The sequence below is a fragment of the Falco rusticolus genome, chromosome 11 (assembly GCF_015220075.1).
Source record: "Falco rusticolus isolate bFalRus1 chromosome 11, bFalRus1.pri, whole genome shotgun sequence".
In the NCBI taxonomy this organism is placed as follows: domain Eukaryota; kingdom Metazoa; phylum Chordata; class Aves; order Falconiformes; family Falconidae; genus Falco; species Falco rusticolus.
The window spans coordinates 13,145,784-14,253,176 of record NC_051197.1 but is presented as its reverse complement, the minus strand read 5'-3'; the positions used below and the strand labels follow the sequence as shown (position 1 = coordinate 14,253,176).

At 38.6% G+C, this 1,107,393-nt stretch overlaps 13 protein-coding genes and 4 long non-coding RNA genes across 61 annotated transcripts; 7 read left to right on the top strand and 10 right to left on the bottom strand.

Moving 5' to 3' along the window:
• The first annotated feature begins 33,691 nt into the window (after nucleotides 1–33,691).
• LOC119155777 (vitellogenin-1-like) lies at nucleotides 33,692–77,026 on the top strand. The gene is made up of 36 exons (XM_037404796.1): nucleotides 33,692–33,731; nucleotides 34,052–34,072; nucleotides 34,298–34,449; nucleotides 36,920–37,171; nucleotides 39,324–39,485; nucleotides 40,174–40,325; nucleotides 43,081–43,231; nucleotides 43,327–43,484; nucleotides 43,598–43,763; nucleotides 44,840–44,962; nucleotides 46,534–46,752; nucleotides 48,835–49,052; nucleotides 49,130–49,227; nucleotides 53,363–53,487; nucleotides 53,574–53,675; nucleotides 53,762–53,881; nucleotides 54,140–54,329; nucleotides 54,432–54,525; nucleotides 54,636–54,821; nucleotides 59,843–59,987; nucleotides 61,580–61,799; nucleotides 62,683–62,852; nucleotides 63,479–63,878; nucleotides 64,110–64,411; nucleotides 64,495–64,551; nucleotides 65,407–65,625; nucleotides 66,679–66,885; nucleotides 67,929–68,071; nucleotides 68,578–68,716; nucleotides 69,920–70,055; nucleotides 70,749–70,935; nucleotides 71,369–71,466; nucleotides 72,051–72,145; nucleotides 72,251–72,410; nucleotides 73,606–73,767; nucleotides 76,708–77,026. Exons 1-36 carry the CDS (start codon nucleotides 33,692–33,694, stop codon nucleotides 76,824–76,826), a joined length of 5,688 nt encoding a protein of 1,895 aa, XP_037260693.1. The 3' UTR covers nucleotides 76,827–77,026.
• Nucleotides 77,027–152,121: 75,095 nt separating this feature from the next.
• On the bottom strand, nucleotides 152,122–174,076 carry PTGFR (prostaglandin F receptor). 3 transcript variants are annotated; one of them, XM_037404712.1, is made up of 3 exons: nucleotides 173,981–174,076; nucleotides 172,051–172,898; nucleotides 152,122–154,346 (listed from the first exon to the last, which is right to left on the bottom strand). In XM_037404712.1, the coding sequence occupies exons 2-3, from the start codon at nucleotides 172,837–172,839 to the stop codon at nucleotides 154,041–154,043; spliced, it is 1,095 nt and encodes a 364-aa protein (XP_037260609.1). In that variant the 5' UTR covers nucleotides 172,840–172,898; nucleotides 173,981–174,076; the 3' UTR covers nucleotides 152,122–154,040. The 3 variants fall into 3 exon arrangements, with proteins under 3 accessions (XP_037260609.1, XP_037260608.1, XP_037260610.1); XM_037404711.1 differs by lacking the exon at nucleotides 173,981–174,076 and adding an exon at nucleotides 173,544–173,689; XM_037404713.1 differs by lacking the exon at nucleotides 173,981–174,076 and adding an exon at nucleotides 173,544–173,689 and having other exon boundaries at nucleotides 172,372–172,898.
• An 8,029-nt stretch (nucleotides 174,077–182,105) lies between these two features.
• Nucleotides 182,106–190,710, bottom strand: LOC119155831. Its single transcript, XR_005106860.1, has 3 exons — nucleotides 190,612–190,710; nucleotides 188,414–188,587; nucleotides 182,106–182,270 (listed from the first exon to the last, which is right to left on the bottom strand). It is a non-coding gene; the product is annotated as an uncharacterized LOC119155831 (long non-coding RNA).
• Nucleotides 190,711–277,972: 87,262 nt separating this feature from the next.
• GIPC2 (GIPC PDZ domain containing family member 2) lies at nucleotides 277,973–305,554 on the bottom strand. The gene is made up of 6 exons (XM_037404912.1): nucleotides 305,242–305,554; nucleotides 297,261–297,446; nucleotides 293,431–293,611; nucleotides 288,644–288,753; nucleotides 287,829–287,910; nucleotides 277,973–279,463 (listed from the first exon to the last, which is right to left on the bottom strand). Exons 1-6 carry the CDS (start codon nucleotides 305,476–305,478, stop codon nucleotides 279,309–279,311), a joined length of 951 nt encoding a protein of 316 aa, XP_037260809.1. The 5' UTR covers nucleotides 305,479–305,554; the 3' UTR covers nucleotides 277,973–279,308.
• A 2,301-nt stretch (nucleotides 305,555–307,855) lies between these two features.
• Nucleotides 307,856–339,985, bottom strand: DNAJB4 (DnaJ heat shock protein family (Hsp40) member B4). Of its 3 annotated transcripts, none has more exons than XM_037404909.1 (4): nucleotides 339,819–339,985; nucleotides 321,500–321,787; nucleotides 318,056–318,630; nucleotides 307,856–316,463 (listed from the first exon to the last, which is right to left on the bottom strand). In XM_037404909.1, exons 2-4 carry the CDS (start codon nucleotides 321,708–321,710, stop codon nucleotides 316,230–316,232), a joined length of 1,020 nt encoding a protein of 339 aa, XP_037260806.1. In that variant the 5' UTR covers nucleotides 321,711–321,787; nucleotides 339,819–339,985; the 3' UTR covers nucleotides 307,856–316,229. The 3 variants fall into 3 exon arrangements, with proteins under 3 accessions (XP_037260806.1, XP_037260808.1, XP_037260807.1); XM_037404911.1 differs by lacking the exon at nucleotides 339,819–339,985 and adding an exon at nucleotides 321,865–322,081; XM_037404910.1 differs by lacking the exon at nucleotides 339,819–339,985 and having other exon boundaries at nucleotides 321,500–321,858.
• A 221-nt stretch (nucleotides 339,986–340,206) lies between these two features.
• Nucleotides 340,207–376,814, top strand: FUBP1 (far upstream element binding protein 1). Of its 14 annotated transcripts, none has more exons than XR_005106867.1 (23): nucleotides 340,211–340,428; nucleotides 341,601–341,691; nucleotides 342,642–342,704; nucleotides 343,544–343,582; nucleotides 343,925–343,964; nucleotides 344,786–344,835; nucleotides 344,928–344,999; nucleotides 345,282–345,339; nucleotides 347,024–347,186; nucleotides 347,266–347,364; nucleotides 347,447–347,548; nucleotides 348,188–348,290; nucleotides 348,375–348,475; nucleotides 349,069–349,210; nucleotides 350,365–350,525; nucleotides 351,339–351,493; nucleotides 351,581–351,660; nucleotides 354,572–354,700; nucleotides 355,382–355,456; nucleotides 360,743–360,888; nucleotides 362,439–362,536; nucleotides 363,398–363,445; nucleotides 375,912–376,814. XR_005106867.1 is itself a non-coding variant. In XM_037404903.1 (21 exons), the coding sequence occupies exons 1-21, from the start codon at nucleotides 340,315–340,317 to the stop codon at nucleotides 362,475–362,477; spliced, it is 1,974 nt and encodes a 657-aa protein (XP_037260800.1). In that variant the 5' UTR covers nucleotides 340,210–340,314; the 3' UTR covers nucleotides 362,478–365,980. The 14 variants fall into 14 exon arrangements, 8 of the variants coding, with proteins under 8 accessions (XP_037260803.1, XP_037260801.1, XP_037260802.1 ...); XR_005106866.1 differs by lacking the exon at nucleotides 375,912–376,814 and adding an exon at nucleotides 364,351–365,980; XR_005106865.1 differs by having other exon boundaries at nucleotides 362,439–363,445.
• NEXN (nexilin F-actin binding protein) lies at nucleotides 363,639–390,561 on the bottom strand. Of its 16 annotated transcripts, none has more exons than XM_037404890.1 (14): nucleotides 390,207–390,561; nucleotides 382,303–382,384; nucleotides 381,073–381,264; nucleotides 380,851–380,932; nucleotides 380,616–380,764; nucleotides 379,198–379,239; nucleotides 377,889–378,083; nucleotides 377,634–377,807; nucleotides 375,207–375,392; nucleotides 370,944–371,144; nucleotides 369,493–369,714; nucleotides 368,209–368,394; nucleotides 367,403–367,763; nucleotides 363,639–367,297 (listed from the first exon to the last, which is right to left on the bottom strand). In XM_037404890.1, exons 2-14 carry the CDS (start codon nucleotides 382,327–382,329, stop codon nucleotides 367,284–367,286), a joined length of 2,031 nt encoding a protein of 676 aa, XP_037260787.1. In that variant the 5' UTR covers nucleotides 382,330–382,384; nucleotides 390,207–390,561; the 3' UTR covers nucleotides 363,639–367,283. The 16 variants fall into 16 exon arrangements, with proteins under 16 accessions (XP_037260787.1, XP_037260785.1, XP_037260786.1 ...); XM_037404888.1 differs by lacking the exon at nucleotides 390,207–390,561 and adding an exon at nucleotides 389,365–389,542; XM_037404889.1 differs by lacking the exon at nucleotides 390,207–390,561 and adding an exon at nucleotides 388,728–388,807.
• Nucleotides 390,562–391,184: 623 nt separating this feature from the next.
• On the bottom strand, nucleotides 391,185–431,948 carry MIGA1 (mitoguardin 1). Its single transcript, XM_037403785.1, has 16 exons — nucleotides 431,694–431,948; nucleotides 430,651–430,821; nucleotides 427,719–427,896; nucleotides 427,060–427,196; nucleotides 426,671–426,797; nucleotides 426,039–426,175; nucleotides 425,149–425,272; nucleotides 407,351–407,451; nucleotides 398,431–398,549; nucleotides 398,178–398,250; nucleotides 397,761–397,847; nucleotides 397,539–397,637; nucleotides 397,085–397,219; nucleotides 395,583–395,636; nucleotides 394,819–394,935; nucleotides 391,185–394,488 (listed from the first exon to the last, which is right to left on the bottom strand). Exons 2-16 carry the CDS (start codon nucleotides 430,747–430,749, stop codon nucleotides 394,270–394,272), a joined length of 1,806 nt encoding a protein of 601 aa, XP_037259682.1. The 5' UTR covers nucleotides 430,750–430,821; nucleotides 431,694–431,948; the 3' UTR covers nucleotides 391,185–394,269.
• A 207-nt stretch (nucleotides 431,949–432,155) lies between these two features.
• On the top strand, nucleotides 432,156–474,502 carry USP33 (ubiquitin specific peptidase 33). Of its 7 annotated transcripts, none has more exons than XM_037403779.1 (25): nucleotides 432,156–432,307; nucleotides 437,328–437,387; nucleotides 437,920–438,057; nucleotides 439,112–439,165; nucleotides 441,205–441,267; nucleotides 443,784–443,936; nucleotides 446,164–446,263; nucleotides 448,768–448,837; nucleotides 450,150–450,263; nucleotides 450,963–451,041; nucleotides 453,207–453,627; nucleotides 454,053–454,193; nucleotides 457,022–457,134; nucleotides 458,237–458,409; nucleotides 458,512–458,615; nucleotides 459,200–459,233; nucleotides 460,057–460,102; nucleotides 460,840–461,020; nucleotides 462,287–462,413; nucleotides 464,396–464,565; nucleotides 465,998–466,079; nucleotides 468,467–468,575; nucleotides 470,367–470,469; nucleotides 471,235–471,303; nucleotides 473,287–474,502. In XM_037403779.1, the coding sequence occupies exons 3-25, from the start codon at nucleotides 437,977–437,979 to the stop codon at nucleotides 473,442–473,444; spliced, it is 2,745 nt and encodes a 914-aa protein (XP_037259676.1). In that variant the 5' UTR covers nucleotides 432,156–432,307; nucleotides 437,328–437,387; nucleotides 437,920–437,976; the 3' UTR covers nucleotides 473,445–474,502. The 7 variants fall into 7 exon arrangements, 4 of the variants coding, with proteins under 4 accessions (XP_037259676.1, XP_037259677.1, XP_037259675.1 ...); XM_037403780.1 differs by having other exon boundaries at nucleotides 437,310–437,387; XM_037403778.1 differs by lacking the exons at nucleotides 432,156–432,307; nucleotides 437,328–437,387 and having other exon boundaries at nucleotides 437,962–438,057; nucleotides 458,545–458,615.
• Nucleotides 474,503–476,630: 2,128 nt separating this feature from the next.
• LOC119155310 lies at nucleotides 476,631–486,533 on the bottom strand. Its single transcript, XR_005106684.1, has 2 exons — nucleotides 480,525–486,533; nucleotides 476,631–480,291 (listed from the first exon to the last, which is right to left on the bottom strand). It is a non-coding gene; the product is annotated as an uncharacterized LOC119155310 (long non-coding RNA).
• A 78-nt stretch (nucleotides 486,534–486,611) lies between these two features.
• On the top strand, nucleotides 486,612–550,696 carry ZZZ3 (zinc finger ZZ-type containing 3). 3 transcript variants are annotated; one of them, XM_037403784.1, is made up of 13 exons: nucleotides 486,612–486,763; nucleotides 514,801–514,957; nucleotides 517,347–518,908; nucleotides 534,202–534,340; nucleotides 535,774–535,921; nucleotides 536,007–536,122; nucleotides 536,434–536,505; nucleotides 536,692–536,793; nucleotides 538,127–538,222; nucleotides 542,552–542,704; nucleotides 546,163–546,297; nucleotides 548,890–548,990; nucleotides 549,361–550,696. In XM_037403784.1, the coding sequence occupies exons 3-13, from the start codon at nucleotides 517,398–517,400 to the stop codon at nucleotides 549,503–549,505; spliced, it is 2,718 nt and encodes a 905-aa protein (XP_037259681.1). In that variant the 5' UTR covers nucleotides 486,612–486,763; nucleotides 514,801–514,957; nucleotides 517,347–517,397; the 3' UTR covers nucleotides 549,506–550,696. The 3 variants fall into 3 exon arrangements, with proteins under 3 accessions (XP_037259681.1, XP_037259678.1, XP_037259680.1); XM_037403781.1 differs by having other exon boundaries at nucleotides 486,614–486,763; nucleotides 536,004–536,122; XM_037403783.1 differs by lacking the exon at nucleotides 486,612–486,763 and adding an exon at nucleotides 487,179–487,274 and having other exon boundaries at nucleotides 536,004–536,122.
• AK5 (adenylate kinase 5) lies at nucleotides 550,100–651,623 on the bottom strand. 2 transcript variants are annotated; one of them, XM_037403787.1, is made up of 14 exons: nucleotides 651,087–651,623; nucleotides 649,105–649,317; nucleotides 647,958–648,125; nucleotides 641,399–641,568; nucleotides 641,168–641,281; nucleotides 626,678–626,869; nucleotides 599,766–599,856; nucleotides 593,170–593,246; nucleotides 579,136–579,178; nucleotides 578,001–578,045; nucleotides 568,541–568,704; nucleotides 567,383–567,499; nucleotides 563,232–563,420; nucleotides 550,100–553,987 (listed from the first exon to the last, which is right to left on the bottom strand). In XM_037403787.1, the coding sequence occupies exons 2-14, from the start codon at nucleotides 649,271–649,273 to the stop codon at nucleotides 553,877–553,879; spliced, it is 1,650 nt and encodes a 549-aa protein (XP_037259684.1). In that variant the 5' UTR covers nucleotides 649,274–649,317; nucleotides 651,087–651,623; the 3' UTR covers nucleotides 550,100–553,876. The 2 variants fall into 2 exon arrangements, with proteins under 2 accessions (XP_037259684.1, XP_037259683.1); XM_037403786.1 differs by having other exon boundaries at nucleotides 649,105–649,291; nucleotides 651,087–651,621.
• Nucleotides 651,624–667,906: 16,283 nt separating this feature from the next.
• Nucleotides 667,907–736,795, top strand: PIGK (phosphatidylinositol glycan anchor biosynthesis class K). Its single transcript, XM_037404427.1, has 11 exons — nucleotides 667,907–668,039; nucleotides 669,689–669,742; nucleotides 671,979–672,070; nucleotides 674,798–674,933; nucleotides 676,197–676,308; nucleotides 676,666–676,762; nucleotides 677,104–677,221; nucleotides 677,999–678,109; nucleotides 682,858–683,030; nucleotides 713,205–713,280; nucleotides 735,589–736,795. Exons 1-11 carry the CDS (start codon nucleotides 667,950–667,952, stop codon nucleotides 735,703–735,705), a joined length of 1,176 nt encoding a protein of 391 aa, XP_037260324.1. The 5' UTR covers nucleotides 667,907–667,949; the 3' UTR covers nucleotides 735,706–736,795.
• A 5,295-nt stretch (nucleotides 736,796–742,090) lies between these two features.
• On the bottom strand, nucleotides 742,091–816,144 carry ST6GALNAC5 (ST6 N-acetylgalactosaminide alpha-2,6-sialyltransferase 5). 3 transcript variants are annotated; one of them, XM_037404460.1, is made up of 5 exons: nucleotides 815,844–816,144; nucleotides 814,981–815,202; nucleotides 757,365–757,774; nucleotides 751,845–751,952; nucleotides 742,096–744,461 (listed from the first exon to the last, which is right to left on the bottom strand). In XM_037404460.1, exons 1-5 carry the CDS (start codon nucleotides 815,907–815,909, stop codon nucleotides 744,230–744,232), a joined length of 1,038 nt encoding a protein of 345 aa, XP_037260357.1. In that variant the 5' UTR covers nucleotides 815,910–816,144; the 3' UTR covers nucleotides 742,096–744,229. The 3 variants fall into 3 exon arrangements, with proteins under 3 accessions (XP_037260358.1, XP_037260359.1, XP_037260357.1); XM_037404461.1 differs by lacking the exon at nucleotides 751,845–751,952 and having other exon boundaries at nucleotides 742,091–744,461; XM_037404462.1 differs by lacking the exon at nucleotides 814,981–815,202 and having other exon boundaries at nucleotides 742,095–744,461.
• On the top strand, nucleotides 751,949–756,982 carry LOC119155617. Its single transcript, XR_005106771.1, has 2 exons — nucleotides 751,949–756,245; nucleotides 756,457–756,982. It is a non-coding gene; the product is annotated as an uncharacterized LOC119155617 (long non-coding RNA).
• On the top strand, nucleotides 765,992–774,420 carry LOC119155616. 2 transcript variants are annotated; one of them, XR_005106769.1, is made up of 4 exons: nucleotides 765,992–766,216; nucleotides 767,674–767,784; nucleotides 772,641–772,973; nucleotides 773,144–774,420. It is a non-coding gene; the product is annotated as an uncharacterized LOC119155616 (long non-coding RNA). The 2 variants fall into 2 exon arrangements; XR_005106770.1 differs by lacking the exon at nucleotides 767,674–767,784.
• A 61,612-nt stretch (nucleotides 816,145–877,756) lies between the features above and the next one.
• On the bottom strand, nucleotides 877,757–1,106,172 carry ST6GALNAC3 (ST6 N-acetylgalactosaminide alpha-2,6-sialyltransferase 3). The gene is made up of 5 exons (XM_037404629.1): nucleotides 1,105,940–1,106,172; nucleotides 1,001,636–1,001,830; nucleotides 956,780–957,189; nucleotides 887,024–887,131; nucleotides 877,757–885,394 (listed from the first exon to the last, which is right to left on the bottom strand). The coding sequence occupies exons 1-5, from the start codon at nucleotides 1,105,955–1,105,957 to the stop codon at nucleotides 885,208–885,210; spliced, it is 918 nt and encodes a 305-aa protein (XP_037260526.1). The 5' UTR covers nucleotides 1,105,958–1,106,172; the 3' UTR covers nucleotides 877,757–885,207.
• Nucleotides 1,106,173–1,107,393: the final 1,221 nt, after the last annotated feature.

The following is a 1,107,393-nucleotide window of genomic DNA, read 5'->3' as shown; positions in this document are numbered from 1 at the left end:
TCATACATGACTCTGCTTTGAGTAGGAAGGTAGATGAGATGACCCTCTGAGGTCCCTTCCAGCCTGAATTGTTCTATAAGTCTATGAAATAAAATATCAAATCAGAAATATAACAGTTGGCCATTAGTTATGATTTTGTTAAGCAAACTTGCACTCAAGTGCCGTGCATCAGCTGAACAAACTGTTCCTCCAAAAATAAATTTGTGTGACATATTTGTCAGATCAACTGGTAACTACTTGACTGGTTTGAAAACTAAAAACTTTGTTTGGCGTCTTTTCAGATTACATGCTTTTGAGAGGTATATGACATCTCCAGGTGGGGCCAAGAGGAAAAAAAATAATAAAGCAATGATTGACAAGACAGATAAAAAGTAGAATGTTAAGGTTTCGCTCTGAAAGCAAGTGCTTGCTGAAGAGAGAAATTGTTTCCATTAAACCAATCAAAGAGAAATTTGTGTTCAGTGTTGCATTTCAAGGTGTGCTTCAGAATATAATAAACAAGGTCTGGATTAAGAAAGACTGGTTTATTCTGAAATAATTATTTCCTCAAAGAATTGGAAGTGTATTTCAAAGAAACCACAACATTTAGGAGTTAATTATCATTACAGCCTTTGGGAGGCTCAGTCTGACAGAGCTGGGCTGATGAACAGATCGTTTGTGCTCTTCACCTACTGGAATGAAACAGGTAGGCATTGAATACTGTTCAAACCTATTTCAGACTTTCCTCCACTCTCCAGTTGTCACAGTCCTTCAACTCAGAACATGGTGGTACCCCAAAGGTAGGAATTTGCAAACTTGTGCATCTTATTGATCAGCTGTATAAAGTAATGTCACACATGGTGAGGTTAGGCAGAATAAACAGATATTTGCAGGGCTGATTCCTCCAGCTTTTTACACCTCCAGCATCACTTTTCTCACAATTAATACCACTTTTGTATATCTTTGTCATGATAATCTCTTAAAGCCCCGTTCAGAATCACACTCTTGCCAGGTGCCAGTTAGTCACAGAAGTCCTACCTCCTTTTCTGAAACCTGCACAGATGAGATAAAAGAGCCAAAACTTTACCCCTGAAGAAAGTTAACGCTTCCTTTCCTTTGGGAAAAGAGCTAGTGGGAGGAGTCCTCCCGGCAAACAACCTGCTCCAGCCTCTGTTACTCTTTTCACTTTGTTCACATACATTCAGGACACGCAGCATTACTGTGCTGTGAGATTACAGAATTGAAGATGCTACCTCACCAAAGTCATCCCCTATAGCTATTTTTAAAGAAAATTAAGCCTTTAAGATGAATGCAGACTTGAAAACAGCCGGTCATCAATGCACCGATACTCCATTTAAACACAACCAAAATGTCAAGTGCAAATGTGCTAAAGCATTTTCACAAGTTGCCTGGCTCCCTGCCAGCCCAGCTTTCATGGCCATTGCTGTGGGCAGCCTGTCCATATAGACTGCAGCCACGTGAAAGACTGTACTGCCTTTTTCAGACTCTCTATCTCCATGACAACCCTTCCCAACAAGCCCTACGGAGAACCAAGAGAGGTGCAATATCCAGACTTTGCCAGGAGTCAGATACATGGCCACACGCGGGACCTGGAGATCCTGAAACTGCTGCTTCAAAACAAGCCACAAAGATGTGACTAACAGAAAGTACCGTAATTCCGTCAACTTTACTGTTACACAGCACAATTGACAGCAGCAATCCTGCTGGGTGAAAAGAACAGCAAGTGTGAAAAAAAACCCCACATGACAAAAAGTAGCAATAAAACTGACTGCTGAGAAGGTACTATTTTGTTTCAAACTGGAACAAAACAACAACAAAAAAAACCCTAAAAAGCATACAGAAATGATCATGAAAGAGAAATATGACTTTTGCCTGATTCTATTTAGGATAACAAGACTTTTTATTTATTTTTATTTAGTTATTTATTTATTTATTTATTTTTAGAGGCCTTATTTTTACATCTTCCCAATGCAGGGTTGCACTTTTCCCAGAATTCTTTTCCTGGAGCTATCCCTTTAAATTTGGCAGAAGCTTTACTTCTACAGGCATTGTTTTACAGCTGTTTTTTCTTCTCTTGCTGGTAAGTACTCAAATTTTATTGTATTTACTCTTTTGAATTCCCAAGGAACTAGCATATTTTCATCAGGTTTCATAACATACGAGAGCTATTCTCTTTTCTGAAGCATTGCTGAATATTCTAATTAAAAGTAGCTGTAAGACTAGCCATCGGTCCTCACTGCAGAGCAATAGGCACCTCCCTCCAATGTAAGCCTTTGTATTTATTGCAGCTATTTATATAAATGCTGCAGTCAGCTCTGAATCTACGTAAACCTAACACCATTTAAATTAATTTTGTAAGACTTTTTGAGATACTGCTGAATAATTTAGTCAAGCCCAAGCTGATTATAAACTAAGTTTGAAATCTGTATTTCTAAGAGGCAATCCAGTTTATCTTGCAAAATATGATGGGAAATACTATGTCTCCACTACCCATAATCAGTTATATTCTAAGCTGGGCAGTGTTGTTTTCCATCTGCGTTTGGCCCACTGTTATCGGGCCTAATGGACTGACTTAAAGGCAGCAATCTGCAAAATGCCACTCCTCTCTCTCTTTGAATGTGTCTGCACTAAACAGACTTCTGGCACCACCTTGGCTTCTGATGGGTTTCAGAAATAATTGTTGATGATACAGTAAATTTGTTTTCTAACCCTTGTGTTTAAATCCCAGTCTTACAAAAATTCATGCATTTGTTCAGTTTTACGCACGACTAAGTCTTTGGCGTTAATGAGACTGCTCATGTGCACAAAGTTAAGCATATGTGCAAGTGTTGTATGATCAAGGTCTTAGGATGCCAATTTGCAGTAATAACAGATTTACATAAACTCATGATCCCAAGCACTGGGTTCCCTGCTCATTATCAATAGTGAAACTCATTTAGCTGGTTTTCGTTTAGTGACCTTATGAGCCTTTTCCTTTTGTTAAGGTGCTGTTAAAGTTGCTTTCTTGCCACCCCTGAGCCATTGTTAATTTAATTTCTGTCTTCCTTAACATACATGGGATTTTTCCCTCCTGTTGACACACTTATAAATGCCCACCTTAACCATGTTAGTATCAGCTCATTTTGTTAGCAATGAAAGTTCAGGTCACACTCCTTGAGCTGAAAATATTTTCCTTGCTGTGTAGGAGAGCTGCAGAAATACCATGTGCAAATACCCAGCTAGGACTCATCAAACTCCTGTGCACAAGTCATGGCTTCTGTCATCATGGGGTTAGGCCCTAAATTAGTAGCAGCTGTAACCCATTTAGCGAAGACGCCAGCTAAGGGAGAGACAGCTTATACACCTCTTCAGCAGGTGGGTCACATGAAAGCAAAGCAAAGCACGTCCTCACTGAAATTACAGTGCACGTCATAGTGAAGGATAATCTTCCTTCTTATGCTGAGCTCTGGTTTGTCTTTGTTACGATCGGCACTTAATCCCTATAACATAACTCCTAAAGACTGGGGTTTGGCTTCTTGTTCTCAGAAGTAGTGTTCCATACGGTCCCTCTCTAAGTGGATGGGCCAAGGCCATGTATCCACCCTCCTCTGGCAGGTACTAACGCAGGTGTACCCATTCAAAGACCCTCCCCTCTGCAGCATACCCAGTACCCGCAGCCCACCTGCAGTTGCTTTCCAGCCCCCAGTCTCACTGCATGACTGAGGAGGCTGGAGTGCAACATTTGGCTTTGCAGTAAGGGATCTACAGGTGCAGCAACAGGAGGCAGAAAGAGAGAGAACTGAGATGCAAAGGTCAAAGCAGTGATACTTGGTGAGTAACAAACAAAGGCATGAGTGTGTGCTAACCCAAGTATGTAAAGTTTTCAAAGGGGGTGGGGAGAATAAATGCTAGGATGAAATGGATGGTTGAGAGCTATTGTCTAGAGCATCACAAGCTTCCCTGTCTGAATAACTGTACTTGACAAAAGAAAAGGGTAATAGCAATGGGGAAGAGGATGAGTAGCATTTAAAGGAGAGGCGGAGGGGGGGACGGGGACACGGGCACAACCAGATTTATGGATTATTGGGAAAATGAGAGATGTATCAAATGGTAACAGTTTGCAAGGATGTCTCCTCTGAAGCTAAATGAAAGTGGAAAAAAAACCAACTGAATCTTAAAGCAACTCCCAATGATATCCTATATGCTACCTTTTTAATGAATGATTTGTATGCAACATTTCTAGGCTAAAAATATTACAGGCTAGTGAATCAGACAGCATAATCCTGCAGAAACAGTAGAAAAAGTTTACAGTAAGAGAAGGAAAAGGGAAAGATCCTGTGGTTCTGATCAGCTTCCATGAAACCATGGAAGCCTATGAGATCTGCTTACACTTGGCTGGAAGTCTTGCTTGTTTGGCTTTTATCATTTAAAACTATTGCTTTCTTCAGAAAGATATTGTGTGCATGGAATACAGATGCTGTAAGCTGCAATTAAGTTGAGGTCCTTCTGGATCTGACAGCCTTAGGGTGCATCCATCTCGGAGATGCTCTGCACATGTTGCATGTCTATGCTGAGAAGGATGAACAGAAATATACTCTGTACTTATACATAGTGTACAACTGTTACATAAAACCATTTTTTGAAGTAAGCTGTCCTTCCAAGTGGTCAATGTTATCTTAACTACCTGTATGACCAAAAAGTTAGACTCTCTTTACTAGGTACCATTGACTTGGAGCCCATTCAGAAATGATCACGTGTTGCACGGCTGTTTTAGGCCTCCTCCCCCAGATCAAAATTCAAGCAACTCTAATGGAGGATGTTACAAGTGACAGTTACACCGTGTGTCTTCTGCATACAAGAGCTGCTGTGAAGGGCTGTATGTAATGACAATGAAGCAACAGTATCTCCTCCGGGCCTTGTACAGTGCCAATGCAAGCTGACCTTGGAGGCTTTACCTGTCAGGTTCTGCAGATGAGTGTTATGGGCTGGTTGCCAAAGCAAACATCCTCTCCGGGAGTGCAGCCACATTTCGGATCTCCCCTTTCTATAGCAGAAAGAAAGGAAGGGAATTTGTAATGAAAGCATGTGGTTCTCCAGCACGCTGCATGGAGGTAATGAAAAAATCTGTCTGCTTTCGTGACAAAAGCAGTAGTTGAGATGGGTTCTGGTTCAGGTTACTTTAGGTGCTGGTTGAAATAAATGTACAGAAATACAGGCTGATACAGTACGGAACTAGTGCGTGGCTCTGGCTGTATAAGGAAGCGAGCACCGGAGGCAGGAGGCTAATGCTCTGCCCTTGGGGATGGTGGCAGGCGTGCAAGACTCAGCGCAGGAGAAAGCGCTGCCAGGCCCCTTACTGGTGTGGTGTGCCCACTGTGGCGAGCCCCCGAGCTGTGAGACTCTGGGGGCTGCCCTTTAAGCGAGCAGCAAAAAGCCAAGCAGGAGGCTCCCAGGGAAGGCTGCACTGGAAGTGTGAGATAAAGTGGAAGGAGGAAAAGGAAAGTGATGTTGTTGGTAATAAAGTCTCTTGTTCAGCCTTACGTGAGAGCACGTCTTCTGTGATCTGTACCACTGGCGCATTTTAAGAGTTTCTGTGGGTTCCTGGGATTTCACAATGCTTTACTTTAGTGAACCTAAATTTCAAATTATAACTCCCACATCTGTCACTAATGAGGGCAGCAAAACTTTAGTTTTCTGAAAGCCATCTGGAGCCACAGAGAGCAAAATCTCTGGAGGGTAGTCCAGGAGGAAGGTATTAACCCTCTCGGTGCTGATGGAAAAGCAGGAAAGCCAGTTAATATTACTAAATAAATGAGCCTGTATTTCAAAGCCTTACTGCAATTATTTTCAGCACAGCACGCTTTCTTTGCCAGCCCAGGGTCCTTGAAAGCATAATCATAAGAGGAGCGCACAAAGAGGCTTCATTGCCTCTTTGCACGTGTTGCGGACTGGAGCCACCTGAGGGTATCAAGTACAGGTCTGCAAGGGGTGGGGATGGCAGCAGGGAGCATCCCACTGTGTCCCGCCTTTTGAAAGGCAGGAGCTCCCTATTCTTAAACAGCTCTGTTCCCCTACCAGGGGCTGCTCTTGAAAGCTGCATCCGCTTATAACTTCCAAGCTCTGGCTCGGTTCTTGTGGACGATATTCCTGTGACAGACAAGCTGCTCCTCTGCCACTTATTTGTTTAAATGGGTTCAAAAGTTCTCGGCTTCCTGACAACTTTTTTCCCCCTTTTGTTTTATACCAATCGGTTAATTTGCTAACATCACTTTCCCTATCTTCTGATCTTAGGCAAGCTGGCTGGGTTTACTGGTGCCTTTATCACCACATTACAGCCAGCAGTGAGGAATGCAGGTCAGAAGGGAAATAAGGAGGGACGGCTCTTTTGAAATGGGGAGGAACAAGGTCAGGGCCATGGGGCAGACAGGAGAGGGTAGAAGTGCAGAAAAGGGATGTACTTTAAAAACAAACTCATGCTGCACTAATCCAACTGCTATTCAGCTTTATCCCGCTTTACTTATACATTGCTAGAAATCTCTCTTTATCTTCCTTTGTTGCTTTTTCTCTTTCTTATTCTGCCTGTTATAAAGTCTTCAGGACACAACCCTGGTTTTCTTACATGTTTTATGAAGTGCTCTGTGTATTTCATATGATATGTTTCTATTAACTTCTGATCAAGGAATCAGTTTCAAATGGAAACATTAGAACTGATCAGAAATGGGAACATTTTTCACAAAAGGTGATGGCTGTTGCTTTACTTTTTAGTCAGAATTCCTGTCCTAACCAACAACAGAGCTTTTTTAGCTCTCTTCCAGTTACTCCAGATTTATGGGAGTGTGAGTGAAAACAGACTGTAACTTTTGTCTTCATTACAAAAGGGACAGAGATTTAGAAGCAAAAGATTTACTGAGCAGTTTTATTAGAATAAAATGATGCTGTTTGGCTTTGGTAGCTTTGTGCTTGTTTAAATCAATAGAATGATCAGAGATGCTCATATTTATTTTTTCCACTGGTCTGCATGTCCTAGGTGAACAGGGTAGTCCTGCTTTATCTCTCACAATGTTCTTCCAGATCATGGTTGAGTACAGAGGCATGACCATGGGAAACTTGCCTTTACTTCTGCCAGCTGTATACCAGTCGATAAAGAGAAATACATTTTCTTTCTACCTAGCACTAGAGTGGAAGAAGAAAGGGTGTCTCTACTTTTTTTTGTGTGTATGTGTGTGCACACAGCAAAGCAAACAAAAGTTTAAAGTAAACTTTTTCAAATAACTCTTTTTCCTGGCAGAACTTTCTCTGCCTTCTGCTGGCTGAAGGGCATTGTAATTCATGCAATAAAAAGGGAGAAGATCTGCTGGTAGAGACTGTTTACTTTAAACTTTGTTTGTTTTGCCTCCACTCTAGGAAAGAACGCAATATTTCTGTGAAGCTTCCTTAATTTATTATTTTTTTCTCTCTTTGACTGACTTGAGCACTGGTGAAGGCACCCAATCAACAAGCAGCAAACCAAAGTCGTTTCAGTCCCTGTAGGACAGAGATAGCATGAACTGTTGCACTGCAGGCTTCTTTTAACTGATCCTTTTTGTGAGTGAATAGCTGTTACCTGGTAATAACCCATGTACTTGGGCCAAAATTTTCAAACCAGTCTCCTAAGCTCAAACACTGGCACTGAAATCAATGCTGCAGTTACCAAACCACTTCAGATTAATTTTAAAATAGAATAAGGTCTACAAGTGCCAAACTATGGGTTTAATCAGTTGGTTAACTGTATGTGGAAATACTGCCACTTTGAAGAACTGTATTACAGATCCAGTTTCCAGACCGACAGACCAGACATGCTGATCTGGGAGGTGGTCTCTGCAGGGGGATTCAGGTCCCTGGGAGGTGAAAGCCCTGCAGCTGTTGCAAGCCAGTAGCATCTGTTTGTGGTGCCTCATCACTTTATGGGCAGAAGTTCATGAATTTTCCACCCTAAAGTGGCTGGAAACTGAGTTTCCAATACGGTTTTCCTTGTCACCTGCTCTGGGTCATGTGTATGGCTGAGTGTGTGTGTGTGCGCGCTTTTCTCCTTACTGAAAGAGGCTGAAGACGAGAACATACAAAGGGTCATATGGATAAAATGCTCAGTCCAGAGTGCTGTCTTTCAGGGTGGTGTGGGTTCTGACATCTGGTACTATTTTCTCATATAGAAGAACAAGGTTGACAAAGGAGGAGCATGGGGATATTCTGTCCTCTCAGTGCAGAGATGATTGCTAGGAAGGCAACTGCTGTCATACGTGCTGGTTCCGGCGTTTCTGGGAGATGTTGCCTAACAACAGAGCAAGGGTTGTTTTTTCCCCTCTTAATTCATAGCCAACAGCAATGCTGACACTGATCCACTTACACCTAAGTGCCTAGTAGCTGGGAACAGTGGATCTGGGTAGGGTATGCTCCAGCTCCTCTGCATCTCTTACTTGTTGGGAGCATCTGCCAGACACCCACCCAGGAGCTGGGTTTTGGCAGACTAGAAGCACGTTTTCCTGACAGATCTTGTTTAGTGAAAGCAAAAAATCCTGGGGCCAAGAGAGACCTGAATGTCTCTCTCCCTGTGGAAGTGCACTGAGCCAGGAGGTGGAAGCCTGTGCTCTGAAAGCCCCTTCCAAGACTTCCCTCCACACCCCACACACACACCCTTTACATTGTCCAGCTGCCAGGTATGAACAGGAAAAGAGCAGGAAGAGCAAGAGAACAGAAATAGCCCTGAGACTAGAGACCAGAAATCAGGACTCCTCCCTGCCACTGTCTCAGCTGTGTGGCTTTACTGCCAGAGTCAAGTGCTCCAGATTTCTTATCCGCAAAGATGTGTCAGGAAAGGGAGAAGCAACTGTTCTCTTTCCCTCTCTCATTATGTCAGGAGAGCAAAGTTGACACTATGGTGGTTTTGAGGCACTCTGCCTTGATGGTCATAGGTATTCACTGGCCTCCCACACACAGAGCTGGCTTGGGTGCCCCTCAGGCACTATATCACCACAAATCCCCATGTACTTGCTACACGCTGCAAAAGCACGGGCAGAGCTGGAGGTGCCTGCACAGCTTGGAGTCAGGCAGGGAGATATGGGGGTTGCAGGAGAGATGCTGAGAGCAGATGTGGGGGTCCTGATTTTGGCAGCTGGCCTTTAAAAAGCTTCTTGATGTTCCTTGAGCTTCTATAAGATCTGACCCTAAATATTGATCTAGAAAGTGTTAAGATTTATTTTGGCAATATGAGCTCTGTTCCCAGGATGTTCAGGAACATAGATCTTCAGAGCCAGAAGGGATTAAAAACTTCACCTCCTGTGTAACAAAAAACTAAGAACCTTATCCGAAAATGTCTGCCTCGAGCTCATAGCTTGTGATGAGATATTGCAAGACTTAAAATTCCAGGATCTCAAGAATTCTTGCCCATTCAGCCCCTTTTCCTTTCTTGAGTCTGCCGCAGTTCTTGAATAAAAAGCTCCTGAAAATATGTATGTAAATGCACAGCATTTTACAACATGCTTGCAAGGCAGGCAAATGGGTTAGGCCTTTGAGGAAGTATGAATAGGTTAGGATTATAATTCATTGTAATGTCATGGCAGGCTGCAATTTCAAAGGCATAAGTCCTCCATTTTGTAGCAAATAAAAAATTTAAAGGGACAAAAACCCGATTTGCTTTATAATTGATAAAATGTACAATTTCTTTATCTTATTAGAAGAGGCTGTCGGTTGCAGTCAACCATTGTCAACAGGCCATTTGATCTATCAGTGAAACAAATCATTACAAGGAACACAGTGCTGCTGCTGTGGCTTTTGCGGTGTTTTTAATGAGGGCTGGCAATACTTCTATTCCATTACAAGATTCGAAAGTGAATTTGTTGGAATCACACCCAGGCTTCAAGTAGGAGACTGGGGTTTAAAAATAATTAACTGCACTATTCCAAATAACTCAATAGATTTAAGGAATCATTCAGAATAAAGGAACTCCCCTCTCTCTCTGAATGGTATTTAAATCTAGGGTCGCCTTATGTGCTGGTCTGCTTCAGCCTAACCTCGGGACTGCACAGGATTAAAGGGTACACATGGCTGCTCTCAAGCAGGCTAATCAAGGGGAACGAAGAGTCTGGGCACTGGTATGGGAAGAGTCAGGAAGGAGGAGAAAATACAACCGAGTGGGAGTAAGTGAGGGGCTGTTTGGCAGGTGTTCCCCACCACGCTTGTGGCAGTCCGTGTACACCGTGGCCCTAAAGTTCATGCTGGCACCCAGCACCATTGCACCCCTGCAGTGGGTTAAGTTGGACACCTCTGGAAAGGGGACCCCTCTGTGCCATGCACATACTGCTGCCTTAGGCCCTACACACCGGCCATCTAATCTTTCATGTCCCCTTAGGCGCTGGGCCACATAATAAGGTGATGAAGGTGGCACAGGGCAGGCTGAAGCCATGGTCATGGCTTCTCCAGACCTGTTTCCCCATTAGGAAACCCCAACCCCACAGCTTCCCCCTGCAGCACCGTGGCTATTCACTCAATGCAGCTGCTGCCACAAGCGGATCAAGACAGGGTTTCATTCTGCCAGTCTTGAGGGAAAATGTGCAGCCTTGAGAGGCGGGATACCCTGGGATTAAGTCTGATCTGAGGCTGAGATTATAAATGTGGGACAAAAGCTCCCCTGAAAGGCACCTTCCTAATTCAAAGGTGATGCTAATAGAAGACGTGTTCTTAGGTCACATAATTCCTGAAATAAACTACAGAGTAGGCCAGTAAGTCTGAGCGAGCTGATTTGCAGCTCCTCCTCCACCTCAGCCTGTGTCTTAGGCACTTAGCTCATATGAAAAAATCTCATCCACCTGGCAAAATACAGGGGGCTGGGAACAGCAGCACCTCTGCTGAGTCTCGCCCGTCACTTTTGCTTTAGGGTGAGGGTGTGCTGGGCAGAACAGGTAACTGCCCCTGGGACAGTGTGGCCCTGGGAAGTGGCCGGGGACAGTCAGCCTTGCCCTGGCCACATCTCCCTGAAAAGCTGGGCTTGCTGTCCCCTCTGTGGCCTTTGGGGCCGCGTCAGAAGCTGCTTGAAGCTGGATAGGACCCAGAATTGTCAACAAGCTGAGTAGCCTCTCGCAGTCCTGCTGCGAACTGATTATCACATCTAACAAAATAATTTGCTGGAACAAGTAACACTTCAGGCTCTGTTGTTTCAGGTGAAACTTGGTCCTAGTAAGTATAAATTTACAGTAACAGCCACAGCATTATGAGTTTCCCAACAGTCGGGCTTAATTCAAACGCGGATTTCATACTGTTATAGGGACATGCTCATCTTTGTATGCTGGAATTTGGGGATTGACACACATAACTCCCATTAATGCTAACAAGAGTTACAGTATGCACATATATTCCCCTCCTGACGCAGAGATTTCCCCCTGAGGATAACAGCTACGTTTTGAATTCCCCTTCTGAGACGTCTGCTGTGATATATGCTCAGCCGGCCCCTCAGGTGCACACCCGCCTCAGGCCGGCCCTGGCAGCAGCTTCCCCTCACGACACGAACGCCGCCCAGCCCCCCCTGCGCGGGAAGCGCCGCCGGCCGCCGCCCCAGCGACGGAGCAGGCGCCCACAGAGCCGCGGGGCACCCGCCCCTCTCGGCTCGCTGCTGCCTGCAGGCCCGGCCGGGATGGCGGCGCTGGCGGCGGAGCCCGAGTGCCACCTGCCGGGGGCCGCCCGGGCCCGCCGCCGCGGCTGGGAACGGCGGGGTGCAGCGCTCCCGGCGGAACGGCCCCGCCCGCGGTGAAGGGGCGGTGGGAAAAGCTGAGCCAGCGCATGGCGGGACGTGTCGCTTGGCGGGAAAGGGAAATACTTTCCTCTAAGTGCACACAGGATTCATGTCTGAAGAAAAAGAGGGAGGGTTCATAGGGTGGTCTGCTGAAAAAGAAAGAAAATGAGAACTGACTTCTTTCTGTTTCCTGTCATATTTATTTTTTTTATTATATTTTTTTTTTTTTTAGCCATTAAGAGCACTGCTGAAAAACTTCTGTAAGGCACTTCACTTAAACAGGGTTTGACCTGATGTTTAAATGAGCTGCCCAGTCAAGGTCTGGAGGGTGCTAGAATATCCTCTCTGGAAGTGCACTCATTAGACTTCGTTGCATTTGTAATGTTTTGCAAATGCCTGCTTGCCTAACGAGGTCTACTTACATAAAATGCATTTGCAGCATAACTGTAGTGGGGGGAAAAAAGCTAATAAATATTGTATCGTGCCTGACCAAAACCTACTCGTTGTGTCCCGTTCCCTTTTTAGTGAGTCTGAAGTTGACCCTGTTGAAATTAATGGGCTGATGCTTTTACAAGGCTTGTGTGACAGGTAGATCCGATTATATAGAGGTTGACAGGGCGGTCACTTTTGAGAGAGATTTTTGGGTTTGGAATTTTGATGCCGATACTCAATGCACTCAATACTTGCAGTGATATTGAGTGATATTCAAATTGAGTGATACTCAATGCACTGGCAGCTGCGGTGCTGCCCTGACAGACTCGCTATGTCGTTAGAATCGGAGTAGGCTGTACTCAGCTTGCACAGCACAGCAGAGCTGAAGGCTGAGTGTCACTGGTCCAGACAGCCCCACATTGCACTGGAGCTGAGATATACCTCCCATATTCCTCTGATTGCTGAACTAGTCCTAGCCATAATTCTTCCACAAACTCAGAACTAAATCTGTTTTATTCATTTCATAAGAATTTATTCCTTTGTTTATTTAATAAGAATTTGCTGTCATGCTGTATGTAGAAGGCAGGACCCAAATTTATCTAGCAAACGAATGTGGAATGCCCAAATCGCCTTTTTTTAACAGCTGTGTTTCAGCCTAAACTGGAATGTAAAGCCACAACCATTTTGTCAGGTTTTTCCAGTTCATTCACTGATCTGTCCTCTTAAAACTACCAAGAAGTGCATGGAAACAGTGTGTTCCCGTGCGCATGCACACACGAGAGTCCATCCCTTCTTCATACATTAACTTCACTGCCTCATGGAAGCTAAGAATTTGGCCTTCTGCATATTTCTGTATCTGCAAACAGAAAATCTTTGTTAATAAATCTCTTCTATGTGCTGTGAAATGCTGGAGGATCTCCCAGCTCTTTGCAATTATGTGTATTTTAGATCAGAGAGGTGATGGCTTATACTTGGAGGCTCTGCAGAGAGTGTTGCATGTTATGCTAGCGACACAGCTTTGGCTGCAGGCCCTGATCCAAAGCCAGTTGCAATCAAATAGTCATAGGTCATGTCTACACAGCATAAAGAAATTGTAATTGTAGCTTGTCCTAGAATTACCCTTGGTAGTTTAAGCCAGCTTGCATGAGAAATAATAATACAAGCAAATGTATAGTTGAGAGCTACCAGAGTACAGAGGTCTCTAATATTGGTTGGTGGGGCCTCCTGGAACCCATACACATGCAGAAACAGACCAAGTCTGTGTCACGTTTGTGGCCAGCACTGGGCCATCAGCGTGCCCTGACACCTCCATTGCCCATGTGGCAGCCCTGGTCAGAGGGGCCACAGGCCCTCCAGCCACCACCCTGATGCTGGGATGCTGTGACCAGCTCTGATGTTGGGACACTGTGGCCAGGACCTGCCTCCTCCCTGCCCCAGCTCCTGCTGCAATCCCCTGTGAATCACACGAGGCCACGAGTGCCAGAACAGGTTCCCAACTGCCCCTTGTCCCCTGATCAGGATAAGGCAGTCCACATACCAGCTAAAAAAGGCCAGCTGCTGGAAAGCAATGATTGCAGCATGGCGCCAGCTGCCATTAGAGGGGAGAAAAGTCTAATCTTCATAGGCTGGGGGAGGGCAAAAGCTTGAGTACATGAATGAATTTTCAGGAAGAGACAGGAGGTACTTAAAAAGAATAAAAGGAATGTATTATTAATTTAAAGAGATATATGTCATAAATTTAGATGTCTCTATAAGTATTTTGCAGTGTTTGCATGATTTTTTTTAAGCTACACTCCATATTTTACTGCTCTGGGGTATGTCTTCAAAGCGTGTACCTTGTTTTAGCAGCATGGGATCTCTTCATGCAATAGTGAGAAGCAGAAAGTTGGTGAACTGGACTCCTCCCATTCCAGTGTCCAACCTTTTTGTCTTAGTGGAAAGTTACTCATTGCCACATCTCTAAGAAGTTGCCGTTCAGTGTGTATTTTATTGTAATTTTCAATACAGTGGCTATGGCTTTTTATATCATTATGCAAAAGCAAGGGGATCTCATACTACTACATAAAAAGATACAGAAAGGATCATATATTTCTGCAACACCTGCCTTAAAGATGAAGGGGTTTGCCATGAACAAAGTCATTGGTTATTTTATCTCAATATCTGTGAATGCTGTTGGGTCACCCTGAGATTTAGGCGGGTAGAAGAAAAGAAAGGAGAAAGAAGCTTTACGTTGCTGACCTTTCTTGAAGGCAGACTTTCAGCAGATCACTTTGACCTGTCTCCTGTCTACCTCTCAAAACGATTATTTGTTCTTTCACAGTGCCTAGATCAATTGCAGAGTAAGGGTTTGTTTACCCCTTTACATCATATTGAAATAATTTACTTTTATAATTGTGAACAGCTGGAAAAGAAGTTAGGGAATAAGATAGGAGCAAAAATTAAGAGAACTGGAGAGAAGGTGAAGGATTTTAAGACAGGGCACCAACCGGTTTTAATGCTTGAGATCACATAACAGTCTCTTATTGAACACCAAAGGCTACCATATAACTTCTGTAGCTGAAAAGTAAATCCCTGTTTTAATCAAATGCCATTCTCTCACTAAAACAGTAATAAACATGAACAGATATGTTTATCTTTTTCCACACTTCTATCAGAATCAAAAACTTGGAGGAGGGAAGGAGTTACTATCATCTGTCCCTGATGTAAGACACGTATCTATTTAGTAAACATCTGAATAGCTCTATCAAAATGCCCTGGTCTCTGCTGTTAGCTATTTTGTGTGTTCAGTCCCATGTAAACTTGCAAAGCAAAACATAATACCCTGCCAGATTTTCAAAATGAACAAGAGCTCTTTTGCAAAATGTCCTCTCCATTTCCCAGAGCTGTTTTTTTTAAAGCCAGTTTTTTACCTCTGTGTATACTACCATTGTTTTTATCTTGTTGCATTGTTTTTTAGCAGAAGAATATTTTAAGAACAATAACATAACATTTAGGAATAATGACCCTACTGCTTTCATGTTGGCACCGCTACTCTTACTCACAAAGCTACACGTCCTGTCTGTGAGAATAGCTTAAAGACAATACCTACAAATGAGCTTCAGAAAATAACAAATAATAGGATATGTTCTCAGTGTTGCCACGGGGCACTGGGTCTTTTTTGGTCCAAGCGTGATAGCTCTGTATTTGTTTCAGAAGATTTTCAATTAGTCATGTAAATTTTTCAATAGCCAGGGCACTTTGTGCTTAATGATACATTCAGTAAAGAAGAATCTCCTTTTATTTTCAGACTGCTGCTTGCACTTTTGTTTGATTTGCCCCAGTTTTCTTATTAGAATACAAAGTGAGAAATTGTTTCCACTTGCTACCTAATCTTTTCATAATTAAAAAGTAATCAGACCAGTTTATGGGTTTACTTTTTATAGGAAAACCAAAATCGCCCCATAATATACTTACGAATATTTTACCCAGAGAACTTTTTCACAAATTCCTTTGCAAATATAGGTATAGCTGGGATATATACTTATATTTGAACACCTGTCTATAATGCCTCTTTAATTTAATCAGAATTACATCCTCACTAAGGTCCAGCACCAGAGAGTGCAACACTAACATGTGCCAAATTAATCTGTCGAGATTTTTTTCTAAGTGTTCATTCCTATTTGAGTTGATTTTCCTTTTCCTCCACCCAGAGGAGAGGACATTGCAGTTTTTCTGCATGCAGTGCTGCTTGTCAGTAGTCCCTTCCTTCTAGCTCCCGACACGTTCCAATTTCTGGTCAGGCCCTTCAAAACATATCATAAAAGTCTCTGCAAAAATTTCATTTTATTCACAGAGCAGGTGTATGAGAACACTAAAGCTATGTGCCCTTATTGATTGGGTTTTAGTGAAATCAGAGTAGAAATTCATGTACCAGATGATTTTCAGACAGCCACTACCACAGAACATTTCACTGATGGATGTCACCAAACAGGAGGTCACACCACAGCATATGCACTCAATTGTGCTGTGGAGTGACTTCATTTGTATGCAGCAAGGACGGTGGAGCGTGGGGCTGCCTCTGGAGGGAACAGCCAACCCCGCAAACATTTATGACACTGCAAACTGATCTGGGGAAGCTTACCTTGCCCTTGTCCGTGTGAAATGTTTTGTCAATCAAGGTTATCTGGTCAGAGCTTTCCTGGAATCTCAGCACTACTAGTTCATGGAGCAAAGGGGTAGAAGGACATGACTGTTTATAGCGTGTCTTGTGGAATATTTTTAAGAAAAGACACTGGAGCAGGGATTGGGATTTCTGACCTCAGTTTCCAGGGGTTTAAACATGAAACCTTTAGCCTTTCTGTGTAATGCCACAGCTTAAGAACAAGATGCAGATCTTCTCTCTCCATTATGAAGTAAGGTCATCTCTTTAACGCTGTTTGGTGTACACGGCACCCCGATTTCACCTCGCCTCTATAGGCATTATTTTGTAACATGTTGGATACTGAACATCTAATCAAAATCTTACTGAATTTGTTTTGTCTGAATAAATTACATGAGGATAGGAAAGGAGAGCTAGATTAATGTCTGTACTGCGGCTTTGGTAGAGATGAAATCTGAGCCAGGTTTTCCACATCCCAGACCTTGTTCCTGTTCCATTTTGTGAAAGGCACCATCACTACTTGTTCTCTTTCTTCAATTTTAGCAGTGTTGCTTGTCTCTTTGTTTCAAGTTATTCTTATTTTATTCTTTTGCAGTCTCAGAAAAGACCTCAAATCAAAGTTGAAAAACAATTCAGATGAAATTAAACATTTTTCTTTAGCCCCAAGCAATTTTTATTTCAATTGTGGATAATTGGGGGGTGGGGGTAGGGGGGATATAAGATCAGGTGGGCATCAAATTACTTGGGGATTTTTAAGAAATGTCAGTGGTGAATCAGAAAATCAATTGTTTCCACAGGTCTTTTCTTAGCTCTTTATTCATACAACCTGCATGCCTGTCATTCCCTTCTTTGCCTCTCTTTTTTTTTTTTTTTTTCTTTTTTTGTGCCTGTTCCTCTTCTCCCAAGATCATTTGTAAGAAAAGTCATCTCAGGTTTGTATTTTCAGATGTACTGTTTGTTATCTTACAATCTGCAAACAAATAAAAATCTTTTGTATTTCCTGTATCCCAAGGAGGTCAAAACTGAAGCCACAGCTCCTTCTCTTAAATATACTTTCAGTGTCAAGGGTGGACTACTTATTTGTGTCTTCATTTGTTGTTTTTCTGAGGAAACAAAGTAAAAGTTAATTAAGTTTTATTGGGTTTTGGTCACAAAAAAAGTGTTTTTTCTAATGAAAGATATTCAGATATTTATCTTTATCTTTTTGTAACCCAGCAGTATATTTTTTTGCTGTACAGACATAACGAGCCATACCAAGTACCATGGTGAAACTGAGCTAGAAGTAAGTCTCTGATGAGAAGAGTTAACAGCATGTATAGGGAAATACAGAAAAACAGTGAAAATTATTATGAAAAATTATAAATAGGTTGTGTGTGTGTATATATGTGTGTCCCTTTTTAAAGACACACACTAATTCAGAGTCTACTACAAACCTCGTAGAAATGAGCTGAAAATCAGCCCCACGTTTTAGAAGCAACCTCTAGCGATGTTTTGCCTAGTATGTAGATGTGCTTAGGTGTCCATAAAGTCGAAGGGGTTACTGCTGGGTGAAGCCTGCTTTAGCACGACCTGGGGTGTGCAGACCAGCAATGTCCCAGTGCAGGAGCTGTAGGTGGGTCTGTGGGGGTGAGTCGCAGCATGCAGAGACAACAGATTTGGCTGGAGAGGAGCCACAACAGAAAAAACATACAACATGCACATGCTTATGTGGAGACTGAGCCAAAAAAAAAACTGGTAAAGGAGAAAAATGTGCTTAAGGACAGATGGCTTTCAAGAGAGGAGTCAGCAGCAACAAGGAGAGGGACATGCCAGAGCTAAATTTTACCACAGTGACTCAAAGCTGGCCATTACACCACACTTTGATTAGTTTACCTCCACAACAGCTCTGTCTTCACAAGTTAGGCTGAGGTCCACATTCACAGCTTCCATTTTCTACATAGGAGTTTTGTAGGCACATGGTTGCACTAAGTCTGGGCATTTGGATGTCTGCCTGCCCAACATCATGTGTTTATTTCTCTTTTGGGAATAGAAGCACTGGGTTTGCTCATGGAAAGAAGTGAATGAACTCATTTGCAGGTGCAGTCTTAATGTATTCTTAAACTGCTGGCCTCTTTGCCTTTTGCAATCCAGTTTTATAGTGCCATTTTGAAGCTAGGTTTTTTGTGTTTGGTTGTTGGGTTTTTTTTAAATTAGTCCAAAATGTCTCTTAACTGCAATCTCTTTAATCTCCCAGAATCCTCTTAACTGGGCTTGCCCAACACTTACCAATGGCAGGGAGAGGGAGAGAGCAGTGAAGAAACATGCACAAGGATTATTTGACCATCGCATTTGCTTCCGAGCCTCAGAGTAAATGCCTGTATTCTTTGTTCTTTCTAGTAATGTAACTTTCCAATCATGTAAAGTACAGCATGCCAGGAAATTTTGTAACAGTTAATTCATTTTTGTGCAGTTCCCAACTGCCAGAAGTCAAGGGAGCAAACGAGAACACAGTGTAAGCCACAGTTCACATGGCTATGCTACAGACCACGAAGACCGTTGATTGATGCAGTGTGAGTTTACCCTCCAGGATACAGCTGAGGTTATTGGTGGGACAAGGAACTGAAGATTGTGTTGCAGCTATTGGCTTCATTCATGAATTGTTAATGCAGAAGAATAAAAGAATTCACTCAAGGCAATCAATTTCCCTTTAAAAATACAACAATTCACCCCAAAAGAGTGAAAGAAGGCTTAAGTGATAAATTGCAGGAATATTGCTTTCACATTTGGCACCCATTAGCCCTGTTTTATATTGGGAAAATAGTATCATTAAGCAAAGTAGACGGTGCTTTACAAGTATTAGCTTATGAAAAGATTCAGCTACTACATAAAGATAACTTATTAAATAGGAACATTTTGCAAAGCCTTTAAAGGATAAGAAGCAAAAAAAAGTTGTCTTTGCTAGTGTAGGTCTTTTTCAACATGCTTTCACAAAAAAAGCACGTCTCTCATCTTTAAGACAGAACAATCGGAGCTATTTGAGTTGAGAGGCACTTAATGGGAAGCTAGATTCCCTTAGCAGTAAATGCGTATGCCTGTATAAACAGAAGGAAGTTGCTGTCCTCCTCCGAAAGCACAAGTGAAGTGATTACTGTGTACTGAATTCCCACGGTGAAATGGTAGCAACTATTGATCTGTCCCAGGAGAAGCCGTGGAACAGATGTAGGGTGGTCAGTGTCCAGTTCTCCAGGGTTAACGGCCAGGCTAGATAGTGCCTTCTTCATCCTTGCCAGCCTTTTCAGACATAAACTGAAATCACTTTCACCAGCAACTTTCATCCCACAGTCCTTTCCCAATACAGGCCATAAACACTCACTTAATCTTATAATACACTATCTTGTAAGCTGTTGAACAAAAAATATGTGGCTGAGTTTCAAAACTCCTGCCAAACAAACCTTCCTCCTAATCTCCAGAAACTGCTGTCTTTTCTATCTCCATGTCTTATTTGAGGCAGATAAAACCAACTTCTCACCATGCTTTACCCATCTGTAACGTGTCTTCCCACCACATTATACCCAAAATGTCCCTTAGAAAAGGAAGGGTATAAGGCTGATAGAAAGGGGGCAGTTCATGTTCTAACCTATGCCCTCTGCGCTCTGAGCAAAAAGCATATGTGCCTATTGAAACCATTAGCCCTCATCCCATGTGCCAGGGCATGTCCTAAAGCAAGGCGCAGCAGTATGGCAGATGCAGGGATTTGTGAAAGGGAAGGATGAGAGAAGTAGGATGGTGAGGACTGCATGAAGCATCAAACACAGGAGCAAAGGGAAGAGAATTCAGATCAAGGGTTAGTTTTTACACTGAGCACTGGCTAGAAAAAAAAATTATATCCTTGCTGCTTCTTATACTTTGTACATGCTTTCTGAACTGTGAATACGTGACTGTATAATCAGGTTTTTTTCCTTTTAATCATTATGCCTATGTTTGGTTTATTTTGGAGGTGAAAACAACATTTTCTAACTTGCTGAGAACTTTCTGTTCTAGCTAGTGCCAGACTATGTAGTGGAAATCACTTGGGATAAGCTCTGTTCCTTACTGACACAAAGCAAAAAAGACCTGGAAAGCCCTTGTTACTAGCTTGTAAATGTGTCGACAAGGAAATGCCTTTTATACAACATATGTGATTCACATGAGCCTTTGTTTCTGTTTTGCCTGCACCCTGTCTTCTGTTTCAACAGCATTAGTTCAACCATCACTTGCCCAAAGATCTTCCCTGGTCTCAACAGTGGTCTTCAGGAGCAACTGCTTTTCACCAACTGCCAACAAGAATATCTTCTTCAGTTCATTTTCTTACATCAGTTCCTCCTTTTTCCTGTTTTCCCTCACGTCTCTGGTCCGTTTTCTTCTTTGCCAGCCTTCCTGATCATCAGCAAAGGCCGCCTGCCTACAGCATCACAACAAAGCTAAGTGCAAAAGAAAATCTGTGTACCCAATCTCACATCTGAGATAAACTCCAGCAACCAGGAGAGGCTGGGAAAAGACAGCAATATTTGTTTTTGTTATTGATCAGTATTTCTAATACAGGAATACTTCAGCCTCTTAGTCAAGATAGATATTTCTATGCCGAGTCTTCACCTAGTGAGAGATTCTCCCTGCCTTAAAACTTTTATAGTCCAATAGGCATGACATACTGCCCACATTTTGTATTAAACATGATTTGCTCCAAGAGCAACATGGAACCATAAATTGAAAACAGTTCTTCTCAGGCTGTATCCACTGCCTCAACCACAAAACCAAGTTTTCTGATTCCTGCAGGCTATAGCAATTGGAACTCAGAAATATTTCAGAGTCTCTTTTTCTTAGTACCTGTAAATTGGGTCTTACTGAAGCCAAAAGGGTTGTTTCGTTCTAGTGATGTCTGTAACTTTGCTGTGTTTTGTCATGTTTGAATTCAAGCTTATATACTGCCACAGCTTTCCTGTGCTAGATAAGAATGCCCTTTTTCCTCAATGCTAAACTGTTAAAAATGTTTTAAAGATCGGGTCCAGAAGTAAGTGTGCTCTTCCTTAAAGTGTACTGCACCAATTAACTCAAACATACTTTGCTTGCCTCCTCTTCTTCATACCTGCATCAGAAAAGTTAGTGCATCGTACATTATGATTGCTGACAGGTATTCTCAAGCATATCATTGTTTTGTACGAAGCTTTGTACTAGAGCTTCCTGGTAATCAGGAAAGGTGCTACCGGGACTTTCAGATACCTGCTATATGCATATCTAAGTGACCCAAATCCTATCTCTGTATATTACAGTTATGCTCAATGTCATTATTCTACTCCACATATTTCACTCTGGCTACTTATCAAGTGAATGAACAGCATGTTTTCTCCAGCCAGGCATTCATACAGTTGTGCTCTAAATTCAGACTCATGTCATTTCCTCCTACATCTCACCCAAGTTTCATTCAAGTTATCTACAGATCATTCTATTCTTTCCAGATCAAGAGCATATATTGTATTTGCAGTTGCAATTTGATTGGCAGCAAGGTTACTATTAGGTGTTAAACAATCTGAAAAAGTAGGTTACATAAATTTGTAAAGTGTAGTTTGCTGAATACCTGTGGAGATCTACATGTAGCAGATTGTATGGATTTCTTCTGAGCATCTTTTGCCCATGTTGTGCTTTAGAATGATGTGGTGGATGGGAATGTTCTTCTAGAAAAGCATTCTCCACACTTTTTATAGGACTATCCTGATGCTGGAGCTACTGCTTCTTGAAATTTGAGCATGAGCTGAGAACTGAGGGTAAATGGAAGGAAGTGACCTGAGGGCCAAGAATATCATAAAAATTGTGGAAACAGATACAGAAAAAGAAATTATTTCAGACATAATTTATGCAGCTTTTTGTCAAATATAGTTAAGTGGAAGCCAGGAGAAATGCTTTCATCTCATCCTCTAAATTCTTCCATAGTCCTCACAGTGCATTGATGTGAGCAGAGGGCCAAACTAAGCCCCAGCCCAACACCACTGATGTAACTCCAAATTACCAGGTTAGATAGAGGCCACATTGTGGAAAAAATCTATAGCCTGGTTTACTGAAGCCCCTAGTTTAGGTAACATAATGCTCTCTTTTGGCCTGTGAACCTTTGAAATGATCATTATCCTTTTTAAATAAGACTCTTAAGCATCTTGAGGTATTGCATTGGATTACAATTGCAGCTATAAAAATGACCAGTAACAAACCAAATACATTTCTCTTTTCTGAAGCATGCTTCTTATGTTGCAGACACTGCTTCTCTCACTCATTATAGTGAGATCCCTTATTGCCCAGTATTGTACTAACTCTGTCTGGTCTATTGTATTGTGGTAACACTCCTTTGCCCATTGTATCAGGTTAGCACCTCCTTGGCTATAATAAGTATGAAAAAAATTCAAGGTTTAACTTGTCAAATGGAACTTTTCAGTGACTTATTAAAAGAACCCCTGCGGTATTACAAAATGCAGGTTTTCTGTCATCTAACTAAAAGATCCCTTTAGAAACCTTCATTTTTTATGTGTATAAAGACAATTTCTTCTAGTGAAACTGTTTGATTCTTGCCTGAATGAAATCAAGTGTTTTAAAACTTTTTGAGGTGCCCCAAAGGCTCACTTCTATACTATGGAACGTGAAAGACTATGAACCTCTCACATAGTCGTCACATAGACTTTGCAGTGTGCTCCTGGTAGCGATCGTTCATTCCATACTACAGGCTTTCATAAAAAAAAAACCCAAAAAACAAAACAACTCCAAAACAAAACCCAAACCTGTATAAAATCGGGGAAAAGAAAACTGAACTGTGCCTTTCTTGATCGTGAAGGCTGGAGAGAAAGTTGTTGTCAGAGATGGTTAATGAGGTTAAGATAAACTGTCGCTGGAGAGGTCTTATCTAATGAAATAGAGTAAGAAACAGAAATTAGAGATGGAATTCTTGTTAACCTCCTTCAAGCAGATATACCTTAAGTGTTGTTGTCTCCTGTACTTCACAAGCAAACAGTAACATACATTTGCATGAGTGGAGCTCGTAAGTCAGCATTCTCTTCTCTCGCCTTACATCCCTGCTTGGAGCACCTTTTTCCCACCACAGCACATGAACTAATGTCAACAAAGTAATTTTCTGCAAGTGAATCAGGTCCTTAGACTGACTTCTTACATATTTTCTGTTTCTCCCTTTCTCTTTATTCCTTGTACTGAGATGCTGAGGTGAAGCTGGGCTTTTTTCCCTTTTAGCATCCCTATGGCAGCCATTAACAGACATGGTAATCAGCGTAGCATACACACAAGGAAGGCAGAGAACATTTTGCACAAATAACTCTGTTTTGATCTTTTTAGGTTGCGTGGCTGGGGTTTGGGGGGAGAGGGGGATGTTGTGTGTTATTTGTTTATTATCAGTGCCTGTGGTAAACACAAGACCAGTTTTGTGAGTTCTTTGGGAAGACAGTGCCTCCCACATCTTTGTGTGGGTGCACAAAGGAGGGATGGGAGGGGGCAAGGTCAGTGTCTAACTTGCTGTCCCTACGGTGGCATAGTCAGGGCACCACAGGAGGAGGCAGCAGCACCTAAGGGATGGTTTAAGTGGAGCTCCCCTTCCATTCTCTGGACAGTTAAGAGAAGTACTCATATCTCCCCAGTTTTATTCAGTCTTCTTTGTAGTTAGTACAATTTAAGTCCCTGTGAAGCAATGTAAATTGGTGAGAGGTTTAGAGAACTGCAGCATGGGCTGTTTAAGAGATCAAGGACCCATCTGAGGGGTATTGTTGCACTGTGCTTCTCATTCAGCTTTGAGTTTGGGACAGTCACTGTGTCTGTAGCGCCGCGAAGCAAGAGACAGGCTGAAAATGGGGCGAGATGTTAGAGTAACTTTTCTAGAGAAGAAAGAAAAGCCAGCTGGGGAAAACAGAATATATGAAATTCGGGGGTCTTCCAGAAGTGCATGACTAAGAAAAAGAAACTACCTGAAGCTCTCACATTGTTCTGAAGGATCCAGGGAGGGATCAAAGAGAAAAAAAAAAAATCCAACTTACTTTTTGGTACTTTTTTCTGCATTGTACATTTGCTCCTGGCTTCAGATAAGAGACTGAAGTAGACACCTTTTTCCAGCCTTCTCATCTGAAGAATTTTAAATGGGCTTCAAAATAGAAAAGTAGAATTTTGTATTTTATATATATATATTTTTTTTTTTTTATTGTGTAACTTCAAATTATTTTCATTTGTTTCCAGAGTAGTTTCTAATGTGTATTTATTTAAACTCTTTAAAACCTCTCTGTCTTCTTTTGTTTACAAGGGCAAACCAAATCTTTTTTCCCCAAGACAGAGAGCTACTTATTGGTGAGGTAATAAAATGGACAAAATGCCACCTGTGTTTTTCAGTTTAAATCCCTTTTTCCCTCATGTTATTTCAATCTGCCTATTGAGGAGACCTAAGAGTTTCTCTGTAAAAACAATAGGTTTCCAATTATGTATCATTAGTGGTACAAAACCACATGTTTTGGGTCAAAGATCTTACAAGGCTCCACAGCAAAATGAGTGACAGTGAGGGCAAAGTGCTATGATGAGAAATTGAACGGCTCCCTCCCTGGATGTCCAGCATCTCTTCCCACTCTCCAGATCAATCTGAAGCTGTTGTCGGCTTCTTGCATGCCTCATGCTCTTTAACAAAATACACTCTCCTTATCTCTCAGCAGCGGGGAATACCCTCATGAAAAACCTGGCTGGTTCCCTGAACCTGCCCTTTCATGCAGTTGCTAGAAGTCTTCTCCTCACCCTTTGTAGCATCTTTCATTACAGGCAGCTCAAGCCCATTCAGTGATGATTCCTCCCACTGTTTCTGAAGAAGCACACTGCCTCATTTGTTTTTGGCTGTGCTCCTTGGCATCTTATTCTCACAGCCGGAGGTCCACGGGCTCAGTCCAGGACCATTTTGAACATCTTTCCACAGGTCTCACTCTTCCCATGAGGAAGAGGCAGTTTACTCGTTAAATGGCAACAATCTCCTGTTTGCTGTAGCTTTAGGATGAAAAGGCAGACTGTTTCAAGCTCATCACTAAACTGCACCATGGAGTCAGAGGAATGTCTCTAGACATACCTTTAATGGTCTTCATTTCAACATACTTTGAACCTGCTGCTTCAGTAATTACCTTCTTCAGTGCCAAGGTTGGCTCACATTCCTGTGGTTCCGTGTGTAGTGTAGCAGTTAGATAATTCTAGAGCCTATTAACCACTAACTTACAAGGCTATGGTAGTTTTACTGAATGTTTTGTGAGGCTTGAGCTGATAGCCTATTTGCTTGGTTTTCTTTTCCTGTTTTCCAGGTGACTGGCCTGGCTTTTCAAAGTGTACTGTGAGATTGGTTTCTTCTCCATGCTTCATTAAGACAGAGCATTTGTTACCCTCTCCTCAGACATTGCCTAAGTCTTGGTACATGCACTGCTGTCATTCCCTTTTATCTTTTTCTATACATTTCCCAACATGTTGGGTGAGTAGAAATTTACAGATGGAGCTGCTGATGTGCTTTCATGTAGAGCATATTTTCTTTTACAGCTGTATGTCTCATATTTTAATTTCCCTTTGTTGTTACCAGCAGTTACTTTTATGCCTGGAAGATGAGCTGTTCCCACACTCCTCCATAGCTTCTCCTAGCAACATTTCTTTGTAGATTGGTTGGTGAGGAGAACTGAAAGGTTATAGGGCTGCTACCTTCCAGAAAGGCACTGAATTATTTAGTATCAACACTTCTATCAAAAATGATAGCGTCTTTTCACTCCCAAGTTCAACAATGGCACTGCCATCATCTATTAGAACAATGACTAGAGCACGCTGCTGCTACAGAAAGCTCAGGAGGTGTCTGAAGAGCCTAAACATGGACACATTTCAAAAAATCTTTAATTCTTACGAGTAATAATTACACTGAGAAAGATTTGAGCTTTATGAACACAAAAATCTTTTGTTAAAGAGTCTTGGCTGTGTTAATAGGCAATTCTACTGTAACTCTGCATGAGACGGCAGCCACAGGAACCTGCTCTGAGAAGTAGATGCCTGTGGTGGCTAGACCAAGAGTGCAAGTGGTAGAGAATGTTTGTATAACTAGTTTGGAGGTAAAATAAATATATATGTGTTTAAATATATTTATTGTAGCTTATAGGGTTATATGCTGCATGTGTTTGTAAGTGCAAAGTACAGAAATGGAGCGGCAAAGATGACATTCACCTCGGAAAACTCATAGAGGTATGAATCCTAATAGTTTTATTGGCTGTGGGAAAGGTCTTAAATTAATCTTTAAATGAAGAGGATGCCAAATTTCCATTAACTTTTACTTCTTCCACTCTTCATTTTAAGTGTCATAGTGGCCAGAAATTCTGGAAAATTCATAAGAATGTTTGAATTGTGTGCTAGATAATACTTACGTTTTCTTGGCGTTCTGCAGCGTAAGTACACAGTTGTGCTGTTCATGCACTAATAAGTAGTTCAAAGGAATTTAGTTGTTGTTAGAAAGCCTCTAGAAAAATTAAGAAGGTAGCATCAGCTAACAGGTTCCTATGTTCAAAATTTTAAAATACTGGGTTTCATACCCAGCTGGGGTAAACTGACCCAATTCCATGTAATTTGACCGAGCTATGTAAGTTTACCCCAGAAGAAATTTAGCTTGTGAATGTATCACAACTAAATTGTTAGAGGAGAAAGAAAAGCCAACAAGACACAACTGTAGAAAATGTCCATGGAATCTCTCTGGCTTCAATCCATTGCCTTCCCTGAAGAGTTAAAGAAATGGATAATTATGCCCAATTTCAGTTTTGAGACCTACATTATTCGTTGATCACTGCAGGAATTCCTTGAAAATTAAATTCAGAAGTTGTTTTCCCAGTCATTTGCCTTTGAACACCAAGAAAATAACAATCTTCCTAGTGTTTTCTCCAGAGATAAGCAAAATGAAATGAATTTAGATATTACTATAAAAAAAAAAGAAATAAAGAAATTGTTAAGAAACTGGATTGTTTCTGAAATAAAGTCTTAAAGAACTTCTTAAAATGTTCTGAGAGGTACTCATGATAGAGCAGATTTTCAAGCCCTATTCATATTGAGAACTGTTTTATTCCTTGAGTGCACTGAAGTTACAGTGATTACTCAAAGAGCAAATTAGTGTCAGTATAGGCTAGATACAGCTCCAGTTAAACACCATGAACAGATACCAGTAACTTCAGTACAGGGTAGACAGTGCAGTGAGCCAGTCTGCCTTTAACTTTTGCCTGTATTTATACTAAAAAGCCTTGAAAGTAATATTGGACCATTTAAACATTAAGGCTGCATGTGCCATGCTGTTGAGTGGGATTTGTAGTGTTCTGGCCATGTTAAAGTCTTCCTGCAGCAACAGACTTTATCATAAGACTGCTAGAATTTTCCCCAGTCAAATGGTAGGAAATTTTCTGCAAGGTGAGAAAAAATGCAATTGTGTAAGACATCAGTCAGCTGAAAATTGCAGGCCTGGATCTGCATCCAGGTCTTACATCTGCTGGATATAAGAATTTGTTCAGCCTTCATTCTTTATATTAGGGCGAAGAAATTAATTTTTCATAGTCTCAGCCAAAGGTGTGTTCAAGAGGTTGTTGTCTGATGTTTATGGGCAATTTGGAATCATAGCATTATAGTCGTTGATAAGCAGAAGCAGATATGAACATCAGTGCTCCATTTAATATTTTAAACTGTAATTGTCTTATATAGAAAATGGGATTATGATTAATACATGCTGTAGTGGGAATAATCATGTAGCAACTTTCTTTCAAAGTAATGAAACATATGGTGCTCAATTTGTTACTATTTGAACTAACTTTCACAGTAACTTAACAAAATTGTGTTCTTCTTTTTATATGATTAGACCTTTTAATCTTTGGAAGTCATTGTCATTGGGTAAATACTGGTAGTGATTTTGATTTTGCTTTGTGGGTTTTTTGTTGGGTTTTTTTTTTTTGGAGGATAAAGTCAATGCCTGTTGTTTGAACTGGCAGAGTATTATCTGCTTCTGCCTTGGGAATAATACACTGCTTATCTTATCTGACCCATGACCTAATGTCACAGTGACCCAGGGCTGTGAAGCTAAGGTATCACATACCTCATATATTCTGTACCAAGAGTAAGTTCATACTGAGCTTCCTCCTGATACCATAAACTTATTTGATACTCTGCCACTAGAAAGTGAGGATCCAGATCCATCATGTTCTTGCAGTGGTTCTGTGATAGAAGCAAATAAATCAGTAAGGTGAAGGTCTATGAAACAGAAGAATAATCATCAATATACCTGAGAATATTAGCTTCTAGGGAAAAAAGTCAGTGCTTTCCCTTTCATAAAGAATCTTACACATTCTGGGCATAACCACAAAATAAGTAGCAATTTTAAGAATTCATTATATATTTGTACAAATCCACACTTTAAAAAAGAAAAATAATAAGCCAAATTTCTTTCTTAGTAGGGACTGAAGTTTTGCAGCCCTAATACACTCAGCCTGGTATAAAGAAAAAGATAGACCTGAGAATATTATTCTTTCTAAGATTCTCCCACCAATGGCTCAGGTCTTGTTCCTCCAAGAACAGAAAAGTATCCTCATGCAGGACTGCAGAGGATCGTAGGTCTTTTTCTAAAGTGGAAACTTTTTTATGTGCTCACGGAGCCTCCTGCAAAAGAGTTGTTGAAGCAGACTGCTAAACTGGGTATGCTGCCTCTTCCTGCTGTCCATCCTAAGGCACATGGGATAGTCCTCACCTCCCTGCGGCAGTGCCCACATTTATACAGTCCGAATACATCAGAATAAACATTACACGGGTATTTTTCCCTCTGGAGAAGTTACTAGCCATAGCTCTAACCAAGCGTGCAATTACAAGCAGTACGTCAGCCCACAGAACAGCGTTCAATGCAGTGCACAGAGCTCTCCGATGTTCTATATTTTTGCAGTCACCAATTCATCCCCAAACTGACTGAGGTCGAGACATGACAAGGCTAAATTTCAGGGCTACCTGAATTCCCATCTGCACCAAAGCCACAGCAGTTAATCACACTGTGACCATGAAGTCTAAGTTAGGGTTAAGATAAACTTGGAGAAGTTATCTTTTGGTGCAATAGAATTACATAGCAAACACCAGTCCTCAAATATGACATGACTTCAAATCTCAGATGGCAAGTTGTCTAACATTTAACCCTACTGAATGACTTAGGAAATAGCATATACTGGAAGGTGGGGGGGGTGGGGGATGGGGGGTGTGTTGGGGGTGGATCCTCAAGCCACTTAATCAGTATGCTAGGTGCTGAGCCAGTGATGATAGGGACGACAGTGAACTGTTAGGCTTCAGAATGTGTTTTCTGTATTTTGTGAAAACAAACCCCTTTGAGCATCTCAGTAAAGCTAAGTTGTATCAAAACAATCTGTTTTCAGATTGAGAATGTCAAAGTTTGATTACACACTCTTCTTTTTCTTACCTTCATTCCTTTTCCTGCAAATTATAGGCAAATCCATGCTAAGCATCAGGAACAGTCCCACGGACGACTTCACTGAAGTACACAAAGACGTGGCTTTGGTTTAAGAGCATATGTTAATGAAAAACAAATCTATCAAAACAAAATTCTGTGACTATACTGTAAATCTAGACCAGCAGCATCTTGCAAACCATGCACACACCAAAAGCATGACAAAATATAAATGGGATTTCTACCTCTTTCATTTTACAAACCTTGCATCCAGTCCTCATAGTTATCACTCCATTGGTCGTGTGCCAGCATCAAACTGGGGAACAGCAGGGAATTGGGCCTGTTGGTTTCTTTATAGTAAAAGGAATGGAAGTAAAAAAAACCAAAAAAACACCAAGTTAATGTAACAAAATACCTTTGTGCATGTACTAGAACCAGCATATGGTAATGTAGCCCAACCCAGAACACGTTCTTACTCATTAGACATTGACCAGAGTCTCTGGAGAAAATACCAAACATTATCTTGGAGGCTATGTTACAACAGCAAATGCTGAATATTTTGACAAAAAAAAATCAAGCAGTCAATGTTAAATATGAAACAATTGTGGGGTTTTTTTTAATATTTTTTTAAGTAAGTTTTCTTCATCTTTAGAAACGAGGAAAACTGAAGGCTAAAAATCACTTCGCTTAGCCAACTGATTATATCTATTTTAACCTGCTAAGGTTGCTTGGGAGTTGTTTTGCTAATCCCTGCTATGTTGTTAGGCTATATATTAGCAGGATGGAAATGGCATCACTGCACCGTAATTCAGCAATGTGAATACAGAACAAGGAGAGTGCAGAGCTATCGGCAGCAGTACAACAGCAGATAATAAGACTCTGTTACTCAGGCAGAATGTGTTATGTAAAGACAATTGCAGTGTAGAAGCAATAGCTCTAATCAGGTTAATTAGGCTGTATTCATGTTTCATTTATGGTGCAAGTGCCCTGTAAATTCAAAGCAGTCTACCTCATCTTACTGCACTCCTTATACAGCCATCATGCTCTCTGTAACACTCAACACCATATATTTTCTTCCTTAAAAAAAAAAAAATAATAATAATCCCAAGATATTTCCCATTGCTTTCCAATAATTCCTTTTCTTCATTGCATATGGCTAAAAAAAAATGAAAAAAGGAAAAGATCCAAGCTGTATATAAGGCCCATGCCCATATTAAAGTTCCTTCCTCCACAACCACATTAAGCACTTGGAAGTTGTTTGTGGGCACCTGTTTAATTGCATTTTATTTATTTTTCATGTATTTTCTTTTTCATTAACATGGCATGTTGAATGTTCAAGAAATATCATATTGGCTTGAAAAAGTGTGGCTCTCACCTTTCCTCCTTTTATCCATTTCCTTAAAGTGATAGATTGCCTGTTTATTCCCTCAGAGCTAGCTGGAAGGATGTGTCTGCTTTGCAGAAAGGATTATAGCCCAGTGCTGTGACCCTCAAACCCTAGCCATGTCTCCTCTCCACTTACCAAATTTATTAGGTTGTCCCTTTAAAGTAACAATGGGTACAACAATTCTGAGATCACTTTCTCCTCACCCCTAAGACAACAAGCCTGGGTAGAGAGGAGCTATTAAAAAGAGAAGGTATGCTGCAGATGAAGAGAACATGGCAGCCTGCACAATCTTAATTATTTTAGCTAACTGTCTAGCAGTCAGGTGTCTACATGCTGATTGTAAGTTTAGACTCAGTGTTCCCCATTAAAAAAAAACAAAACACACATGCAGTAATGTCACTCTCCAGTTAGAACAAATCTATTCATGTTACAACTTAATTATAAAGCCTTTTATTAAACTTGAAAAATGTTATTGCTCCATTTTGATACGTACATGTATCTTAGACATCATTTCAATATGCTGTTAATAACAATGTTGAAATTAATAGTCTCGCTTATATAGTTCTGTATATAATATGTATATTGTCTTACCTTTTCTGCCCTGTGGAAATGTGGCTAGTTGAGCACAATAACCCAACATCACTGCAGAGGTCAGGCTGTGGCACTGATGAGCAGGGTGACCGAAGCAGGAGAGTGTTGCATGTTCCCACTTAGAGTATTACACTGCTGCTGTGCATTTACTTCCATTCTGGCTGCAAAAAGTGTGACTATTTGTAAGGCATTTCTAACTACATTTGACAGTGCATATGTGCCAGGCAAGGTATGCCACTGAATTTCACAGGGCCCACTAATGTGGTGCATCTTGTCATATCTCACAAGTTAGCACCCTGGAAGAAGACATCAGGGAAAATCCGTGCGCACTTAACTTTTCACCAGCTGAACCCACACCGAGCAAACAGCCCAGTTACTCGTGTTCTGTAACAGTTCATATGTGCATCCTATATTTGAAAATACTTTACTAGACACATTTCATTTTGAGGAAGGTCTGACCACTCATCCAATTCCATATCTTTCCCTTTGTGAAAGAAAGCTGCGATTTTAAAATCTCCAGCATTTCTGGAGGTATCAGTAGCGAAGGTCTCCTAACGTGACAGCTCTCGTTGGATTTCTGGCTCTCCCTGGAGTGGGGGCAGCACCGTGGGGCTGCACAGCTACAGCCCCCACTGCAGCTCAGGTGCACTAGCACCACTATAATGAACTTCATTATTTCTCAGGCAGGTGGCATCACTCCAAGTAAATGAAGTAATCGTGTAAAGGGACTGTTTGATGGGGCCTGCAGTAAATATATTCTCAGGCCCGGTGGTAGAGACCTCAGGACCTGTGCTCAGGTTTCACCTTTTTCCTCCCTAATGGATAGCAACGGCCGAGAAAACCTTGTTCTCTTCCTGGAGGACAGAGTTTTGCTGCCTGTTTGCATTACTTGCAAGTACGTTGTACCTTTCACAGCCTCAAAGAAACAGCAGATAGACATTCCTGAGCTCTCCTTCCTTCCCCCCTCAGCAACTCTTGTACCCAGGTGGGGTTTTTTACATGATCTTTAATTTACCATTTGGCCAAAAGACAAGATTAAATTCAAAGTAAATGTTAAATGCTTGCAGAAAACTTATGCAATTGATGTTAGGGAGCAAGCTCCCTCCTGACTTAGTTTTGCTAGGGATTGGTCTTAATATTATTACTACAAGTGGAAAATTCTGGATTAATTTTCCCAAGAGTGGCAGCAGTCAAAGCCCCATGAGAACCCACTGAGAAGGACCTGATGCTCCCAAGTCACTGCGGTCTTTCTGGAAATTTAACTCTGTTTTATAAACAAAGAAATTAATTTCCCTCCTGTGTTCACAGTATAAACTTTGACCATTAACCATAAGATAATGTGAAGGTCATGCTGACAAGATTTGCCTTCACAGGTAACAAGATAGGCTTGCAAAGACAGCCATGGTAGATGGCCACATGGAAAGACAGTTTCTCATTGCATGTCTATGAGCTCTAAAGTATCTCAATCCTAGATCTATGAAATCAATCACCAGTTCTTCTCTAAAAGTGGAGTTGCAGAGAGACAGAGCAAGGTATGTCTCCAAAGCTGTGGCCCTCAGCAAGAGCAAATTATCAGGAGATTGAAGACATGATTGTAGAAAAGCTAAATTATTTAAAATATGATTGAGGAACTATTTATATTTAAGTTTAAATTTAAGTTTAAATTATTGTTTTACTATATAACTACTATATGGAGAAATGGGGAAAATTAGCAAGGTATATATTTTGAAAGTCAAATCTCTGTCACATAAAAAGCAAGGTAATTGAAATCAGTTGATTTGAAGTTGTCAGCATTCATGACTGCAGAAATGTTTATTTTTTGATTGATCAATACGTATTCTAAAATACACTTATTTGTCAAACTAACATGCCAAAAGAAACATGTGATATCACATGCCTTTATAAAAGAGAACCCAGCATGTTCACCTTTACTTCATCCCCATCATGAAGGGCTTGATATTAGCCCTGGTTTTAACCCTGGTGGGTAAGTAAGTAACCTATCTGCTTTGATGAATTTAAAATAATAGCTTCAGGTAAAGGTTTCAGAATCTAAATATATATCACTTACAAACATGAACTTTAACATTTTATAGAAAAAAATATTTTATGACAATTTGCTTGTTGTTTAGGGAAAAAAGCTTTTTGGCTATGTGCTGAACTAGAAGTTAATTAGAAAGAGTTATGCCATACGTGCAAGATGAGTTATAGCCTTTCATACTAAAGTCCATTAACATTTGGGGGGGGGGGGGTGGTGTTTTTGCTTTGTCATTTCATTTTTATTAATTTTTTTTCCTTCTTTTTCAGGGAGCCAGCATCTTAATTACCGTAAGTAATTTTCCTATCAGCTAATATAATTATAATGAGTGAAATTCAAAATAGAATCTGAAAAGTATATCAATGTTTAATATAATTTTACAACAGCTAATTTTGTTCAAGTGCAATACAAAAATAAACAAATTCATCTTTTTTTCTTCCATGCATTCTAATACAAGTACTTGAAAATGTTCTGTACAGTCTCTATGATGTTTTATGGGAACCATTTCTTTGCAGAACCCGATTTCAGTGAAAACAAGGTTTATACATTTAATTATGAAAGCATGCTTCTCAGTGGACTTCCGGAGAAAGGACTTGCAAGAGCTGGAATAAGAATAAAAAGTAAAGTGGAAGTTAGTGGTATTGGGCCAAAACTTTGCCTTATTAGGGTAAGAAAATGTATTCAATTTGAAAGGTAAAATTCTCTTCATACTTTACTTCTTTTTTAAGCTTTTTGGAAGTAATTAAGTTTCATCATGTGTTATGCTTACTCAGGGAGAATGTAACTAACACTATTATTTTTTATGCAGTGCCCTAAATTCTATTTGCACTTTGCCAGGTAATTCTCAGCTCAAGCCAACCTTGGGCTTGAAGGATTTCTTCTGCTTTCTGGTCAGGGAGACAATGGAATATAATTTGAAATGCACAACAATTTATTACTGGATCAATCCAATTGTTCCAAACTGTATAACCTAGGATTATTTAATCAACTGATTTTGTAACCAGCAAACGAAGGGCAATAAAACATGCAACATTAGCTGGATGTGATTCAATATTTAGCATAATTAATGTCATCTGGTAGCTTCTTTTTCTGCAGGGTCCCAAATGACATTCTTTGTCATCCTCAACTGTATATTTTTACTGCATGCTGAGTAATTACTGAGAGTTTTGATTACGTGGAAAACACTTCTGTCTTTAACAGAAGCCTATACATGCTTCTAATGAGTATTAAAATGCACCCCTCAATTGCTTTACACAAGCTCCACTTAGTCTTCTGTATACGTGGAAGAAAAATGATCTTTTTAAAAGCTTTTATTTGGCAAATTGAAAGCTGCAGATTAAAAACACTGGTGACTGTCTGATAAATGCTTACAAATGCTGTAGCCTTCCAGCCTGAATTAGCCTTTTCTTACTAGGTATCTTGGTAAGTTCACGTTTTAATAGATCTAGATGGGAAATATTGCTTTTCCATGACCCTTTGCAAATGGCTGGATTTTTTGGAAAAAAAAAAAAACAAAACATAAGGAAATAAGAGCCACACATCTGCACAGGCGAGTAGAAGGCTTCCCTGGCAGAGGGGAGGCAGAAGCAGTCTTGTTCTTACCCCATGTCCTTTCCCATTCCTGCTGAAACAGCCCTTGGTGTGTCACGGTGAGTCTTCACCAAGAATTGACTCCTGTTCCTTAAAACCTTCCAAAACCATTTCACCTGCCTTAGTGCATTTGGCAGAAAGTTTCCATTTCAAAAATAAATACAGAAATAATTTCAGGCAAGGAAAAAAAAAAAAGGAGAAAAGAAAAAATATCACAAGATTCTGGGGCAAGTTTTAAGTTAAAGGTAACAACACATTTATTCCCTTCTGCTCTGGGAAAGTTTATTTTGCTGCTGTTATATTTAAATTAGTTTGGAGGGATGGTTCAGGGAATTGATCTTTCATCTGTAGCCTACTAGTTCACATTCAGCCCAAGCAAAAAGCTGTGTTCCCTGGGCAGTTTCCAGCTGACAATTTTTTCATCGCAAACCCACAAGTAAGAATTGCCAGCTGTGTTCAAAACCTAGCAGACAGCGCAAGTCCTGAGTGGGCCCCGAGGGCTGGGGAAAAGTACCTCACCCTGACCCTGCAGAGCAGTCCCCAGCCTGCCCATGTGCAATGTGCCAGAAGCATGTCCAAGAGGCAGCATGAGGGATTTGCTCCGTAAGAGCCTCCTCTGTAAGCTTCACTTACTGAGGTTGGCAGTGATCTCCACCAACAATAACAAAAATAAATATGAAAGCGCGGTCTCCAGTGATTTGCTGTATGAGCATTTAGTCTGTGTGGCTTTTTGAGAAATTAATCCGCATCGTGCATCACATTGCCAGCCTGAGGTGTCAGAGAAAAGTCTCTTTAAATTGTCAGACTATACAGAAGGGAAGGGTTCTTTGAGAAACTAAGCTAAACATGTCCCATTCCCATGGGGGCAGGAATCATCCCAGTTTTTTGTACTTTAGCACAACTTTCTACTTGCTCGGCTGTGCCCCAGGTTGAGACAGGAGTGCAGAGTAGAAAGGGGGGCTGGGGCCATGCCTGAGCTGTCTCTTCTGCAGCAAAACGTGTAGGGAAGGACAATTTTTGTAATCTGCTCTCCACTGCTCCAACTAATTATGACTATCTGGCTGGCCCAGCAGCCATGTTGTTATTAGTTTCTGACGGCTGCCTGTGCTCTGTGACCCCAGCAAGGGAGACGGCAGAGTTCACGGTGGGAGTTAATGATGCTTTATGCAACATTAACTTTCTCCTGCAAATTCCAGCAGATCTGCCATGCTACTTCTGGGTAGCAACCCGCTTCATGCGGCTCCTCTCTGGCTCATTTCTTCATACCAGTCAACCTTCGGCAATATGGATTATCTATGACACAGAACAGAGTGCAATGACTGTGGAAATATCGCAGTCATTTGCATCCCTCTCTTTCCTTTTACATATGGAAATATGTATATGGATACTAGCCATGTTAAATGACAGCTTTTACGTTTTTCCTTTGAAGAGGCTTCGTGTAACTTAAAAGTGTATTTTTGATGCAAGTAAAGCTCTAGATGCTTATGTGCATTGCAATAAGTTAACTGAAAAAATTAAAGAGGAATTATATTCCCCCTTTGTTCTAGGTTCACTCAATCGAAGCAGCGGAGTACAATGGTGTCTGGCCCACAAGCTCGTTCTCGCGATCGCTCAAACTGACCCAGGTACTAACTGGGCAACTTAGTAATCCCATCAAGTTTGAGTATAGCAATGGCCATGTTGGAAACCTTATGGCTCCTGATTCTGTCTCGGATGATGGTCTGAACATCTACAGAGGGATTCTGAATGTGCTGGAGCTAAATATAAAGAAGATGCAGCATTCATACAGCTTACAAGAGGTGAGCTTTTTGTTTTGGCTGTTGTGGTCACTTTGTAAATACATAAGCTTTCTCTTCAGATTCTTCTACTGCATTTTCTACATTCCCTCTTGACATAAACTTCACTAACCAGAAACACCTAAGATTGGGAAATCACGATTAAGTTTTTCTTATGGGACAACATTTGATGGAGCTGTAGCTCAACAGGACAACAGAATAGCAGATTTTTAATGGGGCTGATCAAGATATTTCAGAAGATGCATTTGCAGCATTAGACCCTTAGAAAATCTGGCTTGTGGCTTTAGAGAAAGTAAACTGTGAAAGCTGAAGCCTACATAAAATTTGAATAGTGTATTAGAGCAAACTTACACAGCACAAGATTAAAGCTAAAATAACAGTAATTTGACTTTTTTACCAATCATATATACTTTAATCTTTTCTAGCTCCTTTTTTAGGAAGAAAATAGTATATATGCCATGACATTACTGTAATAGCTTTGACAGTTGCAGTTGATGCTCTGTTGGAATTTCCACTGTTTTTCAGATTTTAATATCTCAGTCAACATAAATCATCTGATATTACTATTCACCACAGAAATTGCAATGTTTAGGTTTTGTGAAACCATATTTACATTGATTAGACTACATTCAATTCAGAGATCAGCAAAAACCTTGAAATTATTATACTTTCATGTTACTCTTATTGAAAATGCAGACCAGAGTAACTTTAATTTTTTTAAAATTTATTTTTATGTAAGTAGAGTTGTTTCTGGAAAGGAACTACTTGATTTAATACTTTCACGCTGTTTGTTGCACATAAAAATCCGGGTAGTAGTGTCGCATATTCTGCAGCCCTGTTTTCTCATATCTAGTTTTACATCATCATTCTTTCTAATTCAGTTAGCAATATGTCCTACCCTCGCTGCTGAGCAATATATGTGACTTCACCTCCTAGAATTGTTTCCAAGTTTTCTCTGCTTTTCTCAGACAACAACTGATTAATGAGCATTGGCACCCTTGCTTGAGAATCCCAAGTCACTCTGTAAAGGAAGATAAACGTTACTAGTTGCAAAATCTGAGCTGCAGAGAGGTTTAAAGGACTAACCTGGGAAAGTCTATATCACGTGTTGCAGGGTGTAGGGTAAGGGAATCTGAGCTAGCTGTGAACTGCACACAGCTAGAAAGTCCAGCTAGGCAGAAGGCTGTTTCACCCCACGGAGCCCAGTGGGCTGGACATTCCCATTTAAAGTCTAGATGTTTGCAGAGGAGACCCACGCCTGTATTCGCAGAGTACAGGTCTTTCAGAAAGCTTAGGCAATTCTTATTTCTAGTCCTTACCGAAGCAGCAGTGTCTTCAGGAATACCATTAAGCTAAAGATGAAGTGGGTACGTCTTGCTCCTAATCACCACATGACCATTTTGCTGTTCTGACATAGCCCAGAGCTGCTCTCTGGAGTGGCTATGCTATCAATAACAATAAAAAATCATGGAAATATCCCTTCCTTCTAAAATGCAATCAAATATTTTCCTCTCCAAAAATGTCCTTACTGACTGAGGAGATTTAAGAGCTCTTATAAATATATATGCTTGAAATATTATTGAAGATCTGAGCTAAAACTGCAAACTTGAGAAAACCCACAATCAAAACTCTGCTATCCTGAAATTCTTTTTAATTATTGCTGTTCGTATTGTGACAGATCATCTGATATTGCAAGGTCTGTTCCATGGACATTTATAAGCTGTCTATAAAAGCAAATTTTAAGGGCAGAATGTCATCTCCAAGCTTAAAATACTTTTCTGTTGAGATTTTATTCTGACTGATCAAGGGGTTTTTGCACTTTTTATTAATATTCCTCAAATCATATTTCATAATAAACAGCTCCAACTTTAAATTGTTACTTACCTTTTCTGAGGCTCCAAATCTTTTCTCAGTGAAATGAGATTTTTTTTCTCTCAGTGAAACTCTGATTTGGCTTACTGGAAACGTGTACACGTGAAAAAGCGATGAAAGTAGCGGTCATCCTGAATTTGCTTCTGGAGAGTAGCATGATTTAAAAAGCATCCATTTCTATCAAGAATTTTCAAAATACAGAATTAAACAGGAACACCCATGTGGAGAATTAATGAAGCTTGCATAAGAGTGAATTTCTCTTGACCATTTCTCATTTTTCCAGGCTGGGATTGGAGGTATTTGTAACACAACATATGCAATTCAGGAAAACAAGAGAGCAAGCCTACTCTATGTGACCAAATCTAAGGACCTGAACAGCTGTGAAGAGAAAGTTCAGATGGTCACAGGTTCGGCATACACCTATCCTTGCCAGACCTGCCAGCAGGTAAATTTGAGTGCTATTATGTATGCATACTTTATATTCTTATACAGAGAACCATTTGGCAACCATGCCATCTCTTGCATTGTAGCGCTTAAAATGATACGGCAGATCCAACTCTTCTCTCTAGTTATCCACATTTTCTTTCTGTATGAAAATTAGACCCACAGAGCAGCAGTGGTCTGTGCTGCCGACTGTTAGGTACTGTAGGTGCACTTCAACTAGCTCAAACTAGCTGGCTTGGAAACTGTTAATTATCAGCATGAGTTAATTCACCTACTCTGTTGAGTAAAAAAGATAGTTACAGTGTCCAGTTTCTGCTATTCTGGATAGGTACTGCTGCATCTTATTATAATGCTGTCTTTGAAATCAGAAATCATGTGGCTTATACTGCTGGTCTCCTCAGAATATGTGTCTCCTTCCCAAGGAAGTAACCAATTAGTTCTACTTGGGAAAGGGAAAAACCAGCTAATACTTCTTAACAGTAAAAGTGACAGAACCAGGCAGCGTGCCTGACCTCTCCCATGGAAGTGTGTGCTCAGAATTCACACAGACCGCCCCTATGGCCAGTGAACAGGACAGCCCTGGAAAATAAGTGGGTTGAAGTGGGTGATGCAATAGCTTCTAGCTGCAGAATTTAGAAATTCAGTGACTTTCTATTTTCTTTGTTTCTTTGCTTTTTTGTATTGTAAAGAGAAACAAGAATTCCCAGGCAACTGCTACTTACAATTACAAAATTAAATATACACGTAATGAAGCTGTAATTACACAAGCTGATGTTGAGGAAGTCCACCAGTTTGCACCCTTCAACGAGATAACAGGAGGAAATGCTATAGTAGAAGCAAGGTACTGTACATACACCTTTAATTCAGCAACTAACTCAGCATCTCTGTAATCTGGTCAGACTCCATAACTTGAAATAAACCCTTTACTTCCACAGCTTATTGTTTGCCAGTCTTTAATTACATAAAATCCCAAACAGTTCATAAAAACAATCTTCGCTGTTAGTTGTAAATCTGAAACGTGCACATCGCTATCCAAATTCTGTTAGCTAAACTTGGCAGGTTTTGACTATTTTATTTCTCAGGGATATTTGATTTATGTCATAAAAGCCAAAACAAATGTAATTCCACCTGAAAAATCGTGAACTAATATATTTGCAGTAAAATACTTTGAAAGACAGTTACTCACTGAAAGAGAGTTCCCTAGAAAATAATAATAGAGTAAGAGACCCTGGAGACTAGTTCATAAGAAACATAGATAGGACTTAGGATTCCAATGTGCTTCCTAAGTAGAGTGGGCTGCTTGCAAATCTCCCATCAAAACTGTTTCTTGATAGGAAATCGGGGTTTATTGCAAAAAGATTGAGCACATGGCATGTAAAATATATTTGCTTCTCCACAGCAAATTTTGCATATTTCTTAAATAAATTTGAGCAAAATAAAAATATGTTTGTCTGAGAAATTATACCCCTGCTCATTTTTAGCTCAAGCCCTCAAACTTTTAGTGTTCAAAATCTTTTTCATCTGCATCAAAATCATGTATTGAAGACATTTTTAATTACCTGCCTTAGTGATGGACTCTGCAGACAGGAGTGCCCTACTGAAGAGGGAGGTTTTTTGCAGAAAGGTCCCTGTACAGAATATATAACTCAGTCCCACTCTTCAGCTGCTGTAATTTTGTATTGCTCCATCAGCTTCTTCAGGAATCTATTGGTATAATATACAGTTGTGGAAACTGCAACATCTGAAAGTTCATGTCAATAAATCACTGATCAACTTCACTAACATGATGAACACGTTCAGTTTGGTTAATCAAAAAAAAAAAACGCCCAAAGTAAAGTTGAAAGTAGCTTCATGCAATCATGGTGAAGATAGATACAACTGTAGTGCTTTTAGCAAATTATAGGTTGTTGTGAGTATTAGTCTGGAGCCAATGGACTTTTGCTGATTTAAACTGTCCTTCTGCAAACCTGCATAGACTGCCTTCCTTACCGTTCTTCCTCAGGTATTGAGCCCCCAAAAAACTTTTCCTGTTGTCTCTGGATCTTTTGCATTGCCCAGCAGAAGGGGCCAAATACAAGGGAGCTGGGAAGATGTGGGTATGTCACCCAAGTGTTCAGAAGTTATATCTACAATGCATTTTCTGTGTTAAAAAAAAAAAAAAAAAAAAAAAAAAAAAAAGAAAAAGGTAATCTCATAACAAGGACTTAAAACATTTGAAGCTGTGTTTTCAGACCTGTTCAGCATAAGCCTCTTGTAGCACCTTTCAAAACCAAAAGAGGTTTTACTATTGTTTCACCATTTTAATCCTGTCTTTAGTATTCATTTGCTCTTCTCCTCAGAGTATAACATTTTTCCATCTATTCTAGGCAGATACATCTCTTCACAAAATGATGAAGATGAAGACATAATAGGTTCATCATGTTCTGGAAGGGGGAGTTAAATCTGTCCAAGTGTACCTGATGTTATACTTTCTGACCCAAATGCCCTTTCAATAATATTGTCTAAAATTTCAAGAGAGAAAAAATCTCTGCTGATTCTGTAGCGATTTCTATTCAAATTCCAGTGGCTTGTCTGTAAAGCAGTTATATGCTATTTTCTGCAGCAGTTCTCTGCAATCCATATGGAAGGAGTGGATAGAAATGATACAGAAGATCATCGTAGAGATTCCAAAATAAACACGCCAATTTTCTACAGAGATTTTGAGATACTGTGTAGTACAGCAATATTGCTTTTGGAATGTTTTCAGTTGTTCAATACAAATGCCTAACTTTATTATAGAGTCCTAAATGACCTATTTCAAACATAATTGGTGAGATAGGATGCATCCCTTTAGCTGAAAATGTAGCAAAGATAGCAAATATTTACAAAGACAGTCTCTCATTGGTATTATTCTTAATAACAAAGGCTGAAGGTTTGGTGCTCCTTGAAAAGTTTCCAAAAACTTGAGTACTTTTCCAAAGACTAATCCTGAATTTATATGTTTCCCTTTTTGTTTGGGAAACCCAATTTGAAACTTTGTGAGAACCTTTTATCTTCTGCAGTCCCCAAGACATTCAGCTTGTCAGGCAAAATGGGGAGGGAATTATAACAGTGTAAGTAACAAGACTGTTGCATTTCTTATTGTATCTAACAATTTTCAACTCCTTTCAAAGCTTCCAGGAGGCACAGATACTTAAGAGCTTTTATGAACTTCTTAAAAGGTTTAAATTAAGTGATAATTTCTGTAAAAGTTCCCCACCAGTTATTTTTTTATAATCCTTAATTTACTCCTTAAGGCACAACACACAGTTCCTGTGATCTCCTTCAGGCCATAGCTTCTCACCTCCCTCCTCTTCCTTAAATTCTCAAGCCAGGTTATTCCCAAAGGAAGGCAAAGGCTGACTGATCTAAGCCCTGCTGTGTAAGTGCATACCAGAGTATGGTTCTGAGCATCATGTCCAAATGTATCTGTTCAAAATATCATTGCCCCTCAATAACAAAAACCTTTTGAAACAACTGTAGTTGCATTGCAATGCAGGAGGCAGAATTATTGTTTTCTTTTCCATTTGTACCCTGCATCCTATGATGTTCTCTCTGCCTGGGTTTCTCCATTCCAGGCAGAAACTTACTTTGACTGATGTGCAGAAGGACATGGCAGAAGTCCCACCGAAAGAATTCCAGAATCGTGGGTCACTTCAGTACCAGTTTGGCAGTGAATTGCTTCAGCTTCCTGTCCACTTATTCAGAATAAAAAATGTGGAGAGCCAGGTAAAGCTTAGCCACCGGGCAGAGTCTGTTGGAGGTTGGAATCTGTGCATGTGGGAAACTGCGTGTGAGCTTCCTGCATTTTAACCTTCCTGCAGATCGAGGAAAGCCTGCAAGACCTAGTAGAGACCACGTCTGAACAGCTTCCCAGCGATGCACCAGCAAAAGCCCTCAAGCTTATGCACCTCTTCCGTGCAGCGAGTGAGGAGAATTATGAGTCGGTGTGGAAGCAGTTCTCCAGTCGGCCAGCATACAGGTAAAATCAATACAAGTGGTGATGCTTCTGCTGATAAACTCTGTTGGAGACCAGCTGGAATGACTATGTTCAAATGTGGATCTGGAAAATGGTCCTTGCTTTTCCTATTACAGGCGCTATATTTTGGATATAATTCCTGCAGTCGCCAGTCACCATGCACTCAGATTCTTGAGGTATAAGATGGAAAGGCAAGAACTCACCAACTGGGAAGCAGCTCAGACAGTGCTCGTGGCTCTGCACTCAAGCACGCCAACTCAGGATGTGATGGAAGAAGCAACGGTAGGATTCTCTAAACACTCTCAAATTGCTCTTTACTGATTTTAGCATCTGTTGTATTTATTCCTTTGATAGGATGGCAAATGCTTTGAAAATACAAAGGTTTTACATCCTCTAGTGAGGTTGAAAGGAGTTTGTTTCCTGACTGTCTTAAGGGGAGGAGAATGCAAATCAAAAGGGCAAAAATGAATCCAGAGTGAAACAGAAAATAAAGAGTAAAATACCCCTCAGAGACAGAGGTTATTGCTGAAAACAGTGGTTTCTAGTCTCCCTTTGTCCACATGTACTTTATAGTTACATCAGATTAGATCTCTGAGTGTCTACAAAGACTAGGGAGGAAGAAATATATATTTGTTATATCCATGTTTTCATCTTGATTGACCTAGCAGGATGGGTATAAATCAGAGCAGATCTATCAAAATCAAGAGAATTGTGCCAACATGGAGCCCATGTAGGAGAAAGCCTAATGGTTTTTACAATTTTTTCCCCTTCTGCAGGTTAGTTCTAGCCTCAGATGCAGGAACTTATCTCTGCCTACCCTAGGCAGAGACCACAAATCTCAGGCTAAAGTTTTGCCCTCCGTAAAACCCGTGACAGCCTGGCTGTTACTGTGCAGTAATGCTCTGCTTCCCACTCAAGGAAACAGTGGGCTGGTGCCTCCTGTCAGCTCCTGTGTTTATACGAAATATTCCTGTCTGCCCAAAGTACTGAGGTCCATTCACAATGTATCTGCAGTTATTTTGTACCTATGGCTAAAGCAATTATTGAACAATGATGAATGTTTCTTGAATAATGCGTGGGTTTCCATTCCATAAGTGGGTGATTTCCTCCATGCGGATTGTAGCCTATACCAAATTTAAATCTGAACCACTATAAAAGCAACAGATCTGCCTTCCAGATGTTGCCTGGAATTAGTTTATGCCTGCACTGTCCAATACAGTAATATCCACTGATTAACTATAAAACCATCAATACAAAAATATCAAAAGCCTGGTTTTGCCTTGCATTTGGCAGAAACATATTCTTTAATATTGTTGCTCTTCATTAGTGGTGGTAACGACCAACTGCTTTCTCCCCAGCTCATTGTGAAAAAACATTGCCCACGCTCAAGTACTGTGCTCGGAAAGGTTTGCCATCTCAGCTACGCGTCACTGTGCCACAAACAGTGCTCTTCATCAGACTCCTGTTCTGAATGTCTCCAGGTAATCACATTGTTATTTATCGTTTAAAAGAAAAATTAATCCTTGAGTTCTTTCTTCATTATTCAGAAACCTGTATTTCACTTCCCTACAGTGTTTCCTTTGGGACAAGGAACCCCAGTTGGTTAAATACAGCATTTTTATCTTTAGATTAACACACGAAAGAGAGTGAGAGGAAGAAGCATATAATTCATAGCACTTTCTATCTGAGTATCTCTGAGTGCTTTATTGCCAATTATTAATGAAGTCCCATGGCACTGCTCTGGAATACTTTAAATATAGGTACTTATATATACTTATAAATAAACTAAGTGACACAAAAGCCCAGGTTTTTTGCCCAAAGTCATGTAGCCCATCCATTTGTCAGCCAGAAGCAGAGCCCAGTCCTCTACATAGACTATAAGCTTTTGATAATAGTAATGCCCTCCCTGTTCTGCACCGCTTTTAATCAGTGGGCCTGCAAGCAATTTAAATAGGCAGTAGATAGCATTTCCTAGCTCTAGAGATGCATGTCATGTTTTACAGGGATCAGCCACTCAGCCAGTAATAGAGAGAGAAAAAGAAATAGGTGTTTGCAGTCTTCAACACTGGTCAGTCTGCCACCTCCAGTAAGAGCAGGATGTTCCCAATACATTGTGTGCCTGGCATGATTTTTTTTCATGTGGTATACAGGCATGGCCAATATTCCTTCATGCATCTCTTGTTACGATTGCCACCAATGCTCTTGAGCTAATTAAATCGGAGAAGCCCAGTGCCAGGGAATGGAAATTCTTTCCCAAAGCAAATGATTGTATAGGCTTATTCAATGCATTTCAAATGTCCATTCACTTAATTAGTAATAGCAAATGGAATGTTTCTGTACCATCAATGTATCTCAAATATAATATTTTAAAGCATGTGAACTGTATTGAAATTATTCTATAACATCTCAGTTTCTTTTTTAGAGGCTTTTGTTAGCACTAAAACCAGTTATCTGCTAGGATTTAGTTCTTTTCTCATATTCAGCCTTCAGACAACTACTTCTAATCTTGCCATGTGAATGTACTGTGATCCAGTTGCTTACAATAAGGGCTGTAAAATGACCTGATGATCTCATTGTCCGTTATTAATCTGCACTAAAATGTGGCTGTCATCACTGAAGTTAAGGGCACCACCACTAGCCATACCTTCAGGAATCTGATTTAAGGGTCTCAAGAATTTAACTGTATCTGCATTTTTGCACCTGTCTTCAACCACGAGAAAGAGATAGTCAACCAGCATTGTTACAGGGTTTCCAACTCACCCTGAAAAGCAGTGGGAACTAGCTCTTAGCCACTATTTTTTTCCTTTAAAAATTTTACTTGATAGCTTTAAGGCATAGTGATGAAGAAGCTGTTCATTGCAGCTTTCTTGGCTATGCTTGTCCTATGAATAAAATGTCGTATTCATGAGGACAAAAAGAATTTGAAAATATTTAAAATAAGTGAATTGAACAAACTGAAATTATCAAAGTCAAACCTCAGAATATGCTGGAGGATGGGATATAGATAAGACCTGGAATTGAACTCAACGGAAGATTTATTTTCTTTTTTCAGTTGCTGCATGGCTTTGCAGGAGAGGCATTGAGCGAGTCTAACACTGAAGAAATTTCGCTGGCTTTGAAAGCCCTTGGGAATGTAGGACATCCAGCCAGCATCAAGCACATCAAGAAATTTTTGCCAGGCTATGCAGCTAGCGCCTCAGATTTGCCACTCAAGGTACACGCGACTGCTGTGATGGCCCTGAAAAACATAGGCATGAAAGATCCAAAAATGGTAAGGAAACAAAGCTGCCTCCTTTGCACTTACCATAACCCAGCACAAGGCTGCTAATCGATGATGGGTGATGAGGGGAAAGCAGACCTTTTTTTTCAAACATAACTGTAAGATCTTTTTTTTTCTTTTTAGATACTTAACCATTCCTCACTTGGCATGTCTTATTCGTTTTGACATTAACCTCTTGTAACTGCAACAAAAATCCCATTAAAAGCATACATACATTACCCTGTTGTTGAAGACAAATCAGTATTTCCATTGCAAACGTTTATTTTCCAAGGACATGAGACAGAAAGCTAAATTATTGACCAAAATATGTTTAGTGCTACTTCAACTTTGGTATGTGAGAGAACCACAAAACAAGGTTTTCAGAGAATTGACATTTAATACTGAGTGTCACATCTAATCGTAATTCAAGACCAGATCTTATTGTAAATAGATACTAGAGGTTTGCATCCTAATTACAAATTTACAGACATTGTGTGGGTTTGTCATAAGCAGAACATTTACTAAATGTGACTTTTGTCCCTGAACAAGATAATGATTATATATCACATACAATGGTTACACAGGCATACTCTCATCCGCCACAGACATCACTTTACAATCATTTTCACCTTAAAGCAACCTGCTTCTAAAAGAAAACCTTGTATTTTCAAGATTTTTTTTTCTGATATTGAGGTTTTTTGTTTTATATGTCTATTCTTAATATAAAAAGTAAAAAGCTTTCATTAACTATTCTCCTACTAATCTGTATCAGTTTTTCCATTATACTCATTTTTTTGCATATGACTCCCAGTTTGAGTGCACATATTGATCCACAGACAATAGTGTGCCAGGGTACGCTTTTAAGCAAAAGAATAAAGAAACAATTTACTAGAGTGCAGGAGCTAGATGGGGAAAAGCAGGGGGGGGAGGAAAGAATAGCAAGGGTAGGAGTTAGAGTATTTGCTGGGGAAGAAAAAAAGTCAATTTGCTGTTTGAAAACAGTGCTGTGTCTCTGATTGCCCTTTGGTCTGGCTTCGCACATGTGACCCAGACCAGTGTTTAGTTATATTTTCTATGCATTTTCTTTGGAGAAAATTGATCTGGAGCAAGTTAATGACTGTGACCGGATTTTTCATTATTCAAAAACCAGTTTAATGCCTGGTTTGCAGCTAGCTACCCACCCATATTTACATTAAACAGACTTAATATATGGTCTGTCATTTTTATTGCTTAATTTGAAAAGCTAGTTACATTTAAAAAGAGCCCACTTCATCCTTGTCACCATTTTTACCTTGGTATTTGATAATCAACATATTCAAATAAAACCAATTATGGTGTTTCCAAAGCTTGTTGAAGTTTTCTGAATCAGACTTTTCATTAGAGAGCATGGATGTGTGCTGTCCCAGGCAGGACAGGACTGTGCAGGGGGATGCTGTTACACCATCCACATCCAAGTTGAAGTTGGGGCCAAAAGCTTCAGTGCAGGTCATGGAAACTGCAAAGATCCCAATACAAAATTAGGTTTTGATACTGAATATTGCTGAGGTCAAACACATTAGTCAGAAGTAGTACTGTGGAAATTACATTTGTTGCATAAACTTTCAGTTTTAAGCTGCCTGTATAGCATAGAGATTTCTGGTAGTAAATTGGGTTTTATTAATTTCATATTTAATCTATTATTTAGCAGAAAGGGACCCAGGAGATAAAATTATTAGAAATAAGGCATACCTTTATGGGCAGGGATAAGTGATCACTGAAACCACTTCTCAGGTATGTAATGGATCCATGAAATCTCTTTTACCTGGAGTGGTTATGCTATAGATATATTTTGCTATAGCTCAAAAAGGGATAAAGACTTGATGTAAAAGTTATCCAGCAAAGTTCCTTGGCTGTGATTGTGTAGGAAGTCAGGCTACATTACCATAATTCCTCTTCCAGCCCTCAGACTATGAAACCAGGTACACTGTTGTCATAATAATTAAATAATACAAATATTTACTGTACTAGTGATGAAGAGATTATACACCAGTGATGACTGATTATTTGCAGAATGTTCAAACATACTGTAAATTTGAATGTATCTATTATTTTCAGGTCCAGGCTATTACCCTTGAGATTTTCTTGAATTACAAAATTCATCCTCGGGTCCGAATGTTAGCTGCAGTGGTTTTACTTGAAACGAAGCCAGGTCTTCCAATATTGATGACAATAGCCAATGCTGTGCTGAAGGAACCTAGCATGCAAGTGGCAAGTTTCATCTATTCTTACCTGAGGGCCCTGGGCAGAAGCACAGCTCCAGATCTTCAAGTGATGTAAGGAAAATCTGGATCCCTTCCCTAGATGAAATAAAACAAACTGAGGTGTTAATGTGCTCACCGAATTTTTTCAGGGCTTCTGCCTGCAGAATGGCTATCAGAGTATTAAGTCCCAAATTCGACAGATCTGGCTATCAGTTCAGCAAGGTTTTCCGCTTCAGTATGTTTAAAGGTAAGGTTCAGAAGGTTTTGTAAAGAAATATATACATGTTAATGTGTGAAAAAAATTATGGAGTATGAGAACTCAATTCTCCTAGCCAGCTGGTTAGCTGCATGTTGTTCCTCCATATTCTCCTATGTTCAGTGGAAAAAAAGTATTAAAATCTCAGGCTCTCCATTTGGAGAGTGTTTAGGTCCCTGTGTGTTTTGCATTCTACACTGCCAGCATGAAATTACCAGAGGGCTTGTGGGGCTCTAACCCTCCATTTTCATTAGCCAGTGAAGCACATGCTCCTGTATCAAATGCCATAGTCTCAGTGGTGCTTAACAATTTCATACCATTGTTCAGCACCAAACAAACAGAAGGGACCTAAATTACTGCTGAAGTGGATTAATTTCTACCAGTGCTGAACACCTACAACTCTTGCTGAATTCAAATGTGATGCTAAATACTCCTCACCCCAACAGTAGTGCCCAGTGAAACAGCAAACTGAAAACATTCAGGTGTGGCAGTTCATTGCACCCATGAACAACTAAGGCTTAGTGCCTAAAGATTTTTCTTGCACCTTCCTACCAGGATTCTTCACCGGAATGAGACATCCACATCTGGGATCTAGAGGCTAACCAGTTACATCACTGGGAGTTGCACATAAAAATCTAGTCAAAGCAGGGAGGACCAGATTAGAAGACAGGTCTTGCTGACCAAGTTATATCTACTTCTATTTTCCATGTATGTTATTTTTCTCAGCAGAGATTTTTTAAGCAACTCCTCTATGTAAATGACCGTGACAGCCTCAGTGATTTGGCATATGTAGCTGGCAGACTGGGGAGATTATATCTACAAACACAGTCTCCTTACACATGCTGTTTATCTAGGAGGACTTGGATGTTTTTAGCATTTTTGTTATTCACTGGTACATGTAAAGATTCTTTTCAAAGTAATCAACAGAAAAAGAGACTCTGAAACATATGAAAACCACAGTGCTAAGTGTACAAGTACTTTTGCCGCCTTCTTGGGGGCTGGGGGAGTGGTTTGAAAGACTTTTGTTGCCCTGACCCTGTTTTTTGGTTTTTACATGACCATTTAATCTGCTCTATCATAAAAATATATATAATGCGTATCACAACAACCACAGTAATATACGATACACATGCTTGCTGCCTCAGAGATGGAGACAGAGATTGCCCAAAGAAATACAGTCACTAATATGCACTGTGTGAACTTTTGTACCATTTAAAATGCATTTAGGGAGAGAGACATTTTCCAGAAAGAGGCAGATACCGGTTTCTAGTTTTAGGTATTCATTTCCTCCTCTTATTTTTGCTTTTAAAAGGAAGCTATCTGAATTTTTGTACAGTGAGAAAGAAGGGTGCAGTATGCATGAGGGTAGCTGGCAGAGGACTATGTCAAATGGATTACTGTGTTCTGGCTGTCGCCTGGAAATGCAGTGCATCAGTGAATTGCTGTTACTTCTTGGTGAAGACCAGTGTCAGAAATTTGGTTACCATGCATATGTGATATTTAAACCTCTCATCCTGAAGAATAAGGATCAAAATCCTTTTCTCACACATGCTAATCTTAGTCTTGGATAACTCAGTTTGCTAAATGAAGTCAGTCCTCTATTACAGTGGTGTGGGAGGAGGATCCATCCTCCAGCTTTCTGATTTGATTTGTCACTACTAGCCACAGGTGAAATGTGTTTCACTGAGTCCATTCTGGAAGAGTTACCATAGTGACGGCTGTAATGCAGTACCTATTTCCTCGCTAAAAACAAAAATCTGCCCTCAGCATCACAGATCTTTGTGGTGCTAGATGCTGAATTTTTAATGACAGGCAATAATGCCAGCTGAATCTGTCTCTAATCTGGAATCTGTCACACATGGCCACCACAAATAGCGCTTCATGCTCTACACACTGCCAGTGAAATCAAAGGGATGACCCAGGTTCTGCTCAGTGTTAGGACTGACAGAATCTGACTCTCAGTATGCACAGATTTATATAATTACATCTGTACTAATGTTTATAGGTATGAAAGACTGCTTTCTTTGATCACCAGTTTTTCTTTCCCTCTTCCCTGGGGCAAGGCATTTAGTCAGATATATGCAGGTGCCATCGTACCCTCATAGTGAAGTGGCTACAGTGCATCATCTGACTGTGTCAGTAGGATTTTCCATTGGTAAATATTTTCTTAGAACATTAGTGCTATGCAGTGCCTGAGGTATGGAAAATATCCCTGTGCTTTTCAAGTCAATGAATTCTGTATAATCACTTAATCATTTATGAGCAACACTTATTATCAAGTATCAGTAAGTACCGTGGGGTTTTTTAACTGTTTTAGTGGGTTAAGATACAAAAAAAGAGCTTTATCAAATTTACTAAAAGTACCATGCCTCATTCTAGTGTCCAGTCTACATAATACCTAGGTCTGCTCTGGCTAAGCTCATCCCGAGAAAAACTAGTCTTCACGTTTCCAAGTCTCAAGTCATCTTATTAGTAGTGTCCCGGTGTGGCATCACATTGCTTTTTGTTTTCTATAGGATGAGCATTGAAATTTGAGCTTTTGTCATGTCTCCTTGCTATCTGCTAAAGGTTCTCCACTGATTCCTCTGCCATCAACAGGGTGACATAAATACCTGTATTTTGACTGTAGGAGCTGTTCTTGAACCACACGTATGTTGTAGGTAGGCAGTGTCTAGCACTTTGGGTAGCACAGGAGCTTCATACAGCAGAACAGTGGAGGTAATGAAGTGAAATAATGGTTCATGCATATTTAGTAGACTAAGTGGATTGCTTTTCCAACAAACTGTTTCTCAAATATATTAAAAGTTGAAATCTGTCCTGAGAAATTAGGAATCAAAATTAGTCCAAGCAATCTGATACAAAACAACTTAGCGTGAGGAGTAAACGAGGGTAAAGGACCATCCAGATCCCTGTCTGCATACACAGATTTAGAAGAGCATGGAAAATGTTGATTTACAAGTGACATGTTGGTTGAAACACAGAGAGTGGCACTAAAGTAATATGGGCATGAGTATTCATAACACCCCACATTTCTGAACCAAGCAATATTTTCCTTAACTGTAGGCTAAATAATTTTTGAGAATTTAGGCACTCCTGTTCTGGAAAGAGGTCAAAGACTCACTCCCTCTCATAATGTTTGAAAATATATTTCCTACAATTCATCAATAGTTTCTGTACAGGGACTGAAATTATTGCTCTGGGTCTTCCAGGGCGTTACAATTATCCTGGCTGTACTGGATTTTCAAAGCTGATTTCTGGTGGTGCTGGGATGCAATCAATGTATAATGCCATTGTCTAACATAAGGATAGCAGAAATTTAACACAGGGGCTCCTAAAATACTTCCCTGTCCTCCAGCTAGTGTGGGAAGAGAAGACAGATGAGGACTGGAGGAAAGGAAACATGTCAGCCTTGTTCTTTTTGAAACATAAGGAAACTTAGAAAAACCTTGGGATAACTTTAACTTAGGTAAGGGGACCGTGCCAAGAGTGGGAAGAATACATGACTCTGCTCTGCAGTGATTATCTGTATCTAAGAACATTATGGATGATAAAACAGAAGTAGAGACAATGAATAGACACAAATTATGTTCACTCAATAGTTAACAATTACTTATCAATTAATGCATTTCGTGTAAGGAGTTAGAGCATTTGGAAGTAGATGTATTAAAATGCCTCTGAGTCATTTGAGAGACAAATCTAAACCTCACCATCTGTCCTGATAGGACGTATATATCACTTTCCCTAAACTATTAGTAAAGGATGGCAAATCTGTTTTCATTTCTGATCCCCTTTGTCAAGTTGCCCTAAATGACGTCTCGTAAAAGCATTTCATAAGCTGACGTTACAGAATCCAACCGGATGTAAATGATATAGCAGAAGCAATTGGAAAAATAACATAACCACCATGCAATGAGCAGGAGGCTTGTAATTTTGCCCATTAATAGTTTAAAAATGCAGAATATTCTGTTTATGACTGTTTTATAACACCAGTTTTATAGCTTGGTTTTCTGGCCTTTCTCATATCATGCTTTATCAGTTGAACTACGCAATTAGTAAATTGATACGATCTGCACGCTGTGGCTTTAAAAACTAACTGTGCTGTGTTTTACTGCCCACTTCTGTTCAGAGGTCCTTATGAGTGGACTTGCAGCTAAATATTTGGTATTGAATAATGCGGGGAGCTTAATTCCAATGATGGCGATGTCCCAGCTACGGACGCATTTCCTTGGAAGAGTGGCTGATCCTTTGGAGGTAATTGGGTCTACCCACAGTTTGCCCTCACATCCCTTCTTATGACCATCATCCAATTGGTATTTACACCTTACTTCTTTCCACAGGTGGGAATAATGGTGGAAGGGCTGCAGGAGATGTTTGCTAAAGGTTACTCTCCTGATGGGGAATGGGAGACTGACTATAACTTCAAGGATATCCTGAAAATGGTAAATTCTCGATGAAAAGAAAATCTCTAAGGTATTGCTTCCCCAAATGTTATGCAGAATCAGACTTTCTTCCTCTTCTCACACAGCTGTCTGACTGGAAGGCATTCTCCAGTGACAAACCTTTTGCATCAGGCTACTTGAAATTGTTTGGCCAAGAGCTGTTCTTTGGTGGACTTGATAAAGACGCCATCCAAAATGCACTGCAGGTATCATTTCGAAAACACCACCACCTAAGCATCAAAAGCTTTAAAATACTGTTTCTTTCAGACATTGTCTCCCTTTTTTTAACTTTTAATTCAAAAGGGGGTTTTGTCTTTAGTATTAATCAAGGCAAATAAGGTCAAACTTTGATCAGGATTAGCTATAATAGTTTCTGGCAGAGTTTCCCCTGAGGCATAGTTAATGACATGGATCATGATATTAAAGTTCTGCTTATTTAGACAAGTTGAACTCTATAATTGCAGGCATGGTATGGACCTGATGAAAAAAACCCTTCGATAAGAAGAATAATCAGTAGCCTTCAAAGTGGGGTGGGGAGGCAGTGGACCAAGGCTTTACTGTCTTCCGAGATCCGTCGTATCGTGCCCACCTGCACTGGGTTCCCGACAGAGACCAGCTTCTATTACTCTTCTGTTACAAAAGTGGCAGGAAATGGTAATGTATTTCAATACCTAAGCGATATAAGCATGCTTGTTAGAATTGGAGGGGATTTAAAACGCTTTTTTTTTTTTTTTTTTTTTGCTTTCTTTGTAATAGTTCAAGCACAGGTTACACCTTCTCCAAAGTCTGATTTCAGATTGACTGAGTTACTAAATGCCAACATCAAGCTGCGATCCAAAATGAGTCTAAGGTAAATATTTACTATAAAATAAAAGAATAATATTTCCAAGTGACAGACCATAAAAATTTAACAGCTGTTTGCTTTCTGAAAATAATTTTATCCTCATTCTACCTTTTCAGCATGGCTAAGGAGATGACCTTTGTAATGGGGATCAACACACGCACTATCCAGGCAGGGCTGGAAGCACACACTAAAATGAATGCTCATGTACCTGTGAATGTTGTTGCTACTGTCTATATGAAGGACAAAAACATCAAAATTGAAATACCACCATGTAAAGATGAGACTAACATAATTACTGTAAGGTAAGACAAAGCACTTATTATCTTTCCATGTAGCAATGCAGTCTTTCCAGATGAAACTGAGCATTTGCTTAGAGATCTTGTCTTTGACTGTCAGCTTGGGTAACTGCCAACAATTGGTGTAGTTTATTTATTTTAATTGAAGTGACATAAATCAAAGTTTTGCTTGAAAACACGCATTGCTTCCTGTGATCTTCACCTGAAAATCCTCTTTAGGACCATTTCTCAGCTGTTGAGACCCATAAGCTATATGAATCACAAATGGCATAAAATTTCTATCTAATAACTATAATCGGACTGGAGATACTAGGTAAAATGTAAGCCAGCTGAATCTTATCTGTTATAACAGATAATCCATCTATATTTTGCATGTGATGCCTTGAAGCATAGAGGATTTGGGGTTTCTTGTGTTTTTACCTTGTTTCCTTGTGGTTGCCGTTTGGTTTTCTTACCTGTTAGGTCTACTTGATTTATTATCAGTGCATGCAATTACAATGCACTCTGGAAAACTGTTGTAGCCAGATGCCAAACAAATGAAAACAGATGGAAATACAAGCACAAAGAGAGGGAGGAAACAGAAAGAGTATGTCCAAGGAATCAAAGCAGTAGACCAAAGCCTAGAAAACCTTCACACACACACACACATGAAAAAACACTGAGAAAGACAAGCCAAAAATTCATCACAAAGGAAAAAGCATCACTGACAACAGAAACCAGCTATTATACAATCCGCAGAAATGTTAACAAGTTTCTGCTCTAGGAATACAGCCGCAACAAAAGAGCTCAGTTACTTGATCCAGCTGCAATTAGCATTCATGGCTGCTGGCCCAGAGAAGCTCTGCAGGTCTCCTCCATTTAGGGCAATCATTATTCTCCCTTGTCCTTCAATGGTCACAGACCATCCTAGTAGGCATTTGACATCATGTCCTACTCCCTGTGATGATTCCTCCATTCCATCAAATGTGATCCTAATCAGGTTCTCCATGCAGAGGAGGGAGGGTTTCAGCAGTTCACAGAGCAAAAGTTAGCTGCATGTTTTGTTTTGTTCAGTTTCTTGTGGAGACCAGGACACTCTGCTCCCAAGGTCACCAAGGACAGCAGGCACCTGCTCTCACTAGCTGTCACTGTTGGAGAGGCTGAGGATATTAATGAACTCAATAAGGATGCTGAACTGAAATGAGGATATTGGACACTGATACAGAGTTTAGAGCCTTAAGCAGAGCTGCAAATGTTAGCAGAAGGATCCTCCCTGCAAAGTAATTTTCCTCCTTTGACCTAAGGGGAAATCAAATCAGACACCGAAAGGGTTAAATGCATTGCCAGAAAGCATAAAGCAAGCCAGTATCAGACACGAGGGATTACAGCGGAGTCCATGAGTTCCAGCCCAAGCTCTGCTCTAGACCCTGCAGCATTATCATTTATACAGTGCAGTAGTCTCTCAGAAATAGCTCTATAATGCCAAGTATATGAGAAAGCTAGTACTCACTAGCTAACTTTTAGCACCATCAATTTTTCTCCAAAAAGCATTCCTGTTCACTGTTACAAAACAAATGGTCAGTGGAAACCACACAGAGAAATGAAGCGGCAATGAGTACAAGTGAAGGCAAAGCAATAACTAGAGAATGTAGCATTGAACAACGTCACTGAGGTCGAAAATCAAGCAAAGTAAAATCTTAAAGGTATGAAGAGAAACAAGCAGGATGATAGAAAGAGAAAGGATACATATCTATTCTATATAGAATAAGTCAAAAATTTTAGTTTAACATAGACTTTCTCTTCCTTTTGCACAGATCCACCAAAGAATATAGAACCTATTGAATTCAATATTTTAGAGATATTCTGACACCTTCCCTTGTTAGTTTAAAATCCCCCATTTAAAGAAATGGTTCTGGAAAGCTATTGCGCTTTTATTTGTTTGTGAGCTCGGTTCAAAATATCTTAGTATTGGGCACTTTGTCTTGATGGTCAGTAGATTACCTTTTATAGTACCATGTCATTAAAGCTAGTCGGGATGTGATATTATTTTCCCCTTCATCTTTCACATTCAGACACAGGAACCAAACAGTCTTCAGTAGCATTAAGTTCAGTTATATCCTGCACACCATATAGGTTATAACCTGTCACAGCTGTGGGATTCATATAAATTTTCAGGAGGTGTAGAGAAACTCAGGTGAACAATCACAGACTCTAAAGAAAAAAAAAATAATGAAAACTTTGGTGATGGAGAGATTGCATTCCCAAGACAAATCAGTGCATTACAGACTCAACTTTCTTTATAGCAAAAATCAGAGCAAAATAATTAATCACACCACGGAGAGAATATGTAGCATGTGTTTCAATTCAATCCTATCAAAGTTAAATTTAATTAAAAATAATAGTTATTTTTAAGGCTCTTTTAACATAATTATTTAGTATACTACAGATGGCTACTTAAACATACTTTCAAATGAAATTTACAGGAAGAAGTAAAAATCAAATAAATTTCAGGGAAAATTAGAGCCCTGTGATTAAAGTATATGGAGAACTGCCAGAGAATGCACTTTGCAAATATATCACATATTCATAATGACAGGCTACTGAAGTATATACATAATCTTGAATAGAGCTTGTATCATAGGGCTTTTTTGCTTCTTTTAACTGTAGGTTAAGCAGAAATGCTTCACATAGGCATCTTATTTATAAGATTAATTACGAAATTACAGCACTGTGTACAATATGTACACAGCGTGTGTAGCAGCAAATGCAGAAGCAGCAGCGTACGCTGCAAGCTCGCAAGGCAGCGCAGTGTGCTTGGGGGCAGAGAAGGGAAATAAGTGACTGATGCCCTGAGTCCCCATTTTTCTAACACCTTTGCACCAAGGTCAGAAGGTTGATGTGTAGGAAAGGCAGAAATTTTCATTTCACCATAGCAGAAAGACAGCTAAAATCTGGTTGGAGGATTGTCTCTTGCTTCTCATTTCTTTAGATACGATGTCATGCTGTGTTATAAAACCTGGGAAAATATTTTTTGTTGATTTTGTTGTTGTTGTTTTAAACAGATGTTGAGCTCTTCTGTCCCCGTGTTAGGACTGTATGTAAGGGCACACTCACTGAAACATCAGTGGACCCAACAGAGCTGAATTGCTTGTCCCTTACCCCTGCAGTGAATTTGGCTTATACTATAGCACAGCTTCTTGTCTCATCCAAAAAATACACTAATACATATTGGAAAATCTCCTTTTTAGGTTTTTTTTTTTTCTGTTGTGTGGGATCAGAGAGAACAGATTCTTTCATACCATAGCTTTAGGCCTTCTTTGTGACTGTTTTTCTTGTTAAAGCACCAGAGCTGACTCTTGTAGCCTATTTTTACTGTGCCGTGTGATTCTGCAGACATTGACATGTGTCACCTGTGATGCAGCTACATTTGTCGGCTCTCTGTGCTCAACAGGGAGGAATCGATCCTCTACTTTCATTAGGTGGCAGGAGTAGACTATTGGCATAAAAAAATGCTAAAAAAAATTGGAAAGAAACCCCAGGGCTTTCTGCTTGGAGACCCAGCCTGCAGTTCAGTGGTCATTTGAATTATTGAATGGGATTAAAATAAAAACCATTTCCCTTTTTGTCTCTTTACTCAGATGAGCCATCTGAAATGCAAGTTGATTTCTATTTTCTTTTATCCCCTCAGCTTGTTAGGGAGAATATTTTATTTCAGATTCCATTCTTCAAGGTTCTCCTATCACCCAGCGTGGAGCGTTGCTGTCATGTCCTTATCTAAAAAAAGAGAGAAATGGGAAAGAAAACAAAGCCCACAGGTGACACACGTTTTATTGAGGTGTTCCACATGAAGAGCAATTGTGTGCTTTACAGTGCACACAGCATGGTAGGAGCATTCAAGAGGAAGACAGGGCTATCAAATGAATATAAATTCATCTTTCAGATAGGTGAGATTGGAATTTCTCAGGCTAGTACAGTGTGGGCCATACTAAAATAGAGACCATTTTGCAGACCACCTTTCCATTCAGCATCACAAAGGCTACCACAAAAGCCCCAGGACTAGTAGATCAACTTCATACCTGAGAAACAGCACATGGGGAATTTTAAGCTGAGTGTTAGCATGAATAAACGGCTAATAAGGTAGAGTTAGCATAATGCTAATAGCTGAGGGAAATAGGTTTTCATCTCTCAAAAGTGTTCAGCATTCAAGATATTTCTCTGACCCAAAATGAAACTCATAGTTGCCACAGTACTGTAACAGCTTCCATGAAAACGTGGGGTATGGAGCCAGAGGGTCAGGATATTTAGCCATGAGAGTCTCAGTCTCATGCTGCACTTGATATCAGTCATTCTGGATCCTTACGAGTACTCTTAGAGTCCACAACACTGGAAATAATGTACTAAAGACATTTACTTGAACAGGCTCTTAACCTTCCTACACATCTCTCTGTGATGTCTGGCCGAGCCATAAGTACCAGTGAAAGTAGATCAAACTAGAAACACTTACTTTGATGATTCCAGGGTCCTTTAATTCTGCTCTAACAAAAGTTGCACGGGATATAGCATTCAGTAGCCACCAGTGCCCAGGTTGTTTTTTGAAGTTATGCCAGTATTTCCCCAAATACGATGTCAAAGGAAATGAGAACTAAGTTTGGCAGTGAGCACAGAGAAGATGAGTTGAAAACTTTAAAAGTCCAGAAAATCAAAATAGGAGACTCAAAAATTTAATAGTGTAATACGCAGCCAGGCTTCTAAGTAAGTTGGCTGTTCTTCAAGGTATTAGGCATACGGAGAGCCCATCAACTGCAATGCTTTTAACCTGTACACATGATTCTAAAAGACTAACTGAGCTATCTGCCCTGAGATTGGTCCGTGCTTGTATTCACTCTTAGCAGTCCTTGAAAATACAACAGAAAAGATGCTGTAAATATCTGCTAAGCAATTTGCAGGGTACGGTACTTGTTGCAGCATACCTGCTAGAAGGCATTATTCAGGGCTTTTCCTCAGCAGTCCTTCATCGATACTGGTTTCCTCTAATGTTTATTCTGCAGGTCTAAGACATTTGCTGTAACACGGAATATTGGGGATTTGGCTGCTAGTAAGATGACTCCAGTTCTTCTAGCTGAAGCAGTGCCTGATATAATGAAGATGTCCTTCGATTCAGATTCTACATCAGGCGAGACTGATAACATCAGGGTAAGCAATGTAGTGTCTGACTACTCTTTTTTAGGCTTTTAATCAGTGGGAGACCATTTCTTTTTTCCATAGGAAAATGTACAATTCATCTCCGACCAATGCTATTTCACTCAAATCAAGTCAGGTTCAACCTAGTAACATGAATGGAACTACAGTAACATTATTTTAAAATCTGGAGTGTAATACATCAGACTTGAACACTTTTTCAAAAGCAAAAGCATTTTCTTTGGTAATTAATTTTACACTGCCATCTACAGGACAGCCCACAATCTTTAAAATACTTTGCAACCATTGTGCAAGCATCACATTCCTGGGGCAGCCACAAATGTTCCATAAGTTGCTCCATTGCTCAACTTGTAGAGCCAAATGTAATACTTATAAGCATCTTGATTCAAGGATGGATGGCCATTTGTGTGTCAAGTCAAATGACTTCCCAAGCTCCAGTTTTCCATAAAAATCAGTACAGGCTTTCTATGATGGGCAGCATTGTGAAGGCATCACTGTGCAATTTGTTCAGTGAAAGACTGACAGAGGTGAGGAATACACTGTCCTGTTTTGGTTTCATTGTTGTCCTGCAACTCTGAAGGGTTTTCAGATAATATAAAAGATGAACAGAGGATGAGTACAGCACTTTCCTGTGGAGAAGTCAATAGGCAAACATACCATCAGTGAGAGCAGTTTCCAATGTCCTGGAACAAGCAAAGTTGTTCTGCTTTGTGCCTCTGTGCTGCCCTTCCTGAAAATTCAGTATTCTGCAGTTATTCTTAAATGAACAGCAACTGAAAAGTGGCAGTAACTGGAGCATTTCCCAGTTTCATTAGAGTTTCCTTTGGAAAGAAAATATTACTATTAAAATTCCAGTTTTTCAGTGGGGTTCACACAAGTTTGGAATCTTGTGAAACATGATAAACTGAGTAAAAAATTAATTGCAGACCTGTATTACATGTGAAATGAAAGCTTATGATTACGTGTCTTTAGCTATTTGCTTCGTTGCTCTGGGAAATCGTACTTTTCATTTCATGGATTTGATTCCAATTTTAATTAATTTTAATTTGTTCTTCTGCAAGCGTTGCTTAGCACATGTAAATTACATAGTTTTGAGTGGAAATTTCTAACATCTGATATGCTTTGACCATCTAGTCTATATAGTCTCACATTCATGTCAGACCTCAACAGAGACAGAATTTTCATGGACATAGACGAAGGGGCTGTTGTTCGACCCAATGAAAAATCAAAGGAAAGAACTCTAGCCAGTCTAGAGCACATTCAGATTTATCAAGAACATGTTAACACTGTTTAATACTCCAAGAAAACAAAGTTAATTATTCAGAATTAATTTGTGATATAATTTTCCATTCTTATAGCCTGAAGCTCTTTTTACCCTGGATAGTCTAATCAAGCCATTTAGCTGATAATTTTGTCCAATTGAAAACTAAGTTGTCCTATGTCATGCCCTTGTCTTGCTATTTCAAATAAACTGTTTGATTTTTTCCTGCAGAATACATATAACTGTTGCCAAAACAGGACTCATAACATGCAAGTATTCCTCTTACTGTTGGCCATTTTAACTTGACATGTGTATTATCTAATAGGGCAGACAGGCTGCAGATGACGTTTCATCAGGAAATGCCTTTTCCTTTGGACAGTCTTCTTCCCAAAAAGAGCCATTTGTTCAGTCCATGTGCTCCAATGCAAGTACATTCGGGGTTCAAGTGTGCGTTGAGAGGAAAAGCATACATGCAGCATTTATCAAAAATGTGCCTCTTTATTACCTAGTTGGAGAGCACACCCTAAGAGTGAGCTTCAAGCCAGGTAAATACAACTGTGCACAAAAAAGAAAGTAATTGGCGGGTGGGTAGGGGCGTGTGTATATACATGTATATATTTGTATATGTTCATATATATCTTTTGTATCTTAAGTACCACTAAAACTACCATTAGACCTACCAGCCCTGCCAGTACCAGCAACAGACTATGCTTGTAGCAGGAATCCTTTTCTCCCACACTCATCCGAGCAGCGATTTCCCAGCTCTCCCAGCAATGCCACTCGGCATGGTCAGCGTCACGCGGAGCTGATCTGTGCCGGCAGAGCATGTCTGATGCATCCTGAATCATTGGATTTGGGATGCAAGCACAGAGCAATTGGACATGGGCAACAGATCTGATGCAGTGTCCTGTAGCTACACTCTAAAAACCCAGACTCTTAAAGGGAATTATGGATTAACCCTGCTAGGATCTAGTCCTTAATGTCTTAATCCATGATCATAGGAAGTAAAAGCACAGCAGGCCACCGAGTCTAGGTCTCCTAAGTGTCAGACTAATGGCCTAACCATCGGGCCATTCTTTACAATTCAGGAGTTGAGCCTCAGTTCACTCTCTGATGCCTAATTCACTATCCCACAGTGTTATCTAGTTAAGCAATCCAATTCATGTGACTTAAATCTGCTGATCATTCTGTTTATTGACTTGAAAAGAATCTAGTATCATGCTAATATTTTAGAATTTGGTTATTGCCAGTATGTGCTTTAGCTGTTACAGAATTTTTTTTAGCGCAGTTGCTCAATACCAAAATAATCAATAAGCATTTTTATTTTCATTTGGGGAGGAATGGCTAAATAAATCACAGGAAAAATTGGCTTATTCTGTCATTCAGTTGCTAATAATAACAGTAATACTAATTTTCATGCAATTTCAGTTTACACAGAGGCACCTATTGAAAAAATACAAGTCACAATTCAAGCAGGAGACCAAGCTCCTACGAAAGTGGTACGTTTAGTAACATTTGAAGATCCAGAGGCACAAGTGTCTTCCAACAAAGGAGTAGTTAAAAGAGTGAAGAAAATCCTTGATGATACTGATGGCCAGGTACTGCTGCAAAAATCCATTTCTCAATTTGTGGGAGACGTTGCACAAAGCTTAATTATTTATATTTCTCTTACTAAGTACCTTCCTTTGTTTAGATAGTATATAAAATAGGATGATAAAGACAGGCTTTTGGGTACACAAGTCTTTCTGTGTGTCTTTGGTTTGCATTCATCTCTTCTCCAGCTCAAGGACATGAGAAAGAGCAGATTTTGCAGGTTTTTCTGAAAATGTCTCGTAAGACACAAAATAGCTGTTGTGTGCCCAAAAGATAGTCTGTTCTTTCTGGCTATTACAACTGTAGCAAAAAAGTATGACACCTACCTACACAACTTGCCCTGAGATAGCCACAGCACTATTACCAACATTACATTTAATTGTATGATCAACAATTTCTACACATGTTCAATATCACAAAAGTGTTCGGGGTATTGTTCTACATATGTGTGGGTTTAATACATTTTTATTAATTTGCCTTATTGTGATGTATTGCAAGAATGCTATCAGGCCTGCAGCTTGTCTTCTAAGGCAGCACAGAGATTCATAGCTCTCTGTATCTGATTTTACTTACAGCCTTCTGCAGGAACACAGAAAAATAATTTTGTTTTTCCAATGGTACCATTGACTAGGGGACGAGAAAATCCAGAAGTTCATCCTCCAGTGCCAGCAGCACCAGTGGAACTTCCGAAAGTACAACGAGCAGCACCTCCAGCAGCGACTCTGACAACAGAGCATCAGAGGGAGGCACCAAGATAAATCTGAAAGCAAGACTGACCAAAGCCAAAGGAAAGAAATTCTACCCCTTTAGGGACAGCAGTGGTAGCAGCAGCAGTGGTAGCAGCAAAAGCAGCAGTGGTAGCAGCAGCAGTGGTAGCAGCAAAAGCAGCAGTAGTAGCAGCAAAAGCAGCAGTAGTAGCAGCAAAAGCAGCAGTAGCAGCGGTAGTAGCAGCAAAAGCAGCAGTAGTAGCAGCAAAAGCAGCAAAAGCAGCAGTAGTAGCAGCAAAAGCAGCAGTAGCAGCGGTAGTAGCAGCAAAAGCAGCAGTAGCAGCGGTAGTAGCAGCAAAAGCAGCGGTAGTAGCAGCAAAAGCAGCGGTAGTAGCAGCAAAAGCAGCGGTAGTAGCAGCAAAAGCAGCAGTAGTAGCAGCAAAAGCAGCAGTAGCAGCGGTAGTAGCAGCAAAAGCAGCAGTAGCAGCAAAAGCAGCAGTAGCAGCGGTAGTAGTAGTGGTAGTAGTAGTCCTAAGAGCAGCAGTGGCAGCACAGGGAACAGCAACAGCAGCAGCAGCAACAGCAGTAGCAAAGCATCTGGTATAAAGCATAAGGCTAAGAAGCAGTCCAAGACCACACAATTTCCACATGCCAGTGCTGCTGAAGGAAAGACAAGTGGCCGTGAGCAGAAGCCTAAAACACAGAGTAGCAGCAGAAGTACCAGCAGTGGCACCAGCAGCAGCAGTGAAAGCACTGGTGCTTCCCATCGCCACAGCAAATATGACAAACAAGCTGAGACAAAACACGTTAAGTCCCAGTTTAACAGTCATGGTAGTTACGACGTTTCTACAAAATGGGTAAAATTTTCTAATGCTTTGACTTCTGCTAGGATGTGATCCTTACTGAGCTGTAGGTAACAACTTATTTTGGAATTTTGCAGGAATATCACCTTCCAAAAGTATATCGGCTCCGCTTCAGGTCTGCTCGCATCCGTTGGGTAGGTCCCTAATTCAAGTGCACATTCCCATGGTGGCTACAGTTGATATGATCAGGCATGTTACTGAAGGGCTCACTTTGGTTCCTTTCACTTGAGCATTCCATACTGTCTGCTGTCAACACTGACGATGGCCAAAATAACCAGATTTTTTATGAAGATACTGACTGTTACACTACATCCTTCTGTTGTTGCAGCACTTGGAATCCTCAGATTTGGGTCAGAACTCCTTTGGGCTAGGTGCTGTACAATGCAGCTAAAGCTAAGTTAACAAAGACCGTGGGGGAATTACAAAACAGCAGGATCTTCCAATGGGAATAGCTGTGTCCACATTTTTTAGGCAATCATGGCAAAATCATCAGGTATGTAGATTGTATCAGAAACCAGGTTCAGCATGCATTATGGCACAGTGGTGTTTTAAGTAGCTATCAGAAGGATGATAATATAGTGGCTTTTGTAGGTGCTACTTGTAAAGTTATTATGCATCCTGCTGTAAAAGAGGAAGATGATATACAGGGGTTTTAATTACATTGCAATCTCTTTTTTTTTTTATTTTCCCCTAAAAAAATGGACATGTTTGACCACTTCTTAAGTGTCATTTTCCCTAACATTAGAGCTGGACAATGTGATGTTGCCATTTGCAATCACTGTCTACACAAGCCTTCCTATCAGCAGAGAGGTCCAGGTGGATCCGAGGCACGTTCCTACCCAACATGTTTCATGTCTGCACATGATAACTAAAATAACGGTAGATATGTCTAAGTCTGTGCATTCCCTATAGAGGGAGGCAGACAGCTCTACGCTGTAAAACTAGAGGTCACTTCTTGGCTAGCTTTTTAACTTATTTTTGTTTCATAGCATCCAGATCGGGAGATATCAAGCACCTCATCGTCATCTTCCTCTGAACTGGGAAGCAGCCACAGCAACAGCAGCAGCAGTGGCAGCAGGAGCAGTCGCCCGAGTGGCAGCAGCAGCAGCCACCGCCATGGAGAAGATGCTGGCCGCAGCTCAAGGAGAAGCCACACGAGCGGAGAGGTCAGCGTCCACCACAGCCATGGTTCCAGCCTCACGCGTGAGGTACGACTGCGTGGCACGAAGGAGCAGCCGGGCTTTGCGTGCCGCTGGGCAGGAGCTGTAGAGGCGCTGGCGCTCGGACCAGCTGAGGGGCCGGGCTCAGTGAGCACGCTGCCAGTCACGTCTGTACATTGAAAGTCAAAGTCTGTTGAGACATTTTCCCCCCGTGAAAACATTTTTTCCAAACTCCCTTGGTTTTGAGGTTTTTGTTTGCAGGTTTCTTGGGTTATATTTTCCTTCATTTCCAAAGGTGTTTGCAATAAGTGAAAGCCTGGATTTGGAAATTATAAAAATGGAAGGGAATGGAGTTGTAAGTTAAAGGGGAAAGAATTTTCTTTTTCCTATGAAAGCCCAAAATGCAAAATAAATTGCATTAAGATAAAAATGGGGAGGAAACAAGTAAGTTTTATTTAAAGATTTTTTTTAACTTAAGTCTGATTATTTTTAGATGTAGACCTGAGGTTATGACTGCATGCAGCGTCTAACTAAAATCAGAGTCTGCATGGTCATAACTGATTGCTAAATGTAAAGTCCCATTAAGCACATATCATCTTTATCTTTATTACACACTTAGCATTCTATAATTGTACTAAGTACAATTCTATAAAATAGAATAAATAGCTCTGCAAATGTAGGTAATGTCTATGGGAACTCTGCCACTAAGAAGGATTTGAAAATAATCAATTGGTTTGAAGGAGCTGTAGCATAGTAAAATATGTTGTGAAGGAAGCTATCTAGTGTATATTGTAGGCAGCTATTTAAAAGATTTTAAAAATGAACAAAATCTTACTACTTCCATAAAGATAGTTTGGAAGAGTCTTGGAATCCCTCCTGTCAAAACAATCGTGTCTTTGAAAATTCCTGGTGGTAATGAAATAATCAAGATTCCAGCCAGATTTATCATTAAATATTGGGGATATAGAAATACGATCTGCAAACTAAACTGATGAAGGACGAGGGCTGCTTCCTACTATCAGTGCACATACACCGGACTGTAGGCTCTCCAGTGAACACACAGAAGTACTTAAGCACAGATGGTTGGGGGTTGTTTTTCAGCGCAACTTCCTGGGAGATGTAATTCCACCTGGCGTTACGATTGTGGCACAGGCAGTAAGGAGTGACAACAGAAATCAAGGTTATCAAGCTACAGCATATGTTCGTTCTGATGCTGCCAAAGTTGATGTGCAACTAGTTGTGGTTCAGCTGGCTGAAACCAATTGGAAAGCGTGTGCTGATGCTGTAGTACTGCCTCTGAAAGCACAGGTAAGCTTCGCCCCCAGAGACATCTAAAAAGCCCGGAGTTTTTTGAATAAGCACAGAGCACCTGCTGACTGGGAGAACTAAACAGGAAAACATACATATTTTGAAATGTTTCATGAAGTTTGTGAAATTTCAGAAAATGTTCCTATCTTTCAGTATTCTTCTGAATGAAACAAATAAAAATAAAAATCAGCCACTTCAAAATCTGGCAAAAAAAGATATTGACTTTCAAGATACATCAAAATATGACCAGCAGAAGTATAACAAATGTTTGAAAAATTGACTTCTTCATTACTACCTATTTATAATTTGCTGTACTGTCAGTTTGCTTGTCTGGTAATCTGGCTGTTTTTCTCTATATAATTCTTTTCAGAAGACTCGTAACCCAAATGCATTTGAAATGTTTTATTTCTTAGGAATTATATGAAAAGAAAAGGTGGGTAATGGGTTGATGCCTGAGAGAGCATCGTAAATGACAGAACAGGTCTTGTCTTTTTTTTTTTCACATCTCCCTGTGCTGCACTTTTAATGCAAGATATCTTTGCGTAACAATTTAGAAACCTCTGCTTTTCAGAGCTGCAATTAACAAAATCAGCATGATATTTCAGTATTGGAAGGGGGAGGGGGTGTTCAAGCCAAGAGGTATTGGTGAAGGCTAAAAACAATTATTGTGCAGTCATCTTCTAGGAAAAAAATACATATTGATTATGAAGTTACCGAGTCTAACGAAATCTCAGGAAATTATGACAAACCTGATGTTTCAGGGGCTGCTTTGAGACAGGAACATGTACCAGTAGTTCTGTACAGCCTAGCAGCCTAGCAAGCTTTTTTTCTATTATGCCTCAGATTTTTCCGGATGTAGTCAAAATTTCTCTGTGAGCATTATTGATAGAAAAAAAAAAAAAAAAAAGAAAGAAAAAGACTAGGAAACATTAAAAATCAATGTGAAGTTTCAGGAAAGAAGAAAAACTTGCATTTTTAAATGGTCAAGTGTGTTTCTATGATTCTTTCCTGAAATTTGGGTGACTGTTTCCCTGTTTGTAAAGGCCAGGCTAAGGTGGGGCAAGGAGTGCCGGGACTACAGGATAGCAGCTGTGGCTACCACAGGCCAACTGGCAAGGAAGCCGGCCGTGCAGCTGAAGGTGCAATGGGGAAGTCTTCCATCCTGGATAAAAAAGACAAGCACAGCGTATGTTATTTGTTCTTTCCAAAGTTGTTCTTTTGCCTTTCTTATAGAATCACTGAAAGGAATGGATGAGATTTTTCAATCCAAATATGTTTGTGGGTTTTTTGGATGCAAAATACAAGTTCAGTGGCGTGAAAGTATTTTGTAAATGTGTTCTACTTTCTCCACATATTTCATAATAAAAGATATCCCCCAAATACTTAAAAAACTTTACATGTTTCATTTCACTTTCCATATTAAATGATTTGGTATTTCAGTTCAAAATACCTTTTCGTTTTGAAATATTCTTCTATTCGGTCCCAAAAAATATCCAGTTCAAATGAGAAAAATAAAGCAAATGTGTTTCCTCTGGGTAAAATCAACCCTTTAATTTGACCCAAAGTATTATTTCTTTGACTTTTCAGTTCTTCCATTGTTTCCCTGATTTTTTCAGTACTGCCAGTAGTCCTCATCCTCCCATGTCTGCTTTTGCTCATGTACCCGATTTTGTCACATCTTGTTATCTCTAGACTCATGCAATACGTTCCTGGTGCAGCACTCGTATTGGGCTTCTCAGAAGCACATCAGAGAAATCCATCTCATGAATTTATAGTAAGGGCAGCTGCAACATCTCCACGAACAATTGATACAGTAATTAAAGCTCCTGGGGTATGTGTCAATTTTTATTTTCTTTTTCCTTACCTTGAATGGAATTTCAACTAATAACATTTTGATACTTAATGTAAAAAAAAAAAAAAAAAAAAAAAAAGCAAAACATTATTCCCTTTTAGAGAAGCTGCTTTATTCCTGACTGTATTATATGGATCTTGAAATAAATACAGGAGTACTTTTGATTTTGTGCTGCTTTGGTGCAATGCAGCAGTAAGTTGAAAATCAGACTCGGTAGTCAAATGCTGCCTTTCCACACTGAGAACAGCAGTTAGGCCCAAATTGTCTGAAGTATGACTGCTCCTCACTCACAACTTTGTTCATTTTTCCCAGCGTGACTAGTTCTGTGGGACGTATACGGGTCTCAGAGCAGGTAATGGAGGCCTTGAGACCACCTTGCACTCTATTGCAACCACGTACAGCATCTATCTGCCCTGGCGCATGGGTGTCACATCTGCAGTAACTGTGCTTGATGAGATAGGTGCGAGCAAGTTAGGACAGCCACAAATACAACGCTGCTTTAACCAAACTGGAGCGGTTAGTTACACTCTCAGAGCAGTCTGCACAGGCTGGATCTGCAGAATCCCACTGATTAATTGGTCCTTGTCCAACAAATCCCTATGCACCGCTTTGAAAAATTTCCCCTATGGATCTCTGGCAAATTAATAACAGCTAGCTTTTCATACACAGAGAAATTAGTGTGTCTTTAACCTTCTGTGGTGTTTCAGCATTGCAGGATCTTTAATATATGATAATGAAGAAGTAGGCACACTAGGCATTAATTTGATTCTCTTGGTAAATGTAATTTGTAGCTACAGTGAGGGATCCTACCCCAATGCTCATCATGCCAGTTTTCAGCCTGTAATGGATGCTGTTCAATTTTCCAAACGCATCCATCAACTTAGTTACTTGCTACTTTATTTTTTAAGAAGTCACTTAATTATCACTTCATATATGTCATTTACTTTCCAATGTCCTTAATTTCTCAAAAAGTCAGTAAGTATGACTAGAAGAGAAGACAATGATTCCTCAAAAAAGCTTAAGGTTTTGGTGCATCCTGGAGAGACAAATACAACTGCAATTGTATAAATGCATCTTCAAGGTATTATTTTTTTTAAGATAAGAGTCTTTTTTTGTTTGCAGTCACATATTGAGCAATATAGTTCAATTTATCATAATGTATTTTCATTTCTGCTTTTTCAGGTAACACTTTACTATCAGGCACTCCGAATGCCATTCACTCTGCCCTTAGGCCCATCTCCACCTTACGAGACTCGAGATATCACTGCCTGGAACTTATTTCCTGAAATAGCTTCACAAATAGCACAAGAAGATCAATGTAAATATTACTTATATGCTTTTCTCATGAATAAGCAATGTTTGTAGATCCGTTCTCTGCCATGACTGGGACTTGCCTTTCCTTGTAGTGGTCTTACAGGGAGGCATAGCGTCTCTAACCCTGCTTTCTCAACAGCTTGTTCCTTCACTTAGAAGCATATTTGTTGGCAGGTGAATGAAGAGACTTCAAACTGATGTAAATATTCAGAGTTCAGGAATTGCTCCTGTCTGCAGGGACTAGAGGTTGTCTTTTGACCCCCACATAAAGATGCCATCTCTGCATTGAGAGGCATCAGAGAATGGGTACAAGACAGATCATGTATTTTCTGGCCAGTTAATTTTCTTCAAAAAGGATTCATGCGAGTCTTAGATGGTTGGTGTCTAGCATTTCTGTGGGAAATGTGAACTACTTCTTATCATGGTCAGTTACTGGTTTTAGTTTCTCAAGAATATGGTACATTTTAGTTCCTGTTTGCTCGACCGTGTAAGCAAAACCAATACAAGTATGGTCTATATCTGGTAGTTACTCTGTAGTGCTATCCTGTCCTTACAGACTCTGGCAGCATTGAAAGCTTCTGCCAAGGAGATGATAAGTTTCTTTCCTGTTTGTGGGGTAGTTCAATCTTTCAAAACTTTGCAGGAACAGGTATGCCATTGTCACATCTACCATTTCTTTTCTGGTTTTGTTTTGCAGCCACATGTGAAGTCAGAGAGGGAGATTTCAAAACATTTGATCGTGTGAGCCATACATATTCTTTCAATAAAAGCTGCAACCTGATAGTGGTCCAGGACTGTACTGAACACCCAAAATTCATCATTACTACCAGAAAGGTTGATTCTCAGTCTTTCTCAAGAGAGGTTCACATAAATACCACTTCAGCGTAAGTGTGGTTCATCCTGAGGGCTCAGGAATTATGTATAAAGTTTCAGGGAGTTAGTCTGGGGATGGGAGATGTCTAACTCCTAGGTGAAAGTGGTTTTCAATTGGATATTTGAGGCAAAACAGGGTTTCCAGAAGGAATCTTCATCTGAGACTCTTTGGTTTAGTTACTCATGTCTTCAGTTTCACAGCCAGTATTTTCTGATAAGATGCTCATTAAGTCCCCACACTGTCTTTTCTTTAAAGGTTGGCTCTCAAAATTCAAAGTTCCAATTAATTTTGCACTTCAGAAAGAAAACAGCTCATTCATTCATTCAAAAATCAGATATTCAGATTGGTTCTCTGTTAGATTTAGTCACAAATATCTTTACTTTTCACACTTTAAATTAACCACTAGTTTCTTCCTTTTTTTTTTTTTTTTTTTTTTTCTGAAGGAACATTGCAATCTCTCCTGCCAGAAATTCATCTCCCCTTGTGACGTGCAATGAAGAACCAGTTCTATCACAAAGTGGAGTTTCTAAGTATGAGAAAGGTAAGCTGAGATACCCACTTTTCAAGGGCTAACGTGGAAACTAAATATCTTTAAGATTTTTCTATAAATTCCACAGAAAAATCTCAATGTAAAGAAACCACGAGTGGGATTAATGCAAAGAAAAAAACAGAGACTTTACTTTCTTCAGATTTGTATTGACTTAACTCCTGTTTTTGTACAGTATATGTATATACCCTTATTTCCTCCAGTATAACTGACAGGTTATATATATATATATATATATATACACAGAATGTCGAGGTTGGTGATTGTTTAGAAAAAAAAGTTCTTGTAGTCACAGTTAGATGCTTTGGTTCAGATACTTAGCTGGAGCCCCACCAACGTCATAATATTTTCAAGATTTAGCAGACTGGATACAAAATTCAGTTTCAACTATAGGGAACAGAAATAGAATATTTTCACAAATAAAGAGATAATTTCTTCTATTTTTGCTTTCTCTCTCCACAAAAAAAAAAAAATAATCAACTGTAGCAGCAAAATTACTGTGAAGGAAAATTTGTTACGGTTGCATTATGGTGTATTTTGTGCTACTCATCACCTTACAATTCATCATCTTTTTACAGACAATGTTAAAATTTCCAAAAGTGGAACAACAGTTGTTGTGGAAGTTCCAACACACGGACTGAAGAATGTGACCTTTGATGGTGTGGTCCTTAAGGTATTGGGCTGGCTTTCAAGGTTACTGCTTTCTTTCTGTTTAGTACCTTGGCAATGTAACAGACCAACACTTCAGTATTCACCACAAATACGTGCTATTTTACAGGTTACTGTTGCTTCATGGATGAGAGGAAAGACCTGTGGAGTTTGTGGAAATAATGACAGAGAAAAGCACAATGAACTCCTAATGCCAAATCATAAGCTGGCACAGAGCTGTTCTGCTTTTGTTCATTCATGGGTACTGCTAGAAGAAACCTGCTCTGGTGGTGAGTAGATCTGAAAACACTTTATGCTGGGGGAAAATACAATTTCACTTTTCCTCTGCCAATAGCTAGAAAACATTTTTATTTTTTTTAAATCAGCCAATATCTTTTATTTAGAAAAGACAATAACAATATATACCCATTTTAACTTCATTAACCACTGGCTGTTTAAAACACTGCCTGCGAAAATAGAGAGTACATGCTACGGCAAAAGTCTTTGCCTTATGTGTAGTTCAATGTTAAATAATTGATTCTACTATAATTTGTTACACTGTGTAGCTTGTTAGGCAAAATCAGGCCTAATCTTGCTCCTGCTGAAAGAAGTGTGATTTTCACCACTGAATCAAAGAAGTTTCAGCTGTTGTCTGCAGACTCGATTGATTAAAATAAGTTGCAGACTATGAATGCAGTGTCAGGTCTTAAGTTTATGTAAGTTTTCAGAGTACACAAAATTTTGGTTTTGTTCTGTGCAATCTAAGGGTGCAATCTCAAGGAAATATTTAGAAATCCTGCTACAGTAAAAGAGCTTCCTCTCACACAGAGCTGGAAAAATAATGATGGTCTCCCATAATATCAATACAGTTTTGTTCTGTAGGTCTCCATTTACCTTGGACCTGAGATAACTTTTCTGAAGTTAATGGTTCTTTTCTCCTTGACTTCAGTGGTAGCAGAATTGTACTTATCTGTGTGTCAGGAAACGGAGTCATAGCTGGGATCCTGTTAAGTTTCATTATACCTTTCTAGTGAGATAATTGCAGCATTATAAAAATCATCCAATACAAAAATTATCCTTGATGTTATTATATAAATGCTGCCTTTTTTTTTTATCCATTCACTACAGTTGACATTTTTCCTAATGCAATGAAGTAGCCATTGTGCTTGCCATATCTATTCTTAATAGCTTTCAGACATGAGAGGTTATTTTCTGTGTATTATGTAGTTCTAAAAAACTGGGTATACATTATTCCATTTGGGTTATATTGTGCAATTAGATTTTAAAAACAGCTCCCCTTTCAGACTCTTTCCTCTATCCCCCAACTTATTATCATCCTATCTCGATAACCTTGCTACTGCGAAAATGGTTTGTCAGGCAACTCTGTTTTAATAAAAGCTGAAGAGAAAATATAGACCTTTATTATTGCAAGGATCGATTGGGATTTATTTCTACAATTTTAACTACCTTTCCTTTTCCTCTTAGGGTGCAAACTGCAGCGCAGTTACGTGAAGCTGAATCGAAATCCTACTGTTGATGGAGAGGAATCTACGTGCTACTCTGTTGACCCAGTACTGAAATGTATGAAAGAGTGTACTCCAATCGAAAAAACTTCGGTTAAGGTTGGCTTCCACTGTTTCCCAAAAGGTACGATATTTTTCTCTCTCTGTGTCACGTACTGTAGGAGTTCTGTCAGAGCACTTGAAAGAACAAAACACAGCACAGCCACGCGCAGACCTGTATTCCTCTGGCTCCTCTCTGAGCTGCTGTTTTTAATCCCCTTAGTATTTGCTCTAACCACTGACAGTACTGGCCAGCTAAAAGCTAGTTTAGACGATGGCAGGTAGCATCATCTGAGGAAAAAATTTGAGGTGGTAAAAGGGGCAGCAGTGATCAATAAATTTTTTTTCACATTTTCAGGATCTTCATAAATTTGAGATAAGCAACACTGAGTCCTTTTATGCTCATTACAGCCTGCAATTTTGTGTGGACCAGGGCAAGCAAGGCAATTGAAAGTCAGTCAAGTAGTGTGACATGACTGCTGTGATTAGGCTGCCACACTATGCCACTGTGCAATACATCAGCAAAAAACACACTGCTGAAATGTTCTCTAGATTATTCCAAACATGGTTTTGTTTTGAAGGTACTTTTACACACACACACTCATGCCCCAGATGCCAGGCCTTCTTCTCCTTTCCCTTACACTAATTTGTCATGGATGCGATGCGTTGTCTAACACAGGTCCAGGCTGAAGTTGTATAAGCAAGGGAGTATAATCCAGCGTGGAACCTACAGATATTTCTGGTGCATTCCTTCCTAAATCTTTTAATGAATTACACAGTACATATACACCTTAGAGGGAAACCTACCATTAGGGAGTATCTACTGAAGTGGTCTCTTCTCAGTGTTAACCATTGTTGGCCAAATGCATTGTTAGCTGGGATAATCCAGAGTAGTTTCACTGAAGACAACGGACCCCTGTGTTGAGTAATACTGGAGAGGAACAGAGTCTTTTATGTCCAATTTTGAACAACATCTGTGTAGAACTTTGCACTTTGCTCATGTTATTAATATCTGCAATGTGCTGAATCAGCCCATAAAAGCAATGAGTATCTCTGTAATAGTCAACTATCTACAATAGCCTATTCAACAAGTAGCACAAAGAGAGTGCTAATAGTTTTCTGACAGCTCCCTGAGATGTGAATAGATGCATCCTTTTATGAAAAGAAAAACCCACCCTCAACAAAAAAAAACTTCCCAAATCTTGTCATATCCATGTTTCACAGATTTCTTTTGTGTGTCCAAGTCTCTGTCTCTGAAATGTCATCACCCCAGGCCACTCACTGCCTCAGAATATTAAGCTATAATAAAGCTGTCTCATTCTCTCACAAAAATGTGTGAGAAAAGAGGAAAATCATAAAAAAAGATATGTTAGTTGTCGCAGCTAGTGCTGCTTTTACAGCAACTGCAGGCTTCTCTGGTTCATTTACTGAACCAGAGACTGAGAAGTCTGCTAGCAGCACTCCTAATCAAGGACTTTTTTTTATTTCTTTATCCTGAGGAGGAGGAGGAAGGAAAAGGTTGCCACGTGTGGTTTTTTAGCAAGACAATTGCTTTTCCTCAGGCTAAGGATCAATAGAAATATAAGGCCAGCCTTTAAAAACTATTCTTTTTCTTTCTTTGTTCGATAACTTGGAGAAGCAATAGAAACAAAATCCTCATCTTTCTCAGGCTGAGAACCTGTATTTGCATATACCAGACAAAGACCTTTTCTCCCCTCTTTGTATGAGAGCTCAGACCTGATAGCCTGCTGTTTCAAAAGAGAGGGACCCCATCCCTGTCACCAATGTAGCAAGGATAAAATGAAGTACAAGGAAGCAGAATTTCCCCTGTTGTCCTCAAATCAGTGAGACTGTAGTCTTAGGAACTTGACTAAGGCAGACATCACTCCAAGTTTAAGTCCACATATTGGTTTACATTTCAAACACGCCACAAGCCCTGACCACCGGGATCGCAGTTACTCAGCGACAACCCAGTTTGCCTAAGGAACTACCACCTACATGTGATCAGGCCCACAGTGTGTCCGAGGGTAAAGAGACATAACAAAAATTAATGTATTTCAAAAACAGACCTCAAACATTTTATAACATTTCTCATTTTGCAGTCTGAAAATACATATTTTTTAAAAGCATCTCCAGCATCTTTCTGGGAAATATTTATTAACCAGTTTATTATGCAAAACATGTGCTTCAGGTTGGACAGTAATATAGCCAAGGAGAGTGTTAGCATTTCAGGAGATAAGTGACTGATACAACCTGAACCCACACAGCAGTCTCCAGCTTTCCCTGTGATGAGAGATGGCAGGTTATAAATGTATTGTCCAACTCGGGGATAAAACAAATGGAGGTAAAATTATGAAAGCTTTACCCATTCTCATTATACAAACTTAATCTAAACGGATATCCTAATATTCTTGCAGATGCAATAATAAACCTCCAACTAGCTAAGAATATTTATTGGGAAGATGAATATCATTATTCCGTTTAGATTATTTCAGCATTAAGGGATATGGCTTATTCAAGCTGCTGTTGATAAAGCAGTGTGGTAAGGTTAATAGTGCAACTGACAATGCTCTGCCAGATTTCACAATATATGGGAAACTTTAATTAGAAGTTTATGAACCTCTGAAAATTCTCCAAAGGGCTTATCCTTCTGAATGAACTTCGGCAAATAGTCAGCTGAAATACGCAGTGATATAGAGCGCTAACATAAAAAGAGATTGCCGATGTGTATTGGTACGTGGTGGTCTTACACTGGTGGTGGCTACCTCCAGCACTTTTACAACCTCCTGCCTGTTGTCTTTGTGCTTCATGAAATGTTACTCATTTTGGTTTTAGGGAAGTATTATAGTAATTATACCATGGATGAAAATCCTGCTCCAAGTCAGTGAGTCAGTTAGATGTCAGTTGTGGGGGCAGGATTTCATTCTTTACTTGATGAGGGAGTTGGCAGCCATCAAAACAGTATTTCCTTGAAATGTGTTAATTTGCTTGATGCTAGTTAACAATGGCTTCACTCTTCTGACAGATACTGCTGCAAGCCTGCTGGAATGGCAGAGGAGCAGGGATAAGAGATCTGCATCTGAGGATGTTGTGGAGTCTGTGGATGCTGACATTGATTGTACCTGCACTGGTGACTGTAGTTAAGCTAAATGCTTTAGTGTTGTGCTATAGACATACTATACAAATAATTGAATAGCTGGACAGATAAGAAGGGAACATAATAGCTGTAGCAAAATATTAAGAAAGGTGCTTGAAGAAAATAAGCCTACTGCATTGCATCCAAAGTCAAATGCGTTATGTACAGTCTGCACTGCTTAATAAATATGTTGTGCATTAAATAAGTATTCATGTGCTCTCTCTCTTTATTTTTCCCAATCAACAAAACAGTCAGACCAACTGTAATATTATCCAGATATGCTGCTTCCTTTTATCTGAAATATAATTACAACAGTCCTCTCTTAAAATTATGTTCACTAGGTGATGAAAGGAAAACATGATTACGGCTACTGCTAACATTCCATTGTGCAAAGAAGTTCATATTTAGCATACTAAAGAAACAGTAAACATTTGTTTTCTTTCATGTTTTCTGGTAAAGAGCAAAGTCTGTTCTTGGAACCATTCTGCAAAAAAATACATTTTACTCCCAGCAAGACCATTAGCCTTAGTACATTCTACAAAAGAATGAATTGGACTGCTAGACTCCCACTGTAGCTTTCCAGAGAGCTATAGTGTGTGACACAGTCCCCATTTTCATTTGAATTTCAATGGATCTGCTGTTGCATCATAAACTAAAAGTATGAATAGGAACTTTCTCTTTTTGGTTTACCATCTCCTATTGTGTATCTATGAAAATGACGGCTTCAAAAACTTCAGGGAACAGTAATACATCAGGTAGCATTCCAAATACTCCAAAAAAAGTAATATAGAAAAACATTTAAGATCCAATGTAAGCATTGGGAAGCTAAAATACAGCACAAGCAGGACAGTTAGACTGTGTTTAACCAGCGGAGTGTCAGTCAGCTGGCTTTCACTAGGCCTATGCAGAAAGGCAATTCCCTCCTACCCCAGGGGGGACCAGGGATAGGTGACACCTTCAAACTCAGAGCAACAACACAGTATCTCTTCACCTTGTGCACAAATCAGCCAGGCAGTGAGCCACGATATATTTTCCATAACAAGCAATAGCAGCCAGCATGCCCTTCCAGGAGAAGCCTTAGCATGGACAAGGTGCTGTCAGGAAACTGTCATTAAAGAAAATACTTTTCTTTCTAACTAAAAACTGAGCTATCAGAAAGACAATTGAAGACTAAATAGCTGAACAATTACAATTACAGAACAGCATTTCTCAGTGCTCTTCCTTCAAGAGCAGACACGAATAATGTATAGTACTCCTCTCGCTCTCTCAAGCTGCAGCTTGCCACCTTGAACTTGAAATTAGAAAAGACCCAGCTTTTCTCAGTGTACTGCACTTCCTTACTTCATTACTTCCAGAAGAAGGTAAGCCATTATGAGTTTGCTCACACCAGGGCTCGGTAGACTGAGCCCTGCTACCTGCCTCTCTCCTGAAGATAACCTACAGACGGAAAAAGGGAGGTACCTGCCTCTTTCCCTTCCCCCAGCCTTAATTTAGTCTGTAACACTGTGTTTGAGAACCTTCATGTGTACTGGGTGTATATACAGATAGCCAGCACTTTATTCAACAGCTTTTCTTTACGCAAGTACGTTCAAACTAAGACCAGTAACATGAGTTCTCGCACTGTTTCTATTTGTAATAAAGCAGTCACAAATCCCCTCTACAAATGCCGTGTTTTGCTAACTCATGAGAAGTGCTACACTGCAAAAAGAGTAACCCCAAACAAGAGGGGAAATGAAGAATACTGCATCCGCTTTCCTTAAAAAGCACACTAATATTACACCTGGAGAGCCCTTTTCTTCCTGCTATTGTTTTCACTGTGGCTTATGGGAGGTTTGCCATTGACTTTTGTAGGATCAGACTGTCATCTTTAATCCAACACCTTTCCTTTTTAATCCACTTGTTTACAAAAGAGAAACTTTTGACAGTCAACCACTTCAGATAAGACAAGGGTAGTGAAGAGGTGTAGTGAGAGAAGAAAAATGAGCTTTCATGCTCAACTACTATAGCAGGAATTCAGTAACAGCAAAAAGCCATTAGTAAGAGAAGTAATTCTGCTCGCAGTAAAACACAGTCATCTACACGGAAGCATGACACTAATTAACAATGATCAAGCTGGGATGTACAGTACCAAAAAATACAAGCAGCTCATAAAGGCAAACGCCTTCTCCCAGAAACAATTTACAGACTGTTAAAGTCATTGGAAAAAAACTGGAAGGCAAAGACTGATCAGCAATCCTATATTAGTTTATCCTACAATGATGATACGTAATAATACACACTGTACGGTGGTAAAAAGTAATAAGCATGCCAGGCCAGGCCTGTCCCTGCTAAAGCCCAGCTTTGGATCCTGCACCAGCATCTCTGGCTCCCCAGTTAAAGGGAGCCCCAGAACAGAACGTCTCTTTCTGCTAAACTGTTGTGGCTGGGAAAAAGTATCCTGCCAGTCCTGAAATCACACGTGTGCCTTTCCGCTAGCAAAAGCTCCTCTGTTGGCACTTTCCACTGGTTGTGGCGGTCATGGGCAATAACGCTCCCAACAGCAAGATGCTGCGTGTAACGGCTTGAGCCCAAAAGTCCTAAAGAGCCTCCTAGCTCATGCACTGTTCCGGACACAAGGAAAGAAAGGTGGAAATGCCCCACAACATCAGACAGCGGCCAAGGAATCCACTTACCATTCCTCTACCACTGCCGCAGCCTGGGCTGGGGCGCAGGCACGGGCAGCGGGGAAGGCAGGCGCCAGCAAAACCCAGGGATGCTCCTTTCACTGGTCTGTGGAGGGCACGGGTGAGGCACAGTGCTTATTGTTTCCATTTCAAAGGGGCAGCTTTCATTCCTGTCCAGTCCCTGTTTGTCAGTGCCCTCTTGCTGAGACAGCTGAATGCCTTCGACTGACTGAAAGACTCCACTGATGTTGCAGCTCTAAAATCCAAATATAATGAAAGTTAGTAAAGCCTGGGGCTGGCAGTGGGCACAGCAAAGCGAAAGACATAGAACCAGCTCATTTTGCCAAAAGAATTAAAAGCATTAGCAGTACAAGTGTGAAAAAGCCCTTCTGGAGTTTCTAATGCACCACACAGACATTTCCAACCCATCTGGGAGGATATCTGCAGTCCAGATTTAAACTTCATTTGGAAATCACGCCTGTCCTACCTTACAAAGCAAAGCGAAGTTATATCACCTACCAAGTATTAAAATGCATACTTCGCAGTCTGAGCTTTTATGCACTCTACTTTTCATTCCTAGTGCTTCTCAATGATATGAATTAATGAACTCTGGACTCTACAGTAGTAATCAAGGAATATGACCTTGCAATTACAGTACTCCAGTATTGTTTAAAACAATGCACCAGAAAAAAAGACGCAGGCCTAAGTATCGAGTCCTAATCCTGTCTTTGCACTTCTGTAATGCAGTTTTGCACGAGGCCAGGGATTTCTGTGCCTCATTTTCTGCATCTGAAGGATATGACTACTTGCCTACTTGATGGAGTCAGAAATGCTTATGAATTTATAGTCCCGTATGTCTTTTGCAAGTTCTTCAGTGATTCTAGAGATGAAAAGTAAATTTTTCCACTAGATCGCCTAACCACATGAGTATATTTTATTGTTAAGGAAGTTGAAGGTTTTCATTTTCAGATTCATCCAACTGTAAAATAACTATACATTTGGAAAAAATCAAAACAAGGTACTTAATTTGTTCCCGGCCAGCTTTGGTTAAACCCTAGCGGATTATTCGTAAAAGCCTAGAACTGGATCCTGCTATTACAGTGAGATAGGCAAAAGGCTGTTGGAGCCACAGTCTTTTGTATCCTAGACAAAGACAACAAACCTCTTGTCCATCAGACCTGGCTCTTTTGATTCGCTAATTTTAAATGACACAGTGACTCTCGGGAAAGCATGGTCATTCTGCTCCAGAGAAAGGAGCTGCAGCATGATAGGAAAGGACAAAACTGTTAATATCAGATCCCTCCTGGAAATGAAATGCCTGCTCCACAGCATGAGCATTAAAAAAAGTAACGTGTGCAATTCTAACCCCACTGAAGTCAATGGTTAAACTCAACAGAGCTAGGCTTTTACTCAGCATGTTTGAATGAGTTATTAAACAAACTTTAGTAGTCCCTAAAAATAAATGTACTGTGTGGATCTAAGTGCAGCTGATGAATACGAAACCTCAGGAATCTAGCAAATACAGTAGTTAAGGCTAAAACCAGAGACAGCACAGAAGGTTGCAGGGAAGTAGCTATTAGTGGCCATCTGAGCTTTATGTAGAATCTCAAGGTCTCTCGTGCCATCTACTGGCTTTTTTGTTTACTAACAATGGTCTAAATCTTTTTCCACCAGATTTATTTAAAGGTCTGATACATTCCAGGCAGTTTTATATAAATTCCAATCAAAGTTTGGTGTGGGGGTTTTTTTCCCTCTAACCTCCACACTGATTACTATTGTGGGGTTTTTTTTTCCTGTAAGTACATTACAATTCCGTACCTTTCTGAACACCATTTCACATTGTCTCTGGAGGAAAAAGACATTGCCTAAGACATTCTCATTTCTGTTATTGCTGGATAGGCAGTAATTACATTGCAAGCGGGGCTGGGAGAACAGTTTACTAAGAAACTCCAAAGCTGTTCAAAAATAGCACTTAAGGTTCTTCCTCTATCAGTGTGAGAAGGTTGTTATTTTGGTACCTGAAAATGCTTTAATGTGCTAAAAAAAATAAAAGATGGTTTTCCCTCTTTTTCCCCGTGCAGCTCACTTAGCTGTAATTCACAGTGAACACTTATATGTCCTAATATTGTTAAATTCACTATCAATCAGATGGGGTTTGGGAAGCAGGAATTATCTCTAGATAGTTCTGATCACAGCCCTTCCCTTCATTATGTGTAGCCTGTTCCTGATGTCCCAGTTTCCCTTCCCTATTTACCTGCGTCCACTGACATGTTCAGCTTCGCTCTGCAAAACCAAGGTGGCACCTCAGCGTGCCCTGGCCCCGCTCCTGGGGAGCAGGCAGCCCCGCCGCTGTGCACCCTGCCCCTCCAGAAACTATTCAGGCACAGTCAAAATTCACATTGTAGCCCACGTTAAAACATCAGCCTGCCGAAGCTTTTGGAGCTTTACAAACTTGCTCTCTCTCTCCTCTCTGTGCTTTCCTTCTCCAGTATCTTTCACTCACCTATGACTGCAAACAGGCTAAGGGCCAGAGACCTGTGTGACACAGCAGGTGGTGTAAAGCTGGGTTGCTGATGTTAGGCAAGGTTGTCCCAGAAGGAGTTTGAACATCCAAGACCTCCACGGATTATTCTGGACTACTCCAATTGCCATCTGCAGAATAGAGGCAAAGTTAAATCAAAACCTTTACAGCAGCAGCAAAGTGGGCTTCATCAGGTTGTGCATACATTTAGTCCAAGTAAACCTGGGTCCTGATATTGGGTAGCCACATTCTCCACCATCTTTGATGCATTTTGCCTCTAGGTAAATTGTGAGTGCGTTGGAGACAAATACCAACTTGGAGACTTGCACCATCAAACCGCAAGTCCTGCATGAAGTCTGCAAGGGTCACTATAACAAATATAGTCCTAAACTAAGGTGCTGAAATAACAGTCCTCAGGCTTTTGCCACATCTTTGGTTTGTCTCACTGGGAAAATGGATCACAGCCCCTTTTGGTTCTGAAGCTTCAGGGCACTTTCATGACTCTTAAAACCTTCTCAGTAATGAAATTAATTTCAAAATACTGTAAGTGGCGACAAACACATGAAATGTTGGGACTAGCTCCCCTCGAACCTATCTCCATTATTTTTTTACACTGTTTCCTCCATGTATCATCTTAACCTTCACAAAGAGAAGTAACACAGCATTCTTTATAGACATTACGTGAAACAATATTTAATTGTCTTGTTTAATAGTGGTCATAGCTGCCTCTCATGCAGTCGAGAATTTACTCTATCTAGAGCTGCTTTGATGCTTTGTTTCCTTGCCAGCTGATAAAGAGATAATTATAGCAAAAGAAAGAGAGCCAAGAATTTGGGCCGAATAAGCTAATATGATAGAATTCTACTTATATGGAATCCTGCTTATGTGGTCAAAACAGAACTATTAATATTCAAGAGCTGTTCGCGACCGTGAGACTCGGGGCACGATACACAGATTAGATTCACTATGGGCATAAGAGACTGACACAGGCTCAGGCTGGGGCTAGAACTGGCAGACAGATCTGTGTCTCACTGTGACCCTAACCTGCCTACATTACTTCAGGCTCAGCGCAGATACCTTGGGATCTCCGCGTGGTGTTTCACCTCTGTGAAATGTGGCTATACCACTTCCACTTGGTGCTAACTTGGACATCTCTGCACCGTGAGCCAGTGTCCCCATTGCCTCGGATATTACAAGACCTGACTTTCACGTGTCTGAAACCAGAGCACAATCTTCTCGCCAGAGCAATGTACTAAATTCCGTACAAAGGAGAGTTAAGCACTTTAAGGTGGGATCTGAGGTATCTTCCCCCTCCGGCCTGACAGCTACCTAGACTACTCCCCAGGAAATGCTGAGGTGGTTATACGCACCCCATTTCCCAGGGCCCTGAGCTCCCTGGGAACAGTTTTCCATACGTGAAATCATCTTCTAGGTTCTGGCAGCTACGTTGCCCCTTCTGAAACACAGCTGGCAGGTGGTGGGGAGGGGAAGAAGACTTACATCTCCAGTGGCTGTCCAACGCATTAAGTCACTGCATGAAAATAGTTGGAAACCGCAGTTCTATCACCGAATGAGCATAATCACAGATACCATGCTGTTGTGGGGCTTACTGATAGAGATAAAGGGGTGTAGAGGGAAGAAGACCTTGTGTGAGGCTTTTCACGCCCTACGTGTGAGAAGGGGCTGCGTCTCATGGGTTTCCCAGCACTTCTGAGCAAAGGCTGTTCTTTAGAGTGCTGGAGAGCTGCACAGATTGTGAAAATTAGGCATCAATAGACTTTGTTATTTGAGGGTATAAGAGGGAGTATTAAGGATTTCAGTCCTGTATATAAGCACCTACATCGTATCTAAGTCTTTTACTTTTCTCCGTGAAGCTGGGCATCAGTCTCTACCATGCTGCAGCTTCACATTGGAAAATCCTGATGCGACCAAGCTGAAATGCTCCAGAGGAACTAATTGGTGACCTTGCCTGACAGACCAAAATAAATCTGGCAGGCAGGTTGCCCGCTTTGCCAAGTCCTCAGATCCCCAGCTGCAGCCGTGCGGATTACACAGCTTCCTGGGCTGGGTAAGGTTGCCAGCTCCAAGTTCAGCAACCAGCCAGCTCCCCCACGCTGCCTCCTGCCTTCGGCTTGGCTCTGCAGGCTCCCAAGCTTGCCCAGGGCCAGCTGGTTAGCACCAGGCAGACAGGGAACCTGGCACTCTCCCCACCTTTTGGCCAGCTGGTGGATCAACAAAATGGATTGCTCCACTCATGAGAAATGCTGGGATGCCGACGCCTGCCTCCTGCGCAGAGCGAGACGCGATGTGACAGCCTGGCACTCCCCGGCCTCGCAGCTTCGTCCCGCAGCGCTCTGCCTCCCCTCCTCGCCCATGCAGGGGGCAGAGGAGCTTTTCGGGTATGGTGTGATGAGGTTATTTCATTTACATTTCTGAAAGGTTCTGAAGCCAAAACACTAATTTTTTTGTACATTGTTCAGCAGCCCAAAGCACTAATTTTTTGTTCAGCATCCCATTCCAGCTTTCTCTTGATGGGTAGTCCCAGGTCAGCTGAATTAAAGGTCAAAATTTAGGTTACTGGCACAGGCAAAGCTTGTGCTTTGTGTGCTGCTCAGTCTTACCAAACCTGCAGCTTTACAAAAGCACCTACAGGGAGAACCCTGAACTGGCCAAGGCAGAGGCATAGCCCAGAATATAGTATTGATTTATATGATGTCAATATAAATATAAGTGTAATTAAGAAGGATTTCTTATTTCTTTCAAAGCTTCTAACACTAATTCTAAGGCTAAATCCTTTATGGTACAAACATTTGAATTGTCACCTTCACTCACTTGCTGCACGTTTTCAAGATGGCACTGAAGAGCAGTTAGTTGTAATAAGTTTTTGCTCCTCTTGAACTCCTGCCTTATCACTAGCATCCTTTTGGACAACAGTCCTTCCTTAAATGTCTCTGATCACCATTTATGTATGTAACCGGTTTGTTTTGAGATTAGGTGATGAGGACTGTATGCCTGAACTGCCTTATATATAGCAGCAATATGAATATTTTCTGTAATAGTGTCCACCACTGTTCCAGACATCAAGTCCCCTTCGAACTGCAGCTCCATACGAAGCATGAGACGAGCATTACACTGCCACAGCAGCTTACATTTGCATAATCTCTGATAACCTCTGTGCTGTAGACAATGCGAGATTTTCACTACTGCTAGCTGTAGATATACTTGCTTACCCAAGCTGCCCAAAACTCATCTTTTAGCTCAAGAAGTCCTCCATCCACTAAGGCTCTCATTACACTTCTACTGTTCTACAAGCACTTCATCCTAAGGCAATCAAGATGGTAAAAAATAGTACTTTTTAAAAAACCAATGGCCTTGAGTGAGGGGGTGTTTGGAATACAGATGAAGGGGGATCACCCAGGGTCGGCCCCTCAGGAAGACACCTGATAATTTGCACATTACATAATCCTTGAATTTTAATAATTTCCTCAATAGTTGCACTAACAGCACTGAAACCTTTGAACCTCACCATTTTCCTCCACATCAACACGCAATCTACAGGGGAAAAAAAAAAGTTTCTTCTGCTGCAAAAATTTTGGTCAATCTTTATAAACACTGTATGAGAAATAAAATATGTGGCATAGTCTGCCATACTATTTCAATGCCTCAAGTCTGAAACCTGCAATAATTTTTCTGAATGACAGGCGGAGAGGTTGCTTACTTGGTTATCACACAGCAATTTCACAGCTACTGGGTTTCATTACCCCCTTCCCTCCCCAAAAGATTTCCTTTTTATGAAAAGACCTTTCCTACTTTAGGTTGTTCTCTTTGCCCGAATTCTTCATTATGCTGTTCGTAGGGCTTATTTTTCCCTTGTTAGGCAGAAAACAGAGTCATAATGAAAGCGCTACATAATCAAGTGTGCCTCAACAAGCTGAACAGATTCCTGCAGCAAAGCCCCAGGAAACCTCGCTGCAGCCCCCCTCTGCTCCTACCAGCTGCTGCTGCCCTGATCTTCTAGATAAGAGACTTTGTGATCCCTGCTATGGCCTTGCCTTTGAGGGAACGGAGCAGCAGGAAAGCAGGCTTACTCACACTTCACTCTACCTCTAGGTGAGAAGAAGCCTCCTCTGAACCGATACATGCTCACATCAGAAGCCGATAAATAGGCCCAAACAGTAAATCAAACAACAGAGTTAAATAAGATCCATTAGCCGTGTTCCCTGCAGCGCGCCCTTCTTCTCTGGCTCCCAGGGGTCCATCGTTTGCAAACTCGCTGCCACTAGCGAGCAAACATGGCCAAGCCATTTAACAAAAGAAATCTCTACATTGATATGCAATCGTTTTTAATTATGGCTTCCTGTGTGAGAAGGAGCCTATTCTATATCTAACTGTACTGTCAGGAAAGATGCAGTAGTATCTTTTAACAGCCACACGAATATCAGCCACACTAAAAGTGTTCACAGTTGCAGCTGTGAGAAACCACATTGCCACTTCATTACATGTGTCCCTAAATACTTTATAAATATGCAAGTCAAACACTCTTCTCAAATATTCGGGTAGAAATCTGGTATACACCGATATGATTCAAACAAGTGCAAGTGAAAAACAAACTAGATACTTTCACCCTGTGGAAAAGAATTATTTTGAAAAATGTATTCACAGTCATCAGTCGAAAGGTTTACCAGAAAACCATTGAGATCCCACTCTGGGAATCTCCTATTAAAGGAGGCGGCGATACAATGAAACATCCAGACTAACTCCCTCTACAAGGCACTTGCCTGGCTTTCATCTCATTCTGAATGAGCACGTTGGCAGTTCAAGTCTCATTCAATAGCTCTTTATAATGGCTTCAGGTCTGTTTCTGGAGTTAGTCGTTATCACATAATATGGGCATTTAGCTGTTCAGCAGTAGGGTACAGAAGGTAGTTTCTAGTGTAACAAAGTGAAATGAAGAAAGTAAAGAACACACACAATGCATAAGGAATAACTCAAGATGCAATTTAAACTATGAGGAGGAATTTATTTTTTTTTTTTTTTTTTTTATAATTCCTTGAAACCTTTGTGGAGGTGATTTCCCTACTGGAAAGAAATGATAGGCTTGGAAAGATCCTGCAGTCATACAAGCCTGCGGAATTGGTATCAAAGCTCAGAAGCTGATGAGAGTCTGTTCTCCCCTTAATGTAAGCATAGTGATATTTTTCTTCAAAGGGAGGTCCAGCTTCATAACTGCAATGAGATACAATTCCACTGATGTCTCTGGAGTTGCATCTGCCTCTGGTAGCAGTAAGTGTGACAACCCCCAGCATCAGGATTTTCTAAAGATTAGCCCAGCAAGCACATAAAATATCAAAAGCTACAGGAAATTTTCAGCATTTTCCTTCAGCTCCTCAGAAGGGAAGTTGTCAAAGTAGCTGTCTGCTAAACATATCATCTGCCTTACTATAGAAAGAAGGATGTCAACACTGCATGTCAAATCCAACCCTGAGATATATTTTTTAACGGGCAGGATCTGACTTAGACAGATCCCAAATCTCTCTGCAATTACCTGCATCTGTAGGAAAGGCACAAAAGGATTTATCTTAAAGAGCTCTCAAACTATTTTCCAGTCTTGCTTTTTGTGACAGAAGCAAAGTAAAAATCTTAGGAAAATATTTTCAAAGGTATTGTTTGAGGAGATTGTATGTTTTAGTTGCTCCCAAGCCTTCACACCAGCAATAGTGGCACCCAGGTGGCCAGTGACAGTTTGCTCTCAGTCACCACCTCTCCTGGGGCTCTGGTGACCCTTCCATTAACTCCAGCCCTCTGTCAGCACCCAGACACCATGATACATGATGGCTTCCAGGGAAGAGCCTCCTCAGAACTGGGCTGGTGCCACCAGAACTATTCATCTACTACTACAGCCTCTTACCTTCAGAAAAAGTGTTTGGAATGATGCAACGTCAATTGCGATGACTATCTATCTGAAAACCTTTCCTAAGCCAATGACCCTTCAACCACAGGAAGGAAGAGCACAGAAACACAAGCATATTAAGAGAAAGATAGACATTTACAAGATTTTTCAGCTTGACCAGTATAATGCATCGAGTATTCTGGCAGTCCCCTGACACGGCCATCAGGGGACATGCCATGGCTGTGGGAACTGACACCGCTTCCTGAAGGCAGTGCTCACACGGGCACAAGAGGCAAATTAATTCATTCCTGACAACACGGACTATCACCTTTTCCCTGCTAGTCTTTCTTCCCACTCAAAGCATATTTCAAACACAGGCAGCAATGTGACCTACAGCCCAAACTCTGCTACAAAATCTCTAGCTTCCAGCAGCACTTCCCACAGGTGAAGGGAAGTCACGTCAGCCAGTTGTGAGAGTCACCACTGGTTTCCCAGGTTTGTTTTTCACATCCCACTGCAGATGGTCACTTCAGAGCTGTATCCAACTATTATAACTAACTACTTACACTGTATTAGCCCAAGAACAAGTCTACAGATGCAAATTAGTAATGATGACACTTCAGAATCATGACATCTGATCCTTCGCATCCTTTTGTGTGTGTGTGTGTCATTTTTGTACCTACACAAGGTATGTACAGCACCCTAATGTGTCTTTTCACAAAAAAAATCATGAACGTTCACAGAGTGGGGGAAAAAAAAGAAGCAAGTCTTTATGGTTAAAGGAATTTTTTTTGCCTTTGTAACTAACCTTTGTTCTCTAGAGCCTCAACATTAAGCATACAAAAATGTGCTTCGGTGGGCCAGGGAAGTAAATCTCTGGACAGGTTTTGCAAGTGCCCCTACGGATTCATTCCTAAGCAGAGCACTGAGGAGCTGTTCATCATTAAGCCAGCAGTGTGCAAGTATTAAGGAATGAGACAGCACATCAGCTGCCTAGCCAGCACACCTCAGTTCCTTCCTTTCTCCTTCTTCCCCTATCTAGACATGTGAATACAAAACGAAAGAAAATAAACGTGAGTGCTGTAGAAGGTGATTGTCTGAAACTGTCTGAACAAGTTTTTCTCCCTTCTAGGGGAACTCTCAGCTGGGTGGGTAAACTCCTGCCATTCTGGATTGGGCTGGATGCAGCAAGTCATCCACGTTTCCTAAGTTTCTGGTATCTTTCTCTGTTACCATCAGCCAATTTATTCTTTAAAGGATGTGTATAATTACAGCATGTCTTAAATTTTTAGAATGGGAAAAAAGACTCTGAAGTGTAACATGAAATACGTTTTCAGAGTGTGGTGGTCCCTAAGTATGGCAGACAAAAATATGGCAGAAATGGAGCACCACTGCCTTCCGCTTCTCAGCTGATGTGCCTGCATGCCTGGCCTGAGCACCTTCCTCAAAAGAAGGAAGCGTTTTCTTCGTTCTAGAGGAAAGGATGTTCCAGTGCCAGACAAATGGGCAACCCTCTAGGAACTGCTCCCCAAGCAGCCTTTCTGCAATTGCTTCTGGTTGAAGACAGCAGAAGAATTCAGTTTTTCACAAAGGCATTAGGTAGAAAAGCTTTAATTATTAAAAGAGTGTGAATTAAGCAGATACTGTGCTGCACCTACAGTGCCTTGGTGAGAAGGCGCTCTGTAAACAGAATTATTATTTCATCAACGCAGTAGACTCCTCACTTAATGGCTCACTAACTGGGCCAGAGATGAGATTCAATGTGAAGAAATCAATGACTCAAAGCAAGAGATTCAGCAAATATGAAACACCTAGCGCTTAGCTCTTAGGATTGCATATTGTCTCCTGTGGAAGTGACTCGTATCATGCAGGGAGAAAATAACACTCCTGCTGCTGCGTCCAACTGTATCCGTAGGAGATAAGACTGAACTGGTGCTTGCTAACACTAGACTCCCATACTTTAGGGGTTTTTTTATTTGCTTTTTGGCGTTCTCCTTCTGTGCTATAGCTGCTAAATAAATAAGCATTGCTACTTCATATTTCCAAAATGGTCTTAGTGCCCTTTTTTTTTTCTTTTGTAATTCATTATATCAAAGCCAGTATTTCTCAGTAGTGATAGCCTTATTTTGGTGTCCACTAGATGCATACATCAATCAGGATGACTCTGCTCTACCACAGAGCAAAAGCACCAAAGGGCATCCTGCAAAATTAAATGGTGAGAATAATAAAGTCCTTCACAATTCCTCTCTGTTCTAACCATTGCAACAACTCGAGAGAGCAGAGAAGATATTTTCAACGTGTGGCTATAGGTGCATGACTCTTCTTCAGACAGCTGGCTAGAGGGTAAATGGCAAGAGCAATAAGTATCTATCTTTCCTCCCCGGGAGTGAGCATGATTCATGGATGAAGAATACTTTATTTTCCTACTCACCAGCATACTGAGGCTTTACTGTGAAATTACTTCTTAAGTTTTCCCCTTCTCTTCAGTGCTAATTTAGAGATAGAAAACTCACCGAGCTGGCTCACTTTTCACTGAAGTGATTTCAGCTTCTCTTCCAGATTCTCATGGAAAATCTCAGCTTTACATTCATCAGCTCCTAATGCAAAACAGCAGATCTGACTCTGCAGCGAAAGGTTCCTGATGTAGTCGGGAGTATCTGCACAAAGCAGGAGAGGCAAGATAAATTGCAGAGGAAATCCTTCATTAATAGTGCCAAAGGACTGTACAAAACCTAACTAACTCTCTGAAAGAAGGAAGGATTAATATCCCATTTTACAGGGAGGAAAGTGAGATAACAGAGCAAACACCCAGGAAAATTAACAGCCAGCATCACTGTGGCTTCAGTTCCACATCCATTCCCATGGGTGGAGAGCCAAATTTGGGCAGAATCTCTTCCATCAGTGTGGTAGTTCATTAATTTGCTGCTATAGAAGGAAGAGCCCAGCAAAATTTCTCTCAAGCGATTTCCTTCAAAACATCCTGTTGCTTCTTATTTGGATTTTTTTTTCCTATCAACATGCATCTTTACCAAATCAGACAGTTTACAGTCAACGTGATGGAAAACAATTATAAATTACACAGAACTGTGTTGAAACCAGACTTCCGCTTTTCATGCATTTTTGAAGATCATCTGTCTTTCTGACACACCTTTCTGGCTGCTTTTCGTCAGGGGGAATAATACAGCACAGAAATACACTGCTGAAAAATGGCAGCTTCCAATGCCTTCCCCCAAAAAAGCAATAACCTCTTTCTACATGTAATTGCACTAAATTCACCAAAAGCACATAATGGACAGGAATACAAAATGAATCACAGCATTTCTATATGAAACAGCTGTTCCATGAACTGGCCGTGATGATTTTTGACTATATGACTGCATTTGTAGTTTGGAAACAATTAGTCAGAAGCAATTATTTATCTTGAGTTGTCACACTTGTTTTATCAGCTCTTTAGGGGGTTCTCGTGTAATCACAGAACTTGCAGAGCTGAAAAAGCAGGATTTTCCTGCTCCAGTTGGACCAAGAAATAAAATGCAAATCAATGACAGTGTGTTTAAATAAAATTTGTACGATCCAATTTCATCCATCATTTTCTTCCTTTCCTTGTTAAGACAAAAATATTACATGCTCTCAAAGACTCAGGAGACCTCAAAATGTATTTAGTAGTCACACCAGTATACTGGAATCGGGAGAATGCAAATAAATCCCATCCTTCATTGCCTCATACTTTCCACTCCTCTAATTTGCAGTGGTAAATTTGAAATCTGAATAGTCTCATTTTTCAGAAAGCACTGAGCACTCCCCAGTGCCTTTCGGAGCCGCTGGGACACGCAGCTGTGACATTCAACACCTATGCAAATCTGGGCCGAGTTATCTGCAGTGAGACAACTAACGCAGCTACGAGAAAGAGTTGCTTGGCTATCTCACAAGGGAACAAAATCTCTGTAGTGAGCTGCCGGCTGTGTTAGAGGTAACTCTACAACATTACAGTAATGTAAGCAGCCTTAGTAATAGGCTAAAAGTCATTAGGAGGTTGGTTTTCAGAGCATATCAGGAGACGATATATGGCACTGTCATGCATTCAGGAAATCATGTTCAGGTTTTATAAACCACAAATGCAAATAAGGCCTGGCAAGCTTTATACTGTGAGCACATAAATAGATTTAGCATATGTAAGCCATTGTGTAGCTCAACCAGAGAGCTGATACTGTCCAGGAAAAGGTATGCCAGCGTAGTAAGAAGTTTCTGCGTAGCATGAGGTAAACACTACCCAGAACAGACATGTCAAGCTTTCTAATTCCACATTTCTGAAACAAGAACCAAGACACAAACGTCTCACCTATGCTGTTGACATTAGACATCGTTTCCCAGGACATGCTGAGCAGTCAGCCAAGTGCAGCACAGCCGCACTAAAAACTTGCTTTTGCTTGTTGTTAGGTTATCTGGCTGCTCAGGTACGGGCCACAGCCCCCAGACAGTGACTCTGAGCACTCCGCTTGCAAGCAATAAGCATCGCTTGTGGGGAAACTGGTAAGGTTCAAACGTTAACTGCTCCATTATGTATGAAACGGCTATTTCCTAGCCAGTTCTTTTTTAAATTAACGTCTTTATTTCGCCTACAAACTTTTCCTCCTTGTCTCTCAGAAGCAGCGTTTGAACACTCCAGCGGACTGGGGATCTGCGTGGATCCCTGGGTCCTGCGCACTGCCAGGCTCTTGCCCTGCGCCAGCACCGCTCGGCTGGCACTGCGCTCCTGCTTCCCCAGCACAAACCCTTTCACAGCAGAGGGGCGCTGGGCCCGGCTGCGATAGGTGCACAGGACAGGCACAGAGCTGAAACGCGCCTCATCCGGAATGCCGAACACGAACGCTCTGCCTCACAGCTCTGGGGGTAATGAAAACTGAAGACACAAAGGGATTTTGCACTAGATTTCTGAAAAATCCAAGCTGAGCTGACAATCTAAGCACTTCTCTGTCAACAAAGGCTGCTTGGGATTTACAAACTAGCTGTCCCTCCTGAAGAGTCTGATTTATTTGGTAGGCTTTGAACAATCTTAATGCATGCCAAGTTTTTATTCACAGCCATGGCATTTTGCATAATGCCCAAGTAGAGTATTTGCTTAGGAAGTGGTAGACCTGGATTCCAGGCTTTTCCCTGCTGAGGAGGGCTGAAAGTACAGCTTCCACCTCCTGTGGGAAAACACAGGAGGGACTGGCCAGGCAGAGCCTACAAAGCAGCACAAACCCGGAGCCGAGTGGAAGAGACCTGGGACCCAGTTTCTGCTCCCTGGGATGTTCAAACATCTAACATTAGATGGCATCTGGGTGAAAAAACAAATACAAGCCAGAAATAATCAAGGACATAGAGACCGGGACCAAGAATACATCATTCTTGGCCAAGCTCCATGATCACTACGTTAGCTAACGATGCCAGTTCTCTTGGCAGGCTTTATCTGCAGCGTGCTGATGCAGCTATATTATTTCAGTTCTGCAGCAGCCTGAATGCCACAAGGTGTCTGTCTCTGTAGTGCCCCTCCATGGCACAGTGCAGACATAATTTCTGCTCTGTTATTGGAGCAGTTTGGTACAAACTACCTTGCCGTTCCCTGGGGCAGAGAGAAGCTGTGTGTAGTAGTCAGTATCATTAATGTAACTACTACTGCTTCACTGTTATCATGCATTTCTAAATTGTGGCTGTACATATCCTTGGTATCCATGGTACCACCTGCACCTGGAGCAGAAGTCTTTCCCATTTAATTTAAAAGATGTTCCATGATTACAGCAGTCATCCATTTAATTGGGCCATCGCTCCCCTGTTTCAAGTAAGATTTAGTTAGGTTGCAGAAAAAGAAAAGCAAAATCAAGAATCCCACACCCAGGGATGAATACCATAAAGGATTTTAGAATAAATATCCTTGAGGATTTTAGAGTTAAGATGACTTGAAAAGGAGTAGTAAGATGTTCTAATTCATCTGCCCTTGTCTTTATTAACACGGCTCACCCTCCCACAACAGGGATGGGATTTGCTGGACAGCTGCATTTCCAGGTCAGCACCCTAAGATGAAGGAGCGTTCACAAAGCCTTCTGCCTGCAGCCCGGAGTGAAGTGCCTGTTGGATGGAAAGGGCCTTTCCCCCGGCCTGCTGAAATGGCCCCAAGCATAGCAGCTTTCCTGGATCCCACCCTTTAGCCCTATTGATCCTACGGGGTATGAGGGCACCCAAAAGTTAGTCCTTGACTCCAAGCATAAAATGTACTGTACCTCCTTAGATAATCAGCCCTCAGTTTCACTCTGTGCAATTTCCTATCTAACTGAAGCAGTTTGGGCCTAGGTGCATTCAAACCTGCAAGGCATTCAGATTTCATAGGGATGGAGAAAAACCTGAGATTAAAGAATCAAAGACAACTAGATGACCTCCTAGGAGAACATGAGTCTACTTTAGCTAGTTCTCAAGATGAGCCACTTGCTCAACAATAGTCATGGGTAGTTGTTGCAAGGGTTAACTCCCATGTAATTTGTCTCAGTAGAAATGTCAGACATTTGCAAATAACCAGGAGATATAGTAGTGCAATATTAGAAGTAGGTCACCACAGTTTCCACAATAAACACATCTTTTTTTGACATTAACCTGCCTTTTGTCTCACAGTCCACAGAAGTTAGATCATTTCCAAGTAAGTCTGCCACACTGAATGTGCAGTTTTTAAAACTTGATGTCATGGCTGTGCTATTATTGTGCAGCATGCGTTGCTTGCACAGCAAGATTAGAGATCCATTTCCAAAATTAGGGTCAAATTTATAAACCCACACACAGTGCATTGTCTCTTATTGTAATGGGATTTTTTTTTCTTCATACTCTTTCCTGTTTAATGCAAAGTGAAATTCCATTTCATCTTTAGTAAACCTTTCAGCTGAAATATAATTTTGACTGATAAAACCTCCATAAACACAATCACTTTTATTATTTATGATTGCAACAGTCAGACCTTGATAATAACACTTGGCACTGGCAGCAATGTAACCATGGACACTGCTTTTCTAAAGAAGAGATAAAAAATTATATCCCAGTAATTTGGAGACACTTTTTTTCTCTTGAAAGGGAAAATGAAAAAAAATATATATTTACAGATATATTCCGTTGTCAGATGCCATGTTTATTAGCAGTAACATTAATATTGTTATAAATTTAACTGTGGTGCTTGGAAACACCAGCCTGAGGTCAGAGAGCTGCCTGAACAGAAATGATGGTCCTCTGCCATCGAGGCTCAGAGTCAGAAGAAACAAGACAAGCAAAAGTAGAAGAAAATGCCTTTTACCTTCATTTTTCAGATAAAGAAAAATAAGCATAAGAAGATAAATTTTTAACTAGTATAAATCAGTACAGATTCATGGACTTTGCCATCCTTGGAGTGACTGTTTTTCTGTATCTATTCAGCATAGTAAAGGCCATCAAAAAGCATTGGACTAGGCACTCCCATGCAAGCAAAACTCTATCCACACCCCCACCAATCTTTTGCATTGCTTATAAATTTTTTATAAATATATTTTGGATATCAGTTTCTATAAACACCGATCATAAGGCAGACCATTTTTCTGACATTTTTATTGTCTACAAAAACCTCTCGAGCTCTCAAATTCCAGCAAATTGCATCACTGCAAAGAGCACATCCATTTTATCTATGCATTTTCCTAGCCAACGTCACTTCTCCTCTTTTTGTATAGGTGTCATAAACTGGTATTTGGATTGACCCAACTCAAACCAGCTGTTGGTTTTCTTGTTTGAATTATTTTTCTCTCACACCCTGCTTGGGCCCTTTGGCTTTCTCCACACTGACAGCTTTGCCAGACTAAATCTTTGCTGTTCAGCCAGATGCGAAAACAGCCTGCCAACAAGGTCGGTGCCCTTTTTTGGTTAGGTATGCTGAGCCCAGGCTGCGGCATCCTGGGTGGTGTCAGACCGTTTTCACATTTCCTACTCTGTGTTACCAAAAGGTGGCTTTGAATCATTAGGTCGCCTACCCGTAAATAAGCCAAAATTTTGATAATGACGATAAAAAAATAAATCTGCATGTGGCACGATGTGTATATTTTGCCTCAAGTATGTACAACATTATCTCCTCTCATTCCCAGATAATTTAGAAGAACGCTAGATTTCCTGGGTAACCTGAATCCAGGCAGATTCAAAATGGTACAAGAGATATAAAAAGCAATAAATCTGTAGATCACCATAGCCCGTGGAGCGTTCCCTAACGCTTGTTTTGTAACTACTTCTGTTGCAGCGGCGAGCGAGTGTCTGCACTTTCAACAAAGTCTGAATTATCATCTCTGCTGTCAAGGGGATGTTTTAATTTCTTGCATTATAGTCACTTGGAAGTTCATCACCTAGCCTGCAGATGGAGAGAGAGGGCTTTGGTTAACTCGCTCACTGGCATTCCCCACATACATACATGCCTGAACTTTATCTGAAACTCAGCACTGCAGCTCTCACAGATAAAGCAGGACGGGACTAGCAGTGTGGCATACACATAACTGAACCAGTATTTCCAAAGGGGTATTCTCGTTTCAGCCCTACAGTTGTAACTTGGGAATATAGAATTGATTTTCTCAAATTATTCTTGCTAGAAGAGCGTGAGACCAGGAACTTCTTACCTGATGAGAACTGAGTGTTGATGCCATTGAATGAAGGAATTTGGAAAAGGAAGTTATTTTCTTTTGGTTAGTGACTGATAGCACCCCAATGTTTTTACAGCACTGAAAGCCTGCTCACTATCTCTGACACTTTTGTCATTTCTAAGGCCTTAGTCAGGTGGCCAAGACATGCATGTTAAAAAAAGAACTTAATTTTACTTTCAATTTTCTGATCACTTATAATGTTGAACATAAATATTGATCCAACAAAGCTATCATCAGAAGAAAGGAAAGAGGTTTTTTACACACAATTAGAAAGGATTTATACACTAGGCCTTCAAATGATTTTTTTCCAAAGAATTAAGTGATAAAATGCGTATCTGTATATAGGAAGAGGGATAACGAGCTTTAAGTATCGGTTTATTACTCTTACTTCAAAAGTGCTTTTATAGAGAATGATTATTCTGTAAGAAAGAGAAACAAGTGAACTCAATGCATTGACAGAATAATGTAAGAGGTAAGTAGCATGCCCTGGCTTGTTGAAGTTTTCTTCATGTTACGCTCGGAGAAAAAAAATTGGAAAGCACTGCTCTGAACTGAAGACATTGGCTCCACTGACGTTCTCCTACTGGTAGCAGAAATTCATCCTGCAAATACCAACGAGTGCATCTTTACCCGGCCCCAGTCCTGTTACCACCCAACACCCCTCAGTGCCTTTGGCACGACACTGAATTGCTCAATTAGGGATGTATTCAAAGTCTCATTGCCTTAGCTTTAATTTGAGTAACTTCCTAAGCAATTTTATAGCATTTTTTCCACCTTGCTGAGATTTTAACGAAAGAAACGAACATATTCCTATCTTAGGGATGCTTTGACACAACGACCAGACCACCATCACTGGTGCAGTCCTGCCCTGCGCTTGACAAGCGACACCCACAAGTTCTTCGGGACATGGCACACTATTTAAAATGAGGGGATTATAAACTTTTCCTTCAAAAAACAAGGAAATCATTTTCGAAGTTCTTTAGGCATGTTTGCTATTCCGTCCTTGTCACTAAACCGATACATACAAACGTTTAGTTATATTACTGTGGAAGACCAACTGATCAACAAAACCAAAAAACACTAGGAAAAAAAATTATGAGAAACTATTCTTTTGTTTTCTGTAAACAGCTGCTGTGCAGAATAAGTAGCTTTCTGTGTACTTATGCATTTGGTAGCACTGCTACAATCCTATAGAAAGAGAAGTATTTTGAATTAAGAAGGCGGCAGTAACTGCTCAGAATGAAAAACATCAGGCTTATCACAGATGCTGTAAATACCTTCTACAAACATGATTTCATAAATACAATACTATTCAATGATAAACCTCACTGTGTGTTTCTTGATAATGTTCCTTTTAAGGGGTATTTCTTTGGAAAATTATGTTTTTTCATGCAATATTTGCATCTGATGCAATGATGCAATACATCATACAATATTTTTCCACTCTGAGTAAACTGGGGTCATTATGTCCCTTCTTAAAACTATCACTGGAGAAAGGATGGGATTTCAATAAGACTGTAGCTGATCAGAGAGTGGGTTGTAGAAAAACCCTCTGTGAGACAACTGAAAGGGTCTAGCAGTAATGTTAAGGATCCAGTCACAAGTTCTATGCATATATGTACACATTAAAACATAGAAGTAGGTTTTGAACCAACAGAAGTCAAGGGTTCAGAGCCCATTGTTGTGTATTTTTAACAGCATTTAACCAGTATGAAATTTAAACCCAACCTTTTCCACATCTATATGGTATCTATATAGACATGGCTCACCCTTTCAGTTTTTAGGGACATGAGATTTGCTGAGACTCACTTGGTTTTCCTCTTACATACACCTTACAGTTCCTATTTCATTTAGCATATCCTCTTCAGAAAGAGTTATATGAAGTTTCTCTGGACACCACTTGCTTTATTCCATCTCTGTGTCAAAAAACATGTACACCTCTAAGGATGCTTCCTTCCCCATCTGGGCTGCATCTCTGGACTGTGAGGCAATCAGGGTTTTATATTTTTGTCACGGGGTAGTTTTCCCCCTGCAGGGGCTTACATTTCCTTAAACCCCAAATCTACAGCATTATAGCATTTACCTATACCTTTGAAAGAGCAGGAGTGAGTTTGGGAGTGCTGGGGTCTAGTATGGACTTCCCTATGGTCTGTAACTTTTGTTTCAACAGGGAAATAAAAATGCCAGCAGCTTGAAGGGGCAGAGAACAGCAGAATGAATAACGGATTCCCAAAACGAGATGGCTTTCACTGTTAGCAGTTGCAAAGAAAGAACACCTGGTTCAGCAGTTTGGTAGCTGGGTGATACATACTGGTTTACATACAGCCCAATCCGGATGGGTAACATGATAAATGTTATAGAGGGCAACATCTTATTTCAGTAGCTCAGACCTGTAAGAATGTACCTTCACAGTATATGCAGGCTTCACAAACATAACAGCGTGACTGAATGTTTGTACCGATTCTTTTACTGGCACAGTGCTATTGTGTACCTTGGGTTCTTTAAATAGATATTAGTATTATTTGTCCAGTCATTTCATAATAAACCATGTGCCATAGCAAATCTTCTCAGGTTGTGTAAGAAAACATTAAATTACATCACCAAGCATACCTGGTACTAAGAAACGTCTGGTTTCTTCTTAGCAATATAATTAAATATATACAGAATGCAGGTATTTCCTTTACACGTTAATTAACACCTCACTTACAAATATGTAACTATATGAGCATAGGTAGCACAGTACTAACACTTCCAAAGTCAAGAGGCCCTCAGGAGGATGGAGAGAGAAGCCCCATCCATTCAGACTGCATCTCTCCCACCAAAGGGGACAGACAGTATCTGGATAACAACAGATCAGCAAATGGGCAAATTAAACACTGATGTGACATTCAAACTGCTCACAGTTCTTGATGTTTTGCTGCAGTTGTGGGCTCACCAACAAATACATCCTTGTCCTTGTCCTCTGCTAGTGCTTTGTTCCCATAAAACAACTCTTGTTGCAACAGGGCTCAGGGATCAGAGATCACAATCTTTTGTCTTCCCAAACTAACATTCAAGGCAGTGAAAAAAAAAACCAAAAAAAAAAACCAACACACCCAAAATCCCACTTTATGCCAATGCAGTCTGTGGAATTCAATGCCACAGGACATCAACAAACCGAAATACTGCATATAGGCCCACTGCTTACAGTGTGCAAGCAAAAGCTAATTAGAATTTGTGCCTCACAATGTAAAACCTCAGGGATGAGAAAATGAGCTTTCTTTGTTTTCTGTAGTGTGGTGATAAGTGCAGTGCTTGGCACAAGAAAGCTGCTTACCCCGAAGTGCACTGCAGCAGTCACCTTCCAAAGATGTTACCAGGTCAGTGGTTTGAATAGGCACAGTAGCTCCTGCTTCTGTGCTCTACCAGCTCTCCAAAACCAGACACATTAGTGATATAAATTTTAAGTTACAAATACTCGTTCCTAAAAATTTGCTTTAGTTTCCACTATGTTCCATTCAAGTATTTTACATTAAGGATTGTACTGCACGTCGCTAATTTTTATATTTTTTTTTCTTTTTTGGAGTATGTCTTTTACCCAAAATACATGAAAGAAACATTGCCATTAATAGATTGTGAACCACTAATGCACTTAATTTAAGCAGCAGCAAAAAATAGAATCAATTCTTTTTAAAGCTACACTGATGCACTCGTATGTACTACTAGAAAGAATAACATTGCTTCCTGCATCTTTTAACAAAATGACTTAGAACTTCACTTTTCTAATTCTTACTAATTTAAAGGGGGGGGGGGAACCCTAGCAGATTCAAAATGCTGAAAATTATGCTTTACAATATTTTCATTGTCTTCAAGGCACTACAATTCTAGTTTAGGTAATGTTATTCTCCTAAACTTTAGGTTGTGCTAATTTTTTCTCTCTCCACTTCCGTATTATTTCCCCAGGTACAGATCATGCATCTCCCCCTTCTTTTGCTTCTACTTCAAGTCTGATTTTTCCTAGGGACAGCTTTGTTCAGCAGCAAGCAGGTAATCATTTTAGCTTCTTTATTCCCCTTACCCCCCATTCTCAGTTATATTCTGTATTTTGTGGATATAAAGGATGCACCTAGGGTGAGTTGAGATGCTATTCGTAAGATCTCTCTGCCCACCCCCACCCCAATAGCAATAATCAGAGACAAGGTGTCCTTGTGCTTTCCTTGCTACCGGAACATTCAGGATTGACAACTCTATACCAGGTTGCTCAGTTAATCATACATGTTCTGGTGAAAATTATTACCTTTATTACAAAGCTGTGTATAGATAGAACTAAATGCTCATCTTTGCAATAAAGAATGTGCTCTTCTGTAAAATAATTACTCCATTATCAGGTGTGCTTTAAGTATTGTGAAGTTGCTAGTAATTTTTCCTGTTCTGTGAGGATTATAAAAAAGAACTTGAATTTCCACAGTACAGGATTTAAGACTATCAATTATTTCCTTCATGGGTCCCTCCCTTTCCAAAAGAAAACAATCTCCTCTGAAGAAGGTGTCATTCTTATGACAACAGAAAGAGTGCAATATCACACATTCAGTGAGAACATTAGACCTGATTCAAAGTCCAAAAATTCGAAGTACATGGAAAATATCCTATTAACATCAGCAAGCTGTTCATCAGCTCACTGAACAAAGGTCCTGCCGATAGCCATCAGGCCCTCGAAAGTTTTGACATCCTGGTTCTAGTTACATCAGCTCCCAGAGTAAGATTTATACAGCTTTTCTGCTTGTCATTACTCCTTAGTATGTTCAAGCCCTCCTTCCTTGCTTCAGAAGCATGTTTTATATAGCTTAACTCTTAGATATTCACTTCAGCTCATTAAAATGACAAGCATTATAGGGACCACGCCAGCAACAATAACCAAACGAAATCACATCCCCTTTAAGACACATAGATTTTTGAAACCTGAGAGTTTCCCCCGTGCCTTGCGATCCATGCGAGACTGAAACTTGAAAGAAACGGCTGTTGTGTAATTATCATTTTCTGCAAAAGACAACCACTAAAATAACTTACAGCTCTGATTCTTAGATGTAGCTGAACTCATTCATGCTTTCAGAAACATCAGGAAGTTTTTTGAGTTGATAAATACTCTCGAGAACCAATGGGCTAAACAAGGCTTCCCTGCCAGGTGTCCTCTTTTATAAAATAAAGCATCACAGGAGCATGTCAGAAAGAAACAAAATTAAGACACTTACAAGCACCAGGTGTAGTCAGAAGAGAAATAAATACCCCAGCACAAGAACACAAAACAGGAAATCCAGCCAGGAAAATGACACCTATGTAACAGGCCTTGCAAGCACAGCAGATAAAGAAAATGAGATATATAGGTTGTCAAGGAAGGTGCCTTACATCCAATCCCCCTCAATCCAACCCAACTACTTCATTTTATTATTTTTTTTTGCATTCAGAATCATCGTTGTAGAGGTTTTTGCTTTAGAAAAGGAAGCTAAATGGAAATCAGAGCTGAACACAGAACTGCACTAGAAAACATCCCAGTCCGAGTATTGAATATTTATCCCCCAGAGGGGAAAAAAGGCCTTAATCAAGACTAGTCCCAAACCCACAAACTTTCAATCCTCTCTGCTCAAAGGCAGCAAAGAGCAATAGCTCAGCCTGTGTGAACCAAAGCTGAAATACTTTCTCTGCCTGTGTCCAAAAAGAAGAATCATGGTGAGAGATAACCCAGCATTTTCACTAGGGACTGATTTTTGTTTTACTAGATCTGTAAGCAACGCTTCCCTCCGCAACCCTCACACCTGCGGCAGCACTACAGAAACACAATCAGAGTGAGGATCCAGTGGGTAGTGTCAGGTGAGCCCAGGAAAGCCATTTCCTTGCCCAAGCAGCAACAGCTGCAGCATCCTTCCCCGAATCCCTACTCCCCAAACAGGCCTGCTGCCCTCGCCAGTGCAATGGGTTAGCCCGTGCCATCACGGTGAGACCACTCCCAGCTTTTGTGTTCCCTGGTATTGCACAGAGGGGCAATGTAATATGTTGGCATGACATTGCAGTCAGCAGGAAACAACCCCATGACGTGGCGCAAGGGGTCTTTCCGGACGCGTTGGCTATAGCATTTTCTGGATAGTCACCGTTAGTTGAAGGACACACAGATACGTTGATCCCAGATGAATGCATTCTGCTCCTCCAGCTCATTAATGCTAATCTCTTCTACAATAAATAAGCTCAGTAGCTGGTCTTCACTGGCCTCTCCTGGATGATTTATGTCATCAGCTTGCAGTAAGTCATGCTGAAGTTTCCCTGCCCTAGATTCACTCCAACATTGTGACTAGTTTGGTGACTTCTTTCCAGTCTTTCAAATCCATTATTCAGCAAGCCAGTGCTGATGATGCACTTTCAGCCAGGTTGGTTTTATCTTTCATTTTATTAAATGCAAATTGGATTTGAAAATGAAGGTGGACACTGCTGTAATCATACCGGCAGGTAACAGTGTTATTCAGCTGTCAACAGAATTCAGCCTAAATAGATCACGGCACAAGAAAGAAATCGTATCAATGACTTTGTTTTGCTTGTATTTAAATATTACATCAAACCTACACTGTCACAGGGGACAAAAAGTGAGCACAAGTTGCAAACATAGCATTCTTATTGTACATCCTTTCTCTTTTCCCTTTCTCTTGCTCCTTAGTAAGTCCAATGGGAGTTCTTACAGCTCAAAATTGCCAAAAAAGGTAGCAGGATGATAATAAACCAGATAGCACCAGTGCCACAGGGTCTCACTTTATATTACTGGTTTAGATAAACTAATTAATTAAAATGTTAAGGGCATGCTTTACACATGAATACCTTTTAGTTCCAGAGTGCTAAAAGTAAATTAATAGAAAACACTAGATACAGATAAATACCATTGACAATTACTTGCTGGTTTGTTTGTTACCAGTAATAAACATCATGATGGTCTCCTTTCATCAAACTATTAGTAATTAGTCAATTGTATTAACCATTTCTGAACTATATGTGATTATGTCCTTATGTAAAATATGAGCCAGCAGCAGTGCAGTCAAAAATACCAATGAGTATTAACCAGATTTTAACAATTACTTTGATGAGGCCCTGTTCATGAAAAGGACAGTGCTAATTTTTCCTATTTTTGCTAACATTTTAATACTAAGGAACATGTCAGTGCTTAGTGTTCTTTATTTTTAATATGAAAATATGCCAAGGTTTTCATTAGAGTGTGTAGTAGAGAAATGTTTGTATTTTTTTGCAAAGGGGCAATTACTCCCTGCAAGGAGGAAGGCAATGCAGCTACTATCCCTCCAAAGAGCAGACTAAACTCCCTGAGACATCTCGCCACAGGAAACAGCATTTAGCAAGTCACAAATGCAAAAAAACCTTGTTTTTTCTTTAAGTGGTGACATTTTATTAACAAGTGCTAATGCCGTAAGAAGATGGGTGGGTTAAACATCTGGCCTGAGGTCTGCCAAGATGCATCCAACTCTGGCTACAGCATCAGAATCATTCCTGACATGTCTTATTTATTCTGTTCTTCTGTGCAAGCACCAAAGTCTGCTGTCAGGTGTCTAATTGTCTCATCTCGATTACAGCAAGCAGCTTTCTCAGCCCCTAAAGAGCTATAATTTTGTGCACTCGCCACTTACTACAAATGCTGTCAGAAATGGAAATAAACAAGTGTGAGAAATACTTAAATCCTGCCACCCTTCCAGCAAAAGGAAAAAGCAGAAGGGAGTAGCTAGTCCTGTTGGTGCAGTCAGAAAAGGGGGCTCGGCCTCTTGCCTTGCCTCTCTCCTAGCCCAAACAGAAAACTCAGCAGCACAGCCCATGGACAGCAGGGTCCCTCCACACCCAAAGGGTTTCAGGGGTGGCTGCTGCCCTAAGCCAGGCCACTGATTTCTCCATTCCTCTGCACAGGTTCCCTGAGAAAACTGAAATCAGGTTTCTTCCGTGTGCCCGAGAGAAGTCCAACTAGATAGACAAAAGTCAAAGTCAGCATGAACCCAAGTCCTGCAAACAGACATGGGACACAAGTATCTCTACCCCTCCAAAAGCTGCAGAAGGATGTCAAAACGCCCCTTCAGGTTCTCACACACACCTATACTGACAGTCCCAAGCAAGTTTGGACCCAGGTGTTTTGCAGTTCAAGGATCTTTATTGTTTCAGGTGGAAAGCAAAGAATTGATAGCACTTTGCATATATGCATACATATATATATGTGTGTGCTTTCATTTGAAAAGGTTTATTAGAAGCAATTCTAATCTTATTTTCTTAAGGGTTTATTTTATTTTTATTTCTTACTGGACCATTTAAGAACATAAGAAAGTGTGCTGTGTACACTAATTATATATGTGTATCTGGTGTGCTTTCTGCCAGACCGTGTTCCATCTCTAACGGAGCGCCTCTGTGTTCCAGTGTCGCAGCAAAACTCACCGATATCTCTATTAAGGATTCTAATACTTGTATAGTCTGACAGATGGGGGTAAGAACATTTTTTTAAAATACAGATTCTTAAATATGCTTCAATGCCACAACTCACTCAGCTCACAATCCCTTTACTGTGTTAGGGATTCCTTTGTGCATAGGCATACTTCAGTGTTGGGGACCGACCTGTGGAGGAATACCTACCTTCCCAACTGACGCACAGCAGCAGATGGAGAGCTCTGCTGTGATTTAAACCATGAGCCTTCAGCAGAGGGCACTGTGAAAGCACCATATGCCACAGCCCTGCACAGAAAGAGCTGGAAAGAAGTTACATCACCCCCCCAGGGGGACACGTGTGCGTCTTTTCCTGATGCATCTCTCATTTCCCTTCCTGGAAAGGTGGCAGCGGTTCGCTGTCTGAGCAGGTATCCAGGAGGCAGGCTGCTCTATCACACCATGCTCCTAACAACAAGGCCAACTGAGTGTTTACTGAATAGCTGCTGGCACTCAGAAGGGTGAGGGAAACCTCTCATGGGCTGCTTCATGGCTGGTGTAGGCAGCCCATCTCTCCAGACCCTGCAGCTGGTAGCAGTGCTGAGAAGGTGGACGGAGAGCTGTAAAGCGTAAGTCTGGGAATCAGTACACACACACCAGTGTATATGCCTGGTCCATAAAGTCTGCTCGCGACTTTGCTGGCTTAACTTCAAAAGGTCCCTGGGAGAGACAATGTCATTAAAATATGTGTTTTATAATCAGTCATTTTCATTTGGAAGCTGAAGGCAACTCACCCCGGCTCTACTTTTATATGCTGCACTATCAGATATACCCAAACACCCTACAATGAGCCTAAGCCTGCAGAGCTGAGATAGTGAATATTTACAGCAGTGCTCAGCAGCCTGCATCTCTGAATCTATCAACAGCTCCTTGCAGGAGGGATCAACCCTGTCTTTCTCCATCTGCACAAGTACTTTATAGAATAATTTTAGAAAGCAAATGAACCATTGCAGAGCCATTAAAAGAATTAAATAATCCATAAGTAGCAGTAAAATGGCACAATAAGGAACACTTAATGATATTAGAAAAGTCAGTTGTGTGTGGACAAAGGCTGGTTGACAAATGAGAACAGTATTTGTTCACTGTGACTGATCTACAGCAGACCTACAGCCAACAGTGCCAGATGGTAGGGCTGCTTTTTTGTAAACACACCTCTTCTAGAACCAAAAAACCCAGTTAATCGACCATGGATCATGGTCCTATAAACTAAGCAAAGCTGTGCCTGCCCAACACTGTTGGCTGATGGTTCCCATTAGGGAAGCAGTAAAGAAAAGTTCCTTGTTCTTCGGGAGGCATCTGGGTTCGTTGGAAAGCACACACACACACAAAAAAAAAAAAAAAAAGGGAAATAGAGTAATTCTGGCTGTGGGTCAGATGATACAGAAGAATATTGTATTCAACTTCCCATGTCTGTGACGGAGACTATATTTGATTTGAATGGGCAGGCTTCACTTTTAAGTCAGTATTTTTAGTCTTTCACCCAGAACACAGAGGTATGGAGCTAAAGAGCTGTGCAGCTGAGAACCTATCTCACAGATAGTGGTTTCGTTGGATGATAACCGTGGAAAGGATGTTGATTCTTGGTTTGAACTGTTACTTGGCAATAGCTAATAGTTTTCTTAACTCTGTTGGTATTTAATCCATGGATTTCAAAGAGCTTTTCTGCCATATAGAGATTTTGAAAGAAATTTCCAAAGCAAATAGGCACAAAATATTAATTAGGGGAAAACTCTGACTCTGGTTATTAGTCTGCAACAGCCTTCCCAACTCGTGGAGCACATTGTTTTACTCACTGGTGCAGCATCACAGCTAACCCTGGTGTCAGCCACATGAGGATTAATAACCCGCAGCAGAGCAGGTCTATTCTGTACAACAGGTCAAAATCAATTTCTAATTTTGACATGCTGGATGGAAGGAATGCCATCCAGAGGGACTTTGACAGGCCTGAGAGGTAGACTCATGCGAACCTCATGAAGTTCAACAAGGCCAAACGCACAAATGCAGGGTGGGCAGAGAATGGATTGAGACCAGCCCTGAGAAGGACTTGGAGGTGTTGGTGGATGAGAAGCTCAACATGACCCAGCAATGTGTTCTTGCAGCCCAGAAAATCAACTGTATCCTGGGCTGCATCAAAAGAAGTGTGGCCAGCAGGCTGAAGGAAGCGATTCTCCCCCTCTACTCCATTCTTGTGGGACTCCACCTGGAGTACTGCATCCAGCTCTGGAGCCCCCAGCATAAGGACGTGGACCTGTTGGAGCAAGTCCAGAGGAGGCCCATGAAGATGGTGGGCTGGAGCACCTCTCCTATGAAAACAGGCTGAGAGAGTTGAGATTGCTCAGCCTGGAGAAGAGAAGGCTCCAGGAGACCTTATAGTGTCCTTCCAGTACCTAAAGGGGCCTACAGGAAAGCTAGAGAAGGACTTTTTACAAGGGCATGTAGTGATAGGATAAGGGGGAATGGCTTTAAATTGAAAGAGGGTAGATTAGATATATGGAAGAAATTCTATACTGTGAGGGCAGTGAGACCCTGGCACAGGTTTCCCGGAGAAGCTGTGACTGCCCCATCCCTGGCAGTGCTCAAGGCCAGGCTGGATGGGGCTTGGAGCAGCCTGGTCTAGTGGAAGGTGTCCCTGCCCATGGCAGGGGGCTTGGACCTACATGATCTTTAAGGTTCCTTTCAACCCAAACTATATTATGATTATAAGAATTACAGTCTAGCTGACAGGATCTTCAGGTATAGAATAAATTTCCGGGGATATTTTCTTTTCCTATGCCGACAGAGAATAAACTTTCTCTGACCACAAGATGGCCCTCATAGTATATTGTCTGGCTATGGTATACATATATATATCCTTGCCTTGTTTATGACACACAGCTTGTAATATAATGCCTTCAGTTTTCTTTACATATATATATACAAAGTCTATTTCTCCTCTGTTACTCTTTGTTAGCGGAAGACAAAGCAAAAATCCTGAATCTGTCAGATTAATTCACAGGTTCTCGGGGAGTCATGTTGCCTCAGGCTGAGTTTGTGGCTTTGTTGTCCTGGGGCACAGGACCTTGCACACTGGCCCCAGCATCTCCACAAGCACCCATTGTAGCTGCCCATTACAGCCTCTGCACAACCACAGATCCCGCAGTACAAACTGCACACCTATGGCCACTGTGAAAGAGTCGGCTGTGTGTATCTGCAGAAAGGTCTTTTCCCCATCACAAGGACTGGCTGCCACCAGGTCAGATGTTGGGCAAGCAGAGCTCCTCCTTGCTCTCCCATCAGGATGTTTTGCATCTCCTGCTTGTCATTGTTTTCTCAAGGATTCTTGGTATTGCTCCTGCAGGCGTATTCAACCTGGCGTTGTTTCATTTCCTGTGTTTTCCCCCCCAGTAGCCTTATGATCATGCACAGTGACATCAAGCAAGAAAACTAAATTGTTTCTTTCAGTCTCTGGCTTATGCTGGAGCCTTTAGCTGCAGTGACAGGGCTCAGTGTCTCATTTTTAAGGCTCATGCCAGTCTAGAATTGGGGAATGTCATGAAAGCACTTCCTAAAAGTTTAGCTCAAGATGATTCAAAGCAGACCAAGGAATTAAAGACCTATATAGTATTCTGCCTAGAAATCTAGTTTCCTGCCTGAACGTCTTCACAATTTTAAAATGGAAGGGCTACAGCAAGGAGTGCCAGCAGGAGGAAGGACAACCCTGTCTCAGCCAAAATAATGAAAACTTGGGATCATTTCATGACAATGTGATGCTGGTTGTAAAACGTGGGGCTATGCCAGAACAGCACAGGGTACCAATCACACTCCAAATGTGTCTCTGGAATAAAAGAACAGCAATAATTTATGCTCAAAATATTAGCCAGGTATGCCTGTTTCCTGTGGACTTCCAATGCTCCAAAATGGTGACAATGAGTACAAATTAAAATAAAAAATAATAGTAAAAAAATCACAAATTTCAGTGGAGAATGTTTTGTAGTTTCTAATTCCACACTGTGAGGGCAAACTTTAGGACTTCTCTGTTTCCCATGGCAAGAAAAGAAGCTGAAGGCCTTTCCATCCTTTCTAGATGTGTAGGGCTTAATAGGGGAAATGAATGTGAGCACTGATGGTTTGGAGACACCAAACTTGCCAGCTTCACCCTTTCCAACTTCAGTCTGTCACATCTAATCTGTGCTTGCAAGCTGAAAAGAAGATCATTCAGCCAGCAATGCTAACCTTAAGCAATATATTTATTCACAACCTCTGTGTAGCTGGTTACTGATCATATATTATTCAGTACAAAGAAAAGCTTATACGAGGTATTAGAAAAGGCCCAATAACAAGGCAGTTCTTGAAAGGATGAATGATGCACCCTTGAACAGTTCCAGAAAACTTAGAGAAAGCATTGAACACACACTGAAACAATTATTTCTTGATTATCACCCCAACACATTATTTGAATACAAAAGGAAAGCACTGTATTCTGTTAAAGAGCAATAAATCTTGGATCTGTAAAACCAGAAATAATTCTTTGTAGATAGATAACCTGCCAAAACCAGTTAATAGCACAGTTATCATTTAATGCAATCAGTGTGTTTTATATCCCCTTTAAACTGCTGAAGATGTTGACTAATGCTTTAATGCAAATTAAGAGTTCCCCATAAGGAATGAAATCCAATTCTCTCCTTCCCTAAGAAAAAAAAAAAAGATATTATTTGTACAGCTTTGAGGAACAAACCCATGATATTTTCATGGCTTATCATTTCCTAAATTTCTGACCTATAGAAGAGTTTGGGATATGAAAAGAAACACAAGAATTAAACAATGGCCATATATCAGACCAAAGTGAGTTTAGCACTGTATTATCCCTTGATTTAGTCACTATGCAGCAAAGGCTAGCAAGAAGAGAGGGCATCCTCTCCTGCAGTTCTCTCCCACCATTATTATGGCTGCTACTGGACCTATGGAACTCTGCCAGTACTGAATTCAAAACCAAAGGCTGCGCATTTCTATTAGCATAATTAACTAACACACACACACCAGTAGTAGGCTTCCACAGCCCTAAGCAGAGGATGGCCATTGACTTATAAAGTGCAAAATCCCCTAGGAAATCTAGATCTAAAAGAAATTTCCCTGGATTTCTTGACAAATAGGAAATGAATCTTGGGTTTTCTCATTCATTTTCATTTAATAAAAAAGTTCTTGAAGCTCTTGCACGGATTTTTAAGTCACAATGAACCAAGCTGTGTGAGTATTTGAGCAAACTCAAATGCAGCACCTTCACACACTTACAGGCAGTAACCTGGCTTCACGTCTGTTTGACCTTTTAGGTCTGTCTGAATGCAAACCACAGAGAGGGCAAAATTCAGAACAAAACAAAGAAAATCAGCAAATCCCTACAGAAGCTGTGCTTCACTGGTTCATTCCAGTGTCAGCAAGATATTTCTGGTTCTAGACCTGAACTGGGCTTATTCACTATTGCAAAGACAATTTATCGATTACACTCTCTCACTGCCCCCTGTGCAGTGGATACACTCGACCCCTTAGCCAAACTAGCGACAGTTGGGTACAGGCTCCAAAGGAGGTGAAGGCCTGAGCCGCAGCTGGGCCAAGAACTCCTTTAGGAAACCCACAAAGGAGCAGAGTGACACAGCGAGCACTGATGCGTGCGAGCTTGGAACACCCATCACGCGACCAACACATGAATAGTGGGTGGCTTTTCCAAGACTCATTTATCCAGGAAGAAAGTTGTGGGTACAAGGAGTCTCATGCGTACCTTTCCCATTGTATGCCATTTGACCACAAGCCAAACCCTTTATCCCATAAATACGACAGCCTGAGCGAGCCTTCTCCGAGCTCTCCCTGCGAGGCAGCATGGCTGCACGGCGGTGACCTCCCCTTGAGCCGGGATGCCTCTCACGGCTGCTCCTTGAGCAGAGAAAGGCCTTCTGCTAACGACAGATCTTTGGATGAGCCTGCTTTGAGTTCTCCGTAAGTTGCAGCTGGACTGTTCACCAGGTGACTCTCCCCTTGGGCAGGGACACCTCTCAAGGTTTTAGATTCCTTATCTGAGACTAAGGGGTCCTTCCTTACCAAGGGTGGAGAGACCCCTTACAACAAATCCTTGGAAAGTGTCTGATAGCACGCTAAATCAATACTAATGAAATCCATGTAACTAATTCCATTAGATATAAACCACTTCCAAGTCTGAGACTAAGACTGGACTTAACCACAGCCAGGTTCCATAAGTAGTTTAGAAGGCAAGTGGATCCACTCTGAACCTCCTGACTCAATTGGAGGGTCCTTCTTTACCCTTTGTATTTCTTCCATTAGACATAAAGCATTGCCCAGCTCTGTGACTAAGACTGGACCTAGATGCATCTAAGCTCCATGAGCAGTCTAGAAAGCAAGGGGGTCCACTCTGAACCTCATGACTTAACGGGACGGGCTTCCTTACCCTTTTGTGTCTCCAGTCTCTGTGTAAATCATTCTGGCTCGATTCTAACTCAATTTACCTTTCTATGTTTCTTCTACGTAGAAAGTAAGAGAGTAAACATTGCTGTTGAACTTTGTTAAGTTGTGCTTTTACACCACCATATTAAAACCACTTTTGCTAATACTTTTGACAGTGATTATTTAGGTGATCTAAATCTCTCATTTGCAACAAATTGGCATAGTTGGCAGGACCCTAAATCAGGATACGTGATATCGCACACACATTCTGTTCTTCCTCTCTAAATAATTTTTTTCTTTTAAATTGGCTCCCTACTTACCCTTCCTTCATCCTCTTGAGGGGGAATCCCCTTGAATGAAGTTTGCTTTACTGTGAAGTTCTATGGGCTTTATGTATTTGCAGTTGTGGATATATAAAACAATATTTTTAGCATTGCTGTCTATATGATTTCTCTAAAACTAACTGTTAAGCAAACTCTTTGGTGTTAGACTTCATGTAAGCTTGAAAACAGGTATCACAGAGGAAAAAGCTTTAGGTGTGAACCACAAGAAAAGCCCTCGCACAGTAACATATCAAAGGCTATGAAGCAGCTGGGCAGATGTGCCCTTACTGCTTCTGGCAACCCAAGTGGGGTAGGAGGAGAAAGGAGGAAAAGGGTGTCCAGCAGCTTTAAGGAGCATATTATTTTTTTCTTTCTCCTGGGAGAAATGAATACTTAGAAGTTTTTCCAAGGAACCATCCATCATGCTGCAAAATTTGGTTGAAAGATCTTTTGTGAAAGAAAAAAAAAAAAAAACAACAAACCAAAACAAAAAAACTCAAACTACTTTTATCAGATTGTTTATCTTCTGCCCAGAATGGGACCAAAGAAATAAGACTGAAAAGCATGAGACTGTTAGTGGGAAGAGATTTCCACTCTTCAAACCATTGATACACTAGATGCAGAAATCAGGATTGTTGGGGTTTTTTTATTTTGATGTCCATTAAGCAACATTGCAGTCTCCATAATGCAAAAGAGGAGCCTGGGTGTCACTGAAAAAAACTTGTTGACTGAAAAAAACTGCTCTTATGCACAGTAAGTCCCTGTGAAATACATCCAGACCAATTTATGTCACTGGGCTGCCTCTGCTGCTTGGCTGCAGAGGCAGGTGTGTTAAAGATAGAACTTTGGCTTTATCTGCTCTTCATTATTTCCCAGCCATCTGCTAAGAGGCAAAATAAATGGGCTCAGTTTCTGCATGCAGAATCAAGCAGTAAAGGTGGGAAAATAATTTTATAGAAAATAATTTTATAGAAAAGTACTTAACTAAAATTAATATGAGTGTGTCTGACTGTCTCTGGGAATCACAGTGCCCAAACCGGACAATAAACCAAAGGAGGCCAAGGACAAGTGTAACATTGAGGGAAAATAGAAACTGGTGCCACATAATTTTTACCTGGCTTTAGAAAGAAAAGATGCAATTAAATCACTTCAGACTTTTTTGAGACTGATATCCATAAAGGTACCAGTTACAGGAAATAAACACCTGTACTTTAAAATGCATTATTTTTTCTTTAAAATGCATTATTTTTTCTGTAAAAGAAAAAGATACTTTCAAACTTCAGTTTAACACAAGGTAAGATTCGGTTTTCAATGGCAAAGTAGGATGATCTGAAAGAACAACTTGTTTAGGGAACCTATTACATTATTTCCAACCTGTTTAAGATGTGAGTTTCAGACATAAAATAAATTTACTTCCCAGGAACTTTGATTTTTTAAAAATAAAATCCCAGAAATCTTTAGGACAGCCTGTGCCATTGCTAACAGCTTTCAGTACCCCAGCTCCCACAGCTTTCTTCTGCTGTTGAAATCAGACCATGAGTTATTCAAGATGTTTGCTTTGCACTGGCAGCCAGACCTAACATTTCCTTTAAGCTACTGAAGCTAAAACCTTTTCATGATGACTTGAATGATACAAGACAGTGTATCATATTGCACAAATCAATATTTTGAAGATTTTTTTCTCTTAATGCTGATGGTTTTATCACAGGTCTTCTACTGAGAAGAATATATACCAACACAGCATCTCTCTATACCAACAGAGAATCACAGCACAGCACAAGGCAGAAGCAGAGAGGAAGGAGCTGGAGAATGTCCCGAATGTACATCCTGCCCCAGAGTACAGGTCAACAGGGAGAAACAAGAGTATAGCAGAATACCCTTTCATCCTTGATTAACGTTAAATGAAAACATTTTTTGATCCATTATTCATAATACACTATCTCTCCTTACACTTACGATAATACAAGTTGAGAGTAATGCCACGAAAATTAATAAAAGTACACAAAAACTAGCATAAGTTGGTGAAAATCAGAATGAAAACTAAATTGGCTGAATCTTCAGTGAAGTTGAGCCCATCTGAATATTATGACATCAATTACTATTGTCTTGTTCTGCTGTAATTATTTTATTTTCCTGAGAAAAATATCACAGCTTTTCATAAACACTGGAATGTGTTGAAATTATAGTCTGCCTTTTAAGAATCCACATCTTCACAATTTTACTCATCCAACTGGCCAGTTTGAAACAATACTTCTTTGTGAACGTCTTTAAGCTATTCAGGGTATTCTCCTTGAAATGTATTTGCACTGTTGTTACCATATTCACTTCTTTTGGGAAATGCTATATATATATATACACTCACATGCATGTGTATATATATTTATACACACATCCCCATACTCTGGCTTTGTACCATGGTCCTTTGTGGCTTGTGTCCATGGAAATGAACAGTTGCATTTTTTTCTGCAACACCCATCACAGAAGTCCTTCTTGATGCTGTGAACAAGTAAACAGCACCAGCTCTCAGCTACTCTGCCCTGGCACGTGGCACAGGTGTGGGAAGGCAGCTGACAGTAGCAGCTACACAATTTATACTCTCCCTGTACACGGGCCATAAAAGCCTCCTTAAAACCTGTACCACAAGCAAGCAAAGCTTAGGCACTGCTGGTGTTCTTTAGGCTCAGGTCTGAGGGTTTCAAACAAAACTGGGGACAAATTTTGTTGTTTGTTGGAACAGTTTGATCCACTAAGCCCCAGAAAGGTGGTGCTCAGGGAAAGGCAGGAGGAAACATGCCATGGTAGGAAGGTACAGGTCTAGAGCACATAGAGCATCCTCCTGCAGAAATGTCCTTCTCACCCAGAGGAAATGTCCTCTTGAGACCAGCCACCCCTCAGAGCTGCCAGTCACGAGCCCTCGACTATCGCATATTAACAATGATAGTGCAAAAAAGCCTGCACCAAGCATGAGCTTAGGTCAAAATTTAAAATTTGGAGATATATGCATTTCTCCATTAAAAATACCCTCTTTTTCAATATTCCGTCAGTGCATATACTTATCCGTTATTTCCCTAATCTGTGCCTTAAAAACACAGCCATACAGCTTCTCTGTAGCCCTAACACCATTTTCCATTTCACTGAGCATCAGCTTTTTGCTGCGCTGGTGAATCTATCATTCTGCAGTGCTATCAGAGATGCTGCCTGGTGACAGACCAGTTTTGTTCCTGCTTTGATGCTACCAGGCCATCAGAGCAGATCACACACTTTCCTGGGAGCATAACTTCACCTGCTGACCACATATAATTGGTAATGAAATAGAAGAACATGATTCAACTTCCAGGGCCAAAAATGAACTCGCTGGGCTGTCAGTTATAGGAAAAAAAACCCACAGAATTTTCATTGATATACTGAAGATGTTTATCCTTAGTTCCTGGCACATAATTTGAATAGACATCTGAAACACATTTGAGATTGAAAACAGTCTTTAATGTAGATCAAATATGGGAGACAGGGAACCCTCCGGCTTCAATATTTCAAAGATATCCCTCCTAAAATGCAATACATGTCCCTGCTGTCTTTCCAGACAGGGTTCTTACACTAACCTATTTAGCCTCTCCCCTCAGACAGTGATTAGATAAAAGGCATCATTTTTTTTGTGAATGTTTGATTTCAACAAACTTTTCGGGCAATCTCCTTTGCCAAGCACTTCAGGAAAGGTGAGAGTAAAACCCTGTAGAGCTCAAAGTCCAAGGACTCACAGCAGGTCTTCCCAGGGCATGCTAAGCATTTCTTCCTTGCGGTTGAGGGAATCAAAGAAAATCCCTGCACATCACCATGCAGTTTTGATTGTTAGTATTGAGAAGTGAGAATATGAACCAGACCAGTTTCAACAGTGGAGAAAACATGCCAAAAGTGGGCTCAGGATGACTTCTTGGGTAGTCTGAATTAGTGGGGCTAAAAGAGTAAGACTGTGGCCACGATGCTTGAAACTCATTTCTAGTGTTACATCTGTTTAATGTGTGAGGTCCCTGAGACCTATCTATATAAAAGGCCGCTATCTGCTCATCTTCGAAGACTGAAGGCAAAGATTAACTGACAGGAATCAGGGAAAAGATTAAGGGAAAAATTATTCCCCTTGCCAAACACAAGGTTCAATTTCAAATTGCTTTTTACACTGTACAATAAATTCATAGTCAGGAAGACTGAAAGACATTGAACTTGAACAAGACATCAGAGTCACAGCATACTAAAAATAATAATAAAAAAAATAAAAAGGGTATAACATTATTAATTGTGTTAGGAACGTTTAGTGGAAACCCCAGTGTTGCCATGTTTTATTTTGCTGGTTCCAATATTCATAGTACAACGTACAGCACCTCCCTGTATTTTTACACTTACATCATATTTTTAGAAAGTAAGCTTCTCACTGGAGAAATATGACTTAATTACACCAGAAAACAAAAAGGATTTTGAAGATCCAATAGCATGAACCATGCAGCTGCTATTTCCAGTTCTGACTTCCTTACAGTTAGAGACCAGAATTTTGAAGAGAAATGTTTTGGGGTCAATATTTGGAGAAGCACATACCTCTACTCCTGGCTCACTTTTCAAGTATATCCTGTACCATTCCTCACAGCTAAACAGCTGCCTAAGAAGAATCAACATTACATCTGTTTAAGCACTGCCTGCAAAAACATATACTTTCCAGATAACTTATGGAACAAAGAATTTCAGAACAAGTTCTCAAAGTCTCTTCTCTAACTGTCAATTCCATAGATTTCTTCCTGAACTTTCCAAACTACCTAATAGCAAATCTTTTTATAAATGATAGTCTAACTAGGCTGCAGCCTTGTACCCAGTTCCTCCTCACCTCCTCAAGGATTTGTGGATTTTCTAGTGACAGAAAACAGACATCTTCAGAACAGCAGCAGAGTTTTTAGGGCATTTCCCTACAGGGACCGCACAGGAACTTTGAACAAGAGACTCATTCTATTGTCTATTACCTCAAACAAGAGGCAACTGTACAGACCTATTTAAACAGAGAGACCTTAAGCCTTTAAACTGAACTGTGTGACCTACACATTTACCCAGAGCAGTGCTGGATACCAGAGCAATCGAGTTTGCATTTTGCTTCCAGTGCCAACGTTGCTTTTACCACCTGGCACTGAAACTGCCTAAAGAGGCAGCAACCTGTTCCGCAGAGGCTATCCGTTTTCTGGACACATGGGCAATTCAGCAGTTTAATTTAAAGCATAAAATCTCAGGGCTTAAAATGGAACTGCGTCTAATTTGGTTTTAGTTTTATTCCCCTTTTGAATTATTTCTATGCAGAACAGTAATTTGAAATTTTGATGAAACCATTTGCTTTTGCCCTAAGCCCTCACAGAAGCTATCTTTTGGAAGAGTACTCAAGCGGAGCAGCAATTCCACACTTGCATAGGGTGTTTTAGGCATTACTTTTCCTTTGTGTACTGACCAGTGAGCGTTACAATGCCAGTCCCAGCAAGCTGGTTTTCCTCTTTACCTTCATTTTCCTAGTTCTACTTTTTTTGTGATGTTCCCTGATATCGACCAATGTGTTGCCCACCACATGCACAGGGAAATCATCCCTCTTCCCTGCTCAGCCTACATTTTAGTACTATATTAAATTCTATTAGTTTCTCTCTCAGAGATAATACAAAGAGCCCATTCACCCTTTCTCCTTAAGGTGCAGAGAGGAACTGCTTCATGAGAACATCTCAGCCCCAAACATTTTGAAGATGACAGGGGAGTTTATGGTTTCTTTTTTCTTATTTAAACATTTTAAGAAGGGCCATAGGTTACATTGGCATTAAGGTCTCTTTGGAAACACTCTGGTTCTTACAGGAAGCACAATGGCTCCCATGACTTAATCCTGCCTCAAAAACTATCTAGTAAATGATCACAGAATACCTGAATAGCTTTTCAGTGATCAAACTGAGTCTCTTACCAGACAGGGCCTAACTTATGCAGCTTTCTTTTGTGTGTGAAAAATCCTATTTTTCTTTGTTCATTTAACAGTAAAAGTCACCAGTCCCAGCTTGTTGCCGAGGCTGTTATTACATGCTTTAGATTTAGAGCAGTGCTTTTAATACTGAAAAACTGACCTACCTCAAAAAGCTTTCCCATTTTCCTAAGAAGGGCCAAAGAAATTGTGTGGGGGGCGGGGGGGCGGAGGGAAGAGAAGAGAAGAGAAAACAACTACAGCTGGCCAGTGACAAGCATATAATTCACTGTGGATTTAAGGTATTGATATTTTGATGTCAAACCCCTTTTCATAAGAGAAATTCCTTATAAAGCAGATTTATATAATCCACGTGGTAATTTGTCCACATAGAGTGAAAGAGATCCACATTTAAGAGCCTACCCTGCTCTTTAGGACTGGAATCTCATTCCTGCATAAATTACATAGCTGTCCCCTTAGAGGGACTTTGGCATCTCTCTCTGCTCTCTAAAAATTATGGACTATCCCCATCAAGCCTTTCCATGGAACATATTTTCATCTATTTATGTGTGTACACATAAAATCAGGCTATATAAGTACAACAACATTCCAAATAACAGAAACTTAATTAAAAGGAGGAGGGGGCAAAGAGTAGAGGCAGGTTACTTGGCTTGCTGAATACTTCTAATTGAAAATTTGGCAAAAACAAGAACAAAAAAAAAGCACATTTCCAGATGAATCCGCTCTTCCTAAATCTTGTTTGGGAGTGAGCCAGCCAGAAAGAGAAATTAGGAAAGCAATATGACTACACATTTCCCACAATACAGGTCACAATAAAATCGAATGAGCTTCCTGATATTAGATGCTCATTCCCATTCGTCACTGCACTCTGATGATATAAAGCCCTCCCAGGAGGAAAAATGTGGAGAAAGACTGTTTCCACAGAACCCTGCCCACTGTTAAAAAGATATGAGAAAATAAAATTGATTTGGTTTACCTTTGAAACTCACATCTTTTTTTCCTCAGATATATCATATGAGTTTGAAAGAATAGAGATATCACAATATATATTTTATTTTTTTAAATTAAATTCTGTGTCTGAAGTTGTTCTGTCATCTTTTCCTTTATAGCAACATAGAAGCGCTGTATCAACATTTCCAAGGTGTAATCATTTACCCTAATTCTTCTATAAGAGGTATATAATCATAGCTTAGTTTTGCATTAATACAAATCTACAGTAACTTAACAAAAATAGACATATTTAATCCAAATACACTATACGTGACTTCCATATACACTAGTACTCATATAGTTAAAATGTGTGTTAAAGCAATTTTAGATGTGTAAATTTAATCAGCAGAAATAATCTCTGAATAGACCATTCAGCTGTGTTAGACTTTTTTTTTTTTTCAGGACGTAAAATAACTGCACTGAAATCTGTACAGACATGTGCACAACTAGTATACATTATAAAACAAAACATCCCAGTGGGTTTTACTTTTAAATTATTCTATGCCAGTGTCCTACTATTCCATCCATTTAACCTTATTTATGAGGTTAATTTCTGACTGTGAAAAAGGCAGACATATTAGGATGCTCTCCAACAAATCAAAGTTATAACAAGATCCCACTGAAACTGAAGTCACCAAAGTTCAAACATAAAATAGAATGCACAGTTGTATTGAGAAGTACTTAAAACTGAATTCTCACAATAATCTGGTATCAGTGGACGACACAGCAGCAACACTGGTGAACTCTTAGTGATGAACTGATTCAATACTGATTGTTCCTTTACAGGAAAACATCCCTCATTTGAGCCCTGAGCAACACTTTGTCATGCCTTTCAAGGTTGCACAGCTATGAAAATCCGGCTCTTTTCTGAGGGCTGTCCCAAGCCAAAGGTTTATTACATAAATCTCAGTTCTAGGGACCATCTGAAAGTTGGGCCTAATGTATTTTAGCTTAAACACTTTCATGCTTAAGTCCTGCATCACAGAAATCAAGCAGCTTTTTACCAGTGGTGTTAAAATTTCCATCCTTAAGGATAATCAGAATTTGACTGTGCAAAGCTCTGAGCAACCTGATCTGAAGTTAGAGCTACTTAGACTGGTGGTTTGTATCAAATGACCTCCTGAGGTCTCTTCCCACCTGAATTATTCTGTGATTCTCTAGGAAAAAAATCAGTAGGTAAAATGAAAAACTGCAGAAGCAGAACATGAGAGGTTTTTCACAGTGACTACAACAGAATTGTTCCCTAATAACGCTAGAAACAAGATTTTGAAGCGGTGACAGAAATAACAGCTGAAAAATATTTTGTTGAAGAGTTACTCAAGAGTTACTTAAAATAGTCAAGCGAGCCCTTCAACACACATGATAGCACAGTGTTTATGTACATCAATGCTCCACCTTCCCCAGCATTTTAAAACAGCTGTTTGAACATTCTGCTTTTTCCTTTTCCACAGATAAGGGGGAAAGGATTGCTTAGAAGTTAACCCACTCAGATAATCTTTTTGGGGTTTTTTTTTGTTTGGGGTTTTTTTTTTTTGCTTTAATCAAACAGCAAAACATTTGAAGGGTACATCACAAATACTTTGAACTCAGGTAGAGTTGAAAGCACCAGGAGACACTAAGTACATCTCATGCTTAGCTGAGCACTAGGATGTGCGCAACAATTTAAGAGCTGAACTGAAAATTCAGAGTTTACCAGGGTATGGTAAGGAAAGTACAAGGAAACTTCTGGTTTAAGTATGTCAGACTCAGCACTTCCACTGACAAGTACAACAAACAGCAATACCATAAAACACACTTCCACACAGAGCAGCACCTGCAAGCCTCAAAACAGAAAACATTAAAATGTTTACCTGCATGGCATATTAAGCTCTAAAGCACATAGTTAAGGATAATTTTACCTGTCAGTATAAGAGCAATATATTTTCAGGATCTGCCAGTGAGAATTTTTACTTATGGGGGGAAAAAGAAAAAAACTCTGTTGAAGACTTAGGTGTGAACCGAAAGAAAACAGCTAGCAGTAATTGGGAAATTAAATTGCATTGTAGAAGTTCTGATTACAGAGACAGGCTGAAAATTGTATGCTTTCTACAGAAATCCAGCTCTTCTGGAACAAAAAAGCTGAACTGAGAATGTAAGATGAAAGGGATAAGAACTTCCTTTTCACCTTTCATTTTTGGCAAGCTACTTTTGCTCTTTTGTGTCAGAGTAGTTTCCTGGCTCATTAGAAGATTTAAACTGGTTGATTTTTTTCATGCTCCATTCTGTGCCACGGAGATTTTGTGTTCAGACGTTATCGTGATGCAGAATCCAATTGGCAAGGGAAGCAAGGGCTAAAACACTTGAGATGTATGAAAGTTGGATTGACCCTTCAAAAGTTTTTTTCGTTGGCAGCTATATGCACCATTTACTGAACTGTGGGAGTTTACTGTTGATTTACTGGTGGGAAATGTTTTCAAACTTTTGATCCCTAGTGAGGCTAAGGGCAGCAGATCACTTTGCTTCTATAGTACAGTGCAAGGGAAGACGACTTTGTGGTGAAAAAAGGTGAAAAGCTGGAAATAGTACTGCAGCAACTGTCTGAACTATCTTCTCTACCATCTATCTGACTTGTACCTGGGAAACCACTAGGGCTGGACCAGCAAAGAGAATATTGCAAACATCTCTCAAAAGCAAGTCCACTAAACACAGCTCTTTTACCTCTCTATTAGTTTGCCCAAACAAGAGCTTTCTTTTTCTGTTTTCTGAGAAAGAAGCCTTTCCCAAGGCATGTCAGTTTATCTAGAGTCGCAGCTCCCAATATATTTGGGCTAACATCCCTTTACCACCACTCCTCCTTGCAAATGCTGCCAGCTCAGGAACAGTATGAGGGAATGGGATTATGAACAGGACTCACACCACTTGCAAGACCAAATCTTGCCATCTGTTAGATGTGCACCACCAATGTTTAAGAAGGAGGAAAAAAAAGAATACATTGATTTTAAGAACATGCATTGAAGGACAGGCCAAAGAAAAAGCCCAACTTGTTTTAGATGTAAACTACTGTCACTAAAAAAAAAAAAAATCAATAAATATAGATGTTTCTTCACCTCTTTGCATTGGTTTTCTGTACTGTACTACATTTCTGAAGTACCAGCCTGAGCCTAAGACCAGTCACAGAAATCAGTTAGACTGACACTTCTGGGTAAAAAAATAAACCATTGCATAAGGAACTAGGAAGTTGAAAAAATTTAACAGATGTATCCACTTGAAATGTTCTTTGAGATAAATTACTACTCTGGAAATATCCCTTCTTAAAAGTGTGGTTCCAAAGTAGTAAAATCAAATAACACTAGTCATAAAAAAAAAAAAAAGAAAACCACACAAAACAAAAACCAAAAATAACCACCAAACAAAAAATATTAAAATCAGTTATACAGCAATAAGGATTCATAGTAACACTATTATTGCAATCAAAGAAAGCAGGTGGTTAATGGGTTCAGTAACTGGAGCATCCTGTGGTTTGGAAATGCTCACAGACACGTTTAGAAGCTGATCACACAGTGCTGCCAAAGCAAAGTCCGCTGCCAAAGCAGCACCTTGCTCTCTCAGGCTCCAGAAACCCCCCAGCAAACACCTGAGCAGCACAACCAGAAACAGTAAAAGTCTCGGCTATACTCAAATTTAAGTAGACGCAGCCACAGGCAAAAGGGAGATAGAGCAATGCCATGACTTTGACTTTTGGTTACAGTGACAATCTTAACCAGAATGGAAAATGAAACACACAGAAACAAGGACAAGATCTATGCCTTGGATATTCCCCACGAAGCAGAATGGAGTCTCGCAGCAGATCCTTACTGACTTGTGTGAGGGGGCTGGGTGCTCCCCACTCATGCAGCCCCCCCGCACACACCTCTGACTTCAGAGTCAGCCAAACAAACCCCTCTCTCCCTTCACTCCCAGCCACCTTATTAGCTGAAATTCCTGATCTAGAATTGCCCTTGGATGGCAGATTGTAGCCCAGAGCTCAGATACATTCTCTGCTTGCTTGCTTGGAGGGAGGAACAGTAACATCTCAAGTCACACCACCTATTTGCCCAGTGAATACGAAGTCCTTACACCTGCTCAAATATAACAAGTTACAGTCATCCTTTAGGACTTTGACATGACTTTAGAGCCTTTCAGAATGAAAAAAAAACCCTAATACAGAAGAAAACCCAAAGGGCCTTCCTTTGACAAAAATAAAAACATCACTATGAAATTAAACAATCAACTGATACTACCATGCCACTACTTTTAATCATGTACTTCAAGCAGGTTTCTAAAAATATTTTCAGGTTAAAAGGGAATTCCCTACCCAAGTAACAAAAAACACTGCACTGGCTTATGAGTTCACTAAACATTCAGATATTAGAAAGCAGAAAAATGACATATTCCATTTCCAAAGATCAAGCCTAGCAGCAATATCACCTGAAAGAGAGCATGCCCCCACAGCAAATACAAATCAAACATGTTCCACCAAGATCTTCAGGCCAGAGTTCATGGCAATACGTTTGTTTACTCTTAGACCCTTATACCTTTTGCCACGTCTTACTATCAGCTCCTGAACACAACATAGGAACTACACCACCCCCCTGGTTCCTTTGCAGGAAGTATCCCAAACCCTTCCACACTATAACAAGCAATCCAAATACCACACTGGTTATTTTTTCCACCTTACCTCTAAAGGATTTTACAAAAACAGAGAGATGGAATCTGTAGGCACCATCTTTGGCCTTACCTACAGCTGAATCTGTATGTACAGGTTGATACTCCTTGGGAAATACACAGACTCAGCTCTCTGAAAAATATCATGTTAGCCACTGGGGCCAGTTACTGAACAGAGGATGTAAATAAATCACCAAGAAAGCAGGACAGAAGTGATCTGTGCCTGTCCATACTATGTGACTCATAAATGAGGTTATTTTAACAGCTTTTCCTTAAAAATTGTGCATGCATTCAAACATATTTATAAACAACACATTCCCAAATTTATAAAATAAACATCACATATCTTGTTTAAATTAAGCAGTCAGAACAGAACAATGCAAATCCTTTATAATCATGTTTTTTTCAGATTAACAGTCACAGTAGAACAGGGGAGAGCTCACCATGCCCTGTTTCCACAATGGCTCAAGCTGACTTCAGAAGAACTGAGAGCCCTTACAATACACAGCCTATCCTCCAAGGAAGTTTTCTGCTTCAGATCCTGTGTAGACCATTACCCCAATGTAGAGGAATGAGGGCAGTGGGTTGATTAGCATTGATAACATGCAGCTGTGGCCTTGCTAGGAAGGCAGTGGGTTGATTGACATGGATGATGTGCAGCTGTAGCTCATTCCAATAAGTAGTTAAATAGCACTGAGGAGTATGGGGGAGGTGGTTGGGTAGAGTAGTCTGGTCTGACCTCTGGAGGAAAAAGAAACAGCACTGACAGTGGAATCTGACCAATAGTAAAGCCTTGTTGCAGCATGGTAGCTTGTTTGTGCTGCAACACCCCAGCTACCACCATAGCTGAAGGTTTAAAGGTCTCCTCTGCACCTGTGTGGAAATCCTACCATGTTCCTTGCTTAGTGTGGCATGCAAGTATGTCATAGCATGTATAGTTGGGTAAAAGAAAAAACAAACTTTTTAAAAGACATCTTTGCAGAAATTAAAGTTAAGATTTCTTTATTGCATTTTGATAAGCTGCATTTGTAGTGTATTTAAGAAAGGATAAGGAAAACACAAATTATCAGATTTACTGTGAGAGGTTTGATAGATGATTTAATAGCTGATGAAGATGTTAGAGTTGTGGGGATTATTAGTTTTCTTTGGATTCCTTCAAGATTTTCCTAAGGCTCTGCACAGGTGCCCAGAAACCATTCCTGCTCCATCTTCTTATGCAAACGACAGCACAGCAGAGAACTGGGGAACATTCTGTAGTCCTCCTTCCTGAGGATGCACATGAAACAAGACAGCTTTCCTGTTCAAAATCTGTGTCTCAGTTTTCAGAATTAAAGACATCTGGGTTTCCTATGTCAACTCATGACATTTTGAAACTATTCTGAAATAAATGAAAGATCATTTTTCCACAGGTGAATATTCTGAACAAAGCTATAGAGTAATTTTACAGCAATTGGAAAAAAACCCCAACATTATTGATCTTAAAAAAAGAATTCAAAAGGGAATTTTTTATGAATTCAAAATGTTTTTCAGCAGCGATACATGACATTAGTTTCAGTAACCTTTCCAGAAAAGGTCAGGCATCTCAGCGTAATTGGGCTATTTCTGCCCAGAGAACAGGACTGGGCCTCAGCAGAACCATGTCCTATTGCACATTTACTGTTACTGACCTTCAGCACATCAGTCTCTCTCTGTGGACCAGGGATGGCTTGCAAAGGGCTTTGTGATATGCAGGTGAAAAGCACTTTATGAACTCTTAGTGTAATCCTTACTAATTAATGACAGAATAATTGGTTTGATCTTATTGCTTGTTAGGTTTTGATGTGTTAAATTGGTTTATTCTAATAGCTTTATTGAATAGACCACTTCCATGAGATGAATTTCCAGGCAATGATTAATACAAAAAAGTGTTTTCTTACAACCATTTAAAGCATGTAAAGGCTATATAACACAGGCTTCACGAGTATAGTCTGAAGTTCCAGAAAGCCTAAATTAATCTGCATCTAGTTAGCTCTTTCAGAGACCAGATGTGTGAACCTCGTTATCTCAATTCATTGACAGAGGTGTCTCCAGCCATAACAAAAGCTATCTTCCATTTCTTGAGCAAGTAATAAAGCAGCGAATTCAGTAAATGAGCCTAGTTTCTTTACCATGAGTTCTTTGAATCCTGCTTGAAACTCTGTTGTAAAACTTTCCTCTTGTATAACTGATCTTAAACAAATGTTACGCAAAGATGTAGGAATTTGCTTCCCAACTTGTAACAGAAAAAAAAAAACGTGTCAGCTACAGAAACTGTTATTTTACTAATAAATTAATAGCTTTTTTCAAAATTATTTAAAAATAATTATTTTTTGTCCTGCTCTGATCCTGAGGAACAGAATATAAACAGCGAAAAATGATATATCCTCCAGGTGAATCCCCTTTCTGAAATGATTCACTATTCACTGTTTTTAAAGGGGCATCAGATATGACTCAAGGTGTTAAGATATACTCTTTGTCAGAGACTTTAAGGAACAAGAGATACAATCTAATTTCTATTCAGCTTGAGATTATGCAGACAGATTTGTGTATGAGAAATAGGCTGCTCCTTTGGTCCTAAGTAAGCAAATGATGGTACAGTAGACAGGGCTGAGAAGAGTAATTTTTCAATTCCAAACGAATGCTGTTCTTCCTTCGAACGATTGTGCTTTGTCCGTCTCCCCGCATCAGTCAGCACACAGTCAGTGTCGAAGCCAAAGCACCAGAGCTCCCTCAATCCTTGCCCTCCCACCACAGCCCTGGCACGACTTTCTTCGCTTCCCTATAGTCCTTCCCCAGCCTCAGCTCATAACGGGTAAGGACAGAATTAGCTGTCACGGTGAAAGCACATGGTTATATTTATACTGGATCCTTTGATGCCCTCTGATTCTCAGCAATACATACGTTTCTCTCTCATATTCTACTCTATTTTTCATTACTACAACAGTTAGACACCAGAATCTCATAGATTTTTTTTTTTTGTGTTTGCTCCTTACTTGCCTTACTAGCAGTTCAAGTAGACTGGTGTCAGTTCTGGAAGATTTCTCCAAACAATTTTTTTTTTGCCTGTGTAATCCTGAATGTCTTCCAATTCCTTTTAATTCATAGGAAAGAGAAAAGATCACTCCATGTTCTTGGAGACATTTTGAAGCAACTTTCATTCATTTTAGAAGTTATCTACCATAACATATTGAATCACTGCCAGGCCAGAGCATCAAAATCAGAGATTAAAAACCAAAATTACTCATGCTTTTTCCTCATAATTCGAAGGAAGCATTTATATTGCCCCATATTATCTATTACAGCATTGCCATAAACACTGTTAGAAGTAACAAACACACCAGTAACTAGTTAATTATAGTAAATGTATTATTAATTATAAGACATAATGCATAGGAATTATGCCCAAATAGCATGAAGAAATGAAAGCCATATACCACTAAAGAAAAAAGCAACTTGTTGTGAACACTAAGACCCAGAGTGTGTACTAAGACCCAGGGAAACACGTGAACCTGGATCAAAGCAGAGCGAGAGCGAGAACCAACCATCAATCTCCCTCCTTTATACTGAGGAAGAGTATCTGACTAGTGAGTGCACATATTAAACGTAAATATGTGGTATCAAACTGTTGAAAGCCCACTCTGTCTTCTGTATTTATGTAATATGGATATTATTTTTTCTTACTCCTGCTCTGATCCTGAGAAAGAGAATATACAAAGTGAAAAATTAAACATGTATATATAAAAAAGAGTTATACCATCTTTTTCCTCCTTCTGTGGCTGTCCTTTGGTCCTGAAGCACAATACCTTCATACCTTTTACTATAACACCTAAGAAGGGGAAATGAAGATGAAGCAGGGAAGAGGTGAGAGAGAGACTTGAAGAGGAGAAAATTAAACAAAGAGAAGAAAAATAATTTGTCTTGATGTGTTTGTCAGTGCACTTTCATTCTGGTCCCTAGCATGAGACAGTTGCTAGCTGTGGAGAGAAGAGAGAGGCTAGTGTGTTCACAGCTGATTGGCATAAGGATTAGCTAGGTTTAGTTTACAAAGAGGATCAAATATGCTTACTGAACCAGCCACAACAAACGTGAAATTTGCTATTGAAAAAAGTCACATAGTGGAACTACTGGCATAGAGAAGCTCTCAAGAGAGATCTATGAAACTACTTGCACAAAATACAAATCCTATCACCACAACAAAGCAAGAAAAGGGCAATTGTTCCAAACACCTGCATTCTGCTCATCAGTTCTCTGATCGCTCACTTGTGATTCAATTTTGTTAGAAACCTGATGAGCTCCATGACAGCCATTCATTAAGCAGTAAAACCTCCACACCCACATGTGTTAAGGTGTTATATTCATGCATTAGAAAGCATATGGCATAAATTTGTAATTTGAGTTTCATGCCTTTGCTATTGCTATTAGAGGCCACCTTACGCCTCTAACCTCAAAAGAAGAAGTAAATACAGACTCAGTAATTTCCTGTTGGGCTTGCCTTGTTATGGTTTTACTAATTTATTTTGCCAAGTAAACACTTTCACAGACGTGTCTAATGACCTCCTCTATTTTCATCATACGCCTTTTCCCAACAGCAGATTACTTGTGCTGAGGATGGCTTGCTTGAGGTGAACGTCTGTTCCTTTTTGCATGGAGCACTCACAAATGTTGAGGTTATAAATTTCTGTCTAAAAGGTCAAGTTTTCTCCCTGTCAACCCATGTCACCCTATCTCCTCTGCACATTAAACAAAACCAAAATCACAAGCAGAAAACAAAACAGAAGACCAAAGCAGCAGAATATCAAGACAGCAATGATAAAGGGCCATCATTCACAGAGCAGCAGAAGTTCAATGAAGTGAAAGTGAATTTGTAAGCTCATTTCTTAGATGGGACAGCTATTTGGAATCAGGGACAGGACTAAACTCCACCTTCTGTCCCTGCTAGACCACTAGGCAAATGGATCTCACTACATCATGACCTGAACAAACATGGCAAAACAGCATTACCTATTTTCTTACAGTTTAAACTGCTTATTTATTCTTAAAAATAAAGGACAGCTTGTGATCCATCTGATCAAGTTGCCATACACTATGAATTGGTTATCAGAGATTGCAACTAGAATGCAGTATTTTATTTAATTCTTCTACATAAAGCTTCTGAAAGAAGGGAAAATGAGAGCTAGCTTTACCTCCAGAATGACCATTATCATTTATTTAGATAAATATTGGCAAATTAATATAATCAAATGACTATGTCTGCATCAGGCACCATTCAATAGATTTGAGAATGGCATGTGCATCTTCCAAAAGGGGTGAGCCAGATGTTCAGCTTCTCTGTTCATAGAACTTACTAAATAAAGATTGATAAGAGAAAATGGCATGAGGCAGCTGGGACCAGTTATGAAGATGACAGTTGCTCAAGTGATACAGGAACTTAAAGAAGTTGAAGCAACCTCCATCAGACCTGTGTGAAACAATGGGAAAACATATCGCAGTAGGCAAAAGCAAGCTGAGACTTTTCTTTAAAAAAGTCCCAGCAGCATTCATGTACCAGTAAATCTGGGGACAGCAAAATCAGAGATTGTACCAGCAAGCAATGGGAGTGAGCAAGAAGGAAGACAAGTACAAGGGAGTTTTATTTCTGGATATTTCTAGTTCTGGAACAGTTTTCACTAGGCATTGGTCTAGTTAGACAAGTAACTACAGTACTGTATACTGACATATGACATCTACTCAAAATTACAAGAGAATTTTGGACAAAGTACGGAAAGGAAGTAGAGTTTGTAAATATTTAAAAAGGAAAGGCTTAGTCTTCTGGAGCTGAGCTCTTTCATATTGTATTACAGTTTGTGTCTACAATAGCACATTCAAAAGGACTAGAAAACTTCAAGATTACTTGTTGGCAAGCAAAAGTTAGTCAAGTTTGAAGGCTGAGTGGTATCCTGACACCAAGAACAAGAAAAAATTCATAATAATGTGGGAGATAAAGGCAGAAATGTGAACTTCAATCTTCAAGACTTTAAAACAGAAGTGTAACATGTCACTAAAAAAATTCCTATATTTGGGGAAAGATGGAAAAACTTCAAAGGATTCTAGTGCCTTGCAAGAATTTGGGAATATCAACAGAGTTTTCACAGCATAAACAGAGAGGATAACGAAGAGTAACAGCACCTCCAAGGAATTTTTTAAAGAACTGGTGAATAATATTACAGCAGAAGATAAATGGACTACATCTGAAAGGCATACATTCTTGGCTTCACATTAAGTGAACTCAAATGCCCAAGCCAAAGGAATATTACAGTGCTAAAAAGTTTCCTTATCATGGCTGACCTTTGCACATCTCTATCACCTCTGGTTATCTGGAATTCATAATATTGTTCCTGCACAATAAATATAAACAATTAAGTTGTCCACCAATACATTCTAGCAGATGTTTATTTAAATCACTTTACAGCCTCAGTTAAAAACAGATTCAAACCTGGAAGACGCTACAACAAAGTACTTGCCAGATCTGGTAGCACACCATCATTTAACAGGATGAATTTAAGCAGTTTTCAGCAAAGTATGATCTGAGACACATTACTCCGGTCCTCTGACTGAATTAGTTGAACTGTCTTTATCAACCTGCTAAAGCACACAGCTTTACAAACTGCAAAAGCTACAAAGCTTTGTCCTAAAGCAAACAGTGTCATTGGCTAAAGTCTTATTTAACTACAAACTTAAACCAGGAATGTACTGTTTGAGAAGTCTAGTCACATTACGGAGAAAATGCAAATACAGAGGAAAAGGAATGCACAAATAAAATCCAAATGATGGAAGTCTGCACTTTAAGCTAATAATACTGTATTGGATCTACAATAGCAAACACTTTCAAATGCAGACAGTAGCATAAGGTCCAGATAGACACAAGAAGCTCAAAATTAGTTTTATACCCAGAACTGAGAAGGAGGAAGGAATTGTTACTGATTTGGAGGTGGTGATCTCGAATGAGAACACACAGCACACTTAAACAACTGAGCAGGAAAACTAGTGTATTTATCTTCTTCTGACAGCTCTGAGGCTGTTTTAGGGACATCACAGTTCCTCCCACAAGACAAGGCATCATAGACCGTAACAGTACATTAGCTGGTAATCTAGGTAATGGAGTGGTTATAGAAATTCAGAATTGTGCCTTTAACTCTTGCTAGCATCATGCATACCTAGAAAACAAAAGAGGTGAAGAAACCCCTCCTTGAAAGAACTGCTGGTGGGGAGCTGTGGGGCTGGCTATGGTGGGAGAACGTGCATGCTAGCAAAGCACTAAAACACTGTGTAAGCGCATACTGTTTCTGAGTTACTACTGAACACCATCCATCAGTATAACTCATTAGAAAAGTGGAAAATAAACAAGATTTTTAAAACATTTACTTCTATGAATAATTTTTACTCATAACATATGTAAGGAAAATAAATAACACTTCAAAAAGAAACAGAAGCCCCTGAAAATATCCCTTCGAATGCCATAGAGCTTCTTTAAATTACAAATACTTTAGAAGGGTAGAAGTACACTCAGGTGTTCCAAGTGAGGCATTTTGTCAAATGTTTCATATTCTTCAAACTAGAAAATGTGATGCCTTTGCTTGTGGTAAACTATTGGCTTTACAAACATATATTGCATGTCTCACCTACTTATGGACCTCGTTATCCCTAAAAGAGGAAAAAGTATTGAAAGTCAGTAACACTACATGGTCTTCCTTAACTCCTAATGCCAATAGGCAGAAATATCAGACCCCACAGCACATGAATTATACAGGAATCCATGGAAATCATAATTCTATGCTTTGTTTCATGTATACTTTTCATTCTGGTTCTTCATTGTTCTTAAGTAATAAAGCTACTATATGTGAAACTTGATCATGAGAAGGTATTTGGGTTAAGGTAGAAATTATTTTTAATCACAGAATCACAGTTTTTATTGTCTCTTCTTTGCTAGTAAAAAATTCAAACTTATTCTCTCTCTTCTCCTTTCTTACAATCTTATGTTAAAAACCCACAATAAAACTGTTTCTTTTCATAACATCAACAATTAAAGTTGCTCATTTACAGATATATAATAAGATACAAAATTAAAAGCTATTTGTACAGCATACAGACAGATCAATGTAATGGACCACATTGGCCCAATATTTTCTAATACACCTAACATTATATTCCTTGACTTTTAAACTCACATTTAAAAATTAAAACTACCTAGTCTGTGAACAAAATCAAGCAGTTATTTCCCAGATGGTAAAACTTCCATGTGGTGTTGCATGTGCAATTATTAGGGTATAATATATACCCGAGAACACTTCAAAGAGGAACCTTTTATACTTTATTTCACAAAATATTATAGAGATTACACTGAAATTCAGCTGCAGAGTATTTCCAAATGCCTAACTTTTGCACCAACACACCTGTACTTCACATACCACAGAGAACATCCACATTCAAGAAATCAGAGAGAGAAAGAGAGAAACAAGAAAAGGCATGTGACATTTGCCAATCAGATTTGCTCAGTAATATTTGCGACTGGAATAACCCTCTAAAATGTCAAATTTGAAGAGATACACATTCAGCAAAGTTTTAGGTATTACACCCTACTCTTTTTGGTATTTGTCAGGAACATTGTTATACAGATATTATACAAAGGCTACATTGTGTTGGATACATAGTTTCCAGACTACACAAAAATGGGAAAATAAAACTAGGTCAAAGCAATTTCCCATCGGATTTTCCCAATCTCTTTCAAAAGGGAAGTATTTCCTTATAGCTGCCGTGGCACAACTCTGTTCACATCTTATGTCAAGTTTCCAAACCTCACTTCATTTGATTTGTTGACACAATGTCCAGTAAAATATTCTGGATCATTAGCCAGGCCTAAATATTATTTTCTTTTTTGTTTTACATAAACATGTAGCGGGTTGGGGTTTTTTAATACAGAACTTTTCAGTCATCCTACAAATGATATGATGTGCTTAAGGAACACTTGAGGATAATTTAGTGAAGGGGGATTTTCCTATTTTACACAATAAAACCGTGGATCAGATGGAAAGTATGACCAACAGCTTGTTTTATTGTTTTGCTCTAGACCCTTTCAGGATTTTGGAAAAAGAAGATGATTTTCTCTTTTTAGCTATCTGAAACAGAGAGCACATCCCCATCTGTTCCAGGCATCACCCAGGCAGGCTGCGGCTGCTCCTCTCCACATCAGGAATTTTACCACTGAAGCAAAACAAACAAGATGGCCCCGCAAGACCGGCAATTTGTGATTCCATCTTTCTTCATGGGTAACAGCTTTCCACCCCCTCTCTACAGTTACCCACTGGGCTCTGGCTTCATAAGCCCTTGTGTCTTCCTTGCACAGAGCTGGGCTCTAAGCACCCTGTCATAATCTCAAAATCTAACAGATGTAGTGGTAGTTTGTACTCACTCCATCTGTTCAGCTATTAACTTCTTCCTGCCGGGACTGTAAATACAGATGGGAAAGTATATTACACTTAATTGTTTTGGGTTTTGAATGGGTTTTTTTCAGCCATACAATCTCCTGGAAGCTGAAATACAAAACAACAAAAAAACTCCAAAAGACAAAACCCCAAAGCAAACAGATAGCAAAATTATTGCCGTCTAGGTCAAATAAATCTAAGGAGATAATGCACTTATGATAGTCTTGTGATGTAGAATTTCAAAGGGAAAATACTGGAAACCATTAGTGGATGAAAGCTATAACAAATGTGTAGTAAGTAAAATAGATCAACCAAAAGATGTCATCTGCCATAAACATATGCACCAAGTAGTTTTTTTCTGTGCTTCTTCATGTCTTTAGACAAAATCCTTTAGATTTCATAAACAAAGTTCTGACATCGATGAAAGAAAAGTAATTATTACTATGACAAGTCCATTACTAAGACAGCTCAGTTAATGTCTAGCTCATAGGAATTCCACCCCCACTTTCTCACTCAGCCAGAAATTTAAAATGTGTTAATAAATCTGACTGAACCCCTTAAATAACTGATCGAGTCTTATAATTATAGAAGCTCTAATAACAGCACTACTGAAAATTATTACTACTTCTATACCCTTACAAGCATAAACCAATTTCAGTCACAGCATGAAGTACGTTTCAGGAATGTACTTTGTAATACATTTGTCAGTGTAACACTAAAGACTTGTGCAGCTCATCATATAAGCAAAAGCGTCTGAAGCAAAGGGTCCTGTCTGGTGACCTTGGTTATACACCAAGCCCCAAAAGCCCCAGGTACCTGCTGAGCAAAAGAAGAGCAGCAGCTTGGATTTAAAGCTCTTCTCCACAGAGTAAATTGTGTGGGAGTAGGGATCAGTTTACTGGAGCAGGACAGAAACGAAACCCAGCACACAGGCTCTCTGCAGAGTACTTGCATAATTTTGAGAAGCATTTTACTCTGCCCTGTGGGCAGACTGAATATTGGCCTGTGTAGCATCAATACAGCCCATGAATTTAATGATGCAGGCAGGAAATAGAGTGGTATTTGCCAATAGTTTTATACACCTCTGCTTTCTGTTGCTAAGCTGGGTGCAATCCTGGCCAAGAATTGCATCTGTCTGTTCTCGGAAATTGTCATATTTGTCCTTACAGAAGGGCAAAGACTTTCAGGAGTCCCTTTGAACGACTACATAGAGATCCAGAAATGGATTTCTGTCATACAAATACAATGTCACAATCCTCAAAACCCCTTCACAAGCATCTTATTACTCCAAGGACACCCACAAGCATCTCAGCTTTGGAAGAAAGATCTCTTTGGCCTGCAGCTGGTGAATAAAGCTGATCAAGTTTCAAAGCCCAGGCATTTTGCTACTCATGTCCCTCTCTGATCCCCTATGCAGTTTTACAGTATGCTTAATACAGAGGGACAGGATCAAACACCATGTGGGTATCAGTGGCTGTTTCAACTTTCTTGATACAACTCGAAGGAAAAGCTTCTTCTTCGCTTAGCCCATATTCCATTATACAATCACCTCCATAGTGCAGCCGTCACCTAAGGTGGGGGAAACCCATCTTCATTCCCTTCTCTGCCTGAGCAGACCCAAGTACGTTTCCTGGTGATATGGATTCTCCTCAGGAAGGTGGAGGCATTAAGTTGGGAGCCTTTCAATCAAAGCACTTGAGGACAAGCTTTGACCTTGGCAGGTGAACTCCCTTCAAGGTCCTTCGGGATCCCTCAGCAGAGAGCTGGACACACCAGTGCCCTGCTAGTTGGTCCTAAAGTTCTCAAAACTTTAATGGCAAACCAATGCCATCTGATTAGAGGAAGCTACAAATTTATCAAATTAAAAAATATTGATTCAGAAAGAAAAAGAAAAAATAATAATTTTAATAAAATCTTTTTCAGGAAAAAAGAATGATTGTGAAATGATGATCCCTCCTGTCAGAAAATAGGCAACACATATTAAAACACAGCTCCAAGGGCAAGTTATTTATATACAGAATTACCTGTAAAAGAACAATAATCTGAAGGACTTACACAGTTACACACAATGATTCAAAACTAATCAAAATTCCTATAAGACAAAGGCTTGGTGTTAGCTGCAGCATTTTAAGGTTGTTTGGTAGGGGGTTTTTTCTGATAGTAAACAGCAAAATGGAAGACAAACAACATCCTTTAGAAATAACAATAACAAAATTAATAAAGATCAGATTGAAGAAAAGAATAAACATATTATCATGTTTTCGTGTTTTAAAACTGACAGACCACTATAATGCCTTGCAACGTGATGGGTAATGATTTTAATGTGGTAGTAAGAAATGTAAAGCATCACATTTTCCCATGTGGTTTCCTAATTTTAGCTGAGTAGTATGATGATCAATATTGCACACAGTTAAATGATGAATTAGGTGAATTAAAATCAGTGCAGAGTTAAAGCAATCTTCCAAGATGAACTTACAACATCAGTAATAAAAGTATTTCAGATGAGCATAATAATATGTCAAGCTAAAATCATGAAAATAATGATCCTTTTTACAGAGGATAGAAATTCATTGTTCTTCTACAATAAGAGTACCAGTGTGACTTTTATATTGAATAGTTGTACTTTATTTACACAGATTATTTTCACACAATTAACTACTGCACAAAGAATTTCTTCCTTCTCTTGATATACAAGCCATTTAAATAATTATAAAGGGAAGTAGAAGGCTTGGAGCTTTCTTCAGTTCTTATAAATTAAAACCTTTATGCTGTGCTATACATACGTATGCACATCTGTTTATGTACAGCCACACTCCCAGCAGAAAAATAACATTTAAATAATTCGACTACTTCAATATTGCAGTTATGTTTTCACATTGCGTATTCATTATTATTTGGTACATGATCCCAAGCAACCATCTATTTCTGTGACAAAAATATGGACATCCACAAATAGTTAAACAGATAGAACTAGCTTATTGCTAGCAGTTGCAAGACTAGCAGTACCTTTTGTGAAAGCAGATAACGTTATGAGTTTCTTTTTAGTTTGAAACAATGTTGTTGTTTCTAAAATTGAAGATTTCTATATATTCTTAGATTTTTATATATATAATCTGGCTAAACAAGTTCAGTAAAAGTAGAAAATGGAGGAATCAGGAAATCTGCGTTATTTTTTAAAAGCTGATAAATCTTTCCTCTCCAACAAAAAATGTTAGAAGTTTTATGAGGTTTTCTTAGCCTTTTGTGCTCAAAAGTAAGTCTTATTTCCAAAAAAACAAATTTTATTTTTGTCTTAATTTTTTTTTTTCCCCTAAAAGTTAGAAACCAGTTTAACCCTTCATCATAACTGCTCCAGTAGAACAACTCCGTGATGGAGGTTCTCCTGTTAGCTGCTATCATTCTTCAGTGTTGTAAGAAAAGGTATTTTTCCACCACAGTCAGGAAGTTCAGGCTTCCAGCAAGCAGCACTCCAAGGACCAGGATCTGGATGCAGCTCTTTAACCTCTGCTCCACACCACCTCATTCCCACATGACACCTTCATGCTTTCTCCCACAACCTGTCCATTTCACAGGACCTTCATATACCGTTCCCTTCTTCAAAGATACAAATGTGTTGCAATTCCAGAGAAATTCAGAATGGATACAGCCCAAAGAAAGACTATCTACTTTCTGGCTGGTAGAACACCTTCTCAATTTATTTCTGATGGGGTTTTATACTAATCAAGGTTCTTATAAAGCAAGATTCTCTATCACATATACAACTAATAAAAATTTCCATTAAAGTTATGAAGGTTTCAAAGTACTCAGAAGTTAGAAAATGCCTAAATTAGCGTTCACTTTGCAGCCAGAGTTTACACTGCACTTACATATGCACCACAAAACAATCCTTTCCCACCGGCTGTGAGCCAAATAACATATCATTCCCCAGAACCATATCCACAGATAGCTGAACTGCTTGAATTGTTCCCAAAAAGACTCCCTTCAGGAAGACATCCAACATGACTTTTCCAAGCAAAAGGTTAATGTTTCAAACTTCAGCAAAAGCAACCAGTGTTCTCATGCAGTCTCACAGATGGTCCCATAGACAAGGCTGCTACTTCTTTGCAAACATGTATATAGACAACAAACATCCTTCTTGAGAATTCAGGGATACAGAATTCATCAGAAGAGAAAAGGGTCCAGCTGTTGCCCAACTCACCCATCCTCTCCTGCCATACAAGCAGGAAAGGGATTATGAACATTACACTTGGACCGCAAAGTTATTTCAGGAATGAGATCACATTGCATGAACCTGATCCATGCAGCTGCTCATGACACCACTTTGAATGACTGTTACCCTACCTGCCCATTCGGAGATCTGACTCAGACACTACGAATGCCCATTCAGTTGTGCCAACCTGTCCTGCTGTGTCCTGTTTCCCACCTGATCTCAGAACAGAATGCATGTATCTGCACAGCAAGCCTGGCTGCCACTATTTTATAACCTGTATTTCTGCTTGCTCTTTCCTTCCAGGTCGAGCATTCAACATTTTACTACTTTTCATATTTATAGCAAACTAATAACCAAAGACAGGCAGGTTTCTTCAGCCATTTAATCTAGGAACATGACCTAAATTCCTGCCCCACGTAACACAGCCTAACAAGAGGTCTATATTAGATTACATGAAAAGGACTTGCAAGCAAATCTTATCTCTCTTGCAATTATTAAATATACTACTAAGTAATATGATTGTGTATCATTTGTATGACATGACTTTGATGTGTGATTACATATAACTCCAGCTTTTTAATTCCACTAGAATATAGAACCAAATTGGCCAATTTCACTGTATACTTCTTTCTTTCATGTTCATTTGAACCATGTGCATTTATTATGAGCCAATTTCCTGAATGAATGCAAGGCCATCTCTTGGATTCCATTACAACATGCGTGCCTGCTTTGCAAAGCTTCACACTGTACTGACACTGTTTCTGATATTCCTGCAACATTATTGGAATTTAGATAAGGTATCACTCCACTGCACACTAAAACATGAAGTGTTTGCATATCCTTAATTTTTTTGGGGTGGTTTTCTTTTTCTATTAGATGCTTTCTATTTCCATCACTGTGAGAACAGAACCAAATCCAAGACTGAAATCTTTCTGCAGATTTAATCACACTTCCCTTGTTTTGACTGCAATTTAAAAGCATATTAATACCTATCTACATACCTATCTTTATTGTACCAGCTCAAATTAAGTGATTTCTTGCCTTCAACAAATTATTTCAAAGCAGATAAAAAAAGTGTAAGTCAATGCTTTAGAAAGCACAGCTGTGGCTGATGTGTATGTACACTGCTGGCAAGTCAGACAGCATTTTGCTAATGACATCCAGATAAGGGATTCTCTTTTAGCACCGTATAGTTTTCACTATTTGGACTCTGAACTTTTACAGACTGCTGTTACACAAACTGGGCTCTCCCTCCCAAGAAACCACAGCTTAAGGAATGGAGATACAGGTCTAAAATATATTCAACAGTTTTACCTTCAAGGCACAAACGTTACTCTACTCCCCATGCGTGCTTGCTGTGTAGCACACAATTGCCACAGCTTGTGACAGTAAGGAGACGGCTAGCTTACTTTGATGGAAATTGGATGTCAAAAGAGTTATCTCACCTTTGGAGCCTTAAAAATACAGTCCTCCATTCTCTGAGGGCTTTCGCATTTCAGCTATAAAAGCTCATTGGGCTTTTTGTGACTGAGTTTGAATCATATGTAAAAAATGAAAAACACGTGAGCCTCTTTGTCTATTTTTACTGCTGTACCATTAAACATCTGTAGATTGTCCTAAGTGGGTTTACTGATATATGATTGAAACCTTATCTTCTCACCAAGAATCATGACATTAAGCTGAGATGATCATCATTAAAAATTATCTCCATGGCTTCAGTGCCCAAATATATTCCTGAGCATTCAAGAGAATCAAAAATCCTGTTCCTTTGCACAATTAAAAAAAAAAAAAAAAAGGGGAAGAAAAAAAAAGGGGGGGAAGGGGGGAGTGGAAAAAAACAAAACCATGGTAGCAACACAAGGGACAGTACTTGAATTTCCATACCAAATAAGTGGAAAAATAAAATAAACTTTCTTCCAGCCATCTTCGACTCCTGAATTGTAATGGGAATTCGGACTTCACATAAATCTTTATCACATCTTTCAGGTTATTTCAAGAAACTTTTTTCTATATAATTCTATATAAAATATAATACAAGTAAATGAGAACTAGGTGTTAGTAAAATGAAATCATTCAAAGGAATTCTCACTAGTACCTAGTGTCTTCTGAACTCTGTCTCATTCTACTTCTACTGAGAATCCCATAAGGAAAAAATGTGGGTAGTTAGGGAACATCCTGCACTTGGCATTTTACCCTGAGAGCTACACTGCTGCAATGAACAAGTTCTATAACCACTAAAACCAGTAATAAATAGAAGGTTTTCAGCTTCCAGTGAACACAGACACTTATGTACTACTCAATTGCGACTGATTAATTTATGCTCATTACTAATATTTCAAAAATAACCAAAGTTTGGTTTTCAATAAAAACGTTAACTTTCATTATATTTCAAATTCTGTTAGGCTGCCCAAAAAAATCCTCGTTCTGCCTTGATTTTTCTAACCAGTCTGCAATCCCAGCTTTTCCATTCTGCTTAGAGTGCCATGAAACTTTTAACTGGAATAATTAAAGTCCGTTATGTTTATCACACAAAGAGTTTTGAATAAATTGGAAAGATATGCAGTCTGGAGAAATGGAGCTGGCTGGAAGCTTTGCATGTTGGCATAACAACATCTAGTTTTGACACTAGAGAAGGCATCTGTGTTTCTCTGTTGTGTGAAAGATAATACAGCCTTCTGATGGGCTAATTTATAGCCTTGGGATATTTTTAAAGAACCAAGTAGCTATTTTTATGTTTTGTCGTGTCTCAAGAAGACATTTGTCAGGTTAGCCCTTTAATGCATCAGGAATTTTGTTTACATATTAATAAGTTTAGAGTAACTGCAAAGATTTTGATAAACATTTGTCAAGTGTCTGTGGCTATAGGGAATTTTAAAATATAAACATTACATAAATATAAATAAATTAAGTTTTATCCAGTCAGACAAACTGGGCAGAGTCAAACAAAAAGGGCAGAGCTTCAAACTGCAAATGTACAATTTAATGGCACACAAAGGAAAAACCAGAAAAGCATGGAGCCTGTGCACTGTGGCAACATTTTTTCCTGAAACCCCCTTATCATTTCAGTACAGTTTGTTAAAAGGAGGCATATTGCCTCACGTATGTTGCCTCACACACAGTTATTAGCTGACAGTGAACAAGTTTTGCACAAAATAATATACCTGGAGGGGTAGGGGGGAATTTACTTGTTCATCTTCCATAGCTGGAATAGATTCCCAACTAGCAAAAATGAGGGTCTCTTGGGCAAGAAGAATTAACCTGAACACTCCTTTCCTCTTTATGGTAGAATTTGAACATACTGTTTTCAGCATAAAAGGCATTACTGAGTGCCATTGTTTTAATCCTACTCACACATCTATTTTTATCTTAGGTGGGCTGTGTGTTTGTGGACTGTCACGTTTACTTGAGGCATTAGGGTAGGACTAGAGGACACACTGCACTCATGAAAAACTGCAACATGAATCACCACTGCTTAGTAGCCGTGGAATCATCCACCGCAGCTCACAGTACGTATAACTCATCTCCAAATCAGAACAAGCCACTCTAAACTGGCAGAAGAGTTTATGGCCATTTGAAAAGACATTGGAGAACCAAAATCTAGAGAGTGACCACTATAATTTCTTATTTTCTTTGCAAGCAGTACAAAACATTTGTTAATACTGGAGGGTGTGTGTGTGGGTGTGGGTGTGGGTGTGGGTGTGTGTGCGAGAACTGGCAAGCACAGTGCATAAAAGTCATTAAATCAGCACAGTTCTAGGTTCCCCTCATGTTCTTGCTGTTGTTCCTTGCAGAGAAAGATGGTAAGACGCAGCAAAGCTGGTTGATTCCCTTGGCCAAGCAGACCCTCCTAGTGAGACGATGGGCACTGCAGACATTGTTCATGTCCCCCCAGCACAGTCAATTCTGTTCAGCACGTGCCCTCCAATCAGAAATTTTCTCAAAAAGGTGACAGTTACACCACCTGTCCTTATACTTGATTTGCACAGCAGACAGGCTGAGAGGATGGCGACTGTGGATCTGCAGTATGAAGAGCACAGTGTATTGCACTATACTTAGTCCTCTGCCACATTTACTGATAGGACTTCTCACTTTGTTTATTCTGTTGGAACTCAATATTTTTGCATCACTTCTTATTCTGAAAGATATTGTACATTGATTTTGCTGATAACTACTTATGAACAAAACAGTGGAGGAGATGAGCATTTTGCAGTCCTGAAGATAAGCAGCAGAGATGGACAGCTGAGGGAAAGAACTATGATATAAAAGCATACCAGAATTGTAACAGTGTAAGATCTCATTACATCTACCATGAATCCCCACCAACAACATAGAAAATACAAAGCAATTAGAAAGGGGAAGAAAAAGGCAGAAAAACTAGAGGAAAAAATGAAAAATAAACATTACAAGAGAGTTTGGCAATAAGAATGCTGATTAAAGTGCCGGGGTACCTTACCCTCTCTCAATTGGTTTGTTTTCCTAAGTTTTTTCTGTAGTAGGCTAGGACTACACGTTAGGTTGTTTTTCCATGTGTGTAAAAATAATTCATTCAGTCTCAATGTGGACACTGTTTAAATTTAATAAATCTGAATCTGAAGGGCCACTGTTACTATATTGGGATTTATAGAACCCAGACCTGGGGTCTTCTCAGCAGAGTCCCACTTTCACACCAAATGAAATGAAAAAGTTTCTCCCATATTCATAGCAGAACATAACAACAGAAATACCAGCAAAATAAATCACCTAGCCCTGCTTTCGTCTTCCAATTCACAAAAGTAGCAATACTGCTTGCCACAGAAAATGCTAACATCCCTTGAACTTCTTTGGACTTCTTACTCCTCTGTCCTCACCTCCTTCTGAGACTGCTACACACTAGGTGCACCCCTTGACACAGAATCACTGACAACATTGCAAGTTGATTTTATTAAGTCAGCCAGGGCAGGAAACTCAAGTGTCTCAAGCAAACAAGGAATCCCTGTTCTGTTCCTGAGCGCTGTACCCGCCTTCCACACAGGCTTGTTCGAGAGATTTCCTTGCTCTGACTACACATCGTCAGTAAGGCCTGAGGTAAGTGGGAAAATTTATAATTAGTTATTGCTTAGGTGACCTCAATCTCCTTGAGGAATAAAGGTCCCAGGAACAGTGCCTTATTAGAGCTGCCCTCTGGGTAGCATGTTCTCACAGAACTGTATTTCAGGTGAAATGTTTTAATACTAAAAATATAATCTACTGAGGGATTGATTATTTTTTTTTTTACCTTTTACACAATGAAAAGAATCCATATTCATTTCACCATCCCAACTTCAGATCAACCTTTCTTGTACTGGCCAGAATAGAAATAACAGATTTCATCTACCCCAGAGATTCCCAGTGGATTTGCTGGTTCTGGAGGCTTGCAGGGCTTTCGGCCACTCCACCCAGCCTCCTTGGGGACGCCTGCACGTCACAAGCAGCTGGGCTCAGCAATGTCCCCACCGCCCCAGGGCTTCCACGGGTCAGCTGCTGCCACTGCTGAAGCATCACCTCCAAACCACAGAAGCGTCACCCAGAAGAACACGGGGTGTGTTGACAAGTGGGATTTATCCGGGGTCTTTCTGGAGCATCCTGCAGCATAAAACAGATGGGGAAACATTGCGGCATTGTCTTGTCTCCTGGCAAGAGCACGATTGCGAGTGACTCCTCTGGCTGGAATTCCACTGGCATGTGTATGACACTATCATTTAACCCACTTCATACACTTTTCCTTGTCTCCAGCCAAGTTTATTCTTTGTTTGGAGATATGGATTAAGATATGGAGATATGGACTAAGCTTACCCATTCAGGTCATGGCACTGGTCTCTGTCAAAAGCTATTTTGAAATCCAAGGCTACATCTGTAACTTCTCCCATCTGTTCTTTGCATAATTTCTCTGAAAATAAGTATACCAGACAACATCTCACTTGAGATTTTTACCTTTTATGAAGTTATATTGGCTTGGTTTTGTCATCCAGGATTTTTCCAGATGTTCTGTGATCTCACTTATAATTAACATATCCAGCACACTAGCACTGAGACCAGACTCACACACGTACTTACAATAGTCTAACATCATTCTTGAATTAATTTTATTTACATCTCCCAAGCTTTTTCGATGGAAGAAAATAAAAAATACATGCAAGTAACAACTCTGAATATCATCAGCAATTCCTCATAATCTATTTTGTATTACTGCTTTATTATATTTCAGTGCTGAACATTCACACTGCAAAATGATTGTAATTCTGTATTTCTATGGAAAACATGCGGTGCACAGATGCATACACCCTGGCCCCTGTTATTCACTTCACAGCTCTGAAATTAAAGTGGCATTTCAAATTTTCTTAGCTGAGAAAGCAAAATGAATGAAGCAAAATGTGGCAGCATGTATGACCATACAACACTAATTACTACACTGCAAGGAGCCACCAGCACTCACATATAACCTTAACAAGGCTTTGACTCAGAATGGGGTTTTTTGATGTTTTTGTTTGGGTTTTTTTAGCACATTACCACCCTAAACTCTATCCACTTTCATGAACTGCTGACATTTTAGTGCAAGCAGGACTACACACAGCACAAACCACTGACCAAAGATGAACGTATAGTTTATTGACGTAGTAGGTGATATTCCATTTTTGGGATATCAGTATTGCAATAATTCATTTGAGCCTTTTTTTTCCCCCTTTATCGAAATATCATATTTTTAAATTAGTTACAGTGAGTTGGATAATTATTAATAAAGAAGAGGTACGCAAGTTGGAAGAATCATCCCGGCTCTATTACAGCAAAAAGCATAGTTTCTGATTGATGACCTGAAGTGCTTTAAAAAGGAAAGTAACTTTTTCTATATGAATGATGCTAACTTTCACTTGGCAATTGCTTTTCCTTTGTTTGAAAACAGAAATATTTGAAATAGTTTGCAAAAGTTTAGAGGAGAAACCTGGTTCTATATGCATTTGCAAATCATCCAGTGCATTCCTTGCACATCACTGAGAGCATATAAACTATTTCTTAGGCAATAAACTATTTCCTAAGAAGACACTCAAGTGAGCAGAAATATACCATGGTGAAATGTGAACAGTTATTTGGGAGTGAAATGAAGCAGTGAGTTATATTTCGTGGGATTAACTCGTGTCAAGTTGTGAGTTATTTGGTAGAAGGAAGTAATTTAAAAATATATCAGTATTCCTTCAAGTACTGAATTATTTACTCTAGCTCTGTCAAATCTTCTAGAACTGAAAACTGTTCCATCAAAGGCAATGTGTCTGCCAGTGAATTCAAGAGGAACAGGCTTGCAGCAAGCATACCAAATAAAATGCAATATTAAACACTGCAAATACTTTAAAAATCATTTTACTGGTTCTGTCATACTGAACCAACAAAACACCACAGCAACAATTATAGTCTCCCACTAAAGTGGATTAACGATTTCTTGGGAGAGGAGATTACTGAAAAGATAAGTACAATGACTGACATTTCTGTATAAAAATGTATACATTTCCCAAGAATCCTTGCCATTTGTGCAACACGAGCCCTTGCATGACGGTTACATAAAAGCAGGAGGCGGAAGATCACTGAAGTGGTAAGTTGTCATTTATATCATCAGATTGAGGCACCTTAGACTTCTTAACTAAAGTGGCAGAGGAATTTTTTTGTGGTTATTTTCTAAAGCTCTCAGTAAGAAGAAAATGTGGAGGTTTTTATTCCAGCATTTTCCCCCAAAAAAATTTTTACTGTTGCCCTTCCCTGCACTATTAGTCTGTGAGTTTCTGATTCTATGGACTGTAGCACAGCAGTAAAAATTATCTCCTGGTTAAATGTATTCACAGAGAATTATATAACAAGTTAGTACATTTGGAAGAGAAAAATCTGAATGAGATATTTTATTTTATGTGACATAAAATTTTATACTACCATCACATTCCCTTAAAAATCATCACTTTCTCTTCTAGAAAATGATGTAAAACCATAAAGGAGCAATTTTAATGTCCTCTGTTAAATTTTAAGAGCCAGGATGTGCCATCAAAGAGAGTATCTGTTTTGTATTGCTTAAAGCTGAAATTAAAGAGTATCACTGCTGCTCTCCCACAGTATCGGGCAACATGAGCTGGAAGAGGGGTAATTACAAGAACTTCAGATATCAGTAGCGTTCACCAAAGATTTTGTCAGAAGGCACAAGTCTGTTGACAGAGTAAGCCCAGAGATACTGTTTCATCAGCCACAAATACTGATACACAAAGATGAGAGAATCAATTGCACTGATGATAAGCCTGACTTGGGACACATGGCTGAGAAATTGTGCAAGAAACATGAAATAATTGAGGTTGGAAGTGATCCTGGAGGTCATGTCCAACGACCTGTTCAGAACTAGACAAGATTTGAAGGTGGGTATCACCTTAGGCTTTTGGAACTTGATGGTACAGCTTCCTGGAGTCTGTCACCATGGAGATCATAGAATCATTTAAGTTGGAAAACATATCGTCAAGTCCAACCATTAATCCAGGACTGCCAAGTGCCATCACTAAACTATGTCCTTAAGCACCATGTATACATGTTTTTAAAATACCTCCAGGAATGGTGATTCCACCACCTCCCTGGACAGCCTGTTCCAATGCTTCACCATCTTCCCAGTGGAAAACATTTTCCTAGTATCCAATCTAAACCTCTCCTGGCATAACTTGAGCCCATTTCCTCTTATACTGTGGCTAGTTATCTGGTAGAAGAGACCTACCCCCACCTGCCTACAGCTTCCTTTCAGGGAGCTGTAAAGAGCGATAAGATTCCCCCTGAGCCTCCTCCACTTGAGACTAAACAACCCCAGTTCCATCAGTTGCTCCTCACAAGACTTGTGCTTTAGATCCTTCACCAGCTTCATTGCCCTTCTCTGGACACACTCCAGCACCTCAGTGTCCCTCTTACAGTGAGGGGCCCAAAACTGAAAACAGGATTCAAAGTGCAGCCTCACCAGTGCCAAGTACAAGGGGACAATCACTGCCCTTGTCCTGCTGGTCACGCTGTTTCAGATACAAGCCAGGATGCTGTTGGCTGCCTTGGCCACCTGGGCACACTGCTGGCTCATGTTCAGTCAGCTGTCAACCAACACTCCCATTACATCTTTTTCCACCCACTCTTCACCAGGCCTGTAGCGTTGCAAAATAGGGTTGCTGTGACCCAAGTGCAGGACTCAGCACTTCTCCTCGAACCTCATACAGTTGGCCTTGGCCCATCAGTCCAGTCTGCCCAGATCCCCCTGCAGAACCTTTCTGCCCTTAAGTGGATAAACATACCTGCCCAACTTGGTGTCATCTGCAAACTTACTGAGGGTGCACTCAATCCCCTCGCCCAGACCATCAGTAAAGACATTAAACTGGACTGGCCCCAACACTGGGCCCTGGGGAACACCACTTGTGACCAGTCACCAGCTGGATGTAACTCCACTCACCACCACTCTTTGGGCTCAGCCACCCAGCCAGATTTTTACCCAGTATAGAGTACACCCATCCAAGCCATGAGCAGCCAGTTTCCTCACAAGAATGCTGTGGGGGAAGATGTTAAAGGCTTTACTAAGGTCCAGGTAGACAACATCTGGTTGTATACCACCACCCCGCCGCCTGGACTGTGGAGACTTCATTCTGCTCCTCCTTATCCCTGTCTCCCAGCTCAGGGGGCTGAGTACCCTGAGGGTAACTGGCCTTGCTATTAGACTGAGGCAAAGAAAGTATTAAGTACCTCGGCCTTTTCCTCAGCCTTTGTGGCAATGTTCCCTGTTGCATCCAATAAAGGATGAAGATTATCCTTGGTACACCTTTTGTTTCTAATGTATTTGAAAAAACATTTTTTTTTATCTTTTACAGTAGTGGCCAGCCTGAGTTCTAGCTGGGCTTTCACCTCTCTGATCTTCGCCCTACATAACCTTGTGACATCTTTATAGTCCTCCAGAGCTGCCTGCTCCTTCTTCCAAAGGTGGTAAACTCCTTTTTGCCACGTTCCAGCCAAAGCTCTCTGTTTGGCCAGGCTGGTCTTCTCCCCCACCAGCTCATCTTTTGGCGCATGGTGACAGCCTCCCCCTGCACCTTTCAGACTTCCTTTCTGAAGAAATGTCCCGCCTTCCTGGACCCTTGGCCCTTCAGAACTGCCTCCCAAGGGACTCTGTCAACCAGGTGCTTCAACAGGTCAAAGGCTGCCCTCCAGAAGTCCAAGGCAGCTGTTCTGCTGACCCCCTCTTCTTCTCTGAGAATCAAAAACTCTAACATCTCATGATCACTCTGCCTAAGACATCCTCCGGCCACCACATCACCCACCAGTCCTTCCCTGTTTGTAAACAGCAAAACCAGAAATCTTGCCCACCACAAAGGGGCTGATAACAGCCAAGGGCTTTAGATATTGTCACCACTGCACTGGAAAAGTACCAGAGAAAGGAAAGGGAAAACAACGGAGAGGGTCACATCACCCACATACCAGACGAATGCATCAAATTCAAAGCCTCATGCTCACAAAGGGACTTGGTTGTCATGAGTTAAGCAATAATTGGTCCTCAGGGCTCAGCAGTTTTCTGTTGAGGGGTGAACACTCCAAACACATGTTGCAGAGTCATGGTCCTTCCCTGCTGGGGGGTCAGTCACGCTGGTTTTTGCAAACCAGAATATCTTCAACATAGTCAATGGATGTCAAATTACTGTTTTAGGAAGCAGGGGGTTAATTGCTTCAAGCTATCATGGATTAAAATTCTATCTCCTTCATCTCCTTCTTCATAACTGTGTTATGTAGACCAGAAGGAGCTGCAGATAGCATGATAGTGTTTTAGGCATCTGGAGAGTTTAATGGATGAAGATTAAGGCACCTTAGAAATTACCAGAAGTCACTGCTCGTGAGGGATTATAAAAAAAAAATAATCTGAATCCTGAAATGTAATTTAGACTTTATCACTTGTCCAAGTGGCATTGCAAAAGTTTCACTCTAGGCTACCAGGCTGCTTTGGCATGGACTGTTTTAAGTTTTCCTGCTACAGCCCTCACTTCCACACAGCTCTGCCTCCAGTGTGTCTGAAGCAAAAATAGGGCTGAAACATGCAATCCAATGAAGAAATTGCTTCAGACTACAAATATCTAAATTTATAACTGATAAGTGCTATGTAAAGTATTTTTCTTCAGCTGGCTTCAGATGAAAGCAAATACACATACACAAACTTTTGCTGGGAATGGTAGCTACTTGGTAGCAATGTTTTACTGAGAACAATTTTTTTCCTCAAGTATTCTAACTTGTCAACCTCCTCCTGGCAGTAGATTTAAAAAAAAAAAAAATTACATGGATTTATCTTTGCAAACTCCTGTAGAAGTATTTATTTTGCAACCATGGTGCTGAAATTAAACAGATAGATAGATAGATGTTTATATTCCTGCAGCCACAGGACTATTTTTTAAAGACTCCATGAATATGTTGCTAAGAAACGAAGTCTTTAGTATATCTATGTCACTCTTTAACTTATACTAATTATAAACAATTTTTTTAAATTGCATCTGAAATTATATTTTTAATATTTAGTCATTTTCCAATCACTATAGATGTCATCTTCTTTACAGGAGGCAGTAGAAAAAAAAGGAAAAGTGAGATAAATAGGTTTGTTCTTAAAGTATCATTTGGAGGTGCTGAAATGTTCACAGGAAGCTTTTTTCCCCACAAAAGGAGAGCCAGATGTATTACAGCAAACAGTTGTCATTGACTAGCTGTCTGGTATTTTTGTGTTATTAATTCCTCCTGTAACTTGCAAATTTTCAGGATCTCTGAACAAATCTCTAGGTTTCCACCAATAGATATATTCCTCAACTGCACTGCCTCCTCCTTCTAAATATGTCACCTCTGAAAAGTAATCAGACTACTACGTTTCTCATTTCTCTAGAGCTGGGTGGGACTTTTTCCTATGGTATTTCTCTAAAAAGAAGTCGACAGTTAGATGGAAAAAGGAAGACCTTTCTTTTGGTACTGGCAGGAGCATGGAGAACAGTCAGAAATCCTCATAGACGCCTGTGTTCTGCTGTGCTGCTAGGGCTGGATGCTTTCTGCACACTGCCTCGCTCAGATCTCGGAAGGGGAAGCCTGCTCATCAGAACTTGTACTCAGCCGTAGCATTTCAGGTCACTTGAGCCAGAAACTGTGGGTCACAGATGTATCTATCTGCATAACAGCAGAGCATGAGCTACATGTGTCAGACTGCAAATCTGTTTTGATTTGTCAGACACTATTGAAGTGAAAACAAGAAAAAGTATGGATTACTACTTACCAGAGAAGAACAGATGACAGAGAAAAACCTGCAACAGCCACTGCCTTTTTCAGCCTTCACCAAAAAAGCCTGTGACCTAATAAATTTAAATAACTGGGAAAGCTTGGAAAATCCTGAAAAAAGTATGAGTTAATGAATTTGTGAGGTACACTTCAGAATCCTGTAACAAGAAGCAAGTCTAGGTCCTGCTCACGAGCCTGATCTCCTCCCGCCAAGGGCATGGGTTCAAAAAACAGCTGAATAAAATTAATAGTTCCTGTGTGAGGGAGGTCTCATTGCCCTTCCCTCTGCTGATGCACTTCCCCTGATGCTCCCTTTGCTTCATCCTTGCAAAATTTCTGGCACTGCAACATAATTTGTTGCATTATGCCTGTAAACAGCCACTCCCTTTTTCACTGCAATTTTTTTTTTTTTTTGCAAGTTCAGTCAACTCACAATGCATTCAAATGCCAAAACCAGTGCAAAGGAAGCAGGAAGACCACATGGACAAACACGTCATCCTCCCAGCTGTGGTTCAGCGAGCTTGCTTCAAAAGCACCCCAGCAGCCGATGTAACAGCAGCTGGCAAACACTTTGGTACAGAGGGGATCATTTGCTTGACAGTCTGAATTGTATTTACAACAGAAAAAGGTCTCCTTCCAAAGCATTCAACAGGATGTACTAATGGTCACAAGAAAGTGAGCTGTGATAGTGGTTGTTCCATGTAAAGAATCAAATACGGTATTTTTCCCCTTCTTTGCCCAGCTCCAGCGTCTGAGACAAGCAGCTGCGAGACACACAATACCTGTCACCACCGCTTCCCACATTGCTGCATCCACTGGTAAGGAGCAACCTACCTTTCAGAAGTCATTTATATGAGAATAAAAAGCATGTTTTTACTGAACCAATCAACACAGCACTAAATATTTTCTATCTGAGAAACACACCTGATACTATCTGATGGCCAATACATACTGGAACTCATAACTTTTTCTTTTCCTTGGTGCTATTCCTCATCACAAAGTAGTAAACCCAGGGATATCTCAAGAAAGCAAAACACAGCTACTTATATTAACTAGCCCCTCTTTTATCTGACCTTTGAAACAGCATTACACTCTTAGTACTTAAGATTTCCCAGTAAGTATTAAAATTAACTCACATTCAACAGAAAAACCTTGGCTGTTCAAGGTGTAAATACCTTTCTCAATATAATGCAGTAAGACTGAATTGAAAGTCATTGACCATTGTTTGGTTACTGAAATCAAAGACCAGTTTTGCCATTTTTAATGGTGGCAGAAGTTTAAATTGAAAAGCATCTGGGGTTTTTTTTAGGAAGCAAAAAGCATCACAATAGGTGATGTAAATTCCCTTAGGATTTGAGTGCTTTTCCCAGGACCCAAGTGTTGAGAATTAAATCTCATGTCAATCTATGCAATTAATCAGCAGTGTGTTGTGTTACCAGTTAAATCCTGGAGGAATGTATCAGCAAGCAAGGCACATCTGAAAGGTCTCAACATCTTGTCCTAAAGGATCACCATGGCTACAGAACTGGTACATACTGTTGCTCCTGAAATTGTTCCTAAACATCAGACCAATAAAAACACTTATGTACAAATATCAGAAATAAACACAGAAGGTGGACACTTTGCCTCAAGATTTAAATCAAAAGACCTTGAACCTTGCTCTCCATCTTTGTATCTAGGTAAGAAACCACAAATATTTTCCTAATCCCCATGATGAATGGCTTGCTAGGGAGGCTTTCCTTGCTTCAGGAGGTTGATTCAGGCTGGGCTAGAACCTTGGTTTAAGATAATGTGCTTCCTTACATAGCCTGCCACTGTTTAAGATCCCAATTAGATTAAATATTCTCCCATCCTGAGGATTCCTTGGTTATTAGTCAGAAATGAGATTCACTTTCTTCCCACCAGAACACTTACTGCCCCTGCCTGCTCTGGAGACACTAATTACTGCCTAGTAGTAAATAGGCAGCTCATGACTGCTCACATCATTAGCCAACCTCTAAAAAGATCATCAGCCCATTGCTAAGCAGACTGCCCTTTTTTCCTTGCCTGGGCAATACTCAGATCCTAGTGTGAAGCTGTCCCATTTTTTTTTTTTATTATTATTATTATTATTATCTCATATTCCATAAAACCTATCATTCGCTAATCATACAACACAGCCTGTTGCTGGCTCTCCTGTGAGATGAAACACAGTGATAATCGAGTCACTTTCAGCGGTAACAGATCCTTGGGTGACTATCCTGAGCTGCCTCTGCAGGCTACCACATCCCTAGACAAACCAAAACATTAACAGCAAAACTCGCATTTTTTCCAGGATTCATAGTGTAGGTGAGACTAATCAGAGTCTGTGTAACATGTTGGCAGATATTTGGATAAAAACACTTTGATCCCAAACACCATCCTCCCCCAGTTCCACTTTTATTTACATTTTCTAAGCATGGATCATCAGGACTTGACCTTGTCTGCATTAGACCTCCGGCTGTACTGGACTGCTCATGTGACAATGAAGTGCACGAACACTGGCACCTCCTATCTGAATTCTCCCTGTCCTGCTCTCTGCCTTCACAACTGATAACACACGTGTGAATGGCAGTGGCTGGCTTGAGTCCAGCATGAGGTTTTTTGTCATAAGGGTTATTTTTAACAACTTCAAGTAGCTTTTGTTACACAGAAATATCATAGCACTCAAGATACAGTTTGATAACTTTAATAAGGCTTTGCAATTTACAGTCAATATGTATTAGTACACAAAATATAAGAAATCACATATACATATAAACTTCTGTTTGTTTGTTTTACAAGTCAACCAGTACGAACTACACAAGCTACATTTATTCACATAACAAAATAGAACATTGATGAGCTTCACTCACGATCAAATTTCTCAACAATTTACAGACAAATATTTTTGCAGCTGCAGAAACAACAATCTTCCATAAAGAACGAATAATTTATGTCAACAGATACACTGGCATTGTATTCCATGAAATGAAAGACCCAAACTGAGCACTGACTGAAAGCTTCCAGATTTCAGCAGAACCCACCTGAAGCAACAGTGCGGAGCTTATACCAGCCTCAACTCTGTCCACGGTTTATCAGCTTTCTGACTGAGAAAATAAATCACACACAGAAATTCTTTAGGGTAAATGAAGCCATTTCATTTCATTACAGGGTTATTTAACCCATTTATTTTTCAACCTTTTTAAAACAAAAAGGAAATAGCTTTTAAAACAATAAAACCAAAGATTTAAACCTTTGGGGGTTTTATTTTCTGACTTAAACTATTCTCACATACAACGTGAACTTGCAGCTTGTGAATAGTTTTGGTCCCTCAGACTATCTTCTTGGTGAATCAGTTTTTAACTACTTTGACCAAATATACCAACAATTCACTAATGTAGTTATTTGAAGTAGGTAAAAATAACATAGACATTTCTATCTTACAACGATCCCTCTGCTACAAAGTCTGTGATACCCTCCTTCTTGCTTCTGAACAGTATACAGTCACAAAAAACAAAGTTTCTTTTAGCAGCATTAAAGGGGCTCTGTAGAGTCCTGGAAAATTTCTGATACCATCAAATATACTGAATGTCCTCAGCTTTTCAGACATGGACCCTGCAAAAACCAAGGGGCAGTTTGCTTTCAGAAATAAAACCACACTGCCAGTGCAGCTCCCTGCAGAGATGCTCAGTTGGTCACACACATTTTTCATGAGACATGTATGACCTTTAACAAATGAAGCAGATGTACCCCATGAGCATTTCAGTATATGCATCAGTGGAATGATTCAGATTTCCTTCGATCTAGGGGCAAAAAAAACCCCAAACTATTCCTCTTAGAGACTCACCACAGATTTATGCCTGTTAGCTGCAACAAAATTTGTTGAAAGGACTAGAAACTCACCAATAGATCTGAAAATGTAACCGAAAGCAAGCTGAACTGATCTGCTTCTGTGTTTTTACAGGAAACCTCATGTTTTGTCAGTGATTTGAAAGGAACGCTTACACTGATGAAGTTTCAGCTCTCCCAAAAATTCATGGAACAGTAAATGATTAAGAGGTCAAGTCAATGAACCAAGCAAACTGGATCACTTCATAAGCTGGGCACAAGCAAAATGTCTTTTATATACCCAACTGGAAAAATCAGTGCCTAGAAGCAAGGAATACCCTTATGGAAAGGATGGTGGACCTTATTCTAGGAAGCAGTGACTCTGCAAAGGATCTGGGGTTATCACTAGTACAGAAAATCTACCCCTTTTAAAAATCACCTTGGAGATCACTTTTGCACTTGTACGTGTTCTTAAGAAGCCTGCTAAGGTAAAGGATTTGGTGGGGACTATTACAAAGAACCCTGTTCACTTTATTACCTGGAAGGGAGAAATACAGGATGATTTGTCATCATACTACCAGTTTTGGAGGGGATGTATTCCAAAGGGAATTAAAACATTCAAGTGCATCTTTTGGAGTAGCAATATCAAACTGGTAGGCAATAAGAACAAACCACTCACAATTTAAAACAAATGCCAAACCACTGAGCCTTGGAATTAATTTCAAGGTACTGCCCGTGTATGAGCGTTGCCTCCATCATCTCTTCATACACTGTGTTTAACTTTATTGCCCTGTAGAGCTGAGCGGCTGTAGGTTTATTTGTTTGGAACTTACTGGTGACTCAGATATTGCTGCAACCTTCAAAGAATTCTTGATGGAGCTGAGTTCCCACATGTGTAAGTTTACGATGTGCATGCCACAACATCCCCTTGTGATCTTGTACAGGTTTTTAAGTACAGCTTTCCGGAGAAGGATGTACACCCAGGGATCTAAAATCTGATTCCATGTTGCCATTCGGAGAGCAAAAAGTATTGTTTCACAGGTCTCCTTTGAACGACTCTCATTTATCCCAATTCTGGCCATTGTCAACTGAAAATGGAAGATTTTAAAATTATACATTGAAAAAATACACCAAGAGAGCATGTAAATGAGTGAAATCATTTCAACATTATCTCTAATCTCTATACCTTCACAGCATCAATGTATCCTAATTGAAAAGTAAATAATTTCAGGCATATAACATTTATAATCCTAGGAATCCTCTAAAGTGTTACATAGGACATACATGTGTCTCTGCTGAATTACGGAACAAGCAGAGGATGGCAACCAGGCAGAGAATACCCTCTGAAACCAGGGACTGATTTGAGCAAGGAATAAAAACTTACACAGAATTTGAGCTAATAAAACATGCCAAGACTGTTCCAGGGATGGATTCTTTCAAGGATAGAGGCCAGAACACTTTTATAAAAGGTATTTATTTTTTCACGTTTTCCAAATTAAAGTCTGTATAACAAATACAGCACCTTGATTTCATCAAGAAGCTTCACATGTTTTAAGCTGCAACAGAACACAATTTATTGACACTAGAAGTTTAGAAGTTTCTAGGAAAATTTAAGCCATGATGACATAGGACACAGATACCCTTCTTCTTGCCAGTGGAGACACAGAGAGTTTCATTCACCTGTGGAGGTGCTACACATGGAGAGAACTCCACCAGCAACAACACTGCCAGAGCTATGGTTTCACATGGGTGGAGGCATTAGTCTTCCAGTCTAGCTCAGAGCAGGACTGCTTCTGGCAGAGGATACCCAAGAGCTACACAGCCCAGAAAGTTGTGGCAGCCCCCTGCCAGCTTTGCAGAGCTCCAACCTAGGCTCAGAAACACCAGCCCTAGTGAAACACACTGCTGGGGCTCCTGCCCTGCAGAGAGCTCCTTTACAGGCTTTCTGCCACTGATGTTTTGTAACCTGCGTTCCTGTGTGAAGAAAGCCTGACTTGGCAAAGCCAGGAATCTGCCAGAGGACAGTAAATTCTCTCTCTCTATTATTAATGTTACAAGTACATGAAGACTTTTTTGGTAGAAAGATGAAACACTGTAAGGCTTTCATTTCCAAAGCCTTTGAAGCAATACAGTTATTTAACTAGAAAACGGGATATTTTACAACTGATGCTATGAGCACACTGATTTATTGGGCAATGACCCTACCTCTCATTGCCCAATAAATCAGTGTGCTCATAGTACCAGTTTGTCTGAGTGCAGAGGGTTGTATTTTCACAAAGATGCAGTGTAAAAAAATCATTATTTAGTTTAGGTAAAAACCTAAACTAAATAATAATAATGAATGAAGAGCGAAAACTACCACTCAAGATTCCAGAAAACCTATTTTACTCCTTTTAAAATGCTTCTCTGTATTCATAGGCCCTATCTATAGTTTGCAGGTCACCACATCTGAGTATAAAATTGAGTGGAACAGAGTGAATGCATAAAAGGAGACTCTACTGGCTTGATCAAGCATTTGATCACTTGATATGGGAGCAGCGAAGAGAGCCCCTAGGAACATTCCTAAGGATGCTGGTAAGACTGGCAGAAGCACAGCTGGGAACCGGTGCAAGGAGGAGGAATGTCTGAGCATGGAGCCAACACAAACACTTATAAGTCAGTTCCCTGAATCTGCTTTTCACCCTATAACCACTGGGCACATTCCTCTTCGACATCAGCAGCCCACCCAAACTTGGACAATTCCTTTGGGTCCTGCACGGGATGTTTTCTCAGGACAGTCTTATATTTCATTTATTAGAGGTCCAATACCACAAGCCAAATTCTGACCGATTAATCCTTACTCATGCAAGTAGGACCGAGCAGTAAATGACAGCACAACAGAGCTCACAGAGCAATGTCCTTTTCCAATATACTGTATGCTTGACCTAATACAGATATATAGCTTCCCAATCTGCTTCTTAATGTACTTCAAAATACTGTTCATTGTTCTTCTCTCCCACTCTGCAAAGTTAATAAATGCCAAATCCAATGCAACTTCGTGCCCAGAAGAGGAAGCAGTAGATGTCTTCTAGGAAAAGTAGCTCCATCCAGATTTGTAAAACTATTATTTTCTCACGTTACCTAGCAAACTTGTGCAAGTCCCTTCCATTTAGTAGTAATCACCTCTAAGTGAATCCATTTGTTTGCTGTTCAACTTGCTGGCTCAACATAAAGTACCTCTGATTTGATTATGGATTTACATAAAGTAAATCAGGACAACAAAGAAATTTGATGCATAATTTTATGGATTCTGATACTTGGAGAAGCTGCAACTGGAACACTTAAGTTACCTCTTCTGAATACTAGATGCATAAAAAATAATATATCTGAACTCACAAGTAGCAAGTAGAGCTTATGTACATAGCTAAATGCTTAAGCAACTCAGCTGTGAATCCCTGTATTGGAAATAATGAAGATAAAATCTACATTATCTACAAATTTTGTTTCATAAAATGAGAATCTTCTAGACATATGACATATTACTTGGGAGTGTTATGCATAAATTAAAAAATGTTTCCTCTCTTGTGTCCCTAAAACCAACATAAAATGATATCTCAACTTTCTGAAGTTCTGAGTGGCTGAGATTTCTGAAGCTCAGTCCAACTCCAAGCACGAGCATTTTTATGCTAAAACGCCTGTGGCAGAGCATTGGGAGTGACAGACATGTTACCTACCATTGCATTGCCTCTCAGTATGAAGTGAGAGAGCTTCTCACTCCTCTAAAGAGCCTGCACTGTACTGGGAGCTCTTCCACGTCTGAGAAAACACGTAAGAAAACTGCACGTAACTGAAGCCAACTGCATACAAAGACAGGACAAAAAGTAGGCCATATCCTGGCTACTGGAGCCTTTCCAAAGTCATTTGATGATTTCTAGAACAAGACCCTAAATCCCAGCTGAAGAGGGGTAGAATGGAGCGAGACCAATATAAATTATTATTTCTATCACACGTTCATGGTCATTTTTTTTTATTTAATTAAATTCTTAAAATACTAATCAAAAGTCAGGTTGAAATCGTATATGACAAAGAGGCCTAATATGCTACCAGCTGTTTAATAAAGGATTCTATTGAAGCAAAACATGCAGCTAGTCTGTATTTTCTGCCTAGGTGTGAGAAAGTCTTATCACTGAACTGGCACCAGCTCAGAAACTCCAGCCAGAGCTTACTGCAGCACTAAGCTGATTTCTGAGAGCAGGACCTCCTCTGCAGATGCAGAAAGGACACTTCTTTTCCTCTTATTTGACTAATACTGTTCAATAATTAGTTCAAAGTCAAGAAACTAATTCAAAGACTGACTTTTCCTTCCTTGTAGGTCTATCAGATTAGTATGACGAAGGAATTCTGTCCTCTGTAGCCAGCAGTACATGGGGAAGCAGGAAGAGGCAATAACATTGCCTCACTATCTAGTTGCTTTTGATCCCCACAACTGAATGTAATATTTGTGCAGATTCAGCAATATGACTCAAAAAATTAACCCCCAGCTGGTAAATAAACATAACTCATGACTAACATATTTAGAAGTGTAAAAATTAGGTAGCATTTTGCTGAGTTATACAATGTTTATGTGGACACAGTTGTACGTCTCCCTGGTTTGTAAAAAAATGGAAGTATCACATTATGTAACCAATACAATTCAAACTTTCTTTAGGAAAGTAATTAAAAAAACATAACTAAGTTACTTTTTTAAACCAAGGCTTCCTTCTTCTGAGATAAAAAGTTATTCTGACTCATATTAGCCTTTGATAGTTTAAGGAAAGACCTGAGAATTCCCTGTCCCTAAGAATAAATACAGAGGAAACAAATCTGTGTCACATAAGGACTTGACCCAATACGTAAAACTTCTCCATCCTTTTTATTCCATCAATTTTAGGCTTCCCTAAAACCAAAGCTCACTTCGCAACATCCAGAAAGTCTGACAGAAAAGTTTTAAAATAATTTTGAAATCGTCGACTTTACAATTCTGCATCTAGCTGATAGCTTCAGAGAATTGCCATTTCCCTTAGGGACAAAGCTCAGTGCAACGAACTGAAAAAAATTGCTCCAAAGCTTCACACCACTCTCCAAATATAAACAGCATGACTGTAATTTCCATTCCAATTGGATCTCAATTATATGAGAACAATTAATAAGCTAAATGGCAGTGCTGCTTGGTCACATTCCTGTTAGTACTCAAGGACAGCCAGTCAAAACAAGCAGCAGGCTTTACAGCTAGTTAGGAAATAAGACAAACTGTAATGCTACTTTGATGCATTTCAGCACACAGGCTTTAAATCTGGGTTCTATCCTTGACTTCAGGAAACTGGATAAAAACTAGTCACCAAGAGACTGATATGGAAAGCAGAGCAGACAAATATCAGAAATTCTCTTCCTCTGTAGCTCAGCCTTCAGGCTACACTTCGCTGTGGGAACCTTGCAGACCCTCCCAAACCTCATCCTCTTCCTTTTGATTTCATTACAAGCAGTTCCGAGAACCTCCATTAATGGAAGAAAGTCCATGATTGCTTCGGTATTTGCAGAGTACTTCTATTCTGCCACTGATGCTTATGTCAAGTCCAGAGGTGCATATCCCCTTCTCCTAAACCACACAGGACTCAAGGTCGTATTCTACTGATTATGTCCCACTCCATGGAAATAAAAAATACATAATTATTTTGAATCTCCAGAAGGTTTTGGAACTTCCATTATACATCCTACAAAGAAGCTGCAGTCTGTTGTAGGCAAGAGCTGATAGAAGATGATACTTTGTAGTGCTCTATAAACAAAACTTTAAGAAAAAAGTCAACAAAAGAGAGGGAGAGAGAAATCAAAATACATCTTCAAATTTTATGTACCATTTTATATCTCCTAAGAACACATTAGAAAAGAAACACTGACAGCAAATAGCCTGTATCATTGCTATATAGATACTGCGGTATATAAACCAAGCATTCATTGCAACAAAGCTGAGCATGCTTCATTTAATTTTTTTATGTGGTTCTATATAAGTCAATTTAAAAGCAAGGGCTTCCAAGAAAAATGTGCAGTGCACAGTGCACCACTTCTGCCATTAAAATGTTAGTACACACACTGTACTACTTATGCCACATAACGCTTTTTATGTTATAGATCTGCAACGTGTTTTTCCCCCCTGTTTTCCTTTCCCTTTTTAAAAGAAAAACATGAACCATACCTTCAACTTTTACACACCAGATGATCATTTGGCCTAGCAAGTAAATTTTAACTGAGCATAGGGTTTTATAAAAAATGTGTATTTAAAAAGGAATTGGAGGAGACAAAATGCATTTCCTCCACATTACAGTCCACAGAGTATTTCTAAGGGGATGCATAATACTTCCACGTGTGAAGTTTTGCAGATCAGCTAGACAAGTAGCAGCAAAATAAGGGAATCCTCTTTTCTCTCATGTATAATTCTGTGAAAAAAAATAATAATGCCACTAAAAAGTAACAATGGATCCACTGGCTCACTATTCAGTTAGGGGGAAATCTGTGTCTACCTCCCAAAATCAAGTTCTAGTCCAAAAAAGGTATCAAAGGGTGGTAACTACTGCCTGCCATGATATGCATCCTTAAACATGCAAGTTTACTTACTACCCTGTTGAAAGCAGCTACTCTGAGAAAGACCTTTCCACTATCAGAGTTGCAGTCTCTCTTAGGAAACATAGAACCCAAATGAGAAACAGCTCCTTAAAATGAAACTGTATAAACCTTTCAGAGGTATTGTAAAGCTAAAGGCACTCAGAGCTCAGAGGCGTTCCCAAAGCACTACTGCTGTGATAATAGTCAAAAAGGTACAGACAAAACAGGAAAACACAACATTTTCCACAAAGCAAAGCAGAACAGTTTCCAGTATTCCTTTCTCAGACATAGCTGATTTTGTGACCAGGCAATTTCTTGCCAGCTGATGATGCTGTTTCATGAACATGGTACCATTCAGGACACCCGCCTTTCCTCAGGCTGGCAAGATCAAAGCTGTGAAACAGTATGTCCCAGTACCCTTCCGAACTGGTAGGGCAGATGTCACACCAACTGAATGCCAAAGAAAGGAGTGCAGCGTAGCAGCAAATATACGTCACTGCAGTCATGACATCAAATTAAGGCTCTGTGGGTTTTTGGCACTCACAGCTCAGCTCTGTCTGACCTCACCACGTGATCCCTCCTCGCTGGGGCTGTTCAGTTCTTCTGAGCTTTCCTCACTCCTCGTGCAGGCTCAGGTCTGCAGAGGACTCAGTCTATTGCACTCCATTACCGTGCCATCAGAGTCAACTGTGACGTTTTCACCATCTGTGTTTTTACAGCTTTATGCAAAATATTTACGGATGGCAACACACTTTCTAAACAAACATTTGGAAATGTCATTTGAAATGAGGCTTTAATGTATGCAAGAATTTGTCAAAATTACTGAAAAAAAATGTAAAGTGCCACAACATTATGCTATTTATATTTTATTAACTGCCTTTGGCATTATCATGCTTTATATAAGGCAGCAAAGCAATTATGAAGCAAGCCTCATAAACAGAAGGATTTTTTTGTGCACATAAACTCACAAATATTGACTGAAAGTGAAGTTTTATTTTCCGTGAGCTTTCCCCTTAGACACTACCTATTTGCATCTCCTTTGCAGTAACATAAATTCAGGTTGGGCTTGAATGAAGCATTCCAGGTCACCTCTGTTTCACTGACTGAATCCTGGTATTTCTATCTTGGATTGACAAGTCTTTTTTTGCTCTCTCCTTTCCTCCCCCTCAAAATTAGAAATAATTTGTTTCAACTAGCTGGCAATGTAATTACTCTCACAGGTTAATTAACTCATTTGAAAGGAAAGCAGAACGGATATGGACAGAGAAGATTTTAGCATTGAAAACAGTAGATGAATCGCTTCATAATGAAAAGACATAGTGTCCATACCAAAGTCAAATAAACAACCTGTTTCCTGAGCTACGTGTTTTAAAGTTACAAGAAAGCCTGCTTCCATGGAGCGAGGAATGTATTGCTACCTAACAACAAAGCCTGTAAAAAAAATCTCTTGCACAAAAAAAAATAATTTTACAGATAGAATTAAATTATTATTTACTCAGCAAATGCTGAGATAAACTTTACAGGACAACTGCTAGACTTCTTCGGACCAGAAAACCATAGAGGATTTCTAATAGTGCATAACAAGGACCATCCTGAGAAACACAAACACATCAAGTAAGTATTTAGAAATGTAAGTACTATATGTATGCAGGATCCATTTAATCTCTTCCATTAGGGTCAGTTGGGTAAAGCTTCAAAACCTGGAAATGGCCTATTTACTTCTCTTATTGCTTTGCTTTTTCAGGTTTTCACCCTCATCTGGAAAACAATTACATTTTTATTGGTTAAATAAATGTTCTCATTGATTTAGGAGCAACAGAACTTCTCTCACTAACACCCTACAAATACCAAAGAAAGAATCACAAACACATAATATCGGGGAAGAAGAGAAATGTCTGAATATGGGGGAGGGGGGGGGGGGGATGCCGGAAAGAAAGAAACAATATACAGACCATCTGGAGGAAAATGGAGCTGCAAAGGTCCATAATTACAGAATGAATTCAGCATTTACTGTTATGCACAGGATCAAATCAAAAGCTTAGATGTGAACTGTCTTTCCAAACATCACCACGTTCATGCTGCTTCATTACTAAAGTCATCCTCCACTGTATTTACATGTCCGAGGAGAGATAGAATATAGATTCAGCAACCAGAGGCAAATCTTCCACTTAATCTTTGACAGCAAGAAAACGCTCTTCTACAGGGCATGCAGGATCTGTCAGTTCTTACCTGGTCATTTTTTTAATTCTCAGATTTTTCACTTCTGTCTAAGAATCCAAGAATTAGGCTGAATTCTCTAATGGTTCCTTGGACAGGTCACTCCCTGATTTCAGAGGAATGGCACATACATGCAGGGTTTCAGGGCAAATACCACCAAATCCAGAGATATCCATACAAGATATCATAACAAGCATTAAAAGAAGGGAGGAAAATTTCACAGAGAGTCAGTCATGATATACAGTTGCCTTTTCACCTCTTCTAGAGTTCAGGAAAGCAGATGGCTTTGATGTGTGACCAAGTCTGCAAGACCTCAGCTAACAACAGGCCTAAAAAAAGTAAGGAGCCTACTCTACTGTCTATCAATGGAGTCAGACCTTCAGTTTAATTATCTGAGAAATCATTGTGTTTATTACTTGGGTGTAGGGGAAAATAAGGAGGGGGGGGAAAATATATATATTCATTTGTAGTTATATTTTACATATGTTTACTATGTACAGAACACAGACACTAGAGGGAAATACATCTTTTCAAAGATAGATTGGAGTCACAGTCACCTAATGACTTGGTGCTATCTGATTTGCAGTATTTATAATCTGGCTGAGGCAAAGAAAGATGTGATGTGTTCCTTTACAAAAAAAACAAGACACCTTTATTTTATATATCGTTCTGAAGAAATACCAAGGCTAATGAGTTAGCAATGTATTTACCAAGTTGGAATATATAATTTGCAATTACTTTTTTCTTTAATGTTGGCAAATGAATTAAAATGGATGGCTGTGCACCTGGATCACTTTTTAGGTCGAGGAGGGAAGAGAAAAATAAAACTCCCTTTAAGAGTGATGTATTTCTCAACTTCTGCAAATGCAGGGTCCTGGTAAAAAGTGTATTCAGTTTTATTTCCAACTCACTAATGAACTGTAATTCCTAAACCAAATTGCTACCACTTACATGGATCATCTTCTTCCTGCATCACCTTGTTTTAACACCTTTCCATGCAGTGAGGCTGACGGGAACACAGCTGGCCAGATCCTCCAGCCAGCACAAGTCTTCCTCCCCCATGTCCTGATGTTGGCCATAACATGGGTGACAAGGTTGCTCATGAGCAGACTCACTACATCCTTTACATCCTCCCTCGCTCCTATAACTTCGGGGTGGCTGTGCAGCCCATGCCCAGCTTACGCTGGGTTCAAGCCACCTGAGGCAGCTGGCAGCACACAGGTCCAGGACAGCAAGTAGGGGACCAGCCGGAGATCAGTCGTTAACTTCTGCTTCTCCAATGACAAAGTAATCTTTGGTTTCTGTGAGTTTAGTATTGAGGTTTAGTTGCCTTTAAAATGTCAGTTCATGACATCCCTTACACAAAGACTCATTTTCAGCCTTCTTTGGGAAATCATGCAGAAATACAACTCCAAAGCCATTCAAACCCTCCCTTTCACACATGTCCTCAAATGTCTTCACACAACTTATTAAAAAGAGGACCTTAGAGCAAGCTTACGAGCTCCTCTCCACTCCCTTCTCTCTCTGGAATAGGTAAGAGCAATCCTTCATCAAGAGACAGTATATTCCTATAACGCGGCTCTGGTTCATTCAGCTACTCAGCTATTTCATCTCATCCAACACGAGAATGGATCCGAGGAATGAGTGGCAGTTACTAAAACTTTACTGTAACTCCTGGTGTAAAACCTTTCTATTTCTAAAAGCACATTCTCAGAACCCACAACGGGCTCATACTCCTGTTCTGCTGGGCACTGCACATGCACACAGCAAACAGGCACCTTTCTTCCTCAGGGAGCTTGTAACCCGAATTGCAATTGAGCAATTTCTGAACACTTTAATCTAACATTTAAAATGTAAAATTTAAGCCTTAAAAGCACATGAAATAAGAATTATTGCTCTGTTTTAAATCTAAACAGCATTTTTCCCCAGAAGAGGAACCCAATATTGCACTCTTTCAGACATGAACTGATCCTACACTACTTACTGAGACACGTAACTTCTACTAGAAAGCATTTACAATCACCATGCAAAACTTAAGATTGTAAATCAACACCATAATAAATATCTCACAGGACATATGAATGTATATCACACCCTGATGTCTGTCATGTTAAACCTGGTGAGGATGAAGAACTTCTTAAGAGCTATTCCAAGTGAAACTTTGTTTTCAGCAACAAGTTTACTATTTAAAGTCTTTAGATAGTCAGGAAAGAGAGCTTTCCTAAAATAACCATCCAAAAATGGCTATGCCATGTATGACACTTTCCAGAAATGGTTATGCAGTGTACGATATTTTCAAGCAAGAAAGGCCTGAATAAGGGTAATATCTAAGAAACTGGAAAAATTCTCTTCTATCAAACAAAACTGGAATACATGTCAAATTGAATTACTTTTTAATATCAGGCACAAAATCCAAAAACTTTATCAATTAAATAAATAAGGGGAGGTTATGAATGGCAAATTTACTAGGCTGAAGTTTTCCGAACTTGATTTTTTGAGATAGCAACTTCAAAATTGAAATCAAAATTTTCTGTGAAAGTCACTGACATCTATTTGGAACAAAATATTGTGTTTCAATTTATAGATATTTATGGTAATGTACATTTTTAAAATATATTAATAGTTATTAAGAATAATTATTATATTAATATATTATCAGTTTTGTGTGGTATCTATCATTAATGTATTGATATTATAAATATTAGCATATTAATATATACTAATTATTATAGTTAATTATAATAAGCAGTAAGCAGTTCTAAAAGAAAAACAGGATGACATTGTTTTGAAAATTTCCTCACGTGACTGGAAACCTGCCTTCCCTACTTTTACTCTCCAAAACAAACCAATCTCATTGCATTCTGATGGCACTGCATTTTCAGAAAAAGGCTTTACGTAAGTTTTTCCAAACAGTACAAGTAAATATAGAGAACAAAAACTATAATTATGCTTCCCCAAAAGCCTCCAGTAAAGGACAATCTGTCAATCTCAGCTCTTCTTCCTTCCCTGGTTCACATTGTTACTGCAGGGAAATATGCTGACCACTGTTCATTTCTTCTCCAGAACTTCTTTCTTGCTGAGGGACTACCTCAGCTGCTCAGCTCCCTGACTTCTGTGAGAGGGTGGTAAACACTTAAATTACAAATACAGCCACAATCAACAGTGTTTCTAAGCACTCTATGATAAACTACACCCTGGCCAACACTTAAAAACATTTTTTTAAAATGATTCATATTTCTCAGAAAGGCTAAGGCCTGTAAGATCTCCACAAACTGTAAAAGATGAAAATAGGAACAGACCAATTCTGAACATTGAAACAGTACCTTTGAAATTCAGTATCATTTTAGGTGGGTATACTCTACAGTGAAGCTCATTCCATCTCCCATCTAACCCAGCAGAAATTTGCCACCTGTGCCTCTTAAGAATCCAAAAGAAAAGAAAGATGTCTACAGCCAATACTAAAAAAAAAAAAAAAAAAAAGGCATGAACATCTTACCCTTATTCCACAGGAAACTAGGCTAAAAAGACACTGCTGTCTTGAGACTAACAAAAACTTCAGACAAAATGAGTGTTCTCTTTCCTCTTAATCCCTAAAATCAGCTGTTGATTCCAAAATATCTTTTGGGCCATAATATTAGGAACAACACTAACGCTTCAGCAATTTAACCTTGAAGATCAGAAGCTCATTCAGAGGAACCCAAGCAACAACAGTAATTGCATTTGCACAGTGCTAACAGATATATTGAGGAACTCGGCACACAACTAAAAGGCCATGATACAACGGAAAGGGAGAGCCCTCTTTGTAGTGTAGCTTTAAAGACAAGCCAACCCATAGGAGGTGGGTTTTTTCTCTTTCCAGAGGAACTCAGGGAGCATTTTATTCTGTCAAACAACCACTCCTGATCTGACCCCTGCCAGGCCTCGCTGTGTCAGAAGAGAAATAACCACCCGCAGTCAACAACAACTGTTACAGCACTGACGCCTCAGACTAGAGATAGAGATATCTATGTGGCAGGCTTTCCACTAGCAAAAAGCTTTTTCCTTTCCCTGTAAAACTGGTTCCTTTATTAACACGTGGCAGAAGTGGGCTCCTGAGAGGGGTTTGCATCCACCTGGCCCGAGAGGCAGTGGCAGCATGCCGTGGGTGCTGCCGGGGGCCCTGCAGCAGACTGCCTCCCCCAGGCCCCACCACCCAGGCCCAGCTCAAACTTGTCTTTACGTGTCAACAGACAACCCTTCTAGCAAAACAAGGCAGGAATCCAATGACCAAAGCCAGCAGAAGCATAGTGATTATCCTTGATTATCTTTAAAATCTGCATCTTGAAAGACAGTGTGTTTTTCCCTTGTGCAAGTAACTTTTCCAACAGCACTGAAAGCTGCAAGGTTAGCTAAACGTGTTTATAAGAGTATCTCTTTCAGGCTTTGGAAACAGATGACTGAAAATTGAAAGCCTGCTTTATACTTTTTCAAAAGGAAAGATCACTCTCGCTGTTGACAGTGCCTACGCAGGCACAACACGCTGCGGAGCTCACGGAGGCCACAGCTGTGGCCAGCACTGTAGTTTGCGGGTGTGAGAGAACAGGCTCTGCCCGGCAGCCACCCCTGACAGACACGGCCACCACGGCCTCACCGGGAAAGCGTGGACCTGCGTCTCAGGATGTCTGGTGCCTGTTTCTTCTCAGCTGTGTTTTCTGGTTATGAAATCACCAGTCACGAGAGCACAAGAGAAGGGACAAATCTGTAAGTAGCTATTGAGTTGCAGGGACAATACAGCCAGTAGTATTTGAAGGCATACAAACAGCACTAATAAAGCAACAAGCTCATATACATGATTCTCGTTGCACATATAAGATAGTATAACAGAAATTTAAGCTGCCAGCTAATTAAAGAATACAGACAACAGGAACGGAGGGAGATGCTTCAAGGGTAACATGAGTATGAACACCTGGCAAGGTGTCACTGCGCATGTATGTACATAACTACATATACAAAACTACTAAAATGAGATGCATAGAGGATTGCCTTGCACAGCAAAATACCTTATGTTGTATGCGACTACATGGCCTAGAATTTCGTTTAGTGTAAAACCCACAACCCACTGACCTCGTTCAGCATAGCCTTTGGAAACAGATGACTGAAAATTGAATTGTGAGCCTGTCTCAGCACCTGCATACCTGGTGGAGCAACCAGGGCGGGCTGGGCTAAGGCTATTCCACCGAGAGCCTCCCTGATAGTGCACTGCTGCTCCCCTCACCTCCTCCGGCAGCATATTCACTGAAAGGACCACTCAGACCAGCTCCAGCAGCTTCTAGGTTGCATTGATTCAGCAAACAGTAAGCTAAATGCTGCCCTGGGTGCACGAAAACCAACCATCAAGCCTCGCTGCATGAGATAATCTGAGGACAAGAACAAGTCAGAGCGAGTTCAGAGAGACACAATTAGCATAACAAATTGGAACAGGAAGAAGTGACATGAGAAGAGACTGCTAGAAATTAATCTAGCCAGTAAAAAGGCAACTGAATAAGAGCTGATTTAATGACATGAAATAAACAGCTGAGATCTTTCAGGAGTGGCTATTTTCTGCAGTAGAGGGGAGGTAAAACTGGAAGGAAAGTAATCAGATAACTGCATGGAAAAAGATCTTAACAAGAATAATTTGAATGTAAAAATATTTTTCTCAGGCTAAGACTGTATTCCACAAATGAAAAAGATTAGATGTTTCTTCATATCATAATTTGTTCCCATAGATAAATTCACTCTGAAATAAACCCCTCCTGTCCATAACTACCAGCAGTTCACTTTGCTACTCCAAAACAAACTAAAATATGTTTATCGCTTGAGCCCTGCAGAATTTGACATACTGAAGTCAGAACCCACTCATACGAACAAAGTTCCAAAACCATGCCATTTCATGACAGGCCAGATGCCAAGTCACAGCCAAAAACCAGCTTTATATAACAATCTTATTTCTTCAGACATGCTTGTCACAAAATGCTCCAGCCCAATTATTTGCTTTGGGAATTCAACCCCTAGGGACCAAATTTATCCAACAAAACTTGCATATCCCTAGCAAAGAGCTAAGTCTCCAGCAAGGATGAAAAAAGATGACTTGATGTTACTATCTTCAGAACGTATTTTCCTGGAATTACCCATCACAAAGCAAAATTATTTGGACTGCCAGAACAAATGTGCCCCTGCAAATCATTGACTACACAGATTACCAGAAAACCCATTAATTTCACTTGTTGCTTTTTTTGCAGATTCCCTCCTCTCAGCTCCTCAAAAGGAGATAAATGTTCCCCCATAAGGGAAGATGCAGGGATCACCCCTCATTCTGGTAATTTATTAAGGAAAGATACTCACACAATGTCAGAAAATTTGAAAAAGCTGTTCATTTCTGACAAAGAGATGAAATGGAGTTTCAGGAAAGAAATCAGAAGGAAGCAAAGAAAATCAGAAGGAAGCAAAGAAAATCAGAAGGAAGCAAAGAAAATCAGAAGGAAGCAAAGAAAATCAGAAGGAAGCAAAGAAAATCAGAAGGAAGCAAAGAAAATCAGAAGGAAGTTCCTGTCCAACAGCTCCAGGCAGAGCTCCACATGAGCCAGGCATGGGCTCTGCTTCTGAAAAAAATCGAGGAGTCTTAAAATAGAGGTGGTGATGGATTATAATATTATATATTATTATATGTAATATTAAATGTTAGAGATATATATACATTTACACACATATATAAAGGCACCAAAACAAGTTCACTACCACTGAGCAGGTGCAGAAGTCAAGTTCAGTTCCACACTAGACACCATAAAGGACGACCCAGGGTCTTGTGCCTCTAATGTCATCTAAAGGGGATTTTGCACAGGACAGTGACTGAATATAACTCCACTTGGAAAAAAACCCAGAAATAAGTAAAACTTAATAGTGAAATAAATCTGCTGTTGGATTACAGTATTGGGTAGACTTGATTTTGGTAGCCATGTATATATGACAACTGAGGTAACACAAGACTAGATTAAAAAACAGAAGAAAAATAAAGAAAGTAATCCCCCCATCAGATGGAGAAACACAGCAAATAAATCCAAATTCTTGTATCTGCAAACCACACGTGGCATAAATGGCATCGCTTTCCTCTGCTTTCTTTTGCAAAGGTTTGTTTGGTTTCTAATTAGTTTGGTTTATATCAAGGCAATTCCCTCTTGCACAACATTTTGGTTTGTGTACTCTTTGGGACAGAGAACATGGGTGAAACTCACAATTCAAAGACAGACACTGACTACTAGTTTTAGCTTTGCGACAAAATTAAACAAGCACATGATTGCAAAACCACCACGTATTTAGCTACTTTGCCAAATAATTTCACCTATGAACATCTGCTCGCGTATTTCAGGAAATACTTGGTGTTTTGGTGTATGCTGATATGTTATAGAATGTAAACGATTCGTTCCACAAATTAAAAGCCCTGAGCTTTCAGCTAAATTGGACAAGTAGATTTGGATTGGCACTTCATTATAAATCATACACCTTGATAAACTCTGGATGTCTTTACTGTAACAGTCTAGCAGTACGCTCCTCACAAAGCTTTATTCCACTGCATCTGCATGCTTCACGGCAGTCCAACAAAGCTTGCTAAATTAACACTGCACTCATAATTCTGTTTGTATTCAGTGAACAGATGTGATCAAAACAAAGATTGGGTAACTCAGAGAATTAACTTTGATGTAAACTCTATTATCCTAATAGCTAAGAAAGGTAATACTAATATCTACCAAGGACCCCATCCTATTGCATTTCCCAGACTATCAAACTCTCTGGCTAAAGGACTAATTGTTCACTTCCTTGAAACAATGTTTCAAGAACTAAATCCTACCTTACACTAAACTTTTTTTTTTTTTAACTTCTTGTTTATAATATAAATTTATCCATATTGCAGAACTATTTTCCATACTGCCAGGCTAATTTTGGTGATAGCTTGGCTCATGTAATTTCAAAAGAGATCCATAAGTTAAGTGTCCTAAGCCCAGAACACACAGAGAGCACAGGCAGATTTGCCACCCAATGAATCGGAATTGTTTGTGTATCACCTTCCTCTGCAACACAGTCCCAAAAACTGTCAAATACAAAATTAAGCAAGAATTCACTGGTTTGTATCACCAGCTGATGGAGATGCCAAACTCTGAAAAGGCTCTGAAAAAAAAAAAAATTGCTGCTGGAATAATAATTTATCATCAATTACAACTTAGATGAAGTTAAATACAAAAGTAGCACTCTGGTTTCATTAAAGATTGTCAATTTTTAAGATTATGTTCTCATAATTAATGAAAATTGAAAGGCACAACAAAACTACCAACACTGAAAACAGTTGCAATTTTGTGTTCCTTTGTATGTTGAATATATGAAGTGTCTTTCAAATTAAAAAAGTCTATAGCTATTTTTAACACTTAAAGGCTTTTTAAAAATCAGATTAATTCCAACCTTTAAGGACAGTTGTTTTATCTGAAAATAAATGTCACCATAGGACAACATACTGTTTTTCATTAAAAGCAAAACCATCATTTGGGTGGCTTTTCTTGAAAACCATTCCGTGGCTTGCCCCAGACAACTTTCAGGAGGTGTCTGAAAGCAACTGGAAGTTGACTACGGAAGCTTGCTATATTGTTCTGATGACTTTGTTTATGCTCTGTGCACTACAGCCGTGACACTTGACAAAAGCCAACATGAATTTATGCTATGCTGCAGAGCAAGCCTAGAAAAATTCTCTGCGTGTTGAACAAAAGTGCAAGATGTTTTGTGCATTTCAGTGATGCAGAGATTTATATCCAGACTCTCTCCTTGAAGTCTGCGATACTAGATTAATTACATGCTACCTGCCAGATACATCCAACGCTGCAGCTAGGCGAATATTAGTATCTAATGTAGAACTACTTCAGGTAACTCCATAGTATACCATAGGCAGTGAGTTGATGAGCTATAGCTGGATTTGAATCAGATCTCAGAATTAAACTTCTATATTTGCAAGCCTAAACCAAAATTGCTTCTCATTCACATCAGCGAAAAACTACAGGACCTTGTTTCTAGGAAGCAAATTAAGATTTCATATTACTTGTGACTTAAGCTCTCTCACCCTAGTAAAAAAATAAATTCTCTTCAGTAAGGTTTATTACAGTAAAGAGTCACAGCATCCGCTTTATAATGCCATCATACAACAGGAGCCATCAAATTCTTTTCCATATCACAATCCCGCTTCCTTTGACGCTGCCCACTGCCAGAGCACACACCAACATGAGCTACACTTACCGCTTTGGAAGTCACAGCGGTTTCCAGCAGGCAGTCCTAAGTTAGAGCTGGCACAGCTGAGAAAGGGAGCTGATTGCACAGGGCAGCTTTGCTAGTCATCTGTCCAGATTACAAACCGAGCTTGTCTAGGTCTAAACCAAATTTTTATTTTAATCCACTGCCGACCACTGTTTTTTAACACAAGGATTTTTATGTTCCTAACTGTCACCTTAAGTAACACAGTTCACAAGCAGCAGTAAACTGTAATAAATAACAAGAAACAAACTACCATAAATGAAAAATTGTATGAACCACAGTACAGACTAAACAGACTTGCCCCTCCGAGATTTCACTGAATTTTTGGACAAGCTCAATATTTGCTCTGATTCATTCTAGCCACCATTCTGCTACCAGTGTCTGCTTCACATCATGGGAAATACAGTCCTCACAGTCCCTATATCTTTAGCTTACTCAATGTATTTTGCTTAGGCTCAGAAATAGAGAATAATTACCATTTTTGTTACAGATGCATAGGTACATACATTATGGGCTTTATGCTGTGAAATTAGTACACTGAAGAGTGGATACAGCTGTTATAATAACTAAAGCACCTTAAAACCTGGAGATAAAAAAGTATAACTTTTATACAGTGATGTGCATTAAAAATTGGCAAACACATTAGGCTCTTACCAGGAATGGACTCCAGCAAATGCAAGAAACACACATTATAGCCAAGAGCTGAATGATCATTTCAAAATGATGAGATCTGCCTTGTCTTTGTTGACTTTTAAATTTGACTCTTAAGAGCGTAATTCCTGTGACAGCATTGCACAAGAATGAAATAGCAAGGGCCAGTAACCCAAGGCAAGAAAAAAGTAAGAGATAAAATCTGTCTTCCCAGTCCTCAACATGTTCTGTTTTATAGAAGCACCAGGTCCTTGATGCTTGAATTTGATAGGCTCTAAACCTAAGAACAGGCAGCAAAGCTATAAGAACAGCAAACAGACATACCATAGTCAACATCATTTTCACATGTTTAGAAGTCATTTTTGTAGAGTGAAATATTGGCTTAGTGACTCCAATGCAGCGTTCAACAGCCATCACGCTGCCCAGGAAGAGTGGGCACAAACCAAAGAAAACCATGCAGATGCCAAAAACACTGCAAAGAATGTTGGACTGGTTAAATCGAATCCAGTCTTTGTCCGATGCATACACAAACACTGCAATGGCTCCATTGATGAGGTGGCCGAAGAGATCTGTGACAACCAAACCACTAGCAAGAAGCAAAAAGGAGGCTTTTGATTTCTGCCTAAATCTCTGATACGCCTTCAGGAGAATCACTATTGCAAGACTGTTGGACAAAATTCCCACTGTCATGAAGATTATTGAAAAGAAAACCGAAATCTTCTTCTCCGTGTGGCAGGTAGTGTTTTTCAAGATTTCAAATCCAGCCAGCCCCGGTGATTTTGAACTGTTCATGGTTAGGAAAGGAGAGGCAGCCCTCAAAACATTTCAGCAGTCTTGCAATCAAAAGGCATCTGCAGTATTAAAAACACACATACACACACTGTAAAAGGCATACAACTGTTCAAATGGCATTTGAAGCAGAAATTCCATAATATTAGTCTGTGGCACAAATCTAATTTTCCGGTTTTCTGAGTGATACGATATGGCATCATATTTTAAGTGCATCAGTCACAGGATAAAACAATTATCCGCATGCATTATACAGTGCAAATATAGCATACAGCATCTTTATAATCTCTGCACACGTAAGATATACGAAATAACGCATAAAATATATAACGCTCACATACATACCATCAGAGAAACCATACAAAACACTCCAATGGTTAAACTATGTATGTAATCAAATGTTTTTGCAACATGCTCCTAGAATGAAAGTATTTATCAGCCCAGCCACAGGCAAAAGTCAAATACTCAAGCTGGAATATTTTGAGAGGATAATTACACTCTACCTCCCCTCCCACTGTTAAGCGTTATTTTCAAAACAATGTCCTAACATCTTCCAAGTAATTCTCCTCTCACAACTCAATGTTTTAAAGCTTTAACCTAACCAGCACTGAAGCCTCCAGCTCCCCAGCTCCCTCACTGAAGCACAAACTCGTATTCAGACACTCCCTTGCCCCGAAGCCCACCCCGCCAGCGGCTCCACGCGTTACCCCCGACTCTGCTCCCGGGACATTCCTGCCGGCAAAACTTCGCGAGCAGCGAAAGGCGCCGGCGGCCGCGGCGCACGCTACACCGCGGCGCTCCGGTCCTTGCGTTACTGAGCCAGAGCCGAAACCGGGCACGCCGGGGCCAGGGCTCTCCCCGCCGCTCAGGACCGCTAACCGGGAGCGCACTGCCGCCCGACGGCGTCCCCGCTCCGGGACCGGGCCAGCGCGCCCGCACGTGGGCAGCGCCCCGCAGCCCCCGGTGCCGCCGGCAGCGCCCTTATGTGCGCGTGGTGCCGCCGCCGGGGGCGGGGCGAGCCCGCCGCGCCGGGCACAAGTGCCACCCGCCGCCGGTAGCGGCCCCGGCCCGCCCGGCGTCCCTGTGCCGTCGCGCCCCGCAGCGCTCCCGCCGCCCGGCCCCGCCGTCGCGCCCCGCTCCTTACCGGCCTGGGTGCCGGCCGCCGCCGCCCACCTCCGCCTCGCTCCGCGGCGCCGGGATGAGGCGCGGCGGCGCAGCGCGGTGCCCCGCCGCCCGCCACCGCCGCCCGCCCAGAGCCGCCCGCCTCCTGACCGCCCTCCGCCTTCCCGACCGCCCTCCCTCGCCGACCGCCACCCCCGGCCCGGGCCCGGCCACCCCGCGGCCCCGTCTGCCCGGGAGCGCCGCGCCGTGCCGTGCCGTCGCGGCGCGGGGGTGGCTGCTGACCCCCGGCGGGGGACGGGGCGGGTGCGCCCGGCCTGCGGTACCTGCGCCCCCAGCGCCCCCAGCCCCAGAGCCCCTTCGCCCGGCCCTTCTGGAGGGGGCTGCGGGCAGCCCCGGGGGTGCCCCCGAGCTCGGGCCGCCCCCGCCGCAGGAGCTCGTCCCTCGCACACCGGCGTGGAGCCTCCTGCCGTGCCGTGCCGGGGCGCCAGGCTGCCGTGTCACTTCACAGCCCCAGGCGACAGCGGCACCCCAGCCAGGCAGGGTGAGCTCACGCCCACGGTGCTGCAGCCACAGCAGCAGCAAGTCACAGGGCAACCAAGAGCCCACACCTGTCCTCAGGTGCAGGCAACCAAGAGCCCCTTCCCCTCTGCCCAGCCACCCTCTCCACCAGCAGCGGGGAGCTCGGGGGGAGGCAGCCCCCAAAAACACTGCCATGGGGCACACACCCCATGCGCCTACCAGACCGTGCCGAGGTGACTGTGCTCCTTGAACCATTTCTCCATGGGAGCAATATAACGAGAACTCGGCCTGACGAGGAGTTAATGATACTACACTTAAGAGTGGGGATCCAAAGGTTCTTCATCTCCTATCCCGTGCTCAGGCTGCTACAACTTGAAGCTACAGATAACTTTTAAGTTCTCTCATCCATCACTGTCCAGGACTACCAAGCAGGCCTGAATGGGAATTTTTGTTAAATACTCTTACTACAGAAATAAGCCAAAATATAAAATCAAACTGTAAAATATCACAGGATCTGTCATGGGCAAGGACAGTGGAGAACTTGTATTTGTTCCCACTGACACGCAGCCTTGAGCTGTACTACTTCTAGCTCTCCAAGGTAGTTACTTAGAAACTAAAATCCTCAAACTTGTTACAGTTTTTGCTTGCCTTAGTATCTTGTATACTGTGGATACAATTTGCCCCTCCCTAATCCATCACTGAGGTAATACAGGCCGGCTAAATCCATTCTTTCAAAGAGTAGCTCAAGTCACACACGTAAACAGCTAAAAGCACTGTGCAATGTCCTTCTTCCTCAAAAAGCTTGTTCAATTTTGGCATCTTATCATATGAGCAGAAATGGTCAATTTGGTCTGATTGAGACCTATAAATTCCCAGAAATCCTTTTTTTAAGACAACAATAAAATACAAAAGCATCTCAAAATACATTATTGCCAATTAAAGTTCAGAAGGAAAGAGTTTATGTTTCCCTGCCCAGAAATAAATTGAGATCTCAAACTACAAAGAGCTTGCACCGTTTTGTCCTTTCCTAGCCAGATTTCTTCACCCATGCCTTCTGAAATGGGGGCCAATTCTGTTTGAAAAGAAGCAATGGCATTGGTACTTCAAGACTGCAGTGTGGGAGGTTGAAGCTAACACACCATTATCAGGTAGATCGAGCCAAAGAGAAGAACAGAAAAATCCCAAGACAGATGTTTATGTGTGCTTGTAAAAATGTGGTTAGAGTAAGGAAGGAAAACACAGGCTCATAGAGTGCCTCCTGGGAAAAGCAGTGGTCTGCCAAAAGGACGGAGAGTGACGTTGCAATTGCTACAGAGATGGGGAAAGGAGAGGAAGGAATAGTGTTAGGAAAGCAAATATATAAATTTGCATCTCTCTTTTCAGACAACAGGTATAGAAGAGTGCTCCTGTAGGTGTACAGCTTGAATAGCACAAATTTAGCAAAACAGCAGGCACGTTAAGAGTCGACATTAGCAGGACAGATATGTCTGCAGCTCAGCCCTGTACACATTTGTGTGCTCCTGATACAAGAATAACTGAGGAATAGGGTGATTTTGTGGGGTTATGGCTAAGTAGGATGGTGACTTCAGAAGGTGTTGGAGGAGTGAAAACTGGCAGTGACACCAGCAGCACTGTTTTTCATACTGGGGAGTATGAAAAAGCCACTGCTTTTGCATATGTAAAAATATGTTTAAAAAGTATGAAAGCCACAGCAGGGAGCCATCTCTTCACAGGTCATACACCTGAGCCGGAGCTGTAGGAAGGGAGAGGAAGGACTAATGTCATCTTCATCAGGGCAGTGGCTTTTCCTCTCATCAATGGTTTGCCAATCAACAATATGGAGCTGGGCTTGATGGAGTCCCTTATATGACGGAAAACAAAAGCTGTAGGTGCAGGAGTCACATGGGAGTGTTTCTTAGAGGCTCTGTTGCTCTGGCAGTTCAAAGGCTGCAAAGGACTGAAGAACTGAAGTAGTGCCATTGGCTTGGCTCACTGACCAGCATTTCTAAACGTGTTTTGGAGCCTGTGTGTGTTGTGAAACCCTGGACTCCTGGATACTCCGAGAATCATGAAGATAAATACTCTTTTGGCCTCAGGTTTCAACCTCAATGACGGAATTGGCATTCCCCACTCATGTTCAATGGGTTTAAATTCAGAAGCACTGGTACAATACATATGCAGATAAAAAGACAGTCTCCACTTCCATGTGATATAATTTCAATCCACCCATTGATTACCAAACTCCAAACAGTGGGAGGAAAATGTAAAAAAACCTCTGCTGGATGGGGAAGCATGTTGCTGGTTGGCAAATGAAGTGTACAGTAACCAAATCCTCAAAGCCTCCTGCGACAAATCCACAAGCAAACTCAAGTGTTGCACTGATTTTTCACTAAAGACCAACTCCAGACAACCTTTCTGTAAATAAATAGGTAGGCATTTCAGTAGCAGCATCAAAGGTGGTAGAATGCAAATGAAAACAGTATCTCTTCCTCTTTTGTCATCTTTTCTTAAATTACTTGTGCAGCCTTCAGTGACAGTTCCTATATATTTTTGTTCCTTTTTTCACAATTCTTGCTGTGAAACATTGGGAAACTTTTTTTCTTTGTAAGTGACAACAGTAAATGTCATCTTTCCAGCTAATCACATGTAGTGAAATATCAATGATATAAAAGTCTTTATATTTAGAAGACGAAAGTAGTAAATCAAAATAACTATAGGTGGAAATGGATAAAACAGGATCAGATTTGGGGCACCTCAGTAAAATAAAACTGTCAGTGAAAATCCTTCTGTTAAATGCCACGTTGTGTGGCCCGTAATCATTTGAGACAAAAAAGGCTTCTAAGGTCACAAGACATTGACAGTGAGCCCTACAGCACCCGTTTTCATGAAAGGTTAGAGTTACTGTCTTTCATTTCTTTGAAATTAGTAGTCCTTCAGGACCTCCTCCTCTGGAATTAGTGTTATCTCTGCCACCCCCAAGAAGCAACTTCTATCAAAGATCCAACTACACAAGATGAATGAGCTGTTCAATTGAAAAAGCAGATGAACAGGTTAAGGTAAGAAAGGAGATTTAGAGCAGAAGGGCAAAATTGTACTTATATCAGGCAATATTGTACTTTTTTTTATGCATACATACTACTCTAAATATTATATGGCTGAGGAAAAAAAATGAAATGAAGGCAAGTGATGAGTTTCAAGAGGCCAGTAAACAATACTGACAGGTGAGTTGAGCAGAGACGTGCTCTGTTCTGAAGCTAATGATAGGTAGACAGCAGAAACATGGAGATGAAAAACTGCGGTCTTGGAAGTGAGTCACCCCCTAAGAACACCAGCATTACTAATTCTTCATGTATTTTTAGTGGCATTATACAGTATTCTCATTATTAGGAAAATGAGGAATAATTTACATGTCTGTTTGGAGGTTGTTCACCTGGTTTTACAGCAGGTTTTCAAAGAGATGGTGATTTTAAGTCACATATAAGTGAAGGACAATTCTCAATATCATTTCATGAAACACTTAAGACTGACCAGGCAGATTTTACTTTATAAGTTAATTATACCTCATGTCTGGAACATAGAGGCGGAAAATGAGGTCAGTAATATGGAAGGTGATTATATACACAGTAAAATGGTAGTAAGTGCTCAATAAAGGATACCACCAATTCTTAAGTGTTTGAAGGCTCATATAAATTTAACAAATAAAGTTTTCTTAAAAGCATTATGTGACTGTTGTGTCCCCTTTCAGAATCAGGTATAGTTTCTGATTTAGCCAAGTCTTGGATTCATAGTGTTAAGATACAGCTGTAAATTCCTACCCTAGCTAAAAACCAGATGTTTTATAAGAATACATGCGCTATCATATTGGTGTGCAGTTAGATAACGTAGGTACCTGAAGGTTTGCTTGATTCTTGAGGCAAGTGGATAAAATACATAATTCCAGTATCCTGGCATATTCAAAACACTCATTTTAAAATACGTTGAAACACTTGTCCAAGTAAAAAAAGTATGGTTCAGCAGAATGTGCTGAACAGCTCATCCATGGCTTTGTCATTCAGAGAAGTGCCACTCTGACCTTCATGCCTCACCATAATAAAGCAGTCACAAATTCTGGCGTACACACTGCCTCAGCTGGGACACTGGCCAATGCAGTGAAAGGAGGAAATTCCTAGGTAGTTAAATATAAATAACTGCTGTTTTGTAACAATCCCCACATCAGCTCAGGAGGTTAAAAACATCAAGATGCCAGTAGGCATTCACTATCAAAGTGCAATAAAACCAAGAAAGGTCATAAGAAATCATAACAACAAACACGCATCCTTCTGCTGGGATTTCCACTGGGATGGCTAAAAAGGGACCGTTTGCTCTGTGGGTAATGGGGGTTTATTTCCTAAGCATCTCTGTCAGCAAGAAAGTTCGATTCTGTGTTTCTTGATAGTGAGACATGCCTCCTGGCAGATGAGGTAAGAGTTGCTGTAGACAGAACAAAGGTGAAATATTTAGTTTCCCTGGTGAAGCTGAGGCGGGGGTGGGCAGGGGGATTGACACCTGGAGGTTTGCTATAATTTGTGACATTCATATTTGCATTGCAGTTCTTTTCACTAGAAAGAGCAAAGACAGATTTTCTGTTTTAATGTAGGTCTTGATCCTGTCACAAGAAGAGTCCAAGAGGAGGGCCACAAAGGTGCTCAGAGGGCTGAAGCACCTCTCTTATGAAAACAGGCTGAGAGAGTTGGGGTTGTTCAGCCTGGAGAAGAGAAGGCTCCAGGGAGACGTTATAGCGACCTTCCAGTACCTGACAGGGACTTATACAAAAGCTGGAGAAGGACTTTTTACAAGGGCATGTAATGATAGGACAAGGGGGGATGGCTTTAAACTGCAAGAGGGTAGGTTTAGATTAGGTATAGGGAAGAAACTCTTTCCTGTGAGGGCAGTGAGACCCTGGCACAGGTTGCCCAGAGCAGCTGTGACTGCCCCATCCCTGGCAGTGTTCAAGGCCAGGCTGGATGGGGCTTGGAGAAACCTGGTCTAGTGGAAGGTGTCCCTGCCCATGGCAGGAGGCTTGGACCTACATGATCTTTAAGGTTCCTTTCAACCCAACCTTTTTATGATTCCAAGTCCATTCAGGGGCATTCCTTTAGCCAAGGAATCTGGTCATCAAATGGCTGATGGGCCTACTGGTACCAAATAAATAGATTGTTTCTGAGATGCCAGCAGACCTGCAAAGCAGTTCCTTGATAAGCAGGCCAAGAACATAAGCTAAACTTCTGAAACAGCTGAATTTGACCTAGTCACCAAACCATGTTAGCAGAGAAAGAGAGAGCTCAAGCATCCATCATCCATCTATCAAACACACAGACAGAACTTGAAGCAGAAAAAATGACTAAACAAAGAAGTTTCCAGTCTAAGTCAGAATATCTGCAGTACACCAGGATATGCAATACAACACACACACAAAATTATTTTTTACTGTCTTACTCACATTTTTTCTTAGCCGTGTTTTCATAAACATAAAAATGAAGATGCTGCTTATTGGTCAAAAGACTCACTAACAGATCACGCCAATCAATGCTAAATATTAGAAGTGGCTACTGAAACCTTTCATTACATCAGTTTATTGATTTGCATTTGTCTCTACTTAGAGATACTCTTTCATCTTAATCACATACTGTCACTCTAAAATTATTTGATTACTACAAACAGTGCCTAACTTGATTATAACAGAAAGAACTAGAGGCAGTAATTTCCCTTCTTTTTTCTTCATTTGCAAACTTTGTGTATCTGGTACTTTCTTTATACCTTTTTTTTTCTGTTATGTCACTACAAAGCATACATGGAAGATGGTTAGAATCCTTCTGTGTGTAATTTGATTCTTATATACAGTTTTATGCAGTACTTTATACAAGTATGCCCCTTAGAAAGGAGGAAAGAGGAACAATATAATAGCAAGGTGATTATATAGCAGGTGTGTCACTGAAACATCTTTTAACTACTTTTTAAATCTTGACTATGAAATAATCGGAGGATGTTCTTCCTATAAACCCACAAATTTGCAAGTATTCCCTTCAAGAATTTCTAGGAATCTTCATGTAGAAATTCTGTACCCATTTGACTGGCTGTAATGGATGGTAGATTTAACAGTCAGAAATACATTTTTTGTAGTTCAGTGTGAGGTTTCAGAATCAAGGGTTGTCTCCTTTACAATTACATAAAGTATACATTTTTTGTGCTACCATAGACCCAAATCTTTAAATGGCCAGTAGAGACATGTATTGCCACTACTGACATGATTCTTGCCTGTTCAGGCTGGGGTAATTTGTACTGAGTGGGCTTAATCAAGACTCGAAGTCCTGTTCTACCCATAACAATAACAGTATAATTTTCTTTTGTTCATTTTAAATATGTGGGACAAAATGTTCTCTCTTATGACTCACCTCTTCAATATTCTGAAACATAAGAACAAACAATCTACAAAGTGATACTAAACACTGAGCTGTATTAACTCCTTTTCTCTTCTTCCCTTCTCTAGAATGGAGACACTGCAAAGCCAAGTCAAAAGAAATCTTTCATCAGGTATTCTTTTCAATCATTCTGCTCAGGTCAAATGAAATAAAGAAATCATATCCTTCAAACTCTCCTAACCTATTATATTATGCCATGTGACATAATGGCCAAAATAAGTCCATTACATGAATAAATTTCATTAAGAGTATGCCTGCTGTATGCCTTCAAGTTACATGGTATTATTCATTTGGTTTATTTGCCTGTACATGTTTAAGGATTTAATATATGAAGGTTTGATAGATTAAACACTGCTAAAGTATATTTTTAAACTAAAGGGTCATATTGTTCTATTGGTTGTGAACAGAAATTCCACAGTGACTTCAAACAAATAAATTACTCAAAATCAAGTTCACTGCATTCGTTAGAAGTTCTAGTAATTACCTCATGACTTAGTTTCTGGTCTAGATGACAGGGAGAGAACTACCTCTTCGGACTTTATCAGTTTCACAAACAATAAAAAAACCACATTCTCTCAATACTTCAATAAATAGTTAAAGAATTAAACCCCCAAACAATAAATGCAGTAGTTATGATCAGCAGTTTTAGAGAGACATTCTTCATTTCTCTTTTTATGGAAGGTATGGTTTATGTATTGCTTTGAATTGTGGCTCAAGAAGTGTGAAATGCTGTTGAATGTAACAACTTCATTTAATGAATATGGTAAAGGGTGATGATATTGATAAAAGTAACTTATCAAATTAGTGACTAATCCAGGAGACTTATAATTTAAAAGTTCATTAAGAAGAGAGGCAAATCAAATTTGAAGTACTACTTTATGATTTTATGTATTTTTCTTTAAAAGGGGGAATTCTAAACCATTTTTGTGCTGATCAACTTTGGCAGAAGAGTGGAAGGAAAACCTATTTATTGCTAGGCAGGTTCTGTGGCCTGTAGCACTTTCAACAGAGGTTTTAGCAGCCTCAGCCCTACAGAAGGCACAGCTGAAGGTCATGAAAGGACTGTATGACTCCTCAAGAGCTATGATCATGCCCCACACCTACTTGCATGTGAAGTAGTCTGCATATTAGAACCTATGTAATGCTCCATCTGAAGTTCATTACTCACCGCTACCGCAGAGAGGCTGAAGGATATGGGGGAGGAGGCAGAGGATGGATGCAGGTAACAGGAGGAAGCTCCACAGCATTGCCATGAACCTATTTCACAGCCAGGGCATAGTCAGGATGGTATGGACAGCCACAGGATTGACTTTGCTCCCTTGAAGGGTTTGTAATCTACATAAATAAACAGAAACATAAAAGCTACCCTTGTCAAGTGTCATCTTCCAGTATGCTGTGCTGGGCCCTGACGAGCATTTCTTTCAGGCAATTAAGATGAAAGATGATGCTTTCAGTTTCAGATGCATCTATTCCAATTCATGCAAGAATAAAAGTATATTTGAAACCGATAACAGTGAAGAAAAGAAAAATGTGATCTGTTGTTTCCTATGAGCAGATAGATACTGATAGGATAATCAAAGCTGTGGCCAAGTGAAATTCTTTCTTTCTGTTTAATAACCTGTAATTAATGCTGCTGTTTGCAAAACATACGTGCTTTTCCAGACTCCAGTTCTCTTTCAAAATCACAATCAGATTAATATTTGTTTCTCCTGATTATCAAAAGTATCGGGAAACAGAACACAGCTGCATTTAAGGACAAAACCAAAAGTATCTTTAATGTAGAACCCTTTTGCATTTGCAGATGTGAAGGGGAACAAACTAATGGAGCTCTGTGGGTTAATAATTTCATCACTTATCCTATGAGCTTTTTAATCATGCATTTTGTAGTCTATGAAGATTTTCCAACTTTTCCACCTGCTATCTGCGATCCTGAAATCCTGTATCCTCTATTCAAAGGCTTTGCCTTTGAATTTATGCTCTAGAAATATGTTACCATTTCTTCCACATCAAAGAAGGCAAACATTCCATTTAATACATCAAATGTGGAAGAGAATTAAAGGATACTTGTAATTGTGAATCCATGAATTAATAAGTTTTCATTTCTGAGACATAATTGAAAGCTGACAGTTGCAAATGTAACATTGCCAATTAAATATGCTTTTCTTTTATAATTGTTTGGGGAGTAATATAATGGGTTAAAATAAAGTAGTGTGAAACAAGCATGTCTGAAAAAGGTCATCCCATTGTAAAGTCATTTTCCAGATAGAGAAAATAAAATTGTGGTCATAACTGGAAAATTCCTATAAAAGCCTGCAAAAATGATGGAATTAATCAGCATTATAATCTTTACATTTTTATACCATTATCTAAACTATTTTATCCTCTTACTTCCAAAATTCAAATTTAACAAATATTTGGAATGGTGAAAGAATTATTTACATTTTAATAATGGGAAAAAAAGGGTTCTATCAAAGTAAGTATTACTCATCTGTTTTATAGTGCACAACACTGAGCTTCCTGGCAGCAGGTAATTGGCAACATCTGCAGCTTCTGCAAACCTTAGTGAAAGAGACTTCAACAACTTTACTTTCCTTAAGAAAATGGGAAGGTGGTAACAACCCAAAAATATGACTTCTTAACCGATGTAAGTTCTCACCAAGACAATTTTCATTGAACTACAAAGCAGTACTTTTATATTATTATTTTTATAAAAGATATTAACATAATCCCTTCAATTTTAAAATAAACTCAGTAAAGTCAGGATGCTGTTATTTAACATTATCCATGTAGTGGCATATTCAGAACCCTTTTTCTCTGTTGTAACAGTGAAGAATGAATTTCACTATAAATGACAAAATCTTTCAAAAGAGCTTCTAATTATCAATGAAAATGTCCCAAATAAGAATAGGAAGCATTTCTTTACCATGAGGGTGGTCAAACACTGGGACAGGCTTCCTGGAGAGGTGGTCGATGCCCCAAGCCTGTCAGTGTTTAAGAGGTATTTGGACAGTGCCAGTAATAACGTGCTTTGACTCGGTCAGCCCTGAAGTGGTCCAGCAGTTGGATTAGGTGATCATCGTAGGTCCCTTCCAACTGAAATTATCTACTCTGTTCTATTGTATTCTACTCTAATATATACTAGCAAGTAGGCAAGTACATTTTGATTTTCTGGGGGTTTTTCCTCTGATTCTCCTCCTACCATTTTTCATATTTTGAGGTAAAAATACTTCAGTGTTATTTTTAAGTATATCATATTTACAAATCCAAAGTCCATTGAAAAGCAATAGGAAGACTTCAGTTAACATCAGAGGGCTTTGGGTTACAAACAACATAAATGCCAGCTGATTAGCAGAAAAAGGAACCCTAGAATATTACATTCCAGAAACACAGTTCCCTCCCTGAGCCATCCCACCATAGCTAGAGATCAACAGAGACACAGGAATACAGGACTGATGCAGATAAAAAGTTATGTCTATATCTTATGTAAAAGTAAGTAGAAATATATTCTTTTTTACTATACACCAAAGTAAACTAAATGAAATTAGAATAAGGCAACAGCTTAGGCAAGCAAATCTCATTTTAGAAAAAGCTTCATGTTTTCACAACTTTCTTTTTCTAGAATCACTAGTATGTTAAAGCAAAGTGTGGTCTTTAGACTTTAGACTCAACAGCAAACCACAACCAGAAGTGGGAACTCTGCCTCGAGGCTTCTGACTAAATGAAAGTGTTTGGGTTTCCTGGCAGAAGATGATTTTTGATGAAGAAATAAATTCATGTTAATGAAAAAAAAAAAAGAAAAAGCATTTATGATGTGGAGAGGTCTCTCTGTGGAGCTATTTAATTAAGAATGATCTAATTGTTTTTGTGAGTAATTCTCACAGTATTGGCTTACCTCAGGTAATATCTCTGGTAAAAAAAGGTAGTAAACAAGTTTATATCCTTAATTTGAACAAATTTCATTTTCAGTGTGATAGGCAGCCAGGTAACCATTCGGCTCTTACTAGATCAATACAATCTGTATAGATACAGCCTTAAACCAAATAGACAATACATCTCTGAAATCTCAATAAACCAGTTGCTCCTGATAAACAGTACGATATGATAAACAGTGGGTCAATGAAATATAATAATTTCAGTAACAGCATTAGTGGAGTTTCACTGGAGAGAAGAGAAAAGAACAAGAAGGTGTTTGGAGAGGAACTAGGCCATCAAAGCCTGACAGCATATTATAAAGGAAGAGAGCAAGAGAAATTCACATCTAATACATGTCAACACACTGGTTTTCTTTGGCTTTGTTTTCTGAAGTGTAGAGGATTGGATTTCTAGGACAAAGGAAGTATTCAAGTTTGGTAACAGACCTCTGCATGACCAGATTGACCAAGCAAATCTCAGATGCAAGGATTTAGTAACCAGATGGGGCCCTGTGCATCTAAAGACACAGCAGCAGAGGCAAAGCATCTGTGAATTGCAGTTTTACAACCACACTGCCCAGGTACTGGTGCTTGATCAGAAAGTCTAGCTTTACATAATCTAAACAGAACCATGTCCAGAAGCGTCATAAAGGTTCTTAGAGGCCAGCCACACGCATTAACATAAATATATTAGATCACCTATGTGAGTGCAAGCACAGAAATAGTGAGTCTGACTTCTGATGTTTAAAGGACTAAAAACTCCGGACTTTCTTCAGCAGCTTGTGAGTCCATTCATAATGCTACAGGTTGTAAAAAACATAAGGATATTTTTTTTAAATCTTTAATTAGTAACAAAGCAATTAGTAGCATTTTAAGATTCTGATTATCTGAGGTCAAAGCTAGTTAATATTAACTCCAGAAATTGTGTATCAGACATCTACTTTCCAGCGTGGGAAACTGGAGTAGGCACAGAGCTGTTTATTTAGTAGAAGCAAAACAGATGAAAAATAAGGAAAAATTAAGGAAACAGAAAAAAAAGGCACAAAACTAATCCATAATACTAGCACTATGTAGCACTGCAGTGAAAACAAGACAGCCTTTGGGTAGCCCAATTTAGGTTAGGAAAGTGCTAAACAGGGATGAGTCTGTAAGGCTGCTGGAGAAGGACCATTTCTGTTGAAACTTGACTAACTAATCAAATATCAGGACATTTATAAGAGGATATTTATAAGAGGACATTTAATCTCATCCTGAGTAACAGCTTTGACTCTTCTACTTTCACTTTTAACATTAAGTAATTGGTCAGTATGAGGTCGGATTTATTTCCTTCTGAGAATTACTTAGTCTTTAGGATGAAGCACAAATAGGTTCTTATCTCTTCAGGTCCTAGTGTACTTGAGCTGTACTAAGGAGTAAAAAATGCCAGTGAATTTCCATGTTTCCATTCTGGATGGCTTCTAGCCCTTTGATTTATTTTTCAAGAGGATCAGTCTTTCCTACTATTTTTTCTTAGATTTCATAGCTAATTATCCACTCTCTTCTGAGGTCCTCAAGATCTTCCATGATGTCTGATAAAAGCTGACTGGCAGAAGAACTAACTAGGAAAGTATGTTAATGTTTCCTCATAGTTAGAAAACATTTAGATTGCTCTATTCTGCTACCATAGATGACCAAGAGTTTGGAATTAATTAAATAAGTGGAAGGATTAAAGGGTTGGAATGACAAATGTAAGCTTTGCGGAAATACTGTAAATAAATCACAGGCTGGCTAAACAGAAATTAAGTGGAAAAAGTGATTATGTTCTACATAAGCATAAATACCAAAGACAAAAAAGAGGAAAAGGAACTGTTTAGGGCAAAGCCCAAGGAGACAAAATTAGTACTAACCAGGCTAGATTGGGCAATGGAAAATATCAGGAGAATGTACTAAAGGTGAGAGGTGGGTGTTTGTGAAGTGTTCAGGTAAGGGCACAGGTGCAACCCTGAACAGGATAGCCAAACCTGACAGCCTGGTTCAACCACATAATTTTATTCATTGGGATTTAAACTTATTTATTTATAAAATTTTTACATTTTAAGAGGGTTTGGGGTTTTTTTCATTTTTCTTTGTTTTGCCTTTATATGATTATTTTTATCTTAAAGGACAGAAAAGACGCAAATTATTGCAGGCAAGATTAGCATGAGTAGATTTTTTTCATACGAGAACAGAAAGCTAATATTCATAGAAAGACAGCGTGGTTCATGGTGATAACACAGGCCACTGGGTCTTTTGGAAAGATACTAACAAGCTATGAAAGGCAAGAGAATAAATTCCAATGTGTGAAAAAAGAAAAGATTTTTACTTAATGTTTCCCATTTTCTAATAGTAAACACTATCAGTTTTTTAAAGATTTATATTCTAAATAGTAATAGCTACATCCTAAGTGTGAAATACAGTGTGCAGAAACATAGACCTCAATTAGGAATATAGAAATCACCGATATTTATACTACATTTTTAGACTGATTACAGAACTTGTATTTTTCTCTAGGAGTATCAATGTAAGATTGGCTATTTATGGCTTATTAAGTGTCCTATGGGTAATATTTTTCCTTTGCAGCTGTACTTTTCAGATGTATTGATTGATCAGCATGAATGAAATTATGGTTTTTTATTTTTACCGCACTATTAAGTTCTGACTTAATCAGGGACTGTACATCCCATGATAACATCATACTTCATACAGATAAATGTTCAATAATTACTTTTGAAAATTCCATACCTGAATGAAAAAAAAAAAAATTTGGAACTTGTGGCTGCATGGAATTGCTGCCTTTTCCACGACACCTTCAGAGTTAGAAGGCCAGAAAAAGTAACTGTTTTAAAACCTCAAGTTTCCATGTTTCACTTTAAAAATATTTTTCTTCATAATTAGAATGTGGAAACAGCATATTCCAGCTACCCCAGTAACCTCAGTAAATGCCACAGGCAGAGGAGCACGTATCACAGGCAATATATGGTATTAAAAAACAATAGGTCAAAGTGACTCAAAGGTTTGTAAGAGTACAGAGCACAGCATCCTCTCTTTGCCAGAATCTACTCTTTGACAAAATTCAGTGTGATCGGATATTTTTCATAAGCTGTGAACAGCAAGTAACATTTAATGTTTTGCTTAAGTTGTCTGTCCTCACATTTGCTGAGGTACATTGACAACTGGAGATAAATTGCTGATGCCCTAATTAGCTATGTAGCGATTAGCTATGTTCAGAGTTACCTGTGGATGGAAGGATGGAATGCATCAATATCCATGAGTTTTTAATATCTCTGTATTATGTATGTTATCTTTCTGGGGAATATATAAACTTTAGATGAATACAAAAAGAGAAAAGTGTTTCTAAATGACCCAACATTAAAAGAAAAAAAAAGAAAAAAAAAAAAAAAGCCTAAAACCCCCCTAAAACAACAACAAAAAACCTAATAGTACCAGGTTATGGGACAATCTTCTTTTTACAAATTCAGATAGAAAAAAGTTAAAGTTAAGAAAGAACTAATGACCCAAAACATAGTTGTCATGCTATTGCTTCCTCACCTTGAGCAAACAGCAAAGTCTGCACTTCCTATCAGCAGTGCCTACTGAGGTCTTTGGAGGTCCAAGCAGTGACAAGCTCCTTTTGTGCATGGCACAACCCTCTTGTTTACAAACTGTCACACTGTCATGCTGCTGACTCAGGTTTTCAGGTTAAGCACAGCAGTTTTAAACATGCTAATAGGGAAAAATAGGAGAAATATTAAAAATGTTAAAAATCTGTTAAAGAATTGTTTTCCTTAGAATTAGTGGCTTTCTGATTCAAAAGGAAAATTAGTTACAGCTTGGAACATGGAATATAACCACACATGGTCCCATTACAGACCCCTGAGGAACCACATGCTCTTATGATGTACCTAAAGGGAATCTCCAAGGAAGCTGGAGAGGGACTTTTTACAAGGGCATGTAGTGATAGGATAAGGGGGAATGGTTTTAAATTGAAAGAGGGCAGATTTAGATTAGATATATGGGGAGAAATTCTTTCCTGTGAGGGTGGTGAGGCACTGGAACAGGTTGCCCATCAAACCAGGGCTTCCCCATCCCTGGCAGTGCTCAAGGCCAGGCTGGATGGGGCTTGGAGCAACCTGGTCTGGTCGAAGGTGTCCCTGCCCAGGGCAAGGGGGGGTTTGAACTACATGATCTTTAAGGTTCCTTCCAACCCAAACCATTCTTTGATTCTGTGATCTAGAATGGCTAGTTGAATCAGGGAAATTAAACCATTGCTTTAAAATAATAAAAAATTGATTGCCCTTCCAAATCTAAAAATGTTCTTCTTTTTAATGAAACCTATATAGTTTTTTTGGATGATCAGAGAAATGGTACAGTTTAAGAGCTACTGTAGCCTTTTTTAGAATTCTGCTATTAACTTTCCTGTCTCCCTAAGTGGTAACCTAATTCTGCTAAGAGTTGATGTTTATCTTCTGTAAAATTATTTCTGATCAGGAAAAGTTCTTTAAAAAAAATGGGAGACGATAACGAAATATTTAACAACAGCCTCAGTGGAGCCTCTGTTCCCATGAAGGTTCTTTAAAGTCCAAAAGAATACACAACTACTGAGACATCACCTTCAAACTGCCTGTCCTATGGTGCAGATTCCTTGTGACTTTCTTTGGCAATCATTTCTAGATTCCTGATGTGTTAACATAGGTCTTCCAGGAGGACATAATCCAAAATGACTACTCACTGTCTACCTGAAACCTGTGCACCAGGAGATTTTGAAAGATTAGCCATGAGCTCAGCCTATCTTATATTATACCTCAGCAGAATGCCCATTTCTCCATCAGCATCACAGGACCAAGGAAAAGACACAAAATCTCCAAACCAGTCTTACCAGAAAAATTGAAAGAAAGCTCATTTTCAAAAGTGGTCAAGTAAAACAAAAACCTTATTTTCATTATAATTTATAGCAATAAAGCAGTGAAATAATTTAAACACTTCTACTATTTTACGGTCCCCATTCTAGAGAGCTCAATCATATCTATTTATCAAAACAGCTTTCAATATGTGCCCACATTCCCTCTATTCCTAATTCTGAGAAGTCAAATTGCAATACATTGTATGGGAACCCACTGAGCTAAAGAGCACATGGGGTGGGATAAAGATACTTTGCTACCCAAGAAAAATTGTAGTTTTCCAATTCCAGCCCAAACTGTTTGCAGCCAGCGTTGCTTTACAGGTTTTCCTGCCATGCAGCAGGACTCTTGTATGAGCTGAGGTTTCCTGTCACAACTGAAAACAGATTACGCATTACAACGTCAGCATCTTGGTTGATAATTAATCTTTGCAATGAGCATCGGTTTTGCCTGTATCAGCAAATTAGAGAAAGATCTGATGTAAGAAAAGGATGGAGACTGGACTTAGTTTTGGGTTGGCTGGGTTTTTTTCCACTGACAAAGGCACACTATTTTCACCCAGACATTAGAATTATCACCTTTAAACACAGCAGAAGACTCATCTTGACAGATGCAGCAACACTGTAAATTGAGACATTTATTGGGAAGATTTATATAAAACAAGATGATGGATAAAATTGAGAAATAATGTTCAGGTATTGGAGCCTATTTTAGTCTTGGAGATGGATGATACATGTCCAGAATTATTATTCTTTGTTGAAGGGCTGAGAGAGAGAGAAATTGTGCAAGTACCAAAGCTGTAGATAAGGAAACAGGGAAAACAGCCGACCCAGAATAATCACTGCTTACCTGCCAGAAGACAAAACAGTACATTCCTTGGCCCAATACATCATGCTGCCTTCCCCAGGATTTGTAGCAAAAGCTTTAGGATACTGTTCTCCTGTGATATGTTCTGTTGAAATAAATAAATAAATAAAATTATATGGGGCCAAAAGCCTGGCAAAGAAAAAAAATTTGCCCAACAAAACAGAAGAGGCTGTTAAGAGTAAGTGGATACACTAATAGGATAGGAGGGAAGTGTGTGGTATTTAATTGAAGAGTAACAGACCATACAGAAATATTTTGGTGAGAGGAATGTGAGGGCAGTAACTAAACAGCACACCCAATACAGCATATGTTGTGGGGGGAAAAGTTAAAGAAAGCAGATTTCTTCTTCAGGAAATGCAGGTATCAGCCCATGGTGCTGCAAAACAAAATGGATTAGAAACAACTGGGCTAATGAGGAGAAGACAAGACAATCTACACATATTTTTATGCTAATAACTTTATATGAGTTACTGAGCAACGGGAAGCAAACAAAAATCTTCAGGTAAACTCTAAAAAACAGTATGCCTACAGAGCAGCTGGGAATCCAGCTACAGTCTGGTTAGCACAGGCACCAGCGGGCCAACATTAGTGTGGTCCTGGCTTTGCCAGGGGGAGCACAGGAAAGCAGACTGTTGTGGGGGCCTTACTACAGAGCTGTTTGCTCATTCCCCCTCCCCACCCCCAGCAGGATGGGGACTAGAATCAAAGCAAAAAAGGTAAAGCTCAAAGGTTGAGATAAGAACAATTTAATAATTGAAATAAAATCTAATAATAATAATAATGAAGAAGAGAGAAGGAGAGAGGAATAAAAGCCAAATGGAAGGGAAATACAAATCAAGTGATGCACAAATCAACTGCTCACCATCTGCTGACTGATGCCCAGCCAGTCCCCGAGCAGGGATCAGCTGGCCCTGGCCAACTCCCCCTGGTTTATATACTCAGCATGATGCTCTGTGGTATGGAATGTCCCTCTGGCTGGTTTGGGTCAGCTGTTCCGACTATGTCCCCTCCCAATTTCTTGTGCCCCTCCAGGCTTCTCACTGGCAGGGCCTGAGAAACTGAAAAGTCCTTGACTTAGTATAAACATTACCCAGCAACAAGTAAAAACATCAGTGTGTTATCAACATTACTCTCACACCAAATCCAAAACACAGCACTGCACCAGCTACTACGAAGAAAATTATCTCTATCCCAGCTAAAACCAGGACAACTGCTCAAGCTCTCTAGCCCTAAAGATGCTTACAGGCATCATATCTCCCCTTCCTAATATAGACTTATGGCAAGTTCCAGCATTGGGTAGAAAGGAATGTGTGCATGAGTAGAATAAGTTTTATATCTGTAATTTCCTGATAGACATTAAACAAGCATTTAATGTTCTTCTGGGAAGCAAGAGAAATTCATACATTTATTTTATAAAAGACACATGTTTTCATGACAATAAGATAGCAGAAAAGGCCATGGTGAAGTACTTTCACCCATTTCTCTATACCTGGATTTTGGCTGCTGAATATTAGTCCTAAATAATACAAAAAAGTTGAACAAGAAAACCTGTAAAATGTTTAAATGAAGAGTATTACCTTCCATTGTTGCCAAGTTATGAACAAATCCTGCGTTTGGCCACATGTATGTGACTACCATTGACATCCACAAGACACATTCCCCTGTCTCGTCACATCAGCCGATCTGACTGTATTACCAGTGGCACCAGCTTTGCAAACACATTTAGCCAAATCCTTAGGCTTTAGCTGTGGTCACTGGGAGCTTTCTGACAGTCATCTGAGGCACAGGCTGAGAGTCAAATTTCCTGGAAGTCAAAGACAGAACCCAGATCGATTCCAGCAGGGCCAGGACTGCACTAAGCCAAGCTCAGTCAAAGAAATGAATGGCTGTTCACTCACAGTCGGAATACAGACTAGACTGTCTGTCTGTCATTAGAGCAAGAGCCATGGAAGGAATAATACGGTCAATATGCAGACCTAAATCTAGTGCAGCTAGAAAAACCTTCATTAAAAAATGAGGAAAAACCCCAAAATATTTTGAAAGGTATGATAACTGGAGTATATAAGTACCTAAGAAAAAAAGAAGACAGAAGTGCAGTTACCATACCAAAACCATAATGTGACTTAGGTCCAGCAACAATAATAGACACACAAACACAGAGCTGTTTGTCCTGGAGCTGAGATGCAGAATGCACTGTCTCCCCAAAAACGAAGAGCATCACTACAATGTATTCAAGGTGTTAAGCGATACTTATAATCTAGTAAGGATCCATAGTGCTCAGCCAAAACAGTTTTGTTTCCTTTGTTTCTCAAGCACAGTTATTTTCCATTGATGACTTAAGCATCCTTTGTGGAGGATAGCTGCTAAGCGACAGATGGCTCTTGCAACAGTACGATCTCCATAAGTTTAAGAGCATTGCACAAAAGGGTTTTTTTTCTTTTTCCTTTTTCTTTTTTTATTTCTTCTATTTTTTTTAAGAAAGAACTGGAAAATTAGTCAATTTTTTAACACTGGCAGATTGTTTTCCTTTATGTAAACAGCCTCAGGGGATTTGTTGAGACAGAGCAGTCAAACAGGCAGATTTTATTTCATAATAAATAAGCTTTAAAATTATTCTGGCATATTCAATCACACAAACAAGTTTTCCCAACTCAGAAAAACTTCTCAGAGTTTTTTCAGTTCTTTTTCATTACATCAGCAAATAACCTTGCTTTTCTCCTCAGATAACTCTTACTTGGGTTTTTTTCCCTGAATCTTGCAACCTCGTTTTCATTTACATCACCAGCCAATCCTATCATTAGGATTTAGAGATTTACTAAACATTTCATGGTAATCTTGATAATGTATTTGTGATGTATTGAATCCAATCCTAATAAAGGTTTGTTTTAGAGAAATGTAAACAAGAGGGACTCGTTCTCATCTAACGCAATTTGGCAGCAGAAACTCCCGTAAGGAGGAAATGAGCTGTCCCATGGTTAGCGTACTGGTCTGGAACTCAGAAATTCCTGGTTTAGTTCCCTGTTCTGCCATAGACTTCCTGGATGGCCTTAAATAAATCTCTCTCTGCCTCTGATCCCCATGTGTAAAATGAAATACCTGTTTCCTGGTTAACAGACGAAGGAAAATGAAACACAGCTGAGAAGAGCTCAATGCCTGTCAGCTGAGTTGAGCCACTCTTACTCAGATTGTGGATTTGCTGTTGCTGCTACCTTAGTTCTATCTGCAGTTTTCTTGTATGAACAGACCTTTAACCGTTCAACAAATGCCTTTTCTGTCCTTTTTTCACCCCAGTGTTCTTTTCCTGTCTTTCCTCTATTCTCTGTACATCCTTGATTGCCTTGTCCCTGCCTGTTGCATGTGTCTTCTTTCACCCTTGAAGCAGCCCCCATTATTGACACCTGTTTTCAGGTACAAACACAGGTAATCTTATAGTCTAATACAGGCAAAAGATTCCTCTTCATAAGCTTCTGGGAACTATAACATGTATAAAATAAAATTAAACTCTTTAAACCCTCATAAATTCTACCTAACCTAATGCACTTTTCATCCTGGATGCTAGAACTGGGCTGTTCTTTCAGAGGCAGCCCCAGACAGAGTACTTAGAAATCTGCAGCTGATAATGTGCCATGATTAAATGTAAACTACAGAACTTTTGCGCTTTAGAGTGATGTTTTTCAAACACCATTAATCATATGTGTTCTACTAATAAATATAGGACATTCTGTAACATAAAAAGAAATCATATAAAATGTCAACACTGAGAAAAAATGGAAGAAATATCTGGGCTAATTAGCACTTTCAAAAGTATTCTTTGAAAGAAATCAAAGGAGCTTTGATAGTTCAAACTACTGAAAACCAGACTGTTGATTTAAACAAAAAATAATAATATGTACCATTATAACCAGATGTAAAGCTGTTCTTTATAAACCTGGCTACTTTCATTCTGAGATTACTAGGGAAATAAACCACAGATTCTCCAATACCTATTTTGTAACAAACAAACGGAAATCTAGACTCAGGAGACAGGTATTTTGTTCTAATCTAGACTTTGATCCATGTCCACGTATAACTAGGTTTTGGGGTGTTTTTTACACTCCTAATCCCAGCTTCAAAGTCACTGTGTCTGCTAGATCTGTTAGCCAAGTATGTACCAAAGATCGTACGTATAGTTACTGCCAATGGAGTTCAGAATTATAGTGGAAAGTGACAACTCAGACCAATGGTTAAAATTTCTAACAATCCTACTGTACTACGTTAATATATTCCAATTTTTTATCTCATCATTTAGACTTATATATATAACATCATTTTTACAATATATTCTTGATGAGAAAAATCCATCTTTTTTCTTTTTTTAAGTGAAAGCTTAAAGATAATACTTGCCAGAGTTTCAACAGTTACATTTAGAAGTGTGAATATAAAGAAACATAGCTTACCAAGAGTCTGTTACAATCTTACTGTTCTTATTTGCCTGCATTGTAAGGGCACATTAAGTTTTCATGTTGCATTTTCCATAAGACTTACATATGTAATAATTCTGTATGTCCATTTTGAAGTCATAGTCGTACTAATCTATTGGACATCATCACCCACCTTTTTTTGATAAATGTGGTTCAGCACGGAGTGTCATCCAGAAAACTTCCAAGGACCCTATATCAAGTCTTCATTGAATCAGTATGAAAAAGAACAACTTCAGCTGCCTTATCTGGAGTGATTAAACACACAAAAAAAGTCTCTGATCATTCCCTGTGCAAAAAGACATCAATTCTATTCTTAATCTCTCAATTTCCTGACCAAAATCCCACTGTGCATATTTTGCATAGCTCACTATAGTAGGCAGGAAGCTTATATTTGGATCCACACTATTCTTCTCAAAGCAACACTTATCATTAGTTTCTATTTTAGCATAGGAATAAAAGTTTGCTTCAGGAGGCAAAGTTTTTAAAGGAAACTATCCACAGTCAATTAAAACTATTAGACAATTATTTATATTGCTTGCCCTTTAAGATATTACCTGGTTTAGACAGGTTGGAAATTGGAAATTGGATTAATTATGAAGCTAGAAATTTATTCTGTTTTCTGTTCTATGCACTAAGATTAAAATCCTCTCACAAGATGGAAAAGTTTTGACAGAATAGTCAAATTATTGTCTTGACTTTTTGTGAAGAAGAATATTGAAACTTAAAGAAAAGATACTGCAAGTATACTGAAAAATAAAATCCCATATATTTATTCCCAGTACATCATGCTTGGCCTCTTAATCATGACTTCACTGTTGTTTAACAGTGAAAATAGGAAATAAAGCAGAAACTGACAGACATCGTTGAGTTACAGTAGCATGACTGTAGGGGAAAAAAAATTGCAAACTAATCATGTAATTTACTTTGAGGGTAGACAGTTTGGGAATTAGGACTGGGTAAATCATAACCAAGTAAAAGGTGAGGAGCTGCCCCACTGCCCTGCTAGTGTATTCTAATTCTGATCTGATCAGCTGCAGAGATGGGAGCTCAGTCCCATCCTTGCTATCTTTTGTAAAAATAACAGTAAAGGTGTTAGTTACAATACTAGTGAAGATTATTGGCTGTTGAAAACCACAATAATCAAATGGAGGCCAGTATGTTACATTCATATCCCAACTGTTGTTGGCTTTACCATTATAAAATCAAACGAAGTATTGCCAGGAGGGGGAAAACTTCACAACTTCACAAATAACTGATTCAACTTTTTCCCAACAATTTCTTTTTTTTTAGTTCTCTTTACATAGTGATTTCTCATCTACTAAGCACTAGAGAAATTAATCTATATAGTACATATAGAAAGAGTTATGTGACATTTGGTGAGCTAGCCTTTCTTTTTTTTTCTTTTCTTTTTTAATAAAACTGTTTTCAGAGGAGAGTCTAACAGAAAAACTTTGAGAAAAATCATCAAATCAAGCTCTTAAGACAACTTTTTCTCTGTAATAAATAGCTTACAGTATAAATCTTCAGTGGGGATTAATCTGCAGGCAGTTTCAGAGAAGAAAAAGAAGTTGCAGCTTCCTCTCCCCATGTCTTCAAGTATCACTGTTGCAGCATCAATTTGTATCAAAAGTATGGGAATGGGAAGGCGGATGGAAGCGGATAATGTGTCAGGACCTCATATCTTTGAGACTAAGAAATATCTACAAAGTTGGAATTAAGGCTGCGAAACCGAACTTTGCAAAAGTTTCAGCTCTGTACCCAGAGAGCAAACCCATCAGGGACAGCCAGCGCAGAGCGATGGGACACAGCCCCGCACTCAGAGCAAATGTTGGCCTCTAGCAGTACCTTCAAGCATTTCACTATGGTCATCAAATCAGCACCACAAAGACCCACTTGTTAGAGAAATTTCATTTCTCTACAGTATAAGATTCTCTTAGCTGACTAATTTCGCCCTTTTTTTTTTTTTTTATGAAAGGTTTCCCAGAAAACGTGGCTACTGACTCACTCACTGTTTTCCACAGCCATTGTGTATCAGGTTTTGGTTTCTTTCAATTACATTCCAAGCCCTCCTTGCTGTTTAGAAAACCTGAATGTGATCTGACACTCTGGACTTGGAGGCGGACATAAGTGGGTCTGATGGGAAGCCTATATTATATCTTGCAGTGCTTAAAAAGTGGAATTCAGACTCAGATTTTTCAGTCTGTCCTTTTCAAAGATATGCAGCATCCAGTTATGACTTTTGGCTGCAATTCCTGTATACTAAAAAAAAAAAAGTAAAAATCTATAAAGATAGTAATATACAATATTGATCATCCATCAAAAATGAGCCCTGGACTGACCCTAATGACATATCTAGCCTACCCAAAACATCACCTTATAACTTTACTTCACATTCTTTAGCACATTATTCTTCATATGAGCTAGTCTTGGCAGGTATGTTCCTACTAACCCGAACTGAATTTACTGGGTAACCACTTACACATTGTTCCTGTGACTACCATGCGAAATAACAGTATTTGTATGCATTTATTTCAGTTGCCAACATATCAAGTGATACCTTGAGATAGTGGAGGGCTTGAAAAGGAGGAGAAAGAAGAGAGGATGAATGCATCCGTAACCAGCACCTAAGCAAGCTATTTCCATCTCTCCAATGCCACAGCAGATAAAGCAAATTGCAGTTATTTAATTTGTGCTTGGACAAAGCAGAATGGATATTTTTTTTAATTTCTGTTTTCCAGATGGGAATCACCCACTTCAGAAGTAAATGCACCATAAAGGGCAGAAGAAACCGCAGCCTCTGCTTGGCTCCACAGGAGAGGCGACATGGGTTTTCCATCACGCGTCTGACTCCTTTCTGCAACAAGATACAGCCAAAGCTCTCATTCATCTCCCTAAATCATGTTTGTGTTGGATAGTTTCTAACAGTGTTATATCCATTCCTGTTCTCTACTACATTATTGTAGGACAAGCATGAAAAATTATTTGTGTCTTTCATCCTGTCTCCTTCTCTACATTATGTTTTACCTTCACTAGAGGTGTACCTGATCTGGAAATCCCAGTTGAAGACACAGAAGCTCACACTGGCTGGAAGTTGTAACTGATGCCAACTAAAAAATATGAAGCTCTGGTCCAAAAAACTGCTGCCTCTCAACAAGTTTAAAATGTGTCACAATGTTCTTATCTAAACTTGCTGCTCATAGTATTTAATGACAAACGAACACTATCCTGAACCAGAATGTGTGCATCACCTAAAACCAGACTAGGTTTGATATCCAGAACTGGCCTTCCAGCTTTAATTCTGCCCTCAATCACAGGAAACCCTCAGTCCCAAGTAGTGTCAACTTTTAAGAGACTCTGATATGAATTCAGGTTGAACACAAATGTATTAGAAAGGAAGAAATACATATAACCCAGCAAAATACCTTTTCTATCTCGGTTGCTTCTCTGAGCTTGTTTAAATTTTGATCCATAGCATCACATTTCACACTGATTTTCAGATTCAAACAAAGGTCTAATCCTCCCAAGTTCCTCTGAAGCTGATGTTAGAACAGAAACCATGTAAATAATTGAATTTTTTTGGTTCAGTAGCCAGCAGGGAAAAAAAAAAGTTAGCAGTTATTGTTTTGGATTCATCCCAAACTGAAATGTTTCCACATACTCAGCCAATTAAGACAGATCATTTGAGATTAAACAAAACATTTCATTCAAGCAGAAACAAATCAGACACACTTAACAATGCCAGCAAGCCAGAGTCAGAAAGAAACCAAGACAAAAACCCAAAAGCACTTGGTGCCCCCGACCCTGTGTACTAGAGGTGTTGATGCTGTTGCTCTTGGTTCACGGATGCCACACCGTCCTGAATTCGGCTTAGCAGCCAGCTGGGGCTGAACCGCGGCACACGCAGGCGGTCCCCACACCACACCGCTCCTGTGCCAGACCTGGTACTGAGGGAGCTGGGCTGGCTTTTGTGGGACAGCCGGCTGTGCCCCCTGGACCCTTCTTTAGGAGAAGAAAGGAACCAGCTGTGGCCAGCACTGCTTGCCTGGATCAGTGACAAGTGACATGTTCGGCCGCAGGGAACTGCTGTCAGCTCCTGCCTGTGAACTTCTTTCAGAATTTCCTCTCCTTGGCTTCTGAGTTACAGCATTTTGCTCCTTCATTATGTGAAACAAGGAACACAGCTCACAATGAAACTTTTCACCTTCTCCTTTTGGAAAATCATCCAAAATATGAGTGACTTGAGCATTAATACTGCCCTGCTCACTCCAAGAAGAAATGGCACTGTAGGTCTTCATCCCACAGGTAAGAGCAAAGTGGACCAGGACATCATAAGACCAAATCCTGTTCCGCAGACTTTGGTCTTACAAATGTCATCCAAATCTCTTCATTAATCAAATTCAGATATCATACATATTTTTGGAATATTACAATAGTTTCCTGTAACATATTTTTCTTCATCTCATATTGTCTCAAATTAGTACATTTTGAGAAGCAAAATGTTCACCAAAAAAACAGTGTTAGTTGAAGCGATTTCTAAAAAAATCACATCTGCTCCTAATTCTGACGGGGTTTAATGTAAACTAGTGTGATAGTCCAGGTTTTGTCAAATGTTTTCAGAAGATATTTAGATTTCTAAATAAATTCATGGGTTTGGGGTTTTTTGGAAAAAAAAAAATTGAATGATTGTGTTGAAACACCTCCTGAAAAAATAGAGTAAAAAAATCTTTAAGCTGAAGTATGAGACTGACCCTTTTCCTATACAACTTTTTCTTTGAGAAGAAAAGCCTTTAATCTTAGCATATAAATTCATGACCACAAAGACAAAAAGTAAATGCAGTCAGTAAGACTGGTAATGGAATCACCAGCCACACGAAGTATACATAAAAAAAGAAAAAGGTTAGTACGCTGCATTTTCAATATAATAAAAGACACCATTTCTTATTGGTCACTCGTTTTAGAAGTACTGCTGATGGCCAAGCTTTGTCAAGCTGTTGAATTTAATGAACACACGGGAAATTGCAAGTTCACTTAACGCAAACTCACCACAAATATAAAAATTTTGTTTATTTAACAAAGAGCTTGAGGAGTTCATGTGCCTTGCCTGGAGTCACGCTGAATGCTCCTTTCTGAAACTACTTCAACTCATGTCAAACTCTCCTGGCTTGTAAATTTGGCTTGACACCGACTGCACTGCACTGATGGAGAGGATGACTGTGGGGCTGCAGGGCTGCGACTGAACCAAGGTACTCCTTCACATCCACAGGCAGCAGCTGCCTGAAAAATAACAGCAGTGAGATGAAGGAAAGAACTAGAATTTCTGCAGGAGGTTAAACCTTCTTTAGCTGGTACAAAGAGTAAATTCATTTTCCCCTTTCTGAAATAAAAGTCAGTAGAGACTCAAAGTCCTATAATTAGAAATATTTAATGTCAGGGTAAGGTAAAAGGCACAAAAAAAGGTGACAGCTGTAAAAAAAGCAGGCAAACTTTCCATGGTGTTTCACTTACTGGAGCCTTTATGGCCCTTTTCTCCTGTAGCTTTTCTCTTAAAACCTTATGTAGGAAAAAGCCAGTCCTACCCACCCTGCTTCCTTTGCATAAACTGCTTCTGTTCTGAAGCCAAAAGTATACAAATTGCACATTGCGCTTGTTTATTTACTCCCCATGTCTATCTTCAGCCTGGAAGCTTGAGCTACCAAAAATAAACACCAAGTCAGAGGAAAATACAAGTGGGATTTTCATTATTTAAAATAAATGAATAAATGGTCCTTGATCAGGACAGCCTTCACCTACCCAAAGTGTTTCTGCAGTGTGTACCACACGGGTTGAATATCAGGCCTCAGACCTGCTGAAATAGATTAAAAACATTAACAAGGTGATAATGCCACTTCACAGCTGTGAAGATCAGTTACCAGGATCCTGTTCCTAATTCATATTCACCTTGCAAAGCAGTAGCCTTACCCAGTTACAGCAGCAAGTGAATGCACACTGGAGCACTGCAAGCTTTTGGTTTTGCTTTGCACATAATGGAAATGTTGCTTAAGAGTTGTTGAGCAATCTCCTGTAAGGAAGTCTGTGATTATGAGAAACCTGTTCCTAAGGGATTTTCTATGTTTTGGAAGATGTTATGTGCGTTGATTTGTGAGGTGTTTGAACTTGAAAATGCTTGGGGGTGGGGGTAAAGGCTTTTTTTGATTGAGCGCTTGGTTATTTTCGGTTTGTTGTTTGGGAATTTTTCTGTACTATAAGCCAGATAAACAGTTATTTCTCTACATTTTTCTTATCCCCAAAGAGAGTTAGCTTCTGCTTTGTTATTGCCTCCTTGATTGCACTGATAATCCAAAACCCAGCATAAGGTGCATTTTTGTACATTGCACAATTGCAGGCACTTTTGGGATGCCACCAGACTGCAGCTGATTCAGAAACAGACGAAGTCACCAGAAACCTGTTCCCTGACCTCACAGGGCTTTGGGAAGGCCTGTGAAGATCATTTCACTAATATAGTGGTTTCCCTTGTGAACATCACCAGGAAAGTTGAAGATATTAAGATCACACTACTAGAGATAATGACAACTTCACTGTTAAAGGATAAGGAAACATGTCTCAGATGTGTTTGGTCCCCTCTTCAGTTCCTCACGTTCTGGGAAGCTAATTCTCTTTATTGAGGGTTGATTGGGTCTTTTTGTCACTATAGGGTGAAGTCCCATCTGGGAGTTGTCCAGCATTAAAGTGTTTAAAACAACACACTCCTACTTGGTCTCCAAGTGCCTCCTCGCAGTGTGTTTTATCCTCTGCTGGCTGCACCCTAGAGACAGGGTCCAATTAATAGCAATTCAATAAACATAAGATTGCAGTTATGTTTACACAAAAACTGCAAGGCGTTTTTTGTCTTTCAAATGGTTTTAATTACTTCCTTTCCAATAGAAAATAGCATCCATACCATTCTTCCTTTGCAATAGCACAGCAGAGCCCATGAAACGGTAAATAAACTCAGTCTCTTGTCTACTTGGTAGAAAAAAATATTGGACTGCCACCTTCCAGTTACACTCTATAATAATTGGCATCAATTAGAGGTTGTTTTCCAAACTAAACACAGGAATAAAGTATTCTCAAGATGTTTATGAGTCTGTTGTAATAAAGGTAATTTTCTAGATAAATACAAATCCAGGAACATTTTCTCTGTAGTACCTAAACTTTCAGAAGCAACTTCAGTGTATTTGTGCAAGGATCTACAGGATGGTCTGCTAGAGGCAACAGAATTTCAGGACGCTAGTAGAGTAGATTTTGGATTTTTAGTTTAATTACAGATACATAACTAGATAATTTTGATCCTTCTCTTTGCATTTCATTCTTTGTTTTGCGACACTATTTTATATTTCACCACTTCCATGAATACATAACTGTATTTTGTGAAGTCTTTACCAATCTGTCCTTAAGATGTGTGGGACTTAATATGGCCCCTTATGGATCTGAATTATCAGAAGCCTTGCATGCTCACTTCTCTGATCTATCCAAGTTAAATGGCAGCACGTGGGCAGAGTTAGAGACTATAGGGAGAGTAAGCACATGCACCCCATTGGTTTTGCCTTTACATTAGCTGATGAGCAATGACTAAAACTGCAAGCTTTTATCACTAGTGCAGCTTTCTTCAACTGTAAATACATCCACAGCTGTTTCATTTAGGAGACCAGAACACAACTGATGCAAGGAATACAGTTTACAAATAATTTAGCAGCTGAATGAGTATAGCTCACAAATTATCATGCCAGCTGGAGTGTTTCAGAAAGTGTTCAGGAAGATGTACACAAAACTACTTCTCTTGATTTCAGTGAGAAATCAGGATGAGAGCCCCCTAATTCTTGGCAGCCCTTTGAGAAACAGCAGAAGAGATAAAAAAAAAAAAGACATTACTGCAAAAAGTTGTGGTTTCTTGAGATTCTGTGATAATTCCTCTAGTCCACACTATCTGCAGCTGGAATTTCACAATGTAGGGATAGAACATATCTTTTCATGCTCAAGGTGCACAATATTTTCCACATAGCCTTTAGCAATATATAGCCCACCATGCACCCAGCAGATAGCTCTGATTCACCTAGAAAGATATGTGTATGTGGTACGTAGTATATCCCAGTTAGCTAGCTAAGATGGTCTTGACTCCAGTTAAACGTAGGCACACATTTACACGTGATACATCTTTTGCACGCAAAATCAGCAGGAGGACAAGTAAGTTAACACCATTCAATGCATAAAACCATTTATAACATTATGGGGCAGTTCAAAAGAACTGATCAATGCCAAAAGCATTTCAAATCTACTTTTTTAGTGTGCCTGGAATATGATGCAATTAGTTTTATTACTGTTATTAAATATAGATGTTAAGTTAGTGCCCAAAGTACTAATCTAATCAGTAGTGGAGATGCTTGGGTTTGGTAGTGCATAAACACAGGTTACCTCTATCCTGGCAGGCTTACAGTCCATTTGATCAGGACATTATTATTTCATTCATGAAGCTATAAAATGCGATGTATTAACCAAACCCTTATATCACTGATGGGGAACCTGTGGCACACAGGTCAGAAATTACAAACAGTGCTACAGTCAATGGTATGCAAGCACAAAAGAAATGGCCATTCAAAAAATGTTGAATAACTTCTGGACACCAAAAGGAACAAAGGTAAAGAGGGTGACCTAGACTAGGGTAAAAGGCAGGGGAATGTTTTGCATGGACATAAAAAGTCTTCTCCATCAGCGACTAATTCTCTTCCATCTATCTGGAAGCTTTCCCAAAACTGACATTTAATTTCAAGGCTCAGAAAATGTGTTCCTTTTTAGGCAATTACTTTCCCTAGTAATAAATTTAGTAGTAATAAAGTTAAATACAGCAAAAGATCTTTAAATATGCCAAAAAGTAGGAAGCAGGCTTTCATATATGGTTCTAGATACAAAGCACTGCATGGAGGCACAGAACTCACTCAAAGATAGGTGTTGCACAGAAAATGTCAGCATGTCTTTTGGAAAACATAAATTGAAAATATTTGCAATATATATTATGTTATATATAATATGTTAGTTGTACTTATTCCAGTGTATATAAACTCAGATATTTAAAATAGATACGCTACCTGGCCTATTTGGTGGCTGCACCGAGCACACACGCAACATGCCTCAGTCGGACCAAGGTGGTGCTGGTGACACACAAACAGGAGCGAACGCCAGACCCAGATGTCCCGGCTCAGTGGTGACACCAGCTGATAGAAAATAATGTCTTTACCCTTATGAACTGGGCAAAATACGTTGTATAATGATCAAGGACATGAAATAAAGACATTTGCAGTGGAGTTTTCAGTGTCGCTTCTCAGGATATAACTGTGCTTTATATAGTTGAAAATAGTTCTACCAGGGAAAGAACAGAAGTCTAGTATAGCAGCTTGTGACTCTACAAAGGAATGAACAGTTTGCGCTCGCTGTCAGGCTGTGGTGTGTTGTTACAGCACACCACACACGCAGAGCTGAAAGCAGGTTCGCTGGTAAATTCAAACTTAAAAGAAAGACGAGCTGAGTTTCCCTTAACAGGGAATGAAAGTTATAACGATGATTTTCCTCTTTTATTTCAAGGTCCTGGGAGAGACTTCTATGAATTTTCATAGAAAACAGAAGAGGCCTTCAAAGCATTATTTAATTTAAATTATCCTCATTTATATTATAAAATATAGCATTATAAATAGCCAGCCAGCATTGCAGAGATTTCATTTGCTTTAATGTGAGTGTGTATGAATTTACCAGATTGTACTGCGTGTTCCCTCATAGTGCACACCCGCAAGCCTCACGATGGCCACAGCCGATGCAATGGACTGTGCCTTCAGCATGGAAATGAGCTTGATGTATGATGAATACTAGAAATTGGACAGTTTGTAATACAATTTACACTACTTCAGACTGTTCAAGTATTGCCTATGACATCTCCATAGGTCTATAATTGGTCACTGAACTGACAAAACAAAATGGTTCTGTGGCACATCTCCAAACACAGCAGGCTTAACCCTTTATTACTGCTGAGGAAAAGCCACCCCGGTGCACAGCTGCAGGAAATGCTGGACAGAGCTTAGGATAAAATGGGGAAAACAAACGAGCTGTTTGCAGGTCTCAAATCTTTAATGTGGTCTACAGCCTGATTTGGAGTAGGGGGCACATTCCTCTCCTCTGCCTTACCCACAGATCCCAGCCCGAGATGAGGAGATAGATGGTTTAGGGCAAATTACTTTTGTTATTATTGTGTTAACTACCTGTTACCCCAGCTGAGAGGACCTGCCAACTTTCCAGACCTTAGTGGTACAAAAGGATTGGCTGGGGCTCCCAAGCACACATCAGGAATTCATAAAACAAACAAAAGCAAAGGAAAACATACAAATAGACAGCATTATCCTTCTCAGTATCTCCTATATTCATACCAGCTTGACCAAAAATGGAGATCTAGACATACATGCACTGCTGCAAATAGTGATTTTTGGTGTACTACTAACCCACGGTTTTCCTGCCAGTGACTGATCTAGTATAATCTGCTTGGCTTAGCTGACACATAAGCACTAGTTCAGCTCCTTCCCCGCCTCACTTTCCTCCCTCTACATCTAGACTTCACAGAAGCCCTTGAGGATTTTGGCTCATTTCCCTACATTTATAACAGAGCAAATAGAAACGGGCACCAGTTACATGTATTTCAAATGAGAAATTCTCTTGCAAAGGGCATTTGAACCTGTAAAGTCTGAGTTCCTGGTAGAAACTCTCTTCTCAAATAAAGGAAGTTCAAAGTAAGAGCAAGGCTTGCCTCTTTGTAGGCTGGGATATTGGAGGTGGTTTCTTTCAGTTTTACTCTTTTGCACTGACCTGAAACAAGTAAGAAGCAGCTTCAGAATCTAACCCAGCCTGCAGCAGTGTACAGCCGCAGAGCATAACTGCTCCTGTTGGTTGGTGGCCAAGAATACAAATGAAAATGGGAATTACTCCACCTATGTCCCTCAGAGTACTTAGGCTTTGTGGAAACCTTTCCTGTATGAGATGCCTTTTTCTGTTTTACTGAGAGTAACGACGTGCATCAGCAAAGTGATTTGTGTCATGCTATGAAATCATAGCAATATACAATGGTGTAGGAACAAAAAACTGTCTAGGAACAAAACCCTAGAGCTTCAGAGCTCTTTCTGACCACAAGTGAAAACCTACATCTTTTACTGGCGACAGCAGTGTTGTGCACCTGTACCTACAGAAATGTGTAACAAACGACCGTCAAACTTGACTGACATTGAAGCAAACACCTCCAAATATAGGGGGTGGGAGGGAAGAGAGGGCAGGAAAAATCAAAACATCTTTAACTGTTGAAAGTACCGAAAAAAATGCAGTTCTACATCCTCCTGAAATATATATCTCAGTTAACAGAAAAAAAGACAGGGAACGGAACTTAGGAGGACCACAAGCAGTTGCCTAGACCTTCACCCTGTGCACCAGCTCCATGGTGACTTTTAGTGGTGTGTCTCATCTAGCAACATTTTCTAGCACATCCTGGAAGAGACAGCTACTTCCTAAAGATATCCCAGTGATACCCTAATCAGTTCTGAGCTTGCTAATTCTAAGATATTTTTGACTGAATTATTGAGCTATAAAAAGTAGAAATGCAGCCATGAGCTGAATTATACCTACCTCCACCAGGCAATTCACTTTTTTTCAATCTTCTATCTTATAAAAGGTGAGGGCTTGCCAAGCTCTGGAAACCAGTTATGTCAGAAAAAATAGGAATGAAACCCCAAGAGTGCTAGTGAGCACAGCATGCAGCCCTTTCACAGAGCCAGGGTTGTTTCTTGTACAACCTGAGTGAATGACAGGGAGGTTTAACATAATCCTGTAATATACTGACAAATTCAAAATATCACAGAGAATGCCACTGTATCTAAAGGATGTCATTAATATGGCACTACAAGAGTAAAAGAAAAGAAAGAAATGAAGAAATAAAACTGCAAAGCAAAACCCAAAGGCATATGGAAGAAAATTACTGTCAGAGGATGAAGCATTCTTATTAGTAGATCATGTTCATTTCCACTTGCTTCTCAGCGAAGCAAAATCTCCTGTGCTCTTTTCCAGCAGCGTCTCCAGAACAGCAGTGCATTTGCCAGAGCCAGGCTCCTTGGAGCTGTTCAATGTTTTGGGTGGGAACAGAACGCAACAGAAGGCAAAGGTGGGGATCACGGGAGATGACCAAGCACCCTGCACCACGGCAGATGAAGACCTCTGAGCAACCCCAGGCTAAGCTTTCAGGTAACTCAGACCAAAGGCTGCAGCAGCCTCTGGAGCAGAATACAGGCAGTCAGAAACACCATGATTTTATTGTTGTAGTAAAGAATTATCCCACGTCTTCCAAAAGCATATTTGGGGCTACTGCTCCCTCGTACGAACTCTCTCTCAGCACTGTGTAACAGACCTTCACTGGTAATGCACCAAGAAAGGAAACTGCTCCAAAGACAGAACGTTGCCCAACAACACTCCACTTATGTGGTACCGATAAGATGCCAATGACGTATTATTGAGTATTGTGTTTGGATAGTAAATCGGCCAGACTCAGCTAAAATAACACAGCTTGTTTTACTAAGTCTTTATGTAAATAAAACTATTGTACTATTCCTATTCTATACTTAGTGCTTCTCCCTATGGGCCAGATTCTGCCTCTCCTCTAGTCAGTAGAAACCAATTTCATACATTTTTCATTAGTTTCACAATGTACATTTCACAACATACAATAGTCACAAATTTGACCTTTCCCCAGCCAATTTCTGCAAAAGTTCTCTCATTCTTTGTGAGATAGAATCATTTCTTCATCACTTTCCCTGAAGGCAGAATAAAAAAGACACAGATCATATGTCATTTACTTCTGGATATACAAAATGTTTCCCCAACTTCTAAATGCAATGCCATGGAACATCAAGGATCCAGAACGACTAGCAATGCTGTTGTGGTCTATCAAAGTGCAAATTAGAGCCCGAAGTCAGTGTATAGATACATAACATACCAACCTACTTTGTAACTAAACAATAAACACCAATGGAAAACAAAATCCAAATAAATTTAGGAAGTCACTCACTGGGAGCTATTACCAAGCCAATAAGGTTCTCATACATTCCCAAAAAAATAAACAGGCATGTACTAATCATTTTCTCCAAATCTTGACTGAAAAATTAGCATAGCTGGCTTTTTGGAGGGGCTGCCTTTATTTACACAGGTCAATAGTTTGGATCAGCACAGAACATATCTTTTGACCAGGAGACTTGCCTGTGCAGACGTCAGTACCCACAGCCAGTTAAGAAAGCATGCATTATCTTTGCAGAACTATGAAAGTATTCAAGGAACACAGTGTAAAGAAATCTTAACATCAACTAACTGCAACACCGTAACTCAAATCACATAGTCTGCACACCCCATAACTGTAAGGATTTTGCAAGTACAAATATTTTAAAAATATGGGTTGAAGAGACATAGGAGAAATAAATAGACATTGGAGAAACTGTTTGCATTTGTCTTGCAGCATACGGAGCGTTACTGAACATGTACCTACCTAGTGACTTTGATAACTTTTCATTTGTGTACACCGTTGTGGCAATAGACAGTTGGTTTCTCACTGTGTGGGCACTGCTTTCCAAAGTGAAAGTTTCCTTTAAAGTGTCTGATGATGGAAATGCAGGAGATTGATCACAAAACATACAGCAAAATCCATCAGCATAGGCATAAACTCGAAACTGTGAACCAAGTGACCACTAGGAAGTGAGTGGGACTTGGCAAGAGTGATATTTACAGCTGTGATGTCAAATTAGACCTCAGGCAGACTCTGCTTCATATCAAGAATCATTTGTCCCAATTTTCCACTGACAAAATTTGGAACATAAGAATCGCATTAGGCTCACAGTCTACTTGTAAATCTCATGATATATGAAAAATTGAAACAATCATATTTAGTCAAAATACTTGCCATTTGAGAGGTATATTAGAGTGTCTCTAATACACCCTTGGAGGTACTCTTCAAACAGAAACATGGCTATACATCCTGCATAAATATTGTTAGTGAACAGTAGTGGAATCGCCCCCAAAACAGTCAATACACAAAGCTAGTCAGACATTGGAGAGGTGTGCAGAAAAGGAAGAGATGAAGAAAACAAATGCCCGTATGCTTTAAAATACCCATTTCCAGATCATCGTGCATCAGTTCAGATTGACCATTACTAGATGAAATGTTACTTTAATGCCTATTCCTTTAATGTCTCTGCCTCAAACACTTCCCCCTTTCCCGACCACCAAGTCTCCAGTTAGTTCACTTTCAAACTCCTCCATATAATCACTTTTCAATTCATTTTCCATATCATTATTTTTTACTTCTATTCACCAGCCTTTGATTTCTTTTTTCCATGCTCCTCTTGTATTTTGTCTTGCATTACAAAAAATTACAGTATGCCACTTGTAAGACAGTAAACACATCATTCAAATGCAACTTGGAATAAACAATTTTCAGCATGTTTTAGAATTAACCTTTTAGAAAAACAAACTTCCCTGAGAATGCTTTGCATTATGAGACAGATCTTTAGGTCCCAGGCAAAGACCTTAAATGTGTGACTCTCTTCAAGTCAAATTTATATCAAGCTAGGATCTTGCATTATACTCAGGTGCACTTTGCTACAGCTTTTGTATATACAGCAATACTGACAGAGAAAGCATAATGATTCTCCATTTCACTCATGCTATGACAGGTAAAGAGACTGTCTTCTGTAGAGCTGCTCGCAGTCCTAGAGCAATTACAGCAGTTCAAAATGAGCAATAATTGATGTATTTTAAACTGTTCTTAGTGCCATTTGGCACTTAAGAATGATTTCCAGGTCATCTCAGGGATTTCAGATAGACCCATTTAATTCTGGGTTGCTGCTAGAGATTTCAGTGTATCCCATACTCAGATGTAGTATTTCTAGCAAAGATGATGAAACATTCCATTTTAAAATATGATATTTCTGCATTTTGGATATTACTTGGTAATCTGAACCACATTAAAGCAGAATATATGTTTTATAGAGAATTGACATGCTTGTCTCAAGAAGTGTAAATACTCATACATCTTTTGAAGTCTTTCAATGGACAATGAAGAGAATGGTTGTTCCAAACTTCAGAATGAAAAATGAGAAAAAATGATAAAACAAAGTAACAGAAAGGTCAAATTTAAATGTATCTAAAGAGAAGTCAAAAGAAACCTTTAACAGCCATTTATGGCTACTGGATGTAAGTGATTAAAATGGCAAAGCACAGGATACATTGGTAGATGCTAGGGAATAATTTCTCCCTGTAAATACTCACTCACCGCTACGCAACTGGAATTACACTTGTTTCCTGACACAGCATCCTGAGTAGATACAGCAAATAGCTTCTATCTGAAGTTTAATCAAAACTGTGCTACATATTACAGAGGCTTAAGCATCTGGAAATATCTGCTGTCTCCTGTATGCTGTATCAACAGTCTTATTCCAGAAGCCTACAGAGCACTGGATAAGTCAACTGAGAGTGGAGTCAACATTTGCTGCAGGCAGCTACAGCATGGACCTCAGTGGGCACCACATCTACTACATTGCTCAGAAACCTGGTGGCCAAGACTTTCTGGAGGTGGAAACAGGGGTGAAGAAATAATGTTTGTAGCTTCAACTGGTAAACACTGAGACCACCTGTGAAGGATCTTGTGAAGAGACATTGGCTGATGGTAGTGAAAGGGTTGAACTGGAAGGCAGTAAAATAGCACAGGGCACTACTGTATTGCCCAACTTCCAGACAGTTTTACTAAGCTTCTGCAGTGATTAGAAACTCATATTGTAGACCTAGGCAAAGAATTCCATTAGTGTTTGGAAAGGATATCTGTCCTTTAAATATGTTTTCATTTTGTTTGACAAATGTAATCCTCCTGCGCTGTTTTGTTGTAATGCACAAATGAAACTGGTGAAGCAGAAGGAGGATCTTTTCATTAGGAAACATGGAAAAAATTTCACTTGGGGAAAAAAAAAAAAAAAGTCATTCAGACAGCATAGTGAACAGAGTGGCTGTGTGGTACTTAGTTGCTAGCTGGGGTTAAACCACGACAAATCAAGAAACAGAAAAGGTTAAATGGTGTTAAAACCAAGCAGGAAAATTCAGCATCTCTACCTTTAGGATGTGTATTAAATATATAGATATTCAAATACATTTTTAATGGATTATAATAATTGTATATGGGGACATTTATTGAAATTTTTTTAGAGTAGAAGCATTTGTAAACAAAATTCCAGACTCAGCAAAAAATCCATCTGGATCCCATGCTCCGCAAAGCTGGAGCTAGATGTTCATGGTTGTGTAGGTTTGCACAGAACAGAAGACACTGCCAGACAGCAGTTATATTCCTCAATTGACCTTCTCAAATTAGACATTTGCTTTTAATCACAACTGTCAAGCTGTAATAAAAGGAGAAAAATAAGACCTTTTAAACAATACAGTGCAGCCATGTAAAAATTTTTTTTTACTTACAGAGCCTTGCCCTCAAATCCTCCCAGGTAAGGAAAAGGAACTAGGACATCTGGAGTTTCTAGGCGTCTCTCAGAATAACCAGTTGTGCAATTTTTCTGCCATGCAAGTAATTTTTTTATTTGTGCCTCTGTTCCCCAAGCTGTAACATCCTCCCATAACATTTGTAACAGATCCGATGGGTTTCATTAGCTTTGTGTTCCTGTGTGCTGAAAAGTTTAGAGAGTTGGATTTGAACAATGGAGAAAAGGCACAAGAGCAACAAGTTCTATCCATACCCAGCAAGAGCAGGATGCAGCAGTAAATGGAGCGCTTTCATGGCCATGAAGAAGTACAGACCAATTAAAAGGAAACTATAACTTTAAACTGAGCTATGCTTTTTCTTTGCACATCTCTTGCGATGAAAACAAGTGTAGCTTGGGACCTTGCCATTCTGTCACCCTCTAAGAAGAAAGAAAACAAAGCACAAAATTATGTAAAGGTAATTCAAATATCAGGTGCAGAACTGAGAAAAAGCATAGTGAGATTTCTTCAGAAAGACACTTGTAGCAGAGGAGAAGCCAGACTGCAGTCCATTTGCTTTGCCTTGTGCTGCTCACTTTCGTGGCTTATAATGGTAGAAGAATTCATTCCACCAGGTACACATCCTAGTACATGCAACTTCTCACAATATCCTCACTGCAGCCACCTGAGGAATAAATAACAACTTACTTGAACATGGAACAATTGTAAATTAACATATAGTAGCCAAGCACGGCAGTAACACACTAATAACTCTCTGTTTCCTTGTCCCAGTTACTGAATTCCTGAGGGCAAGCGAAATAGCTTACAGCTGATGGAGGTCTGAAAGCTGTATGTGAATCATTCCCTGTCTCTTGAGCATCCTGAGTCATCTTCATTGTGAACAAAACAATGTTATTTATTTATTGGCCATCACTGTAGCGTCTGGGTGCCATGCAGAGTTTAAAATCAATATGCTGGCAGGCAGAGCAGTACAGCACAGGCTCTAGACTATGTCAGATGGTTGTTAGATGTCATTGTTGTTAGCACCAGCTTTTTTTGCTTTGCTTTGTCTTTTTCTTCTGCTGCTGTCGCTCTGGCAGTGGCAGTAAGTTGCTGAATTTGTCCTTCCTTTCCCATTGTCTGAGATTCTGGACGAACACAGCGACTATGCAGAGCTGAGAGCTCAGCCTTGCAGATAAGCAGAAAGCAAGAGCTGTGGAAAATGGTATGGGATATGTTGGTAACATAGCTTCAAATGGTCATATTATTTGCTACCATTTTTATATCATCAAAGCCAGTTTCTAGTTTCTTTTGTTTCTAGGTGTATCATTCATATGTATTTTAATGAGAACTGAGTTTTCAGGCAGTGATTTCCAATGCATTTACCTTTCACCAGATAATCCTGTTATGCACTTAGTCTTTCACATGATTATGTGAGTAGTTAAGAGAGCTGCTTCTTCTCTAAACAAATCCTTCTGCATTTCCTTTGGCAATGCTTCTCTCCTACGTAAACAAAGAAAACCACGCAAAGAACATTTTACTTACTAAAAAAATGCAACACACCATACTAAGAATGGATTTCAGGGCATTTGCCCAGTTTGACATCTTATTAAGTTTTGTTTGTTGGATGTAAGCTTTGCAACCTTCAGATTTCAAGTCAGTTAAGATATATTCTTCAAGGTAGAGATGTCTTTAAAAAACCGTGCTAAGTATCTGCAAAAAACAAAACAGGCAGCAAAGAACAATAGGAATCATAGAATCATTTAAGTTGGAAAAGACCTTTAGGATCATTGAGTCCAACTGTTAACCTAGCACTGCCAAGTCCGCCACTAAACCATGTCCCTGAGCACCACATCTACGCATTGTTTAAATGCCTCCAGGCGTGGTGACTCAACCACTTCCCTCAGCAGCCAGGACCCTGTTCCAATGCTTGATAAACCTTTTGGTGATTTTTTTTTTTTTTACTAATATCCAATCTAAACCTCCCATGGCATAACTTGTGGACATTTCCTCTATCCTATTGCTTGTTATTGGGGAGAAGAGACAGACCCCCACATGACTACAACCTCCTTTCAGGTAGTTGCAGAGAGCAATAAGGTCTCCCCTCAGCCTCCTCTTCCCCAGGCTTAACAACCCCAGCTCCCTCAACTGCTCCTCACAAGACCTGTGCTCCAGACCCTTCACCAGTTTCGTTGCCCTTCTCTGGACACGCTCCAGTGTCCCTCTTGCAGTAAGGGGCCCAAAACCGAACACAGTATTTGAGGTACAGCCTCACCAGTGCCCAGTGCAGGGGGACAATCACTGCCCTGGTCCTAATGGCCACACTGTTTCAGATACAAGCCAGGATGCTGCTGGCCTTCTCGGCCACCTGGGCACACTGCTGGTTCATGTTTAGCCGGCTGCTGACCACCACCTCCAGGTCCTTTCCCACCGGGCAGTTTCCAGCTGCTCTTCCCCAGGCCTGTAGCGCTGGTGGGGCTGGTGTGACCCCAGTGCAGGACCCGGCACTTCTCCTTGTGCAACCTCATACAGTTGGCCTCGGCCCATCAGTCCGGCCTGTCCAGATCCCTCTGCAGAGCCTTCCTACCCTGCAGCAGATCAACATTCCCACTCAACTTGTGTCATCTGCAAACTTACTGAGGGTGCACTCAATCCCCTCATGCAGATGGTAACCTGTACAGCATTTCGAATAGTTCTAGCAAGTCTGAAAAGTAATAATCTCACCAACTTTCAGTAGCTCACATACTTGGTGTGTCTGAATTTTTAAGTGCTCTACATGAATATTTATTACTTGTTTCTAGAACTGCTCAGTCCTGCTGAGTTCAATGGAAGCCCAGAAGAATTACATTCAGATATGTCAACACATATCCCAGTTATTCAAACATATACACATTAAAAATCCCAGTACACTCCAGACCAGAGGATATTCAAAAAATTTGGATGTAAAGTCATCGAGTCCTCAGAAGAGACACTGACAACCCACAAATATGAGACCATTGGAAATGCTGTATGTGCAAGTAACGATGCCCCACATAGAAGATGCAAGAAATCTTACTGACTATTCTCTGTGATTTTGAAGCCTGGAAATCAAACAACTATTTAAAACTGTTGAGCAAAACCAAAATTTCAACAACAAAAGAAAGAATCCTGTGAGATTCACAACAGGAATTTTTTGCATTTTTTTTCTTTTAATTTTCTTTTCTCCTTACTTCCTTGCTTTAAACAGCATGGCCCCCATTCTCATACGATTTATTACAAAAAATTAAGAGCCAAAAGGTTATTCTGGTTATCTTGGTTAAGAGATTTGAAAGGGCACCCAGAAAAATCACAGCTGGAGGAGCCCTGAAATTCCTGTGGAGAAATGGCAGCAATTTGGAAAGGGACTACATTGGCAGATAGCTCCATTAAATTTCAGATTTCTGTTCCCCCATGAACACATCATTGTTTAATCTCTCCCACAGAGGGGAGTACAGGGCCCTAGTTGTAGGATTTGTTTTAACAATGGCTTCTGTCTGCATTTCATTATGTTGGCACACAAAATACACTATCACCTGAAGAAAACTGTCACCATATCTGTTGGTCCTAAAAGCAATGTAGGAATAACCAGTTGGAAATTAGTTTTTTGTAACAAGCTATTAGGCAAGGACATGAGAAATAGAGATTTCTCAAGAGTACTGTTACATTATACAGTTTCTTCCATCCTTTCATCAATGTGTCTCACACGAAGGTAAAACAATACATGCAGAGTACATCAAATGCGTATAATTTCAGAAGAGCCTTCCGACTTGCAGCCAGCCGTTTCACACAGTGAGTTCTCACTTATTGTCAGGCACCAAAGCAAGGGATACCACTGTGACCCTAATGCCAGATGAGTAATGTCAGCAAGAAAAACATTGTCAGTATGTTAAAAAATTAAGTCATTCAAACTTCCATCAAGGGACATGGAGAGAGTGGAACTCTCTGATCTCTGTACTTAACATACAACCATTCCATGTTCCCTCGCTCCAAAGGTTGCCTAAGGAACTGAGGGCACTGGACGAGTTAGAAAGCACGGTAACATAATATGTAAGTAAAGAAAGAATAAGCTACATTTTCCTTAATGATTCCACCAACCCTGTCGGCATTCCCTTTCTACACACAGCACAGTGTTGTTCCTTTGCACATCTCCATCCACCAACTCCTTCCCTCCTATCCAGGTGCTTGCAGCTTGGACCAACAGCGACCAACACAGTTCAAGGGCTTCTTTGCAGCTGGGATCCAGTTCACAAGGGGCTGTATGGATCAGTGCTACCACATCATCCAGTTTCAAAGTTCATTAAGGAGCTGTGCAGACACAAAATCTCTAGAATATCCTCATTTGTGCTGCTCTCTCATCCATTATCTCTCAGGCTGGAGTGGGTCTAAACCACTCCTCCCCCAGTCCAAAACAAAAACAAAACCAAAGGAATCGAACATGCTTAGGGCCCTTCTGCAGAATCTGACCATTTCAAAAAGACCACTTCATCACTTCCTTCAGCCTCTGTAGTGCTCCAAGGGAACACTATCCTCGAAATCCGAGTCCATTAGATGCTCCCACCAGAGGACTGTGCCTAGGCACGTGCAGCTCACCATGGCTGTGCCGGGCTGTCAGCCGTTCATGCTGGTAACCCACACAACACAGGTTTCAGGTCAGTCCTTGAAATCTACCATGAAGATGGGATCCAAAAAGAGCCAGCCACCTTTGGCCAACTTCAGCTTCTCACATGTGGTGGGTGGATTAACAGAGACAGAGAAAAACCTCAGAATGAACACCTAACATCTGAGCAGCAGTAAGAAATTACTGCCTGGAAGATCTCTCATCCAGACCTCTCTCTGCAAGGGCTGCTCTCTGTGCCCCTGCAAAGTCAACCATCACCCACAACTCAAGCCAGAAGCGAGAATTTACACAGCCAATTTCTTTGCAGCCTTTCAGCTATGAATCAATGCCCCTAACTCAGACATATGCCCAATATATGCCTGACGCTTTGGACCAAACAACAACTGGCCGGGAAGATTTCTGACCACAATTCATGGTCCCACTTCACAATTCAATTTAAAGGCAAACTTGCAATGGAAGTTGAACCTGTAGCTATGCTTTGTACTTTTCAGTAGGAGGAAGACTGAATTCCCTCCCATTCAAGTCACTAGCAAAATTCAGAAGAAATCTGACAAATTATTATGTTATTTGCTGGAGTGTCATTTTTCTTCTCTTAATATACCTTGAATTTTTTCTTGACTATTTGTACATCATATTTTGAGTATAAAAACATTACAGTGCACAGAATTAAAAAAAAAAAATCATAGGTACCACAATTTAAATATAACCATTAAGTCACTATAGTTTCAGAGCTATATCACATTCTATTATATATACAGTAGCAGATAAAACTTGAACCCCGTGATTCTGTGTAGTCATCAGCCACCTAAAAAAAATAGTAGGTGGCTCAAACCAATAATTCAAAATTTGTTTTCCATCAGGTTCAGGTTTCCATCAGGTTTCATAAGGAAACGTCTATTAGGTTTCACTATTAGGGACATCACAAAGTAAATTTTATTCTTGCTGAGGAAAGAACTTCCTGCACATGTTAAAATATGCCAGACCTCTAGTAACTCACATATCCTGTTCCTGCAGTTTGGGGAAATTTTTTCTTGCTGTCATTTAGGAATGTATTTTCTTTCAATTGTTTAATTATATCCAGAGTAACCACATTTTAGCAATTTTAATTCCCTGGTTCCTGGAGTAGTTTCTTATAGGGCATACCAAAGGAGAGGAAAATATTAAAATTTTTAAAAACACAAAACGCACCATTACCTGATGGAAGTTAATGCATAGAAAAGGGAAATAATTGCTGCTGTGTGTGCATATAAGTTAACTCAACCAAAGACACAGACAGGGAAGTTAATGAGACATTATTAAAAAGGGTAAATGGTCCTTGAGAGCTTAAAAATAGTTGGCTGCTCTTGCTGAGCTGAAGTGAATCTTCAACTGAAGCTTTATTGAGCAGTTTCTCAGTGAAATTTTTCCAATGGCCAGCTAGAGAAGGTACAGCTTTTATGCTGATTTCTGAAGATAAACCAATGATTGTCCAGAATAGTAATTTTCCAATCATGTGAAACATGCTAAAGTATCCCTAGAAGATACAAAGATGCAAAACAATTGTATTATTTCACAGAACAATATTTTAAAGTTTTCAGTTTCATTTTCATCTATTTTTATGTGGTAATAAATTCTATTCCTCTTAACTAACAAAAACAAATCTAGAATTTCCATTTCAGAAATGTTAAAAAGGTGGCAAGCAGCTACATTTCAAACTGTGAGTGACACAGGATTTTTAATTGCATGTAAATAAATGCAAAAATACCTCATTATCTGCACTTCTGAATAAAGTGCGCAGTTTCAGGGGTTACATATGTGTGGTAACCACAACAGAAATGATCAAAGAGCTTAAGAGCTCTAGGGTAGGGTGCTCAATTACTCACCGAGTAAGTGTGATGTAAATTGGGCTGTGTGAGCCAAATGTACCAAGAGCTTGGCTCAGAGCACATCTCCTGTTCAGGCACTGTTTGTATGGAAACAGAATTAGTTTGTTATACCATTCATCTTCTAAACATTGTGTGACTGTTCCAGTTATGACCTCTTCACTCAGTGTTCTCTCATCTGTTGTGCTCTTGTTCTTTATTACCAAGTCCTGAGCACTCTATTTCACCTGTCAACACCAAGTATTATTTGTGTTATGCAAACCATAAAGGCAGGTTCAGTCCTTTCTGCATTCACTGTCTGTATTCACCTCATGATCTATGGATCTACTCAGAAGTAAATTACTATTGAATAGGTTAGTGGTTTGTGCTATAGCTCCAACGTTATCTTTCAGGGTATCTGGATGGATATGTCGGTATGTAATTTGCAAACATATATTATGATAAATTATATAAGATAAACACTTTTTTTAAAAAAAAAGGAATTTAAAGGAAGGTTATTCAAATTAAAAGAAAGTATATAAACAGGCTATTTATATTTTAGCCACTAATGGACAAATAAAAAAATTTAAGCATATGGTGCTAGAAATGTTTTATACATAGAATTTCAGTATTTTCTGTAAAATGTCATGTTATTATAGGATGTCACTTCAAGTCCCTTAGAAAGTTTAAATCTTTTTCTAAAAAATAAAAATCAAAATTATTGTTATTTCCTTTGCTTTCATATGAAGAAAACAAAGTCTGACATAGTAACACATTAAAAACTTGATGGAAGACTTAGTAATGTGAAAGAAAGCATGCTCAGGAGTCTGTAATTCTTCTTTATCTTTAATACTATAGATATGAAGGCACCAAATCACTTAAAACAAAACCTCAGCAAACAAAATAGAGTAGTAGGTATAGAAAAAAAGTAATTCAAGGTCACATTTCCACTTGATTTATTCAGACCATCTTTAAAGTCACTTGACTTTCAGTTAATGAGAGTAGGCAGGGTACGCTTACTTGATCGCACAGTAGCTAAGTAGATTAGCATTAGCAGTATTTGATTGTGAAATCAAGTCATGAAATAGCATTTGGCCTTGTTATGTGTTCTTAAAGAAGAACAGTGGATAAACAGGTAGTTTAGCAACAATGCAAATGCTGCCAGACAGAACCCAGACAAAAATTTCCATAGTTCATCATCAGCCATTATAATACAAGGACTGTGCTATCAGGGAAGAGTAGCTAGTAATGACAACAAACAGTAAGTAAAAGTATATATTCCTACACAAAACTGTTCTGCAGCATCTGTTTAGACATCTGCAAATAAAAGTCAAAAAGTCATGAATAGTTGCTGCAAGGATATTTATCAAGTTTGCCTGGAGCTGGTGCCTCAGTAGTTGAGGTGGCAAAGGCAACCAAGAAAGCAATGAAAAAGGCAATGCATGCATTTAGAAAGTGTATTAAAATTAAAATGATTAATTAAAAACCTGAGGCTTCTCTATACATTTCCCAATTCAGTCAGAATTTATAATAAAGGGCCATCTTCTGTATTACTATCTCCTGGTAGTTAAAGGTTGCAAATAACACTGATACTGTTGTCCATCCTCTGCTTCATTTTTCATTATTATTTCAGTTTGAATACACAAGTTATTACCATATGCAGTAATACTAAAAAGATGCCTCTAAACTGTAAGGTAAGTTTCCCTTTAATAGAAAAATTCCACCTTCAACTCTAGCAAACCACACGATAAAGGCAGCTGCCCTGCAGCACCCTCTCCAGCCAGTTAGCACATCTTGCTCTTACTCATGCTTGCTGGTAATTGATTAAGCTTTTTTATCTGATGCAAAGACTGCTCCAGCACTCGGCAGGCATTCCTGCAAACCCGCTTCTGTTATAGGAAAGGGAGCAAGCCTTGCTTTTTGTGCTGATCTTCTACCACTCCAGGCTGCTCTAAGATCAGTGTGCACAGCTCTCCCACTGGTGACTCCCACGTGCTGCTACACAGCACCCCCAAGCCCTTCCTCAGGGCTGGTTCCCCAAATTCTGGCACTACCTTGGTGCAGGCGAGTACAGCAAACCAGTGCTGAATGCTGCAGTGGCCAGAGAATTAGACACAGTCAAGCTGAATACACCTGCAAAGACAGCTGCATGCAGAAAAGAATAAATCTACAGCTGAGGATCCAGATGAGGACCTGTACCAACTATGACCCAGCTCCCAGTACGATTAGGACCAGTATGGTATAGCTGATAGGATGCCTACAGAACCTATGAGGATTTCTCCCTCACGAGTACCAACCCACAGCCAAACATTTGAATATGGACAAACTTCAGAAAGGAATTAAATCCAGAGACTATGAAGGATGAACAATTACAGATTTGTTGGCTATTCGCAGTATTCTGCATCCAGGAATTCTCTGCAGGAATAGATAATTTAAAACAGTGTTTTCATGAGTAACACTGAACACAAGGAAAGCAAAACAAAACCACAAGATGGATAGAAATCCTTTGCTAGCTTAAAATTGTACGTGTCCCTGACTGATTGGTTAAAGCTTCTTATTCTTAGCTTCTGGTGTCTTTTCAAATGACAACACATCAGTCTTTTTGTGTTATAAGCAGGGCTGTCAGCAGGAGAAGCCAACCTCAGATTCATTCTTACAATCAGTTTTGGACAGAGTACATTTCTGTAGCATGTTCTAACAGCATTGAGTAAAGCTGGGTAAATGCCAAGATGCTTGCTAATGAAAATTAATTTCATACTGTATTCTGTACTCATAGCATCATTTCACTTAGGGAAAATATTTTCAATGAAGATACCAACTTCTACAGAGTCTTTTTGAACATAATTTCAGCAACTGCATTTCAGTGGTCTGTTGTAGGCTTTTTTCTTTCTTAACTTGAGGAGGTATGATCTCTCCTAGCTTACAGTGCTCGACTATGGACCTGCCATGTTTCTCCAAGTGCTCAGACCACTTTTTCCAGAAAGACATACCTTCAACCCAAGTGGGCTAAGCAAATCTTGGACATAAATTTCTTCACTTGCACCAACTCATGCAGCACCCACTCTTAATCATGCCAGAGGAGGAAAGCAGTGCAAATGCAGAGAGCTGAGCAGCTTAGCTGGGGCTGCATCAAACCAATAGAGAATCAGCCCAGTGAAGAAGCTAAAGGTGGGCTTGTACTTTATTTCCAATCCAACGAGGGTGGTATGAGAGATAACTGCTCCAGCTGCCTGTTGGAGCAGTGGGTTCTGCAGTGGGGGAGAAGCTTGCCTCCAGGTCCTCCACGATTAGTGTCAAGCAGAATCAGTAGTGGTAACAGTTACCTTGTCGTGTTTGCTTTAATAAGATAAGACAACAATTACATCACCAGCTCAACTAGCAGAGTTGAATCAAGAATGAAGAGCTAGGGGCCAGCGAGTTCTTTCATTGACACAGCTGGATCAAGAAAAGAAGATTGTCTTATGCAGGTGTAGAGATGCCTTTGATGCCTTCAGCGTTGCTTCTTTTGTGTTAGACGGATCATAAATCTCATTTAAACTTAACAACTTTACCACTATTCAAACTGAAGTCTGAAATCCACTGTCTGAAAGCAAGTAGTAGGTTGCAGATGTATCACAAGGCAAACTAGGATTCAGCAAGTAGATGAGGCTCTGTCAGCCCTGGAAACTACCTTTGTTCTACCTGTGACAAACATGCAATTAGTGAATTAGCAATGGACAACTCAACCCTATATAAATGTATGTATAATATATGTAATCTATTACAGATATTTATGTGTGTGCAGTTATTATTTTGATAACACTTTATCATCAAGATCCTTTTTAAAAACGCCTTCTTGGCCAGCTTTCAAATACTGTTGTATGGTAAATAATTCATCATTTCTTATCAACCATATTAATTTTAATTTATTTTTATAAATAGCTCTCTAATATATTACTAACCTACTACTTAGCTACTAATAAAGGAACACTGTGTTCTATAGCTCTGCCCCACAGAGTAAAATGAAATTTAAATAACGCAAAAAATAGTTGAAAATAGTGAATCTGAGCCAAGAAAAGTATTGCTGCTATGGAGACAAATAGAGACTTATCATTTTGTTTTTTAAAATCCTTTTTCTCAAAATACATTGGAAAAAGGAATATGCTAAACTAATGTAGAATTCACAGTGAGAGACCAAATGAAAGAAGTAATTCTTTCTATTCTCAGAAGGGACAGCGTATGAGACAAAACCAGATACAGAAAGACATTTAGGTGGGACTTACAGCAGGAGAATTGATATGCATTTAAAATGAAGTTTCGGGGGTGGACTTTATTTTCAGAAGGAGGAAGAATAATTCATCTTCTCATTTATTCTTTGCTAAGAATTAGGGTAATCAGAGTAATAATTACACATTTTTAGTAGAAGCAAAGAATAGGTATTGTGTGCAAAAGGGACAGCGTCCTGGAGACTTTTGTACCATGAGTGACAGCATTAAAAAAAAACCAACTGCATAAGCCTGTGGTTGCAAAGTAAACTTCCAAAATGCAAATAATAACGTGGACTTGAAACAATGATTCAGGACCAGTTCCTCATAGCAGTGTCCACAGAGAAATTGTTTCTTTCTTTACTGAGTAAAACATACACAAAAGGAGAGGAACAACCCCTTTGTGTTGGTCTGTCCTGCCTGCTGTGATTAGAATCCCACAATGGTGTCAAGAGCAAACAGAGCTCAGTTTATTTAGAACAGGAAAGTACAGTTTGTTTTATTATTTCAAAGTTGGTCCATGGTCAGAGCAGTAGAAAATTGCGGTGTCCCTACCTGTCATGTTTATAGTGAGACTAGGACTAGGGATCAGGTGGTTCTTGGCCTTATACTTCAGGTCACAAAAGCATAACCCTTTGAATTCAGTTGGTGACCTGGTACCTTTTATCATGGCAAGTGAGTGCCTGTCTTTGCTTGAAACTTTAAACAATTAAAGTAGTTTTAAGCATATTTCAAAATGGCACATACAAGATGGAATGCTACAATGATTATGGAAAAAAGCCACTGACTGGATTTTCAACCACACATATAGCAAAAATTGGCATCACAGAATCGTTCCAAAATATTAGCATAAAACCCACACAGCAATGAATACAATTCAAGCCATGTGAAATCACAGGAGTAAACCACAAGAGATCATACACCATATAAAAAATTTCAAAGCATTCTATTGGCTTCATCACTACTCAGGAAAACATCGCTGACTTTCTTAGAATTGCTTAATCTGTCACATCCCTGAAGATGTAGCCACTGACATCAACATGTGCCAGCAATTCTTAGACAATATAAGCTCTCCAAGTGTATTGAATCCATAACCTCAGTACTGACAAGTGGCAGCACATGGGTAACCACCTCTCTGCTCGTACTTTGTAAGCCATGCTAATTAGATGAAACTACTTTGTGTACACAAAGCCTATTTACCTCACAGCATTGTTTTACTGGGTAGACTCAGACTGATTATCCGTGGTCACACTGCCTGAAACAGTCACACCACTGGCCACTCCTTCCTTATTGCCTGTAACAGATCCCAGATATACTCCTGGTATTATTAACATTGTCCCTACTAACAGCAACAAGGAGGACAGGGTTTGCAGGATGAGCAAGGACAGTGGAAAATGACCAAGCTGTTTGCTATTGTATCTCAACAAGGATTTGTTGGCTCTGTTCGCATTGTAAAAAAAGAGAATTGCCTGATCCACACATGAGATGTCACTATTTTGTTTTATGCACAAGCTGCGGATGCCAGCGAATCAAAGAGGTTTGCAGACCCCAACCAGAACCACCATCTGATCAGAGCAGTTCAGTCCTTCTGGACAACTTCACAATGCTTGGCACCAAGACAACAAAAGTTAAAGATTTTACATGCCACATTTTGGTCACATTAACAAGTCTTTAAAGTGACAGATTCAGCTTTACCTGCAAATGACAGTCTGGAAATGGAACAGGTGTAGTTTTACCACTTTATAATGTGTCTGGGAGAAGGATGATAACAGAGACATTTGCACTGCACAGATGCCACCTCCTGTAACAGAAGGACAATGATGGGATGGTAATCACTAGGCTAATACGGGTTCCATGAAGTCCATTAACAGATAACAGCTACCAGTGCAGGCACCTTTAGGAGGCACTGCACTGGTTTCTGGAAGAGCTACGTATAAACTGTGGGGTGAATTCAACTGTCCTCAGAGTAATATGAAATTCCATACGCATCAGTTTTCCAGCAATATCATTCAGTATTTCTTATTCTTTTCTCACCTTTGTAGGTGATTATTTTGAAGTCTGGACACTTTGCCTGTCTAGGTACAAATCAGATTACATCTCACTTCCACATTAAGTTCCCATCCCCTACCCAAAGGAAATAATAATTTGTAATTTGACAACACAAATATTTAAAACTCTTAGAGAAACATCTGTCTTTGATGCCTGAAAATTCATGTCATAGAACAGCACCCACCTTTTCTGGACAAAGACAAGGTGGTTGTCTGAAAAGAAATCCTGCAAACATGACACTTAGAAAATACAAAATAATAATTTGTAATTTGACAACACAAATATTTAAAACTCTTAGAGAAACATCTGTCTTTGATGCCTGAAAATTCATGTCATAGAACAGCACCCACCTTTTCTGGACAAAGACAAGGTGGCTGTCTGAAAAGAAATCCTGCAAACATGACACTTAGAAAATACAAAATAATATTAACTTCTGCAGCTGCTGGATCAATGAGTTGCAGAAAAATAATGCTTGCTTAAGGTCATAAACTTCAGCATGATCCCAGCAATCACCCCGGGAGGCACTATGACTCAGAGATGCTCCTATGACTCAAATCACCTCCTTGGCTTCCTTTTGCTCAGGCATATGGTCATTTACTTTTAGCCCATCACCATCATCCTGCATTTTCTTAGGTCTTTGGTCAGTGAATTGAAAGACAGGGGTCATCTCAGCTCACATCCTTGAAAGACAGCGGTGTTCTTTAGCACATACATCATCACCTTATTAAAGATTTAATACCATAAATACTAAGTCTTATCAAGGGCCTGCTGAATTTTATAGGACTGTAGCTATTGGCCTATCTGGATCTTAGGTGCAACTCCAGGGTCTGTGCAGCTCCCCAATACAATAACTCAGTACTACATGTGGGAGAATATAAAGTCAATGCAATTATTGTAAGGTCCAGAAATCAATGAGTAAGTCTTTCCAGGAGGGAACAACGCTATGAGAGCTGTTCCACAAGCCAGAGTGTGATAGGATCTGTAAGGCTGATAGCGGTTAAACACACTAAAAGCATCACTTGCTCATTGAAATAAGCATCTGTGACTGGGAATGCTCACAGCAAATAGAAAAACCATGCAGCCTTTCACAGACACTTTTCAGAGCAGATGAAAAATTATGGAGTCCATACTCTATCTACTTCTACTCTTACACAGCAGTATCCTACATGTCTGGGAAAATCCACAACTACTATAGCAACAGAGACATATCTTGTGATTCTTGCTATCCTCAGATTTTCTTTCTCTTGCCTCTGACAAAAGGCTTTTTTTCACCAATGTGAATAATGACTTAAATTGGCCAGTCAGCTGACTTGCCACTATTCAAACTTCTTTCCTTATGCCAGTGAGTGAAAACTGGTGTTGTTCCTTTTCAGAGATTCACACAACTTTTCTGCTTCCCGGTGTAAGTTAGGCAGTACAAATTCAAGTTTCAGCAGTGCAACTTTCAATACAGTCAGAGATTTGAAATGGCAAGATAAGGACACCACATCAAACTGTAACTAACTACACAGCCTCAGTGAGCCGTACACAGTTTAGATCTATTACACAGCAAACCCTAAGCAATTAAAAACTAGGTCCAGATTAATTTCCCTATTTTGTAAGCCTAGAAGTTCTTTTCAACAATTGTGATCTGACTCTGGAAATCATTTCAAAAAGCCCACCTTCTTGTTTCCTTAAACACACTTTGACACAGTTCATTCTAATGGCATTCTCATGGCATATTAGACATTCAAACCAGCATTACAGTCTCCAACCGAAATCTCTGCATTCCAAACGGATTAAACTACATGGCACTACATGTAACTACTAAAGTTACAGAGTCTTTGTAATGAAATTATATTGAATAATTCTACTGTTTGTCAGTTATCAGCATTTCTTATAATGTCTGTTGTTTGTGCCTTCTGAAACTCCCTCAGTGCAGAGCACATCCTGTAGCCAGGCTTCTCCACCTGAAATTCCAATTAGGAAAAATAAAGTAAAATTTAAAAAGAGTTTACAGATCTGGATTCTGACAGACTGAGGACAGAATCTGTAGGGACTCTATAGGAGTTTTTCAACCAGCTCCTTGCTGCCTCAGACCAGGGAAGCTCCGAATCCCCATTTCCTCTTGCCAGTGGATCACTCCTGCCGTTACTTCGACGAACATATCCTGCACGGCTATCGGAAATACCGCGTGCCAGGTTTCCTAAGGAATTCCTGAAGCCGCATTTCTTCCTCAGTCCCTCCCTTTTCTTCACATAGCAAGGGAAGTGCTTAGCCTCTTTGGGGTTATGATTCGTATTTAAATTATCGCATATTGCGATAACTTTTTTTTTCCTTGAAGCCATAATCAAAATATACCTCATTACTGGCTGTCCTGGTTTCAGCTGGGATAATTTTCTTCCTGGTGGCTAGTGCGGGGCTGTGTTTGGATTTGGAGTGGGAACAGTGTGGTTGGGGACTTCTTGGTTTCTCAGGCCTTGCCGGTGGGAGGGCTGGATGGGCACAGGAGACTGGGAGGGGACACAGCTGGGACAGCTGACCTGAACTAGCCAAAGGGGTATTCCATACCACGGGATGGCATGCTCGGTATATAAACTGGGGGGAGGGGGGCTGTGGCCTGGGCTGTTGATCATTGCTCTGGGACCTGGGCATCGATCAGCAGGTGGTGAACGGTTGTATCAGTGCATCACTAGTTTTCTTTTCTCCCTTCCCTTTGGATTTCATTCCTCTCCTTCTTCCCTTTCATTATAACTGTTATTGGCTTTTTGGTTTTATTTCAATTATTAAATTGTTTTTATCTCAACCCTCAGGTTTTACATTCTTTTCTGGAATTCCCTGGCTGAGAGGGGTTGAGCGAGCGGCTGCATGGCATGTCATTACCAGCTAGGGTTAAACCATGATGCTAGTCTACAACATTCCCCACAAAAGCTGTGCGGTCTCTTGTGGTCTCTCTCAACTTCCTACTACTTCATTTTGCCATCAGGTTCATTAACGATTCAACAATGATTTCTGTGGCACACCTTGAATTGCATCCTCTCCCCTCTTCTTCAAAATGTCTCATGCTATGCAAATTTTAGAGACTGTACATTTCCCCCTCCTTGAACAGCTGTGATGCCTTGGACAATGGAAAAAATCCTTTATGGAAGATTTGTCACCACCTGTATTTCATAGCTTGATCTTCTGTTTCTGCTCTTCTTTTTTTCCCATCAATTCCTCTTTCTGTATATCTTTCTTATTACAGACCCCTTTGATTTGAGATCTTGGCAAATCACTCACACTCCAAGCTGGTATCTCCTCCTCCCACCTCCTGGCCTGCCACCACCCCAGCTCTGCACTAACAGTAACAGGAGCATGAAACAACTAGGTAACATACTAATGTTAAGAATATAATGAAAAGCTATGAAGAAGTTTCAGTTGGCTTCCTTCCCAGTTTTTAACAGCAAATCAGTACATTTTAGTTATGAAAATAATATATTGCCTGTTCTTAAGAGAGAGAAGTGCTTAGCTAAAATAAAACCATAGCCACAAGGATATTAACACAACCATTTGACCATGCACAACACATTTGTTATTCACAAAATTGTCATGCCGTGAAGAAATGCAGTGGATGAAAAATAGATGAAATTCTAATATCTTCTGTATGGTAACACAGGTAACTAAGAATTATTTGATCATTATGTAAAATGAAAGCATGATATACTACACACCTTTATTTTTCTTTCTAAAGATTATTATTTTTTCTGTGAACTGTTGAAAACTGACTTAGGCTAGAAAATGAAGACCAGCATCATATTAAGATGAAAGCGTAGAGCCTTCTTAGCTGTACTAATACTTATCACGTTAACAACAGTGCTTTGAAATTTCAATTTTGGCAGAGGTCTCCGACTACTTTGATACCAATAAATAAAAGAGGCCAGAGATGAGAACTGAGCCCCTACCCACAATCACTCGCACTATTGAATTCCTAGTATGCCCCCAACAGAGTTTTGATCTTCACAGATTAGCAACTTCCTAGACAGTACAAGAGTGCAAGACCAGCCAAAGCCCGTGTCAGGGTCCACTTCCAGTTTCTGCATCCCAGGTGGATGCTGCCACCCTGTTCTGAGATGGAAGTCAAATTAAACGCGACGTGATCTGTGCCGTGCCAGCGGGTCTCAAAGAATGGTTGAATTTTCCCTCTTAGAAAGAGAGTTTGCTGTGTTAGGTAAGATACATGCACAGACCAAGAGATCACTAGGAGAGCTGACAACTTAAATGCAGAAACCTCAGAATTAATTAGAAAGAAGTATAAACTGCCTGATTTCTGGCCCAGTGTTTTAATGGTGGAACAATCATCTTTGATTTGTCTCATGCTTTCCATTGCTTGCAACTCTGTCAATGTACCAGATTTTCCAATTTCTGTGTTTGACTTGGGCTTTTATATTTTTTATGTATATCTACACGCCTATACACACACAAACGCATATATTTCCTTTCTATGTAATATATTTGTGGTTGATCCTACCAATCACAAATCAAAAACACAATCCATGAAATCAAGGTTATCACAAAACACCACTGAAATAAATAGAGGTACAATACCTAGAACTAAGTCACATACTTGGTGTGAAGTAGACTCAGCTGCAAGGGTTTTATTTTGTTTTCTGTGCTACTGAAATACAAAATACAGCACTGGAAAAAATTTCATCTCATTTGGTTGTAGCTGTCATTAACACATTATTTAACACCTTTCAATGTTAATGAGGACATCTTAGGTAAAAAAGACAGGGAATACATAATCAGAAGGCACAACAGCTCCCCTCATAAGAGATAAGCTGTAATTAAAGACTGGTTTATATTAAATTAAACTAAATTTAAAAAGCCATATTCCATTGCCAAGACTTTGATATACAAAGGATGGCTCTGAATTTGCAATCAGCCATTAGCTTGCCTATCTGCACAAGGAAAAACTTCCACATTGAGACCTATTTGATTTATTTTTGTAGGAAATTATTAAAACATGAATTTCATTGTTTTTTAATCCACTCTAGGATATACCATTCTTTAGGTATGGCCCAGTTACTACCATGTGAGGTGGGCCTCACAGCATTTCTTTGTATGCAATTTTTTTAGGGTCGCCAACCATATATCATAGAATTATTCCAACATGTGGTATTATTGTGGAAATTTTGCTAGGAAAAATAACTATGATAGGACTGCCTTCCTCTATAGCAGCAGAGGGAAATATATTTAGCAGAAGCTATGACTTTCAAATAGAAATGCATAGCAATGGCCATTTAACAATGTTAATTACTAATTATTTAGCAACACAGAACTATCAAACTGAATATATAAATTTAAATTATACTAATATAGAATTATCAATGTTTGAAATTTAGCAAAATTTAAAAAAATGAAGTTATGAAAATGACTGATTTGTGGTTCACTGGCTAAAGCAAAGAGAAAAAAGCTATTTTTCAGAATCAGTCTGACGAGAAAAACATTTTTTTGAGGTTAATCAAATTTAATTCTGTTCAAATTCTTTCTTTTTCTTGTGTTTAAGCCACTATTAAGCTTTGCAATTTTTCAAATAGTATGCCGTTTCAAAACTATTAAATACAGAAACATTTTGACACATCTTAGCTAGGGTTTCTTCCCACACATACTCTGAAGAAAACTATTCATAACATTCAACCTCAAACCGTAAATAACTGTATCTTAGAAAACCATGACAATTCAAAGAATTTAGGAAACTCCTTATAGGGCTGAAAAGTTAAATGATGACATGGGTTTATTAACAGTGAAGAGTTTCAGAGAGAAACTTCTAAATTGAAGGAAGTAAAGAAATTTTGAGGAGCACTGACCTTTGCCCATGTCTCCCACTACCAGGTTGTACCTTAACCACTAATCTATATCTATGCTTCTTTGCTACATTAATATTTATACACACATATTTTTTGTTCCCCCCAAAAAGCAGCTCACCTTTGTAGAAAAACTAACTTTCTTACAACCTTTTCCTGGGAAGCTGTTGGTTCAGTTCCCTTCAGTCAAGAGAAAGAACTAAATCTATCACTTTTTTTTTTTTTTTTATTAGCTGTTTGGCACTGTACTAAAGTACATTTTCAGTATCAGCAGCAGCCGGATGCACTATAAATACTCAGAAGAAGCAAGTCAGTCATTCAAATAGCACTTGCACACTGTTTTTAAGTAGCTGGCATTACAGTACAGCACTTTGTTGCAATCCTGCACAATCTTATCATGCAGGATATTTTCAAAGACTGTTAGTAAGAAAGCCTCAGAAATTATGCTACTTTTCATCAGTTGACAACTTCACCTACATAGCTAGTTTATCTTGCATGGTGTAATAATAAGTCTTAAATTTTCAGAAACAGGTTAAAGTGAAATATCAGACTGTATATGGAATATCAACAGAATATATTTATTATCACAGACTGGAAGTCTAGACAGCAGTAAAGATAGATTGAAATAGTACCTCTCAAAGAATAAAAATAGCAGTGTGCTCATAAAACCTATGCAAGCAAGGAACAAGAGTCTCTGAGTTACAAAAGGTAGCAACCCATGAATTTCACAGGAACTGCAAAAAAGAACAAGATTCAAACCACTATAATCACTAAAATTAACAAGATAAAGAATTGCAACTGTAGTCTCTTCTCAAGGAAAATTGCCACTTAAATCAGTGGAAACTTTCTCTAGGGAAAAACTTCAAGTACTGGAACAAATTGAGTACATATTTTTGAAAAGCTCATTGAGAAAGCAAGAAGAAATTATTTGGTATTTTCAAGGTACCAACAGAATTGTTTTGAACGCTTCAAATTACTTTTTTTTTCTCTCTCCTCTTTGCAGAGTTTGCATAAGTACTTAGCAAAATGAAGGCCATAATGACTAATTAAGCGAAGATGGAAGAATAAAAACAGGCTGCAAAAACCTTCTATTTTAAAATAAGGACTCATCCCTGAATTCAACTGTTGTTAAGGTAAAGTGAGGGCATTCCCCTGAAGCTTTAAAATAAATTTGGCCCTGAAGAAGAGTTGTGAAAGTAAATTGAGTATTTCTGCGGAATCCAGGCTGCTGGAGCAGGAGCGCAGGAACAGTGGGCGGCCAGTACTGGGACGCTTCTCCAGCTCTATGCCCGTCAGCCCCACGGCTCAGTAACCTCAGCTAACCCATCTCGTCGTTACTAGGTGGAGGCAAGGCAAAGGTTTCCGTCTGTTTTGAGGAAAGTGGCTGTTTACCAAATGTGCCAGAAGCAGGGAACTAAAGGCAGTTACATAGTCATCCCTGCTGGAAGCCGCTGCCCCAGCTACGCCTGCAGCAGGAGATCCTGTCTCGCCCCCAGAGTCGCCAGCTGCACCTCTTTCAGTCTCCAAGCTGGAAATTTCAAGCGTTTAAGCTGCACAAGCTATAAAAAGCAAAACATTTGCCATACATGGCTAAAGGAGCCTACAGAAAGGGGCACTCTCCTCACTCCTTTTATTTTCTTGATTCACAGGAACTCCAGTGATGACCGTTACTTGGATTTTGTTTGAAAGAGTAGTTACTCACGGTGCTCTTTATCCACTCACTCCAACAACAGTCGTGGTAGAATTCCCACTTTAACACAGACAAACAATTGCCCTGCATATTGAGTCTATTTTTCCTTTATGGTTTGGCCTTCAAGACTGCAAAAGGACAGGCCAGCACAATAAAAATTGTTAATAATTTTGTTCCAAATTCCTATTCTTGACACAAAGCAACAAAATGAAATCTAGATGCCTGGCATTAATTTTCTGTTGAATACCCAGGAAACCTAACAAAGAAAAACGTAATTCTCTGATATCTTACTGACCTCTCCATGTGTCTTCACCAAGACTGAACCATTGCCACAAACCCAGGTAAATCCAAAGCTAAATAACTGCAACCAATAATAAATTCAAGCACTGAAAGTGGACCATTCCCTCTCAATTCAACACATTTAGATATGAAAATAGGAGATTTATGTTCACGTGTATGTTACAGAAAAGCAAAAGAGAAAATCTTGCAGGAGCAAAACAAATTGATGAGGATATGAAATGCAGAGAATCCACCTCTAACTTGCTGGTAATCATAGCCTAACCACAAAATAAGCTCCAACTTTTATTTTACACATGGCACAATTTTCTTGTGTAACTAACCTCTGTAAGGCATCCTAAAGAGATAAATAAGGCACATCAGTACTTTAGTAAGGTACATGAAGTGAAAGCATCAAGAACAGCCACTGCTAAAGAGAATAAAAAGATTACAAAGTCATCCTTAAGTCTTTGAGACATACCTTGAATGAAATGTCCCATGTGCAGCACTTGACTCATGGGATGTCAGTGTGATGAAACCATGATTTTTTATCTGCTTCAGTAAGTTATTTTTTTAATTGAAGTCTTTCCTATTTTTCTATTAAAATCCCCATGGAAACAAGAACTGTAAGTGTTTACAAAGTTGCTTATCTTCAAGCTATTAAAATCAGTTCCTTATATGCCCAAGGTTAAACATATACAAACATGTACAAAATATTTGCAGGATTAGGGATTTATAGAATCACTGCACAGCTTTAAAGATTGTTTTAGCACTTAGAGAAAAATTAACTTAACAACAAGGTGAAAAGGAATATTCGAGATAAGGGCTTGCTTTTTTCAAATAAGAGATGATAATTCCCACTATAATTTTATGAGACAATGATCTGATTTTTGCGAGCATGGCTTGACATTCTAAATCTGTATCATAAAGTCTCACTGCTACAGCTGAGAATTTGCTTTCACTTTTGTTCCATTCCCATGTTTTTTTTAAAGAGAAAAGATTCTTACTTTACCAAAATGGCTACAATATAAACCCAAAAATGTTTAGCTACTAGACCATTACCAGCAAGTAATTTTTTATCTTTTAATTTTTCCATGGAGCTGCAGTTTGATGGATGCAGATTTTTTCTCCTGGGACATTTCAGAAGTATCAGTGGAAAGAATTACTGAATTCTTCAAGAACTTAATAAATACTTTGTGAATTCCGTTTTTAAATAGTGACCTATCCAGACCATCTGCTCCAGCTGAGACAAATAACATCTTCTCGGGTCTAGTTATGAACATTCAAAATTACATTTTAACTACATTATAATCACCCAGTATTTGAGCTGTAAAATTCATATTCTTATTCTCATTACTTACCATGAACAAATATTTCATCAGTCCATTACAATAAATGGATATAGTTCACACGTGGAGACATTTTAATCACAAAGTTATGAAACAATATAAACAGTACATAAGTCCATAAATGAAAAAAGGTATTTGTACCAATTTTAAAAATAGATATCCGATACATACATTACACAAGTATAGCTATAATTAAAACATACTTCCATAGTCAATACTAAAAAAAAACCCCAACCCCCACAAACAACAAACCACAAAACAAAACCCAGAAGTCAAGTATCTGTCTATGAAGCTAATTAAAGCAATTGAGGATATTGCCCCAAGCTAGACTCCCACCTAGCACCTCCCGAGCTACAATAGCAGACTGGGTGAGCACTTTTTATCTGCTTCCCTGCAAAGACACCAGAGCTTAAACAACTACCAGCTGAACTCTAAAGGCTGATGAAGAGAAATTTAAGCAAATCCAACTAAATTTCCACAGTAACAGGTGAGAAGCTTTCACACAATCCCCTTGCTGAGGTCCCCTTAATAAGTGTGGTGATCTCCATCTGGCCATTTTATACCATGACAGATGCATGTAAGCAATTGCTTTTTCTAGTTCCCTTTTACAGGCTTACACCAAAATACTGTAACTACAGCAGTTATAATTTATACATTCTGTTTTCCCAGTGCAAGTCTGCAGATAAACATTTAGTTCAGATTAACCTTTTCCAGTCCTTGTCCAGTATAGTTGAGCATATTCAAAAACTAAATCATTACAGAATCAGATAGTATACACAAACTTAGCCCAAAATAAGAAAATGTATGAATAATAACTGAATACATTAATCTAGTACAAGTTTTTAAGGAGGACAATTACAAACTTGTAAGACAGTGATGCTGGGAACAGTAAAAACCAGCAACAGCTTCAAGATACCACTCTACCCCTTCTTCAGACATTGATCTGCTTCTCTTTGAGTTCATCATCACGGCTGAAGATCTGCTAGACAAGGAGTGCGCACACAAAGCATCCTTCTTCAGCACAGACAGTGAAATTAGATAGCTTAGGCTGATCATCTATTCCATACTCAGCTATTGCTGCAGCAATCATGTTTTCCCAGGTCACTTGGACAAATTTTAAGCTTTGCATAACATTCTTGCAAAAAGTCATTCTACAGTGTAATGGTAAAAAGCAGCACAAAAAAAAAAATGTACGCATTGATTAATTTAACTGAATCCATAGCTAGCAGTAAATAGATACAAAGCTAAGTATCAATACATGTTAATATGTTCACTATCCCAGATAAGACACATACTAGGATCGTTGCCTGGCTAGCAAACACTGCCAGGTGGGGAAGGACATGACACTGACTTTCCTTTGGACAGGGTGGTCCTCCTGGTTGCAGAATCATTGATCTCACTCTCTGCTTTCTTCCCAAAAAGGAAGAAAGCAGAGAAATCTTCCTTTCTTCTTAAAAATGAGTTTTATTGCATTTTCATGTCAGATCTTCTCCTCTTGAATCCTTGACCTGTTATCTATGATAGCTCCAAAATTACACTTACAAATTCTTGTTTTTCTTACTTTGTGTGACTTTTTCTCACTCCTTAACAAGAATTTTCCCGTTGTTACTGATCTGGGTTCACACGGCTGAGCTGGACTAAAAAGCTTTGAATCCCATCAGAACCCCAAGGCTGAGGGTGGAGGAGCTGGGAAGCGGACCCAAAAACCTTTCTAGGAGGAGACCTAAAAGCTAATTCAGATCGCTGAAATATTTATGTCCCTTGCTGGTATCACCTGTGACTTTAGGAAGACATATTCAGTTCCCCTAGCCTCTGCATCACAATGAATCAGAGTAACGATATTTAAGATCTCAAGCTGGAAAACACAGCTGAAGCCCTGCTACTGATCCGTGCCATTCCTCACAATGTGAATTCAAAATTTCCTTGAGTAGCTTCATCTTCAAATATTTGGGTTTATACACACTAGTGAAAAAACAATTATATTACTGAAACTGAAAGCTTTGATGAACAAAGGCATCACTAATCATCTCTGAGCTTTTTCAAGATCAAATGAACTTTTACTAGAAAAAAGCTCACTCTCAGAACTGAAAAGTGCAATTACATCTGTAGGAAACTGAGTTGGTCCAGCGTCATTCCCCTCCTCCTATCTGTTTGCAATACCAGATGGAGATTTATTAGAGATGAAGGGATAGGGAGGGTGGTGGACAAGCTAAGGAGAAAGCAGGTAAAATTCAGTACATTTTTTAATACTGATAACATAGCTGCAGGCTGAACAGCTTATATGAAACAACAGTAAAAGCAGAATACAGTAGAAAAATAGGCAACATGCATTTCTCCACATAACAGTTTTGTTGTTGAAAAGAAACTACATGTTTCAGAAGAGTGTTTCCCCTCAGTGGAATTGAATTCAAACTTCCAGAACACACAGACCAAACTGCAGGCCTGATCTAGCCAGAAGTGTGCAATTAATCATTGTGGTAATAACTATATCATTGAATCTCCTTTGCAGAGTTTGTTAAGTTCCAAAAACTGAGGTCTGATAATATTATAAATAATGCTAGTAATGAAACTTCTGCTTCTTTTGTATTAACCATAGGCCAACTCTTTTCCTTATCCAACTGTATAGCCATAATTCATGTTTCCCAGTCTCTCAATTATTTCATAAATAAAAGACAACAACTAATAGTCTCACTGGCCACAGTTGTACCTCTGACGTCTCCTCTGACATCTTGCTGCCCCATCCCAGCGTTGTGGGGCTCTCATTATTTCACGCTCAGCACCTGTGGTACCCAAGCTGTCTTTCCGTGGCTACAGAGGCATAGGAGGGCAGGGGATGGATGGCTTGATGTGGGTGCAGAACGTTCCTCAACACAAGAGCAGAGATAGCAAAACAGTGGCCACCCAAGCCCAGAAGATAAACACATCAAATGGGGGGACCACTACACTTCTTGTCAGAGCTAATATGTGTTTTCATGGGTCTTTCTCCATCAAAAAGCATCAAGTATGTATTCAAGACAGTCAAGAGTAATTATGATGAATTAAATTTATAACACATAAAACAAGACTTTGGGACACTGCACCCCAAGTTATCTTTCAAAGCTCCTTCCACAATCATGGAAAGAATTAGGCCCATCAGAGTAGATCCAAAACAACCAACAAACTGTGGAACTGGCTTCTTGTGTAGCCAGGAGGCATTCCAGGAAAGCGCCTCCAGACAAACTCCCCACACATGGGCTGGATAATAAAATCCATTAGAAGGAAAGGAATTCCTAGGAACTGATAGTATTAAGAGCTCCAAGACTCAGACTTTCGGAAAACAGCATAAGGAGGTGCAGACAGATCCATCTGCTTTCAGAACACCCCTATCTCTCCTCCGACGCCGTCACTGAAGACAAGGTGCAACCAGGAGGGCTGTGCCAGGGCACGGTGCAGGCAGTGACTGAGAAGGAATAAATTGTGCTGAGAAAGCAGTGGCTGTCACCCACTGAGGAGGACAAGAGGAAGAGGAGGTGCAGCAGGGGAAGGCAGAGGTGGCTGCTGGTCTGAGGAGAACAGCAGCACACAAGGAGCATGGTCCTTTCGCACCCTCAGTTTTCTGTCAGACAGACATCAGCTTTGGTAAATTCTCCCAGAAGCTGGCCCAAATCAAATTCCAGGACATATCAGTAATGTCCTGCACTTGGTGCAGCCAGAGTCCCTTGGAACCATGCCCTGAAGTTACTCCACATGCTATCTAACAAGTTTCATATCCTGGAGGAGAAAGTGCTACTTTATCTGTGGCTAATCAAAGAAATCGGTTCCAGAAATGACAGTCACCAGAAATGGATCTAATGCAGAGTGGCTGATACCTCCTGTCTGATCAACAAACCTGTGAAAGGAAGACATTTAAAAATGCAGGTTTAAACATCTGCAGGGCTCTGAAGTAGGCACATAGATTCCACCCCCATCGCATTTTAGGAAGACACACCTCTGTGGGGACTCATCTGCATTCCCTAACAGATCATACAATATATGTGGTATTTCCCAGCACCAACTGAATCAGTAGGAATGTTCAGTCAAGCTTCTCCCAGCCAAAAGTGAGTCATCTTGATTTGGTGGCATGAAAACACTGAACACATTTGTGCAGAGAGTCTTCCCTCCAAATCAGTACACTGCAGACCCAGGTAGAACATCAGCGTTGTCCAGATGTGTGAAAATATTAGGTATTTGACACGAAATCATCATATTTCTGTATCCTAAACAGTGCTTTACAAAAACAGTGGGTTTATACATTTTCTTTCAGCAGAGCTTGGATATAAGCTGTACTGCAGCAGGACAACATGCATACTAACTTGGGACTGGTTTCCAATCAGCCATGAAATTACCAGAAATATAGTTCATCTCAAAGAAAGTTGAATCATGATTATAAAACACTATTTTAAACTAAAAGGCTCGAGGGGAAAACTTTCCAGAAATGCTTTACTGAACCTGAAAGTTTTCATGTGCAAACATACACAGTAGATGTAACAGGGGCCGGTTACAGGTCCCAGGAGCTAAACCCCAGGCTCTCGGCAGCGCTCTCCCTCTCCCCATAGCTCTTGGACTAGATTAAGTTCCAGCAGCACTCAGATTACAACATGGTGGCTAAGCAAATGCCTCACTATACCTTCTTCCAGGAGGTCAGGGATTGCCCCATTTAATTACTCAACATTTTGGCTAAACATCTCTTCACCAGACAACTGTAATCTTCCCCTACCACTCAGATGTATTTGTCATCTAAGACAGCATCTAGGTTTTACAGCACAACGTCACTGAGGTCATAGCTGATAGAAACCCCTGCTAGCTCCTTTAAGTTCTCCATGCTGGCTTCAAACAGAATGTAAGTCCAGAAATGTATTTTAATCATTAATACAAAATCATTTTTGAAATGCAGAGGTTATTCTGGAATAGCTACATCTCAGAACAATTTGCCTACCTTCATTCAGCAATGTATTTTCTTTCTGAAACAAACCTCAAGAATAAAGAAGCAATGCAGCAAAAACCAGCTTGGGGTGGGGTGTGGGGGCGGAGAGAACAGGTTTTACTAAGTCATTTTGCTAAGATCTGAAATAAAAGGAATAATTATCACCACATTAATTTTAATAATTTACCTTGCTCAGAGGTACTGACAGGGACCAGACCCCTCTCTTGTAACTCCTTTACTGTGTGAAGCTTACTGCTCAGTGATATGAAAATGGTTTTCAACAGCTGTTCTGGTAATGCAGTGACAGAGAGCCACTTTAATTAACTCTGTTCTTTAATTAACTTTGTTGTCCAAGGATTTTGCTGTTCTTTATCTGAGCCAAAACAACAGGATCTCAAGCAGTCCTGCACTTCCTAATACTCTTCTGCTATAGCAACCAACCCGTATGCAGTAAATGCAGGACCATTCTTCAAAGCATTTCGTTTCACCCCAAGACCATTTAATTTGTGAGCTTTGGCTCAATCTTCATGGCAAAAGGATAAACAATAAATCCTGAAAAAAAACCTAAAGTCCTGAAGGAGCAGTAGATGCTTTGTAGATTTGTAAACACTCTGTTCAAAATCAGCTGATTAGGTAAATGTAGATTCACATGGACACCAGAAGAGAAGTCATTTAAGTGATGTACTGTTCTTTCCATCCTATTTGAGGAAAAAAGCACTCCACCATGTTTGGCAGCATCAATCCAAAGAAATTCAACCTGTCAAACCACAGAGGGCTGGCACTTACAAAACCAGATGGACATCCAAATACGTGTTTTGCCGAGCAGCTTTGCAGCACTAACCACTCACTAAGGGCTGAACAAGTCTTGCTCACTTCTCCCTCTGAAATGCAAACATTTTCTTCTGCTTATAGAGACATGCCAAAACAACACAACCTCCATTAATATTTTTTTTTAAAAGTCCCTTTCTTATTAGTGGTATGTCAGCACTAGTTAGCTTTTGGCAGCTGCCATTGGCTACCTTTGAAATAGGTACCTCCTCCCATGATGATCTGGAAATGTCAAAACAGAATCCTAAATGTAAAACCCAACAAGAATATATAGAAAACCAGAGATAGCAGAATAGTTGCTTTTCTACTGTATTTTTCTTCAAGAAAATATTTTTTTTCCCATGATTAGGAAAATAGAAGAGCTCTATCTATCTTCCAGTGTTCACTAAACAGATAGGAAGTCTCTTCCCTACAGAGATACCGGAGAATGAAAGGAATGACACACCTGTGAAGCTGCAGCACTGACTTTACCATAGCCCTTAGTTCTGCTGATCCCTTCTCCAGCTCCTGCCAGCTAACCCACAGCCACAGGGAGGACATTTCTGAAGTGCTGGGCTCTGGCACACCTGAGCATGAATACCAGAACCCTTTATCTCTCCTCTCTCTTACCTGTCTCTGTCCTAGAAGGGACTTAGTTCTCGGATGCAGACTAGGTCCCCAGAGGATGAGGGGAAAGATTTTCCCTTGGGATTACCCTTCCTGCAAGTCGTTATCTTGCTGAAAATTTTGAAGCTGAAACCATGCACCTTTCTTCATTCCCAGATGCCTCACATACACAATTTAATGAAAGAACCAACAATCTACCACATTGCACATTTCTGATCTGCTTTTTCTTAAAAGAAAGTAAAAGGCACATACTGCGGCTTTCAGGAACAAAGGAAGCTGTCAGTAACAGCCATGCATGGTGTTATATCCAAGGATTAGACCATCTGAGGCTTTATCAGGAAACTACACAGTAATTAATTGGCCACAACACTGAGTTTTGAAACAGAGGTTGGGTCATGTTACAAGAAGGGAAGCAGAATTAGTTACTGCTCCAGAGAGCTCTTAAGTCAGTAGGAGACTTTAGATCCTTATTCCTTTAACATAAAACTGATTTCCCACAAGTTGTATATAAAGACTGTCCCGTGAAATTAGTGGTCAGACAGTATTTATATGTCACACTGATGTTTTCCAGATGTAGACTTTGATATTCCCAAGGAAAAAGAAAAAAAAAAAAACAACAGCTAATTCAGGGGATCCTCAAAGTAAACCTCAGTGCTGTTTATTTTCTAATGTTGTATTCCCTTTGGCAATCTAACTTAAACTCATAAACAATAGGGTTGTATCCCAAAGAATGCAGCATGCCCTCAACCACAACTGAAAGCAATAGGAGCGGGGCATGCTGAGCACCTGGCAGGAAAAGTCCTTAATTAGCTCCATTTGGAAAGCCATAATATGAGATCACTCACTCTTGGCTCCTAAGAAAGAATATGAGGTAGTCCAGAACGGAAAATGTACCCAAATCAAACACATGTGTTGACATATACCATTATCCTGCTGATTTTAATAAAAAGGGTAGGAATTTATTCTTAAAACCATTCCAGAATTGTCCTGTATTTTAGCTATAGTTCATGTTTACCTATTAGCACAGATCCTGTGCAAACTAATCATGTTTGGTTGTATGGATTAGAACTGTGACAAAAATCAATAACGGTCTCATTCTAAAAAAGCCATACTTAATTTGACATGACTGTCCTTTTAAAGTTAATGGCACTGTTTACACTCTTATGCAAATAAGAGCAAGAAATACAGAATCATTTGCAGAGTCACTCTTTGCATAAATGAAATTACCCTTTCATGTTAAAAAAAGAAAACAATTTGAAAGGAAGAAACAATTTGAGGTAAACCATAAACAGACAACATCTAGAATTTAATTCTTGTCATCAGTTTATAATCAAAAACTTCATAAACGTGACAGGCTGCCTCTGTTCTGAAGAAACCTCCTTCTCCTCTCTAGTACATGGTATATAATTCAGTGACAGCAAATACCTTTGACAGGCTCAGACCCTCTCTTCTGCCACTTCTTTGCATTTTGTTTGCCTTGAGTAACCACTTTCCATCCTTTTGCTGAGACTTGTTTATCTCTCCTTTTAGTCAGAGCTCAACTTCTTCCCCAGGAAAGCGGCAGAGCACAGCACAGAAGTTACATGCAAGCACTCACCATGCCAGTTTACGTGTCCAGTGTTCAGTTCTAGTCCAGAAATTCATTTTCATTCTATTGGTTAATGCATGCATGTTGTATGAAAAATTATTAATATTTCTTCAAGGCTAGGAAAACTTAAGTGATTCCAAAATCATGGAACAGAAATAAAACATGCTGTGATTACCTACGGCTTTAAAAAAGAATAATTAATTTGCAGTACTTGTAATTAATAACATCTCTCACTGACATAAAAAAGGAAGGGTTTATTTAGAAAAAAATTTCATAGAGTTTTTTTATCAAATTATGTATTCTAAAAGGAATAGAGGACAAAACAAAGTGAGTCTAGTGGCAACTTTGTCTTCCTTAAACCTTCCACACAACCATTCTACTGTGCCATGTTCATGATTTCTACTATGACCACCACCATCATGTGAATACTAAAATAATTTTACTTGAAGTAATGTCATAATCTTTTCAGTATTTTTGATCACAGACTGCAGTAGAGCCAGTTCCTCTGTAGGCTACATGATGGCTGGTTTTGTGCAACGATTCACTGGGTCTCTCTTCCTGAAGCAGTTAAATAAAAAAAAAATTCATTTGTCAAAATAGCTTTTTCTACGCCATGTATGATGTTTCATATTACCATGTTAAGATTATAAATCTGGCAAAGGGCATTGGCCATCTTGTCTAGATGCAGCCAATTCTCCTGCTTAGAAATGTTGTCTTGCAGCTTCACACACCGCAACAGAATCAGCAGATCCAACCTCACACTTAAGTTTTTCTCAGCTTTTCTAACTCGCATTGCCCAATGTCCATTTTGTTGCTAATACTATGAAAAGACAATGTGAACACACACAGGGTCATCTTTCAAAATAAAAATGCAAGTACAGGTAAGTCAGTTCAGCAAACCATCATTTCAAAGTATAAAATGTAACAATCCTAACAAGAAGCCTGCTCCTGTAAAACCCTCAGTTTATTCAGTCTCCAGGACACCACCACTAAAAAATGCCTTGTTAAGGATGCCAGCAAGAGGGTCCACTCTCCTATTGGGGGGGAGTTTCTTTATGTCACTTAGGGTTTTTTTTTAAAAAAAAACAACTTGTCAATAACCAAACATAACATGATTCCAATTCCAGTCAAAATACTGTTCTCATTGAATCCAGTCTGGGAATGTACTTTTCATAAAAATACTTTCAACCTTATTTATCATTGCCTTATTCACTAAGTCCATGGACATCTACTGCATCAACTAACGCAAAAACAGGATTAAATGGCACTTCTAACATCATCATCTTGGAAATCTCCATACTGCTTCATTGACTTACTACCATGAACTAGTCACAGACCTATCTAAGACTCAGCAAAATACTGAACGTCCTAGGACACAGCAGTAACAAACTAGACTTAATTCTGAAGACCATGTAAGGATGAGGAAAAGGGGGAGAATGGTACACATCAAAACTTACATAATGAAAGAAAACAGTTACCAGATCTATAAAGTGATCTTATTGGAGTAGCAAGGATATGCTGTGTTTACTTGATCTCTTCCACAGGAAGAGTATGATGAATGGAAATAGAGTAAATAACTGGTTGACAAGAATTTTTCTCATTACTCTTGAAGTTAAAAAATACTAAAAATGCAGATAGTGGAAGAGCTGTGAATGGTAGAGAACTTTTGGGTATTACAGTTATGCATGACTTATCCAGGATTCTCCAGGCTATTTACTGAGCAATCCATTAACTGCTTCTAATTTTCATCTTGCAACTAAATTATTTTCTTATATAAAACAGACAGGCAGTTGTGCTTAGCACTGGAAAGACTAACACACACACACACATTCCAGTTGGCTCTGTTAGTTTTTTAATTACGTGACCTACATGATCCTGACATTACTGTCACGGCATTCCCCCACATGAGGACCTCCCCAGACTGTTTCCACCCTCATACTCGGTATTCCACTCTCAGTCATCGCACTGGGGCCTTTCCCAGTATGAGAAGGGAGAATTATCACGCCATGAGATCATGGTAACACAGCCACAAAGCAATGCCAGCACTCCTCCACTGTTAAGACATCTTAGGCTAGGATGGATGTTTCAGATTTCAGAACTATGGGCACTCAAGTCAACTGGCCAGATGTTTCGTGATTCCTTTTGGATAAACTCCCAGATCAAACCTAAGCAGCCTAAAAGAAGAAAACTTTTTTTTTCCCCCCGCTTTTTTTAAGTGGAATGCCTGTTACCAGTGTATCCCCTTTCATAATTGGCTTTCTAATTATAAAAGTATCTGATCATAGTGTATACAAACTCTGATTTAAAACATCCCAGCTATTTTAACCAAGTTGAACTTTATGAGAACTCTGCAAAGTTGACAAAATAAACCAAAAAAATTGTATTTTTATTGACAAGGTAGTTATTGATCAGCCTTGTGTGGCAGAACGTATATATTATGCTAAAATTTGAAACACTTGGAGCTCTAGCAAGAATGAAAAGATGCCGCTGCACAACCACATTGTTGTAAAATAAAACAGGCCACAAAGCCACAAGGAAAGTGGAAGTATGTAAGGATATGGAACCAAAAACATCAGAAAATTCAATATAAGAAAAACCCTTCAGAGCTTGCTTTTGCTGAATGCAAAGACAAAACTCTAAAACACAACTAGAAGGGTCATAAGAGAGAATACCTCAGGTAGCACAGGATGGGCTTTTCTCTCAGCCAAGCGCAGACACAAAATACAGTGCGCTGGAACCTGTAGGTAGATGTAGATCAGGCAGCTCTTGTCTTCAAAGCAAAAAGCAAGAAGAAAGGAACTAAAAACCTTTGCAGAGTTTTACTCAAAAGGCAGTAGGGCCAAATCTTGATTTTCTGCTTCATTTGAAAGATCTTGTATTTAGTTTGAGAGAAAACACACGAGAGATTTAACAGGAATGAACAGAATACTATTGCATGAAAGCTAGAGGAGAGCACAAGTTAAAATTAAATTAACTAGCAAGCATTATCATCTTCAAACCTTCTTTCCCTTAGTTCTTGATTCCGTAAGTAAGTTTCTTCACTTGATTACAAATAGACAAAGTTGTTATAGAGGTAGAAATCAAGTGAATGCATCTTTTAGCACAGTTATAACACTTTGAAAACCACATGCTTCAAAACGAGGAAATTTTTGTCAGGAGCTGCCAGGTAAGCCAGAAGTTACAGCAAACAGCATTGGTACAAAAAAAAAAAAAAAAAATCCATAAAACTAAGTGGAAAAGAAATAATGTTTTTAGTTGCTAGAGTGTGAAATAATTCTGTGATTTCATATTTAATTTCCATCTACTGACCTTTTCCTACGAAGGGAGCACAATCCAGTTTCTCTTTATCTATGAAACATCTTCAGACACTTTATATTTAGCACCTGTCTTGTAGAGATCTTTTCCGATTGGAATAATTTCATTAAAGAGAACATTCAGCTTATAGCCAGGAAACCCAGACACTATGCCTTAACTTCAGTTTGCTCTTTGGCAAATAATGAAAACTTGACAGCTTCAGCTATCCAGCTGTAAAAAAGATTTTTTTTGAGGCCTTAGAGAAGCACAAGATGTTGATTGTGTATATTGATTTTTATCAGCTAAAAATTGGAGTAGAATCCCTCCATTGAGCAAAACAGCTTGTTTCCCCTACCTATCGAAAGGACTATTACCTTCTCTCCACCAATTCCCTCTTTCCATCCTGTACCTCTTCAACATCTGGAGGATTCATCCATTCTCATTTGCTCATTCTTCTGCCCTCCTTTCTATAACAGTGAACAGTGATTACGACATTTGCATCTTTAAATGAGGACCAATGGAAGGTGCCTGCTGGGAATAATCTAGTCCATATCTGCATGCATAGTATTTCTGTCCTCGGTTTTCACCCAAAAATCATTTTTTCCGAAAACTCAGTCATCTTCCACAGGTGCCACTGAATTTGTGCCTTCCTCCAGAGCAGAAATCTCTCTTTTCAATATATTCAGACAATCTCATGCAACAACTTGGAACCTGTCATGTTTCATAACACAAGGCAAATGTATTTTCACTAACTTTATGGGAATCTCTGCTAAAGGTGCTCGGAGTGAGCCTTCCTAGGGCAAATAGAAAGCTTTGTGGAAAATTAACAAGTTGACCTTTAAAACCATATATAGAAAGCAAGACAGCTTTTGAAATAAATTTGGTCTAATTACACTGTGATTTATTTAGCGGTATAACCTTGCAGCACTGAACTGTATCCACTAGAATTGTCTACATCTTTTCAGATGTAATTGATAGGACTTTTCCTTCACTTTGCTGATGAATGTCCACTTCACGGCAGCTTTGCACTAACACCTTAATGATGTAAGTCAGGTCTTCATTTTTTTTATTTCTTAATAAAATTTTCTAATTCCAGACCACTTTTCTGTAAAAAATAGATGCAAAACAAAGCAACTCCTCATATACAAGTCATCTAACATGACTCAGGCTCTCTTAAGTATCTTCAGGTCACCTTCCACAATCCCTAAGTCTGTTTGGCGTCATCCATTGTTTTTGCTGTGTCTGGAAATACACACCGAAAAAAAGCAGTGGGCGGAAGCACAACAATGAAGCCCCCTCAATGGCACAGTGTAAGAATTTGCACTTTGGTATTTGCTGTTGACGCAGGTTTGCTGCTGTCATTGTAAAGATGAGCAGGTGTCAATCAAGAGAACAGGAGAAGAAAGGATGGAGCCTCAGAGAAGTGATATTTTTCCCTTAAACCAAAGCTGCTAGGGAAATCCTCAGGATCCATTTCTTTCTGCTACTTGAGAATTAAATTGGAGATGCTGTGGCAGAAACTAGTTGTTCCAGATTTCACCCCTCTGCAAAGTATATGGTACTGAAACACCTTCGCAAGTAGTGAAACAAAGCAAATTATACAAAGAGAGAATTAAAATGCACCATTTGAAAAAATGTTGTGCCTTTGTTGCTGTAGTTTTAATGCCTTAATACTGATGAACACTCAACTTCCCTAGTAACAGACTTGCCATTGCGTATAGTACAGCACTTCTATTTGTGAGTGCGGACCCCCGGATTCCCCCACGATAGACGTGATTTCCATACAAGAGCTGGAGCTGCTGCCTGGCCTGTGCTGCGGATGCGATGGGCAGGATGTGCGGGGCTGGGCTGACCCCACCCTGGCTGGGTGCAGGTGCCCACCAGAGCCGCTCTGTCACCCCCCTCAACCGGGCAGGGGAGAGAAAAGATAGCAAAAGGCTCGTGGGCGAGATAAGGATGGGGAGATCAGTCAGCAGTTACTGTCATGGGCAAAACAGACTCGACTCGGGGAAAATTAGTTTAATTTATTGCCCTTCAAATCAGAAAAAAACACCTTCCCCCACCCCTCCCTTCTTCCCAGGCTTCACTTAATTCCCGATTTCTCTCCCTTCTCCCCCTGAGCAGCGCAGGGGGACGGGGAAGGGGGTTACGGCCAGTCCATCACGCGCCGTCTCTGCCGCTCCTTCCCCCTCACACTGTCCCCCTGCCCCAGCCAGGGTCCCCCCCAGGGGTGCCGTCCCTCAGGCACAGGCTGCTCCAGCCGGGGTCCCCCCCGGGGCCACAGGCCCTGCCAGGACCCTGCCCCGGCGCGGGCTGCCCACGGGGTCACAGCCTCCTTCGGGCACCCCCTGCTCCGGCGTGGGGTCCCCCCCGGCTGCAGTGGGGATCTGCCCCACCGTGAAGCACAGAAGCCACCTCTGAAGCTCCCCCACCCCCCCCGCACCCTTACCAAAACCTTACCACGCAAACGCATTATATGTGAAAGCAAAACATTCTTCCTAGGCATTCAACCACCCTGTCAACTCTTCCAAACTCATTGCATTAAGCTCTCCACGGTTTTTGACCTGGACAAGACCGTCTATAAAACTTGTGCATATATGAAGAGCAGAAAAACAACCCAATGACTTCAGAAACATTTGCATTGATTTTAGAGAGCAAGAGACTGTGCATGTGAGACGGAATAAGCACATAACAATATGTTATAATACAAGGTGTATTTCAGAATAGGACTAAAAATACAGATCAGACAATAAGTTGCACCACAGACAGAAAAAATTCTCTAAAAGGCAGAATTAATAATAATTGTAATACCTGGTATTATAAGACTTTCCTTAAGATGTGAGAGCATTTTAAAATAAGAATCTTGTTTCATTTTTTATTGTTATTGCTAAGTGGCAGAGAAATAGGCACTGTACAGATTATGAAATCGAATAGAATTGGCAGTTCCATGCCTCAAAAACAAGCTCAGTGGAAACAGTTCATATAAAATTAAGTTTCTTCCCATAATCAAAAATACATTTTACTTCTCATAAGAAAGTTAAGTTTACTCCTGGGCAATTTTCATTTTCTTCAGCCCTACCAACAGAGCCTCTGTGGTACCTGCTATAAACAGATAACCACATAACATAAACCTATCCATAAATTCAACCTCTGTCTCCACAGCTGGCCCACATATTCCTGCTCATATTCTCCCACCACCCCTGTGCCCAGGAGGAGGTTTCAGCCATCTCTTCCTGCATGGATCTTTTCTATTCTGTTTCAGCTGTTCTGCCATCCTGGAACTGCGACTGTTCCAAAACACTTGAACAGAGCAGTCATACCCCCACTTCACCCTCACTTGCTATCCAAACAGCTTGAAGGCTTTTAGTACAGTTCATCAAATAGTGACTCTTTTCCTGTAATCCAGTCCCAGTTTGAATGAATCTTTCTTAAGCAACAGCTATAAAAGCAGCAGATACCATTGTTATGTATTAACTGACATGTACAACAACTTGCATATTTCCTTGCCTTCACCAGTAATACTTCTCTTGATATTTCCAAGAAAGACTTTTGCTTTTTCATGGCTCTATTACATCCTTGGTTGAGTAACTTTGTGAGTGAGGAACAGTCAGGTTTTCCTTTTCCTCTGCCACAAGTGTGTCCGGCTATTCTCACTTTATAGAGGACAATCAAGTACAGAAACTTTTGCTTTGCTCTCTTAGATTTCTTCCTGTCTTTATTATCCTCATGCTAAATGACAATCAGCTCTTTCATAATATTAATGCTTTCATACATCTATCTCCTTCTGACTTCTCTTGGCTTTCAAAACTAATTTTAAAACATGCACCAAAATAACAGAAATGTGTCAGTAGTTGTCTTAGGTACCTTCTGTCCTTATAAACCGTAGGTCATATCTCTGCTATATTTTAGCTCTAGTTTAGCAGATTTATTTGAGAACCAGCAGATGTGCATCATGACATGCCAGTTTTCCCCTTGTGCTCAGGAAGAGCTGGGATCACTATGCCTTTCCTATAGATGAGCCTAAGGTTAGGGTTAGGAGAAAGAGAGTATGTAGTTAGAAAGTAAAACTCTAAGCAAACCAAGGGATGATGTTTATGCTTCCTCTGACCAGTATTTAATCTCTCAGCAGAATGTGGTCCCTGGCCTGTAAATCAGCTTAGAGCTCACAGGCTGAAAAAAAATAAGTGAAAGTCCAGAGCTACATTTGTAATTGCGGATGGGAATGTGCTGCAAAATGAAACTGAGCTGCAGAAGTTATTCTGTGAAGAGAGACTGCCTGTTTCCTTTGAAGACACTAACTCTGTGTATTAAATTTATACCTTGCTTACAGCTGCAGTAGCATCTATACTCTTTATTTTTGTCTTTTTCAACAACGGCATTCACTCTTTCGGCAGAGCTAATGTAACTATCCCATCTTTATGATTTATGACCACGCTTGAGTATTAAGTCCCTTAGTCACATCCTAAGTGGATTCAACCAATGCAGTTTACTTGGGCATAAAGCCATCACTCGTAGCAAACCTTAGCTGGCAGAGGACACTGCTCAGCTGGTCTCCTCAACAACTGAAGCAATAGCAGCCTATTCTTCACAACCTGCACTCATTTGTCATAGAACAGAGGGACAAATTCAAGACTTGAGCTCTTCTATTCCAGGCACTTGGTTTTCAAAAATAGCACAACTAAAATCTTACTGAACATCTTTGAAAAGATGTTTGAAAACTGTTACTCCAGCTCCTCATTTGAAGATACTACTTAGAAATAAATGGCCCTTTCCTGAGGCCAGTCCATACCTGGAACCAAAAGCTGTCACAACCCTCACTATTCCTTACTCCAGTGCAAAGTATATGTCTCCAACTGACAGTCTCTAAAAAATACTCAGCAAAGTTATATTAAAAAACTACAGATATTATCCCTCAAAGAGGTGGCAGGAGAGAAAGAAAAAAAACCCTTTGCAACAGCTTAGCCATGTCATTTAACAGGCTGCTATAGAAATATTTTGTTACAGTGGTAGTCACTTGATTAGTTACACAGCTAAAAAAGAATCATTGTTCTTCCTTAAAAGAATGTAGCCAAATTTAAGTGTATATGCACAAAATCACCTTCATCTTTTTGACTACAGTGGTCCATACCAAATCCTTCAAAGCCAGTGGGAAGACACCCGCTTTAATCAGTTTAACTTTTCCCTGGACTTTTCTTCCACAGTTTGTAAGTGCATGGAAAACAGATGAATACAAATCACATGGTTGTACTAAGTACTAAGTAAGCTTCCAAGTCAAAATAAAAAGCTGTCTGTAATTAAATAAAAGCAACAGATAAACTGGAATTTTTTTGGAGTCTGGAGGCTCCAAAATAGCAAGGCAAAGATGCCTGGGGCATTAGAGAAAGCAGCCTAAACAGATTTAAAACTGTTCTTTCTGGACCAAGAATGCTAGGCAGAGCTTATAAACCTCTCCAAGTCATTTTCTCACAGGACTGCCAATGCAGGCTAGGAGTTTGGGTTCTTTTTTTCTTCTTTTTTTTTTTTTTTCCCCAACTGTAGGCAGATTAAGAAAAAGATTTCTCTCAGTGTATTTTATTGAAGAAAAACAAACAATTCTTCTTAATATACTAACTTTTGGTATTTGAGTAACAAATCAGTAATTTTAGAAAAATTAAGTAAGAAATCTTATTTCATAGTACAAAAGTGCAGAGTAATGAAACTGTGCAGAACTCCTGGGATAGGAAGCCACTTGCTTTCAGAAGCAACTCAACCACAGTGCTGTGCTGAATGGATTTTTGTCTCTGGAAACAATCTTGCATGACACAAGTTAACCCTTGCCCTAGACCATTTCTCCTTCTCGTACTTCCGTGTAGGACATTACTAATACAGCTACCAAACAACTCGAGCATGGCAGCGCCCAGAAGTTTTGTTTGGATTAGGCAATGGTAAGGTCTGAAAGTTTCAGATATCATGCAGGTTCTCCGCTGGCATGCACATAAATCTTAACTCAAAAATGGACACACAGCAATTTTTTCCAACTGAGAATTCAAAAAACAAATGTTAGTTTGCATTTAATCTTCAGAACATGTTTGTTAACAGAAGCATCACGACAGAAATTAGCTGAGAGCATTGGATGCAAGTCAGTAAACACAAGGTATAGAAGTGAAAAAGGACAATGTAGACACAAGCATTTTATGCTGGATGTTATTGTAATTTAGCTCCTCTTTACTGCAGTTGGATTTACTGGAAAGAACCCTGATCTTCATTCAGGATAAACATCCTTTGTACCATAGTTATCTTCCTTGCTAGGTGACAAAAGTAGATGAGCTACACACAGAGAAGAAACATTACTGAGGTTGCAAGGCCAAACTCCCAAAAGTTAAGAAATGCCAGATTTAAGGTTGCCTAATGCAGCTTCGGTATTATGATACAAGCTTTAACTATGCAAATACATTTTTCCCCAGACCTCACGCACTGCACAGGATGGGTAGTTCCTCTGTCAGAATGTCTTCGATATTATGTTTTATACATTTTTTCAAATGTCTTACCTTACAACTTTACTCGGTTATAAGGCCTTCAAATGTTTCATGAAATAAGCTTTACTGCACTCTAAAAAGAGAGATGTCATTTTATGATGACAGACACATTGAGAAAGGAAAGCAGAAAGGTTGAACAGCAAGAGCTAGACCTGCAAAGTGATTTTACTCCTTTAAATAGATGGGAATTTAAGCAAGGAAAGTAAGCAACTCAAAATTTAATTAAGAAATTATTTATAAAAATAAATTAAAAAAAAAAAGAGTATTTGGAGACAAAAATTAAATTTGAGATCTATGCTGTTACTTAAGGTGATTTATTTTAGCACATTTCTGGAAGAGAAGCCATGTTATCTTGCTTTTAAGAGAGATGTATAAGAGCTGCCTTCCCAGCACAATTCAGTGCACAGGAGTAACATCATTAGTTTTGTCTCTGGCCTGCTTCTGAGGGCTGCTTCCCCTCTGTTTTGTCAGAAAAGTGACAGGTCTGAAGTATGAGGCAAGTTTAACGTGTGTTTTTCAGGCAGACCAAATGGCCCAGCGGCAGAATAGAAACCACATGGCTTTTTAGGTGAGATTTTGAATTTCCTTTCTTTTTTTTTTTTCCAATAGTCAAATGTAGCCATATCTTGAACACTGCTTTGCACCTTCAGCATTTAAATCTCTGTAGCCTTTAAAGACAAAGCCCGATGGGGCAGGCAGGAAGCCACTATGAGCCATTTGTTGATCTAGTGCTTCTGGCTGAGACAGCCCAGCTGATCAAACGCTGCACAAGTGGAGCCAGAGCGAGTGGGATGAGGCAGCAACGCATTTGTCTCCTGAATAAGCACATTAGACCCTGTCTCCATCCATCATTTTGAGATCCATCTTACTTTTCACTTTAAAAAGCTTAGCAGAAGCGATTAAATACTATTATGTCAAGTATTTACAGTGAAAAAATAAGCCTTCAGAAAGTTATGCCACCTGCCAAGTTCTGATCTTTTCACTGGTTGTGCAAGGTGAAGCAATGACAGAAGCTGGTGTTCTTGCGAAGGTAAATGGCTCATTCGCCTGTTGCAGTAGAGGCTCCCAAGGTAACCATGTCTGAAGTTTTGCTTTCAGTTCTAAAGGCTTTATATCTTATCAACAAATCAAGGAAATGGAATAAAACAAGAAAACGTAACTGGGAAATTTATAATTTGGAAGCATATCAGATGATAATTTGTGGGTATGCTCTGCTCTTGCAGGAATAAAAACAGAGATAGTTCTGCCATTGCAGTACTGTATGCATGGGGGGAAAATGAGAAAAATGGCTTCTGTTTGAAACAGTCAGCAGCTCTACTGGTTACTGATCCGACACTGGCTGATCAGTCTGTTGCCTGTAAATGAGAGCCAGCCTGGGCCAGAAGGATGCTGCAGCACTGAGCATGCACCCAGCAAGCAATGTACTCTTCAGCCCAGAGGTCACAGGGCAGGACAGCAGGCTGTCGACAGCTTTTTCCAGGGTCTGAAGTGTGGTGGGTTGCAATGACCACAGCTCCAGAGAGCAGGAAAACACCCACTAAGGCTGGAGGGTATTAAACAGCTGTTATACAAAGCATTCTCCAAGCAGTCAGGTCCCACCATTTCTACCAAGCTATTGAGATTTTTTTGATCTGGAATATGACCAGCCTGGATGGCAGAGGTCACTCTCTCAAGAGCGCCACATATAAGCAATAGTAAAGTAAGATCTTTTTCTTCAATCCAATATTAACTCTACTACTAAGCACCACAGCAAAAAGTTATCCTTGCCTTACTGTGTAGAGCTCCTGCCCATTGACGCAAGCACACTCTGCATCTTCTCGAGTTCAGCAGCAACAAATTCTGCAATGTCTCCCAACTGCCTTACGCTGAAGAACTGGAAGAGAATTTCCCGAGGGTAATGCACCTCCTTAGCAGTTCTACCTGGGCCCCCACACAGCCTCCTGAAAAGGGGGACAGTGCGGACGGGGAGCTGGCAGGGCAAGTGCGCGCGGGGAGCTCCTCCAGGATGCTGCTGCAGGAGTGAAACACAGAAGTATCATGAAGATAGCCTAACGGGCAACCTGGCTCTTCCAAGTTAATGGGTTAATGTCTCAATAATGATTTCTTACTGTGTCTGTATGGATAAAGACAGATATGAAAAAACAGCCTGCCAAGTCATGGTTACAGTGTTGCTTGTCAGTTCACACTGTTTAGCTAAATGTGACAGCCATTTAGCCTGACTAATTAGCAATGAGATCCTACCTGAGTACCAAATTGGGCATTTACACGACCTTGTGCTTCCTTGGAAAAGTTTCAAAACCGTATCTACATAAAATGAGATAATAACCACCAGTGCAAAGATGGTGCAGGGCTTTTTTTTTCTGGTAGCAAATACAATTTAAAACCACTGAAACAATGAACAAAAATAACGTGGCTTTGCCAGGTCTTAGCTAAAAAATAAGAAACCCACTAATAAAAATCCTTTTGAATTAAAGCCCATCCAGTGAGGGCAAGAGGGCCTCACAGACCTATAAAATAGAAATTTATATCCCTCCGTTTAGCAATCTCTTCCTGCTAATTGTAGTGAGTCAGCCCATCCACCTCTCTGTGTCACTTTAATTATTTATATTATAAATAATCCTCTTCTTTGCTCTTCAGATAAGAAAAGTATATTTGCACACCTAACTAAAAACGAAGGTCTGATTTATTGACTTTGTTGCTACATGAACATGTAGCACCGTTAGAAGAGGGAACTGAGAAAGTTAAGAAAAGAAGAGCTATAATAAGAACAAGGAAGTTTCAGAGATATAAGCAAGGCCATTTTCTCTATACTAGCAAATTTTGTGCTGTATTTAAAGGATGTGACATTGTGATTCAATATCATTGCCAAACTGGGATGATTATGCCTGTGAATCACCCATTTCAAAACATAATCCCTACTTACCTTGAAATGGAAAGAATGGAAAAACTAAACAAATAAGGGTATGTGGTTTCCTGGTATTTTTCCATAACATGCAATGCATTGGCAATCAAAGACATGACAAAGCACAGGGACACAGAATTTAACAGTGCCTAAGAGAAACAGATTTCAAACAGGCATGGAGAGTGCAAAATCTGCCAGTTATAACCCCTTAGGAGAACAAACGACCTTAGCACAAAACCTCTGAGACCCGGATATAACGGAGAACAACAAAGTGTAAGAAAACTCTCCTGCTCTGCAAAAGAATAGGCTGCTGTTAAGAGGGAAGGAAAGGCTGTTTGTTGTGTCACTCAGAAGAGATGGACTAACAGCTGGCAGAGGACTGTTTTAAGACAACACCTCTACAGATTACAGATCGTCCGAATTGTGGAAGGCACCCTGAGACTCAGCAGAGCAAAAAATGTTGCTCACCCTGGCATCAAAAAAAAAAAAAACCATCTGCACTGCAGGAGTGGCTGATTCATCATATATTTCCTCTGAATCTGCTTGGATGTTTTTTAATTATTATTTTATCTACTGGATGTCCAATTTGAAATTTATAGTCCTAGGAGTTAAGCCAGGATTCCTGCTTTTCCCTTGTCAACATCCCTAATCGCTAGTGAACTAAACTCTCTTTTCCTTAAAGGTTGAGAAAAAAAAAACTAATTCAACAATTTGTTCTTCATAAAAAAAAGTCATCTTTAACATAAAAAAAAGTCTTCAGAAAAAAGAATCCACTCAAAAAATACACTGAGAGTAACTTTAAGAGGCTCTACTTCATTTTTTAAAGACTAATTTCTGCATCTCCTTGATGCACCAGGATCAGTATTTCATTCTTTTCCAAGTTTCTTTTTTTCCCAGTTAACTTTCCATCATTTAACCTTATATCCACTTGAAAATTCATTTTCAACGCCTTCGTGTAATTGAACATCAAAGTTGCAGTGGGTTGTTTTCTTAATAAAACAAAAATAAAATAAAAAGAGAACCGAAACAGACTGTCCAGAGAGCCTGTGGAGTCTCCTCTGGAGATATTAAAAACCTGCCCGGACATGATCCTGTGTGAATCTGCTTTAGCAGGGGGTTGGACTAGATGATCTCCAGAGGTCCTCTCCATCCCCAATCATTCTGTGATTCTGTGACCATACTGAAATTAAAAAATGGCATGAAAATTATTTCTGCTAAATCTAAGCACAGCTGAATAGAAGGGCAACACGAAGACAAATGAAAGCCAGTAATGGTAAATGCAAAGAGCTGTAGGTGAGGAAGAATTCTCCCAATTACTTCTGCATGTTGTCAAGTTCTACACCGATCATAAGTGCATAGGCAGAAGATGAGGTAAATCACTGTGCACAGATTAAAGTATCTGCTCAGCTTGTACCAGGTATAGAATGCAAAAAAAAATCAGGGTTCATAAGAAATGAGATAGCAATTACTATTTTTAATATTGTAGCACTGTTCCATAAACTCTTTATATTAATTATATACACCACTATGCGAAATATTAGGATGCATTGTCATCTAGCACCTAAGCTGGGTTGCTCGAATTGGAAGATCAGGTTCTCTAAGTGAGTTCTCTGTTTGAAATGAGCCTTAATAAGGTTCAGAAAGAATAGATGTTTACCACGAGCACAGGAACAGAGTAATATAAGGCACGGCAGAAAACAGAAAAAATAACAAACCCTCACATCTTGTTCAAATTGCAGTGAAAGTAATGAACAAAGTTCTTTCCTTTCAGTGACATTAGGACCAAGATGCAAAGCATAAATGAGTCACCACTAACTGACAGAGGACAGGAAGAACATCCCTGACTTCCCCCCCGCCCTGTCCCACACCAAAGACACCTGTTGTTCATTACTGGTTTCTTGTACAAAAGTGATGCATAGCTTTTAAAAAACAAACACAGGGCAAATTAGGGCATTCGCCTGATCCACTAAATCAATACTGTGTTTCATATGACTGATTCTGTCTACTAATAATAAAAACTTCAACCCATATTCAAGACTAATACTTTTATTTGAGCTTGTGGTTGACCAACCACGTTGTTCAGTGTTTCTCTGTGTCCTGGGTCTAGCCAGAAATAATCTGCAGAAACGCAGAACCTTAATAAAGGTTATTCCCATCGATTATCTTTAAATCTAGTTGATGGAAAATGCAATGTCCCAAGGGGAAAAAAAAGCCTCTAGGGAATGTTATTTAAAGAATTTCAGTCAAATGTTGACTGCTGCTCCACAGAAGAAAGAACATACCCAGGACACATTCACACAGCAGAGCCTCTGCATAGTTTGGTCCTGTCAGAAAGTTCCCTGGGAAAGACAGAGCATACATGGTCATACCACCTCCCCCAGTCAGCCAAAAATAAAAATCTGAATAACTGCAGCTCCAGTTCAAACTGATCTTTTTAGTTCTGGACATTATCTGATTGCAGATTGAAAAAATTTTTAGCACCTTATAAATCGGCAATTTCTTTAAATTTGTGTTTTATCAGAGGTATGAAGTCTGAAAAGGATCAATATGCAGAACTTAAATATTGTCACTGTCTGGCCTGCTCCACCTAGAAAAAACAAACAAGCCCCAAATTTCATAAACTAAATCTCTGCTCCATTTAGGAAAAAAATTATAATCTGTAAGAAATATAAATTAAATCCAACATCCCTTGACAATGTGTGAACAAATTTAGTGGGAACAATACTACCGAACTCTTTCATCTTCCCATGTTTACTTTTGTTTGTTTTAACATCTAACAGCTTTTATTAAATTCACCTCTAACTGCTGTGCTTTTCATGATAGCATTTGTTTTCACTTGGAGTTAGCATAATAGAAATCAGCAAATATTAGGTATTTCTAACCAAACCACGTGCGTGACAATCACACTTACCAAGCAAAGGGCCAAGTGGCAGATCCTACAGTCTGGTGCCACTAAAACAGTGACTCGGACATGCTGATCCAGTCTAATTCCACAACATTTGGCTTTCTAGAATTAGTGATGTTCAATTCACGTTTCAGATAGCCTCAACTCACTAAGGAGGCATAAAGTCATTTTTATTGACTATAAAACTTGCTAAAAGGGGTCAGGAATTGCTCTTTCCTTCTTATTGCCACATAATTGCCTTAAGATGTATGTGCAACATTAAAAAACATTACTATCCATTGGATTTATTAACTAATTCACATAGACCACAATTAAAATAAATCGAATATATTTCTAGAAACCTAGGTTTCCTGCTGCTTTTCTTTATGAAAACTAGAGTCATAGTTTGAAGAATGTTCAAAAGATCCATATTGAAACTTATATACCTTATGTCTGGTAAATAAACTAATTCATAAGAACTACCAGAGAACAGTTGCAAAGCAATCTCTATAAAGGGACAAGAAGATGTCCCTGCACTTATTCTTCTTTCACGCAGAATATTTCTTTTAAAACATTGGTTTTAAATTCCAGTCTGGATTTTAAAATGTAGAAGGGAGAATCAACCAATGACTTTTTATGCTCTAAGTGGTTAATTAACCTCAAAACCACCAAGATATATTTTTCTTTGACTCTGAATTGACTTTGATTAACTTCATTCTTCCCTCATTAAAAATTTTTATGTATGTTTTATCAAATCTAGACTAGCAAATCTTTGTTTTCTTTGTGATCAAATTAAAGGGTCTTCACTTCCTCTTTGATCTGAGGAGTAGCAGTTCCTAAACCTTTTAAACAGAATATTGGAAGACAGACACTGTTCTCAGGTATTTGCCAATCTAATGTATTGAGAAAAGTAAACATATAGTCCATGAATAATTTAACATTTCTTTTCAAAAGGAGCTAAAGATTACCTAAACAGAAATAAATTATTCAATGAAAAATTTCTTCTTGCCAGCAATTGCAAATACTGCAAACCTAGAGCATGTACATGCATTTAGTTCTCAGGAAACCTGTCAATTTATGGTAACATGAACAGTTAGATCCAACTGGCAGCATTTTAATAAACTCATAAAAAACACCTCTTCAGGCTCTCACACTTTGTAGTCTTTATAGGTCATGGATTTACAAGCAACTAGTATAACAACAATCTAAAATCTCTTTGCATGTCATACCAGATAAAATGCAAATAACTGGATCAATATCATATTTTGTGTGACTCCAATATACACAGAAATCGCTCCTGCTGCTTCATTAGGACAAAGTTTAAGGAGCAGGTGGGTACTCCAGCACGGATAGAGGACATCCAGAGGACCTAGGCAGTTTCAGTCTTAGACTGGACCTGACTTCACTGAACACCGTAGGACTGATCTTTCAACTCAGTTCAACACAACATAACAAAGAGTACCGTCACACAACCTGCTGTAGAGATGTCAGCACCTGGGGTTAGCGGTCTGCTTTATTTAGGGAGTACAGGCTTTGAGCTTTGCTGTGTACCAAAATTAGCCATGTAAAGCTGGACCATCAAACCAATGACCCCATAAGGAACAGGCATGGAATAGCTGGACTGATATACCATCTGTCACATCTGAGATTATTCGTATATTCTTTATAAGAAGCTTATGTTTAGGTCTAAATAAATGTTACAAAAGGGGCAGGTAAGGAACGTACCTAATCAAGGACAAAGCCTGTAGTCAGGAATAAAGAAACAGGGCATCTAGTTGCAATAAAACAGAAAGCAGCAGCATCTCCAGCAGCTGCAGAAAAAGGTAACCTTCATCTGAAAAAATTCAAGGGTGCAGAGAAGACATGAAGAAAGAGACACAGAGAAGACCGAAGAAACGGCCTTCTGGTACTACAACCGCAAAAATGTGAGCAGGGAGGAAACTGTTTTCTTGGGGGAGAAATTAAGAGAATTCCCTCTAGCTGTGAAATGCCTGGCAGCAATGTCTCCTACACGCTGAAACATCTCATTCAGAAAGTCTGGGAATATGCAAATGAGAGTCAATAAGATTAAATAGTCGTTCTTAAGGCAACACAGGATAATGCTAATCTTTAGGAATTGCACTATACTGTGCTTGGAGTATCAAATGGAAGATATTTCAAGTAACTAAATTATGTGTATCTTTAACCATTAACCTGTTCTAAATTAAATTTCTCCAATTAAATTGTTTTTAACATTTATTTAGCATAATCATCTCTTTCCCAAATTTGCCACGGTTTTCTCAGTTTTGAGGAAGTTTCTCATAATATCATCTTTATTCGAACTCTGAGATAGAACAGCTTTTTTCTAATGGCAATCTAGTTCTTATTTTCCAATAGAGCAGAGAAACCAAGCAGAGAGGAGCAGCAATGCATTAACAAAGGGTGAAATACCATGAACTTTTGCATTCTGCTAGATAACCCGCAGCAGCGACCTGTGCTTTCCCTATTACTTAGCAGTATCTGGAGGTAGCTTGCGCAGGAAAAGCATACAGACCATCAGTTACCAATACTCAGAAATCAGCTGTATGAAGCCACGTTTGTATTGCCTCAAGTCAAAAGCACAATAAACCCACTGACGTGGACTTTTAAAATTGCAAAATGAATCTAGTAATTGCCTTTTTCATTATTGCCTCATACTGGCTCATGATATACGAGCAACTTTAAACACAGTATCAGCTCTTAGCCTTATTAACCAATTCAATACAATAAAAACAAAAGAGTTAGAGCCACCATTCCTTTCAGTACAAAAGCTAGAATCACAAAAGAGGACTTGAGAGCTCTTTGTTAAATTGATATACTTTGGGTCTGCTGAAGAAATAATCTTTTCACACGACAAAAGTGCACAGACCAACCACTGAGCAATTTTTTGCACAATAGAACGATAGAATGGATTGTTATAATCTTGCAGACTGACCTCCTGAATAAATTGAGCCATAAGACTTTTATGTATTCATCTTGTCTGAATTGGAGCATTTCCTTCAGAAAAGCACCCAGTTCAGATTTTAAGATGTCCAATAAGGGAGAATTTATTACAATCTTTATTAAATCACTCCACTGGCAAATCACTCACAGTGTTTAAGATGTGCCTGCTTGGAATCTAAATCACCTGAACTTAAATTTAATTGCGCAGATCTCATTATACCTCTGCCAGCCAGACAGGAGAGCTGCTGTTACCCAATCTCTGCTTCACATATGGTCAAGCTGCTCCTTTATCTTCTCGTTAATAAACATTGCTGGATCGCATTGCAAAGAAAGGCTTCTAAATCTCAGCGTTCCTCTCTTAGAGCTCCCTGATTAATAAACTTCCAGACCTGCACGTGATATTCCAGTAACCGTTGTACTGTGGGTAATTACAGGTTGAACAATTTCCTATTCCTCTGTTCAGACAGGGGAGGGGAAAAAACCCAACCTCAAGCAAAAAAAAAACCTTTATAATGTTGCACTGGGAGCTGCCTCTCCCCAGAGTCCTCTTCTGAGTCATTGCTTCCCAAGACAGCCTTCTCTCATAGAAAAACTGCCCTGTTTTGTTTCCAGCAGCACAGGTTTAGCCCTAACCACATTAACACACATATTGTTTGGTTATACCCCGGGCAAAATGCAATTGTTACTTGACCGTGAGGAGCAACAGGCCTGGCTGTACAGCCACACGCACATTAACCTGTATCTGGGAGCACACATCACACTGAGTGGTGGAGAAGCTTCTCAGAAAAGCCATGCAAGGATAACGCCGCATCACCAAATAGTCCACTTCATCCCAAACACCCACCTCTCCTGTACTCACCGTACTTTCAAGCTTTGTGTAACCTCTGTTCATTATTTGTGATGTTTTCTACCTAATCACTCATGAAACACTAGAACCGAGGACTAAGAAGCATCTTTGGACTCCCACAGGCAGTCTCTGGCACCAGCCCACTACCAGGCACATGCCGAGAGCAACCAGCCAGCTCTTTATCCTCCTAGTCTGTGCTGGGCTGAGCTCACCTTTGGCTCCTGCAGAAGGGGTGACTATATTGCATCAAGTAATTTCCCTTGATCAGATTTAGAGATGAAAATCTGCTGCACAAGAAAAGCAAGGGATACACCACAAATGACGTGAGGAGCATGTCTTCTGTTGGCTGGACCCACACCACATCAGACCTGAAGCTTCATAACCCTGCACCCAGGGACCCAGCAGCCTGCGCGGGAGAAGAGGGGGGCTCCGGGGGAGTGGGGCAGGCAGAGGGCTGTAACATCACACCTGTGGGAAATATGCTTCTCCCAAGCCTTTCCCTAATGCTTTGGTGTAACCCCAGCAGAAGGGAAAGTTCAGAGGGCTGGAAAATTCTCTGTCGAGTATAATGAGCCCACGAGTGTAATTCATGACTGGAAACAGTATCTCATACAATTGGTGTATCTTATACAGTGCTTCCCGAGCGGAATTGATGGTCCTGACAATGCTGTACTGATACAAGATGATTTAGAAACAGCTGAAAAGCATTTACTAAACATAAAGCCAAAACAAATAATTAACTAAAGCATGAGCTCACCAAGCTTTGTCTTCACAATTACAATCTTTAAAATGTAGTCAACCGAAATGTGTTTCTGAAAATATGAGAAAATTGGGGGGTGGGGGGTGGTATGGGGGGTGTGTGAGAGGAAGAATTTGAAAAGAAATCGACGTATCTGCAGTACATACTGGCTGGCATTTCTGTTGATTACTTACTAAATCTCAACTTAAGATACTGATTCCAGAGATTCAAATGTGTTCCGATTAATGAATTAACACAAAGAACATAGTATTGATGTATTTATGAAATAGCCAAATACCCAGTCTTTCCATTTAATTAATGGGCAGTATACTTGCTGTTAAATGTAAAGCTACACTGCATGTTAATGTATTTATATGTAGTTTTCCCTGTTAACATATCATTAAAAAAGAAGAGAAAAAAAAAGATTTAAAATATTGTATTGAAACATAAAGCAGGGATATATAAAATGGGCTTGAGAAGTAATCAGAAATCTCTGCAGATTGAAATGCCCGGAAGACGAAAAGACTCTCGATCTCCACCACCATTAAAATTAGCTTTTGTACGTATTCATTGTGTTGTAGATATCCACAACATAATTTTAAAGCCTGACAAATACTGAGACCTAAAACACTCTTCGTAAGTAATAGAAATCATTCTGTGGAACAGAAACACAGCTCTAATAATATTTTTAATGTTCTTTAAATTTTTTAAGTGTTGATTCTGATAGAAAGTGTTTAAAATATGTAGTCTTGGGAAAAAAATAACAGGGATATGCATATCTGCGAGTATCTCTTGTGAGGCCAGAGACGGGGGGGGGGTCATATCCATGGTAAAGAGAACAGCTGTGGCCTTGAAATGATCACATGAAAATGTACACTGGGACATACCTCCTCCAGCAGAAGTCTCCAGGTGGCAAGGAGGCTGTGGATAGCTAAGCAGCACTGTATTCAAGCACGCTGCTCTCCAGTCTCTCCCAGTACACATCCTTCAGATGCAGAGCATTGTTTTGGCCCTCCTGTTTTCCTCAGTGCCAGGAGGAATAATGGGGAACACTCAGAACGAGGATCAGTCATTTTTCCCAAATATAATCTCGCAGCTAGAAAAAAAAAAATTATGAGATCAATTCACTTTAACTCTTCAGAGACATAAACCCCGTTTTGCCAAAGAAATGTACTGACTAATGACTATAAACAAAGAGGATCTGAATGCATCCAAGGGAAACTGCTGTTCAGCAGCCATGCCTGAATCAAGAGCTTCCTCTAAGCATCACTTGGCTGTTTTCCTTCTGATTTTTTATTTAGGTTTGGATTGTTTGGATTATTTAAACAGGGCCAAGAAGAACGGCATAATATAACCATCAGATACAGTTAGAAATGTTTAGTACACATGTCTGTTGAAAGCAGTTGTAGTTATACTTCTGGGATACAGGAACAGGTGTACGTAAGGGTAAGGCACCGAAATAGAAGCATTATCCCCTGTAAATCATGGGACTTACACCAGCTTATGTAGGACAATCAGACTGGGGAAGACATTTCTCATACCTGAAAGAGCCACAAGGAAGTTTACGGTTAGGTCTAGAAATGGCACTCTTGTTTAAGGTACTTTTTTAACTGAAGAGAACTGACCCATTAAAGCGTATTGCCTGGCAACATAGTAGATCCTTCATCTCCTGAAGCCCTTTATATCACTATCCAAACATTTCAGAGACATGCTACGAGCTCAGACAGAAATTATGAGATGGCTGTAGGAATTAGCAGATCAGTACAAAGATGTTATGCAAGAGGCTAGAATTACCCAACTTCCAAAAATGACTGAAAGTCATTTTATTGCTTTGACTGGATCATTGGTAGTATTTCTGTTAAGCTGGCATATTCAACGAACCAAACTGGAAAAAATAGACTTGTTTTCCATTTCTTTTTTCTTTACATTTTGGCAGGCTCTCTGCTGTAATAAAAAACACACCTTTATACAAACATTTCTCTCACAGAAGTTAATACAGATTATTCTGTATGGCAACTGCTCAACTTACCCAGCCCCATCATTAAATTTGTATGTGGTTCACTTTTATGCACTTGGCAGATTGTCTTTTTCCAGGCCATATTTTTCTAATCATCCTTTATGCTTTTGATGCTTCATATCTTTCTAATCTTTCTCCTATTTTCCTTTTCCTTATTCAATGGTTTGGGTCCTAGCCTCTGGTTGCAGCATGTTCCCAAAGCTGTTTCTCGGAAGATATCCTGACATACTCCTGGGCTTTTGCCCACACAGTCCGCTCACACGGCTTTATAATAAGAGCTGGGTACGAAACTGTGTCCAAAAAAAGAGAAATCAAAATTTTAATATTATTTCTACTCTAAATAAAAATAAAAATTTTAAAAAAAACAAAACCAAAAACAAGATGTTACAAGGGAGACAATCACATTTTCTACCAATTGCTGGGGGGTATTTACCAGGATTATGACCAACCTGCCCCCAGGCCCTCTTTTCCCCAGTTATCGTTACGGAACTGAATCTCATTTTTCCACTTTGGTTAAGCGCACATCTTAAATCATTAGGTCTCCTAAGTAGATCAAGCTATCCTGCTTTTTACAAGTAATAAAGTATTTATTTCATCAGCTTGACTGTGCCCCTTGCAATGAAGTGCTTGGCTATTCCCTGCCGGAAGGAGTGCATAATTCCCTGTACAAATAGATTATCTTCAGCTATCAAACTGAATCAAATGGTTTTAGAAAAAGTTTTGATTTTGACAAATCATATTTTTCAGCTTAAAAAAAAAAAAGTATCAGATCAGATTTACTAAAAGAGTAAATCTAGCTTACTTGTAACCACCTCAACCATTACCAGTTCAGATAGGGTATACTGCAGCACTTAAGCATGTTTCAGATATCTTTCTAACTATGTATTGCCACTTAAGAATATGGGGAATTTCACTTACAGTACACAGTAGTTATCTGCTTGCATTTGAAATATTCTGCTGCCTTCACATTCATAATCCATTTCTATCTCATTTTGTTTTCCTATTTCTACCAGTATATTAACAATTTGGCAATAAAAATGCATGTTTTACCTGCAAAGTGGCTTTGCCTCTGATTCACTTCGATTGCCTCTGTGAGATCGTTAGCAGGCCATTTACTCCACCGCTGCCTCAGCTGCATGATGTGTAGAATAACAATAGTGTATAGCAGGCTTTACTACAGAAAAGGACTTTAAAATTTAAAAGCAAAAACATTATAGAGGGCAAATTGTATGGGGTATGAATTTACATAACCCAGCATTAAACGATGCATTTGTATACAGCATGTAAAATATTTGGTTGATACTGCATTCATTCAGTGATAAGAGAGACAGACGAGAAAGCATTCCCTGCCACATCAAAAAATGCTATTTTAAATTTCATGTGAAAAATCCTGTTGATCTACAGCCACAAGGCACTGCCAGAGAGCAGACCACACCAGAAAAGACTGACACAAAGAGGACGGGGAGCACCTCAGCCTTTCTCACACCCTCCATCAGCAGGCACTGCCCGCAGCCCTGCCCTCCCTCAGGAGCAAGGGCAAGGTCTGCAAGCCAGTCACTCCAGCGCCACAAGGTACCACCTTCTGGAGCCCACCATCATCGCCTTCTGGAGCCCACCATCACCATCTTCTGGAGCTCGCCATCACCACTGCATGGAGACGATGGGTCCCCAGCGGTGCCCCAGGCTCCCAGCCTGCCTTTTCACATCAACTGCTGCATTAGCTGCCCAGCCCCTGCTTGCACACCCCGTGCACAGCTCTCTGGTGCAGGTGGTGGTGAACAGTAAGCGGGACACAAGCCTCCTCTCTACCCGTCCCGCACTCCGATCACCTTCCCAGCTGGCTCTCGGTTCCCAGAGGCAACAGACTCGCTGCAAGCACGGTGACGTGGCGGCACGCTCCTTTCTCCAGCACCATGCAGGAGCAAGGCAAAAGCCCCACATTCACCCTGGTTTTGCCACATTAATATTTACCCTCAAAACCATCACAGAGAATCAAACACATTACGTATTTTTATCAGAAGCTGCCCCTCCTCACCACTGCTCTAAGACCCTCACACCTGCATGACAGCACCTTCCCCCAGGCAAGGCATTATAATGCTACCTCATGCTTATCAGGCCACCCGAGAGCTGGAACCACATCAGTTGGGAGTTTCCTTGTGAAAAAAGTACTCCAAAAGGTCTCTATTGTGCACATCAACCTAGTATAGAAGACTTGAGATTATTTTTTTTGCCTCCAGAAACACAGATGCCATTGGCTTTTTGGTTTCATCAGCCATATTTAAAATACATTCTGGCAAAGAGGTAAAAAGGCTTTACTCTTCCGAGAACGAACCCTTAAAGAAATAAGTAAATCCACAGAGAAACTAGAAGTAGGACTGGTCTCTAGGAAAGGCAAGTAAGTGCAAATCAGGACACTGTGGAAGACACTGATGCCTCTTGCACTGAGGCTAAAGCTCAGAGGAAGCGCTCACACAGCAGCGTACCTTGTTTTAACTATCTGAGTACTTTGTCATACCGGCTGGTTGAAAAAAAAAAAAAGCCTGCTTTTTTTCTTTCTTATTTGCATTTAATAATGTTGTTTTACTCCTTTACTCTGCCTGGAAGCAAGACAGATATTTCACTGTGAAAAACAGGACATTAAAAAAAAAAAAAAAGGCAAGAAACCAGATGGAGGTTAAAATAAATGAGGCCCAGCAACATCAGTGGAGACACTAGCCAAGTGATAACTGCAAATCAGCTCTAATGAACTATTTTTTCCTGCAGGGTATGAGTTACTCTGTGAGTCAAAGGAATATTTTTAAGTGACAAATAAAATGCCACAGAGGAATTAATTGTTGCATTGTTAACTACTGATTACTCATACATATCACAATATGTGGTTGAGTGATGTCATCTTTTAAACTCCCACCCCACAGGAACATAATGAGGATGTAATTACAAGAAGCTGGCTGGAAGTAATCTGAGGGAAGAGGCACGAAGCAGTAACCGCTGAAAAGGTTGCATTCATCTTGACAGAGGAGGAAATGTCATTTCACATTTTCCAGGAAAAATTATCTTACCTGTATCTCCGTGAACTTTGGCAAAGCAGAGCTCATTTCATTATTCCCCTATGTTTGTAAGCAAATACAACAGTTTTTTTCTTGTACATCATACTAAGAGTTGATCATACAGAACTGAGGGAAAACAGCCTAGGGGATCTCAGGGTGAAGGCAGATCTGAGTTGTGCAGCTCACTCTGTCCGACATGTCCTGGGACACATGGGAAAATGTTCAAAATTCTCATTCCCTGAGGCATTTGAAAAAAATCCCCTGTTAATTTCTAGTTTTCAGTTCCCTAGATATTTTGCATTATGCCTTTGTCTATACATAGTTAGCCTCAGCATAGATTACATGCTTTTCAGGACAGATGCTTGAGAGCAGATCTATGTATTTCCTCAGACAATGGAAACCTGATATGAAAATCCAGGTCTACTATCCTATAAACGATAAAGAAAAATTCTTTTGCCAGATAAAGTAAATACGCTCCTGTTCCATAAATTGAAGCGTTTGAATATAAATATTTTTTTCTGCTTACTTAACGCTATCATCACCCATCACCCCCTTATAAATAATTTATGGTGACGGACTGTAGAAAATAAACTTCTCAAGTTCATAAAATCTCATCGTCTGTCCACTTAAATGTATCACAGGACGTGTTTTCTACCTGCACAGTGACAGTATCAGGTATAAAGAACTTGTTTGGGTTTTGATGCTTTTGAGCCAGTTGCCATGGATTCTAAGGTACATTCTGTGACAATTTTTGAGGCTAATGTTTTGAGAACTATTTATGACAGATGAGGATCTCTTGCAACAATTCAACACACCAGTTCTTCTAAATTTTTTGGCAATTTTTTCTACATGATTTAAGAAGATAACGATTTTAGAAGATGCATAAAGCAACAGTACAAAATCCTAACTGACTGTAATAACCAAATTTCTGTTATCCACCTCTGTTACTATGTCAACTAGCAAACACCAGTGTAGTGGGTTTGCATGGCAAGGGTTTGGGGCAGGGGGGGGTCTGCAGGGGTGGCTTCTGTGAGAAGGTGCCAGAAGCTTCCCCCGTGCCCGATGGAGCCGACGCCAGCCGCTCCGAGATGGACCCGCCGCTGGCCAAGGCCGAGCCCACCAGCAACAGTGGCGGTGCCTCGGGGACAGCGCGGTGAGGAGGGGGGAAACGTGCAACAACGGCAGCCGGAGAGAGGAGCGAGGCTGTGTGAGACACCAGCCCTGCAGACACCAGGGCCAGCGCAGGGGGCCGGGGGGGCTCCAGTGGAGCAGAGATTCCCCCCGGCCCGTGGTGCAGCCCCCGGCCAGGCCGGCTGTGCCCCTCGGCGGTTCACGGTGGGGCAGATCCCCACTGCAGCCGGGGGGGACCCCACGCCGGAGCAGGGGGTGCCCGAAGGAGGCTGTGACCCCGTGGGCAGCCCGCGCCGGGGCAGGGTCCTGGCAGGGCCTGTGGCCCCGGGGGGGACCCCGGCTGGAGCAGCCTGTGCCTGAGGGACGGCACCCCTGGGGGGGACCCTGGCTGGGGCAGGGGGACAGTGTGAGGGGGAAGGAGCGGCAGAGACGGCGCGTGATGGACTGGCCGTAACCCCCTTCCCCGTCCCCCTGCGCTGCTCAGGGGGAGAAGGGAGAGAAATCGGGAATTAAGTGAAGCCTGGGAAGAAGGGAGGGGTGGGGGAAGGTGTTTTTTTCTGATTTGAAGGGCAATAAATTAAACTAATTTTCCCCGAGTCGAGTCTGTTTTGCCCATGACAGTAACTGCTGAGTGATCTCCCCATCCTTATCTCGCCCACGAGCCTTTTGCTATCTTTTCTCTCCCCTGCCCGGTTGAGGGGGGTGACAGAGCGGCTCTGGTGGGCACCTGCACCCAGCCAGGTTCAAACCACCACAACCAGTTTGGTAAACAGGAAAGCCAAGAAGGGATCTTGGATGTGAGATCATGGGAGATGGAGTGTCACTGGGAAGAAGACTGCAATCTTACTATGAAGTTCACCATTGAAATGGTTCAAGGTTATTCATTATTTTATTCATTCATTTATTCAAGTGTTTCATGTATTCTCAGTAACAGAAAATTCAATTCTTTCTGCAGTAAACCAACTCAATAAAAGGAATTTAGTGCTAAGAGTAAAATGAAGGAATTACACACATAATACTACATGTCTCATGCTAATCCTAGCTAGCTTTTTTGCTATTAGGCTTTATTACTTACTGTGGATATTGGCATGAAGATTTAATAAAACTTCCCAAACTCCTACTTCCCTTAGAGCTGAAGCAGATAATACAGCTGGATAGTAATTAGTATGTTTTTAATCAGCCAACTTCCATGCTGCAATATAGAGATGACTTTTCCCATGGCATTTGTTATGGTGCAAATATTAATAGATACTAGGCAGCCTATCGTTCACGTGCAAGTAACAGCATCTGTAAAAATACTGTGATAAGACCATTCTTTCAGACTCGTTGGCAGGAACAGTGAGAACCCAAGTACAAGATATGGCTGGAAAGAATAGAAAAATGAGGTGCAGTGCAAAATCTGACAAAAGCTAAGCTGGGTGGACAAAGCAATTCCCCTATTGTTCAGTGGGTTTGGGCAAGCTTAGAGGCACAAAGGAGAAGAATGAAAGCTGTAACCAAATGAAACTGTCAAAGGCATAATTCTGACATGGAGCAAAGATGAAGAAAATAAAGCATGTTAGAGAAAGCAGCTTGAAAACAATGAGCAAAACAACTACTCCCACCCTAAACCATCGAAATAAACCAGGAATTTACACACACCACTCATGCCATCAGCATGTCTTTTAAAAACAATGCAACAAAGCTGTAAATATGCATTCAGGCCCTTCACTGAACATTAACCACCTTCTTACTAAAACCAGTACTGACTACAGGCTTGTTCATCAAGCTTATAAAGCCATATTTTTATGCAATGAAAATTATCATCATTAAGAAATATTGCAAAATGGTCAGGTTGATTATCACACATTCCACCTGCAAGCAATAAAGCAGCATGCCTACAACTCCACTCTCACATTTCCAAATGCCGTATAAACAAGACATAATAATGATTTGCAACAAATATTGAAAAATATCCTCTTCCCTGTAAATACTATTGAGACAGGCTATTTTCTTGCTTATGTATTAATGTATTTAATTGAAAACCTAAGGCAGCTGCTATACTGCTATTCATTTTATTATAGCCATAAAAATAATGGATGTTCAACACACAGCTGAATACAGATTACAGCCAAAACTATGAATTCCTTTTCTCCCGATCGTTCAAGTGACTACCCGCAAATCTGAAAGGCCAGAAATACAGGGGAAGAGCATACTGTAGTGAGTTTAGCAGGACACATTCTTGTATTTACTAAGGACTAGACATCTAGACAATGAAGAAAATAGCGTCCCAAGCAACAGTCTGCAGCATAACCACAGAAAACTATGCTGTCCTCACCCTTTCTTCATTCAGCCATAGCCAGAAGCTAAAAGAAATTAGCTCTTCCCCCTCACATGAGCTGAGCAATTCAGTGCCTACACCTGAGTATTGCACTGAAGACCAGAATTTCTCTCAGCTGTTCCTGGGGATAGGATGAAACCTTGACAGACAACTCCTCTGCACTCAAAAGTTGTAGAGCTGGCTTTAAGCATAGGTCTAGGACAGCAAAACAACTGTACTACACCAAATCCATACAAAAATGGAGATCCAGCCACTAACACCAAAGGAAACGTCAGTAGGACTAGTAGCTATTGGTGGAAGTGATTCATCCTGAGCCCCAGCAGGATTAGCAAGCTCAACATTCCAGAGGCATGTCCTTCCCCTTCCCTGACACTGCTCCCCATCTTTTGGCACACAGTGGGAAAGCCTTGGCTTAGCTATCTCCCTCCACCCCTTTGGAGCAGCAAAAATCACCTATCCTGCCGAGAGACCTCAAACAGACTTTGGCCCTGCACTTCAGTCAAAAAGGCAAGGTACTTCAGTCTTAAAAGACTCTATATAATCCTACCTGCTTTTTTCAGATCTGTCCATGTTATAATAAAACTGGGAAAGTTCGAAACACCTGGTAATACAACTACAGCCAAAACTATTCTTGGGACTGGAAAGACCCTACTGGGGGAATCACATCTTGCTTGCTGGTACTCCAGCAACTGTATCATATAACCTCCCTTCACAGGGGTTAAAGTTCTGCCCTAAAACCAGCCTGGGTTTTGTCCCCATACTACTCCATTGCGCTGCTTCATTTTTGATTAAAAATCCTCATTAGCGTTTCCAGACTGAAAACAGTTAATGGCCACATAATACACACCCATGGTTTTGGCAGTGCAGTTGGTTAGCTTGACAAACTTCTCTCCAAGATTTTTGCCATCCTAACACACTTTTTTGTTGTTTCTACAGTGCCAAAGAATGCAGGTTCTTCAGTTTGATATTTATTCTCACGATCACCTTATCAGGTCTTTTTTCTAAATCTGTCCAATGTTTAAACAGAGGAAGCCTGCATTGGGCACATTGTGGCAGATAAAAATCTCACCATTGCCCTCCAAAACACTACTTCCCAGCTTCTCCTGGTTTTCCTCCCCGTGATGCACTCCACAGTCATTTTTTAACCCAGATGCAGCCCCCTGGTGGGTTACAGTCCTTCCATGAATAACTAGTGCATCAAGGTAGTTTTCATCTATTGTCTGAAATGAAGAACTTCCTTCAGTTACTAGTCCCCGAAGTTATGAACTTTCATTTTAAACTATTAAAACCCTATTAGTCAAGTTTTAAAGGTCATCTTCTTGGATAATACTCCGCTATTCTTTTTAGTCATGTCATCTTTCCCAGTTTGTGTCATCAGCAATCTCATTAACCTAAGCCTATTCTTTGTGCCAAGGACTTCTTTTTTATTTCTTTTAAAAAATTAGTCCCAAGATCAATTCTTGAGAAAGTCTTCTGGTAAACTCTTTAGCTCAATAGTTTGATGATTAGCACAACTCAAGAGGAGTTGTATCGCTCTCGGGCAATGCTTTAGCTGTCTTGGACCTTAAGGAACCAAACAACAATCTGAACTGAGTGACATGAATCTTTCCTTGGTGGCAATTCACTACAGCCAAGAACTTTGCCAAAAACATTGCACATTCAATAGATAGTACACAGTTCACTATATTTGAACAGATAAGTAACATTAAAATTATATTCACTTATCTGTTACACCGAAAGGTAAGTATCACCTTACTCTTTACCAAATGAAAAAGCATTTGTACTGGTACCATGTTTATCTAGAGCTTCATCTCAATTCATAATGCTTCTGGTCCTGGAAAGAGGTCATACCTGTAACTTTGGAACATCTCTTTCCATCATAGTTGTTCCCTTTCTTTCCTGGTTCACTTTACAGCTAATGAAAACATACCAACCACAAAACAACATGCTATTTTGTTTTGTTAACATAGAAAGGATAAAGTTAACCTCTACTTTTGTAGTCCTACAATTAGAATTTGTTTACTACCAAGTCTTGTTCATACTAATGACAAACATCCATTAGGCATTTCAGGTATTTTTACCAACAGAACTGAAATTTATGTCATTCTGTTGATCAGTTTCTGTATCTGATAATTTAAAAATTAGCTTACCTAGAGATACTTCAAAAAAGGCTTACTGGTTTCAAACCTTAAGTTCAGCAATTGAAATTATCTGTAAAAATACTCATTGGAAACAAAGTCTGGATTCTGAAAATAAAGAAGTTTGGAAAGGATTTGACAGAGATTTCAGTATTATCAACGCCTGGAGGATATGACTAGCAATGAATTTACCATGCTTTCTTTCCCATTTCAAGCCAGAGAGAGTTTATATGTATGAAGAACAAATTGGTGCCTTTACAGGAAGATTTGTCAAGTGAAAGGATTAGACAAATTGTTCATAGATCATCTGTTACAAGCAGAATTTGTAACCCTAAGTCTGTCATTAAAAGCTTTTTCCACTAAGCTAAAATTTTTCCTCCCTGGCCCTTTACCATTCTGTAAGCTTATTTCCTTATTAAAAGGACAAAGATTTGGGAATACTTAATAAAACAATCTTTTTAGTAAGCAGAAACTTGCATTCTTAGATATTGACAAGTATTGTGGTGCAATATGCTTCTCCAATTAGAGCTGATCTACAATTCAAATACCTTATGCCTTTTACGTAGTTAATTAATGCAGTTCATGCTCCAAAAAGAAACATTAATAATAAAATATTTAACTATTCATCTTAAAAGATGACAGGAAAAAACGAGTCAATATAAAGCATATCTAGTAATCAAAAATGCGATTATTATAGTGAATCTTGTTTTCATTCTTTCTGCCTCTGTGAAAAGTTCAGGCATGCAATGGCTAAAGAAACACAACAGAAAAGCTTTGAGGACCGTTTTTTGTAACCTTTAGGTTCACACCTCCAGAGAAAAAAAATTTCAGCTAATTTCCAAGATAGAACACCCAGGCTTAAAAGCTCATTAGGCATTAATTCATACGCTACATTCATGAGCCCACAAGCCTAGTAAACATTAACGTGGCAGGACAGTGGGCGCAGTGCACCTTGGCAAGGAGTCAAGAAGAGGTCTGCGACCACAACTGTTGGGGCTGAGTACCCAACAGCCACACTACACCTGTGTCAGGGATCTACTTTGAACTAACTCCAGTCTGATCCAGAGTCACCCCCCCTTAGCAGATGGAAAGATGGAAACTGAAGTATCTCCAGCCAGTGCTCTCTCATCTTTACTCATTCATTTATACCCCAGCCAGCCTGCTGCGTACTTTAGGAAACTGGGGAGAAGGAAGACAGGACCAGTTCCTCACATGTACCAACAAGTTATTATCCTCATAACTGCCATGGCACAGCACTTCATCCAAGGTGGCGAAGCTCTTTCCTCTCCTGAGCCACTACCCTGTCTCCCCTGCTGTGAGCTCCTGTGCTTTGCACATGGTTTTATGTATCAGTCTCCAGGGATCATACTCAGCAAACACGACTAGGATAGCAAGCTCAAGGGAAGTGAGATGAAAATTTGGGAAGAAAGGTTTGGATTTGCTCCTGTGGTCAGTCACGTTATCCATCTGAGCTCTTGGAAAACTACCTTATGCCACAAGCTGGAGTTACCTGTTGAGCTTCTGAATAGCAGTTACTCTCTTTTCCACAGTAATGATTTCCTAACAATTTAGAAAGCATTCTTACTATGCGGTGATTGTTTTGACATAATTTTCAAACAAAAGATGTTACTAGGTATCACCTTCCTGGTTACTCTTCAGCATCCTACACAGAGGTCACTGCGACAGCAATGCTGGTGTAACGACTCTAGAAAGTGGAACTGCCAGACACCCCTTCATTTCAAAGAGAAGCAGACATTTATTTCTCCCTGATTTTTTTCTCTTTTAAATACTATATGGTAAAATCAAGTTTGTAGCAACTTGAAAATCTGCATTAGTTCTCAGGGAACTGGGAGAACCCCACAGACTAACGATTCAGCTACAAAACCAACAGCTACGTTTTTCTGAAAGAGCTCTGACATAGCAAGAGAGATACAGGTAAGGGCTGCCCTTATTTAAAGAAAACCGAAAAAGCTGTTCACGACCTCTCTGTTAACAAGCGACGGGAGCTGAGAGATAGGGCAGCCTAAACACACCAGGAGATTGCTCCTCTTCAATCTGTGGACCCTGCGTTGTTCTATTTAAAGCCAGGGCACGTGTTTCAACAAAGAGATACTTTCTGTAAATTTATGCTGTCTCAATCTTTTTCTTCTTTCTAACTGTCATTGCCTGAATCTCACACATTGAATACACCTTTGCTGAGGACAAAGTCTGTACTGCAGGCTCATATTTTTTAACCAAAAAGCCTTACTATTTACAAGTATCTTCAAGAAATGTTGAGGATTTTCCTCGTCTTTGACTTCCGAGCCTGTAAATTTGTTCATATTCTCATAAACTAAATCACAGATCTTTCAAAGTATAACAGCATCTAAAGGCAAAATGGCCTCACGAATGTAAGTCAGAGAACTGGAAAAGAAAACAATACTGAATATAAATTTCAGTTTAAGCTCTCATTGCTAGAGTGAAGTTCTGAAGTATGTGGCAAATATGCATTTGATTTCAAAAGGGCAAATAGTCAACACCCTGACTTCTAATTGTTCTGAAACATCTCCTGGCAGAAAGAAAACTAAGAGTAATATATCATTTTACTGCAATATTCAGAGTTTGGAATAGAAATTCTCAGAGCTGTTCTCATGAAAAACAGTATAAAATTTGAAAAGTAGCAGAAGTTCACATTAAAAAGCAGACAAAAAATCTTCAATTTGCTTTTTTGTCATCACAGACAACACTTTAAAAGTTTTATACTCAGCTTTACATCTTGTCTGATAGCTTTTCCTTAACAAAATATTATATTAGCTTAACTTTAAGAAAAAATATTTTGCTCCCAAATACAAAGAAAAAAGATTTTCAGCTTGATATTACATTTGTCTGAAAAAACGGGAAATAGACAAGTTGTGAAGAAAATCATATACAGAAATAAGAATATATGCATTATTCAAATCAAGGTGCAAATCTGAATAGCAGATGAGATTTTCCCAAATACACTGATTATATTAATAGCTATTTGAATAACTGTATTATGAATAGGGTTGCATAAAATCAAGTTTAACTGAAGCAGCATCTGGCACATTAAAGGTGTCGTAAAAGACAGATCTGTAATTTGCAAAATTAATTCCTTTAAAAGTGTGAAATATTCATCACTCATCATATCTTTAAGATTATGAGCTCAGAACTTTATGAACACCAGATTTCATTAAATCCCCTTGTTGCATCTAAAGACTATTGCTTACAGAAAAAAAACAGTGGTGTATCCATCATCTTGAATATAGCAGTAAGTCTGGAAGTAATGGCACAAAAAATTGCATTAAACTGCCAGCTTCCTGCAAACTGTGTACAAAATTATAACAATAAGGAATCAGTTACTTTTAGAATAGGATTCAGGCTGAGTTACTACTACCTTGTCTCATTCTACCTCAGATTTTGAGAGGGCTGTTCACCAACATTCACCTCCACCTGCAACACACACTAACAAGATGTTTAAAGTCCTACTCTGATCAGCACTTACCTGTGAATTTGGGAGATTTTTGTAGTGACATTTAATGACATTTTCACCCTACAAAGCATGCAAAGGCTTTAGTGTTGTTATTGACTAGGCTTTAAAGGGATTTGCAGGCTGTATTTCATTAGTAAAACGTTAATTTACCACATAAATCATTACAAAGAGCAAGAAGTATTTATCAGACTTCGTAAGGCAGTGTGACTTTCACGAGACAACTTACTCGTGCATAACTGCAAAATGCAAATAATCTACTAAATTGGACAGTGGTACCATTATGTCTTATGTGCTGAAAATAGCGTATGTGTAAATGAGAACTCAGAAAAATCATTAAGATATATTGACATACTTTAATTGCTGTAAATGCTAGTAAAACTGCAATCACTATTTAAATCTTAGTTCTGAGATAAACGCCACAAAGACAAGCCACTATTAAGAGACAGCTCTGCAGAATTAGAGCTTCAGAGGTGATTTTTACCACACTGTTTTATCAGTGTAATGAGACAAATCATCCTCTGAGCGTAAATCGATTGAAAAATACTAATTTCTCAAAATAAAATGAACAGCCAAAATGTTTTCCCCAAATCAGGGTTCTTCATCCAGTGTGCAAAACCTGACCAACACACAGAGTCGAGATATCTGTTTATTTCATGTCTGTGCAGAGATGGGTGCTAGATGGTAAATCCACAAAGCTAGCACAGCTTTTCCTGCCTGTAGGAGGTTTATATACCGTTCAACAACAAACCGGGAATGTAGCCATCGTACAGCATGATTGGATGAAACTCTTTACATAATATTATATACAATATGCATACGTCGGGCGGAGGGGGGGAGGCTACCTTTTCAAAGTTTCTGCTTCAAGCAAAGTTACTTTTACTATTATAACTACATTACAATGAGGATAGGTTAACTTTGAGTAGTTTGTCTTAGCAACAAGTGGGTCTGCAAATGTTTTCTTTACCTTAATTCCATAACACTGACTCTTCAGGGTCACTATATCTGCCTTCTGTCTGCATTCTGTTTGCCTTATCAGTTCCTTGGATTATTTCACATTCCTCCTTCAGCCATTTGGCACCAAAACCACGAGGGGTTATCTGCTACAGGCAACATTTCATGTATTATTTTATAATATGACTCTTCCATAGTACTTTATTTTCACTGTTTAAGAAGGAATTCTTCACTTTGATTTTATAATCAATGGCATGTTGGTTACTAACATTAGCATACATGAACATTTCCACAACCTTTGATATTTGACTTTGACAAAAAACAATTTAAAACCAACAGGGAATTCCTGACATTTCATTTTTTCCTTTTTTTCTAAAAGAAGTTTAAAAAATAAATTATATGGCCCACAATAGTTCAACTCTTCGTTACCAAGACTACATTAGTTAAAGTAGCCCTGTGCAAGACAGACAGCGTGCTCAACTGCAAGGGAAGATTGTGGGCTCAGGATTGCAATTTTAAATACAGAGAAACGCTATCTATCTTGTTCTCTCCGTCATAAAACTACACTCCTTTCTCAAAATAATACATCCTCAAGACCTTAGTTGAGCAATGGGATGTATAAAATTTAACCACTTCCTTACAAAGTGTCTTTAATTTTCAAGTTTTACTAAAATTTAAGTTTCCTTGTAGAATTACATATTTTCACTTTCCATAACTTGCGAATAGCCTAAATTTATCTATATGTGTTTCTACATATAGAAATTTATAATGATCACACCTGTTTTGAAGATGCATATAGATTTTGACCCACACTGGTGATGACGTACTGGTACGATCAAGCAAAATTTTGACACCTTTGAACTTCTTAACTGCAAGAAAACGTATAACCTCCATACTGCTCTGTACTACTCATTTCATAAAAGGAGTATATCATGTGAAAGATTGTCCTTAAATCAGAGATACAAAAGCAAAATATTCACAGCAGCATTTATAAAATTGGAGATTATCCCCAATGAAAGCACTAAACAGTATTTACATGACTTCATGCAATACATTTCATAACTAGATAAAATATTTGCTTATTATGAGATGTGCAAACCACTGAAGTGGAGTTTAGGAGCCTTCCTAAATAACATAGTAAAGAGAATCAGGACCTGTTCTTTCAATGATACTTCACAGTGTCATGATTTTAGACCTAAAAAAATCAACATAGAACATGTAAAATTACTGGCATAGTCTTTATTTTAAAGAGATCTCTGCAAGACAGTTAAAGACATTAACCTCAGAAGAAAAGTAACTACACAGTAGATACAGAAAAAACTTTTCTAATATCTATTATTTTATATGCTTATGCAAATATAAAAATCTAAAAAACTATGACACCTTCCCAGGTGAGGTCCCACATGTTTAATTTCATTTTCAATTATCTGAGATTTATTAGTAAAATACTATCAGTTATAAACTATGTTTATGTATGATATAATTGGAAATCCTTAACGCCTAAAATTATTTTAATCTATTATTTCAGGCTTTAGGCATACATTTTCAATCAAACTGTGATTGCGACTTTACAATAGTATCTTCCAGGTCTGAACACCTTCAATGTTTCTCCTATGTTGCCATGTAAAAAAAAACCCCAACCAACCAACCAACCAACCAACCAAAAAGAAAAACCCAAAAAAGCAGACAAGAGGGGAACTCCATAGGACCTCAGCAAATCATTTAGCATATGCAAAGATCAATTAAGCACTTAGTCATACACTAGTCTCCAGTGCCAGATCACAAATATTATTCAAATACATGACCAGTAGTCAAAATTAACATTTGTTTCTTTCTATGCAGTTCCTACTGCAACAATATGGCATCTGAATAAAGCAGCAGCTTCCTGGTTTAAGTGTTTCTGCTGTACTTACTCATTTCAGTAATACCCATGACTCAAATGAAAGCAAGTATTTTTCATTCAAAGAGTTCTCATGTTTCCGAGGAATATGTTTTTTCCTGAACTCAGGTTCTTGAGAAAAAGGGTAGCTTCTTCCCAGCTCTGTCTACAAAGAAGACTATGTCCCGGCCAAACTGTAAGAAAGGTTTTCTACAGCTCTTTGTGTACACACATGAATACATAAAGGACAATAGAAGACCAGGGAACTGCAACGTGTAGCTAGGTAGTTTTTCAACAAGTTTATAAACCTTTCTGAAGAAGAGATAAAATAATCCAAACTCTTGGTTACATATGTCTAACACTCTTCAGACTATTGATATCAAAGTGTACGTACAATAAAAAATATCTAAATTTCATAAAATCTGTATAAATATATCTCCTTGACACACTCCTCACAGTGATTTCTATATGTAAATTAAATGTTTGTTTTAAATATGCAGTTGTCAGAACTTTGGGTTTACCTTCATCTTCATATTTCTATTAGAAACCTTCCTTTGCAAAAGAAAGTCTAGATAAGAATACTTATACAGAGCACCCTAGATTCATATCAATAAAAGTATTAAAATTCTGATGTACGCATTTGAAAATCATTTTGTATTTTTTAACTGCACAATCCTCATTCCAGTCGTCCTTGCTTAGCATCACCTATTGCTCCCCATACATCAAAGACAAATTCATCTGGAAATGCAAAGTCTCCAAGAGTTTCATCCAATGCCACTGCAAATTCATCTGGATTTTTCTTGTCTCTCCCAGCTTCCACCATTGTTGCAGCTAAAAAGCAACAAAACAAAATAATGTAATTATCATGAAAGTGACAGCTAACGTATATGGTCAAGATAGTTTTTGAAGGTCTGCTTTCCAAACCAGGTAAGGTCAGTTTAGGGACATGTAAAGCTTACCTACTGAATTTAGGATTCAATAGGAATTATGTACTTAAATCCCCACACAGCAGTTACATTCTGCTCTGATAAACAGGAGAACTCCCTTGGAGTGCTTGTTATATATGCTTCTGTTTGTTTGGCAGAGGTTTAATTTTTGATTCAATGAACCTTCATTTTAAATTATTAAATTAATTATTAATTTAATAATGTAATTGCATTATTAGTTTAATTATTAAATTAACTATAAATTGCTAAATTATATTCTGAATTCCTTACTGAAGGCACAGGAAGCATGGGTCTAAAAACAAGGTTAAGCACAACTCTTCTGCAGTAACAGGACCCCTGCCAGTTCACCACCAACTTCACTGAGTTTGCTATGAGCTTACTGATCTAAACCAGAAGATCAAAATGCAAACCTGAATGCTTTTTTCCTCTAAACAAAAAGAAAAGATCTCAGCAAGTCAGAGTTTAAAGAGGCCAAGCTGTTCACAGAAAACCATAAGGCATAGGGTTTGAACATGGAAAACGACATCCAGCCTCCATCACAGGTACATGCAACCACGCTAGTGTGGGTTTGCTAGCAACAACCTGGTTTAGGAGTTCAAATGTTGAGTATGACCTGCATTTGAAAAGGAATAATGATAAATAGGCCTAGAGAAAGCACTCAAATACCCTATTTTAGGAAGATTTCAAATACTAGGGTCAACTACTGTGTTGTATAAAACACAGAGAAAATTAAAATCTGATTTGTTAGGTATTGGACACAGTAGGTTTGCAACTGCCTGAAAGAAGTTGTCCTCTCAAGAAACTGCCATATGACCTCAAACAGATTTGCTTAATTTTTCAGCTTAATTATATTTAATTTTAATTAACTTTAGTGCATTTTTTTAACACCAAACACACCTCCAGGCAGTAAACAGACAGAGGAATTTATTGTGAGCCACATTATTCTTCTGCTTGGATCTACATTTTTTTCCATACCACCCGAACTACACAAGTAACTAATTTCAGTGCATGGGTTTGCTTTGGTTACTATTAACTCCAGCTCTGAAAAGCAAATCTTTAATTTACAGCACCCTCAAGGCTGGGAAAGGTTGCGTTTATGCCACTAGGAAGTGATGAAGAAGACAAAAGTTATTTCTGGAAGTGTCAGCCACGTGGTTCAAACTGTGCAAGAGCAAGGGAAAGGCCTTGCTGTGCACAACAAACTGGAGCCACCAAAGACTAGGAACGTCTTGGTACTCAGGAGAGTTGAAGCAGAGAGCTCTGATACAAAAGAGGTAGACTATGCTATCTTATACATCCATGCTGTCCAGCGTTTTCTTATTTAACACCCAAGTATCAGAATTTATCAAGTTTTAGACTTTAGTTTGGAAACAGCTACACTGGGGTTGCTGCTCAGTCCTTAGCTGCCGTGCATATCCCTCACCTTCAGCCACTGCACAGTTTTGCAGATTCTAACAAATTCCAAGTCTATTCCAAACACTGGATGTTGGCAACCCATGGATTATTGGAGCAAATGAAAACTGTGAGGGCTCAAACCTGTCTCGGCCATGGCACCTGCACCTCCCTGAAGGATGAGAAGTGTCAGCACAGGAGTTGCTCCCAGTTAAGCCAGGCCAGCAGAACTACTGGCACCAGGCTATCATGGTTTGAGGGATGCACAAGATTCTGTAAAACAGACTCAGCACAAACAGCACTGCTGAATGCAGTTTATTTTCTGCATTGTATCTCTGCTCCACAGCCTCTGTTCATAATCACAAGAAATGGTACTGTACAATAGATGAAGCCCTCAAAGTCTCCTTCATTTCGCTATCACTTTACACACCTGCCTTAAACTGCAAGATGTCTTCCATCTTTTATTACACTTTTGATATATTTTCTTGATGATCATATCAAATTCAAGCATCACACTGAAGGACTTGATTGCTTTTAGCCTTTTCTCAGAGGGATAGCTGAGTGGGAAACATGTGCCCGAGAAAGGGAAGGAAGCTCCGAAGCCACGGAAGACCAGCTTCGCTGGGACAGTGCTGCCCACGACATGGCAAAATCTCTCTGATAAAAAGGAAAATAAAATTCCCCTGCTTTGAAGTTTTATTAAATGTATTTAATATTACTTTGTTGACCTGAAACTTGGCTCAAGTTTATTGACAGTTATGAACTCTGGCAAACAGTGTTTGCTGTTACGCAAACTTGTAACAAGCTGTGAGCAAACTTGAGCCATATTCCACACTGCAGACGTCAGCAACAGTACTTCTGAAGAAATTTGACGTTTTGGTTTTAACTGTGTTCAGACATGAGGCTCTGAACAGGATCGCAGTGTGCCAAACTACACAAAGCAGTCCAAGGAAAAATGATGTAAATTTTGACAAACAAACTGCTGCGATCGAGAGAGACAGTTCAAGTGTAACCCAGCTTCCCGGGCACCACTGGGGGGTTCTCCAGAACTCTCAAGACCGGCTTCCCTGCCAGAAGAACCCTACCCCTGATGCTTTTGTGTCCCCTGGGAAGTTCCTGGGACACTGACTCAGAGGAGTCTGGATGGGAAATAGGCATTAAACAGGGGACCTTTCTTTGTTCCTGACAAGCAGAAGACAAATATTTGCCTGATCAACACCACTCTATATCCCCTCACACTGTGGCATAAGAAGGTGCTTACAGAGGAGCAACCCTGGAGGTAACAAGGTAAAGGGTGTAATTTAAGCCACCGATTTCTGGATATGAGCCAGGATATGAAGTTATTCTGTATGGACACTGGGAAGGGGCTGGAGGGAGAAGAGTTGTGCAAGGTGAGACAAGAGCAAACATGTCTAGACATAGTTAAGATATTTTTTAAAATTTGCTATCAGAGCAAGGATCTACGCAAGTGTTCCAGCAGAAAGAGTGGGAATACCAGGAATTTAGCCAGTTTTAAGACAAATTGGTCAAGATACATGGAAGAGCCATATGACACAGCAGGGATAAAAAACAAAACAACACATCACTATAGCACAGTCCAGCCGCCCTAGTTGAAACCTCAGAATTACACAGCAATGAACTCTGTCATTAACAGAAAATGTTACTACACATGCCATTTTCTTTAAAGATTGGGCCTCCCAAATTTTGAAACAGAACCCTAAAAATAATTATAGATTTACCAAATTTGAAAACAAAATCCACTAAACTTAGATAATCAAGACAATTTGCAAGCCAGTCAAGCAGTCAGCACATCACCACCGTGCTCAAGCAGCAGCCTCAGATAAAAGTGTTTTCATCCGCATTGAGCAACTGCAGTCAGCGCTGCCAGGGTGCACTTCACGTGTACACTGCATTTGCTAAAGCACATTCCCCTTCCCATTCACCTGGTGTAAGGAAACGGGCTCCCGGGGGAGCTGGCGGGGTGCCCAGGGCCGGGGCAGGGCTTTCGGCAGCTGCCTGCTGCCCCCTGGCGCCGGCCGGGCTGTACTGCCGCACCGCCGCGCCCCGCGCCACCCGGCGCTCACGCCGATGCGGTGCCCCCGCGGCACAGGGCCCGGCAGAGCGCAGCCCTGCTCCCCGGGTCTCACCCCTACAGACACCCCGCAGGCCTCCTCTGTCGCCCCCCGCACGTATCCTCGTCCCCCAGGCAGCCTGCGCCCGCAGCGCTGGGATGGCATCCCCTGGGCAGCACAGCTGGGCGAAACACACGCGGTGACAAAAGGACACCTGCCACGCGTAATTCCCGAGGCAAATCAAAACCTACAGATCGCCAAGGCATCCAGCAGATACCTGCCAGCTTAAAGCAAACTTTTCTCCGAGGGCGACAGCTCCGTGCCAAATCACCTCCACTCCCCCTCCCTTTCCCCCACTGCTTCTTGTAACTGCTGCACAGTGAGTGATCACAGGAATTTTATTCCAATAAAATACTTCTCCACATTCCAGATAGCCCTGTTTTCAGATTATCATTTTTTTTTAATCTCACTTCAGGCAATGCTCATACCTGAGGGATTTTTACATAAAATGTGAAAAGTTCAGCAAATTTAAGAGTGATGAAAGGAATTAGAATTCTTCTCAACTTTAACAGAGAAGCTCGATATCAGGCTTCCCAGAACACTAACAAAGACGTATGCTGGCTTCTTAAACACAGTCCCTTTAAAATAACGTCAAAAGATCTTTCACAAAACTCTTATTTTCCCTTCTGACAGACACAAGCCGCACAAGCCATGAAAGCTACAATCTGCCTGCCATTACCTACCTTACATAGTGGTTTTGCTACCTATACCCTATCCTGTAATTTCTAAAAAAAACTTTTTCAGAAGACTTAACAGAAGCTTCAGTATTTACTTAGCTGTAATGCTATCAGAAGCTTTGCCTTCATCAAAAGGTAACAAATATTATTATTCTGGCCTGATAATTTAAGACAGCTAAAATTCACTTTCAGCTTCCTTACGACATGACAGAAAATGAAGTGTGTTGTTGCAGTTTCCAGCATTTAACATTACTTGGTTACAGTTTCATGTTGAACATCGTCAGATCTGGCACTCAACGAACCATTAGAAATTATTATTATTATTAAGAAACCTTACTCAGTACTAGCTCTTCTTGAAGTGGAGAAGTTTTCTTGTTTAACCAGACTTGCCACCTTTCCCTTTTTCACAGAGGTCCCATTATTGTTACAGAGTAAATAAACGGTACAGTCATAAACAATATACGCCAGCATGTATACAATAAAATCCTTGGGGAAAGGAAGACTGGTAACAAAAGGAGCAGAAAACAACAGATTCAAGGAGAGTATCACTTTAGTCTAAGCATTTCAAGATAAAAACATCTATCCAATATCGCTGGGTTGGATTTGTGAGCCAAGAGAAGAGGCTTGGGTGACAAAAAGTTTAAACCTGTTAGGACATTTTGACTAGGCAGTGAGTTTGAAAAATAAAGTGTGGAGAAGTAGATTTGAAATTCTTCTAAAAAGAGATGGAGAATATGCAAAAAGATATCATGTCTGACATTATCATAGGGAACAACAAAAAGGAAATAATGAAGTGTAAAAATAGAACAAAATAGGACAAAATATCAGCAGATGAAGAGCTAGCCAAAAGATGCTGAAAGACAAAATTTGGACAGGAAGACCTTTTAGCCATCATTTATCCATTGGTAGCATTCTGGGGTTGGATCCCATAGATCCAAGCTTCCCCCACCCAGAATCTTTGGGAACAAATACAGTAAATAACAATTTAAGCCTCACTGATTTAAAAAAATAAATGTCACCAGTATTTTTCATTACTACTGCTTCCTGACTCCCTCCTATTAATCAGCTGTGCAAGTTCCTTTACCAGAAGGCACTGACAGGATTTAAAATAACTTGAATTATCTCTCAATTGTGCATTTACCTTTTAAAGAAGGCTGAAGTCAAGCCTTGGCCTAATTTCTAATGTACCCATAAAATGGCTGAGGAATACATTTCCAGAGCCAAGTGTCCCTTCTGCAGATTAAGTGCAGCTTTCAGTAAAATAAAGAGGTGAAAAGGTAAAAGTGCATTCAAAAGGCAGGTACGTAAATCTCAAGAGCATTTAGATCTCTGAAAATAACTAACTGTGCCAAAGAAAAAAAGGTACATGTACACATTTTCATTAAATTATTTCCAAGCATTTTGCTCCAACTTAGGGATTTGTGTGCAGATTTAGTCAGCCATTCTTGAAACTGTCAAGATACTTAACTATGCAAAAATTAAGGGCTTTATCTCATCTTTAATTCTGTCTGTAATTTTATATTCTTTCCTTTCTTTCTAACTTTTGGCTTAAAACTGGGGCACTGTTTTAGAATTCAATCACACCATGCAAGTGTCACTTGAATGGAGATGAAAGAGCAGTATTAACTGACATCCAAAGCTTCTGACAAACAGAACTGCACGGGAGTGAGCAATGATTGAGATCTTAATCACTTGTCGGTTGTCACATTGTGATGACTTGCATTTTCAACTAATCTGGCTTGAGTAATGAGTGAAATTTCTAGCTGAGTGGTGATTGGCATTCTCTGAATGAATCCTTTCCTCATATTTCATTTTCATGGGTGACTGATCACATCCAGTATATGAAAAACTGACATGTGTTAATTGAACAGATTTGTGACAGGTGATTAGCTCTCCTTTCCTAAAGAGTCCTAGAGCTGTTTAATTGTTTAAAAAGGATAAAACTTTTTTTTTTTTCTTTTGTCATCACCATTGGCCCTTGACTTCAAGATCTGAACTTTAGGAAATGGTTTCAAAGGTGTAAACTAAAGCTACATGAACCCTGTAGTATCCTGTTCCTGACAGTTTCTCTTTCTCTGCCTTTTTAGGAGGAAGAGAATGAAGAGGTGAAGAGCAAAACAACAACCCAGTTGGGAAGAAAAGAGTATCTGAAGACAAAGAACACTTCCTTTTTTGAGAGTTCTTTTAAGACATTCTTTGACACTTTCCAAACTACATACTGAAGAAAGATGAAGGACATTAGATCAAGAAATTAATGGGAAAACCACCAGGTGCTTGGCTATCAGCTCAGCCATACGTGCTGAAAGCAGAACTCCTCAGTCTACTGCACAAGAGCCATCCCGTTACAGTACGGAGAGCCCACAGGGAACACCACTTCCCACAGGAACTTGCTTCCCTGTCCCAGAGCAGAGCATAGCACACCTCAAAATCCCAAGAAACCATGCTCTAGCCTAGGACCGCAGGGTTGCGGGCTATGGACACCAAAACCAGAGCACCTACAGCCACCTAATTCCTGTAAGGCCAGGTGCCTGAGGACCTCGGAGGTAACCTGCAAGGACAGGAGCCCACAGGGGCCCGGCTTGAGCTGGGACTGCAACAGCTGCAGGACAAAAGCAGCTCCCAGAGAGGTGGCTGGCACAAGGCTAGGAGCTTTGGAGCTTGAGCCAGAGACAGACAGCAGCAGGGGCTGCAGGAGAGCAACAGAACATGGGATCTTCCCTAACCTAAAGAGAGGGTCAGCACCACACAGGGCTCCCAGGAGCATATTACAGGGCAGGGGCATCATATATTGGAGTTGTTGGGAAGGGAATTTTTGAGAATTTTTAGTTTTCTGGGAACTGGGAAGTTTAGGTATTAGCTACAAAACAGAATTCACAAGTTCCGTTCTCTCTTCTATGCCAGGAAGCCCACCTCTACCTTAGGCTGGGGGACAAATAATACTTTACCTACAATTTTTCCTGTGAGAAAACTAGTAGAAGCTGCCAGTCAGACGCTTGCTGGTAGGAGCAGCCAACAAAGGACTTCTGGGTATTCGGATAATCTCCTGTTGTTCTCATTCCTTTGTGCTAACTGCTGCCTGTCCAACCCTCCTCCTCTACCCTTAGCTTCATGCCAGACCTATTTTCTCTTCTGCTTTGCCTCTTCCACTTCTCTCTCATAAAAGCTTTCTTTTCAAGATTGCTTTCTATTTAGCTTATCCTTTCCTAATTCTTGGCTGATTTTTTTTTAGCTACTACCATAACAATAAATACCTTCCTTTTTGTTTCGGTATTAGCAGATCCACAAGACTGTATGAGGACTAGGCCAGTCACAGCCAGCTACACAGCGGCACTTCTTGCTCAGCTACACTGCAGCTTCTTCCCACACAAACAGAAGCTCCTATTTAGTTGTCAGATTAACAGAGAAGTTTGGTGCAGTTTTAAGGAACTTTTGTAACTAGGATTGAATGGTTTCTTTCATTATTTATTTATAATTCAATTATAAATTGATTATTGTGATAGCTAGTAAATATCCTGGGAAATTTCCCATGCTCTTCAGAACCCAGGTCTTAGAGGATTCATTAAATTTGTGCAATTACCTTGTCAGATTCCTTTGCTAAATAGTTGCCCTTTCACTGATGAAGGTCTCACATTCAAACTTTAGTGATCAACTTGGATGTGTCTAAGCCAAGAGGCAAAAGAGCAAAAAACCAAATAGACGTGCTTATCCTTAATGACTCTTAAATGTGGTACACACAAGCTCCACTAGAAAACATATGCCAGAAAGAATACAGTGATGACAGTTAATGGCAAACTACTAAATAATTCATGCAATATTGTACAGATAACATGCAGGAAGAATAGAGGATTAATTAATTACATCAAAAGAATCTCTTAGCACAAGCCTTATATCAGACACACACATTTGCAGAAATACAGGCAAGTTTTTGAGACTGCATGTTGGACAAATTTTGCTTTACTTACATCCAGAGACTAAAGTACTTACATTTTAGACTACAGAAAATGAGAAATTATTTAATCTTGTAGTAATGTATGTGTTAAAAACTCACCTAATTCAATATCTCTTATCCCCATGTACGTTTCAAGAAGCTCATCCACTTTTTTAATTGCTTTTTCTTCAACTTCAGTTGGCTTTGTTGAAAAAGGGAGAAAAAAAGCAGAATTACAACTATATCCACACACATTTCAAAATAACGAGCAATTTGCCACTGATTGTCCTTACTCCTTTCTGGACCACCTGGACTTACAAACCTACAAGTAAAACACATTATGCCACACTGTCTCCCTTATCACAAACCTGAGCCTATCTCCTAACATCAAGCTACACAGCTCACATCCAAACTGAACAGGTGCTTTACATCTCCTGATGGCAGATCTCCATCAAATCCTCATCAGCTTTAGAGGAAACCAGTATAAATAACATTACTTTTTCCAAACCTTAATCCGGGTTTTAGACACATTCATGTCAATGTATGTTATTAGCCTCTCCTCACAACAACCCTTACACCAGTCAGTGCACTTTGCAGGGTGAGAAACAAACCCAGCTCTTCAACTATCCTCCCCTTCTTTTTTCTCCTTCCCTCTTTTCAACACTTCATGGTCTAATCTACCTTAAAGTCATCCATGTAACCCATGACATCTAAACATAGGCTCTCTCCTTCCAGATTCCTCAGCCCCATCCTATCCCTGCTAGCCTTCAACTTTAACGTAAGCATTTCTCCATACAGAAGGCAGTCATCGTCATAAGTCCTGCAAACTTTGTAACATCCACATTTTTCCTTCCTACTTTACATTATCAGCTTTGGGGAAGAATAAATCAGCTGCTAGATGATTAAACTATTGACGGGCCCTAAAATAACCATACCATTTCCTCCACAGTAGCAGGGCCTTTGGTTCTCAGCCGAAGTGTTTCTCTCCCTCTGGAGATTTTAGCCTCTGGCAGACTTCCAGCTTTGGACCTTGGTTCCAGCTTTTCTGAAAACAAAACAAGCAACAACAAGAACTACATGGGTAATGGTTTTTAACTAAAAAAGGGTAGATTTGGATTAGGTATTAGGAAGAAATTCTTTACTGTGAGAATGGTGAGGCACTAACTAGCACAGTTGCCCAGAGAAGCTGTGGCTGCCCCATCCCTGGCAGTGCTCAAGGCCAGGCTGGATGGGGCTTGGAACAACCTAGTGTGGTGGAAGGTGTCCCTGCCCAGGGCAGGGGGCTTGGAACTACATGATCTTTAAGGTCCCTTCCAACCAAACTATTCTATAAAAAATCTTACAAAAAGAAAAAAGTACCAAACAAAAGTAAGTATATAGTAGGTTAGAATACGACATATCTGCTGTAGTTATTACATTACTTTCACTTTTTATTCTAATCAAGATCTGAACATATGTAAAATTTTAATTATAAATTAACTGTATTCTAAGCATAGTTTCACTGACAATTTCTTGTCTTCAGACTTTGATAATCTGCTTGACTGCACCGAAGCTAGGACTTCCATTGACCGATACATCTATGCAGGCCTACTGCACTCAACTTCATATATGCACATTGTATAATCTTAGTTCCCTATTCCACAGAAAAGTAAAAGTATTTATTACTAATATTAGATAATGGATGAAGTCACCAGTAAAATGCTGATTTACCCCCATCTTTAGAGGCAGGCTGTGTAGCAGCTTTAGCATTGCAACATTTCCATCTTTCACTGATGCAATGGTACAAACACTACAGCTGAACAACTCATGATGAGCCACACTGCGCTAACAATTTGATTGCTAGCAGTCACATAGGTGAAATGTCCACAAGAAGATCTTCAGGAGTTTATCTGCAGGTAAGATCCCCTCTCAGTCTTCTCTTCTGCAGGCTAAACAGGCCCAGCTCTCTCAGCCTTTCCTCAGAAGGGAGATGCTGCAGTCCTCTAGTCATCTTCATAGCCCTCCACTGGACCCTCTTCAGTAGTTCCCTGTTTCTCTCAAACTGGGGAGCCCAGAACTGGGCACAGAAGAAGGGCAGACCAGAAGGGGAGGACAGCCTCCCTCGACCTGCTGGCCACGCTCCTCCTGATGCACCCCAGGGTCCCACTGGCTGCCTTGGCCACCAGGACACACTGCTGGCCCATGGGCAACTTGCTGTCCACCAGCACTCCCAGGGCCTTCTCCGCAGAGCTGCCCCCCAGCAGGTCAGCCCCAGCATGTACTGGTGCGTAGGGCTGTTCCTCCCTGGTGCAGGACCTTACACTTGCCTTTGTTGAACCTCATGAGGTTCCTCTCCGCCCAGCTCTCCAGCCTGTCCAGGTCTTGCTGAAGGGCAGCACAGCCTCTGGTGTATCAGCCACTCCTCCCAGTTTGGTATTGTCAGCAATCCTGCTGAGGGTACTCTCTGTGCCTTCATCCAGGTCATTGATGGAAAAGCTGAGCAGGACCGGAGCCAGCACTGACCCCTGGGAACACCGCTCGCTGCAGGCCTGTGGCGAGACTGCGCCATTGATCACAGCCCTCTGAGCTCTGCCATCCAGCCAGTTCTCAATCCACATCACTGCCCGCTCATCTAACCCACGCTGTCTGAGCTTGCCCATGAGGATGTTGTGTGAGACAGTGTCAAAAGCCTCTCTAAAATCAAGGTAGACAACATCCACTGCTCTCCCCTCATCTACCCAGGCAGCTGTTCCATCACAGATGGCTATCAGTTGGTCAGGCATGATTTCCTCTTGATGAATCCATGTTGACTACTCCTGATAACCTTCTTTTCCTCCACATGCTTAGAGATGTCCTCCAGGATGAGCTGTTCCATCACCTTTCCAGGGATGGAGGTGAGGCAGAGTGGCCTCTAGTTTCCTGGGTGGAGAATGGCTTAGCAATAACATCTACCAGCTCCCTCAGCACTCGGGCGTGCATCCCATCAGGGCCCATGGATTTGTGGATGTCAGGTTTGCTTAAGTGATCTCTAATGTGATCCTCCTTGACCAGGGGAAAGCTGTCCTTTCTCCAGACTTCCTCTCTTGCCTCTGGGGTCTGGGAAACCTGAGGGGTGGCCTTGGCAGTGAAGACTGAAGTACAGAATGCATACAGTAACTCCACCTTCTCCGTGTCCTTCATCACCAGGGCAGCCACCTCATTCAGGAGCAGGCCCACACTTTCCCTAGTCATCTTTTTTCCTGCTGATGTACTTGAAGCCCTTTTTGTTGTCCTTGACATCCCCCACCAATTTAAATCCAAACAGACTTTAGCCTTCCCCATCGCCTCCCTGCATGTTCTGACCACATTCCTATATTCCTCCTATATTCCTGTCCCTTTTCCCACAACCTGTAAACATCCTTCTTCTGAGTTTTGCCAGAAGCTTCTTGCTCATCCATGCAGCTCTCCTGCCCCATTTGCTTGACTGCTTACTCATAGGGATGCACCTGTCTTGAGCTTGGAGGAAGTGATGCTTGAATGTCAGCCAGCTCTCTTGGAGCCTGCTACCTTCTAGAGCCCAAATCCATGGGATTCCTCCAAGTAGGTCCCTGAAGAGGCCAAAGTTAGCTCTCCTGAAGTCCAGGGTTGCAATCCTATTTACTGCTTATTTCTGCTAGACTTGTTTCAAAAATTCATTCCTGACAAAACATACAACTTTTTCTGGTTCTGTCACCATTAGCACCTTGAATCTCCTGATTTGGCCTAACCTTTATTTGCAATACTTCAGACCAAATCTCCCTGGCCATCACATAAACTATTTTTCATATTCGCATAATTTAAATGTAGAGTTTGTGTTATGCTGCCTTTACTTTGTTTCTATTTTTTCACCAGTTCACAGAGGGCCAGCTTGTGACTTGTAAGGACCAATCTTAGTAAGACAAGTCTTCAATTCTGTGCTACAAGCCTTGCCTAGAGTAGCTGAAGCAGCCTGTATGCACATGGCAGAAAGAGATCCAACCAGCAAATTATCCTTATTTCACATTCAGCTGAGAGGAAATAAAATAAAAGTTAGTAATTGCACACAGTCTTGTCTCTTATTTCTATACCCTTACAAATTTGTGTTGAAACCAACAGGAATTCAGCACCTACTTGTCCAGCAGGATCTAGATCTTGTTTGTCATTTCCTCTGGGGCTACTCTCAGCATGCTGCAGCTTAAACACTACCTTGATTAAAACAGTGTTTGAAGCCCAACTGTACCGAAGGCTAGAGGTGGGACCTTCTAACCTATTAGGCACTGCAACTTGTGAATTAATTTATGTAGGTTAAAAAATAATGTGCATCTTCCAAAAATCTGTCCAAAAAGCTCTGATTGCCTCTTAATTCAGTGTCAGATAAAAGGTATTGCTGTGGAATTAGCAGGTTCCGTTCTCCACATCACAGGCAGACTAAAAGGTATCTTAAATCACCTGACTAAAGTAATTACTATTAAACAATGGCTGAAGTCAATCAAATGCTGATTTACCCTGGTCTTTACAAACAATGTAATGCATTTTGCACTGAATACAAATTACAGACCCATATTAAACAGGTATTGCAGTATTACCAATAGCAATACTATACATATGTAATACTACTTTAGTGTAATGTATAACATACACATTTACTTAACTGGAGTATCAACTTATATCCAAATGCCTTCGAGATTAACTCATAATCTTCATTCTTCACAGAAGCACCAAAAGCAAAAAGAAATCTTCACATTTCTCTCATTTTCAATTTCTGCTGCTATTCTGACACCAAGTGTCAAGATTGGTGTATGACAGCAGTTGTAAACTACTAACAGGTAAAAAAAGATTTGAAAAATAAAAATTTCAAACTTCTGCTGCTGTGATGAAGATGGTGATTTTGAACTTGCTGTCAGTGCGGGTATGCACAAGGAAGGACTCATATACACTTAAAATTTAGCAGTATTTTGAAGTTTTTATTACAGAAAAATGCTACATAGTTAGGAAGGCAGGGATATAAAGAAATCAAGAATAAAACTCAGTCTCTGTTTTGACTCTCTGAACTAAACCTACTTTTTTGTTGTTGTTTACCACATTGATAAAATTAATATGCATAAGGATTAGCAGTAGGTATGCATTCCTCTTATATAAGTATCACTTTGTCAGAGCATGCAAGCGGTAGGTAGAGACAGAGCTTTGCCATACTGCTTTCTTCCATTTCTGAGTACCTGCTGTATGATTAGAAATCCACAAAAAAAGTTGAGGAGAGGGAAAGCAGGCAGGCATGCAGCAAAAGAGGTGCTCTAGGGAATCCCAGACAGTGTTTTCTGCAGCATCCTTCTGCATTAGAGAGTGCAGTCCCCAGTAAAGGGTACAGAAATAGAAAAATCTCACACACAGGTGAACAGGGATTACGTATCAATACAGAAAGAGGAGAGGTTCGAGGATCAGCATGTTAGTGAAGTGATCCATGCTTTAAAACTATCTATGAAACAATTCCTCTGCTTCTTTTGCATCATCATGTAGCGGCAAAAGAATTGAGCAACAGACTTAGGCTGAGCCAAGATGACTGCTAGAGAAAGCAAGATGGAAGAAAATCCATTAAATTTCCCCACTTCAAAGAAAAAAACAAAGGTACTTTCTTGCAGCAGTTCTATTACCTTGGGTGGACACCTGGCTGCAACCTGAAAAAAAAACCTTACAATGCAAGGCTGAATTTCAATATCTACTGAACAAGGTGGACAGTCAGGTCACTCACCAAATGCTTTCATGGGCTCTATCAACTGCAGCTTAAACATCTGACCTTTCTCCAGATCTTTTAGCATTTTGGCAACTTCATAATGCCGACAATCTGACACATTTTTTCCATTTATAGTTTCTATGTGATCTCCCACGCAGATAGTTTTCATTTGGTCCATAAGGCTACCTTCTTTGATTCGCTGTTGATTAAAAGAAAAGAGAGAGAGGGAGACAGAATTAGAAACACTTCTTTAAAAGGTGAAGAGGTGACACCACAGAGTTTCAAGAATGACAGTTAACAACATTAATGCTACTGAGCTTATTATACCAGCATCATGCTTTGTCTGCAAGATTTTCGTAAAACATACTTTGGAAACCATTATTTTTCAAATAAAGTGTTTTAATAAGCATTTAATATAAAATCAACCGAAGAAAAAAAAGAATGCAATCACACTTTAGAAATTAAGGCTTCTGAATAGGCTAATGTTTCTGTGCCTTAAAACTGAACCTAAACATGTCAGTAATGTTACTGTTTAATTGAGTTTTGGGGGTTTATTTTGATAGCTAGACAAGCATAGGAACAGAATTTTTCTCAAGTATGGTCTAGGGGCATTAAAAAAAAAAGTGTGTGATACACTAAAAAAATAACTAATATAAAGGGCTAGTCTTATATAAGACCTATTTATGGTGATAAAACTTCTACCATTTTCCTCATCAAGCTATATAGCTGCATATTAAAGTATTTCCTCTGAAATAACAATAAAGAATAAGAAATTCCTCTAAATGTCATCTCATGGAATACAAATGCAAACGGTCTAAAGGTCATAAAATGTAACAGAAATTAGTATTTATAGTTTCTGCGAAGTGGAATGTAAAAAGCAAGGAAAAAAAAAATCTTTAAAAGACCTCTATGTTTTAGCAAGTCAATTAAAGGACACAACATTTCAGTGATTCTGTTTATTGTTGTTATATGCTGCCATATTTGTTTATCATGCACCTAAGTCATGCAAGCCATTATACTATGGCTATTTAATAGAAAAACTATGACATAGTAGAGTATCTTGTATTTTGTAGAGATACTAGTTTAATTCTAATAGTTTCCTACTTTTTAATAAAGATTGATGTTCAGACTAACTTTGAGTGAGATACCAGTGAGGCAAGGGAGATAAACATATTTCCACCTACTACCATGACACCTAGCCTAGCTGTATAACTATCTCAGAAACCTGCTTCTAGTTTCTGTGCGCATGTCTGAGCCCACATATGTGCCTCCATCTGAGAGAGTCAGTGGGAAGTGTGATAGTGCTCAGTGTCCTATAACATACTGCAATAATTTTTAGCTTCAGGCTGAGTTTAACTCTTTCTAGCACCTTTTTCTTTAACCTAGACTAAAACCAAAAAGAAACCTCATGGTGAATGAAGGGGGGGGGGGGGGGGGGGGGGAGGGGCGGGGAGGGTATCATAAACACACCAGAAACCAGGTCCCAAATGCACTTCTGTTACCAGGGACCAGGATTCAAAAGCATGCTTACCAGACTTCAATTAACATTTAGTCTATGTGTTGAATTAATTTTCTCCTTCACTGGGATCCTAACACCAAAACTGTTTAAGCAATATTCACTGGCTATGTTACTTGTGTCACACCAAACTTCTTTTTTTCATATGACTCAGTTTTTATCATCATTCCAAATTAACTGACCAGAGACAGTCAAACTACCTTGTCACAGTGATCAAGATGCAATTGATGTGCCTGTATTTCAAGTGCTCTACAGTCCCTTTAGAACCTAGGATCTTGTATTTCCTATGCAATGCCTAAAATTAATTGCATCACCCATTTTATAATGTCTCCTTATGCACCAGTCAGTCATGCTTCAAGTTCTACTGTTATTCTTTGAATGGTGAATTTAATTCCATAATGTATCTTCTCAGCTGGCTATGTACCCAGAAAACAAATTCGTTACAGCAGAATGACACAAAGTTTTGTTCTTAGTAAGGCAAAACAACATTAGCTTTCATAGAAAAAGAACCCGCAGTTCGGAACATCAGGTTTAAAAACTGGCCAGGCTGTATATCAAACTTAGAAACTGCCCTGTAATTCAAAATACAATAAAATTACAACAGCCCATAACAGCCCATACAATAAAATTACAACAAAATTTTCAACAACCCACAGATAGGTAAATTTAACATTAAATTATAATTAATAATAGAACATAGTAACAATTTCTCAAGGAAAGGAAATATAAAACCAAAACGGAATCTATCAAACTTTAAAGTCTCCACGTATCTTCCTAGACAACCAAGTATAAAAAAGATACAGCTTTTACTTTTGCATATGTATTTTCTATGCTGTTTTCAAAACTCCATCAGCTAAGTATGCAAGAGCTACAAAGCAAGGTCCTAGAAACTCCTTTAAATTGATGCATCCCCCTGAAGACCGCACCATTTTCAGAATAATGCTGATTATTAGACTAGTACAAGGACAATGATGTATTCGTTCAGACAAGTTTTATACAATTACATTTCGTGATTTTGGAAATTACAGCTTGTCTTGCTAATGTGGTGAGGGTTTTCCAACCTGCCCCAATTATGCAGTAGTCTACGTGATGGCTGTTCTCTCTCTCTGTATTACCAACCAAGCACAGAGAGAGTAACGCTCTGTACAGTGCTGCACACGTGAACTTTAATCACTGAAGCACTGCTTTCAATGCCTTCTTTTAAAATGCCACATAAGCAGCAGTGTGACAATGTCACAGGCTGCATGGATGCTGCCACTAGAAAGAAATTCAGAGTTCTGTGTCTATAAACACAAAACCAAGGCTATGACTTTACCAAAATGCTTACTGAAACCTCTGCCTCATCTCGACTTTCTCAAGTGCGATCTCAATCACGTTTTTCCACAACAAAGACAAGCAAAGCTGTTTCTAAACCACATCTTATTTTATATCCATGGTAGCTAAGGAATGAATAAAGAATACAGCCTCTCTATACAAGAAGCTCTGTTTGCAATAGCAATGAGGATAGCTACTGGGAAAGCAGTAATTGAACATAATTGCCAATGCCTCACTAATAATGGATAATTGGAGTAGATTAGAGCAAAGCATCTAAAAAAAGGCAGAAAATGTGTTTAAGGTTCCTAATACGTAGTCTAGCAAGAAGGACAGCATCATTTCCTCAGCCTCTACTTGTCTCAAAACACAGTATTCTGGAGGTCAAATAGAAGATGAGGAGGAAAGCAGTTATGATTAATATATTGTACATGTTACTGCCCATAGTTGCTACTCAAGTTAATTGCGGTTAATTGTGTTAATCCATATCCCTAGCACCTCTTAATTCACCCTATCTATCTTCTACAGCAACAATATTGGAAAGCTGAAAAATCACTGCACTTGCACCTATTCTTATACAGCACAAAGGTTTCTGCCCTGTGAACAGTCATGAAGACTGAAAGAACATGATCTCATCATCACATGAGTGACTCAAGTTCTATAAGCACCTAATCAATGACATCAGAAATTCACTTGAAAAAATGCAGGGGGCAGATATAAGCAGTATCTAACACCTACCACCTCAGGGTAGGTCAGAAAATACAATGTTCACATTGTAAAGCTGATAGGCATTACAGAAGCAATGAATCTATGAACTACTTTTGAATGACATGCAGTACAGAAATAGCTGAACTAATTTTGAATGAGGTATCTAAAGAAAAGCAACTGTATTTTTTACTTACCATATATATAAGATAATAAAATATTGTATAGTTCTAAAGGATCATTAAACCAATAATTAACCTGTTATAGTAACAGAAGCTTCTACAGAACAAAGTATTTCACTGGTAATTAAATTTACCTTTATAAATGCACAGCCAGTTCCATTGTCTGTAATGGTCAGCCCAAGCACGTCATCAGTTTTAATAACTTCTACTTCTTTTCGTTGTCCTTTTACATGGGCAAATATGAAATCTTCGAGGCCAATTTGTGCACCTAAGAGTTTGTCCATATCAGCTTTGTGAGTGTTCAAAGTGCAAAACATGATCTGTGCAGGAGGAAAGCAAACTCATTAAGTTTAACAGTGTATTAGGTTTGGTGAACTTCATAGGACGATAAAAGGAGAGCATAGTTCTGGCCTCTCTGACAGATCCATAGGTGAAATGATGATAACTCTCCTTCTCCAGCTGCCCCGGGAGAGGTGACAGTCTCTATCCACGCACATAACATGAAGCATCAACAGCTCAAACTCTGCAGATAAGAGCTGACAGAGAGCAAGGGAGAGAGACACATCTGTGTGAGCAGCCTCTCACGGCCTGCCTCAGCACACCAACTCTGACACAGGCATCCTGAGCTAGAACAGCTTGTTCCAGAGGTTAAAGCAAGCAAACTGAAGAGGCACCACCGCCTTTTGTTTCATCGTGCACCCACCTCAAATTCCACAGGATTCAAACATCACTAGAGACTGCTTCAAAACATAACTGCTTGAAAGCGGTTTTGGGCCCGGGGCGGGGGAAGAGTTTATCAAAACAGAAGCATCATGAGACAGCATGAAATGTTTTACATTGCTCCACGTGTTCCCCCACTAGCTCAGAGCACACTGCCTCCGATGGGTTTGCTTAGTTTCCCAGCCCCCCTCCAGCACGAGCAGGGGTCATCTCTGTTCCAGCTTAGTAGAAGCAAGGCTTAAGAGAAAGGCCAAATTAATTCAGCCTTTCTGAGGGATTTCCCTTCAGCACTGGGTATTAGGCACTCCTTTTTCTCCCTACATTTTTGCTAGTGGTGCTCTAACAGGGAGGTTTATCGTCCCGGCCATAGGCAGGACCAGCTGCACTGCCCGGGGACAGAGACGATGCTTTTGCCCACCATGGTGCTGCACAGGTGAATGTGGTTGGTCCAGGCAGGCTTTGGCCTTTCTGTTCTTTGAGTATAGGCTATATTGAACAGCCTAGCCAAAAGAGAAAAAAAATAAACCCAACACTCCCCCTCACACCTGGAGTAACCACACCAGCCCGACTCCTGGCCAAGCTGCCGCTGGAGGGGAGCGAGGGCTGAGGCAGGCCCCGCACCGCCTCCCGGGCAGCAGCCAAGACAGACAAAGTCAAAGCTCCATGAGAAACTTGGAGAATCCCTAAAATCTACTTCACTGAGGCAAAGAGCACCCCTAAAGACCATCTTTCATTTGCAGCTGGAAGCAGGGAAGGAGGAGGCTTGCCACCCCATGTTGCCCTCCAGCACAGGTGGCAAAGCACCATGCCGGGGCTCTGCTGCCAGCAGCACGCCCGGGGCTCTGACAGGGCAAGGACAGAAGCAGATACTTTTCTACCCCCTGACTACACCTGCTGGGTATTATTTTCCTTCAGAGCACACCTCAGATGCCCTCACAGCCCACTGCCCACACCAGCTCCCAACTGGGTAGGGGAAAAAGCAGTGCCAACAAGTACCCCAGGAGCCAGCCCAGCCTCCAAGAGAAGCAGCAGCAGGATCCTGCTGTGCCCTTCAGCCTTGCCGTGGTGGCAGCCCCCGGGAGGCAGCGGGCCGGCCAGCTGCCCCACAGCCCAGGCACAGACCCCTGCCCGCGGCCCGCCGAACCCTCCGGTGCTTCACCACGGCTGGAGGGTCTCCTGCCTTCGCCACACTTCCCAGAGCGACAGGGTTTTCTGCAGCAGAACCTTTCAAACACCTTTTCTTTCCTTCTGGCATCACTGGATGACAGCAGAAAAACTGAAACGAAAGGAACCAACCTCCTCATATCTATTCCAGGTCAAATGAGGGGTGAATACTTTTCCTAACGTATTTCACAGAGGGCATTTAAGTTTCTGAAGCTATCTAGAACTTAAGATTCTTTAACTATGGGAGTTTTGGTTTTAAAAAACCTGAAAGTTTAGTAGCAGGATGGCATTTCTTGATGAGGGAGTCTTGTTTAGTTGGTTTTTTTTAAAAAAAACCAAACAAACAGAAAACTAAACAGCCCTACTGCAAAGGCCAATTGCTTATCTCCTATAATCCATCAAACACCCACTGCAATCTAACACCCACTTCAACAATGAGAGTCGTAACAGCACACCCTTAACAGACATCAGTTTTATTCTCTCAGGTAATGCAAAGGTTTTCAGTTAACCAATACTCAAGCTGTAACATCACCTAGAGAAATTCAGCTGGTTTTAAGTAGAAAATTAGATTTTATTACACGAATGATCAACATCTCTAATCATCAACATTTTTTTAACCAAGATGGTTTAATCCAAACAGACTACATACAGTTCACGCACACATTTTCACTCTCTCAGGCTAGTAACTTAGCCAGTTTACAACTGCAGCTCAGTTCTTGTTCCCACAATGAACGACAAGCACTATGTCTTTACATTTTAGACATTAGCATCCTTCATCTGACCTTGTCAAACAGACAATCATCTAGTGACTACTGTCACACCTTTGAATAGATAAAATTGGCAACAGAACAGAAATGTGATATTTAGAAACTCGATCTAGAGCTTCCCTTTTTAGACCTTCGTCTGGATGGCATTCCTACTACAGCCTATAAGTCTGTAGAATTTTCTGTGAGTCAGTTCTGTGCTAACCACAAGGCTGAGAGCATCAGCCAGTCAAAAATAAAACTTAAATCATTCTTTATCCTCTTTAGTGAACAACTGCTTTTTCTCAGAACAGTTATATGCAGACTAATGTACTAAAGATGTATCTACTCAGGATAATATACCATTACACCATCTATCAGGTACAGTACAGCTCTATTGTACATGACTGAAACCTAAGAATTCAAAAATTATATTTTTTTTGTAGATTTTATGTAAATTTAATATAGGTACCTCACAACGACTTATATACTTGAAAAACAGCTACTCTAGTCCACCTTCCACTCACTCAGAGTTCGGTATATCTTTGATAGAAATTTTCTTACTCAGAAATCAAGCAAGAAAAAAATTAAATGTGCAATTTTCATTGTTGTCTTTTCTCTCTCTTCTTACCCTCAACCTTCATATGCATTTGATCTTTAACTCAGCATACCATTGTTGCGACACTTCATGCCAACTTTAGCAAGATATTATAAATCATAACTGTTACATCAGTCACGAAGTATCTAGGATACCTCCCTTCACTGAGAGATTTATCTTGTGCGGCACACATAACAAGGAAATTCCATTCAGCTGGCAGGGACTGGGGGCTTATGCATAACCTTATAAAATAGATGTTTTCAGATAAGATTACTAAGAGATTATTCCCTGCCTCAGTATTTTCAAGAGAGACTACATTAGCTAATAAAAACAGAGTTACACGGGGTGTTCTATAAAGAAAACTGTATGAGCTAAGATAAAAAGGGTTACACTATGTGTTATATAAAGTATACTGCAATACTACATTGCATAACCTATATACTAATTACATTCTCAACTTCCATATTAAGCCTACACCTTGAGAAGAACTCAAAAATAAAGTTGACTGATAGATGACATATTCAGAAGCTATTAAAAGTGCTTTTAAAATCAGTAGATCTCAGATAACTTTACAGAGGAGATCATAATCATTTTCTCTCTCTAAGAGGTAGGGAAACGAGAGTTCTACTTCTGAGCAAGACATAACACCCACTGACGTATTTCCCTATATATGTACTGATCATTACACCAGGAAATCATCAACACATTTTCTAGGTACCTCCCTTTATTCTCCCCTGGGGAAAATGTCGTAGCCTTGACTAGCTGCAGCAACAGGAAGAGTAATCATGTCCTCCAAGTTCTAGTAGAGCTTTTGATACTCTATCAGGTATGCAAGTTTGCCTCCCCAAATACATTCAAAGTACTATAAAATAAGCATTCAGTTTTGGGTTTTGTTTTGTTTTTTAACCCAGAGCACACAAGAACTACAGTGTAAGTTCTTCCATACAGTTTAAAAGTATTTGGTCATTAACACAGCAAACATCACACCTAGGGGAACAGCAAGCAAACAACTGTTGCCATAGGGTTGGAAGGAGGTGGTTTGTTGGGAGTGTTGACTTTTTTCATTTGAAGTCTTCAATCTGTAGGCAAGATTGTGAACAATTTGTGTCAGCAGATAAGCATATAATCTTAAGACTTCGAACAATTTGGTGAAGGTGATAAGGATTTCACAAGCTGACCCTTTTCTCTAACCTCCTAAAATATGCTTCCGATTTTTTCTTGTTATAAGGTCACTTTTACTCAGAAGCCTAAGTTTCAGCAGTGGCTTATTTTTCAGTATTCTTTCATAAAAGTCCAAACTGAACAGGCTTACATCAAATATGTCTACGAAAGCCTAATGTGGCACAGCCTCACAGTATACTTAACTGTTTAGCAGAGGCAAGGCCCACGGAACAACAGCCCAGGCAAGCTCAGCAGCTGAATTCTTATTTACTGAAGAGATGGAGGGAGCTGCATTTTACCTGGCCTTGGTGCTATCAGTAAGGTCTCCCTTTTCCTGTATTCCCCTTAATGAAGTTAAATTCCTTTTGCTGTGAAAGAAACCCCAACCTCCATGGGCTTTTTGCAGACACACCCTCTGAGCACGCAACTTACCTCACCAGCCCCACCATACTTCACCTTCTAAATCAAATAAAATAATCAAAAGTGCAAATTATGAGTACACAAACCAAAAGTCCATATAGCTTCTGTTGTTTACTGTTCCATTCTCATCTGATCAAGAAATAGCCCTGCTACAGTCGGACTTTAATATCCACATTCCCAGTGCCCGATTAGCTACTTTGAATACTTTAAAGCCCTACCATGTGCTCTCACAGGAGCACACCACCACCAAATGCTTTAACAGACTCACATTGTCCTTTGGTCAGTGCTCATTTATTCATCATATAGGCTGTACATAGCACTTTCACCCTTATGAGGAACCTAACATTCCCTGCTACATCTCCCAACAGTCACAGAGGAATCGCAAACGTAAATGGCCAAGACCATACAGAAACACTTTTTCCAACTTCATCCTCTATAGAAAAAAATGGGGCAGATATTTGTATTATTTATCCAACTAGAAACATACACATAACTGTGGATGGGTTGTTGTTAAGTATTGCATATATTTACATGGGGTTTTAGTTCTGTTGAAACCCTGTTGAAAAAATCAAGTTAAAAGTCAAGAACAATGCAATCTACCTCAAAAAGCAAGTACTTGTACTAATAATATAGGCAACCCATTGCTAGAAGCCATCTTCACTCCTCTTCCCTGTGGAAAGAACATCCTAGAACAGGAAAACAAGAAATGCTGGTCATGGTAAAAGTCAGAGAGGTAGGCAGAAATGCAGGCTGGAAGTCAGGTTCAAAAGGGATAACTGAGATACATATTCACTGAGGAAGATGGATGAAGAATAGAAGACCTAGCTACAGAAGGATGAGTACAGGAAAAGCCTCAGAAAGCTGCTGTTACAGCTCACTCCTTTGTAGATGCCCAGCAAACATCATAGGAGTGAAGGAGTGTCCCCTTTGAAGCTATACCTGTCTTGTTGTGTCCCAGTCCTACCCCTACTCATGATCCAGGTCTGTACAGAAGTTTTTGTCAGTGTCTGTCCAACAAATACTGTGTTTTATACAAGCTTCTCTTTATCACTATTAGCAGTAAATCACAGATCCTGGTCAGGATTCTCCAGCAGAAGCTAAACTCAGCTGGTCCTGCAAGATACCATACAAAAAGGAAATGAGGTGCTGGAACCATGAGGAGTCAAAAGGAGAAGTGACAGATCACAAGTACAGCTCATCCTGAACTCCACTAAAACACCCCAGTAGGAACTTACCCAGCAATCCATACCCTTGCCTACGCTGCAGTAAACTCACATATCATACTAAACACATTCACTACTGCAACAGTTATCCAAATGCTCTCTACACTGAGCTCTTCCCCTCACCCCCCCCCATTTTCCACCCCAGTCACTACGGTGCAGAGATCTCTGTGGTGATAGCACCTGTTTCCGAAGGCATTCAGGTATCACGCTGCCTGTAGGCTTCAGCATCGCTGGGTCACGCAGAAACTTTCCTAGACAGATAACAGCCACAAATGGCATCTGAGCACCTCAGTGTCTTTCAGTTTGATGAGGTGCAGGTTCCGGCATTATTCTTTACACCAGACTGTCTGTCCAACACCAGCTTTAATTAACAGAAAATACCATTTAAATTGTCCAGTCTTTCCTTACTTCCAGCAAGCTCACCAGTTCTTAATAAATTCACATTCATGGCACCCCTTGCTATTCTCTGATCCATCCTTTTTTATCTTGTGCATCTAAAATTTTGTTAAGAGTCTCTCGTCTTGGTTCTTCACTTTGCTATACCACTTTTACACCAGGAAATATTTCTGATCACTACTTTCATTTCATACAACTTAGTTTCTTAAAGCAAATGGAATTTCTTGAGCAAAAGATTCTAAGTTCAGTGCCTCCGGCATTTTTACCAATAATGTCCGTTAAACAAAAAAATGGCCTCAAAACTAAATATGAATGGCATAGTAGAGAGAGAAAAGAAGCAGCTCATCTAGTGTAGCACAAGGCTGGCAATAGATGGCCATGAAACATGCAGTGCTTCCTCCAAAACCTTTGGGGGTGTCAGGTTATACAACTAGCAGGAGAAATGGGGGAGCACCATTCATTCAAAATTGCATTTCCCGATGAACGCTGTTCTTTCCCAAGTCAGTAGAGCCAAAAGATCAGTAACAAAAGTTCAACAGTGAAAGGAAGAAAACTAAAATAGAGAATCATCTGGCAATTACGGGAACTTGAGAGTAAAAGATACAACTGGAGACGGAACAGAACAAAAGGGGAACAGCAGCTCAGCACGGAAAGAAAACAGAGAAGCAGAAGGTCAGAAAGTAGCTGGAAAGGTCTAGGACATAGGTGCACTGGCTGGCAACGGCACTGGTACTTAATTACTTAATGCAACAGTGACTGGTTAAACCGTACTCACTGCTCCTGCCACTCTTCTTTTACAATTTACTGTGTGAAACGCTGCTAGGTCAGGCCACAGCAGACTCTCGGAACAAAGTCTGTAGTAGCCTCTGCTGCTTTAAAAGAGCCAGCTACAAATAAGAAAATAAGTCAAGCCGCATGGCTATGGGCAAGCACAGCGACATGGGCAGGCACAGCGACATGTCGGTGCTTCTCGGTGTCAACTTGCCACTCAGAGGTTAAGGTTCACAGAACCAGTAGGAAGAACTCGATATGGCCGCTACCTTTTAACCAGGGGAAAACAATGCATTTACAAACACAAACGAATCATTATCCAAACAAACGTTTCAGACTTGGCTCAGAAGAAAAGATCAAAGAGGCAGCACAGTTTAAAAAAAAAAATATCCTGTTAACAGATTTATATAACCTAACTTAAAAGAGTAGGCCTTTTAAAAGTAATCAGCTAGCAAAGCGGAAAACTTCCGAAACACCACACGTTCAGTTGGAGGTTTTTAAGATGCAGTCAAGATTTAAAGCATTTACATGTGCCATCCCCTTCATTCTGGGTATTTACCCTCACGGACACACTTATTTATTTATTTATGGACCCATTTAATAGGTTATTTATTTATGGAGCCGTTTATTTATGGACCCATTTATTTGTTTATTTATTTAACCGGAACGAATCGCTACAGTCAGTAATCCCTGCACTGGAAATGTACCAGGGGCCGGCCCCAAGTCAGAGCCGCGCTGAGCGGTGGCCGGCACCAGGTCACCGGGCCCTGGGGACATTCCGCGCCAGGGCACCGGCGTCCTCCCGTGCAGCACTTCAACGCGGCCCCGCCGCGCCGCTGCCCGCACGGCGCCCCCCGCACGGCAGGCGGCACCTCTCGCCCCGAAAGGCGGGAACCCCCGCGGCCCGGCCCGGCCCTACCTCGGCGGGGTCGATGCGGAAGGCGGCGCCGATCTTGGCGTAGAGCTCGCGGGCGCTGCCGAAGCCCTCCACGCGGCCCGTGGGGCTGCCGTGCGCCAGCTGCGTGTGGAACTGCAGCCGCGCCGGGGCCGCCGCCGCGGGGACCGGGACCGGGACCGGGGCCGCCGCCTCGCTCTCCACCAGCTTGTGGGTCTCCTTGGGCCTCTCCTTCTTCTTGCTCCTCAGCCCCAGCGGCATCTTCCGCGCCTGCAACGGGCTCCTGCCGCCGCCGCCCGCCCGCGCTGGACTCTGCCCCCGGCGCCGCCCCGGCCCCGCTCGGCCATGCCGCCAGGTGAGGCCCGAGCCCGCCGGCCGCCCCGCCCCGCCCCGGCTGCGCCGAGCCCCGGCCGCCCGCCCCGCAGCCGCCCCGAGCCTGCGGGAGGCGCTGGGTGCGGGAGGGCCCGGCCGCGCCGCGCCGCCCCCCGGGCCGCTCCCTCCTCCGCTGCCCCGGGAGGGGACCGGCGCTCTGCCCCGCCGTGCCCACAGCCCCGCAGCCTGGGCCGCCGCGGGGCCGGGCACCGAGGCCCCCTGCCGCTGCCCGCCGTAGCAGCCGTAACTCAAGCAAGGGAGCGCGGAGCCGGGCCAGGAGCTACTCACAGCCACCGGTAACCCCTCCCGCCCGCGGGTCCGGGCCGGCAGCGTCCGGGGGCTCCTCTCGATGGCAGCCAGGGACACCTGGAGCTGGGCCCGCCGGGGGCCGGGGCCCGCCGCTCGCTGCCTGTTGCGAGGGCATCGCTGCTGCTTTCTCCGTAACGGTGCATTAGAGACGGTGTGTAGCGTAGAGTGTGCTCACCTCACCTGAAGGTCTCCCAACATCATACGCAAATCTGGACTGTAAAAAGTTTACCATCTTTCCACTCGCTGGTTCAGGAATTTCTACTAATAACAAAGTACTGAATGTTATTCAGAATAGGTTTATATTCAGGATATAGAAGAAAACATTAAGTATACAAGGACTTCAGCCAACTCTTGCTTATTTACCACAATCATACTTCGTGTACCTATAAACCCCTCTAACGATTCATAAAGAAATAGCTGTATAAGCAAAGTTTCAGAGGCTTCCTATTGAACTGGACAACAGCTTCAAAACACTGAGATGTAACATATAGATACTTGAAAAGTATTTTCCAACATTTAGTAGATTTAACATGTTCCTTTCTCCATCATGGAATAGAGAAATGTACTCTACAGAACGAGTTAGATGATCATGTGTTGTAAGAGACATACATCATCTGTGCTCCTGTGGAACTACACTCACCTGAGCGCAAGTTGCTCCATTTCCACTGGTGTTCTGAATCCACTCAAGGTGTGAAGAGCAGAAATTTCACAAGGCAACACCCAGCACTCCTAAAGGAATTTTCTCTAAAGCTGCAAAGAAGCAGCATTGCCTTACTGCATCTTCTGACTCAGAATAAAAAAGACAAATCACTGGGGAGGGGGGGAAGGGAAAAAAAAGGGGGGGGGGGGGGCAATTCTGGCACACAGGAGTCAGACTAGGTAGGCACAGAAAAGTGAATTAGTAGGAGCCAGCCTGGAGTCAAAAGTTCTTAGCATAGCAAATCAGAAAGTCCGCAGAACATCTCAGAAAAGACATGTAACTTTTAAACTGCTCATGTTGTGGGGAAAAAAAAAGTTTGAAGCCAGCCAGATTTCAGTCATTCCAGATGGCTTGTGGTAGATTTAACTGAACACTCAAAAATACTTCACTTTTATCCAATTCTAATCGAAGACAATTCAATTCAAGATTGTTATGAATTTTCTAGTCATTTCCACCAATTAAAAGAAACCCACAGAACAAACTTGCCATCATACTTTAATAGGTGACTTTTCAGTCCAGTTTAAAACCAGGAAACTTACCATTTCTCTGAACTTGGAGAACTCTGTGTATTTTTTTCCCCCGTTACTGCAATGCAATTCAGACAAGATGTTGGCATAAATTGGATGAGATTGCAGTGAGATGAAAGAGATGGATTAAATAACAGTGCCAAACTGTTCACATTCGTTCTGATATTTAGGGGGGTTTGCTGTTTTGCAATTTTAAATGGGCGGTTTCTTTTAAGACGTGCCCTTTCCATTTACTAAAATGTATTACAAAGGAATTGGTGACATTCACAAGTATTTACGTCCTGTCTCTACCAATCTTGATCTCCACCAACTCATTCCTTATCTTCTGAAAACATAATTAAATCAATGAATTTAAAAAATTCATTTTTTTATGAAGTGAATGTGAAATGAAATGAAATATGCAAAAGTGAATACTGTTTGCAGTCATTATTTAATTATTGATGTTAATAATTTAATGTAAATTAAACCAGCCAAGTTTCTATACAGTGACATACAGAGGTTGTGAAGATTTATTTTAAAAACTCATGGATGTTGACAGCCCTAATTTAGGTATTCATTGCAAATCTTTCTTCAGTGAAAGTGTTAATGTTTCCACATTTCATATGGGGAGATGGAAAAAGACAGCTGAAGTTGTGCAAGAACTACACTGACCCTACTTACAGCTTCAAGCAGCAGCAGCAGCAGCTTTTAAGTACTGAAAGAAGAGACCAACAGAGCTGACCAAATAAACTGAAGATCATATTGTACTGTTTAATACAAACAGTATGAAGCATATATATGCTATCATAATTTATACAGTGTAACAGGTGACATTGTTGTCATTTAAATCTGAGGAAGGTAACGTTGCACATATGCTAAATTAGTCTCAAAAGGCAAACCTAGAAGAGCATCTACATGAAATTGGCACAGCAAGAAACTGCAAAGAAGCATTCAACACTCACTTTCACCTGTCCATTATTGCTACACGTGCTTATTTTTTGCTAAGCTGCAAATTCTATTTATTAATATTGCTCTGATCATGTATTAGCAGTTCCAACCACTTGGATTTAATCAGCATAACAGTGTTGACTGAGTGATCTGTAGAGCTAGAAATGAGTCAGACTGCTGAGAAGCTTAAAGAATAAAAGCCTGTAATGGGTACACGGCATTTTCTCCATTTACAACCAGTCCTGGTCTCAGGCTTCCTTGAACATGTATCCACACTAGGGAAATATCTGGCAACATTAACTAACGCACATCAAAACTAGGTCATGAATTCAAACAAGCCTCAAGCAATTCAGGATAGCTGGGATCCAAAAGTTACTTAGATTTCACTTCTTGTAAATTATATTGTTGGAGAGTTAACCATTTAAATAGAAGTTAATAATCCATTATTAGCCTTAGCTTTAGAAGAAAAAATAAGCTATTTACTAAGAGAAAAAAAAAAGGAAAAATGGGTTTCAGTTCTTTTATTCTATATCTCACACTGCAGTTTATTACATTTTTCAGTTTCTCAGCTACAGCACTTAAGATGCCAGAATTGTGGCATGCAACAGGCATAAAGTTTGTGGATAAAGTATATGGAATAGAACAGTGATGTTACTGGATATGAAATGCACAGTGCTATACTGAAAACTGTCAGTACATAAAGTTGTTTCACTACACATAAAATCTCTATATATATTGGTATCTACCTATATGTGACTTAGGCAGTTCTTACCTGCAGCATATTATATCTTTCTGGTTATCCATGTTCCAAACAAAGCAACTGCTTAAAAGAATTACTAGTATGGCAAGAGAACAAAGAGTTTCTTGTAAGGTATTTTAGGACCTTATCTTGTTTAGTCTAATTAAAATAAGACCGAGAAGAAACATACCTGGTGTTTGTAAGTATCTGTGATAGCATTAAGTGGATATAAACTATCTAAATAAAAGAATATTGATAAAAATAGAACTGAAATCTCCTACTCATAAATAATGTTCACAACTATTTTTAAACCATCAGAGGATACTGCAAAACAAGGCTTTTCTCTAAGATTTTATTTCCTCCTCAATTTTAAGACAGGAGTTCAAATAGGACTGCCTGTGAGAGGAGGGGACCAAACTCCATTACCAAAACTTAATGATCTTCTGAGAGTTTGTCCATATTACATTAAGTATTGATGTTTTCCATGTGTCAAAGGCAAAATATGAACTAGCAAAACCATCCTCTGAAAGTTTGTGCAGCAGCAATGAACTCAGTTCGCACACCAGCTTCAGTTTTGGAATTGTGACTTGATAGGGAGCACAAGGGGATCCTAGGAATTTTTATCCTGCTTCCTACTACTTTTAAAATCAGTTTGTTGGTATATGAGGAAAATAAAAATATGTGGTTTTCCTGGATTGCTCTCAGAAGTGTTTTTAGGTCCTTACTACACTTAGCCATAGCTTTTGTGGCAAGGTCTGCTTCTCGTTGAACCCAGTTTATCCACCTTTCTTTGGATACAAATACAAGCAGTTGAGACATTTCTGCGGAGCATGCCATAAAGTACTAATCAGAGAAGTGCTATATGGTATTTCAGGAACTGGCTGGGTAGGGATTTTGTTTTTTTAATTATGTAAGGCAACAGGAATGTGAAGATGATAATTTGCCCTTGATACAGCAATCAGGCATGACTAACAAGATTGTCAAAGCTCCTCCCTTGGGTAACCAGTAATTCCAGGGGAACAAAACAAGCACAGGACAGTTATACATTCTAGATCTAAGGGGAGGAACAGCAGACATCTACTTTCACTTTTTAAATAATAGAACAATTAACTGGAGGAGTCTGAAGGAAACAACTCATGCTACCTGATAGTCTGTTGCTGAGCATTTTGACAAATGAAGAGCTGAGATTCTGTACTTGCTGAGATTGGTACTGCCATCTGCCCACTTTGCATGCCAAACAGTAAGTGATTATATGAATACCCTGGTTCTATGGGATTTGTTCAGTAAGCAACGTAGTAAAAACTATTAATGTCAGCTGCAAATGAGGACTAGCATTTACTGACTGGAAAACTGTCTCTTAATGATATTTACAGTAATACGTCCACATATTCTTTAGCTCTAGCATATGAATTCAAGCACATAGAATTTCACCCTGAGTCATAGCAAATTTCACTGGTGGAGTAAAATCTATTCTACCCCCAAAGTATGTTACCAGCGAGTCAGACTAGCACATAAAATGCACACACCAGAAAGGAATAGAGGGCATTTAGTTTGTCAGTTGTCTAGTCACCTCAAGGCTTTTCTTAGAAGCTTCATCAACTATCTGTCAGCATGAGAGCTGCCATACCCACTATGACTTAGAGCTCTCTAAGTGGATCCCTATGGGATTGATGCTGTTGAAGTCAAGGGAAGTGACTCCGGATCTGGCAGGGAGTGCTCCTCATATGCAAGACTGACCAGATCTTCACAAACATACTTCTGTTCTCCACAATCATCTGAGTTTACTGTCTTTCCCTTCCATTGATAGTACAGATGGCATTCAGTCACACACATCATTCTCTCAAACCCCTGTCTATGAAGCACTTGCTTCTGGATAGTTCTGTCAGCCAGACATACAGGTCACCATCAAGTATGCAAGTGCCTAAAGCAGTGAAATAACACAGTTTGGCATGACAGGATAAGAGACATGATTAACAAGCCTTGCACTATTTAAAATCAGTCAGTTGTCCATGAACAGAGTAAAGCCCTTACAAAGGCTACAGACTTCACTCCTTTAGCTCAGTAGCACCCCAGATACACAGCTCCTAGAACCACATTTGAAGACCGCGTCATCACATTAGTGAGGCCAAATCGTCCAAGATTGGCAAAAGCATCTTAAGGGCTTAAGGGTTTGGGGGTTTTCTAGGGTTAAATATTTTGAGAGACTCAAGGGTTATAAGGTAAGAATAATAATAATAAAAAAAAGATGTATGTCTAGGATCATACAGCTTTAACTAAAGGCCAAGGAAGAACCACAATTATTTTCCTCTCTCAACAAAAACTAAATGCCAGCCAGTTGCACCCAGTATGTCTAAAAAGAAAAAAAAAACCAAAAAAAAAACCAAACACCAAAAAACCCACCACAAAGCATGACTCATTAATAGGGAAAGTTTAGTTCATGCAAGCATAGGGCTAGTGGCACTTACCAAGAAGTAGAACTGATTCTTGGCCAAATACAACTCCCTTTCCAGAATGTTGATTTATTTTGGAATGGGCCCTCCAAAAAAAAAAAAAAAAAATCCAGAACTCATAGCAGATTATCCAAACAGGACAATGGTCTTCTCCAGTCTCTCAGCAAAACTATGCAAAGTCAAGAATTTCATGGTGTACTGATGCCTGTGTACAGTTCAACCAGGGTCTTTAAAACCAAGCCAGCTACAGACATGACCTTCACCTATGCTTTGGCTCTGCATCAGTCCGATGGACATCTCCTCCTGCTTGGATTTTTGAGAATCAGACATGGATACCATTTTGAGTGTTTACTAAAACTACTAGGACTATCACATCTGAGAATTAGAACACCGGTAATCTCATTTGACTGATCATCATAATACTTATTGCTCATCTTCAGCACTGTTTGTGAGGTTCGGACCAAAGGTCATATTGAAAATAGGGATGAATACTAGAAGAGGACTTACAAATGAAGAGGAGCTCTCACCTCATGAAAGGCACATGGAAGTGAGAACACACAAAGTTACAAGATGAAGGTGGTAAGAACAACAGTGGAGACCCAACCACAGTCCGAAAGTCTGTTACTTCCATAACAAAGTAAACAGGTTGGGACTCAAAACCAATCCAAATCTGCATCATCTGTTCAAGACACCACAAAAAGGCTTCAACAAGTTTTCACCATTGATAATACAAAAGAGTGGAAGAGTAAAATACTAATATCCTCATGACATCAGAAAGCCTGCTCTAGAGCAATCACAGAGTGATACTGCATGGCAGAATGGAGAAATGGTTGTAATGTAGCATGCCCTACTCTTGCAACAGCTTGATGTTGGGGAGATTAAAAAAGGTTAGAAGTAGAGGTTTTCATAGACTTGTTGAATGAACTCCTCTGAAGTAACCAAATGACTTCTACTTTCTATGGCACCTAAGCAAGCTTCAGGAAATCAAAATATCCTTCTTGCCCCAACTTCACGAATGTCCATGTTATTTCCATGTATTTCAGCAGTTAAGAGATAACACTAGGTGACTGTATTTGACTCCTTCTCCCAAGTAGCCTTTATTAAATAATCAAGTGTTTTTTAAAACATAGCTTTTAAGCACATTTTTTGATTAGAAAAGTATTAATTTTTGAGAATCCTGGATTAGATAGATATTAATGTTCCCTCTCTTATTTTGAAGTAATTCCACATGCTATTTTCTGAAACATATGCTTTGTTACTTCTCCGTAAGAAAAGAAATACAAGCATTTCATACCAGTCCTATAGTTCTGTATTTTGAGCATGAAAACAGTTGGAAAAATTTAGTTTGCTATACATATATATCTCTAAATACACAAGATACTGCAATTCCTCAATTTAACACTACTCCTCTTACCCAAGGATGGTTACAAAAAATAATTCTAGTTGCTGTAACCTTTTTTTTTACAAGTTGGACTATAGTTACAAGATCCTGAATTACAAAATGCTCAATTCCATTAGCTTTTCAACCAACAAACAGGTATTTTAGGATGATATGCTTTTAAAGTTGTGTAGCTTACAGCATCTGCCATCATAACAAAAGATAAAAGTAAGTTAAAAACCAACTTTATACTTTTTACTTAAAAACCATATAAGAAATGCAATACGGAACATACTGAAATGGGAATTTTTTGAACAAATATATAGTGTTAACAATAAGCGTAAAGCACTAAGCAGCAAATTTTTCCCTTTGTGATACTGCTCCAATAATTGTTTAGTTCCTTGTAGATTCAGGACTACAGCTAACTGACACTGTATGAAGAGATCTGAAGTTGAAAAATTGACTTGAACAGTATCTCCCAGAAGTTCTATTCCTTTGAGTAACAGAAATGGGATTATTCTTGTGCTCATTAAAAAGTTACTGTAAATTAAATTCCACTTCCACATGACTTACTCTCCAGCAGAAAATCGCATACATGAAGATAACACTGCTATTTCTTAAGCCACCTAGCAGAGCAGGTAACTACTACATTTCCACAGGCAAAAGGCTGACAGCAAATCTTACGTATTTTCTTATGAAGAAAAAAAAAAACCCAAAAAACAAAAAAAAAAAACCTTAGAAAGTGTTGTTAAAGCACTGTATTACGGTTTTAAACTCAAGTAATAAAGCACACCTGCAAGGTATTTCTTTCAATAAAATCATGCTGCAATCAAGGGAACCAGCCCTATTACTGTGTTATAAAACTATAGACTATTACAGAAGGCTCTCCATTTCCCTATGCACCTTCTAACTCTAAAGACAAGTAACTCATATTTCTATTCAAACAAGACTCAAGCATATGAAAGCTTATTGGCAACCCCTATTCCACCTTGTATCTTAAGCAAACTTTCCTTTAGCTAGGACCTGGGCTTTTCCTTCTTCACGGGAGTAAAGCTCAGCCTTTGAAAATAATGAATACTTGAGATCAGCATGATCTTTAAATACCTGCACTAGCCAAATGCTTTTACAGTGTTCTTTGTGCATCTTTCTACGCAGATACAGACCTGCTCCCTAGGGATTCAAGCTGTCACATCAATACCACCCATCTTTGGGCTACGCCTCATTTGCAGAGCACAGCCCATATCTCTGTCTAGTGAAAAGTGCTAAATCCAAGTTCACAGAATCATTCAGGTTGGAAGGAACATCTTGGGATCATGTAGTCCAACATCCCTGCTCAAGCATGGTCAGCTACAGCAGGTTGCCCAGGACCATGCCCAGTCAGGTTCTGTGTATCTCTAGGGATGGTGACTCCTCAGCCTCTCGGGGCAACCTGTTCCAGTGTCTGACGACCCTCATAGTAAAAAGGTGTTTCCTTATGTTCAGACGGAATCCCCTGTGTTTTAACTTGTGTCCACTGCCTCTTAGTCCTACCACTGAGAGCTAGTGAGAAAAGCCTGGCTCCCCCCATCTCCATTCCCTCCCATTAGGTATTTATATTTAAAAGATCCCCCCCAACGCCTTTTCTTCTACATGCTGAAGAGCTCCAGCTCTCTCAGCCGCTCCTACATGGCCCTGTGCTAGTTCTGTTCCAGTAAGTTTGTATCCTCGTTGTACTGGGGAGCCCAGAACTGGACACGGTACTCCAGATGCATCCTCATCAGTGCTGAGTAGAGAAAGGATTGTCTCCCTCAGCCTGCCAGCAAAGCTTTGGCCTGTGTCACCACAAGGGTGCATTGTGGGCTCATGGTCAGTTTGTTATCCGCCCAGACCCCAAGGTCCTTCTCAGCAAAACTGCTTTCCAGCCACTCAGCTCCCAGGGTGTACTACTACTGCCTTGGGTTATTCCTCAGGGAGCAAGACTTCACATTCCCCCTTGTTGAACTCTGTGAGAGTCCAGTTCTCCAACCCACTTAGGTCCCTTTCAAAGGTGGTACATCATCTAGGGTTACCAGCCACTCCTCCCAGTTTCGTGATTTGCAAACTGACTGAGGATGCACCCCACCCCATCCCATAATCCAGGTCATTAATGAAGATTCTGAATAGTATTGGCCCCAGTATTGAGCCATAGGGTACACCACTACTGCCTTGCCTCCTACTGGACTTTGTGCCACTGACTACACCCACCCTGTGCCCACTCATTTGGCCAGGTTTTACTCCACCTCACTTTCCACTTATCTAACCTGTACTTTATCAGTCTGTTTACTAAGGTCAAAGGTAAACAACATGGACTGTTCTCTGGTCATCCACAAAGCTAGTCACCTCACTGTAGAGGGCAACGAGGTTGGTCAAGCACAACTTCCCTTTTGTAAAGCTATGCTAACTACTCCTGATCACCTTGTCCTTCTGTTTGGAAATGCTTTCCAGGAAGATTTTCTCCATCACCTTCCCAAGGACTGAGGTGAATGAAGCTGACTGGCCTGTAGCTCCCCAAATCTTCCTTCCTGCTTTTCTTGAAGACAGGAGTGATATTTGCTCTTTTCCAGTCTACCAGAACATCTCCCAATCTCCACGACCATTCAAAGATAACTGAGTGGCCTTGCAATGGCATTAGCCAGCTCCCTCAGCACTTAGACATGCCACCTGTCAGGCTCATGGACTTCCAGTTTAGGTGCACCCTAATCTGCTCTTCCATCACTGAGGTTCCAGACTTCCCCTCTGGTCTCAGGGGTCTGGAATTCCTGAAGGCTTGTTTTACTGGTAGAGACTGATGCAAAGAAGGCACCGAGTACCTCAGCCTTCTCCATGTCATTTGTCATCAAGCTTGCCTGCTCCGTTTGACAGAAGGCCCACCATTTTCTGTTTATGTACTTGTTGAAACCCTTCTTGCTGTTCTGCCTGAAGGCTGAGGAACTATCCCATAGCAAATGGCTACTCTTGCTCCTCAAGCCACATGCCCTTTGCTAGACTCACAATGCAGTCCTCACACATTCTCTGAGGCAATAAAGAAAATGCTTTCATTCCACTGGGGGATGGTTCAGGAGTCTAAGCCAATTTTCCCAGCCTATGCTTTGTGCAGTGGAAGGCAACATACCAGAATGATATCTTTCATGTTTTGCTCTTTATATTATTTATACATTTGCATATTTCTACTACTATGTCCAATTTCTGTACAAATGGGTAATGTTATAGATAGGGTAGGGATATAAGAAATAAAGTACTTGGAGGCTCAAATACTGTATCAGAAATATGTACTGACTTTGTAAAAACCGACTACATTTTACATTAGGCAAAATAATGAATAACTTTTTTTGATTAGGAAGATCTAAAATAAAATGAGTGGTTTTCCTGTAAATTTTACTGCAGAATTCACCTGTATGACTTATATTTAACCTTTTTCTTCTCATGCAGCATTACAGTATTTCCCCCCCATCCCACAAAACAAAAAAAAACAAAAAAAAAAACCCCAAATATTCCACTAGTTGTTACAGATTGCACTTTTAAAAGCACAGACTTGCCAGTCTTCTGCATTTCCAGTGTCCTGTTTAAACTGTTAACATACACAGTCTTCATTTTATGAAACTGGAAGATTTCGCCTAAGTACTTCTTTTGATGCTGGAGAAATGTTATCTGGGAAAATTACTTCAAACTCTATAATTAAGTCTCCACGTTGGTCAGGATTTTTGGGAAATGGCAAACCATATCCTATAATTCTTCTTCTCATTCCAGGCTTTACAACTTCATTTACTGTCATGGGTATGGTTCTTCCTTCTATCGTTGGCACGTTGATAGAGCTGCCACACAAAGCCTAAAGAAAGATTGTATCATGAGAAAAAGAAATTGGTCAGAACTTTATCTGTACCTGTAACTGAATTTGGATTATTTAGAAAAGACTAGCATTCTGAACAGTATTTCCACTGTGCACTATTGAGATGTCAAAATTCAAATACAGTGTTCCTCTCTTAAAAACGGAAGACTTCAATTTTTCATTGAGTATCATGGAATTTGCCAATCTTACACAATGGCCACTGGAGGGTAATTGAGCTTATATATCCTTCAGAGCCTTTATCAAATAATGAGCTAGGTGGGCACAGAGTGAACTCTTCACTCGTACTTCTCTAGAGATGTCTAGCTTCTCTGTTTCCATTGGAAATTTAGAGTCCTGTTCCACTTTTTATTTACATTGTACAGGCGTTTACTCCAATATACTATCAACCTATACTATACCAAACTGCAAAACAACATTTAAGTGTCTGTAAGCAAAGGCATATCAAATTTCACAGCCATCTTGGGTAAGCATTCATGATGCTCAAAGAAAAGGAAACAACTGTTTTGGTGCACCAAAATTAGAAGATCACAGACCGCCTCCTGCTTTATCCAATAGTTTGTTTTCATTACTAGGATCTCAGATAACAACATTTTGATTCCTCCAACTTCACCTGATTCAGCACACTTAGTCTATACTGATTATGTCCAACTTACATAACAATGCGTCTAAACAGGCTTTTATCTATGATGGAACTAAATTACTCACATCAACATTAAATGTTGTCTTTTCTCCCTCCCTCATCTTATTTTAGGTGTTTTACCTCACTTCCCATGTATTTTTAGTTAAGAATCCTTTAAGAAGGGAGCTCATAATGTACACAAAGAGCTTTAACACAAGCAAGAGTTTATTGCTCCACCTCATGCTAATTAAGGAGAAAAAAACCAACATACACGCTCATCTACATTATCATTTAAATTATGACCCTGTCGAGGCTTCAGACCCTTCAGAACTCTGCTGAGGTGTTTTTCTGATATTTCTTTTTGAAAGCCAATGTGTTTTGACCTGGAACAGAATTTTAAAAAGCTATACCATTTTTGTTGTTATATATAGCTTCTGTAACACCTGTTCACAATAATTTATAATCATGAAATCAATCTCTACGTACTTTGAAATCACACTCAAATAAGTTAGGACATAAAAAGGCAGACTCAGAATTTGTTCGCAGTGAAAGTATTTAAAACATTTCTACTTTGTCCTACAGAAGTAGCAATCACATCACAGCAGTAAGGAGCATACTATATTGGATGTATTCTTTAACTGTTTGTGTTTGTTACTTCAGCCTAATATATATTTATCTAGAAATTAAAGTACAAAGATTTAAGACATACCAACTTTTACTCTCACCCTCATACTCTTCCACCTCTAATAGTAAACAGCTTAAAATAATACTCCATTTTTATCAAAATGGCTATTGCTACCGCTATAAATAACTGTGCTTTGCAGCCACATATTGACTTTACAAGAGTGAAACTTAACTAAAAAACAAAATCAAAAACTTTACTGCTGCCATAGAGCTTGTGCAGCAGAGCCACTGTATCATACTGTAATGTTCTACCAAAAGAGAAACTTACCTCCCTTAAGCTGATCTTAACAGGATAGATAATATTTGATCCATCTCTCTTGAAGTGAGAGTGAGGTTTATCTTTAATGATAAAAACAATATCAGCTGGAATTGTGTTGGGTGTTTCATCACCTTCTTTTGGAAAAGTGATTTTGGTGCCTTCTTTCCATCCTCTTTTTATCTCAATAGTAAGAATTTTGTCCTCTGTTCGGACACTTCTACCATCTGGGTTAAGCCTTTTACGTGAAATCCTCATCCTTTTTGTGCAGCCATGATAAATCTCTTCCAATGACACTTTAAGTTCATGGATTACAGGGGGATCTTGTTTACGACGTAATTGGCTACCAACTGTATTCCTTTCCCTTGGAAAACCATTCATACTAAAACTAGTGAAGGACCCAAATGGATCACCATCCACTTCCATGTCTTCAGTGTCTCTGCCACCAGGCATCCTCCTTCCAAAGAAGATCTCAAAAGGATTTGTGCCACCAAAGAAAGCTGCAAATGTAGCATGTGGGTCGCCATGGAATGAGTACCGGAAGGTACCACCCTGTCCGTCTGGTCCTCCAGCTCCTCCTTTCAGACCTAAATAATACAAATAAGCAAAGTTAAAAACAAATTCAGTATTAGTATAAGATTCCCTATTGTAGAATGTAATGATATCAGAACTGATGAGTCAAAAAGGTCTTTGCAGTAGAGTGAAAGGTCTCCTTTACAAAGAGGACTCAACATCAGACTATGCAGTACCAACTAGTAATTCAATAGCCACAAAGTTTCTGAAGCTCTGGAATGAATTCTACTTCAGAAGAGCATGTATTCTGACAGTGCCAATTTTATTTCATGTGATTGAAGCCAGTTATTCAAAGAACTCGTATCTTAAAACAGAAGACAGGTCTACTTGACTTGATCTTTTCTTGTTCTGCAAAATCTGTTGGGAGTTGCACCCCTCTACAAGATCACTTGTGGGGAAAATTATGCAGTATCATATGCAACATTTTCCATGGTTTCTGTAGCTCAGCTTTAACTGAGTGTTAATTAGTTTTACCTCTGTTTTCCTGCAATTCAGTCTGAGTAAAAGGTAACACGCCAATAGTCAAGCAGCCATATGCTTCCTTAATGTTCAATTTATAATCCCAAACCTATCAGAGTTTGTGTTCCTATGATACAAAATAGGTAAGAAACCTGGGAACCCTTTTTCAATGCAGCCACAAATAAAAATAGCATGGAAGTTCCTAAGATCCATTTGGGTTCAAAAATCTTGTATATAACGTCACAGTCTCCGTGCAAAAAATCAGAATGTTCTCAAACAGAATGTTCTTTCTTTTCTATATGCCAGGAGGAGAGACCTACATCTAATTTCTTCCCGATAAGTCTTCCCTCAGTTCTCACTGGACAGTCCCTTGTACTTCCTGCTCTCTCATTCCAAACCCAGCTAAAATCACTTTCCTTAAATGCCTCTGTCCCAATAGGTGATCTCTAAGTATTTCCTCGTAATAGTGCTCTCCTGCACTGACTATTTTAGGATATCTTCTCAAATCTTTAAGATGAAAGACTGAAAGTCTTCTTAAGAAACTTTTATTTCTAAACTTGTAATGTATCTCGCAGCAGCTCAGCACTACGGCTGCTATTCTACTTTCATAGCCATAAAAGTGTGAAGACTTACGTTAGTAAAGTATGCATTCCCTAAATCTGAAAGAGGGGGTTGGTGGGGTTTTTTGGATCACTCTTTTAGACCTTCTGTGCATAAGCTTAATACTGGTTATCAACAGTAACCAAGCAAGACATTAGAATGAGAATGCTTTCCCCATCTCAATACCAGAACATATTAAAAGTACTTAGCAACATGTACTAGTACACCCTTCTGTCACAGAACTGTTAATGTCAAGCAAGCAGATCAGTGGATTCAGTCTGTGGTAGTAGAAGAACACCTTCTGAAACAGCAAGCCAAAAGTTACTGAAGGTCCATCCAGTTCCTGGCTGTAAAAACACTGAGGTTTCCTCCTTCCATCCTCCCACCCCACCCACTGCCTTTCCTTCACAACTAGTTACACTCACAGATGCAACTGAAGAGCTTAAGAGCAACTGAGGCATCGGGAGGTATTTCCAGCTTCACCGTTATAAAAATTATACTTTGGTTTAATATTATGCCTCAAATAAACAGAAATTATGTTTTGAACCTCTGGCTTCAAGTATGCAATACCAGAATGCCAAAGGCTTTATATGCTTTACTTTAAACTCTTTGGTAAAAGTGACTAAAATGATATTTTGGGAAAGTAGATAGGCATGAGTTGCTGCACAGGAATCTAAAATGCAAATGAATCCACAGAGTAAACAGGTTTACAATGACATACAGAAAGAAGGCAGGGGGTAAGAAGGAAGAAGTGCAAGAAGGCAAAAGACCCAAGAGGCAACAAAGGCCCCTGGTATCTACATAAACACTTTTTTCCTAGAATGTTCCAGTAACAGCACTAAAGCTTTGAATACATGCAATGTAACAAAAGACAAAAAAACCCTACATCCTCTGTAGAAGCTGAAGGTCTTCTACATGAATTTATGGATGTTAACAATTGTATTAAGTCCTACAGATGACAGAGGACCAAATTTTATTATGTATTCATAAGAACCCAAAATTTCCCCAAAGTACTGCTATTTAAGTGTCCTCCTTCATATCAGCAAAAACCATGGCCCTAAGTGAATAGCAATAAGCGAGTGACCTACTGGTCATAATGGAAGTAATTATTTCATGTAGAATTTTGATACCATACAGTTAAGGGGAGGGATGTTAATGACTTCCTCTGTTGCTCAATCAAAAGACTGAAAGCCATATTGGTCAAAAATAAATAAAAAGTCATTCTCTCCAGATAACCATTTTAGGATAAATATGACATTTCTGAGGCCTCATTCTCTTGGCATGTTATCACTGTTTACAATTAAAGCTAAAAAAATTGTTCTGGTATTTCATGACATCAGCCAAATTCTTTCCTCTCCAGGCAAGAAGCCAAGGACAACTACAGACTGGACACCTGGGCTTCTGCTCAGAAGGACTGCCCTGTTTAGATCAAGCAGACAACCCTTTAGCAAAAATTTAAGAAAAGAATACATCTATTTTCAACTGCACCTCAAAAAGTGCTATAGCAAGGGAAGACAGCAGTAAAAGATCCCAGAAAGTTATTTATGGGTCACAGAAATCTTTTCAGTTCAGTAACTTTTTGCCTGTCAAGTATCTGGGATTCAAAAAACCCCATAAAAATATATTAAAACAAGAAATAAAAACTAGATCAGCATTAAAGCTCCGCATTACATTTTACATTAAAAAGCTCATGAGTGAAACTTCAAGCAGTACAAATACGTTGCCTAAAAATCAACACATACCGTGACTTTTTCTGTCATCTATGTTTATTTTGCTTCAACTTAATGAGAGTGACTGATCAGAGTGTAACAGACACATACATACCTTCCTCCCCAAACTGATCATAAATGTCTCTCTTTTTGGGATCACTCAGCACTTCGTAAGCTTCTGCAACCTCCTTGAATTTTTCCTCTGCGTGAGGGGATTTGTTCTTATCTGGATGCCATTTAAGCGCTTGTTTTCTGTAAGCCTTTTTGATGTCTTCTTCAGAAGCCCCTTTTTCAATTCCCAGGATAGAATAATAATCTTTCCCCATCCCGAGTGTTGGAGGAATTCAGATTTTTATCTTGCTATAAGGAAAGCAGTGTCCAGTGTCTTAGCAACGTCGAGGCGCTAGAGAAGGAAAAATAAAAATCAAATATGGAATTGAAACAAACAGAACTGTTATAAATCAACAAACTCTCAAATACATTGAAGAAACACTAGACAGCTGCTCCGTATTTCATTCCTTCCCCCGTTGCTCATTTGTAAATAATTATACACACTGGACAAGACACAGCCCTCTTTAGAGTCCTCCCATCTACAGTACGTGTCTCCGCTCTTTCTAGAACGACAAATAATACAGGACGTCACTTCCCTGACTGCCCCAGCTGAACAGTCTGCACAGCTTTCACTCTCATACACACGCATGCGCACGCACACACACACACACAGAGAAAATGCTAAACTTCTATTTTTCTTCCCTTCTGAAGCAACTAGAAAGTTTAAAGGTTTAGCAGTGTGATACAGTGCCTTTCACCGCCAGGGCTGAATCCAGTCAGCTCTAAAGAGAGAGCTGTCCCAACAGAAATGCAGTAGAGCCCATATAAAGTAATTATAGCATTTTACTTCACAGTTTCTATAGAGACAGCTGTACATATAACTGTTTTCCAAATATTTCAGCATGGATTTGTACCCTTTCCAGCAAAGGCTACAGAAGTATTTTACACCTAAGTTAACTACAAATCTTCAGAAAGCATAACTTCATTTCTTTAAAAATAAAATTAAGCCACCCTCAATCACAGTTGCCTGCAGCCACGTACTACTATCAAGCAGTAAGAAATCGATCCTGAGCAAAAAGTACCACTCAGTTTACCGCAACTAAAGCCACTTGGTTAAAACGGACCAAAACTGTTACCCCTCAGTCCCAGCCTCATTCTACACTAAAGGCAATATCAAGACTATTATACAAGTACGGCGATATATCAAGCCAATCGATTTCATCTGATATTTCTGTTAACAGACAGAAATGTGGTTCCTACACATCTGTTTTACAATACATAGTGGAAATTTTACTACTGCAGTATTTCTCATGCTCTCTAGAAAGAATGGTATGAAGTTTCAACCTGCAAGATTTCTTTTGGATCTTAGTTAATTAAGAGCTATAGGGCAAGAAATTATCCCTACTTGCCAGAATGGCAATAAACTTCAAGTCTGATTGGCATAGCTTGAAAAACAGCTCCTCCCTGGAACAAAGTATTGAAATACAGCAGTTTTGGTCCTACCTAGAAGTTATCGGTATGAAAACATTTCTAGGCTCAATTATGAAGTTACTTGTATGAAGACAACTAGGCTCAACTGCCTTCCTTTCAATGATGAAAAAGTTTAAGAAAGGTAGCATATAGCAGTCAAGGAACCATGCAAATATGACAAATCACCATCCAAACCCAACAGCTACGATACTCTGAACTTCAGCAAACAAACTTCATCACTATTGACAGAATAAGATTTAAAGCAGCCTTGAATTCTCTTGCAAAACTAGCAGTATAAGGAGTTGTTATGCTCAGCTGTGCTTCCATGGTATGGTTTGAGCAACGTCTGGTGGGGACATAACTTACATCACTTGAAGTACTCCCACCAGTGAGTGTCAGAGAAGGACTCCATGATGTTTGTGTCACTGTATTGTCATATAATAAAACTGTCAAAACAGCAATAGCTCAGACTAGTTTTAGGACTGTATTTTTCACTACGTTTTCACAACTTCTAGTTGAGCAAAGTAGCAGTGGGTGCATATGCTAGTTTAAAAAATAAAGTATGTGTAAGAATTAACACTTATAACGTCTCCTCTTAAATATTAAAATAATAGTAAAGGAGCTGCAATTAGCAAGGCTTAGTGCTTCCTTCCCCTCCCCTCCCTTTTGTAAAATATAGCAATTCATTTCTCAAGCTTCTTTAAAAGACCCAATCATCAGGATTTCCTCTTAAATCAGAATTTTCTTCCCCTTGAATGTCAAAACTTACAGGAATAAATCTGGTAACAACAAAACTTACAATGTGACTTTTTGTTACAATCACAGTGAGTAACTGTTCAGGCATCCTTTCTCTCCCTACAGAGGAGAACATGCTATTCTGGCATAACTGCCAAATTATACCCTAATTAGGTAAAATACTCCCTAAAAACAAAATTATTCAAGATTCTGAGCGAGATATACAGCCATAACTACATTACTTCTACTTCCTGCCCTGCATGAGATCTTCATGTCAGAGTAAAATTTACAATCTGAAATCTATCTTCTAAGACCTGATAGATAACTGGAGCACCTCCTTCCAGAAAGCACATTCCTCCTCCTTCTCCATGCAGAGACCTTCCTTTTATCATATGACCTGAGATCTTTTTGAAATACTAGTAGACTGCAGTTTCTCTCACATGCTTATCAAGTTCTTTAAACAATTTGTAACAGATTGAGAGATATGACTCCCTTACAATTAGTGATTTTTTTATTTTTATAATTATTGTTGTTATTATTATTAAAAGACTAGCGTGCACAAGAATAACACCTAGTGATCATGCTAATGATCATTTGGGTACATGCAATCATACCAGTACTTCAGACAGTGAACTCCATCTGGTAATGTGGCAAGTTTTTATACCTTCCAATCTTCTAGTGTTAGTGCAGTTTCAAGGACAGATAATTAATCACAGCTACTAGATTTTTAGAACTCTGAATATCTGATCTTTGCACCTCTTTTATTGTTCATTCTGTTGTTTTATCCCATATTCCTCTTCAGAATTATTAAGAAAAGAAAATAAAGGAAACATCTTCATGTACTCACCACAAGGACTTCTGGCATTGCAGTCCCTTCAAATAAGCACAAATAGACAGAAAGCAAAACAGCTTTTTTGGTAAAAAAAAACAACTAAATATTACTTTTACTGCTATAGTCCTATCTTCCTTATTACCATATACACCTAGAAGTGGAAGTATTTTTAAAAAAGCACTTTTCTATACCGTGAAAAGATACCACTTCCAATATGTTTAAATAAGGTTTTTATTTTTTGTTTAAATGCTTGAATAAGTGTCCCCTACAAAAACAGGCAAGGTCATCACTAGTGTGCAACAGATGAACTCATTTATGGGATTTTGTTCTTTACAAGTTTCTGTATTCCTACCTTAAGGCCTTCCCCTTTTGTAGTAGAACTTAGTAACATCACAGGGCATTCTGTCAGTAAACCCATTTCCCAGAGTCCTTGTATTTCAGCCACCTCTTCAGAGGTTAACACCTTGTGTCCAAGTACCAAAAGGCACCTGCAATATACGCACACTTCCTCATGCACAGTTTTAATTGGGGCATACAGGGATGCATGCTCACCCCCCATTGGGACTTCCACCTTTTACTTAAAGGAGGGGTGGTTGCTCTTAACTGGATTTGCTTATGGAGCATTAACAGGGCAAAACAGGTAGCCAGGGCTGGCCTCAGCTGTGACAAACCAGCAGCAGTGCATCTTGCAACTTACTCAAGCCTCCCAGGAGCAAGCCACTAAACTACTTATCTATAAAATTACTAAGGCTATAATCTAAGACTTTGATTAAGAGTACTCCTGAATGAGTGCAATTTCTCAGACACACAAATCCAGTAATGCACTTGGATGTGACACCACCTCAAAACCATAATAGATAAATTGACACCAATTAGCTACATCTCTTCCTCATTCTACCACATCACTATTTTCTGACTGATACATCACACTATGAATCAATTAACCATCTATATCATCGGTTCTTGGCTTACACAGTCTTCAAATACAACAGCTGCGTTCCGTTTCAGGCATACAGAGAAAAAACTTTTTATCATCACTGTAGTATCAAACGGTATCTAAGAAGCTTTTGCTTATAGTCAATTCTATAAACCAATTTTCTGTCAAACTAGGCAGTCTCAGACATGTCCCCCTGTTCTTATAAGTTACTTTAGAGTACTCTTATTATGCACTGTGAAAATCAGCAGACTGTGTTTGTTCACCGCTTCCTTATATCAGCGGTATTTGTTACAGTCCAAATCACAAAACAAATACATAAAATGGCAATTTCAGCTCAAACTTTTTCAAAGTTGACTGGCTGAAAAAAAAATGGTGTCTTGAACTGTAACAAATTACTAAAGAGCAGGATACACAATTTATTTTAAAAATGTATTAATTCTCATGAATACTTAATACAATTTTGAAACCATACAGAACTTTCCTAATACAAACACACTCTAATCTACAGGATTTCCTGTGTTCTTTGGTCACAACCGAGAAAGTGACATTCACTTTTGTAACACAAGATTTTGTTTAATCTAAAAATATTTATGAAATACACACTAAGAAACTGATAATAGTTCCTTCGGCAGTTCACCTTCACTTCTGAGACAGTTTGACTACTCTTATTCAGTACTCAAGTAAGTATTTCAGTGAAATAATTATTGCTTTAAAATATCTTTCCCATTATTCTCTCTGAACAACCACAGTTTAAATCACATACACATGGACAAATGTTACACATCATAAATTTAGCAGAACAGTGGCTGCAAGGTCACACTTCCAGCTCTTAGAAAAGCTGCATTAATAATATTAACCTTGAATTAGTTGCTTTCTTTAAAGAAGCCTTCATAAGAACAACAGAAATCAAGGAAATATTCACAATAATAGTTACCCTGAACTCAAATTCTAGATTAATCATAAATTAGCACCAATATAAGGTTATTTTAAGGAAAAGCTTCTAAGCAGAACAGTGTCATTATTCCCGGAAGTATCTGAAGGTGAGTAAGAATGCTTATTATTTCCTTTAAATTAAGTCATTTCTTCTGTATTCCTCACCTATTAAAAACCTCAGAAACAAAACTGAAAAAGACAGGACTAGATCACAGAACAAGTTAAAGAGCAAACAAAACCACAGAGGCAAATTCCAGACAGATCACATCTATAAATATACATGTGCACGTAAATGTCAAGGCAGAGGAGCCAAATCCCTCCCCAGATTAAGCTCTTTCACAATTAAGTATTATGATATTTGCAAACGCACATTAATTAATGGAATAAATTGTCATTTGTCCACAATGGTTTGAAGAAAGCACATCCATACACAATAGTAAAATTTCCTGTAAGATCATCCATTATTTTCCCAGAGAAAAAAAAATTGGACAATTACTTGTCTCCTCCTCATCTTTTAACTGTATGTAGTTGACTGAGCTACATTTACACTTTTGGACTATGAATAAGACCTGTGTACAGGTAAACCCATTCATGATTTCATTAAATAGTTTCACTACTCAGTAGATCTCATATACATAAATAAATTCTAGAATTCACAACAGAAGCAACATATACTTGAATTTTTTCTTATATATCTAACACAAAATACAAAGCGAGTGCAACAGTTCTTTCTGATCACACAGTGGCCTAAAAGAAAAGCTTCATCTATTAGTCAAGTACTTCATACCAAACTAACTACCCAAATTTATCAAATTTTTAGTTCAGATCTCTGCAGAAACATGTTACTGCGATGGAAGTAAAAAGGTCATTGTCCATAATGATTCTAGGGCTGATTTTAAGTCTAAATAAATAACCATAAAAGAAAGTGAAACACACATAAAAGCTTTCAAAAATGAATAAATACAGTGACATTTAATTTGTAAAAAAGCATACTTACTTTATACTTTCATATTACACATTGCCTTTGAGATTTTACTTGTAAGATTCAAACTGAAAAGCACCCTGAAGTATTTACCAGTTTGCATACTACATACATCATAATTTCTTCCTGAAGCAAATGCAACAGTGCAATTTAATGCAATTCACTGACAATTGAAGCTTACATTAAAAGCTGTTGACTTTTGATCTCACAGATGAAAAAGGAAGAAATGTAGTGGGATAGGTATAGTCATGCTTTACAAATATATCTGGCTTCCATTAGAGATATCTCCAAGTCACTGTGAAACAGTACTTCACAGGACACAAATTTAGTATACTTTCTATATTTACAAAGTCCATAGTATTGCCTGGAAAAATCTCGTCTGATTATTTTTGGTTCAAGAGGAGATATTTAAAAACCCTGCAGCATACAAAGTTAGCCAAGACAATTAAATCCATTATATTCAAGTTACACCAGCCCTAGCATCAACAAAAATATCTTCCATTTTATACTGGCAGTACCTGCTTCAAAATAATGTTTATAATGTTACTGGAATATACGGAAATTATGCTCCTGCCAACAGGCCAAAGGACATGTTTTTAAGATCTTCTGTGGGAAAATTTACTTTCAATATACATCCCAGAGTCAACATGAATTTACAGCTCAAGTGCAAATGTTAAATCTCAAAACGCACACTGCTATCACCCAGAGATATACTTTTACCACTTCTGAGCTTTCAAAATCAATTTTTAAGCCTGTGATTCATGCACCCTTCAATTGTATTCAGAAAATCTACATGACAGCAGGCACTGTCAGTAGATTTTTTTAATTAGTTTTATTGTTCTTGTTACTTTTGCAACAGTAGAGCAAAAGCTAGAAATGCTATACACAACTGAAAATGGCCATCATGTTTATTAATCACATTAAATCTTACTACTGTTTATTTAGTTATGGGGTTGGGTTCTTCAGAAAATTATGATCCCCCCTATATATATTAGGACCTATGTAGAAGTACACACATTAATAGAAAAAGAAACAAAACTTAGATCTAAGTCTGAAGTTGATTTTATTTTAAAGACTATTACAACCGTCACCAAAATCCGGGAATAAAGCTCCCTAACCCCAATGCAGTATTAAGAAGCAGGCATTTATTGTGGTGCAGGGTGCATGAGGGATCGTTCCACCTAACATGCATGCAGAACTATTTTGCCGGTCCCACTTTATGTTGTCAGTTATACATACTCATTACATTTCTCAGCCGGTCCCACTTTATGTTGTCAGTTATACATACTCATTACATTTCTCAGAATTATTTGCATATGTATGAGTCTTCATGCCAGGGCAGTTATGCCCCTTCACCCCGCTGTTTGCCTCGTGACTCCACCTAAGTTCTTGCACATATCCCTTACTTTGCACTGCTTCACAAACTCCAGAGCCAGCTTGGGCTGCTTTTTCTGCTGCAGACCCCCTCTTACCATTAGCTGTTCTTTGTTTCACGAAAATTGACTCCCCTGACTAGAAGTCCTTTCAGTCATCCGGTTTGACGACTTGAGAAGGTGGGTACTAGAGCATTAACGACTGGAGAGGGTGGGTCGGCTTGACCTAAACTTTGTGCACATTCTTGTTTAACTAAATCAGAATTTGGTAACTGGGGAGTTTAAGCAACGCAACTATCTTCAAAAACATGACTAAGACACTAGTAACACATGCACACTGATGCCACATCACAACATAGCAAACTTATATGTCATTAACATAAAGAATTGCTTTCTCATACCTGATTCCTGTCTACTAAGTCACAACCTCTACGATAGCTGAAGAACAAAAATACACTTGGAAGAATTTTCCACATTTAACTTTCCGCACCGAGTGGTAATGAAACATCTTCTTGCAAGTAGGCAGACTTCTTAGGACTCAGCTATGATGTATTACATGGATGAAAACACAACTAACCACACACCCACCCACTCCCCACCCCCTTACTTCAGAAGAGTGTAACTACTTCAATCAAAAAAACGAACGGAAACAAAAAGAAAACCAAAAGGAAGCATCCGAAGTATGGTCACACGAAGTAACGCACAAAGTAACTCAAGAAGTTTTGCATCTACAGTGACGTGCGGAATCGAGCTCTACAACTCGAGGAGAGTTACAAAGCAGGTATGTTTACTGCGGCGCCAGGTGCAAGGGGGATCGCTCCTCCCGACTTGCACACCGTTTCAACAAGCGGTCCGATATTTATTATACAAATTCATAATCTCCTCCCTCTGGCGCCTCTTCCAGATATACTTTTCATCTGCTTGGGCAGTTACCTGAAGTTCTTGTTTATCTTTGCATATATTAGAAGTCTTTGTTATTTAGTTTCTGTTATCTTAAAACACCTGCTAGCTAACGATTAGTCCTTCCTTATTGCCCACTCTAACGTGTCAACCTAATACGTGCCCACCCGGCTGGTTTTAATCTGTATCAGCATGACCCCCGGGCGGAGGATCCACCTTCTTTGGGGTGGGGGCCATTTGAGTAGGAAGTCGCTGATCTATTACTATCACAATTATTTTACCCTAGTTTGTTTTCTTTTAGCAGTTAGCACGTCCACATCAGAAGGCTATTTACATTCTTGTTGAGCTCATCTACATCGGTACTACCTATCCCTTCTCCAAATGCTAAGCGCTAAGCTCCCGCCCTTCCTTCTTTCTCGGTTGTTAACGTTTCTGTTATCTATGCAGTTTCGGTCTGCAGCAGTTTTAGGTTTTTTACACTATATCAAGAGGTTAAGCCTTCCCTCTTCTGAAAGAACAGATTCCACAAGTGCTTTTCAATTCCTGACTTAGATTCAACCACTGCTTCGGTTTCCACCCACACAAATTCCTGCCAAAGGACCCTTTTTCAAAACAAGTTGATTGGTCAACCGGGAAAAATACCAATAATGCAAAACACTGAACAGGTTCCCTCACATCACTGACTAGCCTTCAAGTAGTTAATGACATTGATGCCATACATACTTTTGTAAACATATATATGAAAACGTGTATTGTGTTGGTAAAAAGAAATAGCTTCTCACTGTTGCCACAAAAAAATCAAATTCATAAGGAAGCTGAAGTTGTGTTTCCTCCCAGAAAATGTTCTGTTTTGACACGTTCTGCACAATTTACTCATTAAGTTACCAGCTCGGAGCAAAGAAAGAAAAAAAAAAAAAAAAACCCAAAACAGTAGTCAAAGTTCCTACTTTCAATTTTACATATACTAAGCCTGGGGTTTTGTCCAAAGGACTGCTGACCCTGCTATCACTCAGGAAATTATTCAGGCCTCAAGGAATTCTGTACTGAAACAGCCCATATACAAATTAAGTTAGACTTAAATGACACATTTATTACACTGTACCAGTCAGGTTTGTGACTCCATGCCATCAACCTTCCCGTGTTGGTTATATAACAAAATATTAAATATAATGAACTGTTTAATACTTTGTAATTGTTCAGTGCTTCTTCCCTCCAATACTAGTTGCTTTTTATTTGATTAACTTTTACATCCTTTCCACTAACTGCTTTAAGAAACATCACACTCCTGCAATACAAGTCTTTCAGATCCTCAAGTGCTAACATACTCAGACCCTGAATACATATTCAATATTGTCACATAGGAGTATTTTATTCGTTATACATATGCTTCATATGTATGCCACAGACTTCCATGCTAGTTTTCTCAGCATAAATATTATACCACATAACAAAATGCATACTGTTTATAAAAGGTAAAAACCCACTACTGATTAATTCTGATCAGTGTCAACAAAAATATAATATCGCTAGATAGCCAGGAAAAAAAGTAAATAAAGTCTTACGAGGTGCTAGGAAAGGAACAGAGAAAAAAACCCAGAAAAACCTATTATTGTATCATATGAACAATATAGTACCAATAGTACCTCTACACCATAACACTGTGCAGTTCTGTTCCCCTCAACTCCCCAAAACCAAGTATAATGTTCTTTTTGTAAAAAAATGTTCAGAAAAGGATCATGAAAGACGATCAAAGATATAGTAATGATTCCATGTGAGAAACAATTGAGGCAACATGAGTTCTTCAGTCAAAAAAAAAAAATTCAATCACAGAGGCCTACAAATGATGGCTAAAGGAGGAGGCAGAGGAGGCATGGACTGTTCATGGACTACTCCTACCTAAGCCAGAGCCACCATGTGAAACTAGCAGAAGCCAGTTTCTACCATAAAATTAAGAAGTTCTACAAGCCATAGAATTCTCTGCCAAAGGACACTGGAAACTCAAAAGTTGTTTCAGCGGGACATTGAAAAAATACTATATAAGAGATCCACTGCACGTTTCTTGACAGAGCAGGAATTCTAGGAAGGTAGAAAAGAGGATCAAGTGTTTGCTTTATTCTAACTTTCCCTGAAGCATCTACTTATGGCCACTTTTGAATGCAAATTACTGAGCTAAACAGAACACTTACTGGACATAAGCACCCTCATTAAAGTAATTAGAATCTCAATATAATGCAACTCAGCCACTTTCACCTTCTAAAGAATGAACACTCTTTAAAAAACACAGAAGCTTAAAATGCAACCATTGGCACTATGCAATCAACCTCAGTGACACAAAGATGTTGCCCAAACTCAGCCAACTCAGAACTCAAGTTCAGCCAACTGCTAGAGGTCTGCTCCAACTAACATGTTAGTTCTAGCATGCTTCCTTGTCATACAACTGCAGTATCGTTTTTGTGTGTTTCCAAAAAAACATTGAACATACTGATTAGCACTTACAAGAACGGTTGGTGGGAGCTTTTTTGGTTTGTGTTTATTGGAGGTTAATGTTTTGTTGGTATGTTTTTTGTGTTGGTTTGTTGGTTTTTTTAAGTGTACCTACACTAGAGGCATGTTACTTAAAATTGACTTGAAAGTACAAGCTATGGTACCACTTGCAACCATGCTCTCTCTCTCGTACCACCTCTTCATCTGTTCCTATGACACAAACTATCAGTTGCTTGTATGCTCTCGCACAATTCACACACACCAAAAAAAAACCCTGAAAAGATGCGTCGACATCTACCCTCATTTCCCTACCTGCAGATTTATAATACAAAACTTGGAAAATAAGCAATGAATATTAAGTTCATCTGTACTGTTTTCCACATAAGTCAAATTAAGAGGGGTGCTGTTTATAATAAACAGACTTTTTAAAAACAGCTATTTAGTAACACTTGTAAAGATGTTTCTAATATTCCTGTTTTCAGTAAAAGTGATGCTTAACAATAACATTCAATGGATTCAGCCCCAATCTTGCAGCAAAGAAGGGGCAAAAATCTCCCTAAAACTATAGAGAAAGAATAGCCAGCTCATATGCTACTCCTCCTGCATCCAGCATTCACCCCACGGACCCGGGCCAGCTGGCACAAACCAAAGTAACATTTGCTCTGGGCTCCCTGAGAGCGGACACAAGGCCAGCTCAGACTCTGGGAACCATGACTGGCTCCCTGCCATTCTTCCACCAAATGAATTCTGGTGTTAAAGAACTTCTGTGACCTAATAGTAGTGCTATGTACTGATTAACAGGAAAAGGACAATGGAAAAATAGTGCTAGTTTCCACAATAACCCTTGCTGACTTTCCTTCAAGAAATTGAAACGAAAAAAAAATTTTTAAAAGGCTTTTTAAACGCATTTATTTCAATACCTTATATAAAGTTAGTTATCACAACTGCCTATCACCCAGGAAACATTAGGATGTGCAGACTATTTGTTTCAACAGAAGCAGCATACAACAGCTCCTCTTTTAGCCTTTCACCTGTAGAAAAGGGAGGGTATCCACCACCTATGACAATTTACTGGCATTTACCTTAAGTATGGTAGTAATTCCTTCACTCAAATTCCTTCACACACACAGCAAAGGAATTTTAAGGAGTTTCTTCCACCAAATAATATAATTAACAACCTGCTGTCTCAGCAAAGAGACAGCAGCCGAGAACTCAGGGCTCCTGTAGAACAAAGATAGTCCTTACAGGTTAGCTCTTGCTAAAAACCTCTGGGAAGCTGGCACTGGCATGACTCATGTAACCTATCTAAACCTGAAGTCTTTCTTTTCAATGATCCTCAGCATATCACTATGTATTTGGATCCATTCTATTTAAAAAAAAAAAAGTCCCCAACACACTGCCAGTTTGGAACATTCATCAGTGGAACATAACACATTATAGAAATATTTTGCTAAAGGTGAAGATTATACAGGTTTATACTGAAGACTGATAGGCTTATGTAGAGTTGTAGCACTACTTCAGTCATGTTCCATAATTAAGAAAAAGACACAAGTCATGTTTGTACATTATATTTTCTTCTTGCAAAAGTATTAGTGGTTTTTTTTCCCCCCTGACATAATTAAAAAGCTATCGGTAAACAGAACAGTTGAGAGAAAAAAAACTGAATAAACATGATCATGGTTATGGGCCACATGTAAGAGGAGGAAAAGTGAAGGGTAGGTGGAAGATGCCTGCACAATCCCTATCAATGCTCTACTTTTTTCCTGTAATAATGAGAAAAATTAATAGTTTCCAGTAGAAAATAAACTATTTTCTCAGTCTTGATGCAAAGAAAAAATGCAAAATAAATAAATCTACTTGGAAAAGTGACTCAGCTACATTATATTGTGTTTAATTGCTGTTGTACTCAAACAAGATGAAGGTTATTGATGCATTACTAAATAAGGAACTGCACACATTTTTGCTATGAACATGTGATCACACTGTTCTTACATAAGCAAAAGGAGATGGTCACACTAGATGCTTTTTCCAGAGTGTACTCGTCAAAATCCCACCCAACTGCTCTGATTCACGCAGATAGTTTTACTTGCAAGGCTGAAAACACAAGCTGAACTGTTGGACAAAGACATTTGAAAAGGAGATGTTAGAACAACTCTAACCTGAAAGAACACATGTCAATAAGAACGTACTTCTGTTCACCTACAGAAGACAAAAACAGGCAGCCCTAGCTATATTTACAAGAGTCAGCTGTAACAGAAGTCAAAAATAGTTGCTCATTAGTCTTTCAAATGTTTCAACCATATCCCATAGCTCAAATCAGGTTTCTTATGTGTTGTTAGTTACCCCCGAGTCAACCTGTGAGAGTTTTGGGAAAAGAAGAGGGAAGTGGGCAGTTTAGTAGACCTATTTTGCAGTTCATCACTTAAATTACTTTATTCCTCTAGATTAAATGATGCATGCCTAATTAAAAGGTAAAGAAGGTACAACAAGGAAAGATGAACAATTAAGCAGAAAATGTCTAGGTTTTCTAAAGTGGTAATATTTTTTAAAGCAATAGCAAATTTCAGCAGCTACTGTACTAACAGACTATAGAAATTCTAGTTTCATGAAAAATTTCACTCAAACTCATAACAAAAGTTCAACCTTTGCATGGCAGCATGTTCTAGAAAGACATTTCACTGTACAAAGCAACATTTTCAACCTTCTCCTTGCCCCTCCTGAAAAAATGCAGTACAAAGAACAGCGATGAAGTAGAGGCCACCTGCAAATAAAAATTGCCATTTCCGTGACTATTTAATGAAAACATTACACAGCATCAGTTCACTGACAGGATTCCTAACAGGTAACAATCTGTACAAACAAAGTAAAAGACCTCCTCTTCACATTCTCTACAGAAAATACCGATATACCAATCCATAGGTTTACAGGTGTATTTTTTTTTTGTTTAAACTTCCAGAACCTCCTGTTTTCTTGCTCTTCACATCAAGCCATATCATGACGTCCACATCAATGATTTTTTTTTTAAGTGATATCTGAGATTAAGCCAGCAACATTCATCTCTTTCCAAGTCTATGCAGCGCTGTTGAGAGCTCATTTTTCAACACAGCTGGGCTTTTGATGGTTACACCAAGATACTTTTAACCACAAATAGATACGGAAAGAACAGTTAGACTAGAGCTTTCTCTAAGGTGCCTTTGGATACTGATTTCTTAAAGAGAAAAATACCCTTACACATTCATAAACTTCACTGCAAACTTTTATTTTTCCCAAAACATGCATGGAACCCCTACAATAAAGTTTAGATTAGCTTGTCATAATCATGGGTTTGTGGAATGAAGGGATTAGTCATTTGGAGCTTTTAACCCATCTCTTCCATTTTTCATTACTCACCCTCACAAAAGATTTATCTTTTATGCTTGTCTTCTTAATTGACACTATAATATAGGCACAATCTGGTTTAAAAAAAAGGTGCTCTGAGTCACAAAGTAACAAATATAGTTGTTAGCTGCAATTAAACAGTATCAGAAAGAATACTACCAGGAATTGGGCCTACATAATAGGGAAATACACCGATTTCTTGAAACTAATCAGTCTTTTCCCACTTCCAAGATGAAAATTTTGAACATCACTGCCTTAATTCAACAAGCTATGTAATTTACACACTTATTAACAGGACCTGAATGCACATTGTTCAGTGCTTTGCTGACAGACTGATACATTAAGCACTTCTAGCCTCTACAGCTACTGCATTAATTATTTGTTCTCTCTTTCAAAGTCCCTCAGTCCCCATCTCTGCCTTTCTTAATCCCTATTCACATCAACTTCCATGCCTAGCTCCACTAAACCACTTATTTCAAGCAAGGCTTTTCACACTTTTTCTCCCCCTCATTCTCCCCCATCTTTGAGGTGTTTTGCAGATGTTAACAGCAAACAAACTATCTGCACTCTCAAAGCCTTCCTTCCCATGACATCCACACAAAAACATCCAACCCCCTTGAACAACTCTGACACTGAAGACTGATGACCACATTATCACGCTGACTAATATTATCCAGCTGCCTTTTTGCACTACATTCTTTCTATATGGTGATCTGTGCTGCCTCACTGCATACTGCGGCTGTATTTAAGGAAGAAGTGCATGTTCTGATTTATCCTTCTGTACCTGTGACACACCTAATGCAATGGTGGCCTAATGCAATTTGATAGCCTTCTTTAAGCTAGTCAAAATTCTAGAGGCTAGGTCGTAATAATCTTTTATTGCTCAACTGCCCCCAAGCCCAAAATCAAATTTGCTGGTAGACCTCAACAGAAACCTTGGGGCTAAGACCCCTTCTTCCCTTTTAAGTTTTACTATTAAATTTCCTTTCAGCAGCTCCATCCCACTTCTAACTTTAAATCAAATCCATTTGAAATAAGATTCACAAGAGTAAAATGTGCAAGACAGGTATTCTAAAGAATCTACAATAGCTACACAGCTTTTCTTCAAATACTTGATACAGTAAAACTTTTTTGCTAAGAAAAGCAGCACAACTAAATGCAAGCCAAAACTCCCCACAGATCTGCATTTTTTGGAAACTTAATATATAAAAGTTGGTTCACAAGGGCCTAGCTATGGGCTTAGGGAGCAAATTCACTCCTGCCCTTCCCCCAAAAGCCAAGACGAAAGCTGCATTAGCATCACCGAAGGAAAGGCAGATGTGACAGCAGCTGCAGCAGAGCAGACTGCTGTTCCTCTCCCACACTCTCATCCTCTCCCACAAATAAGTTTTCTTAACCCCTCTAATTTCTCTGTAGCAACCCATGCTTCTGCATTTGTCTGGAACGAAGCATAATAGGAGTATGTGTTGACTAGGAAGACACAGCTATCACTTGGATCATCTTAGGCTGGTGAATTCTACACAGTAATCTTACTGTTTCAGTACTAAAAACTGTTCCCCTTGACCTCATCTCTCTCATAAGAAAACTTAATTATGAGCATTGTATAGATTGTAGACAGTTTAAGTTATGCTTTAGTATTATGATTTCCCCACCAGCATGTTCTCTTTCAGATCCAAATTGTGGATCTGAAATTATTAATTTTTACTTCAGTGCACATGTAGTAAATATGAAAGCTCATAAAAAACCAGCATATACAGAGCACATGATTAATCTTCTCTTCAGTAGTTACTTAAGGGAATTTTTTACTGATAATATTGCAGATCCTGGACACTCTTTGCCAGTGCAGGAGCACCAGCTGACAGTTAGGATCTGAATCAGTTGACCTCTATCTCCCAAAGTGATGAAATCATCAGAAACCAATTGCAAATTGCCCATTTCCCCACACCAGCAATGACTTGCAGAAAGCATAGCAGGCAGATTTAAAAAGATCACAATGGTTATTCTTCTCTGATAGTTAAAAGACTGTAATCAGTTTTCCTGTACAGGTATTTAGACACTAAGGCAAAGCTAAACAAAACACACTACCCAGAGAGTTGCAGAATCAACTTTACAAGAAATGTAATCCTTTATAACCCTGTACAAGGTCCTTACTTGTAATAGCTAACCACTTCCTTCACAACTGCCTTATTCTTTGCTCTGGTCACCACAGACCAAAGTTGGAGTCAATTATTAAAGGGAAAGAAACAACTGAAAAGAAAATGCAAGCATGTACTGAAGTGCCTCAGCTTAGACAGAGTCAGTTCCACACTTTTACATCTATGTTTTCGCAATACCCTAAACTAGCTTATATTTAGAAGTACCCTGAATACCTTTTGGCAGAAGAACAAACTCCCTCGTAAACACAGTATCTGATTAAAAAAAAATATTAAAAATATAACTGTGGTTTGTTTGTGCGTCCACGGCATTATAACTGCTTTAAAATATCATCAGTGTTATACAGCTACCGGCTTGTCTCACAGAACTTAGCAAAGAATCATTAGCCCATTTTGTAACAATAAAAAGCAAAGTACATAGATGCTCCACATCTTTAGTAAGTGAAGAGCCATAAAAGACATAGCCAGTAGCCAGCATTAGCATAGATGCATCATAGTCAACTACTATTGCATAACAAGCCTGGTATACATAGCCAAATTCTCAGCAACAAAGGAAATGAAAAAAAATAGTTCAAGGTCAAATTATTGTTTAGAAATAGCACAGTCAAGCATAAAAATTAAGTTTCCACTTTCCAAACCTATTTTTGCTTCCCCCTCCACCACTAATACAGCTACATTAATGGAAAGTATATGCTAGTTCTTCTGAACAGGCTTTTTCAGCAGAAGTATCACAGCAGCAAGTTTCACCTACCTCTAATTATACACTGCAATCTGCCTAGAAGCATGGAGGAATTTTAATGTTCTGGAATATATTAATCTTAAAACTCTTTTGAGCTATACTACTTCAAAAGTTTTATAGAAGGGAAAAAAAATCTAGCACACGTTTTCAGCCTCCTTTGCTAGCGTTATCTGGACTGGAGATGCAGGGTAACCCGACCTCAGCAGCAGCACTGTGTCTTAAGGTCTGCTCGAATGATCCCATTTATAAACAGCCAGAACTGAAGGGACTAAGGAGAAACCAGGAACTCCTTAAGGCAGCATGGAACTACAGGGCTCGCCAAGGCACATTTTCTTCTACAACTTCAACAGTTTCTCACTTACTGCGCGTAGTCCAAAAGTAGGCAAAGTCCAAAACAACCGTCCCTTAATTAAAAGTACTGACAACAGAGAAACAGAGACTCATTTAGGTTGGAAAAGACCTCCTACACTTCATTTAAAAAACAAGTATATTTAAAAAAAAAATATGGAAGAGCCCACAAAGAAGCTACAGATCGACACGTATAAATAAACTCTTAAAAATCTGCAAAGCCTGCCCTCAAAGCAATACAGAAAGTAGTCGTAGTGCTTAGCTCCCCTTCAGTATTATCTAGTCCGTACTGCTATGACAGCTAAGTAGATATTCTATGACCTTATCTAGATGCAAAGCCTTTGCAACAGTTATCCATATTCAGCATGACAGTTCATCCCCACCAGGTCACAGGACCTAAACAGGGCCTAGATTAAAGCATTACTAGCTCCAATTGTTCGTTAAAGCTTGTGCTTGCGCAGCGAAGAAAAAAATCCCCGCAACTGTAAAAACTGTACAGGAACAGCGCCCATTTTCAACTAAGAAATAAACAATCGCGGACGCTGCAGGAAGAGACCAGCGAAGCTCCCCGAAAGGTGCAACGAAAAGGCAGGCCCCGTCCCGCGGGGCGGTGCAGGGCCGAAAAGCCGTTCCGAACGGGCGCCCGAGGGGACGCGGCGGTGACAGGCCAGCCCGGGGCGGGGAGGCGCGGCGCCCGCTCTGCCCCCCGGCTCCGCGGCTCTGCCTCTCCGCGGGGCTCGGCAACAAGCCCGACCAGGCGGCCCTGGGCTCTCCCGCTCCCGTTAAGCCTCCAGCACTAGGCGCCAAGGCTGCTCCCCCGGAAATGGAGCCTGGTTATTTTCCATAGCGGGGACACTGGCAGCGCCAGGCGGCCGCACAACGCCAGGCGCCACGGCACGGCGTTACGGGGAGCCCCTCCACAGGGCACCGCCGCGCTGAGGCGGGAAACAGCCCGGCTGTCTGCTCCGCTCGGGGCTCAGGGCAGTATCCCACCAGCCCAGGAACCAGCCGGGAAGGCACAGAGCCTCCCCAGGCGCAGCCTAGCGCGGGCAGGCGGCCAAGCCGCAGCAGCGCCGGTCGCCCTGGGGCCCCCTCCCATTACCTCCCTCACGCACTCACCCAACTGTCACCGCCTCAGACGCCCCCCGGGCCAAGCTCGCTCCCGGCAGCCTCCGCGCCCCAGGCACAGCTCCCACTCGCGCACCCACGGTCCGAAACCAAGTCACGCGAGATCCGCCCCCAGCGCCGCGAGCAGGGCGCAGCGCTCCCCCGCCCCCGCCTTCCCCTCGTACCACGTGACGCCCCGAGCCCTATCACCGGGCTTCTCTAACCACTCGTACCGCTACGGAAACATCGCGAGCTCGCCGCCCCCTTCCCCACCCCGCCGCAGGGCACGCCCCGGCGCTCGGCCGAAACGCCGCGAGGTTTCTCCGCTGTTCTCCGGCTCCCCGATGAAATCTCGCCCGACATCTCGCGAGGTCACGCCGCTTTCCCTCCCCCCCCCCCCCCCCCCGAGCACGATGCCGCGCAGGAATGTGAAAGGCTCCCGCCCGCCGCCATTTTCTTTCTTTCTTGGCAGGCAGCGAGTGGGGCAGGAAGCGGTGGCTGAGCGAGTATGGCGGACTATTCCACGGTGCCCCCTCCTGCTTCGGGCGCTCCCGGGGGAGGCGGCGGTGGAGGTGGAGGAGTGAACGATGCCTTTAAAGATGCGCTGCAGAGGGCTAGGCAGGTGTGTGCGTAACGTGGCTCTGTCAAATCAATGGGCGCTCGACTCCGGGGGCCTGGAGGCGGCCGCTGACCAGGCCGCCGTGCCTGAGCCGCGGGAGGAGTCAGCGGGCGGCGCCCTGACCACGCTGGGCCCCGGGGAGACCTGAGGAGGGGTCCCCTCCGCCAAGATGTGTCTGCCGAGTGGGTGGGGGGGGAGCTTTGTCCCGGCCCCTCGCCCCCCTCCGCGCACGCCGCGGCGAGCGCCCCCGCCGCCCGCTTTCCTTGCGCCGTGAAGGGTTTTTCCGGCCAGTTCCCGGCCGCCTGCGCTCCGCCATCGCCGGCTGGCAGGGCTGGCAGGCCGGGCGGCCGCAGCGCCCCGGCTCGGCCTGCAGCCACTCGCGTCTTCGCGGGGCGGCATGGTGAGGGGAGCGGCGCTGTGGGGCCCCGGCTGCCGGCCTGCGCGGAGGTGAAATCTCAGCCGGCGGCCAGCGGCGGCTGCCGGGGGCGCGGCGCCTTGCTGGGCCGCTCGGGCGGCCGGGGGGCAAGAGGGCGGGCGGCCCCGCCCGCGGCCCGTATTGTGTTCCCCGAGGCGCCCGCCGTGGCCGCCAGCCTGCTCAGACCGGTTGGGAAGTGCCGCGGCCTGCGGAGTGAAGGCGGCGAGGGCTGGCTTTTAGCGTGTTCTTTAACCCGGATTTTTATTTGTAGCGTTTGCACCACGGGCGATGTTTTCATTATTTCTCAGGGGGAGTTTTTGCTTTGTCCGGTAATAGCCAGTCGCGGTTATAGCAGTATTTGAAGACCCGGTGTTTTCGGGACTGCAAGGGTTTGGAATAGTTTTAGCGGTCAGGCTGCCTGGGAGATACCGCAGTGTTTCGTGAAGAATGGGTAGAAAAGGAAAAGCCCGTTTCGTACAAAAGTTTTTTGTTGCTTGACGGGTAGTCAAGTGGTTTTTTTCAACCCATGAAGAAATCATAGGAAGCTTTGCTGTTGAAGCATAAGCACAGGTCTCCTTTAAGACGTGAAAATAAAATTCTGTGAGCCGAACTGTTTCTAGCAGCAGTCTCCTATTTACTTGTTTGGGATCGTTTTAATACGCGTTTTGTCTAAATGGCTCAAAACTGTTCAGAAGACCTGCACTATATGAGGCCTGCCTGGATTATTTTTTTCCCCTCACAATTTCTGCCTTTTGTTTAGATTGCAGCAAAAATTGGAGGAGATGCTGGCACATCAATGAATTCAAACGACTACGGTTATGGAGGACAAAAAAGACCTCTTGAGGATGGAGGTATGCATTCGTTGCTGCTGCCTTTATTTTTGTTTGGTATGGCCACGGTGCCAGAAAGATACAGGTGGTTTTTTTTGTTTGTGAGGTTTTTTCCCATAGTATAGCATAAAAACATTTTGTTCCCTTTATAGATCATGACATGCTTTTTCATTTTCAGTTTAATGGGGAAATTTGTTTTAAACCAATGTGCTCTAACCTGAAGTGAATGTAAGCCTGTTCTAAAAAATCTTAAACCTGGTTTAAATGCTCTAAAAGGGAAAATATATGTGGGGGGGTGGGCAGATAAATCAATGGTTGAGAAACACACAGGTATGTCATTTAAGTCTTATGTTGTTGTGTAGGACTGATTAGTTTGTAAACTACAAGCAGATAAGGAAGTGCTCACTCCTTAAATTTGATGTTTCAAGTAAAAGTATTAATGCATTTCATTGTAAAAGCATAGGACTTTAAAAAAAGACAGGAAAGAAAATTTTCTACCTTGTAGACACTTGCCTAGTCTAATATTTAAGCCAATAGCATGTGTGAACCCTGATAAGATCATACTTGAATCTTCGAACTTGTTGCAGCTTTTTGGATTTGTCTTACACTGCAGTAAAGTTTTCTTCTGAGATGTGTGTGTGTCATCTTCTGTCTCTTACTAAGTAGCCAGTTTGAACTTAACAGGGTTTGATATGGTTAATATACACGAAAAATCCTGGCTAAATTGTGGAAAAAAATCTCTGAGCTTGTTGAAATGTTTTCATAGGTCTCACAAAAGAGCAATGCCTTTTTTTCCTTTAAGAGGATTGAAACTCAGTCTACAGAATGTAACTAAGGCTTTATATCAGGAGTTCTTGTGTCCTGTAATAAAAGGGTTTTTTTCTATTAAAGGTGAGGTTTTTAATATACAAAAATGAGCTAATGATGCTTCAGATGATATATGTAATGTATTCTTTTTATTTTATGTGTAGATGGCTCTTGGACAAGTCCGAGCAGTACAACACACTGGGAGGGAATGCCCTCTCCTTTTAAAGGCAGGAATTTTTATTTATTACCTGTGTTTAGTATGTAAACATGACATAAACTAGTGGATCTTTCTGGATTGACACAAATATTTCTTGGAATATGTGTCTGAGTTTTTGCTGCACATAAATTATGGTGGTTCATATAACCTTTATTTTGGGGTGGGAAGGAAGCATCTGAAGTCTTATCTTTTCAGATACAGGTTGATTATGCCTTTTGTTCCTTTACTGTACAGAAAGGATTTGGATGATAGTGATGTAGTTGCTTTGAATCTGCTTTTTTTTGAAGTTTTATGCTATGAAATGCTTGATATTTGGATAGGAATTTCATATTCGACATCCAGAATTAGATTGCATTGCCATGTGATACTGTTGTATTTTCAGATGTTTGATCTAGATTTGTGGTCATTGTCAGAATTTTTTTTTCTTTAAATCATTGTTGATTTTTGTATGGATTTGGTTTTCTTTTTCTTTTTTTACAATAGAAGCATCATTAGCTTGAGCAATCAACAGAGCTAAACTTTGTTCCTTGTCTTAGTTAAGTTTCAGTGGCTGGGTATCTGAGCAACCTACAGTGTGTTCTGAAAACTGCCTTTTGTTAAACTACTGAATAGATACATGGAAAAACCTAACATCTTTTCAGCTATACTAACCAAGTGCTGAGTGTTCGTGAGACTCTCTTCTTTTATTCAGATGGTCAACTCCCTGAAATTGGAGGAAAAAAAAGAAAGAAAAAGGAAAAAAAAGGAAAGGGGGACTAAAATACACTGGAAAGTTACAATTCACACTAAAAGGTGTAAACATTTCTTGAATTTCTTGGCAGAAAAATTAAAAAAATCTTAATTTTGCAGATCAACCAGATGCTAAGAAAGTTGCTCCTCAGAATGACTGTAAGTAATTTTTACTTTGTTGCCAAAAAAAAACTAAACAAGTGTAACATTGTCAGAACAAGAAACAGTGTTCTGGTAGGTGATAACTTGAATCAGTAAGATCAAAGTAATGGCTGGGGGTTTATGTCTTACTTTCTTGAAGCAGTGTGAGTCTGCTTTGTAAAACTGACAAAGTTGTTAGGAACAGTTGAGAATCTTTTTAGCTGTTTCTAAATCTCTTGATAACTTCTTAAAAAGTCCACTGAGACAAAAGTTCATACAGTTAAGTTTTATTATCAAAGGAGAAGTTTAGCTGTAAATTAAACCACTTGTTTGAATTTAATTTTAACTATTTATTTATAGCTTTTGGGAATCAGCTACCACCGATGCATCAGCAGCAAAGGTAAGAATTACACAGCCTCTTAAATAGTTTTCCTTTTTACTGAAAGAAAGTAGTTTCAAGAAATTTTTCTGAAAAGGGGGTATCGATGCATAAAGCAATTACTCTGTCTGTGTGATATGTTGAAATTTTAGCTTCACATCCAAAGCCAAACACTTAGAATGCATCTATATTGCTGTCTCAATTCTTTTTCTTCGCAGCCTAGGCTGTGCATCAAGCTTAGTAAAAGGAAAATGTGTTGTTGGTTTTTAGTACCTGAGTGTAGGTAGCATTACCAAAGTTGGAAGGAAGTCTGAAGGGGAAAAGGTTGATGCTATTTTGTAAACAGAAAGGAAAGCTACTGACTTTTGAAAAACCAACCAACAGACTTAGCACAACATATTACAACGTAGCTACATTTGCTACTACTTAGTAGTTTTCTCTGCTTATTTCTTTAAACAACACATCCAACTATCATTCTTATGCATTGGCTGGTTTTGATAGATGAGATGTGAAATTGGTGTATCTTCAGCACACTTTGGATATACAGATGAAACTGAAAATGCTACAGTGGCCTCTGTACGCCACATCTGGTAGTGGAGAGGACTAAGGAAAACTTTGATTCCTATTATACTTGAACATTTTGTGGTTACTTTTGTGTTTCACCAGTTTACTTAGTACTGCGCTTGCATGACTACGTGGTAAAGTTAATGGGATGCAAGTAAGCCAAGGTGATAGAGGGAGCAGTAGCATTCTTTAGTTTAATGGGAGGATATATCTAAATTCAATGCCAGTATGGTCTCTGAATGGCAGTTGTCTTTTGTTTGATTTAACATTCTCTGTAGATCTGTGATGACAGAGGAGTACAAAGTTCCAGATGGAATGGTTGGATTCAGTAAGTAGTATGGATGTGGTGTTGTAGTATAGTGAGGGATGTTAGCAGAAGCTGTTAATATAAATAATTTTTCTGTATTTTCTTTCTTCAAGTAATTGGCAGAGGTGGAGAGCAGATCTCACGCATACAGCAGGAGTCTGGCTGTAAAATACAGATTGCACCTGGTAACTATGTGTGGGGTTTTTTTTCTTTGTTTATTTTGGTGGGGGGTTTTGGTAGAAAGTTCAGAAGGCTGATAACTTGCTTCTAATTGGTTGCATCATTATTTAAGGTATATTTTAATGCTTTGTACTAATTGCAATTGCCACAGTCTAAAGAAACACGTGTTGTGATGCACTGATTTTTCTACTTCAGTGAAGTTCCAGTAGTTTGCATATTATGTTTAATTTAATGATCTCTTTCTGACTTAACACTGCTGATAAATTGGTTTTATTTTATGATTGTAGATAGTGGAGGCCTGCCTGAAAGGTCATGTATGCTAACTGGAACACCAGAGTCTGTTCAGTAAGTAAACCAAATTTTGCGTGTTCGTATGTAACAGCAACACACTTAATTTCTTAGATCTAAATACAGTATCTGGATAGTATGCTTATAATATTATGCATTTTATTCTATTGAAGAGGCAGTCTGGTGACAATTATATGTATATATGAAAAAAAGCCCTGAACCTGCAGTCAGATCTCTCGGCATACCGGAGTTTTAAGACAAAAATATGGAACTTCAACTTTGTCAAGTCCAAATCTTGTTGTAGATAGATGTTAACCATGTGCTGTTATCAGCTTGAGAATGAAATATGTGAATATATACTAAAAAGAAATGTATGCTGAAAAGAAACTCATTATTAACCAGAAATCGGAAGATAACAGGGAAAATGTGGGAAATCAGTAATATGTAACAATAGGAGTTACTATAAAGCCCAGCCCATCAGAGTTCTTAAATGTCTTTGATATAATGAATGTATAAAACAAGGTAACCAAAAGTTACAAAAATTATGTCTATGTAATGCCTATCAGCAAAGTAACTTTTCCCTTCCCATGTTTAGGGAAGAGGATGATAGCAATCAAAATGTTTGGGTGGGCTTTTTTTTTTTAAAAAAAAATATTTTGCTGGCACAGAGGTGTTGTAACCACCTGAAGATCAGCTTACCCTGGCTTTGCTAGGAAAGAGCTTAGGTGTAGTGTATTTGTATTACATTACCTCATTTGTGTTAGCTGCTCCCACTTCATGTTTGCAGGTAAGGCCTGCAGCTACATTTTTTCCTTTGGGAAAGTAACGTGGCATTCTCCTCTTATGTTGCAGCCAAGCAGGCTGCTGTTCATGAAGTCATCCCTTTATGGGAATTTTCTAATTATAGTTTATTCTGCTTACATATTAGAGGGAAGAGTTTTTAACTGGTGTTAGTGCTGTAATCATGATTTAACTCACGGCAACTTATTTACATGTGTGGTGAATATATATATACTTGCTTTTGTCCACTGTTGTGGTAACAGTTACAAGTACAAATGTCATTACTTTGCATGCTGAATCAAGCAGCAGCTATCATGGTACGTGGTGTTAAAGCTATAGGTTTATTTTACAGTCTGGGTTGTGTTGCCTTTTTATAAAACTTAACATAAAATAGATCTGCCTTAAGATTGGCTGTTAGTAAAGAAAAATTACTGTCGAATGAGAGGTTACATGAATTACTACTGAAATTAAGCAAAGTTAGAAAAAGCTTTCTGTCTGGTGATTTTTTTTTTTAATATTTTTTTTGTTAATACACAAAAAAGGTACATTTTAATGATTCCAAATCTTCTCACTAATGTGGATTTTTTATATATATATATATTATTTTAAAGGACCAGGTTTCCATCTTCTGTTCTGGATGAAGGTTTAATCAATGTAACAATTCAGGGATGATGGTCATGATTGAGGAGGTAGCTTTTACTTAACACGTGTTTGGTAAAGAACCACCTTTTGTATTCTGACATGGGGGTGTTTTTAGGTTTACTACATTATCTTGCAGTTAGTCCCTTGAGTTACTGTTACAGATTTACTGAGTTTGCCTCGTATTTCTTAGTGATAGTAATTATATTTCTTCTGCAGAAACTTTTGAAATCAAAAAGATAAAAATTTCCAAGCAGAAAAGATTGGGCAAGTGATACTTGTGGCAATAAGTGTGTTTATAAATGTATATATTCCTTCACAGATCAGCAAAAAGATTACTTGATCAGATAGTTGAAAAGGGAAGACCTGCACCTGGCTTTCATCATGGTGATGGACCTGGAAATGCAGTCCAAGAAATTATGATTCCAGCAAGTAAAGCAGGATTAGTTATTGGAAAAGGTGGAGAGACAATTAAACAGTTACAGGTATATATGTATCTTCTTTTAAATGTGGCAATACCAAATTTGGATTTGAGTGGGTATTAACCTCCCTTCTGTCAAACAGGAGCGGGCAGGTGTCAAAATGGTCATGATTCAAGACGGTCCACAGAACACTGGTGCAGACAAGCCCCTTAGGATAACTGGAGATCCTTATAAAGTTCAAGTAAGGAGTCTGTCAGAACTCAGAGCATTTTTAATCTATTCTGATGTTGCAGTACCTAAATGAACTTTCATTTTTCTTTTAGCAAGCCAAGGAAATGGTGCTGGAGTTAATTCGTGATCAAGGTGGCTTTAGAGAGGTGCGCAACGAATATGGGTCAAGAATAGGAGGAAATGAAGGGATAGACGTAAGCATGGTTGAAAAACTTGTTCACTGTATTTTGAGATGTTAACATTAAAATGTTAAGCTGGGTAATACCACTGAGAGCTCTTAACCAGATTCCAAAAGTGATTGTGGCATGTAAGTATTACTTGGTCATTACTGAAATCATGGCTAAATGGTGTGCCGTATTCACTTTACATTACCAGCTGTTCTGAACAGTTTCAGCTAGCTGGGAGTTTTTTATCAAATAAGAAATAAACTTTATGACTAAGTATATAATGTTGTTATAGAAATTGGAGTTTGGCCGTTACAGAAGGATATTTAAGTCCACTTACTATGCAAGTCATGAGCTCTTAACTGTTCATCAGAGGTGAGGCTGAATGTTTCATCTGCTGGAATCCACATTTTAGCCATTTTTGATTGTGAGAAGCATAATATCCACTGGAATTGCTGCTGCTATGAGAACTTGCAGTGCACTGATCTCTGGTTCTGTTGCTTTCCAGTATTTGCTAGGCTTGTGACTTGATACTAAAAAATTCACGCTTCAAAAAGCCTGAAGTGGCATAGGGCTGTCCCTGGTTTACCATTCTAATGTGATCCTTTAATTGTGTGAATTTGGTAGGAATATTTGCATCATTGACATCTTGAAATGTTTTTTTTTAAGGTTCCAATACCAAGATTTGCTGTAGGTATTGTTATTGGAAGAAATGGAGAGATGATAAAAAAGATACAGAATGATGCTGGTGTTAGGATCCAATTTAAGCCAGGTTGGTAATATGTCCATAAGTTTCTGTGAATTGAGTGTAAATGTACTGGATTACATATACTGGAATAGTTCATTTTTATTCCAGATGATGGAACAACTCCAGATAGAATAGCCCAAATCACAGGGCCTCCTGACAGATGTCAGCATGCTGCAGAAATTATTACAGATCTCCTTCGAAGTGTTCAGGTTGGGTAATATGTTGTTTACCATCTAACATTAAATCTAAGAATGAATGTGTAACTAAACTTCATGGTTCTATTTGAATCTATTTCAATGTTCAGTCTGGAATATGAATGTTTCCTTTTACAGTTACGGTTTTGCAAGTGTCAAGACAATAATGATAATACTGATTCGAAGTCATGGCAGTTCTTGATCTGGCTGGTTTTAGAGCTGCTTATTCTGTGGTCTTATATTAGTAGCTGATAACGCTGTTACTTTTGGTTGTAATCGGTGTTTGAGAGATGGGTTAAATGCTCTGTTGTGAGATGAGCGCCACTGCTGCATTTACACAAGGCAGACAAATTATCTTTGTATGTGTGAAACTTCCTGCTTTTTTTCTATATTCTTCATCTTTCACATGCAGAGCTGTACAGAAGATCTTTTAAAATGTAATTTTGGTCTTCTGGAAGAAAGACTACTTTAACTATCAGAACTATCTGAGTAGTGATTAATTTTTTATTTTTTTTCCTAACAAATGATGTGATGTAACCACTTGGCATTAATAATTTGTTTGCAATAATTTTTATAGAACATGCTGATTTGTTGCTTTTTTTTTTTAGGCTGGTAACCCTGGTGGGCCAGGACCTGGTGGTCGAGGAAGGGGTAGAGGCCAAGGCAACTGGAACATGGGGCCTCCGGGTGGATTACAGGAATTCAATTTTATTGTTCCCACGGGCAAAACTGGATTAATCATTGGCAAAGGCAATATATCTTACATATATGTATCTATATGTAGTTTCAGCTTTTCTGTTTGTACAAATAGCTACACTAGAGAGATGTTTCAAGAGAAGGCTTTGCAAATAGTTTCATGTATGGTAGGGCATAGTACGGCTAAATCGTAATACTCCTAATACTCTTTTCAGAATTTCCTCACCAAAACACATACACTGGTAGCTAAAAGTCAAGAACCAAATAACTTGTCTAACCCATTTTTAAAAATAAGTACTGAGTTACATTGGTAGTGTGTGTTAGGTTCTTGGGTGATGTATCTTCTCATTAACTTCCGGTTGACAGTACTTGATTATCCTAGTGTTATTGCATCTGTAACTCACTTTTAAAACAGTTTTCACATACTCCAGTGAAGATCTTTTACTGTGGAATCCTGTAACAATTTCTTGTGTGTGTGTTAAAATAATTCTCAAAGAATTTTTTTTTTCCAAAAAAATAACTAAATGAAACATTTGAGTTATTTTAATCTTTTGTTTGTAGTGTGTTTTCCAGACACAACAAATAGGCTGATGTAGTACAGTTCTTGACCTGGGAAACGGATTTTATTGTTTGGGGTGTTTTTTAAATGTCAAATGATTGTTGTTTTGCAAATTTTGTGCCTACTAATGATACACGTAACTTCTCAGGATACTATAAGAGGAGGAACTAGTTTAGGGAATTTAACTTTCTGGTTTTAGTGCACTACAAAAAATGTGGACTTCACCATCTGGTCAGCTTCTGGGGTTTTTTATCATGTTTGCCTACTACTTTATAGGGAGGTTAGGCTTTAAGGTTGCATTCACGGATAACCGTGGATATCAGTTGTTGTTCATGGCTAATTTTATGTCTTTACATGAATGGAAAAAAAACAGACAACACTGTAGGAATTCTCTGTTCTTTCTGAGTAGCAATACTGTGGTCTTGAATTTAAAAAATAATTTATTTTTACTAGTTCACTGCAATCAAAGCTCTATACTGCAAAGAGGAGGAGGTTTGGTTTTTTTAACTGGTGTTAGAATGTTCTTGTGTGGCTCGTAAGAATAGGTGTCTTTCCACTTTTTTATCTTCAGCATCCGTGACTTTCTCTGATTTGGATCTTGGTATTTTCACTTTAATGCATGTCACAAAAGCTATTTGTTGCATTGTAGGTGGTGAAACTATTAAAAGTATAAGCCAGCAATCTGGTGCTAGAATAGAACTTCAGAGAAATCCTCCACCTAATGCGGATCCAAACATGAAGATGTTTACTATCCGTGGAACACCCCAGCAAATAGATTATGCACGACAACTTATAGAAGAAAAGATTGGAGTGAGTGTATAACTGTATTTTGGTTTACTATGATAATTAAACAGAATAGGAAGCAAGTCTCCTTTGTGGAGACTTTTCTTGCATTTCACTTCCAAATTACTTAATCAGGTAACAAATTGATAATAAATAGTAATCTAGGTTTAAAGTAATGTAAACATAATTTGATATGTACCAAAAGAAGCAGAAACCTGAAACAGAAAGAAACAGTTGCTATCTTCAATGTAATACAGTCTGTTTTTTAATGATGTGTTGTTGAACATGCCCACTTTGTGCGTAATGAAAAATTTGAAAACTTCGAAGATATCCTTGATATTCTTAAAGCTATGAAACTGTTGCTTGGTTTTTCGGTTTCAGTATGTTTTTAGGTGGAGTTCTAATGCAAGTTTATACCCTTTAATTCACTGCACTTTTGTTTGCATGCATATGCATGTAACAAAATTTACTACCCATTTCTTCTACCTGATCTTATACACAGGTTTTTATTTTAAAATACTGATAGTCTTGGTTTAGTTTGTGGTTTTTATTGCGACTTGTGGAAGAAATTCATGTGTATTCGTAAAATTCTTTATTTTCTCAAGAAAGAACTGAAATGCAGCTTTTTAGTTGTTGCTACTACCATGGATGTTTTTAAATCTCTTCTTTAACCAGCCAAAAGCCTAATTAATCTTCAAAAAGACTGTTTTCTCCAGGGAAATGTCTGTATTAAAACAATCAAACCTTTTAGGTTATATTCTAAAGTGTTTATGCTTCTAAACTGCTAAAAAGTACAGAACTTAAAGGATTATTTTCATCTGTGTGCTGCTCTTGTTACAGGGTCCAGTAAATCCATTGGGTCCACCTGTTCCCCATGGACCCCATGGTGTTGTTCCTGGCCCACATGGACCTCCTGGGCCACCAGGTCCTGGTGCTCCCATGGGACCATATAATCCAGCTCCTTATAACCCAGGGCCTCCTGGCCCTGCACCTCAGTAAGTATTGCTTCATCTAACTTCCTTTTTTGTAAGGTGAATCTGGGACTGGCTTTCATTGTGTGTGTACAACATGATCTTTTGTAGTGGTCCCCCAGCTCCATATGCTCCACAAGGATGGGGAAATGCTTATCCACACTGGCAGCCACCAAATCCACCAGATCCAGGTAAGAAATGTCACCTTTGTACTGTAGTGTGTGTATACTTGAGTAGATCAATTTTGTCCTTACCAAGTATATACGCTTCACAGTGTGTTTGTGTTAACACTGGTAAATCTGAAAAAGCTGTTCTTCAGGCTTCTCTTCACTGATTGTCAGTTTATGTATGTTTTACCCTTCCCACATGCTGCTTGTGAGATGCTGAAATTCCGTTACAGTTGGAATATGCTTCTTACTAAACGTTACTGATACTGCATCCCAATTTGATACTTTTTGCAAGATTCTCGGTTAACTGATCTTGTGCAAATCGGTTAATTTTTCTTGCAGTGCATGTTTTTACATTAAGTTCTTTACTGAGGATGTGTTTTAAGTCAATGACCTTGTATTTTGTTCTAGATGATACCCCTTTAAAATCTCAGTGATTCTGACTTTGCAGGTTTTATGCTATTTTATATATTTTTAGCTTTTTTTGACCTATATGAGCATTGCTTTTCATAGTTTGAAACAAACACATTTTGTTTAGTCCTTCTTGAGGGATAAAGCTTCGGTTGAACTGTTTTTTACAGTAAAACTAGTTAGGATTGTGTATTTTGAGCTTTTGCTTACTATAGTTTTGTATTTTCTTCTGAAACCCATCTTTGTAGAATATGTTTCTTCTGTTTGTTTATCTTTGTCAAGACTGGGAGTTTTTGCTTAACTACAACTTCCCAAAGTTGTAGTATCCTGCTTTTCTTTAAGTTACATCCTTTGGTTGGACTAGAGCATATGGGGAAGCAGAACTGCAGTCACAAAAAGCATGGTAAGGCTAGATGCTCGGGTCAGTTCTGCCTCATTTGTTTGAGGTAGACTTTCTTCAGAATTTCAGCCAAAAGATCTCAATTTCATTCTTGTTATAAATGGAATAAATATTTTCTGATAGTGACTGGTCCTGACACAAGCTTTATTAGTGAAAAAAGGGAGGGCTTTGGAGGATGTTAAAAAAATCTACAGAGAATTCTATTCATGTTCAGCTCTTCTATATATCCTTTCTTGGCAAAGAACCATCTCTGGTTTCATTTCCCAGACTTGTATAAAAGGTAGCTCTGCATGCATTCAGTTAATTACTTAAAAATGCTTATTGTCATTATTTATAAATACAGTGATTCAAAGTGACTTGACTTGAAATCTCATCATACCAGAAGTGTCATTTAATCCAAAACCACTGCCAAAATGTTGCAGCCTCTTTCATGCCACCTTTTTTTTTTTTTTTTTTTTTTTTTTAATAAAAGTGACTTACCTGCCTAGAGATCTGTAAGGAAAGTGGCACTCATCTTGATGTCATCTTGGTGATGATTTTATAAGCATTTTTCAAATAAGTGTTCCTTTTTAAAACCTGATTACGTTTCCCTATGTGCAGTTGAAGTTGGGTATTTCTTTTGATTAACATTTATTTGATGCATTTTGTGCAGTTTTCCGCTTAGTTGCTCATTTCAGTGTTAATAAATGGGTTATTTTAGTATTTTTTTCAGAGGTGCTTTCTCCAGAACCATGCTTGCCTCTTGTCACGTGAAAGTGGAGCTAGTTACTACAGTCAGATTTCTTTGGAAATTTAATGAATCCTGCTGTGTGCTCTTCTATTCTAAAGAAGTAGCTTCTAAGGGGAAGGAGGGGGGGAACCAAGCAATGGCTTATTTGGTATTTGAAGGTAACCTTAGAATATAGTATGTGCTAGTTTAAATCCACTGTTGTTGATGGAAGTAGTGTAATTTAAAAAGGGAACAGTGTGTTAAAATCGATTTCAGTATGCTGGTACTACTGTGTGCATTTTAAATGGCTACATCCAACTTTAATGCTAGATGAAATACTGCAAGAAATTTGTGGTGGTGTGCATTTCTTCTCCCTGACTGCCTTTTTCAGGGGATTTCCTTTTTCTCTTCCATTAGTCACTGCCTTACCTATTTTGGGGAGAGAGGTGGGAATATACTTCCATTCCCGTGTATAATTATTCTAAAGTATCAGTTTTGTCTGTCCTTAACTGAAGTTTTCTTCCGAGTTGGCTGTATTTATTTGCAGATGTTTTTATTCTTAAAGGATGCAAATAATATTAAGGGATGCTGGTTGTGGTATAGAACATTATGTTCTCCAATAGTAGATGTGCAGTTTTTGTGTGTTGCTGATCTGGTAATATAATCAATCTCTGTTATCCAGCAAGAATAAGCCATTCCTAAAGGCTATGTGTGGAAAAACAGATAAATGAGGCTCTAGGAAGCAGCATTGCTGGCCTTCCTAGATGTAGTTAAAAATAAGGAAAGCATGGAAATAGCTGCAGAAGATGCAAATGTTGCTGCTATTTGTTATACTAAAAAATTGTAAGTAAACAGTGATGCTTTGTAGCCATGTATGGGGATTCAGGTTCTTTAAAATACATGTGTTTCTGTATTCTACCGTTACCTTAAAGTTTAACTGACAAGCGTTGCAAGTACATAGTAAGATATTTATTCTTCTATTTCAGAAATACGTATTTGGCATGCCTCCTTCACCTGTACCAGTGTCACTAGTGTGAGGTTATAACAAAAGTAAAACCACTGAAATTGTTTGGTGCTAGAATGATTCATTGTTGCTACTGTTTAGTAACGTGACTGTTTAAGTAAACTTGAAAATCTGTTTCTTTTTGTCACATTTAAAAATTGGTAAATGGCATTGTGGTAAGGGTTCTAGAATGATATTCTCATCAGCTCAATGGAAGTATACTTTGTACAGTGCACTTGTCTGAAACCTGATTGAAAGTTTGTGCTGGGAAGGAAAGATACTTAGAGGGTGTACATGGTTATTTGCTTTAGATTTTTCCTTGGAGAAAAATATAAGTGCTTAGAACACAGTTAATTGAGGACAGCATTCTGTTCATAGTACTTCTATAAACACTTCTGTTTTGTTTCTATAGGTAAGCCAGGAACAGATCCCAATTCAGCAGCGTGGGCAGCTTATTATGCTCACTACTATCAGCAGCAAGCACAGCCACCACCTGCAGCCCCTCCTGGTGGACCAGCTACAACCCAAACTAATGGACAAGGTAGCTATCCAATAAAAATTCAAAGTAAAACTTAACAAAGAAAAAGTTATAAATTTCTCATTGCTGGTGGTGGGGATGCCCCATTTTTTTGTTGTTGTTGTTGTCTTCATATATTGGGTAAATTTTTAAAGTAGCTAGTTTTCTTGGTAAAATATTGCTTACAGCCTTTAACATTGCTTTTCCTAATTTCAGTAGTAATAAGGGTAAATTATTTGTCATATACACCACAGAGAATTTTGCTTCAATGTGGGCTGATTTAATTAACATCTACATAGTGCAGTCATAAGTAAAAATAAAATGAGCCAAATTGTTGACTGTCGTTTGCTTAAACAGTTGCATCACTGCTAGTGGTTTTAGGGCAATTGTAGTTGTATTTGTATAATTGTTGTGCCTGGATCATGCTTACCACTTAAATTTAGGTAGTATTTTGTACTGTGAGTGGTAGTGGTGTGCATTTATAGGATCTTGAAAACATGATAAACATTTATTTGTTTCTTCATGGTGTCTTTTAGTAATAGTTTATATTTGTAGTACCTTCTACCACAGAGGTTTATAGTGTCAGATTGAGTGATGTCATTTGGGATTGTTGCTGAAAAATTAATTTGATTTTTTTGTAAATTGTTCTATGTATGAAACTAAAAAACCTGTAGTTATATTTTGACTATTTTTAATACAATTCAGGAGATCAGCCAAATCCAGCACCAGCAGGGCAGGTTGACTATACCAAGGCCTGGGAGGAGTACTACAAAAAAATGGGTACGTGTGTAGGCTTTTCTGTTGTTCCATAGTAGAATGTTTTAGGAGACTTGGCATATCTCAATATCTCATTTGGTGAGATGGGGTTTTTACCCCCCAAAAAATAAAAATGCATAATCTATGTGTCTTCTGAACCATTTACTGCTAAAGGCCCTGAACTCTGCAGAAAAACAAACTTTAAAAATTGTGTATAAGGCATTTACTTGTACTCATGCTAGTAATCAGCTTTGCAAAAATACCTCATACTCAATATATCTGGTCATCGGGAAACAACATCTTCTAAATACTTTAGTCTGAGTATTTCTGAAGTATATTTTTAAAGTATATTTAGTAAGTTCTAGAGTTCAGCTTCGATCTGCTTTACGAAGCTGTGTTGTTCAATATTTGTTTCATAATGCTCTTAAGATTACTTTTTTTTCTTACAACTTGCTTTTGGTGTTCCAAGTTATTAAAGCATCGTAACTAGCTTTCAGTTATACCACACCCTTTTTTAAATAGTATTTGCTTTGCAGCACTTAAGAACTGTGTTTAAACTGCAGGTTATACGTTGTTGCTAGCTTTTTCAAAATACTTTGCTTGAGCTGACTTACCAAACTGAAATGTATTTGCTTGTTAAGTTGATGGCTTCATCCTTTCCTGAATAAGGAGAGAATATGTTGTCTTGACACACTGGCAGAAGGTGCCTGTATCTTTTAAATCACAGTAATGTCTTGCCAGGACAGTGTTTTGTCCACAGTGTTCTCCCATGGATATTCTAGTTGATTTAAATGAGTATACTGAGGACTAGTGGGCTTCTTGCTTTCTCTGGTATCTGTTTGACCAGACATATAGCAGCATCCAGTTTGTATTTTTTGTTGGTTGGTGTGGGTGGGAGTGTTTGGTCAGGTTTTTTCCCCTCTTCCAACTGCATCCTGTTTTCTTCATGGAATATTAAAAAGCATTTGGAGTTAAGATGAATAGCATATTTAATTTCTTAATCTTATCAGCCTTCTACCAGGTTGATCTCAAATTATTTGCCAAGACATCATTACCTTTACTCTTCTTCATTTTGGCACAGCATAAGTGATGAAATGAAACAGAAAATATATAATAATGATTTACTTCAAGGATTGTGTATCAGACTAAGAAAATTGCAACAGCATGTCAAACACACGATTTTTAAGATGCTGATAGGCCTTCCCATTTATCCTCTTCATGTTTCATGTAACTACTTGTTTTCAGTTTACTGTCTCTGTTAGTTCAGCTACCATTCTTCAGTGCAAAATTGTAGAGGGTTTTCACTGCCTTTTTAAGAATAATGCAATTTGTTTGCAGGGACTTTGCTGTCTTTCTAATTTTCTGTCTCTGGGAAGCAAAGTCTGGCTTGCACTACTTTTGTATTTGCTCTGACTAAATAATAGCTATTTATAAGGTGTCAGGATAGAGTTTCTGGGAGCAAGTTCAAGAGTGTGAACCCAAAAAAAAAAACCATTGGGAGATGTCAGGATTGCTCTTAAAATGCAAAATTACAAAAAAAAAAAAACCAAGATAAAAATCAAGTAAGAAGAAAAAGAAAAGGGAAGTTCTGATATTCATTCCTTTTTCTAGTTCAAATCCAGTTCTTCGCCTGCAGGAGAACTGTTGATGTCTGGACCTGTATAATTTGACTGTGTAAATCATGAGAACTTTTTGCTTCTACAGAAGATCCACTTAGAAAAGAACTGACCAAGTGAGGTTGAAGAGCAGAGAATTCACTTGGAGTTGATTTAGTGCTAAATGAGGTTGTTTTTCCCAACCTCCTTAACAACATTAGAAAGTAGTAGAAGATCAGATGAATACTAAGGCTGTCCATCAACAAGTTATTGTGGTCTCCAGGTGTTCAAATACAGCTACTACTGTTCATGCTTCGTACAGTAATGTAATGCTTCTGTTCCCATTAACTTGTGCAAAAGGGGAAAGGTAGGAATTGCAAGTCACTCATTCTGACTTTTTTTCAGATTTTTCACAGCACAGATGATTGCACAAACAGCTGTGTTACAGAGCTGAACTGAAACTTGGGACTTGCTGAGCCCAAGCAGTTTTATTTTTACTGCTGAAGAAAACTACTTTGATAATCTGTGGCAAGCTTACAAGGGTGACAGTACTGAGCTGAATAAATGTGATACTGCAGTTGGTGCTCTGGATTTTCTCACACATTGTTAACTATGAGTGCACTGAAAAATTGCGTGGTCTGAAAACTAAAGGACAATCCTCAGTATTCCCATCAAAACCATAATACTGTATTCCAAACTGGCTTCCTACTGGTGCGATATGACTTGGCTTATTATCACAGAGAACATTTCCCGATTTTTTTATTTTTTTTTTTTTTTTTTTTTTTCAGTGTATAGAACAGTCACTTGAAAATAACGTGTTTTCCAACTTGCAAATAATAGTGGCAAAGTCAGTCTCCCTTTTCAGACTTGTTTTGGTCAGGGGCTGTGGCTTTAAGTAGCAAATACCGTTAAAAATAAGACCAAAAAGCTAGTAAAATACTCCTGCACACTGGTACGTTACTGTACATGGATCTTGTAGGTGACCAGACCATCTTATTTGCTGGGTACCCTACTTTGTAAAGACAGAAAACTTGTTTTAAATGTCCCTTGAATATTACCAGTTAACAAGACAGTTTAGCTTTTGAAGACATATAGATGCTGTTATCTTGCATTGGCAACAGAGTCTTTTTATGTTTATTTTTACCAACAAGAGCTGAAATAAAGATTTGCATAACTGGGCCCTAAAAATCTCCCAAGGGTAGGGGTTCCTTCTAAACATGAAGTCATATCTTAGTAAATTATTTTTACGTAACCATAGGAGTTTGTAAATTGATAATTTGAAATCAGGTAATATATTGTGGTCTTGATTTATACGTAAGGAATTCCATAATAAATATTGGAACTGTTCTTTAAGGATTCCTCAGCTTTGTAATGAGAAAAAGGACAAAGAACAGTTTTCTCTTACTAGAATCACCATTGATAATTTGAGTAGTGGAAGAACTGTATAAAAATATGGCGTTCTCTTTCTTAGCCTTCCTGAATGAGGAGGTATTCTGTGTTTCTTGTATTTCCTTTGTTTATACGTAGTTTATCAATCTTGTTAGTATTCCAGTTGAATCTGGATATCGATGAGCATGTAGCGTTTCATGCAGTTCTGTACACTGAAAGGAAGTTTTGACTAAACTGCTGAATTCCATGTGTAGGTTCAGAATTACTTGCAGTACTTAGTAAGGGAATGATGCAGCTGAAATACTTTGAATTTTTACTAACATGTTTCAGGACAGAAGTCCAGTTTGACATCTTTCAGTAGATGTTAAACTTCTTATATTTGATTTATCATTTGAATTTCAACACTGCCTTGGGATAGCTGGCTGAATGTCAGAATAATCTTGGGTTATAATGCACAAAAAAATGCCCTAGCTCTTCCACTCAGCTGTACTGACAGCTATAATACAGCTAAATAATTTGGAAGTAGAATTAGTATCTCATAAATTAATAGCGAACTTGCAAAAAGTGTATCCTGGGATAATTTGTAACCATACTAAAAGTCATTTTGGTTAAACTAATTGATCAGAAGTGTAAATTCAGCTTTTAAGATTAGAAGACATTTAAGTAAGTTTATCTAGGAAAAACAATTGCTTTACTGTATAACACAAAAAGCGATGGAGAGGTTCTTTTTAATGTATCTCCAGTGTAAGTGGAAAAACTATCTAAGTTGTATAGAGGGTTGGAAGGTGAACGATTGTATTTTGAAGAAGTCTAGGATAGTGCTTTGCCAAATGTTCAGATTCTCTGCTCACACTTAATGTTTTTGAGAGCATTGGGAGATTATGTACGTAAGAGGAGTGTGGATAGCTAATACTCTTTGTGTGGATTTTCTGTGTTAAATAAAGTATTTGACAAACAAAACCAACCTTCCATCTGATCCCCTAGACAGTTCATTAGAATCTTTAATACTCATGTTCCCCAGAAGGTTGTGCAGTGGTCTTGTATCCAAATAAAAGGTGAGGTGGTTTCAAGTAGGATTGAAAGCTTTTAAGCCCTCACCGTGTAGAAGCTGCCCCTTTTTTGTGATAGCAGAACAGAAAATCAGGCGCATGTGGAACTGTACAGGGCGTAGGCTTGTATTTTGCTTGGATTTTTTGGTATGGTATGATTGGATGTGCTGGTTTGTTTTGGTTTTTTTTCTCTAGGATACTAGAATCTTGGAAGAGTGATAGCTTTTTGATAGTGTTATAATTCTGACTGTAAAACTTTAATTTGAGAAAATAACTCTTAATGTAGATCATAATGTATCACAGTAGTATTGTTTCTGTTTTGGAAGTTCAAGAAACTTGAAGCACTTCATATAAAACTCTTCTGTCTGGATGCATGCAGGTATGAGGACAGATGACTGGATAGAGGATAGAGTGTTGTTCTGCTGTGATAGGAACATTCTGCTGTGATAACTGCAAAAATACCTTTCACATAAGATTGTGAAGATGATAGTGATAATAAGTGGAGTGTTTGATGTTTCTGAAATAAGAGAAGGGGAAAAAGAAGCTGTCTGTCACAAACCTTTGGAAGAACAGCATGACTGAGGTCCTACAAAGTTGGCTGTAATTATTTTTTTTTATATACACTAAAGATTCCTTGTGTGTTAGTCTATCACCTTTCTAGAGTTTTTAAGCTGCAAGTTGATTTTCTTGGAAAGACTGGTTGTTCCCGGCTGTAAATCTGGGAGTGTGTGTACACACATGTATATACATGCTGTTTTTTCTAGAGGAGTGGAACTTAAGCAGAAGTTGAAAGGAGAGGTTTCAGCACTCTGTTCTGTGGTGGAGTAAATGTTGACAGAAATCATGCTGGTTTTGAAAAATGTAATCTGCAGTAGCCTAGCAACTATATTAAGGAGGCCAGAACTGGGAGAGAGATAAAGTCAGTCAGTCTAGGTGGAGTACAAGAAGAAATCTTGCTTGTTGACCTGTGTTTTAAATTTAAGTGATACCGGTTGTTAGGTCAGTTTAGGTCAGCAGGCTTTGAAGACTTTTGCTCTGGAACATAATTCAAGAGGTGGAAAAAACATTCTTTGTGGTTCCTCAGTTTTGTGTTACATGGGAATTATTACATTAAAATAATAGTATAAGTGGTTAGGTAAAAAAAGCAGCCACAAGATTATTCAACAGCTTTGTCAGGGATACTGCAAGAAGCTAGGTGAGTTTCTTAGGCAGTGCGATTTTGAAATTTTCTCATTTCTATTGCAACAACAAAGCTGTGTAATTCTAATTACTTGTAGGTCAAGCAGTTCCTGCCCCTGCTGGGGCTCCGCCAGGTGGTCAGCCGGATTACAGTGCAGCATGGGCTGAGTACTACAGGCAGCAGGCAGCATATTATGCCCAGACAAGTCCACAGGGAATGCCACAACATCCTCCGGCACCACAGGTATAAAGTTTAAGTGATTTTTGGCTGGCTTCCATTTCAGTGGTTACAGATAGTTTTTTTGCATGTCTCCTGCTTTCTTACCTTTGGAGTATGCATCTTTTTTCTAGCGAAATAACTATCACAATAATTAATAGATGACTTTGTTTACCTGATAACTTGAGTTCTGTTATCTATCCATATGTTTGGTGATTATGGTTTTTTTTAAAAAAAAAAACAAAACCAAAAAACTTTCTCCTCCCAGGGTTTTGAAAACCATGCAAGAAGCCACCACCATTTACATTAACCAATTTTTCTTTCTTAAAGGCTTCACTCCTGAGTTAGCTCGGTTTAAAGGATTTTCTTTAACTTTTTGTGTATCTCTTATGTATCTCTTCTGCACAGGGCCAATAATAAGAAGTGGACAATACAGTATTTGCTTCATTGTGTGGGGGAAAAAACCTTTGTTAAATGTATGGATGCAGACGCCTTGATGAAGATCTTAATTTTGTTTGGTTAAAAAAAATAGTGTTTTTGAAAATGTACAAAATATCTATCACTACTGATAGGAGGTAATATTTCTGTGTAGAAATGAAAAATGGTTTGTTTTTAGTATTAGTGTAGATGTACACATTCCAGCAAATGTATTTGCAATTATGTGGTCAATGCTTTGTGATATAAATGTACTTTTTCAATGTATACTTTATCACTTTTAAAATGCTTGTTTTGTGCTTTACAATAAATAATATGAAACCTCCTGTGTCGGTAAGTTGGATATGTGGGTATGTAAAGAATTATAGGAATGATTTACAACGCTGAATCAAGGTACCTGTACACAAATGAGACTTTTTTTTTTTCCCCCATGAAACCTTGTTGAGTTTAAAAACTTGTCGTTAGCATGTTTTTCCCCTCTTGCAGAATAGTTGTAGATGGAGGATCTCTTTCATTCATTGTATTTTGCTGCCTAGCACCAGTAATCTTGATACCTTAATTTTCTTTCTATTTGATTAAAACTGCATGTGTTTAAGAAGGTGATCTTTTGGCATACTTCCATTGCATTAACAGTGAAATTTCCTTTTACGTGACCACTGTTTCAGACCTGTGCAGCTGCTATAACAGATAACTTTTGTTCTTAATTGAGTACTTCAAAACTGTTCCTGTGTAACTTCTTTATGGATTTTTTCAGACTAGTCCTAAGACTTATTTTAAGTGTAATGTGCTTAAGCCTTCAGTTTAAAGTAGTCCACTTCAAAATTTAGTGTAGAAAAGTTTGATGTGGTATGCATAGTAGTTACAAAAATTGCATCTGTCCTTAAAACGCTGTTTTGTTTGAGTGGTGGGGAGTGGTTGAGAACTTCCTGTAGAGCAGATAACTTCTGTTTTTGTAAATACTCAAGTGTTTGAATCAATTGATTATTTTTTTATATATATACTTGAAACTTCTTATTGCTCTAATGCTCATACTAAAAATCTGATTCTCTTGAAATCCTGTGTTTGCTCTTTGCATATTTATTGGCTCTTTGCATATATTAGACTACATGCAATACAGTCTGTCTTGCCATTGTCTGTTGAAGTGCAGGTTTGATCCAGCCAGTATAGAACTAGCTCTATAGGGGTGAGGAGGACTGTGCTGTGTATCATCCTTGATTGTTCCTTCAAGGAGCATTGCACTGTAAGTACATCAGAATGACAAATTGATGAACTGCAACAGTATCTTTTTGTCAATGTTCCACATAATGAAAATGCCGTACTTGTGTGACTATTATGTTGGAATACAGTGCTGGTATCTTAGGAAATCATAATTGCTTCTTAATTCAGAAACATAGGTTTGCATATACTTATACATACACATAATATGATTTTTTCGGTAAGTATTCCTGAAACGTTTAGCAATAGCTAAAGAAAATCATGTTTCTGTTTATCTGAGTAATAGTTCTTTTCATTAGTACTCCTGAGACAGCTGTATCAGTGTTTTAAAGTGTGCATATCGTAACATTGAAGTCTTTGGAACCACTTGTTAGACAGAAGTTGTCTTTGTCTTCAGATAGTTTGCAGTTATGTAGTGATGTAGGTATGTTTTAAATAATTCTATAACTGTTATTTGCTTTATCTTTTGGGACACCGTATTGTTGCTTTGAGAATAAATTTTTTAGGGTGGCTGCACAGAGGAGTAAAAGGTTAAGGCTTGAAAACTGAAGTAGTTTATTCAGGTAATTAGCAATGTATGTTATTGTGCTGTAGAAATAGAAGGAATTATTTTTATCCCTTTTAAAATAGGAATTATTCTGGTAGCTTAAAGGCTAGGACAGTGTTTGCTGTCTTTAGTGTAGGGTATGAAGTTTAATAGTTCAGATATTTTGCATGGTATTTGTAGATAACCTTATAGAATGGTGCATTTATTATGTACTAAACTGAGCAAAATTAAAGTCACTGGATTCTTTATCATTCACAAAATGGAGGCTGTTGATTTTGATTCATTTAAAGTATAAAATCTTTATTAATTGCAAACAGTGCAATTATTTATACTTCACAGTGCCTTCCCAGACCTTCCACCTTAGGTTCTGCTGCAAAAAAGCAACAGGTAAGCACAACCTAAGGAAGTATATAAATTAATATATTTCAGTACATTAATGTTGTCCCTGTGAGATCTTTGTGGTTGTGTATTGAAAAGCAATCTGCTGCTTCCCCAAATGCATTGTTATTCACGGTTCCATTTCAGTGGAAAGTCTTTAAGTTTTTAAACAACTGTTTATATTTCTAGGTAAACATGTATTTTCTTTCTTTTTTCTTTTTTTTTTAAGAACAGATGAGTAGATTGCAGTAATTACACTTGATCAGAATAAGTGATTTTTATTATTTTTCTTCATAGCTAATTGTTGCAATTTAAAGAATCAAAACCTTTTAAATATGCAGGAATTACTTTGGTTAGAAACGTCAACAGCCTTCACAAATGTTTTTTTATAATAGGGCACTATTCCTACTTAAACCCATGAGACCTAAATATAAAGAATATGACTTCTTGTTGTTATCACTGAACTTGATAACTTGTCTTACAGTTACAGTCTGTTAGTGGAATTTTTAGATAACTAACTTTGCTGATTCCTACTTGACGTGGTAGGAAGAAATTCTGGAATTTCAGAGATTAGTATGTTTTAACTGAAAAAGCATGTGCACCAATTAAATGTTAACAGTACAGCAAATAATATTTTATCTATATAGCAGTCAGTGTATCCTGTTTTCTTGATACTTTAACTGAATTGCTGTATATTTTGATAGTTTAAAATGTTTGTATGTCTTATAGATGGTCTGGTACAGGTTTTTGTTTCAGGTTTTTGTTGGGGTTTTTTTGCTTAACATAAAGCAGCATCTATTTGATTTTTGTTGATTATTCTGTTTCTAAAATGTGCTGCTCCTCTTTCAAAAGTCCTGCTTATCTGTACATCAAAGAAAAATATTCAAAAATACTGCCTTCATTTTCACACACAGTGCTGAAGATGCTGCAAGCACCAAATCATAGCTCATAGAATCAGGTCCTGAGATAGTTACTACCAGTAAAGAGGAATCCTTTGAGTGTATGCCATTGGTGAGCCGATGAGCATGGACCATAGAAGGGCTCCATGTAGAAGGTAAAATTGGCAAAAACATAACAGATTTGAAATGTATCCCATACATGATGGTGTAGGGTATGATTTTTGTTTTGATCACTTTTCATTCTTTAAAGTATAATTTGTTTGACCATAAATGTTCCATAATCTGTTAAGTTTTTTAAACTGTGATTTAATAATATAAACCATCTAAGTTATATTCTAAACAGTCAAGCTTAGATATATTGAATTTTTGAACTAAATTAGCAGTTGTGCTTCAGTTTCTCAAGGCGCTTAATATTTCATCTGTAGTGTATTATGTAACTTCATTTTTGATGTGAGAAAAGGTTAGGTGTGTACCATTTGGATTTTGATACTGTGAATTTAGTGTTGGGCAAGTCATTTGTTCAATTCCTTTTACCTGACTCTTCTTCTTCAACTGTTGTTCCTAAAATGTCTTGAGTAGTCTTTCAGTAAATTTAGCCAGTGGGAGGAGATAGAAGCCAGTTTATTGGAATGTTGCTAGAGTGTGGACGATGAGATGTTCTTGTGTGTAGCATTTGAGGTGTATTGACTTCCAGCTTTCTCACTGCTGGGTTTACAGGCATGCTGTTTTGTGCTAAGCATAGTGTTTATTTGTCAACCCTGTCTCCAAAGTCATAGTTCTTGGGAGAAGAGAAAATAGACTATTGGAGTTACCCTGATGCAAAATGATAACTGGACTGCCTTAGAAATGTAATGCACTTGTCCAAAAGGTGTCTTCCTGTTTCCTGCTTTTTCTTTTCCCCTCCCCTTAGAGTCCATTCAAATTAAGCAGAATGTGAAGAGTATGAGAAGTGTAAAAAGGAAGCATAATGTTCAAAGTAGGAAAAGCATTTTCATATCTCTCTCTGCAGCCTATTCTTTAATAGGACACAAAATAAAATGTCAGGTGGATAATCTTCAGTCTACCTTGATCAAAAGTCATCTATTTAAGTTGTCTGGGCAGACAGGATCATTATTCACTTGCACAGCCTGTCTTGAAGTATTTAATCTTTTTACTAGTAGTATTTTATTGGATGATGGAAACTGTTTCTTCCCTGTTCTCTTCCAAAGTAATGTTTAAGTTTTCCATTGCATGCTAAAAACTTCTTATTTTGCTTTTTTTTCTGGAAGTGGGGGGGGAGGAAGGGAGGACTGGGCTTTTTCAGCAAGCATACAGTTGACAGGATTCCCTCTTCCCTAGTAATAGCTTATAAAACTCCTATGTATGCACAAATATTTCTCTTACGTGCATGTGAAATGCCTTTTCGTCCTGAGAAAAGTGTTCTCTGCAGAAACTACCCGTGTGTAAAAAGAAGATTGGCTTTAAAAGGCAACTGTGATGGGAACAGTGTCTTAGGGAGATGCAGCTTGGACTTGAGGTAAATTGAATGCTTTACAAAAATGTGGTTTTGAGCTTGCATTGACATTGTATGTAATATGGGTACACGTTAACTGTATAATGTTTTTTGTATGGTTTTTCTCAATAAATGTAAACTGATGGATAATAATAGCAATGTTTTTGTCTTTTTTTATGCTTCTATCCCTGCCTTCGTTAGTTTGAAATAACAGCTTCAGAGGAAAGATACTGCAGCAACTAGTACTTCTGTGAATGAACATCACCCACATGAAATGAAGCAGAATATATCGTTATTAGGATAGATAATAATTCAAAACATCAGGCAGCCTATTACCATTCTTTTCAAGAGGTTTCTGAATTTCTAACTTTTATTGAGGCAAAAGTGACTTTCAATAGATAACTGTACAAGGAGCAGTCAGCAGATTAAACCACAGGAAATTTTTTTAAGTGCATCAATTCATTTGCTGCAGCTTACCTTATCTTTATATTAAGACTTAAGATTAAGTGTTCTATAAAATGTGACTCTTGTAAAATTACTCCTGCTGAAGCTAAACAGTTCAGATGGTGTTAGCACAATGGCATTGGTGTTGATGTCAAGAGGTCTTAGAGAAAAATAGTACGGTAGCATTAAGAAGACAGATGTTTAGAGGTGCAGTAATAAATTTATTGCATTGAGAGAACAAAGGTTGAGAAGTTAGGCACTTCCTGAAAATACTTTTCTTAAAGCTTGCTTCCTGTCAACTCAAAATAAGAGCCTATTGTAGCTGTCACCAACTGTTCTGATTTTTTCATTGCTTAAGCGATACAGGAAGTTTTACAAGCAAATGTTGGTACTATAAAGGCTACTACAAGCCTTAATGAGGTTGTTCTACTTTTGGGTTATCAACTGCATAGGTTGGTAAGAGCATAACAGTTTAAATGCAAGCCCATTTAAAACAAAAGAACTAATGCTCTTTGAAACAAAACAACAGAAGTGAGCAGTTATGTCATCTTTTATTCTTTAAAAATAGTACACTGGGGGTTTTGAAAGTCATCAGTAAGTATTACCTTTTGCCAGTTTAGTGCCTCTGGGATAAAGTAAAACAGCTTAAATATTCAGTGTTCATGCAAAATATACTGATAGATTTACACTACTACACAAGTTTCCAGATTGTGTATTTAGCTTTATACTATTACACAACAGTTGGTCTTCAAATGTGGGAGCCAGTAATTATAATTCAGTGTTTTCTTTGAGCTGATCTTTCATACATTGATTCCTTTTTTTAGCCTTTTAACACTAATTTTTTATTTGATCAAGGAACTCGGGACACTCACAATTTGAAGGTTACTCTTATCTGATGCAGGAATGACAAATCAATGCATATCCTTGCTTTCTTTAGTTGGCCCCATCAGAGAAAGAGATGATGTAATAAGAAAGTTTGGAGGGGAAGAAAGATTCCAGCTAAAGTAGAGCATTAGTAGTCATCAGCTAGAAAATAAAAGGGTTAAGAGAAACAGATAATTAGATTTTCATAATAGGAAAGATGCAAGAAGAGTATTTGAGAATCAAGCGAATTAAAATGCTAACTCTTACTTTCAATGGTGAGAATACAGGTGCTAGCAGACGTGCCTCTGTTGTTGACTGCTTTACACATATATTCCCCTTCATCTTCTGGGAAGGTTTCTGGCAAGTAAAGGCAGTAGGTTTCTCCTCTTTCAATGTATTGATAGTCCTCAGAGTCCTGCAACATTTCCCCCTCAAACCACCATGTAACTTCAGGTTTTGGTTCTCCAGTAATTTTAACTGTAAATCTCACTGGCTCGCCATCAACAACTGATGTGTTTTTCAGTGATTTCTTGAACCAGGGAGCTCCAGATCGAGCCTGATCCTCCTCATCTTCGCAAGTAGAACCGTTGATAATACTTCCCTCCTCTTCTTCTTCATCTTCCCTTTTCTGTTAAAATAAGTCCATTTAGAGCACTTGAAAAGGCATTAGCAGTGTGACTGCTAAGGATACGTATTTGATCACAGAAGAACTGCCGCATTCCTGAGAAGGGGGAACGTAACGCCTGCCCTCACTAGATCAACATAACGCACTGAATCTGGATATGGAACAGGCAGTAAAATGGACTTTAATGAGGCTGAAATCTTGGGGTAGAACATAGTTATGAACATAGATTCCATTGCCAGACTAATCAAAGGATTTGATGAACTTTCATACTCTTCAAGAATATGTGAGAACCCCAAAGGCAGTTTTACATTCCTGCAGCAATTGACAGCAGCTGTTAAAACAAGTATAATGTTCCTTTTATACCTCTGGCGGTGTCGCCATCAGTGGTAATCAGAAGCTAGGTTAAATGACACTTAGGACTCAGGAAAAGGTACTTTGTAATTTATACCTTCTGTAATGCCGCATCAATTTCTTTTTGTTCAAACTGCATGCGTAGTAATTTTTGTTCTTCAATTCTCCTCTGCTCCTCTTCTTCCCTGGCTCTTGCCATTTGTTCAAAACGAGCCTTCATGTTGACTTTATGAGTAAATGGAGCCTCAGATTTCTTGGCTGGTCTCACATCTACCTCATCGTCCTCGGGGGGGGGGGGAAATTAAAAAATAGGACTTAATGCATTTATTACCTTTTAAATGTGTATGATGATAAAAGCAGTTTGGTAGAACTGTAGTTTTTAATTGAGCAAAGCCACAAGTCCTGTTTTTCTTAGAGGTTTGTTTAACGCTGGGTTTAAGATTGTCTTGTAATAGTTTATCCCAGGGATAGGGTGAAATACTTGCAAAAGTCATTTAAAAAATGTTAAATATAAAATAACTCCTCAAGATATATTTTCATATGGAAGTAGAACACTGTCTTGTGGCAATAGTAAATCCTTAGTGACTTGACTTCTATGCCATGTTAGGGTAGCTGCAGCACCTACCACAGGTTGACCTTACAGAAACAACTAGAGTGACAGTTACTAAGTTAAAAGCTCAAAAATAAGGCTTTTGAGCTGATACTGAAGTGACTAACTACTGTGGATAGGAACCTCAACAAGGCTCAGATGAGGCTGACCACTGTTAAAAAAGGTTTCATGCATTGCCACGTGTTTGTGTCACGGAAGCTCACGTCTGTGTTTTGGATGACAGAGCACAGTGTTGATTTATTGGTTAGACTGATAGCTTCACTTCTTATTTCTGCCCCCTGAAAAAATGCGATAGTTTCCAGCCTGAAGCATAGTTAATTAGGTATCTTTTTCTGCTCTACCCTGAGAAATGAGTAAAGATGATAAAAAGACTTGGTCTTAAAATGGTATTGTTTGGGTTTGTGTTGGTTTGTTGTGGTGTGGTTTTTTTAATACCAATTAAAAGCAATTCATGTGGTGATCTAATAAATTCTCAAATATGAATGTTTCAGACCTTCAGGCTGGCAGGTTTCACATTAAAATGCTGAATTGAGGACCTTGAGCAGAAAAAAAGATCTCTGCTTGGCCAGATAACTCATTAATAAACTGGTGCTGTTTAAGAAAACGGGGATGCTGAGGCAAGACTTCCTCGTGCATCCAAAGAAGGGAACAGGAAAGAAGGGAGAAAATATTTTTGGAAATACAGCAAGCTTTGAATGCAGCAGCACTGTCCGCTCCTGGATCATTAGTGTGCTAGTCAAGTATAGCATTAACATACAGAACGTAACTTACCTCTTGAAATTTTTCAGCTTCCCTTTCTCTTATTTCTTCATCCATTGCTCTTCTCTTTGCTCGCTCTTCTTCAATCTTCTTCTGTATTTCTTCTTGAGACAATTGTCCTATTTTTTCAAACTTGCTTTTTAAGCTCTTTGCCTGAATAGAGCCACTTCTTTTTAGCTTTATTAATTCTTCATATTCTTTGCTTAGCTCAAAAGTTTCGGACTCTTCTTCCAGCTGTTCAGAAATCACAGAATGTGTAAAGATGGAAAATGCCTTAGTTATTTTTACTACCTGTTTTCCCCACAGATAGGTGTAACTTACTACACCTAATTACTGCATTTGTATCATGTCTAAACTAGATACAGATTTTAAAAATACTTTGCTTGAATATACCCTTTGTTATTGCTGTCAATAAACCACCCTTCACAGACTCGGAGAACCAGACACCTAGCAATACAAAAAAATGATACTGGATCCTTAATTTACCTATCTGACTTAATTGTAATATGGTAAGAAATAATTTCCTGGAATACAGCTAATTTGTTAAGATTACTTTTGCTTTTAATTCAGCAAATGAGATTTCAGAATGTCATGACTGGAAAAGAAATAGCATTTCTAGATCCTGTAATCAAAACTTGTCTGAAGCTGCAATTGTTGTTATTTTACTCCTTCCTTTTATGACCCCTGACTGACAGTAAAGATGTATATGCATTTTAGTTGGATGTCCCTGTCTCTTCTTTCCCAGGATGTAATACAAAATTTACTTGAAAGTTTCGCAAGCTAGAGCCTTTATTACTCGCTCTAGCTCTGCTTAACAAAAATAAATAACTAAATGTAGTCCATTTGACATTCAAAAAGGAATAGTAAAGAACTGGCACCCACAACGAAATCAAACTGAAGTGTAAAGTTCATGAACAATGTTTTATACATTTGGTATGCAAAGCGAATTTTGTGTGTGATTTTTAAAATCAGCTGTGACTGTCTTCAAAGCATTGATATGCTGAAGTTCAGGCCACTAATTCTTTCCTAATTAGTTATCACGGCATTCCCTTGAGGAAAAGCAAGAACTTTGCTCTTACCTACTTTAATTTTTGTATTTTCATTTGGGAACTAGGTGTTTCTGTTCTCCCAACATTGTAAATACTACATAATCATTTTAGCAATACTGTAGATTTTTCAGAAGTGAGTGTAAAATATAATTAACAGACTTGAAAATAGGTTTTTAGTTTAAGGGTGGCAAGGGATAAAAGCATTTTCCTGTGATTGGTGATAAAAAATTGTGTTGTACAATGTTTTAAAAATACTTTTATCTATTTTTCATTCTTTTCACAGAATACGCTATATACAATTCCTTTTAAAGGAATTTTCAGTTAGTTTCAAAGTTTGAGATTTTAGTAATTAACTTAAATGATCCATCTTATTTTTATTCAGAGCATGCTTAATATATCTTTGGATATACAAACCTCTCCCATTTCTTGTCTTAACTGTTGAAATTCTTGCTTTTCCATTTCCAACTTTTGCCTACGCTCTTCTTCTGTGCGCCTCTTTTCTTCTTCCATCTTTTGCCTCAGCAACTCCTCAAAATTAATTTCCAGTTTACCAGGTATGAGAGATTCTTGAGAAACTGTTTTAAACATTTCTGGTGAGTCGTCATCCAGCACCTGCTGAAAATTCAGAGCATTAATGATATCTGTGATGAAATGACACCGTTGCTCAGACACTTCTAGTACATGAAGATAACAAAGTACTTTGCAGTATCTGCCACAGTACAGTAAGATGCAATATGACAACGTTCCTCTGATGTTTTGGGATGGGGGAGCGTGTTTGCCTTTAGCTCTTTATTATTGCAACGCTAAACTTTTATGATGAAGGTGCTTATTAAAATGTAGTCTTTTTTGCAAGATGATGGAGATGTCAGAGTGCAGCTTTGGGACCTGAAACAATTAATTCCTATTTATTTCATAGACTATAATTAGGCAGAGTGCTTGTGTGTAAATGTCATTGCTCTTAATGCTGAAGTACGTTTACCTGTAATCTTTTTCTAAGCAAACTGAATTATATTCCTGTTCTTAAGCAATATTAGTATTTCCAGTAAGGAAAACTGAACAGAATTTTCTACAAGAAATTCTTCTTGTGCAGGAATTGGTTATACTAAGTTACTTTGCCAGTTCACTGGTTTGTACAACCCAACAGCAAGGGTTTCCTCCTCCCCTTGTCCTTTTCTGAGACTTCAGAGTAGGGTTAGGCTTCAGTGGTCATTCACGAGCAGGTTGCTGATTTTGTAGACTTAATTAATAAGAAGATGACAGGGCCTAGGAAAGGTGATTTTCATTACTGCCGGAATTGGGAAGTGTAAAAACAAGTATTTGTTATCAGACTGAATTTCTTGAAGCAAAGCATTGCTAAAATGTGAAGCTGTATACTACAAAAATGGCCAGTGACTTATGCAGGAAGATTTTTTAAATAACTTATCGATAAAACCTATATAAATGTATATTTGTGCATTTAACTATGTAAACTTATTAACAGAGATTGTCTCGACATGAATGTTCTGTGGATAAATGTGAGATGAGGTCAAGTACTGATCCAGAACTGTGTGGCGATGTGGCTTTTGGCACTAATTAATTGGCACGATTTGAAAAGCCTTGTGGCAAACGTGGAAGAGCCCAACGTGCCCAAACTGTAGACAGTCCCAACAGTAGTAATCAGGCAAATGCTAGAAAGAGCTAAAGGAGCAAAATTTCCATTTCAGAAAGTGTTTTGACTAGTTTTGTAAAGAAACAGAAAATAACCATTTTTCAAAAGGGAGTGCCAAACAATCTTTTCTCTTTATTGATATTTACTGCCATTGAAACTTAGACCTTTCACTGCTGTTTGTGCCTCTTAGTTTGTACCACTGCCTTGACCTGCTCTGCCCCTATCCTTTTTATTTTTCACAGCTTGCTCAGTAGTTTTTTAGCCTAAACCCACTCAAATACTGCTCTTTGCTATAGATGTCCTTTAGATTTTCCATCTGAGCAAGCTTGCGGTTGGACTTCAGCCCCACCATTCCTTCCATTCTTGATTTGTTTTGCATAATACGAGCATATTTGTGGAAATTTTGTTACGGAGAAGCGGAGTCAAAAAACAAAGCTGTAAACTATTTCCTTTAATGAAAACAATGCATAGCCACATCGTTTTCAGAGGCTAACCACAGCTAAATTAGCAAAGAAATGAGTCTCTTGCTTGTGATGCATTAGTTCATATGCTCATCACTTCAGAAAATACAGAACCTAAGTGAATAGAAGCATTAATTCAAAATTTACCAACACGTGTACGTATAAACTTTTGAAAGCTGTGCATGTGAGCAAACACTAGCAGCTGTCTGCTCTGTGTTTGCAAGTCCTAATTTATGAAAAGACAGTAAGCTGGCAATCCTGGTTAAAAAAACACAGGAAAAAAAAATCAGCTGAATTGTGTGATGTACAAAACTTGTGGTTAGTTCAGTAAATATCTTAGCCATATTTTGTAATGTGAGACCATACTTTTTTTTTCCTGCAGAGTGGGAACAGATGGTCGTAAGAAACAGAAACAGTCCTGTAAGAACCATAATTTGCAGCACAGTCAACCTATTTTCAATGGGCAAACAGTGACTGATGGAACTTTTTTTTCGTTCATGTTAAGACAGGTTCTTTATGCGGTCTCTAATAAAAAGAGTGGGATAGGGGTGAAAGATGAATGCTTCAGTCTGAACATGAGCGTGCTGATGGTGGGAAACACGGAAGTATAAATGTAGCACAAGTAAATGTGAAATAGGGAGAACCTTCCAAAAGGAGGTGGCGTTTGTGTTTTCCAGCAACAATATTACTACTACTCTGTGTGTATACTTTCAAAACAAAGTGAACATGAATAAATATGAAAGAGGTTCTAAAATAACTACTTAATTTAAATGCTTAAATAAAAATCGAATGTGAAGTTTTACTACTTGGGAAAGAGATGACCGATAGGTTCTTAAAATGTTTAAAAGCATGCCTGCATTGCTGCTACAGTGTGTAGCTATGGAAGACAGGGAAAGCATGGGCATGTATCTTATAAGTAACAGGAAATGTGGTGTTCATATTCTGGATGCTAATTAACAGAAAACTTGCAAATATGTGTAGGCTGAAAATATACTTCCAGTAATTTTTTATTATTTTTTTTTTTTAAAATACTGAATGTCTTCACTGTCTGCAGTTACAGCGCAGTCAGACTCTGTGCTGTTTAATGGATTAAACTCTGTTTGATCAACGAGATTTTTCTTGCCTGGACACATATCTTAGGTTCTTACTACGCTGAGGCAGAAAAAAGATTCTCAAGAAAGCAGGAAAAAACAGAAGACAGTACATAATTTCTTTGCCTTCCTTTTGTTGTCTGCTTGCTTTTCATAAAAATTGGAATGACAGAAGTCCAATACCACTCATTTATTTCTTTTCTAGTGGCTTTAGTTTGTTTGCTCTCTTTGGAGGTATGGACCGACACTGTTTTCCGTAATTGCTTACCAATACAACATCAAATATAAATTTACGTTGTAGTTTCTCTAGGTAGTCTTTCGGCATATAGGTCTTGTCTTTGGCCCAATTTCCAGGCAGAGGGAGCACTGCTTGCAGTATTAGTAGTCATACAAAGCGTTGCCTCACAAGCATTGCTTTGAATGATGAGGAACATTTAATTAGGCATGCAGTTGGTCTTTCCCAATAAAACCACAGAAGGGAATGTAGGTAAGTGGGTTGTTCCACAGTTCTATATGGCAAGTCTTGTCCTTCCTTTTGAAACAAACAATGCTTGGTTTTAGTTGGTATTTGTGTTATTTAATACTTTATTTGCTAACATCCACCAATAAGTAACTGGCTTATACTCAACAGCCTGCTGAAATGTGAAGTTGTTGGAGTAAGTGTTAAGAATACAGTGAAAAGCACTATGCTAGTTATTTTTTATAAAAAATGTTGTTGCCACCCTCTGGAATTGGGTGTCTTTCTCTGCTTTCAGGTAGTGTCAGTATGTCAATCCTAGGTCTCTGAAAGTTTGTCTTCAATATAGCCTTAATTCAAATTTCAGAAGTCATGGCATATCAGATTAATTGTAATATGAAACTTGCTTAGACAAATAGAAGTTGTTCTAATGGTAAATGTCACAAGTTACTTTTTCTGTTTCTCTGAACAAGCAATTAAATACAATAAAAATACCAGTTAGCTGAGTTCAGCCTTCTTAATTTTTCCTTGCTGAACAGCCACAGATGACTTGTACTTACAGTGAGCATTTCTCTAGTGTGCTCTTAGTTGCGGTTTGGCTAGTAAGAACTGATGGTGGACAGCCTGTAAGGGCAGAGATAAACCTGGAGAAGTAAAAGGAACTGCTCTTCCTCCCGCAAGAGACTATCAAACCCTCTTTGTGAAAAGATTTTGCTTTCCAAGTCTGTTGTGTCTAGCATAATAATGTCCGTTGGACACAACATCTCGTTTGGACTAAATTACTGGAAACCCTTTCTAGGCTTGCTGTGATGAGGGCTTGTTCCGTGGTGATTTTTGGTATTGAACTTGATTAGTTTATCCCACTACCTTCTGTAAGTAGCGAGGTGAACTAATTAATGATGTAGTTGAAGTATGCATTCCTTAACTGTATTTAAAGCTTTTTTTTTCCCCAGAGCTCCTTTCCAGTTCATTTGAGACTTAAGTAAAAATTAAACTATATACTAAACAAAAATGCCATACCATGTTCTTCCTTGCTTCAGCAAATGCTCTTTTCTCTTCTTCTATGCGTCGTCTTGCATCCTCTTCAGCTTTCCTCTTTTCCTCTTCTCTCCTCTGTCTCTCTATCTCCTCAAAACTGAGTCTCAGTTTACCAGGACGGAATTCTTTAACGGAACTTTCAGATTCTTCATCGCCACCTTCATTTATCTTCAGAGAAGAGGGAGAGGAAAAAATAGAAAAGAGTTATCCAAACATACTCCACTTATTCCTTTCCGATCTTTTATAAATGTGTTGGGGTTTTTTTCTCCTTGGGGGAAAAAATACATCAGGAGTTGGGTTTATGTAAGAAATGTTCTAGGCTTGGTTTTAGCCAGGGAGGGAGAGAAAAGAAACATATTGCGCTATCGAATATGTAGGTTGTATAATTTCTATAAATCTCAGTGTGTAATTCAAAGAACAACGTGTTATCAGGAAAAGGCTGAACAATTAAGTACATATTTTATGGTCTCAGGGTTGGATCATTTACTGTAAACCACTCCCTATTCACCTTCTTTACGTCATTTTCATAGACCTTTATACCATCAAGTCTTTTTGTTTGCATATAAATTGTTTTTAACGATACACTGGCTAGTTAAAAAAATGCTGTAGAGTTTTATAGCAAAACTAAATCAATTAACATTTTGTTACTACTCCAGACTGAGATTTTTGTTTTTCTTTTCTTTTTAGACATTTAATCATCACTGAAGAAAGGGAATTGAGATACTCTGATCTCTTCACTATTGCTTGTCTCCAGTGAGCACTTACCTGCTAAGAGAAGCCTGTGGTTTGCAAACTGCAATCAAGAACAAAAGAATGAGCCATCTTCAGAAGGCACCTCTGAGTACTTTATTTGTTAATGGAGGAAATGGACTGGTAACTCTCAGAGTACTGATAATCCAGGTTTCTGTATACTGCAGGCAGCCCTGGGACTGTTACGCAGGGTAGCCAGTTAAGGGAATTACAGAAATCTTTTACTTGAAATTCATAAGGGAAGAAAGAAAGAATTGAAGGAAATTAACTGCTGAACTCTTTTAAGAAAACTTTGGACGTCAGATTTCAACAATCACTGATACCAGATGAAAGTGCATGTTAGAAAGCGTCTTTTGAAGTAGAGAATTTGTAAATTACTGTATATTACTGGGTTAATAAATGCATATATGTAAGGGTGGGAAATGTTAACAAAACTTCAGTTAGAACGGCTAATGACTTTGTGAAGTCCTCTCTCCATTTTCTTCCCTCTTCTCCTTCACTAGTAGCCCCTGCCCAAATAAATACCAAATGTTACTGTGTGGAAAGGTTAAGTGGTTTATTGGAGGTGCAGGTGGAGGAGTAAACTACGGTTTGGGTAACTGCCTAAACCTAGAACCCTCACAATCTGGATCAGTTGGTAATTTCAGTGTTTCAGTTTTCTGGAGATTCTATGGGTTTTTTTCCTGGAGAATGTAAGTTTCTTGAATGGTTTTGAAATATAGTCATCTTGAGCTGTTTATCCAAGAATGTTCATTCGTAATTATACTCTTAAGTTAGCAAATTCCTAGAAATAATGTTTTAAGATATTTCATGAAAGATTAAAACCTCATTTCTCGTTAATCATCTTTGTATGTGAATTAGCAAGTCCTAATGATCATGATTGTACAGGGAAAAGATATTTAAATGCAGAACTTAAAAAATGCTTTTGCAAACGGAGTATGGTAAAGTAAGGAAATGTAAAACTATGTGAATACGAAGCATATAATTCCTTTATTATGACCAAAGAACAAACTATAGTGAGGTCTGTTTATGGTTAATCTGTCTGGTTTATGATAAAGAACACATATGGAGGCAGTTTTGCGAGTAATGTAAAGCAGGAATTGTGAGCTATATTACTCACAATTTGGTGCTTAATCTAATAATTTCTAGTGTATTGTTGTCTTATGCCAGTACATACAAGAGAGCTGACCCGTCTTTTTTTCCCTTTCTTCTTAAGAGGAAAGTTCTAATTGATGTATTTATCTATCATATTTATAAGTAAATACAGGAATAAGAAATAGCATTCTAATACTACAGAATGTTTTCATCAAAAACTGGTTACTGAAACATCTGAAGCACTACTTAAGAACAAAACAAGACAACTAATTATCTTCTTGACAACGTAGAGCTTAAGTTACTACAAAGTGTAGATATAAAATCTGCTAAGATTGCTGGCAAATTTAAAAAACATACATTTCCTGGTTTTACCGAAAGAATGTCTAAAGCATTATGCCAGTGTGGTTACTAAGTTTGAGGTAAGATCAAAAATAAATATTTCAAAAGTAATTTTCAGACTTTTAACAGCTTGAAAATATACTTAAGGATTAAGAGAAGAATCAGATACAGGGAAGACTAGAAAAGTATATCCTATGTTAAAATATGAACAGAACATGTATTTACCATTTGCTGTCTAGCTTCTTCGAAGGCACGCTTTTCCTCTTCTAAACGCTGCCTTGCTTCTTCCTCTGCTTGCCGCCTTTGATTTTCCTGTCTTTGTCTTTCAAGTTCTTCAAATGTAACTTTCAGCTTACCAGGAGACAGAGGCTCTTGGGTTTCCTTGTCTTCATTTTCACCCTGTGTAAGAGAAGTGAAATACTTACATCTTAAATAATAGGTACTTATTTCTTAGGTATTTTTAGATTTACCTTGGTTTACCTTGACAAATGAAAGGCCCTTGGTTTCCTTAAGGAATTGGTTTTGTTCCTCATATTTTAGCTTCATTTCTTCATCCTGTCTCTGTCTTTGTTCAGCTCTCTCCTTTCCTGTGTTCTCAAAGTTTATTTTCATCTTCCCAGGTGTTTTGGTGGGTTTTACAGGCACTACTGTAACTAGCAGAGAATCATCCCCTTCCTGTCCAAAAATAATTTATTATATTTTCATAATACAAATTGAAAATACAGAGTTCTACATTAAACTAATTTCTTAATGAAATTTTTGTTTTACCTGTGTGCACCAAAGCTTCCAAAAAAATTACTTGTATTGAGTATTAACCACAAGAATAAACCTGTGGCAGTCAAAATTTTTCTTCTAGTATCTGAAGAGCATCAAGACTGAATGATATTTTAAACATAACTACTGGCAAACTCCTTAATTCCTTTACATATTTTCATTAACTGTTAATAGTAAATATTCATGGTTTGGAGAAGAGCAGGTGAAATTTTCAACACATAGCAATTGTAGCCACACTCTACTTCCAGTCTTATATTTATTACATAAAGGATATACTGTTGCTGGAGTAAGCTAGTAGTTCTAGACAGCAATATGTAATTTGTCAGGCAGAGTAATTTTTTTGAAGGATGTTGCTGCTTCAAAGCACACTTTGCTTGCCAAAATATCTTCTACCTGAGTTTCTTCACAACATACCATGATTATCAGGGATACTTTCAAAGAACTTAAAACTAATGGTTTTTGGGGTGGGTAGGGTTTTTTTTCCTTTCCAAAACAGTACTAAGAATGTGATTTTCTTGTGTTAGTGAAAGACAATAGGACCTTTGGGTCTAGCTTTTTGAAATTAAACATTTATTTGCAAGACTTAAAATCCAAACCCGTATGGTAAATTAGTCAAAAAAAATTTAACTGAGTAAGGAGTTCAAACATCTGTATATTCATAGAATCGCCTTTTAATTTCAACTTTAAGGCAAAGAGCTTTTAAGATGATGCTTTCCAAAGCCAGAAGACTTAAGAGTATCATTGCCAGTATACCTCAAATCATTCTGGTGGCTTTCGATATTTATATTTTAGGTGTTTTTAACTAACCACAAAGTATTCACAGTGCAGACTATTTCAAACTTACATAAATTGACTTCAAGTACAGACATACAGTTCTGTATACCTTAAAAATGTGTTAGCTCCTTGGTTGAATTTTAATTGTGCATTTGTGTGCCATTTTCCCAGCCCAAATTACAACCATAAAACAAAGTGAATAAAAGTGTAGGTGAACATTTCTTTAAAAAAATCTGATTACCTCAGCTGCTGATTCAGTTCCCGTATTGTTAAAGTCATCAATCTATTAAATGAGAATTTCATATGATTACATTACTTTAGCTCTTTGCCTTAGATTTGCAAACATAGAACTGGAAATTCTTTTTGTATCGGTGATATGTACGTAGCACTTAAATTCATGGAGATGATAATGATTGAGCCTTTGTTGTAATACTTCAGATAGGTTACCTTGTTGAGGAAGAGGGAATGTAACATAAAACATCATACAAAAAGTATGCTAAAGCATTCTTAACATTTCAGTGATGAACTGAGTACTTAAGATGTCCATTCTTCATTTAAGTATTCCAGAACTGTGTAAAAAGGAAAAAGCTAAAGCAAGCTCATCGGTTATTTCTGATTCAAGTGACATAGTCTTCCCCGCAACTACTGCAAAAAGCCCATTACTGTATTTGCTTCATATGGTGTCTTTATATGTTACTGTCTAAAACAAACGTACTTTCAAAAATTCTACATCATACGTACTTCTGCCTTTCAGAGTACATTAAATATTACTAGATACATTCCCAGTTAAAAGTACAGTTTTAACAATGTTAAGAGTCTTAGTAGAAAATAGTATCCTAGTCATTGTTGAAAACTGACTCCTATTGCACCGGGTGTTTTTTTCTTATAACAAAAAAAAACCTAAAGTAATTACTACTATCTTTTGGTTAAATAAAATTTCGCATGTTGTTCTGTCTATCGTTTAGATGTTCACTCTCACTGCAGTATTTGCAGCACTGATGAAAACTCAGAAAGGGAATTAAATGTGATACCTCAATGTAAAATTCTATGAAAGACAGAATTTGCTTTACTGGCATCAACAAAAGTTGGAGTCTGTTTGTTTATATATATATATATATATATATATATATGTATGTAATAAAAGAGTCACAAAGTGGCAAAGGAATAAAACGTGATCTGTAGCTTCATGATTTATGATTTTTACTGCATTAGTATCTAGTTAATTTTGCCTGCCAATGGCATTTTCTTAATTGCTTTTGCTTGACTTAGTTCATGTATCACTGAACTGTATTTACTAACGTGTAGGCAAAAATTGTCTAAAATAAAGGTTGGTAAAATATAACAAACATTTTCAAATTATTTTAGTAAATTCTGTGAACTCTTGCATGCATATGACACCACAGTTTGTGCCAGATTCATATTCCTACCAGCTTTATGCCTGCCTGGTTTCATCTGTAACTCAAGTTTAGTGCTTGAAAAAAATTGTTACTGAAAAGAACTGAAGACAAACATTCTCTGAATATTATTCCCCACTTCCACCGATTGCACATCTCATGTAAATCACTACCATCAGAAATCTTAAGATTGAATCTTTTCTGATCAATGCAAAACTTTTTTCTTGTGTTGTTTATAACTGTATCCTGATTGTTGTGAACATACCTCCTGTGCTTTTTTTGCTAATTCCCTTTGAATTTTTCTTTTCTCAATCATATCTTGTTCAATTCTGCGCTTTCTTTCTTCTTCCATTCTTTTTCTTTCTTCTTCTTGCCTTTGCTTCTCCATTTCTGCAAACTTGCCTTTAACGGTTCCTGTGGAGATGAAACACACGGTTCAGTAGGTACATCTAATACTTACCTAGTGAATTATGTGGACTTTAAAATCAGGGCCCTCTTACCTATTAGCTTTGGAACATAACCTTTTTCTATTTTAGATAATTTTGCATCATCATCTTCATCAGATCCAAGGAGTTCTTTCATCTAGTTGATGAAACACAGAAAGTAAACAGTCTTTATAACTTAAATAAAATTGCAATATTACTGTCTTAAAATAATGTGAAAAGGTTTTCACATACAATATTGAATATTAAATAACACAAAATATTTGCAAAGAAAATAACCTCCTGCTTTCTCCTGTTCCATTCTCTCTCTCTAACATATTGTTCTTTTCTTCTTTGCTTTTCATCTCTAGATCTCCTTTGATTTCTTTCTTCCCTTGCTTTCTGCATAGCTTCAAATTTATCCTTTACATCGCCCTTGTGAAGCTTGGGCACATAGGATTTTTGGACGGGTTTAGATGAAGAAAGCAGAATCTTGGTGAAGATATAGAAGAAATGAAGATAAGAAAAAGAAAGTTGAAACAGGTGGACAGAAACATTCTGATGGATTAGAAAGAATGCAAGAACATAAAAGAGAAATGCATTTAAGATTATGAACTTTGTGTCACTAACCATCATCAATTAAGCGTCATTGTATTTGTTAACAACTAATAACAAATAATCAACTAATAATAAATAATATATCTAACAACATTTAGCATTGTATTAAACATAGGCTATAAGCAATTGTAATGAATAGCTACATAACTAAGTATATGAACTATGTGAATATACATTTTCAATTATTAGGGCTTTAAAAATTAGGCACAGATTTATATCGTTGCTTTCAATCATAAGCAGTCACCAAAGAGCCTCTCTAACATAGCCCCTAACATTTAAAATAGATATAAAGACATAGACCTATAACACAATAGGTATGCTTTCCTCTGCAACCTTCTACAGCCATGTATGTTTTTTTAAATAAAAAATAGTATTATTTGTTCATTTAAAACTTCCAATGCACTGTATACTACTTTAGTGTTTAGAGAAACTCAGAAGTCCAGTGATTTTATGTTGTAAAACGTGAAGATCACAGACACTTTGCCGATGCCTGACCCTGCGTGGGTCTGAACTAATAAAAGTTCCCACTTTTCAGAACTACTGTGAAGTTCTCTCTCTTTTTACTGTAATGACTAGAGGAATGCTCCCAGTACAGTAATGCTAAAAACTGGCTGAAAACATCGCATGTTTCACATTTCCCACCTAAACCAATAGGGTTTGTTCCTGCTTTTGTTCTTGTGCCAAGTGAATCTATGTAGAAGAAATATTTGAAGTAGCCCAGTGTTTACATTTGAGAATTAGAAGTGAATGTTGCCCTGAGTTTCCCCACACACACACTTTCGTTGCCTTAAAACAACAGCAATACCAGCAGACTTCCGATATAATTTTTTGTCTCTTGCAATTGTTTGTAATTACTTTTTGCAAGCATCAGTTGTAAATTACTACATTAATTACTTTAAAATTGGTACATACCTCAGTTTTCTGTGCAATGTCATTCATGGCTTACTGTATTGTGCTCTGCACCTGGTATGTTAAGATTGCTTTCAGTTTCTACCTGAAAGAAACAGTTGTAGTTATATTCCTTTCTTTTCCTTTTAAATGATGCTTTAACCATCGTCCCGCAAATAAGTTTGCAACAGCTGAAATTGATATATCACATTTTCATTTGGTCCTTTGAGGCTTTTGAAGACATGAATAGGTTCTAAGTATGCAACAGTAATTAAAAGAACAAGCTTATGATTCACTATTCATGCTCATAACTTCTCTATATAGTCCGAGATATTGGGTTTTAATTTCCATTTGAAAAAAAAAAAAAAAACAAAAAACAAAAAACAACAAACCAACACCCACCCTTGGAGCCAAGCTCGGGCTGCCCTGGCGGGTGCGTTGTGAAGCTGCTCTCCTCCACGCTCAGGACAGCAGAAGGCCAAGTGCCCTCTGCCGCCCCAGCCCCAGGTGAGAGCCATCAGCTCAGGTTCCATGAAGTTTGCCCAGCCCCCCACAGACACCGCTTCGCCTTCATGCGGCTGGCAGGGGAGCAGCCCCATGGCGGGGGGACCCACCTGCCTGTCCCCAGACCCCCTCCCTGGGCGAATGTCCCCCCCAGCCTCAGCCGGGCCGGCAGCTCCCTCAGCTCCTCAGCCAAGACAGGAATAAAAAATAACGCCTTCCTTTCTCCATGGGCTATTCTAGGAAAAACTAGTGCTAAAACCTATGAAATGAGTCAGGTAAGCCACATACACCTTGGAGAAAGTATTTATATCATTTAATTTTGTGCTGGAAATTGCACCGCATTTTTCCAGGGAAAAATGTTACAGATTTTATATTACACTGTCCTTATTAGGAACCTAATGGAAAAAGCGCTTCAAGTTCAGGGCAAGCCTTTTCCTCCCCCCACCCCACCTATTTTTTTTAAATCATCAGGTCTGTCCGAGCTTGTGGGAGGAAGGAAACCGTGACACAGCTCCAGCGCCACGGCTGCGGGGACCGTACCAGTGCCGAGCCCCAGGCAAGCCTAAGACATCAGTGTGCCAAACGCGGTGCGAACACATGGACTCGCAGGCTCAAAGCAAAACGGCTGGGAAGGCAGCGTACTGCTGGGGGGGACTTCTCACTCCCGGTTTAAAGGAACTGAAGCCAGAGCATTTCCTGACATGGGAAGTTAAGTTCTCCAATTCTTAATTGCAAACAGATTACACAGGAATTTTTGTGTGGCATTAAAAGTAATGAACATTATGAGTTGTTTTCATATAAGCCCTTCAAAAACACACCAATGTCATCAGCGCTCACTGGTGCTGCCATAGCTACACAGATTGAATGAGGTTCTGAGGTATCTTGGGATGTTCTTCTGAATGAAAACAGCCACAACACACAAAAACAGCATTTAGCTACTGATCCCTGTCCCAATTGACAAAACCCAAACTCTTCAAATTCAGATTTCAACAGAGATGTTCTGAGGAACACTTGGGTGTTCCTTTTCAACAAATGAGTATGGAAAGCCATCCCACCCCTCCAGTCAGAGTTCACAAATACCTCATTTGTAGACTGACGGGAATCCAAGGCACTGCAGTTTCTCACTTGTGAATACACGAACATAAAATTACCAAGTGTTGGTTCCTATTTAGACTGTTCCAGATTAGCATGTTAAAATTCTGTTGTGTCTAGAAAGGCAGATAACTCCACGAGCGTTCTTGTGGTCTCACGGTCCTTATACACTTTAATACGCATCTGTGTGTTGTGTAGTCGGGTTTGCACGTCTTTGTAAGCTTTAGCTGATGTCACACATGTAAGTAAAATCCCTGCTGCGGTTGGTATAACCTTTAAACTAGTCAAAATCTTTTGACTTCCTCATTTTTCTAAGTGGGGCCTTAGAGAAGTTCTTCTCTGGCATCTGATGATGAAGCATACTCTGCTTTTTCAATTACTTCTTCCCTACTTGTGGCTGATAGCCTTTAGCCTTGTGCTTAAAATACGGAAGCTAAATAAAAGGTTTACTGCATGAACCCATCAGAAAACAAAGGAACGTTCGTGCATTGGTACGATCCATGCAGTGAAGCAGCCTGGGACACACAGACCTTCTAGCCTTTATACAGGGCTGGAGCAGAAAAGTAAGTCCCAAAGATAATCTTTCACAAGGAATTCCACTTCACCTGAACACCTCAAGTGAAGGTTACTGCAAAGCTTCACTACAGCAACATACCCTATTGATACAGCTTCATCTAAACGTCACTTGAAAACAGAGTATTCCAAAGTCTGAATTGCTTATTATGCACAATTAATTGAAGAAGATTATGTTCACAAGTCTGAGAAACACAATGTAGCTTTCGAGCTCTTGGGTCAACTTCATCTTGAACCTTTCTAATCGCTCCAACTACCTGAGCCCCTTGACAGTGTCACTAAGATTGCTGACAGCAGCGAGACCTACCCTCACGTACCAAACCTGAAATTTTCTTCAAAAGTAGAAATGTTGGAAGAAATTTTCTTTGCAAATTCCTCCTGTCTGAACTTCCAAAAATGTGCCAGTCCATCAGGCTGTGGGCCTTCAAGATGGCAGATATATTTCCGCCATTTGGAATACTGCCAGATGTGCTATTAGGTGTAGGCTACTTTCCAGTTACTTGGCATCACCAGCTCTTAGTATGCTTGAAGGTTAGCCAGCTGGCTGTAAGACATTTTGCATCTGCAAGTCATCCTACCTCCACCTTTGATGCTAAGAGATATGGCTATAAAGTGGTAGGGCATTACTAAACACGATACCACCCATGTTTGCACCTTCTTCCCTCTCTTAAACCTTGAGCAGGAACAGCAGCAGGACTCTGCCTCAGGCACTCCCTAAGGCAGATAAGTCATTTCCAATACAGACAACCAGAATCTTTAAGACAAAAAAAAAAAGAAAAAAAAAAGATGTACTCCTTGAGTTCTGGCTTGGCTCTGTGAGGCAGTGACCACTGCTTCAGCAACGGCGAAGCAGACTGAAGCTCCTTTCTGTCTACCTTATTATTAGGAGAGGACCCATGCAGTTAATGCATTGTTGCCGAGACAACCAAAGTGGCAAAGTCAAGAAGTCCCGACACCTACAAATCATGGACGAACAGTGCCTTCATTATCTGCTGACAGCTTTGCACAAAGTATGTGGTAATCAATTCATCAACCCAAGAAACCTCGACCTTCTAATTCCCTTTTGAGATGAACTAGCTGTATTTTTAAGTTCTGCGTGTGTATATTTTTTTTCTTGCTTTGTAGTAAGAATTTCCCCACAGAGTGTATCTAATACAAGCAATGCTTATTCTTTGAGGCCACAGGAGTCTACCTGTGTTTGTACTTCATAAGAGATTTGTCCTCCTATTATGAAGCTGTCCAATCGTAAGATTCAGTCTCATCTTTTATTTCCTGAGACCAACATATCTCAGGAAAAGCTGCAAGAGCTCCCCATCGAAGCCTCCTACCCAGAAAAATCACAGATTATATTTTGAACATAACCATGATCAGAAAAGGAGTTCAGCTTGTCCCTAGGCTTTCCTTTGCCTACCCAGTCTCGTCACTCTAACATTCACCTGACAACACAAGCTAGGGTTTTTTGTTGGTTTTTTTTTTTCCCCCCACATTTTATCTTTCCTATGATTAAATGAAATATCTCAGGAAATGTTAGTCTGGTGTTATTATGTTTATATTGACAATACTAGACAGCAGTTCCCCTTTCAAAGGAGGTCTTCACTGAGATTTTGCCTAGTAGAGAAAATTAACCTCCATCCTTTGATCATTGTCCTATCTCTGTAATTGAATGGAAGAGAAAATGCTGTTACTGCAGTGTGACTTGACCTGCTCTAAAACAGAAACTCAGAAGTTTCAAGTGAAATTTTAATACAAAACCAATAATGCGCAGACAACTAGGCAATAGATTAGAAATACTCTGTAAAGAAAAAAAAAAAGCAACTGTTTTCAAGCCTCTTATTTGTTCGCTGTAAATGGGAAAGCTATCACCTCTGATATTTCTTGATCTGTTACAATCACAGCACTTTTTCAACTTCTCATGCAGACTCCCTAAAACCTTACTTTAGGCAAAATAATCAAAGTGAACAAAAAAAGCCATCAAGGGGACACAGGTGGTTTGATGGCTCACAAGTCCCCAAATCCACTCCCTTAAATATAATTAATTTCCATTTCTGAAAGGAGGTCAGAGTCCTCAACTGATCAAAAAATGTTGTACAGCTTTAACCAAATTTAAAAAAAAAAACCAAAACACAAAAAACCCAACCTCCCATAAATAAAAATCCCCTTCATTAGAAAACACAGAAGTTTTTGATCTTCAGCGGCGTGATTAACATCCAGACACCGAAAAGCACCAGCATTTTCCTGAACTGAATCCCACTCTTTACAACAGGAGTACGAAGCCAGGACTTTAAACAAGAGCCTAGTTCCCCTGCAATTGCTCCTTTTGGGAGGCCCCCCTGCTGTCCTGCGGCTACTGTGAGTTATAAATAAGCCCTTGACGGCACAGTCTAAGTTACGTTTACCATCTGTCTCCTCTTTGTGATGTACTCGCAGGAAAGACTCCATTATATAAGAAAACCATATTGAGAGGGCTGGAAAGTCACTACTCGCAGCCAAAGCACTTAGGAGCGAAAAACGCCATCCACAGCGCTGAAGTATTTAGCAAAATATTAAACAGAACTGGAAAGAGGAGAGGAAAGAGAGCGATGTTCTTAATTTATGTCTTTACTGTAACTCGTCTGGAATGACACTGCCAGTTGTTGTACTAAATTACAGATACTGAAGTAGCTACTAAAATTATCGTGCATAGGGGAGATCCTGAACTGGCATAAACCACCAGCTCCACTGAAGCTAATGAGCTATGACAGCTAACACCAGCTGTCTAAACTTCACGTTTTGTAAAATAAAAAATAAAAACCCTAATTCTACCCACTTGTATTTCTTTCATTAAGTCTTTATAATTAAAGACTAGAATGCTTACTGACAATTGACCCAGACAACTCGATTTCATATACAATCTTTTCCTCAATCTTTGATTTACTGCACTTCAGCACTTACTGAGTCTCACATTACGGCAGGATAGTCCTTGCAGATATGATGTTATTTATAAAAACATACTTATTATAAAGGATTTTGTCCATGTCTGGTTTTATAACTATGAATACTCTTAACACAACTGTGCCATGCAGTCCGGCTGCTGTGTTAAAAAAATACAATCACCTTTCTCTGTAGAAAACGTCTGTTTGTTAATTCCTTCCTCCCTTCAGGTAGTTATAGGGTACCTGGGCTCCAAAGCAAACGTAGGGGGGGCTGAGAGACTGCTCAGTGATGGGGGAAGCCCCGCTGAGATCTTCTGGCCCATGATTTCATGTTCCAAGATACATGCCGATTCTAATCATGGGTGGCAGTAAATTGTGAACCGAGGTCCCCAAGAGAAAAACCAGTGGATTTTGCTCCATGCCATAGTTCCTCCATCCTCCGCTGCGTCACAGCGGCTGAAGAGGAACGGTATGATTTGAGCTCAGCTCTTGTTGACTTCACTGAGAAGGATTCAGAGCTCAGGGTGCTGAAAAGTGGGATTACTGGACATGAAGCACTACCACAATTTGTTTCTTCCCTTCCCCGATGACAGGACACAGCCTATCTGCCTCTCCTCTGACATCCTCATGGTCAATTCAAGCTGGACACAGCGGTGGTCACCGTGCCCGTGCCATGCCTCTGCCACAGAGGAGCGGTGTCCCGGCTTCCCCAAGACAAGCTGCTGCTTCCACTTGACCAACCCTACTCTGCTGGCAGTGCTGCTGCCTATGAAAACCAGATCCGCATGCGACACCTTCACCCGAGCAGGTATGGCAGCCTTCGGCGCACAGCAAGGGGTCACTCCTGCTGCTTCCCGAGCCCTCACCCACCACGGCGAGCCTTCTCCTGCCTTTGCCCACAGGTGCCTTCCCCAGGGCTCGCCGCGGCGCTGCGCCTTCCTAAAGGAGTTTCAAAGCTGAATATCCAAGTACGGTAAACAACAGGTTGCCTGACCTCTTTCACTGAGGAAACCACTCATTTAAAATATTCCAAAAGCAATGGGAGAAGGCACTTAATGCCTCAAACCACCGGCCCAGCGCTTCCATGTCACCAGACCGAGCTCCTGCACGCACCAGGCATGCTCTCACACTTCTGTACCTTCCTTAACACACTCGGCCCTCGTGTAAGGCTAGTCATTATCGCACAATTTCATTTCATCGGACATTTTTCTGAGAAGGCCAAGAGATCTCTCAAGACCTGAGATCTACGGTTAAGAGCACCGTGTTTTCCAGCACGCCGCTACTTGCCGATGGATTTTGACACAGCAATGCCTTCCACCGAACCCGCGTTTCCCGCAGGCGCTCGGTGCGTTAGCAGCTCTGATTTACCTACAGCAAACGCGGCCACACGCGGTCCGTAAGCCGCCACGGAGCCCCGGGGTCTCCCCCGGCCACGCCGCCTGACAGCCGCCCCCGCAGGGCGGAGCGGAGCCGTAACGCGCCCCGACACGCCGGGCTCGGGGCGCGGGTGGTTCCGAGCCGGGGGGATCCGCAAGGAACTTTCACCACCCGCCCACCACGGCGGGTGCGGGGGCAGCGACCCCACGGCCCCGCACACGCCGCGCCCCGGCCCCGGCGCTGCCCGGGGGGGTCCCACCGGGCCCTGACACGGGCGGCAGCCGCGGCCCGGGCGGTGAGAGGCTCCCGCCCCGCCGCCCCCGGGGCAGCCCCGGCCGGCGGCCGCTGCCAGCCTCGCTCGCCCCCTCCGCGGGGCTGCGGGCAGCCCCTCCAGGCGCTGGGCGGCCGCCCACCGCCTCCCCGCCGGCGGGGGCTGCTCCTCCCGACGGACCCGCGGGCTGCCGCTCGGCCCGGCCACCCCCGGGGGGAAGCGGCTGCGAGGGGGCGGCTCCGCGGCGGGAGGAGCGGGTGGGCAGCGGGCCGGCGGCCGGGGGAGCGGGCGGCCGGGGCGGGCCGTGGGCGGCAGGGGAGCCCGCCCGAGCGCCTCTCCCGGCGCGGCCGCTCTTACCTGCGAGCGCTGCCCCGCCGCTGCGGCTCGGCGCGGTCCCCGGGCGGGCTGGCGGCTGCGGAGCGCCCCTTGGCTGCGGCCGCCGCTCCGGCGTTGCAAGTTCCATAAAAGTCGCGACGCGCGGCCGGCGCCCGCATTCCAGGCGAGCCCCGCGCCGCGGCAGCTGGCCCGGCCCGGCCCGGCCCCGCGGCTCGGCACAGCCCGGCCCGGCACAGCCCAGCACAGCCGTGCCATGCCCGGCCCCTCGCCGCGGCGGGGGGCGCAGCCCGACCGCGCCGCCGGCCCCCCCGCGGGCAGCCGCTCGGCTTATTTTGGGCTGGAGGCTCCGCGGAGTTATAAATAACCCGGGAAGGGCGGCCGCCCCCCGGCTAGCGGGCTGCCGGCCGCGCCGGCCCTGCCGCAGGGAGCGGGCGGGCGGCGGGCCGGGGCCGTGCGGGCGGCAGGCCGGGGCCCCGCACCCCCGCCGCTGCGGGCTGCCCGCCGTGAGGCCGCGGCCCCAGGCCCACCGGCCCCGTACTCACCCGTCGGAGCTGCCCCCGGTGCGCCCTGGCCGCGGGGAGCTTTATACCGGCAGCGTCCCGGTCCCGGGGCGCTCGATGGCACGTGCGGAGCAGTCAGCTAATTATAGCGCTGTGACAGCTCGCTGAGGAGCGGGGAGGAATGCGGGTAGCGCCAGACCTGCGGGACGGGGCGCGCTCGGTGCACGCAGCGCCTTTCCCTGGGAACCTCACACATGTTTTTATTACACCTGCACACATTCCCGTTCCTGCCTAAAGCGGGATTCTTTCCCGCACCTTCCGCTGCAGGGGCTCTGGCACACAGCCGGCCTCTGCCCATCTCACCTGTAGCATGCCTGCCACGCTGGAGCCAAACTTCCAGCCGACCTCAGGCTTTGCAAATCTGTACGACAGCCGTGGAACCTAAAGCACAAAACGTGTCTGTCTTTTGAAGAGCAGCGCAGGAACCTTCCCCCAGTGCCACCCTCAAAATAGCTGCACTCGTACTTCTGAAGCAAAGGCGTGAGATGTCAGATAAGGGAGGGCTTGCGACTCTTAGTAAGAAACCAGTTTTCAGCAGGCGAACACACCAAACAAACTCGGGCACATCATCCTTACTTCTGCGGCAGTGAGGATTAGATGCCATGTTCTCCATTTCATTATTTACATTACTCCACAAAGAAAGTCCCGTTCCATGACTGCAGCTCACTATAGCAGTTTGGTTTGGAAATAATCCTGAAAAAACTCATCTCCTAAAACCGAGAAAAGAGACAACAGCTTGGCATAGAGAGATGAATGCAATGGAATCGCTCTGGTTAGTGCCACAGGCGGGGATCTCGCCAGCTCACCGAGCACTGCCTGCGTCATACCACTTGCATGTGCCCGCATCATGACCGCAAGCCACGCCAGCCACCCTTAGCTTGGGGGGTTCTGCATTTATCCAGGTGTCTGGCTGAATCACTTTTAGACTTCCAAGACTAGAAACACCAATATTTGGCTTTTTGGTGGATCACTGGCCTATGTGTTGAAAATTTATTGATGCTGTGAACCATTCAACGGAGGCAAAGTTAATCAGGTTGACAAAATCTGTTTAAATTGGACAGCTCTAAAGCTGTTCCCATGCCTTTTTTTAAATGTATATAATAAATTTTGTAAGAGTTGTTTTTCGCTGGATTTCAGGGAGCAAATGCCGATTTCAAGGTGACTAACTGGTATCAAAACTCCTGCTATATTAATTGCTATATTAATTGCTAATGCTAATGTTGCATTAGATTTCAAGAATTAAGCAAATGCGAGTTTTAGATAGAGTTATACGAGCAACAGTTGTTTCACTGAAGTATTTTATTTAATATACACAGCTGCAGTTCATTTAGGCAACAGAAAGTTCACAATTACACTTACTCTGACACTTGATTTGACACATCTAGTTTGATATAAACCAGAGACTACAAAAGTGAAGTATAATAATCATTTAGAACACATTAAAAGTGAGAATATTATTACAACTAAATTACAAATGATATAAATATTTGATTCTCATGTAATCCCTACACATTCAACATTTCTGATCTTAGTACAGTTACGGCAGAAGAAGATGGCTTTTAAATTCAGCTTGTTCTTATTAGCATGGTAAGTGGCATTCAAAACTACTTGAAAATTTAGAGGTTATAAACTAAATTCTGGTTTTCATTATGAATTCACTAAAGCAGAATTGCATTATCCTGTCACTGCTTTGGTGCAGCTCTGGCACTTGTGTAAAGGTGGTGGACTTTTGAGATTCTTAAGCCATCTGGCTGGTTACCCACCTTCTAGCTGATGTGTATAAAACTTCAGTTATAAGAGAACTGATTCCAGTTCCGTGTTAAAGGGAGACAGCTATCTCCTATTCAAATTCGTAGCTGTGCCTCTAGAGTTAGGAAGGACAGAATATATGAATGCTTTTTAGGAAAGGTTCCAGAAAGACCCAGAGGAGATCAAAAGCCTACCCACACCTACCTGCACTTTTCCCTCTTCCTCTCTCTTTTCCCCTCCCTTTCCCTCTCTATTTCTTTCTTCCTTCTTAACTGTTTCTGAATCAAATGGTTTTTAGTGGTATCTTACAGCAGCCAGATACTGTAATTCTTGTTTCGGATGAGAAATACATCAGTTCAGTTTCCTGCCTGTCTCTATGGGCTTTCGAGAGCTCCATGAGTGCTCCTGTTTTAAAGAGATACATTTGTTTAAGACGGGTATTATCAGGTTCTTACCCATTTTCTAAATATTTCAGTGTTTCATTAGACCTTTTTCATTCTTCTGTTTAAAAAAACACACCCTTTCAGTTTCAACAGAAGACTGACTTTTAAATGATCCAGAAACATTATAATCTCATGTGTAAATGCTGTTGCACTTTCTTCAAGAGCTTTTTATAAATAATATGAAAATTGCTCACTTAAATAACCATCTACTTCTGTGAAAAAGTGCATTTCTTATTTTCTGTGATCAATGTTAAGGTACAATTTTCTTCACATCATTTTATGAGACCAGACAAACCACAGCAGTTTCTTTTGACACATTGCACCCTCCGGGTAGTACATTCGCTGTGGAATGTGCCATTTACTCTGTTACCTCTATTTCCAGCTATTCCTATTGATTCTGAACCCAACGAGACACCTTACTGTACCATATAATTTCATTCATAGACTTGCAAAAAGCTGCCAAAATACAGATACTTTTGAGCAGATGAGTATGTTTAAGCTAAGTCAGATGGGTGAAAAAAACTTCACATTCCAGTATTGAAGACATACTTTACAGAGAAAAAAAAAAAAAATATAGCATGGAGCACGGTGCCAAGTTCAGCAACATGAATGGTGGAAATAGACCAACAGCAGCGTTTGGAATTTCTGTTTTATTACACATAGAAGTATACTTTTTTATTTTTTTTAAATAAACTATAATCAGTTGGCATTTCACACAAGTCACATGACACATTTTCATCATTTTCGTATTTATCAGATGAGTACAACAAAGGAGCAAAATGTCAGCTTCAGTAAAGTCTACGGAATTACACAGGCCTTTCTTTTCAAATATCATTATTTTGGGTTGCGTTTGCAGCAAAGGTTGGAATGTTTCTAATCAAAGTTTATTTCAATATGCCAGATTTTAACAACATGCTTCTCAAGTACCTGAATAATTAGAATTACTCTGTAATTACTTATTCTGTATTACTTGACCCAGGATTCCTGTGGGCTGGCTTTATGTGGCAAAGCATATATGAGTAGTTTAAGAGCCTAAGCTAACTATGAAACATTGTTTCAGTTTACAGAAATTCAAAGATTACAGATCACCATTATCTATTACCTCTATCACAGGAAAAGACATTACTGCAAGTTCCCTTATGCCTTCTTACTGTGCTGTGCTCCTACCTAAAGTTCCGGGTGCCATACCCTGAGCCACAGTTTTCAATTGCACATACATGGCCACAATTGCTTAGATTTCCTCTTAAATAGACACCTAACTTCCTACAAGGAAGGGAGGAAGACTGAAATGCTTTTCATTATAAAACACAGCTTTTGATTCTGTTTCATGATCGACAAATCCCATCATACACCCTTATTTAAAAATATATTTTCAAATGCTACATATGAACTGAGAATGGTATTAGTATATCTACTACCACCATATAAAGTAGTAACAGTTTAAAAAAAATAATAAAAGTTTTAAATTAATTGGTGAAGCTACCATAGCTTTTTGAATATAAATAAGTGCTCTCAAAACACCTTCACGATGTTTAGATGTTTTAAAACAAAATAAAGTAAAAACTGCATACTGCAAGTCATTCCTGCCCAAATGGTGGCTGCATTTCCTCCATCGCTCTATTACACTGTAGTACAAAATGACTGCTTACACCCACGCAACTGTAATTTCAGGGCAGTGGCAACAAGTTCATTTTGTGAGTGCGATTACTTTACTGCATGTGTGTCACATGAATCAGAGACTGCATATACCCCAGTCAAAACACCTTCTAGATCTAGACACACAATGATTTGGAGACTCCGTAATGAACATTTTGTACTATAAGCCTTTAAAGGAAACAACTCCATCAGCTTCACTTACAAATTATCTGTGCAAAAGTACAGTATTGCATAAATAAACTTTACCCAAATGTTACAGAAAAAAGCTTTGGGATACATTAAGTATAAATACAGTGACAACTGAGCTGCAAATTTAATTTAGGTATATACAATAATACGCTCACCTGTTCTTTTCATAGATGTACATTTAACCTCCCTGAGTCCTTTTCCATACTTAGCAATATAATACATTTTCAGATGCTTGCTTGGTAACAGCGATGATATCTTCGGCATTAAAGAGAAAGGTGGGAAGGAGTATGTCAAAGTGCACTCCATTTTATTTGTCATGGATTTTAAGCTTACTGTACTTTTGCTTCTAAGAGCCCACTGGTCATGACATGCCCGTGGCCACTTACGCAAGCACTGACATGTCTTAGTGAATCTGCTCCAAGATAGGCCATTAAAAGTTCAATGTGTCTGATTAATAATTGCATAAGATCTTCAGCCAAACTCTCAATAGTTGAGTATCTCACCTTTTCAAAATCAAAAATGTCTTTGAGGAAGAAAAGCACTTGATCCTAGTGGGGGAAAAAAAGGAAAAATTTGTATTCACTTACAAGAAGAAAAAAAGGTATGCAATGCTAGCTATTCCTTTTACACATTTCCTAAAAACATCCATTTATGTATTCTTTTGGTGCTAAGATAGAAGTGCACTAAAATAGACTTTGTAAAACAGTTCTAGGCTTAACATTTTTAATATGAAAACATTTATTTTCATGGTTTCTTACTGCTAGTCTAAATCTTAGGAAGTGTATGTTTATAAATAAAACCCTCATTTCTGTTAACATGGAAGATTTTTTTTTTTTTTTTAAAATAAGGTAAGTGGTAATTAAAAAAAAGTTGCAAACCTTGAAGAAGCAGCATAGGTCATAATGGGAATTTCTGGGGCCTAAAAAGCCCCATGCCAAAACAGGGCTGATATGTTCACATATAGCATAGAAATGTGCAAAAAATCCATCAGGCACCTAGTGATGTAAAAAACGTAGACAAATATTACACAAGAAATTTAGTATAAATCTCTATTATATAAAATGAAATCTTTAGAAAAGTCTGAAACACCTACTACTGCAGGGCTGTGGTAACTTGAACTTCTTTAAGTCACAGCTCAACTGTACCAAACAAGTGTAATGATTTTTTTAGAAAAGGTTTTTACTTCAGCGGTACTTTGCATTTTAAATATTTTAAGATTAATAGGCATAAGTCCAGAAAGATCATGAACAATCTATTTTGACTCTCGTATGACAGATCAGATTACTTCATTCAGTTATTCCTGTTTGAGTCCCTATACACTACGTATAGCTGAAACTTGCAAAAAAGTAAGCAAACTGCACAGTTTTGAATGGAAAAAACCGCTGGCCATAAGTCAGAGAAATTAGTCACCACTTTTAACTGGACGTCACTAGGTTGAAAATCTTTCAGCTAACACATTTTGCTAAAAAACCTGGTATTATGGCCCTATGAGCTACACTTCCGCAGTTGGCAGCCTCTTGTCTAACTAACATGTCTACAGGATTAAGAGTCTCTTTGTAACTTATTTGCCACAGTTACAGAACTTCTAATTCTTAGGAACCCATCAGTAACTTTGGTCCACATAATTTGGAAGGCAACTTACCTTCATTTGCTGTCTTTTCTGCTTCAGTACTGACCAACAGCTTGAAGCAACAGCCTACATGTAAAAAAAAAAAAAAAAAAAGCCCCAAATCCTGTGTAACTTCACTGTAGGAGAAATTATATTTCATCTCAAAAGAAGTGATCTGAAAAATACTGTATTTCTATGTTTTGGGGATTTGTATTTTTTCAGTTTCAATCTTGTGATAACACTCTATGTAAAACTATAAAATCTGATACAAGTAACTAATTTTATACATAGTTCATATTTGTTGTTTTCAGATCTTTGTAACATTTTCTTCAGTTTGATTCAAATGTCATTTCGCATCCTTGACTGATTTTACAGTTTCAACAGTTAGCAACGTTCCCTGGGTTTAACTGAGGACCAGGTCTCTTGTATACCAAAGTGTGTGCTCAGACATAAGTAACTATTTTGGGTATTAAAATAGCATGTGAACACATTGAGATGTCCTTTTTCATTTTAGCAAAAACATTCTTGCAATAGCTTTAGATTCAGCTAAGGAGTTTTGTCCAAATATGGACCCGTGAAATACAATATACTGATATCAGTATTAGGCTTTTTCTTTTCATAGCTTGTAAGTATCCTCATCTGACCCCTCCTTCAGTACTGCAAGATAATTTACTGCTTGCAAAACACAGTGTTATCACATAACTACAAAAATAAATATATGCATGTTACCTTTTTTTCCTGTAGAAGGAATATTTAAATTGTGGCAAAAATAAAAGGAAAACTGGCAGTTTATAGATATAAATGGATGAAGTGACAGTAGGACCTCTACCAGCTGACCCTGGCAGTAGCCGCTATGTCTATAACAGAGATGAGATCTCATTTGACAAATAAAGAGACACATACAAAAAAGCATAAAATATTATCAGTATCTGAATGCCTGTATTGCATTAATTTACTTGTGTTTGCTTGCAACTTTGTGCCTTATTGCTAAACCTCTGGTGTACGAGCAAAACCTTGTATCTAGTATGTACGATGTGGCTAACAGAATCTTCCCTTCTAGAATTCTACTTCCTCAAAAAACCCTTCATTTTTCCAGTATAAGTTACAGTATTTTCTCCAATACATTCAATCATTCTATATATTTTGGGCCCAGACTTGTAGCTTTTAAACTGTTATTATGAAAAACCTGATAATAAAACATGCTTATTTTTTCTTAGGAATATTTCAGGTACATATTCAGTTACATTGGAAGCTGAATTGGATACTACAGTGAAGGATGGTATAGTTTCTTTGCTTCAAAATTAATGCTATTATCAAGACAATATACACAGTCTTTATACTGCACTTGTTGGGATTTATTCTGATTTTTAAATTGTGCTTTAAGTACATAAAGCACAGATTGCTGGAAGAACAGTTTTGACATATACAGAAATTTTATATCAGAATGCTCACACCAATGCTGTATTGATCATACCATCTACTTATTGTAACATAGTACAGAATAATGATTATCCAATATATACATAAATACTTACGGTTTCTTTAAAAGAGGAATTTAGCCAGCGGTTATTTACTACATTCTGTATGGATATTGGTGGGTTTTCTAAATCTTCAAATGAATCCACTAATATGAAGTCCAGAACGACATCATAAAAATTCAGGTGTTTCACCTATATTAAATCAGAACATGATCTAAGTAACCTAGTTGCTCTTTCAGCAGTGGAATTCAACACACACCATATTCTAACTCTGTATTAACATGTGGATTTATAAATGGTTTTAACTATTATTAAAGATACTTTGTCAGTAAAGGAGAAGTTAAAAAAATATGATGCACTTTCTGGTACTAAACTGCAGTGGTGGATGCCATTTCCCTAAATCAGCAATGTAAACAAAAAAAAGTTGCCTTTCCCACAATTCGGAACTGTAAAAATTTATTTTTAGATGCTATAGTTTGCATAAAAGCACTTTTCAGAAATTCAGACTCACTCCTCTAGCAGCAAGTTCCATTTCAGTATTATCCCAGTGATCTGTTTGTTCCAAAAAATATATCATTTCATCAAAGACATCTTCAAATTTCTTTGGATTCTGTAAAGTAAAAGCAATGAGTATCAAGCAAACTTAATAAAAGAGATGATTTATTTACATTGGAAAGAGAATTCTGGTAGAAGTTACATTAAAAATAAAACATTAGTTAAAAAAGGCTTTTACCTTTCGTGCTCTCGCAATTATAGCAGACAAAATTTTTCTTCCACTTTCAGCAAGAAATATTCTGTTTGCTGTTTCTGAAAGAACTATCTAGAAAAGGTTTCAGAAAATAGACATAGTCATTTACAGGTTATATTAGGTGACCCTAAACATTTCTATCAAATTTAGTATAATTATAACCACTGCTACAGTAGGCAAGTTCCTACTAAGCCTTTGGTGTAAAGGTTCCAAAGCTAATCACAGAATTGGGACTCCTCTGCAAACACATCCCATTTTAAAATTATAGACATGTAAAAGCAACAAGAACATATTTAATTACAGAGTATGTTACAAATACACTTGCACAGGTAGTACATTGAAAGTTTCAAAGCCAGGTACTTTAGGCTTAACAAGACAGACAGACAAATCACTACTATGTACCTGAAAAGCTTGTCGAATACAATGAAGCTTAGCAAGGAAGTCACTGTCTCCTAGACATTCAAACATTTCAGTCCTATATAAAATAGAAAAGTTTTCAAAGACCATTAAAAAAGAAGCACAAGAAAATTCACTAAGTCTAATTCCTAGAAAAAATACTTAGTACAAGTAACTTCTAAAAGATTAGTTCTATATAGAACATTTAACTTTAATTCTTGCTTTTCTTGGAAATAATTAAGTAGACATAAATCAATACCTTAACACTCGTGAATAAATTTTGCCTTCCTCTGCTAAGTGCATAGCTTCTTCATACAGTGGGCAATGGCAAAGGGAACCTAGGCCATACGTATTACGAATCTCTCTGTGCTCTGTAAGCTGAAAAAAAAGATTTTTTTGAAGTTCAATAAAAAGCTTGCTAACATAATTTTTGTAAAGATAAAACAAATTAGATGTTTTCCTGACATTTTACTGAAAGATGTATCCTTTCCTGCATCTGCTTAAAAAAAAAAGGGGCACCACTCAACTCATAAACAGAAGAGAAACACCACATTATTAGCAAGACTGTTACTGTGTAACTTTTAAAATCAGAAAGCTACAGTTTCAGGTTTCAAGTTTCAGAAGTTTAATTAATAAAATGGCGGCATCTTGGTTTTAATTTGCCTAGTTAATTCTAATGGGTCTCAAAGCTGTTTAAAAAAAGTCATTGTCAGGACACAAAGTACAGAATGCTTGCATCAAGCAAATCTTTAGGAAGCTGGAAATAGCAGCGTCCTCCCACCCTTGTTTTTGTTTTGATGGTAAATGTGTCTGCTAGTCACCAAAGCAAATCGTATGAAGCATGACCATCCAGCATTTTACTACAGGCTCCCCCAAAAGGTTTTAATTATCAGCACTTTTAATTCTGTGGTTATCATATAAATTAATGTGAACTCAGGGACAGTTTTAGAGCAAGAAAAGCCCAAAACAGATTAAGAAATCAAAGCACATAAATAATACGGAGAACTTCTGTTTACAGGGTATCACATGCAATCCACAAGACAATAGCTAGCTACAATTTCTACTACAAACAATACATAATATTATTAATGATCCAATAAAATCAAAAAAATAAAAATCAGAGGCTTACACATCTTTCAGTGTAGCTAATAACCAGAAAATTAATTATTTTTTAATTTTTTTTCTTTTTTTTTTTTAATATCCTGCATGGGGGAAACAAACATGTGCTTCTAGGCTATAAAAACGGAGCCTAGAAACATCTTTAAAAATAATTCTCACAGTAATCGAACTATATAAAAATAGTTACCCTGGATTTTAGAAAGATTTTTAAAAAAAACCAGATTAAAATATAACTTTTATTTTAAACTTTCATTAATATTTTCAAACAAATATATGCTGAAAAGTTTTCCCCCTGACTGAGGAGATACAGGTAAGTGCATAAGGATAGTCCGTGTGCTTCCAGTGGGTCTTCTCCACAGATTGTAGTTGAGCCAACCACAGCAACAAGTTTGGCCAAGTAGCCTTGCCTGATGAAGGTAAGAATATAAGCACGTGCTGATATATGTTTACATGGACCAAAACAGGTAAGTACACGAGTAAGTTATAGAGACGTCAGTACAGAGCTGGTGTTCTGACAAGCATCGCATGTTGTTAGATGATATGGATTTGTAGGAACTTACACTGACGTTTTCAATCACTCAAACCACTATTCTTTTACTGTAAGCAATACATACAATACCTTTTGTAAAATTATCATGTTGAATTTTAGATTTCATTGTTTGGGTAAATATATATACACACACACACACATATATATACTGCTATAGTTAGAACAGGTATAAACAATAAAAAGTGAAAAATCTTTACTCCAGAATTCGTTTTTCTACATTAGGGTTAAGAAAATAGTAACTGGGGAAAAAACAAACATATTTTCTGAAATAAAGACCAAAACAGAACGCAAGTAATATACTAATTTTTTTCTGTCTCGATTAAGCTATTACTGAAGCCATAAAACATTCTACATACTTCATTTAATTTGCAAAGCATGAGAAGAAATAGGTTGTGAACATACGTGCACTTTATAAACAGCTGTCCTTCTCTTAGAGGTTACAACTTCTGTGGTAAAAGGGATTATATTAGTTTTCTCTCATGAACTTCAGGCAAATCATCTTCTTCAGATATTTAGGCAAACTGCCTGACAGTGACTGAAGTGTCACTTGTGTGATTTTCAGTTCGACGCAGGTAATCTCCACCCGCTGCCAGCAAGCCTGAGATGGTAACATTTTTCGCACGTGAAGATGCTTCATCATAGCCTTTGTGATTACAGATCAGCACAGAATCTGATACCCGGGAGTGGGGCTAGCCCCTTGATTATATTCAGCTGCTTTTTTTGTTTTCTTTTACACTTCCTCTTATGCTCAGATGAAATAAAATAGCTGTGTTACTGTTGTAATGCATATTATTGAGCTCAAACAAAGAGAGAGGTTAAGTAACTGGCTACTAAACAGAAGGAAAAGGTATAACTATTCTTCTACTGAGAAGATGGTTTTGATTACAGGTTGAAGTTTGTTCCAACCAGTAACATTTGGAAAGTGGGTGCAAATTCCTCTATCGCTGACTTCTCTTACTCTTAGCATGCATAAAGAGAAGAGGAGGAAAAACAAACCGAAAACCAGAAACCAAAATGACCTCTAAGTTTAACTAGAAAAGGTGATTTCCAGACAAGCTCTGAAGCTGCACTGTAATGGTCCTGAAGTCATCATGGATTTTCTTTTGATGCTTTCTAGTATTTAAAAATAAATCTATATACAAATATTTTATATGTAAATATAAACACACATATATATATGTATGTAACAGAGTATTACATTTTAAATGGTCTTGCAAACATTCAGTAATGGCCATTCTTTTTGAGATGAAATAAGGTGAAAGCTTGCCTATATAAACATCCTGGTTTAAAGTAAAATTATTTGAAGATGCTCTGAACATGCATCCACGTTTCTAACATAGCACAGTCCAGCTATTAGAAGAATAGGCAAATCATTACAATGTTTAACAACATGCAGAGCATACAACATTTTCTAGATAAAAACTTCTCAAGCTGACATCAAAAGGTAAATTAACTCTTTGTTGTAAAGTCTCCAAGGACTTGTTACCTTTGAGGAAAAAGATGGAGAGAAAGGTTAGTTTTGTATGAGATGGCTCACTATATCTACTTTATATGAATTGGTGTATACATTCATGATATGTACTCAGGTACCTGCTTTTTACCCTATCCACTGTGTAACTTTCCTCAACAGTGGTTCAGTATTTACCAGAAGTTCGCAGAAAGCCCCAGCATCCCGCATCTTGCCATTACAGGTAAGTTGGACTCTCGGAAGCCTCTTGAGTCCCTTCTTGCCATTCCACAGCAAACACTTCTTTGTACAGCCACTGCCATTTTGAAACTCTTTAAGACACCACTAAGGATGAAAAAGTGCTCCATGCACAGCTAACGAAAGTGCTGGTAGCTGCAAGTAACACAGAGCCTTGTGATGATGGACCTGACATGTCAGCCTCTAGGTGTCTGCTATTTCATCAGTATCATGTGGGGTTACATGAGGAAGAATATGAAAATGCACACCAAAAGAGCTGAAAAGATGAATCACCCTATAGCAGCAACCTAATCTTGTAATGCTCTACTTCTACCTGTTCAAGGCTCAAGAAAGAGATAGTAGTTGTTGCACATTTATGATGATGTGCAGTGAATACTGAACTTCGTTTTGTTGAAATAAGCATGTGCCTTCAACACTCCAAAGCTTGTAGTGGTAACTTGTGCCTCTCCACACAGTGCTGCGAAGCAGCCTCTGAAGATTACAACATGGATTGGTTTTGTTCAGATGATCATCAGCTTCCTCTGGGCAGTTCAGCTTTAAGGCAGCACCTGCTAGTAGAGATGCTGAAACCATTGTTGTAGAGCATCAAACCTCTGCAACTTGCAATAGTTTTTAAGCCTGGGATTCCCTGACTGCTTTGGCCTAATAGAACAGTCAGTATTCTTATTTGACACCCGCAAGCTGTTTCTTAATAAACAGAAAAAATTCTCAGCTGTGCATCAAGACCTTGTTGACTACCAAAATAACCACCTACACGAATGTAACAAAAATAAACCATGCTAGACCATTTAGGAATTCTTCCTTGCTCCCCCTAATAAAAAGGTCCATTTACTGGCACAGTCAGCATTCCTTACATCCCGAGAAACTAAGCTTATCCTACATTAAAAAGGCTGATGATCTCTTTCTCTGGATATCTGTATCTTTTAAACATTTTCTTATTTTATTTTTAAACATAAGTAGTTGCAGGATGAGTGTGAAACATGTTTTGGGAGTTGGAAGATGTGATGGTGATTACTAAGTAAAACGTTTGAGATGGTACTTTATTAAAATGGTGCATTCTTCCTAATATCTAGAAGAAAACAGGAAGGAGTTAATGTAATTTCAGGAACTCTTCTATACTTACTTAAAGAAAATATGTCGCGTATTATAATTTATACGAGGAAAGCACACATTCAGAACATGATTTTATCTGAATTACTGCTGCAACTTTCTTAATTTTAAGTATAATGAAGAATGTGAATTCACTCTATTGTGTGCATCAGTGGTATTACTCCTCCTTGCTGGGCAGAATGATCCTGGGCTACGTGCTGTGTCTGGTACATAGGCTTTTGCCTACGTAACACCTGCATGGAGGCATTATGGTACAAAAATTAGTTCAGTGCTAATATATGGGATTTGTTACAAATGTTACATGTATTTCCTAAGAATTAGAACTGTATAGTATAAGCAGTCAGCAATAGGAACACCACTAGCTATTTAAGTCCCTGACCTAGAAATGAAACATTTAATATACTATGAAAATACCATACATAGCTACGGTTTCTGCTAGAGGACAAGGATCAACTCCAGATATATTTTTTTAGTATTATTTTTAAAGCCTTTAGAGCCCTATTTAATGACTTGTTGGTCTAAGTTTTCTTATTCATAACCATACAGCAAGCAACCACAGTTGTCCTTGAAGGGGATCAAAAGGAATCTGGTTCCTGTTCTCTTGATTGCCACATGGAAAACTTTTCCCCACAATAGAATATTTTTAACTGGGGCTATATCTATTGGGATGCAGAAGACAAATAACAAAAAAACAACACAAAAAACCCCAACACAAATGTAGCGTGAAGTTTGAGGAATTTGTTAGAAAGGACATAGGAATGGGAAGTGTTTCTCTAAGTGAAACAGAACTGTCTGTTGCCTACAACAGCAGCAACAATTTATGGGAGGTAGAAAGCTTCTGATGATGATATAAATAGACAAGCTTTATTACTGGATATCACACTTCACTGGCCAGCATGAAATCTTTTCAGCTTGCCCAACATAGTAGGTAGCGGTTAGTGGCACTTTAGGTACAGGTTCTTAGAAGAAACAGTATTACTGTTAGCAGAATGAAAGACTTCAGGGATTAATTTTCCCTTCTCTCTCTCTCCACATGTTTTAAAACTATAATTATGAGGCGCCTCTGTACCTCATTGAAGTTTTAGAATAGGAAGCTACTTATGATTTGCTACCCCGGGCATGCTAGACTACAGGACTGCTGTACATTTGTTTTTGAGGTAAGACAATAATCCAGTCAATTGGACAGGTGATATGAGCAGTTCAGTCACTCTTCATTCAGTTTTCAGTCATTTTGAAGGTTTGGTGCAAATAATTACGGCATATGGAAACTGGCATTCTTTCCCTCTATCAAGCCTGCTCCTTCCCGCACTGTTTTGTTTTTACTACATTTGAACTGAGAAAACGACAACTTTAGTAAAGGAACTACCGCTAAAAAAAAAAAAAAAAAAAAAAAAAAAAGAGCAGCTAAGTGTTTATTCTGAGTCTGAAAATCTCGCAAGCTTTGGATTCAGTTAACAGTTTATAAAGAAAGCAGAGTTTATTTGATAATAGAACTACAGATTCAGTTCTAGCCAAGATACGAAAATAAGACATGATAAATGCACGTGCACTGACAAGGGAGAGGCAGCAATAAAGCTCACTGTCAAGGAAAGCAGGAAAGTGCTTCTACTGGAAAGAAGAAAAACAAGCCAGGAAAGAGAGGGTGGAGACCTTTATCTGGCACATCACTGCTGCATTCTTGCCAAAGGTGGTAGCTATTTTGATCACACAGTAGGTAAGACAGCAAGAATATGAAAGGATACTAACCCTCATAAACACAAGCTGATGGCAGATGGTCTCAATGGCTAATACCATTATTTAGCACATTATATAGTATCAACAACTTAATTAGGCAAACGGTTGTGTTACCACCCTTTCTGCAGCGCTTCTGAGAGCCTATGTGTGTTTAGAACAGGAAGTCTGTCTGGGCTTGGGGATAGCACTGCCTGCTAAATCATCTCTGTAGGATTCAGATACCTGTGTGTTGTAGGTGTCCAGACTGGCACAATTCTGTATGAGAAGTCATCAAATGCATGATCCTCAGCATCCTCTTGATTATCAGCCATAGCCAAGATGAAGTTTTGGCACACCCTACTGCTATCCTGTAGAGCTCATCAAAAGGGCATGTGACTTAAACTCTGCCAGCCGTCCCAGTTTTGCACAGTTCTTTTCTAGAAAGCCATCTTCCTATGTTTTGTCCTAATATAACACAGCACAACATTCCTGTTGCCTCCCCAAGCAGTATCCCTATCAATTCTCATCGAAACATCTATCTATGTTTTAGGATTCCGCGTATCTTTGCTGTTATGCCTCCTGAGGACCGTGAGCTAAATTTGACTTGACTGTATTTCAGCACTGAAAACATGAAAACAGCTTCTAGTCTCTAAACCAGTCACACAAAAACTTAGTTCTGCTCCTTGGGACAGGATGGCAATGTAGAAGGAAGATGATAACTGTCAATGTACAGCGTGTAGCATGACATGATCACAAAAAAATACTGCTACTTGGAAGGTGAAATTACTAATCACTCCAGTAGGGCCAAAATCACACAGCAGTATACATACGTATCTGAAATCCAGATCAAAACTTTACTAAACATTTCTATCAGCATACAGAGTTAAAAATGTAACTGCGATCATGGAGCACAGGATGAAAGAACACTGCCTATTTGCCCTTAGCTGAGACAAATCCAAAGCTGGAAAAGCCTCAGTCAGACCTGTGAGCCTAAAGCATTCCACTTTTTCGCCAGTGCAAGAATAAAAAAATGGAAGAAGTAGATAAGGAAGAAACAGCTACCTGACATCACCATGTCTAGAATAAAAAAGTCTGGTATGTTGATTCTAATCCAGTTACATCAAAGTGATTACCATTCTCTACTAATAGCTGAGATATACTAGGAAGTAGTTATTACTCCTCATTGCCATAGTTATTTGCAGGACTAATTCAAAGCATTTCTCCCCCCAGAGGACTGACAAAACTTTACATCAAGGTAGCACTATATTCATAAAAGAAGACCAATTTACAGCTTTATTATACCTGCACCACACAATGATGCCCCAGTAACTATTACTAGAGAGGCTAACCAGCCTTGTAGTTTAAGATTAGTAGTCATATTTTGATAGTGTTCTCGTTGACACAAAACCTCAAGTTGGTTTTGGCTTGTTAGTTTTCAGTACTCCTATCAGCTGAGATTTTTTATAGATTCTTCAATAAAATCTGAGAAAGGAGATCAGAGAGCTTTTCTATTGGCAAGGCTAGAACAGCTGGAAAGGAAGAGAAAATCTTCATAACTTTGTTCTGGAAGAAGGAGTTGACCAGAAGTGGCTTTTGAGGTATCAAAATTGTGGAGAAATTTTCAGAATATGTAAAGACAATTCTGTTTGCCAATTTTGACTCAAAGATTTCTTTAGCAAATACTGGAGACAATTAGTTTCAGGATAAGATGCCAATTCCACTGAGTGATGCATCCCATTTTCTTTTTTGCGTGTTCTATGTTTTGGTTGGTTTTTTGGTTGTTTTTATTTTTGTTTGTTTGTGGGTTTTTTTTAAGCCAAGCAACACAAATGAGGATAATGGCTTGTTCCCATTTTCACATACCTGCAACAAACACTAGGAAAGTTCAGGGCAGAGCAGGGTGGGGTGAGGAGAGCTACAAAAGTGTACCGACTATAATGGTTTACTGCTCCTCTCAAGAGCTTGTAAAGAGATGACACAAGCTTGAATTGTGATCTTGTCCAAATTACAGGGAAGAGTAACCAGTCTCTGAAGTCATAATCTTTGTTAGGAATGAATGTTAGGCATACCCATCGCAACTTAATTTGAATTACTGAACTGGTTGTAGGAAAACAAACCATACAACAGACAGTCAAAACAATAATTGCAAAAAATGTGTATGCAATTCTCTCTCTTTTTACAACTGTCTGAGTTTAGTATCTTAGTTATAGTACATATACGAAAGCGGTATCTAACACAGAATGTATCTATTGAGACCAATTGCTTTTCCTGTAATTTGGAGAAGAGTGCTATTCAAGATCACTTTAGCTCCTGAGAGAATATAAAAGGAGATATTCCTCATTCAAATAAGTGTTTCTCTGTATAAAAACTCTTCCAAATACTTCAAGGGAGCTGTAGCAGATTTCAGCTAACAGCCAGTGTCCTGTTATCCAAAGATTATTTCTTTATGGTGGTCTTTGAGGTATTTTCTTTGTGGTCTTATCCAAGATTAGGGAAAGTTAGATGAGGTATATTGTATCGTGCATGGAACATACTAAAATAGATAGCTGTCAATTTCTAATAATTTCCTCTCCAAAAAAGACAAAGCCTTCTTCATATTATGGTAAGGGAATAGAAAAAAAAAAAAAAAAAAAAAAAAAAAAAAAGAGAAAAATGCAGCTCATGGTGAAAGGAACTACTATAGCCTCAACTGATTGTGCTTATTCACATACAAAAATCTGGTATATTTTTTAAAACCAACTTCTTTTCAGAAGGAGCTGGGGAAACATTCTTCCAGTGCACCAAAAAAAAAGCAAATTGATCTCAACTTCATTACTACTTGAACTGCTAGGAAGCTGGTTACAAGTAAGCAAGGAAAGATTCTTGTTTTTCCCTATAAGAAAAACATATTTGCTTACAATACGAGCAACAAATTGAGATCCTTCTGCTCACTGTTCAAATAGATCAATGAATCTTTAAAGAAGCAATCTTTCAGAGTCTTACCTCAGCTGTGGAAACAAAGGAGTCTGTTGATGCAATGCTTAATGTATCTCGAAGGCAGAAATCATCCGTATTATCCTTCACAGTAATGTCTGTATTTTTATCTTTCAAATTAAAAAAAGAAACAAACACCTGATTATTAGACTATCAAGAAAATTCCATTTAAGCCTTGAAAGTGTGTTTCATATATACTTTAATGTAGTATAGTACTTCATTTGGAAGGCACAACATTGTAGTACTATGACAGTAAATTCTTGTATGACCCTCTGACATATATAAAGGTGACTGTATTTTTCTGTCTGTAAAGTGGACTTACAAATATCATCTGCAATGAACAGAGAGAAGAAAAAATATTTCCCCAGAGGTTTGCCTTTCCTTAACAGGCTTCTGAAGATCTCACTATCTAAAGATAGTACTTTGCTATATTGATCTAAACCCTCTGTTGAGTTTTTAACTTGGCTGTATTATATAACAAATGCTCACTGTTTTAGTAACGAGAAATACTGTTTTAAATAAAAGTCCATTATAAAAACCAGGTTCAGCTCTGCCCTTGAACTCATTTCATTTTCTCATGTCTTTTTTCACTCGCTGGTTCTTCAAGAGCGCAAGTGAAGTTTTTAATCTTCACTGTATCCTCTTTCCTCAAAAAGCTTTTTCCACTGAATACACACATCCAGAAGCATTTACTATAATCCTACAGCTCTTAAAGCCTTTAATAACTGATACTTCTGGCTTAAAACAATCTGCAATACAGATTTCTCTCAGTTTTCCTTTTTTTTTATTCTTGGATTTCAACTGTTGCACATATTACTAGCATACATGGTTTCATTTTCACCATACAGAACACTTTCACAGAAGGATTATATTCATAAGTCAGACTTTGGCTGATGTACCCCATACTACCACTCTTGGTAGAGCATAGGCATTTATTTTGGGTTGCTCTACCTTCAGACATTACAATGTGTTGCTAAAAGTCTGTTTTATTTCCAACAGTCAGCAGCAACCAGCTACCCAATGTCATCCAGATCTGTTGCTACAGCAATACTTCATAAAAACCAGTATTACATAGCAAAGTGGCCAAATGCCATATACTGGAATGGTTACTCATCAATTGAAATGCTACACATACACATAACTATTATTTCGATGGTTGTTATGGTTTTATTAGTTACAGACTTGGAATGATAGCTCAAAAATTGCACATAACAATAAATATCTGTCTTTGAGACTATTCACTGAGGGGAAAAAATATTAAAAGTCTGGACAAAGATTTTACTAGATTGAGTTAGGCAGATTCCTACTTGTAATCACAACTTCACCAATATGCATATGAAAGTATTGGATTTTTTTCAGATGATTCTTAATAATTTGTTCTTTCTTTTGACCTCTTAAAACCAAGACGGAAAGTACAGTAGCATCCAGGTTGGTTGAGAAACAATCACATACTGGAATCTAAAGAGCTGGAACAAAAAATCAAGCTGGTTTGTGAAGCATTTGCTTGAGGTCTGGTAAGAGCATATGTGTAACATGACGTCTCCTTCTTATTTCTAGCTCATAATTTGCATTAATCCCCTTCTAATACTACATTAAATGCTTTTCTAATATCACTTTTTCACAGAAGCAATCGCTGAAACTGCAATAATACTGTTAAACATAGGGTAGTCCAGGGATATACAGCCTTGTTGCAGATTTTTCCAACCTCTCCTTTTGGCTGTTTTCCATAATAAATTTGCAATTAAAACAAATTCTTCTACATCTCACAGTTAGAAAAGCCCTCTAGCACCTGCTTCAAGTGCAATCCAAAGAAAGTATTTTCCTGATCCTCCCAGTCTTTAGGCAACATCCAACACTAACTGTGAGAAATAAACTGCTATGTTCACAAGCAGCAATGCAAATTACAAACTCCTCAGAGAGTAAAGCATGGGCCACACTTCCAAAGATCTTACTGATGGCTTTAATGGAGATGTTAAGGTAGGGACCCAACTCTTACGTACACAGAGTGCAACTGTGAAGTAGTCTCATGTATCAACTTATTCACAATCCAAGAACATCTCAACCACCCTCACAGGGAACTCCCAACTATACCACGGACTAAAGACTCAAAGCCTTCAGACATTGTCTGATAACTACTGTGTTGTTGCTGTTACATATGAGTTTATAGCTCGGCAACAATAATATATCTGCAAACTGATGCTGAAGTATTTAACACTGACTTGATTACATACAAATGGAAATAATGCTATTTAATTAAAATTTATTATGTATATATATATATATAAACTATTGGTGTAAATGAAGGAACCGCAGAGTTTCCAGCCCAGAATACCAAAGAATCAGGGGTTCTTCTGTAGTTTGCATTCAGCCTGCTACAGGCTACATGAAGCTCTAGAGATAATAAGATTTTTAATACATCTGTATTTGCTGAAGAAGTTGTAATTCCAGGTTTTCTAATATGGGCCTAAAACCTGTGACTGAGCCAGTATGCTTTTAATGTGTTAGTTGAATATGGAATATCTATATTTTCACCCAAAGAAAATTCTCACTACTATAAAAAAGGCACAAAATTTGCACTTTATGACCAAAAAAAAAAATATTAAAAAAAGGTTGGTAATGATGACTGAATTAATACCCTTGGCAAGTGATACGTGCATGCAAAAGTGCAGCCTCCCCAAAGAAAACACAGAACAGCCTTGTCAGCTATTTCTGACTTTCTGGCTACCACCACCCTAAATACTTTAAATACCCTTAGCCAAGCAGGTGCTTATCAATACTGACACTGTGCAGAGAGCACACTATTATGAAAACATTAGGGTGAAAGTTATATTACAGCTGCACTACATACCATGCAAGTACCAAGCGAACATTCTTAGACACAAGAATATGAAAAAAAAAAAAAAAAAAAGGGACAAAAAAAAAAAAAAAAAGACACAGCACCACAATGAGACTCCTGGAATGAACAGCTGCGAGAGGAACTGACCCACCAGCGGCTGCAACTGCTCATACAGTCATCCCTAGTTCTTATGTACTCTAATACCTTCAGGCAAGTATGTGAGCTTCAAATATACTTTACTTATTTCAGGAGCTAAGGAGTTATTTTGGGTTCATTTATATCTGTGAAAAGGATGAAGCAGAGTTTCAGATGTGATATTGACAACAGTAATTGCCATCAAGACTCTTGGTTGTAGCGCCTTAAAATGCATATGTGGTTCTAAAGTTAGACTAAGGGTATGAAAAAAATAAAGAATATGGGGTATTGCTAGAACTTGTGAAATTATCCCCATCTTTATAAGATTTTGCAAACAACTATTTATTTGAAACTAAGCAAGCTAAAAAACCCAAAATCGAACCTCACATCTATTACCCTCACATCTATTCGCAAAATACTGATCTGGAATATATATTTGTCTTTGCTCCGATAGGTTTGTGTGGTGAGACAGACCACAAAACTAACCCTCTAAACCCCCAGAGAAAAATCTGACCTTAGAGATGGAATGGCACACCAATTAACTTTTTAGGCATTTGCCTGGGAAGTATTCACCTTCACACAATGTTTTAGAATTCTGAAAACTGTTTATAATGTTATCTTCCCTCCAACCCTGAATGAAACACGGCATGAGTTCACATGTGAGCTTGGCACTTACATTCAGTAGTTAAAAATGGAAAGCACTTACCAGCTGGCAAAGGACTCACTGGGAGTTAAGAAAATTATGTCCAAGTGCCACCTTTAAAGCCATGGTTTCCTATTCTCAGCTCTCCCGCTTCAGTAGAACATCAATGCAGTAACACATCACGAGCAAGAAAGCAAGATGAGAAAGGAGAGACTTGCTAGACTCCAAAGAAGAGAAAACCTTGCAAAGGAATCCACTTATGAAAAGTCAGGGTACCCCAAGAGCAGCAGGGTCCCAGTATTCTGCCAGGCGGCCACACAGGCGGCCACTGTGTTGTCTGCTAGTCAGGCCCCTTAGACGTGTGGCTTCATCCTTAGACAAGGGGATTACAACAATCAAGTTCAGAGAGCGCAGAAGCACGAATTACTACATAATTCAATTTCAAGACAACGTGTCACAGTCTTCTAGCTAGTCACAAGTGGCACAGTGCTTTGTCACCACTGTTGCTGAAACATCCAAAAGCAGCTTTATTTATGTTCATAAATAGTCATAACTCTGAGAGTGCTGACTGAATATTCATTTAAAATTATCAGTCCTACCAAGTAGCTACTAATGTATTACATGAAGTCTTACAGGATGTACCTAGAAAGCAGTGAATTTTAGTTTATGTCACATTTATAAAAAGAAAACAATGCCAGCCTTCAGATGGCACCTTCTGATAGCTATGTCATATAGCTACAGGTTAAAAAAGCCATGCCAAGAATGGAACGGAGTGTCCACACAGACCATTCTGCATTTAACAGTTACTGTTAAATTACGTGCTTACATTCTGCATTAACACAAGTGCCTGAGTTCAAGAAAGTGCCCATAGCTGGAGGCATCTCACCTCCCCTATATAAAAACAAAGCTGTTAATGACTCCAGCATAAAAATATATTTCAGGTCCAGGTCTTTTAAAAACACCTAACCAAATACTGTACTCTACCAGTACGTCAGCATGTATCACAAGTTAAACGTGTCCCGTGGGTCTTTGTTGGGACTGCTCTGATGCAAACTGAAGTGACAGATTCCTTTTAAAAAACAAAACAAAAAACCCCAACCAAAACCATCACTCCTCCCACCCTCACCAAACCCACAAAAAGATACTCCAGTGCTGTACGATCATCCAGCGGTCAGTATGTGCTCCCACTTCCAGTAGGCTCTAGTTGCGAACACATGCTGCTCACCAGTATTTGACTAGGAAATCAGCAACAAAGCAGTCTAATGTAAAGGAATAACGGGGGGAAACTGAGTATAAGACAGCACCAAGGGCTTAGTCTTTGCAATTTCACCTTCCTCCTGGTATTCACAAAACTTTTGAAGGTAAGCTGTGGTTGAGCTAACTGCTGAGCCTTCCAATTATGTCCTTTAAAAATACCTAGTAGTTTTCATGCAGAGAATAATTTTCTGGTTTTGCGCAAATATAAGGCCAAGTCTTACTTCCCCAGCAAAAGTTGACTCAACAGAACTCTCATAATTGTTTCCAAGTACAGCTATAATCTTCAAGGTCCACATAAAAGCCTTCCACTAGAATACTCTCACATAGGTATAAAGAAGGCCCATTTTCCAAGGCACTGGATGCTTACCTAATTATCATTATGCAAAACACAAGACGTTCTTCACTCACACTGTGTTCTGCATTTATTACTTTGATGTTATTCTTAAGATAAAAGGAGTCCAGCTGATTAAAAGCCGAATTAAAAGCATGTGTACAGATGACAGTAATAGATTCTTTATGCTTATATATAAATAAGCAGAGAACGTATATAAAAATTGAATAGTACAATCCATTAAGTTTACATATATAAGCAATAAAATGCACCTAAAAACCAAGATGTAGTGATTTGCAATATTTGTCATCTGGGGAAAGATGCAACTTGCCTAAAATAACCTTCTAATCTTCAAGAGATTTTCCACATACTTCAGAAAGAAATAGCAGCAATTTCTGGGATGTTTATAATAATTTGGTTATTTTCAGACCTTCAGGATACTGACTTTGTCCATAAAGTTGTATTAGCTGCTCCGCACCACAAGTTTAATGATGCATAAAATAATACAACATGATTACTGCTCTTATATTCTTAAATAGTGAAATCAAGCATTTTGAATGCTTTCATCTAGCAAAGGTAGAGACAGCACAAAATACTTCATTTTCATCTCTCCAAGAAAAAAATCAGATATGCCTAACAAAGGAATTTAAGCACAATTTATTTCCTGTAATCCACAGACAAAGGTACATTAAATAATCCAAGAGTATTAGGAACTATGATATAGCTTTGACATTCTGGATATCAATATGGATATCAAATAATTCTTTCAAGATTTAAGTCTGCTAAACAACTCTTCCAAAATTTTGATAACTGAATTGGAATATTTTCTGATAGTTGCAAATTTTTTTAAGCAAAGAAATTATTAAAAGGCTAGAAATACAATTTTGTTATAGAGAATGTGACCTGTGAAAGCTGTCCCTGAATCATCATGGCATGCTTTATCGTAAAACGAAAACCTCAAAATAGAAAGACCTCACCATGAGGAACTCTGCAATTCAAACCCCAAGGAAGAGGCAGAGTAAGCACAAGTCATCCTAGATTGCCAAAATCTGAATTTTAAGAAAATAAATGCATATTTTATAGCCTGAAATAACACATCATATGTGTTGACAGCTGAGAAATCAGCTTAGTAAACACAAAATAAATGTACGCATGTGTTCACTTCTCTGGTTTACTGCTCTGACTCTCTGCTTGACATCAACGTATCCCGAAACAGATTTGAGATGGGTATCCTGTGTAAACTAGATGTCACCGTTAGGTCTCTCCCTATCATGCAGCTTTTTGTTTCTTTTGTTATTTGTAACTGCACATAAGATCCTACATTTATAGAGGGTTACAATTTTCTGCAACTTCTTTTCTTTACCCTGAAGCTAAAAATTAGGGGATCTTCCCTCATTTTAAGGTTTAAATCCCTGTCCTTTACAGAACAATTTCATTTCTGACCACCCTCCTGTTTTCAAGTCTAACAGTTGAGGTAACAGTCTCTGTGCTTGTATTTGATTTAAGAGAGAGGATCTGGCAATCAAGTTTGCTCAGCCATCTAATCTGGACGGAGTCTATTTAGATGGATGTGCAACACAAAATTGACAGTTTCCTCTTCATAGGGGTACTCCCGTAGTTCAGAAATCACCACATCTATTTTGTTCACAACAAAGTCTAGTTTGAATTCCAGTGCTGCTTATTTTAAAACTTAGGCTGTCCACCAGGGATTTACAGCACAGCACTGTGAAGACTGCCAGATACCTTAGTCATCAGATTTGAACGTCACTGCCTTTTCTTAGTTCTTCACTTCCTTAGTTCTTCACATCCTAAAAACAAGCGCAACCTACTGCTATTTTTGTACAGACATTTTCTAGTGGCAATGGAATGGTCTGTTCAAGCACATTCAGTGTGATACTACATTAACTCATTGTGATGCAGAGCAGATTCAAAATGCAATGTCATGTTTACAAGAGAAGAGAGTACGAGGTTAACTTGGAGGTTTACATATTATCTAGAACTAGCTCCTTTAATACTTTCCCTATGCTACAGGCCTCTATAAGCAGCTTGGGTAAAAAAAAAAAAATCTTCTCACCAGATTTGAAAGAGAAGTCTCAAAAGTAAGTGAATTTGTCCCTTTGGTCTCACTTCTACTACAGCTGTGTAAATCTATTGAAATCAGTAAGTACTTAAAGCAAGACATTTACAAGAGTGCATTACTAACAGTATCCCTTGCTCCTTTCTAAGGCAGTTCATTGCCACCTTGGCTTTCCCACCACGCACCCTTCATAGAAGAAAGTAGGAAGCACAGTGATAAGAAAGGACAAGAATAACAAAGAACAAACTGTTGCTCAGCTCCTGAAACTTGTTGCTTTACAAAGTTTCCAAACTTGCTGTATAAAAAAAGGAAACAGTAAACAGTTTAGTATGCTAGCACAGAGACTATTTTGCTGGACACAGCACAAGGGTATGGGACCATCCAACATGTTCTCTTCAAAGTGAGGCTTTAAACACAAGATTGCTGGAAAGGTTTTCTTTTGCCAGCACATTATGCTTCAGGGATGTCAAGATTTCAAGGTGAGACAGACTGACAAAAGGAACCCACGTATTCATTTGTTCTTCCATTAAAAGAAAAACACACTGTGTAGCAGTTGGCAATTCCACTTACATGTATGAAGACAGACTCAGAAAAGAAAGATCAATACCATTCTATCCCCAAAATTAACAGAAAGACAAAACCAACAGTGTAACTAATGACCCTCAGTGCAATAAACATTAAAAGATACAAATATATACATAAATATTTGATTCAGACTAACATTTGGATTCTGTACTGAGAATGGAGACTAGCATATATGACACAGTCAAACTCTTCAGAGGCAGCATAATAATCCTAATCTTCATTTGAATTTCAGGGCAGAACCGTTTTACAGAATTCTGCAGCCTCCAGTGAAACTGCTCATGAACGTGGCTTCTGCAAACCCAGCTGCACACAGACCACGGTTTAGGAACTTAAATTAGCAAGACACACATTTAACTTTAAACAATAAGACTTAAAGAATATCTTAAGTGCCCTACTGATTGGGGCCTGCTTGCATTCCACTTGCCCCAGCGAGTAGGAAAGAATGAGATAAGAGTCCTTAAAAAGTTGTACTGAATGAAGAGTTCTTCCTCCGGACCTTTAGTTTACTCAGTAACACCAGATTCCAAACAAATTAAAAAACAAATTAATAACATATAAGGTTGCTAAATGCATTAGTAACAACATATTATATGAATTATAATGTAAGTAATGATTAGTGCAACCTGACTCTGGAAGGTAGCTTGACACTGATTAGCAGCTACTCTAACAGATAGTTAAAGCTGCTATCTAGTCAACATATTAATTATCTGTGACAAAGTAAAATAAAGCAAAGTTTGAAGAATAACATACATAATTTATGCTACCTGGAAATATGTTTACCTTTAAATACTTGCAGCATAGTTGCATGTAGAACAAGGGCAGCTTTAAATAGCAGTAAGAGAAAATAAAGAATGATGTGATCGACATATGCTCTTTCATCAGCTACACTACAGCACTTCGCAACAAACAGGTTTATTAGGCAAGATGAGACATAGCGTGCAGATCAGATATACCACAAAATCAGAAAATTGACAGTAATTTATTAAAAAAGGTTTAGTTTGAGTCATCAAAAGGGAAATAAAACATCCTCAAACCCAGTTAAGTTTTTGTTACAATTTCGGTAATTAACTGCATAAATACATGCATGATTTGACACAGAAATAATAAATTTTCTCCCTCTGTTACTATTGTTCACAGAGCCTTTTGCTATAACTGGCCATAGAAGCAGATTTCAAGCTGAAACAAGTTTAGGAAAATTACAAGATACAAAAAGGCCTTTAGGAAATAAATGCTTACCAAAGCTACTTGAGCCTCCTAGCTATAGAGTAAACAATTAAAAAAAACCCTCACAAACTCTATGTGTGGTAAATAGATGTGTATGTATTTATAGCTAGGGCTAAAAACCAAGCCCAGTAAACAGCAATTGCTGAAGACTGTGCTATGTGGATATGCTACAACCATTTCTGCCAGGCTGATGGGTCAGAGCCTTTGACTTAAATGGCAGCAAGATTTAAAGAGAGTAAACACATCAGTTAAGAGAAGTTACTTTTGCATGTGTCCACACAGACACAATGTGTTCATTTTAAGCCCTTGACAATAAATTGCAGGCAGAAGTTTATCTAGCTTAGTCCTAACTGAATGAATGAATAAAGGAACTTCGCGCAGAAAGTGACATTTGCCGATTTTGTATGATTCTGTCAGTATTCCCTTCAGATATTGTGCTCAAAAAGCGATTGTAAAAGCTTAAGATGTTGTTTCTGCAATTTCAAGATTAAGCTACCAAGCTAAAGAGAGCTGGTGACCTTTGAAGTCTTTTCAAACTCTAAACTATCACTGTCTGTATCTCCCCCATCCCATTCTGGCTCTCCTTCCTCCACATTACCCAAGAATGTTTCAGACAAGCCTCTCTTAAAAATAGACTTTATTGCAAGAAAAAATTGTTTTAATACAAGTTCTAAAACAGGAATTAGCCCTGTGGGCCAAAGCATGTTCTTGATCATCAGTTTATATAACCTCACACTGTGCTACTCCAGCCAGAAAAATAAACACTTATCCCACCCTCACTACTTGCCATCTGTCTGGTATATTTCTGACCTTTGGAATGTTTATACTTACAATGTATATAAATACATAGAAGTTAAGTATATATACATCCTTTTTAGTAAGAAAAAGAATTTGTAAACTATAACTTGTTAAAATATACACAAGAACATGCAAGGGGTGGGGGGAAGCAAAGAAAGCAACTTCTTGCCTTTGGAAGGCTGTTTCCACTTATTCCATACATCACTTCTGGAAAGTGTTCCAAATGAAGGCAAGTGGTTATTAAATCAAGCCTGATGTGTGGGGAAAAGAATCACTTTTCTTTACACAAAAAGAAGGTAAAATGTGATTTTTTTTTCAAAGTTTGTTTTTTTTTTTTTAAATGGAGAAACTATCGACTAAGCACTAAAACAACCAAGAAAAAAAGATGTAAAAGGAACACTCAAATATATGCCTTTAAAGTAGTGTTAGTCATATGTGCTTGCTGTCGTGGGGTAAGTGATAAACACGCAGATAATACAGCATGAGTTAACTAGTCCTAGTTGAGTAGTATCATGGGGCACTAACTAGCATAAATTGCTGTACAAACGTTCCTTACTCCTGTAAGGAACAGAGGCAGCTTCATTATATTCCCCCCTTTTTCTCAGGGATTTAAAATTGATGGATAGAGAAGAACGAAAAAGACTGAGAATGGTAGTTAGAGCGTGCCCAGGTAACTATGTGGAACCAAGAAGATCGCGGTAAGGAGAGATCTGGGGGAGGAGACTATTGCAGTTGCTCACATGTTGTAAGGGATGAGCAGAAACAGCTGAGAGAGAGGTGGACTTTGTGTTAGGAGGGCTGAGGAGGGAAGCACCGTAACAGCTAACTGAACAAACTTGGGGAAATTAGATCAGGTAGATGGGTTGTGGCTCAATTATGAGCAGCCTTTAGCGTTAAAAGGAGAAATAGATTGTATTTCATTTGAAGAGATGCTCCTGAAAGAGAGAGAGCTCAAGGGAGAGCAATAATCTGGTCAGAAAAATGAGCAAAGGTAAGTTTTATAAACAAGTTAAGTCCCTGTGAGAGAAGCACGTTTTAAATGGACAAGGCAAGACAAGAGAACACACCAGGAGCCAAGAAGTGAGAAAGACAAAGGCTTTAACAGGAGTTTTGGTGTGGACAGAAAGAAGACAGGTTTCAGGGATGCCATTTAAGGAAAAGCAACAAGGTGTATAAATAGCCTACACAGTTGCACATAAGAGCAAAGCTGTTGGGCAGATGGTAACAAGGGTAGTCAGAAATCAGAAACTGACTCTCTTTCTGGTCTTATTGGAAGCGTTTTCAGAAATTTCTACCCTTATCACCCTCCAAGCTAACATACAGTAAGTGACCTTGAGCTCTCCAATGCTGGTTCAGTGTACAGTAAAACAGATTAGTTTGAGCCACTGCTGAAAAGACTTCAACTAATCTGTTTCACTGTGCAATGAAATGGCATCTAAACTTCAGCTTTTAAGATAAACGCAAACATACACTCCAGGTTATCAAATACCAACAAAGATACAGATCATCAAACACTGATCTTTTCCAGTACCAGCAATATCACTGCAGGTCCATGCAAAGCTATTTTGCGTTTTTAGTATAGTACTGCCAAAATTAAGAGTATTGCTGAGAAAGCCAAGCATTATAATCTTTTCATAGAAACGTTTGCAGAAATATTTTTGTTTACAGTTGTAAATTGAACTTTTAAACTACCATTCTTTACTATTCAACAATGTGCTTAGGTGCTTTTTGATAAAGAATTTTGCTGAAACCATTTAGAAAATGTTATTAATATTGGACAAATATACCTTTAAAGGAAAGCCTTAAATTTTATTGAGAGCAGAAGAAATACTACAATTCAAACACCTGCCCTTTGAAAATCTATTGTGAATCAGAAACATGGAGTTACAGCAATAAGTTGCAATACAAGAGACCTCACAGTAAAATGCAGTAAACTTCAGCAGTTTCTGAACTTCCACAAACTGTAATAGCTAAATTGTGTTCAAAATATGCATTTTTTAATAGGATTGGAATAACTTTTCTGGGCTTTTCCTCAGACTTAGTAATATTGTTTTCTTTCCTTTATAAAAGCATTTCTTGGGATGAATATCCTTTCACACTTAAAAAAGAAAAAGCTATTGTTTTCCTTTGTTTTGATTTCAGTTCTTTTCAGCCACTAGAAAAATGTTTTGTCCTTCTCCAAGAAATGAAGAAATTTAATGTAAATTTATCTTCAAGGAACACAAAGCAAGCAAGAGTTTTCAGGTTATCATAAAAAATATGCTACTTTGAAATTATTTTATAGTACGTACTACTAGAACAAACCCAAGTGAATTGCTACAAATTGCTCACCTCCTCAGTAGAGCCTTAGAATTATAAACAGAAACATTTCTTCTGCACAACCAAATAAAACATAATACTTCCAAACTAAATTTTTTCCATTAACATTTCAGAGGCAGGAAGGAAAATACAGGCCCTAGATATTAATTCATGGACAGTAAAACATTATAGAGGCCTGTGTTAATAAAATGGATAAACGTGAGCTTTCAACAGCTTCATTGATCATGCAAAGATTTTTGTTTTGTTTTAAGAGCAGTTGGAGAAAAGGTTTCAGATATGTAAATAAGGTCCCTGAAGAGTTTTGCCACTAGGTTAAAGGCTGTGCTTATTCTCTCCAAAATGCCAGGCATATCTTTGAGTGTGAGAAGAAAATTAAAAAAAGAAACAGACAAACCTTCCAACAAAACCATCCAACAGCACAGACCTACCTACTGCAGTAGTTCAAACAATTCACTTATTTTAAATTGTATAATTAATACAAAATAAAATGTAAATATTTTTAAATTGAAAATGTAATATAGATTTTAATATTATTATAAAAAACTTTAAGGGCCAGTGTACACAAGTCACCATTAGTTTGTGTGCCAGCATTCCTTTTTTCAGCAGAAATCAAAATAATAATATGAACTATTAGGAATTCAGTACTGACAAGGAGCCCTACAATTTGAGAATTTTCCCCTCTGACCTGCAATTCTGCTTGTAAGTAAAGCTATTGTTTCTCTCCTAACTCTTTGCATTCCTCCCAAGCTAGCTCTACTAACATTTCAGTCTGCTAGAAAAGATCTAAAAAGAAAAAAAAAAAAAAAAAAAAAAGGCAGGCGGAAAAAAAGAAAGAACTTTCTTCAAGGACACAGTAAAAGTATTGGAAGCTTTTAACCCTCTACTCTATCACATTCGCCACTCAGAAATAAAAAGATGAATGTTTTCTTTCACAGTTTTCTGCCAGCTGCCTCCTTCCTGATTCAGTGGGGTTTATACCTGCCTCAGGAAAGCCTGTTTCTAGGCTCCCCATGTTGCTTCACAGTCCTAAGAGCATCAGCATAAAACCAGCAGCAGTTTAGCCCTACATATTCGGTTTAGTTTCATGTCCAGAAATATTTCTGCTACAGAAATCCTATTTTACCTTGTGGTTTATATGATAATTCTGAAAGTCCAGTGGAGAATGCAACAACAAACATAATTGCATTCCATTATTTCATCTGTTTAATATGCATGTCTTTTCCAGGGCTGTATTCATTGTTTATCACTTAACAATAGTTCACAGAGTTTAAAGTTATTATTTTTATTATTACTATTAATAGAATTCTACCCACAGGGAGAAAAGTTATTTATTTATACCTGCTGCATTGTTAAAAGTTGAATATTTAGATACATCTGGAAGAGAAAATATTTAATTTACATATAACTAGGAAAAAAAAAAAGAAGCATTAGGAGGGGCTCATTTACACAAAAATCAAAAGCCATCTAGACTACAGCAAACAATCACTTCAAGTGATGATTGCTTGCTCTGACAAGTCACCTTTTACCTGTCATAGTAGAGAGGAACAAAGCACCTCAGGCCACCTCATGAAAGTGTCATGAAAGACACTTGGAGCAACAAGCTATTGCATTCCAGCAGGGTCCCAGATCACTCACTGCTGACTCTCCAACGCGCTATGTTACCACAGTCTCCTCCAGAAGGCTGTTTCTCAAACCTGGTTTGCAAATTATTTATCCTGCCAACCAACTTCAACTAGTAAGTGAGATCACAAAATGAAAAATCAAGGCTGTGGTATCAATGGCAGCAGTAATTTCTTAATTTGATTAGGTAGAGGGAAATGATGATCTGGGAAGAACAACATTTAAAGCTATGGGGAAGGTGCAACATCTGTGACTAGCAGACAAGTAGGGGAGAGAGTGGTTTCACAGTAGCCCCAGACGTTTGACAGAAGTTTTTACAGAGAAAGCTGAAAACCAAAAACTGATGGAAAATTTTACCTTTGTAAGTTTCCTTCCTGACCAAATTTGGAGCGGATTATAACCCAGGGTTTCTGAATAAGAAGTGCTAGTCAGACATTTATGAACCAATCCTTTTGATAACACTTGATAGCACTTGTCTTAACTGCCAGAGCCCTGTCTCCAGCTGTGGCTAATCACAAGTGCTTCAGATGGAGAAAAGGGAAGAAAAATCCACAAACTGTAGCTAACCATCACATGTATCAGCAAAACATTTTCTGATTACTGTTGTGGGTCAACAGTTGAAACCCTGAAGGATAAGAGCTGGTTATAAGCATTCTAACAATAAGCTCCCAGTGTTATGAACCTACTAAAGACACAAAGGCTTTTTCTTGTTTGCTCCAAGGCCCATGAAAGAAGGAAAAAAACAGCAGTAGCAAGGGGAAACACTTAAATGACAGAAAGACTGCCATGACCATTTACCCCCAAATCCATCTCTTTCTCTCAAAGAGGAATAAAAGCATCCTTCAAAATAACATTCTTTTATATATATATATACACACATATATATATATATAATCTTTGTCCAAAACACTGAAATACCCTCAACACACTTCAGAGGCAACTTCAGAAACTTGGTTCACTTGAACCAGAAACTGGATCTTACGACTTTGACAACAAGGTCTACAAATCCCCCAGCACCACATACCTTTTCTATGTGTAAGTAGCTATTCAGAACAAGTAAAGCCACCTCTCAGTATTTTCTTCAATAAGAAGCTGGGCATACACAACTTAAACCACACGTTAGCTTATTTTTCCAAAACATGGATCATTTTTATGGCATGTTTTGTGCTGTCTAGTATTTCCCTATCTTCTGAAATATGAACAACAGAACTGGACAAAGTATTGTAAAACCATACAAAATCAAGATCTCACCTCTGCTTCTATGCTGACACTGTCTTTTTCACATAGCTGAAGAATAGCAATTTTTTTTCCTACAGCACTGTGCTGAGAGCTTACACTGACTATGATGCAAAATTTTCTTAATGCATTCCAAGAGTGTTTCTTTCTTATTTTTCTTCTAAAGCCTCTGGTCTATATGTACGATCCATACTTGCCTGGATGCAAATGTAATTTGTTAGATTGTAAGTATTTAAACAGCTCTACAAATTATTTTATCATCAACTACATAGCTGCTAAATTACAGCGTTTGACCAAACATCTTCCCTAGAAAGCAAACTTTTCCCTCAATACTGGACAGAAGTCTAAACAAATGTTCACGTCAGTGAGCTAATTATCATCTATGCTATAGTTACGAACTGGCACTAATTACAGCTTTTATTATGTTGTCTGTGGTAACAAATACAAATTAGAACTCTGGGTGTCGGAGTTTTGGGGTTAGTTGGTTGTTTTTTAAGATTTAGAAGTAAATTGGCAATTTCCCAATCGTTTGGAACATTTTCTACTTTCCAAGATTAGTGAATAGTAAATGATGGATTAGGGTGCTTTCTTTATCCAGCTTCTTTAAGAAGTTTTGGGTATAAATCATCCAGGACTACTGATTCTGATTTAACAGATGCTGCTTTTTTCGCCACAAATACACATTCCTGCAGAGCAGAGGTACCTTTACTTCTGTTTTTGTTCAGAACTGTCATTTGCATTTTGCAGTAGGATATTATTCTTGTTCTTAGCAGTCTAAAGAATGCTGTACGATATTTCTTTTGGCCATCAGGATTTCATAATTTTCTTGGACTTGCTTATTCCTTTGACACTTGTAATACATGCTCATGTGTGTACACATGCACACACAAAAACAGGGAAAAAGTGATCAATGTTTATAATAGCATACTTCCTAAAAGAGTAATACAAAGCTTTGAGCAGAAATGAAACAAAGTAAGCATTACACGTACATTTTGGGGTAGTAAAGGAAAGTCTGTTGACAGCAGCTTTCATTTTATTTTACTAGATTACCAAATACAAAAACAAAGGAAAAAAAAAAAAAAGACGGTGTGTGTGAATCTGTAAGACACCCTCTAGAATTATCTCAAACATACTTTTCTGTCTCTCCCAGGAAAGTTACCAAAAAGCTCTCAACAACATCCTACTTCAAACTTTCATACACTACACCCAGTGTCATATCCTACAGGAAAGTAAATTATCCGAGAGATTTTGAGTGGTGAAATGGTTTTATATCAAATATTGAACGAAAACATCCTCTGTATTAAATCTTCCAAGCACCACAGTGCTTGGTACCAGATGATGCTCTCCTGTTTTTGTTCTAAAACATTCTGCAAAAGTGAAGCATTCTTTAATATATTACTTGCTGTTCAAGCCACAAATTCAAGGTAATGATGAAAAAGCTCCATATCCTGAACAGTGAAAACACTACTCACTAAACCATTTCACTACTTGTTTTCCTCACTCATCTGGGCCAGCACAAATAAAATTCATAATAAAGTAACAGACATCTACTCAAGAGATCACAGATGACTCCTACAAAAAACATCTGAAAGAAATTAAATTCCCAGAACATTCTTGGTAAACAAGAATCTGGTTATCACATCTAAGAAAAACAAAATACCAATTTAAAATACGTCCAGGGTAACCAAGCAAAAAAATAACTAAACACAATAAACATTACATTGAGTTCTTTGAACACCATTTTATTAATTTTGCCTAAAGACAGAAATTATAAAAACCCTAATTCAATAATTTATATACAATGCAACAATTTTATTTAGGGCTTATGGCTTCAGACATCAAAATGAACCATCAAACGCTTTTCTGCTTTAAGAATTACATTAACAGGTGTATGAGATATGTCAGAAAGCCAACTCTGACCTAAATATAATTCCCACCTTACTCAGAGCTGTATTTAGTAGTTGCAGGAGAATATGAAGGCTAAGAGATGAGAGTACTGCCACCTCGTGCCAGTCAAGCTGAAGCCTAACAAACAAGATTACTGACTAAAACGAATCCCAGAACATGTTCTGCCTTTAGAGCCTGACAGTTGAGATCAGAAGCTTGATCTTGAATTATGAAAGAGTGTAATAGTTTAAGAACATCTTAAACCAATTCTTTAAATAAAAATAATCAAACTACCTGTACTTAATCAGCATGCCTGGCAGCAACTACTCATATATGCCATTTTAACATCCTGGGTTTAGTCACTCATAACTGTGATAAATTTCAATCACCCCAGATAAGAGCTTTGGTAACGGGTATCTGTTTCAGACTAAATCTTTCTGATTTTGTTTTGGTTTTTTTTGTAAAAAATCATAACAAACCAAAGAAAAAGTACATGCATACACAGTTTGACAGTTCAAAAGACTTTTGAAACTCTCTAATATACCCATGGTATAAAGTGTCTATATTCTTATGGCATAAATATCTAAATAACCAAAGCAACATAAACTTTAGAGACTTAAGAAATATTATGAAAATTCTCAAGTATACTGACAAGCCACAAAGAAGAACATTTCCTCTCAGTCCATGCTTATCTAAAATATAAGGGTTATATCAAGCATTACCCAATAATGTAAAGAACATGAACTTTTTTCTGCTTATTTACTGATAAATATAATTCTGCTTAGTGGATATTTCACCATCCCCACCCATCCCCGAGGCATTATTACAAGCAATAAAAATGTAGAACAGGAGTACTCACCAATATCATTAGCTAGAGAACCAGGATCAGAGGCCCCAAGGGTAGCTTCAAACTCCTCCTGAAGACGATAAGCTCTTTGAAGAAGAGATTCAAGCTTATGAATGAATTCAGCACTAATGATATCCTGCAAGAAGACAGACATTAGAAGATTTTCCATTTGTTTAAATTTGTAAGATTCCTTTATAAAATCTAAGAACATTAAGCTTTCAAAGAACAAATTGTGCCACATTAATTTCCTACAAACTGTACAAGTACACTGTCAGATGACTACTTCAACATCCAGAATACACACACTTTTCTAAACGTACATATATTTAGTGTAATAAAAATGAAATCTAATTTTTAAATGCTTTAAAATTGTATGTATGTTTACTACACTAGAAATAATGAAAGCTACACAGGTGTATGTTTATTTAAAAATATTTTTAGCTTTTAGTTCATAAAAACAAAGGAATACAAATAAAGTTCAAGCACATTATTTGTGAATATTCAGAAATTTATCATCTTGCTCAAATGTTTATCTTTGCTAAGCAGATATCCTCTCACATAGTTGTAAAAGAAAGAGATGACCCAAGGTATTTTGTGCAGAGAACCAGTATGCTTGGTAGCTTGATAACATCACACAGAAGGAAACACTGATGCAACAGCAATTGCCAAAAAATAAGTAACGCCAATTTCCTCTTCCCATCCTCCTCCAAATAACCAACCAAAAAAAAAAAAAATCAAAAGGAACAAAAAGTTAGGTGTCCTTTAAGTGCAATACCACTAAATTGGAAATTAGAATTCATTCTCAGATTTGGTAATCAAATTAGAAGTTGAAAAGATTCAGGTAACAAAATGCAATGCATTGTCAGGGCAGCAACAGTAGAGTACAGATTGCATATACTCACTTCTACACTTTCTTCTGCAATTGCGTCTCCTGCTCCCAGCTTAATGGAGCCACAACTTGCTTCGTCTTCAACTTGCCTGTTACGGAAAGTTAGTGCCTGCTCCCATCGACGCAGCGCTTCTTCGAAAAGTTCCATACCTAGGGGAGAACATGAATACCTCCACTTCATCAAATACGCAGCTTCCATATGTATTCACATTTCAGAGTTGCAGAAAACTATGTAGCTAATAAGCTTGAGCGCACTAATAGCAGAGATGTAAGTTTTTAAAACAGCAATTCCCAGTCTTAAAAAAAATTAAAAAATATAAAAGATACCTGCCTTTGTAATGAGATAAGAAAGTTCACAATATTATTAAAGCAACAGTGCTCAATGTATTCTTTCCTATTTACTTTATAAAATAATTTTATGGATTACTACTACATACATAGAAATTAAGAAAAAGCTCATTTTGAAAAACTAACTCTAGATCAAGTAAGATTTCACTGTCTTATGGAAATGTTCTGAGCCATATGCCAACAGGGCACTGTGAAAGAACACCACAATAATACTGTGTAAGCGTCACTTTGCAGTAAAATCAAAAAATTGTTCACATTCATTGTTGGTAGATGCTGAATATTCTTATGACGACTTACCCATCAAATACAAATTTTCAGGTGTGGTCACTGGAATATTGACAAGCTTAATATCGTCTTCATCTGCTTTATCCCAGGAATTAGAATTGGCACAAGCACAACTGTGACAAGAGGTGGCACTCTGAACCTTAAAAAAAAAACCCACACACCCAAGTTTTGAAGGGCTGTTATACAGAGTATCCTTAAATCTACATTCCTGCCAAAGTACATTACATCCAAGCTATCAGTCTACAAATTGTTTTCACTATGTAGTAAGTACAATGGCCTTGTCAGCATCTCTAGCCTTCTTGCGCTTGTTTAGGAAAATTGTTTCAGCTCAGTGAAACCATTAGGTATATGTTCAGTGCAAGTTAACAGACATTCAGAAGTCTTAAACCAGTTCTACTTACCGAGGCCAGGCTTTGAACTGAACCAGAGTATTTACTGAAAAGTCCTCCATTTGCATAGATACAAGACTGAGATCCTTTTTCCTTAGCAGAGCTCAGAGAAAGAGTCAAGTTTTGCCGGCTACTGGAACAACTAGAACCTAAGAAATACACTGACTTTAAAGCTGCTGCCATCTCAAAACATTGTACCTTTCATTAGCAAGATCTATCAAGAATTGCATTTACTTTTTTCACTAAAATCCAGTTTAAAAGCAAACAACAATTACTCTTATATTTACAGTTCTACATGGGAAACTACAAATTACAACAGTCAATATCTGTAACAATAACCATGCATTTCAGCATAATTATTTTCCCATCCTATAAAAAAATCACATCTGCTTTCCTTAATATTGAGGTATGTCGACAAGAATGGCAAACATCACCATTAATATTTTACTTAATTGATATGTTACCTTTGAAAACAAGACCAGCTTATTTAGAAGACACTAATTTTATTCCTAATTTACACAATTTCTACTTAAACAATTTGAAACTAATCAGTATTAAAGGAAAATTGTTTTACTACTGAGCAGTTATGCACACCCATCCCCTCAAACCCCTTTTCTTCTTCTCCAAGAAAACACAGAAAAAAAAACAACCTTAGGGGCTCCTTCATGTACCTTTTTCTGATGCAGCTGCTTTGGTACACTCTAATACCAAATGACTTGGTTCCCATAGTGGCACTTTCTTGTTCTTCTTTCCACGTCTTCTTTTAAAGTGATGGGCCAGAAAAATAACGGATATTGCACTCACTGCTGTTACCGTGAAAAGCTTCTTTAACCCAGGGGAAAGCTTTATCTGAAAATAAAAGTGTGTGACATCACTGGAAATATATGCTTCTTAACTCCCACCTTTCCTCCTACCCTCCTTTTGGCGTGTTCAATCTAGGCTATAGCTTGCCTGAGGGTGATAAGAGAAGCTGCTCTCACGTAGCCTGAGAAACAACCAACTCTGAGTAAGGACAGACTAACTGCTTCTCAAAATTTGCAAGGACCAATAGGTGACAGAGTTTACAAAGGGTTGGTGCGACAGAGTGGGTGGCTGCAGAGAGACATACTGCAGCACCCAGAACTACATGAATGGTAGGAATCTAAGTAAATTACTTTAAAACCTCTTTTTTTGTTTATTTCCTTCTAATGCCAGGACAAGACAGGGCTTCAATTAATCCTCCACTGAAGAGAAACTCACCCTTCACAACAAGACTATTTCTTGCACTGTTAAAGACTGGAGGATCCTAAAGCTAACATTTACATGGTATTTCAGTTTGGGAAGAACATGTATTATAAGATATTTCTCTAAATAAACCATTCTTTTTTAATTGTTACCTTTTATTTTGGACATAGATCAGTCATAAGTTTACAGACATTTAAATTAGCAAATAAGAACCACATATACCAGCACCTGGAATTAAAAAACATTAACAAAGTTTATGAAATTCCAAGTGACAAGATACACAAAGAAGAAAAGAGCCACTTAACTGGAAGCTAGAGTCCATATTCACAAAATCTTTGTGAAATCTATGCTGCTTGAGAAAGACTGCTGGGAGACAACCAGATCTGCAGTCCTTGGAGCTAACATGGTGTTTCTGTAACATGTTTCCTCACACGAGAAAGAGCTGGCCACACAGAGTACCACCGCAGTCTGGCAGTCCCTGGTTGCTGTGCAATTTGTTAATACCATCAGAGTTTTATTTAATTTAAAGAAGCGTTCAAAGCTTTCTCTGCACTACTGAGTTTGCAATCAGCAAGTCAAACACCTTGGACTTGAGAACCCTGTCCTTAGTGGTACTGTATCTTGACCAAGGCTGAAAACCTAGCACTGTACTCTGCGAGGAAAAGGAAATCCCTGAAACCTAGCACAAACACATACTTACATAAGGCTACTGTGTTTCACAGAGAAGAGTTAATAATCAAATAACTGAGATTAAAACCTTGAAGCTTACAGAATTAAATGCTAGAACTAAAGTTTCCAAGAACTGTAAGTGGATTATCTTTTTTGTATGTCTGTGCCTACAAACAGGATCATAACTAAATTAACAGTGAAATGAAAACCTCTAAGTAGAGGAAAGTTAATAGCTGCACATAATGGAGTTGCACATGGTATTTAAAAAAAAATATGAACATGCTACAACATAAAAAAAAGTGATCTTGCAGTGAAAATTTTAAAGTATTCCAAATACAGAAAAAATGTGAAAATAAACAGATGTAGGTAAGACTCAGAAAACCTCATTCTTTTATATGCAATAAAACTCTGAAAAGCATTTAAATGCAAATGTGACAAATTACATAGCTTTTGCTTACAAGCACCTAATTCAATAAGAATAAAATACAGTCATATCAAAGACATCGGGTTTAAAAGCAGAGCTTTATTAGGATTCGCTAATATATATTTTGTAAAGACACTTATTGGCAATCCTAATGATAAACATTTTTTTCTTTTTTAGTTATCCTTGTCAATGATTGAGCATACACAGAACGGGAAAAAAAGTAATCTATTGGACCATATTTTGTACAGCAAACTAGAAACTTTTTTTTCTTCTCCTGTGTATTGTGGCATCAGCACATGGCTCACACCTCAAGAAATATATTCTCTGAGGGATACAACTGACGTCTTAACATTTTCTCAAGTAATTCTGACTTGTTTCACTCTATCATTTATCACAAACATAGTTACTGGCAACTGACATCTCTCCTCTCTGAATCTCTACAACACAATTACAGCTCCTCCTCCCTGCCTTTGAAGTGAAGATGCTCTAGGGACAAATTGTGTGATTCCCTGCAGACAAGGAGTATCAGCTTGACCATACTTTCAGCTTTTGTCAAACTGAAAATTAAGACCATAATGCACTCTTTGCTCAGATTGAAGCGGCTGTTAACCACGTTGCTAATATCAATGAAAGAAAATAAATCTGTAAAAAGAAATACTGTGATTAACAGAGCCTTAAGGGTTTTTTTTGAGGATGATCTTTCCTTAAGTAAACCAAACAAAATCAGTAAAAGACCTGAATGGGTTTTAAAAAGTCTGCTTTTAAAGAATCACTGCCTCGTTTTAGTCACGTGCCACTTATTTAATCAAACAGAAGTGACTCGAAAAGTAGAACAAGGATTTTTAATTTACATTAATGAATTATCATTCAGATAAATTCAGTGAGTGGTACTAGCAATCTAGAAAGTATTTCAGACCACACTCAAAATTCAATGACAGCTATGTTTAGATTTTAAATACCTAATAACATTCTGCCAAAAAAAAGACAACTTGAGGATTTTAATGTTTGATTTAATAAGAATCAATACGCTGTTGCAAAATTAAGACATACAGACATTGCAGATAAAGCAATCTCTTCAGTCCGATGTATGATGATGCACTAAGCGTTTATTAGCAGAAAAAGACAAAAACCCCACTTACTTAAGTTCAATGTTCTAAACAAACTAAAAATGAAGGTATTTGGTACAGAGTTAATCCCTATTAAGGTCAGAAAACCAAGTACAATGCTGCAATTAAACTTCTAAACACATAATGGAAGTGACAATATTTAGATAATGTATACATTACCTGGTTAAGAGAATAATACCATGAAAGGGGAAGATGAAACACCCGTAAAGCTACTGTCTTCAGAGAAAATCGCGCTTCAGTAACAGTTTCTTCTGACATGGCTCCTTCACTCCCATAACCTCATTAAATGGAACTACCTTGAAAGCAGTCACAGATGGTCTCTGGAATACTCTGTCAAATGAAGGATACATACTAAATTATGCCACCGAAGTCCAGGACATTCTTCTGCAAGCCTGAATCCCTTACACAACAGGTACATGACTTGTTCAATTGACAGTGCTGACTAGAGACAAGACTTGCATTTAAGGAGAAGACAGCAACCTTGCTGGCTCAGTTTAGGCCCCATTCCTCCCACCTGCTCTGTGCAGAGTCGTGGATATGAACAACCAGGATCTACAGAGCACTCAGTTTGCTCTTACTAGCTGGCATCCCACCCACCATACCCCCTCAGCCACACACTGCGACAGCCCTGTTTCTAAGACCACTACTGTAGGAATAACGTAGGTGCCAGCTAAGAGTTAAAAGCTTTGAGAGCAGCCTGGAAAAGTTTATCTCGTTCAGAGCTTCAGTTCTTTTGCAGACACCCTGCATAATAAACACCACACCCTGACGTCATCCCCCCCACGAGGAGGCACGGGCTCCCTTACTCCCCGGTGCCAAACACGAGGCGAAGCCCCTGAGGTGTGACATCCAGGCCGCCAGCGCGGCACGGGGCGAGGGGAAGGCAAAGGGCGGGCCCGGCGGGCCGGCTCCCCCCGCCGCCGGCCACGGAGCGGGGCCCGCCCGGCCTCAGAGGGGCAGCGACCCCGGCCCCGGGCTGCGGCCACCTCCGCCCGGCACTGCCGAGCCCTCCCCAGGCAAGGCAGCCCCGGCACCACCGCCGGGAGAGCCCGAAACCTGCGGCGCCTCGGGTGGGCGACGGACAGAGCCAAGGTGCTGGCCCCTCGCACCCCGCAGCCCCCCAGGCAAAGGCAGCGCGCCTCTCCCTGGGCCCGGGCCGGGCCCTGCCGCCCGGCAGCCCCATGGCTGCCACCCCGGGTTACCTGCCGAGCACCGGGCAGCAGCGCCGGCCCCTCGCGGGCGGCTCCCTCCCCGCTCCGGCGCTGCTAGGAGACCGGCAGCACAGCTTCTTCCGGGCCAGCGAGAAGCGGCCGAGGTCGGCAGGAGACAGCCCCTGTCGTCACGTGAGAGTGACCCGCTCCGTTAGGAGTCCGCGTCGGCCATCTTTACGCAGGGCAGCCTTCCCCTGCGGGCGGCGGGGCAGGGAGGGAGAGAGCCTGGCGCCGTCATCTTTGTGCAGGGCGGCGCTCACGTGAGCCGCGGAGAGGCTCGGCGCGGCCATCTTTGTGCGGGGCGCGTCCCGCGACCGGTGCTGCCCCAGCTGCGGCCGGTGGGCGTCTGTCTGCGTGAGGAGGCGCCGGTGGAGCTGCGGCCGCGGCCTGGGCGCGCCTGCTCCGCTGCGGCAGCCTCCTGCACCGCTCCGTCTTGGGCCGCGGAGCGCCGCCCGCCCACCAGGGCCGCTGTCCCCGGAGGCTGCCATTCGCCATCCGTGTAAGCCGCGGGGCTGGCCGCGGCCCGCCTTAGCTCCGGGCTCGGCGCACGGTGCATCTTCTCGGCCGTTTCGGTGACGGGGGGGGTTCCGCCGACGGCGGGGAAGGTGGGTCGGGTGCGGTGCCTGTGAGGGACAGCGGGCGGTGGCCGCGGCCGGTCTCCCCGTCCCGTGCGGCTCGGCCCGCTGGGCGTGTTGGCACGGGCATGGCCGCCGCCGGCGGAGCCGTACCGGGGGCCGGGGCGCCGCGCTCCCGCGGGGCTGGGCGGGGGGCGGGGGCCGTGCGCGGCCTGTCTTCCGGGCCGGGCTGGGCCGGGCCGGGCTGGGCAGGGCAACCGAGCGGGGCGGCGGGGCCCGGGCCGGCCGCTCCCAGCCCGCGGGGCGCCGTGCGGGGCGGGCGCTGCTGCCCGCCGGGACCGGCCGCGGGGCGGCCCCCGCAAATACCGGCCGCAGCTGAAGCCGCGCAGCGATGGTGGTGCAGATGTGACGCGATTCCTAAAAATAATTTGGTTCTAAGTTACTCTGTTCGTTCCCTGAAGCGTGTATATGTTTTATCGCCGTGTACGGGGGATGGAGCAAAAAAGGCCGGTGTAGCACCTGGTGGAAAATCACCGCAGGCTTCTCCTGCGTCCAGGCAAAGCCTGAGTCGGGGAAATCCTCTTAGGAACATAAAGGTCAGCTGCTGGGTTTCCGAGTTAGTTTTTAGCGTGGTGGAAGGAATGAATGGATGGTCTGCACACTGAAAAGCAATATAAAATGAAAAATGTTTAACCTGTGAGAGGCTATACCCTCAACTCAAACATTTTTTTTATGTTCTCTCTCTTTGGAAACAATACATCATGACAGAAAAAAAAAATCTAATGGAAGTGACTTAAAAAAATTGTGTCTTGCTTGAGCAGATAGCTCTTTGTGCCTGAAGAGAGAGACCAGGTGTCTTTCATAAGCTTACTGAACGAGCTTTTGTCATTTATGGGGAAAATACCAGGGTTTACTATAAACAGAAGTTTTTTACCAGAGTTAGCGCCAGTTGTTGTCATTTTTTTTCAAGAAAATGGGATACACTTGTGTATAGAATTGATAGATTAAAAAAGGTAGAAATAGGGAGGGATGGGAGATGAAAATCAAAACCACCTACCGATTAACAGAATATAAAGGAACGTAGGGTGTGCAATTAAGGTTAGCCTCCCTGTTTCTTGACCCAAGAAATCTATTCTCAAGTTTGGTAGCAATATTATTCACATACATTGTTATGCTGAAGTAATTTCTGTAATAAATTGTGAAAGAGTCCAGTAAAGTTTTTGAAGAATAACACAGTTCTTTAAAAAACTGATAGGATGACATACATCTTAAAAACCTTAATGCATGTGTCTAAGGCTTCAGTGGTCACTTGTGGTCAGAGTAAAGGTGGGTTTTTTCTAAAGTGCGAAGAATATCCATATAACAAGTAATTACTAAAGTTCTAGAGCTCTTTCCCATTGTAAGTAATGTTCAGATACAAAATTGCACCCCTGTCTCATTCTCACTTTTGTTGCCATAAAGTAAAAATGAATGTTAAATGCAGTAGTTCAGTGCATCACTAGTAAAATAACTATGAGTGCAAGTAAGAAGCCTGAACTTAGACCTTGCTAGTTTGATATGCTGCTACTCAGAGTTGCACAGGCAAAATAATAACAGCTGGTAATGGAGATATGATTACTGCTTCAGGTGATTGCTGTCTTCAGAATACTTCCTTTATTCTTAAAATCTTCTACCAGCATTCCTTTAGTAAACTCTGAAAAATTATCTGACAGAATGGCTGATGTATTTAGGGACATCAATGGGATGAAGATATGTAGTTGTTTATTTCAACGTCTATTGAAGTGTTAACTACTGTTACTAGACAGATCAAAGCATTGAATTTAATTCAAAAAAACTTTGAGAGAATTTTAAATCCGTTATGTTTCTTTAGGAAATATTAGGCTCCCTGCATGAGCCTAAGATCATTTGCAAGATCAGTTGAATTATCTTAGTGTCTCATGGGATCTTTCTGTGTGTGCAATAGGTCTTCCATGGTAGTCACCACACAAGACTAATGCCATGGAATTCTGCTGAATAATACATAGGTTCAATATAAGTGTTACAAGCTTTTGTGCTTTTTTTTCCCCTTTGAACATTAAACAGTTCACTTAGTTGAATGATGTAACATGATGCATTGAAATAGGTGGGCTGAAACAAACCTTTCAGTGGAAACAATGGGGAGAGCTAGCAACAGACTGCAAAGTTCTCTCCCAAATACATGAGAAGCTTATTGTATGAATGTGATCGTAAACAGTTAGGGTGAAAGCTTGAGTTATGTTGCAGTTCACTTTTAGTTCATTCTTAACCTCATAGTGAAACAAATGTGCTTCTTGTATCCTGTGTATGTATGTCCATGGTTTTCAGCTTGGGATTTTTGTAAGGCTGCTGTGAGACCATGGAATACTTCTGAAGGGTCCCTGCAAGGTGACAGAAATAGTTTTGTTGCCATGGGACATGTGATTGCTGTCTAAGTATTCCCATCTCAATAATTTTTTAGAGTTCTGCAGCAGGAGGAAAGCTGAAATTACTGATACAGATCCTTTCCAGAGGCTTTCTCTGTCTTTCTAATATATAAACTTTTGGCTCAGGAAGCCCCAGAGCTTGAAAGGATTTAGGGAAGCTATATATTCTTGTTGAAATTTTATTCTTCTGGAGTTGTCTTCTTTCGGTCAGTGGTGGAAACAAGATACTGGGCTAAATGGACCCATCATTTGATGCAGTAGAGCTGTTTATATGAGAGTTCTAGATATTTTCCCACTACAAACTATCACATATCACCAGGGATGTGGAGATACGCTCAGGCTTCAGAACAGGAGTATAAAATGGATCGTAAGAGAAACCACAAAGGTAGATACTTATTTTTTTTTATTACTGAAAATGCAAAGAAGTGACTTTTGGATGAGGTCAATGCAATGCAGAAGCTTGTGAAAAACAAATGTGATAATGAGATATATCAGTAGAGGAATATAAGCAGTCTTTTCAGATAGAGTAGGAAGTGGTGAAATAGAGGAAGGACAGGGAGGGAGGGAGGGAGGGGCTACCCTGGGCTTGCTAGGACTTGGGAAAGATGAAGGGTGAATCATGGTTTTGAAATTAATTTTGCAGTTTTAGGCTTTAATCTAAAACTTTACAAGTGTCTTCCCGCAGCTAGGTATACTAAGCTACCAAGGTTATGGCAGTACGGTGAGTTAGCACGGTTGCTAAGCATGGAAGGTGGTGTATGAGAATTTTGTTAAGAAAAGGTGAAAAAAAGGCCATTCAGTTTTGCCCATGTAATAACATGTAGAGAATCTATAACATTAAGTAGATGTCCGCTGGGGGTGCTCTCCATATGGATAGGAATAGGGACCACATCCATGTGGACGTGACTTCCAACATGCTTTTGGTCTTTCTGATGGTTATTATGAGAAGAGAGATGCAGACTCCATCAAGAAACAGAATCTGGCATGAGCAGAACTTCTGGGATTGGATTTGTTCAGGACTGCAGGTTTGGATTTATATAGTTCCAGATCTGAAAAGTAGCTAATAAATACAAGTTGGGTAGCATGAGGTGAAGTCTGCACTTCATTCATTGCTTTGAATTACTTGGAATAATGCATTCAGGAAGCTGCAAGCTGCTTTCAAAAAAAAAACAAAAACCAAAGCCTAAAGCTTTACTAATCTATTCTACCAGTTCTAAAGTATTTGTGTGTAATCAGCATTAAGTCACACTGGATTTTTTTTAAGGTTGTCAGGGCTTTACAGGGCTTTATTTGAAACTCACTTGCCCATTTTTAATGTTTTAACAGACCTTGTAAAATGTGCAAAATGAAATACATCATCTTGTTTCCATTTCTGTTCTGAAAAGGAACTTTACAGATCAAAGCAGAATCTGAAGTTGAGGAGGTTTGATCTGAAACAATACCGTTTTCATATTTGAAGTGTCTTTAAGCAGTATTGCATACAAACAGACAGTGAACTGAGGGAATACTTCTCCGTCTGCAGATTATATTTGAGAGTAATGATTTTTAAATGTAAGCCATAGGTCCAGGAAGAGAATTTAGACCTAATCTTGAAAAAAAATTCCCAAATTATGAATTTACTGTAGTATTTCCAATCTTGTGAGATAAGTTCTTAAATATTTATTGAACAGCTGTTAACATGACATTCAAAAAGACCAAAAGGTAGAACACATACTTGAGTATAGGTACAGGTTATATAGATATATAAATATATCTTGTGTATTATATATTAAAAATAGTTTATCTACTTAAATATATTTTATTTATATATAAATGCAGATACATACATGTATGCATATAACAAATTATATGAAGTATTAGATATTATTCTTATAAAAATAATATGTAATACTGTAATAACATTATTTGTATAGGAATGTTTATAGGAATAATGTAGACTATTTATGCACATTCACACACGCTTATATTAAAAACCCCTTTAATGACCAAAGGGAACTGAAATGACTTTTGATTCAAAGAGTTCTTATTGCAACGCAATTGAAGTAAAGACCAAGTCACAGATAACATACTGAAAGTTTACTAGGGAGGTTTTCCGAGATGCCTACTAGGCAAGGTTTGTTTTCCACCACACTGTCAAAGCCCTAGGTTACTTAATATTCAAAGGAGTGATTGGTCGTATAGCAGAAGGAACAAACCTAAAGCTGCCAAAACCAAAGAGGAAAGAGGTGTTGATAACAGTGCTAAAGACTGCAAACAGATCAACGAATGTGCATCACTGAGTTAGGGTGAAAGTTTAGTTGCAAATCTTGATAAAGGAACACTAGATTGTACAGATCATATTTGGGCAAAGAAATTTTAAGATTTCTTGAGCTTTAGATAGATTGAGGCATCAGTAGTAATTAAGTGACAAAACTGGAACAAAGTTCTTGGATGGTTCTTATTTGCATGAGTCAGTTGGAGTATTCATATAAAAGGAACATTACTGAGTTAATTTTTTAATTTTCTTTCTGTAAAACATCATAGATTTCTCTGCAACCATCAAAATAACAATGACAAAGTGATTGCATTTAACATTCTCTATTTCTGAGAAGTTTCTGTGTCTGCATCAGGGACCGTGGATGGACAGAGAGGACTCAAGAGAAAAACTTGCTGAGTGTTCAGTACTACATGTAAGTTACAAGTTTCAGTTTGCTTTTGATAAATAATATTCTTGAATCTAGAATGTGTCTTTGTAAATAAATAAAACCAAGATAAAGTTTCCTTCTCCTTTGACAAGCAGGTCATGTGCTCCTGCATTTTTAACCTTCACAGCTTCAGCACACTTCAGCGCTGTTGCAAAAGATCCCTTTCCAGAATGTACAGTCAAAGCTACCATCAGTTCTGGGTAGGCTTGAGAACTGTAATTTTTATGTTGTTGGAATGCCATGATAGAGGCCAGAAAGTTTAATAAGTGATCCAAACCAGCTCTGCTCCACTCAGAATTCTGTTAGTTTAAGCCCTAAAAGTTAGAGGATTTGGTTTTAGAAGTCAGCTGTGTTTAACTTGGGCTATTGAGTTCTCTTACTGTAAAGTTATTTATACTAATGTACTTTAAAAAGCCACATTCATTTAAAAGTTATGTACACACTGAATATTAGATATCTGATATTGATGCTTACTGTAAGGAATTGGATTTTACTCATTCTTTTTTCTGTTGACAAGTGATTCCCTGGTCTTGAAGATCCCAGCTACAGGATCTCAGAAAATACAGCTTCTGAAATGTCATCGCCCGGCAGCAATTGCCCACACTTGGAATCAGTTGGTGAGATAACAAAAGAGGAATTGATACAAAAATCCCATGTGAGTTGTAGCAGTTTGCTTTCTTCCTATTGTAGTTAACTCTGGTCGCTTATTTCAGCTATGTGTGTTGTTGTGTGTTATTAGTTATAAGATGCATAAGTGTTAAACATGGGTAAAATCTTCTGTAGTGGAACAGTAAGGTTTACACGAAGTACAGGAAGACTTAAGGACTTGATAAAACTGAAAAACTATCTTTCAGTGCTTAACACTGAAATCAGAGTACCTTTCCCAGCAGGGTTTTCCAAAGCAAGTGCTGTTTGAGTGGAAATAGTAGTTAGAAGAGTTAGCATAGCACCAAGCTGAACTGTAGCAGTTAGTTATTTGGAATGTTTATGTGATACAGTATAACTGACTTGACTTCAAGAAGAAACTGTAACAAAGAAATCTATGCTTAATTTTTTTCTTGGATAACACTTCACTTGTTGGTGGAGGAGCCACAGTCTGAGAAACTGCCCCTACCCAACTCATGGTTTCCAGCTGTTAGTAATAACTGGAACAAAGAATGATCTTGTAACCCATTTTAGCAGCTGGGAGGTGATGAAAAGCCAAACCTTTTCTGTCCATTGTGCTAAACTTTCTATCTGAAAAGTGTTAACAGGTAATTTGCCGCTGAGGGGTATAGCATTTCTGTAATGTTGCTTTTTTTTTTTTTGTAAACCTTTGCAGGTAGTGTTGACTATCTGCAAATAGGAATATGCAGTTATTACAAGTTCTATCACTTTAAATTCGTTTTATGTTAAATTTATAGGAAAGACCAATTTTGAGGATTTTAATAATAATTTGATATGATAATGTTTATGCTTTATTGAGAAGAAAAATTTTTGGTTTAAGATGAAAACTCAGAGAGATCCAAGGTTTTACTAGAAAAATATGCTAATCTTATGTGAAGCAAACCAAAAATTGGGTTGGTTATAAACACATTTCTTTTTTGATCTTAAAATTATTCAGCTGATACTGATATTTACAGTATTTTTTTCTCATTTTGTCTCAAAGTTGTGGTTTGCTGGTGAAAGCAAATGAAATAATGCTTTTCTTGTGTGTTTAACTTCAATAGGGCACTTGTCAGGACTGTAAAGTCAGAGGACCCAATCTTTGGGCATGCTTAGAGGTAAGTCGTTCTGTTGTTCCGTAGTAGGGTCGTCTTCTAGTAATCTGTAGATAAAGTTGGTAGTGTTCTTTTTAAGAAACAACTATAATGAACTTCTTTAGTTTCTTTAAATTGTTGTTTAAAAGTATAACCTATTGTGCAGTTTTCTGTTTTTAAAATTATTTACCTTCTATCAGGTACATACTTCTTGCAATTTAAGAATAGTGTGTTTAAAATGATTTTTTTTTATAAGAAGGTAGCACATTAAGGTTTCTTCTTGAGTTATGATATTTTTTAGGTCTTAAGATATTATATTATTCCTGAATTAAGTTACTTTTAATAAGCACCTCTTGGCATTTGTAGTAATAACATCCAGCAGTGAGTGCTGACTTTTTACAGCATAGAAATACATACTCTGTTGGGTTTTTTTTTTATTCTTAAGTAAAATAAAGAAAAAAACCCTTATTTTGAAACTTGTAGAAGTTTGTATAAACGTTCTTCAGACTTTGTAAGAATTTTGCATGGTCTCTACCCTGGATATAGTTATTTCTTAAATATGCTTGCTGTCTACAAAATCAATGATTTTCAGTGTGTTAAAAAAAAAAAAAGCTCAAAGTGTTGCTTCTCATTGGTCTATGATACCAACAGGAAAGTATGTAGCTAATTTAGTTTTTAAAATGTCTTGGGAGTTCTTCAGACATTCAGCTGTTTCCAGAGATTGAAATTTTACTATATAGGCTTGTTTTCATTTTTTGGCAACTTTTGTCTAAGTCTTGTCAGGAATATAGTCTAGGCTGAGATGCCAAACTTTAAGTGTATGTATGAGTATTTTAAAAAAACCTGCTTCAGTAGTTTCCTTTCAAGTGGTTTATGGTAACAGTTAAGAGATCAGATTATTTTGCTCCTTCTATCAATAAGAGATAGAAAAGAAGAGAGAAATAAACAGTGTTTAATGACTTCTTGTTAGATGTCTGGAAGTTTAATTACATATAAAAACCCTCTTGGGAGTAGGAAGAGGTGTTCAGGGATGCATCAGCCTGGCAGGTGGGGAAATGCTGTCACAGCTTAAAACATGTTTTTTATTTCTCACTCAGTGCTCTTAAACTGTTACTGAAAAACTCAATTTCATACCAACATTTCCGTAGGAGAGTTTTGTAATTGCAGTAGGACACTTACTGTCATGCTGTGATGTATCTCCTCTTGGATGAATTGGCATCTTGCCTTCACCTTTTTCAGTAGAAAAACGTGGTGAGATACCAGCATGTTAACTATCTGTAATTTAACAAGTATCTGTGATAATTTAATATAGAAAATTGACTGTGTTCAGCTGCTATTTGATTGTATAAATTAACATGCTTGGAGCGTTATACAGATAATATGCTGTACCCTCTTATGTGGTTGTCTTGACTCATGCAAATGAGGAATTAATGAAAGTTGCTTGAAGATTGGCAGCTGCAAGATTCCACACTCAACTCAGCCAAATGTGTTTTGCAATTGGCACAATTAAAATCAACAGTTATTTTGCAAGTTATAACTGGAATGTAGTAAGTACTTAACCATGTAGTGCTGGAAACTCTTATGTAAAAGTGAAAAAACAACGAATTGTGAAGTAACACTGATAAGTAGGCACTGCAGATAGGCGCATAGGGGCAGTTTTGTATAAATGTGTCATGTTCCAAGGCTGTTGCAATTCAGTCTTTCAGACACTGGGCTAACTTCATATTTTCTGTAACAATCTACTAAATCAGGAATTGTAAAAAATAAATGTTGACCTTAACCTGAATAAATACATCAAAATGGCCAAACAATTATATTCCAAACAACTAAATATCTTACACCGCCCACCAGTGAAAAGAGTTGAGTTAAATCTTGCAGCATTCTTATTTGCTTTAGGTGATACTTATTTTAATACTTAACTGTGCATGTCTCTTGTTTGTGTAGGACTCTGCAAGTTTGAAATCTGAGTGAATTTTAAAGGGACTGGCAGTATGTTCCTATTCTGTAAACCTGTTTGACACCATTTTTTAATTCTGTATACTTCTTCATATCTTGCTCAACAGAACAGGTGTACGTATGTTGGCTGTGGTGAATCCCATGTTGATCACAGTACCACCCATTCCCAGGTATGTGTATTTGCTAGTCATACAGTTACTTGAAGCAGTGGAGTAGAGTTGGAGAACTTTTTAGACTAATTTTAGTGAAGTCAATAACTTGTGTTAGCATAATTGGAAATTTGATTAGCTATGATTGTTTTTCATCTATAGAAGCAGGTCTTACTAATTTAGGGGTATATGAGTTTACAGTCTTTGTGCAGCTGCATAATTGTTTATGTAATTCTGGCATTATTGCACTCCTTAAAAGAACATGGTGAAAATTAAAAAAGGAACAATTACTGATGATTTTGAAGATGCATGGACAAAAGGCTTCTTGAGTACTTCAGCTGGTATGTAGTACTTCACTGCTTCAGTCTAACTTTTGAAGATTGTGGCTGCCTGGTGGGTGAGAGGAGGGAAGTTGGATTAATGAAGATGGGAGCTGAACAGCTGTAAAATAGGAAGTATAAATTACTGGGAAAAGGTGCTTTATTTCTGCATTATGCTCCCTGTTCCAGTAGCTACAGATAAAGAAGTGACTGAGCTGAGCGTATCCTTTCATGCAGTGTCCTGATTTTGGGTCCGGCTTGGTAGGAGCAGTGGAGTATGTGCATTGTGTTCCCAGCATGCCAAGTTCTGGCAAGATTGGACAGCTTGAGTGCATCTGTTCCAGTCTTAAATTCATTGTATGTTCTGTGCATACACGTGTGCCAGTGGAACACTTGCCAAAACAAAACAAATAAGATATATTCTCTCTTAGCAAATATACTGGGGACAGATGGGATGGCAGTTTTATGAACATGTCATTTCAGAATTGCTGACTTTCCAAAATTAAATGAAATTCTTGCCACCAATTTTCTGTTTGTCTGTCAGAAAATACATCTAAGATTCCTCCCTGAGCACTTTTTGGTCTCTGAAAATACTAAAAAACCCACCCCTGGTAAATATTGAAACAAACAAATAGTATATACCAGGGTTTTACAAGAAGTAAGCTTTGACTGCATTTTACCACGACTCCTCATTTTTTATTCTTTTTTGAAGCAGGGCCTTGAAAGGAGTGCATATTTAAACAAATCAATAATGTATTAATATAAATCTTTATAAATGTGGTATTTTTTGACAGCTATTTAAGCTGAATCACAGTTCTACAGCCTTTACAATAGATTAATAAGCTGATTGTAGTGCATTTGGGGAACAGATGGCCTCTGAATTTCTTACCTACAATTTTGTACCTCTTGGCTTTCTATGGTGGTTTATTCTTGCTTTACGTGCTGTTTTAGCAATGATATGTACTTGCCAGGTAAGAGAAAGACAATGGGTAGTTTGGTTGCTGTCGGTGACATCTTTGTCTTAATTTTCTTGTTACTTAATTTTAACTTCTGGATAGTAAGTCCTCTTCTGGATTTTTTTTTTTTTATCCCAGTAAAAACCTCATTACAGTCAGTAAAATGGGAGAAACAAGGCTGACGTGAATCAGTTTATTTGTGCTTACTCCAGTCCACTCTCCTGTAGTGGACACTGCCTCAAGGCTGACGGTGCCACAAATCATGTTCATTGTCCCCACTTCAAGAAAACTAGTAAGCTGTTGCTCTAGAGACTTGTAATTATTTATGCAGCTGAAGCTGCAGAATCAAGCATATTCTCATGATTAAAATTGTCCAAGATATTGACATAATCTGATGTTTCTGATGTTTTTTTAGCAGGGGGAGGGCTACTTAATGAAATTGTAGCCCACACTTTATATTAAAAGCCTTGTTCTTGTACCAGGCCTTATTAAATGAGAGGAGGAGGAACTTGGGCATCCTGCAGAAATTGTAGTATTTTCCTAATTTCTAGCAAATCCCTCATTGCTTATAAACCTGGATGGTGCTGACATATAAGGAAGAAATACAGGAAGGATTGGTGGAAATACATGGAAGATGAAAGCAACTGTATGCACAATCTTATAGTAAGCAAAGAGGTTAAAGAAAGAAAGATTAGAACTGTAAAATATTCTTGATCTGTCAAATTTTTATATTGCTTCGCAGGATAAAGTTGTCAGCAAGAGAACTAATAGTCTAGAATATTTATTTTCCTATGAGCACCTCTTGCTGTAACTGAACTAAAAGTCTTACCTTACTCTTCTGATTGTTAAATAGCTTGAATTTCCTACAGCAAACCAACAGAAATAAATGCTGCCTTTAATGTAGAGCAGTCAGCTGCCATTATGAGCAGTAGCAGACATTCCTGGAAAATTGGTTTGTTGTACATTGTAATGCTTCTGGCAATAGGCTTTCTTCTTATTTTTGTAATTACACAGAGTAATTGTCATATATCAGATATGACAACAGCTTAGATTCTGATTGTACCTTGTTGCTATTTTGAGTGACTTGTACTAAAACTGAGTGTTGGATAGTTCGTGCTTAATTTCAGTAATTTAATTGGTATTTTTTTAATATTCTACCATATTTGTTTCATTGTTGAAAGATCTTGGAGCTTGCATCATGTAGCAATATTTAATTATTCCAAATTTCTGAATCACAGTTTTGGCTTTTGTTCTGTTTTAGGAGACGAAACACTGCCTAACTGTCAACCTGACTACGCTCCGTGTTTGGTGTTATGCCTGTAGTAAGGAAGTATTCCTGGATAGAAAATTAGGATCTCATTCTCCGTTACCAAATGCAAGACTGTCTCACCAAGCACAAGAAAATAGTGTGCAGGTATTTTTTAACCCAATGAAACAAAGGCAGCTGCAGCCTTGTGGTAAACACTGTGTCTTCTCTCAAGTGAGAGACGGCCTTTTCCTCCTTTCTTGTGGCTGAACTACTTTCTCTATTTTTATAAAATTTCTTTTAAAAGATGGTGTCTAGCTTCTGTGTTCTGTTTCTGTGTACTGCATGCTTCCTAAGAATGCTTTTTTAATCTTATTGTCTAATTGTTTGTAATCTGCAATAAAATGTAAGGTACAGAAAAAGCACGGTAAAATTTAAGGTTACAGGATTGGAATAGTTCATCTGTACTTCCCCATTCTGTCAGTTTTTGAAAATGTTGTTTACAGAACTCATTGCAGTAATTGCTGACGAACTTTCAGGAAGTGGCAGAATGCCTTTAGTATGTGTTTTTGGATACTTACCCGAGATACAAATTCATTCATACAACCGCAGTACTTTTAGAGAAATATATGCTAATCATTAACCTCATTCAGCTAGTAATATAAGACGCTTAAATGGATTCCTGTAACAGTTTCTGAGGTTTAAACATATCTAGTTTTCAGTGTTGATAAATGACCAAAAAGGTCTTGATTTCTGTGTATGTATATGTGGGTGGGAAAATTTTCCCAGTGGAGTGGTATACACACAAACACTCCTGAGTAGTTACAAATTTAGCTACTATGCAAGAATTTACTAAGAAAGCAGTAGTAACCTGGGTATGTTCTGTATATGTGTGTGATTTTGTTTTAGATTCACAAATACATTGTGTTAGATTCATGTGGAAAAATATGTATCAAACTAGAAATCAGGAGAATGCTATTAGTACGCAATGGCTGTTAAGATTGCCAAGGAGTATAAATATGCCCAGGAGAAAAATATGGCCAGTATCTGGGAAGTTTATATTAGTTGAGTAAGTCACAGGCTTAAGATTGTAGTGTTCTACATGATTATGTTGTCAAAGACAAGACTTTATAAAATGTGCTTAGCTGTGCCTAACTTCACATTTATTAACAATTAACATAGTAACTGAAGAGTAAGATGATGAATAAAGCATTAACTAGTGTTGGAGACAGCTTAGAGGAAAAAAAATGAGAACAGAGGTTAAACAGAATTTTTAAATACACTATTTGCTTCTGCAGTTTTAACAAGGTTTGTTTAGGTTTGGTTTGTTGTTTCATTATCTTCTCCTTGTTACTGGCATCAGTACTGTTCTCTAATATCTTTTATAGATAAGTGTTGTCTTGGAGAAAGTTATGCTGCAATTTCTTAGGTATAATTGTTTGGCATAATGCATGTATATGAAAAAAGGTGTTGCTTCTATCTTGCCTATTTTATGTACTTGTATAAAAATTACAGTAACTCAGTTAAAACTGATATAAATTCAAGTACAGTAATTCTAAAATGGTTTTGCTTGAGTCATAGAGTGGAAGAGATACTGTGTTGCACAGAAAGATGGGTAGTTTTTCAAAGTATGTGGAGAGGAAATATCCTTTAATATTTTCACTTCAAGGCGTAGTATTTAATATGAAGAAAATCTGATAGTTTTCTCATAAAATGCCAACAACTCAATTGGAATAGTACCATGGGAGTATTTTTTTCTTTGTTGTTCAGAAATTCTGATGGCTTGATGTACAGCTGGGATCAGACTTCTGAACTTAAACTGTTTTAATCTTCCAAGTAAATGGGTATAATATACAGAAAAATCAGTAGAACTTAGAAAGTCTGTGAACATTTTGTTTAGAATTTTTATTTATGTGCACAAAAAGATCTTGTAATGTGGTAAATGTCTGCCTGCCTAATACTTTGTTACTCTCTTTCTACGTTTTGCTTCCAGCAGTTTGTGTTCGTCAAATGTAGTGAGCCATCTGGTGGCATATCAAAAATGCGTACACTAACTTTTATGTGATGACTACTGTGTTAGCTTTTCAGTGCTGGCTTACTGTTTGTTATCCAAGGGAAGGAAATACTATAACTTGCTTTGTTTTGATTCTTCAGCTGTTGTCATAAAATCACCGGATGTTGTCACTGCTAATCTGAAAACAAAAACATGGGGCTTTTCTTAGTAAGCCTTGGGGGTAGCTGTGGAATCCTAGTCTCACTTTGTGCAGTGAGATTTCAAAATGCATTCAAATAATTCTTAGTTTGTGGATTTGTTGGTGAGATTATATGTAAACTTAATTAAGGGGAAAATCAATAAATACAAGTAAATATACTTTTTTCTTTTTTTCCTTATAAGGATTTTAAAATACCTAGTAATCCCACGCTGAAGATTCCGCTAGCAGCTGTATTTGATGACTTAGATATAGAAGTGGAAGAAGATGAGTTAAAGACTAGAGGTAATAAAAGCAAAATCCAGTGCTTTATTGCCCATTTATTACATGTGTATGTCTCTACATCTGTTCTCCAGCTATATGCTAGTTCTCTTCTAAGTGGAACCGTTTCCTATTCTGCTCCCAATACAATCTTTAGTTTCAGTTTTATTGCAGCAATCTTTATTTCCCCTCAGAGGAGAGGCTGCAGTGATAAATGTGCACCCATGCAAGCAGCAACAAAAATAAGAAAGCATGTTCCTGTTACATGTGGCAGGTGTTCTAGACACTCTGGTAAAAGTAATTTTTTATAAATCTGTTCTAATGTTTTCTCCTGTCCTATAAGGTTTCTGATTTGAATGCTTTCCTGCATTTTGGGTAACCCTTTTCTGAGCCTGTAGTATCCTAGTGTGGGTTTTTGGGTTTTTGTGGTCGCCTTCTCAGTAATGGATTTCATGCACTGCCAACTTTCTGGTATAAAAGGTTACCCACCTTTAGTAACCCCCCAAGGTTACTAATATTAAACTATTGTAAAGATGAGAGTAGATGAAACCCCAAACAGTGAAGCCTTAATCTCTCATTCCATAAGAACATAATTATTATTCCTTACAAATCTCAAATTGGTATTGATAATTTTAAAAAGGTTATGTGTGTGTGTTAGTAAAGAAAATATTTCTAACTACCATTTTCTCTGAAAATCTGACCAGCAGATTGTTGAGCTATCGTTTTTGAGATACTGATGCATATGTCAAGGCAGTTTGTTTTCCATCAGTGAAGATAAAAGAGTTATTCTAATTTATGGATCTCATTTCTCCTTTACTCATCTACTACCAGCTTTCTTTCTCTTAAGTCTGCTGGCATTGGCCAAAATAACTGCTTTCCCCCTTCTGTTGTCTGGCACAGTCTTTCTGGATATGTCACCACCCCACTAATTTGCCATCTGCCCTTAAATCATTAAACTGTGTGTTTTATTCAGAGTTAGTTTCTCCTACCAATACGTGTAGATGTGTATCTTGTCGTATTAATATTTTTGGGAATGGAATTTGTATAGAAGTAATATACAAGTAGAATTGCAATAAAGTTCCCAGTGATATGACTGTGTTAATACATTTCTCAAATTTAAAGGAAAAAGCTACTTTAGCTCCATTTTAACTTTGTTAAAATTTCTTTTGAAATATCTTTGCAAGAAAAGAAGTTTATTCAAAAACTTTACTTGCAACACTGCAGGCCAGAAAACTGCAGTAGGAGTATCTTTCTGTTATGTATTCTGCTGCTAAAAAAAAAAAAATAAAAATCCTATGACTTTTCTTACCTTCCAATTTCCGTAAGAAGGATTGTTCTTTTTTTGTAACAGAAATTGGAAGGGCAGAATGCAGGTTCAGATGCGAGAAGCTGGACTATATTTCCATTCAGACAGATAAAGAACCTTGTAAAACTTAAAGATGGATTTCTGTGTATTAGAAAATTCAACTGAAGCAATTCATACAGTTTTTTAGATGTAAAAGCATTTTCTTCATAAGTTTTATTTTTCTGCCACAGACTAAGACGATCAGGGTAGTTCCTATATTTCAAGGATTGCATAGAGCCCATGATGCTGATTGCTGAATAATTTAATTTTTCCAGTCTTACTGATTCTTTGCTTATAAATTGTTAGTTGTTTTCTCATACAAAACCAATTTTATTTTGAAATTAATTACTTCATTAATTTAATACTCTAGTAGCTATGAATAGCAATTGTTTCAGATTAGTTTTTTAAAATTGAGATCATACAATAGTTATGATTTGTTTAAGTAGCCTCTCCTCAAATGTTTAAAGGGTGTTTCTCATGACTCCATAATCACTGAAAGAATATATGTTAATTGTAACTTTTATGTGTGTGGAAAAACTATATGTGGATATCAGTAAAGAAAGTAAACAATCTGGGCTTGAAAATAAATTCTGTTGGGAAATCTAAACTGAGCAGTCTGTGTATAAAAACTAAGGGTATACAATTGACATAGAAAAAGACTGGTTGTAGCAAATTATAATTCTGATTCTGGAGTAATCACATGCTGAGTAGATTTTGAACGTTTGGTGCAAACGTTTGCTGACTACTAGCATGAACTTGAGACAAAAGAATGAAATCTTCCTTGAGAAGCTTTTGGTGATAATGCTTAACAGTTACAAATGCAGCGTGGCAACAATTTAACTGGGCAGGTAAATCATTAAGTTCAAGTAAAACTTAAATATTGAAAAACATATTTTAAATTACAATCTGCAGCTGTCATAAAACATCAAAAGTTATAAGATAAATACAGTCTAATTGTCTGAAGTGTTTTAGTCAGCCAAGATCAAAACACTTAATTACTACTTCTAGTGATTAGTATTCCTTTAGGAGTCCTCTGTTTCTTCTAGTTACACCTCTGCATCATAATTGGCATCAGAAGTGTTACATGAGTATTTGAATTAGTACATATTTTCTAGGAAGTATTTTCCTTAATATGTCTTGTATTGGATTAACAGACTCACTGAATATTTATGGTGTTTTTCAGGTCTAACAGGATTAAAAAATATTGGAAACACTTGTTACATGAATGCAGCTTTACAAGCTCTTTCCAACTGGTAAGGAAAATGATTGTAAATGTAACTTTATATTTGCTTATACATGCAGTTTCTGAAGACAGACTTAATGATTTTGAAGGGCTGCACTACCATGGAATAAGACATGTATTTGTTTAATCTCAGTTTTACGTACTACAAACAGTTGTGTCACTGATAGGAAAAACAAGTATTGTGGTATATGGGCTACTCAGCTTTTTCTCTGTTTCTTTCTAATTCCTCACTGTTCTAAGTGAAAATATATGCAGTTCTAGAAACTGGAAGAAAATCTGATAAAAGCTATTAAATTTGTGGGTTGTTTATTTTTACTGCTACAGAAGAAGTCAAAGGAAATGCATAAGAATAAATCCTAATTAAAAAAAGAGACACGTTAAGATCAAAAGGTCCAAATTCAGTCCTTACAAACAATGCATCTGGGACAGTCTATGCTAAATCATCCTAGGCAAAACTAGAATACAAACTCTTATTATCCCATGGGGATACCAGACAAGTTCATGAAGGAGAAATCTACAAACTCTGGAGAGATAAAAATACTATCCAACTCTAAAGATTCTTGCACTAGAAATGGTTAGGCAGGGACAGTACTTGAGCATATGCCATATATGCTTACTGTATGCATCTGCTTTCGGCTGCAGTCCAAGGCAGGATACAGGGCTAAGCAGACCTCACTGAGATCCTTTGTTGAGGTGGAGGAGTACTGAGGCAAAGCTCTCTGGAAGGTAAAGAAGTGGACAAGGCATCTAATCATGAGGAAATGGTTCTGTTGAGAAATGCCAGATTTTGCAAGTACGCTGGGCTATCTCCTTTCCTGGATAAAAATAGGTCCAATCTTTATGAGGGATTGTGACTTCAAAAGGGGGCTTGAAGGGGAGTATGTGAGTTGGCAACACTGCATGAAGTAAACAGATAATAATCATTTAAGTATAAATTACTTACCTACAAACATCATGCGTCACTATTGGATTCTAGAGAAAAGATGTGTTTAAGATGCTATTTATGCACTGGGCTTATGGTGAATGTTGCTGTAGTGGTATGTATGTACTTCTGTGATGGCTAGAAGGAATAGCTTTGAATTTGAATCCCATTACACATTTATAGTGCTTTAACAAAGTCAGAATGTATTTGAGGAACAGTGTTGCTGTACTGCTGAAGTTATTCTACTAGGAAAGGTTTGGTTGCAGCATTTAAGGATGTAGGAAATGGAATTGTTCAATGATGCAATAGTATTACTTTTTAATAATTTTGTATGAAATGCAGATTTTGTCTTGTATTTTAACAACCTGAAAAAAATCAATACTTTCTTCTTTTTAATCAGCCCACCTTTGACACACTTTTTTCTTGATTGTGGAGGCTTAGCCCGAACAGATAAGAAACCAGCAATTTGTAAGAGTTACCTCAAGCTGATGACAGAGCTCTGGCACAAAAGCAGGTATTGCATCATTTTAGTGATGAAATGGTTGCAAATGAACTCCAGAGTCATGAAGGAGGCATTAATCTCTAAATGAAGGAAGGAAAGACTAACTTGCAGGATTTAAACACTCCTTATAACATGCTCTTTTCCACGTCTACCAAAGATAGGACAAATAATTGATGTAAGTTGCGGTAAGAAAGATCTGACAAGAATTAAATGATTAACACTATACAAAGTAGCATTAAGCTTTTAAAAATAAGTTTATATCTGCCAGAAATACATTTAAAATGCTGAACTACTTTATCCTTTCTGTGTCAATCATTCTGTATCGATGTTCTATCAGTTTATTTCCTTGTATGGAAATTGTTATTTCTGTCCAAGAAAGTACTTCAAAATATAAGTACAAAAATAAAGAAACAGTAATTGTGCATAGTGCCAAGTATATGTCTGAATTGTTGTCTGATTTTCTGGCAAGAAATATGGCATAAAAGGCCTGATACAGTCTCTGTTTCTGTTGGATGACAGATGTTAAAAAAACTGTATAGTTAATAATTCAATACCAGTATTACATTTGGTTAAGGTCAATATTATTGGTGTTAGATGTGTTACAGTTCAGTTGCAGGGAAAATTATGATCCCAGTGATTATAGAAAATTCCATTTAAATGCTTCCTTTTTAATGTATATTTATATATTTAAAACTTTTTCTTTTTATTTAGGCCTGGTTCTGTTGTTCCTACTGGTTTATTTCAAGGAATTAAAACTGTTAATCCAACGTTTCGAGGCTACTCTCAACAGGTAAAACTTTCTGATGTCTTTTAAATCTGCCTAAGCCATAAAGTTATCTCTTATTTTTAACACGAATGCTTAAGATACCATGCTTTCTGTATTTGTTTAAAGCAAATTCACCATAAACTTTAGTTCATGTTTCAAATGTAGATCAGCTGAAGTGAAACCATCAACAGAAGCCAGGTTTTATGTTCATTTGTATCAAATACTTGAAAGGCCTGCAACTTCTGAGAATAATTCCTTTTCCATTTTTTCAAGAAAATTAAAATAATGTGTATCTGAAACTTTTCCTTTGTGTGAAAGAATGCTGCTAATATTTGCTAACTCCTAGAAAACAAGATAAATGTGTTCGAAAATAAAAAAGAATATAATAGATCTTTTTATTCTTCTACCAGTTACATTTTAAAAATAAATTAAATACACAGTATCCAATTTTCATTTAGTATTTTTGAAAGAAAAAAAACAAACCAACCACAAAACAAAACCACCATCCGCTGCTGTGTGTTTTGTAAGCAGTATTGTGGGAACTGTAAATTGGTAACTTAATAATCTATGCCTATTTAATATATAGTAAAGGCATTCTTCAGTTGATTCTTTATACAGTATCTTGCTGCATTCATACAGTTTGCAGTACGTCATTAAAAGCTTTTGGACTAGTGGAAAAATTGAAACCTTGTAATTAGAAAAGCTTACTAATATCTTCCAAGAATCTGCTGTTACTCAAAGGAAGAATTTTGCTGTTTCAGTTACCATGTTTCGTATTTGTGGAGTGGAGTTTTAGAACATGTTTTAATGTTGAAACACTGCATGTAGCTGTAAAGTAAATGTTTAAATAGTAATTTGATTTTTTTAATTTACTCATTAATTTCTTATGAGCCATATGTGTTTCTGGAAAAGTAGAAAATTGATCTTGATAATCAAAAAGAAACTGTATGACAACTTCGTTCTCAGAGCTTTGGACAGTGATGAGAATGCCTTTTTCCATGCAGAGCAACACTTAATGAGAACCTTTTTAGCTTCTGCCTGGATCACACTTCAGTTGCATGTTCAGTAGATTTCACGGCAGCAATTAAAACAAAGCAGTTCTTTCGTGACCAACACTCTCCTGTTGCCCAGCCTTGCAAGCTGGGCAGCCATGTCCAATCTCCAGGGAGAAAAAGGAATTATTTTGCTCAGTGAAGAATGGTTATCAGTTAATGTGTCTCGAGGTTTGAGTCACAGGGGTTTTTTGTGTGTGTGAAAGGATTACCAGGAAATAGACATATTAATGACTTTTTTTTTTCATTACCCAAACGTGATAGTTGTAGCCTTTAAGAAAAAGAATGTTTTCTAGTCAGCAGTTGTGAGCCTTAATAAGTAATTGCTATGATGGATGGGAATGTTAAGCAGCAAAAATCATTACTATGAACAACCAAAATACAAAAAGGAAAATAAAAGAAGCAGTAGTAGTTGCCAAGAAGTGGCTATTGTTTTCTCCCATGCTTGCTTTATTAGATACTCTCTGTTGCCAGGAATCAAGCTGCTGCGTGGATTGTTGAAATTTAGTGGCTTTTAAGATTATTTCCAAACACAGATTAGAGTAGTAGTAATAATCAACAGCTCTTTGTGGAAACACTGATAGTTGAGGAATCTTGTCCAGGCTTGAGAAGAAGAATTAAAATCTTATTATGACAGTATGATGCAATTGGAAAGACAAGCTAAGTACACCATAATACTTTTTAATGAAGTACTTCGGTGTCCAATGAAAGCAAGGCTGTGGTTGCTTTGCTGTAGATGCTGTGTGAAGTTTTAAAAAACTGTCTCTAAAATGTTCCATTAGCAGCAAAGCTGCAGTCTGACCACACTGTTGGTAGTTGCTTCAGTTACATTTATCATTCATCTAAGCTATGGCAGTATTTTGTAGAAGTAAACTTTTTGGGAATTGAAGCATTTCTGGGAGAAACTTGTATGACAAGGTTACTTGTGACATGCAAGAAACAGATGCAGGAAACAAGTGTGTGGCCTGGAAATGAAATTTCTTTTGAACATTAGACTTGGGACAGAGGAATTTACCTTCTCGTTCTTTAACAGCCAGCTATAGCTTTCATTTTAGTTATCTGTATCTTTTCCTGATATGACTTTAATATCTTGCAAATATAATGGAATAATATTGTAAAACTTGTTTAAAATCCTAGGATGCACAAGAATTTTTGCGTTGTCTAATGGATTTGCTTCACGAAGAACTTAAAGAACCAGTTGTGGAACTGGAAGATGCCCAGCCTATGAGTGTAGACGAGGGTATGGAAGAAGACAAGAGCCAGTCAGATGTAGGCTTTCAGCCCCGTGAATCTTGTGGTACCTATGATAAAACTGAAAATGATGCTATTTTCAAACCTGTCCTAGAGGATCCCGCAGAGACAACCATGTTAATTCAGGATGATGATAACAACTCAGTCACATCCAAAGACTGGCAGAAAGAAAAAATACCAAGCAACAAGCTTAAACGAGCAAATTCTATGGAAGACTTGGAAAAAGAAACAAACACTGCTTCAGAGACCACTGAATTTTTAAATAATCAGGGAACTGTCAAAGTACAGATACACAGTAGATTCTCAGGTAATACATTATTAATATGTGATTGAAATAATCAAATTCTTAGCCAGAATATCTCTGTGAGTGGAAATGAGTTGTAGAATACAGTAGAGAGGTCAAATAGCATAGGTGGATTTACTTGTAAACAATGCACCTTTTTAATTTGTTTTTTCAGTATAGATGTTCTGAATTCAATTTGAATTCCTTTGAAAAGCTAAAGACCTTTAAAAAGCTTAGCCTTATTGGGTAAGGTTTCAGATAACCCAGAGGAGTGGGGGGTTTTGATTTTGTTCTTAACGTAAAAGGTATGTGAATTGAAATTGTCCTTCATTTCTAAATGGCCAGTGACCTGACAGTATTGTTAAATAAATTGCATGACCATTGTGTCTGTTCATCCTGCAGTAAATATTTTTGTGGAATATATGAAATAATGCAAATATTAATTGCAGAGTACATCAGTGATGTCCACATGAATGATATATCTGCAGCCCAAACCCCATCATCGAATGAAGGGATGAACACACGCTTATCAAACAGTCCTCCAAAATCATTCTCATCGTGCTCTTCACTGGCACCAGTCCACAAAAAAGGTATAGGCCCTTTATTTTCTCCTTCTTGGTACTGAATTTCTCAGTATTAGTTTTCGTTTTGGTGTTTGTTGTGTCTTGTGTAGCAATGCAATGTTGTTCCTAAGGATTTATTTTTATTTTTAATCTCCTATCACTAGTGGTGAGAGGAAGCATTATCTAAGCTGGACATATGATAAGACTCCTTTTACTTCTGTAAAGTCCTGATTCTTTTGAAGCATGGATTGTATTTGCCTCTGCTTTGGGAGAGTGGAATAATATTTTTTGACAGCTTTCTCAATTGCACTGGTTTGTAGAGAGGGGTAATGTGAAAAGTTAATACCCTCAGAAAGGCGATGCTTTACCAGAAAACAAGCACATTGGTTCATCAGCAGAAGGTTCAGTAAGTCAATGTTTTTAGTCTATTAAGATCTAAGGAGCCATGTGTACCTATACTCTAGATAGATTGTAAATGCTAGCTGCTTTCTGGTTGTTACTGTCTCTGCAATGTAGAGTATTTCCTTTGGTGCGTTCCACAGTACAATATATTTATCAGCATCCAGAATGTTTAGACTTTTGCTGCCTTTAAATACAAGACAGTGCAGCTTTAGGGCACAAGGAACAATATATAATTTCTTTTTTCCCCTCATTTGTCTAAGAGTAGACTATTTTAATAAAAGCTTGTCTTTTGGAACATGCTTTTAAGGCTAGCATTAAACCAAACTAAACAACTCCAGCAACTTTAATAGTGTGATGCTTTTTCATTCAAGAGGCTGTCCAGGATAAGTTCTGAAAATGTTCATGTTGTCCTTCTAATGCTCTAGCATTGGTGCTGAATGACAATGATTTAATGGGCTTAAATCGTTGATCTCCTTGGTTCATTTGTTCAGCAGTTTTGACGCTACATCTGTCATGCACTACTGTCTCCACCATTACAGGAAGGTTTTAGACAAACTGAAGTGAGTCTGCCAGAAGAGGTACTAGGTGGCTGGAGCCTGTCGTGTACAAGGAGAGGCTGAGAGAGTGGCGTTTGTTCAGCCTGGAGAAGGACAGGCTAAAGGGGAACTGTTGCTGTCATCAGCATTATAAGTATAGAGAAGGCAGAGCCAGGCTTTCCTTGAAGCCATGCAGCAAATAGAAATTTTCCCTTCTGCAGCTTGCTTCCATTTCTATTAGGTGGAAGGAAAAAAAATCTTTCCAATGAATGGTTGAATACTGGAACAGAGGCAGGAACCCAGAGATACCCCAAGGTTCTTGGATATTCCAGAGTTCAACTAAAGCTGCTTTGAACAGTGTGTGTTCAAAGAAGACTGTGCCAGGTGATATCCAAAGGTCTCTTCCAATCTTCGACTATTGATTTTTGCCACTTCCTAATAATGTAACTCCTGGTCATCTTTATTGAGTACTGAGGGAACAGATATGTATGCAATAGAATGGACTAGGGGAGTACCGCAGCAGCCATTTGAAAGCTCAGAAATTGTTGGGGTTTTAATTCCCCATAATACTAGAGGAATTCCCTAGTGTGCCTGGGGCTTGTGTCTGGGGGCTGACACCTAGTTACAATGCACCTGTTCCCTTCTTCTCTTCCATTTCCCCCTTGCTTAAAGCACATGGTATCTGTGGGGTGCCACAATTCTAAGATGGCATTTCTTCCTGCTGTTTGTCAGTGTGGATAAATACAGCACATCTTCCACATTACTGATAAATAAAGACTTTAGAACCATCTTAAAGCAGTTCAGTGACAAAATAAGTGATTGAAAGGAACCTTACATAATTCTGGGCAAAAGGCTTTATGAGGCAGTTTGTGCCCATAATAAATAAAATATGTATGATGCACTGTGAAAAAGAGGGGTTTTCTGATGACTTCTAGCAGCCGTTCTTTCTGCTGGAAGTACTTCTGAATTCAGACTCTTTTTATTATTTTGGACAGACTTCTTGGTATGGGATGATACAGAGACAATATATAATGCTGGACAGTGAAGAGAAAAGAGTACTTGCTTACGGGCAAACTCTTTATGTACAAAGGAGCCTTGGGAGGATGTGTTTTATGTGAAAGATTTATTGGAGTAATTCAGTTTCCTTCTCACTGTAATTATTTCCATGTTTCACTGCCTGGCTTGTTACTGGCTGTCAGCATTTTGGCAGAGTTTGCCTTTGACTCCTACGAGACTTTTGAGTGGTCTTTTGGGTAATACACTGACTCCAGAAGAGGTTTTGTGGTCTTCATTTCAGCCTACCATTCCAGTAATCTATAGAGCCCAAGAGACTGCTCTGCTGTGTTTACCTAATTAGTAGTGGATTTGAGTGGGGAGCTTGGAGTTTTACTTTATCTTTTTTTTTTTTTGTAGGCTGCTCTTAGGCTGGACTCTAGTACTACATTTACTTCAACCCACTGTCATCAGTGTTGTGATACAATAAGCTTGTGTATGAGCTCTTCGGCCCAGCATGCTTAAAACTTCCTGGAAAGATGCGATCAAATTAAATATCAGATAGAATGCGTCTTTTTAAGTTTCAGTCCTGGGGAATTCTTGCCAAAACAAATCATGTAGCAGTAAGCTATAGTTTTCAAGACCGGCAGTTTGAGTTTTACTTAAATAGAGGCAAAATTTTGTGGTCTTTGTACCCTACAAACTACTTGAGGAACCTCCATGAATTGCCTGGTATTAGTAGTATTTCTAAGAAATATTTAGTTAATAGAAAACAGGGCTTGGCTTTTTTTATTTTTGGCTATATTTGGCTATAATTTAACCCTAAATATGTGTGGTGTCTAATTATATTATGCAAAGTTATGGGAAATCAGAATCTGCTATATCTTAGTTTACTTTCAGCATTTTATTTTTGTAATTTTACAGTTTCAGCTGTATCATCACCAAAAAGGAAGAAGCGCAAGAAGTACAGGAGTGTTATCTCTGATATATTTGATGGGACTATAATAAGCTCAGTACAGTGCTTGACTTGTGATCGGGTGAGTAAGGAGGGGAAGTTCTAGCTCTTAATGTTTTGTTTTGGTGGGTTTTTTTGAGAATTGGCTTACAACAAGAATGGAGAAAGAGGCTTGCTCTTCAACTTCACTTGGGTATAACCTAATGCATACCTGCTACTGTCATAAGTTTTTAGGTACATAATGGTACAAAGAAACGTAAAAGTTTGTAGTCTAATTGGGCTGCTGTAACAGTCTCATCAGGTAGACTGAGAATAAGAAAATTCATGTCTTTCAAAAAATCCAAGTAAAGACACAGATGATACGAATCATTAATTGCTTTCTGAAGTTGTCCTCTACTGCGAGATGTAGTGCAACATAAGAACAGTTTATTTCTTTCTGTACTATTTGCTCATAGAATTACTTAGAACAACATACATGATCATTTTAGAAAAGTCAGTTACTTAAATATGTCTAGTGGACCACTTCCGTTTCAAAGCAATAGTATCAAATATTGGATAACCAAATCTTTGGACTGGGGACAAGTTTCTCAACATAAGGTTTAAACGTAAGCCTGATGCAGTTAAATGCCCTTACTGCTTCCCTTGTTTTAGATCTAAGAATACCAAGACCTCAGGGTAACCTGGTGAGCAAGTTCAAAAAACAAATAAGTTTGCTTGATGTTTTACTCTGTGACTGTGATCATTAAACCCAGCATGGAAGCAGGAAAATGCACAGCTGGGTCTCTCTTGCAGTGGTTCCCGTTACATCAGGTCAAGCTAACGTCAAAGTGAAATACTGTCAAAACAGTGGACTGAAGCTTTCTGAAACTAGCTTGCGTAACCGGAGCCTGAGGCAAAAATCGTAGTGCTTTGTATGACTAGTAGGTAGACAAATAATTAATAATGACTGGAAAAGAAAAAGTTTGTTATAACAATGTGCAGTTCACTCTCAAATGGTTTTTTTTTCTTCCTCTGTTTTAGAAAATGAATTCTTACGTCTCCTTATTTTATACTTAATTTGCTACCTAGTGGAATTTTCAGCTATGTGGTGACTTAATAGTTACTGGTGAACTTCACAGAATTCAATTTAATTGCTGTTTCTCTTCAAGCTTAACTTTATTTTGTTTCATTTGTTTCTTCTTTAGCTTTCTGTAACTCTGGAGACCTTTCAGGATTTGTCCTTGCCTATTCCAGGTAAGGAAGATCTTGCTAAACTCCATTCTGCAAGTCATCAGACATCTCTAGTCAAGACAGGATCATGTGGAGAAGCGTATGCCCCCCAGGGATGGATAGCTTTTTTTATGGAATATTTCAAAAGGTAAATAATATTTACCCTGTTTTATTTATTTATCTACTTTGAAATTCCAGTTTCTGCTCTTCTGGCAGAACATTTGTTGGTTTTCTTTCTTTTCTGTCAATGATGTTTCAGGTTTGTTGTCTCATGTGTTCCTAGCTGGTTTTGGGGTCCAGTTGTAACCTTACAAGATTGTCTTGCTGCCTTTTTCGCCAGAGATGAGCTCAAGGGTAAGAGGTTAATTACATAAACATGTTTCTTCTGGTTTTTTTCCTCCTATCACAATAAGCTGATTAATATCTCCTTAGCTTCATGCAATTAAGCAAAGGCCACCTGTTAGACTGTAATACAGTCATTCCTTGCTCTTATGGGATCATTCATTTCAAAAAGGTAAGCTTCTCACTCAACTGAATATTCGAGGCGAGAAATGCCCATGAAAACTGCTTTAGAAATGTCAAGTAAATCTGAATTTGGTTGAATGAAATGGTATCAGCTGAAGGTTAATAAAAATTTCAAACCCCACTATTTTAATGCTCATTCTCATAACCTTCATTTAGACCTAGTAAATTATTTCCCTTTTAAATTATTCACCATTGTCTCTTCGGATTATGCTGTACTGCTTCATAGTTGAAAGCATAAAACCTGAGACCCTTTCTGTTTAGTTGCTACGGTCGACTCTTACAACTGTTAAATATTGAATGCACCCTAAAGATAAGTTCCCTTGAAACTGTTACATATCGAATGTATGTGCTTGAAGGATAAGTATTTGTATTTAGAGAGTAATGGCTGGTTTTCTTCTTCCTGATGTTGGCAGGTGATAACATGTACAGCTGTGGAAGGTGTAAAAAGTAAGCTGGCTCTTACCTTGTTTGTTTTAACTTGTCTTCATTTGAGTGCTTTAATGCCTCTGTTAGTCAAGAGGCATTTATTTCTTTTGGATGTGTTGGAGTACTATTAATCTTTTGCTACATCCTTGTGTTCTGGCTGTCAGGAATTTAGTGTAGGGAAGGTGCAGCTGTCAGGGAGCACTGACTTGTCATTCCATATTGCAAACCAAACGTGCTTAATTCTTTTTCATTTCCCTTACAATTTTAGAGCTTTCTAAATTGTTTTTGATTGATAAAAATAAAAGCTTTTACCCCTCTGTATTACCAGCAGGTTTAATTGATGTGCAGCAGGTCACTTAGTTGTGTTAAAAATAAATAAATGTGCTATGGCTTCAAATACTAAAGAACCAAGAAACAGAAGTGTTCTGAAGACTGCTCAAAGCCTTAATGTTATTCTTTGCTATATCACTGGTGATCTGCTGTAGGTAATTTCTTAAAAATAAACCTGGTTGGTTTCTTTTTTGCTGAACGATCAGCTTTCATGAAGCTTAAAATTCTTTATGCTAAGAAAAACTGTTAGCTAGATAGAACTAGATTATCTGTACTTACTGCTTTGAATTTTTCAGCAGTACAGATTGTCTTTTCTTCCCAAGTGTGACTGTTTGTATCATTTTGGCTACTCCACGTCTAGTCTACATTCCAGAAATATTTTGGGTTTACTACAGTGATGTTCAGCTTAGACTTTTGCTGATGTAGCACAATAAAGTAAAACCTTTTCAGAACTAAGTGTTGCTTGTTTTGATTTGGGTTTTTTTTATTTATTTTTATTTCTTTCTTTGCTTAGGTTAAGAAATGGAGTGAAATTCTGCAAAGTGCAGAAATTTCCTGAGGTACTGTTACTACATGCACTTTAAAGCACTTTTTCTGCATGATTAGGAATGTGGTAAGACTAATGAGTTGCATGAAGTAAACTGTGTTTATAGTGTTATATGATGAAAGCTTATCTTCATATTGGCATTTAAGAATGTGAGCAACATTTGGTTATTCACCCTGTAGGAAAGTGAACCTTGTACATGAAAAGTAAGTTAGAATAATGGGGGTTTTCTATGTTGTTACTGTCAGTCTGCAGAGCTTGTTTATACTGTAGATTGTAGAATTAAATAACACAGCCATACTGGAAATCTTTTCTATAAGTAATGCTTGTAACTTTACATTTTAAAAGTAATCCATTCTTACACTTCAAAACATGAGTTGGACTGCAATAATCATGAAGAATTAATGTTCCTCTTGACAAGATTGTGCAATAGGTGCATTGAGGAAGAAAAAAGGTATGTTTTTTACCACTGCATCAGTGTTAGTAACTGTTCAGGACTGTTTTGTTTTTTATACTGTCAGTAAGATAAGGCTTCAGTAATTACAAATTCATTTCTAACTTCTTGAGCTGCAATTGATTTAAAAAAACCCAACAACCTGTGGAACATCGAGCTTGTGATCATTGCCTCAGGCTGTAGAGAAAAGTCATCCTTTTGGGATGATAAAAGGAAAAGATGGCATACACAGTGTAGTTATTAAACATCAAATAGTACCATGTACAGTTCTTGAGTGAATCTGTCGATCCTTCTTACAGATATTGTGCATTCATCTCAAAAGATTTAGACATGAACTTATGTTTTCTACAAAAATTGGGACCCATGTGTCCTTTCCCTTGGAAGGCCTTGATCTTCAGCCCTTCCTTGCAAAGGACAGTCCAGCTCAAATCATGACTTATGATCTTCTATCTGTCATCTGCCATCATGGAACTGCCAGCAGTAAGTATGAAATTGTTTTGTCTTTGCAGTTGATTTGCAGTTGATATTCATATTGGCACTTCTGTTCAAGGATGTTACCCGTGCAGTGAAAGGTAGATGGAAGAGCATTGTTAATTAAGTGAAAGATAAATGCTGTGATTTTTACCTTGAACTGTAAGATGGCTTGTTCCTAGAGTTGACACATTTTTGAAATTGTATGGCATACCTAAATAAAATTGTAGGCGGAAAAAAAATTAACAGATCCTGGAATATCAAGTAAAAAACCCTATATGCACTGTTGAATGTGAACAGCATAAATGTACAAATAATGTTACCTGCCATCAGATGACCAGTTGATCAGCTGTTCTACACAGCTGCTGTTTGTCTAGAGTTTGGATGGTTTGTATGCCTTACTGTTTTGGAAAGAGTTCATAAAGCGCCACAAAGACACAAGTAACTTTTTTTTGAAGATGTGCTCTTGGATGATCACTGCCGATTAACCCCAAAACAGGCAATAACTGTTATTTATGGGTAGTGATGAGTAGCTGAATAAACATCTTTTTGCTATATGTCAAGCTTGTTTCTGTGTAGGTGCTTTCAGTATTTATAAGATTTGGAAAATAGGAGAAAGAAAAGTTTAAAGCTAGAAACTTGATAGAATTTTATAGAAGTTACCCACACCCTCATACTCACCAAACTCAAGGTATTCATTGTTTAGAAGAAGTTGTTTCCATTTTTTCAGGATGCTTTTTCATCTTCCATTTAGTGCTTGCTGAATGATGTTTCTTGTAATCAGTTTAGTAGATATTTTTTTTAATTTAATTACCAGCCATTTAATTTGTTTGAAAATAGTAATAATTTAAAATATATTATGAATAGTCTTCAAAACATAGTTAAGTATGGTCTTGATATCATGGAGCTGTTACACATCTATAAAGCACTCAAAGATTTAAAAAGAGTTCGTTGTGGAAACTGATTGAGGTAAGTTGTTCAGACAGTTCTTACTCTTGATTTGAATATTGTGGTTCAGGAGTGCATTAGACAACAAGCTGCTTGAAGAATTCAAGAATATGCTGAAAGTGGTGTCCCTAATTTCCACGAGCTGATAGAAATTCAGAAAAAAAAGCTGATCCTGAGTTTGAGAGAAGTTAATGTGCAGGTCATGTCTGCTAATGATACGATGTTTCTCCCATTTTAGACTTGCATTTTTTTTTCCTTTTCATGTATTGCAGAGTAAAATAGGCAACTCTGAATACTTTCTAATAGCTTTTGCTTCTAACGCTTTAGGTGGGCATTATATAGCTTATTGTCGCAACAATTTAAATAATTTGTGGTATGAATTTGATGACCAGAGCGTCACAGAAGTATCAGAATCCACAGTGCAAAATGCAGAAGCCTATGTTCTCTTCTACAGGTAAGAAATTATAAGTTCAGTCATACTCATGTAAGTCAGGTATGTAAATACCTTTTTAAGCGGTTGGGTAGCTTTCAGAAATTAGCTGCCACACAAGAATTATAATGGAAGAATTTGACCAACCAGAAAAGCCTGTGCTGGAGAGAGACTTTTAATTGTTCAGTTATGTCCTTAACACTTGCTCTGTCACTGCTAAAACATGTATGGAACTTAAAATGAAAATTAAATCTGCATAAATAAAGTGTATTGAGATGACTAGAAAGAGAACTTCAAGCAGCTGTTAGAACTAGCCATCAATTACCTTGTTTTTAATTAGAGGAAAGGAATTCTGCACAAGGGGAGTTTTTGCACACAGACTCTTAACTGTTAGAGCTCTAAAGGGAATTGTGGAAAGTCTTTAGCAGATGGGATGTGGAACAACAGAGGTTTTACTGTCTTGTAATTTAATTTCAGGGAATTTATAGGCTGGTCTTTTCCTGGAAGTGGAAATGAAAGGCGAGAAGTCATGCTATTATCTTCAGTCTAAGGAATTTTTGTACTTTAAATAAGAGCAACTTAACTCAATTTTAAAATTCTAGATTTCTGGTGTTGAGATCAAATTTCCACTAAAAGTTGACTCTGAAATAGATTGTATCAGAGTTGCACAAGAAGGAAGATGTTCTGTGGATGTTTTAACTTTCATTAGGAGCACTCACACCTGCCACTGTCCCAGCTAAGCCTGTGAGCCTGATCCGGTAGGGCTTTTATAAGCCGTGTGGAAGCCATGCTGTATGGCCAAGAAAGAACTCTGTACCTGATCGTGGGCAAACACATTAAAATGAATAATAGAATAGCATTCATAAAATTTGGTATTAAAAAAGAATATATGCACAAAATACATCTTTCAGTGTGTTTCAGAAAGAGATTTATGTATCTTAAAGGAGATATGTATACATTTTTAAATTACAGCTGGAAAGCAAACTTACCTACTTGAGTTTCATTTTCAGACTTTTAAAGTTTTTGTTAAATAATTTTGATCTGAATTTAAACAGGTAATGTATTTTTAATCTGGTTCATAGCATATGCTTTTTCGTACTCTTTTAACCTTGTTGTTTTAGCCATTAGATCTGTCTGAAGCTTTTCTATTTGAAGCTATTTGAGTCAGCTTTGACCCCATAAATTAACAGAGGTGGTCCAGCTTTGTGTGATGCTAAGTGAAGTTTCAGATCAGAATTTTGGAGGATTTCACTGGTTCAAATATGCTTTTGGAGAAGAGACCTGCTATTCAATTAAAAACAGGAGAGCAGAGATACTTCCAGTTGGACAGCAGCAACAGGCTCAGTGAGAAGAGTAGGGGGATACAGGAAAAGTAAGGGAATTACCTGATCCACTTACTGTTCAGTCTTACTTCTGAAGGTAAGTAAGGAACATTTGCCCAAGGAGTACTGCTTGCAAAGCTTTATTTAGCTCACAAGATGCACAGAGCAGGTGGGCAGAGCCACATCCCCTCCTGCGGGTAGTAAGCACTCTGCAGTATAGTCTGCTCTCTGTGTTGTAGTCCCAGCTATTTGCTTTCCCAGGCTGGTAGTAGGTTGAATGGGAACTGTCGGGGGTCTCTGAGTCGTTGAACTGAGCAGGCAAAAGTTTTCTTGTAAGCATGGAACACCTGTGCCGTGGGTTGTTGGAGTTAAGGGCAAGCATAGGTTTGACACAGCCAGCGTTCTTTGCTGCCCTTCCTGCTCTGTACCGAATCCTGTGACACATGGGTCTGTAACGTGACAGTCTGGTTTCCTGCCACACATTTAGATGGTGGCTCTGACTGTGCATAAAAGGTGCAAGTTTTCTCACATGCTGAGTCAACTACTTCATGCTAGTAGAACTGTGAAGTATAGATTTGGCACAGGTAATTTACTTGAAAGTACAGTTTTCTTTTCACAAAGTGAATTATTTTGCACTGTATAAAAGGATGTATGTTTGTTTAATGGTTTCTACTTCGGTAATAGAAAGAGCAGTGAAGAAGCACAGAGAGAGAGACGGAGGATATCAGGTCTACTGAATATGATGGAACCAAGTCTTCTGCAGTTCTATGTTTCCAGACAGTGGCTAAATAAATTCAAGACTTTTGCAGAGCCAGGACCAATTTCAAATAATGACTTTCTCTGTGTGCATGGAGGTGAGACTGTAACTGAGTATCATTTTAAAAGAATTTGTTACCCTGTAGCTATACAGAGTTCTACACTTGTTTCAGTATACTAAGTTCATATATATATTTGAATATCCTAAGTTCATATTATAACTTTCTATAACTTCTTAGCTAAAGTAGAACTATAACTTCTAAGTAAATTACTTCTCTCATTTTAGTATCCGACTGGCTGGAAATGATAGTTTGAAGTTCTCCTGTTTTCTTTTCTCCACACGTTTGATTTTGTTTATAAACGTTCTTGATTCTTAAAGAGGAACAGTTTGGCATACCTGCTTGCTTCCTGAACATGTATATTCCCATTTCTAAAAATCCTGCCAGTTTGTCATCATCCTTAATGCTCTGGTATACCAATCTAAATCTTCTCAGCTGTGTGCTAGAAGCAACAAGAAGGTTTGAAAGCTGTGGAACAAGAAATTGGTCTGATGCAGAGCGTTCACTGCATAGCAGTGTGAAAATAGAGTAGTAACTCTGTATATTTGGTATAGGAGCATAAAAATTTTACTTTATGCTAAATGTTAATAAAAATGAGAGAATTAGATTAAAGCAAAATTTATTTGGGAAAATACCTGTATTTGAGTGCTGACATTCCAAGAAGTCACTGCTATGTGGTATTCTTACACCTATTTTTCTAATGAAAAATACAGCTGTATTAGATTAGCAGCTATAGGTGCTGCCCCAGTTGCTGAACTGAACTTTTAACATAGGAATACTGTGCCTCTATAGCAATTTGCCGAGTGTGCAGGTGAGCTCTTGTGGTTGTGGCCTTTTGCAGAGTTACAGCAGATGACTCTTGTTGTACAAGTGCCCAAACTACTAAATTTTCCCTATTCAAAAGAATTCCTGCATAACACATTGCTGCTTATCATGCAGTTCAACTCAGTGCTTCTAATTCTGCAAACACCTCTGTTTCTACCTCCCTCAAGATTTCACTCCTTTCAAGCATTCATGTTGTTTGAAGTAATTCAAAAAGGTCTACAGCAAATAAGTTAATATTTGAATAAACATTTTGCTAACCTGTTTACATGCATAAAAAAACATTAGTCACTCTTTAACATTTTAATTGTATACCTTAAGAAGCATTGAATTGGTATCTAGAAAGGATTGTAGTGCTTTAATTGTAATCTTTCATTACAGAAGCAGTTTGCTTCTGCTTTTTACAAACTTTTCAGCCTAATAAGACTAAAATTAGAGTGGTCTCTTTAAATACAGTAATAGATTATACTGTGATAAAACTTTTCACATGATTTCTCTGAATTCATTGAAAGATTGTATTTTTAATTTATTTAGAGACTTCTAACATAGTTTCCTCCCTTCTAACCCCCCAATAAAATCTGCAATTCTCTTTTTTTTTTTTTTTTTTTTTTTGTGTGTTGATGTTGGGGTTTTTTTGTTGCTACTGCAGGTGTTCCTCCACACAAAGCTAACTTCATAGAGGACCTAGTTGTAATGCTACCTCAAAATATATGGGATAATCTGTATAGCAGGTAAGTTTTGTACTGTAACTGGAAAAAAAACAGTGATATGGTTTGAGAGCAAATACATGCCAAGCAGACACATCAGACTTTAGAACTAGTGGCTCAGAAAAATACATATATACACTAGGCGCAAAGCTAAGTGAAGGTATTGCAAATGGCTGATTTATATAATTTGCTTGTGCAAAGTAATGCTAAAAGCCTACTTAAAGTAGTGTGTTACTGGGCTAATACTCGAGTATTAAACCAATAAACGTGTATGGTATGTACAAAATGACACAAAGTAGGTCAGCAAAGTATACTTTGCAAGTGGTATTTTGAAAGAGCTCTCTGTATCAGCTTCCTGTTCTCTGTTGGCTGGAGACAGCTTTTCTTTTATGTTGGCTTTGAATCCATAGCCTCAGCTGCCAGTACTGCTTCAAAATAACTTCTATCTAAGCATTCCGTGTAACTGCTCCACACTTTCTAATGTAGGTCAGGCTTAAGTGCTTGCTTATAAAGAAGGGATTCTTGCAAGGCGTGTCTCCTTTTAAAGTAACAAAAAGCTGCAGAAGAGCTTTGCTGATGACCTTAAGGACTCTGTATTGCACTTGCATTAAATATTTTTAGCTCTAAGTTCCTGCCACCTAAGCACTATACCTAAAGGGCTGGGTTTTTTTTTGTTTTAAAGTTTCAATGGACACAAGTGAAAAATAGAAACAATACTATTTCCAGTTTATTTCCATTTTCCTAGATGTACCAAATTTTTATTTGAACTGACAAAGGCATTATCTGTTTTCTATATGCAGAAATATTTGCTAAATCTGAAGGAAAATGTTTTTAAATGTCTCATTAATTCCTCTTTTCTATAAACTTGTTTTAACATGACAAATGTCAATTGTTTGATAGAAAGGCAGAAGCCTCAGAGATGATAGGGTCCTCCAGATTATGAGGTATTCCAGAAGAGAGGTATGAACTGTAATTGCTAAACATTTATCTGTTCTGTGTGGCTTCCCGACTGGCGCACGCACCCTTCAACAACACAGAGTAGCTCTGAAGCAACTGTGTTTTGCTTTTTGTCTTCCTGCTATCTGGGAATTATGGGAGAGTACCTTTGCTGCGGAGGGTGAGAATTCAGGGTGAAGAAGCCATTTTGGGTGGAAGCTGACTTTTACTGAAAGAGTATTAAGGAAAAGGAGATTTGTCTAGGTTGCCAGTTGCCAATCCATGTCCCAAACACACGTATTTTGCTGCTCACGTGGCATTACTTCAATTCCAAATACTCTAGTTGCTTTGAGATAATGTATATAATCCATACTTGACCTATTTCAGTTAAAAACTTGTGAACTTATCAGTGCAGTCTAAAGACAAAGTTTCATTTTCAGAGGTGCAATGTAGGTGGTATGTGACTGATGAAACGTATGTCTTTGTTAAGTTGGGATGATTGAGTATATACCAAAAAACTTGTATGTATGAGTGCTGTCGTACTGAAATAATGCTTTGATTTTCAGTTAAAATACAACACTTATGTATTTTGGGGGTAAAAATACTATCTCAAATAATTTTTTTTATGGACCGACAAACATACAAGTCTAAAAGGGAAGAAAAACCAACACCTTCCGTTGCAGATTTTTGTTTAATTTTTTCCACTCTTGTTTAAGAATTTTCATGTTTTGCACTTTAATTCATGCCTTGAACTTTCATGTTGCTATACTTAAGAGCACTGTCTTTTATCTCATTTAATGTAAGATTTTTGGAATAAAATCTAAAGTTTTAGAAAAGAAACAAAATTGGAAGAGAACACTGCTCTGACAAAAATATTCAACTAGGAAGTAGAACCTGCAGTGTCCTTATTATAATGTGTATTTTAATCTGACGTTTCTGTTGTACTAAATGTATCTCTTATGACTGCTACTCATTCAAGAATACTCTCTTTATCAGGCTTGTGGTTTCCAGGCTTAGCAAATGCTGCCCGTGTTCATAATGATACACACATACGCATCTGTATCTCCTGTGCCTCTCAGTAACAGTACCTCTGCAGACTTCCATGTATGTTGTTTCATCCATAAGCTGTTTCTTAGAGGCCTTTAATAAAATCACACATGATGTATATTTAACAGAATACTTGTTCACTGACATGTTCTTCCCATAGTAATGTCCTTTGAAGTATGTGATACAGCAGAATTTGAGATGGTTTGTACTGGCTTTAGGCAGTCAGAACTTGGAAGACGGTTATGATCTAGGATGGAGAACAGAATATCACTAGGAAAATAGATGATGGTATTTGTGGATCAGTGTGACTGGCATGTATCAGATTTCTGTTATGTATTATAAGAAGCTGACACGATGTCTATAGGTGCATGATCTTTTTACATGGTATTTTCCACAAAGTTAATGATGGTTTTTTACTTTTACTGCAGGTATGGAGGAGGACCAGCTGTTAACCATCTGTATGTTTGTCACACCTGCCAAATAGAGTCTGAAAGAATTGAAAAAAGAAGGAAAAATGAATTGGAAATGTTTATTCGGGTAAAAAAGTAAACACTTATTCATTCTGCTTTTTGACATCACCTGACACTCATGACTTGACCCAAGGGGTTACCAGAAGTGCATAGGTGATATGGAAACATACTTAGAGAAAATATTTAATGTTTCTTAAACTGCATTTTTATAGTATGGAAACAGTGCAGCCACATGAGCAGTTGTTCTTTATACACTGTCAGTGATCTGTTCTGTGCAATCCAATAAGGTTTAAGTGCAGTAATACCGTGCAAGCAAAAAGTTAATCATGACCTTTAATTCTAATTTTAACAACGTCGTTAAAGATATTAAAAACCATAAATAATTCAGCATGAAGTAAACACCTTAGTATTGTAATGGATCTGTAAAATTAATATCAAGCAGCTACTATATTTTCCATGAGTTAAAGATTATGTGCATGAGTCTGCATGGTAAAATAACTAGTAGTAATGATTTTGTAATTCTTAAAGCAAAAATGAGTTTTGAAGTTTTCAGTGAAAATAAATGCAGAGATATTGGAGTCCCATTTCTGCTATCTTAATTCATGGGAGAGAGAAAAACAGAATTGTAGCTTTTCTCTTGGTTCTCTTTGTGCTTTAATCACACTTCAGAGATTGTGTCAGCTTTTCCATGTTTTAGCTGGTATTTCAACTTCTTGGTAATAGATTTTTCTTTAGTCTGGGTTACCACTGGATAGTGATTATTATTAACAACATTGAGTCAACCTCATTTGCTTTAGCAATCGGTATCTTCCCAGTGTAAACAATGATTGTATGTGCACAATTGTGCAAGTATTGTAATGGGTTAGCAGAGAAAATTCTGTTATAGTCTATAAAGAATGCTTTAGTGAATGATTGCAAAACTTACTTTATATGGAACCCTAAGAAGTTTTGTTGATGCTTGAGGTTTATGGTTTCAAGGGGGAAGTACAGCTGTATTATTACAGAGCTAAAAGATTAAGGTATTAAAAGTTTACATGACCCTTTACATGTTTCTTAATAACATTGCAAAAAGATCTGTAGTGTCTGAAAAGGAATAAAATGTTAAACTTCCTAAAATCTTAATTTAAAAAATATATATATATTTTAATAAATATAGAAACAAATTTAGTGAAATGCAACTGAAACTCTTTACCCAGCTGTTTTTTGTAATGTATACAGTCACTTACATTGCCTTGCAACAGAAACTTGGAGAACTAGGATGTGATTATTTTTTTTTTTTTAATTAAAATAGTAGGAACAAAAAGTATCTTGTGTGTTTTAAACTGAATCAAAGAAAAGTCATGAAAAGTCCTAGTGCATTAGTTCTCTGTGTCTTGCTTGGAATCGTATTGGCATCTGTTCAAAGTATTTGGGGAAAAGCAAACAGTTCATCACACAAAGAACCTTCTATAAAATTATGGACCAAATCTTTCAAAGCACTCTTCTATTTTATAAAAATAAGTTTTCTCCTTTCTTTTGTTACTTCAAACTTCAGCCTTCACAGCAATTACCCAGTAGTGTTTGATGGGTAAGCACTTGTGCTTTAGAAGAAATTGTTGCTGTTTTCAGGAAAAAATAAATAAATTCTCAAGTAAAGAATAAATCATCTTTTAATATGAAGGTTTCGACTACATCAAAATCTCACCTTGTGAATTCACCAGGTGTTAACTGTTCTGATGGTCAGTAGTTCTTAAAAATGTTCTGTAACAGTGTAATATTATGCTGTTAATAATTACAGTGGTTAAAAGAGCTCAGTAGTTTAAAGGAAAAAAACCACAAAAAACCACAACTGAAAAACATGGATTCTTTGTCGTTTCAGCTTAATAGAGCATTCCAAGAAGAAGAATCTCCATCAACGTTTTACTGCATAAGTATGCAATGGTTCAGAGAATGGGAAGGATTTGTAAAGGGTAAAGACAGTGGTAAGTTGTGCTCCATTTCAAAATATGGGTGATCTTTTTTTGTTGTCATATAGTGGTACTGTTTAAGTAAATTGTTTCTGCTTTTGTAGAAGGCCATAGGAAGAACAGACAGAGAAGGCAACAAAAGTTCTTAAAGCAAACATCTAAGACACAGGTTTTGTAGGTTACTAATATATCCAGGAACCAAATTACAGAATATAGTCGAATAATTCACAAGAATGGATAATGGGATAGTTGTGGAAAGAATGTTTCTTGTTTGCAGGGGGTTCGCTGTTAGCAGCAGGAAAATTGGATCGAAATACAAGGAGGGGGTGGATTTTGCTGTGCAAACTGATAGATAATGCTACAGCTTCTGGAGGAAAGATGACCTCACTGTCACAACCTAAACTCATAGATAACTGAGTAACAACTATAGTTATACCACTGTAGCCTACTTTAGGTTCCTCTAACGTTTTGAAATGGAAACACTGATAGAATGTTCTACGAACTTGTCTGAGTCTGCTCTAGGACAACTTTGCTAGGGGTAAGAATTAGGATTAATTTGTGGTTTACATTGCTTGAAGACTTACCGTAATAACGAATGCTTTGAAAAACTTGCTCTTAACTGGAATTCTGATTAGCTTTTAACAACTTTGAATGTACTGTTAAGCAGTACAAGAACAAGCAGTAAGCAAATGAGCTATTTCTCCTTCTGTTTGAAAATAGAACTTCCAACCTGCACTTTTTGCAGCTCTTCCAATTTTAATTATCTTTCTGTCACACTAGATCCCCCTGGTCCTATTGATAACGTGAAGATTGCAGTAACAAAATGTGGAAATGCTGTGCTAAAACAAGGTAGGTGTCCAGTACTGCTGCAGCTTTGGGCTCCATATGATGTGTTTGCTGAATTTTGGAACATACATTATGAATTCTTTTTTTGAACTGTTATCGTAAAATGGCAATTCCTAATGAATCTATGTAATGTCTGTTTTGAGACCAGTTTATTCTTAAAATAACGAATTTGTATCTGTAATTGACTAATCCAAGTGCAGAAAAGTGTAGAAGGAGCTGCAGAGTAACTTTAAAATGGCAAAAGTGTGCTTTGGCTTTGTATCACTTGGCTTGATTTGGGTTTTCTTAACATAAATTGGGAGGTGCTTGGCTTGTAGACTGTCATGCATCTGTACATAGTTAATTGAATCTTAAAACCTCATTTGAATTGAAAGCTACTTCTCACAGAAGGAAATAAACCACAGTAAGTAAATGCTGTTGCTCCTTTTTCTGCAAGTTATTTTTTCCCACTATACATTGCAAAAACTTCTCTAGCATGCAAAGATACAGATTTCTTTGTTCATCTTTACAGTCAGATGCTCGATACTATTAATTCGAAATGTGTAGGTACAGAGAAAAAAATTCTAATATGGCCTGATTTATAAAGAGTTTTTGCTTCCTGTGAATATTTAGTTCATTCTAGCTCAGCTTAACAAAAAAAAAAAATTGCAGCACTAAGATTAACATTTATTTTACTGAATTTTTTCCCAATTTAACTTAATGCCTCAGCGTGCAGTGGACCTACCAATGGCAGTTTGCCAGAGGCCACTAGACCCTGCATAAACCTCACCAATTGTAGAATGTCAAGAGTGTGTTTAAAAAAGGAGTTCTTCAACTCTTGAGTTCTGCAGTGCGTTATAATGGTTTAAGTGCTTGTGCAGAATTCAGATACAAGGTATGAAGTGTCTGATGTGTAGCAAAAAAACCCCCCACCAAACAATAAAAATAAACAAACATGCAGCTCTTGGTACCCTTCCTCTTTAGAAACTTTTTATACGTATAGTATAGTAGTAGGCCTGAGGGAGCAGGTGGTGTGGACAGAAAAGTATAAGAGGTAGGGGGAGAAGCCTCCTTGTTATGGCACTGCCTTCTTTGGGGTTTTGGGCTTTTTTTGTTTGTTTTTGAAGTAGGAGGGTGCTGAAATTAGGCTTAACAAGACAGATTAATAGTATCTGATAAGTATATTGGGGGAAACTTGCTGCAGGGCAGGTTTTTGATGAGTGGCTTAAAGAAGAGGGGGTTTATTCTGGTAGGATAGAAATTTGTCCTCTCTGCCTAGGTTAGTGTGAAGAAATTACTTCAACTCTATCAAACAGAATCCTTGTGTTAAAACCTAAAGGGGCAACGTGCTGATGCTCCCTTGCCCTTTGCCACTATAAAAGGTTGTGTAAAATCAGAAACGGTTGTTGGATGCTGACTTGAGACAGGAGAGAGCACTCTAGCCAGAGGAATGGAATCATAAACAAAGACTAATCAGTGAACAAAAAGAAGTCAGGCTGACCCTACGTACAAGGAGCATTAGTGGGGCTGTTAATGTGCTAATAGTGTTTTCTTTTTGGGGTTCTGAGAAATTCACTGTGGCTCTCACACTTTAATTCTTTACTACCAATATTAATTTATTTGATGATACAAGAATCTTGAGTCCTTGAACTTTACTGTGTAATTGATGGGACTGCACGTTCTTATATTAATATGTGAATCATTGTTTCCTGTATACAAAGAGCTACCAGGTAAGATATCAGATGTTTATCATAGAACCTTCATGTGTTTTATGCTTGAGGTATGTTAAGTTCTGGATAACTTAGAGCAGGTAGTTGTAAGAATCAAGAAGTATAAAATTAACAAAATACATCATTGGGTTTGGCAGTTGGTACAAGATAAAGCACAAATTTAGCGTAGGGTTTATAATTTGAATCTATATTATATTTTCCTTTTTGTATCTCCTGTGGACTTCAAAGAAATAATGAAAGAATTATTCTAAATAGTAATTTTTTAAAATGTTTTCAGGTGCAGATTCTGGACAAATATCTGAAGAAACATGGAATTTTCTTCAGTCAATCTATGGTGGAGGTCCAGAGATTATACTCAGACCACCTGTTCCTCCAGTAGAACCTGGTATCTTGCAAACAGAGGAGAAGATTGAATTAGAAACTCATGGTCTGTAGCTATTGAGAAAAAGATGAACGTGTAAGGAATCCAGCTTCCTTACAAAATTCCCACAATACATTCCTAAAAGTTTTATTCTCTTACATCTACTGGAGGCACAGCTCACTGAGCATTACATTAACTACAGAATAGTAAGTTGAAATACGTATTACAGTTTGTTTAAATAGAGGCTGTTTCTCTGTTTTGGAAGGCATGTGGTTTGTACATTTGGAGTGTTCGGTCAATGGAAAAAAAAATGTAATTTCTGAACTTTTTGGTATAAGTGAAAATCCTGTTACATCCTTAGACTTGAAAAAAAGGGGACAAATTTTAGGGATGTTCAATAACCCTTCTGATTCCTGATGGGGCTTCTGATATCTACAGACTTTTGCCTGTCTTAATTGTACAGTCTTGACAAGCCTAGGTGTATGAGTAGTATATTTTAAATGGATTGCAATCGATGATAAAGAAAAAGGATTTTAATTTCCTAAATGCTCAGGAAAAAAAATCTTACTTATTTTGCACTGTAAGTATATGAAATGGGTAGTATATAACATCCAAATACTTACTGTATTTGAATGGATCAAACAGTGTAGACTGAATATTGTTTTAGTCAGCAAATGTCATAATTTATTACCTACTAAATTTTACATCTTCTTATAGTGTTCTGTAACTCTATAAACTGGCTAGTGTCTTTAATAGTATATGTGACAAAAAGATTTAGTCTTCTCTAGGGTAATGTTTGAGAGCATGAAGTGTGAAATGTAAAGCGATTATGGACATGAGTGATATAAATTTCAGAAATTAAATTGTCTGGTCTCTTGAATTAAATTCATAAACAGTTCCATTTGCAGGATTTTATTGTATTGTTAAAAATTTTCATTGGCATGATGACCTATAATGTCAGAAGCTGGATAAAATGTATATATTGCAGAACTTAACTGAATGATTCATATTGGAATGCAGAATGGCACTTGCTCTTGTTTTTGCCTGATACTGTTACCAAATAAGCAGCATTATTCAAGGCTGGATCAATAATAATAATAATAAAAAAGATTAAACTGTGGAAGAAGGGGGGGAAACCTTTCTTAAATGTTTTTCGTTTATTATATCAATACAAAAACTTTTGAAGTAATGCTGCAGTACTGCTCTCACACCCATTTAACTATATTTCTTGAACTATATTTCTTGACCACTTCGTCTAGGCAATGATGTTGACAGTTCTAGCTCCAAAGTACGAAAATGCTGACATAATATTCTTTGGGATGATTTTATATCTAGTATAAAATCAAACTGCTTTTGAACTTTGTAAAGCACTTGAAGCCATTGTGGTTAAAAAGCCACCTGTAAGAGTCCTAAAGAAAATGTCCTCTAAACTTAAGTACTTGCTGTGTAGGAGGCATCAATTCTGTATGAATGTAAATCTCAGTATTTTCCTCAGCCTACCCGAGAAGAACTAAAGCTAAAAACAGCAGTGCAAACGAGGGGTGAATGGACAGCAATATGAAGCGAATGATTGTATGGCTGGTACAAAGGAAAAACATGTTTCAATTTCATACTGCTTTGTAGGTAACTCTTGACCAGCCTGTTAAATTTCTGAATTTCTGCTGAAAGGTTCTTTAAATTTCAGAGGAGGTTATGAGACGACAGCAGCTGAGAAGCCTTGCATGTACCTGGATTTAAATATAAAGAAACACTGAGCAGACAATGTCTGACAATGCATTTGGACAATTTTATATTAGTAAATAAGGCAACTCGAAGTTAATATCGTGTTACCCCTGTATGTAAGGTAAACACAGCAGTTAAAACAACAGACTTGGCTTACTGTTAAGGTAAAGGTAACTTGCTTATGAGCAGTCAATAGTAACTTGCTGACCTTGGCTTCTGAAAGGCTGTTCTAACTCCCCACCTCCATTTTTTGTCCTTTTTTTCTCATGTGGGGGTTTCTAAACTAAACCTGGTTTTATACTGTCGTACTGTATGGTGATCAGGTTTACAGGTGTATTCAGTGTTTTCATTAATAATCTGGATGGTGGAACAGACTGCCCCTGTAAAACTTGCAAGAGAAAAATGGATTGAGTGTTAGGGACTATCAGCTTGTTGGGGGAATGAAGCAGTTCTGTGTTAACTCTTAGTCTGATGCTACAATACCCAGAATACTTAAAATACAGCGATACCAAAACAAAACCTGTTCTGGGTAATAGTAACAAAAGCATCAGATGTGAGGCACAGGAGGTAATTATTCTGCTCTACTTGGTGCTGTGCTTGTTGTGAGATCTCATCTGTACTGTTCCCAATTTTGGATGCTATATGATGATAAATACAAGTTGAGAGGTTACCTCAGAGAAGAGCAACAAGACTTAGTGTTGAAAATGAAGTTGTTCTCTTGCTTAAAAGAATGCTGAAGGTGCAAGACTTCCAGTGTGAAAATAGTTGCTGGATAATAGTGAACATTTTTTCCTAGATGAGTATGGATATCTGTCTCTGCTTTAGCAATGCTGACTTGTGCTGGGTGTAGGTAGCCTATTAGAAATCTAGATGTCTTCTAGCAGTTTTGTCAGTCTTCTGTCACCTCTGTGACCCTGGTAAATGGCATCTTCACACTACACCTGTCACGCTTTAAAAAAAATAGTCCTGAGTTTGCAGACATGAAGTAGATGTGTTTGTGTTTAAGACAGTTCCAAAGGGATAACCGTCTTGTTTTTAGCCCTTTGAGAGTTCTAGAAGGGATTTTGTGCCACAGAAATGTAAGTAGCATTTTAAAGTAAGACAGTGTGGGAGAAATCCAGATGGATGGCTTGTGTATGCTGGAGGGAAGGCAACAATTCAGAGAATAGGTTAAAGAGAAGCCTTTACTGTGAAGAGCTGTCTGATTCACAGCATAGAAAGAATGCATCTCAGGAAGGGGCTGTGGAAATTATTTTTTTCCATAAGCCTTTCACCAGACTATTTGGATTCTTTGTTCATTTGTTTCCAGTTGAGGAAACACAGCAATGTGTTTGAGTGCCAGGGAAGCTGTCATTTCAAGAAGGGAAAAATCCAGTGGAGTCCTTGTTTTAGGCCTGGGAATCTGGATTTGAGCTGTTAAAAGCCTGTTGTTTGGTCTGGTGCCTTTAATCTGCTCTTCTGGAGCAAACTGCATGGGGGGTGTGGGGAGCTCACCAGCTCAAAGCTTGATTTCTCTAAATTTTTGAAGGTTTTTTTTTCAAGTAGTATAGCTAAGTGTTCATCTAAACCCCCAACATCGAGGAGAGTTCTTCAGAGACCGTGTGATGTAGCTGAAAAGTATAATTGGAGGGGAAAAGAAGTAGCAGAAGAGCTACTGAACTATTCAGTAGTAAAATAAGGCACTTCTATAATATGCTTCAGAGGTGAGAGCTAAGTAGTCCATCTGCTTAATAAAGCAAATAAAAATGTCCTGCTTTGTAGCTGTAAAATTATCCCATGTAATAATTCTACTGACTTGAAGGCCAGTCTTGTCCTTTCCTGTGACTGGAATATTAAGAAATGAAGGAAGTTCTGAAGACAATTCTGTGATGCAAAGTCATTGTTTAACTTGGGTAGTCCAGAAAGCTGTTTCTGTGAGTATAACCTTAAATTAGTCCTGTGTCTAGGGATATACATATATGTATGTGCGTGTGTGTGTATATATAATGAGAGAGAGATAAATGCACATAATCTATTTCTCCAGTCTCTTGAACTGTGGATGGAGGCACTACAATAATTATTTTGGGTTCTATATTGTAATAGTGATCTTAAAACCCAACCTTTATCAGATGTATCTACTCGTTTTCAAATTGACTGCTCTAATGGGTGTCAACCTTCCCGTCAGTAATGGCCTGAAAGTTTGCTAGGCAATTTGGAGACTCCATACACTGTACAAAAGCTTTATCAAGATTAGATGAGCAAGGGAAAAAGCTCTATTTATTAATTCGTATCAGAAAAACTCAGAATCATTTGGATAACTCTAATATTTTATTTGAATACTATTGTCACTGTCAGCTGTTGAGCTGCCTGAATGCAGCAAAAAAATGTTTTAAGGTATCCTCTAGTATGTATTTGACAAAACTGCTTTGGGTGGCGAGATGCTAGAAGACTGCCAAATCTGAATTCAAGGGAAAACCGCCACACCCAGTGTTGCTACATGTCCCTGACAGTGGTAAAGAGATCTTGCATTTGAATTTTATTGTCTAGATACCGTGCTATGACTTGCAAACCTACTATTTGCAGCTGGGTCAATGGAAGCTAATTTATTTAGGGGTTTTTACTTAATATGTTTCTTCTCCCCAGCGATACCATATTTGATGTGGAAGTTCTAGTCTGTGTAGCTTAGGTTGGGAGTTATATAGTCATGTGGGAATGCTTACCATTCAGTTGGCAGAGCTGTACTGATAGGAGTTAACTTCTGACCAACCTATCTAAGTAGAGATGTTAGAAGACTGAAGTTAACAAGGAGTAGTGCATTAGTCCCTACTCTGGAGGCTAGATGATAATATACTCTTAGAAATCTGTCCTTTCAGTAGAGTGCAATGCTCAGTGACTTCTGAAATAATTTATATTTAAAGCCTTTTGTAAATTCGTATGGTCCTGTATTTTGGTAAAAAGAGCCCCAGGGCAAGGTAGTTTTCATATAAGTAATCTGTTGAGTTAGTGGTATGTCCCACTGCCAGTGGGATATCAGCATAAAGTATTAGATACATGTTTGGCTATAAAATGCATTCTGTGGATGAAGCAGTTTCCATTTGTGGAGCAAAAGTTAAGTGTCCCCATCTAAGGCATACGATATCTGGTGTCATTTGATGTGCTGTACTAAGGATCCTGCTTCTCAGACTCGAAACCTATATAGTGATTGGCTTTTTCCTCACATAAGATATCCTAGGTTTTCTTAAAAGGACTAAAGCTGACAAGTTTCTTTCAAGTTAGTATTATAGGCATTAAAAATAAATGCCTATAATACTATATGCTAAAATTTGATTTCTTTTATTGATAGATTATCCTGTTATACTTAATCTAAACTAATTTGGAAAATTTACAGGAAAACTCAGAGATTATCTGCTTAAAGGGGCAAGTGGTTTCTTCATATTTACCATACAACTATTTTATACTGAACTAAGAAAATTCTGTTCCATTTATTCCTTTTGAATTCCCTATATACATCTGGCTTAGTGCAGTCTAAGCAATTTTCTCACTGAAAACCTTTCAGCTCTTCATTTTGCCCAGGAAATGAGTAAAACAACTAGGCTTTTTCATTCTTCCAAACAGATGGCTTCTCTGGCTTCCCTCTATACTTAAGCCATCTAGAGCTGACAATTAGCAGGAAGCAAAAGAAGAGTTGCATATTTCTGAAGTGTCACAAAGACAGACAAATCACTTTCAGCGTTATTTCACAAAAAAATATCTGGTTGCAAACAAACTTGGTTTATATTAGCCTTCAAAATCTTAGCAGATTAGAAAATAGCCTTGTTCAGTAAAAATTTTTGAAAGCACTGGTCTCACAGTGAAAAGTATAACTTGTTTCCTTGAATATATTTTATATGTAGCCGTTTAAAACATGTGACTTGAGCGTAGCTTCAGCCTAGCTTTCAATTGTTCAACAAGGTGAGAAGGCTGTTTCTCCGTAAAAACCAGTGTGAACACTGCCACACAATAAAACAAAATGTCATCTGTTCATAATACATTTAATATTACAGATGTTTGCTTACAATAGCAGAGTCGTGTTTTTCATAGAAAGCTGGTATTATTCACTCTATCACAAAACTTTGCTCCTTTCTGAATGTGTGTGTCAGCTGAGACATGCAGCTAGAAAAAGGTCTATTTCTGAGAAAAATATCACTCTGATAGGTTTTATGAATTGTTAGTGATACTACATGACAAGTTTCCTTACAAGGGTCATAGATGGATATATGGGCAGACCTAAGAAAATGCAGTAGGAACTTGATCACTCAGATAGGGTTTTTATAAGATGAATAAGCAAGAAATTTAATTTTCTGACTTGTTCAAGATTGAGTTGATTAGCTAAAAGGGTAAAATACAAGTTCTGGTTTTTAAAATGAGCAGACATGAGGAAACACAATTGACACTTGACTTACTGAATATATACCATTATGAAATGAACTGTCAGTAAAAAAGTAAAGTTGGAGTAATAGGAATATGCTGGTTATTTATGTAGTTTTGATATGCCATTATGCAATGCTAGTGAAACTCAAATAATTTATTTTTCTTACTAGTCATTTGTTAGCAGCATGGGAGGTGCAAAAATAGAGCAGTCACCATCCACAAAATGTTTTCATAATATAAATGAAGTTAGAAGATTTCATTTCCAGATATGTTCCTCCCTTTTCACTTGGAACTCACAAACTTACTCTATTTAAGAACTTCAGTAAGATCCATTTTTGAAATGACTTACAACATGAGAAAGTAAATCTTAAAGTACTTTGTTGGGAAGAATAAAGAGGGTAGAGGGGCATTTGATTCTTACAAGTAAAAAAACTTAGCTCAAAATAAATTCTCAGCTGTCAAAAATAAAATACAGCCATTTTTGTCTCTTACCTCACAGGACAATGCTAAGACCTTTTCATTTTCATTGTTTGAATAGGTTTGCCCAGAAATGAATATTTTTCCAGGTGACTAATTTTGTTCTGCCCAGTGTGTTTTTTAATGTAGATGTTCAAACAAGATGTCCTGGTTACCATGGTGATACATTGCCCACCGCCCCCCCTTCCCCCCCCCCCTCGGTTTTCCACTGAAGTGCCAAACCCAAATGACCAGAGATGCAGCACTTGCTCATGCTGTGAATGCACGTTTGTTTCCACCAAGGCACACACCTTCTCTTTAGGACCAGATGCAAGATTAGTTTGAGATGTTAAGCTGTAACAAAAGAAATGCACTCAGTCATGCCAAAAGGTTAATTGACCAGCAGCTATCAATTCAGTTAAACAATAGTTTCAATTAAACTTCTAGTCCAGTACTGAGGTTTTTATATTTAGACTCACTTTACAATTTAACTGTAAAAGCAAGAAGACGTTTATTTAGCTATGAACTCTTCCTTGGTGTCTCATCTTCTGAGTAATTTTTAGTAAGGGAAATGTACTCGCTCTTACCTTGTTTCTTTGTAGTATAATTAATTTGCTTTCCAACCAAGCAGGGTAGTGGAGATCATTTGTCTCTTTTAACTATCTCAGTAGCAATCTGAACTTCATGTGTGACCCTGACTTTGCACACTTGAGTGCAGAGGCTAGTGTTCCTGGGCTCTTTCTGCAGATAAAAGGAAAAGGTAACGGAGGCACTTTCTAGGCTTCTGCTCTGCAAGCCTCCTCCAGAAGATGTTAAAGTTTACTGAGAGCACTGTTAACCTAAATCTGAAAAGTGCCGACCCTCCACTCTGGATCTGAACCCTGAACAGGGATCTCCCCTTAAACTGTCAGTGGTGCTGGTGTCCACTCCTGTGTGATGGCAGTTAGGATGTGAAAGATTGAGTTTTTATTTAAACCTGTATGAGAGGGCCCTAATCACAAACTAGGCTTGTCTTTAAAAAACTGTTATGTTTGGCAGGGGAAAAAGTGCCTAAATGCTAGGCAGCAATGTGCCAGGTCTTTTTTTTTTTTTTTTTTAATTAAACACATCTTAGTTGAAAACTTATAACCTGTGTTTTTCAGGTTTACACTGAGCATACTACATGTTGTTCAGTTTGAGTAACAATAGAGCCCTTTATTGTGGTGTAGGACCTGAAGGAATATGCAAGGTAGTCAAAAGAGTAACAAGGATACTCCATGACCTGGCATATCTTTATGTAGGTTGTACATAATTCAGAGTATTAATGCAGAACCTCTAATACCTGAGAGTGCTCTATATGTATAACAAAGGGAAGTTCCTAAAGGAAACGGGGAAAAATAAAAGCAAATGTTTGGATAGGAGTGTGTAACTTCTGTAAGGAGTAAGACTCCTACAGGAAGCCAACTAACTTTTAAAGTCAGTGCTGATGTGAACACTCCAGTAAAATAACTGTTAATATGGGCTACAATTTTTCAGTAGCCTTAGGCAAAAACACCTGTGCCCATATAGGTCCAGCTCCCATTCTAATCCCATTTAGTCAAAACTTCCCTGTCTCACATACATGAAATCTTCCAAACCTGGAAGTCTCTGGACTCTTGTTTTCTTGAAGCCCAAGTCAAAGTCTATATCCTAGAATAGTAACATGCTCAAAGCCACTGAAATAAATTTTAAAAATAGTTGATTGAAATATTTTAGACGCCAATAAAAGCTCACTCTTCAGCATTAAAAACTAAGAAGTAGAATATATTCTGAAAAACAAGGAGCTTCCTTTTTGGTGTACTGCTTTTATGTTTAGTTAAAGTTCCAATCTGGAATTTTTAGTGTGGTTTTTTTTTTTTTTTTTTTTTAATGCACTAGTCTAGCAACCATTTCATATCTACCTGACTTTGAAGCCTCTACTGGAATTAGAAAAAGCCCTTTAAATAGGAATACCCTATGTACAAGGAGTGGTTATACATTGTACTAAGTGTAGTCAAATTAATTATTAAAAATAAGTATCAAATCTACTTAACTGTGACTTTTTAGACTGATTTGGATTAGATTGCCCTACTTTAAATATACAGACATAAAATGGAAATAAATTAATAACTTCCTAAATGTGATTAACTTTTATAAATTGACAACTTGCTTTTTCAACATGGAATGTGACATTTTTCAGTAACTGAAGTCAACTCTGCAGTAGTCTGTATGGGTTGTAAGACTTCTAAATTGTCTAATGTATGTGTCCTTTATCAATGACTGGAGATCATTTTGTTTAATGAAGAGCTAAACCTTTGATTTTCTCCTTCCTTCTTCCAAAAAAAATTTTAAAAAAAAGTGCCATAAAACCAGGCATTATAAATTTATGGCTGGAGTGGATTTATTTTGAATAGATATTAGTCCAGATGACCACTTATAATTGTGTGCTACTTACCACATTTGCGTAATTTTTCCCAATTATGATTTTAGTATTTTTTTAATATTTTTGACATGCTGGCTTGCATAACTACTGTAAAACCTTTGCCCAAGTAATATTTGATATAGTGGAAATATTAAAATCATTCATTTTGTTACTGTGTTACTTAATTGATAGTATTGTAAATTTTAACAAAAGTTGTGGCAAAAAGCCTGTATAGTCTCTGATGTAAACTGGCTACTGAAGCCACACCTAAATGAGTCAGTAGGGTATGTCTTCAGACATCAACCAATTTTGTTTAGATAAACCATTTTGCTTCAGGTAAAACCACTGAAAGTGCTTTGTTGTTGATGACGACCTTAAGGGAAATCTAGCCTTTCTCATATTTGTTCTTTACATACGGTAGAATGAACAGGGGGAAAAAAAAAAATTAGCATTTAGGGCTCTCCAGGGAATACAGGAGGCAGAACTGAGCAGCAAAACAGAGGACCTATAACAAAACATGAAGTGATTCTGTGTAACAATGCATATTTAAACAGAAAATGGTCTTAATGCTGTTAAAATGTTTTTTTCTTGTTTTATCTCAACAAAAACTTCCCTTTTATAACTTTAAAATATTTTCTGTAACTATCTGTTGTTGGAATTTTTCTTCTCAAGAATGCCATTTTTTTTTTTAATTTCAGCAGTATATAAATACAAGACTCAAAATGCCACCTGTAAAGTACCTAACAAACAAAATTACTGCGATGGTGAAGCAGAGACTTCTAAGTGTTGTGCTGAGCCAACCTGCATCCCGTCCAGGATGGTTTATTAGATTTGGGCTGTATTGTGGAAGCTGACCCTACTGAACCTAAGCTGGCTTTAGGAAAATTCTCTCTGCAGTTGTCCAGGGCTTATGGTGCAGCCACCCAAGTAGTTCCACACAACCAGCCAGTCCAATGTGGCTTCCCTTCAGCCAGAACAAATAAGCCTGAGCTGAAGTCTGGAGGTGAATTCGGCTATCATCTTCCCCATCCTGCATGCCCTTTTTAAGAGGCAGCGTAAATCTAGAACTGTAGCAAGAACATAAGCCCTGTTTTACTTGCAGCGTTGGGCGGCAAGCAGCAAGAGCTTGCTAATGCTGTTCTTGGGGCATGGTGTGAAGATACTAGAGTAGCTGTCACAGAACTAACTTAGATGTCCTTAGGACCAACTTCTCAATTGTGCTGACTTGTAAAGAGTGAACTTTGTTAATCTTTTGTCAGAAAAAAAATCACATGTAATTTGCTGTAAAAATAGGAGATGCAATTAAGCTATTTCATGGATTGAGATGGGTAGAAGCAGCGATGCTGCCGCTGAAGGCGTGAACTATATAACAGCTTCATGAAAGCTGGACCTTGTGATCTTAGGCAGTGCTTTATACACAGACATGAGCTGAGGTTTCATTGACGTGGAGGGATATAAAGTATCTCAGCTCCCCATTTTGTAGAACATACTAACTTGGGAGAGGAGGGCTGATCTAGTGTATTTTAGCTTGCCCCATTGTAACATGCTGAAAAGCTGTCACACTGTTTTCCCTTGATCAGAATAGTGTGTTGTTTTGTTTGGTGTATTTTTTTTTCCCCACTACCACCAATGCTGATGAGGCCAGAGAAGTTGTTATTGCCCTATAAATGAGTAATACTCAAGGCTGCCCATAACAAATACAACTACCCATTACTGGTACAAGATAGATGCTATGGCATGGAGGAAACAAGACTTAGGAATGTGACGTAGTTTGGGTAGGGTGTATGAGGAGCAAAGGAGGCTGACTGGAAGTGAAAAAGTATTGGAAGAAGCAATGTGGTGCTGCTAGGCAGGAGCATAATCCTTTATACCTGTGAATTATTTAAAAGCTGCTATAGGATACTGTGGAGAAGGGGCTGCAGGATATAGCATCAGTGAATGACAAAGACATTTTTGAACTGTGGGGGCAACAGAGTAGATGTAGCACCCCAGCCAGCTTCAAACAAACCAGGTTTCTCCAGATTTAAATGTAAATCCTCTGGGACAGAGGTCTTAATAAACCTGTTTGATCTCAGTCCTTGCTACACATGGACTGCTTTTTTTCTTCTTTGCATGTTAATTTTCCTCTGGAGGGTTAGCGGAGCTGAACAAACTACCCTGTAGATACACAATGGCTGGATTCAATCCAGGGGAAAGCAAGGGGCATGCAGAAGTTGGGCAAGAGCCTCAGGACTATCCCTTTCATTAGCAGGAACCACTACCTGAAACATCACACCATTGGCAACAGTTGGTCTTTGTTACCATCCCATCACCAGACATTACTGCTTCTTAGGCAAGATGGCAGAACCTAAGTATTTAAGTTCTCCTCAGCAAATTAAAGGCAAATCCTGGTGTAGGGTGTGGTTAGACAATATAGTTGGACTGGTTTAATCCTGTTGCCAAAAAGTTACTGCTGCCAAAAGAGGATCGTCTTGTTCCTCCCCTCTGCTGGCAACACTCCCTCACCTCGTCTCAAACGCTGGCTCTTGTCAGTCTCTGCCGTGAGCCAATGCAGCTTATTTTCTAGCTGAAAACTGCCACAGCAGGAACAGGAACGGTTTCGTGGTGGTTTAGGAAGTCCGGCTGGTTTACCATGTGTGTAGGTGGGCACTGGGCAGCGGGACAGAGTGCAGGGCAGGGGAGAGGGGAGGGAAAGAGTGCTGCCGCCTGTGTCAGCAGGCCATGGATTAGCTCAGCTCCGCTGCTCGGCTGCACCCATAAACGGCCGTAGGAATCTCAAAGGAAGACATCAAAACCCACAATCGATTTAGCACTGCAGCAGCTGAGAAGAACCCTCAGTCCTACGTCAAAGCACTAATGCTTGTCCGAAATCCAATAATATCTTTAGCCACTGCGACTGCTTAGCTAAATGAATGTATTTCTAAAAGGACTGCAGTTCTGGCGCTTACAGGTGCTCCTGCAATAATGCAGAAAAGCACCCTTCCTCTTTCAGATTCGGCCACGCAGACAGAAGACGGACTGTGTGACAACAGTGGTGTAGAGGCAAGAAAAAAAAATATAATTTTTTCCCTCTCTTGCGGGATTTCAGTTGGTGTGAATCTGATCACAGGAGAAGACCTCCAAGTCAGCAAGATGCAGGGAAAAGTGAAAACTGCTTGGGAAAGTGGAAGGGCTACTGAGTTTTTTCTACAGACTCTGGCCTTGCAGAATGAGTGTCTATATGACTACAATTAGTAGTCTAACTAACAATTGGGGCGATTAGGATTTACTAAATATGCTTTTTTTACAAAAATATCAGTCAGTCGAATTACTGTACAGCCAGTGATGATTTTTGGAAGCAATTGAAAATATTCTTCAGTATTTAGTCACCTGTTACAGTAAAACTGTTTTGGCTTAAGATCTTTTAGCAATTTAGGAAGTTACTGATTGTTCTTAATGGAAAGGTTCTTTAATTTCACGATTACTTAACAGAGAACTTGGATCTTTTGCGTTTCTGGGCTTATACGAAGGTCTCCCAGATACGTTGTAACCGTGGTGTATCGGGAAAACCACAGTGAGAGGTTACAAGGCCAGTAAGATACACGCAGTAGTTCCCCTCCCTCTGCAGGAGCAGGGAGGTAAGGAAGCCGCGGGAGCAGGCTGCGCGCATTCGGTCGGAACTGCCGGTGATCACGTACGCGTTAGCGGAGAGCCCGGCACCACCAGCACTAAGAGATTTGAAAGCGCGACTGGCCCGGATCTGGCCGTGCTCCAGAGGGCTGGAGCACCCCGCGGCGCCTGTTCCCGGGGCACCGCCTGACGCGGGGCGGGCGGGAGAGCGGCGGTGAGCCCCGAGCGAGAGCTCCGCGGGGGCAGCCCGGCCGTGGGGCAGCGCCCGCCGCCGCGGCCGACCTGCGAGTCACCCGGCGCTGCCCGGCACGGCGGGAGCACCCACCGCCGCCGGGCGCCGCTCCGGGCCGCGCCGCCCTCCTCCTCCTCCTCCTCGGTCCGTCGCAGCCGCCCGCCCTCCGTCCCCGTCCCTCGGGGCGCCCCGCCAGGCACCTGCCCCCAGCGAGCGGCGGCACGTCCCGTCCCCGGCGGCACGCGGGCCGGCCCTCCCCTCGGGGCATGCCGCAGCGGGGCGCCCGCCCGGCCCCCACCCCGCCCGGGGGCAGCGGGCCGCCCCCCGCCCGCGCCGGGCCGGCCGCCTCCGCCCTCTGCCAGCAGGCGGAGCTGCAGGGAGCGGGTCCCCGCCGCAGCGGCTGGAGGGGGAGGGGAAGGAAGCGGAAGGAGCCGCCGCCGCGCTGAGGGGAGCAGGCGCTGTGCGGAGCCGCCGCCGCTGCCTGGTGCGGGCGGCACGGAGGGAGCGAGCCGCGCGGGGGGCTGCGCGGGCCGGCCGCGCCCGCCGCGCCGAGGAGCGGCCGCCAGGTGAGGGCGCGGGCCCGGCCCCGGGGGAAGGGGGACCCGGATGGTGCCGAGTTCGGAACCCGCGAGGGGAGGGGGAAGGAGGAGGAGGAGGAGGGAATGAGAGGGGGGAAGCCCCCACGTGACCAGCGCGTGCGGGGAGGAGGTGGCGGCTCGCGCGCCCCGTTCGAATCAGCTGGCCCGCAGCGGCGCCTCGTGCGCATGCGCGACGGCCCCGCCCCCCCCCCTTCGCCCCCCCGTTCCCCCCCCTCCTCCCCCCCCCCCCCCCCCCCGCAGCGTTACGTGTGCGTACGTGTGTCCATGCGCGCGCCCGGCGCGGCACGGCGGGGCCGGGGACACGTGCACGGCGCCGCGGCCGCCATGTTGGGTCTGAGCTGAGTGCGGGCGGCGCGCGCGCGGGGCCGGGCCGGGTCGCGGGGCGGGCGCGTGGGAGGAGAGGAAATCTCGCGAGGTCGCGCGGTCCCTGCGGGAGCGGGCCGGCTGCGGGATGGCGGCGCAGCGCTGGGCGTGCTGGGTAATGGTAACGGGGGCCCGGGGGGCGGGGACCCTGGGACCAGCCTCCTCCCCGCCATCGTGCCCCGGGCCACACGGGGAGCGGGGCGGGGTTGGGCGCCCCGGGGAAGCGCGACTGGCTCCGCGTCGCTCCCTCCTCCCTCCCGCCCCGGCCCTGCCCCGCCTCACCTCAGATCACCTCACGCTGCCCCTCGCAGCGCCCGGGCCGCGCCGCGGCGGCCCCCCTGCGGCGGCTCGCCAGAGGAGCGCAGGCTGCCGCGTCGGTGCCCGTGCCGTGTCCCGTTGCTCGCTCCGCCCTTCGCCGCCTCTGCCCTTGCGTCGGGGCCCTCCGGCCAGTGCCGGGCTTGCGGGCAGCGCTGCCGGTGCTGTCCCGGGGCGGGCGGCGTGCCCCGCAGAGCCCCTTGGCTGCCCCCCGCTGTCCCGCCGTGTCACCTGCCGGGCAGGGCGCCCGACGCCGCGGCGCGGGCTTGACTGTGCGTCTGGCTGCTCCCGGCTGCCCTCACGGCTTCCAGCCTGGCTGCACGGCCCGAGGGCCTCTGCCCTTCCTCGGCCAACCTGCAGCCTTGGGCCGTACCCCCCCCCTCAGCACTTCGTGGTGTTTGTTGTCTCGGCTGCTTTTCCCACCTGCCCATGCTGCTGCTTCTGTACTCGTTCAGGTTTCTGCTGCTGAACCCAAACTGCTCCTACCCTGTAGGAACACTGATGTTTTAAGGATGTGGGGGTCCAAAAAGAGAGATACTTAACATCACAAATCAGATCTCTCTTGAGGTTATGATGTATGTCCCGTTTTGTCCCAAACTTGTAAAATAGATTTCTGTTTTCTCTTGTATTTGAAAAAATAATTCCAGTAACATCCAAGTGTCCCAGCTCAGCAGTATCCCCTTTGTCTCCTAGTCCTGATCTCTCTTTTAAGGGAGAGCATATGGTTCTGCTTCTTCCTTATGGTGTCTTGTATTCTGTCCCTGACTAGACAGGAACGGTGGCAGTTTTTGTAGTCTTGGAGTGTAACTCTGCATTTTACTGATCTGGTTTTAGGCTGCACATAGCTGATACTAATTTTCTCTAAGAGAATATGTTCTTTAGGCTTTGAAGTTCCAAGCTTTATTTTGGGAATATCCTTGCGGTAATCATTAGTAAATAAATTGTAGTAGCTCTTCAGTGGTTGTCCAGATATTTGCCTGTTTTCCATTGATATTGTCATTATTGCTGTACTAATAGCATAGTGATCATTTACTGAGGCTTTTAGGGTGAAGCTCTAATTGTACTCTGTATTTCATATTAAATACTAAGTTGTGCAGCCTTCTGAGAATACGCTTTTTGGGTGTATTTCTGTCCTGCGGTTAGATACTATGCTTACCCCCTGCCTCCTAGCTGCTGCAAGGACTGGTGATCTAGTAGGGACCGGTAGGTTTGGGGTTAGCAAAACTTGATTCTTTTCATAAGCAAGTATAACTTTTCAGAAAATAAGCTGACAAATTACTGTTGCAGTTTGTTTTCAAGTATTTTTTAATCTTACTGTACTGTTTCAGAGTAATAATACTTGTTTAATCAGAAGGGGAAAAAAGTTTCTTCAAGGAAAAAAAGATGGCATGTGTTAAACAGTAGGGGAGAAAAATGCAGTTCTTTTAAAGTGAAGAGTATGTGATAAAATGTACAACAAGATAGCTATCAGGTGAAATTTTCACCCAGTTGAAGTCACTCATGAAACTCCCATTGCTCTAGAAGGAGTTAGCAGTTGGTGATTTATTGTGTGACTTCTAGCAAGCCATTCAGAACCTGAACAACTTTGCTTGCAGCCTTTCTCCAACATTGTCATGCTTATTTCACAAAAGCGTTCTGTCTCAGATTTACAGTAAGGGACTTTGTGAAGAACTGTTGCATGCTACAACCGTGTCTGTCTGTAAGGACCTTAAATTGAAACACTGCTGATAATTTATGTGTCTAGTTATTTACTCCAATATAAGTAGTTGTTGTAATTCTCAGTTGTACCACTATTAACTGAAATTATTTTTTCTTTCGCGTTGCATGCTCCAAGTGTATAATTACCAAGAGACAGGCTGTATTAAATAGCTTAGTTACTAAGCTATTTAGTCAGGAAGTTCAATCGTATGTTTTGTCTCATAATTTTTAACATTTCTGGAAGAAGAGAAAGAGCAAATAGAACTTTTTAGCTCAGTGTTGTTACGGATTTAATGTGCAAAAATAACTAGATATCTATTTCACAAAATTTGGGAATGTATCCTAGTATGGGCTTCTGTTCTACAGCTGGACAGCATGTGACTGCTTTGATATTTATCAGTGTTTCTAACATACTTATGTAGTGAGATTCCAGTCTGCTGTCCATAGTCTCACACAGAATGAAGGCTTTACTCTCTCAATATTTCCAAAAGACTTATAGGTGTTTTTGTTTCTGGTTCTTCCAGATCATTCTATGTACTTTGGTTAGGTTGACTTCTGGTCAGTCAGAGTTGTCTGATTGATACAAGGTGGAAAGACTTTCACTCTGGCCTTTCACCACTTTGTTGGGTAAGGGAAATAAGAAATGTTTTCTTAATGTTTCTAAAAGTACTTGGGAAGTTGGAACAGAAGTCTTTGCAGTCTGCCCTGCTTCCAATTGTGGTTCTTTTCTTGTTGTGAAATGAGTCTTTCACGTTTGAAAAGCTCTCTTTAAAGTCTTCAGAGGTTATCTGTTGGGGTTTGCTTTGTTTTGGTGTTCCCAAAAATGGAAGTCTTTGCATTGTGTGGGAACTGATGATACAGGTCTCTCCCATCATAAAGAACCAGATTTGCAAGAGATAACTTATTTTTTCAAGTATTCAGCGCTTGCTTATATCCATAGATTTACATTGCACTCACAGTTCTAGAAATACAGTACAGTAAGACCTGTTGTTTCCTTTCTTTAGGGTTGGTTTAAACATACTTAGATTATTTCAGACAGATATTTGTAGAACTTGTCCTTAAAAACCTTGAGCAAGAAAAATTCTGCCACTCTGTAGGCGGGAGTGAAGTTGCAGAAAGTGAGAAACTCTCACCTCTGTAGTGATGAAGATTTTTTGGGTTTTTTTTTTGAGAGGTTTTTTTTTCCCTTCAGTTTCCAAATTAAGTGTTCTTTGCTGGAAATCAAGCTACTGATGATAAGAACTTGCTTCTGGTAAACTTTACACTCTTTAACACTCAAGGGTATATTGTTCTAGTTTTAAAAACCTTGTAAATATGTTTTCTGCTTCAAAAACTGGTTTGGTTTGGAACAACCATCATGAGAGTTTATTTTAGTTTTGTGAAAACCTTTCTGTTGGAGTAACTTGTAAAACACACTTAAGAAATGCAGAGCTCAACATTAAATAGTGTGTTCTTTTATTGGACACTGCTTTTCAAACAAAAAGACTTATAAGAAGATTCTCTGATTAAGTGCAGCTTTGTAATAAAAATACTTGAGTTTGGTTTTGTGGCATAGTAGATTGATAATTTGTACAGTTTGTATTCAAAATTCTTGTATTAGTTTGCATTTAACTGCTTTTCCTTATACAGGCAATTTCATACAAGAGTTATTTGTATCTTCAAACAAAAAGCTTAGTAGCTTAACTTACAATAACTGTTCTTTAAAGTTACTTTGATGTTTTGATGCTTACAATGAATTTGGTTAAATGTAGAAATACAGAAAGGTCAGCTAGTCCAGTCCTCTGGCCTTTGGAAATATACCGAGATCATTCCCTCCGATGACAAAGCTCCTCTTTGTGTTACTTGTTTCAGCAGCTCATCGCCCCATAGTTAAAGTTTGCCTGATACTCAATTTAAATATTTTTGCTTTTCATTAAGGTGATTGCTACAAGGGAAATCAACTGTTTTCTGAAGCAACAAGACAGAAAGCAATGTTTTATCTATTAGACTGCCATTAGCTGCTTTCCATTCTTTCTAGTTTTTTGAACTTCTTCGGACATAGGAATATGAATGTTGGCAAGATAGCCAATTTGGTTGTCCAGAATTTTAGAGATTTTTTTCACTAGTTGAGATTTACATGCAGTACTTTAACACAAATATTTGTTTTGGTTAGTGGTGAGTGTGTATGTGCCAGACAAACTAATGGTAAGAAGGGTAAAAATTTCCCTTTCAGAGAATATGACAGTAGTAGAGCAGTGGGATCTTGTCGGTCTCTTACAGCTTTGTCATGAGAAATACCTAATTTGTGTGCCTAAAATGGAGTGACTTGAACTTTAAATAAAACAATTAGTTAGAAAATGTAAAAGTCAAGAAGGAAATGAGTGTTCTTGAGAGTTTGTCTGTTGGTACATAAATGGTAACATCCTGCTTTTTGTGGTGGTTTTTGTTTTATTGGTGTATGTGTATATATAGGTATGTAAGATCTGGATTTGTCAGGGCTCGTGATTTTTTTGTGAATTGAAGTGTTTCTGTAGTATCTCTGCTACAGGAAAGAAACACAGGTGTATAAGCCCAAATTGAGAACTGGAGGAGCTAAGCAACTAGGTTACTGTGCCACATACAAATACATTAAAGGGGGATGAGAGTAGTAGAGCCTCCCCTGTATATTTGTGTTTGAAAGATACTTTGCCTGTACAGTAGTGTTGAAGTTAGGGATTTTATCTCCACAGCTAAAGAATCTAGAAGCACCAAAAATAGATACTGTCAGGGAAGATTTGCCTTGCTGGTTAGTTACTTATTAATTAAATGCTTTAAGGACAGTTCAAATTAAAGACATGCATTGAGTAGAATTGTGCAGGTATATTTTCTGAAACTAATCCTGTTTAGTCTTTCAGTTTGTGACCTGAATGCTAGACCAAAGCAGATTTGCTAGACTGCCGGGACAGTACAAGTCTGAGAGGGAATACAAGTCTTTGAGTGTGAAATGGTCTTGACAAATTGCATGAATGACCTGAACTATATGGGATGCAGTTCAGTAAAGAGAAACACAAAATAATATGTTTGGATAGCAATAATAAACTTAAATATGAGAAACAACTGCCTGGCTGGGCAACAATTCTGCAAATAAGCAGCTGTATCACAAAAACGAACACGAAGGAGTCACGGCAGTTACATAAAAACCCGAGTCATACTGGGATATATGAACAAGATTGTTGTTGCATGTAAGATAAAGAAAATCTTCTGCACTGCCCAGTGTAAGGCCTCGCATGTTGTGTTGTCCTCATTTTTGTTACTCCAAACAGATTTGGACCAATTGAAGAGTAGAGAAGAGTTGCAATAATGGCCTTTAAGGAAGGACTAAAAGAATTGCCCTTGCTTAGGCAGTGGCAGGGATGGGGAGACTTAATAATAGGCTGCAAATATGGTAAAGATGGCTGCAGAGAAGAATGTAACAAATTGTTCTGGCTACATATGATAAAAAATAATGGTCCTAAAGAGCACAAAAGGAGATTTTGATGTTAGGAAAAACTTTCCAGCTCTACAGATAGGTAATCACGAGGTTAAATACCTGAGAGAGGTGATGGGATATCTATTGCTGAAAGTGCTCTATAAGAGGTTAAGTAACCTCTTTTTAGAGGTGATTTAGGTATCATTGTTCTGTCCTTGGAACAAGAGGTAGGATGACTTGTCAGTGTTATATCTCCATGTTTTTATGTTTTTTGTAATTTTGCTGGCCATGATTTCAGAAAACAAAACAGAACTTCATGTTGGAGCAAAAAAAACCCCACAAACCAAACCTGTAAGATTTAGTTATAAAAAAATCATCAAATATCTTGATTAAAGGGTTTTTTTATAAAATGTTAAAGCCTTCTGTGATGTAATATTGAAAATAACTTTAATAGAGTCTTCATTGTAGATTTAAGATCTTTGACTTACCTTTGTGGTTTTTATGATCCAGTAGAAAGAAACTGAACTAGTCAAAGTCTTTCAGAAGTTTGTTGAAGAGAAGCAAAGTTTAAAAGATTAAGTCTAGGGAGCCAGGGAATGAAGTGCATTCCAGGCTCTGAAATCATGCCTCTTCACCTTCTTCCTGTAAAATAGTTAACACTTATTATCTGAGAGATGTATTTTGAAGGGATAATTGTCACTTATAAAGTACCTTCAGGTTCCTGCAGAGTTTGTTATATAAATATGATATCTTTTAGAATTGGTTTGTGTTCTGTGAGTTAGAAATAGATTTCGGTCTTTCATGCCCATTGCTATATAATAGTCACAATATGGAAGAGTCTGAATAGAAATGTATCTGTTCTACTATATACTAGTTTTGAAAAAAAATTCTCCTTTGAGATTATTTTTTTAGGTGATTTAAAAATATTTGATTAAACTGGAAGAACTAACCTTGCCACAAATCAATTGTTAAATCTTTTTAGGATTAAAAGTACTGGACAACTTGATAAAACTTTGTTTTCAACCAAATTTCATTTAATGAATTATTCTGCACTTTTTCTATTCAAAATCATCTGCTTACACTCTATGTGACCTTGTTCAAGCTTTTCTGATTTTTGAAATGTGACAAAGCTGCCTTGGGCTTGATGATGAATGAAGGGTAGGCTCAGCTTCACATATGTATGTGCTCTGTAATTAGGAAAAGGCTAAAGTGACACAAATTCTGTCACATTCTCAACATTTACAGTGTAGAGGATTTAGATAAAATAATGCTTTCAGTCTATTACTGTCTTATTGTAATTAGGCTTTTAGGGCGTTTTTCCATCTCACCAGTGGTATGGGTTAAACTATATATACTTTTAACTTCTCAGGGTGTCATCATTCTGTTTGTTTTAATTGATGGGAAATTGGTCACTAAACCATTGAGAAACAAAAGTTTTGGTAACTGATATGGCACTGGTTTTAGATCCTGATGCAGTGTTTGCTTACATAGAAATGCAGTAGGACATGTAAATGCAGTAGGACATGGTGGAAGTTAATTCTAGTGGGTTTGTATACTTTATTTCAGTTAAATGAATGTGATCTCAAAGCTGTTAATGAGAATCTTATTTCCAAAAATCAATAAAGAAAGAATGCAAATACTGTTCGTTGTATTAGTATGATGTCAGAAAAGGGACTTGTTCCTTTCCTCAAATATTTTAAGTCTTCCAGGAATTTTCCCTGTATGTATCACTGCAGGACAGAGGCTTTTTTGTAGAGTATTATAAAGGGGTCACAGTATCTCATGCAGTAAGGGCACAAAGGCTTAAGTCTTAGGCAGAGACAGATCACCTGTTCCCTAAGCTCCACCTGAAGAGCTGAACTGAGAAGAAATTGTCAGACAGAACTGTCTGAAAAAGACTGTTTTAACCTGGAGTTTGGAGAAGCGTTTCTTGCAGAGTGTACTAGGGGAGTGTATAGGCAGTGACTGACTGAAAAAAGTGGAGTGGAAATCTATCAGCATTTCAACAGATGCTGGGGTTTGTTTGCTTGGGTTTTTTTCTGCTTCCAAGTGTATAAAATTTCTTCAGCAGCTTTAGAAATTGTATTTTATTAATAGTTCTAAAGTTAGAATATATTGTTATGTTTTCTTTTCCACCCACTACCTTCTTTTCATTTACTTATGCTTTCTCTGTACATGTCTGAAAGTCAGAGTATAACTAGCACTGAGTTTTACTGGTTAGGTATGCATGATTATATTGCTTTTGTTAGTAACTGCTCTGTCTAAATTGTCACTTGAAAAGATTTAACAATGTTTCTGTACTTTGCTATGCTGCCAGCACTGTTCTTTGAATATTTCCTCAAAAGCTAGGCTTCAGGAAAAAGGAAGCTAACCAGATGTTCCAAGTTCTTTTAAATTCTCAGTCTGCAACTTTTCTGTATTTTTTTACAAATTATTTTGCCCTGGAAAAAATAGACAAAATAGAAAGCCACTACAGCTTATAATTTTTATTTTTTTTTTATACTAGTTTTCTATTTTTAGCAGAATCATGGTGTTTATTGTGTCAGTATTCTGGAGATTCTGCTACATCCAGTGCATTATAAAAAAGCAGAAAGGCTGAAAAAAGTCATTATTTACAGTAGCATTGTGGAAACTGCAGTTATACAATTACTTTTCATATATGCTTGCATAGTTCTAAATCCATCTGTGAGGAAGTGGTTTCTAACAGAACTAAGTGTAGTTATGTCATTTCTCTACAGTTAGGTCAGCTGAGACTTCTCTGGATCATACAATTGGGAATCCACTGATCCTTTTGTTAAGAAGGCTCCTAAGATACTTCAGATGGAAAAGGTTCTTACATAGCTGCTGTCTCACAGCCAGTGCTGAAAAGAAGAATGAGAAACATTTGCTCTTTGTATGATGTCCTAGTGCAAATAAAGCTTCCCCCCCCGCCCCGCCCCAAAGTGAAGCCTGTGTTTTTCAGATTTCTCTTCCTACTTTACAGTTAATTTCGAGACTTTTTAGATTTTAAGTCTTATCTCAGTGTGGTTTTTGACATGTAGTTTGATGGTCTTAGTTTTTTTGAACCAAAGAGAATTCTGCAAATCCTCAAGAATCCTCTGTATTTTATTCTCATAAATGGATTGCATTATGGAGTACAGTTTCCTGTCCGGACCATTCAAATTATCCAAGTGTGTAAGTGTAAAGGAATAGATTCCTTGATGTTAAGATCTAGATGGGGGTTTTTTGTTGTTGTTTTATGACTGTCGAAAAAATCCCACACCAACAATACAGGTAATTAATTTCTTGTTAGTATTTGTGAATTTCAGTTATGTCACTCATAATCAGAAAATATTCCTGGTTAATTTCAGCCCAGAAGTGGTTTTATTGAAACTTCCTGTGTTGTCTGAAGGGTTGTGTTTTTTTTTTTTTTTCTTCTATCGAAATTCTGAATGTGGAAAGGGAATCTTTTGCAGGGATATGGAGGTAAAGGCAGGCCAGTTAATGTAATTTTATCCAGTGTGACTCATGTCTCATTGATTTTCCACTTGGGAGGTAACTCTGGTTATCAGACCTTTGTGTCCTGCTTTTACAGTATAGCTCATAATTTAATTTAGTTGCAGTTAGATCAACTGCCTTTTAAAAATCCCTCTTGTTAGACTGTTGTATGTCTGTATTTACTTGGCCCAAGAAATTTCTCAAAAGAAACCATCTGAAAAAGGCAGGAGGTTCTCCATGAGAAACAGGAGAGCTCTGGAGAGGCTTCCCGTGTAATAATCTCAGTACCGTTTTCCGTTTTGATTCATGTCTCACTATAGCTTTGTTATATGATTTGTACCAAATAATCATGTGGCTGTTTCTTCTCATCCTATCTGTTCTGTCAGTAGGCCTGGTATGCAGAATTGGCATGAGTTAGAATTTAAGTTCTGTTTGCTTATCCTCCCTCAAATTTGTCACTTTACTATGTGTGGGCTATAGTTACAGCTTCCCTAGTTGGTTAGCTCTTGCTACTGCTTTTAAACAAAAGTGTACTTTTTTTGTACTTATAACTTAACTTCTGTTGAAGTTTGGACAACTGTTTTTCCATAATGATAAGATGGCAAAAAGAGCCCCAAGGGTTTGAATAGGTAACACATGAGAATATAGGTGGTCTACTTTTTTTTTCCCCCTCTGATGCTTTTTTATGCCTCAGGTTCTGTTAGTGAAGACTTGCATCAGCTGGATTTCAGTTAAATTTTCAGTAGAATTTTTAACAGTTTTATATTTGAGTGAACAGTAAAACAATGAAAATAAAGTAAAACAGATGATGCTATGACCCCTGCTTTGCAGAAGCATACATGAAGAATATTTCCCTCACAGAGTTTACAATTCCAGTATAATATAGGTTATAGCTGGGTAATACAGGTAGATGGAAACAGTGGGATGGTTGAATTATTTCCTGTGCATCCGTTATAAAATATTTTTGTCCTCATCATGGAAGATTAGAGTTCCACGTTAAAAGAAGTAACCGTGGTTCTTACACTCACAAAGCATCAGGGAGAGCCTGAAAGTAAGGCTTCACATTACAGCTAACCTGATCCAACGGCTGTCTGTCACCAAAATACATAGTTGTGACTCCTGCCTTCCACTGGCACCTGTGCTCATTTGATTATTACAGTAAGCCTGTTTGGGGAGCTAAACCAGCAGAAAAATAATGGCTCTCTTGTAGGGATTTGTATTTTCTAAATCAGCTCATTGTGAGATTGGATTGAATACTAAAGCAAATGCATGGGAAAAATCAGGATGATGCGCCTGAGAGTTACAGCGGGGTGGGATTGCTCCTTTTTGTAGATAAATCACTTAACAGTAAAACGAAACCTCACCTGGGAAGTCTTGTTGCAAAATTAAAGAGAGAATGATTGAAGGCTTACCAGAGTGTGAATGGACCCTGTTGATAAGGAGTGAGATGATGGACAGGTGTGGCTTTGCTGTGTTAGACAGATACAGGGAAAGTGGTGCCTTGGACAAAAGGAGTAAAGTAAGGAAATGCTCTTTGGAGAAGTATCTAAATGGATATAAGTGGAGCAGGGTTAGAGAAGAGAGCATTGCAGTTATTAGGATGCAAAATGGTGAGATCCTCATGAGAGTTACCTGCTTGGGGTAACAGTGGAAACCTTTTTAAATCAAGCCAACTGCTGAAAGGAAAAAACCCCTTTGCCATTGGACCTTTGTAACCTTCATTGTCAATGAATGTGCATCCTTCAACATAGGCTACTGGACTGGCGCAACACACTTTTAATTATGGTTCTGTTAACTCACATAGAGATTTACAATTTTACTTCCTTAAAGGCTGTTCAAGTACATGGATGTTGTAGAGTTGTTCTTTCTTATCAGTAAGAGTGAATAAAAAAATGTTTTTAACATTTTCCTCAGCTGTGTGAGGATAATCCAAACTGCATGCATGTAGAACTCCAGAAAGGAAGCAGTGCCCACCTTAGTTGGCATGTGATTTTTAAGGAGGGCTTTTCAGTCAAAATAGGCAGGTGTTTTCAATGTTAGAGGATGGTCACAGTTGTTAATTTCAGTCAAATACTTGTGGAGGAGTGATATTTTAATAAAATTATTTCAGTGATTGCAGAAAAAAACCCCTCTACTCTGGTAATACTCTACAGGTGATACATATCTGATGACTATTTCACTACTGTCTTGAGTGAGAGTTGTAGAAGGATCTGACAAAACTGAGTGAATGGGTGATAAAATAGAAACAGAAACTCATTGTCAGATATGTGAAGTAATGCATAAGAATAAAATAACTTTATGCAAAAAACGCCAACCCTGACTTTAAATCAGCTATTACTGCTCAGGAAAGTATTCTGATAGAGATTTCTGTGAAAGCATCAACTCTGTTTTTGCTAGTTGTCAAAAATAAAAAATAGGGTTGAGTATTCTTAGAAAGGGGTCATAATGTTAAATGTTAGTATTTTGTGGTAAAAATCCATTACATACATAGGTCATGCTTTGAATATGATTATCCCGCACTGATCTGTCTGCTAGACTTAGTCCATAGAAAGGCAACAAGAACGATCAAAAGATTTGGGATAGCTTCTCTATGCGGAACACCAAGGAGAAAAGCCAAATAAAACATCCATTAATTCTGGGGGTGTACAACAAAGGTATGTCCTCACATCTGCCATGCCATACGTGGTCACTGTATTTCAGAACTTTCTTTGTAGATACAGTGAAACTAATTTTTAAAGGTACAGGGGGTTTACGTATTTGTTTTTCCCCTGCTATCAAGAAAGGAATGTGTTTAATTGCTTATTGTTCTGGGAGAGATAATATATCATTGAGTTATAAGGGCTTTGTATATTCAAGATATAATGAAGGCTGCTTAGGGGCTATATTCTTACTGTATTTATTTTTCTTTTTTATGGCTACAGTATTACGCTGTGGGTAATACAGTTATTCATTTTTTTATACAGAAATTTTAGGTGTTCTCCAAGAGAACTGACAATCAGTTATTTTTTTATAATATTTTAAAAATGTTTAAGCAATTTTATGGGTGGCATGGAAATTACATTTGTCAAGTTAATCCTTACTTAATACTTGATTTCAGCTCTTCGGAGGTACTAAGTAAGTAATAAGCATAGCACTTGGCTTGACATAGCACTCACTGTTAAATTCCTTAGAATAATTCTGAAAAAACTGTGCCTTCAAAATGGTCAGTAAGACTTTTTTAGGACATCACTGGCAAATGGTAAGTGATTTATTACTAATAAAAAGCTCTGTAGAGTCTCCTGCTTGATTTACTCTGTAAATGCAAACGTGCATATGACTGTCAAAGTGAATGAATGAGATTTCTAACTTTGTAACTGCTTTTATTGATTATTTTCAAATTTATACTGTGAAAATTCCAAACTCTATCTATGGCAGACTGAGAAAGCTGCTGGTCAGACCGGTTTTGGTCTTGTAAGATAGAAACATTTGGAACACTCAGATCTCTGTAACTGAATACTTGAGAGGGATAAAAATCAGAAAAAATACACATTTTACATTATATTTGTATAAGTCAATATGTAAGTCCATAGTAAATAACTTAGCCATTTAGTCTAAGCTTTATCTACTTTCCTCAAATTGGGTATTTTAAAGTGTGTTGGCATTTGATACAGTGTGTGGGCAATCTGTGTGCATTTTGGAGGCAAAGCCCTTGCCAGTGGAGAGCAAGAACTTAACTGCAAGTGCAGATTTTGTACTGCTGTGATGGGTTAGCCATTTAGGAAATGCTGAGCTCTGGCAATCTGCTCATGTTTGCTTAGGATAGGTATGGTAGCTATATAATTCAAGCTCTCTGACCCAGCTTCTGGCAGCCCCTTCCTGTTGCCTGAATCTGAGGTAAAAAAAATATGCTGAAGGTAGCTCTCTTTTCCTTTGTTCTTATGCTTTGAGAAATTCTCTAGTGGCTGAACCTGGAACTTGAATAGCCGTTTAATGTTTCTCCAGTCCTTTTACCTGCTGTTACAGGGTAATTGCAAGGAACAGTAGGATGAGCATCTCTTTTTATTTCTGGAAATAGATATTATTAAGCATTTTAGATACCATAGCCAGATGTATATTTTTGTATAAAGTGTTAAATGCTCTCATTGTTATTTTACTAAATTGTGGTCATAGTTTACACTGTTACTGGATTAATAACTGATGCAGTATGACATCAGTGAAACATAACTGTAGTCGCGTCCTATCGTCTTGAGACAAAGCGTGAAAGTCAAAACTGTCAGAAATTACTTCAGTTCCAGAAAACTAAAGTTACAAAAGGCGAGGTTTTTGTATTAAATATTAAAAATTTTGAAGTCTCATATGTTCCATTAGGGTGGATACAACTGCAAACATATACCTAGTTTACTGGTACCGAGTGTATCCATTTGAAAAGTCTCTGACATTGAAGTTGGAAAGGCATAAGTTGTTTATGCAGTAGCTTTCCATCATTGATAATACCATGGATATTTTTTTTCTTTATTCCTGGAGCAATGTATGTAGGCAAATTCATAAAAAGTGAAGCAGAAGGGGGAGCTCCAAGTAAAACACAAAAATTTTACTCTGCCAATGAAAAAAATTGAAAGCAGTAAGGAGAAAGGGTTAAAATGAGTTGCTGTAAGAGTTGCATTGGGTATCTAACTTCAAAGCCTTTCCTTTTTGCCAAGGTATTGATATTTATACCCATTTGTAAAAATGAAAAATTAGAATTCTGTTTTACAAACACATCCGTGGGATAGCTTGAATGCTAAAAACACATGGGAGCGCTAGGGAAGGCAGGGGCAATTCATGGAAGAGAAATACACTGAAGTTTAGTAAATAGAAGTGACATACGACTTAAGATAATCCTGAGGTAAAAATAGTTGGAAGCTGGAAAAGTATTGTATACGGCAGCTCTTCCCTAGCCATCTGCTTATGGCTGCTGTCAAAGTACTGACTGGATAGACCTTTGGTCTGGCTGGATGTGAGAAAAGAAGTTTGAAGTTAATAAAGTTTGAAATAATTGATTTGCTTTTAAATTTAACAAGGAAGAAGTTTTGGAAATGGATAGTCATTAACATGCAAAGGGAACTGAATGTGTATGTGCATAGGTGACAGGTATGTTCAGGTGATCAGGTGGTAATTGGTGAGTCCCTTTTGCTCTGTAAATGTAGTGCAACATCTCAATATCTGGAGCATGGAACGTGTTCAGTGCTTAATAAAGTATTTGGCAAGTGGGAAGGGATAATAGAATTGGAATTAAATTTTTCACTTTGTAGGCAGTCATTCATTTTATGCTTGAACAGTGAGCATAGTTTTGAAAGTAAATTGTCTCATATCAGTGCAGGAAATCGTAAACAGAGTATTGCAAAACAAAACAATGCAGAATACCTGGGTATTTATATCACAAAGTTGAGTAAAGGAATCAAAAAGAAAAGCATACAGAGAGTAAACTGTAGTTGTATTTCAGCAATGTGTTGACAGGTTAATGGTGGGTTTAGAGTAACAGTGTAAAATCTCCGAAATGGTTCAAAATGAATTTTTAATCTATAAAATACATATGTTCATCAAGTTAATAAGATACCAGGAGAAGAAACAGCTGATGTGTAGTTGTATGGGTGTGAAAAAATTCTCTTCTGACTGAATCTTTCAAGATCATTAATTTATGACTGAAAGATTAAGAAAGTATGAATCAGACTGGTCTGTGTTTTTACTGTGTGAAGGGCTGATGAGCAAAACTGATGAGCAAGCCTGCATCTAGATGAAAAATGTAAGTTGAGCAAGCCTAAAGATTATTTATCAGTGGTCACAAGAAAAGCAAAGACCTGTAGTTATGGTAGAAAAAAACACCGCCTCTTACTCTGCTGTTTGTTTGTTTGGGTTTTTTTTAGAGTGGTAATATCATTTTATGCCTGAGTGTTCAAACAAGAAAAATGTTTGTGTTGAGAAAGTAAGCAGTAACTAAAAGGCTGAGATTTTAAATGTAAATGCACTCTGAACAGAACTTTTTGTATTTTCCATCAGTCCTGTAAGCATAGGCAAGATAGAACACAGAAAACCCAGGAATTAAAATGCAGCATGTTGTTTTGCAGCGAATGTACTGGCCTGTGAAGACTTTCTGAGCAAAGCAAGAGAAGAAAGCAAAATAGCAATCAAGCGAAACCAAATTGCACATGATGCAATCTTAGTCCTATTTGAATTACTATAAAGTATAATAAAAAAGGGAAATAACCTACCATTGTACTGGTAAATCGAAGAAATTCTGGCCAGCTATCTGATCTGGAAGTAGTTGGATGTGTAGACAAAAGCAGTGAGAAAAAGGAATGTACTAGTTAAACTGGAACCATTCTTAAAATAAAGTTTTGTGGGGGTTTTTTTGTTTTTTAAATCAAGGCCTCTATTACCAGTAGGTATGTGGTAACTAAAAGGAAAAGGTATGCAATAATGTTCATACTGGAAGTTTTGGTTTCTGTGCCCAGAGACAGGACAGCAATCATACATAAATTGGCTGGTCACTGTTACTTTGAGAGCTTTTAAAAAATGCAGTTCCTAGTGCACTTAAAACACCTTCAGTACTTGCCAGTTGAAACTTTAGGAATCCGGGTAAACTGAAATATGCATAATGGTTGTCTTATTCGGAACACTTAAAATACAGACTGAACAAAGAGTGAGAACATCAAACTGCAGAGGGTTATGAAACCTCTCTGCTTAACACGCTCAGTGTCAGTTGCAAAGCGAAATTTGGAAAGAATCTAAGAATAAACAGTAAAACATGGTGAGTGCTGATATTTGTGGTTCTGTCAGGATGCCTAAGCCCTGGGAGAAAATTTCTGTCTGCCTTCAAGTACTTCTGGGGAGACAGGCTCATTCATGGTGTAGATGATGCTGACATCCAGCTCACAGAGGCAGGAACGTGTTCAAAACTGCTTCGAAAGGCTATCTGCAATGTCAAAACTATCATGTGTGGCTAAATGTAGCTAGCAGTTGTGCTGTGTATTAGACCAAAGGCCAAAAAGAGACAATGAATGTAAACAATATCCTGGATGGAAGGCTGAAACAAAAAAGGGATGGGTGTTTTTGCTACCAATTGGTATTTTGACAACTGCAACAGTGTTGTGGTTCTAGCATAGAGGTATAACAGCGAAGCTTTTCAGTAGCTCTATCTCAGACCGTTTCCGCAGAAAATAGATGGTTCTCTGCTGGCTGTGTGCCAGAGACTTGACTTGGTATAACAGTCAGTTGCATTATACAATTTTATGAATATATCAGAGTCAGTCATAACACAGCCACATGAGCATTTAAAAGAGCTAGGGCTCTTAAAAATAACTGCCAATCAAAAAGCAACATAAGGCAAGTCATTTATGGTTGGACTCAATTATCTTTAAAGAGCCTTTTTCCAACCTAAATGATTCTGTGATAGCAGGCTACTACAGTATTTAAACTCAAGGTTAAAGCATAGTTTGTCTTACAAGCTACTTTGTTACTTTCCAGAGCCCCTATCATGTGAGAATGTATCTGTTTGGTTACGCTGTGAGGGGTGCTACAGTTGTATGCGCACCATATGTATGTATCAGTTTATGCAGCAAGAGATGCCTGTAATTGTGGGACCATGAAAATGCACCTTGGTAGAAGACACAGCAGGGCCACAGCATAGCTGTGGCAAGCTTTATTTCTTTTGTTCATAGATGCCAGGATAGTTCTGGATTCTCTCCCCACCCCCAGTCTGTCGAGAATGTGTTTTAAGCATTTAGAGTCATAATTTACATCAACCCTTTAGCTTAGGCCAGAAGATGTCCCTATATTTGTTTACCATTATTGAGTAACATTTGGACCCTTTGACCAACTGAGCAATCCCCCTAAATTTTGCTGGGAATGAAGATCTCATGTGTAAAAAGTTTGGAGCTTTCATGGGAGTTGAAGTCCCCTTTTTAAGAAGGGTTGCAGTTTGAGCCCTGAAGTTACCTGCTATGTGTGGTTTGCTAGCAGTCTAGTTAGTGCACGTGTAGATTGGAATTGGCCACACCATCCTTGAGTTTTGGAGATGACCAGAGGGAGCAACATGAATTTTTTCAAAATGTTGGAGGTGAGGTGAGGTGTCTGGCAGAACTGTGTTGCATTTAGGACTGCAAAGAACCAGCCCATGGGATAGCAGTTTTGCCAGTCTGCTTATAGAATAATATGCTGACCTCCCAGATAGAGTCAAAAGTATTACCAGATGGAAAATAAGTGGTTAAAACATTCTTCATGAATGGAGATAACTGGAAAAACATCCTTCCTTCTTGCCTTTTTTTTTTTTTTTCTTTTTCTTTGGGTACAGTGGGCGTATTTTAAATTTTGAGGGCAAAACTGAGTACAAAAACATTTTAATTCTGATACAACCCTCAAAATACTTTACAGGAACCATTGCATGCCTCATGCTCCCATTTTCTAAACTCTCTGGTATGCTACTTGCTTTAGTATCCATGCAACAGGATTTCTAAGCACAACCCATGCAGAGTACCTGGTTGTGTATATGTAGTGCTGCTCTGTTTTGTATGTCAGTGTTTGTCTGAGGCTTATATAGCTGATGCTGTAATTTTGCATATTAAAAAGTATATTAATTGGTGTATTTGAAATGCGTGCCTTTGACAGAAAGTCATCTGGGATAAAAATATATTCTGCACAGTATTTCATACAATATACACATTACAGTGTACTTCATAGGGTAGCATGTTTGCAGTCACTTCTGAAAGTAAATCAGAGTAGATATTTCTGGTGCAGTGTTCTACAGAAATGAACAGACTGGTTTATCTTGGAGCTTTTAAGAAATTAAGGAGCACTGGTTTTCTTCATCAACTTCCTTTTCATCTTTAAGCTGTTAGGGTTATAAAGTAAATGATGACCCCTTACAATTGCAGCCTACCTGTAGGAAAAAAGAAATGTCTTTTTGTGCTTGATATTTTCTGCATATTGCAATAACAACTTCATTAGGAAATAAGTAATATTTTTCCTAGTTATTGGTATAAAACTATGTTCTAGCTGTGTTTAAGAGGTCAAATATTATTGGAGTCTATTTTGCTAGAATAACATTCTGAGAAATGGTTACTGTAATCAAGTTAGTGTAATTAATTTTATAATGAGCTTTTTAAGAACCTCTTTAATTTAACGTATCTCAAAGATGTTAGTCACATGTTTTGGTAATCCTGCACTGGAGATGTTCTTGGGATAAGAGCAAAGCTATTTAGCAGCTGAATGGTTTCACATGAAAATACAATGTAGTGGGACTTTTACCGAGGATGATGTAGTGGTGTGGATAGGTGGAGTGAGAAGGATGTAGACTGATGGCCAATAAGTGAGGTTTAAGTGTGATTTTTTGAAATGGGACGTAGAAGTTATTTGTGTAATCTGTTTTTTAGTTTTCTTGGTAAGTTAATTGCATCAGAAAACAGTCACTTTATTGACTGATCAGTAAGTTCAGTAAGGGTGTTTAGTTAACACTACTGTCTTCATTCATGCTAAATGCAATTTGTATTAAATGATATCAAGGTGATTGATCATTTTTTTTTTTTTTGCATTTTCTAATAAGTTAAGATGAAGGAGCACACCGGTGTTGAAGTGTGGAATGTAGTTTGCTGTTCTAGGGCTGTGGTACCACCTTACAAAGTTCACGTATTCACCTTTGGTTCTGGCCATATGATACCACTTGTGCTGCAGCACATTGTCCTCTAATATGGCCCACAGGAAAATTGATCCACCTGGACCCAGATGAAAAGAAAAAAAGAAAAGGTGTTATTTTCATCTAAGACCTACTTGTAGTTTCATTTCGTAGTTCCATGAATATTTGTGTTGACAGAGTTGTCGTAAGTATTTGTGACAGATAATTGGGATGGGTACTGCGGTGATGTGTATAGATTAGTTGTGACTAGGTAAGATTCCAGATTCTGCCGGTCTGCGTCTTCCAGTTACTTCTGCTTCCAGTTTCCCTCTTTCACAGTTGTGATCTTTCTGTCTCATAGCAGTTCTTCAGGATTCCCAGTCTGTGCCTTTCTCCAGTCAGCATCCACTCATTTTGCTAATGTAGCCACTCTCCTTACCTATCCATTCATGTTTGGCATTCGCCTTAGTCTGCCTTCATCACAGCTCCGCCAGGACTTTTGTTCTCAAGCAGACGCTTCTGTGCGTCAAATTCCAATTTCTTACTCCAAAACACTGAGGTAGAAAAACTTACTGAAGAAGTCAGATGTGCCTTAAGCACTAAGAGGGTTTAAAAAATGTCCCTATTTGTGCACAGAAATGACTAATTATTTTGACTGAGAATTGAGAGGAGAGGCAGCAGGGTGGGAATATCAGTTTGAGGCAGATGCTTCAATGTATGATTTCAGTGCAAACTAATTTGGCCAAGATACAAGAAACTGAAAGCAATTTAGGGTTTGTCCGTAAGGAGAAGAAATTTGATAGAGTGGTTACTTTTCTAGAGTTCTGCTGTACAGTTACACTGGTATAATTCATATTTAGCTTTATATGAAGTAACCTTACAACCTTATCTTGGAATGTTTGACTGGAAAGGGGGTGACACCTCTGTTGTACCCATCCTCCCAGTAAATTTCCTCATGTTGGTAGCCCAAAAGAGAAAAAAAATGCTGTGAGCCATTTTCATAACTTGCTTCTGACTGGAAGGGATACAAAGGAACAAATGTGCATTGCTAGTCATTGTCATATAACTTGTTGGTTTGACCATTTTCTTTATTTTGTATTTCTAGAGAAAGAGAAGTCAATGTAAGAGTGTTGGAGAGGGGGAGGGTAAGCTTTTGTTTGTTTTCACACATCCTATTATTTAAGTACCAGAATCAGCTTACCCTTACTTCTTCCCCTCCCCTGGAAGAACTGGAAACAACTTTTTCTGTAAGAAGGTTCTCTCTAAAGATTCCACCCCACCCCCCCGCCCCCTGCCCCTTATGTAAGAATAAGTTGTGTGGATTGGTGAACCCATCTATTTTCAGGAAGAAAATGAGTATACTGAACTACCTGTTCTGGTTCTTTGCCAGTTTTAGTTTTTGGTAAAGCGTGTCCCTTGCTAGTTTGCTGGCTTATAAAACCTGTTGATACTTTTTTCTTACTCTTCTTAATTTTTCTTTTTTTCCTTATTTACTCCTGCTATCCTTATATATAAAATAAAGTAAATATAAGTAGTCCCATTCTGACAAACTGTAACTTGACTATATGTAATATAATCTTACTGTGTCATAGATGGCTGAAATCTCAGAGTAATTCCAGACCATGGAGCCTCGTAATATATATTTATTTTTACTTCTATTGCATTTAAACTTCCATTATAGCTTTAAGCTGCTTATTGTTATGTATTATTTCACGTAAGATCTTTGTAATGTCTTTTGGTGGAGGTTATTTCTATCACTTGAAAGTATTGCTTATTTTGATGTCATGTAAAATGAGAAAAATGTAGTGCCTTCTCCAGAAAACTAATTTCTTGCTACTGTAGTTCTGCTAAGCTCAGTATGTGTGGGAAGAGATGCTGGCGTACTCTAGATGTGATAGACTGGTGAATATAATTTGTTAAATGGAATTCATACCTAATTTAGTAATACTACTTTGCTGGGAAGTGATGTGCTTTGTATGTGGAGATAAACCAAAGTCCCGATAACCTGATGTCTGTGCAAGTTCTCTTCTGTTCCAAGATGCAAATTTTTTGTCTTGGGCAAATGTTTCTCTAAGGGATTAGATTCTGTTTACATAAATAGCTTCAGCAGTCTTCATTTTATACAATCACCATTCCATTTTTTAAAATGTACTGTTTTAAATAACTTACTACTGCTCTGCAGAGAGTTTAAGAATCGCTATTTTATACCACAGAGATACAGTGGTTTCATTTTTAGCTTGTCACCTATCAGTATTCTTTTCTTTTGAGATACACACTTAAGTAGTACTATGCATGCTTAAAATGTATAAAGTCTAGGGGTTTTTTTCTGAATCACTGAAATAATGTGGTCTGGAATGTATAGCTGATAAGAAGAAAGATAATGGTGTAAAGATCAGGATGTCTGTAGGCAATCTGAACACAAAAGCTTATTCAAGATACCTTTGGTGTAATTCTCTGTGGAAAATGCAAAGATGTAGTTTTTTATTCCCCCACCCCTCAAGGGCAGTATCAAGAAGCTTATATGGGGTCCTGCTAATGAGTAAAGATTGTGTGCATGCATGGTGAGTGTATGGATGCAGTAATTGGTTAAAAATCTATGACATGCTCACAACAGAAGGTAATGGCAAACAGGAGATCCGTGATAAATGTTATGTTTTTTCTTTGTTAAACCCCTTTAATGTAGAAGACCGAGTAAGAGATACAGGGTCAGGTCAGACTCAGGTTTTGTTTACTGTGATTGAGTCTTGGGAGAGTAGAATCTTGAGACTCTCAAGAAACTTGAGAGAAGCCAGTTTTGGCCATCAGTTTCATATCTGCACTAAGATAGACCAGTAGCAAGTTCCTAGTGAATTACTGTTTTCCAAAATGTAAATAGTGGCCAGTGGCTCAGAGTGGTTTCTGAGAGGTTCTGAGGTCTCAGAAATATGACAGACTTGACTATATTCTTATGTTAAAGTCACAGTTATTTTAATAGAGTTATGTTATGTGCATTATAACAGAGGTCTAGAAAATCATTAGGTCAATGGAAGCAGGATTTCTAAATTAAATAGTTTGGGATAAGATACAGAATGAGTGTACATTGTTTCAAACTAGCTAAATTATGCACAGTCTTACATTCTCAAATCACACCGTATTATTGTCATTGGTGCAGATTTGTCTTGATTTTTTTATTTCCCAGACAATGTTCTGCTTTTTGGTATTAGAAAGGTGTATGTAAAAGTGGTGTTTCTTCTGAGGTCTTACAATTTGAAAAAGATAATGTGAAATGTGACACATTTTTAAAACAATAAAATACAACGTTTTGAAAAAGGAATATATATTAAGGACTCCCAAGTTCTGATGACAGAAATAAGTACGATCAAAGAGTCTTATGCCTGAAATAAAACATTCTGCAATATTACTTTCAGCCAGAGACAGGCAAGGTCCCACAGATCTAAAGCAGAAAGAAAATGAAACAGGAGAGGGCAATTATGTATGCATCCTGTTTGCTCTTGTAAATGGTAACTACACCGATAACAGATAATGTTTCTGAAGTAATTTTGGGATTTACTGCAGTATGGGACTGGAATGCTAGTGCTATCAGGTATCCACAATTGCAATAACTGAACACTGGAAAAAGTTTTAATCTTTATTCCCATGTAGTATTATCTGAGGATGAATGGAAACTGATTGTTAGATGAGACTCAGAAGAACCGGAAGAGAACGGATCATTCTTTTCAGTAAGATGATGATTCACTAGATGAGGTGAACAAACTATTCTGTTTTCTAGAGCAGAGTTGTGGTGGAAGGCTGTAACTGTTGTCCATTTTCGTAAAATGGTGACATCAAATAATTGTTGGAGACTTTTTCCTGTTGCAAGAGTCTGCATGTGTCCCCTGCCCCAAATACATGATTTTTTTTTTTTTTAGTTTGTTAAATGTTGTATGTAATGATAATACATCCATCATAAGTACCAAATATATAAGAAGTACCATCACACAATTATAGTAGAGGCTTCTTCCATTGCTTTGCAGCTTTCAGGTCCTGTGTGCTGATAGACCCAGTATGTTCATATATTAACTTCTTTTCTAGCTTAGGGCCACATTGAACATACTTTTAACTGCCTATGTGTTTTATAATTCTTGGGGTTCCTTTAAACAATCGACTTGTAGTTGGTTCCCAGATAGCCAGTACTGGTTTAACCCAGTGAAGAATTTGGTTATTCTGTGTATTTAGGAAGGAGTTTACTCATTGTTGTCTTTAACTGTTGGTTTCCATCTCTACGTACGTTTGTTTCCTCTGTTGCTAACAGTTTTCACACACGCAGTTCATCATTCACTAGCTCTGCTAAGTGGGCTTTTGGTTAAGTTAAATAAAAATTCTAGTGTAATTATATGACTACGGTGTGTATCAGTAGAGTCCGCCTAAAGCTATGTAACACTTTTAAGAGTTCTCAAATGCTAAAATGCATACCCTGAAACTCCATCCTGTGCTGTCATCAAATTCTTGATTGTATATGGGATGTATGGTCAATTTCTGTAAGCAGTCGAACTTCAGTCTCGCTCTGAAGAAGTTCCATACTGATTAATGTATGACGGTTCCCTATAAGGTTTCAGCATCATCACTCACTGGCTGACTTCTTACGCAGGTCCTTCCTCACCAGAGACAAATTCAGAGTTTCTTTCTTACTTCAAAGCTTTGTCTCTGCATTATATTCTGCTTTCATTTGTAACTTCTTCATTTATAGTGGGCTTTGCAAACCAGACCATTTTGTTTCTTAGCTGATTCTTCTCTAGACTTTGAGTCTTTGTTATAATATTTTTTTTCCTAAATGTTAATGTGGCTCCTAGGGTCACAGGCTGGTTTGCATTGGAAAGGACCTTAAAGATAATCTAGTTCCAGCTGCACTGTCATGGGCAGGGACACTTTCCAATAGACCAGGTTGCTCAAAGGCCCCTCCATCCTGGCCTTGAACGCTTCCAGGGATGGGGCATTCACAGCTTCTCTGGGCAACCTGTGCCAGTGTCTCGCCACCCTCACAGGAAAGAATTTCTTCCTAATATCTAATCTAAATTACCTTCTTCTAGTTTAAAACCATTACCCCTTGTCCTGTTGCTACAGGCTCTACTAAAAATTCTGTCTCCATCTTTCTTATAAGCCCCCTTTAAGTATTGATAGGCCACTGATAAGGTCTCCCTGGAGCCTGCTGTTCTCCAGGCTGAGCAACACTGACTCTCTCAGCCTGTTTTCATAGGAGAGGTGCTCCAGCCCTCTGATCATCTTCCTGGCCCTCCTCTGGACTTGCTTCAACAGGTCCATGTCCTCTTATTTTGGGGGCCCCAGACCTGGACACGGTACTCCAGGTGGGCTCTCACAGGAGCAGAGCAGAAAGGGGTGCTGGCCACGCTTGTTGTGATACGGCCCAGGTTACAGTTGGCTTTCTGGGCCATGGGTGCACATTGTTGGGCCATGTTGAGCTTCTTGTCCACCAGCACCCCCAAGTCCTTCTCCTCAAGGCAGCTCCCAATCCATTCTCTGCCCAGCCTGTATTGATAATGGTGGTTGCCCTGACCCAGATGCAGGACCTTGCACTTGGCCTTGTTGACTTCATGAGGTTCACAGGGGCCCACTTCTCAAGCCTGTCAAGTTTCCTCTGGATGGCATCCCTTCCCCCTGGCATGTCAGGTGCATGATTCAACTTGGTGTCATTGGCAAACTTGCTGAGGGTGCATCAGTCCTACTGCCCACATGCCAACAAAGTTGTTGAACAGTACTGGTCCCAGTGTGAACCCCTGAGAAATGCCACTCGTCACCAGTCCTCACTTGGACATTGAGCTGTTGCCCACAGCTCTTTTCAGTACGACTATCCAGCCAATTCCTTATCCATTAAGTAGTCCACCCATGAAATCCATGTCTCTCCACTTTAAAGACAAGGGTATCATGTGGCACAGTGTCAGAAGCTTTGTACAAGTCCAGGTAGATGGCATCAGTCGCTCTTCCCTCATCCATCAATGCTGTAACCCTGTCATAGAAGGCCATCAAATTTGTCAGGCATGGCTTGCCCTGATCTTCTGCTATAGCAGGTGCTTCTTCATTCGCACAGTCCCTGCCTTTGCCTCCTGCGACTTGGGCAGTGTGGCTGGGTTGTGCTTTAACCCCAGCCAGTAACTAAGTGCCACGCAGGGACTCGCTCCCTCCCTCCTTCCCCACCCCAGGGAGCTGGGAGGAAAATCGGAAAGGAATGCGAAACTCAAGGGTTGAGATAAGAACAGTTGAACAATTGACATAAAATAAAAGCAAAAGAACAACAACAATAATAATAATAACAGTTATAATGAAAAGGAGGGAGAAGAGAAGAGGAATGAAATCCAAAGGGAAGGAAGAAAAGTAGGGACACGCAATACAGCTGCTCACCACCTGCTGACCGATGCCCAGCCAGTCCCAGAGCAAGGATCAGCAGCCCTGCCCACCCCCCCACCCCCCCCCCCGCAGTTTATATACCGAGCATGCCATCCCGTGGTATGGAATACCCCTTTGGCTAGTTCAGGTCAGCTGTCCCAGCTGTGTCCCCTCCCAGTCTCCTGTGTCCCTCCAGCCCTCCCACCGGCAAGGCCTGAGAAACCAAAAAGTCCCTGATCCAGTACAAACACTACCTAGCAACAACCAAAAATATCAGCGTGTTATCAACGCTGTTCCCATATCAAATCCAAAACACAGCACTGCCCTAGCCACCAAAAAGAAAATTAACTCTATCCTAGCCCAAACCAGGACATGCTGGAACACTTGCTGGTGAAGACCAAGACAAAAAAGTAGTTGAATATGAAGAATGGCTTAGATGTAAAAGCCATTCCCTTGCACTCCATATTCCAGCTCATAAATATCTCCTAAAATGAGTGGTTTATGAAACATTAAATTAACTCTTCCATTGAATTTCTTTGCCGTGGAAGATGTGGTTATGTCTAGATGAAAAAAAGTGATTCTAATTGGTTATGAAAAGTAAAGAAATAATAGTTTAATTTCAAGACAGTTTTTCCAAGGAAACTTCTGGGAGAATTTATGTAGTTGTTTACTTAGTAAGCTCTTGTGAATGTTGTTTTTTAGTTTTTAAGCAGTAGTTAAGGTGCAGTCAATTCAGTGTATCCTGATTAAAGTCCACCATCCCATACCCTGACCCAAAACAAAACAAAAAAATCTATCGAGGTGGAACTTTTTCCCCCTGACCTTCATTTCTCCTTTTGTGATATTTACTTTTTTTTTTTTCTGTTTCTAAAATGCTCTTGCTCTCCCCGAAGGTCACTAGGCACAGCAGGGGTTGTGTCTTTCCTGCTGTGAGTAAAACAGGGTTTTTTGGGGGGCAAGAAAATTAGGGGAGATAATGCGTACAAATCTGAGGAAAGTCTGACATTACTATCTTAGGTGTTCCTGAGGCTGTTCTTACTGACTGGCTTGCTTCTGTTTGACTCACTGTGATACATTGTTTCAGGCTTTTTTATTTATTTTGTGTTTTACCAGATACGGAACTGTGGGATTTTTGTTGGGCTACGTTTTTGGGATTTTGCAAAAAACTGTCAAAATCTCTCTTTACTTTTGGTATCTGCATGTGTCTTTCCTGTCAGTTAAAGGGATCTATAGGGAAGGTAACAATGCAAGTTTAAGTAACTAAGAGCATACCAGAATAGTAAAAACAGAAGAAACTTGATGGCAGGGGATGACAGGCTGAACTCACTTGATACTGGAGCTCTTTATGGAGTTCATCTCTCACTGTTTCTGGTTCCATTCCTGGTACAGCTAAATTTCAACTGTTCCTTTTTGCTCATTCCTTTTGGTTATTTACCTCTTGCATTTTCAAGTCTTTTTCCTTGCCTTCTTATTTTTCCATTCTTTTTTCTTTATGACAGTTCTCTGCTGTTTGTTAAATTAAGAAATTCCACTGAATAATTGAAATCTAATTTAATAATGATTTAGTTATCCATGTAATAGAATTTATGTTACTTCATGTAACATGATTGTAGAAATACCTTTTGTTATTGAATTTCACTATAACTAGACATAATTTATCTCTTCTCTCTTACTTGGCTAAGTTTATACTTGGATTTGTTAACTTCATGGGGAATTCATTTTCTGTTCTTACCAATATGAAATCATAAGTAGGTTGAAAGTAAAGAAGACAATTTCCAAAGGCTTTGGACATACATATTCTGAATATAATAACTGTGTAGAAAGAAAAATGTGGAGAAACTTGTCAGCTTGTGTTATGCATCATGAAGTTTCTGAATGGTCAATATGAAAATAAATTTGCTTATGTAGTTACAGAATATGAAGAAAGATTCAGTAATCACTATTCTCTAGTGATTTATGGTGCCTTCATAATACTGGATGTCCTTAAATGAAATGCGATTCCTGGTATGTTTTTTCAAGTAATAGCTGTTGGGCATTGGCACTAATGCCCAAGCTCTGGAGACAACTGAAAGCCTTGTCTGGCTTTTGGATCCATATATTTATTTGTCTTTCAGTATCAAAATTGGTTCACTTCCACTATAAACAAAGTAGTATACATTGTTTTCCTTGGGTGAAGAATAGGTTTAATGTGAACTCTGGAAAGCATTTCACTCCTGTTTATGTAGATAAAGGTTGTTCAGGGATTTGGAGCCAATGTAAGTTTTGAGTTCTGCTTAGTTGATTAAAATTAAATAGCAGAAATAATTTTTTTTTACTGTGTAACTAATTATAACATATATTTGACAATGCGTTTCATAATTCATTAGTGGTAATATCTTTCACTACTTGTTTTCCTGTGTCTCTTCAGATATCTTCTGAGGTTTGAACACCCTAATGCATGGCGCTCTATTTGAACAGAATTCATTTGCTTGCACATCTTTAGTTGTGATATGCTGAATCACTTAAAGATAACCAAGAAAGATATTTTACATTTGAAACCCAAATTAGCATTTCACATTCTTAATTACTTTATAGCAGACTGTTCTTTATGTAGGACACTTGTAAAATTGATAATTGCTTCTTTAAAATGCTGTTACTCTTTATGTGTCCTGTTGCATTCTTCTTAATTTTTAATGGAATAATTTCAATGTTTTATTGATGCCTTTGTCTTTTTCTCAACAGTTTTCAAAATCTTGTTAATGTGATGACATAAACTAGTAAAAAGGCATGTGGATTACATCATGGAAATCAGCAATGGTGATTGATATTATTCGAGTGGCACAGTAAGGGTCTACTGTATGAAATGTCAGAAGTTTATATTTCTTCTGGTTTTGCAGTGGTAAGTTTGTTCATTTTGTACTAAGTAAATAATAACTTTTTAACTTGTTATATAAGCTATATTTCTTTAGAAAGTAACATACCAGTAAATCAATGAAGATTTCTATCTTGCATATTATTTCTAATGTCTCTCAAGTTCAGAATTACTTACCAAAGTGTATATTGGAATCTGGTTTATTTTATTGGTATCCATTTGAAATGTAAGTTACTCGTCCTTAACATGTGCTAGCCTTTAATTAAACCATCTAGGTGAAATGGAATATCTAAATGACCCTGCTTTTCATCTTTGGGTTCATCCCCAAATGAGATCACTCCAGAAGGTGTTGAGCTTGTGTATAAAAGGGGAGAACATACAGACAAGTTTATCCATGTAGAAAATAGGTATAAACAATCATTATAGACAACACAGTGACATGGTTTTTTTCTGTCTTTAACTCAACTACTGATGCTTTGCCTGTTCACTCCTTACTGTATTATTTATATTTTCTCTTAAGACAGAGTTCATTGGACATCTCACACTTTGTCCTGCCTTGTTACTTTTAAACAAGCAGAACGGAAGTTAGTACAGTAGCAGTACACACAGTGTACCTTTCCAGGCATTCATGTAAGGCAGTGGGAATAGCTAACAAGCAGGAGGGTTGTAGCAGCACACATACAATGCAGTTTTCCAGAATGTTTGAAATTTCCACTTTGTAATTGTCTTTTCTTCATTACAGAAAATGATGTGCTGTCTTATACAGTTGTTTCTGGAACTATACCAAGCAATACTTCTATACTTCTAGGATGCATTAACTTTCATTAAGAAATACTACTTGCATTTTGGATTCCTAAACAGACAATATAGTAATTGTTGTCAATCATCAAAAATATTTGTACTGCTGAAGAACTGTACTGGCCTTGTCCCATTCTCTTTTTTGCTCTAGGACCATCTGACACCCAAACAGTAGATTTGTGAGAATTCATGCTGTTTTTTTTTTTTTTTTCCTTCCCTCACCTTTGCTGAATATGAGAAACACCTGTTGAAACAATTTTCTTCTGTTTGTCATTTTCAGCCTTTCTAAATAACACATAAAAGGTTTGATACTCTGTATTTGAAATTTGAAGTCTTCACATATGTCACTTGAACAGATTTTGTATAATCTGGAATTTGGTAGATGGAAAAGGAAAGGCATGCCATTATGTACAAATGTGAATCTGTTCATTGTCATGGATATTATGACAGGTTTGTGGTGGTATGCAGTTTGACAGATTGAATTTTTAAAGGTGAAATTAATAGAAGGATAAGACTGAACTGATTTCTATTAAAAATGTTATTTTGAGATTGGGCAACTTGAGTACTCCTACATCTCGCCCTGAAATCTGAAATACAGACACTCTCAAACTGGATGTTTTAAACTTTACTTTGAGTCTGAATTTACTTAAATCCAATGTATGTGATGATTCATTTCACCAACTGTATGAAAAGTTTAAAAATGGAAAAGGCTTGGGAAACAGCCTTTTAGTACCTCAGAGAAGATTACTGAGAAGATAGAGCCAGGCTTTTTATTGACATAAATGATGCAAAAATAGGGGAGGCCCCGCCTGGGTATTAGAAAAAATTATTTTCACTACAAGGACAAGGTTGCCCAGAGAAGTTGTGGAGTATCTGTACTTGGAGTTTTTTAAGACTCAGCTGGACAAATCTGAGCTTAGTCTATATGTTCATTCGAGCAGGAGGTTGGACTAGATTGCCCCCCCAAAGTCCTTTTCAACTTGAATGATTTTATAATTCTGATTCAGGCATTTTGTTTTATTTCAGTTTTACTATTAATGACTGTAACTATTTTTTTTAACTGGTGTGAATTATTTTTTTTTAATCCACTGTTAATTTAAATTGCAATTCTGTTTTGTTATTTTTGAGCAATTTGGTTTTTTTCTAAGCAACAAGTGAGTAAACATATGATTTTAATGGTTTCCTTCTTAGTATGTCAAACCATGTAACTGGAAACTGGGATATTAAGACCGTGATATGATACCTCTCATTTGACCAGACAAACTTAAATAATAATAGATTATATCATATGTACAGTGCATAAAGTAGTGTATTTTAGTAACTGGAGCCTAACTGGAACATTCCAGCCTTATATAAGCCATAAGTATGAACAACATTCACAAACAAGCGTTAAAGCTAGAACGACCACAGTAACCGAGTCAGCTACTTTGGAGCTTAGGTGGAAAACTTTTTTAATGCCATAAAGAAATACCACAGAAAGAAGGGGTATTAATACATTGCATAGACATATTAAGTTTTACATTAGGTACATTTCTGACAATGTATTCTTCAGATTTGCTATGTCTGTAGGTGTTTTTTAAATATTTTTTCTGATTGTTTTGTTTACCTTTTTTTGAAGGTTTCCCAATGAGTGGATCATGATGAACATACTTTAGGGACTTGCCATAGTATGGCTGCTTCTCGATCTACTCGTGTTACAAGATCTACAGTGGGTTTAAATGGGTTGGATGAAAACTTTTGTGGTAGAACATTAAGAAACCGTAGTATTGCTCATCCAGAGGAAGTTTCACCCCATCCTCAAATACGGTCAAGGTCACCAAAGAAGAGGCCGGAGTCTGTGCAAACTCAGAAGAGCAGTAATGGTGGAAGAACTACTGATTTGAAACAACAGAGTGCTCGGGAATCATGGGTGAGCCCTAGAAAGAGAGGGCTGTCTACTTCGGAAAAAGATAATGTTGATAAACAAACTGTGGAAAATTGTGAAAAAAAACAAGCAGAATCTGTTTCACCAGTTTTGAAAAGAATTAAGCGCTGTCTACGTTCAGAGGCACCCAACAGTTCAGAAGAGGACTTGCCTACTAAAACAGAGAAGGAGTCATTGGAGCATAAAAGCTTAGTGTCGGACAATGATGCAGTCTCCACAGGGACTAAGCGAGCTTGTCGATGTCTTATATTGGATGATTGTGACAAAAGGGAAGTTAAAAAGGTGAATGTCTGTGCAGAAGGATTTAATAATTCTGCAATAGTTGATGAGATCGCAGGCTATCAGACTGTCAATGGAGTTGGTGAGAGAGACTCAAATTCTCTTAACTGTGATGACTGTCAGCTTGATGGGAACACTAAGCAAAACAGTGCGGGTTCCTGTACACCCAAGGACAAAACAGTAGCAGAAAACGGAAACTCATTTGCCCATTCTTCATTGTTGCTTAATAGCAGCAAGGAGGACAGTGTTGTAGACCATTATGTGCCTTGCACAAACTCTCAAGAACAGGTAAAGTTAGAGGACCACAAAACAATAAATGACTGCTTGCCTGAGGACCATGCTCATCAGGCATACGAGCCAGCCACAGGGTCCTTTTCTGAAATCCAGTCATCTTTGTTAAGGGATTCGGAGGAGGAGGTAGATGTTGTAGGAGATACTAGTGCCTCTAAGGAACAGTGTGCTGAAAACACCAATAGCAACCCGAATACTCATCATGACAGTGCATCAATCTCAGGTGAACCTGAACCACATTCTTCAGTGCTGGACTGTGTTTCAGCTCAAGTGACATCTATGTCAGAACTTCAAGAACACAGATACACATTGAGAACTTCACCACGAAGGGCTGCCCCTGCCAGAAGTAGCCCTACTAAAAATAACTCTCCTTGTAGAGAAAACGGACAGGTTGAAGAAAATAATCTCAGTCCCACTGAAAAGAATGTACCTGTAGGTATTAATAATATCAATGGATCTCCCAAAAAGTCTGAAGAAATTAAACAGAATGAAAAAGAGAGAAATTGTAATACGGGAGATCATGGGAGTGATGGACTAAGAAAGCCACTTTCTGAGGCTAGGCTTGTTGCTGGATATGTACCATCTGCCAAAGAGAGTGCCAACATCCACACTGCAGAGGATGATGAGGAAGAGCCTGATGTGTATTACTTTGAATCAGATCATGTGGCATTGAAACACAACAAAGAGTATGTGTAACTATGGTAACCATGAATTCTGCTTTTGTTTCTTACCAGAAATATATAAATTAATATGTATTTGAAGTACATTCACAAAAAATTAAGGGCTTTATAGTTTTCGTACTCTCTGGTCTTCATTTTACTTCCTTGTTTCTACCTCAAACAAAATTAAACTATTTAATATGCAGTATGGTACAGCAATGTGGTTTATACATTCTAATTATGAGTTCTTTAGCCAGAACTTGGTTGTTTTTTTTTTTTTTTTTTTTTAAAAAACACATCTCGTCTCTTTTTTCTAAAAAACTAGCTGGAAACAAAACCGAAGGAATTATAACCCTTAATTAGAGTTGAGTTATTTATCAGCATATCCAATAGGCACAGCACATACAGCCTATGAAATTGTCATTCCGTTGTACACAGAATTTAAGGCTAGATACCTGTTTTCAGAGTGTCATGGGAAAGACTTAGCATTATTATATTAAGGAAGATAAACTGATCAAATGCAGCACTTTGAGAACTTTCTACAGAGTAAAATATGTTTGTACTGCTGTTCATATTCATTAAGTGTAAATACATAACATGTATTTAATGTATGAGATTTAATTTCTAATTATTATTAGAAACAATCACTATCTTGGTTTTATGTCTGAATGTCTATCAGTAGAACTGTGGTAATAATACATTTGTGGTAACTGTGAAGGAGACTCTTGAAACAAAAGGGCAATTTTCTCAGTGAAGAAAGTTTACATGGAGAAAATTTGTCTTTAGATGATAAATCAGGCCACAGTTTTTATTGCACAGTCTTTGTTTTGCTGTTTTGACTTCCATGTTTTGTTGTTTAGTAGATATTCTATTTGTTGTGAGTATAGAAAGGCCAAATAGAGATGATCTTCAGTTTGATTCATATGAAGAGTTAAACCACTGCTAACAGTTTCTGTAAATCATCACAGCACAATTATTTTGAATGGGCAAGGCACAGATGATTGATTAATCCAGCAGAAGTTTGACTATTATTTTTTGTATTAGAGTTGCATTATTTCTATAATGAAATTTTGTTCAGTATTGGATATGCATAAATTATTTTAATCAGATAAAATTGTGAATTGGAGCATGGTTCAGGTAAACTATGATTTCAGAGTAACAATGAAATATCTGCAGTTTCAGCCATCCGCCCAAAGTGTATGGACACTTTCCCTGGTAGATAGATTTCTGTTTCCTAAATTGTAAATGGGGAAAAATGGACTGTTGTGTTTTGACAGTTTTTGGATGTCTCTGTATCTGTATGTAGGATGACTTTAATAATTAGGTTAGTACAAAGATACATTAGTAATGTGTCTCTTTTTTTTGTTATTTATTAGGAAAAGAATGATAAAGATCATACCAGACTTTTAGATGTAGCCACAATTTTTACTTCTTTCAAATTAATCATGTCTGAAATACACAGCTTTTAAAAATCAAAACATGCAATTGCATTTAAATGCTGTAAAAATAGCAGTAATTTTTTCTGTTCTTACAAGTAAACACAGATCTAAATTGTTCTTGAAAAATTTCAGGAACGTGCCCTAGTGTTAGCTTTTGAATATACACAATTGCTCTGAAGATACAACTAGTTGTTTATAGAGTTGCCAACCTGGTTGTGAGAGCTAGTTAGGGAGCTTTTGAAATTGCAGCTGCCTGAATGCAGAATTCCGAAAGCAATGCTGTTATTTTTACCCTGTCTTAAATTTTACTGATTTTTGGTGACAATAGTCAAAACTAGAATTTTCTTCTAGATAAGAAAAAAATAATACCTATTTTTCAGAAGGGAAGCATGCTATTGAAGGTAGTGTTAGCTGGTTGGGTTTTTTTTTCCCTTTAAAGTTGTTGATATAATTGGAAAATTAGGGACAATCTTTTTTTCTTGTTGTTTATATTTGCAAGAAAATACATGTAGTATTCTAATGATTCCACATGGTAATAGGGTCCTTCTAAAGAACTTAAGTTTATATTTTGATATTTGAGTGCAGTTGTCCTTTATCCAGAACTTCATAGTTCAGGAGTTAAATACAGTGCACTACGTCTTTTTTCAAATTTTAAAAAGACCAAAGTTCATTAGAGGATAGTTCATGTGTTACAGTTCTTGAATTAATTATACCCTTGTTTAATCTCATTTGGTGCTTATTTTCTAAAATGTTAAACTTAAAAAAAAAAAAAAAAGTTTTTAGCACAAATGTGTTCCCTGATTAGTCAGATGCAAAGAATTCCAGGGTTCCCGCTGTGAGATAAAGGCTATTAACTTTGCCTACGATTTTTCTGACTAAGTAAAGTATGACAGTCTTCTGCTTATCAGATCTCCGAATGGTACACAGCCTTGTTTTTCTGTCCTTTGTCAGTTTGTGATTAAACTTTTAGTTATGGATGATTTTTTTCCCTGGTTTCTATTTCTGTTCTCTTTTAAAAGCAAATTCAGAGAGACCTTAGCATCTTGGCTAGGTTGAGGAGGCAGATCTCTCCAAGAAGGCATTAGTATCATTCTTTGGATGTACCGCAGAGGGGAGAAAAAGGCTATATTCCTCTGTGTTGTAGAAGCAATTTGGTATGTCTGTAAAGTTATGTTATTGTTACATTGCATAGCTTGACCACATACACATTCATACAGCTGATTTTTCAAACTTCATGAAGTCATTACAACATTGATAAAATATGAACATACTGAAACCTTCAGCAGCTGTTGATAAGACTTGCTATAAGAAAAACAATTACATGTATATTGTGGCATTTTTGTATGAATTTTGTTGCTTTTTGAATGTTGTCATGTTTAAACAACATTCTTATATTAATATTTCTGAGAAAGATGGATGATATAATTGGAAAAATAATCAGCACAGAAAGCGAATTATGGTATTCAGAGAGAAGGCTGAAATGATGAATGTTCCACAACCTCTAAGAAAATGGATCACTCCTACAAAGACAGATTGGAGATCTGTTAACAGAAATTTTATTGCAACGTAGACATTCACATAGATATAACAGTGTGATCTAGGGGGTCGTTTAACTTAAAGTATTGTTAATGTTAATTTTTCTGTTATTATGCACACAATTTGAAATTTTGTGTATTATGATTCCTCTCACAAAAATATGGTTTGCTGCATATTTGAGAAAGTTGCTTGTATGTTCTAGCACAGAAACCTTTGCATTTTCTCTTGAGATATTTTCATCAAAACTAACTTGTTGGTTTAAATTTTTTACACTGCTTAGTTTTATATGCTGTACTTAGTGTTTTCCATGTCTTTCTTCAGGAGTTTCTTTTATCTCTTTGCTGTATCTTTTTATGGTTTAATTCTTTCTTACAGTGCAGTAGCTTACTTTAATTTTCTTTCTTGTGTAATATTTTATTCTCAGTACGTTTTACCCATTGCCCAGTGTTTCATTTAGGGCCCTTTTTTTCTTCTTCTTCTCTACTTACTCTGGAGAATTGCAGTGTTTGGCAGGTATTGGATTGCATGAGGGAAAGTTTTTGTTTTAACATTTAGCTCAGAGTTCTAGGTGAAAATGTAATTGAGGAATTGAGTTCTCATGTGCATATTATGCATTACACAGTTTATTTCTAGGATCCTGTAAACTGTGGTTGGGTATATGGGAACCACTTAGGCCTGTAGTAAGCCCACTGAAATATAAAAATTATGCTTGGGCCCTTGCCTACAGGCATATTCTGTTGCAAGAGTTAGGACCTTGCCCTTGTCCAGTAAATAGATACTTTCATATATCTTTTGTTTCATTTATTACTTCATAAAGTTGTACGGAGATTTAAACTGAAGACAGATTAAAATGAAATACTGTAATACATCTCTGAAAACCCAGTCTTGGAAATTCTTACATGCAATGACTTGTATTGTTGCAGAGGCCTTAGGAAGTCAGAGAACCATACAATCAAATTTAATATATAATTGACAATTTAATATATAATATATAATTGACAATTCATAGTAGTAATGTTAATGTCTTTGGATGCACTTTTAATATTATATGAACCTGAGAAAGAAAATAAACATCTGTGGCATTTCCTGTGGTACAGGTTTTGTATTTTATTTAGTCACAAATGTTTCTGCCTAATGAATCAGGCTAAAACAGTTCTCTATAAAATTAATCTTACTGCACTTGTTAGAATAGAGTCTGGTGCACCTTGTCATACAATTATTTGAGACCTGCCTTAAACAGCGTCTTTTTAAAGTGTAATTGCAATGTAATCCTGTAGCAGTCTTTTTTGCTAAGGTGAACTTCTGATTTTACCTGCACCATGTTTTTTCCCTAAGTGGATGACAATTAGTATTAAAAATTAAAGTACTTTTCATTAATATATTTAAAGATAAAATCTCATATATGTCTCAGAATTAAGGTCAAATTTATCACACAGTATGGATTTATTTTAATATACAGATAAGTTAGATAATCTAAAATCCCTTTGTAGTGACGTCATGTAGCTATGAGTAGTTAATACTACAGAATAAATTATCCTCCTATATTATTTTTAAGGACACCCTTTTCTTTGTCTCATTTTCCTATGAGACACATGGTTTTAGTCTGAGGAGACTGGTTCTTACAGTGTTCAATCTTAAGGAACAAAGGGGAACTGGTATAAATCAAGTAAATAAGCTACTTTTTGTTGTAGCAGTTTTAATCCATACTGGAGTCAAGAATGTTATGAGATGGCATCTATTTTGTAAACATATAACCTCCAAGTACTTTATAGAATATATCATCAGCATAGAAGGATTGATGAAGTATAAATCTTTAGTGTTGAAGCATAATGTAAGTTAATCATGTAAAAATACATATATGGCATAAATATTATATTACAATGTGTTTTGATTCATCCTTTGTTTCATATGAGTAATGTGGCACACAGTGATATTTTTCTTAAATTACCATTAATGTAATACTTAAACATATGGAAAATTGGTACCCTTTTCAGAGAGAGGTTTCTACTGTCTAGTAGACTGTTCTGTGTTGTTAGTAACAAAAAATTAAATCGGCTTTAAGTAAAAAAAAATTCTCATTTCAGGTAGAAGTTGAATGCTGTGACAAGTTCATCTGCAAAATAGAAATATAATGGAAATCAATTAAAAACTTCTAATACGAATTTCTGTTGGACTGCAGTTTGGTATTGCAGATAATTTTGTTATTAAAACTTGTTGTGATAGTGTAATGGGCATACAATCGCATTTATTAGTGAAAACCTTGTTATATTCTACACCAACTTAAAATATTAAGTATTTCAAGAAATTTTTACTGCCAGCATTATTATGTTGTCATGTTTTATAAGGCCATTTCTATCTATAAATACATAAAAGTGACACAGGATTATTGCAAGACTGAAGATTAAGGTTTAGTTAAGAGTATTTTTGTACTCATAGAATCGTTTTTTATAATTACATAAGCCATTTAATAAACACTAGAGTTTTTAATTTGCAAGAGAATAATGCCTTGGGCATGTGCTGCATCTGTTTTTCTCTCTCTAGTAGTAGGCTTACTCTAGGAGCCATTAATGTCAAGTCATTTGTCAGATTCATTTTTCTTCCTCTGAACATGGTTATCTTGCTGTCAACCATAGCAAAATCCTACTCTACAGCACTATCAAACACAGTGCAATCCTCATTTAAATAATGCATCCTGTGGAAAGCAGAGCTTGATTTCTTTTGGATTTGTGTCCTTTGCTCCTTGAATTCTCTTGTGATTTGCCTAATACCTGCTTTTCATTTCTGGCTCTGCTCTCACCTCCAAGAGTCCTCTATTGCAGCATCTTGTACTGGAAGGGAGCACGTGAGCTCGCCAGGTCAGAGCTGCTTCCCTGCTGGCTGGCTTGGTAGTACATGTGGATGTGTGTGCTGATGGATTGACTGGAAAATTTGGAGAGTTAACAGCTGAATTCTGCTTGCCTTTCTCTTGGAGACAGTAGTTACGGTGTCTTCCCCTTTCCAAACTGCCAATTTTTATATAACATGTAGAAACTCGTCTTCCCAACTTCTTTGATTAACATGGATCAAAAATCATGGGGAAGGGAATGCACAATTTAAAAAATATTAAATGCAAACTTACTATTTTAATGCAGAAAAGGATGGAAACTTACTTTCCCACCTGGTCATTTGGAAACGCTTACCATTTCTAAGTATCCTGATTAGTAAAGTCATCTAAACTGGAAAATTAAGTATTAGTGAACAGTAAAAATGGTTTTGAGGTGTAGGAATTATCAGTTGAAAAAAACCCCAAATGTTGTAGGAAGTTCATGGTCCTGATTTAAAAAAAGAGAAAGGAAAAGTTGGGGTAGCAATGTATTTACCCAGCACAGCTGAGTGGAGAGTAAGGCTGTGGTTTTTGGCTATTTACACAAGGGACACTTAACAAAAGCAGATGTGGTAAAGTGTGGTTATACCAGTTATACCAATGTAAACAGGTGGGACAGGAATAAATTATATTACCAAAGTTGTCTACTTGGTAGGGGTGTACAATTATTTCACTAATATGTTAGTAAGCATAATGATGCCACCAAGAAAACAAGAACACAGTGACTGGCGTATGCTGTGAGACTGCGGGTATCTTTACTTATCAAGTTTAAGTAACCTAGCTTGAAATAACTCAGTTACTAGTCGTAAGTAAGTATTTGTTCTGGTCATACATGAAGTTTTGATAACATCTTCATCGTGAACTACAAAACTGACTGGCAGAATCTTTAAGAAAGGAATTGTATGAGCAGTATATATTAATGCTTGGTTTAGCCTCAGCAGTTGAGTTCTAATCAGGATAGGTGTTTCTTTGGTACTAGAAAGTATTCACGTGCTATTTTGAGAGGAGGAAAGATCCTACTTTTTGGTTTCCTTTACATTTTGTTCTTGGTAGGAATAGCCAGCTAACTTTTAGGTTTTAGTTTTGCACATCTTTAGTTCAAGGCAAAGATATGCTGTTGTTTTGTATAACAGCCTTTGAAAGTTTTATGCGTCCTAAGTCAAGGTCCAACTGTGTTTGTCCCTGGTTTATTGAGTACTAATAAAAATACACATTTTACTGATTTTCTTCCATATTTCTAACTTTTTTCCCCCTTCATTAGCCAAAAAAGATTGAGTAAATCTTTGTATTACTGTTAAAACATTCAGCTTCTGATGATCGCTTATCATGTTCTTCTAATCAGATTATAGTCTTCAGATATTACTGTAACAGAATACTTGAGGAAATATGTTAATTTGTTCCTATGGCAAGAAAAATCAGAGTGGTTCTTCCTTGGGTTTTCGTGAATGCCTACCTGTATGAGCTAACGTAGAGTGAGTTGAAGGAGTTCAGTCATCAGTGTTGTCAACTTTCTCAAATTTTTTTTTGTTCAGAGGATTTCTGTACAGTGGGGTCAGTTTCATAGTAATATGGTAGTAATTGCTCCTATTTTATCTTTGGAAGAAAGCCCCTTCTGAATGATTACTTTCTGGGACATCTTTTTAGAGAAGAATATCTAAGTGGCAGTACTGGATTTCTGTGGTATTTTCTCGCAGTAAATGAATTGGGACCATTCTCATTAGAGATGATAAGAAGGGAGGAGGAGTTAGGGATGTGCTGTCAGTCTGCCTTTGTGCCCCTTATGAAGAACACAAATTTTACTGCCATTTCCTCATGTCACTCCAAGCCTTGAAAATAGAGGAGTGACAGGGACTTCTATCTTCTTCCCTACTAAATGTCACTGTCCTGCAGGCAAATACTTTAGAAACTGCTGTTAAAGGAAGATCAAAAGGCTATATTAGAATGTGTTAACTGTGGGAGGACTGATGTATGATGTTTTAACCTTTCATGTTGACAAGACTGAAACAAGTTATGTGTTTATTTAGGGACACAGAGACGTAATTGGTGCTGAAAATTATGAAAACTTGCTGGAAATGCGGATATTTGATAAAGGGTCTTTTGTGCTAATGTTAAATCCTGCCAAGTGTGGTGGACAGCTCTTGACAAGAATGAAGCCTATAGAAATATATGACTGGGCATTCTGTTTCTGGGGCAGAGTTGAGGATTTAAGAAAGAAAGGGACATCACAAGATCATAACCAATAAAATACTGTTCAGATGCTTGAAATGCAGAATCTGGAGCTGTGAAAGTTAGAAGGAAGTTGAAATTAGGGTGGAAAATGGCTCTTTTGCATCCAGGTTAAAGACCACAGTAAACAGGGCTTTCTGTTTTGGTTTAGAGTTTGTTACTATTTTTAAAATACCCTTTAAAAAAAATGAATAAGCTTTTGGCTTAGTTCTGTTTCTTTTTAAATAGGTGTGTATTATAGCCTGCGGCTGGCATTCAGAAATAGCGATTTTTGTTCTGTTACTAGCACGGTAGACTTGGAGAAACCACTTAATGTATGCTTTAGTTGTGTCATGTATAAAATGGGGATGGAGTTTAATTATTTACTTATCTTGGAAGTCTTTTAAAAGGTCTGAAGTACAAATATTAAATATGGATAGAGAAAGTACAGTAAATGACAGTACATGTAAAAAGGTTAAGCTAGATTGGAAAACAGTTTCATCATGAGTTGCAGAATTGGCTATAAGTAGATTACCTTGGTTATAGTACCTAAGCATTAGATAAGTAAAAACCTACCATATGCTGCTTTCTTCAGGCAAAGGTGCTTTCATAAGTCCTGACAGGAGTTGATACGTGCTCTTATTGATTATGCCCTTAAACTCTTTCTGTTTTTGAAGGGACATCAAAGAAGGGCCAGTCTTCATTAGTCTCTTCTGCTTCCTCATTGCTGTCTTGTGTGTTCTATAAATGTAACATTGAATCCCAGCACTATGCCCCAGTGCAGCAGCAGATTTTTTTTGAATCTCAGATTTAGATCAGATTAATTTGCAAGAAACTCAGCAGCGTCAAAATTACTATATCATGCAAGTGGCAAACGTTTCAGACCTAGCTTAAAAGCTGGGAGCATTATCTGGTATTTCTGAAATGAAACAAACAGATAAACAAAAAACCTAAACAAAACAAAGCATTCACTTGTTTGAAATGAGACGATTGTGTTTGATCTGACTTAAAGAATTCTCTAGGAAGCCAATCTCTTCCTACAACACCCTTGGGTTAAATTGGAAATTCTGAGTGCAATTAATGGTTCTTGTTTTCCTACAGTAATTTGTAGTCTGCAAATATAACATGTTTAATATGCAGTACTTTCTTAGCTTAGCATTTAATAAGGGAATTTTTCTGAATCGCTGTTAGTAGACCAAAGTCCAGAGTGATAAATGGCTCGAGTATGGGAGAGCTGGCTGGTTTTAATCTGTACTTTGCTAGAGTGCCAGTAGATGGCAATAAAAGAAAGATTTGCTCAAATCTTCCTGATTACTGATAGGTACCGATTTTGTGTCACAGCTCTTGGAAATATGAAAACCAGATTTGTTTTAAAGTAGATATGTTTTCTACATATATTTTAGCCAAGTTTTATTATGGGAAGTATATACTCCTTCACTTAAACCAGATCCTACCGGCACAAGAAATAATCAGGATTTCTAATATAAATTTTAAATTATGGTACCCATGTTTTTACCTTCTAATCCCCAAAACTGATGTTGTTATACTTTTTATCATATTGTGAACTGTAGAACTGTAGAAGTGCAGTTAGTTTTGGGAGTTGAAAGTGATGACCACCAGTGGCACAGCATTTTATCAGCTGAGAGGATAAGGCACTTCTTTTTAATTAGGCATCAAAATACAGATCTTTGCAAGGTACTAAGTTGTAGGGCAAGTACAGTTGACAAAGTAACTTCTTTTATTTCAAATAATTTCTCTGAGCATACAGATAACAAATTGCAAGGAACTCTGTATGCTGATTTTATTATATAAATTACAAAAAATGTATTGCTACAGTCTTGCATTGTTAATAAGTGTCACCTTCGTCACCTGCTAGCTTTATAAAACTTTTATATATTGTTAACTTAAAAGTACCACACTGAATAGAGTGGCATTAGTGATCTAAAATGATAAATGTTTTAATAAGGGGAAAGAATTACCATTTTGATAACAATACAAGTGTTTTATATCCATATGTGGCTAGAAGCAAGTAATGAACATTTAGCTATGTTTATAAGTTTGTCTGAATGCTATGTAAAAATCTGAGGTGGTCAGAGTTGCATGAGCTTATAAGTAAATGTGAGAATGTTCATTATATCATTACTTCAGAAGTGATTGTGTAAGGTTGAAAGAGATGAAATAAGGACTGAACTTTAGAGTGGCAAGGACATCTTTCCATCTGTTTTAATTTGAGGGAAAAGTGGAAGTAATACTGCTCATTTCCAAATCTGTAGCTTCACAGGTGAGAAAATACATTTTAATTATGTTGGAATATTAGATAAGAAAGTCCAACAAATATTGCATGGTAGAGTTTTGAGATACTTATTGCTAATTTCAAGTTTGTGTGTAAGTTTACTTTGGATAGACACTTAAGATGAAAACTATTCTTCTTCATGGATAAGACCACTGGCAGAAAATTTTCTCGTGTTCTTAAATGTTTGAGCATTCAGACTTTGTAGGGGGATTGTTTCTAGAGGAGGCTTGGCATTTTTGTGGTGTTTGGTGAATCTTGCCAACAGCCACTTTTATGTCTGCTCCTTACATTGTTCAACAGGACAAAACTTGCTTCACATTTATTTACTGCAATTTAACTGAAAAGCTTCACTTCTTCATTTTATTCCATCCACTAATCTGAATTAGCTACCTAAAAGTTACAACCTTCATTTTATAGTATCAGGTTCTCACATCAGTCATTCACTGAAGGTTTAAAGTTTACAGTATGTTCTTCTCTTGAAGGGAGAAGAAACTTTCAGAAACCACGGAGGGACTAGCCTCTATGACTTTAATGACTGTTATTGTGATACTGAAATGAATTTATTTAAAAATGCTGAATGATGTGGCCTCTTGTACAGGGTAGTGTTGAATCATTTAGTGTAAAAATAAGAGTAAACTTAAGAAACATGCTATTCTTAAGGCAGATTGACTCCATATATATATATATCTATATATCTATATATATCTATATCTATATCTATCTCTAAAGCTCATTGTTGTTCCTGATGCAAAGAAAATAAAATCTGCATTGTAACTCTGGATGCTTAGATCTGGAAAGATAAACAGTGTTATCACAAGATGGAAAGAAAGGGGGTAAAAAAGCATCTTTAAAGTAGATCTCAGGAAACTGGGTCAAAATGGAAATGGGTCATCAAGGTACAGCTATGCTATTTTCAAGCTTAATCACAGACAAGAGAGGAGGCTGCTGTTTCCCTAATCATTGTTACAACAAGGTTAATGGGGATGAATAGTGCAATAACTAATTGCTTGTGGCAGGACTTCCAGAAATATGGCTCTGCTATATGATAATTATTTTACAGAGCAATTCAAAAGAGTGGAGTAGTTATCACTGCAGCAGAACAACTGAATCAGCAGGAATCCCTGCTGATCAGTATCAATCTTTAAGAAGTGGCTTTCCTTTCTTAAATACTGATCCCTCAAACACCCATGTTAATCAATGTTTTTCAGCATAGAGATACTGAGACTGTTTCTGTACTATACTGAATTATTCAAGTGTTCATATGGAAGATTCCTGGCAGTTAACATGATTTAAGAAATTATGGGAGTGTTTTGATACTGGGATTGTGGAAACATAGAATTACATTCTGTAGAATGAAAGTTTTCCGGCAAAGACGACTGCTTTGGGTTTTGTATGTGCTAACGATTTAGTAATTAGAACTGAGAAAAGTGTAACTTCAGTGTAGGGGATATGACTGACTGTGTGTTTACTGAAATTATGTACTTTTAGTTGTATGAGTTTGTTTTGTTTTGGCAGAGGATGTGAGATTATTTTCCTTGGTAATTCCTCACAGATCTTTCAGAGAAAACCATGTAACTGTAGCTGGATAATTTAGAGATGGTTGCTCTTTGATTGCCTCATTGAAGAACAAAGCCAGTTTTGGAGCAGACTAGCGAGCAGAGTTCCAGTTACTTTCTCTTTACCTTCATTAGGCTGTTTCAGTTTTGGAGAATGTGAGTGCAACTGCAGGAGGTAGTTTGAATCATAATCGTTGTGCTTATTTATGAAGAACCTTGAAAGATTGACAGTAAAATTGCTAGACACTTTTTTTTAAATAGTCTTGGAAGTTATGGACATAGTGTCTTATGCTTAATGTGGCAGAAGTATTTATGTTGCTGTTTGAAACTTAAGAAGCCAGAACAGGGTGAGACTTTGAGAAAGTGCTCAATGCATGTTGTTATTTGGCTTACTGCTTTTTCAGAGAAATACTTGGCTTTATTACAGTCATGCAGAGCCAGAGAACTAAAAGCTTGTACAAACCTGTGAAAACAGCAATGGTTCAAAACTTGAAAGAATATATGCAGACTTAATATAATACAGTCGGTTAAAAAGTCATGTTGGAATTCAAAAGGATGTGCAGTGGCTCGGAGAGAATGCAGTACTGCAGCAAATCGGAAGTACTTGATTATGGACTATGCAAACTGTATTTCAGGATTAGTATTCTCAGTTTTTTCTTGGCAATGAAAGACTTCCAAAATACACGCTTTCATGCACTGCAATATTTCTGATATTCACTTGATGAAATTGCAGTCTTTATTTCTAGGTTTCAGAATGTATTAGTTCATAAAAATTGAATATGGACATTAAATAGCTCCAAGTTAATACGTTTTTGTAGTGGAGGTACAAAAAAGTGCTGGGAAATCTTTTTGTCTGAACAGTTTTCTCAAAAAAACCCTTTTTCTCTCTTGAATTATTTCACTTTAGTGCTGTGTAGCTACAGATCAACATCACATGAAATGTTTTCAAATGATCCCGACATTCTTGTAATATTTTATGTATTCCCATGAAGACCAGAGGTATCGTTTCTGAACCATTTATCTTCAAGTCCATGATCACTTCAGTGAGGTCACATGAATGTTTTAATGAGTGAAGTAATTGGAGTTCAATATCTTTTCTTGTTTGTTATTTCTCCCCAAATATAATTTCTTTTCTTTTCGTTCAGACTTAATTAAGACCACCTCATTAAGGTGATTTTTTCCCTCACTTTACACATGTGAATCATCATTAAATTAGCATTTCATCTAAATCGCCAGCATTTGTTGCTTTTTTGTTCTATGTGTGTAAATGTTTTAAGTTAAATTACTAATTTCTTTGAATTTTATTTGGAAAAGCTGCCACAAATATAATTCAAATAAATGAGGTAAAATGGCTCATAAAAAGAAAGGCGGGTATTTAGTTAACAGCGTCTTAGATGCAAAGTTTTATGCACACTACTGAGCTTCTGTTGTTGTGACTAGATTTAGCTCCAGAGTATTGTATGGAAGTTTTGGCACCTGCTGTTAGAAAAAGGCTTTCTGCTGTCCGGGTTAAGTCATCTCCCCCAGATATCATTAAGCTCTTCTGTGCTGTTACATCTACATCGAACACGTTTGCAGCCTGCCTGTGTTTCATTTCTCTGGAGTGTGCAAGGCAGGCTTCTGCATAAGAAGTGCTGTCAGTCCACCCGAGCACGGACAGAGGTTGCCCAGCACAAAGCTAGGCAAAAATCGGATGCTATTTGTAAAGAACTTGAGTAAAGATCTCAGTTCCACTTATGACGATTGCTCTAAGCCTGTAACAATCTGGACTGTGGAATTGTCTCAGGCCAATTTTGATGTGCCATTAACTACTTTTGTAAGTTATTTCTGAAGTTCATTTTTCACCTGTTGAAAACTAAACCCATTAATTATCTTGGTTTATGAGAAGTTATTTTGTTTAGAGGAAGTTGGACCCTTTTTCCAGTAGGGAAAATATTCCACGACTGTTGCAATATTAATGGCCTATTTAACAAGTATTTTAGTTGCATATAAGCCTCAATGTGTGCAGGCAAATTTAAATAATAATAAATTCGTAACAGAATTGTATCCTACTGTTTTTGAACAAGCTCAGTATTTTAGTTTCAAACTTCAGAATGTATGGCTATATTTTATGTTTTCAAATATTACATTTGAGTGGAAAGAAAATTACCCTTTTTCATGGGGAGGCAGCAGTTTAATATCTAGGTAGAAACTTAAAATATTTGATGGTACAAAGCCTTTATTTTGCCTTGAGGCTGTTTACTTCTCTCCACTTAAAGTCTTACCCAATTACCAGTGAAGGCAATTGAAAAACTTGCATTAGCTCAGTAACCTCTGGATCTTTTATGTACTAAATGTGGAATTCATCATGTTAGGCTTGTCTTTTTTTTAGCAATAAGGGAATAGAAAGAAAATTTACTGAAATACTATAGTAGCAAATAGATCTTACCCGATTTTAATAGGTTAGGTTGCATTTTGTGCTGAACTGAAATACAGTTGTAATATTAAATGCCAGAAAACATTTTCATGAAAAGAGTTGATACATGATAATTTGCAACAACAGGAGACATGGGTCACTATGTGATTCAGAAACTGAATTGGACAACTTAACATTAAAGCTAATAAAAGCTATTAAATATAGTTACCCATTTTTTTAAAGGCTGTGTTACAATATTGTATGATTTCCTGACTCTGAGTTAGCTTTATGGAAAACAGTTTGGGAAGCATACATTATTGGGTACAAGTATGATAGTCAACACCAGTGACTCTCAAATGTATCTGTTAAATAGACAATAAAAATTCTGTGTGAATCTGGGACAGCACATCTGAGGGAATGCTGACTTTTTCATTCAACTTCTGTATTCTTAGAGGAATCTGTTTTGTATGTATTTATTTTGCAAATTACTTATTCCTTGGCTAATTGTTAATTTCATAAATGACTCTCATATTCTGCTCTATGGTGAGGCTTTTATGAAAAGCTCAGATACAGTTTCTAAGCCATTCTTGTCCATCCTGTGGGTGGATGAGTGAACTGGTAAAATTCTGTGGTAGTCGTTTGTGTTGGGGTAGAAGGAAGCTGGTTTTGAAGTGGAAGAGAAATGAGGCAATTTTCTTTGTGTTTTTTTAACTTCATAAGCAAAGCTTATTGGTCCTAGCTGTTGAGCATATGAATAGGTTGTCCCTGATACCATATTGTTTTAGCTAGTATAGCACTTACATTTAAAGGAAGTCAGTAGGGTGTTTAATTTAATGGGTTTATATAAATTCATCTACTACTTAAAATAGATGTGATACAGTTTTTTTATGTAATTCAGTTAAAATGTCTATGAACTGTTTCAGATAAAGTATGACATCGTGTAGATACTAGTGGATAATCATGGCCAGTATTTAGTTGGGGGGTGTCACTTTTAAAGACAAATTTAGTGAGTTGTTTTCCTTTGTCTCTGTAGTTATCAGAGACTGTTACAGACGATTGCTGTACTCGAGGCTCAACGTACTCAAGCAGTTCAAGACCTTGAAAGTTTAGGCAGACACCAGAGAGAAGCACTGAAAGATCCTATTGGATTTGTGGAAAGACTCCAGAAGAAGGTATTTCAATGGGCTTTTCTTAAGTCTTACTCGGATATTTTTTTTTAATAGCTAGTAATTCCTCTGTAAAAATCAGAGAATTCTGTATATACTTGTGTAAACATCGTGAGTTTAAAATCCTTTACCTGCTGAGCAGAAATGGCCCTTTCTTTTCTTATTAAATCTGTAAGATGTAGGTCTTCAATGATTATATTAGATATGTTTTCTTTCCTTTTTTTTTTTTTTTGTATATAGAAATGTAATCTTTAAATTTTTAATTGTAATGCAGGTATTTTAAGACAACCTGAAATCTACAGGTGACTGGAAGTAATGCATAGTAAGGCATTAGATCAAGAATTACTAACTTTTCTCATTAGAGAATTTAAATGCTGTGCTATGAGTGAATTTGGTAGGGTGCTTTTTAAAAGAGCAGGAAATGTGGTTCATAGCCTGAAACCAAACACTAGAAATATACCTTGAGTTCTTGTCAACGTAATAGAATATTTCTGATGGAGGAGAATTAATTTTGATAAGGAAACATTTTCTTTTCAAACTTAAAAAAAAACAACAACCAAAACACAAAACTGAAAAAAATGTTTAAAGCTTGAACACTTTCTTGCTGATTTCTACCAGTGACAAACACGATAGACCTTTTAGCCTTGTAGCAACACCTTCTCTTTCAGTGAAGAATGAAGTAGGTATTTCATGGTGCTCTTTTCCTAGGTCTGTAGAGACCTAGGTTTAAGGAGAGGTCTGATGTAAGCCCATTGATTTCAGTAGATGTTTTTCCATTAAATTTTGAGATTAGTTAATAGCATGCGTGATATAATAGTGTTGCACTTGATAGTAATTTTATGGGGAAATACTAATGATAGTTGAAAGTATCTGGTGCATTTTTGTCTCCAGATCAAAGGAATGATACTCTTAAGGTTGAGCTTTAAATAAAGTGGTGAGCTTTGCAACAGCTGTGTTCCAGGCAGAAGATAGCAACATCAGTGTAAAATACACATTGATTTCTTTGGTGGGAGAAGTTTAAGTTTATCAGATGATAAAACTCCAAATCTTATAGTTTCCCATGTTAAGAAAGGTACAGATCTTGGGCAGACAGTATGCTTAAACAAGATGAAAGACAGATAGACAGTAACAGGATATTGAAGTTAGAAACACCTGATTTCAGCTGTGAAATACATGCTATAAAGTTTTATGCTCAATAAGCCAACATTGACCGTGCCGCTGCATATTTTATATTCACTGTTGTGTATTATTCTTGAAAGATATCTTCTCCTTAAAAAGACTGTGCTGCATGGTACTTTAAACATTCTGATTTTGAATTCTGCTGTTATCTAAAAAGCAGTATCAGGTTTTCTTAAGTTTTTGGCATTCATAGTTTTTTGTTTGGATATACAGCAATTGTGTTAAATACTGCTTTTCACTTTTCGTTCTTGTTTTTTCAGGTCGATATGGGTCTTCCATATCCTCAGAGAGTTGTTCAACTCCCTGAGATTGCCTGGGACCAATACACCACTAGCCTTGGAAACTTTGAGAGAGAATTCAAAAACCGAAAACGTAACAGTAGGAGAGTGAAGCTGATTTTTGACAAAGGTAAAAGGAAAGAGAGCATACGTTACAAGAAAGAAATGACCAGTGTGGAGGTTTAATAATTCCTTTTTTGTGCTGTTTACAGTAGGCATACCTGCAAGACCAAAAAGTCCTTTGGATCCCAAGAAGGATGGAGAGTCTGTTTCATACTCTGTCTTGCCTTTAAGTGATGGTCCAGAAGGTTCTACAAACAGTCGTCCACAGGTAGTTACAAAAAGAAGGATAAAATTTTATAAAATCTTAATTTTTGGGTTTGTTTTTTTTTTTTCTTTTTTAACATGGGTATGTGGATAATCTTAACTGTTACTTCTGATGTTAATGTTGATAATGATGTCATTCATGTGCTCAAATCGGAGAACTTTTTTTTTGGTTTAGGCAAATTCTAGTTCAAATTTTCATGCATTTAGTCTGTTTGGTTTTGATTTATTTAGGTAGGAAAAGGGTTAAAATCAAGTTATCCTAGCTGTACTTAGTTTCTAAACATGTATTCCATTTTATATACTATATTTGAGCAGATGATAAGAGGACGACTTTGTGATGAGACCAAACCCGAAACTTTTAACCAGCTGTGGACTGTAGAGGAACAGGTAGGTATTAGGAAATTCTTCCATTTTGGAGCTGTGGTAATGTACTTGAGAATAAAAGCAAATTGTGTAATAATGTTTAAAGCACTTAGAAGTTCAGTGTCACATGTATGTAGATACTCATCTTTTGACAACTCATACCTCTGCTAGGAAAGATGTTTTTTGGTTTTTTCTCCCCTGTTGATTTAGAAAAAACTTGAGCAATTGCTTTTGAAGTATCCACCAGAGGAAGTAGAGTCCCGACGGTGGCAGAAGATAGCTGATGAACTGGGAAACAGAACAGCTAAGCAGGTAAGAAGCAAAACACTTTAGAGATGTGAGCACTCTCCTTGACCTTTTTTGATTTTATTTTTTTAAGCTTTTTAGGAAGCACTGCTAAGAGATGACATCCGGATTTCTCTTCAACACTTAAGTCATTTATTTCTAATTTGAGGTGTTTTTTCTGTCAAAACTCCGACAATTCATTAACTGAGGGAATAAAAAAATATGGTTTATTTTTTATAATGTTCATAATTAAACCAATAAAATTTATTTTTCTAGAAAAAAAATTTGACTGCTGGGGCATTGTTTTTGAATACTTGCTCTGTGGTAGTAGTGATGTCAGTCACTGCATCCTAGCAGTTGATACAGATTCACAGATTTATTTGAGGATGTCTTTTTTTTTTTTTTTAATAGCTATAAATAATTTTCTTAAAAATGTAACAGCAGGGCCTGCATTTCACTAATAACAATGAAACTCTAATTCTTCATCTCAAATACAGAATTTTAAATATGCCCCAAAGCCCATGACAAACCTGCCAGACCGAGCATGCATTTAATTCTGTATAGTAAGTATAATGATACCAACCGTTCTCAGATTGAGTTACATTGGAGTGCTGAATTTTGTGCACCTCAGTACTGCAGAATGGGCAGATGTGAATATTCACAGATTTAATTCTGTACTGAAGCCAAGATCCACAAAAGGACACAGATGTGGAGACATTGAGTATTTCTGCATCTGAATTGTTGGCATTTTCCCCCTAAAATGACATTATTTCTCCCTTTTGTGGATTAAAAAATGCTGATGTTCTGTTTTGACAGTATTTTAATTTCTCCTATTTAAGCTGTGTGTTTTCAGGTAAAAGTATACTTCAGTATTATTGAATATAGCAAGTACACAAGATTTACCTCATCTCTGATCATATCTATACTTATGGATATATTTCTCCATACCTGAAAAATTAAAATGTAGAAGTACTTTTTGTATGCTAACTATACATAATTTATCTGTCATTCTTAAGAATAAGAAAAATATAGAAATATATAAATAATAAGAAATAAGAATAAACTTAAGAGTAAGTTTAGCTTCAGCAGGTATCAAACTAAAATTCTTTCTTTTCTATCACAATTTTTGCTAGATTTCTGTTGTACTTCCAGCGGTAGTTCTGAAAGCCTTCAAAGTGTCTGGAAATACCAAAATGCACCACTGCAAGATAAATAATGGTTATAGTAATTGTTGCAAAGTCGAAAATTAGGATTTCCTGTTCTTATGTTCTGAACCAATGTAGCAATGCTGGCAAAACTTCGAAGTGAAGGCCTGTTACATTTCATTTGACATTTAATTGTTGCATGTTGTTTTTTCTAGGTTGCCAGTAGAGTGCAAAAATATTTTATTAAACTGACTAAAGCTGGTATTCCAGTTCCAGGAAGAACTCCAAACTTATATTTATATTCCAAAAAGGTGAGAGAATATTACAGCAGAAAATCCATACTTCTGTTTGTATTTACATGCAAACTGAGTTTAAATCATTAATATTCTCAACAGATTCAGGTCTGAATTAGTGCTTTCTTACTAACTAGTTCCACCTTGCATGCATTTCTTTTATTAAGTAATTAAGTAGTCTTTCTTTTGCTATTAGCACTGTAGAGTGAGTTGGGTGTTATTCTAGTTTCACATCAACATCTGTTAATTACATCTCTGTCAGATAATCTCAGGGATGTGAAGTGTCAGAAATGTAGCGGAATGTAGTGTCAGAATGTAGCAGTCAGTTTTCAGGCTGAACTAACAGGGCTGAATGATTGATCTTGGGGTACTTTTTCCTCATTTGTTAAGTTTACTCTAATTGGTCTAGAAGAGGATAATGAGAACACTGTTGGAAGAGGGTAAGGAGCCCTATAATTCACACTGTACAGTCATCTTCTAATTAACAAAAATTTAGAAAATTATGTATAACATATATGACCATAAAAATAGAATGGTCATATAAATGACCATTAAAATGCAATGCTTTTCCAGATCTTGGAATGGATGAGAAAATAATATGGTCCTGAAGATTCTTTTTAATTTGCAAAAGAAAAGACTAGATTTCTGTGCAGACCGGTGATGTATTTTGATTTAAATAATGTGGTACTCTTGGGTACTAATGAGGACCCTAGACATTTGAAGAGGGCAGTCTCAGGTTTTGCGGGCGTTTTGTTTGTTGTGTTTGGGGTTTTTTTTTTATTAGCATTGTGTGTACAAAAGTTCTTTAAAACCTGTTACAATGGCATTTTGTAGAGTAACATTGCTTTTTTGCATCCAGGTGTCCGTGATGTTTGCTGATTAAGAGTAGAGTAAGCCTTACACTGATTGTGCAAGAAGGCAGATTTGCAGATTTTAGTCCCTTGAAAGGTTGAGAACAAAAGTTGCTGCCAGAGGGGCCTGATAGAAAGATCCACCACAGCTCATCTCTAATGATTTAAATTGTTACACACCCCCAGTTGTCTCCTAGTATTCTCTGAAGTTACTGCAAACAATAAGTGCTCATGTCACAGGCATTCCAGTTTGCCATCCACCATGGTAATACCATTTTACTTTTACCAGGATTTTTACTCTACTGTTCTGCTCTATAAAGAGAGGCAGGGAAGGTGCAGACATGACTCTGCTGCATTTTCTATTGGAAAAGCACTTTCTGACAGAAGAACCAAAAAAACACCTGGAAACATTGAAATGTTAAATACTGTTGTGAGATTCATCTGTCAGAACTCTAAATTACTTGTACAATTTGCTATACTGTGGCGCTCATTTCAAAAGGGGTTGAAATTTTAGTTCTGAAAATTATAATCTCTTGAGTTCTTTATGTCACCTTACCATTTTAAATGGCCTTAGTCACATATCTTTTCTTCTTTCCTCCTAGTTCTATTTGGAAAGACTGTTATTACAGAATGTAAGCAATGCTGCCAGGCAGCAGATCACTGCATTTGATAAACAGTGGGAATACTTAATCAGTACATGACATTGTAACCATTTTTCACTAATTTGAACAGCAATCCATAAGTTCTTTAACCCCACTTCTTTGTGTATAACCAAGAGTGAAACATTTTTTAATAAAATTTTTCGTATTCTTACACTACAGCACTAGTGCTACTATCCTGCCGATTTTTCTTGAGCTTGTATGTAGAACAAATCTACTACTAATGTCTTTTTTTCACAGTATGATTCATATCCTTATTACCAGGTCATAGGAGTAAAGTCATTATGCCCTGGTTTGTATTAAGGCAGTGTCTCCATTTTCTATTTGTATCCTACATAAGAAATACAGCAGATAAAAAATCACACAGTGTATGTGGGGAATAGAGCTCTCAGTCTGCTAAGATATAGCTGTCTACTTAGAGCACAGATTGACAGCACTGTACCAGGCTGTAGTTATTCCCAGGTCTCCAGTGGAGATATCATAATGTGGCAGAAAGGAAATGCAAGGGGTGTTGGAAGCCTGGGTCATGCTTATGCTGTCCTTATTTCGATATTGAGTATGCACATATGGTGTAAACAGCGATATCTGCTTTATTGCCAGTAATAGAAGTATGGAATTCAGATGCTGATACTTAAAGCAAGTATCTATGAGAGAATAAAAACCACAGACATGTTTAATGTAGATAACTGTCAAAAGGAATGCTTCTCAAGAAGGTACTTGAATTTCTCCATGGGGATGGCCCGGGATGCTTATTTTAAATGGTTACTGGGGAGGTGAAAAGCCTACTCAGTTCTTGAACATCTTGTGGAAGTTACTGTGTATATTTCCTTGTATGACATAGTGTCTCATCTGATAAGTGATACAGGAAATTGAACAGGATGCATTAATTTGTTGTCCTGTATAACAGTTATCTACTAGTGGTGAAAATAAAACTGAATCAAAGATTTAGGACTCTAGTATTCAGTTCTTCAATTATGGCTTATCGTTTTCAATGTAATGCTTATATAATATCATTTCTGCATGTGCTTTTAAGCTTAAGCCAGAAAATATATTTCCCACAGGAAAAATGATTTTTTTTTCAAACTGTCTTCTTTTATGTAGTATTTTAGTTCATTCCTCACCAGAAGTAGTATCATGTTAAAAAGTGAATTCAAATTCTCAGTTAAATTCCTAGGTCATAACTGTATGTGTAATAGTGCTACTATTCAAGCATAGACAGTTTTCTTTTCTTGGTTCCCAGATCTATCATTGAATGCAGATCTGTTTTCTATCTGTTTCTATTAAGAGAAAATTTAAATGACTGTGTCAGCTCAAGATGAGATACCATCTAATCTTGTAAATAGAGGTATTTTGCCGGGGGTGAAATCTTAAAGGAAACCAGAACAGCAGCAAAACACGGGAAGTCAGTGATCATAAGACAGAAGGTGAAGAAATTCAACACAATGAATAATACATTAGTGTTAGAACAAAATGTTCATTTTTATTTTGTGCACTGTAGTTCTGCAGATCTGAGGTACCAGCTTCCAATCGTTCCTACAGTCTTCATCTCTTCCCTTAAGAGTGAATGGAGCTAATCTCAATTCCTTGTTATATTTCTATCTGCGTAGATACATTCCATCAGAGAGGATCTGTGTGATCTTTGCCTTTACTATTTAAGCTATGCACAACTGTAAAATAATGCTAGATCCCTCTTTAGAGGTTGAATCCCTCTTTAGAGATAAGTGGTTGTATTATATTATTACGAGTTTGTAACTGATATAGGAGCCTTTGGGATAAAAAGTCTTGCAGAAAAAGAGAAAGTATTAACTGTTGTAAATATTCCTTATGCTTTATCTGCATGACAGAAGCTAGACACAGTGTAAGACAATCTTCTTTTATGATTATTAAAAAAACACTTTTCATACTTCTGGGTTTTGATTCACACTGTTTTCTTTAAATTGAGGAATATAAGATTTGACATTTAGGATGTCAAAATGCTGGTCTGGAAAGTAGCTAGGTAAAAAGTTGAGTCAGTTTCATTAACCCTAAATTCTTCTTTTTTGATATTTAACATCCTTCCATGGGGAATAAGTAATAGAAGCTGAGTGCCTTTAAGTAATCTATTTTAACACTGCCATGCATTCTACACCTTCAGACAGCATTAAAGTTGAAAGGTTTTAGATACATACTAATGGAGTAATTTATCTCATCTAACGTTTTTTAGGTTCCTTTTCCAGTCAGTGACAATGAAAAAGAACCCTCAGAGGACAATTCTTTCTAAGTCTTAGAAACCTCTTTTGTGGTGGGATGAATTGCCTTTTCTCTCCCTGGACTAGGAAAGAAATCTGGACAATTAGCCTAGATTAGATTTTCTAAGGCACAAATTAATATAAGAAGTTGATAATACATGTCAAGTATGGACTGGTCTCTTGGCTCTTGGACCTGTGCAAAACTACTTCTTTGTTTAGTCTCATGCTCATACCATTCATGACGCTTGGAAATCTTTAAATCTCTTTGCACTTTGGTTCTCAGTCTTCAAAATCAGAAGACCTTTATTTTCTGTTTTTCTATTGTTGTCGATTTAATCTATTTAGATGGTAGGGGTTTTATGGTAAGGGCTCTTTCTTACTGCATTCTTACCAAAGAAGCGTTGCACTGTTCATCTGATTTCACTTGTTACAGGGAAGAAAAACTCCACCTGTATGAGGCTTTGGTGTAGAGGTTTAAGTAAAAATAATTGGAAAGATGATAGACTGTTTAGTGCAAAAGAGCAAATTTCTGGCAAGTTTTTATCGATGGGGATTACTTAAATAATAGCCAAGGAATGTTTTTTAAAATATATCATTTTTTCACTGTAGTCATCAAGTAGACGGCAGCATCCTTTAAATAAACATCTTTTCAAACCTTCAACTTTTATGACATCTCATGAACCTCCAGTTTATATGGATGAAGATGATGACAGATCCAGTTTTCACAGCCATATGGATACTGCAGCAGAAGAGGAAGTATCGGTACGTCTTTTAAATAAGTCCAAGAATTTCTTGCTTACTGTCATTTTAACCTTACTGTATGAATACTATAAGGATTAAGCATCTTTGCTATAAAATGAATATCATCAACTAAGTATTAAATTGTGGCAAGAAACATGAGCCATTTTGAATTACAAACACATCTTTAATATAAAGGTCTCCAGCTGCAGAAAACTTAGACCAAATCAGAAAGGAAGTTCATAAAAGAAGTAATAAACAGTTTTCTCCTGAAACAGCTCTAGAAAGTTTCAGTTGCATATTTCCAAAAAGTGATCTGACATGTTTGAAAGTCATATAAACTATATAGTTATGATTCTGTTCAAAGATTAATTTTTAGAAGAGTTACATAGAGCTCTGGTAAAGTTTAAAAGCTATTGGCATCATTGGTTTTTGTCTTCCTTCACTGTCTAATTTAATTATGGATTTTTAAAAAATCTGCTTCAGAGTGTGAACTAACAGACTGTGTTGTCGGTCAACAAGCGAATGTATGTTCTTAGAAGCAATTCTAGCAGAAATCCTAACCCAATATATTATTACATCATGTAGTGTTCCACTTCCCTAATTTATCACATGCAGTGCTATAAGAATTTAGGCATACGTCTTTCCCACTTCCATATAGAATCTTAGAGGGACTATATCCTACCACTGGGATGCTGGGCAAGTTTCACAGTTTGTGTCAATCACTGTGGCTTTACTGGAGGAACCTGACTTGTTATTTTTTTTTTCTTTTTCTTTTTTGTGAGACTGGTGACATCTTGTGTGTGAAAAGCCTGTTGCATAACAGAAGTATTAAGGCCACCCAGCAGAAGTCCATTCGTTTTCTTTATTGACTTTTTCGCATGCACTGCATAGTCTTCTTTAAATTACTAAAGTTGCTTGTATATTACTCAGCCTTCACTGGTGTTCTGTATTCTCTCGCTGATGGTCTTTATGGTCATTTGGTTCATCTACAGACGTTCCTGGTAACTTCGTATATTCTAATAATGACCTTAAAAGAAACTGGAAAGAAAAATGCATATTAGAAGAGATGCAGATTACTATTACGTCAATTGAACTGGTTCTGAGCAAGCATTCTTTTGTTCTGTATTGGTTTTAAATACATACTTTCTAACTTCTGAATATTTTCCTAAAACATTTTGGTTTTGCCATGGTGTCCTAACACTAATAAATACGGGCACCATAAATCAACTGGGATTTATTTTAATTTGGATAGAAGTTGCTCTTTTACGGTTTTGCAGTGATAATGGTGGACTTGTGGGGGTCCCCCCATTTTTTTTAAAATCTGGCTTCATCTTTTCTTTTTTTCAATAGTGCAGCATTTCCAGATGGATATATTTCGGGCTTGCAGTAATGTAGAAAGACACAGGTGACCAAAAAGATCCCTATTATCAGTGCAAAATAGAACCAGTTTGAAAGAAAAGACATCATGAATTATATTAGAAATGAATGTACAGGATTCTGTTCTAATGTTAAAAGTCAGATCTCAGTCACTGTCACTGTCTTGGAGAAAAACACTTTGCATCAGCATGGTGGGGAATAGATTCAGTGTAGCAAGAAAATCATAGGAAGGGTTTTCTTTGACTTCTTTACAATGGAAGTACCAGGTTCCCTTCTGAAGACAAAAGATTTTGCCTCGATATTACCAGTCAGCTTGACTGGCATAACCATTCCTGAAAAATGGTTTTAATATAAATGAGTTATTCCCAAGTGAAGACCTTCTATTCCCAACAGAGTGAACTTACTTTTCAGTGATGATTACTTCATTTTATGAGTAGTCTAATTATTCTAGAATACAACTACTTACTATTCCAGAATGAAGTGTCCACACAGGGAGCTATTACAGCACAGTTTTTTCAATATACAGTTATTTTGTGCCAGACAGTTTTTCCTCAGAAAAACTTTAGAGATTTGCGTGGAAGGTGATTTCCTGTTTTATATTAAGAAATGTAGCTTATTAACGCACAATTTGATCATGTCATTTAACTTCGATTTTTCTGAATGTTTACAGCCTATTCCTTTATTATAGGTTCATAATTACAATTAATTAATTGATAAGGCCTTTAGAAATTTAACACTAAAGAGCAAACCTCTTTCCCTCACTTTAAGAAACTTACTAAATAATACAGATTCTTTAATCTTCACAGATTCATAAAAAGAAATTGAAATTATGTGTGTAGGCTACATTAGAAGAATTTTGATTACTATCTTGTAGTTGTTTCCCATAACTGAACATTGCTATCAGTATAGGATCTGAAAACTGCTCTGCATCAATAGACTTGCCATCTTTGAAAACAGCTGATATCTACCAAATACAGCTGCTACAATTAAATAGCCATCTTGAAATGGGCACCTGAATTAGAATGAGAGCTTCTGTCTTCTCATGACATAGAAGTCTTCAACCTTTGTTGAAGAAAATTAGATGAGAAAAACCAGAAACGGTGTGTTTCTTTAAAAAGAGAGAACCATTTGTTGTAAGTCTCTGGCAAAATTGTATGCACCAGCCTGTAGGGAGACAAAATTTTTTGTAATTTAGGAAAAAAAGCAATGTTTTTCCTGAGCTGTTAAGAGACTGCACAAAGTAAAAGGATTAAGAGGTTGGATAACTGAGATTTCTACTTTTCCAGTCATGGAATGATGCTTCTCATCACTTCTTATTCTTACAGATAAAGGTGAGAAGTTAACACTGTTAGGATTGACTGTCTTCAAATAAAAAATACATATAGTAGAAACTTGGTACTGGCTTTATTTATGGGTCTTTTAAAAACCTGAGCTTGAGCAAACAAACTGTAAAATGTTTTTGGGTATTATTTGTTCTCATTATTTTCAGAGCTTTGAAAGTACTTAATTACAAACCCTGTTCTGATCTTTAGAATAGTAATATTCTATACCATTCCACAGAATAGTAGAGAGAAAGATCAATTAACTTGATAAAACTGACCTGAAATGTCAGTTCGCAAGTATAATATCTGTTGCTAAGTATTTCAAACTAAAATAAACTTTGTCTTGAACAAAAGCTAAGTCTTCTACTGCAGCTGCCAATGTATGGACAAGTGGATTGTCTGCAAATTGCAGTTAGGTATCTAAAAGGAGAGAAAAACCTTAGGAATTTAGGTTACTTGACACTTCTCTCTCCTTTATACTACAACTGAGCTCTTCACCAGAAGACACTTGTTTGTAGGATAATGTGCGTTTTGTTTTAATACAAATAATAAAGTAGAAATAATATCGAATAAAATGTAAGTTAGCTGTATGTGCTGTTTTGTGTGGGTTTTAGAAGTAATTTCCCAGTATGTTTCTTAGTTAGAATATATTGCCAGCATTTTCTCAAAGATTATTAATCACAGAGAGTGATTTATGGAATATACGTCTTACTAGTTATTATATTACTAAAGAATATTTTTTGGTTTTGTTTGTTCGTTGTTCTTTTAAAACCATAACAGGATGAAGAGAGTATTCCAATAACATATCGAGAGTTACCTGAATACAAAGAACTGTTAGAGTTTAAAAAATTGAAGAAACAGAAACTCCAGCAGATGCATGCAGAAAGTGGGTTTGTGCAGCATGTGGGATTCAAGGTGAGTTTAAGAGATGTTCTTCTGTTACTCAGTGGATTGTAGAAGTTTTCAAATAGAACATGGTTTGGATTTCCTAAAAAGGCTTTGTTTAATATACCAAGTTTGGTTCCGTAGTTCTTGGTCACTGGGCCTACTTTCCCTCATCTTTAATAAAAACAACCCAAGTAATTCAGTCTTTCCAATAGCTCAGGTTTCACTGAATACTGATACTGTATGAAAATTCATATGCATACTGTCTTTTCCTCATTCATATCATGAAAATAAAGCTCTAGAGCCTTGTTAAATCATTATAGAATTCCATTTGACACCACACCGTGCATTGACAATGATTCATTGATGATAATTCTCTGATTATGAGTTTGCAGTAATTTTTCCTCCACCTGAGGCCAAAGAAGGGACAAAGTTGTTGAATAAGAACAGTAATAGGTGGATGATCTTTTTGTTTTGTAGCACCTTTGCAATCCTATCAAGTAATAACTCACAGAAGTTGAAGCAAGGACACCAAACAATGGTTACATGAAATTACAAAAATGAATGTTAAGTTAATGTGTTGTTCCAGTATCAACCATTAATAGGTGACCAGAAAGAAAGGGCATTCTCTAAATTATATTTTATGGTTTGCAAGGGATTTTCTGTGTGACCAGTTGCTACCTTAGAACGGTTTCTTCAGTTTGTTTACTGTTATGCAGCTAGATTTATTTTGTAATACCCATTTATATAAGAATGCAAAGATACTCAGTTTATAGTTCAGTTCAAAATGACTAGAAAATTAAGACAGCCTCATCAGTTGACACTGACAGACTTAATCATGTTGTTAGACCACCAAGGTGCTTTCTATTTTTGCTATTTTTTTTCAAAGTTAGTGTGGTGTGTTTGTTTTTCTGGTTTTATCTTTTGTTTTTTAACTTAGTGTTTTCTTCCCCGAAAAATCAAAGCTGATCAGGCAGACCAGACTTCTAGGTAACAAACTAGTTGCTTTTTCTACATAATATTACTCTGAAAAGTAAAATGGCATTCTGCAGTGTCAAGAAGTTTGAAAGTTTCTTTGCAATCTGAATTTCGTTTTATTATACATTATAGTAAACTAGGAAATGACATGATTAGATGCTGTTTTCCCTCAGGAGTGCTGCTGCCTTGTTCAGTGCATGGGCTGGACAGAGCTCACCCCGTAACACTTGGTTCTGCATGGCCTTCAGCCTCATTTACTACACATTATTCAAACTCTGAATATTGAATTATTGAATCTCTTGTGGGCTTTTATGGCTTTCATTGCTGTAATATCAGAGCACTTTGCAAACATTTTTTTTTCCCCTTAGGAAATCAAGGGCATGGTATTTCTGTTTCACAGGGGAGAGGGAAGCTGGAGCACGGAAATTAAGGTCAAGGGTTTCCACTGTCTTGGTTCTCAAAGTGAGATAACTAGAACCAATTATTATTATTTTTTTTAAGGATTTAGCATTATTCTGAATTTGGTATTTTCAGAGAACAGCTGAGAGTATGCTTAGTCCCTCCTCATTATCAGCCCTCAAATTCTGAAAGCCATCTGTGGAAGGAAGGGATTCAGCCGTGCCAAATCTGTTTGTAAGGTGTTAGTAACCTTGAGTGGGTTAGTTGTGGCCAGGAACAAGCTGCTGTGCAAGTGGCTTTCACAGATGCTGTGAGAGAACGTCAGGTTCTGAAGGAGGAGGAGCTATGGGAGCACAGGCTTGTTTCCCACATTTCTTCTTCCTTGTCAATCCTGTCTCTGCAGCACACTTCATAGTTTAGATTTTTGAAAAGTTCTCCTTGCCTCCAAGTCCCATTTTCCAGGGTTTTTTTTTATCAAATATTTCTGCGTTTCTGCCTCTGTTCTCTACCATCATGAATTTTTCATCCAGTCTTGATGTTTCGTCGTAGTTTCCTCCTCTTCATGCCAGACTCTTCTTGCACTTAGCTGCTGTTGAGTTGTCCCTGATTCTCCTTAGGGGATTCTTGCTCAGCTTTAGTTTTAGACTTCTGTTTACTTCCCTGAACATGTTGTCCTACTTCCTTCCCAGCCACCTAGCTTTTAGTTCCAGCCCGCCTGTAATGTGTTACTGTATTTCCCGAGTGTGAAAGTACATCAGTCTGACCTCTCCTGTCCTGATCTGCAGCCTCCCGACAAGCTCTGCTGGTCTGGTCTTACTGCTTGCTTCTGGCATGGAAAGTGGGTCTATATTTAGCCATTTTATATGGTTGGACTTAAACTATAGAAACATCACATTGATGTGTTGTGTCACAGCAGTTCTTACAGCCATGTGAGGGTAAGCAGTGACTGCAGGCAGGACCAGGTCTGCTTTGGTTGAGCAGGAGGGTAGTGACAACATGGAGCGTTCGGGGAGCGGGAAGCAAAGACTGGTCAATCCTCAGGGCTCTGGAGGGCCTCCCCTAGAGTGTGGAGACTTTTTTTATCCGTGAATACATTCTGGTCTGTGGTGAGAAGGGTTGAACCGTGTGGGCTAGCAGTAATCGACCTGCGTACATGCCTTTCTGTGTGGTATATTGGTGTATACTCTTAGTAACGTAAGTGGTTGCAGCTGCTGTTTTTTCAGTGCTCTTCCATCTGCCTCACAGTGTGATAACTGCGGAATTGAACCTATCCAGGGTGTTCGGTGGCACTGCCAAGACTGCCCTCAAGAAATGTCCTTGGATTTCTGTGATGCTTGTTCTGACTGGTGAGCAGCATATGCTTCTACTTGTTATTTGTAATTAGCTTGAATGTCTCTATGTGGATTAATTGCTGTCTATGTTGGAATTCTTTGCTGCAGCATAGGACGCGTATCCTGTATTGGGTAAAGTGGAAGATACTTTAGCATGTATTTGTGGGACATATATTTTGTAAGCATGTTCTGGATGTATACATTTTTTTTTTCTTAAAAGTGGACAGATAGGTTTGCCACTGTTAAATAGTGGGGGAAATTACACTTTATGAAGTAATTGGTATCAAATTTGGTGTGAATTTGTTAATGTGATCGCTGTTTCTGGAAGTTAAAGATATGAAAAATATTTAACTTTTAAACTGTTATCTTTTTCTTTCCCTTGCAGTCTGCATGAAACAGAGATTCATAAGGAAGATCATCAGTTAGAACCTATTTACAGAGCAGAGACATTTTTAGACAGAGACTACTGCATGTCCCAGGGCACCAGTTACAATTACCTTGACCCAAACTACTTTCCAGCAAATAGATGACATGGGAAGCAGATCTACCATCTTGGGCCTACTATCCTCTTTGAAAAATAACAATGGCACCATTGTTAATTCTGTGCACATTTTGGAAAGACTCTGCTTTCCCTGAAATGTCGCTCACAGCATGACAGCTTCCTGGGTGTACTTGTCAAACTACAGCTTTGAGCTGTCATGGTTCTAGATCACTGAACAGCAGCTGAACATTCCTAGTGTGCAGAAGGTTTCACTGGGAGACTTTTTTTCACCACGTTAGTCATTTTTAGGTGGTGAATCTAAACACAAAAGAAAAACATATAAAAGGGTGAGCCAGAAATGAGAGCACACATTAAAGATAGAGTAAATTCCAAAGGCTTTGAAGAACTTGGTTATAATGAGATCCAGAGGAGATGAAGTATTTATATAAAAACAGTTTAGTAGCTTGCAGTTTTGTTGTGAAATAGTTTTCAGCACAGTAACTGACTTCCTTAGGCAAGGTTTTAACCAATGACAGTGTTTGCTTCTAGGATGTACTCTAAAAAATACTCACTGTCTCAGCGGTGGTTGGTTACAGGCCTTTATTAAATCGGAGCTGCTTAATCACATTGACTTTCAATTTAATTTTTTTTTTTTTTTTGTAAACCACGATGAACTCTATTTACCAACAGTGAAGCACTACAGGGGGCAACTGTGGCATTGCTTCCTTAACCAGCTCATGGTGTGTGAATGTTATAAAATTGTCACTCAGATATATTTTTTAAATGTAATGTTATATAAGATGATCATGTGATGTGTACAAAATATGGTGAAAAGTGCCAGTGGTAGTAACTGTGTAAACTCTCTAATACTCAACATTAACTCCTTTAAAATAAAATACACAGCCTTCTGCCTCTGTATTTGGAGTTGTTAGTGCAACTCATCAAAGAAAACTGCCTAATATAAATCATATATATGGTAATAATTTTTCCTCTTTTGTAGTCTGCACAAGATCCATGAAAGATTGTATTTTTATTACTATTTAAACAGTGATTAAATTTAGCCTGAGCAGTGAGCAAGGGTTCACATGCATTCTTTTATACTGCTGGATTTTGTTGTGCATCATTTAAAACATTTTGTATGTTTCTTCTTATCTGTGTATACAGTATGTTCTTAAATAATGTTCAATTGTCAGGAGAACTGTGAGAAATAAACTATGTGGATACAGTCTGTTTATATATAGAATGCTTGCTGTGACTTCCTTTCTGTGTAGTTCTGACTTTTTAATCAAGACGGAAAACATTAAAAGGACATTTTAATACGTCATACAAATATGCACTATGCAGACCTGCAGGATGCCCAGCGCCTTCCTCTGCTGTTCATTTCAATGGGAACTGATGGTGCTCTGCGCCTACTAAAACATGCTTTGCTTTTTGCAGGATTAGCATTTTAGTTTTCTCATATCTTACTTGCAGACTGTTCTTTTCCAGATCGCATAAAATTCAGATTTTAGTACCCTTGGTACACTGTATACCATTGTCTGAGAAGCTCTGTAATTATTGTGACATATTTTAGTTAATATATTTTCTATTGAAATATGTGTAGCTTGTGATTCAGAAACACTTGATATTTCATAACTGTAATAGACTTCCAGTTGCTTTGAAACTTGAATACTCAGAGTAATTAGCTAGAAGAGTAACTAATCTGTCTTTAAAAGATGGCAATAAGAAGGATCATTGGCTGGCTGCACCTAATAACTTTAATTATAAACTGCTGAGTATTAAGTTCTGCAATAACTTTAGGTGTAGTTATTTTTTGCTTCAGAAAACAAAAAAATTTAAGCATTTAATCTATTTAGAAGGTAATACAGTGCAGTTACTAAAACACTGAGCAAGTATCCTATGTAAACATATCTCGCATATCTAGTACACTTAGATAATTTAATAAACTTTAAAAAAATACAACACAAATTCACATGTTGTATTTTAGTTCTTAATTGGAAAAGATACTGCTCTGAGGGGCTCTCTAATACCATTAAAAAACAAAAAGAGCTTTCCACATTATTCCTGCTGTTTATAGGAAGCTAGAGTTGTTGAAGGTGTATTATCAGGGAGAGAATCTGCAGTAATACTTGTTTTCTGTGGATAGCCTGAAAAAATAGTGGAAGAAAATAATGGAAGTACATTAGTGAAAATATCTAGTCACCAATTTAGCATAGCTTGGGAAGAACGAAAAGCCACGGTGTAATGTGAATGAGTTTGGAAGCAGAAGGAGAATTTCAAGTCTGAATCGCCTGAGAAAGAAGTGTCTTGGATAAGTCCTCTTTTTTATTGAATATGTATAAATATTTATATTTCCATATGCATGCATATACAGCTATTTCTCCTGCATACATTATGAACATACGCAAATAGATACTTAATGCACATACACCCAGTCAAGCATGGGATTTTTTTTGTTTTTTTCCACAAAAAAGACCAGAAAAAGCAGGAAGATTAAACTGAAACTATATGTTAAATAATTTTCGTAATTTGAATTAAAATAAAAAAGGCAGCTGATTGTTGTCTTTTTCCCCATTGTGCACAAGTATGATACTCCACACTTTTAAACTTACATTGTAATTAGAAGTAATAATAAATACTCCAGAAAACCTACCCAGATGAATTTGCAGCTTCATGGTAGCTCCAGAGTATTTTATGGTTTTTTTGGAAAAAATACTACACCAGCCAGCTGCTAGTGCTTCCAGGCTCGGTTCAGAAAAACCTGCCTTCGCATGCTGGTGCATTCTGCAAGTCTCTTCCTTAAAGCTGTTGTACTGCAGGCGTTACTGGTCACTTAACAGCACGGGTCTGGAGCTGGAGAAGCACCTCCTAGAGCATCAGAGGTAAAATGTAGGCTATAAAAGGACCCAGGAAAGAAGGAACATCCAGGATATGAAGGATAAGAATGTATCTTAAAACAGTCCCTTAAAAATAATTGAATTAGCATTTACAGGGCAAATGCTGAGGAAGAAAAAGAAAACAGAAGAATCTGCCCTGAATGGAAAAAGGACATACTCTGTAAGCATGCTGATCTGAGCTATATTTTCAAGTCATGTACTGTGCTTTGAAAAGGATTAAACCCACATATACTGTAACAGAAATCATTACTCCTCATTTTTTTATGTTTTATTTGTACTATGTCTTCATTACAAGAAAGGTAACTTCAAAAATACAAATCTGCTGCATACAGTACAACTTTGACAGCACGAGCAATCATGCAGCCCACTTCAACTGGGAATTCATCCAGTAGTTCCAGTAAGAGGATGCAGTTACTTCACAGGAATGTCAAACACACTTTTATTTAGCTATCAGTATACCAAAGACACTCCACGACATTTTGGTTAACCTAACAGAAATACGGTACAACTTTTACAGACTTTTTTTGCAGATTATTATGGAAAAATGGCTTGCTAAAGATGCAAGCAATATGGAGCAATCCCTGACAGTATCCTTTTTTGTTTTGGTTTGGTGACAACCGGCCCCTTCCCCCAAAATAGTTTTGGCCATGTCAGTACAACACAACAGATGATCTGAATTTTGCTTTTGAAATACTCCCAAAGTATGATTTAAAGACATCTCCATACCTTCTGGCTTATAGTCATCTTTATATGTACACTTTAATAATACAATAAACCTGCTGTTAATACGAATAATTATGGGATTGCACACTTAGCTCACAAAACTGAGAAGTTGTCATAATAGCCTACAATTCCCAGCAGAAGACAAGGCTATCTCAGAAGTGGTGTCTGTTCCACAATAACGGCTTGACAGCCTTCCACAATATTCAATGGTATCTTCACCTTGAATTAATTTCTCTGCTTCTTGTTGTAATAGTGTTCTGGGGATGTGTGGAAAGTTTATTTTAACTTCTAGCTTGACTAATTCCAGCTGTCTCACAGCTGCATGTAATGGAGAACAGATTTTAGTCACTGAAGCCCAAGAACAAGCTAAATGGCACCACAAAAATCAATACTGTTAATCCAAAGAAAATAACAACCAATGGGAAACTTGTACGCGGTGATCTTAAAGTTAAATATGCTAAATGGTGAATGATGTGGTGGAAGAGCTCGCTGCTGGCCAGGCACTGTGATTTCCAATCAAATGTATGAGACCATGAAATACAAACCGGAGCTGCTGTTCACCATGCTGCTTGTAACCCGTGAAGAGCAAACAACCAATATGTACAATTCTTAGTGTAGAGTTAGCATACAGACCACTTTCTATTGAGTGTATTATCAGAACAGAGAAAAAAGATTTCATCTAAAGTAACAACGTACCACATGCACAAATTCCAGATACCTCTCAAGAAAGCAGTATTGCTTTGAACAGCATTTTAATCGTGACTGTCAAGTGCCCGTGAGGTGAGGCTGTGTACATGCCGCTACAGCGTTTCTGCTGGAAAAGAAAATGCTGCTTCTTCCTTTTTCAGAAAAGAGTCAATTGTCTTGCAGACTTCCAGAAAAACATCCTCCTGTGTTCCTTCTGCATCCACCTGTGAAGCAGACAAAAACCATTGTTTTGACTAAGTTACAAAGAATTATCTCAGCACCCAAACACTGGCACAAAAAAATAGTCCCATATAAAATAAAAGATGTTCTGTTTCATGTTATGAGCATTATAATGTAGAGAGGCAGCTTCCATAAACCAAATTATTCACCATTTCCACAGATTTATGTGAGAAGTTTCTGTAGGCTCTGTTGTCTGGAGCAAAGTACATTAATCAAATGAGGGAGCTTAAGTTCTTTCTCCTGAGTACTCATGTTTTAAAGTAAAATTACACCTTTGGTGTATACAGAACAGTTTTGAAAGGTTTTTAGAAACTATTTTTAACATTTAATACTCTCCAAAAGAAACCTAACAGAGTAACTTGGATATCATACCAGTAATGAGAAGAATTGCACTGACTTGTTTCTTGCCATCTAAAGTGTCACAGTATGTAACGCTGTGACTGACCTAAAAGCTTTCACATGGCACTGACTTTGCAAGGTTGTGTGTTTCTGTGCATTTCTATTTGCAAGCTTGGTGAATTGGTTCTGGTGTTACGATGACCTTTGGCCAACGCATGTTTCATAGCGGCACTGGTTATGTTGTACGAGAACTCACTTTCATTGAAGAATTTTTTTTTCTTTTAACACGTCAAAGATTCGGTTTTGGCCAGCAGTTGTCCAGGTTGTTCAGGTTATTTTTCACAATTGAACCTCAACAAAACCAAGACCAATTTGTGCTCCTAGAGAAACAGAGCACTGCATTTTAGCATAGAGGAATGATGTTGGTAGCCAGTAATGCTGCTGTGTGTTCCCTAGAAAACGTAATGTAGCACCAGGATTTCCGAGCAGTGAGTTCCTTGTCCATCCCATGCAGTGAGTGTCATGCAGGTCATTACTTGAGGAAGGAGAGATGTCTTTTGTCTTCACGGTAGTGACAGAAGAAGCTGTCACGCTGGCTGTGCACACCACACGGATTGCATCTGCTAATTATTCAGTTCCTCTCAAATGCCTGGTGAAAGCTTTGATTCTCAACTCAAGTAAGCTTCCCCTTGGCTTCTCCATGCTTACTCTTCATGCATGTGTGCCATGAAGCACGCACACATTTAAATGGACCCCTGATAACTTCGCTAAAGCCTTTTTTTCTGAATATGTGCTGCATTTTCATCTCCAAGTTGCTGTCTAGGATGCCAGACAAATTGTAATGTTTGAAGGGGACACTCCTGACCATCACACTTTCTGCCAGCTCTTTGTTCTGCAGGAGAATAAAAGGAGTTTCAAACTAAAACAAAATGTATTTTTGAAATAGGCTATGAAATTCTTCTCGGATACGCTGTTGGCTTGCAGCCCACTCCTGGACAGTCTGAGTGCACTTAATGTACGTTTAAGTCCCTCGGTACCAAGTCTCATGTGGGAGTCAGCAGCTGCTCCTTGCAGAGATCCAGCAAGGGACTGCACTCACGCTCTGCAGCTTCGTTTTGCTCTTGGTGGCATCTGCAGGTGCTGCAAAGTTTGGTCCCTTGTTGCATCCTGTCAGAAGTGCTGGCACATCCAGCCACAATACCTCCACACACGGCAGCTCCAGCACTGGAAACGCCCAGCCTGGCCAGCCTTTTACGGAGCCATGCCTGCCTGGGTCCAGTCTCCTTGGACTCACTGCAAGAGTGTCTCACGCTCCGAGCAGGACTACCCTCTCCCCTCCTGGCAAGCTCTCGGAAGCACAGTTCTCTTGCTCCCCTTGTTCTCTGTCATGTTGGTGTTCACCGACGTTGTTGCTCAATGTCATGCTGAAGTACGCGTGGGCTGGAGCAGTCTGTGAAGCAGCAGGCGGTGCCCGGGAAAGGGCAGCTCTCAAACAAGGGCTGCGTGTCTCTCAAGAGCCCTCTAAGCCACAGAAGCAAAGGGTTTAGGAGGGGGTTACTGAAGAGCAGCCAAGAGAAAAGGGGTACGGTGAACCATTCTGGACCAAACACCTGCCTCCTTCAGTTACAAGGAAACTAGCAACTGCCACCTCGGCTGCTATAAAGCCACTGGTTTTGTCTGTCTCACCTGCCAAGACACCTCTTTTCACATAGCTATCCCACAGGAAATCTACTTCACACAGGGTGAAGACCACAGCCACTTCAAAGCTCTCTTATCTTCATGTGTATTTTTATTATCACTTTATTCCATCAATATATCTGCACTGGCTAACTGATCTAACTAATCAGCACAGCTGATTGCCACTGGCTTTTCAGTGACCTCTTCTAGAACTGGGACCAATACTCAGGTCTACATGGAGGCAGCTGTGATGAAGAAATAGGTTTGTAAGCGTGGAAACCGCCACCATTTATGACTGGCTGGAACACTGACTTCCCAACAGGCACAGTAAAATATGGATGAGTGCGACTAATGACAGCCCCAGTGCGTCCCATGCCTGCCTCCTAAATAACAAAGGTCCAATTCATAAAACTAACTTAAAGTCGTGGCACAAAACTAACTTAATGTGACAATAATTCACAGCTAGTACCACAGTAATTCAATGACACTTGCTGCAGCTCCAGGAGAGAAAACTGTGTACTTCTCTTTCTTAGATTCTAACCTCATAAATTAGGACTGTTTCCAAGGTTATTCAAGGCTACTGTCTTCTCGTAAAAGCAAGAACCAGATACAGTTTTCCATAGTGCTTCCAGTATTGAAACACCACTGTGGCTTTAGGTAACCTCAAATACTGAGAAGTTTAATGAACTTATATGAAAAATGACTGGAGTAATCATCTCCATAGTACAGTGTTGCTCCTTATGGCATTAATAGCAGCCATTAAATTTTCTGTCATCAAATCTCTGTTTGTTGTAGGTTTTGGGATTTAGAAGCCTAAATGTACACTGCCACTGAGAAAACCCCAGCTGGCTGTAGAAAGGCTAGCTGAAGACCACCATTTCTGGAAAGATAGGCAGAGACTCTGGAATAAACTTACTACTTAGAAGCCTCTTAGTGAAGGTCAGTCAAGTTCAGCTGCGTTGTCACTAACATTTTTATCTTTGTCATTAAAAAGAGTGTTAAAAACCTCTCTGAGACAGCGCAGTACCTGCTTCTCAGAGCAATGGATCAAGCTGTCTGGAAAACCAGGTGAAACATGCTGCCCTGATACCTGCTGGCATTTGGTATGAATTTGCCACTGTGTTTTATCTGTAATCCCCTGATAATGTTTCTGACGTATACATCTAGAGTGTCTCATCTAATAGGTCACAAGGCACCAAGGGGGATGACATGGAAATGCTTGTTCCTTTGTTCCTCGCCTACTTACCGACCAGGGTTAATGATTCTCTGACAACCTTTCAAAAGATGGAAATACATTTCATACCTGCTATCACTATTACCATTGATTATCCCTTCTCTAAAGGGAAAAGTACACATTTACCCTTCCCCGGAGACACTTCAAGCAGGGGATCAGCTTGAGAAGGCTTAGAAGTGGAAGACGGTGAGAGGCTGGATGGTCACTTGCTCTTTCATAATGGTTATGGGAAATGTTTGTGCTAAGAATCTCGTAACTACCGCTTGCCCAGCATGTCACTGCAACTGATTTTAGAAAGCAACAGTAGAACAGCATTGTGAAAAAAGAAGAAAGAAAAAGAGAAATGCATTTTGGTTGAACTTTGTAGGCTAAGCTTCCATAGCCTGTGATCTGAAACAGTGAAGGTTTTTGGACATCCTTGAAAATCCTCTGCTCGGGACCACTCACCTTCCTGGTTACACTCGTGCCCCTTTTCCTCAGATGACTTTGAATAGGCAACTTGTATGTCAGACACCTACCAAGTGTCTTAAGTTAGCTAGGTAGGATCAGTTTTGTCTTGCTTGAATACCAGTGCATTGCTCTTCTCTATTAGTTATTACCCTCCCACATACTGTCACTTGAAAAAAGCTTTAAAGGATGAGTCAGATGCTAAAACCAATCAGGTTTTTGTCTCTCTTTCTTCTCAATTGACAGAGGGACATATATTCAGAGGTATTTACATTTAGCCACTTTAAAACACAAGCAGGTGCCGACTAAATTTTCAGATGCGCTTTTCTGGCCAGCGACCTTGGAAATCACTGAGAAATAAATCTAAACACAACAGTATCTACCTGTTTACTACAGCTACCATAGTGTATTTTGTTTAATTTCATTAATCTGAAACATCTGATTCCCACAGAATCAGGCAGCTTGCAACTGTTGTTTTTGTGAGGAGTGCTTTCAGTCCTTGCATTTCCAGCACAAGGTCTTTGTTAAAAAACCCCCGCTTGCTGTCCTTGGGGGCAAGTGGGTGTTCTGTAACTGAATATGAAAGAAATTATGGAATATTAAACTATATTCCCCAAACATGATTTTTAAAAAAATTGGAAAATTTCTAATTTACTGTTACAACTACTTTACATTCCAGAACACAATTCAGCAACTTAATGCCTTAGCAGAAAAGTGAGCAGAGGACACTGTCATTCTTTGCCCTTCCTTCTTCAGTCAGTTTATCTTCCCTTGTAAATAATTCCCCGTGAATTATATCACAGTTCTTAATCTCAGCTGGATGGCTGGAAGGATCACTATTATTTATTCCTGTCAGGTTCACAGATGTTTCATCTGCACCCAAAGTCTCCAGCCTTTGTGTATTCCTCACACTTCCACTGCTGAGCAGAAACACGGACAGGTAATCTTGGTCAAAGGGAAATTTCAAACAGAGTCCTGATCTTTTGGCAGCTTCATCAGGTCACTGTTCGTGTTCAGAGATCAGCAGAACGGAAAAATATTCCATTTCCAAACATCATATTAGTTATTTATGAATGCATCTATGCACAACAACTCTAGGTTTAGACAAGGCCATTGGTTAAAATGGGAATGTTCTTACAATCATATACCTTTGTCTCTTCTGTACAAGTAAAGCAATGAGAGAATTCCTAATGACTGCAGAGGAAGCTTGGCCAGACTTGAGTTTTTCTGTCTCTGCTGTGTTTATTAGGCTCCTTCCATCCATGCTGTAACACCCATGGCAATGCAGAGAATAAGAAAGCTAATTTGACAATGTATTCTCAAGGCACACCTTGACATGGAGCAAAGGATCAGTTTCTTCTCCACTGAGCGCTCATCCAACACCTAATTCCCACACCAGACTTTTCACTGGCCTTATGCCCAGGACTGGATTTTACATTTCCATATTTAATCTGCCTGGTTCAGGACTGGAAGCTTTTAGCTGGATAGGACAAGTTAAACACATACCGCCATCGCTATGTGCTGTTCCTAACCTGTGGAAAACTTCGCCCAGCCCTAAATAGGCTTAAAATGGAGAAATCAAGTAATACCAATATGCCAACCCTATTTTCTTGTTAAACAAGTCTATTTAATAATTTTATTTTTCTTTTCTGTGGCAAAGCAGGGACTGGGTGCTACAGTTAAGCCCCACAAAACATGATCATTTACACACTATTTCACCTACAATTATTAGTGGTGCTTAGTCGCACGTTGCAGTAAGCTGGTAGAAAAGGTTAATGCTGAATCTTCATGGCAGTTAGGTGGGATTTAGACTCTAATATTCCTCTTAAAACCTTAAGATACACTCCTCTGAATTCTTAAAAAAGTGCACGGCTGGAATCTCAAGGGGTATAAAGCTCATATGGGCCTTTCACTGAAGAGCTGCTTCTGTTGAAAAAACAAGCTCGGGAAGGAATAACTTTCCAGAAGGCGGCAACTGAAGATTCTTTTAGATCCTGCTTCTCTTCCTCTCTTAAATAGCTTCTCTTCAGATGCTTCGGCCGTCACTTATTCTGGGATCACAGACTGATCCGGATCTGCAAACACCACCTTCAGGTAAGACATCACTTCCCTGAAGCTATTGGATCCCACCAGCTTTGCCTGAGAAAGAGGGCACAAGCCTCTGGTCTGTATTTACATGAAGGTCCATGGATTATTTTAAAAAATCCATCAATGTAGATGAGATAATTTATTTTAAGGGGTCTTCGAATCAAATAAAAGCTTGTAAATTAACTTTGGTGGCTTTTCCTGAAATGGGTTAGGAAGCATATACACAGTTCTTTCCGTGAGCAGAATTACAGAGGCAGGAACATCTTAACAGAAGCATTAACATCTTCAGCCAGCACTGGTCAATGCTGGAGAGTAATAAAACCCACTGAGGAATGAACAGATCCCCAAAGCTGAAAACGTGTGCTGTTATAATTAAAACTAGGAAGAAAAATATTAAATATGTTAGACTGCCTGAAGTCGCAGCCTTCTGTGTATGCACATGATATTATAAATAACAAAACCCAAGGACTATTTTAGCCTAGCCTACACCAAAAAAAAATGCAGTCAGAAGTAATACTGATAGTTTTTCTGCTTTCCACCTGAATTTCCTTTCTTCATTCAGAGAACATCAGAGTGGCTGTTAATGTCAGTGCTTAGCACTTTGTAAAATATATTGCCATAAATAAGAAACTAACCCTGTGTCCTGGGTATTGCAGATTTCCCCCTTTCTCTCAGCTTTTTTCAACACATGCAGCTTAAACATATTCACTGCTAAAATAGTTTTAAAACTGTAAACCTAAATGTCTATTTTCTCTTAATTTCCCACATAGCTAACATTTACACATTTTGCATTATATACCCCTTCTTGTTTCAAAACAGCTGTTGACCAAATCTCAGCTGTTTCTTCCTTGTCTTTAGTTTTCAAATTGTTGAGCCAAATAATGTATAGGTTTATAAGATGTGTGCTTACGTGATAATACAGGTTGGAAAGAACCTCAGTGGGTCATCTAGTCCAACCTCCTGCTCAAAGCAGGGCCGGGCACTGGAAGGATGCCACTATGCCAGGTACTATGTTTGAGTTGTGTCATTGACTAAATCAGACTATGAATAAACCTTTTGAGTTCACTAATCCAGGAAAATTGTCTAGAAAAATTTCCTAATCAAGCATTACTTCCAGAAAAGAAATCACTTTGTTTCACAGTATTTAGTGTATTTCCAAAACTGAACGTTTTTTTCATTCCAGCACTGTCCACTGCAGAACTGAGGGAGTATTTGGGTCAGAATAGCTATTGAAGTCAACCGCCCTGTGCAAGGGAGTGCTCAGACCTACTTCTCCACTTCTACTGTATGTGCAAAGTAAACTTTAACATAGATTCCCACAAATGTCCAACAACACTTTTAAAAAAAAAATCACTTCTCTCATCCATGAACAATAAAATGTTAACATGCTTCTTGTATGGAAACCACATTTTCTTCTGCTCTTTGCTGTACAGGCACCAGGGCTGCACGTTTGTACCTGAGGCTGGCTGGGGGTGACAAGGACAGCCTTGGAAGGATTGATTTTAAAAGTCTACCTCTGCTGACTTTTGGCAGTGTTCTCTAAATACTGATAAATAACTGAGCATGTACTTCTCTACCTCATGAGGGCTGAGTGGGGGAGAAGGCATCTCCCTACTTTAAATCCATAATGGAATCACACCTTTGATAGCAGATGTGCATTTTATCAGTTTAGTAAAAAGCAGATGAGGCACACGTTTCAATACAGAGTACCTGTGTTCAAGAAAAATAGAACATATTTTTCAACCTTAAAAGGTCATTTTACATGATAATGTTTATGAAGCTGATTTTACAGAGCTTTCATGCCCAGCAGTTCTGCCCAGAAGATGTAAGTACATTGAACACCTACATTCACCAGAAGCAAGTACAATGTACACACACTGTAACAAAACAGTGTAAGCACTGTTCAAGCAATACACAAATATTTTCTACCGTGCAATGTCAGTTGCCCCCAAAAGTAATGATAAAAGACTACAAAGCACGTATCCAGTTCTGACTCATAGACTAGGCAAGTCCATTAAGGAGCTAATGAGCTATAAGCTTTCCAGAAAAGACTGCATGTTTTGCCATTGCACAGGTTGCATAGGAGATGGAGCAGAAACTTGCAGCAGAAGTATTAAAGAAGGGCAAGAAGGGTCCAGGTCAAGTGAAATAAGGCAGACCATGAATACAAAATCTGTGTGAAAGCATTTAATGTAGTTTCATTCTCTTTAGGACTGTCACTTCCCTGATGCTTCAAAAACAGAAACACTGTGGTAGGCACGGGTCACTGGAAAAAGATCTTTGCCATACAGAGAGCTCAGTTTTCCTTTGCATCGCAGTATTGGTGTATTGTGTATTGTACTGAATTCACATCCTTGCCATGTTGTCAAGGTAGCTTGCCAAAGAAAATAGAAATAAAACCAGACAATTGTTCTTAAGCTTAAAAAAGAAAAGTAATGGGGGATTTTTTTCCTGCCACTTTAGAGTTAAGTTCTATGCACTTATTGTGGGGTTAGCAAAGGACACCAAACAGGACTCTCCTGTGGTGTATCATTTTTCTCAGGACTATGTCATTTACTCTGTTCTCAGGTCAGGATATGGGTGCATAAATTAGCTGCATGTTTCTCTTTTAGGAACTTTGCAGAGGGGAAATGTTTTGGGTATGTGATTTCCATGTTTGCTAGAGACTCTAGAAAAAAGCTCCCATAATATTTCCAGAAACTATTATTGGATTCTTTCGATTTAGGACAAGAAGGACCAGTATGAGTAGATCTTTCTGTAGCTGAAGGGACAGTTGCCATGAAGGAGCAGAGAAAGATATAAAAAGAAATATAAACATCCCATGTAAATGAGTTTACAGATGGGCCAGCATGTACATCAGTTAATTGCACTGATGGAATTTGTCTGGCTTCTCTGTGAAGCATCTATCAGAGTATAATAAGAATGCTTTAAACATCACATCCTGAGCAGGTGTAAACTGAGGTATTTCACTGAAATTAAAGTAACTATGTCACTTATTCCAGCAGAAAGATCTTTCTTGTTTGCAAGTCCGTTTTATTTCAGGATATACACTGTCAATTTTTAAAATTTAACTAAAGGGCTTTGGATTAACATAATCTTTCATCCTAATTCTGAAAGCCCTTATAGAGAAATAAATCCTAATACTTAAAGAAAAGCTTTCCAGCATTAATGTTCAACAAGAGATTCTGTACAGATGAGGTAGTGATTCAGTGTATGTTCTCAGGCTCAGGATAAATCTGTGTTTTTATTCTTTCAAATTGTACTGTGGAACTCAGAAGCTTGTAAAAGTTGCAAACAAACCAGGGAAGCATAAGATGAGAACGAACTGGAAAGTGCAGAAACTAATACAGTTCATAAATGGTGGTGTGTCAGTATTTTCCAAATATTGCTCACATAATGGAAGTAACAAACAGTAATTTAATTAAAAAGGTCAAGCAATTTACCTTGCATAACTGTGTCTTCCTTTCATAGTATGCAATCATAGGTTTTGATGCTTGGTAATAGCTTTCGATTCCTTCCTTGATGGTTTCAGCACTATCAGACTGCTGACTGCTCTGATTTCTGATCAGAAGGCGACTGCTCATGGCTTCTGCAGAGCAGTCCAGGCAGAACACAAGCTTTGGTTCTCCAATCTAGAGACAGAATAAAACTGTAAGCATCCAAACCACTGGCCTGGTAAACTGGTTTTGTTTGGATAATTTAAAAAAAAAATGCTACCGCAAGAGTAATCAAGGAATTTATTACCAAATGACTTTTCATATTTGTCTATGCATAGATTATGCTTATTATCAAACACCTCTTATTGTAGCAGCACTTAGATATCCCCGTATTCAGGATCAAGGCTGTGCTTGATTGGGCTTTACACATACAGAGAGAAAGAGTTATGATCTGAAAAATTCTGGCTACCTGGACTGACAAGCATAAGTTTGTTCATTATTTGCAACTGTTTGATAAAAGTTTCACGCAAACAACACTGGCCTCGTGGAATGCTTGACACAGTTGTTTTTCTGGCCTTTGCTTTGTTTGATCTGTGAAAAGTGTGTTTTCATTCAGGGAGTGGTAAACTATAGCTTAGAATTTCAAGAGGCAATAGAAAGAAATGTCCAAATTTAAGTGTGCCCACTTGAAACAGAAATGAGTAGCAACAGACAGGCTCAGGGACACCATCAAGTGCCTGTTATTGGACGTATTCACAGGAATACATCCTGTGAATTACTTTATGTTAGACACTATTTTATATCAATATTTGTAGTGTAACTCTACATCATTACTACCTGTGCCATAAAGGCATGATGTGATATATTTCTCTGCATTTTCCAATTGGTGAGTTATTTCCAAATTCTATGAGAATTCTATAAGCACCGTTTAATGCTTTTTGGCTAGTGCCAAACTAGTCGTAAGGGAGCATCTTTCCCTTCTATAAAGAAAATAAATATGGATTTATTTATTTTTTATTCCCAGGCCTTGGCAAGGTTCATAAATAAATGTCACTATCTACATTTCATTGTAGATATTGCAGTACTTTATGGGCAAAAAAGAACTGGCAAGAAAGAGCAGAATGTTTCTTATAATATTTTAGGAGAGAGCCAGAAGTTCTAAACACAAATCCCCATCATTCTTTCCCCTATATGCTGAAAAATACGCACGTCATTTAGCATAAATCTTGCAATATACTCTGTCATCCACACTCAGGCAGAGCTTTCTCTGACACAAGGTTTTGTCTGATCAACAACTGTTGGGCTGAGTCTAAAGGGATAAACTCTACTCTGTCAAGTAAAATAGAGGTGTTTAGAGGATCAGAGAAAAGTAATGCGATAATTTTTCCATACAGTTATGTATTAAATCCTTCAATGACGCTCTCAGGCTTTTTCTCATTCCTTCCCTTTCTTGCAGGGATGTGTGGAGAACACCTTTTAGGGAAGAGTGAGAAGTCTTGAGAAAAGACGACTGTTCTTCACACTAGTGACCATTAGAAACTCATGCTTTTACCATGGCTGCAGCAAGGTCTAAATGACTGACATATAGAAATTGCCATTGCTACCTTTGTTGACAGCCATTGAAGGAAGAAATATTCTAAAGGTAAATATTTCATGTTAGGCCTTCTTCATTTGACTGAGGATGTCTGGGTTACGGTGACCTATCTACTACCTTAATGACTTTCTAAGAGACAGCTGAAGACAAGGGATTATGTCAGACAGCTCAATGACAGGCTTTTATGCATCCATTTTTTCCACACAGCTCAGAAAACATTAATGCTATTAGCAGCAGCAGTATTGGGTTTGGGGATTTAAAAAGCCAACAAGGCGGTTTTAACAGTGCAAGAGACTTAGATTGAGAAGTAAAAAAAAAAGATGTGAGCTTAATCAATGATTTAAACAAAAGTCCTTTTTGTATAATTGGACTAGAATGGTGAGAAGTTACTTCCTCACAGCTCCACGTGAGGAATTCCATGGTCTGTTCTAAATTATAATAGAATAAATAAGCAACAATTCCATTCATCAGTTATGGCCATATCATCACCTTACAATGAGGATATGAAGCACTCTACTGACTAGTAGGATCAGATAATAGTATCCTGTTCGACAGGGTGGGTCTCATTTACTTTTGAAAAATCTATATGGTTCTCTTAAAAGTTTCAATGTTGCTATTCCCTGGAATTCAAAATGTTACAGATCTGTAATTCTTCCAAGTAATGTAATGCCCCTATCGGACATTACAGCATTTTTTACTTGTTTTCTTTTTTAAATTACTGTTTTCCTGACACAATTTAGCTTAAATAGTGCATGCTGTGGAGACATCTGCAAGAAGCCAAACTCTAATGTACTGGGTCTTTACTCCGTCTTAGTGAATATCTTCCACCTGGTGATGTGGAGCTTAAAATGTTTTCTACTTATGTAGCAGAAAGACCAATGAGGGGACAGAGACATGCTTCCCTAGAATTATGGCTAGATAAAAGTACAGTTATATTATAGAAAGGAATTGGGCAAAACTGGCTGAAGAATTAACTGTTTCTACATAGCTAATTCTATTTAGGGCTGTCAAGCTGTTAAGTATAAGCACTACTCCTGATGTCTTCTAAATAAAACAGCTTTTTGTTAACAATTATAATGCTTTTTACACATTATGTAGATATGTAGCATTATTCATTTGCACTTTGCTGCCATTAATTAATAAAGCCTGATGTCCATCTCTTTTCATTCAGTTATAATGTAGGAATAATTTCTCATCACCCTTTAGAAAGAATTGCAAAGCATTATCTCAGTAATGTCTCGTTTTAAAAAAATTCACTAACTTAACCAAGCAGCTTATAGCCTGCCAAGTTCACCCTGCGAAAACTTAAGTGGATACATGGTTACAACAGGGATGACTTAGCACATTCAAAATTACCACTTGGGGTCCTTGTATTTTTACTCTAAAATTTAGTCAAAAGCAGCTCAGGACTACAGGATCTTTTGCTGCTACTGTGCCTACGGAAACTGAAAGGGACTCTGCTTTTGCATTGGATGCATCAAGACTTGTTTTCCTGGCAATGCCTCAGCCCACGACACTGGAATCTCTAAGGCTTACTTTATAGTATATACCAGCGTTCACAGGACATGACATGCACGCCTGCCAGAAAAGCAGCACTGCTGAAATAGTTCCTCCTTCTACACAAAATGAAAGAATTCTCCAATGTCTTTCTAATAGTCTGTGGTGGCATTTTAGTAGAGGAACTAAGAGATCAACTTCCATGTATGGCTTCAATAGCAAATCCTATTGCCCATTATTGTGTTCATCTTCTGATGCCTAAATCTTGCTAGGCTTTTGTCGTAATCAAATAAAGCAACTAAAGGTTCAGGGAGAAAAGAGATGATTCATTAAAGTTCTGTTACCTTTCAAACTTCTACAGGACATCTGTGGAGTGTAATATGATAGAATATATACTTAACTATTTCTCCTAGTTCCCTGCTGCTTTTCTCCTAAACACAGGCAAATTCATTCATAGGGCTTATATAGAGTGTTTTCTGCAGGCTGAGAAATGTACAGCCGAGACTTCTCGCAGGTCTTAGCACATACTGAGGGAATTGATAACTCTCTGAACTGCCACACAGTCACTTGCAAAACTCTTTTTATGGCTATGCCACCTGTTACTCATCACAAAAATTAGATCTGTGTTTTGCTGTTTCAAAGTGGCAGCAAGTTTTAGCAGAGCTGGCTCGATGGTAAAGAGATCGCTGTGAAGATACATGCTTTTTATGAACCTACATCAAGCAGTGCTTGATGAGATTTTAATGAGAAATACAGCAGCCATCCACCAGAATGAGAAAACTAATAGTGCTTTCCACTAAATGTGAATTGTTCCTGATTTATATAAAATTTGGGTAAAATCAGCCTTTACTTATCCTGGTATTACAGAGTCTGTGTAGGTGAGGGCAAAAGCTGGACTTGCTATATTAACGGGGTGCCAAAGTTTCAGTGATGAGCTGCACAGTGCTGTTGGTTTGGCTCTTTACACGTTCCTGCTGCAATCAGCTAAAGATGGGGACCCATGCAGCATCAGAAGTACAGTTGTATCTTAATGGTAGTTATAACAGCATTACGATTATATAGTCACCTTGCTCACAAACTCTTCTGCTTCTTTCAGGTCCCGGGGATACCCATCAATCAGGAATCCTTTTGTGTCCCCTAACTTGGAAACCATGGCTTCCTTCAGTAACTCTAGGACAATACCCTGAATTGGAAAGAAAGGGACTTGGTTAATTAATAAGAAAGATTGATACCTTTGTTTGTTACGCTGACTTTAGTCCTATGCCCTTGAGAACTGTGTTGTTCTGCTAAAAGCAGGTCCTGTGAATGCAGGTGTTTTTCTTGTCCTGCAGGTAGCAGGGCACTCTACTTTTTCTCCTCTCAGGACCAGCTATGCTACACAAATCCAGTGTTGCAACCCATCCAAGGGTTCCCAAAGTGCCTTCTGGATACCTGGGAATATTTTGTGGTGTCCAAATTAATGTTAATACTTGTGAAACTTTGGAGTACTGCGGCAGCATTTTGCAATCTGATTGGAATTTGATTGCATTTTGCTATGTCACTGATGTAATTATAGTACATGGAAAGTGGTAAGAGACTCCATCTGACCAAACACACTGAAGAGCAAAGCAATCAAAATCAAGCCTCAGCACACCTTTCAGGTTCCCCTGAGCAGCACTTCCCGGTATGTTTCATTAACAAACACATCCTATGATCTAGCTACACTCGCCGAAGACCCACCAAGAGTTTGGGCTGTGGACCTGCCGTGTACAAGTCAAGTCCAGCTGAGAACAATGCTCTGTCTTCATAGTCTCCAGTAAACTGCAGGCCAGCTGCTCTGGGATGTCAGCCAGCTCTGCAGGGAACTGCCACAGGTATTGTAAATTAGAATAGCTGCCAGGAAGACCAGCTCTGAATCTGAAATGTGAAGCTATAAAATGGACATACAGCTTCTGTTTCATGTACTTGTTCTTAAATTTTGCAATGCATAGCACAGCATCTGTCTCACTGTATTTCATGACTAATTCGTTGCCTCTGTGAGTCTGAAATTAAAGAAATATTGGCATAAAAAGGGGAAAGAAGTGTCACAGATCTGGCAATGAGGAAACTTCTCCCTCAAGTTGCAGACTGATTTTACTTAAATGGAAATCATCAGCTCTAGTCTCTTTATTTCCACCCTTTTAGACAATCTACCTCCCACTGCCTTTGTTTAACCATTAGGGCCCCAAACAAAACTGTCACTTACACCAGGCACAGGTTCACCACATTCCATGATGTCTTTGATCAATTTACTTCTCTCTGAAAATGACAATGACTCATTTTGGAGAAGGTCACCAGTGGACAGGTGAGTAAATCCGTATTTCTTGGCTAACTGCTCGCATTGGCTACCTTTGCCAGAGCCAGGCCCACCTTTGTGAGGGAAAAATATCTAGAATTAGAAAATAATAAATATCTGCCTTTTGTCAAATGGGAGAAAATAGATAAGAGAGCCTATTTTGCTATTTTTTTTTCCGCAAAGTCACCCTGTGCAGTAGAACAAGTCACATAATTCCCTTCTGATACACTACACTGCTGACTCAAAAATACATACCGAAGTCAGAGGAGCCACAACAGTGTGAAATCTCTTGCAGAAGAGAAACTGTTCCCCAAGCACCATTGCGGTGCAAAGGAAAAACATGAAACAGCCAGCCAGCGAGGAGTGGTATTCGACTCAGTATACGTTCAGCTTAATAGCTGCAACAAATATTAGCAAACTGCGTCCTTGCGAGGGAAGTATTTTGCCCCCATTTATGGAACGGAAAGGTATAGGTGAAGAGATAGTGAGACCTGCCTCTGTTATGTGGGATGCACATAGGTGTACAGTCACTAAGTCCCTTTGCACTGTGGTAAACGCTAACAGCAAAATTTAAAATTTCACTGTGCTTGCACCCTTTCCCTTCGAGCTGGATAGCTGCCCTGTGCTAGCGTGTCTGCCGCTGCCCCAGAGCCCGCCGCCAGCTCGGCCACGCCGCTCCCTGCGGCTGCAGTGCCGGCTGGTGCTTTGTGCCGCAGGGAAGTGTAAGAGCAAAGCGCTCGGCTGCAGCGGGCATGCGGACACCTTATCACCAGCCACTCTCCACCACCCACAGCTGCACGCAGCTGGAAAGCCACCTCCGAACCTGGCCCAGGCCCAACCGTCAGCGGGCAGGGCGCTCAGGTGAAGCTGCTCATGTGATTATTCCACTCACTGAAGGGAAAGCACCTGCAGCCGGGCCAGGCCTCTGGGGCCTGTGGAGAGGTGGAGAGAGTGGAGAGGGAAGGGCTGAACACTGCAGCTGTCCTCCCAACAGAAATGGTGTCTCAAGCCTCCTTCAACAGGAGAGCCGCCGCCACCACCACCACCTAGAGTCCCCAAACTCTGTTTCTCTGGGATGCCTCTCTGCAAGTGCCCTTTTCCCAGGGCTGCCTCAGAGGCTCTGGACACCTCCTTGCTCTGCAGGTGCTGGTGTTGCCCTGTCCTGCGTCCCCAGTGGAGGTGGTTGCTTTTCCTTCCTCACCTTGACGGCTGACCCTGTGAAATGCCAAATGCCCTTTCAGCTGCTTACTGAGCAGCAAGCCACCACCATGACCTGGCTGGAGAGGTGGGCAGTCCATGGAAAACGATGGAAATTCCTTCTCGGGGATCCCGCAGCTGTGGCCTCCAGAGCTGAGGTGAGCGCCCTGTGAGGGGTGAACAGGGCAGGGCGGGCTGAGGGGCCATGTTGGTGTGGGGCTGGCGGGGGGCTGGGACAGCAGATTTCTGTTATGACAATATCAGGCTCTGGGGAGAAATTAAAGGTGTGTAGCAGCGTTTTTACAATCTCTGATAGATCTATTCAGAAAACCTACTGTAGCAGGAGGTAATTATACCCTTGCAGGGAGACAGTGCTCAAAAATCAAGAGAGGCAAGACCAAGATAACTTCTCTATTAAATTTTTTAAGCATGTGTCTTGTATGTGTATCAAACTGTTGTACTGGCAAGTATGACTACACAGCTCTACTATGTGGGTTTAAGATTCTAGAAAATACATGATTTTCCTTTTTGTTCATTTTTTCATGAACAAATATAGGAGTGACGTGTTCACAATGGAGTGAATTTGGCGCCATCTCCTCCTGACTTGAACTTTCTTCTAACTTTTGTATTCAATTTAAGAAATAATTGCTCTGAGCATGTAATTTTCAGAAAAGTTACAGTACCGTAGCTGAGAATAAAAATCAGGTCATGAGGCAGTAGCATCAAACGAATGGTTTTGTCTACCATAACCTGGAGTTTTTTACTTCAGCTTCACAAAGACAATTATCCAACTGTGGCGTGAGAATCACACTTGTGCTACAATTTTAGCTAGAAATATCTTTGTCACCATCTCGTTTTCTTGCCAATGTAGGTTGCACGTTATTTTTCTGTTGCTTTAATAAGAGCGTTATTCTTTTGTAAAAGCACCAATTGAAAGAAAACAAGGAATAAATGAGTGGCTAGAGAAACAGATATAGAGAAATTATAGGCAAATTATCTGAAATAAGACCATTAAATATCTCTAGTGGCAATTAATTTTATTTCTGGTCTGTTTTGAGTTTTTTAGATTAGTTTTGTGTATGCATATGCTTGCTTACACATTCTATCTCCTAGCCTCAAATATACTAGCAGTGCAGTAATTTCATCCTATCTAGTTGGTGTATATGCACAGTATTAGGAAAAAAACAGCTATAAAGATTACTTTATTCTGTTTCTTATACAACTGTTTCTCTTCTGAATGTAGATACAAACCAGAATTTTCATAATGTCCCTTCATATACTAAATAAACTGGATCTCTTTTTAGAAATAACAATACAAGGACAATTTTTGGTTGTTTAGCAGGTAAATACTTGGAAAAGTTGATGTGCTTTTATAATACCTCTATCTATTAGTATTGTAAAAGTGTATGCTACCAGAATGACACAACATGCAGGGCATACACCATAATGAGAATTACTGTGCCTCCAAAATATTAATTAAAATTGACCATGTTTGTTTTCTACAGAAGAGTTCCAACAAAGCTGAGATGAAAATGCTGAGCTCTTTAAAGAGGAAAAGACATAATTAAATAATGGTTATATGCTGAAATTGGTAATTCTTATGGCCACTGCTATTAATTTAGTATCATCTGATGAGTAGCAAAGCATCCTGCTGCTTGACAAATGTATATGACCCACTTTGTAAAGTCTTGTGCTTTCTTATCAACAAATGAGACCACAGTTCTTGCTTGGCTTGATTTGAAAAAAGGCTGAATGCCCCCAGGGATTTCAGCACTGAGAGCCGAACGCATACTTGGCATTTATGCCAGTATTACTTTAGGTGCTTGAAGTTAAAGTATTAATTAATGTCTTGTCTCCCTCTGAAGGCTAATACTTAATGTGACTGAAAACAAGCTATTTAAGTGGGAAAGAATGTGAAAGTACATTTCCTTACTCATTAGATACTTCCTTCCTGCTCAGAGTATATACTTATAGGACTGCTACATAAGCACCTTTAACACCAAATTAACCCTGAAGTCATGAGGCTTACTATCAATTTGTAGTGTATTTTTGTATTTTTTATTTTAGAGGGTGGCTTTATTAAATCTATGCTTTTTCCTAAAAAAAATTAAAAAAAAGAAAAAATAATTTACTTGAAGAAAGCTTGTAAGAAACAACAGCTGCATATAAAATGTAACAAAAGCTAACACAAAGATCTTTCAGTCAAGAAGGCCTCACTGCAACTTGTTATGCTGTTTTTCGAACAGAAGAAACTTGAGGCATTGAAAGCGGCAGTGAAGTTTTCCCAATAGCTCAGTTGTTAGGAGGAGGAAAATATACCCCTGCTTTTGTTGTGAAGGAGTAAGATTCTTTGTGAATACTCTTGTTTTTTAATGTGTGCTGTCATCTTTCACTCTGCCTGTGTATATTTTGGGGAAAAAAATTATGCTAACCAGTGACAGACTGATTCATGGTAACTTGCTATTCAGATTAATAGTGTTGTCTTCCAATTTTCATGTACGACTTGAAGATAAAGAGTTAAAGTCTAGAAAATGGCCAGAGGACTTACAAGTGTGCTGTGACCTGCAGGAGAATGTAAAAGAACTACCAGCAGTTCTCCAATGTTAGCATGCTTTTGTATTATGCTAGTATTGCTAAGGGTAGTACATCTTGCTTTAAAGCTCATTCATTAACTTCATAAAAAGAAAAAATTGCCGATTAAAAAATTAAGGACATTGTGTCAGTCAGTGAAGTTATTCTTGCAAACTGAGTCCTTTTTGTGTCCCTTTGCGCTTTGATACAAATAGTAAGCAAGAATTTGGAACCAGGGTACTAGACAGAGCGTAGAAATTAGATGCAGTTCTGTATATTGCTTTTCTGTAGACAAGGCTGGATTAAAAGGTCTAAGCACTCCCTTAGCATGGTTTTTCCTTCCATTATGCTGATTCAGCTGCCTGTGCAACTGTGTGAGGGGATCTTCTGGTAAGTAACTTTCTGGCAGTACTGCTGACTTAGGTGGTCACCTTTCCCCATTTAATTATTGGCTACAGAAATGCTTCACAGACAGCACTTCAAGGGGAGAAAAAGGGTGGTCTCAGTGGGTAGGGAAAGTGACAACTGCCCAAGCAGCACTTCTGAATGTTCAGCTGCAGCCTGCCTCAGATCAGTGAAAGATCTCAGTTTAAGAAACTGAGTCTCTTAACACCTGCTCTCCCTCATGCCCCAATCCCCCTCAGACTATGAAAGACCCCAAGCCTAGGCACGTGATTCAAATGTACCTGTCTGGCCTAGAGCACAACATCACAAGCAGATGAATTAATGATGCTAGAGGGGGCTGGGACTGCTGCTGCGAGTGAGCAGGGACAGGAACAAGCAATATGAGCAGTTTGTGAACCAGCTGCTAGAAATATTAATAAAGCATAAGTGCCATACAGACAGACCGGGATGTCTCTATTTTAAACTTGCCAAATCTTGAGTTTATCGTATACCAAAATAATATGAACATTTACATAAAATGCCAGCAGCAGGATTTATAAGAGAGTCCCACCATTCATTTTAAAATGTTTCAATTTCTAGAACTTATTTTCATAATGAGTATCATCCCTGTATCATGGGAAAGTGCTTGCAGGGAAAATCTAGCTGCACAATGGAGCCTCAGTAAAAAGTGAAATAAAAATAACAGTCAAGTTATCCTTATATTCAAGCTATGATTTTGGAGGACTTTATCAGTTTGGTAATTCTATCAGTGCTACTTAGATTGTTTATACAAATAATATCAGTGCTACTTAGATTGTTTATACAAATAAAAGCAAGCTTTAGCTTCGAATATGGCATTTGAAGGCTTCTCAACAGCACCTCGCTTTTGTTCACGTATGATTTTAGTCCAAGTGAAACCATATGGGAATGATGCTGTTATTTAAAAATAGCAACACAAAACACTCAACTTTTTCTTCTTTCTTTTCTGAAAGATGATTTTAATCAGAAAACAACCTGATGCACATGTTGGCAGAGTGATACGATGTCCTGGGATATCACTGAGCCTTCACCCCTCTTAAAAGAAAAACATGGAGTTCATTTCATGGAAAGTCAGCGAAAGCAGCCTTCATTAGCTTCTACATTTAGCATTTGGATTGCCTGGGGTTTTATTTATCAGCACTGCTCATCCTATGCCTATCTGATTGTAGAAAGAGCTCTAGCTACTGTAGCTGTAGCTACAGGTACTGTAGCATAATTTAGGTTGGAAAAGGACTGCATCTGGTAATACCCTCTACTCAAAGCAGGGTTAAATTCAAAGTTAGATCAAGTTGTTAAAGATATGACATACCTTGGACAAATGAAGAAGTTTGGGGTTTGTGAGGTTTGTTTTGTTTTGTTTTTCTTGCATGTACAAGAAGCTAGTCTCTGCAGCTGATAATGTTCTACCTGTAAGTATAGGTGGTGACAGTATCTTCAGAGTGTCAGCTGAAATTACTTACGCTGAGCTTAAACCATTATCAGCTTTGGTTCATCAGCAAGAATATGACAAGGATTCTGCAGAGGAAATTGGTCACACTGACTGATTTTTAAACACCACATTTAAGAGTATACGGGGAGTTTGTCTCTGATCCAAAGGGCAGAAAGATTCCTGAAAACTCTTAGTTTCAGCCTCAGCCAAAGCCAAATATGGCTTTTTTATGAAACTCCCATAGAGGAAAAGGAGGAGTAATGCTCCCAGTAACTTTGTAACACATGACAATTTTTTGGATGCAATAGAGAGTACTGCATTAGTTAAGAATGATAAAATCATACATTGTTCGTTGTGGTTAAGATTTTATTTTCATGTTGCTCTGATGAAGAAGGGTGGGGGTTTTTGTGGCTTTTTAAGTGACTTGCAATAATTACATAAGTTTTGAATATTACAGCATCCCCCAAATTCATTTTTACACCTGTTTTTTTTTCTTGAATTTTAATTTACAGGCCAAATTTAACTTGTTGTTACCTCTCTTATTACCCTGCTGTTATCTCCCATATTTTTGACATTCTGGTTCTATGTCTCTGCTTTGCTGTCTGGATAAAAGACATTGACGTTGTTGCTTAATTAACCCCAGCTGACTGTTATTCCAGTTAATTCCTACATTAGATCTAATGTAAATCTTTGCTAATTAGATCTTTTTATTTCCCTTTTTGGACAATTTTCAAGGGAAATTAGTAGGGGATGGAATTATCTCCTTTTTTTCCCCCCTTGCCTTATAAACAGTATCTCAATTTTTCAGCAGTGGCAGATGGTGTGTGTATTTCAATTAGTTTGTAAACTACTTCAAATGTACATCTTTTGAACTCCAGTTTTAAAACATCTTTATAAGCACCTTGTTTTCCTTATGAACATATCCATGTAATGTATAAACATTCCTAATGACATCTGAGACCAAGACAGCTTTTCCCAATCAGGTATCTACAGCAGCATGCTCCAACGATCTTCTTTGCTTTCTTGCTAGTCAAGGCATCATGGGCTGAACACTTCTAGCACTGTCTGCTGCAATGGAGTACTCAATCACGAGGAATCTGTGGTGCTTACTGCCCCCCCGCCTCCCCACCCTTTACAGTCTTCTGCTCATGTGAGGCTTCTTCAAAGTTTTCTTTTGTCCTCATACAATTCACAGTGATCAGACTTCAGCTCCTGAGTGACATGTAAGGTAACCTTACTGCTGAGGCAAATGGTTTGCATTTGGCTAGTGTGTGTAATGATAAACCTGCAGTGCACGTGGGTTAACAAATGATTTGGGCAGACTGACCTGCCCAAAAAGGCCATAAGGAAAAAGAACTTGTGGCCACTCCAACCTAGCAGCAGCAAGAAATTTGTCTCTGAGAAATATCAGTTACCCTAACTACCCAGATGGAGTAAAGCCAAGATTTTGCAGCCAAGTGAGCAACCACGAAGATCTCATATTAGTCACAAAAAAACCCAACAAACCCAACAACACCAAAGCACCCCCCACCCCTCAAAAAGAACAAAACCTCACCAGAAGAAAAATAACCTCACTCTTTACAACAGATTTCAGGAAGCTTTTTCAGGGGTGGAAGGACATGGGGTGGGAATGGGGATCTTTTGGGAAAAAGTATAAAATGCTCTGCATAATTTGATGAGAAGTAACACATGTTTAGACTTAGTAAAACTTTTCATTATAAATTTTTCAGCAAAGAAAACTTAGAATTTTGATTAAGCAGAATTTTCCTCTGTTCTTAGGAAACATTTACTAGAAAGTCTGAGACAGACTTAAGAGCAGGAATAAATAGGGAAAAGGTGTGTTTTCAGTTTTAAGCTGGAAGATGGCTAGTAGATGACCGATAAAAAATTAAAAGTGAAAATTAAAAACCACTATTTGAAAAAGAAAAAGCAGTCCAGAGGTAAATTAAAAATGAGCCTTCCTATGGACAATTTCAGAGGCACAATTCCTAGAGCATCTTCACTTTTTTTTAAAAAAAAATGTGTTTGTACAAACCCAAACTTAATTTTCCAATAAGATGTGCGAGGCAGAGAGAATGAAAATTTCTTGCTGTAGTGAACAGCAGGAAGATGTACTTCAGTAAGCATGGAATTAGTTTGCTTAAAGACTGAAAATCAAGTGTTATGCATCTCTCCCTCAAGAAAAGTCTCCAGTGAACTCTTCAATAACCCAATTTTACTTTTTCAAGCACATAATATCCACCATAGCTTTGCAATAAATTCAGTAAACTTGTATTTTGTATAAGATAGGGTGAGACAAAAGTACAACACATAAACATGCTTTCTTTTCACAGAATCCTTTAGGTTGGAAGGAACTTCTCAGGATCATTTAGTCCAATAACCCTGTTACACCAGGGTCAGCAAGAGCAGGTTGTTCAGGACTGCATCCAGTTGGGTTCTGAAAATCTCTAGGGGTGAAATTTATAGTCTCTCTGGCCAACCTGTTCCAATATTTGACCACACTCACACTAAAAAAGTGTTGTCTTGTACTCAGATGGAATGTCGTGTATTTTAAATCGCCCCCATTTTGTTCTGTCTTGTCACTGGGCACTATTGAGAAGATTCTGGCTCCATCATCTTCATTCCCTCCCATCAGTTATTTATACATATTGATTAAGATCCCATAGGGCCTTCTATTCTCCAGGTTGAAGCGCCCCAGCTCTCTCACCTCTCCTCATTCGAAAGACAGTCCTGTTCCTCAAACACCTTTATGGTCCTTCACCAGGCTTGTTCCAGTTAGTCATTATCTCACTTGATCTGGGGAGCCCAGACTGGAAACAGCACTCCAGATGCAGCTTTGCCAGTGCTGAATAGGGAGGAAGGATCACCTACCTCAGCCTGCTGGTACTAGGATGGTTTTTTTGATGTCTCCTGAATTCCAAATGAAACTTCCATTCATTTATGTCTAATTTAAGAATTCACTTTTTTTTCATTAGGAAAAAGAATGCATGAAGTGACTGACTTTTAAATAAAATCACCCATATTTAGGTATCTATACTTAGATCTTGTGAGGCAGTTGTGAAAAACTCTGCTTGATACAAAAGCAATTATTCTTTCCAAGTAATTAGTACCAAGCTTTAAGCTGAACCTTACAAATCTTACTGGTTATAATTTGTTTTAAAATGCTGTTCAAAGTTTATATAAATGTGACAAATTTAATTAGCATAATAATGGGCATTAACATGGTCCTTTTCCTCTGTGGACTTCCAGAAAGCAATATAAAGTAAACCTTGATTGCGCAAAGCATCATGCATGGCAATGAGTCCATTGACTTGAACAGCATGTTGAGCACATGCAGAATTGTAACCTGTATTTAGAAAAGTTGTTTCATAAAGAGGTGAAAAGACCTGATTTTTTTTTTTCACCTAAACCTCAAAATTCCGAGTTATAAATCCAGTTTATTAACATTTTAAGTAATGCTGGTGAGGCAGCTTTGCTGTAGGAGATCACACAGCACTACTGTAACTGCACAAGACCTAAGGTAATTTTGAATATGGTCACACGTAAACATACTTTCCTGTTCCAAGCTTTACACAACTCTTGTTAGCATGGTCAGACTGAGGTTGATAACATGATAGGAAATCCTAGCTCCCTTTCAAAAAACTAAACCAACATTGTACATAACTCTTAACCAAACAAGGAATCTTTCAATCAAAGCTAAATAACATGGTAATTTTCAAATGTAGCAATTAAATTAGGAATTCTACTTACCAACAACAAAAATGATGTTTGATTTCCTCAGATCTTCTGAAAAATCTAAAATGAAAACAAAATTTCTTTAGTTGGCAAGAGCTACTAATTTTAATCTTGGCTACTTCCCACACTGAATTGTGTAACACTTATGCAAGGTGATCTGATTTCACCAGATTTAATTTCTGTTATAACGTTATGCATTCCAAAAGGAACTATCATCCACAAGCCTATTTATCCCTCAAGTTTGTAGTTCTCACCGCAGATATGATAAAAATATTTTACCTGAAAATTAGACCTTGCATATACACATCAGCTCTTTGAAAAAGAGAAGCAAATGCGTCTTGATGTAATAATGTGCCTCCTGAGCCATTGCATATTTCTCTGAATGTGTTGTTACATTAGAATTGCAATAGCAGTTTGTCCACGTGCCATTCAGATTTTGTATTTGGTGCACTACATTTGAGTTGTAGTCTTAAGTTTACCTGAGCCTCAGATTCAGCCAAATAATAATCACCATAACTTAAATCCAGGTATTACTGTCATTTCAGCACCAAAACTACTGTATGTACTGCAGCTTTGCCTTTTACTGAAATTGTATTTTTTAAAAAAGCAGCTCCTTCTAGTCTGAGTGCCAGTCATTAGCCTGATTATACCAGTACAGAAGGCAATCTTGCACCATCTAAGCCTGCTGGAATTTGATTATGTCTTTGACTTAATCACTTAGAAGATGCATAAATTTACCACATCCAATTTTCTTTTTTATTATGTGGCATGTACATCTCTTATTACATAATAACATTAGCCATGAAACGTTTTGATTAATCCTTTCATTCCTCTTATACTCTTAGCGGTTCATACTTTCCAACAAGCTCTTTATAACTGCCAATTTCTGAAAACACCTACAAGAACTGATACTGGTTAACAGCAATATTTTCTAATAATTTTGGATCTACTGGCCTAAAGAGTGTTGAAACGTATTTTACAAGCTTTAACTTGCATTTAAAGAGAATTCACATGATAAAATCCTTTGATGCATAACTTTGACAATATAAATAACATGAATTCACTTTACTTTCTAAGTAACTATTTAAATACAAGAGAAAATCAAAGGTTTCAAAATTAAATGGCAAATGACAGTGAAAAAGAAACTCACCTCCTGTGCTCTCATAACCAGAAAAACTTGATTGATCCTCCTCCTGTTAATTAATTGACAAATTGAAATTAACATTCTGCATAGCTTGCATTTCTTCTTCTATCTGCTTATCTGTGTATTTTAATATCTTCTTCATATTCTAACCACTCAGTTTTAATCTATGTTGAGATACAGTTAACAGCGTCACAGAAATGCTGTTGGTACTGTTTCAGCTGGTAGAACATGAGCATGGAGAACCCAAGATAACTCTGAGATGATTAACTGGCCCATGTTATTTTTGCATGGAACACCTTTTTCAGTGTCCAACTGCACAGTTCCAGCACAATAAATAAGCAACCAGTGTGCATGCTGAATTGCTTCTGAAGTAAATACGGTATGATAAGCTGTGTAGTAGTGGAAAAGCAACACCAGAGTAAATTCTAGAAGTGTGCTCCAATATAAAGATGAAATTAGTCTTCGGTCTAAAACAAGTTGAATGTGTTTACCTTGAGAATGCACCACCAGCTACAAGTTGTTACAAAGGCTGCTGAACTACAGATAGGGATTACACCAGGGAAATGGGGAAACTGGAATGTTTTTTTTCCTGATACACGGCCCCTTAGAATTATTTTGTCATGTATGGTATAGTACAACAATAAGGAATTGCAAATACTGGCCGGCAAGAGTGTCAGAGTGGGAATTCTTTGTTGCTCTTATAAATCAGAGTTATATATATGCTGGACATAGTCTAGGTTATGTAGTGTCAATATACTCACACCATCAATACTTTAGTCTATAAAACATCAATAATAGCATTGACAGTAACATGCCCATTTGCACAGAACACATTATACTAGTCCTCTCAAAATACCATAGGGTTATCAAGCTGTAGTTTCTTACAGTTCTGCTTCAGTATGCTGTCAGAAATAGCCACTGCTAGAAACTTGTATATTTGCATGAATAGATAAAAGTGAAACAAACAGCACAGTGAATAGAATGGGTAAGCTGCTGGCCACTGTAACTTGCAAAGCTCTTGCACTACCCTTCCAAGTTTCTCCTTGTGTTCCCATTATTGTTGAAACAGAAGTACTCTTCATTAAGCTGAAGAACCATTACGCTGGCTACATAGAACATTTTAATTTTTTGATTCTCAGTAATTCTCAGCCTATTACACTGCAGCAGGAGAACTGACATCTTGAAGAAGAAAAAAAAAAAAAAAAAAGAGCAGTGCTAAAATTAAAACAGCGACTGGATCTACAAAGTTTGCAGGAAAGTATTTCAGAAAGAAAAAAACATTTTCAAATGAGTGATCAATCTCTTTCCTACAATTCAAGTGATAGTATTAACCCTCCATGCTTTTTCTTTGATGTAATAATACAATAGAATATTTGACCCTGCAATGGATATATGACATATAAAAGGCCTGGTTTTAGATTCAGCTTCTTATCAAGCCTTTGAAAGTTTATGGATCAAAATCATTTCAGACACAAAGTTTAAGAGTAAAGTTTCTTTAAAAATCAAGATCACAGTCTCAAGTTTACAATCAAATGAAAGAGGCATTACTTCTTTCAAGTATTGCTCCTTGCTCTCCTCTGTAATTGCAGAATGAAACTGCTTCCGTAATTCTGGTGGGCTGCTCAGAGCAGCAGGTGATAATAAAGTTCAGTTTAAGTCAGGAACAGCTCTAATTTGTAAGAGCTGAAATATGCAAAAACTACAGACAGAAATGAAGCTAAATAATCCAGCAGCTGCTTTTATTTGACCATGACCATATCTGCTTTAACAGAACAATAAGTTAGCTAACCAACAAGCTATGTTTGGATAAGGAGCAAGTGCTATGCAAAGCCATTAAAGTGAATTTTAATTACAACTCAAAAGTAGGTAAACAGGAAGTGTGACAGTGAGATCAGAACCCAGAACATCAAAATAATGAGTTCTGTTTATATCTGTAACTTCTCACTCTTCAGGTGCAGAAATAGTTTTCAAAAGAATTGCTTTTTTTTCCACAGGGCGTCTGTATCGTAATTCTGTAAGCCAACTCAGTACACAGCTTGATGTGAGTGAGACCACCAGCTCTGCTGAACTTCCATGACAAAATAAGCTTCCCCCTGTTTCAGAGAGGTTATTCCATACAAAACATTTTCTCAGACAGAATTGAACAGCACCCAGCTGGGGTAGAAAAAGGTCCTGAAAGCCTGGTCTCTAGGGAAGCTGTAAGATAAAGTCAGGAGGAACAAATTAGAACAGTTGGGCTACAATTAATTTGGCTTTGATTACAAGGTATTCCTACCCAGTTTCACTATTATATACCTAAACTTGATTTAGAACCATTTTCCTTCACCCCTTTCCTCTCTATCTCCTCAAAGGTACAACCAGTTTTTCTGCTGGTGTGGGTGAGAGGAGCTAGGTTTGCTGTTTGGTTTGCAGTTCCTCGTAGAGAGTGGCAGCAATTGGCATCCTGGTTAATGCCACCCTCCTCATATTTACATGTGACAATACTTATTTCTGTGTCTTGCCAGCAAGTAGGTCTCTAAACTGTGAATGGCGTAACCCACATAGGCCTGAAAGCACTGTTTTGCCTGGTTACCAAAGTACTTTGGAAAGGAACTTGGATTTAGCAAGCGATCACATAAGGAAAAGTCCCACCAATTACTAGATTGCTAATGCTATTTCACACCATGTCACCATTAGGAATACAGTGATTTAGCAGCAGAATGGTCTCTGTATTGCTGATACAGCTGTTTCCACTTAGCTGAAAGCAAGGTGAGGAAGATTATAATCTTATATGTAATAAGCTCTGAAAAAAGGTAGGTAGTCTATAATTTCAGATGTCTTTAGAGTCAGGTTATATCTGCAAATATTATCTGGAAACTTACCAATTAGTGGGGCATATCTGACTGTGTAATTGCTTAAACAATATCAACAGTACATTAAAATGATTGCTAAATAGAGAATTTTGCTACCTGTAAAGAATCTTTTATCTGAAATTTCCTTTAGAGTTGGAAAATGCGGGCTTCTAACTGTACTCTGAATTCTTGTCATTTAGCTCGTTATTAGTAAATATCTGACTAGTAGTAGGTAATTCATAGGTTAGTGAGCTTAACTTAATGTCTGCCACTGCTAGGTTGTGAAGTACTTTCCATAATAAAAAAAAACCCTACCAGTAAGTCACAGTAAAAAATCATATAATTTAAAGGAAGTCATATCACTTCGAAGTCATATCACTTTAAACAAAACAATAAAATGTGTTTCATCTTTTTATCCAGTAATAGCACTTTTTCTTCATTAGGATTTAGTGATAACTGCTGTGAATGTTTGTTACCTGACAAAATGTGAGAGCCTTTCTGTTACCGGTTAATAACCCCTGTTCCAGTCCTTGGTATTTTTTGGGGTTTTTTAGTGTGGTGGTGGTTTTTTTTTGTAACATGGAAAAGAAAAGAGTTCTCTCTTATCACCTTGTTGCTTGAATGCTTGTTGAAAATAGTGGTGAAAAGTGCCTGATACATTTTATTCAGATTTATGACAGATATAACAAGAGTTCCCCCTAGAAATTTACTGAAGAGGATAAGTAAGCATGGATTAAAGACTAAAAGAGGCAGTCAAGTGAGACTGGATTTAAAATACAGCATGATTGTTGCCTAAAATTATACTTGATTTTCAAGATTGAATTTGAAAATGTAAACATTCAAAGGAACATGTCAGGTACAAATTATTTAAACAAATAAAAACTACATGTTTCTCTGCCTAAAAATATTTGTTGAAAATTAAACTTAATGTGTGATCAAAAAACCAACCAACAACCCCAAACCCAGCATAGACAAAAATAACTTTAAAACAGAATGAAATAACGTATACAGTAGAAAGCACAGGCAAGAACAGACTATGTGGTTTCATCGTGGTGACCTCATCAGCATCCCTTTGATGGGAATGCAGGTACACAACCACTGATTTCTCAGCACACTGTAGCTGTATAATGCTCCCCTTGCTGTTGTTAGATACACAAAACACTTGTACTCCTGTAGCACTTTATTTCTTCAAAGAACACTACAGTTCCACGTAAATCTTCCCTGTAATTCCTTTGGGAATAAAGGCAAGGGCATTATTCCTGTTTTAGCAGAGATATTAGGTGACTTGTCAATGTAAACACAGTAATATATGGAAGCCAAACTAGATTTAGGACTTAGGTTTCCACTTTCACCTCTTTAGCTTGTAGTATATTTACCTTGAATTCTTAGTCCTTAATAAAGTAATATTAAATGCAAACTCAAATGTTTGCAGATGATACTTCTATATCTAGTACCCTTAAAATCAGCCTTAGCTCTCAATTAAATAAACTCACTGATTAAGAATAGTTTAGAGAATCAGAAAGCAGTATGAGATGTCTGCTGAGCACCATCTGGATATACAATTTGTCTGCTTCAGCACAGTCTGTCACAGTCTGCGTGGTTTTAGAGTTTGAAGTGTTTGCAACTGGATTTAATAGGCATATTCCCAATCACAGAGGATGGTCTTTCAGATTAGATACATGCAGCTTCTATTTATAAAAACGTACTTATCACTGAGCTCTGTCCTTACATATATTGTAAAATGTAAAGACCCTACACAACCTGTAGCTAGGCACAGTTAAGTATCAGAGGAAATTGGGGCTAGTCAGAGCTCAGCTGCGGAATTTGACTTCTAAATTCCATTTTCTTCCTGTAAGAGCAAATATTTGGTTTTTATGAGATATGCTGGGTTAGCTGCAGGTTTTATGTATGGGCAATGGTCCCTGGGAACTGATTTTATGAGCCATACAGTTGCTAGCCATTAAATTTGATTTATGATTCAAATCACTTTTTGAGACTGAGCTGCTTTCTGTGAGCTGAGTGTCCAAGTATGCCTCTGGAAAGCAGGGGTGGCTGTGCTCTGACCTCCTCAGGTCCAGAGCTGATGAGTATGTGTAAATAAGGTAAGATACAGTATGAATACATTCAGACTTCAAAGTTGTTTGGTTTTTTTTTTCCCCAAAAGGCCTATCTTCTTGTACAGTTCGTACTGCTCAGCACAGTAAATTGTGTCAAAAGGGACTAATAGTAATTAAGATGAGAGAACAGTGCTAAAGTTATTTGAGGTGATTTTTGTTTGTTTGGAATGCAAACGACTAAAATGCAATAACAACAAAAAAATAGCCGTGTTTGTAATACATCTACAAAATGCTGAAAAATTATGAGATCACTATCATTCCCTTTTATTTCTCTGTTTCTAGCAAATACCAGAATCTCTATGCAATTATTCTTTTAAAATAAACCTTATTATCAGTTCTGAAAATAAGACAAATTTATACCTACACAGAGGTAGAGAGTAACTAATTTTTAACACTTGTAAACCAATGTAGAGTTATCTGGCTTTTAAAGATTGCAAGATTTTTTTTCAGATTTTTCATTCTTGTTCTTCAATAGCATAAAGAATAATAGCTATCAGTAGTTTAGAGGGGGAAAATCACAATCTGTTTGCTATACTGTGTGGGGGTTAGGTTTTTGTTAACTTCTGTAGGGGTTTTTTTTAATGACAAAAAATAAATGTGATTATTAAACATGAAAATGAAAACAAAGTTTATTTAGTTTCATATTGATTTCCAGACACTGGGAAACTGGAAAAAAATTTCAAAGAAATTAACTTTTAAGGGCAAACTTACCAACAAGGTATGCACAAAAAACACTCCTCCCAGCAGGGCAGCAGCATTTTAGTAACCCAAATACTTCATTTGCAATTTTTATATTAAGTTTAAAAGGCTGAACTAGAGGGGACAGCACCACATCTAACTTGAAGAAGAACTGGGGCTTGATTTTTGAATATCTTTGTGTTTTGAAGACACTTGAGATGCTCAACATCTGTATTATCTGTGCATAGTTATTATCTATTGCTCATTCTAAAATACTTCTGACAGTATTCAGTTACTTCTCAGTAGATCTATATTTATAGAAAGTTGCCAGTACAAATTCTACAAAATTCTTCCCAGAACTTATCACTATTTTTTCTCTGGCATTCTTCTTTTCTGTAAATCACCATGACTCCTTAAATGATTCTTCTCTATGTGAAGTATTTATGCTGCTTGGTATAAATCCTGTTACATCAAACCACTGCAGCAAAGAAGTGCAGCAGGGGACCTTCCAGCACATTCGAACTGCAAACTCAGCGGTGCTTAGCAGCTTTTTTAGACGGCTAATGACAATCCTAATGAATGGATCCCTTAGATCATACACCATCGGCACCATATGCAGTTTTTCTGCCCTGAACTGCACTGCCTTCTGAGAGCTGGATTTCAGTGGTTTGGGGTTTTTTGGTTTGGTGGGGGTTTTCTGTGGTTTTTTTATTTGGTTGTTTTTTTAACCTTCAGATGAAAAAGACTTTTCTGCAGGCTACTCTCAATTCAATTTCCAAAAAGAAAAAGATCTTGGCACAGAGAAGGACAAGAATAGGGTATTGTAAAAATAAGACCAGCATGTGGCCTCAGATCCTATGATTTGCTGCTATTAAGATAAAAGTTGACAGCTGTGCTCAGATTTTACCTCTCAAAGATATTCTCTGCTTAACGTTTGACCATGCATATTCTAGGTTTACTAAAACACCTATTTATGCTTTATTAGGTAGTTTTATAACTTTCAATAAGGGACTTTTACAGTATTTATAAACTACTCTGTTAGGAATTTAACTATGGGAAGAAAAAATAGTCCACTGATCTGAGATCCACTAGTGTGAACAAATTCTAAAACTAGTCCACTTTTCACTCCTAATGACTGGTATTTAAGCCCAAATTGACTAAAGTTGACTGCACAACCACGGGATACCTAAGGAGTAAAAAGACACCAAGCAGGAAATGCATGGTTTCCTGAAAATACATAGAGGTGTTTGTTTGGGTTTTTTCAGGTGTTTCCAATGTTCCCAGAGAAGCCACTCTTCTGCTTCAGCGTACTAAAAACAAGTTATTTAAAGAGCAGTTTTGTATCTCATATAGTAAAATAGCATTCTTGCAATCACCAGTTTAATATGTAAATATAAAAATCTATAGTATGTACTTTGACAGTGATTAAGAAATATTAGTATGTTTTATAAAAGGCTGTTTCTTCAGTGCTTCAAAATATAGGAATTGCTGCTACAAATATTTTTAAGATCTTTTGGTAGTTATCTTTACGGATGCTAGGCTACAGAACTTGACCACAGCCCTGAGTAAGGTGTCTAAATCTAGGAGGTAGAGATTTAAAATACACCTTTGCATTTCTTTATCAGCTTTAGATGCAATAAGAAATGTTCTGATGTGGATCCTATTTCCATCAGCTGTGTGGGATGCCTGATATTCCCCAAGAATTATGCAGGTTCTCCAGGCTGTAAAGACAGACATGTAAAAAGAAGAACTCGTAAATTTAGCTGTAGTTATACTTTGTGCATGAAAGGATAAGGCCTCAGTTTGCCAGCAGAAGGGTGAGCTGGTGTGAGGAAAGGAGGTCCACTATCCTAGTGCTATGGCCCAGAAAACTGAGATACTGTAAATTGTAATGCTTTTTTTTTCTACAGACACCTTCCACAGCTACAGAGAGGAGGGTTCCTAAGTTGCTGCAAAAGTATTCATTAGAGCATAAATGCAGCACACCTTGAAGAGCGATGTTGTCACTGTTGTTCAAATCTCCAGTAACTTGTGTGAGCTCACCATCCTTGTAACTGAGTCCTCGTGCCCTGTAATGCTGACCAGAGCTGCAGGCAGCAACTTTTCAAAATCAGAAAAGAAATGGGGATTCAAACCTTGGCGGTTCAGTTCCCCCTTACTATCTGTATCACCAGAAAGTAAATCCAAGTAATGTCTGTGAAAGTAGGAGCAAACAACTGTTTCTGGCATTCCAAAGAAAAAATGCAGACTGAGTCTACAGCAATTTTTCTTGCCCGTTTCGCCATGGTTTGCATGGGGGGAAATAAAGCAGTAGCCTTTCTTTCATGTGCCTTTACTACAGTTTACAATGGTGATTTTGAAAGAGAAAAATTTTTTCAACCTTACGAAATTATATAGAAGCACCAAAATACACTTGGTTTGAGCTTATTGAGGGAGCACTTTGTAACAGGCAAACTGTAGTACTTTGTTTCTAGAACTGATTTTTTAAAAGCATTTAATAGGATAGTTTCCATGGCAACTTGAACTGAACAGATTGTTCATTGACTTCAGTACATTTCTATTAAACATCTTTTCTCTGTAGCTAGGCCTGCCTCTCCAGCTCTTTCATCTCTTTGGATGCTTATTCATTATCTCTTTTTGCAGATATCCTTAAACCAGATTGGACTCCGCCTTTCTGTGCCTGTTAACAAAAACAAAGGTTGAGGGAACAGAGTTTCACAATCATTCTCTGAGTTCCCTAGAGTTTATTTTCTATTGAGTACCCCTGTTTTAATCAGTTTCCCTGTAGACCCAGAATCTGTTATTCACATTGATACCACTGCCAATCAGCAAAAGAGAAATGGACACCATGGAAGTGTTCACCATTAAAAGCCAAAATGGCTTCTGGATACTCCTGGTCATTTTACTAAGACCGGTACGATTAATGCTGCACAGCATATATGAATAAAACTGCTGTTATACCAGAAGTTCTTTATGTTCTCAAGTAAAGAAAAAGCATTAATATAGTACATTGTAGATCTGACCCCTTAAATAATTTAATCAATGTTTATCTAATTTTGAGAGGTAGCTTTAGAAATCCCAATGAAAATTTCTTCTTCTAATGGAGATAAGCAGTTTGCTCTTTGTTGTATTGTAATGTCAACTGTCTGGATGGTCTGAAGGGTTAAACAAATGACTTTAATCTTCAATGTAGAGAAAAAGGAGTCAAAACATGGTGACAACTGACATGAAACATAGTAAATGGAGAAATATGGTCTTTGGTTTAATCCACAGAGCTTTAGTTAAACAAGGCTTTCTATTTGCTGTTGCCAGCAAACTGATGTTTTAGGAATATTTGCATTCTGCTTCTGCATTGAAAAGATTTTTAGGACCTTTTCATTATCTCTCTTGAATATTTAAGTTTCAAGCTATGGTAATCAGTCAGGCCAGAAATGTTGTTATAGTCTTGGTAGCAGTGGAGCCTGTTTTTCATCAGTTCACTTAAAGCTTTCCTCCTGTTCCCCTGAAGCCCAGATTTGTATGTACTCTGGGTGGGAAATGACACCAAGCTGAAGGAAGAATTGTCACCACATGGCAACAACTTTTAATCAAGTGCTTGTTTCCCCGTTAGAATGAGACTAAGTCTTTTTGAGGGCTTTTTTCCTCCACTTCATTTTGGTTTTGCTTGTTGCTTTTCAAGTGAGCTGTCACATTTTCTAATTATAAAACATCCTGCAATTGCAGCAAGGATTGGGTTATGCAATTTTCTTAATTCAATAGATTGCTGCCACTGCTGAACAGAAAACCTTTTATTATATTTCAGACTGTTTTACATCTACTTTTCCTAGGTCTTTGACACATTTGGGGGGGAAAAAAAGGGCAGTCTCTCCTTTTCATATGCCACTGCATTTACCTAAATGCATAAGTAAATTCAGTCTGTACACTGGAAGGACATCGAAATGCCTCAGTTATGACTGGTAGCTTCCTCTGAGGCACAAAAACGCATTACCATGTTTTGTAGCTGTGAAATGTATTTCCCACCCACCCACTACACCCCAAATATTAGAAGAGGATAAGTATATTTTTGAAGTTTTTACTTGAAGTTTACTTGATTTTCATGTTTCCCAAATTTCAAAGTTATCAATTCTATAAGCACTTGTTCAAGAGTATATTCACTTTACAGTCGTCTGACTGTGTGTTTTAACTTTCTCTCTAATTAGTCTAAATATTCCTCAGACTAGCTAAGGTTTTCTTGAAAGCCTTGTTTTCACAAGAAAATAATTGGGTGCTCTTTTCTTCTGGAACTCTTTGACAGGATTCACTGATGCCAATTTTTCAGTACTCTCTTTGGGCCTGAATGCTCTTGAAATAAGCCAAATGGTAGATTTCTAATTAAAAATCCAATTCTTAAAGATAAAACTTGTCTGATCTCTGGAAATAAGTGGCATCATATTGACAGCCTCCCTGGCAAAGTTGAGAAATTGAATGGCAGGTATAAATGAACACAGTGCACAGTGAAAACCTGTATCACACTTGAGAGCATTCCAGCAGCAAAAGACAATCCTTATTAAACCAGACACTAGTCATGACAGCCAGTTCTGCAAACTGAGAATATTCTATAAAGCACAAGCTTTCCCTCATTAGAAGCTATGCTGTTGCACCCAAAAATGAGTGGCTGGAAACGTATTCCTGGTATCTTCCTGCGGGTAAAAGCATTTGAAACTTCTCAATTTACTGTGCTTTCATGTTGTTCAATCAGGTTATGTGTAGTGTAATCATTACTCTATAAAAGGCTATAGAGATTGCTACCACACAAAACTTCGGCTGATTCTTCCACAAGGCGTTCTCAATGAGAGGTACTGTCTGCTTTTATTTTTACTTTTTTGAAGAATGTATTTTGGGCAGTAATTCTAAAAACCTAGATTATTCCTTCTGTAATACAGAATCTGACAGCTACAGATCTGAGAAAGAACAGAAAAGTAGTTTTTAGTGATTTAGAGAAAAAAAATTGTTTGTTTGGGGTTTTTTGTTGTGGTGTTTTGAGGGGTTTTTGTTGTTTATTTTTTAAAGTGAGTTTTTCCCTCCTGCCTTTCAATGCTGTAGGGACTTAATGATTACAAGTGTTCCAAGTTCTTGAAGCATTCATGCATAGCCAGCAGAAAACAATCAACTTGCTTTTAATTTAGTTAAAAGAACATTTAATTAAATTCATGTATAAAATGTACAATACAAAGCTCAAGCTTTTTCTGAATTGTTTTTAATTCAACTTTCCCTGTGCACTCCTCCAGAAAAGCCAGATCTTAGCCTGTGTTAGTGTTTCTTTGGACTGTTTCCACAACAGGTACCAAGTGTTTCTTAAAGCACTTTGCTGTATTTTGGAGCGCTGCTAGATGAGCTGATGGCTACATTGGTAGTTGGAACCACATCACTCATTTCTCACTCCTGCCTGCCAGTAAGAGAGGTTCTTCTGGAAAAAGCAGCACACATCTGAAGAACCCAGATACTTCTTTGTTGGCATAGTTTACGCTGGAGATTTTCCTGGCTTATTCCAAGAATAAGAAAATGCAAAGGTATCTGTTTATGTCCATTTCAGCTATGCCAAGTGATACTCATCCCCAGCTGCAGCTTTGTCTTCAGTACAGGTTGTGTACTGCTCTAATCCCCAGCTCTTCTTGCTCAGTGACTACCAAGATGTTCTGCTAAAATTCAGCCATTTTTAGCATATCAGCTGTGTAAGGTTGCTTAGAAACCAGCTTTCTCATCCCCCACATTTCATGACAGATTTCCTATGCAATAACATCACTTCATGACACATTTGTATCCAGACACACATTCCTTTTCCACTTGAGATTTTCCGAGTAAAGGTTGGTGGTGGTTCATGCAATTCGTAAACAGCGCGTGGTAAATCACTGAAGTATTAAATCACTGCCACAGCCAAAATGAGCTCAGGTTTTGAATGTGAGCTCACTCCTGAATTTAGTTATTGATCTTTTCTTCCTGAGAGTAATTTCTAATGTTTTCAGACTGGGTAGCTAGATGGTATTATGACTTTATGGTAATCTCCACTCCCTTCTTTGCTTCTGTATACAATATTTTCTTGTGCAATTTCAAAATTTAGATCGTAAGGGCTTCTAGTTGCAATTGCTTTCTTCTTTATATTTTTATATTTGTACAGGGCTTCTCATATGAACTCAGTATGAAAATATTTATTAGTAATAGAATTTTTTTAAATGTCATTAATAAGTATCAAAGATATCAACTTGCAGTTGAAAAGAGTGATTTGTTAGCCACATTTTAATTGTGTACTTCTCTTTGAGGGGTATTTAGCACTGTTTTTACTTTTCCTTCTCTGTTTGGTAACAGTATTGCACTCTTGCCAGAATGGCAATGTGTTGGTCTGGCAAAATAATGAGAAAAGCTAACCGCCACATCCAGCAGAAAGATTATTTTCAATTGACAAAGACAATAATGTCCCATTGTCGTTGTCTTGCTTAATCTCATGTAAGAACGACATGCAACTTCATTCAAAACTACCATCAGTGCTTTTATAGGCTGTGCAATGTATCATCAGTGAACTGTATAGTTTGAAATTATAAATTAGTATAATTTCTGTGTATTTCTTTCTGTTTATTTAATTCTGTAACTGTAAAACTTGTGCTTATTATTTGAACAGGATTTCAAACATTATGAATCAAGAGTATAATTTCTTTAGTGTTCATACTCTGCTAAAAGAATGTATTTAAAATTTCATTAAAATGCAAAATTTAATATCAGTATAATCCAAATATGATTCAAATATACATTCTGCTTTATAGGGCATAAAGGCCTAAACCCTGCAATAAAGAAGTAGTATAGTCAAACAAAAATGATGATGAAAAATTTCAGAGAGTTTCCTGGGGCAGAGAATATTTTAAGAGGGATTTATGAAATAATAGGATTTAAAATGGGATTTGGAGACAGAGGCAAGCTGTCTGCTTGAAAAAAGCCAAACTGAAATAACTAAGCCAAACTGAAATAACTGAGCCAAAACCAGCAAAACGATCAGAAATTAACAGAAATTAATAGGGCTAAAATATATGTTGCAGGTGAGGGTAAAGCATTGCATTGAATACTGTGAAAGAACACCAACAAATGGATGATACTGAATGAATATTCAGTTTTGTTGGTCCTGAGTTTGTCACTAGCTTTAAAATTTCACAAGAATAGATATCTTCTGTGAATAATGAGGAAAGACGTGAGAAAATTCACAACTGCATTTAGTTGAATGATAACAGAAACACAAAATAACATTCTTTGCCAAGCTGCTCACAAATCTAGAGAAGTGTTTGTGGTATTCATGAAGAAAGTGCAAGCGGAGTCGTGCAAAAGTGAAAGGCAGAAAGCAAAACATACAAAACACCCTTAGGTATGGGGGTGTGATAGGCAGATAGCTTTAGAAATATTTTTTTTTAATTATGTCATTCTTTTAATGCTTATCCACAGCACAGTAACAAGAAAAATAACGCTTATCTTTAGCACAGTATCCAAGCCACATGAACCTCCCGTGCTTCAGTTTGTGCCAAGTGCCTCTTGTCCTGTCCCTGGGCACCACTGAAAAGAGCCTGGCTCCACCTTCTTTGCACCCTCCCTTCAGATTCCTGTACACATTGATGAGATCCCCCCCTGAGCCTTCTCTCTTCCAGGCTGGACATTCCCAGCTCTCACCCTTTCCTCATAGGAGAGATGGCCCTGTCCATCATCTTAGTGGCCCTTTGCTGGACTCTCTCGAGTATCTCCATACGTTGTATCGATAAACCCAGAACTGGACACAGTACTCCAGATGTGGCTTTACCAGTGCTGAGGTGAAGATTAGAGGGGAAAGATGTATACAACTCTTTGCACGCGCCCCCCCCCCCCCCAAGCCTTTTTATTTCCTTTGTACAAGGAAAACACTATCAACTTTTAGTTTTTACATATGGATAGAATGGGATCAGTAAAAAGGCTGGTTTCAACACACTGTAAGCATTTGTTGTTGTTGTTTTATTCGTCAGAAGACTTCTTTTTCAAGGGGAGAATGATTTGGTTTTAGTTACATGTCACATTTCTTGTACTTTCATGCCCCTCTTTTGAAAAATATTTTACTCCCTCTTCTTAAATATACAGGAGACTGACAGTGCATTCCAACAATTCCATTTGCCACATTGCCAACATTTTAAAATTTGTGGAGGAAACTCAGCAATGTACAGTAATGGAAGATATGGGCTCTTAATAACACAATAATATTAACTTTTTTGTCATAACCAGAAAGCAACCTCTGTGCATCATGAATTGATGTATATTGCACTTAAAAACCCCTTTGGCTTAGTTCCATCATCTTGTTCAGACAAATTGTATAGCATGGTATGTACGTAAACTAGGAAACTGTCTGAAGAGAGGCCATATACACATAAAATTACCTGGTCTTCAAAGTCAAATTCTGTATAAATAGTATCTCCTGAATCCATAATCAGACTGCAATCCAGTTCATTTGGCCCTAAAATAGGAAAGAAAATTAGACTTCAGAAATGGATTGAAATTTTCATTTTATCTGATGGAACACCGTAAGATTTCCAATTGTCTGCATATATGCAAAAACTGTGATCCAAGGAACAATTCAGATGTGCTAGAATACCCAGGTGAATGGTATTCCATTAACAAAGCCTCCAAAGCATCCATAAAAGCTACCACAAATCTTAATAAGGAACAGTTATACTAAATGGTGAATTGTTTTAGCTAGATTGTGAATTTATTGGGCAGAGTGTTTTGTGTGCCATGACTTGCAACTGTAAAATTGCCAGAGGGATCTTGGCTTAGGGGAGAATACAAACTGTGTTTAGGAAAGAAAAAGGAAATACTGACTAATTGGTGATTAGCAGATAAGGATGGTGGAGTGATGTTGATGGGGAACCAAAGCAGCATGCCTCCAGCAGCAACAGTCCCCATTCCTATCCTACCCTACCCCTTTCCAAGGCAACGGTGTAACTCTGCCTCTTCTCCCCATCATGTTTTTGTCACAGGATGAGCAAGTTATGCAGCCTCTTGCACCTGGGATGACAAAATTCAGTTGCCGAGAAGCCTTGACCTGGCTGAGCTTTACAGTTTAGCTCCAGATGAACTGCTGAAGGTGCAGGATAACAGAATTGGGCTTGGTATTTCAAGAAGTCATGTAGGGGGGTAGTCATTGCTAAACTAGAATGTGAGGGTAAACCACTTATCATCTTTATATAGAAACATAGGAATGATGTGGCATGGACATGATACTCAGAGGCTGGCACTATCACCCCATTCTGGTTCTCACTCCTGAGCAATGAGGAAGGAAACAGTCTCCTGTGCCCTCCAGATGGTGCAGCCCTAAACCAAATCCTGCACGTATTCAACACATGTTAAAATGTCAATAGGCATGTGGCTACAGGAGTACTCTTCACAGCATTATTAAAATGAGAATAACAAAAATACTGTAATGACACACAGATCTAAAAATTGTAAATAGCCAGTAGCCACACAGAAGTCCAATCAATGTCTTTATGTGAGAAGTAACAGGTAACACCACGGGAAGTATAAGATGTGCTTTGTTTTGTGCCTCCATGTCCCCAGTCAAACAAGACCACTGATGAGGAAAAGAATACAACTCCTTCCCTCCTGGGTTACAGGTTACCTGGTATGATGTTCCTGCAAGCACTGGCATTGAGGATACACAGTTTTAAGACTACTGCTGACCTGGAGTGGTTTTCTTACCATTAGAGATGCTTGTATGGGTGGCGCTCTGTAAGAAGCACTATCAATAACAGATTTTGCAGTTCAGTTTGTGCCAGAAGCAATTATGTATTATCTGCTTTTGTTTTCTTTTAAAGTTTACACAGTAGTAATCTACGTAGATGGTGAACTAAGAAGGAGAACAGAGGAGAGGAACTGGATGTCATGATGACTAAAACCATAACTGCTTGGTAGAGATGATGATTCCAGGGTGTTTGCAATCCATATTACAATTGCTGCCAAATTCATCTTTGACGCAACTCTTTGGACTATGTAAGAGATACCAGGGAAAGACTAGGGTCTACCATCTGGTGGTGGTTTGTTTTGTTTTTCCCCCTAATGTTCATGTGTGCTTTATCAGATTGCTATTAAAAAATAACAGAAAGGGATTATACTCTTGCTACTGTACAATTTCATATGTATATATGCATCATGTTCTCTGGCTTTATGGTCTTTTAAAAATACCTGTCTTTGAAAGATAGATGCAACCAAATACATCTATAACTGCTGAGAGAATCTAAATTTTTTGATTTATTTTGCAAAGCTGGTATCTCACTCTTAACATTGTGTCATTGTTGATAACATAATTTAACTAAGATTCTGTTGTCACCAGCACTGGCCTACCTTGACACATCAATCACTTTTAAAGGCACTTGTGTGCAAGTATTTGATTAACTGTCACTTAACTACCAACAGCAGTACGTATCCTTAGCTAGAAATGTTAATATGAAATATGGTGCCATAGACTTCAATGTAAAGGTCAGTCTGAAAATGAATACTCATGTATAATGTATCTTAAGTGACAAAAGCTATAGTGGTTATACAATTTTAATATGTTCAAGCACCTTTAGGCCTTTTTTCTTCAACTAGAAAACCAGTCTCCCTGGGGAAGTATAGCTCCTTTCTAGGGTATATTCAAGGAAGGTCAGCAATATTGAAAATATGCTTGCTTTCTTTCATGGTTCTGTGAAAATTAACAAACCCCAAAACCACCTATCACTGAACAGTCTACAGAGTTCTCTACCCTTCTCAAATTGCCTCAAGACAAACCTACCAGAAATTACTTGAAGCAAAGGCTACTCCCAGGACAAGATAAAGTAATGAGGGGACATGTAAGAGCACTTGTGACATCCCTGGTGTAGTATGAATAAGCATTAGTAGTTTGCTACCCTACAGCTCAGTTTGTTGTTGGACTAAACCTTGCTAAAACAAGTCTTCTAGGGGAGGACAACAGGCTTGCTAATTGCTAGTCCACGTGGCAGCAGAGGTGTACCAGATAGCCACTTTGTGAGGTACTAGGAGTCAGTAATCCTGGAGCCAGGCAAAGCTACTGACAAGGCTAAAGCCAAGGGGAGTGTTAAAGTGGATAATTCAGAACTCAGCTCAGGTTTTCTAAGCACAAGTTTCAATCAGATTTTTTACATTTTATGTCAAACTTGTGGCAATGTTTCAAAGAAGAAATTAAAAATGTTGGCTAAGGAAAAGAGGAGGATTGGTTAAAGCGTTTGGAAGCAAACATGTCCTGCTGCTCTCAATGTGTCTGCAGACTGCACATCTCATGCTCTGAAAACAAAAGACCTGATTCTAAGTTTCTTTGCCTTTTCTTAGTAAATGGCATTGTTTTTCCTTTGATAAGTTGGTACACTGAGAACTAGGCCATTAAAAAAATGTAATACTGCTTTACCATTAGGAGGAAAGTCTTACAGCCTGAATTGTCTTAATTTCTTTCGAAGGGATGCCCCATTCCACCAGATAATCTCATCTTTCAGTTAAGTCAGCCTCAGAGGGTTATCTTAGAGCCTTCCTGTGCTTGTATGAACCTCTTGCAAATAATCTGAGTAACAGTATCAATTTCAAAAGGGGAAACTTAACAGTTTAAAAAATAAAATAAAAATGAAGAAAATGCATGAAAGCTCTACTGCTGTGGAGAAATACCTTGCAGGCACCTGACCTGAAAAGGTACTCTTAAAACTTAAAATATGCTTCCTCAACTTCAGTGCATGCATAAAGTTGAGGTAAGGGAAACCCGGTCATTTTCATGTGCTTAGGGAAAAAACAGATAGGATTTTATTAGGTACAGTACTGCACAATTAAAAAATCAGTTGGAAATTTTTATTAAACCCCCGTTAATTGAATAATCAGCTCTCCAGGGAGGAGCAGGCTGCTTAAAAAAGGAACAGCAGATCAGCTAGAATTGCATCCTCTTTTTTTTCCTAGGCTTTGTATCTTGACACTTAAGGCATCTTCACAAGATTTGTCTTGCTAGGAACCCAAGAGACTGCAATGACACAGCACTGAGGGACAAGTTGAATTAATGGGTGGCTGCAGTTGTACAAGGGTGCGCTGACAGGAGCTACCCCTGCCAGGTCTGACAGTCAGGGAGAATGACTTCCCTGCTCCTGGAGGGGTGCAGGGCTGTGCTCAGTTGTTTCCTTCACCATGAAGCTGTACTTTGGAATTTTATGCTGTATTTTACATATTGTTTCTTGCTTCTAAGCTGAATTGCTCGGGATTGGTCATGGAAAGCTGAGAAGGTATAGCTGTTACAGGCAGGTGTGTAATTCCTACCACAGAAATGCACCCCAGAACCCAGTGGCATCTTGGCCATAAATGCCCCTGGTCCTATAAAACTTTGTGTTCTGAGCCTGGGTGCGTGTCACTTTCCCTGGCAGTGTGTTCATCCTTAAGTTTTCATAAATGCAAATGCCAAGCATTGCTTTTTCACAGTTCACTAAATCCATTTATACAACGAAACTGAATTGCACTGATCTGTCTAGATTTATTTGCAGCTGATTTAACTTCTCATTACAGAGTAGCTGTACCCCAGCATGTGAGTTACATCTGCACCTTGGTGTTCTGGCAAATCAGCTAACTTCTTCCCAATCCTTGTTTAAATCTGTTACTTCGAATCCTGGTAGCAATTCTATTCAATATGGTTCATTGGATCAAATATCCCCATACCCTTATTTTAACAACTATAATATTTACACTGTTCAATACTGTCATAAAAGTAATCTAAGACTACTCTGTGAAACTTGTTGCTTCTCTTAGTAGCATGTTTAAGCTCAATAGAATAAAAATGTCTCTTTATGTTATGGAACATGCTCTGAAGCACTGTCTAATAACTCAGTTAATACACGGTGCATATAAGCACTTGGACAAGACAAATGCTTAGAAGATAAATTTCAAGTGGAATATAATAGAAATAATTTACTGAAGGACTGATTATCATTAGAATGATTACGTTATAATTTTGCTCTCAGAAGATGCAAATACAAATTTTATTGCAACCTTACACTGTTGAGTTCAATGACAGGTTGCTCTTAGCAACAGTCTTAATACGTTGTAGAAGACTACAATGAGAAAAATGTATTTTAATCTATAAAAATACTCAGTTTTCTTTCAGCATATATTGTTACAGCTGATTACAACTGGATTTTACAGGTATAACATATGAATTTGATGTAAAGGCATGAAAACATTAGAAATACTGTGTTTACGTCAGCCACCAGGAACCAAAATATATTGCAGTATCACTAATAAGATTAAAAGACAAAAGTGAGATCAAGGCAATGCTGGAATTGTGACCTCTAGAAATTAAGTATCTAGTCTGATAGGATCTCTAGAAATCCTACTTTGAATCTCCTTACTGTTATTAGTGCTCAGGTTAGGCACCAATTAGATGACTGTGGCGTGGCGTCTGATAAACCTCATAGCTCTCCGGTTATTTTGGTGAGCGATTTATTAAGTAGATCAGACTTTCAAGGAACTGACTGGAACTCATCCAGAATCATAACCAATTTGTGCAAATAGATTAGCTTTTGTAAATCTGTTTGTCAGAGCTAGGACCTTTATGCCACTTCTTTCTTCTTCTTGCTAGTCAGTACTTAGCTCATTTAATTAGGGAATCCAAAGGCAATTATCAAAATAATGCTATACAGTGGGAATGCCATCTTAGGTTTGGAATCGATCTCTTCCCTCTAGGAATAAGGCTAAGTACAAAAGAGGTAAGTGTGCCACTTGACGAAGAAAGCTAGCAGTCTTTATTCTTGTGTGTGTCTTACCTCGAAGCTGAGCACTAGAATCCTGTTCTTTTAGCTAATGCACTTCATATCATTCTCAGTCCCCATCCCCTTCGATAATTCATCTTTATCTCATTTTGAACATTATCAAAAATAGACTTATGGGCTTTGTTGGCTAGCTAGCTTGGAACCCCCTTTCAAATCTCCAGAATATCGCCTAATTTTTCTGTCTGAACCACTATCTTTGCAAATGTCTTGCTAGTAGAAAAAACCAATCCCCCCTTTGTCAAAAAGAGATAATACATGTATTGCTATTACTAGACTTCACTGTGCTTCATCAGTTCCTTGGCAGCCCCCAGATGATTGTTCACGATTACAACCCTGTCTGCCAGTTTATGACATATGAATTTTCACTTAAACAGAGGAGAGATCAGATACACTATTTTTTTTTCTACTATACTTATCTAATCTTTGTTTTAATATAGCTAGTAAATTTTACAGGAAAGTATTTCACCTAGAATTTTCTTTTTCTGTGCTGTTTCATAAGACGTTTATAACCTCATCTACCTATATAACCCTCAGGGTCTATGTGGTAGGTAGCCAGGGATGCAATCTCTAAAAAGAAAAAGTTGTGAAGTTACCAAGGAACATTTTCCTGTTTCCCTCAAACAAAATATTTCTGACAGATGTTACAGATTTTCAGTGCTTTGATTTTTACCTTCAATTCTTTTTCAGTCCTTTGTCCCTCAAAAGCTTTTTCTTTGAAGACGTTCAAGCCTCAGTAAGCACAAATAATGAATATATAAATAAATAAACCCTGCAAATGCCTGGCTTATATTCACACACTGTTTCACAATTAGTACCAATTATTAGGGAGGAAGTATGATCATTAATCTCATAGGACTGGTTTTCTGGTGAACACTGAGGTATCATCTGGTACTGAAACAGACAACTGGAATCAATCAGTTTATTAAGTTTTTTGTATTAATACTATAGTTTTCTAGCGGACTATCCATAGTCTTTTAAGGTGAGCTTGCAGATAACTAAGATGTTAGGTGGGTTGTATGAAGTTTCTAAGTGTAAAGAGATAGTTTTGGCTTTGGTTGTGCAAATGTTTAAGGTCAGTCAAGACTTTGCTATAGTACATAAATCCATACTTGAGGAATATCAAAAAGGCATTCCACCAATGTCAAATGCAGTACAAAAAATGTGGGTTTTTAAATCTTACATTAACTCACCTGCTGCAGCGCCTTTGTTTGCAAATAGTTTACTGTCAACAGCCGAACTTATATCAAAGAACACTTCTTCTTCATCTCTGTCTGCATCAAACTATTAAAAAAAAAATGGCAATCAGATGCTGCTTACTATTTGGCTGAATCAACATGTAACATGACTTCTCACCCCAAGACTTCTTGATAGGAACCTTTCTATTTTTCTGTGTGCTGTCCATTTCTGTAGGTAGGAATCATTTTAATTTTGTCTGAAAACTAGACTAATTTTTTAAACCATTTTGCGTGGTTTTAATAGCTTGTCAGAAACAGAAGCTACAGTAAAACTGACTAGCTCCCAAAGAATGAAGTTTCAAAGCAGAAAGTAGAACTAATAATGTATATTACTATTCCAGCCACTGGATGGTTGAAAAAAAAATTGACAGAGGAGAGACCAGAAATGTAATTACTTTATTGTCAGCTCTTTTCAGAGATTAACATAATTAACTATTCAATTTGCAAATGAAAATTTTTCAGCAACTTCTGAATTGTCTGAAACCAATTTTTGTAATGTGTGTATGATTTCTGCAAATAGTTGAGCAAAATTCTTAGGAAAAAATAAACACTTTTGCAAGTCCCCTATTATATAGAAAAGAAATCTTTCCTTGCTCTCACACTAGCAGAAAGTGTATTGGATCAGTGATAAATTAATAAAATCAGGAAAGCAAAGCTCCTTTAAAATGCCAAATAATTAATTTCATACCATTTAAACTATTTTCATTAATTTTATCTTTTGTTTGAATTCTGAAACTGATTCTCCCAAAATTGCTCAGCTCTGTCTGACAAGTTCTTTTTATGCCCAGGTGACATGCTTGACAGTGAGTTTGTGTTTTTTCTTGCCATATTTACTAAACTTCACTGATTTAATCATCACTTATCGAGGTTTTCTGTGAAAAAACTGGTCATTTTATTACGGTTGCTCTGGATTTTTTTTATTTGATTTATTTCTTGAATTGAGGCCAGGTACATTACTGTGGAAAAGGGGAACACTCTAACTTCAAGTTACAGAAGCAAGCAAATAACGGTCACACCAGATGGCTGTCATTCAGTGTGTGCCCTGCTATACAAGTCACTATTTTTCAATCATTCAGTATCTTCAGCGTGATATGTTTTAGGAAGCAGAATGAACCCCAGGGTGGAAAGCATTACACTAGCAATTCCAAGCTCATGAACTTCACTGGGTTTTTTTCTTCCAAGTCCACGGCTACTGAGCAAGTTTTCAGTTGTCTTGCCAAAGCTGTGGATCTCATGGTAAAAATAATAGGTAAGGAAAAGCTGTGGAGAGAGAAGTTCAAACCCCACCAGGAACTTTGCTGCAGAAGCTAACATTTATATATATGAAGTTATTTTCCAAATATCTATTTCAGAATATAACATGGTACTTAATAAGTTACCTTTAGAAAGATACTGAATTGCTTGTCTAACACCCCCCACTGCAGGATCAGTATCACTCCTTCCGTTATGCCTTATGATGACATATATTACCTATAATACTGAGGCTGTTTTGTCACTGGTAATGCAATTTGCTTTCTTATGGAATTATACATCACCTCAATTTAAACTCAGAGGCAAATATCAGCCCAAGAATAATTATTTAGAGGGGCAGATGTCAGAAATAGTTCAAAAATAGGGAAAGAACATGAAGGAGACAAAGAACAACTCTACAAACTGGGTCTGTGTGAACAAAAGAAACTGGAAGCTTGTGGGAGGCCAGAGTATACTAGAGAGAGGCAGCTATTGTAGAAAGCTTGCTGCCAACAAGCTTAACTCTCAGCACCTGTCCAAGTACTCAAATCTTAACTGTTATTAGTCTCCATTTAAATCTTTACCATATTAATATTGAGCTTTATGCTTAGCTTAGCCCTAGAGTTAATTTCCATCGTAGATGAGTGTACTATAAGTATCAACACATGGAGTTTTCTGACTGGTTCTTGAAATGGAGTTTCTGGCTCTGACCCCGAGAACCACTGAGAAGTTCATCCTGTGATACAGCACAGTTGTCGATCTGTCTGGGCAGACATTTATTCTTTTGCCATTCAGTGTTAATCAACACTAAATGCATTATTTTTTATTTATAAAGCACAAATTTGTTTGTGTTTACCTACTAGAAGGATTACATCTTAACTTGTGTCAAAACTGAGGCTTGTGGAAGAACAGGTCTTAAATGAAGTTTTTGGGCTGCTGTTTGGGCAATTTATTATCCATGCACAAAGAGCAGCTTTGGAATTTCCCTGTTGATAAGAACAAGGTTGATCTTGTTGATTGATCTCTGAATTCTTCTGTGCTGGTCTGTATCATAGGAAGTTGTGGGGATATGCTTTTCTTCTGTTGCTTCTCAGAAAAAAAAAATGTGCTTCATTAGATATGCTAGGGAAGATACATAATATGATGTTTGTGGGTATGTGTACCCATAAAAACCAGTCAACTGTAATCAGGTTGTGTCTGATCATTACTGTGTAGGTCACACCACACTTGGAAAGATGACAGTCTTGCTTTCTCATTAGTGACATTCCTTTGAATAATCCAGTTTAACATGAAAAAACATATGATCAATTTTGAAGTGTTCTGAAGGTTCCGAGAATTTGAAACATCAACTTCCCCCATTTCAAGGAACACCAGCTGTGCTTCAGTACTCTGAAAAATCTGGGCTTTGTAATGAAAGCCTATATTGTCACCCAAAGAAAACCAATTATCTGAAGCTTGCACATAGACTCAGTTTTCCCCTCACAAAATGAGAATTAATAACCTGAGCCACAGGAAGGCAAGGTAGTTGTCACAGAGAAATTATTTTTGAAAGAAACTAAGTAACCGTGTGAGTTCTGCACTTCACTGAATTACTAAACATTTTAAAATTAAATCCTTTGATAATTATTGGAAGCTTGAATAAAACATAAAAGGTACTCAAACAACCCTATTCACAAAGAACAAACAGCAGTAAAACTCTCATTTTTAGCAGAACCTGTCTAAATCAATAGGTTGCTTTCCCCACTGAAAACAAATCCCTACTAGCTTCAAAACACAGCTCTTTGCAACTAAATTATCTACTGGTGTCTTTATGGATGGCTCAGTTCAATAATAGTCAAGGGCTATGTTTTATAGAAATACAATTTTATTAAACATGCCACTGAAAGCATTTGCAATACACAAGACATATTAACTGCATTGTTATCTGAATTGATACAGTCTTTATCAGTGATACAGGAAGAAGCGAAGTATCTCTTCCCTGTGAGGGCAATGGGGTTTGAGGTCTGAACTCACTCTACAGCGTATCCCTCAATGACGCATTAATGGGGGTTTTTGTACTTTGCTATCTCTGCTTTCTGGGGGCAGGAAAAGATGACGGAAGACTTCAGAGGACAAGAGAATCTCATTTCTTCATGAAATCAGCCTAAATCTCTGAGCCAAAAAAGGTTTCACAAACCTTTCTGAAATACGTTTTGGGGGCTATGTTTGGTAAGAATCCAGAAACGTCCTTCCCTTGCCCAACACATAGAAGCTGTGGGGCAGCAATGTCCACATCACTTCCATGATTGGTCCTGCTTCTAAGATCTATCTCCCTGAGACAAAGGAAAGTACAAGAGGCTTGTTCTACCTTCTCTCTCCTCAGTCTGTTCAATAATGCTGCTTCTGTGGGAAGAAGAGGTAACACAGCATCATTTAGGAGGATATGAATTTAACACACACACACACACTGTAGTTACACCACACACCGTTCTGCTCCCAACTGGTTTGGGGGAACACATCCCAAGGATTAAAGTAGGAACTTTAAAGATCTCTGAAGTCTCCAAGGCTTCCTTTTAGCTCAGTTTCAGGTAGTTTTGTTTTGCTCTGACATCATGATTTAGTAAAGAAATGACTAATTGAAGTCATGTACCTCTATATATATTGATTTTTTTATTTTGTATTTTTCTTAATAAATGATGACTGGCATAGTGAATTTTCTGGAAAGTTTATCCTAGTTTCACGTGAACATTGTTGAATTGGAGGATTTGATGCTGGCATAGTGTTATATATAAAAATAATGGAAAATATTTTCTACATTGTAATCTGCATTGTAAATAATTGCTCAAGAGAAAGCAGGTTGTACTTGCTGTTCTGAGAGAGAAAATGATTAGTATTTCTAAATAGGCACCCACAAATCATAGACAACAGAAAGAGCTTCAAAGAAAAATTGTCTGAGTTGTTGAACATTGTGAATCTCACCGGTCAATGACAAGAAATGGAGGTTTGGTAATACCATGTAAAGAGTTAAAGAAAAAAGTGCACAGGTTTTTCCTCACATCTGTCAGGAGGGTAAGCATCAAGGGAACTGCAGTTAACCAGGCTTTTGGGTGAGGGTGAAGTCATTCAGCCTGGCAGCCCTACAGACTGATTCACCCCTAATGACACTGCTGATCTTTGCAGGTGGTTTATCCAAAATGACAGCCCCGAGATCTTAAATAGCCTTTCAAACTGGAGTACAGGAAGACTAGAAAGAAATCTGGCTGCAGCATACTTGCAGGGAATTCTTGCTTGTGCACTTCTAAATAACGTTAGAAATGTAGAAAGCATAAAAAAAACCCCCAAGCAAACAGGTATAGTTAAATAGCATTTGCAACAGTAGATGAAAATATCCTCTATTTTAGAACATGATCGAAGTCAATGAAAATAAGCAATGTCCAAATTAAAATAAAAACATTGGGCTAATTGCTCTATGGCAATATTCCCATCCACCTCAAAATCAAATAGGATTACAGGAACCGGATGATGAACGTTCTATTTGCTCTCTTTGCAGGCAAAGACTCCAACAATAACTGCATGTCTGAGTGTTTTCTCAGTAATGAAACATATGTCACTTGAAGAAATGCCCCAAATACTGTACATTTAAAGGTACAGGTGATCTGATTATCATACCACACAGTATTCATATATGCTCTTTTGACCTCTTGCCTCAGTAGGAAGTTATTTGTTGCTGATCTTCAAAGCAGGAGTGAGTACAGAGTGCTAAGCCTCCAACCATTGTAGTCAAGGGAAAAAAAAATCACAGAGTTGCTTTGAGTTGTTCTTTTAGGTCACATCATCAGGTACAGGTCTTTCTGTGGCGTTTGACTGTGGAAAGTAGGCCGTCAGACCTCCAGTCATATAAATAGGATAAGGGATTTTTTTTTCTCAGACAGAGCAACTTCTGAAGGGAGTTTTATAGTGAACAATAAAGTGAACAGGAGTTGGGTTGTGCTGCTTAGTCAGAGGATCTAATTAAATGTATGAACAGGACTGCTGAATATAAACCAGGTAATAACACTGTGGTGTTTGGTGCAGCGGTGATAGCTCCTGGATGCTCAATGCAGTGCCAGTATTCACAGCTGATAAACTGGAGGGACTTCCAGACGCGCTATGAGAATGATTACTTGACTACCATGTCTAATAAGGGAAGAACGGGGCTGAGATCAGAGAAGGCTGAAAAATAAATCTGTTTCCTGTACCCTTTCATGGGAAAGAGAAACTTGAGAAGTTATTATATCTGGCAGACAACACTGTAAAACACAAGGATGAAGAGCAAGTGAGACAAATTCAAATCTGAAGCAAGCAGCAAGTTATTCTGATGCCAGTTTCTTTACTGCTTAGTTAATGATAATTGGCAATGGATTGTCCATGAATTAGAAATTTTTAAGGCTGTTCCTAAAAAGAAAAATAGTACTACATTCAAATTCAAATAGGAATTAATTCAGGAAAGTCCGCAGTCTAAAAATCGTTCTACATAGCTGTCACATCTGGCCTTATAATCCATTAACCAGCTATATGTGGAAATGAAACACAATCATTGTTTAGGAAGTAGACATGCATCCACATATTATCACCTGCAAAGTGGAAAAATTTCTTTTTAAATAAAAAAAATAAAAGAGGCTAACCCACAAAAAACAGAGCATGTCTTCTTGTATCACAGTTATCCCATGCTTTTAAAAGACATATCTGGTTTCTAAGTCAGATTGTACCACTGTCCTTGAAGTGTTGGTATTTTTTAGTTGGACGTTGGTAATTCTTTAGCTAGTAACATAAAGAGATTCATAAGATTGAGAAAGTTATAATGATTTTCAGGTGGCGGTGGCTACAGCTGTTCAAAGAACAACTCACTATTTTTATTCAGATTGGTTTAGACAGGGGTCTGCCTCTGAAGGAGTGAAAACAAATAAGAACTAGTTTTATTTTACACTTGGTAATCCTAAAAGATGAAATGAGACACACAAGTGTATAGGTGCTGCTTCATGATTTTCAGACACCCACACAAAAATCCCTTTATTATTGTTATATTATCTACTTTGGTTCTCTTAATAATTACAAGCTATTTGACTTATGCAGTTACTTCTAGAGAACATTGGAAAAAGTAGAAGAAAAAAAAACCTGCAACATGGGAAAACAGTAAAGAAATATGTGAGAAAAAATATATAAGGTAGGATAAGAACTATTGGGAAAGGAGGCCAGGAAAAAAGTTGAAGCCTTGTATAGGAAAAATAATAAGCAGAGGAACTGAGGAATGAAGCTAAAATGTGCAGACTGGGAGCTCAGGAACATTCCCCTATTATAAAGTATTTTTAATGATACTCTTTTAAAAAAAACTTTCAAAACACCACAAAATGGAGGGGGGGAGTACATAGGGGAGAAATATTTCTTTGTAATCCATTCTCTAGTTCTAATATTTTCTATCTTGTATATAAAATACTCTGAAATCTCAGATTAATTTTTTATATGTTATTGTACCATGTACAGAAGAAAAACTACAACTGAAATTACGCTAGACCTCACCAGTGATTTATAAAAAAATATGCAATTAGCAGAGGTCATAAATGGGCATCAGACAGAAATTTAGAAAAGAAACTGAATTGGGAAGTCTATCACTATTACTGAAATCCTAAGCAATACTCTGAGTTATCTAAAATAAACCACTTAATACCTTATTTTTTACCACAGGAGTTCCACAGAGGATTCATAAATCACTGCAGAGTAATGATACCTCTATTGTTAGACTTTTTTAAGTTCCACTTGATCTGAGTGTCTATTGGCTATGAGTGCTACTTGTAAACAAGCGTGACGGTGAATGCTCACCAGCCCTGAGCAGAGCTGACAGTTTTGTAGGGGCTGCTGCTAGCTTTTGTATATGCCAAACCCATTTACTCAAAATAGGTAGTCTGAAACTACTAACTCGCATAATTTTTGAACACATTAGGTGCATTGACAGAATCTAGTATGGCAAGAAAATATTAAAATTAAACCATCAAATAACATCTTCCAGTAACATTAGTGAGAAATTAAATGAACCCCCAAAAGAGTAAATACACAGTTACATCAGAAACTATCGGCTAATTTAATTGCTTTATACCACAAAATGTGAAAATACAAACATGCACAGCCATGCACACGGACAGGTCAAACCTGCTCTGCTCCTCTAGAAACAGAGATGGACTCTGAATAGGTTTAAAGATTTGTTACAGCTAATATGAAATGCAAAAATTATGTCAGATTCTGGCCCATTCCCACATTAGTACAAAAAAGGATATCTTGTGTCACCTGTAGTTTGATTGCTTATCATCTCCTTTCTCTTTTAATTTGGTAGTACATAAACAATGAAATTTCTACAAAAGAGAGGGTTAGGATTTTTTTGTTCTTAAACTGATTTTCCATTATTTCAAGTTAAACTCAAGTACTTAGTGTCATGGCACACAGATGCGGAGATATTCAGATGGTTTAATTCCCTTCACGGTAAAACTCTGTTAAGCCAGCATTCATACTTGTAATATGGAAGTATGACACCACGCAAATGGTATGTCTTATCTGAAGAAACAATTAACAGTAAGCAGTAGTAACAGCCTGTCTTTGTAGGTTTATGTGGAGTAATAACTTCGTGCAGGCAGAAAGAGGAAGAAGTTCTATCTTTATGCTGTGATCATGTTGAGCAATACCCTGACTTATATCAGTTTTCAGCTGTTAAAAATGAGTGCCTCGGGCAAAGCAGTGGTGAGAGTTGATGGGAAAGACACCATGCAATTATGGGCCCTTGTAGAGCAGAAAATGGGCAAATTGAAGGAGAGCTAGACTTGATTGGTGGTGAGGGGAGAAATCAATAATTTGGTGGCATGGTAGGTAGAAAATGAACTGGGGGGAAAGCAATTGCTTGTTTGGTAGGGAAGCTGATGGAGGCAGAGAGTGGTGCCACAGAGTGGTTTTGGAACATAGACGCTTTTCGTAATACTAAGATGCAAAGTCTTTCTGTCTGAGCAGATAAAGAGCACTGGCTGGTTAATTTTTTTTTTCCCAGTGAGGATATTCATCTGGATGGCTGGTGACTATTACTATGCAGAAAGCAAATATATTGTTATTTTATTTCTGAAAGCATTTTTGCATCACGTTTTCAGTTTCCTCAGTGGGGCTCTGAGCTTCCAATAGACATTGTCCTGCACTGTATTTGCATCTCTCTAACTTTTTTAAGCTGAAGTCAATTTAACATAGTAATGAACAGTTCAAAATGTTTCAGTCATTTCTCTACACTTCTATGACCCTAAAATAAATACCCTATTTCTATATGAAGTTGTCATTAGGAATCAGAACTGAATTAGGCAGCATATGCATTAGTTCACATAGTCTTTAAGGGACACAATTTGCGTGTTTGTTCTGGGTTATCTGACTTGTCAACCTCTACAAGTAATTTTTCAAACTATAAATACAGCCAACATCTCTACATATAAACTCTCTATGATATTCACTTTGCAAATGATTGAAAACTTGAACCTTGACATGCATTACATCTGTCCAGCAGCTTCTATACCAACACGTTAATTCTTTTTGAAGATTAATTAAAAACAAAGAGATGCTTTAGCACATGTACATACAGAGATGTTTTCTACCTTGAAAGCATAAGCACTTTTTCTTATTTTAAATTACATGCATTCCACCATTGGAGTAATTTTCACTATGCATTTACTTTTTAAAGGAAATTGCCTTTAAAGAGGCAAATGGTATTACAAAAAAACCCCAGAACAGTCAAGCATCAAGACAGATCACTACTGAAGAACTTAAATGGAAAACTGAATTACAGTCTGAGCTAGGAGATGCTCCATGATATATTTGTTACTCTGTTCCTGTAGAACCCAGGAAAACATAAAGCCTGAGGGAGAGATCATCTTACTCTCACCTCTGCTGGGTCTAGAATAAATTGTTCGATTTTTGCTTTAACGCAGCTAACCCTAAAGGAAAGGAAAAGACATTACTGATTACAGAGTCAGGTATCATTGGATGCTGTCCAAATCCTCATACAGCTTTAACAGCCCTCTGTGTCTTAGCTTGCAATATCCTTTCTTTCCTTTTACGTTATTGGAGCTCACTGTGATACTGCAATTATGAAACATCAATGTAAAATTCAGTATCCTGAAACCTAGACAAAGGGCAGAACAGTACAAACAAGTTGCATGAAGCTCAGTCAGTAACAGTCATAGTTCTCAGTTTGTTACATACTAGTCAGTGATGTTTCAGGAAGACCTAGAATTACCCAACTCTTCCCCAAATGCCTTTGCTTTTCATCCCTCAGCAATAATGCTTGTCCTCCAGTAGTTTTTCTTCCCCCTTTATCTAGGAAGACTTCTGATAGGACTTGGAAGTGTCCTTGTTCTTCAGAAGTTCCTGGGAGTTCACCCTATTTCATATAAACCAAGAGACTCTTTGGGAATAAACCAGTTAAGGACCAGTTGCTACAGCATAATTCCCCTATTCCCTCCAGTACCACATGAGAAAAGTACTGGAATGTTCCCATCCCCAGAGCTTCCAGTTCAGTGAAACAGCTTTGATTACTAATGTGTTCAAATAAATTCTTTCCTCAATACCTTTCATTTATAATATTGAGTGCAACAGTACCTTCTCAGAGGGAATGAGTTACAGTAACCAATATCTTTGTGTGTAGAAAGATTTTTCCTGAATGAGGTGTAAAAAATATGTTTTCCCCTGCCTGCCCTGCTCTTGGAGCTCCCATGTCACTGTCCTTTTGTTTGAAACAAAACCAAATTGTTTTCTAGCATCAGCTCCCACAGGATGTATGGATTGCAGACAGGCACTCCAAATAAATATATAGTAGCACTGGTTTCCCAGAAAAGGTCCCTCCAAGCAACAACTGTAATTCAAATATGGCAACTAAAACAAATCTTAGAAAAACTCAGAAATAAAATAAGTTTCTTCCTATAAATACTGTTTTCTTCCAGTGATAGTTTGCACTTTGCTTCAATGAAAAGCATTGATACTGCTGCCAAATACACCAACTATTTCCCTTTCAAGATCAATAGCATTTCTCCTGTTGGCTCTTGTGGCAGAGATTTTAAATGAAAAAATATGAAAATATTCTAGGCATGTCTTTTACCATTAGATGATGTCCTAATGACTATTACCAAAAATACAGTTTTTGCCTATGTATCATCACGGTTTTCTAAGGAAGAATGCTACCAACTGAAAGCTAACAAGAAAAGTGCTGTGTTAATTTCAACTGCAAATCTAACTAGTTAATAAAGCATGAGAACTAATGACTCGGGTGCAAGTACAAGCATAATGTATACCACAGGCTTAAACGTTAGCTGCTGGGGGGGGGGGGGGGGGGGTGTGTCTTTGCAAAATTTGCATTTACTTCAGGACGTAATGTGACATTTGCAGGTGTCTAAAATCTTAGCAATATAGATAATTTCATCTGCAATAGCTGTAGTTATTTGAGGTGGAATTTCAGACTGTAATAAGCAGAACATTTGAAAAATCATTAGCTTTTCTGTCGTCCTTGGAAGACAAAAATTTACTTCCCAGCTAAACAGTTCCTGTATATTTAAATAAATTCTGACCCGGGATACGCAGTGTTTCCAGTGGTGGTCTCTATATTAACAAACTTTGTAAATGCAATTGGAATCCTTGCTAATAAGCCCTCCCTTGGCCATCTTGAGCTGGAGAGTGCTAAATTTTGATGAAATAAATTATTTATCTCTGGAAGCATAAGTCATGCCAGACTTAGGATAATATTCAGCAACTGTCAGTTTGAGTTCAGGATGGGCTCATAAAAACAACTTCCAATTGTGCTGCCTCAGGAAGGACAAGAATTTTTTTCCTGCAGCAAGAAGTGAGCCATTGCTATTTTAACTTCTGCACCAGAAAGTTCTGTTTCGCTGTCTAAATTATTGGAGCATGTTGTTTCAGAGCACAAAGGAGACTATTTGATTTATAAATGAAAGCTGGCAAGTTGAGGAGATACTGACAGAAACTATTGCTTTAGTCATCACGGAATATGACATTCTTGCATCTAGTATGTATTTTTTGGAAACAAATGTAGGAGAAAATCCCATGTGATTAAGTAGGCTGAAAGCATTTTTTAAATATCATAAAAAAGTGGATGAGGTGGAATAGATTGACATAATTTAACTTTTCAAAAGCTTTTGACAGTACTTCTACCCAGAAGCTATTAAATGAAACATAATTTTAGGGAAGCACTAAGTAACATAATGGATTTATTAAAAAAAAAAAGCATGAGAAATGTCCAAGGGATGTGTTGTCAACAAGCTGTACAGAGACCGGCCACTATATTGATTGAGGAAACAGAAAGTACAAATCAGAAGACTGGAGCAGCTCACTTACCCTGACTAGGGAAATGAGGTCTAAGAAGGGACAGGGATATTGCCAAGAAAAGCATGTAATCATACTATCATAGAATGGTTTGGGTTGAAGCAGACCTTAAAGATCACCTAGTTCCAAGCCCTCTCCCCTGGGCAAGGACACCTTCCACCAGACCAGGCTGCTCCAAGCCCCATCCAGCCTGGCCTTGAGCACTGCCATGGATGGGGCAGCCACAGCTTCTCCGGGAAACCTGTGCCAAGTCTCACCACCCTCACAGGAAAGAATTTCTTCCTAATATCTAGTTTAAAGCCATTACCCTTTGTCCTATCGCTACATGCCCTTATAGAAAGTCCCTCTCCAGCTTTCCTGTAGACCCTCGTTAGGTACTGGAAAGCTGTTAGAAGGTCTCCCTGGAGCCTTCTCCAGGCTAAACAACCCCAACTCTCTCAGTCTGTCTTCATAGGAGAGGTGCTCCAGCCCTCTGATCACCTTCATGGCCCTCCTCTGGACTCACTCCAACAGGTCCATGTCCTCCTTATGTTGGGGGCCCCAGACCTGAATCACTCCAGGTGGAGTCTCACAAGAGCCGAGCAGAGTGGAGTGGAGAATCACTTCCTTCAACCTGCTGACCACACTTCTTGGGATGCAGCCGAGGATACAGTTGGCTTTCTGGGCTGCCAGAAAGCAGAAAGACGTTGCCAGGTCATGTTGAGCCTCTTGTCCACCAACATTCCCAAGTCCTCCTCAGGGCTGCTCTCAGTCTCCACCCAACAAAGGTGCTTTATTTGTGCTTGGGATTGTCCCAACCCCCAAACGGAAAAATGTCTTAAACTGTAGTGTGTATTGCTGGAGAAAGATGAAAAAAACACCCCAAAGATGAAAAAAACACCCAAAAAAAGACCAAAATGAAGTCTCCATAACCTTGCTTTTAACATAATTTTATAACTTTACCTTTCGCTGTCCACTACCTGTTTGTTTGAAGTTACAGACTAAGTGAGTTACAGAATACTTGAAACACCAACACTTGAGGTGTAATACCATGGTATTAATACATTGTTGAGGTATCAATTGAAAAAGCAAACCAAACACCCTATATTGAGTATTTATACAACATTATCTATAAAAACTGTTATAATTGACCATTGCTTCAATTTACACAGAAAATTCAAACTTTTGATATACTAAAGAAGAATATGCCCCTTTACACTTACTAAATGGTAATTATTTTACGAACTGGGTTGTTTTTTCGGTATTAAAGTAGCTTCTGGCTAGTGTTCTCCATTACTGCAGTTCCTTCACCACTGTTCTGTTTTTCTGTTGGATGAGACTACATCATGGCACTTCTAACACTATGGTTGTTTTCAGTGTCACCTTGTGAAAGAGCAGACAAATATCTGTGAAGCTTCTACCTTTCCATTTCCTGTGTAGTGCTAGTATGGGGTTTTTTCTGACTGTTTCAACCCTTGATTATTTTAGCAAAATAATCTGTCTTACAGCTGTGCAGTTATACTGATTTCTACTAGGATTCTGGCAAAATATGGGCAGCAAATTACAAACTTGTTTTCAAAGTATCTGCTTGCATAATACAAGTCAGCTTAAAGTGTACAGAAGTTGTACCTCTTTCAACTGTCACCAGTGTTGTCGTACTGACTAGAACTCAAATGGTGACTAGAATACATATTTAGAACATCTAGCAATTATCCATTGTTTTTTATTTACCTTCGTATAACAAATGTTTCATTTATATTTGCCTTTTATTCTTAAAATTTTACTGTTGATAAAAGTATTATCAAAACCATTCATGTTATCCAGACAGAGTGAATGGCATAGGTTCTGACACACTTATGGACCCTGGAAAAGAGGTGTGGTTTGGATTCAGGATAGGCTTTAGGAGAAAACACTGATTTGATTATATTTTCTGCTTCTGAACAGTTAAGGAACAGCTATACAATTATGACTAAGAATTAATGCATGTTTATGTTAGTGGTTAAAAACTACTTCAGTACAAGCTTATGGAAGCACTGTTAAAAGTAATTCAAATTGTAAACGGGTATTCTTGCATGCTTCCAAGTCATGAAAATATAAATATATATATATATATGAAAAATTCTAAAATTATCTATAGTTCATATCGGCCAAGATATTCTAAAAAAGTTGCAATGTGAATGCATATAAGCAACTTAGTCTTTATTTTTAATACATTCAGTAAATGAAGGAAGTGTCAAGATTCCACTTATAGGGGTAGAACAAATTTATTAATAAGTTTTAACTGATTCCCTGATGTGAACTCAATCCGCTCTTACCTTACATAATGAAGATCCTGGGCACTTGCTTGTGATTTAATTTGTAAAAGGTTTCCTACATACTCTTCTCTAAGCTGTACAACTTCTGTAAACACATAGATAGTCACTGAGGTAGAGAGTGACTCTTTCTACATAGTTATGTCCCATCCTTACTCCAGTGAATAAACTATTGCAACTTCCTATCCCTGTTTAAGACATTTTTATTTGTTCTTTTTCATCCTCAAGCTAAATCATGCGCTTGAAAAAGGTTAGATTTAGGTCTTGATTTATGAGTCAAATGTCAGTCATTTTCCAGTAAATCTTTTTTCAGGGCTTTTTTTTTTTTTAAAAAAAAAAACAAGCCACAACAAAACCCACAAAGTTTACCATGCTTGTGCAATTCACAGGGAAAAAGGAATTTTGCAATTTTGTTTGAACTTTGCTCAATGCAAAAAGAGCAACTGTAACCTTTAACTTAAAGAATAATTAAAATTTATAAGGTATGATATCAGAACGGGCTTATAACAAATTGTTGTGCAGCCTGAATAAGAAGCTATCAAATAAACTCTGTTTAAAGTTCTCTCTAACACAACTGGTTGTTAAGCTAAGGGTTTTAGTAGAGACATCCTTCCAAGAAACACTGACATGGTCTCTGTTACCAAGTCCCCACCTAACCTATAAGAGAATATCCAGATATGTTTAACTTATTCTGTATTACACTCACCCTGCTAAATTCAGTGATTTTTCTGAGGAGTGGTCTCTAGGCTGTAGTTCAAGTATATAATTGTGGCAGTGTATTCCCCCTCCCCTCCTGACCTTTGTTTCTATGGCAATGCTCAAGTGATAGCCACCTGTGGTGGTCAAAATGGATGTGTTTGGTCAGGATGGCTGTATCTGACTCAGAGTGAATTTGGGGGAGACAGATAATAACACAATAGACAAGGGCTAATTTGAACAATGTGCCCACCTAACAGTGCTGGTCAAGGTCTGACTCAAGCCAAGTTTGAAAAAAGCTAACTTCTGTAGTCGGTATGCAAAAATGACTGAGTCAATTAATAGTGGACAGCCCAGAGCCCGCTGAGCTTTCCTGCATGGCAGCAGGCTGCGTGCCAGGATCTCCCCTAGAGTAGGGATGCCTCTGAAGGTTACTTTTTCAGGCTGAGAGACTCCTTGCTGCAATAGATTCTTGGTAAGTGATTCATAGCATGCTAAACTTCAAAATGTTAGCCAAGTGGTATAAAGGATTGATTGTGCACATATAATCCTTTAGATCTAAACCACTGACCAAGTCTGAGACTAAGTCTGGATCTAGTTGCACCTAATCTTCCCTCTGAGGAGGAGTTTAGAATGCAAGAGGGTCTTTTCTGAACCACATGACTCAATGGGAGGGTCTCCCATACAGTTCCGTCTGGCCCTGTCCTCTGTGCAGTAAATATCAAGGGTACCTTGCCATCAAATCTTGTTAAACCACTGTCACATTTACTATCAAACTTTGGTAAATTGCTGTTTCATACCAATAAACATATTGGTACTTTTCCCTTACAAGCAAAGTGTGTCACTCCATCCACGACAATAATGAACAGTTCTTCAAACCAAACTCGTTTCAGAATTCACATGGCTCCTGACCTTCTTTCTAAAGTTCAAGAGATACGAGAGAACGTGAATTGCATAAATTAAGAAAAGCCTTTATTCACAGTACTGAAATTGAGCTCATTTGTGTCTTGCACCCCATGAACAGGGTCAGAGATGAAAGCTAAAGTACCCACAAAAACTTTAATGGCCATTACAGCAGACTGAGGCGACATACAGCCTGAAGGACAGCAGAAATAATGTTCTCATAAAAGAAACAGAAATGAGCTGCCTTGGGTTTGTGTGAATCTATATTATATAGAATCTACATAGTAAAATTCTTGCAATAAGGTGCAGACACAAAAATGATTACTGGATTATTTTTTTTTTCAGTATATTAAGGACTGATAAATTTAATAAGCAACTTGACTAAAAACTGTATGTCCCACATTCTAGGTTCCCTTTAGTAAGGACTCTACAGTTACACAGAAGTCTGTTCTTTTTAGTGGAGCAGACCAAAAAAGCACAGAAGGCAGGACACAGTAGGCAACTAGAGGAAAGTATATTTTTAAATTGCCTAATTGGCACCTTGCAGTGGTAGGAGAGGTAGATGACTTCGGCATTACAAAAACTGTATTATTACCAAAACACTATGGATGGTAGAATGCAAGAAAAGACAAGACTTTACATGCCGGACAGAGCAAAAAATTTTGAAGTACTGGTACTGAAAACTTGAATGTGAAGCTTCAATTTGACATTTTGGTTAAAGACAGGAGGAGAAATCTAGCGGAAGATATAAATGAAAAAATGCAAAGATCTGCCTAAATCCAATATAATTTAAGAAATACTTTTAACAAAATGGATCAAGGGGTAACATATGTATGAACAATCCTAGATACATAAATAAATGATCAGAGCATGTTACATTGAAAAGATGCCACATTTTACACATTAAGTCCTCTGTTTGCTATGCCGTGACTGGCACGAATGACTGAAAAGAGATTAACGACTGAGAATGGTGACAACAGTTCTTACTTCACAGAAAATTACAATGATAACTGTGATTGCAGTATTATGGTCATGTCTTGTGAGGCCTCTTTTTGCATTTTATTATTTAAGTAGACTACTGAATTGCAGTATATGATATAGTGACAACGAAGTGGACAGATTAGCTATATTCACTGGCCATTAATGAAATAAACTGCATCCTGTATCAGATGGAAAGGTACAGGTGTTACCCCTGGGAGTAGGAAAGATGATAACTGTGCAAAAGGACAAAGGAAACATGCTTAGTTATAGCAAAGACAAAGTGCAGAAGATTCACAGGAGATTCTTTGCCAAGAATTTTAGGTTATGTCTACATGATATAAGGAAACGCTGTGCAGAGATGTTTGTGCTAACACTAAATGATGTACCACAGTCACAAGAACAAAATAGCCATTCTTAGTGACTACCTGATGTGTAAATATCAGTGAATTTAAGAAGCAAGGATATATTGCTTCAGTGAAGTGCTAAGTTAACACAATAGCAGTGTTTCCTAATTCTGAAGTATTTCACACAGTTCTTCAAAGCACTTCAATGCTTGGTGGATATTCTTTAATTCTATTAGAAATAAAATAATTCCTCCAAAGAGCTATGAGAAATATTCAAAAGGATATTATGCAAAGGAGATACGTGATATGTTCCCTGAGTCACACAATGGATGAGTAGCTTTTCAGCTTTCTCAGTTCTTCACCAACACTGTAGCTGCAGGTCTTGGTGAGCCTAAATGCTAAAATAAGACTCCAGAACACTAGAGAAAAATGCCACAACAGGTCCAGAAGATTAACTACATCAGACTTTCTGCTGACAGTCTGAGCATCTCTTCTTCATTTTGATACTTAAATGGCTTCCATCATTACAATACCTAAGCATTCCCAAATGTGAATAAATTTATCTTTATGATGCATTAAAAAATAAGAAAGTGTAATTTTTTAATAAGTCTCCCCTCTCTTTCATGTACTACTACTACTATAGGAAAGGAGGAACAGGAGCAAATGCTTGAATAAGTTCAGAATGATACTAGATTGTATGACTAGAGGTTAGTTCACTCAGTCTTGTTTCACCCATTTGAATCAATGGCTGATATCAGAACAAATATTCAGTTGGTATGTGCATAAGGGAACAGAAATATTTAACAATAGATAATGATACCAACTTCAGATTCAGGAAATAAGGATGTTTAATACTGAAATTGTAGGGCACAAGCCACCAGATGTAATAATATTTTATTAGGACTGTGAGAGTGAGAGCTGAAACACTGTCCTGATTCTACTGATGTGGCAACTTGCATGAGTTGATATCCAAAATGTTTCATCAAATGGCAGCAAAATGATTTTGCCATAAAATTGGGAAGTCACTGACTATAAATTTTCACAGGTAAGATCCACCAGTGGTAATCAAAGCTGGAAATCACTAATGGAACTTTTGGTAAGAAAGTGGTATCTCAACATTTACAGCAAAGCATGGCTGAAATGCAGCTTTGGTGTTTCTGCTGGATGTTCACAAAATCAGGTGTGGTATAGGAAAGGAAAGTTTGCTTAAGGATGCCAAGTATTCCTTATTCAATACAAAAGGACTTCCCAGAGACAAGGTATTTTTTCCAAGCTGGTTTCTTAACATGTCTCCTCTAAGTAAGAAAAATAATCTTTAAGACTCACTTTAACTACAAAAACGAAATCAGAAGCCAGTATTCACCCAAAGGACACAGCTTAATTACCTTAAGATGAACTGTTTAAAAAAGCTTGAAGAATAAGTAGGGTATGTTATTTTAAATATCTCTTACAGTTCATTTCTCTGCATGATAACTTGGCTTAATTACTTATCTCAGCTTTAGCTTCAGATCTGTAAAAACTCTCGCTGTTAATTTTAAATATTTATCAGCTTTCACAGTGCCACAAATGTATAAAATCTGGGATAGTATGGCTGTCCAAAACAGCATTCCCTCTTTCTTTTTGGAGGTCCTAAACCAGCTTGGCCCATGCACTCATCAATGGCTAATTCTATTGCCAGACTTGTCAAAGTCTATTTCTTTTTTCAAAGTCTGCTTTTCATTCAAGCTACTGGGTGTACAAGGGGCAGGGCAGATTTTAAAAAGCTGGTATTTACTTAAGTCATCCTGCTTCCAAAGTTAGAAAAGAACATAGTATTGCACCAATGCTGTTCACCTCAGCAAAGAATTCCCACCCTCAGGGTTTCTCTGTACATGGTTGCATATACACGGATGGCAAGTTTCCAAGCTTGGTCATTCTCTGGCAGACATTATATTTCTGATATACTTAACTTGTTGACATAAATCATATAAACAGAGACTGAAAATATTTTGAAGCTTGTAAAGTGTATATTGTGCACATGCTTCCACCTATGCACAAATTACTCATCTATCCTTCCCTTATAAAATGTGTGTATATTTACAAAGGTTGTTTAGACACATTTGTACATAAATTTCATGTATATACCTTCTTTTGCGTGTTCTTCAAAATATATCAAAAAATAGTAACACTTAATTAGTGTTGAGATACAGCCTAAAACTTAGCAGCAGTGAGAGCATGCATAAACTTTCTCTAGTTCAGCAGTTCCACAGGAAGAAGTTCCAGGTTCTTTCTCATATCCCAGTTTTTCTGCAGGAGAGATAGAGACCCTTAATTTGCAATGACAGCCGGCTGACTTTCTGTGTTTGCAGAGATCTGGTTACCTGTTCTAGGCTTCAACTTAGCTTTCATGCTTTGAATCATTCACCAAAACACAAAAAAAGTGATAGTGATTATCTCGTATCCCACATCTCATTTTATCAATGTTTAGATTTTTTTTTTTAATATTGTATAAGCATATACATTCATGAAGCCAGATAAAGACTTAGGAACCATGAAGCAAAAGAGGAAGACTCCTGAACCCCAAACAAAACCTCTGGTCTTGAGGTTCCTACAAATAGCTGCCTACATTCCTTGTTTGATTTGAAAAATTCTTAAAACATTGCAGTTTTGCTCCAGCTGACATTCAAACCTACCTGGGTTCCTCTCTACACCCCAACCAGAAGTACCCTGAAGAGCCAGTGTAGTATTATGTTAAAAGCATATCTAACACGCTCCTACAAGACTGTGCTCATGACTGCTCTGTTTTTAAAACTGAGAGGCACTTAAAAATACATTGATGGCATTGGGCCTATCAATGGGAAATCTCAGTTCAGTACCCTCTAAAAAGCAAAGCAAGTTCAAACCCACATCTGTGACTTGTAGGGAAAAAGGCTATGCCCAGATACAGATAAGGTTAGGTTCAAGTCAAACTATTCCTGCAGAGTCTGTATCACTTTGCAGCCAAAAATGCAAGATCCAAGGCATCAGATGGCACGTAAATGAGATCCTGAGCCTGCAAGAGAGAAGTGAGAGCATGCGGGGGAGGTGGTGGCTAACAGTCTCTATTCCTAGCATTACTTCAGGGAAGGGGGTGTGGGATTTTTTAAATTTTCTTTTTAAGGATTGTTTAATGCAAAACTGCATGGATGAGAGCAAATATCACCACCATAAAAACAAGAGCAGCTACTCATTCTGCATTCTGCCAATCCAGATGCACATTCCTCCACTGAGGAAATGATTCTTGCAGCTGGATTCTGGTTTGGGAGAGATGCCTGGCAGTGGCCGCCATCAGGACCTGGAAGCATCATAGAGGTTCAGATCATGCCTTTGCATAATGGGTGCTATCGATAAGATCTGGACTGACCTTGAGAACTGCTGAAAAGATGCAGGACCCACATTCTCTGGGGAGGATCACAATCAGAATCAAAGGAGGAACAAGTAACTGAAAGTACTTTGGAATCAGCATTCACACTAAATAAATAAATAAATAAAAAGCCCAAAGCAAACCCTCAAGTTGGACAGCTATATGATAGCACAGAAACTTTAGAAATTTATTATAACTGATATTTTTGTCAGTGTATTGGTAAGTCTAATAGCTAAAGTTCACATCAGTGTGCAATGCTACAGCAAAACCCCTTTTTTAACCAAATCAAGATAAAATTTATGTAACACAGTTCCGTGGGGAATTTTTCTGTGACAGTTGACAGCCACTAGGCTTGTTTGATGCTAATGAGGGCAGACAGCTATATAAGCTATTTCCCTCACCCACAACTATTTAACTTCTAAATTTGTGCTCAAAATCCATTTCCAGCTTCAGCTCCTTCTGGGTTCTCTTTACTTCTCTGACTAATCTGAATGTCATTCTAATGTTTTGCACAGGCATGGTAAATTCCCTAAAAGGACAAGTGAGATAATGAAGATATCAGTGAAATCAGCATTTTATGTCACAGGATGCTGTCCCGTTCTGGCTGTTTAAATAAGGTCCAGAGCCTTCTTTTGATGTTTAGCATTTCTGTCTCATGAAAGGCAGTCATTTTTAGGTTTGTTTTTTTTTTTTAAATACGCACAGACTTATTAACATAATGACGTTGACACTGAAGTATTGTGCTTACACAGAATTATTATAAATAAGGCAGACCAGGTCTACCCCTGTCTCCAGTGAGAGAAACTTCCGCTGCTAGGGCAATGAGCTCTAATTTTTTCTTCCGTCTAGACCAATGGATATGTTCTACAAAGAACAGCTAAGCTCTCCGAGAACAGCTTTAATAACTGAGACTGAAAGACTTTTGTAACCCAATGATCTCCGCTCCAATGACTATCCCAATATCTATGCCAGATTAGAGTCCAGATAAAGTGGAGATTTAGAGACCCTTTTCAAAATAACCAATAGCTGGGTGATGGGTATCACTGGGGTGGGAACAGCAGAGATTTAAAATCCATATGAACAAGGAGGAGTAGAGACTTGGAAGTTTAATTGCCTTTTCTTTTCTACGCAACTTCTCCTCTATCCTACCATCTTCCCACAATTAGTTTTGGTTTGATCCAAATAACTAGTTTCTGAAATACAGATTATCTGGAGATACAAGTCCTGCATGTTGTCTTTGTCTTCTCACCTCTGGCTATTTTTTCCTCAGATAAAAATGTAACAGCAATAACCACAGCATGGTCAAAATTTTTACTTTACCGAATATGGCTGATTGATACCAATGGCTTACTTTATAAAAATATGTAGCTGTGTTTTTTTCCTTGCATTTTCCTCAGTAAATTAGCAGTAAAAGAAGTACAACTCTAGTATTTTTCACTGTGTGGGCACCATGTACTATCCTCTGAATTCTCATTCCATTCTCTCCAGAATATAGCTCATCCCTGTGACTGAGAACAAATTAACGAATCAGTTGAGTGGAAAAAAACACATTTCTTGTAGGCAAAAAGGCTGCTTTCTGTGGGAGATTTTGTTTATAACTTCCAGTTAGGGACATTATGATACAAGTGCTACAATGGTTTGTTCATTATGGTCTACCATGCTGTATTGTGTTCTCTAAACTTCCCTGCAGTAGGATGAATTACATCTGATGGGATGTAAATGAAGAGGTTTTCTAGTTATAATATTTTTACATTGTAGTTAATTCAAAGGTCAGTAAATATGATTTCCTTGAGCTTTATCCTGCAGTTCTTCAGGGCTAGGTAGTTCACAGCAGCAGGTCTAATAATGATGAAATATATGTCCAGAAGAGAAATATATCTTGAAATTAACAAAACAATAAAACAATTTTCAGTTGAATTTTCCAGCTGATTCTTAAAGAACTCTTCTAATAGTAATCTTTCACAGCAAGTTCTCACCAGAAAACAAAGATGTGCTGGACTAGACCTTCAGCTAACACAAACGAGTTTTCTCCTGAAAAATAGTTTATCCAGGGGTAAGGAGGATTAACTTTTTTATTATTTTAACTCACAGCACAATTTTTAGAGCAAGCTAGCACTCTCTCAGGGCAGTAACCACACTAAAAACATTAAAGCACATTAGTTACACAGGGATTAGGCCTTTTTTCTTTCTTTACCCTACTTTTTCACAATTATATCATTAAAAAAACCAAGAGAAACTCTTGAAAATAAGTGTTAGAAAGTGAAATGATACTCCATCTCCAGGAGTACTATAGCCAAAACAACAAAATACCTAACAATGATTCTCATAGGTGAATGATTTCTTAATGCTTTTAAATTTTAATCCTTTTAATCATTTTAAACACCTCAGTATTTTTAATCAAATAGCAAGCACTGTCTAGAAGTTCGCATGCACAAACCCTTTTATTTTGGAGTTCTCTACTCATGGCCACACCTCAATAGTAGCCTTGGATTATTGGGCATGGTTGTGTATACATACCAATTGTCATGTCAGCACCTGAGACCAAATATAGAATATTCTAATAATACTAATCTAAATAATTGCTAGATGGCAGGAGGGATATGGGAATGGATTAAACTATTCAGAACTGAAGTCCTCTGCTAAACATTAGAGTACCTGCAGATCATCTAGGCATTTACATTTTTTACCTTCTATAATTTCATCTAATTAATATCTTCTCCACTCTGGTAATTTGTGGCTTAGTTATTATCTAGATAAACAATATATAATGTTCTAAGATTTAAAAGTTACTGATAAAATAAATGCAAGCATATGCATCTATTTATATACTCCATGTCCAACATTGTGATACCTATTACTATTGTCTTGATACCTTCTGAAATCAAATTCACCTCATGTAAAGTCAGGTTTTGATTTATTAGACCTACTGACAAGATTGCTAAAGAGAATCTTAAACACAGACTGTGTGTTCACAAAAATATCAGATATTTACTTCTCTTTCTTAATTATAATGAAGTTTACAGGTCTGTTCAATTTGAACAACAATTCAAAATCTTGGATAGTCCAACTTCATTATTCCAAAGAAGGAGTTTTCCAGAAAGGACAGAGTTATATCTTCCCGACTCTTAGATGTACTGTAGATGGGGCCCTCATTTCTTTCCTTGAAAACAGAAACCAGGATCAGACTCTGAGGGCAGACATACCATGCACATACTGAAAACATAAGGCATACAGAGCAGCAAACAAGTACAAGCTACGTATTGTATAAAATTATCAAAGACCAAGTGAAAAAAAAAATGAAGGACAAGAAACACACCTAAAGCAACCTAACCAGTAAGATCTGAAATTAAGAACGTGGGTTTTAATTCTATTAACAAAAATATGTCAAAATCAGTATGGAACAACTGCTGGAGCAGGAAAATTAATATTCTTTGGGAATTTAGATTTATCACTCATACAGTGTCTAACAGTAGACTATACATATAATGTCTCCTCATCAATCTTATCTAGTTAGATTTCAGTGAATTTTTCTTTTTTGGTCTGTTCATTGATGAAGAACAACATATTTAAGTAGATGTGTAAAACTGAGTTGTGGTTCTAAAATTGTAACTCCTCCTAAGACAAATGGTTCTGTTTCTTTTCCCTGAGTAGAATCATGATGCTGGATAGAAGAAGTGTCTGAGATTTAGAGATTTGAATAGCAGTGACAAGGTGCAGATAGGGATTTCAGAAAAATGCAGATATGGGGTTTTTCTTCCTAGTCAACACTGACCTTGCCTCAAGGATTCAGTCCTCTAGGAATTAAGCTAGTGTAATTCTACTTTATGCTGTTCTATTTCTTACACTGCTCTCATCCACATAATATTTCAGTGCCTTCCAAGTTCAACATTATGATCAGCAGGGTGCATGGGATTTTCTTTCTTGCTTCCTCCTTCTGTAGGGAAATAGCATGCACAAGTGCATCAAACGTATGTAGAAGTGTTAATACTACATGTGTATTATACAGATACACACTAGTAAAGGCAAGCTGAAGATAAAAGGCTTCCATCCAGAGAAGGTGGTGATGAAGACTGCAATGGTTCTTAGATCATATGGCTTTCTAAGAAAACTGTCTTATCCAGTGATGGAAGGCTATGAAAAATTGTAAGATTTTTTTTTTTTTCAAAAAAAAAAAAGAAAGCTCAAGTTCACCAGTGAAGAAGACAATGGGATCAAAGCCATTTGGAGTAAGAAAACAGACGTCTGTTATCTCCATTGATGTTTGCTTAAAGGAATAGGACAGGAAGTTGGCAGAGACATACTTAAATTTGCCATTGGAAGAGTGAATTTCCAACAGAATGAACATGTGAAAAATTACCTTGTCAGAACAATGTCAAAACTCTATAAATAAGCTGAACTATAAACTGAGCACTAAGAGAAGGAACAAATGGTGACAAAGTAACCATTTTTAAAAAACATTACTTTTAAATTTACAACTCACTCTAGTAGTTTGTAGTTTTCTATGTGGATTTATCCTAAGTTTCCTCTGTTTCAAGATCACGTGATTTTTAAAAATGTCCTTTTGTAGACATTTTCAGTTGCTGACTTGCTCTGGAGCATGCATGCCTTATCTCTTTTTCTCACTCTTTTCCCAGCTACTCCTTTTTCTCACTTATCCCCCACCAATTTAGCTGCTTTGGGCAACTGCAAAACGTATCTTCCATATGCAGTGAAATCCTTTGGAAACTAGGTCTGCCATACATCATCTTCATCATTTACAGAAACGGATCATTTTATCACTGGCTGTGAAATTACTTATGCATCTAACCCTCAGGGCTTGGCTATACTAATGCATCCTGGTTTTGCACCAAGCGAAATGCTACGACACTGTAGCAGCTGTAATGACAGGTGAACAACAGAGTCTGCCTTCCAAAGTCTAATTCTCTACACTGATGTAGAACTAGAGTAATTTCTAGATCACTATGAAATTATATTAACATACTTTGAGTAGACACCATATACTTAAGGAGAAAATTCAAATCTTACAGATTTTTTATATTAGAGACTTTTTGACATGTTGACAAGTCAGTATTTTCTGCATATGCTGTTTCCTTGTCTTGTAATCGATAGTAATATAATGTTCACATAGCATGTTACCATTTCCATACCCATCACAAACATCTGCTTTCTTCAAAAAGAAAAGAGATATCTAAAGTAAACATTGCAATTTAAATTATCTTTAGAACTCTCAAGAAACAGAGCTAAAAAGTAAAAGATAAATCCTCAACAGGAAAAACATCTGGTTTACAGGTCTTATCAGAGAGAAGTAATTCTATCCAATGTCCCATATGCTTTACCTACAAAGGTACATTTTTCCTGAAGAGCTAAGTACACTTTCTATACGAGGAGCACTTGTAGAGGGTATAGAAATGTCACAAAATACGCAGTTCTTCAATAATTAAGAACAACTTCCAAGAATTCAGTCCCTTCCTCCTTGTGAACAGAGTTAATCAAAATCCTCAACCAGAACAGGTACTCTCTGGAGAAAACAACACAATAATTTGCAGGGATTTGTATTCTGAAATTCAGAAAGGTGTTGAACTGCATTATTAGGGTTACCAACATCATTAGATGACTTTGCAATTAAGGATGCTTTGGCCTGTCATGAATCTGATCAGCACATAGAATGAGTCTTATTTGCCATGAGGAGAACATACAATCTGAACTACCTAGGTTATTTAGGCTATCAAAAAAAAAAAAAAATAGGCCATCTGCCATCTGTGCTCTCATGGTACCATATGTGGTACCAAGTTCTGTGAGCTATTACAACCATTACAAGACAAGTCTGTAATGTAGAACATGTCAATACTGCAACCATTATCAACTGTTCGTTGAATTTGTCATCATTAAGCACTTAAATACTTCAGCAGTACTTGCAAGCCCTACTTCCATAACATACTTCTGGCTTTATTAATGAATGCAGCTTTTGGTATCTTCTGTGTTTAGAGATAATTTCTCATGTCCCAAATATTGCAGAAATAACTATTCTTGCTGATATCCAAGTGGTCAATTTACATTGCCATTTTCTTGTCATCAAAATTTTTAACTGAAACATTAAAGCTTGTAGGAGACCACACCATATGGCATATTTAAACCATGATAAGATAACCTAAGGATTTATTATTTACTGGAGTCAGTCAACAGCCAGATCTATCTATTTCTTTGAAGAATCTGTATTGATTAAATCCAAGACAAGATGCACTTTCTGTTGGAATGTAATTGTTTTCTGCTTTCCTCCCCTCTCAAGACAACCATCCAAAAAGTACATTACTATTTGCTAGGGATGAAACTGCTGGCACCGGAATAGCAACCAGTGTTCCAAAGCAAGCTCTTCCTTCACACAAGTAATTTCTGAGCAAAGGGTTTGCATCTAGTTGGTGAAGCAATTCATGCTTGCAGCAAAGAATTGACATAGTGCTTACCGTGTCATCTACATGCACATTAATTCTGCTTGTTACTGCATTTTGCAGAAAATACTCTCTCAGCAAACTGGAAGTTTGCATTCAATAACCATGCTGTATACCTAAAACATAATTTGACTTGTCTAGCCTATCTTAAAGCAAAAGGTCCAAGAAGCCAAGTACAACCACAACAATTCCGGTTTCAGAGGTGTATATATACTAAAGGACTTACTGTGATGATTAGTCCTTTTTCCTGGAAATATTTAACCAACGGGACAGCATTCTGCTTGAAATTCATTAGTCTTCTTTGAGTGGCTTTCAGGTTATCATCAGGTCTGCCTTGCTGTTCAGCACGCTTCAGTAACCTTTCTTTCAGCCTTTGATTGGAACATGCCAGAAACACCACCAAATCTGGGGTACAAATCTGTGGAAAGAGCAATTCAAGAAGTCTGTGATTAAGCTGACTACCCAGCACAACAGGACTGAGCAATTCCATTATTAGGTGAAGCTCAGATACACTACTTCTGCGTAAGTTGGAACCTGATTGTCAAGTCATTCATTTTCTGTCGTTCTTTTTAAGGGAAATAGGAAGACTCAAGGAGGGGCTTGTTTATCTTATGTGAAGGTTAGTCAATTTGTTTCACCTGAGATGTTAAGGAAAAAGTTTAATGAAAAAATTTTACCTCACCCCAGAAACCTTCTTTAGACTACGTTCACCATTTGCATTACCAGAAAGTTCCTCTAGCTAAAATTAAAAATCTTTAAAACAAGCTAAATATAAATGTTTCATATTGTGCAGGAAAGTGGTTGTGTGGTTACCACCTAAAAAGCCTTTAAGTAAGGTGGTATTTAAAATCCAGTGGCCACTATGAAGCTAACTGATGCCTAGGACCAGGTGAAAATACACCTGGTTTCAAGATCCACAGTTTCTTGTAATTCTTTCTCTGTTTCTCTGAATCTTGTCCCAGTGTACTTTTCACGGGGTTAGGTGTGTTAGGCAAGAGGATTTTATTTTCTCCTATCCTTTTTGGTCTGTGTGGTGAGCAGTTTTATGTCACAACCATGCCTGCACTTAAAAGTTCAAGAATTACATCCTTACAGCAACAAGAAAAGAATTTTGTGGAAGTTTAGCTCTTTCCCAGTTAAATTCAAGTTGCCTTCATGGCTTTCAGTGTTCATAAATTTTGGTTACTCATGCTATCAAACAGTTACAGAAGAGATACCTCTGGTGCCTGAAGGGGGAAAAGCAATGATAGGCCTGCTCTCTTAGAAATCCTGCTAAATGTTCACATGCAATCTTCAGAGGTCACCACTATTTAGTACATGTGGTGGAAAAACCACAACTCATAGAATCATTTAGGCTGGAAAAGATCTTTAAGTTCAGCAAGTCCAACCACAAACCTAATACTGCCACGTCCAGCACAAAACCATGTTTCTTAAGTGCCACATCTACCCATCTTGTAAAGATCTCCAGGGACGGTGAGACAACCACTTCTCTGGGCAGCCTCTTCCAATGCTTGACAACCCTTTCTGTGAAGAAATTTTTCCTAATATTCAATCTAAACCTCCCCTGGCACAACTTGAGGTCATCTCCTCTTGTTGTAAAGTCACTCAGACACCTGAATTCACAGGATTTAAAAAATGGGTTTACAAGTATATATTAACCATATTCGTAAGATCGTAAGATTTTTTTCTTTCCTCTACCCAGTTGCTATAAAGAAATCTACCTCTCTTTAAAAACTCATCTAAAAAACTTTTTCTCGCTAGCTTAGTTTTGCCTTTTAAGACATATTAGAATTCTCTGTAAGAAGCATCTGAGATAAAAACAAACTCTGTTGTACTGAGCAAGTTTTTATCTGATTACAGATTAGAAATGGGTTTATTTGTTCTCACATACAAGCACAAAGTAATTTCTGCTCATTTTACTTACCTAAAAAAAAGTTCATACTTTAACTAATATCAGTAAAAAAAATAGCTTACTATTCTAGAAATTACAGAATCTAGTTACATTACAAATGACGGCAGATGCCCAAGAATACTAAATAGCCATTTTTCTCATGTTTCCTATCTACAGAATAATTTTGTCTTTGTTCAGCTTGATACTATGTAAATTGGATAGTCAAATTTGAGCTAAACAAAAGAATCAGCAAAACATCTACTTGGATTCTAACTACCACTGCATAAAGAAGGAACTGATGTATATCTTTATGCTCATTATACAGTTGTTATTATTACATTGTTTTTGAGGGCCAGAACAAACCAATTATGCTTCTGAATACTCTTTATATCTAGGTCCCTCTACCCAAGGATGTTGAATTGCCTAAAGACAACCATATACTAGAGTGAATAGTCAAGACTTCACAGGTGGAAAATCTGAAAAATTAATAACCAAGTTTAATAAAAAAATTCCCATCTAGCTGGGCTTCTGTCATTTGAGGGAACATAACCTGAAGCACAGTCTGGACTTTTCTCCTGGCAGTCTGAACACAAAAAGGTTCTTCTAAAGCCAAACAAAACAACTTTTCAAAACTGGGGTGATGGTCATTAGCCTTTACAAAGGAGGTCACTGACAGAGTACAATACAGAGATTAGGAAGCAGAAAGTGGCTAAAAAGCTAAGCCATTTTCAGACAATAAAGGACAGTTTGACAAGCAGCACTAGCAAGCAGGATGGTGGCCTCTATCATTACAGATAATTAAATAGGGCTTTAAAGAAAACCAAATCATTTTTGCACACTTTGTAGATGATCGCAGATATGAGGACACAAACTAAAACCCCCAAAATACTAATTCTGGTTATTTTTAATGAGTATCTATTAGATTTTGAAACAATTAACCTTGAAATTATTTTTTTTAAATAACTGCCAGAGGGACAGAAGCTCTCTCCTACTTCTAACACATGTACCTCTAGGTCAACAAAACCAGAGTATATTTCCTCCCCTTTTCAGACTACTCTAAATACATAATTGATAGAGTTATTCTGTCCTTTCACGGGATGAATTAATTATGACTATTTTACTATTACATAAGAACTTTAAGGCACATAGTTATTCACATGGAAGACTATGAAAGTAAGTTTCTATGTAAGGCTTTCATGCAATATGGGCATTATTAAAAGTAGCTCTGTTAAATTAAGGTTGCTTCATTAATAGTAGAAGCATAATGAGGAATTTGGGAACGTAAAGAGCATACAGTAGTAAAGAAATCCAACTTATGACACAGGTAGATTCTGAAAGAAAATGCTACAGATTTCAAAGCCTTTTAGGTCACGGAACACTATCTCATGAAAGGGAATGGCTGATGCACATTGCAGCAGACTGAGGACGGAGGCATCTTAAGTCCCAGAGTGGGTATTCAGCTTATTGGAGCTTCCTAACACACATTACACAGGGACTCAGAGATTATAACTGCAAATCAGGGATCTAGTAAAGTGAAGGACAAAAGGAGTTTATACAAGTGAGTAATTTTATTTAGCATTTCCATTTCCATGGATCCTAATAACAGTGAAGAAATTAAGAAATCTTTAGATGCTTCAAGCTGTAGCCAGCCTTCTCACTTTCAACATTCACTCCCAAATGTCTTCAGGACTAGCATCTACCACGTTGTGAGGTCTGTGCAGTCATACCAGACCTCCCCAAGCATAGAACTTAAGCTTTTGCATATTAAATAACTTCACATACAGCATCAAACCTTAGAGAAATTAGAATAAATAGATCATTTATGAAATTATTAACCCAAAAGGAAAAAGAGGAAGGAGACAAAGGGAAGGTCTCCTGTTTCACACAAACATGACAGTGCAGCTTTCCACAGTCAGTCTCAGGTCTTTAAAGAAACTGTGGCTGAGTAAGTGCAGCCCCACAGCAGGGAAAGGATCTGAATGCCACCATGACACCACCAGGTGTGCAGGTCCTCATCTGCTTAGTTCCCACAAACTGCACCAGCTTCAAAGGTCAGTTCCTTTTTAAGAAAATAGGAAAGCACGACCTGCGCCTAATTTTTCTTTTTTCTCTAATTCTAAAATAAGGATAATAATGAGGTACAGCACAGTAATTACGGGTGAAATAAATAAGGTTTTAATTATTTCCTATTGCTTTTTAAAATGGAAAATTCTCTACAGGAGCTGAGTACTGTTGTTCTTAATTTTTTGACTAGTAATGGCAACAATACCAAAATATAGTATCAAAACCCAAGAAACTAAAACTATTTTTTCCACTCTGGCTTTTGTAATTTGAAATACATTTCACTCACAGAAATAAAATGTCAATGAAAACAATGGTTTAAAATCCTTAGTTCAAGAAGTCTAGTTTCAAATGCAGTGTTGTCTGAAAGGTTTTCTGAAGTGGAAAAAAAAAGTAATTCAAGCATGTTTCTGGTAGGAATATGAAGCAGATTCTGATTATGTGATAAATTCATCCTTTACCTGCAGAATATGCAACTTTATCATCAGAAAGTAGTTGAAAACCATTTAATAAATAGAAGCCTTTGCTTGGTTTTAGATGCATAAAAGTGTAACATCTCTTCTATATCCATAGGCATACAGACCTTACATCACTTAAATATATTTCTCCTACATGTATTTACAGCCTTCAGGGTAAACCCTTGAAATGCTATTGATGTTTCACTCCTGTTCTCATGAACCACCCTGCTTCCACTTACCTCAATTGCACCTGCCTGCAAGGCATGCTTATAAATACTTTAAACTGGAATGTAACAGGCTAGCGTGAACATATGGACATCTGGGATTACTTCTCCAGAAACATATCTAGTTCTTCTACGTAAATATAAGTACAATCTGCTTTTTTCTAACAAAGGAAAGGTTTTTTTCATTACTCATTTGGAAACAAACCTATTTTTTAAACTCAGAACTAACTGTTGTTGAGTTTTATGACTAGGGAATCAGTTTTATTCCCAGACTCAGCTTGTAGAAAAGGTGTACAGAACCAGCACAGACAGAAGAACTGGATTCCCTCATGCTGATTTCCCATAGCACGCTCATCTTGTGCTGAAGGCACAAGGTCTTATTCATGTCCAGAAATGCAGGTGAGGAAGGACTGTGGGGCTCAGGGAAGTGAATTTGACTAGTTAATAACTGGAACTCAGCAGAAGGGAGAATCTTTGCCTGTGTGAGCAGACAGCTTTCTGGTTATTCACAACCTTCTGAATTTTAAATGCGACAAAGAGCATATGGCGTACAACTCAGAATAAAACTGGTCGGTACATCCTCTCATTTTTTAGAACAGTAAATTCTATTCTCTTTGGGTCTAGATCTCCTTCCTAAACTGGAACTAGGAGTAAATTGAGAGTAATTCCATGCAAGTCAGTGGTGTTATTGACATAAGGCAGTATAAGTGGAAAGATGCTCTCTTCTCTCTGGGGACATCTTCTACATCTTCTCTTGTTAGTGACAGTAGTGTGGCTGTTTGCTAGAAATTAGATGATTACACTCTCTCTCATTATGCCTCATTAGGCAAAAGACAAAATTGCTCTGTTTCTTAATTCCTGGTATGTTCTACTAGATACTCTAGAGAAAACTTAACTGACAGCTCATGAACAATTGTCATTAATTTAACTGCATTTTATTCTAATTGGTAAAGGTTACTAGCAAGCTAGTTTATGTCCATTGCATGGGTGCTCTCCCTTGTGATTACTGATTTGCTTTTTATAGTTCCATCTCTGCTGGGTTACTAGACTGTTTGCATAAGTTTTTCTTGTTTTAGTAAAACAAAATCATTAATCATGTTGTCAAAGAATGAATCCTGCTGACAGATTTTTTTCTGCTAACTGCTTTTGAACTATATTTACACTGCTCAAGAGATAAACTTCCAGCAAACTGCTCAGACTACATAATTAGGTAAGAGAGGCATGTGTCTTTAGGGACAACTGGTTCAGATTTTCACCTGTGTAGGACAGCTAGTCAATAGGCCCTATCTGTAAACACTAAGGCTAAGGCTATAAACAAAGGTCTAAGCAGACCTCTGGTTCAGAACTGCTCACCAAGCACCTCCATCTGCTCTCAAGAACATCAGGCCCTCTCCTGAGGGTTAAAGAACAGCAATGGATGAGCTCTCCTTTGGCTAGTTTGGCTAACAGAGAAGAGCCCTTGTCCAGAAAAATAAGAGACCTGAGGTCTAGGATCTCTTACCCAGCAGCAAACTGAACTACTGCTTGCTTTTCTGAGGAGACTGTGTAGCTTCCAGGGGAGGAGAGAAACAATTTTAAGACCATTCCACAGGCTTCCTGCTCAGTCTTGGCTTTAAGAAAGCAATGTAAAACTCACAGGGCCAAAGAGAACGAATGAGAGGAACCACAGCAATGCAGCCTGCTGATGTGCTAGCCCTCCCACTCCCCATACAGATGACTGAGTACATCTATCCAGTGGAGAGGACTGTACCTGAGGCTTATCAGCCTGGAACAATAAAGTGGAGATTTGGGAAAAGGGAGATAAAGTTTAGCAGGGAATGAAATGGAGAAGACACACAGACCATAATGCAGAAGAAACACCTCTACCAGAACAAAAACCTGTTGCAAAGGTTTCCCCTTTCCCCTTAAGAAGACTCACAGAAAGGTTGCACTCATTTTCCTAGCTGTTCCAGAGCACACACTCTTGGCCAGTGACAGAGCAGTTTCCTATGAGCTCTCAGCAGAGCTTAAGCTTGGCAGCTGGACTGCCATAGGTCAGGCAGCCACAAACACCTATATCAAACTTTGAGGGGACTGCAGACATCATTTCTGCTTGGAGGTTTAAGTATCAGACTTGGAGTACTGCTGTCCTTAGCCTGTGAGGCTGTGAGAGGACAAGTCAGTTTTTCCCAGCATCCTGTACTGTGCCGTCTACATAGTTCTACTTTAGCACAATTAATTCCCATAATAATTTTCATAGGGAATATATTTGGGAGTTAAAAAATTAACTTGAATCACAGCCAAGATGAACTAGTTATTCTTTGTGGGTGTAGTGCATTTATGAATATTCTTAAGGACATTTTACATAAAGAATGAGATAAAATTTACTGCCTCTGTTTATCATTTAAATTAAGATTTTACTTCTTCAAATATAGTCTTGTCAGTCAGACCACATAATACAAAAATATTTTTAGGATCATTTTTAAAAAACAGTATCTTTTATCCGGGAATTAAATTATATTCATTAATGAATAGTCATTAATTCTAATACCTGTTACACATTTCCTTTCACTAGTAACAAAATTTACAATTAATATTTTTTAAGCAAACTTAATCGGTACTTAACTCTATTGAAACTAACAAGGTTAACGTTGGTGAAGGAATTACTGAAAGTTATACTATGAATGACTGAAAGTGGGAAAAAAAACCAACTAAACCAAAGCAGTAATTGAAATTAACTGTAAAATACTGAAGTGAAAAAATTGTTTCTCCTGGGAATAGTAAAAACTTATTGCCATGTGAGAGATTACGCAGAAAGTCAAACTGAAGTTTCTTCTTTACAAGTCATTTGAGTTCAACACACAGAGGCATTTCATTACAGTCTTACTGGAGAGGAAGATATTTAGCATGCTCGAGCATGCTGGTACTGTAGGTGACTCGCTGAATTTCAAGCTGACAGGTTAATGGTAAATAAACCATTTTCTCCTTGGCATTTTCAAGTGTGCTTGGAATCTAAACACCTTACTACTATTTGCACTCAGCAGAGATCATGGACACACTAGAAATTTGTGATTTAGGATAGCTTTATGCCTAGGCTCAAATTGAAAGGCTAAATAAATTAATACTAAATCTGTACTACTAGGCAAAAGGATTTTGAAATTATCAAAATCCAGAAATTAACATATATTTAAAACAAATACATAAAATGGAAGTTCTGTTTGCTTTTAAGACATTTAAATTCATGTTTTCATTTTTTCTTCACAACCATGACTGCTTGGAACTTTGTTTTAAAGAGAGAACTGAGATTCTCACAGTCACATGACTTCAGGGCTTTATTAAAAGTACCCCTATTGGAAGCGTTGGCAGTATTGACTCTGCTTTCTGGAATTAAGGAATGGGAAGAGTCAGGAATTGGCAACAATCCAAGACTTCCAATGACAGAACTTATGTGTCATGTATTTAGTTTTCAAAGAGAAAAATACAGGCTGTATTTGAAATAATAATTAAAAATCATTACTGTTAGATTTATTATTACTTTATTACAATTAATAATAATTAAAATATTTTTTTTATTTTAAAGCCATTTATTTTAACTTAGATAACAACTTCAAGAAAACTGAAACTGAGAGAAAAATGCAGTGCTCATGGCTATGGGTTCTCACAGGCAGCAATGAGTCTGCAACGAGTAGCTGACCATTAAGGAATGAAGCTGGTGTAAGTGACCAGAATGGCAGAGTTGCTGTTGATTGGCAAGCACTGCTGAAAATCTGAAAACATCACTGAATACATCTTAAAGGCTTCTTTCCTGCTCAAAAGATGTGGATGATATGAACAGTGATATTAACAAAACTCAGTGAAAGATAGGGAAGAAAAGCTTGTAATTCAAATGTAAAATTCCTCAGATACGTAAAGTGCTTTTTAATCCACTTATTCCAGAGTGATATTATTGCTTGGAAGCAGTGTTTGTTACTTCTGGTTCCTAGATCTGAGCAGAAAGAGAAATACTGTGAGTGTTTCAAATGATACATTACGTTATCTTAGGGACTTTAGTCACTGAGATGCGATGCGTCTTAATGCAATTCTGCCTAGCAACACGTTGAGAACTTACTGTCCACATGAGAGTTTGGCAACATAATAAGGAAGAAATTGTCATTTTTTATCTATACCTATGTTTGGGAATGTTAGCATAGGTTGGTTTGCTTTGACTCGTTTACTAAAAATAACATTTTTTCCCAGAGAAAAGTTCAGCTTCTGGATTAGTCAAAGGGATAAAAATGTGCTGGTAGTACCAAGAGCAATTGCAAGCAAAGTTCAACAAGAATTCATTATCATTGAGTATTTCTATACTAGAAAATTATACACGACACGTACTGTAACTAGAGTTCAGACACATACGTTATCCATTTGATATTTTCACAAAATAAAGAGATTATGAAAGCTCAAATAGTGTCAAGTCTCACTAACAGCTATGTGAGCCATAAACCGGAAGAAATTATTTTAGCAGAAAGTTTGTCACATTAGAGATGTCTGCAAACACAGCCCAGTTAGATTTTGCATGGGCCTGCGAAAGAAACCAGGCACCTTAGCTGACCTTCTCCTTTTCCACTACTGTCATGGTTTAACCCCGGCTGGTAACCAAGTACCACGCAGCCACTCGCTTACTGCCCCCTCTCCCCCAGGGATGGGAGGAGAGTTGGAAAGGAATGTAAAACCCAAGGGTTGAGATAAGAACAATTTAATAATTGAAACAGAATAAAAATGAAAGAACAATAATAACGATGACAGTAACAGTTATAATGAGAAGGGGAAGGTAAAGAATAAAATCCAGAAGGAAAGGAAGAAAGAAACACATGGTACACAACAGCCAGTTCCTGAGCAATGACCTGCCCACCCCAGCCAACCCCCCAGGCACATACACCAGGCACGCGCCCCGTGGTATGGAATACCGCTTTGGCTAGTTCGGGTCCGCTGACCTGGCGGTGTCCCCTCCCAATTCCTTGTGCCCCTCCAGCCTTTTCACTGACAAGGCCTGAGGAACTGAAAAGTCTCACATCAAAGCCAAAACACAGCACCACACTAGCTCCTATGAAGATAATTAACTCCTTCCCAGCTGAAACCAGGACAGCCACTACTATGGTGGACTATTTCCAATATAAATTAGTTTGTCTTTCGAATAACTCAGCACAGTTCTTGCTGGTGAAAGCCATGTAGTAATATATCCAAAAAGTTTCATTAAGTAGCGTTCAGGAACTACAGTGTTAATGTTTGGGACCCAGACAGACTTCATGTCCTTTGTGCCTTGTCCTTCCATTGTTCATCACCTGCTTTCCACAACACGCACTGGTGGAGAAAGGGGATGTGACATGGCTTAGATGAAAAAATGTACAGGCTCTCTCCTGGTCCACCTTTCTCTGACCACTGCGGCCAGCTCACATCTAGTCCAAGTTTTGACCTTTTGGCTCTTTATGGGTCCAGATACTTTCTTGACCCCAACTGCATCATGCCTCACAAAACAGGAACAACAACAAAGACCAGACATGCTTTCTTGAACTACAATGATAGGGTTCTGTAGCCTGTTTTGTTTATAGGCCTCCTTTTTTCCTCACATTTGTTAAGTTTCTGTTCCAGCATTACCTACTCTCTCAATATCTTGTATTACTCATCTCAGTTTCCATTCAGTTTAATAACTTGTCCTTCACATTTTCCCCACACAGTTTATTTTTGGTATTACTACATATATTCTTGGAGTTTGTTTCTGTCTGTGTAAACAAAGGCAAAGGAGAAAGGCAATACAGTGGGAAACACGACTTTTAAAATGAATGCTGCTTTGCTTATTTCAAACTTCCATGGGATTACAGATGATGAATATGCATCCCAACATATGACAAAGGATAAATCAACAGTCACCCTTGTCCCTGCTGCTCATTCCTCCCACTGGCACCTGCTCTATATCCTATATGGCTGAAAGAACTGAGAAAGCCAGCATATTCTGTTTACCCTTATACAAACTTACCATCATTATTTTAAGTTACATCATAAAATAAAGCATAAAATGGACCTGCTGGGACAAGTCCAGAGGAGGGCCAGGAAGATGATCAGAGGGCTGGAGCACCTCTCCTATGAAGACAGGCTGAGAGACTTGGGGTTGTTCAGCGTGGAGAAGAGAAGGCTCCTTATAGCGACCTTCCAGTACCTGATGGGGGCTTGTAAGAAAGATGGGGACAAACTTTTTAGTACGGACTGTAATGACGGGACAAGGGTTAATGGTTTTAAACTAAAAGAGGGCAGATTTAGATTGAATATTGGGAAGAAATTCTTTCCTGTGAGGGTGGTGAGGCACTGGAACAGGTTTCCCGTCAAGCCGGGGCTGCCCCATCCCTGGCAGTGCTCAAGGCCAGCCTGGATGGGGCTTGGAGCAACCTGGTCTGGTCGAAGGTGTCCCTGCCCAGGGCAGGGGGGGGTTTGAACTACATGATCTTTAAGGCCCCTTCCAGCCCAAACCATTCTTTGATTCTATGGTTCTGTGAAAAGCCGAAAGTGTTCTAGCTGCTTTATGGAATGAGTAATAATGTAAAGTCACTGTTCAAAAGCACACAATGGCATTTTAGAACCCTTTTAATCAAAACAATTAACAGCTGGTGAAGGCATCATGAATGAGGGAAAACAGTTAAATAAATAGTTAACCCCTACTTCATGGATCTTTTGGCAGTTGCCCTAAATGTAGCCTTGAAATGGCTTGTGTCATACAACCTTTTCTGCTGTTTTAAGGCACATAAGCATGCAGCGGTCTCAAAGGGAACATCTGTAAGAATAAGTTTTCACCCATGACAAAATGAGTGACAACAATAACAGTTCTTATTCAGAACTCTTTATCAACAGATCCCAAGTTTTCTACAGGGGATATCTTTGTAAGAATAAGGCATGTGTATTACTGTGCTGGTTTTAGCTGGGACAGAGTTAATTTTCTTCATAGTAGCTAGGATGAGGCGATGTTTTACATTTGTGCTGAAAACAGTGTTGATAACACAGAGACGTTTTAGCCACTGCTGAGCGGTGCTCACACAGCATCAAGGCCTTTTCAGCTTCTCACCCCACCCCACCAGCGAGCAGGCTGGGGGGGCACAACAAGCTGGGAGGGGACACAGCTGGGACAGCCGACCCCACCTGACAAAAGGGATATTCCATACCATATGATGTCGTACTCAGCATATAAAGCTGGGGGGAAAAGAAGGAAGGGGGGGACGTTCAGAGTAATGGCATTTGTCTTCCCAAGTAACCACTGAACACCTTCCTGCTGCTGGGAAGCAGGGAATGAATTCCTTATTTTGCTTTGCTTGTGTGCACAGCTTTTGCTTTACTTAGTAAACTCTCTTTATCCCATCCCACAAGTTTTCTCACTTTCACTCTTTTGATTCTCTTCCCCATCCCACCAGGGAGGAGTGAGTGAGCAGCTGTGTGGTGCTTAGTTGCTAGCTGGGGTTAAACCACAACAATTACAGATTAATGTGATTTAACTATTTGCATTTTGTCAGATTTCACCGTTTTCTTCAGAAGGATGTTCCATTGCTTAATAGATCTTCTAATTATAAAGTGTCTTACTATTTAATCAAAACTTACTTTGCTGAAATTTCAACTCATTATTTCTCCTCCTCTCACTTCTGGCTAATGAGAACAATTCCGTTCTGTTCTCCTACACACTGCTAGCAAGAAAGCTGTAACATTTATAAGCTGTGGAAAACACCCGCAGCATCTTTAATTGCAGACCTGGACAAATTATCATAACAGTTAATTACTGAATTCTCCACAACTCAACTGCACTTCCCATTAAGGGTTCCCTGAATGCCTTAAAAATGTTAGCATGTTAATGTAAATAACCTGACATGCCACGGATTACTGTCAGCCTCATCCTGTGAAGATGGGTGCCATGTCTGCTGATAGACCCCTTTCCTTACCACAAGACCTTTTTACTTTTGTTTGTAGCATTACGGCTTACTAAACAGAGAATTTTAAAGAAACAAGTGTATTTTATTGTCTTAAGATTTCAACCCAAGATAAAACACTTCATTTATCCCACAGGATTAAATAGATGTTGTCTGTTGCAATATGTACATCTTTGTAATTTATTTCCATGGCCTTAGATATATGCTCATGTAAGAGTTTACTGCAAACATAGGTGAAAAATGACGAGCTTAAACATACCAAATTTTCTTTCCCACGCTCCTACAAAAACTCTATGGTTCCTTCTTTCCTTTTCCTTATTTATTTTAGAACAGGTAAGATTGAAATGTGGCCCTATACGAAGTGTTCTGGGATTTCTTTAGAGATCGTATAGTCATACATCTTTCAGGCAGAATCAGGTTTTGATGAGTATGATTTAGTAAATCCCATTAGACTGAAAATGAAGGAATATATGAAGGAATATATGTAGTCAGGTCTCAAATGACTAAATCCATCCTCTCATTTCTCTAAAAAAAAATAAGACCAGTCTTCAGCATCCCTGAAGCAACAGCAGATACTAAGAAGGAGCCAAATTTCGGATTTCTATGATCTGTCATTGTATCAATCTTTTTTCCATGTAGTTTTCTACAGGAGCTAACCTGGCTGGCAGAGGGGAATATTTCAAGTTAAATAGTTCAAGTTAAAAGATAAAAAGAAAATAAAACCATATTAAATCGGTGCAAAGGGAGGGTTCAAACACACATGAAACAGTGTCCATCTTTCTCCCCTTCTACGGCACAGTACTTACCGCCTGAGCTTTTTCTATTACCTCCTGGACTCCACTTCTGAGTGGTGTTACTAATGGACCCTATGATGGGTGCTCAAGCGTTAACTGGGTTTTCTTTGTAGAAGGAGATTCTGACTCTAGCATAACACAAAGCACTCAATGTAACTCCTGTCAGTTCTTCCAGTTCCACATCCCCCATTCTTTCATCAAACACAACATCAGCACGAAATTGTAACACCAAGAAATGCACTTGGGTCACTATATATACTGGACCAAAAACATAAGGCAAGGAAATGACCATTAAGCCTAAATTTCTGCTGTTTCATTTATAAAATAGTCAATTTTCTCTTTTGTTAATTATAAGGAGATATAGCTGGCAGTCACTGCTATTTTCTGTAATAACTGTTTTGTCTGTTTCCTTTAATTTCCTCAATTCAGTCTTCTAAATTTTGCCCAGAATAATACCTCATAAAAGCACACTAATGAAATGCCTCATTAGCTGCTTTCTTTCGTTACTTCTGTCTTGGCAATGCCACTTAGAATTCAAAGTACAGAAATGGCAGCACACCAGCAATTGTGAAGGACTTTGAAATGCTCTGCATGAAGGCACTCTAAAAATTCAGCACTGAAACTGCAACCTTTACTTGTGACCGTAACTGTTATGTTAACAGCACTTGATCAGAAAATGACATAAGCTGTTTGTTTTTCCACTGCATTTAAGTATTTTTAGATTAGTTTAAAATACACACATGAAAAACAACATGTGAATAGAACTTGGGAATGCAGCTTTAGCTGACTAAACCTTAGAACTGTAGTTTAGAATAAACAAAATGATCTAAATTTCTAAAAAAAGAGCATCATTTCTGGTACAAAAACTTGCAAAACACAGGCAGTTTTATCCCTTACTTTATTCCAGCCTTTTCAATGCACTGTAATAAATGTGAGATTAAAAGCATTGTGAAGATATAAATCGATTTAGGTATGTTTCTCTTAATGTAGATTAAATTGAACAAATAGATATGGAAATGTAATGTCTTCTTCCTTCCTAAATCACTAAGAGAAAAAAATATGGTTAGATTTGTTGTTATTTTCTTCTTCATGAGAGAATTTTCAATACTGAGAAGAGAGGCCTGGATTATTGGTTTTATTATCACATTGTCTTTTTACAAAATACTCTGCCTTCAGACAGGATGTAATATAACATAAACCAAAAGAATAACCTTTTGTCAACCTGTAATTATGGATCTGCAAAGATTTAAAGAGCAATGCTCATTTAGAAATAACATCTAGTCTTTCTTGGAATCTGACTGATGATTTCAAGAAGCTTAACTGTTGTAGAGATGTGTAAGTTATTTTAAGAATAAAAACAATCTCTTACTTGGTCCTCAAAGGAGATTGCCTGGGCAACATCTCTAGGAAATCCATCAATCACTATACCATCTTCATCAGGGATCTGCATTAATCTCTGCTTTATCTCAGTTATGGTTGTTTCCTTTCACAGAGAAAAGAAATTATTTATTTAATATTGTAAAGGAGGTTTTCTTGGTGCACATTAATACAGCATGTACAATTCCTTCAAAAGTAAACACTAACACAGGATACACTGTACCTGAGGGGCCAGTTCTCCAGTAGTAATTATTTTGGCAATTAGGCTCCATTTTCTATTGCTGCTTGTGCTGTGGATCTTCTTCCTTAACAATTCACCAACTGATATGTAGTTAAATCCGTAACGTTCTGCTATTTTCAAACTCTGTGTTCCTTTACCACTTCCTGGGCCACCTATTGTTAATGATAAGCAAAACATTAAATTAACCTTTCATCAGAAGTACCCAATCACACCTGAAATCTTTGCTATCAGCACCAGTTTTCCAACCATTATTAGACCAAATCTTGCAGTTGCATGACTTTTTACCAGCCATTAGAAATAGGTTTCATCTACCTGATCTTAAAGGTAACAGTTTGTATAATGAAGTAAAAAACCCAAAAGAATACAAATCTACTTGTGAATTAAAAATAAAACACTCTTTTAGGCTTGACTTCATTCTAAAGCTTCCTGGAAAGGAATTTTTCTTCATTGCTAGTAGAGGAGCAGACAAATGAACTGGTCCCTTCTTGAAATCTGTTAATCCAAAGATAGTCAGATACTCTGAAGTGTACTCATATCAGAAAGAATCACGCTTGGTTAGATAAGCCAATTAAATCAATGGAGTAGTCATGAAATGGAACTAATAAAATCTGCTTCTAAATATGCTTGCATGAGTTTCTGAGGTTTTCTAATTTTAAAATACAAAAAAAAAATAAAATTAAATAATCAGCTGAGACGTTTCCATAGTGATTTGGTACAAGGACTTTTATTGAACCACACATACTTCTGGTATTGATGCTTGAAGCATCTGATAGAGAAGCAATTTGTTAGGTTCACCTTTCTGGACAACTTGAAGAATAAAGAGACCCTTCAATATAGCACAGACAGAATAGGTGTCAAAATCACAGAAAACAGCTCCATTACATAGCAGGGAATGCTTCTGGACAGCAGAAGCAAGCACACATGTTAAAAAAGTCAGACTACACCTCAACCGAAAGGACACATTATGATGTGAAGAACAGAGAAACTGGAATCCAGTATGTAGAAGTAGGGAATTGTTTTGAAAAAAATAAATGTTTTATGTGGAAAAGTGTACGTTATTGAATAGCACAACAAAGCAAAATCAAAACAAATGTTTTTATATTAATTCCCAACACTAAGTAGCTATATTTTGGAGAATTGTGTGTGAGAACATTGAATTTTATTTCAACAGATAAAGAATTAAGATTTATTAAAAATAAAATTACATTTTCTATGAACTTTAAAAAATACAGCAATGTAATGAAAGTAAATATGAATAGAATGAGCTTCTTGTTAGTAATCATGGAACTCTTTCTCATATTATCTGTATTACTCCCCTAAATAGCTTTTAGACATTTATATAATTAATACAGACTTGACTGCAGGATATTTCTTCAATAAGGTTATGACACTGTCTGTGTAACCAGGTTCAAACCTGTGTCCCAATATTACATTTCAGAGAGCTTTCAGTGTCACCATTAGTCACCAGGAACTGTTCTGTACCCTTGATGCTGTGATGGTAACTCCACTTGGCCTCTGTAACTCAGATCGGGAACCATTTGAACAGAATGCCCAGGGAAACTTGTGTATTGTTAAGGTGTTCCCATACCCTGCCCACAGTTTAGTTATACTCTTGGGGAAAAAAGGTTTTTTAAGTTTAAATAATGCTTAAATCAAGCCAGGTTAAGACAGATGCAAATACAAGCATTTATCCGTAACAATCAATACAGCTACAGATGTTCACAAAACACAAATGAAAGAAAAACTATACATTATCTCTGCACAGTAAGGTTAGAACTGAAAAATATTTTTCCCTCATTCAGCTTGCTGCTACTCTCCTAAAAAGGCATGTGCTTTCTCTCTTCTGTTGGCAGATTATATTAGGTTTTGCAAGTGTTCTTCCATTTCAGTTCTTCTAGGTGATCTAGATAGGCTCAGATTGTTCAGTTTGAACTCTTTCTCTCACAGACAGTTCACCTATCCTCTTTGTTAGAATAAAGGATGTTTCCCTTTTGCAGATACACAAGCATCTGATATACTAGGAATCATCTCCTCCGCTAAAGTGGCTACAAAGCAATTCTGCTTCAGCTGTCCTCGCTCCCTTTGGCAGGACGCTTAGCCTTCCCCACGACAAACTGCATTTCACCAAACCTTACGTTGTGTTTCACTCCTGTATCAAACACACACCTGATACAAATGTTCAAAAAAGATAATTCCATGTAGTTTACAGTTTATTACAGGCTCTTGGTAATCTAGAATGACAGCAGAATTGGAGTAACTGATTCCCAGTGTCGTTTTTCTTACGTTGATGAAAACAACAGCACAAAGAAGTACAGCTAATTGTTCAGTGATTGCTGACAGTTTGTATGGAGCAGAGTTTGCCAGATGAATGAATAGGATTATTAGTCATTACTGGAACATCTATTCACTCCGTGTAAAGATTTCCATAAGCAACCTCTTACTATATATAGAGCCACATATTGCAATCTAATAAGCATAACATATACATAATATACCTCATATATGTGTGTTTAAACATATGTGTAACATTTATTACTATGAATTTATGTGGCTTTATTTACAGTCAATAATCCTAGCTACAAGGAAAAAAGGGGCAGCAGGTTGTGACTGTGCTTCAGAGCAAAGGGTTTATAAAACATACTGAAGCCAATGCTGTGCTTAATTCCTGCAGATATAAAACTTCCAAGGAAGGAAATTCAGCTTATTTCACTGGAGACTCCAGAAAAGTTTGAAAAAGTCTATGTTGCACCCCAGAAACAATAAAGATTCAAAATATATATATAGGTAACATATAGCACATTAGAAACTTAAAATTTGACAAGGAAAATGGTATCTGCATTCCAGCAGAGATACAAAAGATGCCAGAACATCAGGCTCTGTAAAACCATACAATAGCCAAAAAAAAAAAAAAGGTTTTGAAACCAGTTACGTAGACTTCACACTTCTGTTAGGGAGAGCTTTGCTTTGCCATTAAAGAGGGGGGGGGGGGGGGGGGGGGGCAGGGTTTGTGGCGCAGAAGTGGTGTAGTTTGGCACTTCTGTTCTTTCAATTTGAATTTGAATTGCAAGCAGAAAAAAACCCTAGTAAGTATTTACTTTAATGTTCACAAACTTCTCATACATTTTGTTTTTCCCAATCCAAAAACATCCCTTCATAGTAAAATGGGATTATCCATTTACAATCTAGGGGAAAACATTCAGGTAATAAAATAAGTGAAAAGTGATAACACAAAATTACTTCCCACAGCAAACCATTATAATTTATTGAACAATGTATCCATTCCCGCTTCTTTGATAAATCATACTGACAAACTGTTCACAAGAAAGGAAAATCAAATCACTTTTGGTTTTTATTCTTTTCACCTATTCTGAGATTATACATTATTCAAGAAAAGAGTGATTATTTTACATATTTCTTAGAAGATGTCTAGGCTAGAGAACACTTGTTGCATCTAAAATTATGTTTGCTAACTGGTTTCAAGGGAAGATTTGTATTCCCAAAAAGTTTTACTAAAGCAGTTGTTTGAATCTAGTTTTGTCAATGGAAGTATAAAATTTCTATTTTGCTTATACTGTTGTAAAATCAAACCAAATTCACATAATAATAAAATTTATGAAAAGACTTATGATTTTAAAATCTAGCTGTGGGCTGGATATGATGAACCAAGGGACCAGCCACCTGCTGACAGCACTATCCTAGGTGTATCCTTTAAACTTTGACTATAAAAGGAAAATGTATTCTTCTAATATAACTAATATTTTTAATTAAGTGCAGTTTAAAAACATACCGAACTGAGGCTAATGACACAAGGTAATTAATTTTTTAACATCTTTGTACTCAGGCTGTACCAGTAGTAAAAATGTGTTTGTCAAAATATGTTAGGAAACACATTTTTAGACACAATCTAGTTTCCTAGTGTTATAATGCCTTAGAAACTTAATTTTCCAGTGATTCAGATGTGTGCCATCTTGGCTGGTTCCACCTGACTTTCTGAAGTCCAGTCATATACTCACTTTGCAGCTTTATAGCTTTACATGCCACCAGAAGCCTTTTCTGCAAACACAGAAAAGAACAAAAACCCCCAGCTTAATAAGTGGCCTCTCTTTTGCCTTGGAGCTACCTGGTTCATTATAAGGATGACAGATTTCATAAAGCAAAGAAGTTATAAAAACCTTTATGGGAGCATTAAAAAGGTCTTGGGCTAATGCATTATTAAAGAAAAGTTCACCTAATAGGCAAAGCAGAAGACAGGTCTTTAACTTCTGTTAATTTCAGTCCCCAACAATGAATGGGACCAGGACCACCTGAGTCAGGCAGTACGGTTAGTTATCACTGAACATAAATACCTTTTTTAACTGACGTTTTCTCTGGCATTTTATGCAAACAGAAAAATATGCAACACACTGTTTATGTAGAACATTTATCTATTGAAATAATAGTACACTTTTTTTCATATTCTCTCTTTCATTCAATGTATTAGCCATTCTTTTATTCTTGCCGGTGTGTGTTTTTACATGCATTCTCAACAGGAAGTTGAATTTGGGAGAAATTGTCTTGATACTGTACAAAACTGGACAATAGCTGCTAAGCTACATATAGTACTGTGTTTCTATCAGATCACACTGTAATGGACAGATTCAAAGGAACTTAGTTGGAAAATAAACGTGAAATAGCCTTTATGGAATGTTTACAATGTTCCCTATATAAATGGGGGCAAAGAAAAGCTCTATAAAATCCATAGTCTGTTCACTACATGCTGGCGTTCAAGGATTTCACTTCAAACACCCCTGCACTCCGTTCCAGAGGTGAAAGCCAATCCCTCTTCATCCCACCTAGATCAAACTTTCATTCATCACTCTGTTGCAACAGAGCTACATGGATTTCAATGCATTAAGTCTTCTGTGGTCACTGTAAAGGAGCCAGGTTTTTTTCCTTATGAAAAAGAAGGCTAGCTAATTAATTAAGATGAAAGACAGACGTGTTATTTCTCCATCTAATGCAAGCTTTATAGTTCAATGGTGCATGGAGAGATTTTCATGCTCAGATTTGTAATTCCGAAACAAAAGATTAAGAAAATTCAAATGCCCAGGCAATTCTTGTGGTATACCACAAATATCTAGAAAAATGTCTGCTTTCTGTTTTCAGTATATTCCAGTATCACATTTTGGATAATTGCTGGATGCAGAGCATAGAGGACATGCTGTTCTTGTTGATCATAGAATCATAGAAAGGTCTGGGTTGGAAGGGACCTTAAAGACCATCTAGTTCCAAGCCCTCTCCCCTGGGCAGGGACACCTTCCACCAGACCAGGCTGCTCCAAGCCCCATCCAGCCTGGCCTTGAGCACTGCCAGGGATGGGGCAGCCACAGCTTCTCCGGGAAACCTGTGCCAGTGCCTCACCACCCTCACAGGAAAGAATTTCTTTCCAATATTCAATCTAAATCTGCCCTCTTTTAGGTTAAAACCATTACCCCTTGTCCTATCACTACATACTCTTGTAAAGGGAGATTCCACTCTACATCACAGTGAAGACATTTCTATTCTCTTTTACTATACTACATACTATGTTACGGAAGCAGTATCTCCCTTTAATATGAATAATGCTTTATAGACTAAAAATGTGACTCTCCATCACCTGGCACCTGTGCTGTAACTATTTAAACAGTCCAGAGAGTCAGAGAATTAGGCCTGGTGGTAAAATTTTGAAAGACAAACATCCCAGATGACAAGGAAACTATTTCAAAGAAATTAAATTCAGAAACAAAATAAAACATTGACTTAGACTTAAACTGCAGCTATTTCTTAATAAACAGTATGCTGCTTTGAGGTGGAAAGCACAAGTTGCTTAGAAAGGACACTAAACGTGACGCAAGAGAGAACCGGGGGAGACAGAAGAATCAACTGATGCTGATCGCTTACTCTCCATGAAGTTGGCACAGGATTAATTCACCAAATAGATCTATGGATTAATTAATCAGTGCAATGGACCAGTGACGATGTATGCTTACTCCAGCTGGACATATCGATCAGTTTTCAAGGTTCTAAATATAAAGGACAACTGTTCCCTATAACCTTTTTGAGGTGCCTCATGCATTATTTTTAAATATTCTTTTTTGTGAGCAGCTTTGAGTACATCTACGATAGTGTTTTAATTCAGATCTGCAGCACACTTTAGAAGAGCTCTTTGGTTCACATGGTGGAGTTGTCTCGAAATTCATGAGCCAGGTTTGGTTTTGATTAAAACAAACTGGCAGATGTGCTCCATAAGCAAACCATGAGCTCTCCAGCTGCTAACAGGCATCCAGTCTACAGAACATGACCGCAGGTGCTCACTGCAACCCCTAAAATGCTTACAGTTGGAATGTTATATCCTCAGCACTAACAATTTCATCTGATACACTCTTAACTGGGCTGCACCACTTGCTACAGCAGATGGGAAAATTGTATTTAAATACATATAGGCATTCCATGTATTTGCAGAAAAAATAAAAAGGCAAAGTAACAAAGATAAGATCTTGTCAAAATGACTCTGCCTTCATACCTATGACAAGAATAATTTTTGGTCGAGGTCTTGCAGGATCAAACACATCGTACTCCTCAATTAACTCAGCAGTTTCAGAGAGGTCTGTGTCACTTTCTATGGAAAACTGTTGGATTGGAGGGAGTCGGTCATACCGTCGGTATGGGAAGTTAGAATTATCAGGCATCACTGTAAAATAGTAAGACAAACTGGGAATTATGAAAATACACAGAAAACTCAAAATTTACTGTGTACACAAATTTAAATCAGTATAATCAATAAACATAAAGTATAAATATCTCCTAATTTTACAATGTGCTTGCTGTTACTATATTAAATGTTTCTTCCTTCTGTTTAGCCCAGTTATTAAATTGGAACCACTAGGAGTCAAGTTTTCTTTGGTGTTTCTTTACAAGCACATCAGCTTTCCTGTGAAAATCTGCCCATAACACCCACAGTTCGGCGGTGTCCTCTGCAACTAAAAGCCTTGTATTGTGCCGATAACCTGTACTGTTAAGCTGAACTCTTTTGGTGATACATGTTGTCCAGAGAGACAGAGACAGTATTCTTGCTAATTAGTTTAATGAAATGCTGGATGGCAAGGAACAATAACTATGGCAACTGAAAGATGAGCTAATTACTCTTTGTTACCGTTACAAATAAAATAATTACAGGTATTGGTATGACATCTGCTTAGATTTTATGAGATGTGCATTTTTCAAAGAGTTTATCGTTTACATTGTATTTAGCATAGAGCTCCAATATAAACTAGAAACACAGTCTAGTGTAACTGCATTGAAGTTAGTATGTACATCATCCATACGGACCAACTAAAAATAGAAGCCAAGTGCACTGGATCAACTCTGCCCTTATCTTTGCAAATGTTTTAAGTAGGAGACAATAAATCTTTCCACTGATGTGTTAAACATTTACACAGCAAATACCCATCATTAGGCTGCAAAATGGTCACAAATTCCTCTCCTGCACAGCATCCATTATGGGAGGAGAAAAATGCCAAAATGCAAGGAAACAGAATCCTAGAGTCCTTTGCCTAAGGAAAATCAGCATGAGGCATGATCTGCTATAGAAGTATAAAATAATTCAGCAGTGGATGTAAAACCACCCACATGATAAGAAATACAAACATTTTTATACTTTAATACATTACCATTCCTGAAAAAAGACCTCCTGGATTGTCCTCCATTGAGTGGAGGCAGGGTCTTCTTTTCTGGGCTGACAAAAGTGTCCCATTTCACTTTTTCTGACCCTCCAAGCTCTTTCACTTTCTGCAAACAGTTTTCCAAATATTCAATTGGGTCATCGGGTTTATAACACATTAATCCATTCAACAGACTCTGCAACGTAAGATCAGAAATACACACTATGACAGATGCCAGGAAAAACAAGCACTTTTACTCTGCATTTTACTTTACACTGAGAGACATCATATTCCTTGTATATTCAGACTCTTACTTCAAGCCAATGCATGAGCGTGAGGCCTGCAAAAATTGTAGGATTTTGGTTTGCCAATGTCACAAAATGGATTCAGAACTGGAAGCTTGTGGCTATGTCTTTGTATTTTTCTGTTCACACTGTAATAAAAACTGAAAATAGTAAAAAAGTTCCCTACATTTTTCTTAGAACTACCACTGGCAACTATACGCAGACCAATGCATAAACTAGAGAGCCCCAGAAGTTATATATTCTGTGTAGCCTATCAGACCACTAAAATGTACCTTTTCCTTAAAGAGCAATGCACACACAAGTATCTTCTCCATATTCTTGAGTCAACGCTTACACGAATAATGAAAAAAAGATTTTTAAAAGATCACGAGAAATAGAGGAATACTCAAATTACCTTCTTGATTGGATATTGGAAAAAAACCCCAAACCCCAAGTTCATAGGTTCCTCCAGATTTCATTGACTGGAATTTCCCAGCTATTAGAAAATCCCTGCCTGCGGTATTTAATTCTGTACCCATTGTACCTATGAGCATTATGGGGAGGAATGTCAGGCCCTCCTCTGACGCATGGTAATTGATTTTCCTTAACAAAGTGATACATAAGTCATCATCTTCTCCACAAGGCAACTGCATCCAACCTTCTCTTAACAATAAATGTCTTTCAGGATGATCTCTGTTCCTTTCTGGTCATCCGAATTTTTGTGCAAATTAACTTGAGAGTCACAGTTGTTATTAGTAATAAACATAAATAGCTCCGATTCAGGATTTGCTCAGTTACTTGTTGTCTACATTTATACAGTAACTGTTGTTTACACCCATTTGAATTTATAAAATCGGTTATTGTTTGTATGCACCTATGCCCTTATACTACTTAAATGATCACAGCAACTGGCTATGTATTTTCACAGAAGATACGCATCAATTCTTAAAAATTGTTAGTTCAGGCTTCGAGCCTCTACAGAAAAACTGTTTTGTCCGCATCTCTTGTGAAACCATTCACATTCTAAACGTGTTAGTAAAACATCAGCGTGGTCTATGTCCTGTAATTTCCAATTACATTAAAAAAACGCCTGGCTCCAGAACAGACCAGGGAAAACACCTATGTGTCCCGGTGTGTGTGTCTTTTATGTAGATGGCAGGATGTCTGATTCGGGAGAACGGGGGAAGAAAAATAATCCACATTGCACAGAGAAGTGATTATCAACCATTAGCAGCGGGTAACTCGCAGGAAGCCAAACAAACCCCCACTAAACAGTTGCGGGTTTTTCCTTCTCCCCGACCGACGAAAATCTGGAGAAAACCTGGCAGCCAGCCCCCGCCGGAACGCCGCGGCGCCCCGTTGCCCTGCGGACACCCAACTTCGCTCCCTCCCAGGCGGCTGAGGGACGGCAGCCGCGGCCGCCCGCAGCGCCGCGGAGGGGCGCGGCCGCCTGCGCGCCCGCGGAGGCTCGGGGCAGGCGGGGCCCCGCGGCCGGCGGCTCCGAGCCCGGCGGCGCCCAGCCCGGCGGCTCCCAGCCCGGCGGAGCCCCCCGGGCCGCGCTGGGGCCGGCTCCCCGCGGCGCCGCTCCCCGCCCCGCAGCCGCTGGCGGCTCCGTCCTTCCAGCCACCTTCAGCCCCGCCGCTCGCCGCGGGGTCCCAGCGCGGAGCGCCCCCCCGACGGGGCGCCAAACGCGCCCCCCGCCCCTACCTCGAAAAGCTGCGGGATCTCCCTGCGGGCCAGATACTCCTTCGCCTCGCCGGCGCTCATACCGCCAGCCGGGGACGGGGGCGCCGGCGGGGCGCGGGTGGGCAGCGCCGAGCCCCGCGCACGGCACGGCACGGCACGGAGCGGCGGTGCAATGCGGGAGCCTCGGCGAGGCTTCCGCGGGCGGGCGAGCCGGGGCGGGGGGGGGGAGGAGGGAGGCAGGCTGCCCGCCTCCCCGTCCTCGCTGCACGGAGGCAGCGAGAGCACGTTTTCCCCGGGCGGGGAGGACGAGCGTGCGCAGGCTGCCGGGCAAAGTTTCAGGGGGTGCCTGCGGTGAGGCACCCGAGCGGAGGCGGTGGCGTTGTGCCTGGCTGCGGGCCGCGGGCGGGGCTGCCCCGGGGGACAGCGGCCCCGGCTCCCCGGGAGGCGCCGTCTGTCCGTGCGGTCCCGAGGCGCGCCCCGCGCTGGGGGGGCCGCGGCTGCGGGGGGCTGTGCGCGAGGGCAGCGCGGAGGCGGTGGCGCCTCCCAGGGCACGGCGGGCTCTGCCCTCGGCATCGTCTGTCGGCGTTCTGGAGAGCGAGGCATTTCGTGTGCTATGGCTGGTAAAAGGCCACGAACTGTGATAGCTCATGAGCTTCTGTGGTCAGCGATGGTCGGGTCACAGGAGGAGACCTGAAGACAATCTCTGGTCCAGTCTCCTGCTCAGAGCAAGGACAGCTCCTGCCTGAGGTCAGACCAGGTTGCTCAGGGCTTCATCTAGTATCATCTTGCAAAACCTCCAAGGATGGAGACTGCACAGTCTCTCAGGGCAACCAGCGCTTGGCTGGCCTCATGCAGAAAAAACGTTTTCTTCTGTTCAGTTGGCACCTCCCTTGTCTCAATTTGTCTCTTGCCCACCACCGCACCGTTGTGAAGAGCCTGGCTCCATCTTCATGATAACCTCCTCACCAGCACTGGAGAGCTGTTATGATGTCCCCTCAGCCTGCCACAGGCTGAACAAGCCCAGTTCCCTGAGCCCTCTCCTCAAGGGCAGTGGCTCTCATCCCTGACCATCTTGGTCCAGTCGAGCCGCGGCAGTTTATCAACATCTCTTTTACTGGGGAGCCCAACATGGGATGCGTTATTCTAGATGGGCTCCGAGAAGTGCCACATGAGAGGTGTCTTCTGTCATACTTGGTAGCATACTGGAAGTCAGGGTTAATTATTTCAGTTGCTTAATTGTCCTGTATCAAGTCTGATGTTCCAATTAGATTTTAACTTTGTTGCTGATCTTTTGTAACACAACATCCACGTAGTCTCACGCATAGCCTAACAGAAATAGGTTACCTAAGTTGCAAGCTTACGAACAAACAGCGAGCAACAGCTTTCTGTATCTCAGTATTCTTCAGACATAGGACAGGTCTTCTCAGGAGTCTTTTTAGAAGCTTCTCCCCCTTGTGTGTTATTTGTGGATCAATACCAGTCTGACGAGCTTCTCCCTCTCAGCTGCAGCCGTCTTCCTTGTTTTGCTGCTTCTGTAGTTAAGCTGCCCTCTTTTTCCTCTGCCCTGCCTCCAGCTTTTTATATAAGACCATTTCCTTTCTCCTGGAGAGGCTTCCAGTCCTTGTCCATTCCCCAAACTGCTAACACTGCCCCAGGGGTAGTGCCGTGATCTTATTCTGATAAATTGGACTGAAAGGTTTTGCAAGGCATCCAGTCTCTCCCAGCAGGTTCCACCTGAAGGGCAGCCACTAACGTCCCTTTGCAGCAGTCAACTGATGGACGGCCTGGTCTCCACTTCAGCTGAAGTATCTCTGGAAAGTAGTTGGGATTAGTCAGCTTAAGACCTTTCCAGTTCCATTTTCTCTGAATACAGCGGTGTCCGCTTAGGGAAGCTGCAGTAATGTCACTGAATTGGCACTGCTTATATGTTTAAGGAAGATTTTAGTCTTTGCTGGAGAACTTAATCAGCATTCATCTGCAGTCTTTCTGATCCTCCCATGAACTCTGGATGTGGCTTTAACCCTACTTTCTCTTGCTAAGATTTTAAAACATCCAAATGTAAATTCATTGTAAAAGTACAGTATCTTCATTTTGATTGAGTAAAAACTAGGGTAGGCTCCAAAGTCCTAATCAAAAGATCTGAGAGACAATTGGTTTTAAAAGACCTTAAATGAAGTTTGACAAGAGGAAGACTGAATTAAATTAAAGAGATATTTTCTTGAAATAAGATCTTACCTAAGGACGGCTAATGGAAGATGCCATTATATTCAGGAAGACAGAGCTGTGGTTTTGGTTTTGTGGGGTTTTTTTGTGTGTTTCTTTTTTTTTTTTTTTTTTTTTTTTTTTTGGTTTATCCAGAAAAATTCATCTGTATTATCATTGTTTCAGAGAAATTCCGTGTATAGGCTTTCAGCATGTGTATTTTTATATAATCAATTTTACGGGTAAATTAGTATCTCATCCAATGTCCTGGAGTGATAAGAGAAAAATACTTCCTTTCACATGCTTTCCATAGCATCCTCCTCAGGAATTTGAAAAATTTTTGTGTAAAGTCTTGTCTGACATGTTTGGTTTTTACAGTAGGCTTCCAGGCATTTTGCTCAGTTAGATAATGCTAACAGAAAATAAAAATTCTGACTGTTCTGTCATAAAACTATTATCATTATGCACATCTAAATTATTGTTCGAAAAAAGAGTGATTTCAAGCTAATATGATTCTTGTTGCACAAAATCAAATTCTATGTCGCAGAAACTACTGCCTCAGACAAAAATATGTCCATTTAGGAAATCTGTCAGACTGAATGTGTGAAATGTATCTGGAAAGGATATTTTTGGATCTAATAATATGGTACCTCCTTCTAGAAGTGATCTGTTATGTGTTTGCCTTTGGCAAAATCCCTGTGTTGAAACAGGGTCACAGGTGGACGCTTCACAAAGGCTCTGAAGAACATTGGCAGCAAAGGATTAAGAATATATTAGCTGAACGGGCATACAAAGCTGGGGTATTTGTCATTTCAGGTGTGTAGGTAACGTAAAGGCAGCTGTTAGAAGGTTAACTGTCATTTGACAGTGTCTGATCAAGAGTGTGGCTGGAAATGAAGTGGTTTTACTGCCTTGGAAAAGAACACGGGATGCAAAGGAAGTTCACAGAAATGAGAACATGGATTTGAGTTCCAGAGCACTGCCAGTTCCTGAAGGTACAGGCAGCTCTTCATGGTACTGGGGTGAGGCTGAAGGATCACTTTGGTTATACTTCTGCCACCTCCTATCTCTTTTGGAGGGGAAGAAACTACAGCAGAAAGAGCAAAATTTTGCTATCAAAATGATAATATTTCAGGAAATTCATCTTGAAAACTTACATGAATCCTATCCCATTGCGCTGATTCCATTCTCATTGGTTCCTCCAGTAACGACATGAATCTGAACTAATATGAAATTATATGGGATCAGCTGGAATATGCTGTTCTGGGCCTTCTCTTCTTGGTAAAATCAATTACCTAACACCCATAGCCTTCAGTCAAAGCTTAATTAGGTTCTATGTTTTCAAAAATCACTTCAGAATCCCCCAGTATTTTATGCATCTTCTAGTCTTTTGTCTAGCATCTGTTCAAGCAGTAGTGCCTGGCATTTTTCACACAAGCTCTGCTGAATGTCTTTATTAAATCAGAACCGATGCCCTTGTACTGATGTGCTTACACAGGCTGGTGTGAGATATGTGGACAGTTTGAATGTGTAGATTCTGTAAGTAAAACAATTATGTGCAGCCTTTTTAATAGAATATGCTGAATTACATCCTTATGATCCAGAAATAATATGCATTGTAATGTAAATGCAGAACTTAGTTGCAGCCCCATATTTGAGCCTAGTGTGGTGTAAATTAATCCAGGATTGCTAAAACAAACTTTTCATTTTAAGTCTTCTGCTACAGTGGTGTTAACATTTTTTTAAACCTGCTATTTTCCTTCCCCTTTCTTTTCCATTTTGCTAAATCTTTTTATCTTTTCTACTGATACCTAAACATGTGACTTAAGTGAATTAAATCACTAATTGAAAGATAGTGAAAAATCTACCTAGAAAAATCCAACCTCTGGATCTAATTTTCACTGTGCCCTAGAACTGCCATTTTATGTAAGTTTATGTAAGTTCTGAGGACACCAGCATGAATAAAACCTGGAAGAAAGACAATTGTGCTGCTTAAAAGTGTGAGGATGCAGACTGCAATCTGCTGAAGAAAAAAATAATGCTGTGATCAAGTCCCTTTAACCTTTGTTTGGATAAGCTACATAGCTGTAGCTTTTATTTTCCAGTTACAGTGTAATCTTTCTTATGACCCCTCCCTGAACTCTTTCCAATTTATCAACAGGCATCTTCAGTGAAGGCATCAAACAGGACACACTGTTCCAGAAATGGTCACACCAGTGCCAGGTGCTGACGTGATTCAGCCTGCCTATAACATCCTCACAGTCCTCATTCTGTTGTTTTCACACCGATGGACTGAATTTGTGCACTGGCCTTGGTGTTGCAATGGGGTTCACCTTTAGCTGGTTATCTAGCAGGCTCCCAGCAGCTCTGCTTTCCACGGTTTTCTCACACAGATGCCTCGACTCTAAGATCAACACCTGCTCTTTATTCTTTGATGCATGACTTCATATATTTGCTTGCAGCCAATTTACTAAGAGATCAGCATGCTCAGCACCCTTTGTGAGTTACCACTTTCCTAGTCTTTGTTATCTGCCAAGTATCACTGGTACCAGTGATTTTCTTTTTTTTTTTGTATTATTATTTGGTAATCAATAAAACTGTTACACAGCACATGGCCAAAACACAGTTCCCATGGGACCAAACCAGAAACTTAATATTTCTCATTTATACTTCACTTTTGAGACCAATTACTCATTAAATACATGTGCATGAATTCTGATTCATTCAGGTTTCCTGAACAAGATATCCCGCAGTGCTAAATAAATACCATCAGATCATCACTTTTTTCTTCATCAGCCAAAACAAACCTTCTTGAACAATTGTGTAGGGATAAATCTGAGAGGATCTAATTTTCAAAAACTGGCATTAACTAGCATTATTTAAATTCCATATAAACTACATTCCGGTATGTTCTTACCAGTTCTGATTTTTTCACTGCTACATTTTAGATGGACAGGCCTGTAATTCCCTATGACACCACTCTTTTAAAGTACTGGTCTAACGTATTACCAGAAAGCAAATATTTCAAGGGTTGTTAGAGGCCCAAGATGTCCTTTCCAGCTAAATAAACCTCTGATAAAACTTACCCAAATACGCAGATTTATTCAGTTGGTTTTAGCGGCTACTATTTATAAAGGTTAGCTGACTACAGTTGTAATGGAGAATGTTTCATCATCATCCTATGGTATAATTACATCATCTGATTATTTCCGTATATACAGAACAGAAATACTTAGTGAAGTCTTCCAATTGCTGTTGTTGCATCCATGCAAGCATATTCCAATAATGCTGTTAGGACCCTTTTCTTTCTTCTGTTCAGAAAACCAGCTCTTTTAAATTCTGTTCCACCAGTCTGACTATTGGGTTTTATGTAATTTTGTTTCCTTGCTTGGTTTTTTTTTTTACAGTTCTTAAATCTCTTGCATGTATTTCTTGCAGCTTCTAGTATTTGTTATAGATGTTTTTCTTATGTATCTTTATTTTCAAGCCAAATCACTTTTTAATCAGTGCTTTTTCAGTCATAGGTTGTTAGTGTTTTGGCTGTTTTGTTAGCATTTCTTAAATAATTCCCAGTTATCATGCATATTGAAGTCCTTATCATTGATCTGGCTCATCGTAATTAGATAGTATGAGGATATTGTACAGGTATTATGTAACTTAATAAATTCAAGGTTACCACCTCAGAAAGTCTTTAAGCTTCTGTGAGATGGAAGGCAGGAGATCCTGCAGGGGTTTTCCTTGTTCTTAACTCAGTCACTTAGAAGACTGGTCACTACTGGTGAGAACACAGACCGGGGGCTTACACAGACTTTCAGTCTGATCTGTCACAGCTTCCTCATCCTTTTGGCTTTTATTTTATGGCAGTTAAACTGAAATTCCCTCCCTCCTCTCCCCAATGTTACAGAAATTGCTCTTTGGGAGGATTACTTTCTTTTCCTCAGTTGCCATTTTTCAGTAACTGATTAATAAACGCTCCAAATAATTTGATACTGAATTTTCAATGACTTAGAAATGCTGTGCTATTTTTTCCAATGAAGTCTTAATTTCCTTGCCTTTTCATCCTAGGGATCCAACCACAGATTTTAAGGTTCTAATCTATGAATTGTCCCCAGATAGATACTGATAATAAAGAAATTTCAGTTCATTGTGTTTATTCTTTATGAACTAAGAAAATGCAGGTAGCTGTAGAAAAAAAAAAAATCCACAAAGAAACACAGCAAAATTCAGTTAATAAAATAGGCCTGACCTGAATAATGACTTGTGCGTGGTGGTGGGAATAGAAAAGAATTCAAGCACAGCATTTAGACTTTGTCTTGGGAATGCTACAAGGCGTAAGACTCTTAGAAAGTATGAGCCCCTGCTACTTATCATTTGGGTTTTATTTCAGTGGCATAATGGACTAGTGCCTTACAACATTATTTCTATAACCTGTTATTCAGTCATACAGTGAAAATCTTCCCTACTTGAAAATCACCTTGATACAAAGTACAGCTCTTGAAAAAATAAGCCTCTTGATGATTTTTTCTTTAATAGAAACCTAAATGAATTGAAAGTAACGTCAGCTTCCTATATGCAGGGCTTACAAGAGTCATATCATGATTTCAAGGATTGTTCACACTGAGAAACCTTCAACATTTTTTGATACTTCTGTCTTTACAGAGGTGCCAGTTAGTTTGATATCACGTTGGTTTTTTTACCTAGGGTCAAGAAGTGCTCCCGACTGGGCCTTTTTCAGGCAGAAAAGGGCCCAGAGGACATTTACAAATACAGACTTTTGTTTCACTTAGTCAAACAAAATTACTATTAATTTTGGTCAGGTTGCACATGTATGCCAAAGAATAAGCGAACTGTTAAGAAAAAAAATCGTGGTTTGTGATATAGCCTTTTTTTTATTATTAGGATTCACAATGGAATAATGTTGGCATGTGCTCTTGTTGAGAGCGAACATGGCCGTAACTGTAGCGTTCTGGTAAAAAGTGAAGAGTCACCTATTTCCATATTCAGTGTGTATTCAGTATTCACCACAAAGCAGTAGCTGTCAAAATGTCAGCCAGCCGCTAGTATTTGTTGTTTTGTTGTTAAAGATTTTAGTTTCTTTAGAGCTAAACCTCTGTTTGTTTTTTTTATTTCATATTAAACTGGGAAATGACTGTCCAAACCCTCTTTTTTAAATCCAGGAAGACTGTAACTTAGGCAGGTATTGGCTCACAACTCTGAATTCTATTGTGAGGAACAATTTTTTCTGTGGGAGTAATTTTAATTTTGATTGACAGAAGCAATTTTTCAACGATCTAAAGTTCTTGAACTCATTCATTTAACTTTTTGTTCTTGCATTGCCATGAATAACAGGCAATATATAGAGATTAAAGTATGCATATTACATAATAATTATATAAAAATCAGAATACAGAAGAAGGACAAGATAAAGAAATTGCATCTTCAGACACAATGGGATTAGTTGAGAGACATGAGAGAAACTGGCAAATGTTTTAACCATGGAAATGTTTTAATGTTAATTCGAAATTCAACCTGACTTTCTGCTGACGTGCAAGAACACTGCCTGAATTTAGTCACTAACTTCAGTGAATGCTTTCTTGACAGTATAACAAATGAGAATTGGATCAAACACCTGTTTTCAGTAGAAGACGACACCCTGCCAGATGGCTTATTAGCAAAGATAACAGAACAGTTGATGAAACTGTCGTAAGATGGTTGAACTTGAACTCAGATTCAACAAAGCATGGGCTGAAAACTTTTGGCTGAATGGAAGAGTTTGGCCTGATATCGGATAATTTGATACCAAATAGTTTTTAACACTTGACATTATTAATAATCATCAGCACTTCTTGAATGACAAAGACATTTTCTTTCCTGCCATGCTATCCAATAAAAACTAAGTCATTGTTCAACTGCAGAGCTGAACGGGACCCTTGGCCCTGTCTTACCGCTGTCCCTTAAGAGGTGAGGCAATTGTGTTCTGGGAAGCAAATACACCCCAGCTGGGTGTTGAGGCCATGGCACAAGGCAGGGGTCAGGAGAAGGTTGTTATGGATAGTTGTTTTCAGGAGAACTCCTTACAAAGTTCTGCTCCTGTGTGAACTCGTTGTATCAAGAGGCAAGTTACTAGAAAATGACACAGCTGTACAAGCGACAAACTCTGAGGCTGCAGCTTTAATATTTATCCACAAATGTTCAGGATTTTTTTAAAATATTATTTTGACTCATGTATTTGAAAAATGATCACTTGATTCAAGTGTTTTTCCTTGTATATGCTGGACCTTGGCGGGTTCCCAATGCAAGCCTTGACAGTTTCTTTTGTTTCCTTTTATTGAAATTATCTTATAAAAATGGAACCACTAATATATTCCTTGTCCTGATTTATTACAAAATTTGAAAGTATGGCTGTCTTGAAGTCTGCAGTCTTTAAAATGGCTTTTACAGCTCTTATACTACACTGAGACACTGAGAAACTACGATGTTATGTTTACCACGTTTGAATATTTTGTTACTGATAAATCAGAAATCACTTTATTATCAATAACAACAAGAAAGTAATCCTTTCTTGGGTTTGCTTTTCCTTTGACGTTTTGTTTTCATTGTTTTTTATACAGAATGAACCCACTACAGGATAACAAATGGATCAGCTTCAGGTATTTTGCTACAGTCTTCGCTGTTTCTTTTGTTGCTCGCTTACAGCTGAGTTGGTACTATTTGGAAAAGATTTGAATATTCAAAGATCTCTTAAATTACTTCTTTATCTACATTATACAGCTAAATCACCTCCACGTCAGTTTTGGACAGAATTTTTAAAATTACCCTGTAGCGTAGCTGACATTTTATTGTTCTATGTAAGTTGATTGACAATTAATGATATTCTACTGCATTTTCCTGGCTTTCTGCTGAAACTTTATTCCCTCAGCCTCTGGGCTAGGGAAAAGAGAATCATGACTTGTAGAGGTAGACTGTTCAGCTTTCCTAGCTGACTTCTTTTATGGAAACGGCATTATGAACAATTTCTGGGAAAAAGACTGATTTTACCATTCAATACTACTAATACACACACAGACTATTCCCTTTCCAAAACAAATTTTTCATTTATGAACCTAGGAAGATACCCTCTGAGAGAGAAAATACATTTGGGTTCTAGAATTCTGAGCAGATAAATAGCCTAATGGATGAATTTATTTCACAAAAGGATCTGAAAACCAATATGGCAATTTTAGATCATAACTAGATAAAGAATTACTGAAGGAAATGGTAAAGATGGCTTATATTGTTCTGGTTCCTAGCTGATGATATAAGGCAGGCAAAATATGTTCAGCCTCCTTAATTTTAAATACTCTTTCAGAATCTTGTGATAAAAATCCATCCATGGAAAAGAATCTGTATTAAAAATGCTTCTCATAACATGATAATATGTAACAAGCAAAAAAATTTGAAATTGTTTTCCTTATCTTGCAGAAATATGCAGGCAAACAGAATCAGATGAGAGAAAAATGAATACATAGTAGCCACACCCCAAATTTTCGAATAGTGTTCGAAGTATCCTGGTTTCAAGATAACGTGAAATTAACACTGAATGCTTTGAGATCCTTCAGTGAGAGGTGCTGTAAACACGCAAAGCATTTATTATTTTTATATTTTAAAAAGTTGATTATTATAATTTTTATTCCAAAGTTAAGTGGCAAGTAACGTTATGTACACTTCACCTTGTATCATGATTTTGATTTCATTATTCTGAAAAGGATAATCTTAATTTGCTCTTTTTAAGGTACTGTTTGTGAAACTTCAATCTGGAATTCTTACAGTCTACAAATGGAGCACACATTTTTGTACCTGGTAAATATATATAGTTAATTTCCTTGAGATATATATTTAATATGAATGTGCAGCTAAAGTGCAAGATTTTTTTCCCCAGCACTTACATAATGTTATAATAAGAGGAATTTTGTTTAAGGAAATCTGTGGTAACTATCAGAGTTAAAAGTGCAGGAAGGTGATTTTCGCTGAGATAATACTTTTGCAAATGCATCCATTAAGGCACTATTTATTGAAACTGATTGACTCATTGGTGTCTTTTCTCCCTATAAAAATCAATCACCTTGAATGAACATGTAAATTCAAATGCCTATCTTAAAATGTAAAAGGTCATTAACTGCAGTAAATGTAGCTTTTACAATTTCATGTAATATATATTTAGCAGCTAAAACAATTAGTTCAGGTCATAGAGCAGGACAAATTCATAGAAATGACAGGCACATATTTATGTATTGGTAATTGCTGTTATGTAGGACTGTTTCTTGACAGTCTCTTTCCGTTAGAAAAACCTCATCAGGATATACTCCTTAACACAAAGATAAAGACAGGTAAAAAGAAAGTGTTTGGATTTTTTTATTCATGAAAGTGTTGCAAAACAATGTAGAAAAACTTTCATAGATTTTGTAACTGAATGCCTTCTTGTGTGGGCAGTTCTTAGTTTGCACAATATACTGATCAGCTTAGGCCATGCAATTTGGCTTTTAAGAAAGAAAGTATTTGGGGGATTGCTTAGTCACCAGTTAACTTTCTTGCTGAATGTGTTATTTGGTTTCATCCAGACTTTCTGCTTAGCAAAAGTCCATTTAATTTTTTAAGTAAAATTCCACCTTGCACCGAGTGCCAGCACTGTAATGGTGAAAAGGCCCTTTACGGAGCTTTTGCACAGGAATTTCAGCAAGACTGCATTTCTATAAATCATAGCAAAATCTGGCTCCCAAGCGTGATTTCAATTTATGAAGCTATTCTGGCATTTCTACTTGGGAACAGTTTCCAGTAAATGTGCTTGAAGGAATAGGTTAAAAGTAAAATTTCAAAGAGCATGGAGTCAGATTTTATAGTATGTCGAAGGATAGATACTCCATGCTTAGTTCAGCATAAGTACTTTCCACCTGATCCAGAGCAGCTTTTACAGTGTCCTGCTAACTGAAGCCAAAGAGGGAACCAGATGCTCTGCTTTATACGGTTTGAGTAGTCAGGGAAATCATTAAGGTTTGCTGATCCACTGCCACTTTTCTTCATAGCCTAGCAGCTGCTCTAAAAAGTACAACTGAGCTTTTGTCTAAAAATATTTCGGGCTGTTTTGATCTACTCAACACCATAACTCCTGGAAAAACAGAAATAATTGTGCATATTTAAATTTTTAAAAATTAAATTATTCCTTCCCCTGAGAATATTTCTTTAAATTTCTTAATGGCCTATTTTTGGACTTGTCTTAAATTTTGCATCTCAAGTGCAATCTTCCACTAATCAGTTCTAGTAACATTTCAGTATTCATCACACAGTGATCTACATAACCGTTTCTGGCAAGTTACTACATTCAGTTTTAGTCACTATTCAAATATTTAATGTTAATCAGTGTTATTGTACTTGGTGTATGAGTAACCTTTTTTAAAGTTGATTCAGTGTTCACTGTAGATCTTATTTCTAATAAAATTTTCATAATATTAAATCTAGTATTTTTTCAGCTAAAGCTGATGTGCGTTCATTCAGCCTTTAATTTTCAAAACTTAGGTGTTTGTTTTCTCATACAGCTGATGACTAGTCCTCAATGGAGTAAAAATCGCTTGCTTGCGAATAAAGAAAATTACTTGGAAGACAAAAGGATATATTTAGATTGCAGGCTGTAGAGCAGTCTGAGAATACACACAGTAGCTTTAAGTAACGGTTTGGGAGCTAAAATGAGTCCATCAGCAACACGGCCCTTTACCTGAGTTAATTTAAACAGCAGAGCTGGGACTGCTTCAGCTCAGTCACCACAGGGAGGACTTTCCTGAGACATTCAGATACTTGGTGTGTCTGCAACACGACAGATCTATCATAGAGATGTCAGAACTAGTAGTGAAATAAAAATTAGGAGTTCTTAATGTTTCTAAGGCAAAATGTGTTATATCCACTGCTTGAAATCAAGAGTAAAACTACGGTTATAAACTTAGCTTTATTTAGGGCAATTTAATGAAGATTCCTACCTTGTTCCTCATCAAGAAGCCCATGAATTTCCTATTTGAGAATGAACCCATTTTAAATATTAGTGGAAAAATACAATGGAGAGGGTAATTTTAAAAAGATACAAGGTTTTGGAGGTGGTTTTTTACTGCTGTTTCCCCCCATATTTTGTTATTTTAACAAATGAGAATGCTTTGACAGCAGTTTTCAGCATTGTTTTCTGTTGAGAAAAATATTGATGCACTGAGACCAAATGTGATGTGCATTCATATTTCATGACTGACATTGTACCTAACAAACTATGTAAACAAGCTGCCACTGTTTTTTCATGTTTTGTTTTCTCATGTTTTACTGATTTTACCAACAGTATAAGCTGTTGGAATAGTTTGTAACCTCACGTCTTCTTTAGATGAAATACTGGATTATTACACAATTCAACATTACATAAACTCCGTGCCTGGTGATATTTGTGTTATTAATGACAGAACAGAACCAATGACAAGGTAGATGGTTAATTCATTAAGAACAAATGTCAACTGAATTTCATTGTAAGTTTCCAGGTTTTTGCCTGTGTTCTGGTCTCAAAAGGCACTGTAAACAAGGATGGCTATAATCTCACTTTGTAAATAACAGTAAAAAATATTGTCTAGTTTGATTCTGATGTAGAGGTAAGCAACTTGATGCTATGGAGGAACAAAATTGTGGGTTCCAATGTGTTTAGCGAGTGTTCAAAAAGAATCTATTGATAAACACAATTCAATGCAATTGTTTCAGCTCAATAATATTAGAAGCAGGACTTCATGGTTTTTTCCTTTGGAAGTTCTGCATCTCTTACTCTCACCATAGTCTTTTTGCATATTTTTTGTCAGTATTACTTTGCTATTCCAAATCTTTTCAAGGTACAAACATTTAGTAGTCAAGCCAGTCCTCCCCTAACAAGGGGATGGACAAGAAATGGAAAAAATCCCAAATGAATACAATCAATCATTAATTTGATTACTGTGGTTTCATTCAGGTTCCATATTTGAAGACAGCCATTTTATCAGCTCAGATACCAAACCGTGGTAGACTTGTTTGGTCAGTACAGATTTGTTAATCTATTGTATTGACAGTCAAAATGAAGAAAGTAATAAATCTGCATTTTTTTAGTGAGGTAAATACAGTTGAGCTATTATTGATGTTTCCTTAAGAATCAGTCTTGTTGATGTGCTTCATTGCAAGAGTTCCTTTTCATTTTTCTTTTGGAAGCATAATAAATACAGAGAAGATGCATTCCTTTATCTTCTACAGTAGAAAATTATCAACCAGTACATGCAAGTCTGATAAAAACAAGAAAAGAAACACAGAGTGAGGATCGAGAATATAGAAGGAAGAAGACATACACTATGATACATATAGGTAACATAATCAAGGCTAATACCAACAAAATTAGAGATACTTAATTGGTATTTTTGGTATAGAAAAAAACCCTTTGTGGTCAAAAAGTGTCAGGTAAACTCTAGTAGGCACAAATCCCTGTTGTAGGAGCTTACGGGTTTACATTTGGGACTGCTGCCCCACCCTCAGAGGAAGGCTAGGTTCATTTGCTCCATGATGGACAGGAACAAGTTGGCAGATGGCTCTTAGAGGGCCATTGTTAGAGGGTATAGAGGATTAGGGCCCGAGCAACCTGCTGGAGGAGGAAAGAATCTGGAAGGGCACCAATATGTGCACCAATGTCAATACCAGTTGCAGTTACAGCAGGTTTTTAAACAGTTGTTTTAATTACAAATCATTTCAGGATATATGTTTGGTGCCCTTTCTAATTACTCAGCATGAGGTACAAGAAAACATTGTGTCAAAGGTCAAGCTAAAGAGACTCAAGAGCATGAAAATACTGTGATTAGCATGAAAACAAAGCAGAACGAAGAAACAGAAGCAGGCAGCATACAGCTTAATTTCTAGACCAAAAAAATCCTGTACAGGCATGGAAGCGAGGTCTGTATTGAGAGCTGCCTAAGGGAATAAAGATGGAAAAAAAAGAAGGCAAAGCTTTTGGTACTCTCTTACCAGGGGGGGAAAAAAAAAAAAGGAAGTGATACCACCTCCAGGAATAATTTCTGAAGCCCTGGCACACTCATGCATGTCTGATGAATACTAACACCTGTGAAAGACTGTGACGCTAAGGAAAGAAAAGCCAGAAGTAGAAGAAGAAATAGATTTGTTACAAAATACACTTAAGCAGGCTAAAGGAATCCAGAAGGCAAACCAGAGACAGATCAAAGAAAGTGAACTATGCACTGTATTACACAGCAAATAAGTCAGAGGGAATAATGGCCATTCTTTTGGACTATTCCAATGAGCTTGTGATAACTGAGTATGCCCTGACTCAGTGCTGTCTCTGCCTTGAGATGGAAAGGCAGCAATATGACCTGAACACCAACAGCTGAAGAGTAACAGTAACACCCTGCAGTGTGACTGTAGTTGATCCAAACATTGCTCACACATTGCAGCAGACAGCATGTGACACAAGACTGACGAGTCTGTAGCTATGCTTTTACATCAAGAGCCAGCTAAACCTTCCTGTAGATTGAACCAACTACATACAACCCATGAGAAATAGCGGCAATACTGACAGGACAAGTGTGCTTTAACTATTCTGATAATTGGTGAAACCTAGTATTTTAAATGTCTCATCCACTACAAATGATCTTTCATGTAAGGAAAATTTGCTACAGTTCTTAATTGCTCAGGAGAAGTAGTAGATGTCTGCTTGGACAGTCTGTAAGTGATAATGTATGTTTACATCATTCCAATGCTACATGACAGAAAATTTTTAAATTTTTTTTCCATTACCTTTTTTCTTACGTAGCAAATCATAGGCAGTGACCTTAAAAGAATGTTACTGAAACTACAAAGTCTAGTATTCCAGAGAATGACAAAATTAAGGTCACCTGTGACACAAATTACAGAACATTCAGGAGTTAAGTGAATAGAATGCTTTGAAGTTTTATTCACAGTAAAGATGATCGTTACGTCTCATGTCAGGAATGTTTCTTGGTAAGCTGAAGTTACATCTTTGTAACATTTGACCTAAGTTTTCGTTCAGTACAACATCACAACTTATCCCTGGTTCAAAGATGCATCATCAGCACACAGCTGATGATGTTATTTCTACCAGAAAAGCTGCTGACCAAAATGCATGATATAAAGGATGAATATCTGCACTAAATGCAAAGAGCAAAGAAGCTTACCAGAAAGAATTTCAGTCAAAGGTTGAGACCTTCTGTCCCATGTTACCTGACCAACTCCACATGGGAGCTGAAAGGTAATGAGGAGCTAACCAAGTCAAAGTACATGAGATCAACTCACCAGTTTATAAAACTGCTTTGAGTACACACTGTGAAAGACAGCTGCCTATCCTTTAGAATTACTCACACACCTTAAACACATCCGAGAATGATCAGAGCCCAAAGTGGAGGCATTTGAAAGGGCAAGGAAAAAGCTTAAGCTTGGCCCTAATCTTAAATACATTTAGTTTTCTGGAGCAAGATAAACAGTGCAGTTTAGAAACAGGCACCAAGTGACACAGACGCCTGTTATGTTTCTCAGTAGGTTCATAAAAGGCTCACACAGGAGATGTGTTCAGACGCAACAGAGGCTGGTGGCTATAGTCTTCGGAAGGGATTAAGTTCATTAGCTTTAGGCACAAAAAGAAAAGGCAATCTAATTACAAGCGATGATTTTTATCGAGGAAACCAGTGATGCTTTCAAACAGCAAACATGATGTTACTGAAATTCCAACATCAATACGAAGAAATATGCTCCTGTCTGAGAAAGTCATTACTGATGACAAGTACACAGAGTAGGAAACAGCTTCCATGGTTTGGGGCAGATTCTGAATCTTCACTAATGGAAGACGTCAGGCAATTGAACTAAGGTGGCAACAAGATGAGTTGGTGGGAGTAAAAGAATCATACAAAGAGGTTCAACAGATTGAAATAGAAACCTGAAGATTCATCGGCTGAGGGATGTATGTACCAAAGGCAAGGCTACAGCAAGGCATCTTGAAAAAAGATCTACTTCCAGATCCCTCTCTCCTCCCCACCAAAGACGGCCCCTCTCCCCAGTACTCTGCTTTGCTCCGAGACAGCTCTGCCTTGCAGCCACCAAAGCCTGAGGCCACCCTCATCCCACACCTCAGCATGCCCTGCCCTTGTGGTGACAAGGCCCAGTGATTTCAGCACGTTTTTGTGAAGCGGCTGGAACGGCTGTTGTTACACCCCCAGGGGCCTGCCAAACCGATGGTGAGATGCGAGGTCCCGTCATGGTGTTTTCTTATGCCAACCGGGCCCATCCGAGGGATGGACAAGGGCTGGGCAGGGCTGCATTGCACCTCACCACAGAGACACAACCAACAGAAATGTTCAGGGCAGTGGTGAGGTCTGCTAATGTTATTGCCTCAGCTCTTTAAAAATCGAATGTGAAGCAGGCTCTCCAGGGGCTGGCAAGCTCGAGAGAGCACTGGCAGGCGGCGAGGCGCCTGGCGTGGCTCAGCTCGGCAGCACCGCTCCCCTCAGCGCCGAGAAGCTTCTCGGAGGCGCGAACGCTGGGCGCGGGAAGCGCGCGGGGGCGGTGCCGGGCATGCGCAGCGGCCACGCCCCCCTTCCGGCAGCTCCGGCAGCTGCGGCGGCCGCGGCCCCGCGGAGCAGGCGGGGTAAGATGGCGGCCGCCGTGCCCGCCGTCCGCTGGCTCCGCGCCGCCGCCCTGCTCCTGGGGTGCTGCGGCGCAGCGCTCGCTAGCGGCATCCAGGTACGAAAGCTGGTGGGAGCGGCGGCGGGGAGAGAGGGCGGGCGGCGCTGAACCGCGCCACGCCGCAGGCTCTGTGCTGCTGGTTCCCCCCCATCTCCCCTCCGCAGGCAAAGCCCATTCCGCCGCCGCTCTCGGGGCCGCGCCGGTGGGGCTGCCCCGAGGCACTTGCGGTGCCCGGGGAGGAGCCGCGTTGGCTTCGGCGGGCGCGGCCCGCGAGCGGCTGTCCCGGGCGGGCAAGCGGCCGGTGCCCGGCGCCGCGCTGCCTCCCCCGGGCGGGCGGTGCCTGCCCTGCCCCGGCCCGGCCCGGCTCGCTGCGCGCTGCCCCGCGGGCGCCAGGCGCGGGCTGCGCGTCCCCCGCGCGGGCCCTGGGGCGGCACGTGCCCGCGGCGCGGCCGGAGGCTGGCCTGCTGACACCGCCTCGAGTTTGAAAAAAGCCCAGGCTCTTAGGGCGATTGCGGGTGCCTGAAACTCGGCTCCTCGTCGGCTGCGCAGTGCGGCTGTCAGTAGCCGGTGTTTCGTGTGCCGTGGCCGGGCACTGTGCGCACGGGCAGCCGCCGGTGCAAGGCCAGGGTGGTGCTGGGCGCTCGCCCGCGCTCCTGGGGCGTCGCTGCCCTGAGCTGCTCGCAGCTGTGAGGCGTGCAGGAGGAGGAGGAGGAGCTCACGATATTTTTTTAGGCGGGATAATTTAATATTTAAGTAATTACGCTTTTTTGCACAGTACCCACACTGCATCTGGAGTGTTGTTTGCCTTTGTATTCTGCTTTATTAACAAATGGTTATACTTGAAATAAACTACAAATAGGACAAAAAATAGCCAATATAAATATTTGTAGGGTCTTTGGATTACTAATTAAACTGCAAATTGTTACTTGAAGTACACCATGCTTTACATATATTTTAAGAAACACTTTTTCTGTTACTCTTTTTTTGTGTAAGACCACAAGCATCATCTGCCCAGTGCCCCTCAGAGTTAAGAGAGTCTGATTAAGAATCAGTAAGTCTGAATTCTTGTGCTGTGACAGAGTTGTTGCTTTACTTCTGGGAAGTCTTACCCTCTTTCTGTGTCCCGATTTATGCTATCTGTTAAAGACAAAGGGCCCGCTCCTTTACAAAGCACAGTGGGGACTATGAAGAACACATTATAGAGAAGGTTATTATAGTTATGGCTCCTGATTTTTGAAGGTAAATGTGCCCATCTTAGATTTAAAATGGGTTAAAATTGCAGGTTCACTTACCTGCTCTTGAAAAGATGAGAGGAACAATGAAAATAGAAAGTAATCCAAGCCCCTTTTCTTATTAAGGAGGAAACTGTAGGTTGATAAATCACTTTATCTTGTTCCTTGAGCGTACTTTGAAATAGGCAGGTGTGGGCTTTTTGTTTTTTGTTTTGACAAAGGTGCAAGTGACTAATAGGTTTTTTCCACTTTGTTATTTAGCAAGTTTCAGGGAAAGATCTGGAGTCGTTAACTGCATGAAATGTGCAAAACGGAATAAGAAAAACTACCTCTTGAAGCTTTTGTAAGGTTTATTCAGTGTTAAGGTGTGGTAAACATATACATTGAATACTGATTTGTGCAAACAACAAAAAGTACAAGCGGTCATTTCTTTCTTATTGCTGAAAAACATATAATATTGTCTCCATCTTTCAGGATCAAGCAGAACAATTCTTCAGAAGCGGACATACAAATAACTGGGCAGTTTTGGTAAGCATGGTCCAGGTTGTTCTCTTCCAATAAAGTTGGCAATTTTTCATCAAGAGCCATAATTGCAACAGTCACTCAGAATTCTGTTAATTTGAAAGAAGTGGAAAGATAAAGACTTGGAAATAAATATATTTGAAATGGTGCCTCCAGACCTATTACACTATAATAAAATCATCTTTTCAGTATGACTGCATTTCAGGCACTCAAAACATCTAGCTGCATGACAGGATTCATAAAACAAAAGTTCTGATGGCATTAAAACAATTAAATTACCATACTGCATATTGAACAAAAGTGTAGTTCTGATACCAGAGAAGTGTATTTCTTTGACCAGACAGGTACAGTTTATTTCTGATTTTTGTTCTTACTCAGTCGGTTAACTGGTGATTACAGGTTTAGAATAGAATAAATTTAGGCAACATAATGTTTCTATCAGCTGTTCTTATTTTTTTTTTCTCTGCCACGAATCTTTTATTACCTTTGAATCATCCTGCACAATTGGTTCTTAATCACAATTCAGGTCTTATGAATAATTTGTCTCAGAACACTATTGTAAGTGCTCAGCAGCTGTTTGTTTTACACCTACAAAAATTGAGCAACATAAAAGGAAAGATAATAGTAATTAGTTGAATTAGGAGGAATAATTTCTATATTCTACAGTGTGGAAACTTGAAACTATTAAAATACCAAGTACTACTTCAATGCTATTAACAAAAAGGTGCTTTTATTAGTACCCATAAAACACACCAAGAAGATGGAAAAGTAGGTCCAGGGACCTGTGCTTTCTGTCCTCAACAGATTCTTTGCTGGTTATATTTTTTCAGTAGTTCATGATTAATCGTTTTAACAATTGCTGCTAATTTTTAATGCCAGTAAAATAAGGAGCATTTTTCTGCTATTAGGCACCTCAAGCCTGGGATCGTACTGCAATCCCACCTCATACAGTACTTTGAATTAATACACTGCAGTGTGAATAGCTATATTTAGAGCATAGATGCATTTTTTCACCGTGCTGTAAGGGAGGTAATGGAGGAAAGGGGCAGATGATAATACTTTGAAATGTCACAGCTAGATTGGCCACGGTTCGTTTTCAGAGCTTTAAATCTTGCTGAAGAGTGAATGTTCTCATGGAGCGATTCCCGCAGGCTTTTTTGGAATTCCTAACTGATGGAATGATCAAGACACAAGGGGATCATTTCAGGATGAATTTTTGTTATTGCTTAATCTACTACTAATTTCTTTTTATGAAAAGGCTAGAGAGAAAGACGTTACATAGCGTAACTTAAAGATGTTTGTATTTTCATTAGAACTGTACGTTTAAAGCTGAACAAGTAAAAAAACTGTCTTAAATGCTTGTTCCGGCTTCTCTACTTTTGTGGTTTTAAAGTAACTTCTAAAATGCTTCTTCCTTTGTTTGAGAGACATGTAAAAGCAAAGGAAATTTGTCTCCAAAGGAGAATTGCTGTCCTTGGTGTGGAACAAACAAAACAGCAAACTGAAATTGAACTCAGGACAATGATAAGATGCTGCAGTAAGGAGCTACAGCACATTGCCTCTGAAGGTTTTTGAAATCTCATTGGTTTGAGGCTTTTGAGGTTGGATGAAATAGTATCTGACCTAGGCAATACTTTTAAGTACAAGAGTGGCTGATTCCCCAGCCCTTCACCTGTTAGAACAGTAGAACCTGAACTCCTTTGAGATTTTTGAGAATTTGCATTCAGGTTTTGGTTAGAGCTCACTTAGCTGCTTTATTGTATTTGATTCCTCAAATGCAAATGTCCTCAGTGTATTTTCCCATGTGTGTGACTTCTGCATGAATTCGCTTATGCCGTTGTGCAAGGATGCTCCCAGAATGGGTTTGCTATTGTGAGAACTCTTTCTTTGATTTTTCCTCCATTTGATGTGGGGAAAGCAAATGAAAAAAATTATATTATCCACTTACTATTGCTGAATTATTCCCTGAAGTGCCGCTTTCTGTAGTTAGTTGGGGTTTATGATAAATTTTTCATGAGTCACTATATTAAGATTTTTTAAAAAAACTTTATTTCATTTATATTTGTTGCTTTGGTGCAACAAAGATTTATATAGCTTATGTCATGTTTCTTGGTGTTGCTATGTTTTTTCTGATTTGTTACTAGTTTGTTGATACTCCTTTAATCACGGTCTTCTGATGCAATGTGCCAGGCCAATTTGTATCTTTTACTCTATTTAATATGCTTTTTTTTCCCCCCCCAAGGTGTGTACATCTCGATTCTGGTTTAATTACCGTCATGTGGCAAATACGCTTTCAGTATACAGAAGTGTCAAGAGACTGGGCATTCCTGATAGGTGAGGGAATACTGGTGAAAACAGTTCCTTGGAGATGTGCTATTGAAGTGTTCTTGCTGTTTGAAGCAATATAAAAATAAATTTCTCTTCTCAGTTTAACTGGGTAAAAGTAAAAAGGAAGGATGTTATCACATCAGTATGTTGAAAAGTGCAGCACTAGTGTTGAAAAGGAAAAGCAACAAGTTAGATGATAAAACTTCCAGTTGGAATAGGCTAATTAGAATCAAAACATGAGGCGCTATCTGCCCACTAACATGTGCCATTTAGTAAATCAGTGAAAGCATAATGTGAAAATTGTTGAATGTATTCAGCAATGACTATACTACTCTGAGATATGGCTTCTGCTGTATTCCTCTCAGTGTGGAGATGTTAGTGACTGTAACTGTAGTAAAATGTAAGACTTCCACATCTGCAACTACATGGACAGTCTCTAAAGGCCCTGAACAAAGCAGCTCCTACACACTGAGAGTAGCCTTGAAAAATCCATTTTGCCTGATGTTCTTTGAGAAATCAGAAGCTTTGTCCGTACAAATTGTGCTTCTCTATAGCAACAGCGCAAAATAGTTGTTATGTTTTAACTATGGTTAAAATAGTATCCCTTCTTTGGCAACAGGATTAGGAAGGTGATTAAACTGTTCAGCAGTGTCTTTTGGTTGTGGTCTTCCTGGAAGTTGTAGGGGTATTGGCACAGTTCCATCCAGCGGTTGGATGCATTGGAGTGCAATTTACTTGTAACAACTGTGGAAGTGAATTTCAGGCACCAAGATCCATTGAACAGCAGGCTATATGTATCCATAGCCTTCTATGGGAATCCTGGTGGTCCTGCTTTTTAATGTTAGTTTCTCCAGCATGTCTGGTTAAAGAAACATGGCCCGCTTCATCATTGCCAAGCGCATGTTCTGCCCGATTAAATTTGTATGGCAATTTTTTGTCCAAGTCCAGAACCATAGTATTGAGTCCCCAATCAGCTTCCACTCAACTGTGAATGCAAAGGCAGTATAATCCTGTTCCCTATGTTTATTTGTAAAAAGAAGAGAGTGAGTGATTTCTTGGTTGTTTAAAGGGGGTGTTGAAACCCAATTTTTGGAAGCGTGTGAGGGGCTATAAATCTAAGGGAATGTACTGCTTAAGCACTGTGGGGCTGAAAGCTGCAGAAATATGGCAGGGTTTTTGCACATCTCATTCAGAAGCATCTGTCTTGTCTCCTGTATGGCCTTTGAAGCATAGGCGCCCTAGGCACTACCTTAGAAATTCTTTCACTAGTTCTGCCCTTACCAGAGAACTTATATCTTCTCTGCATCCATCTGTCATCACTATTAAGGTCAAAATAGGTGACACTTTTAGAAATACTGCAAAAACTGCAGCATGGCTGGAGATTTCTGTTGTTCAGTAGCCTAATTCATTTCTTATCCATACCCAAGAGTTTGGAAATGAATCTCAAAAAGCCAGCAATGTTTTAGGCTGAGGTAAAGAGTAAGATGTTGGAGAAGACCTAGAGAGAGCACGTATTTTTTCCTGTTTGCAGCAATTTTTCTTGGATTTGAGTGTTTCTCTCTTTCCTCCTCTACCTGTTTTTCTTTCTTTGCTGTAAAACTTCATTCGAAATATTGATGACTTAAAAAAAATAATCCACCAAACCAACCTAAAAATCATATCTTAAAAATGAACAGAATCATTTAGGTTGGAAAGGACCTTTAAGGTAGAGTCCAACCATTGACCTCACACTGCCAAGTCCGCCTATGCCTAAGCGCCATATCCACGTGTTTTTAAATTCCTTTTTAAATAGCAGTACAGTTTAATTTATAACTCTGTGCCTGGGTCTCTTGAGTTAGCAGCATTCTTTACAGGATATGGAGCTTTCCTTTTGTAGCATTGTTTGGAAGAACACAAAGATCACAGTCAAGGAGAAACTGTGTCTAAGACAGGGTTATCCAAGGAAAGAACTAACTTCACTTTGTTCCAGACATCTCTGGCACATTCTTCCTAGTGCTTACAGTCTCTAGTGACTACTTGTTATTCTATATTTTGACCCAAACCTGACCGTGGCAGGTGAAATACAGATCTTCGGCTGCATGCAAGTTGGAACAGCTTTATAATGTGCTGGCATTTTTTTCTTGGTACTATAAAATGCTGGGTGTTGTGGGTTTTTTTTTTTTTTTGCTTGGTACTATGAAAAAGACAATGTCTGGTGTCAACCCACTTGTGTTCTTCATGAAAATTCCATTAACATGTATTCATACAGTAGTGTATCAGATGTGTAATGGTTTAAAAAATGTTCAGGAGCTCCTCAAATTTAATTAAAAATTGTCATAATGTTTTTAATTTATCTGTCTGACAACGTGCAAACAGGCTGGAATTTCTTCTGTGGAGCTGCATGAAATGATTTAGTGCCCCATAAAAATCTCCAGGTGTTTTATGAAGAGGTCTGCCAGCCTATGTCCAGGCAAGCCTGTATGCTCAAGTCAACTACTATCATGCTCATCTTTGGCCTCACTTAATCCTGTAGATAAATAACAGCTAGCTGCATTTCTGTGTGTGGTATCTTTGTAATAGTGAGGATGTACATAAGGAAATAGGGTATAACCAAGCAAAGTTTCACTTACAATTCCAGGAATTTTCTTAATGTTAGAAGCTATTGTTGTAATTGTGGGATGTGTTGTTTGGGATTCTGTTTGACTGTTATGTGAAAGTAGAATGGCTGAAATGTTTTTGTCTTACTTTTCATAGTCACATTGTCCTGATGCTGGCGGATGATATGGCATGTAATCCCAGAAATCCCAAACCAGCTACTGTGTTTAGTCATAAGAACATGGAGCTGAATGTCTATGGAGATGATGTGGAAGTGGATTACAGAAGCTACGAGGTGACTGGCACTTTAATGAAATTACCGTGTCTTTGTTTTTAGTGTTCATTTAAAGATCTATGCAACATCTGTGAAGTTGTGGTTTTGGGCTGGGCTTTTGTTATCAACTGATAGGTTTAAAACATACACCCTTTCTCTCCCTTGATACTTGGTTTTGTATTTGAAGTTTACTATAACAAAAATATGTTGTGTGTTGGCTATTTTATATAATGGCATTTCCACGGTTAAAAGAATATATGGAACTCCTTGTATGTCTTAGGAATACAGACATATTACTGAAATTTCTCTTCTTTGGACATGGCTGTTCAGTGTCTCATCTTCCAAACATTTAACACCATTGTGAAAAGTTTGGCATTTAACTGAAATGTTTATTAGGAAGACCTACTTAAATTTCTAACCTTAAACGTATGCTTTTATCAAAACAAAACAAAAGCCATAACCTAATCATTACTGAAATTACTATATAGAAATCTGTATCACCTTTTCATTTTTGTGTAGTATTCCTTCAAAAAGACAGGGTCTTTACCAGTTGGTCTTAAATTGGGCATCAATTGCATGTTTTAATAGTGCTATATAATCATTAATAAAAGTTTATAGGAGCATATTTAAGTATATGGAAAATGTTTTATTTCTCTGAATCTTTGCATAAAGAAGTGAAGATACAACACTGAAATAGAGGAACATTCCTTTTATCACGTTTTTTCCTGAGTATGGATTTGTTGTTAATGTTTGAGCTGTGTACATGTGCATGAAGAGGAAGTGGTGTTTCATAGGATGTTTTACAGTTACCATCCAGATGGGTCTTACCTGATTACTCAGACTTACGTAACCAAAATTGATCTTGTTTTTCCTTTCCTGAGTTGCAAAGGAAATTTAAACTTTTATTTTTCCATGGTAACACACACTAATGTTGGAGCATTTTGTGAGTACGTGAGCAGCTTTGTCAGAATAAAGCTATACACTGACAGGTTTTCAGATCAATGACAATGTGTTTAGAAATTGTAACGGTAGTAGACTTACTGGCTTTAATAAAGCAACAGGGTGATGTTAATGGAATAAAGTAAAAGGTAGCATGCGATCGTGAACCTGCACTAAAACCTTAAGCAGAAAATGTCCGTTTGTGCAGTTTATACCTTGTAATATTACATCTGGTTAGATACACCACGTATTTTAGTGTTCCATTATTTAATGTATGTAACCCAGACTGTAGTTGTTAATCACTGTTTTTCTCTTTAGAAAACTACTTTATGTTTCTGTTCTTAGGTTACTGTTGAAAATTTCTTGCGTGTGTTAACAGGAAGAATCCCACCAAGCACACCGCGATCTAAACGTCTTCTTTCTGATGACAGAAGCAATATTCTGATATATATGACGGGTAATTACAGGTTTCTGTGTACAATTTACTGATGTTTGTAGTTCAGTGGGGTGGGCCTGTTTGAAAGCATGATCCCATCAGGAGTCCAAACAAACAAAAAGATCAACAAAAGGAATTAATATTTTTTTTTCAGCATGTCATACTAATTAAGAAAAAACCTGTAAGGCAGTACTTAGCAAGTATAGTTTCTGTTTTAAATTATGTACATGTACTGTTCTTACTGTACTAATATTTTGTTTTGCTGGAGTCTGTTTGGAGAAAGAGAATTGTGTTTGCCTTTTTTTAGCAAAATGGTCAACTGGGCTAAATATCTTTCTTTAATCTACATGCTTGCCTAACTTGTGATTTTTCTGTCAGGCCATGGTGGAAATGGTTTCCTAAAATTTCAAGATTCTGAAGAAATAACAAATGTAGAACTTGCTGATGCCTTTGAACAAATGTGGCAGAAAAGAAGGTAAGAAAAAAAGCATTATTTTGAGATTAAATGCTGTATTTCTCAAGCTTACCTGAAGCCTTACTGGTAGGTCTTGCTTACCTTCAGCAGTGATACTGTCTGTTGTCCATAAAATTGTGTACAAGTTTGCATTCAGAAGTAAGAGGTTTAGGTTTTTTCAGCTTCCTGCAGTTACAGCTGCTCAAATATATTGCTTTGACTAAACTTGCATCTTACAATCAATCAGGGTGAAAGCTTCTGTTCCTTAGGTTCCTGGCAGCTGTCCTGGTAACTAAAAAAACATGTATGTGTATATGTTGGTTAAAGAGAGACGGTTAAGTAGGCTGTTTTATTTCTTTCAGGTACAATGAATTGTTGTTTATTATTGATACTTGTCAAGGAGCATCCATGTATGAACGATTTTATTCACCTAATATAATGGCCTTGGCTAGCAGCCAAGTAGGAGAGGATTCTTTATCAGTAAGTAGATTTCTGTGATCCTGAAGACAGTTTTCAGAATGCCAGAGTTAAAAGCACAGGTTCTATTGACTTTTAGCTAAAAATTTCCCTTCTGATTGCTGAATGTGTAAGGTATTTAGTTACAAAGTATGGTTTTGACAAAACCTGTAAGTGTACTTTTCTGGATTGTTTTTGCGCGCTGTCCCAAAGAACCAGGCTAATGATGGATTTCTGTGCTTGCTGGCCAAAATATACATTGCTTAGGATAGGAAGAAATTTTATGGGAAGACTGCTTAGAGATATGTGTGGTGAATACTGAATCTAGGACTTCTTACACTTGATACACCAAAAAAAAAAAAACCCCACTAGCTTTTACCTGCTGTAATTATATCCCAGCTGAATTACAGAAGGAGTGATAGGAGAGAGATCCTAGCCAGATCAAAACCAGCAGGTCAGGATTACTTGAACCTGTGCAGTACTGTAAGATAAGCTGTCTCTCCCAGCCCTGTTTTTCAAGCCCTAAAAAGCCCAGGGCAGCCCACAAATCTGTACTGGAGTGGTAAGAAGGAGGAGTTCCTTCTGGCAAACATAATTACCAGGATATAGTCTAGAAAAATGAAGATACTGAATTATTCAGCTTGTCAACAGTATGTTTCTTCATGGCTGGTTATTTTCTTTGCATAGTTTGCCTAAGAACAAAACCCCATTATGCTTAAGTTTTGTAACATTCTATTCCCTTTCCTAAATACTGAGTTCTGTCCTGCAAATGCCCAATAACTGCTGTGTGTTGTTTTTAAGCATCAACCTGATCTTGGGATTGGAGTTCATCTTATGGACAGATACACATTCTATGTGCTAGAGTTCTTGGAAGAAATTCATCCAGCCAGTCAGACAAATATGAATGACCTAGTAAGTAGAATACTCAGCATTCATGAATATGCTAATGACTTAACAGTTTGAAAACTAATTTATTTTGTCTGTAGGGTTCTCCAAATGCTTTTTGTTCTCCTGCGGTTTCTTTTGGAAGCAGCTTTGGGGGGAAGGGTCTTTTTGCCATTATTAAATTTGTCATAGTGTAACGCTTCAAGGATTGTCCTCAGTGTGAAAGTGGTTTGCTGGCTACAGAAAAAATTAATCAAAATTAGCCAGATTTTTTTTTAATTCATTGAAAAATGGATAAAGTACTCATTAAACGTTGCATTTCAATAGAATGAAATATTTGTATGTGAAAAATTATAGGAAGTTTCTAAAATCAGCTTCATGGATAACAGCTGCTTTGCAGATATGGAAAGGCAGCTATTGATACTGTGTTGCAAAGGTGATTAAACAGTTAAAATTCTAGCCATGCACTCGCAAATGCCTGCAGAGAGTAATTTCTCTGTATATCTGCATAGATTGCAGAGCAAGATATGTCCGAATCCATCAGTGTTTGGTGTTAATTATATCTTAGGTAAATATTAATTGTAGCTTTCAGGTATGAGACAGGAGAAAAAACCCCACAAACCAACCGTATAACCTATGACAAAATTTATGAAAATGCCTCTGTAACTGTTAGATGTATACACTGGTGACATGACATTAAAAATAACCATATTTTATTTACTCTGTTAACCCTTTATACCTGTCCCAGTACTAGTTTCATTGTAGTAATACATTATGCTTTGGTGCCTTGTAGCTGTAAATCCTGACATGCTGTGTCAGTGGTCTAAGAGCCACCACTTACAAAACACATTGTCTTTGATTCATTTCTGTAAAAGGAGCAGCTGCTCAAAAGTTTTATGCCACCCTCTGTCTACAGAGGATGGTGTTAGCCTGGCTGCTAGATGTGTAGTAGCATTCCCTCTTAACAGCCCACACTTGACAGATTTTATGTTGATACAGAATTGATTCAGTGACTAAGATTCAAGATTCTTCTGCTACCATGAGAATGAAATTCTGTCCTTTAATACCTTCTGATCATGGGATACAGATAACTTTAAAACAGCACTTAAGAGCTCTATTCTGTACATCAGAAAATGAATACATGTTTAAAAAGAAGTCATAAAAAATAAACAGTAGTTTCTACTGTATAAGACACCATCTGGGAAGTGGTATAACTGGTCTAGCCAGCTAGATCCTAATCCAATTGTTGTGGAAAGTGTAGAAAACTTGTTAGCTGACTAGGTGCTTTACCTTTTGAGCTCTTTGGAGAAGGTATCTAAACACTCCTTTGCGTTTTTTTTTTTTGCTTATGTGCCAAATACTCAGGAGGATCCGTGGGAAGTTCTCATACTGGTAAATTCCTTACATCATATAAGTCATTTTGTTGTGCATCCATCTGCTTATTGTTGCTCTGGGAAGGGAATGGACTCAAATATATCATGATTTGTGATGGTCACGTACTGACTCATAATATGCACATACTTCAGCAAATGTGACCACTTGATCTTGAGTTGGTGCTTTTCAGGGCCTCATCTAAGAGTTCCAAAATGATGTATGGTTAGTCCATGGTAAGGTTATAAGCCCATTTATTTGCCAACAGTTACAGGGGATACTTTGGCACTGGAAAGGCACTGTTTTGTGCTGGTTTAAGAACAAAGACCTACTGCTTGTCCAAGTCCAATATTTGTAAAATTAATGCTTTCCAAACTCAAGATAACATATTAAGTGGCTCACTAACTAGCTTTAAAATTATTAGGTAATCTTTGGGTTTCTTTTTTAATTTATCTTCTGATGCGTCAGATGTCTGCTCTTTTGGAAGTACTCTGTATTTTTTACACTGCTTCTATCCCATCACCTCTGTACTATTCTCCAATCACTCTTAAAACAGCTTCTTTTCACATGCACCTAAGATTTGGATATTGCATTCCTGCAAAGAATGAGACATCTTTTTTTCAAAATCCACTCCACCTACTCCCCAAGTGCTCCATCTGTGTTGCTAAGGGATAGCATAAAGCTGTGCAAATGTCTGACTTCCAGTCTGATCACAATTCCAAAAAAGTAAAGACTAAATTGAAACGTTGAATTGAATTTGAACTTTTTAAATAAGATTCAAATAGATTTCTAAATGAGATATCATTTGTCATAAAATAGCTAAAAATGTTATTACAAAAGTTGAAAAAAGTTCCCATTTTGGGGAACTGTTTACCTTTATTTAAATAGTATATTATTGTAAACAAATTTTGAAAAATCAGCACATGAACAAATGTGTTTCATTTAGCCAGCATTTGCCTTTTTTTGCCAAAAGACCTCAGGTATTGGTGTTAGTGTGCTGTGGTGTTATTGCTTTGTAGTCCTTCCTTTCTTACACTGGTACTGGATAGGTAGATTTTTAATACTGAGGTCTTCTAAGTGCCATTGCGCACTTCTGTCCAAGATTCATGGTAACATCTTATGGTAGTAAATTGTTGTGGGACAGGTTAGAAATAACTGGGTGCAGTATCAATTTCCCACTTCTAGTGCTGATGCAGTTGTTTTGGGACATTCGTGCTCTCCTGGAAGCTTGGAAGAGACTTAACTGTATAACTGCAGCATAGGTTTATGTACCAAATAGCAGGATTAAAATAAATACTTAGCTATTACAGCTTACTTCAGAGAGTTAGTTTTTATGTTTGTGCCCTTAGTTGGAGTAGAGTTGAAGAAAATTGATTGCATTTTGGTGAAACTGAAACTTAAGCACTGACAAGTGGCTTTGTATGGGAAGCATGATGCTGATGAGTCTAATTCGTTTTCACTTCACAGGGAGGATAACAGAAAGATTTGTTATGCCCCTATCATTTCTTTAGCAGCTGTGTGATACTCTTGCCAACAAGGAAGTTGGGAATCATTAAAAAGAGCTCCGTGGTTCTGTGTGCTTGTGTGCTTCAGTTAAGGTAAAGGTGAAAGTGAGCTGAACCAGCAGCTTAATGCTATATGCTTAGACAAAAAAGACAAACATGAAAGGGAAACTGTAATGGAGCAGAAGGGAGGAACGGGGAGATAGAGTCTGTCCTCTAAGAAGAAAAGCCAGGGAAACTTTTTGAATGTAGGGTTCTGTTGTCCTAAGAGAAGGAGCCACACAACCCATGCATTTCATGTCAAGACGGAGCACAGAATTTCTGCTTGGAAGTGTGGACTGAAACTTGCAGATTTTGTTAGTCGTAATCTGGGATAATTGAGGTTGCATCTGCTTGGAGCTAGTTAGGACCAAACCACAGGTCCTAAGAATGCAGCCTTCTAAGAGCTGACCCATGATGTGATTAGGTATATGAGCTCTAGATCCAGTGACTGATGGATCTGCTTGTGAAAATCACTTGGACAATTTAAGATTAAGGAAGATAAGCACCCATGTGGAGAGCTTCCTTCGTAGTCTTATGTATTAATCTGTTCTGTTAAATGTTCTATGTTGCTGCAATATACCCGGACTTGCGTAACCTACGCTGTTACGAAGTGGTCTGTGGCTGCCTGTGAGACAGTTGAATGAACAGCAACATTTGCTTACGGAACTGTCCCGAGCACTGTAGAGCTAGCTGCACTATGTTGCAGGGTTGTGTGTCTAGCTGCTGTGTTTAGTAGGGTTGAGTATTGGGTTCTGAAGTGCCTTCTAATGATCAAGACATGAACTCACTTTTCAGGCTCATCAAGGAGGCTAGAGAGGATGAGGCCTTGGGCTGCATTTCGTGGCACTTTAAGCTATGTAGCATTATTAATAAAAATACAGACAAATTATTATTTATTATATTACATTGTGTCATACAAGATCCCTTGAAATAAGGAATCTCTTCATATGGGAAGTTAATTAGAGACTTCTGTGGCAAGTGTGGTAGGACTTGTGCAAAATAGCATTGTGTCCAAAATGCATTGGTTTTGCCTTGAGTATCTGCTGGTTACAGGACAATATTGTTATTTAATAGGCATGCTGTCTTGTCAGATACTTTAAATGCTACAACGAATTTGTCACTGTTACATTGTCTTATTCTCTGCAAATGTACCTTTATACAGAATTGAGTCAGTTGAAAACAGTTTGTTAGTATTGTTGCAGGCATTGCAGTGTATGCTGGACATAGGGGATCCGATATGTACACAAAATACATGGATAAAATAAATAATACAGTATATAGCTAATTTTTAGGTTTTACAGGATGTCTCTGTGAACTTAATGTACATAAAACACCTTTGATATTTGAAGATCCTAATTCTGCATTGATTTGCAGGCTATAAACTGGAAATAAGGCTAAGATGTTTTTCTTTTTGATCAAAATGTTAGTTCTTGCGTTCTTGTGAAGCCTTTAATATTACCTGTTTATCAAGGCTTGTTTAATCTTTAATGCCTCCCTTTGGTAAATACGAAGAATTTATACCCACTTCTGCTTTTTGGAAGGTTATAGCAGCATTGCTGCATCTATATTCAGAAATACATTTGTGCATTTAATCAGATGTAACTGATGGTTGGTTTTCACAGAAGCATTTCTGAACTCAAATGGCATAATTGTGAAATAAAGGTTTTCTGAAAAGCATAATTAAGATGTTTATGCCTTTTAATGTTTTGTTCAATCATTTGTTTCAGCTGTGGAGCTTGTACTGAATTTAATGCAAGTTCTGCGTGGTATTTAGTTTTATAGTGATTTCATTCTGGAAGGTGTATGTAGGGACTGTTGATGGATGTGGGACAGGATATGATTATCCATCTTGGTTTCTAGTTTCAGGTCTGTCCAAAAAGTTTGTGCGTTTCCACGCCTGGGCACCGAACTGATCTGTTTCAGCGAGACCCTCAAAATGTTCTGATAACAGACTTCTTTGGCAGTGTGAGGAAGGTGGAAATTACGACAGAGACAATTTCTTTGGACCGTGACTTAGCTGGTTTTGAAAGCAAGTAAGTAGTCATTATTTAGACTTGATTTGTATAGCTCTGTGCCACAGAAACAAAATAGTCCATAACTGTCAAGGAAAGAAGAAATCTGATTTCCTGTAATTTTTTACAGAGAATCAGGGAGTTAGTTAGCAGGGACCTGCTACTGTGTTTAAAGTTGGGGTTTGTCAGCTGAAAACTTTGTTTAAATATGCTCACCCCTTTATTCAGGCTTGTAAACAAATGCTGCTAAAGACCAAGGTGTGGATGTCAACAACAACAAAAAAATTAGTCTAAAATTTACTTTCTTACTTAACATTTCTTCTTTAATGTGCAGAAACATTTTGTTACTGTAAATTCCTGCTTGTAATAGTTTACTCCCTCGGATAAGCTTAGAGTATAAGCCATCAGTTAGTTGTTTCATAACAACTAGCCTTTTAATAAATGCTTTGTTTCTGTTCTGTGAATTCTCTGGCTTTTGACATTTAACTGTCCGGAGAATTTCTGTTGCTGAGATGCAGCGATTCATTTGAGTAAAATTGCTGGTGCAGGTTCATCAATAGAAGTTGTAACAGTTTCCATTACTTTGTGGTTGAAGAAAGAATTACAAACTTCTTTATATTTTTGGTATTCTGTTGCCACCTATTGGGAACATGTAAAGGAAGATGTGCTTGTTCTGTAGAATTTATTTGTCATTGTACTTCCATTTCTGTTGCATCTTTTATGTTTCGTGATACTGTCCTCTGGCGGGGGGATGGAAGATTGAAATAGTCTGCTATACCAGGGATGAAATATTTTTCAATCCATACATTTATTGAAATTATTGTCTACCTTGTTTCCTGTTGCTAAAACCAAAGAACAAGTTAGTGGATAGCAGTTTTATTAATTTTAAAAATAACAGTAACTCTGGTTCTCATAATTATCCTACATGGTTTAGTGTATTTCATGTATTTTATTTTCATACTGTATTTTTATCTGCATCGTGCACATTAGTACTAACCATATATAGCTTAAGCTAATTTTGTGAATCCTTAGTTTAGAACAGTATTTAGTGACACTAAATGTGTTTTTTCTCTGAAGAATAAAAAAAGCCTTTGGCAAATAACAGATGTTTTACCAGTCAAAAACTATGATGAAAACTGACCTATGTGGGATTTAATTTGTGGATGATAAAAAGGAGAACTAGACTTCGGATGACTTCACTGTTCTGAAACAGGAAATGACCGGTTGGGATTTTTAGCTTTTATTTTTGAGTTACTTTGGTGTCAATCCGATATATGAAGGTTTTTTAGATATCTGACACCCTACTGAATTTGACACATGGAAGCAGTGTTGAGAAACGGGCATTCGTGCACAGAGAGGAGTATTATCCTGGTGAAATGTTCTGATATTTAATGAAAGCTGTATTGCATTATAACGGCAATTCCCGTTAAGTCTGTGAAATTGGAAGGGATGGGAACATGCTGGTTTAATAGCTAAATCCAATTCTTCTTTAGCTTGAGAGAGTTTGAGAATGTGTATGCCTAGGAACAGAAGGACACAGCAGCAGCTTATGGAGCACTGCCTCGTGTCTGTAAACATGTGTGATCGTTTTCAAATGGTCTTGTGTAAAAAGAGTAAGTTACTCATTGCACTATATTCAGATACAATTTTCCAACAAAGTACTTCATTTCTCAGTTCTTTGTTAGCACTTTGGAAGAGTTTATAGAGAATGTGTTCTTAATGGAGAAGAAGTATGGACTTTGTAAGAGTGCTGGAAAATTGTAGCATAGCAGTATGGATAGTGATGTGGAGTGCTTAATAAATTCCTTAAACAGAATTCTGAAGTCAGTACCTCTTGCTATGACAGATCTGTTTCACTACAACAAATTTAAGGATTATAGCTTGAAGCAAATTTATTAATTAAAAATGTTAACGATTTTTAAAAATGCAGTTTTGGAGGGTCTGCTCTGCAAGAACTCGTTACTCTGATTTTATTTAAAGAATATTATAAATGTTACACACGTCTTTTCTGAGGGTGTTAAGAAGTCAGAACACTTCACAAATTATGTGGTTTTTGAATAGATACTACCCAAATTGTTCCATATTAATGTAAGAATGACCCTTGAATGAAAGCATGTAAGTGCGTATTGTTAACCTGCTCAGTTAAACCATTCTGTGCCTTTTGGCAGTGTGACGGCCGTTGACACCCCAGATTGCACTCCATGTAAAACTGCTAGGGAAGATGGGCTAGCACAGCCTGGTTTATTTTTTTTGGCATCATTGGGAGAGATCTAAACCAAGCTGCTTATTTGTGACTAATTTGTCAGGATTTTTAATAATTTCTATTTTTGTTCATGCCTAATACTGTTTTAAAAGCCTTTGTGAAGAGGAAAAAACTCATGTAGAATTGTACTTGTGCCTCCTAAGGGCTCGCAAGAAGTGTTTACCAGGAAGTATCTGATAGATCACAAGTATATACCACTGATACAAATTTTGATGTATGATATTGGTCACTGAGTGTGGAGATCTTTTTTTATTCTGACAAAATCTGTGCAGAATCTTAAGTCTTTTCCTTTTTTTCTGTATTATCTTCCAGTTACTTTCTTTTCCTAAAAGCTAATACGCAGAGGTTTTATTGGTTTAATATTTGATATGGTCTCTTGGCTTCATTCCTTTATCAATCATTTTTTCTTTGTTTTATTCTTCCTTCAGTGTTGACTTGATCCCTTTTTTTCCCCCCTTTTACATACTGGTGGCAGTAGAATGCTTCAGAATCATGTTACGGAGCATAACCAGAAAATGAAATACAGACCTCAACTCTTGCGATGCAGTCTTAAGTAGCCCACATTAGATCTGATTTGTTTGTTTTAAAGTTACAGGTGTCATATGTGCAGATAGGGGCATTAAAAAACAGATTAACGAGGCAATAAGCCACCGAATACACAGATAATGGGTAAAGAAGATGCTATCATATGAGATGTGAACAAATGTTGGGATCTGAACATGTATTGGGATAGTACTGCTGCTGGCAGACTGTTAAAGTTTTCATCTAACCCACTGCTGTGACTTTGCCAAATCTTTTCAATAGAAGTTTGTTCTTTTGTTACACAATTGCTTAGCAATTACTTTATAATATGGATCCACTCCCAAGCTCAGCATGAGCTGTAGCTGTGCCACCAGATCAGAACTGGCAGTTTCACGTTGAGCACAAGCCATGCTTGATGAGTGAGGCCTTTGAAGTTACCTTTGGCTTGGGCTGAGACTCCTGCAAACAACAACTACTAATTAACCAAAAGAAAAGGTTTTCTTTCTATCCACATAGTGGTAGGTGAATAATTGTGAGTAAAAGGCTTAAAAAATAAAAAGAATCCTCTGCTGTTTCCTGTCTTCATAGCAGTTTCAATCTAAGCTATATTCACTTCAGAGGGCTCATTCTGAAGCTACTGCAGCTGTGACTGGCTTTGTAGCTGCCAATTTTAGCAGAAAATCTGACAGTCTAGGGGTTCTGGGGCATCACCTGATTATATTTTGTCTAAATCCCAGTGCAACAGCAAAAAGTACAGATTCAGGAGTAGAAGAAATCGTGCATCTTTGGAGAAGGAGCCTTGCACATCTAACAAATGAGGAGTGTGTCTCTTAAAGTTGGATTCTAACTCTACAGCCAGTTGGAACACTCTCTCCTTTTCAGCTCCTTTCATGAGAGAAAGATGTGTGTCGGCAGAAAGGGTTGGTAAAAATGGAGATGAATATTTCTCTTGAGGGTAGTAAGAAGTGAATTAAAGACAATGTCATATAAAACCATCCTAGTTTCATTGCTTTTGAGAGTTGGGCTTCATATTTCGTACTTCTGTTAAGAATTGTAGTACTACTGGCAGTGACCGTTTTCCTAAAAATAAATAAATTGGCCACTTGTGTTAGGAAGGATGTTTGTGTAACAGTGTAATTGTAATTGATTCGTTATGTTAATAGCTAATATTCTCTCAATCTTTCTGTGTTAGTGTCTCTTTTCCATCTCTTTCCTGTCCTTTCTTCTTTTCCACCAGTTATTTTCAGTTTGATGTACTTAATAAGTAAAGCTGCTGTTGTGTGTTCCTGAATCCATGGGGATCGAGTTTGTGAATCAATAGGTAACTTTTGGCTAGTAGATGCTGTTCAGCACAGTGGGCTTTTCTTAAAATAAAAAGGCTGGGTTTGTTGCAAGACCACCGTTCATTTCTTGACCAAATGCCTCTAGCTTTGTAATTGTTGTAAGTTTTATAAATAATTTTTAGGGCCACTTCTGAAAGCTCTTGTTCTCCAAGAAAGTCCCAGTTGTCGTTTGCATCCCTGTTTGCTGTTACGTCAGCGGTAAATTCACATTGGCTTCACACACACACACACGCTTTGTATTTTACACCTATTCTTTATGCGCAGACTGTGACAGATGACGGTTGCTGGGTTCTGGTGGCAGCACCTGCGCTGCCTTGCGGAAAGCGGCTTCGGCTGCCGGTGCGGCACCGCGGGGCCGGGCGGGCGCCGGGGGGGGAGGCTGCGGCGCTGCCCCGCGGCGCTTCCCGGCCGCCGCCGGCAGGTGGCAGCATCGGCACGGGCGAGCGCCGCCGCCGGCTCGGGGCTGTCGGGGGGGAGTGCGGAGGGGGGCTTGGCCGTGGGGGGTCCTGGGGCTCCCCGCCCGTGACCGGTTTGAACTTGCTTCGGATGGGGATGGAAAGGAGGAGCTCAACTTTTCTTGTTTGGTATAAATTTGAGGGGATAATGTGAGATTTTTATTTTTTTCCCCACTTTTCCCACTTGACAGCATCCTTGTGGAGATGTAACGTGTAGAAATAGAAAAAGTACTTACAAATTAGCATGCCTCTACTAATCTGCATTGAATTATCAGTGGGATTATGAAGCCATTAATTCCAGGTAGCATTGTTTTTCCAGAAACATCTTCAGATGGATTTCATCATTCATTTATTATTTTTCTTTAGTAAACATAGTAATGTTACACATATAGTGTGTTTTCCTCTTTTTTTTTTTTTTTTTGTCTTACCGTTAAAACAATGAATTTCTAAATGTGGATTGGATTTTTTGAGTGTATTTTAATAGTCTACAAGAAATTAAAAAAGATGGGTGAACTAATACTTGCTGTTAAATGTTACTGCTATATTTCTTCAAGTGTTTTGTAAATATATTTGGCTTTTCTTTGCTTGCCTAAAGCTAGATCAATATATACATATGCTGTAATACCTGTTAGTGTAGAAGAACTTTTCAAAGCAATGCAAGTAAAATTAAAATGAAGGCTATAGTAGGGAAAAAAATATATAGGGGAGTACAAGTTCACTAACATAATATCAGTATAAAATAGACAAGGATGATTGACAGCATCAAAAGAAACTGCAGGTACAAATTGTGTTGGGAAGCCTTTAAATACACTAAAGTGTTACGGTTAGTAATCCTAGTCCCTGTTTAACAAGATATTTTAAAAAGCAGCTTTGAACAAGATATTGTTTGTTCACTGGAAAGGTTTTTTTTGACCATACTTTTTGCCAGATTTTGATTTTTTTTTGGGAAAAAAAACCCTCAAAAAATCCCACCAACCCCATAAAACACATCCCCCCCCCCCCCCCCCCCAAATAAACAACAACCCACCAAACTGAAAAAACAAAACCCCAATGAGTTTTGTTGCAAAACTGTGGCTCTTGTGTCAGGTTTTCTTTGGTCTTGGCGGTTTATTTTTTCCCCCTTCTTCCTCCACTTGCAGTGAAGTTTTGTGTGACATCCTGCATTTCTTCTACTAGTTCTATGAGAAACCTTCAACTATTAGTACCATGTTGTGCTTCTATTATTTCACATTGTTTTCAGTAGAACAGTACTTTGCTGAATCTGTGTATAGTTATTCCTATGTATAACTTTAATAGGCATTGATACCAAAAGAAATCCCTTGGTCTGTAGAGGCGTTGTGAAGCACATGCAAGTCAGTGGCGGTATTTTTATCAACTTCAGCTTTGAATCAAGTCCAAAAGCCGCATGTTCTTCGTAAATGACTTGCATATGCCAATTGACTTGTGCACTTCATAGTGGTAGGTAATGGACAGGTAATGTCTAAAACTGTTGCATGGCAGATTTAGAACGAGGTCTTAAGTAAATCTTGTAGATTTTAATGTCATCTAGATAGCTGAGAATTTAAGGAAATCATAGGATGATCAATCTAGGTTTTTTATCTCATTTTCCTTTAACCACTACTTTTTATACCTTTCCTATGTAGCACTCTCATTTTGCCTTGTTTCTTCTTCACCCCTTTTCCCTTGTGTGATCTTTACATGCTGTTTTTGCAGTTGAATGGGCTGCTCTGTAATTCTAGGCTTCTGAAGTGCTCGTTAGTCTTTCTAGTGCTCTTTATATGGAGGTCCTGGCTTGATCTTGCTTTGCTGTCCAGGTACTAAATACAAGTTAATGTCTGTTCTTAGAGGTACTTCTGTAGTTGTGTACTGTATGTTACTGCTCAAGAAGACCATGCAGACAGCTGTAGTATTTGTCATAAGTCTGACCAGGAAATATTTTAATGTAATTTTAGTATGTTTTCAGCACTTAGAGATAGTAATAGAATTGTATTGAAATTATCATGCTATTATTTACTTCCTGTAGAGAACTACTGGAACTGCTGTTGATGTTAGTTAGGATACACTTTCTGTGTGATTAAGAAGAAAATTTCTAGGAGGTAGAAAAACTGGTGGTGAAGAGCAAACAGGCAGCTTGAAGTAGTGATTATGGGACTGTTAGGTCTTTGAAATTTAGTGGCCAAGCACACATTAGCATTCCTTATGTGCCAGAAAATAATGTGGGCACACTAAGTATCTGGGACTCAAGCAACATTAACGTGTGGGGTTTTTTTTTTTTAATATGGTATTAAGGCATATGCAAATGCTCTTAAGTCTTGCCCTGTTTTGATACCATAGGAAAGCTTACACTTGTTTTTGAGTACCTGAGGGATTACCTTATGGATGGTCAGAGTTTTCTGCCACTGAAGATTCATGTCTGGTGCAAAGCTGTGGGGGAGAAAGGGGTGTTCTGCCCTCACAACGCATTTATATAACTGATGGCTAAAAGACCGTAACATGATCTCTGTCTGCATTTCACAGCCCTTCCAATAGGAGAGACTTGAGAAATTCTCAAGTCTGGTGTTTGGTGGACCACAGCTCTTGTCATATAGCTATTAAATCTATTACTTAAATAAAAGTCCTTGAAGCCCTGTTGTTGATTTTGGTAATGCATGATGGTCTGGAAGGTAGTAAGATGTCTTTCTGCACTGCTTACTTCTGAAGGCTTTACTAAGAGAAGTTACGCTTCATAGTGAGCATGCTAAGGGCCCTAGTTCTTTAGCAAAAAAAAGATAAATGTGAGTTGTGAGAGGAGAAAAGCTGAACTCCAAAAAAAGCATTGCGTAATTGCTAGGTATCTCTTTTCTATTCAGCTAGCTGTTTGAATGAAGTAGTGCAAATTTCTGGCAACAGAAGAGCAAGGAAGCCACAACTGCATCAAAAGAGGAGAGAAAACTAGAGGTGATTACAGAAGGTGATTCTGATCACATAAGGAAATGGTGTTTACAGATGGCTTGCTGAACACTTTAATATTAAACTTCATAAAATGAGATTGTTTTATGTGCTTGGTCAAAGGTATCAGAAATCTATAGAAACTGTAGGAAGGAAAACAACAGATGCTGAATATGTCTACCAAAGTGCCTGAGCTACTGCAAAGATTATTGTATGAAATCTGTAGGACAACAAAACATTATCTGCGTGGTAAGATTGATCTTTCAGGAAAAGAAAGTTATTCTGTAAACAAAGATCTTAGTGCAAAATGGGTTTTATTCAGCATTTTTGCAGGCAGGAAACCATGATTGCACCAAAGGTTTGTATTGATAAATAACAGGAGCAACAAACAAGAAGTAATGAAGTACAACATTTTGCATCTCCTGATGTGGAAAAAGAGAAAAGTAGGATACAAAGGGGAGTTAGAGGAATAGGTATTCAGGGGCTGGATGTGTTGTAGTGTCTTTTGAATCCTAGTAAGCTTAAGGCAGTGTAGTTAGTATTTAGGGGTTCCTGGGGCTGCAAGGGAATATAGTGGCAACTGTGGATGTTCAGCTTTCATAGAACGGTGACAGCCCATCTCTGTTGTGCCAGTTACTGTGAAAAGCAAAACTCATTGGCCACAACTTTACGTAATATTGAAAAAAGAACGAAAAAGCATGAAAACCCCTGAGTTGTTGGCGTAGAGGTCAGGTCTAACTTGGAACATGAAGACAGGCAGGGTTTCTGTTTTACGAAATTAACTGAAAGTTCCTGCTGTGCATGTGTAGAGACGTGTTCATATTTTGTAATACAACACCAGAATTTATTGCCACTAAAAGCAGTATATTCTTATATCATAAATGGAACATGTTTTCATTGCAAAATGAAATTACTAGGTTTTTATATAACCAAACTATATTTATGTTTCTTATGACTTAGTTCAAGTCATTGGACCTCCAAAAAAATATAGATTGAAACCACCAGTATTGTTTAGGGAATTCCACTTTCACTTTGTACATAGTATATGGAATTAGTGAGAGCACAGCATTACCTGAATAGCATTCTGGTGACTGGTAGGAGTGAGAATTTAGAAGCAGATTTGTAGAGGGAGGGTGTTTCGTGTTGTGGCATGAGTAGTTCAATCCAGTAGTTCCCAAGAGAAGGCAAGACGACAGTGAAGACTAGGATTTCCTTTCCTGTGGTGAAGGGAAGAATAAATGTTGAGTATTGGTATTTGTAGTTGCTTTAGCATAAATTCCTTGAATTATATGATAGCTATTTTAAGTTTCTATTCCTGCTGGTTAAAAAGAAATTGTTGCTGAAGTCTAGCTGACATAGAAATCTGTTCCACTGCGAAGGGAATGGTTGATCAGAAACTGAAACAGTTAACCGTGTTGCACCTTCCTCCTGCCTCTTGTTGCTGCATTTTTGATATTACAGTGATATTTTCTGTGTAATTCTCTGTGTAATTGCTACGTAAAAACCCACAAAAAATCAATTCTGTAGGGACCAGATGCAGAGGAAAAGACTCAATGACATTGGCCGTGTATTGGTACGTTTGTAGACACTGTTTGAGGGATAAGGAAAAATGCTGCTAACCTTTCAGAATAATCTTCAACAGATTATAATCTTTAAATTGATGGTATGCTTTCACTGTTATGTTTCTTATCTCAATATTAAAAAAAATGTTAGATTTTTCAGTGATGAATGATAAATGACAGATGTTCGGATTCAGCTTCAGAAAGTGTGTGGAAGGGTACTTTGTAGCAGTGGGCTGCATCTTGTCCTTGCTCTGCAGAATGTTTGAATTCACATTGAACATGAGGAATCTGAGCAACCCCATCAATTTAACTGTTACTGAAAGTAGGTTTGCTGGCCTGGGACTTGGCATGTTCTTAAGCCAAAGCTGGGCTTGTTTATTCTGCTTAGAAAATCCAAATTGGCTATCAGAGTAAGCCACTAAAATGCATATCCCACATAACATATCCATACCGTAGCTGGTATACGGTATATAGCTGGCCCCATTTGTTAGTTTAACTTGTGCTCCACTGGCATAGCAAAGACTGCTGCCCTCACTGGGAGGGAGATTAACTGCAAGGAGAGAACAGATGGTCTTTCTGCTCCCCACCGAGGACGCTGTATCATGGAGGGGGCAGAGTTAATCTGTGGCTGGGACGTTGTAGCCAGAGTGGCTGGAGGTGTCCTGCTGGGTGGCAGGACTCACTTTTCAGTTTGTGCAGAGCCCATATGGGCTCTTAGAAGGACAGGAGGGCAGGGGCTGCTTGGTGCCAATATGTTTTCCTCATGGCTGCCTTCCTGGAACTGCAGCCCAGGGTGATGGTTCTGCTGGCAGAAGCTTTCCTAAACTAGGGACAAATCTGGCTTGCAGATTATACATCTGAATTTCCTCCTGAGCAGCGTGGCGCTCTGAAAGATAGGAATGGTTAGATTTTCTATGCAATCGGGAAGATTACTTCAGTGTAAACTGTGTGAAAGAAGCAGATAACAGTGTGTTTTTCCTGTAGTTCCACAGGATGTATTTAAATTTGACAGGTGGGGTAGTGAATATGGTATTGTAATTGTATGAAATAATTCAAATGAGATAAAAATCAGAAAGGGTTACTTGTATTCCTGGATGATTTCTGGTCCTGTGTTACCTGCAAGTGAGACATGTTGCCATAGGCATGTTTCAGCTGCTTTAAAATCTCAGTAATATTTTCTGTTTGAAATAGTAGGGCAAAACTTACATCTCTACATATTTAGCAATTTATGGCTCATTTTAGTTTGTGAGAATATAATGAACCCTGTAGTTACTGTAAGGTTTATCTCAATTTAACTGTAACATAATATTTAAACTTCATAGTTCCCTGCTGACTAGTATTTTTTTTCTATTGGTTACTTAAGAGTCTGAACCATGACTTCCCACTAGAATAAAATAGGAATGAAGACTTCTTGCTGTAGGTCTAAATTTTATCTGGGGAATTGGAGCAGAACAGCCACTAAGTGAAACTGCTCTAAATCTCAGCCATAGAGGACGTAACCTCTGTTTCTTCCTTAGCTGTCAAATACTGAATGCCCTAGTTCCTTTTCCCTTTGTGTGTGGTTTCCCTCTGATACAGTTTTTACTAATAGGTACTTTATTACAAAATATTCTGAGCTGACTTCTATCTTATTAGATGTTTAGGAGCTTTTACAAATGTCTCCATAAAAATATATGGTGTATCTGTAAAATGAATAAATCTAGACTCTGCTGTAATGTTTTAAAACTGGAAACTGTGTATGTGCACAGAAAATGTGGTTAGGTGGAAAATTGTCCTTAAAACAGAATATTTCTATGTGGTTTGCAAATCTAATGGCACTACTGAAAAATATTAGACTACATATTAATCTGTGGGTTTATAAAGTAATTTAGGATTGGAGAAAGTATTATTCTAGCTGTGGTAGGTGTTTTACATCAGTGGTTGTTCCAAGTATTTTATAGTGATAATTGTATTTAAGTGATGTGTGTTTGTCTGTTCGGTTACTAATGAGCAAACGTCTAAGCAGCACCATTAAAACAGGTTCCCCAGTTGCTATTCTTGGGGATGCTTCCAGCAGCTGTTGAAAGGTTATGGAGGGGGATGTCCTTCCAGTTTAGTGATGGAATATGGGACAGAAAAAATATATACTGGTGGTGTATGTATTCTGCAAACAGGCGGCTTCTGTTACTGGTCACAAATTTCTTGTTACATTGCACTATCAGGGCTTTATGCAAACAATTTCTTTAACACCATGAGAGAGTATACATGAGTTGTTTGGTAATTATGTGCCAAATGATGACTCTTCTTAAGTTCAGCTAATAGTAAATATAAACCATTTAGAATTACAGTGCAGTTCTTAAAAGATTATCATTGTCACTATATTGAATTTTGTGTACACTTATGTGAGTTTTATGGCTGTTAATAATAGATGGAAGAGATGACTTAGAATAATAGTGATTAATAGTGTGAGATGGAATTTATTTATGGTAGTACAATCGAGTTTTTAGATATCCTAGATAATTGTTTCTAATTGTTTCTTTCCACTTTCTCTGGATGTAAAATGAAGTTCTTTACAAGACGTATTGAGACTGGGGAAGAAAGCTGGGGGGAAGCTCATTTTACATGTCAGTGATTATATCATAAAATGCAGCTATGGAACAGACCTAATCACTATGCAACTGTTGCCTATATCTGGCTGTGAGCATAACAGAAAGCTGTAGTAACTATGGTAAAGATATTAGAAAGGAAATACCACCTACTGAGGAAATCTCAGGATCTTTTAATGTGCCAAGCGAATATGCAACCTGTATGTGGTAACAAACTGAAGTCTCAGTAAAGATAGTGTAATATAAATTGAAACAGGGAATAATTAATGTATTAACGCATTTTGTGCCTACTGTGCTCATCTAGTAATCAGATTATTTTGCTAAATGTAATCAGAATTGTACAAAAGAATAATTACATAATAAAGCTAACTTCACCAGAAATTTGAAAAGAAACAAAATTGCTGAAATGAAGCAAATTGTAGATTATTTATTCTCATTGGTAGTTGTCCTTGTAAAATAAGAGTAGTTTTAAGGTGTGCTTCTTTTCAAACTGAACTGAAGGGGGAAAAAAGCTAATAGGAGGAGAGGGAATCAGGAAATCAGTATAATCGGAAATAACAGCAATACACGTTAGCCATCTACCCAAGTCAAAAATCATAATATGCGTCTGGTTATAAAACCTGAAATTAAGAAAAATTTCCATATCCATAATACATGACAAAAAGGTGAATTATTATTGTTGAGGCAAATGGATATTGAATGCAATACATCCCCAAAGAAAGTAATGCAAAATCATTCTCAGGGTTGAATAATACGAAATAGTAATTTTCTTAGTTTGTAAAGCTTTTCTATTTTTTTTTTGCTCATATTATTGATATTGCTTAAGAGGACAACAGTATTAAAGGGGAATTAATTTTACCAGAGGTTGTTTCAATAACCTACTCTACTGAACTGGACCAAACTGCCTCCAGCATGGCCTTGCCTGTATACATTACGGAGTATAAAGTTAGGGGCCAGATCTGAATTGTAATCAAGTAAAACTTTAGTCCAGAAATGCTACATTTGGACCTTATTTAGTATGTGAAGTTGCCAGTGTGTTTGTTGCTTATGGCTTGGTGTGGTTTTATGTTTTTGATGCTCGGTCCTGTATGTTGGTTGAATTTTGTGTAATTTTTTTATCAGCTTGGTCTGACTGAATCCCTGTGTTTGAGTAAGGTGCTAAGTACTCCTGAGAGGTGTTTCCCATCTGGAGCAGAAAAAGATGACATTATCCTGTAGAAAGTATGAAGAGAGCATCTCCTGTGCATTAATTCCAGGAAAAGCAAAACTTGAAGAATAAATCTGCATTGAAGAATTTAGCCCTAAAATATTCTTGGAAAAATAATTTGAAGTAGGATCTTAGTGAAGAGTGTTTGGAAATGGCTCAAGCCTTTGTACCTACTTCATTTGTTTGTTGGCATATGCGGTTTGTTTCCTTTAGGTTGTAGACCAACTTGAAAACAGACTATGTGCTTGAGAAGCACATATACTTGAATGTATATGTAATTGAAAGAACTGAATGTAATTGAAAGAATAAATACTTGAGAAGTATTTTATTAATTGACCAGAGGTAGTTGGTTTTTTTCTGTGACAGAGAGATTTGAACTGATGTTAATCTGGAGTGGTAGTGTAGAGGATGACTCAGTTGTCGTTTTGTTTAGGTGTGTCCTGTTTAGTCTACATGAAACAACTGTGATCAATTTTCTTTCAAAAAGTTACCACACAAGGCCCTTTGTTCTTAAGTGTTATTGTTTTTACAAATTGCTGCAACTTGCACTCACTGATGTGTTAACTAGTATATTTTACCTGAATAGTACCCAGGTTGAAAGAAAGGAATGTACCCAGACATTTTAAAAAAAAAATGAACCCGCTAAAAAAAAGTACCCCACTTCAATTGCTAGTTTTCAGAATTTAGCAAAACTCATCATTTTTCCAGTTGCTACTGTGAAATACCAGGATTCACATCTGGTACAGTATACAGCACCTTAGTAAAGAAACTATTGTTACAGAGCAGATAAGATGAAAAAAAGTCATTGGGTTTGATGAAAACCTGCATGAACAGTGGAGGAAAAAAGCCAAAGTTACCATAGTAACCACCAGTGCTTTAGACAGAAACTAAGTAAAAAGAGGAGAAATGTAACAGAAAATATGAGGGCCATTTCATAAAGCATTAAAAATAAAAATGAAATCTTAAGGCAAGTATGATTAATACTCAGCTTTTGTCACTTGGAAATCCCTGATTGTCTTTAAACTAAAAATATGAGGACCACTATTAATAAAAAAGTTTTAGTGTTGGAGTCTGTTGGACCCTGTTAAGGAGATACTTCTGTGAATTTGGTGAAAAATGGATGAAAGTTTTATAAGTTGGGTTTTTTCTTTTCTTTTTCCTTTTTTTTAAAATTTTATTCTCTGCAGACTGTTTTCTGAGTAACTGCAGTCTTAACCTGTGTGGTGGAATAGACTCTGAAAACACCTTTCATGGTATAAACACGACCAAAAGTCATCTTACTAAACATAGTTCCACAGCGGGGGTACTGTGAGTTCTTCGTGGGATGGTACCTTGAGTCAACTGACCACATAGCACACTCTTCAGTACAGGAGTGGCAAAGGCAGCTTTAAAATTCTTGACATCAGCGTTTCAAGAAAGAGCAGTGTTGGTTAAATTTAGGGGTGCAAGCTGCCCATACATGGCAAGTTTACGTAAAATAACCTCTATAGCCAGTTGCCTGTGTCCTTGTGTCTGAACCGATGTTCCAGTATCAGTGACCGATTTAAAGGCTGAGCTTTGATGCTTTTGGGTTTTTTTGCCGTCTTCGTCTTTCTGAGTGGAGGTACCATTCTGCAGTGATTTGATACTGGGTATGAAGTCTAGTGTTTTCCTATGTATCGCTTCACAGTTGTGCAGACTTAGATAGGCGATCATCAGATGTACGTGGGCTAAAATTGCAAGCATAATATCATTTCTACTTCCTATGCAGCTATTAAGTCTTAAATTTTACCTTAGTCCTCATGGAGCAAAATGGTCCATGTTGGAACTTAAGGCAAATAAGAAAATTATGAAAAATGCACTTTAATGTTCTGTCCTGAAAGAGTACTTTGAATGATTATTGAAACAATACAAAAGTTTGAGTACTCAGAGAAACAAAAAGCACTTTATCTTTTCTTTAAAATACAGTCCACCTCACTTGTCTTCTCTTCAAAGGACTATGTTAGTGTCTGCTTGGCTGTGGCACAGTTACCCTCTGATACTGTGTCCCTAGTTTCGGCCAGGGTAGAGTTAATTTTCTTCTCAGTAGCTGGTGCAGTGCTGTGTTTTGGATTTGGTATGAGAATAATGTTGATAACTCACTAGTGTTTTAGCTGTTGCTAAGTAGGGCTTACTCTAAATCAAGGACTTCTGAAGTTTGCCACGCTCTGCTGAAATAATGAATGTAGAAAAGAATTAAGGTCCCTACTCTGGAAACTTGAGGTAGAAGATCTAGAAGACCTTTGGTACTGATCTCGTTTTTTTAATTGCCCCATCTAAAAAACATTCTGTAGTGCCTCTTATAGCATGATTTCTGCTCCAGATTAAATTCAACAGATTCCTTACTAGAGTATATGAATTTTTGCTTAGGAATAGTTATGAGAAAAATGTATTCTGGATCATGTCAGTGTTTAAATACAAGTCCTAAATGGTGTGTTTAATCAATTCTTAGACAAGAATTATCAAGTTGGGTTTTGACCTGAGAAAAGAACTGTTCCAGTGGGCTGGACTTCACGTAGTACAGTTTTGTGCTGGGGCAGTGCGTTATAAACAGCCAGCTTGTGAGTGCAAACTGGAGTGTAAAGCCAGGAAGCGTTATGACAAAGGCAGTGTAGGTGCTTGTTCCTGCTGCAGTTGGACTTCATCAGGGGTAGCTGCTGCTCTCTGATGAGCCCTCCTTTCTGCACACAGCGGCCTTTGTGCTGTGCGCCTGCCTCTGCCAGAGGTTTGATCAGTTTTTTACAGTCCTGTAGAAATCTTCCAAATCTCAATGTGCAGCCTTTTTATCACGTAACACAACTTCTTACGACTCTGAAGATTATGAATGGTACGCTCTGACAAGGTACTGTTGACACGTACTTCAAATTAGAAACTCATTACACTGTGAAACAGTTTTCTGTGACGTCTCTGTTAAGTTCCTGCAGAATTAATACCAGCAAAGTAGGTATTGTTTTCTAGCATTCTATTTATGCTATGTTTTTATAGATTTGTGGAAACTTGGAAGTGTAGTGTTGTTAGTGGGTCATGCAGGCTTGAAGTATTAAGCATGTTGTGAGAAAATGTGGTCTGTCACTACTAATGCCACAAGGCAGGAACGTGACTGAGCCAGGACTATTCTGGTAGGTTAAACTAAACCCCACTAGGTGGTGCAAGCAAATAAATCACCTTGCAAAGTACTTCTCTCCAGATTAAATGTGGGGAAAGGCTGTCTCACTAAATTGAAATACAATCTTTGTTTTTTCATCTGTGATTATGTACAATAGTTATTAAAATTTAACATTTAACTCTTGTGTTAGACTGCACTTTCTGCATAGAAGAAAGAAGCGTGTTCTGGTTTTGGCTTAGGCTTGACTTGCATGCCTGCCTTTCTTATGGTGTAGGCTGGTGTCACAATGCAGAGGACTTCTACTGTGTTTTGCTGTGCTATCGGAAGTGGCTGCTGTGAAATACACTTCCTAGGGGCTTACAGAGGCATTTTCAGACTTAGCATCTGCTTGGAGAATTCTCTGTCAGGGTTTCTCTTGTTGCGGTTTATCCTCTGCCAGTTTCACTTTGAGTTTGTTTATTTTTACAGCAGTATTGTGTACATAGGACTCAAACTATGTGTTTCCGAGGAACAGATTTTAAATAGGAAGTTACAATAGTGTACTGTCAATTTACTGTCCTGATAGAAGTGGAGTGAATAAGGTTCTGGTAGAAAATATATTTTTTAAATATAATGTATGTGGTTTGTCTGTAAGGGTTAATGTGGTATGTCTAATAGATCAGTGGTTCTATTATGTTTTGTTTAAAAAGCCAAGCAAACAAACCAGAAAACCACAAAACAAACCCCCAAACCTGGAAAAACTCCTTCCTTGTACTCCTGCAGGAGATTATATTATAAACATTGTCAGTTTATGTTGCATTTGCTATACCATTGTCTTGAATTCAGACTATATAATCTCAGCAGCTGAATTTATAATTGTTATTGTTGTTCCCCCCCAAAAAGACCTCTTGTGTAATGGTGGTTTTACTAAGTTGCACTGACTGATAGTTGGTCAACATCTGTTTATAGCCTTGAGATAAGTAGCAAAAGTATTTGAATAAGGAACAAACCCACATTCTTGAGATAAGCAGAAATTCCTGGGGTCTTCCACTGACAGAGAGCCATCAGCAGTGTCGTTTTCTTGTCATAAATCGTATTTTACCAGGTTTTGTATGGCTTCCCAGCAGACCCCAGACTGCCAACTCTTCTGAGAAGGCAGTGGCACCAAGGTTCTGCTGTGATACTGAGGAAACACCTGCCTGTGCTGAAGGGTGAGTGCTGCAGTGAAAATGTTGTTGGCTGCATAGCAGTCGGCCTGAGATAGCAGATGTTCTTCTTGGTGCTGTGTTCCCCACCGTATCTGTCTTTCAGGCCTTTCTATCTCAATGAATATAGTGCATCAGTAAATACTATATTATCACGTTTCAGTCCAGGACTCTGTAATAAGACAATAACTGCAGCCACTAGCAGCTCTGTAGTGACTTTACAGTGCAGTATATTCAGTGAAATGGAAATTTTTCATTTCAAAGTGACATATATTCATCAGTGGGGATGAGTGTGTTTGCATCCATCCTAGTCTCGATAAATGCAGCAGAAGCAGATTTTTGGATTTTGGGGGTTTTTTTTGTAGGAAATAAGGCAGGGAGACATTAAAGTATAAAAAGCCTGTGCCATGAAATTTCAATTGTCTAGCAGCCATAAAGAATACATATACTAGCCACAAATAGTCAACACATACTCTGAGTTTTACAGTAAGATTTTGTTAAAGTGTATAGCCTCTATAGGGTAGGCATAGAAATACTGTTGCAGAGGTATTAGACTTAAAAAGTAGAAATAAAATATTTTTTTCTTGGTTCCCTTGGGTAGAAGACCAGCATACTCAATTGCCATCATAAACTTTTGATTATCATTAACTGCAAAACCAGAGTGGAATTATATGATGATGCAAGTAGAAGGGCTTCATCATATGTATATTAAAATGCTTCGATATTCCTGATGAAAAAAAATCAGTGCCTATTGTTTTGGTTACTTATATTGCAATAGGGTGTGGGAGTCCCACTCATAATTGAGGATCCACTGTAGGTAAGCAAGGAACGTATATGAGAAAGATACATACCTGCTACCATGGTGCTTACATTCAAAGTACTCTGACAGTTTTGGTGACAGATCCGTTGAACAGTCAGGAAAGTATGAGAGAATACAGATGATTTACAAATCAAGTTTGTGTCCCACAAAACGTTTAAAATATGAAGTCAAAAGGTACAGGACAGAATGCAAACTCTTTACTAGACTTCATATATTGAATAAAATGTAGCATGCAGAATTTTGTAGAAGGATGTCTTTCAGCTATTGCTTGTGTTTGTGCTTCCCTCACTTTGGATTTTTTTTCTTGAGTATATTACTGTGCAATTAGAACTGTTCAGTTGTTTCTGTGTTAGTTATTCCATGTGCAGGTGGCCTCATTATCTGTACTAAATGAACCAAGGAACTTTGGCTTCTTTTCTTTGTTTTGTAAGTGCCTTTTATATTGTATGTGTATGCACATACACAGACACATATGTATTTTATATATAGGATTGTGAATGACCTTAGCAGCATTGGAGATTTTCTTCTTTTTATATGAGGTGTATTGACAGCCTGAAGTTCTAAAAGCTGAGTGACAGATCGACATTGTGATGTTTTCTGCTTTACACGGTCTCTTGCTGGTAGTATCTACTGATAATGATACTTAACGTTCAGAGTAACTGATAGAATGTTCTGTAGAAGGTAAACATTTGCAGGGAATTACTTAAATAATGGAAGAACCTACCACTGGAATGACATAAAGGCGGAGATTAGGTTAATAATACTAGAACATCAATTTTAGTTAAAACTGCAAATCACTTTTATGTAAACCCTTACATCTGTTAAAAAAGAAGAACCAAACCCACAACAAAAAAACATGAATAATCCTCTGAAAAGAGTGTGAAGTGGATTTTTTCTGTCTTTTGTTTTTGAAAGTAAAAACAAATCAACCCATTTAATGTATATACTCTGCTGCAAGACAGTCTTAAGAAGTCATGGTCAACATAAGTTTGGGCATGTTATGACTGAATACTGAAGGTTTAATTTTAGAAGTTAGTCCCATTTTCAAAGATAGTTATTTAATACTAGTCTTCATTAGACATTTTTGTTATCATAATAATTCTCCTAACTCATAAATTAGTTTTACTGTGGGCAAAGTCCAACCTAAATAGGTGTTCTTGAAAAAGGCACTTATTAATATTTTAGGAACTTAATATTTCATAGAAGTAGCTTTTGCTTTATTACATTGTAAAGAAGATTTCTGATGGCTTAAACATTGCTTAGCATTTATGTTGAGGATTAAGATGTTGCAGAATTCATATCAGTATAGTATGGAAATACACTGAAACTTCTGTAAAACAGCTTTTTTCGTATTAAATGATTTTATCTCTTCATTCTTGCAGTAAGACAAATAAAACACTGCAGAGAATTTAATGTAACTGAGAAGGAAAGATGGGAGAGGGACATGCCTGTAGCCCTCGGAACTGCTTCCGTTCTTGCTTGAGCCTTGTCCCTTGGAGACTGCAGAGAGAAAGGGAGCTGATAGCTTCTTCAATCTACTGCATCTGTCCCTTCCCAGCAAGGAGGGGGTGAGGTAATCAGAAATCTGGATTTGGCAGGTGTCCGAGATGCTGGATTTCATGTCAAGTATTTGGATTAGAAATCATCGTGGAACATTGGAGAACTGGCTTGTCCAGCCTACTGTTTGGCTTTGCAACCAGGAATCTCAGATCCAGGCATGTTTCTTGTAGAGGTATAGCTGGTTTATGCTGGAACTGCTAAAGCATCCAATTGAGTGGAAGGAGATAGTTTGCCTTTCTGTCCCACAGACTCATACTGTGGCTTACCTGGCTAAGCAGGGGAATTCTCAGTTTTGTAGGCTTGCTAGGATATTGGCAAGTGGTGTGCCGTGTACTTGATGCAGGAAAAGTATGACTTCCTGCTGTTGCTTTTGTTCCTGGGAACAGACCACTAAAATCATTCAGGCTTAAAGGCTATAAAATTTGTAAAGTCACTGAACTTCATATAGGACACTCTGGTTAATATGCAGTGGTCTGCAGTGGACAGGACATGAGTCTTTTCTAGTCCTAATGCTATGAAATAAGTGAGGACCCATAAAAAACCAATTTGAAGAAAAAGGGTGACTGCTTTACAGGGTCAAACATTAATAGAGTCATTGTTCAACATCAGCAGACTCGGTAACCTGCAGTACCTTGACCTCAGAGAATATTATCTAGCTAAGTGTTTGTATTTGAACTTGAGGTTTCATCTGCCATTATCAAGAACAGAACCAGAATCCTGACCTAAAAAGTGCACAAAGTCATCTCATCTCTAAATAACAGAAAATCATGGTCCAGAGGATAAGACTGATGAAACACTTAAGAGCTGCATACATGCTGTGCGGCTTTCTGTCAGGAAAAGACCTCCTCATATGTTTAGTAATATATTACCTAGGTACATGTGTTGACAGGAGATCTAAAGCATTTACTGCTAGCTGATTGAAATGCTGCTCATTTTGTCTGCTGTGGCCACTCTTTGGACTGTTGGAGTCGGCTACGGAGAGGAACAGTACTGTGAAAGAAGGGAAGACAGTTGGTTAAGTTTTGTAGTATTGTGTTTTGCAATTCTTGGTGTATCTTGGTTGTCTGCTTTATGGAAGTTTGTTACTGATCATGTTGTATCCAAAAACTTCAAAAACAACATCTAGTGTTCAGGGGAACTGCACAGTAAACCATTTCTCAAAATCCCAGAACTGTAGTTATTATTATTAATTTTCTAAGTGCCCAGTGTATAGCATGTTTCTTCCAAGAAAACCTGGGTCTGTTATTGGTACCAGTATGTGCTCTTTTGTACACTTGTGGAAAGAAGTTCAATGGATGTCTTTTCTTCTTATTTCTATCGGTAGGGGCAGGAAGCTGAGAGGCTGTTCAGCAGCCCTTGCTGTAAAGGATCTGGAGGCGGTGGTGGGCACTATGTTCAATGTGAGCCAACAGGGAGTGCCATCGTCATCACTAAGGCAAGCTGCCTACAGAGCTACATGAGGGGGAGTAGGATTAGCAGGTTAACAGTATTGCTCGTTATTTCTCTTTGATGCTAGCGAAGTCCCACCTGAAATGGGACTTGTGGCCTTCCCCTTCAAGGAGGGAGCTGACACAGTGGAGAGAGATTGACAAGGTGGTTGGGGCGTAGAGCACACAACCTGTGAGAGGTGATGGAGAGATCTGGGTTTGCTTAGCCTTGAAAAGGTGGGAAATGTAATAGCAGGCTGCAACTTTACAGTTACACAGATAGTTAAACTCCTTTAGTAACAAGGGCATTGTCTGTAGGTTGTGGTTGGGAGGTTCAGGCTGTACATCAGGAGGAATATTTTTGCAAAGAGGGTAAAGTAGCACTAGAGCGTGTTACACAGAGAGGTTGTGGAGATTTTGGAGACTGAACTAGGCAAAGCCATGGCTGACCTGATCTGGCATTGGGAGGATGAACCTGATGATCTCTGAAAGTCCCTTTGAAACAACATTTCTGTGATCCTGTGTAGTTAAATACGTTGATTAATTAAAGTGGCAGAAAAGTAAAGTAGGAAGCTTGAAATGGAGGGGGTCATGTAGAAGTTCTGAGGATGGAGTTGGGCAGAACATGTTGCCAGTGCTGCTTGGACAGATTCTTGTAGTGAACTAAGCAGTCTCGTGAGAAATTATAGCTGGATGGTACATTACATGACTCATGAACTGAAAAAATAGAAATATGTACTGTAGGTGTAAAAATACTGGGACTTAAAATGTGTGTATTGCAGGGTTTTTAGAAGGTGCTTGTTGAAAAGTGTAACAATATAAACAAATGCAGATACATTGTTTCATTTCAACATAAGCAGGAAGGAGCAGTGGTAATAAACAAAACATGAACTTTGCTATAAAGACTAATTGTGGTCTCTAAATAATGGAACTGCTATCCTGGCACATTCCCATGTTAATTCTGCTTTTTAAAATGTCTTCCTGCTGATTTTTCTGACTTTCTGTGCACTGGCAGGTGGTGTTGAATTAGTCTAAGTAAAGATTAGGCACTGCTGGTAAAATTTCAGTTATGAAAAATGAACAAGCTTGTCTTATCCAGCTGAAAGTATAGTTCTGACATGTCCTGGTAGTAATATTTGAACTGATGTGTGATGTGGTGGCAGGGGAGAGTTTGCTTTTATTTTCTTTGAAATTTCTGTGAAATGCAGTCACAGGTTTCCAAACTACTAGTCATAGAGTAGTAATAATCTGTAGGGTTTTTTTTAAACACTTGTAAACGTTTTCCCTTGCAATTAGGAAGGTCTGGGGCCAAGGGGGAAATCTTTCAGCATCAGTTACTAGACACAGCACATATGCACTTCAAATGAGATTGAATGTTTGCTCAGCGAGGTGAGCGATGTTCTTTTCTGACTGGTTTGGACCATCAGTGCACCGATATTGCTGGGCTTCTGGTTTTGGCTGGGGTAGAGTTAATTTTCTTCTTAGTAGCTGAGACAGTGCTGTGTTTTGGGTTTATTATGAGAATAATGTTGATAACACACTGATGTTTTAGCTGTTGCTAAGTAGGGCTTACTTTAAATCAAGGATTTCTGAAGTTTGCCGTGCTCTGCCAGTGAGCAGGCAGCACAAGAAGCTGGGAGGGAGCAGAGCCAGGACAGCTGACCTGAACTAGCCGAAGGGATATTCTATACCATAGAAGATCATGCTCAATATATAAACTGGGGGGAGTTGGCCGGGAGAGACTGCTGCTTGGGGACTGGCTGGCCATCAGTTGGTGGTGAGCAGTTGTACTGTGTATCACTTCCCCATCCCACCCTCTTGGATTTTTATTCCTCTCTCTCCCTCACCTCTTCATTACAATTATTGTTGTTGCTGTTATTATTTTTACTTTATTTCACTTATTAAACTGTTTTTATCTCAACCCAAAGGTTTTACCTTTTTCCAACTCTCCTCCCTGTCCCACCAGGGACTGGGGGCAAGCAAGCAAGCAAGCAGCTGTGTGGTATTTAGTTGCTGGCTGGGGTTAAACCACAGCAATAAACATGCCCCAAGTTTGGGAAATTTGATGGAGACACTTCCCCTCCCCCCCCGGCTCTGCCTGCTGTGAGAATGAATTAACATTAAGCAATGAGTACCAACTTAGCTGTAGACTCAAATGGTGATTTTCAGTGATAGAGGAGAGACTTAGCTGGTCTTTTTATCTCAAATTTTTGATTAGCATTTTGTGCTTCAGCAACATCATCATGTTGAAGCTTAAATTAATTCAAAAGAGGTTTTCTAATTTACCTAGAATGTGGAATATTTGAGATAACAAAATGAAGCCCTACAGGTCATGTGTTTTCCAGTAGCAGCAAAGTCAGTTCTGCTTACTTAAGCTAATATTCTTTTTAATTCCTTTCCTGTGTCTTGCCTGAGTGTAAAAATAGGAGCAGGAAGAACAGAGAGTCCCTTCAGCGATTAAACATATTTTGACAAAAGTCATTGGCTTGAAAAGAACAGAGAGACAATATTGGTTAAAACACTGTAGACTTCTATTACCTCTTTTTAGGATCTTGGCATGGCTAAGAATATGTGGCTTGACAAAGGTTAATCACCTGGAATTTTTTAGATAAGAAATTATGTGTGGATCACAGAAAGGCAGAGGAAACACTTGTTACAGTCTGGTTTTATCCAGTTTGAAGCAACAGATTTTAGCTCAATGTGTCTGGCAGAGTCTGGGAACATCAGCAGACCCATTTATGATCAGGTCTAACAGAAATCACTGTGCATTCAGAGACTTAAGATATTTCTTTAAACTCTTAAGAATAAATCTGTACAACTAGTTTGGGTCAAAATCCATCACAATTATTTGAAAATAAATGCAGATTACAGAAAGTATTTTGCATTTCTAAACCATAAGATGCTTTGCTGTTTTATTCTACAGGACTGTTTCTCTGTAAAGACCAGCACACTGAAGTAATACTTTTTTTCTTTTCAATGCATGTCAGTAGCTTCCTTCTTCAGGTAATTATAAATCTGATTGTGTCTAACACTGATTTAGGTTTTCATTGCATCAAAGATAATTTTTGCCTTCAATTTATTTTTTTCTTTATCTTCATATTGTATTGTTCATTTTTGTACAATCTTCTTTTTAAGCCATCTTTGATAGTATGCCGCCTGCTGTATTATGCTCTCCAAGCATCATGAAGCAGAGGCCACAGCTTTTGTGGACCAAAGAATCTTGGTGTGCTTAGCTGTATTTGTGAAATGCCTGTGTGTTTCTACTGTAGACATAACTCCCTCCTCATCTTTGAACATGCACTAATCGCTTACCCATTCAAAGACATGACTTCCAGACTCCACAGCAATGAACTGCAAAAGATGCACATTAGTGTTCTGCTAGACAGTCCTGCAAGGTCTCCCAAGGTAAGCTGCCAGCTGTCCAGCTTACCAAAGCTCAGTACTGTGGTACTGAGTGAAGTTGTTTGCATTATTAGGTATAACAGGGTTTTAGAGGGGGGCATCCACACTCATCTGAGCAAAGGTTGCAGCAACAAAGTGTATGCTGAATGGCTTCTTAAGTAGCCAAAAGACTTGTTTTGATCCTTAGAAGAAACTGATGCCATGAAAGAGATGTGAGGAAGTTCCCTGGAATGATTATGCTCTCGAGTGTTTGCTTCTTTTCTTTGTGACTATCCACTTGGTAAACATGCTTATAGGCAAATCTTGCATGCCCTTAAAATACAAGAAAAGGATTGATTAGCATGCTTTTTGGAGAAGAGCAGAGTTAACCATGATCTCATCTGTTTCAAGCACTGGTGTTTTCCACATACATTAGTGTTTCTGTTGTTTAAACATACTCTGGTCTTAAATATGTGTGAAGGTAGGATTTAGATGATAGATCAAGTACCTGGCATTAATCCAAGGTCTAATTCTAAATCTTCTGTAGTATGGATATGGTAGATAAATTTCTCAATGGCCAATTTTAAAAACTGTTCACTCAAACCTGATATAGCCCATTCAGCCTCTCCTTAATAGGAAACCTAATAACTTTTTCTGATGTGGTGCATAAAGTTCTGGTATTTTGTTTTCTCTTTATTGCCAGATGCAAGCATGTTCATGTATTTACAGTCAATAAAATTATCAGTGCTATACACAGATTTAGATTATAATTTCAACCTTTCTGTCTGGGGTGTCTGAGTTAGGCCACTGCTGTGTTTTTGCATCCTTTGGTCACATACTGACTGTGATCAGTTGCAGTATTTCTGCTTTCAAGCCACTTCTAAGAAGTAGGACGCTCTGTTTGTTCATACTTTTTCATTCATACTATGTAGAATTTGTGTCAAACTAGGCTGCACTTTAGGAGCAGTGTGAGTCATGTACATCCACAGGATATACAGAAGGTAATCCCCAAACCCCTTTTTCCATAATGCATTTTTGTCTCTGATACCCTGTTCACGCTCTTTGTTTTTGTGTAAATTCCAAGAGAGGTGGTTATGTATTAGGATTTATCATCAAGGACCAGTAGTTTCAAAGAGGTGTGGTATTACCTGTGCATGAAAGAATGTGACCTGTCCAAACCATCAAATCTAGAGACTCTGTAGGAAGAAAGAAGTATTTGCCTTAGTCCTGTTGCCACATATGATTACTGAATGTTTGTATTTGCCCAGAGTGCCAGGTTTTATGGCTTGTCCTGTTATCTAGACTTTTCTCTTTCTTGAAGTGTCTTTAACAGCCCGTTTCTGCCATGAGCAAACCAGTTAGTGATCACGTGTTGGTATTTTTTCCCCTGTATTTTTGTAATACTTGCATGAGATAAAATACGTCTCTGCCCTAGAGCCACTGCAGCTATTCTGTGTAGCAGACTGTAGGCTAGATTAGCACTTGTGGCAAAATGTGCCACCTATTGATGCTAGGGATTTATTTTTCTTTAGCACACGTTGATTCTCTCAGAATTTTTCCCATAAGAGCGAACATGCAAATATAAAGAATAAATAAGATTTTTCACTAAATATCTTGACACATTTTACTGGATTTAGATTTCACTTTCCACAGTTTCTGTTTCATGCTTACTTTCCATCATCTAAGAGCAATCACAGTGGCAGTATAAAAATAACTTCTAAATTGAATTTTTCAAGATCCTCCTCTTCTATCTCTTACTGCTTCCCACTTCTCTTCTGATTTTATGTTTCCTTCTAGTTTTCTCCCTGAAAATCAAGATCTCCTGACGTTTTACGTTACCAGCTGTCAGGCGTGGTGCCATATATGCTGATATGCCACTGTGTTAGCTTGCTTTGGCACTGTTGGCAGCACTCTGCTATCATGCTCAATTGAGACAGAAAGGACCATTTCTTACTGGAAGATTAATTGATGAAAAATGACTTTTTTGTAATAAATAGGATTGTTTTGAAAGAAATTAAATATACAAAGGATTTTGTGTTACAACAAATTAGCCCTTAATTTTATAAAGGTTTAAGTGTCAAATATAAATGAACTAAACAGTGAGACCAACTAATTTTGTGAAATTACAGCCTCAAATTGCCACACATGATTTGAGCACAAATTCGATCAATTGAGAATTTTTTAAAATTGCTTCCCCCCCCCCCCCCCCCCCCGACATCACTGGTTTTGAACAAAAGTGAATGACAGCTCAGGCATCTGTAAACTATCTCTGGAAGGCGAGTAGTAACCAAATTACTTGCATCCCTCTGTGAAAAGGAGGGGCAAAGTCAGGATGATTGTAATGGAGTCTTTTTCCTGACCCGTTCTCTTCTTCCACCCTGGAAAAGAGGAGGAAGCAGAACATCTTCTGTGCTGACCTATGGAGCCTTCATAGTAAAACAGTTCTCTTCAGAAGAATTTATATTGCTTATATCTGTTAAAATGAGTACTGAAAGTGGTATGCCTAACTGATGTATCATACTGGTAGAACTTAGCATGCTGGACATTTTGAAGCATTTTGCAAACTGACTGTATATAAGTACTTGAAAACTGAGGCCTGGAAGACACTCTGTCATGGAGTTCAATTTCTGACATCGGTATCATCACTTGATAGGAAAATGAGAAAGATAAATCAGCAAAAAGTGTGGATTTCTCATGGAAGTTTTACTTCTATTTGATTAAAATACAACATAACTTCTCAGGGTAATTCTGTTTTTTTTAGCTAAAAAGACTCACTAGTATTAGATACTTTTAATTTTCCAATGTATAAATAGCTATGAACAGCTAATAGAAAAACAGTTCAGATAAGACTCTTGGTCAGAACCGTGAGTAGCAGATGAGACTAACCCTAGGAAAATGGGTTGAAATACTCTGAGAGCTGATCAGAGAAAGAGTTGGGAACAAAGCATTTAGAAAAAACTTTGTGAAGCCATATGTATGCTTAGGAATTCAGGCAAAAAAAAAAAAAATGATCAAAGTCAGTAAGGCCATTGCAGTATCATGATTATGAAGACTATGCTATTATTGTCAAATTTGCAGAGGTACTGTGAGTTATTCTTGCTCTTTATTTAGAAAACTTAAATGTACAAAGTTTATTGATACACTTTTATTACACCTGCTGGCTCAAGTTTATGACTTGCTCCAGGTAAAGCGTACAGTTGGGCAACACTTCATGCATCTTTTTTGTCAAGAGTTTTGAGTTTCCATGCTTTAATTTTTGTAGTTTGATATAAAAGACTGAGATACGTGCTCATCCAGTTGAGGAGGTTTATATGCAGGAGAGAAGAATCAAAACTCTCTTTTGTAGACTTTGTTCATAGCACTGAAGCAAAAGTTTTGAGAGAACAGTTTTGAACTCTTAATTTAAAATACCTGTGTGTGCATGTATGCATATTGTGGTGTGTATATATATGTTGACATGTGTATGTATATATATTATAATGTGCAGCTATGTATTCTATAACTTATAATTTATATACAAAATGTAGTGTAGTTCAGTGGACTTGATTTTTTTTTCGGAAAGTAAATTAGAAAAAACTAAAAAAATCTTTCTTGATGTTGAAAGGCTCCTGTCAGCCTAATTTCAATTTAAATCTAATCAGTTTAACATACATGTTTATTCTGTTTTCGCCTTCTTATTCTTTTAGTAAACGTTCCTAAGGCTCAAAATTATTTTGATAATTTTTCTTACCTTTTTTTAATTGTTTGATATTTGGAAAGGTCTTTTTTCTGCAATCGACAAGGAGAGTGTTTGGGTATGCAAGGGAATGCTGATGCTGTCTAGACAGAAAACATTTTCAAATATGCACAGTCCTTGATAGAACAGACAAGCCTTTTTTTTTTCTTTTTTTTTTTTTCCCTCTTCTGCAAACTTTCAGTTTATAATAATTGTAGCTGTTACTTGCAGCTTCGAGTATTTAATTTTGGGATTTGAGATACTGGGTGGTTGGGTTTTTTTAAAGATTTGCAGCATCCCTGTGAAGAGATAAGTGTTCAAGATACTGATGAGTATTTTGTTCTGTGTACAGTGGTTTCATATCTAGAACTACGGCTAAGAAACCCCTTTACATAGGTGGTATCCATAAATCAAGGTGTTGTGTCAGCTAACAGGCTCCCAGAAGAGCAGAAGCCATCCCAGATTCACACAGACCGTGGCTAGCTATACAGGGTATGTTTGCCAGTCAGGACCCCGCAAATGGTAGAAAGCAGAAAGGAAACGAGTGGAAAGGTTCCTTCTGCACACTGTGGTGGAGTTGCTGAGCCCACCCTAAGCTCTAATGGTTGCATTGGACTATAATGGCAGTCTATTTCATGTTTTAAGTACAAATTCGTCATTGCCATAATGGTCCAAAACCTCTAAAAATCATATAAGTAAATGAGCTTTTCCAGTATACCAGCTTCAGTAATTAAGAGCTTGCTGACTTAATTTTTCTTAAGTATGTTAAACAGTTCTAGATGGGCTGTCACTGTGGTCTTTTGAAGTACTGCCATGTTTCTTTCATTCTCTGCTTTTAGATTTCTTATACAGTAAGATTTTCATTACTTCCTCATACTCTGTTCGTTACAAATTTCTGGGTATTCAGGCTCTTATTTGGAGATTAAAAGCATTTCAAACTGCAACAAATTCAGAAATGGAGAAGGGAAGAGATGTGCATTTATTGTCGTCTCCCTTACGACAGCCTGTTGACTCCCAGTGCAGTGACTGAGCATGTAGTTTTTGGCTGTTACCTGACAGTCGGTCTGCAGGTAAATTAACCCAGCAAGCATTAATCATTTTTTACTAGAATGGGTATAAGGTAGTGATTTGAACCTGGAAAATAATGTCTTGGACACAGTTTTTATCTAAAGTTATTCTGCTTTAACTTTAGAGAAAGGCCTTGTTTTTGTAGGGGCTTCCCCCCGCCCCTTCTTGTCTTGTCATATTACTCAAATTCCTATATTCAGAACTCTTCAAAAAGACTGAGGAATGGCTGATGGAACCTTGAATGATACTTTGAAAATGTAGCACATGCTGTGCAGTTCCAGTAGATGAAAGCACTATGGTTGAAGGGTTTAAAACATGCTTTCATATTAATTTACTATCATTTAAATATCCTTTTAAGAGACTGCTTATGGATTCTGATATGGATTCAGTTGCAACTACAGTTTATTCAAAGTTTAAAGGGATGTGATGCATTTTCTTTGTGAAGTATTCTCTTTTTGTTCACACTAGTTCTTTGGCTTTTTTGAAACCAGTAGTACACACCACTGTGCTGGCAAATGCACAAATGTTTGTGATGTTGAACTTCTACCGCAGCTAACACTGATCTGCACTTGCAGCAAAAATGGGAAATGCTGAATAATACCTCTTGGCCTTTTGCAATGGTCATATTTGAATTATGTTGGCAGGATTTAGTAAAGAAGCTTGTATTGTTAGCAGCGCTGAACCTGCTCTGTAAATGCATAAGACTTCTTTTCCGTGGGGATTTCAATCCAGCTTTCACCAGCACTTTGTTTGCCTGAAACTAAATTTAAAGGTTTTCTTAGGTTTCTGCTGCTAAATTTGTGTTTTGGTCGAGGAAGAAAATTCACAACGTTACACTGATTTCTGTTTTCTATGAATTTACTCTGTCAGTCAACTTTGTAAGAAATATATTCAATTAAAGTCTTAAAATGCACTTTTTCTTCATCTTAAGCAAAATAACCTCCTAGATATGATACTTTTAAAAGTAACGTACCTGAAACTTACATTCCAGCAATTTAACTTGGTAAATGTTGTACTAACTTTGATAAATGTTAACTTCCTTTCTTCCCAGGCTTCCAAAGGATGAGTTGGAAACGGAACCACTAAAATATGCCGAACAACTTCCTGTAGCTCAGATAATACACCAGGTATGTCTTTCTGATGTAAATATTTTCTTTGAGAATAAACAAGGTCTGTAATACTTAAACTGCTTTTCTAGGTGACACAGAATCAATGTCCTCATGCTGGAAGTATGTAAAAGCAACATATTCTTGTTCAGATGACAACTATTAAATTATAAAAGTCTTATTCAGAGCATGGCAAGGAAAGATGCTTGCTGTATGACACAGTTAACACTTCGGAGGTTGCTGTTAAAATTGTTGTGTCTGTTGATATAAAAGTAAAAAAAGTACATTAACTACTTCAAATTTGCATCTTGACCTAAATCATATTCCCTTTCCTGAAAAAGCAGCCAAAGTATAGAATCATTATTGTGGAATAATTGTCGTGGTGATTGAGTTGGGAAAACAATCTCCCCTCCTAATTCGGTTCTGAATTATCACTGTTTCTATTTGTAACTATAGCAGTGTCATCATACTTTCTGCTTTGCACAGGGTTTTTTGTTTCCTTTTTGTTTTGCACAATAAAAAAACCCAGAGGTCGAGATTTCACCTAGATTGTGCTTTCTGACTGTGTCCTTATTTATAATCAATACTCTTCCATTGATTTAGGTAAACAAATGAGGGATGATGTGGACATCTGAGCTGAGATTGAATAGAAGGCTACACTTTTTATTATAGCGTGCCCCTCCCCCCCCTTTTTTTTTTCCCCTTCCAATTTATGGCAAGGAGGAGGAAGAAATCTTTCCTGTGCAGAAGATTCTGTACTCCCTTCTTGCTCGTTTTTAAAAGTTCAAGGTCTGATTCTCAGTCTGACCTGCTGGTAGATTAGATGCCCAGTCTATATTCATGTGCCGCCTTATTCTTTGCCGTTAGCCACAGTGGCTCTGCCTATTTCATGGAAACACTCGTGGCCAAATAATATACATAAAACTTGTGATATACTGTAAAAAATGAGTATTGAGACTTAGCATCTCCCTGCTTGGTGATGATTTAGAGAAAGCACAAACACCTACTCTGTTGCAGTCATTTGGAATTTTCTATTAAAAAAAATATTTTTAAACTTTGTAGACATGAGACTTGCTTCAGGGAGAAGTAACTACATTTTTCCTAAGTCATGACTGAATAGATCAGATAACTCTTTTCCTAATGGTACCTTGCCAGTATGGAATCTTCCAGGTAATCAGGTATGGTCTGAAAAATTGACCTGAAATTTGGGGAAGATAACAACATTTCATCACGGAAGATAAAATGGTACAGTCCATTCACTGCCTTGAGATAAAGCTTACAGCCTGAAAACTGAGACTTTTTGTGTTGATCAGAGTAGCAATGAGCCAGATAGACAACGCTAGATAAAGCTGTGGTATCGGACTCTTTTTGAATGCTTAAAGATCAACAAGAACAAATTAAAGTCCACTTCATGTCAAAGTGGCTTACAAAATCCTATTAGTATTAATTATTACTGTAGATTTTTCTGAATACCTTTGTCAATCAGTGTTTTTAAGCAGTTCGTTTGCACGCTGCAGGCAGAGCTGGTTTTACCTTAAAGGAAACATAAGCTTTATTTTAGAACTTTAAAGTGTACAAGTCTTTTCTGCAAGATGTAAACACAAGGGATTTTAAAACTTTTGGTTGAAATCTGCACCTCCAGGAAGAATCTCTGATGTGTTCAGAACATGGAAGATTGGAAATCAGGACCAGTTTGTATGTCAGGAGCTCCCTGGTGTTGTCAGAGCTTCAAATGACCCAACAGCCTGCAAATGTCACATTTAAAATTCTGTCTTCATGCCTGCCTCTCAGCATAAATGAATTAAACAGCAGAGCAGGCAGCCAGTCAATATGTTCTTAACAGTGAGAGTGAGCAATGAAACAGTTTGGGGGTTGTTTGGAATCAGTAAATAGAAAGTGCATGGAATGGCTCACCTAGAGGAAAATCTCAAATAGGAAACGGAATTAACCTTTAAGATGGTCGACCAGACGAAATGTCATAGTAGTATTTTTACAACATTAGGTGGGTAATAACCACAGAGGGTTCATTTGGCTACTGTATGTTATACTGCAATAGAATCTTGCACTGTGGAAAGGCAAGAATCTGTTTTTATGTGCTCTTATCTGTTTGCTAAACATATTTACCAGTAGTATAGAGCTGTGGTCTGCACAAGGCAGCAAACCAGACCCAACAGAACTGCAAATGTTTTTGATGTAAAGAAACAGAATAAAATGACCACTGTAGCTGTAGTGTCAGGGAGTCGGGCGTTATGCCCTGGTGATGTATGATGGCGATGCCCTTTTATAGCCTTTAGGAGCTGTTGCCGGTTAAGTGTTCTCTGCATCAGTGTCCTGGTGAATGAGTACTGCAGAGATCATAATGTATCATTTCTGAGGGACCTGTGACAACTGGGACACAGTGCAAGGGCCATAGTAAGTTTTACGAGCAAGTGTTTTTTGCGTTAAGAAAAAAGAAAGAAATTACAAGAAATAAAAAATGAGTAAAACTAGTGAATAGTATTTGTGGTGTTACGATCCTCTATCCAAACGGGTAATCCCTGTGGTTTAGCCTGGGCCTTTGTTGTTGGTTCTGTATCATACGCAAGATTTCTTTCGTGTTAACCCATGTTTTGTTTACCTCTAGGCAGAAATAAAGGCATCAGTATTTTATATTTATAGCATGAATATACATCAAAATTTCACAATCATAGACAGGTGTCCTAAATCAGTATAATGCCAAAGTACATTTTAATTACAGTTAGCAACCAACATGGCCACTAATTCTATCCAAATTTCACTGTAAATTTATTCTCCTGAACACTACTAAAAGTTTGCAAGCTTTCCTTGGGCATTTATATGTGATTTCTAATGTTCTCTTGAGTGCTTAATCTCTGGTACTTTAGAAAATATTATACTAATGACCAGAAATAACCTTTTGATTTCTAATCTGATTATTCCACAAGAAAATTTCAGATTTGGTACATCTAAACTGTTTAATGAAAGGAGACGCAGAATCTGATTTTGGGATTGATCTTAAACTTTATAGCACTAGGAACTATTTATTATTATAGTAGTATAAAAACAAAAGCGTAACAACCCTATAAAGTTCACAGTTCTAACTCTCAGAAATGTGTTACATCTAATGCATTAGACCATGGTTAATTAAAAAGACAAATGTGAAGAAATTAAATAGCAGAATGAAAACAAATGCCATCATTTAAGCCGCTAGTTTTTAGACACAAATTAAAATCAGACATTTGTAAGTAAAGTAGCTTTCTCAGTTTTCAAAAACAAAAAGGAAAAATGGGTGCTTTTAATTGAAATAAACTGTTACTGCTTGGTAAAAGAATGCATTTCATAATATAAACTTGGGGAAAAATTGGCAAAAGTTAAGCTTTCAGAGGAACACCCACATAAGACAGCTTTTCTAATGAGGTTCTTTGTGCACAGCCATGCATACAATGCAGCTATTTGGAATCAAGTTTATGAATAGTAAGGCCAAAAAAAGGGAAGGGGGCAGAAAAAGGAAAAACTACTTTAATTCTGCACTTATCTTTAGTTGAAACAGGTCTGGTGAAAGAACAGGGGAAACTGCGTTTGAGAAGATTGTTTTCTTTTATCATAAAGGATATTCATTGCTGGCCTTCCAATTCAGCAAGGTATTTTAATAAAAGTACCTTAGTGCCATTGCTTATGTTCTGAATGTCATGATGCGTTAACGTATTTTAACTAACTGGGATTTAGGATACTGAAGAGATTTAAGTTGTTACAGCTGTTTTACTGATGGAAGAATGTTTTATGGACGAGAGGCACATTTCAGTGGATAAATGCCAAATCTCCTGGTGTTGTTATAATTGAAAACAAAATGAAACAGCAAATTCAGACCACAGTGAAGTTGCATACTTACTTTAGTCCATTGTAAAATATTAAGCAGATAAATTAATACGCTATTAAAACAGGATGGTATTGCAGGAAACTAAGATCCAGCCCATAGTGGCGATTGCACGCACAATTGACTTAAAATTTGACATGAATTACAGATGCACATTTACTTATAAATAAGAGTTCCTAGGTATTTTCTCCTGTAGAGGAATGTATGAGGGGATGGGATGTTAGATGTAATTTCTAATTAAATTAGATTGCGTTTCCTTTTGGAGGTGTGTGTGTTAAGTTGTTGGGGTTTTTTTTAGAGTTTTTAACCAGTGCCTTTCTGTAGCCTCCCTGTAGATCCCTCAGTGGAAAATACCTTCTGTAATCACAGGAGATTACTGGGCAGATCATGCTAACCCTGTTGACTAATATGTGTGTTTATTCCTGATTCTAGTTGAGCAACCCGCGTGAGCACCGTTAGCTTTGCTGAGTCTCTTCAGAGGATGTTAGGGGGTTGCCACATCCAGTCTAGTTTGAGGCTGTTGACTGCAGTCCACATTAAGGGAAATTAAGTAAGAAATTTAAGAAAGATGATGAGAGGGGGATCTCCAGAGTTATAACATGACTGTAGAGCTGCAATTCTGTATTAAGTCTTGCAAGAGGCTTTTTGTTTCCATAACTTCTGTGCTTCTGTAACAAGTTTGCCCTCCTCATCCCCCCCTCACCCCCCCCCCCCCCAAAAAAAAAAAAAAAGATATCCTTTTGGTTAGAGGATTAGTTTTTGTTCATTCTTGGGGCCTCATTCTCATATAATAGAGGGGTGTTAGTTTATTGCATTTGTTGATGTTATTCCTGTTTCACACTGATTTAATTGAGAGAGGTTTTCTTCAGCAGCGTGTGGCAGAAATTGTTGAAACAGTATTAAGAAAATAGAACACTATGTTGTATAGATTTTTTGAAGTATTATTTGATTATCTATAATACAACAGTTTTAGCTCTCAGACTTAAATGTTTTCACAAACGTTAAATTAAAGTGATTTTATGTGGCTTGTGATCTGTGAATTGCTCGATATGAAAATTAACCCATCACATGCTGATACAGTCTTGAAAGTATAACTTGAACATTCAGGGATCACAGTGGTGCCTTGCCCATTGGCCTGTAGCTGCCCTTTGGCAGTTATGTTTCAGGAGGTCCTCTCATGCTGGCTACACCTGTGCTGGTGGTGGAGTCTTGGTTCCTATTTATGTTTTATAAAAACTAGTAGTGGTGTTCAGAACTTCGGCCAAGTATGTGGGGTGTTTAATAGCACAGCAGTTACCCAGATTTTGATATTTTTGATGCAGACAGTAATTTTGGTTTATGGATAATAACTTATTAAAAGTTTTTAAAGTGCTTTGATACTTGATACGCTTTACTGTGTCTTTACAGGCTAAGAGGTTCAAACCCAACTTGTGATACTTAGACGTGTCAGGTTGGATGTGTAAAGTTTTAGACACAGCTATTTATACATTCCATGAAAATCCATTCCTGTAGCTGTGTTTGAAAATAACTTTAAAGCATAGCTTGCTTTTTAAAACTCTGATCATGGTATTCAGCTAGATGATGTCAGAGATAAAATATGACCTTTCATCAAAAGGTCCAAATTTTGCTGTACCTGTTAGCCCAGACACACATCTTTTCTGGATTGTTTTTCTTTGTCAGAACTGATTTTTTTCAGGGTGATTAAAAATTGAAATATTTGTACCAAAGATTAGAAAGTACTCTCATTTTGTAATTTAGTTTTATTTTAACAAAATACATTATGTGGCTACTCAACAAAAAGCTTTGTGTCATGTTCACCTTGCACTAGGACCCCTGCCTGGTCAGGCTTTACTTTTGCAATTCTGATCAAAATACTGAAGACAGTGTCGTCCCCTTACCATTGTCACTTTTTGTGGCCACTTTGGGGTATATGGAGAACAGCAGCCCGTTCTGGCAGAGTTCATGTCTGTCTGTTCCAGACTAGAGGTGAGAAAAGCTGTTTCTGGTGCGTGCCATGGGAATCTGTCGACATCCTCTTCCTCACAAGCTGACCTGAAGTCCTTTCTGGGGCTCAGGCATTCTGACTATTTTCATGTGCAGAACTAAATCCAGGTGTGCTTTACGCATTTTGCTGGTCTGGGTTTTCTTCGTCTAGGGCACTTGGGATCTATAGTAGTTAGAAATTAATATGTTTTACTAAGATTATTTTTTTCAATTCCTTTTCTGTATTAAAAATAGGTTTGTGAATTGTGTAACCTAGAGGTGGTTTGCTTGCATTTTAGCACTCTTAATGAAGTGGGCTCAAGTGGAATCATGACTGGATGTTATCCAGGAAATAAGAACTTGCTTCTTTCCTTAAATTATATACAGCATGTGGGTTTAATTTCTCTTACTGTTGCAAGAGGTTATTTAATTTTTTTTTTTTTTACTTCATTTAAATTGAATGCTACCTAGCAGAAAACTCAGTGCTCAAGCTATTACTGCACAGTTTTGCCAACCACCAAATATGTCATAGAGCAGCAGAGATATTCCTGCCAGCGCTCTGCCATTTGGTGCATATAGGTGCTTTGAAGTTCATTCTATAGTATTACTTCTAAAATGAAGGTTGATTTAAAAAATTGCGAGTAGCAGAGTCTGGCTGTGTGAGTCACGTAATGTATGTAATGTGTACTTTTAAATCTGGAGAATTAATGTTTAATTATTTTGATAGTACTGTTTTCTATAAATAATAAATTAAGACTGGAATAGTTGCCTGTTTCTCTGACTAACTCCCAAGAAATCACCAAACATAATCTTGACCTGGTTTTAGACGGTACTTATCTTTTGGTGGCAAAACATTAAACCAGAAACATTTTCAGGCATTTTTTCATCTAGTGAGCTACTGCAGAGTCAGTGGTGGTGTTCAGGGTGTTCATATGTAAGCCAGTAGTCTGCACAATATTGTGTGTCTCTTTTTTTTTTTTTTTTTTCTTATTCAGAAATGAAGTAGCATGTTAGCCTAATGAAATCTAATAAGCAAAGTTTTAGCATTCCTGAATAGCATGTATTTCTGTGTGTAGCATAAAGTATTTTTGTAAAAGATTTAAACTGTAATTTTTTTGATTTGCTGTTGTTTTTCTCATTAGTTCTTTCCAATCACAGAATACAATGATGTGGAGTTAGTGTAAATTACTGATGATCTGTTTTTACAGACAAGGCACAGCTGCTTTTGTTTTGCTGTGGTTTTCATCTGAGCATGAGGGAAACCCTCTGGAAGCAGAGACCTAGTAAAGCAGTCTTTGTTCTTCCATCTTCTCATTAAAGGACTGTTGTGGGTGATCACTTTCTGCTTATCTAGGGTCATTATTTTACTGTTTCTCAACCACAGGGAAAGTTCTGCTTCTTTATCTCTTTGTTAAGATGAAATATTAGATGAAAGCTCTTCTCTTAGTCTTCAAGGCACAGTAAGTACCTTAGAATTATTTTTCTTTCAAATGTTGCCTCCCAAATCTTAAAAAATTTAGCAGTAGTTATGAGAAAATTCATTTCTGTAAGGATAGACCACCAAAATATTCATGCATAGGGAGCTCCTTCGTCTGCACGCAACACTGCTCAGCAGAGCCAGAAAAGAAGTGCAAGTGTTTTTGTTGCTGACCAAGCATTACAGGGGAACTGAATGTGGTATTAAATTCTTCACATTACAGCTGAATACAATGGATTGAATAACTAAAAGCATTGAAAGGTATCTTGCATGAGGAACCTGAACAGTCAGCTGTAGGGTTCTTGTTTTTAACGATTTCCTACTAGAAATACCACACTGAACATCTTCTGTAAGCCAAGAAGGGGAACCTTTGCCTGTTCCAGCTGCCCTGAGACATTGGAGATGGGTGGTAGCTTTTTGTTGCCACAAATGTTGCGGGCATGGTCCATCATTTCTTCACTGTTCTTGCTTGAAAAAATATAACTTTACCTCCTTCCTTGCGTTTTTTAAAAAAATGAAACCAAAGTATATTTTAAAAACAATAAAATTATCTCCTCTTTTTTTCCTATTACACAGCTCTGTTAAGAACAGATAGTTGAGCAGTTACTGTCAAAATGTTCTGTTTGGCGTGCGTGCACATTATTAGCTTGTCTGGGCATCCATAGGGTCCAGTCTCTGCTGTCATGTCTTGGAATGTAAATTTACTGCTTCTTCACAGAAGTGGCACCCAGCAAGATGATAGTAACCCCTAGATCATACTCTCCTTCAAAAATAATAACTTCTTCAGAGAGATGCAATAGCAGAAACGGATGCAACTGGTGTAGTGTTTTCAGAATGACTATTCTAGGCTGTACAGGTCCTGCAGTTTGGACAAAGGAGTATAGCACCAAACTTCAGGTTTTCTGAGGTCGTGTCTCTTTTCTCTTTCCCTGACCTATGAAAACCCTCATATTTAAAGATTGGCATTGTATCTTCCTTATTCTTCGGCACAGGATGGGAGATCAGTTTTGACAGGCAGCTTGGAGTAATTTAACTAGGGGCTGCCCCTCAAGTGGCCACACTCTGCTCTCACCCATTCCTGTTAAGAGTCCTGTGCTCATTAAGCGCAGCAATGAGCTGAAAAATACTGCTTTAGAAAAAAAAAAAAAAAAGGCATTTTTCAGCCTGGCTGGGTGCATGACTACAGAATTTCTGAAGCCAGCTAGAACAGGTAGTATCAGCCAAAATTGATAAAGTGTATGTATAGTCCCAGAAAATGTTTGTTTATCTTTCTCATGAGCACGTAAGAGTATAAATACTTGTTACTCTGGAAGGTTGAAATGGAAATAAATTTAAGGCTTTTGTGCATATCATGGGACTGTCCAGTTTGCCCTTGAGCATACTGGTAATACGAGGCATTATATGTGAATGTAGTGTCATCCATTTCGTGGATTATGAGACATCAGTTTCATACCCACCAGCATATAGCAGCTGTACTGTTACAAAATCCATGAAAAGGTACCCTGGCTCTGTAGTAGCTATCATTGTTACAGGTGCCAGGTTGAATCTACAGCATCTTTGAGAGGTAATCCCTGTAATCGTTTCTTTTTAATAAACACTATCTAAAATGTAAAATGAAGGAAGAGGTCCAGGAAGTGACTGTAACATGTCAAGCTTTGTTGAGTGCTGTAGATCTTTGTGGTTTACTCATCTGAACTTCAAATAACTGCATTTGGAGGGTTGGTAGTAGCTATCTGAACATGAACTCTAAAAATTATTAGATTTCTTATATTAAAAAAAAAAAAAAGTGTTTTTTTCAGCTGAATCATCCCTGTGTTTGAAGATCCTGTATGCCCAAACCTTTCAATATGCCGTACTGATCTTTCTGTGTCTCTGTTTTGGCTTTGGACAGATTGTGCCATGATTCCTTTTTGTTGTGCTTTACAACCTGCTCACAACTGTGATTTTGTAGTTACTGTTTCTGTTGTGCTGTAGCTGTGTTCAGAGCTTTATAGAGAGATGAGTTCAAAAATGTTTACAGCTTAAAGTAAACCACGTACTGTGCTGGCAAAAAGCAAAACGAGGTTAACAGTAAGAGATTCTGATTTGTAGACTAAGACCATAAAGGACTGTTACATTAATCTCTTCTGACTTTCTGCACAAAGTACCTAAGATACTTTATTTATAATTTTGCCTTCTTTGTGGCTATATTGAAAATTAGGAAGGATAACTAGAAAAGAGAGTGAGTAGAGCTGGTAAATGTTTAATCAAAATATTGTAATTACGGGGGGAATATAAATGAGGAGGACAATTATGGCATATTAGTACCTATATGTGATTACAGAAAGTATGCACGATATTGCAGCTGTTCCTGAAGCAGCAATATGTACGTGTCCCTTGGGTCTCAGTTGCTAATGTCACGTGAACTGTTGCACAGTGCCATAGATAAAATATCAATAGCTGTCTCACTTTGTTTTGGGCAGCTGATACTAGAACTGCTGCTGCCACTGCAAATGTAAGGAGGTTATTTTAAAGTGAATTCTGTGATTTGAGACTCTTCGCTGTCCTTTGTGGTCATAATAAGCTTGGCTAATGTCAGAGCTTTTTTGCTAAAATTATCTCTCCAGCCATTTTCACTCTCAACATTCCAGCCCTCTATTAAGCTTATAATTCACTTTTTTCATTATTCTTTGCTTCCGTGAGATTTTTTTGTGATACACTGCTCTGCATTCATTTGCATTTGTCATTTATAAGCCTGGATTCTTACATGTTCTGAGTCTTTTTGGATTTGTCTGCACTGGGTCCCATTTATTTGCTGTTCCCTCAGATACTGGAACAGCGAATAGTATTTAGGTCACTGTGGTGAGTTGTCTCCAGTGGGGATAATTGAATAGGTTTTTCAGTGCATAATGGTATGCAAATAATATACCTTTGCCACACATGGGAATAGACTAAATATATGCACAAGCTTTCTGTGACCTTAATAGGTTTGTAGGCATCATAATACACCATGTGCTACTGTATTATAGTAGCTGATGTACGAATACTTTAAATGTGGTTCAGGGCAAAGAAATGTATGAAATAACTCATGAATTTCGTATGTGATCCACACACCTTATTGCGTATGGAAGTGTGTACAAGCAATATAGCTGATTTACTTCTGTAACATAAGCAGTAGGTTCTAATAATAGTCACCATTAATAAAGCAGAAGATTCTTAATGTCTTACACTTAGAATATACTAATTCATTACATTGGTAGAGTGTCTTCGTGCATGATGCGAGATGAAACTGAAAACTGGTAAAATGATTAATCCATTAGACTGTTTTTATGTTTATAATGTGTCACACATGAAATTAGCATTTACAAAATTTTGCTTCTTTTTAGTTCATTTTTATTACAGGTTCTAGAGCAATTCAGGAAACAGATGCTGCATTTTAAAAAAAACTTTGCTTTAGTCAAGCTTTCTGTGCAAAAGAACACATTCTTCCTAAAACTTCATTTTACTTAAATTAACTTGTATTTCCACCGAGGATGGCTTAAATTAAGCACAAAGGGAGGCTTAGCGGTTTAGACTTCCATCAAATAAACTGCATAACTAAAAAGAGAAGATGCCAAGCCTTACACTCTTGTACTTGAAAGTATTGTTTCCCTGTCATGGGAACTTGAGATTAGAGAAATTATAAAGGCTTTGCATAAAAACAGGGAGTTAGAATTAATTTTTGCTTAAGCAGGGAAGTGTCAAAAGCCTATTATGGTAATTTTTCAATTTTGTCTTAACTGTTCACACATTTTAAAATAGTTGTACAGTTGAGTGGAGGCGTAATTGATGTGTTGTGGTTTCTTTTCTTATTTCCTTGGGCCATCATAAAACATAGCTTAGGTGCACTTCGGCTTGGAAGAAGTAGGTGTGCTAATTAAGTAGATGAAAATTTTCATATCATAGTGAGAAAATTTGCCTAATGGATTGGAATAGTATTCTGAGAATGGTTCCCCTATTCTTAATTACATCCAAGTACCAAATATCAATATTAGATGAAGACAACTAAACCACAGAAACCTTAGTGAGAAAGCGTAATTCCTAGCAGTAGAATTTTGGGTTGTGGAGACTATCATGTTCATTATTATTATAGTAAACAGTAGCAGTAAAAGTCCACATAAAAAAATATGTTACTTAATAATTTTATTCATTGTCTTTTAATGTAAATTAAAAGCTGAAAATATCATGGAATGAAAAGCTACTGCTACGTTTATTTTGTTAATCTTTATTGAATTAAAAAATTATAAATCTTGTCAATATCATAACAGCCTGTAAAGTGCTAGGGCAGTAATTTAAAATTTATGCTTGACCTAGAATAAATTTTTAAGACTTCCCTGATTAAAGGAACACTGATATAGCAAAACCTTTTAATGGTAAATTAAATCACTTTTTCTTTTAGTAAATACAGTATTTAACAGAAGAAATACTGTTCCAGAGTGGCATTCATTTTAGTGATCAGTTTTGCAGTTCCATAGGAGTCGTCTTTGATGGAACAAGCTTTGCATTTGGAATGAGGCTTACTAGCAAATGTGAAAGTAAGCAATACTCCTAAAGTGGTCGTTGATTAGTAAGACTTCTGTTTTTATATGCAGAGGAAGGGCTTCTTTCCTAGCTTGCAGCTAATTTTTCTGTAGAAGTCTCTTTGGGGCTATGAAGGAGCTGCCTTTGGCATCCCCCAATTATGCCTAACTTGTTTGGAATTTTTCTGGCTTTGTCTGCAGTAGAAACTAGTGAAAAGACAGGTCTGCTGTATTACAAGGATGAGGTGTATTCTGCTTTATCAGTTTTCCTGACACTGCTGAATGGCTTCTGTCAAGATCCACTTTCAGTTTCTCTTAACGTGTACTTTAGAGTGGCCTGATTCTTCCTTAGCTGCTCTTTCCCCAAAAGCTGTGAACAGGAACTATCTCACTGAAAGTACAATAGTGTCATGCAGTTTTTGTGAGATGAGGCCTGGATAGGAGGGTCAGCATCCATTCTGGCTGTTAAATTAGTTTTCCAGTTTACAGGTTTCTGATGTTTTGTATTTGTGTCCCTGGAATAATAATGCCAGGAGTAAGAAAGCCAAGTGTGTGATGGATGTGCATGTGGAGTGGAGAGGAAAGGCGGGGTTGCTGTTAGATCCTTAGGTGAAGGGCAAAGTATTTCTTAGTTTTTATTCTTTATTTTATTGCTTGTTTCTGTGCTCACTGCAATCAGTATTAACATCAGTGTGTGTGTAAGCACGTGTAATTTGAGTGTAAGACTAAATGCTTGGCTTAGTTTGTGTTACCTGTCACTAAATATATGCAGGAGCAGGACCTTTCTATATAAAGCAGATTACTGAAGTATGTTATAGTAGGTTGTCCAAGATGAAAGATTTAATTCCATTTTCTGGTGTCAGTTCAGTGTTCTGTAACGTTTTCATTTCTCACATAACCTTGAACAGTTTTTATTAATCATTACTTTTTTATTGTTTACACATGAAAGCTTCTCTGATAGACAGTATTTATTTAAATGTTTTTTCAGTCACTAGTAAAATTAGCAGTAACAGTTTTGCTAGGTTTTTTCTTCCATCTACTATATTTTTTCTGAGTTTATGCAGCATAAAAAGTAGCTGTTACCAATAAGCTCACATTGATAAGGAAAAAACATAAATGTTATCAGTTTTAGCTTGACGGATTTTGCAATACTGTGATGGCAGATACCTTCCTGAACACTTTTCCTCAAGTGAAGGCAATGTTAGCTCTACATATATTCAAACATTTATCCCACTTAACCGTGTAAACTTAGTGAGGTGTTATTGGTGGTTTTTTTGTGTTAATTATGTTTTGTTTACTCTTCAATAGCATGCTGTGTGGAGCATGGCAGTGTAACTCACAAGCTCTTGACAGGACTGATGAATGGCCAGAGATAGAGATATTGGCAGGCTGCTCTCTAGTGCTCTGTCTGGAATTGTTTTCCTAAATAATTCAGAGGGTTGAAATTTGATGAAATCATTTCCATTTGAAGAATGAATGGAAGGGGTAAATGAATGAAGACTCCAGTAATGGAGCAGTTGTGTTGGACAGACAAGACAGCATTCCGCATTGTCATTCCTGCTCACATTCTCTGTATGAGGTTGTGATTCGACTTTGTGCAAGTGATTACTTCTGTAATGACTGCTTTCTTACTCGGCTGTGGAGCCCTGCTGTAGCCAGCTCTGTCCTCCCCTCGGCATCCCTCCGGGGTGAGAGGCCCTGGATGTTGACAGCTGTCTCCTCTGGCTCAGTGTTTCTTGAGAAGTGTGACTCCAGTGGTGGGGCTCTTTGAACTAGTGAGTGTTTGCATATTTTCAGCAGGGAGTGCTTCACACGAAAGACTGTCTACAAATACCTGACTGACAAACAGATGATGAGCAGTACTTACAGGGGACTGAGTGACACCGTGACATCACTAGGGCAGTAACCTGTGGATAGTTTAGATGGTAGGCAGGAAAGGTGCAACTGGTTTGCCACAAGGTAAGACCATCTGTGGTTTTATCTTTTTTAAAGACTTACCTTTTCGGAAAGATGTTGATACTGTACCTATTGCATGTGGTAGTCTGGGAGGGTGTGTATACAGCTACGCTCATTCCTTCTTCCAGAAAGATGGTCTTTGTTGAGCCCCACATGGTATTTGACTGATGAACCTAGTGTCATGCAGATATCATGCAGGAACAGTGAACATTTACGATACCATAAATTTGCTTTTTTTTCCTTAATGGCAGCTGCCTACAAAAACTTTGCAGGAATGGATCTGCTGTCTGGGACTCCTTGTTCTTTGACGTACCAAGCACAAATGAAACAGCTTTCTGCTCTAGGTGTAATTACATGCAACCACTAAATAAGTGTCTGTGTTACTGCTGTGTCCATGTTTTAGGATTTGTTTCTGAGGTTGTATAGCAGCTAGAGTAGCCAAAAGTATTAGGTTGATGTTTCAGAATAGTTTTTTCCTTTTACTTTTTCTCTGCTCACACAGAGTGTACGTACAATGTAAACTTGAGTCTGGCATACCAGTGCAAAACTACTGAATACAAAATTGCCTTTAAAAGCTGGGTGGTAGTGGGGAACAAACCAATCTATCACCAGCTGTAACACACTGATTTCTCACTGAAAATGAAAATGTTTTGCAATAAACAGCCATATTTGATCTTGCTCATATAAATGTGCAGGCAGCTTTTGCCTCAGCCCTGATTCTCCCTCCATCCATTTTTTCATGCCTGCCTCTTAAATCTAATGCTGTTTTGAGTTTTGCAAGCTGGAGCTAGAAAATGTGGAGCTCTGCTGCACACACGTATAATGTAGCACACAGCTCAGGGCAAAGGAGAACTTTTAAAATTATAGTTGTAGAGATTTAAGAAACGAGCAGTAAAAACTGTGTGAATAAGGAATATTTATTTGGATTTCAGTTTCTTAAAATGTTGCTGTTGAGAGATTTTATTAGGTCTTTTACTCAATATGGCATATTGAATGTAAGATCTAATGTTGTCTAACATCTGTTGTTAATACAGCCTGTCACCTGGAAATAAATTAATAGATACACATGGGATATCCAGAAAAAAAATGTGTGGTTAGAAGCGTTACTACTACCTTGAAAGGAATAGCATAATAATTTATGAACATCATGGTTACTCCATATAAACAGGAACAACTTCATTTGAATTCGAATGGTCAAAATTATACTTCATAATGGAAGTTCTAAGGCATACAGTTAATTTTATAAGATTAAGAAAAAAAACCTGCCTCAAAGCATATTGATTTAAAAGCATTTGAATGGACTCACCTTGTGGTGAGAGTTGTTCCAGAGAGACGCTATGGGAAATCCAAGTTAGATTTCCACGGAGGAGGTGGGAGTGCTGTGCTCCTTCGAAAGACTGGGTGTCGTGCTTAAAAGAACAGTACTCTGAGAATAGCTTGGCCCTATTTACAGTTGTATTTTTGTGACTATGAAATATTTTTCTCCCTCTAGTAGCTCCTACACACCCTTTTAGTCTCCTTTGTTCTTTGCAGCTGCTGTTTCTGTCTGTTTCACCCAAAGTTTTGGTAGCAGAGAGTGAGTTGCTTTTACATCTGGTCATTTTTAGATGCTCCTCTCCACTGAGGTCTGCCTCGCTAGTGCATGTTTTTGCCGTTGTCTGATCCCCTCCAGCGTAAGGACCTTGCAGTTTATCTTTCTGTCTGTGGCATGGCACTGTGCACTGAATGCCTTTAGTCTTGTTTTTGCTAATGTTCCTTTTCTTGTTTAAGTTAATTAAATGTAAACATATTAAAAAAGAAGGATGCCTCTCAAAGTAAGGGTGGCCAAGTTTTGAATGCTGAGTCTGCTTAAGCTGCTCATCTTCTATTTTTGCATGCTTCAGCTGGCACGAAGCTTTGTATTTGCAAATGTAATTCATACATTTGCTGTGGTCTTACGTGCCATTCTGTGAAAAATCATGATCATACAATATATTCATGTAATAGTATGAATTTGATTAAAATACAAAAAACCCCAGTCTGCTTAATATACCTTAAATAGATGTAGTTGAGTGTTTTCCTAAATACGAGTTTATATTGTGACTTTTTTCATCTCTACCCTAAAGCATACATGAGTTACATTATGGAACTCACTGGTACCTGAGCAGGTAAGAGCTCAGCTCTTGTACCTCAGCAGAGGCAAGACCTGTGCTGTGCCACTCTGTCGAAGATGGATGCAAATGGTTACTGCTGCCGTACGGAGCTGTGTGTGTTAGCTTTGGATGTAGCACATCACACGCCTTGGTTTGGAGGCCCCCTGGTACAATCCCTATTGTATTTGCCAGGCGGGCATCATTCGTCTGAGCACTGGCTTGTCTGGGATTTAAACTGCGCTGGGTCCCAGGTGCTGGGAAAGCTCCCTTTGATTAGAAGTAGTATATTGTGTGTTGTGTCACAGGTTGGGAAATCAATGAATAATTGTTAAACCTCTAAAAGCACTTTAAAGTGCTATGAAATGCTGAGAGATAACACTGGAAGTAGAGAATAATAACTAGTAGTTAATTTCTTAAAAGGACTTATAGATTACATATTTTAGAAGGAAATTAAAAACTATCATAACAGTATTGTAGTTTATATTACAGTGATTACACAGTTTTCAAATTAAATACTTTTAATACAGTTGTTGGCATTGATATGTTAATTTAGTTTAACTGCTGTCCTTTCCCATATCTTTCGTGAGTTTTTGTTGTTGGCGAGTGACCTTTATTCATTATTTTATTAATATTGAACATATCAGTAATCATGGCGCTGCGGTTAATAAATACAGACTGGGAGATTAGACAAAAGTGCTTTAAATTGTTTTGCAGATTAACAGGCACTGTTTCTGTCAGAGTTTTCTTATGACTTTAATCTGCTGTGGGCACAAAAGAGGATTAAACTATTACTAGATGGCTGGAGGTATTTGATTTCGCCCACCCCCTTGTGAGGACCCCAAATCCAAACTGTAACTGACAAGTTAGAAGTGCATACGTCCACTAAAAGCTTTGAGGACCTACCTTGTGCTGTGATTTGCTTGTGATACATATAAATTCATTCCGCAATTAAAACTTTGTTGTGTGCTTTGTCATAAGAATTGAGAGGATTGCCCAGTTTGAGATTTTAAATTGCAGGTAAACCTGAATTGTTATGGAGTGCCTCTAGGAAATACATAGTGTGCACGGTGCACTGCAGAGCAGAATTTGGCTTTTCCAAGGAGTTTCCTTGTCCTTCGGTTTGAGCTCAGTGGGGATTTTTTCTGAGAGGAGAAGCAGGCAGGTCGTTTCAGTCTTGGATCTGAGTTTGGCCTTGGAGTTCAAAGACCTGTTTTGAAATGCGGATTTTTCTTTTTCCAGATTTCAGTACTGGTCTTTAACACATACTCTAACATAAAATCAGGTATTTTGAGAAACAAGAAAGAAAACCTTTAGTGTTGCAATGGAAGAAATACAAACATTCATTTAAATGGAGAATGACCAAGAAGAAAACCTAGAAATTTATACCCCAAAATACATAAAATTCACCCCAGTGGCAAGCACTGCACAGACAAGCACGCTTCACTTCCCTGAGAGTGCTTGCTGACTCCCAGGACTAGTAGAGGTGGAGAAACTCCACAGAGGAGCGTGCACAGGGTTTCCCCCCAGTGCCGCAGCTGCTGCTGTGTGCCAGGCAGCCCCAGAATGCTGGGTGACATCGCCTACCACGTGTGCTGCAATAAATAGGCCAAAACTGGGTCTAGGGCACTCTGCACTGAAACTCCAGAGAATTAAGCAGGGATTAATTTGTAATACAATAGCTGCCACTTTAATGGACTCGTTGGAACACAGCTCTTCTAATGGTTTATTTTTGTGCAGTTACATACGGATATTTTGCACTCGTGGTACACATACACACCATCTGCCTCAGGTTGGGGAGGACGTCCCCCATACCGGGGATAATATGCACATCAATTTTTAAGGTTTTGCCCACTTTCTTAAAGCTCTGTTTGGAATAAGATACTGGAGGAGACTGAAGAATTTGTGTATCCCTTTTCCATTTGGGAATTACTACATTACTACACTGCTTTCTCTACTGCTACCACCCAAATGTGGTTTCTGAGTTTAACCCAAAGTTTTCTGTACTGATATTTTTGTCCTTACTGAGGACACCAATGCAAAGGGTGTTCTCTTGGAAAAGGACTGTAGGGTTGCATTATAATGATATTTAACGTGTTTTCCACATGCAATGTTAATATAGGATGTATTAAATCTTATTTCTGTTCTTATGTAACATTTTAAAATTAAACCGTTCTCAATCTAATTAGCACTAAAGCTTTAATACTATATTATTTTTTGCATAAAACTCATTTTAATTGGAGTAACAAGTATTGCATGTTTCATGAAACACGTTCATTGAAAGTCTTGGATACTTTCCATTCGGGTCCCTACAGACCTATCCAGTTTGAAAATACACTGTTTTATCCTCTTCTTAATTACAGTACTTGAAGCGACTCTCTGTTAACTGTTTTTAAGTTCCACAGGATAATGAGTCTACCAGAACTAGAGAGCGTACAACAGAATACTGTTCACAGGAGGAAGCTTGCTGTTGCTTAGCTACCTATCTTTTTAATTTGGAATCTCCAGCAATTCGATAATGACTAGCCCTTAAGCTGTGAAATGTATTTGTTCATGACACATTGTACTGTTTTGTATGTGCCTTTCACCTGTGTGTTACTGCTATTATTGTAGGGATAAACAGGGCATTTATAATGGGGTTGCATTGTGATGTAACTCACAAAACCTGAGTACGTTAGTTACATAAGCGGTACATGGTATACCAAGTTCTTAGGTGGGAACAACAACAATGAAATTGAGAATAATGTAGCCAAAAGAGCTACTGCTTTTGCTCCTCCACATCAGTCCCAAATATGAGAAAGCTTGCATGATTTGTAAGTACTACAGCCATTCTGTAGTCTTTTAATAGTACACGTTCTCACATCAATTTAGGCATAATAGAGATACATAATTAATTGCAAATTAAAATACTTCAACACAACTTTTTTTTTTTTGTCCATTTAGCATTTTCTCGCAAGTGAGAAAATGAATGACTTCTAAAAATCGCCTGACTTGCACAGAAACTTGCTGAAATAAGACTCTGTATGAGGCATTGTTTATCAGATAAATATCGGATTTTTTTTTTTTAGGAATCTGGGAAAAACTTGTATTCATTAATGCTTTCTGATCAATCCTAAAATTGTTATAAAGGGACAGTTTATGTAGGGATTGCTTATAGCCACAGAACTGGTATAAGTGTAGAAAGAAATTCTGTCTTTTCTAAATCTTTTTCCAGTATGTGGATCTAAAAAGGAAACTTTTTTCATTTGCTATTAGAGTGCTGCTTTATTACTTCAATAATTTTTCCCATTAGGAGAGATCTCTGTGACTCTTCCCTGCCTGCCCACGCAAAGTGGTCAAAGCAACTTCTGCAGCGATACGCTTGAGGCTGACATATGTTTACGGAGAGGCATCCTGCCTGGGCCACCGTTCCTTGTGCGGCACTGCTGGCATAGCGGTGGCGGTGCCGCGTCATGCCGCGCTTCCTTGCTGACGTGGCTACACTGGCAGTGCTTTTGGCAGTGACACAATTGTAGCAAGAAGAAAGAAATGTTGGGTCTGGTGTTACAATGGTGCCAGCTGAAAGCTCTCTGCCAGCCTATGTTATACGTAAAAATTGCTGACATAATTCATGGAAGCAACAACTCAAGTCTTGCATGTAGATGGGTGTGATTCACCGGTGCAAAATACAGCTTTTTGTAAAGGAACTCCAGTGCTGTTAGCTGCTTAGCTGACGTGCCCAGCTGGACAAAGATTTGTTTTTGAAGTTTTCTGTGTTATACAGGTTACAATTTTAGAAGGATTAACTTGTCAATTCAGCACTAATTACATTTTTTAATTCAGTGATGAACTTTCTTGGGAATCTATGATCAAGTTAATTTAAAGAAAATGACATATTTCAGCTCTTAACAGGTATACTTTGTAGGTTTAAACAGGAATCTGTGTAATCCCATTTTAGGTATTCATAAGGTTTTGATGTCTGTATGTCCCTGGTGGAAGATACTGGCATATTTCAGTATAATTTTGTGCTCAATTAACCTCGCTATTGACTTACAGATGTACAATAGAGTTGCATGTCTTTGCCCTTTTATTATGGTTTAATATTTCTATGTAGATCTCAGTTTCTGGGCCTGTAAATCTTTCTCATTGAGATTATTTTTAAGATTACTAAGTATGTAGCCCTTTAATAGCCTCATATGTATTTTTTTGTCATATCTTCATGTTTTTAATCCTTTACATTTTAACACTGTGTCCCATGGCTTTAAACCAACTATATGTGTCCTTGATTTCCCAGCACAGAGCCATTGCTGCACTCACCTCTGTTTCTTTGTGGAATTCCATGGAGGCATCAGTACAAGGCATGACAAAATGTAAAACCATACTCATAGATCACCTTATAAATATTTATTGATATAAATTCTTTAAAGAAATTAAATTACGTGTTCTATACAAAATAGGAGAGAGAGGCTTTTAATGTCACTGCCTGCAAATTGAAGTCATTTGTCTAGAAGGGTCAGGTGCCACTTTGTCGTAAAGAATTTGTCTGAGATCCAAGAAAGGAAAGATTGATAGTACAAAGAGATTGATGAAACAGGCACTGCAATATGCATGCGAAGTTAGGGGTTAATTAGGAGGATTTAAACAAGAAAGTTCCTTTGTGTGAGAAGTGTCGTGTGCTGTTACTTTCAGAAGCGAGGTGTGCTGGCAGCCTTTTTGAACATGCAGAGCTGATTTTCTGAGATGTTTATACAGAGATGTGTGGTTGTGAGCATCTGTGAGGTGGCAGATTACCAACAGCACATACACTGCAGCTGATGAGTGCTCCTTAGGAAATGGAGTGGTTTGCATATATAGACACCATTGTCGCTCGTATCTTTGGTTTTGTTGTTGATATAAATCGTAAGGCTGGTTCTGTGATTCCTGTATCAGAGTAAAATCATTAATATTTGACTGCCAAGTTCTTTGGGTGTCTCAGGTGATGTGGCTATTTGTTACAGTTTTTAATTACAAGCATGGTACCTAAAGAAAAATCCTAAAGCTAAAACTATGTCGCTTAGAAAATAGGAGCTGAGCAATCAACAAACATTGTTTTCTTGTTGATAGGAAAGCTGTTTTGAAAGAACAGATGCTGCAAACTGTTCCTTATTGCATTAAAGTTCACCAGCCACCTGGTACATTTAGTGGAGAACGACAAGCTTCCATATGCAGATTCATGCAGAAATCGAACACAGTACCTTTTTTTGTAATAGTTATTCACATGGTAGAAATTTTAAATTTGACTTAAATGCAACAAAACCAAAATACTCTGTGCCCCTTGTTTCTCATTCTGTACAAGGACAAAATAGTGCAAATCTTTCAGCAAGGCAGGAATAAAAAGCTCAGCCAGCACTTCAGTATTTATTATTGTAATAGTAAATCATCTGTCTGTGTAGAAGATCTGTAAAACATACCTGCTGAGGTACGAGGGACTGAGTTATACTTCTAAATATTGTAATTCTGATATTTTTGTTATGATATTCTTAACTAAAATTTTATATTCATATAGCTTCACCTTATTTTTAGCCCTGGAGACAGATCTTGGGACACATAGCAGCTCTTATCTTCTGCAATCCATTTCTCACTGAATATGGAGTGTCTGAAATTTTAAGTAAGAGGAGGAGGAAGAGGACAGATAGGTTTTATCTTGCCTTGCCGCTAAGTGTGAGACAGAAAAGGCCTTAACAAATTTCAGTGTATTGCTTTTTACCAAAGATGAAAAAATTGTTGAAGAGACAGGTATTTGAATTGCAGAATATATTTCTACATTAAGGAAAGGCAGTTAGACTCAATGAGGCCCCTGGGAAACGTGATTGACATTAAAAACAATCCTATTTTGTTTTATGGTATTCCTGTTACAGCGAATCTTAACTTATGTGGTTTGATATCTGTTTATTCACATAATTCTGAGTACAAAAGAAACTGTAGCAAACACTCTAGGTAGTGGAAAAACAACGCTATTTTCTCTTTCACATTTTCACTTGTAGCAACTGTTTTTCATACAGCATTTTTTTCTCTTGTATTAACATGAGACCAGATATGAAAAATTCTGTCCAAACAAATGAGTGTGAACATGTCCCACAACACTGACACTCACCGTCAAAGTGGTGTCACAGGCACAGCTCTAGTGGCCTTTCTGTGGTACTTAACCTCCCTGCTTGAGTGACAGCTTCACCCCTCATCAGCCTTTCCACCACATCAAGAAGATGCTTCTACTTCACGAAGACATACAGTTTACTGGAATTTTTCTGTACTGCAAGGATTAACTTCCTTGTTGGACTTGATAAAGACAGTGCCTGTTTATTGTGAAAACCAAGTATAAATTCTTCGTATTTCTCTGTTTTTTTCTTTTTTTTTCAGAAACCAAAACAAAAGGACTGGCATCCTCCTGGAGGATTTATTTTAGGACTCTGGGCATTGATCATCATGGTTTTCTTCAAAACATACGGAATAAAGCACATGAAACACATCTTCTGAATTCAAGCAAGCAAGAACTTTGGATTTGTTGGTGTCATCGGAGTTCTGTGTATGTGTTATTATGGCTGCAGTGAAGAACAGTGTTGAGATCTCTCTACTAAAGGTTCTTTTGAAGTCACCTCTTCTGCCCCTTTTTTGTAAAGAGTCTAACAGATGATTTTATTGTTAGACTTTTTTTCCTTACTTTGTCTTGTTTTAAATGTATTTTAATGTTTTTCTGAGCAATTTTTCTTTCCAGCTAAATTTGAAAAAGAGGAGGGACCTAAACATAGTAACAGAATTTCTGAGGTTGATTGCGTATGGTAAATAGGCAAATTCTTTCTCCCGTACTTCAAAGTAAATCTTAGAAGTAGTCAACCTATCACTAAAGAACTAGACATTGTGCAGAACATTATTTAAGATGTCATTTTATCAATAAAAACTTAAGCCACTTTGCAGACTTTGGCATGATGTATTGAAAGCTTTCTTCACAAAAATAAAAATACTCTAGAATATATTGATTTTTTTTTTTTCTCCTTCTTTCTTCCTTGTTAAATACAACCCTTAGATCAGTCATTTCACCTTAGGCAGTTTTGAGTCTAGGATTCTATGAGTTGGCAAAAGTGAAACAAAAATATATGACCTCACAGAATCTACTTAAAAAAATGCCAGAAAAAGTCAAACTGACTTCACCATATCCATTACAGACCCTTCACAGGCGTTGTATTTTCACTCCGTACAATATGGAATTGGATATTTTCAGGATTTTCAGTGCACTGGATTTTTGCACAGAAGAAATTAGATTCTGGCATGAGGATGAAAAATGTTATAAATTGCACTGTTGTTTTCTGTAGTTTCTGAGCCCTTGGAAAATAAGCTTTATCACCTAGGTCTTGTAAATTCTGTTTTGGCATATTGATTTGTTCTTCTTGGATATTTACTGATGAGCGTATGCTAAAAGGATTTTGTGTGTAAATAGACTGATACTAGTGAAGAGAAGAGCAACTCTGTGCATGTATAGAAACGAGTCTGTCAGCAGGGAGAAGATTTTGCAGTATGCTTTTGGAACCTGTTCTCTAGCTTAATCATAATAAAGCTTACATGATGCATACTTGATGTAAATGCTAGATTTGTATCTCTGGAAGTTATTAGGAATTACTTGTAATCACATAGTATCAGAGCAAATATATTTTTCTAAGAGTATGGTATTGAGCATTTTCGTATTGCACAGAACAGAAATCTGAGTGCGTAAACATTTCTGTTGTCCTTTTTTCTTCTCTTTCAGATTGATTGTGGCATTGTAGCCTCGGGTTAGGGGTAGCGAACTTGTCAGAGCTGTGTGTATACACTGACTGGGAGGGCTGCAGAGAAGGCAGCCATTGAGGCTTCCAGCTGTTTCTAAGGGCTGATGTCAGAAAATAATAGAAACAGCAGTGTAGTACATCTCTTGAGTATTAAAACCTTATTATTTTTTTCCTACATACATCTTCTAGGCTTGGAGAAGATAAAGGTACAAAATGATCCATTATCAGGAGGTAAGCACTTGCTTGCTGCACCTCTTGTGCTTTCTGGTGAACAGCAGGAATTGTTTTCAGTAGCATGTGCTAAGCATCAGGAATAGGAATTAATCTGTACTTAAAACAAGCATTCCTACACCACTGTCCCTATAGCTGTGTAAACTGATATTCTGTGATAAATAATAACAGAGATTTCTTCCCAGTCTGCTGATGAGAAGTTTTGGTATAACTGCTGCACAAACGACAACGGTGCGACGTGATGTGAAGGATGAAGGCTCTGCTTGCTGGAAGTGCCTCCTTCAGAGAGGAGGAGTTGAACAGGTCTGAGCAGCATTCCTAGTGCTGGATCTCTGGGTCTCTTCACAAGGTGTTGGTGTGTTGGGTTTGGGGGTTTTCTGGGTAGCACCCTTCAAAAGCAATGACTTCATATCCAAAATCTGATACAACGGTGACTTTTCTTAAAATCAGACACCCCCTCCACCCCAGCTATTCCTAATGCAACAGTGAACTAAGATCTGTTGTAGACAGACTGTACAGAAATGCAGACACACTATAGATATGTGTAAACATGATACAGAAATGAATCCTGCAGAATTTCTTAGACTATTTGCTTAGCTTTCAGGTTTTAATCCAGCTTTTGATTCTCTTTTTAAATTGTAATGAATATTTTTCATCAATTTTACAATTTTATAGGCATGTATTTTCATCCTTTAAAAAGTGGCTAAAGTGAAGTTGATGGAGCTTTTCAGTTGCAATTACACTTAATTGCACTCCTCAGCCCTTACTCAGTTTTTCTCTTTCCCTCCTTCAGCCAGCCATCTTTTGCAGGAAGTGGTAGATAGAAGCATCTACAGAACTCAATGGAATTTTGCAAGTAGCAGAAGGTACCAAAGATGCTGCTTTTTCAAAAGCTTACCTGCTTGGGGATAAGGAGGCACTTAGGTGGGTTATTAAAATGCAATTTATGAATAGAAGCACTCAGTAAGTGTGCCAGTGAAGGTGATTAAACTGAAGTGAGAACAACAATTTGACTGGGATGCAGCAAACTATGCTTCGGGCATTTCTAACATTTTTACATGCACAAAGTGAGCAGCTGAAATAGATTGTTCTCAGAGTCACTGTACAGCACCCTGTGCTACACTTAGGAAACAGTATTTTCTATACTATGATAACTTATTTTTTGAATAGTTACAGTCTGAAATCCAGCATAGAAATCTCACAGAATTGCCTGTAAATGTGTTTTGTATATTTATTTACTTATTTAAAGTTAGTAAGCTTTTCGTTTTCCCTGAAGGCCCTTCAGACAAACTCAGTTTGGGATCTGGGCTCTGGGGACCAGCCAGGTTATTCTTACTCACAGACCCTTGGTGTTTTACAGGCCAAGCAGTGTGCTTGTGCAGTATAGATATTTCCTCCATTGTGCACAGAGAGAAAACAAGCCAGATGGCAGTTTCTTGATGTTTCTTTGCATAGAAATTTCTAGAGCAGAATTAAATTGGGGGGATTTTGTGAGTCTACATAACTAGATCTGTGAACCAAGCATGCCCATGTTTTCAAAATTTTGTACATTCATGTCTGCACCCTGTACTATGTAACTGCATTGACTGGTCTTGCAATGAGTTTCATAAACACTGTTTAGAATACTCCTGGATGATAAAAACCTAAGTTGTTTCATTTCAGTTTTACAGCTCTCTTTCAGGATCACCTATTGAAATGTATTACTATTGAACTGAAGTAGTTGTAAGTTAACAGTAGGGTTATACTCACATGTTCTCTCACGTCTCTGCTTTTCATTTGATTTCTGAGCAGTCTATGAAGTGCTGTATACACTTGAGAACGCTGTTTTGTATGATTGTGCTCAAACGCTTACACAAATATATGATTCTAAGCTACACTTGTGTAACAGACTGAAAGGTGGCCCTGAGCAGTGAGGAGACAATTGGCATTTCACTGGGCTATGCCAGGTGAATATTTTTGCATTTATGTGACTATCACCATGAAATGCTGTTGTCTTAGCATAAGCAAAGATCACAGACTGTTCCAAAGTATCTTTACAGGTAGCATTAGTGATAGTCTATCTCTTCTAGAGTGGACTCTTCTTTTTTTTTTTTTTTTTTTTTTTTTGTGTTTTTTTTTTCCCCCCGGGAAGTTGGTGTCCATTATTGATTAGAGGAAAACAAATGTAATCTGTTTCTAAATCTGTAATGAGTGTCTGCAAATTGATCCCATTTCCATCTCACTTCAGCAGTCTGATTTCTGTTCTCTGCTACCACATCCACAAAACCTACTGAAGTGAATGGATCTCGTGGTCTCGTGTGCCTTCCGATGGGTATAATGGTGTGCTAAAGCAGCGCTGACTTTCACATAGTACTAAATCAGTGATTTGTGAAGGAACAAAGACCAGTTTCAGCTGTGAATTTACCATGGGCGGAGAGGATCTGCAAAGTGGCCCGGGCAGGGAGGCGCTGCACTGTATTCCTGTAAGGGAGATTTGCAAGAGTAACTGTCCCACTGAGGCAGACAAGCGACGTCTGCAGCCCTGGCAATCCTGACACCAACAGCACGGCATTCATGTTATTCTTAATCTTGAGAGCTGCTTCTTTCTCATCTCTGATGGGTGCTTAGAGGGAAGGAAGAAAAAGTTTCTGAAGACTTTCAAAAATTGAGCTAATTCCCCCTTCAGTATAGATGGGGAAATGAGATGCTGCCAGTTGCTGGTAAATGGCTAACTTGATCCAGTACTTTGTTGTGTTGTGAACTGAAAGGCTTCTACAAGTTCAGGATTATTTGGACTTGATAAAAACAGATGAGGTGGAAGGCAGTTCACAAAGTGGGAATGCATATTTCATGGAGCCTGTGGCATTTGGAGAGAAGGCACCTTTGTATATGGTACAATCTGGGGACAGAGATTGGGGACAGCAGAAAACTTGATTGAAAACAAATGAATGATATGCCACAAAAACATACATATTTTTTTATTCGCCTTTCACCACTTAAAAAATGCAAAAACTGTTAATGCTTATTATTGTACAGAAGTGTTGGAGGGATGGTTGAGTAGAGTTCTTGTGGCACACGATTGATTTCTAGAATACTGAAAAGAAACTTCTGCAGGACAGCCATTGCTGTTGAGCCACAACTTTCTACTTGTCGGCTCCAGCCTGACTTTGGTCCTCATATTCCAGGGGAATACAGCTAGACAGCACAAACCACGTTGTATTCCTTACTCTTTAGATTCCCCTCACCCCATGCCCCAGTGTTTTTCTCTCGCTATTTTTGGATTACTGTTGTCCTTGTCTCCTTAGAGCTCTTCTGGGTAACAATCACTTGGTTTCCTATGAAGTTCGGCTGAGAAATACTGCAGGACAAGACCCAGGTAAGCACGTCCTGCAGAATTTTACCAGTTTACACTCCCGTTCATGTGTATGTACATGCAATAGATGAAACTGCCATGGTGTGTCCTACTGGCTAGAGCCAGAGGTGGCTGTCAGCAGACCTGAATCTCACTAAAATCTAGTTCTAAGGCTGTACCTTGGTCTTAATAAGTTTCTTCACCTCCCCTTTCCTTAGCTTCCTTACCCAGGAAGAAACAGTATTAACTTGTCTTTCTGAGGTGCTTGAACGTTTTGGATGCGAATTTTTCTCAAAGTGCAGCGTGGTTTTGCCTTGTATCATGACGCTGCTCACTGACAATCTTGCAGCCATTGTGCCAAAATAACAGAAAGCAGCAGTTCTGTTTTTCTGTTTTTAGTTGCAGAGGTATTTTCTTTATCATTCTCAATTCCAGTTGCACCTATCATGGCAAAAGAGCTATGGTTCTTCAAGATGAAAAATAGCTGCTCTGATGAAGCCAAGCATAAAAGCATAAGGTATGCAAGGAGTTAGAACTAAACATAGATCTTAAAATTGCTGATGTCTGTAAACACTGTTCTGCAACAGTTTTTAATGTGTGGAGTGATGCGTGCTGAAGATCATGAATTGATCAAATTATGGCAAAGAGTGCAAGATGACAGCACAAACCAGAGAATGGCAGGAGTGCCTAGTTTGTACTAGTTATCTCTGGTCTGACAGCGCTTTCTATCATAAATCTGTTTGTTTTATAACTAGGCCATAAAACCTTACTTCAGGCTGAAATGTAGCACGATATGCTGTAGTTCAAAAATTGTGCTTTTATAGAAGAACACATCAGTAATTTGTAAATTAAAATTGCAGCACTCTGAAATTATTTCTTTTGCACTCTTACAACTTGTGCTTTTTGGACTGGATTTATGTTCCATATAAATCCGTGTGATCGATCCTATTTAAAACTTGTTCTCCCCTTGGTTTCATCAAATTCCTTTTGCAGTGAGTTTTATATGTACAAGTGTGACTTACTCTTTGCGATACTCCCTCCTACCTTTTGCAATTAGATGGGGGAACTTGCTGAAACTTCACAGGAGGTTAATGAGACTCAAGTGAGTTTGGGGTGTGTTTTGTTTAAAAAACTGGATGTGTGTAAGGGTCAGAACACCACAATAGTTGTTACTAACAGAAACTGAAGAAGAAATATTTTCAGTCCTTAGCAACTCTGTTGGAAGCTAGGAGATTCAGTGTCAGCTTACCCCGTGGTTCTTCTTCACATTCTTAACGCTTCATCTGATCTACTTGGTATCGACCAGTCTTGCAGACTGGAAACGAGCACGGGGAGCACAACAGAGTCTGGTGAGTCCCATGTTTCTGCTGAATACTAAAATAGATCAGTGTAAGCTATTTTTAAATGATCTGGTTTTAATAATAACTAAATTTATTTTTTATATTTAGTTATATATAACTAAATCTATATTTTAGTTATGTTTAATAATAACATAACTAAATATTTAGCATTCACATCCTGCAGCCCTTGATTAATGGAAAAACTTAAGAGCTGTATTTTAGAATGACAAGATCTTTTTATTATTATATCACTAATAAAATAACAAAAGCATGGTGGCATCAGAGGACCTACTGTGATCTGTACCATCTCTTGCAGTCACATTAGAAAAGATCTGTAAGTCAATTTGACAGAGTTCATCAATTTGAGCAATATCTGCTGGATACACGCCCCAGTACACATGCTGAAAAGGATGTTCAAATTCCCATTAGCTCAAAATCCATTCTGTTTTTTGTAGAATGTTGTGAAATCAAGTGAAAGAAAAAAAGCACAATCAGTGAAAGGGGGGAGTGGAACACCAGCTGACAAGAGACAGGTTATAAGGAACTGGCACTAGTGGAGTTTTGCCTTCAGTTTGTGTTCTGAGTGGTGTGTGCCAGGAAGAACACCAAAAGAAAGCTTTTAAGGCAAAAATAAGTTATAGTTTCTTGCTCTTTGATAGTGGGGAGGGCTGCAGCAAGTAGAGTGGCTCTTGGAAGCCTGCTCTTCAGGTCCAGGCAGTGTTACAGGGGTAACACTGTTTTGCCCCCGATAGGGCAGTTCCCTTTGTCCCCAGAGAATCGGGGTATCTGTAGGGCAGCTGCAGCTATTGCTGTCCACCTTTGGAAAGAGGAAGGCCGTAGGTTGTGAGTTGGTTTAAATTATAGTGACGTTGGTCCCAGTTCTACGTATTGTGTTTGAGGTTCAGCTTCTTGGATTTAGACATCTTTAAGGTAGTATCTTTGTTCTAGCTTTAGTATTTGTCTAATGAGAGACACCTTTTGTCCCGAGGTATAATGTTTCATGCAATAGTTACTGCTATCGATACTTCAAAGAAATTAAGATATTCAATATTTGTGAGGCAAAAGAAAAAATACTGCTGAAACGGAAATCTCCTTTATTCACAAGCCAAACGTAACCTAGTCATTCACACTGTGAGGTTCCATATACAGCACTAGCATTGTCCATCCCTTGGCTTGCAGGGACTCACCATGCACATGTACTTCACGAGAAAGCTACCAAACTTTGCTCTTTTCAAGGGGACAATTTTGTACTCGGGGGACTCTTCCCAGGTCCCAGCTGGTGCAACCCAGGATCTCTGAGATCAGTGATGATCTTGGGACAGTGGAAGGCAGAGATTTTTGCAGGTGCAGTGTTGTAATCTTTTTGGCTAGTATGGCTGGTATGGTAGTACCTGGTAGTTTTAACTTCATTTCAGAAATCTGGTCGTGTTTCAAGCAGTTGTTGCCTGGTTTGTCGTCTGTTGCCTCAGCAGGGTCGCTCCCTCAGCCTCCTGCAAGACTACAAGAGGCAAAACAGAAGAAAACCCCTCCAGCCTTAGCCTCTCCACTGAAAAGCATGCTGGTATAGCCAGTGGTTTTTTTAGGTAGACTTTGCCCTCCCTCCTCCCACCCGTAATTAAAAACCAGCAGCTTGATAGCACAGCAGCAAATGCACATTAATATCAAACAGAATTTTCACTACCGTTTTCATATTAACATCAGATGTCAGAATGTAAAGTTAGCTAGATCTGCACATGGGACCATTCTTGCTGTTAAAGGCTTTAGGCTGGAACGGAGCCCAAAATTTTTAAAAGAAATGCAACATTTCCAGATCAAATATTAATTACATGCTATATAGAATTCTATTTTTCAAACAAATTTTATAAATAAAAAGCTAGGCCTTTCAAACCATCAGCGATACTAATTTTGAATTTGAAAGATTATGAAAGATAAACAACCACATAACTGTGAATTAGAAAAATGCTGGCCTAGGTTGCATAAAGACCTCCATTAAATAAATACTGTTAAGTTTTCACTATGAAAATTCAGTGGCATTATACTTTAAAAATCCATGATGAGTTAACCATCCGCTAATGAGACTCAAGTTGTTTTTCACGAATCACATACACATAGAGGAAGTCAGATGGCCAAAGGCGGCTATATACTGGATTAATGCACAGTTCGGCAGGAAGTACCCGCGATACGCATTGCTCCTCCATCGTAACTTCCTGACTGTTGCAGTTACCAGCTGCAAGTGCTGTTAACCCTTTCCTCTGGGCTGCTTTGCTGTCCCAGAAGATCCGACACCCCGAAGGCTGATACGGTGGGTGACTGTGATTGCAGTCATGTGCGTTCATCCCTCAGACCACCGGTTTAACCTCAGGGTGATTTACAGTGAGTGGTTCTGGTTTCCAGTCTGGTTGGAAAAAGTGAATGTTGAATGTCCGTGCCCAGTTCTCAAACACTCGTTTCTCTGTGATGAAACGATGATGACTGCCCTTTCGTCCCCGCTCGTGTGAAATGTACATTGTGCATTCATCAGGTCCCAAAGGTTCGTAATAATGATAAGGTACTGAAAGATGATTAGGATCCCTGTGAAAGAGAGAAAATAGATGGAAGCCCAAGATGTTCTTTTTTACTGATTGAAGAGATGCTATCTTTAATAAACGGATGGCCTCAAATGTGCTTTTCATGCCAGTTAAACCGAATTTCTAGGTAGCTGTATTTTTCTTGCATATTTAATACAACAGAAGGGGGCAAAGGTGGTTTTTTTGCTTTTTCTATTGCTTTCCTTTAATCCCCTCCTCCCAGTTAAATAAAGGACAGCAGCAGCTCAAAAACAAGGGAGAGTGCTGCAGGGCTGTGTTACTACTATGAAATTCAAAGCAGACTGCTTAAAAGAGATTTATATCTAGACTGTGATTTGTAAAAAGCCTCGCAGAGGTATTTACTGAACTGGGGGAAGATGGAGGGAAGGTGGCTGGTTATCTGTGTCACATCAGCTCAGTTGAATATTCCCAGCATGGTGCACAAGGTTCTGATTGTACAACTTCAATGAGAGTATTTGCATGGCAGGTCAGTGATGGTCTGCTGTTGCAGGGTTTATAATCAAACATCTGACGCACAGATAAGTTCTTTTTGATTTTACAATGGCAACTTTCATGTATCTAAGCTAAAAATTAAAACCGGTCACTCACAGTATCCTTCTGACCCTGTGAGCCTGTCAGCATTAACCAGCAGGAGACGAGTACTCGTGAGGTGACACACAGGATATGCCAAAGACCAATTAGATATTCAGGATAAAGTTCATTTTAGCAGTTTTAACCTTAATGTTTTGATGTTACTTTCTGTAAAAGGCACGCTTGTATTGTAATAAGCCAGAGTGACTGACTAATTTTCCTTTTGTTTTGTTCTCTACGTTAAACTTTACCCATTACGTTTTCACATTGGGCACAGGCATTTTGGGCTGACAACCTTCTCTTTGAATTTATCCCAGAGAGTGGGCCATCCCAGACAGAATAACCCAACTGTACCAAGCTCCCCAGTTGCTACCAACAAATTATTTTGTAATGGCAGAAAAGTTAATCCAAATATTACCATTTAGTGAAGCCTTGGAACTGCTCTGTGTTAAAGCCTGAGCTGAACAGGACCGTAGTATGCAGCAAGAAATCTTATGCAGATTCAGGGCTGTCAGCTCTAATATAGCCTTGATTATTTTCATTTTGAAGAGCTAATATTTAAGCTCACTTTCAATTGAATGCGTCCACAATCTGTCAGTATTCTGATCTGGTCATTATTTTTACTGTGTAATTCTGTCACCTACGCAGTTCTCTTAATTTTTCTTATTTTACCGTTTTCCATATTGTATATGCAGTGGTAATGTATGATATTGCTGCTGCTTTCCATTTGTACCTTAGATTAACGTTTTAATTCAGTCAGTCTAGCTTCCTGGTAACACAACACGGTGATCAATCTTACACGGCCAGAACAACAATAAAATTACATTTCTAGAATATGATGGATTCTAAATTTGCTGTATATATTCTCGCTGGAATACCTAAGAGTGAAAAGAAATCCTTCAATATCTTACCTACAGAAAACATATTTGTAAGGTAAGAAATACCCTTCATATAGAAACTTGTTTTTTTTAAAGTTGCAACTATTAGATCTCAATTTTCAGCTAATTTTTCACATAATTTTGTTATACATTGGACCTTTTATTATAATCTCTTCAATGAAGCAGTTGCATGGTTACTGTAAATCTAATAGGATACATTTCAATGTGATTTATTCTTTCTTAAGAACTACTGAACAAATAGGCCTTTGCCTCTCATTTAAACTGCTCTTCCCTTCTGCACTGAAGCCAGATGTTACTCTTGCGTTCTCGAGGTAAACCTCTGTTACTCAGTGTAAATTTACTGCTTTAAAGTTAGGATTAATAAAGTTGAAATTGTATCTCCCAACAGACTTTGAACAAATGCAGTCACAGGAAAGACGCTAACTGCCCAGTACCGCAGCCCGGTACCTCCTGGTGGATTTGGTTGGGATCCTCCCTCCGCTGCCCCACCCCAGCCCTTTCTGAAGGCCTGCGTTGGGTTTGCAGAACATGAACTGGGAGAGCAAAAAGCAGGTTGGTCACTGTATGTCTGTTCCCTGTTCCTCTGCTGTGCCCTGAAATTAGCAATGGGTGATGGTGGTAAGCGGAATCGGATTTCTCATGGAGGTTCTGTAGGAATGCTGGTTGGTTGGTTGGTTGTTTTCCTCCACACAAAACCCAAAGTATACAGGTACAAGGGGGTAGGTGGATCAGATGGAGAGAGGTTCCAACCTAAACGATTCTATGATTCTACAGTGGTCCTCCTTCTTCACTCTGGTAACTTGGTATTTACCTAGGGTTACATCTTCTGTTGCCTCTTTGAAGCAACATTTTGAGGCCGGTTCCTCCCAGAAAGTGCTTTATCTCTTAGGTTATCAATATTCTACTAGTGGATAGTCTAGAAATGCACTTCCCTTTTGAAGACAGAGATTCCACGTTACATCAAAAGCTCTGAAGCTAACACCAGCGTATCCTATGTGGATGCCCTTAGCTCCAGGCTGTAACGGATCACTGGTTTTGTGCAGCATCCTCTCAGAAATGCTCCAGAAACACCTGGCGCACGGGGCCTGGCGGATGATAGAGGCAGAGGAGCACGGTCTCAGCACCCTGTTGGGTTCAGGCATCGCCTGATGGGTGCTGTCAAGGCTTCTGTGTAGGTCTACTGGCTGAGCTGGTGGTGAATTCAATGCAAAACAGCTGGTGGCTTTAGACCTCTCCAAGACTACTCTGCAGCTGACTTGAGGCTTTCAGGCTACATTCCAAATGTTCCATTTTGGATTTAGGAACTCTGCAAGGCAGTTAGATACCTAGGACTTTTTGTCTGAAGTCTTTCTCCTTTTGTGGGAGTTCTGGATTCCCCTAGATTGCGTGCTAGTAAGGTTTGACTTGAACTCTGGCTTGAGTAACTACACCGTAACCCAAATTAACGGTACTGTGTTATCTTCTAACTCTGCAATTAGCTTGTGTCACCAGCAAATGAAATTCATGAGTAATTTCTATACGGAAATTGCTTGCCACCTCATTTATTAACATTAAAACAGATGCTGTTTTATCACTGGCTGATACTGGACATTAATCAGTATTTTGTCAGACTCTGCATGCATGTTAATATCACAGCTGGGGGGAACCTAGGGAAGCTCCTCTGGAAAATACACTATACTTCCTGCCTAATAGCCTGCCAGCACAGCAACCGGGTGAGCACTTCTACCCAACGTCAGTCATCTACTGTTTGCCTCTTCAGTGCACATTTTCCCACAGATGGTATCCACCCACAGCAAAAGCTGAAAATACAGCAGTGTTTGCCTCAAAAGAAACAAGGCAGAAAAACAAGGCCACCCCGTATCACGTTCTGGTCAACCTCTCCCTCTACAAATGAAGAGCCATCATAAATCAACCCACTAAAACTACGTGTACTCACACGCTTTGTAAAATAATTTATGTTTTGAAGGGTGAATGAAGTGTCATTAATACATTGAGTGATGGGCAAGGTGCTGTGCCAGGACTATGAAGACTTCTGGATCATTTTTTGCCTTCTATTCCCAGGATTCCATTTCCTTGACCTCCATACTAGCCCTGTTTTCCAAACCATTTATGCATTTTGTTACTGAGTTATTAAGGTAATGAGGTGAGATTCTGGCATATGGGCCACAGCACATGACTGTCTCCGCGTTTACAATCCTGTCAGCCACCCCTTCTTCCGTCAAGCCCCTCATAAGCCCCAGGAAATGTAACTAGCAACAACTGCTCCTTTGCATTTGATTTAAAGCAATTGAGAGTGGAGAGAGGGAGGTAAGAAAACACTAGATTTAAAAGCTGTACCCAAAGGAATAAATTAAAGGATTTCAGATGCCAATTTTCAGGCAAATTATCGCAGATGGGAAATGGCCTGGCAGTCAAATGAGGATTCTTATAGGAAAATGATCTGTCTCTGTAATTGGAGCAAAACTTATTCATATTAGTTAAAATAAGGCTCGGAATTAAGCTTTAAGTTTCTGTGAGTTCCAGAAGGCCCATAAAGAGGAGAGGGGTTAAAAGAGGGCTCTTCTCACTAGCACCTTCAGTTTTCCTTTTGTGCATGTGTACCCAGAGGCAGCTGCAAGGAACCAAACTCACACTGCTGCCGATAAGCCCGTGGATGGGGATTTGAGTTACTACAAACTGCACTAAGGCTTGTCTGTGTCCTTCCCACCAACGCTGCTGAGCAGCCACAAAGGAAAGCAGCAGCACTGCAGTGCCTTCAGGACGTGTGGTGCTATCTGTGCCCCGCCATCTGGCTGCTGGTGTGGGGAGGCAAGAGGAAAATCCTCCATGTCCCAGTTTAGGAGTGAGTGTTGTGCATACAGCAGGCTGCCAAAGGGAGCGCAGAGAGGGAAACGCTTCCCATCTGGGGTGCTAGTGCTCAGCACAGGCTAGGATTGGATCCCGGGGCAAGACGGCTTGTCTTTCCTGTGACAAAAGAGAGGGAGGCACGCACACTCTCCAAAATCTTTGCAGCGTGCACGGAAGCACAAGCTTTTATCTTATTCTAAAATGTGCAAGTCAGATGTGTTTAACAGTGTAAGAGCAATATCAAAGGCATTAACCCTTACAGCGTAGATCTCTAGCAAAATAACAGGATTCAATACTAGATACAGCGTTGATGTAAAGTACTAGAAATTAATAATAATCAGGTCACCAATTCCAGTTCGGCTCTAAAAATCAATGTCCAGTGAAAGTAAATAAAAATGAATCTAAAACTCGTTGTTGCAAATAATAGAGACAAATCTTTTAGTCTGTACTCTGGGCTCCTTCATTAGACTATTTTTCCTGCACGGGTGGGAAGCAATTTGGTTAATGATCTTAAGGTAATAATTTGTAGCAGAATCAACAGTATGATATTCACAGTACCTTTGAGATGTCCTTCACATTTGCAGATGTGATACTAATTTAGTTCCATGACAGTGATCACCCACACTCATTACTTACTCCACAAATTAATACTTAAAAAATAATGGATATCTGCTGAAGTTGTACATTTGGTGATAAATCTGAATAGAAGTAAGAGTATTATTTTTTTTAATCTTGATGATTCTTTAGTTGCATAGCAACTATACCTATACTATATATATATATCTCTATATATATAGTACCTATACCATTCTTGCACACTCAAGAGGTAGGGTGGGTGGTTTTGGTGGTGGGTTTTTTTGGTGGTTTTTTGTTTGGTTTTTTTTTAATGGTAGATTTGTATTTTCTCTGACTGAAACCCAGGAAATACAGCTTAAAATCACAGAATATTTTTCTTTCTGCTATTCTGTTTTGTGGCCTTATTTCTTTGAAAGGAGACACTGTGTAACTTATTAAGAAGTGGCTGAAGAGCAAACTAAGGAAGTTAACTGCATTTAAGACAAAAGGCTTCTTTCATAGATTTTCATTGATAGCTTCTTCCAGGCATGGCAACTAGAGTTTTCCCCTTCATCATCTGGGGAATAAACCTGAAGTAAAGACACTTTATATTCTTTAGATTAAAAAATGACCTTTTCCATTTTTATGACCAGGTGAGTTTACCTTTATGTTAAGATTATTTTTTTTTTAATGCAAGCTGCAAGCATTATAACATCTATCAATGGCGGGATTGATTACAGCCTTTCTTTTGTTATAATTTAATTTCATATGGTCTCAGGGACAACTTCAGCCTCTCTTAAAACAGTTTGGTTTTCTTTTAAATTAAGTATATTAATCTAAACTAATCTGACTTTGCCTGAAAAGTCAGGATTGAGCATAGCTTTTCAGTGGATTGCTGTCTTCTGCATTTTTAGATCAGCAGTTTATTTAAGAATTACTTCCATGTACCACTGGAATGCCACCACTTCTGGAGTAAGACAGACCAGCAACGTACAGAACCTGAAGAAGTGTGTCTTGGCCAACTGAAACGACAGGGGAACTGAAATGGTGTGCTGTGGAAGGTATTTATGTTGTCTGGAATATTTGATTTGGTTTGTTATTTTCCTGGGAGAATTCATGATGAAATCTGGCAGTACATCACGGCATTTATCATCAGTGTTTTGTTATAATTTGTAGAAATTCTCACAAATTGGAATTTAGTGTTGACATTTTATACTGTAATTTGTTCAGGGAATTCTACGTGCCCAGGACAAATGCAGATTCCTGAATGATCCTTGTCAGTATTCAGGAGAAAATCAAAGCAGTCCTGTTCTTTGATAGATGAGCTAACCTGTCACTTCAGCCTTGCTTCCCTTGCCCCTGAAAGGCATCTTGAATTAGTCAGTGAACCAGACTTAAGTAAGATCACTATATTTGAAACAGAAAATTCAAGCAAATACTTCTTAGTGAACGGGATTCGTGAAAAGGTGATGAAATGTTACACGGATGCCATAGTTCCAGACTGCCAGTACCAGCTCCGTGCGTTGCTGGGTCACCTAACAGTGCCAGTGCCATCAGGACTAGGTGTGGGCACATAACCACATTTTTCTGAAAGGCCAGAGTGCTAGGCCTAGTAATGGATAGACAGGTGATACTTAAGTCAGCATAAAGATTGCTGATGTAAGACAAATATGCATGAATTTCTACAGGATCAGAACTTCGCAGTGTGTGGCTAACATGAGTTTAGTCCAGTACCAGAAGTCCTGAAAACTGTTTCCCTGTATCACTGATCCATGAGGGGAAACCTTAACCAGCACCTTGGCTCTGAGTCCCGAGTACGGCTGGAGGCACAGCACAGCCGTAAGAGGTACACGAGTTGCTGCTTTATGAAACAGCGTGAAGGGGTCACACAGCTTCCACTGACAGAATCTGTGTGCTGCTTCTACACCTTGGAGCCCACACCCATGCCCAACATGGACAATGATAGGTCTGATCATCTATTCTGTGGGTTCAGGTTCTGGGTGGGTTTTTTTTGGTGGGGATTATTTAGGAAGTTAGTTACTGGAAGATTGGGATTCATGTGACAGAGATACAACAATCTGAATTTGAGTTGTGTAGAAAGCTCATTTTAGAAACTAGTCACTGTGTGAATTCCATCCCTCTATTAACTGGGGGGAAACTTTAAAAACAAATTAAAAGTAATGTTTTCCAGCACTCCTTTTTTCAGATTAATTTCATGCCAATTATTGCATTACTTTTAGCTGATAAATATTCGGAGACTAAAAGAAACCAACAAGATGGATTAATTCTCCCACACTACAAACAAAATTTTTAAATATTTTATATAATGTAATTAAATGCTGTTTGTTGTTTTTGGAATCAGATCCTGGGACTTGTTAATTAATTGCTTTAAGAGGACTGAAGACATGTTGCAGAGAAAAAAATTCAAAAGATTCAGATATTTATCTGTAACGTTCAACCTTGTTGGCTAATAATGGTTCCAAAATAAATCCTACCTGCAGAAATCCGGTGGCACCATGCCATAAACATTTATCCTGTCACAGAGCTCTAATGCGATAGTCATTGTGAACCAGCCCGTGCTAAGCCAAGTGTTGGATATCTTCCTGAAAGCAAAAACATAATTAAGTTTCCAGGCTGACAAATAATTCTTGAGATACTTGAAGCAGTTTCTGGGCATTTTTTTCATTCTTGTGAAAGGTTATGAAAATTGGGCAACGAAGACTACTTTGCTTGTTTATCTTTTAATAATTTTGCTAGTGCCTTCTGTCAGTGAACTAATCTATGCAGGAACTGCCCTCATTGTAATTAATTTTGGGAACAACAATGCTAACGTTTAGCTGACCTTTTGGTAAGTTTACTTTAAGTGACTGAACTTCATCTCTTATATTTATATTCTCCTGCTAGTAATCTGTACACATCTATAATCACTTAATGGAGCTTACACGCTAAGTGCTCAGGAAGACGCATCGGGGTGATGAGGAGGGCTGCTTAAAATGCTGTCTCCTGCAGCATCCAGAGGAGCCTGTCTGCTGGAGCAAGATCTGGCTTCCAGTGCCTGGTCTGACCATCTTTCCTCCCACCCCGTCCATGATTTGGTTTCTAGAAGCTCACAGCCACTCGGTGTGACTGTTGGCAGGAAGCATAGTCAGCTGCAGCTAAGCCTGGCCCTTAGCCAGCCTGGGAAGCCTTCATTCTCGGTGCTACCCCTCTGCCAGCCCCGAGTCCCCTCCCTGCCTGGTGGCACCTCTGAATAGGACGGGTGGTGCTGCAAGGGAGCTCTCCAGGGCAGCTCCTTTCCTGGTCCCCTCTGCGGGCTGGGAGAAATCTTTAAAAGCGGCACAACTGATCCCAGCGTGATTTGTGTGAAATAGGAGATATCTCCATGTAACTGCTCACAGATGTAAGAGATTTACAAGCAGTACTTATGTTTTGCTGTATTACACAGGTTCTTATCTGCAAAATGGCAACAGTAACATCTCCTCTTCCTAGCATTTGCTTGTTGTTGTTTTTTCATCTGTAAGGGCTGGGTGCTGTCATGGTTACTGGTTGCCCAGCATATGCACCAGAAGTCCCAGTCCTGTCTTCAGTTCCAGCACTGTCCCAGGGGAGAACTGGCAGTCTTGGAATGGGAGAGTCAAGGAAATGCATGCCAGCGAGGTGTCATAGAGGCACGTTTAGGGGCAGCCTCACAGGACCAAGTCAGGCACCTCAGAAATGCACATGAAGTCAGGTGTTTGCTCCAGAGAAAACTCACTCACTCAAAGGCGTCCTTTCAAATACTGTTAAAGAAGGAGACAGCAGGTCTCCCTAATGGCTCCTCACTCAGCTAGAGAAGTCCCACAGGAAGAAGTTCAAGCTTGTGTCATCTGCGACCCAAAAAGGCCTCAGATTCCTGATGACAGCCTGTCACAGTGACTGGCTTTCCTTTCATCTCTTACTAAAGCGGAGACACTGCGAGAGCCAGTGCAGGCTCTCGGATGGCTTGTGCGCGGTCAGACTGTACTAATATGGAACCAGCATTAACCCCATTCCAGCACACTTGTATCCGCCTGACACCTGCAAAATTTTGTGACCCCAACCCCCCAAAAGCACGGCAGAGAATATTAGGTTCTCACCAGAGCAGTCACCAGGGAATCCCAGATCCTGACCCCAGTTCCGAGGCCGTCTTTTAGAGTTTACCCAGTGACAGCAGGATGCGCAACAGTCCTGGAAGCAGGGATGGACCTGAAACTACACCAGCCACTGCAAGCAAGTGCCAGCGATCACTAATATGTAATTCAGCAGGCAAGAGCCCACCATGCAGCTTCCCAAGGTAATGCTAAACAGGTTGGTTCCAGGTAGGTCACCTACAGGGCAGTACATGGAGATGTTCTGAGCTGTGAGACTGAGGAATGCCTTGTACCAAGGCGTCCCGTTTCCTCAGTGAATTAGACTATTGCAAAGAAAAAAAAAAAGAAAAAAAAAAGGTATCAGGGCTGGCTGCTTAAAAGGCACTTCTAAATGTGATTCTAAATGTGAGGGAATTCTTTAACCAAAAATGCCTAAAGGATGCTGGGGAGCCTAGGGAATTTGTCCTGTCTTTGTGGGTCACCTGGTAATGTATGAATTCCTGAAATGTACATTTTTACTGCTCCTGCCATACAGATTTGCAGGCTAAGCTAGCATTTGGAGAATAACAGGATTTAAGCATCTCATTAGTTCCAATTATGGGGCCTTATTTATTTTCTGTTTGCACTTAAGCTTTAGGGGTGTGGGGGTGTGTGCAATTTGTCACAGTGTCATAGCTGGGTCATAAGCCCAGCAGGCCTTCAGGCACTGCAGCAATACAAAACAGTAAATAATAATTTTTGGCTCAAAATTATTAGGAAAGAGAAAGGTTGGGAAAAGCCTAAAAAATTTGCTTTCATGCCACTTTGAGAGTTTCTGAGCCTATAAATGGCTAGGTAATTCAGGAACATGTTCAGACTAAGAGTACTTTGGAGCTTGCGCAAGGCCACTGTTTTAGATGCCTAAGATGTCCTTAGAATCCAAAACCATAGCAGCAATTATATCTCGACCATGACTGAAGTGACTGGGCTTTGCACAGGTCAGGCAACCCAGCTAGGCTGTCTGCTGGACTAGTTTTCTTTTTGCTTACACTTACGCAAAAATAAGAAACACTTATTGTGTTTTCAATAAATAGGAGAATAACTGAATTTAAATAAACTAGCTTAAATATAAAACAATGAAATAAAGATTTAAAAACTTATCAAGTACCACTTTGGCCTTTTTAAATACCATGTCTGTAGGTCAGCAGTATAGAACCAGGGTTACAGTGTCTTGCCTTTTCATAAAAGATCTGAATGAGAGTCCAACAAAAAATACTGGTTTTATACCTAATCAGTTGTAATGAAAAAATATGAAGAACTGTCGTGTGCTTATTAGGGGAAATCATCAGATACTCTTTTATATGATGAACTAACACACTGTGCTGATAATTCTGTAGTGCACACTAAATTACAATTAAAGGCCTTTCTGCTCCACCAAAATCTCATTTATAATCTCTATGGAAATACTCTTCCTGCAGTTATTTCATTTATGCTTCCTTTATCTAATTACTATAATATTGGTTCTGAATCATATTTTCTTAATGTACCCTTATTCAATTATAAAGTTATTTTCAAGTAGTTACTTTATAATACCAAGTATATTGCTCTACAGCCTTTGTCATTCACCATACTATTTAACTGGCAATGTTTTCTGAAGGTTTCTCTTCATTTCAGAATCAGCTTTTTTTTTTTTTTCCAAAAGCACACTACATGTAATTACCTTTTTTCTCATCATTTTCAAGACAGAAATGTACAGTTTGATTATTCCAACCTTGCAATCAGGCTTCTCTCTCCCTACTTTGTTTTTTTGCTAATGTCAAAAGCTCGGCAGAAACCTTCCAGGGAACAGCAACATTCTGGGCTGTACAATGTTCTGCTCCTGCCCCCACAGCTATATAAATTTTCTTCCCTTACAAATTCCTTCCTACCCATGTTTCTTTTCATCTTTCCTCTGTTCTGTGCTGTCTCTTCATTTATTTTCATCTCCCATTTTAATCTTCTTAGTCCTTCAAGTATGCTGTATGTGCCCTCTAAGGGAGCGGTTCATACACAGCAGAGCCTGCAATTTCTTAGAAGCAACAGGACCTGTTCATGAGGGTGAATTTTGCTGGCATCCAAGTGCCCTTGATTCACACAGGGAGTTCAGGGTACCCATGACTAGAGTCCACCGTAAACTTGTTATAATGTCATCAAACTGTCTCAGATGCCTTATTTCAGGAGCCAAGACTGAGCCTGATGCCAGTGCAGAAAAAGGAATGCTTTCATCACACGCACAGCTCTGGGCCTCTTGCTCTGGATGGGTGAGGCAGAGCCATAAAGAGAAGCTGGCCTGAAGATGCACATCAAGTGTCGGGAGAGGAGTGGGACCCTGCCTACCCATGGCAGAACTGGCCAGGCCGAAGCAGAGGAGGGAAAGTGTTCCTCAAAACTGGGGACTGCCTGTAGTCTTACACTGAAAGGAGGTGGCAGTGGGTACTCCTTGCGTGCAGGGTCTGACCCTTAGGGCTGACGGTGGCCCATGTTACAGGGCAGCTACAGCTCTGTTAACTTTCATGCCTTTGTAAATACTGGGCATACTGATAATCCTTTGCACTTTTCTTGAAGGTTGCACTTTTCTTGAAGGATTCAAATGCACAATTCACCTTCTCACTTTGCTCTGGGTAAAAAAACGTGGAAAAGACCGTAACACATCCAAAGCGGCAGGGTATCTCCCCTTGTTATCCTTCCTTTTCTTCCTGGCAGGGGCAGAGCCTCTGGCAAAGACTCACAAGCACTGACTTGAGGGTGAAAAGAAAAGGACCTTTAATGGTAAGAAACTGACCATGTTACTGTGTGCTCTTGTGTTAGAGTCAGTCAAGAACTTAGATGTGTAGTTTGATCCGCTATAACTGAACAGAGCTCTGCAAGCAAACCATGCGGGGTATGACAAAAGCAGCAAATGCCAAGCAAAGAAACAGTCACTGTCAGCTAAGGGGATGCAGTGGTTTCCTCTAACACTGGTTCTGCTTTTGTTGTGCAGCCCAGAAAACAAAGTCCATGCTCTTGAGTACTCCATATCCACAAGAAGATCGAGCCCAGTTCCAGGACTTGGTGTGTATGTTATAGTGTTTGTGAAGCCAGAAAATCTCACCATGAGTTACTGTACAATAAACCTACTTCTTCATTTATACCTAAGTGGGGACCCTGTTCCATTCTTACAGCAGCATATTTAATAAGTAATAAAATAGGAGTTTGTTAAAAAGAAACTTATTTCTTGCTAGGAAGTCTTTGGTTTAAATGCCCATTTTCAGACATTATACGTGAAAATGGGCAAGTCCTGCAGTAGGTCACTTACTAAAAATTTGATTTGAAGATCAGCCTACAAGTCATAACCACTCTCATAAAGATGTAACTATCATAATAACTTTCCTTTTCCCAGTTGGAAGTACAAGATGAACTGTTCTGAAGCACCTAATGTATAACTAATGTTTATTTGTTTTACAAGTAGCTTTACAGCTGCAATGTTCCAAGAATGCTTAAATTCAATAAACAGCTATTATAATTCACTGAATGGTGGCATTTCCTCTATAAGAAAACATAACCTATCCATTCTGATTTTTCAGAATCAGTAAAAAAACCTGCCAGGTATATTACCCCACAGTGAGATTTAAAGTGCTTCTGCCTCCTTGGCTATATAAACAGTACATCCAGATTGTAGGATTCTAACTTGATGAGGCAATACTCTGTAGGAATTATTTTGATGCATGTTTTTTTACTTATGTTACAAGGGGTGTTACTTGGCATGTCATACCATATTACAAGTCATGAGGCAGAGGATGTAATGGGTGGTGCGATGGCCCCTCTGAGCAGACCTGAAATTGGTATATATAAACTAGAGTATTTTACTACTGCATGACATCCCCCAAATGTATCCACATAAGTTCTCACCTGTCTTTCCCAGTTTCCCGTTTAAAAAGGTCATCAAATTGAAGCATCTTGTGGCGAGAAATCATATATGCTTTTAACTGAGGCAGTATCTGATTCATCAGCTGCAGGTTATTATATACCAAGCCTTTACCATCTCTCCTCATGTAGCTGCTAGGACCCCAGAAGATAAACACAGCACCGTGACTCATATTTAAGAGTTCGTTGCGATTTCGCAAAATCCTCTGAATACTGGAGTGTGCAATGACTCGAAGGCTCGTTTTGTTTCCGACATCTTTTCCATAACCTCGAGTAGGTGCATCATTCATTCGTATTACGCATTCTGTCTCATCGATTCTGTCACCTTGTTTACTTCCCAGAAGGTGTCCAGAGCTGGTTACCAATGCACAACTCTTGCAGTGCATTTTTAAAGGCTGCAAAGACATATATACTTCAAAATTAGCTGTAGACATCTTCCCATTCACTACATGATAATTATATTTTACATATATGTGGCATATTTTACAGCAAAAATATCAGAGGACTTTACATAAATCTCTCCCAGCAGTTTTCTCAAGTAAGTGGGGACACGTTACCTGTACATTTTGTAGATGGGGGAAACGTGGTATAGATGTATAGCCCTCAAAGTTCCTCTGTGGAGTAAAGTCCACTGTGTTTAAATCCTTTCCGCTGCTGCTTCATATACAGTAATCACAACAGCTTCTATAATGTTCCCAGCTGCTTAGGATTGTACTTCTTCCACTTGCCATAAATGAGCTATAATTAGAGTATTTTTGATTCTTTCTCTTCCATTTTTTTTCCAGAAATAATCTTAAGTCTTCAGAAGCACAGGTGTGAACAGCTTTTCAACCCTGGGGTCAGGACATTTTGCTAAGGGAAGAGTGTTACACTATTTCAAAGCTGGTGCTATAACCACTGCAGTGATCGCATACCTCCTGTGTGGTTCAACCGTCTGAGCTGGTCAGTGATGTCTGGACATATTTTACATGACAGGGAGTTGGTGCACTGAACTTTTTCTAGCTTGTCAGGGTCATGTTTAAAAGTTACACAGTAAAACAGAACAGGAGGTGCCTATTCAGGGAGTGGCTGACCTAATGGAATTAAAAGAGTAAAAAAAGCGTTTATGAAAACAAAAATGTATGATAAATTGTATTCCTGAAGTATGCCACCAATACAGGTATCAGTAAGAGGATATGTAGATGTGTCTGCTGCTCAGCATGAGAACGAAAGAGGGTTAACAGTGTCCCCAAAGCGCTACTTTATAACAAGACTACAATAAACTCGAGGTAAAGACTGTTTGAAGGTGTGCCTTGGTGGCCCTCCAGGAAACAGTATCTTGCAGCATTTAAGCCCAGTAACACCAGATTACAGAACATACTTTGTATCTTAATTGTTTCTTTGCAATAAAAAGGCTGACAAACGGAACTGTGGTGGCTCACCCGTCTGAAGTTCTTTGGAAGGCCATTTTGATTCATCATCATTTTGATCTATTGATCATCTCTCCCCTAAGGACGTCCATCAGAATTTTATTCTCATTGTTAACCATAAAGAATGGAATTCCAATACCTTCCTGGTGAGTTAACAGGCTTGTTTAATTCCAGAGGCTCCGAATCAGGCACATAACATGCCGAGAGCAGTTGTCTCCTGCGCTGGGGCACTGGCCTGACCCTGTCGTATACCGAGGAGGTGACAGTATTCATTGGCTCTGAAGAGCGCTAGCAACCTAAACCCATCTTTGACAGAGAGGGCCTCAGCTCCTCGAGATCAAATGCTGTGGCTCTCCATGACGGCTCGTTGTTCACACCGTTACAAACATAGCTAGCATGTCTCCAACTGTAAACGTGGGTTTATTAGCAGTGAGGAGAAGTTATAGTGACATATAATTACACTCAGTATCAACCACATGTATATAAGCATCAAATGACTAAATCAGTGTGCAGTGAGGCATAGCCGAAAACTTAAAGCTGAAAAAAAAAAAAAAAGATACAACCTAGGTCTGAGAGAATCTCAGTTCCCCATTTGAAAATGCTTTGGCCCCTAGTATTTGAAGGGGGTATTTTACTTAAGTAACTTGGTTTTAATTTTGAAGGTAACAAGTGGTTGCAGGCTGAGCTTTTTTCCTGTGAGAATAGCTAATGAACAATGAAGTGCTTTTTAATTAAAGACAAAATAACTAACTGTACAATTTGTACTATGATACAACCAGTAAGCTTTGTATTGCCATCCTCCCCAAACAACAAAGTCCCTTTTTCTTCACATATATGGATTGTAATCCAGAGCTAATGATATGGGTAGAAATGTTCATGCCTTTGTGAGCCAAGGTTCCTAATGTGGTATTTACATGCATTTTCCTTTAAGCTTTCATCTGCCACTTTGATGAATTACCTAGCAAAAAGCTCTAAGGTGAGCTAGCTGCTCCAGCATCATGCTTGGGAAAGCAAGATGAAGTGCTAATGAGGTTAAAGGAAATGTAGTCAGCACCAATGTTAAACTCCCATGGGTTTGAATATCCACATAGCAAGACATTTTCACCTAAACAATCTCTGCTGGTTTCTGGCCTACTGAGCTACAACTTACTTGTTTCTTTTAAAAGTCTGCCAGAGAATTCATCAATTGTTAGGAAACAAGGGCAATGATCAGTAGAGCCATGGAAACTTGGGGAGGGGAGGGAGGGGATGTCAACATTTGCTAGATTTATAAACATTAATAAACCCCAAAAATCTGTCCTAGATCTTGTTTGAAAACTGTTCCTTCTGGGAAAAAGTCTTTAGCCTGAAACACTCGGGCATTGCCTAGCCTCTTCTTGAATGATGCATGGGGGCTGAGAGCATGTAGCTGCTCTGGGCAAGTCATTTTCAGTCACCTCACTCAGATTCTTTCAAAGTCTACAACACACCTAAAAATTGTCAGAGGAATTCACAGCCAACAGCCACAACATTCTCATACCAGCTGTTTATAATGCTTTGACAATATTGAAAGGAAGGGGGGAAAAAGGTATTGGCTGTAATACCATCTCATTGGGAGGCAGCAGTTGCACCAGAAATGTCATCTACTTAAGCCGTAATAATGAAGGCACAAGGGAGTTCTTTGGGTTTGATGACCAGCTGGGAGAAGTTGATGGCCTGAGAACAACCAGGGGCCATTAAGCCAGGAGAACATTAACTCCAAAGCAAGCTCTCTGTTACAGTAATTATTACAGCCACACTGGGGGGGAAAAAGCAAACCCATGACATTTAAGATATATCTTAGGGTGGCGATGCAACCTTTACTTCATGAACCTTGCTTCAAAATGCTCAGAAGAGGGATAGGGTGAGAGGTAGGTAATTTTATGGCATCTGTGTTAATAACCTGGAAATGCAACCTATCGTGCATGTAAGAGCTGCTGACGTTTATTGTACCCACTGTCAATAAGCAGCCACAGTTTCACATGTATCTGAACAATATATACAGCAGCACCCTGCATGACACGGCAGAGCATGTGGCTACTTCTGCAATGCAAGTCAGTCACACCAGTACTCAGGGCACTTCATATGTGTCAGCCAAACAAACTGCCTAAATTACCTCTCAGCTTCCAGGCACCTAAAAATGCATGGGGGGGCAGGGGAGGGAGAATAGAGGTTACAAGACAGCAAGCTCACAGTGCTAGAACCCCAGAAGATGGCAAAATCAGCAGGTACTTTTCCAGGATAGATGGACTATCCCAAGGGAATCGAGGAACCAGGTGAACCTTCCTAGGTTCTGGTAAACCCCGTAACAGCACCTTAGTGGCTGTAACAGGTGAGTGCAACCTTGCGCTGCTGTAGGTATCACAGGCCAAACTGACTCCTGGCAACTTTCACTCACATAGATTATAGCCCATCCAGTAAGTGCTGTTGCTAGATCACATGGATCTGGTTTGTTTAATACCAGCCAACAGCCAAACAGAAACAAAAAACAATGCCACAGTTGTTCCTGTATTTTCCAATTTGAGGCAATCTGCTCTGTTATTGACTTTAAAATCTATGTTGTCCAATGATAGAAAAATGTTATTTTCAGCCACTTCGTTGCTAAAGAAAAAAAAAAAAAATCAATGGGAAAATGTTATTCCTAATTCAAAATATGTTACTCTTAGATATAATTATGTTCTTTGTGATGAAATCAAATGATCAATTTTTTTTTCTTTGCTTAAAGAAGTCTTTAGGTTTTAAAGCCAAGATTTAGAAAACAAGACAATTCCCTCCAGCAAAATCAGGAATGCTAGAAAACACACTTTTTGCTAAACTGAGTACTTAATGACCTATTTTCAAGACCCCTGGGTTCAGATCACTCCATTATCAGTAGTATAAAAGTTTCCCTTCTATAAATAGAAAATAGAATATTTTATCTTGGCAATGATGATCTAGCCAACAAAAGTGAAAAGATTATGATCATCTTCTGGAGTGAAGAACAGCTCATTACTGAGAAAAAGACCACCTGTCAATTCATGAACACCAGCGTTCCTCATAGATAGATCTGGAAATACTACAGATTAATTCAAAGTGTATTGGGAGAGAGCAAGAGAGACCGAGAAAGGTTAAAGAATATCCACATTCTTTTTGGATGAATGACCTTTAACTAAGCATTTGAGACAAAGTGCAAAATATCAATAAGGTACTTGACAGCTATGTTTTCCTCTTGCACTGCAACGCCTCTACAGCATTTTGTTAGCCAGCACCACCGTGCTTGTCTTCTGTCTGATCTGGAGTGAAAAGCTATAGGGCTTCTTCACTCTGTATTAACTACCTGAACCGTATTACTGAACCAACAACCTCCTCTGCAAACTGGCTGCTGAAGTAAAAGCAGTGGTAGAAATAAGATGACCGATGCACAGGAAGGCAAAACTGTTCCAATTTTCAATTGAATTAATTTCGTATAGGGCTACATCAATGAGAAAACACAGATAAACACTACAAGAATGAGTCTTACTGGTTAAGGAGAAAGTGAGCTTATTCCAAGGCGGTCTAGCTTTCTCTTTTTGTTATAAAGCAGATAATTTCATCGGCAGGAGTTTCACATCTCCCCTGCCTGGTGCCCGTTGTGCCTGGCCTAAGCACAGCAGCTAGCTTTTGACACTCACTGTGTGTTACCTCAATATTTGCTTTTTATGTTCCTTGCCTTGTGTACAGAACTTAATCAGCATTTCATATGTGATGTTAATGAACCCTGTTTCACCCCATGTTCAATGTAGTTTATTATTTGTGGCTTGTTCCTGATTGCTGGGTCATCAGCCACTGGCAACAACATCGAGTAATTAGTGCATTGCCAGTAATAAATATTTTGTTGTGGCAGCTTCAGTTCTAACTTTTTACATTCTTGTAGCTTTGAGGTTTGTCACAAGCTGCTGGCTCAGGACCACTGCTCCGCTAGGGCTAGCTGCTCCTTCCCAGTTCTCCTCTCCCAGAGGCTTCAAGGACAATCCTGTCACAACAGGCACCCCAACCTCTGCAGGAGCTGCGGACACCCCCAGCTCATTGCTGGCCCATCATAAATGGCTGCTGGAGCTCCTGTGAGCCCCTGTCACTTGGCACCGCTCCAGATGTAAAGCTTCTCTTGCTGTTATGCCCAACCCTCATGAGAAAGCTGTATTGTTTCTATTGGTGTGCCTCTTTCCTTCCTATTTTCCCCTAGAACCCTGACAACTGTAAGGCCAAATTTGCTTTTTTGGGGGAAATTTCCAACAATCACCTTAAAGTAGAACAGAAACCCTGACACTTCTGTAAGTCAATGCAGCAAGCCGTGGGGCTCAAGCTGTCTCATTAGTGAAGTACAGCTGTGCACTTCGGAAGTGATTTCCACAATACAAGTACTCTAGGAGACATGATCCTGTGAAAATAATGCAAGTTCCCTGATTATTTTTGCTTTGTAATATACTGATGTTGGAACAGTTTTCATAATAATATGAAAAGAACCAAAAATGAAAAGACATAGCAGCACAAGCAAGTATCTACCTGACATACTACGTTTAGGTAACGCTTCTGTGTACAAAAAGCTGGAACAAAACCCCAGACAAACACTTAAAAGCACGAAGAGAGTTTTGAACCTCAACCAACTTCAGCTTGCTGTGGCACACACCCTTTTGAAGTCTCTGGGACTTTTGATTTTGTGGTGCAAAGTTCTCATCTAAGAGATGATTTTGCTTTGACCATGACATTTTCACATGTAGGTTCAGACAGGGAGTGTAGCTTAATTGCTATACTCTGCATGCCATCTCAGATTTTCCCCTCAAGTTTCATAAATTTTCATTCTTTAACCCTTATGCTAGCAGGTACAGAGAGCTCTTAAAGAGGGGAGCAAAAATCCTTTCAGCAAATATATTTATAATTTTTGTTGAACTAGACTTTTGGAACATTAGAGAATCTGACGTGAAAACAAACTGCACTAGCCACTGAACTAAAAGCAGTGATTGCCTTGAAAACTGTATCCCAATGACTGTTATCACACAAGTAAACAGAAAGGGTTAGGAGATACCACTTGCCCAACATTGTTAATCCTTATGCAAATTCAAATAACAAACATTTGCAGCAAAACTCTGCAATTCAAAAAAGGCTTGGCAAGTCTGTTCCTAAAGATAAATGCATGTCTGTTTAAAAAGATAAAAGATAAATGAATTTCTTACTACTTCTCTTTGTTTCTTGCGCTGTGGAGCTTGAATATGCAAATGTGGAAACATTAGCATTTTCATTTCTCATTGATTCTTTGGAGTTAATTATATAACTGGACCCTGCCTTCAGATATTTGGTAAGCAGAAACAGTGAAATAGCCAGACTTCAGCAACTCCAATCATCACACTAGCGATCACAGCACCCTAGGTTTTATTTCTCCAAGGAACGGAATATTTTTGTTTTCCATGACACTATACTGATGGGCATCTGCAAAACCTGTAGTAAAAATATAATACTTCCATTTTCAAAATGTCCTTAGACATATCTAATTTGATTTCAAAATATGAAGCTATAATATGAGAAGAAAAACAAAAAACAAGTGCACTCCATAAAGCTTTCACTGGGATAATTTTCTTAGAAAAAGTACCGTTAAGCACATTAGTCAACCAAGAGTCTTCTGCTTGTGTGAAGTGTTTTCCGGCACATTAACTCTTTTTCAGGGGACTGCCTGCTATTCAAAGCTTCCATCAGATTAATTAAAATATGTCTCCTCTCACTGGAAAGAAAAGGCATGAGTTTGGTTACAGGACATTGATCACCTATAGAAACCATGCCTTTTCTAGTTACATGAAATACAAGCAGAAGCAGCACAGGAGACTCAACAACAACATAACCTTTAGTATGTGGAGCACAATTCTTTTCTTATTTGGAAGCATGATTACCAGGTGCTGATGTTTTCCCCTAAGCCACCTGAAGTAAATATAAGGTGCAACCTTGCAAACTGTCAGCACATATAAAGCTAAGATTTAAAGAGTAGTTTCCATCCTGCATCCTATAAATGCGTCCCATGAGGAAGATTAGTATCAATCATAGGCTTATTGGAGAGGGAGATCGGATACAATGATAACCTGAAGCTATCAGCTAGAGTAATGGCCTAAGAAGAAAAAGCAATCAGAGAAAGAAAAGAGTATCCTCAATGAAAGACAGAACTGGAAAATCAGGCAGGAATGTATCATGTTGATGAACATGAGCTGTTATACAAGAGAGCGAATCATATGAACAATATACAGGCTCTAAAGAAATGGTTATTGCCTAATGTTTATCTTAAAAGGAGTGCAAATAGACATCCATATTACATCAAACCGCTGTACTTTTGTTCTGCAGCTAAAGTTCTTGCACTAAAAAGCAATAAAGCCACAAGCGTGGTATCTTAACTATGCAAACTGTTAGCACTGAAGTGTCAGAAAAACGGGAATTATTTCAACAGTCTATCAAAAAGGTATTGGACAGTTTGGATTTTTGCTTCGGAAAGTTTTCACATCAACTTCTCTCATCTGCTTCGGTATGTTTTGGCAATTCGTTCCAGTTTAAATGCTTCATGGAAATACGCCCTCAGCTGCCATCGCTGCACCTGTCATGTCTGTGCAAGATTTTTTTTGAACTTCAAGTTTTACAAGGTCACTTTTATTATCTTTAAAGCCAGGCATCACTGATCCTTAAAGTCTGTGCCTAAGTTTTCAAATTCAAGCACTTGTTTCTGTGACATGATTTGGCTCCTCCAAATGCATCTGAACTCCCACTGACTTAATATCGCTACAAAGAAATAATGTGATAGGAATTACAAGGTCACAGGCAAGTCTTCCCAATGGCATCCAGTACTGAGGTCACTTCAGCACAGCACGCTGAGTCCCTAGAACAGGCCAGATGAAATTTAAGATCAAACGTCTGATTAGAAAGTTACAGACCCCATAGAGGATTTTCTCTAAAATATATTTTGTCTTCTATTTCTCCATCTTGCTGAAGTCGACTGAAATAAAGTAAGGCTCCACATTGCTTTGAAAGATCTTTGTTCAAAAATTTTCTTCAAAGGTCTTTGTTTCAAAAACTGTCAAAAATGTTCAGCCTCACAGTGTTCTCTACGGCCTTGCAATTGTCATGTGGCTAGGTCCATGTAATCTTCATCATCTTACTTTATATTAACCCAGACTGCTCTATATGATTTTACTTTTGTCCCTCTTGAGTTAACACCACATCAGAAATTAGGCAATGAAAACAGATTTAAAAAATAACTTTTTTTTTCCCCCCCCAGAAGATACTGCATCTGAGTTTAAAATGTTTTCCTGAGGGTGTATGAGATTCAGCAGTACACAAAGCTGTACCATCTCCACAGGAGGATCCCAAGGTAGCCTCCATAATCACTGGCATATCGACCCTACAGACAGATGCTGGAAACAGGTACTGGCAGCAAAACTGGTCAAAACATCCATTTCATTCAATAGCTATAGGATGCAGAAAGTCACTGAGAATTTCTGCCATACACATACATAGAGAAGAAAAAGAGAGTGTGTTTTGGGCTAAAAATATTTGTATATTCGGTTTTGGACTAAAACCAGATGAAAACATTTTGAAGATAGGTGTTTAAAAATCTGTATCTCTATCTGCAGCTACGTATTGCTATAATTGTAACTGGTTTTGGACTACAACTAAATTTGAAAAATAATCCTTTGAATTCAGAGGTCAGCTTTTTGAGGTTTTAGGGGTTTTTTTAAAGGGTCTCAAGCATTCCAAACAGCCTCTCCAATTGTTTACTGTTATCACAGTCCTGATCAGGAGAAAAAAAATAAACAAATAAAAATGTTTATCTGATCAGGATGTAAACACTTGGTGGATGGAAACATTTAGCACTGAAATGCACCTGGCAACATGGCATTGCTTCTCAAAAAGATGCTCTTCAGTTTATAGCAGGACACTTAAACTATCTTCTGAGTAAGTTAGGGGGTAAATAAGTTTGGGTGAAAAGGATGAAGGTAACTGGGATCTCTGGAGGAACCAGAGAAAAAGGAAGCTCTCTCTCAGAGGAAGGTACCCTGAGCCACAGGGCAAATTGGAAGAGAGAGTCCTTGAAAAACGGAGCCAGGGAAGAGCTGATAGCAAGTCAGCTAGTTACAGGGAGAGAAGGGTTTTGACCTTGCTAGAAGTAGAGTTAAGTCTATTTCCATACCTGTGTATTTCACAGACATTTTTAACTGTGCCATCTCTTGTGGCTGTGGCACATAAATGCTTTTATTTGTGTTTTACCATTGGCTGACATGAGTGAGGTACGATTCCCAGGCACCTGGCTAACACTCTTCAGTAATATTCCTTGCGTAAAGATGTAGCTTATCTGTAACTGGGGAAATGACATAACTCAAACCCACAGTTGCCCAATGCATTTGGTCAAGGAATTGAAAGTGTAGAAGGGTGTGCCACAGAGAGGATGCAAGAGGTAGGTTTAAGAATGAGATACCACAGAAATCAGGAAAAGGGGGATCACCTTTTAGTAAGCAGGAACAGAGACAAAAGTTTTCTGCAAAGAGTGAAATGCAGAGTACTAGAGTTCAGGGGATTTGTGCGTATTTACTTTATACACTATCTGCTTTTTGGTTTACATTACTGGTCCTAAATTGTACCCCAGGGATGTGATGTGTGTCTCATTTGAAGTGCATTTTACATGGTAGTGACACTGAACAATACCCGCACACTTCTTCCTGGGTGGGGGGACAGTATATTTCACTGGCTTACTCCTTTGCATTCCACAATGGGAACAGGAAGCAAAGAGAAGTAAAAACAAGGCAGCGGGGGAAAAAAAAAAAAAAATAAATAGGTGGATGCCATTGTTTTCTTTAGTGACACTGAATGTACACAAAATACAGCCCAAAATGCTACAGTAAGATGGATGGTGGCGGTGGTGGTGGTAGTAATGGAAGAATGAAAAGAAGATGGCAGCATGACCAAGAAGTGCTAGGCTGCAGAAGTTTTCCAAGGTATCTCTTCATCTTTCATTGTTTCAAATCACCATTACATAATGCCTTGACATCTAACTGATACCTGTCAGCAGGAAATTTTCACTTCTTTAACCAGTGTTTGCTTTTCAGGTCTCTGTGCAATGCCTGGCTGCAACCCATGGTTCCCATTTCATGGGAACAAACCTTTTAGTTTTAGAAAACTAAAACTAGAAAACTTCTTTTTAGAAAAGAAGCCAGTTTCTTCAGAGCAATAGGCATATTCTAAAGTAGTTTTTCTACACTAGACATGCAAGTCATCTTTCCAGCTTTACTGCCCCAAATAATGCCTGTCCACCTAAACAGCATTTTTGACAAACCTAGACCTCTCTAGAACCACAGTTTCAACTGTAGGAAGAGCGACAGAGTATTATCTTGTAGGGGAGAAACACTGAAGTGCCAACAGTTTTTTAAATGCTAGTCTTTCAGCAAAGAATTAAAAAAAGACCAGCTACTCATCAGGTGTAACTGCTTCACTCCACTGAAAAAAGATGTGACCAGGTGGTTCATCCCATCTTTACTGCAGCACTTGTGTTGCCCTTGGGGGCTGCTTCACCCTGCAGCAGAACGGGCCAGGAGACTGCCTGCAGCTGCCCAGAGCCCGCCGCGCGGCTGGCAGGGCGAGCTGGTACCAGCCTTCCTGCTGCCCACGCACCCACACAGATCCGGTGGCTCTCGGGAGCTGCCTGATGTTCACCACTCCTGGCACACCCTTAGAGCCCAGCAGTCTGTTCACCTTACCACGTGCACCCTGCGCAGGTGTAACGTCTGACCCCTGCAGCATTCGCACCAGGGCTCTGCGCAGCGTCCCCATACCTGCGCTGTCCTCTCCAGTCCCCCACCATGTCCACACAAGGCCACCTGCAGCCCCACTGGCCTTCACGCTGATCTCACAAGGCCGGCGTGCTGTAACAAACACATCTGTGGAGGGCAGGGCAGGGCAGAAGGGACACTGGGTGCAGGAGAGGCAAACATGGTGACAATCTGCCAGGACATGGCATGAAAGCATAATCCTGACTCGGCCTGCCCGATCACAGGCACAGTGAGACCCCGAGGGTCCAAACTGCTTGCAAGTGAGAGCCCTTGAGGACAGCTAGCATCCTGACATCCTAAAAAACAGTGTGAATGAAGTGGGAATTTCACCTTCAGCATGGCAGTGTCTGCACTGTGTCAGGCCTGCCTACTTCCCAGATTTGCACATCTAAGGAGAAAATAGCACATCCTCCCAGGAGGAACCATTGCTCCCGTTAGCACAGTACAGCCAGGAGGAGCCTCCTTCAAACCCACATTTGAAGAAACAAGTGGCCAAACTCCACTGATGTGTCAGCATTTAATTACAGCTGGAGTGTGGTTCAGCTTTTTCCCTGTCATGTGTTCTGCTTCCCAAAACACAAAAAGTAGCAACAGTGCAAGATTCCTACCCTTCAAAAATAATGACACTACAACCCTACTATTATAATGAAACAGAAATTAATCACATTTGGTAGAACAGGACAGGTTCTGAAGACTTAGCTGGTTTCCTTTTTAATTATTGTGTAACATTGTGAATACAGCAAAAATCTTCTTTTTAACATGCTAAACGCACTGGGTTTTTTTTTTTTGCTTTAACAGACTGCAATGCATTCATTCAATTAAAAAACCAGTTATTAAAATAGCTTATTTTGGTCCAATATGTATTTGTTTAGCATGTGGATGGTTTCACATCAGAAATGAGATATTTTTTTTTTCAATCAGTATTGAGCAATAGACACCTGGGAAAGCAATAAAAAGAACAGATCGATGTATTTTCAAAAGAAAGCTTGTTAATGCAAAAACAGTCCTGTCACAACTACATTATTTTTGAATATTCACCATTTCCAAGGGAATCAATCCCTATCCCCAAAGCTAAAGAGTACATTACCTTTTTTGACAAGAACAAAATAACACAACCACAGAAACTGGAATGCATGCAGAAAACTCACAGCAAGTATGAACTACCCTCTAGCCAACAGTGATATGAAGAAACAACTCCTGTGGGGCGGTGGCACCATCCCCTCCAGCTGTGTGCCTAGGGGCATGGCTGGCCCTGTGAGTGGAGGGTGGGTCTGCCCAACCAGGCAGAGCACTGGGGAGAAAGAACTTGTAATTTCCAGCTCCTGAGCAGCCTTATACAGGAATCAGGCAAAGATTTTGGCAGATGCAGAAAAAGAAGTGTAGGCATCCACTTGAAATTCAAATGAGGAAACAACGAGTTGGTTTATGTGCTTTCAGGGTTAGGCAGCAGCTAAGCAAAGATTTTTTTAAACTGCAATTTTACATTTAGGTTTAAGAGTAAAGCTTTTAATTGGGTTAAGTCCCGCTTTACACGGCAAAGCTCTTCATGGGATCTAACTCTGTGTTCCTGTATTAAATGAAAGTCCTAGGGAACCTCTTCTTCGTAGCCACGTACCTGATTCATCGCTCTTTGGAAGGCTACAATAAATCTGTCATGGAAGCCTGCTAATTGCTAGTAAATCACCAGAGTTGGAAGTGTCACGAGCATATCCAAAAAGAGTAAAAGTGAAGACCCAAACACTGAAGGAGCTCTGGGGTGAAATTCTGTCACTTTACACATGATCCTGTAATCTATGTGAAAATAAATGACGTATAATGATTACTAAATTTGAAATCAAATCTTCACATGGGGACAATTCAATAAGGTTAGGTGATTATAGGACTATGCAGCAGCATCAATTATGGAGCCAGAAACAGTCTCACGCCCCTCAGAGGCTACAAAAACTCTGCACTGCTTTATTCACCAACATCAGAGGACATTCACTTTCATCAAATAGTCTGGGGGGTTCTCGTTTGGAAGAAAAAAAAAAAAGAAAAAATGGAGGGCATGAGCCCAAGAATTACTGGCAACGATCCTAACCTATCATCTGAGCTACCATTTACTCTGCCAATTGATGGGAAATGAAGTGTGATCAATTCTAGTCCACTGTCATTGTTCCCATTGACTGATCTACCAAATCCTCGATTGAATAGTTAAGATATCAGTATTTGCCATTTTGCACAATGCTCACAAGACAAAGCCCTGAAGTTTTCATAAAATGGACAATTACCATGCTATCCGTAACTTTACATTTTTTTTCACATATATGACTAAGCCTTGATATTGCCAAAATATGGAATAAAAACATAACGGTACATAAGAAGTAGTCAAATCCAGAAGCATGAAATCTAGAGGTCAGTGCAACCCCTGAAGTAATACAACATACATTTTTAATGTTACAGGTGGATAACAAACCATATCAGAAAGGATTAAACCTGTGCTCCTCAATTTACAATAGTTCACTTTAAGTAGCAACCTGTCCATTTTCCATTCTTAGTATCAGTGGAAACAGTGCTAACTCAGGTACTCGGTGGTGACCGACAGCAATGCTGACATTTTAATAGCAGCTGCTGTTTAAGAGCACTATCACCGTCCTATGAGTCTTAAATAAAGATTTAATCTACTTTGCATGCAGTAGAGCTCTGCAGACCAGGTAATCTGCTGTTAGGGCACATGAAAAGGTGGGGGGTTCTTTTTACTCCCATCACCCAGTCCCATACTGGGTGTTTAACAAGCAGTTCCAAAACCATAACTTAAACTAGGTGAGGCACTGCCCGACATGATACTTTACATCACAGTCCTAAGTCTGAACTGCTAGCAAACAGGGACACTACATTTACTTTTCTATCTCAGACGGAAAATGGTGTTAACTGAAAATACAAGTAAAATTCAGTGCAAAAATGACACAACTTGTAAATCGGGCCCTTTATAAACTACCTTGGCACTTCTACGTTTAGTTCACACACATGGATGTAGTTCCCAAATATTCAGGTGCCATAGTAGTATCTAAAGACACCACTTCTCCCAAACCATTCTTGCCATGGCTTTGGGTGCACTCACCACCTTTCCCCTTAATTCTCCTATCTATTCCCCTATTATCTGCCAATGATGAGTAAAACCAGAAAGGGAAATGTACACACTGAAAATGCAAATGCATCATCTAAAATGCAGGAGAGCGCTAGTGGCTTACAAGGCAGAAACGACAAACCATGTGAAAGAGAAAATAACCTACTCCACATCATGGATGACTAATTCCTTCCCATGCTACATTGTAATAAATCCTAGCCTAGCACAAGAACTGGAAAGCTCTTTCCCAGAGCTAAAATGTATGCCCTGCTTAGTGCTCACTTTAGTGTGCGTAAATGGAAGACATTTGTGGCTTGCCAGGTAGTGGCACCTCAGATAATCCAGAGAAAACAGATCCATCTTTCCTTCTGGGCTCGCAGCAGGTTAAAAGCATAATGCCATAGCTTGGTATCCACAAAGGGCTTCCTTTGAACACCACACCAATGCTATCCTAGGTCTTTATTTTTCAATTGGCAGAAAAAATCATACAATCATACCAGTCCGATCGTAGTGCTGGCTGGCTGATTGTTTTTTCGATCCCTGTGCTCGACAGGTGTGTGTAATAGCTGGGACATGCTGCAGTATGTCTAATGGCTGCTGCTGTAGTGCAGTAGTTTGCATAACACTTTGAAGTGAATGTTTCTTAAGAGAGGAAATCTGCATTACAGAGGCAGCACTTGTATCACAGACAAACTATATATTCAAGTTCAATGCGTATCTTTTTTATGTCGAACCAGCTTTCTTGTGCAACTCTCCATCAATGGGATTTTCAAATTAGGGAAATGACACCGGTTGGACTGATCGCCACCTTGAATTGCTTCAATAGTATTTGCCTATGAAGTATAAGCTATGCAAGCTCTGTGCAGTGTGCAGACTCTTACTATGGAATGTGAATTACATATATATTTACTATTTGCAGATGAATATAGTCTGAAGCAATCTGGTTCAGTGCATTTTGCACACTGGAGCAGCTTTCTCTCCTGTGTTCTGTGTGATGCCTTTTAACCTATTTGAAGACCAGCTACCCAACATTACCTCACAATATTTTACAACATGCTTGTCCCTTCTGAGTGAAAGACCAGAATGACCAACCCAAGCCCACGGACAGACAAAACATTAACACACCATCTCCATCAGAAATAACTGCATACGTCCTGCGTTACCTATGGCAATTTGGATCTTAGTAGTTTGTCGGCCTCTCTCTTCAAGAACATAAAACCTTACCTGTGGTTTTCTACAGGGCTCAGCTCTGGTGAGTATTAATTAAGTATCATGAGTATCACAGGAGAAAAATGCCTCCTTTCTCCCTGCTAGCAAGACCAGTAGCAGGGGATATAAAATATAAAATAAAATATTCTACCCTTTCCAGATTAGCCCAAAGCACAAACAAGTACTAGCATTCTCTTTGTTCTTCTTACCCAGAGCAAATGCTACATCAAGTTCAAGACAGACAGTTGCATCTTGAGCAAATTGGCTCCAGGAATCAATCAGCTTAATCTCATCCAAGAAGAGGTGGGATGTCTAGACTTTTACATTTGTGGAAATGGTTACTAGGCATTCAGTAATAATGACAACATGATGGGCTGACAAGACTTTGTTTTCCTCTGAGACTGGAAAATTCTGATTCTGCTTGGCAATAAACATAAGTTATTTACAGTATAAAGATTTGGTAGATACCATGCAGTCTACTGCACATGGGTATACCATAATTGTGCACTATATATGCATTGATAAAATTAATAGAACTGCAGACAGAATATTTCTATCTTGAATAATTTTCCACATATTAACCATTCATCTTAGTACCATGCCTTTTCTTATCTGATTATTTTGTTAAGCATTGGTAGGGGGTTTTATTCACCTAAAGCTTACTGAATGAAGGAAAACTTGCAGCTGTTTAGCAGGTTAGTTAAAAAGTCGATAAAGAAGCCTCAGTATTGCATAAGATGCCAACACCCTCTAAAATAGCATTTACTAAATGGATTTTCACAAGCAGTAATTTCTATTTACTAAAGCTGTAAATGCAGTCTTGCAATATCTGAAAGAATTAAACATTCTCTGTGAAAATTAGCCATACACCATCACAGGAGGCTCCCCTTTATCCAGCATCAGTTAAATTTTGCTGTCTCCTAAGTAAGAGATTAAATTACCCCTTTACAACTCTGTTTCCAACTGCCTAACACACTTCAGCAAGCTTTCAAAGGCAGGCTGGCATCACTGAGTTCTCTCTTAAGTCCAGGCTGCTTCCTTTGCACCAAGCTTCTCCACTCACTATTTTTTCCATGATTTTCCTTTCTTTCATAGTTGCTTACTCCCCAGTATATCTTTATTTTCTAGGCTAAAATCTTTATGCCACCTATGTGTCACTGCAGTAACACAGCATAAATGAAGCACGTATCGTAAATTAAGAATGCATTTGAAACATCCCTGAAATTCATTTTGAAGGATGAAGGGAGCACATCAAAAAACAAGGATGTCAATGTGAATTTTAGGATGTTACAGGCACACTAGAGATTTCAATTTTTTTTCTATTTCTTTTGTATTTGCTATTGGCATAAGGTTACCAGAGATTTTGTATGGACAAACTGCAGCCTATGGACTGTTTATAATGTTTTCTGTATGTATTCATCACTTGTTAAAAGCATATAGCTGTTACTTTAATAAAGCATATTTTGGTAACTTCAATATATTTACAAGTACAGGGTCTACATCCTGGTTTGTTGTTGTTGTCCGTGTGTCCCCCCCCCCCCGGGGTCTTGGGAATATAGTGACAGTTGCTTTAACTTAAACCTGCAAATCTGTGGACCTTAGTAGACAACCTTCCATCTAGTGACCACTTAAAGCTTTTCTTGACTCAGGCATCACCAACTGAGAAGGATGAATTACTGCATACAGTAGTCTTAGACTGATGATCTGTTTACTCTTCTTACCATACTGCCAATAGTTACAATTTCATTATATATGTCACAATATTGCATATTTTTTCTTAAATCTCCAGCTCCTGGAGTGATGGGATTAGAAGAGAATAAATTTCTCAGAGTCACTGAGAAACTGGAAAGTATAATGTTAAGTACACAACGAAACTTCAAAAGCAAGGGAAAAAATAAACTACAAATATAATATCAGTATTTATAGCGTACATTTTTTAAACCAATACATTAATTGGACATACTTTCTGATTGTTTGACTGATTGTCCACAGCTATGATATCTAGGGAATGCGTGAGGAATGGTCACATATGCTCACTTCAGACTTCTGTAGTTATCACGTTGAGATACTGCTGCTTAATCTGTATCTACTCCCTACCGAGAAGTTCTGAGTAGTCCTAACTGGGATGTGTAGTATCATATTCTCCTCTATAATCCTGTTAGTGTCAGGATTCCCACCAGGGGTTTGAAGAACAGCGCTTCAGGTGCTCTGCCTCCAGCTAACGAAGCCCAACATTTCCTCTGCCTCAGTTTAATACATCCTCCCCAAAATCAATTCTGCAGCAAAACCTGAGAAGTTCCTGTATACACAAAGCTTCTGCAGGGTAACATGCCTTCATCATCACAGCAATTCCTCTCCGCATGGCCACCCCACTGCTGGCTCCATCCCTGTACTGCAGGACATGCCACGTGTTTCACTGAGTCGATTCCTGCTCCCTCCCTCTCAAACAGGTGCACTGGAACCTCTATTTACTTTACTCTTCCCACTTCATCAAAAGACTTTATTGTGCTGCTTCCCCTCTGCTTCCCCTTCTGAAGAGCACGTCCTGCTGAAAACAGTAAGGTCATTTGGACCACTTTTGTCCTCTCTACTGCCTTCCACCCAAGGAAAACCCAATGACTCTTCAACTCATTCTTGCAGGCAAAAGTTCTCCTCACTCTGGGAGAGCTAATTAATTGCATCTCAGTCTCTGTCCAGTTCTTGGCACTCACATAGAACGCTGAGCAACAATGTGAATGAAAGCAAATTTTTAAAAGAATAGTTTTAGGGAGATTGTAACTGTCTCATTGAAACACTTGGCAAAATCCTTCATGCCAGGTGAGAGAGATGTTACAAGCTGCCTTAAAAATTTTTCCCGAATGAATGAGTCACCTTCTTAGTAAGTAAGACTTGGCAGGATTGATTTGCATCACAAAGCCACCACTGCCTTCTGGCATCTTGAAGGCATTGTCAGTAAAAAAGCCAAAGACTGAGTGGATATAGATGCAGATGAGAATGACTTACTCCTAGTGCAGGCTTTAGCTACAGAGCTAGGCTGAACTTTTAACTACTGCTCCCTACCACTTTCTTACCCACAAAGGAAAGCTTACGATCTGTCTCATAAGCTTTCAGCTTGTGTTATCACAGTGAGGAAAGCACAGGCTTGAGCCCTGACGCTGGCTCTCTCCAGGCTGGCAAGCTACCTACTTACATGCCGCACAGGGGCACATCAATCATGCGTGCTATTATTTCCCAAACGTTAGTGGACAGTTCAACCAGGATGTTGTTCAGCACAAATCCCAAATCTTCTGCAGTGAAGTATGATCATCAAGAGTGGCTGAAGCAAACATATGCCATGAGAGGACACCATGGCTTTCATCCATGTAACTTCATTTTGGCATAAAAGAATGAGCATAGTCTAAAAAGCTGTTCTTTGGTTAGCAGTAAATATGTAATATTGTAATTTATCACCAAGAATGCCATTATTACACTGAAACTAACTCCACTTAAAGAACTTTCAGCCCCTAAGGAGTTTCAAGCAATTCCCAGTAAATTTCCATGTCTAGATATGTCAATAAATTCAGTCTCTTAAGTAGCAAGAATAATCCACCATGGGAATAATACTGCATTTACCAAATGCATGCGACTAAATTTGACTAACAAAAAATACCAGTTAAAAAAAAAAAAAAAGACAAATACTATTTGTATTTATCTGTATTAAGCACAATTTTGCCCCATTTCCTTTGTTTTGTACCAGACAAACTGCAGAAGTGTGATTCCTTCACAGCCAATAATCCTGCTGAGCTTCACCTTTTACCCCAGTCTCTTCATGAAATTCGTTCCAGCTGCCAAGTGTGACAGGTATGCAGCAATATACGCTTGGTGATGAGCATTTGTGACAGCATTTAAGTTGACCCAGTTTCCAAGGTGGTTCATACATCTTAGTGAAAAAAACAATCCATATCAATGAATAAATAGGAATGCTATTACTACATTATTGTCTCTACTGACACCTCCCAAAGAGAAGGAGATGCTCTGTATTCAGCCTTTCCCATTCTTAGGTCATTTTTATTCTAGAGGCACATTATTGTTATAGCAAAACAAGTATATTACGCTGAAAAATCAGTCCTAGCAGAGATACAGCTATATGGTAAAGAAGTACTTTGTTCTAGGCAAGTTGCATCACCCTCTCACAATCAAGCCAAATTCTGCCAGATTTATGGGTACAAATGCTATTACATTACTGTCTCCTCCAAAACAACTGTGCCAGTCTGTGATCACACCTTTTCTCCTCTCTCAACACCTACAGGGCTCCTTGGCATAGGTCTGGTGTTTGATTTTCTCCCTTCTCCATCATCAGTAGCACAAAGTTATTCCCATTATCTACATATTCAAGAAGACAACAACCTCCACTGCCACTTCAATAATGCATTCCCCTCAGAAGCTCTAGAAATTCCTTTTTCTTTAGCTTTTCTTTTTGAATTCTTTTGTGATAACAAACAACTACACCTGGTCCTCCCATTAACCAACTACAAAATCAGACTGATCAGTAGTGCTTTGAAAGCTTCCTTTGTTCACTTCTCTGCTTAGTTGTCACATGCGCACAGCCTTGCTTGCTTATTATTAAATAGGAATCTTTTCTTACTATTTGCAGTCCTACTTCTTAAGTGCTTTTTGCAAGCAAGAATAATGGTAGTTTATTGCTCTTGAGCCAAGTATTCTCTGGTCAAAACCAAAAAGGCAAATATAAAATTCCTCCTCCCTCTCTTCCACATCAGACTTGTTTAATAAAAAGACTGTTTTGTTTTTCTCCCATATATCTCTTAGCACCTGGGATCCAAATGTCAAGCTAGGTTCTTTCTTATATCAGAGAGTAATTAGGATTCTGCAGTCTCTGCCAGTTGGCAACTTGGTTGATGAGTAATAAAGCAGAAAACGAATTCAAAGTTCCATACTCCTTTCCATCACTTAATGCAGAAATCAGCCAAAGAAAAAGAAAATCTAATGTGAATAATGAGAAGAAACAGTGAACAGAGACTGTACAACATGCTTGCCTGAAGGCTAAAGAAGCTAGTCGATGTTCTGAGGACTTCCACGAGTTCTGTGTAAAATGGTCACTGGATAATATGCAGAAAAAGGAGCAGGGGTTGAACCAAGCTCTTCCCAGCATTTGGCTCCTACTTGCTCAGTTCCTTGTGCCTAGAGGCACAGGTCCAACAAGAAGTACAAAGTACTCCAAACCCCACATTAGTTTGTCATTTGGAGATTAGGGTTGGATCCTTAGAGAAGGAACTGTAAATCACCTCTGACCAAGGGAGGCATGAAGGTTTTGCCTTCTGCATTCTAGATAAGCATTCTAACCACCAGGCTACTCTTCAGGGCAAAGCAGAGGACATTCTTGTTTAATTGAGGATTAGATGGTTTCTTGCAAAGGTGACCTTGATTTCTGATTTTTGAGAAAAGGGCAGAGGAACTTATTTCAGGACCAGAGTTTAGGACAGCGTGAAGGGAAGTGTGTCTTCAGAGCCACGAATAAGCATGAAGATAGGATATTTAAGATATAACTCCTCACTCGTTGTTTCCTGTTATCTCTTGGTTTGTATATTCTTTTCGCCCAGATAATTGTATATGGTCTTAAACATATGTTAATGGACATATATTTACTAAATACTGCATAACCCAAGGAGATTTAACATTTTATGTGCGTACACACTTATACCTACAAGGCTAAAACAGCATTTGCAGGAATACTTCGTGTAAAACACAATAATATATTTGAAGATCCATTTGATTCACAGACTTTTCTAAACAGAATACAAACTCTTCTTTTCAATGGAGAGGAGATGTTATTTCCTGAAATGCAAGTCCAGTGCAAAGCAAGGCTGTGGTTATGTAACATGTTTTTGTTTCTTCAATGCATCTTTATCTCCATCACTAATTTTGCAATTTCAAGTAAATCCCAATATATATCTCCTGTGAGAATACAAAACATTGCATTCCCTTCACATTTAAAGGGAAGCATAGATATCACACTGTTTTTCTTGAACACAGATTTGAATGTGTTCTTCACAGAAGTGCCCACCTTACTGAACCAAACAATATCCGAGAGACATCAAAACTGCAGCAGTAGTATCGCTGCTAACATGAATCACAAACTCTTTTTCAGCACATTTGAACTGGGATCTTATTGCCCTGACTGATACATAAATACAGTTATGTGACATAATGTAATTTCAGAGCAAAATCACATCAGTGCATTGACTAATACCAGGTTCTATATAGGAGTCGCATATTCTTGGCTGATTACTTAGAAAGTGCAGCCTAAACAGCCCTGCACAAGGGAAAAATATCTAACCTTAGAAAATAAGATGAATAACCTTACTGGACACATGCACTCTGAGATTTTAATTCTGCTTCAATTCCTGTTTAGCAGAAGTTCATTAAACTCCTACATCATGCGTCTGACCTAGAAAAGTAAATAAGTACTCTGTTATTCCCTTTAGAGCCCTGAGTTACTAATAAGGAATTATAAATCTCCAGTCACTTTGTCAAGCAGCCAAATACATCCCAAGTGAAACACAACTGCAAAGTTCATAAAAATGAGACCGATTGAAATGCAAGACTAAAAATGTGATTTTGTTTTATAGACCATGAATTAATACCACATTGTTTCCGCTTTTGTGAACTACAAATATGACAAGTAGGAATGCAGAGAATACAGCCACCTTCATACACCTAAGTCAACTCTTTCACTGGCCCCTGTTTGTCTCCTTGAAAACATCAAGTTATTGCACTTATATAGCACTATTCATCATAGATATTTAAGTTTTTTATGAAGACAGATAGCTAGTTTAGATGTGGGGACAGTCAGGAGGTAATAACCATAAACATTCACATGTGCCTCAGCCAAAGGCACCATGCAAGCCAGTGATGGATTTGGTAACAGGACCATAGTATCCTGGATCAACTTCCAGCTCTAAAACCCACAGCGTACCATGGGCACTGCTCCAGAAAAATAATAAGCATACACATTACCAGAAATCTATGAATAATCACACTGAAGATGTTTTCCAAAACAAAGCCACAGTCCTCACAGTCCTTCTATGCATAGGGTGAAACCTGGGCTCTGCTGGAAAACCTGACTCACTATAAAAGTCCTCTTGGCTTCAGCAAATCTAAGGCTTTGCATTCCTTTCTAAACGTTTCTTGAAAATCTGCTTTGGATTTGTTGATTCATCATTGTTGGATGACCTCAGCTGTACTATCCAGGCTGTGTTAAATATAGTAGCTTGAATTGTCATTACCTACAGCAATTAAGCCTATAATTAGATCCCCTTCAATGTCTTCTTGACTTGCAAATACATCCCTCTAACCTTCCCTGATACTGTTTTACCATTTGACCCTGGAATACCTCCGGTTGCTTTCCTGGTGCAATAGCTCCAGAATCCTCTTTGAAGTAATTCTGCCAAAAAGCTGAATGCTAGTTTTAATAGTATAGTGAGAATTATTTCTAATCAAGTTTCCTCCACCTAACTACAAAAGACCTAAGGCTCATTTACAAATCATCCTACTGCAGTTTATCCCACTGCTTTTGCAGCTGTCTGTCAGAGTGCAGTATTGCCTGTAGAGCATTCTGAATGCTGCTGAAACTTCAAAATATGCAAGTGTACATGTAAACAGTGGTTTTGGTAGGAATTTGGCTATATTAAATAAGACTGGTGAGCTGAACTCTTCCCCTTGCAAGGCTCACCCAGTTCACCACAAGGAAACCCTCCTAATGAGGCCACGAAAGCCCAAGTCCTGCCTACTCCTGGTAATGAAGATGGCATGTCTTACAAAAGTCATGTTCTGGCCATGACTAAACCTTCCCAAGTCAGATACTGTCCACTTGGCTGCTGCCTTCTGAGGACAGAATGGTCTGTAGTATGTATATTCTGCATACACTCCATAAAGCAGTTCAGGACTCTGTGGTATGAAAATAATTTAAGATAAGTTATAACACGGCTTCACAATTTGAATTATACCAGATGTGTTTGTCATGATTTTTAATTCTCTATCCACCTCTGAAGCTGAGATGGCACCATTAATTACATAGCTGGAACACTGTACCTGTATAAAAATGTGAATGAAATCACTAAATTAAGACTGCCTCCAAGAAACTGTTGCTTAGTCTCATTAGTAATACAAAAGTGCAATAATTGAAACGCATGCAAGAAGCCGTTCACTCAACTGGCCAAGAAACCTGACAGTTACTAAAGGAAATCTCAATCTACACAAAGAGAGGGTTCATTAGAGATAGGCAGATAGTTTTTCCTGTGTTTTAAGCTAGAAAATACCTAGTGTCTCATTTAAATAGGTGATAAGAAGACAATAGATTCTCTGGAAGATCACAATGAGATATGAAATATGTTGTACGAAACGTGTTAAAAAATCATGTGCTAAGATACAGTGTATTAGGAAAACGGAAATTAAACTCTTGGCCCAATTTGCATGTTTTTTAGCATCCCACTGGGAAAATAAACATGCTTTATAACTGCTGAACACCTTCACATCAAATTCAGCGACCAAGTCACTGAGAGGGTTTTCCAGCTGCACACAGTAATTCAAAGACAGCACGTCACAGTCTTTCCAGCTCTGACAGAAAAAGACAGACGTGGCTTTGGGCTGTGGGAGAGCCAACGTTCTACTGTTACATGGTTAACACCAGCTAAAAATCCACCAATTATTCTGTAAACACAAAAGTAATGCTAGCAACTGGACAGTCTGTCTCCCCACTTCAGGCAGTTTAATATCTCCTTTATTTTCCTTTTCTCTCTATTCCATAAAATGCCAATAAATCCTCCTTTTCTTTAATCTAAGCTTAATTGGGTTTTTGGCTGTTATCTGGGGAAATTACTTTTTCGCATTCCTGAGGGAAACAGACAGTGTCCTCAGGAGAGCTGAACACAACAGTCAGCCTGCTGGTCAAGGTCAGGGGAAAAACCGTTATCTCCTTTCAGGGAACTGCCTCAGAGGGGTCAGTGGTATCATTATGAACAGAAAAAGGGCTAAATGACTTGAGGATACAATGTACCAACAGGGACTTAGGTACACGTAATAGACTACTGGTAGTGAGAGGTAGGATTATACACATGCACGCTAGGTATATGATGGATATCTTAAAAATATTTCAAAAGCAATGTGTTCACTGAAATATAGTGCACATGCAGAAGTCGTATCATTTTAATTACAAAAGTATAATTAAAGCAGAACAATGTCTTAATGCAGATGCAGACTTAGAGGTATAAAGGTGTTTGTTCCATGATAAGCTGTTCTTGGAAAACAAGAGTAAAAGGCATTTCTGGGATAAGGCATCTTGACACTATATGTCTATGCCCATGCCAGAAAACAACTATTTCCATTAGGGATGTGAACATAATAGCATAAAAACTGCACATAGACAAGTCCCAACAAAAGAGGGAACATTTTAACCGAAATGGGGAAAACAGGGTTCTTGATTAAAAAAAAGCATAAAAAAGCAGTTATCTTTTGTTTGTACATCAAAGGCATACCACTATCAACACAAAGAAAACTTTGCTTCTCATTGATGCCCTCCTCCAGGTTTGCACACACAGACTTCCTGTTAATAGTACTCTGCATTGTGTAATTATACAAAATGGAAATAGACCCATAGTTATGAGGTGCTTTCAATGCAGTTATCACTTTAAAAGTCTGAGCCCAGCATATTTATTATTTTTGGTGCTTTCTATCACTGTGTTGCTTGGAATCTTTATTCAGAGCGTTTGTGTTCCAAATATTTCCATTTTCAGAATACAATTTAATGTATAGACAGAGCAGCAGACTGTCTGCTTCCTGACAGGGTTGATAAGAGCCAAAATGTTTACAATGTAAAACTGTCTGAGAAGCAAAGCAAGACACCTCTGCAGGACAGGTGCTCAGAGAGAAATATCTACTAGTAAATCTGAAATGTCTCAGGCTGACAGAACCATCCTGTTATCCAGAAACATTCCTCTCAAATACCAAAGAAACTTAGGAGTAAAACCAAAACTATTTTTTGTAAAAATACTACATCTTCCTTTACTGCAGCCAGATATATTCTGGACACCAACACACTTGAAACATTTTGCTGTGACACCAATATACACGTAGCTTTTTTTCCTCCTAGCTGAAACAGTATGCGTCCGAACAATCTGTGATGTGCTAGGACAAACATGCATACTGTCCTACCCTGCTTGGATTTCTTCAACAACTCCAGAGAGCATGGAAACTTATGTTAACCTTTGTGTTGTCCCTAGCACTGAGCACTGTCATCTCCAGCTGCATTCTTAGGCAATGCCTCCTGCAATCCTAATTTGCACCCACAATCTATTAAATCAGTGTCCAGTATCAAGTTGCCCTCCTGGGGCAACTGTACAAGTAATTCATAAAAAAAAAAAAAAAAAATCACAATACCCATAATTCTACTATGGCTACTTTCTGAGAGGGCTTGGGAGGAAATAAATAGCCCTGAAACAAACTCTGCTTTATGAATTATTCTGATGCAAATTCATACTCTAAAGCATTCCTCTTGCGCTAGAAGAAAGGAATATAAACAACTGAGAATGTATTTTTATGTTTGGATTTACAGGGGTTGTTACAGAAAACTGATTAACTGTAACAAACCTCCAAACAAATACTAATTTAAAGAGTTAGGTGAGAACCACAATAGTGATGAGCAGCTAACCAATACATTCACCTAAGACTGAGTCACAGTCAAAAGATGTTAATTTCCATTATTCCTATTTAACGTTGCGGATTTAAGAACACTTTGGCCTAGATCTTTAAAACACATAGACAGGTAAAGCTGGTTGAAATGAATGAGAATTTTCATCAAACTACTTTTCAACAGCTGGCCCTCTGGATTTCTCAGGGTATTATCATCACAGTTAATGTATTCACACGGAAAGAAATTGGCTTAGTCACACAATCCATCAGCTAAGGTTTGCAGCACCCTCCTCACTGGAGAAAATAATCTCATATTAAAATATTGAACATTTTCAAACTGTTTTAAACACTAATATTGTTCTGTGCAGCCTGATCTCTTCCTACCGCAATGGCTAATATGCCGATATTGCTGTAAAATCAGGGTTATAAATTCATAAAGTACTGAATTACTCTAAAACTACTAGGTGCTGATCCTACCATGCTGTCGTAGTATCTGTGTGCCAGTGAGGTCCAGTAGCTCCCTGGGTTGCAGGAGCAGTGGGAGCTCCCCAGGGAGCCAGCAGGGCAGAGCCTCACCATTCCAGTCTGGGAGCAGGATAGCTCGGGGGCAGCCCCAGCCCTGGGCATCAAGCACCTCCATGGGGATGGGGATGTGCCGAGGCCAAGCCAGGATGTCAGCCCACAGGTTGGGCCTGGCTTGGCAGGGCTGGGCTGGAGCAGAGCTGGAGGCTGGCATTCCTGCTGTGCTGGTGTCGCTGTTGCTGGGACAGGGACTGATGGCCTCAGGCTGGGCTGAAATGGAGCTCCTGGGCCCAGAGGAGTGGTGGGTAGAGCTGTTCACATCCTTCTCCAAAGCAAACACAGAGCAGCTGTGCAGTGCATGCCAAAAGTATAGATTTTGAGAACACAGATGAAGAAAATGGCTGTGCAGCAAAAGGAGCCTGATGTGAAGAAAAGGTTGGGCAGGAAGGTCCCACCATTCATTTGTGCTGCAGAATCCAGTCCACAGCAACATCAGTTTCAGATCTAATGACCTGAAATTAGTCATCAGAGAAAGGACAGATAGCTCAAACAGTATATATAGTATTTATAATATTTATGTGAACCAGGCAAAACATTTAGACCGCATTGCCCATCCCAATGACTCCATGACAGCACAGCTAGACCAAGCCACACTAACCAAGACATCATTCACAATTTTACCAGTCTAAGGCACGTCAAGGTAAGACACTAGGCTATGATCTTTGTCCCATATGTTATCATTCTGAAGAGTTTTAAAAAATGCCGTATTATAAACCTGGTGTCATTATTTCATAATAAGACACGAGATCTTTACATTTAAGAGCCCTAAATGTAAGATAGCAACTTCAACACCAGAGGCAGTCAACCAGTATCAATTTGGGGCAGCTTGCGTCCATCCAACCAACATACAGTTAATTGCAAACAGCCCTCCTTTAACTTCTAAAAACAACTTGTGACCAGTCTTTCAAAAAACTCACTATGAAATTCACTTTGGAGAATATTTTTTTTTCATCTTTTCCTAATGCAGCTTTAAATTAACACATTCAATAAAGCAAGCAATACTCCAGCTCTAATAGCCAGAATCAGCCTTGACCCTCATTTTATCTTAGCTGGAGATAATTACTAGATACTAATGTAGAGTACCAAAGACATTCCTGAATTTCACTAAATTATTACTAGGCAGATTTTGATTCAAATCACTCTAACACTGCACAGCTATGTATGTCAGTTTATTTTATAGTATTCTTGCTTGCTTGCAGATAGTCACAAACCTTGTCAGTACTTTCAAGTAAATCCACAGACTTCAGGACCAATCCCATAATCTGATACATGTGAGTAATCACATCAATTGGTTTGTATAAATCCTTCTCAAATAGAAAAGTGCATACTTGTTTCCCTGAACCACGTTAAGTGCATTTATTACCGGTGTAATGCATGGAATATTATATTCCGAATAGCGTATCGTACATGTCATACATCAGCTATGTAGCAAGTAGTCACTGCTTTTTGTGGAGGTGTGTCACATGAGCTGTCAATAAAGTTTGTCAAGCAATACCCTGAAATTCAGTTATATCTCAATGGATGACTGGTTAATTTCATGGAGTCTAGACGGAAAGTCTGAAAATTAACATGCATAAATTTGAATCAATCATTCCTGTGCATTTAGCAGTCACTGCACTACTGGTATCTATGGAAAAATGACCAGAGCTGTCTGGAATATCAATAAGAAACCCCACAACAGGTGATTACCTGCCAACAAATACTGAAGTATCTGCCTAATCACAATTCTACCATGTTTGAAAGGATATACAATCTCTCTAAATGAGGCGATCGTGCCCTTAGCAGCTATTAGCATTAAATAGTGGTCAGTCACGATGGAAAATCTCGGTGATTCAGCCTTAGTATATACAGCACAGTGTTATGTGTCACATGAGCAAAGACCAGCTAGATTTTCACTAATCAGTTCTGAGAGTGCCAAAGGCTCACTGATTGTTTCATCAACTCAGGTTTATTCCAAGTACAGCTCATCAGATTACAAGTCTGACAGATGCTGAAGTACCTTAGTGTTATACAGCTGATGAGCAGTGTCACAACAGCAAACCGAAATGAGGCAGAATCTTTCTTTCAAAATATATTCTACCAAATAGCAAGCCCTATCCTTCAGAATATGCTTCAAAAATTAACCGTATCATGCCAAAAATCTTTAATATTAAGACGCCACTACTTAACTGCATACTCCCATATATCCAACTTCCACTGTGTGTCTGCAGTAATGCTTCTACACACGTTGGAGTAGTATGAAAAATGTGGCCTTTTGTATTCTTAATGGATCAGAACCAATACAAGGACATAGGACAGGTGATCTGAGAAAGCAACAGGCACACAGACATTAATTGAACAACTTCGCTGATGTATGAGGTAATCCCCACAGTGGATGTTTCACATGCATCAGGTATGTTGCTTCAATATACCAATGCTTTAAAGAAATATTTCAACCTTCCTCTGCAGCCTAGTAAGTAGTTAATAATCTTAATCTCATCTAGTATACTTTTAAATACTCTAAAACATTTTGTTCTGTTTGATCTACCATACACATTCTGCCTAATCAGAAGTGACACACACACAGGTATATATCCTCACACTTATACTGAGAACCTCATTTCTACTAACAGATCACTTCAGATCACAGGGGTTTAGAGCCTTCAAACCATTTTGCAGTACTGTAGGAATCTTCCACTGCAGTGGCACTTGCAAGAAGCACAGATATTTGTGGGTAATTCCTCTACTTATTTTATCCTGTGATGCTTCTACTTTCTTGATTTTTTTTTCTGGTGTTTGATACAGTTATATTATTTATTTAGACTACTATATAACTGTACCAATATGACATAAACAGTATCTGTAACACTACTAGCCCATACAAAAACTTCTCATAGTTCAGATGCAAGTGTACTGTAACAGTCACCTGATTGTTACTTTATGCTTTACCTTGCAACTTCTTGCCTTACCTACTGTCCTTCATGGTATTCAGTCCTCAAATTCTTTAAGTCTGGGAACTGATCTATTTATTACACACTTGTAGAGTTGCTGGCACATTTAGGCTTGGTTCCCTGCCTGTGCCTTAAAATACACAGTAGAAGAAAAGGTTCTCTACTGCAATTCCCTAGGGACACTACTTGCCAACAACACCTCAGTCCTCATTTCTTTCTAGTTCTCTGGCCAAACCAATGCAAATTTGTACGTTCTGCTCACAGCCAACTACTGAATCTGAAGGGCAGTTCAGCCCAGCTTGACGCATACAGCCAAATGTGGTAAGTGGAATTTAACAATCCTTAAAAAAAATGTCATGGAATGTGTGCCGATTTACACAAAGTAACAATTGATCTCTCTGGTAGAGCCAACAGATGTTGTCCTTTATTCTGAAATTTTTCAAAGAGACTCTGACCATAAATGCACAAAAATCATGCATTTTCGTATCGTTACGGTAAAACATTAAACTGAAAGTGGGCATAAAAAGGGATCCTTCTCCCCAAAGGCATCAGTTCTGGATACAAAAGCACTAATGCCACTTTTATGGATTACATGATGTTGATAGTAACTAATAAAAGCTACCCACATGCAGATTTGAGTAGCTACCTATTCCTAAAGATACCAGATCACTTCATGAGAGGCCGTCATCACCTCCTGAACCCATGGACAACTTTTACATGCACATGAGGAAGCCAATGCCATTTTGGAATCAGACTAGGATAAGCATGTCTCCAGCACTGATTACCAGAGCCTTCACTAGCACTACAGTTAAGCATGTGCTTAAATGTTTAATTATTCTTACTCAAGTAACAGACAAACTCACATGCTTAAGTACCTCACTGAAATAAAGCTGTAACTATGGTCTACGCTTCCTGCCAGTATCTTTCTGTCTTACTAAATAAAGATTCTGCAAAGTGTGTTGACATTTCTGGAGTAAGACTTAGAACAGGGGCTGAGAGGAGGGGTTCTCAATAGCAAAGTCATTTAATAGTTTGTCAGCATCATCTGAGTTAGTACTCACATGCTGCTCTAACCCGTACATGAGAGATCCGTAAGTATTCAGGTAGCCAATGCAGTGATGCTTCCAAAATACAGTAGCATACATTATTTGACTAAACATTATGCCTCCCCAAGGGGCCTGTGAAGCAACAGAAAGCCAAAGTGAGTTAGGCATTAAATCAGATTCTGAAGTCCCCTTTCCTAAAATCTTCTATAATGAGCCAAAAAAATTGAATAAAATCTTCATCCTAGTAAATAATTAATGATAAACACAATCTTCAGAATTTGAACACATAATTAAATGCTGCCATCATTAAACATTTATAAAGTTTGAAAAGTACAGTACAGTTGAAAATACCAAATTTGTTAGTTACAGAGAAATGCCACTTGCCCTGATTATTCACTGAAACCCTGACATGCTGTAATAGACTGCACCAATGTTGGAACTTGAGACCTGAATTACTGCATTCAATGTTTGTTTGTAACAGAATGTTACAGACTAAAAAGGAAGTCTTGGGGTTTTGGGCATTTGTTTTCTTCCAAGAATCTGAAGTTGTACAGTGAAGACACTAACTGAAAGAGAAGGAGAATTGCTTAGAGGGACCTAGATGAGGTCCAGTCCAGGTTTCAGACCAGGACCTGGCCTGAAAAATTTACAGACATAGGTAAATATTTCAGTTATATATTTATATATATATATGCCAAACTTACAACCTTATAACAGCATTGTGAAAGGCAATGAATGATTCGGCAGTAAAAATACAAGTTCTCAACGGCTTATCTTTACCTCTCAAACTAATATGCCATTATAACCATTACTAACTGATTCCTTTAGAAGAAAAGCAAAATACTTCTGATGCTCACAATTTGAACACAGATTGTCTTCACAGAAAACCTTTCAGAACACTTCTGTTTTTAAAGTTGTTAATTTTTTTCAAAAAAAACCCAAACACCTAAGCTTTCTGAAAAGCATTCTTCCCTCAGTATTAGGTTTACAGGGAGATACACTGCATATTAAAGTATTTTTTTATAGTCAATATCATTAATTCCTGAACAAACCAGAGTCACCAAACCACAACCTCATCTTAGGATGGCATATAGCAACACTCAGAAGGATTACCTCTCCCCCACAGGTTATTTATGAATACCCATTTAAACATGCAAAGGTGCAGGCTATTAATTTATCCAATAAATAGCTAAAATAACATTTGTTATATCCTACAATATTCCTGACACCCAATATCATTAGGTTTTTAGAAGGCAAGTTTTGTTCTCCATGCAGTCACCTACATAGGGAAAAATGAGTGTTCACAGCTATTAGAACGTATCTACAACTGTATTCAAACAAATAAGCTATCAATAAAAACACCTGATACATAATAACAAACAATATTTACAGCTGCAAATAACTGACTTTCAAGGATAGCTTTTATTTAGTAACTAATATAAAAATCTGGGTGCCTAGCATCAAATTTAACTTCACTTTTAATACAGTGTAGTTTGGGGAGGTAATTAACCATAAATTTGTTCAATGCTTAAATTTAAACCACCTTTTTTTTACGATTAAGGCTTTCTATGACAAAAGAAATGCACCTGCAGAAACACAATTTAAAGATAGACCTGTGTAATTAAGTATGACTGAGAAAATCTGCAGAGCTTCAGGCTGGATGCCTGTCTGGATTTACTCCAGAGAGGCATGACTTTTTTATGAACTCTGAGTATCAGGAAATTTGAGAGTGGTCGCAGAGGACCTACAGCCCTCCAAATCCCCACCTGTTTCTGAACAGGTAAGCTGTCTGCAGTGGTTTGACTGTGGACATAATGTCTAGTATTAGCTGGAGTTATGGGGTGCTCAAACCTAATTCCTGCTTAAAGACATGGAAGTCTGAGGTGGAAACAAACTGAGGTATTGATCCTTATTATATGTATTAGGCAGACCAACCACAGTAAGCCCTGATGAGTACCATAAGCCTCAAAGATGTACTTAGCGCAAGGATACACTGAAGTCTGGGAAAACTGAAAGGCAGAAGTAAAACAAAACATGAAGTGGGATTAACTAGGCAAGCAGGAAGCATCAAGTAGAAAGCAAAGAAGCTAAAGGTGTGGCTAAAGGCAAGAAAATGTGACATTTCATAACAGGCATTACATTGTAATATGAAAGAAGAAAACTACGCTTATGAAGCAGGCAAAAGTCCAAAGTCTCAAAGAAATTACTAGAAAATATAATGGATAATGACATGGGACAATTACTAAAGCAAATTTCTTCAGGAAGTGGTAATACAACTCATCGCCCTTCAAACACATCTCACAATTCTAACTGGTATTCAGAGAGGATCAGAAAAATTAACACTCGTCGACTTTCTTCCTGACATCAAAACCTGGTTAAGAAAGGAAGACGGTCAAAAGCACACCCACCTACCAGCCAGCCATGAGTGAGGGGCTCTTGGGAGAGAAAGCACCTGAGAGAGCGGGGCTGGGTCACACCCCACACAGGACAGCTCCACGGTGAACTGCAAGCACGACAGTCCCCGGTGTTATGACAAGCACAGGGGTCTTCTTAATGGGATGACCTGCTGCACTGACTTTCAACCTATAGCTATAGGGAGGAAAATTTCAGTCTCAATCTCCTCTAACACAAACCCATCAGTGGGTAAATGAGCTATTAGAGGTAATGAAACTACAATTGTGGATTAAAAAGTGCATGGATTACGTTCTATTCCTCAAACCTGTGCATAAAAACAGACCCTGTAACACACTTCTGTGTGGTGAGTTAAAATGTCAAAAACTAAGTTAGCACAAGGGCATGCCACCTCTTCAGAGGCACACTTGCATAACAACAATGAAATCTTGCAGAAAATACGTAAGGACATTGAAAAGGCCATTTCTTACACCTGAAGTGAAACACCTACCTTATGGAGAAATAAGTGGGAACTGTGTTAGTTCCAGCCACAGGCAGACAATAGGAATCATTTGACCAATGCTGTAGAAGTGTTTAAAAGACTGGATGATACTAGACTGTGTTCAGACCAGCTGAGAACTTAAACTGAAGTCTTGGAGGGCAGGGATCGTAGAGTTTTCTTCCAAAAGGAAGAAAATCACAAAACCTCAAAGAGTTTCTGGTTTCAAAAAAACAGAGGTTATGCTAATGATTGTATAGGGCGGGAGACCGGCAATGAATTTTGCATTTAACCAATTCACTTTAAATGCTGTGAGTGTATGGTATATGAACAAGTCAAGTTTCTAATTCAAGGACCCCTACACTACAGCATTAAGATTCATGACACAAGTTCCTCCGTATTTCGGGATTTCTCTTATTCCAGAAACCAAAGCAGTTTTCAGTGTGAAAGTTACTATTATGTATTACATGATCACATAGAACATGTATATCCCCATATAGCTCTCCAGTGAAAATACTTTCTACCATAGATAGCAGTCTGTTACAGCTCAAGCTAGAGCTATTACAGCATCCTTTGGTTGTAAAACTGAGGGTCGGCAGTACAAGCTCTGCTGTCTGTCACCTACATTACTAAATAAAATACTGATACAACTATCAGAACAGCTCAACATCTGAACTTATGCATATATGCTGGCAGGACTGTGGCTTTTAATTCTATGTTAACTGGAAGTTCTTGGAAAATGAAGCAAAAAGAAATGTATCTCCTAGCTTCCTTGAGACAAGAGATGGCTTGTCCCAAAGTAAAGAATGATATTAGTGTGTGGGTGTGTATGAATAACAAAAGAATAGAAAACCATCACAGAATATATTTCAGTATTTATTACTATCCCTTAAGATGCCCCACAGAAGTAACTGAAGAATTTGGTATTGACTCCAGGACATCAGAATCCAACACAAGACATTTTCATTTAATAAATTCTGACCAAGTACAAGATGAAAGTGCTGTCTACATTCCTGGAATGCCTAATATAGAGTTCACCAAATCAGGCTACCTGACATTCAGGATGAAAGCCAAGATAATCCTAAAGAAGAAATAGTCATTAAGATTCCAGAAGACACAATGGCTACTGAAGGATATGCTACCAAAGGATGCATTTGAGCAGCTAGTTTGGAAAAGCACTAAATTTCAGACGACTATCTCACAGAAGGTGGAGCAAGGGGCCAGAATATGGCTCCATATGCATTCCTATCAAAAGAGATTATTAACTAAGGTACCTACAGGCCAACAATTTTTCAGAGTGACAAGATAAAGCTTTGGAAAAGGGCAAGGAGAAAGAGCAGGTTTAAGATTGTAACTCTCTAAGAAATGATATAGTTCTCTATAACTCAATGGACATGTTAAATAAGCATCTGTCTTTCTGGAGAGGAGTGTACACTCAATAACTATTTAAATTCAAGGTGATGGTACTATAACCCTAGGATTACTGATTGTCCTTCCTCTTGTTTCTTAATATGGCTCATCTTCTACCATAAATCTCTTAGATGACATATGTATAGCAAGTCTTCACACTGATTGCCATGAAACTCTGAAGATGGTTGCTTCACTACCTACAGAACAATCGAGGAGTTCTCTGCAGCAAGACTCCAAATCAGACTTACATTAATACAGGTGTAACCCCCTCATCATCACCACCACTCTCTAAATGCATATGTGTGCATAAAAAAATATTTATGTGACAGGACAAGCGGAACAGGAAGGAGAGGAAAGACAAGACATGACACATCTATCAGAAATGCTGCTACAGCAAGTTATTCCATTTTGAGCAGTAATTTACCTGGTAAATTTTCAGGGTAACTGCGGTACACACAAAAATATACTTTTGCTAATAATAAACCCTTAGCAGCCCTAAATAACCAAAACATTACAATAAATGAGCATGCTGAATAGTCACATATCCATTTCTCTCTGATTTCAATGGGATGCAATGTACCATATCTGATAAATTATACTGCGCAGCTGATAAAACAAATACAGCATTACATGAATAATAATGGGAAATTCTCTTTTTTAACTCATAATTCTATAAATAGTACTTTGTATTTCACATTGATTTTAGGGCACATGTATTACATTATGTCCCATTAGAATCAATGAGGAGTAAAAATACAATTACTGAAAATAATCTGGATTAAGATAAATGTGTTTGATCTTTTAACCTTTTTCCATGTTTTCAACAAAACAAGCCGACAAACAAACTTAGGATGACATTTACATTTAAGAGTAGCACAAAGGAACAAGAGACTTGTGACATCCAGAAGCATAGGAAGGACCTACAAACCAGACAGTAAAATCGCTCAGGTGAGTAACAAATACACGAAGAGCTGATTTGACGTTTATTTTCTTACCACTTGCTTCTTGTCTATCCCTTATCAAGCTTAATTTTCTATCTAAATCAAACACTGAAATCATCAGCACTTTTCTCTCAAAACCTGGAATTTAGATTCTATAGCATATGCTTAATCTTCTGGAAAATAGCATTAACACAAACACAGGCAATTATATCAGAATATCAAATAAATGCATTTAACAGACTTTTGCAAAAACCATATAGATGTACTCATCAGTCAAATTGAAATGCTTGAGTAAAACAATAATGCTACTTACTAACATGTCTATGAAGAGCTGATAGCTTCTGTAATTGCCAAGAGTAGCAACACACACCTGAGAATAATCATAAACACTGCAGCTAAAACCAAGAATGGAGTTGCCAACTCCTCTCATTGAGGGTGGGAAGATAAACAGCATAAAGAATAGACAGTAAGAAGAATTACAAATAGTAAAAAATATCAACATGCTATTTTCTAGTTGTATCACAAACATACTAATGCAAAATACTAAGTTTTTCTTATGCAGGACACAGGCAAATTAACTTCAGAATCAAAGACTCTTCCACTGTCTTCCAGAACATTAATACTGAACTAGTGTAAGTGTATTGTTACCTCAAAAGAAACATTTTCTTTCCAGTTTCTACAAACTTAATCATCTCTTTTCTACTGCTTGCTTTTTTAAAGCACCCAAGCGCTATGGGGTGGTTCTTTAGAACTAATGAGATTAGAGACTTACATTATCGCTATCTACTAGTAAAAGAGAAAATGTGTCTCATTGGACTTTAGAATGGAGGCTTTCAGTGTTATGTATCTTAATGGTATATTTCATTTGAATACACAGCAGCAGACTGCACTGAGATGCAACAAGATAAGGAACTAACAACCAGGAAAAAAATTTTTTAAAAAATTCACACTGAGATGAGATATATAAAGAACAACTGGCATTTTTAAGACTACGATTCTTCCAATACAGAATTTAACCTTTACTGAAAGAAGACCCAGGAGCTGCTTCTCTGACTTGAGAACAAATGTTTCACTATGTTCCACTTCAGCACTGGCATCACAAAATAATTTGAGGTACAGATAGCTACGATATAGCTAAAAGCTAATTTATATTGTCATCATTGGGCTTCAAAGCACAAACAGTTTCTTTTTTTAAACCAAATCCACCATGTATCACAAATTTGCTACAGGTGAATTATATATCCCATATCCCAACACTACATACCCCATCCATATCCTCACTTCTAGTGCAAGTGAGATTAAACATTCTGAAATGCAAATCTGAACTGGCACAATGGAGCCATTTCAATAGCTGGAATCACCTTTCCAAAAGCTTTATCAGTAAGAAAATACAGAATCTGGTGTACCCTCCCCCATATCTTCAAAACCAGTGAAGGCACACAAACCACTGGATTAAACGGCAAAGGTGAAAAAGAATGCCTGCTACTTTTGCAGTTGGATATACCACACAGGGTGAAAAAAAAATTAACACCATCAAATTGTTCCACAAAAAAAGAACATGACAATCACATACAAAATACACATACTTGGTTGTGATGCTTTCTGTAAAGTTTTCCAAGGATGAGGATGTTTCACCTGCACTCAGCACCTAATGACTTACCAATTTTGTAAGGCAAATGCTTAACACAAAAGTGAAAACACCTGTGGTGGGCTGACCCTGGCTGGATGCCAGGTGCCCACCAAAGCTGCTCTATCACTCCACTCCTCAGCTGGACAGGGGAGAGAAAAGATAATGAAAGGCTCATTGGGAGAGATCATTCACTAATTACCATCATCGGCAAAACAGACTCAACTTGGGGAAATTAGTTTAATTTATTACCGATCAAATCAGAGTAGGGCAATGAGAAATAAAACTAAATCTTAAAACACCTTTCCATCAGCCCTCCCTTCTTCCTGGGTTCAACCTCACTCCACATTCTCTACCTTCTCCTCGCCAGCGGCACAGGGGGACGGGAATGGGGGCCACGGTCAGTTCATCACTGTCTCTGCCGCTCCTTCCTCCTCAGGGGGAAGCTCCTCACACTCTGCCCCTGCCCCAGCCTGGGTTCCCTCCCACAGGAGACAGTCCTCCACGAACTTCAACGTCGGTCCTTCCCACGGGCTGCGGTTCACGCATTGCCCCAGCCAACGGGCTCCAGTCCTGCCAGCAAACCTGCTCCAGCCTGGGCTCCTTTCTCCACCGGGGCCACAGGCCCTGCCAGGACCCTGCCCCAGCGCGGGCTGCCCACGGGGTCACAGCCTCCTTCGGGCACCCCCTGCTCCGGCGTGGGGTCCCCCCCGGCTGCAGTGGGGATCTGCCCCACCGTGAACCGCCGAGGGGCACAGCCGGCCTGGCCGGGGGCTGCACCACGGGCCGGGGGGAATCTCTGCTCCACTGGAGCACCTCCTGCCCCTCCTTCTTTCCCAGCCTGGGTGTCTGCAGAGTTGTGGCTCTCCTATATCCTCACTCCTCTGGCTGCAGGTTGTTGGGCAGTTTTTTGCCCTTCTTAAATAAGTTATCCAGAGTTCAATCACTGTCACTGATGGACTCAGCCTTGGCCAGGAGCAGGTCTGTCTTGGAGCCAGATGGCATGGGCTCTGTTGGACACATGGGAAGCCTCTAACAGCTTCTCACAGAAGCCACCCACCCACCCACCCACCCACACCTTGTCACACAAACCCTACTGATTTCACTCTCTATCCCATTTCATGGCTGCAAGTCAGCCCCATTACACAAATAAGAATTTGCTGCCTTTCGTCAAATAATCACAGCAGACATGCAGTAGGTACAGCAAGTGTGGGTACAGATGTGAACTGAGTAAGTCTTACTCTGGCTACCCAGGCTGTACCTCTCAATCACCTGTCAGGATCCTTCTGGTCTGCCACTGGCCAGGAAACAGTCCCCAAGCAAACAACGCAGGCTGCCTTTCAGTCTAAGAAGCAGCCCTGTACAATACTTCAAACCCATAGGCTGCCTAGTTTATAGTGAAATTATCACTTTGCATTTCATCTTTAAAATGAGTCATAATACTGATCCACTCTTCACCCTAAGGGCTCAAAGTACTTTAGCAATAGCTATGCAAGTGCTAGGTTTATCATGTTAAAAGAACAATCAACAGAACGGGACTGTCTCCTTGCCCTGTGTTTGAAAGCACCAGGCACCTCAGAGCCTGCTCTGCAAGAAGGCTTAAAGAAATAATGTTAACATAAATAAACACCTTATTCTGTAACTCTGTCCTGTTTGCACTGCCCTCAGAGCCAGTTAGTCCATTGCCGGGAACAACAGCAAGGTCTGTTTGTAGCAGTCTACTTCTTGTACGGCTTTGAATAAATGTATTTCTCACATAATGTCATACTATTTTCATTTCTATATTAAGCAAGCAAATGAACTGCCAAACATCACTCACTAAAGCCAATTGTAATTTGCCTTCTTTAGATGCTGCTCTCAATACAAAGCATTAGGTAAGCACCGTTTCACAGGAGGTGCTGTAGAAAACATCACTCCTAGAAGAATATATCTGCCATGAGTGTTTAGAGAAATGTTTGAACAATTTGCTTTGCACTCCTCGGGGTTCTTGAATTTGTGGCCAGATGAGGGTGCTGACAGCATTTGTTCTACATCTTCACTGTTTCTCAATAGCCTCTGTAGGAATGAGAGCTGAGTGTTGAAAAGCAGCTAGAGCCAAGGTTAGGAGACATGGAGCTTTCATCACCGCTTTTTCAGCCCTCACCTGAAATACACTGCTGATGCCTTCTACAAAGTTACCAACCACATGCCTTACTGATGGAAAGACTGTAACATCTCAGGATGTGGAGCCTCAATTTTCTTGGGAGGGGGCACTCTGAAACCTGGGGCACATCCAGACACATTCATCTTGAAATGCAAAGGTTTCAGTATCCAGAGGTTTCAAACTAAGACTAGTTAGCCTGGTTCTATTTTACACTAAGCCATTGCATACTTCTAAAATATTATATAGGAGCGTTCAAGTAGGCAGACATTGTGAAGTGTCCAAGGATGGCTTCACACCAACCCTTCCCTTAGCCATTAGTATAGGCTGCAGCAAACTGTACAGAATTGAACTATTCTGTTTATCATAACAAAGGATAATACCAAAAGGAGAGAATAAATTTAAAGAGAGCATGGAGCTGCTCTAACTCCCACCAGGGGCCGAAAGTGATACAGACCAGTTCCAGAAATATTTTGGTGTTTTAATTTTTCTTTCAGTCTCAACTACAGAACCAAAACAGAAGTCAGTTGCGGTCTAGTAATATTTACAAGCAAGATTTATATTTAAAGTAGCTAAGTCTCCCCAAAAAGCAGACAAAAGTCTAGTAAGGCATTGTATTTCTGCATTCATAAAGAGTTTCTGTACCTGAATCTCCAGTTCCAAGTTCCGTGACACATCCTTTAACCTCATCAGATGGGGGTTTTGTTTGTTTTCCTAGCCGTTTTAATACATACAAATGCTCTTCTCTATTTTCTCAGGTTTAGAATAACATATTTAAAAGGCATTCAGGACTCATATTAACATCTAACCAGCAGCAAAACCTGTCACTTCTACTTTATCCCTCTTAGCTGCCTGATTACAAAGTTCTATTAACTGAAAGATGGCACCAGTTCACAAAGATAATCAAGAAGAAAGGTCAGTGGTTTATGAAAAGCAGTTCTGGCCTTTCAGGGCACCACTGGGACTTGAGCTCAGGGCTAGTTTCAAGAATGAAAAGGCAGACATTCAGTGTCCCTCAATTGTGTAACGCTGGCATCACTCATAAAACCATACAGATTTCCTCAGATGTGAGGATGACCATGAAACATCAACCCTCAAATAGGAATTCCTCACAAATAGTCATTGCACAGACACTATCAGAGTAACATGTTACAATAAGCATCATCAAAGTCTGTATTTTATTAAAACCTAGACCTGTTGATAGAAAAACAACTGTCACTTCCTATGGCTGTCATCCTTTAACACAGAGAATCCAAAAAATATATTTGAAAATAATATAGTTATTTCCCCTATCCCAATTCTGTATTAACACCATGGCTCCGATTTCTTCTGCAGTATTCTAAGTTCTTGTGCTTCTTTAACAATGAGACTCATATACAAAGATTTTTAAAAATGTCCAGTGTAGGAAGTATTTGGGACCTAAAAATTATTTGCCCTGGACTGCAGCCTCCCACTCTTTTCCCTAATCTGTATGAATCTGACAGAGAGGGCCTGACCTTGCATGCTGCTTGCCCCTTCCGTCTTCAAATGTTATTGATCTATAGACTTCAACACTTCAAAGCAGAACCAGGAAATATCTATGTGCCAACGTAAGAGAGGTGCTCTATTAGGTGATCAGCAGCTGATGCTTAACATCTTGCAAGCCTGTGCCCGCAGCATTGACAGCCTCTGCTAATAACAATTGATTGGGCTGCAGACCTGGGTACTAATCCTGCTTCTGCTGATTTTCAGGGGAGGATTCCACAGAGTTTTAGCAGAAGCAAGACTGGGCTTTTCGAATAGCAGTATTTCATTTGTAGTGCTTCCTGACCTTGTGCGCCTCTTCCTAGCTCTGCAAAGCAGCAGGTGGCAATGGCCTTAGTTACCCAATGCTACGCTTTTGCTCTCCCAAGAAATACAAAGAGAGAGAAAGTCAGAAGAATGTCTGCCAGTACAAGACCGATAGTAGATGCACAAGAACTGATGGATTACAATAAAGGAGGGGAAAAAAAGGTTGTTTGAGGCTGCCTTCCCTGACAGAGTCTCAACATCACTTGATGGATTATTTGTCAGGGTTCACCATTTGTGAGTCATGTATCTAGCTTAAGCTACAATGTTATGGCAGGAATATGTGTATTTCAGTGCCTGATCAGAATGGTTCAGAGTGAAAGCTGTGCAGTGCAGCTTTTATTGCAGTTTTGTTATCCATGATAACAGGATTCACTACTTGCAATTCTCTTTTCCAACTTTCCCAATTAAATGAGAAGAACAGAATTGTCTTATCTTTGTTTTTACCCTTTGAAAGGGAAGAGAAAAATATTTACTCCTAATCCACAGAAAGCAAAAAAACTTGAGGTCATTAAGACTTCAGTTGTACACAACTGTTAACAAAAGTTAAGCCTGAAAGATGACCTTCATTTTTTTCAAAGATGATACTCCATAAATCCTATATTTCTGTACCCAGTTGCTTGTATGTCACTACTGCTATACAGAAAATAACTGAATTTTTTTGTATCTGCATCTTTGTGTTTATAATTTTTGTACTTCCTCTTCAGACTTTGCAAATTTAAGGCAGAAAAGCCCAAGGGCTATCTAAACACTAAGCATATGGTGGATGCCCTTACAGTCTACAGAATTTCAGCAGACCTACTGTTTTCATCTACTAGATCAAATATAGTCACACCTCAAGAGATTTTGCCACAACTCAATGTCCAGGGAATCTCTGGATCAGCATTGATAGACAGGTTAAGGACTGAGCTGGCAGTCTGAAGACTTCTCCTACCTTTGTTCTTAAAGATGATCTTTCCAGGTATATGGAAAGATCTTTTCCTACTCTTACCAAACTGTTCTCATGATTGTGATAGACTTCTCACTCCAAAACTATCAGTCAGGTACTCTATGCAAGCACATCTATATTCAAATACATTTTAAGTCATCCTATTTGTTAGTTGTCTTCTGCAGTCAGGCAAGGATTTTATTTTTCTTTACACTAAAATATGATGGGATTACTTGAATATGCAAAGAGAAATCCGAGCCGTGCTATCATGATTCTTCTCCCTATCAATGAAATTCATGTATTTAATTTTTAAACCAAATATATTTTTAATATAATGCCACATAATAGATTTCAAATGCACAATACAACACGAAATATATACCAAATATTTTAAAGGCATAATAAATCAATGAACTTAAGTAGTTGGTGCCAGTATGATGAATACACAGTTTCCCCAAGGACCCAAGGGTGCCTACTTAATGCTGTTCAGTGGCTGTATGTGCACGCCCCACTGAAGTTTATTAGAGCCCAAAATAGTGCGCACGCATATCAGATACCATGCTTAAAGAGTTAACCTGCCCAAAATCACCAGAGTTGTTGCAAAGTGCATGTGGCTCAACATGCTCTGAAAATCAGGTTATTTATTTAAGTGCTGTGTACTAATTCAGAGTGAGATCTCAGTGTCTCAGACATAATTAATGACACTTGGACAGAACCAGAAAGCCAAAACGAGCAGTGTGGTCTTCAAAAGCCTCCTTCAGGCACCAACTAGATCTGCGGTTAAGGACTGCTGTTCCTGTGTGTCTGACTACAACCTGACAGGGGCTAAATCTGGCAGCCTTGCACGACATCTAACATTGCCACATGTGATGAAGTTGGGGGACTTACACAATTTGGTAAAACAGACTAGAAAGCTCTTTGGAAAGTTACAAGGTAAGGCTGTAACCTCCAATTTATATGCTTCTCAAAATATGTGCTTTAACAGCTTCCGGAGCAGGAACTCAAATGCTTTATGCACCGTTTCCATGTAAAACCCCTAACTCAAGACCACAAATTGCGTTCTTTTTTGTTATCTTTATCCAGGTTAAACCATTCTCCACCATGATCCTGCTCAAGCAGAAGGGCTGGACTGAAAGTGCACTTAAGTATTTTTCTGTTGGGCAGCTCTACACAGCAGAATAGGTAGCTCAAATCCATTTCAGGTGCATAACTCTCCCAATACACCGTATATAGTAGCTTCAGTGTTATATAGGACAAGGTCTGAAATTTCATTTCCAAGCCACGCATGGAAGTCAGGTATCTCAAGTGATTACTCGTGCACCTATCCCAAGGTTGAGTCCTCTCGGTTTTCAACACTTCAGCACTTTTCAAACTCCTACCTGAAATTCCTTGCTGGACACTCAAGGTGAAAACTATGGCTTCAACTTTTTTGTTTCACTATCCTCCTATGTATCGGAATTAATGCTCCTGTACTTTAAGACAGGAGTCTCCATTTAATGCTTCTACAGCACTTGCAGATCCTCAGAAACAAGGTGACATGTAAGTACAAAGTATTTAATGAGCTGAGGGAAGGAATCTCGTTTCAGAAAATGGGAAAATTATGTGTGTGTAAAATATAAAAAAAGCCACTTGAAACTATATTTGACAGAGAATCCAAAATAAAATCATTACTTGTTGAGGGTTTCCTTTCCTATTATTTCAAAAAAATATAGTCTGATTAGAAAAGTATAATTTAGGTATCTACCACACCCAAAAGCTTACTGCTTCAACATACAACCTGTATCACTTCATTGGATGAGCACATTACCACTCTGAATGAATATCTGCACAAATTGCACTAGTTGGCTATTATCAAATAATTATTTAAAAATTCCTCTTTACAAGTTTTAGCTAGGACAACATTAATTAAACAGTACAGACATCCACAGTGAAACGTTAGCCTTTGCTACGTATGGCACAGTACTGTGGTTCCTTACTACCAGTTTCATACCCTGTGGGTCTAAAATATTAGCTTTAATCTTTCACAATTAAATTAACTTTGCCTCCCAGCTTTACCATTCTTTTCATACAGTTTTGTTTCAAGTCTTGCCTTGTCTAAATATGCTGCAACTATAGCACATTTCTTCTTTTGTGACTTAATGTTGAAATTTGAAAGGAAAATGTAACAGTAATTACTGATGTAATAAAACATGAACATACTGTAGACAACTCTGCAGAATTTTAATTAGGAAATGTAGGTTTACAAAGTTTCCCCTGTCCTCCTTTCAATGAGCTGTCACCCACTGCATGTCTTATTTTCATGATTTTAATATTTTGAACACCTTCTGTCAACTTTGTCTTCATATTTCACAAGCATAAACATAAAGCAAATTATGATGCTGCTAAATAAGAGCTTGAAATGCAATCTTCTTATAGAAATATGTATGTCTAACACAGCTTTTCTTTTTATTGATTGCTCTGTGCAATAATATGAAGGCGTAAATACTAGGAGAGTTGATTCATTTTAATTTCTTTGCACTTAGACATGGCCTCAGTCTAAAGAAGGATCTAACTAGACTCTGACAGTTAAAGATTAACAGTCCTGCCATACCAACAGGCTTGACAAAGGAGCTTAACTTAATCCTTAAGGCAGTATAAGATGTCTTACGTGTATTACTGCACAGAAGCACAACTCTAATAAACACAATGTAATGTAATTTTCAGTAGTTTTACTGACGTAAAGTACAGGATATGAAAGAAAAAAAAATAATTGACAGATCTATTTGTTTTCCAAGGGAAACAAAAAGAAACTATAAAGCTTACTATTTTTTTACAGATTAGTTTTCTTTTGAATTTCAAAGTGTCAGTGCTTTGTGCAGACTGGTACACAAAAAAGCGATTCCAATAAAACAAAAAGACAAGCAGATGCAACCTCACCATCCACAGTCAAGAGGCAATGGGACTACAATTTCAGCTAAACTGGCTTACACAGTGCTCTGTTATAGCTGGGTTTACCTCTGATCTCAGTCACAAGGTTTAATGCACTTCTGTGAGCAATGCCCTCAATTTTAAAGTCTGGAGAACTTAAATAACTGTTGGTCCTTGGATTTAGTATGGCATGGCTGAGATCATTTCTTGCACCTTCCAGTAGAATTATTCTTTTTTTTATTTGCTATAGAGCATGAAAATTACAATCACACCTGAAAGTTCAAATGTTAGGACACTAATTGTCATGTTAAAACCATTTTTTTCACATTATGCACTACAAATAGGATATGTCATCTTCATAACACACTGAAAAATATCCCTAGGAACTGGTATAATTATAAAAAATCATTTCTGAGAAACTTTAATAAAGCTGATGCATCTTATCATCAATCAATTTATTCTACATGTGTCTGAGAGCACCGATATAAGCATAATGGCTCTGTCTGGTTTTAGCATAAACTCTATTTCTAACTCAGCCATTTCACTGTACTCCGTATCAATATGAAACCTCAAAGACAGATTTTCAGGTCCTGTGAATTGTCTCAAATCTAGGTTTGATCTGAAGATATGTGCTATTACAGGTTATATGGATATGTACATATAGGATATGTTGCTATTCCATCTTGAGAGCAATGAGAGCTCTGACAGAAAAACTGAGAGCCGGCTGCACCTTCTACCGAAGCCCAGGCTGCTGCACATTCAGTGCCTTTCATGAGAGCAGAAACATGATCGCTACACTTACAGGTGGGTAACAAGCTGTGCAAAGTTTCAAATCAGCACAGCTGGGAGTGAAAGGTGATGCTAAACCCTCATTTCACTTTCCAGGCCAAAATGTCCACAGGCATAATTAAAGATACCCTGAAAGCTGTTCTGTATTGCACAAATTGCTGCAGATCAAAAGGGATCACTGTGCTGGAAGAAATCAGACACATTAATACCAGAGATACCCTCCTGGCCCTGATATCCCTCCTCCACATCTGCCAGCTGCACAAAGTACCTCATTTATGCCCTTAAACCATCAGGGATACACCAACACTACTCCTGAGAAAGAATATTCAATTTATCTATAACTAGGTTCATCACTTCCTTGCGCTGCTACAAAGACATAAAGCAGATACAGAGAAAGTGAAGAATCAGCTCTGGTTTAGATTCTACTTGTAAAAAAACAGAGCTTTTGGCTATTCATAAAAATTAAAAAAGATAAATCAAAATTAAATCTATTAATATGATAATTACATACGGAAAGAGTAACATTAAGGCTCAGCACTCTTACATTAGTGAAGATATTACTAAATAACTTATCAGCAAAAATTCTTCTTGACCAAAATAAAGACAGTTGTCAACATTTCCAAAGAAATATACATGGTAAGAATACCAGAAAACACAAATGAAAACACAAACATTATAAATGAAATAACGTATGTATATAGAAATAGCCATGTTACAAGCAAAAAACCTCTTAGTTTCATTCTCAAACATGATTTTCTAAAGCAAAGCAATTAAATATTTTTCTTTGATAAGTATATGCCCAATGAAAACAGCAGATTTTATCATAAATGGTGACTTAGATGACTAAATCATGCTCTGTGAACTTAGTTTAGGGTCTCATTTCAGATTTTGAAAACCTGATCCACAACAGCATCTATCGTATTAGGCTGCTGTACAAAAGAGAAATGCTGAAAAAAAAGTCTTTTTTTGTTAAGTGTACTAAGCATGTGGCAATCTAACAATCAAAATTTAAGCAACAAGAGTACTGTGAGGTATATAAGTAAGACTTCTGACTGAACACTGAGAAGTGTGCAATAGTACAATAAATCTGTAGGCTGTGTTATATTCTGCAATCGTATTAGGTAGGAATTTCTTGGTGGTGTGGCACAGGACTGAATATATTCCTCTGGAGCAGGGTTAGGAAACCATTAGGATATGAATTAGCAGGTTTTTGCAGGGAGATGCAAGCAAATACTGACCATGCTCCATACAACCAACCACAAGCAAGCTCTGCCTGTGTGTCAAGATTGTAGGATGCAGAGAAGCTCTGTGGTGTAAGCTATATAACCACACCAAATATACTGCTGAGCCCAAGATAATAAACCCTGCCTCTCAGTCAAGCTTATTAGTTCTGGCTTAGCAACATGCTAACTGCAGCTACTCAGCTGCCAGAGCGAAGCTGGTGCATCTCCGACCAGCTCAAAGGGAGGGCAGCGCACACTCCTGTCTGCTGGCAAAATCCCATATAGACATATGCTTAGACATCATGTCAGCTGGCGCTCGGCAAGAGGGGAAAACCCTTACTGAAGTGCTGGTTATTATGTATAGTGCCATTCATGTCCGAGGTAGTTCTCATGGATAATGGGAGCAATATTATAACAAACTGTCTCAGTCTTCGTAGGGCTCATGAATCACTATTAAAAACAGAAGGAAATCTGGAGCAGTGTTACAAAGAGAATACATAAGTAGATGAACAAACAGAAACAGCGGTGACTTTGCCATAGGTTTTCAATTTGTAAAATGTATTTTGGATAATCATCAATAATAACCATTTTATTGAATGTAAGTGTTAAGTGTTGAGACAGAAATTGTCTAAACAAAATACTAAGGATATTGTTATGTTTCATTCTTAGAAAGGAGTTCATCTACAATTATCCTGGCCCAGGTAGCTGAGAAAGTACATTAACTGCTTCACTCTGGCAGCTGCAGTCAGACCACTGGCTGTATTTTGAGGCTTTATGCTCCTATTACAGAGTCAACCAGTATGCTGTGTGAAACGAACCCTTTCACCACAGCATCAGGAACAATGGACAGCAACAAAATTTTGAAGCACATTTGTTGTTATTCTAATTTCCAAGGATAAAATTTAGCCAAGTGTCTGAAAGACTGACACAAAGATGCCATACCGAAAGCTAGGGCAGAGCAGGAAAGGGACAGCACCAGTTGTACAACAGTACATACTTACTCCCTGTGAGCCTCTGCACTCTGGATAAAGACTGAGGCTAAGCCTGGGAGAGCACTGCTGCTGTGCATTTGGCCAAAAGCTTTCTCATAAGGAATACAGACAAGTCTTGGAAATCATAATGTTTTCTAAGCATATCTTTGCTGTGGCTGAATGTTCAATCTCTGCAAATACATGGTGTATATAGTTTGGATGGCTAAAGTTAAAGAACAGCTAATATTTCAGATGCAGTTTCAGTCCTTGGCACCACACTTGAGAATCATCCAGAAATGTTTAGGGCATGTCTCTACCACCATTCCCTAGGCACCATGCGTAGCTTCAGCCTGTCTTGACCCCCAATGCCAAGGAAAACACAGTGCAGAGCCAGCCCAGCTCCACAAGAAATGTACCTGCCAAAGGTCTGGGTCACTTGCTCAGACACAGTGTGACTATTCTGCTTTCAAACTCAGGCTAACAAGCCTGTCTCGAACTACACTACCCAGACTTACTGACCCAGCCTCCACTAGCATTGGGATCGCTGTGTCACATTTTATTAGCCCGTAACCACATGCTACCTTCCTGCTACCTCAGTTATAAGCTTCCTCAGATGCTTATGTTTCATACGAGTCACAAGGATGAATTTCATTGAAACAGAAGAAAAAAGGTCCATCCACAGAGAATGCCATACAAGTGTGAAAGTTTAGAAGGTGAAGAGCCTGAATGTAATTCACGTCACTATCTACGAAACAGCCTGGTGTCTCAAAATGGGAGAAAAGGTTTTAACCTTAAGAGGCCAGACTGGTAAGTACCATGTGCTTGGTGATGAATGCAGTCTCTAGAAGCCTATTTCTCAGTGAGCCATATCTTAAGCATAACAATAGTCCTTTAACTTTCCTGTGCACATAGCTTGATACAGATGTACATTTGCACAAACTTGCACTGTTGAATTTTTCTTTTCCTTAGAGATAACTCTTAGACTGATGCTCTGCTGAGTGTTATTACATCTACTTTTATGACCTGCTATAGCTGAGGGCAAGATACAGACTAATTTAATACTGGTCCAACAGTACAAAGATTACAGAATATTTTGTTTCTGTAATATTAACATCTTGCCCATATCTGAGGATGCTAATAACATACTAAAATTAAAACACAGTATTTGCTAAACAAAAATGCATATTCTAAATGTGTTGACTGTTCACTGAGAAACATTCTCCTCTTCCAGGTTATTTCTTACTAAGCCATCCACTCTGCAATGGGTATTTTTCTACAGCTGCAATAAATCCTTAACATGTTGTATTTGACAGTGAAGTAAACATTTATATATTCTTGTTCCATGTTAATTACAACTGCCCAGATTATTATATCTGAATTAAGAAAACCTAACCTATACTGCCTGTATACCATATAAATTCATTACTGCTTCCTCTTCTTGGACAATGAACATTTCATAGTATTCACTGTCGTCATGAAAAAATACACTAGTGATCTATTAAGTGTATCAGTTTGCTCTCTCTGTGTTTTAAAATAACCCAATCTTGTTCTGAAGTTTTCTCACAAGGTTCCAGTAAGAATCTAGGTATTCCTAATTGCAGTTAATGTACACATAGTGTTTCCCTGACATTGTATGCCTCTCTGAATACAGTCCAGGCACTAACAGCATTACCAGATTTGCCTAAGGTCAGTTCACATGTGGTATAGTCTCTACAGGAATATGTACGTGTTCCTCAGTGCCCAACTCTGTCTTTCATATCATCATCAAGGGGCACCTCAGAGCTCCACTTCTCCCGACTCTCTGAATGCAGAAGGGTTCAGCTTTGACTTGTCCCCTCATTTGCTATGTGACTCTTACTCTTAACTGTATTTGGATATTTTCAGAATGAGAACAGAGAACAATTAATAGCAGTTTCTGAACTGCTTGCTTTTACAGCTGATAGCAAACTTCAGTAATTGACCTGGTCTTAACGCTTTAAGCTTTAACTATCAGAGCAAAAGAGTAATGACTAATGGAGATTGCTTAGGGATGAGGTGAAACAACGAGGTGAAGCGTCATGGTGTCTCACCTCTCCTTCAAAGCAGCTTTTGTGCTGTCACATCTGCTTATATCAGCACCAAATGACTGCTGATTTGATCATAATTGCCCTAATTAGAAGTTCAATTAATACACTGAGTTCTTTCTATCAATGCCACCTCAGCATCAAGGATGTGCATACAGAGCGTTACTGAGCAATACAGGTTAAACTAATAAGGAAGGTCACCAGGAAACGGAAACTACCTGCAGTCTGTTGTGCTGAGGATATCACATAGTTAGGATGACACTCAATATCCACTTATGCCCCAGGACAAGCAGAAAGGGAGAACTTAAGGAATTCTATTGAGAGATATCCATCAGCTGTGAACAAAAATTACATTTCCTGTCATTGAAAATCTCATTTAGTTCAGACTTGCTTCCACTAAGGATTAAAACCCTTCAAAGGAACACTTTGTCTTCACAGGAAGATGAAAATAGCCTAAAATGCTCACAGTGAAAGACTGTTGGAAAAAAGTGCACAATATGGTAACTTTAAATGGTTATCAAATATAATATACTTCAGCAAATACTAGAAATATAAATGTGGTCATTTAAACTAATGATGAAAATGAAAAGAAAAAAAATTAAAGGGCTTTGCATGAGAGAGAGGCAAATTTCACTAGCAGACAAAGTGTCACCAATTCCCTGCCTGGAAGTATTTTGCATATCCATCAAATGAAGAATTTTGCACGTTCAGAAAAGAAGATAGGGAAGCAGACAAGGGAAACAGACAGCACCCACTTATTAAAATGGGTTGTATAGGATATTCATAAAATGGGAAAGAGCATATTTACTTGTTCTTCACAATTCAGGATAAAGGCTATAATCCAGAACCAATCAAAAAACAGAAGCGCAAAATAAATAAAAACATCTTCATGCTTCTGCAATTTTTCTTCTATGAAGAAAAAAAAAGAAAAAGTACTTTGTCTCAGTCAGTTGTAAAAACAAGATAACTTATTATGACCAATTTATGGTATCAGATATTCCTGTGAGATACGACTTTTTTAAAATGTGAGAAAATTAAACCACAATTCTGCACTGTCTTGACCTAACCATCTACCAACTATTTACATTTGTACTGAAATCAATCATCAAGTTTTTATGATACAGTCTCTGAAATAACCCTTCTTTCTTCAGTTTCTACGAAAGAATAAAGCTACACCACAAAACGTCACAAATTACATGGGGCAAGATCTTCAACTGGTATAAGCTCCAATACTCTCTCTGTTTTCCATATAATGACTATGATTTACTCACCTTTATCTTCTCAATAACCAGAAAATGATCAGAACAGAGATAGTTTGTAGTTGGGTAGGGTTTTATGGATCGTGTTATATGAATGAATGTAATAACACCATGTATTACCAAACACCATGCATACCAAACATCTTTCAATTTTCAGGGGCATCTGAATATTTAATAGTACCTGTACTCTTTTTAGACAATTATTTCAAGCAACAGGTCCTGATCTCTGCCTGCAGTCACTACCTCTACTAGTTAACATTTCTTCTTTAACAGCACTTATTTTAGAAAGAATTAGGCCACAGTGGTAACTAAAATATTACTTGTTTTTGTTAGCCTGATAGCTAATATTTGTGTTTTTTCTCATGTAGACACTGGAATCAGAATTCTACAAAAAATATGTTCAACTACAGAACATGGCCTTTTTCAAAAAATAAATGCATAAACTGAACAGCTAACTGATACTTCTATGTAAACATTTGAAAATATCTCAAGATATTCTAAGTAGGAACAGTGCCAGGCTAGGACTACTGGTTCTTTGTAGAGGAGCCAAGCAACCTGGAAAACAGAAAACTGTACCTTCTTTCCTATCATTGTTGTGTGCTCACTCTGTACCTCACACTAAGTATTATCAACTAGTGCACACAGAAGCTGCTACAAATTTTAGACAAGGGTCATAAAAATGAATTAATCCTGTATTACAATTTGTTAGGCTGAAAAAGCACACTACTACAATAGCTCAAAAGCAAGAATATATAAAGCACAAGATAGTCATTATTCAAATGTTGGGTAAATCTGGTAAAACAATTGTCTGGCTATTCAGTTACATTCTCTGACTCATGGTACTAACATTTGGGGCTTTTTTACTCTGTCAACTTTATAAGGGTGTTAATAAACCTATAGCTTATCAGCATAAAAGGTAACTACACTACCTCAAAATAAAAAAAAAGCCAAGAAGCCAACACAACGCTGAGCAAGGGGCTTTTTGGACTCCCATCTTGCCTAGATCTCCGATGGATGGAAGCGTCCCCCCACAAGGTTATTCTAGAATAAAGTCTCCCCCTTGTGGATCTCTCACACAACAAAAGCTCCATCAAATAATTGTGTAATGAAGTTTATGCTCCTTCCTTTGCAGGTAAGAATTTCAGAGGCAAATAGGAACATGTAATGAAATCATGGTACGAGGTTTTCTTCAATTCAGTGGGATCAATCCCACCACAGGCAAGACAAGCTGTTTTGTTGCAATATACCTTATGATTTTGTGATAAATTCATTTGAAAGACACTAAAACCCTCAAATTAATTTAATTCCTTCCCACGTCCATTTAAGTTAGATATGAAGGCTCGTTTAGTGACACCCCCCACCAACTATTCAGCCCAAAAATGTCAACGGTTTAACAATTTAGGTAAAAATTCAAATTCCAAACTCTTTCTATCTAATACTTATGAAAAAGAATACAAAACATGGCAAGGTTCCCATTCCCCCCCCCCCATTTGAAGTGCACAAATTTTACTATCCTCAAAAAAAATAGTTTCATCCCAGAACAACTTACTGTGTTTCAGAGATCCAGGAGCTATAGCACTCTTTGCAGAATAAGTCTTCCTCAAACACTTCATCAACTACACTATTCTCTGATCTGTATTAATTTAAAGGGATCACAAAGATTTCTTTGCACATGATAATTTACATTATCATAAATTAAGAAATCATTGTGATCAATTATCATGTTGATCTCAATGCTCTCTTAAGGTATTTAAATGTAGTTCTAATAAATCATACATTTTGACTGCAAGATTGATTTTGATAATTTTTTTCATTTTCTAAGAAACAAAATCCTTGATGGCTTGAAATATTATTCAATTACATACATGAAAACCTCATATATTATTCACAGTACCAACTGTTGAGTCAATACTGGGTAAAAAGCTTTTTAACTATCCAGAGACATGTTCTCACATTCATTTCAGAATAGTAATATAATGGTGAAATATTTATTTCTTGCAAGTTCTGGAATAGTGCTAGGTTTCCCACTTTCATTAACAGTCTCTTATTTGTATGCAGTAATTGCTTTAAAAATATTAGCATTGTAATTTCTTGCTAGCACTATGATAAATCAACAGAAAGTCTTATCCCCATGCCTCCCCATGGAACAGCATAATTTTGCTTCTCTCAGTGCCAGTGACAAAACCTCTGTAATTTCAGGATTACACTCAAAGAACGGATGAAAGATGTTCGTTTGACAGTCTGGGACTCTTGTCCTTTGTAACTGCAGAACAGATGCAATAGCTAAACTCTGCCAATGTGCTTCTGCAGGAAGCAACAGCTCGTTGAAGTAGAAGGGCAGCTGCTACTTCACTTCGTTTCGGTCCTTGACCTCTCAATAGCAACAACTATCAGCAAACCATGTTTTCTGTTCCAAATGAGAGTTTTTAGGACATAAACATCTGGCTATTGGGAACAAAAAAAGATACCATTCATTCATTTCAAACATCCATCAAAAATGACTGTCAACTGCTGTTGCTCTGGGACATGCAGAGGTGAAATGCCAAGCACCAATCTCTGAATACACTGCATTTCTGAATTTTCTTTTTTTAAGAGTTCAACAAAAATGAAGTTTGCACTGCTAAAATGGTGAAAGGCTGCTAAAGCTAAGAACATGGGTTCTGATCTGTGCTGCTTGATTCAGGAAAAAAATGGGCTTGCAGAAACCATGAAAGCAAAGTATTAAAAAAACAAAATGTCACAAATCTAATCAAGTGACAATGGATTCCTGCAAAAAGACTCTTCAACCCAGTAAAACAAGTATTATGTATTTTAGCTGTATTCTCAGAGACTGCCTGCTTATCTTGACAGGATGGACAAGGAACTACAATTCTTCCTGAATAGAAAATAAAAAATGGAAAATAATTGGTGATTACAATAGCGCAAGCTGTATTTCAAAATCATTGGTACTTTACTAAGTGCCTTGATTTTCTGGTAAAGAGTGTCCATACACGATCACCCACCACGACTAAATGAGCTGCACTGCTAGTAGTGACAGACATTTGTAATACGTGATATTTCACAATGTGGATAATTTTTAAATTTTATCCCTGAAAAGAAATGTCTATAGGACCATGTAACACAGCTTCTGTATGTTTCAATACTCATACTGTCATTATGGATTAATAATAACTTCAGTACTTATCATATAGCTTCTACATATATGTGCATACTTACTCTCAGTAACTGCGTCAGAATAGGTACACCACCACAAATATGAAACTAGGTTTTCCTATTAAAGCAAACTATGCGATCTAGAAAAGTCTTTCTAAAGTTAAGAACGTTTCAGCTCCTAAATCTGAATGATCTAGACATTTAGTCTACTGTTAACTGCCATTCATGCATGAACACATACCACAGATTAATTTTGTATAACGGTCCTTCAGCTTCAGGTCATTCAACCTGACAGATAATCCCAAGATTCTGTATGAGAAACTAAGGAAGCTGTATTGTGAAAAATCTACCATCCACTCTTCTCTTACTTTGCACTGTCACCTCTGTGCCACCAAAATAACACGTACCATTGCTGAAGTCATTCCTCCCTCACCTTTCCAAGCCTGTTGTCCTCAAACAACATGCACTTTTCATCTCCTTCCAGACCTCCCCGTCTCTTCAAGTATCATGTCCTCACAGCTACACAATTTTATCTTGCTCTCTTGCAGCTCTCCTAATACTCCTTAACACCCCCCGATTCCTTCATTTCCTCTCTTTGGGCTGGACTTCCATGCTGCTTGCTATTCAAGCTGTCTTCCCTGCACTCATCAGTGTCCCACCCAAAAAACGGGTTCTCCATTTTCACCATTTCTCAGTTCTTGCAGTCTTTCTCCCTATTCTCACCATCACCGATGCTGCATCCTTCTTTTCCCAAACCATTAATGCCTGCAATCTTTTGCATTCTCTGTTTTTTATTCTGCAGGAAACATATGTATTCTGGGGTTGTAAATCCATGTTAAATATATGGGTTTGTTACATTACTAAAACAAATGCACTATTAAGAGTCAAAGACCTTCTCTCCCCCATCATCTCCTTATGGTAATACAGTGTCCTCACTGCTCTGCATACCACCGTGGCACAGCTCTCTGCATGATCTCATGTGCATTAAAATAAAACAAAGCAAGCTGGGAACACAGCAAGGACTGCACAATCTTCTTTTTGACCCACAGAAGTTACGTGGACAACTTACTAGACCTTCAGCAGATTATTACTGTAAAGCATGAGCTATGTGAAATGAAATTCAGAAATGGAGTGTTTGTGGATTTTGGGCCATATTACAATATAGTAAAAAGCCAGAGGATCAGTTTTCTCCAAAATACAGGGAAACATTAAAATTACTCTGGAAAATAATGAACACAGAACAGTCATTTTAAGTTCTATTAACAAGGGGTGCTTGGGAGTCAGGAGAAACCAATGGTAAGGGGTTACCAGTGTCAGAGGGCTACTCACATATACACCCTAAAAAAGCCATAGATGCTCTTTCAGTTACTACTGCTACAAAAACTGTGTGCATATATATCTACAACTCATCATCACTAGTCATGTTCAAGACGAACAAAAGAATTGCAAGAGAACACCTCACACAGTAGGAAGCCCCATGGCCAAACCTGCTTTTTCTATACAGACATTACATTTGAGAATTTCCAGGAGAACCATGTAAGAAAGCAAATAAAGCCTACAAGGGACCATCACAAGCTATTTTTCTGTGTTAAGAGCCCTACAGATAACTCTTGCATAGAAAGTGAAGCCAGAAGGAACAATAAAAATCTCTGTATATCAAAGTCAGTACTCTTCACACAGTACCTCTAAACTGAGCCCGGTAACTTATTTGACAACGTATCTTTCAGAAAGATGTCAGCCTGGATGTGAAAACATGAGAAAGCTGAGAATCCTCACTTTCCTTGCTTATTTTTTAGAGAAAATTTTTACTGCAAGAAGTGTGTGTACAAAACATTATCTGGGGTTTTGACAGAGGGGGTCCTTGGAGCTTCTAGGTAAATGCAACAAACAGACCACTGTGTAAGTAGTACAGGAATCTGCCTTCTGAGAAAATTACTGAAGCTCGAGTATCTCTTCAGCATGGATATGCCACCTCGCTTACTTTATGTCATTACGTCTGTCCTGTGATATACAAAAGCTTAGCCTGCCGATCTCTGGTGAAAGGGTATTACAGTCCGACAATCCAGCCTGGTAATTCCTGTGTCAAGGGGAGTGACATCATTTTATTCACCATTAAAGAGCTGCCCCCCATTTCTAGAATGGAGACTATGACAACTTCAGCTTCCCAGGAGGAGGATGAAAAGGTCATTTGTGCAAGAGATAGAGTTCTTTTCAGTTTCCCAAAACACAATGAGCTAAGAATAAACACCTACCTACTGAAGCTACCTTTCACTTCCTCTAACTAAACTTCTTCCTTTAACCCTTCCTAACATCATCATAAACACACAATTGTAGCGTACCTCTAGCATCCAACAGCGGAAACAAAACACCCTCCATCTTCTACTGGGCAAGGGAAGAGATAACCAACGCTCCACAAAGGCCTGACCTCAAGCTGGACGCTGGGTCCCGACCCCGTTAATCCATGCACCCGGGGCCAGGTGCGACGGCACCCGAAGGCTGCAGATGCCAGCCCCGACGGCGCGGCCGCCCGGGCACCGGGCCACCGCCGCGGGGGCCGGGCCACCTGACAGAGGACATGGAGGAGAGCTCTGCAAGGCCCCCTTGGGAGGACGGGGCAGCGCGGGGTCCCCGGCTGCCCCGAGAGCCGGGTGAGAGGGGCGGCCCCGCGGGAGGAGGCTCACCTTGTGCTCCAGGACGCTGATGTAGCCCTCCAGGAGGCCAGCCCCGACGGGGAGCGCCGGCTGATGCTGACCGCGTCCCGGCGGGCGGCTGGGCACCGCCGCCACCTGCTGCCGCCGCCCCGGTGGCTCCGGGTGGCCCCCGCCGCCGCCGATGCCGCCGTACATGAGCAACAAGCTGGTGCACATGGTGGTGAGCGCCAAGCAGACGGCCAGCCCGTGGCGCTGCGGGGGGCAGAGAGAGAGGCGGCTCAGCGCCGGGGCCAGCGGGCTCCTCCCGCCCTGGGGGCCAGCGGGGCGCCCGCGGCACCCGCAAGTTTCACGCCGCCAGAGACACGGCAAAAGTGCGAGAAGTGGGGAACCCCCTCCTTCCTCCTCCTGCCCCTGGCCGGCCCGCTCCCTGCCTCCCGCCCTGTCCCCCAGCCCTGCTTCCTTGCCTCTTCTCCGCTCTGGGTACCCGGCTCCGCCGCGCCTCCCGTTCCCATGCAGCCGTCCCCCTTCGGGCATCTCATTCGTGCATTTTAACGAGTGTTGGGGATTCTAGCGCTCCCCCAACCCTCCCCCGCGCAGCTACCTCCAGCCTCGTCCTCTAAGCAGATTGGTTTTCTATACGCTCCTTCAATCGCACACAGACACAAAACCCCCAAAACACGAGCAACACGAATAAAAGAAAGCAGGCGGAAAGTTCTTCGCCGCCGCCGCCGGGGTTTTGTCCGCCTTCGCGTGATCCCGAAGAGCCGCGGGAATGCAGCCCGGGGAAGGCTGGGGCGTGCGCAGGGTGCCCGGGGCAGCCCCGCTCCGCTCCGCGCCGCTCCTCTCCTCCCCGCCGCCGGAGCTGGGATGAGCAGTGCCAACAATGCACTTACCATCAGGGTCTTCATTTTGTGCGCCTCCCGGCCGCCAGTCCTCCCGCTCCCCGCTAGGCTCGGCATGGCGGGGAAGCCGCAGACATGGCTCGGCCAGGGAAGCGCCGCCGTAGCGGGGATTAGGGGGGAATTACAGCCGGCCGGACCCTCGGAGCCTGCCTGAGCCGGGTCCTCGGCTGCCCCGCCTGCCTCCGCCTCCGCCCCCGCCTCCTGCCGCCGGCGCAGCGGCGGGTGCCGGGCAGGTGGAAGTTAACTTCTGCCTGCCCCTCGGCCGCGCTGCTCCGCCGGCGAGCCAGCCCCGGGCGGCGGGGGGAGCGGCGGGGAGCGTCGCGGCGGCACCGCGCCCCCGGCGGGCGGGCAGGGGCTCCCCCTCGGCCTAGGCTTCTGCCCTGCTCGTAGCACCGGCGAGCGACCCTCACGTTGCATTAGTTGTATTTTTCCCTAGCGGAAAATTCGCCATTCTCGCACCGCTAGCTGGGCTCCTGGAGCTGGCAGCATTCAGGCAACACTTGAAACTCACGGTGGTAAAAAAATCGACGGCCTCAACTCCTTGTGCGGCGCTAACACGCTCTCACACAATCGTTCCCAAGCCCTAAAAACCTGTTCCAAAACCTCCTGACAGGACAGAAGCTTTCTTGTTTTTTGAAGTAAATCTCACAGGTTTGCTCCCCATGCATCCCCACTTTTTGGTGATGGATGTTTTCCCACGCTCCTTTCATAAGCAGCCTTCCAAAGTTTTTTATAATTTCGTTCTTTGTGCTAATAGCATACAATTCAACCATGAAAACTTTATTAAGAGACCTCATACTACATAAATTTCTTGCTCTGGGAGTTCCACATTTATAAACGTGCCCCTTCAAAATAAGGCATTTTGAGGTTGAGGTCTTATGGCATTATTAAACTGACAGCATAGCATTTAAAAAAAAAATCTATGTCCTAATCATGAAGACACTTCTTTTGAAACTACTCGTGGAAATGACAGTTCTAATATATGGCTTCACATCTAACCTACAGCTATATAACATTAAAAATTACATTAAGGAGGAAGCGATCAGCAGGCTAACTCAACCATGGTCACAATAGCAGCTTTCTCAAGGCTGGAATTGTCATTGAAATCCATTTTGTATCTTTACTAATTCATTGGCGGACTAACAGTGAAACAAATGCCATCTCTAGCATTGGTACAGCTTGCAGCACTTCATGCTTTTTAAGAAAGTAAAAGGAAATAAGAATGTATGGTACATCTGCGGATAGCGCAGTAAACATGCTTTATCATTTCAAAGAAGAATGCCATATTGCATGCATGCTTGCTATTTATTCAGTTTGTGGGTTTGGTTTCAATAGTACCAGTTGTTAAGACAAACGAAGCAATATAAGAAGAATCTTATCAGGTCTTGGTAATTCTTTATTGTGTGGTTGCACTTGACACTCAAATTAGTGAAACAAAGGGCCAACTTGATGAATCATTGAAAGCAAATTATCTGTGGCTCTCCAAGGCTTCCTGCAAGAAACTACAAAAGGCAGCTCATGCATTTTACAGTGCTGTTTCTCAACTACCAGCAAGCAGGTTGCTCATGATTGACCTTTCTAAGCCTTTATAATATATTTTGCCACACCAAACTGAAGCATCATATTTATTATTTAGGCTCATGGCTGTCTGTTAGACATCCGTTACACGGTATGTCTGACCAAATTCATTAAACTTACGGGTTTTGGTAGAATAGGCTGATTTAAAAATCTACTGGTAAAGGAGACAAACTAAATTTTCTAATTTAATGCTTGACTTGAATAATGTCCAGCTTTCTGCTCGTCAAATATTTAATTAGATTGCCATGATGGTCATACACAGTATTCTTGGCAGTCAAATGCTCACTGAAACAAATACAGTAGTGTAATGTAAATCCTACGGAGGTTTTTATGTCTAAGCATGGGAACTTTAGAAATCATCTGGAAAACAGCCCAGCTATTTAATTTAATTTTATATTCCTATGAAGTAATAGTTCTAGCTATCTGGAGGTTTGTTTTTAAACACTATTGGAATCTACGTACATGTAGATACACATCTGTATACCCGATAGTTAGAAATGCAAAGAGAAGAGGCATAAGCTGAACTCATAAACATTTAATCAAATTGGAAACAAGTCAATACAGAAAACATCTTAAAGTCCATCTGACTTCCTGCTTCAACCAATTTATTCTCAATATGCAAGGGATACTGAACTGTCCATGCATTTCTATTTCTCCTTAAAGCTTGGGGTAAACAGAGATTAAAGCATAAACAGCTGCTTTCCCTAGCCCGGGAGAAAGAGTGGCAGAGCAGTGGTTAGGTTTTTCAACAAAGTCTGACTGAGGAGAGCTTTTAATCTGCATGGAAGGGACAGGGTTGTCCCGGCTTCCAATTTACTGACCTCACTTTCATCCTTCTGGTAGGTACAGGCTGACAAAACAGTCACAAGAAATAAAAATCTGCTTGTGGCAGCTTCAGGAAGACCTAAGATGCAAATGGCAAAAATCCATGTAGAGTGAGAAAGCCATGTAAGTAGTAGTTCGCAAAACTGACAATGGACTTGGAGCAACAGAGTTCTTTCACTGATTCCTAAATAAAACTGCTCAAACAGCAACTTCCCCTGAGCTGTTTGGATAAGTGAAATAACTATCTTTTTATAACGCATGTTAACCCAGGTTGTCTTTCAGAGATTTCCTTGTATGCCTATAAAGCACCTTTTCAAACTATGGTTGCTATCTCATGAAGTTCATACAGAGAAACTAACATCATCTGCATCTTAATATAATGAACAATTATAAACATACTTTCCACATTGTGGTTGGCCTGGAATGAGTTCTTGAGCGGAGGAGACTCTTACACTTCATCTACGCCAGCGTATCTCAGCAACTGTAGGCATAATATTCAGCACAAGTTAGGATGGCTAGTATTTCTGCTGATGACCCAGATGTTTTCCAGGACATTTTCCTTGAGCGCACTGGCTACTATCTGTGTGACTCCAGCAAACCCTGCTCTGGATCTTGCTGTCCCTCTCCTTTCCACCATAACCAGAGGTAGGATGTTTGTGCAGACAGGCAGTACACAGAATGCTTCCAAACTGCAAGCTGCAGTGACACTTCAGCCCTGTCACCTCACCAGAGTAAAAGCCCAGACAGTCTTAAATGTTTAATTATTTTGTGACTCATTGATGGCAGTGTGGCTCCTTTGCTGCAAAAAAGAGAATATTTTACAGAACTGATTTAGATCTGTGCCCAGTTTCAAAGAGAGTAAGAAAATAAAGTTTTTTATCTACTACCCTTCACAAAAGAGTGAGAAGAAAAGGGATCTGGTGTGATATAGGTAGTTAAACTCTAGGTGAGTTCTGCATGTTACTCTGCAGGAGTGCTGAAAGCACTTACATTCCCATCACACTATTTGTATGAAGATGTTTTTCAGAAAACTATTGATGATAGAAGTGCTTAAAATAGATTGGAGGGGGGAGGTTAATTATATCAGGACCACTTTGATATCCATATGCCTTTGAAATGAGTAATCTGAGTTACTAAGATTCTATAGGTGGCTAAGCATAAGAAAATATTTGTTGAAAATGTAAAATTAATTTAAAACTCACTCAAAGTTGCATAATTTTGTCATTTCCATCATATTCTGTGGTCTATGAAGCCTTATATCTGTCTCCTCAACAGTAAAATCCTGACCCCACTGAAATTAACTCCCATAGATCTTTTATCCCTCTTTGCTTGCTGGGGCAAGGAGTTCACTAGCAAGTATAAAGCTCTCACTTCTAGCCCTGCAGCCTCATGAGGTATGGGCTTAAACCATGATCACTAGTGTAGAACAGAATATTGCTTGTCCTGGGCCTCTAGCCAGTGACATTTGGGAGGATGGCTGGGAGTGCCACATTGCAGGAGGGAGAAGTAAGCATTTTTTGACTGACTAGCTAGGAAAATGAGACTAAAGGTTCTAAGGAGGTTGGAATATGATTAAAGTTTGTGTGGATTAATGGACAGAGGGGCAGTCAAAGTTATATATGTCACACTGACACTAAACAACACTCCACGTGCTGTTATTTATACATGAAATTTAAAACTTTTTCCTGAGAGAAAGGGCTGCATTTCTGCATCGCAAACACAACCAATGGAAAACATTCAGCAGCCAGCAAAGTAATGAGCTTACACTACAGATTTTTCAAACTGCCCAGTGATTCATGAAATGCTTTTCAAAACTGGAAATATGCATTGAGGATTGGTCAAAAAAGGTAGAAACAATATTATAGATCAGTCAATACTGTACTTTATGAAAGCAGTCTGCCTTTGAACTTCTGACAGAAGCAAACAGTGATAGATGCATAAAAAAATGAAATATTGCATGGAAATGGAAGTGCAAATGAAAACAGAAGGGGGAAAATAGTGAGATAAGATCTGCTGAATCGGCTGGCTTTTTCTTTTCTATTTCTTATTTTTCTCCTCCATCTAGGAAGCATAAATAATGGTATTGGAAGTTTCAGAAACAATCTGTTGAGCTCAACTGAATGGACTCATCTGCTTTAAGACCGCATGTGAAACACTCATTCTAATCACTTCTCTGGGGGAAGAAAGTTAAACAAAGCACATCCTGGAATATAGAGCATACTCAAAATTCAAAAGTGTCAGAAACTTCGAAGGTTAAGAAATTAGCACAGAAGGCTGCAGATGACTAGCACTAGAAGCCAATGGGTATGACCAGAAACGGTCCTTCATGGCCTTTTGTTCTACCGTTCACCACCAAAACAAAAGAAGGGAGCCATACATAATCTCTATAAACAGAGCACAGATTTAACATATGAACTAAAGCAACTGAGGACATAATTAGTACAATTTGGTAAGAGACTGGATACATTTGAATATTCTGGAGGTACCTTTGCTGTAATAGATGAGATCTTAACAGGATCCTGAATAGCTCAGCTTTCAGTGTACATATGCCTGTTCATTTTCAGAGGAAAACTACACCAACAGGAAGTCGAAGTGTTAAATGGAACAGAATTTCTAAGCTTTAAAAAAATTACGAAGCAAATATCAGAAATGAAGCATTAGAGCAAAAAAAGGAAGCAAAGAAGGATAAGTGCTCATTATGGATTGGTTTGCAGTTCTTTATGTGTTATTAGAGAGTCAATAGAAAACTCTCCTGCTATTACTAACACAAACACAAACATCACTTATGATGACAGGCTGAACAACTATGGCAACAAGGACATCCATTACCATCAAACTGAAAAGGCACAGTCACAGAATCAAGTAAAGTCCTTCTGTGGTCAAGCTATATATATCTTATTTTGGTATTAGCTACTGTTCTTATCTACAGGTTTATAGAAACTATCTTTACTATTCACATAGTATATCACTATATAAGCATATATGCAAATTCAGAGTAATAAATCAGTTAATACAGTGTGAGAATAGCTGCCAATGACTGCTGTCATAGCTCAGCAATTTCATGCTCATGCCCTGTGCGCTTCTGAAATTATGTAGTGGCCACCTTTGTTATGTACAATTTTCTTCCATTTATCCAGCATACTCCAGGACACAGCTACCTAAATGAGGTCTTGGGGATTTGAACTTACTGCTGAGAGGTCCTGAGTACTCTTGTTTCCCAGGGAAGTTGACAGGAACTGAAGGAGGGTCTCTGCATTCAAGCAAGCTGCCTGTTAAAAATAGTACTGGTTCTAGCCATTTGCACATTCAGATGGGGATAGATTTCTACTGGGAGATACCAGGTCATAGGCTCAAGGTGCAGTCATTTTAAAGGTATGGAGATAGCGACCACATTTATGTAGCTTGCTTAGTTAGTTGCAATTGAACGTGGAATCTGGACATACAAGACAGTACAGAATGTGTCATGATTTAACCCCAGCCAGGGACTGAGCCCCACGCAGCCACTCGCTCACTCCACCCACAGTGGGATAGGGGAGAGGATCAGAAGAGTAAAAGTGAGAAAACTTGTGAGTTGAGATTGACAGTTTAATAGGTAAAGCAAAAGCCGCGTATGTGAGCAAAGCAAAACAAGGAATTCATTGATTAGTTCCCACTGGCAGACAGGTGTTCAGCCATCTCCGGGAAAGCAGGGCTCCATCACGTGTAACATTTACTTGGGAAAACAAATGCCATAATGCTGAATGTGTCCCCCCCTTCGTTCTTCTTCCCCCAGCTTATATACTCAGCATGTCTGTCATATGTATGGAATATCCTTTTGGCTAGTCTGGGTCAGCTGTCCTGGCTGTGTCCCCTCCCAATTTCCCGTGCCTCTCCAGCCTTCTCACTGGCAGGGTCTGAGAAACTGAAAAGTCCTTGACTTAGTATAAACATTACACAGCAACAACCAAACCCATCAGTGTGCTATCAACGTTGTTCTTACGTGAAATCCAAAACACAGCACTGCACCAGCTACTAAGAAAATGAACTCTATCCCAGCTGAGAGCAGGACAGAAGGGATATAAAATTATTTCCTATGTCCAAATCTGGTACGGCAAAACACCGTCTCTTCTAGGCAAGATGAGTAAGCATTGTAGAAACTATCCTGAAACAGTGGGAGAGTTTCTTCACTGCAATAGATACCTAACTGATTGCTCCAAACCAGCTGCTAAAACAGATGGATTGTCTTCCTTTGCGATGTGCTATGTCCTTGTTTAAACATTTCTGCTGTATTATTGATATTTGTCACTCTTACACAAATACAGAAAACAAGTCTCTGTTTCATATAGGATAGATAACGTGAGTGTCTACTGGCATCCTTAAATCATGGATTAGAGCAAATCCATGGCTATATACAGTCATTTTTCTTTCTTACACTTCAGGGCATAGGACCAAGTTCAGCTCAGCTGCAGAGCTGGATCCAACATTTCCTGCAGCAGCTGTACCCTCCTTTCTTTGAACTGCTATTAATACTTGTTATAACATTCCTTAGCCTTTGTCACCACCACCTGCCTCGTGCTTTTGATTCAAGTGACAGAACTTTAAAAAACTTGTACTTTTCCCAATCATGGTAAATATTTTATTCAAGGTGATGATTATATATCTATTCTCTCCTATAAACCACAGTGCCAGGAACACAGTGACTTGAGTTTTGCTGCAGTGATTTTACTTCTTTTTGATGATTTCCTTGGTGGGAATCACATTTGACCTTTTATTTTGCTGAATTTCTCCAGAGACCAAAGCATTCTGATCAAACACTCATATTTACCAAATTGCTTTATTTCTCCTTTTTGTTTACGATTTATTTCAGTTTAGGAGGGGTTATTCTGATGCCTTCTTTCTCTACAATAGTTTTTGTTTGTACAGTATCTAATTTTATTTGTTACCAGAAGCCCCCAAATTCTGGAAGGTTTGCTCCGTTTTTCTTGTGATCAGTACTTGAAATGTGAAGCTAAGCTCTGTAGGGCATGTGCTGTTTCTGTCCCGAGTTCAAACAAATGAAGCCTTAGGCCATTTATGGTTTAGACCATAAATTCAGATGTCAAAGAAACAGGTGGTAACGTGACACAAGCTGTTCTTGCTCATTGTATGAGTTTCCTCTGCTCAGTCTCCTACTGCTTCATCTCTGTCACAATCCTGAATCACTCTCCAACAATAGTTACTCCATTTTGGCATGTTCAGTTTCTGTCCATTGATAAATGAGAGCTTTTCTGCTTCTAAGCAATATCAGTCTGGAAAATGTGGAGCTTGGAATCCAAAAGCGTGTCTATACTGGCACATTAACTCAAGCACAGAACCACATTACTGTGACTAAAGCCTTCTGGGATGAAGCTGGCTCTCACTGCCCAGCTTGGAGCCTGTGCAGAGAAGCTCGGGTCCATCTGCATGTCAGCTCTGACTCACTAGCAGTCTGCTAGGTTGAAGCACTGTGGGTTGTGGTTCAAGAACTTGCAAATAGTAAAGAAGAGCAAAAGCGTACCAGAGAAGTGAAAACAATGGGTGTCATGCATTAGTATAAAATAATAAGAGTTGCTCAATGTTTTTTCAGTCACTGATTCTGGAGATGTTTTTTGTATATAATTTGATACCCTGCTGGTGAGGAGAGAAGGAATTATATGCCAGGGTTGTTTTTGTAAGTGGCTCACACATTTTGATCAAAGAAACTACTGACTTTGTCAACTGCTTTAGGATCCTTAGAAAATTCTGTCCTAAACACTATTCATGTTCAAGCATTGTCTACACACTAAATAGTCCTCGCAAAACCCATGTGGCTACATCCCTATTTACAGAAGATGTGTGGTCAAGGTAAGGAATTCTGTTCACTCAACTCCAGCTGTCACCTTATAGCTATGAATATTTAGTACCTTGGGTATTGAAGCCCACAAAGTCTAAAGTTGGGCACTGAGAATCAGAAATCTGAACTTTCTTGAAAAACCCAAGAATTTTTACTTCTCAGCATCACCTGAGGATTACTGCAATAGCAACACCTCCCACCTGAGCTTATAGTTAAAAAAATAAGTCAAACAGAATTGGGTGAAAGGTGACTTCATACAAATGCTGGCTTGGAACATTAGTTGACTCTGATTCTTCACATTTCTAGCTACTATAAGTTACGAAACCTCACAGTCTCTCCTGAATTACCACCAGCAGTTACCAAAAGCTGATGAGATACATTACAGACTAACAGGTCATTGGAAAAAAACATGTTTTCTTCACTCTTCTCTGAAGAGTGGACTGTGCACAGGCTCATTTCATGAGAAACTAGGCTAGTGTCTATTAGCATATGTGCTAGATGTATGGTCCAACTCTAGTTTTCAGTTTCCTTCTCAGCTTCTGCAGGGATTTAGCTCAGCCCTTTTTGCTTTGCATCACCTCTGCAGCCAGCAAGGCACAAGGACCTACAAGAAACTATGAAGAGCTGAATAAGAAATTTCCAGGAGCTCACAATCACTGCAATATTTTCAAATTACCTTGTATTGATTGTCCCAATACATTACACTTGCACTAGTTTTCTTCCCTTTTTTTTTTTTTTTCCCTGTCCCTTGTCCATCGTTGAGTATTTGGACTGGTTTCTCCCTGGCTACCCTCTCTTGTCCGTCATTGACTAGCTGGACTAGGTTTTCTGTGGCTACTCTTTCCTACCACCTACTCCACTATGTAATTACTCAATCCATGCAGAGTTCCATGATGTAACTAGCTAATTATGGGTCTGCTTGGCAAGTTGCTTTTCAGCACAACACTGTGTGATTGCTAGAACAGCTACTTATCTGTAGCTATATTATTACAGTTTGTCTTTCTGATTAATTAGAAATGCAGCACTTTAAGTTTTAGTTTCACAGTCTGATTATTATTAACTAATACGCAGAAGAAAGGGTGCCCTATTCACAGCTTTACATATTCGAAGGTGAGACAGGAAGGGGAAGGGATCAGAGTGGGGCAGAAAGAGCATATGCAGCAAATACGAATTCAGTGCAGGGTGAGAAGCACTTTGAGGTATATGTCAGGGATAAACAAGGTCTTAGACATCATCACAGACAGTCAAGAAGTCAAAAGAGATGTTAAGAAAAGTATTAAGTCTGATCTACACAGTTTCACTCACACAAACAGAAAAAGCAAGCTTTGGGGCCTAAAGGCTGCCCTGGGCTGCTGACATTTCAAGCTAGCTAATTAGGATTTAGCAAAAGAAGTACAAGACAGTACACAGAGAAAGCATGGTATGCAATGGCTGCTCTCTGACCATACCAAATACAAGGGAAATATAATTTCTACATCTTAATAAAGAAGTGGTGTAAAGGGAAATAACATTTCTACCTTACCCTGCTTGGAGCTCAAGATCTATCAAGAGGAGACTGTATTCAGATCTGGATGATTAAAGTATATTCCCAAACTCAAACCTAAATATTTCTGTATAAGGATGTCACTTCTCAGCACTCTGTGCTGCCTTAAAAATACAACTCTGGGTCTAAGCTGGATCTTCATTTTATCTTTTATCTCACCCAAAGCTGCTTAGTCTTTGTGTACATGTGGACTGACCTTTCACTTTTCTAGTCTACTGCTATTAAATTTTTCATAAATCTTGCAATCATCAGACAAGGTTAGCCTTCACATTTCAGAAAGGGAACATTGCAAGCTGATGGTGGTTGTTTTTTGTGTCTTTGTAAATACTAGATTATGCAAACCAGGTGCTGACCAGCAGATAGTTTGTAGACTGCAGGGTGCTGATTGTGGCAACATTGAAACAGACTAAACCACACAGGAATATGGGTTACATAGATCCATTTTATTCCTAAATGCAGGTATTAGCAAATTGGCAAAGTTATTGGCCAATTGACTCAAAGTATAAGCATTAAAATAATTCATCCTGAACAATGCGTGGTTTTATTTTATGTTTAGTACAGTAGGCTCACCTGCACGAATTTGCTGTGCTTATTTAATATCCTCTTTAAGATGAAAAATGATGCCAGTCCCGTGGTAATAGCATCTTTTGACGCTGAGAAAGCATTTTGCTGGATTGAATGGCAGTTTCTCTTTACTATGATGGAAATTTCAAAATTTGCTGTAAATGTATTGCATCAGTTACACTGTTCTGAGCAAGGATGCATACTAATGTCACAATACTATCTCAGTTTTGACTTTTGAGGGAGCCTAGTTAAGGATGCCCACTTTCAGCACTATTTTTGCTAATAGAAGCAAACCAATCTTTAAAAAACCTAGGGAGACTGGGTGGAGACCCTAAAATAGAATGCATTAGAGCTGAGAGCTTATATTTGCAGAACTGCCCTTAGAATGGTGTCCCATTTTGTCATACTTTAGTAACCCTTTGGAGACGCTAAAACAGATTCTGCAGGGAGTTACAGTTCCTAAAGAACTTCACAGTTATGCAGTGGATTAGGATTCAGCCAAAGATTTTGGAGCTGAAGTGATGATAGCTGTGGAATCACTGAGAGTCCCTCACTACTCATTAAACTGAAAACTCACAAGTCTAAGGACCTTCACAGTGGCCTGCATGGGGTACAGTGGGGCTTCATGTGAAAAAATACTTTACTCCAGGCTTGGATTTTCACACGATTTTATGAAGGAAGAATTCTTTAGAAGCATTATGGACTGTTCTCCCATGCTGTGATCACTGGGTTGGTGTGAGGAAGAAGCGTCTCCTCTCCTTGCAGCAAAACATATCACCATGAAGAAAAAGGGAAAATCCTTATTAATTCTCAAAAGGCTATACAATTTTTTTATTACTTTTCCTCAGTGTTCTGAAAGAGTCAGACAGAAGTATGCCAGTGATATTAGAATGAATAGGTCTTTAACTCCACAAACAGAAAGAAAATACCTTCAGTCAAACCAGGCATCAAGAACAACTGTGGTACAAGCTCTTCCTGCCATTTCCTGGCTTCATACTTCCTCCACGTTAAAGAGGGTCAGAACCCTCTTCTATTATATTTTAGACTTTTCTTGTACTGCTTTCCTGCATTATGTTCCCATTAATAATGCTGAGAGAACATCCTCCCACACTAGTGCTCTCCAGTACACATCAAGCCTTAACGGAGTCTTTCCCATCCCTAGTTTTTGTTGCTGTTCTCTCATGCAGAAGATGAGCTTGGAGCTTCTTGCAGATAGGTGTTGGCAAAGATCCTCCCACTGCCAGCTCACTTAGAGCTGTAACCTCCACACCAGTCTCAATCGTACAGATTTGGGAAGCTACAATTAGTCCCTATGGCAACAGAGAAATCAGCAAAGTACAGGTGAAATGCTGAGAGGTACCTGATGAAACTAATTAAACAGCTGATTCCAATTTATCACAGGCTTCTGCAATTAAGAGTAGATCATCATTCCTACTATGAAAAAGATTGCAGATAGCACTGCATAGCCAAGGAAATACATTTCTTGGGTGGAATGTGACCCTTACGGTAGGACACAGTAGAACCAGGGAAGATAACTCATTTAGTCAGCCCTGAAATCAGTAATGTCTGACTGTCACTAGTTTTTGGCAACCCTTGCCTTTCAGTAACATGGTAAATCTACAGAGCAAAACCTAATCTAAAATCCTTTAAATACTAATTTTCCATTCTCACACCAGAAAGAATGTTGCAACTGAAGGAACTTTTTGAAAATTCATTACTTGTATTCTCCTCTTAAGTTATTTGTATTTATGGAGTTGTGACAGGTTTAAATATATGGTGATGTAAATTAAATACACATCAAATCAAACACTTAGGAATAAAGCCCTCTAGTTACAAAAATTGAGATTTCACTAAGTGCTTAGAAGTTAAATACAAAATCAGTAAATAAAGTTTAACAAATGTAAATTGAAAGTCAAAATGAACTCACTCTGATGAGTTAATGTAATTCCCTTATGGAATGCTAGTTTCCCTACTATAATTAATTTTAAACACTAAACCAGTATGTCTGTTTTTTGATAATTATAAAAATGCATTCATCCGTGTCCTTGCAAATTATTAATATTTATCATAAGGAGTATCCTGTAGACATTAAGAATCAAGGGAGACAGAGTTTTCTGCAACTTCTGGCACAGTTTTACTAAAACCATAATGGAGTTTTTTAGTACCTGTGAGTCCAAATCAAAGAGACATATAGGGCTAAATCCTCAAGCCTCCTTCCTAGCATCTACCTCACAAATCACTCAATCAGAACTTGCACTGAACCTCAAAATCAAAGATTTCGGGACTGCAAGTGTGTACTGCCAAGTTTCCTATGTGCTCACCTCATTCGTGTTTCACTCCTGGGAGCCAAGAGTATCAAGTGTTCTAAAGAGATGAGGCCATAATGATGTTATAAAAAGATTATGAAAGCTCCTGTAGTTCTCTTCCATTTCAGGGATAACTTCAGTGATAAGGAAACTGCATCATGACACTTTTGAGTTACTTCTCTGACATTTCAGCAACACTGATTATCAGTAGTTCTGTTCATGGATATTTTTAAGCCTCTCAGCACATTTGGACCTAAAGCTTCACACTTGTAGGAGCTCAAACTCATCATCAGTAGCAATAAGAAGCCTCCCTTAAGTCAGCAGGAGTCAACGGGGGTTTTGCTTGCATAGAAGCTGCTGGATCAGATGCACGCGATCTAGTTATATATTGGCTTACTGGTTATGATAAACCTGAAAAGCAGGCAATGAAACCAAATATGAGGCATAGCATTTTGCAGTTTCAAAAACTTAGGTTGCATCTAAGTTTCTTTTCCACTACAAAACCCCAAACCCCACATATCTAATTTCTGGAATGAAATTTGACCAGAATATGCTTTCTTTCAAAATACACCCCAGTCCAGAGGCAGGAGACAGGGAAATTTCACAGAATAGCTGATTCTAAAATACATGCTAATATATGTATGCGTGTATGTCTATATAGCTACATATATATACATATGTGAGTATACACATTAAAACCTCCTTAACTTAAACTTTAGATAATTTGAGCGAGGAAGCAGAAACTCACCCACAGAAGCAGAAGGGATTACAATAACGATGATCAATAAAACCCATCGTCCCTTTCCAAAATTATAGGCAAACATCAGTTTACATGTTCATGAATTAGTGGACAACGAGTGTCATCTCTACAGATTAGGAAAAGGGAGCTGAAGGTTGGTGGGAACATCAGCAAATCTTTCAAACCTTTTTGTGGCTGGTTCCTGCAAAGACTGAAGGATCTGGGTTTTCAGAAGATACCCTGAGTTTTTCTTTTTTCATTTTGCTGAAGCAAAGCAACTCAGCTCTGTTTGTGATGGGGACTGTGAAAACACAAAGGAGCAGACGAGACAGAGCAAGATAGGAAAAGACATGTATTCCTTGTCCTATCTCTACTCAATAACTAAAGAAGGCAGGAGCCCCAGCATGTCAGTACAGGCAGATGTGCATTACTTCCTGCATAGAGTGACGATGTGGTAACCTTCATTCCTACAATACAAATTAACTTACTGCTGTTTCATGTACCAATGGAAAGACTTAAACCAGCAAATTAAATAACATATTATATATACCTATATGCTGACAAAAGAAACTATTAGATTTAGACTAATCTGTAAGTGGCAGAGGTATACAGGACAACCATCATTGTGTAAGACTATGTGAAACATCTAATGATGTTTTAAGGATGAATAGTTCTTGCCTCTGAAAGTGAAGAGTTTTAACTGGTTTGTGCTTTCTTGCTCTAATCTGACATTTCCAATTTTGTTTACCTTGCTGACCACTGAGAGAGGAGTGAAGAGACTTAGAGTGTGTGATTGTAGGGTGCTATGTTTTATGACAGCATTCTTCATTACTGAATTGGCTGTTTATACTGCTGATGTGTAATGTTGTGAAGCAGATGAGCTGGTAAAGTATGAAGGGTATTCTATAACCTTTGCTGTACTTTCAATTACCTTACAGTAACTTAGAATTCAGAAAGGCTGATCTGAGCAAAATAAAAATACAATAAGATAAACTCCATTAGGAACTGAAGCACTAGGACTGTTGTTGAAGAAGGGCAAAATGGTCTAATTAATAGTTATTGCATCAAACACACAGCAGTTGCAGTAATGACACTGATGATATTGACGGCATTGAAGATGGGAGTTTAGTTCAGAATTGAAATGAGCAGAGACTTCACCTTCTACTGCATACTGCTGTAGGCAGTGGAAGGCCTCAGAGCTTCTTTGTTTTCTTGTTCAGCTGGTTTTCTTTGGTAGCGCAGCTCTAAGCGGTTAATATATATATTAGACAAGATGGAGCACGTTCATTTCACTGGAGCCCCACGGCTGACACTTGGCCATACTGAAGAATAATCAGTGACAGCTACATAGAAGTAGATAGTTATCTAAGGGGGTCTCCCAAATTCTTTATACTTTTTATAAAACATTTCTTTCTTCTTCAGTTTGTGAAAGCTGTTGGCAGCAGGGAATACCAACTCCTGCAGCCTGAGATAAGGTTTCACTCTCATCAGTATTTGGGTTTTGTTCAGATTCCTGTTGATATGTTTTATTTCTTTCACTTTACTGATGTGTCTGTTTGGCTTCTGTTATTGTTCAGAAGTATACACAATATAAAGTCTTCCAGCAACCAAGTTGAATTATATAGTTAGATGAGGTCTTCATTAAACATCAGGAAAGCTCCTATCCACTCTGATATTAATGCCCACTGTCTCACAAATACCATTTATTAATATGAAGTGTCAAATCCCAGAACAGGACTGAAAGCTAACAAGGGAGTCCAGAGCTTGGAATATACTTGGGGAATTCATCAAAATAACTGATGCCCATAACAGTACCACCTTGATTCTGAATGGATCACGCCATAAAACTAAACTCAAGAGAGCCCTGTGGGCATAAGAAAAGAGTCAGTCACAGATACTGGATAAGATGTTTTTCCAGTACCATTGAATTTGATGGCAAAATTCTTCCTGACTTCACAGAAAGATTTATTTCCTTACCTCTATCCAGACTTCACTCACCTGCCACATAAACTTCAAGGTTACAAGTGCAATCCCAAGTGGGACAGAGGTGCAACCAAGTGTCCTAGGAGTTTACTCAGGTAAGTAATTCTCAAATGCCCAAACGGACAAAAGTTTACCACACAAAGAGCATGCCAAGCCTCCAGATACATTGTACAAAACAGCTATAGCACTTGTTGGCTAGATACCTGCAGATTCTGCTAATTAAATTATAGTGCTCTGGTGAAGATCTGGTATAACAGCTCTGAACTACCCACTTCAGAAGAACCTGTTAAGAAAATGATACCCATTCTAAAGACCTTCCTGGCTTCAGCAATGGCCACTTGTGATAGAGGCCAGCCTTTGGCTGTGTACCTGACTTTCTGCCTGCCTCAGCAGCAGTAAAATGCTGGGTCACTTGGTTTTGAAACTTTTCCAAGTGAGTCTTTTCTGCATCAGGAGCAGACTTACTACTTGCTTTCTTTATGTTTTCATTTACTTTCCCTAAAGATAACACTTCAAAGCAGCAACTACTGCTCTGTAACCTCTTTACTGGTCCATCTTAACACCTGTCCATCCATTTACAAAGATAAACTGTCTGTGCAGGAGGAAGAATGCAAATATAGGTGTATATATAAGTATATTATATAAGTATTGTAGGGGCCTTGACATATTTCCAGGCTTTACTTGTATGTTTACTATTAGGAACAATTTAGTATAAGGAACAATTGTAGGTTTCAGTCATTCTAAGTTGTGAATTTGTACAACGCCTTAAACAAGTTATGCAACTGGTTCTTGATGCTGCACATCATAAAACCCTCAATCTTTTAGTCCAGATCTGCTGATAGCACAGCTAACTGCTCCATTTCACCAGGTATACATGCCACAGAGTCTGAAAAGTCACCTTTCCCACTCCCTGGCTACTGTCATGAAAAGCTTTTCATGCATTTGCAAGGCTTTTCCAGCCATTGGCATAGATCTAAAGCAGTAATGACTGTTGCTGAGAACGTAACACAGCCGCAGAAGCAGAGGTGCTGGAAACTTTAATTTCCAAATAGCCATGATTTACGTGCTTGTCTTGGTTTGTAACCTCCAGACCCAGGAGAACCTCTATCCCAGACTCTCAGCAAATGTCAATCCACATAAGGCCACCGACTCCAGAGCAGCTACCAAAGCAAACCTTGCAGAGGATTCTGTTCATTGCATTTCCTAGAATACAGAAGGCTTGTTTTTCATCAGCATTTCTGTCAGTACCTCATCTCACTGGGTATAATTTTACACTGACATGCTAGTATGTGGTAATTTTTACATGATTTGGATTAGCAGTGGCTGGCAGGTGTTCAGTCTGGATTCCCCCATTCCTACTGAGAAAAAGTTATCAGGTTTGTTGTTCCACTAGATGTATAGGATTACAGCTGAACTCAGACCTGGATCCAGGGAGTTCTATGGTCTCTGGTGGATAAGTAATGAGCAGGGCTAATACTGTTCATGTAATATGGGTACAATATGTCCATAGGGTATGGGAACAGCATTGAAACGCGGAGTCTCAAACCCAGTTTGCTGGAAAATATCATTTACTAAGGGAACACTGAACCAGGACTCAAGAGATTGCTGTTCAACTCAACTGTTCAGCTCAACTAAACACCTAGATCTGAGCAGGGACAAATCCTCTCACCTGCCTTATATAAATGGGAATAATATTTTTCTTGGTACAGGATTTATAGAATAATACTACCTTATGCTGGCTAAGAAAGTTTATGAAAGCCAAAGTAGTATTTAATAGATAACGTCAGACCTTTAAAAGATCTACATTCTCCCTTAAGACATGTGCAGAAAAGGTGCTGAAATTTGGCCTCCTAACATGCTAAGACTGAAGTAACCTTCAAACTCTCCAAAGCTTCCTCTTATGTGGGACTCAGCAGAAGAGAAATATTCTTGCCTTTTTAACAGAAAGCTTCATTACACCGATTTTGTTAATTTGTTACTAAATAGCTTACCCTAACCCTTCCTTTCAAGTCTACATCTGCTCTCATCTACCACAATTTCTTAGTATTTTATACAGTATTTACATTCTATTATTTTTTAGTGGGTATCCAATGCACCTAAGGCTACTGTTTTTTACCTTTATGTGAACTACAGAACATTTGTTTGCAGGATAAGCTTCATGGGTGAGTTGCTGCATTGAACAATATTTTTCCTCTCTCTTCTGCTACCACATGCAGGGTGGCCATTCTGTCTGGCCAAAGTAAACACAGCAAAGCCAAGGCTGCCAGCTAGCAATTTGTGTTTCATTTGGCATTGCTGGAGTAAGTGGTGATGTGTGTTATCTACATATTAAGAGCATCCTTCAGGGTCAAAACCTGGCCATTAGAAAGCAAAGATGGGTATGAATGCACAAAAGTTATCACAAAGTCAAATGCTTTCTAAAACTGCATCAGCTTTAATACAAAATGTCAGTTCCAGGCACCACACACAGCTTTTTATACTGTCAAACATAAATGCACAGGAATGTATAGTACATGATTAGCAAGTAGAACCACCAGATCTGCCAAGAAATTTATGCACCTTGCCAAATAAATGCCAGTCAGGTTAGGCAGTACAGACACTAACTCTGGCCTTGGCACTTCTAAGCAGGAAACCTTTGCCCTCCTAATAAATGGTAAAGCACAATGGCATTTTGGTTTACCAACATATAGGGTCAGAAACAGCAATATCTCAGTACTTGAGAAAACAACTCACTCTTCTTTTTAATTCTCCATTCTTCTCCAATATTTCCCTCAGTTTTTAGAACAATAATTTCATGTTCTCCTCCCTATCCAGCTAGTAGTATGCTCCTCTGTTACCAGTCAGGAGAGATACTCTGTGCGCTGAAGTGCACAACCCATTTTAATGAGCTCTGGCAGAACACCAGATTCATCCCCCCTCCCCCTGTCTAATTACAGTGTGCCATTTGTGTCATTCTGATTTGGGATCTATCAGCAGATCTATAAGAAACATCTATTTCTAGGGATTTATAAACAAGCAATAACAATGAGCTTAAAGACTGAAGAATGGCATGCAGCTGCAACATTTTTGGATCCTTTTTACACTGTTTACCCAGTTGGTTTAAGATGTTTTTGAGGTCTTACAGCCCTGTGCAAAGAGCAAGGTTTCCTGCAATTAACATATGCTGTAAATTAACTCATTTTGATACTTGAAGGTGTTTCATAAACTCCTGTAAAGCAATACAGTGACAAAACAATTTGTGAAGTTTCACCCATGGTTCAGACCCTCATACTGCAAGGGCAAATGCACATATTTTACTTTCTGTAATTTAGCAGACTTGTTTATATCTAAAGTATGACTGATGTGCTTAAAGTCAAGCCTGGTGAAAGTCTTCAGCAGACCTAGATTTGCAGTAACAGGCTGAAGCTACTTTAGGCCCCTAAATATTGATAAATTACTTTAAAGCAAAGCATTTGAAAATTACTTTTAGTTTTACTGATTTGCCAACCTTGGTTTTCTCAGGACTCAGATCCTGGTGGAAAGATAAAGGATTTAAGTACGACTTCTGCACACAGACCAGCCAGGGACATAAATTACTACAGTGAAATGTATGCTAATCTAATGATTAGGGACAGGACTTTGCCATCCTTCCCCAATTTTTCTGAACCAAGCAAGAATTTTGCTTGAATAAAATCTGCATAGGAGCAGATGCATGGTGCTCAAGCTACTTTTGAATTTTCTTAATTTTTATGGGCTGAAATACATACACAGACACACATATGTGTGTACAAAAAAGTTGCTGGTTTGATTTTCTAAGCTGTCAGTCATTCTCTAGTAACTGTAATTCAGGACAAAGTCAAAACATATCCCTCCCATTTATAGAGATGGGTCGTAAAGTTTTTTTAGGGTTATAAAGCCATCAGCTTATGCACTAATCAGGTTTTACAATAGCTGTTGTCTGCTTAGTAGGATGGACTTAAGGTCCACTCAAGAGATTTGGAAAACAAAGTTATCTTCACAGTTATTAACTTGCTTAAATACAGGAATGAGCAATCTACTCTGCTTCTTCCTGTAGTAGGACACATGTCCAACTTTCCTATAAATCAGTCTCAACTTCACCTAGTGACTAAGCAGTCAAGTGCAGTATCTTTTTTTATTAGCCCACTTTCTTAGCAATTCTGGAATCTGAGCCCCAGTTTGGAGCTCTAGTCAGGCCCCAGGAGGAAGTCCTGCGGTGAAGTATGAAATGTAGCCTGACTCCTTAGAAGCAAGTCACTGAGTGTTCTACAGACCTCACAAGCTGTAGATCTGGAAATAACAGGTCAAAGGTAGCTGTGAGAATGGCCAGAAAAGTGTCCCTCCCCAATCAGTTCCTTCACCCCATTTTACGACTCAGCTAAATGCAAGTTAATGTTTTCACAAATATTTTTTTTCTGTCTGGTATGTCCTAGTGCGTAGAACTTGAGAGTTGAGACTACAGAAAAGATTATAGCTAAAATGAATGGCATGGATGGCCAAGACAGAGTGCTATAATAGAGACAGAGGCCAAAGGGTTAGGGAACAGTAAGACAAGAACAGAAAAAAAGGAATTCTTTCAATCCAGATGTATAGGACTCCCTGAAAAAATCCACATGCTCCAGTGTTCCTGTGTAGCAACCTCAGCATCTGAAAGACTCCATGGAAAGTGACTCTATATCCCTTTACCCTTCCAATCCAAAACTCAGAGTGATCTCTGCACGAGCTCCCCATGTCACTGTACATGAGATAATTTAAATTTAAAAATAACAGAAAACCATGAAATCTATGTTTAGCCTTAGATGATTCTGACTTCGTAATGTACTAAGAATCAGTTCTCATCTCCAGACATCTGATATTTCAGTCATACATATGACTGAGCAAAAAAACATGTAAAAGCTAATGCAGATCTGTAATTCCCACTACTCACTCATGTCTGGCTTGACTGAATGGTCTGTGTCATTGCAACACAAAGAAAAATAAATAAAATAGTTCATTTAAACATACCTGTTATTTCCTTCCTGTTACACTAAGAGTATACAATGAAGACAGTAGTTTCTCCTTTTCCTTTCTATATACAGAATTATCAATACAGCAAAGCTGGTAATCTGAATAAAGAGGTTCTTTATAGGAGGGCACAAATGCACAGCAATTTTTATTATTGCAAGTCCACCTTAGTCCATACAATTATTAACATGCTTTTTGCTTTGTTTCTTTATTGCATTTTCCAGCCTCAGCTTTGTTCTCTGAGCACTCAATGTCATGGCTCATGAGCTGACTTTGTCAGCCTCTTCCCACTGTCTCCTGCTTTCATCTACATAGCTCTTTCTTGACTGCATTATCTGTAAAAAGAGCTAGTTTAAAAGGGAATGATGGGGTATTACTTCCCTTAGCGAACACATAGATTTTCCCATAAGACAATGCACAGGCAGTATCTGTCCTTTATGCCAGTCTTCCTTTGCTTTCGTAAACCAAGAACATAATACAGCTCATAGTTTTCCTCTTGTGTGATTATTTACATTTCTACAGCTTAATAACTTTCATAAATCAAAAGGTTCAAGGGGCATTTTTAAGGCTTACAAGTTCTGTGTGGCTACCGTGCTACACATGAACGCTGCAACAGCTGTAAAATCCCAATTTCCAGAAGCACTACATGTTTTAAGTTTGCAGACAATGGTATAATGGTAAACACAAATGTGGTAAGAAGTGCATAAAAAGCTCAGTTATTAAGTCATTCTAAATTAGAAGTAGAGCAGCTCCATTTACCTACATCTGCCGATGACTGCATCAATGCCTGATGACATACACCTCTGCATGTTATGATTTCACCTCTCTTGCTGCCTGCCTTTTCATGAATCCCTAGGGCAAGTAAAAACTTTATTCTCTAAGCCACTCAGTCATGAACTTCTATATCTACAGTCCCAACAAATTCCAGGTTTTATTAGCTGGGACTGCTGTGCCCTGTTTTTTTGCAGAACTGACTGACATTGTTTCATTAAAGGGGCTGCAGGTGCTAAGAAGGTGGTGTTTCAAAAAGTTGAGGAGGACATTCAGAATCTGCTGATTTTGTCAACCTTCATTTTTCAGTTTCATTACAATTACCAGTAGAAGTCACTTGCTGTTTCTTGTGCGAACAGCAGTAGGACCCACGGTGGCCACATCCAATTAAATTTTTGTGTTGCATGTAAAAGTAATTTAATTCCATCTTCAGGTATTTCAACTCTCAATAATCTGAAGTAAAAATAAGACCTATTGGGTATGTCATTGCTTTATGACTGTCAGTTAGGGTTCCTGTAGACCTGGGATTTGCCACAAACCTTTATGACTTTAAGCACGACATTTACCTGGCACTCAATTTTCCTATTTAGAAAGCAATAACAGTGGCTTCATGGGAATGGTGTTGTGGATAGACAAACTTACTGGCTGTGAGACACTCCAGTACTGTTGAGAGGTGGCCACAGAAGAATTCAGGTGAAATCCGTAATACTAATGGAGTGAACCCAATGAGGGCTATATATGCATATATACATAAACACTTTAAACTGGCCAAATGCTTCTGGATGACCAGTACAAATTAATGACCAGCCTTGGTTCTCCATTTGGTTCTCTGGTTTCTGATCATTTGAGAAAGAATGTGCAAAATGCAAAGAGAGTTTCACAGTTATCCTCTTTGGTAGCTGGCTGAGGACTATTTCTTCATACTGCTTTAACCTGAATCCTATTACCCATCTCAACCAAATAGTGACAGTCCAAACAAGCCGCAGTGTGATTTTGGAATATCTCTCTCCTGACTTTCTCTATATACAAGTAATATCTTCTAGGGCTTGGTTATAGTTCCTCAATATATATATAGCACCTGCATATAGCTCCTTTGTAAGGTGGCAAAAATAATGAAAAAACTGGCCTCATGGAGTTTAAATCTGAAAATTAAATTATACAAAAGAATTTCATGAGTCATAAAAGTAAAGATTCTAGACAAAGAATGTTCATCATGGATCTAACTTTCATTACTACAATTTTTTCATGCTATGAACTGATTTTAAATAATAGGCATGCTCCCTGGTAATGCCCATTAGTCCTTTGCTGCATACTAAAGAATGGATTCACAGAGTGGTAGATATTGAAGTTCAAGGATGCTTTCTGACACAAAAATGCAAGAAGCCCCCAGACTCCTGAAAGGTATCAGAACATAATATAATCCTGCTGATAAAGGAAAATGCCAAGCAGGCAGTACAACTTCCCAAAAGTCTAATCAAAGCAGGGAGGGCAGTGAGAATGTTCTGGAAATTGAGAGAATTATATATAAATGAGTAGAGCTGGGCAAAGATAAACCAAACGTGCACTGAGGTAATTTGAGTTGAAGAAACAACAAATAAAAGAATATTTGAAGACATAAAGAAGAAAAAAATATACTACTGAGGAATTAGGCCAGGTAATAAATGATCAGGAGGCTTACCTTACTAATGATGTAAAAAGTGACTGAGCTTACTGCACTGTGTTTTGTTTGTTGGTTTTTTTGTTTTGTTTTGTTTTGGTTTGGTTTTGAAGTTTGGACTATAAAAAAGAGAAATAAGAAAAGGTAGTATGAATAGTTAAGTAGCAAATAAAACTTATCTCCGTATGGCTGGCTCAAGAGCTCAGTTTTCACCACCTGTAAACACTCACCTGGAGGCAGATATGTTTTCCCCAGATCTTTACACTCACTTCAGGGAAAGTTTGCTGTACCAAAATATTTCAATAAACTGTCGGTATTAGTGAGATTTGACTTCACTGTATTTCTACAGCATGCTACACTAACACTTGCAAGAGGATCCTGAGCCTGGCTGGGGCATAAAATAAGAAGTTTGTATCAAGTCAGACCTCTCTGACACTTTGTATTGCTTTAATTTTGGGAAGCGGAAACAGCACTGAGCATAGAGAAATGCAGAGTTCTCCCTCCTCTGAGATAGAATCAGGAGTAGTTAGCCTATTTTCCTTTTCCCAGAATCCTCTGGGAAAAGCTTGCATAACTTCCAGAACTAGCCTGCTCCCAACCTTTCATCCTATAAATTGAAAGGTTTTCCTAACATCAGACCAATACTATGTGTTTCAAGGAGATTCATTACTTCCTTTTTATTGTAAGTAGACACAGGGAAATTTTAAAAAAAATGTCCCTGTCCTCTTCACTACAACATTTTTCACAGGTGATTATTATATTCAGTTGCCTTTAGCAATCAACTCTATCAATCTTTCATTTCTAAACCTTGTATTGTTCTCACTGGCATTCTCTCAGCTTTCTCATAATTGTCCACATGTTTAAGTGTGAGGTTACAAATAGAGTATGGTGGTCCTGAAGAGCCAGAATAGTACTAAAAATCATGGCATAATTAGATGACACTCCTGTTACACTTCAGAATAGCATTTGCTGTTTTCATCCAGCATCATGTTTGTGCAGTGATTCCTATTCGGTTTAAGGCCAGATAATTATCTGCAGTGATTTTGCATAGCTAATCACTTCACAGTGTGTTGGTGTTCCTACTTACATACCTGTCTGTATTAGATGTCACCTTACTGATTTCAGGGTTTTTTTCCCAATTTATCATCACCATTTTCAATTCTAATCTTCCTCTTGCAGGCTCTCCCAACCTTTTAGCCTTATCTACTTTTTTTTTTTCACCCTCTGTTTCAAAATCTGAATCAACAGTGAAATGCTTATACAACCGGACATCGGAAAAAATCCTTGTGAGATTCCATTTGTTATGTCTTCAGAGTTTGATGTACCAACAGACTTAACAAATTGTGCCTCAGAAAATCTTATTAAAAATGTATTGAAATTATCTTGGATATGATCACTGTCTTAGCAACAGGATGCAAGCAAAAATTGCTGTGAACAAGGAGGCTAGCATGCTTTATCTAAAACAGTGATAATCTGAAGGAAGTAGAAAATACATATATCTGCATATCATTTCAAAATAAATTTGGCACTTTTATATTCTAGTTGAAGACACAGAAATCATACAGAAAACCCTCTTAAATGTTAGAAATAAGAGTAAATATAATAAAAATTAAATCCTTCCTCCAAAAATCTAAGTCATCCTTTGTTATACCTTGAAGCACTGCAATTCTGTAGAAAGAACATACTGGAAAGCCCAAAGAGACAGCCAAGCATGGCAAATTAAAGCTTACAGTGAAGAGCTGAAACAGCCAAAACAGCAGCTGACTTTGGGTTGTAAAGATACATATCACAGCCCAATGAGGTGATCACCTTCCTCCTTGCAGCTTTGGTGAGACTGCACATAGAATTCTGTACATAGCTTTTGACACTCTAATACCAGAAAGATGTCTGTGAACTAAACATAACTGCAGGAAAAAAAAACCCTGAGATATTACGCGTAGATTAGAGAGGATGCTTTTGAAGAAGGATTAAAATAACTAAGTCAAGATTTGCTAAGGAATGACCATAGGGAATATTATAATATGTAAAAATATTTGACAAGGAAGAAGTGCAATTTTTCAGAGTTATACAATGGATCATAATAACGAGTTACAAAATGAAGGCAAAAAAGCAAACAACCAGAATACTAGGAGAAGGTTCCTAACTCCATGGCCAAGGTACTCATCTGCCAGGAATTAATGAAACCTTCTTTATCAGCAGTAACAGAACTTGCTTGGAAAACTCAATGAAAGCCAGGAAATGGATGTCACTTTCACCAGCTTTCTGAGCGTATGACAGAGGGTGATCTAACTTCCATCTAACTTTCTATCTCACTTAACCATATCAGAAACTAGATTGCAAATTCAGTTTGGAGTATGGAGTTTGAAACATAGGATCTCTTAGTAAAGCATTCCAGAAGACAGTGAAGATGACCAAGTCGGCGCAACTGCTATTAAAGATGTCTCTCAGACTTAATGAATAATCATTGCTCACTACTGTTAAGGGGCAAATGGAATATTTAGTTCTGTTATTGTCTGAGCAGCTGACCAGCAAGGGGAGGAAGCTACTAAAGGAAAAAAAAAAAAAAAAAAAAAAAAAAAAAAAAAAAAAAAAAAAAAGGAGTGTTCTGGTCACATGGATGACAAGATTAGATTAGATTCATTTGGATTACTGGGATTTATAGAAAGATCAGGGCCCTTCTCATAGATGACTTCCACCGCTGCATTCATAGTCATGATCCTGATATTCTGACTTCACTGAGAACATCTCTGAACTCCATCCTTCTTTAGGAGATATTCTGTTTTCAAAGTATCTTATCTGGATCTATGTTTCTTACTGTTAATAAGCACTTTGCTGGAACTACTGGAACTAAAACCTGCTGGAATTTTTCATACAGAATTGTACATTTAGCTTGTGAAAAATATTCCACTATTTTGAGGCAAAAGCTGCAAATGGTACTTTCATTGGAAGAGAACCAACTTCATACTCACATCAGGTGAGCTCAGTTACTTCAACTTGATATAAAGAACATCCTACCAAATAAATGAGAAATGGAATTTTAAATCTATGCATGATACCCCTTTCCTTCCTCCATAAGTGATTCTGCCTTATAAGTGAGATGTAGGTTAACTAGTGTATGGCATGTATTTTGATATCCATCATGTCTTTAATTAATCACTCTAGGAGAATCAGGTGCTTTGTAAACAAGTAATGGGACAAGGCCTAAGGAACTGACAATCTGAATAGGTTACAAGTGTTAAGGTGATCCCTAGAAAAGCATCCTGAGGTGCTAACTAGAGAAACTGGCTACAGCTGGTACAACACAACAGAGCCCAGTTTCTGCCACAGTGATTTTCAGAAGAGACAGAATGGATGTTACATGATTATGCAAATATTGGGTACCACTGTCATTTCAGTCTGGGTAACAGGGTGCACCCTGTTGGGCCACTCTCACTGAGAGTAAAACATTTGCAAATATTCCTTGCCTTCAAGATTTGGCCTTTTGTAAAAGCAGCAATGACATAAGTAACCAATGCAGGACTTAAATGGAGGCATGGAGAATGTATATCAAATGATTAACAAGAGAAAAGTACCGCCCTTTTAATTAATGCACATTAATCCTTTTATTTTCTATGAAAGAAATAACTTCCCAGTATTTCCATTGTTTCTACCACAACATGTTGTTTCAAAAATACTGAATCTGAAACCTAAATCAGACTATGAAAACATGTATAAGTACTTTGCTGAACTGCAGTCCATGTATTTATAGATTTTTTGAAAACTGTCCTGTGATTTTTTTTAAATAACCAGCTTAAATCATAGTTCTATAGAAGCTCACACAACTTATTGGTGGATATTTTCCTGAAAAAGCTAAACACGGAGAAAGATTAGGTACGTATCTCTTTCTGCACTTCAACAACCACTGCTAATACAGAAAAAAAGTGGAAACAAAACAACAATGAAGAATGGGAACCGTGTGTTTTGGCAGACAGTTCTGCATTACCTTATACATTATTATTAATATTCATATTGTGCCCTGGGGTAGTCACACAATACATCAAGAACATTTTAAAAGGCATAACTTATCAGAGTCTTTTAATCTGTTTAAGATATTTCATTGTGTTATATTAAATTGGCAATGTCAAAATCCAGAGAACGCTACCCATCTCTAACGAAGTTATCAAAATCAGATGAAAGAAAACTGTGCTACAATTGTTAGGCAGGAAGCCTACTCAGGTTTTCTGCCATGCTTGCTGATGAAACAAAAGCTATAGGTTGTAGAGAACAACTGAATATTTCTGTGCGTTGTGCCAGTAATAGCTTCATCTGTAGAGAAGTGTCTCTTGCTTCCAGCTAACAGCAGTGCTAGCTACCCAAAATATGACAAATAGACTGTGTTCAAAGTTGGCTAATTGGAATCTCAACAGTGTGGACGTGACTTTTGTCTCTGAAAGCTATGACAATTCATCTGTTCTCAATGGTAACTTAGCACAGGCTATACTTTTGTCATCCATTGCTATATAGTCACAGGTGCTTACTGTCACAATTATCAATATACTTAAAACAGAATTATTGTGAAAATAGTTTCTATGCATTCTTAAAGAAATTGAGCTGATTCAAAAAAGCCTTTCAAACACAAAGATAAAATAGTATGCTAAAACAGCTTCTGTAATATCATTCCTGAAGCCTAAAAACAAGATAAAATTGAATCTATTTTTGGAAAGTTTAGGATTTGAGATTGTCAGAAGTATGCAGTGATTTCAATTTATTTTTTGTTCTTAAAATAAATACCTTTCTGCAAAAGTACAAGTTATAAGATATGGAGAAGCCACACTCAATTACTCCATTTGATACCATATTTTCTCCTAAAATATGTGGTAAATGTTGTCACTGACTATTCACAGCAATTTTAGACTAGGCTGAATGTTCACACCCTTGACTTCTTTCAGATGAGAACATATATAGTGGGAAATTAGCAGACGGTACACTCATCTGGATTATACCTGTTGCACATGACAAGGAATCCTCATTGACATTTGGGAAAAGCATATTCACAGTCTTTACAGCCTAATAAACACTGAAAAAACATCCCAGTAAGCTTAATTCTGTTCTCACTCTTACTTCAATTAAGCAGTGAACTTGGATAGTACAGTTTAAACCAGTGAGCAACATCCTTAAGGGCTCCATTTGAATGCCTGCAGTTTGTTATTTGCTTACATCAGGCTTAAAGCAAGAAAATCTAGAAAACAGCTGTAGGAGTCACACAGACAATATTTGGACTTCAGATAGTCTGATCAGTAATAAACTAACGAATGAGATCATGGGTATGTATGTTTTCAGGGTCAACATCTTTCTATTGGTTAACTCCACTGAAGTCAATAGAGTTGAAGCAACCAAAGTGAAAATGTGAACTGGTATTTTCTTCTTGTAGCTTAAATGGGTTTCTTCAGTAAAACTCAGATGCCAGTCCATTAAATTCAGAGTGTTCAGAAAATGGAGAAAAAAACTCCGACTTTTTTTAAAATGTAATTTTTACAACCATTTTAAGTATTCAACAAATTAGCTACAGCAGATTTCCCCAAAACTTTGGAAGAAAAGATTGGAGAAACATGGCAAGAGACTCTTTACTGTCTATTAAAACTGAGCTCCCACTCAGAGACCTTACAAGTCTTTTCCATAAATACATTTTTATCCAATACTGTGGCAAATCATTGCTGAATGTATTAACAATTCCAGTAACCACTTACATATGCAAGATCTTTTTCATATGACTCATCACTATCAATATATCTCAAAAATGAAACAGAATAAAAAAGATTGAGTTAATTTGTAATTTATAAGTTAGTCAGAAATAACTTTTTAAAAACAGACGACAAATTCTACTGTTTCACGGTCTCAAACCCCAAAGCCTTTACCTCATTCTAAAAAGGGTAAGCCAAATAAAAAAATAAAAATGTCATATTTTAGAAGAGAATCTTGGCAAACATTGACTGAATAAAATAACCTTATTTTACTAAGCCTCTACTATTTTGAGGCAGTAATTTCCACTCTACGTTCAGCCACCTCTGCAAGACTAGTCAAAAACAAATCAATCCAGGGATTTGACAAATAGGGTACAGCAGTAATTCCTCCACTTTCTCTGAGCTGGCTTGCAGTAGTATGAACTACTATTAGGTCTGAATGTGATGCGATACACAGCAAGGCGGATCTATCTTTATCATATCTCCTTGCACATCCAGATGAAACCAAGACTAAAGACTAGATTAACTTCTAGAGTGGTCCAGCCTCCCTCAGCATCTGTCAAGAAGCCAAACCACTGGAGCTAAAAAGGCTATGTGAGGCAAAGCGCTATATCTAGGCTGTCTGTGAGTGTGTTTAAGTCACATGCTTGAGGAGTATTGCAAGAGTGAGCTGACAAAGTCCTGAGAATTATCATAATCCTTGTGCATCTATGCTGATTATATTCTGAGAGGCGCTCATGCAGAAAGCTCCGTCCTGTATGTACATGTGTGTGTGTGCATACATAGGGATTCATTCCCGAGATAAACTTGTATTTTATATGCCAGTTATATTAACTGTCCACTCTCACATAACATGCGTGCACATTTACACCTGCAATGCCAGGATCTAAAATAGAGTTTCATGAAAATACTAGGTCTGATTCTAATTTGCACTAAAGAAACTTTACCTACTTTTCACCAGGTTATGGGGCAGTAAATGGGAAATAGGTCTCAGCTAAGATCTTTTTAATGATTCCTTTTCATGGCTCAACAGGTATCCAATACTTCATGTAAATTAGAGTCAGACCCCACTAAAACCAGGCCACTACATATTCAGGTGACTAATAACCACAGTTTCAGTGCATGTCAACATCCATATAGAGATAAATTCATAATGTAATTAAAACAATTCAAAAATTCAGTAAGTGAAATGTTATATTTGCAGTTTGATTCACAGTAAGCTGCAGATTAAATAGTGTTATTTTTCCCATCTTATAGAAAACCTTATTTATTTTTTGAAGAACTGTCTACATAAGCATCTTTTTTGTATAGTTCATGAAAATAACAGAGGAGTAAGGCCATTTATTAACTGGAGACTGGAAGAATGTACACATGTGGTCTTCTTTGCATAACAATGCAATTTAACTTCTGTGGAACTACAGACATGAGCAAGTGGCTCATGTCTTTATAACTTCCAAAAATAAACATAGGTCTGTTCTCCTCCAGTGTAACTATATGAGTACTGTGCTGCATAAGTATAAATGAAAGGCTGATGCTCCTTCACATACTGATTTATATTGTAAAATAATCTTTACTATTAAAAAATCAACAAAGCATGACCCTAGACATGATATTTTCATTACATTAAAAATCTAACAAAAAAGAAACAAGACAATTTTAAAAGAAAGTAAGAATATGTACACTCAGTCAAATGTCACCATAATGATTTGGTAAGGTAACAGAAAAAGCAGTGCTTCTGTTTGTAGAGGTTATTATTCTGCAAGCAATTGCTGCTATTATTTTGCTATTTATCCTCTAGAATTCAGATTAGAAAATTTGCAATTTTATTCTTTTACACTGACCTAAAGAAAATCAGACATGTCTCTTCTTCAATGGAAATATACACAACGTACAGGACTTCCTTTTTTGCTTTTTTTTATTTAATGTTATCACAGAAATTTTTAGCTTTGGATGAAAAAAATCACATCTCAATACCTTTATAGAATATCAAGAACTGTTAGATTAATGTAACAGATTTTTAGCTGCTTTTTTTATCCTCCTGTGTATAGTTCTCACTATCCCTATTTTCCTTCATTTGATCATAGCACTGGTAATAAAACTTCACTTCACCTTAATAAAATGGAGTCAAAGCATCTCATTTCATATATTTTTATTTTATTTTAAATAGACAATGATTACTGATATGAAAACACACCATCCTATACTGTTGTACCTTTCTGCCTCATTTTTCCATTTATATCCACTGTTGACTGTGATGGAATTATACTAGCAAAACAATATGATCCCAGCCTTGAGAAGATGTGTTTCTGCTAGGTCAAACAGTTTGCCATAATGAAAATTGCAAAAAGAAAATAAGTGCATTCACTAAACAGTCAAGATCACTGGCCTTTCTTCTGCATGCCTCATGATAACAGATTGGCCTTGCCAACTTCAGTCACAAAAACATTTTCATCTGCAGAAGAACTTATAATTCTTCTTTTGAGTGATTGCTTTTAGATGACACATAGCAATAAATACGAACTTTATTTTATTTAGTGACCAGTTCTTCTGAGAGACTGCAAGCCAACAAGAGCAGCAGAATATTGAATGCATAAAACTGTTATTAAAGAAGGTTAAGGCTGTGTCATAGACTATCTAAAATATTATTATTTCAAGCTCAAGCTGATATGTTGGTGTACTGTTGGGAGAAAAGGATACAATAGCAGGAGCGAAAGCACAGTCTCTGCCAGAAAAAGTCACTGTAATAATGACTTTGGGATGACTTCAATACAAACAAGAGCAGATCCACTGTGCATTACACAGTTCACACCAACCATACCATATCAAAGTTATCTAACTCGCAAGCCACAGGAGGGTGGGTGGGTTTGTTTGGGTTTGCTTTTTGTTTTGGCTTTTTTTTTTTTTTCAACTAACAGTCTGGAAGATGCAAGGATTGGCCTCATTTGCAAGGAATACAATGTGAACAAGAGCTGTAATTTCAGAACTGAAAGTTAAACTACATTTTTTATGTCTGTACTGTCTCCATTACTAATGATTTTACAGCTGGAATGTAGCTGATGGTGTTCATGCAGAACAGAAAGCAGAAAGGCCCTATTAAGTCCACAGATACATAACTCAACTGTATTAACAAGTACAAATTGTTATAACTTCACTATTCAACTAACATAATGCCTATATACACATGCACTCCTCTCCCAGTCCCCAGCAGCATGCTAAAGCACAGCTGTTTCAGGGTTCTTTGGCTCTTAAAGCTTTAAAAATGGAATTGGGCAACCATCAGTGTCACAGAAGAGTGTTCCCAGACCACTGCTGTGTGTATCATCTTTCACGTCCATTAAAGTAGGCTTATATCTGCCTTTCAGTACTGACTTCACCACTAGCTGGTAGGAAAATATATGTATTGTTTACCTCTTCCACAAAGTTGAGAAGTCTTTTGCACAAACAGAAGCCTTCATACTTTCCCAGAGCTTGACCAGAATAGAGTCCACCCCAGAGATTTTTTCTAGAGCATTTTAAAGATCATGATATTCCAAATCCCCATTCAAGACTCAGACTCAGCACTCTGGTCCTCACCTTAGGTAGCACTTTGCCTTCACGTTTAGCTTGTGAATGGTCCTACTCTTTGAGTGAAATTTGACCTATGAACTGTACACTCAAGCCTTAAACAGGAGTTTTTTAATTTATGTGTGAAAAAAAACAGTGCAAAAGCCTTGCCATACTTTTCAGATTATGCTACAAACTAATCCCCCAGCCTCATTAGTCTACATTATGGGCTGTACAGCCAGCTAGGAGTTTCAGGGTGTGCAATCTCTTCTTGATAGCACTCCTAAGTTCAACATACATCTGAGTCTGTTGAAAGTTTAAAAAAAGTAGGTAATTACTTGCAGAACTGGAAAAGTGCTATCCTTTTTTTGGAGCACTCATAGCTATTACCTGATGGATAACATGGCAAGTTTGCTATTCTCAAAGGACATCAACAAGGGTTAAACACTTTCTAGGCTTTCAGCAGAGACGAGACACCATTCAGGGGTGGGTATTTGGAGGAAAGAAGCCTCAGATTTCACCTTTACATAGAGTCAGATATGCCTGCACCCAGCTTTCTCGACCAGGAACCATTTTCTCAGCTTGTTTACATTTTGTCTTTGCTCCAGATTTTTAGTTCAATTCCATTCTCTGTCACTAGTAAGGGTATTTGACAGTGAAACACAGCAAAAGTAAAGCTGAGTTTTCCAAAACAGATTATAAAAGAAAAGCTGAGTTTTCCACAACAGATTATACTTGTAAAAAATCCAAAAGGCATTGATCAGGTGACTGCAGTTAATATTACATAATTAATGAGCAATGAAGGCCTTGTGTACAAAGTTCTATATCCACTTTATGAAACTTTATGCTCACAGGGAGAAAAAAATGTCTCCTTTTCCTTAGTTGGCTTTCATCATTAAAGTAGCTTAAAACACTCTCATGAGCTTTATTTAGTCACTCATCAGCCTCTGGAGTCCAAGCTGAGTGAAGGCATTGCACTCAGAATTCCCAGATGTACCCTGATGAGGTAGCTACTATTTCTAGAAACCTCTCTACACAGCCAGAATCATAGCTGAACTCCTTGTCCACTGAACTTGGTAATGACCCTTCAAGAGCATTAGTGATTTAATCAGCCTTTTCCAGAAATCTTCATTGAAAGATGTCCACTCATCCAGTTTACAGAAAATTTACATGGTAAATATAACTCAAAAAGATTGTAAAGCACTTCTGAAACCGTTGTCTCTTTAATTTAACAGGATAAGATGTGCTCAGATTAATGCTAAAAAATAATGTTGTATGCATGTCACTCTCTTCGTTTTCTCACCACTGGCTGGGATAAAGTCCGTTGGAGCAACCCATGGTCTTTTCTATAACCGTGGAGCTTTTTCAGCCCGCCTTGCTTAGTAGCCTTAGCTGGCACTGCAGCTAAATCAGGCACCTCTGTTCTTCATCTCTCCAGACACCATTTCCTGGAACTTCTTTTTAGATGAGTCTTCAAATTAGTAATTTATTCAGACTTTCTGTTTGGCAAATTTCCATTGCTCCAAACTCAAAATGCTTCCTAGCAATCTATCCCTACCAAACAACATTGTCAGCTATCTTGTTCCCAACATCTTTCCACCTTAATAAGATTCTCATTAAGGATTAACTGACATCATCTACATGTGTTAAGGGAAAAATATGCTAAAAAAAAATGCTATTTTAGCAATTTGGTTTACTCATTCATACTGCCAAATAAAATATAGCAATTTTATACCTTCACTGTATCTTTGAAACTACATGATTCTCCAGCCAGTCATAGATAGAAGTTTCTCAGTTAATGTTGATGGGCATTGGCTCAAACACAAAGATCACTGAAAGACTCAAACTACTGAACAGATGATTTCTGCACAATAGTGCTGTTATACCCACAAACCACTGCAGCTACAAAAGAGATGATGATGATACTTGTAACTACTGTAATGAAAAATATAAATAGGAATTATTTCTAGCTGGTATGAAATACAACATATATTTATTAACTAAGTTATATGGCTTGCAGAATAACATGATTTATATGGGAATCATACATCTGGTTGAAATATTTGAAATTCACAATCTGATAATTATCTAACTGTGAAATTCTGTTTTGGCTTGAATTGTGAACAAAGAATGTGTTTGTGGGTTGGTTTTTTTTTCTTTTACCTAGTGCCCCAAAGAGCTGAAAATAGGATAAAATTAAGTAAATGTTTTCTGCTACTTATTTGCTTACATTAACACCAATCACATAGTAAAATTGTTTTTTTCTTCCAGTTTACTAGCTGGTGGGGTTTTTTTCTCTCCACTTTTGTATATCCTTGAGTTTTATAACCCAGGGATGCTGGAAAGTGAAGCCTGTTCTGTAGCTGTAAAACTGACATTTACAGTAGAAATTTGCTACATCTACTTTGCTCAAAAAGAACTCCCCCACAAGAGAACAGAACATCTGAATTGCATCTTCAACACCTTGGCATATCTAGTATAACTGTAATCTAGTGCCAGACACTGAAAGAATTAATTACCCAGTACCTCAGTACTGAAAACATCATTATAACAAGCAGATAAATGTCAGGTACAGAGACATGATATGGTAACAACTTTCTACTTTGATAATGATGTAGATTCAAACCGCAATCTAGAAGTAGAGATCACAAGGATTTTTCTTGGTCTTTCTCTGTGGAAAGTCTACCTTCATACAGTAAAAAACAAGATGCTTTTCCCCGCCCCCCGCCCCCCCCCCAACCCCCCATTCTTTTTTCTTTCTTTTTCTACCTTCAGTATAAGTTCTACAATATGGGCAGGAATTTGGATGAAAAAAATTTTCTCTTTAAAAGTACTTAAATAAAAACTTATTTTCTGTAATTCATATATCTTTATCACTATACCATATTACTTTTGTTATGTATGAGATATGTAGAAGATATGAAATACTACATATACTGATAAGAAATGCTGCAATTTTAGGTTAATCACTGAAAAACGTTATAGCTCAGTAATGAGGTTAAGAATGAAAATGCAGTATATAAAAAACCCTTATGTGATATACATTTCAAATGCAGGTTTCATCAACCCTTTATGGAGGAGTGTGAAATCTAAGTAATAAAAATGACATACTGTCTATGAGAGTTTTAAAGTGACATGAAGTTATATCCCAAAAAGAGGCTGGATAACCTCACAAATAGTGTTATTGGGTATGGGGTATCAACTTTCCCAGGAAACTGATCGGGGCTGATAATTATTGGTACCAGCAATTTCCAGAACAGCTCCTCCATGCATTGCAGCAACATAAACTAATGCAAGTGTTAGCATAGTTGTCTCAAAATTTTTCAGTGTCATTATAAAAAGACTAATTGATACCAGATAACACACACAAACTGTATAGAACATGAGTGTCTTAGAAAAGAAAGGTTACTAATGATTATAGACAGAGTGATAATTGTAAGGGCTTTTGCTTATTTTAATAAAGCTTACGTATCAGCTCCAAACGTAACATTTCAGACCAAGTCCCTCTCACACAAATAAGAAGTAAACCCTAGCATACTTATTAACTTATCTAGAAATGTCAAGTAATGAAGCAAGGAGCATTAAATAGATAATTTTATTACCATGACTGTAGCTAACACTAGGAGCAAGGCTTCTTTTACAACAAAGAAAATGCCCAACAAATTTAACATGACAAAAGATAAATCAGTGCTCTGGAAAAGCTATTAAGCCGTAAGTGTTAATTTCCCTTAGTTAAATCTTTGCTCCATCACCTTGTTATATATGAATCATTTCATAAAAGTGAAAAAATGGTGCTTTAGAAATATTAAAGTCAGAGCTTTATGTCTTCTTGAATAGGTCAGGTTCTAAAACTTTCAGTAAAGGGTAGCTAAATGCAGCTATCTTTGAAAAAGCTAAAAAAAGACGACACACATAGTGCAGTGGAGAGAATCTGTGAAAAATCAAGAATACAGACATATCTCAAATAGATCTCATTGACTTTTAGAAACACTTTGAACAACAGCTGTAGCCACTGGGGTGCTGTAATGACATACCCCATTATAAAATGTAACACTAAGTAAATGTAGGAGTGGAAATTTAACAATTGGACGTTTAATGGCTGCAATTATGGCAAAAGAATAATGAACCTATTAGACAGAAGAACTGGCAATTACTCTAAGGCTTATTGTAATACAGCTGTGAAAAACGTAATACAGAAGCATGCTTAAAAATGGTTATTAAAGGGGGATAATGCATTCTGTTTACCTTGACAGAAGCAATTTTTCTTCTGAAATGAAATGGAGCTTTTTGGCTATCAGACATGGGAGCTCAGATGTGATGGATCCTGCTATTTAAAGGTAATGTATTTTCAGATATGCTTTTCTAGGTATAAATGATGTCTACACTAAGACTATAATGGCTAGATTTATCAGCCAAGAAACAGACAGAGGAAGATGTTTAAGAACACACATAAATGAAAAATAAATAGCATGCAAAAATTTAAGGTACCTTCTAAGCAGTCTAAGTAGCTACTCTTCATGAATGGAAATTTTAAATGTTAGTTGTCTCCTATCAAGACAGATTAAATGCCGGACCCATTAGGCAGCTTACAAAATTCCCACACTGGAATTCAGATATAATTTATTTGGTTTGCTTAATTTCCAGCTCTACACATCCCAGTGAGGGTACAAGTGAATGGAAAGAAATGTGGTACAGATGAAACAAGGAAGACTGTAGAAGAAAGCCTCAATTGTCTTGTAAGGAAGTGTAATATTTGATTAAAGCAATATATAATTTTAAAAATTTCAGTTTCCTTTAGATAGCCAGAGTCAACAACTAAGCGTAGAAAGTCCATGAAATTGTTAGTAAATTATACAGGATGTGTTGCTTTTCCACATAATTAGCAATCTGACAAATTCAGAGGATAGCTGTGTCAACCTTGCCCAGGTTGATGATTTAACTGGTGACTCTTGTGTTGGGCATCGTGGAAAGTTAAACGTTCCACACCAAGTCACGGCAGTATTTCTAAAACAAGCCCGACTAATAATCAATCTGTGTTCATCAGCTTTCTACTTCATTCAGTGTTTCATAAGGGATTTATTAAACACACTGCAGCTGTCAACCATACATTCCCACAAAAGAGCTCAAAACTTAAATATGGATCTAAATTTGGACGGCAGCAAGTGCAACTAAAGAATGGGCCTCAGGGCCCTTATCTTATCATTTGGTGCAGACTGTTAGAAAGAAATGAAGTCTTGCCCTTAAAAGGCAACGAAAATAGGATCAACTAATTGAGAACTAGTCTCTTAGAAGACACAAAACACAGAGCCTTATGAATAGCTTCATAAGGACAGGAACAAAAGTAATCAAAAAGTTATGCACTAGCAGAATTTTCATGAAGGGCATTGCCCTAAGCTTGCTTACACCACAGAAATAAGTATGTACAAAAATAGGTTTACTCTTGCCTTAAACAGCACGACTAGCAATCTGTGTGTATTTGGTTCAGGTTCTGGGATTGGCTTTGGCTGTTTTATACAGCTGTGGCTGCTCAAAGCAGTTGGAAAACTGCTATAAGGGGCCATAAAAATGTTCCAGTTTGCTCAGAATCATTCAATAGGTCATTTAGGCCCAAGGCCAGTATGTGAACATGGGTACAGAAAAGTGGTTTTGAGCCAATCCGATCAGTTTTCCAGTATGGAAATTCATTTTGAGGATGAAAGGGATTATGTTTGTTGAAATTTGACCTACTGATTAAAAAGGTTTCTGTTTAAGAGCAACATGAAATCAAAATCAAGCTATTCATAATATGTATCAAACATCCATCTTGCACTGTGGTACTTTTTTGTTACCTACTTTGGCTACTCCATAGAACTAACTCATTAGTATACATATGTCCTGCATACTTTCCTCTGAAAGTATCAGTTACTGAAAGTAAGTCCCCAGATCACTGTGAGAGCAAGAGGGCTACAGTCTAGAAGAAACAGCTTTTTGAAGCTTAGGAGTGGGACCACATAGGCTATGGAGAAGCACGTTACAGAGACAGGAGCAGAGAAGACCACTGCAAAGTTCTGAGGTAACCATAACCTTGGATTACTTGTCCAGAGTCCGAACTCCATTTCTTTGAAATGCAGGCTGTTTATTTATTCTTAAAAGATACAAATACATATATTTACAGATGACTTGCGGGTGCTATAGTGTGAAGATGAAGTATAATAATTCCCCTGAAAAAGATCTCTTTTTGCTTTAAAGTATACCCTGAAGTTAGTGACACATACCATCACTCCTTAAGCATGCCTGCCAGACAAAATGTCATGCTTCTATAAATTATGTCTCTTTTCCCACATATACGTCCTCCTTGTTTCCCTCATCTTTGCCCAAGACACTGCTGTAGAGGTTTTAGACCGTACTTATATACCAGTGTATTGCATCAGCATGCAAATTATACTTACACATTTTGATGTGCAAGTGGCTCTTTTATCAGTGTCCAAATTATTAGACTTCTCTTTAGACTGCAATGTATCAGTGGTGTCTCTGGCTGGACAGGTAGTGTTTTCAACCCAGACATGACTAAGAATGTAACTTTAAAAGCGTTGCCTGTTTGAGTAGTGTTGATGCATGCATCAGAAAGTAGTAACAAACAGAAAATCCAGGAAGGCAAATGTGGAGGAAAGTGGAAAAAACCATGCCATGAAAAACTGCGGTTAAAGCAGGATGTTATCCTCAGTTGTCATCTGCTGAGAATATATTTGTTCACCAAGTAATAAATAAACATATCCTCAGGTTCTCTGCTTTGAAATGATGCTACAGAAAAGCACATTGCTAGTATAATCAAGTTTAGGCTATCATTTGGTTTATGGCAAATAGATAGTATTAGTTAACTATCTCTGGAAGGAATGATTCATTGCAGGAGGAGGAGCAGTATTGCAAAGACCTCCCTTCAAACTTCTCAGCTGCCAGGAGATGATGCGTATTACACAAGATGAGAAGAATAGAGACTGTCTTTGAAGAAGCATTAACATGCAGTGCCACATTTAAAATGTTTTAATTGCTGATATTCAGCATTTGTATGAGTAAGTCTGTTTATATCAAATCTCTCTTTCTTGTTAACTTCCTTGCTCATCAGAAATTGCTTAGACTTGTTCATGCTTTTTCCCTGCGAGTTGTATATATTCATTTGGGTGCCCCTGCACTCATTTTCCTTCAGAGACAAAGCCCTTGTTATACTTTCTGAAAGTTCTTACCATACGTGTGCTTTTTTGCAACACAGTTTTCTCTTTCAAATATTACAGAAAGTCACAATTTTAAAAATATAGGTACTACACAGAAAGATAAAACCACACTGGTTAATTTTGAATCTTCTCGAATGTGGTAATGTAGTTGATTTCCTGAATTCTAAAACTTACCATTCAGGTAGTCAATACAGTAGGGACAGACAGGATAATGATTATCCTATAAAGCTTCCATTTTATTTTTGTTTTTTTTTCCTTTTTAAAGTTTGTTCTGGTTTGGGGTTTTTTGTTTTATTCTCATGCTACATCAGACCTTTTAAAATGAACTGGAGGTTTTTCTGGTTCATTTAGCTCCATCTGTCTGCTTCAAATATGGTTTTATTATGTGGTAGACTGTCTACAAGCATCTTCTTTCTAGAGGAACCTTTTAAGTTAAATATGTTAACAGTTTATGAGAGCTTGCTAACCATGGATTTGCCCTATTTTCCTGAGAGATTCCTCTCAAAAAAAATTCCTCTTTTCACAAAAAAAAAATAAAAAATTGCGGAAGTTCTGCTTACTGCCTTGGGGCATGTCAACTGTGTGGTGAAATACAGGACAGGTCTCCATATTAGCAGCAATCCAAGGCTGGTAGCAGCACCACACAGACATAGTAGCTTGGATAAGCAAGCAGAATAGTGTTGATCAAGTGGTCCTGTGACCAAACTAAGAATCCCTGCTGTGATACTGAGGGGGTGAGATGTTCTGGATTCAACCTCCTTCGCGTAGACACCTATGTAGGTGTTTCTAAGCTGTAGGAAACTCTACAATGTAAAATACCTCTGTCAACATAGCTAAAAATACATCCAAACTTGTATCTGAAGACCACAGTGCATAGTGAAGAAATGCTTTAAATGGGATAAGTGGAATATCCACAGAATTCTTACCATTAACTACTCAGGTAAGATGAGTGGAAACATTAGCTCAAACGGCATTGACTGTGTGACAGACACTCTCAGGTCTGGCCCACAAGAATTTAAACATTCTCTGACACCAGACTATGGCATCTAATTCCTAACTAGAACAACTTATAAACCTCTGAATTCTGACTACTTGGGGGAAATAAATAGGAAAAAAAATAGTCATTTTTAATGACTATTTTTTTCAGACAGTAAAAGGTTTTTATGCACTTACATTTCTTGAGAGTGCAACTATGTTGCATTATTTGCAAGACAAGGACATTCCTTGCTTAGCTTTTGGAAATCTTCTATGCTTTAGAACTGAACTGGCATTTTCATAGTTAGCACTGAGATGTTGTTGTTCAAAAGAAAAAACAAATCATACCTCCCAAAGACTTATAAACTTGAAGTACATCTGCAAACATCAGAAAATGTTTAAAAAGTTTGGGTAAACTCAAATTTCAGGAGAATTGTTTATACCTAATTTGCATTCATGAGTCATGTAATTGTCAATGAGTGATGAAATAGGGAAGCAGGTGGTAATGTCTGCACATTGGGTTATGAGTGGAGCGTTCTGAGGCAGGATGTGTTTCAGTCTGTAGGAGAGTTACTGGGAAATGTGACAGACTGAGTTCTTTTGGTTACTGGACAAACAGAATAGATCTGAAAATGCAGTTTAACAGGCTAGGAAGATAAATGCTCTGGCTATGTTAGAAAGTCTGTTATAAGAAAAGAAGGATGATTTCTCAGATGACAGATGTGAAAATATTGCAGGCTCAAAAAATAAAAAGCACTCTGAGGGCTCCTATTATAACTAGCTCATGCAAAGATAAAAGAATAAGGAAGATCAGAGAGTTACATTTGCAATGGGGGGGTGGGGGGGTGGGAATTGCACCCTTTTTATTCTGCCCAATTGCCTCGTTAAAAAAAGCAAACCAGCTTGTTATAAAATTGAGATCCACTCTCTGTTCTTCCACTCTAGCACAGGCTGTCATATTGCATGACATTTGCATATCCCCCGTCAAATTTATATTGCTTGCAGATCTTTCTAAGCAGCATTATACCACAAAAAGTAATGCAGTAAATATCCAGTAATACAGCATCCTTTGGACTAAAGACAAAAGGGGAAAAAGAGATAAAAACAGGTACCTGTTCTTCCAAAATATTGTTTTGGAATCTGTTAAACTATGCAAGTACATTGTACTTCTGGAATGTTTCTAACTACTGTTTTTTATATCCTGCTATTTTGGCTGCTAAAAGAACAACACCCAAACAAAAACAACACCCAAACCCTGAGACCAATGATATAGAACTTCAGCTTCTCTGGTTCAGCTCAGGATCTGTTCAGAAATTAACAGCAGCATGATAACCAGACATGGCTACACATACGATGCGTTGTAAATCCTGGGAAAGCACTGCATCATATTTACATTGTAAAATTCTCCACCTGTCATAAACCAAGCAATCCTGTAGGCTTGCTGACAACCACACCACATTTCAAATTACAGTGGACAGAATTACACTTCTGTTAATTGCTGGTCACTAAAGGAGACTAACAAAACTTAGTAGAAACATTACTAACTGCAAAAAACATACAGAAGTACTCTGACATTGAGATCAGCATTTCTGACTTGTCCATTTTGAAAGATGATAGCTCTGTACTGAAGCTAAAGGCAAATGTTTTGTCACTGGCTTGTTGCATTACAAGCTCCATTTAGGACTAAACCATCCATACTGTGCCAGGAGATAGAAACCATGTAAACCATACAAATTTGAGAGTCACTGTGGGATCTCAACTGTATATGTCTCTTCCTCACTGAAATACAGTTTCCTAGTAGCAAAGTCTTTGAATGGACTCTGGACAGAAACCTGCATGGGAAAGAAGTGAAATTCTCCAGTGGTTTTCTCTGAAAGCTGCAGTTTGTCTACGTGAACACTTGGCTTAAGGACCTGTCTGGAAAGTGAAAGCTATTTTATTGCAATGAGTGAGCAGAAGCAGCTGGAAGAAGAAAAGGCAGGAGGTATCTATTTGGACCAAGGGTGCTAAGCAGAATGAGAATCAAAGGTGAAGCAAGATCCATCAAAGAGGATTTTCTTGTTTTCAGAATTTCAGTGCTCTAAGCTCTTTGAGAGAAATCATCCCTAGGATTAAGAAATGCTTTGCCAAGCGTGTTCTTGTCATTACTGCCTCACTACCAACCCACGAACGTATTGAAGTTGCCAGGCTCTCTGGTTTTGTCATGTCTTCCAGTACATTAGCAGAATGGTGCAAAGCAAATTAATTAAGTCCTGTTCTTTGCTTTATGTGTTATGTCTGTTAACATAGGTTAACAGGTTAACAAAACCAATTCATATCCAACAAAGAACAGCCTAACAAATTCTAGCATTTGTGAAATGTCAAGTAAATTTGCATGCTCACAGAATCCAGAATGTATTTCCAGACACGGTAATTCCTCCAGGCTTGGAAAATAAGTAGGATCACAACAGCAATAAGCTTTAGGCAAACAGAAAAGCCACATTCCCATGGTGGTTATAAATCTCCAGTACCATACCTGCCAACCTAAACCCAGCATTTTTCTGTTACCGTTTGCTTAATTTATGCATACATTCATCTAGGAAATATAAGCCTGACCCACAAAATAGTCTGGATGGAATGAGAATTCATACAGAACACTAAATTACTAAGCATTAATGTTCAATCACCTGCATTGTTCCTTTATTTCTGATTTCTTCACAGCTAGACTTCTGTGACCAACAAGTGTAACTAAAAGTCATTGTAACTGTCTGCAGGAAGAGCAGTACTTGGCAAATAAAACATTCCTTGAGACAAGGCGGTTGTAAATTTGTATACAGGTCTATAGTTTTCTGCTCTTCACTACTGCTTAGAAATAGTTCTTTTTGGCCATGTTAATTTCTTAGTGACAATCGATTATGATACTTGTTGCTGGTTTATGTTACACTTTGCAGATTTCCACTTTAGTCAGAGATGTAAACTTCCTGACCTTCAATGCATTAAGCTAATGTACTACCACATTAATGTAACCAGATGATCACAGCGCTTCCCAACCATCTGCGATTTACTTTTATAATGATCAATGCAGAAGCCATCACATTTCAGTTGTTGCCCACTATAATAACAATCTCCTTGTTACATAGATTTTAGTTCATTATTATAGTGCAGTCACACTTCCCACAAAAAAAGCTAGTGGCTATGAAAAATGAGGAGTTCCCCCCCCCAACAACAACAATTATAATAGCTGTTGTAATAATGTATATGGCTTTTTCTTGAAAAACCTTGCTTACCTGTATTCTTAGACCATCATAGCAACAACATTTTTTGCTGTATGTGTATACAAAACTGAAACCCTGGGGATCTCAAAATTATTTATATTTTTTTCTGTATGTTGTAGTGTTTATGCACCTTTAAACCATAAACAGCTCCTGCACAGAGACATGGGTGCGCAACCCTGACATTTCATCACAAATATTTGATGCAGGAAATCAAGAAGGAAATTAAGAAGTGTCCCTTGTTAGAACAAGCAGAAAGAATTAGGTTAGAATGCAATGATTACAAGAATCGAAAACTGTATTTTTCAAAACTATGCATGAGGTCACACAGGACAAGAAATCCTAAAGAGGGCTTGCAGCAGTGTAACAGAATCAAGTACTAGCCCCAAGAGTCTTTAGGCATCATCTTGGTTTGGAGGCATGTGCTCCCTGCAGTAAAGGAGGTGGCAGAGCAATGCAAACAGGAAATGTGTAATAAATCTGCATACTTTCTAAAACTCATAAGCCTATCTTACAAGCTAGTTGCATGATATATTCTCTATGAAAATGTTATAGATAAACTTGTGCCAGCCACAGTCCATCAATTTTATGAAATGATATTTAATGAATGCAGCAGATTCCCATAGCATAGGATAACTACAGAACTATCATGAATAATGAACGCAATGAAAGAAATATACCTCCAAGCACAAACTACTGACTGCATCATCAGATTTTTTTTTAAAAAGGCGATTTAAATAGTTATTTGCAAATATCATTCTGTAAACAAATTTGAATATAAAAGCCACACAGAGTTTGTTATTCTTCAAATTTGTAAAAAGGCTTTGTAATCTCTGAAATGACAATTCATTCAAAGTACAAAGGCAAATGCACTGAAGGTGCCAGTATGATTTACCTGAAATACCAGGAAATAGGGCAGAATACAGCTCAGCATAAATTCCTGCCAAAAGTTACCCTCAACTGAACGATCCTCAGGGAGTAAAATGCTTGTGCCTTCACTTCACAGAGATATCAAGGAACAATGGTGCACTTATCACTAATCAGTACCATTGCCACTATACTCTAGAAAATTGTATTTACAGAGGTTTATGGCTTCCTTTATTTTACTGCCCCCAAATATAAGACAGTATATGGATTAAAAATGGCCCTCATCTTTCCCCAAGCAGAAAAAAATACACAAAAAAAATCCCCACATCACTTGCCTTCCCATTCAGAAAACATTTTGGAAAAAATACTTTTTTAAAAAAGGAAATTCCTGTGTTTTCCAGTTTACATACCATATTCAAGCCAGTATCACATATTAAAAGATTAGACAGGTGATAGAGTGTGATTGCCTGACAGAGTTGGCTCAAAAACAACTTTAAACCCTGTATTTGCTACCCAGCTCAGGTTGTCTCCCTTTAGCTGTGTTCAATCTGAGCCTAAGAAAGGGAGGGTCTGAGACTGAACCTGCCAATGTTCAGCCGCCTTGGCAAAATGTAGATTTCTCTATCATCTTTCTGCATTTAGCATCTCTCAGCTTGCCTGCATGGCTCCTCATTAAAAGGGAAAGTGGGCTCACAGCAAGGAGAAGGGAGAAACAAACATCCCAAACAGGATGACAGCTTTCAAAATGCTTACAGGGGAGAGGCAGCTTCCACAGCAGGCACTGGGTGAGAGCAACCCTTAAACTCCATTCTGAAAAACCTCTGTAGCCCCACCTTAGTGTCAATGTAAATGACCACGGGGACAGGACAGGCGAAAAGAATCTGGACTGATCTCCTCCATCTTCTGAAATAAACAGCAGCTGTCGTTCAGTGGGAATCTGGAAGTTTCTCCCTGCTGCATTAAAGCACCATAAATAGTGGCTTTTGTTATGTAAAAAATGGTGAACAAAACAGTGAAGATTTATCCTAAAAATGCTGAATCTATCTGTACTGCTGAAGATAATTAGTAAAAACTTGGCAAAAGCAGAAAAGGCACATGTATGGTCCTGTGTCTGGTATGAAGTTTAGACATCCAAAATTTTAGAGTGTGGTTCCATCTCAGTTAATGAATCTCTTGACTCAACTGATGCATGTATGCTCCGTAGTGCCAAAAGTACATGTACTCTGGACAGTGTAGTGTTACTTCTACTACAGACAGAAATGTTTTCAGTTGGTTACAGACATAGTAAAGGAAAAGAATCTGCTTTTATTGATTTGGAAGCTACTATGTCCTCTGCGCAAGAATTATCTAAGAGAAGGTATGAACTTATGAGTGACACCAAGACAGAATGGAAAAATTGGCAGAGAAGTCAAAGGAATATAAAGAGGAAAGTCAGAGGCAAAGAACTACTAAACGAGTGATGTGGATGTTAATTTGATTGCGGAAATGTTTACATTTTTACAGTGACTAAGATGTGTTTTAAGGCATCTCAGAATTAATCAGAGGCTTATTCATGCAAAGCAGTGGTATGCATGGGGCCTAGTATCAGGAACTGTGCTTCTCACTTTTTTTTTAATGTTTCAGGAAGCCAATTAAAAAAACACAATTATAAGCAATCTGGTTATGTCATTGCATTTCCTGGATGGTAAGTCTGTAAAATTATGCTTGGACTTCATATAATTGGGCCCACAGATGTCTCTCAGAGGAATTGAAATGTTCGTAGAAAAGATACATGGGGTTTTGTTTGGGTTCATTTGGAATGAAAAGGCACAGCCCTACTACAAAGCATATTTGTGAAGCTGGGAAAAAAATAAATGTGTTTGTTGCCATCTGGCTCTTTCAAACTGATCCCTATAGAGATCTGTCTCTGTCTATTTATACCATATCCATTGTCATCATATCTGACCATCATGTGAGATGGTACTCTGGGCAAGAAACATATAGGATGATACTGTCAAAATTATGGAGATTATTCTCCGTAAAAAACAGCATAGCAAAATTAATGAGTGAAGTACATAGTTTACACCAAATGAGAATCTACCCTTATGAATGAATTGCCCGTTGTTAAAAAGATTTTAGAAATACACTTGTCATGGCTGTTCTTAGTGTGCTCATCCTGCCTCAGAGACCAGGGATAAGGTAAAATAGCTTTTTGCTTTCCTCTTCTGATGAGCATTTCTATATATGTACAAACATAGTCTCATTCACGCTAGTATTCATAGACCCTCTCTTAAGTGTATTCACACACGAATTATATCAGAAAAGCTTATTTATCCATCTATGACATTCCCTCTAAGAAGTGAGAGAAACTTGGAGGGGCACTGAAGAGAGAACAATTAAAGATAAATATCTCTAAATTAAATACAACTACTACCTAGCTAACAACAAGGGTAGGTAGGCAGCTTGGTATTTCACATCTAATATACAGGAATACAAACAGAATATTGTGATCCTCTGAAAGCTCGTCCATTTGTAGCTTTTGCCTGTGTATTTCCAGCTGCTCTTCCTCTTTATCCAGCTGTTTCTCCTTTTTTAAAACCCCCTAACAGGCCCTACCAAGGCTCACTTTCTAATTAAAAGAATTATGGACATCCGCTGAGGAACAGGGACAATACCATTTGATTTAGGCATCCATTCACATGTTAATTATTCACAGTAAAAACACCATGAGGAAGCCACTGGAAAACATGTTAACATTTAACAACAGATGCACTAACAAAATGTACCTACCTGATTTGTGGGAGGGAGCTGGTTTCAACAATTAAAAGGGACCACATTCAGCCAATCAGTTTCTCCTTTCCTAATTTCATATCCCACCCAAATGATAAAACTGTTCAAAATATTTGACCAGCCAAGGGGCAAACCTACATGAACTCCACTGAAGATATGTTGTAAACATCATTTATAAGTAGTGTTCTATCAGTCTTTGTAAACTGTACCACAGACTCTAAAATAAAATCCCAACAACCCAACCTCAGCCCCCCTCCCCAACATAATCTTCAAAACTAAAAAAGGGTTCTGAAATTGTTTTTCTTATCAAATCCACTCTAATCCAAGGCAGGGGGCACAGACAGCCTTACACAGAGCATACTTTCTTGATCCTACCCTCCAAAAAGGTGTCACATCTTTTAAACGACTTATGAAAATGTTCAGAATTGTTTTCCATCTCATATTACATATCTAGCATTACTGCTAGTTAGGCATGTAAAAAGAGCATGAAAATTGCAAGGTGTTCAAATACTAAGGAGCATCTACAGGCATTCAACACCGAATGGCTTCAGTAAGCTCCTATTCAACTCAACTGAGAGCAGTAAGAGGTTTAAGCAGTGCTGGTTTAAGTTTCCACAATGTGCCCTAACCCCCTACTCACTGTTGGCCCAGAACCAGTGCTAGCCGTTTTGGCAAAACACTGCTATAGAAGTCCTTGCTAAGATACAGGAACTTGCACTGGGGTAAAAGACCGGTGGAAATGCAAACACCTTCATGTAGTGTTCTCACTGAACCCTTCGTGGGCTCCTCCTCGCAGCAAATGGTCTGATTCTGATGCACTAAGGGTAAAAGGGTATGAATTTTAAATCAAAATCAGTCATAAGATTTTCTCCTAGTGGCAAATACACTCAACTGTATTTGAAGTAGGAGATATTCCTAACTCATCTGCCAGGATTTTCACCTTAATCACAGCTGCCAATTAAAAAAAAACAACCTAGTTCAGGGAGTCTGAAATAAGACAACAGTGATAGCTGATACAGGTGAACACCAGGTTAGTGTAAAAATCTTCACAGGACCTACTCTTGGAAAGGCTGTGAAGCGTGAAATTTATCAGAGCCTGAATACATACTACATAGCAAGTCTCTAGTATATTCATTTTTCTTCAGATTTTGCTATGAATAACTCCTCTAGAGAAGCCTGGCAGCTGATTCTTTCCCTACCTTTCAGCCACCTCTTAAAAAGCTTCTTCTGCTTTCCACTCTTTAGGGATCACTTTTATATCTTTTCTTCTAATCACATATAGCTCCTTTGCTGGAGGTTGAATTCTCTTTCATAGTTTTCTCTTCAAAAGAAATATCATTTTTCCAACTACAGCCTTTTGTTCCTTTCTCCTGAAGTCACACAACTATCATTCTGCAGCTCCCTCTAAGAAAACCTTCTATTTTATATAATTACTCACAGATCAAAATAGCAGAGAATGTCTTTCCTACTACAGTTTTTTTAGAGTGTTTCTGATAACTATATAATGAGAAAAGGCTTTGCACTATACTTCTCTTGTATCCTGGCTGGATATTACTTGTATTTAGATCTTGACATAATAAGAACTTTAAATTAATTTTCATGTGTATTTGTTGTAAAAAGAGGACACATTTGAAATGATAATATTTAGATTCTCTTAAGGTGCAATTGACCAGCTTGCAGAGAGCAGAAAAGAGGCTCAGGAAGAAATTACCTAAGATCCCTGCAGGACTTCGACGTTCAGGGCCAGATCCTCCGTTTGGCTTCAATGGAGCAATGCTGATGTACTCCCACACACAATCTGGCCTTGCTCTCTGCAGTGCTATTGCACCCAATACTTTTTTTTTTTTTTTAACAGGTTTCTGTTTGTCTGATGCAAAGATATACGTTTTTGGTTTTTTTTAAATTCAAGCAACTTTATTGGAAAAAAAAAATCTCCTGTGTTTAAAAGCTCTAAACTGCAACCAATGATCCCTGTGTCAGCCTCTTGCCTTGATAATTTTTGATTTGGTCTCCACGTGAAAACTCAAAGACCTTCAATACCCGTTTCCTTTCTGATGTATCTCCCACAGATGCATAATATTCCCTGGAAACTCTTCCAGAGATGAATGTGCTGAAATTTCACTGTGTAGGGGTAAAATATTATATTACATAATATTGAATTTTAGTCTCATATCAGAGATTTTCATCTGGAGATATTATAGACCCAAAATGTAATATTCCAGCTTCACTATTCAAGAGTCAAGTATTTAACTACCAAATAAATGTTCTGCCAGCTGGACCCCTTGGGAACTCTAGTGATATCTGGAGCTCATCAGACAATTGTCAGATTATTTTTTTTCCCCAAGGAATTTCTTGGGGAAGTATCTTAAGCTAGACTGCACCTATGTAAAAGCAGCAGTCCCAAAGAAAAGCAGTGTTTGCATCCCACGTACCTAGATAAAACATCTTCATGGGTTTATTGCCTAACATTCTGCTGTAACAGATATGAACAGCAGAAACCCCCCAGAAATTAAAAAGATCCTTTCATGCATGTGTCTACAGGGAGTCTTCATTAACATTAAAGCTGAACCTCTAAAGGGATGGCTAGACATTTTGCATGGCACTTCTCCTGGCCCTTTACTTAAAGTATTTTATTAGCATCGACACCAAGATATTACTTATGTAATAAGAGTTTATGACAGCACAAGTGCTTGTATGAGAGGACTGCACTTCATTAGAACATATTTTCTGACATCGTGTATTCTTCATTAACTTTTAAACATTTTACTAATTAGATTTCACTTTGTGAAATGGACACTAAGTAGGATGGCTTTTATCTTGGCTCCTATTCAATGAAAAATTATGGGATTGTGGGCAGCAAATGTTAATTGAATATACAGCAGTAGCTGGGTTCTGCTGCTGCCCTTCTTTTCCTGCTGCCCTTATCGAGACTGAAGGCTGCCATTATTGTTTCATTCCTTTGACCTCTTATAAGGGCAGCGCAGAAAGGTCAGGCTGCTCTTTTTTTTCCTCTCCTCCAGATCAACTGCAGTCCAGACCTCTCCAAATCTCTTCTAGTAGTTTTCTATTTCACAACATCTCCCTGCACACTTTACATCTATTCTTACATCTGATTTATTGTTCTAGTACTAATACATTAAAAAATCAGGCATCTCCAGCTCTCCAGTTATCTAGACAACCTCTTAAAAACAAATTACTAACCCTTGCCATATGATCAGGTAGGAGCAAGAAAGATACCTAAAGCAAAATGTGACACAACCCTCCAACAGTTTCACCAAATTTCTCTTACTGCCTCCTCTCAGCCCACCTATCTCTTTGTCCAAAGGGGAAACAAGCAATTTGCCTCACAACTGGTCCTGCAAGTTAACAAAGATGTCCATATGAATGGTGACTCGCTGCCTCCGTCTTCCCACTTAATTTTGTTCAGACCTAGTGTTCCAATGCAATCAAAGCTTATGCGATCACAGATAGTTGGCTTGTTCACAAGTCTATCTGCCTCTGCCTAGTAACTTTGCATTTCACTGGATAACTTAAAACTAGTTTCACAGAAAAACAAAAGTCTCAAATATAGATGCGAGTTTCATGAAGCTCAGAAGCCAGCTAATAGGAGAGAGCCCCTACTAGCACTTTGAATGAAGGAAAGGCAGGAGCAGTTTCAATTGTCTCTCTTGTTCAGTTTGCCCAGAAGCTGGGAGGAAGTAACAAACAGGTGAGTCAGTACACATTTCTTAACTGGACCAGAAGTCTACACACAACTTTAAACCAGCAAAAGTATGTTTTCTTTTGACCACCAAACAAGCCAGAGGTTGGTAGAGAATATGAGGAGCTCTGAAGCCAGCTTAACTTCAGGAGTTACTGTAGTAGACAGTGTAGCTGGGGACACAAGAAGAAGATACAGGTAGTGTGGAAAAGGATAAGAGGACATAGAGGTATCACAGACTATGGGGATTTTTAAGGGGCATGGGGGAACCTGGAGCTCAATCACTAGAAATGCAGACTATTAAGGACAAATCCATTGCTAACCAGACTTTCATTACAGAAATAGTAATAGGGCTATGGCTTACGTCCCTTTATGGCAATAAGTACAGCAGCCGTATCAGACAGAGCTTCTTCTAAGGATTCAGTCTGATTATTTAGCTTTCTAGATCAAAGACAACAGCTTCAAATGAATCTGGAAGACAATGGCATGAATGGCCTTGTGGTGTAACAAGAAACTTCAGCTTTTATTGATATCAGTGAAATGAGATCAATAAATGCAGTCACATAACCTTCAAAAGCTCAGGCAAGTCTAGTTAATTCATTATAAATGAGTGTTATCAGCACTTGCTCTGCTCAGGTGTCAACATTTTTAGGTTGAGATAATATACTGAATTTACTGGTAACATTTTTACTGTATTATCCCTCCAAATAGCCTGACTACAGTATTTATGCTGTTCCCTGAAAATGTAGGGCTTCCAGGAGACCCTTGCCCAGGCCTAATAAAGTAATTTATAAATTTGTAAAACTGTCCATAGAAATCTCTGCATATGGAATCAGGCTGATCCTGGACAGTAGTGGCCATGTCTTCATTAATTCAAACATTTTCTTATTAAGAGATTTTAGTACTCTCATTAACATTAATAGCACGAGAGCAATATCTTGTTAAAAGGAAATACAGTAGTGGAATGCTCCAGAGAGGAAGGTTTCCATGGGGCCTAAAGATCCTTGGCACAGGGTACAAATAAGAGTGACTTGTCTCTAGGAAAAGTTACCTGGCTTTGCCCACAGAAGAAACAAGGCTTACTCTGAGTCCATTAAATATTGCCCTCAGGCTTGATTCCTATAGCCAACGACTTTGATGTTAAACTATTCCTCACGCATTACAAGTTATAAATGTACCGATTTTGTATAACTTGGATGTAAGGACCACTGTTTTGGAAAATCCAAAGCAAACTTGTTGTGTGGATTTCTCAAGTATCTGAATACAATTTGAAAACTTTTTCAATAGAAACAGATAAAGCTGGAATAAAATTCAGGAAAAGCTATAGACTGCTTGCTTGTTCACCTCCCAATTCACATGCATTTTCAGGCAAAACATTAATGAGTTAAATTATGCAAGTAAATTTGGCTCACCAAGTAAGAAGAGAAGAAGAGAAGTCCTGAATCATCTTTTTGTTTCCAGATGTTTAAAACCTTTAATATTGGGAAAAAAGTATATCCAGCAACAGGCATACTGGGGCCTGCTGACATCTAATCTAGTGCCTATTCTGTCCGTATCAAAAGTGACTCCAAACATACTCAAAGGTGTGGCATGGGAAGAATTGAACTGATTCTTTCATGTCTTCATAGCTAATGCCTTTTAACTAGTCAGCACGTAGACTGATCACAGGAAGAGAGTTTAAATACTTGGTGACTTGTTGCACTGTGGCCTTCAGCTGTTTGAAATAATAGATTATTTTCAGACAGCTGCTGCTGTTCAGTGATGCATTCTGTTCTGTGATGCATATAATCAGTCACCATATTCACAAATTCAAGATTTCCCAGGGGAAAAGTTTTAAAGATAGGACTTCTATTGCTTTCAGGCCTTGTTAAAATGGAGGCAAGCAAGCAATACATGTTTTCAGCAACAAATGTCTTAGGAAATATTGGGCTCGATCCTGCCATTCTCAGAAATTTTAGGATTTACTGCTACTGATAGAATGGTTAAGGCTGTATGCTAAGCCTTAATCTTCTGCTTTCCAGACAGCAAACTGTTTTGAGGAAAAAACAGGGAAGCTATCAAATTCCAGACCATAACAGTAATACATGTGAAAAGAATTACTCAAAAGAATGAATGTTAGTATCTTTGGTTCACGCATTATCAAGCATTTTTGTGACTAAACAGGAACAAAAACCTGTAACCAGGGCTAAACACTCTCTTCCCAAGCACTAAAAGCATGTCTTCCCAATCAAGAGGAGCATACTGTTTTGCAGCTGTCCTTTACAGCACCAGCACCTGCATATCCAAGCCTGTGACACTGCCCACCAGCACTAACTGCAGACCGACAAAATGGTGGCAGACCTCTGGGAAACAGCTGACCTTGGTGCCTGCACACATCTTTTGCCCCCGACAAATTTTTTGCATTTTATATGAAGTAAAAAGGAGACTGTACAGGAAGTCCATGTAGATTTGCCCCATGCATTCCATCAAGATCTTAGATACTTTCAATATATTTAAACCAATAATGCGTGAAGTCACTGACAGACTGAAACATAATCCTTGCTATGCAGGTGTACAATAATGTAACATCACTGAGGTCCAGACCGTTTTGAAGTGTGAGTACAAATCATAGGCCTCTTAGCCTTCTGGGTGCAGTCAAAACAGCATCTAAGATTTCAAACTTTACAAAATTTAAAAGAGAAGAATACCACAATACAGACCTGAGCTTTCTCCAGTACAACCACCTCTATTAATATTGTGTGGAAATATTCCCACAGGACAAGGAGCACGTCAAAGATAAGCCAACTTTGCTTTATGCATCATTGCCCAGAAGAAAGGTATCACCACAGCTTTTACATTTCAAATCTTTGTTTTGCTTAACATCAAAGTTATTTCCAGAGCGCTCCTGTGAGAATCAAAGCACCATTACTCTGGGTGCTGAACAGTCAGTGCAAAGCCCGATTCTGGCCTTAAGATTTTTCGTTTCCTGGGCAAGATATATGTAGCCAACTTTGACAATAACATATCACGTAATTCTTTTTGATTAGAAATGTGCTCAGGAAACAGTCCATTAAAACTGAATGAAAGGTCAAGTCTCCATTTGGGTAATTATGTTGTTTTCAAGAGCGATCAGAGAGAACTATGGCAACATATTGTGGATTAGTATCTGCCACCATATGGCACTTCAAAATGACAAATAGAAACAATGCATATACTTTGGTAAAGAAGCAAATTGTAAGCAATTTTCAAAACTGTTTTACAAAATCAACCCTTGCTATTAAAATATAGGAAACTTGTAGGAAATTTTGTGTGCGGGTTGCCATTCAGGTTTAGAAATAGCCCAGAGCATCAAGTCCCAAGCAATTATCTCTTCTGATTATTTTATATGTTTTCATTTGTACTACCTAAGAAATTTATAAGGTACCTCTAGCCCTAAGGAAACATTTAAGTTGCTTAAATACATGCTGAAAAGGCAAACCAAAGACACACAAATACAAAGGATGAATACTTAGTCCTATTAAACAGAAAACAAAAATTACTAGAAATTTAAATGGGACAGAGTTTTCATACCATAACTACTGATAAAAAAACCACTCCAAATAGCTCCTTTTCTCCACTGCTTCCCTTTTCTGCAAATCACAAAATGTGCTTAAAAACTAAGAATACAAAAAGAAAAAAAGAAATATTTTTTTTTTACCTCATTCTCCTTTCAGACCACTGGAATGTACACAGATCATTTCTGAAGGTTTTCTGTAAGATGTACTTCAGGGTTTCTGTATGTAGGTGCTTTTTTTGTTTTTTTGTTTTTTTGTTTTTTTTTTTTTAAGAGTTCTCTTACAAACCAAGTCTTCAGGCAAAAAAAACCCCAAAAGATCTCAAAATCTGGTGAAATAAGTCGTCTTCAAGAGCTCAGAGCTGTGGGCAGTGGTGAGACATGGCAGGACTGGACAATACCCACCTGGGAACGCTGAGCTGCTGCTGCTGAGAGCTGTTGAGCAGAGATGGCAGTGCTTTGGTACACAAGATTGAAGAATGAGTTTTACAAGGGTACCACCATTCTTACTAGCTCTGTCCAGGCCAGAAAAGCTCTGCCAGGGCAACACGGTGGCCCCTGGTCTGTAGCCACTCCACATGGGGCTATGGAGTGTAAATGGCTGGCTAGAACTCTCCAGAACAGCCTCTGCTTCCCGGTGGCTGTAAACACACATACAGCAGCTCCTGGGCACCACCCAGCCCACTTCAGCTGGCACAGCTGGGTCAGAGCTCAGTCACCACAACCTCCATCATGTCCACCCTCTCCTGAGGAACTGGCCTACCTCCCCCTTTAGAACCACTTCCTCCAATGAGAGACTGGTGACAGACAGCCAATCCTTTGCCTTCCTTGGAGAGTGACACTCCTTTTCTCCAATGAAAGCCCATCTCTCTGTCAGGTGGGGAGTGCCCCACCCCAACGCCAGGTGGTGGGGCTGGGGGCGGGAAGGGCTGAGGGCGGGAAGGGCTGAGGCAGCTGCCTCACACCTCTGGCCTTTTGGCAGGAACATGCCTCCCTGTTTCGTGCTTCAGCTCTTCAGGCTGGGATGAAGTAATGGAGGCAGACAGAAACTTCCCCCAAACAGAACAAACAGCTGTTTCGATCAAAACTCTGCAGAAACAAATCGTGCGAACAATCACATGGAAATCATGCAGTCTCTCTCCTACCTTATCATTCCAATTACATTCTCCTAATCTACAAAATTGAAAGGTAATGAGCAGTATTTCCTTAAACCACATTAAATAACACTGTCAAAATGCAAATTTATTCATTAAGTATAAATGAGTGTGTTAAATATTCATGAATTGTTGCTTGCAGTATATAATTAATCCCATGGTCTGTGTGTCCAAAAGCATTTAGAAGATAAAGAGTTGAGAAGACAGTGGTGTAGAATGATAACATTTAAAGCATGTTTTTAAAAGCAAAGGTCGCTAGCCCTTTGGATCCTGAACTATTACCAGTGCTTGTAATTCATTGTAATACCTCTTCAGCACGTACACATGCTTTCATCATTCAAGGTTTGTATCCTCAACATTCGCTGTCTAATAATCTATTCAAGGAAAGAGATACTTGAGAGCGGAAGGTGCTATTAAATTATCCCATTCAGTACTGATGCACTCAAATTAATATGGTACTTTTCACATTTTAAAATTCCCAAGGATTGAAAAGCCACCCTTGAAAAATGATGCAGTTTGACTCCCTGGCACTCCTTTTTCTGAAAAAAGGTGCATTCTGACACTTACTTGAACCATCACTAAGGATGGTTGCCATTTCAAGTATCATGAAAGATAAAACAAAGGCTTCAGCACCAGAATAATACTGACCTCTTTTTTTCTGTGCTTTATAGCCATTTGTGGATACAGAAGAAAAACCCCAAGTCCTGTACTAAGCTTTAAGTAGGTGCTCCCATTGATGCCAATGAGAAGTATGGCACATAAAGCACTGGGATGTTACAGCTAAATGTCCTTAGCTCAAATATTCACTTTTTTCTCTGCCTTTCCTAAATTCCTGCAGCTTCCTTTCGTGTAATCAAAACCACTTTCAGAAACTCTTTGTCAGTCTGGTTCATACTTCTTTTGGAAAAATCTTTGAGGTAGTGATGAAAAGAACTGATTTTTTCAAGATAGCATGAAGAAATAACAAAAAACAAAATCACTGTAGTGTTCATAGTAATCCCCTCCACAAGCACTTGATGATCTCAAGTTGCTTACTGTATACAGCTTCCAGCTAGCTGTGCAAGTATAAACTCTGCAGTCTCTCCTTCCTTCCACAACACTTTCAGAGAAAAAAAGTACATGGCAGTGACTAGATCTATGATGGTTTAGTGCATGAGATTTTTACCATGTCACTTTGTGTGTGCATGTGAGTGTGTGGATTAATCCACACAATACCAAAAGTAATTCACAACACCAAGTAACTCAACCTGTTGTTCACATTGCAGGCTATAGAAACTAGGTATTTAAGAAGAGCTGTGAGGTTGTGCTTTGTCAATTTTTTTTTCCACATTTTTCCTTGCAAAAATGTAACAAATGGTATGTCATTTGTGTGCAGACATGCTTTGTTCATTCAGAGCCAGCAAGACTAGCTCTGCATGGCAGGGACTTGTGATGTACCATGTAGTCATATCCTGCAAAGTTAGGTGCTGGAGGATTTTCAGTTTCTATACAGTATCTTCAGGGGACACATTTGCACAAGTCTCTTCCTAGCTCTGCAGAACTTATACGTAGCACAAGGAAGCAGTCAGACTTTTTGCTAAGTGACACCACCATACGTCAAGTGTCTTTCATAAATCAAATCACTAAGATGATGAAGCAGTGCAACTTATAGTGTGTCAGAACGATAAACTGAGTAACTCTTCTGAAGTGCTGACCAAAAAAAGGCAATGTGAGACAAAATGTATTTGATTAGCCTTATTTCAAGGACTGAGCAGTAGCACCTGATGAACTACAGGCACTATAAAATAAGTTGAAGGCAAAGCTGGTCACAGAATGCAGGATAATGTTTTATCCTATCTATTAAACAGGTAAGTCATCAAACCCCATGGTGAGGCAGCTGCAATCCAAACACTGTTGACACTCAGTTTACAAGACATTTGTGATAAGTGCTTATGTTGTAATTAAAAAGCTGTGGAAGTCTACCCAGATGTGTCGTAACCAGTACCTTATCTCCTCTACGAAGATGAGGACAGACCTCACCTGTCAAAGACAATTAATTTAGATAGCTCTCCTCTGGACAGGAGAAGAGTTAATCAGAAATTCTCTGGTAGACTGCTTTGCTTTTTCCCCGCGAAGAATGCTAGCTGATTGTCATTTAAATCTCCCATAGAAAGATGCAGATATCGATCAATCTTCTGACAAAACAAGCCAGTTCTTAATCTGTTTCATTTTTTTGACAGCTCCTCTGCTCACTTTACATACTGTCTCAGAACCTAGACACTGTTGTTCCCAAATTCTGCCTATTCAAAGGACAGATGGGAGCTGCTAGCCCAGGGACTGGGCTGCCCACAGAGTTCTGGCTTCTTTGTGAGACAATAGAAAGGGCCCAAGCAGATGTGTTACGACAGCCTATATTTTCATTTGAAAACAGACAGCTTTCCCCCATCTCCAATTCACTCTCATCCTAATTTCAGAATCCTCCAGAGGCAGAATTATTTTTCAAACAAGGACAGTTAGGGACCATATGTAGCCAAACCAATCTGGGGAAAAGGCTGGAAATACAAAGATGATGGGAAAGACTATTTTTGCAAAGGAAGAGTAGATAACAGTACGATGTTCCTGCACAGCCTGGACTCAAGGTATGTCTTTAAGACTGAACAGACATCCAGTGTCAGAGAGCAAGGATCATCAGTGATTATACATTAAGCATCAGTGATTCTGTTTCGTAGAGGGTTGTCTCACAGATATCAGACAAGTTCAGGGAGCCCTGAATGTTGCTGAAGGAGAAGAATGCCTGCATGATCCTCTAGGATATTATCCTTGGCTGGAAAATGAAAGAAGACAGGAAATAAAAAGGTTCTGAACATGGAGCATCTATCTTTTGATGCAGGTGAAAGGATGAACAGTTTGGGTGTTCTTCTGTTCAGCAGAAAGGCAAACAGCTTGCTAGGGAAGAGGCTGAAAATGAGTCCTAAAAGGGGAATTGAAAAAAAATCCAAACCCGACCAAACAAAAAGACAAATGAGTCCTCATTCAGGATGAAGTCATAATTACAAAACCAAAACTAATCAAGAATGTAGAAGTAGTCAATTTTCTATAAACAATACTAAAGGGTCTGAGCAAAAAGGAAAGGAGTCAGAACTGCCTATTTATAAATTCAGTATAGCTGGTGTTACTGACACTAGATGGAAAGAACTGCATAACTGGAACATTAAAATCAATGGTTATAACTTATTTTGGAAAGATCAAGTAAGGAGAAGAGGAAGAAGAGTGGAACTCTATGGTAAAAAAGACATAGTCTGTTTTCAGGACACTGGCAACTCAGAAGCAAATGATCTCAAATGTAATGGATCAATACTCTAACAGATAAAATACTAGATGGGATAGCAGCTGCTGTCTGCAAATCACCAAATCACAGAAGAGAGAAGGATAACTGGATGCCGTTGCACCTTCTGCAATATGTAGGAGCAAAAAATGTTGCGCTATCATCTGAGATTTCAGTTTGCTTGACATATGCCTAAAGTTTCATGATGCTGGTGCTAAAATGTCTGCAGAATTTTTGAACATTATATATGAAAATTTCTTAAACCCAAAAGGGAAACTCTCAAAAAATTGGAACTTTATGTGATATCTCATCTCACAAATAATGAAAAGAGATCAGATAACTTGAAAAGATAATGAATTATTAGTAGCTATAATGATAGCTTGATTGCTTTTTATGAACATAAAGAGAATGAAGCCCAAACAGTAATACGGATGGTGCAGCTTTTACCCAACTTAAAATTATTGTAAGGGAGAATCAGCTTGGAGAGAGAACAGATCAGTAATTGGAAAATACAAATATTTTATTTAATAGCTGCAAAATTAGGAAAGAAAGCTTTATGTGTTTAAAAAACACCTAGCTCAGAGTTAATGAAAGTCTCTTCATAATTTTAAATCAATGAAATCAAGAAAGAAAGTTGATAACACTGAATATAGAGTAGAAGTAAGGAATTACATAAATAATTCCTCCAATAAGTGTAGCCAAGTTGTAAGGAGAAATTTATGGCCAGAGAATTCAGGACAATATTTTTCAAATACATTAGGAATCCTGACAATGGTACAGTTCTTTATCAGATTGAAGTGGAAGATTTTCTAAGAGTAATGAATACAAGAAAGAAGTGTTCAATAAGTATTTGTGTTTGGTATTTAAGGAAAAGATAGACAACTGGTGATGCTCTATGAGGATGATGAACTACCAGGCAACAAAAAAAAAACCCCAAAAACAACCTACCCAAAAAACATTGAATGGAAGCCACTGAAGTAAGAAATATTTGCAAAGATAAGTCCGGATAACTTGTATCCAAGAGTTTTTAAAGAGTTGACAGAGGAATCTCTATTGTTATTACTGTTTTTTGCTAAATCCTGGAACAATTGGGGAAGCTCCAGAAAGCTGGAATAAAACTTATGTTGTGCTAATATTTAAGAAGGATAAACTTAATGACCTAGATAATTACAGTCCTGTCAGTCTGAAATTGATCTGGAGCAAAGTAATGGAATGCCTGACAGGGGACTCAATTACTGACTAATTAAAGAGCAGAAATATGGTAAATGCCAATCTAAGTGCAATATGGAAAACAGATACTGTCAAACACAATTGCTGTCTTTTTTTCCAATTGTGACTACAAGCAAAACACAACTCTGTTGATATACTTTGATTCTATATGACATGTGATGTGGTATTCACGACATTTGCGTTGAGAAACCATGATAATACAAAATTGACCTGTCACACATTAAATGAATGGAAAACAGGTTAACTGACATTTCAAAATGTGAATTTAAATGGGGAATGATCACAGAACAGGTATTCTGCTGGGATAGCTTCCTGGGCATACTCTAGTTAACATTTTTATAAACAATTTGGAAGAAAACCCAACAGTTTGTAGAAGACTCAGTCATTAAGGAAGAAGTTGGTAATGAAAAGATCACTGAGACTAGTTGACAAGGATTACGGGGTGATCTGGTGCAAGCTAATAAAATAAGATGCAAATGTAAATCCACAAGAACGAAAATTTCAGGGGGATAGGCTGGCTATTCTACAAGGGTTTGAAAAGGTCTAAGGGGGGATAGATCAACAATTAAACTATTTTTTTTACCTGAGTATCTGGTTCTATGACAAATAATCAAATAAATTCATATTCATATCCCATGCCATTAGTATTAAGTATGAATGTACTCCAAGACTAATACACAAACCCAACTGTCCTGCATGGAAAAAGGATGAAATAAATCCACATTACATCATGCTATTAATATGCATTCACAGCTCACTCTGTAATGGTTCTGAAAGGAACATTATGGTAAATTCAGAGTATGTCTGAAAAATAACACACAAATTCTTAACAAGCCCCGTGGCAGCATATCAAATTTGAAGGACCCTCAAAGCTGAGCATGTGAATGGCATTTCTTTCCTTCATTTAGTTTTAGTCTTACCACAGAAATTCTTTTTCCTTCCCCTCATTGTGGTGGCTGACAAAATAGCCCAGATCGTAAGGAAACAAAACTCTGTGCCATGAGCACCTGAGCAGCAGACTCTGGCCCAGAATTAGATGGTAATGGTCACTGCAGTATAAATGTCAGTACTGACAAACACACCTGGAATCTGCAGTCCTTTCACAAAGCCAGTTAGTCTTTATGTGTTTAATTCAGCACATACAGACCAAGTTGAAATGTATACATTGAAGCCTGTTGCTTTTTAAGCATGTTCTTAGCTGGACAATAAAACAGGAAAACTAGAGGCTAGTTAGAGGCTAAAGGAGTCTTAGTTCCTTTCCTTTCTTAGCATCATAGGGTCCACTGCATGATGGAAGAGAAGTTCTGTAGGTCCTCCCAATACCCTTGTAAGCATCGTACCTGCAGGTAGAGGTTTGCACCTCCTCAGGAAATGTGATCTTTCCCACAGCCCTTCAGTCTTACACAGCGCTCTCAAGCATGTGCTGAATGTCCACTCCTGGGGGTTCCAGTGACTTGACTTCTGAGAGTGCTATGCTCTGAGACTGCTTGGAGGATCTACCCTTTTGGATATGACCCAATGTACCTTTCCTACAAATCTCTGTTTCTGTGTGCATGTGTGCATGCAATGCATGTTTTAACACGCAGAAATTAAAACATGAGCTATCCTAAGTGTAGGTTTTGTGGCTGAGTTTAGCCAACATTACTTTTAGGATAGATGCCTTAAAATGTCTTTAAAGTCAATTAAGAAATAATTTAGGCATAGTTTATGTTTGTGTGCAGCAGATTATAATACTTCCTAGAACATAGATCTTTGAGTTCAGTGAACTGTCAGGTATTAATATAGTGGCATATACATAAATAAGAATAACGTTTTTTTAGCACAAAATCTTGTATAAATTATGTCAGACAATTGGCAAATCTTACACATTTATTCATATTTTAAAATAACCCAGGCACAATTTTTCAAGTACATAGAAGCACATTCTCCAAATGGGAGCAAAAACTAAGTAGCACATAGCAAGAAAACACATGGCAGAACATCTAAAATAAGTATAAATAGTATGAAAGTTTTCTAAGTCTACAGTGATATCTATTATGAATACACTTGTCAGCATTACAAAAAGGCAACCAAAGAATACGTGTAATAAGTAGCGTAACATGAACTTTCTAAGTAAGTTTATGTTAGCAGCATATAGTAGCAACTGTCTAAGAACAGAAGAATGCTTGGACACTGTATGTACATGCACACAAGCATATGTACACACATACATCTGGAAGGCCACGAGAACAAAAATAACCTGGGAAAGTGATGAAGGGATTTTTTATATGTCATTTGGTATATAAAAAACCATCCAACATGTTAATGATAAAATCACATCCAAAAGTGGAATTAACTCTTCATCAAACTAAGCACTTTCCACGCTGTACCCGTGATGCATTACTCCATTTTATACCACATTCCTGATCTATGGAGCATCTTTGGATGCTAATTTTAGAAGGATTTAGGAGCCCTTGATTCCCATGATCTGACAGAAGGAATCAGATCTCAGTTTTGAAGGAAAAATGCCTATGCAAAAAGTACCCATGCAAAGCCTGAGACGGGAAAAAAAAAAAAAAAAACAACAAGAAAATGCTTCTATCTAGCCAAAAGATGGGCTAGCAGAAATTTCACTTTCCTGTGGGGCAGTCCAATACAGTGGCCTCACTTAACAAGCTTTAATTTGAATGACGGAGTGGTCCTAAGGATGTGAACTAGATTCCCTTTGGATGAAACTAAAAGATGTGCTCCAGTCACTAGTGGCATTCAACCCACGGGACCAAACTAGAGATGGTGCAGGGTGTGGAGATCAGGTCCTTAGCACCAACAGTGTCAGGCTACAGATCTGACCCAGCTGAGCTACTGCCTCACTAATGTAATCATAAGCTTTGGAAATACACAGAATAAACATGAATCAAAAAGTACTATAACCTATATTTACCATGTAGAATAGTCTTATTTGTTCTTACTTGCCACTATCTGGAAAAAAAGACTTTACCTATAGACACTTTTTGTGTTTGCATATGTGTTTGAGGGGATAGATGAATAGCCAAAAAAGCAGTGAGTACATAATTTATTTTTTTTTTTCCTCTGGCCATCCTCAGAAATACTATTTTCAGCAGCAACAATATGAAAAAACTACAGGCATCTCAACAAATCTTCTACATGTGCAGTTCCCGTTAAGAAGATACTCCTATAAATGTCAAAAATTTGTGATCACTGCCCTGCTAACATCTTAACACTATGTGTCAATAAAGTAATTCGCAGTGTTACACTTAGATGTGAGATTTCTTTATATCGGAACATAGAATTGTGATTTTGAGCATTAGAGTAGGTTCACAAAAGCAAGTTTAACTATTTCTGATATTCCAGTGAAAAGATGTCAAATTTAGTAAACATTTCCTGACTGGTTTCGACAATTTATTTGCTGCCAGCTGCTAATGTCACTTACAGAGGTCCAGGAAAGTGCTCTGGGCAACACATGATAAGAGAGAAAGAAAAAGCACTACTTCCGCTGCTTAAACTAAGTTTACACTCAATTTACATTATTTTAGTGCGAGAATAAATTGTGTAACATGCCATCATGCATAATACATGGTAAGAACATGCATTAGTTCAAGTTTATGGTCTCTTTATGGCCAGTAAATCAGAACAGCAGTGGCAAATGCTGACAGCTGCATATCTTGAGGAATTCCCAGAAACAGCAGCAAGCAATGCAAAAAAGACACAAAACCAGCTGTTTAACACACTCATAAAATGGTGACTCTTTGTGAGTTAATCACAAAAACAATAAAAAAACCCAGTGATATCTTTCCCACCACATTCAAAGAAAATGAGTTCAGCACCTGAGGTGAAACCATGCCTGAAGCAAGATCATTCTGCTACCTAGAGAGCATCCCTGCTCTGACACCTGTCACTCCTCACGCCTAGGTTAGCATCACTGCTCCCCTGGCCCCACAGAAGGGGAGGACGGGGCAGACTTTGTGCACATCACAGGCTGCATAAATCAGCTGGAGAATATGCTTCATCCAATGGAGCTGGAAAGGGCTGTGGCTGGGTGGGGAGCCTACAAAAGCTGAAGCAGCAAGCCCAGGTATGCCATGCAGGTTATTATGGCTTCCACAGAAGCCCTTTCTTTCAATGGAGAGAGGCCTCTTTCTTCTTCAGCCCCTTTCTGGAGGGTTTGCCTAGGAAACTCTAATCCAGAATAGACACATGAAGCTTCTGTAGATTATGCAATACAAGGTGTACAAAACCCTTGCTTTTCTCTGTGTCATTAGCTATACATCACAGTAATAGCCAGAAAAATAGATGTGAATCTGGTGGTTGATTATTTACCATATCATTCTTCACTCCCCCATGGTTAAGTCACATCCCTGTGTGTCCTCTCAGGAAAGAGGGAACAGAATGAGACACATCTGCTGAAAATGAAACACTTTGTCGTCAAAATAACTACACCTAGTCAGGAAAAACAGGACTTTTTAAGTAAATATATGACTCTCTGTTGTATGCAGTACATCACAATGCCCACAGACAGCTCCCGTGTGATTCTTTGACATTAACATAGAGTTTCAGTCTTGTGGGTACCCTATGGTTCATCATAAACAAACCCCAAACTTGCTCAAGTCCAACTAAAAACATATACTATTTCTGAGATACATGCAGAAAAAATATGTCAGCAAAATATAAGTATCAATAAGCAGAGTGCTTCTGATTTTCTACCTACTAAGGATACCATCCAGTTATAATTAATGAGCGATTACTTATTTAATTCTTACTTACTAGACATGTCCTCTGGTTGAGCATCTGTACTCTGCTGCCAGCTGTCTTTGCATGGGGTCCTACTTTTGTTCAGCCCATGAGCAGATAAACAAAGACCATCTGCATCAGCCATCCAAGTGTTGGCTGGGCTCCTCTTTATTAACTATGTAATGCGTTACGTGCACATGGTACTTCTCAGACAAACCACTGCTTACCTTAGTGCCCAAGAGTGCAAAGATTTACTGGGATGGGTGCTGTGTTCATGAACTGGCCAAAGTGATTTCCATTAATTTTGAATTGAGTCCTCAGAGATTCCTAAATCAGTGAGTCTTCAGATAATTTGTGTCAGGCTGACTTCTTCATCCCTGGTGCTGTTTACACAGAAATCTTTAGCAACACGAATTTTCCTCTATTTTTTTCCTGTAAAGGGCATATTTTCCCATTGCTGGTAATTCCTACTGGAGAGAGGACAATAGTTTTACACAGGAGCTAAACACATTTGAAGAAATTAGATACTTCAGTGAAGTATTTCCAGAAGAGATTAATGGGTACTCCTCTCCTGGAGCCCTTTAGGGGCATTTTTTAGAAGTTGGAACACCATCTGCTCCTAAGTAGAGCTCTTCCTCAGTCCTTCCTGCTTACTGATGTAACTGATACAAACAGTCTGCAGATGGAGCCTCCCAGCCCAGATGGAAAGGGAATTTGGCTGGATACATAGACTATTTTTTTTTTTTTTTTTTCTGTGAAGGGGCCTTGTTATAAGCAGAGGCATGCGCTCTGGACATGTAGTGGGGATGAAAAAGTTGGGATTATGTCTGCTGTGTCTGTTTGGAAAAACAAAACCCATTTTTTATGTTACTTAGTTAATTACCTGTGAATTAGTAATTAGCCAGTCAAAAAGATTTGGTTTTTTCCTTAGGAAAATTTCTGCTCCTATTTAATTTTTTTTCCTTGAAAAAAAATATCAGATGGTAATGCAACATAAAACATAAAGTGTATTAAAATTTAAACATTTATTAGTACCAAGCCTACAGCAACCCAAACAATATATGCTTCCCCCCCCCCCCCCTTCAAAATGGGTATTTTAAAAGAAATAACTACATTATAAAAGAAAAACATTGGTGACTACTTAGCTGGATGATGGATAAAAATGCCAAATGATTCGTGAGTTTTCTTCTGTTAGCAGTAATATGCAGATCTATTTTGAAAACCTCAGGTAAACTCCCTGCCTGTTTTATAAATGAGTAGTTGATTTAACTAGGACTGTTTGAATGAATAAGCAGTTAGGATCTGATTACATTCAGGTGAACTGTAGCAGGGTTTATTTTAAAGAATTAATAAATGATTCTCAGCTGATGTCTTAACTGATGTCAGAGGTGAATCATCAAGGTCTCTTACTACACAACCGAGTACTGAGATTCTTTCTTCAGTACCACAGTGCTGATCTTTAACAGATTTCAGCAGTTATTTCTTTGTAGAATCATCTTTAACACAGTGGTCACAGTTCCTTACTCATATAATAAAAATCATGCAAATATGTGTTTAGTTTATACTAAAGACGGGCTCATTTAAATAAGGGAACTGATGTTCATTTACTCAAGTGTGAATGAAGTCTGCTGCAATGTTTCTAAAAGTGGATCTGCTCTTACTGTGGATCCAAGCAGAGAGCAACACTTTTATTTTGCTCTGTGACAACTGCACTCTAATGATGTTCTCAATTTTGCTGCACATTTAGCTGTTCTTAGAGCTGTATTTTTCTTAGCTACCCTTTGCATGAGATATTGTTTCATACAGCATGTAAGCAGCTCTACAAGAAGCTTCAGTATGAAGCACAGATTTTACAACAGATTTATGGTGATTTGGCAAGTCTTAATTATCTTAAAAACTTTCTCAGACTTAAAAGCTGCCTTGCATGTGAACACAATTTGGGCAGAATCCTTATGCTGTGTTTGTTGGGTAGAAAGACTCTGCTTCATGAGGCCACCTCTCATGTAAGCCTGTCCAGCCCAACTGCACTTTCATGTGCAGCACTTTTACAGTACCCTTCTATTAACCCAAAGACCTTCTAAATACGGGTTCAATTTGACTGATGTTCTTTTCAGCTCCTCTTCCCACAAGGGAGCCATAGGTTTTCCCAGGGTGCCCTGTACAACGTGTGTGGAACATTCTCCCTATTTCTGCATGTTCTGCATTCTTCAAATCCTGCATTAGAATTTTTTTTTTTATTAGCTTTCCATCTATCCAGCCATCCATCTCAGCTGAAGAGATGCATATGCATATGGCGATAAATCTAGCTCACTGTATTTTGCTATTACAACTCTTCATCCATCCATGACCCTTCCCCTTCTTGATTTCATTCTATGCTATATTAGCCTACGATTGATTTTAAACTCCAGGGACAAGAAGCAGCCACTTCAAATTATGTGTATATTATAGCATAGCCTGTAGCCTTCAGAAACTTTGGGCACCTCTTCAGCAAGGCATTATACAAATAGATTGCAAATGAGAGCATCCATCTCAAGAGCTTACAAGAAAGTCAGTCAAGACAGGGAGTAGGAAAATATTATTGTTCTCCTTTACCAAACAGGAAGGTGAGATATCAAGTCACACCAGAAGTCTGGGAAAGAGCTTGTATATGAATATAGACGTTTATCCAGGATCATAAGCATAGCTCCAGCCTTTGTCTGACAACCAGCATGAACACTTACAGCCCTAAAGTAAGCAGTGAAAGCTGAGCTATATTAAAAATAAAACCAGAAAGCTGCATTTACAGTAGAAAATAGAAGAGGCAAGAGAGATGATACCCTGGAATTATCTACCAACAGGAACAAGAAACCAATGATCAGGAGATGGAACACTAAGAGTTGCAGCTGCTAATGAGAGAATATATATGCCATGAACATATAAAATATAAATTTATATATACAAATTTACAATAGGAAATAGTCAGTATACAAATACTTACATGTAAAAATAGCTTTTTCCTTTCCCTTTTTCATGATTTACAAAAGCATACAAAGTTTCCTGTTAGTTAATGTTTAAGTAGTGTGAGTAAACCCTGTGTGTCATGTTCCACACGTAATTCTTTCAAGTGTTCACAGTATTGGCTATTACAGTGTTGAATCTGACATTCTAGATATTAAAATATTTGTAGGACACATTCTAAACTTAAAGCATTAATTTAAATACAGTTTAAATAAAACTCACATGTGTAGTTGAATTATGATCATATTACAAATGAGTCTGCTGCAGTTGAAAACTTTCTGTGAGAGTAAGCTTGGAAATCTGTATTTCAACTAGAGATGAGTATATTTTATAATTCTTGAACTGCCCCTTGATGTGCAGATAATACTGTGAGGTGGTGATTTCTTTCAACTCCATCTAAAGCAATACAAGCTGAGAGAGCTCAATATTACATGTTATCCTCAGCAGGAATGTGGATGCCACCAGAACAATTTGCCACCAGATTTTGGACACTTTCTTCAAATACCCAACAGACAAGAATAAATGACAAGCACCACTGTTCCTGTGTTAAGAATAAATGCTCTGTAGCATTCTTCCTCAGGGAAGTGCTTTATGGACTTAAATTAATCCTCACAACTCCCTTGTGAGGTAGATAGATACTGTCCTGCTTTTAAAGATGGAGAAAGTGGAGATTTAAAATTAAAAAGTTAGGATGGTTGCATGGGAAATGCTGTCAAAGTACTGGGATTTGGATGTTGGAGCAGCTCAAAGGCACAACTGGAGTAAATGGAGATGTTTGTGAGACAGATCTACAGTAACCAGCTTGGGTACTGATAGCAGGCTTGGTTCAGCATAGGCTGCAAAACAGTCTTTGCCAAGTGCCATGCTGCTGGAGCTAAACTGTGGTATAACAGCCTCAAAAAGTACAAAACACATCGTTCAAGATGATGCAGCCTGAACAGGGTGGAAGGGAGCTGCATTTCAGAATTTATCAATTAATCAGGAGCCTTGAGTAAATAATATCTTCTCATGCAGAAGTTATGCGCAGTTCAAGAACCATGTCTAGCTCATCTCTAATTTTACCATATATGCAAGTGCTCACATGTATCAATGTATTCAGATGGTTTTTAAAATTTACTCACTCACAGACCTTGGAGGTCTGTATTTTTCCTTGTATATCTTGTGGAAAATTTCTACTAATACTGCAAATGGAACTAGTGCTGCAGTACTGCAAATGAGCTACAAATACTAATTTTAATTAATTAAGATGATGGACAAGTTTTAAAGGACCACCATGTTCTCTGTGTGCACCTGTATATACAGGAAATCTCATCTGTCTTTAACTGCTACTGCATTGAAGTAAAATCCAGTTAAAGTATAAAGTGCATTGTGTGGAGTAAAACCCTAAGAAATAACAATGTATCTACTTTCCACAGATGATTAATTTTGCTTAACAGCTGAACCATCACCATCTTTGTCTTCTTTTAGTTTTTAGTTTAGTGTTACCTAGGCTGAGAAAGGCCAGCCGGGTGTAAGCAAAATTACTGTAAACTGAGACATTTTTGTAATATGCTGTTAAGGGAGCGTTAAGAAAACCAGTATCAGGACACTGTCCAGTTGGGGTGTGTAAATATTATTGTATGCTTCTTGGACCATTTAGCAAACACTTTCTTTTCTGTGATAAACCTGTGGCCTCCATACGGAGCATTTTCATGCAGAAAGTATTCTTCACACTCATCTCTTCCTGGCTCGTAATAGTGGTAGGGAACTTTACGAAAGCCTTCTGACCTGGGGGAAAAAAAAAGATACACTTCAGTATTATTTCCAAGAAAAACATGAATATATACTGCACCTGAATTATCTGTAATCCTTTCCACGTGTCAGCATGTGAGCTCCTTTGCTAAATTATATATGGGCTTTCATTACTGCATGATTTCTATGAATTTTCCTGCAGAAAATGAAGTTAAGAGTATCTCAACATACACTGATCTTATCAGTCAGTAAGAAGCTGATGGGCTGGCTCTTATGGGGACTGCACATTTTGTTTAACCTGGGAGAACTCAGTCCATGAGGCTCCATCCTCAAGCAGTCTTCTCATTGGATAGTCCCAGCTGTTGGAACTGGTTCTTGAACTGGCTGAACAAGGCACTTAAAAGAATAATACACATTATAAGTAGGTAATGCAGTCAGTACTGCAGCTTTCAGGAAGCCCATCCTTCTCTGTTGCCAACAGACCGAAGTGCTATCATGCTGTTCACTGGTTTTACATCAGGGCTATGCAATGCCAGCCTGACTGAACTCTGTGAGGACAACTTTAGTCCTGTCACCCCTCATCTCAGGGCGTCTACTGTGTTTTCATAAACAAAGAACAGCATATGTTCGTTCCATCTGGATGACTCAATCAGTGAGATTGCAAGTTCTAAAAAATCAGCCTTTAATGTTAAGATACCCTAATTAAACAGCTGTGACTCAAATTCCTTTTCTTTTTTTTTTTTTCTTTTTTTTCTTTTTTTTTTTTTCTCTTTTGTTTAGGGTCTTCCAGTAATGAGTCCCACACTGAAGTAACACAGAATGTGTAGTGAGGGTCTGCACAAAGGCTTTACTCCAGGATCTGAGGACCCACTTGGACTGGTTATATGCAGGACTTGAAACAACCAAGGTACAGAAGAATAGGTTTGCACTAGCATCATACATTGTTTATGACATTTCCTGCTTTTCTGAATGAGAAATAGTTACATTTTATATTTTTCTACCATACACTGCAGATTAAAGCATTTAATTTGGACTTTCAAAAATCGTGTTTAGAGTTATACTTCGGACAATAGGATTAATTCATTGTCACTGTAAGTTCACTAACAGTAGTTGCTTGGAATTTATGTCAGTTTACTGTGATAAAGCTCACAGAACTTGTTTTATTATCTAATTAGAAACCCCTTACCACTCAAAGCAAGCCATATATAACCTAGAAAGTTCCAGTAGGTTGCTCCATCGTGGTGAAATGTAATTTTGAGTAACTACCCTGGGCTAATCAGTTTCTTTCATTTCCAGGTATATTTGGTATTCAGAGAACCTGTATATTTGTATTTCTTCTCTAGATTTGTTTTAACAGTAGAAGTAAGTATATTTTGTCAGAAAAGTATGAACATACCTTGTTTCCAGCTAATTCAGAAATTGCAAAAGAACTTGGATTAAAAAAAGTTCCTTATGACATCTGATGTTAGATTTTTGTAATTTTTTTTATCAACAGCAAATGCCATATTAGGACTAAATATGCAGACAATAGTGTCACATCAACGTAAAACACTGGGAAATGACCTCGTGATCCATTTTTTGAATTTATGATGTTGAAATCAATTGTGAAATTTTGGCAAGACATCAGAGTTGTAGATGCATGAAAATAATTTCCTGTGATCTTACTTGCAGTAGGTGTCATTTATCATCCCATAGACGTGAATTCCATAGCAGGCATCCATAGCCAAAATTAAGGTAAACCAACCCGTACTCAGATACGAACCTGACTGGACTCTGTAAAAATACAACACACACAAAACAAATTGCAATGAGAAATTATCAACATTTTATCAAAGAAATATAAACTATTACCTGGGACAAAAGGCATTAAGCAACTTGACAATCTGTCAAAAACCATACAATTATTTTGAATTATAGATACCCTCTCATTCTTCCCAGCTGGGGGCCTCAAGCTATTGTCCACAGAATAAATACCACATTAAATATCTGAATCAAACAATGCATCTCCCATTAGACAGAAAATAATCTGGTTTTACATCCAAAAGATAGTGATTGGTGAAGTGTGTAAAATGAATTCACCAAAAAGCAAACTACTGGCACAGTTTGTGCTGTGTGCATGTGAGTACGCACTATCATCTTCTGTGGGAAAAATCTTAATCTGTACTGGGCTATCTTCAGCTTGAAAATTCACACAGTAAGGAAACTTTTAAGGACATTTTGGCAGAAAACCATCTAATTCAAGGCTTTGAAAACCAAAATTCTGTGCATATCTCTTTACATAAGTCTGTGTTATCATTCCTTAAGATAACATAACAGAGAGAAAAACACAAGAGGACAGTGCCCAGATTGATAACCTTTCCTCAAATAGCCAGCTGCATTAAATCAGTCCAAAAGTATTACCTATATGAGTGAGAACAAATGACACATGTAAGGATTTGGCTCACACATTGGCTATGTGAGCAAATGCATGCTTTGTTATACAGACCAAATCCTGTTCACTCTACTAATGCAAGTGTTACCAGTGGGGGACTAGGAGTCAACAGAGCTACCCATGTAATCTGGACAAGCAAGACTTACTGCTTTAAAGCCTCCTAAGTAATAAGACCAGACCTAGCCCTCACTACTTACAAACTTGTTGAAGTCCAACTTTGTGCATGTATTGGTTTCAGTTTGGCTGAAACCAATGAAAATAATGACTTTAAAATTAAAAATAACGTGTCCAATTTTGAAAGAAAGATATCACAAAAGTAATAAAACCATCTTAATAGAGCCTCAACTTTAGCTCAGTTTGAGAGAGTCAGGTGTGAAGGAGAGGAGGGGATAATTTAGCTTGATGCCACATATTTTAGCTCTTAGCTTTTGGGTACAGCAGGGAGCAGTTTGTTCTCCATCATAAGTTAAATTAGCCTACGTTTTGCACACAATTATGTTTTGCTGCAAAAGAACTCCCAAGTAGGCCTATGTGTGAATCAGTTATCCTCATCACCAAAATCTTCTTAAACATTTTCATCTTAGGGTAGGAATAAAGCTTTCATGTGGGAAAAAACAAATCGTACAGCAACATATCCAGCCTATAACCCCCAAATTTGCTACAAGACAGAACCAACCCCAGGTGTTTCTTCTTGGTTCAGAGCGAGAACATACTCCTGCCTCCTAGGTAAATCTGCCAATCAGTGGCTTTTGGCTCAGATTCTGTGTTACTTCCTTGTTCTTTCTTGTTGAAGTTTGACTAAATACTATGCTAATTAAGATGATGGGTGAAAAAGTAGTTGTACAACCTTTATAATGACATTTACCTGACACATACAGGACTGAGATTCAAATTCCTTCTCTGATGAATACTTTTTATTTTGGATAGTAGAAAAGCTCCAAGATCTACATTCCTAAAGAAACTCCAGTACACTTCAGTTTAAACAAATCTCTCTTTTTTTTTTTTTTTTTCCAGTGAAAAACAATTACTTCAACTCTCAGAGAGTTTTATTGTACTCAAGAACACTGAAAGTAGTTTGAACTACATCATCTTTTCCTTGCCCATGTCTATCATCTTTCATGGGTTAGCTGGTGTGAACTTCTATGCCTATCTTTCCTTTTCCTTGGAAAAACTCCTAGTTATCTGTTTAGCTGCTTTTGTAAAGGACCATTCTGGAAACAATAAATAAAGAGTTCACTTAACACCGAAGAATAACAAGTGGGAGCAAAAGGCAGAGTGTCAAATACTTGTGTTTCGTTAGGTGGACACCAACTATAATTGTGCTTCTTTACTTGACACCTTTATGGCCATGAAACTGTACACCTGTTCATCTGACCCGTTAGGATCGTTTCTTCAAACAGAATGTTCTGCTACTGTCTAGCAAAGAGAATTCCCAATCTGATTCATGTTATTTCAGAGTAACATTCTGCGATGATAAAAAGCTGCACTGCTTCTAACTTGCTTTCTGCTCTTGCACCAGAAGAACACTAGCCTTGAGCTTTAAAAGCCATTTAGAATCATAATAACCATTTATAAGAACACTATGAAGATCAGGACCCTTCCGATAATGAAGGTTTATTGGAGAGTACTATATTGACAGTAGCATCTGAAATTTGTTATACTCAGGAGGAAAAAGGAATTTAAAAAAAAGAATTAATCAATATTTCATGTCTTGTTTTAATACCATTGGACCTTAGTCCTCTCATCTATATACTACACTGGCAGGATAAATAAAAACAGCAGACTGAGTTCCCAGATACCTTCCCTGGGAGATGAAGTACATGACAGAATACAGATTATATACTTTAAAACAAAGCACTTACATTCTTCCCATTTTTTCCTCTGAAGATACGTAAGAATACAAGGGAATATACTTAAACTGTAGGGATTCTGGATGATTTGGTAACACCTTAGAACTCAATCTGATACTGTAAACATACTTTCAACATTCTAATGAAAGCAGTATTAGAAATGTGAAAACAATTTTAGCTGTCCCTAAAAAGTCATAAATCTCTGAATACGTTTTAAAATATCATCCCATAAAACTGTAGAGCAAAGCAATGTCTCGGCCCTTGTTATTATGCTAACACTGTGCACTCAATTTCGTTCTCTACAGGAGAGTTTTACATGTTTTTTGGCCAAGGCTTTTTTGAGACAGAGTTCTTGTTGCTGCAATTGCATTCAAATTTCAAATTTTACACACTGAAAAGAATCCTCCCTTTATGTGTAGCATAAGACTGTGTTACTAAACAAATCTGAGTAAAGGAGGACATTAATGCCAAAATAGGGAAAACAGGGGTTTGTTAAACATCATCCCTAGAACTGCTATAGGCAAATCTATTGCAATATACATGTGTGCAGCAAATCCAGAATTGTTCCTTATGGCTCCCAGTGACTTTTCCTGATACTCTAAAATTAATGGGGCACCAGATCTAGGCAGGAAACAACTCAGGAGAAAATAATGCAGTATTTATCAAAAAATGCATTTAAAAAGATGGTTTTGCTTTCAAACCATGATTTAACAGCTGGATGCAGCAATAAAAAGGCAATGCTCACAAAAAAGTTACTTTGTTTATCTTGAAAATGTAAGCTTATTTTGCATACTTCCTACATTATTAGGATACTTAAAGCAATGTTAGTTATTGGGATATAATTCCTTCTGCTAAATACCATCCAACGTTTCAGAAAATTACGTAGGCATACACAACACTAAACACATGAAAAGACCAATGGAATCAATTAAGATGCTTGAAACAAAGTGCATGCTTGCCTGTCTTCCTCTTAGTGAAGGTTTAAGTGCTTAAAATGTCATTATTTAATCTCAGAATATAAAAGTAAGCTCCAAGATTAATAGTTATTTGCAACTTGTAAGTCTCAGACCACAGAATTTGCATTTTCAGTAATGCTTTCCATAAACTCCAGTAGAAAGAACTGACTACAGTTTCTCACACCACCTTAAAAAGGAGACTTGCCTTATATATTTTAGAACAAAATAGTAAAAAACACATTTAGGATTTTTAGAATTATGATGTGTGATACCTAAAGCCTTAATTAAAACTTAGTTAAAGATAAAAGCAATTAGACAAGGTTCTTTAGCCCTAACTTTCCAATATACTACAAAACCTGTAAGAAATTGATATAAAGAAGATGGAATAGAAAGTGCCCCATAAAAATATTAGCAACTCAATTTCATCTTCTTTGACATCTCTAACCATGTTTTGATAATACCTAAATGAAGGAAAAACCTCTCATTGGGAAAAACAGGAGCATAAAATATTTTCTTAATGATCAAGGGCAGGTAAGTTCAAATTGGGTAAAAGTCTTGTTGTCACTTGAGTTCTGATTTTACCATAGAATTCCAGGAAGTTCTTTTCTTTTTTCAATTGCTCCAGTATTTTTTATGTGCACAATCAATTCTAGCTCTGTGGTTCAATGGGCTGTAATTTCCAGCGGGGACTTTAGTGGTAAAAAAACAAAAACGAAAAAAAAAAAAAAATTAAGGCGGAAATGATCCATAGACAAGCAATTTCATGTCAATCTGATTGCAGAACAGAATTTAGAAGCCTATTTTTTAATTATTTACTGGGAGAAATTAAAGAGCACAGAAGGTCAATTAAGAGTGTTAATTAAGATGAAAAATGAAGAAATTTAGGACTTCAAGAAGCTATTAAGTAACAAAGAGCTTGCCAAAAGCATTAACTAGACACTTTTCCTTTTTTGCTTCATTTCAAAATATTGCAGTAAAATAAAATTCAACAATGACAGATTGAAATGACAAGATTCTCCAGGCCAATTAAGTGACAAAAAAAATTATCTTTTCATAAAGGCTGTTTATAGACTCTAATCCTCAGATGACCCTCCTACCAAACTACTGAATCAGCAGCAGCTTGATTTGCAGCAGCTCATCAAGTGCCTTGATTAATAAATAAGTATAAATAAGGGTATTGGTCTAAACAAACTAAGAGACCTGTAATCCACAGAGTGGAGACTTCATAATGTGAAATGTCCTTCCAACATGGTAAAAGATTTGTCAAAGTGATTCAAAATGAATAGAAATATTTTCAAGAAAGGTGTCAAGATTAGCTTAGATTGTGTTCAGGTAGACATGTCTCTGGTACTTATTTGTATCAACAGTGCATCAAGATACTGTTAATCTTTTGGGAGGGGGTCAGTACACTCTGGTTTTGCCTGTCTCTCTGCCACTTGTCCTGTGTCAGCCTTGTCTGTGGCTGACCCTTGGGAACGAGGGAAGAAGGTGTGTGTCCCCTCTGCACTCCTTTGTTAAAGGCAATCAGCTCTTTTCCTCTTGGGTCTCTGTAGGGTTTTGCATTTCTGAATAATGGTATGTTTCCTAACAACTAAAAATATGGAAAAATCATCTACAAGCACAAACAGGTGATCCATTACTTAATTCTATACTAACCAAATTAATGGTACCATTGTACCTGAGATTTCTCTTTTTTTCCTGAGGAAGCATCTCTGAATATAGCTGCTGAACAACTCTTCTTTGCCAAATTAAACACACACATTCCCCAAGTCACAGGTTTGGTCTATGTCTTCCTCTTCATATCAAAAGCAGATTTGTAAATGACAGATCAGAATAGGCTGACAGAAAAATGCCCCCACCTCTGAGAGAATGGCAAGGCTCATTTTCCTAGCACATCTCCTTTGAGGACCACATATATTGCTCATGCCAGGAAGCTGTTTTCTTGAGGGGAAAAAAGGAAGTACATTCAGTACAAGAGAAGAGTAAGTAAAGTTCACCAAGGAAATGGTGAAGAGTATTAGCACTATCCTAGATTTAATTCTGTTTTCTGTAAGACTCGGTGCTTTGCTGCTAATAATTTAATTATAAACCTTCTGCAGAAAAAATAGCACAAGAAAAGCAATGAAGACACAAGCACAGAGAATTTATTTCACCTGGTAAAAATGGTTGCTATCTCTGCATTACAAAAATACCTGTTAGGCAGTTGTTTATCATAATTATTCATTCTTTTGTACGTGTATGTGTGCACGCCTGTGCTTGCCTTGCATTCCATAATGATGCAGGACATCTATTAATAAACACCCATGCCCCTCCAGCAGTGAGCAGACTGTCTCACACATTCAAAAGCCCACACCATGCTTCAGGTCATTCTGAAATGTGAAACATTTATATATGGACAGATGTTTTATTACCCACCATGTACAGTTTTATGCAAAGATTAAACAAGCGGAATGCATTGTGAACAGCACAGACCACATTCCAGATCAGACCACATTCCAGATTCAGATAGTGGCTGTGCCCAGCAAGTTGTACCTGGGAACGGAGAAGTGATGCATTTCTGCTAGCCCAGACTCTTGGTAGATCATCCTTACTGTGTATTCTGAAAACAAACTGCAGTCAGGTGGTGTATTGTCCAATTAATCTCCAGAAATATAGGTTTTCTATCTGTATTACTACTGCATCAGCGGAACACAGAGGCTAAGAGTCCATTTCAGCTGAACTTGCTACAAACCTGCAGTAAAGGCTACTCCTAGGTCACAAACTAGCCTATGAGAATGTCCCTTCATGATTTGATTTAAAAAGAGATATAACAATTCATAAATCCTATGTCAAAATGGCCTTGAGAAAAAGACAGAACACTTCTGAACGATCACCAAAGGGAACAGAGAAATGATAGCTTTGTATTCAACAGCATCTAATTTAAAAAAAACACACTCATAAGTATTCAACTTACTATTTACAATTTTTGGCAAGACAGGCAAAACCAATATTAGAAATAAGAATCTGTTACTGCAATTACTAAAACCCATGTGGCATCTGCTTGGGTAGGTAATTTATGCATATAGTTCCAATCTTTGTGTTGTGTACATTTTTTTTTTTTATTTCTTTCCTCTCTTTCTCTGCTCTTTTCAATATATGCATGGAAACCTGAAACAAAGTGTGTGTGTGGGGGGAGAGCAGCTTAGAGAAATTGACTTCTGCTGCCCAGCGTTCTGTAGTTGCCTTATTTCTGATTCCTTGACCTGACTTTGATGCATCTCAGCTCAGTCATGAACTCAGGGAACTCAGGCAACAAGAGAAGGAAGTTATTTCATCCAGTCAGAGAGGGCTCCTTCAGACGCCTGTGCTGCTGAGCTCAGAGAAGAAAAGGAGAATTCCTGTTTATAAAGAATAATCATAGAGGTCCAGCTTGTTGCAGAGCACATGGAAAAGAAACAAGACTAAAAAACTGTAATTGTAAACCCTGCCTTCCAGCCAATATAAGTATGTATGTATGTATGTATTATTCTGAGGAGATTCTCGTGCAGGAAAATCTGTGCTAATCTTTTCAAGTTGAATGGCATCCCCTGTAGAGAACAAAAGCTGCTAGCTAAATTTCCTACAGCTATTGGGCTTCTGCAGCTCACATCTACTCTTCATATACAAATTGTGCTCTGTGCAAACAGACAAGTAAATCCCAATCCCAATCTTTTTTTCTTTCCCACTCTCTTCCCTAATCCTCCTGTTCCCAGAAATACGTATTGTCTTGATTTCTCTTGAATCAAGAATTCTTTATTTCCCTTTCTTCAGTACAAACTGTGGTCTGAGGCATCGCCCATGCTATTGCATGCGCTCAAGTTATTAGTAAAAGATGCCTTTTATAAGTGCCCTAGTTGCAGTTGCCACCTGGGATCTGAAGTCAAGCAGTTTATGCATGATTACCAATAACCTTGACCCACTGGGGGTGTATTGTGAAGAAAGAGATGTGTATGGCTTCAGACATCTCCATTTGCACTTGGATTTCATTGATGAGCGAAGGGATGTTTAAATCAGAAGAGGATCCACAGAGTTGTCGACCATTACAACCATGTGATTATATTTGAAATGAAAGGAAACTAAATTCACATAAGTAGATTTGAGGGCTCAGCTGTTGGCATCTTATACAGCCATTTTTCTCTTCAAAAATCACCTGAGCAGAATTAACTCCACCCTCAGGAAGACTGAGCTTGTCAGGAAATGCAACTCTTCTGGTCTATGCCAGCATAGCACTTGCTCCACAGTACAACTACGTATGCTTGCAGTGGCTGAAGCAAACAGGAGGTAATGACAAATCTGCTTTCCCTGGGCAGCACTCAAGCCTGCAGGTTAATTGTGACACCGTGGTGTACTCCTGTCCCACCATTCTCCATTTTCCTTTGTCCTATGCTAGGTCAAAGACTTACTGCAATCCCTGATGGCTGTGACAAAGTTGAGTGACAGCTGAAACCTTAACCCAGGTTTCATGATTTGTGCCATGGGTCTCTGTAGGGTGGCTTTATGGGCTCTTCTCTTCACCAGTAGCTGCATCCAGTTTGCCGAGCACTGGTTCAACATATTCCCACAGTGTAAAAGGGAGTACAGAAGGATTTAGATTTTAATCCTTTGTAACCAAAAATTAATCAAAACTCAGAATTGATGCCAAGTAGAAGAAAAAAAGACAACAGTGACTTTTTCCTGCATCTACATTTAAATCAATACTTGCTGTCTTGGGTCTGCACAATTTTCTCCAGAGAGGAAGTAAACTAAACAGAGCTGCAGCTAACCCATGATCCCCGAAGAAATTTAATTAAGCAGGCTTTCCCACCCTTTTCTTTTGGTATTAAACTGCACTTCCTACTCCTAGCTGCATATTTTAGTGAAATCTATTGTGGGTGAATACAGAAGAAATTTCTTGATTAGCTCTTACCTTGTCAAGGCAAGGTACTGAAGAGAGTTCACCTAACTTTGGCTGAAAGCAGCTTAAATTTTTCATGAAAACATATATATTTTTTTTTAATGTTTAAAGCGAAAAAATATGAGACAACTTTCTAAAAGTGCACATTGTATGTCTGTGATTTTGGGATGGGAGCAGAGGCTTTTATAAAGGTATTTTGTTTTGCTGCTATGGTGAAAATGAAAGAACAGCCAGCAGGAGATTGTATCCTGACTGTTCACTTGAGTGGGGACAACACTGGACCAGATACTCAGCTGGCAGAAACCACACTAACGTACATGAGCTGATACCCTTTTAAATTTTCTAAAATGGGCAGTCATTGTGTTAATTCAATCACTACCTCTGATGCTAACATGGAAGGGAAGGCAATGTTACAGTTTTTCTCCCTACATTTCACATTTATTAGAGAACTTTGCTTTTCACTGGGATGGATGTTCATCCAAAACCAGCTTATGGAAGGCCAGCTGTAAAAGTAGTGGGAAGCTGCATTTCTGAAAGGCAAATAGCAAATATTCACCGATAAAAGAGAACCCAAACCCCACACATAAGGCCTTCATTGGTGCATATCCCTCTGTCAACAACTTGTCTCCTCCCCAGCAGTGGTATTCATAACAGTGTTTCCAGGTATTTTAAAATTAATTCCTAATTTGCTGCTAAATTACCCACTGATTATTTACATTAGTAGCACTGCAAATCCTTGCTGTGCAAGGCACTATACAGTCACATGTGACAGTCCTTGACCCAAAGAGTTTAACTGTCAAATAATCAAGAGAAACAGATTATTTGGAGAACATACATATCCTTATCCCTAGTTCTCACAGGGAATGATGCTTACTGAGATTTCTTCTTTTACATTTAAGGCATGTATATAAGTAGTGATTTAATATACACGCAAAAGTCTCTCCACCAAGCATACCAGGTAGAGTGGAATGAAAATAAATTCAACACCTACTAGTACCGTTCCATAGAAACTTTCTACAATACTGCATTGTGTTACAAAGCCACATTCTCTGAAATTGAATGCGGAGCCACAGTGCTCTTGTCTACACTGCTTATTTGCACAAACCAAAAGTTCATTTTAGATTATGGAACATCAATATTTTTACCAAAAATGAAATCTTAAATCCAGACAGATTATTCTGAAGTGGAAAAAAAGGAGGTAAAAATAGACCTTGTGTGGGTCTGAATTTTAATTCAAACGCAAGAGGCCATAATGTAACCCATCAGTCAAGCTTTGAAGATGAACTGCTAATTACCACAGCTGTTGCCTTCTCTTTTACTACTGTAACTTTCTCCAGATTAACTTTTCCCTGAAGTAAAAAAGGAACAAAATATTTATCTTTCCTTTTCTTTTCTTTTTTTCTATTTTTACATAAAATTTAATGCAACACACACATATATAGGTATTATATTACTGTTTAGTATCAATATTAGGGTCTCACTTTCTCTATTCCATCCAAATGTCTCTAGTCTTTCACTGCTTTCTTAATCAACTCACCTCTGTCTAACTATGTAGAAAGAAGCAAATAATCTCAACCTCTGAGCTGTTGAAACTTTCCCTACCTTCTCCATTGCTCTGTTTACATAGTAGCTGGCTTTCTGATGGGCACCTCTTGATGTACATTGTGGACAGAAGAAGCTGAGGTCTAATTAAAGTCCCACTTGAAATAGAGGGTCTCAGATCCTCAGGACATGCAACATTAGCTTTTGTCTTTCCCCTTCTGTTCAGCAAGATGCAACTACATGCAGCAGGGTCTTCTGAAGGCCAGATACCTGCAGCCACTGACATAAATATTTACATTGAAGGCAGCATCTTGATTGCCGACAGATATATTCAGCAAAACAGGCAAAGAATGGTGCATTTTTTTTCTCTTAGATCACAGCCTTTAGAAAAAAGCACAGTACAGTGAACAATTTAGAAAAGTAGAAGACAGCCACAGAGAAGCTCGTAGGAAGAGGAATTATTGGATCACAGTAGATTCCCTTCTAGCCCACTGCAGTTTCTTCAACACTGGACAATTTCAGAGTATTTTCTTCCCATAGTCATTGAATAGACTGCAGGAGGGTAATTGCACAAATGGAAGCTGGGAGAAAAATCTCCATACTTATTGGAATGGGAATGAAATGTTCTAAAAGATTTTTTATCTCTTCCTTCATATCAACTGAAGTAGCAAATTAGTGAATTTTCCCAGCCTTTCACAATATAGCTTCCTGAGAACAGCAAACCCAGTATTGTCAGACTAACCATCTAGCTGGCTCACTGTCACTGTAAGCTAACCCCTAGTTATCAAATAAGGTGAAGAATTCAATTAGCCCCAGGGATTTGATATTTTCAGTGAACCGAAGTTATTAGAACACATTCATGAAGCAGGACTGTGGTCCTTTCCTTTGTAAATAAATTCTCTGATTTCTCCTCAACATATTATATTGCTCTTAGTCATCATCTTTTCAGTGATTCCCAGTATTAGCTAGTTAAGACTTGGATATGTTGCCAATGAAACTCTTCAGGCAAGCAGTTCTTTAGAAGGCCACGCAGCTGACAGCATACTGTCAGAGGCGGCTGTTGCTGCTCCTGAGGCATCAATGTTCAGAACATCACAGTTAACTGAATTCTTATCTGTAAGATTTGCTTAACAAACATTAAAACAAGCTAATTCATTACAACTAGAAACTACAGCCCACTTGTTACAATGCAGATGACTCAAGACTACATCTTTTTGGCACCAAATTGTAAAATTTAAAACTGCCAAAAATCTTTCATGTAGTTACATTACAGAGAACCTCAGGTAACATTAGTAGCTACATTACTGGAAAGAATATCAGATTAAAAATTAAGACTTCCATCACACATGACAACACATCCGAGATAGCGTCACAATTAGCTTTACAAAACACCACCATTCTTTATGAGGCTTTTTCTTTGCATCTTCATGCTACTTGTCTGATAAGTCCTTGCCAACAAAGACATTATACTAATTACAATTAGTTATACCAAGTGTAGGACAACTGAAATGATTTATTGATTTTTCCTCACAAAATAAAACTTATTTTGCATTCCAAATATGCAGTAGAGAAAAATAAAACAGAAGCCCCAGATGGCATGTTTACTCCAGACATATATGAATGTGAATGTACTTATAGAGACACTCAATCCATTTAAAACTTTAATCTTACCATAGCTGTTTGGAAAAATCACTGCAGAGCAGTTTTTATGCAATTAAATTCCTTGTCCCCTGAGCAGAGACATTTAAGGTACAAAGCCAAGAGCTGAGTTGTTTTCAAAAAAACTTTAAACTAAAAGGATCTTCCAACAACAGCAGAAAGAAACAAAAAAAGCATCCAGGCCAACAAGTAAAAATATGCACATTTGTCATGCAATATTAATGTGGCACTATATTTGCATTTGATGTAATCTATTATCTACATGAAATCTGAAGAGATGAAAGAATATGAAGCTGTGTTACATGTCTTTCTGTATTAAATATCAGTCTGTGGTAACTACCACTTGTATCTAGTTATGGAAATAATGAAGGAATCTTTTTGCTTTGGTTCTTTGGGAACTTATTCTAAACATATCTACAAGACCTTCCTTTGTCCTCCATTCTGTAACACCATGATTGCTCCTCAAATCATACTGAGAATTTGCTCATCTTGTGGATATCCCCAGTGTTCAAATGTATTTCCATGAAGGATGTACATAGACTGAGATTCTGAGCAGAATACAATGCTTGATTTTTCATGGGGACTCTCCTCACAAGTCTGTATCTTAAATTCCTTTGAAGTTCAAAAAAATACTACCTATACTCACCGAAAAATGAATAGCTGATCCAGTTTGATGTTCTCCCAGTCCTTTCTATATGCCCCATCTCCAGAACTCCAACTCATTCAAGCACTTAGATATAAACCTTCCATAATACAGACAATGAATATATACAAGCAAATAGGCTTAGATGCAACAGCCACACTCACAAACCAGCAGGTTTACTCCTTGATCTCTACAGTGCCTTTTGCCACTAGACTAGCCATTTTGTCCTCAGTCTTGACAAGAGAAGGCACAGCACTTAGGCAAAATACATTTCTTCTTTTTTCTGGTCTGCAAGTCAGCATTATCTGAATAGGTCTACTTCCTACAGCTTGTTCAGTCTTGCTTATCAGACACACCGGAAAATATTTCCAATAATAAGCCACTGGAAATCTGCCTTCATATCTGGTGTCAGGCTACATATAACAGAAATCTTTTCATTTTAGTTTTAAAGTATTGCTTCATTCAACAAGCTGACTGCTGGCTGACACACAATCTAACCTAAAGGCTATGGATCAGCAGGTAAATGCAGAAATTCTATTAGTTTTCAGACCTGAGGTTTACGCCTTTCATTTCAAATGAAATCAAAATCCTACACATGAATAGGTAAAGCACAGAGTAAAGATCCTTTCTTAAAACCATCCATTACCTATTACATGAGTGTGAGGAAGAAAGCAGTTTCTGTACCTTGTAGATACTGAATTTCTTGTGTTCAATGACTCTGGCAAGGATGGTAAATAGCAGACATAAAAGAGATCCATTTTGAGGAAAAATTAAAACCATGACCAACATTATATGAGGCAATGTGAAATCCTGCAAAGGTACAAAGACAGGTGTACTCAGATGTGCTTGGTATTAACAAAACCTCTCCAAGCTTGTATAAATTGGACTTCCTTACATAAATGTGAATTTAAAAGTCATAGGCAAACTTGCCTAGGCTTTAGAGGTTTTGGAAATGAGCATTCTCATTTCACACCAGAGGAAGGAAATAGTGCGAAAGTGCATATTACAAAGTATCCAGAATGTTTATAAAAATATTTCTTTTTCAAAACTGAAAGAAAAAAACATTAACAAAGAGAGGTTACATTCCTTTGTTCCTTCTATGAGTGTACATACTTTTGATACGTAACCAGGTTTCCTACTCAGCTTTATATATAAATGTAAAAGGAAAAATTTACACAGAGGTGGGTACCACTAACTTTGCTTTAATCACAACTCAAGAGTTGGGCCACCACCTCAGCGAGCGGCAGAGAACAAAGGGATATAGCACAGTTTATATACACTTATCAAATCATTAGTCAATGTCTGAAGTTTTAAGAAGTTTCCTTGGTTTTGTCAGTTCTATGAATCCATCATCTGACTCTGTCCTAGCTGATTCAGCTACTTGGTTCCAGTCTCTGCCTTGGTTCCAAGCTCCTCCTCAGATCATGATCTTCTCTCTGCCTGCCTTAACTCACACAATCCTTCAAGCACACTTAGCCTTTGAACAAGCAATTACTATTCACATATACTAATTTTTCTAAAAACACTTGCATTTCTGAGAGCACCTGTGTATGCAAATTGATCATCTATTGTTTTTCTATTCTCCTACTGATTAACTTGACTGGGTTTTAAACCAGCTGTACAAGGGCTGAGGCCTGGTTAAGCCAGTTAGCAGCTTAGCACTTAAAATTTCTTAATTCAAAATACATTTTATTTAACAATAAATATAAGAGATTATGAGTGATTGCCACCTGACTCCATTTTACTGTTTGCTCTGAAGAGACATATTCACTGTAAGCTCTCAGAGCACATGTGTCGGCATTTTGACACAGTATATAAACTGAATCCCCAAATTAATACCAAAGAGTATAATATAACTGGTGCAGTTAGGCAGAGCTTCACCGAAGTCACTGGAACCACTTCTGCCAGAGCTGAATTCCTCTGTGAGACTGCTCTATTGCCTGGTATACAGGCAGAACTACCTTTTGGAAATAAGGCCCCCTAATATGGGGCCCACCCTAAACATGTGGAAAGAACACATCTGGATTCTAGCTTTGTGGCTCAGAGATTTCTTTATTATATAAACAGTTCCTCTATAATTATGTCACACACTGCTTTCCTTCAAAACAGTGGACAATGATTGTCTTAGAGCAAGAAAATAAGTTGTGGTTACTGAATCATAATTATGATCACACTAATACTGTTTTTTTGTTGCATGTCTAGTTCCTTAAATGCATTCATTTAAAGAAATTGTTCCATGATTTTGCTATTTATTCAGAAAAAAATACAAAAGAAAAGTATGACTTTTTCTTCTTTGAAAAATTAGCTGTGATAGTTGTCTTTGGAGTATGGCATTAAACAGTAAAGAAGCTATTCAGTTTGTTGGATGTCCTCTTTCTCATTATACAAGGCTACTCACATGTTCCATTTATATTTTGTGTTTATTTGTATTTAATCTGTATTTTCCTCTGGCAATGGGTTTGATAGCCTCTTGTTTCATTTTGCCCTGACGTCATCTTATAGCTTATTTGGATGATTAAAAAGCATACAAATATTTGATGATGACAAGCGAGTTGGTATTCTTTATCATAGCTCTTAGCCATTACAATATTCAGTCCTCATGTACAGATTTCGCACACATCTTCTCCAAGAGAGGTAAAATTATAACCGTTACACAAAACCGAGGAGCAACAGAAGTCTACACAGCGTGAGATTTCACCTTACGTGTTCAGTCAGATCAAGAAAAGTTATGTCAACTGGCTTAGAGTAAAAGCAAACGGAAACATCAAAATGCAATGTCCGGCTCCAGGTCTTAGTTAAGTCCAATAAGCCAATTAAATCACAGCTTAAAAAGGAATAAAAATAGCCATGATCATTCTGTTACATCTCACAGAGGATGATAATAGAAACACTGGTTTATCTTGCCCTTCTGGCAGGTATATGCCAGCATTTCTACTGATTCTGCGCTCTGCATTCTAAGAACTTTTCTAAGAATTCTGAGACAAGGAAACAGTGCTCTGAGTCTCCAGTCAAAGGCTGACCTAAATGGCTCTTCAAAATTAACATTCAGTTGGGTTATACTAAAATCAGGACTGCAGAAAGCTAATATAAAATACAGTATCTGAGCTGGCACCATTGCTTATGTAGCACCTTTCAGCTCAAAAAGTTCTTGGTAGACTCCATACACACTGACAAATGCAGCCCTTTGTGGGGGAATGTGGAAGGTGTTTAACAGCATGACAATTATAAAGGATAATTTAGGATGAGGATGAAGAACCATGTATTAAGTAAACTCCCCAACAGCACGGGAGATTCTTGTTTGGTGCTGGCAAGAGAGGAATACTGATATGGAGCAGTTTGCTAATGCATTTTTGAATTGCCTTGGAAATTGCTCATCTAAGTATTGACCGGATCTGACTACATTTAACTTGTTTGATCTGATGAGATCAGGTTGTATGGCTGCAAGTTTGTGATAAGAAGCCGGTGTTAGAAAGAAACTGCAGATCCCAGACAAAGCAAGCAAGAAAACCCACAACCCTAAACCATTCATACAGAAGTTATTCAATATAAAAGGTAATTTCTTCTTGAACTGCTCATACAATAGTCTATATCCATCTATCATTATGAAAACTACATGCATACACAAATTATTACAATATGAAACAATGCAGACATCTTATGTCTCCTCATAGGTTTACTAGCATTGCTCAGGGCTTTCCTATTCTAGAGTAATGCCATTATCCTTTATCTTTATGCTGTGTAGTATTGTCCTCCATTGTATAGTATTCATTATTACACACTTTGTCATGCCCTACCTCTGCAGATGTATATAATATGCACAGATTAGGCTAACTGATTTACTGATATCATAGACATACATCACACCTAGATCTATCACAGGTATTCCTTGTGCTTACAAGATAAAGCAAATGAGTTATCTTTTTACATACTATAGGATCACTCTTTGTAAATGTTGAATTATTTTAGTAGTGACATTATGACTTTGTTTTCCTTCAATTTGTTCCTAAGAGGGTATAAGAAATGAAAATTTACTGGTAGGGGGAAGGAATATAAATTCAACTATTTTATGAGGACCTTTTGTTAAAATGACTCAGACAATAAATTTCAGCAATTTTTCAAGAGCAAAAGCTTTTGTAAGTACCTGAGTACAACAATACAGGTGGAGGAAGAAGAAGAAAGAACATCTTCAATTGAGATCATTCAGGTTTTCCATTTACTTGTACAAGCCTAACCAGAAAGTTGCTCTTCAAAGAGGGAACTGTGACTCTGAGCCTTGAGTGATGCTTTGCTCTTGTTTTACCTTTGTAACAATTAGTTTGATATAAAGCTTGTTTTCACGCACTGTGGAATGAGTTGCCCGTTTCTAACTTGCAAACTACAACATAGACTAGACAGCCTCCATAACATTTAAACAGAGTTTATAGAGGCTGTAAGAAGCAGCTGGAGTGGAAGTGTTTTGTACAGAGCAGTGTTTGAAAAGATGCTAGATATTGTCTCCCTCAGTCCTCAAATACCACAGTAAATGAACACATAAGACAAACCTCATTTCTCCCAGAGAGGGTTTCTTTAACTTACTTTCCTAGAGATTTCTGGAGTTTCTCTCTAAGAAGAGAGTCTGGGATGAAAGCATAACAAATGCAATATCATCTCCTCTTGACAAATTGTTTCACTAGTGCATAAATTGCATTAAGTGCAATTCTGTATTGCATGAATGCATGGAAATTGGCCATGGGAAAAGTGCATTTTACACTGCAATCCAGAACTTTGGATTTTTTTGCAATGCAAAATATATATTGTCACCATGCTCCTTTCTAAGCAGTTTAATACTGCAAGTAAATGAGACCTCATGGTGTTATACAAGGTACTCAAGGACAAATATTACCAACAAGCAGAAAAGCTAAGACTCAGATGGACAAAGCTAAGTCTGTACAGCTCAGTTAAATCTATGGTGAGCTTATGCACCATCCTCACTCATGCTCAGCAGCCTGTCAGACACCGCCTGAATCAAGCTGTGTGGTAGGTGATGTTACAGCCTGTCAGACACTGCCTGAATCAAGCTGTGTGGTAGATAATGTTACTGCTCCAACTGTTTATCACCACCAAACAACTGGAAGTTACTGATCCCACAGTCCTGGCAGCACATGATGCAGGTCTCTAAACCTGCTTCAAGCAAAATAACCAGACTAAACTAACTCACATTTGCTGGAAGCACAACAGCAGATAGCTGACTTTGCACTGGGCAGTTAGGAAGTAGCTGTGTCTTAAAGCAGTCCAGCCAGGAATATGTGTCTTGACCCTCTGGGAATGTGCATTCATGAGCCTTGATAGAGCAGCTTCTTAGAATATTAGATTAATGGGAAAATGGGGAAATTAACACATCTGAGGAGAGCAAAATATCTGATATTTTGATTACGGACAAGTAATCAAACCCCAATCTAGGTGAGCCTGCTTTAGCAGGGGGTTGAACTAGGTGATATGCAGAGGTTCCTTCCAACACTGATCATTCTGTGATTCTGTGAAATAGTTTCAAAAAGACCTTGTGCCTATAAAGACAATTATTTGAACCACATCTCTTTCAAACCTGGATTGAAGCATGCTTAGTATCCACATTCAAAGATCATCGTTGTGACAGTAATTGCTTTGCCACTCCAGGAGTCCACTCCAGAAGCCTAAGTACCAGACATAGCTATGATTAAATATAATTCAATTCACCTCTTTGTATCTTTTACCTGGGACCACATTGTTATTTACCTAAACAGTGGTTATAAACCCCCACAATTCAAATATTATACAACGTAACAGAACATTGCCAACTTGAGACAAGACCACTAGTAAAGCACTCCTTCCTAAGCAAATAATGCTGAGAGCTTTTCAGTACTTTGCTATAGGTACTTAACTTCATTCAAAAAAAATCATGAGGAGAGGCAAAAAAGATATTTGACAGAGTGGTTAGGTGGAAGCTTACATTACTATGAATTTTCATTCAGTAGCATCTGGTAGATGAGTTCAACGTACCTTCTAGAAAATGATCTATCCTTTTCTTTCCCCCTCTTTGTTAAAAACAAAAGTCTCAATCCAGATTATTTTTTTCCAAAATTCCATAAAAATAAAGGTGTAAAATTATCTATATTCTTTGTGATCTCTTTTGGGGTTTGATCTGACATTACGCTGTACTGTGCTCGTGTTCAAATAACTGTGGATAGAGGTCAGCTACCCATGTGCTAAGAATTAGTATTTGCACAAAGTTGTACTGAATTATTAAGTTACCCTTACATTTTGGAGCACTCCAAAATAAACAGCAATCTGTTGGTTTCTATTCAAAGTACTTCCTGAAAGCAAAATTAATTAACCTATTAGCACACCTGTATATTAAGCAGGCATACTGACTTAGTAACTGAAGCACACAGAAGCTGTGTAAGATATCCAAATGGCTTGCTCTTGCTCCTATTTAAATACCAGCAGTACTGTCATTGTCTTCAGAGTCATAGAATCAAGTCCAGAGTAAGCAGCAAACTGACAAAAGATAAATCTAATTCTCAATCAATTGCATTAACAATGCATAGTTTAGGCTGTAGGACAACAGGAAGACAATGTGCTTGGCAAACACAAGTTGCACAGAGCAATGCTAATATGGCATATCCTACAAGGGGCATGCAGGCATTCACAACATGACTACCTGTACACAATTTGTCCCAACAGTTCTTGAATGTCTCCCTCACAGGTGGACAATGTGCCAGTAATCATGCAATCATGACAGAAAAGCAGTTGGAGGCCCATTTAAAAAGTGAAAATCCCTGTCTGATTCTGCCCCTGAATCTCAAGTAGACCTGATAAACCTGATTACTCCCTATTAGGAAAAACAAATACCACAGATCATCACAAATAAGTGGGGTGTACGCTTAGTTTTCACATGACAAGAAAAACCTTCATCCTGGCTTGAATGCATGGAGAACTTTTCAAAGTACAGAATTTCAAAAAAGATTAAACGCAAGTAAATCCTCTTTCACTGTGCTTTACTGTACAGACCACCCTTTCACCGAACACAGGTTTGAAGTATGGGGAGGCTGATTTCCCAGAGTGCCATCCTTCACTGGCTCAAATTCCCACAGACGTTTGTTTTCTCAGCCAACCCTGCACATTTCTCGAACTAACAAGTACAACTGTACTACAAAACTGACATCAAAATGACTGCAAAACCACGGAATCCAGGGTCCTTCAAAGAGGAAATAGAAAAGAGCCAGATATTGTTCAACTCCATCTCCCAAAATGGTGCAAAATTCTTGTCAATGAATTGACCTGATGTTCCTGGTCGTTTTGCCTTTCCTGTTCTCCATCTTTTCCAAAATGTTCTTTTCAATGAAGTTTGGATACATTTTAACTCTTCAAAAAGTTAAATGAACTGCACTGGAAAGGGCAGGCAATCAACTTTGAATCCAAAGAAAAACAGCCTTTTCTTTACAGGATTTATATATAATTCAAAACCAGTATCTTAATTTTAGCCTATATGGCATCCACAGATGAGCGTGAACATCACCTGAAATAAACAAAATCTTGCTGAAAGAAAAAATGTACCAATAGCCTTTTTCCAAGTTCTAACAAAAGACAGCAGTTATTTAAAAGGAGAACATTACAAGTGTTGTAAATATTGCAAATATTTCTTTGGTATGAAGCAGAAATTATTTTATAGCTTTCCTGTGAGGAACTGTGAAATCCATTTCCTTTTCTTGCAAAGAGAAGTAAAAATCTGAGTGTCTGTAACTATTACACTCTAAAATATGTATTAGGCAAGAAAGAAACTCTCCTAAGAAAACAGTAAGAAAAAAACTGGTCAGAAGTTTCTAATCATGAAACTGTGCAGCATTACCCTTCTGGTTTCTTCTGGAATAAAAAATCAGTATCACAGTGATTAAAAGGACAAAACCCAGAAATTAATTAATTAATTTGTAAGGGCAGAGGAGTAACATCCTTAACATTCCAGATGTATTCCCATGGGTTTTGCTGAGCCATTTTATAGCTTCTTAGACATCTGCCAAGAAAAGGTCAGTGGAACTAATCCGTGCTTACACCTTGGCATCTCCATTGATACATGTCATCTCTCCACTGTAGAGTTATTACTGGCTGCATATGATACTGAGTCTCAGAAACAGGCTAGACTTGATCCTGAATGGAGGTGTGACTGATGGGTCTTTCATAAACCAGAGAAATCTATATACTGGGTGTCTCAGGAGACTAATAGTCCAACTTCCTTTGGAGCATTTCCCTCGTCTGTCTGGCTTTCAGAACACTCCTTTTCCTGATATAGTAACTACAGAGCGGAAAAGGAACCAGCAGTAAAAATTCACCATCAAACAATTAACTTTGTGGAACAAAACTTAAAGGAAAGTCAAATGTATTTGCTTATGTTCATTTCCCTGAAAACCGGGGCTTAAACGTTCACTACTAGTTGTGAATTCATCTTCTCTAACTGTGAAACCACAGCTTCCCTGGTTGGTCTCACAGGCTTTTCCCACACAAAGCCATCTCTTAATAAATTGGGAATCCTAAAATCTCACAGTGAATGCCTGGCAGCAAACAAACAAATGAAACAACACATCACAGAATAAAAGCAGCCATAAAAAAAACCCCAAACCCTCATGTATAAAAATTAGTTGTCAGATAGCTGACAACTCCATTCTGTCTTTTTGTAGCTTGTAATACCCAGGAAACAACCCCTTCACATTTATCACTATTTACCAATACCACTCTCCCAAGTCTCAGAGCTTGGACCAGCTACAATTGCCACCCACTCCATATTCATGAAATCCATCTCTTTCTCATGCCATCTGTTCTTTGTCCTGGACTAATCATGATATATAGGGTAATATGATTGCTACCTGCTCTGAACGCTGCTTCTACTATCTTACTACAGGTTTCAGCAGAATCACAACTGTGAGGCTATGTGTATTGTCTCTAAACCCCTGGTGTAAAAACCACTGGAGCAGACAGGCAAGTTTTAGGACTAGTGCTGCTTCTTATGCTGTTATCGCTCCTTGTTCAGCACTGGGGGAGAGATTCTCGCTGATTTCTTACCACTACTACTCTTCGAATCTACATTTAGTGCAAACAAATCTAGTTGATAATGGCCTCTGTTGGATAACACAGGATCATATTTTGGAATTGAACTTTGAAAGGGCTCTGAGGTGTACCTCTGAAAATTAGGCTTTGATTGATCTATGTGGGAGTGAGGTTGGTTATCAGTGATAACACATGCATCTAGTCTCTTAAAGAAACCTGGCAGGTACCAGACATAAGAAATTATCATTTTCCCCTGTGAGTCTGGCTCCATTACACACATGTTCAGATTCCATTTTTGTTAGTCAAAGCCCTGTTTAAAAAAATAATTTTACAGGTTTTAAGAAGCCTGTAGTCATTTATTCAGAATTCTTCCTTTTTATTGCAGTCAGATATTAATAGAACTGCAAAGAAAAATGTTCTCATGGTTTAAAGAAAACTTTTTCCTCTGTATCTGCCTCTGCTTACATGTGAGGGGTAAAAGGCTCTGATAATCTACAGTACAAGCAGTAAAGGTGACAGGGGAAAATTTACCTTTTAAAATGCTTTCCTGCTTTACTTAGGGTGAAACAGGCAGTTAATATGCTAGAGGCTGTTTTCTGTTTAGCCTAGAACACCAAGGAGAAACGGCCTGTAAACCTCACATATAGAGCCTGCAACATAACTGAGCAGTTTGGTTGCTATAGGAAAATCTGTGACAACTTGAGATGGATGGACAGGAATAAAAGTTTAACCAGTTTTGAAGTAAAAAGTTAAATACCAGTGAGAATGTTTCTTATGATCTGCCTAATTTTAAGAACACTAAATAATTTGAAAAACTACAGTGAGGTAATGTATGCAGCAAACCACACAAGACTTTACCCTGGCAAACAAAGTTCTGGAGCATTTTTGCTCACGGGAAAAGCTTCTTAGTTTGAATTTGTATGATAAGTAAATATTCCCACTTCTCTGCTGGTTTGGAAGAGAGGTTAATAGAGGTGAAACATTCAACCAACATCTCTAACATACACATTTTTCTGTGCAAGAAATCATTATTATTCCTGCTTCATGATTTTATCAACCTGGATGTAAGATCTTCAAAATGGAGAAAGGTTTAAAAAATGAAAAAATTACTTTTAAAGCAAAATAGAATTTTATATATATATATGTATGTATGTATGTATTTATGTATGTATGTATGTATGTATGTATATAGCCAGTCAGAAAGTAAGCTAGGGCAGTCATTTCACTGAATAAACAAAGACCAAGTTGTTCATCTCTCTGTTTGCTATGGTCAAAGTCAGGATTTGCAGATCTCATCCACCAAAACTTGGATCTTCAGACCTATCCAGGCTGGTAAGGTTCAATCCAAGCAGTAGTAACATTTAAGTGGATTCTATTTCTGTTCTGCCTGAATTAACTGTCTGAAAGATTCATTACTTACATTGTTCAAGGCTCTGAACAAATCTGAATCAACTTCAGTGGTTCATTTTCATAGGACAGAGTTTGTATACAAGGGCCATCTGAATTTTATCAGTGACATAGGCTGGCTTGATATGCATAGGAAAAAAAACCCCTAAGGTGCTTGACCATGTTAGAAACTGATTTCCTTAATTCACATTTAAAACAAATGTATAGATATTGTAGTTTAAAAAATCTTTGATGTTAATAGCACAAGTGATAAAATATGGGTCTAATCAAAATGACTTAGTACTGCACATTAAACCCTGCAGTACCCAATTACTCATTGCTGTTTCTGGTGAGAAATGTGGTATTCAAGGGTATAACCTAACCTGTAGCCATAAATAACACATATTTTAAAAAGAACAGGTTGATGGCAGGGCTACTAAATGCTGTTCTTTTACTGCATGATCTTAGCTTTGAATCCATTGGTAGTAGTAGCATTACAGTAGTTACACAGTACAATTTTATTTAAAAGCAATCAGGTCCGCAGACTCAGCAAAATTATAATATGGTTGGGATTGTCAGAAAGCAACATTAATAAGCTTGAACTTGGTATGGGAATGATCCTCCTTTAAAAACAGGACTCATGTTTTGTTTTGAACGTGTCATTTTGATTTGTCTGGGAGTCTCTTTTTTATTTGCCTTGAAAAACCTTATAAGGGACAGAGAGACCTTTTTGGGATGTCTTGTCACATGAAAAGGCTTTATCTTACTGTCCACCCAGTTTGCTAAATAAGCAACCTGTCATGCTTGTATTAATTCATTCAGGCCAAAGCTGAAATTCATTTTGAAACTCATATTTCAGCACTTCTTGAATCTATTGAGCTTGTTGTGTACAAACACAAAGTTGTCTGTCGTAGAAAGGGAGAACAACTGGAAAAAGACACCCCACCCCACCACATGCTTTGGGTTGGCTTTTTTCCCCCTTTTCAGTTCAAACAAGTGTGTGTTTTGTACTGCAGAAGCTGGTACACCACCTCATCCATTTCAAAAGAGAGACTGCTTTATGAACTCATGAAAAACGGTTATTTTATACAGCAACTTGCAGATATGATCCTCTGACAAGTAGCGCTCATTAAAAGAGCATCAGCTGGCTCCAGCAGTAGTCTCAGTCGTTATTGAAGTAAGTCAGACCCTTGGGGATTTTAACACCATTTGTTCAACAAACAGTCTCATTCTGTCCAGCTGTAAAAAAAAAATCCAATTTAAAAATAAATCTTTTGTAATGGGCTCAAGGAAATGCATGGTATGGGAGGATTGAGAGGCTATCTATTATACAGGCATTCTGTTCACATCCAGGATGATTCTGCCTTGATAAACGAACAGTGACACTATTGGCAAACATGGGATTTGAAGTAATGGTTCATTAATGCAACTGCACACTAAGTAATGTACTTGGGTATCAGCGTTCTGCTGGTTTTCTTCCTCATTGTAATGCTCTTTTTCCTCTTGGATATGCTTAAAAAGTATCCTGGCACTCCTGTCAATATATTTAGTTTGAAAAATGTCACCATGGGCCTGAACTGTTGTGTGTATATGTAACTGTGCGTTGACACATGCATCGGCTTGATGCATTCTGGTGATGCGAGTTCAGTCTCCTGTAGAGATCCAAATTGTGATACGATTGCACTGAGTTTACAGACTTCTCTCATGCTGGGATGGAGATGGTGTGAGGAACTAAACTCACAAAACAGCAACGTGCTCATACTGCATGGTCTGAATAGCTCTTCCAGCTGCACAGAGTGCACATCTTGCTTTTCTTTAGAGGACTGCTGAGATTAGATATGGCTGAGCTGGAGATGTGAGGTATTCAGCTCTTCCCCTTCACTAACACAATCCTTCTCCTGATCTGAGCTTTCTTCCCTCTTCTATTTTTTTAATCATATTCAACAGTTCTCACATCTACCTGTCAGGGACCCAATGTCTAATACAATGGTTTGTATAGATCCTGGTTCTGTTCCAACAGGGTGAGTGTTCAAAGGCCCTGGCAACAATATTTTCATTTAGGATCTATTTGAATAAGACAACTGGAATCAGTACTGTTGGTAAGGCAAGGTTTTAAAGTACACGTAGAGTAGGGAAGGATTCAATGTCAAGCGAAATGACATCCAAAAGGGACAGACCTAGTAATTCCTTCCATCTGTCACCTATAGATGACAGAAAGTTGATCAAGCCACCTTTGTGTGACCAGAGGGGAAAAAAACATTTTTAGCACAATTATATAGCATCATGTTTAACTGTTATCATATTTGTCAGCAAGACTTGGTAGTCATTGGATAGTTTATATAAATTTATTGTATGAAGAACTCAGAAGAGGTGTGTGTAATTGTTTGAAACATGTTTCATTAGACTTTAATTTGTACACTGATATGACTGGTGCAGAATAAAGTGACCTCATGCTTCCTGCCCCAGGAAATTCATGGAAATTAGGTATTTCAACTCAGTGGGATTCACATTGCAATGTATTTTAAATTACAAGAACTGAGTCTTTTGCTTGCTGTTGTCCATCTGCATTATATTCTTTGATTTGCTCCTATCCACAGAACGTATAGATTGTTTCTCCTCTACATAGCTTAGTGCATCTTACACAGAAAAATCAGGAAGGAAATCTCAAAGGCAATTATGCTGGAATTAAACAGCTGCAAGGAATTGTCAAATGCATTCTGGCCAGACCCAGTGGGAGTGTTTGAAATAGTTTGAGTTCATGTGAAAACTCACCTCACGTGGACTTTTTGAAGATACAAGTCTCTGGTCAGGATTTTTTGAAATTTTACAGAATTGCTCAGTTTTCCCCAGTCCTGCGAAGACATTACTAACAGTCAGCAGAGCTCTCCTTTGCTAGTGGCTACTGATTGTAATCCCTTTCCCCTGCCCCCACAGGTAGGGAATGTGAACAAATATCCACTGCAGTTAATGGGATCATCTTAAATCCTTCAGAGGCAACTATCCAACTCCATTAACCCACCGGGGACTGGTTGTAACAGAGGCCAGAGTGTGGTTCAATTCCTAACCTATCTCAGTTGCCACAATATTTCTTAGGGCGCCATTTACCAATGCATCTTTGCACACAAATGAGGCCGAATGCACTGAACCAATGAAGATTACCTACTGTTCAAACTGTAAAGCACATCAAGGAGCATGCCTAACTAATTCCACCACTGGGCTAAGATCATGCTGTATATTTGACAGTAAGCACAGTCTTTCCAGCTTGCCCAGGGGAACCTCCACTCTTATCATTTTGGCTTTTGATGTGCAGCACCTACGGAACAAAAATACTTAGCAAGTTGCAAACATTACAGGTGCGCTTGAAAACTTCTTGTTCCAAGCCTAGATATCTGATATTGAACATGCCCGTTGGCATATTCCAAGCAAAAGCAATTTTAAAAACTAAACTGAACATACCAGTATTGATCTGGTTTTGTCTGCTGTGCAAGGTGCAGCCTTTCCCCCTGAGGTACCTGTGCAGTTCACATGGCTGAAGGCCACTGAACTAAAGAACAAGCTGATTGATTTCCTATTTGCGTCCAACAGCACTTTAGTGGCATTAAATATTATTTAACGGCACTGATTATATTTTAAAGAAATCACAAAAAAAAAAATCATCAACCCAAAATAACAACAACCACCTCTCCCCTAACTAGTAGCGTTGCTCTGTCTCTGAAGCAAGCACGCTGTCTGGTTGCACTGGAGGGTCACATCTTGATTAAGCAGAGTGTCAAGAGTATTGATAGCATCTTTTCAGTATTCGGGGGAGCAGCCATCAATAAAACCCTAAGAGAGTACAATGACTTCTACTCTCTTTTTATTAATCATGAAAATATATTTACAGTTGGAGCAGAAGTGCATTGTATAGAAGCATCGGTCCTCTGTTCACATCCATGTTGCAATCCCCTTTCATTTTATAGGAATTGAAGTCTAAAATGGAAGTCAGTTCACATGAATCTTCCTGTTGCAAACAATTATTGTTACCAGAAATCTTCAAGGAAAATCAAAACAAAGCTCACAGGCAAATCAAAATGACAAGTTCAAAACAAAAACACATTAAAGCTTAAAGAAAAAAAATAGATCTATATCCTTCACCAACTCCAACTTAATAAAGAAGATTCTGACAAGCATAGTGCTGTTATATATGCAGCTGCCTGAGTCCACATTCCTGATTGTTTTCTATGAAATGGTGTCAAGAAACTACCCTTTCAATAGTACTAGAAGGAAAACACCTCAAGTGCATTTACTTTAAAAATCAAATGCAGGTGATCTGGACACTAGCTTAATTTATTTTTTATTGCAAAATTCCCCTTCCATTTCTGGGCTGCAGCTGCCAGTTTGTTTGAGGATTGTTTGACTTGTCCAGAGGATGCAGAATGTGGACAGAATCTCAAATTTGCAGGGCAGGGCAGAGCAGAGGGAGAACTTTTCTCCTGCAGATCAGCAGTATGCGGTGTGGGTCAGATAGGCAAGTTTGCCTGCTCATGGAAAACACGCAAATACAAATCTTTCCCCTCACTACATAAAAATCTTTCTGGAAAGAATTCACTGCAACCACTCACCGCCTTATCTCTGAGTTACTTGTTTTACCAGTCCCAAGAGGTGCAAACCATCTCCTGCGATATGTCAAACTGCTCACGTCCTGCTAGGGTATGCAGCTCCTCATGGGAGATAATCAGCATCTCACGTGATTTGGCCCTTAACACATGGAGGCAAAACCAGAAGAAGAATAAAACTAAAATACTTGCATGGTTCATGTGCAGGACAAGAAATCCTCCTGAACACATACTGCAGAGGGTGAGCAGCTAGTGAGGTGGAGCTCCTACCTAGAAAGGGAAAAAATGTTCTATTTCCTTTATCAATCCCATGGCAAATATTTGCAAGGACTAAGCAAGCATACTTAATTGGCTACTCTTTTTGTAAGCAGAAGCCACAGAAGATGTTTATCTTCAAATCTGATTTCATACCTTAGCTGTCACTGAGGAAATTAAACATTCAGCAAGTCACTCTCTCTGTCAAATATGGAGACAGTTGGCAAACGAGGCCATAAAGCCAGAGATTAATTACTGGCTGTATGAATTGTTGCTGTTTTCCTCTGTCAATTGCATCATGGTTAATCATGGAGTGAACTCCTGAGAGTTTGGTATCATTCCTCCCTGCATTTTTCACAAATATAAAGTAAACAAAAGTAACCAGAGGTCATTTGAAGCTCTCTCTATCCACTGGCACGAAAAAGTTCTGGAAGTCACAGCATATCTCTCTGTGAAGATTAATTTAACATTTTAATTTCGTAAGATCATTTAAAACTAACAGATCAAGACACGTCATGATTCATTTTAAGAATTAGAGTAATATTTATGCACACATTTACTTCTGGTAAAACATTTTCTGGTTAATATTTGTAGGTATTTCTTGCTCTTTTGGACTCAGTATTGTTTGTATTGGGCTACATAAGACTTGTCAGAAATGGTCCAGAGCAGAGAGTGAAGTAAAAGAGAAGAATGGAAGGAATGTATATAGTGTAGGTCAGTTATCTTAGTCATAATTAACTGAGCTAAACATTTCTCCCAGTGAGGCCACTCTGGACTATGTTTCCACCAGAAGGATCAGCTATATCACATAAAAGCTAAATTTAATGAAAAGGTAGAAATATGATTTATTATTAAAAAAGGCAATATATCTACCTGTGTTGGGCAGCCAGCAGCATATCAGTATTTCTCTGGCGCTTCAGAAAAGACAAGCATCCCAGTTTGCTCCACAGGTGTTTTTCAGAAAATGTGCTATTACAGTTGAATTCATTAAATAAACCTAGATCTCAACATTAACCAATATCTACACAGAATTTCCCACAGGAGACTCGATGAAAAGAATATTGTAAAAATGTCATTAAGGTATGCGATGGGTGAGGGAATGAAATCTTCACAAATACTAACGTAGGACACTAGAAGCACAATTTGAGGTAAGTTTGCCTTGGATCACAAGAATCATCTAATTGAATTCCCATGTGAGTTAAGGAGTCTTCTTCCATCAACTCTGACACACAGGACTAAATCCACCATAAGAAGACAGAGAAGGAAACCATTCACATCTGCTAGTGTTACCCATCAGTTGCTTCCTCCCTAAAGATAGTTAAGGTCACACTGTAATTAGCACAATGTCTATCAATACTCCTGAAAGGAGTTTGGAAGAGCAAGCATTATTCTCACGTCTACCTTACATATCCACAAATACATTTACAGAAGTATTTTCTTCCCTTCATCTGACACTAAGGAATAGTAACATAAAAAACCTGCTCTGGATCAAATGACAAGTCTTGCTAACAAAACCAAAGACCTCAATAATCTTGACTGCAAATACAGGAAAGTCCTATGTACTACACTTCACTTTAAAAATTCTGAAGACTGTGCATTAACTAAGAAAAAGCATATGAACAATTGCATCTGATTACATGACAAAATTATCTGTAAATGGGGTAGCAAAATTATCTGTAAATGGGGTAGCTGGTTATGGTTTGCACTTGGCACTGCTCAGTGATATAGCATGGGTATAAGATGGCAGTCTTCACACTGTTCTGTGTCAGAACAAGCCAAATAATTTGAATTGACTAAGATAACAGCATCTCAGTCTTATACTGGAAAGACTGGCAACGTGTGAGATAAACAAGACATGCTGCTCAGATAAAGAATAAAACCTAGCAGTTACTGGTAGGTTGTCATTTGAGTTTGTTAGACATAAAACTGATTAAGAGCATCACCATCTTTCTTTTCTGCATTATGGAAGCTGACTCATGTAAGATGTCTCTTGTTTCTTGCCTACTGATACAGGGATATTGTATTTCCAAACAGTTGTGAAAATAGAGGTCAGCAAATACATTTACCTTCATCTGGAAGGTGAATGTACTGGCATATGTTAAACATGTAAGGCTGTTACAGAGGTTATGCCAGTTCTGCTGGGGGGAGGAAGATGTTATAGGAAAGAGGGACTTTCTTTGTGCAGACATATAGAAGAAAGAGGTTCCAAAAGTAAAATATTTTTCAAGTTTAGACACAGATTTATTGTAGTACACAAAACCCATGAGTTTTGCTACCTGTGTTTTAGTTCAGCTCCTTCTCATCTGGTTAGCAAGCTCTACTGCCCGGTGTGGGGCTCAGTGGATTATGGTTCTGGTGCTTGTTTTCACTGAAGGGAATCATGATCTGACATGAACCTCCTCTTCATACGTACTTACTTTATGTGATTATAATTAGATCTAAACCTCCCTGCAGCTGTTTTAGAAATTCAAACCTCAGCATAGATATTCAAAACCTATACACAATCTTTTGCTACTGACTGTAATTCCTGCCTACATAGAGATTGATAACCTCAGTTTATAGATACATACATTTTAAAGAACATAATTGATGTAATTCTTCACTGAAGTTACTGAAAACTAAATAGATAATGAGTAATAGTGCATTTAGAGTAAGGAGGTCATATTCTGGGCTGTGAGGGATATCGTGACATCCAGCCACTCCTGTGAATCACATATCCCTGATTTTGGCATGGCAAGGAAGTATGTGTCATTCAGGCTACAACCAAATGAAGATTGGAGTATTCCCGTGCATGCTGTTATGAGCGTAAAAATAATTAATTGCTTATTAACCTACACGGGATTATATTGAACCAGTAAGATTCAGCTAGTTGGACTTGAGCCATTTGATTACTTACTACTTCTGTTTACTGGGAATTGGGGACTATTGCTACTCACTTTTTCAGTCACTACGAGAAAATGACTTTTTCCAATCAAGCTATCATGGTTACATGGTTTTACCTTTTCTATTTCGTGATAATATGAATTACTATGACAGTGGCATAAATAGACAATTTTTTTGTGTGTGTCTTAAACAATCGGGCAGCTTTCAGGTTTGGCCACAGGGCTGTTAAAATTAACTGCAATCTGAGAATAGATGGCATGGAATGGCAGGACAAGACCAATAGCAAAACATGGCAATATCAGGTAATAACTCTGAATTATTGTACTGGTAAATTTATATCATATATAATCTGAAACTGATACCTGGCTGGTTACATTCCTGACAGGCTTATGCATAACAAATCTTCACTCCATGGTGGAGAAAGGTACATTGGTTATTTCTAATTAATTTCTAATTCTGAACTAGATTCATGCAATTCTTTGAAAATTGTGTCTACAATAAGCTGTTTCAGCACCTATTTCTTATACAGTAAAAAAAAAAAAGGGGGGGGGTGAAAAAAGGGAAAAAAGAAACAATATAGAAGTGACAACTTGATGGGATTGCAAGCTTACTCAGCTATCACTGGGATGCCTGAAAGGCTAGGCACTTAGCTTTCCTTGGTACAGATTAATTAGCCAGCTGTGACTCCTAGATGTCTTTTTTTAAATAACGACTTGCATAAATCTCTGAAGACAAGAATTTACCACTGCTACATTAGACACAACCATGGCTGCAAGATATTACTACCAGTGGAAATTCAAATTTGCAGGAAACTGATGTAATGTTTTTCCACGAAGAGTAAGAAAATTAACCCTGACACCTATAGAATTCTACTTGGGTTCACCTCGATTTCTGATATAACACTACAGAAAATTGCATCCCCATACTTCTTATACAATCATGGAATTGGTAATATTAAAATATCTGGCAAGGTGCCTATATTTTAGCTGGAATTAATACTTGTGAAAAGGGAAAAGCTTGGGAAACATTGCAGTAAGCAATAGCAGGTGAATTTGTCCCAAGGCTCATGAAAACTACATTACACACATTTATACATGGATACTTATACCTTCAATGAAGGTAAGCAGAACTATTTTTCCATTTTTCAGACTGTTTTTGTTTACTTATTACCATTAGGCTCACAACTCTCATTCTGAGCAGATGCACTGAAGTAGGTTCAACTACCTGCAGGTTTCAGATAAGAGTTGTTCCTTTTTCCAACTCAGGTTTGAATTCCCTCAATTCATGTAAAATTTCCGTCTGCAGTCATGGTAAAGACAAAGTGCAGGATGAAAGGAATAGCTTCCTGCAGAGTAATCCTTTATAACTGCATACCACAGGATATCGTCGCCAGCTGGAGTAGCATTTGGGATTCGGGTGTCATTCATAAACATGATTTTTAACAACATGATAGTCAACAGAATTGCCATAATATTACAGTGGGAAGATGCAGAAGATATGTAACACTCCAGAGCTGTTCTATGCTGCAATATGAAGTGTCTTACCAACATTTTGCAGTAGGTTTGTCTCAAGGAATACGAAAATAACTCCGCTTTGAAACATCCCAGTAGTTATTTAATAGGCGCAAAAGATCAACAGATAATTGCAGTGTATTTTGGTAATTACAGTGGATATGATTTATGGTATATTTTAATTACCACAGAGAGCGTAGCATGAAGGATGAACGCTTAAAAGTCAAGATAAATATATGAATACATCGCCTATAAAAATAAATCCATTAAGTAACATGTACTTCACTGATATTTGCAAGAAACTGCAAAGCTGCATAAGAATAGCCCTTTTCTACTTGTTATGTAAATGGCTGATGAGTTACAGGACCTTCTCTTACTATTTGCCCGATTCAGCAAGACAAGTTATGTTCTTCACCATGAGCACCTGTTATGTACCTTTAAGAAGTCCAAGGGAAAGAAAACACCTAGTGCTTCAGTTTAAATAGCTTTCATCAAATGCTATTTTCTTAGCATTATTTCAGCCTTATGCTAATGAATTCCAACACTGTTGTAGGTGAGTCTCTCCTCAATTATGCAAACTTTGGTCTTTAGTATAGAGGTCATTATGTGACACACAAAAATTGTATAGTAATGAGGTTATTCACATTCTGTTACAGTGCATAAGAATTGAAAACCAAAAGTTAAATTAACTTTCTTCCTGGTCTTTTTTGTGTTCATAGATTTAGGCTAATAACACAGTGATATGGTATGACTGGGTTACGAATATTTTAGAACACAGAATCATACCAATATCACAAAGCAAATATCGTGGTGGGGAGTATTGCGTTAACACCCCACTTCTGAGCTCTAGGAGATGAATTTAATATATAATACAGTGTGATGTTTACCAATTCATTACAATGACCTGGCTTGCTACTTCCTCAGAAAACTGCAAAAATGAAAATGTCACACATATTTGCATTCAGCAGGTTACTGTGTACCACTGCACGCTTCTCATGCTGTCTAAACAAAAGTCTGTTTTCTGCTGTCAGTCTAATGGCTCAGCTGCTACCCCAATCTGAACTACCTTTGGGAGGCATCAGGGGACTCTAGACACTGGTAGCTTGAGGCGTGAAGACGAGGCACTTTGTTCCCTAAAGAAAGAGAAAAGCTACTGTCAGGACAGCCCATATCGCACAGCAACTTCTGGAAGTTATTGGAATTGTGACTACAACCAAGGAGAGGTGGCGGAGCACAGCTGGTGTGGGAAGCTGGAACCAACTTGTGCATAGGAAAGGGGTTTGAATTGATGAGGACAGGATTTCAGATTAGGAAGTAGCCTTAGCTCAAGATGATGCAGAACACATCTTCAAGGACAAAAGACCTAATTGGTACATGCATGGATAAGGACATCCACATGCTGGTATCTCACCTTAAACTCACTGTTTCAACTCACTATTTTGTTGGATCTTTTTATACCTAAAAAAATAACTTAATAAAATGTGTGTATAACATACTGTTCTGGTGTCTTTAAAACACATGTTGCTCTTTAGCTACCAGAGTAGCTGGATTAAGAGAAAAAGAGGTCTGGGTCTTTCCCCCCCCTAAACATCCATTAAAAATCTGCTGAAATCTACAAAGCCAAGCAAAGATCATAACTCTCCTTCAGAGTGACATTCCAGTCTGGACAAGACAAACTGCCCAACACCCTAATTTTGTGGAATATCAACAGTGATGTAGAACACTTAGTTCCCAGGAGAAAGTGAAGAGCTATGGTCAGGACAGCTCATACCCACGAGGTGTCTTTCTGGGAGTGACGAGGATGTGCTGGAACAAAAAGACAGGGCCAGAATCTGATTTCCATTTTACGTGAATTTTTGACAGTCCATAATTCAATTTCAGTACAAACCAATATATTTTCCAAAGCAGAAATTGTATTTTCTACAAGCTGTGTCATCAGCAATTTTTTATTCTTATATTTCCATTTCAAAATGAGTTTTGAATTTTCATGTATTATTTTTCCAATAAAACAGTAGTAATCTATGTTATGCACTATTTTGAGGGTACTGCACATATGACCTGTAAGAATCATGCTGCATTCAGAGAGTGGATATGGCTGACTAATATTCAGTATTCCTCTGTTCTTCTGAATGAAGGATACACCTGCGTAGCACAAAGCAGCGCAATGAAAACTACAGATATTCAACTTTAGCTAGAGGACTGAAGTGCAAACAAGTTCCATGTGTCCTGTCTGCATAGTAATAAAACAATGCAAGAAACGTCTGTGCAAGTGGCCTGACCCTCTAAAGTAATGAATACCCAGCAGCTACCAGTGAAGCTGCTGTACCTTAGAATTCATTTAAACTAAAGCTCTTTGTAAAGGGGAAGGTTTTCACAAGGAAAACATGCAGTTATGGGAACAGAAATGCCAGTGTACCTTGGGAAATCTTGTCACTGACAAACTCTTGAGTGAACATCAAACTTTTGGTACCTAAGTATGCATATCTTAATTATATTTTCCGTGTGTTTTATACACAACGGCTGACAACTGAAAAGTAATTATGATTTGTGGTGACACTTAGTAACTCTTCTGGATGATGCTGAAGTTAAGACTCCTAATCCAGTGTTCATTCTCTCCCCAGTTCTCCCTCTCTTCCTCTTGCAGGAGATCTGTGGACTTGTCAGTATGTGCAAAAAACATCATGACATAATCCTGTTACATGAAGTGTTCTTTAAAAATTAGTTCTTCCAAAACAATCTCTTTTGTGACTTTCTGGGAGTCACAAGGGGAAGAATCCCATCATGTCTTAATGCACCTTCCAGAATTTCTCAGCTTTGGGGAGATAATAAATGTTCTCTGACTCCTTTGTGTGAAACGTCAACATATTTATGTTGAGATCCAGGGTCTGAGGTTGAAGCATTATTACAAAAGCAGCGAAGTAGCAACAAGTTCTAAATGCAATTTTCTGTGAGGCAGAAGTACATTCTGTTCCACATTTACATTTAATGGTCTTTACATGCTGAATGTAATACCATTATCACATCTATTTGATTTTTTTTTCTGCTATGGCACAAAAGAAATACTTCTCAATCATGCAGCCAACTTAGACTTGCAAGTCATTAGGAGACCAATGTTTCCTTCCACGCTGAAAGGGCTGCATCAGGAGAGACGGGGAGGTGAAGGAGAACTATTGTTTAGCTGCAGGGCAAATGCTGTACTTTACACACTGCAGATTGGCAGAGTGCCCAGCACTGGGCTGCTCTGCTCACACAATCAGTTCAATGCAGCTTCAACCTGAAATAATGACTCTGGATCCAGGAAAAAAACCTTCTTGTTAAGACTGTGCCAATTGTTTAGCATCTTGCCGATGGTGCTGAACGTGCCACTAGTGAGTACTTGAGGTCTGGCGTAACAATGTATGAATGAGGATTCAACAAAATTAGTTGTCTCACTTGACTGTGTCATTCACCTTTACTTGGCCCAGGCAGGTTAGAGGAGGAGTCTACCTGTTGCATTTGCAAGAAAGGATCAGTTTCCATTAAGAAATAATGTCTGAGATTGGCAAGCCTGTTTACTCAAGTGCAGGTGCAGCTGAAATTTGGAAATGAGAGAATGTGTTGTAATTGCATCCAACACTGAGGGAGGATCTTCCAAGGAAACCTCTGCCTGTGTTCTTCCTTCCGGGACAGGAAGCAGCAGAGATTACAGCCAGTGATTTTCATTGCTCTCATCCCTGAGGATATTTGTGCAGGAGTCTGAGAAGCGATAGGGTCTCTGCTCCACACAAAGAAGCAAGCATAGCTTCACTAGGACAAAATCCTGGTATAAATATTCTTTGCTCTAAAAAGTAACTTGGATCAATGTGGCTTTCTGTACTGTCAAATATCAGCAGTACTGCATTGCACCATTTTCTCTAGGTGATCCAGCACAGGCCAGATGCTATTTCAGTACTACTAGAGTCAGAACTAAAGATAATGGCCCATATTGGGATTGTGGAGGAAGGTAAAACAGTGGGGACAGGGAGGTCCCATAATGAGTGGCTTCAGAGCTTCTGGACTTAAATAATCATTTCCCTGAATCCATGGGACTGGGAGGTGCGAACCTCATCTGTTCAGAAATTAAGGTACCTTCCTCATCACAGAACTGAGTTGTGTATTATCTATTCAGTGACTTGTCTGCTGCCTGTACCTAATGCTAAAGCTTCAGCCTTAAGTTTTCCTTAATATCTTTAAAGACAGTTTTTGGGTGAATGGGTTTAGTAACTCCTGAGCCTAAAAAATTCTTGATTCAAACTATGTCCCAAATTTTCTTAATTGTTCACTTTGTCATTCAAATACATATAAACATATATATGTATATGTAATCTGAAACATTTCTTCTGCAAATGACTGTGATGACATTTGCAGTATCTTCATTACAATTAAAGAAGCATTAATTTATTCCATCACACAAGAAGGAAAGGACTTTAGACTCCAAACATGCACCCTCTTTTTTTCAAGATCATGCTTGTAGGGCAGTTTCGCTACATGGTTGTAAGACTGCAATCTTGAAGCCTCTGAGATGAACTCTTTCCCATCAGTTCTGAATTCTACCCCACCAGTGGCATTAACATGCGAAAAATCTGCTGGAACATGCAATTTTTATCACAACTATTAACAAAATGCAATATCATAAACAATAAAGATTAATTAGTAACTAAAGTGTCTATGGCAATTAAATAAGAAAAAAGTGTTCTGGAACACAGCAGGATGGATTATACGTGGAGTCATTTACATTGCAAATGATTTTAAAGATGTTATTGATGGAAGTTTGAGGGAAATTAAGATTTTTAGAAAATCAGACATTGACTCTATGACACTCAAATGTGTAACTTGGCTTAACGTGAACTTGGTAACTGGAACTGCAGGTGGAACTAATGGGAGCAGCTAATAATATGAAGTGCGCTGAAGAAACATTAGAAAAAAAGGTTAAGAGAATCTAGTGCAATGACATGACTCATTAGTGTCAGGCCAAAGTGTCATTTAAAATCAAAGAATACATTATAGAAAGTTATACAGTAAGGAAAAAATGTTAATGTGCTCCCTGCCCGAGTATTTGAAACTGAACACAGCTGCTTACTATAAAGTCATAACTCTACCTGAAACACTGTAATCATTTAAGATTCAGAGCAAAGGTCCTGTTTCAAGACAATTTGTGAATAACTTAAGTGGACAAGTGGTGGAACACTGTCTACTTGTTTCAGCTCACAGTTCATTCCACCTGAATTATTCAACCTACAACAGCAAAGCTGGATAATTGTTAGAAGAATGCTGGGTAAGAACAAAAATAAAGAGGAAAAGAGCCAGGTGGCTGTGACCTGAGGCCGAGATTTCTCCTCTGTGACAGGAAGGTAAAGAAAGCATTAGTGTTTTCTCGCCTGCAGAAAAAGTCAATGAACACTAGATGGGGAAAGAATTATCACTGGCTGATTCACTAGGAAAATGAGTTTTGAGCTTTGCACAGGCTGCACTGAAAGCAAGCGAATCCTCCTGGGTTTGCAAGAGGACAGGTCACCTTCAAATCAGGCTTGTCCTAATGCACCTCACTACCCAGTCTTCAACAAGACTCTGTGATCCCCGTGGGAGTGGGCACTCAAGCATGCTGGTCCTGGTACAGTGACTGACTGTACAAACTGCACCTGAGAGCCTCACAGGCACTGTCCAGCTTTTCAGCTACCCATGAGGGTTTATTTAGGAAGAGAGACTTTTGGGTTCTTCATCTGCAGGGTACAGGAATTTGAATTGTTTCCACTAAGAGTAACTCTAAAATGGGTAGTTGAAGATTCATTTTTATGATAGTAAGAATGGGAAAATATTGGCTTTAGACTCTTTCATTTCACAGGTTTCCATGGTCTTGGTGTTTTTCTTTCAGACCAGTCTAATCTTTAAAACGCTGTCTGCCATCTCTAATTGCCCTGGTGTTCAGAGTTTTTTTCTGTTGTTTTCTCCTGTCTCCTCCACTATCCGATGCTCAGCATATCAAGCTTAGTGAAATTTAACTGATAGAATTCTGGGCTTTGGTGCTATATTAGAATTTCAGTTGGTTTCATAAAGATCCTTGACATTATCTACTTTCATCTTAAGGGAAGAGGTGAGTAAACAGAGCAAAAGGTATTTGTCAATAGCTTCATAAATAAAATTCCTTGACACTCCTGCTCCTATTCTCATCTGTCTTTGTTTGCATATTTACAAACAGTCCAGTATCAAAAGATGGGATTTTCAAAAGCATTCAGGTGATTGTTTACTTCACTGCTAGTGCAACAGGAGGTAGAAGTGCCCTTTGCCTAACGGGAGCCCTGATAAGCCTTTGCTGACAGTAAATCCCACCTCCAATGTTTTTCTTCCCGAGAATGTTTGTGGAACAAGCTCCATAAGAAGCTCATATCTTAGCCATGGGGATGTCTGCTCTGCAGAATTCTTCGTGGAATATTTGCTGCTCTCCAGTGAACCACAGAGTGGGTTGGTTCTGCTACATAGCCTTGGTGAGTGACAAACTTCTCTTTTGCTCCTCAGTATTACAAGGAGACACTGCCAGTAGCTTTCTTCTGTTCGGAGGTACAGTGGGCAAAGTGAATAGGCACATAGACTTCCGAGTGCTTCTCTGCACTCCAACACTCTCATCTGTGCAACATGAAAGCAATGCAGAGGCATAAAAATAGTAAAAGCAAAAAATCCAAATGGGTTATTCAAAGACTTGAAGTTTTTGCTTTATGTTCTTATAATAACTCTGAAATGAAATGACACTAGATCTTTTTAACTGTGCAGAAAATCTGATCTTGCAAGTGTTTGCTGCTCCCCTCGTGGTGCTGAGCACTCCTCCTGTTGCTTTAGAACTCTGGTGCTCAACGCACGTGCTTTGTGCCTGTGGGATCAATCTCATCATTTATATTTTTACTACTGCAAGGAGAGTTTGTATTGTTAATGCATGGAGCGGCCACGGAGCTGACTTTTGGAGTGAAGCTTACCAAGTGGAGGGTACATGCAAATGTCTGCATACTAAATGGCTGAGAGATTGTTTTTCCTTGAACTCAAACCAGTCAAATGACATGACATATGCAAATGACTCCTTCAGGACTGGCTCATGAGGGCTTTTAAGACCTCTGGTTCACCTACCATTTTAAACGCAAAAACTTCCACAAGTTTTGTAAATATTAACAAAATAATGCCATGCACACAAATGCATGGGCAGGTTTTCAAACTGCTTGGGAAAAAAACACTGTGTGGTTGTTTCCACAAAAAGGTACTTTTTTTCCTCTGTGAATGTCAGCTTGTTATGGGTGGTCATGAATTCTGACACTCAGAGACCAGTACGTGCTTATTCAGCCCTATGTGTATGAGGAAAGACAGCAACGTAAGAGATCTAAACCAGGAAATGTTCACATTTTGCGAAGGGTCTTGGATCTTTAAAATGAACTAAATCTAAATCCTGAGTCTGAAAAACGTTTGCCTTTGAGATATTTGTTAACAGGTAGGCTCAGATCAGAGGTCTAGAGTTTGAATTTTTTTTGTTCCTTGATACCTGTGTTTCTTCTCTATGCATAACAATGTAACAAACAGGGAAGAAAGGCTGCCTTATAATTAGAGCACATGGCACAGCATGGGGAGAGAGGATATTCACACAGCCTAATTGAGACACTTTTCCCCAGGCTTCCTACAGCCATTGAAGAGAGAGAACTTCACAAGGCAACTCAGAGTCCCTAACTAGGCTTCTATTTTTAATCACCTCTCTCTCCAATGACTCTCAAAAGGACTCCAGTAGCCATGAAAAGAGGCTTTCTCTCCAATGAATACAGAAGGAGCAAGAAAGCCAAATCTACTAATGTACATTTCTGATTAGGAGTTTAAATCTCTTCAGCTCTGTTTTTGCTCATTCCACAAGATTCTGTGCCTGACAAAAAGCAGGTCCCTCAGTTTTCTCATCTGCAAAACAGAGCACTGATGCCCCTTCCATCCCCGGGCTCCAGGGCTGTGAGGCTAATGCTGAAGCCTGTAAAGCACTGCGGCTGTGCAACGGGAGCACAAAAGGCAGAACAGACAGGATGTGGTGGTTCACATAGCAGCACACTGGATTCCATCAGATCTCCACAGACAACCCAACTAGAAGGAAGGTGACACTACCAGTCCTTAGCTGCTAGGTACAGAAACTGGAATATGAAGAGAGGTGCTGATACAAATGCTGTGCATTGTATTCAAAGGCAATTTTCCTGACAGTAGTGCTATCCCGGATGTAGCATAGCTATTTTAAAATGTTTTATGATTTTAAAGCATCATAAAGGTCAAAGTTTAATAACTGTGGCATATAATTCCCTCTACCTTTAGCTCTACTTCTAGTGTTATTAACTTATCCACAGTCTAGACATAATATGCAGTGCAGCAGTTCAAGCAATACTCTGCCAAGCTGACAGGATCAGCTTCTCAAGGGACGTAAGGGTAATTCACCCTCCAACTTTATTGAATCCTCTTTGGACCAAAACCTGCTAGTTGAACAAAAGTTGCCACAATGTGTCATATGCTATAGCATGTAAGAGATGTGAGATGTGGTGAACGTTTGTAATTGAAAACACACAGCTGAGTGCAAGAGGAAGCTAGCTGTTATTTCAGAAAATGAATGGGATGGTTCCACCTGTATAAATAGCAGTTTTCACTAACGTTACGGGCTCCTAAGAATAAAAGACTTGTTTTTGATTCCACTGGAAGCAGATTCAGGGTCTAAATTGATTAGGGTAGCCACTTTCCTTGGATTACTGTAAGAGCAAAACACAGCCCAAGTCAATGTGTCACTGTGGAGGAATCCACATTCTCATAGCATGAACACAATCAGTCCCCCATATTCAATTAAAATAAAAATTTATTCCATTAACTAGGTCTTTTTTCCTAGCTCTGGATTTTCCTAACTGCATCCATGAGGAGACTGATCTAAAACACACCCAAGCCAACAAATGACTACCACTGACCTCAATAGTTTTAGATCAGCACTTGTCTAAATGAACTTGGATAGCCCTTTGCTCTAAGAATTGATCACAAATATTTAGTAATAAAAAGCTCAGCATTTTTAAGTTGTTGTGTAACAAAAGTGATTTTTCACATAGCTCAGAGAAACTTGTGTCCAGCCCACAACTAGCTGAGCATTAAAATGAATTTTTGCACATTCACAATTAAAACTCCATTCCTACAAAAACTCATGCACGAAATATTGAAATTTACTTTCTACAGACGTTTATACCAGATGTGATTTCTTGACTGTTTGCAGAGTTAATGTGAGAGTGTGAAGTAAATTAATTTTAAAATTAAAATGAATATTCATAGAACCTTTTAGTTCACATTATTCATCCAGCTTTGTTTAATACAGAGGACAAGGAACAAACATGCATGGAGGCAAGAACATAATACCAGTCTCCTTTCTTTAGCCCCAGTCTTTTACACTTTCTGGGCACAGCCTGCTGCTCTCCAGTTCTGGCAGTCAGAAAACCTTCATTAGTAATAACATTTATATCAAAAAAGAAAGGAAATAACTTCATTTTTCTCATCCCAAGCTACAGATGTGGGAAAAAATGTGGTATTTCTTAGCCATAGAAGCATTGTACTGGGGACAACCTCCTTTCCTGTGCTTGAGTCTATCTTCAGAATTAGTATTAATGCCATGACACCATGCAGTAGACATATGGAAGTGTTATTTGTTTCTCATTTACCAAACAGATAAGAATATGGAAACAGTTTCAGTCCATTTGTTTGATGAGCTTCCTAAGCCAGTAATAAACAAATCAATACAATTAGTTTTGGCTCATCATCATTAGAAACCTTCACTACTGGGATACAATTTAATTATACCTCTTGTTCCACAGCAAAGGAAAGCCTTTGAAAATGGACTACTTTGCCAACTATCGAACAGGGAGGGAGGAGCGAGTGGATACATCAGTGATGGAGGAGTTATTATCTAAGCAGGGTGTACAACATATAAAGCATATTGTGCAATACAATTTCCCTGATTGCAAGTCTAAAATATTCCTGCCATTAAGTGCTTATGAGCAACCCAAAGTGAAATCCAGCTGTAAAATGACTGTGTATATGACATGCTTCATGTGAATGTTGCAATTAATATGGCATGCATCAATCACTCTTGGACTTGATTACAAACTGCAGTAATCCTAATTGATTAATTAAGCTGCAAAGTTACATACAGTAATGCAGGTTAAAAAATCTTCACCATATGTGCGCTAATGTCCAAAAATACATTTTCATTGTGGAGATCAATGCTGTTACTTTACTCTCAACAGTGCATCTAGAGTCTAACAAGAAGGGCTGCACATGGATATCCCAGAAATCAGACATTCTTCAGTATAGGAAGGCAGCGAGCTATAATGGAGGTAAGGGAAATAAACATTTACATTCAAACCCTCAGGAAGGCTTTTGGGAGGAAAGGAGGAAAAGGCTGAAATCTAAACTTTACTTTCCTGAAGAACTCCTGAACCACAATTTTGCTGTGGCAATGCCTGCTGCAGAACAGTCCTCATCTCAGGGGGATAACAGAAAATCCCGAGTTTTTGGTGCATGGAATTCACACATAGAGTGGCAACTCTCCAACACTGTCAATCAATACCTCAAGATTTTAACTGGTATTTGCATACCATCTCTTTGCGTCACAGTTGCAGTCACTCTTCTCTAAACCACGTGTGACAGACTTGAAAGCAAAGATTACCCCGGAGAGGGGGCAGATGGGGTAGAACTGTGCCAACTTGCATAGGGAGAGGGGACCAGAAAACCTGTAGCTGGAGATGAAAGAGCTACATGGGAGAGGAAGGAAATCTCCAGCAGTCTCCCCATCATGTCACCTTATCAAAGGCTAGGTTTGCCAGGCTTTTATTTGCCATGGTTTCAGTCCTCCAGGGAAAAGATCTTTGTGAAATCTAAGGTGACTTGCTACATAAATAATGCAGTTGGGATCACTCAAAAAACATTACATTCACTGCACATCCAGTGCAAATCTCACTATTGTATTTCTAACAATACATCTTTAGATGACACGTTTTAGATCAACTTGTAGGAACTTTTTACACAATCAATAAATGTTATCTCAAAATTAATTGCTTGGATGTTTAAAAGCGTATTTCTGCTCCGTACACAGCACCAGGCACTGGTAATCAATGCATTCTACTGTATAATTATCATCCTAATTTTCATCTTATTTTTGAATGACAATAAAAGAAAAAAAAGTCATGTTTTAAAACTACAGTAACTGCTGCATGTATACTTTGACAAACTGGAGTATATTTTAGGTTTCTATATGGAGACTTAGGATGCTAATTTCAGACAGCCTTTTTTTAGGTATCTGCTGTAAACAGACACATAAAAATTACAGTAAGTTGTCTTAGCTGAAATGCAAGTAAGTGTCATAATAACAACACAAGCACTGTAAGTCACTGAGAGGTAGTCCATCTAAGGCTCTGCTTTTGAAGTTTGTGAGGTTGGTTTTCAGATTCGGCTGGTTTCCAGTGTCATCACAAAGGACCAATTCATCCTAGAAGGTAGCTATGAAAGGAAAATTACCCTAAGGTTCCCCAGCAATGCCAAAATGACACTGCCAATTCAATATCTCAGCAGTACAGTTCCAGAGTGAGAATCTGAAGATTTCCAGAAAATGATAGGACTTCTTAAAAGCCTTTTATACAGACCTCTACATTTTGGTTGGCAAAGGCTGTGAAAAATAATATGGTCTGTTTCATGTTTGTTTATGATTACTTTTGCCACCAGGATGTGATGCAGTAACATATTTTTGACTGCATATATGTATGCACTTACCCTTCCTAAGGTTTAACACTTTAGCTTCTCTTTCATCAGGTCCCTGGATTGTAATCCAAAAGTAATGGTCTAGTATCACTTAAATTGTTGTCTGAGTACAAAGCTACTAAATACAGCTGAATTGATAAAAGGAAAGAAGCTACTACCGGTGAAATGTATTGATGGCTGTGTTCTGTAACAAATTTATCAGTCTCTTTATAATGTATTATCAGTAACAACTGGTGTGGCAGAGTAGAGAGGGCACCGTGTTGTTGGAGCTATTAAAAGCACATTTTTTTCTGAAGAAGTTTGCACCGTTTGAAGTGTTCCACTTTGCTGTATTGTCTTTGTAACACCTTCCTCAGCCTCACAGGACATGACACTGGCTGCAAGCCAATGAAGCAAATCGTACAAGAGGCTACAGTTAAGATGAAAGGGATGCGAGCTCGGGGGAGGAAATGCAAATTTATTAGCATAGTCATGCCTGAAGAGCATGGGGAGTTGAACTTTTGGCACAGTTCAAGGATTTCTCAAGAGGCCTATGCCTGCCTCACTCATTCCCTCTGCTGAGAGTCCAGGGGAAAAGGCAGCAGCAACCTTGACTCAAATGACCCTACAGTGAAAAAGGGAAAGTTAATCAAATACGGGCTGCTACATGAAAAATGTAGCAAGACCATTTTCCAGGATGTCTTATCCTCTACAGCAAAGTAAACCATCCACATAAATATAGGAAAACTTGATCCAAGCATTTTTTTATTTCAATGGCAAGACCCTAGGGCTGTGAGATTTCACAATTTTATTGTAAGTTTTACAGTATCTACCATTCTTTGAATTGGAATGGAATCAATTAACTAGATGGGAGGTGCCACTTCTGCTAAAACAGAACACATTTTCTAGCCATCATGATTTCAGAGAACAGCTGGAAAACATAAACTCTGAAAGACCAAGAACAAGAACATAAATTAATAGAATTCCATGTTTATCCTTCTGAAACTTCCTCATCTTGGGAGGCTCAGCTCCAGCCCTGAACACCTGGGAACGATGGCATAAAGACACTTACACTTCAAACAAGCTCCTATTCCTGGCCCAGAATCTGCATAAGGACTCAGAGGAGAAGCTCCACATTATGTGTCAATGCAGATGTGATGACAAGAACATGTGCTGTGTCCAAAGAGATACCTTCTTGCAGTGTCTGGTGTTTTTTCCAACAGTACTGTTTCACTGCACCGAAGAAACAAAGTTCAAAGGCCAATAAAACCAACATACTTTGGGACTTGAAGGTAAGACAGCTGACTGAAGCTGTGACCCTGCATGCCAGTGAAAAAATGTAAGGCTTGTTACTACATGTCTAGAAACCCTTTCTGAAAAGAAAACACAAGTGCATTTATTTCAGTGGGCATTCATTCAAAACAGTGCACACATTTTGTGCTTTTATCTCAACATCTGATTATATATATGCAAAACAATATTTTCTTCTGTCATCAAGTGGGCAATTTGGTTGTTTTATTGTTTCTTTTAAAACACATAATAGCTGCAAACAGTGCACAGTGCAAAAACAGGCTAAAAGCCTTAAATGCACAAAAGCTTACCTATGCATTTTCTATGGTGCATCACTATCTGACAGCTCTTCACTGACTGAGTCATTCGGATCCAAAGTTACAACGTCCATTAGGATCTTGCAGTGAATTCTGCTATCTGATTGTCCTAACCGTTCTGAGAGGATAAAGCAGTATGGCCAAATTCTCTATTTCTGGAACACAATTATAATAATAGGCCCATAACTCCTACAGCAACCACTTAGCAATATTCAAATGCTGTAAAATACCATAGCTGTGAAATCTAACTTTAAGACCCCTCAAAATTGCTCTGCTTTCCAAGATTTAGTTAAGCTTATCTGAGAAATCTGTGCCAATGGGAATCGTACATGTTCATCTCCAGATGCTAGTTCAAAGGACAAGTCTTACAATTTCAGAATATATTCTTTCTTATTAATTGAACCCAGGATGCTGTAAAACTCAGTCCTCTTCCAGTGCCATTATTTCCTCCAAAACTGAGTGGTTGAGTGGTTGATTGTTATGGAAATGAATGAAAAATGTCAAGAGATTCTGAATTTTGAGTGTTCTGCTCCTGATATCAGATAAGACTGTATTGTAATATGTAATTAATGGTGTATCCGCCCAGTGTACTCCATTACACTGCTTTTATAAACTGAAATAAATATTTCTTGTATGTATACACCCAGATGGTTGACTTACATTAGCTGTATGACCTATAACTTTGAATATCTTTATATGCAGTTAAAATCTCAAGCACACGGTTCCATTGCCATGGTTTCTTGAATTTAATATGATATTAATTCAGCAAGTCACTTAAAAAGTATTTGAGATGAGATAAAACAAACAGTAAGAATTTCACCTAATCTAAAGATCCAGTAACAAGGGAAAGCTGTGGTTTTATAGTCTTGCTTCAGAGGAGAAAATCTTCCACATAATCACTGAAAATTTTAATTTCTCTGTACAGAATGAAATTCCAAATGGTTTTTGACAGTCATAAGTCTTATGCAAACCAACTTCATTTTAGTAGCTGAACATCAATTCATATCCATAATGAAAAGCAAATCTTCAAAGTTGTCTCTCTCTCTCTCAGCCCCGCAGCATTTAGTACAAATCGATGACACAATGTGACCGCCATCATGTCTCTCCTTGCAGATTATATTCTTAGTTAGTGTCACACATTTAGTCAATGATGCTAAGATACCAAAATCACTTTGCTGCCTTTTTCCAATTTATCAAGACTCAGTCTTCCTCTGGCTTTCAGTCAGCATGTAAGTTGTATAGTACTGGTTGAATGTGGATTGATTTGAGAGTAATAGTTATATATGAAATAGCATATATTGTATTTAAATATAGTGATCTACTTAAGCAGAGGAATTTTTGAGTATGGATATCACAGATGCTGCGGTAGTTTATCCTTCAATAGATGTCCTGTTATAAAATTCACTCAACAAGCTCTGTAAAACATTTTATAAATATAAAACTGACTTCTAATTGTGCGCTGACATTTGTAATAGTGCAACATTCCCACAGATCTTTCTATTTTATTTGGCAACGTGCTCTTTATAATATCATTCACTCTATTTCTCTCTTGAGATATACAAAGGTTTAACTGGAGCTCCAGGATACACTGCACACAGAACTCATCAACAGCCAGCCAACCTCTTTGTTACTCCTTCATTCCCTGGGTTCATGAAGAGTGCTGAGGATTCAGTAGGCAGCACTCTTACCTTTGTCCCGGTGCTGCTGGACTGATGGCCCCGATTCCTCCTGCACTTGTAGTGTTCTAAGTCCGCAATAACTTCAGTGAAATCATCAGTAAAGCTCATCTTTGTGAAAAGAAAATGAAGCCCTTTATCTTTCAGAGAGTAAGTGTTCTTTCTTACTGTAAAGTAAGGTCTTTTTTCTGTATTGAAGCTATTAAAAATGTCAGAGCGCATCTTGCAAGGCCAGAGATATTTTACTTTTATGACAAAATTCCAGTTTGAATAATTACAAGAGCCAGTTAAAAATACATTTTCAACAAAAAAGGGGCAATATTTTCATGAAAACATTCTCCTTCCGTGCTGCATTTTCCCCACTGTGTCAAATGCACACTTGTTCATTCCCTTCACTCTTAAACATCTATATGCTGTTTAGCAGCCATTGCATTTCATCCTAGAGGTGGCTGCATTTCACAGCAGATAAAAAAGACTTTTATAAATAGTAAAGTTAATTATTCCATCTTATTTCTTAATTTCCATGAAGATTAGCTGTTATAAATAAATACATTTACAGTCATCAAATACTACTGCCTAATTTCCCATTAGAATCATTCTCTGCACTTCTTTTCCATAAAATCAGACTCAGCTTTTTCATACAAAGAGGGCACACGATTTTTAATTCCACTAGGATTATGTCTTTGGGTCAAAGCATAATTGCCTACAATAAATAGAAGCATAAAAGAATGACTTGGAAACGGAGAGACAATATGCTGGACCTGTTTAAAAGACATCTGATGCCCCAATTCACTGATAGCAATGCTGAAAGGCATTTGTTTTCCTCTGCTATGTGAAAATTCAATTTCCTTTGAACTAGGGGGAAATCATATTTTTATCGATTAAAGGGAATGAAAAAAAGCAGAGAGATACCCAGTTTTTCGGGTATCACACAGAGCATCTCTGGCCTTGCATATGGTATACTACTGTTTGAAACAAAATACTGTTGGTCTTAATTTCTTTAGACAGTGGCCAGATCTAGGGAGCCAAGTGTGCATCTGTGGGAAGACCAATGAAGAAACAATTCCAAATCTTTACATTCAGAGTTAGCCTCAGGGTCTAACAATTACTCAGTAGAGCAGCTTGGCAGGGATGGCATATAATATTTTGTAAGGTAAGAAAGGGTCTCTGTTCCCCACCCTGGCACCAGATGGAACTAATGAACTACAATTAAAATAACATTTGCTCCATTCACAGCTGAACTGACAGACTAAAAAGTACAGGGGATGTATGCTCAGTATTGCTCTGGAAAGGAGGTGCAGGCAGAGCTTTTAAAATCCTAATGGTTGTGTGCTAGGTAATCTCTGCACCCCTCTCGCCAACTCCAAATTCTCCTGAGTTGCTGCAGCTACCTGCCAGTCCCTAAAACACCACTAAGAAGCTCTTCTCAGTGTCAACATCCTTGCAGAGGCTCGTGGACACACATCTGGTGCTGCCTATGTGTGCTTTCCGCAATTGACTTTCTGATCCCTCAAGGTTATTCACACGAGGGGAGTAAATGCCTTTTCAATCAGCTATAGAGCAGCTGTGAACAGCTGGAACAATGAAAAAGAGCCTGCTAGAGCTGGATCCCCTCCATTCAACCATCCTACCGCTGTGGCAACACCTGAAGCTCCCAAAAGCATGGGAAGGTGATGGAGATTCACGTATCCACGGCTACCATGGGGCAGCTGCCATCTGCCGGGCTGCCACAACCCAGCGATGGCTCTATGCTGTGAGGGGGTGGGCAGCAGGGGATCCGGGGCCCACGCACAGACAAGGCTGCAATGTCATGAGGATTTACTGCAAGCCTTTCTGGAGGCCCCAGCTTGGCCAGTGGGCACACTCTTGTTAACAGCTTTAGCACTGGTGAGCAGCAGGAAACATTTGGAATAGTAACATTCAGAGCTGAAATCTGCTCACGACAGATGGGAAAGTTAATTCACTCCTGGACGACAGACGCCACAAAAGGTTAGTCACGGAGACATAGGTCTGAACAGACACTGTAAATACAATCTAGCTTCAGCTTAAGGTACCTTACTCCTTTGCCAAGAGTTTCGTTTCTATCATTCCTTCCAGTGGGTTCACTGCTCAGTCCTTGACCCCACCTCCCGTGAGGGAACAGGTAACAATGTTAGGCGTTAGGTAGAGTCACATGAGAGTCCACAGGCAAGTCTGACTCAGCTACAGCTCTGTGGGTCCCACAGGGTGAGATTACAAGGTCAGGAGAGAATGTGCTACACAGAAAGCAAGCTCTGTCCACACTCACGTTGCCAAATTATCAACCTACTGATATACTAAAGGCTTACAACACGAATTCCTAAACAAACACGTGCCTCTCAGTGCAGATACTTCAGTCTACCTGTTAAAAAAAAAAAAAAAAAAAGGCGTTCCCCCAAACACTTTCTCCCTTCTCTTAAAAAAGAAAATGTAAATATAGCGAAAAATACTCTGCGTCCAACCAATGCTCTAAGAACTGAGAAGACCAAATGTTATTGCACCAATGGGAGAATGAATTTCAGAAGAAAAGGCAGTCAACTAAAACTGCCAACCATACCCACATACTTAAGTCCACAGAACAGCTTGAACATCCCAGCTGAGTTCAGTCACTACAGAACTAGAACAAAGCAATTTCAGTCATTTCTAAACTCAATTTTTGCCCTGGAAGGATTCCAGATATCCAGGTTTCCAGATACTTTGGGCAGTAATCTCACTGCAGTAAGATATGTCAAGACTTTTCTATATCCAAGTGAACTCGAATGCATCTAGGATGTTTGTAGGACTTCTGTATAACAATTACAAGCTTCCCAATATTGTTCACTATAACCATTTCCATGGAAAAATACTTCATGGTTATTATTCTTACACTTGGAAAAGGCACTCCAGCTATCTGGCCAAATGTCTATGTTTTTTTTAGTACCTCTCTCATTCACTTTTCTATGTAATTTTTTTCCTCTGTCCCAGGGTGGAATTCATCTTCAGACCCAGCTTTATGTTGCCAGAAATAAGTTATTCTTAAGAACCAGGATGGCAACCCGACCGAAAAGGGTATGATGTAGCAGATGAATTTCCTGCTGTACTAAGAACGTGAAAGACACCACCTCTGCCGTGCCTTTACCAAAACCTTGAACTAAGTACAACAGCATGCTAAATAACTGTGCATACCTATTAGAAGGTATAACACATAACCAGAACACACTTAACCACTATTTACCTCACCTTCTTTTGCTAATGAAGAGTTAAGTGTCTAGAGAAGGCATCTAGGCCCTCTTTAGTCAACAGAGAAGGGGCAGAAAATTTGCTTCACCCATCTTTAGACAGCTGTCCTGGTTTCAGCTGGGAAGGAGTTAATTATCTTCATAGGAGCTAGTGTGGTGCTGTGTTTTGGCTTTGATGTGAGACTTTTCAGTTCCTCAGGCCTTGTCAGCGAAAAGGCTGGAGGGGCACAAGGAATTGGGAGGGGACACCGCCAGGTCAGCGGACCCGAACTAGCCAAAGCGGTATTCCATACCACGGGGCGCGTGCCTGGTGTATGTGCCTGGGGGGTTGGCTGGGGTGGGCAGGTCATTGCTCAGGAACTGGCTGGGCATCGGTCGGTGGGCACGTTGTGCACTATGTGGTTTTTCTTCCTTTCCCTCTGGATTTTATTCTTTCCCTTCCCCTTCTCATTGTAACTGTTATTGTCATCATTGTTATTATTGTTCTTTCATTTTTATTCTATGTTGATTTATTAAATTGTTTATATCTCAAGTTTTACATTCCTTTCCAACTCTCCTCCCTATCCCTCTGGCTGAGGGGGGAGTGAGCAAGCGGCTGCATGGTACTTCATTACCAGCCGGGGTTAAACCATGACAACTTTTTAAGAAAAATAATTTTCAGAGTTGCTTACAGAACACTGCCTGAAGGGAGGTGACGGAACTACCTAAACCAAATGCCTATCCTTCAAATGGCCAAAGCGACCCACTGAAAGTCTGCCTGCATTAGGGATTTTACATCTCAACCTTATGTAATTTCAATGAAGTTCTCTATATTTTATATTTAATATGTTAAGAATATGCATTCAGCCAATTAACTATGTTTAATGCAAGCTTTTGTTTTCACTGGGTTGGAAGTTCTTGCCTGCAGTGGCTGTCTCCTTTTACGTTAGCATTCTGCGTCAAGAAGCTGCACTCTATGATATTAAGGGTCTAAAAGTTTTATGACTGTATTCTGTGGCACTAAAATCACAGAATCCAAATCAATGCTACAGATCACAGAATGCATCACTGGGAGTTTCTTACCATTAAAAAAACATGTTTCATGATCTATGTTGTAAATATACACTCAATCAAATTTTAAAACATATATTGCTCTGAGTGTGTAGTGATGGTAATGGGAATGGCAAGGATGTCACTGAGATATTCCTGCACAAATGTGTCCCCTGAGTGGAAGATGTTTTATTGAACTGATATGTGAAACTATCAAGATAGTCATTACAAATATAGATGCACACAGTTTGTTAGTTATAGTGAGACTCTTGCAGAACTGACGACTAAAGTTATGGCCACTAATAATGCTAAAACCTGATTCTGTAAGGCCAATGCTTCTATAATCCATAACGGTAAGGATCACATGATGAGATACAATTTATCTTCATGTAATATTCCACATAGAGGCTTATAAATACATTTTCCTCTGATAGATAAGGTAATGGTCCAGCAAAATTCTACCTTTTTCCTGAAAATTTATTCAAAGATGAAAATCAGGCTATTGTATTAGCCTTGGTATTACATGAGTAATTATAGATTACTTTTTAGGAACCAGAAAAGAAAGCAGAAAAGAAAACCCAACCCATAAGCCAGTCTTAATGAAGGCAAAACCTACTGTTTTGAATTGCCCTGCTCTGCTGCCATGCACAGGAACATAAGAAATGAAAACATTTATTAAGTAAAAAATGGGAAAGGCTGCTGATCAGACTACTCAGCATCCAAAGGGCATGAAACAAAGAAGTGAAAAGGGTCTAAACTCTCTGTGTGCGTCTGCAGCCCACTCAGCACCGCTCAGTGCTATGCTGATACAACTTCTTAAACTGTAACACTGTAAGGTAATTTGGAGTTCAGTTGTACTTTAAATGGAGAGGGCTCCTCTAGGAATTAGAAGAATCAATTACTACATATTAGACACAGTAGACATAACATTTGTGTGAGCCTTTAATTTGAAACCAGTAGGTTTGGTCCTCGGTAGAAAAAAAGCATGCATTTTGTCCCTTTGACTTTAAACAGTATTTTCTCAGAAGTTTTTCAACTGAGATTCTCTATCATGTTGCCTTCCTACCCACTCCTTTCAATTCATTGCTTTTGCACATCAGAGACCGAGTGACACTTTGGAGTCTGACTTTTAAAACTAAGACAGAACTGTATACATTGCTACTGCAGATTTCTTCAAAATGTTTAAAAATATTACTAAACAAGAAACCTCTACACTGGTTTATTATACCGGATTTTTAACCCAGAGACTTAAGACCAAATCCAGATTAGACAAACTGGTGTAACCTCATAGTTTCACCAGTCTGTGGCAGTGCTTCATGTATATGGTGAAAGATCAATTTACATTAGCTGGACCAGCAACCTTGCTCAGGAGAGAAGCCAAAGCCTGGGACAGCAGCGTTACAGCAAACTCAAAGAACTGGAAAGTTTTTACCAGGTTCTGGTGTATGACGGTCTGTCCTTTTATGGGCACTCAAATTATTCAATCTATTTACACATAAACAAAGATTTTCAGAAAGTAAGAAGGATACCGCTTGGCAAAGCAGATCAGGAATCTAATCACAGTTTACAAGGACAGAAAGTCATTATTACTAGATGGCTGACTGCATACAAGATGAATTGTCTGTAGTTGCAAAAAACAGGGAATGTTCATATCACAAAATTATCATGTCTCCCAAAGTACACTGTGATAGTCTGAAAAGGAATGCATTGGCAGAGACCAAGACATTAGAAACAATGTTTTCTGCTTAAAATATAGTATCTAGATATTTAAATGCATCATTCTGCTGTGATATTGGAGTACATTTTAGACATGGACAGGATACACTGCAAAATCTCAATCTTCAGTATATTCCCAGAATATCCATCTTTCATTTACTACTACTAACATTTTATAATACTAAGGTACTTGCAACACCAGCAAGCATGCAGAACTTCATAATCATATTTAGGAAAAACAGCACAAGAGATTTAGACGAATGTTACCAGAAAATCTCTGCTTCTTCAACTAATGAAAACATCCTATAGTAGTGTTCCTAATCCTGCTTTCTAGCTATTTAATGAGAATTTCAGATACTTCATTAGGAAAAAAAAAAATCAAGATGCCTAAATTACTCAGGGAACTGTTTCATTTTCATATATAACACAGGCTATTTGGTCAAGGAGGTGCTTTGGAAGATATTTTTCCCTGTATTTGTGCCACATCCACTGATAATAAACAATAGTTACTGATGATCAAGAAATGTAAACAGGAATAAAACACTGGAAAAACTTAGCTGCTAGCTCTCAAGTTTCCTAGAACTAATTGAAACACCTTCCTCACTTTGAAGAGAGAAACCAGCTCCTGATGCAGCATCCCATATAGCAATCCTGTCTGGGAACAAAAGTGCAACACAATGTCTGACCTCCTGACTTTGGTGGGGGATGTGTATGTTGAAAAACACCTTAAAGATCTGCTGCTCAGACCAGGCTTGGATTTACAGGGATTTGGTGGCACTGAGGAGAGGGGAAGAAGGTGGTAATGGCTGGCTGAGAGCTGTAACACTTCAGTTCACGGTGCAGGTGAAGGGAAATCTGCAGCGCACAGCAAGTATGGCTTTCCCACCCTTCCTGAAATGAAAGTTTGCATCAGGTTCTATTAATGCTATCTGAATACCACTGCAGAGACATCTGAGCTCACAGTTTACCATGTTGAGTAAGAAGAATAGTAGCATATTGTGGACTATTTTAATCGGGTTTTATTCAGCTAATTTAATTCCTCTCATGCTATAAGATCACTCATAGCAGCTCAGAAACGCCTAATGAAAAGAGAAATAGTGTATCTGATTCCAGTCATGCTGTTCTAAGGGAATTAATCGGAGTCATCATTACCTTAAACACTTCCATTCAGAGTGGGTTTTATGATGAGCTCAAGAAAAGTAAATGCTGTTTCAAATAGGTACCTCTATATATTAAATCAAATAAATGAATGATAAAGTGCTGGCACTTTTTGGCTGTAATCCTGTTATTGCTTAGAGCCATTTCTAATGCAAATGAAGAATGATGTAGCAGAGCTATTTAGCAATTTTCTTTGATGGGCAGTGCTGACTGCTGGAAAGTGGCAGGAATGCAACTGCTCAGATGTGCGAGTGCTCCATGTCTTGTAAGATTCCTTCCCAAATCTAATGATCACCACTCCCTCCGGGAAAGTGCGATCTTTAAACAAGACTCAGCTTGAGCAATACAAGCCTATTTTTGCACACAGGCCAAGGAACAAGAGATGGGTCTAGTCATACAGAATTATAGGAAATGTGCAATTTATAGCAAATTCACTTAGGAAGTCCCATTTCTGCTTGTTTATAAAAATGCATTTGATATGGATTTGATCATCACTTAGTCATCCAGGGCTCCTTCCTATGTAAGCATGAACTCACATAGGCAAGAATACAGTCTCGTGATTTCTGAAAGTGCATCAGGGGCTATCTGGGGACACTGACTGAAGGATATCTTCATAGCCCTGCCATAGACTTGCAGGATGATACCTATGCACAACTTGACAAATGAATCCCTGCATGAGTTTTACAATCAGGAAAATGGTCAAATTAAAGCTGATTTAACAACCTGTGGTGCTGTAGGGTCTGTGGATGATATGTATTATGAAATGTTAACTATTATTAATGAAATATAACTGGGGGAAGAACACTGACTTCAATCTTGAGAAGGAAGATGGGCTTTGGAACTGTCCCTCTGTTTAATAAAACATTGCATAAGGCCAGTAGGAGGTTGTTATCAAATAAGAGCATACATACAAAATGTGGTAATTATATGTCTACTGTAAATTCACACACAGAAAACTTCTTCAGAGAATGAAAACTGTCTGGACAATATGAAATGGTGCATAAACATCAGCTTTACAATGGAATAGCATGGGCTGTCTTCATGATATATAGAGAAAAAGAATAAGACACAGCTAACATCAATTTCTTCAGCTTATTTAATGTTTGTGTCTCATGAATGTGGGATGTGGCTCTGATGGAATCCCCAGCCTTCCCAGATGCAACACACCTGGCTGGTGCAGCCCAGATACAAGACCTTCAGACCCAATAACACAACATCAGAAGAGGCAAAGTGTTAGAGAGGTAGTGAGGAAGAAAGACCAGACCCACATGTCTGCACTAGCCACCCCCAAAACACAGAACAGCTGTCCTCCGAACAATATCACTGAGCAGATGTAGTTGTTTGTAGAGTATGTAGCTGGGGGCAATCTGAGGGAAACCCAAAATTATCTTCCCCAGCCCTTAGTGTACATGACTACACACTTAGAGGGAGCAAAGCTATTTATACTGCTGCATCCTAGGGAGAAGTGAGACATGGTATTCTGAATTAAAACATCAATAAAACCACTTCCACTAAGATAACAGAAGGTATGGAAAACTGGGCAGACCTTACTAAAGAAAATGGCCAGGGAAAAAAAAAAACCAAACAAAAAAAAAAAACCCAAACCCTCAGAAAGTTGCTTTCTAGTCAAACTAACCAGGTTTGAAGGATGCTAACCAGCATTTTTACGACAGTATTTCACCACATTTTTGCTCAGACTTTTCCACCTAAGGAATGACTTCAGAAATGGAGAAGCAGGGCTTGCTGAGATACATATGTTGTGGTGAGAAGAGATGTAACTGAGCTTTTTCCACAAGACTGGGCAAGGTAATCTGTCCTTAAAGGGCATATTTACAGGAAATCGTCAAAGATAAATTTGTGGTTTCTACTTCCCTGAATGGGGCGGATGGTACTATATGATTGCTATTCCAGGTCCTCAGGTTTCCTGCTGTTTTCAATACTTTGCACTTTAAACTGTCCTACAACTGACTTTGGGTTAGGCTTTTTTTATTTATTATAAAATAACTTCCATCCATTTAACTAGTTAATGCTTTCACAGCCCTTTGAAGTTGTAAAGCACGGCAAATTTAGAAACTGTTCTTAATTATAATTTGGACAAATGGATCCAGAAGACTGCATATTGATGGAAGGAGTTTATGTTCTCTGCAGTCAAATATTTCCTCACTCATTTCATGCAGAGTTGCTTGGCCAAACAGATTTTCCCAGGGTTCTCTGTATAATGAATGTAACTTTCTTTTGTTTCTGGCTCTTCTCTGAACCCATCAGGAAAGGGTAAAACATAATGACATAGGTCTGTTTTCTCCTGTAACCCTCTGGGACTGTTTTCTCTAATGTGATTGTTTGAAAATCAGCAGTTTTCTGCCAGGAAATAAAACAAGCCATTTTCCTTCCAAGTAACACTGAAAAAATCTGAATGCCACGAAGCCTGCTCACTCATGCAACATTAATTTTTAAAAGAATCAATTTTGTAATCTTTTCAATTATGGTTTATTATAATGATAATAATCACTGAGAAATCAGGCTTTTTTCCACTGCTAGTGCTGGTGGCTGTCATCAAACCATTTTCAGCAATGCTGAAAACACCTGACTAATAAACCAGGCATTATTTATTTATACTTTAGTTTTACTTATTTAGAAACATATTAAACATCAATTCCCTTAGCAGTTGGTGATGTTACAAAAACTAAAAGCAAATAAATTACATCTATAGCACATAAAGACCTAAAATTCACTGCCAGTCTGGCTATCTTGTACTGTCATAATTAAAAAGTACTTACAAAAAGCCAAATTAAACCACATGGACCTCGCTCACGGCTACCACTACAGAGCACATGAAGTGAGTCTCTTGTGCTGGAAGCTCACAGAAAGGCTGTCCTAGCCCCAGCCAGGCAGCTGCATAGCAGATCCCTTTGGTTTTCACACTGAAATCACACTGTGCTGGGTGTTTGGTACACTTGAGCACTGGCATGAAGCTTTTGTGATAACTTGTATATATGCATATATATAAATTCTGTATAACAGCTCCAAGCCTTAATCAATGTTTGCATATACACAGCTACATACTCGTGCTACGGGGAACACGCATTGTTCATACAGCAGGTCATGCCAGAGCTTAGCATTTAACAGCATGAGCACAATGAGTTTATGTTATGTTCATATTTTACGATAAATAGTGTACAGAAAAATCACTTGGTTTCTGATCAAAATCTGAGCTCCCTGCTGTTTTAATTCCTGTAACCAACAATCATCAATAAATAATCATGCACAGCTTCTGCATTCCACTGTGATATTTTGGTTTTAAGACCTGGATGTACTGAGTTGGGATCTGCAATTCCAGATCAGACTTTTGGGTGTTCTGCTCCAGGATTCAAGTAAAAGAGCAAGCACAAGGGCAAGGGCAAGGGCACAGAGGGGAGCGCTGCTCTTCATCAGATACCTTGCAGGTCTGTGAGCCGTTTTAAAAGAGATTGTGGTGAAAACAGGAGGTGTGTGTGAGGTAATGTGTTTTGCAATAAAAGGACAACATGCCGAAAGAAGGAAGCTATATAGATGACACAGTTACAAACAATGAGGTGGGAAATCAAAAAGAAAAAAATGTGGAAAACAGCAGTAAATTAATGATAGAGAAGGAAAAAAATATATGAAGGAAAGCAAAAAACATGCCAAATGGAAACAAGTATCCCATTAAAGAGAAACATGAACAAGGAAGAACCTTCCTTGTGACAAAAGTACAGTGACAACATTATAGACTTGAGTTAGCTAATCCAAATGGAAGAGCCTGAGATGGGTGTAAGGACAAGGCACAAAAGCTGAAATGCTTCAGGAATTGCTCAGGCCAGGCCTCAGGCCTCACAGACAACATATGCCCTAGTACGTACTGATCCCTCCTGGCGTCTGAAGAAAGACTCAGGCAGTAACCAGGCTCTGGACACCACCATGCAACCACGTATGTAACTGTGGTTACATACATCACCACTCCAACCACCATTTAGCTCACTGGAACAGGAAATTAAACTCTCCCTTTGCAAAGACACAAGAACTGTCACCTCCAAGGAGACAAACCTGTAGGTGGATGCACTAGGTAACTCAGCTGGCCTCTGGGCTTACTCCCTCCTGTTGCACTGCCACCCTGGCAGCCTGGAGATGCCTTAGCCTTCCTGTCAGCTATGGGCAAGAGCAGGGAATGTGGCAGAATGGTGATCGTCCACCAGCCCTCCCCTCGATGGGAAAGGTTTCTCTGCCTCCTTAGTGGTGAGGCCAGGCTGCCATGGACTTCTGGCAGCGGTGAGGCTGCCAGCTGTATCTGTGGCTCTCCTCACCGCCTCCTGTCACCATCTGCACCTCCCAGTCAGGTCTAGAGCACTCCCTGGGGGTAGAGGGGATAGAACGCCGGGCAGCAGAGGAATGGCAGAAGGCCAAGTCATTCATTTGTTCATCGAATAAAGAAAACAAGCCATTTGTTTCTGCAATGTAGGCAATTAACATAAACTAATTAAGTATCGCAGTGTTAGACCAAAGGTATTTTCTATTGATGTCATTTGGTATAATACCTAGAAAAATCAACGCAATTATATTTTTAATGCCTAGTTCATAACTGCTTAATTCATATCTCTTAATTCTGTTCTGGAGGGAAATGGATTAGATGATATAATTCCCACTTCCATGAGTTTGGTATTTAAAGGTAACATTCAACCACGACATTATGTTCAAAAAATATGCAAAGTATTGAAAACTGGAGGACAATATTACTGCCTCTTTAAAAAACAGTGTAGTCTGATCTAGATATACAAATACTAAAATGTCTTAATTCTAATTAATGTTCTTGCCATTAAGATAATTTGGGAGCTTTATCTATGCATTCCTGAGCTAAGCACTTCTAACTTTGACAACACACAATGGGAGGCTTTGCTGTCTGTGCCAAAGCACTGTTTTTCTATTTGTTCTTGCACGTTCCACTTCTGGATACAACAGAACTGGAACTTGCTCATGTGCCTGACAATACTACTCAGTTGTAGAAAATACTAAAACAAAATTGCCACAGATGATAAAGCGTACATTTAACGTTTCTCATTCATCTAAAGAGACGGTATACTACTGACTGACTCGGTGTCAGGCTATCTTCATTTTTCTAACACATCAAACCTGAAGGAGCTAAAATTATTTTTAAAGTTTTGTTCAGTGCAGTCATGTTGCAAGATTTGACTGCCTCTGATAACTTAATTTCAAAAATGTTATTTGTGAAGACTGTATGTACCATTTGATAAAAAAGAACTTGTAACCATTGGTTTTAAAATAGTCGTATTATGAAGTACGTAGAGTAGACACAAACTTTACTGAAGCATGCAAATCTACAATTCTGTGAAAAATGTTGTCTTTACAGAAAGTGCAATGGCACTGTAAAATGTAATTAGATATCATCTTCTGTTTTCACTAGCTATTAACATTATGTAAAGATAAACTAAAGCATAATGAGTCTTCATTATCACATAATTGTTATTTTAATGGTTACATTACAAGCTATGTAATACTATACATACTTCCACCTCTCATATTAGTAGGCAATTATTTTTAAACTTTCTATTATAATCTACCCACAGAGACGAAACCGATGTATTAATGCCACCATTTTAGCGTAATGATGACCATGATTTTGAAATCAATATGATAGCCTCAGGGAAAACTGTAATAATGAAGAAAATATATATATTATATGCCACTCTTAGTCCTGGTACACAGACAGAAGTTTAAGGAAAACACGTGGAGCTGCTCTTGCTACTGCTATCTGAAACTGGTCACATACATATGAAAATACTGGTTACCATTTCAAAAACAGAGAAGAACATTTTAGTGATCCAAATTAAAAGCTTGGAAGTGAAACTGGAATAACCCCTCCCTGATTATTGTCATCCCCAAGTATCATCCTAAACCATATCCAGAAATAGTGCCTGAAATACTCTGTTACCCACTGATAAACAATGAACTGGCCTTAGTTACTCATCCATTCATTGCCTTTCTCTTAACTGAGCAAAGCAGTGTAGCTTGGCAGGAAGCCAGTGGTGCTTAGACAGGTTAAGCAGTACATAAAGCTTGAGGATATCCTATATAAAGTTAAATGAAGTTTCACATCCACAAGGCACTCTATGAGCAAGGCCTGAAATACCTCTAGGAGCGAGAGGGCTCCAGGATGCCCCTGCAGCTGAGACTCTCTGGCAGGATCTGCACAGTGGAGCTGAAATCCAACTCTGTTGAACACTGTGCTTTCTCGGAAGAGGAGGTAAAGGCAATTTAAGACCATGAAATAAACTCAGAGGAGTTAAGGACCACAGCTTTATTTTTCTCCAAATACAAAACATCCAAGAATTGGAACAGGCTGATCAGGGAGTTGGTGGCATCACCGTCCCTGGAGGTGTTTAAAAAATGCATAGAAGGAGTGCTTAACAACATGGATTAGTAATGGACTTGGCAGTTGTGGATTGTTGGTTGGACTTGATGATCTCAAAGGCCTTTTCCAACCTAAATGATTCTATAATTCTATGAAAACATTCCAATAGTATCACCACTAATATAAAGTCAGAGCAGCACAAAGAGAGAGAGCAAAAATCACAACCACTACGTTCCAGGAAAGACACAACTCTCCCTTGCTAAAAGAAAAAGCTACACATGACAAAAGCTAGTCACATTTCTTATATGGACTGGAGGAAGCTGTGGAAAGAACACTAAGGTGGTTGGACATAGGATAGGAAAACAAATGATACTTGAAAAATTGAAACTGAAATTCCTTTTTTAGAGGAATACTGCTTTGCAGATACTCTTCAGATGGTTTTCTTTTCCTAATATTTTGATTAATTGTAAAATGTCAAGAGACTACTGCTAATTTCACATAGAAGGAAATGCTTGAACATTACTGTGTTTGGCTGAAAACAGGTTATAGAACAGCAGAAATTGGTTCTGCTTTGCAGTTCCAGACCACACAACATTCAAAAAGCCTTATGGGCAAGAATTTCTGCACAGCAATAGCTCCAGCTTTCCCCCAGTGTCCTTTTCTCAGGGAATTCAAGTTGTAAAAAGGGGATAAATATTCCTTGCTTCACAAAGGCATTCTGAGGCTTAAGTGATATCTGCAATATTTTCAGAAATGCTCTCATAGAAAATGTTCGGGATGCTCTTTGGAGACAGCAGCACTGGCATCTCTAATGAATGTACTTCAAGGAAACCTCTGAAACAACATATGCAGAGCAAACTGAACACAGAGCACATACTTCTGACATTTATCTTTGGGTTTATTGTTAATATAAAAGCATGCTGTTTGTTTCTTAGGATTTCATCTGCTGTCACTTTCTTTCCTTTCTCTGTATCTCATTCTACACTAGTGACATAATCTGCAGCAATTTTAGAGTTTTGCAACAAGTCCTGTTCTTTGGAAGTTTTAATGAGTCATGTAGAGAATGTTATTAGACAGGGAGTTTATGCCTCCTTTCTGTAACCAGTACAACTACAGCACAGAGGATATGCTTGCTGGGATGACTGACTTTTAAAAAATAAAAACAAAGAAAAAGAAGTCTCCAAAGATCAGGATGGGATAGTAACAGCAAACTTGCAAAGAACAAATATGGGCATTTAGAAGCCTTTTCTTCTATTGCAGTTGCATGTTTACTGAATACTAATGTACCGGATAGGGTTGATCAGCTTCTGAGATGAGTGGTATCTCTTGTATGTGGTCTCAACTGTACTGAATGCTACTACAAACAAGAATTGTTTACAAAATCTTTGAAGTAGAATAGCTGAATCTTTAAACAGCTGTGTAAAAAAATATTCTGCTTCACACCCAAAATAAGCTACATGCTGATCAACACCCAAAACATCAGGCAAACTATTTGAGGACACTTCTTAAGATTCATAGTAAGTCCTCACAGTTGTAGCTATCTTTTTTCCAAACTGTTACAGCTTCCTAAATCTGCTGAAGATGTGAATGGCTGAGAAAAATTGTACATGCTGCTCTTGTGTATGTTACTTTTTAGATGCATAGCTGCCTCACTGTTAAAAGCTCAGAGAATTTGAGTATCATAGGAACTGTACAGAATGTATCAGCGATTGTTTTCTAAACGCAGGTTGTAGCATGTCCCAATAGCACATCAAGTTCTCTGAGAAGCATGGTTGTGAATCCTGAGTTACCTTCAAAGACATGTGCTATAAATCCATGTCTCCACATCTCTCTCTCTCTCTCTCCAGTTTCACTGTTCTGAAATTGCAGGCTGAATTCTTTATATGGGATATATGATAACAGACATATAAATAAAACAGTGTAGAACGTGTTTTGTTTTTATATGGTTAAAAATACATATTGAAGATGGGCATAAGCAAGTGCCTAGTTAACACTGAGTTCTAAATTAGTTTAATGAGACACAAGATGTCACCATCTTCTCCCAGTTCTCCTCCCACCTATGTGTATGAGGTCCCACACAGGCTTGATTGCTTACCAATTAAATTTTCAGTGCGGTATTTGTTTACCAACATCAGTTCAGGCTAAACAGTTTCTACTTTCAGTTTTTCTTTTGGTATGCTGCCTGCTTGTTCCAAGCTTTGAGAACAACCTTTTCTAGACATCATTCAGTGAGATATTTGAAATTAGTTCTCATACACCTTTTCTTATGGAAGTCTTTTCTAGTAAGTTTTACTAGCTAGTGGGTGGACAGATGTGCGCAAACTCTTCTCTATCTGAAGCAACAAATCACTGTAATGTTTTATGCCCTACCTCCTGAAGTTGGTATCGTCATTTGAGCAGCAACTCTATAACACAAAATCTCCCAGTGCATCTCATGCAGTTTGACTGCAGTATGTTGTCTTTTGCTAAACACTGTAAATACAGCTCAGTGCACTTTAGGGAGCTTCCATTAGAAAACCCATAGTTATCAGTAGCCAACAGGTATCATACTAAAGTAATAGCAACATTGCATTTATTTTCTAATCTATTTAATATACCTTAGAAAAGCACTTCTGTGTGACAACTGGTGACACGTATAGACTTCAATGGTAATCACTCTGTTTCTAAAGACAGCTATTTCAGCTGGCAGCAAGGCTAAGTTAAAAATAGATTAATTTCTTGATTTTTTTTCAAAAATTAGTTCTGTTCCTTTAAACTTTTAAGTCCCTTTAGGAAAATCAAGGTCCATTTTCAACCCTGTGATCTGAAAAATCAAAACTTTTGCACTATTCAAAACGGTCCAGTGAAGTTTCTATGAATACCAAAAGCCTCATGCAAAATCCGTGCCCCTGTTAATTTTTCCCTCCAAGACTTCTGCCTTTGCAACCACAAACTATCTTCACCACCAGCAGCAAAACTGGAACCAGTGATCCACAGCGCTACCAGGATTGCTAGCATGTGAATCACTGACTTACATAATCCTTTCCTGTTTGTGTATGTTTGAGGGATGTAAGAAGCTGAAGCAATCCCAGTGTTGCTCATGAGCAATATCAGCAATATTCTCATGATCATAAAAGCTCCAGAATATTTGAAAGACAGAATGGAAAAGGTATGCATGTGATTAGGACAAAAACAAACACTGTGTAAATATTTAACATACGGCTCATCAGAAGCAGAAAACATACAGTGGCACTTAAAGAAGATGTGATAAATGAAAAGCAAGAGATGCTGGATTAATTCAAACATGTGAAAATGCACAAAGATAAAGTAGATCCTGATTATGTATTTCTTAAATCATTAGATAAAGAGAAATAACTCCATGGCTAAATTCAGCAACTACCACAGATCAATAGGTCTCTGAGCCCACACCCATCTATATGCAGTCACAGTTTTGTCAAAAAATATTACCTAATATTGATATTTTCAATACAGTTTCACTTTACTATGTAATTAGCATAATGCAGTAGGAGCTGTGTTTCTTAACACGTGCTGGTGCTTTGCACGGCATTTGGTGTCATGTTAATAAAAAATGGACTTCTATTGAGTTCCATCTGCCTAATAGAGAAAAATGTTCATCTTAATTAGGAAAATCTTCATAAAGAAATATAAATGCAGTTACTAATAGGCTGCAGGGAATAAACCTAGAACACTCAGGAAAAACTGGTGTTTTACCAGGAAATGGAAGAGTCAATATAAACCCCAAAACAGTTGTTAGTTATTCAGTGATTGACTGCAAATAGCAATAGATGTTGAGGTTTTAAGTGTTTTATAATGAAAAATCTATTTATTTCATTAAGGTTTCATGCTTTAGACTCTTGTTTTTTCAGGTAATAAAGCAGTCTTAACTGACAACAAAACTATTTAAACCCTCTGTGAATTAAAATGGACAAATCCATTAGCATTTTTTGAAGGAGTTACTTTATAAAAAGAAAGAATGGAAGTGCCAAGCAATGGTTCAAGAAAGATCCACTGTCAAGCACTTGAGAAATGGTCGCTATATCAAACACATATTTTGGGGTTTGTTGTGATCTTAACAGGCAGTTGAGAACTTTCTGCTGACTTTATTGGTGCAGCAGCAGACACTACATCACTATGATAAAGACTATATCAAAATGTAAACTACAATTCATTTTTGTCCTTAAAAGTGTTTCAACAGGCATTATACATTTCCTCTGTCAGTCTGAATCAGTTTTTTCCATCATTTCCTTCCAAGAGTTCCATAATTTAAAGGCATTGATATTCCCTAACTCTGCTCATTTTCCTTTCAAAATGAAATGAACTTTTATTCACCTTCCAGAATTTAATTTATTTTTTTTAATAAGCATGTTAATGCAAAGCACTGATGGGAAGTACTTCCCAGGTCCCAAAATCGAACTCTCTGAGCCAGATTCAGTGCCAATGTTCACAGCTTCCTAATGAAAAACTGCAAATACTACCTAACGCTAGCTAAGATTGTGTATTTTCTCTGAACGGCCTTGAGAGAGAAACCAATATGTATATGTAAGCAAGTGCAGAAGTGAAAATAGCATTACAATAATATTTCATTTAAGCCAAGAACCATAAATACAGCATAAAAGTCTGATGTTCTGGCCACTGACAGCTTTACTACCTCAATTCACAGAGAATTTCACCAAACAATAGAAACTGCAGGTACCTGAATCTCAGAGAACATAATTTCATTTATCCATTTCAATGACAGTTTTACTAGACTACAGCTTCATGTATATTAGTCAGGCACATCAAAAACCACATATTAGCTGAGGTGAAGCTGTGATGACTGTAGTTGTCTAACACTGTCAATCTGAACTTTAAATTAATATAATTTGCTAGCTCTAAATGGCAGAGATATAATATAGATCTCATATATCACCAAAGTAATAAATAATTAGTGAACAGGACTGAGTAAAACATCAGGTTGTGCACGCCCCCAAATTTTGAAACTTGATCCAGAAGTCAGTGATCAGAATGATCCGTCTTTCTGCCTCAAATGACAAAACAGCTTCCTCACAACCTAACACATCATACCATCTGGCATGAACAGAGGTAATTAAGAACTTGTGGAAGAGAAGCACAAAAGCAATTTTGTTTATTTGGCATTGTCCAAGATATTAACAAAAATCCTTCAGAAACAGCCATCTGACTGCAAATGTAGCTCAGTGAACCAGCCTCCTGTAGACATGCTTGTGTAGTTTATAATCTCAATGAAATGTTGTTAAATTGAACTAAATTGTTCAGTTATGGGACGGTTGTTGTCAGAGTTAAGACAGTGTGTGTGGAAAGACAATTGTCTACCAAACTGACTGGGTTTCAGAACATTATCTCAAGTCTGTGACAGGAATTATAGGAGCTCAGAATACATCTCAGCAAAGCTCAGCAGGCTCTTTCCAGTAGTTATTTATCAGAGTGATTACAAACATCAAGTAAAGCTGTGCTTTGAGCAGTATCAGCACATGCATTACTGGCTGTTTGCTGGGGCTCAATGTCCTCTATGTGCGGTGGGACAGGAGCAGTCTGAGCACACCACCAGCCCCGAGAGGGGCCGTGGAGCTGTGCCAGCAGACGCTCTACTCAGACATACAGTGCTGAGTGGTTTGCCTGAGACTTTATAGTATAAACACAAATGGAGTCTGCAGTCTGGATGATATTAGACTGTTTCACTGATATTAGCACAGATTTATTTTATCATTGCTTTTTGAAAGTGACTTTTAACGCAGACTGTTTTCTAAATGAACCTTAAAAGACACTCCTTTCTTCCTCATCACCTTCACCTAAGGCAATAACATCTAGTAGCATCGATCTATTTGCTGCTAGTTTTCATTAATTTTACCCTCCCTAAGGGTGGTGCAGCTTTGGTGCCAGCTAATTAAAACCTATTTAGGGCTGTTCAGTGCACTTTATCAGACCAGAATTAGTTCTGCTGCTTTAATGAAGACTACAGTTTTTCTTTGTTATTAACAATTAAATGTTGTTATATCATATTGCATTATATTTCTAATGCATGGCAAAGATGTAGATGGCTTTAGAACCACTTATCTGGATTGAGGTACATACAAAGATGCCGCATTTAGTAATTACCTAATGTTTCTTTAAGTCCTTTCACTTGACTCAACACACATAATACACAAAAACATTAGTGAAGTAATGGAAGAAGCTGCCAGCTTTATGCTCCCTCTAGGAAAGTACCAAGTAAAATTCATTAATGAAAATTTGTGAATGTCTGGTAATGAATATTATTTATGTACAACAATTATTTAAAGTGGATGAGCATTCACCACCTTGAACTCAAATGTTTCACTGAGGAAGAAAGAACATGTCCCCCAGATTTATAACATCACACGCAAGTTAGTTCTCTAATAGGGACAGCCCATCTCAGAGGGTATTTTGTACTACTGTGGAATTAAAAAACTGCTTCATTAAAAAATAAATGAACTAGTTTGTGGGAAGTTATTTAGAGGCAATTCCTGTTTCTTCCATGAACCAATAATAAATAATTTGTCAATGATTTGTCAACCAAAGCTACGGGTTTTGAACCTGCACTTGGTGAAGTCAGGGGTGAAGCTCCCACGTCAGTGGTGCAGGACCAGAACTTCTCTGCAGCAGAGAAGTGACTGCAGCACATACCTGTTAGCTGCTTCTCATAACATCCTTTACAACTTGAGCACCACTAGGAGGAAAATACGGAAAAATCCCACTAATTACCTAAAAAGATGGTACATCAAAGAGTAGATATTGAAAGCTCATTAAAGACTTGACAGACTAGAAATCTGTTACAAACTTACTATGCTTTAGTAGCATACACTGTACATAAGGACAGTATTTTAGGATTAAACTAAAATAGATGTGGTTACAATCTATCTACTCAGAACATTTTAAAATATGAGTTGAACTTGGTTTCCTTCCAGAATTTTTGCTGGGAACATGTTGAAACAGACCTCTGTTCAAACTAATATTGCAAGCAAGAGTTGATGTTTCTCTGAGGAACTGAAGGAATATTTGGCTGAGGAACCTGAGCCTTTTTCAGCATCATAATAGCCTGGCACAACATGGGAAACTATTTTCATCACCCACAAATCTCTTGTGCTTTCCTTTTGCTGCTTCTACAAATGCCACACACTTCTAGCAGCCTTGTGACCTTCCCTAGAAACAGCAGAGGGGTCCTGTGAATTGAAGATGTTACAGAAAATGAAATAGTTTCAAACTGAGGTCCCCTGATTAGCAAGGAACTGCAGGATATTTTCTTGTGACACAGAGGGTGTTGGCTGGTGACATGTTGACTGTTTCCTTTGTTTCTGGCTGACAAGTGCACTAAATGATGTTAAAAACACTGCTTAGTATTTGATGTGGAAAAGTAGGACTAAAAATGAAAGTTGCAGTAGATACAAGGATGTCATCTGATTACCACTGTGAGAAGTGGTGGGGGGTTTTTTCTCAGTGTTAAAGGGAGGCACATGGAAATGCAATGTGATGTGGGTCATGAGGCAGGCTCTTTACAATCTGCCGCTGTTCACAACATGAAACTTTTAGTCATTGTAATGACTTAAGGAGAAAGAACTTGGGCCACTTTGACATTAGGCTGCTTAAGAACACTTTGTTCATAAGCACTGGGAGAGCAGAAGTTTGATCTGCCTTAGACATGAAAAGAAGCATTTTCATTGTGTTAATTGTGTAATAATAAAAACTTTGAGGTGTGTTAATTTGTTGGAGAGGAATGGATTAGACTGGGGATTAGGATACTTTGACAATGGATGGTGAGATTTTTTTGATGGGATATACTAAGGTCTGGTCTCACAATAAGGATTTTGATAAAGTATTGTAAAGTCACTGTGACCTGACTGTTAACAAAGAGTCACAAACAAATTTATGTTTAGCAATGTAATAATATACCCATGATCATATTTATCTCAAGTAATATGTAAACCAGATGAACTGGATTATTAGAGGACATTTTTAAGAACGGATCTTGTGTATTTTCCCTATTAGCCTCTGTTCATCAGCTTGTTCAGTTAAACTAAAGACGCCATTGAAACCTTGGCACCTTTATGACATGTAGGAGCTCACTCCAACTGCAGAATCATAGCAGCAACATGTGCACATGGTGAACAAGCTGAGGGACAATTTCTTCCCTATGTTTCAATAGTTTAAAAAAAAGGGAAAAATCTTCAAAAGTTTTGACTATTTAATAGCAAAGTGAGTCAAGGAAGTTTGAGAGAGCAAGGTCTTCTACTTCAAAAGAAAATTTTAGACTAAGTTGAACTGTGAATATCTGGTGGTTTTTTTTTAATTTGGTCAGAATAGCTACAGTCCTTCACAACTGCAAATTCATGATGTGCAAATTAAAAAATTACATCTAAGGCACAGCAGACATCTGGAAACTCCTTCCTAGTTAGCTCCAGTTGGTATGCACGACAGGTGCTCTTCCATGCCAAAACACAGATGATCAGAATTTTTGCAGGTCAGTTAAAAAATCCTGCAATTTGTCTGTCTTAATTCCACAAATCCAATTTCTTCTCTGATCATGCTCACCAAAACAGTGGCCCTCACACTTCCATCTCCTTACAGTCCCTACTTGAGCAGCACAAATATGCATTCTCAGGCATGGAAAATAGAATTTCAGCATAATTCTGGTAAAAACCTAAATCTATTACAGTATCACTGATAATCCATTTTCACCAAGGAATAGAACTAATGCATAACCCTGAGGTTTGTGTTTGCAGAAAAGCTGCCTTGAATCTCAACAGAGAAGAAAATACAATATACAGAGTTATCCTGAGGTTGTGCATTTGGAAATGTTGTTTGTGTAGGATTATCCCCTTCAAATAAAATGTCAATTTAATCAATAGTAAATTGAGCTGAAAACAACACTCAGCTTTGAAAACATTTCAGGAAGACATCCAATATTTTTGGGACTCAAGCCAACAGAAATGGAAAGAACAGAAGGTAGCGTAGGTGGGGTAAATGGGGCCTAGCTGCTGCCTCATCAAGTGCTTATAACAGTCAAAACCATATAACAATCCATTAAAAACTTATCTGGGGACTCATTTAGTAGCTGGCATCCAGCATGGACTTCTCTCATGTATCTTTTGTCAAACACTGTAATTGTTTTTCACATTTAGGACTTACCGGTCTTTCCCTGTCTCCTTCTTAAATACTGAATCACAGTAACTCATGCGCTTTTCTGTTGTCACATAGATTTTGGCCATTGGGTAGCTGTCAACAGTTTTCTTCAGCATGTTGTACACAATGCCATTTCCATCCTTCCTCATGTTTCGAAAAGGTCCCCAGATCACGTAAACAGTGTTGTTGGTTTCTTTGAAAAAGTACTCGGGATTTTTGAGTAGGAGAGGCACACTTGTGTGAGAGACCACTCTTATGGTTGTCCTCTTCCCCACATCCTGCTCATAGCCCTTTGTGGGAGCATTGTTCATCCTCCATATGCAGGAGGACTTGTCTATCTCAGCTCCTACATTCTGGCCAGCCATCTGTCCCGAGTTTGAAACAATGGCACAGAGGTCACAGTCAAGTTGTAGAGGCTGGAAGAAAGAAAACAAATATACATAGCAACTCTTTCTTTGCAAAACATAAAGACTGAAAATTCAATTAAAAGGAAGATGGGCACAATCCAACAAACTGAGAACAATGCTTCTGTTTAAAAAAAGCTAACAATCCCCATGTGGTAGAGCTGGTAGAAAACCCTACCACTACAAAGCTCTGAATGCAATCCTTTTTTGTGAAGTAGGCAGTTCCAATTTTTTCCTTTGTTCCCCACCTTGCAAAGTCAACTAGAAAAATAGTAATTCCTTTTTCCTTTAAATGTTACACTTTCCACTAGAAAACAATGAAAGTAAGAAGCAGCAGAAAACAATGTTTAGATCAATGCCTTCTCCTCTTCTAACAAGGTGTTGTCAGCAATAGAGAAAAAAGTACAGAAAAAGTAATGCTGGAAATTTAACTATACACTGACTGTGTTTATGTGTCTGAATGAATAGTTCCCAAATTTGTGATAGAAGTCAAACATGAGATGTAACTCTAAAACACAATCTAGTAGTATGAAAATCCTGCAGTAGACAGAGGAGTATGTTCTCCCCAGAGAATGGTTATGACCCGTGAAAAATGAGAAGCAAATGGAATGGTGATACGTGAACTAGAACTTAATCTTGGGCAAACTGAAGTCAAAGATGGCATTTCTTTAGCAGAAGAACAGTTATCTGTCTAGCAGAGATATAGAGACTTATCAGATGTTCTGTTTGTCAGTATAAATAGCAAGTGTCTTTTCCTTCTTTTGTACCAACAGACTAAAAGGAAAAACCCTGTATTTAAGTTGGATTGTATGCAAAGTTTGGTTAGAAATCTAAATCAAATGAAAAATAGATGCATCAAAAAAATCTACAGAAGATGGTCCAGGCAACAGATCATCTACAATTTTTGTATGACTTGACCTTCTGTCATGTCCCCAGCTGGGAGCCAGTGACTTCAGGTTAATGTTTGTTAGGAATAATTCCTTTCACGTTCTTCAGTTAGCCTGACAGGATGCTAGGTACTTTTCTGATCTGACTTGTGGTTATTTCCCTTCGAAATCACACCTCTATTAGCTGATGTGGATGAATATCGTAGCAACATTTGAGCACTATAACCTTAGGACTTGGCTGACAAAATATCAAATTTCTTTCATAAAGGTGGATAATATAAAGACAAGGGATAAACATCTGAAGGGAAGCAAATTATAACAGCTAAAATATCTCATCTTTGGGTGACAAATTCTGTACTGAGTTAAGGTACATCCTACAAGACTTCTGCAATAAAACTCAGAATTGCAAAGGTTTGATTTCTCTATGTGAGTGGTTCACAAAAACATTCTTTCCTCATTTCATCAGGAGTTAAAGATGCCTGACTGCATGCAAAAGCATTGGCAATATTTCCTTTACAGAACACTCTGTATTTTTTATAGCTGTTGTAGTTTTTGAGAGTTGTCCTGCATAGCTCTCTGACAGCAGGGATGAAATCCCAGGAGATGCAGCTGAACACAACAGTCTTTCTGTTTACTGCTTAGTTACAGAAATCCTTTCTAAGATACATTATGAGGACATGGCTGGGTGACCTAAACAAATCCATAAGCATAACTCACATCCTAACATGAAGTGAATTGCTGAAGTCCCTGTAGATTCATTTATAGCTTCCAGGGTGAACTTTCAAACTAACAAATGCTGAATATGAAAATGCTAGATAGGAAAAGCCAATTTGGTCAAGAATCTGGTCCCATTTAAATTTTTCTCAACCTCAGTGTTGCTTGATTTTTATTCCCCCCCCCCCCCCCAATATTCTTCCTTCTCCATTAAAATGGAGCTGCTCTCTTAAATTTGGAATTGTTTGATTTTTTTGACCTTAGTTAGAAATGCATTTCACATTTTCTATTCACTAAGTGTAACTGTTCTGCTCGAATAAACTGAGTACACTCACTCCTGCAATTGTGTCCCCTGGTTTTTCTAGCTCTTTTGTTGTGATTCATTTATCTTGTTCCAATTTATAAAGCACTTTCATAATATTGAATGCCTGCACTAGGTCAACATATAATCTGCTCTCTTTCAATAGAGACAGAGGCTTAACCCCTCCCAGCTCTATCTCAGAGTAAATATTTTTTACAATGTAGAAAAATTTTACGTGTCCTAATAAGCATATTTCCCAACAGAGGTCCCAGACAGAGTTAGGACACTGGCTGACACCCACGACAGATATTCCACTGTCTCCAGAATCATCCACTGACTTCAGTATCTTTTTGCATCATATCTTCCTCAACGTATGAGAAAACTCACATCAATATTCATTCACTGAACCCCCACATAGAGACAGGCCAGCACCTTGCGGTGTTGGTTTGTAAGTGTGACAGGCAAAAGGGGTAGCTTCAGTAATCCACACCAATAGCTTTCTCATTTCCATCATCTAACACAACGTTCCTGTTTGTTATTACACCCTAGCTCAGGTGTGGCTGTCCCATCACTTTAAGACTCCAAAGCTATCCAAAGGTGGCCCCTCTGCCAGTGGCTCCCACAGGAGCTATTCAGGCACAGGGCTTTGGGTGCCTAAGGGGCTGGAACTGGGAAGCACCTGGGTAGTTGTGGCTGCTACTTCTGCTACTGAACTAGAACACAGCTGACAGCTCCCTATGACCCCTGAGGAGTTGGAGTGATGTGCTGTTGTCCGCCTTCACCCCATACTCTGGGGTCCTACATCCCTCACACCCTTTTCCCATATGCAGATTTTTGGCTGCAAGGTTGGCCATGATAGCCTTAACCTGTACGAGAAACCATCACTTTTCCATTTAACTTGCTGTATTGTTTGTATTAAGGATGAATAAAAGCAGAGAGACAAATCTTACATACAGAAACTGCAATACAGAGAGATGAAAACTGGAAAATAAAAGAAAATGTGCCTTCTTAGTGATCTGCTTCGCAATTAACAGTAACTGTTTACAGGGGTCCACATCACAAACACCAGGATAGCAATTAAACACTAACTCAGCAGCAGCCTTGTCAGAGAAACCAAAAATGGGTCTGGCAGGCAGTCCATTCTGCCCTCTCATCTGTAGAGGTGGTCCAGCAGCAGTGGGTTTGGTGCAGATTGGCAGGACCATATGGAAACCTATGCTGTTACTGATTATGCTCTCTGTACGTCAGTTAAGGGTTTACCTGTACCTTTCACAAGATCTTAATTCACTTGCATTGTAGATACATAAGCTAAAGAAAAAAAAAAACAACAACAAAAAAACCCAACCACCTTAAAGAAGCTTTCACCTTTTCTTCTCTTTTCATGTACGTGGGCACGTATTTCACCTCTACACACCATGGGGGCTGAGCTATTATTGCTGCTAGAAAATTATTCATTTTGTTGCTGACCAGAAAGATGTAGAAACCCTCAGCAGAGCAGCTGGGCATGATTCTGACAAATTGTCCCATCTTTTTCCTGAATGATACATTGTAACTGTTGAGGAGCACTTATATTTTAATCAGTAAAGAAAATGAAATGTCTGACCTTTCCATTTCCTGTGCAAGCTTACAGACAATAGAAAAGATAATTAAAACTGTGAATTAGAACTTACAAAACAGTGCCGTTTCTCTAGCAAAGAGAAATAGCTGTGTAATAAAGGTCACTTATCAAACAGTTCTAGTTATTAAATCTCTGTATTTAGCATTGAAGTGGCTTCACAGAATCAAAGGTCAAATCATTAAATAACAAAAACAGCCAGAATTAGAAAAGGTCACAAGCAAATCTAACTAGAAGTAGGTCACAAAACATGATTCTCTTCCACAGAGTTTTTTGATATTTGGAAAATTGGTTACTTTCCAATTTGAAACAACTCCCCTACCATTTCAAATGTCTCCACCGAGAGACTGACATTCCAGCTACAGGACCATTTGTATGGGTGGGTTTCACAATGGCACAGATCCTAGATCACCGGCTTTTCCAAGCAGGAATGATCTCAGGCCAGGTCTCTTAGCCTCTTGGCCAAGACTTCAGCACAAGTCAGTGGAGTCCCACAAAATGATGTCCTGACAGACCAGTCACATGCCAAGCTCCCGTCTTAGCAAAGGCTGCCAGATTCCCTCTTCACTTGGACCAAATCTAGCTCAGGAGCTATGCAGATGTAATTTACACTAACAAAAAGCTGAATTTCTCTTGTGATTTCTTAGCACTGTAGGCTGGTGGTGCACTGGAGAGCTCACTCCAACCACAATTCACTCAGTGAATACCCACAACTAATCATATAGATAGTTAGGAAATTCAGATTAAACTTTCCCAATTGTTACTTCAACAATATGATTGTAATTTTGTAAATTGGACGCAATGCCCATTCACTACATAATGAGGCAATTATTAGCAGCTTGCCACATATTAATTTGTTCCTTTAATGTTGAAACAAATGAGATCTTTTCTTATAATCATCCTATTTGAGTGAATTCTAACAAAGCCGATTGAACAAAGCTCCAGAGAGACTTTCTTTATTTCAATGCCATTTAGTCTTCTACTCTTCTTGGATGTCTTTAGAGTTTTAGAGGATACAACATTTATAATTATGCCAATAGGGAATAGATTTTTGCCTTTATTCTTCTTGATGTTCTTTTGAGGTCTTTGAAAGGAAAGGTACAAGAGAGGCATTAACGGTCTGGCATTGTTTTTACTGCTTTCTTCCACTTTACAAGCAAGAAATGCATTTTAATTTTTCTTGTGTTTCAGTGATGATTAACCAAGCTGGTTTTATCTATGCTTACTCACTTTCTTCAGACCTCTGACTGTGAGGAAAAACTTGCCAGGCTTCTCTAAGACAACATTCAGCACATTTAACAAAAAGAAAGATAGTACTTGTGTGTTCACTCATCAAGAGCTGCAATTTTATAGACCACTCAGAAGCACTGTATATAAATCACATTATATAACCAACATCAAGTAATACAAACAAAAATTATAAAAAACCACAGGTCTGATTACCCCAAGTTTGTGGGGTTTCCCCTTTCCCTCCTGTGGTAGCATTATGGTTTTTTAATCTTCAGCAGTTGATTTTGGTCCTAACCCTGGGCACCACACCCCAGCAAATTTCTCTGTCTTCATAAAATTTAACATTAAGATTTCATAAAGATTTTAACATTTTGACATTATTTTAAAATAAGCACTAAGTCAACATGCATCCCATTTCCAAATACATAGAATACGATCTGCCTCTTCATAAGACTATTCCTGAGACTCAAGTGCCTGGGATATTTTATTTAGATGACTGTCACTGATATGTACATAAGTGCCAGCAGGAAGGTTTTTTTAAAATTGAATGAATTGGAAGGGAATGCATAGGAGCCACATAATGGGACTAATCTTACAGTAAGAGACTGAATAAATAACCATCACTGATATTTTTTCTATATATAAGGACCTAGTTGTTACAGAACTGCTATTCTTTGATTTGCAGCTCATGGTGCAGCTCCTTAAAAGGACTGTATCTTCCCTCTGCTTGAACAAGTATCTCGTGGATTCCTGATGTCAGTGGTAGGAAAAGGAAGGAAGCTTGGACTTTGGGCAGAGGTTGAAATTTGCATGCCAGAGTCTCCAACACCATCTAAACTTTCATTTGTGTATTTTTGAAACATTTTAGCTTGCTTTCTCATGGAAAGGAAAAAAAAACATACCCACAAACCCAAAACTTCTAAACATGAACCACAGTGCAAAGTGATGCAGTGTCATCTTTCTCACTTTCAAGGCAGCTCCAGTTACTCCATGCCAGCTCATACCTCTTTCAAGATACAGCAGAGCAAATGCTCACCAGAATGCTGCTGATTTTGCTGCTGCTATTGGAAACAATACAGGCAGCTTTGAAACAAGGCAAGAATCAAGTACATCTCATGATACTGAGAGCTGAAAAATAAACATTTCAAATATATGTGAGAAAACTCTGAATAGCAACAGTCAAGTATACGATCTATAAAGAAGTAAAACATGTCTTTTAATGTATTTTCCTCTATTTTAATAAAGCATTGAAAAGTCAAAGATAATACCCTTCTCCATAATCTCATAAAACAAAATTTGAGTAAAACCAGGTCCAGCTTGATCAAAATATTTTAACTTCCTATTTTTAAAAAATCACATTTAAATAATTTTCTAAAATGGAATTAAAATATTCCTTCAATTGAACATTTTTCTGTATTACGAAAGGTTAAAGCATGATAGTTCACATGAAAAGAACAGTCTCTTTCATTTTTTCTTTTTTTCCTGATTTCCAGCTCAGACTTCATTGAAACTGACACCTTTTAAATAAGCCTACTCTAGTATTTTCTTCTGGAATAATAAACTATTGAAAGATTCCTGATAGCTGTATTGGTAAAAAAAGACTCAAAAATAGAAAGGTGGCAGAGAGTAAATAAAGAACAGGAGAAATTGTTCTGTCTCTACATGGAGGGTTAATGAAGGAAGGAAGCTGCCAGATTCAGTGTTTGAAGTACAACAGAAAGACCCAGCAGAGGCAGAGTGCTGGACCACTGATGGTCAACAACACTGTAGGACTTTGAGCACTGAGAGAGTGGCAGGTGAAGCAAGTTTTGCCCTAAGGCATTGCCTGAAGGATGTGAGGACCTGTCCTGTGTGTGCATTCTTTCAGTAAAAGCTGCATTTTAGTTTGCATCTCAGGCAGCTGGTAAACTCTCCTCTCCCAAGGTAGAATGGCAGAAGGGACATGCTCTTATTAACATGAATGAATATGTCTCAAAAGGGGAAGGAAAGAAATGGGAGTAGGGTACTAAAAGAGAAGAGAGGACAGAAAAAAAATCAGAGAAGAACTGGAAGAGGCTATGAAAAGGTAGAATACATTTTAGAGTTTAAAAGAGAAACATGTAAGGGGAAAGAGGATTTGAGAAAAAGTAAAATACTGATATAAAGCCAGTAAGATAAACCATAATGTTTGGGAATGAAATCTTGCAAAAGAGAAGAACCACAACACCTAAAGGTATTTGTTAAGGTATAAACTAACTGTTGTTGTGAAGAAAGCTTTATCAGGCATGTCAATCAAATAACTCAGCATTAGGCAGAGGAAATAGCTTTTTTCCCTTAAACTGCAACTGCCCAAGCAGAAAACAGATGAAAACAGATCCATACACTCCAGCATATAGTGCTGTAGATACTATATGCTTGTAGATTATCAGAAACTCTGACATCTGTAGACATACAGATGTCTATAGTTCCAGATCCACATAATTAATGCCTCTGAACTGGAGGGTGGGAAGGCAGAATCTTCTTTGGCATACAAAATATCAGGATAAAAATAAAAATATGCCCAAGAATATATGTGGAAATGTTCATGTCAAACACAGTTGAGGATTGAATGCCTTGTTGTTATAGGAAGGAGACAAACTTCATCATGCACACCCTACACAGCCGGTTTACAAGGTTGGCACTAAACTAACATTCACTCTTAAAACGTCTATGAAAAAGTTAATTTAGCAGTTGTTCAAAATGAAAAAACAAACCACATTAGTTCTAGATTACTTCTAACTTCATCCCAGTGGTTTAGTTGATGACCATAAATAACCAGAATGTTTGTGATACTCCATCTATCACTCATTTGTAAAAATATACAGGCCTTGAAATATCATGGCTTTGTAATGTTTCAAAAGCCGGGAATTATTCCAACCAATGCTGCTTGCTGAATGCTGAACCCAATGAGTCATCTGCCACATTGCTCACTTGCCCTCATTAGCATGTGATGACTTGAATTTTGTGCAAAAGTTAGCAGAGAAACACAGCTTTAACCAGACACTGCCCATCAAACTTCATAAACGTCTCCAAACACAACACCACCAGCTGATCTTAACTATGGCACCCCTTTTGTCACTCTACTGCAAAACTGCATTTTCAACAGTATATTTGCTACCAGCAAAAAATGTCATCACTTGATCCAGCAAGTTATCAGTATCATAATATTTAGGTTTACTTTATCTTCTGCAATTCTCTGTTTATATTGCATTTCTTTTCTGTTTTTTGTATGTAGCAATAAGAAAGATAAAATTTGTTTCTTCTCTATATGGGCATATTTACTCAGCAAACACCACAAAACATAAGGAGGTAAAATGTCACTTACAAGTCAATGAGACATAAAAGGGGGGAACATACTGTTAGCACCTGGACTGAATATCAAATGAATCACAGTATGAAAGGACAAAACAATTTCTCACATCGAAAACCATGTATGGTGGAAGAGTACAGGTAACGTATAACACATAATCCTTCCTTGTAGAATGGACTTTAGAATGACATCCTTGAAAGCAACCAAGGCCAAAAGGACTCTCTCCACAAAAGCTGGTTTTAATTTGCAAATAAAAACGAATATCTGTGAAAAAAAATTGAGAATTCTTCACTTTGAAGTTGCCTACTGTAAGACTATGTCTAAGGATTTATTTGTCACATATGCAAAACATTGGTTATTCTGTAACTGCTGACTTTAATTTGTGTTTATTATCAATACCCACAGATGGCGGTAAAGTATATAATGTATACAGCAGATTTGTTCCAAGTTTGCTTTCTCTAATAACCTCCTATTATCAGCACTCACCATTAATCATGGACCATTATCTAGGAACTTACTTGGCTGAATCACAGATGCAAGAATGCCTGTTAGGCCTCTAATTTAAATACATTTGAAAAAAATTACACTCACTAATAAATTATGGGACTTCTAAGATGAAGTTCACATCTTATTTCAGGTCAGTTTATTTGGAATGTGATATGGGGAAATGATATTGAAGTAAGCTGCAAAAGCTTTCAGAAAAACTACCTTGTATTCCCTTTTTTTTGGTTTTGTTCCTCCCCACCACCCCACCACCACCCTGAAAATCCACCTAACAGGCTGGAAGCCTAATCTCTAATTTATTTTGGTTCCATGCTGTCTAGTCCTATTATTTAAATTTGTCTCTCTTGGTGGTCTATCTGTCAAATTATTTGTATGCATGGAATGAAAGTGATAAGCTAAAATGCTAATTATCCATTTTTCTGAAATTAAAAAAAATAATATCCATGCCTGGAATAACAAGAAGTTTTAATACAATAGCATTAAAATCAGTAGCATTTTTCATTTGACAAAATAAGCTTTAAGAAGCTTTCCAAGTCCAGTGTTTTTTAATTGTAGGATGCCTTATCTAAAAGAGAATACATACTTGCTTCTGGCCACATTAATTTCTTTTCCCCTCATTGGTATATTGGGAATATTTGCAGTACCACTTTATGACTGTCAGCTTTACAAATGTTTTAAATCTTCTGTAAAAATGTCATTTCACATTAAATCTTTGCTTACAAAATCCTAGTGCAAAAATTAAATTGTTTTAAATATATTTTAAGATATTCAAATCATTTCAGTTACAGAAAGATACAAGGCTAAATCACCATTTTTCAGATTCAAATACTATGGCACTGGGTACTAGGTCAGAAATTTAAACTGGATAGAGAGTTCTGCTTAAATAATTAGAGATTTATTTTAAGGTCTTTTAAGTCATTAATGGAAGCTGTTGAATCATAGCTGCATATTTTTGAACTCTGAAGTTAAAGGTCTGTTTCAAATGAAAAAAATGTTCTATATATAATCTGTTCTGATTGCTTTTACATCATTGTCTCAGTGCATACGTCCACTAATTAAATTTTAATCAATGCAGATTTCGCTGCAGGCACTAGTTTGTATTGTGGACTAACGCTTCCTGCAATAACTTTGTATAAGCACTCTCAAGTGGGAACTATCGGGTTAAATGATTTGTAAATAATTCAGAGATCATTCTGTATTTGTTCTCCTTCCTCATGGAGCTTGACTGTGTAGCTTTTGGTACTACCATACCCCACACAAGATCGATTTTCCCCTCACTTAAAAGCCTTTGCTGAAGAAAAGCCCCTGAGCACAGTGGCCTCTGCCAAATCTCACTGAAGTCAGCAGGGGTTTGTGCAGGTCCGTGCATCAGCACCACGGAGCTCAGAACAAGATCAAGGCCTAAGGAGGTGCTGCATAACACACACACAAATGAGATGGTAAGTTATGAGGTGAAGCATGCTAGCAGCGATTGCAAAACAAAATCTTATTAAAAAATGAAAATAATAAACCCTATCAATCTTTTCTCCACTATATAGCCTAGCCTGACAACGATATACTTGCAAGATATAAACAATACTACCTCCAAAATAGGTAGTTATAATCATATAGCTCTTCTACCCATAATTTAATTTTTTAAGAGAGAAATTAATTTTTAGTCCTTTACACATCTTAAGGAGAAAGGTATCACTGTAATGTACCTATATGCTGACTTTCTAGGAAAATCAATGGCACGTTCATAGCCTCCATTACAGTCAAAAGCAAAATTCCTACTGACATCACTGGAGCTATGAGTTCACGTAATGTCTGAATTTTAGAAAGAGAAATTTGGATTCTCAGTTCATAGATGGAAAAGCTTACCACCTGTAAACAGACTCAGCTCAGTGGCAAGAGGAACAGCAAAGAAACTTCTTGTGTGACATGTCCAGCTTGGAGTGAGAATCTGTGCAGGGCTGGGCTCCAACTCTACTTCCAAGAACAAATTTAGACATGGGACCATCCAATGAAATAGCTCAGAAAAAAAGTTCTGTGCAATTACACGATGACGGTGCTGCTCCTTTGCCTTGGCAGCAGCAGGGGCCTCAGCTATGATTCTGCTTCAACCTGTGAAAAGGATGCAGGGTATTTTCTTCATGTAAGCTATCTACTCACAAAGCCAGATGAAAGTCTTCCTTCTTAACACGAGCACGTGTACTGATGTTTGTGCTATCTGGACTTAACTGGTGACTATTGAAACTATTTCCACTCCGAGTCTGTTTCTGGGATGGAAACCTAGGAGGTCATGTTAGCTTCCTTCTCTTGTTGGCATCAAATGGGTTAAGACAGAATATACTTTTGAACCCTGCTTGTCAAAGCACAGGGGTTTTGTAGATTTTTTGGTTCTTTTTTTTAAACCCGTTGACTTTAATGAAGCTCGTTTATCCTTATGTTTCTAAGGACTGTAATGACAGCAAGATCTTCATTGTTTGATAATTTGAAAAGCAATTTTAAAGGTCAACACCAAAGCTCATCAGCTGCTCTGTAACTCAAATGATGTAACAATGACTACCATGGTTCTAATGAAAGAGGCTATTGAGGACAACAATGAGGCACAAAACTTGAGCATCTGCCTGCTGACCACTTTGGCTTGCCAGCATTATGAATATGACAAAATACATTTCAACTGATGGCCTAGCAAGGGAAGACTGACAACTGTCTTCCACAGCAACCAGGTTGTGACTCTTTTTCCTCCTCCTTCCAGAGCAATGCTGCTTCATGCCACAGGCTCTGTTGCACCTCAAGCTATCAAAAGCTCACAACTGCACACTGGGAACTGAAGAGGCTAAATCCCACCCCACTGCCACAAAGAAGGTCCAAGGGACTATAGTACGGAGCTAAGTGGGGGGGAAAAAAAGGAAAGAAACAAACAAAAAAACCCACAAAACAAACTTGCACTGAAGTTATCAGCTATTCTAAAATAATCATCTAAAAGAAATGCCCATCATGTTACAGCTGATGTTGAGGGAAAAGCCCAGAGGACAGCAATGAACCTTGGCTTGCACAGAAGTAACATTTCTTCATTTCCATGAACAGTATGCATTAGAAAACTTCCCTATAGTCATGTTAGTTCTATGTTCTCTTGTCTGCTTAGTGACTTTAAAAAAAGCATATATGTATCTGTATTAAAATTAAAACCAGCAAGAAATATATATATGGAGAGTTTAGATGATGTATTAATTTCATTATAAGAAAATATTTACAAAGAAAATGTGAAAACTTTGGCATCTCCTCTCCCTGAGTCATACTACTGCAGAATTATAGATGCAGTATGAAGAAAAATGTATCTGTGTTCAGCTACCCCATCCTACATGGTCTCAGACATGCACAGTGGTAAAAAAAGACCAAGGGAGATGAGCTGAGGAATGAATACAGGACGGGCTACACATGTCCCATAGAAAAAGATCCCTTTTTTCAGGGAATGCACCTTGGTACAGAGAGCAATTAAGCTTTGGAACAGGTGCCCAGAAGATTCTGGAGTCTCCATCCCCAGACATTTCTAAAGCTTGATGAGGCACAGACCTGACCTAACCTTCTTGTCCTACTTATAGATGATGTTGGACAAGATGGACTCCAAACATTCTTTCCAACATATTTTTTTTCAATAACTCTGTAATTCTATCACTTTATGAGCCATGGAGAAGTTGGATTAATTTTAATGAAAAGCACAACACACATTTTTAAGTGAGGACTATTCATCACTGGGGGCTGGGGGATGGATACGAGACCAAAACCAAAAAAACCAACAAAAGCTTGAAAGTTGAATAATTAGTGAAATATTAGTCTCTTTTTCCTTGTCTGTTCTTGGTTCTTTCCACTGCCTGTCACACAAAAATATCACATATAAAATACAGCAGGAGAATCATTCCTAAAATGAAAATGCAATGATAAAATCTGATCTGCATGTCATATCACAATCCTCCACAGAACATACACCTAATAAATCTTATTCCTGATAAAACATTATTAGGCACAGTTACAAGACTGGAATCCAGATTGACCTAAGATCATAACCACAAGTGCACTCCAGCCAGTGTAGCACAGGGTTGGGAAGGCAACCCAGTGTAATTTCCTTCCTGGCATATGTGAACTAGCTCCAGGACTGCTAAACTGGCTGCTTCAGTTTAGGTTCATTACTTCACAGGATATTTGTAGAGACTGTAAATTTTGGTTGAGCGCTTCTCATAGGTCTTCTTCCTAATGCCTGTTAGCAACGAATACAAGCTGATATATATCACGTCATGCCTGGAGACTGATGCTCTAAGTTCTTGTGACCATTTTTAGTGCTACTAACAATGGTGCCTCCACCAGTACTGGAACATGGCCAAGAGGCAGAAGTGGTAGCTCTAATGGACTCTGGAGTTAGGACAGGGGTAAAGAGAAAGAAAAACACCCATTGATCCAAAATGAATAAATATTTTCCAAAACAGAAGTCAAGACTACTATCATGTGCTAGTGACCACTGAGGAGTAAGCTGTAGCTTCACTGGCTAGGACAGAGGGGAGGAGGAGAAGACGTATGTTGCAAGCAGTCAAATGCACATTGCTTCCTAGAAAAATGGGGGGAAACCCCATACAATCAAACCTGCAAAGCACCAACTATAATACAGCAGAATTACAGTAGCTGTGAAATGGAGGGTGATTTTGAATAAATTCTGAATAAGTATGTCACAAGTGAATATTGTACTTATCCTCTCCCCCTGGAATAATCCCACTGTAGCAGCAAAACTGTTGCTAGTTCTGTCACAAGATCCCTGCAAAAATCCTGCAGACCCTGTTTTTCAAAAGAGCAATAATGAAAAAATAAAGTCCTGTGGTGCTTTTCCTCTATCGGCCCTGTTTATGAATTCATAGCACAGCATGAAGGTTATTAAAATCCCATATGTGAGAACCACACACAGCACAAGGAGATATGAATTGGCATTCCACAGAGATAATGCTATCTAATGGGCAAAACAAGTAGCATGGTTTCATTCTTATGCAGAGTACATTTGGAAAGGGCAAAGCATCTGGCTGCTGCTCATGGATAGCTGACCAGACACAAACCATTTCTTCTTCTTACTTGTTGATTAAGAAGTTAAATGTACAGAGCATGGCTATTATCTTGCCGGGCCTTGATATTCCCAGGACACCCTTTTACCCACAAGCCATTTGACGTGGGGTGGATTAAATGCTATTTGGGTGATCCAGATACAGTAACCATTAAACACATTGCTGTTTACTTCCACATACACACATTTCAAATCCAAATGTAATTAACTGTGGAGATAACCAATACACCTCATGAATTAATTTCAGAGTCCTGCCTATTCGATAACTGAATTATTTTCCAAAATTATTCATTTATTTCCCATCTTATTGTTGAAACAAAACAGTTAATGCTGTACTTTATTTTGCTGTCAAAAATGTTTTGATCCCAAGTAACACAGAGCTATTTTGAACACCATCAGCAGCTGGAAAAAACGTCAAGAAAAAACCAAAACCAACTGTTTTGGAAAAAAGGTTTATGAAACACCCCCCCCCACCCCCCCACCCCCAAACTAACAAAGCATAGACATGCACAAAAAATTTCCGGAGTTTTCAAATACTTTGTTAGAAAGAAAGCAACCCTCATTCCGTGATCCTAAACACCCTGAGTTAAATTTAATGTCTAAAACATACTCTACTTAAGGACAATGATCGAAGGTTTGCAAGGCTGTTTCTGTCTTGCATGCATGATCAATCAGCCATCACAGCAAGACCACAGGTGTGTGATGGTAGTCATCGATACTGACAGAGATAGAAAGCACTCCAAAACAGGAAAAGCAGGATCTACCTTTTCCTGTAGAAGCAACATGAGACAAAACCTCTAGCAGGATTAAAATCTATGTGCTTGCTTGGTACTCTGCAATATTGCTGAGGAAAGGTTTCCTTCCTACCCATATCTCTATCACAAACTGCTGCTCAGTCTCCCCCACTTGAACAATCATTGCTGTAATTCAGAACTTGTATGATGCTGTGAAGTTTGTGTTCAGATCTGAACTTTCTCTAATTTTGGGAGTGTTCAGACTCAAGATTCTCATTTATACCAAATTATACCCTCTTTCAGCTGCACCTTCCAATCTTGTCACTATGTGACAGGCCCCATCACATTATTACACCATCTGTTTCAGCTGTTGGATACTACTTACATGCTACAATCAACATCACTGTCAGAAATTATAAACTATATCAATATTTTACAGAGGCAAAGGAAGGAAGACAGTGAAAAGAAATTAAGTTTCATAACTAAAATGAAAAATCATTTCCCTCTAATGACTCATGCCTTCTAAACTACCTTTCTTTATGCATGAGACAATTTGACTTGGGATTTGCTACCTGACTAGGATTAGCTACATACTTTGGAACAGGAGCCCCACAATGAGAAATACATAAAACATAACAACAATTTTCTGTAGCATACCATTCCAAATAGAGACAGTTATCCTTCCTATCACCCTCACGACTAAAGCTACAGTCTGGTACTTAATATCGTTTCACAAACAAGAGCTCTCTGGCTTACATTCAGAATGCAAACATGAGACTACTGCCTATATATTTCAGGGTCTTTGTTAGTAGCCAATTCCCTCTGGTGTTTTGGGAGGGTTAATTGGTTGTTTGTTTGTTTTTTTTCAAAAAGAATGGTGAATAACCGATCTCAGGCAAGAGCTGGATAACATTTTGGTTTGCACTTGAATGCCAGGATGAGCTTTATAGATGCCTCCATGATCTCACGAGCATCGCCTCATCATCTCACAAATGTTGACATATATAAGGCCAAACCTGAAAAGAAATTCAGGTGATCTTTAGATGGCAAATCAAAAAATGCAAACCCTTATGAACCCCACTACATAGCACACATTCAGCTTTAGACTTGTAACGTGTCTTCCTTTTTAGACTGAAATGTTTCTTTGGTAGATGAAGTTCTACGTGACGCCCAGGCTAGGATCTTCCTGTGCACCAGCCCATAACCTCCATCCCACTGACATCCAGCAATGAGACTGGCTGGTAAAAAAAATGAATCCAGCACATGAGACCAGAGATCCTTTTGGATCTTATTTCTGCCTTCTTACCGTCAAGTAAAATTGACCATTTGTCCTTAGTTTTTATTTCCTATTACATTACCAGCTAACTGGCAAGATAAACTTTCTTGTGATGCTGAGACATTCCCTTTTCCTCAGAATCTTTAATATTCTTAAATCAAAAATCTTCTGATAGTGGTGAATATTTATTTTTAATTCATTAGTTTGTTTTAAATGCCCTCTGATATTGCTTTCTTTGGAGGGTTGTTTTTGGGGGGGGTTTATTGGTAGAACAGGTTATGACTCTTCTGAGTCTCTGATGTGGATACTGATTTCTATTTAGAGCACTGTCTGAAGAATAACAGCTGACAAACACGAACACAGGAGACCTACTGATATTAGAGCTCAGGAGCACAGTTCCATAGGCATTTCCAAATCTTACAGATGCATTCAAGATGCAAAGTGGACTCCTTGCCATGTCACATGATGAACGAGACATCTAGTTTGACCTTGGTGTCAAAGGAAAACATATTTATATCTGTAAATATGTCAAGCTCAATTGTAGTCTCGCTGCATTTTTAACGTGGACACCAGAACTTCACCACTCAGCACAGAAACTTACCTACACTTGCACCTTTAGGACATGCTTCTTTATTTCATTATTTTTACTACTCCCACCTTATAACAGGCTAAATCTTTTTCTTACCAAGAAGTATTCTGTGTTTTCTCCTCTGACAGCTCATCAGCTATGATAAAGGGGAATTGAAAGCCCAAATGCTGGGAATTTGGATTCTTACAAAGTAGTCAGGAACACAGCTAAATCTCCAGCTGTCTTGAAGGGAGATGCAAAGGGGGGGAAACCAACTACTCCTACTCCTGGATGCAGCTAAAGAATGGTCCAGCTTCACTTGGGAATTCTAAGAGCTCAACAGAAGCTTAATTTTTGAAGATTTCTGGTGGGGAAACCAACTAATGATGGCTGCCTGAAGTGCTTGGCCTAGGAATCTACATGCAATGTATTTATTTCATAGGGATGCCGAAATTTTATTGCCTGGACACGAAGTGAAAAGGCTGGTAATAGTAAGTAATTTTTTTCCAGATTCATGAAGGCACAGCTACAGTGTAATTGCATTACACAAATGTCAGCCCCTGCACATTGGAGGAGGTGGAAGATTATATCACCTTCTAGAACAGTGCAAACAACTCTTTTTAAGGAAGTAGATGAAGAAACATGTTCTTCAGGGCTAGGAAGATTCTCTATATGCAGTTACCTCCAGGTTTGAGTTCAGCTCTGAGGATACTCTGCCTCTGCACAATACTTTTGGGTGATCCTGCAGCAAGCCATGTCAGTTTAAGGTTCTGATGCTGCAAAATACTTAAGGCCAGCTGATCTTTTTCTCATACTATTGGATTATTTTTGCTTTAATCACAAGCTCACAGAGTTTTGGTTTATGCTGAAAATAAGAGCTCACCCTTGTATTTTTCTCAATGCCACTACCATTACAAAACATGAGGTAAATACTCCATTTTACTTTTACCTTAGCTCCTCAAAAGAAGCCTTACTGCATCTTTATCAAATCAGAAGAAAAAAAAAAAACTCAAAAAATGAGGAGAAAAACCGACTTGTTCTCCTGACCTTGGGAAATAAAAATTCACTAGAGCTTCCCTTCATCTTCCCACTTTATTTCTGCCAAGTCACAGAACAAAATAAATACCCAACAACAAAAAAAATATCTTCTATCAGTCTTTTGAATACTTTGGGGACAGAAATCACTTAGAAGTGATGTGTCAGGGCACCTTGTCTTTTTCTTCCTCTACCTTTCTCAGTCTGAGGATGGTATTGAAAAAGCAAAAGCACTTATAAGTGCTGTTTGGGGCATAAAATCCCCTGCCATCCATCTCTCACTAGGATAAATTTTGAAAAGAAAAGCACTTAGAAGTCTCTTTTTGTCTCCATCTACATTATTCCTTCTCTCAGATGTGTTTTGAAATAAAAATAGAAATGAAATGCTATTTTCACTGTTTTGATGTTCAAATCAGGCATGTCTCCTCTAATTTCTTCCTTTTGCATTTGCTCTGTAACAAATATCAGTTTTGGTGTATACTTCATTCCATTTCTCTCTCTTTAATCTCAACATCCCCCTCCCAATTCAAGTAATGAGATTATGATGCTATAATCTTATTCTGAGCATGACCTTTGATTTCTATGGATTTATATTCCAAAAAAGATACATCAGTTCTGCTGGCCAGATGACAGTAATATAAACATTTAGCTAATTTAATTGATGCATTAACTTTCTAAAGTGGGGCAACCTTCACTGACAATAGCAGTCATCTCCTGAGCTGCAAGTCACAAATGTGCGCTCCGTGGCAGAAAATCATCAATACAGTTTTTAATAACTAAAAAGGAAAACATAATCCTGAGACATGCATAAAGGTTTTAGAAAGTCTCTTTTCACTCTATTCAGCAGCAACGATAGTATATTCAGTCTGGGCATTTGATTTCAGCGCAGATTTGGATCAGCTACTGAAAGGCCAGAAAATAAAAAAGAATAATCCATTCCCTAGAAAACTTAACTAGCAATGGAAGAACTGGGTTAGTGCAAAGAGGAGAAGAGAAAATGGAGATGATGTGATTAATGTTTCCAAATATGTAAAACATGTTGCAAAGGATTCTCCATGTTTGTTCTACATGAGCAGGGCAGTAGCAAGAGAGATTTGGGTTAGACTTTAAGCAGCTTTCTAGCAAGTGATACACTAAAACATAGCTATAAACAAGCTTGTCAGGGGCACAATTACAAACTAGATAACTCCTGAGGGCCTTCCTTATCCTGTTTTGTGTGATTCAGTGAGTTTTTATATATATATATATATATATATATATATATATACACACACCACTTCACAACTGAGCTTCTCGGGTGACACTAAATAAAGAAGGTGATACTCTGTACAGTATAGTAACAATCTGTAGCTCAGCATTGTGCTCTGCACTGCATGGAGAAGTAGCTATCCAGGTATCTTCTAGCAAAAAGGTAACTGGGTAGATGTGTGTGTATACGTGTACGTGCATGAGTTTAACTCATGTACTAGTAAAGCAACCTGCAATTTGACAAACCCTAATCCCCAGACAGAGGAATCAGTAAAATAAGAACAAATCTAGTTCTCCATAATGTAGTAGTGGTAATCAGAACAACTTCCAACTTTTTAGAAAGTCAAGAATGTTTTGCTAAATATTAATGGTTGTTTTATAACAAATCGTGTACTTCCCACTTTCAAGTTCAAGCTAAAGCAAAATGAAACTGAAATAGAGGTATTCACTAGCCCACCACCTTTTAAGATTTATGTTGAAGTCCTGCTTAAATGCAACAGAAGAGTTGCAGTCAACCTTTCTTTCCTCTAAATCTATTCAAACGTTACCTGAAGTACTCCTAGCAAACCCCTGCTTCTTGACAACAGTAGATATAAAGGTATCTTTGACTAAAAGCTGTATTTCTTCATAGTTTATGATAGCTTTAGACTTCTTATCCTTTTTTTTTTCTTTCAGTAGAAAGAATAGGAGTAATTGTGGGATAAAGTACTGCTCATTGTGAGTAAGAATGTCAAATTCTGTTCTATTGTAAGTTCTGTCAAATGATAAGCAATTAGACCCTGCTTTCAAGGTCGTTTAAATAAATAACACTTTGTACGAGTTACTTTTAAAAAACTGCCTAACCTACGTACCACAGTCTGGAACAGTGATATGTCTACACTGACTGTGGTGTTAAATGCATATTTCAAGTATAAGAATTTCTATCTGTGCAAAAAAACCCTGTTGTTTTTAAAGTCAATCTGAGGGTGTGCTTTTTCACATGTTTCTGATCAGCTCTTCATTGCCTTTTCCAAAATCTTTGCCACATTTTCAGCATCGTCTTCGTATATAGCTGCCAGTGGAAAATGGATCAGACGCTAGAAATTGCTCAAGGGCAATGAAGCCTTCTGCAGAAAGTTTCTGAACAGAGAGCCTAAGCCTACGTGGTAGGATTCTCCCATGAAAGCAAAAATGCATTTGTTTACTGCAGAGGCAGCAACACATCCTTATGGTAAAGAAATGCTAGTTTGTGGCTACTACATTCAAGAATTTATTCAAGAAAAACATATGTTGCTTGGTTCCAAGCTCTTGCAACCTTATATGCTAAGGAACTGTTTCGCGTGAAAAAAAAACAGATAATAGGGTTCCAATGGCAATAACCCTTGATAAATTATGAGTGTATTGTGTGTAACCTCTGATGCTCCCTGCATCAGAGAGGTATTGTGAATCACTGACATTAAGTTTACCATCAAAGAAAACCCATCACTTGTGGAAACACACATGTAGAGATTTTGTTGCAGTAGATTTCCACATCCATCACTACAGCTGAACTTGTCCAGTGAACTACAGACCGGCCTCAATATATGCAAATCATTTTAAGTACTGAACAGCTCTCTCTGACAGAGATCAGTCTGCCTACTCCATTTCCCATACGGGAAGCAAATACTGCAGTCACACAAAGCTCGCTGGAAACAGAACCACTTACACACTGGTACACAGCAGAGGGGCTAAACAGGAAGAAAAGGTTATAAGGGAAAATAAAAACTACAAGCTTGGGAAAGAGAGAATGTAAACGCTGATGTACTTTAATTATTGGCACTGGGATGTGAGAGCCAGATTCCTAAGATTTTTTGGTGCTGTCTTTGACTTTACACTTGTTAATATTAAATGTAATAGCACAACAAGGTCACTCTGTTCAGCACAATGTTGCTGAAATTGTCTCTAAGATGCAACCTTTGGCCCACTATTCTATTTATTTACTTATTGCTTTAGCAGAATTACTCATCTGGCCAGAAAAAGCTAGATTTATACCACTGGTAATTTTAAAAAAAAAAATCCCAACTTTGTATGAGTCTGCTAATGCACCCAATTTGATTGCAGGGAAAAGGAAGAGAGGACTGCACTCTCACACTAACAACCTGAACTAACCTAAACCTGAAATCCTAGATAAGCCATTTATGCCAGTGATGGAAATAAGAAACCTGCCCTGTGAATTGTAAACCACTATAGAGAGATCTAAACAAAGGAAGGTAAAGAGACTGCACAAATTTCTGCCGAAAAACTGCTGTGCTGAGGGAAGATACTGCTTCTGGTTTATAACTGTACTTGTTACAGTTGTGCTTGTTGCTGAGCACAAAAAATACAAATTCTGTTCCCCAACAGCATGATAAATGAGAAATGATAATGAATACAGATATCCTTTAAATCAAGATTGACTTGTTTAAAAGACCTTTGTTATAAATAGGTGGTATTGTTAAAGGGATATGAGAGAGTACAGATGAATGGTAGTTAGGGGGGTAATGAAACAACTTCTGTGAAGAAGCAATAAACAGTATGAAGTGGAAAAGTTTGAGTCTGTCTGTGGGTGCATTTTCACATTTCCAAGTCTGAACTTTGGCAGCCATATACATTTCTGATCTTCTAAATTGGCTGAGTGGCCATCGTGCTACTTCTGATATCAAGTTGTTTCTCAAATACAATTTTTTCTACTCTTGCAGTAAATGCATAACAAATGGTGTATAACTCACACTGCCTTGGACTTTAAGCCTGATAGTGTCACCTTAAGTAGCACTTCCTTCTGAAAAGGCCTTCTACAAATAATAACATTATTCCTGGAGTGAGCTATCACTTATGCTCACAAGATCCCAAAATATTGCAGTTTGAGACAGCATTCGTTTTTTTATGCAGTTTTCTTTGTGCTGTGTAACATTTGTTCTCTCGTGTTAGGAGACTTCACAGACACAGGGAGGAAGAAATGGGAACAAAATTTTAACAAGGCAGAAGGTAGGCAGGGATAGCATAGCCCATATGGAGCCAAAATCTAAAAGGCAGTTAATAATATATATTACCTTGTGGATCCTGGCCCAGGGGAGAAAATCTGAACTTACAACTTTCAATGGCAAGACCAAGACTTTGTCCTGTTCAGGGATATGGTATAAATACCTGAATGGGGTGAGTGACACTTAAGAAGGTGGAACCAGACTCTTCTCAGTGGTGCCCAGTGACAGGACAAGATACGATGGGCATGAACAGAAATATAGGGAATTCTCATCAAACATGTAAAAAACCTTTTATATTGTGAGGGTGGTTGAACACTGGAGTAGGCTGCACACAGATGCTGTGGAGTTGCCAGCCATGGAGATATTCAAACACAATTGGACAAAGGCTTGAGCAACCTGCTTTAGCTGGCTGTGCTTTGTGGAGTAAGGTTGGACTAGACAACCTCCAGAGTTTCCAAACCCAGAGAAAAATATCTTGATCAGCCCCAACTGAGCTATGTTTACAGGGAAGATCAGTCACAAGACTTGTTAGCTTCTTTTTTTAAAAAAAAAAAGGAAAGCTGTGTGTAAAAAAACCTGCTTAAAATCCTCTCACTGTTCAGCAAAGAAAAAGGTGTAAGTCTGGATATATTTTTTCTGGATCTCGAAAAATGATTTGATACTGCTTCATCCAACAGATTGATTTCTAAAGTGGAAAAGCATGGCATTGAGAAAGACAGAAAACAGAGCAGGTTATAAATCTTTCCATAGAGAAGAAAACAAGGATGTCTATAAAAGGAACATTTCAAGGTTTTAGTGTAGAGAATGTGTAGTGCCATACGGGTACCTACTAGAACCACTTACGCTTTTTAATACCATTTTTCACCATTAAAAAGAAAATTAATCAGGGCATCTAACGTAAGGCAAACATAAAAATAGAAAAGGATAGTAAAAAATTTCTGCTAAGGAGAAATAAATGAAGTGCAAACTGCTATGCTAGCCAGTGAGCCTTCCTTAGACACAGTAGGTAATTTCCACTCTAACATGTAGTTTCTGTCAATGATCAGCAACATGTAGCTTAGGTATGCAAATAGCACATAGATATTTTTTTTTAAGAAAAGATCTTCACTACATATTACAGGTCCTGCTAGTTTTATTTTATTGCTTTTTATTGTTTGCATGGAACTGGCAATAAGCTGTGTCTGAACAGAAAGTTGGGAAGAAAGATTCAGGTCCACAGGAGCTGATCTGAGTTGGCTGCTTTTAAATGCAAGACTACAGAGAGCTGAAATCCTACTTGTGGGACAAAATATCAGTAAGCTCTATGCAATCACTAGGCAACACCATCGAAGTATTGTAGTGCCAAAACCCAAATAGCATTGTCTTCTCTGTATCCACAGCACAGATAATTACAGGAAAACAACGAATGAGGGATAGCAGTTCGTACAGATTGACTTCTATTAATTTGCTCAGTTGGGTGTGAGTTTTTTGTAATTTACAGTTATGTATAAGTATTGGCCCATGTTCTGAGGAACTAATCCAGGAATCAAAATCTGTAAAGACCACACATATTCAGGTTCATTTTGACTGATTACACCCATGTTTCACAAGGGAGTTCAGAAAGAATGGTATGGTGAAGTGTGAGCACCTGAGATGGAATGGTAGTAAAAATCATATAGACTAAATCACAAAAGTAAGCAATGAACAGTACAACACTTGGAACAAGGAAAGGGTTTAGAGGTGATGCTAAATTATACACTAAGACACCTGTGCAGTATATTTTCAATTGATGTCACTTTCTGAAACCATCAGAGTAGGACCATATTAGAAATACTTTTGCAAGCATCCTGAGCTCTGTTATTTTCAAGAAGGAAGTTTAATGTGGATGAAAAATACAGCAGGAAATCAACCAAAATCATGGGTTTCTGTGGTAGAAGCAAGCCTTTATATATAAATTAAAATAAGGAAAAGAAAGAATTGAGGGAATATCCTCATGTAGTATAAATGTCTCTTAGCTTCGCTGCCTTCACTGTACACCCATTGGCTATCTCCTTTTAAAATTTTATCTATTACAAATTGGAGGTAATTCAGCCAATACAGAATTTAGCAAGTGCTTTAATGCTTTGGGACCCATTCCAAGACACATGAAAAATCAGTGTCTTTATCTGATGTTGGATGAAGACCCTGTTAAATATATCTGGTGCTAAGCATGAGCTGAAGTGTTTTGCTAAACAGGAATCAGAGAGAAAGATCTCACAGAGGTCATTCCTGTCTGTATATAAGCACTTAAATGTTACTAGTCTATCTGAGATACCAAGTTTTAAACAATGTAAGGGGAAAGCATTTGGACACTTCAAGAACAGCTTCTTGAAGAAGCCTAAATGTAGCAGCAGAAGATATTATAAGTTCTGGATAAGTACTGAGCTTTACATGTCCTTTGGCTTGACCTACCACCTTATTTGTTATCATCTGATCACCTATGTTCTCCATGTTTCTAATTTTAATTCATGTGAACAAGGTGTTATAGGAAAAATTGACTCTACAAATCCTTAATTAGCAAATTAAAAAAAGAGGCACTAAATTCGGGTGTGGAGCTCAAAATAACAAAGGGTCAGAAAAGCTTCTGTACTTTACATATATGCCAAGACTGTCAGAGCTTATACCAACCTAAGTCTTAAAAAAAGATTCCAAAGGACTTCACAATATGAGATAAAACAATAATTTTAGGCTATGCTATAGCATAATTCATTGCTAAATGACTTCCATACAGTTTCTAAAAGAGAGAGCTTCATAAGAACAAAAAGCTTTGTAAAAGTCTGGTAAAATTGATATAAAAACTGCAATAAAAGAGTCAATATAATTTCAGCGTTAGCCGTCTATTTTCACTACTACTTTAGGTATTTTGTGAAAGGCTTTCACAGTCTTAGAGATTTTTTTAATGCACCATTTCTGAATGCTAAACAATCAAAAGAAAAAGATGCAACTAAAAAAAAATCCATTGGAAAACTAAAATAAATATTAAGTACTAAGTGAAAGTAAAAGGTCACTTGCAGCTTATTTTTTGTCATTAAAAAAGTTACACTGTTTCTTTTGTTCCATTACTCTACTAAACTTCATTTCCTTAAAGGAGAAAATAATTCCTTCATTCCTGTGAATCAGTGTTTAATTATAGCACATTTGACTCTAAGTGCAAGAACTATTGGTTCTAGAAAAAAAAACACAAATAGTGTTTTAAAGATGATGTATCTGCGTGACTTGATACATAACGTAGACACCTCCATTCATGATTTCCTGTCCCCATGATGAGAGCTATTTATTTCAGGTAAAATCTTAAAAAAGGAAGGGAAATGTTTGTAGAGAAGGCAAGATGGAAAAAGGCTGAGTTTTTCAGGCTAATCCTGAACCTATCCCCTGGGTTTGTATTTTGACACTAATGCTGAAGGTTCCCTAACAACGCAAGCTGTCCCTTTAGTATGAAGATAGTTTCAGCATGAGTAAGAATATAAGAATGTAGTTTTATGAGGAAATGAGACTGCTTTAACTCTGCAAGCACTTAGGGACAGACTGTGAGGTTGGACATGTACTGGAACAAAGGAGGTGCCTTTTGGAATGTTGGCAAAGGTGGCTCTAACTCAGACATTGCTACATTCCAATATCCCCCTTTTCGCTTCTTTTCTCCTTCAGGTAAGAAAGGGGAGCTGGCATCTGACAACAGCAATTTAGACATCCAGGCATCTCACCTCAACCAGGAAGCACAGGTAACAAAGCCCTTGCTCAGCCTTGGCCATATTCATTTTCAAGTGAGGGCATATTTCAGAATAATGGCATCCTACTTCAAGTAGACCACTTACAGTGCGATTGCAGAGACACAACTCAGGAGAGAAGCATCAATGAAGCATTGAAATAACTTCTTTGCATGCACAAGAAAAAAAGTCTGGAAAAACATTCTTTACTTCCCTGTCCATCATTCTCCTATCCCAGTCTCTCCATTTTTCTGATTTTATGTTTATTGTTCTTCACTAATATTTCTAAAAGTTCCAAATCACACAAGCAGTTAATGCCAATTAGAAAGCTGTACTTTAGAACCAAAATATCTGGCTCCAGGTAATATTTTTGCAAAACGATAAATGGATTAAATAAAATTATCTTCTCAAATGAGGGCCATAGCTAAAGACTGCTCGCACTCAAGGGAGAAGAGTCTTAGGAATACAATTTTCATTAAAAAAATGTTTCATCCACATCACCATCAATAAGCCATGAAGAATAAATGTAGAAGGAGAATAAGAAATAATGTAGGGTGTAAGAAAAAAAGATTGCACTGAAAACATAACTAACTTCTTAAAAATAATTAAGCAAAGAAAACAAATTCATCACCACTGATGTAGACCCTTCAAAGCTCTGACAGCCTGATGTTTCCTGCTCTGCAGCACGATATCCAAGGTTCATTGCAAACCCCTGTTTATCCAACTAACTGCATTTCTCAGTAGTTCTACCTAATTAACAGCTTGGCAATGAAAGAGGCAATGGGGAGCGTATATATGTAAATACACCAAAAATATGCTAGGGAGCATTAAATGTGTAAAATCAAGCATTGAAAATTTAGGGATGTGTCAGAATTAAGGTTGCTGTGCAGCCCTAATTGGGCAACCTTGTGTGCACACGTTATGATACTGTCTTTAATTACCCAACCACCTACTATTTTTTCCACTGGACCCCTGCCTGCACTGAGTGACATAATGAGCAGCTACTCAATGCCTTTGTTTTCCTGTTATTAGTCAATGTGTCCCCATGCCTCATTTATTGAGCACTATTCACACCCTGCTCTGAGACACTAATTTCTGCCTGGACTGTCATACGGTATTTATATTATAGCCTCGCCTCACTTCTCAAATACCATTCTAAAGAAAGGAAAAGATTGTATTAGCCCTCTTCAGCAGAAGGGATTTCAGAAATTAAGGTGAAAGTTATAAATTAAATTAAGAAGCATACATTCACTGATACACAGAACCTGAAGCAATTAGAATTCTTCGGTAATTTGTATATTTACATAATTTTCATTGACTTGAGCTATCCCTTTGAAAGACCAACCCTTCATAAATCAGACCCAAGGGTCTCAAACTAAGCATTCAGAAAGTAAACAACACACAATTACTAAAAACATGGCTTGATTAGATTGGAAACACACAAATTCTGTAACAGAGGCAAGAACAGAATGTAGCAGTTAGCATTAATGCATAACCATGACAGCCTTGCCTTCCATTCCCATAACATCCTGACTCCTTCACACCTTGCCATTTCTTCAGAAATGAGGCAGCAGTCCTAGAAACCTTCTTTATACATTCCCAGCTGGCACCAGAAATGGTAAAATCTGGACAATGAATGAGGATTAAGTTTTCCCACTATGCACAGCCATGAATACATCAAAGAAGTTTGAATCAAAAATGGACAGGTGATTTCAATTATGGCATTTCCCAGTTCTTGATCCTTGACTTTTCAACCCTACTAGTGTTATGTCTGCTTGAAAGGCAGATAAGCATAGCAAAAAAACCCAAGAAATCTGCCCAGAGCATAAGAGTGACATCTATGTTGTCCATGGCAGGGTCAGAACCTTCCTATCTACCACACAGATTTCAGTCAGCTGAACTGACACAGTAGCAGTGGCAGCAGTAGAATACCACCCTTCAGTAGCCACCTTATTTTTCTTTTTTTAAGTATGACATCATGATTGTTATTGGGAAAATAATTTTTCAACCAGCTCTAGTGAAAATAATATATTTTCCCCTGATCCAACAAATATGCCTTTAAGAAATAAAATATTCATATTAAAGAAGCATCCAAAATTTTTAGTCTAACAGGCAACCATATTTCAAAATTCATTACATAAAACATTTAAGACGTATTTAACAAGACTTTTCTAAATTGCTTTTTGTGTTTTTCATCTACCAGTTCTTTCGGGAATACAAATTATTAGCTGGGCATACAAGCCCACTGCCCCACAAGCATAGCAAAATAGAAGTCTAGAATGACCTTGAACTGGGGAAGCCCGAGCTGTGGTCTGGCCTGCTACTGACCTGCTTTGTGATGTCCGGTAAACGACAACATCAAGGTCTCACTTTCCCAATCTGCAAAACAAGGCTGCTATTTGATCTCAAAAATAACTGCATGGACCTGTTATACTACTGTTTCTGAAAAAACATCTGCCCGCCTCAAACCTCTCCACATGTAAAACTGTGTGTGAAGGCAAAGTATTTAGCATGGTCCATTTTAGTTAGAGAATTACCGTGTGTCCTGCAACAGCCCCATTTGCTCCCTGTGCACGGAGATCAGTGGAGTTACACCTCTGACCTTCGAGGTGTCACCCTGCAGAGACTGGAGAACAGACAGGCAGATCACTTCCAGGGAAGCACAATGGGGGAGCAGGGGGGGAACCTGAGGCACTAGTATGTGCTCCATCAGTCAAATTTAAAATGAGTTAAAATTCCTTTTTCCAAAGTCCTCTTAACTTGATGTGGATTTCGCCATCAGTCAGCTCTAGACACAATGCAAGTCCATGTAAGGATCCAACGATGGAATGATGGATAAAGCCTTTCTCAGATGCTCAACTCATGTGCACAGCAGGTGCTCAGATATTGGAACTGAATATTTTAAATAGTAAAATCTAAAAATCTATGTAAATAAATGTTCTAGTGAAATGTTTTCAACTGACTATTCAAAAATATAAAGAGGTCATCTCACTATTAGTAAAACATAATTAGTAGTGACATAACTTTTACTTATTATCTATATCTCTTTTGTACCAACACTACAGAAACTGTAGCCAAAAAAAATTATAATCAGCAAAAATCTTTTCTGATGACACTTTTTTTCTCCTATTAGTTCTGCAAAACAATAATCCTGAAAGAATGATATTTCCTTCCATTTCAGTTTTGCATAGCAGTGTGTACAAATAAAAATGTTAACTGCCAGGACATAATTTTCAGTATGCTTGTCTTACTTCAGATGTGTGTTTTCTGTTTGGAGCACAGCTGTTCATATTTCCCAACATGAGCTTCAGTGCTGTAAATATCTTCTCTGTTGAGGGCTACATTCCCAAAGTACTGCACAGGGGCCACATGTACAAATTGTGTTAGTGCTAATGAAAACTGTGTGCATACAAATCCATGTACAGCACTTAGAAAATGTGGACCACAGACCCTGGCCCCACCACTTTGCCACTGAACCAGAATTGCTCTATTTAATGCTGTGACTATGACATAAATCAGGTTTCTCAAAAGGTTTTTATTCAGCTAAAGGAACTCGTTCTGGGATGAAATTTAAATAGATTGTTCTGTAGAACTGCATTAATAAAGCAAATTACTTTCAGCAACCTGGAAAGCAAAACAATCTGGAAACTGAAGGTAAGATTGTCTGAGGTTTATTGCCACATTTTTTTTTAACAGTAGAAGTCTGTGCTGTGTTTAGCTCAGTTTCCCTACTTCTTGATTTCAAAAACAAGTCCTTTGCCTGTCAGCATAACACAGCTGGCAGCACTATTGCCTCTACACTAGAAGGTCAGAGATGCACATCTCTGACTGAGACATGGGCTCGTATCCAATGCTAACACTGCAACAGAGCATTTGGGGGGTGTCGTTGCACAGTTAGAGCTGCCTGCCTTCAGATCAGACACTAAATCAAGGTCATTTCTGCCCATCAGTGGGGACCACCTGGGTGAAAGGTAACAATCCCATGGCAATTTTCACAACAGTAGGATATAAGCATGATGGTATTTGCTCCTAACAAATAGCTTTTGGTATCTGCGATTTTTTGGAAGTAATTGTTAAGCAAAATAATAGAAATCCATGGGACTATCCAAACCATATCAATGATACTGTCCTCCTTACTTTTTAAAGCTTTCTCTGTTTAGGAGGAAAGGTAGCCTGCTTCTAAGCACAATGAGAGTACTGTCCAAGTACAAGTACATGTTAACACATTTTGAATAGATGTAGCATGTATTTGTAAGTTTTTAGAAACATGGACTCATGAATTTGCAGTTTCCTTGTGGCATATTTGCAATAATTATCAAATTAGGTTAGTATCATTCAGCCTATCTTCTGCCTTAGGAAGACAGAAAAATGCAAGAAACACAAGAGTATGGGAAGTAAAAGCTATTTCTGCACCATTTTGCTCGGAGCCCATCAGTTAAGTTTATTCTACAGTTGGTTATAAAAATGGTGGCTGGTGGACATCAACCCACTCTGTGCTCCATCTTTGTGACTACAGAGAGAGAATCTGATGAACAGATGTGGGCATTGTTTAACTTTCATAGGATCAATCTATATTGTAAGATCAAAAGCAGAAAGAAAAAATGGTGCAACTGCTGATGGACGTCAGGTTGTTGCTTTCGAAGTGATGAAATATCACATCTTTGGATAAGAACTGGAACAATACAAACATAACGTAACAGCACGTCATGGAAGCATGGTGTACTGCACTTGGGGAACTTGGGCAGTTGCAGAAATCTCCCATTCTGATCAAGGATTTCACTTGTTCTTCATGGACTATAATCAAGTAAACAATGCCTTTTTTTTTTTTTTTTTTTAAATCAGATGCTGTCTGAACCAAAGATGAGGGGGAATCACAAGGCTATACAGAAATCTTTGGGTACAGCATGACATTTGATGAAAAAATGTAACAGGAATATGAACTGATTTGCAGGCAAGAAATTATAAAGCATGCTTTTCTTTCCAAGGAAGGCCTCAAAAGGAAATTGAGAGGACTTGCATCATTTCATGTATTGATAAAATAGGGCTCTTCATTGTGTTAATCTGAGCAATCCTAGGTAGGTCTCAAGGAAGGAAATATGTTGCTTTATTCATACATGTGACAAGGGAAATAAGAACAGTAGAATATCAGATAAAATGCAAACTGGACTAAAATTATCTTTGACCATAAGTGAAAATGAGAAGCAAAACAATATATACCTAGTAGATAGTGTAATAAAATTAAGCATACAAATAAAATGCTGCTTCTATAAAAATAAGAAATACGCATATACTTAACATCCATCATGGGAAAAATTCCAGTGAAGTTACAATTAGATTTTGAGAGTAGTTTCAGTAGCAACCTATTTCAGTTCTATAACACTATAATGATTTCATCAGTAATAATTCTCTAGGTAGTATCACACTGGAAAGTTTAAGGATGGCACCATTAAATAGCATCCATAATTGTTACAATCAACTGCATATTACACAAAAGGGTGCATTTGTAGATGACTGTTAAATGTACCAATTTGCCAGATTAGCATTTTGCTGAAATGAGCCTTCTCAGAAAAGGCTTTTCTGAGCCTTCAAGAACCTATTACATATGGACCAAAGTTCATGTCAAGTCCACTTTCTACTGCAAAATGAAACTGGACATCTTTTCACAGTAGAACTTATACCACAGACACAGATACTACCAATGACCAGAAATAGGTTGGTTACAATGGGGCAAAACATGGGGGTTTAAAATGCCACTGAGCATAGGGCTGAATATAACAGCTGCCAGTATGTGGATGTTTCCTCACCTTGCTTCAGTCTCCGTTGGTGTTAAACTGTTACAGGAAGCTGTGACCAGTGCTTTGCAAAGGGTGACAGAATTTGGGCTGGGCACTTGACAAAACACCAAATCTAACAGGAAGGGAGTCTTGCAGGCATACACACAGGTTCCACAAAGCATGAGAACACGAGTTTTCATTTGCAGTGATAATGGGAGCAAACTTAAGCAATCCAGAAACACAGTTTCCCTCCCAAATCACTTAGATCATTAAATAATAGACACTAACTCTGTGTAGAACACTTTTTAAAGGTTGTCCTATCTCAAATACAAAAAAGTGGTAGAAATCTAGGACATCCTTAGGTAGGCAAATAAATACTTCATTGCATTCAGAAAGAATTGATGGTTATATATACAGATACTCATACCGGAAAGAAACAAAAGTGCTACATTCATGAATCCTTTAGCAACTTAAAAATTCAAACAGATTTGAAGAAGTATTATGCAATATCTACTCACTTGCATATAACGTAGAAATGCCTGTTAGTGATCTGTAGTTGCTAAAATTATATTTATGTTTATAAAGATCTTGCCAGACAAACTAAATTTTTCAAAGAAAAATTTCATGCTTAGTGAGTGAAGAGAAATTACTAGAGGCATTTTTGCATTTAGTAAAGACTGATAAAAAGACTGATTTTCAGGAATTCAGAATACAACTTCCTAGATAATCAGACAATTAATCTGAATGTACAAGAACTACAAACGTATATACAAGTCAGGTACTTTGAACATAAAATAATCTGCTGATTTCTTAACAGATTTGGCACATTCCATTATGAAAGCTGTTCCTCTAATGAACAAACATATTTAAACTGCAAGAACACTACTGCAGACTAAATGGAAAAAAATTATGGCCAAAAATCCTATTTCGAAGAATAACTCAAGCCACTACGATTTCTCATGTGGACTGAAACAACAAAAAAACAAAACCACAACCCAAAAACCAACCAATCAAACAAAAAAATCACCTTGCCTTTTAGTTCTAACCCTTTTTTAATTGGTCTTAGACAACACACATTTTTTCCTCATTAAATCAGCCTTATCTTCAGAAACTATCTTCAGGAGAAAATAAATGGTATTTGCAGAAAGAATGGAAAAGCATGTGGAAAGTAACAAGCTGAGCATCATCTTGGGAAACCATGAAATGATTCATCTCATGAAAACACATCCAAGACATTTTAGGAAAAATAAATCCCAGGTAATTTGATATCTGAAAGCAGAGGTAACATGCTGTGTCATTTCCTCTCTTCCATTACACTCGAATCCCACGTCAAGTTCTAGGAAACTGAGACAGCGAGAACTGAGGAAGGGGTGGGCTTTTGCTATAGATTAATTAGGAAAAATAAGGAAGAGTTTAACTTGATTACATGGTGATAAAGGTGGAACTGCGAGTGTCTGTATATGCTAGAAGAAAGAAGATAATAAGTGGAAACACTTAAGATCTTTAAAGATGCAGGAATAAAGAGGTATAAACAGCTGTAATATTTACCATATCTCATTCTGAGGAAAAACTGAAATGGTGAACTATTAGTCCACTGCATCATCTTCCAAGGGATGGGGGCAAAGGCCCAAGAATTTTAAATATAAAAGCAGACAGGTTAAAACCTGAGTTAATGTGGAATATGGGTCAATCACATACTAGCAGGGCGATGAGCAGCCAATTGGTTTTTTTCAGCTCTAGATCTTATTTTTTGTATATGCACACTGAAACTAGCAGAAAAATATATGCATTATTCATGCTATTCATGGGAGACATGCACCGTAGTTTCACTGATGAGGACTGGAAGTAATACCAGAGAAAATAGAGGCCTTAAAGGAAGACACTAATCTCAGAGACCTCAGAGTGTCACTATTTTTATTTTTATTTTTTTTCAGAATTCTGTTATGATAATTGTTAGGTTTGCAGAAAATTATTTCTGCGCTATTCAGATAAATGACCTCACATAAGGCCATTTCTTCCCCAGGAAATGAAGAGCAGGTAACACCCACCAGAATGGAACCAAGCCATTTAAGAGCAAGTGGAGGACGCTCCACAATGCTGGTTCCTATGTGATTATCAACAGCCTGTACCTAACAAATGTTTCAGATTTCATGACAGAATTTACCTTGCATTGTGGCCAGCAGAAGTGGCAACTCATTTCAAACAGGAAACATTATTACCCTCATCCCTTGCTTGAAAATGACTTCTCATCTACAATTACCTGTCAGTTTTGCCTTCTCATTTTTAGCTATCACCAGGCTCCATACCTACAGAAGTCCATTTCTCCTTGATTCTTGTGCTCACCTCCAAAATAATTTATTAGGAGTTACACATGCTTATCAAAGACAGACAGAACTCATGCAGAAATTAATGGCAGTCTGTGGAAACTACTATATATCATTATATAATACTTGCCTACACTGCTGTCACAGTACCTAGATTGCCTCATCCTTTGTCAATCAGAATAAAGCATTAGTGTAGTGCAAAGATTATTTTTGTTGTTGCTCTGACAATAAAGTTCTGGCTGTAATACAATGGTAATAAGTGATAATCTATCAGGGATAGTAGATTCCCAATCATTTTATGACAGTCAATCTGACAAAAAGCCCCCATTTTACATTCTGAACATAACCAAGTGACTTGGTCCAAAAATACTACTTGCTCTTTATAAACATGAGTTTTACAAACATGATGACCCTGAAGCAGTGAAGAGTATTTTGGTCCATGCCAGCAGCAGATCAGAAATTGAGGCTAGCTTGTAAGAGTTCCAGCCTGATCCTCTGCCTGTTCTCCTCCGAGTAAAAGATCAACCCTAATTAACATTGATTGTGTTACAGAAATGTCATCAGCTCCATCAGTTGTCACTGATACTGGTGATGACAAGGCACAATCAAAACCAAGGACCAAGTGGAGCAGAAATTAATATGGCAGCTCCAGAGTGGACTCATCTGAATGGGGGAACCCACAAGATGGTCTCTCTACCTCCAAGACACTCTCCTGTGGGACTCCCTGAAGGTCTGCCATTGAGAGGATTAATGAAGGAACACCATGTGTTTGAGAAATTCTGTTTCTCTGCTTTGTAACTAGAGAGCCTGTTTAGCCTCAGAAACACTGAAAAGTGACTGTATTTATCCTTTGGGAGACACTGGCATGGCTGCAAATAAACTTTTGGGGACTCACTCCATTTGAGAAATAAGTTATGCTTGTAAAGACATCAGAAAGAAACTTTAAAATGTACATGAGGTGTGACACAAGACATAATTTTGCCATAGCTTCTTCTGATTTGAAACCTATTCCCAGTTGCTTTTCCAAAGCCTGTCACCAGAAGACTGGATTAATATAACACATTCACATCTTGGGGCTAACTCTTGAACTCTTTCAGGAACCAAACCCTTGTGCAGAATGCATCGGTAGCTGGCTTAAGAACAGCCTGTCATCTCCTAGATCTCCAAGCTATGCCTTCAAAGCTGTCCTAAACAGGAATAAATTTTCAGAGAAAAAGTAATCTGATGACCTAGTGAAAGAAATTTTGAGCAGTGAAGGGCAAGCCAAATTGGAGAGGAGGTGAAGAAAGAAATGAGCAGTTTTGGACAACATGCACTGGATCTACAAAAGACGAGCCAACAGGAAATAGGATCGACATTACAAATCTTTTACATTCTAGAAATAAGAGGACATGAGAAAGTTTATTATAAACTAGAAAATGTTAATACATCAGTAAAATTAATTACACAAAAACCACAAGAACAAAATTATTAGTCATTGATCAATTCCATAATATACTGTATGTCATCAAGTATAGGGTTATTGGTTTTGCCTAAAGGCCAAACTTTATCCTTCACCTTGTGTTTCATTTCTGTTGTAGGATATTTGCCAGTGCTGATCTAAGCTTTCAGTGTGCTGCCCTGGAACTGCTTTGGGGTGACTCCTGTGCATGCACTCAGTCATTGCATAGGAGTCTGTATGCATCAGGAAAAAAAGCTTAGAAAAATACTTTTTCAACTTGACACACTCCAGAAATCATATTTTCTCTTTACAAACATGAATCCTAGGCACCAATACTCAAAAGGCAGAAGGGAGGGAGGGTGATATCATCACTGAACTGGAACCAGAGAAATCAACCCAAACTAACTTGCACTTGGGCTGGTGTAATATTAATACAAGGCCCCTGAACATTCTTTGCAGTCTCTAACTGCAAGCAGGTTCTATCCCCTGGAGCAGTATTGATCTAAGACCTGTGGCACTTCCATCAATTTCAAATCCAAAACTCTGGGTCCTAACTACAAAAGACTCTTAAAGACAAATTCAAGAAGCTGTACTTCAAAAAATGATGCTATGATTTGTGGGAAAGAGGACCTGACTGGTATGAACAAGGTAAAGGCAGTGATATGCACCCCTGGGGTTGGGGATAAAAATGGAGGATATCTTGGTGTTATGAGGTGGACAATCCCAAAATTACTCTAGTAACTTCTCATTTTTGGAATTTCATTTAACAATGTATTTATTCATCTAATGGGCATGGGAACTGCTTTTCTGAGTGACAGGAAACAACAGATTACTGTAATCTCTGACTAGCTGAATTATGAAAAGTATATCAAATGGAGAGAAGGAAAAATAAACATGGAAGAAAGAAATACTGTAAATAACACAAACCAACACTTTCTTCCCACCCCTCCCCAGACTGAACTGGTTTTTATTTTTAGGGTGCAGCCCCATGGACACAATTTACCATGACGTTTTCAACATTGGTGGTAATATGTGGTAATATATGATATTCTTGATTTAGTTGTAGTTCAAAAATTAGTTATGATGAGTAGAGAAAATTTACAGCCACACCCACAAAAAAATGTAGCTTCTTGTTACAGATACCGTAACTCTATCAAGCTCTAAGATGCACACACTGCCAGCACAGTAATGCCTGCAAGGGGCATGAGGGTTTTGGTACAACAGTCATACAGGCTTTTTACAGACTAAACATCATATATTTGATAGTATGGATTAATGTATTCAGTCAGACAAGACAGACTACCCCAAGAAAAGCAATTATTGCTGGTGCAGTCTGCACCTGCTCTAAGAGGGTCTCTGAGATCATTTCTTTCTATCCAGCAGTTACACCAGTCCACCTGTTCCAGCCCAGCCTGAGAGCAGATAGCAGAGATTAACAGCTCAAAAATGCATTTAAGGTTCACATTTTAATCTAACAAAAAGCCTAAGAGAAAAGGCTCACATGGTAGAAATCTCCACCAACTCAGAGAACAATAAAAAAGACAAAACTATGTATTCAACCCACAGAGCCTTGCAACAGAACCTGAAGCTGCCAAACACAGGCTATGACAGATGGCCATGGGAGCAAACTTGGAAAGCAAAGGCTTTCAAGAAGGATGGCTGTGGCTTTAAAACTAACTAGTAATTGGCATGATTGTCAGTGTTAGGAGTCTGTCTCTTGAGCTGTGTGTTTCTCTGTGCACCCATGCACGTGTGTGTGTGTGTGTGTGTGTGTGTGTGTGTGTGTGTGTGGCTGGCATGCTGCTTCCATGCAGGGAAGTATTCCATGCAGGGAAGTATTAATAGCCTCGGGTTAGCTCCGCACTGAGCATCTCTGCCAGAGTAGCTATGCTGGGCAAGAGCTCAAAGAGCTAAAATTGCTGATTGCCATAGCCAGCAGAAACCCCTTGTGTAGGAACAATTATATGAGCAAAATTCCATTTTCACTGGCTCTTTTTACTCTGTGGTGTATTTTAGCCTTAGGTTGCAATATAGCCTTAGGTTGCAACTTGTAACTGCACCATGTTTAAGGCAAAATCATCCTGCATTTGAAAGGACTGAATGCTTTACGTTCTTACCTAAAGATCATGAGGGACACATACAGGTACTGCACAAGAAAATACATTCTAACCATAGGCTTTAGTTTAACACACACATTAGCATGGCATTAGATTAGGAAAGAAAGTTCATAGAGAATTAGAACTGATCACTAGGGAACAGCTATCTCCTGTCATTTATAGAACTATATTAACTAGCTTTTAATTTGTGTTGCAGGTTAAACCATCAGTGGATCAGCATCGTCACTATGGTGTGACAGCATGATCTGGAAATGTCCATAGTCTGTTGTGGAGCAATGAACAGAACAGTCATGAAACATCACACTTAAGTGTACCTTAGCCATCGTCACTGCATCCAAAACTAGCAACACTTTTCTGCAAAGGATACCTTGAATCTCTGTGAGAAATAGACTCCAGGTAGAAACTCAGGAGGGTGACACTGAACTTATTATGATGGAGGCATCTTGATTTTTAAACAGCAGTAGAGGATGGATATTTAGTGAGTAAATATAGGGCTCTGCTCTCCCAATTGATGAAATGAAACACCAAGAAGACATCTTGCTTGCTATTTAATGCAAACCAGCCTGTCCTTCATTTAGCAACTATTATTGACAAAATCTGAAATCATGTCATGGTAACAGAATTCAGCTCTCATCCAGAGTAAAAGCAGTAAGTTCCTCCTTCCTCCCTTTAACTACAAGCCTCACTCTTCTCTGCTCATTACACTAGCAAGAGCTCATTTGCTATCTTCCCCAGTGGTTTGGTCTCATTCAAGAAGCTATTACATCAAAGCTCTCCGCCTTCTTCTTTACCAGTCCAAAGAATACTCCATTCACTTTGTCTGGTCCATCTACCATTTAACTAAAATGAAATTTTACTGATGGAAGTTTGTCTGTCAGGCTGTTTTGTCTCTGTTTTCCAAATGGTCTCAAGTCAGTTTTCATGGTGCCATGTCTCTCATTTGGAGAGCCATTGTTCACACTTCTCACATGGAAAACACAACTGGCACCTTCTCATAGGGAGTCTAACATTATTTAATATAAACCTCCTCTTTGCTAGCGGTGAAAAAATGCTCAAGAAGGTGGGAGAAATCTCTGGAAATTACATATAACCAAGGTGAATGACAAATCTATGACACCAGGCACCTTTTCCATATAACTTGTAAGCTCCATTCAACAGATCAATCCAGCCCATGACTGTGCATCATAGGCATTTATTTCTACCAGTCCAGATTCTTTAGGGATTGACTTTTGATGGCACAGCTCACTGGCTGATAGTAATCTCTTCTCAAGTTTCTTAGTCCCTGCTCTGAAAAAGCAGAGCTGCCACACAGGCAGCACTGCTTGACTCATCACATTCAGGCTCTGTGTGAAGTAGATTTAATTCTTTTGTATAGAATACTTGATATATTTATCCTGGCACTTGACTTTTTCCTCATAAGACACCATCAGAGTTGTGGCAGCTTTAAAAACCTAAGCTAATTTGATATATACAGAAGGAAAAAGGCTGAGCTGGCAGGATTTACTTTACTGAGGACACATATCATCTGTGCACCCTTCTCTCCTGTAGGTTCATAACAGCCTGAGTGGTTTCGACTGGACCTTGCAGCTTATTCTGATGGTTCTCTCTTCTCACAGGCAAAAGGGGGGTTGGAAAGAGAAAGATGGCAGTGGGGACTCTGGTGATAATTTTTTTAGTGACATCTATTTCTGTAATACAGGGTGTGATGCTGGGGTTGCTCATTTGGTGGTTAAACTCTTCCGCAGAAATTCTGTTTTCAAGTGTGTGTCTGTGGCTCCCAGAGCCAGGAATGGGAGCTCTGGTATAGTTACCAAACACAGAGGGCTGGGGGGATGGGAACCAACAACCCACCATACAAATCTCTCTCAGAAATGTAACAAGCAATGTGATCGTCATTAAAAATGTTAGTAGCCTATCCTTCTGTAATAATTCCAAGAAAAGTTATTCCTGAAATTTATATAGCAGAAGGATAAAAATATCCAGAGGAATATATGGCATGTTTAGTTTTACTTCCACTGTTATTACTATTATTACTATTATGTGATTACTAAGGCTGAAATGGTGTAACTGAACAACTGACATAAAATTGTCTTAGAAGGGATATAAATGATAAATGACTACGAAACAGATGACCTTTTCTTAACAAAATATCGTATGAATTCTTAAGCTATAACAATGAATAAGATCCCAAAGGAAAAGACAGGATGGAAGTCATGAATGTATCAGAAATTAAATACTAAAGCAACTTCCTGTCACAGTGAGTTACAGTTGATGTAGCTTTTTAGTCTCTCTAGGACCCAGTTCTTCCCAGCAGAGTATGAAACAAACATCTCTGGAGTTAGCTGAATACACCATGCAAGTTCACAGTCTGGTACCTTCTGTTTTGACATGAAGGCCAGTGCTGTTCTCCAAGTTTCTCTGCGTAGTAAGTGTCATTCTACAGCCATCACTAATAGGCAAAACGTAAACCTTCCCAGGTTGATCACTAGCTTTACTTATTTTTAGCATTTCATATAAAAATGTCAGTCCTTTTTTAATTTTATCTTTACTTCCCATATCTGGAAAGAAACTAATATTAAAACATTCATCACATTCTTTACTTTCTTTGTGCATTCTTTAATTTAGTTATTCAAGTTTTATAAAGACATGGTCTCTCATGATTGGTAGGGGTCCTTCCTACCTAACTCCTAACACATTTCACAACTATGCTTTTGCTGTTGTTGACATGGTATGTGCCTTAACTTACAGTCAGATAGCACATTACATAGCCTATATTTCTGCATGTTAAGTTAGTTTCCCTCTGTACTGCAGGTGCTTTTGTTTTTTAATACAATTACTTTATTCTCAAAAAAAAAAGAAAAAAAAAAAAGACTACACAAATATGTGTAAGGTCTGTAACCTCCTCCTATTTTTATTCATATCTGGGATATTTCATTTTTGGAAACCTCCACTCATTTCAGTCAAGTTCCACCACAGAACTTCTGGCAAAAAGGAAAAAAGAAAAAAAGAAAACTAGACAGGCTGTATGTTCACACCTAGACAGGCTGTATGTTCACACATATATATGGCTGTGTGTGCCACAACTGGCAAACAATTAACATCTGTACACTAGTTTGTTCAGGTTACGGGACAAAATGTTATGTGATAATATGATCCAATTTTTTTTCTTCAATAACAGCACAGTACTGGAGAGGTTTTCAGTTACGAAAGTTATTTTTAAAAAAATATTTAACTGCTACAATGCCTGTTCCTTTTATCTAGTGCTCATCACTATACTGTGAGATTTCTCAATGTTCATGACACAAAGGCTCTCCTCTCCCTCGGAATTCATTTTACATGAAGCCATTAGATCTCACAGTTGCAGTTTAATGTAGGAATTTTAGGTCATCTCAGAACTTACCCTTTTCCAAGAACAGTTTTAATCTTTGTATAGTACTTGAATATACTTCTTATAATTATATTGCAAGTGTTATTGCAGCTATATTTCAGATTTTACGTATGTAAGAAAATGCTGTATTATTTTAATGCTGATGGCAGAGTAAAAATGTATTCAATATTCACCTTTCAGGAAGCACAATGAAATATCCAAGAACACTATTAGACTTGCCTAGCATAAAGTTTCAAGCTGCTAATGGGTTTTAAATTGATGTCATAATGCTGCAATTTAAATACATGATGTTCATTAATTTTGCCAGACTCTTTGTAGAGTAGGAGTGGTACAAAAGAAGGAGGAAGGTTATATTTGCTGTACTTGCTTCTTTTTATCTGCTTGTCCATTTTTGATACACAAGAAAAATCATTACATCAGCTTGGGGTGGGGGGTGAATTTTGCTCAGATGACAGTAGATTTCAACTAGGTAACCACTCTGGAGTTGTATCAAAGTAATATTTTCTATGTAAAATACAAGGAATAGGATAGAAGTAGCTAACACTATAGGGGTGACATTTCTTAAAGGACTTCATGGGACCTATCACCAAAAATCTATAGGTACAAAGTGAAGGAAATAAGGGACAGAAATGTCATCTTGCCCATACACCTTGTTGCAGAAGGGTCAAAATTCATGTACTTAGGCAAGAGAGATAATCCAAAACAGGCAGCCACGTTCTCTTGCAAATCTCATGGAATCCCCTCAGATGTGGGCATTGAAAAGGGAAAGGAGATCCCATTGTGGAGGACTACTAAGGGATCCTCTTTTCTTGAAGGGAGGCAGAGCAGGCGCTGGATGCAAATTTTCTAGGTGAAGAACCATCTACTAGAGAAATATCCCAAAAGTCAATCTAAAATGTGTCTAGACAGAATGGGCCTGTACTATAGTATAGTACAACACTTCACATCTATTTATATTTCAAATATAGTATGTTTACTGTACATAAAGTCAGTTTTTCCAAAGCTGTTGCTATAGCTACAAATTAAGGAAACCATAGCAACAACCCTGTATTATGTACAGCCTTAATTAGGGATTAAGTTATGTCTCTCTTTGCATTTTATATTAAATACTCTCATATAATCTAGTTATAGTAAACTTAGATTTTTTTTTCAGGCTTTTTAATAATAAAAATTCTGTAGCATTATACTGTCAAATCAAATAAACAACACCCTTGAAATACGTCTTTATGGTGTTATTCTGATCATACCTAATAACATACATGTCACTATTTTTTACTTGAGATAAACACAAATGTTCATCTCACCATATTTCCTGATCTTCTTTAATACAAATCATTAATCACTTCAGCATTAACGAGCAAGTAACTGGTTTTCCACCATCTCATGAGGTTTCCAAGTCTCATTCCACTCAGCCTTACCCGAAAAGAAATCAGCTTTTCCTAACTTCAACTTTTTTTCAAATGGATTCAAGTCTTGGGTTCTTTTTTTCCTTTGTCCTCAGAAAGTAAGTATGCAAGGGAGGGACAGGAAAGGTAGACTAGTAGTTCATCTAGATTTTCTAGCTTCCCTGTCATGTCAGGTGACTGAGTGGGTTGGTGGTAAATCAATCATTTTGTTTTGTTGACTTTGCATATGTACTATTTAAGCACCCTGAGAAACTGGGACTAGAGAGCCCTGGCATGCTGCATGCAGCCAAGCCTCTGAGTGGAGCCTGAAAGGAACAGGTAAAGGAGAACAGAGAACAAATGTGAAGAAAAGGAGAAGGATGTCAGAAATGGTTGAGGAACAGGAGGGAGTGCTGCTGGACAGCAGGAGACATGTAGGACCCAGTTGGGATGACAGGCTTCAAGGGACACTCTAGAAGACTATGAACCCATTCAACAGGTCTGCAAAGGTACTCTCAACAAAAAAAAGAAAAGAGAAAGCCAAAATTCATGTTTTTAAAAGCCTTCTCTCCTATCTTCCCTTCCATCACATAATTTTCTGATCATTCATTATGGTGTAGTTTTCTCATCTTTTGGTGCTTGCCCATTGATGAGATGGCATGTCTCCCATTTTGCAAAAACCTTGGCCACATTTGTTTAGGGCATTTGCTGTACTCACAGACTGGACCTTCTGCTTATCTTACATATCATAGCAGTATAAAAATTTTGAACAACATATCTTAATTATACATAATGAGCAGAAATTCAATGTATTCGGTATTTACACAGAAATGAGAGATCTGTGATTTTAATCTCTATGAACAGTTGAGAATTGCTGGCCATTTTAATATGAACAGTAAACAAACACTTACTTTATAAAGCTATCTGTGTTATAAAAATTGCAGTCTGAGAAAGCTATGAGTGTGAGTTAGGAACATGAGCTGTGTAAAAGCTTTTTACATGGGCAGCACAATAAAAATACCCTCGCATGGGAAGTAATTAAGTCAGAAGATAGTACATTCACAATTAGCAAGGCATGTTCAGTTTCTTCATTATCATTTTAATTATCAAATATTAATGTAATCTGAAAATACAAGGGGGGGAACAATTAAAATTACTAAGTTTAAGGAGTCCTTCATGACCTAAGCCAAACTGAGTCCAACGTCTTACTAATTGATACTGGTCACCAACTTTCAGGACATTCATTTCCATTTACTGTTAGAATTTCCAAGTGTGTTATCAAATTTAAGAATGAATTGAGGCTCCCACAAGCTACATCTAACCTCTTATGAAGGCAATGGTGAATAAAAATGGATTAGTATGCTCCTCTCCTCTCTAGTTATCAGTTGAGACTGATAGTGATCAAGTGACCATGGCAGCTCCTCATTCAGATTCCATGCCTGCTGCTGTGGCAATAACCCAGGGACATGCAGAACACACTGCCCTCTCATTTTCAGTGGGTTCCTGGTCCTTTTGTATTTAAGATATGCTGGATGGAGCCTTAGCCCTTTTGAACTCAACAGTAGCTCCCATTCATTTCACTGAGACTAGGATTCACATACTGACTCAAACAGATTTCCTTTCTGGTGCTCATCTTTTTTCTGCTTTGTAGATAATGTACTTTGGCCTCCAATATACTCAGTGCTGCATCTTACATGAACAAGAATTAGAAGCTACAGAATTTTAGAAGAAGCTGCCCCCTGAAAACTATAACCCTCTCTCATTCTGATTTTCATATTTAACACTCTAAAGGTAAAATAATAACTAGCTTGTCCAATACATTATAAGACTGAATGTCATGAAGTGGTATTTTCATCCTCTATAAAAGCTTTTATAAGAATAAATTTCATTCATGAATATAGTAATTGCTTGTTTGTAAGACAAAGTAGCAGTAAGTGCAAGTATTTCTCATGACTGACAGTGCTATAACTGATCAGGAACAACTTTTAGAAAGAGTTAATTGTTTATGTTACCTTACTTTGTAAGTTTACATCTGTTATAAATAGTACACAGAGAAAGAGAGAGAAGCATCTGGGGGAAAAGCACCACCAGCACCAAACCCCAACAATGTCATTAGATATTTTGCCAACTAGGGCAGTTTAAAGGAGCCGTCCTTGTAAAATCTAATTTTGCCACACACATATTTCTATCATACAGAAAAGTATTTTGTAAAGCAGATACGGGCCAAAGCATTTTAAAATACAGACTGGAAAATATATAACTGGCTTTCACATAGCTACCAAGTATTAATGTAATAGTTCCAGAAAAATCTAGTAAAACTCTAGCTTTATAAATTTTGTAGACTCACATATGTTCATTTCACAAATCATTCCCTTTACCTCTTCCATGCACACCCAAACACAAAAAAAATACTTCATCCTTGGGTATCCCAGGAAAAATTAAACATTTTTAGGACTTTATTGTAAACACACACACACAAAGATTTCCTATTGAGTTAAAGGGACTGAAGTTTTGAAATTAACCTAACAAATTCTCTTTCTTAGATAAACATGAGTTTTCACTGCAACCAAGCACAATTCTGAGGCCAACTCACTGCTCTCTCCACCACAGACACAACAGAAATAAAATAAAAAAATAATCAATGGTGATTTAAATGGTAGCACATTTTCAATAAAAACACTTTGTTCAGAAACATTGCTTGCTTTAGTTTTTACTCTGGGCAGGTTGGTTGCAAAGTTACATGGGATAAAAGAAAGAGAAGTCTACTGGTCCATTTTGCTGTGCTCTTGATACCGTGTCTTACCTCTTGTGTTTTCACATTTATATATCCATAGTGAGTTCTCAGAGGCTGCCTTTGACCATTAGAAAATGGCATCCATTTGACACTGGTTTGTCCAAAGCAGTTTAGGATCAAAGGGAAAGTAACTTCATTTGTAAGACGAATGATGATCAGACAGAGGAATGCTGCAATGAAACTCACAGCAACAATGGATTTTCTCTGTAATGAAAAGAAGAAAATCAATTATTAAAATTAAGAATTGGTTTTAATAAAAAATACACATCTTCTATTGTAGGATGAAGGAAAAACACTTCAGAAAGCTTTATGTGAAATTATTTTTATGGCAGTCACCTTGCTGCAGGAGCACAAGGAGACAGGTGACTGGATCATATTATTTCAATAAATTTGCATTTCAGAGGTTTTGAGAGTTTCTTTTAGAACTGGTTGGAAATGAATAATTTTGTTCAGAAAAAAACTCAACTTTTTTGTTTGTTTCAAAAATCATTTATTAGTTTTAAATTTTATGTAAACATCCACACCGGAATACACAAAGTGAAAATCCCATCTATGAAAATGTCCTCTGAAGCCATACCCCGCAAAGTTTACTGTGAAGATGTTCACTACAGATTGTATTTACTGTGCAGTAATTTTAAATCATTCCTGTGCAATAAACCTCATACTCTAACCTTAAATATTTTAGAATAGATGGTCAGCGAAGTCAGCACAACATTCTGCCTTATTCAAGGCTCACGAATTTACAAAGTGAGGCATTGTTATCTTGGACAAGATGACCTCTATTGTTAATAATGTAACAGATCTGAAGCCTGTATCTAATTAGCCTTTGCTTTCCACCTCTAACCTACCCAGTTGGCTGGACTGGTGAATGTATCCACAGAAAGATACCACCTTTTCTGTGGGTAACACCCCAGTCTGCAGGAGAAAAACTTACAAGAATTATGGTGTTCTCCTCATTTTTAGCTATTTTTAAATATTGCAATCAATTACTTCTAGACAAAGTACTTAAGGACAAAACACCTTAGTTGGCATGTGTAAAGATTCAAGGCATGATACTTTATTGTAAAGGTTATTTTTAAATTTTCCCTGAGGGACTGGGACAATGATCATTTACAGGTGTTTTTACTGTACTTTAATTACATTCCAGCTTTACCTAATTTGCCACAGTTTAATCACCCTATGGAGTGTAATTCTATCCCTCTAAACAGTAATATATACAGAAAATCGAAGGGGGGAAATTTATTTGTCTAAGGGCCTATGTAAGTATATAGTAACACTTAATGCTGGATTACAGAACCTGATCACCCCAATTTCTGTCTACAAATACCACCGACTAACAGGAACCAGCAGAGTACACATTTAAGACCCCTTTTATATACGATGGCAAGATCACATGTGCTGCGATGGCAACAGAGGAATGAAAGGTGAGATCTGATTGCAATCATGTAAGTTGGATCTATTCTTTTCTGGAAGGTCATTTGACAGTCTGCAGAACCTATTTAAAATATTGAGCAGAAGAAACAACAACATTTACACAGCAAACCTACGTGCCCATGCACAAGGCCCGTTGGCACTGCTTCCATGCTTTGGTACAGTTTCTGGACACAGAAAACAGCAACAATCACAGAGAGCACACAGCAAATATGGAGGGTGTATTACTGTATTCCCCCACACAAGAATGACCAAAATAGTACATTATGGGGTTCTGTCATGTGAAAGGGGCAGGGGGGATTTTCTCAACCCCTGGTGTTTGATCTGTCTTCCAGCCTACCCTGGAAAGCCGAGACCCTTGTGCACAACCTGTCTGTCAGTGCCCCATTACAGGGACCCTTCACGGAACAGCCTTGCTGGATGAGAGGGTGATTTGACTGACTTGTTCAGGGAAACGTGCCAACAGCATAAGCAGGACCCCTCAGCGGGTCTTCCACTTTGTTCAAGTATGTTACCTGCTGCCAGTGACTGCTAGCACCCATGAAGGATGAACACTAACAGTTTATGGAATAACACTCTTTATTAATATAAAATCATGACAAATAAAGGTTCGTGATTGCCAGTGATAGGGACTGTCTGCAAAAACAAGCTTGAAGTGATATACAACCAAACTATAATCACTAATAATAATCACAGATAGCATAAGTTAGTTTAGTGCGCATAAGATAAAGTTCTTACCCAATAGGCATCCCTGTGGGGAAGAAGACAGGTTCAGCCTGTTGACTGATCCCAGAAGTTACAATGGAGTCTTCCCTAACTTCTTCCCTCATTTGTTCACTTTTTATACTTCATAATACATTGCATATTCATTTATAATACACAGAATTGGTTACAAGTTTCTTGCTTCTAATGCAAATTAGTAAGCATCCTCAGATAGCACTACTGAAGCTCTTTACTAGCTACGCATGCTCCTCGAGTGGGGCTTTGCCCTCTTTTGGAGGGGCTATTTGAGCTGGAGGTCACAATTTCCCACTACCACAATTATCTTTGTCCTACTTTCAACTAATTTCCTGTTGCTGTCAGTGGATTGCAACACTTTATCAAACTGTGTCTTCTCATAACCAGAACTATCCTCACTGAAAGGCTTCCTTCTGCATAACCTAGATAATGGTGTTCTTTTTACTATCTGTTCTTTGTTTCTCATCCCTCCCAAGGCTGACTCCCTTGATTAGAAGTCCCCTCATTCATAACAACTTAGAGAGCGGGTCAGCCTGACCTAACTTTGTGAACGCCAAATCAGGGCTGGGTAATCTGGGAGTTTAGGCAACAATTCCCCTGCTTTGGGCTTATTTCAGTCCAGGACTACTCCATTTCCTTCGCATTTAGGTGGAACTTAAGTGAGTCTAGTTGTTACTGACTGTTATCATGTGCCCAGTGAGGTGTGATAGTACCTTGGAGGCAGGTGACTTTGAGATGGAGGTGTGCATTAATATTACAATGAAATCATTTCATCTGAAGGAAGTCATTTCACCACAATGGTTGGCTCAGCCACGGACATATCATACATTCTTCATGTGACAACTGGTATGAAGCTTATCAGCTGTGTGATGCCATCAAGTTCCCATTCCTGCAGGGAGCACAACAGAGCATGTCCACGGTGTCTCCGCTCCATCCTCCGTTACTGTTACTCCTATCGGCATGTGCTGAGCTGGCAGGATGTGTTGCTTAGGGAATTGTAGTAACGTTGATTCTATGCATGCCAACCATCCTGAAAGCGATAGCTGGTTTTTACCCTAAAAAAGCTTTCTGTAATACTATGCCTCTATTAGGTCCCAGTTTTCTCTAATTCCCCCCACAAAGTAATTTTCCCACGGGGTCAATTGCATGGTTCTATCTGTTTTGATTTATTAGGAGGCTGCAATTTATAAGATAAAAGCAACAAAAGACTGAGATGGAAAACTTGGGTGAATAAGGTCACTGTGAGAAGAAAGGGAAGAGGATGATGAAGAGTAGTATCTGGCAATGCAATTCAGTGAGGAATCTTAGTCAGCTAATGGCTGTGCAATGTAAAATTAAGCCCAGCAAATCTTCAGAGGGCAGCACAGCAGCCACAACCCAATCACAGCTTTCAGAATTCATGGAAGCCACTGCACTTTTCATCAGCTGCATTATAACAGATTTACATTAAATTGCAATAAACTGGCTAGGGAGCACTTCTGTGTCACTTCTCTTTGTACCAGATGGAGTCAGAAATGTTTAGCTATATATCAGGTCTTGTAAGTGTTAAGAGCAGCCAAGATGTGCAGTGCAAGTGATAATCATAAAGCAATGAGAGGGCATGTGGATTAGTTGTATTATTTATTGCAAATATTTAAAGGGGAATCTAGAGTCTTATTCCACTACAAGAGCGTGCTGCAACCAAAACGTCCAGTGCAGGAAGCAGCAATACTGCCCTGTGTGATGCCAGTACCTGACTTCCACACATTCCATCCTCCTGGTTTGTTGAATACAATTTTTTGCTTCCTTTACTTTGTGCAGATGTGTTCTGAACTTGAAAACATTGCAATCAGTTTTGTGTGCTGCTCACGGGGAGCTGTTCTAAAGAGCCTCTGCCTCAAAAAGAGTTCAGATTGTTTAGCCAGATTTCTTGGCCTTCATTAGGATGCCATCTGATTTTTATATTTCTTTGCTTTAAATATATTGTACTGTAGGAGGAAAGGAAAAGGCATGGCTTTCTTTTATTCTCTTCTGAAATAAAATATTGTTTAAAAAGCAAAGAGTTTTCTGTGTGTGTTTCTTAGCCAGAAAGAACCTGCACTAACTGTAACAGTGCAATGAGAGAAAGGAACTTTTACAACAAAAAGGAATCAAGGCATCTGTTTTAGCTATTTTGGGGAAAGAAATCTAGCCATACACAAACATAATGTCTACTTATCAAGCTGAACACAAGAAGCTTGCTTTTATTATTCAGTTCCACTTTAATTTTTATGGAAGGCATGAGATCCAACAATATCCATTCTCTGAGGGAAGACTATTGCAAATTGGAATTTCAGTGGCTCTATAAATTTCACTGTAAAAATATTGAAAAACAGCAAACCATCTACTTATCATAATTTTAGCCTTCTTAAGCATCAAGTAAGGCAGTATGCACAGTGACTAAGAGTATTCTAAAGAGCACCTCTAAAAATAATTTGTTCCCTTTAAATTCCTCCCTTTTTACCTGCTCAAGAAAAAAAATATACAGGCACTATTTTTCAGTAAGTACTTCTTGTAATATCTCCCTTTCTGCAGATAAATGGATTTTGTTATCTTTCCTCTGACAAAACTTAAAATTTAGCATTGGAAACTCCAGGAATTTTACATGATGTTAGGATATGACAGAGAAGTATGAAGCTATAAAGAGGGATGAATACCAGACTGTAATTAGTTTCAAAATTTGTCTGCATCAACATTTTAAATACTTACACATTCTACCATTTGGGAGAGCTAAACCAACATTAATTAGCAAGCCTGCACAGAAACAAATCTTATTCCTTCTTAATTTTCAGTTCTCATGAATGCAAATAGTCTTTTAACAAAAGAAATGTTTCTCTAACATGGAAACATCCCCTGTGTAAATCTCAATCCATCTTTATATTTTTCTAAGATAAATTAGTGTAGATAGTTTGGTGTTGCAACATTTAAATAAAAATGTCTATATTCAATTTTAAACTTTTTTTATACATATTCAGTGACAACTACACAAAAAAATAAGATATATTTTAGAGTTTCTTAGCTGTGTGACTTGCATGGTATATTAGCTTTTGTAACATTTTATTTCATTCACTATAGTACATGTCTAGTCTAGATGACAGTTGCAAGAAGAACATTACCATATTTATGAATACAGGATCCTATAGCAGAAGAGTGATGGAGTTTTTGTTAATGACACTAAATCAAATTATCTGCTCATTCACAGTTTAAAAAAAAAAAAAAAAAAAAAAAAGATATAAAAGTGGATGCGCTCCAGGTCAGAGTACCTGTACTGAAATACCTAGGATTCCACTGTGCAGAAAGCACACACTAGAACTAAACAGTTTCTTCTCAAGTCTTTATTCAGTCTTCACAAAAATATAATCCTAGTTTCAGTTTCAGTTCTTTCTCAGGCCAACAGGCTCATTCTGACTACTGTGCATACCAAAATCAATAAGCAGGCCATGAGTCACAGTTCTAAGGCTTCAATTTATATTTATTTTGTTAAAATAAGAACTGAAATAAAAACAGGAGTGTCATACTACTATGCTGGTTGGGATTTCATGAAAAACTTCATGGAAACAAAACAATATCAACAGTACTTTTATGGGTGTATATGTGTGTATATTGGTCAACATAGTCCCTGAAACTATTTATATCCTTCATATTATCTGGTTTTGGATATTTACCAGCACCCAGGGTGATTCATTAGCTTCAGTTTGGCAAGAACTTGACAGTCTGAACAAGTTTCAGTCATTTTTCTTTCATAATCTATTAAGTGTGAGATGACAAGACTATATTTTATAGTTCAACAATGCCTGATAGTATAATAAGACCAAAACATCTTTTGTGTTGTATACAGTTGCCTAGCAGGGGGGAAGAAAGGAAATATTTTCAGCATAAGAAGGGAATTTCATAGGTTGTAAATTTTACTGAAGTATGTACTAAGAATCTTTATTCTACTTTCTAGGCCAAGAGCAACACCTTGCCACTTAGGATGTATTGTATAGCAGAGAGTATCAAACCATTTTACAAGCAGTAATAAATCCCCATCTTAGTGAGATTAACAGTAAAAACCCATTTCACAGATGCATAAACTGAGGCTGAAACCAACTTCCCTAAGATCACAAATAAATCAACAGAAGCTACTCCTAAACTTTTATCCTAAAACTATGTTGTTTCTCAAGTTTATTGTTTCTGTTATAACTAACTGCCTGAATTTGTTAAGTGCCAAAGTTGAATATGATATTATGGAACACTCTAGTGAACAACCCTTAGAACTCATGCAGTTCCATTCACCAAAGAGTAATTGTAAATAAACCTTTTTTCAGAAATTGATTTTTTACAGTATTCATTTTTTCTGTTATTTTCATGGATACATGATAATACTGCACTTGGAAGGACAAATCAAAGGCAAAGACTTACATGAGAGCTTTAAGTCTCTTAGATGACACGATATGCAGTAATACTGTATTAGTTTCACAATACCTACCTTTACGAGCATACTGAATAACTCAATCACTTTTTTAATACCTCTGCACATTATACTACTTTTATTGTAGGACTGATGCAGGGTTTCTGGCTTTTTACTCAAGTATAATACCAACTGAAAACAATAATGGCTACACTTACTGAATTTGTTTCATTTTGTAGACCCCTATATGTAAAAAATATTTTTATTTAATTTTCTCTTTTATAGTCTTGAGCATCCTCTTAAATACTGCTTTCTGTTACAACAAAGCATAAAATGAAATTCTTTCAGTACACTAGTTCAGTATACCTTACTGATTTCACTGGTATTGGAAATAAATATACCTTCCGGCTCTTTCTTTTGTTCTGAACCTCCCTTTAACAGGGCTGCTGGAGGGACACTCAGGCAGGGGTCCTAGAAGTTTTCAAAGAGGGAACAAGACTATATAGCAAAGATTCTTTTAGAAAGATACATGTGTCAAACAACATTTGCATAAAATCGGTAGCTGAAGATTTACTTTCTTCTCTTCCAGAAGTGAAAGTTAACCTGAATATGTTCAAAGGCTCCACAGGAGATGACTGTCAACGTTTCTCTCTCAGGAGAAGAGAACAAAGCTGGTAAGGGGCTATATCAGAAGATGTGGTTTGGGTTCAAAAAAAAGTAAAATTAAGATTAAAGGAAAAAAAATGGGGTTTTTTTCCCCTGGAAAAGGGCACCTTTGCTAAACTGGAGCATAAGCAGCCAGGAGGCTAAGGTGTAAGAGCAGAAATAAAGTTCAGCAATGGAGAAGCAAGGCAAGAAATGCAGCATACACAAAACCACATAGAAATACAATGAAAGAAACGTGTGACTTTTAGCCTTCCTTCTGTATGGCCTGGAAAGCATTTCTTTGGCGAATGTACCTTGAATCAGGACTGTGTTCATAGCTTACGACGTTTGAGAAGACATGAATAGAAGACATTACTTCTTGCCTGCCTCCTCTGTAGAAGCCCTGGCCTTTTTTGTAGTTATGGCAGCTGAAGAGCTCTTAAGAATATGTCTCATTGTACCTCTTTTACTGTTAGCATTTATTGAAAACTTGTTAGATAATTCAGTTTTAACCATGATCTGCAATGTAGTCCTGTATGAATGGTGGTGTATCTAGGTTCATAATAGCTCGACATAGCATTTTGCAAAGCAAAATAAAACGTATTCAAACATTTCTTTCATGAAAGTCAGAAATCTGCACATTACTCAGGCTCACTGGGGTAAGATCTGAGCAATGAACAAAACCAGGAATCAGCACACTATTGTCCAAACAATTGACATAGCAGCAGCAGTAGTCTATATTAAAAGCCTTCACTGTTTACATATAGGAGGATTATCACTATTGACATTTAATCTCAGGTAACTGCATAACTTTATTACATACAGCATTCCCATCACAAACAACACAGTATTTGGATAATAATATGAATTTATGTAAGATGATGAACTTCAAACTTTCAAGTAGTAACAAAGTATTCTGAAGGTCTCCCATATGCTATCATACATAAGTTACTACATTTGAAAAGTCCTAGTCACTCTGAGCCCTTCAAATTGCAAAGCATTGCCAGATTTCAGGAATTAATATGTGGACTATTCCCTCTTGCCCTAAATCAAAGCCTGATAAGAAGGAGTACTTTTTGCTCTGGAGACATTCTTATCCTTTAAAGTGATTTCAGGCTTTCCAGCACTTTGAGTTCTCTGTATCCTATAGTCATTGTTTCTCACACTCCTTTCCTGCTTAATATAAGCTGAACTTACATTTCTTTCAGCAGTCTACTTCTGGCCTACGGTTCCATATGCAAACAACCTCTACTCCCAACAAGGCACAAACACATCATTAACACAGCTTCCATCTTCCCAAACCACAAAGTTACAGTACCACCAAGGCAACTTAAACTTCTGAGCAAGGCACACCTTTGGACAGTCTGCTACTTCATTTTATACTGCAAATTAAAGTTATCCAGTAGCTTAAAAGATCTGGCCTGTTAAAATGTCCATGGCAGAGAAGCACACTTTAAAAAAGGTTGTTGATGATTCATTCTATAATATCTGTTAAGAATATTTAATCTAAAACTGCTTTTACTGATTGATCAATGTCCTCCACAACTACAGTGAACTTCATCAGTAGCTGTAGATGCATATTATATAAATGCTAAAGTAGTCTCTGCATGATAAAGTACTATTAAAAAGGGGGGAAAAAACCCTCTGCAGCACAGCTCTCAAATGGCACTTTTTCTTTCTTACTCTGGATTATTGCCCAGCTCTTCTTATCAATAGCTTGGCAAACTTTCAGACACACACAGAGGCTGACGTACACTTGCCTATAATAGAACTGCTGGTACAAGAATTTGTGATCTTTCAACCTGGCAGTTGGTTGTTACTACTTATTGAACTACCACCTGATTGTAGCTATTTTTCACCTGCTGAGAAAAAGTTCAAAGAAAAAACCACCCATATGTGATTATTAACTCTTACCCTGCTAGATATACCTCACATAGATGACCTCTCTTTCTTCTCTGTAGAAATATATAAAGATTCATGACAGGCAACATCATAGAATGAATCCTTAACTGAGGGTTTTTCACAAGCACTCTGAAAGGCACCCTATAGCTGCCAACATTTTCATGAAAAATCCCTTTCAAAAAGTTGATTCTTTCAACCAGAAATAGACTCAAAATGCATAAACCAGAAGAAAAGCAACAACAAAAAGCCCACAGTTGCATCAAAAAAGGTTCTTAGAAAACAATAAAATACCAGCAGACCTCTGGTCTGTGGATCTCTCTATATGAAAAAACATGTAGTTATTAAAAGCCTATCATTTCTTTGTTATTTTATCCAAAATATCAGAAATATTCAATTTCTTGTTTCAAAAACTCACAGGAATGGGAAAGTGAGGGCTTCTAAAGTTAAAATGAAATAAATGCAATTTCTGTTCCTAGCAGTAAAATCATCAGTGCATTTGGTACACAGCAGGAGGAATGGATATTAAACACATACCTATATGTTTAGCAAACACTACACTGGGATGTAACCTTCGGAAATCCTAACTTCTAGATTAAAAAAAAAAAAATCAGATAAAATTACACATATGACATCAGCAGGGACAGAAGAAATTAAAGTAAATAAAATGTTGTAACAACCCCATATTCTATGGATTTTCAGGCTGCACATCTGTGAAGAAAATGCCTTATGCTGGAAACCTTCACTTGCCTGCAGCTCACTTCTACCTGCAGGGGAAAGTTGATTCTGAAGAGCAAAAACTGCATAACTAGAAATTCATACAAGTGAAATGTAATTGCCTACCACCATCTGGACAAGCCCAAACTTCCTCCATTGAATTTTCCACTATAAAGATCCCTGAATGTCATACTGGACATGAAGCTGACAAAAATTGGCCCCACCTGTCAATTTTCTTCTAAAGGCCAGATAATATTGGAAGACAAAAGAGATCTTTCCCAGTCTGTCACTTGGCAGGACTCTTGCTCTGGCCCTTCACACCAGCTTCATCTCATACTGTTCTTTGGGATGTCAGCACTTTTGGGAAGTTGCTCTGGATGCTCTCTCTGCCACAGTGTATGCAGCATACCTGCTATTTGGAAGCATGAAAAGGAAAATAGAAGCAAGTGGTCATTATTCATTTTTATCTTGAGTTAGGCACCCTCAGATAGCCAGTGCACCATAACACAATGCAGATTAATGTCTTGTTGCAGTGTCAGGGATAAAAGCACTGTCTAGTGTGAGAAGGCATATGGGCTCTTTCAAGGTCTGGCTGAATAGTTGGCTCTGCCTGAAATATAAGATACAAGTACTGAATATAAGGGCTAGAAACCTCCTCCACAGCCACCAGGCAAAGGTCTAAATTCAGATAGTAGAAAGACAAGATTTTTCAAACTGGTCTTCCCCAAAAATTTGAGGACCATCATGAATTAGAAAGCTCTTCTTAAGCGGAGGTGATGTTCTTTGGCCAGCCTGCAGGAGGTCTTTTCTTCCTCAAGTTGTGTAATTTCTTTCTTTGTATTTTTTTTTCTTTTCTTTTTCATTTTCTCTTGTTTTGTGTGTCTGTGTGTGTTTGACCAAGAGACTCTCCAGCTGTAACCTTGATGTCCTGGGTTGGCAGGAGGGAACAGCAGCCTCCATGGACAGCCTTTTACATAAACCAAGTAACCTGGGCTCTAAATTTTTTTGGCAAGGTCCTTAGGCCCTTTCCCTTCATCAGACTCAGAAATCTCCCTGTTTTCTTTGGATAAACCTGCTCTAGCCTAACTCATCCATACATAGTTGCAATGTATGCCATTAGAAAAGTAAAATGCATTATTTGATGCCTCGAAGCATTGTCTGCTTCTGGAACATTTCAATAGGCATAATCATTTATAGCCAATGAAAAGCAAGACCTAATTACCAAGAAGTCTAGGCTGAGACCAGCTGTTTCATAACGGGAAATTTAAATTTGCTGCCATATAGCTGGGAACATACTACTTTTAGTGAGGAAAACACACTTTCCCTGCTTAATTCTTGTTCTTTTCTTTATGCTGTTTTCTCTATCGGAGGCTTGGAAGAAGGGATTCGAAGAAAAAAATATTCTAAAAAGATTGATAAAGAAGCTAGACACCAGCATGGCAGTGACATCTCTGAAGAGATCTTCAAAGCCAAGATTTAGATGTAGATACTAAACTATTTCTGTGGCACAGAACCCTTTGGGGCAGCAAACTTTTGACCAAATGGAGGCATGTGAAGGATGTGTTATTTGCTGGGATGGTCACATTAGGGTTCATTCTACCTTTTTCCAGTGCAAGAGCAACATGCCATCTGTAGGATATACACTGAATTCATTTCTAGGGTGGGTTTTTAGTTTGGTTATGGATGAAGGTATGCGGAATTCAGCAAGGCACTTTTTATAGTATACCTTAACAGTCACATTATTATCACAGCACTACAGCATAGAGCTTTCCATCTAGGATGCAATTCAGCTGTGTTAAACACTCTACACTCATAGAAGCAGATCCAACAATATTATGATCCAAATGAAAAAAAGAAGGCAGGCCTACACTTTGTCTGTACTGACACAGAGGGGCAAACGGCCTGTACATTTTTGGCAGAGACTTTCCTTTCAAGTACTGGCATGATCTGACCCTGCTTTACTCGCTTCTACTGATACAATCACAGGAAAATGTTGCAGACCAGCAGAAATTTAAACAAAATTTCTCGCCCACTGAGTACAATTGTATTCCTTCTACATGTAGGAGTCTGTTCATTATTCATCCTTGGATAACATGAGCAAGAGGTTATCAGAAGTTGCCACAAGGGAGACTCCACATAGCAAAGAATATGCAGCATTATAGTTACAGAACATAATGACTGCTCATACACTGCTTAAGAAGTTGATGACATATCCCTCAGTTGACTAGGGAGCTCCTTAAATCAGGGCACTGAAACTCAATAAAAGCACTGATCAAGGCAGTGGCTTCAATTTAATTAGGAGCTTTATTGATCAAATCTTCTCTTAATAAAGGAGAAAAAAAAAAAAAAAAGGAAAAAAGAGAAAAAAAACCCAAAAAAGATATCCACAAAACACTGAGCTTATGGCAAGGCCTGGTGGGACACTGCAGAACAGACTCCTTGGCTGTTCCAACAAATCCACTGTGGACAATCTTTGCCTTTTGTGCTGACCTCACACGTCTAGGAATTAGGAAAATAATTTCATGTGAACTAGTTTTCATCAGAAGGAAGCAAAATTCAATTTCACATTTATAATAAAATCCATGATCTGAGACCTATTTTGCGAATACACACAGCTGAATGGTGTACCTGCAGAATAGCACCCAAAAGCCACAATCGGGAGCCAATCTCCATTGTGTTAAAAGCTGTAAATTCTTCGGATTCATTATTTCTGCAAAGCGTCTCAATAGGAGCTAGAGGAAATCATAAAAACTGATAGTTTTCCAAAAGAAATTCTTCCAAGCAGTAAAGTTTAATCTCTCACTGATCTGTTATCCTGATAGAATAGTACAGGGACAGTAACGTATATATCCTACCCAAACACACATTCTATCATCATATCACACTCCTCTCATGCTGGGTGAGCTAACTGAATTGAACTTGACCTTCAAAGCCCTTGGAATGCAACAAAATATCTCTGTTTTGTGACATTTATGGGTGGCTTTTCTGCATGGCTGCCTTTATTGCCTAGAAAATAATGGTGAAAGCTGTGTGTACAAACCTACTATAAACACTGACAAATCACTTAAAAGGAAGGCAGATTTATTCAGTGTAGATTACTCCAGAACTAATCTAATCAAATCCAAGATTTACATTTTTAAAGCCGATCAAAAATTCATAGAGTTAGCATCTTGATACTATATATATATACGTATTTTACAGTTTTATTTTAATCTGCAAGTGTAATTGAACTGATTTGGATTTTTGTGCTTTTATTTTTGCTTAAAAAGGATTTATGTGTTTCATATGAAAATGCATCATTGAACTAGCACATGCACAGGGAAAACCCTATGAACAATTCATACAGAAGATTAACAATCTCTGTCTAATAGAGCTTAGATAAAAATACACTTGGACATGAATCTATATTAAAAACTAGAAGTGCTAGATGTGAAAAGGCAAATGTGTCCTATTTATGGCTATCTTAAACTTAAAAGAAACCGCTCCTAGCCACTCTACCAGAGCTGATTTGGAATATTTTGATGGGAGAAATGTGACACAAATGTGCACCTGGTACAGTTTTCCATTCTTTAGTCCATGAAATATAAAGGGACTCTCAGGTGCCAGAAATTATTCCAAACTCCTGTTCTTTTCATGCACATTTTACTTATTTGCATGCAAAGTAGTAAAAAAAAACCAAACCCATAAATTTTTGTATGGTGGTAAATGAAAATTACAGTGGCAACACTACCTCATACAGTCTGTGGACTGTTCTCTGGAAGGCGCAATGGACTCACAATACGAAGGATGAACCTCTACTATGGGACGGACACAGATGGCTCTTGTTCTGCCACCTGACCTTGGACTTGGACAAGTACTACTCTGTTCTTCATTTTCATTGTCTGTAAAAGTATCCTAACATCTACCAGATTGTTTTCAAACAACAGCAAAGCTTGGCCCAATTATAAACAATTATTTTCATCAAGTATTTTAGTAAAAGACATAATCTACAGTCTGGCTGCTTGGATCTATGCTAGCATATCTAGCCACTTGCACTGAACAAAACCAACTGTTGAATCCTGTTCCTCCTTCATTTAAAGATATCTCTAACTGATTTAAAGGAGAGCAAGAGAAAGCCAGAAGCAGAATTAAGTTTGAAAAGGAACAGTAAGAAAAATATTTTTATAAAATTTTATTTTATTCCTTTCCAGTGCCTTTGTGTATCAGTTACTGAATTTGCAAACTTGGGATCCCTCAACTCCCCCTTGAGTCAAGGCTGGCATCACCAAACCCAGCTTCTGAATGCTCTTGTTGAGGTCTGTGGGACCAAATACTGTGGGTTTGTAGCTTACAGCCATAAGGAATCTTCCTTAATCGCCAACTATGCCAGCCTTGACCTGGATATGAAAAACAAGTTGTCATCTTCAGTTTTTCTGCTGATGCAGGAAGCAGGTTCTGCCCATAAGCTTTATGTAGGATATAAATTTCTCCCACAGACTAACTATCCCAGAAGCCATTTATTTTCAATTCTCTTTTAACACCACCCTGGTCTAAAGCAGTAGAATTAGGCCACTCAAACCCTAATAAACTCATTGCAATGTCCCAGAAGTTACAAAAGGGTGGTTTCCTTTCCATAAGGAAAGCTCCAGAGACACCTGTGAGATTAAATAATATGCCCCAAGACCCTGTGGAAGTACTAGGCATAGCTAAGTATTCCTAAAGTTCATTTAGAACCAGAATCATACTGTTATTTCTAAAAAAGAAGAATTATTTTTAATGTTGGAATGTCTAGGATCTGTGATACTCAAAAAGCATGTATAATGAATGCAGTAACGTTACTCTTATATTTACCGTTTTGTCTGTTTTCAATATTTTCCATTATGTTTCTCAAAGATCTTAATTTTTAGGTAAGAGTTAGCAGGTTTTATCTCTAGCTTTACCCCAGTGCTGCTTGAACAGTGGTTATACCAATTAAAGAATGAATCTGGACAGGACAGAGTACCCCACTGTCCTATGTCCACATGTGTCTGGCCACCTTTCATGGTGCCCACATTCTCTGTCAGAATATCTGAGTTTGTAGTAGTTTCTAGTCATTACAATTTATGAGAGTTTATGATCTGTTCCAATCACTACAAGTCATAAAAATTAGCCCAGTGCTCTGAAAAAAAGCAGCACAAGATTTTCTCAGTGAACCTCTGAGACTTTTAGCCATAAATCACAACAAATAATGCTGTTTAATTTAAGACTGCTACACAGATTAATGAGACAAGTTGTCCACTAGTCAGGGGACGAACACAAGGATCCATCCTAACTTATTTCATTTCCAGGTTTATTCATTGTAATAGTTATATAATGTGACATGCACACATTACTGAAGAAGTTAAAAGAACATAATGCACACCACTAATCAGCTGATCTTTTTTCATTTGATTTTAGATGCCAAAATTAATGATGCCCTTCCTTTTTCATTAGATTTCTTTTTCTATACATTGTTTCATTAAACTGAGTATGCGAGCAAGCAGAACATTTGTCTGTAATTTCCTTGCTTCTTCACAGTAAGTAACCCCACAGTACTAGAAAATAGAATTAATTGGTTTAAACCTAGGTCTGTTGGGACTCCAACAACTTTTTTGGCTAGAAGATCCAACTTCAGATGTTAATGATCCAAGACATTAAATCCTGATATTTTCAATTTCTCATTTTTAGTTATTCAGCATTCACCACAAATGTCACCAGTCAAGTTTCAGCTGGTCTTACTCCATTTCCTCTTGCCTGAAAGTTTATTCCCTCATTGAGTGCTGCAACATCTAATTTCATACCCTCTGACCATTCTCAGATACTCTAATTCTCCAAAAAGTCACACAGTATTCCCCATTTTGCTGTGCTGGGTAGTGCCTCTGCTTCAGCAAATTTTTGCTGCCCAATGATACTGTTTTCAAAGCCTTCTCTTTTATTGACCTTAAGGAATTGCCATCTTTAATTCTTTAATCCCGCAGCTTTTCTGCAGTTATGCCCCAGCTTCCTGTTTAAGTCTTAAACCTCCCTGCCAGTTTCTCCTTGCATAAATGTTTTTAAGAACCTTGTAATTAACTATTCTTCATTTACATACACTCCTCTGTCTAGTTGACTTGCTCCATCCTAAATTCCCTCTCAGATCACCTTTCATCTCATATGAATTTTTCTTTTTTACCATGTTAAATATCCTTTCTCTTTCTGGAAACAGTGTCGCTTTCTCTCTTCAAACAGTACATGTGCCCCTTTCTCCTGTAGTTCTTTAGCTTTTGGTTTTCTGTTATGACACCACTTCTGTGTTTGCTGTGATGGTGAAGAGCTGCTGTATATCAGCCCTGTGAATATTTTTAAGCCATTGTTAATGAGATGCAGGTGTTTTGATTGGTGCTGTATTAAGATAAAGGTGCTGTATTAAGAAAAAGAAAGTACTGTTCCACTTAGGCCCTGCAAAGTGCCCTCTACGGCAAGGAGTACACAGTTGGAAATATATATAAAGCTATAGGGAAACAATGTGCTTTGGGGGATTACTGTGGGCACCACTTTTTCATTATGTATTTGCCTAGAAAGTATTAATTGAAATGTAATGCCAGGAGACTAGAAGCAGTTTTCTCAGCCACAGGCTGCCTTTAATCTAATTGGTCCCAGCCAGTCTCAGAAATTTACCTTTGACTTATCTCCACTCAACTAGTTTTAGCAAGCTAACTGAACCAAATTCATCTTGTATCTTCCAATAAGCAAGTCTTCTATTCTCCTGATACACTAGCTTCTCAATCCCTGTTCTTGTGCTTTCAGGTCATCTTCGTTGATGATAGGTATTGCACTCAGCCTTTCAATAGGGATCTCACCAGTGTGTGTGTTTCAGCTATAAAACTTCCCTGAACTAAGGTATTTCATAGTTCAATTTTATTTAATTTCTGATCGTCTTGTGGTGATCAGCGTACCCATAATAAGTCCTATGTCATTTGTTTCCAGCTGCTGAGCTGTCAGTATATCAAGCACAGTGGCTGCTTCATTCCTTTGTTTTTCTAGGACTTGTCTAATTGATAATTTTTTTTTTTTTTTTTTTTTTTACATTACAGAACATCCCTGGAATCTTCTGTAAGTACAGCCTTGGTATTAACAGGAGGAGTCAAATGACCTCCAGAAAGCTTTTACAAAAAGACTCAGAAAAGCTCAGGTTACAGTAATGCCAGGCAGGACAGAAGAGGCTACAGCAGCTAGAATAATAGGAGCTACTGGGTTTAGGGTCAGATTTTTTGAAAGTGTTCTCCCTTTTCTGACAGAGAAGTTAAGAAATGGGACTTGAAGACAGCATTTCAATCTATTTTTCAGTCTTTAGACACTGCTTCAAAAACAGTCTGCAATGACCAGCCTGCACTCACATTACTTAGAAAGCACCTCAAGGAAACACATTGTGCACAGGCTGTACCATGATAGAAAACCTGCCACGGCCAGGTCACTTTACATAAGGATATTCACAATATGTTTTTAAACAGAGTTAAGAGGAATTTTCACACTAATGATTTAGTGTCTCAGATTTTGAACAAGATTGTATGAAATAATTGTTTGTTGTCCACTGAAGGATAAAAGTGTACAAAGCATTAGAGGATGAAGTAAACCACCAGGGTTACACACATTTTATTTCATCCTTCCACCTTTTTTTTTTTTTTTTTATTGAGCACCAGAGCTGTCATCTCCTAAAAGTCTTATACTGTCACCTCAAAGAGACTGCAGCTGACATGTCCCGTCAAAGTGAAAGGAAGAAGAGATCTCATGACATCATAAACTGAGGATGATAACATCCATTTAAATAACAGTAACCACAGAAACGCATTTTCTGCTCGTCTTTCACTTTTGACTCTCCTTGTTATTGGATGCTCACAGAAATGGAGAAGTAACGCAGCTTCCTCTCTGACACCCAAAGTATTTCCCTTTGGTGATCTAAAGACCACTGAAATACACAGGTAGGATCTGCATTTGTTAAAAACCTGTTTTCTCTGTCTTCTCTCCCCACAGGATAGATCGCCTACATGATATTGATATACATAGAAAAACCATGGATAAATTACTGGACTATTCTACTGCACAGAGACCTAGGGGAAAGGACAATCAGAGAGGTTTTGACAAATCAACTATGCAGCAAAAAAAAAAAAACCAAAACCAGCAATTAATCACTCACTCCTGGTACACAAGCTCATTTAAACATCCTCCTCTGCACCTTGAAAAAAATTAAGGCCTTGAAAGACACCCTTCACCACCTGCAGCAAATCATGCCACAGCAGGCTAGGCTGCTGACTAGGGTGAAATGTTGTTATTCTATAATAGGGGTAAATGGTTTGCTCTTGTTTTAACCACATTGTAAACCCAATACAAGTGCAAAAAAACCTGCTTTTAAGAATCAGTAAGGTCAATAAGCTGAACTAAAAGCCAATAAGAATCGCATCAGAGTGAAAGAAATGATACAATAATAGTCCACTAAGGCACAAATTCACAAAAAATCTGATCAAAATGCAAAGCAGTTCAAAATTTGTCAGTTACTCAAACTAAGATTCAAACCAGGTACGGTAATCACATCACTAATAAAGCAAAATTTGATTTTCTTTAATTACGCTACTGTCTAGTAATGAATAAATTAGGTTTGATTCATTTTATTCTCTCCTCCTGTGCAGCACAATTACAACAGTATTGGAATGAGATTTTTTTTTAAATTACCATTTCATCAAAGGTTTTTAATAACCATCTATGATTTAATTTGATCACCAAATTTGATCTATAATGATACTAATAGATAGAAAAATCCATAGTAGAGTCCATTATTGTTGAACTTTATCATCTTCTCAGAAAGTACAATAGTAAAATTATCTATTAATTAGATTAATTTCAAGGAAGTGTAAATCATCCTGACCCATGATACTTGCTTGCAAAGCTATTGTGAGAGAATAATTAATAGGCAATAGTCCAGGAATATTATTCTGAGCAGATGCGAACCTTGAACTTCCAGTCACTAGACTTAAATTCTAGCTAAGAATACATCATCTTATAGAAACTCCAACATCCTGGAGCACTGCAAGAAGGAGAAGGAAAAAAAAAATCTAAGTAGATTGTTGTTGTTATATATAGGCCGTATTATTGCTTAACATGACTGCAAATTAGAAGTGGATATAAGTACAAAACTCTAAATTCTAGATCTTCAAGGTGAGGAGGACTACACCACTCACGTAAGGGAGCACCATATAAAGAACAGGTCTTACAAGTCATTTAATTTGTAACCTATTCTGCTGGCAAGCTATATGGCCTTGAGCAAGTATTTAACCCTAAACAGTAGCTAGCAGTAAATACACACAGTAAGGAGGACAAATAAAACACCCAAGCATAGGTTTGCAGTTTTCCCTTATATTTTCATCACATAAAATCAATTTCTACACATTCTGGATTAGATCTGTCCCAAATGTATATCTGATTCCTATGTCCTAGGTTTAAAGATCTAATTGTAAGGTCCTTGTGGCAGCAATAGCATCCACTAAACAATGAATGGGAAGCAATTGAGACTAGAATCTTGTATTCACATGTAAATTTTCAGCAGAAATTAGTCACTGTGTTTTCTAATGAGTTATACGTCACATTGCACTATCTGTCTAATAAATTGTAAAATATTTTCAGTTGTGATGGATGGAGCTCTTATCTGTAAAACCTCTTTATAATATACTGAGAGGCTACCAAAATGTCCTGTTTCAAGGACTGAAGAGAGGACAGAATTGTTTTCATGAACATACAGACTCCCAGAAACACCCTGTAAGCACGGACAATGGAAAGCATTATCCCGCTCCATGATGGCGTTCCCCCCCATGATGATTCCTGTACTGTGTTTTATATCATCTAGGCTTTTAGCACAGACACTGTGCAGAATAAAAGCAGATCACTGAACTGAAAAACCTATAATCATGCACCCCAAGACTTCGGTAAAGATCAAACTGAATGGATGTACATTTATAATATTGTGACCAAATAAGGAAAGGGTGGACAGAAGACAGGGAAAGAACCTTCCTCCCATTCCTTGAATCCCCAGTTAATTTTAACTCTTATGTGGTGCGACTATTCAGCAACAGAACATGATAAACACCATTGCTTTAGCTATAATTATATGACAGCTTATAGCACCAAGAAAGAACCCTTTTTCTTGAGAAAATACTGCATGTTTCTGACAGACTATTTAGCAGATGTTAAATGAGCTGAATTCAAATGAAATGTGTGCACCAGAGGGTCAGTGGAAGAAGGACCTTGCAGTGTGGCCCTTGATCCCCCAGTCAGAAGTATTTGGTGTGGCATTCAGTGAGGCCTGGAGTTCTTTTATAACAAAGCTTCAAGAAAAAACTCCACCAAAACCACCACCCGTAGTTCTGCTATCTCTCTGGGAAATATAGTGAAGTGAAATTGATTTTCCTTTTTTTGTTAGCAAGGCTGTTAAGCATTAGGCACCAAAAGACGAATGGAGTACAAGCCACATAAAGAGACCGAAGCATCTGAAAATGCCTTTTATTTGTTGCACAGCTGCTTTTTGAGAAGAAATGCTTGCATGGGTGGAAGATCAATCTCTGTCCAGCCTCTGCTAGCAAATACACAGTGACTCTAGGAGCCTGCATGCACCTAGAAATGTGCAGGTGCTATAAGTGGCCACTACAGAATGTGATCTTAAATTTGTCAAAAGAACAAGAACATTTCTCCTGACTTCTGAAAGACATCCTAGCTCACTAGAGACTGTTCCAGTAAAAGCAACATATTGCTGACAGCCCGCTTTGACTGTTCAGTATAAAGAAATTTGAAACTGTGGCTTGCAGCTGAGGTTAAGAAACTCATTATCCACACCTCCCCCTTTCCATCCTTTTCTTTTAAACTCACATCCTCATTGCTTTTTCTTTGATTTTCTCCTGCTTTGATCATCCAGCGCTGACCATACAGATTTGTTCCCCAAGTCATCTTTCAGCAGAAGCAGAAGTGGTAGGAGAGCTGGAAACGAGACCTAAAAGGTGTTGGATAGCAGCACACTGCTGCTGCAAAACAACAGGCCCTTATTCTGATCTTGTTTCTTCCTGATGCACTGGTTTCCTGGCCGGTCTTTTAGTGTGATAAAAGTATTGTAGTCATAATGTTTCATTTTCTGGTAGTAGAACGGTTTGGCACACTGTGACAGAGAACAAAGGAGGATAGCCCCCCCCCCTGCAACACATCACAGTTTAAGCTGCACTTATGGTCCTATGAGAGCAGAACGAATTCCTATGAGCAGAATTAATAGGATACCTTATTCTTTAACATCTGAAGGAGGCAGAAGTAAAAGAAAAATGAAACTTAAAGTGTCTTTTATTTCAAACAAAAGGAGGATATTTAAACAGGAGAGTCTCATGGGAAAGATCTTGTATTACTATAAACAGTGCCCTTGTTCAGAATATAACTGCAATGCTAACATTACTAATGGAAGTAAGATGTCCTCTCAATTTTCAATGCGGATTGTAAATTAGAGAAACAACTACCAGAGCTAAGATATCCATGTATGCATGTGCACGTGTGTGCACACATATACCACCCACCCTTTGCAATTACTTAATTGTAATGTCAGACCAAAGATAGTCAGAGTACAGATGGATGATTTCTCATCTGCATCTAGCTGTGGACATTCTGTTTGTCATTGGGCCTGGGCAATAGCATGAAGCAATATTACACTCATTAATCCCCGGGGGTTTCTGCAGTTTATGATCAAACAGAGATGGGTTTTCTCTCTTCCCACTGCTTGTATATCATTTAGCATTACAAGATGTTCCATGAATAATGGAAACACTGAAACTATGTCCTCTAAGAAACTCTCCCCAGGCCAGAGACAGCATACACCGTAGTTATTAACAAATTATATATGTGTGACTAGCTGGCAGCTGCTGCCAAGCAGAGTGTGTATTACAGCTCAGCTTTGCCTGCCTTTTCCTCACCTGGGACCTTACTGTGGATCCTCCTCTTCTATATGGTCACTAAGGTTCACAGAACTTTTAGGAACATAAGTAGCTCTGAGATGATCAGGAAGTGCAGAAGTTACTTGAAGAAGAGGACTGGACAGACAGGTGAACAGGCAGATAAGTACCATGGCTGTATAAGCGTTATTTCCAATAAAACTCAGAAAGTGACTGTTCTAGTTACTTCCTTGTGGTTCTTGCACATCACAATTTTAAAATAAATTATAAGTAAAGACAGACTGAACAACATTTCAAGTATGGATTTTTCTCATTTATCTACAAACTTGAGGACAAGAAAGTATGTCAATGCACTACCTGTTCTTCACAAGCCTTTATGAGCATTTCTTGGCAGTCTTCATTTCTTAGGAACGGTAAGACAGGATCCAATTTACTGAGTGTTGAATAACTTTTTTTGTATTGCTTAAGTACATTGTAACAGCAAAAGCCCTTAGAAACTTACATATTAAAGTAGGTTGGAATACTCTAATTCTAGATCCATGCTGGCTTTAGTACATTCTATAACAAATTCAGGGCCATGCAGGAATTCATGCTTGTAACTATACTAAGAATGGACAGAAAAACACTTTAAAGCAATGAAGATGGAATTTAATCCTTCCAAGCCGAAAAGGATTTTTTCTTGAATTGCTGAAAAAAATGAGTTCATGTTAAACAATTTTAATTCCATTTGTTGGAAGTATATAAACATTAACTATTTCACTGTTACATGAAAAGTAAGATCTACAGGAAATAAACACCTTTAATATAAGAACTCACTACTGAAAACATGCTAACTTTGAGGGTTTGGGTGATTATTTTTTTTCGGTTGGTTTTGGGGTGGGTATTTTTTGGTTAATAACTTGCATTTGATTTATATGTCTCATATCCCTTCTTTCTGCCCCTAGTACCTTAGGTATGCATTTGCGATTTTTGACAAAATCAGAGTGTGTTAGGCTGATTTCTTATCTCAGACGTAACTATAAAATCCCAAGAGAAAAACCAGCAGCTGGGTCAGATCAGCACCCACACTTGAGGTCATATAGGCACAACTCAGTTATTCAACATTTTGCTTGACATTTTGCTGGCTGACCAGCGTATGCACGCATCTCCAGACTTGACAGATAGTTTGCCATCTTGCATGCCATGAGTACAGCGAGAGAGAAGGTGAGCAGGAGTGTACAAGAGGGATAAGGGGCACATTAGATCATCACTCATGGAGTAAAACTTGCTTAATCAAATATCATCTATCTTGCAAAGGAATTCTAAAACTCTCTCAGTATCTCATCAGACACAATTAGCCGAAGTTAGAAGAACCCTACTTTCCATTATACATGCATACCTCGAATCTACTTCAGAAGGTGCTTTAACGCCACAAAGTTGGAAAATGCAAATATTTGTTAAGTCAAGTAAGACAAATAGTTCCACAACCACACTGCACTGACAGAGCCCGATTTTCTCTTCATACACACCAGCTAACTTGATGTATTACAATTCATGTCAAATGAACTATTTCTGATTTTCATAAGGGTAAAAAGAATGCTGTTCAAGATTAAGCAAGAATTAAGTTTCAAAAATCCCATTAACTAAATGAGAGGCAGAAAGATGCATATACTAGATCATTAATAAGTCACTGATCTTTATTGGACTGTGTTATCTTTTATATAAATTGTAAAAGTTATAAACTGATAAATAGACAAAAATACATCATTAGACAATCATGCTATTCTGGCATCTCACTAGAGATGAAGGGCAAAATACATTACATGAGATTTGGGTGCATGGGAGGCGTGTACAAAAAGCCAGGGACAGGGTGGAGGTGAACAAAAGAAAAAAGAAGAGTCCTGAAATCTGGGGATATACAATGCATGTGCATAGATGTACACAGCTTCTATTCCCAGGGATATGCTTAAATACATCCTCAAGGCAGCAATGTGATTACAATGAATTGATGCATTGAAATGTTCTGAGAATGGAAGCTGATCCAGTTCAAACAAGTGAGAAATGAGGATGCTACAATGTTGAATATTTAATTAACGAAAGAAAAACAGAGAAGATTCACTAGAGACAACTGTTCTGCATTCCAAGGCTTTGGCTAGCTGACTTGAGAAACATTTCCATTGTTCAGTAATAAGAAAGGAAAAGAGATAGAGGCATGCAAGAATCTGATATTGTTCAATTAATGTTTTGGTTTAAGATTTTAACAATAACATCTTGAAAAAGTCCATTTAATATGTAGGAAAATTTCTGCTCCCAGTTGATTTGGCATGTTCTGGAAATGCTGTCTGATTATACCTCAGTGCAGAAGACTGAGAAAGCTGTCTTAAAGGATTGCAAGCTACAGACTTACATTTCTGATTTGTACAACTGCTGGAAGGCATCACTGAGTGAAAGTATTTTGTGAGAGTATGGTACAGAATGTGCACCTCAAGTGTTTTACACACATGAATTTAGCAAACCTGCCTTCCTGGACAGCAGTAAATCAAGGACCCAAGTATCTTAGGAATGAAAAGGGGAGAGTAATAAATTATATAATTTTTGTCTATTTGTCCTGTAAACACAGTCTTCTGATAGTGCAGAGGTCTGCTTGACAACACAGTTTGATTGGTAGCAACTGTGCCATTCCTCTGAAGAGCCCACATGAGTATCACAGATGGTGAGATAACATGCTGTAATTTTCTCACCAAAGAACACTGAATCAGGCTTTCAGCCTACATAGCAGTCAATAATTTCCAATAAAATTCACTAAAAGAGATTTATTGTGGGGGGGGGGTTTGGTTGGGGGTTTTTTTGAGGTAGAGAAAGAATTCTGTACTCGCACTTCAACTTCAATTATCCCAGCATCCATGCCTCTGCTGTGATGCTGAAATGTGTTCTACACTCAGCTTGTTGAATATTTCTGCCCTGGTGATTCTGAGTGTACATGTAAGCAAATGTCAGATTTTGACAGTGATAAAAAACTGAAAATATGGGAAAGCAAAAGGGGAAAAACCAGGCAGAAATAATACTGAACTACAAGTGATTTAACTGAGATGCCTGGAAGGCTATAGAACTGAGGGTCTAGTCTAGTAATCACTTTGCAATATCTTTACATTATGCTGTTGTATCAGGTTTGCATGGCAAGGTTTTGGTAGTGGAGAGGCTATAGGGGTGGCATCTGTGAGAAGCTGCTAGAAACTTCCCCCGCGTTCAATGGAGCCAATGCCAGCTGGCTCCAAGGTGGACCTGACGCTGGCCAAGGCCAAGCCCATCAGCAACAGTGGTAGCACTCTGGGATAACTTATTTAAGAAAGGGAAAAAACTGCAAACAACCTGCAGCCAGAGAGAGGACTGAGAATATATGAGAGCAAGACAGCAGTCAGGGAAGAAGGAGGGGTAGGAGGTGCTCCAGGCACAAGAGCAGAGATTCCCTGGCAGTCCATGGTGAAGCCCACGGTGAGGCAGGCTGTGCCCCTCAGCCCATGGAGATTCACGGTGGGGCAGATCCCACCATGACCCCAAGGGGGATCCACACTGCCCCAGTCCATTCCTGAAGAACTGCACTCTGTGAAAGGGACCCTTGCTGGAGCAGTGCATGAAGAACTGCAGCCCATGGGAAGGACTTATGCTGGAGAAGCCCATGGAGGACTGTCTCAAATGGGAGGGACCCCACGCTGAAGGAGGGGAAAAGTGTGAAGAGTCCTTACCCTAAGGAAGAAGAACTGGCAGAGACAACGTGATAAACTGACCACAGCTCCCATTCCCTGTCACCCTGCACAACTGTGGGGCGAGGAGGTGAAGAAAATCAGGAGTAAAGTTAAGCCCGGGAAAAAGGGAGGGGTCAGGGAAAGGTGTTTTAAGATTTGCTTTTATTTTTCATTATCTTGCTCTGATTTGAATGGTAATAAATTAAACCAATTTCCCCAAGCTGAGTCTGCCCGTGACGGTAATTGGTGAGTGCTATCCCTGTCCTTATCTCAATTCACGAGCTTTTCATTAAATTTTCTCTCCCTTGTCCTGCTGAAGGCAGTGATGGAGTGACTTCGGTGGACACCTGGCATCCCACCAAGGTCAACCCACCACAATTGTACTAGCTGGGTAATGCAGTGTCATTGTGGTCATTGCATCCTGCTGTTCAGAGCCTAACTAGAATAACTGGACTCAGTTACATTTAGAGTGGATTCAAGGGGTGAGGCATCTAAATCTACAAATAAGCCAATGGTATTTCACTATACCAAAGGAATTCATAAACAGAAAAAAAATCAAGTATAGCATTTCCATGATCCAAGCTACTCAGCTGCAGCTATCCCTTAATATTTTGAAGAGTTTTTACCAAATACACTGACCACAGAATGGACAAACACAGAGGAGACTGTCAATTTGCAGGCGCACTGTGGACTTGTAAAGATGTACAGGGGTATCTTGTAACATCTAACTAGAAACACTGACAATTACATGCCTTCAAAATATGTACCACTCTGGACCTCAGACAGCCTTCTTCAAACTGAAAAAATAAGTCTTCTGCTTTAAGATTTTATTCCTAGTTAATAAGCAGCCCTTCCTGTTTCATCAATAATATCCAACACAAGGCAAGGTTAGCAAGCCAACATTCTATTTCCAGTGACTCCACGTTTTCGAAACGATATATCAACAGGCAAAATCACTGCCTAGCCACCGACTCAAGAAACAGCACATCTGGATTCTAACATCTCACTGCACTTGGGTATTTACTGTGGTGAGGGAACGTTATGCCAACATGCATAGCTAGTTTGGGTTTATCACTTGAGAGGTAAATAAGAAACATAACTCAGAGTATAACTCAGTTACCACTGCTGTAGTAACTTTGCTTCCATGAATTTTCCAGTTTCGCTGGATAGCACATAACTTGGGAGTGCTGGAGTTTGCCTGCCAGTGTTTGTCTCAGGTGTATCCCTCCGCTGTCTTTTCAGGTTTCCCACACGCTCCCTCTTCACACAGAACCCTAAAAACATTTCCACTGGCAGCATTCTTGGAATATGCATAAAACTGGTTGTCTGCAATCCTCCTTTTTCTGCCATTGCATCAGATATCTGTCTGAAGAGCCTACTTTAATTCCAACTCTCACACCTCTCATTTAACTAGCGTTTAGTTTCATTCTCAATGGCTTGTCTCTGGAGAGTTCTTTCCCTCGGGAAGAAATGCAACAGCTTCATCGATCGGCCCATGCTCTGTATATAGCAATTTCACAGGAGTAGACTATAATGCTTGAACTCGGTGGCACACTTTCCATTGTTTAGCAACAGCTTTAAGGCTCTAAAAATGGTCTCATCGGCAACATCATTATCTGTTTAAAAGGCTGCACTGATCTTTGAGTGCTGTCGTTCAGTAAGCCTACCTTCACTGAATGGAATAGCAACCTTGTTGCAAGTCTAGATCTTCTTTTGGGTCTTGAAAAATCAAAAAATGCTTCAACTCAAATACAGAGCTCCAATGAAACCACTAACCACCAAGGCATCTTTTTAGCCTTTGCTGCTTTTGATTGTAGATGATAAAATACCAGCTACATACTTTTCCCAGCAATACAGCCCGGGAGTTTGCTTCTATTTTGGCAAGTTCAAAATAGTTTCTGCTACAACTAACTTCTGCACAGAATCCTATTCAAACTAAGATGACTAGCTTTTATTTTTTATTTTCTTTTTATAGTCAAATAGCGTATTGCTATGAAGTGCCTAGAATTTGTCCCTCAGCTTTTCTACCATTATCACTCTTCAGATAGAACAGAAAACCTTCTCTCACCAAATGAAAGCCATTAGTCCTTCCATAACCATAGCACTTGCAAAACTGAATATTCCACAGCAGCTGCAGTCAGCTATACCCTATAGGTCAATTTTTGAAAGGTCAGATCTTTGTGGTTTAGCCTTTTCTGTCTATTGTTTTTTGGTTTGTAGTACATCGTGTTATAAGAACCAGGAGATAAATATATTTAAGTTGGTACCCAAAATAACCAAACAGCTATAATAACTGTTCACAAAGAAATGCAAAAGGTAAACGAGTTTGTATTTCAACAGAAATGACACTTACCAATTTGACATTATCTAAATGAGCAACACACAGTAGGCCACTCCCAACATTTCTGTTGTTTCCCTTACAGCAAATTTCAATGACAGAAAAAAATGTATTAACATTAGTAGAAAATTGGCCAGCTGTGCTTTGAACCTTTTCAACAAATGAAAAGCATTTTTAGAACGCTTTTAGGTCAGAGCATTTTTAGAGAGTCACAAAGAGTTAAACTTTGACCTTTTGACGATAAAATACACAAGCAAGTAACATTAACTGTTAACTGGATCATCATCAGCATTTAACCATAACTGTATTCACTGTATGAGACGTAACTGTATGTGAACAGTGAAACTATAGCCTCACTGGAGCAGCAACACAAGTGATCTGCAGCCTTGCCTCTATGTCCAGTCATTTGTGTGTTACCCAAAACCACAAACGCACACCCCCGAAGGATCAGAGGGATCCATCTGCCTCAGGTCCCTGGCATGGCAGAATGGTCTCCTTCCTATGCAGCATGTGTTAAAGGTAGACTGAAAGAACAGACTTTGATAGGAACGTACCCATGAATTGAGTGAATTGCAGATTTTAGCAAGCACTTTGTCCATTCTACGGAGCAGACAGAACCTTGCTCAACACTATGCTAGTACAGCCCCAGTGTGTCTTATGAGAATCTTGAGGACCTTTCAGAGAGAACAGCATTGCACCACCACTGAAACACACCAACACTCTGTTTTCTGCTTGCAGACAGTTATGTTTTGTCACATCAGCCTGGGAAGAGACGCCATTCAGCAACTTCAATCTGGTTAACATTTTCTCTCATTACAATTGTGTGATTTTTCTTTCTAAGACAAAATATTTCTCCTAACAGTTAGCAACCATGCATGCAGCTGTGCTGAGGAGGTAGTTAATTGACCACCTGTTCATGCATCCCCCATCCCAAACAAAGTGGTTTGGTACACTTGTAGCATGCCTTTTTAAGTCCTGCACAGAAGTACAGGGCTTCCCCAGAGGCTTGCCCACATGATGACAGATAAAAGACCTTATGTCCCCTGAGAAGCGCACTGACTAGAGTCAGACACCAGGGAAGGGGTGTCTGGCTTCTACATTCCTATAAGTGCCTGTCTCCTGATGCTACCTATCCAATGACCCAGTTTGTTACAGTGTTTTCTAAACCCTAGCCAACAGTTTTATCTCTGCAGATACAGAGTAAAGGGGTTCTTAAGAAATGTACTTATTAAAAAGTCAGAAACTGTGCTACCAAAGCCTCTGTGTGTGAGTGGGGAAATATCACCCATCATGCAAGCTCAAATTTTTCCCAGGTTACTCATTAGGAACACAAAATAATTTTATTTTGTATTTCTACATAGAAGCTCCAGGCTTTGAGCCCAGTTCTTGTTGCTAACAGTAATGGCTTACAGGTAGACAGAGGTTATAATGGCTCCATTATAAAGGAAGCCCAAAAAGCTAGAGGGTTAAAGGTTTCACAGCTCACCAGCTTGGTCACTGCTTGATGTTTTGGCTTTAGAATTCCTGTCTTTGCACCTTTCTTTTAACATTTTTATAGGCCTTTCTAGCTGGACTACTTATTAAAGCATCTGTGTTATTTGCTGCATAAAAATCTAATAAAACAGCTCCCTCCTTAAAACAAATAAAAACTAAATGCAACAATTGTGTAGTTCTACTCTTGCCCTATTGAATTCAAATCCCATGTGAGTTTCACTATTATGTTATCATTTACATGATAAATTAGGGTAGAAATTGTTCAGTGAAATGCACTGAGGTTCATCTGACCCTGGTAGGGTTCCATCCTCCCGCATTTTCATTTTGCCTTCAAGTTGAGTATTCATTTTTAAACTGCACCAAAGTGTACATATGGCCCACGATAAAATTCTCAAGAGGAGGCCACCTAGTTTTAGGAACAACAGTGGAAAGAATATGAACAGAGCAGTGTGAAAAGCAGTCTCAGCAAGGCTCTGCCCGACTGAAGTCTCTTCTGCATTCAGCATTTGAATTTTCTACATTATTTATTGCCACCATCAAAAGTTTAAACCTTAAGGCATCATTCTGCATGCAGTTGCCTTATAAGCACATGAAACCCTAGGTAGCTTAATTCCAATACAGTTATATAAATTATTAACCTCATCTCCAAATATGACGTGCATTTCATCTGAGGAATTTTCTAAGATACAGACCTTTAGTGTGGAAACCAAATTTCTCATTTTCAAGCTCATTTTCAAGAGCTGTTAAACAAACTTTCACTTGAAGACTATACTGTAGACAAACATCATTTGTAACTGCAAGTAGGACCAAGAAAATATTTCCAAACCCAATCATTTACCTAATGGAATCATATTTTCAACCTGTATTTCTGAATTTTTCTCTCCAGCTGTCTGAACAAATATTCTGAACACTCCCTCTCCCTTCTTCCACCTCCCCCCCACAAAAAAAAAACAAACAAACAAAAAAAAAAAACCCACAAAAACAACAACCGTCCAGGCAAAGTAATTTACAATTGTGGCTAATTTTAAGGTACCTTGAGGTAACTTAGTACTTTAAGTGCATCGAACACAGTAAGTAAGAACATGACAAATCTCACAAAACTCTCTGCAAGCACCACTTCTATTATTCATTCCCTACTGTCACCCTGAGCGTTCTCCAAAGACTTCTCCAAATGTCACCTTCCTAGTAACTTCCACATAGCTATATAGTGTAACTAGAAATACTGTTTCAAGCATGTCCCAGTGTAAACATTCAGTATCCACATACACAGAAAATGCATTAGTTTCTTCTAAAGAAAAAAAAAATAGGAAAAGAAGAAGAAAAAAATAAATCAAGTTATGTCCACAGAGCCAGTACATCCTTCTATGTTATCCTCAAGACTAGAAGTAGATAAAATGAATAAACTTATTTTTAACATCACTAGAACCCTAAAGAGCTTCCTTTAAGAGTCGCTGAAGTACCCGGGAAAGCATGGGTTGAGTTCTTTCTGCAGCAGTCTTGACCTCACATTCAGTCCATGACTGCCTGCTCAGTTTGTTTATATTAGTGATTCAGGTTTTATTTCTGATATTTCCCTCCAAAATTCATATCTGAGAAATAGCAATCCTTTATGCAAATATCTATATTCTTGCACATGAGGAAATATGTATATTCTTTGTTAATATTCATTTTTATTTCTACTTGAGAAGTTTTAGCCTTAGAGCTAAGAAAAAGGAACAAGATAATAAGCAGTTGTCATGTGAAACACTACACATCAAGGAAGGGACTGTTTGGCTAAAGTGCTGGTAAGTACCACTGACAAATCAGCACAGACCAGAATTAATGTTTGCCCAAAATGGGAAGAAAAAGCTTTGTATTTTGTACAAACAAAAGAAACTACAATGTATAAGTATCTTCTGTAAATATCCTCAGATCTCTTGAGTGGAGAGAAAGCACTCTAAGATTCAAGAATGAAAATGCTGATAACATCTCAGCTCAATCCATTTTAGGATCTGATCCAAAACTCATTAAGTAAAGACGTGGTGAGTTTCCACAGCCATTAAGCTGTTCCTTCCACAGGCAATCACCAATAACATTGCTGCTAGTAAGTAAGGAGTGGTTGTGAAGCAGGCAGTACATATCCAGAAACTGCACGTCCAATACATGCATTTAGTTTTTTATTGTATAATACCCTTTGGACATAAGGAGTTTTGAGAATCCCAACATTACAAACATTTTAAGTGGACTTCTGGGCTTCTTGAGCTAGCCTATTAAAACAGCAGTCTGTCCTTCAAATCCTAGATCCCTTGAAGTCAATGAGTTTTTTCTGCCTGTGTAAAATGGTCCACTTCATCCACTGATTTCTCTTCACCTTTCTCTTTAGAGAAAAGCTCAGATTCTTTCAGTAGCTTCCACTGTCAAGATCTTAACTACATTTCAAACTATTTATACTGTTTGGCAAGGTAAAAAATGCTTCCTGCAACCAAAGCCTTTACGAATGTTTTTAATTCTGTTCCATTCCAGTCTTAGGGATGTGCATATATAAGTTTTAGAAAAAAAAAATAAATCTGTATTTTGAAATGAGGGAAACTAATGCAGATATTTAAGTAATCCAGGTAAGGGTGGATGGCTGAGCACACCCAATTCAGCACACAAACCACAAGATCTATTACAGTTTATTAGTTTAACTGTTTTCAGCACAGCCGTAGCTACAAAACTGTCGTGTTGTAAAAATAATACAAACACCACTGATTTGTCTTGCATACTTTCTTACTAAAAAAACCCCAAACCACCTCTTTCCTTAGAGCATAAAAAACCCCATACTTCTTAGAGTTTGCTTTTCATTAGAAATCAGGAGTAGTATCAACTTTTCTTCAAATTACCTTTGGAGGCCACATCTGGTTAGTTTAATTCTTCAAAGATTGCCTTGCTCTGTCTCCTTGGCTCTTTCTTCTCTGTCATACAGTGGCTCGTTTTATACTTGACAGTTCTTTTATTACCAGATTTCATTTTGAATCCGATTTCCCCCCTGTCTCATTACTTCTGTCTTGCTCTCTGTTTGTTCTCTTTTTCTTTTCCTGTCTGACAATTCTCTTATTAGTGGATTTGGTTTTGCTTTTGTTTCATGCTTTCTGGATTTATTCTCTTGTGTCTTATTTTTGCTTTTTTACTTATTTTTCTCCTGTCAAGGCCTTTTTTTCTTTCTGCCTAGTCTCTCAAAAGGTATATACTTAGCTTTTGTTTAAGGTTACTGAATTTCAGAATATTGTAGAGTTGGTTTATTGTTAGATATTGCCATGCAGAAGGAACCAGGTTTAAATCTTAGTTCCTTCAGCTGTTTGGTCTAAAAACACAGTTACTAAGCGAAGTATCAACCTATTTATAGTCACTAGCTCTGCTTCTCAGCTACTACAACATGTCCTAGATCTAAACTTACTGGCTTAAGAGCAAGGACACTGCTTTTACATTCCCAGCATTCTCCATAAGCCATCAGGTTCCCTCCAGTTAGTCCAGAGAAAAGGTGACACAAAAGCCATGCCTTTGCCCTGCTCCTCACACATTCTCCTAACGTGATCATTTCAGTAAATAAATACTCTTGTGAAGCACATTAACAGATACAACCAACATTACTTGCAGCCCCTTGTGTCTCACGTCCTCCCTAGGGAAACAGTTGTGTGTGCACATCATGCAGTCTTGCTGTAAGACATTTCAGAGGGAAAATGAGCGCATTTGTGTGCTTCACTGGGTAAAAGGTGGAAATGCTGCTGTTACTGAGCTTCATCCAACTGGTCTCCTAATCCTTTCAAGAACTCACTGTATCACCAGGACTGCATGTGTCCTAGGGGCTAGCAAGTGCCCACCGGAGTAGAATGACCATTTCCAAGCAGTCAGGACCTGAGTGAAAGTGAAGGAGACCTCACTTATTTGCCACCTGTATCACTAATTTGCTTCAGGTGCCAGAACTTGAGGCAAGAGCAAGAAAGCCTTACTGGGACAGGTGGCTGATCTGACAGGAGATGCTTGGCCTGTACTGGATATTTGGGGATCCACTTATCAGTGGGATATTTCTTTCTAAAGGAATAGAAAACACAGTTGGATGAACTTGCTGCTACTGACTTCAAGGAAGAGGAGAATATTGTCTCACTGCCCTTTATATTGTTGTTCAGGCGTTTTTGAAATTAAAAGGCATGTATTGCAGTCATAAATTTTCTTCTCCATGCTTATGAATGGGGAATTTCTGCTTCCAAAGGCACCAAGGAAAGGAGCTTTACTAGACTTCTGGGTGAGACCTCAAACTGATTTATTATTTGTCAAGAGACACATTAAATAAACTTGGCCTTTTTTGCTGTCATCAGCTGTCTGAAAGACAAGCTACAAGCATTAGAGTTTCTTTTAATGCCACAGCACTTAACGTTAGCGAAAGCACAGTTGAAGCATCTTATATCTGGCAGGAAGGTGTGATGTCAGGCATGAGTATTACTTGCTGGGATTGTTTGTTCCTCAGTGGGGGACTAGTTCCTATGCAGTGTCTCCTGTGCATGCTTACGCTGGGCGTGAACAAAGTACTGAATTGTCTTTGGTAAATTAAAATGTGTTGAATCAAGATGAGGATGAATTGCCATGTCATTTTCATAGCCTATAAAGAGGATCTCTATAAAGTGACTCAGCATTCCTTTAAAGGTCATTACTACCCAAGTACAAGGATCGTACTTCCATTCTGTTATTTTCAGAACACAGCCTCTATTGCCACCAAAGAAATTTTCAGGTCATTTTTTTTGTTGATGGGTCACGGGATTTTCTCAGTTTCCAGTTCTGGAGATACTCTATAGAAACAGCAGTTCAGACCATCAAGACAATGATTTCTGCCTAAGCTTCTGAAAACTAAAGAAAACTAAAAAAAAAAGCAAATTGTGTGTCATGCACTATGGGCTAGGCATACTAGCACCCTGTTTCATTTGCTAGTGAAAGCTAAAAAATCAAGAGAATATAATGCATATGTGGCAGTACAACATAAAGGCATGCAGCCATGCAGCACCATTTGTTGTATTTAAAATCCTGTAGACATACTGAAAACTGCAGCTGTTTGAACCCTCCCTTGCTATGCACAGATTTTGTATTCTTGGACCAGCATCAGATTCACCAGACTGAGTCCAGGATGAGAAAAGGAAAGAAAAAAATAATAATAATAAAAAAAGCTGAGAAACACACTGTTGGTGGAACAGCCTTTTTTTTTTTTCTTTAAACAGACATATCTGCACCGACTTCTCATACTAAATGGTATTAATGACACTATCATAGTAAATCCCACAGATGACTCATCTGATCTGCTGATAAGGAAGGCCATCTCTGTTCCTGCAAACCCTACTCTTCTCCACATCACTAAGTTTCCTATCTTGTGATTTAAATAGAATTGGGACTAGATTGCACACCTTTGATACAGAAGTCCCACTAACATGTCAGTAACTGTTCACCACTATGCCTAAAAGCTCCTGTTAGCGGTCTTTGGGTGTTGCTGAACCTGACATAGCACTAAACTGCAGCAAGCAGACTGGGATTAGAAATTTCAAAGCCATTGAGATACCTTAAAGATGCACTGTCATAAGCTGCCCTCATAGCAAAAGCTAGTATGTTATCAACATACTCCAATTTGCACAGGCTCTCCTACAGCCTAGTTATAGCTTCCATAAGCCCTGTTTCAGCATTCTGCACTGTCTATGCTGGATTTATTCACAATAATCATTCCCATGCACCCTTCCCAGGACAGCCAGAATCAGTATTTGTAGACACATGATTCTTTTAAACTGAAACTATATAGCAGAGGTTACCTTTTTTCCAGCATCTCAGGAAATGGAGCAGCCAAAAGACAAGTAATAAATTTCCTAAAGTTAAACCGCGTAAAAATTAGAAACTGATCTGCATTTAAATGCAAGATAAACTCTGTAGGCCAGCCCATAGCTCTACTCTACCTGCTAGTCTCATACTCCACACTGAGAATGGCAAGAAACACGAGTATCTGCCCCTGCACTGCTATTATTAGCAGAATCCAAACAATCCCAAATGGAAGATGCATAAGGGATCCTGGGTCCCCAGTTTCTCAACCTCTGTGGCTTGAATTCAGACCAAAGCAGTGACTGTTTGAATCTGAATGCTAATCTGGAATCATGAACTGCTCCTAAGTTTCTGCATGGAGCCCATCTATACCACATTCAGAGTAACTGCACACACCAGAACCATCATGGACCCTGCACACTTCTGCCAAAACTCTATCCACTTCACTGGAACTTAATTTGGCCCAGAGTCTGAAATAACTGAATTCAAACAGTGTCTTTTTATAAATTTGCTTGGAACTATCACCCAGTTGTTTATCAGCAGGAAGACAAAAATTTAAAATACCGTTTATATTTTCCAAGGCCAAGAATTGCTGGCTTTATAGTAACACTATTGACTTGTAAATAAACAGTAAAAAGGAGGGTAAAAATCTATCATGCAGGATAATTTCCATCTCATAAATACTCAAATTATACCTACCTAGCAAATAGAGAGCAAGAAAGACTTCTGAACCACTTAACACTTCAACTGTTCAGAGAAACCGTTGGATATCGTTAGAACATAAAAGATAACAAGTTGTGAAATGAATATCCTTTCATTTCCCTTTCACTTACTTCACATTGCTTGAGATAAGAGTAAATTACTTCAAATGCATCCCTTATTGAAAAAACAAGGATATGTTTCCATACCCTTAAAACATATATATTTTCAGTTTACATTTCTTCCCTTCAACCTTTGTCAAGGATGCACACAGTGCAAGTATTTTCCCTTCTGTTTCTTGTCTTCAATAAAAGCCTATTGGAGAAGGGAAGTATCAAACAAGGACAGGGTTTGAGCCAAATCTATGTACCTTGATTTTTCACCATCCACTTGATCATATTTTCCACAGAGTTCTGAAGTATTTAGATGCAAGTGTCAAGTTAATGCGCATAAACAGAGTAATTCAAGCAAAAGGTAAAACACGGTATTAAAATGTGCACATATTTCAGACCATACCTAGCAAAGCTCTTCCTCACAAAGGCTTGAGTTTGTCATTAAAAAAAGGCATCTAGCAAGTAAGCAAACTCAACAATTTCAGAAGCCAAAGACCAACTCACTGCCAATTTTGTAGCCTTGCAACTCCCAACCAGGAACTCTCATGGCTGAATTACTTTATCAATTGATAGTGAGTATTTTTCTTCTATGGAAGCACTTCATCTACACAAACGTGAAGCGAGCACAGGAAACTGACTCTGAAGATGTCACCGTTAAATGAGTTGACTCGGGTAAGTGTCCCTTCCAACTTTACAACACTGCTTTTCTTCATTGTTGTTTTAAAACTAAGAGACAGAAACTTCAAGGAAGTGGGAAAGGCTATACTATTCCTATAAGGCAAGATAAATTGAAGAAAAAACTATGTTTCAGCTGTTTTTTGTATTCTTACTATTTTCAAACAGAAATATTAGTCTTTTGTGGAAGATAACATCTGATCAATTGGTTGTAATCAATTGTTTCAAAACCAGTTACTGAATTTTGTACAAACCACAGGAAGAATGCCAGTGAAGTCTACAGTAAGTAGAGTGAAGTAAGGCTGTTTTATGAGCTGTCATATTGTGCAAATCTCATCTAAAACCAAGCTCTGCCTCTGAACTATTTAACAATTAGATGAAATGTTTTGCTACAGTTTCACCGTAATTGAACTGAGATGAGAGTTTAAGTGAAACAAAACTTCAAAATGCCACTCTATTTATACTCAACCTTATATTGCTTAAAATACTCGAGAGCACTTCCAGCAAAGATTTCAATTGCTGCAAAAACTTAATGGGCCTTAACATTTCATATACCACAGAGCCAAACACGGACAGGCAAACTACAGGTTGCTGTTGTTTAGAATGCTGTGGGACACCAAAAGAGCACTCCAGGGTAAAAAGCTCCCTGCTGCTAATAGTCTGTGTTTGAGTTGACAGCAGTGACATACGTGTAGAGGGTGAGAATTCCTTGAGGCAAAGTCATGATACAAAGGAAACAGTCTTCAGAAGGGGGAGACACAGATTCACTGGTAATGCCTATTGTGAATTTGCACACACACATGCAAATAATAATAATTAAAAAAAAAGTTAAAAAGCAAACTAGGTTGGAAGTTAGCTTGAGGAGCAAGGAAGCCAAAGTATGAATTTAGGATACCATCAGAAAACAGACAAGGAAATACATGCACGCAGAGGGAAGAAGGAAGGGATACTCAGAGAGGACAATAATTACTTGGCCAATTAGCAGGTGTGTTTTTGTATTCACATTTGACCTGGTTGCCTAAATACAAAGAAAACTGATGAGTCCTACCTAGCCCTGCCCTTTCTATGAAACTATCAGTTACAAAACCAGGTCTGTCACCACAGTCTTGACTAGTACAGAATGCACTTCATACTTGCATGAAACAAATAGGAACTGATTGAGTCCACACTAACACATGAAACTCAGCTGATGAGCCACTAGAAGTGGTGAGCAGCATCCCATTATTTTTCCAGCATCTTCACTCTCCTTTGTTATTTTTAGCTTGCTGTTCTAAGAAAAGAAGTCACAGATTACTATAACCTGCCTGTCCATTCACCATGTACAATAATCACAATTCCTTACAAGTTTGGTGAAAATCTGCTTCACAGTGTATACTCAAAAGTTATCCACACTTACTGCACTCTGGTCTGTACCAATACATACAGACTAGCCAGCTACCTGGGGCTCCCGTAGCTCAGAATCTGTCATAGCTCTGATTTGAGAGAGCCCTGCTATGAAGGAAAAGAGACAACGAAAAGGAAAAAAAAATCAGAGGTACTGCAAGAAGATGCCATTTCATAAAGGCTGAGGAGAAGCAGCCAGAAAAAAAAAGATATTGTGAGGTGGAAGGAGGGAGGGAAGCACACAATGACATAAATGACAGGGCTTTAGGGGGATCTGGGCAGGCTGGACTGATGGGCCAGGTCCAATTGTATAAGGTTCAAGGAGAAGTGCCGGGTCCTGCACTGGGGTCACACCAGCCCCACCAGCGCTACAGGCCTGGGGAAGAGCAGCTGGAAACTGCCCGGTGGGAAAGGACCTGGAGGTGGTGGTCAGCAGCCGGCTAAACATGAACCAGCAGTGTGCCCAGGTGGCTGAGAAGGCCAGATAGCATCCTGGCTTCTATCAGAAACAGTGTGGCCAGCAGAACTAGGGAAGTGATCATCCACCTGCATTGCACACTGGTGAGGCTGCACCTCGAATACTGTGTTCAGTTTTGGGTCTGTTATTACAAGAAGGACGCTGAGGTGCTGGAGTGTGTCCAGAGAAGGGCAACAGCTGGTTAAGGATCTGGAGCACAAGTCTTGTGAGGAGCAGCTCAGGGAACTGGGGTTGTTTGGCCTGGAGAGGAGGAAGCTCACAGGGGACCTTACTGCTCTCTACAGCTCCCTGAAAGGAGGTTGTGGGCAGGTGAGGGTCAGTCTCTTCTCCCAGATTGTTATCTGGGATTGTTATCAGTGATATGACAAAAGGAAACAGCCTCAAGTTACACCAGGGAGGTTTACATTGGATACCAGGAAAAATTTCTTCACTGAAAGAGTGGTCAAGCATTGGAACAGGTTGCCCAGGGAGGTGGTGGAATCACCATCCCTCAAAGTGTTTAAAACACACATAGATGCACTGCTTAAAGACATGGTTTAGCGGACTGGGCAGTGCTAGGTTAATGGTTGGACTCAATGATCTTAAAGGTCTTTTCCAACCTAAATGATTCTGTGATTCTGTAAGATCCCTATCCAGAGGTAACCAGGTTGTATGAATTCCACTACTGATAGAATGACTTTTTACTCATTAAGAAACTCACTTCAGATAGTCTGTTGGTGTCTGTTCTGATTGTTTCTAGGACAAAGAGATTCATTAAGAGGCTTAGATAACAATATGTCCATAAGACAAATGAGTCAACGCAAAGGTGTTTTAATGTCTGCATAAGGTCAAAAGCAAAGCGCTCAGACTTCCATTAGCGGGGCAGTAGCTGTTCAACATTGGCCACCATAAAGCAATGTCCAGTGGCACCCGGTGCATACAGCAGCCAAGTTCAGGGCTTATCATGGCCCAGCACAAGTCAGAGGAGACTACTAGGGCTTTTACATAAATACATTACTGACTACAAGGAAACAAAATGCTTCCATGGAGAAAGTGTAAGATTTTTGCTTACAGCAACCCTGAGACATCAGAGCAAATTCACAGAACTCATATTTTTTATAATCCTTTTTGACAGAATTAATTAGCCAACTCAAGAGTCCTGCAATTTATTTTTATTAGGCTATATTAGGTTTGTTTTAATATATAGCTTTATTTTTATTAGGATATTTATGATAGAACCAAGCATCTCATGCAATTTTCTGCTAACAAAAAGAAGGGAAAAAAAGAAAACCAAAACAACAACAACAAAAAAAACAATTTGTCTTGAATGCAACAGAAATTAAGGTAAAATGAGGTATTTTCTTTCCTTACACAGTGCCAAACTTCTTTCTAGCTGACATTCAATCCAGAAGGATTTTTTGGCTTTTCCTCTGCACTAGACTGCCAAGGATTTTGTGACTCCATCCGATGCTTTAAATACAACCCTCTCAATGCTGTAATACTCTCTGTACCTTCTCTCGCCCATATATTCAAGTCTTCATAAAATCATATGCAATGAAACCTTCTGTCCACATGCACCCTGTGCTTGCTCATGTTTGAAGTGGAAGCTGCTATCACTCTGCCATCTGTTCTGTAAAAGAGCATCTCTGTTTCATAACCGTTTTCCTAGATGAAGGGCAACTATTGTTTCCCCATTGGTAATGATAGTTTTAGTCCAATTCAAAACAATATATAGCAGCAAAAATACAGGACAAAAATACTACATTAAAACTTAAAAAAATTAATATTTGAATAAAGTTGCCTGGAGAGCAACCTGAAAGACTCTGAAGAAGCTAAGGAGAGACAGTAACATTACCCTTGAGTGTGTGGGTCTGCCCTGTTTTAAACCTTTTAAATGGAACCTTTCTGATGCTAAAGAAAAGCGATAGCATAGAAGCGTTTATGGCAAAAGCCAGCTTAAAATGTCCTTGGCTCAAAGGCCATCCAAGGCCACCTGTCTTCACCTTTTTCAAAGATAAGTCTCAAAACTTTGTTCATTTATTTTCAAAGCATAACTGGAAATGTAACCCAGTTGTGGTAATCTAGGAATAAATTTAATTTTAAGGAAGTGTTTCAATTCTGAGTGTCTGATCCTTTAACTTTATTCCTATATCAAACAAACAGTTAAGAAGGCCCCTCTACTTTCCCTGCAAAACAATTGTTCTTCATTGTAGTGTTGTGGTGTTTCACGCCCATATGACCATTTTTCTCTTTTGTTCAAGATGATATCTCTGTTTAGCCTCAGTGGCTTTCACCTCTGATCCATGAGAAGATATTATGGATTCCTTGCACTGTGTACTTGTATTCTTTGGTGCCTAGCTGTAGACATTGGAATTTTTCTTTTTAAAATTTTCTTTGAAAAATTCTCATTTGCTGTCCGTTTTTAAGGTCAGGCTTACAAAACATGCATAGCTTACCTGTGCTTGATATAGCTTGTTAAATATTTTATTTTATTTGTGGGTTTATTAGCTGTATACAGCCCTCTGGGGCATTTTTATGAAGGATGCTTTTGAAATGTAAACGTGATTGATTTGATATTACAGTTTAGATTATTATACTTGCACAGTGCCTTTGGGAACAAAAGAATAAAGTTTCCTTTTTTACTGATGAAAAGGTCCTATGGTAGGTATTTTCTTCTTTTCTACACACAAACACAAAGAGCCTAGTCATTTCTAAAAAAAGTTAGCAATGCTCATATGCTCATGCCTACCAACTTTTAGTGCTCTTTCGTTTTCTGAACTGTTTTGGATAATAACATTAAATTTGATACTGTCATTTAAGAGCAAGTTCAAATTTACTTATGATGCAGACAGAGTTCCACCTTTAACAGACTGAATAGTACAAACCAAACCATTCTTACACAGTTACTAGTGAAAAGTGCATAAAGCAGTACAGCTAAATGGTCTAGAACATGCCGCTGTTTGCCATTGCAAGAGAAAAGATGTAAGAGCAAAAGAAAGTTTCACAAAAGCTCATGATTCCTTACTTGTGTTGTAAGAATGATTTGACTACCTTTAAAAAGTAGTTAAATAAATGGTCAATTCCTTTATGTAACACCAAGTCCTTTAGGAAGAATGTATTCCAGGAGAACATTCAAACATCTGAAAATGATGGGCTAGCACACTCCCATTTGAAAGACTGTGTTCCACTACCTCCGGCCCCCAGGGGGGTGGAATGGACACACCAAATATATTTCACTGTAGTTCTGCAATAAACTCTTCCTCCAGTCTCAAAGGAAGCATATTTTTATAACATCTACAACCTATCAAATCACAACAATTTAGCAGACATACTTTTGACTGTAATAAACAATGGAAACCCTTTCAAAATAATGATGTATTGTCTGGGGAGATATTAAAAGTGAAGCAAGTAACTAAGAAGTTATCTGCATTTCACATGCACAGTACTAAAATACACCCACAAGAACAAAAGGCATTTGTGTAAAATTTAAGCAATACTAAGCGTGCAGTTTTTCCAGTGAATTGGTAAAGCTCAGAAGATGTAACTAATTAGAACAGAAGGCTGCAACAGTTAGACTATTTCAGAAAGAATAGTTAAGGTACGTTGCCATATGGTTCTGAAAACTCATTTAATGCAATCCAAATAGAAGAACATGTGCATATACCCCTGTGAGTTGCCCAAGCATTAATACCGCCTTTTAACTCAGCCATTTACTACAGGCACAACTGTTACTGAGCTGCATGAATTTAGACAGTGAAGGTAAAATTAAATTGAGAAAAGATTACAAAAGATGTGAAAACAGCATAAATCAAAACAAATTAAATGTTCACCTATGTGTTATATGACATATGATTTTGCCATTCTGCTGAAACAGATAGCAATGTATAACAATAAACTTTTTAACTTCAAAGGAGCAACCGTATCTTTGCACAAATTCACACAGTGGTTAAGACAGTGTGGTCAGGCAGCAGATCCTGAGGTAACAGATATAATCTATATAATATCGAAATTGCAAAGCTACATGCTCAAAACACAGAAGGAGCCACAGCTAAAAAGTTTGAAAGTATCAGGTGCCATCTGTTCCTATTCAAGTGTGCTCCTTGAAAAAAATCAAGAAGAAAACTTTTGACTTTAAGAAAGATTCATAAACGTCGTGCCAGCTTCTAAGAAAGAAGTAGATTTAGAAGTTGAGATAACATTTAAACCTTGACCAACAGAGTTTGGCTGACATTCACTTCCGCAAAAATGGAAACTTTTCTACTAATGAAGCAGCAGCATTGTTGAAAGTTAGTCTCTCTAACTAGGATGTTGCACTATTGATACTGAAATCACACCAAACTCAGAAATTTGGCTGTTCCTCTGTCAAATTTTGAGAGACTCTGGACCTCATTTAAATACCAAGGCTTAGTTCACCACCTAACAAATAAACTGTTCATCCTCCTACACTGGAGAAAAAAAAAATTAATACTACAACGAGTAGTTTGAAAACCTCATTCTCCTTCTCCTGGTGGAGCTATTCTTACCCACTGGGTCAAGCTCTATCATCGTATAAACTCTTTGACTGCTACTAGGTTTTAACTTTGCACATAGCATGATTTGGGCATCAAAAAATATACAGAATAAGTCCTTTATTGAATGAAAAAGAATGGAATACTATTTTTGCTATAGTTTAATGAATAGAACTGTCTCATATTCATAATCCCTGGCTCATCCCTTAGGAGGCAGAATATAATCCTGTGGGAGATTTCAGTAAAATGGAAAGGTACTCCAGCTTTGTAGCTGGTAATTTCCTTCCGCTAGCTCTGCGCTGACGCAAGGACACCATGCACAGGAATAGCTGTTCTGCTCACACTGCTGGTGATAGGATAATGGCCCTGCATTTGTACCTGTTCCAGTTCCTGAATCCTAATCACCTGGGGGCTGAAGACACTCCCTTAATTGTGTATATTTTACAACCATTCAATGCAAATTTAATTACTAACTCTCCCAGTCCTCCAAAAGACATTTTAAGACCTATACATTTTTTAAAAGTGTCCTCCATTGATCTATGTCTCTGCCATAGATCTGTGTGCTGCTTTCTGTTCTCTTCAATCTGGGTCTTGAAAACAAGGTACCTTTTCTGAATCCCAATGCCTAAATGTATTCACTGACATTTAGTAATATGTTTTACTACTCTGGCCTTTGAGTATGTTGTATTGCAACTGCCTGGTCATCCCATTGTTTCCCCACAGGTCAACGACACTTCTAAGGAGGGAATAAGCAAAATGCTATTTCAGCTGATGGTATCACTTCCTTATTGCAACATCTTTGAATTAAAGGCTGTGAATAACGGTAACACCACAAGGCCACTCATTGCTTTTCGTGTCAGCCCCCTTCAGAAACTGCCTTATTGCTACCAGTGAGGCCTCACTCACAACAATGGGCTACAGAAGAAAGCTGCATTGCCATCACTTCTAAGGAGACAATAGATTTTGCAGAAAGTTAATTCTGAAAATAATGTGGTTATAAACAAGATTTTCTTAAAGGTGCAGCTCTTATTTTGCAGAAATCTATGTGAGACAGGATACACAGGGAAGCTGCAAAGAGCATTAGCTTAAGACTCATTCTTTTATGTCACTTCCCTGATTGGTAACATTTAGCTAGGGTAAAAAATAGATATTTAAAAATTAACATTTAAATGTGTAAGGCAGATATTCAGATATTCTCATAATCCTCAACACTGAAGATTCTTACTAGTAGAACTTTTCATCACTGAGCAGTCTTCCAAGAGAACAGGTATATTATATATGAATTTATGATTAATTTACCTCAATTGCTTTAGAGACTATATTCTATAGCACGTTGAAGTCCAGCCATCTCTGTAACAGAGAAACTAGCCATCCAGCACCTAAAATCAGCATGCTTTGGGAGAAAGCAGATGGAAAAGGTGCCAGAACAAACGTTATCTGAAAAAAAGGTGTCATAGAGATGTCAATTCTATAAAGTTATACTTATAAAGGTCTCATCTGAGAGATGAGAATTTTATGGGACAGATGCAATGAAAATACACCGTGAGGGCACACATTAGAGCAAGGGACAGTCTTCTAAATTCTAGGTAGGTAGTTTTTATATATATATATATATATATATATGTATGTATGTATGTATGTAGTGATTACAGTTTCTTCCTTGAAATCAGCAGGAGAATCCCTACTAATTTCCGTGGAGGACTGCATTTTCCTTCCCATAGCTATGTTTCAACAGGGGAGACCCTAAAAAACAGTGAATAAAAGAACCGCTTCTAAGAAGAAAATGCCTGTTTTGAAAATAATTATTAAAGGCCCTTCTTTATCCTTATACACTTTTCCTTCTCCCTCCACAGAAGAAATCAAAATCTGTTTTTCATCTTCTCAGATCAGCACTACCTGTTTTTACAATTCTGCCAAAGCTACCTGATTAGCTTTCATTTTTCAGTCAGCTATTTCCCATGAAGAGTCTATGATCTTTGTTCTGACAAATACTCTAGGCAAATTAGCTGGACATCAGCAACATAAACACCCTTGTCTACCACCATTTTACAAGCCTTGGCCTCAAGCTGGCTTTCCAGGAAGGCTGTGTCATACCTACCAACTGAGTGTCCATGTTTCTGTTGTCCCAGAACACATGGCATTAGACACCTATGCTGAAGCAACTGAATTCCATTGCTCAGTACAGACCTTCCCAAAGCAGGAAATATTATATAAGACCTATTCCAAATCCAGGATCTGGGTCAAGACAGATGAAGAGGAACCTCAGAGCTTTAGGTACTTTAGCACTCAGTTTTATTGCACACAGTTTAATTCCACTGTTGTCTTAAAGGACAAATTTCCCAAAGACCACATCGAGCTTATAGATTTAAGATTGGTATATCCAATAAATTCACTGTACACTTGGGTTTACATATTAGTCACTGCTATTTTATAACAGTAGATGGTTATAATAATAGTATTTCATGTAGTTTCACAGTTAGGGAAGATAAAATAATCATTTGGGAACCCACAGGGGGCCAGTGAAAGCAAGTAAATGTTTTGCTATTCAAATTGTGGTGTGAAAGCAAAATTTTTCCATCAAAAGTGCTAGTATAGATTTTTCAAAATCTCTTTAAACACCTTTCCTACAACCTCTGTCATAATACATAATGTTTTCTCCTGACTCCCACTCATGAAATTAACCACCAAATTACCTAATGATTTCTCAGAAATCTTTATGATGCTTAGTACATTCCTTCTACACCTGACTTGCCTTTGTGTTTTATAAGCAAGTAATTGCAAGGAAATATTTAAAAATATGCATTACTTAAGAAAACAACTTTGATAAGAATAACTAAATACCAAGGTGCAATTTGTCATGTGTGTTTTAGGACTAAAAAACTCCAGCAAATTCTTCTAGAAGAGAAATGTGTTAAATCATATTTCAAAATATTTCAAAACCTCTGTTCTCTTAGACCAGGGAGACCCTGGTGCTTTGTACTACTAGTTTTGGTGCAACTGATTTACTTCTACAGAAATCAGTCATCTATCAGCGTGGAAAACATAAATGTCAAAGCAGCTGTAATATATGTGCACCAATAGAGTCATCTGTTATGCTTTTCTTTTTTCTTTTTCTTTTTTTTAACATAGCAAACAGAAAAAAAGCCTTTCTTAACCTTCACTAGAATTAAACATGGATTTTTTTAAACAAAAGACTTCTACCCAGGAGTCCTTTGGAGGGGACAATGAGCCTAAGCTGCAGAACGCTGTCCAGAAACTGCCGATGCCTTTATTGGTCTTGGCAGTATCATTTAAACTTCCTTACCTCAGTTTCTTAACAGGGGATCATAAATAAGTGTCATAAGGCTGATGATCTATGAGGTCAACTTATTCCCATGGTTAATACTGTCAGTAAATTTATAGATAAAGTAGTTCAAAAGAAATTATATGTGTGAAGTAACACACATACACACACATATCCTGGGAGAACAGATGATCCACAGAGAAGCACAAGTCACTCACTCCATGTGTTCTAGCTGCTCCCAAATCACTTTATTCAAGTTGTTCAACCACCTCCAATTAATTTTCCTCTTTAGCTCGTTTGAGTAGATTAAAACAATCAAAGAAAAAAACAAAGCACCACACACCATACAAAGAAGTCTCTGCTCAAGGTTTTCGTGTCTCTGAAAACAAAAAAAAAAAAAACAAAAAAACCCCACAAAAAAAATAAAAAGGAAGAAAGGCAAAAAGTAAATAAAAAGAACATACCCCAAGTAGAGTTACACTGTGTAATGCACTGATAGACAAAGTTAGAAAGCAATAAAAAAAAATCCATCTTCATTGACTACATCACAGGAATATGACACTAGCGAGGGCTCATCAACCATGCTCTACATCATTAGGTGTTCCAGCAAGAGTCACATGCTGAAAGGTAGGTAACTTGGAAAAGAAAAACAATACAATCTGACCACTTCTGAGACCAATGTGACTGAACAGTGCTTGAGAGCAATGGAAGTTCATGTTCCTTCAGGAGAGGCTCCATCCACCCACTCTTGTTCACAGACTGCATCCGTGAAGCACTGTCTTTGTTAGACTGTTAAGTGATACCACAGGTCTAGTGCAAGCCCACAGCAGAACCATCCCCTGAGGAAGGTCCCTAGGATTATGCCCTATGTTTAGTTTTAGGTCTTTTTCACCAAGTGAAAACAAAAGACAACAAAAGATAGGCCAAGAGATGAGGCACACAGTAGGAATGCAAGACTAATAATATTTTAGAAGTGATCTAGAGTTGAAAACTTCAGAGAAAATAAAAAAAAAATTAAAAATGTGGAGTGATGAACCTGTATCAACATTTGCTCTGACATTCAAAAGTAAAAAATTATAAAAATAGAAGTTAGACAGCAAGTGTATAGCAAACAAAAAGACCCCACTCCAGGAAAATATTTTAATATCAAAGTTCCATTTGTCTGAGTTAGACAACTTCATACATTTGGTCCAAAGTGTTTGCTGTTATACAATGTAGTAATCACAATTCAATTTACTCTAGGGTCAGGGGTGCTTGTAAAGTTCTTAGTTGGTGAGGATCTCAAATTTTGTAGTAGACATACATGCATGTGTAATACAACAGATGTTAAGAGAAAAAAAAAAAAAACCCACACAAAAATGTATAGCACAGGCCAGAATATTTATATGCTACAAAACAAAACAAATCCCTTTCTTTGCAGAAGAAGGTGCTAAGGTCAAGAAGTTGCATGCCCAGCCCAGGAGTCTGGGGACAGAACATGAAAATCCTGCTGCATGCTAGGGAGAAGGAACACAAAGGCATTAGAGATCTGCAGTATGAATATTAAATATCACAACAAGTTGTTACATGGAAGTTATTTGATGCTATGGTACTGTCTCTAATTTTCATTCCATTATGCCACCATGGCACCTTACTGTGGACAAAGAATGCCCAGGAGGTATTTTTGCCACTTTTGCAAAGCGTGGGTGGGGATAAGACCCCACTAACTCCAAGGTAAAAGCCACTCCTGTCTGGGACATTCAGTATAGAAGAAGGGTAAGTTTAAATACATCTTCCACAAGAGAAAATAGATTTTCAAATTAGTTTTACCAAATATGTCAAAATTCACTTTGGCTAATCCTGTTCCAACCTATTTAGCATTCAAAATCTACTTACATTAACAGTTTAAGAACTAGTGTCATTTTCAACACTGTCAGTTCTTTCTAGTATGCAACTTCAGGAAAGTTCTATTGCATCCCACAAGATCATACCGAAAAACTGACTTGATACATCACAGCCATATACACAAGAAAATGCAAGGCATAAATAACAAGGTATTTTAAATATCTGATTTTTTCTTCAAAGGATCAACTCAGAATACAGTTTCTGCTCTAGAAAACTATATAGCCAGTGCAACACATTAGGGGTGCCTGGGATTGATACAATATTGAGGCTTTCTTTCTTTCATTGTCTCAAACTAAATCCAACAAATGCTGGCAGGAATAGTCTGTGCTAGGGACCTCTTTATTGCTGACAAAGAAAACACGCCCAAGTCACTGTAAGGTTAATCTTTCTTCACAGCTATCTCTTATCCCTACAAAGGCTGCATTAAACACCTTCCAAGTGACAAAACAGGTAAAACGAAAACAACAAAAAAAAAGACAGACAAGAAAAATATGGATTCTTCCTTTAAAAGATCAAGAACACGAATTTGAATTTTGTATCTAATGCCTACACGTTGTGGCTTACAGAAACATTAAATATGTATAAATAGAATTTGAAACAGCTTGAAGAACCACAGAACACCACATTTGTTAACCAAATGGAAAGTATCTAAAAAATTAAAGAGGTTGTGGAAATTATTTGTTTTATTCTTCTGCATTGCACACAATCATTATGTGTTCTTCTCTTCTAATTGAGTCCTCTAAGCTATAGAGTTTAAATAAACACAAGTGTCCAGCCATAATGTCTGTTTATATCAGTCTTTGATCAAGCCTAACTGCAACAAAATAGGAAGAATCTTTAAGTAGTAATTAGCAGCACTATTACAAAAGAGCAACAAAATACTTGCATAGCATACTTCTCTCAGGCTAAAGCTACCAGCAGTAGTAAGGGAGGATAGTCTTAAACTGGTTTTGAAGACCTCACAGTATGTAAGAGCATGAATTGACTTAGGTAAGTACCAGGGTAAGAGAGGATATAAGATGTTAAGACTCACACTAAAACATTTTTGAAGATTAAGGCGTTCTTTACATAGCATTTCCCAAACTATTGTGAGGTGGAGAGAAGGACGGGCACGAGGTCAGAAAGAAAAGGAGATTGACTGAGTGTAACCACAAAGGGAGTATAGGAGAGGAATGTCTTCAGCATAAGTGGACTGCCTTTAATTTGCATTAATAACATACATAACACTACTGTCCTACCTTCCCATGGGGAAAACACCACCACCACCACACACAAAAAACCCAAAACCAAAAAACAAAAACCAAAACTCAACATACATTGCAAAGCACATTTTGCTGTTGCATAGGCTCCATTTTGAGGTTGTCAATACACTGAAAGAATACACAAGAAAATTAATGTGATATGGCAAACCAATAAGAAAGGTGAATTTTTCTTCTATGTCTTGTTCTACTTCATTAGCCAGCAGGAGTAAAGTCTTGGAGCGTGCAACTGAGCAATTTGTCTGTTGTCTCAGAAACATACCAAACATATTTGATATGCTGGAGGAAAAAAAAAAACCCTCTCTCCTTGACTTCCTTATTATTAATCTGCATCTGAGAAGTCACGCAGTTTTCTAGCATCTGTATACAAACAGCCAACAAAGGTGAGAAAACTAGATGTCTATGTCCCTTGGTGATAGAACCAAGTATTTCCATTATCAAAAAGAAAAAAAAATTAACCTAGAATCAGGGCCATGGATCAAGGAAATGATAACCAATCTTTTCTATAGCATATTACCATTTCACAACTAAGACTAAGAAAGACACTACCACTTCATAAAAGAGCAGATAATTACCACCAGAAATGCTCTTTCTAGAAAGAGATGTATTTTTACTTCTTCAATACCATTAAAATGTCTACAGCCAACGCTTACTCAGGGCTAAAGGCGGTTTTTAAATTACTAGTTATGATGTTAAGTCTTTGCTAACAAGATTTGTGATTTATATAGCAGTTTAATGTAACTATAATTTGCCCTCCTGCTGCTAATTGATGACAAAGCACTACATACTTTTTTAAACTTTAAAGAAAAATTAAACATAATTTTCTAGTGCATTATTGACCTTTATTGTACACAAATTGCTTGAAATAATAACATTATGATGATCTACAAACTAGTTCTAGATTACCTTTAACTTCCATACCTTGAATATCTCTGTTACATACCATCAACCAATTAATATAATCTCTTTCATTGCAATTTGAATATTAGTGGTGGAAAATGGAAATGTAATAAAATGTACAACCAGAATTATGTGGGCTTGAACACATTTTCTAACTTTGAGACTTCGTTATATTTAATTTTGGAAAAAATGGCACTGCTACATAGGCATATATAATAAATACAGAACAAGCTTTATATAAAAAAAAGAAGAATCTATTTCCTTTTACTTAGTTTACAGAGATTTCCACTTCCCTTAAAGCACTACCTTTTATTTTAGATAGCAGAAATGCTGGTAAAGGTAGCCAATATTTGTTCCCTGACATTGCTGCTGAGAAGAAAAACAAGGATTTGCTCATCTCACTCTCTGAATCCACAGCACATGTGTGAGAAACAATCAATAGATCTCAGTTCATACTGCAGAATATTTCTACAAATAATCACTGCAGTTGTAATACTTGGGCCCATAGTCAGGGGGTCATCACCCAAGAAACTTTTTCAGTGTCTCAAAGCTTCTTCCTATATGACAATGCCAAAGCACATTCTTGTGTTGTGTGCACACCAGTACAAAGTAATTTGGGTCCCTGTTATTTCAGTTATCACAATTTTTCCTTCCCACAACTGCTAAAAGTTTATTCATTTCAAATGCCCCAAAAAAAGCTGTGGGCAATTCTATCTTCTAGTTTCCCAAAGCTTTTATTGCTTTATTTCCATTGGATCCCCTTCCATCTAAATAAAAATTTAAAAAAAAAATATTGTTACACCCTGCAGAACTCAGCTTCATCCTCTCCTTGCAGTGTTAACCCCAGCTTTTCTTTCAGAAACCTGCTGGCAGCTAATTCTATTACTACTTTCAGTAAAGCTGACCATGACTTCATTCTCTTCGGGACTCCAAGCAGCTTTGACACCTACAAAGCCTTGTCTGATAGAAACGAAGTAAAACATCTTCTTTACCTTCCAATGCTCCCAATCTGCCACGCCTTGCTCTGCCTTTACACAGAGGACAAATATTGAAAAAAAATCACCTTCTAAATCCCCTCTACGTAATTAAGTTGGGCCAGATCTTTGCAGTTTTCAAGTGTAGCAAGATCATTTCAGTCACACTTGGTCTCCCTTTGGCTCTTCTGCTTTCTGTCAGAATTTCAGAGATTATCTTTATTCACAGAAATATTAATAGAAAACCACCCAAAACAGCAGTTTTCAAGGTTGCATACAACAGCATTTGTACAAACCAAAGTCTGTCTTTGCATGCATGCACTGGGATGCTCAAATTGTGATACAGAGAATGAAAGTGACAGCACGTAAACCTTCTGATGATATAAATGAGCTATAGATCAAATCTGAAAATAATGTTTTCAATATTAAATGCTTGTGCAGAACACTAGTGATCCAGTCCAGGGAATATTTTTTAGTAGGCATGAATTGATTTTTAGCAAAAAAAGACCCAACCAAACAGAGTAAATATATTGTGGATTTCCTCCTTTTCTGAAAGTATTTTTCACAGAAGCCCACCACTTGCATACCTGTGAAAAGAACTTTGCTAATTCATATTATGACTTTACATCAATTTTTTAATGGACATATGTATATAGTTTGCTGTTAAGCTCCCTGAAACATGCACTACACTCCTTGCTCTTTATTTGAAGACCAACTTGAACAAGAGGTTATTGTCTTTAATTAAACTTCTTAAGGTTTTAGAGTTAAACATCATTTTTACCACCACCTCAGTTTCAATGGATAAAGCCTTAGCATAATGAAATTAGCAGAAAATGTCACCCTACAATACAGAATATAAAGGTAATATCTTTAAAATCTCATACTTTGCATAGTACACATAGTGGGAGAAACCCAGAAAATTATGAATGACATTAACATGCTTGCAACTACGTGCACATTTTGTGGCCACAATCAATTAGGCTTTTTACATAAGTCATCTTTACAAAACACAGGTACTTACTTAAAAGGTAAGGTTAAAGCAAATTTCTTCAGCAAGAAAGAAGACAATCCTAGTTAATTTCTAACAAAATATTGAAGATATTTAAAATTAGGGGGACACCTATCTAGAAGCGCACTAAGTCATCATGCCCAGATCACTCACAGAATTCAGAGATTTTTATAAACAGGCCCAGGCTAAGGAAGACTCCTGGAGTTAGTGGCAAATGTAATTCTATCACACAAGCTCACATATATGCCCTAAGGAACCACAGAGTTTAGACAAACTTGAATTAAGGGAAAGTGTTCTCTTAAGATCAAAAATGGAAACAACAAAATTGAATTTGCTTGATTAAAACAAATTTGATCTATTTCCAGAAGGGAAAAAAACCTCGTCTTTAATCAAGTGAGATTCATTAAGGATACAGCCAAGATGAAAACACAGCATAACTCAACCTATTTGTTTTTAACAAAAAAAAAAAAGGGTGAAGAAAACACATCTCTAAGGTGAGACCCTAATTACAAGGGTAGGGAATTACCCTGAGGAATAACTAACTTTAAAATTTGAAGAACGGCCAGAGGCTACAAAGTAAACTTTTAATAAAAACAGCATCTCTTTCTTTTGCATTTCTGCCCACAACCACAAGTGGAAGAGGACCTATACAGACTCAGTCCTGCTGAGTGGGAAACAGTGGGGATCAGGCAGCCAAGAAAGGCTTAATATAGGAAAGTAGAGATACAGCGTCCTCTCCCTACCTGCTGCAATATGATCAGGACCTCTGCACATGGAACACACACTTTGGATCATATCCTTCAGCAAGAGCTCTATCTTCCATTGTATGTTCCAATTGGCATGGAAGATGTCTTGCTCTCATTCATCAGGGCACAAGAACCCTTGGAGAACAGCTGCTGTAATCCATAGGGTCACCTTGGCCTTCAATCCAAGGAAGAGCTGAAGCTGAAATCGGTGGTTGCTCTGGTGGAGCACAGAGAAAGGCATAGGGTCTGGCAAGTACTGATAAAAGGGAACAGGGCAGGGGACAGCCTACAGGCAAGCCTCTGCTAGGGATCCTGGGGCCCAGCCAAGAGAAGTGGATGCAGACACCGGAACAGACTTCAGCTTTACACTTGGACGAATCACTGGGGAAACCTTGGATCTTTCTGGAGATTAACCTACGCACAACACAATCCAGCAGTTCTATGGAATTAGGATTAATACTGTCAAGTGGGATATCAGCATTACATAGATAACAGGTAGGAGTAGGAGAAGATTTGACTTTTGAAATACTCAGTGATCATAAATAAGTGAGCACTGCAAATTGTATCACATGCAAAAGAAGGCAGATTATTTAAGAGCAGATGCACAGGCTAACAGCTAGTAAAGCAGTTCAATAGTGATAAGCTTCACCCAATATATCTTACAGCAAAAGGAGAATAAATTCTTGCAAAAATCTGTCCATAAACAGAAGATTAAGGAAAGAGGCAGGAATGTACTGCTAGCAACCCTGAGTCAGTGATGGTAGATGCTGGGGATTACAAGGGAGTGCTGCTACTATTGGAACAGAATGACGGGCTATGTGGGACCATTGGTCTAACTGAGTGAAGTATTTATGTTCTTTTAAAACATGCAAGTTGTTGAGACTGTTGTGTGCAGAGAAGAAAGTGCTCAAGAACAGGCGAGGAGGTGGAACAGCTCAATGTGCAGCTGGTAAAATAAAGCTGAGTGTGAACAAAGACAGCCATCACTAACACTAATTTTGCACTTCAATCAAGTTTTTCATTCACAAGACTCCAAGGGTTATACAAATGTTCATTAATGAGGTAACCAATCTCTTTCCAACTCATTTTCAGATGACTTAACCGAAGGAAAAAAAAAAAAAAAAAAAAAAGCGCTAGTTTCCCAAGCTTGCTGTTTTACGATTATACTGCTACCCAATAGGAGACTTTATGGCATATTCACATATAAGGCAACATATAGAGAGCTCTGCATTTAAAAAGTGCTTGATGAGATGGGATAATACACAAACAGAAAGGAAAAAAAGCTTAAATGTTAGATTCCTTGTCTCTATCTCCTTTTATTCTCCTGCATTGAACTTGGTGACAGAAGGGAATTAGCTCCTTCAGATACCTGATATCAGAAGCTAAGAATACTGAATCTTCCTCCTGCACACACACACAAAAAGCAAATAACGATCATGGCAATGTACCAGAGTCCTGTCCCTGAGCAGACAGACGTGAAAAGCATTTAGTTAGAAATTGGAAATCCTGATCGCAATGAAAAACTGCAGTGACACTAGAGAGAGCTAGAATAAGAGCAGCCACATTATCATCTGTAATGGGCAACGGCTGCCACAGGCTACAAACAGCATTTGGATTTTTCAGCACAAACCAGGAGGATCTATACAAAATTCTAGAAGGATTTTCAGTCCACAATGTCCCTCATACACCAACAAAGCATAATAATGAATTTGGAGAAAAAACAGATTGGTAGGTTGCCCATCTACATGAAACAGCCACGTCATGCTATTTTGAAATCTTAAAAAGATTAACTTATGTGCAATAGATCAATAAGGGGAATTAAAATATTGGAAACAGATAAGAATATTCAGTAACTCTATTAAGACCTACAGATACATGCAAAGCTAGTGAGCAAGGCCACATCCAAACAGGAGATGATGTGTGGTACAGGCTTAGGGTCCATTCATCCAGTACCTCAGAAGGTAAGAAAGCAAGCAAAAAGCAAATGCACAACTACAAAACACAGATGAGCTTAACAGAAAGACATGTGGGAATTGGGAAGAAAAATACCCAAGATAGTAAAGCAATGTTTGGTATAATGGGTCATGCACACTAACTGTGGTAAAGGGAATAATTATGTCACAGCTTCCAGACAAGAAAATAATGTACCATATTGAAGTAGGGAGCAACAGGGATCAGTGGCTTGGAAGATAATATTTTGCACATTATTGCAGTGCCCTGTTCGCAAAGCAGACACAGCATTAGGTATAAAGAAAGAGACACACATACAAAAAGTCTAATTAAATGCAATATGAGCATTAGTCCATGTACTACACCACATGAATTTCCTCAGAAACATAAAGAAAATAAAGAAAAGTTACTGTCAGACAAATCAAATTAAATCATGATGAAATTGAACACAGGTTACAATTATATACAAAACTACCAAATAATAAATATACACACTGAAGTTTCAGAAAGTACAGATAACACAATCACTGCCTTCAGTTAAAAAAAGTGAATGGGTGCTCTTAGCAATGCTAAAACAAGCAAAGTATTCCTATGAGAGATGCAGCAGATGCAAAATAAAGATGCAGCCTGAATATGTCTCTTTCAACTTGATACAGCCATCAGAGGTAGCATGAACCTTATTACCAATCATCCCACCTTGAAGCACTACATGAATGAAAAGGCAATCACACAACTTAATGCCAATGAGATGGGGCTTGAAGGATCACTCCTATAAAAGGGACAGTCAGTATCTTGTGTGTGAAGGTCACTATCACCAGAGGAAAAATATACACCTGATTGAAAAGAAATGTCTTGCAGCAGTTTTTGCATGTGAAAAGTTTGGTTCAAGGACAGGAAATCCTTCTAGTGGAAAGATCATAAATCACCAGAGATCTGGGTTGGTTTTTTGTAATAAATAATAAAAAAAAAAAGTAATGACAAGAAAAAAGGACAGAGATATACATAACTGATTTCCCATCCAGTACAGTACAACCTTGCAGCATTAAAATATGGCAGCTCAACAGTAATATTAACTCTTCAGTTTGACAGACTCTGCTGAAACAACCTCCTCTAGGTAAACCTGCATTAGCAGGGAGTTGGACTAGATTGTCTCCAGACATCTCCCAGTCTTCCAATCCTGATCATTCCATGCTTCTGTGATTCTGTGAAACAGTTTTATGGTCATATCAAGGAAGATGCTAGAATGAACTGAAGAAATGATGAAGAACAAAAGTTTACTCAGTCTTACATAGAGCATCTTTTCAGGATGATGCTCCTTCCCAATAATAAAAGTTCCCAATAAATGAAAGACATTCCTTTCCTGCATACCAGAGCTATGAGGTACAGGTACAAGGAACAATCAGATGTGGTGGCAGCTGAATCTCAGTGAGAAAAGAAATTCTCTAAGTATTAATTCACATATCTTTTGTAATATTAACAATGAATGCAACATAGACCTCAGGCATGACAAAAGATACCTGAGCCTGGTGAACAGCAATAACTCATATAATGGTTTCCAGTCTAAGCAGAACAGACATTAGCACAATGTAGGGAAAGCGCTACAGATTGCTGGCTAAATAGCCAGACATTGTACAATCACTCCATACTGGGGTAATCAGCAAAACCATAAGTCGAAAATTAGAACAAATACTTTTCTTTTTACATTCCTTTGTTTAAAGGCATTATGTTGAATGTCACATCCTAAACAAGGAGGCCTAACTTCCACTACCTTTGAAGACAGAGTCAGTCATTCAAGGAGAAATGCACAGCAGCAAAGTTACATCTGTTTAACAGACACTAACTTATTTGTAAACAATTTGCAGAGGACTGGGATATATTTCACAAAAAAGCAAGTAAATTTATTCATGACAAACCAAGTCATAACTGGGAATGGTGAAGAGGACGAAAATATGCTCTTGAGACTTGATCAGCAGACCATAAAAGAAAATGGCAAAGCTTTCTAAAATCCTATTCTATCAAGAATTTCTTCATGTCAGACTTGCTTAAAAAAATTAAAAAATAAAAAAATAGGGGTCACTAGCAGTTCCCAACACAAATTAAACTGTGAAAGATTAACACATTCAAAATCAAATAGGTTTGCAGCCATTAAAGCATCAATTTGTTTTGCCTTTCTTTGGCTTCCATTTATTATATAAATATACATATAATATATACAAAAATTTAAAGTGTAATTAAGGCAAAATGAATGATACATTTTTTTTCAGCACTGCCATTTCAGATGAAACAAAAGAGTAGGACAGGTTCCCAAGAGAGGGTGTTGTAGTAGGATAGTATGGCTGCACTCACAGTAGGGTACAAGGATCCATCTCCAGACAGCGCTCAGTAATGGGAAAGCATAAAACCTGACTAGTACACGGTCTTGCAAACTAGTGTATATATCACCATTGTAGATTGTGGACCGTGGGTGCCACCACACCTCTCTTTGCAGCACAGTTCTTACAAAAGCAGTTCCATCCTCTGCTGTCGGCAGTTAGTGAAAACAGCTCACTACTGCTAGAGGAACTCCATTTTTGTTTGAATTACATAGATGATGCTTTGGGTGCTAAGAGGTCCCACTTCAGTCCCTTCTGACTCACATCATGCCTTTACTTTAAGCAGCTATGGTTCATTACTCATCAGTCTACAGGGTCCTCCTGTTCACATTTCTGACTAACTATAGAAGCACACTAATATGGAAGATTTACAAGAAAATGGACTCAACTGCCTTGGATAAAAACAGCATTAATCATGCATAGATCTGCTCTGTGCATTTGCAAATGTTGTGAGGAAATCAAGAAACCTGGCTGTATCCCAACAATGTGCTTATAGCACTAGAGCTATCTAGTTTTAAATCTCATTTTCTAAGTACTAGATTAAATAAATACTGCAGCCCACAAGTGGAGAAGTTTAAAGTCTTTCCCAAAGCTCTTTCATAATATTAAAATGTCATTTGTTATGCAAGAAACCCTGAGTCTGTGGAAGGCCAAGTAAAGAAATAATAAAAAGAAAATTAAAAAATCACTTTGTCATATTTCCCAAAGATACCCAAATAGAACAGTTTAGGTAGAAGCATGAGTTGAAGCAGAAGTAGTTTCTAATAAGTCCTCCAGCTTCTGGATGCGGCATAACTGCAAGAAAGGACTAGGTTTGGGAGTTTTAACATAGCAGAAGCTGCAACTATCATGTTTCCTATCCCTTTAATATCATTAGTGTTAGAGGATCCTCCTCCTTTTGAAGCAAGTTGGTTCTCATCCATTCAAAACTGCTTCTGCAGAGCTGGAAGAAAGAAAAGTCCAACTTCAGAGGCAATGTGGAATGAGTTAGAAATGGTTTTCTATTTGTAAAAGTTAAATAGTTTTCTCAGCCTCTTTGGTTGCTAATTTAATCCCTCTGTTGGCAGATATTTTTGGTTAAGTTGCTAGAAGAGTTCTGCTTTACAGTCAGGTGGGAAACAATAATTCTTTGAAGATATCTCAGTCGGGAGAAAACGCAGGCCAAACATTAACTTTGTCCTTGGAATCAGAGACAAGAATTCTAATTTTAGCTACCTGAACACTGAAAGTCAGATTTGTTAAACGTTAAATTCTTTTTGCAGAGCAAGGCACAAATCTTAGCTGGCCAGGGCAGAGCAGATCCCTTCTGACCTCTGATCCTGTCTGACCTCTATGTCATATACAACTGTGTTTCACCCAACTAACTTGTATCAGGCTGAAAGACTTGAGTTACATGTTTTAATTGAGGAGTTAAATATTTAGCCTACTGTATGTACAGGAAAGAAAAAGCCAAAGCACCAGTGTTACACAAAGCCTTTGCAGTGGCCAGGAACTGATGAGCAGAAAGAAGTCCAGATAGTTCCAAAAGCCAAACCACACCTCTGCAGCACAAAGTTGAAACACTCCCAGAGCTCCTGCCAAGCCAAGCCAGAGGAAAAACCTGAATGATCACAGGCCTGCAAGCAAATCACTGCTGAGACACATGAGGGAATTCTCTGTACCAGCTTCCTGGAGATTATACTGACCTGACCTACTTATTATCCAGATGCCAGCTACGGCCTGGTTTTGATGCTCACAAGGAACCCTGCTTTCACCAAAGTAAAAATATATAAGGGGAATAGGCAGAGTGCAGAAGAGGAAAAGGAATTAATTCCTGGCAGGCAATTAGCAGAAACTCTGATGTATGAAATATAATCATAATATTAATGCAGAGTTCTATGTAATACAAGCTACCCCTAATTTCTTGCAGCGTTCACTGAAGAAAAGAAACAGGCCAAGGAACCGTTAATTCCATACCTCCAGTACATACAGATTAAAGAGCAGCTCCCCAAACTGGAGCAAAGTAGATATTTCAAGAGAAGCAGCCAATTTATCCTTACATATTCATGGTGATGCAAGTCCACTGTCTCCCTAGGGCACTGTTCCAACACTCCATACCTTGAGTACAGTGAAAACTCACAGAAATCACTAATGACATGTTTGCTACAAAGGCTAGGTCTGTTCTTGATAATATTACTAGACTTATTAGCAGCATTTGTTACTGTTCAGTAGATCCTGCTGCATTGCTGAGTAGCACTGATCAGTTACATATGGATAGTTCTGTCCAAAATTGGCTGCGGTCTTGCTTTTAGTTGGTGAAAGGGAATTAATTCTCTCACTTTGCTGGGTTTATGCACGTAGCTCGCTTCTCTCAACGTTGATTTTAAGGCCTCAGGGCAGGACATATTTCTTTTATGACTTTTACTTGTTCCATGCTAGGTTAATGGTTGGACTCAATGATCTTAAAGGTCTTTTCCAACCTAAACGATTCTATGATTCTACATGAAATCATATGCAGGCTTGTAAAGTGGATCTGAGATGAATACTTAAACACGTTACCTAGTAAACTATGTGACTGCTAACAAACTATGAGCAGCCCAACTGAAAGGTGGCAGCTCTGACAAGTATCAGATACACATGACACAACTTTCCCAAAGTTGTGTCTCATTTAGTTTTCCATCTCTGCTTTCCTACTTTTATTCTGCCGCTGAATTGCCTCACTTCAGCTCCCACTCTCAAATCCTCTAGCTCTTTCTCTTCATCTCTCAGACCCAAGCACAGGGCCACCTACCTAACTCATGTAGTGGGCTCACAGCCTTATATTGCCTTTCATGTTTCTGCTGCATCAGTTATCACTTGATCCCCAGAAGGATGAACAGTGCCAAAAGCACCAGTGTGAAGCAACTAAAATGAGAAATGGGACACAAAAAAGAAAAAAAGGATGATATAATAGTCCCTGGTTTTACGTGAAACATAAGGCAGCTAAACTCAGCCCTGTGACGTAAAATAGTATTGACATCTGCACTTTCAGAATGTGTGGTCTAATCTCTGCTGGAATCCCTAGTGCTTAATCTGTCACTCACCACATGCTGATTTAGTATTTATTGCCAGGTATTAATTCTCAACTGTTTCAAGCATATGAATCATCAGGATTGGACAATACAGCTAAGAAAACATGTTTTTTATAACTCTTTTCACAGAGATGTCCTGCCTTGACTTAATAAAAAAAAGTCCTATTCACTAAAAATTTAATCTTACCCTAAGTATTTTGCCAGTGTGATCACGGAAATACCTCTTAACCAGAATCAAATGTAAAGTTAAATTCTCAATAAGAGCAAAACCAAAACAAACCTCACACAATGGCAGATTAGAACAAAATCTCCTTTACTGTGAGTGGCAGAGAACTTTGTCAAGGAAATTTCTGGGAAGGTTTTTCACCTCTGGACCATACCATCTTCTCTAGTTCAGAACAGACTTGAATTTTTACCCACTAGGTTCCTTTGATTACTCTGGATATAAATCATGAGTTATAACAAGAGAGTGCACTCCTTAGACACATCGTGTAGGTGTCCATCTGTTCATGCCAAATATTTGCAAAACAAAGGTTTCTCTTTCCTTCCTACTGTTCTTTTCCTTTTAGAAAGTGGAGAGTAAGTAAAATAGATAGCTATACAAAGAAAAAAGGAGGAGAAAATTACTCCCTTTAGGAAAGACAGGAAACAGTTAACTTGAAACAAATGTAAATAATTACTTGCAGTCTCCAGTTCCTACAAGTAAGATCTATATTGCGTACAGTTCAAAGGGTTTCTTTGCTTTACTGTTAACTAGTGCCATACAAATATTGGGCCAGAGGCACCATTCGTCCACCATGCTAACAAAGCATCAACTGTATTGAGAATGCGACATACTGAGCACAGCTCACTGGATCCCACTTGCAAGAACCCAAAATGAATACAGTAGCACTTTGGTAAAAATACTGGCAGCCCACAATTGTGTGACTGACAGTGAGAGAAATAAACTTTCAAATCCATCACCATTTTTGGGTCTACTAATTTCCAGGATAACTTTCCTTATTACTGTCTTGGACTACTCATAGCATATTTTGAATATACTATATGGCCTACACTTTACTGGCATTTCAGGACAAGGGTTCTGAAACTTCTGTGAAGTAACTCATAAAAGTAACTTTATTTTATGGCTGCATCCCTCCTTAGACAATTTAGCACTGATTGCCATTGGTCATCAAATTTCTTCCCCCTTCATTTGCATTTTCAAGGCAGAGGTGACAAAGAATTGCATCCCAGCATATGGCAGTTCCTTCATTAGGAACATAAGGCAGTCTCATAAATTTTATTCTACTAAAGCCAAATGTCTTCTCTACCTTCTCATTTCAAAAGATACAAAGACAAGCGTTTTCCAGCCAATTCTTGGCAGAGCTCCCTTAAACCCTACAAAGTCATTCTGCTCGCCAACTCATCTACCAAAAACTTTATTTTGAATTGCATTGACCCTCACCGCAGTAAATTTTTAAACCCGAAGGTAGTCAACAGACTGCCTCTATTTGCCAAACTTCAGAGCATTTATGAATACTTCTGTTCAAGTAAGCAGAGAATGCAAGTTTATTTTACTTTTATTGACAATAATGTTTCTGTCTGACAGAAGGCTAAAAGCTTAAATAAAAAGCTTCCTTGAAGTGAAGGTCAGCACAAGCAGATACTTAGAACTCAAGATTTAATTCACCATGTGAAGGTTAGTAAAGGAAACCTCAGAGACTACTTTGCATGATGTTACTAATGCGGAAGGGCTAGCATACTAATTGCAGCAACAGGTTTTTATATAGGGTTGCTGAAACATTTAGAATGCCAACACAGGATCAATTTAACTCTCCAACATCCAGACAATGATAAAGAGCAAGCCTGAGCAAGACTGCTTGCTAATTGTGAGCTAACACAGAACCTCAGCACTGGATCCAAGCAAACAGACCGTTATTATCACTAGAGAAACAAAAACTTACCAAGGAAATATTTTCCTTGTGGTGGACTGGTATTTAAAAACAAATGCACATGAAAAAAATATAAAATATAAATGAAATGCTTGTATAAGGACTACAAGCATGAGCTCAGTAAAAGCTATATTGAAAGGTTTCCTTCAAACACCCTGCACTTTCAAATCAAATTAAAAAGTTACGTGTTCAATTCTGCTCTGAAAATATTCCAAAATATTTGGAATTTGGAATCCAAAATTCCAAAAGCACCAACTATGCAAGCCAAATTTTCACAAACTCAGGCTAGTGCTGTACATGACCAGTGGACTTTTGCCTGGAATAGCAAAGATAAATAACAATGCTGTGCTTCAAGTTGTCCCAGGACTTAGTTACAAATTAAATAATACATCACCTTCTTCAAGGAGAAATCGTGTAGCTAGAACTCCATGAAATGTTTGATCTAGCTACAGACTAACTGCAGACAGACATCTCTACAGTGTTATTGTTATTGACAAAACTTCCACAACAGGGACACAACCTAATAAACCAGAAGGATCAATTATTTCTGCACTACATTCTTTACCAACTCAGTTCTCCAAGCCTTTTAAGTAATTTCCTCAGGGTTAATGCAAAGCAATGGCAAAGAGTCCTTGGAAAAGTGTGTTTAACTTTATCAGACTTCTGGAGACTTCTGTGAGCTAAGATCTGGCATTTATCAGCATATTCTGTAGTCTGTATAGCACATGCTTACATTAAGTACCAGTTTCTTTTCTCGGCAATTCTTCTATGAAAACACTTTTCTTTTGATGATGCGGGATCACTTAAGCATCCCAGAAGAACAGAATCCCCTTCTTACCCACATCCTCTCCTATGCTTACATCCTCAGAAGCTAGCTCCAGCAGAAACACAGCCCCAGTGCAGCCCATGCATCAAGGGGTAGGAACAATTGGTCCTGGATTCAACTGCTTCAGAAAGCCACTGTGTCTGCACCTATATGCAGATGCATTACCTCAGTGACAGCCCCTTCAAAAGGAAAGCACTGATAAAATACCAGCAGTATGTACTTAAATACCTGTCTTCACAAAGGCATCTGATCCTACATGTGTAAAACGCTGACATTTTGTCCCAGCATGTACTGGTTACTCTAAACACTTCATTAGAAATATGAAGATATTTGAAAAAAAAATCATTTACAAATCCTTTCTTGCACCATGGCCAATTAGGATCACAGTTCCCTTAAACATCATCTTTTATCACTGCACTAACTTTAAGCCTTTGTTTAACCAATAAAATATAGAAGCCCTCTAGACACCATGTCTTCACTGGCTCTCACAGAAGATAGTACAGTAGACTCAATTTTCTGGCTTATTTGCAGTTGATCTAAAATGAATGTGAATTTGGTCAACATAGCAATAAAAACAGGGCTGGCTTGGAGCAGACCACCTCCGACACTTCAGGTCTGATCACTGGGACACCCACCCAGCACATGCAGCAAAATAGCATAGCTGGAAAGACCAGAATCAGGAAGTTGACCACGTGCACAATGGATTCTTGCAGACACCCTCCTGGATGGTGTGAAACTGCAGCAATGCTGTTTCTGATCTTTGGAAACCCCGGAGGGAGAATCCCGTACCAATGCATATTAATTAAAACCTTAGTTGACCCTTTCTTTAACAGAGGCATCAAATTTGCATTTCCTTAACCAGTAAGCCAAAGTGAGTATCTAGTAATGAAAGTGTTAGGTATTTGATACTTCTCAGAATTACAAGCTTAGATCCTATCAGCGATCTTGTAAGTATGCTCAACTTCTTGATATTTACTACAAGAAATCTTTCAATAGAATAAAAAAATAAAAAAGGGAGGGACATCAAGAAGGTAGCTATAGAAGGTAGCAAAGTATGTTTGCCAGATTTTAGCCAGCTTAAGCCACAATTCTACTCACATTGATACATAAATGAATTAAATAATTGATCATCTTCCTAACAATGCCCAAGAATTATATTGATTGTGTCATTTAAAGAGGAAAAAAAAAAGCTATCTTAATTCTTACAGTGAACATAAAGAAAGAGTAATTACAGAACTACTGGATGGAAAACAATCACAGTATTTTAGTTAAAGATGCTGAGACTAAAGTAGTATAATGTACTCATCTGTTGTCTGTCATAATGAAGGCAGTAATTTGTTCCAATACCATTTAAGTATCTTAAATCATTTGGAATGCATGGTAAACTTCACAATGGCATTGCAAACATTTAAAAAGCTATAATTTTGTTGAGAATCTGAGTTCAGAATTAGGGTGGCGACAACAGGGTGTGATTAAAGTGTAACACTTCACTTTCAAAATTTCCAGGAGGGGTTTAGGGGCAGGGGAGGGTATGCTGTTTCCTTGGAAACTAGTCTACATGTATAGCTGCAGTGTTTAATATGGATTAGATGGCATAGTTACTATGAAGCAAATATAATTATTCTTCTTCAAACTGAACAAATCTAAAACAAAAATTTCCAATCTCTAAGAAACATAAAAGGTTGCTCAATATAAAAGCTCAAACAGCAAGAGTGCACAACCAGAGCAGAAGAGAACAGTAACCAGTGTTCAAGCTGCAAAAGTAATAAAGAGAATAAATTCCATCTGTGTCCTCCTTTGTGATGAATGACTGCCACAAGCACAGTTCAATCTTTTATTTGTTTGTTCTTCCTACAGTCATTATTGGTAGGATACGTTTCACTTGGCATAGGTCTTGGAAACAGCCTGCATTTCAGGAGAGCAAACTCATTTAAAGGCATTTTTGTTAAGAAATACATCTTTTATAAGGGCCACACACAAAATATTTACCAAGAAGCAAACTTTCAGGGCAAAAAAAAAAAAAGTATTTATAAAATATTGGCCAATCATCATGCTTTAACACTTACGAGTGGTCTTGATTTTATGATCACTAGGGGTCTCTAATGTCAGGAGAAGTACTGCAGCAGTCACTTGCCCTGCAGACATCTGTGCACAAGGTTAAGTCTTTGAATATGAACTCAAACAAAATCTCCACCAAGAACACTAGTGGAAATCACCTGAAACTAAAGGCTATAGCTAAAGGCAAAAAAAAAAAAAAAAAAATCTCATAAAGGTTTACACTGAAGTCAACCATTAAAAAATAATAATGAAAAAAAAGTCTTCACAGTTTTCATCATTTTACCTGCACTGTTTAATTAGAGGAACCAACAAAAAGATTAGAACAAAGAGAATATTTAAATCACTGTGGGTTTTTTAAGCACTTGAAACTATTACACATCCATGAAAAAAAATTATAGAACGGTAAAGCTGTTTTAAGTTAGAGACAGATCAAAGTTGGCCCTGGATTGAAAGTCTATTTAAATCAGTTCCTGATATAATAAATTACATTTTCAGATACAGAATGCAAACGATCCAACAGAAACATTGATCCACAAAAACAGATCTGTTACGTGAAACTGATTATGAGTCACCTAAATAGCTATCAACCCTCCTAATAACTCTGTGTTAAAAGACACACGCTCATGACAGAACAAAACCACCACCATTAAGTTAAATCCAAGTTATAGACCCGTATGCAATTACTGCCTTGCCATTCCCCTTCCTTTTTTAAGAGACAGTTATTTAGTAGAAGTTGTTTTATAAGGAAATACCAATCAAGTGCTACAAACCAATTGTTGGTGAGAGTTTGTTCATAATTTAAAGTTAATTTAAATTTCAATGTGCAGTGCATTTTTTTGTTTTCACTGATCACCAAGGTACCATATCTTAGTGCACTACATTAATAGTGCCAAATTTCATTAGACTGTGAAATTCAAAATCCACCTTTCCTTATGCAAAAGACTCCATGAAAGAACATAAGCAGTGTAACTTATGATTTGGAAAATATTCTCAATAGTCCATAAAAATATGAAGTTTCCTATCACAAGTTAAAAAAAGAAAAACAAAGTCAAACTACAATCATTTTAATAAAAGTGTGCCAACAGAAAAATAAATTACTAATTTAAAATTAGTTCTCTATAATCACAGGATTCATTCAGTAAACATTTAGATTTACTTTTAAAAATTTCTAGCTTTTAAGCATATTAAAGACTAAAATCTAAATGTAGCCAGGTAAATGTTACAGACTTACATAATATCAAGAAAATATTTTGCATCATTTAAAGTAGCTGTCTGGGAGCAGTAGCACATCAGTATGAAAACTACAATTTAAGCACAATCTATATAGGGTTATTGTCCAGTCTCTATTACTGTTACCATGATATACAGTAGCATGACGATTGTCCTAATCACAATGGAGTTGTGTCATACTACTAAAGAATAAATATATATATAATTTATAGTAACTACATATTTCTCATTTTTAGCAGTGATCTAGGACAAAGTCTTACAAGAGTATAATTCCTGCAAAATACAGCACTGTTGATGTCAAAATCTAATGCAAAAATTTCCAGTGATTTAAACTTAGCCTCAGAAGGCACCAAGTAAAGAGCTCTAAATCAACTGAACGCTCCTCTTAAATATCTATCGTTTAAAGAACAAGATCACAAAGAGGAGGTAAAAACCTCAAGATTTATCAAAGGTAAATGGGCTTCAGATAGCTTCAACACCCTTTGTGCTAGAAAGATACCACCAAGTTGGAGATGTCGTATATAAAAACAGAGCTGTTATTTATAGTTGCACCTTCTCTAAATTAAATGCTCAGCCTTTCAGTGCAGAGTTGCTGTTTTTCCTCTTGTATGGAGAAAGGACAAAAAGCGAACATGCACTGAACACGTGCCTTTAATGATCCTGTTCCTTTGACAGGCCCATGCCCACTGGGGTTAAATCCTCTACCACCATCTGACATCTCTGCTGCTGGAACAGTAACTGCACTTAAACAGCAATTTATTTATTATCTAATATTTATTATATTATCTAATTACTGCTCAGAGTAATTAGCAAAATTCAAGAGGCATTTTTAAACATAAAGTCACAAAGCTGGTAAATACGAGCAAGATATCACTTGCTCACAGTGACAGTAATTTAGTAGAAAAGCCATTATTTCTGGCAATAAATGGCAAAGCTCTTCAAAAGAACCATGTAAACTCAACTTTCATTTCCTCCTTATTCTTTAAACATTTCTGTTTTCTGAGAACAAAGTGGAGAAGTTCGAACAGAAGTTACTAGAGATGTATGCAATGGATTTGTCAGCCACATTTAAAGCTTCATCATTTACATAGATGTAAAAACTCAAGTCTATGAAATTGTTCTGTCTTAAGTTTCAAAACTTCTAGAAGTATTATTTCTTGTTATTTGGTTTAGCATCTTACCACACTTCTCTTTGTGTATCATCTGTAATAAAGTAGTTCTGCTGAGTCAAATTTAGTAGTAGTAAAATTTGTGCAAGAAATCTACTAAATTAAAGCAATTATTAAAAATAAAGGTAACTAAAACACTATAATTTATAGGTACAAACTTACTTACTACCTGCAAAAAACCAAACCAACCAACTAATCTATCAGTCAATAGCAATCAATCAGGTTTGTTCTCCAGGGTTTTTGGTACTGTCAAAAGCATTTAGGAATAAATTTAGTGATGAAGCCAGAGGAACTCTTCCAACTTGTCCCTCTAATGAACACATCTCAAGTAGCAGCAACCAAAAACTTGCACAGACAGTTTGAGTTCAAAAAGCACATAAAACTAATAGTCAAGCAATGGAGAGAGGATAACAAACAGAACAACAGCCACTCAGATGATATTCCTTATACCTTACTAGTTCAAGATGAAAAGAACAAGTTTTTCAGGCTGCCTAAATAAAGCCTAATAGAGATAGAAACCATATTTTTTGTTTGTAACTTTATATTTTCTTTAAATATCTCATCTCTAGTTCAAATGTTTACAGGATTTCACTTTATAAAATTGGGAAAAAATTTCTAAATGAGGACATCTAAAAAAAAAATTGTTCTAAAATTTTACTTTCTGTGGATACTTTTTAATGCCATCTCTCCTCCTACCCTCCATCTCACCATCCCACATCCTTCTGAGAAAATATAAAAAAGCTTATGAGTTATTTCACTGTCATTAAATCTGTAGTTTTCAATGAAAAGTCAGCTTTCAAAAAAACGTTCAGAAAAAAAAGGGAGCTACAATTGCAGGGAGTTCTGGATATGCAGAGAAATCCCTGCTCTTCCAATCTTTGTCCGTAAGAGAGGCAGGTTCCTCACTGGTGCCTGGGAATACAAAATGCTTCCCCTTATGATGCCTGGAGTAATATTTGAGGTCATGCCTCTGCTTATGCCGCCTTCTTTTCACTGTTCTTACTTCAGCAAACATCCCACTGGAGTCAATTAGAATTTTGCTTGAGTAAGCACTGCAGGGTATGGCCTGTTGGCATTAAATAAGTCATCATTTTTAATTGGCATTTTAAGTTCCATCAAACTACAGGCTATACCTCACACTGCCTTAGTAAATGTTTGCACAGGATAACAATTTGGATCATGTTAATATTCACAAGTGATCCAAATATACACTGTACAAATACTGAATTTAGGTGAGTTATTTCAAGACAAAAGATATCTAGATCTATTCTTCTTAAATCGTTATGTATTTTGGAAGTCATAAGACAACCCAAAGTTATTCATTTTAGGGCATGCACATATTCCTTTTACATCATTTGGCCCAGTGCCAATAAGTACTGTATATACTGAAGACCTTATAAAACCTTGTTTTACCAGTAAATTCATCCTAAGCCTCTTTTTATTTTACATTTACAACATTATACATCTTGAAAAGGCTGTAACAGCATGCTCACCACTTTTCATGATTACACTACCTGCTATCCTAACATCCCAAAATTTCTTCTTTATTGGGATTTCTTGTTGAGACTTCCTCCCCAATATCACTCCTCCTTCCTCTTCAAAAAGGGCATTAAAACAAGTTTTTGGTTGGTTGTGTTAGCTGTATTACATACACACTCAGAATACCTATTCTTCAAAGCACTTTGGGACTAGAATTTGTATGAACTTCAACAGATGTTGTAGAATATAACATCAAACTTTTGTGTTTGGGTTTTTTTGGTTGGGTTTTTTTTTTTTTGGGGGGGGGCAGTTCTTAGGATTCTAAACCACTTAGTATAATATTATTCTGGCTATGTCAAGGCTGAACTTCACACTAATGAACAGCCTGTCTTGCAATTCCTATTCACATTTGTGCTTCTTTTAGCTTCTATGGAAATATGTGTAGGACCCTAAGTTACTCTAACCTTCAAAATCTAGTTTTACCCTCAGTTTCTTCAAACAAGGAAACACAGAGACTTTACCAAACCTTATGACATATATTTCAATCCAGAAAGTGTTTCACTTTCCCTTGTCCTGTTAACCCTTTTGCAAGTCTAAATTATACTTCCCACACCTACCCCACCAAGGAAGTCCCCATTTCTTGGAGCATCAACCTATTTCAGATATCCTCATGCTCAATTCCTGATGCATCTTCAGGATTAATGACAGCTAAAAGACAGAAAATATTGAGCTTGTCGTGCTTACAGATAACGGGTAACTAGAAACTCAAAGGAACACATAAGCTGATGTACACTATGCTTATGTTCAGGCAGAACAAAAAGTGAAAACACTTTAAGAGCAAAATCAAGTGGATTGTTTCTGTAGCATCCTAGAGATAAAAGGAAAATTACAATCAGTCCCTCAGTAAAACTGAATTTGACACCTCTTTTCTATTGAGATTAGGAATTATCATCTTCCAAACCTTCACTTTGGAGCATCAGTGTCAACCTGTCTGAAATGTAATTTAGATTTTTCAGTAGCATAAAATGCCTCCTCTTCCATAGTCATTAGTGGCTGGCATAAACAGTCTGACAGTATTATAAATGAAGACCCCGACAGTTTGCAACACTAATCCAATGTTTTGCCAGTAGCTCTAGAGCTCTCTGAGATGAGGTAAAAAACTGCATCTCTTTAATCAGAATCCTTTTCTTTTATTCTTGTACTGATGGTTTGCAAGTCTTTTTGTGGGACCAACCTGGTTTTGGTTGAAGAGCTAGAAAACACGCAATTGAGTTAAGATTTACAAACATTTATGCACATGTTTTATGTTCTTATCATTAAAAAAAGATGTGATAATAGAGAGTAGCAGTTATTTCTTAGAGATTAATCCAAAGCTAATGAGGGGAAAAAATGTTTCTTTTGAAATGGAAACAGTCTGGGATCTCTCATCCCCTCTAGCGGCCGCTAGAGCTTAGACACCGGATTCAAGAACGTATGTGAACTGGATCCTTTCATTTGATCTATGTAACCAGACTGAGCTCTGCCGTGATGCTGCATTTTAAGTGGAACTCCCTGAAGAAATCAATGGGGAATTCTGCTTAAAAACCGGTGGCATATTATGGCCTATAGTTGCCTAAGGAAGATTTCTTCCCAGCAGGGACAAAAATGAAGGTCATTCTCTAGGAAAAGAGAGCACTAGGTCTGGGCTTAAAGTAATTTAAAATTACATTAACATATTGATTGTTTCTCATGTGCTGTGCTTGCCTGAGCCTCAGATCAGAAAATATAAAATAAATACTTCAGAAACTTGACACAAGAGAACTGGTGCAATTCATGATGAAAAGCAGGTGATGTAAACCAAATAGAAAAGGAAAGTTGTTTTTTAACAAGATCCACTTTGAAATGACAGATCAGGAAGCTGGAAAATCTTCTGTCTCCTCCTCCTCAAAAAAAAAAAATCTATGTTTTGTGCTTATTGCTGTGTTTAAAAATCCATTACAAGGGAAGAACACTACTCTAAGTAAAGAGTAGAGCAGCAACATGTGAATATAGCATCTAATTATTTAGGTTCAGCAAAGAAAATGGCTAGGTACTACACAAATTTCAATCACAAACTTAATACTCCCCATCAAGAAGAAAGGAAATTTTCAGGAGTGTAATAGATGCAGAAAAGAGTAATACAAACTATTACTGCTAATTTCCAGGTTAACTAAAAGCACTGAGGGCAAAACCCAAAACAAAATCCTGGATTTTACAGTTCCTGTTCACAGTGGATTAATGACTAGAGATAAATAAAACTATTGATTTACATTGTGCAAGGAGTGGCAACTATTGAAAGTATTAAGAGGCTATTAAACTGACAGCAAATGGTACAAAGTAAGTTCTGATATCCGCATTTTAAAACAAATAAAAGAATTGGATTTCTATGACTGGAGCACATGTAACAGATTGAGAAGTTTGGGATTAGCTGGTTTAGAAAGGAAACCTAAGACCGGACTCACCAGACTGGCAGTTTGATTAAGAGCATGAAAATAGCAATACAAAGATTATTTTGGAATTTAAAATGCCTCTATTTGCGGGGGGGGGAGAAAGTAAACATCATCTAGCATCTCTGTACAAAAGTATCCGCAAAATACTTTTGTTCCACTGTAAGGCTGTAAAAATATCAGTTAAAATATCATTCCCACTTCTGATCATCACATGTCAAAAAAATGGAAATTAAATGGGGAATACAGAGAATGATCAGCAATGAGGATGACTAGACCAGAGATTTTTAAAAAATACGAGGAAGGGCCAGGGTAAATACTTCAATTAGTTCAGAGGAAACATAACAATGTGATACGAAATCATATAATTGTTTAGGTTGGAAAAGACCTTTAAGACCATCGAGTCCAACCGTTAACCTGGCACTGCCAGCTCTACCACTAAACCATGTCCCCGAGTGCCACAGCTACACATCTTAAACACTTCCAGGGACAATGACTCAACAACTTCCCTGGGCAGCCTCTTCCAATGCTTGACAACCCTTTCAGTGAAGAATTTTTTCCTAATATCCATTCTAAATCTCCCCTGGCACAATTTGAGTCCATTTCCTCTTGTCCTATTATTACTTAGGAGAAGAGCCTGACACCCACCTTTCAGGTAGTTGTAGAGAGGGATTAAGGCCTCCCCTGAGTCCCCTTTTCCACAAACAGCCCCAGTTCCCTCAGCCGCTCCTCATAAGGCTTGTACTCCAGACCCTTTACCATCTTTGTTGCCCTTCTCTGGACATGCCTCAAATACATAAAAGGCTACTGTTCTTTGTGCCTGTTGGACAGTACAAGTAGTAAAGGGATTAAGTTTCAGCAAGACCGATACAGACAACATTTTCAAACAGTAATGAAATACAGTACTTTAGCCTTCAAGGTCTGCCTTCTTGAAGGTGTTAAGAGCTGGTTAGACAATCATCTGTCCAAAAGAACCAATATAGCTGATCTTGCCTTAGGGCAAGATAACAGAGGTGATCACAGAGGTCCTTTCTAGACCTCTAAGTCTACGAACAGGGGAAGAACAAGACCAGTCACTGAATCTGAAAGACAGAAGATAAGCAAAACAAGTGAATTAACAGCAAATACTCTTTAACACATTAGCTTACCAGGCCACAGAACTCATTACCAGGGAAAAATAGAGGTTGAATGTTAAATACCTTACTAAAAGCAATCATTCATTTTTATAGACACTGAAAAATATCCCCAAACTTACCAGGACTGTGTAACTATAGCACTAGTAATGTGATTATTTAGGCCGTTTATATGGTAATTTTGCAATACAAAGAATAGTTCACTCAAAAGGTAAATGAGAATGATTCCCTCCTAAAAGACAGAGCACCAATCTGCATGTCCAGACATTAAGAGAAAAATGCCTCCTGTCCCAATAGTCATAAGAGGCCCAGAATAATACTGCATTTCAGAACTAATGCATTAACATGTGTTTTACTATGGTTTGCACTCTGCTTAGCAAGTGTTCTCCCTTTAAAAACAGCGTAGGTAGGAGGTAAAAAACTCATGGGAAAGTGTTTGCATTTCTGAAGAAATGGAAGAACCTCCTCCATAAGATCCAAAAAGCCAGAATCAGATTTAACACATTCATCTTCCCAGAAAGTTGGTGTTCTCTCACCATTTAACATTTCTTACCATGGAAGCCAGATATCAGAGGACGAAGCTAATGACCTACACTGCCTTTCAGCTTCACGACATCCAGTTCAAATTGTAACCAAGCCAGTGAGCATTCAAAAATCGTCATACCTAAGTGACAACAGATGAGATGAACTCGGTAGGAAATGGAATTTCCACCTGCCACAAATGTATCACCATACTTTATTATTGCATTGCATGTTCTTCAACTACAGGCCAGATCTCCTACCCTGTTTTAACTATACCTGAGAGAGATCGCAGCTGAACGCACTTATCTTTAATGTGTACAAAAAAAAAAAGAAAAGAAAAGAATTCCAGAACCACCCTCTCTCTGTGAATTTCTGTGGAGATTCTGGTTTCTCATTGGGGTTTTTTCTATATTAGCCTAAAAGTAGATGCTCTTTTCCAGGTGCTAGAAGTGTAGTGATGCTTTCCCAATACAAGAATTTGCTTTGTCGTTAAATTAAAACTAGGTCATATTTCTGACTGGCATTATTCAAATATTGCACCTTACACAAGACCCACTATTTACACAGCTGTTATCAAAATCTGCACGGTTATGCTGTTCACATTTGTTGCCAATCATCCCTTCTCACTGAGTATGTTTAGTGGTTAAAAGGTGTAATATGAATAGTTATTGGTATTAATCATTGTGAAGGTAAATATAGAAGGGAGACACCACTTTACAAGGTTCTGAGACGGACCCTTAGTAAATCCGATAGCTTTGAAAATGGCATATTAAAACATCCATGCATGTGAAAAAAGGCCCTTGATAGAGCCCAATTTCTTTTAAAATTCCAAGAGCGCCCTCTTGTGTAAAAACTGACACACGTTACACTGCATGCACTGCTGAAACATACAGGATATTTTAAAGTCTGCAACAACGTAATTACGTTCCCTCTTACCGCCTCGTAACTTTGCCTGTTTCTGACATGTAATTTTTTTTCTTCCAACCTGTTTCACTGGGTTTCTATTCTCATGGACACATGAGCAAGCAAAGTCAAAGCCATATGAGTGCAAAATAATCCATTCCTTATCTGGTCTCATAAATACATTTTCCTCCAGCGTTTCCCTACTCAGCTCTGCAGGAGTTATACCTCCTCCGGGCTGCAACACTGACACATACCAGACCCTAATAAAAATAATAAGAAAATATCAGCCAACATTTTCAAGCTGATAGGAGAAATCTGAAAAAAACATCACTATAATTGTGAGAGGTGAGTGAGCAGTGGACACAGCTTATTTTTCATTGTCCATCTTCAAATCAGTTTGCAATGGGAAATTTCCAGAATTATACTGACACCGGAGTGTCAGTAGGAAAGCATCATTTGGCACAGAGGAAGATGAAAACTGAAAGGCATCACGGACGCTTGCCTGGAGGTAACATATTGACTAATGCCACAGATTTCAGATTGATAGGTGCTCATTAAAAGCCACAAATGCAAGCAGCCAGAGTGAAGCCAGATTTACTAGGGAAAATGCACATGTTACCCGTTAAAGCTGCCATAATATCCAAAAGTAGTGCTGGCTTGGAGCTACTGAAGAAGAGTGAGTAAAAGCAAATAGGAAGACAGGCAGATGGGAAGACCTAAAACAAAGGTAGAAAGATGAAAGAAGAAAGAGAGAGAAAAGTAGTTTACAAGTTGAATCCACATAGAACATGAAACTCTCATCACTTGCATTACTCATTCTTTTAATTTTGTGCTTGCCTTCCCCTAGCAATTAAACTGAACATCCTTGACAGTCTGTCTTCTATAGCAGCACAGAACTGAAACTAAACATCAGCTTCATCCCTTTATGGTCCCTACAGTATTTTAATTTTCTAAATTGGAGATTTATGGAAATGCTGACATTCATCTCTGTTAAAATGCTAGCATGCTGCTTACAAACACAGACTCCTCCTTTTAGCTAGAAGGTTGACAAGAAAGGCTTAGATGCTTTCTAATCATTATCCTGCACATGATGGGCTGTGAATTTTATGAGCTTTATCATCTTATTGCTTACATCTCTAAAAGCATTTGGCCACAGACATGCTTTTGCTCTCTGTATTCTTTAAACAACAGTGGTAATAATTAGCAACTGTGAGCAGCCTGATTATCATATGAATGGAGAAAAAATTGAATATGCAGCAGAATTAGGACCCAGTAAACATCTCAGTCTTCAAAATTACAGAATCTTTAGCAACAGATGTCATTCAAAAGCTTACCTGCCACCACACCATTACATCAAATACTATTAACAGTAGGCTCTAAACTGTACCACGACTTCAGGTTTGATTCAAGAGACTTACAGTATTGACCTGTTTCCCTACGTAGACAGTTAATAAGGGGACCTGAAGTCAAGTTAGTATGTTTCCAGCAGACTTTTTTATTATTTATATGTGTCTATGCTTTTTACCTCTTAGCTAGCTTTTTTTTTGTCTCTTCTCAGATATCAGAAAGTAAATCTTCATGTGATTAGTTCTGCATATATGTTGACAAAACAGCTAAAAAAAACCTTGATGTGATCGAGAATCTGCTGTTATCAGAAATGTTACCATCCACTAAAAGTGAAAGAGGAGTGACAATCATTCCTTGTATCTTAAAGAAAATTCTTAAGACATGAACTAGAATGCTAAGCTGTCCTACTGAATGACAACTACCTTTTTTTCTGCTTTGTGCTTCAAGTGGCTTCTACAGGAGGAAATTTTTAAAAAGGCAAAACTGTTCATAAAACCAAATATGAAACATCAGTCCTTCTAACTCAGCTCAGCAGAATTAAATGGGCTGTCATGCTGCAGAACACTGGTCAAGGGTTAAGAAAGGCTAAAAGAAAATGCAAGTTCTGTGATTGTCAACTGTCAACATTCACCGTTGTAAAAAGGCAGTGAAACCAGTTCAAGACACAAAATAACTGCACCTGCACCCTTTCATGCAAGAGGCTAAGCATAAAAATTATATGGAAGACAACTGCAACTGAGTATGGGCTCTCCTACATCAGAATGAACATGCAGAATAATGATCAGCTACAGCCAACAATGTACATGGACTGCGCCTAATGAATAATGCACAACTTCCCCAGAACGCGTCGTCATATGGGCATGTCTGTCACCAGTGGGATTCCCAGACAGAAAATACTATGTGTAAACACCAAGGTGCATTAAGAGCTAATTATTACAAAAGGTGTTATCTATTTTACAAGTGTCTCCATATCCCAGACCCACTCACTGTCTTTCCAGAGTCCTACTTTAATAACATGAAATTTCATTAAATCTTCAGATAACTGCTGGCACTGCTGGCCATGCGCCAAGGCACTAAGACATTCCTCTCATCCTGAAAAGGAACGTATCCTAATGGAGCATGTGTGCAATTGTTAACCCATCAACAGTCCTTCTTCTGTACCCCACATCCTCAGCACTGTAAGTAAACCAGAAGTGGGCTAGGATCACTCAAAGTATTTACATACCTTTCTCGCATACACACATCCTTCCTCCTTTGCTACATGCTTCTCCCCCAGACCATAGTAGTATTTACATTTAGTGTTCCTTACGTGAACAGTGAGAGGCAAATAATAGCATATGTAAATTCTTTCTGACAGAAACAGTGAAAATTCATTTTTTATTAGTGAATTTATCATCTTGCTTTTTTCCACAAGCCAGAAATTCAATCCACTTAACAAACTGTAAATCATGTCCTCAGAACTTTCAAATTTTATTTGCAGACAAATTTAGTCACCTGAGAGCTATAACAATATTTTAATATACCTCTGAAAATGGTTTTCTGCCTTTGCTTACAGCTTGAGACAAAAGATAACAAAACAAACAAAAAGTCGCTAAAAAAAAGAAAGGAAAAAAAGAAAGAAATATAATGGTTTCCCACATATGGTAGTGTGTGACTTTAAGTTTTAGTTCCTGAGTGTTCTCATTCCCCTCACAGCCTTACCAATAGGAAAAGGCGGCAGGGGGGAGGAGAAAAGGAAAAAATAGAAAAAAACCCACCTCTTCAACACACAGCACTTCTGGAATGTCTCCAAATCTACAATAACATTCCTCCAGGACTTCGGGGATTGACAGACAGCACACTGCAAGCAGCACCCATTGCTTTTTCCTCTAACGTTTTTAAAGCCCAGCAGTGCCACTGTCACCCGTCAACATCCCAATTGCCTGAAGAACAATCTCCCTGGCCTCTGGTCTCCTGCAGCACAAGGCACACAGCTGTCACATCTTTTGTTGGTTTGCTGCCTCTGCAAATTCAATTTACACTTTTGTCTATTTTCTAAGCAAAATCCAAACTGGATCACTTCCTCAGGAAGGAAAATTGATGTTAAAACCCACCTGAATTTGTTTCTCTTGACAATACTCTAAACAAGGAGTTAAGAAATAATTTTCCCATTATAAAAAGGAGAGAATTTCAGGCTTTAGTAGACAGCAGCTTAGATTATCCCAGCAATCAATCCCAACTAGCAAAATCTAGGTCATTGAAACTGAATGGAAGTCAGAAGGCTCCAAAGAATGAAACATTCAATTGTTAAGAATTACGGAAAAAGCTTAAGGTCTGGTAAGGACAAAGGTCATATTAAAGCTGCCAAGTGGAAATACAAAAGTTATCTGGAAAATAACCTACTTCAAATCCTACATGCAGCAAACCACTTAGAGAGTTTGTCTTGAAACAACAAAAAATGAGGTTTTGCAGAGAAAAAAAAATGCAGCCATCTTGGAGCTATGAGTAAATACTTACTGTGGTGATCACAGGATTCACCAAGACCTTCTCTGACATCATCTCAAGATTAATAGAATTAGATCCAGTATTTTACAGAGTTATGAAATTTCTACTAGGACAGAAAATAGCTACTGTTACAGACAGGTCTCCCCTGGCCTTACAAATGGCTAGAAGCAAGGTAAGACTTACAAGTTAAGACACATTACAGTAAATGAAAGTAATATGCATCACTTCATTTTCCTTCCTACTGCAGCAGGAATGTAAAACCTTCCAATTCCATTTCACATAAAGGATTACAGACTGCTATGTGGGACTGCTCCTAACACTCTCTGCTCAACTGCTCTGAACACAAAGCTCCAGCTGACCTACAAATCCACATGGATATTGCATATCTCACACTGATCACAACTTCAGAAATCAGAGCTGCTAATAGAACTGCTGACAGAACATCAGCTACTGAAATTTTGTTAGTGCTCTGAATACTGAACTGAATGAAGTAATTGAAAATCCCAATAATTTGAAAGTGTCCTACCTGGTCCCTACAGCTTTTTAACAATTCTTAAGCACGATATGGAAGCAGTGCCACATCCACCACTCCCCCACTCCAAATTAAACCTACAGGTTGCTTATGCGTGCCTCTGTGGGGGACACCCACTTAACAACTATCTTTAAGGTTTTTTTGTGGAAAAATGATAACTCAAAAACCACTGCCTGCAACAAGAACAAAGAAAAGCTCTGAACTCCAAGCACAATACATACAAGGGCTCCTGGATTGCCAGCATGGAGCTTGTTTTGCTTCCCACATGACAGCAAAACAATAAAGCCTGTTGTGCTCATTGTTTTCTTTACAGTACAAAACAGAACCCTGCTGACTATTCCTCATCAGAAGACTGGTGACACCTTCAGAACTCCTCCAAAAGGGATCTGCATTGCAAGGACAGGTTAAAGGGCAGCTTTTCTTGAACCTTCATGTTACGATCCACGGAGAAAAGCCTTGGAGTAGGCAAGAAGTGAGAAAACTAGGTCATACCTTGAAATGGAGTTTATAGACATTTAAGTGATAGAAAGACTTTGATGTGTTCCATACTATTTTAAACCATGCCATTCTGTATGGACTGCTGTGGAAAAGATCTTAAGCCTGCTCACAAGCAAGATGGAAAGAAGCTATTACTTTGCACTGATCTTGTGCTATTCTCTGAAAACTTCTTGGACATTTGTTTGGGATTTGGGTTAGGGGTAGGTTTTATGGGGTTTTTTTGTGGGTTTGGGGTTTTTGTCAGTTCAGCGTTATCCCCCAGTAAGGACAGAAGATAAAAATTTTGAGACCAAGAATGGCCAAGCCAGTTGACCTCATCCACAGAGATGGGAGTGGAAGATGCAATGGTCTACAGCTATATTTTAATAAACCTAAATGTGCCATGTCATTAAAATAAATGGACAGCTATACAGTATTATCAAACTGGAATGGAGAACATTTGTTGTGGACAAGGGAACTTCAAAAAGTATATAGATGTATCTGTTCAGTTAACTACAGCCTTTCTGTATCATTTCAAAGACACCTGCATCATCCTTGTTTCTGGACTGTATTTTTCATCAACAAAATTATTCTGCCAGGGACATGATCCAATACTACTGGATAGAGTACTAAAGACTGATTTTACAGCAGAGTTTAATTTTCCTTATAGGCTCAATAACATCTATGTGCTGTCTGGAAAGCTTAAGGTTTTGGAATGCTTAGAAAAAGATCAGAAAGTCAGACTTTAAGGGGTGAAGAAAATTAAATATATTTTCTAGACAACAGGAGTTATGAAACAGTGCTCACAAGCAACAGATACTGGTGTTTATTTCTTTATTATGTCCAGCACTGAAGCATCTAACCATTAGATGCCACAATTTCATCTTCCTAACCAAAATGGGACTTGAAGAGACAGCTTGAAGGTTGCAGACACTGCTTGCAAAAATGTTCAACAGAATACTCTTTAAAGTATTCACTAATGCTTAAGTGTACTTAATAAGTGGTCTACTATTTACTACAAGGTCTTCTTAATGCAGGCAAATAGTTTAACATCAGCATTATAAAAAATACTAACGTTTAAAAATAAACAAAAAAGGCAATAGTAAAATTACTTATGGAATGCTTTTACATGTTTACAAAATGCTAGCTGGTTGATTCTCATGGTAAAAGAGAATATTATTCTTTAAACAGTATTTTAATTTTTTTAAAAGCAAGAGAAGTGAACACAGGCACACTGGCTCACATTTAAGAACACAACCTGAATAAGGATTAAAATGCAGAAATTCCCATCTCCCAGCCTAATGCTCAAGTAATTAGAATAGGGGTTACTAACACAGCAACAAAAAAACTACATGTCTCCAATGGCCACATTTGTGGCTTTAAAGAGCAACAACCTCTTTAAACATAACGGTTCTATTTAACACCTAGAGACATTGTTCAGTTGAGTGCCATATTTAATCATACAGAATGCTACATCACTATTTTCCACACTCAAAGTTTTCAAACTACTATGTCTTTTATCAAGAGAGATGCTTCCCTTCAGGTAATGGTAGGCACCTCTAGACTGTGCTGAGACTATGTTGAATATCTTCCTTCTCCAAGTAGCCAGGGAAATAGTATATGGTGTGGTACAGAGAGGCTACGAGGGGATAGATTTTCATTGACCCTTTCAAGAAAAGAAATACAGAGCATCAAGAGGTGTTTTCTGTGCATGTGGCTCATTTAAGCTGTGGCACCCATTGCCACAGTACACAATAAAGCTCTGTGGGTTCATGAGAAGATCGCACAAGTTCATGAAAGAAGCTTCTTAAGAGTTATGGAGCAAACAGAAAGCACTGTTGGCTCAGAAGGCCTGCCTTACAAAATTGTTGGGATGGGAGGGAGCAGGGGAAGCATTGTCTCATGCTTGCTTTGCTCTTTTACTTCTGCAAAGTAGGTCTTTGGTCTCACCTTTCACAGCCAATCTTCTATGTGTATTAGTATAATTTACATCCTTATCATTACAATGATATTCAAAAGTCCTTGCGAGGATTGGAGCATGACGCTGGGTAAGCACAGGACTAAAATTGCTTATGACATGAAAAGGATTCATACCTTGCTGGTACCTTAAAGCACCTGCACAGAAGTTGGGATGAGAGGGCTCAGATCTCCATGTCTCACTGCTCAGAACACCCCACACAGCAGCTGTAAAATGCTTCGTCATATATAGAAGTATACATTTAAACTATCTCCTTCAAAACAAACACCACTTCAGGTAAGATACTTGAAAAGCAACTCTGAGGTCTTGGGATCCTTATAAAATAACACACAGACTCCTACGACCCAAACTCTTAGTGATATCAAGGAAACAGAAACCAGGCACCAAGTATGTATCTTTTTGTATTCCCAAACGTTTAAACTGCTTTTCAAAAATAAGACTTGAGACCCAGCAATTCTGCAAATTTTTTTAAATGCCGAGCATGACGAGCTTTTGAAATGTTACCCTTTGGGCCAACATGACGCCACCTCCAACATTTTATGCCTAGCCTTATCAGTCCTGGCAGGGATCTGGCTTCACAGCTTGAAAATCTATGCATAGACAAACATCTGGCAGCAATCTGAATGTGGCTCCTCTTCAGCTGCCTGATTAACAGCCACACTGGGTTTGGATAGCCACTATCTCAGACACCTCCTTATGCCTCTCAGCAACTCCATGGGGGAGAACAGCAGCAAACCACAAAAAAGCATACCTGTAAAGCAGTCTCTGGAGCTGATTGGTCTTTTTGGTCTATAGTCTTCATTTGTAAGATTCATGGCCTGGATTCCAGTTCTTTTGACAGTAATGGACACAAGACTGGCAGAAATAGGTTCACAAAGAAGGAAAAAACTGAACCTGTTCCCTCTGCCCTCCCCACAGCTCCTTCCATCCATTATCTGGTATCAGACTCTCTGGCAAAAATGGCTGACAGATTACTTGGGGGGCGGGGAGGAAGGAAAAACAAAAAAAAAATATTGCAGTTTCTATGAGATGTGTCCTACATAACCCAGAAATACAGACACACTGCCAGCTGCCTTCTGGGCCATTCCATAGCAGAAGGGAAGCTTTTGTAACAGAAACACATCTACTAGAAACTGGACAGACAGGAAAACCACAGATTTTACCATTATACCGTATGAAATGGGACCCAAGAGTTTTTACACAATGGATGTCACCATGTTCCTGTGCAGTCTCTGCCATCAAGAATCAAAAAGCCTTTTCTCCAAGTCATCATCAACCTGGTTAATTCCCACATTGTAAAAAAGCAGGATTCACAGGGCTTTGGGGGGCAGGGGGTTTCGCTTGCCCGTTTTTGATAGAAACAAGCAATGGACAAACCAGATCCATAGAAAAGAGCAGGGTGGCTGAAAAATCAAATTCAAAGTGAGAACAGCTGCAAGAGAGGTCTGTAGCAAATAGGAATCTTATTGTAATGTCTGTCAATACACAGTCTTAAAAAGGGAAGAAAGCAAGGCAGGAGTGTAAAACAAATATCAGAGGCTTCTGAGATAGATGCAATGCAATGAATATAAGACACGGGCCAAATCTAACCCAAATAATGTCAACGCATTGAGAAGAATGCATACACACAGTAGTGTTGACACTGCTGATAACACAAGCTGAAACATATCCTATTAGATCCCAAAGATTTTTTCATGCAATATCAGACATGCATGACTTCTTATTCCATTGATTTCATTCCCTTTTCTGCTAGCAAGAGGATTGAGTTAGAGATCCAGTCCAGTCAATGACCTTCTTTCCAGTGACTTTTGTGGGCTCTGGCCCAAGCCCGTACTTGTCATGGCCAATGCACAGTTTACAGTATTTGTCTTGTCTGTTACTGTCCAAAAGGAAATTTCAATGTTTTGCATATCTATGTGTTGAATCGGAAAGAAAGCAGATTTTGCTAACAGCAGTAGAAAATAGCTTCAAGGAGAAGAGGCAAAATTAATTTTGGACCTTAACAAGCCAAATTAATGAGCTATTCAGTCAATAATTGACATATTGGAATATATTAAGGGGTCCTAATGACTCTGAATGCACCCAAGTCACCTACACAGCCTTTACAGCAGGAAGGGCAGGGGGAAGGAAGTACCGAACAAGCCAGCCTTGCACATGCACAACCACACTTGGTATCAGACTCTCTTTCAGGTTGAATGTTTTGTTTTAGTGTACCAGAAGTGAAACAGGACTTCATGGATTAATTCAAATTATAACTAATGCAAACAACAGGTCTAATAATTTCCCATGCACTTGCGGAGCTCCAAAGAGAGTGGGCATAGCGCAACTAAACTACAATTCAGAGGTCTGCACAGGAGATTTTTTTCTCCTCCATGCTCAAGCTAACTCATTAACTTAGAAGAGGAATTGAATCCAGTCTTTTACAATGTTATTGTACTTAAAGCACTTTTCTATATGTAGATTTCAGGACATCACAGTCTAGAGTCATTAGTTTAACACAGGCTGCAGAAAATTTGTACTAGCAACACTGTACAGCAACTGCTTACTTGTGGGAAATGCAAAAAAAGAAGGAAAATTAAAAGGAGAGGAAAAGCAACTGAAGAAGCCCCTACAAATACACAGTGATTAGTTGATGCAGTTATGAGGGGGTTGGTTTGGTTTTGGAACTTTTCAAGAAGCCACAGGACAGAGGCAAAAATCTCAATACCTCATTATTCAGCTTAAATTTATGGATTATAAACCACTTTTTGAGCACCCAACGATGTTTATAAATGAGTTTGTCTTGCCCCACCTATGCTTTGTATTCTAACATAACCTGCATCTTCATTTTTTTCTGAAAGAGTAAGCAATCAGTAATGATAACAGTGCAACACATGCAGCTTCCAACACTATCACCATCTCCTGCCTCTGTGTTCTTCCAGGGCACAGTGAAAGAGAAAATATTTCTCATGTTTACTCTTATTTCTTCTGTCATGCACACAGTATAGCATCTTAAACTTCCAATTTTTTATGCTCTCTCCAGATAGAGTTCTTGAGCAAATACTTTGACATTTGTTTATGCTTCCATACTACAAGTGTGAATGAATTTTCATCATATTTTGTTTCAAAAATACCCAACAAAATGAATAAACAAATCAAAAAATAACCAGGGGGACAATGCACATGCAGCTGCACGTTCTGAAGGTACTTTCAGCTAAGCTTTCCAATTACAAATTATTAATTTGTGATATACAACCATTTTGCACAACAACAATCAAAACAGAGGAGTGATTTTTTTTCTATTTTATAGGCTGCTTAAAAATGTTCGTCCTTAGCTCTGCAGTCCCTTATACTCGCCTCAGTCAAAGAGTTTCAGTGGGTTTTACAATGTCTACAAAAATGCTTTTTGCATCCACAGTATGCTTAAAAGCTTTATTTCAGATGCCAGCCCCACATACAAAATCCCATTCACAGACCTTTAATCAGACTCAGTTAGCCTCCGCAGTGAGTTAAGGGCACACTGACACAGTGATGAGACCAACTGGCTGAGAACCAACACAGTTTGAGGCTCAGCCAAGGAAAGTAAAAATTGAACACGTTAATTCATGACACTGCTGGAAAAGGAAATTTAAAACCAGGAGTGCTAGAAAGGAGCAAGGACCTTGGCCCAAAGCTGTCACCAGGCAGCCCCCAGTCCCATTTTCTATTTGTGTTTCAGTCTGTCTATAGGTAGTTTCTCTGCTCTGGGTTCTTGTCTCCCTCAGCAGTGTAACTCTGGCAGACAAACATGCTCTTTCAGATATTCACAGCCCAGCTACCAGTAATATCAGCAACAACCATGAAGATCAGTGTTAATATGGGAATATGCCCTATTTATTCTTTCTCCAACTCAAGATTTTCCAGCCACTAAAGTGGAAAAACTTTGCTGACAGGCACATTATTAAAACAAAAAAAACCAAAAAACCACTGCAGGAAATGATCCTCAGAGAAAGGTAACGCACTTTCACCTTCTTATCTTAAAAAATATCAGAGCACCCATCTTAGGCTGGAATATAAGGCAGTATAATTTTCAAAACATCATAGTGCTTCATGCATTGTTTTCCTAGATGGATGGTTCCTATGAAGTAGGTTTTACAGTCATCTTTTCCACATGCAATGTTGAATTCGTTGTTGCTGCCTAAGAAAACAATACTATAGTATATGGGACAATTCCCCACAAACTGCTTTTACCAATAAGTGTGAAATACAGAAAGCACCGTATTCTACAGACTGAATGCAATGTTTTAAAAGTCGTCTACAATAACTTCTAAGGAGCTGTGCATAAATACGCATTTTCAGATGAAGTTTCAGTAACTTACTGTTCAAACAATTTACAAAGTGTTGGCAATACCAAGCCCTACTAGCAATGCATTCATTTTAAGAGACAGAACATAGCTTACTAAACTGGTTTACATATGATCAATAAATCATTTATAATGGACTGTGAAACCCACAGAAAAAAATAAATACAATAAATTAATTTCATTTGGTAAACGCAGATATTGACTAGCTATTTAATATAGCACTTAGACCATATGAAACACCTGTCTATAGCATGACATGCTTACTATTCACCACTGAAATAGGTAATCTTTAATAAAAAATACTAAATTTAATTCTAAAGATTATTGACCTGCTCTAGTTGTTAAATACATCATTCATAACACATTTAATGAAATATTTATTCAGAGTCATGCAATCCTTGAAACAAACACATTTTCACAGCTGTTGAAATAGCACCAGTCTTCTACGCAGTAACTACTTCATGACTTATGACGAACACATTAACAATTTATAGGCTAGCCTGAATTAAGGCAGAAAACATTAGGGAGGACATGCATTTGGGTATCTAGCAGAACTAAACAGCAGGGGCAGAGAAACACCAGGGGAGCACCATGCCCCTGGGGACTTCAAGAGTAAAATCCCTCCTTTCTTTGGTCCTAGAAGGGTCCTCTAAAACACTGGGCTTGTTCTTACATGTCTTCAAACTTTTGCAGCTACCTTAAGACTTGCTAGTCTTACTTGCAAATTTTCACAGCTTACCTTCTGTTTCTACAATGTATTTATGCCTTAGCAGTGTTTTGGACTCAGTGTGAGAAAAGCAGTTGGTACAATACCTTTAAATAGGACAGTGACATTACAGTTAAAAGTTTGAGATTCCAGCATTTTCAAGCAGCTGAAAAAGTTAACCAGCAAAACCATTTTTATCCATCAAGACAGAATTAAACACCTTTTTTCTGTTTACTAAAATCATGATTTGCATGTAATAAGTTGATTGTTTTTTATTCAAATATCATTCATGTCCCCAAATAAAAGAGGCAGGTGCAACCACTGCTCTATTTCCTGACTACTGACAACCACCCACCTTGGCCTTGGGACATAGCTTTCTCACTACATCTGATTTCAATTAAGCTACGCGCCTTTTTTTTTTTTAATGCTGCAGAGACCATTAGCTTGTTACTTTGCAGCTTCAATAAGGGCAGAAGCTCTGCAGTATACCATGGAAATGTGCTCTGGCTTATAGAAGCACCCAAGCCTGTTTGCAACACCACTGTAGGGTGACCCAGTACTGCTCAAAATACATGCCATATTTATTTCTCTGTCCCAGCACCGTTATCTCCCTGTTATTTTACTATTTAAAAGAAAAATTTAACTCTTGTCTTCTGCAGAACACAGTTTACTTCAAAAGCAACACAACAACATAAAATGGCTTCATACTCCTGTGTGGCTAGTAAAATGCTTAAGGTAAACCAAATTCCCTACACCAGGACCGCCAGTAGTCTCATTACCGAAACTAAAGAATCCTTCATATATCTGTCCTGGAAAGTCATTGCTACAGTAAGACAGACAATCCTGATTCAACAATTTTGAATTGAGCACAATGTTTAAACTTTTAGGTTTGGTTTGTTGTTTTTCTTTTTAATTATAACATTGCTCTGTTACAACACTCCTGTAAAAAGCAGTGTTTAAGAAAGGAGTAAGATCCTTTCTTCTGGAAGTACAGGTTAAGACTCACAGAAAGCAGACTAATTAATCCCATCTGAGCAAGGTCAGAGCTGACCTTGCACGAGTTTCATAGAAATATGAAAAAGACTAAATAAGAAAAATTCAGATTACTAGGAGAGACTAAGACTTTAAATTCCTGTGGCTGATCAGAAGTTTTTGTTGTTATATCATTTGCAGTGAAAAATGTGTTCCATTAGGAAAAAAAGAAAAAAAGGAACAAAAATATCTGTTGTCTCCTATTTACCTAAATTCTAAGTTTAACTGTATGGCTACGAAAGCAGCAGATTATTCAAAAAGACCTTTCTGACATACTGTCCTTGACAGCCAAGTCAGACTTGCACTTAATATAACCACTTGGCAAATTACACGAAACTGTTGTTTAGACAAAACCAAAAGAGGGACGATAAACTGGATTTAAGACAGGATATTATTCTGACTTATGTCCAATCTCTGCTTATTATTTTGTCATATTTTTTTTAGTAATTATTCCCTAAAATACCAGAGGTGCTGAAAGAGACAACAGACATGTTCAATCCAGGTGTAAACTAATAAAGTCAAAAGACCTGTTTCAGTTGTCCTTTAGTTTATATCCTTTACTAAAAGGATACATTTAAAGATTCTGGAGAGAGGAAAAACACTGGTAAAATCTCTGGCTATAGCTGCAGAGGAGACATTCCCAACAGGGAGTTTTACCTTAATTTAAAACAGAAAAAGTCTGATCTGCTAAGCACAGTAACAGCAACTAAACCCACAAACTGACAGGACGGACTGTTTATTTACAGCTTCTTTAAGGTAGGACACAGACCCTTCAGTTGAAAACGCTGGAATAGTTTGCTGCTTTTTGATATGGAGGTCTGAACTGCTGAAAATGAAGCTTTATTCTAGTCATGCATAGTAACCTACTTATGCCCTCCGGTCTATCAAAGTCAGAAAATTTAAAAATATTGTGTCTGTATCAGACAACGTCTATGAAAGAAAGTTTAGGAACTGGTAAAAGTATTGAAAAGCCAGAAGCTACATCCAGAAAGACAAGAGGATATGAGTTACAGTCAGTAGTTACATTTGCCCTTAACCTTCATCCACCAGAATGTGGACATGCATGCAAACAGATTCTAGGCCAGTCTTGCAAACAGCAATCTATCTGAAATTGTGCATATTTGCCTCTGATTGGGCCTGCTATAATAGACCGTGTAATAAAACCAATTCTGGGGCTGTGGGATGCTTGTAATAATCCTCAAGAAAAACATAAGATGAGAACAAAGCAAAATATGTCTTTAACTCCTCTGAAACCTGTTAGACTAGGTTTGTGCATATCTAGCAGATGTTGTCCATTAAAAACATTGTACATTCTACCACTCCAGTAAAAATAACGTTGTGAGATGCAAATAGCACAGTCTTACCACGCACAGTTTGGGTGAGCAGAATTCAGAGTTTACTGTGCCAGCACTACAACCCTTGAGAAACAAGAAAAGTGTGGAGTTCAGCAGAAACAGCTGGAATAAATCACTCCTGTTCATCATACTCAGCTCTATTAAAGGCATATGTATCAAACATTCCCACACTTACCCTTAATACCGAAAAAAAAACCCCATAGAATTTTCATACCAGTAGTAAGCTATAAACCTCATTCCAGGTAGTCTCTCTTGTATAATTACTGAAAGCTTACTTTCCTGGTGAAAAAGTTAATAACTCTGAATCTAGGTTTTAAATAGGGCCTTTGGGAAAAAACAGGGCAAGGTGAGTCTGTGAACTGCAGAAAGTAGTGCTGAAAAGAGATGGACTGGGATTTGCACTCTCAATCTCACAAACCATCAAATTACTAGAAGCTTATTGGTTTACCTAGATTCCCTTGTCTAGCTGAACACAGGCAGAAAAAGAAGAGTTATACCCCACCACTTCAGAAAATTTTCAACTGAGTGCATTATGCATGAACAAATTAAATTTAGGGTCTAGGACAAAAAAAACCCTGCCACATTAAAGTTTGCTGCCAAATACAATCCTTCAAGCTTTCTTTAGAGTATTGCAAGCTGTAATTCTTTTCAAAGAAGCCTGCACTGAGTTGCAGACACCTTAACAAAGGATCAAGAATGCTACATTCAGGATAACCAGTCAGTAATTTATTCATGCCCTAAGCCAACTGATAAACAGTTCCTCACGTCATGGCTAAAGGACCACTATTTCCAGCTCTTCAATCTACCCCTCTACATGTAAAATCATTAAATTCCCGGTGTTTTTACCTTCTGGAGGTAACACTATGCCACCTCAGCAAGATTAAAGAAAGAACAAAAAATGCTTGACCTGCCCATAGGTGAGGATGATTCTGCTACCACAGCTATTATAAGCATATTTCAATAAACCTGCTACATATGATGTACTACAATTAAGCAGCATTATAGGAATCATAAAATCATGGAATAATTAAGACTGGAGACCTCTAGAGATCACCTAGTCAAACCTCCTGCCTTAAAGTAGACCTAATTTCAAAGTCACGTCAGGTTGCTCAGGACCTTGTCTTGTTGACTTTTGAATATTTTCAAGGCTGTTTATGACAGGCCACTGTGCCAATATTATTCCAGTTTTAGTGTAATTTTTTTCTCCTTGTATTTATTTGGAATTTGCCTTGTTGCAGCTTGTGGATGCTGACTCCACCATGCTCCTCTGAGAAAAGCCTGTCTCCGTCTTCTCTAACCCTTCTGGAGATAGAAGACTGCTAGAAGCTACTCTTCAGTCTTTGCTTTTCCAGGCTGGGCAAACCCAGCTCCCTCAGACTCTTCTCATAAGATTTTTCTTTTCTAACAACTAGGACACTAGTGGGTGGGTGCTTATCTGCCTCCCACTCCTTGCAAAGGAGAAAACTCAGGCTTTGGGATTTTTTAATTTTAGTTCCTATAGAAAAAAAGCACACACACACACCATCTTCCCATACACACACAGGCATACTTGGTATTTGTTCTAGGGGATGAGGACAGGGCAAAAACTTGTCTAATGGTCGATCCAACAAGTCCTTTCCATCTCCCTTGTCACACTTCAGAATTACTTTTGGCCTGTGGCAGGAAAAGAACAGGGACAAGCCCCAATCTCTACTGGGTGCCTACATTTGCCAGGGAAGAGACAAGTTTTAAAAATCCATACAGTAGTTAAAGATCTCTTCTTTGAAGAAAGGCCTTAATTAAGCCAGATAACAGGCTGTCATTAAAAGAAATGCCATCAGGCACCTCACTTATTCAGGCAGCCCAGGTGCAAACTTTTGTTGGCTTTCAGAGAGGCAGCAATACCCCCATGGTCCTGTAAATGAGCACTACTGCACGCAGATGCCTTAGCATGTGCACAGCTTGGGAGGCAATCATTTGATGTCACATAACCAGCCCTCCCATGGCTGGTTTTCATGGACCAATGTTTCTCTCAGCAGAACAAGAAAAAAAATAATTGTTTGGATCCTTTTTTTTTTCAACCAACAGACATAAAAAGAACAAACAAATAAAATCTACTATCATAACCCAGAAAGGAGACGCCAATATTTCCTTCCTCTCACAGGAAAAAGATCAGAAACACCTGGTGATCCAGCCTATTGCATTATGCATACGTTGCTACACTTGTTTAGTGCTTCAATAGCAACAATGAAATTAAAACAGAAAAAAGCCTGGCCTACCATTCTGTTATTTCTTCCTAATGGTAGAAATCTTCTACTCTTTATATGGCTAATCACATTTCACCACTTCAGTGCTGGAAAAGTTCACCTCACCATCCATATGCAGCCAGGGACAGCCCCTGCTTCTCGGCTCCTACCACCGCACTCAGCCCATCAGCACTTGAAACATCAGCCAAATTAAGAGAGGGACAGTTGCCTTTCACAGCTTACTCCTACATTTTTCCCCCTTTGTGGGTCTGGGAAAGAACGGATGCACTCGCATCTAGCTGCTTTGGAGTCTGGCAAAGCAGTTAGTCAGTTGAGATATCTGACATGTTTTTTTTATTTAGAATCATTGTGTGGGTGGAAATAAATTAACAATTCTGAAGCACTAAAGAGTAAGAAAACAAAATTTCAGATTTATGTTTAAATTTCTCCTGTTTGCATTATTTCTGCAAAGAAATAAAAGTGCTGTAAAAACTAACTTTATCTTACCTGGGGTTTTACGCAAATTTCATATTCACCCCCCCAAACAACAGCAACCCACGTGTTGTCCTGTTTATTGTAGAAATAAGACTGATTTAGTAAAACCAACTGAACCTTTAAACCCATAAGAATATTACAGTACAAACATACAAGAAATCTTATACCTTCTCAAGTAACATTTCTAAATACAATGTAATTTGATTTCAGAACTATTAATGTAGTTTTTCCTGTAATTTCCAACTGAGGGCATCATAAAATACCTTCAGGGATAGCCCTGGCTAATTCCCAGTGCTATTGAAGTTGTTTGGCAATATGTGGACAGTACTTCTGGAATTTCATATCTGACTGGCAGAATGTAACAAATTAAGAAACAGAAAAGACATCCCTCATCAAAACTTAACCCAAGCGTCCATTACTAGACCTGATCTCCAGACTCAGGTTTCAGAAGACAGTTTCATATAACTTTATTTAAATAAATATACTATTTATATATTTGCAGGCTAGCACTTCAAAGCATGTATTGCCTAAATCTTCTTTGAATTAGTCCTTTGCATCTGCTATTATACTTCAAAGAAATTACTTCAATTAATTATGTCTTCCCACAGGTTTGGATACAGCCCTTAATATATTTCATTACCTTTCCTCATGGACTGCATGGCAAATAGATGATTAATAAAAGTACAAAAACAAAGAAATTATTAAGCAAGTACATTACAGATACATAACAATACTACATTTATTATGCTAATAAAATTATTATCAGTCTTCAATCACCTAAATGGAATATTAGGAGGGAACTTTTCACACAAGATCAGCAAAACTTGACTTATTCTCTGAAGTTATTAATACCTTTCTCACCTGATTTATAAATAGCTTTAAATTCCTGAAATGAAACAAGCCTATTAAAGCACAAAAATAGTTTATACTTTTTATTCAACAGTATATTAAAGAACATCATCTAGGCAGTGAGTTGATTACCAATTCCATTCCTCTGTGCTCTGCTTGTCTAGTAGTCACAGATGCATGTAACATAGCTCTATCCTTTCTAGTCATCTGGAATATCATACCCATGATTCAATACGGATCTTATAATCTCACTTTTTTTCCAACTACAGATGGTAGGAAAGATGAGGTAAAGCAGTGGCAGTCCTATGTAAGTAAAGCAATTCTTCTAATTTAATTTGGATGAGAAGGTCTCAAGTATTGACTTGAAAAATAAAGCATAACTCATTTACATAGAATTGTTAGTGAGTGTTTTGAACCGCGGTTAAAACAACCATATGTCCACTAGATCAATGTTATCATACCATTGCTGGTCCAAGCAATGAGATAACCTTTAAAGGTCCTTTCCAACCCAAATCATTCTACAAATCTATGAAAACAGCAATTTTTTGTTGTTAGTAATGAAATACTGATAAACTATATAATTACTTACAACTGATAAAGTGCACAGCTGTTTATGGAAAACTGTACTGAGTGAAGAAACATATGACTGGTCACCACACACCTCAGGCTGCTAGAGCCATAGACCTTGAAGACTGAAGAAAAATTTCAAAACTCAAAAATAAATGTTTCCTCCCAGTAAATATTTTTAAAATCAATTGGATATTCAGGTTTTTATTATACTTTAGTTACACACACACCCCCCAAGTAGAATTCCCACTGTTTTACGTAAACTACTAATGAGTTTTCCATTTTCCTTCTTACAGAGATGTTTATTTCCATAAATGGATTACATTTTCCCATAAATTGCTTTAGAACACTGTCATGCAATGCCTCACAAGACACTTTACAAATACAACAACAGCAGTTTAATGGTGCCATTAGCAAATCATGACAAGCCATGGTACCTTGCCTTGAAGCCCAAAATGAAATTCAACTTTCTGGTCTTATTCACAAAGGGCTGAGGACTTCGCTTTGAGAGCAAGATTTGGCAAACAGAAAAAAATAAAAAGGAGCAAGTCTGTAAAATTCAGTTTTCTTTTCAGTGTCACTGATAATGTTTTCCTGCAGATTTTGAAGCTAAAAAGCAGCTACAATCCATTTCCACACGTCTGTGATCTGCACGATACCTGCCTTTTGGGGGATGCACTTTTCACTGTGCAATTGTTCCTTATTGCAATGGCTGCAGGCAGATATGAAACTGATGATCAGAGGTAAAAGGTAAAATGGAAGTCTGTAGGTCTAACAGCTCTTGCAGTTTGCTTTCAGAACAAGTACACCGAAGTCAGATTCTCTCACTGGAATCAATGAATGGTGAGTAGCAATAAGGTCTTATGCAAGACCTCAGTGGGGAAAAAAGCACAGTCAATCTTCCGGCTAATTCGTAAGTGCCATCAAGCATAACATTGGTTTTAGCAAATACTGAAAGCTGAATTTTCAGAAACATTCATTTTCCAACCCTCACCTGAAATACGAGGCACACCAAGAGCCAAGAAAAGCTATGCAAGCAAAGCTTTAACAAAATGCCAGATGAGCTTTACCTCACGTACCTCAAAAGCACAAACACCCCTAGGAGACAGCAGATGAACAGACACACCACATTCTAGAAGCACGGTCAAACTTGTTTTACTAAATACCATTGGTATTCCAACAGGAAACAAGATATCTTCAGAGGCCAGCAAGATGCAAGACCACAAGCAATTTTAATATCCTTTTTTCATTAGACATTCAGTACCACTCTTTCAATAAAGACCAATTACAGTGCAGTCACTGTTGTATCTTGCTCTCATAGGATCCAACAAGAGAAATTTTTGTCCAGTCTTATTTGGCCACATTATACAACAAAGTAAAGTGGATTTTGAATGGCTTCTTCAAGATCTCTGATGTACAATTATGGGTAATCATTCTTTTAATTTAAAAAATTTGGCAGTAGGACAGAGTGACAGAATTCTGTAATCTTCAGAAATAGGAAGCAAAAAAGAACCAAAAACATTTGAGGGATATAGATGTATATACACTCATATAATGAATAAGACACCACACCTGAAGAAATAAAGGGCCTAAAAGCATAAATCCAACAGACACAGTCACTAACTGTCTATTGGCTGTTTGAGTGCAATTACTGTCTAGAATGATAGCATTAGTGCTCTTAGAATATACTACTGCTTCCTAAATAATTCAGACTTACCTAGAGGCAAATGTAGAGCTTTAGCAATGCAAATATTTGGTGGTACCTGGAGTTTGTGCAGGACTGTGGGTGAGGAGGTAGTGTCATATACAGACAGGGAGATGGCCCCACCGTGTTGTTTAAAGGTTGCAAAGCTAGATAGCATGCAGCCAGCTCAGCTGGTCATAGCTGGGAAAGGTTATAGAGGTATCTACAAGGCCAGGACACACAATCTCTGTCAGGACTAGATGAAGCATTCTAGGCACACTAAAACTACATTCCAGTACTCAGAAGGCACCAATTTAATACGACTGGACAATGGGACTTGTCACCTCTCTAATTCAGAGTCATCAGGCCTGCACATAACAAAGCTGCACTTGTGCTTCAGAACTTCCTATATAGCTTCTTTTTCCATTTAAACAGTGGCTAGATCCAGGCTAGGCTTATTGCCCATACATTGGCAAGCAGTCTCCTGCTGAAGGGCAAACAATTAACAGTATGGGCTGCTACTACTGCTGCAGGAAGTTTTTTGGTATTTAGTATCCACATAAAGATTTCCTGACCCCTTGTAAGTTATCCTTATGCCTGCACCACCTTCTCAGCTGGGCCCAATGCAATCTCTGCAATACTCAGGGAACTAATTAATCTTTAAAATAACCCTCTGGAAAGCAAAAAGAGTTATTCTAACCCAGTTCCATTTTCTGCTTATGTTACCACAGCCCCACGTACAGCTATGCTGGCACAACAGAGGGGAAAGTGAGTAGCTGTAGGTGGATCATCAGAGGTGCCAGTCTCCGAAGCCAAAGCTACAGTAAGGAAAGGGCAAGAGGCTCTGCTCTCTGGGACAGTGACCACCCGTGGAGTATCTGGCTCTTGGATTACGCATTTGGCTCTGGGATCTGGGTCTATTCTTGTGGTTAAAGCAGTGGTTGCAGACAAGGAGACGGAGTCCCTATATTTAGTATTCTCAAGAGGAAGCGTGGTTAGATGGTGGAAGCTTCTATGGCATTTCCAGGTCCTTGGTTCTCTGGTTTCATCTGAAGTGACCTGGTAAAACCACTAAGATACCTTAACTGGTTTAATGAAATATGAGTGGGCAAGTGGCAGTGAACACAAAGGAAAAACCTAGTATGAATTGCATTTCATAATAAGAGTTGAGAACTGCACAGACAGACTGCCAGATTTCAATAACAGGTACAGTGCAGTTAGTGCTGGCTGAGAGAAAGTGCATACCAAGGTAAGGAAAAAGTGTTCCTAAAGATGACATTTCTTATATCTTGTTTGGAATGTTCAGTGACTCTTTTCCCATTTCCCTACCCAAGAAAAACATTTAGTAGGGTAAAACTAATTTTTCTGTAAAAATACTTGTATGCCCTGTGGAAGGAAATGAAAAAAAGAAGAGGAATAAAGACACATGCAGAGACAGCTGTCTGAAATCCTCTCATTAATCATATGGAAAAAAAGTTACAAAAGTTTTTCTTTTGGCAAATCTTCCATATCCCAATTACAAAGGATGTGTCTTCAACCATTTTTTTTTCCCACATTACACATTCCACAGCTCCCAACAATCCCACAGGAGAATGAGTCAGTCTCATTCTCCATTCTGATTTTTTAAATGCAAAGGTGGGGTTTTTTTGTCTCTGCATAAGAAGCACTAATAGAAAGCTCTCTTCTGCTAATAGTTAATTATTACCTGACTAGCTTGCCACAGACAAATGCACACACAGGAAAATTACAATAGATCAACTGATGCACAGTAACTTGTAAATAACTTATTCATGTGGCTGAGAGGGCTAAGCTAGAAAAGTTTAGTAAAACTATAATGAATTTTAATAATTACATAAGCCCCTGTGTGGACACATGTAAACTGGAATTAAAATCTTTATGCTTCTGCTAAATTAGAACAAATGAAACTGTACAGGAACTTTATTCTAGTGTAACTACATCCAACAGCAGAGCTTAACACATTAGAACATGAAAGCCTTCCAGCCTTTTTGAGTTTATCCAAAAAATAAAGTTACTTCCACTCATGAAGAAGGGCCAGATCTTAGGAATTTAGAGGAGTACATACTTAAACCACAAGCACATAAGTTCGTAATCTAATGTAAAATAATAATAATTATTCAAAGTACACCACGTGGTGTTCTACTGGCCTCAATGGGTTTGTAATAATACCAATATGTATATTACAGAGCTAATAAATACATATTTCTATTTCTTAATTGTAGTATCATCCCATCATTCCAAGAAGAAAATTATGTTCAAATCTGAGTAAACAATACATTTGGAAGAAAGTGAAAACTGATGATTAACAAAAGGTTGTGAAACTTGCAATAAAAAAATAAAAAGAGGTGGTATTTTGTTTCTGGCTTTTCCTATTTAGAATTAAAACATCAAACCTCATGGAATGACATCTCACGTTGTTACATGCTTAGGATGGCATCCCCTTTGCCAAAGACATGGCAAACTTTGCTAATTTGCTAATAGTGAGATTATATATAATTTTAAGGAAAGTAATTTTAGAAAGAGACAGAAGATACCTAATCCTACACCAACCAACATGCAAGAAATGCATCATTAGAAGAGACAGGATCTATAAATAATTAATTCTGTATTTCTTCTGAACAAATTGTTATTCCCATGAAATAAAAATGTTTTTCTGATTACTTCCAACTGCTCCACACCTGCACCTTACCTGCCTAGGCTAGCATTCCACTACCTATTGTTAATGCAAATTGCTGCAAAATGTACCTTTCACAAAAAGTTTCTGCTTCATTTAATTGTTAGTAAGTGTGGTGCTTCCATGTTAATTTTGAAATGTCGCACATACTATATAGATACACAAGAACTGCTTAATAGGACTGTGTTCAGACAACACAAGCCATTGCTCCTGAACAGCATCGCTTCCAAGATTTCATGTCCCAAACTCTTTCATTTCAGTTCCTGCCTCACCTTTGTTCTTCTCAATAGTAAAGATGAAAAAGAATACCCAGCATTGTATTTTCTCCAATTTCAGATATATAAATTGAGATTTACCCTATCACAGGTGTTCCTGCTAAAATGATCAGAAGCAAAGTAACTGTCATTATTTTAAATCCAAACCCCATTTATATAAATTTTGTATTGAAAACATAATTCCAGTTGGTTGAGTGATTTTTAAAAAATAAAGGAGTATAGTATACCTGTAAAGCTCCTAAAAAGTATATCAACACACTGGTATATCTTACTTGATAAAACTTGTGACACTACTATCAAAAGCATGTTTGTAACGGTGTAAAGGCAATATTTGCATAAATATTGGGTATTCTTGAAGGGGAGGGGGAGTGCAGAGAATATTCAGTTTAGTATTTAACATTTTTTGAGATGGCATACAGCAATTCATACATCATCCAGCTATGTTTTATTCTGTCCTCAGACTCAGGAACACAACATACATTACAGTCATGCACTGTAATTTTTTCCAAGTTACTGTTCTGGAGAAACGAATGAACCCACTGGAAAAGAGGTGGTCTTTCTTATATCAAGCAGTGCATGGGTTATTTACAAGAACCACCACACAAAATGCAGTAGATGCAGTTTTTCCTTCAACAGGAATAGCAAATTCATCCCGCATGAGTATTTGACGCTGACAACAGTGAAACAACTGCTTCCTCGGCTTTAAGAGATGACAGGGCCCAAGGAAGAGTTTTGCCTTATTCCTTGGGAACACATCCAATAAATAGAGCTGTCTTTACCCACCTTGTTTAAAAACACCTAGAAAAATCAATACTTCCTAGCTCTTGGAGATCTCTCAGAGAGGTCTCAAATAGTGGCAAGATAAAATATACCTCTACATCTTCTTTGTTATGTATGTGCACACTTCTAACCTTCTGTGCTATGAATCAGACCATGGATGGAGAGCAACTGATAGGCAGAAGAAAGTGTTGGGAAAGTGTCATGAATAACTACAAAATCAATTATCAGTTCAACATCTAAAAGTCAAACTAAAAATGTAAAATAAATTTACAATCAATATTTTTTCTTGTATAAAATCGCTATATATTTTATGATAAAAGTCGTTCAGGGGAGGAGATTGGTCTAAAAATTATATTAATCCGATAACCATCAGGAAGACAAAGAAATTCACCTTCCATTCCATGTGTGAGCATTTGACCTTTCCTTTCCTAACAAATACATAGAAAACTTACTTTTTCCTCCTCCTTTAACCTACACACAAAAAATCCCTCCTAAAAAAAAGTCAGCCTGCTACATACATATTACTTCCCTGGGAAAAGATCAAAGAAGAAACCCTGGACAGATCACCATGTCCAGTACTACATTTCTGGAAGGTGCACAGATACCGCTGGAATGAAATATTGCAAAGGAACAGAAAAAGCGGTGAAAGCTCTGCCTTTTCAAATTAACTGTACAGATGCCGTGATAGTTGTGACTAAAACCTAAAACATAAAATACAAACCAAGATCTTTCAAGCTACATTTCAGATCCCCTTAAATTAATCACAAATGTTTAGTTACTGTCACAAAACAAGATATGTTTTCCTTTTGGCTGCTGTTTCACTAGAAATCAGTAAGAGCACATCTGTCCTATATCTCAAGGGGTTTGGTACATTACGTCAAAGTATAAGAATTTGCTGCTTCCTATGATGTTTTATGTCACACTAAGACATGCCAAGTTATCTGGCATTCATGACATGTCAAAAGGAAAACTGAAAAAATTAACAAGGCATAAACCACTGAAACTCTCACACAAGTGCTAATTTTTTTAGAAGTTTAGCTTTAATATGCAATTCCATACCTGTGACAATGTGCACAACAATTCTGTATCCCTGAAGGGGAAGAGGGGAGCCTAAACATCTGGAAGACACATGTTTCATTGCTTAAAGATGTACTGCAGTACAAAAACCTTTCCCCCATTACTGCTTTATCACATAACTACTTAAATGTAGAACTCTAAGTATGAGACAGGTCCTCCTAATTTCATGCTGGTTTTGCAGTTTTAGTTTTAACACCTCTAATGAATTCAGATAGGAAACTCCAGTTTTAAACTAACTGAAGTGTGCTTACACTGGAGATTGCCTCGGTTTAGCTATATGGGCATCAAAATCAAATTCATTCAACCAAAGCAAGTCCTCTTATAGGACTAGACTGACTAGGCTGCCACCTCCTTCTGCTTGGGAGGGGGCTAATGTATTATCTTTAAAGTATAATTAGTTTAAGATTGTTGCAAGTGAGAATGAAAAGTGTCTTTATACTTCTTAGAATTAGAAAAATCAACTGTAGCAAATAAAGATGGAGTGATCGAACAAGAAACCCTGCTTACTGCCTCAGTAATGCTGATTCTTCTCTGTAACTCCTTGTTGTATCCACCTATTACTTTCCAACTCATTTGTGCATACATCATAAGCGGTACCTTTGCATATTTACACCTTCCATCCCTAGAGATACAACCACATACTCCTAGGAATGATTCCAGTCACAGTAGAAATACCACAGCCCACAAAACTGTTGATCATCAGGGTAGGACAGGCTGAGAAGACAGCTCGCATTACAGTGAACCTACAGCAAATTTAGATATTGCTGGGAAATGATCCATCACATGACATTCTCCCATGAGGAGGGGAGGTCACCTTTGTTCCTTTCCATAGGATCTCTCCATTTTTTGTCATGTCAAAGGAAAGAGTGCAGCATGAGAATCAAACAGGATCTAAGTACGTTTCTCAGCAAGGAAAACAGATGGATGCCATACATAAACATTGCTACAGTCAATTTAACAGTCAAGGCAGTATGTGAATTATCTTGGACCTGATTCAAGCAGGATATAGAGGTCACCTCTGTGGAAGGCCCTGCATCCTGCAAATCCCTAGCAGTGAATGGAATTATGGTGAGACAAAGCCTACTCTGCAAAACAGAAATGGAACAAGTAATGTGCTTCTGATGGTGCAGAAACTTGGGAGGAAATATCTACAATCTTCATCATGTAAATAGGGGTTAAAAAATACATCTAATAATTAAATATCCAAAATTACAAACATCTGAACACCAGGACCAGATCCTTTTAGACCTTTTGCCTCTCCCCTCTGAACAGCTACTTGCCAGGCTGGAAAATTTAATATAATGAGATCAGCTTTGCTATTTTAGTCTCAAAAGTGCAGATGGAACATATGTCTGTAGATAGTAATGTTATCTGTATTACTGCAGTGTCTGAAGACCCCCATCAGACGCAGGCCATTGAACACTCAGAGAAAACTCTCAAAGAAAATTCCTACCAAAAACAGTTTACCATGTAAACTAAGGGGAAAACACAACCTATGAATTTAATTAAAACATTTGAGATAACCACAGGGAGGAAACATGCAAAACAATCATAAGTAAACATACAGGTATGGTCAACTTTGACTGCGTCCTGCAGAAAACTGTTACAAGCATGTGCTGAAGAGTTTTGTTTGGTTGAAACCTGTAAGTTACATTTTACAAAACAATATTTTCGATCTTTGAATTAAATAAAAAAAAAATATTAAAGAAACTACAATTTTGGTTGGCCACCTGCTTACTCTAAGGGAAGAACTCACAATCAGCTATGATAATAATAACATCGCCTCACATTGTACAAATACTATTTAAACCACAGAATTTCACTGAATGTTTCAACTCACTTGTGATCTCTGCTGGTAGAAGGTCATGTCCAGCCTATAGGCACATGAAATCTCTTTTGTTCACTGCACAGTAAATACACTGCACACAAGGTAGAAGGAAACCTCTTTCTAGGTTCCACACTTAGCCCGCACTGTATAGGCCCATCACACATGGCGTTTTTTAATTACATTCTACCACATTAAGCCTACAAAATTAAAATTGTACTACGATAACAACATAGTCCACCTCCATCAGCTTCATCAAAACCTCCATTTAAAAAGAAGAGTTTGTAAACCAGGGAAGGCATAATCCCCTACAAACTGCAGCATGTGTGAACTAAGGTACCTGTTCTATTTGCTTTAAAATATCATGGTCCAGTCCTCCGTGGGGGACATCAATATGTTATGGAGTATCATTATCATTCATGTTGTATTTATTGTAAGATGACAGATACATTGCAGTATCATTTTTCAATTACGCGAAAAGTAGCGCTTCTTTGAAGTAATTTATTAAATAACATCTGTCATTATTTTAAAGTGTCAGTGGCTGATACAGTGGAAATTAGAGAGTTCAAAATCTTTATGGATAATAGTGACTACATAAATAGTAATCACTCTGTTAATCTAGTAATCAGCAAGGTGGTATGTAGCTACCATAGTAACAAGCATAAGAACAACTGTTTGCTTCCAAGAAATGCATACACTTCCCTCAGTTATTCTGCCACAATTTTTAAAGGCCCGATGGAAAAAATAAAAATATATCCTGCCTCTTAGAACTCGCCTCTTTCTCTGCATTTCCTCAACAGAAAAGACAATTCCTCAGAAGAAGTTTCACTGGTTTTAAAAAGAATGTCCCACTACTGACTGGGAAGCAAAGTTTCTGGTCCCATGATCAGTGACAGCTCTGCCAATGTTACCTAGGGAGAGCACACAACACCACAGAGACAGCATACACTCTAGTAAGAATCACCTTCCCAAGCATTTCTACAAGGGCTACACACAGAGATTATTTTGTCCAGTAGTCATAGTAAAAGAAGGTCTTGTTTTCTAAAGATTATACACTTTTTCTAATATGCTCTTAAGCACTGTAACTCACTCCAGTTCATTATTAATAGCCACCTTTGTTCTCTGCACTTCATAGACACCTCTATCCAATCTCATTTATACTAAACTCTCACACATACAGAACTCCAACATTCAGCAAGTCTCAATATCAGGGGGGATATAATTTAAAAATCTAGGAATGGAGGCAGGGCAAGACACAAGGCAGAGCCACAGAGGCACTCAGGGCTGAATTTGCAAGGACACAGTGGTTCTGGCTTCCCATTCACTGTGCCGCCACTTAGTTAAAATCTATACCTATAGCTCAAATTATTTTTTCTTTAATTACATTTCCACACAGGTTACTGACTGAATAAATGAGAAAGCAGAGACAAACCTAAGAGAAAGAAGGAGTGTGTAGCTAACAGGCTTATATTTGCAGGATGAAATTAGCCTAGTGTCAAATCAAAAAATATATATTATTCTGAATTTCCTTGCTATGGTAAAAGCTTGAGGAGTATATGTAGGCATTACATTAAAAAACTTATACACCATTAAGTAGCTTGATCTAGAAATTTAAATTACTCCTATGGGATGTCTGTCTGAAAAAGTCCATTGTGCCTCATGGCAAAGCTAATCTTCACATACCTGTTTCAATTTTTATTCTTGCACCTGCCTGCATTAAAAAGATTAAGAATTAAGGTGGCAGAGGGTTGTCTGTCAGAGAATACCAATTTATCTATTGATTTAATCATCAGAATTACAACCAAATGGAGCTCTAGGCCTGGGCAAAGGGAAGGTGTCTATTGTGTTACGATTTGGACTCTAAAAGAAAGTCATACTTGTGTTGGGCTGTATCACCAGGCTGTGCAGAGGAAATTACCGGGAGGCGGAAAGAGACACTGGAGTTTTCTTGTAAAAGAATATTATTTAACTGTTAGGGCCAGAGGGAAGATTTTGCATGTGATCTTTCCACATAGTCAAAAAAAAAAGAAAGCAATTCTGTTTTCTGGTCACTTGCAGATCCAAACTAAGTCATTCAGGGAATGTTTAAAAAGGAATGCATATGCTTATCTTTGTGAAGCCAGGCTCCATTCACAGAACTCATTTATCTTCATCCCAAGTCACAACTTCCAGCTGCACAGTGCTGTCTGCTTAAAGGAGTTTGCTACAATCTATCTCCAAGCAGAATCTGCTAGTTCAGGGAAGTTTCTGCACTTGAGGCAGGCTTTCCATATTTATTAATATAAACTGCCACAACCTACATGCTCACAAAAGAAAACTCAACAGCTGGGTACCACAGATCCGCTAGTGGGGAATGAATGAAAGGGGAAAACAGCACAGCAAAATAAGTTGTTTTTTAAATTGAACACCAAAAAAAAAAGTTATAAGAATTAGATACAAGGAAACACAGGAACGTTTATTATTTGAGGACCATTTTGAAGCTTTGCAATTTATCCATTTTGCTGATGTGCTGAAAGCAACTGCTATGAGAGGCCATCCCAAAGTTTGGGATAATCAAACCTTTGTTAGAAGATCAGACTGAAAATAACGAAGTGTTCACAGATCAGTTTTATTTACTGAAAGGAACAGAGTGCAAGTATTTCCAAAATACACACAGAAAGGAGCAAGGCAGATAGAAAATTAATCAGAAACAAGCCACTTTCAAGCCAGGCACAGGAGTTACTCCCTGCAAGTGACACACTGCAAGGAAACAAACGCTGTTTGTTCTCAACTGACTGCACTTCCGCCTCCTCCCCTTTCATTCAATACTTAGTGCTAGTGATGCTCCCTCCATCTCCGTGACAAGCTGGTTGCAAATACTTTTATCTCAGTGAGGAAAGCAGGCTGGAGAAAGCATATGATCAGATGGTAAGTTTATGCTTATATTTGCTGGTGTGAAGGGGAAAACCCTTTCTCAAATAGGTCACAATTAGCAAATGCAATTAAATATTAAGGATAATTGTGTGAAGCATGTGGATCTTGGATGAATTCAGCAGGGGAGCATGTGCTTAAGGAGCAAGTGGGACAGCTGTGTACATCTGCAACCTTTGCTTTAAAAGCAGTAAATGCTGCACGGTCAGAAAAAAGAGAACTTCCCCTGTTTTGTCCTTCATACTGGAAGTCCGTTGCTCAAATGCTATTGCTCCTGAAGGAATTCAGCTCCGACTAAGTCAGCTGAGACAAACCAGAGCCCCTCACCCCCCTCCTATTATTCGGTACACACTTCCCTTCCCGCTAGCTCACAGTTCTGACAATGCAGGGAAAGAGGAAAAGAATGGCTGAGGGAAGCAAAGCACAGCTGTACGTTGCAGAATCTCTCCATATTCATTTGCCAAACAAAGCCAGTATTCAAAAAGACAACGAAGATGCAATAGGACCATACCAAATCCATGCCTCTGAGCAGCAAGGGGCTCTCTAACAATGCATTCAAGCAACAGATAGAGATTTACCTTCAAAATGCAGGCCATGTTCTTTCTCTATCCTTCCTACCACAGAGCAGCAGGATTCTACTTTGTGAGCAGCAGTTCCAGTGTCAGGCAAAAGGCTGGTAGAGCTGCAGAACTGCTAGAGCCTACATTCCTGTAGATCCAAATAAGGGTACCACGCATCCAGGATCCGTTAGTCATATTAGTCTTTTTATGCCCCGTTTGTTCCACCCATCAGCTTCTACCACTGGCTGGGAGCCAGCCCAGTACCTCCCCTCTGTCACATGACCGAGTTTGATTCATGGCTCCAGCATGTATTTTTGTAAGCTCCAGGATGCTCTCGCGCAATACTATACGTACAAATGGCAATCTATACCTTGCAAATGTTTTGCAACGGTTGTAAATCAAGCTGCATGTTTATAATTAATCCCTGTGTGATTCTCCAAATGTTCTCAGGAGACAGTGGCTGACAGTTGGTTAGAAAAGTCCAAACTCTCTCTATTATTTGAACTCTAAAAAACCTTATGCTGCTTGCTAGTCTAAAGTATTGTTTTATGTTCAGCCCTTTTCATTGTTCAGCAGGCTTCCCTTTGTCTGAAGGCTGCAACTGCTTCCCTATGAGAGAGAATCATTATCAGCAGCCAACACAAATATCCCACCAGAGGTGCTTGCATTGTGCTGTGCATGCCGTTTTGTGTACAGGGCTGGCATACATCGCAGGGAGTGGAAAGCGTGGGTAGGTTAGTTTGTTGGGTTATTCATGCAAGTCTGATAAAGGCTTTCTGAACTTTCTTTGGGATTGCTTACACTGCAGTGGGATTAACTGCAGATTAATACATTCAGCTGTTGAAATATTTCACTCTACATCATCGCATCAAATTCAAGTTCTCTTACATATCATACTCAATATATTATAAAGGTTTCACTTCAGATTTGTCACTCTTCCTGCGGTCTTTTTCTCCCCCTTTTACACTTTCCCAGTACCTCTCATTACTACATCTTGGAACCCTTTGCATTTTCTGTACTTGGCACCTTCCCTGTATTCCTTGTGTGCTACATTGCTTCACTCCTGCTGCTTTAATACACACCAAAGCTCTCCCTCTGCCTTAACAAATTCCTTGTAGTGGATGTCTTCATCTGCTCTGCAGCAGCTCAGGGTACCTGCTCACATGTAGCCAATACGCTCCAGTTAATGTTATGAAACTACTTACCACAGAGCTCCTTAGTATGTGGAATCCAGAAGGGGTTAGAACTGTGCTGCACATTTAATAACCAATACTGTTCCCTGCCTGGCAAGCTTCTCTTATCCAGGTTCAACTCCTTAAGACAGTAAGTAGGTTGAAACTAAAGGAATTAGCTGTCCCCATTTCTACTGAGGGGCAAATCAACCCCAAAAGCAAAACAGAAGGGCACTGGGAAGGCTTTCTCCAGCTGCTTCCTGTGCACTTCCAAAGAAGATGCCAATCTGTGTTTGGCCT

Excerpts from the sequence above, each read along its gene's own strand:
- DNAJB4 (XM_037404909.1), bottom strand. The coding sequence starts at position 321,710 with ATGGGGAAAGATTATTATTCTATCCTGGGAATTGAAAAAGGGGCTTCT. Across the intron at positions 318,631-321,499 it reads TGATCAGTTTGGGGAGGAAG|GTCTGAAAGGAGGAGCTGGA; the intron begins GTATGTATGTGT and ends TGTATTATTTAG. Across the intron at positions 316,464-318,055 it reads TTAAGATCAGCTTAAGGGAG|GCTTTGTGTGGCAGCTCTAT; the intron begins GTAAGTTTCTCT and ends ATCTTTCTTTAG.
- PIGK (XM_037404427.1), top strand. The coding sequence starts at position 667,950 with ATGGCGGCCGCCGTGCCCGCCGTCCGCTGGCTCCGCGCCGCCGCCCTG. Across the intron at positions 668,040-669,688 it reads CGCTCGCTAGCGGCATCCAG|GATCAAGCAGAACAATTCTT; the intron begins GTACGAAAGCTG and ends TCCATCTTTCAG. Across the intron at positions 713,281-735,588 it reads TAGCTCAGATAATACACCAG|AAACCAAAACAAAAGGACTG; the intron begins GTATGTCTTTCT and ends TTTTTTTTTCAG.
- ZZZ3 (XM_037403781.1), top strand. The coding sequence starts at position 517,398 with ATGGCTGCTTCTCGATCTACTCGTGTTACAAGATCTACAGTGGGTTTA. Across the intron at positions 535,922-536,003 it reads GAAGCTGATTTTTGACAAAG|TAGGCATACCTGCAAGACCA; the intron begins GTAAAAGGAAAG and ends TGCTGTTTACAG. Across the intron at positions 546,298-548,889 it reads TGCAGCATGTGGGATTCAAG|TGTGATAACTGCGGAATTGA; the intron begins GTGAGTTTAAGA and ends TCTGCCTCACAG.
- GIPC2 (XM_037404912.1), bottom strand. The coding sequence starts at position 305,478 with ATGCCGCTGGGGCTGAGGAGCAAGAAGAAGGAGAGGCCCAAGGAGACC. Across the intron at positions 288,754-293,430 it reads AGAGCCCATGAAAGCATTTG|AAAAGCTGGAACCAAGGTCC; the intron begins GTGAGTGACCTG and ends TTTTGTTTTCAG. Across the intron at positions 279,464-287,828 it reads GATAAGAGATATTGAATTAG|CTGCAACAATGGTGGAAGCT; the intron begins GTGAGTTTTTAA and ends GTTGCTTTTTAG.
- NEXN (XM_037404882.1), bottom strand. The coding sequence starts at position 381,408 with ATGATGGTTAGTGACACAAAGTTCATAATCTTAAATGCATTTCTCTTT. Across the intron at positions 380,933-381,072 it reads GGAACAGGAGAAAGCAGGAG|ATGAAAGAACTCCTTGGATC; the intron begins GTTATTTTCTTT and ends TTCATCAACTAG. Across the intron at positions 371,145-375,206 it reads CTGAAGCAAGGAAGAACATG|CAGGTGCTGGATGACGACTC; the intron begins GTATGGCATTTT and ends CTGAATTTTCAG.
- AK5 (XM_037403786.1), bottom strand. The coding sequence starts at position 651,146 with ATGAGCGCCGGCGAGGCGAAGGAGTATCTGGCCCGCAGGGAGATCCCG. Across the intron at positions 641,569-647,957 it reads AAAAATTATTCTTGTCATAG|GTGGCCCAGGAAGTGGTAAA; the intron begins GTATGAAGGCAG and ends CATTAACAATAG. Across the intron at positions 641,282-641,398 it reads CTGGAGAACTGGCCCCTCAG|GAAACAACCATAACTGAGAT; the intron begins GTACAGTGTATC and ends TCTCTGTGAAAG.
- MIGA1 (XM_037403785.1), bottom strand. The coding sequence starts at position 430,749 with ATGTCAGAAGAAACTGTTACTGAAGCGCGATTTTCTCTGAAGACAGTA. Across the intron at positions 398,251-398,430 it reads ATTTATTCACGAGTGTTAAG|GACTGAAATGTTTGAATGTC; the intron begins GTATTGATTTAT and ends TATTTTATATAG. Across the intron at positions 394,936-395,582 it reads AGAAAAGACAGCAAATGAAG|GTGCCTGATGGATTTTTTGC; the intron begins GTAAGTTGCCTT and ends TTACATCACTAG.
- ST6GALNAC3 (XM_037404629.1), bottom strand. Across the intron at positions 887,132-956,779 it reads AAGGAGACAGGGAAAGACCG|AGTCCAGTCAGGTTCGTATC; the intron begins GTAAGTCCTAAA and ends GTATTTTTACAG. Across the intron at positions 885,395-887,023 it reads ATAAATGACACCTACTGCAA|GTCAGAAGGCTTTCGTAAAG; the intron begins GTAAGATCACAG and ends TTTTTCCCCCAG.
- PTGFR (XM_037404712.1), bottom strand. The coding sequence starts at position 172,839 with ATGAACAGTTCAAAATCACCGGGGCTGGCTGGATTTGAAATCTTGAAA. Across the intron at positions 154,347-172,050 it reads TTTGCTGGAGTCCATTCCTG|TTGACAATGGCCAGAATTGG; the intron begins GTAAGAGCCTAA and ends TTCCATTTTCAG.
- USP33 (XM_037403779.1), top strand. The coding sequence starts at position 437,977 with ATGTCATCGCCCGGCAGCAATTGCCCACACTTGGAATCAGTTGGTGAG. Across the intron at positions 458,410-458,511 it reads TTTATGGAATATTTCAAAAG|ATGTTTCAGGTTTGTTGTCT; the intron begins GTAAATAATATT and ends TTTCTGTCAATG. Across the intron at positions 468,576-470,366 it reads AATTGGAAATGTTTATTCGG|CTTAATAGAGCATTCCAAGA; the intron begins GTAAAAAAGTAA and ends TTGTCGTTTCAG.
- FUBP1 (XM_037404899.1), top strand. The coding sequence starts at position 340,315 with ATGGCGGACTATTCCACGGTGCCCCCTCCTGCTTCGGGCGCTCCCGGG. Across the intron at positions 347,549-348,187 it reads GAGGAAATGAAGGGATAGAC|GTTCCAATACCAAGATTTGC; the intron begins GTAAGCATGGTT and ends TTTTTTTTTAAG. Across the intron at positions 351,494-351,580 it reads CCTCCTGGCCCTGCACCTCA|TGGTCCCCCAGCTCCATATG; the intron begins GTAAGTATTGCT and ends GATCTTTTGTAG.
- LOC119155777 (XM_037404796.1), top strand. The coding sequence starts at position 33,692 with ATGAAGGGCTTGATATTAGCCCTGGTTTTAACCCTGGTGG. Across the intron at positions 53,488-53,573 it reads GAGTGGCTGATCCTTTGGAG|GTGGGAATAATGGTGGAAGG; the intron begins GTAATTGGGTCT and ends TTCTTTCCACAG. Across the intron at positions 54,526-54,635 it reads CGATCCAAAATGAGTCTAAG|CATGGCTAAGGAGATGACCT; the intron begins GTAAATATTTAC and ends CTACCTTTTCAG.
- ST6GALNAC5 (XM_037404460.1), bottom strand. The coding sequence starts at position 815,909 with ATGCCGAGCCTAGCGGGGAGCGGGAGGACTGGCGGCCGGGAGGCGCAC. Across the intron at positions 757,775-814,980 it reads TCAGCGTCCTGGAGCACAAG|CCTTTAAAAATGCACTGCAA; the intron begins GTGAGCCTCCTC and ends ATGTCTTTGCAG. Across the intron at positions 751,953-757,364 it reads CGGGAAACTGGGAAAGACAG|GAAGATATCCAACACTTGGC; the intron begins GTGAGAACTTAT and ends TTTTGCTTTCAG.